The sequence below is a fragment of the Bos indicus x Bos taurus genome, chromosome 1 (genome assembly GCF_003369695.1).
Source record: "Bos indicus x Bos taurus breed Angus x Brahman F1 hybrid chromosome 1, Bos_hybrid_MaternalHap_v2.0, whole genome shotgun sequence".
Classification (NCBI taxonomy): domain Eukaryota; kingdom Metazoa; phylum Chordata; class Mammalia; order Artiodactyla; family Bovidae; genus Bos; species Bos indicus x Bos taurus.
This window is the reverse complement of record NC_040076.1, coordinates 127,652,825-128,806,257: the sequence shown is the minus strand read 5'-3', so window position 1 is coordinate 128,806,257 and position 1,153,433 is coordinate 127,652,825. Positions and strand designations below refer to the sequence as shown.

The following is a 1,153,433-nucleotide window of genomic DNA, read 5'->3' as shown; positions in this document are numbered from 1 at the left end:
CACAGCTGAGGATTTCTCCAGAAAAGGGAAAACAATGTTTCTTTATTTTCTCCATAGTCCATGTTTCTAATGCCCCTTTCTGGGTGAGACATGAATCACATCTCATTTGGCCACTGGTCGCTCAGAAAGCCCATGGCTTCTGTGTGCTCCTCTAACCTCAGTGTTATCCTCTTGGGGTCAAGAAGAAGAGTCCTTTCCTGTACCAGCCACAAGTCACACGTGGTGGTGGTGGTAGACTCTTGATACCACAATTCTGACTTACTCTGCTGGTGTGGGCTGCAACAGCCAGCCTCCCACCTTGAGAAGTTTCTAGCAGAGAAGTGGGCTGTAGCCTCTGTTTAAACATATACCTTAAATTGTAGGGAACATGTGTCAAGCTTTCCCCCATATTCATCACCAACCACTCCTCCATCCAGCATCAGCTCTGGAGGTGTCTGTGAAGACCCTGTCCACTGAACCACTCAGGGATGCGTGAAGCCAGCTCTCCTCTCTTGCAGGCTCCTCGGTCATCTCTTGGAGCTTCATAAGCTGACTTCAGCAAAGGCTTGTGATTCTCTTCTCCACTGACCCCCATTCTCCTTGAGATATTACTTCTAGGCAGCTGGCCTTCAGAGTGAAGCTGGTGTTGGCCTGAGTCTGCCCTGCCCTTCATCCCTGCAACCCACACAGAGATGTATCTCTCTTTTCTTAGGGCAAGTCAAGGAGCCCCTGGGGCCAGAGAGTCTTAAGATCAATGGTGTCCATGTGTCTGCATGGCAGGCTTGCTCAGCAGACTGTCCCCACTCATCAAACTCAGACCTGTGACATTATTAATAAAACTCAATTTGAAAAAATAATAGACTGGCAAAGGGCAAGGTGGCCCATGGCAGAAGGTGGCAGGCCTGGTTCTGCCATTTCCTCCCAGCCCTTAAGGAGAGGGGTGGTGTCTGACTCTAGTTACTTTGTGCTCACTTTAAGATATAGAGTACATGGTGACTCGGTTCCCCCAGCATGAGGCTTTATGGGAAATCCCGAATCTTCTGGAAAAGTCCAGTCACAACATTTTGTTATTAGTATATGTGTTTTCTGATTTCATCATATCCTCACAGGGTGACATGACACCCCTCCTCAAATATAAAAAACTATTGAAACATAGGATGTATTTCTAAAGGGAACTCTGGTTCTCAAAGTTTATGATTTTAATTGCAACTGGGATAGGCTTGTGTTTCAGCCTGAATTGGGAAGATTGGTAGGATGAGGCCACCCTTTCTGCACCTGCTTGTGTGGCAGAGCCTGGAGGCTGGGTGACTGTGCAGGTCTGTAAATTCTAAAAGGAGGTCCCATGCTTCCAAGGAAGGGCCTAGTCTCCACAGTCAGGGAGACTATGGCTAATGTGTTGCCTTGAGACAGCTGAGGTAAGAACAGGCCTCCATGAGACGGGGCTCCACACAGGCTGAGAGGTGCACTGTGGGTGTACCATATTGGGGGGCGGAGTGGAGACAAAGGAAGACAGCCTGTGGCAGACTCCACACAGAAAATGAGTGAGTAACATCTGATGGGGTAACCGTTTTCCAGGCCTGCCACTTCTTGCTGACTTTCCCCAGAATGCTTGATGAAGCCTGACCTAGCGGCTGCTCCAGGCTCTCCCTCCAGGCTTGAGGGAAGGGCCTTTGTATCCAAGTAGCCCTGTCTTATCTCATCCCCTCATCACCATACACTTCTCTGGGCACCCATGTGGTGACAGCAGCCCCTCTTAGTTCAAGCTTCTTAGGGCAGGTTAGGCTATGTCATGGTAACAAATAAGCCCCCAGATCTCAGTGGCTTAGCACAGGAGTTCATTTCTGATTTAGATAAAGTCTGATATGAGTCAGTAAGGGCTGGTCTCCACCTGGTGACTCTGGCCCCAGACTCCCACCATTTTGGTATGCTGCCCTGTTAATACATGTCCTCTGAAATCTAGGGAAGGGAGGAGATCTCTTCCTGTGTCAACTTGGAGCTTTAATTTCCTTAATGGATCTTGCATTTCTTCACAGGCACTCCATATATTTGCCGTGTGCAAGGGCTATTTCTATCTGCACCACACACGTAATTCACTGCACTTGCCACATGAAGTTACGATGAGTTAGGACTGGACTTGCCTGAGCCAGGCTAGATCCGGTAATGACACTGTGTATTTATATAGCCCTTTTACTTTCCAAGAGCTTTCAGATTTATCATCCATCTCATTTCATTTCTTCAACATCTTTCTGAGAGTGAAGGCCTGCTTCCTCCCTGCACTGTTCAATTGGAGAAACCAAGTTCAGCACCGCTTGGTGCCTCAGCTGCATCCCATAGGTGTGACTGGGCCACCCAGTGGTCCAACTTCATGCTGAAATTGGGGTGACAACAGATGGATGGAGTCCTCGCGTTCCTTCTGAACCCTCCTTCTCCTTCCTCCCTTCCACCTCCTGTCCACACTGCCTCCAGGTATCTTCCTTCCCCTCCTGTCTGGACCCTGTCCTTCTGTGCTCACTGCCACCACCCTTAGGTCTTGCAGGGACCTGAAAGTATCCAATGTAATAATGTAATAATAATTCAGTCAACTCCCACTGAATACTTGATGACTGCATCTTAAGCAGAGCGTACAGAGTTTGAAGTGGAGTGGTTGCAGCCTTTCTTAAGATTCTCAGATATTCTTAAGACTCTTAAAAATGTGTTAGAACTGCCTAAAGTAAGAGATTTGGCATTTAAATTGTGAAATACAAAGCACAGTTATGTTTAGTGTGAAACAATATAAAATTTCAATTTTTTGAAACATAAGAAGAAATACAAGTAGAGTCTTGGAGTTAAACAAGATAGTTTGCACACATGCATTTATCCTTACTGCCTCTGGAGACACTAATACAATGGTAGAAAGAAGGAATGAAAATGGTATAAATCTGCCAAGATAAGGAGATTAGGAGCAAAGAAGACAGTGGGGAAGAGAGAGCAATGGGATTGGGGAAATGAGGTGTGGGTGGTGGTGAGGCTGAAATGCACGTGACCTCAGCAGGGATGCAATGGAGGACCTGAAGGATTCCCATCCAGAGCCAGGAGGTTCAGGGATGGGAGGTCCAAACAAGAGTAAAACTTGAGATAGATAGACAGGATATGAGTCTGTGAAAGGAGAAAGTAGACCCCCAGACCTCCTCTTCTTTAGCTGGCACTGGGGGACGGCTCTGAAGAAGTTCTACCAGGGAGTCCCTGAAATCAAGACTTGCAACACAGAGCAGAAAGGGGCCCCAGGAATGACACTGAAAATGGAGAGATCAAGTCTAAGTTTGGAATTGATTAGGGAGAGGCCAGCTTCTTTCCTCACTCACCTCCCACGAGAATACTGACTGCCTAGGTTACCACCCCCATGCAGAAGTCAGGAAAAACATTTCAGGATGGAGAAGAAAGAAAGGACAGAAGGAAGGAAGGAAGGAAGGAAAAAGAAAAGAAAGAGACAAAAGGGAAGGAAAGAAAGAAAAATAAAACTATGGACTCAATCTACACAGTCTAAATCTAACTAATGGGAGTTCTAGAAAGGAAGAGCAGAAAAGATTGGTGGAGGAAATTATCGAAGACATTGTACAAGTACATTTCTCAGACTGAAGGACTTGAATTTCAGAGACAAAAGGGCCTTTCACATGTCCAGTACAGTGGGTGAAAAATGACCTACATGAAGGCCAGAGTACCAGAGTTGCAGCAAAGATCCTAAAAACTCTCAAAGAGAGAGGGGGGAAGGGAGGGAGAGGGAGAAAGAATGAATCATACAAAAATAAGTGGGACTCAAAACAGCATCAGACTTCTTAATGGCAACCCAGGATGCCAGCAGACAAAGAGTAATTCTTCAAAATTCTTCAGGGAAATATTTTCTAGTCTAAAATTCTCCACATGGCCAAACTGTCAAGGATAGAACAATTACCTCTCTTTAGAAGCGTGTGCTCCACAAAAATGGAGTCAAAGAAGACAAAAACAGAACAAAACAAAACAAAAACCACAGAAACTAGCAGATGAGGGAGCCAGCACAGAGAGGGGTGAAGGGGTTGGCCAGGTGATGATCAAGGATGTCCTGAGTGACAGCTGCGGAGTAGTTCTGGAGAATAACGCTTCAGGGTGCAGGGGTCCTGGGGCGGTGTCACCAGAGAAACAAGAAGTGGAATGTAGAGATTATCTCCTATATTTAACTGTAATGAGAGTTGCTTTACAACTGGCGCTAAGTTTAGCGTGAATTAGTGATCGATGTCTAGGAAACAAACAAACCAGAAGGGACGGTGATATCAACTTCAGAAAAAATGAAAACGTGTACAAGAAAGTGAATGTAGTTACCATACACTATTTGGCTCGGTCATGAACCATATTTATATGGTTCTAGAAATGTACACTCTACAGTAATTCAATCCAAAATTGTGATGCAAATCAATTTGGCAGACGGGAGGAAAGCTCATGGGATGGTGAGGTGGGGGTAAGAGGGAGAGAGGGCTCCCTCCTCACCATTTTAAAAAAATTTAATTTAATTTATTTATTTTTATTTGAATGTAATTACTTTACAATGTTGCATTAGTTTCTGCTGCACAACATCATGAATCCCCTCCCTCTTGGGCTTCCCTGTCACCCTCCCATTCCATGACCTTCTTACCTTTTATAATAGAAGATGATGAATGATGGGTATTATCTAAAACAGAGCAAGGACTAACCTCATAAGTCTTTTACTTAGCAACATGAAGATACACACCAGAAAAAAACATGCTGAGGAGCTGAAATGTTTTTCCTTTGAGGAGCAGGACTGAGGTACAAAGGATGGTAAGGAGGTCAGACAGGGGACAGGAGTTGTGGTGCCTGAAACATACGCAATTTGGGAACCTCTAAGAATGAGAATGATAAAAAATTAGGGACAAAGATTTAGGAAGGGTTTGTCCTAATGAGAGGCTCTGAAAATCTAGCATCACTTGGTTCAGGGTGCAGCCCCCTCTGAAGTCAGGAGATGCTGTTGGTCATTTTAAACTTTACGGCATTATTTATTGCCTGATTCCATGCATTGTATTATTTGATATACATTAAAAAAAAAAAAAAGAATGAACACATTGCTAAACCTCAACTAATGATGTCACTTGAGTTAAACCATTTCTACTTGGCTTTACCTGGTTCTGTGGTGGCGCTAGCAGTAAAGAAGCCGCCTGTCAATGCAGGAGACATGAGAGACACGGGTTTGATCCCTGGGTCAGGAAGATCCCCTAGAGGAAGGCATGGTAACCCTCTCCAGTATTCTTTTCTGGGGAATCCCCATGGACAGAGGAGCCTGGTGGGCTACAGTTTACAGGGTTACAAAGAGTCAGATACAACTGAAGTGACTGAGCACGCAGCAAGTGGAGACCAAACTAATTTGTGCTCATTGACACTTGCTCACTCCTTGCATTTCTTGGTGCTCCCTCTTCCACTTGAAAAGCTTTTTTTTTTTCGCTGAACCCCACAGCATATGGGATCTTAATTCCCCAACCAGGGACTGAACTCATGTTTCCTGCATTGGAAGGTGACGTCCTAAACACTGGACCGCTGAGGAAGTCCCCATCTGAATAGTTTTAGAGTGAATTTTCTCCTAAAGCTTTGTGTTGCTTTGGCCAAGAGCTCTACTGCTAATATGTTTAAAAACACCTGTCCCCCTTTTCTCACCTGTCCCCAGTGTCTAAGTTTCAGTCCTGCAAGGCCTCTTAACAGAAGGATAGCTCCCTTAGGCCTGATAACCATCACAGATGTTGGGCCAGTTCCCCTGAGGAGCAGAAACCCTTGTTTCAGGGCAAAGCTCAGTTGGCATCGTAGATGCCCCCTCTCAGTCGGCAGAGTTCAGCCCAGAACTCAGGGTTGGGGCAGGAAGGAGGCGCTGGATGGCTGCCCATTTTGGAGGGGCAGGGCCTCTCCAGAGCACTCTTATTTGCCTCTACAAAGTCATCTAAAAAGAAGGCCATTATTATGTCAACATGGTACAATTGTATTTGATTTTTCAGAAAGTTTCAGCTGCATTCAATAGCCATGCACTGAATGGCTCCTGTGTACAAGGTGCTGTGCAAGGCTCTGTGTGGGTAGGACCCTAAAAAGAGTATTGGAGGATACCCCCCAGATGCGTAACACCTGGCCCTGCCCTTAAAGAGCCCATGACCCCAGACCCAGGCTTGCCTGGGCCAGCTCAGCCCAGAGGCTGCCCTGCACCTTTCAGGGCAAGCAGGACCCTTTCTGTGTACCACACTCTGCTCTCAGAGTCGGGGTTGAGGGGCGGATTCACACAGATATAGAAAAGATACAGCATCTAACCTCAGAGAGGTCTCTGTCTTGTCCCTGAGAGTTGGTCCCTGCTTCTGAGAAAGCTATAGTCCATCTGTGAACATAAAGCTTATCTGTTTAAATCTGGAGTTGGAAGTGATGGAATTCAGAGAAGGCAAAGAAAGTGACTATACTTGGGGAATTTCTTGTAGATAGAGGTTTTGTCCTTTCTCTTTAACCAAGATTTATTAAATTTACAAACAAATGAAGAAAAATATCAAGAGTACACTTTATTCTGAGCATTATCAATCATAATCAACTTGAACTTGCTGTCACGGCAGTTTTCTCTCCTCCTGGGTTATAGACTGGCTGTGTCCCGAGTCAGGGATGCCTGAATGACTTCTATTAAATTGTTACGAGCCAGCCTGGGGTTCCTCTTCCAGGAAGCCTCCCAGGACACATGGGTTGAGTCAAGCCCTCCCACTGTGCCCCTATACCTCAGTCAATAGAAGTGTGGATCATGTGGCTAGAAGCTGCCCATTTCCTCCCCAGACTGTGGTTAAAGAAGATCAGGGGATACTTTGCTGAAGACTGTGGCTCCTGGTCCAGACTCTGGCACACGGTAGATGCTTAGAGGATGCTCCTCACGGTGAACAGGACACAGTTTGTGACCTCCTTCAGGCTGGCTGGTGACTGTGTGGGGGTGAGGGACTAGGTGGGTGGGTGGAGGACTGGGGGCTACCGGAGCCCCCACCAGATGTGAGGCATTTCCAAATTTGTCACCTCTAGGTCACGCGGGGTGTTTGCCTCCAAGGGGGATGATGCTTCTCCTCCATCTCAGCCTGGTTCCCATTCTGCTTGCACGACTGTAAGAGAGATGACCAGCACTGATCTCCCTCGCGTGTCTGGTAAGAAATGGAAGTTCAAATCTGGAAAAGAATAGATAGCATGTATATTCTATGCACATATATGTTGTTGATATTGTTTAGTTGCTAAGTCATGTCTTACCCTTTTGCGACCCCTTGTACTGTAGCCCTCCAGGCTTCTCTGTCCATGGAGTTTCCCAGGCAAGAATACTGGAGCGGGTTGCCATTTCCTTCCCTAGGGATCTTCCTGACCCAGGGATCAAATCCACGTCTCCTGCATTTGCAGGTGGATTCTTTACCACTGAGCCACCAGGGAAGCCCCACATATAAAATAACTAAATCACTTTGTTGCACACCTGAAACTAGCTCAGCATTTTAAATCAACTAAATGTAATTCAATTTTTTTAAATTAAAAAAAAATGAGTATTTCTAGATTTGACTAAATTAAAATATTTACTAATCTTAACATAATTGAAAATCAATCTGTTTAATAGAGAAAGGGTTAAAATCCAAGCAGGCAAATAACTTAATTTAAAAACCACTACAATATTATAAAGTAATTAGCCTCCAATTAAAATAAATAAATAAAATTTTAAAAATGGGCAAAGAGTCTGAATAGACAGTTTCCTAAAGAAGATATGCAAATTACCAATAAGCACATAATTAGCCATTAGGAAAATGCAAATCAAAACCACAATGAGATACCACTTCACACCCACTAGAATGGTTAGAATCAAAAAGACAAATAATAAGTGTTGGCAAGGATGTGGAGAAATTGAATCCCTCAAACACTGCTAGTAAGATGAGATTATAAAATGGCACAGCCCCTTCAGAAACTGTCTGGCAGTTACTCACATGTTAAACATAGACCTAGCAATTCTACTTCTAGGTATACCCCCAAGACAAATGGAAACATACCCACACAAAAACTTGTACTCAGTGTCACTGCAGCATTAATTATAATAACCCAAAAGTGAAAAGCAGAGACATTACTTTGCCAACAAAGGTCCATCTAGTCAAGGCTATGGTTTTTACAGTGGTCATGTATGGATGTGAGAGTTGGACTGTGAAGAAAGCTGAGCGCCAAAGAATTGATGCTTTTGAGCTGTGGTGTTGGAGAAGACTCTTGAGAGTCCCTTGGACTGCAAGGAGATCCAACCAGTCCATTCTAAAGGAGATCAGTCCTGGGTGTTCATTGGAAGGACTGATGCTAAAGCTGAAACTCCAGTACTTTGGCCACCTCATGCAAAGAATTGACTCATTGGAAAAGACTCTGATGCTGGGAGGGATTGGGGGCAGGAGGAGAAGGGGACGACAGAGGATGAGATGGCTGGATTGCATCACCGACTCAATGGACATGGGTTTAGGTGGACTCTGGGAGTTGGTGATGGACAGGGAGGCCCGGCGTGCTGAGATTCATGGGGTCACAAAGAGTCAGACATGACTGAGTGACTGAACTGAACTGAAAAGTGAAAACAACCAAAATGTGCATCAGCTGAGAAATGGAGAAACAAAATGTAGTATAAAGGGAATATTATTTGGCCATTAAAAGGAATGAAGTACTAATTGATGCTACAACAGGAAACATTATGCTAAGTCAAAGGAGACAGTCACCAAAGGCCACACATTGTATGATTTCATTTATAGGAACCCACAAAGCAGAGTTTATAAAGAAAGAAGGTAGACACGGGCTTGCCTAGGACTGGGGCCGAGGGAATAGCAGGTAACTTAGTAGGTGCAAGGTTTCTCTCAGAATGATGAGGATGTTGGAAAAGTGATTGTGGTGATGTTTGCTCAACTCTGTGAATATGCTAAAAGCCACTGGATCGTACACTTTAAGTGGGTGAATTGTATGGTATGTGAATTATCTCTCTATAAAGCCGTCAAAAGAAATCTGAACAGGGCATCTTTCCGCAGCTTTTCGTGACTCCACAGGCTTCCTCCTACTGAATTCAACCAGAAGCTTCTCCCTAGCAAGGGTTCATCCATGGTCCTGTTAGTCTCCCCCGCCTGATTGTGAATTACTTGAGAGAAAATTTGGTATCTTCTGCCTTGGTTACCAGTTGCAGTAAATGCAGTGCTGAGTACCAAGGAGTTTGATTATCAGTTGACTGGTAAATATTGATAAATTGATAAATGTTTTTTGAAATGCAAAGAGGGATAAATAATCCCCTACACATGCCATTAGCAACAACATATGTGTATGTGTGCACACGTGTGTGTGTGCACTCAAGCCAAAGAGAGAGAGATGGAGAAAATGTTTGGGTCTTTGGGTGGGGGTCGTCCATATCTTTCTGAACCTTGTAAAGCTGATAGGAAAGTGTTTGAGGGAGAGGAGAAGGAGGCTATGTAGAATGGAGGGACTTGCATTTTCATTCCAGCTTAGCTGATACCTGGCCTGCAGCTTGAGTCCTGGGACTCAGTTGCCCACTTGTGAAAGGATGGGCTGGACGTCAGGTCTCAAAGATGCCTTGGAGCCGGGACATCATGTGACTGAATCTAGGGGAAAGATTCTGATTGGGGTCTGGAATATTAGCTCTACCACAAGCTTTCAGTGGTTGATACCTCATTCCCTCTCTGGGCGATCATTTTCCCATGTGTACTAATTTGGATTGGGGACTCGATGTCTTCTTCCATCAGTGTGTTTCCACACGGGACCCCCTGGGTCATAGCCTTGGGCACTAGCTCTGCTGGTAGCTACTATATCTGCTTGAGTCAAGGATGTTCAAGGATGGCTCATTTCCATCTACTCCCCAGTTCCAACTTGATTTTTCACTTTCCCTCTGGACAAAAGAAGACAACAACTCAGAGCAGTGATTACTGCATGGGTTGGGGGGGCAGGGGGATGGGGAGAAAAAAGAGGAGGGGGAGGAGCAAGAGAAAGCCCCAGTGGCCAGGGCTACAGAAGAGTAGAGCAGAGGGTCTGGAATTTGCAGCTGATGAGGGATTTGAGGAGTCAGGGGCCATAGCAAGTACAAAGCTGTGGACCTCGGTCAGCTGTCCTTGGAGCCACTTTGGATGGATGTCGAGGCAGTACGCAGTGACTGCTTTGGTATCCTGGCTGGCAGTAGGTCCCTGTCACTCTCCCCAGAATGCCTTGTGTGTGCCCACTTATCCTGCCTCCAGAGGGTCTTATCTCCTGCTGATATCATAATAATAGCAATCACTCCCATATTTTCAGCATCAAGCACTGTAATTCCTTACCATTTTCCCACGAGGCAGTTATTATGATTTCCACTTTACAGATGGAGAACTGGAGTCAGAGAGACTAGGACGGCGCCCAGGAGCCTCTGCCCCTGCAGACCCGGCTCCAACCATGTCTTGAGGATTTGCTGCAGTGACAGGGTCTGAGTTCTTCCCTCTTTGCACAACCCTTCTCCTGCCAGACCTACTGCCTATGTATGAAGGCACTTAGCCTGTGTTCACTGACATTTTAGGTTTGACCTGGATTTGATCTTGAAGAGACAAGGCTCCAAAAAGAATCAGCCTTGGGAGTGTCCCTGACGGGTCTTCTTCACTGCTCCCAGCAGAGGGGTGGCCTTTGTGGTAGGAATAATCTCTCATTGGCTGAACTTGCCTCAAACTCCTGGGAGTTCATGTCATCTCTGGAGAGAGGCATGTAGGGCTTTAGCGTCAACCCAGTACCATGTTCCTAAACGGTCCTCTTAAGCCTGTGTCCCTGCTGCCATTAGATAGCCCCCCTGGGAGGGGACTGCAGTCACTGGCTGTTTGATGGGGGCCGGGTCAGATTTCACACATGCTGACTCTCCTTGGCTCTATTCTCTGGTATCCAGAACAGAGTCTGTCAAAATGCTTGTTAAGACTATTTTTAAAAAGTCCCATTTAGCATCGAAGTGATGCCAGAAATGCAGTCTGTAAAGAAAGATGACAAACGATCACTTCCTCTTCCAATTCTGTACCAGGCCTGAAGCTGCAAGGCTTATGCAGAATCTATTCTTGGACATTCAAGACAGAAGTTTCTTTTATTACTATTATTTTTAAAAATGCCAATCAAAATGTAACGTTATTAGCGGAGTCCATGGACTCTTTGGGAGTCCATGGACAGTGTGTGAGTCAATGAGGTAGATTATGATCAACAGAATTGTCATTATGAAGAGAAAGGCAGAGTGTTCTGGTAATATACATGTATCGATGCAGATGAAAGTCAATCTCTTGCTGAATACCACCTTCCAACAGTGTTTCTAGGGCAGCTGTGTCACAGGAGAGAAGCCCCACAGACAGTGTAGCGCGAAGGTCCCAGACAATAACAGCGAGAGTTCTGTGCCACCACTACACGGCCAGATACTGCTTTAGGTAGTGCTTTACCTGTGTATATGGGGCTTTCCAGGTGGCACAGTGGTTAAGAATCCACCTGCCAATGCAGGAGACATGGGTTCCTTCCCTGGGTCAGGAAGATCCCCTGAGGGAGGAAACGGCAACTCACTTCAGTATTCTTGCCTGGGAAATTCCATGGACAGAGCAGCCTTGTGGGCTACAGTCCATGAGGTCGCAAAGAGCTGGACATGATTCAGTGACGGAGCATGAGCACACACGTTACCTGTGTATATCATTTAATCCTTATAATCACACAGATACATCCATACTATTATTACCTCCCTTTAACAGATAAGGAAACATCTCTGAGAGGTTAAAGAATTAGCCCAAGGTCACACAGTTGTATGTGATAGAGCTGGAATTCAAAACTCAGGCAGCCAGGCTTCGAAGTCTGGACCCTTAATGTTTTACTGCCTGCCTCTCAAATGCTAGGATGATGCTTGAAGAAGTCATGCTAGCAGGGTCAGGATAGGCTTCCTGGGGGCAGTAGTTTGGCACTTGAAAGGGGACTTCCTCTGACCATTACCCTACTGGGGCCCCCACTGAGCCACCTGCTCGCCATTACTATTTTGCTGACCACACTGAGATAGCTCCCAGTGTCTCTGGCTCATCTCATCCCTTTATCTCTCCCCTTCATCTCTCTCCACTCTGTCTTTGTCTTCTCTGGCCTGGCCCCAAGGCAGGAGCTCAGTGAACTGGGTAGGCCTGAATGGAGTTGCTCATGGAAGAGGGAAGGAATGAGAGGACCTTGCAGGGCGGGCAAAACTGTGGCCATGGTAATGAGGAGAGATCTGCAGAGTGTCCATGAGCCCATGGGGAGTTCAGGTCAGAGGGCAAGATCATGGAGGGCCTTGAAGACAAGGGAGGAATAGCATCCTACCAAAGCAGAGTTACTCTTGGGCAAGTTGGCTTCAGGCAGGGAAGAGGTTTGAAAATCTAAAGTGACTCTGAAGCCATAGGAGAACCATCGAAGTGTCCAAGCCATGAACCATCAAATGCAGATAAGAGCCCTGGGAAGATTTCCCATATCTGTGATGGGGGCAGATCGAGGGCACACCGGCAGGGTGAATCAGTGAAATCAGAACAAAATCTACATCAATAAAAATAATAAAATACATAGGAACTTGTCTTTGTTGTGAACGTCACCAGCTGACTGTGCCCTGTTGGACCCCATCGGCCCCACATCGTGTTCCCCCTCACAGTCATCTTTCCCATCACACCGGTGAAGCCAACAACCCTTCATCTTTTCCCCAGGGCTGCAGTTTCAGACATATTTTCCTCTCGTGCAAAGAACCAAACTCTTTTATCGCACTCCATCATGCTGGAGTGGGAAAAAAGAAATGTTCTCCATCAGCTAAATTGATGCAAATGCCAACTCTGATTCGAAAACAGTCCCATCATTGGGAAGCCGAGTTTCTCTCTTATAAGCGCCTCTTGAGCTCCCAAGGGAAGCAGAATAATCATTTATAAGAATAATCATTTGAAAGATCTGACAGTGTCAACTTTCCAGCACGCTCAGCTATGAAGCAAGTACTGATTCTCAGCACTCTGTTTTGCTTTCAGACTTCCTCCTTTAAGTGCTGGGGTCCTTCAGCACTGGAAGCCCACCACACACTCTAACTAGTAACTAGGACATAACTAAGGGCTCCTTGCAGGTTTTACACACACTATTCCCTCGTCTTTTGGTCTTTGCTAGGGCAGAGAAAGAAATGGCAACCCACTCCAGTGTTTTTGCCTGGAGAATCCCATGGACGGAGAAGCCTGGTAGGCTGCAGTCCATGGGGTTGCACAGAGTCGGACACGACTGAAGTGACTTAGCAGCAGCAGCAGCAAGGTGTTCTCACCTAATTCAGAATGTCCCCTCTGTCCCCTGCCACAAGTAATAGCAACTATTATTTACAAAGCACTTGCTATGCGTTAGGAGCATTTTGCCCAATGATCACATTTCACGCTCACAAGAACTTTATGGGGATGCTGTTCTCATCTGTGTTTATGGATGAAGACAAGAAGACACAGAGAGCTTAAGGAATGAGTACAGATCCAGGACAGGAAACCAGGTAGTCTCTGACTCTAGAGCCACGTCCTTCCCATTCTCCTATCCAGCTCTCAGCAGCATTGCCCAGGTCTTGTCCAATACAAAAGAGGTGGCAGTGGAGGATACTGTGGTGTCCATGATTGTGACAATGTCTAGGGTGGAATGAATGTTCTGCTGGTAGAACGATCCATGCAATGACTGATTAAAAGACTCTGAGTGTGTCTTCACTGTCATGTCATTTTAGGCTTTTAAAGTACACAGCATAACTGCTGAGCACAGAATTGATATAGAAACATTCATGGCTTCTGTCCATTCAGCCCTGGCTACTCATGGGTGCTGTGCATGGATGCTGTCTAATGCATCATTCAAATGATCCCTTGATGTAGGTACTGCTAGCATTTCCGTTTTACAGCTGAAGAGACTGAGACAGAGTCCAGTGAAGTAAGTTGCTCAAATTCATCAAGTAGCAGAATCAGGATAAGAAGCCAAGCCTTTTACTCCAGGGCCATTGCTGGGGAAACGGTTCTCTTGCTCCCACGCCTTCTGTCTTGTTCTTTCCTCCTCTGATCTGGCCTTGGCAGCTCCTCACATCCTTTAGTTCACACCTCACATCACCATCCATCCATGAAGGACCCCTCTCTAGATATTTGTTTGTTTACTACTTATCTATTTCTCCCACCTCTGATCACCACACCTATCTCCCCATAAGCTATTACTCTAATGAGTTTTATGTAAAAAATCTTAAATTTTTTACCTTGTAAAATGTCACCTTGTAAAATACCTGAAGTTGTTTTATGCATGCCTGGCTTTAATTGATTTAAAGAGTATTGCACCGTAAAATCCAAACTGGTTTTGACTTTTCCCATTCAAATCTATGCTTTTAAGACCCATTCATGCTGATTTATGTGTTTCTAGTCCACAGCTTCTCACTACTGCCTGGGATTTGATTCTCCAGCACATTTCACTTAATTATCCCTCCAGTGATGGACCCCAAAGTTTAACTTCCTGCTCTCAGAAATAACAACACTGTTGACAAACAAGCTCATATGGTTCTCATATTAGATCTGCGCAAAAATCTCTGGGTTGTACAAACAGGAGTGGAATTGCCAGATCATGGGACATAAATACACATAATTTTACTAAATTATGTTAAATTGCTTTCCAAAACAGCTGTAACAACTTTAAACTCCCAGCAAGCAGCACACAATGTTCTTATCGTCGCTCCTCCTCACCTGGACTTGGATTACCCACTTTTCTGCTACTCTGATGGCTATGAAGTGCAGTCTCATTTGTGATTTAATTTGCATATATTTGATTACTAGGGAGTAAGAATATGAACTCATTATTCATTTTCTGTAAATTCATATATTCATATCCTTGCTTCTTAAAAAATTAATTGGATTTCCTTTTTTCTTGACGACTTGGAGTTCCTGGTAGAGTCTAGAGTACATATTAACCCATTAATGGCACTGGATATTGTAATATCTTCTAGTCTGTCATTGATCTGTTCATTTTGTCTATGATGCTCTTGTTAAACCCCATGACTACCAAGTTGTGATATCTAACTTTTTTTGTTATTTTGTTTGTGCTTTGGGGTACTTGATAATAGTTAGCTATATTGCTTCCCTGGTGGCTTAGCTGGTAAAGAATCTGCCTGCAATGCGGGAGACCTGGGTTCAATCCCTGGGTTGGGAAGATCCCCTAGAGGAGGGCATGGAGACCCACTTCAGTATTCTTGCCTGGAGAACCCCTGTGGACAGAGGAGCCTGGAGGGCTGCAGTCCATGGGCTTGCAAAGAGTCGGACACAACTGAGCAACTAAGCACAGCACACGTGACAAACCTAGACAGTGTATTAAAAAGCAGAGACATTACTTTGCCAACAAAGGTCATGGTCAAGTTATGGTTTTTCTAGTAGTCATGAATGGATGTGAGAGCTGGACCATAAAGAAGGCAGGGCACCAAAGAATTGATGCTTTCAAATTGTGGTGCTGGAGAAGACTCTTGAGAGTCCCTTGGACTGCAAGGAGATCAAAGCAGTCAATCCTAAAGGAAATCAATCCTGAATATTCTCTTAAAGGACTAATGCTGAAGCTCCAAGACTTTGGCCATCTAATAAGAGGAGCAAACTCATTGGAATATTGATGCTGGGAAAGACTGAGGGCAGGAGGAGAAGGGGGCAACAGAAGATGAGATGGTTGGATGGCATTAATGACTCAATGGACATGAGTTTGAGCAAACTCCGGGAGACAGTGAAGGACAGAGGAGATAAGTGTACTGAAATCCATGGGGTTGCAAAGAGTCAGACACAATAAGGACTAAACAACAACAATAATCCATCTATATTTTCTTCTGTGAAGTTTATAGCTTTATTTTCCATGCTTAGGTGTTTATTCTATCTAGAATCTTTTGCTATAAAGTAATGATGTGGCTTTCTTTTTCTCCTCCTGACAAACCAGTTTCCTGACACCACTGACTAAGCAATCTTTCCTTCTCCCACTGTCTATAGTACCACCTTGATCATCTGTAAAGTTCCCATAAAAACATAACAGGAGCTGTTTGTTTGTGGAGAGTGCCCCTCCTAATGCTGACCAGATTTTTGTATCCTGTCCATGGACACAGAATCTTGTGTCTATCTGGATGCTAATAGGTACAATGGTTAGAAAGGCCTGCTCTCAGATGTGATTGCTGACCTCTAGATTGTTGTAATGCACAGTGGGATGCTGATATGCATCCCAGCATGGCCTCAGTCTCTGGCTCAAACCTGGTTCAGAGGAGCAGTCTATACTGCATATATGAATATGTGCAGAGCCAGACTTAGATCACAACAGCTGAGTTTTGAAGCCCAGCTGCACCTCCTATAAGCTAGGTACACTTGGCAAATCACTTAATCTCTCTGAACCTTAGTTTTATCACCTGTCAACAGGGGGCCAAGAACACCTATTTCATAGGGCTATCAAGAGGATGAAATGAACTACCATGCACATTTGCTGGCACTTGGCAAGTGCTTAATAGATGACAGCCACCCTGGGGTGGGGGGCAAGAGAAAAAGCTTCATAGCAAAGGTGATGCTTGAAAGATGAATAGATGTTTGCTGGGCTGCTACCCTGGCAGGGCTTCCGGCTAGGAGAGAGTATTAGAACAAAGGCCCTGAGGCGTGAAATAGCCTGACATTTCAGGAAGCTGTAAGTGGTTTGGTTTGACTGGAGCATAATGTAGAGAAAAGGAAGAATGTGCTTGTCTGTGGCATACACACAGACATAATTCTTACTGGTGATTCTCTAATTGCTTTGCATGTGTGTCTGGTCATCTGGAGGAGATGGCTGTCTCCTTGGGGTTGGGTCCTCTTGTCTGGTGCTGTGCTTGGTGGCAGGACCAGGCTGGACATCCTTGATATGGGCTGCCTTTTCAGATTCTGGGTTCAGCCATTGACACAGTGAGTCATGGGTGGGCTGGCAGGGGAAGTTTTGGTCCAGGGTATTTCCTGATCCTGAGGGACTCCAGCCCACCCATAGCCAGAACCCCCTGCTATCCCTCTTCAGGCTGGAGACAGACTGCAGTTTGAGGCACTCCCTGATCGCACTTCTCAGTGGTAAAGAATCTGCCTGCTAAATCAGGAGACACAGGAGATATGGGTTTGATTCCTGGGTTGGGAAGGTCTCCTGGAGAAGGAAACGGCAACCCACTCCAGTATTCTTGCCTGGGAACTCCTATAGACAGAGGAGCCTGGTGGCCTATAGTCCATAGGGTTGTAAAGAGTCAGATATGGCTGAACAACTGAACATGCACTGATCCCACTACTTTGGCTACTGTTATACAGTCCCAAACCAACATCTCTTGTTTTCATTTTCTTTTACAGGATCATCCCACTTCTACTACCAATTTCTGTGTTAGAACTTGGGGAAGTGGAGCCACTGTGCATGTCACAGAATAAAGGGTTTATGACAAGAAATAGACTTTGCACAATTATGGGAGAAGCTGGGAAGAGAAAGTCTGCATTACAGGCTGAATCATCCCCTGCCCCAAATTCATATGGGCGATATGAATTCATTAGGCAATTTGAAGCCCTAACCTCTAGTGCCACAAAATATGGCTGTATTTGGAGATACGGTCTTTAAAGAGATGATTAAAATGAAAGGAGACCATGAGAGTGGGACCTAATCCAGTATGTCTGGTGTCCTTATAAGAAGAGGCAGTTAGGGCACAGACACACGGGGGAAGACCATATGAAGACAGAGAGAAAAGTTGTTATCGACAAGCCAAGGAGAGAGCCCTCAGAAGAAACCAGCCTGACTGATACTCTGATCTCAGTTTTCTAATTTCCAGAACTGCGAGACAATAAGTTCCTGTTAAGTTAACCAGCCTGTGGTACTTGGTTGCAGCAGCTCAAGCAAACTAGTACACTCTGGAAGGGGAAACCAGAGGATCATAAAGAGTCACTATCTGCAGAGTACATCATGAGAAACGCTGGACTGGAAGAAACACAAGCTGGAATCAAGATTGCTGGGAGAAATATCAATAACCTCAGATATGCAGATGACACCACTCTTATGGCAGAAAGTGAAGAGGAACTCAAAAGCCTCTTGATGAAAGTGAAAGTGGAGAGTGAAAAAGTTGGCTTAAAGCTCAACATTCAGAAAACGAAGATCGTGGCATCTGGTCCCACCACTTCATGGGAAATAGATGGGGAAACAGTGGAAACAGTGTCAGACTTTATTTTTCTGGGCTCCAAAATCAGTGCAGATGGTGACTGCAGCCATGAAATTAAAAGACGCTTACTCCTTGGAAGGAAAGTTATGACCAACCTAGATAGCATATTCAAAAGCAGAGACATTGCTTTGCCAACAAAGGTTCATCTAGTCAAGGCTATGGTTTTTCCTGTGGTCATGTATGGATGTGAGAGTTGGACTGTGAAGAAGGCTGAGCGCTGAAGAATTGATGCTTTTGAAGTGTGGTGTTGGAGAAGACTCTTGAGAGTGCCTTGGACTGCAAGGAGATCCAACCAGTCCATTCTGAAGGAGATCAGCCCTGGGATTTCTTTGGAAGGAATGATGCTAAAGCTGAAACTCCAGTACTTTGGCCACCTCATGCGAAGAGTTGACTCATTGGAAAAGACTCTGATGCTGGGATAGATTGGGGGCAAGAGGAGAAGGGGACGACAGAGGATGAGATGGCTGGATGGCATCACTGACTCGATGGACGTGAGTCTGAGTGAACTCCGGGAGTTGGTGAGGGACAGGGAGGCCTGGCGTGCTGCGATTCATGGGGTCGCAAAGAGTCAGACACGACTGAGCGACTGATCTGATCTGATCAATCTTCCTATAGATCTGTTGTGGATGGAAAGTTGGATCTCATAATTTTCATCATTTGCAGGTTAAAGGGCCTCTTTAAAGTCTCACTGAAAAGAAACCCATTTAACTTTGATCAAACATTTCCCAAACTTCTTGGGCCACTCAAACCTTCTTTGTCCTGGGCATAGCAATTATGCAACCTGGTATCAATATCCACTCTCCTGCTCTTCTTGGCATGCCCACCTCCCAGACAGTGGTTCCTTCCTTGATTGGCTCTTCCGCCCAAAGGTCCTCCTCTGCCTCCTCTTGCCAGTTCCTGACCTTCCCTGGAGCCACACCTTCTACCTGGAATGTTGCACCTGCATGCCCTTTTCCCAGCTAGCACCAGCATGTTGAATGTGCCAAGGCTGAGTGGTACTAACTGAGCGAAAGACAGACCAGGTGCATGATGTGTGTGAAGGGGACCCTGGACCCACTTGGCTGGTGGCTTCCTGGTTGCCCAAGATTCAACTCAGTCTGCCCCTAAAAATCATGATTTGTGACATGAATCACTTTTTGAGCAGATGAGAGCAGATTTCTTGCTATCCTCATGACAGCATCATGCTTACTCCCCAGCAGTGTGAGAAGCTTCCTCTAGTGGAGAGGACGGCAGTGGCTTGGGGTGGAGTCGGGAAGGGAACCACACGTGGTCCAGGGAAGCCCTGGAAATGTGGTACCCACGTGACTCTCAGCCATCATGTGGTCCAAGTGCATATAATAGAAAGCCAGCTGCTTTGGACAAATGATGGCAGTTATTACTTGGGTGGTGTTTTAAACAATCAACTAGATGTTTTCAAATTTGTTGTCTTAGAGTCCAGGCTATTATGATGTTCATACTTTGTTCTACTAGGTTCTGTGGATCTGAACAAATATATTCTCCAATACCAAAGGTGCTGGAAAAGCTGACCCAGACAGAAACCAGAGCAGAGGCAGGCTGTGCATGGTGTATTGATGCTCCTATATTCTTTGTCATTTCAAACAGCCATTAAGGACTTTAAAGCTAAGTTTTACCTACATCCAATCTTGTCTTGCAATTGGAAAGATGAAAAAAGACCTTTCTGACAAGATGGCAGCAATTGGTTAGCTTGACAGGGCTTTAAATAGTTATTACTGGAAAAGAGCTGAAGAGTCTAAAAAGAGTGCATTCTGTTTCTCGCTTCTGTGCCCCCCACTCCAAGGGGTCAGTGGGCCAAAGAACTATAATTACAACTCAAGTGGTTTTAATAACACCGGAGGGAATTCTGAAGCCCTAGGCTGGAACAAAAGCAGAGGCCTATGTTCAGCTGGGCATAGCTCACAAATCTCCTAGCTTTCTCCAGTTAAAAACAGTCCTGAGAATTCCTGAGGGACAAGGTTCCCTGGAGAGGGGCCCAGAGATGGAAATAGATGCATTTATTTTAAGCAGCTTGTAACCCTGGCCTCCAAGGCCACCTTCAACTCTGGGTAAATTAGGACTTGGAAGACAGTGGAATTTGGGTGGTTTTCCATAACTCTTGGGGAAAACTATTCTGTAAGTGAAATTCTTAGTCTCTCCCTGAGGAACCAGAGTCATCAGAAATGTGTGTGTGTATGTATGTGTGTGTTTGTGTATGTGTTGGGGGCAGGGATGATGCCCAAATGATCATCTGTCTAGAGGCCACCCTTCTGCTTCCCTTGGCTGCCTGGATTTCCTGCTTTAAGACTGATCAGGAGATCCATGATTTCACCCTGGGGACCTCAGGGAAGATCGAGAAAAGAGGAGGACACATGAAAGGAGCTTTCCAGCATGGGGTACCCTGGATGTGGCCAGTTTAGTCGGAACGGAGATTGTGGCCAAGCAGATACATTTTCCAATGAACCAGCAGAGGGAGCTTAGAGTGGAAGCCAGCAGCCTCTGAAGACCTCAGACTGGAACATTAGCAATTCTGATTCCAGCTGTTCCTCTCTGGTTTTGACACCAAATAAATAGCAAAGGACCCCTCTGAGAAATTGCAGGTGGATTTTTTCTCCTCGGTTGCCTAGAAGTACCGCTCCACTTTGGGGTGGCTTCCCAGGAGGATACAGGTCAACCTTGAGGAGAGCAGCCTGCCTCCCTGCTCCGTACTGGTGAATCCTGCCCAAGCTGATGTGTGTGGAAAGGTGGGGAGTGGGAGCTGCTGTCTCCGCACTGGAGGGAACTGGCTGCACCACCAGGCACTGAGGGACATGGTGCCACCTCTGGAAGGAGGCCGTTTTCCGGGACCAATCTGAACAGAGCCAGGAAGGGGAGGTCCAGCCCCACATAGGAGGAACAACAACTTAAATAACTGTATGGACTTTCTGGCCAGCGAGGGTGGGTCAGAGCAGAGACAAGCCCGGAAAACTTTATGGGAGAGATGTGTTTTATTATTACACTTTTTCCTTTTTAGTTGAAATATACTATACACATCATAAAATGTATTGAATGCACAGATCTTGTGGGCACAGTTTCATGGTGTTTTACTTATGTGGATGCCCATGTGACACCATCCAGTCAAGATACTGAATATTTCTAGTACTCAAGGTTTCCTTAGTGCCCCTTTCCACTCAGTACCTACCCTCCTATGATAAGGACTATTTTGACTTTTATTACCGTTGATTTATTTTGCCAGTTGTTGAATACATGCAGAATGTTTACTTCTGTGTTTGGATTTTTTTAAACCCAATATTACATCAGTGTGATTTGTCCATGTTGCTTTGGGTACAAATAATTTATTCAGTATTTTATTCAATACAATAATTTATTCCTTGTTAATGCCGAGTGGTATTCCATTGCATGAATATACCATGATTTGTTTATCCATTCTTCTAATGATGGGTGTTTCTGTGCTTATCATTTTTTGACTATTATAAATAAAGTTCTATGAATGTACATTCTTGTGCAAGTCTTTGTGTGGGCATATGTACTCATTTCTGTTGGGTATATATAGAGAACTGGGATTGCTGCTTATAGGGTAGGTTTGTGTTTAACTTTAGTCAATACTAACAGTTTTGTAAACTGTTGGACCAATTCACACTCCTGCCAACAGTGAGGGCAGTTTTACTGCAGAGACTTTAAACCAAAATTGTCACAGCCACACCCCTAGCCTGACTCTCCACTGTTTTTCTGATTCTCCTGCAGGCTCCACTTAGGCCAACATCCACCCTGGTCATGACTAGGGTCATGACTAGGGAATTATCTGAACAGGATTTAGGAGTACAGTGAGTTCAAGGTCAGGGTCAGCCTTGGTCAGGGTTAGAGATCACCCGATGACCAAGGAGAGAGAAACACCATCTTCTGATGCAGGCACTCACCAGCCTTTTGGCAGACACTTGCTGCTCTTCTCTTGTTGTGATGAGGGTAACCAGAATGCTGGTGGCTGTGGGTGATGATATTGAGCTTCTGGCATGGACCACTAGTCTTCATTATATCCTCTAGTCTTCATGATAATGTGATGTGAACGATAATATCGTCCCTGCCTAGAATCTCAGTAAACTAAAGTTCAGCAAGGTTAGACAGCCCACTCCAGGTACCTACCCCAAGTACATAGCTAGTTGGTGGAAGGGCTTGCATTCGCACTCTCATACAAAACCCTTGCTTTTCTTTCCTTCTGTAAAGTTATTTATTCTTTGCAAATGTGCATTTGGCTCACATTCAAAAGAGGCAAATAGGAAACACACAAAAAAGGGTAAGCCATCCTTCTGGTTCCTGTTCCACCCAGTTTTTCTCCCAGATTTGACCGCTATTATGAGCTCCTTGTGTGTCCTTCCAGGGGTTATGCATTTGCAAATACAGGCAGATACTTAGAATAGTATTTTTCTCCACACACTGTCATGCTGTCTCAATATAACATAACATGCTGGATTGCTCTTGTTTTAAGTAGTCATCATGACCTCCTTCTTGCAGTACTATAATCCATTTAACCATTTCTGTTTTGATGGACATGTAGGTTGTTTCTAATTATTTGCTATCACAATGTTGTTGCAAATATGGCTGCCTGTGTGCCATCTTACACATCTTGTACATGTGTAAGTGTATCTGTATGATAAATATCTAGACGTGAGATTATGGGGTCAAGGATGTGTGCCTCTGCCCTCCAACAACCCCAGAGGATTTAGGGTACATCAGATCTCAGAGATTTGAAATAGTCATTGGCATGATCCACAGGCTTGGCACACCATGTTTGTAGAATGTGTGAATGAAAGAACCACTTGTCTTGGTCAGACATTGGAGAGGCTGTTATGGCAGCCGCCAGGCCCCCAACCCCAAGGCTGTTCCTTTGCTTCATTCTGATGGATTTTCCTTTATGGGATTGCCTCTCAGATTAGAGAAGAAGACCCAGGGACAGGAAACACTTTTTCACCTTCCTCCAGTACATTTCAGCTGTGGCAATTTGAGGCTGGGGTTTCTCAGTGAGTGTGTGACTATAAATTAATTACTTAATTGTGCTCAGTCACTTCAGTCATGTCAGACTCTTTGCAACCATATGGACTTCAGCCTGCCAGCCTTCTCTGTCCATGGGGATTCTCCAGGTAAGGATACTAGAGTGGGTTTCCATGCCCTCCTCCAGGGGATCTTCCCAACCCAGGGATCACACTTGTATTCTCTGTGTCTCCTGCATTGCAGGCAGATTTTTTTTTTTTTTTTTTTACCATTGAGCCACTGGGGAAGCCCAATTATTGCATTATTACCATGTAAAAAAGACAGCTTTATCAGGTTCTCCAAAGAATGCAAAAGTTTCTGAAACTTTCTATACTCTCCACTCAACCTTCTTAAATTCTCCCAGAGGAGAAACAGGATTAGTTTTGAAGACAGAATTAAGAGCGAACCCTGAAGGAGGAGCCAAATGTGTGTGGGCTTGAATTGAGCCCCTACTAGTGGGATTTCAGGTGCTGTATCAGATGGACAGCAGAGATTAAAGGGGGATAGTGGTTTCTTAGGGCTCCTCAAACCTTGTCTGCAGATGGCTGTCTATACGTAGGCTCAGCAGTTCTCATCCTCCATCCTGAGCTCCTCCCCCAAACATGCTGCAGCAGGAAGAGATGTCTCATTTTCCACGACAAAAAGTTTCTGCTAACCACAATCTTCATTTACATGTGCTGACTTGTTAAAATGAGATCCACATGCTTCATTGCTCCCAGTTACATTTATTAATGGAAGCTAAATCTTCTGAGGGTGAAGCTTATGGGAACATATGGTCAACCTTCCACTCTGAGAACCTGGGGTTGAGGACCACAGGGAAACAAGGGACTGGAATTTTGATAACGATTTGGTTTTTCCTGACCCACCCTTACTCAAATAGTTAAATAAAATGATCTCTTCTTCTTACCTTAAGCATACTGATTGGACAATTTAAATCAAGAAGTACTCAAGAAAGATTTACCCAACTGAATGCAGAGTTCCAAAGAACAGCAAGGAGAGATAGGAAAGCCTTCTTAAATGAATAAGGCAAAGAAATAGAGGAAACCGGTAGAATGGGAAAGACTAAGATCTCTTTAAGAAAATTAGAGATACCAAGGAACTATATCTGTGGGCTTCCCTGATAGCTCAGTTGGTGAAGAATCTGCCTGGAATGCAGGAGACCCAGTTTGATTCCTAGGTTGAGAAGATCCTCTGGAGAAAGGATAGGCTACCTACTTCAGTGTTCTTGGGCTTCCCTTGTGGTTCAACTGGTAAAGAACTCGCCTGCAATGTGGGAGACCTGGGTTTGATCCATGGGTTGAGAAGATCCCCTGGAGAAGGGAAAGGCTACCCACTTCAGTATTCTGGCCTGGAGAATTCAATGGACTGTATAGTCCACGGGGTCACAGAAGAGTCAGAAACGACTGAGTGACTTTCACTTAAGGGACTATTTCATGCAAAGATGGGCACAATAAAGGACAGAAATGGTAAGGAGCTAACAGAAGCAGAAGAGATTAAGAAGTGGTGGCAAGAATATACAGAAGAACTGTACAAAAAAGGTCTTAAAGACCAACATAACCATGATGGTGTGATCATTGTAACCATGATGGCTAGACATACTGGAGTGTGAAGTCAAGTGGGCTTTAGGAAACATTACCACCAACAAAGCTAGTGGAGGTATAGAATTCCTGAAGAGCTATTTCAAATCTTAAAAGATGATGCCATTATAAAGCAAATTTGGAAAACTCAGCAGTGGACACAGGACTTGGTTCAGTCACTCAGTCGTGTCTGACTCTTTGTAACCCTATGGACTGCAGCATGCCAGGCTTCCCTGTCCATCACCAACTCCCAGAGAATGCTCAAACTCATGTCCATTGAGTCAGTGATGCCATCCAACCATCTCATTCTCTGACGTCCCTTTCTCTTCCTGCCTTCGATCTTTCCCAGCATCAGGGTCTTTTCCAATGAGTCAGTTCTTTGCATCAGGTGGCCACAGGACTGGAAAATATTAATTTTCATTCCAATCCCAAATAAGAGCAATGCCAAAGAATGTTCAAACTACACAATTGTACTAATTTCACTTGCTAGCAAGGTAATGCTCAAAATCCATCAAGCTAGGTTTCAACAGTACATGAACCGAGAACTTTCAGATGTACAAGTTGGATTTAGAAAAGGCAGAGGAACCAGAGATCAAATTGCCAACATCTCTTGGATCATAGAAAAAGCAAGAGAATTCCAGAAGAACATCTACTTCTGCTTCATTGGCTATGCTAAAGTCTTTGACTGTGTGGATGACAACAAACTGTGAAAAATTCTTTAAGAGATGGGAATACTAGACCACTCTACCTGCCTCCTGAGAAACCCATATGCAGGTCAAGAAGTGACAATTAGAACCAGACATGGAACAACGGACTGGTTCCAAATTGGGAAAGGAGTCCGTCAAGGCTGTATATTGTCACCCTGCTTATTTAACTTATATTTGGAGTACATCATACAAAATTCTGGGCTAGGTAACTCACAAGTGGAATTAAGATTTCCAGGAGAAATATCAACAACCTCAGACATACAGATGATACCACTCTAATGGCAGAAAGTGAAGAGGAACTAAAGAGTCTCTTAATGAAGGTGAAAGAGGAGAGTGAAAAAGCTGGCTGAGTATACATGGCAACAATGTTCTAAGTAATTTACATATAATAAATAAATTGTCACTAAAACCCTAAAAAAAAATAAACCCCCAAACTAAAAACGAAGATCATAGCATCTGGTCCCATCACTTCACGGCAAATAGATGGGGAAACAATGGAAACAGTGACAGACTTTGTTTTCTTGGGCTCCAAGGAAAAGGGTGATGACTGCAAGCATGAAATTAGAAGAGGATTGCTTCTTGGAAGAAAAGCTATGACAAACCTAGGCAGCATATTAAAAAGCTTTTACATCACTTTGCCAAAAAAGGTCTGTCTGGTCAAAGCTATCATTTTTCCAGTAGTCATGTATGGATGTGAGGGTTGGACCATAAAGAAAGTGGAGGGCCAAGGAATTGATGCTTTCGAACTGTGGTGCTGGAGAAGGCTCTTGAGAGTCCTTTGGACAGCAAGGATTCAAACCAGTCAATCCTAAAGGATATCAGTCCTGAATATTCATTGGAAGGACATAATGAAGCTGAAGCTCCAATACTTTGGCCACCTGGTGTGAAGAGCTGACTGATTGGAAAAGACCCCGAAGCTGGGAAAGACTGGAGGCAGGAGGAGATAGAGGATAAAATGGTTGGATGACATCACCGACTCAATGCACATGAGTTTGAGCAAATTCCGAGAGATGATAAAGGACAAGGAAGTACTGTGGTCCATTGAGTTGCAAAGCGTTGGACATGACTTAGCAACTGAATAGCAACAAGAACTCTCAAGAACCACCTAGGAGATATACTCAAATAATAACATCTACAGATGCAGACTGCAGAGTTATTTCTCAAACTTTGCTCTATTTCTTTGTAGGTTTAATACTTGGAGAAATTTTGTGGATTTGAAGATGGATAAAACACTTCATCAATGCTTGCTTCAAAGATTTGGAAACTGAGTCTCAGAAGGAGAAGCATCATGCTCAAGGTGACCATGTGTAGAGAAAGTGAAAGAGAGAGTGGCTGATGGATTGGGGTCACAAGGAAAGCTTTTGGGAGGAGGTGAGTTTGGGTTTGGGTTTGGTTTTGAAGGATGGAAATAATTTGATTATATGAAAAGAAAGAAGGAGGAACCAAAGTAGGGAACACTGATTGAGCAAATGTACAGTAAGAGACAAGACTAGATAGAGATGTGCTTTGTAGACAGTGAACATGACAATGTGGTTGGAAAGAAAAGTTCATGTAGGGTGATAGGAAATGAAGCTACAAGTGAAGCTTGGGACTTTGGGTGAGATGGCTAAAAGTTTATCTCTGAACAGCATTTTGGAGATTAGTGCCTAGCGATGTATTGGAACAGATGATCTGGCTGTTCGGCAAGGCATGGATCTCAAGCTGGTCCTGCAAACATTCACTCAGCACCCACCATGTCTCAGGCATTGCAGTTGGTACATAAGACACACAGAGGAAAATACCAAGCCTCAGTGGTGAGCAGCCCACAGTTTGCTCCAAAGTGGGGAACCAAGGAAGGTAAATTAGGGATTAGATGAAGGTCTCAGGTGTAAAGAGATGTGGGCTTTCATCAGGATATTTGTGGCAGTGATGGGGGTAAGAACAGATGAAGGAAGGATTTTGAATATGGAGCTAGAGGCCAAAGGAAATGATGGGATTTTGAAGATGAAGTTGGGGAGGAGGTGGTAAGTATCAAATGCTTTATAATAACCCTGTGAACAGAGTTTCTCAATCTCTGTGCTGTTGACATTTTGGGCTGGATAATTCTTTGTGGTGGGAACTGTCCCTTGGGATGTCCTATAGGAGGTTTAGGAGCATCCCTGGCCTCTATCTCCTAGATGCCAATAGCACTTACCACCAATTATGACCACCAAAAAACGTCTCCAGACACTCTCAAATGTCTCTTGGAGCTTCCAGCTGAGAACAACTGCCCTTATGAGGTAAGTGAATTAAAATCTCTACTTTACAAGTTAGGAAATTAAGTCTCAGGAAAATTAAGTGCTTTCTCCTAATTCTTTATCTAGAAAGGGTAACAAGAAGTTTTGAATCCAAGTAGTCTGGCTTCAGATCTTGCATTCTTCATCATGGTGAGGAGGGATGAGGGGGTGAAGGGAAGAGAAGTGATTTCAGCTAGGAGGTAAGGAGAAATGGTGCTGAGCCTGGAGCCTCCAAGGAAGTCATTTCCTATCAATACCCTTTGAATAGGGCTGGATAGCTGGGTAGGCTCAGCCCAGATCAGCAGGAAGTGGCAACTGGTCAACCACAATTTTCCCAAACCGAGGAACTCTCTGAATATTAAAAAGTCAAGGAGAGAAAGATTTATCTTTTCATAAAGCTAGGCTCTCAGAGATCTGTTACTAGAAAGTTTCAGAAGTGATTACCTAGCCTACTTTGGATTAAAGTGCATTTTGTGGTTAAAATACTGGAGTGGGTTGCCATTTCCTTCTCCAAAGCATGAAAGTGAAATGTGAAAGTGAAGTCATTCAATCGTGCCCAACTCTTCTCGACCCCATGGACTGCAGCCTATCAGGCTCCTCCGTCCATGGGACTTTCCAGGCAAGAGTACTGGAGTGGGGTGCCATTGCCTTCTCTGTAAAATACTGATAGGCTAAAACAAAAAACAATAAAAAACTTCTAAATCTAGAGATGATGTTTGCTTCTCCTCAAATCTAATTCAAGCCTCACACTGCCACTATAAAATCTATTGATTTGTCAGTTGGTCTCACACTGGAATAATGTAAAGTAAATTTAAAAACTCAAGCACCTGGTTAATCAGTTAAAAACCACATTGCTTCTCAGAGCATCTTCCCTGCCTCTTCCAGCCAACTTCATTCTGCTTCTTAGCATTCACTGATTCAGTTAACAAATGTGATAGTGTGGATTTAATAGCATTAAGTCTAAGCTAGAGATATATAGATTAGATACAGTTTCAGTCCTCAAGGAGTTCACAGACTGTTGATCAGTCTGGGGCAGCATGTGCACCGTAGAAGCAGTGTAAGGCAAGAAAGGGTGTAAAGCAGCCCAGATAGTTGACACAGCACATTCAAAGGCCTGGAGGCAGACAGAACTTGGAGTTTTAGAGGAATTTCATGTCATTTAATTTAACTGCAAGGCAGGGTATAGGTAAAAACCCAGTGCATTCAGGCAAGGTTCATCCCGCAGGGATCTTGTTCCTTCCATTCTAGTCTTTGTTTATATTTCATGGTCTGCCAGTCTACATTTCAACACTTTCCCACCTTTTTAGAGTCAAGGCCCCTCTCTGCAAAGCCTTCCTAGGCACTGCCATAGTCCCTGAACCTTCTCTGACTCCTCAGAGCTCTCAGGGTCCATACTCTAGATTGAGGTACTTTGAGGGCAGGAGTTGTGTCTTCTGATTCTCTGGTTCCTGAGCAGACTTTTCAGAAAGGGCTAATATGAAACATTCTACTATTTATTTATTTGGGAATTTTAGCACTTGAAGAGCTGGCCTTTCTCATTCTGGGCAAACCTGACTGGAACCCTACCTCTGGGGATTCGGGCTCTGTGGGACATCGCTTGACATCACTGTGTCCTGAGTTTCCTCCCACTTTTTTGGTTGATCCTTTTTGATCTCCCATGAGACCCCCTCTGCTTCAATGTGGCCTGGCTCCCCTGAGGTTATGATCTGTGGTGTCTTCAATGTCTGCTTCCTGCCTCGTCAAGCTCCCACACTTTTTAAACTACCATTCACTTGCTAACTACTCTCAGTCCAGCCAAGATCTCTGCCTGCATTAGAGACCTATCTCCACCAAGGACTGCTCCTGCTCCCAGGGCCTCCAAACTTATCATATGCCAATAGGTCTCATCATCCTCACCATCTCACCCCCCCACCCAAGCCTGCTCCTTCTCCTTCTGTATTCAGTAGCTTGATAAATGGCACCAAATGTCATCTCAAAGTGCCAGTCTAGGAATCTAGATAACATTCTAGAATTCCCTTATCTTCCCTTATCCTATCAGACAAGAGTCTCTTATTAATTTACTTCTGGAACTGGCACCTTCTTCATCTCTTTTCCCTCTTAGGTTAGAATTCATTCTCTCTTGTTGAGATACTTGCCTTCAGTTGCTTTTTTGGTCTCCATGGAAGTCCCACCATCTTTCTAAAAACTGATTTTTCTATTCTTCTATTTAAATTTGTCAGGCAAATTTTAGGAATGATATTTAAAGTCCTCAGATGAAAGCTCAAGATACTTCATAACCATATTCTTGACATCCTTTCCAGCAAGTTACTGGATGGTAGAGATCACAGAATGCAGGGACTCCACAGTGTTTGTGGAGTAAATATACATGTTTTGATTCTCTTAGATGTGATAAAGTTGAGTGTGCTTTTAGCTTGGGGCTGGAAAACATAACCTCCTGCCCAGCATCACTTCTGGGTCCTGTTGTTCAGATTAACAGGATCAGGCCTGTAACCTCTCTGCATGTTCTGACACCTCATTATCTGTCCCAGAGAAGGTGAATGTCCTGTCCTGTCATTAGGTCATTGTCAAATATTCTGCTTTATCACTTGGGATACATCAGGGATGAGTGTTGTTCCAATGGGAGCTGGCCTTTTTTATTAACAGGCTTGGCTGATTCCATAAAAAGAGCACTTAGAGCTTTACTCTATACATTTGGGATAGAATCAGAAACTTAAGAGATTTTATTTGGTAGGAATAAATCTGTCTAACACAGCAATGCTTGCTGCACTATTTATTACTCCACTAGCAATAACAGTTTCTTATGTGTTTATGCTTTCGTGATACCAAAGTGCCTTCTCATGCAGTATCTCATGTTTATTTTTGATCATTGTGAGCTTGGAATGGAAGGCATTACTATCTGAAGAACAGAACTGGGATCCAGACTACGGTGCGGTGGACCCCATCTAGTGCTCATTTGACTGGGGCCACCGTGTCCTCTTTGGAAAAATGACCTACCTTTTCAACACTGAAATTTCCAAAATGGTCTTGCATGTGTTTTTTCTAGCTTATTTGATTTGAGGAAAATCTTTCACTTTCTGCCTTTATCTCTTTGATTTCTACCTCATTTTTGACACTGATAAGATAGTTGAATAAAATAGTGGCTAAGGTTCTCTTTCTGTTCCAGTATTTTCTGTTGACTCATGGAGAAACTGCAGCTCTGGTATTAGTATTTTAGGACCTTGGACAGTGCCCAACCACTGCTTGGGATTCAAGTCTCCATCTTAAAATTCTTACTGAAATTTCAGTCATTTAAAATGAAAAATTCTAAAGATCTGCTGTACAGTATGTATATACTATATTGTACACTTAAAAATTGATTTAAAAGGTAGATTTCAAGTTAGGTCATTTTTTTCCCACAGTAAAAAAAAAAAAAAATTTCTCATCTGAGCACTTAAATTTATCTTTGTCACATTTGGGTACCAAAAAGTCATTGCCACCCAGAGAAGTAGGACAGATGACTAGGCTAGCTGTAGAAGACAAATCAGCACTTTCAGATGGTGAGAGCAAATTCTCCTTGAGAGCTCACAAAGCAAGGGCCAGGCTGCATGAATGGTGGACATATAGGGTTTCATAGGACCTGAATTCCTAGGGCTTTGAAATACAGGCACCACCAGCCAATGATAAGGGAAGCAGGGCTTGGTATACAGAGATAAGTAGGACACCAGGTTTGACTGCTCAATCAGGTGACTCACTTTCTCTGACCTCCAGCTCTGCTGACCAAGCTCATACTCTTCAGAACTCAGCTCTGGTGTCACCTCATCTGGGAAATCTTCTCTCATCTTTCAACACAGAGTGAGTTGTTCTTACCTAGCCCTTTGTACAGATTTTCTGTGTCTTAGAAAGAGGCATCATGGTCAAAAACTTAGACTCTCCAACCATTCTATGGGTTTGAATCCCAACTCTATTATTTACTAGTTGTGTGAACTTGGATGAGTCTCTGTTTATGAGATGGGGATGATGATGATTATGACTATATACTACTTACCTCACAGTGGTTGCAATGAACAACAGGCAGAGTGCCCTGTGACTCCCATTATTAAGATTAGTAAAGTTTGACCAGAATTAGCATCACATCCCTCTGCACTGAGCATGCAATTGATTTATGGTATTTGTTGAGCCCCAGACTTTACATAATAAGTGCTCAATAGGCATTTGTGGAATCATTTATTGAATTGAAATTAATAGAGACTTATATCGAAAAAGCAAGAGAGTTCCAGAAAAACATCTATTTCTGCTTTATTGACTATGCCAAAGCCTTTGACTGTGTGGATCACAATAAACTGTGGAAAATTCTGAAAGAGATGGGAATCCCAGACCACCTGACCTGCCTCTTGAGAAACCTGTATGCAGGTCAGGAAGCAACAGTTAGAACTGGACATGGAACAACAGACTGGTTCCAAATAGGAAAAGGAGTACATCGAGGTTGTATATTGTCACCATGTTTATTTAACTTATATGCAGAGTACATCATGAGAAACGCTGGACTGGAAGAAACACAAGCTGGAATCAAGATTGCCGGGAGAAATATCAATAACCTCAGATATGCAGATGACAACACTCTTATGGCAGAAAGTGAAGAGGAATTAAAAATCCTTTGATGAAAGTGAAAGAGAAGAGTGAAAAAGTTGGCTTACAGCTCAAGATTCAGAAAACGAAGATCATGGCATCTGGTCCCATCACTTCAGGGGAAATAGATGGGGAAACAGTGGAAACAATGTCAGACTTTATTTTTCTGGGCTCCAAAATCACTTCAGATGGTGACTGCAGCCATGAAATTAAAAGATGCTTACTCCTTGGAAGGAAAGTTATGACCAACCTAGATAGCATATTACAAAGCAGAGATATTACTTTGCCAACAAAGGTCCATCTAGTCAAGGCTATGGCTTTTCCAGTGGTCATGTATTGATGTGAGAATTGGACTGTGAAGAAAGCTGAGTGCCGAAGAATTGATGCTTTTGAACTGTGGTGTTGGAGAAGATTCTTGAGAGTCCCTTGGACTGCAAGGAGTTCCAACCAGTCCATCCTAAAGGAGATCAGTCCTGGGTGTCCATTAGAAGGACTGATGCTAAAGCTGAAACTCCAATACTTTGGCCACCTTATGCGAAGAGTTGACTCATTGGAAAAGACCCTCATGCTGGGAGGGGTTAGGGGCAGGAGGAGAAGGGGACGACAGAGGATGAGATGGCTGGATAGCATTACTGACTCGATGGACGTGAGTTTGAGTGAACTCTGGAAGATGGTGATGGACAGGGAGGCCTGGTGTGCTGCGATTCATGGGGTTGCAAAGAGTCGGACACGACTGAGCAACTGAACTGAACTGAACTGATATAGTAAAAGCAGCACTGAATCAGCCAACCAGTCGATGAAAATTTTATGTGCTGACTAAGGGAGTAGCCTGTGTGGAGATTTATAGGTCTTGGTATAGTATAAAACATAGGACTCTCTATAATGCTTTATTGGTGTTTACTATAATTATAATTGATAAATTTCAAACTCAATAGTCAGCATAGAGTAGGATACTTAGTAGACATTTTGGCAAATATCTAGTGAATCAAATTCCCTTCCTATAGTTTGAATTAAAAAGATCATCTTATGAAAAACCTTAATCACCAAAGTCCACTCAAGAAACTCTTCCCTGGGGCAAGTAGAGATAGCCCCTTCTCATCATGTGCCATTTACCAAGCAGCCTAGAATGCACTCTTCAAAACCTAGTGTCTCCTTTTGAATTTGTTTAATTTGTTTAATTTTGAATTTGTTTAAAAATAATTACAGTAAGTCCCCTACATATGAACGAGTTCTGTTGCAACAGCATGTTCGTAAGTCTAATTTGTTCATAAGTTCAACAAAGTTAGCCTAGGAACCCAACTAACAATTGGCTATATAGTACTGTAATAAGTTTAAAATACTTTCTGCACAAGTAATACATAAAAAACCAACAAACACAAAAAATAAAGAAAACATAAACTACAGTACCTTGAAAAGTACAGTAGTACAGTATAACAGCTGGCATACAGGGGTTGGCATCAAGTGGAAAGGCAAGAAGAGTTACTGACTAGATGAGGGAGAGAAGTGGGAGATGGTAGAGCTGAAGTGTCATCAGCAATAGGAGACACAGGGCAAGAAACAATTTCATTCATGCCTGAGGTTCACATCTTTGAAAGTTTGCAAGGGTAGGGGACTTACTGTATAAATTGACAGGAAGTTGCAAAGAGTACAGAGAAGTCTGGCATCCTCTTCACTCAATTTCTCCCCATAGTTACATTTTATGCCATTGTAGTATTGAAATAATATAAAAACCAAGAGAGAACATTGGTTCAATGTGTGTGTGTGTGTGTAAGTCTTCCTTTGAACTGTAACTTTATTTTATCTGAGAAAGCATGGCAAAAGGTGTCATTGGACACAGCCCAAAGGCCCCTTTGTAGGTCTTGGGATGGGGTGCTTCAGCCCTTCACATCCACAGGAGGCCCCAGCAGGAGGACTGTAGGGAAGTTTCCAGACCAACCGGCTCTCACTAGCAGACAAGCGGATAAATGGATATAAAAGCAGAAAGACATTTCAGACCTTGAGATTGATGTGCTGCTTTTCCTGAACCCTGTCTCAGTTTGCTTTTCCCCTCCGCTTAGAGATTACCAATGTCCCAGGACATAATTCTTGAATGGATCCTCAACCCTAGGCTGGGCGTGGTGCCTTCTGCCAGGCTCATAAACACAGTGTTCCAAGGGTCCATCCACATTTACGAGAAGGAACCGGGGTAGAGCCAGGCACAGCTGAGACACCCTCTACTTGCCCTGTTTATGATGCTGCAAATAACCCGCTTGCTGAGGTGTCGGCGGTGGTATTTTATAGGGGTTTAGAACACCTCATAAAGGACTTTTATTCAGCATGCTTAATTTTAAATAGATCCTTAAATTGTAGGGCATCTAAATGGCAGTGTTCTCTGAATATTTATATACCTTCTTCAAAGAGAAAAACAGCCAAGAAATGGGGAAAATCCAGACGCCATGCTCAGCTGCTTTACAGGGAAAAGTTGGGGAATGATGGGAATCTGTTTCTCTCTTCTTAGTGGGACTTTGAGAGAGATGTGGCAATTAAGAGCCAGAGAGAAATGATAGAGGAACCTCGTCCTGCGAATAATCATAGCTGGGGGTGAGCAGGACCCACAGAAGGTCACAGAACACGTGTTACTGCTAAAGAGCTGGGTATGACAAGGGCTAGTATATACCAGGTTCATTTCAGAACTTAATTTAGTTCTCATCACAACCAAATTAGGCAAATGTTTTCATCTCCTCTCCTTGCTCAGTCATGTCTGACTCTGTGAGACCCCATGGATTATACAGTCCATAGAATTCTCCAGGCCAGAATACTGGAGTGAGTAGCCTTTCTCTTCTCCAGGGGATCTTCGCAACCCAGGAATGGAACTGGGGTCTCCTGAATTGTGGGCAGATTCTTTACCAACTGAGCTATCAGGGAAGCCCCCCCATCTCCTCTCCAGAGAGGACCAAAGTGAACCTCAGTGTCACGGGGCCAGCAAGCAGTGAACCTAGTTTCTGATGGCCTTGGGGACTCACTCCCTAAGCTTCCTTTATTGCAAAATAGAATGAGAAGAGAAGTAACAACCTGGGTAAGAATCAAATGAAATTATCACCAAAGGTAGAGCCCAGTGCCAGGCTCCACTGTTCCATGTACCCACGTGTTTCACTTACAATACAGGTTCGAAAGTTGATTATTGTGAATTTCAAGACAGCAACACAGAGCATTAAGCCCCAAGTGTGGGACCCTCCAAATGCAGGGTACATTTAGCTCTTGCCACCATTTGCACTTAAAGTTTTTGTCACCCATTAATTAGCTCATTTTAAAACAAGGTAGTGGTGGGGTGAGGCCCAAACTATTGGCATAAAATACACTCAAGGATGTGTTGTACAACACAAAAATATAGCCAACATGTTGTAATAATTGTAAAAATTGTATAAAAATTAAAAATAAAAAAGTTAAGTTTAAAAAATAAAAATTGAAACAGTGTAGTGATCACTTACAGGTGTGTCCATGTATCTTAGCAGCACCAGGGACACGAGCAGGCTGTGAGCCCTTCCCTGCCTGCGGAGCTCCTGGTCCAGTGGGGCGACAGAGACCCAGGGCTGTGCAGTATTTCATGTGCTCAGCTTGAAGTCTGCCTAGGGAAATGGTGGGGAGGGAAACAGAGAAGTTCTGGCAGGGTAAACAGGATTCAGAAGAGGCCTCAGAGAGGAGAGGAAGCAGGAATTGAATCCTGAGAGATGAGAGCCTGGTATGGAGGCATCAAACTTTTAAAATCATAGAGTTTGTGGTGAAAGAGATATCAGGCCAAAATCCTAGCCCTGCCTCTTGCTAGCTGAGTGACCATGGACACGTTACTCAACTTTTCTATACCTCAGTTTCTTCATCTGTAGAATGGTTATGATAAACCATACTTGGCAGTAACAAAACAGTTCCCATCTGCAGAAGCACATATGACCCCATATGGGGCAGAGCAGGAAAGGCGTTCCAGGTGTGAGAAGCAGAGACAGCATAGGTGAGTGGTACCTCAGGATTGGGGGAGAGCTGAGTGTGGAGTAAGTGCAGGATAGGGCTGGAATGCAATGGATCTGGATGAAGGGTGCTTCTGAAGTTCCCTGTAGAACAAGGGGGCTCTTTGAGAGGTTTTGAACAAAGTGGTGGCAGAGTCACAGGAAGCACTGCCGCCCGCATGTGCTGAAAGGCCCCTAAAAACACCCTTTGGGTACCCTATGTCTACCAACTGTGGTTGTAGGGAGGGGTTGAAGTGAGGGAAAGCGTGGCATCTTGTCCTCTCTGCTGCTGTGGACTTTGCATCCCCCTCTCTAGGTAGTATGTGGCAGCTGGCTGGCACATCCCTGGAAGGGCGAATGCTATCACAGCATTGATAACGCATCCCCGGAAAAGCCTCAACCATTTAGTGAGAAGTGAGCCAAGAGCTGGCACAGAGAGAGAAGTCAAGCCCAGTTCACTAATTACACTAACTTCAAAACAAACAGAAGATACGGGCTCAGCACACAGCGTGGGGAAACGTCAACATGCATAAACAGGAAGGCATAGGAGCCATATGTTGGCCACGCTCCACCCACGCGGCTCCTCCAGAAGCCGGCCGCTCATCCAGCGCCGTCTGCAGATGACTGGCAGGAAAGCCCACATACGGATCAGAAATGAGCAGACGCATCGACTCCACAGTGACTGCCGCCACAGGCCCCCATCTCTCCCGTCTGTGCTGCCTTGGGCGGTGGTGTGCAGGGCAGCCTCTTGGCCAGATGGGAAGGCTAACCCATCCTGGGGGCATTTGCTGGCTCCTCTCTTGACAATCTTAGGGTCTGAAGAGTGTCAACACTGGGATCAGGAGTGGTGGGTTTAGGAGTTTGTTCTGCCTTTCACTCGAAGGGGAGCCTTAGACAGTTCTATCAATTTCTCTGACCTGATTTCCCCTAACTAAATGGAGAAAATAATGCCCACCTGATAAGTAAGTCTGAGTCACTTATCCTCTTAGCAAACACGTCCTAGGCAGTTACTCTGGTCTAGATTACATGCTGAGCCCAGGCGACCAGGAAGAGATAAGACAGGCCCTCAAGGAATGTCCAATCTAGCAGGAAAATGTTGCTATTTGCAACTACATAAATGGATCTTGAGGGCATTATGTTAGGTGAAATAAGTCAGAGAAAGACAAATACCGTATGATCTCATCTATGGTGATTTAGTCGCTCAGTCGTGTCCAACTCTTATGCGACCCCATGGACCATAGTCCATCAGGCTCCTCTGTCCATGGGATTTCCAGGCAAGAATACTAGATTTGGTTGCCATTTCCTTCTCCCAGGGAGCTTCCTGACCCAGGGATCACACCCAGGTCTCCTGCATTGCGGGCAGATTCTTTACTGACTGAGCCACCAGGGAAGCCTGCTAGCAGGAAAGGCAGCCCATAAACAGGCATTCATGCTGGGACTTCAGGCAGCCAGCAGTGAATGTCTAACTTAGCTCGAGAGGCTACAAAGGAAACTTCCTAGAAGGTCTCCATTTCTGTGTGGGGCAGGACACAGATCATGTGCTAAAAGCAAGGCCATGAGGAGATGGTAGGAGCTTACAAGATAAGGGAAGGGTGTGAAATGACTGAGTGGAGAATGTGAGAAGCCATTGATCAGAGGTGGCTAAGAGGATCGTTGGAACAATTGAAGGAAGCCATGCATGGGACAGCAGGTGATAAACAGCTAAGGGTGATGGCACGGTCAGTTTGTGCTACAGCTGTATAGGCGCCTACTAACACTTTTAAGGAGAAGGCAATGGCACCCCACTCCAGTACTTTTGCCTAGAAAATCCCATGGACGGAAGAGCCTGGTAGGCTGCAGTTCATGGGGTCGCTAGAGTTGGACACGACTGAGCAACTTCACTTTCACTTTTCACTTTCATGCATTGGAGAAGGAAATGGCAACCCACTCCAGTGTTCTTGCCTGGAGAATCCCAGGGAGGGGAAGCCTGGTGGGCTGCCATCTATGGGGTCGCACAGAGTCGGACACGACCAAAGCGACGCAGCAGCAGCAGCAACACTTTTAAAAGAATTTATTTTTTTAATTTTATATTTTATTATTATTTTTTTATTTCATTGAAAGAAGTATAGTTGATTTGCAATGTTATATTAATTTCAGGTGTATAGCAAAGTAATTCAGTATATTCTTTTTCAGAGTCTTTTCCATTATAGGTTATTTCAGAATATTGAATGTAGTTCCCTGTGCTATACAGTAGGTCCCTGTTGCTTAAGCATCTATTATATACATACACACACACACACTAATGCTTTTCTATAAGGAAGCTCCATGGTAGCTCAGCTGGTTAAGAATCTGCCTGCAATGAAGGAGATCCCAGTTAGATTCCTGAGTCAGGAAGATCCCCTGGAAAAGGGATAGGCTACCCTCTCCAGTATTCTTGGGCTTCCCTGGTGGCTCAGATGGTAAAGAATTCGCCTGCAATGCTGGAGTCCTGGGTTCGGTCCCTAGGTCAGGAAATCCTGTGGAGAAGGGAACAGCTGCCCTCTCCAGTATTCTTTGCCTGGAGAATTCCATGGACAGAGGAGCCTGGCAGTCTACAGTCCATGGGGTTACAAAGAGTCAGACACGACTGAGTGACTTTCATAAGGAAGCTCCGCTTGGTGTATTTGTTGCCTAACTTCTCACTCTGCATCCTATGTTGCTCTTGTGTGTATTCCTGCCCTGTCCACTTGCTCACATGCTCCTGTTCCTCCCTCTCCATTCAGATAGACCCACCCTATGCTTCCAGTCTCTGCTCCATGTCTTCCTCCTCCAGGAAGCCACCTGGGATGTTGCTGTATCTGCTGTGTGAGTATCTTCCTTTCCATCTGGGAGTGCAAGAGCCCTGGATGTCAAGTCCTCACACTTGGCTGCCTTTATATTTCCTTGAGTCTCTCTTAGGTGGCCTCCTGATGGCGAGGGGCACTCATGGCCCAACTTGAGAAAAATCAACAGGAGGGCCTGTTCTCAACAGCCAAGCAACAAGTTGGGAGACAGACCATCTCAAGGACTGTCCTGTCTGAGCAATCAGGATGCTTCAGGTCTTGGAGGGCCAGGGAACTTCCCTGTCCATCTCTGGATCCCAGATGCTGGTGCACACACAGGAACTTTGCTTCCTGCTTCCTCTTTTCCGGCCTTTCCCCTTTGACTCCCCCAGCCTTTGCAGGCACAGTCACTATGCAAAGACCAGAGGATGCATAGCTGAAGAGACAGTGTTCTTAAAATCCCACCATCTTGGTTCTTCTAGTTCCTGGTGTATGGTAGCCACTCCCTAACTATTTGGTGATCTATATTGAGGTTTCTGCTGAAGAGATACTTCTGACTTCCTGGGAGATGAACCTCCCACGTCTTTTCATTTCCATCATCCCTTGGTTCACAGACACCTTCAAGCTTCTGTTCTGTGCTCTGGGATCTCAACCCTCAGGGCTGAGCCGCCCATGGGGAGATGGACCAAGGGATCAGAATTCCAGAGGGTCAAGCTGCAAGCAATTTTTCCAAAGCTCAGATGCTTCTAGAATGCCTGAGGTGCTCTACCAAGGTTTCATTTTTTACTCTCCATGCTCTAATCTTCAGGGCATGAGCCTATTGCTGAGCTGTTGGGCTGGGTGGGGAGGGGGGCGTCTGACTGTTTCCTGATGAGTGTCCAGTGCTGAGCAGGAATAGGGGACAGGTACGGGGGGACCAGTTCAGAAAGAGAAAAACTGCCCAGTCAGTAGCTGGTCTGGGGCACCCACCACAGCCCTCGTCATATCGAAGTGGGTCTGTAGGGCACACAGAGAAGTGCAGACTCTCCCCTAGGGGCAGGAGGGCTGTTGCAGAGTTCACAGGAGGTCCAGCTAAAATAATTTCAGAAAAACCACTGGATGGAAGAGGTGTCAAGGCTGTATGCTATCAGTTAGGGCTCTATTCCATGGAAGATTCTATGCCAGGTGCTGTGGGGGAAAAGGCTTGGAATATATTGGTCCCATCCTTACAGAGCTGGGGACCAGGTCTGGGCAAATCCTTCATAGATGTTCAAACGTTGTAGGTGAGATAGATCAAGGGAGGGGCAGAAGAGACCTCAAGATCAGAGGACAGGGTGTATAAGCAGTGTGGGGGGTGTGCTTCCTGATGGAGAGGGTATTCACATGGAAGGAAGGAGAAGGTTCTGTTAAGTCAATACAGTTAAGGTGAAGTGGCTGGGATAAGACACCTGGAAGGACTAGGCCTAGGGCACAAGATGCGGCTCAGACTGGCAAGGTTTTCTCTTTGACCAGAGGAGTGTATGAGGCAAAGCTGGAGCAGATGGGAGGAGGAGGTCTGGGGCCTGCCAAGGAATCTGGGCCTTTGTGGAACTGAGAGCCCCAGGAGGGCTATGAACACGGGAGGATGGACTTCAGAGGTGGTCAGGGTGTGTGGGCCCTGGGTCAGAGGGTCCAAGGGAGAATGAGAGCTCACACCATGCAGTTTTGTGGGGCAAATTGGATATGGTTATACCATTGGCTGCAGGCACTGGTGAGGCAGGGGTGGGGACACAAGGAAGAAGCTTGCCATCCCATGATGGGGCTGCACGGGTGCTGAGGCCATGGCGACTATGGCTGGCCATTCCCCTGAAGCAGAGAGAGCAGGGCATAAACCACCTGGAAGTGAGCGGATCTCAGAGCTGGGAATTGCAGCCTAAGAGGTCAGCCCCTCTGTTCCACAGAGCAGAGTCAGGGAAGAGGAAATAATGATCTGAGGGAAACCAGCAAGACCAGTGTGGGCCTGTTTTGTGAGTGCCCCCCATGCCCCACCCCAGTCCATGCCTGTCCATCTGACAGATCCTCTGTGGATACGCTGCTGTGGGCTGATGGATAGCTTGCCTCTTGTGCTCTGGTCCTCGGGTGCCATATGTGGGGGCTCTGGGGTCCTGGGGGCTGGTGGCAACTGAGGACATGGGGAGTAACCCCAGGAACAGGATGATCAATGAAGGCCTGCCCGTGCTCCAGGACTCACCTCCCCACCCGCTCTGGACTCCTTGCTGCTGACACCTCTCACTCCCATTTGCCCAGTCGGCATTTCCCTGCCTCTTCACAGTAATCACCATTGACAGCTATTGACTGGTGATGACAGGGCTGAAATCTGAAGGTGAGGGAGTGAACACTTCCCTTACGTCTGGCTGTGCTGCTCCAGATGCAGCAAGGTGAGGTGTCCATCTCTTGTCTGAGTCTGAAGGCCAACCAGTGCTCCCTCACCTCCACCACACTGCTTCTCCTTCTTCCAAAAGGAACAACTTTGAGCTCTAGGTAAGAATTGCCTCCTCCGGAAAGGCTTTCCTGATTGTTCCAGCCCCACAGTGGCTTTTCCCCCTTTAGTTGGACATCAGGTGTGCTTGGCATCAATGCTTTAATCGCAGGAGTAAGATATTTAAAGTGTAGGTTCCCAAACTTGGTGTGTGTCACGTCACCCAGAGGGCATGTTGAGTCACAGACAGCTGGGTCCCAAGTCAATGTTTCTGATTTAATATGTCTGAGATGGGGCTTAAGAATTTCCATTTCTAACAAGTTCCCAGATACTGCTGATGCTTCCAGTCTAAAGTGATGGTTACTGCTCAGTGGGCTTGTACCATTTCCTTGATGACTGAGTAAGAGTCTGTGGGAATGAGAGACTCTTTTTATCAGGAACATTGCCCGGTGGTTTTTTGTTAAAAGCAGATGTTTAAGAAGTCATTGCTCATTTATTACCTGGAAAAGATTTTTTTTTTCCTTGTGAGTGGCAGGGTAAGGAAAGAGAGGTGTTTAATGTTATTGGCTGAATTTTATGACACTATAAAATCTTGAAATTTACCCTGTAAAATGGCTCTTTCTCCTGCTGTTAAATGAGTTAATATGAGAAATGTTTACAGTAATATCTGCAACATGGTAAGTGCTATAGAAATGCTTATTATTATTATTGCTGTCAGGGGGAGGGGTCCATTGGAATTCTTCTGAACCCCCTTGACTTGAGTGTTATTGGTACAGATGTGGAGACCACAAGGGCTGCCTCAGGCCTTGCACTATTTAAGATTTTCTTTTCCTGGAGTGAAATATGCCCAAATGTCAACAGTACTTACCTTTCCAGGGGTGGATTATGGATGAGTTTTATTTTCTTCTTTACACTTCTCTGCACTTCCCTAATTTTCTACTGCAAATATGTATTATTGCCATTATAAGCAGAAAAATGTATTTACAAAACCCTGGGCATCTCCAACACAGCAGTGCCCAAGACACAAATTCAGTGTACTGGGCTGAACAATCTTTTCCACACCAGCATGAACATCATTCTCTCTGGGGGTTACTAATCATTCATTCTTTCATTTATTCATTTAAAGTGTTTATTGGGCATTTAATGCATGATGGACGGGTCATGATGGAAAGGTCTGACAGAATGTGGTCCACTGGAGAAGGGAATGGCAAACCACTTCAGTATTCTTGCCTTGAGAACCCCATGAACAGTATGAGAAGGCAAAATGATAGGATACTGAAGAGGAATGCCACAGGTCAGTAGGTTCCCAATATGCTAGTGGAGATCAGTGGGGAAATAATTCCAGAAATAATGAAGGGATGGAGCCAAAGCAAAAACAATACCCAGTTGTGGATGTGACTGGTGATAGAAGCAAGGTCCAATGCTGTAAAGGGCAGTATTGCATAGGAACCAAAGAGCAGTATTGCATAGGAACCTGGAATGTCAGGTCCATGAATCAAGGCAAATTGGAAGTGGTCAAACAGGAGATGGCAAGAGTAAACGTTGACATTCTATGAATCAGCGAACTAAGATGGACTGGAATGGGTGAATTTAACTCAGATGACCATTATATCTATTACTGTGGGCAGGAATCCCTTAGAAGAAATGGAGTAGCCATCATGGTCAACAAAAGAGTCCGAAATGCAGTACTTGGATGCAATCTCAAAAATGACAGAATGATCTCTGTTCATTTCCAAGGCAAACCATTCAATATCACAGTAATCCAAGCCTATGTTCCAACCAATAATGCTGAAGATGCTGAAGTTGAACGGTTCTATGAAGACCTACAAGACCTTTTAGAACTAACACCCAAAAAAGACGTCCTTTTCATTATCAGGGACTGGAATGCAAAAGTAGGAAGTCAAGAAACACCTGGAGTAACAGGCAAATTTGGCCTTGGAGTACGGAATGAAGCAGGGCAAAAGCTAACAGAGTTTTGCCAAGAGAACGCACTGGTCATAGCAAGTACCCTCTTCCAACACCACAAGACTCTACACATGGACACCACCAGATGGTCAACACTGAAATCAGATTGATTATATTCTTTGCAGCCAAAGATGGAGAAGCTCTATACAGTCAGCAAAAACAAGACCAGGAGCTGACTGTGGCTGAGATCATGAACTCCTTATTGCCAAATTCAGACTCAAATTGAAGAAAGTAGGGAAAACCACTAGACCATTCAGGTATGATCTAAATCAAAACCCTATGATTATATAGTGGAAGTGAGAAATAGATTTAAGGGACTAGATCTGATAGACAGAGTGTCAGGTGAGCTATGGACGGAGGTTTGTGACATTGTAGAGGAGACAGGGATCAAGACCATCACCATGGAAAAGAAATTCAAAAAAGCAAAATGGTTGGCTGAGGAGGCCTTACAAATAGCTGTGAAAACAAGAAAAGCAAAAAGCAAAGGAGAAAAGGAAAGATATAAGCATCTGAATGCAGGGTTCCAAAGAATAGCAAGAAGAGATAAGAAAGACTTCCTCAGCTATCAATGCAAGGAAATAGAGGAAAACAACAGAATGGGAAAGACAAGAGATCTCGTCAAGAAAATTAGAGATACCAAGGGAACATTTCATGCAAAGATGGGCTCGATAAAGGACAGAAATGGTATGGACCTAACAGAAGCAGAAGATATTAAGAAGAGATGGCAAGAATACACAGAAGAACTGTACAGAAAAGATCTTCACGACCCAGATAATCACAATGGTGTGATCACTCATGTAGAGCCAGACATCCTGGAATGTGAAGTCAAGTAGGCCTTAGAAAGCATCACTATGAACAAAGCTAGTGGTGGTGATGGAATTCCAGTTGAGCTATTTCAAATCCTGAAAGATGATGCTGTGAGAGTGCCGCACTCAATATGCCAGCAAATTTGGAAAACTCGGCAGTGGCCACAGGACTGGAAAAGGTCGGTTTTCATTCCAATCCCAAAGAAAGCCAATGCCAAAGAATGTTCAAGCTACCACACAATTGTGCTCATCTCACACAATAGTACAGTAATGCTCAAAATTCTCCAAGCCAGGCTTCAGCAATACGCTAACCATGAACTTCCAGATGTTCAAGCTGGCTTTAGAAAAGACAGAAGAATCAGAGATCAAATTGCCAACATCCAATGGATCATCTAAAATGCAAGGGAGTTCTAGAAAAACATCTATTTCTGCTTTATTGACTATGCCAAAGCCTTTGACTGTGTGGATCACAATAAACTGTGGAAAATTCTGAAAGAGATGGGAATACCAGAGCACCTGACCTGCCTCTTGAGAAACCTGTATGCAGGTCAGGAAGCAACAGTTAGAACTGGACATGGAACAACAGACTGGTTCCAAATAGGACAAGGAGTACGTCAAGGCTGTATATTGTTACCCTGCTTATTTAACTTATATCCAGAGTACATCATGAGACATGCTGGGCTGGAAGAAGCACAAGCTGGAATCAAGATTGCCGAGAGAAATATCAATAACCTCAGATATGCAAATCACACCACCCTTATGGTAGAAAGTTAAGAGGAACTAAAAAGCCTCTTGATGAAAGTGAAAGAGGAGAGTGAAAAAGTTGGCTTAAAGCTCAACATTCAGAAAACTAAGATCATGGCATCTGGTCCCATCGCTTCATGGGAAATAGATGGAGAAACAGTGGAAACAGTGTCAGACTTTATTTTTTGGGGATCACAAATCACTGCATATGGTGACTGCAGCCATGAAATTAAAAGATGCTTACTCCTTGGAAGGAAAGTTATGACCAACCTAGATAGCATATTGAAAAGCAGAGACATTACTTTGCCAACGAAGGTCTGTCTAGTCAAGGCTTTGGTTTTACCTGTGGTTATGTATGGATGTGAGAGTTGGACTGTAAAGAAAGCTGAGCGCCGAAGAATTGATGCTTTTGAACTGTGGTGTTGGAGAAGACTCTTGAGAGTCCCTTGGACTGCAAGGAGATTCGACCAGTCCATCCTAAAGGAGATCAGTCTTCGGTGTTCTTTGGAAGGACTGATGCTAATGCTGAAACTCCAATACTTTGGCCACCTCATGTGAAGAGTTGACTCATTGGGAAAGACCCTGATGCTGGGAGGGATTGGGTGCAGGAGGAGAAGGGGATGACAGAGGATGAGATGTCTGGATGGCATCACCAACTCTATGGACATGAGTTTGAGTAAACTCTAGGAGTTGGTGATGGACAGGGAGGCCTGGAGTGCTGTGATTCATGGGGTCACAAAGAGTCGGACACGACTGAGGGACTGAACTAAGCTGAACTGAACTGAAACCCTTGTTCTAGGATTCAAACGAACAAAGTCAGAGTAGCAGGAAGTTAAGGGCGTGGCTTTGACATCAATGAGACTTGGGGTCTAACCCTAACTCTGCCACCCCCTCGTGGGGTGACTGAAAAATTTATTTCCCTTTTGTGTCTCAGTGGTCATCTGTAATGGGGATCACAGTGCAGCCTTCTGTACAGAGTCTCTGTGAGAATGAACTGTGGAAAATGTATGCCCAGCAAGCAGCTGGCACTTGCAGGCTGACATTACTGGAGTCTCTGCTCCGAGAGTAGCAGATCCAAGATATCCGTGTTGGTGGTGACATCAGTGATCCCAGGTCACCCGCATGGTTTTCTCTGTTCCCATAGGGTTAGGTTTGGTGGGGATTGCCACCCATATCTTTGAGATGGAAGTGGTGAAGTCTAGAGGATGAAGGGACTGGCTCAGAGGGCCACATAAGCCCCCTACCTCCTGACCTGATGGGAAGGACCTCTGTGTTCCTGGGCATGTAGGGTGATACAGCATTACCAACCTTCTCAGTGGATGGCTTTGCTTTTCACTCTGCATCAAGGAACTGAATCAGTTTAGCTGCCTTTATTGCAAATTCTCCAGCTCCAATGTCCACTAAACCAAGGGAAGCCTTTCTTCCCACAGAGTGAAGGCCAGAGGTGGGACTAGAGCACGTGGCATCTCACACCTGCCACTGCAGAAACGAGACCCCACGGCACTGTGTTAAGTGTGCTGAACTGCAGCCACCCTCCTTAGGAGCTGACAGCTGCCACCTGCAAGTGAGTATTTCTGTCTAATGAGCCCGTGAAGCCTCAAATGCTAATGAAAACATCCTTCAACATTAATAATGTGATTGGGTGAAATTGGACAGTGATGGCACACTGAATGAAACAGGGGTTCCCTGGGAATGTGAGAGTCAGTGGATTGTGGGAGGTTTGCTTATTTCAGGCAGGATATGCTATTTTGGGGAGCAGGGTGTCACTTCTCCAAGGGAGAGACTTGTTGGGTCGATCAAGGGACACTGATGTCCTTCCCAGAGAGGAACCAATGTAAAGAGGGGGAAACTCAAGCTTTCTGCAGGGAAGGTGAACTCCTGTCTCAAAAACCACCACAATATTGTAAAGTAATTAGCCTCTAATTAAAATAAATAAATTAATTAAAAAATTTTGATGAAGCTCTGTTTATGGCCATTGTTAGGGTAAAGTCCTCCCTGAATGAAATTTTTCAGGTGGGTGGAACTTATGTGGGTTTTCTGGTTCCTTGTTTTATTGAGAAGGCTCTTTACAGTCTATTCCATGCTTCTGCCTTCTTAGACACTGCTTACTGCTTATTGCTTTTTTGTTGTTTTATTTATCTTTTTGTTTCTCTTCACTATGAGGCTGTCAGTTGCTTTTTTTCTTATATTTTTCACTATGGAAAATCTCAAACATATACAGAAGTAGAGAACATAGTATAATTAGCTCCCATTTATCCAACATCCAGCTTCAATAGTTATCAATTCAGAGCTCGTCTTTTTTTCTTTATCCTCTCTACCCACTTCCTTTCCACCCTACTCCAGGTTATTTTAGAGTGAACTCCAGCTATTGTATCATTTTCTTGCTAAATATTTCAGGTTATATCTCTGTAAGATAAGGAATAAAAAAAATTAGACACAGTACCATTATCACATCAAAAAATTAGCCATAATTCCTTGACTTCATCAAATGACCAATCTGTGCTCAAATTTCCCTGAATGCTTCATATGTATCTTTAATACCTTGTTTGCATCAAGACTGAAGTAAGTGATGCGCTGACATAAAATTTTAAGTCTCTTTAAATCTACAGATTTCCTTATAAATTTTTTCTCTTGTGATTTATTTGTGAGAAAGTCTGGTCTGGATCTTTTGTCTTGAAAAGTTTATCACACTGTGAATTTTGCTGATTGTATTTGTGTGGTCCAGTTTAATAGTTCCTCTGTTGCCTGTATTTCTTGTAAATTGGAAGTTAGATCTAGAGGCTTGATATATTTAAGTTCAGCTTATAGGACCACTTCACAGGTAGTGCTGTGTTTTATCAGAAAGTATGCAGTGCCTGACAGTCTCTCTGGGACAGTGACGCTCATTGCTTACACTATTAACTCATTGATAGTGGCAAAATGTTGATACACCAATTTGATGATGCCATCTTTGTTTATTAGCTGGAAATGTCTGTAAATAGATGCTTCTCTTTGTCAACTCTACAGTTACCTGAGGGATAGTTCGTTTAAGAAAAGCAAATTAATGCTTGATTGTTTCCCCCTCTCTTCGCCAGTTTTTAAGATATTAGTTTTTCATTTGTATCTTCTAGTGATGACTGGTTTATTTTTGATTTTTATGAACTTGTGGATTGAAATGTACCTGATGATGAAATGTATCTGATGATGAAATCTATTCCAGTTATTATCATTATTGAAGCTCAAATTGCCTCCGCTTGGCCAGCTGGAGCCTTTTTGAATTTGCTCCTGAGTTCTTTTGACCTGACCCTTTGAGAGTTATATAGTTTCCCTAAAGATTTCGTAGACTTATGAAATCTCTGCCCCAGACCTTTAATCAAGCATTTCTCTAAAGATTCTTGACTTCCCTGGTGGCTCAGATGGCAAAGAATTCATATAGGAAAAATGCATACATATGTATATATATTTAAGATATACTAGAAGTTAATACTGCAGCTACCAATTCAGTTTTAGGACTATAGAACTACTTAACCTCATTAATCTTTTAAAAAAATTAATTGATTTATTTTAATTGGAGGTTAATTGATTTACAATATTGTAGTCGTTTTGTTGTTGTTGTTAAAGCATTCTAGTATATTTTCTCCTATCCTTTTCAATGATTTTTTAAAATTTAAATTTATTTATTTTAATTGGAGGCTAAGTACTTTACCATATTGTATTGGTTTTGCATCAACATGAATCCACCATGGGTGTACACGTGTTCCCAATCCTGAACCCGCCTCCCACCTGCCTCCCTGTACCATCCCTCTGGGTCGTCCCAGTGCACCAGCCCCAAGCATCCAGTATCGTGCATCGAACCTGGACTGGCGATTCGTTTCATATATGATATTATACATGTTTCAATGCCAGTCTCCCAAATCATCCCACCCTCTCCCTCTCCCACAGAGTCCAAAAGACTGTTCTATACATCTGTGTTTCTTTTTCTGTCTTGCATATAGGGTCATTGTTACAATTTTTCTAAATTCCATATATATGCTTTAATATATGGTATTTGTGTTTTTCTTTCTAACTTACTTCACTCTGTATAATAGGCTCTAGTTTCATCCACCTCATTAGCACTAATTCAAATGCATTCTTTTTAATAGCTGAGTAATATTTCATCATGTATATGTACCACAACTTTCTTATCCATTTGTCTGCTGGTGGACCTCTAGATTGCTTCCATGTCCTGGCTATTGTAAACAGTGCTGCAATGAACATTGGAGTACATGTGTCTTTTTCAATTCTGGTTTCCTCAGTGTGAATGCCCAGCAGTGGGATTGCTGGGTTGTATGGCAGTTCTATTTCCAGTTTTTAAAGGAATCTCTATACTGTTCTCCATAGTGGCTGTACTAGTTTGCATTCCCACCAACAGTGTACGAGGGTTCCCTTTTCTCCATACCCTCTCCAGAATTTGTTGTTTGTAGACTTTTGGATAGCAGCCATTCTGACTGGTGTGAGATGGTACCTCATTGTGGTTTTGATTTGCATTTCCCTGATAATGAGTGATGTTGAACATCTTTTCATGTGTCTGTTAGTTCTTTGGCCCATTTTTTTATTGGGTCATTTATTTTTCTGGAATTGAGTTGCAGGAGCTGCTTGTATATTTTTCAGATCAATTCTTTGTCAGTTGCTTCATTTGCTATTATTTTCTCCCATTCTGAAGGCTGTCTTTTCACCTTGCTTATAGTTTCCTTTGTTGTGCAAAAGCTTTTAAGTTTAATTAGGTCCCATTTGTTTATTTTTGCTTTTATTTCCAATATTCTGGGAGGTGGGTCATAGAAGATCCTGCTGTGATTTATGTCAGAGACTGTTTTGCCTATGTTTTCTTCTAGGAGTTTTATAGTTTCTGGTCTTACAGTTAGATCTTTAATCCATTTTGAGTTTATTTTTATGTATGATGTTAGAAAGTGTTCTAGTTTCATTCTTTTACAAGTGATTGACCAGTTTTCCCAGCACCACTTGTTAAAGAGATTGTCTTTTCTCCATTGTATATTTTTGCTTCCTTTGTCAAATATAAAGTGTCCATAGGTGCGTGGATTTAACTCTGGGCTTTCTATTTTGTTCCATTGATCTATATTTCTGTCTCTGTGCCAGTACCATACTGTCTTGATGACTATAGTATAGTACAGCATTGTAGTAGAGCCTGAAGTCAGGCAGGTTGATTCCTCCAGTTCCATTCTTCTTTCTCAAGATTGCTTTGGCTATTCGAGGTTTTTTGTATTTCCATACAAATTGTGAAATTATTTGTTCTAGTTCTCTGAAAAATACCATTGGTAGCTTGATAGGGATTGCATTGAATCTATAGATTGCTTTGGGTAGTATACTCATTTTCACTATATAGATTCTTCCAAACCATGAACACAGTATATTTCTCCATCTACTTGTGTCATCTTTGATTTCTTTCACCAGTGTTTCATAGTTTTCTATATATAGGTTTTTTGTTTCTTTAGGTAGATTTATTCCTAAGTGCTTTATTCTTTTCGTTGCAATGGTGAATGGAATTGTTCCCTTAATTTCTCTTTCTGTTTTCTCATTGATAGTGTACAGGAATGCAAGGGATCCTGCAACTTTACTATATTCATTAATTAGTAATTTTCTGGTGGAGTCTTTAAGGTTCTCTATGTAGAGGATCATGTCATCTGCAAGCAGTGAGAGTTTTACTTCTTCTTTTCCAATCTGGATTCTTTTTATTTCTTTTTCTTCTCTGAATACTGTGGCTAAAACTTCCCAAACTATGTTGAATAGTAGTGATGAGAGTGGGCACCCTTGTCTTATTCTTGACTTTAGGGGAAATGCTTTCAATTTTTCACCATTGAGGATAATGTTTGCTGTGGGTTTATCATATATGTCTTTTATTTTGTTGAGGTATGTTCCTTCTATGCCTGCTTGCTAGAAGCTTTTTTTTTTTTTAATCATAAATGAATGTTGAATTTTGTCAAAGGCTTTCTCTGCATCTATTGAGATAATAATATGGTTTTTATCTTTCAGTTTGTTAATGTAGTGTATCACATTGATTGATTTGCAAATATTGAAGAACCCTTGCATCCCTGGGATAAAGCCCACTTGGTCGTGATGTATGATCTTTTTAATATGTTGTTGGATCCTGTTTGCTCGAATTTTGTTAAGGATTTTTGCATTTATGTTCATCAGTGATATTGGTCTGTAGTTTTCTTTTTTGCTGGCATCTTTGTCTGGTTTTGGTATTAGGATGATGGTGGCCTCATAGAATGAGTTTGGCAGTTTACCTTCCTCTGAACTTTTCTGGAAGAGTTTGAGTAGGATAGGTGTTAGCTCTTCTCTAAATTTTTGGTAGACTTCAGCTGTGAAGCTGTCTGGTCCTGGGCTTTTGTTTGTTGGAAGATTTCTGATGACAGTTTTGATTTCTGTGCCTGTGATGGGTCTGTTAAGATTTTCTATTTCTTCCTGGTTCAGTTTTGCAAAGTTAAACTTCTCTAAGAATTTGTCCATTTCTTCCAAGTTGTCCATTTTATTGGCATATCATTGCTGATAATAGTCTCTTATGATCCTTTGTATTTCTGTTTTGTCTGTTGTAATTTTTCCATTTTCATTTCTAATTTTGTTGATTTGATTCTTCTCCTTTTTTTTCCTTGATGAGTCTGGCTAATGGTTTATTTATTTGATTTATTTTCTCAAAGAACCAGCTTTTAGCTTTGTTGATTTTTTGCTATGGTCTCCTTTGTTTCTTTTTCATTTATTTCTGTCCTAACTTTTATGATTTCTTTCCTTCTACTAACCCTGGGGTTTTTCATTTCTTCTTTTCCTAGTTGCTTTAGGTGTAGAGTTAGGTTATTTATTTGATTTTTCTCCTGTTTCTTGAGGTAAGCGTGTATTGCTATGAACCTTTCCCTTAGCACTGCTTTTACTGAATCCCATAAGTTTTGGGTTGTTGTGTTTTCATTTTCATTTGATTCTATGCATATTTTGATTTCTTTTTTTTTTTGATATTTTCTGTGATTTTTTGGTTATGCAGAAGCATGTTCTTTAGCCTCCATATGTTTGTATTTTTAGTAGTTTTTTTTTTTCCTGTGGTTTACATCTAATCTAACTGCATTGTGATCAGAAAAGATGCTTGGAATGATTTCAGTATTTTTAGTTTACCAAGGATAGATTTTTAGCCCAGGATGTGATCTATCCTGGAGAAGGTTCCATGTGCACTTGAGAAAAAGGTGAAATTCATTGTTTTGGGGTGAAATGGCCTATAGATATCAATTAGGTGTAACTGGTCCATTGTATCATTTAAAGTTTGTGTTTCCTTGCTAATTCTCTGTTTAGTTGATCTATCTGTAGGTGTGAGTGGGGTATTAAACTCTCCCACTATTACTGTAATTTCCCCTTTCATACTTGTTAGCATTTGCCTTACATACTGTGGTGCTTCTATGTTGGGTACATATATATTTATAATTGTTATATCTTCTTCTTGGATTGATCCTTTGATCATTATGTAAGGTCCTTCTTTGTCTCTTTTCATGGCCTTTATTTCAAAGTCTATTTTATCTGATATGAGTATTGCTACTCCTTCTTTATTTTGGTGTCCATTTGTGTGAAATATATTTTCCAGCCCTTCACTTTCAGTCTGTATGTATCCCTTGTTTTGAGGTGGATCTCTTGTAGACAGCATATATAGGGGTCTTGTTTTTGTATCCATTCAGCCAGTCTTTGTCTTTTGGTTGGGGCATTCAACCCTTTTACATTTAAGATAATTATTAATAAGTATGATGCCATTGCCATTTGCTTTGCTGTTTTGGGTTCGAGTTTATACACCTTTTCCGTGTTTCCTGTCTAGAGAAGATCCTTTAGCATTTGTTGAAGAGCTGGTTTGGTAGTGTTGAATTCTCTCAGCTTTTGCTTGTCTGTAAAGCTTTTGATTTCTCCTTCATATTTAAATGAGATCCTTGCTGGTTACAGTAATCTGGGTTGTAGGTTTTTTTCTTTCATCACGTTAAGTATGTCCTGCCATTCCCTTCTGGCCTGAAGAGTTTCTATTGAAATATCAGCTGTTATCTTTATGGGAATCCCCTTGTGTGTTATTTGTTGTTTTTCCCTTGATGCTTTTAATATTTGTTCTTTGTGTTTGATCTTCTTTAATTTGATTAATATATGTCTTAAGGTGTTTTGCCTTGGGTTTATCCTGTTTGGGACTCTCTGGGTTTCTTGGACTTGGGTGGCTATTTCCTTCCCCATTTCAGGGAAATTTTTGACTATTGTCTCCTCAAGTATTTTCTCATGGCCTTTCTTTTTGTCTTCTTCTTCTGGGACTCCCATGTTTTGAATGTTGGGGTGTTTGACATTGTCCCAGAGGTCTCTGAGGTTGTCCTCATTTCTTTTAATTCTTTTTTCTTTTTTCCTCTCTGCTTCATTTATTTCCATCATTCTATCTTCCACCTCACTTATCTTATCTTCTGCCTCAGTTATTCTACTGTTGGTTCTCTCCAGAGTGTTTTTGATCTCAGTTATTGCATTATTCATTATTGATTGATTCTTTTTTATTTCTTCTAGGTCCTTGTTAAACATTTATTGCATCTTCTCAATCCTTGTCTCCAGACTATTTATCTGTAACTCCACTTTGTTTTCAAGATTTTGGATCATTTTTACTATCATTATTCTGAATTCTTTTTCAGGCAGACTCCTTACCTCCTCTTCTTTTGTTTGGTTTGGTGGGCATTTATCATGTTCCTTTACCTGTTGAATATTTCTCTGCCTTTTCATATTGATTATATTGCTGTGCTTGGGGTGGTCTTTCTGTATGCTGGAAGTTTGTGGTTCCTCTTTATTGTAGAGGTTCCTCCCTGTGGGTGGGGTTGGACAAGTGGCTTGTCAAGGTTTCCTGGTTAGGGAAGCTTGCATTGGTGTTCTGGTGGGTGGAGGTGGATCTCTTCTCTCTGGAGTGCAATGAAGTGTCCAGTAGTGAGTTTTGAACCTCACTGATCTTACATGTATATGTTTTTCCTATCATATTGCAAATACTATTTCTCAGTTACCAGATCATGACTCATTTGCTCTACTGCACAACACGTACACAACAGTCTGAGAATAGCAATACAAATCTTTTGGAGTTCTTTTTTTCCTTAAGATATATTTCACTAAGGATAGATGTAGAGTCAAATTGCTGTGTTTTAGAATCACAGGGAATAATCCCTCTCTGTGTGGTTATGCTAACAACTGAGTACAGAGTTAAATTCACTTATTTCATTTTGATTTTAAGGGATTTCTTTTCTAAAATTCAATTTTATTTCATACTTAGGTAAAATATTTACATGGTTTCAAAATTAAATCTCTAAAGCAAGGTATATTTAAGGATAGCTAGCTCCTAATATAAGTAAATATGTTTTGTGTATTTATAAACCCTCCTTTTGTAGATATTGGTAGCATACTACACATTTTCTCTACCTTGCCTTTCACACTAATACATCTTAGAGATTTTTCCATTGACTCATTTCTTCTTCCTTTTAATGTATGATACCATTTCTTGTCAGTTTCACTCTGCCTATCTCTAGCAATCTACCTTCTACCTTAAAGTGATGAAACTGTGCCCTGGAGTGCATATCTCCCAGATTACAAAGATTGTGTGTTAATAGGTTCTGAGTAAGGACCCATGGAGCTCTATAGTAAGGAATGGATCTTGTCTTTCTGCTAGGTATTATGGCTGCTGAGCCCCCAGCACACTTGTTGCTCAACAAAAAGTAGTTGAATTGTATCAAAATGTTTTAGATATCTTTACAACAAGCAGTCACTGTGCAATAGAAAGCACTACATTCACATCAGACTTATTCATAGCATTTGGTCCCTTTGGCAGCAAAGACATTGGTACTTGAAAATCATTATTTTGTTATTAGAATTTCTTCTGGAAAAACCTATCATTTCTGGGATCATGCAGGCTTAAGGATAAAAGCATCATGTGGCAAGATTCATTTTAATAAAAGTATTCCATAAACCAGGATGGGATTCATTGTTTTTCTTCCTTAACAGTATTTGATTGATTGATTCATCTAATCATGTGTTCACTTAATTTATAAAAGCTTCTGTGCATCTGCTACATCCAGACACCAAGTTGGAAGTTGGAACTGAGGAGGTTTCACTTTGCCCTCTCAGCCCACGGACATCATTCCTCGTCTTCATGGAACATTCATACACGACCTGTCTATTCTCAGTCTCAGATGGTGATTCCTTCTTTGATAAGGGCTTTTTTTCATCCAAAAACAGGAGGATAAGGGGATGACAAAATGAGATGGTTGGATGGCATCACCGAGTCTATGGACATGAGTTTGAGCAAGCTCTGGGAGTTGGTATTGGACAGGGAAGCCTGGGGTGCTGCAGACTATGGAGTCACAAAGAGTCGGACACGACTGAGTGACTGAACTGAACTGAAGGGCCTATTGAAACCCTGGGGGTGGTGAAGACTGCTACTGTCTGCAAACAGTTGTTTGGGTGTAAGGACATCTTCAGCCTCAGTTCATCCTGCTGAAAGCATCTGTTCACATCTCATAGTTAAATCTTGAATGGACTCAGGTCCAGTATATTTAGGTCTTCATAAAATACTTGGGCTTTTTTTTTTTTTAATGAAAACTTTTATTGGCTAAGCATTAATAATGTAGCTGTTTGTGGCCTGGAAATAATTGGCCCTTTTGTAAGCATAAAACTTTTCTGTTTTCTCCAGCTGACAGGGTCTTCAGTTTTGGGCCACAGCTTGCCTTGGCCTCTGCAGAATCAACAACATATGAACAGACTGGACATAGTATTGCTTTTATAATGCTGTGGTCTTCTGCCTCAAACGATTTGCTTTGAAAGGCTGTTACAAATTGCTGCACACACACCTCAGCCTGCATTTTTTAAAAAAATTTTACTGAAGTATATTTGATTTATAGTGTTAATTTCTACTGTACGGCAAACTGATTTAGTTATACATATACATATGTTCTTTTTCATATTCTTTTCCATTATGGTTTAGCAGAGGATATTGAATATAGTTCCCTGCACTTCCAGTAGTCATGTATGGATGTGAGAGTTGGACTGTGAAGAAAGCTGAGCACCGAAGAATTGATGCTTTTGAACTGTGGTGTTGGAGAAGACTCTTGAGAGTCCTTTGGTCTGCAAGGAGATCCAACCAGTCCATTCTGAAGGAGATCAGCCCTGGGATTTCTTTGGAAGGAATGATGCTAAAGCTGAAAGTCCAGTACTTTGGCCACCTCATGGGAAGAGTTGACTCATTGGAAAAGACTCTGATGCTGGGAGGGATTGGGGGCAGGAGGAGAAGGGGACGACAGAGGATGAGATGGTTGGATAGCGTCACCGACTCCGTGGACATGAGTTTGGGTAGGCTCCAGGAGTTGGTGATGGACAGGGAGGCCTGGCGTGCTGCAGTTCATGGGATTGCAAAGAGTCGGACACGACTGAGCGACTGAAGTGAACTGAATTGAACTATACAGTAGGACCTTGTTGTTTATCCGTTCAATATGTAATAGTTTACATCTGCTAATCCCAAACTCCTAATTAATGCTTTCTCTACTTCTTTCCCCTTTGGTAACCGTAGTTTTGTTTTTATGTCTGTTAGTCTGTCTGGGTTTCATAAATAAGTTCATTTATTTCATACTTTGGATTCCACACATAAGAGATATCATATGGTATTGATATATCATATGGTACCATATATCATGGGCTTCCCAGGTGGTGCTACTGATAAAGCAGCCACCTGCCAATGCAGAAGACATAAGAGATGCAGGTTTGATCTAGGGTCTGGAAGATCCCCTGGACGAGGGCCTGACAACCAACTCCAGTATTCTTGTCTGGGAAATTCCACGAACATAGGAACCTAGTGGGCTACAGTCCATGGGGTCGCAAGAGTTAGACATGACTGAAGCAACTTAGCATGCACACATGTAAAAGATATCATATGGTGTTTTTCTCTGTTTGATTTATTTCCCTTTGTATGATAAATCTCTAGGTTCATTTCATTCTTTATTATGGTTGAGTACTATTCCATTGTATATATGTTCCATATCTTGTCTATCTATTCATCTGCCAGTGGATATTTAGGTTGTTTCCGTGTCTTTCAGCTTGCATTATTGAACTGCCTCTTGGGACTATTGTGAGGATAGTCCAAGGAGATAAAGACAAGCAGGAGGCAAGCCCACTAAGAGAGGGTAAAAGTCAGGACACCTCAAAACTGGTATACACACAGACGCAGATAAACACACACATAGACACACTCAGATTCCTAATTAATACAAGTATACACAGATACACACACACACACCCCCACACCCCCATACTCTCACATACTCATGCACATTCACCATAAACACTCATGAAATACACATTCATATGCACATCCACACACTCCCACCTAGGCTCAAATACACACATACACTCATACCATTCTTCGTCATTATGGAGTTTGAAATTGTTATTTGAGATGGAAATGCTCCTATTTCCCCACTGCTCTCCTCTCTGCTATGTTGAGAAACCAGACAACTGGATAGGAAGTCTGTTATTGCCACTAACTTGATCCTGAGCAGTCCACTGGGCAGCAGGCCCTCTATGGCTCCAACCCAAGGGACCTGTTTTGCAGCAAACTCTAGGCCCGGAGGGCTTCCCTCATAGTTCAGTTGACGAATCATCTGCCTGCAGTACAGGAGACCCGGGTTCAATTCCTGGGTTGGGAAGATCCTTTGGAGAAGGAAATGGCAACCCATTCCAGTAGTCTTGCCTGGAGAATCCCATGGACAGAGGAGCCTGGCAGGCTACGGTCCATGGATTGCAAGAGTCGGACACGACTTAGCAACTAAGCCACCACCACCACTTAGGCCCAGAACTAGTATCTGAGAATCAAGAGGGAAATGTGATTCTCTGCTCTCCTACTGGAGAGAGTGAGGTAGAAAAAGTGTCTGGGACTTAACCAAAGTCATCCAGGAAGGTCAGAGGTCCAGAACAGAGTCCAGAAGCCAGTTCCCTTGAAACCCATGGCCAGTCAGGCTTTGAACTGATGTGGCTTGCTCAATTCCCCCAGGATGAGTGGCTTATTTTTAGTTTCTTAACATTCACTACCATTAATGAATCCTGTAATCAAACTCATTAGTTGTGGTTTTCATTATCGAAAACGACCCCTGGAATAAGGCCCCTTACCCTGTTCAGAGGCAGTAACTGTATATTTTGTGTCTCATTTATCAAACTTTTATGAAGTAGCAATTATGTGCATGCTTCATGATCCAGGCACACTCTGAAATTGCTGGGAATGTAATTTTTCTGAGCACTATTTCATTGCTGTCTCTTTGAGAGACAGAAAATGAAGCTGAGGGTACAAGGGAGATTCTGCCTTCAGAGAGGAAATTAAAGAACTGCCTGCTTCATGCAGGTTCTCTGCCTAGAAGACCAGTTGCATGGACACTTTCGTCTGGACAAAAGGGATCTAAAATTCAGACCCCCATACCTTGCAGGGATGCCTCCCTGTGTTACAACACAGGGAGCCATGAATTATGGCCAAATCAGACCTTCCCTGACCAGCCATCCCTCACTCAGCCCCTCTTTCAGTCTCTCCTTCTCATGAGTTTTGAAGGATCTGGAGAGATGAGGTTTCTAATCACTAAGGATCAATTTCTTCCTCAAAAAACTAAAAATAGAGTTACCATATGACCCAGCAATCCCACTCCTGGGGCATATATCTGGACAAAACCATAATTTGAAAGGATTCATGCACCCCAATTTTCATAGAAGCACTACTTACAATAGCCAAGGCATGGAAGTAAACTAAATGTCCATCAAGAGAGGTATGGATAAAGAGGATGTGGTACGTATATACAATGGAATGTTCACTTCAGTTCAGTCACTCATTCGTGTCTGACTCTTTGCAGCCCTAGGGACTGCAGCATGCCAGGCTTCCCTGTCAGTCACCATCTCCCAGAGCTTGCTCAAACTCATGTCCATTGAGTTTGTGATGCCATCCAACCATCTCATCCTTTGTTGTCCCCTTCTCCTCCTGCCTTCAATCTTTCCCAGCATCAGGGTCTTTTCAAATGAGTCGGCTCTTCACATCAGGTGGCCAAAGTATTGAAGTTTCAGCTTCAGCATCAGTCCTTCCAATGAATATTCAGGACTGATATCCTTTAGAATGAACTGGTGGGATCTCCTTGCAGTCCAAGGGACTCTCAAGAGTCTTCTCCAACACCACAATTTGAAAGCATCAGTTCTTCAGTGCTCAGCTTTCTTTATAGTCCAACTCTCACATCCACTCATGACTACTGGAAAAAACATAGCTTTGACTGGATGGACCTTTGTTGGCAAAGTAATGTCTATGCTTTTTAATATGCTGTCTAGGTTGGTCATAGCTTTCCCTCCAAGAAGTAAGAGTCTTTTAATTTCATGGCTGTAGTTACCATCTGCAGTGATTTTGGAGCCCCCCAAAATAAAGTCTGTCACTGTTTCCATTGTTTCCCCATCTATTTGCCATGACGCAATGGGACCTAATCCCATGATCTTAGTTTTCTGAATGTTGAGTTTTAAGCCAACTTTTTCACTCTCCTCTTTTACTTTCATCAAGAGGTTCTTTAGTTCTTTGCTTTCTGCCATAAGAGTGGTGTCATTTGCATATCTGAGGTTATTGATATTTCTCCTGGCAATCTTGATTCCACCTTGTGCTTCACCCAACACAGCACTTCTCATGATGTACTCTGCATATAAGTTAAGTACGCAGGGTGACAATGTACGGCCTTGATGTACTCCTTTCCTGATTTGGAACTAGTCTGTTGTTCCATGTCCAGTTCTAACTGTTGCTTTTTGACTTGCATACAGATTTCTCAAGAGGCAGGTCAGGTGGTCTGGTATTCCCATCTCTTTAAGAATTTTCCACAGTTTGTTGTGATCCACACAGTCAAGGGCTTTGGCATAGTCAATAAAGCAGAATTAGATGTTTTTCTGGAACACTCTTGTTTTTTTGATGATCCTACTCAGTCATAAAAAGGAATGACATGCCATTTGCAGAGACACTGTTGAACCTATAGATTGTCATACAGAGTGAAGTAAGTCAGAAAGAGAGAAACAAGTATTGTATTGTATAACATTGCTTACATGTGGAATCTAGGAAAATAGTACTGATAAGCTTATTTGCAAAGCAGAAATAGCATCACAAAAGCAGAGAACAAACTTATGGTTACTTATGGCTGGTGTGGGAGGAATTGGAAGATTGGGATTGACATATATACACTACTATGTATAAAATGAGCTTCCCAGGTGGTGCTAGTGGTAAAGAATCTGCCTACCAGTGCAGGAGACATAAGAGACATGGGTTCGACCCCTAGTTCAGGAAGATTCCCTGCAGGGAATAGCAATCCACTCCAGGATTTTTGCCTAGAAAATCCCATGGACAGAGGAGCCTGGTAGGCTATAGTCCATAGGGTTGAAAGAGTCAGAAATGACTGAAGCAACCTCACATATGCATGCATGTATAAAATAGATAACTAATGAGAATCTCCTGTATAACTCCGGAAAGTCTACTTAATGGTCTATAGTGACCTACATGGGAAGGAAAGCTAAAAAATAGTGGATATATGTATATGTACAACTGATTCACTTTATAGCAGAATCTAACACAATATTGCAAAGCAACTATATTTCAATAAAAATTAATTTATAAAATAATCATTTTGCATTTTTTCTGAACACCCCTGGGGGTCTCCTATGTCAAGCCTCTGCCAACTACTGTTCTGTTAACTTTTTTGAGAACCCATTTTGTTTCTTTTCCTCTGACCAATCATTCTCCACGTGTGACCCTTCAATGACCAGCAGCATCAGTATCTTCTGGAGTTTTTGGATATGCAAATCCTCAGGCCCCAGCACAAGACACACTGAACCAGAAACTCTAGAGGGTGGAAGCCAGGGGCCTGGCTTTAGTAAGCCCTCTAGGGGATTCTGATACTTGATCCAGTTTGAAAACCAAGCTGCAGATGAGGGGAGAAAGAGACAGCCAGGGAGTTAGCCCAGGGAGCATTTTTTCAGAGCTGGTCTCAGCTCCATGATGAGGGAGAAAACTGTGATGTGAGCAGCCTTCCTGGGCAGGAGGGAAGAGAACTGAGCACCTGGATCATATTGGAACCTAGGAGGGAGTGGGAGTGGTGGTGGGGGGTGGGCAGGTAGGCAGTGATAGGTCCTCTGTCCTTGGCACTATGTGAGGTGCTGACCAAGAACAATGCCTGACCAGTGGGTCCCCAACTTTGCCACATGTTTTAATATTGTGGAGACCTTTAAAAATTCCTGACGCCTGACTCCCATCTTGAGATGTTTTGATTTAATCGATACAAGGGGTGACCTGAAGATTGGGAATTTTAAAAGTTCCCCAATACTTCTTCTTGTTGTTCAATCTCTCAGTTGTGTCTGACTTTTTGCAACCCCATAGACTGCAGTGTGCTAGGATTTTCTGTCCCCTATCCTCTACCAGAGTTTGCTCAAACTCATGTCTGTTGAGTCTATGATGCCATCTAAGCATCTCATCCTCTGTCACCCACTTCTACTCTTGCCCTCAATCTTTCCCAGCATCAGGGTATTTTCCAATGAATCTGCTCTTTGGATCAGATGGCTAAAATATTGGAGCTTTGGCTTCAGCATCAGTCTTCCAATGAATATTCAGGGTTGATTTCCTTTAGGATTGACTAGTTTGATCTCCTTGCTGTCCAAGGGACTCTCAAGAGTCTTCTCCAGAGCCACAATTTGAAAGCATCAATTCTTTGGTGCTCTGCTTTTACTATGGTCCAACTCACATTTATACAAGATGACTAGAAAAACCATAGCTTTGACCATACAGACGTTTGTCTGCGAAGTGATATCTCTGCTTTTTAATATGCTGCCTAGGTTTATCATAGCTTTTCTTCCAAGGAGCAAGCATCTTTTAATTTCATGACTGCAGCCAAGTGCTTCTAATGTTCAGAAAGCTTGGGAACCAGGGGTTTAATTAGGAAGATCATGTGCCCTAGTGGTGGGGCTTCAGGCGGTGGGGAGGGTGGGTGCAGGAGGCATTTAGCTATCTTTCTTGTGCTTGTCAGATTTTTATGAAATTTGGGAGGTTACCTACTCTGTTTAAAAGCTGGTCTTGGGACCTCCCTGACAGTTCAATGGTTAAAAATCTACCTTCTAATGCAGAGGCACAGGTTTGATTCTTGGTCAGAGGACTAAGATCCCACTTGCCAGGGAGCAACTAAGCCAGCATGCCATAACTAGAGAGTCCCAGCCAGAGTAAGCCTGCATGCTGCAATGAAGATCCTGTGTGTCACAACAAAGACTCAGTGCAGCCAAAATAAATAAATAAATAATAATAATAATAAAAAAAGTTTGTGGTCAGAGTTGCCCAAGATAAATGCATGGGGATGCAGAGAGGAGATTCCAAACAAATCATGACTTTTCCAAGGCAACAAACAAACAAACAAAACACCGCGGCTCTGCTGGTTCATTGGGTTGTAAAAGTGCCACACCCATTCGGACCAGGTTCCCTCGGGAGCACACCTGTACTGGAGATACCCTGACAGCAGGACAGCTGCCGTGTCCCCAGGTGTCCCCAATGACTTGCTGGTTCCTGTCCTCCCTCCTCAGTGGCAGGGCAGAACCCTGAGAAGAATGAAGCCTCCAGGGAACCACTGGCCTGGCTTGTGCCCCACCCCTTCACTTCCCCAGCTCTGGACCTCTCATTGTGGACATGAGAGTGATAACGCCTCCCCCATGTGTCTGGTGTGGGGATGATAAATATAGCACCCAGTACCTGGCCTGTTCCTCCACATCTGTGTGCCATCCCCTTGCTCTCAGACTGGTCTTACCTGAGAAGCTCATCCGCACCAAAGCGTGGGTAGTGAGGCTTCACCTGAGCATACATTGAAAACACCTAGGGAGTTAAAAAGCTCATGCTTGAGTTTTTATCCAGGGACGCTGATGTCATTGACCTGGTGTTGTCTGGGTCCTGGACTTTCAGAATCTCCCTAGGTGTTACTGCTGTGCAGTTAGGGCACATTCCAGTTTACAGAATAAATGATGACTCTCCAGGGTGGGCTCCATGATGCCTTGATGTTTGAATCATGGCCCAGGGAACCCTGGCCCAGAGGGGCATGTAAGGGCAGTTTGGACTCTGAGGCAGGCCAGAGAGACAGGTGGTTGAAAAGAGGGTGCCTCATGACACTCCATCCCACCTCCCCTGCCTTCCTAGAAGGCCAGCCTTGACTGAGGCATCTGAGGCCAGTTGGATGCCCGACTCCCTGCCTGCTCTCTTCAGCAGCCTCAGCAGTCAGCATTGCCTGGGACTGGTTCTGAAAGGTGGGAGGTGCTCACACACCCACGTCCATCAGAGTTCCCCTTGCCTTGCCAAGTTTCCTCTTCCCAGCTGCCCATCACCACCCCTTCCTGGGAGAGAGGCACTGCTTCCTTTGTTTTTCCATATCAGACTTATCTCTGATGCTTCATTTCTGGCTCTAGAAGAACTGAGCTTATTTAGACCAGGTGGTCCAAAGCCACAGAGTGACATGAGGAAGGCCTCCAATAGTAGAGTGATATGGCTAGGCCACACCATGGGATGCCACACGTACTTTGTGGGTGGTGGAGGTCGAGGGCAGTTTAAAGTGAGAATGAACTGCTGTGAAGGAAGTAGCAGCTTGGGAAAAATTCTCAGCACTGAGTGTTGGATGGGACACAGGTGTCAAGGAAGCCATCCAAACCTGACAGAGAGAGAAAACAAGAGAGAGGGCATTTTACCAAAGTGGCTGGTTCTCTCCCATTCATTGTCTTCCCAGAGAAACCACTGCTCAGCTCAAACCACCCATGTTATGACCAGGGAGAGGTGGGTACATCATTGCAGTCTGGATATATAACCATGCTTTAAAATGAAAGTTCCTGCCTGCCCCTGAGTGAGGCTCAGAGATTAGCATATTTCAACCTTTGAATATCCAAAGAGGTCATATCCATAGGTCTTAGTGCCCACAAGCCAAACATTCCCAATTAACTTGATCGTGTGCACTAGATGACCTATTTGTTCTGCTGTGCCCAGAACTTGGCCCAAGCCTGGCACACAGCACACATACAGGGAGGAGGAATGCTTCAGCCATGCAAGGACAGTAATAAGATGGCAAGGCCATTGGCCAGACAATTGTTATTGAGCCTCCCACGTGGCTCAGTGATAAAAAAACCGCCTGCCAATGATGGAGACGTGGGTTTGACCCCTGGGTCAGGAAGATCCCCTAGAGAAGGAAATGGCAAACCACTCCAGTATTCTTGCCTGGGAAATCCCATGGACAGAGGAGGCTGGCAGGCTACAGTCCATGGTCTCAAAGAATTGGACACAACTTAGCAATGGAGCACACGGGCAAGCACAACTTCCTTGTGCTGTGCACCGGGCTAAGATATCGAACAAAAGCAGACTGTTTTATGAATTTATGATATTTGGCAAAACTAATACAATTATGTAAAGTTTAAAAATAAAATAAAATTAGGAAAAAAAAAAAAAAACTACCGAGAAAGAGAAGGTGGGGGGAATGTAGCAATTAAGAAGTAGCTCTCTGTGACAACCTAGAGGGGTAGAATGGGGTGGGAGGTGGGGTGAAGGTTCAAGAGGGAGGGGACATATATATATACCTATGGCTGATTCATGTTGATATATGGCAGAAACCAACACAATATTGTAAAGCAATTATCCTCCAATTAAAAATAAATAATATTTTTTAAAGTTGCTCTAGTTTCTAATAGGATTTGAAAATAATTAATAAATTAAGCCCAAACTACCTCAAAAAAAAAAAAAATCCTCCTTTATAGATGATTGGTAGCAATAATATACATTTTCTCTACCTTGATGAAGGAAATTGAAGAGAATACAAAGAAATGTATCCTGTGCTTACAGATTGAAAGAATTAATATTATTAAAATGTCCATACTATCCAAAGCAATTTGTCCAAACAGATTTAATGCAATTCCTATCAAAATACTCATGACATTTTTCACAGAACTAGAACAAGTAATTCTAAACTTTGTGTTAAACCACAAAAGATCATGAGGGGGAGGTGGGCAGTAGGTGATCATCATGCAATGCAGTTTTTTGGGGTGGGGTCAAGTCTGGAATTAGGGAAGGCTCTGAGGAAGGGATTTTTAAAATGAGATATGAAGTAGGAATTAACTGGGTTGACAGTGGGGTCCGAGTTTTCCTGCAGCTTCTGTGAAGGCTCTGAGATGGGAGGAAGCATGGTTCATTTCTGTTGTGTGGCTGGAGCGCAGACAGTGGAGGAGAGAGTTGGGAAGGACACTGTCAGAGGTGGGGACCACACCTGGAATAGTCTGTAAGGCCATGGGTTAGGAGTTGGGTCTTTATCACTTCTATTGTGGAGGCATTCCTGTGCTAGGCCAGGCTGTTTGCTCTCACTACAATCCCTCAGTCTCCTGGTACAGGGGGCAAGTCAATTTGTAAAATTACTGACCCCCAGGTGATTCTTCTGTACTCTCAAATTTGAGAACCATGGATTAAATAAATGTGAGGTTGCAAATGAACATAATTGAGCGACCTTTTAGGCTCCATCCATGGGACAGTGCTGCACCCATCTCCCAGCAAAGGGTGGGGCTGTTGCCTCTGGGACCCAGCAAAGGGTGGTTCTCTAGAGAGAGGATTCAGTTCAGTTCAGTTGCTCAGTCAGGTCTGACTCTTTGTGACCCCATGGACAGCAGCACGCCAGGCTTCCCTGTCCATCACCAACTCCCGGAGCTTGCTCAAACTCATGTCCATCGAGTCTGTGATGCCATCCAACAATCTCATCCTCTGTAGTCCCCTTCTCCTGCCTTCAGTCTTTCCCAGCATCAGGGTCTTTTCCAATGACTCAGTTCTTCACATCAAGTGGCCAAAGTATTGGAGTTTCAGCTTCAGCATCAGTCCTTCCAATGAATATTTAGGACTGATCTCCTTTAGGATGGACTGGTTGGATCTCCTTGCAGTCCAAGGGACTCTCAAGAGTCTTCTCCAGCACCGCAGTTCAAAAGCATCAATTCTTTGGTGCTCAGCTTTCTTTATAGTCCAACTCTCACATCAATACATGACTACTGGGAAAACCATAGCTTTGACTAGATGGACCTTGGTTGGCAAAGCAATGCTTTTTAATATGCTGTCTAGGTTGGTCATGGCTTTTCTTTCAAGGAGCAAGCATCTTTTCATTTTGTTCCTGCAGTTGCCATCTGCAGTGATTTTGGAGTCCAACAAAATAAAGTCAGTCACTGTTTCCATTGTTTCCCCATCTATTTGCCATGATACGATGGGACCTGATGCCATGATCTTAGTTTTGTTGAATGTTGAGTTTTAAGCCAAATTTTTCACTTTGCTTTTTCACTTTCATCAAGAGGTTCTTTAGTTCTTTGCTTTCTGCCATAAGGGTGGAGTCATCTGTGTATTTGAGGTTATTGATATTTCTCCTGGCAATCTTGATTCCAGCTTGTGCTTCATCAAGCTCAGCATTTTGCATGATGTACTCTGCAGGTAAGTTGAAGAAGCAGGATGACAATATACAGCCTTGATGTACTCCTTTCCAGATTTAGAACCAGTCTGTTGTTCCATGTCTGGTTCTCACTGTTGCTACTTGATTTGCATACAGATTTCTCAGGAGGCCAGTCAGGTGGTCTGGTACTCCCATCTCTTTAAGAATTTTCCACAATTTGTTGTGATCCACACAGTAAAAGGCTTTGGCATAGTCAATAATGCAGAAGTAGATGTTTTTCTGGAACTCTCTTGCTTTTTTGATGATCCAATGGATGTTGGCAATTTGGTATCTGGTTCCTCTGCCTTTTCTAAAGCCAGCTTGAACATCTGGAAGTTCATGGTTCATGTACTGTTGAAGCCTGGCTTGGAGAATTTTGAACATTACTTTGCTAGCCTGTGAGATGAGTGCAATTGTGCAGTAGTTTCAACATTCTTTGGCATTGCCTTTCTTTGGGATTGGAAGGAAAACTGACCTTTTCCAGTCCTGTGGCCACTGCTGAGTTTTCCAAATTTGCTGGCATATCGAGTGCAGCACTTTCACAGCATCATCTTTCAGGATTTGAAATAGCTCAACTGGAATTCCATTACCTCTCCTAACTTTGTTCATAGTGATACTTCCTAAGGCCCACTTGACTTTGCATTTGAGGATGTCTGGCTCTAGGTGAGTGATCACACCATTGTGGTTGTCTGGGTCCTGAAGATATTTTCTGTACAGTTCTTCTATGTATTCTTGCCACCTCTTCTTAATATTTTCTGCTTCTTTTAGGCCCATACCATTTCTGTCCTTTATTGTGCCCATCATTTTTGCATGAAATGTTCTCTTGGTATCTCTCATTTTCTTAAAGAGATCTCAAGAGAGAGAGGGTTATCCTGAGCCATTAGCAATCTACACTCACCGCAGCAGGGATGGGTACAACCTCACACCTCTCAGGCTGATTTCAATCCTATATTCTACAGCCAGATGGAGCTGTGTTTCCTTTCATATGCCATACCTTTATCCTCTCAGAAAGGAGGGACCACTTTCTCTGTGGGACCGCAACCATTATTTGGGGTGGTCCTGGGATGGGGGTGGTCATCCTTGAGGAAGGGTCCTTTGTGGTTCCTGCGAACTATGCTGGGACAGCTCAGGGTCTAGGTTTCTGTAAAGGAAGAATTCCAGTGCAGCAGGAAAAGAAATAATGCTGGGGGACCTGGGGCTCCCAGCACACGACACATACTAGGGAGTGCCTCTGCTTGGGGCCAGAGAAGGACCAGGATGCAAAGACAGGGCCTTGGGCTCTAGTCTGGGCCCACCTGTTAGCTCCCCGGATGAGGCCTCCATCATGGAACTTGCTGTGCATTCTCCTCTATTGCTACTGGCTGTTATCAAATCTGTGCCATTTTTGTTGATTGGCTGTGCTTTCTATTGATTGTTCACTGTGATTTGGAGCAGTACACTTCTGGGATCTGTTGAAAATAGTCCAATGGTTGCTTAGTGGTGCCACCATGGCCAATAGAGGGGCTCACATTTGATAATTGTATTCTTGGCTGGATGGTCTTGAAGATCTCCTCCAGTTCAGGCCTACAGAGAACTCTCCATGAAATGTTCCCAGACTTGGCCCAAACACATTCTTCTTCCCTTTCTTTCAGCTCAGGAATTTTTTTAGTTTTGCTTCTTTCTTATTCAGGCCCATTTGCAAGTACAAAATACTTATGTAATGATAGTTATGTTTTTATTCTAATATACTGTTGGTAGATCAATATCTCACACAACCACTCGACTCCTTATGTAAATTATAAACTCCTCAAGGGTAAGTTCTCTGGTTGCCCTACATTCCCTAGGAGGCTTCCTACTCAAATGGCCTTTAATATAAGTCTGTTGAAGAGGATGTAGACAGGCCTCTATAATTTGATTGTTTTCTTCAATCACTGTTAATTTTGAAGTGCTTGGCACCCAGTTGGTTCTGGCCTGCAAACTCAATTTGTAATTTGGACAATCATGATGGGTGCTGTTGGTGCCCTGACAAGCTCCCTGGGTGCTGTTGGTGCCCTGACAAGCTCCCCTTCACCAGGCAGGTATTCACCCTAACTCGTCCCCCCAGCACCGTTGGTGTTGGCTGCCCATGTGTCATAACCACTGTTCTTCAGGGAATTGCCCTCAGCTTAAAGGGAACCACACTGTCCAGGAGGTCCCACCAGGACTGTCTACCAAAGACTGACAGACTCTGGTTTAGGGGGTGAATATCCAAAAGGCCTGGAGAAGGCAATGGCATCCCACTCCAGTGTTCTTGCCTGGAGAATCCCAGGGATGGGGGAGCCTGGTGGACTGCTATCTATGGGGCCTCACAGAGTCGGACACAACTGAAGTGACTTAGCAGCAGCAGCAGCAGCATACAAAAGGCCTACCCCCTTAGCTCAAGGAGGGACTGGCTTTCTGAAACAATCTGTGCTCCAGTGTGCTCCATGGGATCAGGCTGAAGCCAGACTCCAGCTGAAACCACAGCTTGCTGGGCTCATCGCCTGAACTGTGTGCCTCCCTCACTCCTCTCCCTCTGAGAATATAGACCAGTAAAGACCCCATCTCAGGGTTCTGCTTCTAGGGAGCATAATCACAAACAATGATGTTTGCATTTTATTCTAGTTTGACTTAATTTAATCTATCAGGGAAAAAATGATCTATTCAGTCAACCTTCTATGTTGCTAGTTCTGGCCCAGGATCTTTGGAAGATTTAATAAAAAAAGGTCTTATCAACCCATGTACAGATCTTTTAGCAGCATCTTATTTTAGATGACTTGTAGTGTAGTCTCTTTTCATTCTGGAGGTGATCCAGGAAGTTCAATATTTCTGCATTTTCCAACATGAACCTCCCAGGCTGCCTCCTCTGTATAGATCTCACTCCCCAATTCTCAGGTCACCAAACTTATTTCCCCCAATATGGTAACTTTTGTGCATTTTTTGAGTTATAAATTAGGACTCAGGGTAAAAATGGAGCAGAATATTTTGAATCTGGATTTTCCAGGCAAATCCAGGGTATGCTGTCATGATGAGCTCTGCTCCTCAATGCAGACAACTATTGATGAATAGACTCAAGTGGGGGTCTCCTAAAGAAGTGATGGGTGTCCAGTTCTGGGGCAGAAGTATGGGGCTGATTTCTTGGGGAGCTGGGTCCTTTGGGTCCCCCTATTTGCAGGAACTGAAACCAGATTGCCTGGGTCGAAGTTACACATTGGAAGAGAAGTGGGTTTGGAGCATGGCATAGTGGCGAGGTCATGGGACCCTTAAGGAGGTTGCGTTAGCTATGTGATCAGAATCAACTACTTAATCTTCTTGAGCCCCGGTCCTTATCTGTAAGAATGGGCGTGATGACAGTACCTAACTCAGTGGGTCATTGGGAAGATGAAATGTGATAATGTATGCAAATTATTGTCCAGCAAACACCGAGAAAATGTTCCCGTTGTTATAAGGCATACCCAGGCATGTTGAGCATCAGCTCTGCCACTTGGTAAGGGCTACCCTGATGACTCTCAGAGCTTTTGTTTTCCACTCATTTCTTATATTGGTGCTTGTGAGGTCTGTAAATGGGAATCACAGATCTTGGGGAGACCTCACATACTATAAATCTGACCATCACTACCAGCCTTTCCAAGGGCAGGCATGGCTTAGCTGGTGTAGGTAGGAATGAGTAGAGATGGGGAACACCTCCAACCCAACTGAGAAGCAGTCAGGTTTAGAAGCTGGAGAGGACCAGGAAGATTGGCACCTTGGGGTAACCAACGGGGTCACACAGTCTGGGGTCAGATTCTAGTCCACCCCTCTCCCTAACTCTGGTAACTTGGACAACTCACAGATATTTTCTGAGCCTCTATTTTCTACTGTAAGATGGGGTAATATGGACCCTGCAGATAAGAATCTGTGCTGCTTTAAATAAGACACCTGATGTTAGTAGGTTCTTGATAGTCAGCCAGTGCTGTATTTCTGGGTCAAACTCTCTATGCTGGTTTTGTCCTCAGCCATGCTCCTCCCTGTCCAGCCACACATGCTGCTCACAAAGCCCTTGATCCTGAATGACGAGGCTATGAAGTTCCCTCCATGGTGGGTTGGAGGATGAGGATCCAGTTTACAGAGAATGGGGCTTGCTTTGTGTCTCTGAAGCCTGTTGAGCCCACATGGCCCACCACCTGGGGGTTGGCATGGCCGACAGTGATCGGATTCCCTGTGCATTCTTCCATAGCCAGCCCAGAAGGGGAAAAGCCCTGTGGAATGCAGGCAGACACTCAGCCCTGCTCTCATGCCCTGAGGGCTGAGCAGCTGCTCTCCAATTAAGCATCCTGGTTCAGATGAGGCCACTGACCCTGAGTTCACCTACATAAATATACCTCTTCAGGAATGCTGGGGACTTCACACAGGCCTCACATGGTTTCTCTTGGAGCTTTTGAGTTTCAGAAGCTTTCTCTGATCCCACAGTGGTAGCATCGGGTGCTGAAGTACTAGCTGTGCCCTCCGAGCTGGAAGGGCATACAGTGTTTCCCCATCAGTTAAACTATGGCTGGCCGTGGGGGAAGCTTCCTCACTGAGGAGTGGGTTATCCTCTGGAAAGCTGTCATGACTTTGTCCTTTCCAACTTGCTTCTTCACTCTCAATATCCAGAGACCCGTTTCCCTGGTCTGAGTTCCCTTACACCAAGGGTCAGAAAATTATTGTCCATGGGCCAAACATGGCCCACCACCTTTTTTTTTTTTTTTTCCATTCAGAATTACTGCTTTATTTCTTTGTAAAATTATTTATTAAGAATATTTTGATCAATGTTTGCATTTCCCTATCATCAGGTAATGCACAATACCAGGAGAGTATCTCCTCAAGTCTTTGAAGGGTTTTTATACTCCTTTCCAAAAATTTGGATCAGTTTCCACCATTTTATTCTCTGAGATTTCAAATGCCATGAAAAATCCCCATGAGTTTCTTTAATGCCACCACCTGGTTCTGTAAATAAAGTTTTATTAGAACATGACTGTGCCCATTTGTGTACAAATTGTCTATGGCTGCTTTCCTACTATGCCAGCAGAGCAGAGTAGTTGTAACAGATACCATATGGCTGTAAAATCTAAACATTGACAGTCTAGCTCTTTACAGAAAAAATTTGCCTACCTCTTCCCTATAGCATATAGGCAGACTAGTACCAGATCCTATGCTGGCACTGGTTGGAGATGGAATTGGTTCAGGGACTGAATGAGTCAGAACTTCACTTCTGACAAAAAGTCCCTTCTCCTGGGAAATATCATAAACATCTGACAGAGGCATCCCCAAGGTTGCATAACACAGGTTTTCCAAGGCATGTTCTACAGAACTTTAGTTCTATAAGATCAAAGAGGGTTTAGAGGTCAAAGATGTTTGAGAAACACAATCCTTAAATTAACGTCTTCTTAAAGAGGTAAAGTGTATCAGTTCAGTTCAGTTCAGTCTTCAGTCCTGTCTGACTCTTGGTGACCCCATGGACTGCAGCACGCCAGGCCTCCCTGTCCATCAGCAATTCCCAGAGTTTACTCAAACTCATCTCCATTGAGTCGGTGATGCCATCCAACCATCTCATCCTCTGTTTTACCCTTCTCCTTCTTCCTTCAATCTTTCCCAACATCAGGGTCTTTTCAAATGAGTCAGCTCTTCACAACAGGTAGCCAAAGTATTGGAGTTTCAGCTTCAACATCAGTCCTTCCAATGAATATTCAGGACTGATTTCCTTTAGAATGAACTGGTTGGATCTCCTTGCAGCCCAAGGGACTCTCAAGAGTCTTCTCCAACACCACAGTTTGAAAGCATCAATTCTTCAGTGCTCAGCTTTCTTTATAGTCCAACTCTCATATCCATACATGACTACTGGAAAAACCATAGCCTTGACTAGACAGACCTTTGTTGGCAAAGTAATATCTATGCTTTTTAATATGCTGTCTAGGTTGGTCATAACTTTTCTTCCAAGGAGTAAGTGTCTTTTAATTTCATGGCTGTAGTCACCATATGAAGTGATTTTGGAGCCCCAAAAAGTAAAGTCTGCCACTGTTTCCACTGTTGTGCCATCTATTTGCCCTGAAGTGATGGGACCAGATGCCATGATCTTAGTTTTCTGAATGTTGAGTTGTAAGCCAACTTTTTCACTCTCCTCTTTCACTTTCATCAAGAGGCTCTTTAGTTCTTCTTCACTTTCTGCCATAAGGGTGGTGTCATCTGCATATCTGAGGTTATTGATATTTTCTTGATTCCAGCTTGTTCTTCATTCAGCCTAGCATTTCTCATGATGTACTCTGCATATAAGTTAAATAAGCACAGTGACAATATACAGCCTTGATGTATACTAGTATATTAAAGGCTATGAGGAGTCCTATGGGTGACAGTCTTATTGACTTTGTTCTGCCATGTATCTCTAATGGAAACTGGTAAGAGAATATACTTTATATGTGTACCCCAATTATAGCCATAGAATCTAGAAACAGATTTGGGAAATAATGGTTGAAGAGAAAAAGTCAACTTCATGGATTTGGGAAATTATTTATTTGTTAATTCCAGAAGCCTCTCATCTCACTCTAGAAAAGGGTGGAAAGACCATTGGTGTAGCCTTTACTGGTACTAAATCACTTTTGTGGGTATTGCAGAATCTGGGGTGTCCAGAGTTTAGGGAGTGGCATAAGCATCAGCATTATGGATGGTGAGCTTAGATGGCAGAAAGAAATCATTTTGCATCAGAAATCATTTGGGGCCTTCTTGTTCCTCATCTCTCTTGTACTGGGCCAAAGTCAGTACCATCCACAGGGAAAAAGCCTGCCTGTGTCAGATTATCTCATACTCCAGGTGTGGAGAAGCATGGGCATCTGGAGGTCAGGCAGCCCCACCAGAGATCCGAGAGTATGGCCTGAGCCACACACAGCCATTCTTACCCATCTCCCAGCTCACAGACTGGCAGGAGTGACTAGGGATGGGGAGAAATATACATATCTGAGTGGTACTTCTGGCTGGAGTTTAGGGTTGGAGTTCCTACTTTGGGCCAAGGATACAGAGCCCCTCAAGGAGCTTACAGTCTAGTGGGAGAGGAAGACCATGAGCCCCTGAAGCATCCTATCATGGCTGCCAGACCCTGATGTGTGATGCTCTCCAGGAGACCTCTTAAGATCCTGAGTCAGTAAAATGAGAAGCCACCCTCTCAGAAGCCAGAGAGTGGGATCAAGGTAGGAAAGTGACAGGAACATACTGAAACATTCAAACAAGGTCTGGAGAAGGAATTTCAGTTCAATTCATGACTGTGGACTGAGACCTTGTCTCTTAGGAGGTTAGATGTAAGCTACAGGTTTATGCAGTAGAAAATTAACAAATCTGCAGAGCAGAATTAAACCCACTCAGAAAAAGAACAGAACACCTAACAAGTAATTCTAAACATCTGAATGAAGCAGCAATTTCTTGTTGATCTAATCATAACAGAAAGACTTTTTAAAGGGAAAATAATCAAATGATGGAAAGGCTGTGGGAGCTTGGCTGTGTCCCACTCTGCCGATGGGTATGAACATTGCTGCGACATTTCTGTATGCCACATGAGCCTCCAGAATGCTGTTACCTTTTGACCAGATGGTGTCATTTCTCGAAATCTGTCTAAGGGAATGATCAGAAGTGGAGAAGAAAAAGCTTTATGAACAAAGCTATTCGTGCAATATAATTTATAATACTGAAACAATGGAAGCCATCTAAATGTTCAACAAGGTGGGTAGTAGATTGACCCCCTCATACAATAGAGTATTTTACAGAATGTAAAATGATACTTACAAAGGTGTTTTTTAGTAATAAAATTCTTTTGATACAGAATTAAATGAAAAATGCATAAGTGTTTGTAGAGAATTATCTTTACCACATATATATGTATGATGTTATAATGTTACAAATATATGTGTATGCATGGTGGGATGATGCATAATTTTAAGGTTTTTTTTTCTAGTATGCATTTTCCGGATTTTCTACAATGATCATATACCATATTTTTAATCAGCTTATTTGAGCCACTTTGGCATTCCAGAGAAGGGAAAGAACATTAGCCTGGAGTAATTGGAAGATGCTTCCTGAGAGAGCAGAACATTGAGAGAGGCTGTCTGTGAAATGCCTAGAGCTGCTGCTAGAAGTAGATCAGGTGGGCTTACTCTTCCCACTCGACAGCTGGGGAGCCTAAGAGCTGTGGGTACGGCCTCGCTCAAGGTCACTCCTGGCATTAGCAGTCAGGATGAGAACCCACCGCCTGATTCCAGGCACGTGGGTTTTTCATTAGGCCCAGCTGCCTGGTAATAGGAGGAGCCTGTGGGCATCTGCTCATTATCTCTCAACCCTCGCCCTCTGATTATCAGAAGTGGATTTTTTATCTGATGTGACTCTTTGGAAGCGAGCCTGGGCCAGCTGCCCCTGGCCAGGCTGCCTTGCTCGCTCGCATCTCTGAATCATGGGAATTCAGTTTGGAGCTGTCAGCATTTGGGAGTGCACTCCTCTGGGTTCACTGAGACTGTCACCTCCAGTTTAGTGAACATAGAACAAGTAACATGCTCTGCCTGTCAGCAGTGTCCCAAGCTTGGGGGACTCTGCAGCCCTACAGGGTCTTCCAAAAGCAGTTATCATTTGAGCAACATTTAATGAAAACATGCAGTCTGGGTTCTCTGTGGGTTTCCTGAGGAAAAGCAGCAGCAGAGGCTGGTACCAGGAAGCAGAATGTGGAGTGAAACAGCCTACGGAGAAAGAGTGGTGACTCAGTGTCGAGAACAGGAACTTCAGTGTCAGACAGACTTGGCTTTGAGTCTTACCTCAGCCTCCCAGCTGAGGTTTCTTGAGCAAGTCAATGAATCTCAGCCTCAATTTTCCTCATCTGTCAAGTGGGCATGATGATACCAAATTCACAGGGATCATTAAACAATCTGGCAATGATGTTCCACAAATGTATTATTATGACTAGTGACAATGATGATTTTAAAGTAAACTTGACTACTTACCTTTAAATTGCCAGGTGGCATTAGTGGTAAAGACCCACCTGCTAATGCAGGAGACATAAGAGATGCAGGTTCGATCCCTATGAGAGAGTCAATTTCTAGGCAGATTGATAAGAAGTCCAGGGGTCCCCAAGGACAGCGGGGTCTGGAATTCTCAAGGAGGAAGAAAGGACAAACTTTTTTCCCCCTCTACATTCCTTAGGATTATATAACAATCATGTATCATGCTTGAGGACAGTCTCTGGAAAAAACCTTCTGGCTTATCCTGTTATCTTAAAATGCAAATTACGGGAATAGGTCTAGTGAGTTCTTTACAACCTCCAGACATTTTTTTGATTCATTGTAATAACTAACTGAAGAGTATATAACTCCATTGCTAACACTAGCAAGAGGGTACTCTTTCTGCCCCCTTCTGATGTCTAGTCAGAAGCTTTCTCTATCCCTTTTATACTTTAATAAAACTCTATTGCACAAAAGCTCTGAGTGATCAAGCCTCGTCTCTGGCCCCAGATTGAATTCTTCTCCTCTGGAGGCCAAGCATCCCGATGTCTTTTCATGGTTCAGCAACAACCTTTCATCTTGGGGGCTTGTCCAGGATTCTTCAGGACAAGCGAAGGATGCTTGGAGCTCTAGTTCTTTGTTCTCCTAGCAAACATGTTTTATGCTGTATTTTACTAACTCTACGGTGTGCTTGTGTGAATGAATGACACGCCCTTCGCGAAGCAAGTGAGGAGCCCTGCTCTGCGGTTCCACGGTGACCTCATATGGCTTATGGCAGAAACCTGTCAGAGGTTTATACCGACCTGCCAATGCCAAGAGGCACCCAATGTCTCCTTTGGGGACCAACCAGAAGTGGGAAAAGCATGTGGACTGAACTCTCCTTTCTCGGTCAAACATTTCAGTTTGACCATTTCATAACTCCTTGGGAATTAGAAGTACCATCCTAATCTGTTGGATCATAGGCTTTCAGGGGACTTGTGATCTATGCTGTTACTGTGTTCTATGACTTAGGTCCCAAACTTGGATTGGTAGTCAGGAAGCACCTAAACTCGCTAGGAATCGAAAGTTCAGAAGTTAGATGGAGCTCTAGCTACAAGAGCATCTCTGAGGTTAAAGGTTACTTAGATTGGAACTGCAATTTCTTTTTTCCTTTGGTGGCACTGGCTCTTAGTGGACCAGAGGAGGCTCTTATACTGGTGTGGTGATGCTTGGAAGGGACATTTCAGTTTTACATTCGTATAGGTCTTATTGTGGTCAGGAATATACTCAGGGTCGTGCACAGGCACTCAGGTGACAAATGTTTCCCCAAGCAGCCTTAGCTTGGGAGGCATTTTGGAAGGTTACTCTGATTGCACCCCGGGTGGCATCAGAGGCAAGCAAGGTTTTAATGGTGAGGAGCTGGACGTCAGTCAGGGATGCCATCAGGTCTACCCCTGGTGCATCCCCGCCCTGTCTTGGTAGTAGAACAGGGAAGGACGAGTACGGCGCCTGTGTCGGTAAAGGACAGACTAAGTCTGACCAGGAAAGAAAAGCTTTGGTGTAAAGTCTGTCTACACCTCCATCTAGAGCAAGGAGGGATGCCCCCAGTAGAAAGATGGCACTTGTCGCTTTTTTTCTCTCTTACAGATCAGTTCAGTTCAGTCGCTCAGTCGTGTCCGACTCTTTGTGACCCCATGAATTGCAGCATGCCAGGCCTCCCTGTCCATCACCAAATCCCGGAGTTCACTCAAACTCATGTCCATCAATTCGGTGATGACATCCAGCCATCTCATCCTCTGTCGTCCCCTTCTCCTCCTGCTGCCAATCCCTCCCAGCATCAGAGTCTTTTCCAATGAGTCAACTCTTCACATGAGGTGGCCAAAGTATTAGAGTTTCAGCTTTAGCATGATTCCTTCCAAAGAACACCCAGGACTGATCTCCTTTAGAATGGACTGGTTGGATCTCCTTGCAGTCCACGGGACTCTCAATAGTCTTCTCCAACACCACAGTTCAAAAGCATCAATTATTTGGTGCTCAGCTTTCTTCACAGTCCAACTCTCACATCCATACATGACCACTGGAAAAACCATAGCCTTGACTAAACAGACCTTTGTTGGCAAAGTAATGTCTCTGATTTTCAATATGCTATTCCAGCCTCACTCCTTTAAACTGTATCCTGAAAAACTGGGATAGATTTGATCCCCAGGGCTTAAAGAAGACACACCTGGTCTTCCTATGTGATACTGCATGGCCACGGTACCCACTGGAGGATGGCAAACTGTGGCTGGTTGGAGGGTTTCTTAAGTATAATACTGTTTTACAATTAGACTGGTTATGTAGAAAACAAGGGAAATGGGTAGAAGTAGCATATGTTTTGCCCTTTTTCTCTCTGCGAAATATGCCAGACTTATGTCCTAAGGGTATAGATTTGGATGTGACACCTTCAGCTCCCTCCTGTTCTCCTACTTTGCCCCCATACCCGGGGCTCCAAACTGTGCAAACTGGAAGTCAGAGAATGCCCCCAAGAAGGGTTGCCTTGGTCTCAGTAAAAACCCAAACTGAGATTCAAACTGCCCAAGTAGAGGTCCAAACAACTCCTGTCTCAGTACGACCTCAGACTACTCTGATTTCAATAGAAACTCAGACCATCGAAGTAAGAGATGTGATGGAGGACAGGATACAAAGAGACAAAGTAAAGCAGATTTCTCCAATCTATCCCTGGGATCATATGCGCAGAGCAGCCAGAGAGACTGAGGAACAGCCACACTTGCCTCTTCATGAAGCACCCACCGGGAGAAATTATCAGTCTATGAGAGTTAATAAGCCTTTTTCTTATCAAGAAATACAAAGAATCAAGGAGGATCTGGGAGACTTTTTAGGGGACCCAGAAAAATATATTAGAGCTTTTAAAGGTGTTACTCTGTTTTATGACCTTATTTGGAAGGATGTGATGTATATCTTGGGACAAACGCTGACTCCTGACTCAAAAAGTTGAGTTTTGGGTAAAGCGGTTGCTTATGGAGATGAATGGCTTGGTAATGAATCAGTAGGGAAAGGGGAGGATGAGATAACCCCCTCCCCACTGGGAATCAGGCAGCCCCAATTATAGAACCAGACTGGGACTACAACACAGCTAAAGGAAGATGGGATCAGAGTCATTTTGTCAGATGTATTCTTGAAGGCCTCAGGCAGGTGCATGCTAAGCCTTTAAACTATGGCAAATTGGCAAACATAGAACAGGAGGAGGAAGCTCCTGGTAAATTCCTAGATAGACTGAGAGAAGCCCTTTGCAGATTCACTGAGATTGATCCCAAAAGTGATCTTAAAAGATAGATTTCTCACTCAGTTGGCTCCAGATATCCGCTGTAAGCTATTAAAATGAGCATATGGACCAAATCAGTCTTTAGATACCAGTCTGTTACAATTGGCTCAGATAGTCTATTATGGTAGGGAATATGAGGAAAAGAAAGAAAGGCAGAAAAAGACAAAGGAACAGGCAGAAGCCCTCGCAGTGGCTATAAGAACCGTTCTTAAACAGCCTGAGAAAAATGTCCAGAGGGACCCAGGTGAAAAGGGATGGGCTTACTATTACTGTGGAAAGGAGGGGCACCTCAAGCGGGATTGCCCTCAGGCATCTAAGCTGCCCCCGGCTCCATGTCAGGTCTGCAAAGGACCACACTAGAAGAGAGACTGTCCCCAGACGCGTAGGTTTTAGGGGTCGGACTCTCAAGACAATCAAGGCTGAAGGTGCCCTGGGGTCCCCACACAAGCTCCTGTCCCAATTGCACCTGAGGAACCCCGGGTATTAATAACTGTGAGGGGCCAATCGGTCTATTTCCTTTTAGACACTAGTGCAACTTACTCTGTGCTTACTGAAGCCCCTGGCCCACTTTCTTCCCCATCCACTTCTGTAATGAGATTGTCTGGATGAGCCAAAAGGAATTATTTCAGTTCCTCTGTAAGTTGTGACTTACTCTGTGCTATTTTCACACGAGTTTCTGATCGTGCCAGAGTCTCCCTCAGTCCGTTTGGGGAGGGATATACTGAGCAAGGTCCATGCCTCTGTTTTCATGAATATGGAGCCTTCCCTTTCTCTCCCTTTAATTGAACAAAATGTAAATCCTAGAGTATGGGCTGATGGAAAATCTGTGGGTCGAGCAAAAAATGCTATTCCTGTAGTTGTCAAGCTCAAAGACCCACACTTATTTCCACATAAGAAGCAGTATCCACTGAAACCTGAGGTTAAGGAAGGGTTAAAACCCATCATTGAAAATTTAAAGGAGCAGGGACTATTAATTCCCTGTAACAGTCCATGTAACACTCCTATTTTGGGTATAAAGAAATCAAATGGTAAATGGAGACTAGTTCAAGATTTACAAATAATAAATGAAGCTGTAGTTCCTTTACACCCCGTGGTGCCTAATCCTTATACTCTATTGTCTGAAATTCCTGAACAAGTCAAATATTTCTCAGTAACTGATTTAAAAGGTGCGTTCCATTCTGTGCCTTTGGTAGAGGAAAGTCAATTTCTATTTGCCTTTGAGGACCCTACGCAGCCAGCTTCTCAGTTAACCTGGACAGTTTTGCCCCACGGATTTTGTGACAGTCCTCACTTATTTGGACAAAGTTTGTCACAGGATCTACAAAACTTTAATGGCTCCCAAGTGGTGGTGTTACAATATGTAGATGATATTTTGCTCTGTGCTGAGACAGAGGAAGCTTGTGCATGAGCCTCAGATTTCTTAAACTTTCTGGCGGGAGGCCGTTACAAGGCATCAAGAGAAAAGGCTCAGCTTTGTCAACAATCTGTTCGATATCTGGGCCTAATCATATCAGAGGGGACTAGGGCCTTAGGCCCTGAGAAAATTAAACCTATACTAAATCATACCTTACCTATGACTTTAAGGCAATTGAAAGGATTTTTGGGAATCACAGGCTACTGTGGCATTTGGATTCTGGGTTATGGGGAACTTGCTCCGCCTTTATATAAACTTATAGCTGAGACTCATCACCAGATGATCAACACAAAAATCAAATTGATTATATTCTTTGCAGCCAAATATGGAAAAGCTCTATACAGTCAGCAAAAATAAGACCAGGAGCTGACTGTGGCTCAAATCATGAACTCCTTATTGCCAAATTCAGACTTAAATTGAAGAGAGTAGGGAAAACCACTAGACCATTCAGGTATGACTTAAATCAACTCCCTTATGATTATACAGTGGAAGTGAGAAATAGATTTAAGGGACTAGATCTGATAGATAGAGTGCCTGAGGAACTATGGACGGAGGTTCATGACATTGTATAGGAGACAGGGATCAAGACCATCCCCATGGAAAAGAAATGCGAAAAAGCAAAATGGTTGTCTGGGGAGGCCTTACAAAAGAAGAGAAAAGTGAAAAGAAGAGAAGTGAAAAGCAAAGGAGAAAAGGAAAGATATAAGCATCTGAATGCAGGGTTCCAAAGAATAGCAAGAAGAGATAAGAAAGCCTTCCTCAGAGATCAATGCAAAGAAATAAAGGAAAACAACAGAATGGGAAAGACTAGAGATCTCTTCAAGAAAATTAGAGATACCAAGGGAACATTTCATGCAAAGATGGGCTTGATAAAGGACAGAAATGATGGACCTAACAGAAGCAGAAGATATTAAGAAGAGGTGGCAAGAATACACAGAAGAACTGTACAAAAAAGATCTTCACGACCCAGATAATCACGATGGTGTGATCACTGACCTAGAGTCAGACATCCTGGAATGTGAAGTCAAGTAGGCCTTCGAAAGCATCACTATGAACAAAGCTAGTGGAGGTGATGGAATTCCAGTTGAGCTATTTCAAATCCTGAAAGATGATGCTGTGAAAGTGCTGCACTCAATATGCCAGCACATTTGGAAAACTCAGCAGTGGCCACAGGACTGGAAAAGGTCAGTTTTCATTCCAATCCCAAAGAAAGGCAATGCCAAAGAACACTCAAACTACTGCACAATTGCACTCATCTCACACGCTAGTAAAGTAATGTTCAAAATTCTCCAAGCCAGGCTTTAGCACTATGTGAACTGTGAACTTCCTGATGTTTAAGCTGGTTTTAGAAAAGGCAGAGGAACCAGAGATCAAATTGTCAACATCTGCTGGATCATTGAAAAAGCAAGAGAGTTCCAGAAAAACATCTGTTTCTGCTTTATTGACTATGCAAAAGCCTCTGACTGTGTGGATCACAATAAACTGTGGAAAATTCTTCAACAGATGGGAATACCAGACCACCTGACCTGCCTCTTGAGAAACCTATATGCGGGTCAGGAAGCAACAGTTAGAACTGGACATGGAGCAACAGACTGGTTCCAAATAGGAAAAGGAGTACATCAAGGCTGTAGATTGTCACCCTGCTTATTTAGCTTCTATGCAGAGTACATCATGAGAAACTCTGGGCTGGAAGAAGCACAAGCTGGAATCAAGATTGCCGGGAGAAATATCAATCACCTCAGATATGCAGATGACACCACCCTTATGGCAGAAAGTGAAGAGGAACTAAAAAGCCTCTTGATGAAAGTGAAAGTGGAGAGTGAAAAAGTTGGCTTAAAGCTCAACATTCAGAAAACTAAGATCATGGCATCTGGTCCCATCACTTCATGGGAAATAGAGAAACAGTGGAAACAGTGTCAGACTTTACTTTTTTGGGCTCCAAAATCATAGCAGATGGTGACTGTAGCCATGAAATTAAAAGACACTTACTCCTTGGAAGGAAAGTTATGACCAACCTAGATAGCATATTCAAAAGCAGAGACATTACTTTGCCAACAAAGGTCCGTCTAGTCAAGGCTATGGTTTTTCCTGTGGTCATATATGGATGTGAGAGTTGGACTGTGAAGAAAGCTGAGCACCGAAGAATTGATGCTTTTGAACTGTGGTGTTGGAGAAGACTCTTGAGAGTCCCTTGGACTGCAAGGAGATCAAATCAGTCCATTCTGAAGGAGATCAGTCCCAGGTGTTCTTTGGAAGGAATGATGCTAAAGCTTAAACTCCAATACTTTGGCCACCTCATGTGAAGGGTTGACTCACTGGAAAAGACTCTGATGCTAGGAGGGATTGGGGGCAGGAGGAGAAGGGGACGACAGAGGATGAGATGGCTGGATGGCATCACCAAATCGATGGACGTGAGTTTGAGTGAACCCCGGGATTTGGTGATGGACAGGGAGGCCTGGCGTGCTGTGATTCATGGGATCGCAAAGAGTCGGACACGACTGAGCGACTGACCTGAACTGATAGCTGAGACTCAGCAGGTTCAAACTGACAAACTGGTTTGGTCTCCAGATAGTAAAAAGGCTTTTAAGGTTCTTCAAACTGCTCTCCTGCAAGCTCTCATTTTGAGCTTGCCCACAGGGTCAGAATCTAATTTGTTTGTCACTGAAAGTAAGGGTATGGCCTTGGGAGTTTTGACACAACCCCGAGGGCCTCACCAGCAACCCATTGCTTATCTAAGCAGAGAATTAGATATAATTTCACGTGGGTGGCTCCACTGTCTAAGAGTAATTGGGGCAACGGCTTTATTAACACCTGAAGCTTTAAAAATAATTAATGGATGAAACCTTACTGTATTGACTTCTCATGATGTGAGTGGAATCTTAAATTCTAGGGTTAATATTTGGATGACACACAGTAGGCTTCTTAAATATCAGTCATTGTTGTTAGAAGGACCAGTAACTAAGCTTAAAGTTTGTGGAAATTTAGATCCTGCCACTTTCCTTCCTGAGAAGGAAGATGAAACACCTGATCACGATTGTTCCCAATTTCTAACTTTGAACTATGCAGCTCAGGAAGATTTAATGGATACCCCATTAGACAATCCTGACATGGAAATATTTACAGATGTCAGTTCTTTTGTTCGAGATGGAAAGCATAAAGCAGGTTATGCTGTGGTGACTGCTGAACAGGTTTTAGAAGCAAAATCTCTCCCCCAGGGAACCAGTATTCAGTTAGCGGAGCTTGTGGCTCTGACCCAAGCTCTAGAGTTAAGCAAAGGGCAGCGAGTAAATAGCTACACTGATTCTAAGTATGCTTATTTGACTTTACATGCTCATGCTGCAATATGGAAAGAAAGTTTAAAACAGCAACAGGAGAACCTATTAAACATTTCAGAGAGATTGAGAGATTTTGAACTGCTATATATTGTCCTAAAGAGGTAGCTGTTATTCATTGCAAAAGACACAACAGGGATGGGAGTACAGTAGCTGAAGGTAATCAACTGGCTGACTGTCAAGCCAGAAAAGCAGCACTTTATGAAACCCCTTCACTACAGACGCCTTTGATCTGGACAGGTCCTGTGAAACAGGAAAAACCACAATATACTGAGGAAGAATTAGAAAGATATGAGAAAAGAGGAGCAAAGATTACTGATAAAGGATGGTTACAGTCCGAGGATGGACGATTAATAATTCCTGAAAATGCTCAATGGAAAATTCTTAAGGGTTTACACCAGAGTTTTCATTTGGGTGCAGGGAGTACTTACCAGATGGCTTCTCGTTTGTTTGAAGGTAAAAATGTAATGAAAACTTTAAAGAATATTATCAAAAGGTGTGAGGTTTGTCAGAAAAATAACCCAAAGACTGGAAAGCTAGCAAAATCTGGATTACAACGAAGTGGAAAGTATCCTGGAGAGGACTGGGAAATTGATTTTACTCATATGCCAAAAGCTAATGGGTATTCTTGCTTACAAGTTTGGGTGGATACTTTTACTGGATGGATTGAGGCTTTTCCCTGTTGTAGTGAACAGGCTAAGGAGGTTATAAAGATTTTAATCCATGAAATTATCCCCAGGTTTGGGCTGCCACGGAGCCTTCAGAGTGACAATGGCTCCCCCTTTAAAGCAGCTGTAACTCAGGGGGTATCTAAAGCTCTAGGAATAAAATATCACTTACACTGTTCCTGGAGACCCCAATCCTCAGGAAAAGTTGAAAAGGCTAATGGTATTATCAAAAGTTATCTGCACAAATTAACTCAAGAGATGCAGGACAATTGGATTAAAGTTCTACCCACGGCTTTAATGAGGGCTCGGACTGCCTCCAAAAAGGAGGGACTGTGCCCCTTTGAATGTGTTTATGGAAGGCCTTTCTTATGCACAGACATTGTTCTAGATCCTGATGCCTTGGAATTAACTAATTATGTAACTCAGCTCTCAGCTTTTCAACAGGCATTAACAGAACTCTGGAAGATGACTCCTGACCCAGCCTCTGAGTCAAGCAAGCCTCTATTTGATCCAGGAACCAAGGTCCTCATAAAAACATTGGGATCTGGAGGCCAGTCCCTTGAGCCCCTCTGGGAAGGCCCTTACCAGGTTATTCTTTCTTCTCCCACAGCAGTCAAAGTGCCAGGAATTGATTCGTGGGTACATCACACTCGAGTTAAGAGGTGGCACCCTGACCAGAACTAAGTGACTTCATTTTATGTCTTTACTTTCTATGCTCTGACTTTGTACTTTTCAGATGGGCCTGATAATCTGCGTGAGCCTACTTCTGCTGACTCCAAAAATCCGTTTGATCCTCAAGACAGTGCCTTCCTGTCCTGGGATCACTCCTATGCTGTATTTCACAATTGGTCTAAGACCCAGCAGTTAGACCGATTGTGGAATGCAGCATAGGAGCGCTCCCCTCTTCATCAGTAGAAGGCTTCCTGTGGTGGACATCTCTACTTCAAGAAAAGACTTTCCAAGTCTGCAAATACCTTCAACAACAATCGCATGTGATGCCTCTTCTTAAACTGATGACATCTAACAACCCTAGGATGGACTGGTGCAACACTTTGTACTTTAACTATGGATATAATGTGACTTTTAATTTTGATTATACATTGTCTCAGTTTAATGACTGTTTCACTACATATAAGGTAAATGGATCTAGATCTAATGGTTTTTTATCTGACATTTATCAAATATGAGATGGGGTTATATGGTTAACTCCTGAAAAAGGACATCTAATATCTGCTGCCCCTATATGCTGGGAACAAATAGAGCCATCCCCAGAAGTTAGTCAACAGATATGTGGCTCTTACCTATGGGCACGGCTTCCCCTTGGTTGGATAGGGAGATGCACCCTGGGTCTAGCTTTTACTCATGGCTTTATATTTTCAGAGCTTCCAAAAAAAGCCTGCTAATTTACCACACCTTAAAACTCGGTGGGCAAGGTCTGTATTTCACTGGTATGATTATTTGGCTGCAGTGTTTGTTCCCTCTCTGGGAACTACAGATGTTATGCTACGAGTGGATGCTTTGGCTAATTTTACTCAACAGGCATTACAAGATTCTCAAAAAGTCTTAAGTCTTTCAGCTCTTAATGCTGAACAAGCACAAATTAGAAAGGTGGTCTTACAAAACAGATTGACTTTAGATATTCTGACAGCTGTACAAGGAGGAACTTGTGCCATTATTCATACCCAATGCTGTACATATATACCTGATATGAGCACGAATGTTACTCATTTTACTAAACATATGAACAAGATGATTGAGGCTATGGATACTCCTGAAGCCTCAATTGCCTCACTTTGGGAGATGTTAACTAGTTCCTCATGGTGGAAAACTATCTTAATTACAATAATTCTGATTGTTCTGTTTTTGCTGTTTTCTCCCTGCATCTGTAACTGTGTAATTGGATTTGTTTCTAGTCACATGAAGGTTTTTAAGTTACAAATGGTTGTCCAAGCTCCTACGAGTGCCACAGCCTCCTCCAACTATTACTTGGGGCCCCTGGGTCAGAGACCCTCAATATGAGGGTTAGGAGAATATGTTGCCTCAACAATTTAGGGACCATGCCACTCAACAGCAGGAAGCAGTTATGGAGTGAAAATGATGCTCCTTTCCCTTGGCAACATAATTCTCCTAAAAGAAAAGGGGGGAATGAGAGAGTCATTTCCTAGGCAGGTTGATAAGAAGTCCAGGGGTCTCCAAGGAGAGAGGAATCTGGAATTCTCAAGGAGGAAGAAAGGACAAACTTTTTCCCCTCTACATTCCTTAGGATTATATAACAATAATGTATCCTGCTTGAGGACAGTCTCTGGAAAAAACCTTCTGGCTAATCCTGTTATCTTAAGATGTAAATTATGGGAGTAGGTCTAGTGAGGTCTTTACAACCTCCAGACATTCTTTTGATTCATTGTAATAATAATCACAGAGTATATAACTCCATTGTTAACACTAGCAAGAGGGTACTCTCTCTGCCCCCTACTGATGTCTATGTCAGAAGCTTTCTCTATCCCTTTTATACTTTAATAAAACTATTGCACAAAAGCTCTGAGTGATCAAGCCTCATCTCTGGCCCCGGATTGAATTCTTCTCCTCCTGAGGCCAAGAATCCCAACATCTTTTCGTGGTTCAGCAACAACCTGTCACTATCTTCCAGGACTGCTGAACTTGTGGGATGAAAGCCTGGGGTTCTCAGGGTGCACTTTGTAGAGCATCTGAGTGAACGGCAGCTCGGAGGAAGGCTTTGCAATGTGACAGAGCGCCTGGGGCCTGCCAGCCTAGGTTGAGCTCTGAGTCTGGGCAGGTCTGCAGGCAGACCTACCACTAGATTTTGCAGTTTTGTGAGCCCATAAAGTCCTTGTCATACTTCAGGCAATTTAAGTTGGGTTCCTGACACTTATATCCATTTGGATGGTGACACATAGGGTAGCAAGCACACCAAAGGCCCACATTCAGCCTTCCCATGACTCCAAGTTCAGGGTTTATTTATAACAAGACAGTGTTCATAAAGGCTTGTCCAAAAGCTTTGATTCTGTGGGTCATGACCCCAGGAATCAGCCCCCGCCCCTGGCAAGGGTCACCATGAGATAATTCTGTTGGCATATACTTAGCACAGCTGCTGCGAGGTTTCTTTACTATTTATTAATGCATTTGTAGGGAACATCTACCCAGAGACACAGCAAGGAGCAGGTCTCATAAATCTTTTAAACTGACTTGAAAGTAAGGCTTTGATTTTTTCCAAATCTAGGGTAGAAAGGGTAGCTTCTCTGTTTCAAAAATATTTATCTTTTAAGCATCTTCAGGACCCTAGTTCATCAAGTGAATCTTTCTTTTAGCCATTAAAGTGAGCTGTTAAAAACAGACAGAATGGAGATCTATTTCTCTTTCATTTTGCTACCCCATGGCTCCAGTTCCTTCAATGGAGTCCCTCTGCGGTGAGCCCAGACTGCTCTGGCCTGCACTCTGGGTTACACATACTCTTTGTCTGGTCCCAGAGCAGCTCACATCTAGCTGGGGAGACAAAGAGTAAGTGGGAAATTGAAACACAGGGGACAAAGTGTGTCATACAGGGGAGCATGGGAGCTGTGTGAGCACAGTGGTGGGGTGTCCAGTCCAACCTGGGGATCAAGAAAGACTTCCTGACACAGACAGAAAGGAAGAAATATCATGTGACACCCCTTATATGTGGAACCAAAAGGAAATGATACAAAGGAACTTACAAAACAGACTCACAGACTTAGAGAACAACTTATGTTTGCCAGAGGTGGGAGGAGGGGATGGACATGTACACACTGCTATATTTAAAATGGATAACCAACAAGGAGCTGCTGTGTAGTGCATGGGACTCTGCTCAGTGTTATGTGGCAGCCTGTATGGGAGGAGAGTTTGGGGGAGAATGGATACATGTATATATATGGCTGAGTCCCTTCACTGTTCATCTGAAACTGTCACAACATTATTAATCAGCTATATTCCAATACAAAATGAGTTTTTAAAAAAAGACTTCCTGGCAGAGGTGACAACTTACTTGAGTCTTGGAGGATGATAGGGACTAGGTAGCTGGAAAAGAGGAGGAGACATTCCAGGCAAAATAAACAAATGGATGTCTGGTGGGGGAATGGGGAAGGAGAACTTTGTTTATTCAGCCCCTTCCTGAAAACTACCCATGTCCAACAGCCTTTGGAGCCCAGTGCTATTTGTATCTTTGAAATAGACTCAAGCAAGCAGGGGTTATAGCCTCAGGCCCTGGCCAGAAATAGTAGAGCACAGTCTTAAATCCGACGGGTGGATGTACAGGCACAGTGGACGTGTGGCAGCTGGCGGTGCAGGCAAGTGGCAGGTGATTCATTTGTTGTGTTCACTGCCAGCCCACATTTGTCACTGTTTGCTGTGAGCCAGGCCCTGGCTGGACTGGGGACACAGACCCTGCCTTTGAGGAATTCACAGGCCAGATGGAACAGATGAAGCTGGTACCATGTGATCAGGACTCAGGAGATGCTGGCCCTGTGTGATGATATCTCTGTCTCTGGTAGAGATAGCACAAAGGATATGGGAACCCCAAAGGGGGCAGCTTCATCTGCCTGGAGAAGTCCTAGAAGGCTTCCTGGAGGAGGAGGCATCTAAGTGGAGTCCTGAATGACAAAGAAATTAGTCAAAGAAGGTGATACAATGGGAGATTTATGGGGTGGAGAGGGTTCAGAGGGCGAAATCCTGGAGGGGAGAGAAAAATCATTCCTTTAGGAAATTGAAAATGGCTCACTGTAGCCAGAGGGCAAAGCTCTGGGGCAAGTAGGGGAAGGAGTGTGGCAAGATATGCCAGTCAACAGTAGACTCAGACAGATCATGAAGGATAGTGTGAGGCAGAGAGGGAGAGTAGGATGAGAAATGTTACATAGGTAGAATCAGCAGGATGAGGCATGGGGAGAGGGTGTGAAAGGGAGAGCGGTGTCTGAGTGCTATCAGGAGGGGGATGAGGGAGGCAGTTCTCCATTCTGGGTGGTGAGAGCTTCAGTGGAGAAAAACTTGGTGCCTGGAGCAGACTGAGTAGGCGCCCATCTCCTCTGGGCTTGGGAGGAGAAGCCACGTCAGAGAAGTTAGAGAAGCACTCTGAGTAGAGAATGACTGTAGAGAGCGGATGCTGTCTGGAGGGCAGGCACACTGGTCTGTGCTGTTGGTACTGTTGGTGCCAGACCAGCTTGGCACTGAGGTGCTTTTCCTGGAATGTGAGCTATCATCTCCACAGCCTCCCTGGAGCCCACAGGGCAAGAGGCGACTCTGTTCAGCTGGAGGCTGAAATATTATTACTTGTCGAGTTCTCAGACCGCCTATGGACAGTCCTTCCTTTCAGAGCCTTGGCTACAGCCAACGTATTCTGGAGTTCTCTTGATCACTGGAGAAAATGCTTTTGCTCTGCGCCACAGAGGAGGGAGGAGATAGTTCAGAGCAACTTAGAGGAGGTGACACTGGCTCCTCTCTCCAGCAACAGAGAGGCCACGAGACCTCACCCTGTCTCTCCCATCAGATATTCAGAAATGCAGAAATGAGGCAAGTGTTTCCAGGTAGGCACACAGTCTAACTTTTGAACTCAGCTTTTCTTCTCGATCTGGAGCCTCTCTGCTCAAAAGAAACCCTGACGCGGTGTCTCACATGTACCATCTCTGATTTCTCCTACAAGGAAGCATTTTTCTTAGTTTCAGGACAGGGATGGAGCAGGGGCAGGGCTTCACTGGAAGGAGGTGAGTGTGGGCTCTGAACCCAGATCAGATGCCTCCCTCTTGCCTCTCCTAGCTGGCAGCTGTGCCTGGCAGGGTCTGGAGGATCAGCAACCCCTGGAATGCATGCAGAGGGTCTGGGAGAATGGCTGTGGTCTCATCAGCCCTGAGACCGACAGATAGTTGTTATTTTCCTTTGGAAGTCTCACTGCTGGGAGACCCGTGTCGCCTGCCTCCCATCTCAGTGGGAGCTTGGGAATCACAGGCTCAGTGGCAGCTGTGTTGCTTTAGACGTGACTGTAAATATCCAGAGAATTAGGTGGTTTCTGGTCCTCAGTTTAAGAAGTCATTTGCTGGATGATGCTAATTAAGAACAGTCATTATATTTGAAAAAGCACCGTTTGGCCTCTTGTCTTAATTAAGTAGGAGAGAGAAACAAAAACCTGGCTTCGGGAAGCCTCCAGGCTCTCAACAGAAATGCCCAAGAGAGAGGAGACTCAGACGTGGTCTGGCTGCTATTTCTCTTACACACGTGACTGAGTGTGGGGAGTGAGTGTGCATGCGTCTTGTCTTCAGAGATCTGAATCCTGTATTACCTCTCAGCTGGAATCCAAGGGCAGGGCAGGATGGGAATGGGGAGAGATAGAAGTCAGGAAAGACGTAACTGGTAAGTACTGGATTATGTTCCCTTAAAACTCATGCTGAAGCCCTAACCTCTAGTGTCATTGTATTTGGAAATTTGGCCTTTTAAGAAGCAATTAAAGTTGTGAGTTCATAAAGATGGGCCCTAATCTCACAGCCCTGGTATCTTAAGAAGAGGAAAAGACACCGGAGTGTGTGCACATGGATGAGACATCCTGTGAGGACACAGAGAAGACGATCACCTACCAGTTAAAGAGAGAGGCCGCAGGAGAAACCCAAACTTCCAGCATCTTGATCTTGGGCTTCCAGGCTCCAGAGCTGTGAGAATAGTCATTTCTGTTCTGGAAGCACCCAATATGTGGTGTTTTGTTATGGCAACTGGAGCTGATTGATACAGGGGTGTCCATCCCTTTAGGTCACAACAGGACATGGGCAAAAGGGCTCAGTCAGGAGGGTCGGATAGGCCCCAGAGGCCAAGGCCAGTGAGGCCCCCTCATTCTCTTGCTCCACCCAGAGGATAGTGGTAAGGACTTATGTACCAGGGATGGAGCTTTGTGGTGATGGACACAAGTTTTTAGGCTCTGGTGTGCTTTCTCTCAGCTGCAGTAAGTACTCTTTTGAGAACTGCCTATGCTGGACGCTCTTCTTTGGTTTGACTAGTGGGACCAGAGGAGCCCAGAGTCCCCTCAGTGTGGGAGTATGCACCTCTCTTTGCCTCGCTGTGAAAAGCCAAGCAGAAACCAACTAAGAGATCACTCATACAGGGGGCTGTAGTACCTGGTTTAGGCCAGCAACTCTGGCTAGTGGGGGAGTAAGAAGACCCTGCAGGTCAGTACTGGGCCGTGGGCCTGGGGAATGCGGTACTGAAGCTGCTGGGGCTGCTTGTGTCAGATCAGTTTAGATAGTCTCTGATGCTGCTGTTTAGTTGATTGGTTGTTTCCAACTCTTTGCAACTCTAGCCCGCCAGACTCCTCTGTCCATGGGATTCTCTAGGCAAGAATACTGAAGTGGTTGCCATGCCTCCTTCCAGGGGATCTTTCTGACCCAGGGATCGAATCCAGGTCTCCTGCATTACAGGAAGATTCTTTACATCTGAGCCACCAGGGAAGCCCAGACGAGTCTCTATCCTTGGCAAAAGGATTCACTCTGCTCCACGAGGGTGCCTGTGCAGGGCGTGGGGCTAAGCTAGAGGGATGGTGTCATTGGACGGGAATAGCCCCTTGGCCTAGTCCTCAGTGACCTTGGAAAGTGTTGGGGAGCTGGGGGAGGACCCAAGCTGGGGTTCTAGCTATGGCTATTTCTTTCTAATACAGAGATGAACTCAAGAGTCTGGTGGGGGTTTGGGGTGACTCAAACACTGCCTGGGGCTTCCAAGAAGATTGTTATGGCTAACGATCTTTGCTCCAAGGCTGAAGCACTAGCCAAGAAGATGCTACCCACCCGTCTCAGCAGAAGATTCCTGAAAAGCACCAGTCCCCACAGCAGGAAGATATTTAGAGCCTGATGGTCTGACCTAGATCCTCTAACACTCCTGGTTGTGATACTGACTAGGGATCTTGACCTTCCCCAATCAAGAGAAATTGACTAGAAACCAGATAAGAAATTCAGGCCAGGCTTTATTGGGCCCTCTACTCCTGTGGCCAGAAGGAGTGAAAACAAGTAACATGTTCTCTTGCTCGCTCCCCCCAGGTGGGGGCAAGTTCCTTCCTTATATGGGGTGAGGGTGGGGTTGTGTCCAGAGGTTGGGCCAGAGGGGTGGCTTAGATAGTTTGCCCACCCTTTTGTGATGTTAAGTGTAGGGGTCATGAACAGAACCCTGCTTTTGCCCCAGACACCCTGTTTTTGCTCCCAGCTCTTCAGAAATGGCAGTTAGGGGTTTTTTGTTTGTTTGTTTGTTTTATATCTTTTTGTATCTTCTGGTCCAAAATTTGCCCCAACTGCACATGCACATAGTTATTTTTAGTCCCATGTAGTCTCTGTATTTTGCAGCTCGAGGAGAGGTGTGTCCAGGTCCACGCTTTGCAGCACTGCAGCAAAGGCTCCCGGGTCCCAGGTCTGTCTCAAGTCCTCTGCTCCTCCTTTCTTGAACCCATGTGTAGCCCCTACAGGCCTTCCTGAGACTGGTTTTCTGATCTCTGCCTACCTACACCCATGACGGGTCTCCAATTCTGCTGTGGGGTTCCAGGAGGAGCACGAGATGAAACACCTCAGCCTGGCCTTGTGGTGGGGCACAGCCCAAACCCCATGTGAGCCAATACAAACCGGTTTGAGAATAGCTCCTATCAGATGTCATCCTGACAAACACCGTGGATTTGAAAAATTTCTTAACTTTGTCTTGTCCTTGAGGACAATACAACCTATCTCAGGAGATACACGGAAAAGGAAATGGCAACCCACTCTAGTATTCTTGCCTGGGAAATCTCATGGACAGAGAAGACTGGCAGGCTACAGTCCATGGAGTTGCGAAGAGATGGACACAACTTCAAGACTAGATAACAATGGCAAGAGGAGACACAGCAGGGATCAAGCAAACTGGAGTGTGGACAGTCTGGAGTCAGCCCCTGGGGCATATTAAGGGCTCAAGGAGTGATGCCAGCATAATTAGTAATAATGCAGCAGCATCCTCAGCATCCCATGAATGTTTAGCCCTTCTCTTGGTTTTCTCATATCTCTGGTCTTTGTTATTAGTCTCTACATTGGTTCTCCCCTCCACTTACTGCACCCCTGTCCTTATGGCATCACCTACACAGAGGAGACAGGCAGGTCACTGGGAGTTTTGGCCACTGCTTGTCTCCCGTTCCACTGCCCCCGTCTCTCACCCTGTCCTCCCACTGCATCTCAGAGGGGCTGAGATGACTCCACCTGATGCCATCCCACATTTTAAAGGCTTGATAATGTAGATACTTGAGTATGTTCTTTCTGCAGAGAATTGTGTAAAAAGATTAAGTGTTCTGTTTCCAGTTGCATTGTGTGGGAAGTTGTTAGGCAATAATCTGTGCATCTAAGAACATAACGTACTGGCATGAAGTCTTTATCAATGAGTTTCACATTCCTTAAAGATAGGCTTTTGGTAATAAAAAATAAGCTTTTTAAAAAATTACAGCAAACATTATCCTCAATGGTGAAAAATTGAAAGCATTTCCCCTAAAGTCAGGAACAAGACAAGGGTGCCCACTCTCACCACTACTATTCGACATAGCTTTGGAAGTTTTGGCCACAGCAATCAGAGCAGAAAAAGAAATAAAAGGAATCCAGATAGGAAAAGAAGAAGTAAAATTCTCACTGTTTGCAGATGACATGATCCTCTACATAGAGAACCCTAAAGACTCCACCAGAAAATTATTAGAGCTAATTAATGAATATAGTAAAGTTGCAGGATATAAAATCAACACACAGAAATCCCTTGCATTCCTATACACTATCAATGAGAAAACAGAAAGAGAAATTAAGGAAACAATTCCATTCACCATTGCAATCAAAAGAATAAAATACTTAGGAATATATCTACCTAAAGAAACAAAAAACCTGTATATAGAAAACTATAAAACATTGGTGAAAGAAATCAAAGAGGACACTAATAGATGGAGAAATACTTGTGTTCATGGATCGGAAGACTCTATATAGTGAAAATGAGAATACTACCCAAAGCAATCTATAGATTCAATGCAACCCCTATCAATCTACCAACAGTATTTTTCACAGTGCTAGAACAATTATTTCACAATTTGTACGGAAATACAAAAAACCTCGAATAGCCAAAGCAATCTTGAGAAAGAATGGAACTGGAGGAATCAACCTGCCTGATTTCAGGCTCTATTACAAAGCCACAGTCATCAAGACAGTATGGTACTGGCACAGAGACAGAAATATAGATCAATGGAACAAAATAGAAAGCCCAGAGATAAATCCATTCACCTATGGACATATTATCTTCAACAAAGGAGGCAAGAATATACAATGGAGAAAAGACAATCTCTTTAACAAGTAGTTCTGGGAAATCTGGTCAACCACTTGTAAAAGAATGAAACTAGAACACTTTCTAACACCATACCCAAAAATAAACTCAAAACGGATTAAAGATCTAAATGTAAGACCAGAAACTATAAAACTCCTAGAGGAAAACATAGGCAAAACACTCTCCGACATAAATCACAGCAGGATCCTCTATGACCCACCTCCCAGAGTATTGGAAATAAAAGCAAAAATAAACAAATGGGACCTAATTAAACTTAAAAGCTTTTGCACAACAAAGGAAACTATAAGCAAGGTGAAAAGACAGCCTTCAGAATGGGAGAAAATAATAGCAAACAAAGCAACTGACAAAGAATTGATCTGAAAAATATACAAGCAGCTCCTGCAGCTCAATTCCAGAAAAATAAATGACCCAATCAAAAAATGGGCCAAAGAACTAAACAGACATTTCTCCAAAGAAGCCATACAGATGACTAACAGACACATGACAAGATGCTCAACATCACTCATTATCAGAGAAATGCAAATCAAAACCACAATGAGGTACCATTTCATGCCAGTCAGAAAGGCTGCTATCCAAAAATCTACAAGCAATAAATGCTGGAGAGGGTGTGGAGAAAAGGGAACCCTCTTACACTGGAGAACAGTGTGGAGATTTCTTAAAAAACTGGTAATAGAACTACCATATGACCCAGGAATGCCACTACTGGGCATACACACTGAGGAAACCAGAATTGAAAGAGACACGTGTACCCCAATGTTCATTGCAGCACTGTTTATAATAGCCAGGATATGGAAGCAACCTAGATGTCCATCAGCAGATGAATGGATAAGAAAGTTGTGGTACATATACACAATGGGATATTACTCAGCCATTAAAAAGAATACTTTTGAATCAGTTCTAATGAGGTGGATGAAACTGGAGCCTATTATACAGAGTGAAGTAAGCCAGAAAGAAAAACACCAATACAGTATACTAACGCATGTATATGGAATTTAGAAAGATGGTAACGATAACCCTGTAAGCGAGACAGCAAAAGAGACACAGATGTATAGATCAGTCTTTTGGACTCTGTGGGAGAGGGCGAGGGTGGGATGATTTGGGAGAATGGCATTGAAACATGTATATTATCATATGTGAAATGAATCGCCAGTCCAGGTTCAATGCATGATATAGGGTGCTCAGGGCTGGTGCACTGGGATGACCCAGAGGGATGGGATGGGGAAGGAGATTCAGGATGGGGAACACATGTACACCCGTGGCGGATTCATGTCAATGTATGGCAAAACCACCACAATATTGTAATTAGCCTCCAATTAAAATAAATAAATTTATATTAAAAAATAGATACGTATTTTTTGATGAATTGTTCTAATATCTGTGCATTACTTTATTATTTAAAATTTATTTCTATATCAGGTATATAGCACTAGTTTAATGTTTATACACTACAGTGTACTCCCCACCACAAGTCTAGTTACCATGCATCTCCAGTCAATTGGCCCCAACTACTTTTCTTGCCTACCTCCAATCCCCTTTCACTCTGGTAACAACTGATCTGTTCTCTATCTATCAGTTGGTTTTTTGTATTTGTTTTATTTTGTTTTCTCTCCTCTCACTCCTTCTTTTTTCAGATCCATGTATGAGTGAAATCATATGGTAATTAATTTTTCTCAGTCTGATCTATTTCACTTAGCATAATACCCTCAAGGTCCATCCATGTTGTCACAAACGGCAGAATTTCATTCTTTTGTTGTTGTTAGATTCATTTGTTTTAGTTTTTAGATTTCACCTATAAATGAAAACATACAGTATTTGTCTTCACCTGACTTACTCCACTAAGCATGATTTCCCCCAAGTCTATCCATGTTGCTACAAGAGGCTACATTTCATTTGTTTCTGTGGTTGAGTAATATTTCATTGTGTATAAATATATAATCCATTCATCTGTTGATGGACACTTAGGTTGCTTCCATGTCTTAGTGGTTGTAAATAGTGCTGCTATGAACATTGGGGTGGATGTATCTTTTCAAATTAGTGTTTTTGCTTTCTTAGGATATATATCCAGGAATGGATTTGTTGGATCATAAGGTAGTTCTAGTTTTAATTTTTTGAGAAACTTCCACACTGTTTTCCATAATAGCTGCACCAATTTACATCTCCACCAACAGTATACATGGGTTCCCTTTTCTCCACATCATTGCCAAAATTTGTTGTGTGTTGTGTTTTTAATGATACCTGTTCTGACAGGTGTGAGGTGATATCTCATTGTAGTTTTGATTCATGTTTCCCTAAAATTTAGTGATGTTGAGCATTTTTTCATGTTCCTGTTGGCCATCTGTATGGCTTCTTTGGAGAAATGTCAATTCAGGTTTTCTGCTCATTTTTTTCTTTTAACTTATTTTTAATTGGAGGATAATTGCTTTACAATATTGTGTCGGTTTCTGCCATATATCAACATGAATCAGCCAGATTTATATGTATGTCCCCTCCCACTTGAACCTCCTTCCCACCTCCCACCCCAGACCACCCCTCTAGGTTGCCTCAGAGCACTGGAATTGAACTCCCTGCATCATACAGAAAATTTCCACTGTCTATCTACTTTTACATCAGATCAGATCAGTCGCTCAGTCGTGTCCAACTCTTTGCGACCCCATGAATCGCAGCACACCAGGCCTCCCTGTCCATCACCAACTCCCGGAGTTCACTCAGACTCACGTCCATCGAGTCAGTGATGCCATCCAGCCATCTCATCCTCTGTCGTCCCCTTCTCCTCTTGCCCTCAATCCCTCCCAGCATCAGAGTCTTTTCCAATGAGTTAACTCTTTGCATGAGGTGGCCAAAGTACTGGAGTTTCAGCTTTAGCATCATTCCTTCCAAAGAAATCCCAGTACTGATCTCCTTCAGAATGGACTTGTTGGATCTCCTTGCAGTCCAAGGCACTCTCAAGAGTCTTCTCCAACACCACAGTTCAAAAGCATCAATTCTTCGGCTTTCAGCCTTCTTCACAGTCCAACTCTCACATCCATGCATGACCACAGGAAAAACCATAGCCTTGATTAGACGAAACTTTGTTGGCAAAGTAATGTCTCTGCTTTTGAATATGCTATCGGTTGGTCATAACTTTCCTTCCAAGGAGTAAGCATCTTTTAATTTCATGGCTGCAGTCACCATCTGCAGTGATTTTGGAGCCCAGAAAAATAAAGTCTGACACTGTTTCCACTGTTTCCCCATCTATTTCCCCTGAAGTGCTGGGACCAGATGCCATAATCTTCGTTTTCTGAACGTTGAGCTTTAAGCCAATTTTTTCACTCTCCACTTTCACTTTCATCAAGAGGCTTTTTAGTTCCTCTTCACTTTCTGCCATAAGGGTGGTGTCATCTGCATATCTGAGGTTAATGATATTTCTCTCGGCAATCTTGATTCCAGCTTGTGTTTCTTCCAGTCCAGCGTTTCTCATGATGTACTCTGCATATAAGTTAAATAAGCAGGATGACAATATACAGCCTTGACGTACTCCTTTTCCTATTTGGAACCAGTCTGTTGTTCCATGTCCAGTTCTAACTGTTGCTTCCTGACCTGCATACAAATTTCTCAAGAGGCAGGTCAGGTGGTCTGGTATTCCCATCTCTTTCAGAATTTTCCACAGTTTATTGTGATCCACACAGTCAAAGGCTTTGGCATAGTCAATAAAGCAGAAATAGATGTTTTTCTGGAACTCTCTTGCTTTTTCGATGATCCAGCGGATGTTGGCAATTTGATCTCTGGTTCCTCTGCCTTTTCTAAAACTAGCTTGAACATCTGGAAGTTCACAGTTCACATATTGCTGAAGCCTGGCTTGGAGAATTTTGAGCATTACCTTACTAGCGTGTGAGATGAGTGCAATTGTGCGGTAGTTTGAGCATTCTTTGGCGTTGCCTTTCTTTGGGCTTTGAATGAAAACTGACCTTTTCCAGTCCTGTGGCCACTGCTGAGTTTTCCAAATTTGCTGGCATATTGAGTGCAGCACTTTCACAGCATCATCTTTCAGGATTTGGAATAGCTCAACTGGAATTCCATCACCTCCACTAGCTTTGTTCATAGTGATGCTTTCTAAGGCCCACATATAGTAATGAATATGTTTCAATGCTACTCTCTCAATTCATCCCACCCTCTCCTTCCCCTGGTGTGTCCACAACTCTTTTCTCTAATTCTGAGTTTTGCTCATTTTTAAGTTGGGTTTTTAAAATTTGAATTCTATGAACTGTTTTTATATTTTGGGTTAACCCATGATCAGATATATCATTTGCAAACATTTTTTCTCCCATTAAGTAGGTTGTCTTTGCAATTTGTTGATGGTTTCCTTTGCTGTGCAAAGGCTTTTAAGTATAATTATGTCTCATTAGTTCATCTTTGCTTTTGTTTCCCTTGCCTGAAGAGAGATCCAAAAAAAAAATATATATATATATATTGCTACAATTTATATCAAAGTGTTCTACTTATATTTTCTTCTAGTTTTATGATTTCTGGTCTTATTTTTAGGTCTTTAATCCATTTCAAGTTTATTTTTACATACAGTATAACAAAATGTTCTAATTTAATTCTTTTACATGTATCTGTCCAATTTTCTGAGCACCACATACTGAAGATTCTGTCTTTTCCCCATTGTATATTTTTGTCCCTTTGGTCATAGATTAATTGACCATAAGTATGTGGGTTTATTTCTGGGGTCTGTAGTTTTGCTCTATGGATCTATGTCTGTTTTGTGTCAGTACCACACTGCTTTGATTACTGTAGATTTGTATTATCTTATGAAGTCAGAGGGGCTTCCCTGGTGGCTCAGAGGTTAAAGCATCTGCCTGGAATGCAGGAGACCCGGGTTTGATCCCTGGGTTGGGAAGATCCCGTGGAGAAGGAAATGGCAACCCACTCCAGTACTCTTGCCTGGAGAATCCCATGGATGGAGGAGCATGGTAGGCTACAGTCCATGGGGTCGCAAAGAATCAGACACGACTGAGCGACTTCACTTCGCTTTATGAAGTCAGAGAATGGTATAACTCCAGTTTTGTTCTGTTTTCTTCAGATTGATCTGGCTATTCATGGTCTTTCATGGTTCCATACAAAGTTTAGAATTACTTGTTCTAGTTCTGTGAACAATATCATGAGTATTTTGATAGGAATTGCATAAAATCCATAGATTGCTTTGGGTAGTACGGACATTTTAACATTAATTCTGCCAATCCACGAAAGGATATCTTTCTATTTCTTTGTCAGTCAGTCAGTCAGTCAGTTCAGTCGTGTCTGACTCTTTGCGACCCCATGAATTGCAGCATGCCAGGCCTCCCTATCCATCAACAACTCCTGGAGTTCACTCAGACTCACGTCCATCGAGTCAGTGATGCCATCCAGCCATCTCATCCTCTGTCGGCCCCTTCTCCTCCTGCCCCCAATCCCTCCCAGCATCAGAGTCTTTTCCAATGAGTCAACTCTTTGCATGAGGTGGCCAAAGTACTGGAGTTTCATTCCTTCCAAAGAAATCCCAGGGCTGATCTCCTTCAGAATGGACTTGTTGGATCTCCTTGCAGTCCAAGGCACTCTCAAGAGTCTTCTCCAACACCACAGTTCGAAAGCATCAATTCTTCAGTGCTCAGCTTTCTTCACAGTCCAACTCTCACATCCATACATGACCACTGGAAAAACCATAGCCTTGACTAGACAGACCTTTGTTGGCAAAGTAATGTCTCTGCTTTTGAATATGCTGTCTAGGTTGATCATAACTTTCCTTCCAAGGAGTAAGCGTCTTTTAATTTCACGGCTGCAGTCACCATCTGCAGTGATTTTGGAGCCCCCCAAAATAAAGTCTGACACTGTTTCCATTGTTTCCCCATCTAGTTCCCCTGAAGTGCTGGGACCAGATGCCATAATCTTCGTTTTCTGAACGTTGAGTTTTAAGCCAACTTTTTCACTCTCCTCTTTCACCTTCATCAAGAGGCTTTTTAGTTCCTCTTCACTTTCTGCCATAAGGGTGGTGTCATCTGCATATCTGAGGTTATTGATATTTCTCCCGGCAATCTTGATTCCAGCTTGTGCTTCTTCCAGCCCAGCATTTCTTACGATGTACTCTGCATATAAGTTAAATAATCAGGGTGACAATATACAGCCTTGACGTACTCCTTTTCCTATTTGGAACCAGTCTGTTGTTCCATGTCCAGTTCTAACTGTTGCTTCCTGACCTGCATACAGATTTCTCAAAAGGCGGGTCGGGTGGTCTGGTATTCCCATCTCTTTCAGAATTTTCCACAGTTTATTGTGATCCACACAGTCAAAGGCTTTGGCATAGTTGTTGTCTCTCTTATTTCCTTCATCAAAGTTTTATAGTTTTCAGAATACAGGTCTTTTACCTCCATGATTAATTCTTATTTTATTCTTTTGATGTGATTATAAATAAGATTTGTTTTCTTATTTTTTCTCTCTGATAGTTCACTGTTAATGTATAGAAAAGCAACAGATTCCTAAATAATAATTTTGTATCCTGCAACTTTGCTGAATTAACTTATTACTAATAGTTTTTTTTGGTGGAGTCTTTAGGGTTTTCTATATATCATACCATGTCATCTGTAAATAGTGACTGTTTTACTTCTTCCTTTCCAATTTGGATGCTTTTATTTCTTTTGTTTGTCTATTTCTGTGGCTAGGACTTACGGTCCTATGTTATAGAAGTGGCAAGAGTGAGCATCATTGCTTTGTTCCTGATTTTAGAGAAAAGGCTTATTCATTATTGAATATGATGTTAGTTGTGGGTGTGTCATAAATGGCCTTTATTATATTGAGATATGTTCCCTCTATACCAAGTTTGATGAGAACTTTTAAATCACAAATGAATGTTGAATTTTGTCAAATGCTTTTTGCTGTATCTATTGAGATAATCATATAATTTTTATCCTTCCTTAGTTAATGTAGTATATCACATTGATTGATTTGTGAATATTGGACCACCTTTGCATCCCTGGACTAAATCTCACTTAATCATGGTGTGTTATCCTTTTTATGTATCGTTGAATTTGGTTTGCTAATATTTCCTTGAGGAATTTTGCATCCATGTTCATCAGAGATGTTGGCTCCTAGTTTTCTTTCTCATCTGGTGTCCTTATCTTGTTTAGGTATCAATGCTGACTTTATAAAACATGTTTAGAAGATTTCCCTTCTCTTTAATTTTTGAAAGAGTTTGAGAAGGACTGATATTAAAACTTATTTGACTGTTTTGTAGAATTCACCAGTGAAACTGTTTCACCCTGGGGTTTTGTTAGTTGGGAGCCTTTTTAATTACTACTTCAATTTCCTTATTAGTAATTTGTCTATTTAGATTTTTTTTAATGCCTTTATTCATTTTTGGAAGATTGTATATTTCTAAAATTTTAATCTATTTCTTCTAGGTTGTCCAATTTATTTGTTTGTAGTAGACTCTTATGATACTTTGTATTTCTACAAAGTAGAAACTTCTTTTATTCTTCTCCTCTTTTATTAAAGATTTTATTCATTTGTCCTCTCTCTTCTCTTCTTGGTTAGTCTACTGAGGGCTTGTTAATGTCATTTATTCTTTCAAGGAACCAAGTTTTAGTTTTATTGATCTTTTTATTGCTTTAGTCTGTATTTCATTTGTTTCATTTATTTCATTTCATTTATTATTTCCTTCCTTCAGCTAATTTGGGGGTTCATTTGCTCATTTATATGTAAAGTTAAGATTGTTTATTTGAAATTTTTCTTGTTTCTTGATGTAGGACTGTATTGGTATGAACTTCCCTCTCAGAAATGCTTTTGCTGCACCCAATAGATTTTGGTATGTCATATTCTGTACTCATTTGTTTCTAGGTATTTTTCCATTTCATCACTGATTTCTTTGATTACTCATTGCTTATTCAGTACCATGTTGTTTAATATCCATGTTTTTATGGTTTTTCCCCTTGGGATTCATTTTTTGTTTTGCACCATTGTGTTCAGAGAAGATGCTTAACATGATTTTAATCTTCTTGAATTTATTGAGATGTTCTTTGTGACCTAACATATAATCTATCTAGGAGAATGTTCCATATGCACTTGAGAAGAATGTGTATTTTGCTGCTTTTTGAATGGAATCTCAAATGAGTTTATTTGCTGTAAGAGGTGTATTAAAGTCCACTAATATTATTGTATTGCTTTCAATTTTCCCTTTAAGTTCAATAATATTTATTTTATAAAACTTGGTGCTCTTATGTTGGGTGCATATATGTTTCTTATTGTTATATCTTCTTCCTGGATTGATCCCTTAATCAGGTACTGCCCTTCTTTGTCCTTTATTGCAGTCTTTGTTTTAAACTCTATTTTGTCTGATATAAGAATAGGCACTCCAGTTTTCTTTTCATTTTCATATTCATGGAATATCTTTTTCTATACCTTAACTTTCAGTCTATTTGTGTCTTTACTTATGAAGTGAGTCTCTTGTAGGCAGCATATAGTTAGGTCTTATTATTATTATTTGTTAAATCCATTCAGATACTCTGTGTCTTTTGATTAGTGAATTTAACCCACTTACATTTAAAGTAGTTATTGATAGGTATATAATTATTGCCATTTGTTGTTTTCTGACTCTTCTTTGTTCCTTTCTTTTTTCTCTTTTCTTTCATGTTTTGCTGGTTTTCTTTAGTGCTCTGTTGGCTTAGTGGTGAAAGAATCTGCCTGGCAATGCAGGAGACACAGGAGACACCCATTTGATCCCTGGGTCAGGAAGATCCACTGGAGAAGGAAATGGCAACTCAATCCATTATTCTTGCCAAGAAACCCAAGGACAGAGGAGTCTTGCAGGCTGCAGTCAATGGAGTCAGAAAGAGTCACATGCTTGAATGACTGAGCACATTTAGATTTCCTTCTCATTTTCTTTGTGTACTTAGTCTAAGTACTTTTTCCTTGTGATTACCCTGAGGTTCACATCTAACATCCTGTGTAAATAGCAATCTGTTTTAAGTTGAGAGCAACTTCAGTTTGAAGATGTTCCAAAGATTTATCTTTATTTCTCTCTATGTTTTATTCTTTTTTCTTAATATGTACATTTTATTGAAGTATAGTTGACTTACAGTGCTTCAGGTGCACAGCAAGGTGATTCAGTTATACATATATGTGTGTATTATTTTTGACATTATTTTCCGTTATAGGTTATTAAAAGATATTGACTATAGTTTCCTGTGTTATACAGTAATCCTTTGTTGCATATCTATTTTTAAGTTAGAAATCTAGCATTCTATTCATACTAAGTCAAATAGGTGGAATCAAGATGTCAAATATTTCAGTTAGGCAAAAATTCATAAGATTTCTAAAATATATAATTATACATATTATTTACATATATATGTATATAAAAGCTATTCTACTAACCTTGATAATGGCTTGAGAAAGAACATTAAAAAAAAGCAGAGATGGAGAAATTGGAAAACATAAACTAAATGAAATAGGAGCACTCAGTATGAAATAGATAAATTGAAAGTAAAAGATCATGATATAGTCCAGTTGTTTTTAAACATGACTGCTCATTAGAAGAGTTCCAAGGTGGCTCAGTGGTAAAGAACATGCCTGCCAATGCAGGAGATATAAGGGACACAAGTTCAATCCCAGGGTCAGGAAGATTGCCTGGAGGAGGGCATGGCAACCCACTACAGTATTCTTGCCTGGAGAATCCCATGGACAGAGGAGCCTGGCGGGCTGCAGTCCATAGGTTTGCACAGAGTTGGACATAGCTGAAACAATTTAGCATGCACTCTCATTAAAAACATATCTGGAGCTCTGGAGGGAAAAAAAGAAAAAGCAATACCTGGGCATTTGTATTTTTCAAAAAATTCCAAGATAATTCTGATATGCATCTAGATTTTAAAAAGCGATTACAGGTTTTCCTACTAAATTGTAGTTTTGGTGATACAGAGTTCTGTTATTTTCCTGTTGTCCAATCATGATACAATGGTATTAAGTGAGTAATAGTTACAGAATCACAATAGTAAAAGATGTTTATCAGTTTTCCCAGTCAATAGCCAATCAAAAAATAAAAGATAATCATAATTTCAAGCCATAATGGGAACATGGTTAACCTAACAATATAAAATAGTTACATACAATCTAGTGGTCAAGCAGAGTGATGTGTTAAGTGGAAGTGCATACATGCACATGTTTTCTTCCACTCGCCAGTCTATGTCTTTTGGTAGTGCATTTGACCATATTGCCATTTTCTTAATTGTTTGGGGTTTATTTTCTGTAGATCTTCTCCTTCTCTGTGTTTCCTGCCTAGAGAAGTTCCTTTAGCATTTGTGGTAAAGCTGGCTTAGTGGTGCTGAATTCTCTTATCTTTTGCTTGTCTGGAAAAATTTGATTTCTCCATCAGATCTGAATGAGAGTCTTATTGGGTAGAGTATTCTTGATTTAATTTCTTCTCTTTCATCACTTTAAATATATGGTGCCATTCTTTTCTGGCTTGTAGAGCTTCTGTTGAGAAATTAGTTGATAGTCTGATGGGAGTTCCCTTTTATGTTATTTGTTGTTTTTCCTTTGTTGCTTTTAATAGTTTATCCTTGTCTTTAATTTTTGTCAGTTTGATTACTACATGTCTCAATGCGTTCCTCTTTGGGTTTATCCTACCTGGGACTCTCTGTGCTTCCTGGACTTGGTCGACTATTTCCTTTCCCATGTTAGGGAAGTTTTCAGCTATTATCTCTTCAAGTGTTTTCTCAGGTCCTTTTTCTCTCTTTTATTTTCCTGGGACCCCTATAATGTGAATGTTCATGCATTTAATGTTGTTCCAGAGGTCTCTTAAGCTGTTTCTTTTCATTCTTTTTTTCTACATTCTGTTCTGTGGCAGTGATGTCCACCATTCTGTCCTCCAGGTCATTTATCCATTCTTCTGCCTCAGTTAATCTGCTATTAATTCCTTCTAGTATATTATTCATCTCTGTTTGTTTGGTATTTAGTTGTTCTAGGTCTTTGGTAAACACTTCTTGCATCTTTTCCATTGTTTGCCCAAGATCCTGGATCATCTTCACTATCATTATTCTGAACTCTTTTTCTGGAAATTTGCCTATCTCCACTTCACTGGGTTGTTTTTCTGGGGTTTTATTTCATCACTTCATCTGGGACATGATTTTCTGCTTTTTCATCTTGATTAACTTTCTGTAATGTGGTTTTTGTTTTAGTCCTGTGGGACTGTGGTTCTTCTAGCTTTGTCTGTCTGTCCTCTGATGGAGGAGACTAAGAGGCCTATGTAAGCTTCCTGATGGGAGGAACTGGCAGTGGGAAAAATTGGGTCTTGCTCTGTTGGGCAGAGCCTTACTCAGAAAAGTTTTAATTCAATCATCTGCTGATGGGTGAGATTGCATGCTCTCCCTGGTAGTTATTTGGCCTGAGGCAACCCAGCCCTGGGGTCTAAGGGCTCTATGGTAAGGTTAATGGTGATTTCCAAGAGGGCTTACTCCAAGGGGGAGCTTCCCAGACTGCTGCTGCCAGTGCCCCCATCTCTGCATCAATCCCTTGCTAACCCATGCTTCCAGAGGAGACCCTCCAATATTAGCAGGTAGTTTTGATTCAGTCTCCTGTGAGGTCACTGCTCTTTACCTCTGGATCTTGGTGCATGCACGGTTTTGTTTGTGCCTTCCAGAGTCTCTGTTTCCTCCAGTCCTGTGAAAGTCCCATAATCAGATTCTGGTGGCCTTCAAGGTCAGACTCCCTGGGATTCCTGGTCCCTTTGTTGGATCCCTAGGTAAGGAGCAGTGGCTGTGCTTTGCTGGAGCAGCCGTGAAGAGATACCCCACGTCCAAGGTAAGAGAAACCCAAGTAAGATGGTAGGTGTTGCAAGAGGCCATCAGAGGGCAGACACACTGAAACCATACCCACAGGAAGCTAGTCAATCTAATCACACTAGGATCACAGCCTTGTCTAACTCAATGAAACTAAGCTATGCCTGCGGGGCCAAACAAGACAGGCGGGTCATGGTGGAGAGATCTGACAGAATGTGGTCCACTGGAGAAGGGAATGGCAAACCACTTCAGTTTTCTTGCCTTGAGAACCCCATGAACAGTATGAAAAGGCAAAATGATAGGATACTGCAAGAGAAACTCCCCAGGTCAGTAGGTGCCTAATATGCTACTGGAGATCAGTGGAGAAATAACTCCAGAAAGAATGAAGGGATGGAACCAAAGCAAAAACAATACCCAGTTGTGGATGTGACTGGTGATAGAATCAAGGTCCAATGCTATAAAGAGCAATATTGCATAGGAACTTGGAATGTCAGGTCCATGAATCAAGGCAAATTGGAAGTGGTCAAACAAGAGATGGCAAGAGTGAACGTCGACATTCTAGCAATCAGCGAACTAAAATGGACTGGAATGGGTGAATTTAACTCAGATGACCATTGTATCTACTACTGCAGGCAGGAATCCCTCAGAAGAAATGGAGTAGCCATCATGGTCAACAAAGAGTCCGAAATGCAGTACTCGGATGCAATCTCAAAAACAACAGAATGATCTCTGTTCGTTTCCAAGGCAAACCATTCAATATCACAGTAATCCAAGTCTATACCCCAACCATTAACGCTGAAGAAGCTGAAGTTGAACGGTTCTATGAAGACCTACAAGATTTTTTAGAACTAACACCCAAAAAAGATGTCCTTTTCATTATCAGGGACTGGAATGCAAAAGTAGGAAGTCAAGAAACACCTGGAGTAACAGGCAAATTTGGCCTTGGAATATGGAATGAAGCAGGGCAAAAGCTAATAGAGTTTTGCCAAGAAAATGCACTGGTCATAGCAAACACCCCCTTCCAACAACACAAGAGAAGACTCTACACATGGACATCACCAGATGGTCAACACCAAAATCAGATAGATTATATTCTTTGCAGCCAAAGATGGAGAAGCTCTATACAGCAGCAAAAACAAGACCGGGAGCTGACTGTGGCTCAGATTATGAACCCCTTATTGCCAAATTCAGACTTAAATTGAAGAAAGTAGGGAAAACCACTAGACCATTTAGGTATGACCTAAATCAAATCCCTTATGATTATACAGTGGAAGTGAGAAATAGATTTAAGGGACTAGATCTGATAGATAGAGTGCCTGAGGAACTATGGACGGAGGTTCGTGACATTGTACAGGGGATAGGTATCAAGACCATCCCCATGGAAAAGAAATACAAAAAAATAAAATGGCTGTCTGGGGAGGCCTTGCAAATAGCTGTGCAGAGAAGAGAAGTGAAAAGCAAAGGAGAAAAGGAAAGATATAAGCATCTGAATGCAGATTTCCAAAGAATAGCAAGAAGAGATAAGAAAGCCTTCCTGAGCGATCAGTGCAAAGAAATAGAGGAAAACAACAGAATGGGAAAGACTAGAGATCTCTTCAAGAAAATTAGAGATACCAAGGGAACATTTCATGCAAAGATGGGCTCGATAAAGGACAGAAATGGTATGGACCTAACAGAAGCAGAAGATATTAAGAAGAGATGGCAAGAATACACAGAACAACTGTACAAAAAAGATCTTCATGACACAGATAATCATGATGGTGTGATCACTCACATAGAGCCAGACATCCTGGAATGTGAAGTCAAGTGGGTCTTAGAAAGCATCACTACGAACAAAGCTAGTGGAGGTGATGGAATTCCAGTTGAGCTATTTCAAATCCTGAAAGATGATGCTGTGAAAGTGCTGCAGTCAATATACCAGCAAATTTGGAAAACTCAGCAGTGGCCACAGGACTGGAAAAGGTCAGTTTTCATTCCAATCTCAAAGAAAGGCAATGCCAAAGAATGCTCAAACTGCCACACAATTGCACTCATCTCACACACTAGTAAAGTAATGCTCAAAATTCTCCAAGCCAGGCTTCAGCAATATGTGAACCGTGAACTTCCAGATGTTCAAGCTGGTTTTAGAAAAGGCAGAGGAACTAGAGACCAAATTGCCAACATCCGCTGGATCATTGAAAAAGCAAGAGGTTCCAGAAAAGCATCTATTTCTGCTTTACTGACTATGCCAAAGCCTTTGACTGTGTGGATCACAATAAACTGTGGAAAATTCTGAAAGAGATGGAAATACCAGACCACCTGACCTGCCTCTTGAGAAATTTGTATGCAGGTCAGGAAGCAACAGTTAGAACTGGACATGGAACAACAGACTGGTTCCAAATAGGAAAAGGAGTACGTCAAGGCTGTATGTTGTCACCCTGCTTATTTAACTTATATGCAGAGTACATCATGAGAAATGCTGGGCTGGAAGAAGCACAAACTGGAGTCAAGATTGCCGGGAGAAATATCAATCACTTTATTATTTATTTATTTTTAATTTTATTTTATTTTTAAACTTTACATAATTGTATTAGTTTTGCCAAATATCAAAATGAATCTGACACAGGTATACATGTGTTTCCCATCCTGAACCGCCCTCCCTCCTCCCTCCCCATACCATCCCTCTGGGTCGTCCCAGTGCACTAGCCCCAAGAATCCAGTATCGTGCATTGAACCTGGACTGGCAACTCGTTTCTTACATGATATTTTACATGTTTCAATGTCATTCTCCCAAATCTTCCCACCCTCTCCCTCTCCCACAGAGTCCATAAGACTGTTCTATACATCAGTGTCTCTTTTGCTGTCTCAATCACTTTAGATATACAGATGACACCACCCTTATGGCAGAAAGTGAAGAGGAACTAAAAAGCCTCTTGATGAAAGTGAAAGAGAGAGTGAAAAAGTTGGCTTAAAGCTCAACATTCAGAAAACTAAGATCATGGCATCTGGTCCCATCACTTCAGGGGAAATAGATGGGGAAACAGTGGAAGCAGTGTCAGACTTTATTTTTCTGGGCTCCAAAATCACTGCAGAGGTGATTGCAGCCATGAAATTAAAAGACGCTCCTTGGAAGGAAAGTTATGACCAACCTAGACAGCATATTCAAAAGCAGAGACGTTACTTTGCCAACAAAGGTCCGTCTAGTCAAGGCTATGGTTTTTCCAGTGGTCATGTATGGATGTGAGAGTTGGACTGTGAAGAAGGCTGAGCTTCTAAGAATTGATGCTTTTGAACTGTGGTGTTGGAGAAGACTATTGAGAGTCCCTTGGACTGCCAGGAGATACAACAAGTCCATTATGAAGGTGATCAGCCCTGGGATTTCTTTGGAAGTAATGATGCTAAGGCTGAAACTCCAGTACTTTGGCCACCTCATGCGAAGAGTTGACTCATTGGAAAAGATTCTGATGCTGGGAGGGATCGGGGGCAGGAGGAGAAGGGGACGACAGAGGATGAGATGGCTGGATGGCATCCCTGACTCGATGGACATGAGTCAGTGAACTCCGGGAGTTGGTGATGGACAGGGAGGCCTGGTGTGCTACGATTCATGGAGTCGCAAAGAGTCAGACATGATTGAGCAACTGAACTCAACTGAACTGATGCTGGGAAGATTGGGATGGGGTTTAGAATGTTGACAATATTGGAAGAGATTTTTTGTTATTATTTTTCTCCAGTTTATGGGTCAGTCACCCAGTGGGTATGGGATTTGATCTTATTGTGATTATGCCCCTCCCACCGTTGCTGTAGTTTCTTTTTTGTCTTGGACATAGGTTATCTTTTTTTGGTGGGTTCCAGACTCCTCTTATCAATGGCTGTTCAACAGCTAGTTGCAATTTTGGTGCTCATTCTGGAGGAGATAAGTGCATGTCCTTCTACTCTGCCATCTTGAACTGGAAGCAATCTTCATTTCATTCTTTGATAACACATTTAATGTTTTAAGAGGTACACATTTTATGTACTTATTTTATGTGCCTATTTTATATATTTATTTTACATGTCTCTCAGCTAATTTATTCAGTTACTTTTGCTACTTTTGTTTTTTATTTTTTTATTTATTTTTTTTGTTTGTTTAGACACATTTTTATTTTCTTCTTCTTTTTTTTTTTAATAATTTAATTAGTATACATGTGTTCCCCATCCTGAACCCTCCTCCCTCCTCCCTCCCCATACCATCCCTCTGGGTCGTCCCAGTGCACCAGCCTCAAGCATCCAGCATCGTGCATTGAACCTGGACTGGCATCTCGTTTCATACATGACATTTCACATGTTTCAATGCCATTCTCCCAAATCTTCCCATCCTCTCCCTCTCCCACTGAGTCCATAAGACTGTTCTATACATCAGTGTCTCTTTTGCTGTCTCATATACCATCTTTCTAAATTCCACATATATGCGTTAGTATACTGTATTGGTGTTTTTCCTTCTGGCTTACTTCACTCTGTATAATAGGCTCCAGTTTCATCCACCTCATTAGAACTGATTCAAATGTATTCTTTTTAATGGCTGAGTAATATTCCATTGTGTATATGTATCACAACTTTCTTATCCATTCATCTGCCGATGGACATCTAGGTTGCTTCCATGTCCTGGCTATTATAAACAGTGCTGCGATGAACATTGGGGTACACGTGTCTCTTTCCCTTCTGGTTTCCTCAGTGTGTATGCCCAGCAGTGGGATTGCTGGATCATAAGGCAGTTCTATTTCCAGTTTTTTAAGGAATCTCCACACTGTTCTCCATAGTGGCTGTACTAGTTTGCATTCCCACCAACAGTGTAAGAGGGTTCCCTTTTCTCCACACCCTCTCCAGCATTTATTATTTGTAGACTTTTGGATCGCAGCCATTCTGACTGGTGTGAAATGGTACCTCATAGTGGTTTTGATTTGCATTTCTCTGATAATGAGTGATGTTGAGCATCTTTTCATGTGTTTGTTAGCCATCTGTATGTCTTCTTTGGAGAAATGTCTATTTAGATCTTTGGCCCATTTTTTGATTGGGTCATTTATTTTTCTGGAGTTGAGCTGTAGGAGTTGCTTGTATATTTTTGAGATTAGTTGTTTGTCGGTTGCTTCATTTGCTATTATTTTCTCCCATTCTGAAGGCTGTCTTTTCACCTTGCTAATAGTTTCCTTTGATGTGCAGAAGCTTTTAAGTTTAATTAGGTCCCATTTGTTTATTTTTGCTTTTATTTCCAATATTCTGGGAGGTTGGTCATAGAGGATCCTGCTGTGATGTATGTCAGAGAGTGTTTTGCCTATGTTCTCCTCTAGGAGTTTTATAGTTTCTGGTCTTACGTTGAGATCTTTAATCCATTTTGAGTTTATTTTTGTATATGGTGTTAGAAAGTGTACTAGTTTCATTCTTTTACAAGTGGTTGACCAGATTTCCCAGCACCACTTGTTAAAGAGATTGTCTTTAATCCATTGTATATTTTTGCCTCCTTTGTCAAAGATAAGGTGTCCATATGTGGGTGGATTTATCTCTGGGCTTTCTATTTTGTTCCATTGATCTATATTTCTGTCTTTGTACCAGTACCATACTGTCTTCATGACTGTGGCTTTGTAGTAGAGCCTGAAGTCAGGTAGGTTGATTCCTCCAGTTCCATTTTTCTTTCTCAAGATCGCTTTGGCTATTCGAGGTGTTTTGTATTTCCATACAAATTGTGAACAAAAGAGACCATAGCAAAAATCAACAAAGCCAAAAGCTGGTTCTTTGAAAGGATAAATAAAATTGACAAACCGTTAGCCAGACTCATCAAGAAACAAAGGGAGAAAAATCAAATCAATAAAATTAGAAACCAAAATGGAGAGATCACAACAGACAACACAGAAATACAAAGGATCATAAGAGACTATTATCAACAATTATATGCCAATAAAATGGACAACGAGGAAGAAGTGGACAAATTCTTAGAAAAGTACAACTTTCCAAAACTGGACCAGGAAGAAATAGAAAATCTTAACAGACCCATCACAAGCACGGAAATTGAAACTGTAATCAAAAATCTTCCAGCAAACAAAAGCCCAGGTCCAGACGGCTTCACAGCTGAATTCTACCAAAAATTTAGAGAAGAGCTAACACCTATCCTGCTCAAACTCTTCCAGAAAATTGCAGAGGAAGGTAAACTTCCAAACTCATTCTATGAGGCCACCATCATCCTAATACCAAAACCTGACAAAGATCCCACAAAAAAAGAAAACTACAGGCCAATATCACTGATGAACATAGATACAAAAATCCTAAACAAAATTCTAGCAATCAGAATCCAACAACACATTAAAAAGATCATATACCATGACCAAGTGGGCTTTATCCCAGGGATGCAAGGATTCTTCAATATCCGCAAATCAATCAATGTAATACACCACATTAACAAATTGAAAAACAAAAACCATATGATTATCTCAATAGATGCAGAGAAAGCTTTTGACAAAATTCAACACCCATTTATGATAAAAACTCTCCAGAAAGCAGGAATAGAAGGAACATACCTCAACATAATAAAAGCTATATATGACAAACCCACAGCAAACATTATCCTCAATGGTGAAAAATTGAAAGCATTTCCTCTAAAGTCAGGAACAAGACAAGGGTGCCCACTTTCACCATTACTATTCAACATAGTTTTGGAAGTTTTGGCCACAGCAATCAGAGCAGAAAAAGAAATAAAAGGAATCCAAATGGGAAAAGAAGAAGTAAAACTCTCACTATTTGCAGATGACATGATCCTCTACATAGAAAACCCAAAAGACTCCACCAGAAAATTACTAGAACTAATCAATGATTATAGTAAAGTTGCAGGATATAAAATCAACACACAGAAATCCCTTGCATTCCTATACACTAATAATGAGAAAACAGAAAGAGAAATTAAGGAAACAATTCCATTCACCATTGCAACGAAAAGAATAAAATACTTAGGAATATATCTACCTAAAGAAACTAAAGACCTATATATAGAAAACTATACTTTTGCTACTTTTGTTTTTTAATCCTGTTTGCTTTGCAAGTGATAGATTCACTACCTTTATTATATATTTACATTTTCCAGTGAGACTTTCACTTTTCTGCATCTTATTATTATTAATTAGTGCCATTTCTTTTCAGCTGAAAAGAGTCTTTGACATTTCTTATAAAGCCAATTTAGTGGTGGTAAATTCCTTTAGCTTTTGCTTATCTGAGGAAGTCTTAATCTCTTCTTCATTTGTTAGTGATAACCTTTCTGGGTAGAGAATTTTTGGTTGTAAGTTTAGTCCTTTCAGCGCTTAAAATACGTCATGCCACTTCTTCTGGCTGGTAAAGTTTCTGCTGGAAAACCTGCTAAGAGTATTATGTGGTTTCCTTTGTACATAGCTGTTTTTCTCTTGCTGCTTTTAGGATTCTATTTTTATCCTTAACTTTGACCATTTTAATTTTAAAGTGTCTTGGTGTGTATCTCTTTGAATTCATCTTATTTTAAATTATCTGGAATTTCTGGACCTAGACGTCTTTTCATTGACAGGGTTAGAGAATTTTATAACCCTCATTTCTTCAAATAATTTTTCTGGCCCTTTATCTCCCTCTTCTCCTCCTGGGACCCCTATAATAAAAAAGTTATTCTGCTTGATATTGTCCCAAAGTTCAATTAAGGTTTTTTCACGATTTGATCTTTTTTTTTTTTTTTTTTTTCAATTTGCTGCTCTGTCTGGGTGAGTTCCATTGCTTTGTCTTCTAGCTTACTGGTTTGTTCTTCTACCTCATCCAATCTGCTGTTGAACCCTTCTACTCTGTTTTTCAGGTCCATTATAACTTCTGTTTGATATTTTCTTATATTTTTCACCACTTTGTTGAAATTCTCACTGTGAGTATTTTTATAAACATTATTTTGAACTCTTTCTCAGGTTGATTGTTTATCTCTGTTTTGTTTAGGTCTTTTTCTGAGGTTCTTATCTTGTTCTTTTGATTGTAATATATTCCTCTGTCTCCTCATCTTGTCTAATTCTCTGTGCTTGGTTCTATGTATTAGTTAAGTTAGTTACCTCTCCTAGTCTTGAGAGCATGACCTATGTAGATGTCTCGTGGGGCTTAGAAGCAGAATCCCACCAGGGCACCAGAGCCAGGCATTCATGGGTATCCCTTATTCAGGCTGCATGCAACTTCTTCTTGTGGTGGGGGCCATGGCTGCTGTGGCAGTGTCCTGCAGTGGTATGCTGGTGGGCAGGGCTGCCCTCTGGAACAGGTGTTAGCTCAGTCATGGCTGCTGCCAGGTGCAGGTGGAGAATCCCAGTGGAGACACAGGGGTGATTCAGGCTCTCAGCAGAGTGTTCCCATTGATGCTAACAGGTTAGAGGGAATTCCCAAATGGCACCCACTGGTGCTTGCATTAGCATGATAACCTAAGATTGCAAAGATGGTTCCCATCAGTGTCTCAGAATCTTAACTGGATACTGAGTATCCTAATTGGTTCCTGCTACTCTGGCAGACATTTCAAGGTTAGTAAGTGGGCTCCTTTCTATAATCTACGAGCCTTTCAACCCAGAGTTTTTGTACTGTTTTTCTGATTGAGTGAGTCTGTACACAAGCCCTTTAAGAGTGGAGTTTTCATCCCCTGTAGTTCTATAATTTTTCTGGATGTATTCCCCACTGGTTTTCAAAGCCAGTTGTTTTGGGGCTTGTCTTCCCTGTGCTGAATGTAAGGGTTTGAATATCTGATGTGGAGCTCAGGTTTCTCACTCCTCAGGGAAAAGGGGCACACCTTTGTGTTCCTTCCTGATTGTGGATTATTGTGACTGGGGTGTAGTTTTTCCCTTGGTGAGTCTGTGTCTATGTTTCTTCCACCCTTCTTAATGCTATCCTTTTACTCTTTGTTGTGGAAACTCTTTTCATGCAGCTTTTCAGGTCCTTTTCAAAAGGATTTATTCCATATGCAGCTGTGGGTTTGTTTTACCCATGGGAGGAGATGAATTGAGGATCTTATGCTACCATCTCAAACCCTCACTCTTCACCTTATTTCAGACAGCTTAGTCAAACTATTAGAGAGAGAGAGGGTGGGTACATATGATGCAATTATGTGGTAAAATAATTTGATTATAGGTTAAGGTTATATGGGTCTTCCTAGTACAATTTGTTTTATTTTCTTTAGATGAATGTTTTCTTAGAATGAAAAACAAAGAATGGTTAAAAACCATTTGATGCTATATAAAGTAAAAATAGGTAATGCTAATTGTCAATAAACATCCTAAATCAGGTATACATATATTTTGAAACTGACACATTTTTTATTAGGCATTTCAGGTATTTTTGTTGAGCCATCTGGCATTGAGTCACATTCTCAGCATTCATAGCTTTAGTTCTGAACAGTTTGTCCCAACCGATTTCTCATACCTGCTGTTTTCTGCCTCCTCATACTCTTGGCTGTGACCTGTAAGTTTATTCTCCTCTTTCTACCCTTTCTTTCCCTGCTTTGAAGGTAGGGCCTTGGGAGAGCAGATCTAGCTCATGGAGCTGACCATGTTGTCTGGTGGCCTTGGTAAACACCCTCCAATTTCCTTGGTGAAAATTCTCTGATTCCACGAAACGTTCCTGATTCTCAGACAGAATTTGTATAAATGAAAGTAAGTTTTCATGTGCTTATCTGTTATTTAAAACATAAAAGTGGTAGGTTTGATTTTTCACCAAACTTACAGTTCTAGGATGGACTGTCTTAAAATACAGACCATGTGGCCTCCGTAAAAACCTTGGGGGCCCTGGGGGGCAGCTCAGGGTAAAATGCAGACTGGTCTACAACAGCTGGAAAAATGTACAAGGAGAGGCCCAGGGGCTGCCAGCTGGAGGACACATGGCCTGTCTAATAACACACTGCAGTCCCAGAAAGCAGACATAAGTTCCCAACACACACTCTCAAATCAAAAATCCCCAGTGCAGGTCTTTCCAAGTACACACATTGGTTTGTGACTAAGCTGCTTCCCACACAGGTAATGTCATATAGCATGCTTCTGGGTCAGCAGCAGTAGGAATTTCATTGTTTAAAAAATATAGACTGTCACAAGCAACTCAAGGCAGAAGCTAGTGATAAACCAGATGGTGAGCCCAGATATCTGACACAGCCTCCTCTCAAACAGTTCAGTTTTCATGTCCAACTGAGGTCCCCCTGTTCCCAGAAATCTTTCCTGTCTTCTTTGATGACCAGGAGCCATTCTCAGGGCTTTTTATCCCTCTTAAGCCCTGTCGCCATTCCCTATGTTATGTCTTGCCCAGAGTGACAATTCTGTGATTTTTCATCAGTTTAGTGAGCTGCCCTGGCTGTCCAAAACAGGACCTTCACCTTGCACAACCTCAGGGAATTCTATTCACTCAAAGTCGGGAGAAGAAAAGAGTGGCTAACAGCCACATCAGTATGGTAGCCCTGCCCCTTGAGGGGTAACATCTCACTTCCTGATTATTATGAGCAATAATGAAGTCTTTTACTCCATAAGTGGGGATCTGTCATTGGTTGACTGAAATGTCTTAGTATCTATCCATCAGCAAAGTCTAAACTAAATTAGACAAACACAATCTTCAACTGGACCCTAGGGCAGGGACAGCACCTGTTCAGAGGTCATGAAGCCTGGCCCTGCAGCGCTCTGTTCTTTTTTTCCTGGCTGTGGCTGGCTGCGACCCTGCTGATGGGAGCCACTGCCCTCCCAGAGACAGGCAGTCTTGTGTGAGACTCATCTAGTGTCATGTTACATGACCGTGTAGCCACACAGGCGGGTACTCACTTCCTCCACCAGAGGTTCTAAGATGAGAAAACTCACAGGTTGGTGACTCTTTGGGGAGACAGTATAAATGGTGTCCAAGACTGAGATTGTTCTCTTAATAGCTGCTTTTTGGAAAAAACCATGAGCCCTTGCTTAGAATACAAGGCCTGGGAGTGGATTCCTTCCCTCTAGAGTCTTTCATATTGAAGAAGATTAACCTGACCCACCAGGACTGGCCTTAAACCCTCCTACATCTGCCTTCAGGAGGGACCCTGGGTCCTTCCTCAGTGAAAGAGACTTGAGAAGGGACCCCTATCCCTCACTTGCCCCTAGAAAAGCCAACTGGGATATTTCATTTATTACATGTTCTGTTAGTTTCCTGGGACTGCTGAAATAAACTACCAGGTGGCTTACAGCTACAAAAATGTATTTCCCTTACAGTTCTGAAATCAAGTCCATGCTTCCTCTGAGGGCTCTAGGGAAGAGTCCTTCCCTGCCCTCCTAGCTTCTGGTGGCTCTAGATTCCTTGCCTTGTGCCACATCACTCTAATGTATGCCTCCATGGTCACACTGCCTCCTCCTCTGCACTTTTTCCTCTATGTATCTCTCATAAGAATGCATATGATAGAAATTAGGGTCCACCTAGCTAATCCAGGAATGCCCTTCTTGAGATTCTTAATTATTCACATCTTTGGCTTATAAGGTAATAGTAACAGGTTTCAGGGATCACAGCATGCATGTGTCTTTTTGGGAGTCCACCATTCTGCCCACTACAGATGGTTAGCTACAGGAGGGATCAGCATCCTATCCAACTCACCACGAGGGAGCATGGGTCTGGCAGAGGAGAGTGCTCATCTGACGCCTGCAGAATGGATGGATGAAATGCATACACAGAATGGCCACGAATCTTACAAAGTGTTAGTGGCTGGAAGACTATGTAAGTTCTGCTTCTGTCCCTGTGCTTGACAGAGCAGCCTTCATTCCTGGTCACAGGTTTTGCAAACAGACATGGCTTGAATCTTTTGGAGCTCAAGCAGAGCAGCTGTATTACATTCCAAAAGTCATAAACATTTGGGGAGCCATGTCACTTCCTAGGAGAAGGAGATGGCAACCCACTCCAGTATTCTTGCCTGGAGAATTCCATGGACAGAAGAGCCTGGTGGGCTGATGTCCATAGGGTCGCACAGAGTCGGGCATGACTGAGCGACTTCAGTTTCACTTTTCACTTTCATGCACTGGAGAAGGAAATGGCGACCCGCTCCAGTGTTCTTGCCTGGAGAATCCCAGGGACGGGGGAGCCTGGTGGGCTGCAGTCTACGGGGTCGCACAGAGTCGGACACGACTGAAGCGACTTAGCAGCAGCAGCAGCATATCACTTCCTGCAGCAGCGGTGGTAAGCTGGCTGCGGAGGCTGCAGAGGTGGAACCACCTTGAGCATCCTGAGCCGGGGGCCAATAGTGAGGCGGCTGCGAAGTACAACCTACAGCCCTGTCCCCTCGCACCCATTCCTCCAACATCAAGGCCAATGAGAGTGAGGTAGTCCTGCAGTTCCAGAGGCTCTTTGCACAGCTAGCTGGAGATGATGTGGAGGTCAGTGTCACAGAATTCATCAACATTCTCGACAGAGTCATAATCCAACGTCTCGAAGACCGATGGTTTGGGTATTGACACATGTGCCAGTATGGTGGTCGCTTGGTTTTGATTCTGGCTCAATTGAAAGGACATGCATGTGTAGGAATGGGATGGTTTTTTCTTCCCTGCAGGGTGATTGCTATAGGAGCCAACTACTTGTGACCACCTGAGGTTAATTAAAGACTCCCCCGGAGGTGACGCTGTATCTCTGGCCAGGGGGCCCCTGGGATAGTGACAGAGGGGAGTCACTTTGAGCTATTGATCCTCTGGCTTCTGCCAGCAGTGGCTGTCTGGGAAGACATCCGCAGAATGAGGTAGATATAACCAGTAAAGTTAGGGTGATAATAGATGTCCCTTTGGTATTCTGGGAGAAGATTAAGCCTGAGGAGAAGTGAGTAGATCTACAGGGAAGATGGCATAGCTTGAGAACCAAGGCTAGTTGGGAGAAGTTGACAGGCAATGAACAATTCCTGAATGGCCCAGAAAATAAAATCTGACTCCCTCTGTTGTAATGCTGGGTCTCTTCTCTGCACACAGCCCCTGAGCAGGGTTCAGTTCAGTTCAGTTTGGTTGCTCAGTCGTGTCCGACTCTTTGCGACCTCATGAATCACAGCACACCAGGCCTCCCTGTCCATCACCAACTCCTGGAGTTCACTCAAACTCATGTCCATCGAATCAGTGATGCCATCCAGCCATCTCATCCTCTGTCATCCCCTTCTCCTCCTGCCCCCAGTCCCTCCCAGCATCAGGGTCTTTTCCAATGAGTCAACTCTTTGCATGAGGTGGCCAAAGTATTGGAGTTACAGTTTCAGTATCAGTCCTTCCAATGAACACTCAGGACTGATGTCCTTTAGGATGGACTGGTTGGATCTCCTTGTAATCCAAGGGACTCTCAAGAGTCTTCTCCAATGCCACAGTTCAAAAGCATCAATTCTTCAGCGCTCAGCTTTCTTCACAGTTCAACTCTCACATCCATACATGCCTACTGGAAAAACCATAGCTTTGACTAGATGGACATTTGTTGGCAAAGTAATATCTCTGCTTTTCAATATGCTATCTAGGTTGGTCATAACTTTCCTTCCAAGAAGTAAGTGTCTTTTAATTTCATGGCTGCAATCACCTCTGCAGTGATTTTGGAGCCCAAGAAAATAAAGTCTGACACTGTTTCCACTGTTTCCCCATCGATTTGCCATGAAGTGATGGGACCAGATGCCATGATCTTAGTTTTCTGAATGTTGAGCTTTAAGCCAACTTTTTCACTCTCCACTTTCACTTTCATCAAGAGGCTTTTTAGACCCTCTTCACTTTCTGCCATAAGGGTGGTGTCATCTGCATATCTGAGGTGATTGATATTTCTGCTGGCAATCTTGATTCCAGCTTGTGCTTCTTCCAGCCCAACGTTTCTCATGATGTACTCTGCATAGAAGTTAAATAAGCAGGGTGACAATATACAGCCTTGACGTACTCCTTTTCCTATTTGGAACCAGTCTGTTTTTCCATGTCCAGTTCCAGTAGTTGCTTCCTGCCCTGCATATAAGTTTCTCAAGAGGCAGGTCAGGTGGTCTGGTATTCCCATCTTTTTCAGAATTTTCCATAGTTTATTGTGGTTCACACACTCAAAGGCTTTGGCATAGTCAATAAAGCAGAAATAGATGTTTTTCTGGAACTCTCTTACTTTTCCCATGATCCAGCAGATGTTGGCAATTTGATCTCTGGTTCCTCTGCCTTTTCTAAAACCAGCTTGAACATCTGGAAGTTCATGGTTCACGTATTGCTGAAGCCTGGCTTGGAGAATTTTGAGCATTACTTTACTAGTGTGTGAGATGAGTGCAATTGTGTGGTAGTTTGAGCATTCTTTGTCATTGCCTTTCTTTGGGATTGGAATGAAAACTGACCTTTTCCAGTCCTGTGGCCACTGCTGAGTTTTCCAAATTTGCTGGCATATTGAGTGCAGCACTTTCACAGCATCATCTTTCAGGTTTGAAATAGCTCGATTGGAATTCCATCACCTCCACTAGCTTTGTTTGTAGTGATGCTTTCTAAGGCCCACTTGACTTCACATTCCAGGATGTCTGACTCTAGGTGAGTGATCACACCATCGTGATTATCTGTGTCATGAAGCTCTTTTTTGTACAGTTCTTCTGTGTATTCTTGCCACCTCTTCTTAATATCTTCTGCTTCTGTTAGGTCCATACCATTTCTGTCCTTTATCGAGCCCATCTTTGCATGAAATGTTCCCTTGGTATCTCTAATTTTCTTGAAGAGATCTCTAATCTTTCCCATTCTGTTGCTTTCCTCTATTTCTTTGCATTGAGCAGGGTTAGGAATGCTAATTCAGGCTCCCTTTGTGGGTCATTCTGAGCTGCTACTTGGAATCTATCATTGGCTTCCCAGATTTGCTGTGGGACCTCCTGAGACCTGAACAGGGAGCAGGACAAAGGCCCCTCTACCTTAGTTTCCCCTTAGCCTATGTACAGTCCTCCCCCACCTGGAGGGGGATTTCAGAACAAGCATCTCACATCTTCTTCTACTTGTTTCACTTTCTCTTTCTCTTATTCACTAAGAGTGGGATTTCTGCTTCCAGTTCCTATTTAAAGGGAGTTTCCCTTATGCCATTTCTGTTCCCTTCCCTTCTTCCACAACAGTGGCTGACTGGAGGCTGAGAAACATGGTTTATGAAGGAAAGGGTGAGAAGTATATTAGCTTAATATTTTCTGAATTCTGTCTTTGACTATTTAAAAATTATTTATTTATTTTTGGCTTCTGTGGGTCTTAGTTGCTGTGTGGATTTTCTCTAGTTGCAGCAATCAAGGGCTGCTTCTAGTTTCGGTGCACAGGCTTGTCATTATGGTGGCTTCTCTTGTTGTAGAGCAGGGGCTCTAGAGAGGGTTCAGTAGTTGTGGTACATGGATTCTGTTGCCTCCCAGCATGTGGGATATTTCTGGAGCAAGGATCAAACCCGCGTCCTTCATATTGGCAGGTAGATTCTTAACCACTGGACCGCCAAGGAAGTCCTTGAATTCTTATTTTGTCTATGAGTGTGTGTGATTATGCAGCATGCATAGAATTGTGTCAACAATGTTTTCTTTCCTTGTGGAGCTCACCATTAACAAAAGAAGAAATAATCTAAATAGTTTTTTTAGAAAATCACCAAACCTGTAAGGGAAATCAATGGCCAAAACTAGTTATTCTAATCAAGCAGGAGAGTAGAGTTCTGGAGGACCTGTCTCATTTCTTTGGAGCATGGAATCTCCAGCATGGAATGGAGCTTGGAGATGAAGACTCAAAAAAGAACAGTTGCTTCAGTGTCCTGGCTAAAGACCATATATGTGTAATATTGAAGTTCATATAATAAGCAAAATTGTTTATTGGGGTTTCCTTCATTTGCCTCCATTATATTAGAATCATTATTACTACTGTTCACTGTATATAGTATACTGTATACTCTCTTGGCTTTCCTAGCAAAGATTCTGGTTCTGCCTGTGTTTTCCCGTGGCTCAAAATTTGAAGCCTCACTTAAGCTAAAAAATATCTGACTTTTCCAAGGAAAATACAAACAAAACTCTGACTTCCAGTTATTGTAATCATTTCTGCTCAGGACATGCACTGATTCATCCTCCCAACCTTGAACTCGTAGATCCTTATGGTATACAAGATTAACTGGTTTACAGTTAGGTCAGCCAGTTATATATTCTTCACAGGCAAGGGTTTAGCTTTTAATCTGATGCCAGATCCATCTCATGAAGTTTTAAGATGGTCCAGTGATTTCACTACCTTAAAGCTTGCACAGAGAGGGAGACATGACTAACACAGAGGGGTCAGAGAGATGCAGTGTTACTGTCTTTAAGGATAGGGGAAGGGGGCCATGAGCTAAGGAGGAATCACCTGCTTGCATGGAAGTAGGAATAGCTGAATTGGGTGGCCTGGACTGCAGAGAAGCGAAGCACTTTGTCAGGAAATGGTTACTTGGTTGTAAGCTTGTCTCACAGAAGGTTCCATTAACCTTCAATATATATTTTTTATCAATGGTGCTGTATAGAAGGAGAAGTTTTGAGACTACTGTAAAATAAGACCGATAACTGGAAGCAGGAGGCTTAAGTCCAAACCCTGACTCCAGGGAACATTAATTGACAGGAGCTCATCAAATGCCTCCATACCTACACTGAAACCAAGCACCACACAAGGGCCAACAAGTTCCAGGGCAAGACATACCAAGCAAATTCTCCAGCAACACAGGAACACAGCCCTGAGCTCCAATATACAAAACCATAGACATCTCATAACTCATTACTGGACACTTCATTGCACTCCAGAGAGAAGAAATCCAGCTCCACCCACCAGAACACCGACACAAGCTTCCCTAACCAAGAAACCTTGACCAGCCACCTGTACAAACCCACACATAGTGAGGAAATGCCACAATAAAGAGAACTCCACAAACTGCCAGAATACAGAAAGGACACCCAAAACTCAGCAATTTAAACAAGATAAAGAGACAGAGGAATATCCAGCAGGTAAAGGAACAGGATAAATGCCCACAAAACCAAAAAAAAGAGGAAGAGATAAGGAATCTACCTGATAAAGAATTCTGAATAATGATAGTGAAATTGATCCAAAATCTTGAAATCAAAATGGAATCACAGATAAATAGCCTGGAGACAAGGACTGAGAAGATGCAAGAAAGGTTTAACAAGGACCTAGAAGAAATAAAAAAGAGTCAACATATAATGAATAATGCAATAAATGAGATCAAAAACACTCTGGAGGCAACAAATAGTAGAATAACAGAGGCAGAAGATAGAATTAGTGAATTAGAAGATAGAATGATAGAAATAAATGAATCAGAGAGGATAAAAGAAAAACGAATTAAAGAAATGAGGACAATCTCAGAGACTTCCAGGGCAGTATTAAACACTACAACATTCGAATCATAGGGGTCCCAGAAGAAGAAGACAAAAAGAAAGACCATGAGAAAATACTTGAGGAGATAATAGTTGAAAGCTTCCCTAAAATGGGGAAGGAAATAATCACTCAAGTTCAAGAAACCCAGAGAGTCCCAAACATGATAAACCCAAGGCAAAACACCCCAAGACACATATTAATCAAATTAACAAAGATCAAACACAAAGAATAAATATTAAAAGCAGCAAGGGAAAAACAACAAATAACACACAAGGGAATTCCCATAAGGATAACAGCTGATCTTTCAATAGAAACTCTCCAAGCCAGGAGGGAATGGCAAGACATACTTAAAGTGATGAAAGAAAATAACCTACAGCCCAGATTATTGTACCCAGCAAGGATCTCATTCAAATATGAAGGAGAAATCAAAAGCTTTACAGACAAGCAAAAGCTGAGAGAATTCAGCACCACCAAACCAGCTCTCCAACAAATACTAAAGGATATTCTCTAGACAGGAAACACAAAAACGGTGTATAAATTCGAACCCAAAACAATAAAGTAAATGGCAACAGGATCATACTTATCAATAATTACCTTAAATGTAAATGGGTTGAATGCCCCAACCAAAAGACAAAGACTGGCTGAATGGATACAAAAACAAGACCCCCTACATAGGTTGTCTACAAGAGACCCACCTCAAAACAGGGGACACATACAGACTGAAAGTGAAGGGCTGGAAAAAGATTTTCCATGCAAATAGGGACCAAAAGAAAGCAGGAGTAGCAATGCTCATGTCAGATAAAATAGACTTTAAAACAAAGGCTGTGAACAGAGACAAAGAAGGTCACTACATAATGATCAAAGGATCAATCCAAGAAGAAGATATAACAATTATAAATATATATACACCCAACACGGGAGCACCGCAGTATGTAAGACAAATGATAACAAGTATGAAGGAGAAATTAACAACAACACAATAATAGTGGGCTATGGATAGATCAACTAAACAGAAAATTAACAAGGAAACACAAACTTTAAATGATACAATAGACCAATTAGACCTAATTAATATCTATAGGACATTTCATCCCAAAACAATGAATTTCACCTTTTTCTCAAGCACACATGGAAACTTCTCCAGGATAGATCACATCCTGGGCCATAAATCTAGCCTTGGTAAATTCAGAAAAATTTAAGTCATTCCAAGCATCTTTTCTGACCACAGTGCAGTAAGATTAGATCTCAATTACAGGAGAAAAACTATTAAAAATTCCAACATATGGAGGCTGAACAACACGCTGCTGAATAACCAACAAATCACAGAAGAAATAAAAAAAGAAATCAAAATATGCATAGAAATGAATGAAAATGAAAACACAACAACCCAAAACCTGTGGGACACTGTAAAAGCAGTCCTAAGGGGAAAGTTCATAGCAATACAGGCATACCTCAAGAAACAAGAAAAAAGTCAAATAAATAACCTAATTCTACACCTAAAGAACTAGAAAAGGAAGAAATGAAGAACACCAGGGTTAGTAGAAGGAAAGAAATCTTAAAAATTAGGGCAGAAATAAATGCAAAAGAAACAAAAGACACCATAGCAAAAATCAACAAAGCCAAAAGCTGGTTCTTTGAAAGGATAAATAAAATTGACAAACCATTAGCCAGACTCATCAAGAAACAAAGGGAGAAAAATCAAATCAATAAAATTAGAAACCAAAATGGAGAGATCACAACAGACAAAACAGAAATACAAAGGATCCTAAGAGACTACTATCAGCAATTATCTGGCAATAAAATGGACAACGTGGAAGAAATGGACAAATTCTTAGAAAAGTACAACTTTCCAAAACTGGACCAGGAAGAAATAGAAAATCTTAACAGACCCATCACAAGCACGGAAATTGAAACTGTAATCAGAAATTTTCCAGCAAACAAAAGCCCAGATCCAGACAGCTTCACAGCTGAATTCTACCAAAAATTTAGAGAAGAGCTAAAACCTATCCTACTCAAACTCTTCCAGAAAATTTCAGAGGAAGGTAAACTTCCAAATTCATTCTATGAGGCCACCATCACCCTAATACCAAAACCTGACAAAAGACCCCACAAAAAAAGAAAACTACAGGCCAATATCACTGATGAACATAGATGCAAAAATCCTTAACAAAATTCTAGCAATCAGAATCCAACAACACATTAAAAAGATCATACACCATGACCAAGTGGGCTTTATCCCAGGGATGCAAGGATTCTTCAATATCCACAAATCAATCAATGTAATACACCACATTAACAAATTGATAAATAAAAACCATATTATTATCTCAGTAGGTGCAGAGAAAGCCTTTGACAAAATTCAACATCCATTTATGATAAAAACTCTCCAGAAAGCAGGAATAGAAGGAACATACCTCAACATAATAAAAGCTATATATGACAAACCCACAGCAAATATTATCCTCAGTGGTGAAAAATTGAAAGCATTTCCTCTAAAGTCAGGAACAAGACAAGGGTGGCCACTTTCACCATTACTATTCAAGATAGTTTTGGAAGTTTTGGCCACAGCAATCAGAGCAGAAAAAGAAATAAAAGGAATCCAAATTGGAAAAGAAGAAGCAAAACTCTCACTATTTGCAGATGACATGATCCTCTACATAGAAAACCCTAAAGACTCCACCAGAAAATTACTAGAAATAATCAATGATTATAGTAAAGTTGCAGGATATAAAATCAACACACAGAAATCCCTTGCATTCCTATACACTAATAATGAGAAAACAGAAAGAGAAATTAAGGAAACAATTCCATTCACCATTGCAATGAAAAGAATAAAATACTTAGGAATATATCTACCTAAAGAAATTAAAGACCTATATATAGAAAACTATAAAACACTGGTGAAAGAAATCAAAGAGGACACTAATAGATGGAGAAATATACCATGTTCATGGATTGGAAGAATCAATATAGTGAAAATGAGTATACTACCCAAAGAAATTCATAGATTCAATGCAATCCCCATCAAGCTACCAACAGTATTCTTCACAGAGCTAGAACAAATAATTTCACAATTTGTATGGAAATACAAAAAACCTTGAATAGCCAAAGCTATCTTGAGAAAGAAGAATGGAACTGGAGGAATCAACCTGCCTGACTTCAGGCTCTACTACAAAGCCACAGTCATCAAGACAGTATGGTACTGGCACAAAGACAGAAATATAGACCAATGGAACAAAATAGAAAGCCCAGAGATAAATTCACACACATATGGACACCTTATCTTTGACAAAGGAGGCAAGAACATACAATGGATTAAAGACAATCTCTTTAACAAGTGGTGCTGGGAAAACTGGTCAACCACTTGTAAAAGAATGAAACTAGAGCACTTTCTAACACAATACACAAAAATAAACTCAAAATGGATTAAAGATCTCAATGTAAGATCAGAAACTATAAAACTCTTAGAGGAGAACATAGGCAAAACACTCTCCGACATACATCACAGCAGGATCCTCTATGACCCACCTCCCAGAATATTGGAAATAAAAGCAAAAATAAACAAATGGGACATAATTAAACCTAAAAGCTTCTGCACAACAAAGGAAACTATCAGCAAGGTGAAAAGACAGCCTTCAGAATGGGAGAAAATAATAGCAAATGAAGCAACCGACAAACAACTAATCTCAAAAATATACAAGAAACTCCTACGGCTCAATTCCAGAAAAATAAATGACCCAATCAAAAAATGGGCCAAAGAACTAAATAGACATTTCTCCAAAGAAGACATACAGATGGCTAACAAACACATGAAAAGATGCTCAACATCACTCATTATCAGAGAAATGAAAATCAAAACCACAATGAGGTACCATTTCATGCCAGTCAGAATGGCTGCAATCCAAAAGTCTACAAGCAATAAATGCTGGAAAGGGTGTGGAGAAAAGGGAACCCTCTTACACTGTTGGTGGGAGTGCAAACTAGAACAGCCACTATGGAGAACAGTGTGGAGATTCCTTAAAAAACTGGAAATAGAACTGTCTTATGATCCAGCAATCCCACTGCTGGGCATACACACTGAGGAAACCAGAATTGAAAGAAACACATGTACCCCAATGTTCATCACAGTACTGTTTATAACAGCCAGGACATGGAAGCAACCTAGATGTCCATCGGCAGATGAATGGATAAGAAAGTTGTGGTACATATACACAATGGAGTATTACTCAGCCATTAAAAAGAATACATTTGAATCAGTTCTAAGGAGGTGGATGAAACTGGAGCCTATTATACAGAGTGAAGTAAGCCAGAAAGAAAAACACCAATACAGTATACTAACGCATATATATGGAATTTAGAAAGATGGTGACAATAACCCTGTATACGAGACACCAAAAGAGACATTGATCTATAGAACAGTCTTTTGGACCCTGTGGGAGAGGGAGAGGGTGGGATGATTTGGGAAAATGGCATTGAAATATGTATATCATATATGAAACGAGTCGCCAGTCCAGGTTCGATGCACGATACTGGATGCTCGGGGCTGGTGCACTGGGATGACCCAGAGGGATGGTATGGGGAGGGAGGAGGGAGGAGGGTTCAGGATGGGGAACACATGTATACCTGTGGCAGATTCATTTTGATATATGGCAAAACCAATACAATATTGTAAAGTTAAATAAAATAAAATTAAAAAGAAAAAAAAAAAAGCTTGCACAAAATTTGATTGATAACCCAGAGCTCAAATGTTGTCAATAGGGGGAAAAAAGTCATCTGGCAAATCAATTTCACCACTTGTTCAACTTTCTTTTCATGAGTTCTCAATTTAATCACTGGAACTGGATCATTAAAAAAAAAACCTATTCTTAGATCATAACATCTGAGAGACCTAGCATACTCCTTCAAAATGTGTTGAATAGTCTTTTAATGTCTCTGATTATTTGCATTTATTTTAATATATTTTTGTGATCAAGAGCAATGCATGCACATTGTGGATGAAACGTAACTATGAAAGAGCACAAACAATGAAAAATCCATTTGAAAGCACCAAAAGGAGACCCACAATGAGCATTTTGGTGAATATCCGTAAGAATTTTTTTTTTCCCTTTTAGGTTGAACTGTGTGAAATTGTTGATAGTCAATCATTTTTGGTTTACAAGATGGCAGTTTCAATGGTTCCACCTCATATAGACATATGCATAAAAGCCTCCATACTTATTTCAAAACTTGATTATATTTGCCTAATATCTCTGGAATAATTATCCATGTTTAAATATATCTTTAATGAAAGTATTGCATAGATCTTTTTAAACAAGTCCCACCATTTATTTAGTTTTTTATTTGATATTTGTGTTATTTCCTCTCCTCACTTTTAAAATTTGCTATTGTAAACAAGACTGCAATAAACATTCTTATTCTTATCTGACTGTTTTCTAAGAACAGAATTTTTAGAAGTAGATTTTCTGGGGTAAAAGAATCGAATGTTTGAAATAATATTGATCATTGTTGTTCAGTTGCTAAATTTTTTCTGACTTTTTGCAACTCCATGGACTGCAACACGCCAGGCTTCCCTGTCCTTCACGATTTCCCAGAGTTTGCTCAAATGCATGTTCATTGAGTCAGTGATGCTATCCAACCATCTCATCCTCTGTCATCCCCTTCTCCTCCTATCTTCAATCTTCCCTAGCCTCAGGGTCTTTTCTAATGAGTCAGCTCTTTGCATCAGGTAGCCAGAGTATTGGAGCTTCAGCTTCAGCATCAGTTCTTCCAATGAATATTCAGGGTTGATTTCCTTTAGCATTGACTGATTTGATCTCCTTGCTATTCAAGGGACTCTCAAGAGTCTTCTCCAACACCACAGTTTGAAAACATCAATTCTTCAGTGCTTAGCTTTCCTTATGGTCCAACTCTCACATCCATACATAACTACTGGAAAAACCATAACTTTGATTTTATGGGTCTTTGTTGGCAAAGGGCTGTCTCTGCTTTTTAATATGCTGTCTGGGTTTGTCATAGCTTTTCTTCCAAAGAGCAATCATCTTTTAATTTTGTGGCTGCAGTCCAAATATTGATGGTGGAGAGCAAAAAAGGGAGGGGTAGGTCTTGGAAAGTGCATTAGACAGGGCTTTCCACAGGCCTCAGTTTGAAACCTCACTCATCCAATAGCCTAACCTGATTTTCTCCTTTGATGAATTGTGTTATATTGACCTTAAAGGTTGATATAAAGATTAAATAAGATATATTATACAAAGTGCTGCCTTCTTGGCCTCTGAAAGCTCAGAGGACATTAGGTCCATTCATAGGCTACTTAATGTAGACCATGATGATGTTTTGTCCAGAGTAACATAAACTTTAATGATGGCATGTCAGGCTTCATGGAGACCCATAAGGAACCTAATACCTTCTATTCTTCTTACGTATTTTCAGCTTCTTTTGTCCTAAATCCCAGAGGCCAAAGAATCTTTCTTTCTCTCTGCACTGTTTGGAGGATAAAACTTTTCCCTAAATTCTCCACCTCTAACATGAGAAGAACCAGGAAGTAGTTAAGTGTAGGATTCATAGGGTTGCCTGGGACCAAGTCCCAGCTTGTCCACTCTGATGCTTTATGATGTCAGGCAGGTTAATTGATTGTTCTGTGTTCAGTTTCCTTCTTTGTTAGCAGGACTAACAATAACATCCCCTAGGTCACCAGGAGGAATTAACACAGGTAAAACACTTAGAACAGTGCCTGGCACACAATTTACATCCAATAAATATCAGTTATTACCAGAAAGCAAGCTCTCGAAGTGCAGAGATTTTGACTACCTTGGTCACCGCCAATCCCCCAGTATCTGCAACAGTGCCTGGTATGCAGGAGGCCCTCATTCACCTGTTGAACAAATGAACGGTTCTCTGAACCCCTTCGTTGACAAAGTATGGCTGTGGACATCATTTTTACCACTTTTGTTGTTGTTTAGGATACCGCCATTCTAGAGTTTGCTCCTGACTTCTTTCTCTGTGGGAGAAAATGCAGGTTTCTCAGGCATAAATATTTCATGTGACTTCAGCTGCAGAAGCACATTCCTTTAGTGCAGAGTCCCTCTGTGTCTGCTGGATCAGGCAGGCGCTTGCTCTATGCCACAAGTATTTGTGGGTCTGAACCACATAGCACAATGGCCAGGTGTTTTGCTGTGGAGCATCACATGGGAGAGGGCTCTCTAGCCATCAGAAACCTGGCTCTGAGTAGAGCGAACACACCACACACACATACACCCCAGGTTTCCTGCCTTCAGCAGGGGCTCCAGTCTAGTGACAGACACTTCTCACCATGAACCATGAATGATGATGAGAGAGGAAGAGAGTGGCAGAGAGAAATTATGGGAGGATGATGCTGCTGAGTGACATCTCAGATCACTCAGCTCAACAGACTTTTTGCCAAGCATGTGCCATCCACCAGACAGGGACTGGTCTCAGGAAAAAGCTTTGAACAAGACACAGGGAAAATGAGAAGACCATAAGCCACTCAAGGGCAGGGTCCTTCTTTCTTGTTAATCTCTGTATCCCAGGTTTATCACATGGTCCAGCTCAGAGAACTCAGTAAATGTTGAGTAAAGGTATCAATGGAAAATGAGTGCTCAGTTGTTGATGGATTGCATGAGCCCTTCATGAGTTGTCTGAGTAGAAGGAATAGTTGTCTCTAAGGGGTTAGAGCTTGAGCATACCCATGAGATGCCTGAAATTCAGGGCTCTAGAAGAAAAGTGACCTTGAATTACAATTAGTAATTTTTCTGCACCAAAATAATTGGGATGAATATCTTCTGAGAATAGAAGAATTTGAACTGGGGCTGTATGGCAATCAGAATAGTTGATGTGGACATGTAATGCCTGGAATCTGGAAATATTTTAGTTAGTATCTGCAAAGGGATTTTGCAGATGTGATTAACTTAAGGATCTTGATATAAGGAGATTCAGTTCAGTTTAGTTCAGTCACTCAGTTCAGTTCAGTTGTGTCCGAATCTTTGCAGTCCCATGAACTGCAGCATGCCAGGCCTCCCTGTCCATCACCAACTCCCAGAGCTTGCTCAAACTCATGTTCATTGAGTTGGTAATGCCATCCAACCATTTCATCCTCTATCTTCCCCTTCTCTTTCTTCCTTCAATCTTTTCCAGCATCAGGGTCTTTTCCAATGAGTCAGTTCTTTGCATCAGGTGGCCAAAGTATTGGAGCTTCAGCATCAGTCCTTCCAATGAGTATTCAGGGTTGATTTCTTTTAGGATTGATTTGTTTGATCTCCTTGCTGTCCAAGGGACTCTCAAGAGCCTTCTACAGCACCACAATTCAAAAGTATCAATTCTTTAGTGCTCAGCTTTCTTTCTGGTCCAACTCTCACATCTGTATATGACTACCAGAAAAACCAAAGATTTGATTATATGCACCTTTGTTGGCAAAGTGATGTCTCCACTTTTTAATACACTGTTAGGTTTGTTATAGCTTTCCTCCCAAGGAGCAAGCGTCTTGGTGGTAATTTGTTACAAAAGTAATAGACAAAAGCAGAACACAGAGAAGCATAGGCTCTGAAGCTCAAGGAAGGAAGGAGATTGGAGAGGCTTTGAGCCTTCTCAGGGCATTGGGCAGAGGTAAGTGCTAAGGGATGATTAGAAATGGGTAATAGGAGATGTGGGTGAAGCAATCAGTCCAGCCAGACTATAGTGACTCTATCCTCATGATCAAGAATTTGGGCTTCAATCCTAAACCATTAGAGGGTTAGAAACAACACTTATCTGCATGGTGGGGAAGGGGTGGGGTGTGAGAGGAAAGGCCAAGGTCAGCAAGGATGCTACTGTGGAGACCCAAACCATGGGGGTGCAGAAAGGAAGCCACTGGAAGGAGCAAACAAAAGTGATTTACTTTCAGATCCATCCTCCAGATGGATGAACACCAATTTTGAACAACCTGCATGTGAGAATTATAATTAACAAGTCTTCTTAACTGATGCTGCGTAGGCTGCATCTACCAGCCAGGGGAGAGTCTGATAGCATCCAAGGGTCTGATGGGGCCCCAGGATCCAAAGAGCAGCCCACATTGGGCTCTGCTGTTTCTGGATGCCTGTGTGGGACACTTGGGCTCCACACATGATGATGGGCTCTGTACTACATCTGGCCATCTCCTCATCTGCATCTTTAAGCCACAGAGCCAGAAGAAGGTGAGCTAAGGGTCATTTCAGAGTCAAGCAGAGGGGTGGAGTGTTTCTGTAAAAAATGTCTTCCCACACTGGCCCATCCTTGGATGGTGAAGAAAAGAGATAAGAGGAAGAGAGAAGGAAGAATTTAGCAACCGTCCCAGGAAAGGGCTGGACCACAGGTGAGGCTGTGCTAAGGAAGAGATTCTTTTTGGGTGAAACAGAGTCTGAATGATGGTGGTCAAATGCAATCCATACAATAATAGAAGAAGAATTTTCCAAAAGCACCTCATTGCTGAAAAAGAAGAGAATCACTGATGGTAGAAGAAAGACTACAGGGCATGGAATAACAAACTTTCATTCCACTCCTGGCTCCTTTATTAATCTGACATCCTCCACTCATTCATTCATCAAAGTAAATGAATGACTCACAGCATGTTGAAAATTGAAGGGGAGTAAAGGCAAGGTCTAGATACTGCTCTGAAGCATCCAAAGTCTGGTGGGGAAGAAAAGAGAAAACTGCATTTTGGCAGGTGTGCTCCAAGGACAAGTGAGGATGCCTACTCAATAAAGGATAGACAGGAAGAGCTTCCTGAAGGAGCTCATGGTTGACCAGTGTCTCGAAGGATGTGTAAGAATCAAGCAGGGAGAGAAGAGTAGAAAAGATACACTTAGATATCTCTGGTTATGCAACATATTACCCCAAAACTTAGTGGAGTGAAACAACAATGAACATTTGTGATCTTACACAGTTTTGTGGGTCAGGAATTTAAGAACAGCTTAGCTGGATTGTTCTGGCTTGTGGATTCTCAGAGGTTGCAGTCTTCAGGAAGGCTTTGTCTGAGGCTGGAGGATCTGCTTCCAGGATGGGTCCTTCACACGGCTGTTAGCAGGAGGTTTCTGTGGCTTGAGAGTCCTCATAATGCAGCTTCATTGAGCATGAGTGATATGAGAGTGAGTCAGAATCTGCAATGTCTCTTATGACCTAGCTTCAAAATCTCCCTACTGTCATTTCTGTTATATCCTGTTGATTATACAATCAGCATTGTTCAATATGGGAGGAGATTACATGAGGGCATAACTGTCAGGGAGTGGGACTCTTTGGGTTAGGCTGCCATGATGCGCATTCCAGGTTAGAGGACTAGCATGAGGAAAGCTGTGGGGCTGAGATCAGCATGGACTAGTTAAGGAACTAGAAGTTGTTCGCTTTAGGGACAAAAGGTATAATTCACCTGGGTGGAGAAGCACAGGCCAGACCAAGGAGGATATTGATTGCATAGCCATTGAGAGCTTGGACTGTATTCTGTAGGTGGTGGGGATGGCCAGCAGGAGCTCATGTGGGAATTGGGAAGGTCATTCTAGTGGTCATGTAGAGAGAACAAGTTCAGAGACAGGGAGAAGAGCCAGAAAGCAACTGTGGTCATCTGTGTTAGAGCTGAAGGGACTCTTCCCGGGGACTGTGGGTGGACATGTGTGTCATATCTAAAACATGGCAAGATTTGGGGACTAGCTGAACGTATAATGGGAAGGATGGGTGAAGTCAAGGTTTTTTCCCCCTCTTTCTGGTTGTCTAGGTAGATGGAAGTGCCATTAACTGAGACTGGAGTCCTAGGGTGGAGTAGCAGAAGGGTCTGCTTTGAGGGTGTGATTTTAAGAGGCTTCTGCGGGTATTCAATGGTTTTTCCTAGAAGATATTTTGAGGCCAAAGAAAGCTTTCTGCATTGAATATATAAGAACTGGCAAACCCTGGCCGTAGAATGTAGAACTTTTAATTGAAACTTAATTAAAGTGGCTTTGGTTATTAATGGTTTAGACCTTGCTTGCTCAGGGTCTATACCCTATTCCAGGATTCATTGGAAAGCAGGGAGGGAGGGAAAGAGAGAAATAGAGAAGAAATAGTCTTTGTTGTGCACCTACCATGTATTCAGCACTGTCTTGAGTGCTTTCATGTGTATCATCTAATTTAAAATCCCTGCAGCAGCATTGAGAGCTTACGCTTGGTCAGACACTCTCTGAAGAATTTTACGTGTATTCAAACATTGAGTTCCCAGAGTGAAACTGTGAAGGAGGTACTATTATATATAAGGGAACTGAGGTACAGAGAGGTTCAACAACTTGTCCTAGGTTTTCATTAGGCAATTTTTACAAATAACGAGCTAGAGTCTGAGAGTTTGAGTATTGTGGCCCAGGTCACACTGTGATAAATAATGGAGCTAGGATGTGAGTGAGTGAATCCATGGTTTTACATCTACGCGACAAAAAGCTGAGGTATGAGGCAACGGCTTTCTGGGTTTTGCCCATGGCATCAGGGGAAAAAAAAGAGGAGTGAAGAAAGACCATGCACACACACACACACAGCCAAAAAATAAACAAAAAACCTGTTAGAACTAATAACAGAATTTGGTAAAGTAATACGATAAAAAATCAAGACACAGAAACCTGTTGTGTTTCCTTCCATACACTAATAGTGAACTAATGGAAAGAGAAAATTAAAAAGTAAAGCCATTTACAATTGCATCAAACACAAAAGATCTAGGAATAAACTTAACTAAGGAGGCAAAAACTTATACACTAAAAACTATAAGATACTCATGAAAGAAATGAAAAAGACACACAAAAAACTGAATAATATTGTCAAAATGACCATACTACCCAAAGCAATTTACAAGTTCAATGCAATCTTAATGTAAACACCAATGGCATTTTTCACAGAAATAGAAAAAAAAACCCTAACATTCGTATGGAACTGTAAAAGACCCCCAAATAGCCAAAGCAATCTTGAGAAAAAAGAACAAAGCTTGAAACATTAAGCTCTTTGATTTCAAATGATATTATGAAGATATAGTAATTAAAAAAGGATGGATTGGCATAAAAACAGACACATAGATCAATGGAATAGAACAGAACCCAGAAATAAATCCACATGTGTAAGGTCAATTAATTTATAACAAAGGAATCAAATATATATAATGGGGGAAAAACAATTAATTGCGCTGGGAAAACTGAATGCTGCTGCTACTAAGTCACTTCAGTTGTGTCTGACTCTGTGCGACCCCATAGATGGCAGCCCACCAGGCTCCCCCGTCCCTGGGATTCTCCAGGCAAGAACACTGGAGTGGGTTGCCATTTCCTTCTCCAATGCATAAAGGAGAAAAGTGAAAGTGAAGTCGCTCAGTCGTGTCCGACTCCTAGCAACCCCATGGACTGCAGCCTACCAGGCTCCTCCATCCATGGGATTTTCCAGGCGAGAGTACTGGAGTGGGGTGCCATTGCCTTCTCCGGGAAAACTGAATAGCTACATGCAAAAGAATGATCACCATCTTATACCATATGACTTCCCTGGTGGCTCAGATGGCTAAGCGTCTGTCTGCAGTGTGGGAGACTCGGGTTTGATCTTTGGGTTGGGAAGATCCCCTGGAGAAGGAAATGGCAACCTATTTCAGTACTCTTGCCTGGAAAATCCCATGGACGGAGAAGCCTGGTAGGCAAAGAGCTGGACACAACTGAGCAACTTTACTTTCACTTTCTTCTATACCATACACAAAAATTAACTTGAAATATTTCAAATTAAAGACTTGACTATAAGACGTGAAAGCATGAAACTCCTAGAAGAAAACATAGACAGTAAAGCTCTTCAACATCAGTCTTAGTGATGATTTTTTGGATTTGAATACCAGGCAATGGCACCCCACTCCAGTACTCTTGCCTGGAAAATCTATGGACGGAGGAGCCTGATAGGCTGCAGTCCATGGGGTCGCTGAGGGTTGGACACAACTGAGTGACTTCACTTTCACTTTTCTCCTTCATGCATTGGAGAAGGAAATGGCAACCCACTCCAGTATTCTTGCCTGGAGAATCCCAGGGACGGTGGAGCCTGGTGGGCTGCCATATATGGGGTTGCACAGAGTCCGACATGACTGAAGCAACTTAGCAGCAACCAAAAGCAAAAACAACAAAGGCAAAAATAAACAAGTGGCACTACAACAAAATCAAAAGCTCCTGCATAGCAAAGGAAACCATCAACAAAATGAAAAGGCAACTGGTGGAACCGGAGAAAATATTTGCAAACCATATACCTGATAAGGGGTTCATATCCAAAATATATAAAGAACTTATGCAACTCAATAGTTTAAAAAGAAAAAGAAGCAATCTGATTTAAAAATGGGCAGAGAACCTGAATTGACATTTTTCTGAAGATGATATACAGATGAGCAACAAGTACCTGAGAAGATGCTCAGCATCACTAATCACCAGGGAAATGTAAATCAAAACCATAGCAAAATACCACCCAAGATACCACCTCACATTTAATTATTATCAAAAAGACAACAAATTACAAGCATTGGAGAGGATGTGGGGAAAAGGGAACCCTTGTGCACTGTTAATAGAATGTAAAGTAGTAAATTCACTATGGAAAATGGTATAGAGGTTCCTCAAAAAAATTAAGAGTAGATCTACCACGTGATCCAACAATTCCACTTCTGGGTATGTATATGAAGAAAATAAAAATACAAACTGTGAAAGATATGTGCATTCACGTATTCATTTGTAACAGCCAAGCTACAGAAAAAAATGAGGTGTCCATCAATGGAAGAATGGATAAAGAAGTTGCGATAGAGATACACTGTTTTTCAGCCACAGAAAAGAATGAAATCTTGTCATTTTTGACAACATGGATGGACCTCCAAGGCATCATGCTAAGTGAAATGTCAGTCAGAGAACAATGAATACCATACAACCTCACTTCTATGTGGTCTCTAAAAACAAAAAAATAAAAACAAAAACAAAAGGCTAAAATAAACAAACAATTTCCCCCATAATAGATGCAGAGAACAGGTTGGTGTTTGCCAGAGGTGGGGTGTGGAAGGGGGTGAAATGGCTGAAGGGGATTAAAAGGTACAAATATCCAGTTAGAAGATAATTCCTGGAGATGTACATCACGGTGACTATAGTCAAATATTGCATATTTGAAATATATATTATATATATACACACACACACATATATATATATAAATCAAATATATATATAAACCAAAGGCATATAAAATACTTTTTAATTTAAAAAATAATTTGTAGACAGTAAAACTTTGCTTGTGTCTGTCAACATGTAGCTCACAGTTAAAATTTCACAATATAGATATAAGACATAAGAATATAGAAGAGCTACAAAAAAAAAAAAAAAAACCCATGAATCCAAAAACAATGAATGAGGCACAATGAAGATGGTGGGAAGCTCAAAGTTACCTGGGAAAGGCAGGTAGTATAGGTCCAGTGGGCTAGGCCATGCTGGATCTTTCAGATTTTCATCTAAAAGTCTGGGTATTAAAGTGAAAAACAAATTAGTTGCTAACACTGCAGGCAGGAAAAATATGTTTGTGATTTCACTGGATTCTCAGACCACCAGTATGTTATCTCCACAAAGACCTCTTGGGCCACGTTATGTGACAAGCCACTGGATAACTCCTATAAAATTAGATTTTCCCTCAAACCAGCTCCACCCAGTCTGAGGAGTTTTGGGGTGGTCCTTGCTGCAGTGCTTGGAGCCCGAGGGAGTTCTTCTGCTGGCTGCCTCTGATCTCAGAGACCATATTGGTTTTATTCATTCAACCAGTATTTATGGAGCTGAGGTCAGCACAGAAGACACAGTGGGAAATAGGACAGACGCGCTCTATGGTTTTAGGAGCTTGGAGTGTGCTGGGAGGTGTGCATAAGACAGCTAATTACATTAATAAATGAAAGATAACTCATGATAAGTGCCAAGAATGGAAGGCAGAGGCAGGGGGGAGGAATGTAATGGGGGTTTGATTTAGACTGAGGAGAATGGTCAGAGAAGGTCTGAGGAGACCCACATGCTGAGGAGGGAGAGCCTTCTGGGCAGAGGAGCATGTGTACAGGACCGCACGAGGCTGAGGAACCTGATGACGGAGTGAAGGGCTGCACAGCAAGAGCCTGAGGAGAGAGCAGGAGAGAAAACAACTGACCTGGGGGCAGGGACCTGGAAGGCAAGGCCCTTGGAAGGCAAGGCGGGATTTCAGCAGGAGATACCTGATCTGATGAATGTGTCTCAAGGGCCGCTCCCCCCATCCCCTACCCGATGCTGACCGTGGAGGAAACAAGTAAATGAAGAGGACTTGGTGACCATGGCACAGATAAGATAGAATAGAGGAAGGACATGGATGGGCAGTAGAGAAGGATAAAAGTAGTCAGAGATATATTTGGAGGTAGAACCAACTGGGCACAATGATTACAATATGTTTCAATTGCATGTTGCTGCCTGAGATAAGCCAAGTCCCTGGTGGAGAGCGACATTTGCTCTTCCTTTCTTAAATGTTCTGGATCACTCCCCTTTCCAGAAAGAAGCCCTCTGACCCTGCTGCACCCACAAGCCTCATCAAATGAGGGGTCAGTGTCTGCAGACTAACATCTGCATTCTGGATTTGGCTTTAAGCAACCAAGTGGTTTCCAAATACTTAACCCTTCTCCCCTTTACGGTGAGTTCTAGGTGTGGGGAACACCCCAGAGTTTTCCACTCAGGAAATTTGCCTCCAAGGAGAGTAGTGATAGTAGTTAGGTCACTAAGTGTCTGGCACTATTTTAAGTGTTTTACACGTGGTTGATCAATGGAAATCAGGTTCATTGTTATCCCTATTTTGCAGATGAGAAGACTGAGGTACAGAGAGGCGAAGTAACTTGCTCAAGGATGCAGCTGAACTCAGACAGTCCATTGCAAAGTCTATGCACTTAAGCCCTGCTCTGCAAGTGTGAGCAAACACAGATGTTTTCAGAGGGCTCTCATGTGTAGTTTCATTCTGTGTTGCTGTGAAAGACTCAGGAAGTGGTTCTGCCTGCATCTCCCCCATTGATACAGCTAGCAATGCTATCAGAGAGGATTTGTCCTGGACATGCCCATCATGGCATCTGTGTGGCCAGAGTCCTTCTCCAGCCAGTGGGGCTCTGCCCTACCTCTGGTGGAAGAAGCAGTGTGGTGTGGCACCTCCTGCAGAGTGAGGGGAGGGGTGTGCTGTTGACTGGACCAGCTTTCAGCCCTTGATCCAGGAGAAATCTGTTTACAAAGTGCCAAGAGCCCAGAGCTCATCAGAAATGAAGGGCTGGCCTAACAATGGGGATGGTTGTCAGCTTAGACCATCAGCAGCTTTGCCTGGAGCTTTGCCTGGAGAGTACAAATGCATTTGGCCCATAAGTGACAAGAGGCCACAGGGGAATGTGCAGAGCACAGTGGGGAAGATGGACAAGATAGAAGGAATGACGGCAGAGACACCACAGCCATGCTTCCACACCTGAGTTTTCCTTCCCAAACATCCCCTCTGAATAGCAATGCCTTTTTCTGATAAGGAGGTTTCTTAGAAGGCTTAAATGCCTTCAGAAGCATTTTCCTGATAAGGAGACTATAGGGGAACTAGGTTGTCCAGCTGTTGATGGGGACTTGCCAGCTGCTCTCAATTTGCATTTCCAGGGAAGCTGGTGCAGATGAAACCCCAGATTTGTAAGCAGAAGAAACTCAGCTCCCTGGTTACGGGCTCCTGTGACAGGGACCTGTGTTTCCTCATTCCAATAGAGGAGGGACGGTTGGGACGCTTGGCCCATCTCTTCAAGCTCCCCATATGCCATCTCTCCTAGGGACAACACGCTTTGCTTCCTCTTTCAGATTCTTAAATTTTTGAGATGCAAGCCAGTCCAGGACAGTGTTTTCTGAAGTGTGTTCCAGAGAACCCTAGTCGTCTGAGGTTCTCCCTCTTCTTTCTCAGCACCGCCCCCCGCCCTGTCTGCACTGACTTGGTGTCCCAAGTTTAAACAAATTTGACAGGCCTTGATGTTGGTTTATCCTCAGAAATTCACAGGGCACATAAGCATAGCATATAGTTCTCAGAATTCCGTAACAAGGAAACTTCTTTAAGGTTGCGATTTCTCAAACTTAAGTGACCACGAAAATCTTTTTTCATATCATAGCTAGTAATAACCCCAGGAACCAGGATTCTATGAAATAGACTTTGAATATTTTTAAACTAGGAGATCTCATACATGTTTATTCAACATTCAACAGTCTGCTTGCAGCTGAATTCCATTTCAGGCTTTGTGCCAGACACTGGAGCCAAAAAAATGTCAGGCTCAGATCCTGTTCTTAGGGAGCTTGGTTGGGTGAAGGAGACAAGGGGGACACAGAGAGCGGCCCCAGGTCACCTTGAGGCAGTGAAGGCTCCCTGGAGGAGGAGGTGATACCTGAGATGAGTCTCTAAGAACAAGGGGTATCCCACCAGACAAAGACCCAAGGCCAGTAGGAGCTGTGCTTGGCACAGAGTCAGCAATTAATACAAGCCACTCCAGTATTCTGGCCTGAAGAATTCCATGGACTGTATAGTCCATGGGGCTGCAAAAAGTTGGACACGACTGAGTGACTTTCACTTTCAATCCAGAATGAACTAATACTCAGTGTAGTTCAGTGTAGCACAATACTCAGTGTGGTAAATGCTTAGCCATCACTTTCTAGTCAAGGGAAGAACACTATGGATTTTGGTTCTCAGCTAAAGCATCTTTAATGATTAAGCTATAGACATTTTTCAGGCTCATTTCCTTTGTAATTGAGAAACTGGTGATTTGGAAGAGCCATCTTGGACCCCTATGCAAAACTTACTGACCTGTTTCTGACTTCACTGGAGCATGTGGAGTTGATGGTGCCAAGGGTCAGTTTAGATAAGACTGGGCCGAGAACCTGGCATAAACCTGTCTGCCTGCCTTTGCAGAAAGTCAGCAGATGGAAGGAGAGGCTTATGCTTTCTGAACGGTCATTAATAAGCCACTTAGAAACCATATCAATCTACTCTGAAGAGAAACAATGTCTTCCAAGTGTGGAGGATATAATGTAATACTTATGGTGCCTACTTATGCACCTAGCCCTGTCCTGGATGATTTCACGCCCGTTTTCTCATTTCATCCTCCTATGATCCTGAAGGAAGGGAGACACTATGTTCATTTCACCTAAGAAAGAAAGAAAAAAAAAAAAAAAAAAAAACTGTGGCTGGGGAATTAAAGTGACCAGCCAAGGGTGTGGCCAAGACATTGAGGAATGTTGGAGGCCAGATGTAGGTGTCCATCACACTGTTTCATAGTGTCTCCTTCTTACACTGTGGGGGTAAACTTTCACCTTGACCTCTGAGGTGATTCCTTTTGCAGAACTCCCCCATTACTAGCAAAACTCCAGTATCTCTAAGTGTGGTTTATTGGCTGCTTTATTAGCATTTAGTAGAGAACACAGAAAATATTAGGGTCCTTCAGCTCTCTTTTCATTTGTCATGTCCTGGAGGTGAGTGGTGTACCTTTATATTTAGCATGTTATTAAGGCTAATTTTACCTTTGAATCAAAGGAGGATGTTCAGATTAGATGGGAAATGATTAAGTGTGGCAGAGTCTGATTTTCTAGTAAGATGGGGACCCAAAGAAGCCTAGATGTAGAATTGGGATTTTCATCAACTGGAAAGATGTAGGTACAGCTTTCACACGGGTAGGGGGCATGAAGTTGAATTCTCTTGCTGAGTCTCCCCTTGAAGAACAGTACAGAGTTTAAACCTTCTGGCACTGTCCTTGGTGCTGAAACTGTTTTTCTCTCCAAAGTGGCGAGGAAGGACTCAGAAAATCACATCATGGCTTAGCACCTTGGGTAAGTTGGGCCCTTGTTTCTCTTCTAAAGTCACAGGCACCCACTGGAAAAAGAAATTAAGTCAATCCCTCCTGACCTCACCGCATCATTCCCGCACACATCAGCATGGCTGAATGGCAGAAACAAGACCCTGGTTGAGTCTGGGGCTCCATGGGGCCTCTCCCCATCATCAACTGCCTCCACACCTCCAGTATGAACCCACAAACTCATGAAGCTTGCTTCAAGTTGGGAGGCACAGACTCTGGGATAAGGTTCACTGGTTTAATGTTTTTATTTTTAGATGCAGAATATTTGGTTGAAAATCTTACGTTAGTTTCCAGGATATAAAATAGATTCAAATCCCCTGCTTTTGTTGAAGTAGAGGAAATGTCTGAAACTCTGGCCATATGGTCCTACCCCAGTGAAGTCCCTCTTTTACATTAGATCACTTTGGATTAGAATGAAAAAGCAGGACCCTTGAGGCAGGGAGTTTTGTTCACTGCTGTATCCTCAGTACACAGAAGAATGTTTGGTATATCTTAGGTGCTCGAAGAATATTTGTTCATAATTGAAACATGTAAGACTAGTGGTGGCATTCCCTGGACCTGGACACAGTAAAAATGATACCAGAACCATGTCAGAAGAATTAACTGATTATCACTTGAGAGTCTTCATGCTTCAGTATACATACAATGTAAGATTCCCACTCATTCCTTGCTCAACTCTGCAGGTGATGACAGGGACAGGGCTAGTTTATTTCCAGAAATGGTACCTATTAACAAGAAAATCAAACGGAGCCTTATGATAGGAAGTAAAGAGTGGAAATATTGATAAAAATAACAGTGATTTTCATTTATGTTGGGGTCTTCTTAGGTACTTAGGTGTGGAAAATGCTCTCCACACGCATTTTATCAGTTGAATCCTCAAAATATCCCTACTATATTAGAAGGACAACATAATTCACAAACCTACTGCCTATCAGTAGCATAGATCCCCTTGAGGCCTGCCAAGCTGTGAGTTTCCTGAGGGCAGGACTTGACTCTGACGTTGGTTGAGTTATTGCTGTGTCTATGCACAAAACTGAGCTTAGGGAAGATCCACTTGCCTGAGATGAAAAAGATGGGTGAGAGCAAGGGCAACTAGAGACAGGGAGTCCAGGGGAGAAGCTGTTCTTATTCCCAACATTGAGGATGCTATGGTAACATGGTAGCATGAGAAGAAAAAGAATGTGTATATGTGAACATACATATGTACATATACATGTATGTATAAAATGCATGCTGCTAAGTCACTTCAGTTGTGTCCAACTCTGTGTGACCCCATAGATGGCAGCCCACCAGGCTCCTCCGTCTATGGGATTTTCCAGGCCAGAGTACTGGAATGGGGTGCCATTGCCTTCTCCAATAAAATGGATACATATATATTAATAATAAATACTGTGTTTTTAAATAATAATTATTTAATAATAAATAATGTGTTTTTTAAAGTTAGTTTTAAATAAATTGAAGTTAATGCTTTGAAAGTTAGGATTTTCTTTTTTTAAGTCAGTATATTCCAGGTATAATTTAATACAGTGAAATCCACCCATTTTAAGTGTACACCTCAGTTTTGACAAATGTATACAGTCATAGCCACACTACAATCAATATATTGAGTAACTCCATCATCCCAAAAGGTTCTGTGTGCCTCTTTGCAACCATCTCCTCCTCCCACCTCCAGCCTCTGGAAACCACACATCTTCTACCTCTCCCTATAATTTTGTCTTTTTCAAATGTTGAATAAACTGGATCATACACTATGAAGCCTTTCGTGCCTGGCTTTTAAACTCACCATAATGCTTTTTAGATGCATTCATGTTTTTACATGTGTCAGTATTTTGTTCCTTTTTATTTCTGCCATTTCTATTTTCTTTAAGAATTTGTGTAATTGGTATTATTTCTTTCTAAATCCTTTAGTAGAGTTTTCCAGCAAAACCACCTAGGCCAGAACAGTATATTTTGAGAATAGGAGCTCATTGGATATTTTGGATACCTTGGCTTTGGTGCAAAGCATCTGTCTACAATGTGAGAGACCTGGGTTCGATCCCTGGGTTGGGAAGATTCCCTGGAGAAGGAAATGGCAACCCACTCCAGTACTCATGCCTTGAAAATCCCATGGACGGAGGAGCTTGGTGCAGGCTACTATCTACGGGGTTGCAGAGTCGGGCACGACTGAGCGGCTTCACTTCACTTTGGCTTTGGTGCATGTTCAGTTTGCCCTTTGTTCCCTTACCTAGGAGGGACTGGGTTGTCCACCTATTCCGAGGAGACCGCCTCCCCCCACCCCCACCCCGCTGCTGCCACTAACTGCTGCTGGCTGGGTTGTAGATCAGAGTGCGCAGGTGGGGGCAGAAGAGGGAAAGATGAAGATGCATCAGTGACTCGGGGAAGAAACTGGTGGGAGGAGTGAAATGTCAGGGAAAGAGCATCCAGGGTTTCCAGAACAGAGATCAGCAAACAGGAAAACAACGTGCCAACCTCCTTCCAGCCTGATTACTGGGGAGAAAATCACTTTATCAAGGTCACATTGCTGTTTGTTTACTGTTTTCATCCTCCCTAGAAAGAGAAAAAGCAAACTTTAGAAAGAGACTGCTTCTCCAGGAGATTTCCAACCTTGTCTCCAGACCAAAGTGGTTTGGACAAGCTTTAGTGAAATATCTGATTAGTTTTAACAGTTTGGTAGGCAAAACTTCCAGCTGCTTTGAAGTGTTCCTTGTGCTACATGAAACTTCTCTGTATTTAACCCCCCAGGCTCTTCCCAATGGAAACAGTGTGGATTTGATCAACCCTGATCTCATGTCCTGAGGACAATTCTATGTAGCTTCTTTCTGGAAAATTTGCTGAGATTCAGGCCCCTATAGAACCTTTCTCCAGCTAATGCTGGAGAAGATACGGATTGAAAAAGGGACATACTCACAATAATACTTAAACAACTTCCCAGATGGCTCAGATGGTAAAGAATCTGCCTACCAAAGCAGGACATGCGGGTTCAATCTCTGGGTTGGGAAGATCCCCTGGAGGAAGAAATAAGAATCCACTCCAATATTCTTGCATGAAAAATTTCATGGACAGAGGAGCCTGGTGGGCTATAGTCCATAGGGTTTCAGAGGGTTGGACATGACTGAGCAATTGAACACACACACAACACGTAGGGCTGGTGTCACTGATGTTCTGATTATAATGTACTACTCTAGGAGACAGGGGCTTGAAAACATCAAAAGGAGGATGCTAGACATAGATAAAGGCATAACACTAGGGCAAGCATTTCAGAGAGTGCCCGGACCAGATGTCCTTAGAAAGTTTTCGGAGAAGCTTGGCCTCGCCCCCCATTCTTACCCTCATCCCTCACTTTGGTGCCCACATTATACCTTCTGCCATTAGCCTACCACCCATTCTGCTTTCCCAGCCCTGCAGTAGAGTATTCTGGGGTTTTTTTCAGTGGGGGATTCATTCAAGTAAGCTGCTTATCCACTCACTCTTTTAACAATTGTTTATAGAGCAGCTCCAGTTTGTTTGATCCATGCTCAGTTAGGTGTCCTAGCTTTGTGCACCCACAGCACCACAGCACTAAGGTATGACATCTCCTAGGTGCATGTGCCTGGCTGATGGGTGGGCTACTAATGATAAAAAGCAGCTCATAGTTCATACCCATTAGGATGGCTATTATAAAACAAACAAAGCAAAACAAAATACATGTTATCAAGGATGTGGAGAAATTGAAACACTTGTGCACTGCTGGTGGGAATGTAGAATGGTGAGCTACTGCAGAGCATATTATATCAGTTCCCCTCCCCCCCAAATTTGATGTAGAATTACTATGAGTGAGTGAGTGAATGAAGTCGCTCAGCTGTGTCCGACTCTTTGCGACCCCATGGACTGTAGCCTACCAGGCTCCTCCGTCTGGATATGTACACAAGGGACTTGAAAACAGGGACTCAAACTGATATTTGTACATCCATGTTCACAGCAGCATTTTCACAATAGCCAAAAAGTGGAAACAACTGTCTTTCAACAAATGCACAGATAAACTATGGAGTGTTAAAAGTGAAAGTGTTAGTTGCTCAGTCCTACACAACTGTTTGCAACCCCGTGAGCTTTAACCTGCCAGTCTCCTCTGTCCATGGAAGTCCCCAGGCAAGAGTACTGGAGTGAATAGCCGTTTCCTTATCCAGGGGATCTTTCTGACCCAGGGACTGAACCTGGATCTCCTGAATTGCAGACAGATTCTGTACCATGTGAGCCACCAGGGAAGCCCAATGGAATGTTAGGCATTCTTTAAAAGGAAGGAAATTCTGACATGTGATACAGCATAGATGACCCTTGAAGACATTGTGTTGAGTGGAAGTAGTCAGTCACAAAAGGACATATATTGTATGATTCCAATTATATCCAGTGATTAGAGGGGTCAAATTCATAGAGATAGAAAGTAGAGCAATAGTTGCCAGGGGCTGAGGGGAGACGCAAATGGGGAGTTTTAGTTTAATGAGTACGGTTTCCGCTGGGGAAGGTGAAAGAGTTCTGGGGATATTTGGCAGTGATGGTTGTGCAACAATGTAAATGTACCCAATGCCGCTTCAAAATGGTACATTTCATGTTATGCACATTTCACCACAATAATTAAAAAAACCAATCAACTCAATCATCCTTCCTCCTGAACACAAGACAGAGTAAAGGCAAAGTTGCCAAGCTGCTTCCACACGCTCACTGGGAGGACACATGAGATAAGAGCTCCGAGAGTTCTTCGGCTTCAGGTGCTGTCCAGATGTAAGGAAATAATAAAATTTCCTTGGGGACAGTGTTCTTTGGGCACTGCAATTAATGAGAAAGCTGACGTAAACTGGATTATAAAACAAAGAGAGGATTTCCTGGGTCGTATAAGTAAAAATATCCACTGGCAGGAGCAGTTCATCAGGGTTCCAACTCAGTGTTTCTGCAGAATTTGCTTCTACTCTCATTCATTGTCAGCTTCTCCAACTTCAAGGTTACCCTCTTGTAGCTAAATGACACTTTTCTGAGAAATGATGTCCCCTGTGAGCTGAGAGAAGCAGAGAAGACAGATGCAGAAACACTGCTTTTGGACTCCTGCTAGTTTTCCATTTCTGGTTATAGACTTTTCTGGTTTCCAGTTGCTTCTGACCCTTGAGTGTTGAGAGCTGACCCATGCCTTTAAGACAAATTCTCATTTGCTGTTTAATCCAGCCTCAGTGAGTTTCTGTTACCTGCAACCAAAGAGTCCTAATGAACATGGTATTTGTTGTTGTTTAGTCACTAAGTTGTATCTGACTCTTTGTGACCCCATAGTTCACCAAGCTTCTCTGTCCATGGGATTTGCCAGACAAGAATACTGGAGTGGGTTGCCTTGCCCTCCTCCAGGGGATCTTCCTGACCCAGGGATAGAATCCACATCTTCTGTGTTGGCAGGCAGATTCTTTACCACTGAGCCACCAGGGAAGCCTGAACATGGTATTACTCCTTTAATTTATGCCTTGCCTTTTTTCATCCCTCTCCTCCCAGGCTTTCAAATGAGTTATCTCTATGACAGGAACCACGCTCAGGAGTCAGGCTACACTCAGAATCCCTCATTAACTCTGCCCCAGTGCCAAACCAGCTCATTATCCACAGGCAAACTTGGGTGCTTTGCCACAGTTACCAGGAGCTTTCACATCCCTCCTGAGCACAGCCCAACTGCCCTCCTGACTACTTTAAGGGGAGTACATTTGGAGATCAAGATGTGACCCTTACTAACCATATCTCCCCAAACTTATGGTAAATCCAGAGAATATAAGAGCTGGGTCAGCCAGCTTGACTTTCAAGATGAATTGACTGAGTGATGGTGAAGAGATGGCCTTACATTTCTGATTTTTCACTAGCAACTATCCTCCATTACAAAATAGATTCCTTGACATGATAAGAATTTACGTTAGTTTAGAGTAATTGCTTACACTGTTCAATTTTCTCTGCTTAAGTGCATTTAAAGGGAACAGAACTCAATAAGGGACAAGTCTTAAAAGTTGAGTCTGTTCTCCAACTGGATCCTCTTATAAGCAGACATGAGTGACTCCTAGTTTATAAGAAGCTGAATGACATAGAACCACACTTAGTTTCCATTTGGCCCCAAGGGTATGGAAAAAAGGAGATGTCTGTTCTGAACAGAAGATAAACTTTTGGTTGCTTGCTGTGCTGTGCTTAGTCACTTAGTCATGTCTGACTCTTTGTGACTCTGTGGACTGTAGCTTTCCAGGCTCCTCTGTCCATGGGGATTCTCCAGGCAAGAATACTGGATTGGGTTGCCATGCTCTTTTCTAGAGGATCTTCCCAACCCAGGAACTGAACCCAGGTCTCCTGCATTGTAGGCAGATTCTTTAACATCTGAGCCACCAGGGAAGCCCTTTGGTTGCTTAACCTCTTATTATTAAACCAAACTGTAGAACACATTAGGGACCTTCTTCCCTCAGAAGACAAAACAAGATAAATTCAAAACAAACAAACAAAAAATAACAGGCTCACCCTGCTGGTGTTCTGATGATTCTTTATATTCTCTAAAACTGAAGTTCTCCAAGGAGAGTGGTCCTCAGAAACACTCTGTATCTATCATCAATCATCTATCTATCTTTTTAATGTGTAATCAATTGAAGTGAATTAAGTGCTTCCACTAAGCAGATTAGGCATGGAGTTCTCTAGAAGGGGATAGGCATATGTATTAGGAAAAGAGTATGATGAATTTTTGCATGTTGAGTCCAAGAACTCTTGATCTCAAGATGTGATAAAGAGAAGAGATGTATCTAGGAGCACAGGGGAAAATTATAAGTGCCTTCCTTGAATTGGAAGAAAAGAGCTGAGGCAGAGAGAAGATCTCCCAGAAGTCAGCCTCCATGGGCTTTCAATGTTGTTACCTTGGGAAGATAATTAAAATAATAGGTGTGGTGATGGCAGGGGGTGGGGTGAGATGGGAAGGGGAGTGATAGGGAAAAATGGTGTTTTTGAGAAGCATTAGGACAAGAATTGGAGGAGGAAATGGCAACCCACCAGTGTTTTTGCCTGGAGAATCCCAGGGATGGTGGGGCCTGGTGGGCTGCCGTCTATGGGGTCGCACAGAGTCGGACACGATTGAAGTGACTTAGCAGCAGCAGGACAAGAAGAGCAATTTACAGCCTTTTTTTGTGCAGTCTGAATAACACCTCCTATTTTCTCTGCAAAAATGATAAAAGACAAGATTCAGGAAGTAAAAGGCCCAACCAGCCTAACCTTTTGCAAAGGTTCTGAGCTGTTGATAAAAGATTCCATGGTTGGAAATGGCTGAGGTGTCAGCATGAGCCCTCTCCCTCAAAGCCACCACACAGATGTTTGTTAGAAGAGGACAGATGACCATCTGCTTGTCATGACCATGCTTCCTATGCAGAGAGGAAATAGATGAAAATGTCACTGGCCAGAGTTAGTGCCCACTTCAGCTGATGAAGTAGCCAGAGGGTGTCTGCAATCCCACACAGAGGCTCCAGAGGGGCTGCAATTTAGGATGAGGGCTTGGAAGGGGGCACGTGCCACCACAGAGCCTCCTGAAACATGAAAGACAGTTTTATGAGCTACAGAGATTTGTGGGTTGACTCAGATCTCTCCTCTTTTCAAAATTAGCTAGCCATTCACAGGTAAGTATTTCCTAAGGAAGAAAGACTTCGATTTTGCATATAGGTCTGTTTGTATAATCTGTAATATCAGGGTAAAAAGGAGCCTATCTCATGGGGTTGATGTGAGGAATGAATAAAACAATTTCAAGACACAACACTTGGCATTTATAGATACTCAATAACTTTGAGATTACTGTTGGTATTAATGTTAGTGTAAGTATCTAATATTTTCTCCAAGACAGGAGAAACAGAAATCACTTGGAATCTTATGGAGCACAGGAAATTAACTCAGGGAATTGGCCATGCAAATAATAGAAGAGTTGAGGAGCCAAACAATGGGACAGTGAGGAATCCCAGAGTTTAGCAACACCTGTCAGTGTTGCTGTCAGTGGCGTCTTGTACAGTGAGAAATGAGACAATAAAGGAAGAGTCCGTGTCTCCGGAGCTGGGATAATAGGAAAAAGCTGTCAAGGTTGCTAACCCTTGCTGAGATGCCACCAGAGGTGAGGCAAGACATTCTTGCCACCCTCCAGTCTTCTGCTCATGCCTCCCATTATCTGAACCTACCTGGGAATAGGCTGGCAGGAAGGCCTGGGAAAAGCAATTCTGGATGTGCCAAGCAGAGAAGGCAAAACAACGGCAATGGACAGGAGGGCAAACAAGCCAATGACCACTATTCTTCATAACGGCCGCAGAGTTGACTTGCTGCAGTCCTTGGAAGGTGGTCAAGACGGTCTTTAGTCTTTGAAGCTTTTTTTTCCCCTGGGCTTGTCCTCTGCTGGTTATTTCATGCTTGTCTTTATCATTTAAGCCTACTCCCAGAGTATTCTTTTTCTCTAGATGTCCATGATTGGCAATAGTTTCTTTAAACTGCCTCTCAGAGAATCTACACTGTAACATAGACCAAGACCATGAAATAAAGGAAGATACTCTAATGGCGACCTTTCAGGCTTTAGATGAATGAGGCATTTTTATTTTTGTTTGGTTTTGTTTAGTCCCGGGGCCTTCATTTCTAGAATCCTGAGAATTACAACACAGAAGCTCTGTTTAGATACACACATTGTTTCATTTGTCATCACAATCCTGTGATGTGGGTGGATAGGAATTGACTTCTCTGTTTTTTTCAAAGAAAGCTCAGAGAGTTGAAGAAACATGTTCAGTGTGATACAGCTTTAACTGGTAGAGCGAGGATTCAAATCTAGGTTTCTCTGATTCCCAAGCTAGGAGCCTCCCCACTCTGCACAATGTCTTTCTCAAGGGAAAAAATGGACTCAAGGACAATGTCATTCACTGGAGTATTTCATTCTTTCTCTTAATGAAATGACTACTTTATCACATGTTAAATTCTCATACACATGGGATGTGTTTCTGGGATTTTTTTCCCTCCCCAATATAAACTACTTATCTAGCCCTGCGTGAATATCATGCTGCTTTAATTACTTTAGCTTTAGAGGCTATTATAATATATGGTGAGGAAGTTCCCTTCTCCCTTTTTCTCTTCTTCCTCTCTCTTTTTCTTAATACATTGTTTTTGGGGTGAGGGGTTCTTGCATATTTTCTTTTCTAGGATAAACTTGAAATCTACTCATCAAATTCCAAAAAAAAATCTATTGGGGTTTTTGATTGGACTACATTGAATAGTGAATTAATTTGAGAAGAATTTTCATTTTTGCAATAGCAAATCTTTCTATGTAACAACTTGGGATATCTCTCTATTTACTCAATTCTTTTTCATGTCCTTTAATAAAGTTTTATGACTTTCTTCAAGCATGTCTTGCACATTTCCTGTTAGATTTATTCCTGGATATATTACAGTTTTGGTTGTGGATGTAAATAAGGTATTTCCTTCCATGACATTTGGTAATTGGCTATTACTAGTGTCGAGGAAGCTTCTGGCTGTTGTATGATCTTGTATCCAATCACTTTCCTACACTCACTTGGTTTTTATGGCTCTTCAGTGCAATAACCTGAGTTTTCTAAGTAAAGAATCAGATTGTCTTCCTTGTTGTATTTAAGCTGTTCTTCTTTTTATGCCTAATAACCCCATCAAACACTTTGTAATTTATCCATTGCCTTTATATCCTGTCTTGAATTATTGTAATGTCTATGTATTTTATTGCATTTAGTAGATTGTCTAAGAGTAAAGATTGTCTTATTTATCTTTATGCCATCTCTCCCCATTCCCTCAAGATCTTCGCATATTGCTTGGCATAAAGTATATAGTACATGGTCAATAAATGTTTCTGTAATAATTAGTCATGCCTTGTAATGTAGTGAGTTATTCATATTAACTTCAGATTGGATCATGTTAAAATAACATTTTGTTTCAACTAACTTCACCTGACATGAAGTATTCCTTGTATTCTGAGGTTTTCTCCCTAATTCAGGAAATCAAATTGGAATCTCACTGCCCTTGGGAAGGGGGACCTCAGAGAACAACAGGGAATAGAGATGTCAAATTCTTGGCCCTGGAATTGAAAATTCAAGCCCCCACAAAAAAGCAAGCTTTGCGGTTCTATGAAGTTTCATTCCCCTTCCTACTCAATCCAACAGACACACACACACTCACTCACACACTCACTCACACAGACCCTAAAACTACACAAAGGCTCTGAAGGGCAGGCTCTGTGAAGTTGCCCCCAAGCCAACCAGAAGAACCCTCAGCCTGGAGCCCTATCTGAGCAGGGCCATCAGTGACCCCAGGGAAGCCGTGAGGCCTTTTGTGAATGAACAGAGGACACTGCTCCAGCCGAGGAGCCGTGCTGGTTGTCCTCTCAGATGTGGCCAGAGACATCACCCTTCAGTGTCAGTCAGCAGGTCAATGTTGGTGAACTAGCAGGAGTGATGCTGCCCCGGGCCCCGAGGCTTCACTAAGTCTCCATGCTACCCACGTGAAGTCAGCACTCTGCTTCCCACAGGCCCGAGGGGAGAGAGGAGCTGGACACCTAGAGGGCTGACTGTGACCCAGAATGAAAAGCCCTCTTCCTCTCCACCCACCCAGCTCTTGGCAAGCGGCCTGAAGAAACTTGCTCCATGTCTCCCACTTGGTAGAAGCAGAGGGGAACAAATGTGTTAAAATTTACCTCTTGAGGGCAGACATTGGCTGAGTCCATGAAGGATGTTTTGAAAGATGGAAGACGGGAGGAGAAGGGGACAACAGAGGACAAGATGGTTGGACGGCATCACCAACGCAATGGACATGAGTTTGAGCAAGCTCTGGGAGTTGCTGATGGATAGGGAAGCCTGGCGTGCTGCAGTCCATGGGGTCAAAAGGAGCCAGACACGACTGAGCAACTGAACAACAATAAATGGATATGCATATGCTGGGTGGAGGTGTGGAGCAGAGCCTGCCCTGGGGATGCCCGTGGAGTGATGGCTTAGAGCCGCAGGACCAGAAGAAGCCCCTCCCTCCCCTCCTCCTCAGACTGGACACCTGTCTCACCTGTCCTTCCTATGAGGTACCAGTTGGGAAATGGGGCTCTCAGCTGTCCTGCAAGTGCATTCGTGGGAGCCTACTGCACTAGTGGTTCCAGAATCTCAGTCTAACTAGCTCTTCATAATTCCTCTGGTGGAGGAATTAGTCACAGGGACCTGGACTTGGGTTTCGATGATCCTGGGAGCCCCCTTTTGTGTACGATCACATGGAAATTCAGAAGCGGGGCTGGGATGCACACTTGTGTAGTCTGGGGAGACGAGATGAGCACCATTAGGGTGTTTCAAGCTGGATCACAGCCCAGACTATGGTAACTTTAGAAAACCAGAGAATGTCTAAACTGGGAGGGCATTAGAGATGCTAAATCCAACTTGATTTTTGTACTGCTGGGGCTCCAAGAGAAGTAGTGGCAGGTCAGTGGCCCCAGAGATGATCAATGTCACCTTACAAGCCACCCCTCCCCACCCAGCCACTATGTCTTCCCACTCCTCTAGTCCACACCTCTAGGAAGCAGTTTAGGGAAGGGTGGGGCATTTCTGGGGAACATTGAGGGCAGGCATGGGGCCTTTGGGGAAAGGAAAGCTGCAGGCATGGAAAAGAGGGACCCAGAATCAGGAAACTGGGAGGGGGAAGAGCAAGTGTCACCAACTTGATGGTGGTAACAATGGCAGCCTAAGCCAGGGGGTCAGAAACTGGGAGGGTGAGAGCGGGCTGGAGGTGGGGGAGGGGCGGGGGGGGGTCAAGAGGCGAGAACTAACCCTGCGGCACTAGTGTTTTTAGGGGTGACACTGGCAGATGACACGGTGCAGGCAGGCTGCCGCGGTGTCGCATTCAGGGCAGCCTCATCCCCTGTAAACCATGACCTTGCCCCGAAAGATGATCTGACTTAACAGAGGAGCACCAAGGCGGCCATGCCTGAAACCAGCTCGCAGGCGACCCTTCTTGCCACCTTCCATATTTCCCGAGGGATTTCAAAATGGTTAGCTGGAGGATGAAATTCCCACTCTGGTGTATCGGGTGCCAGCCAGGAGTGGGAAAGTATTATCCCCTACACGTGCAGCCTCTACGCACCCCTTACATCACACCAGGGGAGCTGCCAGCCTCCTGCTCCACTTGTGAGTAGGGTTTGCCCATCTCCATCCATCAGAATCTCCTAATCCTCAGAACATCTCATTTCCCAGACACATTTCCGTATCAGAGGGTCGTGTAGACACTATGTTTAAATGTAAACATTTGAAATTTGTTATTTATCCTATACCTATTCCCAATAGGGATCTGAGCAGCTTACACATGCGTTAGGGCAGTTAAGACAAAGATTTTATAAAGAACTTGCTGCAAATACATCAAAGAAGGAAAGGAGAAACTTGCATCAGGAAATCAAAATAAGAGACAGGGTTCTCTAAATTTAGCTCAAACTCATGGCATCCCTAGGCGAAAGGGAGCACTATTGTTTATGTAGTTCTATGTACCTGAGAAAAGCAAGCCCCCCGGAAGTAAACATCTCCTGAAGTGGGGTGATGTGCCATATAGGACGGGACAGAAGTGTCTCAGAGACAAAGGCCTGAGATCCAGGTGTGACACTGGTCAAGGTCTTAGCTTCTTTGAGTCTGAGGTTTCTTATCTGGAAAATGAAGGCTGTTATTGTAAACAGGGTGCTTGGTCGGCCCACTCGCCTTTCCTGGCTCATAATCCTGGGAGGAAATGTGCTGGGGGGACCTTATGTTATATAAGAACCAGCGGGTGGCAGAAGAGACAGTGCCATCTGGGCAACTCCGCCTCCTCTCTGGCCTCATGGCCCAACCATCTCTTGGAAGAACATTCCTCCCAAACGAAAGAAAGAAAAACATCCTCCTGAGCCCTGGACGTGGGAACAGAAGCGAGTTCTCTGCCTAGGACTGCCGTTTCAGACCCCTGGTGCTGCTGAAGTGGGGTGATCCTGTCTGCCTCTGCAGCTTGTCTGGGAGCAAAAAGCTGGCAGCACCAGGACTGTTGAGGGTGCTTCTGCTGCTTCCAAAGCCCAGACATAACTGCACAAACTTCCAAACACACAGACATAACTGCATCTGGCCACACTTTCCTGTCTGGACCATCCCACCACGTTCTGTGGGCTCCTGCTCCCTCTGGTGCCTCTGCTGTGGGACCTGTGTCCTCGTGAGACCTGCTCTCTCATTCCCCTTTTCATACCAGGCCTCCTGGGGCACAAACCAAGATGGTGAGATGATTTCTGCCTGCTCACCTCTCCTTAAAACTGTCTCCCTCCCAGCCTAGCAAGACTTCACTCTCTGCTAGAGACATTGAGAAGAGGAAAAGAAAAACAGATTCTCAGTAGTGTAACACCAGTATTCATAACAATGACAGGGGCCAGCATTTGCTGAATGCTCAGGTGTTCTAAGCATTATATAGGGATTGTCTCATTTTATCCTTGAGGCAACTCAAATCTGTCTTCATTTTGCATAAAGAAAAAATTGAGGCTCAGAGAATTTCAGCAACTTGCCCAGGGTCACACAGCTGATGCAAGATGGGAAAGGAAACCAATATATGAACCTAAAGTATTAACCACTTCTCTCATCAATGTAGTGGTTACTCTAGGCTTTTTCTTTTGAGAACATTGCAAAAGAGCTCTCCTCTTTGTTCTGCAAAGGAATGTACTAATCGTAAAAGTGGCTACTAGTGGAAGAGGTATTTTGTGTTGAGTAACTTCCTAGGGCCCTTGGATGACTTTGTAGATATTTAGCCTTTCTGTACTTCAGTTTCCTCATCTTTGAAATGGGTATAGTAATGCATACTGGAGAAGGCAATGGCACCCCACTCCAGTACTCTTGCCTGGAAAATCCCATGGATGGAGGAGCCTGGTAGGCTGCAGTCCATGGGGTTGCTAAGAGTTGGATACGACTAAGTGACTTCACTTTCACTTTTCACTTTCATGCATTGGAGGAGGAAACGGCAACCCACTCCAGTGTTCTTGCCTGGAGAATCCCAGGGACGGGGGAGCCTGGTGGGCTGCCGTCTATGGGGTCGCACAGAATCAGACACGACTGAAATGACTTAGCAAAGCATTCAGGGGTTGTTGTGAGGTTTAAATTAGCTGCTGTGTGTAAAATGCTTAGAACAGGGCCTGGGACAGGGTAGGTGTGACGTGAATATGACTCTTACCCGAGTCATTATTGTCTGGGTGGCGGTGTCCATCTCCAGCCATGTTTGGAGGAGCAAGTATTACAGGGGAAGCAGATGGGCTCTCAAGAGGAGAGCAGCTGGTGTCATAGGCATTCCACTGTTCTGATTCCTCTGGGAAACCTGACCTTGGCTGCCACAGAGAGGAGCAGCCAGGGAGCCCTGGCCAAGCATGGGTGAGATGACTCCTCCCTGCCGGGCTACTTCCTGTGTTTTCCAGCATCCTGGGATTCAGGTGTCTTGTGGTTCTGATGCTGGGCCAGGCTGGATGCTATTTTCAGTAGCAAAAGAAGAGAAGGATTCTCTGGCATTCTTTGTGTCTGAGGGAGAAGGACTGAATGGTTTACAGAACTGTCTGTTAGGTGTCACATCTCATGTTCCCATGTTCTGTCTCGTCAGAACCTTGGGCTCTAAGTTAGATGATTTGGGGCCCTGTGGACAAGGCATGTGATAAGGAAACATGGGGAAAGGAGAACCGCCATTGATGTAGACCATGAACACCCATCGTCACTGATTAGGTCCCTACTGCCTTGAGTTGGGCTCCCACACAGATCTGGTGCTTCTGGGACATTCTCTCAGTGGTACTTACATTTTCATAAATTTACAACCCAGTTGGCAGCTTCTGGGGGTAGTTATTGGACCCCTGACTCCCGCTGTGCACATGGCCTTGGGCATCACAGGGCACTGAGGACCCTCAGGAGATTGAGGCTTCAGTGGCCATTGGCATCCCTGCTCCTGGGGAGTCTGGGGCCTTCTCACAGATTTGTAATACCTCGGGACACTAAGAAAATGCAGACTGAGTCAGTAGATATGGATTCAAACCCATCAGTTTCCCGATACTCCTAATTAACCTCGTTGTTGTTGTTCAGTGGCTCAGTGGTGTCTGACTCTTTGCGACCCATGGACTGCAGCACGCCAGTCTTTTCTGTCCATCACTGTCTCCCTGAGTTTGCTCAAAGTCATGTCCATTGAGCCAGTGATGCCGTCCAACCTTTCATCCTCTGCCGCCTGCTTCTCCTCCTAGTTAACCTAATTAGTGAGATCAGTTTGAGTCCAGCTACCATGGTGCCAGCTCTTTACCTATATTATTATTTAATTCAGGAAATGCTTTCTGCACATCTACTATATGCCAAGTGCTGGTATGGCTTAGCCTATGGAGGAGAATCAAATAGACACAGATCCTGTCTCCTGGGAGCTGAGACCTGGAGGAGTGGGAGCCAGTGTGGAGACACCCTGTCACTATGTGAAGACAGAAACATGAGGGGCGGGAAGGATAGCACCGTGTGTAAGGCACAGCACAGTGACTAGTGCTGACAGTCACTGCTGCTATGGTTATTATTATTTTTATTGTTATTGAAGTTGTTCAGATTTAAGGAGTGACTAATTCTGTTGGCAGGAGGCTGGGAAAGAGGCTCAGTGTAGGGTGGTCAGAGAGTCAGGCAGCCCCATGCTAGCCTGACCAGCTGCTCTCTGGATATCTTAGTCCTTCCCCTCCTCAGGCTTGTGGGTGGGAAAATGGAAAGAGCTTCCTGCCTGCTTCCCTAGGATATGATCCAGCCAGTCCCATGCGGGCCCCAGCACAGGTGAGCTGATGGGTCCCTATGCTGGGGCCTCTCTGTTCCATCCATGGTTCTGGCCAGCCAAGCCTGCAGCCTACACTCAGCCAGCCTGGGGAGAGCTAATTGGCAGATGAGACATTGCAGGAGGCCAGGTATCCTCGCCCCTGGCTGTCTCCGACGCGGCGGCAGATGGCCTGCCTTCTCCAGCCCTTCAGAGACACCCCCTCGCAATTACCACTCCACAGCTGCCATGCGCAAGGGTTAGCTTGGTGCTTCAAATGTGTGCCTGGAAGATTATGTAACCTGCTGGCAGAAGAAAGCTGCCACACTTGGAGAGTTTAGCAAGATTAAATGTGTCAACAGTCGGCTTTGAATATGAAATAATGCAAATGTCTCCTTAGTCTCGTTTGAATTTTAAAAAGTCAAGATTGGTTCATGGTCTGTCTAAAATCCTATAGATCGAGAGCACATTTAACTCATTCATTCATTCCACAAGTGTAGACTGAGGGCTTACAATGTTCCAAACAAATGTGACACATGGAGAATCAAATATCACAAAAGATTCATGCCCTCAAGGAGTTTACATTCTAGCAGGTGAGACAGACAATAAACACAATAACTATATACATAGTCTAGTATGACAGAAGCTGGAAAATGCTGTGGAATAAATTTTAAAATGAAAGCAGGGGAAAGGAGCTCGAGAGTTGGGAATTAGGAGCCGTGCTGCACAACAGTAAGGCAGTCAAGCGTTTTCCTTGGGAAAGTGAACTTGACATACATTGTGTTTAGGTGACTTTTCACTCTCCTGGTTGCCAGCCATTGTAGGTCTGAGGGAAGTGGCTAAAATTGCCCCAGGATGTCTTGAGACCCCTATCCCAGTCTTCCTGGGGAACCTCAATTCAATGAGATGCACATGATCCCACATAAGATGACCAAATGTCCCAGGTTATCGGGGATGGAGGGATTCCCAGGGCATGGGAAATTCAGAGCTAAAACCTGGGGAAATGGGGGTAAAGCGTGTCCCTAGCCCATGCCAGTGCTTCAGTAGAATCTTATTTGTATTTCGGTCCCAGAGAGCCCTCAGCCAGCCATACAGAGTGGACTGGCTGTCCAGGGCTCCAGCTTTGTATTGGTGGTGGTGGTTTAGTCACTTTAGTCATATCCGACTTTTGAAACCCCATGGACTGTGGCCCTCCAGGTTCTTCTGTCCATGGAATTTCCCAGGCAAGGATACTGGAGGGGATTGTCATTCCCTTCTACAGGGGATCTTCCCAACCCAGGGATTGAACCCTGGTTTCCTGCATTGCAGGCAGATTTTTTACCACTGAGCCACCAAGAAAACTCATTAAATCACCCTGTGCCTACTTAAAAATGTTTTAAGTCCGATCATTTTGTTTGATAGATAAACTAGAACTCAGAGAGGCTGGGGATTTAATCAAGACCAAATGGCAAAAGAGTATTCTCCTTCCCTCTTATGATTTCTAACCCACAGTGGGTGGGGCCCAGAGGAAGGAAAATGAGCACTCATTTCCAATATGCTTTTGAGTATCTCTGGGATAGTTTTCCTAGATAGGGCTTCCCTGGTGGCATAGATGGTAAAGCGTCTGCCTGCAACGCGGGAGACCTGGGTTTGATATCTGGGTCGGGAAGATCCTCTGGAGTAGGAAATGGCAACCCATTCCAGTACTATTGCCTGGAAAATCCCATGGATGGAGGAGACTGGTAGGCTATACTCCATGTGGTCACAAAGAGTCAGACATGACTGAGTGACTTCACTTTCAGGATAGTTTTACTTGCAGACATTGTAGAACAGAAAACATTCGCCTCAAGTGAAGTTTGAATATTCCCCAAGGATTTCCATTGTTGAGTCTCTTCAGGGTGGACTGAATTCAGAGCTCCTCCAAGACAGGTATTGTTATGTGCTCCTGGCACAGAGCAGATGGTCTGGCCTCTGGTTAGGATGTCAGCTCACACCATATTGGTGTTAACATCATTTCCATCACCCAGGCACTTCAAACTCAGCTTGAGCAGAACCAAACTCAGCAATCCCCATCTCCCTTACCTTCTAAACATGACCCTTCTCCCAAGCTCCCACTTCAGTGAAAGGTTTCAGCATCCTCTAATCATGCAAACTGGAAGCATGGCTGACTCTTCCTTCTCTCTTATACTCACAGTCCATGAATCACTCAGTCCTACCCCTGCCACCTCCCAAACCAGCCCCTGGTCCTCCTCCCCATGGCCACTGCTCCAGTCCACCATCATCTGGCACTTGGCAAAGTGTTCTCATTGGTCTCCTTGTTTAGGGCTTCCCTGGTGGCTCAGATGGTAAAGAATTCCCCTGCAATGTGGGAGACCTGAGTTCCATCCCTAGATTGGGAAGATCCCCTGGAGAAGGAAATGGCAACCCATTCTAGAATTCTTGCCTGGAGAATTCCATGGACACAGGAGCCTGGCAGGCTACTGTCCATGGGGTGACAAAGAGTTGGACATGATTTAGTGACTAACACACACACTTGCTTTAACTGGATTCATTAATTTTACATTCCTTAGGAGACTCTGCCATTCTGTTTTCACTCACATCACTCCCTCTGATGGACCCACCTTTTCATATTTCAAGGCTTAGTTGATGTCACCCTGCAAGAGACTTTTCTTGACCCTTCTGGTTAGAACTAGTGTGCCGTGCTACCAAATGTCCACTGATGCTCAACACCACCTCTGGCTTTCAAAGCTTGTCCTTGTATCATAGAGGCTGGAAGTCTGGAAACTATATTATCCAGATTCCTTTACCAGCATAGTTCTAGTTTAAATTCTTCAAACAAAAGGCTGGTGCATGGGATTTGGGAGTTAAAAGAAGAGGACAAGTCATTATTTACTTCCAGGAATGGCAGACCCATGCATGAGCAGACGGTGGTTTTGGGACAGTCTTTCTCTTCCTCATTTTCTGAAAGCCAGCATCAATGTTCCATTATCATTACTTCCCCAGATCTCCCATCAGTTTTATAAATATTGAATCTCTTGCAATAAATCTTTCCCTCTTGAAATATGGAGAGTGATTTCTATTTCCCTAATGGACATGTGTGGCTCAGGTGGTAAAGAATCTGCCTGCCAATGCAGGAGATGCAGTTTCAGTGTAAGGGTTGGGAAGATTACCCTGGAGAAGGAAATGGTAACCACTCCAGTATTCTTGCCTGGGAAATCCCATGAACAGAAGAGCCTGGTGGGCTATAGTCTATGGGGTCGCAAAGAGTTGGACACAATTTAACAACTAAATAGCAGCAATGGATATGTGTCCTCCTTACTTTCTTATTTGTGATTAATCTTTACATATCCAGCACCTAGTCCAGGATCTGGCTGTTAGGATTCTGGATTCAGGGATGTGAAATGTGGGGTTTTCCTTTGAGAAATACAATATTATTTATTTATTTGGTCACACCACAAGGTTTGTGGGATCTTAGTTCCCTGATCAGGGATTGAACCTGAGCTCTCGGCAGTGAGAGCAGGGAGTCCTAACCAGGAATGCCAAGGCATTTCGAAAAATAGAAGATTTTTATCTGTAAATAGATAAAGAGGATTAAGGATTCAAAGTGTGACATAGCCTGGTTGGCTACAGTCCATGGGGTTGCACAGAGTCAGACATGACTTTGTGACTAAACACATATATTAACTTCTGATATATGTTGTCTGAGTTAATCATCATATAGTCCCTGAATTGTAGGTATAAAGATTGTAGAGGCATAAAGATTCAGATATATAAGGATTCAGATGGTCTTCTCCAGATGATGTTTCAATTTTTTGGACTGAGATGCCAACAAACTAAATGGAATTATTACAAACCTCATGCCTAAGAAAGGAATTGGAAGCTTTAGCTAGAAAGAACTTGTTCTAAAAGCAGTTGGGGAATTCCTGCCTGAAGACCAAGATGGATTAAAGAAAGCTTGCATAGATTTGAGAGGAAAGATGAGAATGACCCCAGAAGAATGATTCCAGCATGTTAAGGCAAATTTCAAGATAAGATACTTTTTGCAAGCAAGAAAGTGGGCCTGGCACAGGTTTTTGAAGAAATGGGTCAGATAGTGTGTGGAGTATGGTTGGAAGGGAAGCTGAAGGTAGGAGACTCATGGCTGAGTGAGGTCCACTTTAAGTGTTGGACTGGTGTCCTGAGTAAGAGCCTTGCTAAGGCCTGCTCACTACCATGTCCATCATCCAGGGTGATTCCTGGCACACAGTAGGTCCTCTGTGGATATTTGTGGGATGAATGACTGTTGAGAAGTTGCATCCTGGTGGACTTGAACTTCTCAGAGAGGAAGTGACAAAGATAGGCAGGACATGTTTGGGTAATGGGTACTTTTGCCTCTGCCTCTGACTTTCCCTTGCTCTGTGGGGCCATACATGACAACTCAGGAGAAGTCCATGACCATAAACATCTGGCCCTGAAAACAAAGAAATAGGGAAATAAAGCAAAGCACCAGGACCCAGAAGCAATGTTAATCCTACCCATAGTAGAGAAGGAAAAGGGCAAGCTGAAGCAGCAGGGTATACACTGTAAAACTCAGCCTAAAAAGAGTCAGGGAAGTCCAGAAGGAGATGAGATTCCAGAGGGCTATCCCACCACTGCAGGAAAGGAGACAGTGGGTCTTCTCCAGATGTCTTAACAGCGGCTTCGGTTCCTGGTATTTCTTCAACTGAGTCAGAAACTAGGGAGATGGAAAAGGCCGCAATAGACAGGCTTTACAAGGCCTGCAAGGGGGCAGAAGCAGCAGGGAATACAGGGAAGGACCGGAAATACTCAGGTACAAGTGACAGTCCCATAGAGGAGTGGGGGTGTCAGGAAAGCAGAGCGATACACACCTGGCTTGGGCAAGTTCCTGCTCACAAGAAGGAAGGGGCAGGCAGGACTGATCTCCTGTAGCAGCCCCAGGGCTGCCGGGAACAGAAGGCTCAAAGGGCCAACAGGAATTTGTGCATGTATGCTCAGTCACTTCAGCCATGTCCAACTCTTTGTGACTGCATGGTCGGTAGCCTGCCAGGCTCCTCTGTCCATGGAATTCTCCAGGTAATACTGGAGTGGCTTTTGGAGGTATTGTAAATATGGGCTAGATGTGGAGGTGATGGCACCTCAAAGAAGACCTGGAGGCAGGGGGGTTGCACATGCCAGACTTCTTGGCAATTCTAATGAGTCTGAGATGCAGAATATATTCTTTCTATGTCTCCATTTGTTTGCTCTAACTTCTTTCTCCCAGATGTCTGGCCTGCAGCAGAAACATGGGTTCTGAGAACATTGCATGGCTTGGCTAAATTTAGTGGGTGTATGGCTGGGGCTGGTTTATTCTTGTGTGCCCTATTGACTTTCAAACTCTTTGAAAAGTGGGATATATGAGTAATTTGGGGATTGGATAAATCCCATCTCCTGGTTGGGGGGTGGGAGGACACACCCATTGTGGCTACACTAGGCGAAGAGCAGCTGCTCTGGGGGAGGGGGCGAGACACTCAGACTCCAGATGGGGGAGCTCCACTGACCAAGACTCCAGAAATTCAAATCTGGGAGGAAAGGTGTTGATTTGCTGGGATTTTAATTTGCAAAAGGACGAGAACTACAATTTTGAACTCCAGTTTCTCTGCTAGAATTTAATAATGGAGAGGGCTCCACAGAGCTCGAGTTCAGGGTATTTTTAAATTGCTCCTTGGAGTATTTTTAAGCTATCATGTGGTGTTTGTGGTTGGGCTTCCTCTACCGAGCTATATCTGACAGCATGGCTTGAAATTTGAGATGGGAAATATAACTGGGGTGAATTTTTGGCCTTGACTGTAGTGGGGCCTTGGAGTGATTTTATTTAATACCCTGTTCTGACCATTTTGGAAGCTTCTGGGGGTAACAGCTGACTGCCCATACCAATGGCCCTTGGTGAGTGATGCCTGGTGTGTCCGGAAGTTGTGAAGGTCCTGCTCCTCTGCTGGCCTCCCTCCCTACAAGGACAGGTGTCTCTGGGCTGACTGTACCCTTGACTGTTTAGCCTATTCAGATAAGTGGGCAAACTCAGGGTGGAGTTAGTGCAGAACCCTGATCCTGCCTGCCTCCCATTTCCACAAAGAAGAGGCTTCTTCCTGCCATCTGCTACCTCTGTCCCATCAAGGACAGTGGAGCCGCTAACAATCAGAAGGACATGCATTGACTAGGAAGCAAAGTGGGAGTGTTCAGAAATTGCAGACTAATGCTTACAGCAAGAGACTAGCTCAAAGTGTGATTGTGTGAATTTGAAAATGATGCCCCATCTGGGCAGGCAGGGACCAACAGAAACAGAGGCTGGTGAATAGATAACAGGTCACAAAGACAAACAACAAACATGCTCTTTCCCCTTTCATAGGATGCTTGGTGAGCAGGACTGGGCCTAGACTTCAGTGCTCATGTGCCCTGGCAGGGAGCACTTGTGTGCAGTGCACACCCTGCATAGCCTACACAACCACGCACAGCTGCTCTGCACACCCTTTCCTGTTCTTGCGTTGCCCAACCTCCAGTCACTAGGGCGCTTGCATTTGAAAGTCTCTACTTGGGAAGGGGTCCCTAGATGAGGTCTGTCCCTGACTCATAGTGCTCTCTCTGTTCAACTTCTTGGGGCTTGTGCTCTTCAAGTCACAGAAGGGCAGTGAAGAAAGCAGCCTCTCGAATCCAGACTGTTCAGGGGGCTCTTGTGCTTTTGGGGTGAGTGGGCTCCTCTCTGACCCGAGAGTATAACCTCAGCAAGTTCCTTCCTAGCTAGCATATCTTGTGATGGTCTCTCTGCCAGAAAAGGCAGGAGATATGAGAGGAATAATGTATCAAACTTCACTCTAATATCTAATGATAATGCTGCTGCTGCTGCTGCTGCTAAGTCTCTTCAGTTGTGTCCGACTCTGTGTGACCCCATAGACGGCAGCCCACCAGGCTCCCCTGTCCCTGGGATTCTCCAGGCAAGAACACTGGAGTGGGTTGCCATTTCCTTCTCCAATGCATGAAAGTGAAAAGTGAAAGGGAAGTCGCTCAGTCGTGTCCGACTCTTCGTGACCCCGTGGACTGCAGCCTACCAGGCTCCTCCGTCCATGGGATTTTCCAGGCAAGAGTACTGGAGTGGGGTGCCATCGCCTTGCTAGCTAATAATAATTGTCCCTTATATAATGCTTCCCAGGTGACTCAGTGGTAGAGAATCCACCTGTCAATGCAGGAGATGCAGCTTCGATTGCTGGGTCAGGAAGATCCCCTGGAGAAGGAAATGGCAACTAACTCCAGTATTCTTGCCTGGGAAATCCTATGAACAGAGAAGCCTGGTGGGCTACAGTCCATGGGGTTGCAAAGAATCAGATATGACTTAGTGACCAAGCAGCAGCAGCAGTCCCTTGTATAATACCAACATAGAGTCTCATGGTCTTCAAAGCCTTTTTTAAAGATAATTTTATATCATGGCCTCTGTCAGGAATGAACGACGTGTAAACCCTCACTTGGATCCATGAGAGAAATCACTCTGTTCTCTGCCTGAACCCTATCACTGTCTGGGCTGTGAAATCCTATTTGCATAACAGGGACAGCTCCATCAGGGTGATGTGGAGGTGGGGACAGACCAGGGGAGATTAAAGCAGAATTTGAACCAGAATGTTATCGCAATGGTCAAACCAAGCCTGCTCACATGTGACATGATCCCAGAAAGGTTCTTTAATTAAAGGCTTTGTGAGATGGACAGAAAAGTGTATTGAACACGATGGAGCATGGTGCACACACAGAGGGGAGAAAGAAGTACTCTTGTCATATACATAAACTATAAGAGATACATGGTGATCTCTGATCACCATTTCTAAGTCTTGAAAGGAATTTTTGGAGAACCCAGGGGCCAGCCTGGACTGGTCCTTCTCCAAAGGTCCTATTGATAACTGTGTGTTCCTGGGTTCCAGAGCTGCCCGCACTTTTTCCCTCCAGACATTCAGTGCCAAGCTGTCGGGTTTTCTTTCAGCCAGCCTTCTGCATCCATCATGAGCACAGCCTCTAAAGAGGCTTTGCAATCCTCCCTTGAGCTTTGCATAATTCGTCTTGGGTTTCATTTAGGAATCACTGCTAAGGCTGCAGCTTCTGCTTCTCTCTATGCATGGTGCCCTGCTGCCAGGGCTTGCCAGGGACTGAGAGGTTTCCTGAGACCAGGACATTCGGTGCTAGAACGGGGAAGGTTCTGAGCAATCAGAGGCGGGTTGGTCACTCCACCTAATGCTGTGACTCTCCCTTCATTCCAGCATCTGTGTTCTCTGCTCCCTGATGAGAGTTCTTTGCTCACTCTAATGCCACCTTTTTACTTTCTAGCCCTCCCCACCAGCCAGCAGCTAAGACCTGAGTGGGCTGTGTTACAGTGCTTACCTGGAGATATTGAATGTAAGTTACCATAGATCATGAAACTGAGCTTTTCCCTTTCAATGTGTCCAGAGTCTATGGGGACACAAAGCCTTGCAGACTAAGGTTCTCCCTAGGGTCTGCAGGGTCCTGCCTGAAAGACTGGTTCAGGTGTGCCCTAGCTCTCACTTCAGCATCCAGCCTCATCATGCTTACAAGTTGCACTGCTATTTCTCTGGGTTAAAATCACATCTCTGCTGATTCCATGCAAGATTGGTCTTTCTCTCTGTTTCACATTTATTCCAGGTCAAACATTCCGAGGTCAGCCTAAGAGTTGTGTCGCTTTCCTCAGTTTCTCTTGTTTCCATGGTGCTCACATGGCCAACTCCCAAACCTCTAGGATATTTTGGTTATTTTTTAATATAAGTGAAATGAGAAAAGTCTGATCTGTTGCTGTGGCACCTACAGCCATACAGAACCATCCAGCTGTCACCATGCCACTTGACAAGGTGACTAAAATGCAACTTACAGGATCTGCCAGGAGTCAAGTGGCAAATCCATGTGTATGGATTTGGCTGAGGGCTGGTGGGGGAGAATGTGTGGATACCATCAACTCCAGGGAAAAGATAATCTGTTTGCAATTCCAAGTCTCATTATTTCTTTATTTGCATTCAGTATCACAAAGTCATTCATGAGAAACACATTTTTAAAGCATCATTACTATAAAATTTGTTAAACCGACTGCAAACATTTTATCAGCAATATATCCTGGAGGTTTTTTTTTTTTTTTTTTTTCCCCTTTCTTTCTTCTTTTTTGTTTTCTAACTGAAACATTTCACAGCTGCCTGGGTCCTAGGCTAGGTCATGAGTTAATAATGTCTCTACCTTGATATGAACTTGGGCAAATGTCTTGTGAATCAGGCAGCAGTGAGCTTTTCCTTCCTTATGGCTGAGGCAGGAAGCAGTGCATCATCATTATGAAGCTTTCTTTTTTACTTTATCTTGTGCCATCAAGTGTAATCAGAGGACCAGGGGCGCCTCAGCTCCTTGGAAGGAGATTTGCGGCACATAAACATTTGGTTTACTGGTCTTGGGAGAGCCCTGGAACTCTTTATGCTAGGGAGTCATCCAGGTAGCAAAGATGCTCTTGGAAAGAGAGACTTAAAAGGGGGAGAAACAGATTCCTGTTTAGCAGACAGTGTCCTGGAGTTAAAATAGCTTTGACCCTTGACCTATTCTGATAGTACCACTGTTTTTAGTTTAGTTTTATAAGCGTAGAATTCAAAATCGTGTTTGCCTCTTCCCAGGCACGTGGTTTGCAAGCAGAGTCCAGAGGACCAGGAGTGACTTGTGCCTGGAGCAGTTGCTTCCACATTAGAGAAAATAATCCTCAGATTAGTGCGTCCGTCAGATTCATGAGTTTGAATCCTAGCTACACGTCACTGTGTGATCTTAGACAACTTACTGAGCCTCTCAGCTCCATTGTCCTTACTTCCAAAATGGAGATAATAAGTCTCAATCTGGAGGCTCATTGTGAAGATGAAAGACTAAGCTGTATAAAAATTTGAGTAGTGGTTATTTACCAGTATTATTAGTTTCAGCTGTTTTTAAAGCTGCCATCTGAGAAGATGCTCATGCTGTTAGGCATCAATGTATTGGGGCTTTAAGAGCTAGGGCCACCACTTCCCTGGTGGTCCAGAGGTTAACACCCTCTTCCAGTGGAGGGGGATGTGGGTTCAATTCCTGGTCTGGCAGTTAAGATGCTATAGGCCACAGGGCCACAAAACCAAAACACAAAACAGAATTAACATTGTAACAAATTCAATAAAGGCTTTAAAAATAGTCCACATCAAAAAAAAAAAAAAAAAAAAAGCTGGGGCTTGAAGAGCATCTTAGATTGGTTCACTATTGATGGGAACAGCCTCATCTATTCTGGTCTATGTGACAATCACAGAAGAGTATTAGCTGCTCCTTATGTTTGTATAATCACTCCAAATAAACTTTTCTAAACTCACATTTCTTACTCCAGTTTGTGGGTAGGACAAAACTGATTAGGCACTTAAGTTTTAAGAGAAAAGATCACTTTGGGGAAGAACATAGACGTTTATAGGCCATTTGGAAAGCAGTCACAGCCGGAGAGCAGCTAGCTTTACTCTTTGCCTGTGGTTTGAAGACAGGCCCTTGGGGATTGTGTTCCTTACACTTACGACCTTCACGGGGTTTGGAAATGGAACACTGGCATTTAGCTGTCCTTGGGTTGGCGTGAAGGGGTGTGGGGCCCCAGAGGCTCTGGGCTTGATGGTAATTACCAGCTCTCCATGGAGACTGATCTCACCCCAGGAACCCTAGTGGGTGGAGGCAAACAGCTACAGTCTCAAGGTCATTATTTGGGTCCTAGTTGGGCTCATTGGTGGGCTGAATCTTTTTAAAAAATACGCTGAATCTTTGTTCTCAGGACCCTGGTTGCAATGCCATCTCCCAGGACAAGTGCTATCCTATAATATGTGAGCTACTATGCAAACTCTCAGAGGCCATGGTTCCTTCCATCAAAGAATTTTATGGGGGAGATGTATGTGTAGATGTTTAATTACCTTCTAGCATGATAAATGCTCTGAAAAAGGACATGTTATGTTAGAAGAGAGGGTTAAAGAGGTCCTGAGGACTCAGAGAGAGCCTCTTGGAAGACAATTTTTGAAAGGTGGGTAGAATTTGCTAAGTGAAGAGAAAGAAAACATGTCACAAAAAGGAAACAGTATATGCACTTTTCAGGAGGTGGAGAAAGCACAGTACATTTGATGACTGAAATTAACTTACTGTAGTTGAAGGACAAGTGTTTGCTAAGGTTTGGGGTATTGAAGAAGCAAGGTGCATACTAGAGAGTGTAGACTTAAAAAATACTCACAACCCGAAAGTTGAGAGGCATGCTTTATTCTGTGGAAATTTTTAGGACTTAAGCCCAGGAGGCAGCATCTCAAGTAGCCCCAAGAAAACTTCTTTGAGGAGGTGAGGGATGAGCTAGGTTATAGAGAAGTTTTGCAACAAAGGGTGGGTGGTCTTAATGTCAAAAGATTATTGTTAATTAAAGAAAACCAGATCTCCCCAGTTAAGGAATTTAGTGCTTTTCTACATAAGGGAAGATGCAAGAGTCTGGGCTCACTGATATCATTCCTTTTATACACACCTCTCCTGTCTGGGGCCAGTGTTTTCACATCCTGTGCTTCCTTGAGGCTCACCATAGGGAGTGGGTGCATCTGATGGCTGCTAGATGGCAGATGTTCTTTTCCTTCCTTTGCTCCCTTAGAGCTCATTGGCTCACATTAGAGGGCAGCAATTGCTGATGATGGTGACAGCCTTGTTTACTGATATGGCAGAAAATATTCTGTTTCTCAAGAGAAAAACCAGAGCCAAGTAGCCCACAGGAAAGGGCTTGGAGCTTATTCTGAAGAGCAGAGCCACCAAATGAGTTTATGAAGATTGATCAGATTTACAGTAGAGAAAGTTCATTCTGTGGAATGGAGTGTGAGTGTAGGTGAGACATGCCGCCGCTGCTGCTGCTAAGTCACTTCAGTCATTTCTGACTCTGTGTGACCCCATAGACGGCAGCCCACCAGGCTGTCCTGTCCCTGGGATTCTCCAGGCAAGAACACTGGAGTGGGTTGCCATTTCCTTCTCCAATGCATGAAAGTGAAAAGTAAAAATGAAGTCGCTCAGTCATGTCTGACTCTTAGCAACCCCATGGACTGCAGCCTACCAGGCTCCTCCGCCCATGGGATTTTCCAGGCAAGAGTACTGGAGTGGGGTGCCATTGCCTTCTCCAGGTGAGACATGAGGTTGCCCTTAATTAGGGAAGTGACATTAGCAATGGATAGTGAAGCAGAGGTGTACTCATAGGCTGAAGAAGATGAAGGAATCAAAAATAAAACCTAAGTTTCTAGACTAAACAATAGCTTAGAGAGGTTGATGACCTGGGATTCCTATTTGATTTTTTTTTTTTTTTTTACTGCAATTCTCTGGTAAAAGGGTCTATAATTTTATTACATTCTTGAACATGATATAGTTATTTGAAAGCATATCTCTGACGACTTCAATATCCAGAGCACCTGTGGGGCTATTGATATGGACTATTTTTCTCTTGGATTTCACTGATTTGGTCTTGTTTCCTAGGATAATTGGTAATTTTCTTTATCTAATTCTGGACATTGAGTTTAAAAAGTTTTAGAGACTTGAGATGATGTTTTCTGCCTCCAAAGAAGAATATGTTGTTGTCATCATCACCGTCTTCTTCTTCCTTTTTTTTTTTTGAAACTTTAATGAGAATATATATCTATATCTATAACTATATATATATATATACACACTGAGCTAAAGAAAATGTTGTTTGAGGTATTATGGGGCCAAGTCTTGGGGTGTACATGATAGAACCAGAAAACACGATACATATAAACAAAGATACATATGGTCACAGAACTAAAATTTTGTGCCTGGTATAGTTGAATCTCAGTCTCCTCGTCACTCAGCAAGCATGCTGGGAATCCCACTGCTGATGGGGAAGAGATGTCCAGGCTCTGGATGTGGCGGAGTTCCCTGTAATATATTTGTAGTTTGTAGTATATCTTCCTCTGAAATTTCTCATCACACTCACACTGCAGATGGCCTCTCTGGACAGCTCGACCAGATGCAGGATATCAGCCACCTCCAGATGGGCCACCCACTCTACCTTGGGTATCAAATGTGCCACAAAGCCAGGGTTAAACTCCTCAGGGTTGGTGTGGACCCTGGTGGACTGGAGGTGGGGGGAGAAGCCATGGAGTTCCCACATGTGAGCTCAGCAGGTTGTAGGGGAGCAGCTCCATGTGACCCCAACCTGCTCTCGCCAGACTGGAAATAGAAAGAGAATAAATCTTCTTGCAAATAGATAGGATATGGCAAGATCACTTTGATTCAATGCAGGACTTTCTGCTTCTGTTTGTCCTTAACTGTGAGACATAGCTTTTCTGGGGTCTCAACTGAAGCCCTGAGTGTTTACCAGGGCCTCACTTATTACAGGCCCCAAGCCTCAATTTTTGTCTTGCAAGCACCATGAGGCTCCAACACTCCGTGCTTAGATTTTTACTGTCTTGGCAACTTCTTTCCACTTGGTTTCTCTGTGTCTCATCCAACATGTAGCTTGGAAATTGTAAAATGATTCAAGGAGAAATTCAGATTTAATGTCAGCTTTATCTCTTTGTTGTTCTTTTTCTCCAGGATCTTGGGTTACAAGTCCTGGATTTTGTGTGGTTTCTTTGTGGCAAATTCAACTCCAGTTTGTATCCATCCAGCCCAGAGAAGCTACTGGATGCTTTAGATCCCTGATTTTCTTTCCTGACTCTATAGTCCCAGCTAGGAATTGATAAATGACTCAAGGAGAAAAAACTGTTGAATGCAGGACTCACCACAAAGCATTTCCCTCAAATACTGGATACTTTATTTATTCTCTGATGCCATCAAACACTATTTTTGGATTTTTAGCCTCCTCTTACATTTTTTTCTTAGCTGGAAAATTAGTCTGATACAATCTATTCAGTCTCACCTAAAAGTATGAGTCTGGACTTAAATTTAATATATTTCTTAAATGTGTATCAATATAAAGCTAGACTCCAATTCTTATAGTAATAGGCTATACAAACAAAATTCAAAACCAGTTAAGAAATTTAAACCTACTAAAATCTTGGCTAACAAATTTAACCAGTTTTAAAAAGTGATTGCAAACAAAACTAGCAACATTAATTAATTAAGTTAGTATTATAAGTGAGTGGATTAAGGTATGTGATTACCTGCAAATGTCAGATTTTAATTGTGCTGTGGGATGATTCAATTCTCTTTTCTCTGTTCTAGCAACTAAATAACTTAAACTCCAACTTATACCATGAGCTGTGCCATTATTTGGACTTCACTTTGCATAAACATTATATTTATGCATAGATTCAAATATGTTCTTTTCTTTTGGGCTCTGAGCATTTAGAATAGTGTTCTTTGGCACTAACACAGTGATAGAAATGAACACAAATGTAGGCACTGAAATGGCAGCCCTGGCATCTGGGTGGTCATCTTGATATTTCAGGATGTATTTATGTTAATTTCTTAGATGATCATTCAAATGAAAATAGAAATTTGAAAAATTATCCTTGTTGAGGATTTCAAAACTCTACGAAAGTGGCCATGGACTCCAGCTCTTGAAAATGCTCAACCATGGGTCCCAATTTTCCTGTTTTTTTTTTTTTTTTTTTTCATTCTTTTCACACTCACAAGTCAGAAATGCACCTGGTCCAAGAGTCCATTCCTGAAATCTCCAGGATCCTTTGCAAGTACTCCACACTCATGGAAACCTTCCCCACCACCAGCCCTTGGCCAGCACCCATCACTCCTCCTTCTTAGTAATAAGGAAACAGTGACTAAGGCACTGGTTTCTCTTCTGGAGAAAACTTGGGACTCAGGAATCTCCAGTGAGACAGGTCCAGCCTCAGTCTCAACTATTAATAGGTGTGTGTATGTGTATGTGTCTGAAAGAGAGAGTGTGTGTAATGAGTTGTTGTTTGTTCTTTAAAATTCTTCTGTTGAAGTCCTAACTCCCAGCACCCCAGAAATATGACTATATTAGGAGATAGGGTCTTTAAAAGAAGTTAGTAGATTAAATGAGATCATTGAGATAGCCCTTACCCAATGCGGCTGGTTAATGATCTTCCTTTACATAGATAGATAGATACAGATATTTGGCTGTGCCAGGTTTTAGTTGCAGAATGCAGGATCTTTGATCTTCATTATAGCATGAGGGTTCTTAGTAGCAGCACGTGAGATCTAGTTCTCTGACTAGGGATCAAACCTGGGCCCCCTGCCTTGAGAGCATGGAGTCTTAGTCACTGGACCACCAGGGAAGTTTCTAGTTTAATGATCTTATAAGAAGAGATTAGGAGAGACACACGAGAGTGTCACCTGTGACTCTTGACACTACAAGCCAAGGAGTGAAGCCTCAGAAGAAACAACTCCGCTGACACCTTGATCTTGGACTTTCAGCCCCTGGAATTGTGGAAAAAAAAATTAATTCCTGTTGTTTAATCCAATTAGTCCATGGCACTTTGTTATGGCAGCCCTAGAAACTACTAGAAAAGATGGAGAGGGAAGATGGGAGAGAAACAAAATGAAAGAGGAGACAAAGCTCCGGGTCTGGCCAGCGTGTGGACATGACCTGGCAGCTGACAGCTGCATCCCAGCCTGGCTGCTCCCCACTCAGCAAGCGTCTGTGCTTTCAGGCAAGACACTGTCTGGGGATTCAGGCTTTTATTATGGGATCTGCTTCACCATGGCAGCGAGAGGCAGCGCCCACCTTACTTTCCCTTAGCTCACACCGTGCTTTCTGAACTAGCTGATTATGGAGACTGAATAGACAGGAAGGCAAAGAGACAGGCCCATAAACAAGAGCAGGAAGGAGACCAGGAGGCCAGAAAAACCAGAACTTACTCAGATCTAGGTGCATTTTAAAAATCTTAACACACACACACACACACACAAACACACACACACACACAAACACACACACATACACACAACTATTGAATCAAATTTTCCACGGCTGGCAATCACTGTGGGGTCATGGAAAAGATGGAGTCATCATCTCAGAGTCAAAGAGACTTGAATTTAAATTCCAGTTCAGCCACTGACTTGTGGGTAACCTTGGACTAGACACAAACTATCTGAATCTGTGCTTTTCAATTTGTAGAATGGAGGGAGACACACCTCTTTCATGACATTATTCAAGAATTAAATGGGAAAAATATATAGTCAGAGTCTTAGCCCAGTGTCTGGGACATAGTAGGAACTCAGCTGCTCTAGAAATAAAGCCTTTCTTCCCACAATCCTTAATGCAGTGGCCTCATTGTTTAGCAGCCACTGTAAAGTGTAAATAAAAGACACTGGAGGAAAGTATGGCATGCTGGGACGTGATACCATTTGCTGCGGAGAGCAGAAGCAGAGGCCAGCATGCAGGAAGCAGATGGGGCTAAGGATGTGGGGACACTTCTTCCTCGGAGTTGGCCCCAAAGGACTCTGCAGCCCAGAGACTGAGACAAAGCCAAGCATACCCTTCCTACCCTTGCAGAATGCCTCAGGGTAGGATGGAACTGGGGGGAGAGGGGAGGCCACAGGCGGGCATGTGGGAAGCTGAAGGAGAAAGGTGGGGAGGCACTAAGGTAGGCTCAAAGGGCAAGGGGTCCCCTGGGGAGGGGGTGAGACGTGGAGCAGCAGCTGGTGTTTTGCATCTGGTTTTGGAGGCCTGGCCACCAAGGGAAATGGAACAACCACAGCAGACAAAAGTAGAGACTAGGCAAAGTTTTTCTGTCTCAGTTACTGTTTCTCATCAGGAAAGAGCACACATAAAAATTCACTCCAGGGAAAAACCTATGCAAGCAAAAGCACCCAAGGCTTGACACCCACCACAGTGCTTTCAGTGGAAGAAAAAGCAAATGGTCTCTGAGGTATGATGGATCCTTACATATATTTATTCTTTTTTAAATGCCTGTTTGACATGACAGAGACTGGAAGAGTCAAGTTATCTCAACAAGGCCACAGGTCGCTGACTCTGAAGTGGAAAAATCTCCAACTTATGAATGGGAATCCTGATACAGAATATATATGTTGTTTATAAGAAATTCATATTTAACTCGGTGTACTGTAGTTTTATTTGCTAAATCTGGCCACTATACTAATGTGACATGGCCAGTAAGAGGCAGAGCAAGGAAGAATACACAGCCTTTACTGCACTGTGAACTATCAATGTGCCAAGCATTTTTCTCTCTCTTTTTTTTTTTTTTTGTAAGGTAGAGGAAATATTTTGTGTTTGCTTTTGTTTTTATTGAGTTAACATCAGGTATATAACCTTACATAAGATTTATGTGTTCAACATTATATTTCTACTTCTGTATGTAAGCATTTTTTAGAGATATATCTTTGGCATCCTAACTTTTTCTGGACTGTTTAGGATTTCTACTTTTTGAGTCAGTTTTGGTAATTTATATTTTTTTAGGAAATCATCCACCTTTGGCTTGGTTAAGTACTTACAGTGTATTGACTTAAAATTCTTAAGCCTTCTTATTGTTTGCAATTTTATCTTTTTTGGTCATTCCTGGTGGATCTACTGCCTTTTTTCTTGTCAAAGGCATAACCTCTCAATTAGCTGAAACTTTTTCCTAAGAACAAGGACCATAGGGTTTTCTTTTTTTTCTATTTTGATAATTACTTTTTAAATTTTATTATTTCCTTCTATCTCATTTTGTTTTATTCTGAATTCTTTTTATTTTCTTGAATTAGGTTTTAGTTCGTGATTTAAACATCCTTCTTTCCTAACATAACAGTAAAAGTAAAAACATTTTCTATTAAATATCACTATTTGGCTTATTCTCACAAGGTTTTAGCATATAATTTTCTCACTTATTTCTAAATAAAATCCAAGTTTTTATTTCTTCTTTAATTCAAGATGATTTAGAAAAGAAACTTCAAAATCCCCAAGTGGATTTTTGTTTGTTTACATTTTATGGGCTAAGTTTTTCTTGACATTTGCTAGTTTTATTTTATGATTTCTATTTATTTTGTAAGCAACTGATGTTTACCTTGTGTGCTAATATACAAAGTTCTAAGGTATTTGAAAAGAATCTACATTTTCTATTTGTTGAGGATTAAGCTCCATGTCTGTGTGTATTAAGTCATTTGTTAACTGTTATTCAAGTCCTCTATAGATTTATTTCATATTTATCTACTAGATTTTATAAGTTCTGAGAGAAGTATATTAAGATTTGTTCCGTTCAGTCCAGTCGCTCAGTCGTGTCCGACTCTTTGAGACACCATGAACTGCAGCACACCAAGCTTCCCTGTCCATCACTAACTCCTGGAGCTTGCTCAAACTCATGTCCATCAAGTCGGTATGCCATCCAATCATTTCATCCTCTGTCATCCCCTTCTTCTTCCTTCAGTCTTTCCCAGCATCAAGGTCTTTTCCAATGAGTCAGCCCTTTGAATCAGGTGGCCAGAGTATTGGAGTTACAGCTTCAGCATCAGTCTTCTAATGAACATTCAGGATTGATTTCCTTTAGGATGGACTGGTTGGATCTCCTTGCAGTCCAAGGAACTCTCAAGAGTCTTCTCCAACACCACAGTTCAAAAGCATTAATTCTTCGGTGCTCAACTTTCTTTATGGTTCAACTCTCACATCCATACATGACTACTGGAAAAATCATAGCTTTGACTAGATGGACCTTTGTTGGCAAAGTAATGTCTCTGCTTTTTAATATGCTGTCTAGGTTGGTCATAGCTTTTCTTCCAAGGAGCAATCATCTTTTAATTTCATGGTTTCAGTCACCATCTGCAGTGATTTTGGAGCCCAAGAAAATAAAGTCTGTCACTGTTTCCATTTTTCCTCCATCTGTTTGCTGTGAAGTGATGGCACTGGATGCCATGATATTTGTTTTCTGAATGTTGAGCTTTAAGCCAACTTTATCACTCTCCTCTTTCACTATCATCAAGAGGATCATTAATTCCTCTTCACTTTCTGCCATAAGGGTGGTGTTATCTGCATATCTGAGGTTATTGATATTTCACCTGGCAATCTTGATTCCAGCTTGTGCTTCATCCAGCCTAGAATTTCTCATAATGTACTCTGAATATAAGTTAAATAAGCAGGGTGACATTATACAGCTTTGATGTACTCCTTTCCTAATTTGGAACCAGTCTGTTGTTCCATGTCTGGTTCTAACTGTTACTTCTTGACCTGCATACAGGTTTCTCAGAAGACAGGTTAAGGTGGTCTGGTATTTCCAGCTCTTCAAGAATTTCCCACAGTTTGCTGTGATCCACACACAGGGGCTTCCCTGATAGCTCAGTTGGTAAAGAATCTGCTTGTAATGCGGGAGACCTGGGTTCGATCTGTGGGTTGGGAAAATCCCCTGGAGAATGGAAAGGTTACCCACTCCAGTATTCTGGCCTAGAGAATTCCATGGAGTCAAAAAGAGTCCGACACGACTGAGCAACTTTCACTTCACTCACACACAGTCAAAGGCTTTAGCACAGTCAATGAAGCAGAGTAGATGTTTTTCTGGAATTCTCTCGCTTTTTCTATGATCCAACAGATGTTGGCAATTTGATCTCTGATTCCTTTGCCTTTTCTAAATCCAGCTTGAATATCTGGAGGTTCTTGGTTCACATACTATTGAAACCTAGCTTGGATTTTCCTAATATGATTGTAGATTCGCCTGTCTGTTGTATCTCTAGGAGTTAATACACATATATATGTATATACTTCATATACATATATGTAATATGTATATATATATACACATATATATTAATATTTATATTTGGCTGTGCCGGGTCTTAGTTGCAGCACACATGTGATCTTCATTGCAGCATGCAAACTCTTAGGTGTCGCATGTGGGATCTAGTTCCCTGACCAGATATCGAACCTGGGCCCCCTACATTGGAAGTGCAGAGTCTTAGCCACTGGACCACCAGGGAAGACTCAGTGCTTTGCATATTTTAAAATTATGTTATTGGTGCATGAAAGCTTTTTGTGTCTGTAGAATATTGTGGATGTTACCTTTTATCATTAAAATATACTTACATTGTTTTACAGTAATTTTAGCCTCAGAATCCACTTTGTGTGATGTGTGTGTGTGCCTGCTTTCTATTTGTTTGCATTCACCACTCCTCTTTTCAACCTTTGTCTGTCTTTTTTAGGTATATGCATAAAACATAAAATTAGAATTTTATTTTTCATTCGCTCTTAGAGTCTTCATTGTTTCTTTCAAAAAGCAGCTTTACTGAAGTAAAATTGATATACAATAGACTATACATATTTAAAGTGCACAGTGTACATACATGAAATAATCACCAAAATGATTGTTTTAAATAACTGCCTAATGATGTTTTAATAGGGACATTAAATACCGTGTCCATAATTGAAAAAAGACATGTTTGGCCTTATTTTATCTTATTGTGTGCTTTTTGTGCTATTATATATTATTTGTTCTGTTGTTCCCTAACCAATTTTTAATTCCTAATTAAATTTTTAATTTGATCCCTAACCAATAATTAATTTTAATTGAAAAGTTTTAATTTTTATTTAGTATTTTGCTTTCTGGTGATTTGGATGCCTTTCTACATGTGTCTCTCTTTTAATGGGTATATGTGTATATCTGTGTATGTGTGTATGTGTGTGTGTGTGTGTGTGTGTTAGTTCTTTAATTGTGTCTGATTCTTTACAACCCCATGGACTGCAGGCTGCCAGGCTCTTCTGTTCATGGAATTATCCAGGCAAGAATACTGCAGTGGGTTGTTGTTCCTTTCTCCAGCGTATCTTCCTGACCCAGAGATAAAATCCAGGTCTCCTGCATTGAAGGCAGATTCTTTACCATCTGAGCCACCAGGGAAGCCCACATATATGTATACATAAAGTGTATATTCAAATCTGTACTTCTCTATCAATGTACTAACTGTCCCCATTTTTTAAGAGAAGACTTTTTAGTATAGTTTCATTCAACCCAATTCCAACCACATATTCCACATCAAAATGAAAATGTTAGTATGTGTTTACTTCACCATTGTCTCTGTTCCTCCCCCACCAACTGGGTTTTGTTGGAATCATTTGGAATTTGATTCCCAGCTTTTAGTTTTTATTTTGATAGAATATCCTGTATCTTTCAATCCCTTACACTCTTCTATTCTGACTTAGCCATCACTATCACTTGCTCAGTCCTCCTGGCTGCTGTCCTTACTCCTTGTCTACCCCTTGCTCATCCCCCTTCTCCACTCTCATCATCATTCTGCGGGCTTCATCATGCGCACTGGTGATCCAGACTACATTCTCAGGGCCTCACACCCTCCTCTCCTCCAATGGAGTGTTCTCAGATGCCATCATTGTCACCGTCTCAGGTGCCCACTCCCCAGACTGTCATAATCAGTAACTGAACTCCGTCTGCCATCCTTTCACCCCACCTCCTCATCTTCCTTGTCTGGTTCTTCTGCTCAACCACTCCCCTTTCTGATCTCAGCAGTCTCTATTTTTCCATGACTGTCTCCTATGCTTCTTTCCCTCCCCATCTAGCTTGGATTCCATGATTCAGCTCTGTTGCCCCTTTGCACATCCTTTTAACCAACTTGCCCCTCACTCCTGGTAGTGAGTTGAATAATGGCCCTCTCACAGGCACACCTACTTAGAATCTTCAAATGTGACCTTATTTGGAAAAAATAATCTTGGCTGATGTAATAAAATATCCTGGATTAGGGCAGGTTCTAAATCCAATGACAAGCACTATTTATAAGAGAAAAGGAGCCACGCAGAGTTAGAAGAGGGAGGCAGAAATCAGAGAGAGTGCTGTGTCTACAAACCAAAGAAAACCAAGAATTTTTGCCAAGGATTTATGGCAGTCACCAGAAACTAGGAGAGAGGCATAGAGTGAATTCTCCTTCAGAGTCTCCAGAAGCATGCAACCCTGCCAACCCCTTGATTTTAGACCTGTAGCCTATGGAACTGAGAGAAAGTAAATTTCTAGTGCTTTAAGCCACCATGTTATTATGGCAGCCCTAGGAAACTCATCCATTTTGCTTAACTCATCCATTTTTTTGATTGGAAAAATCATGAATTGCTTAAAACTGACTAGAATAAACCCCCTACACAGTGAATGAGCTCCATTCTGAGAGCACATTCATAAGTCCAAATTGTTCATAAGTCCAACAAAGTTAGCCTAGGTACCCAACTAACACAATTGGCTGTATAGTACTGTACTCCAGTTCAATTCAGTTCAGTTGCTCAGTAGTGTCCGACTCTTTGTGATCCCATGGACTGCAGCACGCCAGGCCTCCCTGTTCATAACCAGCTCCCGGAGTTTACCCAAATTCATGTCCATTGAGTTGGTGATGCCATCCAACCATCTTATCCTTTGTTACCCCTTCTCCTCCCGCCTTCAATCTTTCCCAGCATCAGAGTCTTTTCCAATGAGTCAGCTCTTCACATCAGGTGGCTAAAGTATTGGAGTTTCAGCTTTAGCATCATTCCTTCCAAAGAACACCCAGGACTGAGCTCCTTTAGGATGGACTGGTTGGATCTCCTTGCAGTCCAAGGGACTCTCAAGGGTCTTCTCCAACACCACAGTTCAGAAGCATCAATTCTTTGGTGCTCAGCTTTCTTTACAGTCTTTACTGTACTTTAAGAGGTTTTAGGAAAGGCTGAGGAACCAGAGATAAAATTGCCAACATCCTCTGGATCACGGAAAAAGGAAGACAGTTCCAGAAAAACATCTATTTCTGCTTCATTGATTATGCCAAAGCCTTTGACTGTATGGAACACAATAAACTGTGGAAAATTCTTCAAGAGGTGGGAATACCAGACCACCTGACCTGCCTCTTGAGAAACCTATATGCAGGTCAGGAAGCAACAGAACTGGACATGGAACAACAGACTGGTTCCAAATAAGAAAAGGAGTACGTCAAAGCTGTATATTGTCACCCTGCTTATTTAACTTATATGCAGAGTACATCATGAGAAACACTGGGCTGGAAGAAGCACAAGCTGGAATCAAGATTGCCGGGAGAAATATCAATAACCTCAGATATGCAGCTGACACCACCCTTATGGCAGAAAGTGAAGAGGAACTAAAAAACCTCTTGATGAAAGTGAAAGTGGAGAGTGAAAAAGTTGGCTTAAAGCTCAACATTCAGAAAACGAAGATCATGGCATCTGGTCCCATCACTTCATGGGAAACAGATGGGGAAACAGTGTCAGACTTTATTTTTTAGCACTCCAAAATCACTGCAGATGGTGATTGCAGCCATGAAATTAAAAGACGCTTACTCCTTGGAAGGAAAGTTATGATCAATCTAGACAGCATATTCAAAAGCAAAGACATTACTTTGCCAACAAAGGTCCATCTAGTCAAGGCTATGGCTTTTCCAGTGGTCAGGTATGGATGTGAGAGTTGGACTATGAAGAAAGCTGAGTGCCAAAGAATTGATGCTTTTGAACTGTGGTATTGGAGAAGACTCTTGAGAGTCCCTTGGACTGCAAGGAGATCCAACCAGTCCATTCTAAAGGAGATCAGTCCTGGGTGTTCTTTGGAAGGACTGATGTTGAAGCTGAAACTTCAATACTTTGGCCACTTCATGTGAAGAGTTGACTCATTGGAAAAGACCCTGATGCTGGGAGGGATTGGGAGCAGGAGGAGAAGGGGATGACAGAGGATGAGATGGCTGGATGGCATCACCAACTCAATGGACATGAGTTTGGGTGAACTCCGGGAATTGGTGATGGACAGGGAGGCCTTGTGTGCTGTAATTCATGGGGTTGCAAAGAGTCAGACATGACTGAGCAACTGAACTGAACTTAGAGGCTTATAATATTTTTCACACAAATAATACATAAAAAACAGACAAAATAAAGAAAACATTTTTAATCTTACAGTACCTTGAAAAGTACGGTACAACAGCTGGCACACAGGAGCTGGCATTGAGTGAGCAGGCAAGAAGAGTCACTGACCAGAGGAAAGAGAGGAGGTGGGAGATGGTAGAGATGAAAGGTCATCAGCAATTGGAGATGGAAGGCAAGCTTCAATTTCATTCATGCCTGATGTGATTGGGTATAAAGACGTACATTCACATCTTTAAAAGTTCGCAACCTGAAGGTTCATATGTACAGGACTTACTGTGTGTGCTTATTCCTCACTTACATCAGTACAGTCGGACAGTGCTGGGAAAACCTCATCCAAGTTTCTGGGAATCCACACTTCACAGGCTCTCCTCCTACCCTCTTGGCATACCTCAGTCCCCATCGCTGGCTCCTCCTAGCCAACAAAACCGAAGTGCCAGACTCATTTCTACCAGCACTCTCCCCTAAGAGGTCCCAGTCACAGGTGTCAGAAAAACAGACACTGAGGGTTCCCATTTACTGTGTGAGATGCCAGATTCATATATCTAAAATCTCCCTTGGATATCTAGTAGACATCTCAGATTTAACAGGAATAAACAGAAATCTGAATTTTCCATTCCTCAAAGTTGCTTTTGATTAACTGTCCTCATCTCAGTAAAATACCTCAAACTCATGAATCATCCTTTATTCTCCTCACTTATCCCACATTCAAAATATCAACTTTACCTCCAAAATTTCTCCTAATTGAATCACATTATGGCCTCTCAATTTCTGAATCTCTGCTCCAAGACACAGCAATCTCTCCCCAAGACCATGGAAATGGTCTCTTGATTGATCCCTGGCCTTAGAACTTAGAAGTTTGGTCATGATATTTCCTCCTTGAACTTCCCACTCCTCCCATTCCCATGATACCTCTGGCCTTTCTGATTATATGTGGTGAGAAAATTCAGCTCTGGACTATGATCCCATAAGATCCTGTCTGCCTGTGGTGGTCAGAGTGTGCTAACTGCTGAAACAAATTTACCCCAGTTCTCAACAATGGCTCACTGAAACAGAGCAGGATCCTATGGTCCTTGTCCCACATGTCCTCTGCTTGTATTTTGTCTGTGGAAAAACTTTAGCCAAAGAATAAGTTTAATGAAAGAAGTGAAAACATGCAGAAACAAAAGAAAACAGTCAAAGGAGAACAAATAGCAGTTAAACATAGTCAAGGACCTTTTAGTTGCTTCTCAAGAGCTATAGGCAATATTCTGAGCTATAGGTAGTATCCTGTGAGCTATATCATAGACACTGAAACCTCCGCCAGGTTTAAGAAGTTAATTACATCATGGTCAGACTGTAGCCATGACATAAGCTGCTACAGTTCCAAGAACTGACCTCAAGGAAATGGTAACAAATTGACCCTGGAACTGAAGTCTAACTGTACTTGTAACAATCAAGATGACACTGGTCAGGGGCTTCCCTGATCGTCTAGTAGATAAGGACCCACCTTCCAAGGCATGGGACATGGGTTCTATCCCTAGTCTGGAAAGATTCCACATGTCTCAGAGCAACTAAGCCCATGTGCTGCAACTACTGAAGCCCAAGCACCTAGAGCCTATTTTCTGCAGCAAAGAAACCACCGAAGTGAGAATCCCCTGTACCACAACTAGAGAGCAGTCCCCAGCTCACTGCAACTAGAGAACGCCCACGCTCAGCAATGCAAACCCAGTGCAGCCAAAAAAAAAAAAAAAAGATGACACGGGTCACACCACCAATGACCAATTTCAAGATGTCCTGGTACTGTTTCTGCTTATAACTCACTTTCTCAGCCTGTAAAAGCTCTTGCCCATTGATTGTCAATGGCAGGTGTCAGGCTTTGAACAGGCATCTGCCCTCCCCACTGATTGCCAGCATTCAAAATAAAGCAAACTTTCCTTTTCACCAACCTTGCCTTTTTATTGGCTTTTGAGTGGCGAGCAGCAAGACTGACCCCACTTTCAGTTACAAAAGTGTGGAGATGTTTGTTTCTTGCTCATATACCAGCACTGATTGGTAAACATCAGGGGTGCAGGCTGCTGTCATCTTCAACTTATGTCTCTTTGAAAGTCAGCCTGGGGGTCATTTTCATTCTAACTAGCCGGAAGAAGGGAAAAAAGCAGGGAGGAGTGCATATGGGTGGCATTGATGGGGCAGAATTGAGTGTCACTTCTGTTCATGTTGCACTTGCTGGAACTCTCATGATCACACACACTTTCCCAGGAGGCTGGAGGATTGATCTAACGTGTCCTGGAATAAAAGCAACCTAGATTTCAGCAAGTTGGTGGTAGTCTCTGCTCCATTGCCTCCCTGACTTTCTCTTCCTCCGTTCCTGCTCATGTTCCCTATGCCTAGCCACCCACTCTGTCTGAATGAGCAGAACATACCATGTCTGAATGAGCAGAACATACCATCATTATTTTCCTCACTAAGACTGTGTTTTTTTTCTGCTCAGAATGTTCTTCTCCTATAAGTAGGCAAGGTTGTCTCCTCCTTAGAAGGGGTTTCCCTGGTAGCTCAGCTGGTAAAAAATCCACCTGCCACGCAGGATTCTATTCCTGGGTTGGGAAGATCTGCTGGAGAAGGGATAGGCTACCCACTCCAGTATTCTTGGGCTTCCCTGATGGCTCAGCTGGTAAAGAATCTGCTTGCAATGTGGGAGACCTGGGTTCAGTTAACTCAAATGCCGTCCCCAATTCTGCCAAAGCAGCACCAGCATATCAGTTCCTTTTCCCGCAGATCACCCCCATCAAATCTTCACAACACTGAGCATCTGATTAGCAGCTTCTGGAGGGCAGAGCCCTGTCTTGCTCACCACTTTATGCTGGAACAAAATGAGAGCTTAACTTTTTTCTTTTTTTTTTTTTCCCTAACTCCTACTCTTTGAATATTTCATCTGAGAGTTTTTTGTTCTAAGTAAAAAAAAAAAAAAAAATAGAGCACTCCCTCAAGTAATTTACTTAGAAATATACTTGGGTGGCATCCATTATGAATCTTCTTAAGCTGAAAAAATTCTTTCTCTTCCCACATGAATGTGTGTGTGCTTAGTCGCTCAGTCATGTCTGACTCTTTGTGATCCCATGCACTGTAGCCTTCCAGGTTCCTCTGTCCATGGGATTCTCTAGGAAGGATATTGGAGTGGGTAGCCATACCCTTCTCCAGAGGATCTTCCCGACCCAGGGATCAAACCCAGGTCTTCCGCATTGCAGGTGGATTCCTTACCATCTGAGCCACTAAGGAATACTTTATTGAACAGTGTAAGATTCTTGGATCACAATGCTCTTCTTGAAAAACTAAACATACATTTTCCCACTGTCTTCTAGTATCTAAAGTTGCAGATGAGAAATCTGTTGTGCTCTGATTCTCTTGCCTTTGAAATGAAACTTCTTGCCATGTTTGGAAGCCTGTAAGCCAATCTCTTTATTTTCAAAGTTTAGAAATTTTTTCAAATGTATCTTTAAAGTTTGTATTGTTTTCAACTCAGAGTTTTTCTTTTTTTTAACCTTTTTGCTTCTCTTAGTTCTGTTCATTTAACTCTTTCTGAAACTATGCACTTTGCATCTTGAGTCTCCTAGATCTATCCTCCACATCTCTTATTCTTTTTACTCTTTTATTCTTTATATTTTCTGCTTTTGTGTAGTGAGATCATTCCTCTACTTGATGTTTTTGATTACTAATTTAGTTTTCAGTTGCATCAGTTCTACTTTTTAGTTCTTTTTTAAAGCTTGACATCTTTCTGTAAATATATGGAAATACAACACAAAAATTAAAATGTTACTGGCATCATATGACTGTGACCTTGTGAGATCTCTTAATTTTCCTTCAGCTTATTTTTTTAGAATTTTCTACACTTTTTAAAATTTATTTTTATTGGCATGTAGTTGTTTACAATATTTTTTAGTTCTGCAATTGTATTTTTCAATTCAGATGTTTTTAAAAAACTTACACAAATTCTTTTTTGGTTTTCTAGTTGTATAGCTTTCTGCAGTTTCTATGAAATTCTCTTTAATTTTTCTTGTTTCTTTCACTTAAGTTCCTCCTTGGGAAGAAGTCTGGCTCTTTGCTTGGCTCCTCTTCAAGCTCCTCACTTGGACTCATTCATTCCATACCCTTGTCTGTGGGCGTGACTCCCACCAGCACATGAGCAGGTCAGGCTGATGGTCTTGCATCAGTGGAGGATGGAAGAGCAAGGCAGAGGACATGAAGGACTGGTTTTCTCTCAGTACTAAAGGCAGTGGCCTTTCTCTCTATGCCTTTCATAGCTCATGGTCGATGTCTTGGGCCAATGCATCCTGCTGGGTGGTCAGATGTCTTCACCCAGATTTGGCCAGAAAGGACTCCACTTTCCTTCCACTGGATCCTACCTCCTCCAGGTGGTTGAAGCAGGTCCCACAGAGCAGAAGTTGACCACCATCCAGTCCCTGGGAACCTGAAAACTCAGACATGTGTTGGCTGTCTTTAGGACTTGGACCTAAAGAGGATTAGGACCTCTCCCACCTATGTGTCATTTTTGCTTCCTTGTTGAGTTCCTGCAGGGGCTGTGGTGAGAGAGGGCATCAGAAATAAGGGCTTGAGCTGCCATTCCTCACATCTCTTCCGTCATCCTGCTTTATGTGTAACTGTGATCACCCTCCCTCTGTTGGCCTCACCCCTGCCCCCAGCTTCATTCCTGGGGCCGATGAGCTCAGGTCTGAGCAAAACCCAATGAGAACAAGGGCCCTCAGGGACCATCACCTTCTCACCTGGGGAGTGGGGTGGGATAAAGGGATTAGGGCCAGAAATGAAAGGGAGGAAAGATGGACACCATGCATTATCTACCTCTTAGGAGCACTGCAGTCTGACAAGTATGAGAATGCCTCCTGCTTAGTGGACAGTATCCAAACAGGAACTGGAGGGAATTAGGGCAGGACTAGGACACTTGGCTGGGCTTCTGCAGAGACCTCAAATCAGAGAGGTAGGAGGGGTCCCACATGATTCTCACTCTCTAGCCTACTCCCCAGGCAGGAAAGTAGATGGGGAGCAGGCAGGCAGGAAAGTAGATGGGGAGCAACATTTTTCAGAAGCAAACTTTCCTGGAGTGATTATTCTCCTATTCTGCATGGAGACCTATCACGTACAGTGTGGGAAGAAGATTGGCCAGGGACTCGGGATGTGAATCTCAGCCATCTCTCTTTTCAAGGAATGTAATGCACATAGCTTTCTGGTTGCTGGGTAGGAAATGTGATATATTTGGAAAGCAGGTTAGAGTTCATCTGGGAAGAATAAATTGATCCTTCTTTAGCATTTATATGTCTTCAAGACTTAGATATTCTTTAAAGTTTATCAAAGAACAGGGTCATTGCTTCCTTCCAAACCACACTGATAAAAATCGAAAGTCATGGAACCACATTTGTAATGCAAGCTGAAACAAACAGATGGTCTCCAGGACCTACCAACTCAGGCCCTGCTGGTATCACTGCTCTAAGTTAAATTAGCTGTTAGCTGTTTGTCTTCTATGTGCCTGGATCTACATTGTGTACTGAGAATACAGAGATGTTTAATACACAAATTCCTTTTCTCCAGAGTCTCTCATATTGGAAAAGGGATATGAATTTGGGAAAGGCAAGAAAATAAAAAGAAAAGCAAGTAAATGAAATGATAAAGGGAAACATGAGATCTTTGAGGAGAAAATGGGCCCTCAACCCAGCCTGGGATGGGGGTCAGGAGTGTTTCCACGGAGATACTCTGAGCCACTTGTGTAAACTTAGCTGAAGGAACCTGTGATACTATCTGCAGGTCAGAGGAAAATCCAGCCAACGAGAATCTGAACAACCTCCCCACAATTCTGCCCTTAACCCCGCAGAGGTACCAGATGTGTCTGGTCAGTGTTTGAATCTTGTATAACCACAACTAGGGCCAAGGATCTGCATGGGTGACCAGGATGAGTGAGCCAGAGGACAAAGGATAGAGTAGAGATGAAAAGCCAAGTGCTTAGAAGGCAGGAGCAGGTCAAGCATGGCAGGCAGAGACAAGATTTGGGGGTTAGGAACTTGAAGGGAGCGGGCTGGAGTGGGAGCAGGTGTGTCTGCAAGGCCATTCACCAGGAAGCTGAGACACCACACTTTCTATACAGGTAGCAAGGTGACTAGGAAACTGACTGGAACCTGGAAAAGATGGAGGTGGGGACTTGAATGATAGTTCCACCAAAAACTCCAAAACCTGGGATAACAGCTTCATGTAAAAAACACCTTTAAGCATCAAGTTTCAAAAACTCCTTAAACTTGTAAAGACCCTGAAAGACCCTATGTGATCTTGAATTTCCAGTATGAATTTCCAAATTTGAAAGATATTCCTATATTTTGGAACTTTTGCTAGTGTCTTGGAGGGACTGGTCAACAGTAAGAATCACAGAACTCAGGGCTCCTTCTCGTCCTTTTTCCTTCTCTTAATCGCTTTATTGAGATGTAGTTGATGTACAATAATCTGCATATATCTAAAGTGTAAACTTTGGTAAGCCTTGCCATATGTACGCACCCATGAAAGCATCACCACAATAAACCACAAAAGCTTCATTCTGCATCTTCCTGCCTGCCAGCTCCAGGCAACCACTAGTCTACGTTCTGTTATTACATGTTCATTTACTAGAATTTTATATAAATAGTCATACAATACATACTCCTTTTTTTCTGTATGGCTTCTTTTGCTCAGCAAAACTATTTTGAGAGTCTTCCGTATTGTATGTATCAAAAGTTCATTCTGTTTTATTGCTAAGTAATATTCCACTGTATGGATATACCATAATTTGTTATCTGTTCATCTGATGACAAAGGCATCTGTTAAAGGGCATTTAGGTCACTTTTACTTTGAGGCTATTACAAATTAAGTTACTATGATGCACATAGTAGGTTTATTTGTAAAGCTAGGAGCACATGTAAGAGCTCAAGTTTCTTCTCTCTTGGATAAATCCTTAAGAGTCCAATGACTGGATTACATGGTAAGTTAAGTTTGACTTCTTGCCAAAGTGTTTTCCAAAAGGATTCTTCTATTTACATTCCCACCAGCAGTGTATGAAACTTCTAGTTCCTTACCAGTGCTTGCCATAGTGTATATAATTCATTTTAGTTATTTTAACAGCTTTGTGGTAGTATTTCATTGTGTGTTTGATATGCATTTCCTCAGTGACAAATGTTGTTGAGTTCCTTTTCATGTGTTTCTTAGCTGCCCGTATATCTTTTATGGTGAAGTGCCTGTTAAAACTTTTGTCCCTTTAAAATGTTGCATTGTTTATTTTCTTATTTAATATATTGTAGATACATGTCCTTTATCAGACATATGATTTGCTTCTTTTCATTCTGTTAACAATGTTAGCAGAAGTTTTATCTTGATGAAGTCCAATTTGTTAATTTTTTCTCTTATAGACAGTGCTTTTGCTGTCATATTTAAGAAATATTTGTCTCACCCAAGGCATAAGTCTTATTTTAAGAAGGTTATGGTGTTCAAGCCTGCTCAAAATTGAAGCTCAGATGCATTATTCACAGAAAATCCCAAGTCTCTGATTTACTCCTATTTTCTTTGAAACAAAAGCATTCTCTGGAGACTTGCTTCATAGTCTGTATCAGCCTATGGAGCTGTCACCCAGAATTATCACCTCCCAGAGGCTCTGTTCTGTTCCAGGTTATCAAGGGAAAGTGTTCTCTGTTGAGGACTAGAATGGGGGCCTTCACAGGTCTTGCCTTCATATGCTACAGAGGCCAAAAACTCAGCCTCTGTGCACTGTTGCTGAATCAAATCTCAGAGACAGAGTTTTGGGTGAAGTAGAAAAGAAGAGCTTTATTGCTTTGCCAGGTAAAAGGGGAACACAGAAGACTCCTGCCTCAAATACTCTGTGTCCCAACCTGGAAAGATTTGGTGAGGAGTTTTATAGCAATGGTTCAAGGGTGGGATTGCTGATAAGATTAACATATATGTAGGGCCTGCATGCTTTTAATCTAGTTTCTAGTTGTAGGGTAGTCTCTTGATGAGTTTCTCTGGTTTCCTTAACCTGGTCTCAGATGATCTTCTTTGGAAGGAAGAATGTGAGCATCTTCCATGTGTTTGAGGATTTTAATTCTATAAAGAGCTTAAAGATATTGTGTGTATCCCTTCAGGTGAACCATGACCCTACCTCAAGGCTGCACTATTTTTTCTTGGCTGCTCCTCCAACTGTATCTTCATCCTCTCTCTTCCCTGATTGGCAGCTGTTCCAAGCATCTGCCCTTTGGAACTCAGCAAAGGTCGTGGGGGCTGAAACATTCTTCCTACTAACAAGAAATGGTAGACATAGAAAGGCTTCCATGCCCAGGAGTCCCACAGGATCTTGTTGGTTTCATTGCCCCCTTCTACCCGTCTCATGGTCTTGGCCAGTAGGGAAGTGTATCTCATAGCAGAGAGTGTGACATAGTCTATGTACTGTGCCTTAGATTTTCCTAGTGTGTGTGTGTTTTCCAGATTCTAGGCATAGGAGGAGAAGAAGCATGGTCCCAGCAATACTCAGGCCCCTATGTGAAACTGACTATGTCCATAGAAAGGGAAAGGTGACCCACTATGACAGTACTGTTCTGTGAGTCTTCTCACAGAATCCTTCTTATGACCAGTGAGATAGTGTTACTGTCCCCACTTCATAACCTAGGGCATAGAGTCAGAGATGTAACATAACCTAAGTTACCCTGAAAGTAAGTGGCAGAGTTGGGACTGGAACTTGTGTTGAAACAGAAGGGAGGGCAGGGCACAACATTTAAAAGAATGACATAGCCCTAGGACATGACATAAACTGATTCGAACCAAATAGATCCAAGATGGAGGATGAGTTGACTTCCACTAGACTTTGAGCCTCAGTAAAAGTGTTAGTGAAAGTGTTAGTTGCTCAGTCGTGTCTGACTCTGAGCAATACTATGGATTATAGCCTGCCAAGCTCCTCTGTCCATGGACTTCTCCAGGCAAGAATACTGGAGTAGATTGCCATTCCCTTCTCCAGGGGATCTTCCCAACCCAGGGATCTAACCCAGGTCTCCTGCATTGCTTATTGTAGCAAGCTAAATTATACACCCACAGATGCCATGACAGTTCTAAGTCCATAAAGGTTAAGAAGTGGGCAGTGGCCCAATTCCAGGAAATCTCCATCCGTTTCCTCCAAATTCTTTTCTGGATCATTGAAAAAGCAAGAGAGTTCCAGAAAAACATCTACTTCTGCTTTATTGACTATGCCAAAGCCTTTGACTGTGTGGATCACAATAAACTGTGGAAAATTCTTTAAGAGATGGGAATACCAGACCACCTGACCTGCCTCCTGAGAAATCTGTATGCAGGTCAAGAAGCAACAGTTAGAACCAGACATGGAACAACAGACTGGTTCAAATCAGGAAAGGAGTACCTCAAGGCTGTATTCTGTCACCCTGCTTCTTTAAATTATATGCAGAATACATCGTGGGAAAGGCTGGGCTGGATGAAGCACAAGCTGGAATCAAGATTCCTGGGTTAAATATCAATAACCTCAGATACACAGATGACACCACACTTAGGGCAGAAAGCAAAGAACAACTAAAGAGCCTGTTGATGGAAGTGAAAGAGGAAAGTGAAAAAGTTGGCTTAAAACTCAGCATTCAGAAAACTAAGATCATGGAATCTGGTCCCATCACTTCATGGCAAATAGATGGGGAAACAATGGAAACAGTGAGAGATTTTATTTTCTTGAGCTCCAAAATCACTGCAGATGGTACTGTAGCCATGAAATTAAAAGACGCTTGCTCCCTGGAAGAAAAGCTATGACCAGCCTAGACAGCATATTAAAAAGCAGAGACATTACTTTGCTGACAAAGGGCCATCTAGTCAAAGCTATGATTTTCCCAGTAGTCATGTATGGATGTGAGAGTTGGACTATAAAGAAAGCTGAGCACCAAAGAATTGATGCTTTTGAACTGTGTTGGAGAAGACTCTTGAGAGTCCCTTGGTCTGCAAGGAGATTCAACTAGTCAATCCTAAAGGAAATCAACCGGGAATATTCATTGGAAGGACTGATGCTGAAGCTGAAACTTCAATACTTTGGCCATCTGATGTGAAGGGCTGACTCATTTGAAAAGACCCTGATGCTAGGAAAGATTTAAGGCAGGAGGAGAGGGGTACGACAGAGAATGAAGTGGTTGGATGACATCACTGACTCAATGAACATGAGTTTGAGCAAGCTCCAGGAGTTGGTGATGGACGGGGAAGCCTGGCATGCTGCAGTCCATGGGGTCGCAAAGAGTCGGACATAACTGAGTGACTGAACTGAACTTTCCTGAATGGCTGGAATACTCCTCCCACTCATTAGCATATGAAATTACCCACCCCTATAGAAACTGACAACCCCATATCCTGGAACTGCTCTCACCTCCTGAGATGGTCCACACTCTGTCTGTGGAGTGTGTTTCTAAGTAAATTCACTTCTTACCTATCACTTTTATCTCTCACTGAATTGTTTCTATGATGAGACAGTTAGAACCTGGGCTTCATTAAGTCCTGAAACCAGGTGTGTGACCTCAATTGAAAGACTATGGGTTCAACTCTCAATTTGAGTTGCACAGTTTCAGAGTCATTCACCCACTCCCTTCAAAGTCTCCTGGGCATGGTTTACCTGTTCAAGGGAGTGGAACCAATTTGCAGGCAATTCATTCAAAGGAAGGAATATTTATATGCAACAGCTTCACGGGCAGGCCTCTGTTTCCTCAGTCCATGAGAATTTCTCTGAATGGGACCCTAGGGGCTGTGTGAAGATGACTTGCTGCCACCCTCCTTCAGAGTCACAAAGCATACTGGGCTTTGGAGTCAGAGAACTAGATTTAAATCCCAGTATCATAATTTCTTAGCTGAGTTAGCCTCACAATGTCTCTGATTGTTCACAGATAACGAATATTGTGAGGATATCACTGAGCCTGGGTTTTCTAGTCATTTAGAAAGAAATTTGATATATAAATTCCTGCTGCTTGGAGAAATGACTGATGAAAAGCTTTCTTGCGCTGCCAATGAGGCCCAGGGATGCAGGCCCAGGTTGGTCCCGGCCATGCTGACATTTGCTGCCTGACTGGAAATATCCAAAATATCACCATTGGAGAGGGACTGTGAACAATTATTATGAGTTTTGAGTTCAGAGACAGAGGTTGAGAAAAATAAACCTCCTCACTCAAGGTGAGATTTTAAATAAAAATTCCCAAAGCTAAGAGAAAATAAGAGAAAGGTGGACAATTGTGAGCTGAATTAACTCCAGGTGAAATAAATCTGACCATGGGAAAATTAATTTTAAAAGGCATATTTAGGTTCCTCAAAGAGATAAAGAAAAGATCTCCATGAATAAAAGACATTTAGAACTGAAAATGGAACAACAGACTGGTTCCAAATAGGAAAAGGAGTATGTCAAGGCTGTATATTGTCACCCTGCTTATTTAACTTCTATGCAGAGTACATCATGAGAAACGCTGGGCTGGAATCAAGATTGCCGGGAGAAATATCAATAACCTCTCAGATATGCAGATGACACCACCCTTCTGGCAGAAAGTGAAGAGGAACTAAAAAGCCTCTTGATGAAAGTGAAAGAGGAGAGTGAAAAAGTTGGCTTAAAGCCCAACATTCAGAAAACTAAGATCATGGCATCTGGTCCCATCACTTCATAGGAAATAGATGGGGAAACAGTGTCAGACTTTATTTTGGGGGGCTCCAAAATCACTGCAGAAATTAAAAGACACTTACTCTTTGGAAGGAAAGTTACAACCAACCTAGATAGCATATTAAAAAGCAGAGACATTACTTTGCCAACAAAGGTCCATCTAGTCAAGGCTATAGTTTTTCCAGTGGTCATGTATGGATGTGAGAGTTGGACTGTGAAGAAAGCTGAGCGCCGAAGAATTGATGCTTTTGAACTGTGGTGTTGGAGAAGACTCTCGAGAGTCCCCTGGACTGCAAGGAGATCCAACCAGTCCATTCTAAAGGAGATCAGTCCTGGGTGTTCATTGGAAGGACTGATGCTAAAGCTGAAACTCCAATACTTTGGCCACCTCATGCGAAGAGTTGACTCATTGGAAAAGACCCTGATGCTGGGAGGGATTGGGGGCAGGAGGACAAGGGGACAACAGAGCATGAGATGGCTGGATGGCATCACCGACTGGATGGACATTAGTCTGAGTAAACTCCGGGAGTTGGTGATAGTCAGGGAGGCCTGGCGTGCTGCGATTCATGGGGTTGAAAAGAGTTGGACACGACTGAGTGACGGAACTGAACTGATGGAATTAAATAGGTAAAATGAAACAGGACCAGTGGATATGAAAAAAAAAAAAAAAACCCTATTTGAAACCCTGGAAAAATAAACAAATGGAATATTAAAATGTTTGATGGAATCAACTTTAGATTGGAAAAAATTAGAAGAGAGTAGACAAATTAATTCAGAATATGGCATAACAACATTAAAATAAAAAATCAGTTAGGAGACATGGAGAAACTGTAAAGTGAGTTAGATTTTCAGAACAAAGAATAAAGGAAATTGTGGCATAATGAAGTATGCATCTTAAAAATTAAAAGAATAAAACAGGTGTAAAACTTTATGACCTTGGGTTAGGAAATATTTTCTTTTATGACACCAAAAGCATAAGCAACAAAACAAAAAAAAAATTGACAACTAGAAATCAACAAACTTAAAATTCTTTGTTCTGCAAAGGACATCATCAAGAGAATGAAAAGCAATATTTTTTCCAATTATGTATCTGATAAGGGACTTGTATCTTGAGTTTATAAAGAACCCCTACAACTCAATGATATAAGGACAAATTGTTGTCATTGTTGTTCAGTTGTGTTCAACTCTTTTGTGACCCCATGGAGTGTAGTCCACCAGGCTCCTCTACCTATGGGATTTCCCAGGCAAGAATACTGGATGAGTTGCCATTTCCTTCTCCAGGGGATCTTCCTGACTCAGAGATTGAACCCACATCTCCTACATTTCCAGGATTCTTTACACTGAGCCACCAGGGAAACCCCATAAGGACAAATAACCCAATTTAAAATGGGCAAAGGATCTAAACAGACATTTGTCCAAAGAAGATATGCAAATGACCAAAAGCACTTAAAAAGATGTCTGACATCCTTAGCCATTAGGGAAATGGAACTCAAAACCACAACAAGATACCACTTCCCATCCACTGGCATGGCTAGGATTAAAAAATCAGACAACAAATATTGTAGGAATGTGAAGAAATTGGAGCCGTCCCACACTGCTAGTGGGAATGCAAAATACTACTTTGGGAAATAGTCCAAAGTTCCTCAACAGGGTAAATATAGAATTACCACATGATCTAGAAATTCTTCTCCTAGAAATACCCCAGTAATAAAAGCATTTGTCCATCTAATAACTTGTACCTGTTTATAGTAGCATTACTCATAATGACGCCAAAATGGAAACAACTCAAAAGTACATCATTGATCAAATAATAAATAAAATGTGGCTTATCCATACAATGAAATATTACCTGGCACTAAAAAGAGATGAAGTGTTAACATACTATAGCATCAGCGAACCACGAAAACATTATACTAAGTAAAAGAGGCCAGTCACAAATACCACATATTGTATGATTCCATTTATAAGAAATATCCAGGACAGGAAAATCCATAGAGACAGAAAATAGATTGGGGTGGCTTGGGGCTGGGAGGGAGGGTTCTGAGGAAAATGGAGAGTGGCTGCTAATGAGTATGAGGTTTCTTTGTAAGGTGATGAAATATTCTAAAGCGTATTGGGATGTTAAGGTGATGGTTGGACAACTCCATGGATACATTATAAAGCACTGAATTGTACATTTTGAATGGGTGAATTATATATGAATTGTATCTCAATAATTTTTTATTAAAAATTAAAAGTAAAATAAAATAGAATTTTAAAAGTCTATAGTATGTAAACCAGTTAAGAGGAGAAAGGAAAAAATAAAGAAAAATGTATTCATTCAATAGATGGCAAGAAAGTCAAGAAAGGAAACTGAAGAAAGTAAATTTAAAAATTTCCTGGTAATAACTAAATCTAAATAAATTAGATCCATTCATTCTAAATCTCATCGTTCATAGGTTTTGCCTATCAAAAGAAAAAACAATGGATTGATTACAAATAATAATAATCTAACTTTTTGTTTTTCATTAAAGCATCCCAAATATAAAATCGTAGTGAATATCTACAAATAAAAAGGGCAAACTATACCTGAAAATACAGATAGAAAGAAAGCAAACTATGAGGAATTTCCAATATAAGAGAAAACCTAATTTAATGGAAACAGTGTTATTAAAAATAAAACGAAAACCCCCATATAGGTCAAATATTCTAGCAAGAAATTACAACAATCATGAACACATATGCCATGATATAGTCATCCAGTGGAATATATTGAATGAGCTAGATCTTAAATGTATCATCTTTAATCAATTTAAAAATGCATTGAGTGAAAAAACAAGGTATATCTCAAAACATGGAGAATGATTCTTTTATGTAAGTTCTAGAACATAGAACAATATAATATTGCAGATAAATAAATACACAGTCCATGACTTCATAATTTAATGACCTATTTGAATAAATGCTTCAATTCAACCACTGCTGCTTTAATACAGGAATTGCAGGGGTTGAAGGAAGTGATCCCCACCCCCATGAAATCTGAATTTGTACAACTTTTACCAATAACTTAATCAAACTGACAATCAGATTCAAATTTAAGAAGATGCACAGGATGCCTCCAACAGTCCTGGGCTGCTGCTCTGTGCTGGGAGTAGAAAGATGAATGAGCCCTAGCTCTTGTCATGAGGGACCTCTCAGCTCTCGGGGCTGACGGAAAGGTCAACAAATGATGGAACAGATAGAAGGTTGGAAAACTCTGAGAAAGCACACTGATTCCGCTCTGTGAGCTCAGGGAAGACTTTCTGGAGAAAATGCCTTCTGCACAGTCTTAAAGGATGAGTGTAGCTGTCTAGGTGAAGGTGGTGGGTGATGCTGACAGGGACAAAAACATGCAACTGGAGCAGCAAGAAGTGCATGGAACCCTCCACCATGCATACCATACCAGAGTTTGGTATTTCTGGTTTGGGCAGGAAGTACAAGGTGCAGACAGCAAAGGAGGAGGGGGCATCTGTTTAGAGGAATGCATAGAGCAGATCACCAAGCACCATATACGCACGCCAAAGAACTAGAACCTCAACATAGAAGGCAAGGGGACTACTGCAGGTTTTTCCAGAAAGGTGTGGTTATATTTGCCTTTTGGGATACCTCACTCAGGCAGCCAGATGGGGCTCAGGCCGGGACACAGGAGGTGACTTCAGAAGACAGGGGAGATCTGAGGGAGAACCTGGTATTGGAGAAGTATATGTAAAATTGTTAGGATTTGGTGAGATTGGCATGAGGCAAAGAAGAATCTGGAAATATAACCCACTTGGGTGACAGCTAGTGGGTCATCAACAGCATCTAGGGATGGGTGACAGGGTGAAGACCATCACAAGTTCATTCTCTGATGTTTCACAGTCTTGAAGGCCATGAGGAGATCCATCAACTCCCCTCATTCTCCTGACTACTAATTGTGCAATTTATGGAGGCCAGTGACAAGAAGCAGGGGTGTGTGTGTGGGGGGGCGGGGTAGAAGTGATTTGTTAATGATTTCAGCTTGTGGCTTTTTGATACTTCCTTGCCAATAATTATCTTGATTTCACATAATCTATGACAAGGAACACTGACACAAGAATTGCAGTGGGAAGTTAGGTGTCACTGAATTGTATTGAAATAAGAGAATTGCTAACATGTAGCCCTGACATTTTAGCAGTATCAAATCTGATTTTGTCACATTTACAAGGCACCATGAGCTGGGATCCAGAGGCGGTGTGTTATCATTGCCTAACATAGTGTTCCTTAATTATCAGCACTCTCACACTTCCTGCACAGCAGATTGGAATCGCTAGAAATAGCACAAACTTGAAAATTAGCGTTTTTCTCTTAAATAATCAGGATGCTATATTTATAATTTTCATGGGATTAGAGTCTTAACGAAGGTAAACTAATTTCACACTCGAAGGTGAGATAGTATTCTTTTTTTCTCTTCTTATTGTGTGATTTCCCCCACCCCTTTCCAGGGTCTATTTTTTCAGTTTTTAAAAATTTCCATAGCAAGAATAATCCTATTCATTTCCCCCTCCCCCAAAGGGTGTTTCTGCACTTGGCTTACCCTTGTAATAATTCACTCTGATGGCAAGGAACCCACGATGGAATGGAAGATTTGGCTTTTCTTTATAGTTACTCACCAGCCTGTGACATTAGCAACTAGTGATCACAGGAACTGCACAATTTTTAAACATCAACAAAAGTCAAAATGCTTTGTCTAGATCCCTGAGCTCTAAATCACATACAAACTACTGCCCACCAACTGGCAATTGAGTGGGAAAGGAACAGAAAGGAGGAAGAAAATTAAACAAGGGATAATGGATGGGATTCTGAGTGGTCCTTGGCACAGAAGAGAAGTATATAGAATCAACACTTGGAGGTTCCCCCCTTCTATGGGTCCTCTTTCTTCCTCTGTACCTACCTTATCCTGCATCACAGGCACACAATGCCCTCGGGGAGCCCCATGCAAGCCCCCCACCCCAGCATGTATCCTTGCTCCAGAATCCTTCCCCCACCACATCAAAACTGCCATCTTTATTTAAAGTGATACTTTCTGTCTTAAGAAGCAACCTACCTTTTGGAATGAATTTGTCTTTCATTACAAATGCCTGGTGTCCAGCATCCTAGTAATTCTCGCGTTACTGGCATTTTTCAAAAGTGTAAAGAAATGAAGTGTGTTATTTCAAGTCCTGGGAAGAGGAAGGTATCCTGGAGCTCAGATGCCTTCTTGTAGTTACAGAAGCTTTCTGGTAATCTGTCTGTGTGCAAGGCCAGCTTTGGAAGAATGCAAAGACTGCACTGTCAGCATCCTTCATGTCGCACTTACATGTTAGACTTTTGGGTTAAGCTTCACCAAAAATGATAGGTTCTCTTTGGCAAAGACATTGTAAACTTGAAGCAAAGGATTGTAACTAATACATCTTTGTTTTCACACCATTGTTGCTGTGCACACTACCTGACTGTTGTGGGGGTTCAATATATAGATGTTCATAATGAAAGAGAGAGAGTGAGAGAGAAAGATAAAGCAGCAGAGAATGCCAGACAACAACCAGAGTTTTTAGGATGGGAAGGTACAGGATGTTTAAACAGAACGTTGTTGAATAGAAGGCACAAGACACTACGAGGAAATTTTAGGAAAAAATGCAATGTAAAACAAAACAGAAATTTAGAACTCTAGGTTCTTAGGTTCAGGGTACGAAGAGATCTTAGAGGGCACTGAAATCTACTCACATCCTAAACCAGAATTCTCTGCCTGCACTGTGGAAGGCTCTATCTTGGGGCTTTCCTGCTGGCTCAGATGGTAAAGAATCTGCCTGTAACGCAGGTGATCGGGGTTTGATCCCTGGGTTGGGAAGATCCCATGGAGAAGGGAATGGCTACCCACTTCAGTATTCTTGCCTAGAGAATTCCATGGACAGAGGAACCTAGCAGGCTATAGTCCATGGGGTCGTAAAGTCAGACATGACTGAACGACTAACACACACACACACACACACACACACACACACCTGAATGTCTGGATCATTCAGAACTCAGCAAGGTGAATGGTCAAGGAGGGTCTCTATGAGTCTGGTAGACATTGTAGGTTCTGGTCCTTGGCCTGTGATGTAAGAGCTTCACCCTGGGGAATCAACTCTGAAGAGAGTCTGTAGGAAAAATTACCCCAAGTCACTTCTGGATGATCAATCTTTTCCACTCTCACGCTAGGTGCTGTGGGAATTCATTCCCTCTGAGATTCTGGGAGTGGGTGGGGCACTCAAGTGTGACCAATCATAGCACTGCATTTCCCTGGCCATTGTGAGTGGTCCAGGGATGGTTGCAGGACCCAATCCCAATTCCAGAAAATAGAACACAGCCTTGGCACTTGCTGGGACTGTTGAGAAAGAAACCCAACTCCAAATCATGATATACATAACAAAGGCTGCCTAGCAACTTTCAGCATAGAGTGAAGAGATTGGTGAATCCTCTCCTCAAAACACAACTAAAATATGTGGCCCAAACAATCATTTGAGACTTCTTAAAATTGACCAGATATTGAGAAATATTTATTCATGCAAAACCAACTGACCTTCAGGTATGAAGGCATCTTGTCTGGGACTGTTCTTATTCCTCATTATTTCCTTCTGTCTTAATTTGGTTCTACCAGGATGAGATGGGGCGTCAACACCAACAGCTTAATCACAGCTGGGAGAAATATTTGTAAATCATATATATGTAAATGATTTATGTTAAGATATATAAAGAAGTCTTATAACTCAATAATGAGAAGATAAGCAAGCCAACTTAGAAACAGGTAAAAGGTTTTAAGTATACATTTTACCAAAAGAAAAATGCAAATGGCTAATGAGCACAGGAAAATGTGCTCAACATCATTAATCATTAGTGAAGCAGAATTTAAAATCACAGTGGGACCTGATTAAACTTAAAAGCTTTTGCACAGCAAAGGAAACTACAAGCAAGGTGAAATGACAACCCTCAGAATAGGAGAAAATACTAGCAAACAACTGACAAAGGATTGATTTTCAGAAATTCAAGCAGCTCATACAACTCAATGCCAGAAAAACAAACAGCCCAATCAAAAAGTGGGAAAAAGACCTAAACAGACATTTTTTCCAAAGAAGACATACAGATAGCTAACAAACACATGAAGAGATGCTCAACATCACTCATTATTAGAGAAATGCAAATCAAGACTACAATGAGATATCACCTCACACTAGTCCAAAAGGCCATCATCAAAAAGTTTACAAACAATAAATGCTGGAGAGGGTGTGGAGAAAAGGGAATGCTCTTGCACTCTTGGTGGGAATGTAAATTGATAGAGCCACTATGGAAGATGGTATGGAGATTCCTTAAAGACCTAGGAATAAAACCACCATATGACACAGCAATCCCACTCCTAGGCATATACCTGGAGGAAAGCAAAATTGAAAAAGACATGTGCATCCCATCACTCATTGCACTATTTACAATAGCTAGAACATGGAAGCAACTTAGATGTCCATTGACAGATGAATGGGTAAAGAAGCTGTGGTACATATACACAATGGAATGTTCAGATCAGAGCAGTCACTCAGTTGTGTCCGATTCTTTGCGACCCCATGAATCGCAGCATGCCAGGCCTCCCTGTCCATCACCAAGTCCCGGAGTTCACTGAGACCCATGTCCATTGAGTCAGTGATGCCATCCAGCCATCTCATCCTCTGTCGTCCCCTTCTCCTCTTGCCCCCAATCCCTCCCAGCATCAGAGTCTTTTCCAATGAGTCAACTCTGTGCATGAGATGGCCAAAGTACTGGAGTTTCAGCTTTAGCATCATTCCTTCCAAAGAAATCCCAGGGCTGATCTCCTTCAGAATGGACTGGTTGGATCTCCTTGCAGTCCAAGGGACTCTCAAGAGTCTTCTCCAACACCACACTTCAAAAGCATCAATTCTTTGGTGCTCAGCCTTCTTCACAGTCCAACTCTCACATCCATACATGACCACAGGAAAAACCATAGCCTTGACTAGACGGACCTTTGTTGGCAAAGTAATGTCTCTGCTTTTGAATATGCTATCTAGATTGGTCATAACTTTCCTTCCAAGGAGTAAGCGTCTTTTAATTTCATGGCTGCAGTCACCATCTGCAATGATTTTGGAGCCCCCCAAAATAAAGTCTGACACTGTTTCCACTGTTTCCCCATCTATTTCCCAGGAAGTGATGGGACCGGATGCCATGATCTTCGTTTCCTGAATGTTGAGCTTTAAGCCAACTTTTTCACTCTCCACTTTCACTTTCATCAAGAGGCGTTTTAGTTCCTCTTCACTTTCTGCCATAAGGGTGGTGTCATCTGCATATCTGAGGTTATTGATATTTCTCCCGGCAATCTTGATTCCAGCTTGTGTTTCTTCCAGTCCAGCGTTTCTCATGATGTACTCTGCATAGAAGTTAAATAAGCAGGGTGACAATATACAGCCTTGACGTACTTCTTTTCCTATTTGGAACCAGTCTGTTGTTCCATGTCCAGTTCTAACTGTTGCTTCCTGACCTGCATACAAATTTCTCAAGAGGCAGATCAGGTGGTCTGGTATTCCCATCTCTTACAGAATTTTCCACAGTTTATTGTGATCCACACAGTCAGAGGCTTTGGCATAGTCAATAAAGCAGAAATAGATGTTTTTCTGGAACTCTCTTGCTTTTTCCATGATCCAGCAGATGTTGGCAATTTGATCTCTGGTTCCTCTGCCTTTTCTACAACCAGCTTGAACATCAGGAAGTTCACGGTTTGCTTGGAGAATTTTGAACATTACTTTACTAGCATGTGAGATGAGTGCAATTGTGAGGTAGTTTGAGCATTCTTTGGCATTGCCTTTCTTTGGGATTGGAATGAAAACTGACCTTTTACTTAGCCATAAAGAGGAATGCATTTGAGGCAGTTCTGATGAGGTGGATGAACCTAGAACCTATTGTACAGGGTGAAGTAAGTCAGAAAGAGAAAGAAATATTGTATTCTAATGCATATATACGGAATCTAGAAAAATGGTAATGAGAAATTTATTAACAGGGAAGCAACAGAGAAATAGACACAGAGAATAGACTTATGCACGTGGGGAGAGGAGAGAGGGTGAGATGTATGGAAAGAGTAACATGGAAACTTACATTACCATATATAAAATAGATAGCCAACGGGAATTTGCTGTACGTCTCAAGAGACTCAAAAAGGGGCTCTGTATCAACCTAGAGGGGTGGGATGGGGAGGGAGATGGGAGGGAGGTTCAAAAGGGAGGGAATATATGTATATCTATGGAGGATTCATGTTGAGGTTTGACAGAAGAAAACAAAATTCTGTAAAGCAATTATCCTTCAATTTAAAAAAATGGAAAAAAAAACCCACAATGAGATATCATTGCCTATCCACCAGAGTATCTCTAATCAAAAGTTGTGGAGAGAGCCTCATACATCTCTGGAGGAAGAATGGATGTGTATAGCCATTTTTGGAAAAGTTTGACACTTTTAAAAAAGTTAAACATAATTTTACCATATCTGCACTTCCACTCAGATATCTGACCAAGAGAAACACAAATGTATATTCACACAAAGACTTGTATCCAGGGTTTCATACCAGCATTATTTACAATGGGGCTTTCCCAGGTGGTTCAGTGGTAAAGAATCCGCCTGCCAATGCACAAGGTGCACGAAACTCAGGCTCAGTGCCTGGGTTGGGAAGGTCCCCTGGAGAAGGAAGTGGCAACCCACTCCAATATTCTTGCCAGGATAATCCCATGGACAAAGGAGCCTGGCGGGCTATAGTCCATAGGGTTGCAAAGGATCTGACATGACAGAGCCACTGAACATGCACACTGGTTGTACAACTCTACAAATTTACTAAAAAATCATTCAATTGTACAATTGTAATAAGTGAATCTTATGCTATCTGAAAGTGAAAGTCACTGAGTTGTGTCCAACTCTTTGTGACAGTCCATGGAATTCTCCAGGCCAGAATACTGGAGTAGGTAGCCATTTTCTTCTCCCAGGGATCTTCCCAATCCAGGGATTGAACCTGGGTCTCCCACACTGCAGGTGGATTCTTTACCAGGGAAGCCCAAGAATACTGGAGTGGGTAGCCTATCCCTTCTCCAGTGAATCTCCCTGACCCAGGAATCAAATGCAGGGGTCTCCTGCATTGCAGGAAGATTCTTTCCCAACTGAACTACCAGGAAAGCCTGGTATGTTATCTACACCTTAATAAATCTGTTTAAAAAAAAAAGAAAAATGCCTAGCTTCACTAGTGTTCAGAGACATGCAAATTAAGGGGCCTAACAATAACTTTGTGATCTATCATATGGCAAAATACTAAAGAGTTAAATTACATACCCCTGGTAAAGACTTAGGAAGAAAGTTGGAATACTTATTTTAGCATTTTTTTTATAAAGAATTGTGAAAAACTACTACAGTTAAAATGATCTATATTTTCTGGCTCTGTAATCCCACACCTAAAAAGATATTCCTGAGGAATAAAGATACAGCATTCAAGTATATATTTTAGAGGATTTTGTTACAGCTTTATATTTAGTAGCAAATTCTTTTATAAAAAACCTGGAAACAAAATGATTAATTATCAGTGTGGAATGAATAAGTTGTGATGCATCCATACTGTGTCTGTAGAGTTCAATCACAGCTAATTTGAAGATAAAGTGGGTTGATGTCGGGGATGAGGTAGGCACACAATGCTTGGAAGCTTGGAGGAGTGAGTCTACCTTGAGCTTTCAGGGACGACTTGCAGGACACCAGCGCAGAGCTGGCCCACGAAGGTTGCTGCTCTCTTTGTCACATCAGACAGTGACAGTGACTGACTGTATTATTCTCCATTATTTGCTCCCCTTCCTACTAAGAGAATTATACAGCTCCACTCCATTAACATAAAGCTTGGTCACATGACTTGCTTTAACCAATGAAATGTCAGTTGGAGTGATGCATATCGGTTCTTTATTCAAAAACTAGCCGTTTAAAAGGGAGGAAGGGGAAACTTATGAATTAAAAGTGACTTAAGAGAAATATCAGTGAAATATAATTCAAGGACCTTATTTAGAACCTGATTAAACAAAGTATAAAAAAACCTTTTCTAGAAATCAAAAAGGGAAATCTGAATATAAATTGGATGATATTCAACAAACGTTTATTTTGTAAGATGAATTAAGTATTAAGTATTGTGATTATTTTTTAAAATCCTCATCTGATAAAAATATATGGTAAAGTATTTGTAGGCAAAATGTGACGATATTTGGAATTTAGTAAAAAGAAAAAATATTGCAGCCCTCACTAGGAAGAAAGGAAGAATGGAAGGAAAGAGGGAAGGAGGGAGAGAGGAAGGAGGCAGAGGTGTGTCAGGTTTTTGTTGTTGCCATACAAATGATCACAAAGTCTTTAATGAATTTGTAACAATATTGCTTGTTTTATGTTTTGGTGTTTTTGGCCCTGAGGCACAAGATCTCCAAGGCATCTTGTCTCCCCAACCAGGAATCAAACCCATTCCCCCTGCATTGGAAGGGGAATTCTTAACCATTGGACTACCAGTGAATCCCTTTGCCTCTATACTAAAGCCAGCAAAGTTGTATTTCTCTGGTCATTCTTTCCTAGTTACATCTCTTTTTTTAACTACAGTCAGGTAAGTTTCTCTGATTTTAAGGATTCACATGACTAGGTTTGGCACATCTATATTATTCAGGAAAATCTCATTTCAGTGTACTTAACTTAGTCACACCCTCAAAATCCCTTTTGCCTTGGAAGGTAACATAGTCCTAGAGGATAGAATGTGAACATCTTTGGGGGCATCTTTCTACCTACAGTAGGAAGGATTAATGAAAGAAGATTGGTGAAATGTAAATATTGATAATTATTAAAGCTGGGAAATGGAAATATGAGAGTTCATTATATTTTTCTCACTTCTTTTGTGTATGTATGAAAATTCCCATAATAAAAGTCTACAAAGAATGAGTTAAGTCTACTGGGGCTGACTGCAGAGGATTTACATGATGAATTATAAGGTGGGAGAAGCAAACTTCAGAGAAATGTAAGTAATATAACCCTAGTTTTATAAAATACACAGTGACTGAAGTTTTATATATTTATCGGCTTGCCCATCTTCTCTTTCTCCCTCTCTCCTTCCCTCTCTCCCTTTCTTCCCTTCATCTTATTAATCTCTAATTAAATGAACCTGGAAAAAACTCAGATAGGATATTTAGGTAAGCTGTTAATATATTGGTTATATAAGTTGTGTGTATTAGATTAAGAGAGAAGCAAGCAAAACTCAAAAGTGGAGCCTATTATACAGAGTGAAGTAAGTCATTTGATTTTAAAAGTGAATATATAAATCCATTTATGAAAATGTGCATATGTATATAAAGCTATATGAGTGGTTGGTTATCAAAATCTAGTCATTACATGGTAGAGGGATTTTGGGTAACTTTTATTTTGCCCTTATACTTTTCTGTACAGTTTTGAAAATATTTCACAATAAACATATATTCTAAAAAATCAAAAGATACAACAAAATGATTTTAATTGTGTTAAATAAAGAAATGTGAATGAGCATTATTAATATTTCTAGTGTAAGGGGCTTACCCTCTACCTCCTACTGGTTCTTCTCTCCTACCTCCTCAACAGAGGTAGAGCTGAAATTCTAAACAGTATCACCAATGAAGATGATTTCATGTGGTTTAGAGGAAGGAGTAGGGTATAATACCCCCAAACTTTAGACTGTATTGTTGGTGGTGGTGGTTCAGTCGCTTGTCCAACTCTTGCAACCCCATGGACTGTAGCCTGCCAGCCTCCTCTGTCCATGGGATTCTTCAGGCAAGAATACTGGAGTGGGTTGCCATTTCCTTCTCCAGGGCATCTTCCCGACCCAGGATCAAATCCAGGTCTCCTGTATTGCAGGCAGATTATTTACCAACTGAATTATGAGGGAAGCCCTTAGACAGTGTTAAAAATATATAAAATTCAGTTCTGCTGCTGCTGCTGCTAAGTCGCTTCAGTCGTGTCTGACTCTGTGCGACCCCATAGATGGCAGCCCACAAGGCTGCCTGGTCCCTGGGATTCTCCAGGCAAGAATACTGGAGTGGGTTGCCATTTCCTTCTCCAATGCATGAAAGGGAAAAGTGAACGTGAAGTCGCTCAGTCGTGTCTGACTCCTAGCGACCCCACGGACTGCAGCCTACCAGGCTCCTCCATCCATGGGATTTTCCAGGCAAGAGTACTGGAGTGGGTTGCCATTGCCTTCTCCAAAATTCAGTTCAGTTCAGTTCAATTCAGTCACTCAGTCATGTCTGATTCTTTGCGACCCCATGAACCTCAGCATGCCAGACTTCCCTGTCCATCACCAACTCCCGGAGTCCATCCAAACCCATGTCCATTGAGTCGGTGATGCCGTCCAACCATCTCATCTTCTGTCGTCCCTTTCTCCTCCTGCCCTCAATCTTTCCCAGCATCAAGGTCTTTTCAAATGAGTCAGCTCTTCGCATCAGGTGGCCAAAGTATAGGAGTTTCAGCTTCAACATCGGTCCTTCCAATGAACACCCAGGACTGATCTCCTTTAGGATGCACTGGTTGGATTAAAGATCCATATTAAATTTTTTGAGCAACCATTAAAATAATAAAAACAGATATTGTAACCATTAAGGGATAAAGGGAGGATTAAGAGAAGTAAAACATAATCAAATCAATGGGAAAAGAGAAGTTTGGAAAGAGAAAAAATTGACATAAAGACCATGGGAAACAACTAAAAAAATTAGAAATCCAGATGTAAACTTATTCAGCTAACCTATTAAAATGCAAGGACTATCTACTATCATGTTGACTAAAAATCAAAACCATGTTTTAAAATCCATTTATCTGCTGCTTCTAAGAGTCATAAATAAAATGAATATAGAAAGTGTAAAAATAAAGGATGGAAATAGCACATCATGCAAATGCTAGCCCCAAAAAAGATGTTCTATCAGACAAAATAGATTTTAAGGTGAAAGCATTAAGATGGTGCATGACAAATGGTGTAATTCATCAAGATATAATAATTATGACCTCACGCTTCTAATAACAAGGCCTAAAAATAGGCAGGATTACAAGGAGAAATGGATGGTCCCAAGTCCTAGTGGGAGATATTAATACAGAGCTGTCACAGACTGATGGATCAAGAAAACAAAACTTAGAGGCTTTAGGGCCCTTGAATCCCATGCACAGAGGTGCAATGCTTTAGACTAAATGTTTGTGTCCCTACAAATTTGTATACTGAAACCTAATTCCCAATATAATCATATACAGAGGTGGGGTTTTTGGGAGGTGATTATGTCATGAGGATAGAGCCTTCATGAAAGTAAGTGATGACCTTATAATATAGACCCAGAGATTCCTTTCTCCTTCCTTGCCTTGATCTTGGATATTGGACTTTGGACTTTCCAGGCTAGAGAACAAATGAGAAATAAATGTGCATTTATTTCTATGGTTTGTGTCTATGGTATTTTCCTAATAGTAGATTAGTGGATTAAATCTCATGCAGATAGAAGGGGAGGGAACAAAGAGGTCCAGTCACCTCCAGGGACATCTCAGTGAAGATCATATAAGCCTTAAATTTGATCTTTGCTCTCAGCTCATCCTAGTTGTGTTTCTGAAAAAATCTGTCACCTCACTGGCTTGAAAGGTCAGCCAAGTCTTTAAGGCCAAATCAAAGCCAATACAGACATTGGAATACAAATTGGAAAACATTATTTGCTAACCAGGTACATGTTCTCCAATATATATAAGCTTTGGATCTGGGACAGATGAAAGAAATGTTTCATCTGAAAATGAAGGATTGAAAAAAAACAATATTAACATGAATAATGTTTACAATGTGCTGTTAACATTCCTTGTGAGTGAATCTCAAATGCTAGAGTGATTATTCACTCTACAAACAGCTTGCTTGCTTTGCAAATGGTTTGCCACCAGGCATATTTGAGTAATGAGCTCCTCAGTGCATTCTGCACAGGGCTCCTGTTCCCAAGAGTACTCAGCAGCAATTCTGGGGCTGGAAAGGCACTCCTCACCTGGGATACTCTGCTTCCTGCAGAAAGAAGCAGGTTAATTTCCTGCAGCTGGGAATGGAACCATAGCCTGGGGTGAGCCTTGTCACCAGGCCACCCACTCCACATGGTGCTAGGGATCCAGGAGCCACTGGCACTGCAGTTTCTTCTCTTGAATTAGATGATTTTTGTTGTTTAGTTGCTAAGTTGTGCCTGACTCTTTGTGATCCCATGGAATGTAGCCCACCGGGCTCCTCTGTCCATGGGCTTTCCCAGCCAAGAATACTGGAGTGGGTTACAATTTCCTTTTCCAAGGGATCTTCCTGATCCAGGGATTGAACTCAAGTCTCCTGCATTTACCACTGAGCTACCTGGGAAGCCCTAATTAGACAGTTACAGGGCTATAAACCCGCTGCAGTAAAGAAACTGGAGAGGATTATGGTTATGATGCCAGCCTTGATAAGCAGGGCTAGGTCAAGGGGACAGGGGAGTTTGGAGTCTACTTTGGGCAAAATTCCCCTGAAAAAGTTGCAAGCTAGAGAGATTTTCAATAGGATGGACAACCCTACACATTTTGTTACTGATTCAAGCTCACTCTGCTAGTCACATGACAGGTCAATTAACTGAGACAAGATGTTGAGGCAAGGAATATGACTTTACAGAAAGCCCACTGACAAAGAAGATGGCAGACTAATGTCTCAAAATAACCATCTTACTGGGGTCTGGATACCAGGTTCCTTTACAGAACAGAGAAGAAGGGCTGTGAGGAGGTAAAGTACAAAAGGCCATTAATCTTACAAATATCTCCTGGAATAGCAAGCCTTGGGGGAGGGAATGTGTTAATTTCTTCCTTTCTGTAGCCATCTACAGGCAGGCAGGGTCTTGAACAAAGGCATTTTGGTTTAACATGCAGGCAGAGGGATGGGGGTTTCCTGAGACAGGCCATTATGTATGGACAGTATGCTTTTAGAGGACAAAAGCAATGGGAAGCAAAAGTTAAAGTAAAATAAACAGACCCAGCATGAAGTCAGTTCTTCCCTGGAACAATTTTAAAGATTTAAATTAAATGCCTAATACAGGCCTACTGTGGAAAAGTGAGATAACACAAGCAAAAAGAAATAAAATATCTTATAATTCTCTACCCAGATATAGATATTTGCAATGAACGTTTTGGATTCTTTAAACTTTTTTTTTCCGATGACTATATATCTACATATGTGTGTGGTTTCTTAACAAAAGTAGGAGCAGTCAACATTCGATACTTATCCTATATAATACCATATGTAATATATGATACTTCATTTCATGTAAGTACTATATTTCATCCATCTCCTAATATTGGATATTTAATTTGTCCCAATTTTTACCTATTGTACTAAATGCACTTGTACACCCATCTTGGTACACTTCTCTGTTTGCTTAGAATAAACCCTGAGAAGTGTTGTGTCCAGATCAAAGGGACAAGTCACCATAGAGGAGATTTACCAACTGATTCTTTCTCTACCAAGAATGGGATGATTCAGTTCCATTTCACCAATCCTGTGCCTCAACATTTTTTTCATCTTTCCAGTTTGCTAAGTGCAAACTTGTCTTTGTTTAAGTTTGCATTTATTCGATAGCTGGTAAGATTGTACCATTTCTGAGCCAAGGCCTCAGGAGACCTTGAATGTTTAGCATGCTCTCTTGTACCTCTGTCATCAACAGAAGACTATATCCAGGCATATGAGAAACACATGGAACAGAGTCAAATCACTCCAACTGTCCTGGAATAGCAAACAGCTAGGTGGTCCCCAGAAGTGTGAGCAAGCCCACGCAAGATAAAATTGCAGTTATTGCAGACATATCAGCAATGGATGCTTATTTCTGTGAACACTTAGGTTTGTGATTGTTTGTTATGCAGCATTATTACAACAAAAAATAACTGATACAACGGACGATGGTTGCTGCAAGAAAATTGAGATGGGTGTATGAGATGGGTGCAGCTATCAGAAGAAGGATGACTGAAGGATGCAGCAGAAGCAACACAGGCCCAGTACACCGAGACGTTAAGGACTTGTCTCTCTCATCTTCAGTTGTTGAGATTTTAGATGCAGAACTGAAGGGGGCAATGCTTCATTCAAAAGGAATTAATCCATAGGATGGCATTTCAGGTGATGCTGGAGGGAGACTAGTCTGGTCTTTTTTTGCCAACCAGATGGATTTTGTAGCCCGACTAGAGTTCTTCCAGGGCTCCTAAGAACATCATTGAGTGTGGGTAAAAATGAATATTGAATGTGCTTTTAGCAGAAGGTCAATGAATTGTTTGGGAAAAGAGTTTTCTCTCCTCCCACCAAGGAATCTCTCCTCTTAATGGTTCTATCAATAGTGTCCCTTAAGAAAGACACACACTAAGTGACATCTTTATGGAAGCTGATTGCTAAGCTCAGTCCCAAGAGCTAGGTTCTGAGAGCTAGCTGGGATTAACAAGAAGCATAATTACGATCCAGGGGAAAATCTCTTATTTGATTGTGTAAATGATGTTAGATTTCCATAGAAATTTACCTTTTTATTTATTTCTCAATTACACAATACATTTCTTGGAAGAAATGGGATTAAATTGTAGCAAGAGACATTAATACCTGTAATATGGCCAGATTTCTTATTGTGATGGTCTTATTGTGAAAGGAATTTTGTACAGCCCTGGTGAAGTCTTTCTCCCTTGAGGTTCATAGGTCAGGTATTGTTCAGGCGTTAGATCAAGTTCAGGCATTGATCTAAGGCTGGGGCAACTGATTGGTCAGTTTGGTTTTCATCTTTTTTGGAAACAGAAAGATCAGAGAGGCTAAAATCCTAAAATCTCAACGCCTGCTGGTTCTTCCTCCTATCTGCGCTTTGTTCAGCCACATCAGGTTCTGGGTTTTCCTCTCTCTGACCCACACACCTGCCACCTAGACCTTTGTTGTTGTCCCTATTTTTACCATACTCCCTTCCCCAAGCCCTGTTTGGGAGCTGTGAGTGGTACAGTGGAAAGAACATGCGTCTAGGCTCACACATCTAAACACCCATCCACACACACTGGATCTGGGTTTTCCCTGGGCAAGGGATTGTACAAAGCACATGATTCAGAGCAGTATTTTGCCCTCATCCTAATGTGGGAGACAAATATAAACCAACCAACAAAAATATAGATAATGTGCTGTCAGGTAGGGATAAATGGTAGAAGCAGAGCAGAGTAAGGCATTAAAAATGAAGAATAGAAGATGGTACATGACTGATAAGGTAGTCGGAGAAGGTCTTTACTAGCAGGTAATATTTGAGCAGAGACCAGAATGAAGGGATTGATAATATGATGTGAGAATGAAGGAAAAGTTTAGGCTAGTGCCAAGTCCTGAGGTTGGACTGTCCTGGGAATGTTTAAAAAAACAGCAAGAAGGTCAATGTGATAGCTGAAAGAGTCAGATGGAGACTGATCAGAGATGAGGCTGGAAAGCTAGACAGGGGCCAGGCCATCCAGGGTCTTGTGGGACACAGGCATTTCAGATGTCATTCTGAATGATGTGAGACTGGGACAGCCTGGCAGCATTCTGAGCTGGAAGTTTACATGATCTGACTTACATTTGCAGGGATTTACAATGATGCTCCAGCTGCTGTGAGGAGTAGAATATAGGGCATGGCTGGGAGCAGGGAGAATGGTGAGGAGGCTAGGGCAGCAGTCCTGGTGAGCAACCGTGTTGGCTTGGTCAAGGCAGTAACAGTCAAGTGATGACTCATTTTGATACTGAGTCTGAAATCAGGCACAGCTTCTTACAAGTTGTTTAACTTCCCTGAACTTCAATTCCTTCTTCTAAAAAAATTGAAGATGAAGACACTGCCTTTGTCATCATTTGGTTCATGGTGGGCTCTTGGTAACCTGTTGACTCTATAGCCCTCACTCTCTCTTCCAGATAATTGTCCTTTCCCCAAGAAGGAATTCTTAGAGCTAGCTTTAAGTTGTAGGTGTAGAGGTTTGAGTTAGTCTGTTTTATCTGTGAGTCAAAATCAACATGGTCCTTACAAGGTCTCTCTATTGTTTAATTTTCTTCTTTATTCTCCATTTTCCTTTCCTTTCAACCAGTCATTCATTCTAAATTGTTTAATGCAAAGTGAAAGCGAAAGTCGCTCAGTCATGTCCGACTCTTTGCAACCCCATGGACTACTCAGTCCATGGAATTCTCCAGGCCAAAATACTGGAGCGGGTAGCCTTTGCCTTCTCCAGGGGATCTTCCCAACCCAGGGATTGAACCTAGGCCTCCCACATTGCAGGCGGATTCTTTACCAGCTGAGCCACAAGGGAAGCTTGTTTAATGCAATACCTTTTGCAAATGGCATATTATCATTTTGTGCTCCTGTATTTTAAATTTACCTAAGTGCTAGTGTTTCATATATTTCAATTCTCATTATTTTACTGAGTTCTGTGTTTTCCAGATCCATCTTTGTTGCCATGTACACAAGTTGATCCATTGCTACTAACAGCTAACTGGTACTTACGTCAGGCTGTGTATTCGCTATGATATACCTAACCACTCTTCCAACCCCCTGGCAACAACTCAGCATCCTCATACTTGTGCACCTTGGATTGTGTGAGAATTTCTTAAGATATATACTGAAGAAACAGGGTAGCTGGGTCATAGGTATTTCAATATCTAATTTAAATTAATATTACTAGACTTTATTGGCTTTATATGGCTGCACCCTTCCCACCAGCAGTACACAGAAATTTCCATACCCCAGTCCCCTCCAGTACTTAGCATTATCCAATTTTTCATTTTTTACCAGTCACTAAGTATAAAGAGATAGTTCTTTTGTTAATCAGTATTTCCCTAATCAATAATGAGTTTGAGCATTTTGAATTTTCTTTCCTATAACTTGCTAAATTGTATCTTTGAACATTTTTAATATGGGATTGCTATCTATATTCCTTTTGATTTATAGGAGCTTCTTGTGTATTATAAATAATTAATTCCTTTTTGATATTAAATGCCACAAATATATGCTTTCCTTCTGTCATCTAATAACTTTCCAAAATGTCTTTCACTGAGTTGAAAAATATGTAATTTTGACATAATCAAATCCAGCTAATTTTCTGCATGGTTTGTATTTTTGAAGCATTATTTAGGAATTGTTATTCTATTTCTATGTCATAACAATGTTCTAGATTCTTACATCTTTTATCTATGTGGAATAAAGTGACATTTAAACAGGAATCCAGCTTTAATTTTCTTATATTCCATTTTTTAACACTGTTATTAAACCAACATTTGCTTTCATTTATAGTGTTATTTTGTTATGCAAAAGGTATGATAATGGTCTATCTTGGCTCTTTATTCTGTTCTATTGATCCACAATCTATTTGTAGAACAATGCCAGGCTGTTTTTATTACTATGTTTTTATAGTATATTTTGTTATCTGATAAAGAACGTTTTTCCTTGTTATACTTCTTTATTAAGATTATCCTATTTAACTATTGGTTTTTATTCTTCAGTAAGATTTATTGAGCTGTAACTTGTATACATCAACATTTACATATAGCTTTCAAAATTTAACATTTAACTGAATACTTGGGATCTTTCTATGTAACATTATATCTCAATAATTTATGTGGAAGAATAAAATTCCAGAATTAGTTAAGACAACTTTAATATGTAGAGTATTTTTTAGTGCCCCAGAAAATTTCCCTGAGCTCTTCTGTTAATTCCACCCCAACCATGATTGTTTTCTGTTTTGTACTATTATCATTAGTTTTATGTGATTTAGAACTTTATGTAAATGGAGTTAGTCTGAATTCTTTTATATCTACTGTATTTTATTCATTGGTGTAAATATTAGCGTTTCATTCCTTTTTGCTGAGTTGATTTGTTTTTCATTTGTCTCTTGACAAACAATTGGATGATCTCTATTTTTATATATTATGTAAAAGTTTTTATAAACATTAACATTGAAGTCTTTTTGTAGACATAGGTTTTTGTTTCTTTTTGATAGATACCTAGGAGAAGAATTGCTGGGTCTTAGTGTAGGCTTGTGTTTAACTTTATAAGACATTGCCAAATTATCCTTTAAAATTAAGGTAGGATTTTACATTCTACCAACAGTGTCTGAGAGTTCCAGTTGCTCCACAACCTCACTGATACTTGTTTTTATCAGTTTTAGACAGAAGCTATACTAGTGGATGCAGAGTACGTCATGAGAAATGCTGGACTGGAAGAAGCACAAGCTGGAATCAAGATTGCCGGGAGAAATATCAATAACCTCAGATATGCAGATGACAACACTCTTATGGCAGAAAGTGAAGAGGAACTAAAAGCCTCTTGATGAAAGTGAAAGAGGAGAGTGAAAAAGTTGGCTTAAAGCTCAACATTCAGAAAACGAAGATCATGGCATCCAGTCCCATCACTTCATGGGAAATAGATGGGGAAACAGGGGAAACAGTGGCAGACTTTATTTTTCTGGGCTCCAAAATCACTGCAGATGGTGACTGCAGCCATGAAATTAAAAGACGCTTACTCCTTAGAAGGAAAGTTATGACCAACCTAGACAGCATATTCAAAAGCAGAGACATTACTTTGCCAACAAAGGTCCGTCTAGTCAAGGCTATGGTTTTTCCTGTGGTCATGTATGGATGTGAGAGTTGGACTGTGAAGAAGGCTGAGCACCAAAGAATTGATGCTTTTGAAGTGTGGTGTTGGAGAAGACTCTTGAGAGTCCCTTGGACTGCAAGGAGATCCAACCAGTCCATTCTGAAGGAGATCAGCCCTGGGATTTCTTTGGAAGGAATGATGCTGAAGCTGAAACCCCAGTACTTTGGCCACCTCATGTGAAGAGTTGACTCATTGGAAAAGACTCTGATGCTGGGAGGGATTGGGGGCAAGAGGAGAAGGGGACGACAGATGAGATGGCTGGATGGCATCACTGACTCGATGGACGTGAGTCTGGGGTGAACTCCAGGAGTTGGTGATGGACAGGGAGGCCTGGCATGCTGCGATTCATGGAGTTTCAAAGAGTCGGACATGACTGAGCGACTGAACTGAACTGAACTGAACTGATACTAGTGAATACAAAATGTGTCTCATTGTGATTTTTAATTTGCATTTTCTTGATGACTAATGATGTTGAGCACCCTTCCATGTGCTTATTGCCTAATTTTTTGTGAAGTGACTTTTCATATCCTTTGCCCATCTTTCTTCCTGAATTATCTTTTCATTGTTGACTTGTAGAAATTCTCAGCACATCTTCCCCACTTCAGTCTGTTAGATATGAGCCTTTTGTCAGATAAATATATTATGAATATTTTTTCCAGTTTGTATTTTGCATTTTCATTTTCTTAATGGTTACTTTTAATGAGAAAAAAGTATTAATTTTATGGAAGCCTGATTTATCTTTTTTCCTTTTATGGTTGGTTCCTTTTGAGTTTCAATTTTAAAATCTTTACTTACTCATGGTCACAAAGATATTACTGTATGTTTTATCTTATTCAAGAAAATTTATGTTTCTAGCTTTTACATGTAGATCTAAATTCTCTTAAATTATTTTTTGTGTATAAGGATTTGCAGTAAAACGTTGTACAAAATTGGCAAGAGGAGAAATCTTTGAACTATTCCCAATCTTCAGGAAAGCATTCAGTGTTTCACCATCAAAAGTAATTATTAACTGTATGCTTTTTCACAGATGCCTTATATTTTTTAAAAATTACATTTGCTAATTGGTTATCACTGGTATAAAGAAACATGTAAAGAAATGATACTGATTTTTAGGGTTTAATTACTGGATTGCCTTTAATCCAGCATTTTGCCAAGCTTCCCTATACTGTTCGATCCTGCTAGTGTTTCTAGTTAGATGTTTATAATGTTTCTAAATAGTGGTCATTTTATCTTTTTTGCTAAGTCTTTTGTCCTCTTTCTCTTTTCCATTGGCCAGGACCTTTGTGCTCTGTTCATCAGTAGCACACAGTCGTTTTATATTACCTGACATTTCCTTGCTCCAGCTTCAAGCTTTCCTGTCCATGGATAGATTGAACAAGAAAATAACACTTGAGCCAAGCTGGGCCAATCAGATCCTGTTTCCCAGGAATTTGGAATTGGAATTCAGAGTTGGTGGTCAGTCTCGGTTAGTGCAGGCAAATCAGAAAATGGTATAAACATTGTATGGAGGCAGAGACTAAAGTCACCTTCACACAGAACAGAGAGAGAAGGGGAAAGAAAGCAGTTTAAGAGAGAGTACTGCTGGAGAGACAGACCAGCAGAGACAGACAGGACAGGGACAGAAGCACACAGATACTCTTGAACACGAAGAGAAGAAAGGAGAGAACTAATCCTGGAGACCAAAAACCCAAGGAGAAGCCCACACCCACTCCCATAGACTCCCATAGACACACATTCAGAGGGACAGACATACAGAGGCAAACAGCGATGTGGAGAAAAATGCAGAAACACACACAGCAGACATCGAGAAAGAGGGACATAAAGACAGACCAGAGTCCCAGACTTAGCGAGTCCACAGGCATCCATCAAGTCACAGAGGCAGAGACACTGCAGGTTCCTGGCCTCTGTCCTCAGGGTTTGCTGGCTGCAGCTCCCTGGGAAGCCTGTCTGCAATCTGTGCCCTCAGGTTTGGTGAGAGTCCTCTGAATCCTCTCAACAAAACAACTTTATGGAAGCTTACTTTAGAGGCTTCTCCCTGGAGGTCTCCTTGGCACTCCAGTTTTGCACAAACCTGATTGTACCTAGAAAATTCAAAGACGTGACAAAATTAACCCTTCCAAATTGGGACTCTTAATTATTCCCTCCAGAACACAGTACCTTCCCAGAAACCTAAGAGTCCCTTAGCCTCTACAGCCAACCAGCACACAGCACTATCTTGTCATCTGTATCTCTAATCTGTCCACATTTCCCCATCTCCACAGTCCTCCTCCTGATCTAGCACCATTTCTCTCACCTAGAGACACCATGGAAGCCTCCTAACTGATCTTCCTGTGTCACTTTGCTCTCTCTCATCCACTCTTCACACAGCTGCTGAAACTTTCTGCTTAATGTTTAAATTGTCTGGTAACACACATCTGCTTAAAACCCTTTAAAGGCTTCCCATTTCATGTTGCACAAAATTCAGCTCCTACCATGGTTTCAGGCCTCCATGACCTGCCCCTGTCCATTTCTGTTCTCACCTCACATGGCCCTCCCTCAGTCACTGGACTCCACCCCGACCCACCAATCTCACATTGACCTCAGGGCCTTTGCACATGCTGAGTGTTGCCTGAAATGACACTTACCAGGGCCAGCTTCTTATCATTTAGGTCTTAAGTGTCCTCTCCTTAGAGAGATTGGTGAGATGATTTACCATCTGTGTAAGATCACGTAAAATAGCCCCTAGCCCGTTTCTTCTACAGTTTGATATTTTCCTTCATGGGACTTATCTCTACCTTTGCTGTGCTGTGCTTAGTCACTCAGTCGTGTCTGACTCTTTGTGACACCATGGACTGTAGCCCCCCAGCCTCCTCTGTCCATGGGGATTCTCCAAGCAAAAATACTAGAGTGGATGGCCATGCCCTCCTCCAGGGGATCTTCCCAACCCAGGGATCGAACCCAGGTCTCCCACATTGCAGATGGATTCTTTACCGTCTGAGCCACTAGGGAAGCATCTTTACCTTTGCTGGTCTGTTTATTCTGTGTGTGTGAGTTTCTTTCTGCTCTCATCATCTAAGAAGTCCATGAGGAGAGGGACTGCCTATCTCAATCATGTGGTCCTCACACAGTGCCTGACACATAGGAGTTTTATACTATTTGATGAATGAATAAGTAAAGGAGGGAAGAAAAAAAAAAGTAATGAAGGAAGAAGCCCTAAGATGGAAAGTGTGACACTGAATGAGGATTGAGTGGTTGTGAAGTTGGTCCTGGCCAACACCAAGTACCTGTGACACTACAGAAGGTCAGCTCCAGCAAGGCTGTGTCATGGAGGCAGTAAGCACAGAGGAAGCAGCACTCCATGGGTCTGGAAGACGCCCCTCTAGGCCCAGCTAATTCCTGTGGTTGCGCTGGATGATGCCTGTGGTCACTGCTAGGTCCCAGCCCTGAACATTCTCTATGGTGCCTTCAGGTCTGAAAGCACATGTTGTATCTTTTAGAATTACACACTGTGTGGAGATGGTGCTTGACCCTCAGCTTCCTCATCTCTGTGCTGGGACCACCCCTGGGCAAAGCAGAGTCTGCCAGTGCCAACCCTCCCATCCCACAAAGGCCTTAGAGCCCCAGCTGCCCCTCTGGGGCCCTCTCTGCTGCCAGTTTGGGTGCCTGCATGGTCATCTCTGAGGATCCCACTGTGGCTGGTCATCTTGTGCCACAAAGTCTCCCAGACTGTCTCCTTGAGACATGTATCCTTCCTTCTGGGGCAAAGATACAAAAAGGCTGGTGTCGAGACCGTCAATGGTGAAGTCATTTTCTGTTTTCCACCTCTTTTAATTTGACTCTATTTGCAGACTTTATGTGAACAGAACAGCATTCAGTCCTTCATGAAGAGATAAAGCTGCACCCATTGGATGTGGTGTGAGCTCCCTCCTCCCAAGTCTATCTTGCTAGTGGGCTCTTCCCCTCCCGTAGGTCCTTGATCCTTGAAGGCACGAAGGTTCCAAGCACCCCTCAGCTGGCAGTGATTTATCCTCCTCTGAACCCCAGACAACTTGCCCTCTGAAGTCCTGAGATCACTCTGGCAAGGGTGGAGTGTTAGGGGATATCTGTCCACCCCACAACGGCCTCCTCTTTGGACAGAGTGCTACCCACTGCCACAGGGGAGGGGTCATGGTTACACCAGGTGACCCATCTCCACCCCACAGCTGATTGGACCAGGCTGGACACCTGACCCAAATCAGGCCAACTGGGTTCTGTGTCCTGGAAATCCTACTTTGGGTCCGAAAGGCATTGACTTCAAGTGGCAGCCATCTGTGCTGCAGTGTGGTGGCCACAGGTGAAGAATGGGGTGGTGGGGCAGGGTGAGCTGGCCCTAGTCTCTCCTGTCAGCCCTTGGGGACGCTCAGCTGTTCTGCCCTTTCCTGGGTCCTTGTATCTTTACAAAGACCTCTGTATCTTTATCATGAACACTTTCACAGCTTAAGTCTCTTACCAGTTGTAGCTAACTTGGGTAGGTTTTTGCTACTTCTGATCACACAGATATTTGTGTTACTATAGTTGCCTCATCTTTCCTCTAAGTGTTAAGCCTCCAGAGGGCGGGAATCTGCTTCTAGATATCTTTGCAACCTCATAGTGCCTGCTTCAGTGTGATGTGAGCAGTAGGGATTCAATTACAAATTTGTCAGATAAATGACCTTGTGTGTATACCTATGAAAGAGAACCACATGTCTCAATTTCAAGAAATAGTGACTATTCCTAAAAGTACTTAGTATTTAAACAATGGATACTTAAGAAAGTTATCCTTTTAATGCAAATTCGGGCAATCTTGTCTTGTAAGTAACAGTTTTTGTCAGAAACCTCTGCTTCAGAGGGCTTCCCTGGTGACTCAGAAAACCAATACAATATTGTAAAGTAATTAGCCTCCAATTAAAATAAATAAATTTATATTTAAAAAAAAGAATCTGCCTGCAATGCAGGAGAGCTGCGTTCAATCCATGGGTCAGAAAGATCCCCCGGAGAAGGGAATGGCAACCCACTCCAGTATTCTTGCCTGGATAATCTCAGGGACAGAGGAGCCTGGTGGGATACAGTCCATGGGGTTGCAAAGAGTCAGACACAACCGAGTGACTAACACTCTCACTTTTTCCCCTTCAGAACCTTCCTTGGCTCTCATTGCCCGCTAAATTATATTCACAGTCCTGGAGCTGCACTCCAGACCCCTCAGAACATGGTCAGTGGTTCGCATACACACCCTGTCCTGCCTCGTGCTGTAGTCACATCAGAGCTCTCCCGAGTCCCTCTGCTCTCCACTGTGCTCAGGCCTCTTACTACTTACAATGTTCTTGCCTCGATTTTATTCTAAAAACTCTTAACTTTTTATTGGAGACCAGTCTAGAACCTCAGTACCTCTTTTAAAGGCCTTGTCTGATTGATACCAATTCAACCTGCTCTCTAGAGTCTCCCTCCAGAGCTTCTCAAAGCAGCAGACAAAAGACCACAGCAGAGAGGGAAATACAAGCGCTGGGATATGAGTTCAAAGAACTGGCGGACAAGAGGTGATTCAGGCCACAAACAAAACATTCCATCAATTACATAATTTCAACAAACTCCTCCTGAGAACTTGGAATATGCAGGCATGTGCCAGTTGGAGGTTTTTCTTAATGTTGCAGTGGCCTCTCCCCCCACAGTTGTTGACAGGGACAATTGGTCTTTCCTCAATCTTCTGTAAAAGGATAGGGAACTACAGTTCCAAGTGGCCTTTGCTCACCAGATTGAGGCACATTCATCCATTTTTATAAAGACATTCTGGAACTTTCAATAAATAAGAGCTTTGAGAGTTTAAGCAGGGGAGACCATGGGGACACAGAGCCAACCTCCTAAGCGTATCAAGGAGGACTTCCTGAAGGAGGTAAACTGAGTTAACATTGAAAATTCTGGTTGAGTTTGTTTCCTGATAGCCTACAAGCTGCTTTTGTAGTCTTCGGATCTCACCTTTCCTCTTCCCCCAGGCCTGGAGAGGTGACTGAAATTTGGATGGTTCTCCTGCAGACCGTTTAGAGACCAAAAATACCCTGATGACTCAGATGTGAATTATTAACTCTTTTGTACTTTATTTGCTAAAGAGTAGCATCGTCTCCTCACTAATTCCTGGTGCTAATTCAGACTTTCAGCAATTGAAGTTGTTGAAGGTGAGGGGTCACTGGACCCAGGGTGACAGTTGGCCAGGATCAGCATTTGCTGTTTTCTCTATTCAGCACCTGAATGCAGCTGGCAAAAATCCATGCCACATGGCTTATGCCTGCTTCACAAGTCTCTCTGGGTCATAGAAAGCTCTATAATATTCACTTTTTAGAAATCAAAGGTTTCTTTTCAGGTAACGCATCAAGATTTACAGTACCGTGGACAAAATTAGGCATCTGGTTAGGAATTCAACGCATGACAATCTATCTTCTTCCCAGAGAGATGTTGTTGCACAAATCAGAAAATCATAGCCTGGCTGTATAATCAGCAACATTCCATTCTAGAAAGCATATTCTAGCTGGAATGATAAGGTCTATTGAAGCTATGGATGGCATTTCCCAAGGTTTCCGAACAGCTAGCTACACTTTCTGGGAACCTTGGTGGCTTTTCCAAATGTATCTGAAAATGTTCTAGTCAGCTCTGTTCCTCACTATGGAGCTAATACAGCCAAGGTCATGGGTTCATTTCAACAAGGGACAGTTTTCTTCATTTTCTACAGCTATATTTTCTATCTCTAAACATGCTTCAGTGAATAGATTCACTGAATCTATTCCATGTTAAAGACATTTAAAAATTTATGAAACATACATTCTGGCTCCAATCTTATTTCTCAGATCCTTTATAGCCAAGCAGCAGCAATAAATTCTTATAGTGTTTACCATAATTACTGATTATTGCACACCTACTCTTTGTCCTGTTTACCATAACTACTGTTTATTCCATATTTGCTCTTTGCCAAACACACTTGTACCTGATTTTACTTAATCACAACCTCATATGATTGGGATCAGTGCCCCTATTTCCAGGTTAAAAAATGAAGATTCAGAAGTCAAGAAGATTTTTTAAGGTACTGCTGCAAGGGGTGGCGGTAGAGGTGGGGAATTTCCAGCCCAGTCTGTTCCTTCATGGAGCCACTGCAATGGTTCTCTCCAAGGGCACCAGTGACTGTAGCTAAATGCAATGGAAAGTTTTCCTTCCTTACCTCATCTGACCTCTCTGCAGCATTTCCAACAGGCAACATTTCCATGGCCCCACAGCTTTTGAGTTTTCCTCCATCTCCTCTGGATGTTCCTTCTGTCTCCTGAGTGACATTCCTAATCTCTTCCACTTCTTAATGTTGGTGTTCCCAGGAACTTTGTGCTGGGTCCTCTTCTCTTCTCACAGTGCCCACACCTGGGGATGGTCTGACACATTCCTGCGGCTTCAACTGTCACCTGCCAGCAGCCCACTCTTCAGAAATACTCCATCTCTAGCTTGGTGCTCTCTTTTCTGTCTCAGACCTGTAGCTGCCACCACCCACTGGACATCAATGGGGTCCTGGATGCCCTGCAGGCACCTCAAATTCAGTACGCCCCAAAGAGGACTTGTGACACAGAAATCCAAAAGGACAATCAGGATCAATCTCATCACTGTGGACCCCAGGCACTGGATCTCTTTCCTCATCCACACAGCTCTGGGTGGCCCACTCCCTACTGGCTAACCCCCTCTACATGTGCCTTGAGCCTCCTGGAAAGACCTTGTCTCTGAATGGTCCCTTCACTTCCTTTCTTGTGCCAATAGCTGACTTTCCCCCAAGGACCTGGCTTCCTCAGAAGCCTTTTCAAGTGGAGGCTGTCTTTTCTCTGTCAGAGCCTAGATTTGAGTCAGATGTCCTCCTCGCTCCTGATTGACGTATCCTAATGATCCTTTCTTCCTTCTTCCTGTTTCCCTTGCCTATCATCTGATTTGTTGCAATTATATACTGTCCTTTTACTCTTCTTCAGATATAAGTCATCCATCTGGCTCACAATATTTATCTTCTTCACTTGCCATCATTTTTGGTAACTTTGACTTTCGTGCAATGAGGCATCCAATTTCATGAACTCTCAGTTGCTTACCTGTCTCATCTTCACTGAGATCATCCTCCACTCCACCTCTTCATCCACTCTCATGGACACACTGAATACCTTCTTGTGAGTAATGACCGTAACCTCAAAGTCTTAGCCTAAAGCTTAGCAAACTCTGACTTCAGCCAACTTTCCCATTCATTTCCTTTCCTGACTTCACTCCAGCAATTCCTTGACTCCCTGGGATCCTAATATGGAGCCCAGACACTTTCACTGTCCGTCACCCCTGTTTCCCTTATTTTCAAATTTAAATTTCATCACTATTTATTCTTGAATCTACCCTTGCTTCTCATTCCTCTCATTGCACTTCCCTGAAAAGAATCTGATTCCTGTTGGATAAAGTCAACTTTCTACCCATTCTACAGTTGCATCTTAGAATCTACACACAGCTGGAGAAAAACATCAGCTCTCATTTTGAGTTCATCATCACAGATCTCAAGTAGGTCCCCAGATGTACACAGTGTTTCACACATTTCTCTGTTCTCAAACTTCTGGTATCTCCTTACTTTAAGTCTGTAATTTTGCTTCTTCTTTCACTGATAAAACAGAAAAAATGAGAAGACAGCTCCAAATTTCCATCAGAACATCCAGCAACCTTTTGCCTCTAAAGACTCAGCCATTCCACTTAGGACAATGGAGGCATCCCTTTTGCTCCTGTCTGAAGCCAACCATTCCACCTGAATCTGAGTTTTTCTCCTAGACTTTCCAGTCTCTCTCTCTTAAAATATCAATGTTCCCTTCCCTATTGGCTCATTCTCAATAGCATGCAAGCATGTGTTGTTTTAACAACAAAACGTCCTCTCTTCTGCCCAGTTGATCCCTTTAGTAGCAAAGCTCTTTGAAAAAGTGTATAGTTACTGTCTCCATGACCCTACCTCCCATTTTTATTTTTGAGCCCACTTCAAAGAGCTTTTGTCTTCACTTTTCCTAATTCCACTCTTGCTGCGATCCATGACATCCATGTTCCCAAATCTAAGATCCAGTCTCTGTCTTGGCATTGATCTCTTAGTAGCATTTGCATTGTCAATCACTCCCTCTTTCTTGAAGCCCTTTCTCCTCTTGACATCCAGGATACTGGGGTGGACTTCTCTCCTGAAATCTGGGCTCTGGCTATCTATCTGATTGCTCCATTTGTGTGTCTAATTAGCATTCAAAACTGAACAGAATTGTTGATTTCTACCCAATCCTATGTCTGAATCTTGGCTCAGTCACTTAGGAGTTGTGAGATATTGGGAAAAAATATTTAGTATCTCTGTGCTGCAGTATCTTGTTTGTAAACTAGGCAGAAAATATCACCTACTTGATAACATTTGCAGTAATGGCTCAGATAGTATAGAATCTACCTACAGTGTAGGAGACCTGAGTTCAATCCCTGGGTCGGGAAGATCCCCTTGAGAAAGGAATGGCTACCCACTCCAGTATTCTTGCCTGAAGAATTCCATGGACAGAGGAGCCTGGCAGGCTATAGTCCATAGGGTCACAAAGAGTTGGACACAACTGAGTGACCAACACTTTCACTACTTTTCAAGGATTACATTAGGTAATAACATGAAAAGCAGTGATCTTCATCCTGGCATATAGCAAGTGCTCAATAAATGATAGTTCTTAAGTCTTGATCCCATCCTGGTGTCTCCTCTTGGGTATTCTTCATTCACAGAATTGACATCAACCAGTCACTCAACTCAGAACCTAATATCACCCTTGATTGCTTCCTATTCCTAACCTCTCATGTCAATTAATAACCAAGAACCCTCAAGTCTCCTTTATATGTTTCTCAATGCCCCCTTACTCCATTCCTGCTGCCCCTTCTCAGCTCCTCTCTTGTCTGGCTGTGGCTTCCTATTGGTTCTCAAGTCCTTTCTCCCCCTGCAGCCAGACTGAAGTGATTTAAAATGCTTCTCTGCTCACATCACTCCTCTTTAATTTCTCCCCATTGACTTTAGGAAAAAGGTCTGAGTTGCTCAGCGTCACTATGTCTTACCAATACAATACAAGTCACTTCAGTCTGGCCTAGGCTCCCTTTTCAAGCTTCCTGGCTCATCCCTCCTTACCTAATCTCTGAATCCAAGGTTCAGTTTTTCTGAACCATTTGTTATCTTCAAAACTTGCTATGATTTCTTATCTCAAGTCTTTTGTAATATATGCAGTACCTTTTTTTCTAGGACACCGTGCTGCCTACTCACCCAACCTCTTTACCTGGCTACACATACACAAGGGCTCAGTCCAGATATTTCCAATTGTAAGAGGCTAGGATGATTTTCCTGTTCTAAGTTGACTGCCCGCTCTTGCTAGTGTTTACACTAATTCCTGTACTTTGCTCATGATTTCCAGTTTCAATTATCTGTTTCCTCACCAGACTTTGAGCTCCTGGAGGGAGGGACCTCATACTCAAAACCCTTAAAGGAATGCATCTTTAATCCTTTGAGCTTGGAATACTGTCGAGTTTCTTGATATTTTAGGTGTGCTCTTAATCGGATGGAGTATGCTCAGTTGTGTCTGACTCTTTGCAACCTCGTGGACTGCAGCCCTCCAGTCTCCTCTGTCCATGGGGCTTCACAGGCAAGAATACTGGAGTGGGTTGCCATTTCCTACTCTAATCGGATGAAATACACATGTACTTTAAAGTGTGCCTGAGCATTAGTTCTTTTGATATTTGTAATGAGACTATAGGATTCTGTGGTCTCGAAGATGCTTTAGTAATTCTAAAATGCCAGGAAGGATTCCCTGGAGTATTGGGCTGTGTGCAGCCAGGGTGTCAGCCACCAGAATGAAAAGGCTGAAGATGCTGGGGGATTCTGAGACCATACCTACTCAGTCAAGATAGCTGAGCAAGGGACTTTCTTTCCAGTTTTCCATCTACTTTAGAAACCATGCAGATACTGTCTAAATGGAAAGTTATGAACGTATTTTCTTTGGAGAATGTCTAATATTCATTTTCCACCCCAGTTTCTCAGAATAATGGAGAAGACAAGATAAAACAGTTAAATGGCGCCACTCCTAAAAGGCCACTTGCTCCACTTCATAATCCTGTTTCTCCTATCCTTTAGCAAACAGTACTTCCTACAGCAACACCCCGCTTGGTGTTTTAACAAGGCCTCATGCTCAGCAATGGATGCTACTGCTGGCCTTGCTGACTGCTACAACTGTTGAGCAGCTGTCTGGCATTTAGATGAACCTCATGCCAGAGAAACACATTCCGTCATGAGTTTTTAGAGAAATTAGTTTATCTATTCTGGATGCCTCTGTGGACAAAAACTGTTGCCTGCTGTATCAGTAAACAAAGGATGTTGTAGCCATCAAGCTAGCAGTCACTGCAGACATGACCTGTGCCTACTGAGGGGATTCAGGATGGACAAATACAGGATACCAAGGTGCCTATCAAAAGAACGATTTCATTGAGCCTAGACTCTTGCATTTTCCCATGCAGAGAAAAGCACTTAATTTGTTAACTGGGGATGTCTGGTTTCTTTAATTAGTGATAATCTTTGATGTTGCAACTACGTGGTTTTTGTGCAAAACTCTTGTGTATCCTGGCTCCTCCCTTTCCTCTTGGAAGCAGTCACTCAGAGTTATTTGAGAGGCTGCCTCCTGGGCTTGAGTCCTCAACAAGTCCACCAAACAAAATAAAATATAATTCTCAGCTTTAGGTGGTGCATTTATTTTAGCTACTATGCCTTACTGGGTCAACACTACTCCATGCGGGGTCTCTGTGCTAAGCAGTAGTGACACAAAGAGGGACAGGACACAGCCTCTGGCCTTAAGGAACTCACCAGCTAGAGGAGGAGGCAGCAAGGACAGCAGTGTGGGAAGTGACATGGTGGAGGGAAGGAAGCCCCGGTGTAGGAGTAGAGAAGCAAGATACCTAGTTGACCTGAAGCATCAGAGATTTCTGGAAGAATCTGAAGGAGGTGAATTTCAAGATGTCTTAAATAGTCTGGCAAAAAAAAGGGAGGGGAGTTGATGAAAGAGCATTAGGGTTATAGAAAAAAAAAGTAAAGGCATGTGTGGATGTCTGATATGGAAAGGGATGGCATCAGATATGTGCAGCTCCTGTGTGTTTTCCTGGGGTATGACAGTGGGTGTGAAGAAGGAGAAAGAGAGAAAGAGCGGTGGCAGGGCCCACAACATGAAGACCTTGCATAAGGCAGGGAGTCCTCTGGCATCTGAGCCTTGCCTTTACTGAAATTCTAGAACACACAGGTGCCTGGCAATATTGGGGGCTGGAATATTGCTCAATGTGATAAAGGGGCTGAAGATACTAAAGGATTCTGGAACCATCTCTACCTGTTCTAAAGTATCCAGGTAGCTGATTGCACTTGTTCCTTTTTCCCCTGAGTTGTTTGGAAACCATGTAGACACTATTTGAACAGAAAGTTATGGAATCTCCATTCTGTAGAGATTTGCTTGTATTGTGAAGGCACTGGGGAGCCATTGAAGATTATTAAGCAAGGAAGTAAACTGGTTTATGTAGTCTTGTAAAGAGGTCAGTCTGCAGGGGTAGAGAGGATGTATTTGAGGGCAGAGGCAGGAGGCAAGAGAACCAGTGTAAGAGAACCAGTGTCTTCATGGACCATCTGCAAGTAATGGAAAAGTCATGATGCCTTCACATTTCTTCAGCAGGTGTGTGCAGGATGTTCAGCAGCCACATCCAGCATCACGGCTGGAGCCAGTGCTGGATGGCAGAGGGTGAGGGATTCCTCTAGAGTTCCAACAGAAGCAGACTGAAGCCCTTCCTGCTTGGGCACTCTGTCTGCCCAGTCACCCACTTCAGCCCCCATCATCATGGTCACCTTGCCCTGCATCCTGACTGTCCTACCTCTGGCCCAATCCAACTTGCTCCAGACCCAAGCTCCTTACCCTCCTGCCCTTCTCTTGCTTTCTCTGTTTCTGACATTGGCACCAGTCTCCACTAATCTTCCCACACTAGAAGCCCGGTCTTGATTTTTCCCTCCATGGTCTATATCCCACCAACCTCGGAGTTCTGCCAATTTTACTTCCTAAATATTTCTGGACTCTGTTGCCCTCAATCCCAGCATTTGTTTCCCATGGACTGAGTTACTGCCAGAGATTCCTAGTTATTGAGCCTCTATAGGCTCTGTGTGTTGGGAGCTTGTCAATAATACCTTTCTGAGGTGCCCTTCTGATTCCTCTTATTTCTCTACACCAAGTGAGTTCTATTCCCCCTTTAAGGCAAACTAGGAATTGAACCCTGCAAGAAACCTGACTGGGCCAGGGGACCTTCATGTTCCAACAGCCTCCTGGCTTCCTTTCTCATAGCACTCTTCAATGGCAGTGTAATTGGCTTCACTCCTCTCTTATACATTCCCACAGAACAGGATTCTGTTGCATTTGTTTCTGTGAGGTCTAAAGAACATGGAGGCTTGACACCAGTCCGAGTAGATACTTATATATTTGCTGAAGAAATAAATGAAACAGTAGGCAACACTACTGAATCCTGGTGCCTGGTCCTGTGCTTACTTGACTTAGATGATCTCTTTGTGCTTCATATTATCCTATCAGGGAGGTGTTATTACTCTTATCCTTCTTTATAGGTGGGAAAATAGAGGTTTACAAGTGTCAGAGCCAGGATTTAATCCCAAGAAGACTTACCCTGGAGCCTGTGTTCTTTATCATAACTGAAATCATCCAATACCATTTTGAAGAAAGCTGAGATCCCTAGGACCATTATCACTGTGGAGTAATTGCCCTCTGGAAATGAAATTTGGGGGATCCAATGGATTCAGGGGATTTTCTTGGTTGGCTTTCAATAGCTGGGGAACTGAGTGGATTTTTAATCCACTCCCTGCCTTACTCCCTGCCACAAGTCTGACTGCTCTTTAGACCATAGCCAGCCATGTCTCACCGTTCCTCTTCCCTCTGCCTCTGGTCTGGGGATGGGAGTATTAAATTACCTTTTCCTTCCAAGCTGCCTCAGATGTAACTTGCTGGGGACTCGGGGTGAAGAGTGTAGAAACAAACCCTAAAACCTGACTCATCCCAAAGCCTGACCTTGCTGAGGTCAGGGAGCTTCTCCCCACAGCCTGGCTCATCCTGCTCTCCAGCTGGAGCCATCAATCCACCCTGCCCCAAGGCGAGGGAGGTGGAGGTACTTCTCCATCTTTCATCCTGCTCACAGCAAGGAGCTCGATAAATACTTGCTGAATTCAATTGAAAACCATCCTGCAAGCAGAGACCAGTGATTTACTGTCTAGCCTGCTGGGGGATGTTCCAGCCATTCCCAAAAGGGGGGTTTTGTGTGAGATGTCCACTGCCTCTGCCTCCTAGAGTCCAGGAAGGGTAAACTCCCCATGAGACCCAGAAGATTAATACAAGAAAAAAGTCATCATAATACCTTTATTGTTCCCATTGAAACCATTTTCACACATGGCAGTCTGTTAAGAAGCAGGATTGACTCATGTTTATTTCCACATCAGATAATCAAATCTCAGTTTTTGTAAAGGTTTGGGCATCCTGAAAAAGAAATTGTGTGTGTGTCTGCATGTTGAATATTTCAGGGCTAAAGGGATTAACTTCTCTGCTGTTGCTGCTGCTGCTAAGTTGCTTCAGTAGTGTCTGACTCTGTGCGACCCCATAGACAGCAGCCCACCAGGCTCCCCCGTCGCTGGGATTCTCTAGGCAAGAACACTGGAATGGGTTGCCATTTCCTTCTCCAATGCATGAAAGTGAAAAGTGAAAGTGAAAAGTGAAAGTGAAGTCTCTCAGTCGTGTCCGACTCTTCATGACCCCATGGTCTGCAGCGCACCAGGCTCCTCCATCCATGGGATTTTCCAGGCAAGAGTACTGGAGTGGGGTGCCATTGCTTTCTCCGGGAGCACACAATTCTTAGGGGGTTTTGTGGATATAAGTTTTAAGACTGTAATATCTGAAATATGATTCTTTGTTCAAGATCTAATTGATGGTCATCTTACAGACACTTGTAATTCAGTCCCCTTAATTGTAATTATTTTTTTGAAAAGCAATAAGAAGAATAATTTCCAAGAAGAGGAAAGATTCCCAATATATGTCCTCTTTAGCTTCCTCTGGAGTGAACTGCATTAGCAATGACCTTATCTGCAGGTAGAGTAAGAGGCCAGCTGCTCACACTGCCGATTTGTGGACTTCCATTTATTTCCAAGCTGCCAAGTGGCTTGGGTAGAGCACTGGACTCAAAGGGAGGCAGGACTTTATAGTTGGGAGGGCGGAAAGCCTAGAGCTTGGCGAAGAGCACTCTGCTGGACCAGGCCACGAGGCACTTGGCAAATGAAAGGATCTGATGGCCAGCAAAGCACATCATGGTCTGAGGACAGAGGCACAGTGTGGATTCCAAACTGCTTACCACCAAGGACTTGGGTGGAAATGGCCAAATCAGACACTTGTCAAGCACAGCCAGCATGTAAGCAATTTAATTTGGAGATCTCTGTCCAGGCGACAGGAGCACAGCTTGTCCAGAATTCCCATCTCTCTCTCTCTCCTTTTTTTTTTTTTGAGTTATCAGTTTTTATAGGATATGTGCCTCAGTCTATGAAACCCAGAAGACTATGTTTCATTGCTCAGAACCACCAATGTATCTCTTTTCAGAAGTCCATTTTCATTTCCTTCAACACAGTATCCAATTTTATTTTTATTAAAAGTAAAAATTTTGTGCCTCTCTCCAGTGCCTTTGCCATCTATGAAAGTATATTTTCCTCCTTAGTCTTTGGACAAGTGCGAGATTTAGAGTTTCTCACCAGCTGGGGCCATCTCCAGTTCACAGGAGTGGAGGTCATCTGGAGGGAAAGGTCTTGGCATGAATTAAGTCAAGTTGCCTTGTGGATTTTCTCAGCACCCACTCCATTCTATTCTTCTCTCATCTCAACAGTGCCTGGAGAGGCTTCCACCTACTCCCCACCAATCTCATCCTGTGCAAAAATCCCAGGTGGAAATAAACTAAGAGTTTCAGCAGAACTGCAATGATATGACTCAAAATAATGTGCTGCTTTGGCTATTTTCAGGTTTATAAGACCGTTTGTTTTCCTAAGACCCCGCTTTGTAGCTGTATTTGGAGAGGCAGCACTTGCAGGGATAATCCAGAACTGGAATATCAATGCCTCTCAGTCCTTTCTTGGATTGAAAGCCCAGCTGGCAGGAGGAAATCTTGGATCTGTAGATGGGAGCTACATGTGAGATGCCTTTGTTGTTCCTGTGGCCGCAGTAGCAGTACACCTCCGAGCGGTATGTGGCTTTTCTCCCTGGTATTTTAAGAAACTGTCTGTCGTGGGCTCTAGTTAATCATCACTTCCCCACAATTTAGTGAAAACTGACAGGCAAAGATGGTCTCCTTTTTCATAGCCTTGATTACATGTTGAGCCTGATTCCAGGACGTTAGACCCTGGGGTCTGGAATCTTGGATTCTGGAAGGGAATTCTCTTCTGAGTCAGCCTTGGTTGCAAATGGTCCTGCCCCAGCTTTCCTACCTGAGTTGTTTGTTTTTGCCTCTAAAACCTCATCCAGGACTCAGCTTGCTCTCAGCTCAACCAGGAGTCCTGTCTATGCTGGAAGTCTCTCTTCCATGAACTGGTGACAGCAACACAGCACACAGCTGTGAAAACACAACGGTGGTGGGTGGGGTGGTGGTGGAGATCTGCTGGACTCAGGAAATCTCTCCCTTGGAAAGTGACAAAACAGAGACTAAATCAAGAACATGCCCATACTTGTCCCAGACCTGAGTGTGACAAATTAGGCCTCAGAGAGCAGTGGACTTTTTAGGCAGCACTCCACACCCGTGTCCTGGGGAGCCACCAACAGTTGTCTCCAATACCCTTTGAGATATATTTGGAAGGCAGATTTTCGCAAGTCCCATGTGTCCTGCTTTGTGATCACCCACTGTGCCACTTACTCCAATGTCCTCCTGGTCCTCCTGCTTCCTGGGGAAATGGAGACTGCTGGTGAGAAACAGAGAGTCCCTCTGCCACCCTGCGCTGGCCCAAAGCCAGCTGCCCTGACAAAGCAAAACCTTCTGAGTCCCTTCATAAAACTAACCGGGGGAGGGGGAAGTATCTGTCATGTGGGCATAGCTGAGGAGGGAATGCAGGGTTTAGCAGCCTTGATTCCTGTCTTCTGATGCTCAGCTTCTCCCTGGGGACTCCTGGCAAGTCATTGCTGCCATCACCATGGTGGCCTCAGGTGGTGCCACTCCCTGTCTAAATTTTAATGACTTGCAGCTTTTTGCTTATTTCCCTGTGGGCAGCACCTGGTAACAGGCAGGAATATTTAACCAAGACTCCACTACAAGCTTCTGAATAAGACTAGGGAAATAAGCACACACAGTAACTGGCAGTGCAATCCATCTAGGTGTCCCATGAGATGCCTCCTGAACAACCTCCCATAGCCGGAGGCCATCTCCGCCTCCCACCCCGGTCAGCACACCCAAATGCCTCCTCTTTAGGCTCTTTTATGGACACTGCCCCTCTTCAGTCCCTGGTTCTTTTTCTAAGATACAGTATCTTGTCAGAGGAGCGTCTGTGTCCAAGGGGAATGCCCTTCACTCTCCTTCTCAGGTTTCCTGGTCCCTGACCCTCATTATCAAAATCCAACACACATTCCCAGCCTCTCCTGCAAACACCCAGGAGTGGGGTGGGTGGGGGGAGGTGGAGGTGAGAGGTAGGTGAAATCAGCACTTGTCATGCCCTCCTCCAAGTGGTCTGGCCAAATAGAAGTAGTGGTATGGCCAAAAAGTTCATTCGTGTTTGTTGGTATGGAAAAACCCAAACACCTTTTTTGGGGGGTGGGGGTGGGCAATCCAGTGGTAAGCAGCAAGTAGTGTGGTAAACAGAAGTGCTCAGATTTGGAATACCAGCCCATCTCTCCTGTCCTCCCTAGCTGAATTACCACATACCAACCTCCTTTGGGGGAGTGCCTGGATAAAAGATGGAAAAATCCTGGTGAAAGCCAAACATTCTCACACGGGATGTGTCATGTATGTATTTAATCATTAGCAATGCTTTTACATGTTACACTCTTTTGTCATGATGTGAACCTTGTAGGGAAGAGCCATGAGTCATTTAAATTTTATTTTTAATTTTTGGAGGACAGAGGAGTCTGGCATGCTGCAGTCCATGGGGTTGCAAAGAGACACAACCTAATGACTGAAAAACAACAACAAATTGAAAGAGCTCTTGACTAACACTGCCAAGGGAGTCAAGACCAGCAGGGATAGTTCTGTGATGTTCTGTCTGGGACCTGTGGCCTGGAAAGAAGACAAGTTTAGGCCATAAAGATGTTTAACAATTACACTTTAATAATTTAAATTGTAGATACCACCCAGAGTATCTAATGAAAAGAATAATGTCTTGAGTGCCACCTGTGTGTCTGGCTTGTGTTAGATGCTGGGGATAAAGATGAAAAGATGTGGCTCCTGGCTTCAGGGGGCTTCTAGCTCCAAAGGAAAGCCAATCCTGGTTTTTATCACAATCACCTCTGTGCTTTGCATCGTAGTTTTGTCATATATGAATCCATTCTTGAGACATATAATTTTCCTTTTTGCTTAGGTTTGAAGTTTTATATGAACTGAATAATGCCACATATAGTCAGTCCTGTGTGCCTGACTTTTCTTGCTTGGGATGATGTTTTGGAGATTTATCCATGGTTTTCAAGAGTATAGCAGTGGTTTGTTCACGTTCATTGTCTTACTATACTCCACTGAATGAAGATGTCATAATGTATTTATCCTTTCTACTGTGGATTGATGTTTGGAATGTTTCTAGTTTGGAACTATCGCAGAGTGATAATACACTCTTGTGTTCTATGTGTACAAGAGTTTCTCTAGGCTAAATATCTGGGAGTGGTTCTCCTAGGTCATGGGATATACATCTTAAACTTTATACCTAATGCTTTGTCAAGGAATTGTGACACTTTCTACCTCCACCAATAGGATAAGGTAGTTCCCATTGCTCCACATTGTCATCAGTGTTAGGTACTATCAGGCTTTTAATCTTGGGCAATCTGGGTTTGTAATTCTCATAATAAATAAGGATCTACATATATTTGGGATTTTAGACCTTAGTCACTAAGAAATACCACAAATATCTTCTTACAGCTAAGGCTCCTATTTTCACTCTCTTTATGGTACTAGATGAATACATTCTTTTAATTTAATATAACCACACTTATTAATCATTTCCTTTGTGGTTAGCACTTCCTATGTATTGTTTAAAAAATAACAAAAAAACCTCCTCTAACTCAAGGTCATGAAGCTAGTCTCCCATATTATCTTTTAAATATAATTTTGCCTTTCATGTAGTTTTTTTTTTTTTTTTTTATGTGCTTGGAGTTGTTGTGTCCCATTACAATTTATGGAAAGGTATTATGTCTTCATTGGTATCCAATATTGTTTTAACCATATTTACATGGGTGTGTTTGTGCATGCTAAGCCACTTCAGTCGTGTCCAACTCTTTGTGACCCTTTGGACTGTAGCCCACTAGGCTCCACTGTCCATGGGATTCTCCAGGAAGAATACGAGTAGGTTGTCATGCCCTCCTCCAAGTCGTCTTCCTGAGTCAGGATCAAACCCACATCTCTTATGTCTCGCTAGGCAGGTTCTTTATCACTAGCACCACCTGGTAAGCCCATTTGCATGGGTATGCTTCTTCATACGCAATTCTACTCCACTAGACTGTTTGTCTCTATTTTAATTACTATAGCTTTGCAATACATTTTAATACAAGATAAGGCAAGATTTACCAACAAGGTATGCAATTGTCTTGGGCTTTTTTGGCCATTCTTATGAATATATTTTAGATTAGCTTGTAAAGCTCCATAAAATCAAGAGATAAATAACTCTTTTTGGATTTTTAAACTTAGATATAATTGACATGTGAAAGTGAAAGTGAAGTCGCTCAGTCATGTCCGACTCTTTGCGACCCCAGGGACTGTAGCCCACCACGTTTCTCCGTCCATGGGATTTTCCAGGCAAGAGTACTGGAGTGGGTTGCCATTTCCTTCTCCAGAGGATCTTCCCGACCCAGGGATCAAACCCAGGTCTCCTGCATTGTAAGCAAGACGCTTTACTGTCTGAGCCACCAGGGAAGTAACACTGTAAGCTTAAGGTGTACAACGTGTTGGTTTGATACATTTATATATTGTAATCTGATTACCATAATAATGCTAGCTAACACCTCTCTGGCATCAAATACTTATCATTTCTTCTTGTATTGAGAACAATTAAAATCTAGTCTCTTAGCAACTTTGAAGTTTATATCACAGTATTGTCAATTGTAATTGGTACCCTGTGCATTAGATCTACAGAACTTATTCATCTTCTAGTTGCAAGTCTGTAGCCTTAAACCACATCTTCCCAGTTTCCCCACTTCCTTGTCCCTGGCAATCACCATTGCACTTTGTCTTTACGACATGCACGTTCATTATAGCATTATTTGAAAAAATTTAAGAGTTCGTTAATGGATAAATGCATAAAGAAAAAGTGAGATATATGTATTATATATTGATATATTATCAGCACTTCTGAGTTGTTATAGGGATTGCATTGAATTGGTGTGTTTTTTTGGAGAGAAACATCTTTAAAATAAAATAAAAAAACTTTGATCTCATAACTTGCTATCTCCAGACATTTATTTAGGTCTGTTTACTGTTTCTTAATAATGTTTTATCATATTATCTGTAGAGGTCTTTTACTGTAATTATTTTTGAGGTTTTTTTTGATGTTTCTATTTTAAAATGATTATTTGTGGCTGCTATATAGCAAGGTAAATGATTTGTGCATATTATTTTTATATCCCATAACCTTGCTAGAAGCTCTTAATGATTCTAATGATTTTTCTATAGAGTCTTTTACTTTCTGCATTCACAGTCTTATAATCTGAAAATAGTAAGAGTTTGTTTCTTTTTATTCTCAATCTTTTATCTTCTTTTTCTTCTTTCTTTTTAAATCATGCTCACTAAATCCTCTAATGCAAAACTGGACAAAAGAGATAAGACTAGCATCCTCACCTCATTCCCAGTCACAGAAGAAAAAGCTTTCAAAGTTTAACAATTAAATATGACTTTTAACATGACTAATATGTATATTATTATATAACATATAGATTTATATATAATACACATATAGAGATATTTACACAGATGACATGACTAAAGCGACTTAGCAGCAGCAGCAGCATATACATTCATATTAAAAGATGAGGAAGTTTCCATATATTCATAGTTTTCTGAGATTTTTTAGAAATTATGAATATATATTGAATCTTAAAAAGACCTTTATGCATCTTTTAAATTAGCATCCATTTATTTCTTTAAATACTTTAATGTGTGAATTACATTACTCTATTTTCTAAAATTAAATGAACCTTGTGTTTCTGAAACAAGTCCCAGTTTTTAATACTGTTAAGTCAGCTTGATAATTTTCTTTTCTGGGGAAGGAGACTACTTGCATCTATGTTCCTGAAGCGGTTTATCTTATAATTTTATTTTCTTCTGTACTGTTAGGTTTGGTTATCAAGATGATGTAAACTCACAAAGAAACTTGGAGCCATTCTTGCCTTTTTTAAAATTTAGGAAATTTTATTTAAGATTGGAATTATGGGTTTCTTAAATGTTTATTAAAATGTTAGCCTAGTCTTTTTATGAGAGGTTTAAATTACTGGGTCACTTCCTATATTGTTTGAGTCAATGTTCTTGTGTTTTTATTGTATTGGTACTGTATTGGTATTGGTATTTTATTGTATTGGTATTGGTATAGATAATATTTATATTGTTAATGTGTATTTAAATTATTATGAAGCCTTTCAAACCTTTTGAAAGAGTCTAAAATACCTCTATGAGAATTCATATATTAATATTTCACCTAGATTCATTGTTAACATTTTGACTCATTTGTGCTTTCCTGCTTCCTTTTTCTGTCTCACTGTCTCCATCTCTCCTTCACACACAGATACATAATGCTATATATATACATAATCATATTTTTTTCTGTGCCATTTATGAGTTAGTTGTATTATAGCTATATTTCACCCCTAAGTATTTCACTGAGTAGTGTTTTCTTATTACCATTCTTAGGTAATTTGCAATTGATATTACTCTCTTAACTGACATGCAATCTATATTCATATTTCCCCTAAAGTTCCAATTGTGTCATTTATAGGCTTTTTAAAAAAATGTTTATTGACCTATAATCCAAGAAAATATCACATTACATTTTTCATTTCTCATTCATTTCTTTTAGTCACCTACGCACAAGAATAATTCCCAAACCTGTTAAAAAATATATCTATCATAACACTGACATTTTGAAGACAACTCTCAATTTTTTAAGGATGTATTTATTCACTAGAGTTTTAAAATGTATCAGGATAAGTTTAGTTCAGTACAGTTCGGTCCCTCATTGTGTCAGACTCTTTGTGACCCCATGGACTGCAGCACGCCAGGCCTCCCTGTCCATCACCAACTCCTGGAGTTTACTCAAACTCATGTCCATGGAGTCAGTGATGCCATCCAGCCATCTCATCCTCTGTCGTCCCTTTCTCCTGCCTTCAGTCTTTCCCAGCATCAGGGTCTTTTCCAACAAGTCAGTTCTTCGCATCAAGTGGCCAAAGTATTGGAGTTTCAGCCACAGCATCAGTCCTTCCAATGAATATTCAGGACCAATTTCCTTTAGGATGGACTGGTTGGATCTCCTTGCAGTCCAAGGGACTCTCAAGAGTCTTCTCCAATACCACAGTTCAAAAGCATCAATTCTTCCATGCTCAGCTTTCTTTACAGTCCAACTCTCACATCCATACATGACCACTGGAAAAACCATAGCTTTAACTAGACGGACCTTTGTTGGCAAAGTAATGTCCCTGCTTTTTAATGTGTTATCAGGTTGGTTATAAATTTTCTTCCAAGGAGTAAGCGTCTTTTAATTTCATGGCTTTAATCACCATCTGCAGTGATTTTGGAGCCCCCCAAAATAAAGTCAGCCACTGTTTCCCCATCTACTTGCCATGAAGTGATAAGACCAGATGCCATGATCTTAGTTTTCTGAATGTTGAGCTTTAAACCAACTTTTTCACTCTCCTCTTTCACTTTCATCAAGAGGCTCTTTAGTTCTTCTTCACTTTCTGCCATAAGGGTGGTATCATCTGCGTATCTGAAGTTATTGATATTTCTCCCAGCAATCTTGATTGCAGCTTGTGTTTCATCCAGCCCAGCATTTCTCATGATGTGCTCTGCACAGCAGGATGACAATATACAGCCTTGGTGAACTCCTTTTCTTATTTGGAACCAGGCTGTTGTTCCATGTCCAGTTCATATGCTTCCTGACCTGCATACAGATTTCTCAAGAGGCAGGTCAGGTGGTCTGGTATTCCCATCTCTTTTAGAATTTCCACAGTTTATTGTGATCCACACAGTCAGAGGCTGTGGCATAGTCAATAAAGCAGAAATAGATGTTTTTCTGGAACTCTCTTATTTTTTCGATGATCCAACAGATGTTGGCAATTTGATCTCTGGTTTCTCTGCCTTCTCTACATCCAGCTTGAACATCTGGAAGTTCACAGTTCACACATTGCTGAAGTCTGGCTTGGAGAATTTTGAGCATTACCTTGCTAGTGTGTAAGATGAGTGCAATTGTGCGGTAGTTTGAGCATCCTTTGGCATTGCCTTTCTTTGGGATTGGAATGAAAACAGACCTTTTCCAGTCCTGTGACCACTGCTGAGTTTTCCAAATTTGCTGGCATAGTGAGTGCAGCACTTTCACAGCATCATCTTTTAGGATTTGAAATATCTCAACTGGAATTCCATCACCTCCACTAGCTTTGTTTTAGTGATGCTTCCTAAGGTCCACTTGACTTCACATTCCAGGGTGTCTGGCTCTAGATGAGTGATCATTCCATTGTGATTATCTGGGTCATGAAGATCTTTTTTGTATAGTTTGTGTATTCTTGCCACCTTTTCTTAATATCTTCTGCTTCTGTTAGGTCCATACCATTTCTGTCCTTTACTGTGCTCATCTTTGCATGTCCCAGAGACTGAGACAGAACTGTGTTTGAGTGTCTCCTGTGGAAGTATGGGTCAGCAGTGGACTGCTGCAGAGGCAGGGGCTCTTGGGTATGGCTAGGTGCAGCAGACTTGGGTATGGCATAAGCCATCTTGGAGGAGGTCGCCATTAACCCCACCATAGAGCTGCCAGAACTTACACAGGACTGGGGAAATAGACTCTTGGAGGGCACAAACAGAATCTTGTGCACACCAGGACCCAGGAGAAAGGAGCATTGATCCCACAAGAGACTGACCCAGACTTTCCCATGAGTGTCCGGGAGTCTCTGGCAGAGATGTGGGTCAGCAGTGGCCTGCTGCTGGGTTAGGGGCTCTGAGTGTAGCAGTGGGTTCATGGGACCTTTTGAAGGAGGTCGCCCTTATCTTCATTACCTCCACCATAGTTTGGCTCCAGGTAAATGACAGGGAGGGAACACAGATCCACCCATCAACAGAAAATTGGATTAAAGATTTACTGAGCATGGGCTGAGAGGAGCTACTCCACGTTCAAGGTCAGGAGGGGCAGCAGTGAGGAGATACCCCTCTTACAAGGTAAGGAGCAGCAGCTGCGCTTTGCTGGAGCAGCCGTGAAGAGATACCCCAAGGTAAGAGAAACCCAAGTAAGACAGTAGGTGTTGCGAGAGGGCATCAGAGGGCAGACACACTGAAACCATAATCACAGAAAACTGCTGCTGCTGCTGCTAAGTTGCTTTAGTTGTGTCCGACTCTGTGTGACCCCGTAGACGGCAGCCTACCAGGCTTCCCTGTCCCTGGGATTCTCCAGGCAAGAACACTGGAGTGGGTTGCCATTTCCTTCTCCAATGCATGAAAGTGAAAAGTGAAAGTGAAGTCGCTCAGTCGTGTCCGACTCCCAGCGACCCCATGGACTGCAGCCCACCAGGCTCTTCCGCCCATGGGATTTTCCAGGCAAGAGTACGGGAGTGGGGTGCCATTGCCTTCTCCGCACAGAAAACTAGTCAATCTAATTACATGGACCACAGCCTGGTCTAACTCAATGAAACTAAGCCATGCCATGTGGGGCCACCCAAGATGGGTGGGTCATGGTGGAGAGGTCTGACAGAATGTGGTCTACTGGAGAAGGTAATGGCAAGCCACTTTAGTATTCTTGCCTTGAGAACCCCATGAACAGTATGAAAAGGCAAAATGATTAGGATACTTAAAGAGGGACTCCCCAGGTCCGTACGTGCCCAATATGCTACTGGAGATCAGTGGAGAAATAACTCCAGAAAGAATGAAGGGATGGAGCCAAAGCAAAAACAATACCCAGTTGTGGATGTGACTGGTGATAGAAGCAAGGTCCAATGCTGTAAAGAGCAATATTGCATAGGAACTTGGAATGTTAGGTCCGTGAATCAAGGCAAATTGGAAGTGGTCAAACAGGAGATGGCAAGAGCGAACATCGACATTCTAGGAATCAGTGAACTAAAATGGACTGGAATGGGTGAATTTAACTCAGATGACCATTATATCTACTACTGTGGACAGGAATCCCTTAGAGGAAATGGAATAGCCATCATAGTCAACAAAAGAGTCCAAAATGCAGTACTCGGATGCAATCTGAAATATGTCAGAATGATCTCTGTTCGTTTCCAAGGCAAACCATTCAATATCACAGTAATCCAAGTCTATGCCCCAACCAGTAATGCTGAAGAAGCTGAAGTTGAATGGTTCTATGAAGACCTACAAGACCTTTTAGAACTAACACCCCAAAAAGATGTCTTTTTCATTATAGGGGACTGGAATGCAAAAGTAGGAAGTCAAGAAACACCTGGAGTAACAGGAAAATTTGGCCTTGGAATACAGAATGAAGTAGGGCACAGGCTAATAGAGTTGTGCCAAGAGAATGCACTGGTCATAGCAAACACCCTCTTCCAACAACACAAGAGAAGACTCTACACATGGACATCACCAGATGGTCAACACCAAAATCAGATTGATTATATTCTTTGCAGCCAAAGATGGAGAAGCTCTATACAGTCAGCAAAAACAAGACCGGGAGCTGACTGTGGCTCAGATTATGAACTCCTTATTGCCAAATTCAGACCTAAATTCAAGAAAGTAGGGAAAACCACTAGACCATTCAGGTATGACCTAAATCAAATCCATTATGATTATACAATGGAAGTGAGAAATAGATTTAAGGGACTGGATCTGATAGAGTGCCTGATAAACTATGGGCAGAGGTTTGTGACATTATATAGGAGATAGGTATCAAGACCATCCTCATGGAAAAGAAATGCAAAAAAAGCAAAATGGCTGTCTGGGGAGGCCTTACAAAAAGCTGTGAAAAGAAGAGAAGCAAAAAGCAAAGAAGAAAAGGAATGATATAAGCATCTAAATGCAGAGTTCCAAAGAATAGCAAGAAGAGATAAGAAAGCCTTCCTCAGCGATCAATGCAAAGAAATAGAGGAAAACAACAAAATGGGAAAGACTAGAGATCTCTTCAAGAAAATTAGAGATACCAAGGGAACATTTCATGCAAAGATGGGCTTGATAAAGGACAGAAATGGTATGGACCTAACAGAAGCAGAAGATATTAAGAAGAGGTGGCAAGAATACACAGAAGAACTGTATAAAAAAGACCTTCAAGACCAAGATAATCATGATGGTGTGATCACTCACCTAGAGCCAGACATCCTGGAATGTGAAGTCAAATGGGCCTTAGAAAGCATCACTGTGAACAAAGCTGGAGGAGGTGATGGAATTCCAACTGAGCTATTTCAAATCCTGAAAGATGATGCTCTGAAAGTGCTGAACTCATTATTACCAGCAAATTTGGAAAACTCAGCAGTGGACACAGGACTGGAAAAGGTCAGTTTTCATTCCAATCCCAAAGGAAGGTAATGCCAAAGAATGCTCAAACTACTACACAGTTGTACTCATCTCACACGCTAGTAAAGTAATGTTCAAAATTCTCCAAGCCAGGCTTCAGCAATACACGAACCGTGAACTTCCAGATGTTCAAGCTAGTTTTAGAAAAGGCAGAGGAACCAGAGATCAAATTGCCAACATCCGCTGGATCATTGAAAAAGCAAGAGAGTTCCAGAAAAATATTTATTTCTGCTTTATTGACTATGCCAAAGCCTTTGACTGTGTGGATCACAATAAACTGTGGAAAATTCTGAAAGAGATGGGAATACTGGACCTCCTGACCTGCCTCTTGAGAAATCTATATGCAGGTCAGGAAGCAACAGTTAGAACTGGACATGGAACAACAGACTGGCTCTAAATAGGAAAAGGAATGCGTCAAGGCTGTATATTGTCACCCTGCTTATTTAACTTATATGCAGAGTACATCATGAGAAACGCTGGGCTGGAAGAAGCACAAGCTGGAATCAAGATTGCCAGGAGAAATATCAATCACATCAGATATAAAGATGTCACCACCCTTATGGCAGAAAGTGAAGAGGAACTAAAAAGCCTCTTGATGAAGGTGAAAGTGGAGAGTGAAAAAGTTGGCTTAAAGCTCAACATTCAGAAAACCAAGATCATGGCATCTGGTCGCATCACTTCATGGCAAATAGATGGGGAAAGAGTGGAAACAGTGGCTGACTTTATTTTTTTGGGCTCCAAAATCACTGCAGATGGTGAGTGCAGCCATGAAATTAAAAGACGCTTACTCCTTGGAGGGAAAGTTATGACCAACCTATATAGCATATTCAAAAGCAGAGACATTACTTTGTCAACAAAGGTTCATCTAGTCAAGGCTATGGTTTTTCCAGTGATCATGTATGGATGTGAGAGTTGGACTGTGAAGAAAGCTGAGCACCGAAGGATTGATGCTTTTGAACTGTGGTGTTGGAGAAGACTCTTGAGAGTCCCTTGGACTGCAAGGAAATCCAATCAGTCCTTTCTAAAGGAGATTGGTCCTGGGTGTTCTTTGGAAGGAATGATGCTAAAGCTGAAACTCCAGTACTTTGGCCACCTCATGCGAAGAGTTGACTTTTTGGAAAAGACTCTGACAGAGGATGAGATGACTGGATGGCATCACTGATTTGATGGACGTGAGTTTCAGTGAACTCCAGGAGTTGGTGATGGACAGGGAGGCCTGGCTTGCTGGAATTCATGGGGTCGAAAGTGTTGGACATGATTGAGCAACTGAACTGAACTGAGCATGGCCCTGCCCATCAGAACAAGATGCAGTTTCCCCCTCAGTCAGTCTCTGCCATCCAGAAGCTTCCATCAACCTCTTATTCTTCTCCATCAGAGGGCAGACAGACAGAAAACCACAATCACAGAAAACTAACCAATCTGATCACATGGACCACAGCCTTGTCTAACTCAAATAAAACTATGTATCAGAATAAATAATTCATAATATCATCTTACTGTCTTTTTTAATGTATATAGCACGTATGGTTTCGCCCTCATTTTCATTTTTAATATTGTTCATGTGTGTTTTTCTTTCTTTGTTTCCTGAATTAATCAGGGCAGGGTTTTGCCTATTTCAGTAATTTTTAATTTTCTTTTTGAAAATTGAAATATAGTTAAATATGTTAGTTTCAGGTATACTTCATAGTGATTTGGTATCTGCATACAATAAGTCTAGTACCTGTACACATAGTTGGTAAATACTATTGACAATACCATTTATTACATCCCTGTCTTATCTATTGTATAACTACGTTTGTAACTCTTAATCCCCCTTTACCTGTTTCACCCACTACCTTTACCCCCTTCCATTCTGTGAACCACAAATTTGTTCTCTGGGTGTTTGTTTTTTAGATTCCACATATAAGTGAGATAATATGGTATTTGTCTTTGTCTATATGACTTATTTCACTGAGCTTGGCATCCTCTAGATCCATCCTTATTGTCACAAATGGCAAGGTTCCATATACAGAAAGAGAGAAAGAAAGAGAGAGTCTGATCTAACCTGTTATTTTGGTCCAGTGTTTCCTTATTAATACTGTTTGGGTGATCTGTCCATTGATGTATGCTGCTGTGCTGTGCTCAGTCACGTCCGACTCTTTGAGACCCCATGGACTGTAGCCCACCTCTGTCCATGGGATTTTCTAGGCCAGAAACCTGGGGTGGCTTGCCATGTCCTACTCCAAAGGAATCTTCCTGACCCAAGGATCGAAACCAAGTCTTCTGGGTCTCTTACGTTGGCAGGTGGATTCTTTATCACTGAGTCATCTGAGAAGGCCCTCCATTCATGTATAGTGAGTGAAGTCACTCGGTCATGTCCAACTCTTTGCGGCCCCATGGACTGTAGCCTACCAGGCTCCTCTGTCCATGGGATTTTCCAGGCAATAGTCCTGGAGTGGATTGCCATTTCCCTCTCCAGGGGATCTTCCCAACCCAGGGATTGAACCCGGGTCTCCCTCATTGTAGACAGACGCTTTACCATCTGAGCCACCAGGGAAGTCCACCCATTCATGTATATGAGGGGTTAAAAATGCCTACTGTTATTATGTTACTGTCAGTTTCTCTCTTTATCTTTGTTAACATGTGCTTTATGTATTTAGATGCTCCTAAATGGGTCCATATATGTTTAAAATTGTTAACTCTGGTTGGACTGTTCTCCTTATCACTATGTAACGTCCTTCACCCAGTCTTTGTTTTAAAGTCTGTTTGGGTAATTCCCTGGTGGTACAGAGCTTGGCGCTTTCCCTTGCTGTGGAACCAAAATCCCACAAGCCACAAGGCATGGCCAAAACCTTAAAAAAACAAAAGATGAAAATAAATAAGAGACAAGTATCATATGATGTCATTTATATGTGGCATCTTAAAAAGGAGAGATATAAAAAAAAAACTAGTCTACTTTATCTTATAAAAGTGTTGCTACCCAGCTTTCTTTTTGTTTCCATTTGCATGGAATGTTATTTTGTTTGACTTTAATCTATCCCTCACTTTCAACTTGTGAGGGTTTTTAGGTCTGAAATGATTCTCCTGTATGCAGCATATATATGGGTTTTGTTTTCTCCATCTATTCACCCACCCTATGTCTTTTGATTGGAACATTTAGCTTTTCAACATTAAAAGCAATTATTGATGAGTATAAACTTATTGCCATTTTGTTCACTGTTCATTGATTATATCTGTAGATTTCTGTTTCTATCTTCTTGTCCTATTTGGATTCCTTTCTTGATTTTTTTGTATGTATATGTATTACAGTTTTTGGGGGGTTTTGGTCATCATGAGGCTCATCTTTAACAACATCTATGTCTCTGTGTGTATGATTATTTTAAGTTGATGCTCTCTTAAGTTCTTAAGCAGAAAAGGAAAGATATACCCATTTGAATATAGAGTTCCAAAGAATAGCAAGAAGAGATAAGAAAGCCTTCCTCAGTGGTCAGTACAAAGAAATAGAAGAAAATGATAGAATGGGAAACACTAGAGATCTCTTCAGGAAAATTAGAGATACCAACGGAACATTCCATGCAAAGATGAGTTCAATAAAGGAAAGAAATGATATGGACCTAACAGAAACAGAACATATTAAGAAAAGGTGGCATGAATACATAGAAGAACTGTACAAAAAAAGATCTTCATGACCCAGAAAATCACAATGCTGTGATCACTGACCTACAGCCAGACTTTCTGGAATGTGAAGTTGAGCAGGCCTTAGGAAGCATCACTACAAACAAAGCTAGTGGAGGTAATGAAATTCCAGTTGAGCTATTTCAAATCCTGAAAGATGAAGTTGTGAAAGTGCTACACTCAATATGCCAGCAAATTTGGAAAACTCAGCAGTGGCCACAGGACTGGAAAAGGTCTGTTTTCATTCCAATCCCAAAGAAAGGCAATGCCAAAGAATGCTCAAACTACCGCACAATTGCACTCATCTCACACACTAGAAAAGTAATGCTCAAAATTCTCCAAGCCAGGCTTCAGCAATGTGTGAACTGTGAACTTCCAGATGTTCAAGCTAGATGTAGAGAAGTCAGAGAAACCAGAGATCAAATAGCCAACATCTGTTGGATCATTGAAAAAATAAGAGAGTTCCAGAAAAACATCTATTTCTGCTTTATTGACTATGCCACAGCCTCTGACTGTGTGGATCACAATAAACTGTGGAAATTCTGAAAGAGATGGGAATACCAGACCACCTGACCTGCCTCTTGAGAAATTTGTATGCAGGTCAGGAAGCAACAGTTAGAACTGGACATAGAACAACAGACTGGTTCCAAACAGGAAAAGGAGTTCACCAAGGCTGTATATTGTCATCCTGCTGTGCAGAGTACATCATGAGAAACACTGGGCTGGATGAAGCACAAGCTGGAATCAAGATTGCTGGGAGAAATATCAATAACTTCAGATATGCAGATGACACCACCCTTATGGCAGAAAGTGAAGAAGAACTAAAGAGCCTCTTGATGAAAGTGAAAGAGGAGAGTGAAAAAGTTGGTTTAAAGCTCAACATTCAGAAAACTAAGATCATGGCATACATTTCCATCACTTCATAGGAAATAGATGGGGAAACAGTGGAAACGGTGGCTGACTTTATTTTGGGGGGCTCCAAAATCACTGCAGATGGTGATTGCAGCAATGAAATTAAAAGACGCTTACTCCTTGTATGGAAAGTTATGACCAACCTAGACAGCATATTAAAAAGCAGAGACATTACTTTGCCAACAAAGGTCCATCTAGTCAAGGTTATGGTTTTTCCAGTAGTCATGTATCGATGTGAGAGTTGGACTGTAAAGAAAGCTGAGCACTGAAGAATTGATGGTTTGTTATTGGAACTGTAGTGTTGGAGAAGACTCTTGAGAGTCCCTTGGACTGCAAGGAAATCCAGCCTGTCCATCCTAAAGGAAATCAGTCCTGAATACTCATTGGATGGACTGATGCTGTGGCTGAAACTCCAATAGTTTGGCCACCTGATGTGAAGAACTGACTTGTTGGAAAAGACCCTGATGCTGGGAAAGATTGAAGGTGGGAGGAGAAGGAGACGACAGAAGATGAGATGGTTGGATGGCATCACTAACTCGATGGACATGATTTTGAGTAAGCTCCTGGAGTTGGTGATGGATAGGGAGTTCTGGCATGCTGCAGTCCATGGGATTGCAAAGAGTTGGACATGAATGAGTAACTGAACTGAACTAACAACTTATGGACAATAGATGATTTCATCACTTTTGTCTCTTAACCTTCCTCCTGCTGCTGCTGCTGCTAAGTCGCTGCAGTCATGTCTGACTCTGTGCAACCCCATAGACGGCAGCCCACCAGGCTGCCCTGTCCCTGCAATTCTCCAGGCAAGAACACTGGAGTGGGTTGCCATTTCCTTCTCCAGTGCATGAAAATGAAAAGTGAAAGTGAAGTCGCTCAGTCATGTCTGACTCTTAGCGACCCCATGGACTGCAGCCTACCAGGCTCCTCTGTCCTTGGGATTTTCCAGGCAAGAGTACTGGAGTGGGGTGCCATTGCCTTCTCTGAACCTTCTTCCTAGCTTTATAATTGATTGATCTAGTATCTTTACTGTGTGTTTAACTTTACCATTGAGATTTTTGGGGCGGGGGGCGGGGGTAATTTTTATATTTCTAGTTTGGTTTTCTCCTTTTTTGTTTAGAGAAGTCCCTTTAACATTTCTTATAAAGTTGATTTAGTGGTGCCTAACCCTTAACTTTCTCCTGTCTATAAAATCTCAATCTCTCCTTCAATCTGAATGATAGCCTTACTGTGTAGAGTATTCTTAATGGTAGATTTTTGTTTTTCATCACTTTGACTGTATTGTATCACTCCTTCTGGTCTGAAAAGTGTCTGCTGAAAAGTCAGCTGATAGCCTTATGGGAGTTCTCTTGTATGAAAATAATTGCTTTTCTCTTGCTTTTAAGATTCTTTATTAATTTTTGCCTTTATTTATAGTGTGTCTTCTTGTGGACCTCTTTTGAAGTCATCCTGTTTGGAATTTTCTGTGTTTCCTGAATCTGGATGTCTTTTTCTTTCTGCAAGTTAGGGTTTTTTTTTTTTTTTTTTTTAAGCTATTATCTCTCAAATAAGTTTTCTCCCCCCCGCCCCCTTCTCCTTCTGGGATACCCTATAATACACGATGTTGTGCCAGGGGTCTCTTAAACCTTCTTCTTTATTTTTTCTGTTCAGTTTGGGTGATTTCCACTACTTTGTCTTCCAGTTCACTGTTCTGTTCCTCTGGTTCATTTATTCTATCATTGATTCCTCCTAGTCTAGTTTTTATTTCAGTTATTTTATTATTCAACTTTGTTTGGCTCTTCTTTATATTTTCTTGGAGAAGGAAATGGCAACCCACTCCAGTATTCTTGCCTGGAGAATTCCATGCATAGAGGAGCCTGTCAGGCTATTCACACTGTGTTCATCCATTCTTTTTCTGAATTCAATGAACATTTTTTGATCATTACCTTGAGTTCTTTATTGGGTAAACTGCTTATCTCCACTTTCTTTACTTCTTTTTCTGAGGTTTTGTCTTCTTCCTTCATTTGAAACATATTCCTCTGTCAGCAGCTTCCTCTTACACCTCCCAAATTCTGAGGCTTGCTGTTTACCTGATTGTGGTCTCTGCTGTCACCCCAGAGGATGGATCCTTGTATGTCCCACCAGTGCTGTATAGACTTCTCTGCTGTCCAGTGAGCCAAGTTTTGCTCTTCCCAGTGATATTTGGATCTCAGTCCAAGGGAAGATACAGGTGCCACTTCTCTGGATACTTCAACTTACCCAAGGGATAGAGATTATTTCCTGTATATGCAATTCCTATATTCTTTGTAGTTCTCTTCCATGCTCATCAGCCAATTGCATATTACTCTACTTCCTTGTTAATAATTCCTTTTATTAAATTTCCTGCATTCAAATCACTGAGAGGATTCTATCTCCTAATGGGATTCTGAGCAATACATAAGCTATTATTGTCCAGTATTTTATTTATTTATTTATGAAAAGACAATTTTTTTTTTTTGCTTTGAACTTTTCTCTTTTTATTTTATTTTTTAAATTTATTTATTTTAATTGGAGGCTAATTACTTTACAATATTGTAGTGGTTTTGCCATACACTGACATGAATCCACCACAGGTGTACATGTGTTCCCAATCCTAAACCCTGCTCCCACCTCCCTCCCCATCGCATCCCTCTAGGTCATCCCAGTGCACCAGCCCCAAGCACCCTGTCTCATGCATCGAACCTGGACTGGCAATTCGTTTCACATATGATAATATACATGTTTCAATGCCATTCTCCCAAATCAGCCCACCCTTGCCCTTTCCCACACAGTCCAAAAGACTGTTCTATACATCTGTGTCTCTTTTGCTGTCTCGCATACAGGGTTATTGTTACCATCTTTCTAAATTCCATATACATGCGTTAGTATACTGTATTGGTGTTTTTCTTTCTGGCTTACTTCACTCTGTATAATAGGCTCCAGTTTCATCCACCTCATTAGAACTGATTCGAATGTATTCTTTTTAATGGCTGAGTAATATTCCATTGTGTATATGTACCACAGCTTTCTTATCCATTTGTCTGCTGATGAACATCTGGGTTGCTTCCATGTCCTGGCTATTATAAACAGTGCTGCAATGAACATTGGGGTACATGTGTCTCTTTCAATTCTGGTTTCCTCAGTGTGTATGCCCAGCAGTGGGATTGCTGGGTCATACAGCAGTTCTATTTTCAGTTTTTTAAGGAATCTCCACACTCTAGTGTTCTTGCTTGGGGAATCCCAGGGACGGCGGGGCCTGGTGGGCTGCCGTCTATGGGGTCACACAGAGTCGGACACAACTGAAGCAACTTAGCAGCAGCAACAGCAGCCACGCTGTTTTTCGTAGTGGATGTACTACTTTGCATTCCCACCAACAGTGTAAGAAGGTTCCCTTTTCTCCACACCCTCTCCAGCATTTATTGCTTATAGACTTTTGGATAGCAGCTGTTCTGACTGGCGTGAAATGGTATCTCATTGAGGTTTTGATTTGCATTTCTCTAATAATGAGTGATGTTGAGCATCTTGTCATGTGTTTGTTAGCCATCTGTATGTCTTCTTTGGAGAAATGTCTGTTTAGTTCTTTGGTCCATTTTTTGATTGGGTCGTTTATTTTTCTGGAATTGAGCTGCAGGAATTGCTTGTATATTTTTGAGATTAATTCTTTGTCAGTTGCTTCATTTGCTATTATTTTCTCCCATTCTGAAGGCTGTATTTTCACCTTGCTCATAGTTTTCTTTGTTGTGCAAAAGCTTTTAATTTTAATTAGTTTCCATTTGTTTGTTTGTTTGTTTCTTTTATTTCCAATATTCTGGGAGGTGGGTCATAGAGGATCCTGCTGTGGGTTTGTCAGTGTTTTGCCTATGTTTTCCTCTAGGAGTTTTATAGTTTCTGGTCTTATGTTTAGACCTTTAATCCATTTTGAGTTTATTTTTGTGTATGGTGTTAGAAAGTGCTCTAGTTTCATTCTTTTACAAGTGGTTGACCAGTTTTCCCAGCACCACTTGTTAAAGAGATTGTCTTTCCTCCATTGTATATTCTTGCCTCCTTTGTCAAAGATAAGGTGTCCATAGGTGTGGGGTTTATCTCTGGGCTTTCTATTTTGTTCCATTGATCTATATTTCTGTCTTTGTGCCAGTACCATACTGTCTTGATGACTGTGGCTTTGTAGTAGAGCCTAAAGTCAGGCAGGTTGATTTCTCCAGTTGCATTCTTCTTTCTCAAGATTGCTTTGGCTTTTAGAGGTTTTTTGTATTTCCATACAAATTGTGAAATTATTTGTTCTAGTTCTGTGAAAAATACCATTGGTAGCTTGACAGGTATTGCACTGAATCTATAAATTGCTTAGGGTAGTATACTCATTTTCACTATATTGATTCTTCCAATCCATGAACATGGTATATTTCTCCATCTATTAGTGTCCTCTTTGATTTCTTTCACCAGTGTTTTATAGTTTTCTATATATAGGTCTTTAGTTTCTTTAGGTAGATATATTCCTAAGTATTTTATTCTTTTCGTTGCAATGGTGAATGGAATTGTTTCCTTAATTTCTCTTTCTGTTTTCTCATTGTTAGTGTATAGGCATGCAAGGGATTTCTCTGTGTTGATTTTATATCCTGCAACTTTACTATATTCACTAATTACCTCTAGTAATTTTCTGGTGGAGTCTTTAGGGTTCTCTATGTAGAGGATCATGTCATCTGTAAACAGAGTTTTACTTCCTCTTTTCCTATCTGGATTCCTTTTATTTCTTTTTCTGCTCTGATTGCTGTGGCCAAAACTATGTTGAATAGTAGTGGTGAGAGTGGGCACCCTTGTCTTATTCCTGACTTCAGGGGAAATGCTTTCAATTTTTCACCATTGAGGATAATGTTTGCTGAGGGTTTGTCATATATAGCTTTTATTATGTTGAGGTATGTTCCTTCTATTCCTGCTTTCTGGAGGGTTTTTATCATAAATGGATGTTGAATTTTGTCAAAGGCTTTCTCTGCATCTATTGAGATAATCACATGGTTTTTATCTTTCAATTTGTTAATGTGGTGTATTACATTGATTTGTGGATATTGAAGAATCCTCTCATCCCTGAGATAAAGCTCACTTGGTCATGATGTATGATCTTTTTAATATGTTGTTGGATTCTGTTTGCTCGAATTTTGTTAAGGATTTTTGCATTTATGTTCATCAGTGATATTGGCCTATAGTTTTCTTTTTTTTGTGGCATCTTTGTCTGGTTTTGGTATTAGGGTGATGGTGGCCTCATAGAATGAGTTTGGGAGTTTACCTTCCTCTGCAATTTTTTGGAAGAGTTTGAGTAGGATAGGTGTTAGCTCTTCTCTAAATTTTTGGTATAATTCAGCTGTGAAGCCGTCTGGACCTGGGCTTTTGTTTACTGGAAGATTTCTGATTACAGTTTCAATTTCCATGCTTGTGATGGGTCTGTTAAGATTTTCTATTTCTTCCTGGTTCAGTTTTGGAAAGTTGCACTTTTCCAAGAATTTGTCCATTTCTTCCAAGTTGTCCATTTTATTGGCATATAGTTTCTGATAGTAGTCTCTTAGGATCCTTTGTATTTCTGTATTGTCTGTTGTGATCTCTCCATTTTCATTTCTAATTTTGTTGATTTGATTCTTCTCCCTTTGTTTCTTGATAAGTCTGGCTAATGGTTTGTCAATTTTATTTATCTTCTCAAAGAACCAGCTTTTGGCTTTGTTGATTTTTGCCATGGTCTCTTTTGTTTCTTTTGCATTTATTTCTGCCCTAATTTTTAAGATTTCTTTCCTTCTACTAACCCTGGTGTTCTTCATTTCTTCCTTTTCTAGTTGCTTTAGGTGTAGAGTTAGGTTATTTATTTGACTTTTTTCTTGTTTCTTGAGGTAAGCCTGTACTGCTATGAACCTTCCCCTTAGCACTGCTTTTACAGTGTCCCATAGGTTTTGGGTTTTGTGTTTTCATTTCATTTGTTTCTATGCATATTTGATTTCTTCTGTGATTTGTTGGTTATTCAGCAGCGTGTTGTTCAGCCTCCATATGTTGGAATTTTTAATTGTTTTTCTCCTGTAATTGACATCTAATGTTACTACATTGTGATCAGAAAAGATGCTGATGCTTGGAATGATTTCAATTTTTTAAAAAATTTACTGAGGCTAGATTTATGGCCCAGGATGTGATCCATCCTGGAGAAGGTTCCATATGTACTTGAGTAAAAGGTGAAATTCATTGTTTTGTGGTGAAATGTCCTATAGATATCAATTAGGTCTAACTGGTCTATTGTATCATTTAAAGTTTGTGTTTCTTTGTTAATTTTCTGTTTAGTTGATCTATCCATAGGTGTGTGGGGGGTATTATGCTGCTGCTGCTGCTAAGTCTCTTCAGTCGTGTCTGACTCTGTGCGACCCCATAGACGGCAGCCTACCAGGCTCCCCCATCCCTGGGATTCTCCAGGCAAGAACACTGGAGTGGGTTGCCATTTCCTTCTCCAATGCATGGAAGTGAAAAGTGAAAGTGAAGTCCCTCAGTCGTGTCCGACTCTTAGCGACCCCATGGACTGTAGCCTACCAGGCTCCTCCATCCATGGGATTTTCCAGGCAAGAGTACTGGAGTGGTTTGCCATTTCCTTCTCCAGAGTGGGGTATTATAGTCTCCCACTATTACTGTGTTATTGTTAGTTTCCCCTCTCATACTTGTTAGCATTTGTCTTACATATTGCAGTGCTCCTATGTTGGGTGCATATATATTTCTAATCATTATATCTTCTTCTTGGATCGATCCTTTGATTATTATGTAGTGTCCTTCTTTGTCTCTTTACAAGGCCTTTATTTTAAAGTCTATTTTACCTGATATGAGTATTGCTACTCCTGCTTTCTTTTGGTCTCCATTTGCATGGAATATCTTTTCCCAGCCCTTCACTTTCAGTCTGTATGTGTCCCTAGGTTTGAGGTGAGTCTCTTGTAGACAACATATATAGTGGTTTTGTTTTTGTATCCGTTCAGCCAGTCTTTGTCTTTTGGTTGGGGCATTCAACCCATTTACATTTAAGATAATTATTGATAAGTATGATCCCATTGCCATTTACTTTGTTGTTTTGGGTTCAAGTTTACACACCCTTTCTGTGTTTCCTGTCTAGAGAAGATCCTTTAGCATTTGTTGGAGAGCTGGTTTGGTGGTGCTGAATTCTCTCAGCTTTTGCTTGTCTGTAAAGCTTTTGATTTCTCCTTCATATTTGAAAGAGATCCTTGCTGGGTACAGTAATCTGGGCTGTAGATTTTTCACTTTCATCACGTTAAGTATGTCCTGCCATTCCCTTCTGGCCCAAAGAGTTTCTACTGAAAGATCAGCTGTTATCCTTATGGGAATTCCCTTGTGTGTTATTTGTTGTTTTTCCCTTGCTGCTTTTAATATTTGTTCTTTGTGTTTGATCTTTGTTAATTTGATTAATATGTGTCTTGGGGTTTTCACCTTTGGTTTATCCTGTTTGGGACTCTGGGTTTCTTGGACATGGGTGACTGTTTCCTTCCCCATTTTAGGGAAGTTTTCAACTATTATCTCAAGTGTTTTCTCATGGTCTTTCTTTTTGTCTTTTTCTTCTGGGACTCCTATGATTAGAATGTTGGGGCGTTTAACATTGTCCCAGAGGTCTCTGAGGTTGTCCTCATTTCTTTTAATTCTTTTTTCTTTTTTCCTCTCTGTTTCATTTATTTCTACCACTCTATCTTCTGTCTCACTTATCCTATCTTCTGCCTCCATTATTCTACTGTTGGAGCCCTCCAGAGTGTTTTTTATCTCATTTATTGCATTATTCATTGTATATTGACTCTTTTATTTATTCTAGGTCCTTGTTCAACATTTCTTGCATCTCTCAATCCTTGTCTCCAGAATATTTATCTGTAACTCCATCTTGTTTTCAAGATTTTGGATCATTTTCACTATCATTATTTGGAATTCTTTATCAGGTAGATTCCTTATCTCTTTCTCTTTTGTTTAGTTTCATGGCAGTTATCCTGTTCCTTTATCTGCTGAGTATTTCTCTTCGTTTTCATCTTGCTTATATTGCTGTGTTTGGGGGTGGCCTTTCTGTATTCTGGCAGCTTGTGATTCCTCTTTATTGTGGAGGTTCCTCTCTGTGGGTGGGATTGGATGGGTGGCCTGTCAAGGTTTCCTGGTTAGGGAAGCTTGTGTCAGTGTTCTGGTGGGCAGAGTTGGATTTCTTCTCTTTGGAGTGCAATGAAGTGTCTAGAGTGAGTTTTGAGATGTCAGTGGGTTTGGTGTGATTTTGGGCAGCCTGTATATTGAAGCTCAGGTCTATGTTCCTGTGTTGCTGGAGAATTTGTGTGGTATGTCTTGCTCTGGAACTTTTTGGCCCTTGGGTGGTTCTTTGTTTCAGTGTAGGTATGGAGACATTTGATGAGCTCCTATCGATTAATGTTGCCTGGAGTCAGGAGTTCTCATGTTCTCAGGATTTGGACTGCCTCTGGTTTTCAGTCTTATTCTTACAGTAGCCTCAAGACTTCTCCATCTATACAGCACTGATGATAAAACATCTAGGTTAATGATGGAAAGTTTCTCCACATGTGAGGGACACCCAGAGAGGTACACAGAGTTACATGGAGAAGAGAAGAGGGAGGAGGGAGATAGAGGTGACCAGGAGGAGAAGAGGGGGAATCAAAAGGGGAGAGCAAGCTAGCCAATAATCACTTCCCTATGTGCTCTCCACAGTCTGCATCCCTCAGAGATGTTCATGGATTTACACAGAGAAGAGGGAGGAAGGAGACAGAGGTGGCCAGGAGGATAAAAGGGGGAATCAAAAGGAAAGAGACAGATCCAGCCAGTAATCAGTTCCCTGCGTTCTCCACAGCTTGGAACACACAAAGAGATTCACAGAGTTGGGTAGAGAAGAGAAGCGGGAGGGAGGAGATAGAGGCGACCTAGTGGAGAAAAGGAGAGTCCAAAGAGGGAGAGAGCAGTCAAGCCAGTAATCTCGCTCCCAGGTAAAAATGGATACTGAAGATTGGGTTCTTAAAGGTACAAAATTGATAACAAATACCAAAAAGCAAAGATTAAAAATCTAGAGTAGAGGTTAGATTCTCAAAAATACAATATTAAAAAAAGAAAAAAAAATCAGAAAAATTATTTAAAAAATATATATATACACATATATATATATGAAGTTTGCTTTGAAAATAGGGTCTTTTTTTTTTTTTTTTTGCAAGGTAATAGTAGGTTATTGGAGAAGGCAATGGCAACCCACTCCAGTACTCTTGCCTGGTAAATCCCATGGACGGAGGAGCCTGATAGGCTGCAGTCCATGGGGTCGCTGAGGGTCGGACACGACTGAGTGAATTCACTTTCACTTTTCACTTTCATGCATTGGAGAAGGAAATGGCAACCCACTCCAGTGTCCTTGCCTGGAGAATCCCAGGGATGGGGGAGCCTGGTAGGCTGCCGTCTATGGGGTCGCACAGAGTCAGACACGGCTGAAGTGACTTAGCAGCAGCAGTAGGTTATAAAAATGTAAATTAAAGGAGTACTAGAGGGCTTAAAAGTAAAAAAAAATTTTAAATTTTTAAATGATAATAGTAAAAATATAGCTAGGACTTTCTCTGGAGCTGTTGTAGACAGTGTAGGGTCAGTTCATTTTCAGACAGTTCCTTGATCCGGCTTGTACTTCTCAAGATCTATAGGCCCCTTCCTATGTAGTTGGTGCTAACTACAGGGTTTTAATCTATTGCACCTGTCTCTTCCAAAGCGGTTCCCTCTGTTTATTTTAGCTTCTTCTGTTTGCTGGTCTCTTCAGTGTCTAATTTCTGCCCTGACACAAGGGGGTGATGGTGGTCACTTTTTTTAGGCTCACTTGTTCACTCGTGCTGTGGGGAGGGAGGAACACTGCAAACAAATATCACTGGCGTTTGTAGGGAGTGCTCTCAGTGTCTCGGCCATACTGGGTTTGCCCCTGCTCACGGCGTGTGTGCTGTCCCAGTCTACACTGCTCAGGCTCTAGGTTGCTCTGCTGGGAACTGTCTGAGGCGGGCCCTGGGTTGCATGCACTTCCCAGGTCTAAGCCTCTCAGGTTCAGGTTCTCGGGTACTCCACAAAGGTGCAGACTTGGTTGGGCCTGCGTTTTGTGCCCTTCCCAGGTCTGAGCAGCTCAGGTGACCAGGTGCTTGGCGAGTGCAGTTGCCCCCAGTTGGAGGCTGCATCTTATCGCCTCCCCCATCCCAGCCACTTGGTTTTCTGGGTGTAAAACAGGCACGCCTTCTCAGGTGTGCTGTGTGTCTCTTCTAGGGAGCTGATCTCTGGCTGTGACCCTGCTGGTGGATGTCAACCACCCAGAATCCCAAGAAGTCTTGATTACCAATGAAGCCTGCTTGCAGTTGGTAGAGGATGCCTCTCTGGGGCTGTGATTGCCCCCCTCCGGCTCTGGCAGCCCTCGCCTGCCTGTCTCCGGCAGGGGATGGGCCAGTCCACAGCCAACTGGCTCTGCTCAGTCCTTTGTTCTATGAATGGGCCTGGCAGTGTCTTAGGTTAGTTGCTATCTCAAGTTAGTTCCCTCAGATTGCCGGCATTTAGGCCGGGTCCTTATCCTGAGCAATAAGCAATGCAGCCCACGCCTCCCCGTCCAGCCCCTGCTTGCTAATGGTGGATGTGAGTGTCTGGGCTGCTTCTCCACTGGGAGTTGCCATTAGGCACATAATCTGTGGGTTTTAATTATTTATTTTTCCTCCCAGTTATGTTGCCCTCTGAGATTCCAAGGCTCGCCACAGACCTGCCGGTGAGAGTGTTTCCTGGAAACTTCTCTGTTTTTTAAGACTCCCTTCCTGGGATGGATCTCCATCCCTACCTCTTTTGTCTCTCTTTTTATCTTTTATATTTTGTCCTACCTCCTTTTGAAGACAAGGGGCTGCCTTTCTGGGTGCCTGATCTCCTCTGCCAGCATTCAGAAGTTGTTTTGTGGAATTTGCTCAGCGTTCAAATGTTCTTTCGATGAATATGTGGGGGAGAAAGTGGTCTCCCTGTCCTATTCTCTGCCATCTTAGGACTGCTCCCCCCACCCATTGTCCAGTATTTTAGTCCTATCCGATTTCCTTCAAATTTAGCACTGCACTTGTTACTTTACCATGTGAATGTTGGTTTATATTTAAACATTTATTAACACCTTTCTTCCCCACTTGTCTTAGTTTTCTGTTGCTGATGTAACAAACTCCACAACCTTAGTGGCTTAGAACAAGACAAATTCATTCTGTTATAGATCTGTAGTTCAGAAGTACAAAATGGGTCTCAACTGGATCCACATCAAGGTTTTGGCAGACCTGCATTCCATCTAGAAGCCCTAGGGAGAATCCCATTTTCTTGTCCTTCATTCCTTGACTGGTGGCTCTCTTCCTTTACTTTCAATGTTAGTATGTTAGGCCAAGTCTTTGCCATGCTCTCATTTCTCTGATCTCCTCTTCTGTCTTCTTCTTCCACATTTAAGGATGATTGTGATTACAGTGGGCCCCCTCAGATAATCCTGTGTAATCTCCCTATTTTAAGATCAGCTGATTGGCAACCTTAATTCCATCTACTACCTTAATTCCCCTTAGCCATGTAAAGTAATATATTTGCAGATTCCAAGGATTAGGATGTGGTCATCCTTGGGGGCATTATTCTGCCTACCATATCATTTCTTCTTATAACTCAGAGTTTCCATTTTAGATTATTTCCCTGTTTCTTTGCAACTTTATGTTCATAAGAATAATTTTTGTGATAAATTGATTTTTGTCTGAAAAAAGCATTTTTTTATTTTCATTTTTTGAATAACAATTTTGGCAGTACTCTTCTTCCAGCATTGTGTGTCCTGGCACCCACTATTACTACAGAAAGGTCAGCATCAAATTGCTGTTTATTTGTAGGTAATCTCTCTTTGTGTATAGTGTTCTCAGGTTGCACTTAGATGTATCTTGGTATAGATTTTTTAAAGTACTTATCCGTTTTAAAATTTATTAGAATTTCTGAACTAAAGACTTGATGACTCTCAATAATTCTGGAATGTTTTCAGAAACTATTTATTTTTTTAAAGTCTCTTCCTTTTTTCTCTCTTGGCCTCTTCTGGAACTCTGCATCTATCTCACATGTCTTTTGACCTTTCTTTTATGTTTTTTACTCATAATCTCTCTGGCCTGAATTTTGAGTAATTATTTGCATCTATTTTTGAGTTCCAAATTTCTCTCTTCAGATACATATAATTTGTTGTTTAATTTGTTCATTTTGTTTTATATCTCAATAATCACACATTTTTATTTCTAAAGGTTTATTTTGTTCTTTCTAAAACAAAGATTACTCATTAGTGGTTTCCTCTCTGTTCTTTTCAAGCTTTTAAGAACAGTTCTTTATGTATATTAAATGTATTTAGATTTTTATGTCTCTAAATTTCAATATTTGATTTCTGTGTATTTGCTTTTCCTACCTATGTACTGGTTTGTAATCATATATGTATATGTAGTTTTTTTATCTTGTGCTGTTCATTTTATTCCAGACTTTACCTGTGGTAATTCTTTGAGGGCTACACAAAATTTTATTCCTCAGTATATTTTTTCCACTAGTTATAGGTGATACTGGGGCTTCCCTGCTGGCTCAGAGGTAAAAAAAAATCTGTGATGCAGGAGACTGCCTGCAATGCAAGAGATGAGGTTTAATTTCTGGGTCAAGAAGATTCCCTGGAGAAAGAAATGGCAACCCACTCCAGTATTCTTATCCAGGAAATCCCATAGACAGAGGAGTTTTGAAAACAAATCAAACATTAAACAGAAAACCTTTTTTAAGGGCACAAATACATGAAAGGGCTGGTTTATATCTATGGATGCTCAGGAGAGATTTTTTTCACTTACCCTGGGCTAGGGTTTAGTCAGACAGGTGTCCTTGCTGTCCCTTTCTGTGAGGTTTATTCCTCAGCCTCATAGTAAAGGTGTAGCCTCTTAAAGTGGAATATAGAATTTAGGTTCTGAATATCACAGGACAGGCAGACATTAAAGGTCTACAAGACTGGCAAAGTCACCAGGGTAGAGCCAGATTTTCGGCTCACATACTTCCCAGGGTTTCACATTTCACTGAATTTTTTATTTTGCAGAATCTTTATTTTTGTTTCAGCTCAGTAGTGTATTTAAAACTTTTCTGATTTGCCTATTATTTTTATATCTAATTATCATATTGTTGAAAACAGAAACTTACAACTTGTATTTTATTCTTGCCATGATATATTTGGTTTTCCCATTTGTTATTTCTACTTAATTTAATTTAACTGGTAATTAATATTTTTATTTATTTACTTTTTATTTTTATTTGTTTTTATTTATTTATTTTTTTACTTTACAATATTGTATTGGATGCTAATTAATATTCTATTGAATGACTATATCATAATTGAACACATTTTCTGTTGAAGGATATTTCTAGTTTTCTGTTTTCCTAATCTTGAAAAATACTGCAATGAATATATACATATATATATTTATATATACATGTTTTCACGTGCATGTGTGTATTTTTAAAATATATAACTAACAGTGATGGCTAGATGTTATGGGTAGAATTGTATCCCCCCTCAAAAAAAGTCTCCCTTACTCTCAGTACTCAGAATCTGAACTTATTTGGAACTAGTGTCTTGCATATACAGTTAGTTCAGTTAGGATGAAGTCATACTGGAGTAGGGTGGGCTCCTAATCCACTACGACTGGTGTCCTCATAAGTAAACAACCATGTGAAGACACAGAGACACAGGAAGGCCACGTGACGACAGAGGCAAAGATTACAGTGATGCTGCCACAGTCAAGGAACAGGGTTACCAGAGGCAAGTGGAGGACCTTCCCCTAAAGGCATTAGAGAGAACATATCTGACACCTTTATTTCAGATTCTAGCCTCCAGAAGAGTGATGGAATAAATTTGCTTAAGCCAGCCAGCTTGTGGGACTTTGCTACAGTAGCCCTCTGAAACTAACCCAGATCCCAGAGTATGTTTGAGTATTTAGTTTTAGTAGGTTCTGCCCAGTGCTTTCTAATGTGCAATTACACTTCCACTATCAGTGTATAAATATTACCATCGCTCTTCAATCTCACTAGTGTATGGTTTTATTGGACTTTAACAACTTTTCTAAATTGGAAAGTGTGAAATAGTATCTGTTTTAGTCCGCTCAGGCTGCTATAACAAAACATCACATCTGGGTAGCGTCTAAACAAGAGAAATTTATTTCTCCCAGTTCTGGAAGCCAGAAGTCCAAGATCAGGGTGCCAGCATGGTTGGGTGAGGGCCTTCATCTGGGTTGCCATCTCTCTGTATCCTCAATGGCCAAAAGAGCCAGGGGCGTCTGTGGGATCTCTTTTCTAAGGGCATCAACTGCACTTATGAGGGTGGAGTCTAATCACCTAATAATAACCTAACCACCTTCCAAAGACCCCAAATCCTAAAATCATCATCTTTGAGGTTAGGTTTCAATACTAATTTGGGGTGGAGGAAAACATTCAGATCACAGCAGTATCTTTTATCATTTTTAATTTCTGTTTCCCTGATGACCTGTGGTATTGAGCATCTTTAGTGTATTAATTTGCCTTTCAGATTTATTTTTCTATAAATTGCCAGTTTATAAATTCACCCTCATTTCTTAATTGCTTAGTTTATTCTTATTGATTTGTAGAAATTCTTCATATATTCTGATACCAATCTTTTGTTAGTAATAAGGATTGCAAATATCAATTTTCACCTCATGGTTTCACATTTCATTTTATTTAGGGTGTCTTTTAATGAACAAAGGTTCCTAATTTCAAAGTATTGAATACATCAATACCTTTCTTCATGATTTGTGCTTTTTGTTTTGTGCTTAGGAAATTCTTCCCTACTTTTAAGCTATAAAAATACTCTCCTAAACTTTCTTTTAAAATTTATAATTTTGCATTTTTCAGATGAAGCCTTTGTTCCATCTGAAGATCTTTCATTGCCGCTGCTTGACTCATCATCTCTCCTTTCCCCCCTAACCTCAAAGAATATATTGTTTTTTACATATGTGTTGAACTTTCCTTTTTAAGTTTTGTTTTATTTTGTTTTTGATGTGGACCATTTTCAAAGTTTTCATTGAATTCATTCCAATACAGCTCCTGCTCTATGTTTTGGTTTTTGGTTTTTGGCTGCAAGGCATGTGGGATTCCATTCCCCACTCCACTCCATGACCAGGGATCAAACCTGAACTCCACCCTCCACAGTGTCAAGTGGAGTCCAAACCACTGGAAAAGGAGTATGTCAAGGCTGTATATTGTCACCCTGCTTTTTTTTAACATGTATGCAGAGTATATCATGAGAAACACTGGGCTGGAAGAAGCACAAGCTGGAATCAAGATTGCTGTGAGAAATATCAATAACCTCAGATATACAGATGACACCATCCTTATGACATAAAGTGAATAAGAACTAAAGAGCCTCTTGATGAAAGTGAAAGAGGAGAGTGAAAAAGTTGGCTTAAAGCTCAACATTCAGAAAACGAAGATCATGGCATCCGGTCCCATCACTTCATGGCAAATAGATGGGGAAACAGTAGAAACAGTGTCAGACTTTAGTTTTTTGGGCTCCAAAATCACTGCAGATGGTGATTACAGCCATGAAATTAAAAGATGCTTACTCCTTGGAAGGAAAGTTATGACCAACCTAGACAGCATATTAAAAAGCAGAGACATTACTTTGCCAACAAAGGTCCATCTAGTCGAGGCTATGGTTTTTCCAATAGTCATGTATGGATGTGAGTGTTGGACTATAAAGAAAACTGAGTGCCGAAGAATTGATGCTTTTGAACTGTAGTGTTGGAGAAGACTTGAGAGTCCCTTGGACTGCAAGGAGATCCAGCCAGTCCATGCTAAAGGAGATCAGTCCTGGGTGTTCACTGGAAGGACTGATACTGAAGCTGAAACTCCAATACTTTGGCCACCTGATGTGAAGAGCTGACTCATTTGAAAAGACCCTAATGCTGGGAAAGATTGAGGGCAGGAGGAGAAGGGGGGCGACAGAGGATGAGACGGTAGGATGGCATCACCAACTCAATGGACATGGATTTGGGTGGACTCTGAGAGTTGGTGATGGACAGGGAGGCCTGGGGTGCTGTGGTTCATGGGGTCGCAAAGAGTTGGACATGACTGAGTAACTGAACTGAACTGAATTGATCTGCATATCTGAGGCTGTTGATAATCTTGATTCCTGTTTGTGATTCATCCAGCCAACATATTGAATGACGTACTCTGCATATAAGTTAAATAAGCAGGGTGACAATATACAGCCTAGACAGGCTTCTTTCCCAATTTTGAACCAACCTGTCGCTCCATGTCCAGTTCTAACTATTGCTTCTTGACCTGCATACAAGTTTCTCAGGAGACAGGTAAGATGGTCTGATATTCCCACCTCTTTAGGGATTTAACAAGCATACTTGTGGGCAAAAAACATTTTAATTCTGAACTTTCTATTCTGGTTTGTATGTAATTTTTGCCTAGTATTTTGCTGCTATTTTGTTTTTAGGTCACGCAAATTACTCATTATTTTAACTTTTTTTGTTTGTTTCATTGCTTAGATCTTATTTAGATATATCCACATGTTTTTTGGGGGGAAGGCAATGGCACCCCACTCCAGTACTCTTGCCTGGAAAATCCCATGGATGGAGGAGCCTGGTAGGCTGTAGTCCATGGGGTCGCTAAGAGTCGGACATGACTGAGCAACTTCTTTTTCAATTTTCACTTTCATGCATTGGAGAAGGAAATGGCAACCCACTCCAGTGTTCTTGCCTGGAGAATTCCAGGGGCAGGGGAGCCTGGTGGGCTTCCGTCGATGGGGTCGCACAGAGTCGGACATGACTAAAGCAACTTAGCAGCACATGTTTTTTATTGTACACTCGTCCTTCTTCTGTCTTAGAGTTTCCTTCTGTGAGAGACAGCTGATAACCTATCAGTGGGTGCCTGAAAGCATCTTTGTTTCATATTTATTCTTCAACAACAGCTCAGTTATTTAAAGAATGTATTAATTACAGGCATGTTTTAAGCACTTTGAAGATACAGGCATCTGATCAGTTTCTATAAAGAGTTAACGGAAGCCCTAATCTCTGTTTGTAAAGTACAATTTCATATTCATGTATATGAATCATGTTACATAAATCTTCAAAATCCTTAATCGTTTGCACATTTGCTCTTTGTAAAGCTCTCTCTCTTTTTCCTGCCCTCTCTTCCTCCCTCTCTCCCTCCCCTGCTGCAGGTAGCTGCAGTATTAAATCAACCTTTAGACCAATTTTAGCAAAATGAATTTACTTTGGATTTTAGTAGTCTGATTTAAGAGTATTCATCTCCTAACTCTAAATCCCAAAAACAGCTTGATATTTTTTACAATAAAGTCAGCTTCCAACATTCAGTTGCTCATGGATGAAAGCAGGAAGGGAATCACGCTTTGCCATTTAGGAAAAGCATCAGGTTTTTAATGTCCTTCAATTCCTCTGCTGGCAAATATATACCGTTTATCATGTGCAACCACATGACACTGCTTTTTGACATTCCCAGATGCTGTAGAACATCATGTGAAGGTGCTATAATATATCCTGTCCCCTTTGGACACATGATTCACTACACATTACCATACCAACCTGGAAAAGAATTTCTTAAATATTGAGAAATATGAAAGACATAAAACTTTAAAATTACTTGGGTGAAATGATTTCCTTGGAGCAGTCTAGCAAGCTTGGATGGCTGTGAATGAGAAAGAGGAGGCATAGGTAGCCTCTTTCTCTGAACTAGGAAAATAAATAAGTGTTTACCCTTTCACTTCTCTCTTACTAGGACCTCTCCAACTGGGCTGTTGGTGTGGAAGGCAATTCCTGGCTCCTGGTCTGGTTGGCTCCAGGCATTTTAAGCACTGATGTTTGTATACTTATTAACTTCCATGTAACTGGACATGGTCTAGATGAAGCTCTGGAGCAGGAATCAAGAAAATTAGAATCTACCCCAGGCTGTGTGACATTAAGCCAACAGCGTAACCTCTCTGGGCTTCCATTACCTTCTGTATAAAGTGAAAACAATACTTTCACCACACACCCATCACCATACTCTCTTACTCTTTACCAACATCCACACCAGTAAGAATGTTTTGAGTTTTCCAGCATGAGGCTGACAGAGCAGGTAGATTTAGATACAGCACACCTGAATTGGTCTGGCAGGGCATGTGAACTGGTGCTTCCTGTGCCAGTGGGTCTGGTGGGTCTGGCACTGATGTGGTCTCATGGGCGCCCATATATGTTCACATTTTTCCTGCATAGATAACACCAAATACTGAAGAGTCAGAAAAAAGCCCACCATAAGCAAGAGTGGGTCTAGGTGAGTACACACTCTCACCAGGGATGGTTTCATTTACTGCATCTCTACCATTTGGGAGGGAAAGGATTCACCTCTTTACAATTCATTTAACCCTAAAAATAGTCTTGTTACATTAGGTTACATATTGCACCTCCATCTGTAGATGAGGAAACTAGGCTCAAACAGAATAAGCAGTTTTCTTGAGTCATATTTAGGTAGATAATAATAGAGCTGGGTTTGGAATCTAGGCTTGTGCAATTCTAGAAATCATTCTTTTTCCATTAAGCCCCATTGTTTCCTTTTCTTGGCCATACAAATCTCAACATTTGAGCTACAGCATGGGATAATTACACATTACTCACAGGACTTACCTCACCACATTTTCCTTTTCCCGGTCTTTGTTGTAGGGACCAAGTTAGAATAAGCATGTTTTAGTTACTCTTGACTTCACTTTCACTTCTCACTTTCATGCATTGGAGAAGGAAATGGTAACCCACTCCAGTGTTCTTGCCTGGAGAATCCCAGCGACGGGGGAGCCTGGTGGGCTGCCATCTATGGGGTCGCACAGAGTTGGACATGACTGAAGAGACTAAGCAGCAGCAGCAGCAGCAGTTACTCTTGATGCATTACAAACCACCCGAAAACTTAGTGGCATAAAAAACTGTTACCAAGCAAAGATGCACTGCCTAATAGGCATAGAATATGGCATCAGCTTTTGAGAAAAGAACTTTTAATGAGAGATCAACCAGCAAGGAGACAGAAGACAAGGCTCTCAAATCTGTCCTGACGTGGGGTTCAAGGGTGAAATTTAAGGAGTTAGGGGATTTCAAACTGGGATTCTGTTTGGCTCATCTTGAATTAGTCCCTACAAGCTACTTGCTAGTTGGTACCTGGATTTTCCTTATTTTTGGATTTTGAAGGACTTTCTGCTTCATAAAGAGCTTTGGTGGCAACATTTCTATTCTTTGAGTTCTGCAGATGGAAGATTCTTGGTTCTGGGCTCATTCTGGAGACAGGGGTTTCTGTCTTGCACATTCACAGTTCTGTCTCTGTAAAATAAGTCAAGATTTGATTAATCAGCAACCTATTTAAGGAGGCAAAACCAGTGTAAGCTGGGCAATGTTTTACATGCTGTTTCACAACAATTTTGTTACACACACTATTGGTTTCTGTGCGTCAGGAATACAGACAGGGTATAGTGGAAATGACTTGTTTCATGATGTTTCTGTTTCATGTGTCCCAGGCTTTAGATGGAAAGATTCAAACAGCTGAAGGTGACTCAGCACCTAGGAAGTGGAATTACCTGGAGATTCTGGGATGATGCAAATGTTAGACTCAGCTGGAGTGGTCAGTGCACTTACACGTGGCCTCCTCACGTGGCCTGGTACTTTCACAACATGGCTGGTGGCCTCAGGTCATTGGACTTTGCCAATGGAGTCTCTAGGTTCCAAAAGTGAGCATCCCAGTGAATAAGGCAGAAGCTTCACTGCCCTTATGATCTAGTCTGGGAAGTCACAGAGCATCGCTTTTGCCAAATTCTATCTGAGGAAGCAGTCTCAAGCCTGTTCAGGTTCAAGGAGAGAAAAGATAGATCCATCTGTCAACGGGAGAAGTCATTGAATTTTCTGGCTTTTTTTTTTTTTTAACACCGCAGGGTATAAAGGTCCAAGGAAAGTATAAGAGAATGTGCTGGAATAATTCCTTGGTATAATCAATGACATCTTTGTTTTCAGTCAGGCACTCTGCCTCGCCAAGCATAGAACATTCATGTCTAAACAATGTTGAACATGAACTGGATTTGGTCGTGAACAAGCTTGTCTCACTTTCTCTTGAAGATAAATGTGTAAACTTTAAAAAGCTCCTTTGGCAGTGGCAGCGTCTGCAGGAGCAGTAAAGCATCTGAGAGATGTTGAAAATTCGGTAACATGTCCAGTTGCTTGTGGGTCATGAAGACTTAGCCTTGCCTGCCAAGTGGGGGAGGGGAGCAATAAATGACTCCAGTTCTTTAAGAATCAGGTTTTTGACCTTTCTTTTAAAGTTAAGTATTTTTAGTTAAATTCAATTTAGGTCATGTAGAAAGCCGCAGTTTAATTTTCTTTTTAAAAATAAGTTTCCATAAGCTGGTATAATTTATTTTCCTCAATCATCCAGTTTAAATTATTCAGGGGCTGTGTTTTGGTACTTAATTGGGCAAAGCATTAATGACCCTGGTGAAAATGAGAGGGAATGGCTGTGTTTATGTCAGGCCTGTTCCCGTTAGATTCTATTTTCTGAAACAGTAGAGTTATTTATTTATTAAAAACTATTGACCCAAATAAATTGCCTGAGATTCAATACCACTTTGCCAGGTGGGGCCCTGGGCGTGGAGCTTAAAGTGAACAAAGCCTTACATCATCTGCTTACCATTTTTGAGCAAGATCTGTAATAGAACACACCACAATAGCTAGTCAAGAATAAAGGGGGCAGCCTCAACAAATTCAGAGATTTGTATCACTACTTTGGTTTCAATTGGTTATTTAAATAATTGTTTAATATTCAGAAATGATGGTGGATAAAGATCTTTTAAAAAGCTGAATTCCCGAAGCTACCTCTTCTGATTTGAAACTACCTTAAAAATTTTTTTTATTTTATTGATGTATAGTTGATTTACAATGTGTTAATTTCTGCTGTACAGCAAAGTGATTCAGATACATATATATATTTTTCATATATGGTTTATCATAATCTTTTCTGTTATGGCTTATCACAGGATATTGAATATGGTTCTTTGTGCTATAGAGTAGGACCTTGTCGTTTATCCATTCTACATATAATATTTTGCATCTACTAACCCTAAACTCCCAATCCTTCCCTCCCCCTTGGGAACACAAGTCTGTTCTCTATGTTTGTGAGTCTGTGAAATTACTTTTGGTTGCTTACTTATCCTACATGCTTCTCTCAAAATGATAATGTGTGAGAGAAAGAATTTCTCTCACATAGAAAGAATTTCTATTAGGCAGACATTAATTCATATCCTGCACATTTAAGTTAGTGTAGATAAATTACTCAAACTTTCTTAGACAGTAAACTGGTCAGAACAAAGCAGGAAAATAACACCTGTTGTTGAAAGGATTAAATTAAGTATGGGATGCAAAACCCCTATTGCAAAGCCTGGCATGGAGTGAACCGGAACATATTAACTGTTGGGTTATATTATCCACTTTTTGTATCTGCAATGGCCTAGCACAGGCAGAGGGCATAGCTGTGCTCCATACAGATTATGTGGGCTCAAGGCTCTTGTGGCCTGAGAATTTCCAAGGCTGAACTTACTTTCATCCCCTCCATGCTAGGTTGTTGGTGCCTTTCTTGCAAAAGACATAACTCAGGTTTATGACTGGCATTTCAGAGACTTGGGAAGTAAGGATGAAATGGAGACATTTTTACAATTATTGAATGTTGACTATGTGCCAACACGTAGTCAACACACTAAGAGTTCTACATATATTTTCTCATTTACTTCTTGTAATGACCTACTTATGAAGTAGGTGTGAAAGTGAAAGTCACTCAGTTGTGTCTGACTCTTTGCGACCCATGGACTATACAGTCCATGGAATTCTCCAGGCCAGAATACTGGAGTGGGTAGCCTTTCCTTTCTCCAGGGGATCTTCCCAACCCAGGGATTGAACACAGGTCTCCCACATTGCAGGTGGATTCTTTACCAGTTAAGCCACAGGGAAATGCTCCTTAATCAACCACCCCAAAATGTAGTGGCTGAATGCAACCACTGATTACTTTTCATAAGTCGGTTGGGCAGCTCTGATGTGGGTCAGGATTGGCTGGTCTTGGCTGGGCTTGCTCATGTTGTCTGCATTCAGCTTGTGGGTCAGTTGGTGCTGACTAGTCTAGGATGACCGTGGCTGGATGGATAGCTCAGCTCCACTCTGTGTGGTCTCACCCTCCAGCAGGTCACCTCTTGGTTGACCTGGTAGAGGAATAGAAAACATGCATGGCTGCTGTCTTACTGGCCAAAGCAAATCATGTGGATAATATATCCAAAGGGAATGAATCCAGGGGTGTATAAACAAATAGGGGCCATTAGTGCACTTGATTTTTTACAACAGGCATAAATTATCCCCCCCTATTCGTAGAGGAGGAAATAGAGGTTAGCAATGTTGTTAGCAACTGGCCTACCTCCTGGTATCTTTCTCTGCTGTGTTCTTTCTGGTGATCTGCTGCATGGGTTTGAGGATGCTTCCCCATCAACTGTATGTTCTCTTCTTTTTCATTATTTGGTCTGATTTGAAAGTCCATGCAAAATTTTGGGAACTAGCCAAATGGTCTTAGAAAGCTCAATAGAATGACAGTAGGTCAGTAAAGTAAGTTTATTTATTAGAAAATGAAGGGGAAGCAGATATATAATTGGATGGAGCATGAAGTTGTTGTTTAGTCACTAAGTTGTGTCAGACTCTTTTGTGACCCCACGGACTGTAGCCTGCTAGGCCCCTCTGAACATGAGATTTCCCAGGCAAGAATACTGGAGTTGTTTGCCATTCTCTTCTCCAGGTGAGCTTCTCCACCCAGGGATAGAACTGGCGTCTCCTGCGCTAGCAGGCGGATTCTTTACCACTGAGCCAACCTGGGAAGCCCTGGGTGTAGCATAAATGGAAGAAAATGAGACACGTCTATATTTTTCCTCTATTTGCTGGCCTCCCTGATTTTGCTTGGGTCAGCTTTTCCTTCTTCTGCACGCCATTCTTTCTGGATTCCGACACCAAGTCTGGAAAGGGCAAGAACCTAGTGTGGGCCTGAGGGATTTTTTAGCCCTTTGACCTTGGACAAGGAAGTTTGCTCCATTTACTCCTGTATGAAAGGAGAGTAACAGCACAGACATGGGTTGTGCAGGTTAAAGGAGATGTGCAGGTGAAGCACCCTTCCTGGGTTGAGGCTTTCTGTAGCCAGTGTGATTCATGGCTGCACTCCAAGCACCTCTCAGTGCCTGGAAATGCAGAAGAGTCCACCCGCACAATGGCAGTAGCTCTGGGTGAGCTGCCAGGCTGGGTGCAGAGTGACTGAACAGCAGGAGAGCTGTTAATGGATTTTATGGCTTTGTTGAGTACCCCAAACTACAGTTATTAATTATAGGATGCTGTTTAGACACCGTTGCAGCATATACATTTTGTTAATTGATTTGTATAGGCTCATATCTAGCAACATAATGTGCCTACCACAAAGCATAGTAATTGCCTTTTACTGCCTTTTTTGGCTTCTCACAGGAACAAAGACTTTAAAGAGAGGACAGACAACTCTCCTGGGTCTTTGGATGGTCTAATGTCTAATTTAGTGTCCAGTGGCAGGGTGACATTACCTGTCTAGGTGCTCAGTAAAAGGGATGAATCAATGAATAAATAACTTTTGGTTCTCTCTGGATTTCTCTACGTCCTTATTTGAACCCTGACTTGTGTGTGATATTGGCACTGCACACATGTATGCGAATATGGTCAAGGATTTATTGTGAGCCATTAATTAGTGTTTATGGAGTACCTCTTTGAAACCTCTGTGGCCTGGGGTTGGGGAGGGTCGTCAGGAGTGCATGGCCCTTGCACTCTGGGATCTGACAATTACGAGGTGTTACCAAGCATGACGTCAGGTGGCCAGGTCTTAAGATACGTGCAGTGAAACAGAAAGGTGGTAACTTCTTGCCTTGCCACCATACTGCAGCGAAGTTTCTGTCCCACTGTAGCCTCGGCAGGCCCAGCGCCCCAAGTCTGCCTTCTGTGATCTGGTCCATCAGCCTCCAGGAGCCTTGGCTGTCCCTGCATCTCCAAGATGGTGCGGACTCCGGCCACTGCCCTTCCGGTCCGCGGTGATGCACACGGCCCCGCAACTCCGACCAGCGCTCGCAGCACTCGCGCTCTCCAACTCTAGCGTGGGCCGGGCGCCCTCCCCAGACCAGGCGGCATAGAACGTCCAGAGTTCCGGCCACGGGCAGGACTGGCAGCAACGCCCCCGCTTCTCTTGGAGCGGATGTCAGCTTCAAGGGCGTGGCGGGGCCCGGCGCCCTGAGTCCCCGCGGGCGACGCTCAGGCTCCCGGGAACCACTTCTGAGGGAGCCAGTCATCCCTTTAGGCAGTTATTTGCGAGCCGGAGCGAGAAGGGTGCACGGCCAGAGGGCTCCCCGCAGCCGCCCACCTGGCCCTCTGGGAGCCGAGTCCTGCCTGGAGCAGGAAAACTGGAGCTGGAGCGCCCCGAGAGCTCGAGGACGGCGGGCAAAGTTGGGGGCCGGGGCCGCGGAGCCGCGAGCTCACGGCCGCTGCCGGTGTCCGCGCCTCATGAATATGCAGGAGCCGCCTCCCCCCGTCCGTGACGTCACGGGCCGTCCCGGGGTGAGCGCCGGAGCCGCTCCAGGTCCGTGCCAGTGAGCGCGGCTGCTGCCGGCGGGCTAGCGGCGCGGCGGTGGACACCGGAGACCGAGCGCGGCGGCTCCCAAAGCGCACCCAGCGGCAGGGCGAGGCGGCCCGCGGCCCGGCGCGCACCGGGAGGGGAGAGTCGGTGCGGGGAATAGGCGGCGGCGGCAGCTCTGAGGCGGCGGCGGCGGCGAGGATGCTGACTGGAAGGCTGTGCTGGGTGCCGCTCCTGCTGGCGCTGGGCGTGGGGAGCGGCAGCGGCGGCGGGGAGAGCGGGCGGCGCCGCCTCCTCGCGGCTAAAGGTGGGTGCTGGGGAACTTTCTTCGTCTTCGAGGAGGGAAGCAGGGCGGGCTTGAGAGTGTAAGCAGCGGGCACCCGGGCTCACGCTGGATTTGCACACCCTTCCTTGCCGCAGTTTCCCGGCGCCCGTGCGCCCAGGTTGCCCGAAGTGAGCGCCCTGCGCCGTGGACTAGATAGATTTCACCTGCGGACGCCGACCCAAGCCCTGGGCGGGGCCTAGGGACCCTGGGGAAGGCGAGGTCTGGGGAGTCGGGATAAGTTTCGGGGCTGTCTGCCCCGGGATGGGGGCGTACTGTCTGAGTCGCGGGCTCTGGCCGGGAGACGACTCGAGCAGGGCGCTGGTGCGACGCGGAGAGGCAGTTGTCTGCTTCAGCCCAGAGGCAGTTGTTTGCTTCAGCCCAGAAAGAGGAATTGGCGGCGGCGCCTCTAATGAGAGAGCAGGGCTCGTCTCCCAGCTCGGGGATGGGGTGGAAACTTGTGGGCTCCAGAGAAGGCTCCCCTTGGCTGGCCTCAGGCTCCCCCGGGGCGGCTCTGGCTCCCCTGGGAATGCGCGCCCTCGGGGTCCAGGAGAAGTGCGGGATGTGATGTTCCCCACAGCCTCTGCGACTGTGCTTCGGCACCCGGGCGCAGAACCGGGTGACCTCCCTCCCGGCTATTCTGGTTCGCTTGTAGTTTTGACCTCTCGGCTCCTCGCGCCTCGGAGGAAGCAAGATCCGGGCGAACGCCTGGCGAGGTCGAGAGGCTGTAGGCTGGCGAACCGCGGAATTTGCTGCCTTGGAGTGCGGGGAGGAGCGCTGGGGTGGGGGAGACCAGAGGGTGAACTGAAAACGGAAGGTCACGTGCTTGCTGGACGGTGGTGGGCGAGGCAAGGGAGGAGCAGAGCGAGGGGTGGGCGGCGGTGGGCGCCGGAGAGGCAGTTCTGGGCTGGGGCGCCCAGCTTTATGCTAACTTGTTGATTCTCTGTGCTTTAACTGGGAGAGCGTGCGCTTGGTTTAATGGTTGTGGTCAAATTTGCCCGTTAACCAGCTCCGGGAGGATCGTGGTCAGTGACCATTGTCAGAGGAAGGAGTTTGCTCCAGAAGATAAAGAGACGCCCTATTAGAGGCAATTTGATTTGCAAGCTGGCTTTGCACTGTAGCTTCCACTTGGCTCAGGAGGGAATGTTTTCTGTGTTTAATTACCCTTGGAGGGTGGGGAGAGTATGAGGCACACAGTTCGACTCCTGAGAACCTCGGAAATGCCTCTCTCGCAACTTGAGAATGATACAATTGAGGATAGTAGAGTTTCTGTTCATCCTGTAACCTTTTAGTTTTTTGATGACATGGTTTTTGGTGACATGATTTTATAAGTAGGCATCCTATTTCTTTTCATCCCATCCCCCCACCCCCATCCTTGAGAAGTAGTTTCTTTTGGCGGAAGACAGCGGAAAACTGATGAAGATTTCTCAAACATGTGGCAAAGGTAAAGAAATGTGTAAAGAAGCCGCCCATCACCCCGAGAGACTGTTGTTTTTGTGAAAACGGAATTAATGAAGTTCCAAAGCTTTTACTCTCCTTCCCCAATATAAAAACTTTGTTAAACAGGCGAGTGATAGCTATTGAATTTTTTCTTCACTTTATAGTAGAGCAAATTGTGTATGTATGAGCAGATGTCTGCAAACAGGGGGGCTCACAGCAAGTGAAGAAAGAAGGGAAAACTTGTTTGAGAAGAAGACCTGGTATGCTAATGCGTTGCGGGGTTCCCAGGTTAGAATGGAAAACGGTACAGATAAGAGAGAAAGATTGAAAAGAAAAAAAAAAAAATCCAGGCTCTCAATGATTCACGCTTATATGAATAATTATGTGCATTTTAACCAACACTTTTCATCTTCCTCAGTTAGAACATATTCATTTCGTGCTGAAAACAAGCCATTTGTCTTTCTGGAGTAAAAAGCTGATTGGTCTGCTGAGTGCGAGTTGCTTTCTGAATCCCTCGTCTTCCTTCTTTCTCTTTCCTACCACTGGGGGGCTGCAAAGGGCGTTGTTAGCCGCATTTTTTTTTTTTTTAAAGACAAATGTGTAATACTTGATCAAAACAGAGACATTTACTATAACACTTCAGTTGGGAAGTACAGGGCTGACTTTCCTTATCACAATGTACATTCATTTTACGTTTCCAAATTTCAAATCATCTCTGAAGAATGTTTGAGACACTGAAGATTATGCTTTGTATATGATGCATCCTGCCACTGACTTTGCAGTTTAACACGTCCATGTTGTTATTATTCCCATATTACTAAAGAGCAGAAAAGTCAGGGAGGCATGTGAAGAAGATTGAATGAAAAATACCCTTCTTTTCCCATACAGTTCCGAATTCACGTGTAGAGGAAGATTGGGAGTGGAGTGTCCTGGCAGACTTGAATACACCCTCTGGACAACTGTCTGGAAGCACATCTTCCTGGTGTGGGCTCCTGTATGATGTTGTGTTTGAGGCACACAGCTGGTTTTGCCTTTGTGTTTCTTGCTTCTTGCCTGTAGCAAATCGAGCAGCTAAGCCCTGGGAACCGTTTTTGCAGGATCTCTGCAATTTCAGTGCAAACGTATCCCCGACTTCAGAAATAATACAGTGGCCAGAGAGCTATTATAACACCTTCCTTTTACTTTTCTGTGTCTTGGCTATTCAAAATAGGCAAATACTTCCAGGACGCCTTGAAGGAACCAGATCCTATGCAAAGCTGAGAGGGCATTGTGGACCCAAGGAGCCTCTGGGGCAGAGAAAGACATGTCTTATCCAGGGGAAAAAGAAATACAATAAACATCTTAAGATATGTGTCAAATTTGGTGATATGTCAGTGGTCTCAGGTCTCATGAGCCTGGTACGCAAACCCTTTTCAGTTCTCAAGATCCAGGCATTGATTGTTCAGAACAATACCTGAGTATGTGCTTTGCTTAGTTGCTCAGTTGTGTCTGACTCTGTGACCCCATGGACTGCAGCCCGCCAGGCTCCTCTGTCCATGGGGATTCTCAAAAAAATAGAAGGCTTATTTTTCATTCTCCAAGAATACTGGAGTGTGTTGCCATGCCCTCCTCCAGGGGATCTTCCTAACCCAGGGGTCTCCTGCATTTCAGGTGGATTCTTTACCATCTGAGTCACCAGGGAATCCTAAGAATTCTGGAGAGGGTAGCCTATCCCTTGTCCAGGTGATCTTGCCAACTCAGGAATCGAACCAGGGTCTGTAGCATTACAAGAAGATTCTTTACAAGCTGAGCTACCAGAGAAACCCATACTTGAGTATAGACCATCAGTAATAACTGATGTTGTGTCTGCCTATGTTTCCAGAACCTGGCTCAGTGCTTTGGAGGGTTCTTAGAAAATATAAGAAGACCACCCCCATTCCCATCTCACTACTGCCTTGCTTTGAGAGCTTTGATCTGGTTGAAGAGATGAGATTTTTATGTGAAAACTTTAAAAGAATAACAGCCGGCTGAGTTTGTACCAAGCATAGTACCATATGATGGGGATGCAGACAAGGGAGATGGGGGTGGGAAAGGGCTTGCAAGTGCAGCATTTGGTAGTAAGGAGGGGAGAGGACAGAGCGGAATTGTAGCAAGAGTTGTATAATTGTAGTAATTGCAGTTTGTGGAACCTCTCCTTAGAGTAACAGGCACTCTGCTAATCTCTTTACCTGGACTGTGTCTCATATTTACAAGCCATGCAGGGCTGATGTTGGTAGCCCACTTCACAGAGAAGAAACTAAGTCTGAAAGAGGGCAAATGACTTGCCAGGACTATCAGTGAAGGTTGTGACACTGGGGTGAGAATGAGAAGGCTCATTACACCCAGTGCCCCCCTGACTATTCATCAAGTGTTCTCCCCTTTGGGTTTAAAGGCAGATCTGGCAGCCATGAGGAAGCTGACTATATCTCTGAGATCCCTAGGAGCCCTATGGTCCTGCCAGCAGCAGGAGAGTCCAAGGCTGTTGTCTCGAGGGGCCTGTCAAGAGGTGAAGGGAGTGGGCCTTGTTCTTAATCACAGAAACCTGCTTTGAGCAGCCTCACCCTCCCTCTAACAGATTCAAAAACCATCCCTGTCTATTCAAAAGTGCACATGCAGAACCTCCTACAGGGGCGAAAGTGGTGTGGGATTTTTATGGTGAATTGTCCTGTATCATCTCTGGGAAAGTAGCATGTGACTTCTAGCGATGTGGCAGTAGTTTCCCCAACAACTGAAGCACAGTGACAAAACATCCCCAGCAGCACATCAGAGGGCATGTGCTGACCTGCACTCATCCCAGAGTACCTGTGGTTCTTGGGCCAGGATGGGCTCATTCCTGCCCTGGGCCCTTTGGACTATTCTTTGGGCTGTAAGGTCACCTTCCTCATCCTGATTCCTTCTGTGACTCAAGACATGGCCAGGGCTGGACATGGTCTCCCCTGGGAGCCTCCCCTGACTGGTCCCCCAGTCTGGTCCCCCAGGCTGCGGCTTTCCCTCCGGAGTACCTTGTGCTCCTAGGCTGGTCCATCACCACCCTGTAAGCCCCCGAGCTGGAATCACATCCTGATTCTCCCTGCATCTCCAAGGTTATCCTTCTGCCTGGCCTCTGGAGTATCAGCTGAACAATCAGCAGTGATTGGCTTAGTGAAGCCACCTGTTTGCAGTTGCAATGGTATTGTTTCACAGACATTTTGGATATTTTTGTTTTTCTCCTGTCCTCTAGGAAGGAAAATTTGGGCTTAGTAACCAGAGAAACCTGGGTTCTAATCCTGGACCTACCCCTTCCCAGTTAGATAATCTTGGGCAAATCAGTTAATCCCTTTGAACCTCAGTTTCTTTATCTATCAAATGGGGATACAAAGATCTGCCTTGCCGAGTAGTTGGCAGGATAGTGTTTAGAAATCACTTAGTGCAGTTCATGGCATGTAAACAAAATTAAATATATGGTGACTGTAATTTCTGATCATTTAAACACTGGGTTCTAGCATTTGAGATTCTCCCCTTCTGACTGACCTCTTGGCAGTTCAGTAGCTTTGTTCATACCTTCCCTCCATTCAAACTCTGTTTTCTCTGTCTCTCTCCATGTATGTGCACATAGTGATATATAAATACATGTACGCAGAGACATTTGACTTGAATTGTGAAAATACTACTCTATGAATGCCTTTGAGGCTGGGACCCATATCTCATCTCATTAATCTCTAAAGCCCTGGCACTTAATGCAGGGTGAGCTCTGAGGAAGGACTCGGCAATGTATGTTATCTAAACATCTATCAATGCTGGTGCTGAAGGTATGGGATTCTGGTCTCTGGTGTGATTTGGGTTGTTAAGAGAAGTCCCCTGACCAGTGAATATTTTCCTCCCAGCCTTGCTGTCCCAGGAAACAGAGAAGCATTCTTTTGTTTGTTTAAGATATTGACGATTTCTGTGATGACGCATGTTTATGTGGAAAGGGGTAACTGAAGCTGTGATAACCAAATGACAGTTTGAGACAGATTATTATTTTATAATTTATTATTTAGCCCACTACTAATTGGAGCCTGTGGAAATTGGAATGGTGGGTTTGTGGATAGATCATGAGAAGACTGAGCTGGGGGAAGCATGCTGAACTGAAGACACAGGCACTGAATAGGACAGACGTTTGCTATCTTAGTCAGCTGGAGCTCCTGTAAAAAAAAAAAAAAAATACAATAGATTGGGTGGCTTATAAACAACAGAAATTGATTTCTATGGTTCTGAAGGAAGGAAGTCCAAGATCAGGGTGCTGGCATGATTGGGTTCTGGTGAAAGTTCTTTTCTGGGTTGCAAACTGCCAACTTCTCATTGTGTCTGATGTGTGAAATGCAGAGAAAGGAAGCAAGTTTTCTCATGACTCTTATAAAGGCACTAATCCCATTCATGAGGGCCCCACCCTCAAGACCTCTTCTAATCCTAGTATGCTAGGATTTGGGTTTTAAGGAGAGGGTATCCCAAAGACCCTCTCTCCTAATGTCATCACATTGAGGGGAAGGGTTTCAACAGGTGAATTTTGGGAGAACACTGACATTCATCCATACCATTCCATCAGGGAGCAATAGGCAGAAGGCAGAAGAGGGCAGTGATCAGAGGAGAATGCCTGAGAGAGTGAGACCAACCCAAACATGAACTGGGGCCCATTTTTAGCCATATCAGCCAATAGCTAGCCATTTCTCAGTCTCCTGTTATTCTGTGAGGGGAACAAAAAGATAAAGCAAGTTTCAGGTGTCAGAGAGCTCACACTCTGTCTAGGGCAAACATCACACATGACGCAAACTGTTGAAGAACTCTATAGCTTCTGGGGAGAGGTCAGACTGTGCGTGAAAGACCTTGAAAAAGTCTTTCAGGAAAGACAGAAATTGGCAAGGATAGGAGAAACTAGGAAAGATAAGAGGTCTTAATGGGTGAGTAGGCATTTGTAAGAAGATGGGGTTGGGGGGTAGGACATGTAGATGCAAAGAAAGAATGCCCATGTTGGTGCATGGGCAGGAGTGAGGAGGGAGCCCAGCCATGGAAAAATATATTTCTGCACAGAGATTACAGAGCTAATAAAGGAATGCGTGTTTATTGAATGCATACCCTGTGCCAAGCACTATTTTAAGCACTTTGCATGTGACAGTTGGTTTGATCTTAACCCCAGTTGGATTGATCCACTGATTATGTAGTTCGAATTACTATCCTGTATTTACAGAGGAGAAAACTGAGACTCAGAGAAGGGAAGTAACTTGCCCAAGGTCCCGCAGCTTAGTGTCGTGGGGCTGAGATGTAAACCCAGAACAGTGTGGCAGACACGGACTTCCCATGTCATGTGAGCATACCTAGCAGTGTGATGTGTCTTCAGTCTGAGGGAAGCTCTGAGTGGAGCCAGAGAGGCTCTGCTGCCCTGGAAGGCATCTCCTCACAGTCCAAGGGCATTTGGGTTTCACTACAAAATTGCTGAAAGAATTGTTTTTCTGGAAGGCTCACTCTCTGATTGACTTCCCCATCAAGAGTGAACATAGCCTCTCTGTCCTCACCCGGGGAGCTGGAGGCCTTCCTCCATCCTCCTCACCCACCCCCATCATGCTTGGCCTCAAGCAGAGAAGGCAGCTGTCTGCATTGCGTGGTCCATTGGCCGGGTCTCTTGGGCCAGGAAGGCCTCCCAGCAGTCGTTCATTTGGGTTAATCATGGCCCTCCTCTGACTCCTTTTTTTTTTTTAAATAGCCAGGGTCAAAGAAAGCTACCACAGACATTTTCAAGTGTATTAGTTATACTTGAAGCCTGGACTCGGTAGAATGAGGAGGTGAGTGTGGCAAGGGTGGGAGAGATAGTGTAGATGGAGTAGCAGGTAACCTGACTGCTCCTAAAGCCACCCTTCCTTCTGCTGTCATGGCTGGATTTTACACATATCAGTTGTCTTTTTCACAAGTACTCATTTTACACACTGGTAAATGAACATCATAGAATATGTTCATCCCAGCCCTCTAGGTCATCATAGAGCACTGAGCTGAGCTCCCTGTACTATATATAGAGCGGCTTCCCACTAGCTGTTTTACACATGGTACTGAAAACACTCTGTTCTACAGATGAATCAGGAGAACTTTAAGCACACCAAGATGTGTGAGGGAATCAGGTGTGGCAGATGCTGTTGGAATTCTCACTGAGAAAGCCTGTGAACACTACTCTCATTGCTTCTAAAAATGCTTAATTGGCTGAAATTTAATTTAAGTTTTGCTGTTTAAAAAAAAAAAAAGCCCACAACACATCATTTTTGGTGACTTCTGCCACTTTGCATTTCCATACTGCCTGTTGTATTATAGAGTTAAACAAATCTGCAGTCTTCCAAGTAAGTGCGACAAGGAAATCATCGTGGAGAAGGTAGGAAAGGCATTTTTTCCCAGTCTCCTGACTTCGATTCACTGGTCAGTGTGAGGGTCAGGACACATCACGCAGCCCCTCTGATATCTGCTTCTTCCTGTGCCAAAAGGACACCATGGCATCTCCCTCCTCTGCTCAAGAAAGTTCTGAGTATCCATTTGCTAAGGGCTCTGAATGCCCTTTGGAAGGATAAAGTGTTTAAGCAAATAAGGTGATCAGATTTAAGAAATTGCCTGTGAGACTTCAGGGCTCAAACTCCCCTCAAACAAAGCCCTACATCTTTCTGCCTTTATACTGTCTTATCAGTTCAATTAATGATATTTTCAGAAGTCTGCATTTAGCGTTAAGGCTCTTGTTCTTTTGTGTTTAGTCTGCATATGGTGCACAGTGGGTGGTCACCATGGTTATGCAGCAGTTGCAGGCCCATAAATTTTCAGGGTAGAACCAGTCAAAACTGTTAATATGATGTCAAGTTGATGTGTCGTTTTCCAATTTGCATGGATAACTGCATTGCAGCAAATTAATTAAAACAGATAAATGTTAATCTAATGCATGTCTCCTTGTAATTAATGAAATATAACCATTATAGGGGTATATGATTTACTATTTTAATTTATAAAATGCTGAATTCTCCTATAAAGTTAGATACAGTAAGAGAAGAAGCTGACCCATATAAAGCATTAGGAAAAATAATCACATTTCTATAAATTAATCACTCTCTAAAAGGATATAGTTCATTAACACCATGAACTGAAAGTGTTAGATGTAAATTAGATTAACCTTTTTAGTGACACTTCCATTTATATTGCGTATTCTCTTCAAACCTCGAGCACTTTACATACATTAATTCAATTAACCCTCCCCAGACCCTTGTTAAGTAAGTATGTATATCAAAGTTGGAAAGGAGGAGAAATGAAACCCTTCAAAAATATTGGAGTTCTGGCCTTAAAGTGCATTATTTGCGATTTCCTCTGCATCAGTACAGTTGGCGCTAGACTTGTATAGCTTGAGAACATGGCTAGGTATTCACACTCTCTTGGGCTGTCAGGAAACACTTAGCATGTCAATCCACACCTGAAGCCAGAGAAGCTTCTGCCTGATGCTCAGGCTAGGTGCTCTGAGGAAGCTTCTGCCTATTTCACAGAAGGCAGCCCAGCTTTGGGTGTGGACAGGGCAGCCTCAAGTGGGTGTGGGTAATGGAAAGTTAGTGACCCATTGGGGCATCAAGGGTCATCTTGCCCTTGGGCCCTTGCAGCTCCTCCTTTTCAGTCTGCCTTTGACCGTCTGATTGCTGAGGACAGGCTGGTGAACAAAACCTTGGGAGGCGATCAGGAAAAGAAAGAAGGAGGGTCAGGTGGATGGGAACGGACCCAGACTCTTCATCTGGGATCTCTATTCAGACCTGTCAGGTTGGGGGCCAAGATCGCTGTCCTTTTACCTGCCGGGGTGGAGAGTGAGAGTGTGAGAGAAGAGGAGTCCCTAGTCATCCAGTTACAAGCCTGCTTTTCAAGGAAAGTTTGTTGAGTGAGGACTGGGGTCTCTGGAGTAGCTTGTCACCTGCTCTGTCCCTCTCTCATGGGACCATGGAGATTGCACAAAGGCTAGAGGGAGCAGGGCGTAGTATAAACACTTTGGAAGAATGAGGGGAGGGACTTCCCTGGTGGTCTAGTGGTGAAGACTTCACCTTCCAATGCAGGGGGTTCAGTTTGATCCCTGGCTGGGGAGCTAAGAGCCTATAGGCCTTGCCGCCAAAAAACCGAAACACAAAACAGAAGCAATGTTGTAACAAATTCAATAAAGACTTTAAAAATGATCCACGTCAAAAAAAAAAAAAAAAAAGGAATTGTGGAGGAGACTCTGTATGCATTTCCTTAACTTGATTGACTGTGTGTTTGGATGTGTTTGGTGGTTTGTGGTTCTGAATGTTTGTTTTCCCAACTCTTTTCTGCTTCTGAGTTCTCCAACCTGCAAATGCTCTCCTAGGGACAGATTTTCACTCTGTTCCACAAACCCTTTGAAAGGCAGTGTGTTTCAGATAACCACAGCCTGCCCTGGAGCTAGTGGTTCCAGACCTACCAAGGATAATGTTAATTGGAAGGAACGTATCACTAATGGTTAGATGTCACACAGAATGTGGGAGAGCAGTGTTGGAGTGTGCGACTGCTTCTCCGTGTTTCTGGAGCTAACATACTCTGGTCCTCACGCAAGGACAGAACCCACTCAGTCCTAGAATCTCAGTTCATGGTGCTCTGCCAGCACTTCTTGGCACACTTATCTGCTGCAAAATGCTTGAAATTCTCTCCTCCATACCCTGTATGGGAGGGATTAAGAATCAGGACTCTCAGCCAAGAGCTAAAAGACAAGCCATCACTCAGGAAATTCACAGAAATGTTAGGCAATGAGAGAAGATATTGAGTTTACAGTTTATTGTATTAAGTTTCTTTCTTTCACTCCTTCCTACTTTCCTTTCTTCCTTCCTTCATCTTCATTTCTTCCTTTCTTGTGTATTTTTGTTTGTTTGTGGGAGCGTATGTTATCATTTGGAACAGGGAAGGAGGCTGATCAGAGATTTAAGAGTTAAAAAGAATTTTACATTCACGACCTAGATTTTACTTTCTTTTTATTGGCTATTTTTTTTCCCAAAAGCAAACCAATGATTTTGGCTTTATTGCACCATCATCAGAATTATCAAGATGGTTGTTTCTTGTGTATTAATTTAAAAATGACATTTAAGTCTTTTTAGTGGTCTATTCCTCTGGGACTGAACTGAACTGAACTGAACTGATTCCTCTTTTGACTAGAGATCATGAATAAAATATTTTCTTCTTGAAGAGCCCCCTGCCTCCCCTCTCTACCCATCTGCTAGTACTTAAATTCCAGCCCTCTTTCGTGGAGGAATTCAAGTCAGACACTAGCCAAGCATCTTTGCTTGAAGATGTTTTTCTGGAGTTTTGCTTTCAGATGTATCCCACCTCTTGTCTCAGAGCCTATGAGGGAGAAGGGGAGGGCTGATGGAATTGTTGGGTCGCCTTTAGCATACTTCTCATCCACCGTTTTCCCTCCTGAGATATCTCTTCCTGCTCCCGGTTTCCACCAGGATCTCTCTCTTCAAGACCTTGGAGGACTAAGAACTGCTTTTGGAGGTAAGGTTTGGCTGCTCCCTGGAAGCCACTGCTTAAAATACCACCAATATTAATGAGAATCATCTTCCTCCTAATCTTACAGTCTGTTTTCTCAGTCCCATGGGAAATGTTAATAGAAGTATCTTTAGAAGACTTGGCTACTTCTGTGGATCAGAACCATCTAATCTTACTAAAGACACAGGGCTCACCATGCAGTCACAGCTTCAAAACAAGTCACCTGTTCATACTCCCAACCATATGGGCCCTGATAGAGGGAATTTGGAGGTGCCACTACCCCTATCTCAAGTCTCCTAGACCTGATGCCCTAAAGCTCTATTTACATCATCTTATCAGAGAGGAAACACTCTGACTTTCCTGTAAGCTAAGGTAATGGGACATGATGTATGATCTCACTTGGTGATGTGTGCATTTAGAAAGAGGGAACACAGCTCCACCCCTAGGGTTAAGCATTTGCACACTGGTGGCATTTGGGGCAGCATGGTAGGCTGCCTGGAGGCTCTGGGGGACATGTGAGACAGATGGGTCTCTGTCATGGCACTCAAACTGTATTAGAGCGATTTAGCTCCTGTGCTCAAATTGTGGAAGCCCTCCAGGGATGAGTCTATTTGACCCACCTTATGTCATCCAAAAGCTGGCAGTAGCGGCTACAGATCCTTAAAAATCTGGGCTCCTGCCCATGCTGACTGCCAGCTCTACTGGGTCTTGTTGGCTTTTCGCTCTTAGGTCCTGGCATGGAGACACCATGGGGCTTAGTGTGTGTGGTTTCCATGGCTGTGGGTGAAAACGGGCACTTGAACATCCTTTCTCCCCTTCAGAACTAAGGCAACCTTGATTTCTGGGAAATTCAAGCCCTGCTAATCCCCAGCCAACCCACCTGAACACTTAAGTAGGTACCCCAAGAGGCAAGGGAGGAAGTCAATGTCCATTGAAATGCAAGAGCCTCAGGTGTGCAGATGGGGTGCTCAGACTCAACCACAGAAGCACTGCCTGAATATGGTCATCCAGCCCAGTGTCTCCCCTCCATTAGCTGCAAGGACTCAACCTAGTTCTCTAGCTTGATTGCATCTGCTGAAAGGCAGGGCAGGGTATCCCCTGAGCAGCGGCCAGCACACCTCACTCAGCAGTCTGTGGCACCCTAATCCTTCTCCATCTGTTGTTCTCCATGTGTTCTTCAGTGCCCTGGACTGTTTTTTTTCCCTCTGGTCCTTGCTTCTTGTGACAGGCACCATCTATACCCCTGACTCTTTCTACTGCAGCCAGCTCAGGACGGAGGGTGAGGCTGGGGGGTGGTGGGGAGGCAGGGCGTCACTGCTCAGAGAGCACTTGGTAATTTGGATTCTCCTGGCCTGACTGTACTTCTCTATCCCTCCAGCTCATGGACTGATTCCTCTTTAATCCAATTTTATGCAGCCCTTGTCACACCTAGTTCATCACCTCCGGGTCAGAATTCCTCTGTGTCACTTCATCAATTTCAGAATAATGTCTATTCCTTGTGTGCACTCAGATGTTCAGTCATCTCTGACTCGGTGCGACCCCATGGACATGGCTCCTCTGTCCATGAGATTCTCCAGGCAAGAATACTGGACTGGGTAGCCATTTTTTTTCCTCCAGGGGAATCTTTCCTACCCAGGGACTGAGTTTGTGTCTCTTGTGTCTCCTGCATTGGCAGACAGATTCTTTACCACTAGTGCCACTTGCAAAGCCCTACTTTGCTTGGCTTATCCCAGAAGGCCTTTCTTTAGTGGGTGCCCACCTGTTCTTGGACTAGAAGGTGTGCTTATGTGCACAGGGCCCAGCTCCTAGCAGAGTGCCTAAGCAAGCGGATGAGTGAATCTTCTCCTCATGCTTCAGCCTGACCCAAGGAAGGAACTCAGTTCCCTGCCTCCTGGGCCTTCTTGTGCCTCTGAGAGTGCACACACCCTACTCTATCTGCTTCTGCCTTGCCTGGCAGCCTGGTGCCTCCTCTAGGATGCATCCCTGGGCTGTCCCGGAGGGTATTCTTACCACTCCCGACCGCCGCCTCCATTGCATAGCTCCCATATGTACTTTCATTGTGGCACTTAGCAGCTTGCCTACCTGCTTGCTCCTAAACTGCCTGATCCTTGAAGTCAGGGTCTGTGGCATGCTCATCCTGTGTCTGCAGAGGTTTAGGGTCTAGCACAGGTCAGTTTTCATTCCAATCCCAAAGAAAGATAATACCAAAGAATGTTCAAACTACCACACAGTTGCACTCATCTCACATGCTAGTAAAGTAATGCTCAAAATTCTCCAAGCCAGGCTTCAGCAAAATGTGAGCTGTGAGCTTCCAGATGTTCAAGCTAGTTTTATAAATGGCAGAGGAACCAGAGATCAAATTGCCAACATCCAGTGGATCATCGAAAAAGCAAGAGAGATCCAGGAAAACATCTATTTCTGCTTTATTGACTATGCCAAAGCCTTTGACTGTGTGGATCACAATAAACTGTGGGAAATTCTGAAAGAGATGGGAATACCAGACCACCTGACCTGCCTCTTGAGAAATCTGTATGCAGGTCAGGAAGCAACAGTTAGAACTGGACATGGAACAACAGACTGGTTCCAAATAGGAAAAGGAGTACGTCAAGGCTGTATATTGTCACCCTGCTTATTTAACTTCTATGCAGAGTACATCATGAGAAACGCTGGGCTGGAGGAAACACAAGCTGAAATCAAGATTGCCGTGAGAAATACCAATAACCTCAAATATGCAGATGACACCACCCTTATGGCAGAAAGTGAAGAAGAACTAAAGAGCCTCTTGATGAAAGTGAAAGTGGAGAGTGAAAAAGTTGGTTTAAAGCTCAACATTCAGAAAACGAAGATCATGGCATCCAGTCCCATCACTTCATGGCAAATAGATGGGGAAACAGGGGAAACAGTGGCAGACTTTATTTTTCTGGGCTCCAAAATCACTGCAGATGGTGATTGCAGCCATGAAATTAAAAGACGCTTACTCCGTGAAAGGAAAGTTATGACCAACCTAGACAGCATATTAAAAAGCAGAGACATTACTTTGCCAACAAAGGTCCATCTAGTCAAGGCTATGGTTTTTCCAGTGGTCATATATAGCTGTGAGAGTTGGACTATAAAGAAAGCTGAGCACCAAAGAATTGATGCTTTTGAACTGTGGTGTTGGAGAAGACTCTTGAGAGTCCCTTGGACTGCAAGGAGATCCAGCCAGTCCATGCTACAGGAGATCAGTCCTGGGTGTTCATTGGAGGGCCTGATGTTGAAGCTGAAACTCCAGTACTTTGGCTACCTCATGCGAAGAGTTGACTCATTTGAAAAGACCCTGATGCTGGGAAAGATTGAGGGCAGGAGGAGAAGGGTACAGCAGAGGATGAGATGGTTGATGGCATAACTGACACAATGGACATAGGTTTGAGTGGACTCCGGGAATTGGTGATGGACAGGGAGGCCTGGCGCGCTGCGGTTCATGGGCTTGCAAAGAGTCGGACATGACTGAGTGACTGAAGTGACTGACAGGTAGGTGTGTGGGTGATGGCTGGAGTTCCCTAGAACCCAGCTCATTGCTTTGTGGGGATACAGGACTGGGGTGGAGTTTCCCTTGACTCATTTTTCTTCTTTATCCCTGGGCCCCCAGGCCCATCTTTCCAGTGCAAGCCCACCTGAGTAGGGTTGATGGAGTATGAGGATTTGGTTAGCAAGTCAGTACAGTCTAGGTACTGCTGTCATTGGCATGAACTTGTGCATTCCGGGATGAGGAGCTGGAGCCAGGCTGGGGCAGATGACATTTTGGGGATGAGACAGGTTTGGGATTGGGAAGCTAGATGGCTCAGGGCCTCGAACCTCTGAGGCTGATGATTCAGGATGCCATTTCCAGAGTGTGTATCCTTCTGGGATAATTAAATTAACTTTCCTATCAATGAAAAGGCTTAGTCATGAGGCTCACTCTTTAATCTGTAGCACTGAATGCAGCCTATTTGGGAGAACATCTTCTGTCCTTGCATTGATGAGAATTAAGTTGTAACCATCAGCTGTGTGTGTGCATGCTAAGTCACTTCAGTCATGTCCCAACTCTTTGGGACCTTATGGACAGCAGCCTGCCGGGCTCCTCTGTCCATGGGATTCTCCAGGCAAGAATACTAGAGTGGGATGCCAAACCTTTCTCCAGGGGATCTTCTCCACCCAGGGATTGAACCCGAGTCTCCTGTGGCTCCTGCAGTGCAAACAGATTCTTTACCACTGAGCCACCAGGATGGTACCACTGGATGCCCAGCCATCAGCTACTGCAGGTCTGATGCTCTGCCCAGTGCACTCTCCTGTGTTTCTCAGTGGATCCTCCTCGATCCTGTCAGTATCCTCTTAAGCCCTAGAATGTAGAAGTCCTACATGTATAAAGCATGCCTCCTTTTCCAAAACAAGTAATTAAAAGTGATTTACAGTTGATGATATCAGATGCATATGTATTGAGAGGCAAGAATGAGTTTTTAGTTGGAAAAGCTTTGTCATCAATGAGAGTGAGATGGCTCCATGTGATAAGGCCCTTGGAGTTCTGCCCCTAACAGGGAAGTGGGCAAGCAGGAAGAGATGCTGACTTCTGGCTGGGCTGAGATTCCCAGGATGCACACATAGTTCACCAAAAATGAGCAAGTGGGAATCTGTTAAAGTCAAAACATTTACTCTGGTTCTAAGGATATGCTGGTTCAGTTCTGAGCATTAAGGCTTTGATACTCTGCACAGGGAAACACCCAGATCCAGTGCTTCTGAGGCTGGTGTTGGGAGGGGAAGCTCCTGAGGTTCTTCCTGGCGATGTGGACTGTGCAGGGGGAGGGTGGGGTGTGCAGGAGGCTAATAGCCCTGCCTCTGACCCTGAAACCCCCTTTCTCCTTGTGTGCTCTGTCACTCAGTCAGGTCTGACTCTGCGAGCACCCCCTTCCCCGCCCCCTGATAGGCTCCTCTGACTGTAAGATTCCCTAGGCAAGAATACTGGACCATGTTGCCATTTCCTTCTCCAGGGGATCTTCCTGACCCAAGAATCCAACCTGTGTCTCCTGCATTGACAGGAGGATTCCTTACCAACTGTTCCACCTGGGAAGCCCCAAGTTTTTCTGTCATTTATGCTGCTGGGGCAGGGACCTGGACAGGACAGAGCTGCCCCCTTCCCATGACTCTGGCTCAAGGGAAAACAACATTACCCTCGAGCTTGGACCCAACTGAGTTCGACTAAAGGGTCAGGGCACGTAACAGGGAAATAAGCAGAAAGGAACATGATTCTAGACCACTGGTTTGCATTGCTTCAGAACCAATGGCTCCTTTTTACAACACATATTTTGTAGTTCTCCCATTATTATCCTGAAGTGAAATCTGCTGATATCATTGCTTGCTTGTATACATAATCTAACAAATCAGTGTAATGCCTTAACTGAAATATAAAGAAACTAAAAGGAAAATAATGTATTATAAAATAACATATAATGCTTGCACCCAGCTTGTGCTAGAGGAGATAGTGAATTAGATGCTTGCTGTGAATTCCACAGTTACAAATGCAGATGGATCCAGGTGTGTTGTATCTGCAAGTCAGATACCATGGTCAGTGTTGGGGGAATGCGCTGTTAAGAAATGGTGACATTCTTCTGGTGAAGTTCTGAACAAGACAGTGTGCTGCTGCTGCTAAGTTGCTTCAGTCGTGTCCGACCCTGTGCGACCCCATAGATGGCAGCCCACCAGGCTCCCCTGTCCCTGGGATTCTCCAGGCAAGAACACTGGAGTGGGTTGCCATTTCCTTCTCCAATGCATGAAAGGGAAAAGTGAAAGTGAAGTCGCTCAGTCGTGTCCGACTCTCAGCGACCCCATGGACTGCAGCCTACCAGGCTCCTCCGTCCATGGGATTTTCCAGGCAAGAGTACTGGAGTGGGGTGCCATTGCCTTCTTCAACAAGACAGTATACTCTGGTCTTAATTCATAGGATGGTTATATTCCTGAGAAACTTAGAGTTTATTAAAGCTACACAAAGAATATTTAGCTGACTCATTCTAGTGCCATTTAGTATAAAGAAGAGAACAGTGGAGCTCTAAATGGCATGCTGGGGGATGTTCAGGCCAAGAGGTGCCTGGAAGATACACACCCGCCCCCCCTCCCCAACACACACACACACACACACACACACACACACACACAGGCTTGTAAGTTTCTGCTTCTAAGCTGGATTCCATATATGCTTGCAGGTGAAATTACCTTCAAGCATAGACAACTTCTGGAACTGTAGTCTTTTTGGGGACCTTTTGGGACCTAGGGGAAAATGTTACCAACTGGTAGACAACTGAAAGAGGTTGTCCCGTTTCACAGGAAGACTTTCTGAAGCATAAGGTCTTTCCAGGGGGCATGTTGAAAGACCACATCAAACGTGTGCTGGAGCATCATTTAAGGGGATAGACTAGTGGCAAAGAGGACCGCTTCTTTGCCTAAGACGGAGACAGACTGGGAGCAGGTGACATGTTGGGGGTGATGCAGGTTGAATATGAGATGGTTTAGGGCCGTGGACCTCTGAGGCTGATGATTCTGGGGGCCGTTTCCAGAATGTACATCTTTCCGGGATAATTAATGTAAATTAACTTTCCCATCAGTGAGAAAGCTTAGTCATGGGCTCCCTCTGGTATCCATAGCACTGAATACCAGCTATTTGGGAGAACGTATTTTGCTTTAAGTACGAAGACATGTCTTTTTCTTTTTCTTCTCCTGCTTCTCTTTCTCACAAGCAGAAGAGTAGGGAAAAGGAGGAGGACAGGGGAGCAGACCACACTGGGCCCCTTCTTCAGGAGACTAGAATGACTTGCCTTTTCATGGGGAGCAGAAGGTCTGTGGATCAGATAGGAGATTGGAGTTTCAAAATGCACTGGACTAAATCTTATTAATTGAATGAAAAGCTATAGAACTGGGCTGGAGTCTCTTTAAGGCAGTTGCAATCCAGTGGGAGGGAGGAGCTTGACAGTACTATTGGGGGCAAAAATAACAGTGTTTCATGTTCATATCCAGATGGATTGAATGCTAACAAACTGCCTAGAGTATTTATTATGGTCAGTGCTGATATTTCAGAGGTAAAACGCTATCCTCTTGGGTGGAAAATTCTTCCTTAGTGTTTTCATTGATAATTTAGAGGGAATAGAGTTTTTATTTTGTTTTTAATCCCTAGGTGTCTGTTTATTTTTTCTTCCTTTCTTCACGTAAGCTTGAAGGTGCTCCTAAGAGAGAAGCTGAATTGCCAAAGAGAGTTTCAGTAACTTTGAGATGAAAGTGAATTTTAGTATTTTGTTTTAATGGGAAATGGTATATCCCCATAATAAGTAGTTCAGTGACATTTGGTAGTTCTGTAATATTTGACTTGGAGTTGAGTTTATAAAAATTTCAGCCCAACAGTAACTTCAGGGCACTAAGGGCTGTATGTCTTCCTGAAATGAGAAGATCTGGTTGACATTCTGATTCTAAAATCAATATCATCTCTTATGAGTCACCATATTTTCAATCATAATGGACCTTGGGCCTTGCATTTAAAAACCTTTTCCCTGCAAGCTCCCAGCATTGACTCAGCTGGGAAGGGAGAGTTCTCACGCTCACTCTTCCAACTTAACTTACTAAAATGCTCCCTTCTCCAAGGCTCCTTGATTTTTTTCTCTCCACATTGGCTCCTTGGAGATTCTTTTAGAAAGTGGAGTCTTTTTTAACTTCATGGAGAATTTACATCCCAAGTCACCTGAAATGGTTGAACTTGGAAAAAGTAAAATGGCAGGAAGAGCCTGAGGTTGAATGAAATTGCTCTGACAGCCAGACAAAAGTATTTCTAACAAAATTTGGCGAGTAAAAGAGATGTCTAGGGCATGGTGTTCTGGTATCTCTTGGGCATTTCTGGATAATTCAGACCATCTCTACATTTGTTTCTCATTTCAGCATTAGCTCAATCTTGAAGGAAAACAATGCTCTAAATAGATTATATCAAGAATCCGATATATCACTTGTAGGCAGCAATTCAGGTCAGGGGTTGCACTCAGGTAGTTCTAGGATGCAGTGGTTTTGTGGAGTATTGTGGGGTTTTGCTTTTAATTTTTTAATTAAAAAAATAAATTTATTTTTATAACTTTGTTGTTTAGTTGCTAAGTCATGTCTGACTCTCTGTGACCCTATACTATAGACTGTAGCCTGCCAGGCTCCTCTGTCCATGGAATTTTCCAGGCAAGAATACTGGAGTAGGTTGCATTTTCTTCTCCAGGGGACCTTTCCCACCCGAGGATCAAACCCACATTTCCTACATTGGCAAGCAAAAGCAGACTGATTCTTTACCACTGAGACATCAGGGAAGCCCCACCCCTCATCTTTTTTTTCTTTTTTAGTGGAGGCAAATTTTATATATTACATAAATAATCTATTTTGAGTGTATATTTCAATGATTGCTTAAATAAATTTACCAAGTGGTGCAGCTGTCATCATCAGTCAGTTTTGAAACATTCCTGTGACCCCAGTAAGATCCCTTATGCCTATTTACTCCGTGTTGTTTTTGTTGTTGTTTCTTTGTTTTGCCAGGAGGCTCAGGAGCAGACCTCCTTCTATCAGAGGGTAGTCACAAAACCAGGTCCATGATGGCCCGGTATTCTACCCATAGTCAGCCCAGGATGGGGGAAAGGCTGGCTCTTTCACCCTGTCCCCACCACCCAGCTGGGCTGGATGAATAGAATAGCTGTCAGGTTCAGTGGGGCCTGCTACCAGTGACTTAGAATTAGGGGCCTCCTGCCCAGAGGGGATGTGAACTCCAGGCTGGACCACACAGCAGCTGTCAACCCTGCCCTCTTGCAGTGTACACTGGCAACAGACTCGATACCATGCAGGTCGGGTAGAGGCTAGTCAGTGGCCACAAGGTATGTGTGGCCACTGAGGGTGCCCTGCCCACATTCCCTCTGCTCCTGCCATTTTCATGGATTCAGGCCCAACTTTCAGCATGAATGGCCCTATGCCTGTGTGCTCTCACTGGCCAGAAGACCCTCCTCTGCCCTTGTGTGGGCCAGGTCAGAAGACCCAAGGAATTAACACCCCCAGGAAAGGTCCTCTGCCAGTGACTGACAGGAGGTAGTGGACCGGTAACCCCGCTCCCTGGTCCCTCAGATGGGAGAACATTACAGCCTCTCACATGGTCTCTCAGAGGTCCCTATGAGATCTGGGTTCCACTTGTCCAGTTTCCACTCTTTCTTCCTGAGTCACTTCTCCTCTCCTCTACTAGTCTTTTTGAGATCATCTCCAGATAAATTGTGTGTGCATGCCCAGTCACTTCAGTCAAGTCCCACTCTTTGTGACCCCATGGACTGTAGCCCACCAAGCTCATCTGTCCATGAGATTCTCCAGTCGGGAATACTGGAGGGGATTGCCATGCCTTCCTCCGGGGGATCTTCTCAACCCAGGGATTGAACCCAAGTCTCTTATGTCTCCTGAATTGACAGGTGGGTTCTTTACCACTAGCGCCATCGGAGAAGTCTCCAGATAAACCACCTGCACTCAAATCCTGAGGGAACCCAAATAGATAGAAGGAGCGAATAAGAGAAGGCATTTTATAGGGAGCATTTGTGTGCTCTCTGTGGACTTCCCTGCTGTTCTCTATAATAAATCTGACAGGATCTGAATGCTGGGATTCCTTTGCACATTTAGTCAGACTCGCTTGGTAGCTGTGAGGTCTTCTGGGGCATTTGGAGGCCTATGCGATCCCTGACTGGTATTTCCCTTCACTGAACTTGGGGCGTTTCCATGCTGTACTTTACCTGGTCTTTGATCCAACCTGGAGTGAGGAGGTTTCCCTGCAGTGAGGCTGTGTGCTAGGCTCTGCAGCCCAACAACCCTGGGCCTGGTTGGGGTGGGCAGCTCTTCTTTGGAGAGCAGAGGCCCGGGACTCTGAAGGTCCCCTGAGGACAAGGTTGCCCCAGCTCCTTAAGATCTGGGCTAAGGCAGATTCCCCCTGCCCCCACCCTAGGGGGAATGAGTTAAATTAGGCTGATGCCCGCAGCACACATCATCCCCGCGTCTGGGGCAACATCTGGTGCCTCTGATCGCAGCCAGATTCTCGAGAGTCTATTTTCAGCATTCTCCCAGAGCACCTATGAGTGAATTTGCAAAGCAGTTACCTCTGTCTGCAGTGCTTCCTTCACTGATGTGAAACAGCCGGTAGAGCTGAAAATCTCTCCTCTCCACCCACCCTGGCTTGCCTGTGTGTCTGGATGACTATGGTCATTCTGTCATTGCAGGGAAGGCAGAGAAAAATCCGGTGGCTACAAATTCTGCCCTTTCTCTGAGAGACTTAGTGCACTGAGCCACTGTCGGCTGAGCGGGTTGACAGGAATTAGTCCATCCGCTTAGCTTCAGTCACATGGGTCGGCTCAAAGGTATGCGATTTGGTGTTTTTTTATTTTTTTGACAGCCAAATGACTTTATTTCAGGGTGAGTGTTCTCAGCATATAAATATATGTAAATAGGCCATTTCAGGTGCTGAGGACAACACCTGATTTATTTTAAAAGTTGTCTTAACTCTGGGTGATTGACTGATTCATGGTGTGTGAATGGTGTGTAAATCTTGATTTGGTGTATTGGTCCTGATTATGTTACTTAGAACAGTGGGATCTTGGAAACTTCTCTGAGGGTCAGATTTCTCATCTTTACAATGCCAATATTAAATCCTACCTTGAGACACCGTTGGAAAATAATGTAAGCCAAGAACATAAAAACCTTGGCATAGAAGGGGCTGGAGTATGATTATCTATTGCTACCTAGCAAACTGTGTGCTGTGCTTAGTCGCTCAGTTGTGTCCAACTCTTTGCAACACTGTGGACTGTAGCCCGCCAGGCTCCTCTGTCCATGGGGATTCTCCAGGCAAGAATACTGGAGTGGGTTGCCTTACCCTCCTCCAGGGTCTCTTTCCAACCCAGGGATTGAACCCAAGTCTCCCGCATTGCAGGCAGATTTTTCACCCTCTGAGCCACCAGGAAAGCCCACCTAGCAAACTACCCCTAACTAATGCATATAAAGCAGAAACCGTTTTTTTAAATTGTTTTGGGAGTATAGTTGATTTACAATGCTGTGTTAGTTTCAAGTGTAGAGCAAAGTGAATGTTATACATATATCCATCTCTTTCAGATTCATTTCCCATATAGGTTGTTAAGAATAAGAATATTGAATAGCGTTCCCTGTGCTATACAGTATGTCCTTGTTAGTTATCTGTTTTATATATAGTAGTGTATATATGTGAGTTCCAATTTATTCTCATAGAGCCTGTGGCTTAGGAATTTACGGGTTGGGTGGGGTGGGGGGTTAACTTGTCAATGCTGTGTGATGCCGGTGGCTTTGAATGACCAGGTCTTGGTTGGGATCACCTGGAGGTTTCTTCACTCCCGGGCCTGGTGCCTAGGCTGGGATGACTCTGAACTGGATTTAGCTGGAGCTACTGAACAGAGGCTGCACGTGGTTCAGCTTGCTCCCTGCAGGAAGGACAGGCACACTTTGTACCAGTACGCAGAATAGAAGCTGCAGGGCCTCCTGTGGACCGGCTGCGTCCCTTTCCTACGTCGTCTGGAAATATGCCCTGCTCCCCTCAGGGGTTCTCTCACTAGATGGTGACTTGGATTTCCACCTCACTCTGTGTCCTTGACTTTGGCTTTAGCTAGAGTCGTCTTTACTCTCTCACGCCCGGAGACAGAGGATGGAGGACACTCATTTCCCAGGCATCAGGTCCTGAGTCCACACTACGAGGCAGACAGCATGCACAGCGGAGTCTCTGGGGGGAAGATGGGGCCCCGAAGGAGGTGCTATCCAAAGGCTAGAGGGAAGGAGGTGGTGGGGTAGCCAGACCTTGAACATAGTTACACGCATCAACTCAGGTCAGCTCTTCCTCCAGGGACTCTGTGAGGTAGTCTGATAACCCCCTGCTTTATAGTTGAAGAAGCAGAGTCTCTGAAAACTCTCAATAAGTTCCCTAAACTATGGTGTTCGGGACTTAAACTGGATCTGTGACTTCTGGGTCTAGGCTCTTAGTATCACTCAGGTGGCAGCCTCCTACTTGGTGACATTCTCCATGTTTTGTTCTCTATTTATTGTGCATTCATCCTTTTCCCTGACTCCATTCTCTACTCACTGAGGGCAAAAGCATGTCTTCTCCTCTTACATACCCCTCCTGTGCACTTGGGAGTCCCTCAGAAAATTGCACTGGGGCCGGGCAGAGAGGCAGCCATGACTTCCAGGAGCCCCCCTGGCAATCCTCTCTCTTATGAGCCCCATCAACTGGCCACCGGTGCACTGAGTGCAGCGAAGGCATTGTTGTTTATGGTCTAGTCTTCAAAAGAAATTTTCTTCTCATTTATTGTTAAAGTATTGATTTTGAAATTGAAACACAGAAAGTCTACTAAAGGGATGTCCCATTTGGAATGCACTCTCTTTTTTCCCTGCTGTTTTCAGGTTAAAAGCAATAACCAGGAAGCAAATAGAAAGGAAACCCTCCAAAGAATTCGTGAATGGCTCTGACAGGTTAAAGCTGCTGGATAAATGTGGAATTTACATGACAAAAACCTGAGCACAATGCTGATTGTCAATCACCAGTAATAAGATTCCCTGATAAGCTTAAGCTCTTAATTAAAAAAAAAAAAAATCACTTAATTTATTTTTGCTGGTAAGTGTCCTTTTGCCTTAGGAATTTCTCAGGCTGGAATAGTGCTCTTTGTAAAGTTCACTTCACCAAGGCTGGGTCTGTTTCAGCCCTGATCCCAAAACACCAGCTCCTGTTCCTGGTTGAGCAGGCTGTTTGGAGTACAGAAGTCTTGGGTGAGGGACTTCTCTTGTGGTCTAGTGTCTAGGACTCCACACTCCCGATGCAGGGAGCACAGGTTCAATCCCTGGTCAGGGAACTAGATCCCACATGCTGCAACTAAAAGCTCCCTTGTGCTGCAAGGAAGACATGGTGCGGGCAAATAAATAAATATTAAAAAAAAAAAAGTCTTGGGTGAATGTTGTTGATTGGTGAATGTTGTCTCTCCCAAAAAGCTGAGAGACAAAAATAGATAAAAATAGATGATTCTGGGGAGAAGGGCAACACAGACATTGAAATAGACTGGAGAGTCAGGCTGGTGGAGGTGATGGAGGGAGGTGATGAGTGCTCTGAGCAGGAGGCCCTCCCTGCCTTGGGGCTGCCCAGCTCTCCAGCCTCATCTCCGGTCACGGCCTGGTACTTTGAGGTCAGGGACGGAACCAGGTGTTTACCCCTTCAGGCAACACTACTTCTTCCCCTGAAGGGCATGGGATGCTTTCACTTCCTCCCCGTGCACAGCCTCCATCCCAGACTTCCATGGAGAGAGATCAAGTCTCCTCACTGGGGACTTTTCTTTGGGGACTGCCTTTCTCCCACAGTCATGTCCTAGCTCTAGGAGTGAGAAGCGTTAGTCACGCAGTCTTGTCTGGCTCTTTGCGAGCCGATGGACTGTAGCCCCCAGGCTCATCTGTCGATGGATTTCTCCAGGGAAAAATACTGGAGTGGGTAGCCATTCCCTTTTCCAGGGGATCTTCCCCATCCAAGGATCGAACCCAGATCTCCTGCATTGTAGGCAGATTCTTTACCGTCTGAGCAGGGAAGCCCATCCTGACTGTAATCTGTACTCAAATAGAAACTTGCTGTTTGTTTGTTTTTTTAATTTGAAAATCTGGATTTGCCTACCAGATAGTGAAGCCTATAAAGGAGCACTGCTCATCTCTTAGTATAGCCCTGTTCCCCTGCTGCTGCTGCTGCTATGTCGCTTCAGTCGTATCCGACTCTGTGTGAGCCCATAGACGGCAGCCCACCAGGCTCCCCTTGTCCCTGGGATTCTCCAGGCAAGAACACTGGAGTGGGTTGCCATTTCCTTCTCCAGCCCTGTTCCCCAGTACCTGGTAACTGGCAAACTGTTGACTGGGTGGGTGAGTGGACAAAGGAATGAGTGACTTGTTGATTCAATGAGATGCTTTGGTGTGGGGCCTCTGAGAGTTCTGGAGAGGGCAAACGATGTCAGGGAGAGACCCAAAGTCAGCAGAGTGTGTGTGCTGTGTCAGACACAAGCTGAGACCAGGATATATGCCACTGCTGCTATCTGAAGGCCTGGAGAGTACAGGGACCCCCTTTCTAATGGTGAACCTCACTGCCCTGGGCTAGAGGGGCTAGGCTAGCACAGGAAACATCCTCAGGCACTCAGGGTCTCAGGAACCCCATGGGAGCCCATTTGTCAGACTCTTCAGAGTTATGGACTTTCCTTGTTTTTCTGATTCTTTTCTCCTGCTGAGTCACCTGCCAATGGGGAACCCCGTGATTGATACTGATCTACACTACAGATGCAGCCAGGGCCACATGGAAATAGGGCTTAGCCAGAGTGCCCAGGCTGCTTGCGCTCCTTCACAGGGAGCATCTGGGGCCAACTGTCACTCAGAAGGTTGCTCAGAGCAAATAGCTGCTCCTGTCTGATTTGGAGTCTGGATGCAGTATTGCACCCAGACAGGATCATGGCCTCTGGAACCCTTGCTGCACAGTGATGTCTCCTGGGAGGCTGGGGGGTGGGGACTGTCAGTGAGGACTGAGAATGTTGCTGGTCCACTCTGGGGAGGGCTTATTGGCCATATGGGGTATTTGCCCCTCCTCCTGCACTTGTCTAGGAGGTGTGGAAGCAAGTGATGTGTGCTCACACCGTCCTAGCTTTCTCTTTCTGCTGTCCCCGTGGTCTCTTCTTCTGGCTCAGTCGTTACTTTTCTCCTTTGGCACAGTATGCATTTCTGTACAAAAGATGGAAATCCACTGTGGAACGAGGTGGGGCAATCACCCCACCTTGTTAAAATAATCACCCCACCTAGATAAAATAACACATGTGACTTCTGCCCAAGTGGTCATGATGAACTTGAAGACATGATATATAATATATATAAAATGAATATATATATATATATTTATATATACATACATATATGAAAATATATAATAAAATATATAGAAATTGTACACACATACACACACTTAGGTCATAATTTACTTGGTGGGCTGGGGAAATGAGCATTAGGAAAGGGAGATACCACTAAGAACCTGCAGAGATGCACACTTGGCAACTCTGTGCTCCTCCTAAGGGATCAGTATGTGTCCCCATAGAGTCAGGATTAGACAATAATGTCAAACAAACCCAACACATCTGGGAAAATAGATACTCCATGGAGCATTGTGACCTCATGCCGTGTCTGCACAGGTATACCGTGTCTCATCAATTTCAAGCTGATGATTGTTCTTTCCAATATTAACATCTCTGAAATCAAGACGGGTCTTCTGATGGATGGTGATAATGAAATGTGTTAAGTGACTGTGACATTCCTTTGCCTGTTTGCTGTCAGATCTGTCCTTACCTTCCTGTTGCTGGGCACTGTAGGGAGGGCACCATGATCCCCAGTGGCCTTGCCAGTTGCTTCTGCCTCAGAACAACCCATGGGAGACCTTAGTGGAAGACTGGAGAATGTGGAGAAGGGAGAAGCCAGAGAGTTCCTCCCTCTGTTTATTGTCCTGGGCAGTCTCCCCGCTGCCACACAGCTCCTGTCCCTGCCAATGGCCCCACCAAGATTCCAGGTTCTGTCATGTGGCTCCAGACCCTGGGCTCTGGTGACCTTGCCACCTCTGTTTGCCCCTTCCAGACCTGGGTGGTAGTGGCTTCCTGTCTTGCCACTTGCTGTTTAGGTTCTTTGTTCTCTGTCACTTGGGTAACTGATTCTCTGCATGAAATTTCCTCTTTTTGAAGTATCTAGTCATTGTTTTCCTGGTTAGACCCTGACTGACACAAAGATGCAACATCACATGATTAAACATTGAGGAGTCATGATTACTCTTCCCCAGATCCCCACATTGTCTTAAATCTGGTCACGTTCAGGTCACCAGTGGCCCCTCTGATGCCAATCTCAGAAGATACTTTGAGATCTACAGTATTTGGCAGTATAGCATCCCCCTTTATTGAATCTCCCCTCTTCCCATGACTTAGTACATCCACCCCTCCTTCTCTTTGCCTTGTGAATTTCCTCAGTCTCCTTTGCCCAGTCATCTCTTTTGCAAGTCGTGTATTGTCAGGTACTGCAAAGTCCAGGGTCATCCCTCTGCCCTTTACCTGCCCACACCTGTGGCTTAAGATACACTCTCTCCACAGCATGGAACTGTCTCCCAAGCTGCAGACACAGAATTCCACTCTCCCCTAGCCACATGCTTTGGGTTGTCTTCACATCCTTCAAAATTGAAGTGTTCTTGGCTGCACTCACCTTCTTCAACCCTGACCACATGCCAGCTCATCTTCCTGTGTTCACTGTCTCAAGGGATATAGCCTCATTCATCCTGAAATCTGTACTGGAATCATCAGGGGGTTATTGTGGACCCTTCTCTTCACTTCACCTCCTCAGTCCAGCTGGTTTCCAAACTCTGTATCTGGTGGTGTGTATAATTATTTAACTAGCAATCCTGGACGCGGGTAGGTAACTTCTCTGATTTGTAGCATTTGCTGATATTCCCATCATGGCTGTAATTGCAGGCTACCACTGTGACATCGCTGAACGTGGACTTGGGAAGGGATGTGCACAGTCAGTTTTTGCAAGCTATTCTGAGCCAGCTCTGCATCCACCCTCTTATCCCCATCTTCTCTGTCAGCCTCATCAAGCCTCTGTTGATGTATCTTCCCCCTTGCAGGCATCCTTCACCAGATTGGAGCGTATCAACCCCCAAGTAAAAAGCTTTGAGAGTTTTCCATGGCTTAGAAAAATATCAGAGGCAGAGTCTGCTTGGCCTTGATTCTGGAGGACATGGCAACCTCTCCACCCTTAGGTCTCCTCCCAGCCTTAACACTGACCTTGAGCCCCCAAGGAGCCAGGATACACCTGCTGACTCTCTTGACATTTTGCCTTCCTTTTCCTTACCACCGATCATTTTATGCCGGGGACCAGCCCCGGCTGATCCAGGGTATTCGAAGGGGAGACGAAGGGGAGACGGCGTCGGCGACCTATTCAAATGGTAATTAGAGATATAAAGAGTAATAGAATGAGGATAGCTCAGTAGGAAAATTCAGTGGAGAAAAGAGGCTGAGTAGCTTGGTTTACGCGGAAAATCAATATAACCCGTGACACCAGGTTAGCTCTGACCGCGGAGGCCACAGGCGCCCTCTCGAATAGTGGAAGGTGCCCCACCTTAGACACCTTCTCGAGTGGGTCTTAGAAGCCCAGGCAAATAAGTGGTCGCAGAGGATATCCACGCTCCAGATGGAGACTTCAGCCGGAAGTTAAGGGGAAGAATGACATGGGGAGACCAAGCATTGGTGAGCAAGGCCTGTAGCTTTATTTTTAACAGGGGCTTATATACCCTAAGTTACACATAGAGGATAATAGGGGATGCAAAGTCAGCAGTCTTTGATTCTTATCAAAAACCAGGGTTTCTTTCCTGCAAATTTATCGTATACAAATGGTTTAGGTGATTTACATCATCTTCTGGCCAGAAGGCCTACTAACATTTTATGACTCTTGACAAGGACTTATCAACAAAGACTTATTTTCTCTAAGAGTAATTATTTTAAGGTTTGGCGCCATCTTCTGAAGATAAAATTGCATTCCTATAGGGTGGATGTGTAATGGGTTTACAACAAAGAAAAGAATTTATTACCTTAAGGGTCTAAAGTTACTAACACCAAGGCCACTACTTATTTTTTCTACATACCAACTATTAATTAACACATATTCAAGGATACAATTCAGGGGATGTGAAAACTTGGCAACAATCATTGGCTCATCAATGAAATCCTTTACTAGTTTATTCTGACAGTTTCTAACTCTCTGAGAGGCTCTAAACTATTTGAATATCTTAAGCTTCCCATGCCTCTCGAGGCTGGGAGACTGTAAACAATCGTATGCATAGCTAGGAGTCCGGGTAAACTTGTCAGGCGAATTAGAGAGCCATCTGAGGGGTTTGGATTTAAACACTCTTAATTGCCCAGGAACTTTATTAATTGGAGCTGTAAGTTAACTCTTTGACAGAGAGAGCGAGATGGTGGTGGGGGACAGCCCTCAGTAAAGTCAGAGGTGAGAGCACAAAGCAATAAAGTAGGCAGACTCTGGTTTTTTGGGGGAAGATGCTCGAGAATATCCAGGGAGACTCCCAAGGCTCGATCCCGCCTTTGCGTATGCCGAGCCCCCTTCCTCATGACCTTTGTCACGAGTGGAATGTTTCTCGCCAGCTCCCGGCAATTTTACCTGTTTTGGGTGTTCAGTCATTTTAGAATATTTGCTTGGGCTATATGTGACAGTGACCATGGAAGAAGCCATGGGGTGAGTCAGTTTTGTGTCTGGGGCTCTCAGTTTTATATAAGGGGCAGATCTCAGTGTGTCCATCATTTTAGGCACCTGCAAAGATGCTTATGAAATAAATGACAGTTTAGAGGGTTGCATCTTTGGGAAATTATTAAAGAAGTCTTAAAAACCTGAAGATTCTTTTGGATATATTGGGTTGGCCAACCCAGGATATTACATTAGAGAAAACAGGTTCAAATACATAGCTCTCCCTTTCTCCAATGGCTAACCCTTTCTTCTAGAAATAACACAAATTGGCTGAATATCTCCCTGGGCTGGACAGTGGCAATACAGGGAAGAGCAGGACCTGGCTGACCCTCACAGACTCATGAATGACCACGGAGTCCTAGTACTCTGTCTACTATCCATTTAGAGGTGTCAGGGAAAGGCTTCTGGAATTGATCTCAGCCAAGGGTAGTTAGTGCTTTGGTCTCATCTTTCTCTTTAAAAATGGAACCCAAATCCCCCCAACCTTACCACCCACCTCTTGTTTTTGTTGTTGCTCAGTTGTGTCCGACTCTTTGCAACACCGTAGGGCTCTTGTTTTGTTGGTGTTTTGATTAAATTAGATGACTCTGAAAAGCTGACTGCATAAGAACATGATATGACATTATTATTCATTTATGTCATTACGGTGTGTATGTATGCGTGTCCCTGCTCTCTCCCTCATTCCTGGATGTTATGGTCCAGTGGGTGGGAGAGACGGGGAGGTATAAACAGAGGGAAAGACCCCACCTCTGCCTTCACATGGCTTACACTCAAAATGTGGAGAGAAGTGGAGCGCTAACAAAATAGAAAATGCAAGTAGGTGACAACATATGGTGTTCTTCGGCTGGTTCTCTAGGTTTCCTAAAAGGAAGGAACATGGATTCAAGTTCCAGAATGGCAATTTGCCTTAAAGACACATCTACATTTTCACAGATGGGAGGATTAGAGAAATGCAATCTGGTTCTTATCCTTATAGCAGCTAGGAGAGACTAGATGTTTCCTTGAATGTTATTTTCTTTTGTAATAAAAAAAAATACTTTCTTCTTTTAGAAAATTAAGGAAAAGCATAAAAAATAGTAAGAACATTTACAATTTTACATTCAAAGTTTAAAAATTACCATATTTCCCATCACTCAGAGATAATCCCCAAGGTATTTCTGAGATTTTTCTGTGCATATTTTTGCATAGTTTAATTCATATCATATATACCACTTATATCTTACATTTTCAACTTAATATTATCACATAACTGTTTTTCCAGGTTATTAAAAATGCCTCATAAACATTGCCTTTAGTGGCTACATAGTGTTTCAGTATGTGAGTATACCGTAATTTATTTGAGCAGTCATTTTCTCAGATATATTAGTGGTTTCAATTTTTTTGTTGTTGTTTAAAATAATTCTGTAGTGGAAATTTTGTATCTCTTTTTGTGTCCTTATAAGGTACAATTCTAGAAGAGGTATCCAAGGATAAGGACATATTAAGGTCCCTGATATATTTAGCCAAACTGCTTTCCAAGAGGGGCTCATGGTTTATCTTCCTATTTATATCGCTTTATTTCCCTAGCCTCTATTATCATTTTCTTAACAGCTATAAAAACTGCACATACTTCCAGTGTACAGTTTGATCAGTTTTGACATACATAGGCACCCATGAAGCCATCCCCACAACCAAGACAATGAACAAATCTAACACTTTGAAAATATTCTTTCTGCCCCTGCAAACTTCTCCTCTGTTTGGCCTTCCCTACCTTGCTCCCACCCATGTGTGTGACTAAGTCGCTTCAGTCATGTCTGACTCTGCAACGCTATGGACTGTAGCTTGCCAGGCTCCTATGTCCATGGAATTCTCCAGGCAAGAATACTGGAGTGGGTAGCCATGCCCTCCTTCAGGGGATCTTCCCAATCCAGGGATCGAACCCATATCTTTTAATGTCTCCTGAATTGGCAGGCAGGTCTTTACCACTAGCACCACTTGGGAAGCCCTCCCACCCCACAAACAACCACTATTCTGCTTCCTATCATTCTAGGTTAGTTAGCATTTTTTATTTTATATAAATGGAATTATGCAAAATCTACTTTTTTTTTTTTTTTTCCATCTGGCTGTTTTTACTTGGCATAATGATTTTGAGATTATTCTATTGTAGCATGTATTAATTTGGAGAAGGAAATGGCAGCCCACTCCAGTGTTCTTGCCTGGAGAATCCCAGGGACAGAGGAACCTGGTGGGCTTCCGTCTATGGGGTCACACAGAGTCGGACACGACTGACGCAACTTAGCAGCAGCAGCAGCATGTACTAATAGTTCATTACTTTTTATTGCTGAATAGTATTCCATTGTATGGATAGACCAACATTAGTTTATCCATTCAACTGATGGACATCTGGGTTGTTTCCAAATAAAGCTGCTGTGAACATTCATATATCAGCTATTAGTAAACATATGTTTTTCTTTCTGTTGGGCAAGTACCTGGAAATGGAATAGATGAGTTGTATGGCAGTTATATGTTTAACTAATTGGTGTCTTTCATTAGTAGTAATTATCTCTTAGGGCAAAACATTGATGCATTAAAATGATAATGATAATACTTATGATTATGATTATTATTTGTTGTTGTCCAGTCACTAAGTCATGTCCAACTCTTTGTGACTCCGTGGATTGTAGCCCCCAGGATACCCTGTCCTTCACTATCTCTTGGGAGTTTGCTCAAACTCATGTTCTTTGAGTGGTGATGCCATCCAATTATCTCATCCTCTGTTGTCCCCTTCTCTTCCTGCCTTCAATCTTTCCCAGCATCAGGGTCTTTTCCAGTGAGTCAGCTCTTTGCTTCAGGTGGCCAAAGTATTTGAGCTTCAGCTTCAGCATTAGTCCTTCCAATGAATATTCAGGATTCATTTCCTTTAGGATTGACTGGTTTGATCTCCTTGCTGTCCAAGGGGCTCTCAAGAGTCTTCTCCAGTATCACAGTTTGCGAACATCAGTTCCTTGGTACTCAGCCTTCTTTATGGTCCAACTGTCACATCCATACATGACTACTGGAAAAACTGTGATTAGATGGATCTTTGTCAGCAAAGTGATGTCTCTGTTTTTTAATATGCTATCTAGGTTTGTCATAGCTTTTCTTCCAAGGAGCAAGTGTCTTTTAATATCATGGCTGCAGTCACTGTCCGTAGTGATTTTGGAGCCCAAGAAAATAGAATCTGTCACTGTTTTAACTATCTCATTGAACATTGCACTTGTTCCCTGATCAAAGTTGAGGTCGAGGAGGAGTGGAAATGAGGAGGGAGATAGAGACCTCCTTCTTGTCACTCTTTTAGATGTTGAACAGAGAGTAACCAAGAGGGATCCTCTGTGCACAAAGTGGTTTCTAAACCTTGCTTCTCACACTGGGTCTGTAGCCCTGTCTCTGCTCATTATACCCTAGCCCCCTCCACTTTTCCTCAGAAGAGTAGACTTGTGTTCTTCCTGCCTTTGATTGGCATGTTCTGCTTAAATTCAACTTTCTCTCTCTTTACAATACTTTGTGCTGAAATGACATAGTCCTCTTCCAATCACATCACCTTCTTTCCCTCTTCTGCACTCACTACCCTTTCTAGTATTAAGAGGAGAATCGAAGTGGTAGGTGAGGGACTGCGGAAGAAACCGCATTGCAGGAGTGACTGGGAATTCCATGAAGCCAGTCTGGTCTTTCCTGCTTTCTGTCCTTGGCTGGGAGAGACAAGATATTCAATAAAAAAAAATTGTTGAACAAACGAATACATGAATTTACATAAGGGGAAAACTAAGTGTCATCAGTGATCAGAGGACAGAATGATCAAGTCTACTTATTTGGGGCAGTCAGAGAAGGTTTCTGGAAGGATATGGTACACAGAATGCAATACAAGATAAAATATGAAATGTTAGATTGTGTGCTTCAGAAAGCATTAGTAGAGGCGGGGAATTGCACACGCCATGACATTGAAAGCTTATACAAACATATGGGCTAGAATTATATCCATTTTTCTGGTGAGCCACCAAGACTTGGAGATTAGGGGAAACCTGCCCAAGGTATCCGGAGAAGGCAATGGCACCCCACTCCTGCAGATGTGAACCCCTGTCCTCTGCTGGCTGTGGCCAGAGGGCCTGAAGTCCTCTTCTGCCCTTCCTCCCAGGAGCACAGTATGTAGTGAGGTGTGGCCTGAGACTGTCCCCTTTGCCCATTGTGGCAGCCCCAGGATGCCAACTTTCGCATGGCCTGTCTTGGGGCCCTGCACCCCAGCATCTCTGGGTTTACTTATGAGCCATGAAGATGGACAGATTGACTCCATGCTCGTCTGTCCTCATCTTTCTCTGAGCCACTCGCCACATTGATCCTAGAGAGAGAAGATCCTAGAGAGAAGTTCTGATGCATCTGATAAGAACTCCCGTTGAGTTCCATCTACTATTGTTTTAGGGTTTGTTTCTTTGGGAACTACAGTTAGATCCAGAAGACCTTTGCTTTCTGCTTTGCATTCTGGCCTGTGGGAAGGACACTATCTGTGGTGCATGAGTCTCTCAACACAGCTTGTCAGGGAGCTTGTCAGTGGACAGTGTCTTGGTCTGGGAACTGGAGCAGACTCACCCCTAAGAAGCCCATCCCAGGCTGAATGCAATGTTTGGCACATGGTAGCAGCTCAATGGCTATGGGACTGAATAGTCTTATATGCTGGCTTGGATGACATCACCAGGGCAGAGGTTACCCAACTTTCCCAGCTCAGGACTTTTTTCCCATAGCACCCCCTGCCCAAAAAAACACCGACCAGTTCTGCTTATTAAATTGATTTGTCCCGCAAATTTAATAACTATTTATGCCCTAACAATGTAGTGCCTGCAAGGTGCCACATGATGTCTCAGGCCATAGAATCACACTGGACACTGCCATCCTTGTATCTTGTTCCAGATTAATTTTTACACAGTTTCTGCCTTTTATCATAATAATCCTGAAATTCATAGTTCACAAAGATGGCATCATGAAAGGAAGGCAGCCATCTAACGTTGAAACTGAAATGCCTCAAGCTGGTTGTTTGTGTGGCACCTGGCAGATGTCACATATTTAGAAAAATCCAAAACATCCAGGGGCATCTCTGGGAGGTTGTGGTGGTTCCCCAGGGTGTCTTGGCACACGGTTTGGGAACCATAGCTGCAGTATCACTGTCCTCCCCCAGCTTACCCTGGTGTCGGGTGGATGCTAACAGTGTCCTTTGTCTCAGGGGTGGAACCCTGCAGGAAGTGCTCTCAAATGCCTCCTGGTCTAAGAAGAGGAAGATCTTCATAGAATGTAATCTGGACCAGGTCGGGGGTCAGGGCAGTTGTTCTCCATGGCAGAGGAAGAGCCCGTTTCATCTAAGAAAGTGCGTGATTACAGGACGAGGAAGGGTGGTGTGGGACTTGGTGTGAGCATGTGTTCTAACAACCCGGAGAGCCAGAGGACACTTGGGTGGAGGTGATGTCTGAGCTTGGGCTCAAAGCAAGAGCTGGAGGAGGCATTCCAGGAGAAGGGGCTGCTGCCTTGAACCAGACTTGAGGGCAGAGCCACCCAGAAGGGGCTCCAGGGGGTGGTGGGGAGGGATGGTCTGGTCTACATTTCCTGGTCAGGATGCCGTCTGAGGGGCAGTGAGACAGAGGCTCATGCCTTGAAGGGCAGACTTCTGTGTCCTCTCCCCTGTCCTGCAGGCTGTGTGACCCCAAACCTTTCCTGGGATGCTTTGTCTTCTCTCTTTCTTCCTTTTCTTTAAACAAATGAGAAAGGCATTTTAACAAATGGTAGCAACTGCTGTTTGCAGGAGGGTTGACTCCACCTCACAGCCACACGTCTCTGGCCCATGGCAGCCTCCTCCCTTCTCTTCTCTCGGGAACGACCTGCTTTGTCCTTCAGAACCACCAGCTGACAAATGCCATCTGATGCTTCTCCTGGGGACCTCCATTCATCTTGATGGCAGGCTTCAGACGACACCGCCACGGTGGATATTTTTTACTTTGAGACTTTCTTCAGTGATTTTATTTTGCATGCTTCTGCGTTTACTGCCACCTTCTCTAGGTCTCCGGCAAGTTTACACGGTATCATTTAGTAAAGAAAATATTCTTTTGCAATTTGGTTCAATGGCTGTTTAAAAGAATGAATGAAATGAATGAATGAAAGGCTCTATCATTTTCTCAAGTTTGGTCCTGCAGGTGAGGCAACCATTGATCCTCTGACAATTGCACTGTCTGAACCCACCTCTCTGCCTTTGTATCTGGGGCAATACCTCTCTCAAACTTGTCTGTGACCTGGAAAGGAGGAGCATGTGGATTTGTGAGCGAGCCGTGGGTCCTTTGCAGCTCTGAGCAGAAGCCAGGCTGATCTGCTTCTCCTCTCATTGTGGGTGAGAGCAGCCCCCATCACACCTGGGGCTGGGGCTTCTGCTTATGGTCTTGGGGCTTCTGCTTTGCTGAGTGCTGAGGAGGGAGATGGGAGGGGGATACAGGGCAGTGCTTCATCCAGATTGGAGGCAGGGTGGCCTGTTCTGGTTTATGGTATCAAGACGGGGAGTCAAACACATGCCTTTCTCAGAGCTGGGCCAGCCCTCTTGACAGCTAGGTAAGGCACCAGATTTCCAGCTTTCTTCCATCCAGGGACCTGCTTGCCCTCTGGCAGGGAGGGTAGACCCTCCCATAGTCTCCTGCTCTTTCCACATGCCACACCCCGCTTCCACGTCCCACTGAAGTCCCAGGATGCTCCCACAGTATTCAGCAGTGCGCCCTTCTCTTGCTGCCTCTGTAAATCCCACGTCCTGCTCACGCTGCTGCTCTCTTTCATAATCAACTTGCCCTGACAACCTGTTGGATGATGGTATGATGGCTGATCCACTGTTCTGCTGTTTATTTCCTCTGTAAGATGCTGGCACTTTATTTGCACTGGCTCCTAGAGGACAGGAAGTGCTGGGGGAGCTCAGACCAGGAGCATGGACCAGGTAGTGGAAGGGGTGCCCTGGGCTCTGACTTCCTGTGACCAAAAGACAGAAGGCCCCCAAAGCCCTGGGCTTTGGGGGGCCAGCGTTGCCATCTGAGTCAGTCTTGGCTCTGGGTAGGGATGATATCGAATTCCAGTCTTAGCCCTTCTGTGCCTGGGGGAACTGCAGCAGCCTCCTACTCAGGCCATAGCACTATATCCCCTCACAGTCTCTAACCCCCTTTACCTTCTCTGCAGCCGTAAGCTTTGTCCTCAAACCCAGATCCCAGTGTGCAGTTCTTTGTTTGCATCCCTTCAGCTGCTCTCATCATATTGAGGGTGGAGTCAAAGCTCCTTAATTGCATCTCTCTGGTCCTTTATGAAGTAGCCCCAGCCCAACACTGGACCCTGTGAGTGTCATTCCCACACATATACCATGACTGCTATTACCTCCTGCTCTGCTGATGCTGTTTCCTCTGTCTGGGATGGCCATTTGTCCCCTCCCCACTCACATAGCCTGCTAATTCCTATTCATCTATTCAGATTTACCAGGTGAAGCCTCACTCCTTCTGGAAAGCCCTCCCAGGGTGCTGCAGCTTGGGGTGGGGACCTTCTCTCTGAGCTGGCCCAGAACCCTGCAGTTCCTTGGAGCATGGACCACACTGCACTCTGATAGTTTATTTGTTGTCTAAATCTTACTAGCATGGGATCCTTGAATCAGTGACTACAATCCTCAAAGGTATATGTGTGTTTGTTGATGGACAGAATGAGTGAAGGGAAGATGCCCAGAGTCAGGCATGTGGTTTGACTTTTGGGTGTCTGTCTGTGCTTGGGGCCTGCCAGCAGCAAAGGACTGAGAGGTTACTAGTTATAGTGAGATAGGGAGTCTGCCCCCACTTCAGGTTCCCAGACTGTCCGCACTTGGGAATCCAGAATATAAATCAGGAGAGGAGAATGTGAAGGGGCACGGACGTGTTGTAAGTACATTGAGGGTGGAGGAAGCCTGTAGCTCTTTAAGTTTCAGCCTGATAATTGCCACCACCCCTGGTAATGGCCTTGGCGGGGCTTGTTTCGGGCCAGTGCTCCTGAACACCTGCCCCAATCATGGTGGGAGTCAGGGACTGGCTGGATTACGCAGGGATATTGGATAAAGGGGATGGATTTCTGAAAGAGAAGAACAAGGACTACTTTTGAGGGATCTTGTGAGTAGGAGGCCTCCTGCCATTCCTCTCCCTTCTTCTGTGACTGGTCCAACAGCAACCTGAAAGATGGCCTTGTCTTTTGAAGCTTTGAAATCACACCCATTAGGATGTAGATAATTTTTCAGTTGGTTATGCCTCTACTTGAGGTCTTAGGTATTGAGGTCAGATCATCTGTCAGCAGTGGCCACTGTCATCTCCCATCTGCATCACAACACCCAGGCATCCAAGGAAGGACCACCAGAGAGTGGTCACGGCCGTCACCCACGTGTGTCCTGAAGGAACAAGCCAAGGGAATTTGGCCTCTGAGACTCAAGGTGGCTACAGGACAAAACCTCATACGTTCTCTGGAAGCCTAATTACATTTCCTTTGTATAATTATGTTTCCAAAACTGTGGATGCCTTTCCCTCTTCCCTCTGCTTTAGGAAAAGCTGTTTTGTTATTAAAAGTGGCTGCCAATTTATTCTTTGCCTAAAAATGAGACCTCCCAGTTTGCCAGGAATATTATACTCCAATTGTGTTTTGGATATTTTGAAGTTGTAGCAAAAAGCTGTTTAAAAATGATGAAATCACTCCGTGTTTTTACACATCGGACTAATGTTGACACGTGAGAACACGCATGCAGTCACTACCAGTTTGTCAGACGGTCCATTTGTCAAGTGGGCCCGCTGGTTCTGTGAAAGTGAAGAGAATCACATGAGATGACTCACACCTCTTAGGGCCCAGGGTCTCACATTCCGGTTCTCTAGAAATGGGGGCATGAACACAGGGTGTTGGGTGTGCGGAAATGTTTTGTAACATAAAAGCCATACTGTGTTATCCTTGGCAGGTTGTATAATCTCTTCTCCTGTAAAGTGGGCAACAAAAAGCCTAGCTTGTTGTGAAAATAAAATAATGATGTCTGTATCTATATAGGTATCACACATATATACATATATCTGTGTATATATGTATATACATAAAGATTTATAAACACACATATATCTGTATAGCAGCAAATGTTATTAAACATTTAGTATCATCAAAGTACTTAATGATTGGTTATTTGGTTTAAAATAGGTTGAGAAACCTAAATGGGTCTCTCCACTCGGGCGGCATTGTATGCCTTCTTGAACATATGAAGTCTTCAAAGAATTTAGCACTCACATTGGAGGCCATGGGGACCAAAGAATTAACTGGAGGCCACAAAGTAAACTGGAGGTTAGCATTAACTAGAAATCCACACTTGTAAGAACTGAGCTCCTTGGAACTATGGAATATTAGTTAATGAAATTCTAGGGATAATAGAGGGTTAATGTTCAAACTTGTTCTCTTCTGCAGTCCCTTTAGGAAGTTACCAAAGTTTCAAGAAAAATAATCCATTGAGGACCCTTGGCATAAACATGATCCTCATGACCACAGTCTTCTGAGAGCTCCATTAATTTATTTCTTTTCTCTTCTTCTTAAATAGAAGACAGAAGGTAACTTTTTTATGACTGTGTGTTCTGGTTAGTTTGAATCTTGAAGTAGTCCAGAAACTCAATATGTGGAATATATGGCTGTATAAAGTCAGGGAAAAGTATAAAAATAAATTAAATATATTTTAAGAAACTCCAATGAAAAATTATTGACATTTTAATTCAAATTCATGTTGGTAAGTCTGTTCTCTAGCAGCAGCAAAAGACATAAACTCTTTTTATTTGTTCATAACTTTGAGCTATAAAAAAGATCATTATTAACATTTTTTTCTCATATGGTAGCATAGCCTTTAAGTTTAAGAGCTTGGAAAAGTAAGAACATGCAGAGTATTAAAGTCATCATGAAATTGTATAGAGCTTTGTATATAATGCTCTTTTTACTCCTTCAAACACGTTCTTATGCATTTTCTTATGTGAGACTCTCACAACCTACCTGTGAGATGGGCAGGGAAGGTTTGTATATTCCCATTCATCAGAGCTGGATACCAAGCCATGAGAGTTAAATGACTTGCCCAAAGTCACCTAACTAGTAAATGTCAGTTTTTTGTTTAGTTGCTCAGTCATTTCCAACTCTTTGCGATCCATGGACTATAGCCTACCAGGCTCCTCTGTCCGTGGGATTTTCTAGGCAAGAGTACTGGAGTGGGTTGCCATTTCCTTCTCCAGAGGATCTTCCTGACCCAGGGATCGAACCCAGGTCTCCACATTGTAGGCAGACGCTTTACCGTCTGAGCCACCTGGGAAGAAAATGTCAGGGCCACCACCAAAAACAAGGCCTCCCAAGTTGTCAGTCACTGCCAAGTCCTATCTATTCTGCCATCAGATAGCTCTTACTCCTTCTAGTCTCATTGTCCTAGCCTGGCTCAGTTGTTAATTCTTGGGAAGGCTGCATCTTCCTCCTAGTTGAACACCATCCCAATCCACCTGATCTCTTGGTCATTTTCTCATTCTATGGTAGGCCTTGAGGGCCTCCCCTGTGCGACAGCCAGATGTCTTTTGCAAGAGCACCTTCATTGCCACTGGAGAGTCTTCAGGGGCTTCCTGTTGCCAACCATATAATCATATCCTCCTGCCCCTACCTGTCTTTCTGCCCTGCTTCCCCTTCTCTCTGTTAGGCCTCTCAGTCCAGCCTGCCTGAGCGATTGTCCTCACTTGGGTCCTGCCTGCTCTGCTCTCCTGTGTCATACGTGATGTACAGTCCACCTGCATCACCACTCTATGGATCTGTGCCTCTGGGCATAGAGGCAAACAAGACTTTCCCAAACAAACCATCATCCACTTGCCCCAGATTCAAGGATCTCTCCTCTCTTCATCTCTTTGTACCCACATTGTAGAATTGATTGACTGTCTCCTGCAATGCTGTAGACTGGCTTTGTTCCCCTTATAGAGAAACCAGAAGGCAAGAACCTTGGTATAGATTACCTAAAACATGGGATGCCAGCCTTTGAGTCAGACCAAGTCACTTGGTCCCTCTACAGCCATGGGGATTTCAGGCAGTCATTAGGTCTTTACTGGAGTCACCTGCAGGGTTTCCAGAAAAAGAGGTCTACATCCCACTCTGAGATTGTCCTGTAGGTTGGGCTGGAGTGTGGCCAGGGCATCAGGATCCTAAAAGGCCCTCAGACAAGTCTGATGAGCAGTACGGGTTGACAGTCACTGATTAACTCTGCCTGAGCAGATAGACTGGGATTTCCCTGGTCAGATGTAAAGAATCTGCCTACTACACAGGAGACCAGGGTTCAATCCCTGGGTCAGGAAAATCCCCTGGAGAAGGGAATGGCTACCCACTCCAGTATTCTTGCCTAGAGAATTCCATGGACAGAGGAGCCTGAAGGGCTACAGTATATGAGGTCACAAAGAGTTGGACATGACTGAGTGACTAACACACAGACAGACACAGACAGACACACACACATACAAACAGATTAAAACGGCTCTTGCCCAGAGTTCTTGGCATCGCAGGCAACCACATGTATAAAGCATCTGGTGTGAGGTGCTCTCTTTATTGGAGAAGGAAATGGAAACCCACTCCAGTATTCTTGCCTGGAGAATCCCAGGGACAGAGGAGCCTGGTGGGCTGCCGTCTATGGGGTTGCACAGAGTTGGACATGACTGAAGTGACGCAGCAGCAGCAGCAGCAGCAGCAGCAGCTCTCTTTATGCTGCCAGTACATGAAGGTCATAACAACAATGATTCAACATTGTAGCCTCCACAGCACCTCACACCCTGGCCTGAACAAGGCAGGTGCTCAAAGCCCAGTTCTAAAGTATGAAACATGGGAACAGTGTGTGCTTTGTGAGGGCGGTGTGATGTGTCAGTAACCTCTGGTGACCATTTTGGTGACAGCGCTTGTCGCAGTGGCCTGTGAACTGCCTAGTGAGGCTTATCCTGAACACACATACGCTTGGCCCCTGTTGGCGGCATCTGCAGGATTTGCACACAGCCCCTCCCCTCAAAAGCTGCAATCTTTCAGCAAGAGCTGAAATCTTGCAATCCTACTGGGCAGGCAGGAGTTTACAGGTGCTGATGCTATGGTTTCTGAGGGGAATTGCGGCCTCTCTCAGTATTTACTAAGTCATGATGGGCCAGTGGCTGAGAGAGGATACTCCTTTTAGAAATAGTTCTTAAACATAATGATGGGAAAAAGCTTTCCGGAAAAGCTAAAAGAATAATGATAAGCTCCATCGAACCCCTGCCCCTTGCCCCGTGTCAGATGCGTTGCACAACATTATGGAGGGCCAGTGGACTCTGTAAAAACCTTGAGCAGTCAACACTGCCTTTAATGGTAAATTCTTGCCTTGAGGACATCAATCAAGGGGAAGATTATGGTTTAGAATTATCAGGCTTTCTTCCTGGCATGCATATGCTCTTCTCAGGGCTGAATAGCTATTAGTAGTCCTTCCTGAAGCCAGAGAAAAGGAATGACCACTGAAGATTTGGGCTCTCATTAAATGAAATGCTTATAGAATAAATACACCCCTGATTAGGAGGGCTGCTGAGGAGCCTCAGTACTCTGCAGGGCTGGAGAGGAATGAGATGAGAGGCCTCATAAAAGAGCAGTCAATTATTTTAAAGATGAGTTGGCATCTTTTAATTCCTCACCAGATAATGAAATATCTATTTGAGCCTGAGGCCATTGTATCATTTCTGGTGTGTTCAACAAAATTTATTCAACAGTAATTTATCAAGTGCTCCTCTGTGCCAGGCCCTGGGCTGGGGCCTGGAGACACTCAGAGGAATGAGGTACAGTTGCTGGCTGTGGAGAGATGACTGTCTCCTGGGGGTGAAGAGCAGCACGGGCTGCCTGGAGGAGGTTGTGGCCTCAGCCAGGCTTGAAGGAAGGGGAGGGGTTATACCCAGTGAAGGAGTAAGAGGTCTCTGTCTTGGTGAGCTGGGCTCACCCAAGGACACAGCCGTGCCTTCACAGGCGGGCCGGTGCTCTGGGTTCTGAGCCCACCCATGGCTGCAGACTGCAGACCTGGCCCACCGTTAGCAGCCTGGACAGGACTGAGCCTCCTCCATCACTAGGCAGTGGACCAGGAGGTCAGGAGACACGCGTCCCAGCCCCAGCTCTGCTTCATGCCTGCGTATGACCTCAGCCAACGAGGCTCTAGTGTCACCATCACCATCTGTGCAGCCTCTGACCGTCTCCTAATTGCTGACCTTGGGGGCTGAAGAGGGTTGGAGACCTTCTGCGTCTGCAGGGGCTTCCTGAAAGAAAAGGCCTGATGTGCCCTGAGGATGCAGGTGGCCCAGGTTGGAAGGTCCTCATTTATTTGGAGTCACGTGATTATGAGCATCTTTCTGAGGATTTGAGTTCCCCGTAAGTGCTAAGTTTAGTGACAGGAAAGAGTGTAGCCATGGATCCCAACAGTGGGCTGCACGGTCAGCTCCGTCAGTTGCTCACAGCACTGCCCAGCTCCTTCTCAGAGCCCAGCTTTCTCCTCAGTAAAATGAGCTCAACCCTAGTTACTCCAGGGTTTATGAAGATTTCTTAACTATCAATATAAGCCCTTAGCAGAAGGTCCCTCGCCCCTTGCCATCTCTCAGTAAATTGTGGTTAGCCGCATCCATTATCCTGTGCAAATCCCATGGTGCAGGGTGTGCCTGATGGGGAACTTGGAGGTGATGCTGGAGGTGCTCCCAACTGCCTCCATCAGGGAGAGTGTGAGGTTTGTAGAACCACTACTTTCTCCTGCCTCAGCCCTCAGTTAGCTCCCAGCAGTGGTTATTAAATGAATGACTGGATAAATGAATGAATGAGTAAAAATCCAGAGCTGGCCATCCGGTATTTTTTGCTAGGAAACATTGCTAGCACATCTGTCTTTATTGTTAGAAATCAACAGTTCCTTTCTTCTACCTTGAAGAAGGAAAAGGATTCCTGCAGAGTTTTGTCTATGAGTGAGATGTTGGATTGTTAGATTCTTGATCAGATTGGTGGGAAAGGGAACCTACACTTATTCAGTGCTTGCTGTGAGCTGGGCATTTCCTGATGGACGCCAGGGGCGGGTCCTTGAATGCAGGGTCCCTTGATTCTGAGGCTGCACCCCTGATTTGGGTGCTCTGGTGGGGCGTGGTCTGCCTGGAGCCATGCCCACACCTATGGCAGTTGTCCACATCAGACTCCGAGGACTGGTGGCCTCCTCTTAGGCGATGATTTCAGGAGGGGACGTCTGTCCTACCTAAAGACATGGTGTTGGGGGCAACGAGGTGAAGGACTTGTCCTCAGGAGCAAAGGGTTATCAGATGGCCTGTGACACCTGAAATTGAGCTGTGGGCAGGAGGAGACCAGGAACTTGTTTCCAGGAAGCTGATATTACTCACTGGCAGGTTTCTGGGAAAGGATGGAGCCTGTGGTTATGTTGGGAGGAAGAGCTCAGCTTGGAATATGTGTGATCAGGTGCTGGGACTGGGCAGAAAGCGGCTGGATTGTCCAAGACACTGTTTTTGTTGTTCCTGTCACAAGTGGCTGATTTTGTGGCTCTACCCAAACCAAGGTGCTTGTTTTGTTGTTGTTCAGTTGCTCAGTCGTGTCTCTTTGTGACCCCATCCCTGTCCTTCACTATCTCCTGGAGTTTGCTCAAACTCACGTCCATTAAGTCGATGATGCCATCCAACCATCTCATCCTCTATTGTTCCCTTGTCCTCCTGCCCTCAATCTTTCCCAGCATCAGGGTCTTTTCCAGTGAGTAGGCTCTTTGCATCAGGTGGACAAAGTATTGGAGGTCAGCTTCAGCATCAGTCCTTCCAATGAATATTCAGGGTTGATTTCCTTTAGGATTGACTGGTTTGATCTCTTTGCAGTCCAAGGGACTCTCAAGAGTCTTCTTCAACACCAGTTTGAAAGCATCAATTCTTCGGTGCTCAGCCTTCTTTATGGTCCAACTCTCACATCCATCCATGACTACTGGAAATACTTGAGAGAAAGCAATTTGATATAAACATTTTGGGGAAGCTTTGCAAAGCCGCATGAAGCTGCAGGTTTAGGGCCTGAAGATGATGCTGTCCATCCTATGAGAACTGGTTTGGGAAGGGGTGTCACAGGTCAAGGACTCAAATTTCTGGTCCTCTGGATGAAACCAAGATACTTTCAGCCACAGGACTCTCCCTCTGCCCTCTTGCCCCCACTAGACAAGGTCCCAAAGACCTTGTCAGCTGTCCTGCTCGGGGTGGGGAGAGGTGACACACCCAGGCTGTTTCCTGCTTCCCCGGAGGTCACTGGGTGATCTCCACAGAGCCCCCCGAAGCAGAGAGGAGGTTTCCGGGGAAGAATAGCAGCATCCTGCAGTGACAGCATTTATGCTCTCGCTGAATGTTTTACAGCATGCATTGCACTGAATAAATTGAAATTGGGCAGAAAGGCTTTTAGCCTATTCATCAGTCCAAGTGAACCCCTGTTAAGAGGTAGAAATGAGCTCTTATGGGGATAATAGTTATAAGAAAACAAAGTACAATAATATTCTTCTCTTTCCAAATGATATATAAAATCAGTTGCTCATGAGCCCAACTTCTCCTGCTATAATTTATTCTGGGAGACCAGGCCTGGCAGGGGAGGCAGGGGGCAGGTTGCATGCTGGCTGACCTGGTACACAGACTCCAGATATTTATCTTAGAGAGGCAAACTGAGGAGGAGGTCTTAGAGGGTGTGCTGGGCACAGGGGTTCAGTAGGCCCAAGAGTGCAGGGCTCTAAGAAGAAGGTGGGGCTCTGCCTCCTCTGAGCACGGCCTAGTTCATGCTGTGTCTCATTTAATCCCCAGGCTCCTGAGTCTGCAGAGGAGGAAGCTGATACTCTAGGTGAGCAAGTGTCTCCTGAAAAGCCTCTCAGCTGCCTAGAAACAGGCTGGAAGTGATCACTTAGCCCCTGGGCCTGGACCTAGAGCTTTTAGGAGCCCTAATGAGGGTTGGGGACAGAGTTTCCAGTGTAGGAAGTGCAGGAGTTGGGGGTGGGGCTGAGGAAGTCTGCTAGGCTGCACTTGGCAACAGGGAGCGGTGGGGAGAGAGACTCAGAGGGAGCCAGGCACTCTGGTGGGGAGAGGGGAGGGCTGTGCTTGACTGTGAACTCCCTCAGGGCAGAAACCACAGCTGTGGTGGGCCCCTTGGCCCTGGAGGGCACAGAGTGGGCGCTCGTTAAGTGTTCATGAGCCAGAGAGTGATACTGTTATTCTCAGTATTAATTGCAAATGTGAAATGGCACCCTAAGTAGAGGTCATTCAACTGAATCAGAACTAAGCGACTGATGGAGACTTTCCAAAGTAACACTCAGGAGATCTTGATTCTAAGACAGGACCTGTGGGATCCAACCCTTAGGTGCAGTGATAGGAGTGAAAAGCTTCAGACTTCTCAAAACGCAAGGTCATGCAGACCAGGTACTGGGTCTTGGTTATCCATGGGTTCCAGCATCTAGGCCAGACACAGAGCATGGGGCTCTGTGAGTGCTCGTCCAGTGAGTGGATGGATGAATGGACCGTTCCCCCATCACTCTTCCATACTGGGCGCATCCTCAGTGAGTCAGAAGGCCTTGTATCACATGTGTGGACCCTCCTCCCTGGTCTCTGGAAAGCCAGCTGAATCATTGCTACAGTCTTTGCAACATGCACAGCCAGAAGTCTTCATCAAGCTCTCATAGGGTGTCAGGCACTTGCTGAGGGCTTTGAACATCTGACACCATGTAATCCTCATGACTCAGGAGGCGGCGGTTAGGATGCAGAGCCTGAGAGTCGGGGTAGCGTTAAACTGACTTTTCCATGGAGCCATGGAATGAGTTCACATCAAAAGGCTGAGGAATACATGACAATACATGGAATAAATGACTGTGACTGCTCTGTGTATATTATGGATGTTTTATAGTTTATCCCAGACTGTCGTCAAATATTTCTGCAGAGCAGTCAGAGCTGACAGCCCCACCTGGAAGCTGCAGTGAGAGTGTGTTCTGCTCCTGTTCGGTCAAGAGCCTTTCCAGTGATGGTGCCATTAGCTGCCTCCCTCTCTGGAACAACCCAGAGATGAGGGCTCAGCCAGGATGGACCACACCATCTAAATTTGCCACAAATCTGAATATTAAGGTGAGAATTACTAACAGCTACCACTTAAAGGAACAGGTGCTGTGCTTGGGGCACTGGGCCAAGTGCACGGACGTGGAATCCCACAGAATCCTTGAAACAATGCAGGGAGGAGGTGATACTGTCCTCAGTGTATGGAGGCTTGGGGAGCATCAACAACTCGTCCAAGGCCACTCAGCCAGTGGAGACAGAGCCAGGATTCCAATGGAGTCTGTCTGAGCCTAAAGTCCCTGCCTTTTCCACCTACCCCCACCCCAGTGTGCCCACCAGCAGGCCTGTGATGGATTCACCCAGCAGGCAGATGGCTGGGGAGGGAGAAAGAGACATATGGTCTCAGGTCCTGTCTAGCATGCAGCCTGCCGTGATCAGGTCACCTCACCTCACCAGGCCTCTTTTTTCCACATCTGTAGTATGGGTACATGCAGGCATGCTAAGTTGTGTCTGACTCTCTGTAACCCCATGGACTGTAGCCTGCCAGGCTCCTCTGTACATGGGATTTTTCAGGCAAGAATATTGCAGCGGGGGGGTTGCCATTTCCTTCTCCAGGGGATCTTCCTGGCTGGGGGATTGAACCCGCATCTCTTGCATTTTCAGGTGAGCTCTTTACCACTGCGCCATCTGGGAAGCCCCTATTTGTAGTATAAAGGGAGCTAAATATGCTTTGGGTTGATGATTCTGGGGGTGCGCGTCTGTAGCTATATGTCTGTTGAAGCGCCTGCATGTGCCTTGGCGAGTTAGAGGCTTAAAACCCTCCCCAGCAGACAGACTTCCTAGAATGCAAATATGCAGTCTGCTCCTTTGGAGACCTCCAGTAATGAAGTGCCCGCCCCCTCCATCTGCCTCTTCTTCCTGCTCCAGCCTCTTGCTGCCTGGGCGTGGGGCCTGGGAAGGAGCAGCAGTTGCTTGCAAATAGGAATCAGTGGGAGAGAAAGGACAATACCTTCCATCCTCCAGGGCCTGACTGGCAGCACTAACACTGTGATTTGTAGGTGAGAATGGGAGTTGGTGTGTTTCCTGCTGTTTTCTCTCTTCTTCCTGCATCCTTACCTGATCTTTCATTCACACTGCAATTCCTTAAAAACAAAGGGCTGGGCAGTGCTTCAGAGCCCCTTGGGCAAGCCCACAGGAGGTTTGGACAGGGATGGGACAGGGACCGAAGAAAGAAGGGACCACTGAGGAAACCAGCTCCCAGTGGGCATTGCTGACAACACTGGGGCCCCAGCCACCACAAGACCTGAGGCTCACCATCTGCCCTCTTTTCTCTTGTTCCTTTCAGAATCCCACAGTGGTCTTGAGCAAAATGATGGTGTTAGTCATAAGCAATGTCAGCTGGTGTGGATTTTTATACCTGTGCCTTTTCCCCTCACCTGTGACTCTCCAAGGCACCTGCTAGATTATTATTCTATCAGGATTACCAAACTCCAAGGGCATCCTTCTAAGTCACAGGCTCTGCAGGCTTTTGGGGACTGTCCTTTCCTTGTGCTGACTTTTTACCAGGTCTGTTTGGCCTGGAGACTGGGAGCCATGCACCCAACCAGGCAGCCTGGGCACTGCAGGAAAGCCACCACCCAGCAAAGAACAGACTTGTAGTTGCTTCTGTGTACTGGCCAGGGAAGAGGCCAATCATATTATTTTTTATTCTTCACCTGCTGAGAAAAATAAAGCTTTGGATTGGAGGTTATGTTCCCATGCTCTTTGCTCAGCGTGTTCCCAGTGTTTCCCTGGCTGACCTGTTTCCATGACATGTGGTGACCCAAGGGGCAGTGGCACGGATAGTTCTCCTTTTGACAGTGTGAGGGACTGGTTCTGAGGAAGACCCCCAGACATAGCATCAGCTCTATGTGGACTTCAAACACCAGAGGAAGGGCTGGTGCCAAGTTGAAGGAGTACTGAAAGGGACCCTTTTCTCAACAGAGCAGAGAAGCAGAAAAAAGCAAGGGACCCTCTGAGCTCACCTATTCAATTGTTCCGAAAACTTGAGTCCAGTGAAATGCAATACCTACTGTTGCCAGGTGCTCAGCTGGGTCTTTCCCACACGACTGGGGAAAGCTGTTTTCTCAGGAGCTACTTGTGAATTTGTTTTTGAAATGTTGCTCTGGTGCTACTGTCTTCTTTCCCACTAAAAACTTCCTGAGTGCAGGAGCCACAGAGTCAGAAAGAGAATGAACTTATGCACTTAAAGATTACAGGTTTAGATTCTGCTTAATAACTTACTAAAAGTGGGTAGAAAACAAGAAAGGCAGAAATCAAGATAGTTACTATGTTTGGAAAATACAAAACGTTGTACAGGAAAAAGAAAAGTGAGGCATCTGTATGATTTAGTTGGGAATGACATTTGCACAATCATAATTATGTAAACACTGAATAGAGGGCAGCAGAGGATGAGATGGTTGGATGGCATCACCGACTTAATGGACCTGAGTTTGAGCAAGTTCCGGGAGATGGTGAAGGACAGGGAAGCCTGGAGTGCTGCAGTCCATGGGGTTGTAGAGTCAGATATGACTTAGTGACTGAACAACAACAACTTTGGGCCAAACAGAGTGTAACATAGCCAGCTCTGTTGGGAAGACTGGGGATGATGTTTATGTGTGTATATGTATGTGTGCACATGTATGTATGTGTTGTGTTTATGCACATGTGTGTGTGTCCATATTTAGGTGTATGGTGTGGAGAGAGAACAAGAGATAAATTCTCTTCTTCCAAGGTGGAAAGATGTTGCCTAGAGGTGAAAAATGAGGTAGCAACCTAAATACATTTGTTTGGAGGTATGGAGGTAAATAAAGAAGCAGTTGCTTTTGGGAAGCGGGCAGTGGGGCTGAGGGAAGATTAGGGGTGATTGCTGTTTTGTAAAAAGCCTTGTAGGACAATTTGATTCTTAATTCTGTGTATTTTGGATTTTGATAAAAGGTAATCACACATTTTAAAAAAGAAAATATTTAAAAATGGATACACAGCACCTAGTGGATCCCACCTGTTCACGCCCCAGGATGTGAACCCCCACTTAGGAGGTAGCAAACTCTGAAGCTTGGTCCCCTGACTTCTGAGGCCTGTTTAGCAGTGACCTCTGATCCATGATAAATGACCAGGGCTCCAGACTAGGCTGTGGTGCTGCCGGGTCTCCCTGCCTCCTCTGTGAGGGCCTTGTTAGCAAAATCCACTGCCCACTGCCCAGCCCAGCAGAGCCCTGAAGATTTTTCACTTGTTCTCTGAGGGTGTGCAGGGCAAATATGGGCAGTGCTGTTGTCGTCTGTCATTTACATTTCCTTGTTCATGGAGCTCAAGATAACTGGTTCAGTTCTTGTGCACTGAGCAAGTAGCTGAAGACTACTTGCTTCCTACAGAGAGCTGCATATGGGTTTCTTGCTCAGTTCTGTGAGCACTGATTTTTAACTTTGGAAAACAGACGAACTCTTCCTTTTAGTGCTGCATCACCATCGTTGTTGTCATAGTCATCAGGTCATCAATGGCATTTCCATTCACCCACTTGTCCAAGCCATTCTTCAGTCATATCCTTTGACTCTCGTCTGTTCCCCTCACTCTGCATCCCATCCATCAGGAAATTCTGTGAGTTCTGCTTTGAAAATGCATCCGTGATCCAACAACCAGTTCTCTTACCCCACCAGTCACTACCTTGGTCCAGGCCATCATCATCCTCCTGGATTACTGTAGTAGTCTCCTGACATTTCCCTGCTCCCACCTGGGGCCTACAGTCTGCAAAAGGAAATCTTAAAACTCAAATGCCTTCTAGGGGTGCCTAGAGCAGAACCTAAAGTCCTCACAATGATTAGCAAGGTTCTGTGTGACCTGCCCACCTGTCTGGCCTCATTGCCTGTCATTCTGTTCCTAGCTCACTGTTCTTCAGCCACCCTGCCCTTCTTGAGGCTCCTGACCACTTTAAGCTTGCTCCTGCCTCAGGCCCTTTGCACTTTCAGTTCTCTGCTAGAATCATCCCCTAGATAATCATGTGCTTTTTTTCAAATAGGTCTCAGCTTCCATGGAAGCTCAACGGACAGGCTTTCCATGGCTATCATGTGTAAAATGCTGCTCCCCCACATCATGGTCTTGCCCCTTCTACTTTATATTTCTTGAGAATGGTTTCCATTTCTATGCTGTATTACAAATATATTTATCTTCCTCTTTGACAATAATCTCCATGAGAGCATTTGTCATTTCAATCCCTGATACAGCCACAGTGCCAGCACACACTAGGCACTTGGTAGATATTTGTTGACTATCCCATTGAGTGAATTGTGCACTCACTGTGGGAAGAGCACTTCCAGGGACTATAGGATATATAGGCATTGGGCTTGTGCCATGCAAATGATTCATAACACCCAGTGACCATGGAGAGTGATCCTTACTAATTTCCAGCAGCAGTTGTAGATGTAGAGTAGCCTTTTTAGTTGCCTTGTGTAACTCTCACCTGGATTTCTGGAATGAACAGTGTATGGTATTACAGAGGGTGGGGCAGAAAATAGAGCCAAGAATATCCTGCCATTGAGAAACCTTTATGTGAATATTTGATTGGGCAGATCAAAGTGATCTTGTCTATGGGTCACCTGCACATATTGGAGTCTTACTGTTGTTTCTCTGTGGCATCATCTCTTTTCTTTCAAGCTTTTTGGAAAATGTCATATTCTCAACTGACTTTCTGAGACAGTTTGGCTGTGTGCATGGAAGTGATACAGCCCCCACTCCCAGACTGACCTCTTTGTGAAAATGTAGTGATATTTAACAAATATTTTTGAGCATCTGCTGTATTCATAGTTCTGTTCTAGGAAATAGAGGTGTGGATAGAATTAGCCTCTTTATAGGGGCTAAAATGACCCATGGAAAACAGCATAAGTTTATCTGGGTTTAATGCCCTTTGAAAGTATAGTCCTCCCCCATAACTTTTATCATTGCCCATACTTCAGGGTGGCTATGTTAAGTTCCCATTAATTGGAGTTTCTTCTTCAACAAATGGAATACTAGACATTAATTAATGGTCACTGACTATTCCTCAGCTCAGTTTTCTGGATATATATAATTAGAATTAAATGGTGAAAGAGATTAGGCAGACTAAATTAAAAGAACAAGAGAGTCTGGGCTTTTCAGAGAGAATCTTTGCTCTTCCCAGTCATCCATGTTGACTTTGGACATTTTCATGGACAAATGGACAAGACATTTCCATGTCTTGCCTGGGCTCATGCTGCAAGGTAAGGAGATAAAAAAGTAAGTTTCTAAGGAAGGGCTTCCCTGGTGGCTCAGACAGTAAAGAATCTGCCTGCAATACAGAAGACCCGGGTTCAATCCCTGGTTGGAAAGATTCTCTGGAGAAGGAAATGGCAACATAATCCAGTATTCTTGCCAGGGGAATTCCGTGGACAGAGGAGCCTAGTGGGCTACAGTCCATGGGATCACAAAGAGTCAGACGTGACTGAGCGACTAACGCTTACTTACTTAGGCTGGGGCTCACAGGTGGAGATGGCAATTCTGTCTCCAAGGCTGCCACACCCTGGCCCCTCCCTCTCTTGCTGGTCAATATCTGTCCTCAGTATTCAGACATGGCCTGTAGGAGAGTTGCCATGATTTGTGTATTCCTTTCCTGCTATTGGCAGAACAAAGAAGAATAGGCCCTGAGTGATGAGGAGCTTGCTAATTTAGCCTATAATAACTTGTTTTCTATTTAGGAGAAGTTGAATATACTGTGGGCAGCTTTTCCTAACCAAATTTTAAGTGTTCATCAGCAAATTAAAATATACGGCTAATTTCTTGTCTCTGTGTGTGTTTGCTTCTGGTTGAGTTCCTTTTCTGGGGGGGAGGGCGTATTATTGTTTTAATTTTTATTTAATTTTTGTTGAAATATACTTGATTTGCAGTGTTGTGGTACTTTCAGGTATACAGTAAAGTGATTCAGTTATATATACAGGGAGTCTTTTCAACCCAGGGATTGAACCCAGGTCTCCTACATACATTGCAGACAGATTCTTTTAACATCTGCGCCACCAGGGAAGCCCGTGTATATACATATATACATATGCATATATATACACACACACACGTATATATGTGCATATTCTTTTTTACATTCTCTTCCATTATAGGTTAGTACAAGATGTTGAGTATAGTTTGCTATGCTATGCTGTAGGTGCTTGCTATTGATTTTATACATAGTAGTGTATATCTGTTAATCCCAAACTCCTAATTTATCCCTCTCCCCTTCTGCTTTGGCAACCCTGAATTTGTTTTTGTGTCTGTGTGTCTATTTCTGTTCTGTACATAAGTTCATTTGTATCCTTTTTCTAGATTCCACATCTAAGCTATGTCATATGTATCTGTCTTTCTGACTTACTACACTTCGTATGATAATCTCAAGGTCCATCCATGTTGCTGCAAATGGCATTATTTCATTCTTTTTTATGAATGAGTAGTAGTTCATTGTATATATGCACCTCATCTTCTTTATCCATTCATCTGTCAGTGGACACTTAGGTGGTTTTCATGTCTTGCCTATTGTAAATAGTGCTGCTGTTATTAATATCGAAGTACATGTATCTTTTTGAATTATGCTGTTCTCAGTATGTATGCCCAGGAATTGGATTGTAGGATCATATGGTAGTTCTATTTTACAAACAGAAGTCCAGGACCAGATGGCTTCACAGCTGAATTCTGTCAAACATTCAGATAAGAGTTAACACCTATCCTTCCAAAACTATTCAAAAAAATTGCAGAAGGAACACTTCCAAATTCATTCTATGAGACCACTATCACCCTGATACCATAAGCAGACAAAGATACCACACAAAAGAGAAAATTACAGGCCAATATCTCTGATGAATGTAGACACGGAAATCTTCAGCAGAATACTAGCAAACTGAATCCAACAATACATTAAAAGGATCATACACCCTAATCAAGTGGGGTTTATCCCTGGGATGCAAGGATTTTTCAATATCTGCAAATCAATCAATGTGATACACCACATTAACAGAAGAATAAAAGCTATATAATCATCTCAATAGATGCAGAAAAAACTTTTGATAAAATGCAACATCCATTTTTGATAAAAAACTTTCCAGAAAGTGGGCATAGAGAGAACATACCTCAAAACATTTGTTGTTATTATTGCCATATATGACAAAACTCCAGCTACCATCATACTCAACAGTGAAAAGCTGAAAGCACTCCTTCTAAGATCAGGAACAATGCAAGAATGTCCACTCTTGCCACTTCTATTCAGCATAGTTTTGGAAGTCCTAGCCATGTCAATTAAAGAAGAAAAAGAAATAAAAGGAATCCACATTAGAAAAGAAGTACAACTGTCACTATTTATAGATGACATGATACTATACCTAATAAATCCTAAAGATGCCACCAGAAAACTACTAAAACTCATCATTGAATTTGATAAAGTTGCAGGATACAAAATTAATACACTGAAATATGTTGTGTTTCTACTCTAACAATGAAAGATCAGAAAGAGAAATTAAAGAAATAATCCCATGTACCAGTGCACCAAAAAGAAATAACTAGAACTAAACCTATCTAAGGAGGCAAAAGACCTACAAAAATTCTGATTATTTTATTTTTAGATTATGAGTGGCCTAATGAACTTATCATATGCTCCAGTTACACTTCAGAGAAGTCTTTTTTTTTTTCTATTTTAAATGACAGTTTTATTAAGATAAAACTCACATACCATTCAGTTCACATATTTAAAGTGTACAGAGTTGGTGGTTTTCAGGGTTTTTATGTTTATACTTGTGAATGACAGTGTATCATAGTAATATTAAAACATTTTAATATTTTTTCGATTTAAAAGCTTTTGTAGGTTCCTAAGTGCTTCCCTGGTGGCTCAGACAGTACAGTGTCTGCCTGTAATGCGGGAGACCCAGGTTTTATTCCTGGGTTGGGAAGATCCCCTGGAGAAGGAAATGGCAACCTGCTCCAGTATTTTTGCTTAGAAAATTCCATGGATGGAGGAGCCTGGTAGGCTACAGTCCATGGGGTCGCAAAGAGTTGGACACGACTGAACGACTAATGCTTGCTTGCTTAGGCTGGGGCTCACAGGTGGAGATAGCAGTTCTGTCTCCCAGGCTGCGGCACCCTGGCCACTAAGCGAATATACTGTTCTTGGTGTTTAAATACTTATGTGGGGAGTTATTTCTGCTGAAAGAATACTGTTGAGAGTAAGACCATTTAATAATGCTTGGAAGGGCTTCTTTTATTTGATATCTGCAACCTAACAAGCTGTCATAGATCTGAGAAATAGCTGTGCGCCAGGGCAAAGACTGCCCACCCTGCCCCACCACTGAGTGATGGGATCTCAAATGTAAGCCGTTTGTGAGTAGTCATCCATCTACAGTTCATTGAGTTGCTACTAAAGTCCTCCTGTGACTTTATTAGCAATGTAATGTAATTAAATCATTGCATTTAATGTATTGTATTGTAATTACACCATAGCTAAAGATTAGAAGTAGATTTTGCTGCATCCTATGAAGAAGAAATGTGCCTACAACAAAGGCACAAGAGAAAAAAATCATTAAGGACTCAATAAAAATTAATAGGAACTACACATAACCAGATACTATTGAGATAACTTGATTAATATTATTAGGCAGATACCAGATTTTGGTTCAAAGAAAAATATGTATTTTGCTGGTTCCCTAGTAAACAATACACTCAGTTCAGTTCAGTTCAGTCACTCAGTTGTGTCCGATTCTTTGTGACCCCATGAACCGCAGCACGCCAGTCCTCCCAGTCCATCACCAACTCCCGGAGTCCACCCAAAGCTATGTCCATTGAGTTGGTGATGCCATCCAACCATCTCATCCTCTGTTGTACCCTTCTCCTCCTGCCCTCAATCTTTCCCAGTATCAGGGTCTTTTCAAATGAGTCAGCTCTTCGCATCACATGGCCAAGATATTGAAGTTTCAGCTTCAACATCAGTCCTTTCAATGAACACCCAGGACTGATTTCCTTTAGGATGGACTGGTTGGATCTCCTTGCAGTCCAAGGGCCACTCAAGAGTCTTATCCAACAACACAGTTCAAAAGCATCAATTCTTCAGCGCTCAGCTTTCTTTATAGTCCAACTCTCACATCCATACATGACCACTGGAAAAACCATAGCCTTGACTAGATGGACCTTTGTTGACAAAGTAATGTCTCTGCTTTTGAATATGCTGTCTAGTTTGGTTATAACTTTCCTTCCAAGGAGTAAGCGTCTTTTAATTTCATGGCTGCAGTCACCATCTGCAGTGATTTTGGAGCCCAAAGGAGCCCCAAAAAATAAAGTCTATCACTGTTTCCACTGTTTCCCCATCTATTTGCCATGAAGTGATGGGACTGGATGCCATGATCTTAGTTTTCTGAATGTTGAGCTTTAAACCAACTTTTTCACTGTCCTCTTTCACTTTCATAAAGAGGCTCTTTAGTTTCACTTTCTGCCATAAGGGTGGTATCATCTGCATATCTGAGGTTATTGCTATTTCTCCCGGCAATCTTCATTCCAGCTTGTGGTTCTTCCAGCCCAGTGTTTCTCATGATGTACTCTGCATAGAAGTTAAATAAGCAGGGTGACAATATACAGCCTTGACGTACTCCTTTTCCTATTTGGAACCAGTCTGTTGTTCCATGTCCAGTTCTAACTGTTGCTTCCTGACCTGCATATAGGTTTCTCAAGAGGCAGGTCAGGTAGTCTGGTATTCCCATTTCTTTCAGGATTTTCCACAGTTTCTTGTGATCCACACAGTCAATGGCTTTGGGATAGTCAATAAAGCAGAAATAGATGTTTTTCTGCAACTCTCTCACTTTTTCAGTGATCCAGAGGATGTTGGCAATTTGATCTCTGGTTCTTCTGCCTTTTCCAAAACCAACTTGAACATCTGGAAGTTCATGGTTCACATATTGCTGAAGCCTGGCTTGGAAAAATTTAACCATTACTTTACTAGCATGTGAGATGAGTGCAATTGTGCGGTAAGTTGAGCATTCTTTGGCATTGCCTTTCTTTGGGATTGGAATGAAACCTGACCTTTTCCAGTCCTGTGGCCACTGCTGAGTTTTCCAAATTTGTTGGCATATTGAGTGCAGCACTTTCTAGAGTCATGTTTCAGGATTTGAAAGAGCTCAACTGGAATTCCATCACCTCCACTAGCTTTGTTGTAGAGCATCATGAAAACTTAAGAAACAAAAGCAGCCAATAAAAACCTCAGAGGTGAGTTCTCTCTAATGTAAAGTCTGCGTCTAATCTCCTATTTTTTCCTCTGATGTTACTGAAAGGACTTGGTGTTGGTTATGACATAATCTGTTTTGATCAGTGAAACTTGATTATGTGTGTGTTATTCACCTTTCATAAGCAGCCACTCATGTGGAAATCTGTTTACAAAAAAAGAGCAGTCTGAAAAAAAAAAAAAAGATGGGAAGGGTGGTTTTCATGTGATTTAATATAATCTAACCACATTAAAATCTTAATTAGGAAAGAAGTTTTAAACTGTGGGTCTCATCTGGAGAAATATGCCTTAAAGCACTCCTAAGAGAGAAATGAGCTTTTCCCTTAATTCAGTATCATAACTTGGTTGGTTCACATATTCATTTCAAGGCCTTGAAATAATCCTCTGTTTTAACCCTATAGTCACAAAAATCCACATGTTATGAACTTGAGGGACAGGAGAAATTATTGCATATTACTAAGACTATTTTCCTTTGGATTTCTAAACATACAGAATTTTACATGTAGAGTTCATTTTTATTAAATCTTCAAATGCCTGTGTGACTTAAATTTCTTGCAGAGTCAAAATGCCACTTTTCTTTTGCTGCATTATAGTATTAAATGGTAATAATTTAGTATATAATTTTTAATGTATTTTACAGTCAACTCCCAGATTAGTTAGAAGATACTGTGTATCGTGTTTTGTTTTGTGTAAAGTGTTTCACATTTTAAAATGGGAGCTTACCCAATCAATAGCATGTTATTAACTTTGCATATTTGTAATAATGTGAAATTCAGATCCAGCAGTCTAATGTTTCTGAAAATGAATATATAAAGCAGTATTATTTCTTAATCATTTATAATTTGATTCAGCCTTCCCGAATGGTCTCCCTTCATTACATTTCTTTTTTTCCTCTCTGGGTTCTCTCTCAGAGCCAAAAGTAAAACTCACGGGAGTCACTCCATAAATTAATCCATCTCTTTAATGAGCCAAGTGATGGTTGTTGATGACAATGGCATGGTAAGAAATCCTAGTCATGAGATTGAGCAGGGAGCAGGAGGGACCTGGTGGGGCAGTGTGTTTGAGGAAGTAGTGGGGACAGAGGTTGGCAGGTATCCAGTGCATGGCAACCAAGGAGACCAATACACTGTGATCTTGCCCAATAGCACAGATTCTTACTCTGGGACTATTCTCCAGGACAATCCGTGGTTATGGGGGCTATGGATGGTCAGAGTCCCTCACAAATGAGGAGTAGCATCAAAGATGCTGTTCCAAGACAGCAGAGTGTCATCTAGCAAAAGAGACACAGAGAGATGTGTCTGGTCACTCTGCATTTCCCCTTCAGCCATTCCAGTTTCAGTTCTGTAGTCATGCACCATCGATGCTGGGCTTCCCTGGTGGCTCAGAGGCAAAGAATCAACCTGCAATGCAGGAGTTTCAGGAGATGCACATTCGATCCCTGGGTCAAGAAGATTCCCTGGAGAAGGGCGTGGCAACCCACTCCAGTATTTTTGCTTGGAGAATTCCATGGACAAAGGAGCATGTCAGGCCACAGTCCATAGGGTCACAAAGAGTCAAACATGACTAAAGTGACTGAGCATGCATCTGCCACCAGCTCAATCCAGTGGGCCTTCTCCTTTCTTGTACTGCTGGACTTCACAGCAGTGTTTAAATATAGGTGACCACCGCTTCCTCCCTGGAATGCTGCCTGCTGGGGCCCCAGACTTTGCATTCCTCTTCCTTCCCACACTCCTCCATGCTGTAAACTTTCCCCTTTCCAACTCCTCTGACCATTTCATGTGGCATTTTCTTAGGTTCTCTCCATGGTGCTCTTCTCAGCCCTCCCTGTACCACCTCACCCCATCCATTCCTTTGATAAGACATCAATATAATCATTACATGAAAGTTTCCAAAAGCTGCACTTCTAACTCCAGCCTTCCATCTCTAATTGTCTGCTTGATATTTCCACTTGGGTCCCAGTTGAATATCTCAAAGCTGAACAGAGCTCATGTTCACCTATTTTCCATCCTCAGCCTCAAGCATTTTCCTTTTCGTATTTGCACCATATCCTTGCTCCAGTCAAAAAACTTTTCAAAAAATATTCCAAACCAGCAACAATGCCATCAGCTTTGCCTCTAAAATGTGCATGCCCACTTCTCATTACCTCCACTGCCACAACCAAGTACCAGTCCCTGTATTCTGCCACATTCACCTGCATCACCTGTTACCTGGTCTCCTGCTTCTGATTTCCACACCCTCTCAACATGCACTGTAGTCTACCCATGGACTGTCGTCTGCCAGGCTCCTCTGTCTATAGGATTTCCCAGGAAAAAATACTGGGGTGGGTTGCTATTTCCTTCTCCAGGGGATCTTCCCAGGTGAGGGATTGAACTGTGTCTCCTGCATTGGCAGGTGGATTCTTTACCAATGAGCCACCAGAGAAGCCCCTGACAACCATTGCTGCTGCTGCTGCTGCTGCGTCGCATCAGTCATGTCCGACTCTGTGTGACCCCATAGACAGCAGCCCACCAGGCTCCCCCGTCCCTGGGTTTCTCCATGCCAGAACACTGGAGTGGATTGCCATTTCCTTCTCCAATGCATGAAAGTGAAAAGTGAAAGTGAAGTTGCTCAGTCATGTCTGACTCTTAGCGACCCCATGGACTGCAGCCTACCAGGCTCCTCCGTCCATGGGATTCTCCAGGCAAGAGTACTGAAGTGGGGTGCCATTGACAACCATTAGCCATAGATAATTGTCCACTCAACAGGTTTTTTTTTTTTTTTTGGCTATTCTCAGTGGCATGTGGGATCTTAGTTCCCTGACCAGGGATCAGACCCGTGCCTCCTGAAGTGGAAGTGTGGAATCTTAATCACTGAACTGCCAGGGTAGTCCCACAACAGAAACCCAGGCAAATCACACAAATATGAGAGTGTTTCCTCAATAACCAGAGAGGAACACATGTCCGTCCGATCTACCTCCCAGTGTGAGGATGACACGAGAGGAGAGCTCTTGAGGAGTTGGAAGGGCTGCAGTGCTACGTGACACCCAGGTGATTCATTTACCCTCTACTACACTTGGATGACCAGGCTTGAGGCTGCATTGTCCAGTGTGCTAGCCACTGGTCATGTGTGGCTATCTTAATTTTTTTTTTTTTAAAGAAGAATAAGATCATCTCACATTACTGCTTAAAACTCTTCAGTGGCTGCCTACTGTACTCTGCCTAAAGTCCATACTCAGCTGAGATAAATGAGGCTCACAAGGGCAGAGTGGAGTAGACTAAGCTTAGCGTGAGGAACTGACCATTTCTGTCTATGCTATGCTATGCTAAGTTATTTCAGTCGTGTCTGACTCTGTGCGACCCCATAGACAGTAGCCCACCAGGCTTCCCCGTCCCTGGGATTCTCCAGGCAAGAACACTGGAGTGGGTTGCCATTTCCTTCTCCAATGCATGAAAATGAAAAGTGAAAGTGAAGTCGCTCAGTCGTGTCTGACACTCAGCAACCCCATGGACTGCAGCCTTCCAGGCTCCTCCATCCATGGGATTTTCCAGGCAAGAGTACTGGAGTGGGGTGCCATTGCCTTCTCCGCCATTTCTGTCTAAATAAGGACAAAGGAAGGAACATCCCAAATAAAGTGGTATGGAACAGAAATCGAGTTTTTTGAGCTTTATTTCTTGTAAAAAAAAAAAAAAAAAAAAAAAAACCTTCCCAGATGGCAAAGAATCTACCTGCAATGCAGAAGACCCAGCTTTGATTCCTGCATTGGGAAGATCCCCTGGAGAAGAGAATGGCTGGCTTCCCACTCCAGTATTCTTGCCTAGAGAATTTCATGGACAGAGGAGCCTACTAGGCTACAGTCCATGGGGTAGCAAAGAGTCGGATACAACTGAGTAACTAACACTTTCTTAGGTATTCCTCCCAGCCTTACATCAGTCAGTCATTAGATAAACAGGCCTTCTGTGTTGTTCTCTAGATTGAGGTTTCTAATCAGGAGTCCATGGGTGTGTACCTCCTGAAACTCTTGACAGTGTTTGCAAAATTGTGTGTGTGTATGTGATTGTGTTTGTGTTCTCCTGTGCATTTTTTTTTTCCTGGAGGGAGAATTCACTACTTTCATCAGCTTCTAGAAGAGGTCTATAGCTGTCACTAAAAGTAGGTTATTTAAATATAGTGACCTAGGGATATTGTTGTTGTTGTTTAGTTGCTAAGTTGTGTCCAACTCTTTGCAGCCCCATGGACTACAGGCAATCAGGCTCCTCTGTCCATGAAATTCTCCAGGCAAGAATACTGGAGTGGGTTGCTGTTTCTTTCTCCAGGGGATCTTCCTGACCCAGGGATCGAACCTGTGTCTCCTGCATTGGTAGGCAGATTCTTTACCACCAGGGAAGCTAACTTAGGGATAAAGTCAAGGAAAACAGGTAGTAGAATCTTGGTTGCCCTGAGGTTCATTTAGGTGTCTGTGTTTGGGGCCTGATTGCCCTGAGGTCAAGCTTGTGTCATCCAGTAGGACTTCCTGTGATGAAGTCAGTATTGTACATCTGTGTCATTCAGTATGACAGCTCCTATGTTCACTTGAAATGTAACTAGTACATCTGAGGAACTGAACTTTTATATTTATCTAATTTTAATTTAAATTAAGAGAGCCACATGTGGCTAGTGGCTAGCACATTAGACAGTGCCACCTCAAGCCTGATTGTCCAAGTGTAGTAGACATGAATAGATCACCCAGGTGTCATGTACCACTTCAGCCCTTCCAACTCCTCAACATCTCTCCTCTCATGTCATCCTCACCCTGGGAGGTAGATGTGGTCTTCTCTGGTATTACTGAGGAAACACACTGACATTTGCATGATTCGCCTGGGTTTCTAGGAGATGACTGAATTTTTATAGAGTAAGTTCCAGGATGTATTGAAAATTTTACAGTAAGTTATTACATGTGCATAAAGGTTTCTGTTATGAATCATTACTGTAATTATTAAAAATAACAACTACCCTTTATTACATGTCTTTATTAGATAGTTACATGTTCCTGGGCATTATGTTGTGCTAATTAGTTTTCACCCACCTCTTTGATGAGGCCCAGAGAGGTTCAGATCTTGCTTACTGTAAGTGGCAGAGCTGAGCATCTAACCGTGGGTTGTCACACTCCTGTAGGCAGACTCAGGCCCCCTGCTCCCCTTCACTTGACTCTGGGTCTGGCAGACTATAGGGATGTTCTGTTTACCCTGCTGCCCTGTTTGTGGAGCACATGGCTCTTTCTTTCAAGTCTAGTAGTGGAGACTGGTTTCCCTCCCCTTTAGCCCAGGCTATTTAGAACCTGATAAACTTGCTCTGGGCAGGGCTCCCTCTCCCTGTGTTTCTTTATGAAGTTGTTCATTTCTGTGCTGCTTGATTGTGCTCAGCTCTGCCCTTAGCAGCAGGTCAGTGTTGAGGCATTCTTGTCTGGGTGTAAGGAGTGATAATTCTTTTGTGATTAACACAACTCTGGCATCAGAACACAGAGCACCAGGTAGCTGGGTTTGTCAGCAGCATCTGTTGCACACTCAGGGGCTGGCTATGGGCTGGTGTTCCTGGACCATATTTGAAAGGTGGCAGAGATACCAGAGACCGAGTTGCTTTGAGAGATGGGTACCTGCCAGGAAAAAAAAAAAAAAAAGATACATCTGATTATCCTCAGTGACTGTACTTATGTACCCTCCTTGACTTAAGGATAGATCATACATGCCTATTATCTAGCTTGAAGTTCTTGAAAAGAGCCCCCTTGGCATAGCAATCCTAAGAAGAGAAGTCACCTTTAGTGAATCAGTTCCTCTGTCTTTTGGAGAGTCAAGTATTTTTTGACTCTGAAAGTCAAAATTTTTTGACTTTATGCAATCTTTATACAAGATTTTATACAATCTGAAAGTATAGCTGCCTTTTCTTTTCTGCTTATAACATGTGCAAAGATCTTAAGCAATTGATGTGCCTGGTGCTGGGGCCTTACAAACTGTTGGTGGCGAGTGCTTTGGCAGTATGGATTAACTGGTTCTTAAAATGTTGCTACCCCTCACTCAGTAACTGAAGCTGTAAAAATTTACCCTAAGGAATGAATATGAGACATGGCCATAAACTTATGTTTAAAATATTAATTATGGCATTATCTAGTAACAGCAAACACTGGATGATAAGGAAAGTGGAACCACTAAAAATAGTCAATCAGTTCAGTTCAGTTCAGTCCCTCAGTCGTGTCCGACTCTTTGCGACCCCATGAATTGCAGCACACCAGGCCTCCCTGTCCATCACCAATTCCTGGAGTTCACTCAAACTCAGGTCCATCGACTCAGTGATGCCATCCAGCCATCTCATCCTCTGTCGTCCCCTTCTCCTCCTGCTCCCAATCCCTCCCAGCATCAGAGTCTTTTCCAATGAGTCAACTCTTCGCATGAGGTGGCCAAAGTACTAGAGTTTCAGCTTTAGCATCAGTCCTTCCAAAGAAATCCCAGGGCTGATCTCCTTCAGAATGGACTGGTTGGGTCTCTTTGCAGTCCAAGGGACTCTCAAGAGTCTTCTCCAACACCACAGTTCAGAAGCATCAATTCTTTGGCACTCAGCTTTCTTCACAGTCCAACTCTCACATCCATACATGACTACTGGAAAAGCTGTAGCCTTGACTAGACAGACCTTTGTTGGCAAAGTAATATCTCTGCTTTTGAATATGCTATCTAGGTTGGTCATAACTTTCCTTCCAAGGAGCAAGCCTCTTTTAATTTCATGGCTGCAGTGACCATCTGCAATGATTTTGGAGCCCCCAAAAATAAAGTCTGACACTGTTTCCACTGTTTCCCCATCTGTTTGCTGTGAAGTGATGGGACCAGATGCCATGATCTTTGTTTCCTGAATGTTGAGCTTTAAGCCAACTTTTTTACTCTCCTCTTTCACTTTCATCAAGAGGTTTTTTAGTTCCTCTTCAACTCTCTGCCATAAGGGTGGTGACATCTGCATATCTGAGGTTATTGATATTTCTCCTGGCAATCTTGATTCCAGCTTGTGCTTCTTCCAGCCCAGCATTTCTCATGATGTACTCTGCATATAAGTTAAATAAGCAGGGTGACAATGTACAGCCTTGACGTACTCCTTTTCCTATTCTAAGGGATTCCTGCCCGCAGTAGTAGATATAATGGTCATCTGAGTTAAATTCACCCATTCCAGTCCATTTTTGTTCGCTGATTCCTAGAATGTCGACCTTCACTCTTGCCATCTCCTGTTTGACCACTTCCAATTTGCCTTGATTCATGGACCTAACATTCCAGCTTCCTATGCAATATTGCTCTTTACAGCATCAGACCTTACTTCTATCAACAGTCACATTCACAACTGGGTATTGTTTTTGCTTTGGCTCCATCCCTTCATTCTTTCTGGAGTTATTTCTCCACTGATCTCCAGTAGCATATTGGGCACCTACTGACCTGGGGAGTTCCTCTTTCAGTATCCTATCATTTTGCCTTTTCATACTGTTCATGGAGTTCTCAAGGCAAGAATACTGAAGTGATTTGCCATTCCCTTCTCCAGTGGACCACATTCTGTCAGACCTCTCCAGTGTGACCTGCCCGTCTTGGGTGGCCCCACAGGGCATGGCTTAGTTTCATTGAGTTAGACCAGGCTGTGGTCAAAACTTGATTGACTAGTTTTTTGTGCTTATGGTTTCAGTGTGTTTGCCCTCTGATGCATTGTGTGGATTTATTGTGTGTGATATATTGTGTGGATCACAATAAACTGTGGAAAATTCTGAAAGAGATGGGAATACCAGACCACCTGACCTGCCTCTTGAGAAATCTGTATGCAGGTCAGGAAGCAACAGTTAGAACTGGACATGGAACAACAGACTGGTTCCAAATAGGACATTCTAGGAATCAGCGAACTAAAATGGACTGGAATGGGTGAATTTAACTCAGATGACCATTATATCTACTACCGAGGGCAGGAATCCCTTAGAAGAAATGGAGTAGCCATCATGGTCAACAAAAGAGTCCAAAATGCAGTACTTGGATGCAATCTCAAAAGTGACAGAATGATCTCTGTTCGTTTCCAAGGCAAACCATTCAATATCACAGTAATCCAAGTCTATGCTCCAACCAGTAACACCGAAGAAGCTGAAGTTGAATGGTTCTATGAAGACCTACAAGGCCTTTTAGAACTAACATCCCCCCCAAAAATAGTCAATAAAATTCATTATTCCCATGTTTTTGCTCACCTCCTGTGTAGTTCCACCTTTCTCACCATCCAGGGTCTCTATCCAAGGGCTGCGTGTCATTTTGTCATTGGATTGGAACTTACATTTTATAGATAGCTGAGATAGAAAAGGAAAAGCACGTCATTAATACAATTTTTTCTGCAAACTAGCAAACAGGATGGAGATGTTGCTGCTGGTGGTGGAATTTATCCAGCTTGAGTGGTAGAAGGTTAGCAGGTACCCTGCCTCTAGCACCCTTGATCCTCCTGGTGAGGCTTCTTGAGGTGCCAGGCACACATACACAAAAACAAACTGCACACTTGAGGGCAACAGGAAAGTCACCAAACTCCTCTGAGTTCAGCGTTTGGGCTGCAGAAACTGGAATTAATTAAGGATTTTGATTTTGTCCTGGGAAACCTGTCCTACCTGTGTGGCAATTGTTCCTGGACTTGTACTGCACTAGTAATCTATAATATACTCTAGTATTTACCTGAATCTGTTCACTCCAGTCACTCAGTCATGTCCAACTCTTTGTGACCCCATGGACTACAGCACACCAGGCTTCCCAGTCCATCACCAACTCCCAAAGCTTACTCAGACTCATGTCCATCCAGTCAGTGATGCCATCCAACCTTCTCATCCTGTTTTTCCCTTCTTTTCCTGCCTTCAATCTTTCCCAGCATCAGAATCTTTTCAAATGAGTTAGTTCTTCCCATCAGGTGGCCAAAGTATTGAAGTTCCAGCTTCAGCATCAGTCCTTCCAGTGAATATTGAGGACTGATTTCCTTTAGGATTAACTGGTTGGATCTCCTTGCAGTCCAAAGGATTCTCAAGAGTCTTCTCCAACACCACAGTTCAAAAGCATCCATTCTTCAGCACTCAGCTTTCTTTATAGTCCAACTCTCACATCCATACATGACTACTGGAAAAGCCATAGCCTTGACTAGATGGACCTTTGTTGGCAAAGTAATGTCTCTGCTTTTTAATATGCTGTCTAGGTTGGTCATAGCTTTTCTTCCAAGGAGAAAGCATCTTTTAATTTCATGGCTGTAGTCACCATCTGTAGTGATTTTGGAGCCCCCCAAAATAAAGTCTATCACTGTTTCCACTGTTTCCCCATCTATTTGCCATGAAGTGATGGGACCAGATGCCGTGACTTTAGTTTTCTGGATGTTAAGTTTTAAACCATCTTTTTCACTCTCCTCTTTCAGTTTCATCAAGAGGCTCTTTAGTTCTTCTTCACTTTCTGCCGTAAGGGTGGAGTCTTGATTCTCTTTTCTCTAAGTTGAATTAGATTCCATCTTAGCACTGGGAGGGTGATGCTAGCCAGCTCGCAGCTTTTCTATCTGTATTAACATTGTAGAACTGGCATTTTTCTAAAGACATATGAATAGGAATTCTGTTTGGGGGCCTTAGGGCGTTTACTGAGGAGGATGGAACTGCTGTAGCTCCTGTCCTGCCACCTTGCTCCGTTTTTCTCTCAAGGAAGCAACTGACTTAGAGCCACCACCTGGTGTGAGAAGCATTCCCTTCATCTTATTTGTCCCTTTGCCTTTCATTAAAAACGGGCTTCCCTGGTGGCTCAGCTGGTAAAGAATCTGCCTGTAGTGTGGGAGTCCTGGTTTGATCCCTGGGTTGGGAAAATCACCTGGAGAAGGGAATGGCTACCCACACCAGTATTCTGGCCTGGAGAATTCCCTGGACTGTATAGTCCATGGGGTCGCAAAGAGTTGGAATTGACTGAGCAACTTTCACTTTCATTAAAAACAAGTATCAAAGAAACAAGAGGGGGAAAACAAGAAAAACAAATCATGCTAGTCTTCAAAAAGATGGGCAGTCTTCAGCTGGGTGGAATTTTAAAGTACATTACAGTGTTGAGAGCAAAGTCCCAACATAATGAAAGGAACCTCCAAATATCATGACTCCATCCAAGGTCCATATCCCATAGTATTTGTGGGGCTTCAGTGCATTATCAGTTTTCACTTCTCATGAAACCTGGTCATGGTCAGTTTCACTTCTCTTAATAAACTTAAAAGTTTATTAAGCACAGATACACACTACTGTATTTAAGGTAATAGGACCTCTGTATAGCACAGAGAACTATATTTAATATCTTGTAATAACCTATAATGTGAAGAATCTGAAATTCAGTTATATATATAGAATATATATACAGGTGAATTCTTTACCAGCTGAGCCACCAGGGAAGCCCGTTTTTAACAAAAGGCAGAGTCTAATTGGGACAAATAAGATGAAGGTCATGAATAAACATCTACTTCTGCTTTATTGACCATGCCAAAGCCTTTGACTATGTGGATCACAACAAACTGTGGAAAATTCTGAAAGAGATGGGAATACCAGACCACCTTACCTGCCTCCTGAGAAATCTGTATGCAGGTGAAGAAGCAACAGTTAGAACTGGACATGGAATTATGGGCTTGTTCAAAATTGGAAAAGGAATATGTCAAGGCTGTATATTGTCACCCTGATTTTCTAACTTATATGCAGAGTACATCATGAGAAATGCTGGGCTGGATGAAGCCGAAGCTGGAATCAAGATTGTTGGGAGAAATATCAATAACCTCAGATGTGCAGATGACACCACCCTTATGGTAGAGAATAAAGAGGAACTGAAGAGTCTCTTGGTGAAAATAAAAGAGGAGAGGGAAAAAGCTGGCTTAAAACTCAGCATTCAAAAAACTAAGATTATGATATCTGGTTTGTTTCCATTGCAAAACAATGGAAACAGTGATAGACTTTATTTTCTTGGGCTCCAAAATCATTGCAGATAGTGACTGCAGCCATGAAATTAAAAGACATTTGCTCCTTGGAAGAAAAGCTATGACCAACCTAGACAGCATATTAAAAAGCAGAGACATTACTTTGCCAACAAAGGTCCATGTAGTCAAAGCTATGGTTTTTCCAGTAGTTGTGTATAGATATGAGTTGAACCATAAAGAAGGCTGAATGCTGAAGAATTGATACTTTTGAACTGTGATGTTGAAGAAGCCTCTTGAGAGTCCCTTGGACAGCAAGGAGATCCAAGCAGTCAATCCGAAAGGAAATAAGTCCTGAATATTCATTGGAAGGACTGATGCTGAAGCTGAAACTTCAATACTTTGGCCACCTGATATGAAGAACTGACTCATTGGGAAAGACTCTGATGCTGGGAAAGATTGAAGGCAGGAGGGGAAGGAGACAACAGAGGATGAGAAGTTTGGATGGCATCACCGACTGGGTGGAGATGAACAACTCTGGTAGTTGGTGATGGACAGGGAAGCCTGGCGTGCTGCAGTCCATGGGGCCACAAAGAGTTGGACACGACTGAGTGACTGAACTGAACTGAATGGTTGTGATGCTGCTTTTCCGTGTCACGTCACAGACACATGCTTCCTCTTCTGCTCAGTTTTCTCCCATGCTCTGGGGCTGTGGTTTTCCTCTCCTCCTCCCTTTTTGAGGGTTTTCACTCCAGTGTGGTTTTCTGCTCCCCACTTGCAGAATGCCTCTGTGTAATCCTTGTGCTCCTTCCCTCTGCATAGCCTATTACTGAGCTCTTTCACTCTCCATGCTCTGAATCTCTCTCTGCTCTGTCTGCTGTCATTTCTCCTGCCTGAAGTAAAGGCTTCTTTCTGCAGGAACCAGAGTTCTTAGGACTTATACAGGTGAGCATGTCCCTGAACTTTCTGAGCCTTCTGGTTTCTTAGCTCTAAAAGGGGGAAGTGAGAATCAGTTGGGATCATGTACTCACCAGTTGTGCACGGAGCCTTACTACATCTGAGGGGCCATCAAGTGACAATCTCTCTCTCCTTTTTTTTTTTTTTTTTCTGTTTTTAAGAGAAGAAAGTCAGACCTTTAATAATTATAATTAAAAAATAATAACAAAAGCTTACAAACAGCAATACCACATTTCGTCCCCACTTCATAATGATGGAGTAATAGCTGGTACAGGATGCAATGACTCAGAATCAAAAATGAAAACAAAAGCCAAGTCAACCCCTGGAACAACCCACACTGCCAATGACTTTCGATATGGAGTTCAAACAAGTAGTCAAATGTCAACCACTTGTGGAGAACACCATGGAGTTCCTTGGGTTTTCATAGTGGTTTTCTTTTGAAGGTAAAATAACATAGGGCACAGATTAAGTTGTATTGGGCCAAGTTTCCTCTGTAAAGTACCACCACAAAGCTTTTCCCACCCACCCTGCCGCCGCTGCTGCTGCTGCTGCTGCTGCTAAGTTGCTTCAGTCGTGTCTGACTCTGTGTGACCCCATACACGGCAGCCCACCAGGCTCCCCCATCCCTGAGATTCTCCAGGCAAGAACACTGGAGTGGGTTGCCATTTTCCTTCTCCAGTGCATGAAAGTGAAAAGTGAAAGTGAAGTTGCTCAGTCGTGTCTGACTCTTCACAACCCCATGGACTGCAGCCTACCAGGCTCCTCCATCCATGGGATTTTCCAGGCAAGAGTACTAGAGTGGGGTGCCATCGCCTTCTCCACATCCACCCTGCAGTCCATGGTTTTTCCCATTTTTTTCCTTTCTGAAAGGTTCCTGCCAGCAACAGTGTAATCCATGTGGAGGGCAATGAGGAGAACAGTGAATGAGATATAAAGATATATAAAGCAGATATAAAGAATGAGTTTTAAAAATGTCACTTTATGTATAAATTCGGAAATCATTTTGCCCTTCCATATATTTTTTTCTTACAAATTGCTTGATTTCCAAGCCAGATGGCTGAACTATAAACTGTGTTCACCCTTGAACACAGAAATGTCCGCATCCTGGGGATCCTTCCATTGGTTGCAGGCTGTAAGGCATTTTCGGTAACCCTTGTGCTGTTACTTTAACTTTCACTGTTATTATCATTGGAATCCTTTTTTAAAATACCCTGTGGGAGTATAAATGTCATGGATGTGTTCATTAGGAAGCATTGTTTGTCCAGAAAGTTGCATTTAAATATCAATAGGTTTGGGCCTGATAAAATACCAGGAGAAGGCCAGGCTACTGCCATAATACGTTGCATGGTAACAGAAGGGTGACCACTCCATGGAATATTATAACCATGCTGAGAAAATAAAAAGCTTCCTCAAAATAAAATATGCAAGAGTGTTTGCAGATTTATGTGCTTCTAGGATTCATCCCCCTTACTTTGTATTTATCCATAGGTCTGGAAATGTACCTGATTTAAATTGTCTGAAACCTTCAGAATTATACCCTTTGCAATTGTCCTGCTAAATCAAAGAAGTTACCCACCATGTAGAAGATGAGCCTAACCTTTTACTGCCAAGTTCGTGGTCTATCAGTAAATAATGAAATGCTTCATAAAGAGAAGAAGGCTCACTACCGGGAGGTCCAAGCTGAAGGCCCTACCTGGATAAGTTAGAGGCAAAAAGGTAGCTGCTGTGTGAAACAGGTGAGCTGAGGAAGGTGCCAGACAGAATGCCCTTGGAGTTCTCACTGGAATGGTTTAACTCATATTTCCCCTAAACATGCCATGGTGACTATTGTTGGGACACAGAATGGCTTTAAGTGAGTGTAGCAATAAACTGCAAAGAAGGCAATGGCAACCCACTCCAGTACTCTTGCCTGGAAAATCCCATGGACAGAGGAGCCTAGTAGGCTGCAGTCCACGGGGTCACGAGAGTCTGATACAACTTAGTGACTAAAGCACTACCAGGATACCTAGAAAAGAGTTTTAGACTGTTAGCCTAATGGAGGAGCCTGGTGCGCTGCAGTCCATGGGGTTACTAAGAGTTGGACACGACTGAGCCACTTCACTTTCACTTTTCACTTTCATGCATTGGAGAAGGAAATGGCAACCCACTCCAGTGTTCTTGCCTGGAGAATCCCAGGGACGGTGGAGCCTGATGGGCTGCCGTCTCTGGGGTCGCACAGAGTTGGACACGACTGAAGCGACTTAGCAGCAGCAGCGATAAACTGGCTTTATGTTAATAGTTGTGTCTTTATTTTAATATTGTCTTAAAGCATAGCTAGCATATCAAACTCATGATATAAAGTTCCCTTTTAAAATAAAATTATTTAAATGAACAGTGTGGCTCTATTTAAAGAAATATTTTAAGTAAATGCTACTACAGGTGTACATGGCTATAGTAGAAATCATGAGAGTGTTATGCAAATGATAGTATTCTGGAAAATGTTGGTTTTAGCTTGTTTAGGTAAATATGGGTGTCATGTTGATGGAAATCCTGACAAGCACATATTGTCCTTTTGGGGCAATATATTGCATAATTGGATGTACTGCTATTTTATATGTGGCTAATTTCAGAAGCTAAAAGAACCGTATCTATTAAATGCTATTTTATTTGATTAATAAAAATGCTAGATTGTTTTAGGATTGAATAAATATAAAATGCTAATTGGATATAAAATGCTTATTTATGTGATCATAGGCATTGCCATAAAATTATAAGACAGTTATTACTGTTTAATATTGCCTTAATTAGACGTGCTCTTCCAAAAGTTAGAAGACAATAAGCTTCTCTCCATAGCAGTTCCTGAGGAATCAATGATGTTGCAATGAGATTAGAAATCAAAATAAAATGGGGAATTTCTTTTTCCCAAGAGGGCATAGAGAGATGTTAAGCTGTACTTTTGGAGGCCAGTGTTTAAATAGACTGCCACAGAGTTGTTAGATTTAACTTAACTTATAGAATGTCCACTGTATGCCATGCTGTTAGATCTCTGGGGAAGTGATGATGTTAATGTGAGGCAGAATTGTTTCAGGAGCAAATAATGAAAAAACCATCTCAAACTGGCTCAAACAAATAGACAAAAGATTGATAATTTCACACAATGAAAAGCCTAAGGGTAGGCTTCAGGCATGGCAATATCCAGGTGCTCAGAAAATGTTATTGGGACATGGCTTCTTCCATCTCTCTGCTCTACTGTCTTCTTACTCTCCAAGATTCTGTCCACTGAGAAGAATCTCAGAGCACAGTAGCATCAATCAGGGCTCAAGACCACATGTAGTGCAGGAGAGTCATTGTTTCTCCTCTTCCACTTCCACTGTTGTTTGTTGCTCTACCTCAGGGTGCTCACATATCCTTTAAGGTCTACTCTTGCATCTTCTGTTCTTACAGTATGGCTTCTCTTCCCAAGCCCATCTTCAAGTCCTCTGTAAGGGAGGAAGGCTGATGGCCTGCGCCTGAGATCTTAATTGGGGAACGGTTCCTCATATTTGTGTGGTTGGGCATGGTTTGGCAGCAAAAGTGGGGAAAGGCTGTGGTGCAGGCCTTCTTTCTATCTTTTTCTCCCATAGAGAGATCTAGTCTAGTCTTTTCTCCTTTTCCAAGAATACCTCACGGATAATTTAAGCCAAATCCTTCTTCTGGGCCTGGGGGTCTCCCTTCCTCTTTTTGTTTCTACCTGTAGAGGTTCTGGAACATACTCGTTCCAAGATTCTGATCCATGTGACTCTAGAGCCATGTAGCTTCTGCCTTACATCCCAGCTCAGCCTGTACCACAGACCTCTGCATTGGGGGCCCTGGGGGACCCTGTGCTTCCCATTACTGCTGCTTCCTCTCTTGACCTGAAAAGAATAAGAGGGGTGAGTGCTGCTGCTGCTGCTAAGTCGCTTCAGTCGTGTCCGACTCTGTGCGACCCCATAGACGGCAGCCCACCAGACTCCCCGGTCCCTGGGATTCTCAAGGCAAGAACACTGGAGTGGATTGCCATTTCCTTCTCCAATGCATGAAAGTGAAAAGTGAAAGTGAAGTCGCTCAGTCGTGTCCGACTCTTAGCGACCCCATGGACTATAGCCCACCAGGCTCCTCCATCCATGGGATTTTCCAGGCAAGAGTACTGGAGTGGGGTGCCATTGCCTTCTCCAGTGAGTGATGCTAGTACCCAGATAATCCTGAATCTGTGGATAATGAGCAATTGGGCACCAAAACCTCACTTTAACTTCCAGCATGCCCTCTACTGAAGGGCCTTTTGCCCGAATATGTCCCCACCTCTCCCACGAAACTCATATACTGTGCCTGCACCTACCTGGGTGTTAATTTATTCAAACTGATTGATTTATTAACACAAATTCCCTAAACAGTGGACACAATTGTGGGCTTTACGAACAAGTGTATCTTGATTTAAATCCTGACTTTGCAACAAACCAATTTTGTGGTTTTGGACCAGTTTGTATCTTAGTTTCCTCATCTGTTAAATGAGGCTGAAAATACTGGCCTGGTGGCCTTGGAAGACAAAAGTGTGTGACAAGTGAATGGTAAATGCAAGCTGCAGCAGAGACTTGTAGCTGGTGCTGGGAATCTGTAGAAGGAGGACTTGTCCCCACAAGCTGCTTGCTGGGGCTTCCTGGGCAACCAAGGACGTCTGTGGTGAGATCTTCCCTGGGATTTCAGCAAAGTCTCCCAGTGGAATGCTGGCTTAGCCTGGCTCAGTCCCCAAGGATGCTGGCCTATCTGACCTTTGTACCTGCCAGGGTCCAGATGAAGAGCAAAGCTCACTCACAGGTGTTTGGACAGACTCAGAATTTTTGTGCTGTTCTTGAAACCATCCAAGTCTTGGGACTGGACTCTGTGTCTTCCTGTAGAGAAGTGTATTTGCCTCCCAGAAGTTTCAGCTTGCTTTTACCCAGTCCTACCTAAAGTGCTTCCCTGGTGGCTCAGATGGTAAAGAATCCACCTGCAATGCAGGAGATCTGGGTTTGTTCCCTGGATCAGGAAGATACCCTGGAAAGGAAGGCAACCCACTCCAGTATTCTTGCCTGGAGAATCCCATGGACAGAGGAGCCTGGCAGGCTACAGTCCACCGGGGTCGCAAAGAGTCAGACGTGACTGAGCAACTAAATACTTTCACTTTCTTTTTCATCTTTGATTTGGCTTAGAAACTGCCAGTAACCTCTCCTTGTGTTTCTGTAATGTCCCATACTTTTTATCATACTTTCACATCTGCATTACCTGATCCTTACAGCACCTTGGTCGATACTATCCCATTTGACAGCTGAGAAAATTGAAACATGATGTCTTACTTTAGATCTCCTAATTTCTGATCTCATGTTTACTATATTACTCTGAGTCGCACATCTGGTATTCTGTCTTTATTATTCTTATATGGAGACGATGTTTTATGAGGTCTTAAGACTTTTATTATTCTGCCCTAGTTGAGATCCTGGACTGTAAGCAAACCTTCTAGAACGTGCAGTGCTCTTGGGAGGACTGGTTCTCCTTGTCTCCCCCCTTGCTAACCACCCTTCCCCCAGCCTCTGCTCCTATTCAATGCTTATATGATATTGACACCAGGTGCATCCTTTCTGCATATTGTTTTTGCTTACTTGAGACTTTGGGATTAGAGAAGTTAATTAGGCAGTCAACAGCATTTAGTGAAAATATACTCTGTCCCATACTCTGCTAGGAAGTAAAGGTGTTATAAGAATTATGAAATGTTTTCTTTGCCACTGGGGAGTTTACAAGAGAGAGAGAGATGGTCCCTTCCATATGATTTCTTCCTCTTCTTTCCTTCTTTGGGATCCTGATATCCTTCCCAAGTGACTGTGGTCTCAGGCACAAGATTTTGGCTTGGAACCAAAAGAACACCGTTCATTACTGGTGTCCTGACCTTTGTGGGGTGCCTGTTCTTAGCTGTGTCTCTGACTTTGAGGAGCTTTTGGGGGGCATTTGGAGACTTGAATGCCGATACTCCATCTATCCAGGCTGAAGTCGTGCTTGCAGTGAGCATTCAGGGTTAGAGGGATTACATTTCTTTCCATAACTGCTGCTTCTTCTCCTGATCTGCAAGGAAGAAGAGGGGTAAGTGATGCTAGTAGCCAGCTAATCCTGAGTTTATAGATAATGAGCAAATGGGCACTGAAACCTCTGGGACCCCCAAATTACCCAGTCACCCATGAACAGAGATATTTCTTTGGGAAATTGGTTGTCATTTCCAGCCTCCACACCTCACAGAATAGCATATTTCCCACATGTCAAGTTAAATATGCTGTTGTTTATTCTGATTTTCCCTTTCTCTTGGGAACCAAGCAGGGAGGGGCTTGTGCCCAGGGCTTTGTCAACCAGGGAGCCACATGGCAGTTTTATGGACTTTGCATCTTGCTACATCAGCTGACTTTTCTCCTTGAATGTGATCCCTTGAATTTTTCTTCTCTGAATTGTCTGTGGTTCTGACATCCTGATTGGGCTTCTTTGTACAGAATTCAGCCACTTTTCCACATGCTTCATCCCAGGTGACTATGGGAAGAGCTGTGTGAAGAAGGAGCTTGAAGTCTTAGCAGATCACTGATGTCTGTCATGGGCATAACAAGGAAAAGTAGCTATACGTGCTATCTGTGTTAAGGTATGAAGGGGGATGGAAAAATCTCTGCATACAGTTTTCTAATCTGCAGCACTGTGGGTGGTAGATTGGCACTTTTTATAGATGGCAGTGTCTGGCAGTCATCAATATTCCATTGCACTTGTAACCCAGATTTTTACAACTGGGCCTTAGATATACAGAATTAGATTAATCATAGTTCTTTTCATGACACACTGTTATCATTCACCCTCTTTTATTTATTAAAAATATAATAAACACTATGAACTCACAACTCTAACCAAGAATTGTATATTATCAATAACTTACACCTGCCCATGTGCTCCTCCCCTACCTCAGCTGTATGCCTCCATTACCCCAGAGAGGTGACCGTGATTCTGAAGGTTGAGTTTATTAAACTTCCTTGTTTATTTTTTTTAAGTTTTTCAAATCACACATGATGCCTAACTGCAAACTGTTTGATTTTACTTGTATTGCACTTTATAAAAAGGCATCTTACTGGATATTGTCTTCTGGGACTTTTTTTTCTGGCCAACTTTAAGATGTTACTGTGTGTATCTATATTTCAGTTTGACATATACATACTTTATTTGTCCATTTTGCTGTTGATGGCCTTTGGGTGGGTGACTATCCAAATTTGCAAGATGATTCCAGATTGCTTTTCAAAATACTTGTATCATTTTATAACCCTACTGACAGTGTATAAAATAGCCACATTACACTGCATTTTCTTGAACATGGAATATTGACTACTTTCTTATTTTTCCATTGAACAAATGTAAAATGAAATCTCATGACCTTGATTTCCAATTTCTTGATTGCTGCTAAGGCCTAGCATTTCTTCATATGTTATTAGCTGTAAGTGTTTTTGCTTCTGTGAAAATGCCTGGTAATGTTTGTTGCTCATTCTCCTATTGAGTTGTTTGTGTTTTTTAAATTTTTTGTAGATACTTTTTATAATGACACTAGCCCTTTGTTGGTTGTCTATTCCACTGATACCTTCTCTGGGTTGTAATTTGTCCTTTTTCTTTCTTTGGGTTATCTTTTGATGAACAAAAGTTTTTCATTTTGATGAAGTCATATGTATAAATTTTTCTCTTATTGCTAGAACTTTCTTAATCTTGTTTAAGAAATCATTTTCTGTTCCCCAAATAGAAAGATAACTAAACACACACACATGCACAGTGTTGATTTTGTGAATGATGAGTTAGAGATCCAGTTTCAATTTTTACAAATAGAAAACTACATTTTCCAGCTCTGTTGACTGAATTATACCCTCCTTTCCCCTGTATGTTCATGCTGTCTCTTTTATACATTAAAATATTAAAGTTCCACGTATGTGAAGATCTCTTCCTGAGCCATCTGTTCTGGTTTATTGGTCATTTTTCTAGTCCTTTATCAATGCCCTTCTGTCTTAGTGATCACACCTCTATATTTAATCTCTGTAGTCTTTGTATGTGGTACATTCCTTCACTGTATCCTTTTGCAAGTGTGGTGGAGGCTGTGTTTTGTCTATTTCTCCTGAATATACATTTAGTCAGTTTGTCAAATCCCTTAAAAAAGTTTGCTATTGTTTTCAAATAGAGTTGCATCAAATTTATAGGCCATTTTGGAGAATACTGACATCTCCCTAATGATGAAAACGTCCTTTCCATGAATGTGGTATATGTCTCAAAGAAGGAGAAGCCTGGAGATAATAGTTTTCTCAGGATCCTGGAAGTACAGGGCACATGTTTAGACCACAATAACCCCTTATTTCTTCTTGCCAGTTAGAGGTATTTATGGTCTTATATTGAAAAAAAAAAAAAAAACACATTTATGGCCATCTGGTTTAAAGTTTTCTCTCCTGTTCCCAGGGAGATAGATTGTGAAAATTAAGATGAAACCCTGTCTATAGAGTGCCTGGTGCATTGTCTGGCCCAGGGTGCTATCTCAGTAATGGGAAGAGTATGCTGCCAGGAAATGGGGCTCCCTGCGCTTAAGAATCATGTGGACCTGGCTTTGCATCTTTGCACCTACCAGCTAAAAGACCTGGGTCAGGGACCTCATCAGACCTGACCTGGGTCAGGTCTCCTAGCATCAGTTTCCTTTATGGAAACTGGGGTAGTAGAGTTCATCACACAAGGCCCTGGGAAAGTTCTGTAAGGTGTGCAGTTCAGTGTTTGGCACTTGGCAAAGATGGGAGGTCAATAAAGAATGCTTCCCTTCCCTGAATTATGGTCAGACTAGTGGCCCAGATGGTAAAGAATCTGCCTGCAATTCAGCAGACCAGGGTTTGACCCCTGGGTTGGGAAGATCCCCTGGAGAAGGGAACGGCTACCCAACCCAGTATTCTTGCCTAGAGAATTCTATGGACAGAGGAGCCTGGTGGGCTGCAGTCCATGGGGTTGCAAGAATCAGACAAGACTGAGTGACTAACACTTTCACTTTCAGGACATTGACCATTCTCCTTCAGCTTCGGGAACTGCAGGGGCCCTTCCCATTAGGGTCCTGCCATCTGCCCTGCCCTGGTCCAGAGGGGTCTCAGAAGCTGGAAGCCCTATTTCCTCAACTGATGTTCTGATTTATATTCTAGTCACATACAGAGGTGACACCAGATCTAAATAGGTTTCTAGAAACCTTGAGGCTAAATTTCGAACGAAATTGCCTCTGATGGGAAGAGCAGGAGCTTCAGACTCAGCTTTCCTCTCCCCGCTGGACCTTGTGGTTTTGTGTTCTGAGGCCTCCAGTGGCCCCATTACTTGCCTGTCCCCATGGCCTCCCCTGCCTGGGGCAGACGTGCTGCTGTGCCTGCCCTTTGGAGAGGAGCTGTCTCCAGGCATCAGCCACCTGGGGCAGTCTCCATGGTGATGGCCTGAGGAGCCCTGATGTTTTCTGATCCTGACTCCTGGGCATGGGCAATACATCTGCACCCTGTACCTGCCCACCTCAGGCCCCAGGGCTGTTCCCCGAACTGTGCAGCTCTGTAAGGAGGAAGCTGAGTCTTGACTGGGGCCTCTGTGGTTATCAGCTTGCTCAGAGTAAAGCAGATGTTTTGGGCACCTGAAATGGACCTCAGATGTGCCTGCTGGGCAGGATGGGATGAGCTAAGATAGTATGTCTGATATATCCTGGTGAGCTCTGATGCTGTCGCTGACAACCCTTAACCAAATCAGAGATGGACACCTTTGTTATTTATTTCACTTTCATTAAATAGAGGAAAAAGTGCAACCAGAAAAGTAGATGTTTGCAACTTTCATTTTCAACTTACCATGAGAAGTCTATGGATGGAAGTTTAAAAATTCCAGATCTTCCCTTTGCTCTGAGCTCTCTGTTGTCACACAAAATGAAAGGTAACAGACAGCACATCTAATGAGAGTTGACAACGTGTTGATCACTGTGATGGGCACTTTATATAATCATCTCCTTAAAGCTTCACTGCAGTGCTGCAGAGGCAGTGATGGTTAACAACAGAACTGCATTGCAGAGAAGGGGCTGAGCCCCAGATGTTGCTGTTTGGATTCAATCAGCCCAAGTAGAGAAAGTTGCTAATATACAGTGACACTCATCAGATAGTACCCATCCCTTGGGCAGTATTGAAGTTTTGACACCTCGTTAGCTTGGGTGACCTTGAGGAAGCGATTTAGTGAGTACTTACCTTAGAAGGGGCTTCTCTGGTGGCTCAATTGGTAAAGAATCTTTAATGCAGAAGACCCAGGTTTGATCCCTGGGTCGGGAGGATACCCAGGAGAAGGAAATGACAACCCACTCAGTATTCTTGCCTGGGAAATCTCGTGGACACAGGAGCCTGATGGACTATGGTCTGTGGGGTCCCAAAAGAGTCGGACATGACTGAGTGACTAAACCACCTCAGGTGAGATCATATGGTATACCTTAGAAGACTGTTCTGATAAATAAATATAATGAATTAATGAAATTAGTAAACATATGAAATGTTAAGATAGTGCCTGGCACATAGTATACATTCATTTAACACAATGGCACCCCACTCCAGTACTCTTGCCTGGAAAATCCAATGGATGAAGGAGCCTGGTGGGCTGCAGTCCATGGGGTGGCTAAGAGTCGGACACGACTGAGCAACTTCACTTTCACTTTTCACTTTCATGCATTGGAGAAGGAAATGGCAACCCACTCCAGTGTTCTTGCCTAGAGAATCCCAGGGACGGGGGAGCCTGGTGGGCTACCGTCTATGGGGTCGCACAGAGTTGAACACGACTGCAGCGACTTAGCAGCAGCAGCATAAATTAAATAATATATAGTAAGTCATAATCATCAGTAATTAATACAACTGTGAATAATGTTACCAGATATTGAAATTGTTGTCTCATTTCATCTATGTCTCAAACCATAAAACAGGGGTTGACCCAATGGAGAGGATCAGATAAGAGACTTAACAGAGCGTCAGAGTCCAGATGAGTTTTGTTCCTTCTGGAGTCTATAGATGGCCCTGTTGCAGCTGTCTTCACTGGATAATAGCAGTGCAAAGCATCTCTAAGAGCCGAGCTGTTTTTGTGTGATCTCTGGGTCCTAGGAAGGAATGACACTTGCTCTGGTGGAGCAGCCTGGGCTTCTCATCTTGTTCTTCCCTGACCAGCATTCTCTCTTCTTTCTTCACTTTCCCATCCTGTGCTCTCTCATCATGCCTGGGAGATAGAAAAAGCTACTTCATGAGTCCTCATCCCTCTCTTTCCATCTTCCACTCTGACTGAGGTCTTATAAGCCTAAGAGTTCAGTATTAGGACCTTTATACCAGGTTTTTGCAGTTGTTGGCATGTTTCTTGATTCTGGGGCAGAGAAGGTTGGGAGAAGCACACAAATGAACACTTCAAACTATCCTCCTGACTCACTTAAAAAAGCATACAGGGACTTCCCAGGCAGTCGAGTGGTTAAGACTTCGCCTTTCATTGCATGAGGTGCAGGTTTGATCCCTCATTGGGGAACTAAGATCCCACATGCCTTGTGGCCAAAAATAAAAACATAAAACAGAAGCATTGTTGTAACAAGTTCAGTGAAGACTTTAAAAATGGTCCACATCAAAAAGAAATCTTAAAAAGCATACAGTATTGGCTTATTTGTTCCTGTTTTGTACACGCAGAAACTGAAGCTCAAAGGTGTTAGGTCACTTACTAAGCACACTATTCACTCATCCAGTAAGTGACCCAGTAAGTAACCTCAGAGGAAGATGAGGTTCAACCCCAGTCTCTTGAAGGTCAAAGCATAGTTCAACCTTAATTACGTGTGTGCTAGACCTGTTCGATGTTTCCCACATATTTTTCCCATGATTCTTTTTTCTCTCTGCATGTTAGTGTGACTGTCTACTCATCTTGTCTTCTGCCTGTGTCCAGTTTGCTGTTAAATACACTTGATGAATTCTTGATACATTGCATATTTTGGTTCTAAAATACATTTATATTTTTTTATTACACATTCCAATTTCGGTTGCAATTCTTCATTTTTTCATTCATTTTGTTCATCTTTTCTTCTATTTTTAACATTGTTAATCACAACTATTTTTAAAGTCCTTATCTGCTAACTCAGTATTGGGATAGTACATGGGTCTATTTCTGTGATCTGTCTTCCCTTGATTGTTGGTCAATTTTTCTTGCCTCTTCATATGTCCTGTAATTTTTTATTGTATGCTGGTCATTGAATGTAGAAAACTGTAGAAGCTCTAAAATTATTTTCTACCAGAGAGCACTTCCCTTTCTTTTTTAGGTAGATAAGGTGAGAAAATGATGACTTCAATCCAGTAAAACATATACATTCATATATAATGCATCAATCAGTGCTCAGTACCTCTTTGATGTTTCCATATTCAGGCAGTTTCCCTCATGGTAAAGATGAAGCTACAGTTTCTCTTGTGCCAAATAATCAAACAAGTACCTTCATTAATATGCAGTCTTCTTGTTTATTCAATAATTAAAGACAAAGAAAGAGATAGTCAATCAGTTGCAAGGTGGCTTTCTTAATGTAAGCAGATGACTGATTTTGACCTTGATTTCCATTTATGACAAGTGCCATCTGGAGAGCCCTCCAGGGGAAGGCAGACACTGATGGGGTGGGATGTGGGAGAAGTCAGTAGAAATTCACCTCTGGCCATCTGGATCCCAACAAGGAAACCTCATCTAGCAGTCAGTGTTTTGTTTTTTTTTTTTTTTTCCCTTGGAAATATTTTGGTTTTTTTAAATTTTATTTTATTTTTTAACTTTACAATATTGTATTGGTTTTGCCATATATCAACATGAATCCGCCACAGGTATACATGTGTTCCCCATCCTGAACCCTCTTCCCTCCTCCCTCCCCATGCCATCCCTCTGGGTCGTCCCAGTGCACCAGCCCCAAGCATCCAGTATCGTGCATCGAACCTGGACTGGCGACTCGTTTCATATATGATATTATACATGTTTCAATGCCATTCTTCCAGATCATCCTACCCTCTCCCTCTCCCACAGAGTCCAAAAGACTGTTCTATACATCAGTGTCTCTTTTGCTGTCTCGTATACAGGGTTATTGTCAGCATCTTTCTAAATTCCATATATATGCGTTAGTATACTGTATTGGTGTTTTTCTTTCTGGCTTACTTCACTGTGTATAATAGGCTCCAGTTTCATCCACCTCATTAGAACTGATTCAAATGTATTCTTTTTAATGGCTGAGTAATATTCCATTGTGTATATGTACCACTGCTTTCTTATCCATTCATCTGCTGATGGACATCTAGGTTGCTTCCATGTCCTAGCTATTATAAACAGTGCTGCGATGAACATTGGGGTACATGTCTCTTTCAATTCTGGTGTCCTCGGTGTGTATGCCTGGTAGTGGGATTGCTGGGTCATAAGGAAGTTCTGTTTCCAGTTTTTTAAGGAATCTGCACACTGTTCTCCATAGTGGCTGTACTAGTTTTCATTCCCACCAACAGTGTAAGAGGGTTCCCTTTTCTTCACACCCTCTCCAGCATTTATTGCTTGTAGACTTTTGGATCGCAGCCATTCTGACTGGTGTGAAATGGTACCTCATAGTGGTTTTGATTTGCATTTCTCTGATAATGAGTGATGTTGAGCATCTTTTCATGTGTTTGTTAGCCATCTGTATGTCTTCTTTGGAGAAATGTCTATTTAGTTCTTTGGCCCATTTTTTGATTGGGTCATTTATTTTTCTGGAATTGAGCCGTAGGAGTTGCTTGTATATTTTTGAGATTAGTTGTTTGTCAGTTGCTTCATTGGCTATTATTTTCTCCCATTCTGAAGGCTGTCTTTTCACCTTGCTTATAGTTTCCTTTGTTGTGCAGAAGCTTTTAAGTTGAATTAGGTCCCATTTGTTTATTTTTGCTTTTATTTCCAATACTCTGGGAGGTGGGTCATAGAGGATCCTGCTGTAATGTATGTCAGAGAGTGTTTTGCCTATGTTCTCCTCTAGGAGTTTTATAGTTTGTGGTCTTACATTTAGATCTTTAAACCATTTTGAGTTTATTTTTGTGTATGGTGTTAGAAAGTATTCTAGTTTCATTCTTTGACAAGTGGTTGACCAGTTTTCCCAGCACCACTTGTTAAAGAGATTGTCTTTAATCCATTGTATATTCTTGCCTCCTTTGTCAAAGATAAGGTGTCCATAGGTGCGTGGATTTATCTCTGGGCTTTCTATTTTGTTCCATAGATCTATTTTCTGTCTTTGTGCCAGTACCATACTGTCTTGATGACTGTGGCTTTGTAGTAGAGCCTGAAGTCAGGCAGGTTGATTCCTCCAGTTCCATTCTTCTTTCTCAAGATTGCTTTGGCTATTTGAGATTTTTTGTACTTCCATACAAATTGTGAAATTATTTGTTCTAGCTCTGTGAAGAATACCGTTGGTAGCTTGATAGGGATTGCATTGAATCTATAAATTGCTTTGGGTAGTATACTCATTTTCACTATATTGATTCTTCCAATCCATGAACATGGTATATTTCTCCATCTATTAGTGTCCTCTTTGATTTCTTTCACCAGTATTTTATAGTTTTCTATATATAGGTCTTTAGTTTCTTTAGGTAGATATATTCCTAAGTATTTTATTCTTTTCGTTGCAATGGTGAATGGAATTGTTTCCTTAATTTCTCTTTCTATTTTCTCATTATTAGTGTATAGGAATGCAAGGGATTTCTGTGTGTTGATTTTATATCCTGCAGCTTTACTATATTCATTGATTAGTTCTAGTAATTTTCTGGTGGAGTCTTTAGGGTTTTCTATGTAGAGGATCATGTCATCTGCAAACAGTGAGAGTTTTTCTTCTTCTTTTCCAATTTGAATTTCTTTTATTTCTTTTTCTTCTCTGATTGCTGTGGCCAAAACTTCCTATCACTGATGAACATAGATGCAAAAATCCTTAACAAAATTCTAGCAATCAGAGTCCAACAACACATTAAAAAGATCATACACCATGACCAAGTGGGCTTTATCCCAGGGATGCAAGGATTCTTCAATATCTGCAAATCAGTGTAATACACCACATTAACAAATTGAAAAATAAAAACCATATGATTATCTCAATAGATGTAGAGAAACCCTTTGACAAAATTTAACATCCATTTATGATAAAATCTCTCCAGAAAGCAGGAATAGCAGTCAGTGTTAAGAGCCACTCATAGAGGCAGCAGGAAGGGTGAAGCTTTAGAATTATTTGGGAGGTCTTTCTCTAGAGTCTTTCTCTAAGGTTGGGGCCCTCTCAGGGACCAAGTTTCTTGCCTTCATGCCCTTCCAGTAATTCACTAGCAAGATGAAGCTCTTCATCTGGGAATGAGCACTTCAGGAAGATGTCCAAACTGCAAAAAAGAAAAAAAAAAAAAAAAAAGAAATTTTTTAGGCAGGAGGAACTGGTTTGACTGGTTTGTAGCCTCTCCAGCTAATACAAGTAAAACACAGTGTGATGGGCTTCTTGTAATAATTTGGTTATGAAGTGAAAAGAAGAAGTGAAAGTATTAGTCACTTAGTCATGTCTGACTCTTTGCAACCCCATGAACTGTAGTCTGCCAGACTCCTCTGTCCATAGAATTCTCCAGGCAAGAATACCGAAGTGGGTAGCCCTTTCCTTCACCAGGGGATCTTCTCAACCCAGGAATCGAACCTGGGGTTTCTTGCATTGAAGGCAGAGTCTTTACTATCTGAGCCACCAGGGAAGCTGACCTTTGGTCAATTCACGAAAGACCCATTTGATTTATTTGTGGGGACTCCATAGTTTCTTTTTGGGTGCTGAGCAAAGTATTGAAATCCAAAACTCTTCTCCATCCCAGAGCAGACACTGTTGTTCAATCTCCACAACTTGGCCATCTAACATGCCCCTTCTCTTGGCACACTGGAACCAAAGGTTGTGATTCATAAATGAGTATGACTACATCAGGCAGCCCCCACATCCTAAGGGCATTGGAGAAGGCTGTGGAAGAGAGAATGATAACCAGTAGCCAGCCCTGGGTATTACTACAACTGGGAAAGGTGGCCCCAAGAACCCAAGAGTAGGGGAGCTAAACCCTACAGCCATTGGCCTGGGGATGGCGGTAGCTCTGGGTAGAATAGTCCTGAGCAGGACAGTGCCCCATAATTCCATGGCTATCACTGTGACCACCAATACCCTCATGTCAGACAGGGTCTTGGTCTTAAACTACATGCGTGGGCTGGTTTTTGTCCCCCTCCTCAGTCCAGATCCTCCCAGCGTGTGCTGTGATTATTGGTTCCCCTCTTCACAGTGTTTCCTATCTGTTCTCTAACTTCTCTCCCTGTCTTTGGTGTTAGTCCAGCCTCTGGCTACATATTCTCTGGGTCCCCAGGTAGTCCTGCCAGGCTCCTGACCTCCTCTCACCCTTTGCCCATCAGGATTCATGCACAGAGCCCCCCATCTGCTCTTTTTTGTGTCTCCTTTCCACCCCAGTAAACCTTTGAACTGACAGCCTAATACGTGCTTATCCTACACTGTGTGCTGTGTAAGTAAAACAAGATGCTGAAATTCTAAAATTCAAAATGCTGCCGCAGAGCTACATTCTACCTGAGGAGACACAAATTTCTCAGTTCTTGAAAAGATGGGGCTTCAGTTATTTATTTATTATTTATATAGAATTTTTAAAAAGTGTTATTATTGGGGTATAAGTGCTTTACAGTGCTGTGTTAGTTTCTAATGCACAGCACCATGTATCAGATATATGTATACATATATTCCCTCCCTCTGATTCTCTCCCCCATCCCACCCCTCTAGGTCATCACGAAGCTCTGAGCTGAGCTCCCTGTGCTATACAGCAGCTTTCCACCAGCTCTCTATTTTACAATATGGGGAAGCCAGTAGCTTAGTGGCTCAGTAGCAAAGAATCTGCCTGCCAATGCAAGAGTTGTGGGTTGTATTCCTGAGTTGGGAAGATGCCCTGGAGGAGGAAATGGCAACCCACTCCGGTATTCTTGCCTGGGAAATCCCACGGACAGAGGAGCTTGGTGGGCTATAGTTCATGGGGTCACAGAGAGTCAGACATGACTTAGTGACTAAACAACAACAAGGTGTATGTTTATCAATTCTACTCTTCCAATTCGTCCCGCCCCCCCCTTCCCTGCCTGTGTCCACGTGTCCATTCTGTATATCTGTGACTCTATTTCTGCCCTGCAAATAGGTTCATCTATACCATTTTCTAGATTTCATCAGTTCAGTTCAGTTTAGTCGCTCAGTCATGTCCGACTCTTTGCGACCCCATGAATCGCAGCACGCCAGGCTTCCTTGTCCATCACCAACTCCCGGAGTCCACTCAAACTCACGTCCATTGAGTCGGTGATGCCATCCAGCCATCTCATCCTCTGTCATCCCCTTTCCCTCTTGCCCCCAAATCCCTCCCAGCATCAGAATCTTTTCCAATGAGTCGACTCGTCGCATGAGGTGGCCAAAGTACTGGAGTTTCCACTTTAGCTTCATTCCTTCCAAAGCACACCCAGGACTAGATTTCATACATATGCATTAATATGAGAAATTTGTTTTTCTCTTTCTGATTTACTTCACTTTATATGACAAACTTTAGGTCCATCCACATCACTCCAGATGACCCAATTTTGTTCTTTTTATGGCTGAGTAATATTACATTGTGTGTAAGTACCATATCTTATTTATCCATTCATCTGTTCTTAGACATTTAGGTTGCCTCCATGTCCTAGCTATTGTAAATAGTGCTACAATGAACATTGGGGTTGTTGTTTAGTCTCTAAGTCATGTCCAACTCTTTTGCCACTCTATGAACTATATCCTGCCAGGCTCCTCTGTCCATGGGATTTCCCAGGCAAGACTACTGAGATGGGTTGCCATTTCCTTCTCCAGGGTATCTTCCCCATCCAGGGATTGAAACCATGTCTCCTGCTTGGCAGGTGGATTCTTAACCACTGAGCCACCAGGGAGTGAACATTGGGGTACATATGTCTTTTTGAATTACAGTTTTCTCAGGGTTTATGGAGCTATATTTAATTATGTGCTAAATGGTGTGGTGCTGATAAGTGCTGGAGAAAATCTGATGAGGGAAAATTAAATATAGTTTGAAATGGGAGAAGTAGATCTTGATCTGACAGGTGTGTCTTCCCTGAGTGTTGGTCTTTGACCAATGTCATCTCCAACTGGCAAGGTGGCTGGCAAACAGCTATAGTAAAAGAAATGACATGATAAACAGAGTTGTAGGTGTGCCAACTGACACATACCAGCATGGTGATCACTCACAGCCTCTGTTGTTGACAGCTTCGTTGGAGCAATATTGTATATTTGATTTAGCCTGGAGTTAACAATATCTAAGTTCATTCAAGCTACTGCTACTAACATTAGCAAAATGATGGTTCAGGAGCCAGAGTTGATATTCAGTATAACAGACACATTCTCAGAAAAGTGGCTCCCAGTGCAATCCCTGTGGAGCTTTCACGGTTTCTCAGTAGGGTTTCCATGGATCCCTGGGTCTTAATGAGGATGTGGTATTCATGAGCAGATAAAGAAGGCTGACCGATGGCTTTAAATCAAATCAGACATTTTTCTTGTGAGATATTTTGTTTTCTTCTTTCTGAAAAATTTAAATTGCAAGAAAAAAACTCTTGGCCACAGATTTTATAATAATCTTTGTCCCACAAATCTAAAATAATCTTATGAAAAATCCAAAACCTGGTTTCTTAAAAATCTATCAGGCTTTCTTCAGTATGTGGATCCTCTAGCTGGGAAGACCTTCCTTGGTTCCTGTGCAAATGTCCATGGAAGAAGTTGTTCTCCAAGTCTCTGGAGCCTTAGCACATATCATACTGCTGCTGCTGCTTAGTCGCTCAGTTGTGTCTGATTCTTTGCAACCCCATGGACCGCAACCTGCCAGGTTCCTCTGTCCATGGGATTTCCCAGGCAAGAATCTAGAGTGGGTTGCCATTTCCCTCTCCAGGGGATCTTCCTGACCTGGGGATCTAACCCACGTCTCCTGCTTGGCTGGTGAATTCCTTACCACTGAGCCACCTGGGAAGCCTGCAGGCAGCAGGGGATCCATTTACATCTCTCTGGCTGGCTGTAGAGCACCTCACCATGTCTGCTGCATGCCATTTCTCCCCTGAATAAGATACACAGTAGGCTGATGTTTTCTAATCAAGCACGGTCCACTTGATTGCCTCTTGAATTTATAGCTTTACTACCTCTTCCCAGGTGTGTGACATTTTCTATTCTGTGAACATTTTGTGCCTCAGTTTCCCCATTTGTCACATGGGAATAATAGGAGTATTGTGAGGCTGATAAGCACTGATAGGAGTATTGTGAGGATTGTATTTACTTTTTAAGCACAGTGTCTGGTTAGGAATGATAATAAATAGTAGCCATATCTGGAGAAGGAAATGAGCCCACTCCAGTACTCTTGCCTGGAAAATCCCATGGACGGAGGAGCCTGGTAGGCTGCAGTCCATGGGGTCGCGAAGAGTTGGACATGACTGAGTGACTTCACTTTCACTTTTCACTTTCATGCATTGGAGAAGGAAATGGCAACCCCACTCCAGTGTTCTTGCCTGGAGAATCCCAGGGATGGGGGAAGCTGGTGGGCTGCTGTCTATGGGGTCGCACAGAGTCGGACATGACTGAAACGACTTAGTAGCAGCAGCAGCAGCAGCAGTAGATATATCATAAGAACTAGGGTGAGATGAATAAAGGACCATCTGAGGTGTAAAACTTATGGAGACACACACACACACACACTAAACCTTGGAAATAAAGCTTAATACTATTTCAATGCTACATTTTAGAAAATCAAAATTAATGCTAAAATTCAGGATTTAAAATGTCAAATGTTTAAATAGATATAAGATTGGTGTTACTGATTATTTCCTTTTGACTCCAGTACAGCTGGGCATGGCACTGGTATGTAATTATACATCTATATATCTATGCCTGTTACTGCCCTTCTTTCCTGTTTGGCCCACCATGAAGCCTCTCTTCCTCCATCATCCACTAGGGGATCTGAAAGTGAAATAGAATGGGGTGGAGGGATTGTTCATCTTGCAGGATGGTTCCCCCAAGCCATTGGGCTTGCTGAAGAAATAGCATTCAGAAAAGCATAGGTGTGTCTAGGAGGATGCAGGGCTGAGCTGGGACTGGATAGTTCAAAGTGTAAGCCCTGGCCAGGGTGCGGGGTGGAAACAAGACACAAGGAAGCAGGAGAGGTAGGTGTTCTGGCAGCTCGTGTGGTTAGCACAGCATGAGTGGTACCCAGAGGGCCGCTGGCCCTGGCTGCCCTCTCAGGGAGTAGCCTTTTCCCTCCTGCATCCCATCCCATCCCATCTTCTTTTTGAGTTTATGGTAATCCAAGTAGAGGCATATGGAGTCCCATCGTATATGAATTTAATTCCTTCATTTATTCATGCTTCCAGCAATTTTGAAAAAGCAGAGAAAGAGATCAGTTGAGTTAGTGCTGGGGATTCCACCATTCCACTCCAAGCAGGTGGGCTACAGAGTGAGCAGATCCAGGGGCAGTAGGAGGCTCAGGCTAGCCTAGGTTCCCAAGTACCCACCATGGTGTGAGAACCTTGCAGACCCTTGTGTCCTTGTGTTTGTGTACCTGTGTGTGTATATGGGAGGCTGTACACTGTGGTAACTCTCAGTGAACTGGTAACCACTCCCTTTGGCTTCAGTGCAAGAACCAGTGACCTTGCCCAGTAGTGGAGGAAGGATGCTGGCTGGTTCTGTGTGCCGTCTGGACAGGTTAAGGCATTTCCTGTTAATCCAGCTTCTGGTTCATTTCCTCATGCTTCCCTAAATTATCCTACCACTCTCCTAGATCTTCTTTCACCCTCGGCACACGAGGAATCACACACAGAACCTTACCTGCCTGACCATCCATGAGTTTCATAGCATATTCTGTGTGCTTAGAACCTAGCACTGGGGGAGATGCGAGTTTTGTTGTAAGCATTCATCTACTCATTTACCTGCCTGTAGTTACTGGGTGAAGACTCTTGGTCAGAGACTATGTCAGCTTCGAGGATTCCAAGCCTAGTGGGATACTATCTGACCTTTAGGAGCTCATGTTTCAGTGGAGAATGACCACATGTAAATGGCTGCTTCCGGCATAGGGCAGGTAGTGTTGGAGGCATGGTTCTGTGGAGTGATTGGCCCTTCTTCTTTCCCAGGTACATGTGTTTGTCCCATGAGTGTCCCATGCTTCTTTAAGGGAGCAGTTATGAGCCATCCAGCTATCCCAAGAGCTACAACCTTGTCTTGGCAGTGGCAAATTTATCATGCCCCTGGCATCCTTTTTCCTTCAGCTGGTGTTCCAAGGCTCAGCTCACTTCCCGCTCCTGCAGTGTACATCTCATGACATTTTCAGCCTCCTGTGAGCTCCTTTCATGCTTTTCTGAGTGAGGAGGTGCAGCCTGGTGGGTGAGGCACCCTGAGAAGTTTGTGGGACCTGGAAGGCCATCTAATATATAGATAGCTGTTCTTATAACTTATAGGGGTCCCCAGGGCTCAGGGGCTTCCCTGGTGGGTCAGACAGTAAAGAATCCACCTGCAATGCAGGATACCTGGGTTCGATCCCTGGGTTGGGAAGATCCCCTGGAGAAGGGCATGGCTACCCACTCCAGTATTCTCGCCTGGAGAATCCCCATGGACAGAGGAGCCAGGTGGGCTGCAGTCCATGAGATCACAAAGAATCAAATACGACTGAGTGGCGAAGCACAGCACAGGGTTCTGGGCTGAATTTGGCAGGCTGTCCATAGCACTTGCTGTCGGCTTTCTTCAAATCTGCCAGGATCAGAGCCAGTGCTTTGCCTCCATCAGGACCCCCAGAGTTTCAAAGTTAACAGAATTTTCCAATGATATGAACAAGCAGTGGATTACAGTTTGGCTGCAAAAGACATCAGTGGGTAGTGTTAATTGCCTAGCCGTGCTGTTAGTGATGGTGACAGTGGAGCTAGCTGGCCGTGATTCTGCCCAGGCACTGGCTTGGTTGTCTAAGGCCATATTCTGTGTTCTCCTGAAACCTCTGGGAGAAACATGGATGATGCAATCAGTCACCCCAGAAATTGATTCAAATGACATTTGTTTGCAGATTTGCCCAAATATTTAATTGTTTGGCATACATAAACTTTTTTTTTAAATGACTTTGTTGGCATTGTACAAATACAAGCCTGTTACTTCATTTTTGCATCAATGTAAATATTTTCCTTTACCAATATTTAACTAATGTGCTGTGTTACAGATAGCTGAACAAATATGAAATATATCATGGACTTCTGCTAAACAAATTCTAGCTGTGACATTGAAGAAAGGTTCATTTCTCTCCAATGTTTAGAGGAGGAATATGTTCTTATCTATTATGCTTATCCAGCCACACTGTTTTCTCTTCTGTCTTAAGGTTCTGTTTCCTAATTATCCATCTCGATCTTAAAACTGACCTTGTTGAGTCATTGCTTGCTTTGGAAAGATTTCTTTTTATTCCTTTTTATAGTGTACGTAATTCATGTGCACAGTACAAAAAAAAGTTAGTTCAGATAAACAGATCTAAAAAACAATTTAAAATCATCAATAATCCCATCACCCAGAAATAATGACTGCAAACATCTTGTTTGGTGTTAATCTGTTCAGAGGTATTTATTTGCCATTTGCTCAGTAAATATTTATTGAATTCCTATTTTGTACTCAATACACGTGAAATCATCCTCTCTATATATTTTTGAGGCCCACTTATTTCTCCTAAGCATGTACATCTTCTCAAGTCAATAAATGTGTGTTTACAGCATCTTTTAAAATATTTTTCAAGTCTAAGTGCATATCGATACATTCTGTTATTTTAAAATTTCAGTTATTGTAAGTTTCTATTGTTATAAACATTGCTGCCACAAAGATTCATGTCATTATTTCTTGGAACACTTATCTGATTATTTTGGAAAGATTTTCATATTTGTATTTACATCCAAATTATAAAAGAAGGTGTAGAATCTGCCCTGCTCCCCCCACATCCCCACACACAAATCGGCCAGTATGCTTGAATCCCTGGTAGTGAAGTTGCTATCTCAGCAATGTAGTCTCACTTGTGCTGCTGTACCTGCCCAGACTCAGCTTCCTGAGGTTTGCATTTGATCATCCTTCAGTTTCTATTTAAATGTGACATTCTCAGAAAATCTTTGCTGACTCCCCATTAGGTTGCTGCTGCTGCTAAGTCACTTCAGTCATGTCCGACTCTGTGCGACCCCATAGACGGCAGCCCACCAGGCTCCCCCGTCCCTGGGATTCTCCAGGCAAGAACACTGGAGTGGGTTGCCATTTCCTTCTCCACCTCATTAGGTTAGTTCTGTATTATTATTGCAACCACCCCCAGCCCTTCCAGAGTTCTGTACTTCTGTCCTATTAAGATCCCTGAAGACAGGGATCCTGTTGTCGGGCTGTCTTTCTAACCAATTAGTATGGCGCTTGGTTGGATTCAAGTATTTGTTGGATGAGTGAAAGTACCTCTCTGTGCTTGTCTTATGTTTTTCTTTGATTTTCACTTCCATCTTTCAGGAGATTTCTGCGCTCTGCCCCCAGTTAGGAGGCCTTGTTCTTCTTCTTTGTGTTGGTGTAGAGACTTTTTCTAAGATGAGAAGATACTGGTTCACATGCATGACAATTCTAGCGGTGGGATGGGCTTCAGGTATGGCTGGATTTTTGTGCTCCATGATGGTTCCCAGAGACTAATCTTCCCATTTCCAGGCCTGTAACCTGGCCTCATTCTCTGGCAGGTATTCTGGGGAGGGCGGTGACTCTCAGTTGCTCTATTGCTCTTTCCTGAGAAGTCCATCAAACATGGGTGGAGGATTCTGAGTGGCCTGACTAGGGTCCCAAGCCCTTCCCTGAACTCTCTGTTGGGCCCAAGGAGGTGAGATCCTGTGAGCTTGGGGTCCCATTGGGAAATGGAAGGAAAGTCAGGATGATAAAGTTGCCCATTATTGCTGTCCACTCCACTGCACTCTAAGATATCTTGGTCCTCAGCATGTCTGACTTCTTAGGACCTCGCTTTGTGGCTATGGTTGAAACTATTCATGCAGAACATTAGAAAAATAGTGCTGGTTTGATTGCTGTGGAAACCTGATGAAATAGTGGATATGGATATATGGATATGGAAAGTGGATATGAAAGCACTTCAGTGTTTATAAAACAATTTGAAAAAGGAAGGGGCTCTAAAAACACTGTTGATTTGGACATCCCTTTGGCTTTGCCCCAGAGGTGCAGCTGGGTGGCCTGTGTGTCCCAGAGGTGTCCCCTGGGGGAGGGATCTGCGCTCAGAGAACCTGGTCCCTTTCCTGTCTCCCCACAGTTAGAGCCTGAGCTCTAGCCCAGGCATCCTCAGACCCTCTTGGGCAGAGTCAGGGACCCTGTCTGGGCTGGAGCCCTGGCACTGCTAATAGGGCAGCAGGTTAGAGTGCAACATGTCCAGGGATCAGTTGTCCCCTGATTGGTGGGATGGCTGTATTAGAGTTAGGTCTGTTACAGCTACTCTGCTGGCATTTTAGTGGGTGTCTGGTGTCAGGAAGGGGGGTCCCAGCAGAGCTGAAGAGCTGGTGATAGAGCACGAGGAAAGGGCCATCCTCCACTCCCAGATGTGCCTCCCTGCACCCTTGACCTGCAGACCACCTGTTCCTCCAACTCCATTTCACTTTTCCTCAGACTGTGGATCTGCCCATTACTTGCTATGTGACTTCAGACCCACTGCTGAATCTCTCTGAACCTTGGAATCCATCCTCTGTGAAGCCATCCCAATGGTGCACTTTAAAATGAGATAGAACGTGGATGCCACCTGGCTCCAGGCTTAGCATAGACTGTATGTTTGCTTATCACTCATGAGCTCCCTGGCTTGGTCCTTCCGATGACTCCCACAGGACTGTTTGGCTGCAGATAGTGTGCCAGAATGTAACCCTGGTCCTTCCTGAACCACTGGGGGCCCTTTCTCTGGCCACCGCCACCCTCACACCAGGGTTTCACAGAGTCCCTCCAGGAGGGGTGAGTGTCTAGGGAAGTGGGATCTAAGGGCTCAGGTGGCCAGGGCAGTGGGGGTGGCCTGAGAGGGGACTATGAGGGAGAGGACTCCAGATCTGGGATGCAGAACCATCCTGGTCAAGAGAGTGAGGCCAAAAACGCCTCTGGGGGAGCTGAGGGGCATTGCTGTCCATCAGTGGAGGAAATCCGAGGTGCTGCTTTGGCTGGGGGTGTGCAGGAAGCGGCAGATGGAACCACAATGGGAGATGTGACGATGCTCAGCCCAGCAGAAGATGTGCCAGGGCACCTAGCCCATCACATTGCTTCTGTGTACCATCTGCACTAAGGATGCCACGGCCTCAGTGTTCTCATAGTACAGAGCCTGTCCAGAATGGGTGCTCAGAAAGCAAGTGCTTACAGAAACAATGATGAGAGATAGGAGGGAGGAAGGGAAAGAAACAAGGGAGAGAACAACTGAATGAGAAGGTCTGCTGAGAGCAAGGGCGTGGGGTCAGAGGGAGAAGAGGTAAGAGCAAACCAAGTGCATCAATAAAACAAAGAAGGCTGAGCTCCAAAGAATTGATGCTTTTGAACTGTGGTGCTGGAGAAGATTCTTGAGAGTCCCTTGGACAGCACAGAGATCAAAGCAGTCTGTCCTAAAGGAAATCAGGTCTGAATATTCATTGGAAGGACTGATGCTGAAGCTCCAATACTTTGGCCACCTGATGCAAAGAGTCGACTCATTAGAAAAGACCCTGATGCTGGGAAAAGATTGAACGCAGGAGGAGAAGGGGATGGCAGAGGACGAGATGGTTGAATGGCATGGACATGAATTTGAGCAAGCTCTCGGGGATGGTGATAGACAGAGAAGCCTGGTGTGCTGCAGTCCATGGGGTCACAAAGAGTCGGACATGACTGAGCAACTGAACAACAAAAGGATGCATCAGAAAACACAATGCATACTTCTTTTTCTCTTTCAGGACAAGCTATCTGAGGCAGGCTGTCCAGAGCTTGAGGGACCACTCAGCCATGCCACTGAAGTCCCTGGTGTTCTCTTTCTCTCTTCAACTGCTGATCGTATACTTGCTGTCCCTGGGGCCTCAAGGCTGCTGCCTCGGCTCCAGATACTCATCAGGGTTGGGGGGATGTAGAGGGAAGGGGAAGCTGAAAGAAGGGGTAACTAGCTGCATTGGTCCATATTTTCAGGAAAGTAAAAACTTTTTCAGACACCCAAGCAGACATCTGTTTCTAACTCACTGGATGGAACTGTGTCTCCTGACAATCTCCGGCTGCAAGAAAGGCAAGTCACTAGCTTTTGCTGCCTCTGTGATGAGACAGTTGAGTTAGAAGGGTTGGCAAAAGTGTGGGGTGAGTGACAGCCAGTGCCCGTGATCCCACGCACTTACCCTGGATGACTGAGTGGCTGCAGGCTGAATTAATCCAGTGAAGGAGGTTAGGAGGCAAGAGGCACTTCAGAGGGAAACTGATGAGCCTGAAATTCCAAAGTGCATCTCTACAGAAGCAAAGCTGGCCCTGGAAATGCAGCCTGGAGGTGGGGCTGGGCATAGAGTCTTGGAGGTGGCCATAGAATGGCCATAGAATCTTGGAGGTGGGCATAGAGTCTTGGAGGTGGCACAACCATTGGTGAACACAGAAAGATTGCTGTCCTAATCAAGGTGGCAGGAGGGTGACAAACCGGGGTTATCAGGGCAGGAGTCAAGTGGATGGATGGTTCAGGCATGGCTGTGGGAGGGGAGCCGTGTCAGGAGAGCATCACTGGGAAGTGTGGCGGGCCCTGAGTCAGGAGGCAAGCCATGTCACTTCAGGCAGCCTCCTTGGAGTTGATGAATCTAATTCTGGGTGAGGGAAAACAGTTGAAGGGGCTCTGGCCTTGGGGCTGAGGCTAGAGTCTGCAGGCTGTGCTGTCCATGGACCTGGCCTACGGGAGGTGCTGAGGTGGTGGGAAAAGGCAGCTGAGCTCTGATGGCTTTGAGTGAGAGACCTAGATGCTTCACCCAGCTCTGTGTTTGGGCTCACAAGGATCTGGAGGGTATCACTGAGTGTGGGGATGGAAAGAAGTGCATGGAAATGGGTGGGTGATATGGAAATAAGGGCTTTGGGTGCCAACTATTGAAATGTCTTCTTTTCCCGAGGCTTTTGCAACCCAAATATATATAAACTGCCTATATGAACACACTGCGGCATGTGACAGACAATCTGATGCTTGGGTCTAAAGTTTTAATTTAAGAAAATTTAATTGCAAAACACTAAAAATAATCAGAAACATAAATAGCAGAGCAGGCCTGTCATCATCACCAAACTCAAAATCGTGAACTAGAAAGAGTATGAGGTACTGTAGAAAATGGACCAGTTGGAAAAATAAGCTGAGTCTCCCAGATGTCCCCAACCTGTGCCAGGGGGTCAGGGGGTCGGGGCAGGGTCCACGTGTGCTTGAATCACTACAGCCTCCTTCCAGATGCCTGGCTAGAGCTCAACCCTGGGCTTCATCGCCCTCCTCAAGTATTCCTTGATGCTCCTGTGATGCAGATGTTTATACCAGCCAGTGCCCATCACCCCTTGCTCCCTCCACCATCATCCAGGACCAGCCAGTGCTCTGCCTTTTTGCTGAGTGGGTAGCTGCTTCCTTCTATCTGCTGTTATATGCCTGGTGGCCTTTCCCTCCCCCACAGCTGAGAGAACCTTGGGTGCCCTTCTAAATCATCCAGATGTTATCAGGATTGGGCTCCGACCAGGGCAGGATTGTGGGGGGTGGGAGAGTCGGGGGCAGGGGTGGCAGTGAGACTTGTAAATTGCCCCAAGAAGGGGAGGGACCTATGCAGGTGGGAGGCGGAAGGTCCACTGGGGATCCAGGGCTTAGGGAGGTAGCCTTGGGGGTCTGCAATGGCAGGGAGGACGTGGTTTTAAGTAGGGGTTCAGGATGGTCTCAGTGAGAAGCTGGCATTGAGCAAGAACATGAAGCAGGTAAGGGAGGGAGGGAGCTACATGGGTGTGGGAGAAGAGCATCGGGCTGTATAAAGGCCACAGTAGGACATGTGCCTGGCATGTGTCTGAGGGACAGTAAGGAGGCTACTGGGACTAGAGGAGAGTGAAAGATGGGGGAAGAGAGGAAATGAAAGAGGTCTGATGGGGATGGAGGGTGGGCTTCTGCAGGGCTGTGCAGTCATTGTGTAGGGACTTTGCATTTCCCTCTGAGTGAGATGAAGGTCATTGCAGGAGTTTGAATAGAGGAATGACATGACCTGACTTAGATAACAAATGAGTACTTGGGCTGCTGCTAAGTCACTTCAGTCATGTCTGACTGTGTGATCGCATAGACGGCAGCCCACCAGGCTCCCCCGTCCCTGGGATTCTCCAGGCAAGAACACTGGAGTGGGTCACCATTTCCTTCTCCAATGCATGAAAGTGAAAAGTGAAAGTGAAGTCGCTCAGTCGTGTATGAGTCTTTGTGACCCCAGGGACTGCAGCCCACCAAATCATGAAGGATCCACTTCCAAGCTAACAGATTTACCTGCCACAGTCTCATAGATGTTGGCAGATACAAGCCTCCCGATCAGAGATAAAGGGTTTTATTACTCACAGGATAGCAGGCAGCATGGCTCCTGCCTCTTGTTCGCTCCCTGAGTTGTACCGGGGCCATTCGGTAGATGCTGTGCACACAGTAGGTCTGCATCACAGCCGAGGAATCCCACGTTTAGGAACCCATAGTCTTATGAGGGGTTGTTGGGCAAAGTAGCCCCAAGTTTGTCCTGGAGTGAGACAGCATCTTTATTACCTTGTTCAGACGACAGTCTGCCCTCTGTCTAGGGAGGAGGTACTGTCTCTCTCCTCTGAAGTCTGTTTCTATAACCATCCTTGAAAAGATAGTCCAGGACAAACTGTCACAGAACACATGGAATTAGCATGAAGAACTACCACCTTCCCCCGCTGTCTGGTGACAGTAAACTAAGAGGTGGGAAAGCCGGAGGACCCAGCAAGAGGATGTTACTTGGAAAAAGATGATGGTGTTTGGACAGGGTCATAGCAGTGCAGGTTGTGAGAAATAGAAGCCAGATTCCAGGTATATAGTGCAGGTAAAGTCACAGGATTTCTTCACAGGTCTGATGAGGTCTGTGAGAGAAGAAAGAGATGAGGAGGACTCCAAGGTTTGGGGGTGGAGCAGTGGAAGGATGAAACTTTTATCAACCCAGCGGGAACATGGTGGGAGGAACCTGGTGGGAGGACCAGAAGTTCTGGTCATGTTGTGTGTGATTTGCCTATCTGGTCCCATCACTTCGTGGGAAATAGATGGGGAAACAGTGGAAACAGTGACAGACTTTATTTTTGGGGGCTCCAAAATCACTGCAGATGGTGATTGCAGCCATGAAATTAAAAGACGTTTACTCCTTGGAAGAAAAGTTATGACCAACCTAGACAGCATATTAAAAAGCAGAGACATTACTTTGCCAACAAAGGTCCGTCTAGTCAAGGCTATGGTTTTTCCAGTGGTCATGTATGGATGTGAGATTTGGACTGTGAAGAAAGCTGAGTGCCAAAGAATTGATGCTTTTGAACTGTGGTGTTGGAGAAGACTCTTGAGAGTCCCTTGGACTGCAAGGAGATCCAACCAGTCCATCCTAAAGGAGACCAGTCCTGGGTGTTCACTGGAAGGACTGAGGCTGAAACTCCAACACTTTGGCCACCTCATGCGAAGAGTTGACTCATTGGAAAAGACCCTGATGTTGGGAGGGATTGGGAGCAGGAGGAGAAGGGGACGACAGAGGATGAGATGGCTGGATGGCATCACTGACTCGATGCACATGAGTTTGGGTGAACTCCAGGAGTTGGTGATGGACAGGGAGGCCTGGCGTGCTGCAATTCATGGGGTTGCAAAGAACTGGACATGATTGAGTGACTGAACAGAACTGAACTGAAACAGCTCAGAGAGCAAGACTATAGACGGAGCCCAGAGACCATTGAGCTGACCTGTCTGCCTTGCTGTTCTGACTGGGGGGGAGGACTCCAGGCAGTAGATGCTCTCAGTGGCTGTTTCAACTTTCCGGTCACCTATCCTCTTGAGCCTTGGAGTAGACTTCCCCTTTCAGTTCCCCATCTGACCCCTGCAGGGCTGTGCCAGGAGGTGCAGAGCAGGGTACCACATCAGTCTAGCAGGAAGCATGTCTGGGAAGGTATGCTATGCTGTGTGGGATCTGGAGGATGTGGGCTGTTATCCAGGGGCAGCAGTGGGGAGGGCTTCCTGGACAGGGAGTGACTTGCACAAAGGCTTGGAGGGGAGTGAGAGCTTGAGTCTTCCAACAACTTCAGGATCCAGACACTTCCCCCAGCCCCCAGGCATACATGGAGGGCTGTGCACAGGCCAGAAACCCATAGAGACTCAAGGCACAGGGTCAGGAGTGGGGAGTCGAGTCCCATCAGCCCCTGGAGTTAAATGTCAAGTGATGCCTTCCCAGGAAGGAGGAAGATGGCAGTGTTCCAGAGGCAGTCAAATGGAGAGGAGACCTGGAATGTGATGTTCTTCATTGCTAGAGCCAATCGCACAAGCACAGCTGGCCACAGGACCGAGTTGGGCCTTTCCTTCTACCTGCAAGTGATGCAGACAAGTGTCCCTCAAAGGGAGCCTGTTCCAGGGCCTGGGAGTACTTTTGTTGTCTCATCCTTTTTATAAACATGAGACCTAAGCCAGAGATTGCTTTTCCCATTGAGCCCACCTGTGGGGGGAGAGGCTCATCTTGGTACCTTTGCAGACCAACTAGTATATGTATATATGCTTCCCAGATGGCTCAAACAGTAAAGAATCAGCCTCAGTGCAGGAGATTCAGGAGACACAGGTTCAATCCCTGGATCAGAAAGATCCTCTGGAGGAGGAAATGGCAACCCACTCCAGTATTCTTGCCTGGAGAATCCTATGAACAGAAAACCTTGGCAGGCTATAGTCCATGGGGTTGCAAAGAGTCGGACACGACTGAGCACAAAACTTAGTGTATGTATGTAAAATATATGGTGGCTCAGTGGTAAAGAATTTGCCTGCCAATGCAAGAGATGTGACTTTGATCCCTGGGTTGGGAAGATACGCTGAAGAAAGAAGTGGCAATCCACTCCAGTATTCTTGCCTGGGAAATTCCATGGACAGAGGAGCCTGGTGGGCTGTAGTCCATGGGGTCACAAAGGGTTAGACATGGCTAAGCAACTGAGCAAACACACATAATATATATAGCATATATACGCACACATGCACATATATACACACAGTATATATGTAATCTATATGCACAGTGTTTATATTTGTTTTTGTGTTTGTTTTCTTCCCTAAGAAAGGAAGGAATAGAGTGGTTTGTCCTTTCAGGTTGATCTATGATTATAAATTATAATCTCAGGATACTCCTTTCCCCACATTTTTAAAGAAAATCATTTCCTGATATTCCATTGTAGCTGCTGAGCGATTGGCTGTGGTCACATCAGATGTGTGTCTGGAAGATGCTCTAATCTGGTGTAATGCATCCATTCACAGGTGTCTAATCCCCAGATGAAAACCGACTCACAGCTGTGACATGATGCTTCCCTCCCTGAGCCCTCAGTCTGAGGGGGTGCATTTAGTGGTAATTGTGAGAATGATGGTATTTATAGCAGACTTTGCTGAAGAAAGTACCTCTCCTGGGAGGGGTTGGGGGTTGACTGTGATAAGAAACTTGTATGAAGCTGGGAGGCATTTGATTGGAGTCAGTTAAAGGAGTGCCCTTTTCTGTGGGCAGAGTGAAGGATGCCTTGGGGAGCTGTGGGTCCCTAAGAATCAGTATGCTCTGGTGGCTTTCTGGGCAAGAATGTGGAGGGGAACGGGAAGAAGAAAGAGGAGAGCCTGAGGTCAGCTAAGGGTCAAGGCTGAGCTCCTCCCTTCCCACCTGCGTGGCTTTAAGTGGCTGTTTCCATCTGTGTCTGGAATTCTTCCCCAGTTTGTGTGTCAGCAGTGACCCTTCCAAGTTGGGAAGGTGTCACTGGGGCTCATTCTTGTCTTAACATTCTTTGGTCATCTGTGCATCACTCCAGGTAAGGAGACACCTGAGTAGAAAGTGTGTGTTGGTGATGGAGACACAGCTTGAGGTCAGGTTCTGCTGCCTGTACTGTCCCCTTCCCACTGGATGGCTACCCTTAGCCCTGCCTTAAAGGAACTCTCATCCCCACTGTGCACACACTGTGCCACATGTACCGCACACAGCCTGGCACTTGGTAGGTAATGCTCAATGATGAGTACTCAGTGATAAGTACCACATCATATGGGACCCTCAGCTTTCAGGTTCTTTTATGTATGTTTTAAGTGCTTATTGCACTGATGTACAAGATGCCGCATCTTCCAAGTTAATGAATTGTTACATGTCTGTGAAACCTTGAGCCTCTCTGGCTCCTCTCTTCCTGTTGCTTCATGAGGGGTCCAATCTGATGATCCTGGGGTGGGGGGGTCTCTCCATCTTTGACAGTTTGGTGTATAGAGCCACTCAGAGGAGTCTGCCCTGGTCATACAGGAGAAAGGTCAGTCCTGCTTGCTTCCTGAGCCTCAACCCATCGATACAGAAGAGAGACTATGTGATAGTTAATTTTATGTTTCAACATTTCCCAGATTTTTGATCCAACATTAATCCGGATGTTTCTCTGAGGGTGTTTTTCAGTGAGACCAGTGTATAAGTTGGTGGACGTTGAGTAAAGTAGATTGCTCTCCTTAGTGTGCTGGGCCTCATCCAATCAGCTGAAGGCCTACCTAGAACTAAAGACCAACCTCCCCTGAGCAAGAAGGAATTCTGCATAAATGGCCTTCAAACCTGAATGGCTCTTCCCTGGGACTTCAGCCTGCTATCTCACCCCCAGATTTTGGACTTGTCAGTCTCCATAATCCCGTGAACCAATTCTGTGTCTATCTGTCTCTGTCTATATCTATCTGTGTGTGCGTGTGTGTGTGTTAGTCGCTCAGTTGCGTCTGACTCTTGGCGACTCCATGGACTGTAGCCTGCCAGGCTTGTCTGTCCATGGGATTCTCCAAGCAGGAATACTGGAGTGGAGAGCCATTCCCTTCTCCACGGGATCTTCCTAACCCAGGAATTAAGCCCAGGTCTCTAACATTGCAGGTGGATTCTTTACCATCTGAGCCATGAGGGAAGTCCCTATCTGTTCTCACACACACACGCACACACACAGACACGCACCCACCCACCCCTTATTTATTCTGGAGAAGTCTGTTTAATATAGATGGCTTGGCTTGGTCTTTAAAAAAATAAAAAAAATAAAAATTTCTTAAATACGTATTCCCAGGCAAAGCAGTTTGAGCTTCATCTTGTTTTTACTGCAAGTCATTAAAGAGTTTAAAACAAAAGAAGGTCATGATTGGATTTATATATTAGAAGGATGCTCAGTGGGTCAGACAGTGGGTGGGGAAACTAGGGGCTGGGGAACCAGTGTATTTATCCAGGTAGGAAATGATGAATTTGGTAGCAGATGTGGGAATGGAGAGGAGGTCTGGAGTGGGGAGATATTTAGCCAGAGGAACTAATAGGGATTAGTTCACCCCCCATTGCATGGGGAACGAAGAGAAAGTCAGGGTGTATCTGGCTCCTGGGTATCTTGGGGATGTCACTGCCTGACGGTACAGAAGGAGGAGGATTGGGCTGGGGTGGTAGGTAGAGCAATGTGATGGGTTTTCTGGGGGGCATGTCAAATTGTGCTCCCTTATCCTGAGGGACATGCCCAGGGAGCACGGGTTTGGGAGATGTCACAGCTTGGAGGGCTGAAACCCTGCGGCGGATGTAGAGCTTGGCTGTGTTGCTCCCAGAGCATCATTTGCATGGGACACCTGTCTGAGCGCCTTGCCCGCCTCGCTCAGTCTAGTTTTCCCAAGGGCCAAACACAAAGAGCCAGTTAATGCTGAGGGGGAAATTCAATACCTGTCGCCAGAACTCAGCAAAGGCATTAAACACCATCTGATGCCAGCCAAGTAAAACAAATGAAAAAAGACTCTGAGACAACCCCACCCTAGAGGGAGGCAGTGTATTGCTTGTGCTGGAAGGAGTAGGGGAAGGGTTTTCCGTGTGTGCACACATGTGTACTCAGGTAGAACCCTCATTTGTGTACACACATCATTTATGAATAACTGAGTGTCTGTAAACCAGCCATCAAGTAGCTCATTTTAGCTTCACAGACCCCCCTCTCTCTGCCCGCTTTGACAGCTGTTTTGTTCTACTGACACATGAGGAGAGTGAGGGCCCCCTGCCTGTAGACAGGCTCAGAGTGCTGTGATGGGGGTTGGGAGGCAGCATTTCTGGCCCGAGTCTTCCCCCTTGGGTGCCCTGTGGGCTGCATTCCTCCCAGATGTCAGGTCCAAGGCCAGCAGGCTTTCTGTTGTGACTGGGAGCCGCATCCCTCCTCCCGCAGGTTGGCCGGCCTCTGAGGCAGGACTCTGACACTGGGGTTATAAATGTTTCTGTCTGGGTGCATTATCTAAATTGTTATGTATCACCCTGGGTAATGGCAAAAGTAAAAACCGCTGTTAGCTCAGTGAATAAATCCTCGATGTTGATCAATCATCGCGTGGCGTCGACTCTTTTAATAGGCACAATTTACATGGAGACTTGGCAGCCTGCTCCGTCTTCTAATTGCAGATGGAAAACGGATGCCGATCTCTGCTGTGCCATAAAAATGTAAACTATAAATGACTTAAACACTTGCGTGCTCCCTTCCCCACCCAGCACTCATTTCCACCTCGTATTTAGATACAAATCGGAGAAAAAAACTACTCTCATGTGAGATAATAACTTTTATGATGCGGGGCTCCCAGCTTCTCCCATCTGATGCCCTCAGTCCTTCTTGGAGCCATGGTTTCACCAGGTCTCTCTCCATGGGGAAAGCATCCTTTGTAGCTACACAGACAGTCCCCTGCCTCTTAAGTACTTTGATGGTGTTGCGTACTGTTAAGTACTCTGAGTTACTGCCCCTGTGCTCATTAATGTTCCTGAGGACTGAAGGGATTGGAATCTTCCAGAAGAACTGAACTCCAGCACAGAGCCCTGAGAAGAAGTGGATTCTAATGGTGGCTGCGGTGATGATGGGCTGAAAGCGAGTCAGGAGAGCCAGGTCCACGCAGGTGACTCAGTGACGCAGTGCACCTGCAGCCTCGCCAGGAGCCAGGCTTCTTTCTTTCTACGCTTAGCCCTGGGACACCTGCAAGCCCTATTCTGTTAGAAAATTCCTCATCAGAGGTATTTACCTGATGTTTTAGTGCAGGCTGTGTGGGCTGTGTGCACATGAGTGTGTCTCTGTGTTTTGGGGCTAGTTTCTGTATTCCAAGAGCATTATGGGAGTCCCTGGGACTTTTCTGGGATGATTTGAGGGAGCCCCATGAAGTGCCCTGTCCTTATGGGTCCAAATACTTTCTCTCACCCACATGCCACTGTACCTGCTATTCTACCCATAAGGGGTGCATTTCTTAGGGATTTAAGGCAAGAAGACCCCCTTTCACGCCCAGAATGGAGTTCTCCCTTGTTCATACATTCAAGTTCAGGGACTTCCCAAGTGGTCCAGTGGTTAGGAATCCGCCTGCCAATGCAGGGGACACAGGTTCAATCCCTGGTTCGGGGACGATCCCTCATGCCTCAGAGTAGTGAAGCCCATACACCACAACTACTGAAGCCCAGACACCTAGGGCCTGTGCTGTGCAATGAGAGAAGCCACTGCAATGAGAAGTCCACAGACTGCAACGAAGAGTAGCCCCTGCTCGCTGAGACTAGGGAAAGCCTGTGCACAGCAACAAAGACCTAGTGCAGCCAAAAACAATAAATAAAATTTAAAAAATAGATTAGTTCAGATTACAGTGTGCAGCCATTGATCGTTAAAACCATTTTTAAAAGGCCATCCAACACACTTGTGGGGAGAAGCACAAAACCAGAGCCAGAGTGCAGTGTAGCCAGCCAGGCAGTGGGCGGAGCTGGGACCCAGGCACTGAGCTTCTGAAGCGGTAGCCGGACAAGATGCTAAGGGAACGTGGTGCCTGCTGGTCTGTAATGATGGGTGAGGACCCAGAGCAAGGCTCAATAAGGACCACACCCCCGACCTGAGAACTGGGCTGCCTCTGGTCTTTCCTTCTTGGCTTGGGACTGGTTGTGTTCCTGAAATGCAACTGCATTGAAGATCAGATGGAAATCTCTCTAACACAGGAAACTTGGTGGTGGTCTTTTGAGTATGAAAGAAAAATTGCTGTTTGGCCCTGGACCAGCCCTTGCTTTCTCTGAGCCTGTGTCGCCTTTTGTAATATGGAGAGCAGACTAGGTGGTCCTCTGAGGAGGGTGGAGCTGCTCTGGGTCCCTGATACTCTGGAGCATTGGCCTCCCCATCTAGGGGCCACCTGAAGCCCTCAACAGGTCCCGGGCCCACGTGTAGCTTTGCGGGGGGCACTGCCCTGGCTCCACGGGACAAAGGAGGCTGCTGGTACAGCTTTCAGTGGTATGAATTGCATCTACTGCCCCGGGAGGTGCTCAAGCTGGGCACCAGGGCACCCTCCTGGGGGCGGGGGTCCCAGGGAAGTGCTGACTCCTTGTTTACCCGGCGGCTCTCCAGGGATGCTGTATGTCTCACCCTGCCCTGCTCCTCTTAGGCACCGCTACTTCTTTGCAGGAGTCTGGTCCCAAGTGAAGAGAGCTCGGACTGAAATTGCTGAGCCTGGGTGTGGCCTCCACCTGGCCCTAGACCTAGGGCTCTGGGCCCTGCTTGGGGCTTTGGTGCTACCCTCCTCCCTGACTCACAGTGACAGGGAGGGTCCTCTGGAGATTGATGGGGGTTGGAGGCCATCAGCAAAGGTTAAGCACTCAGCCTCTGAAGCCAAATTACCTGGGTTCAAACCCTGGCTCTATTCATTGTAGACTGTAGCCAGTCTGGGACTCAGTTTCCTCATCTGCAAAATGGGGATAAGTAAGGATACCTACTGTGATGAAGATGATTCAGTGAGGGAGTCCGTGCAAAGCTCTCAGCACACATCCTGATACAGCATTGACGTTCATTAAACTCCAGCTACTTTCTGGCTGTTTACTAATAAGATGTGTAAAGGCTGAGCATGGAGATGGCGTCCATGCTCTGTTTCACATGTGAGCATCCCGTAGCACTAGGGGCCTCCTGCCCAGGGGCCCACCCTTTGTCCTCCCCTATGTCAGTCCCTCACACATGTGGGCAGCCTGGGAGTCTGCCCCGGGAGATGTGGACAGAGCTGCAGGCAGGGCCCACCTCAGCCATGTGTCCTTTCCCCCACGCAACAAGGTTTTCTTTTCCTGGAGATCACCGATGGGTTGAATAACTTTTCTGCAGCTCTCTGGCATCTTCAGCCTGGCCCCAGTGGAGGGTTGGTCACCAGCACATGCTCTGTGGTGTAGAGAGCAGGCTGGGCTAGAGGGCTAGCTATGTGGGCTAGACCTCACATAGCTAGACCTCACATAGCTAGACCACATAGCTATGTGGGCTAGACCTCACATAGCTAGACCTCACATAGCTGGGTCTGTGTGATGGCTTCTTTTTACTATAGGGCTATTCATTTTAAGTCTCACAGTGGTGCTGCGGGTGAAGGAGACACAAACATTGCACCTAGAGATGCACGGATCCAAATCTCAGCTCTGTGGTCTCGAACCAGTTACTTGGGCTTTCTAGGACTCAGTTTTGTCATCTATAAAATGGGGATGATAACCCTTATCTTGCATGATTTTTTTCTGTCTCAAGATGCTACATGTAAAGCATCTGACTCATATTTGCTGCTCAATAAATAGTGGTTGCTATTTTTCTTAAATGAATATACCCAAGGCTAAGGATTTGGCCCTTTAGAATATACTCTTGTGATCACTTACAAAATTATTTGAATTAGGCTAAGAATTGTAATGCTGAAAGAAACCTACTCAACTGCTTGCATTTGGCAGATGAGAAATGAAGGACCTAGGATCTACCCAGTCAGGAACCTTGCTGTTTCTCGAATTCTTTTCCTTTAGCTGTGTATTATTTGTCAGTAAACAGGAACTTTGAAACTGACCACAGTGTTGTTCCTCAAGTCATTTAGTTTTTTTTTCATTTACTATGTGGGATACATAAGAATTTTTATCAGTAATTAACCTCCAATTAAAATAAATACATTTATATTAAAAACAAAGAATTTTGATCAGCAAAATTTTATTCATGGGGATGCTCACCCAAACTAAAGCTGTGTCCATCCAGCACTAGGTCTTAAAGTACACCCACAAAGATGCGGGGGTGTGTGTGCAGAGAGAGGATTCACTTTTTTTCCAAGTGTTTGCTTTGTTAGGTGGAGGTCGGGGTTTGGCTCTGCCTCTGCATCTTCTCCAGCTGTGTGACTGTGGCAAGGTGCTCATTCCATCTGAGCCTCAGCTTCCCCATTGGAGATGAAAACAAACAAATAGCATATCTGTGCAGGGTTTTGTTTTCCTCGATATTACAGATGGTTATTTCTGACCTTCCACTGCCTCCCAATGGATGTCGGTGGGTGATGACGAGGAGGGGTTAAATCATTCTTCATGAGCACAGCAAGAAGAGGAGGAGAGGGCAATGAGAGCTGTGCGAGGAAGAGGTCAAAGATGTGTTCAGTATGATGTATGATGCAGGCCTTTCTGAGATCTTCAGTAATGTCCATCTTGCTGGGTGTCCTTCCTGAGGATGGGTTTGTTTAAAGATGGAATTGATTGTGGGATGGGCATGGAAGCAACTCACAGGTCATGCAAGAGGGAAAGGATGCATGACTCAGAGCTGGGTGCTCATGGGAACAGAGGCGGTACCTCCGTGGAGTTTCTGGGATCAAGGACAGTGGTCATGATTGTTGTTGATAATAGTGAAGGGCAGCCTTCCCTGGTGGTACAGTGATCAGTGCAGGGGACATGGGTTCAATCCCTGGTTCGGGAAGATCCCACATGCCGCGGAGCAACTGAGCCCGTCAGTCACAACTATCGAAACCCACGCGCCCTAGAGTCCGCAAGCCGCAGCTACTGAGCCCATGTGCCGTGGAGCCTGTGCTCCACAATAAGAGAAGTCATCAAAATGAGGAGCCCACGCACTACAGTTAGAGTAGTCCCTTCTCTCTGTAACTAGAGAAAGACCTTATGCAGCAAGGAAGACCCAGTGCACCCTTAATAAGTATTTTTTAAAAATAGTGAAGGGCATCCCTCTCCCTCCCCTCTCTAGGCAGCCCATCCTGCTTCCTAGGTGGAAGTGGGGGGCAGTGTCTGTGGACCACCTTCTCTCCAGCATCTCCCCTCACCCCCTGCATCTCCCTGGTGAGGGGTGGGATGAGATTGAGTCCCTCACCCCACTGGCAGGGTGTTGATGAGCCCTCTTGGATGAATTCAAGCCTCTGCATTTCAGTATTCTTGACATGAGGATATATCGCTATGGAAAATATTGGAGTTGGAAACTATTAAAGTGTTTTCTGAAGTCAGGCTGTGGACCACAGATTTATAGGGAAGGGTTTTGTTAGGAGGGAAAGTGCCGAGAGCATAAAAGCCAACCATACCCAATATCTTTCCCAGACAGAAATGATATTTCAGTAGGTAAAATAAATAGTATATAGAAGTACTTGCAAATACATCACCGCGCCCTTTATGTTCTGTGCGGGGTGTGTATGTGCAAAATGTGTCCCAAGGCCCAGAAAGCAGAAAAAGAACTAAACAGACAAAAAAAATGTGCCTTCCCATAAAGGGCCATCTTTCCTCTGCTTCGTCTCTGTGTCACATAGTGTTACCAGCTTTGAGGAATGGAACTGCCACTTATTTCTTGTTGGATTGGTCGCTGAGAAAGGAGGAGGGTGGCTGGAATTGAAGCTCCCGCCCCTTAGGGCCCAGTGCCCTACTGCAAGGTGACACTCGGAGGCTGAATGGGACCTGTGTCCCTATAGTTCCCCTTCCTTCACTCGCTCACTGTTCCCCCTGGAGTGTCTGAGATCCAGAGCCAGCTCATTGTTTCACAGATGGGTACCAGGGACCCACATAGAGGTGGGGAGGCCCCCATCTCATTCCCTACTCCACACCACCCTGCTTGGGGTGCCTCCCTGCCTCCTGGCCGAGAGCCCAGATTCCTGACTCAGACCTGTGACAGTGACCTTGGGAGCCCCAGCACACAAGCACCCACAGGGATAACCTCCCCCTGCTGGATGGAGGCCCAGGTATTGCAGGTTAGATTCGGAACCGTGATGAGGATTTCTGTTCAGCTGTATGTTTCAGGAGAACCTGGAAAAACAAATGTCAGTCCTTCTGCAGCTTTCAGCCTAGGGGCTTCATCAGAGCCCACCTGAGCCTGCAGGCCGAGTGGAGGAGCCAGAGACACAGCTTTGGCTTAAATGCAGCAGTGGGTTGCCTAATGTCCACCCAGAACCCCAGAAAAGAAAGTGAAAGTGTAGTTGCTCAGTCACGTCTGATTCTTTGTGACCCCATGGACCGTAGCCCACCAGGATCCTCTGTCCATGGGATTCTCCAGGCAAGAATATTGGAGTGGGTTGCCATTCCCTTCTCCAGAGGATCTTCCCGACCCAGGGATCAAACCCAGTTCTCCCGCATTGCAGGTAGATTCTTTACTGCCTGAGCCACCAGGGAAGTCCCCCTAAAGGGCTTTAATTGGAAATGGGATCTTTGCAGGTGTACCTCGTTAAGGTGAGGTTCTGCTGTGTTACAGTGGGGCATAAATCCACCCACTGGCATCTTAATGAGAGGATGTAGAGATGCAGGGCAGGCAGCCCAAGTTGAGGAAATGGGGAGCCCCCAGAAGCTGGAAGAGGCAAGGCGGGGCCCTTCCCTAGGGTCTTCTGCCTTCAGAAGCCCCAGCCAACACCTTGATCTGGGGCTTCTAGCCTCTAAAACTGTGAGAGAATGAGTTTCTAACCCACTCAGTGTCTGGCAGTTTGTTCCCACTACCCTGGAATCTCCGCAGGTAGAGAGGGGCTGATCCTGGATCTGCCTCTTTGAAGAAAGCAGATGGGGTGTGGGGGTTTAGCTGAGGGATAGAGTTTGAGGAAATGAGAATGCTTCAAACTGAGTTTTCTATCTCAGAGGCTGTGTTAGTCAGGGTTCTCCAAAGAAACAGAACTGATAGGATGTGTTTACACACACCCCCCCACACATGAAAAGATTTGTTTTGAGGAATTGGATCATGCAAAGATGGAGACCAAAAAGTCCCACAGTCTACTGTTTGCAAGCAGAGGACCCAGGAAAGCCGGGGGTATAGTTGAGTCTGAATCTGAAGCCTGAGAACCAGGAGCTCAGATTGCAAAAGTTCCATGTCCCAGCTCTAGCAACCAGGTGGGAGGTGACGCCTCCCTCCTCCCTCTGCCTTTTTTTTTTTTTTAAATAAAGTCTGTATTTTCTTCTTTCTTTTTTTCCTATTTTGCTCTAACTAGGCCCTCAGTGGAGTGATTGATGCCCACTTGTATGTGTGCTATGTCGATTCAGTCATGTCTGACTCTTTGCCAACCTATGGACTATAACCCACCAGGCTCTTCTGTCCATGGGATTCTCCAGGCAAGAATACTAGAGTGGGTTGCCATTCCATCCTCCAATGGATCTTCCCAAGGAGGGATGAAACCCATTCTCTTAGGCCTGCCAGTACTTGGTAGGTGGGTTCTTTAACACTGGTGCCACCTGGGAAGCCCACTTGCACTGATGGGCAAATGACTTCTCAGTAATTGCATCTGAAAACACTCTCCCAGACACACTCAGAAATGATGTTTGAAAGCTTTCTGGGCACCCTGAGGTCCAGTCAAGCTGACACACAGAATTAGCCATTTTAGAAGCTGCGGCTAGGTTAAGCATGGTCCCTGCAGAGTGAGTGGTGGGGCTCCCATGTTACATTTTAAAAAGCCCCACTAACAGTTATGGGGCAGCTGACTTTTCAGGACTCCGAGCTGAGGGCTTCCTTCTGAAACTGTGCAATGAGTTCAGTGGATCACTTCCATATTCATGCTGTTTCATCTTAAAATTGTTTCCATCTCCTCTTTTCTCTGCCTCCTCCCCAAACTTCTAGGATCTGGAACATTCTCACTCTGAGACTCCAGTATATTCTCTCAGGTTTTTCCATCTGTCTGGAGTGAGAGTGGAGGTGGTCTGTAGTAAATATAGAAAGGAAATGTTAATTTTTGAAGATAAATGAATTCTCTCCTTTGTTGTTTTTTCCCCTGCATTTTTACATTTTAAGTATGGCAGAAATAATGAGTTTTGTGATTCAAAGTCTGGTGTCCATATGGTATGTAAGTGTTCTTAACATTCACAGCTGAATTTGGGTCTGTAAAGGATGCCGAGGGAAAAGAGAGCACCCATGAAGATGTCAGGCCCACACATGCAAGGTCTGTGCCCTGCATGTTGACTTTTAACTTTCTTGTTTGAAATTTGAAGTCATCCTCATAAAAGTGTCATCAGGCCTTTAGAATAGTCTTCCCCAAACTACCTGACTCAATGAGTTACGAACCCGGTAGGGAATTTAGGCTTGGATAATACCTGTATGTAAGAAATGCACAGATACAAAACACACAGATGAGACGTGCTATAATGCTGATGTCTAAATATTGTAAATTTTGAAATTACATTTCCCTCAGAGCTTTGACATTTGTGTTATTCTTGTCTCTTCTGTTGGGATCATTACCATTTGATTCTTCAAGGATTCCCCCTTATTTCTGCTCCCCATCTGCTGCTCCCTCTGTATCACCTGGTTAGTCTAATACTGAGTTCTCCAAAGACTCAGGTTGGAGACCTCAATGAATTTCAAAGTTGCCACAATGCAGCAGATAGAGTTCCCGAAGGCCAAGTTCAGAGAAGCCAAAGCTATTTCCGAGAGGTCACAGCCTCAACTGCTTCTCTTAGCACTTCACCTTGGCCCTGCATTTTCTGTTTTTTGTTCAGTGATAAAACACACTGTCCATCATTGCATCTGGCACCACTAAGAATTGTCAGCAGCTGTGTGCTGGCAAAAACAGTAGAGTGGGGTGCAGCAACAGAGCTGGGCTGAAGTCACCCTTTCCTGTCTGGAGGGCTTGCTGAGTACCAGGCACATACTAGCTGCATGCCATACTCCATGCCACCTCATCCACTTGTGAGGAAGATAATAGTACAGAGATGGGACTGGAGAGTTAGGTCACTTCCCCAGTGTTAGGCCTCTGGTTAGAGGTACCGTATATGCCCCACAGTGACTGCTCACAGAGTCCCCATGCTTTCTTCTTTCCCTCATAATTTCTCTCTCTTTTAAAAATTTTTAAATTAACTTTAAATTGGAGTAGACTTAATTTACAATGCTGTGTTCCTTTCTGCTATATAGCAAAGTGAATCACCCATACGTATGTAAATATCCACTCTCTTCTAGACTTCATTCCCATATAAATCACTACGGAGCACAGAACAGTGTTCTTTGTGATACACAGTAGGTCCTTATTAGTTATCTATTAGTTTACATATAGTAGTGTGTATATGTCAATCTCAGTCTCCCAACGTATCCCTTCCCCCTTTGCTATAAGTTTTTTTCTACATCTGTGACTCAGTATCTGTTGTACCAATATCATTTGTAACAAGTTTTTAGGTTCCACATATAGATGATATAGTATGATATTTGTCTTTCTCTGTCTGACTTACTTCACTCAGTATGACAATCTCCAGATCCATCCATGTTACTGCAAGTGGCATTAATTAATTCTTTTTTCAGGCTGAGTAATATTCCATGGTGTGTCTATTCTTTATTCATTCCTCTGTTGATGGATATTTAGGTTGCTTCTATGTCCTGGAAATTTTTTTTTTCTGGCTATTTTAAATAGTATCTTTTCGATTTATGGTTTTCTCCAGATATGTGCCTAGGAGTGACATTGCTGGTATGGTAACTCTATTTTTAGTTTTTTAAGGACCATCCATACTGATTTCCATAGTGGCTGTACCAATTTGCATTCCCACCAACAGTGTAGGGGGCATTACCGTTTCTCCACACCCTCTCCAGCATTTATTATTTATAGATTTTTAGGTAATGGCCATTCTAACTGGTGTGAGGTGATAATCTCACTGTAGTTTTGATTTGCATTTCTCACCAATGCTGACTCTTGAAAGCTGGGTGTATGCTGAGCTGCATCATTGGGAAACTAAGAAGTAGACAGAAGTGGGGAGTGCGGGCCACACTTGCAGCCTCCATTTTCCCTGTCTTCTAATGGATCCAGGAGATCTCTCAGCAGGCAGGTGGAAGACTCAGAGAACATGAGGCTGAAGGGGTGGTGGAGACTCACCCCCTACATTCCTCTGTTGAAACAGCCCCACAGGGGGAGGACACAGGGCTAGATGGGTGTCTGACACTCAGTGTTCCTTCCTACCCCTCTTCAGTCTTTTTATAAGAAAAATAGTCTTGTCCCCTCACTGGAGATGATGTAACTGAAATCTACACTCCTGAATCTACTTTTGGAATTGTTCATTAAAACTGCATGCCAACAACGTTTTCTCTAAGGACCGCGAATGGCAGATAAATGGCATCTTCTTCCTACGCCCCCTTGGTGGGACACAAGATTACAGTCAGAGAAACAGGGTTAAGGGCTCTGCAGCATAAATTAGGCTCAGGATGAGCAGCCCTGGACGAATGGTGGATGCATTTCCTTCCGTTTCCTTCCTTTTTCATGTCAGCCCTTCTTCTGTGGAGATGTCAGCTTGACACTGCCTCTTCTAGCTTTTATTCATCTTGGAACAACTTGACAGCCCCATGTCAAAAGGTTAGGACACCCTTCTGCCAAAGACCTCAACAGCTACGCCTGATGTTTTTTAAAGGGCTCAAATAAATCCAGGTAAAAGACTGATATTCTTAGGAAGCCAGTGGGGAGGAGGGGTCATGCTTTGCTTCAGTTTCATTTTGCTACAAATCAAACTGAATTTTATGTGGTATCTGGAGGGAAGACAGTCTTGGACTAGGAAGATGGGCAGAGCCTTGTTTTGTCCTTTTTGGCTATTTGCTAATGAGCAACATACAGTTCTCAATGGATTGGGGTGGGGTATACCACCATTTCCCTGGGGCGGTGGAGGTGTGGGCTATCCAAGTCCTGGTGGCCACCTGGAAGGGTCCTGGGGAGGAGTCCCTACTACATCAACTCTTGCTGTCCTAAGTGAAGAGATTAATCATTTGGATAAAAGTTCTGAGTTAGGACATATCTTTTGCTATCCGACGTCTTGATACTTTGCTGTCTAACTTTCAGGAACCAAATCAGTTCAGATAATTAAGTGTGCATCTGTATTTGAGAGAAGCATCTAAGTAGCTGGAAGAAATATCTAAGTGTGTGAGTTCGAAGATCAAGGGATATTTGTAGTTTCCTAATTCCAGGCAGCTCATGACAAGGATGGCATCCATGGGTTGGAACTTGGTATAATGGAGAGGACACAGACTCAAGAAGCTGTTTGTTAGAGTTGGGTCTTCACTGCTACTACACCGTGGAGTGGTGTCATCCAAAGCTGACCTTGGGAAGAAATCAGGTGGCTGGCAGCTTGCATGATTTGATATTGCCCTGGGGAAGATTCCTATGTCTTCAAGTAATTCTCTGCTCAGCCGGAATGATCTGTCTAAACTTGGTTAGAGAGGCAAAGCTGGCTTTCAACCCAGGCAGTCTGCTTCTACTCTCTGTGTCCACAGCCACTGCACAGTTGACTGGGGACCTTGGATAAATTCCTCCTCTTTCTGGGTCTCAAGACCCCTCTGTAAAATGCAGAGGTTAGATTCCAGGAGCTCCAGACTGCTCAACTGTCCTGGTGCTCTGTAGCTGAGGGGACAATGTGGCAAGCCTCCCTGAGCCCAGAGCAAGCGCAAGTAAGTGGGAGGGATCCTTTGACCTCATTCTCCCCGACCCCAGACGAAAGGAGAGTGCTGCCCCTGGAAATACTGCGTGGGGCTTGTCCTGAAAATTATGTCTGTGCAAAATGAACAGGCTTGCTGGGGCGAATGGGCCCATAAATATACTCAGGGGAAAAATTAATTTGTGAAACATCTATTTCCCATGTAGCCTTTTTATGAGTCTGTGTCAGATTTATTCTTGTTCTCCTGCTCTGTCTTTGCTCCCACCAAGCTTAGGTTCCAGGGCCAGTAAGTACCATTTCTGGGTAGTTCACAGGGGGTGCAGGTGGCAGAAGTGTGGGCACACCTGTCTGCCTCCGGCCAGCTGGGCATCAGATGTGGTACAGGGTCTGCGGTGGCCCAGGACCCAGGAGACCTGGCCTCCAGCCCCACATCTACATATGTATGACATTGGGACAGTGGTTTGGTCTCCTTGCCCCTCATGTTCCCCACTTACCAAATCAAAGGTAATGGAATACTCCTCTGGGTTAGTTTTTGAGAATGAGTGGGGGTGTGTGTGTGAGCAAAGTGAAAAGTGCGGTTAAGATGGGAGGGACAGCCTGGCCCTTGGTCCAGTAGAATCTGGCTGCAATACTTACCAGCCTGTAAGCCAGCATGAGTCCCTTTACCTCCCTGAGCCTTGATTTCTTTATTTGTACGATTGGAATCATGACCTCTACTCTAGAGAGCTGTTTCAATATTAAAAAAAGAAATAGGCCTGGCACATGGCAGATAGCATATAAAAATTGTAATATGCTCTGGGACACAGATGAAGAGAACACTGAGGCTGCACAGACCTCCTTTGTAGACCAAAGGGACATAGCGTGGTGGCGGGGTCAGCCTAACCGCATCAGGGGCCAGGCAGCAGTCTATAGCTGTGCTCTCAAAGACAATGGCTTCACAGTGATAACCAGGGCAGCTTTATTCAACACCCACCTTGGGCCAGGTGCTGGGCTTCAGAAAAGAGCCTTCCTTTTCTGCTGTACCTTTCCTGGGATGTCAGGCATGCTATTCCCCACCCCCATCCCTCATTTCAGTGATGCATTTGTCTGTCTTCTCCAGAGGCCATGAGCATCTTCTTAAAGTGCATGCAAAACACCCGATAATTTAGTGTGAGAGCAGAAAATAAACACAAATACTGCTTATCATTCTGCACACCTCCGTTGCTCACTCTAATACCACTGATGAAACGGGCAGCCATCGTTTAATAAACAGTTGAGTAGACTGAAAAAAAAGAGAGAGACAGAATATTCCTCAGGGCTCCTGGGATCTTAGATGAGCCAGGAAATATCTGAAATTGTGTTTTATGTCTGCGCAAAATTCCCTTTTTGTGTTGTGTGCATGTGTATACTGGGTGAAATACCAGCACTCTTCATATTCTTAAAGGGCTGAAGCTCAAAAGGTTGCAGCCTATTAATCTACTGAGTCACTATTTTTTTTAGACAGGAGGAGGTTGAAATAATTAGTTGTATCATAATAAACGGAAGAAAATGTCTCTCATTGCCCTTTAACAACTTGAAAGGGTGCAAACTTTCAAGACTTCAGTGAATGTTTTCAATTAATGTTGAGTAAATTTGCATTTTGTAAATGTGATCAAATGTGTATTACTCTATATTATAAAATTTTTGAGACGCTGACAGAAAGCACAAAGGCAGAACATGGGGGTTAATACTGACAGTCTCAAGTCAATTCTCTATTTGTTTTAGAGATGGCTTTGCAGCACATAGAAATTAATAAGTAATTTTTTGGGTGACAGCCTGAGGCAACTGACTGAATGCTTAAATCCAAGTCTCTGCCATTTGGAAAGGAGCAAATGATTTTTGTAGAGGTTGTCTGTAGCAGTGGGGGGAGCGAGAGGTGCTATGGGGGAGCATCTAATGGGAATTCTCATATTTTAGTCATTAACCTAGAATAGGGATGTCACCATCCTGTCAGAGAAGGAGGAAGTAAAAATCTCAGAGACCACAGGAGTCTTAGATGCCAAATTGAGATCAAAGTTTGAAATAAGGCTGGTCCTCCCTACAGAGGTTCCCTGTGCTGTTTCCTTGGGAATGATCCCCGTCCTGCCATAAGGCATCCCATGTGGATAGCATGTCTGCAAATGCTGACTCCAGGGGCCTTTCAGGCTTAGGGAAGCCTGCCCTGCCTTCCTCTCCTTCATCAAAATATTTCCTTCAGCTGGAATTCTAGCCTCTGGAGGTCCAAGAGAGAGAGGGGTGTGGAGGAAGGGCAAGGGAATGTTTTTAGAGTTTGATATCCATTGATATCAATCAACTCCCCCCAGTCCGCAATCTCTTCATTCAGTAATTCACTTATTCTAGGGGTAGAGACATACATGAAATTAAAGGATGCTTTCTCCTTGGAAGAAAAGCTAGGACAAATCTAGGTAGCGTATTATAAAGCAGAGATGTCACTTTGTCAACAAAAGTTCATATAGTCAAAGCTATGGTTTTTTCAGTAGTCATGTGCAGATGTGAAAGTTGGACCATAAGCCTGAGCACTGAAGAACTTTTGCTTTCAAACTGTGGTGCTGAAGAAGACTCTTGAGAGTCCCTTGGACAGTAAGGAGATCAAGCTGGTCAGTCCTAAAGGAAATCAACCCTGAATATTCATTGGAATAACTGATGCTGAAGCTGGAGCTCCAATACTTTGGCCATCTGATGCGAGGAGCCTACTCGTTGGAAAAGACTCTGATGCTGGGAAAGATTGAGGGCAGGAGGAGAAGGGGTCAACAGAGAGTGAGATGGTTTGATGGCATCACCAAATCAATGGACATGAGTCTGAGCAAACTCTGGGAGATGGTGAAGGACAGGGAAGCCTGACATGCTGTAGTCCGGGCAAAGCTGGGCAGAGTCAGACATGACTTAGTGACTGAACAATTCTTACCTGGTTTAGGAATTAATTGACACATGAAAGACATCATTTTCTTCTTAATCATACATGTTGGAAGTTCTTTATGAAAAAAAAAAAAAAATTCCTTGAGGAATTTTCAATTCTGGCCAGCTTAGATGCTAGTCCTATGGCCTATGTCAGCTAAGGAACTTGTACTGAATCTCTGCCTCCTTTGCAATTCTAATCTATCTCAAGACTAGAAGAGGAGGGGAAAAAAAAGACAGGAAGAGGGCTTATAGATCCCAGTGGCACTTTGTCAAGGGAATCACTTAAGTATGTAGGATGGCCCATTAGTTGGAATGTCTTTCTTCCATGATACTGTAAGCTTTTTGTGAAGTATACAGGATGAGAGCCTCCTAGAAGACCTTCCTTCCTCCCGCCCTCCGCCCCTGCCAGTCATTCCCAACACAGCAGCACTGTGAACACAGAGGAGACAGCATGGGCGAGAGGGTGGACTTTGGATTTGGGGTTTGAGTCCCAGCTCTAAATCTTACTAGCTGTGGAAAATTGCTCCATCTTGAATAATAATAGAACCTGCCTCCCAGGGCTGTTCTGTGGGTTAAGTGAGAGGATCCACCACCCTCTGCCTGCCCCCTCAACCTCCTCCTGAGCTCCCTGCCTGGCGTCCAGTCATATCTGTTTCCTCTTCATCCCTGGGAAGTACTACCTTAAGACAACTCCTTTCTGCTTTGTACATCTTCTCCCCAACTCACCTCTCCAACTGTGTGTGTGCCACATGCTTTTACATCTTTTGCGTCTCAGCTGGACGGCCCCTGCCCTGAGCCACAGCGTTTGACCAGGCCCCCATCCTAGGTTCACAAAGTAGCTTGGTCTTTGGTCTTGGTGCATTTATCACCACTTGTAATTATACTTTTGTGTTTTCTTTGATCAAAATCTGTCTCTCCCAGTAAACTGTGAGCTCCACAAGGCTGGGGATAGCTTTGTTTGCCTGTTTTGCTTCCTAGTGCCTGGCCTGGGGCTCAACACCAACTATATGCTGGATAGTATCTACTGAATGAGTGGCTAAACATTTACCTTCTGAAGTCCTGGCAAGCATATACATTCCACTTTTGTTTTGTTTCACTTTTCAGAATGGTTTCCATTCCATTACAGGCATCACTCTTTTTATTACATTTTGCCTTATTGCACTTTGCAGATAGATATTTCTTTTTTTTTTTTTTTTTTCCTTTTACAAATTGAAAGGTTTCTGGCAGTTCTTTGTTGAGCAAGTCTATGGGCGCCATTTTTCCAACAGCATTTGCTCACGTCATATCTCTGTGTTGCCTTTTGGTAATTCTCAAAATATTTCAAACTTCTTCATTGTTATTATACTTGTATAGTGGTCTGTGATCACTGATCTTGGATGTTGCTTTTGTAACTTGCTGAATGCTCAGATGATGGGTAGAATATTTTAGCAATAAAATATTTTTAATCAAGGTATATGGATTTTTTAGACATATTTAATAGACTTCAGAATAGTATAAATGTAACTTTTATATGCACTGAGAAACCAAAATATTTGTATGATTCCCTTTATTGAGATGGTCTGAAGCTGAACCTGCAGTATCTCTGAGGTATGCTTGTATCTAAAACTTTCCCAGTCCAGTCCCAAATCCATAGAGTGATTTACACTGCCTTTAATTAGAATCTGCTCTGAGCAGCTTGGCTCAAGTCTAGAAGAATCCCATGGCCTTGTCAAGTGTTTGCCCTGAAGATTCAGGTGGCATTATACATCGCTGCCTTTCCTTATTGATAAATCTGTTTGAAGTAAGTGGGAATTAATGATATCCTGGGATACATATAAAAATACAGTTATGTAGGTAAAAATTCCAACGTACTGTAGAGCACAGGGAACTCTACTCAGTACTCTGTAATGACCTATATGGGAAATAATCTGAAAAAGAGTAGATATACGTATATGTATAACTGATCCACTTTGCTGCGCAGCAGAAACTAACACAACATCATAAATCAACTATACTCCAATAAAAATTAATTTTTAAAAAAGTCCAAATCTGGGCACAGCTAAGACATATGGAAATATTTGGATTTTTACCTTAAAATTCTACTTTCCTTCCCCTATTATGCATGAAGTGGACATAGTATTAATGTCCAAATCACAATATCACATCAAATGCTCTGTCCACCTCCATTATCCTTTTTTTTTTTTCCTAAAGTTTTTATTGAATTTGCTACAATATTGTTTCTGTTTTATATTTTGGATCTTTGGCCATGAGGCATGTGTAATCCTAGCTCCCTGACCAGGGATCAAACCTGCATCTCTGCATTGAAAGGTGAAGTCTTAACCACTGCACCTCCATTATTCTGATCATGTCAGCAAGGACACTAGATCTGTTTTTACAGGAGGTTGAGGATCAGATAAAATGCAAGACATTCTGTCACTCATCAGAATGTTTCCAGCATTTAGCATGTTGTCATTAATTTTGACTACATTTTAGATCATATTTATTAAATGAGAGTATATTTAATCTAATTCCTAAACATTGTGTACACTGTGAGAGGTAAAGAGAAATAATATTTTTGGATTAAAATGTATATTATAAAGAAGTACAAAATTCAGAAATGTATATAGAAAATAAAAGTCTTACATAATCCCTGCACCCTAAGATAATTACAGTTTGCATTTTGGAGTATATAATTTTAGTTTTTCTCTTGTGTTATATGTATATACTTATATACCAGTTTGGAATTATACAATGCATACAATTTTGTAACTTCTTTTTTCTGAAAATGAATATTTTAGGGACACATTTTACCAATCTTAGTTATTATTTTCACACTTTTAAAGAACTTTTTGAGATTGGAAAACTTCAAACAGATACGACCAGAAACACACCACTGTTATTAACCTTCACGTACCTGTTTCTCAGGTTCAATACTTTGGATTCATCTACCATGGAGGTATTTTTGAGGAGCTCTTAACCATCATACCCTTTCTTTCATCAAGATGTGAACCTGGATCTCTAAAAGATAAAGGCTTGTCTTATTAAATGCATACCCACAGTGTCATTATCTCACTTAAAAATTAATAGTAATTCCTTATTACCATGAAACGTTCATTTACTGTTCAAATTTCCCCAATTGACTTATAAAAGATTTTTACAGTTCATTTTGTTTGAATAAGGTCCAAATAAAGTCCATACGTTGCATTTGGCTGATATGTCTCAAAAGTGTCTTTTAATTTAAAAGTTCCCCTGCGTATACATATGCCCCCTGCCTTTTTCCTTGCAGTTTATATGTTAATTTTTTTCTATAGAGTTTCCCACAGTCTGAAATTATGTCCCTGTGGTATCCTTATAACATATTCCTTTCTCCTCTTTATTTCTTGTAAATTGCTAGTTAGCTCTAGAACTTTGCTGGGTTCTGGCTTGAAGTTTTGGCAAGATAACCTCGTGTGGCATAGCAAATATCCATCAGATGGTATGTAATGTCTGATTGTCCTTAATTTTGTGGTGTTGGCAGTCACTAATGATTATTGCCTAAGTAATTATTTCAGTAGGGCCTGTGGAACAGTGATATTCCAGTTTTATCATTCCTTCTGCACTTATTAGCCAAAATAATTTTATTAAGATAAGTTTCCCTTTAGTAACTGTTTGGGAGGTTTAAAGTAAGGAGCTGGCTCCTTAATCTTCCTTACTTGAAGGTAGCTAATATGTGTTTTATGTTCTGTGAACACATGACTGAGGCACATTTGATGTGCTTTTCAGTAATAATTCAGATAATAATGTTTCAGTTAGCATTATTATTAATACTCAAATTGTCCCATCTGTGGTCAGTACATCACCCTCCCTTCCCTCTCCTAGTCTCCCAGCTTCCCTGGAGACATTTCTAGAACAGGGACTGTTTTTCATCTATAAGTCAAGCACCTTCCAATGTAACACCCCTTACCTCTTATATCCATGATGTTCCAATTCCAGGCCTCCCTCCAGACTCACTTCCTCCTCCTTTCATGGCAACACAGAGATGTTAGGCAGCAGAACAGCCAGAAAGACAAAATCCAGATACATGTATTCTCTGCTGGGGAGAAAGTCTCACCATGACTGAGATGAGGAGCAAGATAGAGGCTCTGCCAGACAGAAATTCATATAAACTAAGAGAACCAAAAGCCACCCAGACCTGACCTAATCAGGTGAGCGATTGCCTCCAGGTCACACCTTTAGTCAGACCTCATTTTCTTAGGGAACAGATACTCCCCCAAGATTTCTTTTTGCAAAGAAGATACAAGAATCTGGATTTTTCAGCATAGCACTTTCAGGCTGGCGCTGCATTCCCTGCCAAGAAGGTGTCTTCACAGCCAAAAAGCCTCTGCTTAATGTCCTTGCCCATCAGGCAAGCAGGGGAAGGGATGACTGAGGCGGTCTTCAATGCCAGTTCCTACCTGAGGAGGCTCCATGAGTAGGAGTCTTAGCAAGTTGGCACCTGGGCTGGCTTTCAGCACTGGTTTCTCTCTCCTGCTGCTGCTGCTGCTAAGTCGCTTCAGTCGTGTCTGACTCTATGCAACCCCATAGATGGCAGCCCACCAGGCTCCCCCATCCCTGGGATTCTCCAGGCAAGAACACTGGAGTGGGTTGCCATTTCCTTCTCCAATGCGAGAAAGTGAAAAGTGAAAGTGAAGTCGCTCAGTCATGTCCATCTCTCTCCTAGAGGAACTGTATAAATGGAAATCAGACCTACTGCCATTGAAAAGATAGCTTCAGGCTGGTGCCTGGGTTCCCTGAGACACAATTCCATAGACTTTGATGACATCCTTGCTTTTTGTCCTGGCAGTATACATAGGCTGCATGTGGCTCCTCTTGTTCATCTCCTGTCCCAGACCTAGAATTAGACATTTCTCTAAAGAGTCTTTATTGGAAAATGTTTTTTAGGTAGTAGGGATGCCATTGCTGCTGGGTTTTTCACTATTTCTTGTCTTTTTATTAGCTAGAGCTTGAGGAAATGTATTTAGTTAAGCTCTATGAAATTGTCATGTTATTGTTTAAAGTGATCCAATATTGGCAATTTCACATGGCTTAACCTATTTTTAGAGGAAACACATTGTGAGTCCAAACTGATCTGTTCCAGTGAATTTGTCTTTACTTAACTTCATTGATTCTGACAGTCTGAGCCACTTATCCCCAGATATCTGGTGAGGCCACTTCCTACTAACTGCTCTTCTTCGCTTAAGGGTTTCTGGGCTAGTGATGATTTTGAAATTCCTCCCTCCCTCCCTCCCTCCCTCCCTCCCTTCTTTCCTTCCATCCTTGTATAATGGCTACAAATCTGTCCCTTGCATCCACCATAATTTATTTGATCCATTTCCTTTTCCTGAATATTTTGGTTCTATTTTTTCTCATTATAAATGTGGCTGTGGTGAATATGTTTGAATATAAATCTTTCTTGTGTATTTCTTTCATTTTTAAAAGAATAATTTGTTTATTTATGACTGCGTTGATTCTTGATCGCTTCTTATGGCCTTTCTCTAGTTGCAGAGAGCAGGTGCTACTTTCTAGCTGTGGTGATGGGCCTCTCACTGTGGCAGCTTCTCTTGTGGTGGAGTGTGGGCCCTAGGGTGTGGCGGCTCAGTAGTTGTGGTTCTCACTGTGGCAGCTTCTCTTGTGGTGGAGTGTGGGCCCTAGGGTGTGGCGGCTCAGTAGTTGTGGCACATGGGCTTAGTTGCTCTGTAGCATATGGAATCTTTCTGGACCAGAGACCGAACCCATGTCCCCTGCATTGGCAGGTGCATTCTTAACCACTGGACCACCAGGGAAGTACTCTTGTGTATTTCTGATTATGTCCTTAAAATGAACTCTTTTGTCCATGGGATTATCCCAGGCAAGAATACTGGAGTGGGTTGCCATTTCCTTCTCCAGGGTATCTTCCCCATCTAGGGGTCAAACCCACATCTCTTCTGTCTCCTGTTTTGGCAGGCAGGTTCTTTACCACTAGCGCTGGCAGGCTAAAGTCTGTGGGGTTGCAAAGAGTCAGACATGACTGAAGCGACTTAGCACGCACACAAGATGAACTCTTAGAATGTGGAATTTCTGGGTCAAGAGGTAGAGGCCTTTTAAGGCTCCTGGGTACATTTTGCCAACTTACTTTCTTCTCCTGCTTCCACCACTGGAAGGTTTTGGTCCAGATCTTCATTCCTAGTAGGATGTATATTTCTAGTTTGTATGTCCATCTTTTGCACATGAATACTTGTGTTATTTACTATTGTACTAACAATAGTAAAAAAAAAAAAAAAAAAAGCATGTGACTCTATTTGTAAATAAATTAGTGTTTTAGTTTATAACCATGCATGGCATTCCTATAGCTAATTCAGATTTAGGGCCTATCTTAGAAACACTATTGATTTCTTTCTCCACAACATGCCCTATATCTCTCCCCTGCCACCAGGTAATTTGTGGGGTTGAAAACAACTTGAGAACTGGGATTCTAAGGGGGAGGAAAATTCTGTTTTATGTGTGTAGATGTATATTACATGTGTTTGGACATATATAGAAAGTAAATGCATATGTATGTTATAAAGTATTTAATTTATTAAATAAGTACAAACAGATTAAAAGATAACAGCAACAACTTCTAAATGTAAAAAACATCAAACTATGCCTAAATTATTTGGAGTTAGATAAATTAGAACTTTCCTTCATTTTAAGCCATTTGAAGAAATCAAAGCTCCAGTATTCAATCAATATTCCTTTGTCCAATAAAATTCATTATTTGTATCCTGTAAGCCAAGCATTGTAGGTGAGCTTACACACTTCATACCATTGATTTCTGAGCTGCTAAAGCTGCCGGATTTTGCACTCGCCTGGTCAGTTTCTCCTGTGCCTTGCACATGAACTGTTTTGCATAGGTGTACCTTCCTCACCTCATTCCCTTTGGTATCTTTTTTATGCTTTGCTCTCCTGAGCACAGCTGAGGCAGTCCTGGCCTGAGGCAGGCTGTAGTCCTCAATCTAACTTCTCTGTACCATTTGTCATAGAAACACAATAGAAGTTGTAGTCTACATCCTTGGGTGCTGGTGTGCGAAGAAAAGAACAGCCCGAACTCTTTCAAGGTGCCAGACCATACATTGTATATGTTAAATAGAGTCAGCTCATCCAACAGAACTGTTACAAGCTGCAGATTTCCACCCCTGGTATTATTTTCATATGCTGTCTCACTGCCTGGAAGGTGGGAAGAGGAAGGCCAGTGACTAATGTGCCCACGCTTGCCCGTGTTAGTATTCCTCCTCAAGCAACCCAGTCTGACCTTATGCAGATGCTGCCAGGGCTCTGGATGTTTTATTCAGTGCTGATGTCTTTTCCCATTGGTGAAAAGAAAGTTCGAGTGGCCAAGCAGTTTGAAGAGATTAAATAAAATGGACCCCTTCTTTAGAAACGTGTTTTTACTTCTCATTTAGTTTGAACCCAGTGGCGAAAGGAAAAGAATCAAGTCTTGCCTCAGAGGCTGTTGGTAATGCAGTGCAGGTGACAGTCCCGATGAGGGGAGAGAGTATTTTTCATGATTACAAGGTGGAGCGTGCAGGATCTGGCTGTTAGGCAGGCCTAGCCATGAATCAGTCATGTCTGGCATGATGGGGGGATGAGGGAAGAAAATGGGGCTTTGTCATCCAACTCCGGTTGCCAATAGCAGTGATAAATGAAGGAACTGAGCACCTTCCAAGGCAGGCAGCCCGTGTGGAGAAGAGGCAATGTAATAAAGATTGGAGATACTTTCCTTTGTGCTTCCGTGAGCTCTCCATGTGATATATCTGCCGTGCCATTCATCACGTTACATCTGTAGAGCAGTGGGGTGACATAAGAGCTCATTTTTATCATCTTGAGATAGACAAGATGTGGTTGTGACTTTAATTAACGGACTCACAGTAAGTTTATTTAGAGTCTCTTCCCAAGGCTGTGTAAGTACTGTCTGTGAGGGTCACTAGGCCACGTGGAGCTGGCTGTGGCTGAGAAGGCCATCTGCTTTGCAGGAAGGACTGTCTGGTTCATATATGATATGCTCAGTCACTTCAGTCAAGTTTGACTCATTGTGACCCTATACACAGTTACCCGCCAGGGTCCTTTGTCCATGGGATTCTCCAGGCAAGAATACTGGAGTGGGTTGCCATTTCCTTCTCCAGGGGATCTTCCCGACTCAGGGATCGAATCCGCATCTTCTGTGTCTCCTGCATTGCAGGAGGATTCTTTACCCACTGAGACACCTGGGAAATGAACTCTCTGGAAAATGAACTCTCATATATAGAGAGTTCATTTTATAGAAAAAAGACTCCAGGAAGGTTCTGGTCTCTCTAGGAGGTCTGGAGCCTACAAGAACTCAGTTCCATTTTATACAAGATCTTTGTAGAGGGCAGTCCTGGAGGAAATATAGCTTACCTTTTATACTTTGTGGGGAAGGGTAAGTGGTACAGGAGGAAAGATGGGAAGCCAGGTCTTGTCTGAGGTTTCATGGCGTGCAAGTCCCCGGCTCTTCTGCCCCTGGCCTGTCTCTCTACAGGCAGCTCCTTTCAGTGCTTAAATTTTGCCTAAAATCCTTGCAAAGCCTCAGTCTCTCTTGCTTCCACACTTTTGTACACATGGTTCCCACACTTTTGTACACATTGTTCCCTCTGCCTGACAATGTTTCTTCTACCTTCTGAGTCTGACCATCTCCCACAAGGTTTTTAAAGCATCTCTGTGTCATTGTATACCATCAGTGCCATTGCTTCTCTCTATTCACCAGGCAAGCACCAGTGGCAGGGGTCCTGTCTGTCTGGGTATCTGTTGTGTCTTAACATTCCCAGCCTAGATTATGCAGAGCCAGACAGAGAAACCTTTGCTAAAGAAGGAAGACAGACTGAGCTATTTGGTCATGATCCCTACTGCTCCACCACACCCTAGTCCTGAGTCTAAAGCTTTATTGAAATAGAATTCACAAGTCATAGAATTCAGCCATTTAAAAAGTGCTATTAAGTAATTTTTATTATACTCACCGAGTTGTGCAGTCATCACCACAATCAATTTTAGAACATTTTCATCAACAAGAACTCCGTGCATATTAGCAGTCAATACACAGTTAAGTTCATTTGCTTCATTATACATTTGAAACTAAAAAGAACCACATACCCATTAGCAGCCCCCCCTGCTACTTCCCCAGCGCCCCCCCGCCCCGAACCCTGCAAACACTAACCCACTTTCTTTCTTTGTGGATTTGCCTATTTGGGCCATTTCATAAAAATTGAATTATACTGTCTATGGCCTTTTGTGTCTGTGTCTTTTATTTAGCACAACATCATTCAGGTTCATCTGTGTTGTGGGATGTCTCAGGACTTCATCCCTTTTATTACCAAGTAACATTCCATTGTGTAGATATATCTCCTCTTATGTATCCATTCACCAGTCCATGCACCACCAGTCCCAGCTGCAATTCTTAATGATAGCTCTGCTGTCACCTCCTCCAGGAAGCCTTTCCTGGCTCGTCTCTGACTCAGTTCTGGGACAGTTTGCTTTCTGCATCTACCACGCGAGGAGGACACTGTAACAGCTAGGACTCATCTGTCATTTCTGCATGCTTAGCAACCAGCCGCCCTTGGTGTTGCCCCCTCCAGCTGTCCCTTCTGAGTGACTTTTTTTTTTTCACAAATGCCTACCTTCTATGTTATTTATATTGAGAAATTTATAAAATAAAAGAAAAGGCAAGAATATTTGGTAAATGTCTGTGTTGCTTCCATCCAGATTGCTGCATCATCTCATATTTCCTTCAAGTCACTTTGTCTCTCCTGAATTAAAAAAAAAAAAAAGATTTAAAACTTTGAGTAATTTATATCCCCTTTGACCATCAGTCTTGGTCATACTCCTCCCTCTATTTCCCTTCCCATGGGAAACATCATCCTGTTAATTTTGTGTGTCTATTCAGTTATATACATGTAGTCATGAAAAATATCAGTGGTCATCTTTAGGGTATATTTTAAGTTTTTTTTTTAATGCTGCTACAAAGTATATATTGAGTCTATAACATTCTTTTCATTTTAGCTTAACTCTCTATGTTGATATATAGATTCATAGTTCCTTCTTTTAACTGCCATATAGTATTCCACCTGTACTTTTCATTTACATAATATTTTCTGTTAACAAGTTCATTTCTTATGGAAATTAATTTAAGAAGGAAACTGTGTCACCTCTATAAATGGAAAATGATTATTGCTTGCCTTAAATAAAGTTACAAGGAAATAAAGAAAAGCATGGCTATTAAAATTGAAGTATGAAGTATAAAAAATTGACCAGAAGAATATTGTTCCCATGATGACTGCACAGGAGCGGGGAGGGAATAAAGCTAAGAATCATGATCTAAAAGGACACACATGTGTCTGAAATATTAGCGTTATTTACTTAAATGAAAGCTGATAGGGCTTGCCTTAAATATTGATATAAGGAAATTAAAAATATGCATAGCCTTTAAAATTAAAATAACACTCTCCAGGGTAACCCCTGCTGTCAGCTTGTATGCCATGGTTGTACGTGGAAATTGCTTTGGGAAATACGGCTTAGAGTTAAATGATCAAATGAATGAATACATCCAAGAATGAATGGTCTGCAGTGGAATTTCAGGCGTCATGCCCACAATCCACAGGTGATCTGTGGTGAGCTCAAAGGCTTCCTCAAGCTCCACACGGAATGGCCCTCAGACTTGGCTAGTGTCCTGCTAACAGGAATGGCAACCAACCCGAAGTAGCACTTATAGGAGCTGCTCATATATGAGCTTATTTCTCACAACAACCCTAACAGATAGATACTCTCATGATCCTCCTCATTGTACGAATAAGGAAACAGATAAAGAGAGGTTAAATAGATTGTCTCAGATCACACAGCTAGGGAGTAGCAGAGCTGGCTGTGGACCTGGGAAGGGGGACACTGGGTTCTGGATCCTTCCCCCTGCTCTGCTGGGCTTCTGTCCCGTTAGTGGAGCCATGTGAGCCCCTCTTCTGGGCTGGTCCTGTGTTTAAGGCCTCAGTGCAGGTTGGAGAGGGCACTGGCAAACTTAGCGTCCACTCCTGCTGGGGCCAACGGCCTCCGGCAACCCCAGCCCCACCAGCCTGGGGACAATGACCAGACTCAGCTCCCGCCCGCCACTCCGGCTCTCCCAGATACTCATCTCGTGGTCTCTGGCCCCACCTACTTCAAGTCTCTGTTCCCTCCTAGTCTGACCAGCTTCACCTCTCTGGCCAGCACTGCCCCATCTCTTGGAGAAGCCCAGACAGGTGGTACTGGCTGGAACTCAAGTCTGAGCCAGAGAAATGATCAAAGGGACCTGGCAACACGGAGAGCAGGGAGTTAATTCTGACCGAGGCACAGAAGGCATCTCCACGGAGGACACAGTGACCAGCAGGCCCTGCAGAGGGCCAGCTCTGAAGAGGAATAAATCGCCTTCAACTCACCCCTCTCTGGGTGGCCTTTGACTGACTTCTTTGTCTTCCTGAAGGCTGTTGCCAAGGAAATTCTGAAGCTTCACAGTAAAACCAAGAAACCATCTTTTAAGGCAAGTTTTCTAATCCCAGGTGCATAAAATCAATGTGTGATAAACGGTTTTAGCCTCTCTTTTTAAACCATCACTTATAATCTCCAGAATAGAGTGATTATTTCCAGAAGGAGAGACCAAAACCAGCCCTTTTTCAAATGCTCATAGGGACTACATGAGCTTTTACCTTTGCTATCTTATTTCATTATTTCAGTCTCTCTAAGGGGGGGCACCTCACCTCCCTGAAGGGGCCAGGTGAGGGACCCAGGGCACAGAGCTAAGAGAACCCTGGGCCATGGTCTTCCTGACTCCAAAGCTTCCTGTCAATTGCATTGGTTTGGGAGGAGCCCAGTGGGATCCCAGGGGCTAGATGTGAACTTAAAAGGGTCATGGGGGGACTTCCCTGGCAGTTCAGTGGTTTAGACTCCATGTTCCCAATGCAAGGGACACGGTTTCAATGCCTGGATGGGTAACAAAGATTCCACATGCAGCACAGAAAGGCCAAAAAAAAAAAAAAAAAAAGTCTTGGGAAGGCAGGCAGGCTGAGCCCCAGCTCAGAGTCTTGAGACGGTGGTGATAGTAGTGGCCCTGGGGTGGTGAGCCTCCCACTTGGCATTCTCCAGGTTCAAACACTCTCACCTGTGGTCCAGTCACCTGCTAAAGCTGTATTACTTACTCAGTCTTGTACTAAATATGTCAGGGGCCTCTGGTGTGAGGGAGCAGGCAGAAAGAAGAGAGTGCAGTGCAAAGGGAGGAACGGCAGGAGCAGCACAGGCTTGAAGGTTACAGCTGGGCTGTGATTAAGGGTAAGGCGACCGCCCAGAGCTGGGCCCACAAGGTTTCTCCTTCTATCTGAACTCAAAGCACGGGAGCTTGTTAGCCCCTTCCTGTCCCTTCAGGCCCGTCTCCACTGTCTCTGTCCCATCCTGAGCCCTGGGGGACTGACCTCTGGAGGTTGTTCCTCCAAGTACCCTTCCCTCTGGCTTCTGGCTGAGTTTGACCGGAAGAAGTTACCTGCTCTTGACTTACCCTGGCCTCCATGTCTCCATTGGTTAAAGGGGGAGGATACCAGTCTCTACCTCAGAGTTTTGAGGATTAAATGAGAATACCTGTGTGCACTGTTAGCACAGTGACTGACCCACAGTAAAGTCTCGACTGTATGGTTTTCTCAGCCTTAGACTAGATGACCTGGGATGAGTCAGCGAAGACCTTTCTGCCTCTGTTCTCAACCTGTACATGGAGGCGAAGAGTATCTCCCAGACTTGCTGTGTGGGTTGAGTAGGACATGGAGACCCACTTGAGGGATTGACTGAAAAGAGTTAAGGAAAGGACTCTTTACTACATGGACCATATGGAATCGCCAGTGATTTGGCCATTTCTGACCTACAGACACAGCAGTTTCACGTGGTTCCTAAGTGTGAGCAGTGTTAAAGGGGTGTCACTATTGAGGAAGGGCGAAGCACCCAGGTCTAGCAACATGGCAGCCATAGCGCCCCAGCTGGAGGGGTCAGGGGAGAGTGGTTAGCAGCAGCGGTTACTGGGCCCTGCCCAGAGCTGTGACTGTTGAGACAGGCCAGCCCCCAGCAGCCGAGACCCTCTGTAAAGGAGCAGGGACCACACTGGGACCAACAAAGGGACAGAGAAATGAACACCCCTGCTGCTCACTCCTGCTGCCCTTTCTGAATTCTTCTGGCACCTCCCTCTGGTTAAATCCAACCAGACAAAGGGCACCAGGGGCATGGATGAATCAAACCATAGACATCAGCCTCCCAGACATGAAGGAGAGGTGGAGAATGGATCTGGAGGCAGGAGAGGGGAGTTACCAGCTCCCATACTTCTGTTCAGATGAGAGCCCAACAGTGGGTGGCTGCTTCCTTATCATCCTTATCCCTACTATTGTTGGGGGGATTAAAGATCAATCACGGTGAACAGGGATGCAGAGGTTCAGTAACATCAAAGGAAGAAACAGCACTGGACCAACCACAAGAAAAATCCACATAGAGAGGCCTTTAGAGATTGTCTTGGATTTCACACAGGCTTTGGCACTCCCTGGCTAGGACCCAAGGCCAAAGGAGGCAGGAAACGCAGCATCTAATCCTCATTCAAAGTCCAGGCACCAGCTGATGGTGTAAACAGTTTCAAGGTCTTCGGTAGAACTGGGCTTTAAATGGCAAATTGCTCCAGAGAGAGGCTGTCAAGAAAAGCCATCAATCTTAGGGCCTCTGCAGTTTGCACAAGTTTGCAGACCTTCAGGACTTTTTCTGATGAATGGAAAACAATTGGACCTAGATAAAATATCACAGACTTTTTTGTGCATGTGTGCCCAGTCATGTCTGACTCTTTGCAACCCTGTGAACTGCAGCCAGCCAGGCTCCTCTGTCCATGGAATTTTCCAGGCAAGCGTACTGGAGTAGGTTGCCATGTCCTCCTCCAGGAGATATTCCTGACCCAATGACTGAATGCGTGTCTCTTGTGTCTCCTGCGTTGGCAGGTGGATTCTTCACCAATGTGCCACCTGGGAGGTCGACACTACAGGCTTTGATGAAGCCCCATTACAGTCAGAGTTGAAGCCCTTCCTGCCTTTGGCCAGTGTCTGATCCATCCTTGGCATGGCCGCTGGGACTCTTCCTAAAAGTGCTCTCATCATTCATCCATACCCTACCTGCACAGTTGCTGGGCCCTAACCAACAGTCAGGGGAAGAGGGAGGAGCAGTGAGCTGTCTGTGGGCTGCAGGGGCCATGAGGGGGCTTTGTTCACACTTGTTTCTCCAACTGTGCTTTTTGATGTGGCACTCCCTTCCTGCAAGGACCGTGTGATTATTTCCAGAGAACAGTATACCCAGCATAACCTGAAAAGTTTCAAGAGTGTTGAGGCCTAGGTCTCGCCTCATTTACATCAGAGATGGTGATGCCATTGGCTGGAGGGTGACTTGGGTTCTGGGACTGTTGTAGACACTCCCCAGGTGACTTAAGTGTGTACCCAGCATGAGGATCACAGTCTTCAAGCAGGGATACTCTTGAGCTGCATTAGAAACCCCTGCAGGGCTTGGAAAACTGGATTGTGGGGCCCCATACTCAGAGTTGCTGGTTCAGTAGATCTGAGGTGGAGACTGAGAATTTCTCTAAAGTTCCAGGCAAAGCTGATGCTGCTTGTCTGGGGACCACACGGTAGAACTACTACCTTAGTTGAAACTGAGGTTCTGAGAGTTTAAAGGATTTGCTTGAGGTCAAACAATGCTCAGTGGACAGAGAACTGAAGTCTGTCTGTTCCTCTTCGGGCCTGGCTGGTTGAGCCTGTGCAGTGGGCCAATATTTTCTTCAACTATTTCTGGTGTCAGATTATCACAGGAGCCAAACCTGCTCCCCATCCCATTCTAGATTTAGTCTTTTAAGTTTGTGTTTACTAGACTTAACAGATCATAAGAATCCTGGTGTGGGGGAGAGTGGGAAGGGAAGCACTTTTTAAAATATTTATTTCTAGCCAGTTGTGTCTCCCACCATCATGAAGTGGATTTGGAAACATCCCCAAGGGAAGCATTGGCCTTCCTGAACTTCTCTTTGAAAGTGTTGCCTTTCCCTTCTCCTGCTTGAAAGATCCTTGACATGGGCTTGGAGCCTAGCAAACCTGGGTTCCAAGTACAGCTTGTCAGTTCACAGGCTCTGTGGTCCAAGACAGGTGACCTAACCTCTCTGAGCTCACTTTCTTTCTCTGACAGCTCTACTTCTGCGCAGGATATGGGGAACATAAAATAGCATGCCCTGGGTGTGGGCACAGCACCTCATTTCTGTCCCGTATCCCAGGCTGTGTGGTAGGGACAGACATAGCTGCCACCAGGAAAGCACAGCCGACCATGGGCCTGCAAGAGTGGCACTGACCCCTTCTACGGGTGGGGCTTGCAGTCAGGTCTCCCAGTACATCCACATGGGCTCCCTGTCACTCCTGGGTGCAGGGAAGATGGGCACTGAACACAGCAGGCCCTGCCCCAGAGGCTGACCCTCCCAATCAGCAGCCCCACTGTTGCCCTCTCTGTGCCTCTACCATCCTCTGGGCCCTGAATAGGAGAGAATTTCATGCCCCTGACTCTCTGCACCCCAGTGATGGATGTGTGTAAGTGACCTTGGCCCCTCAGCCACCGTTGGCGCACACAATGATGTAATTGAATTTGTATACGCTGTAAATTTTATTAGAGGAAAGCAATCTAGTTCCTATTCTGATTCTCTAGAGTTACTGGATTGTATCGAGGATAAACTAGCTGCTCAGCTGGGCAGGGACAGAGGTCCGGGCCATGGTTACTCTCTCACTGGCTTTCTCTGGGTGTGATAAGCACAAGTGTGAGCCAGTGCCAAGAACACTAGATGCCTCTAATGTGGCAGGGAGCCCAAAGGGAAGGGGCCATCTGAGAGCTACTCATAACAGGGTCTCCACAGGGAAGAGTCCTCTCTCCTGTCTAACCCTCTGCCTCCGTCTGCCCCATTCAACATGGCCCATCTCTCTTCCCCTTACTCCTTATGGTTCTGCCTCAATTCCTGTCCCTCAGAGCCTCACAGCTTTGGGCAGACAACTGGCTCACCTCCATGTGCCTCAGTTTCTTCATCTGGGAAATGGACTCAGTAATACTTGTCTCGGAGGGATGTGGTAGAATAGAGTGAGATGGTTGCTTTCAAGTGCTTGGATATAGTCAGAGTTAATGAACGTGAGGAACTTCTCCATGGAAACCCTTCTTGGGTGATTGAATGCCTTCTCTGAAGACCCAGGTGTTCTAATTATCTGCTCAGAAGAAGGCTTGACACTGATCCCAGTGGATGGCCACAGTTGGTTCTCTGTCTGGCTGAAAATTCCCAGAACACAGGACAGGGTGGTGAGTGACCACAAGGGGCTGATGGTAACCAACAGTTCCATAGTGCTCATGGGAAGAAGAGATCCTTGGGGACTCATATAGTCAGCAAAGGCTTCCTGGAGGAGTTGAGGGTAAGCAGGGCCTTTATGTAGAAAATAAATTTATGGTTACCAGAGGGTAAAGGGTGGGGAGGGATAAATTGGGATATTGGTATTGACATTTACACAATCAGTTCAGTTCAGTTCAGTTCAGACCCTCAGTCGTGTCTGACTCATTGTGACCCCATGAATCACAGCACATCAGGCCTCCCTGTCCATCACCAACTCCTGGAGTTCACCCAAACTCATGTGCATCGAGTCGGTGATGCCATCCAGACATCTCATCCTCTGTCATCCCCTTCTCCTCCTGCACCCAATCCCTCCCAGCATCAGGGTCTTTTCCAATGAGTAAACTCTTCGAATGAGGTGGCCAAAGTATTGGAGTTTCAACCTCAGCATCAGTCCTTCCAATGAACACCCAGGACTGGTCTCCTTTAGGATGGACTGGTTGGATCTCCTTGCAGTCCAAGGGACTCACAAGAGTCTTATCCAACACCACAGTTCAAAAGCATCAATTCTTCAGCGCTCAGCTTTCTTCACAGTCCAACTCTCACATCCATACATGACCACAGGAAAAACCATAGCCATGACTGGATGGACCTTTGTTGGCAAAGTAGTGTCTCTGCTTTTTAATATGCTGTCTAGGTTGCTAATAACTTTCCATCCAAGGAGTAAGCGTCTTTTAATTTCATGGCTGCAGTCACCATCTGCAGTGATTTTGGAGCCCCCCAAAATAAAGTCAGACACTGTTTCCACTGTTTCCCCATCTATTTCCCATGAAGTGATGGGACTGGATGCCATGATCTTCGTTTTCTGAATGTTGAGCTTTAAGCCAACTTTTTCACTCTCTTCTTTCACTTTCATCAAGAGATTCTTTAGTTCCTCTTCACTTTCTGCCATAAGGGTGGTGTCATCTGCATATCTGAGGTTATTGATATTTCTCTTGGCAATCTTGATTCCAGCTTGTTCTTCTTCCAGCCCAGCCTTTCTCATGATGTACTCTGCATATAAGTTAAATAAGCAGGGTGACAATATACAGCCTTGACGTACTCCTTCTCCTATTTGGAACCAGTCTGTTGTTCCATGTCCAGTTCTAACTGTTGCTTCTGGACCTGCATACAGGTTTCTCAAGAGGTAGGTCAAGTGGTCTGGGATTCCCATCTCTTTCAGAATTTTCCACAGTTTATTGTGATCCACACAGTCAAAGGCTTTGGCATAGTCAATAAAGCAGAAATAGATGTTTTTCTGGAACTCTCTTGTTTTTATGATGATCCAGTGGATGTTGACAATTTGATCTCTGGTTCCTCTGCCTTTTCTAAAACCAACTTGAACATCTGGAAGTTCATGGTTCACATATTGCTGAAGCTTGGCTTGGAGAATTTTGAGCATTACTTTACTAGTGTGTGAGATGAGTGCAATTGTGCGGTAGTTTGAGCATTCTTTGGCATTGCCTTTCTTTGGGATTGGAATGAAAATGGACCTTTTCCAGACCTGTGGCCACTGCTGAGTTTTCCAAATTTGCTGGCATATTGAGTGCAGCACTTTCACAGCATCATCTTTCAGGATTCGACATAGCTCAACTGGAATTCCATCACCTCCACTAGCTTTGTTTGTAGTAATGCTTTCTAAGGCCCACTTGACTTCATATTCCAGGATGTCTGGCTCTAGGTCAGTGATCACACCATCGTGATTATCTGGATCATGAAGATCTTTTTTGTACAGTTCTTCTGTGTATTCCTGCCACCTCTTCTTAATATCTTCTGTATGTAAAAGTTTAACTAATAAGGACCTACCTTCTGTAGTCTTACTCTGTAATGACCTATATGGGAAAAGAATCTAAAAGAGTGGATATCCCCAGGTGGCCCTAGTGGTAAAGTATCCACCTGCCAATGCAGGAGATGAGGGTGATGCAAGACCTGGGTCGGGAGGATCCCCTGGAGTAGGAAATGGCAACCCACTCCAGCACTCTTGCCTGGAAAGTCCCATGGACAGAGAAGACTGAGTGTGCACACCTGCCTTGGTCTGTCTGTAGGAGACCCTGAACACTGTGTGTGTGTGTGTGTGTGCACACACACATGTTCATCATGGACAAATTTATTGGCAGAGCTTGATTCACAGAATTCTTGAGTAGCAGGGACTGAGCTTACCCTGAATTTGATTTCCACTCAACTTCTCAGAAACCTGGCTATTTCTGAAACACACTTGGGAAATGCCTATAGGTTTATGGACTGTTGTTTCTGAACTTGACAGAAAAACTGGCTTTGATTTTGTTGAAGGTTTTCTGTTTTATTAATGTTGGGTTTTCCCTCTAGATAGGAAGGCAGTGCAGTCATGTGTAAACCTCCATTTTAATCTTTTTTTTTCTCTCATTTCATTCTGCTTCATCACCTGATGCCTGCTATCTCAGGCTTCACAGAGATGGATGGCAGTGTCCAGAAACCATTTTCTTATTCTTCTTATCTTGTTTGCTTAAACCCTGGCTCAGGGGGCCTTCCTCTCCCTTGAGGAGGCCTTGGGTTTTCACCTGATTTCGAGCCACCATCACACAGCAAACGAGCTCTATGTATCTTTTCAGATTGCAGCATTTAAGCAGGGCTTTGGAAGTAGAAAAAGGTATGTGTTCATGAGGAAAAGCTTGGTGGAGGAAGAGGAGCTTAAATTTCAGAAACACAGAGCTGTGTTTAAATCTTGTATTGCTTCTTCCTAGTGGTGAGACCCTGGGCAGGTTAACCTACCCGCTAAGCCTTGGTCTGTATTTGCAATGAGGAAATAAAAATGCTTGCCTGCACGCTTATAAGGGGGAAGATTAAAATGAATGGTAAAACAAAAATATCCAGTATAGTACCTGACACATAGTAGATGCTCAGTAAATGATGCCTTTTTCCTTTTGATACCTTAGATAAGAAAACATAAACTGCAGACAGAAAAGGCAACCCACTCCAGTATTTTTGCCTGGGAAATCCCATGGACAGAGGAGCTTGGCGGGCTACAGTTCATGGGGTTGCAGAAAAGTTGAACATAACTTAGCGACTAAACAACAATGCCCCCTTTTCCTTTTTGTAACCATAAGTTTGTTTTCTATGTCTGTGAGTCTATCCTCTGTTTGGTAAATAAGTTCATCTGCGTCATATTTTAGATTCTACATACAAACAATATCACATTTATCTTTCTCTGGCTGACTTACTTCATTTAGTATGATGATTTCTCGGTCCATTCATATTGCTACAAATGGCATTATTCATTCTTTTTTATGGCTGAGTAATATTTTATTGCATATATGTATATATGCCACATCTGTATTAATCCAGCTGTTGGGAGCAGTGACTCAGATCATGAACTCCTTATTGCTAAATTCAGACTTAAGTTGAAGAGAGTAGGGAAAACCACTACAGCATTCAGTTCAGTTCTGTTCAGTTCAGTTGCTCAGTCGTTTCCGACTCTTTGCAACCCCATGAATCACAGCATGCCAGGCCTCCCTGTCCATCACCAACTCATGGAGTTCACTCAAACTCATGTCCATCGAGTCGGTGATGCCATCCAGCCAACTCATCCTCTGTTGTCCCCTTCTCCTCCTACCCCCAATCCCTCCCAGCATCTGGGTCTTTTCCAATGAGTCAACTCTTCGCATGAGGTGGCCAAAGTATTGGAGTTTCAGCTTTAGCATCATTCCTTCCAATGAACACCCAGGTCTGATATCCTTCAGAATGGACTGGTTGGATCTCCTTGCAGTCCAAGGGACTCTCAAGAGTCTTCTCCAACACCACAGTTCAAAAGCATCAATTCTGTTTGCATTTCTCTGATAATGAATGGCAGATTCATTTCAATACTTGGCAAAACTAATACAATATTGTAAAGTTTAAAAATAAAATTAAAAAAAAAAAGAAAGAAAAAAAAGCATCAATTCTTCAGTGCTTAGCTTTCTTCACAATCCAACTATCACATCCATACATGACCACTGGAAAAACCATAGTCTTGACTAGACGGACCTTTTTTGGCAAAGTAATGTCTCTGCTTTTTAATATGCTATCTAGATTGGTCATAACTTTTCTTCCAAGGAGTAAGTGTCTTTTAATTTCATGGCTGCAGTCATGTTCTGCAGTGATTTTGGAGGCCCAAAAAAGAAAGTCTGACACTGTTTCCACTGTTTCCCCATCTATTTCCCATGGAGTGATGGGACTAGATGCCATGATCTTAGTTTTCTGAATGTTGAACTTTAAGCCAACTTTTTCACTCTCCTAAGAGGCTTTTTAGTTCCTCTTCACTTTCTGCCATAAGGGTGGTGCCATTTGCATATCTGAGGTTATTGATATTTCTCCCAGTGATCTTGATTCCAGCTTGTGCTTCTTCCAGCCCAGCGTTTCTCATGATGTTCTCTGCATATAAGTTAAATAAGCAGGGTGACAATATACAGCATTGATGTATTCCTTCTCCTATTTGGAACCAGTCTGTTTTTCCATGTCCAGTTCTCACTGTTGCTTCCTGACCTGCATACAGATTTCTCAAGAGGCAGGTCAGGTGGTCTGGTATTCCCATCTCTTTCAGGATTTTCCACAGTTTATTGTGATCCACACAGTCAAAGGCTTTGGCATAGTCAATAAAGCAGAAATAGATGTTTTTCTGGAACTCTCTTGCTTTTTTGATGATCCAGCAAATGTTGGCAATTTGATCTCTGGTTCCTCTGCCTTTTCTAAAGCCAGCTTGAACATCTGGAAGTTCACGGTTCACATATTGCTGAAGCCTGTCTTGGAGAATTTTGAGCATCACTTTACTAGCGTGTGAGATGAGTGCAATTGTGTGGTAGTTTGAGCATTCTTTGGCATTGCCTTTCTTTGGGATTGGAATGAAAATGGACCTTTTCCAGTCCTGTGGCCATGGCTGAGTTTTCCAAATGGAGTTCCTGTAGAGCTCCTAATAGGACTATTTAATTGCAGTGTAATTACAGGTAACTTAGCTGTGGACTGAAACCAAAAAAGTGGCGAATGGGCATATTTGGAGAAATTCAGGCCAGTTAGTAATGAACTACTTGTAAAAAAAAAATGTGAACTCTTCTGTAGCCTTGAACAGTGCTGGGTTCTTAGGACAGCTCCTTGGAAATCACTTAGGAAAGGGCTGCTGTTTTATGAATGTTGAAAGCATGATACTAAAACCCAAGATCACTTGGCTCGAACTTGAAATACAGGGTAGGGCCTAAGATCCTGACTCTTTAATCCTCCTTCCTAGAACCCCACCTCATGCCAGAGCCTTTTCCTGGAACAAGGTGTTTCCATGCCCTGCCCCCTAACTCTGCAGCTTCAACAACAATTTCTCTAGGACACACCGGCCTGCTCATCTCCATACCATGCACTTTATATACATTGGCTCATGGAGCCTTATAACTCATGAGACAGGTGTCTCCATTTCACAGAGGAAGAAATTGAGGCCCACAACCATAATATGGACCATCCGAGGTCATTTAGCTGTAGCTGGTGGTGCTGAGATTTGAGCTAAGGGCTCCTGACGCCTGAATTAATGCCATTCTCGTGGTGCCATGTTGAAAAGAATTGCTGGAAGCAGCCCACATGTAGGAGCCACATGGGAGCATTTGCAACAGCATCTGTTCCATAGCTGAGTAGATCACGTTAGAAAGAAATGGGCACTTTTCATGCCCTCCTCAGACTTCCCTAACAGTAGCAATGCCTTTTCTTCCCAGATCCCTTTGGTCACTGATGCTATCAAACTGAATTTTTTAGTATAGAAATGTTACATCCCAGGAGTTGATACTCTTGCATAATATTTCTAGAAAAGTTAATTGTCTCATTAGTCATATTTGCATTCTGTTTTAATCGCATCTTGAGAGCAAATGTATTCATTTTTCCCCTATGTTATAGTTCTCTCTTTAACAGCCTTTTAACAAAGCAGAGATCAGAACACACAAAGAATATCTGCTTTCTTAAAATATTCCACCTTCTGAAAATGTAGGGCCCAATTTTCACTGCAGCTGTAAGCTAATTATCAGATACAAAATATGGATCACAACTAATTAATCAGGATCTGACCTTCTTTAGAAGCCATAGATTCCTATAAACTAGGTTACCATTAGTAAATACATGGAGATTTAAATAGGAATTCAAGAACTGTGGTAACAAGTGGGTATGAAATGTTTATATTTCTAACAAATGGCAAAGGCAAGAGATCATTTTCCTAAGCTTATGTCTGGTGAAATTTTCCAGAAACCCACTGTCCGCAGAGCCTTATTAGTGGGACACAGATAATGAAGCATCCATTTCATTAGCATTCTAGAATCTACCATTTGAAAATAAGGATTGCTGCTTTCAGTTTTCAGTTTTTCAAAAAATAGACACTGTATACCTGCTGTTTACAAGAGCTCTGTGCTGCATGAGGTGAAAGATTGTTAGGTAGCTAAACCAGCCTCCTTGCCCTAGAGGGGTCCATTTAAGTAGGTGGAAATGAGGTGTGGTCCCAAATTCCAGGGAGGGATGACTGAAATCCTGAGGGCAGCTCTCAGTGAAAGCATCAAGGAAGCACACTCGCCTAGCCTAGTGACAATGGAGCTGGGTTTTGATGGGTCATGAGGATTTCATTAGACAAAAGAGAAGATGGAGGAAGCATCTCAGGTGGGAGAAGATGTTGAGAGAGAGAGATGAAAAGACATGTTTAAGGAATAGAGGGACAGTATTAAGATTCGAGTGTCTAGCACCAAGGTCTTCATGGTGGTTTTGTGACCGTGCAGAAGACAGGTGCAGATTTCAAGAAACGTTCATACATGTTTATTCTCCTGGGGAAGGATGCTGTAACTTGTGGTTATCTTCACAAGAAGTCCAGCAATTCCCCTAAAGTTTAGGCTCTCTGGCCTGGAGGACAGTTTTTGTGAACTGAGCATTTGGGGAGCAGGAAGAAAAATGCAGAAATACATGTTAGGGACTTCCCTGGTGGTCCAGTGATTAAAACTTTGCCTTCCAATGCAGGGGGTGCAGATTAGATTTCTGGTGGGGGAGATAAGATCCTGCATGCCTCAAGGCCAAAAAACCAAAACATAAAACAGAAGCAATATTATAACAAATTCAATAAAGACTTTAAAAATGGCCCATATCACAAGCACGGAAATTGAAACTGTAATCAGAAATCTTCCAGCAAACAAAACCCCAGAACCAGACAGCTTCACAGCTGAATTCTACCAAAAATTTAGAGAAGAGCTAACATCTATCCTACTCAAACTCTTCCAGAAAATTGCAGAGGAAGGTAAACTCCCAAACTCATTCTATGAGGCCACCATCACCCTAATACCAAAACCTGACAAAGATGCCACAAAAAAAGAAAATTACAGGCCAATATCACTGATGAACATAGATGCAAAAATCCTTAACAAAATTCTAGCAAACAGAATCCAACAACATATTAAAAAGATCATACATCATGACCAAGTGGGCTTTATCCCAGGGATGCAAGGATTCTTCAATATCTCAAATCAACCAATGTAATATACCACATTAACACATTGAAAGATAAAAACCATGTGATTATCTCAATAGATGCAGAGAGCCTTTGACAAAATTCAACATCCATTTATGACCAAAAAAAAAAAAAAAAACCCAGAAAGCAGGCACAGAAGGAACATACCTCAACATAATAAAAGCTATATATGAAAAAAATTCAGCAAACATTATCCTCAATGGTGAAAAATTGAAAGCATTTCCCCTAAAGTCAGGAACAAGACAAGGGTGCCCACTCTCACCACTACTATTCAACATAGTTTTGGAAGTTTTGGTAGCAGCAATCAGAACCGAAAAAGAAATAAAAGGAATCCAGATGGGAAAAGAAGAAGTAAAACTCTCACTGTTTGCAGATGACATGATCCTCTACATAGAAAACCCTAAAGACTCCACCAGAAAATTACTAGAGCTAATCAATGAATATAGTAAAGTTGCAGGATATAAAATTAACACATAGAAATCCCTTGCATTCCTATACACTAACAATGAGAAAATAGAGAAATTAAGGAAACAATTCCATTCACCATTGCAATGAAAAGAATAAAATACTTAGGAATATATTTACCTAAAGAAACAAAAGACCTATGTATATATATATAGAAAACTATAAAACACTGGTGAAAGAAATCAAAGAGGACACTAATAGATGGAGAAATATACCATGTTCATGGATTGGAAGAATCAATATAGTGAAAATGAGTATACTACCCAAAGCAATCTATAGATTCAATGCAATACCTGTCAAGCTACCAATGGTATTTTTCAGATAACTATAACAAATAATTTCATAATTTGTATGGAAATACAAAAAACCTTGAATAGCCAAGTCAATCTTGAGAAAGAAGAATGGAACTGGAGGAATCAACCTGCCTGACTTCAGGCTCTACTACAAAGCCACAGTCATCAAGACAGTATGGTACTGGCACAAAGACAGAAATATAGATCAATGCAACAAAATAGAAAGCCCACAGATAAATCTACCTATGGACACCTTATCTTTGACAAAGGAGGCAGGAATATACAATGGAGAAAAGACAATCTCTTTAACAAGTGGTACTGGGAAAACTGGTCAACCACTTGTAAAAGAATGAGACTAGAACACTTTCTAACGCCATACACAAAAATAAACTCAAAATGGATTAAAGATCTACATGTAAGACTAGAAACTATTAAACTCCTAGAGGAAACATTGGCAAAACACTCTCCGACATAAACCACAGCAGGATCCTCTATGACCCACCTCCCAGAATATTGGAAATATTGACAAAAATAAACAAATGGGACCTAATTAAAATTAAAAGCTTCTGCACAACAAAGGAAACTATAAGCAAAGTGAAAAGACAGCTTTCAGAATGGGAGAAAATAATCGCAAACAAAGCAACTGACAAAGAAGTAATCTCAAAAGTACACAAGTAACTCCTGAAGCTCAATTCCATGTATACCTGGATACATGTAATACATACATTTTGATATTTGGCAAAACTAATACAATTATGTAAAGTTTAAAAATAAAATTAAATTTTAAAAAAATTAAAAAACAAACAAACAAAACAAAAAGACCAAATCCAAAAGTGGGACAAAGAACTAAACAGACATTTCTCCAAAGAAGACATTCAGATGGCTAACAAACACATGAAAAGATGCTCAACATCACTCATTATCAGAGAAATGCAAATCAAAACCACTATGAGGTACCATTTCACACCAGTCAGAATGGCTGCTGTCCAAAAGTCTACAAGCAATAAATGCTGGAGAGAGAGTGGAGAAAAGGGAACCCTCTTACACTGTTGGTGGGAATGTAAACTAGTACAGCCACTATGGAGAACAGTGTGCAGATTCCTTAAAAAACTGGAAATAGAACGGCCATATGATCTAGCAATCCCACTGCTGGGAATACACACTGAGGAAACCAGAATCAAAAGAGACACGTGTACCCCAATGTTCATCGCAGCACAGTTTATAATAGCCAGGACATGGAAGCAACCTAGATGTCCATCAGCAGATGAATGGATAAGAAAGCTGTGGTACATATACACAATGGAATATTACTCAGCCATTAAAAAGAATACATTTGAATCAGTTCTAAGGAGGTGGATGAAACTGGAGCCTATTACACAGAGTGAAGTAAGCCAGAAAGAAAAATACCAATACAGTATACTAACCCATAAATATGGAATTTAGAAAGATGGTAATGATAACCCTGTATGTGAGACAGCAAAAGAGAAACAGATGTATAGAACAGTCTTTTAGACTCTGTGGGAGAGGGCAAGAGCAGTATGATATGGGAGAATGGCATTGAAACATGTAAAATATCGTATGTGAAACGAATAGCCAGTCCAGGTTTGATACATGATATAGGGTGCGGGCAGGAATCCCTCAGAAGAAATGGAGTAGCCATCATGGTCAACAAAAGAGTCCAAAATGCAGTACTCGGATGCAATCTCAAAAACAACAGAATGATCTCTGTTCGTTTCCAAGGCAAACCATTCAATATCACAGTAATCCAAGTCTATGCCCCAACCAGTAATGCTGAAGAAGCTGAAGTTGAACAGTTTTATGAAGACCTACAAGACCTTTTAGAACTAACACCCAAAAAAGATGTCCTTTTCATTATAGGGGACTGGAATGCAAAAGTAGGAAGTCAAGAAACACCTGGAGTAACAGGCAAATTTGGCCTTGGAATACAGAATGAAGCAGGGCAAAGACTAATAGAGTTTTGCCAAGAAAATGCACTGGTCATAGCAAACACCCTCTTCCAACAACACAAGAGAAGACTCTACACATGGACATCACCAGATGGTCAACACTGAAATCAGATTGATTATATTCTTTGCAGCCAAAGATGGAAAAGCTCTATACAGTCAGCAAAAATAAGACCTGGAGCTGACTGTGGCTCAGATCATGAACTCCTTATTGCCAAATTCAGACTGAAATTGAAGAAAGTAGGGAAAACCACTAGACCATTCAGGTATGACCTAAATAAAATCCTTTATGATTATACAGTGGAAGTGAGAAATAGATTTAAGGGCCTAGATCTGATAGATAGAGTGCCTGATGAACTATGGAATGAGGTTCATGACATTGTACAGGAGACAGGGATCAAGACCATCCCCATGGAAAAGAAATGCAAAAAAGCAAAATGGCTGTCTGGGGAGGCCTTACAAAGAGCTGTGAAAAGAAGAGAAGCGAAAAGCAAAGGAGAAAAAGAATAAGCATCTGAATGCAGAGTTCCAAAGAATAGCAAGAAGAGATAAGAAAGCCTTCCTCAGCGATCAATGCAAAGAAATAGAGGAAAACAACAGAATGGGAAAGACTAGTGATCTCTTCAAGAAAATTAGAGATACCAAGGGAACATTTCATGCAAAGATGGGCGCGATAAAGGACAGAAATGGTATAGACCTAACAGAAGCAGAAGATATCAAGAATAGGTGGCAAGAATACACAGAACTGTACAAAAAATCTTCATGTCCCAGATAATCATGATGGTGTGATCACTGACCTAGAGCCAGACATCCTGGAATGTGAAGTCAAGTGGGCCTTAGAAAGCATTACTACAAACAAAGCTAGTGGAGGTGATGGAATTCCAGTTGAGCTATTTCGAATCCTGAAACATGACTCTCTGAAAATGCTGCACTCAATATGCCAACAAATTCGGAAAACTCAGCAGTGGCCACAGGACTGGAAAAGGTCAGTTTTCATTCCAATCCCAAAGAAAGGCAATGCCAAAGAATGCTCAAGCTACTGCACAATTGCACTCATCTCACACACTAGTAGAGTAATACTCAAAATTCTCCAAGCCAGGCTTCAGCAACATGTGAACCGTGAACTTCCTGATATTCAAACTGGTTTTAGAAAAGGCAGAGGAACCAGAGATCAAATTGCCAACATCCGCTGGATCATGGAAAAAGCAAGAGAGTTCCAGAAAAACATCTATTTCTGTTTTATTGACTATGCCAAAGCTTTTGACTGTGTGGATCACAATAAACTGGAAAATTCTGAAAGAGATGGGAATACCAGACTACCTGACCTGCCTCTTGAGAAATCTGTATGCAGGTCAGGAAGCAACAGTTAGAACTGGACATGGAACATAGGACTGGTTCCAAATAGGAGAAGGAGTACGTCAAGGCTGTATATTGTCACCTTGCTTATTTAACTTATATGCAGAGTACGTCATGAGAAACACTGGGCTGGAGGTAACACAAGCTGGAATCAAGATTGCCAGGAGAAATATCAATAACCTCAGATATGCAGATGACACCACCCTTATGGCAGAAAGTGAAAAGGAACTAAAAAGCCTCTTGATGAAAGTGAAAGTGGAGGGTGAAAAAGTTGGCTTAAAGCTCAACATTCAGAAAATGAAGATCATGGCATCCAGTCCCATCACTTCATGGGAAGTAGATGGGGAAACAGTGGAAACATTGTCAGACTTTATTTTTGGGGGGCTCCAAAATCACTGCAGATGGTGACTGCAGCCATGAAATTAAAAGACGCTTACTCGTTGGAAGGAGAGTTATGTCCAACTTAGATAGCATATTCAAAAGCAGAGACATTACTTTGCCAACAAAGGTCCGTCTAGTGAAGGCTATGGTTTTTCCTGTGGTCATGTATGGATGTGAGAGTTGGACTGTGAAGAAGGCTGATTGCCGAAGAATTGATGCTTTTGAAGTGTGGTGTTGGAGAAGACTCTTGAGAGTCCCTTGGACTGCAAGGAGATCCAACCAGTCCATTCTGAAGGAGATCAGCCCAGGGATTTCTTTGGAAGGAATGATGCTAAAGCTGAAACTCCAGTACTTTGGCCACCTCATGCAAAGAGTTGACTCACTGGTAAGGTCTCTGATGCTGGGAGGGATTGGGGGCAGGAGCAGAAGGGAACGACAGAGGATGAGATGGCTGGATGGCATCACTGACTTGATGGATGTGAGTCTGAGTGAACTCTGGAAGTTGGTGATGGACAGGGAGAACTGGCATGTTGTGATTCATGGAGTCGCAAAGAGTGGGACATGACTGAGCGACTGAACTGAACTGAACTGATAGGGTGCTTGGCGCTGGTGCACTGATATGACCCAGAAGGATGGGATGGGGAGGGAGGTGAGAGGGTAGTTCAGGATGGGGAACATATGTATACTCATGGCAGATTCAAGTCAGTGTATGGCAAAACCAATACAATATTGTAAAGTAAAATAAATAAATTCATTAATTAAAAAATTAAAAATGGCCTGTATCAAAAAGAAGGAAAAAAAAGAGAAATTCACGTTTCAGCAGACCTTGGTGGCCTTGAGGCCATGGTTCCACACCTGGACTTTTTGGGACTCAGCTGGGGTAGGAGGCAGGATAGGGTAGAGGTGAGAGAAGCAGGAGCTGGCCAGAGGCTGGAAGAAGCAGAGAGGCTAGAGGGAGGTTTCTGTGGTTCTAGAAGGACAAACAAGGGCCTGGGCCAGGGAGAGGAGGCTACCAGAAAGTAGAGCTGGAGAAGACTGGACAAGCTGTGGAGGACAAGGTGAAAGGCTTTGGTGTCAAAGGAAAAGCAGGTAGACATGCAGAAGCAGAGAGTGATGGTGGTGTGTGAGCTCTGGGGCCTGACCGTCAAGTTCCAACTAAGTTCTGCTGCTTTCCACCCCTGCAACTTGGAGCAGCTTACCTAACCTTCCATACCTCGGTTCCCTTATCTGTGATACTGACTCCTCCCTCAGAGTTGTGCAGGCAAGCATCAAATGGACAGAGAAGCATCAGGTACCTGGACCAGCCATGATGAGAGCTCAGGGAGCCTGGGCTCTCATCCCTTGGATGCCAGCAGCTCCATGTGGGCAGGGCTTCAGTGCTCTTGCCCTGCTGTCTCCCTAGGGCCTGAAACCATGCCTGGGACACAGATGTGTGTCCCAAAAGTGTGTTCAGTGCTGAATAGATGACTCGTGGTGATGTGCCAGGAGCTGGGACACAGGCATTCTCTTGCTGGAGGTAAGTGTGATTCTGAGCAGGGGGTAAGTGAAAGCCACACGAGAGGGTCCTAGGGGACCATGTGACCTCACCCCAGCCTCCTCCTCAGGACTGTGTGTCGAGCCCTTGCACACTTACCATCATGTCCAGTCCTCCCGGTGGCCTCCTCTGAGCATGACAGGATAAATATGATCATCCCCATTTTTCAGAGGAGAGGCTGAGGTCTGGGCAGTGAAGGAACTGGCTTGGAGGCAGCTGGGTGGGCTGCTTCTTGGCCCTGGGTCTTCCCATCCCATGCTGCTTTTTGGATCCTTAATCTGTGATTTCCCAAGTTGCAACAGAAGCATTTAGTTTACTAAAAAAAAAATGTCCAAAGAGAGTACCAATAGTAAACAACAAAAATTAGGGGCTCATAGTAATGCAGAAAGAGCTTATTCAGGATCTAAATGTTTCACGGAATGATGGGGTTAAGAATAACATTGTCACAGGCAGAACTCAAGAGGAGCTGGCATCGTGCCTCAGCCCTGCCCGAGCAGCTCTGTGGCTTTTGACAAACTGCTTCATCTTGCTGAGCCTCGGTCTCCTCATCCATAAAATGAGGATAATGAGACTCCTTCACGGCTGTTAGGAGAACTAAATAACATGTTTATAAATAACTCGGCAAGGTTCTTGGCATATAGGAAGAGCTCAATAAAGGGTTGTTATCCTTCTTTCTTCTATTATTATGCCTTATTTGTGCAGATAGCCTGGCTTCGAGGGAATAATATATGTACTATTGTGAAAGCAGAAAGGCTAGTCCTCCAGCCGTAGGAGAAGAAACATGGCAGTGAGGGTGTGATATTCCTGGGGAGGTGGGGTGTGAGGATGGAGGAACCTGGGTCAGGAGAGGAAGGCTCTTTAGGACTATAACCAGGGCTGCCCGGCTGCTTACCCGCTAAATTGCTGAGGGCTTACCTTGATAAAATCCCCAAAGTCCTTTCAGAAGTGAACTCAGTAAGCCAGCCTGGGCTTTCCCAGACATGGGGAAACCCTGGATCTCAGGGGTCTCGGCTCTGGCTATTTGAGTGACTGAGCCTCGCAGTGGCAGGGCCAGATGAGATAGCTAATGTGATGGGGCTTCAAGGATGCCTGGTCCAGAGGAAGTGCTCCCCATCTGGCTGTTAGAGCAAGCCCTTTAGAGTCTGAGCTCACCACCAGTGGGCTGCCCTCTTTGGGTAATGAGATTTGTTGTTGCCCCGGCTAACTGTTTGGAGAAGGCAATGGCACCCCACTCCAGTACTCTTGCCTGGAAAATCCCATGGACAGAGGAGCCTGGTAGGCTGCAGTCCATGGGGTCGATAAAAGTTGGACACGACTGAGCAACTTCACTTTCACTTTTCACTTTCATGCATTGGAGGAGGAAATGGCAACCCACTCCAGTGTTCTTGCCTGAAGAATCCCAGGGACGGCGGGGCCTGGTGGGCTGCCGTCTATGGGGTTGCACAGAGTCGGACATGGCTGAAGCGACTTAGCAGCAGCAGCAGCAGCATGCATCAGCTTGCCTTACAGACTGAGAGTTCTTGCCTATTAGCAGTCCTCAAGCTGTAGGAATTGCTACTCCATAATTATAACAAGTGGCAAAGAAGCTGCCTGCAAATGCAGGAGATGTTAAGAGGCGTGGTTTTGATCCCTGGTTCAGGAAGATACCCTGGTGAAGGAAATGACAACCCACTCCAGTATTTGCCTGGAGAATCCCATGGACAGAGGAGCCTGCGGGCTACGGTCCATAGGGTCACACAGAGTTGAAAACAACTGCAGTGACTTACCATGCATGCAATTATAACAATAGCAACAACAATAATAACAGTTGTTATTATTATTAATAATGGTAGTGATGAAGTGTAGAGAAGGAATTCCAAGTGAGGGCTCATCAAGAGATGAGTCAGGCATTTGGGAAAAGCCAAGAGAATGGTGTGTGTATCGGGAGTCCCAGGCACCCATTTTGCAAAATGCTGGGTGCAATGACCTAGTCCCCTCTAAACATGTGAACACTCTTCTTTGAGAAGCACCTTCTATCTGATTCTAAGTTACCAGCCTCAGCAAGTCGCAGGTAGCCAGGAAAAGGCGCATTCTCCAAGCAGAAAACTTCCTACTCTGTAGACAAGCACGCCCCTCACCCCCTGCCAGGTATTATACTGAGGGATTAAATTCTCTCCCTAAGCTGCTCAAATACAGTTATAAAGAACACATGCATGTGATGTGGGTTTTAATTGCAAAGACAAATCAAGCCCCACCATCTTCTCGTGTGGCCACTGAAGAATCTTTTAATCTATTGCTTGGTTCCATGTGAGCAGACTTCGGGAAAACAAATAATAAATACTTGTAATTGCTGCTTTGAGGGCCTCCCTGGCTGAGCAAGCAGTGCAGACTGTGGTCTTCCCTGTTCCCTCGCCCTGCCTTGGCTCAGCCTGACCTTTCCTCCCACAGCTGTCACAAGTCCTCATAGGACTAAGCTCCGTGCTTCCCACCCTCGCCCCCAGGTTCCCCTCATTGTAAAGTCATCCTATGCTGGTAGGATTGGAAGATGGTGTCTGGTCCCGACTCTGCTGTGACCTTGGCTGGATCACTTCTTCTCTCTGGGCCTGTTTCCTTGTCTATAACCTTATCTATAAGGCTTTCTTTTTTATTTTTAAATTGAACTTTAGTTGATTTACAATATTGTGGTAGTTTCAGGTATGCAGCTGTAAATGGGAATCTCTCATTCTTTTTATGGCTGAGTAATATTCCATTGTATATGTACTATATCTTTATGCATTCATTTGTCAATGGACCCTTAGGTTGCTTCCATGTCTTGGCTATTGTAAATAATGCTGCTTTGAACATTGAGGTGCATGTGTCTTTTTGAGTTAGAGTTTTCATCTTTGGGGGTATATGCTCAGGAGTTGAATTTCTGGATCATATGGTAACTCTATTTTTAGTTTTTTAAAGAACCTGCATACCGTTCTCCATAGTGGCTGCACCAGCTTACATGTCTGCCGCTGCTGCTAAGTCATTTCAGTCGTGTCCGACTCTGTGTGACCCCACAGACGGCAGCCCACCAAGCTCCTCCATCCCTGGGATTCTCCAGGCAAAAATACTGGAGTGGGTTGCCATTTCCTTCTCCAATGCATGCATGCATGCTAAGTCGCTTCAGTCGTGTCCAACTCCTTATGACCCAATAGACGGCAGCCCACCAGGCTCCTTTGTCCACAGGATTCTCTAGGCAAGATTACTGGAGTGTGTTGTCATTTCTTTCTCCAAATTTACATGTCTACCTACAGTGTAGGAGGGTTCCCTTCCCTCCATACCCTCTCCAGCATTTATTACTTATAGACTTCTTGATCCTGGCCATTCTGATCAGTGTAAGGTCATACCTCAGTGTGTTTTTGATTTACATTTCTCTAATAGTTATACCATCAGAGTTTTTAAACATGTTTTTGCACCATAGACCTCTAGAGGAGTCTGGTGAAACATATAAACCCTTTCTCAGAGTCATGGTTTTTAATTAGCAAAGTAAAATATATTGGATTATAAAGGGAACTAATATTGAAATAACTATCAAAGATTTATAAATTGTGATGGTGTAATATATATGCTTATTTATTAACACATTAAGCAACAAAATCTAGTTGTGAGTATAATACCTATCCTAATTCTCAAATAGCAATGGATGTAAATGATATTCTGAGATGTCTGTGATAACTGTGATGGGACACACAAGCACCTATGATTTCTATTAGTCACAAAGTCATTTTTATTTGTCCACAGCTAGGACTGCTGGGGTCTGCTGCCTACATGCACAGTGAAGAAAATCCTGAACTGCTGTGAGATTAGTGAGGATAAAGATGTAAATATTTCCTATTCAAATTTTAGGCACCCCCTGAATTGTACCCAGAAATGCCAGTAGTGAGCCCTGGACTTCATGGTTTCTCTGGGCTCTTCCAATCATAGCATTTTACTGGTGTCAGACTCTGCCAAAGGTAGGCCATGCCCTTCCAGCTTGAGCCCCAAGCTAGAGGAGAAAAGGATTGATGGAACCCTCCCAACCCTATGTTAACTGAGCACCTGCCGCTTACTGGGTGTCACCCTAAACTTATCGTTAGGGCTGGATAAAGTCCTCCTTCATCTTAGGAGAGGAGTGTTAAATCATATAAAAGATAAATACATAAACAGAGGTTCAAAACCCTGACTAAACTTCTACCAGAAGCTTGCTCTACAATAGGAATATCTCAGCCACCACCATGTTCTGCCGTGTCTGGTCACCCTCTGAAGAAATGCCGTCCTGCACCATCAACCCTGCGCTGGATATGTTCCCTTTCTGAACCTTGGATTCTTTTTCAGTGGAGGGGGCTGTGAACTACTCCATAGGATCGAATGACAAACACAATCGGCAGAAGCACACCCGCAGTGATACGGGCACTGGACCCGTGTGGATGAGTCTAGCTGTGGCCTCTGGGTGCTGGAAGTCTTGCATCTGGAACACGTGTGTCCTGAGACTCTCCAGGGCCTTTGCTCCTGCTGCTCTGGATCTGGTCTGGAAGATGGAGCACCACCATTCACCACCTTGTACCTTGAGCAGTGATGGAGCATGAACAAGGCATACAGCACTCTGGGAGGTGTCCTCCGGATATCGCTAAGGGAGGACTTCCAAGGCCCTGTTAGTAAAGACCTTATCTCTAGCTGTTGGAAACTCTTCACATCCCTCCCCAGCCCTAGAAAAGTCCACTGATGATTGTACGCATTCCCTGTTGCTGAATAAAGATTTGGGGAATTATCTTTCTTATGCAAAACATTTTGGATATCATTTCTGATTTTATTGTTTATTGTCTCAGAAGCTTCAGGCTGGTTGCTTAACCTCACTGTGCTTTTGGTTATTCCTCTCTGAAAAGTGAAATAAAATGTCTTTCCTGCTGATGGAGCCGTAAATGGGAATCACTCATTCTTTTTATTGCTGAGTAATATTTCATTGTAAATGTACTATATCTTTGTAGTACAAAGATATGTTGTAAAAAATGTACTATGTTGCAGGACTAACCAGGAAAATCAAAGCAAAATGAAACCTAATCACATGGAAAGAAAAAAACCTGAAACTTTCTTAAACAACTTTTGTGTACAAATGAAAATTAAAATCACAATTACAAGCTATTAATAGAGCAACACTGTATACCAAAACTTATGGAATGTGACCAAAGCTATCCTTCAAAGCAAATCTATAGCCTTAAATGCTTAATAATAAATGAGAAAGAATGAAAATAAAGCATTCAGTACAAGTTAAAAAGGAGAAATCTAAGGAAATTAGGGAACAATAAACCATAAATATAGTAGAAATTAATGTATTAGAAAAATTGAAAAACATTAGAATTTATGCTGCTGCTAAGTCGCTTCAGTCGTGTCTGACTCTGTGCGACCCCATAGACGGCAGCCCACCCAGGCTCTGCTGTCCCTGGGATTCTCCAGGCAAGAACACTGGAGTGGGTTGCCATTGCCTTCTCCATTGTGTGAAAGTGAAAAGTGAAAGTGAAGTCGATCAGTCGCATCCGACTTGTAACGACCCCATGGACTGCAGCCTACCAGGGTCCTCCATCCATGGGATTTTCTAGGCAAGAGTACTGGAGTGGGGTGCCATTGCCTTCTCCGTTAGAATTTATAAGTGAATCTAAAAGCTCATTATTTGAAGAAACCAATAATATAGACATGTTCTTCTTTAGATATAATCAAGAAAATAAGAGAGAAAGCATAAATACAGAAGATTTAAGATGAGAAATGGAATATAACTATGATTATAGAATTGGGCCAGGGCTTCCCTGATAACACAGTTTACCAACTGAGAATCTGCCTGCAATGCAGGAGACCCCAGTTCAATTTCTGGGTTGGGAAGATCTGCTGGAGAAGGGATAGGCTACCCACTCCAGTATGCTTGGGCTTCCCTTGTGGCTCAGCTGGTAAAGAATTTGCCTGCAATGCAGGAGACGTGGGTTTGATCCCTGGGTTGGGAAGATCCCCTGGAGAGGCTATCCACTCCAATATTCTGGCCTGGAGACTTCCATGAGCTGTGTAGTCTGTGGGATTGCAAAGGGCCGGGCACAACTGAGCAACTTTCACTTAATGTATTAGAAACATTGAAAAACCTTAGAATTTATAAGTGAATCTAGAAGCTGATTCTTTGGAGAAACCAATAAAACAGACACACTCTTCTTAGATATAATCAATAAAGTAAGAGAGCAAGTGCAAATACAGAAGATTTAAGATGAGAAATGGAATATAACCATGATTATAGAATAGATTAAATTAGAAGGTCATAAAACTTTCAGCTCTAAGCTAAATTATTAGGAAGATTCTGAAATATTTGGCATTCTGAGAAAATGTATATGATCAGATTTGACTCAAAAAGTTAACCTGGCTAATAGCCATGGAAGCAATTTAAAATGATGTTTAATGAATTATCAAGAAAAATACAGAAATTTTCAGAGAAGGGTCAGAAGAGACTGAGTCAGGGTTTTACTGGAGCAGGTGCATGGATGGGCAACACAAGGAGCAGGACATGGTCAGGGACACAGAGATCAGAATGAAGTCAGGTGATCAAGGCCAAGGGCAGGTATGTGGGAGGTGAGAGCAGACGAGTCAAAGTCTGGGACAGATTGGATCTAGAGACCCACCCAAAGTGTGCTACTTTTGAGGCTCAGATCTGGCCATCTGGATCCTACCCTTATCTTCATGGTCATCCTGAGAGAAAGCCTCACCACCTCCTCACCCCTGAGTTTTGTGACTATCGATGGGAAAGGGTTTTGCAAAGCTTGAGTGCTTGTACTGATGCATTTGTAACAGTAATTTGAGAGAAAGGCCTACTCTCATCATGGTCAAGAAATTGATTCCTATGAAGCCATTATGTTGATAGCTTCAAGACTTTCAGGTGCTTCCCATGGACTTGAATATTTTATCCTGAGAGGCCATGTCAAGAGGGCTGGGGACAGAGGGAGATGCTCTGGGAAGAAAATATTTTTCTGAGTCACCATCTAAACTTAACTGGCCTCCCAAACTCTCCTTATAGTCTATCTGGAACCAGAAGGTCAGAAGATGTGGGGATTTTAAAGATTCAGTTCCCAGAGACCATTAAATGCATCATCATGCTTTGCTTCATTCATATAAAGCATGATGTTGGCAAATACAGCCTTGGGAGTGAGGGGCACCAGACCCATGAGTGACAAAATGCTGTGGGGGAATGTTAGATCTTAATTGACTACTTTTACTATCCCGTGACACCACCTTATGGCAGAAAGTGAAGAGGAACTAAAAAGCCTCTTGATGAAAGTGAAAGAGGAGAGTGAAAAAGTTGACTTAAAGCTCAACATTCAGAAAACAAAGATCATGGCATCTGGTCCCATCACTTCATGGGAAATAGATGGGGAAACAGTGGAAACAGTGTCAGACTTTATTTTCTTTTTTTTTTTTTATTTTTTTCTCTCTAATTTTATTTTATTTTTAAACTTTACATAATTGTATTAGTTTTGCCAAACATCAAAATGAATCCGCCACAGACTTTATTTTCTTGGGCTCCAAAATCACTGCAGATGGTGACTACAGCCATGAAATTAAAAGACGCTTACTCCTTGGAAGAAAAGTTATGACCAACCTAGATAGCATATTGAAAAGCAGAGGCATTACTTTGCCAACAAAGGTCCATCTAGTCAAGGCTATGGTTTTTCCAGTAGTCATGTATGGATGTGAGAGTTGGACTGTGAAGAAAGCTGAGCACCAAAAAACTGATGCTTTTGAACTGTGGTGCTGGAGAAGACTCTTGAGAGTCCTTTGGACTGTAAGGAGATCCAACCAGTCCATTCTGAAGGAGATCAGTCCTGGGATTTTTTTTGAAGGAATGATGCTAAAGCTGAAACTCCAGTACTTTGGCCACCTCATGTCAAGAGTTGACTCATTGGAAAAGACTCTGATGCTGGGAGTGATTGGGGGCAGGAGGAGAAGGGGACAACAGAGGATGAGATGGCTGGATGGCATCACTGACTCGATGGACGTGAGTCTGAGTGAACTCCAGGAGTTGGTGATGGACAGGGAGGCCTGGCGTGCTGCGATTCATGGGGTCACAAAGAGTCGGACATGACTGAGCGACTGAACTGAACTGAACTATCCCATGGAAGAATTAATCTTAAATGCTCTGCCCAGCCATGATGGAGAGAGAAAGTTAACCCTCATATGTTAACTTAATGTATTTTAAGTTCCCATGATTTGCCACCCGTGTTACACTCACTGTTCTACATAACACTCACCATCACCAACTGATATGCAAATATTCTTATCCTCACTCAACAGAATGGGTCAATAAAGGAATGAAATAACTTGCCAGTGCTCTTTGAGCTAGAAAGTACCAGAGATGAGACTTACACCTTGATTTTGATATCCTTGACTTTTCTTCTCCATCACCTAACGATTTCAGATAGGCACATGCCCAGAAAGAATCTATTCTGAAATGTTCCATCCTGTTCTTCCTGCACCTGTTAGGAGTCCCAGAGCAGCCTGTTTGTCTGCATGGACAGATGGGAGCTGGAGAAGCAGTCTTCCACTTTCTGCTTCTGCACGGAGGCTACACAGCCTCTGTCCTAATGTGTTTCCAGGGCTGTCTCTCTAATCTTTCTCTGATGCCTGAAGTATTGTTTGTAGGCACCAAACTTTTGTTCCATAATGAGAGAAAAGGCTAAGGGAGGATATGATCTTTTGAAAGAAGATAAGCAGGTGTATATTAACATAGAAGTGTGGCTGATTTCAGAGATACTTTCTGGGAAGAAGGGCTAGACAGGAAAGTCAATAGGGCTGAATGCACCAAAACTTTTGTGCAGGAATGTTTCCATCAGAAAGGAAGAAACAAAAACAGGAGAGGCTGAAGGTTGTCAAGACGCTCTCCAGACTCTTGCTGCCTGCAGGAAACAACCCTCTGCTTAGGCTTCTGGTACATTAAACCAAAGCAGTAGGTTGTTGATTTATGTTAATCTGTGACCACTATGACCTCCATATCCTCTTCTAATGCATCAATTCATCTCATTCATTGTCCTTTGCCAGCAGGCACTCACAGATGCATAGGAGTCAGAAAAGAATGGCAAGGAGGTAGGCTGTGGATGGCTATTCCTTCTCTTTCTGTGACAACCACCCTGAACCAGTTGCTAGCAGCACTCCTGTAACTCACATTTCTACATAAAGGAGTTTGGTAATTTATCATCTGTTATTTTTAATCAGAGCAAGAGATGTCTGGAGTGGATTTCATCAATCTTGAGGGAGGAGAGGTTTGACCCCGACTCTCCCTGTACCCCCAGCCTGTGTGACTCCATGAAGGATTAAACAGGGTAGTGTAGGGTAATGGAAGGTGTCTTACTAGCTCAGAGCAGGCGCAATGATGCTCCACAAGCTCAGTGGGTCTTGGCCTCCTCCTCTCTGAATTGGGGACTTAGTCGCCAGCTTGTAGGATGGTTCTGAAGATCATTGGGTAAAGCTCCCAGTGCAGGGCCATCACATGGTTGGGGCTGAATGGACATGGGTTCCTTATTTCTTTTGGTTTTTGTTTTTAGAAGTGACTGCTGTCATTCCCTGTAGCTATCAAAATTTTTTTTTCTAATTTATTTTTATTGAAGTAGTTTCAAGTGTACAGCAAAGTGATTCAGTTATACATGTGTATATTTTTTTCAGGTTCTTTTCCCTTATAGATTATTACAAAATATTGGGTATAGTCTCCTATACAGTAGATCCTTATTGGTTATCTGTTTTTATATAGTAGTGTGTATATGTTAATCCCAAACTCCTAATCAAATTCTTGCTCAGTTATCCAGCTCTGTTGATGGAGTGATGCTCAACTTTCATCTGCTTCCCATAATTTCAGACAGATAATGTCCCTGGGGTCTCTGCTGATGCTACTTCAGTCTGGAGGAAGAAATTGCCACATTGAGAACCTCTTTGTGGCAAGCATGTTACATAAATGATTTTATTTGAATCTCCAGAAAGTCCAGGAAAGTAGGCATCACATTTATTTGAGAGAGGAAAAGATGGAGTCTCAGAAAGTTAAATGATTTCCCAATGATCACACAGAGCTACAAAGGATGGATGTAAATTTGAGTGTGCCTGACATTTAAATGCCTAGATCGCAGGTGCTGTCATCCCCCCTGATCACAAGGGCTCCCCTGTGGGTAGCCATTTGAGGAAGGATATTTCCCTGGGAAAAATGGGGCTGCTTCCATTGTTTTGACGTTGGTGTCTTTGCCTCACTGGCTTCAGGAAATGGAATTCTTGAAATAATGAGTCTCTTCAGCTCATCCCACTGCTTCACTAAAAAGGATGAAAATTAGTGATGTTTGTTATCTTCTCTCTGACATGAATGCTCTGCCCTCTTGGCAGAGGTTGTGTCTGTGCCATATGGACACTGTTTGTGTGAGACTTTGGTTCTATTCCAGGCCCTGGGCACTGTGGACACAGTTCTATTTCTCTCAGACTCCCAAGTCCAGGGTAGTGGCAGACATGTACAACCAGGTACACTCCTTGGAAGATGATTTAAAAGTGAGGCAGAGAGTCTGGTTCAGAGCAGGGCCAGCCTTGTTTAGTCATGCAGGAGGCAGGATTTATCCTGGGCACATGCACTATTTTTGTGGGATCCGTTTCAGCCAAGTGGACAGTGGTCCTGAAGTCTGGAAGAAAGTGCCTGGGGTTGCCTTTGTTTTTGACTACCTCTTATAAGGGCTTCCCCGGTGGCTCAGCTGGTAAAGAATCCATCTGCAATGCAGGAGACCTGGGTTCGATCCTGGGGTTAGGAAGATCCCCTGGAGAAGGGAACGGCTCCCCACTCCAGTATTCTGACCTGGAGAACTCCATGGACTGTATAGACCATGGGGTCGCAAAGAATCAGACACAACCAAGCAACTCTATAAGCACCAGGAATCCAGACAATTCACTTAACCTTTCTGGGTTTTGGGATCTTCATCTACAAATAAATAGACTCAAAGAAGCCTTTCAGAGTTAAGCGCAGATAAACTGATACCGGGAGCTTCTTGGCACTGTGGCTGGCACGTGGTTGACTGCCCTCAGGTTCCATATGGACTGTTCATGTTGAGTTTATGTCTCTTTGTTCTTCTTTGCATCCAGATGGACTTTCAGATTCCCTGAGTACTTGGATTTAAATGCATTTGGGAGCAGTATGCTTCATTTCTCTTTCCACTGAGGAACAACACATATTTATTGAATTGAAGGCTACCTTGTGATACGTTGCTTTCTGGGCAGACTTTAGCTAGAACATGACCTGTTTAAGTTATCCTGATGGAATGACTGATTTCTGATGATGACCAGTTCTGATGGGATGTCTAATTCCTGATGGAGCTGTTAAGGAAATGTGAGGTAGCTAGGAGAAAAACTTCATGGTCATATGAAGACAAAAATGAACCTGTAAATTAAAGAAAGGAAAAAAATGTTCTTGGACGATAAGAGTCAACGTTTAAAAACGTAAATTCTTCTACTGTTAATCATTAAATTATAAACAATCCCAACCAATAGTCTAAAATTGGTTTGGTTGCTTAGGTGGGAAAACTTTCAACAATGATACAAGAGTTTATTTAGAACAGAGGTTGGCAAACTAGGGCTCACTGAATCTAGCCCACTGCTGTTTTTGTAAATAAAGTTTTATTAGAACACTGCTGCTGCTGCTGCTAAGTTGCTTCAGTCGTGTCCGACTCTGTGTGACCCAATGGACGGCAGCCCACCAGGCTCCCCCATCCCTGGGATTCTCCAGGCAAGAACACTGGAGTGGGTTGCCATTTCCTTCTCCAATGCATGAAAGTGAAAAGTGAAAGTGAAATCGCTCAGTCGTGTCCGACTTTTAGTGACCCCATGGACTGCAGCCTACCAGGCTCCTCCATCCATGGGATTTTCCAGGCAAGAGTACTGGAATGGGGTGCCATTGCCTTCTCCGTTATTAGAACACAGCCTCACTCAAAACTTGTTTCCATATGACCTGTGACTACTTTCCAGCTACAAAGGCAGGGTTGAGTAGTTACTATACAAAGACTGTATAGCCCACAAAATGCCTAAAATGTTTACTGTCTGTTTAACAAAAAGTTTGCAACTTCTGATCCAGTGAATTAAACACATAAAAATATCTATTTAAACATAAGAAAAGATGGATATGGGCAGACCAACCTTACCAAATTTCAGAGTGCTTGATAAATACTTAAATCAGTTTGGTATTGACATATGAATAGAAAATTGCTCAATGTTATGAAGGAGTGCAGAAATAGGTCCCAATATTGGTAGAACTTACATCGAGTGTAAGATAAGATGACATTTAAAATCAGCAGGAAAAGATGAACTATTCAATAAACTATTTGGTATCTAGAAAAGTCTCAATACTTTGTTTATGCCTTATATTAAAGAAATTGCAGATGAATGCAACATTTAATAATAATCAGTGGAATCATTTAAAGCTAAAAGGAAACAATGGTACAAAGGAAAGTAAGCTGATATATTTTACTTAAAATTTTTTTGAAGCCTTCCCAGTAAATTTACTAGAGCAAAGCCAAAAAACACTTGAAAAACAAGGCAGAATATCCTCACTATGACCAAAAGAGGTTGTAAGCAAAGGGTGCCAACAAATCAATGAGAAAATAATAAAACAATCTAATCAGCAAAGAGCATCAACACACAGTTCCTACACAGACAATGAAGAAATGAAAAAATTCAAATAAACAGATGGAAAAATGCTCATCCTTCTCCTGATTGAAGATGTGTAAAGTACAACAACTCTGATGTATCTTAATTTACCTGTCAGATTAGCAGCTTGGCAAAGACATAACAAGTGTCAAGGGTGTCTGGAAGCAGATATTTGCATACAGAGTTTGGAAAGAGCAATTGCAGTCTCACTCTAGGGTAATTTGACTGCTCTTATGAGCATTGTAAATTCATCTACACTTTGACCTGTGTCGCCACTTTTAGACACTTATACTGCAGATATTGTCAAACACACAAAGCTACTTGGAAAAGGAGATTCATTGCACATTGTATCAGAAAAAAAAAGCAAAACAGGAAAGGACCTAAATATCCATCATTAAGGTTTCATTGTGTCAGTGTTTCTCAAACTGAGTAATGCATCCATTCCGTTTAAGGTAAAAATAAATTCTCAGAAACTTGTTCTACTGAATTTAATTATTAGGTTGTTGTTCAGTTGCTAAGTCCTGTTGACTCTTTGTGACCCCGTGGACTGTAGCCTGCCAGACTGCTCTGTCCTCCACTATCTCCTGGAGTTTGCTCAGATTCATGTCCATTGAGTGGGAGATGCCATCCAACCATCTCATCCTCTGCCATCCTTTCTCCTTTTGCTTTCAATCTTTCCCAGCATCATGGTCTTTTCCAAGGAGTTGGCTCTTCCAATCAGGTGGCCAAAGTACTAGAGCTTCAGTTTCAGCAAGTCCTTCTGATGAATATTAAGAGTTGATTTCCTTTTGGATTGACTGGTTTGATTTTCTTGCAGACAAGGGATGGTCAAGTCTTCTTCAGTACCACAATTTGAAAGCATCAATGCTTCGGTGCTCAGCCTTCTTTATGGTCCAACTCTCACATCCATACATGACTACTGGGAAAACCATAGCTTTGAATATGCTGCTGTTGCTGCTTCAGTCATTTCAGTCATGTCAGACTCTGTGTTTGCAAACCATGGATTGAGGCTCCTCTGTCTATGGGATTCTCTATCAAGAGTACTAGCATGGTTGCCATGCCCTCCTCCAGGGTATCTTCTTGACCCAGTGATCAAACCTGAGTCTCCTGCATTGCAAGCAGATTCTTAACTGCTGAGCTACTAGGGAAGCCCCAACTTTGACTACACAGACCTTAATTATGAGGTTTCTCTAAAATGTGGAACTATTGAACTAAGTATAAACCTCATACATTTATAGTTCTTATTATCATATAAATTAAAAATGTTTATGAATTTTATTAATTTTATAAGATGTCTGTATTCTCCTAAAACTGAATGTTGAGTGTATTAACAATGGGTTGTATACATACACATTCAGTTTTATATGTAAAATCTATACTTTCAGTTCAATAATACTAATAAAAGAAAGGCCTATTTAGATAAATAGGCTTTTAAATTATATAAATACATTTTGGTTTTGCTTGTGAGTTCAAGGTATTCAGATCCATGATTAATCAAAACCTTCAAATGCCAGTTTTAATGAGCTGTCAGTGATAATACTGTGAAGCTATCCAGTTTATTTGAAAATAAGGTTAGCATCCTGGCTTATTGAAATGTGTGTTAAATAGTAATAAATCTAATTATCACTGGAACTAAGACCATAAACATTCTTCCTTGGGTATTTACTGCCACACTCACTGCTAATGAGTGGGAGGCGGGGCTGTGCACACTTGCACACATGCAGACATCTGCGGCCCGTGTGAATTGCGATTTTGTGTGTTCTACATGCAGAAGGACTCAATTTCCCCACCATTTTTCTCTTTTCGACTTACTTTGACATCCTTATTTCCACTGACTGCTATAATGTTATTTGACCTTCATTTTCAATGACCCTGTGACTCAAACAACAGGGCTGCATCTTTGGGCACTTTGTGGTTAAAAGATGGCCATCCAGATGATCCCAAACATGGCTTTGACTCCTTGACTTCGGAGATTCCATAAAAATGAAAATGCATAATCCCCAAAGTCTGAGCGCCTACCGCACCAGGCTCACTGTAAGGTGGTGAAATCTAAGAGTTCCAGAGAAGTTGCTGGAGAAGGTGGTAAGAGGATAAGTAGTCCCAGCTCCAAAGTCGTAGTCACGGTTACCATCTGGGATGTCTCTCCTGGGAGCCTGTGATGTGCATGTTGAAACTGTGCCTGAGCTTTGGAGCAGAGACAACACAGGCTTGGATCTGGGCTCAGCCACTTACTCACCAGCCGACTGATTTAGGGCTTGCAGAATGGTGAGTGCCAGAGCTGGCACTGGGGCACCTGGACCCACAGCTGAGGGTTACCCACTTCCTCCTGCCAGGCCCTAATTGACCCCTCCTCCTCACCCATGATGCTACCCAGCACTCCACCAGTCAGAGTCCCCTGAGGCAGTGGTCAGGGCCATGGAGGGAGAGATATGCCAGGCTCACTTCAAAGATCTGGACCAGGCATCTCTGGATGGTCAAGTAGATGTTGGCAGAGAGCAGTTAAGCATTTAAAATCTTTACATCAGATGTTTTCATGCACTTCCCTGCCGAGAAGTGCAAGGGGTGCTTGGTTTAACTGTGGTTATTTATGGCCCGAAGCAAGTGGCTGGCTGTTCACTAGAAGCCAAGGGTTTTATTTCTTACTCCTGTTTTCCATTCCTGGGATTTATGGCCCTTGGGTCTGGCAGAACTCGCCTGAAAAGCTGTGAGCTCAGTCCTCCCCTGCCTGGCCCCGCTCTCTGGAGGCTCTCTGAAGGTACAGGCATGAGGTCCCTGTGCTGGTGATGTGCTGGTGGCTGGTCAGGCAGCTTATCCTCCTCTGTTTTTGGCACAGGAAACACCAGCCCCAAAGTTCTCGGCATAAAAACTGAAGTCAAAGCTGCTGTTTTTTTTTCTTTATTCATCTATAATGTGACCTTTGATTTTCTTTAGTAAATATGTGTAATTTCAAAAGAATTGCCCACTTCTGCTCAGGACTATTATCACCCATTTTTGTCTTGATTCTTTGGCCCTATGGCATCTGAGAGAGATTTTGTCACCTGGCCTACCTACCCCCTGCTTATGAGGGGGTTGCACAGCAGGCCCAGTTGGCAGTGTGCCTTGGCCTGGGCAGTGACTGAAGATGTTCTTCCCTTCTGGGAAGCTCCTGGACCACCTGGTGGAAATGGTAACTGTTACTGGCACATTCGAGTTGCTTCATAGGTAACTGCTCAGGGCATGGCGGGTAAGTGGTCCCTGCTTGTCTGGGTTTGTCCACAGAAATGCAGTTCTGCCTCTCTGCCCAAATTGGTACATTAAGCTCTGTTCATAGAGGTGTAAATACAGTAATAATAACCTTAGTAATACTTAGTGCAACTGAGCATGTTCTCTGTACCAACTTCTAAGGCTCACAACAGCCTTGTAAGAGAGGTCCTTTTATTACTCCCATTTTATGGATGAAGAAATAGAGGCCCAGAGCGGTTAAGAAATAGAGGCCCAAAGTGGATTTGCACAAGGTCACAACTAGGTAGTTGCAGATGAAGACTCAGTTCTAGTTGACTCTCGAACCTGCACTCGTGGTCCATATGAGATGTGGTCTTATTGCAGGAAGTAGTAGGGGTTCTGCTCTCAGCCCTGTTGAAGTCCCTTCTCTGGCTTCCCAGTCGGAAGCTCTCTCTGCCCTGAACCTCCTGCCTGGAGCCCTCACTTGCCCCAAATCTCATCCTGGTGCTTTTTCATGGAACATGTCTTGTCTCTCCTCTGCATAGTCACCATCCTGAGGTAGAGGCCAACTCTGGGAGTAGCAGTCACACTTAGCAAAATGCCTTCACTTGTATCCTGATGCCGGTTATTTCCTCCTCCTTTTTATCAGCAACACCAGACAGAAGTTGATCATTTTTATTCACCTTTTCTCAATCCCCTCTACATTATGCTGATTATTTTATAAGCTGTGCCTTTCATCTTTTTTTTTTTTTTCCTTCTACTTTCTTTGGGTTCAGTTTACTCCTCTTGTACCTGTTTTAAGAAGAAGGGTATTTTAACATATTAATGTTTGTCCTTTCTTCACTTAGGGCTGTGTATTTTCATCTAAATATTCCTTCCACTGAATGCTGCATGGGTTGACATGTACTTTTTATGTCCTTGAATTCGGAGTATTTTCTCTTCGTATCATGTTTTCTTTTTTGACTCATAGGTTATTTAGAAGTATATGTCTTAACTTCCAAATAAGTGGGTGATTTTTCGGGTTTATCTTTTGGTGATTGATTTCTGCTTAAAGGCTAATACTCTTATATCCAAACAGAAACACCTCCCATTTATCAGGCCTGACCCTGGGGCGGGAGCTTACTCCTTCTCTCAGCTCCTACCCCCATCCTGCTCAGGGAGTATCAGTGTCTCCATTTCACAGATGAAGACCACTTGATGTCACACCGTTATTATGTGTGAGCTGGAGTTGTGAGGGCAGAGAGAGGAAAGCAGTCCACTGAAACCCAGTTCTTCCTGGCTCTGAAGTTTAGTTCTGCCACCATCTCATCTCCAGTTCACAATCACAGAAATTGTGAACGAATAAAGGCTTTGGCATTGGTAGAGGGATTGGGGGTCCATGTCATCATCCCTCGGGTGGGCACCAGCTTCTTCTGCCCTGCACTTATTTTATATCCTGCCTTGCACTCATTTTCACTAATTAAAGTTCTCCCTTCAGATTGCCCAGGTGACTTTTGACAAATTCATGTTCTGGTCACCAGCTCTCTTCATTTCAGCCACCCAGTCAGGCTCCTACCATCAGAGTAGCAAAAAGCAAGTTATAAAAATGCAAAAATAGCTTGGAGGGAAAGGCCTGCCTCAGGATGTGAGTGACATGTCATTTGAGCAGCCGATGGATGTCAGCGCCTGCCTCCCACTCCCCACCTGATGAGCAGGATTGCTGGCAAGCAGCTCCTTTATGATTCCATCATAAAGCAAGTCCATCATGGTGGTTCATCCTTAGTAAACATTAAGGGGAAAAATGAGGACTCTGATCATTATTTGGCACACAGGCTTTCATTATTGTATTGTCCCCTGGCCTGTTTTTTCTCTGCTTTCCTGGAGGTAATCTCTTTGCTGTCAAATTATCCAAGGCAGCTGAAGAGAGAATTTGCTTCTTTACATGTCCTTTCCAGAGATCATCAATAAATAATAAACAAACTCTGGAGTTTCTGGAGCCTTCTGTTCTATAATGAGGTCATTTGAGCTCCAAGTATTGAGAGGGTAAGTTCTTTAAGGAGAAATGCAAAGAGGATATGGTCCAGATATTCTGAGTGTTAGGGATCTAACCTGCCTGTTGTCAGTTCTTTAAAACCTGTAAATGATGGAGTTCAATGCTGTATTCACAAATTGGCCAGGAGCTGGGGCAGGCTTGGGGCAGTTGATCCCAGCCACAGGGCTGTCCCCGGGGAAGACAACCCTGAATGCCGAGGAATCTTCACTCGCTTGACATGAGCTAGATGGCCAGTTTAGTTTGTGGTGAGTGTATATGGGATGGGAAGGACTGTTCATTTTTTATTAAAATGACATATTTCCCTTATACAAAAATAATGCATATTCACTCTGGATAACCCTGTTATAATCTCATCATTTACAATCACTTTAACTTTCTTGAGTATATTTTTTCAAATATTTCTCAAAGATAACCTATACTTATAAAAATAAATACAGATCTTAACAGTATGCATTTTCTTTGAATCTTACATTTTCAAGTGTATACGGGAGACATATTTCTGTGTCAGTGAATATTCTGGCATAGTGGTTAATGGTTGCATTGCATTTCATTGTCTGACGGTACCACAATTTGTTTAACCAATATTGTTGTTTGGGCTCCTTTTCTTTCTTTTTGTTTTGCTGTATACAGTGCTGCAGTTAACAACCTCTGAGTTAATTTGATATGCACACCTTTAATCTTTCAAACCCTGGGATAAATTCCTAGAAGGACTGTTGGGCCCATTGCTAGGCCTTCCTTTCTAATGCTTTTGATCTACACTGCGTAAGAGTGTAAGAGCATTGCATTAGAACCAAACCCATTATGTTCTCACTCCCATGGTGGAGACAAATCCAGCCTCTGTACCCCAACACCAAATTGAAAATCAGAGACAGAGTTTTTGGTGAAGTAGAAAAGTATAGCTTTATTGCTTTGCCAGGCAAAGGGGACCACAGCAGGCTAATGCCTTCAAAAGTGCATGTCCCAACCTGGAGGGTGTGGTGAGGACTTTCATAGTAATGGTTCAAACAGGGCATGATCAGCTTGTGGACATTCTTCTGATTGATTGGTGGTGAGGTTAGTCGGAATCAGCATCATCAGCCTTCTGGTTTCAAGCAGTTTGGGGTTTGAGTGCTTGTGCGCAGCATAGGGTTAACTTCTCCCACCTGGTGGGGGTTTCAGTATCTGGATGCATGCTAAGTTGCTTCAGGCTTGTTGGACTCTTTGAGACCCCATGGACTGTAGCCTATCAGGCTCCTCTGTCCATGGGCTTCTCCAGGCAATTATACTGGAGTGGGTTGCCATGCCCTCCTCCAGGGGATCTTTCTGACCTGGGGATTGAACACATGTGTCTTAGTCTCCTGCATTGGCAGGAGGGCTCTTTACCACTAGCGCCACCTGGGAAGCCCTACTTCTCAAAGATATTGTTGTGTATCCCTTGGGGTGGAACCAGGACCTGCCCCAAGGCTTCACTACTGTTTCTTTTGACTATTCCTCCCTCTTCTTCACATCCCCTCCCTTCCCTAATTAGCAACTGTTTCAACCTGCCCATTGGAACTCAGGGAAGGTTGTCAAGGCTGAATGAGGTCTTTTTCCTATAATCAAGAAATAGGGAGGTACAGAAAGGCTTTTGTGCCCAGGAACCAACCCTGCAGGGTTCTGCTCGGTATCAATAGTTTAAACATGAGGACTCTCTATGTCTTTTATTCCCAATACAGGACAACAAACTCTGTGAATATTCCCAGGACTGGAGGTTTCTGTGTCCTGAGTACAGCTTCGTGATAGCACCTAACACTCTAAATGAGAGTCATTTGCTTACTCTTTTGTCTCTTCCACTGGACTAAAAGCTCCTGGAGAGAAAGATTCTTAAGTATTGCAACCCCAACCCCTAGTACCTAGTGGGAGCTCAGTAAATATTATTTCATTCATTCACTTAATAAATATTTATTGAGTACTGACTCTCTTCTGGGTGCTGTTCTAGGCCCTAGGGAAACCTCAGTGAGTGAAGCAGATTAACATCCCTGTTATTATGGAGCATTTGTAGACCTGAGCGGTGTGGTCCATGACTGCCTGCTCACCGCCAATGGTTTCTCTGCCCTTTCAGGCCCAACTTCTCTCTGAAGTCTTCCCTGACCCCGCTGTGCTTCCTGTGAACTCAACAGCAGTGAATGCCTGCATGATTTATTTGACATTTTGTCTGTGCAGTGTGAATTGTTTTCTATATTTTTACAGCTCATAGCCTCCCTGGCCAAACTGAGGACATCTTGAAGGGTAAGGATGCCGTGAAAATGGAGGCCACGGTTTCTGCATCCATGGGTTCATGGCTCCAAATGCTGCCTTGCCCAGAGCTGATTTACAGGGTGACGCTCTGCCCTCCCAGCCAGGCACTGTGCTCTGAAGCTGCTGGTTACACCTCTTCTCTACTCCGGCTCCCCAGGACTGACACTTGAATTGCATTTTTCATCTCTGAACTTTAAGGACAACTAACTCAAAGATGACTAGGAAAGGGAAAATTCAATGAAATAGGAGAATCTACATTGTTAGCTCAAAGTTCTCTTAGACAGTCATGGCTGGAGCTGGATTCCTGGTCCTAGCTGTGTTCTGGCTCTGTTCTGTCCTAATAGTTATCTGCTATCTGCTGACTCTTCCTTCATTCTTTGCCAAAATGTCCTCTCCTCTGATCTGTATCAGGCCATCCCAGGCTGGCTGACTGGTTTCCTCACAGAGAGCGCTCATACATATCGTCAAGTTCTCCATCTTTCTGTGAACACCTGGTAAATGTTCCTTCCTTAAAGCAAGGTTCTTAAAGAGCCTAAGAGTTCTACCAGTATTTCTATGCACTAGTTATTTCTATGTCTGTTGGTACCATGAAGAAGTTTTCAAATGTGAGAGATAGGGGAAGCTCCCTCTTCTCAGTGGAAGCAGACCCTTATGATGCCCTGAACAGAAGGCCTGCCCTGCACAGCTGGTGTGGCCTTCCTACAAACCCCATCAGGCTTGCAGTGGGAGGGATTTTGTCAGCATCCCCTTCATTGGGAGGCGAGAAAAAAATGGCTCAACTCCTAAGACTTGAAAATGCTCAACCCTAGAACCTCCTCCACCCACTGCCCACGCAGCCGTTTCTTCCCATGCCCTTTCATCTAACATCAAATGTCCACCTGCTGCCACTGCCAGTGTTTGGTATGGCTGAATCACTCCTCTGCTGGAATTTAACTCATTGACAATTCATGTGTGGCGTCTCCTAGAATCCAGTCCAGATTGTGATACGAAAGCCTATAGCTCCATCTCAGGGGAAAACTAGAGGGAAATGAATCAAATATGAGAAGTCACTGGCATTGGTGAAGAAATTCCCCTGCAAAAGGTCAATTGAGAAGCTTGACAGGGGGTTGCAAGGGAGGAGAGGAAGGACAGAAGACCAAAAGGGAACCCGTCCCCCTTCCACACACCCCGTCCTCCTTCAGATAAATGTAAGGAAATGCTCAGAGCAGCTCTTCAGTGATAGACTTTGCATCTGTGCTTGACGTATTTTCTCAATGAGGTGGTAAGTGCAGAGGCACTAAACTAGCTTCTGCTGGTGGACTGTTCATGATTACAGAATTGGGAATTTGACCCTGAAGCTGTCCAGTGCATGATGTGTGTCACCAAGGTCTGGGGGAGGTGGCTGAGGCAGAGCTGACCCATTTCTTGCCAATGTGGAGCCAAGTGTGATACAATATACTGCTAGTAGTATTAGAAAATTAAAGGTGACTTTTCAGTCCAGGATTGCAAGCCGACAGCAGCTTGGGGAGCTCCATGTAACGCGTATATTGTCTCCAACAGGGGGCCTTGATGACTGATAGGGGAAAAGCTGTGCCGCAGCCTAGAATTATTATGCTCAATCACAAAAGAGGGCGGGGGTGGCAGCATAGTGATGGATTAGTGCTGTCTGTGGGGTTAATGGTGAGTTTTCCTCCTGCTAGTGGTCTGTAAAGAGAGCAAAGAAAAGGGGAATGATGAAGGGGGGAGAAATCAATAGTATTAGCAGGGTCATGATAATAAATGCAGTCGTTTATTTCTGGGGTGGTTTTTATTGAACTTGTTATGAACTTGATACTTTTTCCTTTCAGTTTATAACTTGGTTGAAGAAAATGAGAATTGGGGGGGAAAGAAATCCAACTTCCTGGTAGACATAGCAGCTATGTTGGGTTGAATAAGTCTGCAGTTTTCGTAGTCTTTGAAAAGGAGAACTGAGGAATGAATGTTTGTATGGATGGAGGAGCTCCAGGGATGCTGAGGGGAAGAGGGCGATTTTTGATGTTAGACCTGTTTTTGCATCCTGGTTCTGCCTGTTAGCAGCTGCATGACTATTGGCCAGTTACTTCATCTGTAAAAAGGGATAAGTATATCTCCCTAGCCAGGGTGGTTATGAGGCTCAAATAGCATCATGTGTATTTGTAAAGGGATCTCAGCTCCTGGTAGGAAACAGCTACACTCAGTAAATAAACCGTGGCTCTGGTTTGCTAATGCCGTCACCAACTTGGTATTCTTATTTCGTTATAGTCACACAGTTCCGTGGTCTCAGCCACAGGCCAAGAAGGAAATGTGTGGCGTATTTGATTTTTGAGTCTCTTGATTAACAGTAATCATATTAGTCTCCATTTGAAGGAGCAAGCTCAAGTCTCTAAAAGATATAGAAACCTCATCCAAAAGATAATAATAAGCCTTGGAAATACTTACACAGAAATGGAAGGCTCAGCTATCATGGGTGCTATAGAAAACATTACCTGGGTGGATGAAAAGGAGAAATAAGTCTATAAATAGATATTTTTTTCTCCAAAATGAAGTTCAAAAAGTTATTTTTAAAAAGCTATGAAAAAATCTGAGGAAGAATACATTGGTTTTCATGTTTAGCCTTTTGGACCAAGGCATATAAGCTTGATTATTCTTGATTATTTGGTAGGGAGGAATTAATATATACCTACTTTGTGGCAGATGTATTCACATACATTGTTTTCACAATTCAGTGATAGGAGGTATTTTATCCACATCTTACAGATGAGGAGATTGAAAATAAAATATTTAACATAGACTCAAGTTGCATTGCTGGAGTGAGGCCAGGGTTCACACTCCACATGATCCTCCTGCTGCCTTATAGAAGGGAGAACATGTTGGCACCTGGAAAATCTTCTTGAAACTTCTTCCCCTCCCAGGCCCAGTGGGTGCCCTTCCTTATGCTCTGACAGTAGTTGGGTCTCTGCCATCACCCTGAGGTAGGAAGATGGCAGGGAACAGCTTTAAAAGAATGACAGCTATTGAGGATATTACATAAACTGGTTTAAACCACCTAGGTCCAAGATGGTAGGTGATCGACCTCCACTAGACCTTGAACCTCGGAGAATGCAATGGCACCCCACTCCAGTACTCCTGCCTGGAAAATCCCATGGATGGAGGAGCCTGGTAGGCTGCAGTCCATGGGGTCACTAAGAGTCGGATACAACTGGGTGACTTCACTTTCACTTTTCACTTTCATGCATTGGAGAAGGAAATGGCAACCCACTCGAGTATTCTTGCCTGGAGACTCCCAGGGATGGGGGAGCCTGGTGGGCTGCCGTCTGTGGGATCGCACAGAGTCGGACACGACTGAAACGACTTAGCAGCAGCAGCAGCAGACCTTGAACCTCAGTATATGCTCACTGAAATACATCAGAAAGCTAAATGACACATCCATAGCCACCATGACAGTTCTAAGGCTGACCATAGAAGGCTAAGTTACTAGCAATCCCCTCTCCTTCTTCAAAATAGTTGGAATAGTCCTCCCCCTCATTTGCCTTTGAAATTACCCACCCCATAAAAATATGACAACCCTGTACCCTGGTGCCTTTGCCTCTGAGATGGCCCATAGTCTGTCTATGCCGTGTGCATCTCCCTGGATAAGCCTTCTTTCACTTTACTGTGGCTTGCTCTTGAATCCTTTCCTGCGTGAAGCGAAGAACTCACACCTGATGGCCGTTCCCGGGACTTGCCTGAGACCTGGGTGGTGACCATCCTCTCCTCTATCGCCCTTCCTTTCTTTCCTGCAACAACCCCACTTAACTCACTCTAGTGTGCTCATTGCTTCACTAGACTTAACTAGACTTTATCTCTAGAGTGAATTCCAAAATTTCAAAAAACTGGGTACTCTTCACCTCTAAACCTCCAGGACCTTCCTGTGGGAGGCTGGCACATCATGGGTGCCTAAGAAACGTTTGAATGCTGTAAGAAGATAATCCCCACATGCCTGGGTCTCAGCCTTTTCCTTTGAGCCGCACTGAGTCTTAGCCTCATCTGTTCAGGGTCCTGTTTGGGCTCATGCTTTTCCCAATTCCACCTTCTTTTCCTGGCCCATGGGTTTTTCTCATCAAGATTAAAGCTCTCCCAGACTGACTACTGAGGTTTCCCGGATCCTCCACTTCTCCAGCTTTCCTCTGATTGTTTCCATCCATAGTGTTGCCCCCTTCTTCGACTTCCACAACTCCACCTGCAGCTCGAATTCTTGGCTGTGTTTGCTCATCCCTCACTGATGACGGTACTGCCCCAGACACCTTCAAATCAGCGTTCTCCCAGGGGCTGGAGCTCTGTGAACCACCTGGATGAGGCAAACCAAGGTCTGCCATAAGAATGAGATGATTACAAGGTGTATAACAAGGATATGGAGAAGGCAATGGCACCCCACTCCAGTACTCTTGCCTGGAAAATCCCATGGGCGGAGGAGCCTGGTAGGCTGCAGTCCATGGGGTCGTGAAGAGTCGGATATGACTAAGCGACTTCACTTTCACTTTTCACTTTCATGCATTGGAGAAGGAAATGGCAACCCACTCCAGCGTTCTTGCCTGGAGAATCCCAGGGATGGGGGAGCCTGGTGGGCTGCTGTCTATGGGGTCACACAGAGTCAGACACGACTGAAGTGACTTAGCAGCAGCAGCGACAAGGATAAGTGCAGTTGTTGTTGAACTTGAGATTTTGGGCCCCAATGCAGTCAAGCCAAATAGATAGAAGCATCAAAGTTTGGAGCAGAGAATGGTTTATTGCAAGGGCAAAGCAAGGAGTTTGAGTGGCTCATGTGCAAAAGGTACAAACTCCTTGATTGTTTTCAGGGAAGAGTTTTTATAGGGAGAATTTAGAGGAGGAAGCAGGCTGCAAAGTGTGTGACTTTTCTGATTGGTAGAAGAATTAAAAAATATATTGTTACATATATCCCTTGTGAAGGCAATAGTGCAGCTTTATTGCTGCACTGTTATTTCCTGATTTCTTTTCCTTTGTTTCTGCATTCCCTCACCTCCCTAATGAGGAGCTGTTTGAATCTGCCCTTTGGAATTCCAGGAAGGGATAGGAGTCTGAAGCCTTTTTCCTACAAACAAGAAACAAGAGATAAGGAAAGGCTTTTATACCTTGGAGGGCTCCACAAGATCCTGCTAGTAATGCGGGGAGTTTCAGTTTACTTCTGTCACTTATCAGCTAGGGGACCCCTAATTCTCTTAGCCTCTTTCCCCTCGTCTCTACAACAGGGCTAAAGATACATATTTTGCAGTTAAGTTTACCAAAGCACGGGTTGGTTTCTGGCATTGTGAGGAGGCTGTGTGTGGAAGGGAATTACTGAAGTGTAGATCGAGGCTGACTTACCTCCCCTGTCCTCAACTTCACAACATACACAGCGATTCTAAAGATGTCTTAAACATGCTATTTCTTTGTGGAGTGTGGATCTCCAAGAGACAAGAAGATGCTTCTGTTGATGACAGCCTAGGACAAGAGGTGAAGCTGTGTGAGAGAGAGATGGTTCTCTGTGAACAAAGACACCCTGAGTGGGGGAGTTTTGTCCTATACCAACATTTTCCAGTTGGGTTTGTTTCCTCCCCTTAGGGCAAATTCCTCACAGCTGTCAAGATACTGCTAAAAATGAAGGACAAAGAAAAGAGAATACCACAGTGTTGAAAGCATGGGTCAATTTCATGTGTTCTTTTGTTTTGAAAGATTAATTTCTTGGCGCCGAGGTTGATGTTCCTCCTTTCTCAAGTTTGCTATTAGTATTCTGTGTGAAAAGTTAAACACTTGAAATGGATAAAGATTACCTGCCAATGCTTTCCCTGTGAATCAGATTGAAAATGCAAACTGTGACAGGAGGCAGAGACATTGATTTTATTTAGTAGGGAATGGGGAGAGGAAATGGCTGGCTTTGTGGCTGCAGCCCCAGGCGCTGGTAGGTCATCCAGACTCCTTAGATCCCTTCCCCTGACCCCATCCTGACTTCTGTCCTCCCCTTCCAGCCACTTCTTTCTTTCTTCTTTCTTTCTCCTTCCCATTTCCAAGCTGCCCCAGCCACCTCTATCTCCTTTAGCAGCACTTCTTTTTTTTTTTTTTTTAATTTTTAGTTAGGGGATAATTGCTTTACAGCGTTGTGTTGGTTTCTGCTGTACAACATGAATCAGCATAAGTGTACATATATCCCCTCCTTCCACCCCTCCACCCCTACCACCCTGCCACATCGAGGTCATCACCACGCACCGAGCAGCACTTCTGAACACTTCAGAGAGGAAATCTTCAAGACTGTCCAGTGAGAGGTAGAACTTTGTTCATTTTCATCTACTAGGTTTAGCCTGTATTCTGCTCTAGAGATCAAAGACAGCTTGGAGGTAAATTATCAAGCTCTGCAGCTTAATAGCTGTTTGGCCTTCAGCAAGTTGCTAAACCCCCCTGGAGTTAGCTTGCTTGTTATTATTTTTATATAAAATGGAGATATACCTACCTATTGGCTGATTCATTTAACTAAGTGTAAGCCCTTCTGTTGGATTTAATGTCACACGGGACATTTCTCCCCAGCTGTTAGTGGATAACAAGCCTCTTAGGAGCACTGCAATGACCAAACACCTTAACTGGAGCCACTGGTGAGGGGCCAGTACAGTCCAGACTCCCAGCAGGTGGGTGTCCAAGGAGAGGATTTATGATCATTGTTCTGGGCCCAAGGCTTGGGGAGTAATGCCGGAATGTTAATTCTTTCCTGTGATCTTTCTTCTGACCTTATTTGAGGGCTCTAGGCTCCTCTCCTGTGGCTTTTTCCCCCCCTCCTTTTCTCCTACTCCTTGACTTCAGAGAGCTGTGTGCTGTATCTGGAGGGCTGGAAGGGGCAAATAATGGGAATGCCTATTGCTTTTTGCACTGGGCTTTTTCTATTGAGAAGTTTCAGAGTGGACCGTGCTTCCAGGCTTTGCTATGCAGGGGGCAAGCCAAGTCTGGGAAATGCATCCTTGAAATATATGTCTCCATTCTGCCTCATTTTGGGGATCAGAGTGAATTAGGTTCACTCTGGATTTTAAGATCCTCCAGAACTTGACCTCTGTTTACTTCTCCAAACCGCTCAGTGTAGTTCTAATGTTTCTACACAACCACTCCAAAGAAAGAAGTGGCTTTCTGGTCCCTATCATACCCTGTGTGTGTGACTGCTTTCTGGTCTTCCTACATCCCCTTTATGGGGTGCTCTTGTTGCTTTTATGTACTACTTCCAATTGTTTCAACTTATCCATGAACCTTCTCATGATCTACTGTAGTTTCCTACAGTAAGTAAGTAATAAACTCACTCTGGGGCCTGACTCTTACCACAGGCTATGGTTAGGTGCTGGAGGTATATGGGGGAATTGAACATGGTTCCTGATTATGGTGAACTTACATCCAGGCTGTATCTTTTGTACATCCACCATGTGTGTCTCAGTAACAAGCACAGGGCTTTCCATCAGGGGATCATGCAGAACATGTACAAACTTTCTACATCAATGTAGCCATGGACAGCATCTTCATTTGGATCCCAGGGCCTTTGCACATGCTATTTCTTCTTCCTTGGGCTAATAAACTCCCTTAAATTTCAGGTGAAATGTTATGTCCCATAGAATCCTTTTGATCACTGAATACTGTATCAGGGTCATTTTTATAAGCACTTGTAACTTCTTGAACTCTTCTGTCATAGCATTTATCACAGTTTTTACTGATCTGCTTGTGTGATGTTTTGACTATTTTATGTCTCCTTTTCAAGATGGTAAGCTATGTGTTGAATGTGATCTATTTTGTTTACCACTCTATGCCTAGGACCTGGCACAGGGATAAATCCACTATGTTGCTCTTTGATTAATTTGTATCAAATGAATGGCAGAAGAAATGGATAGAGGGATGGATGGATGGATGAATGAATGGATGGTTGGTTGAATGAATGATTGAAAAAATAAAATTAAGCATTTACAAACAGCAACCATGGTCATTCAGTGACATCTACATATCTGCCTTTCTTTTCCTCTCCAACCAAGCTTTGTCCTCCAGTCTTTCATCACTTTTGGACTCTTTGATCCTGAGTGTCTTTGTAATTTCAGGGGCAGAAACCTGGTTCTTGTGTTGAGTGGTACATGATGAGTCTGTGTTTTCAGTGTAGGGTTTTTAGCACAGCTGTCCCAAGGAGTTCTTGCTCAGTACAGAGATGCTACCCAGTTCTAGTGGTAACTCTGGCTGATAGGCCTCTGTGTGCAGGATGCAGCCACAGGTGATGAACAGGAGGAAGAATATCAGCATTCATGTGTCCTAAGCTCTGTGATCTTTGTTGAGGATTTCTTTCTTCCTCCCTTCCTCCCTTTCTCTTTTTTCCTGTCTTTCTTTCCTTCTTTCTCTTCCTTCCTTCCCTCCCTCTCTCACACTTTCTTCTTTCCCTTCTTTCTTTCTTCCTTTCTTACCTTGACCCTTTGCCTCCATTCTGTACTCATCAAAGGTGAACTTGATACTTATATTTTTGATGTGTCACATAAGCTAGAGGTCAATGGAAGTCATCCTTCATTACATTTAGAAAGTTCTTACCAAAGGGAAGTAATAAATTCTCTTGGTGTGGAAGTGTAGGTGTTTCCTGATGTTGTGTATGACCCCAGAGGAATGGGAGGCCAAATCCAAATGAGTCAGCATTTCTGCTGTGCTCTCTGCTTTTCTTGTGGCAAACTGGGCATGTTATACATCTCCCATCTGCCTCCCAAGAGGCACCAACACATGCCTGCAGCACCACTGCCTGTGTTGGCATCCAAAAGACAGAGCGGTATGTGTGCTAAGTGAATGAGCTCATCCTTCTTTCTTATCAGCCCAGGGAAGCAGCTGCAGTATTGGACAGGGCATGGGAAGATAAGGTTCCTGCTCAGCGAAGCCCTTAATCAGCCTTGTGAACTTGGGCAAGTCCTTTAGTATCTGTGGGCTTTTGCTAAGGTAAGGAGCAGGGGTATGTATTGATGAATGTTCATTCATACATATTCCAGCTGCCTGACAAAATCTTACTTCCTACAGTAGCTGAGAATCTGCCAACATCTGTCAGAAACCAAGCCTGCAGACAACTGTAACAGAATATGCTGCTGTTTTTAAGGCTATTTTACTCAGTTCTTAGGTTCAAGGAGACCACATTTGTAGGTTCTCTGATGTACTACACACTCCAGGGCACACTGATGCAGGACACAGTCTATTGTTGAACTTGAACAAGTTCCAGAAACAGAGATTTTAGGGGCTTGAGGGAAGCCTAGAGGCAGTGCTCCCATCAGACCTTTGAATCCCCCTCCAACATCTGCAATAAGTGTTTTCCATCCCTGCCTACCACCTTCCAATGACAGGGAATGCAATACCCTCCTAATGAAGCCTTACTGATGTTGGAATTAGGTAGGACTCAATCAATGTGTATGTGTGAGTGAGTGTAAGTGTGTAGATGTGAGTGTAAGTGCGCTTATACACACTTTGTGTAATCCATGAGTTTGTTTCCAGCGTGTATGGCTGGATCTCCCACCATTTACCCACATGCCCCCCACCATTTCCAATGAGAAACAGAATCTTTCTAGGATTGTCAGTATTTTGGATTCTTATAGCCTCCCTCGGAGAAGGCAATGGCTCCCCACTCTAGTACTCTTGCCTGGAAAATTCCATGGATGGAGGAGCCTGGTAGGCTGCAGTCCATGGGGTCGTGAAGAGTCGGACACGACTGAGCGACTTCACTTTCACTTTTCACTTTCATGCATTGGAGAAGGAAATGGCAACCCACTCCAGTGTTCTTGCCTGGAGAATCCCAGGGACAGGGGAGCCTGGTGGGCTGCCGTCCATGGGGTCACACACAGTCAGACACGACTAAAGCGACTTAGCAACAGCAGCAGCATAGCCTCCCTCCACTAGTACAGTTAATTGAGGGCTGATTCTGTTGGCAAATATTATGCATTCTTCATCCAGAGTCTCTGTGGACATCTCATTTCCTGCCTTATAGAAAGAAATCAACAAACATATGGGTGTCATTGCTGTTACATTGTTGCACTGAAAGAAAAATGATAGATCAAAGCATTTTGTTCTACTCTTAGCACAAGAAGTCTTTTCCTTCCAGCAACTGGAAAGTATTTCTGTCTCCCACGCACAGTCCTTCTGACCAGCATTCAACCCACTTACTTTCTTCCTTACATCAGTGCAGATAGGGCCATGATATGAGCTGTATTCAACACTCTAGAGACATTGCTCACTGTGCTACCTAGTGGGACCACCCTGGCCTGATGTGGGGAAGAGTCAGTGGGCTGTGGGCATCTTTCATGAGAGTCCAAATCCTCTGGGGTCAGCTACTCTCCCCAGAGAGTTGATATGACCAGTGGTCTATGGCTGGGTGCTGGGGTCCATCTGATGAGAGACTCAGGTGTCACTGTGATATACCTGCCTCCCAGCATCTTGACTGCTTCCTTTTGTGCTTTATCCATCCTTTGCTGCACTCAGGATCTCACACAAGCTTGAGTGACTATAGGCTTAATAGAAGTTGGTCTAGAGACTGAAAACTTGGCCCCTGCACATACCCTAGAATTTGTAGCCTTAAGGGAGGTTTTGAACTTTGATCTCCTTTGTAACTCCGTTGTGTATCTTCCAGATCCTGTGCTTGTACAAGTCCACAATCAGTCATGTTGTATAGAACCAGCTACAGTACAGGTCACTGGGGGTAACTCCTAGAGATCCTCTCAGATGAGCATTGAGCCCTCATTCAGATGTATGAAGTTTTTAAATATGTTCATCCAACTGCAAACTACTTTTGGGCTTCCTCCTCCCCACCAAATTCTTAAAAATATCATAATAGACTTTGCTGATGACCCTGTCAACATTTGGACATGTTATGCCAAAGGCAGGAATGGCAAAAGGATTTCCTCTGGTATGACCAGACCACAGAGTAGGTGTGGTCCCTCTGAAGTACTATCTGGTGAAGATTGTTGAGGCTGTATCTCTGTGCAGTGACAGGGAATGCTTGGATTGATTAGCAATGTCTGCTGTGGGTGTGTGGTAGCCGAGTAGTAATATGTATGCTCATGCTCACGCCCAGTCACTTCAGTCGTGTCTGACTCCTTGCCACCCTATGGACTGTAGCCTACCAGGCTCCTCTGTCCATGGGATTCTCCAGGCAAGAATACTGGAGTGGGTTGCCATGCCCTTCTCTAGGGAATCTTCCCAACCCAGGGATCGAACCCACGTCTCGTGTCTCCTGCATCTCCTGCACTGCAAGAGGATTCTTTACCGCTGAGCCATTCCAGAAGCCCAGCATGTGTGCTGAATTTAGTGTAATGCATGGAACATAGGCTCTGGAGCTACACTTTCATTCACATCCTAGCTCAGATATCTTAAGCAAATCACTTAAACCTTCTGTGCTTCAGTATCTTCATCTGTAAATTGAAGATACTGACAGTACCTACCTCATAGGGCTTTCCCATCAATTGAATCAAATGTGTCAAGTACTTAGAATGGTTCCTGGGCACAGAGTAAGTGTAAAATAAGTATTTGCTATTATTATAATTATTAACACATATCCCTGACCATCCATTTGCTATTATTGAAATTATTAACACATATCCCTGACCATCTATCCAATAAAAAATTAAGGTTAACCTGATGTATTTAGCATCAAAAGTCCATTTCGGGTCCATAGGATTTCTGTTTTGTGTTTTTCAGTGCTTATAAATCTCTATAAGATATTTTCTACAATCTTCTTGGACATTACACCTCATGACATGTATTTTTGGATTCATGCTTTCTCATTTCTTAAAAATTAAGACTTTTGCCATTACTTGATCTTTAGGAATTGCTTTCATTCTGTTATTGCACAGCTGTCTTTGACAGATCCTGGTGACATATGCAGTGTCACTGTGTATCACGAACAGTTTTAAGAGCTTCTCTTTTGTTGTCTCATTTACTCCTCACAACAGTCTTTTCAAGTTGACACTGTGATCATCTGCATTTTACAAATGAGAACACTTAAATGGCTTGGAGATTTTTAAATATATCTATGGTTTAGAGAACTTCAATGTCTTGCCTGAGATTGCTCAGCTGGCAAATGGCAAAGCTGAATTCAAACTCAGATCAGTGGCTCACGTCAAAGGTAAATTGAAGACCTTTTGTTTGGTGGAGATTTTTGAAGTGGAAGGAAGACGATCCCAGCTGATATCTGAAACAGGATTTGGAAGCTGGGGTGAAGTTCTGGATCAGGAGCCAGTGTCATTGAAGACCAAGCAGATAGGAGTTGTGGTATGCTCATTTTCTCTTTGTTGAGTTTAAGGGAAGGGGGTAAAAGGAAGACCTTGATTTAGATTAAGTTTCTTCAATAGGTCAAGGGGAAGGTCATTGAGATTAAGATAGAGTCCAGGTAGATGGATGATCAAGTTATCAAGCAAGCCCTAATAAGCCAATTAGAGATTAAAAATATGAATTGTGGCCATGCTTGTAAATGAATTTATATTTTTTATATCCTAGTTCAATTTATGGGCTTCCCTGGTAGCTCAGTAGTAAAGATTCCTCTTGCAATGCAGGAGACACAGAAGATGTGGGTTCCATCCCTGGGTCAGAATATCCCCTGGAGGAGGGCCTGGCAACCCGCTCCAGTATTCTTGTGGGGAAAATCCCATGGACAAGAACAATTATATTATCTCCTGCCTTTATAGCTCTTAGTGTCCTGCATCGGAAGGGTCCATTTCTCTACCTTCCAGAATCATTCTGTCAGGATGAGTTCACCCTTTTATCCATCTAAGACTTCATCCATCCAGGCATCTCTGAGTTGGTAGTTGTGTTGTGGATAAAGAAGTGAAGAAGATAGACTTGCTGTTTGAAGAATGCATGTTTAAAGTTTAGAAAGAAAACAAAATAGGTAAAAACATCTGCACAGTAAGGTGAGGCTTATATGGAGACCACCATTAATTTATGTAAGGTTCCCAAGGAAACACCTAACCCAACCAGAAATGGGGGGAAGAAAGTTACTGAAGGTGTCTCAGAAGAGGTGAGTTTTGAGTTAACCAGCTAAGGTTAAGTTCTTTGTAGGTGGCAAGGCAGGGAGGTATGGTGATGTGTGAAATATTTGGAAACTTCAAAATGCTTGTGTAGTTAGAGTGTAAATTTCAAGAGTGGCAGGACCACGGAGCAAGACTCAGACCATAGCCCTACAAGTCTCAGAGTCCAGGTTAAGGAGTCTAAATTTTAAGGAGTTTGGAACTATTGATCTCCATGGGTTGAATGAAAGGCTGAAGGCAAGAAAGCTTGTTTTCTTGTCAGCCTTTTGTTATGCTCTGACATCTCAGACACATTGGATTTGGGGGCCCATTATTCTTTTTCTCCTAAGAAAATCAGATGCAAATAGAATCTCTTGGTTAAAATAAGATTTAGAACACTTTTATCACAGAAGAGATGGTGTGACCATAAACATCTTGGTCCCACAGGCAACATTTTCTATTAGCAGCAGAAGATTTAACAGATGTCCATTATCTGAGAATGGGATTTGTTCTGATAATGGCCAGACAATGAGTTCAAGGCACAGTTTATAATCTAGAGTCTCCTTTATTCTTGTACAGAGCACATACATCAAGGTTCACTTTTATGTGACACCTGGACATGGCATAACTTGTTGGGGGAGACACTTTTCTCAAAGTCTTATATTTTTTAATCTAGACTACAGCTGAGCCCACAGCCCCATCCCATTTCCCAATTATGTGCACCAAGTCTACACTGACATTCAAGGTAATTTGAACTGACCTTCCCAGAATTATAACTGCAGAAAAACAAAAGAAGCCAGCTCTCCAGGGCAGCTGTCACTTGGCCCCTTCTTATCACTCCCCCGATACCAAATCTTCCACCCAATGTCTCTGAGGTGCCAGGGAGAACTTCATTACCAGGGTGATGTGGTCTGCCACAATGGATGTGGCGATGTCATGCCTCATCCCTGGGGCTCCCCCTGCGCTGCTGAAGAGGCCCTCACACCTTGCAATAGGTTATCTGAGGCAAGACCCACAGTCGGGAATTCATGGATGCTTGCCCATTCTCCTGTTTTCTCAGCCTTTTAGTCTGTGTCCAAACTTCCTGAGGTCTGTCAGCTTAGAGTCTACTCATGTACCACTCAGTCTGAACTCAGTGGTCCCCTCTCACCCCTTGACTTTCTGTTCCACTTGCTCAGACCTCTTGGGAGTTTTACCTGGGACTTGTTTTCCTACATATGACCTTGTGCACCCTTCAGAAATAAAGCACAGTCCTGTCTTTTGGGGTTTACCTCTGGCTTCCTTCTTGGCCAAGGTTCAGATTTGACCTTGGACTACGAGGTCCCAGGGCTTGCCTGATAGCTCAGTTGGTAAAGAATCCCCCTGCAATGCAGGAGACCTGGGTTCGATCCCTGGGTTGGGAATATCCCCTGGAGAAGGGAATGGCTACCCACTCCAGTATTCTAGCCTGGAGAATTCCATGGACTATATAGTCCATTGGGTAGCAAAGAGATGGACATGACTGAGTGACTTTCACTTTATGTGGTCTCTGAGTGTCCTGATTAAACACTTAGGTGGTTCCCCTAAGTGCAGTCCTTTGAGTCTAGGCCCCAACCCTGGCATCTCCAGGAAGACTCTTTCCCAGGCCAGCCCTCTGCTGTGCCCAGGGGAGAATGGGACATATTCATGAAGCAAGGTCAAAACACCCAAGACATTGAGAGAGCAGTGAAGAAGCTTACTCAGTTCTGGCAGTCTTCCTTTTCATCTTCTTTATATCAATCGATCTACTCCATCCAGGATCAATGAGAAAAAACAGGGATGTTATCAAAGAATGAGCAAATGCAGGTCATATGCTTCCTGGTGTCTAGTGTCATGTCAGGAGATATGAGGGAAGAATGAGGTCAAGTCCTGACACCTTTGCTCTGGGAACTTGACCCCTGTTGGAGACATAGCACAAACATACAGACCACAAGTAGGGCACAGTGAATTATCTTGAGAGAAGAAGGCAAGATCAGCAGAGAAGTCTTCTTGAAGGACCCCTGGATTAATATGGCCCCTGAAGGGCAAGGCGAGGGGCAAATTAGCCTAGGGAGAGGAGAGAATTTTAGAATTCTAGAATTTTAGAATGCTCCACTTAGGGGGAGCAATTTGGGCTCTGTGGCAGGCTAGAAATAATATGGGTAAGAAAGGCAGGAAAAGAGGTGGGAGAGCAGAGGTTCAGGGGGTGTGGAACTGAGCTTTGTAGTACGAAGTTGGAGGCTCTCATGTGCCAGGTTGGGAGTGTGAACCAATTGGGAGCATTGAAGGATGGAGGCCGAGCAAGCTGGTGGAGGAATCTCCACAATACTGGACTCTTCCTGGTGGGTTGTGATGGGTTTGTCATCAGCTCTGGTGCCTTTTTCACTCAGAGCCAGTCATTGCTTCTTGATTTTAAAGGTAGGCTGATGACAGTGACCCATTGTGGCAATTGTGAGGATTGCTGTGGATGAACTTTAGGAACAGCCTGGTGCCCAGCAGATAGTTGTTGTTCAGTCACTAAGTCGTGTCAACTCTTTGCGACCCCATGAATCATAGCACGCCAGTCCTCCCTGTCCATCACCAACTCCCAGAGTTCACTCAGACTCACGTCCATCGAGTCAGTGATGCCATCTAGCCATCTCATCCTCTGTCGTCCCCTTCTTCTCTTGCCCCCAATCCCTCCCAGCATCAGAGTCTTTTCCAGTGAGTCAACTCTTTGCATGAGGTGGCCAAAGGACTGGAGTTTCAGCTTTAGCATCATTCCTTCCCAAGAAATCCCAGGGCTGATCTCCTTCAGAATGGACTGGTTGGATCTCCTTGCAGTCCAAGGGACTCTCAAGAGTCTTCTCCAGCACCACAGTTCAAAAGCGTCAATTCTTCGGTGCTCAGCCTTCTTCACAGTCCAACTCTCACATCCATACATGACCACAGGAAAAACCATAGCCTTGACTAGATGGACCTTTGTTGGCAAAGTAATGTCTCTGCTTTTGAATATGCTATCTAGGTTGGTCATAACTTTCCTTTCCAGGAGTAAGCGCCTTTTAATTTCATGGCTGCAGTCACCATCTGCAGTGATTTTGGAGCCCAAAAAAATAAAGTCTGACACTGTTTCCCCATCTATTTCTCATGAAGTGATGGGACCAGATCCCATGATCTTCATTTTCTGAATGTTTGGCTTTAAGCCAACTTTTTCACTCTCCTCTTTCACTTTCATCAAGAGGCTTTTGAGTTCCTCTTCACTTTCTGCCATAAGAGTGGTGTCATCTGCATATCTGAGGTTATTGATATTTCTCCCATAGCTTTGACTAGACAGACCTTTGTTGGCAAAGTGATGTCTCTGCTTTTTAATGTGCTGTCTAAGTTGTCATAGTTTATCTTCCGAGGAGCAAGTGTCTTTTAATTTCATGGCTGCAGTCACCATCCAGAGTGATTTTAGACACCAAGAAAATAAAATAAAATCTGCCACTGTTTCCATTTTTTTCCCCATCTATTTGTCATGAAGTAATGGGACTGGATGCCATGATCTTCATTTTTTGAGTGTTAAGTTTTAAGCCAGCCTTTTCACTCTCCTCTTTCACCTTCATCAAGAGGCTCTTTAGTTCTTCTTCACTTTCTGCTATTAGGGTGGTATCATGTGCATATCTGAGGTTATTGATATTTCCCCTGACAATCTTGATTGCAGTTTGTGCTTCATCCAGCATGACATTTCACATGATGTACTCTGCATATAAGTTAAATAAACAGAGTGACAGTATACAGCCTTGGCATACTCTTTACTCCATTTGGAAACAGTCTGTTGTTTCATGTCTGGTTCTAGCTGTTGCTTCTCAACCTTCATGCAGGTTTCTCAGGAGACAGGTAAGGTGGTCTGGTATTCCCATCTCTTTAATAACTAACAGATAGTTAGTGCTCCATAAACACTGGGTGTGAAATAGACTGTGTACAGAGTGGCTGGCAGGGACCAGACATACCCAGGGCACCACCATGCTGGATTGAAGAAGACACCTTCATGATGAGACTTCAACAGACAGTCTTCAGTTTGAAAAAAATGGGCTAGAATCTAGAGACAAAAGAAGATCTGAAAGATGTGGTATGCTTATGCAATGGAATATTACTCAGTCATAAAAAGAGTGTAATACTGTCATTTGCAGCAACATGGATGGACCTAGAGATTGCCGTACTATGTGAAGTAAGTCCCACGGACACAGACAAATACCATCTGATACTGCTTACACGTGGAATCTGAAATATGACACAGATGGACTTATTTATGAACAGAAAAAGACTCCCAGACATAGAAAACAAATTACACTTATCTAAAGGGACAAGGGAATAGAGGAGGGATAAATTAGGAGTTTGGGATCAGAAGATACAAACTACTAGATATGAAATAAAGTTCTACTGTATAGCACAGAGGAGTATACTATATTCAATATATTTTAATAAACCATAATGGAAAAGAAGGTGAAAAAAGATATATTTATGTTGTGTTGTGCTGTGCTGAGTCGCTCAGTAGTGTTCGCCTCTTTGCAACCCCATGGACTGCAGCCTGCCAGGCTCCTTTGTCTATAGGGATTCTCCAGGCGAAAATACTGTCACTTTGCTGTATATGGAAAACTGACAGAATATTGTAAATAAACTATACTTCAAAAAAGTAAAAAAGGAAATCTCCTTGACGGTGCTCTCAGAAGGCTGGCTTCCCAGGAGCTGGAGCAGTGAACAGGTTTTCCCGTTTCACCCACTGTCTGTGTCAGTCCCCAGCTGTCCTTGAGGGAAGGCATTCCTGGTAAACACCCTGGCCTGCTGGGCAGTATGTGACAATCAGAGAAAGAAACAGGGCATTTCATTTCCAAAATCTGTTTACAGTTTGAAGACATTTTGAAACTGTTTCTGCTGACTTGTTGCACTTCCGTATGAAATCATTTTCCTAAGTCACTTTGTGAATGGGAACATTTTCCTCACTTTTTATTGTTGAAATGTAATGTACATGGTCCCTCCATGACTCCAGGTCTTCTGTGGTTCCTCTGAGCCAAGCACAAAGCCTCAGAAACAAACACAAAAAGAAAAATATCCCATGAGAGATTCTGTTGATTATGTGCTTAAAAGTTTTGTTTCAAGAACACACATGGTCCATCATGACTCCAGGTCTTCTGTGATTCCTCTCAGCCAAGCACAAAGCCTCGGAAACAAACACAAAAGGAAAAATATCCCATGAGAAATTCTGTTGATTATGTGTTTAAAATTTTTGTTACACTTTCAAGTTCTGTTATGAATGGAAACAAGAGCCCCTGTTCACCTTTCCTTTATGCCTCATCACACAATCCTGTGATTTCCATTTGTTTTGTCGATTCCCAGTTCTCAGTCAGTGCCCAGCACATAGTAGGTGCTCAGTAAATGTTGGGTAAATAAATAGTGATGCAATCGTTCCAGGCTGGCAGTGCCTCGCTATCACCCATGGAACATTTAAAGACAGCATGCCCTGGGCTTCCTTCCTGACCCCTGATCACCCTGCTGGGGGAGTGATTCACATTCTGTCGTGGGTGAGGCTTCAAGGCTCCTGAGAGCACAGTGTGCCTCTCAACCCTCCTGGCCCTATTTAGCAATGTTTAGAGCTGAGGTGTAATTTTGCTGTCTGGTTCACTGAGGAATCTTCCCAGAACCCATCCCCCTATGAACATACCTTTAGATAAGCTGGTAATCCCACTGGGAAAAGCGTGCACCTTGATAAGAGAATAAAGATGACACTGATGCCCTGTGTGGCTCGAGCCCAGGGCAGTAGTTCATGACAAGAAACTGGTGTTCACTTAGCATGTGCTTGGTATTTACATACATTATTCCTTTTTTCCTGGCAGGAACCTTAGTGGGAAGTGTCATTGTTTTTCTCATGGGGAATCATGCCTTTAGGAGGCTGAGGGTCTTTCCTAAGGTCTCAGAGCTGGAAGGCAGAGTGGGCTCCCCCTACAATCCCCCACCAGGATGTCTCATCTGGGGCCAGTGCTTACAGGCACTGCAGTGGTCCAGGTTGGCCGGGCTGGGTGACAGAGGCAGAGATGAAGTCACTTTGCAGAGAGCAGTGGGCTGAGAGTCAGATGACCTATGTCTATTCCAGTCTCTATGGCATCAAGCAAGTTAATTACTACACAAGGGGATAGCACCTACAGTGAAAGCTCTGTTCGCTGTCAGCTCACTGTGTGTTTACTGTCCCTGGGGTACAGAGAGGGGACTGTGCACCAGAGAAAAGATAATCCTGAGAGAGCCTCCACCAACCCCTTGCCCCCACGCAGCTCCACAGTGTGTCCCTGAACATCACCTGGGAAGGGTGAGTTGGGCACTGCCTGGTGGGTGGATGCTCCTCCTAGCAGGGGTCCTCCTCTCTGAGCAGGCTGGAGGGGGCCAAGGACCAGGAATGAAGGATGACTGGACACCACTCTGCCCTTTTGGAGGCCACCAGATCCATCAGTCCTCCCCATGGTGTGTCTATACTATCTGGACCACCCAGAGGATTTAAGCACTTTGCTACCCAAAGTGTTCAGATGGGAGCTTCTGAACCAGAAAGAAAGAGAGAGAGAGGGGGGGAGAATGGATACAGGTCACAGGCTATGTGTCCATTCTGCCACCTGACTCCTTCAACCACAGCCTGGCCAAGCCTCCTCAGTGAAGGGCTGCAGGGGCACTGCCCCCTGTGGTTGCTCCCTGAGCCACTGTTTCACAGATACTGTTATTACTTCAGTTCAGTTCAGTCGCTCAGTTGTGTCCAACTCTTTGCGACCCCGTGAACCATAGCACACCAGGCCTCCCTGTCCATCACCAACTTCCAGAGTTTACCCAAACTCATGTCCATTGAGTCGGTGATGCCATCCAACCATCTCATCCTCTGTCATCCCCTTCTCCTCCTGCCCTCAATCTTTCCCAACATCAGAGTCTTTTCAAATGAGTCAGCTCTTCGCATCAGGTGGCCAAAGTATTGGAGTTTCAGATTCAGCATCAGTCCTTCCAATGAACACCCAGGACCGATTTCCTTTAGGATGGACTGGTTGGATCTCCTTGCAATCCACGGGACTCTCAAGAGTCTTCTCCAACACCACAGTTCAAAAGCATCAATTCTTCAGCCCTCAGCTTTCTTTATAGTCCAACTCCCACATCGATATATGACCACTGGAAAAACCATAGCCTTGACTAGACGGACCTTTGTTGACAAAGTAATGTCTCTGCTTTTTAATATGCTGTCTAGGTTGGTCATAACTTTTCTTCCAAGGAGTAAGCGTCTTTTAATTTCATGGCTGCAGTCAACATCTGCAGTGATTTATGAGCCCCCCAAAATAAAGTCTGCCACTCTTTCCACTGTTTCCCCATCTATTTGCCATTAAGTGATGGGACCAGATGCCATGATCTTAGTTTTCTGAATGTTGAGCGTTAAGCCAACTTTTTCACTCTCCTCTTTCACTTTCATCAAGAGGCTTTTTAGTTCCTCTTCACTTTCTGCCATAAGGGTGGTGTCATCTGCATATCTGAGGTTATTGATATTTCTCCTGGCAATCTTGATTCCAGCTTGTACTTTATCCAGCCCAGGGTTTCTCATGATGTACTCTGCATAGAAGTTAAATAAGCAGGGTGACAATATACAGCATTGATGTACTCCTTTTCCTATTTGGAACCAGTCTGTTGTTCCACGACAGATGGGTTATAGTGGAGAGGTCTGACAGAATGTGGTCCACTGGAGAAAGGAATGGCAAACCAGTTCAGTATTCTTGCCTTGAGAACCCCATGAACAGTATGAAAAGGCAAAAAGATAGGACACTGAAAGATGAACTCCCCAGGTTGGTAAGGTGCCCAATATGCTACTGGAGATCAGTGGAGAAATATCTCCAGAAAGAATGAAGGGATGGAGCCAAAGCAAAAACAACACCCATTTGTGGATGTGACTGGTGGTAGAGGCAAGGTCCAATGCTGTAAAGAGCACTATTGCATAGGAACCTGGAATATTAGGTCCATGAATCAAGGCAAATTGGAAGTGGTCACACGGGAGATGGCAAGAGTGAACATCGTCATTTTAGGAATCAGCGAACTAAGATGGACTGGAATGGGTGAATTTAACTCAAATGATCATTATATCTACTACTGTGGGCAGGAATCCCTTAGAAGAAATGGAGTAGCTGTCATAGTCAACAAAAGAGTCCGAAATGCAGTAGTTGGGTACAATCTCAAAGACAACAGAATGATCTCTGTTCATTTCCAAGGCAAACCATTCAATATCACAGTAATCTAAGTCTATGCCCCAACCAGTAACGCTGAAGAAGCTGAAGTTGAATGGTTCTATGAAGACCTACAAGACCTTTTAGAACTAGCACCCCCAAAAGATGTCCTTTTCATTATAGGGGACTGGAATGCAAAAGTAGAAAGTCAAGAAATACCTGGAGCAACAGGTAAAATTTGGCCTTGGAGTACAGAATGAAGCAGGGCAAAGACTAACAGAGTTTTCCAAGAGAACACACTGTTCATAGCAAACACCCTCTTCCAACAACACAAGAGAAAACTCTACACATGGACATCACCAGATGGTCAACACCGAAATCAGATTGATTATATTATTACTTAAGCCTAGGTAAAAGCCAGTCAAGTAAGTGACAGTAGAAGTAATAAGTAGCAGTGCCAGGCCAGACAGCCGAGGGGACCCAGCTCCAGTCCACACCCTCTTTGGCCTGAAGGTGTCCTCTCTGCCTCCCGCTTTTCAGTCTCCTCTTTTAACCTCTTTGCCACTGACCCCCAGGCTCTCTTCCCACCTCCTTCCCTCTTGTCCTTAAACAACAGAGTCCAGTGAAGTTCCCACTGATTCTCTGGATTGTGCACATCTCATATCCTTAGATGTTGAGTCCTATTGTCTCCCAAAGCCAATAACTGAGGGTCTGGGGTGCAGGGTGGTCTCTGACTCAGCATCCACATAGGCTAGGGGAGGGGCACAGATCTGGTCATTTTAAGGGTTGGCTGGGAAGAAACCATGATAATCTTCCATTCTCACTCTCTCCTTGAGAAGAAGTGTCCCAACAAGCAGTGTGCAAAAGCATTTGGAATAGTGCAGGCTGAATGTGACTGATTTATAGTTCTGTGTTGATTTCATTGAATATTAAAATACATGCAATGAACATGCCAAGTCAATTATTTCTCAGATACAAGTAATAATATCTTAAGGATAACTCAATAAAGTGAGTTGATAAGTCAATAATAAGAACAAGGAGCAAATAGAAGTACAAAGAGTGTCCAGATACAGCAAGAACCTGAGAAGGGAATCTGGGTGGAGCTTAAGTGTTGGGGACTGTGCCCAGGGGGACCCACTACAGAGCGTGTAGTTCCTTCTGAAGCCAGCCCATCTGCTCCATAGGAGAAATTAAAACAATTACCTGAGCTTGAACTGCATTTTCCATCGCTAATATTATTCTTCTTATAAGAAAGACACCAGTTCTCAACCCCCAACATCAGGACACAGGAGAAGCAGAAGCATCTGCTGCATGAACTTGACAGTCACTCCTAAAACCTCTTCCCAGTCCAGTGGGGTAGAGAACTGAGGATCTTTTTCAAGGTCACAGAATCAGGCAGACCCAGAGTCAAGCATCAAACCCGCATCTATCTGACTTCAGAGTCCATGTTCTTTCTCTTACTTTCCAAGAGGAGCTTCAGACTCTATGAAGTCTATGACTTGAATTAAGGGCATTTTAATTTCTCTCCATGCCCTTTGAAAAATAAAATTGACCTATTTTTCTGGGGCTGGCTGATTCCTTTAACTCTCCCAGACATTTTAATTAGCATCCATTCCATGTATTCAAGGAAATGAGTTTTTATTTCAAATGGTGCAGGAGCCTCTGCAGGGAAGAAGGGGAAAACACATTAGCAAGTGAACTGTTCAGTGCTCAAAACTCTAATTTAAAAAGGTAACATCTTAAGTGCTGAAATTAAGGGACTAGAGTGCTGTGCAATATCAATACTATATCCTTCAGCCTGCAGCAGCAATGACAACAAACATCGGAAAAAGTCGGAAAAAACTCCCCACTGTAAGGTCTGTGTCCCCAGGTTGTAATGTCCAGATGCTCCCTTTGAGTAAGGAAATTGGCCATGTTCTGAGATCTTGTGAGCATGCTGTCTTTTCCTTGTGGCAGGTTTCATGGGTAGCAAACTAACTTTGCGTGAATGATGTTCTAATACATCAGTGATTCGACTGCAGCCAGGACTTCAGAGTCATTGCCAGGACTAGTGTGACTTTCAGTGACCTTTTGAGGTCCTGAAGTTCCTTCAGTTAAGACCCAGATGGATTCTAAAAACTAAAGCAGGTTTTATTGACTGCATGAGGTCACCACATTATGGGAGGCAGGTGGTGTCCTCAACCCAATAGGAGCCTTGCACAAAGATTTTGTGAGATTGTATGAGCTCAGTTTCTCTGTCCCTTTCCAATTGAGTTCTGTCCCTTCTCCAAATACCACATCAAAGCTGCTTGCATATTAGGAGTATTTGGGATTTGGAGCAGTCATGATGGAATTAATGGAAGACATGGAATTTGCAACATTGCCTTTTGTTCTGAAGGTTCTCCGTGAATGACCACCACCCAGGGAGGACAGTCTCTGAAACTGTCTTGTCATGTGGCCCCGATTCTTAATTTGGTGCTGCAGGGTGCTTGATTGTGCTCCCTGATGTCCTTAAGTCAAACATGAAACATTCTTTAGATATCACAGTTGAGGGCAGGAGGAGACAGAGGATGAGTTGGTGGCATCATTAACTCAGTGGGTGAGTTTGAGCAAACTCAAGGTGAAGGTCAGGAAAGCCTGGGGTGCTGCAGTCCATGGGGTTGCAAAGAATTGGACACAACTGAGTGGCTAAGCAACAATAATAATCTCCTTCTAACAGGGACAGTGTGTGTACATGGGGAAGCCCAGTGTCACTGGAGAATGGACAGAACCAGTGGGCTGTTAACAACTATTCTACTCCTGAAAGTGTCAGCTGATGGAGAGCAAGTGACATGCATTTTCTGCTTTTTATGACCAACCTAGAGAGCATATTGAAAAGCAGAGACATTACTTGGCCAACAAAGGTCCGTCTAGTCAAGGCTATGGTTTTTCCAGTGGTCATGTATGGATGTGAGAGTTGGACTATAAAGAAAGCTGAGCACCGAAGAATTGATGCTTTTGAACTGCAGCATTAGAGAAGACTCTTGAGAGTCCCTTGGACTGCAAGGAGATCCAACCAGTCCATCCTAAACAAGATCAGTCCTGGGGGTTCATTGAAAGGACTGATGTTGTAGCTGAAACTCCAATACTCTGGCCACCTGATGCAAAGAGCTGACTCATTTGAAAAGACCCTGATGTTGGGAAAGATTGAAGGCAGGAGAAGAAGGGGATGACAGAGGATGAGATAGTTGGATGGCATCACCGACTCAATGGACATGGGTTTGGTTGAACTCTGGAAGTTGGTGATGGACAGGGAGGCCTGGCGTGCTGCAATTCATGGAGTTGCAGCTGAGCGACTGAACTGAACTGAACTCCTGAAAGTGTCAGCTGATGGAGAGCAAGTGACATGCATTTTCTGCCTTACACAATAATTAGCATCAAGCCTTGGTATGATTATTAATAGTTTTCCTCTTCAGCTACAAACACCCCTCCATTCTCAGAAAGAAGACAGACACGTTGTCTGGTGTTGGGAGGTACTGGTCATGCTATTCTCAAATTTCTGCAGAAATAGGGGAGAAAGAGTAAGTGGGAAAGAACACCTGGTGGCTGGAGACCATGGCAGTGATTGGTAACCAACATCTGTGTCTCTTTAGTGCTATGTGTTTTCCAAGGGCAGCGACAGCCACTTGAAACCCTGTAAATTAGCTTTAGGACTTGGAAATAATTGAGCTACATGCTGGCACCCACACTGTTGGTGAGTGGGTTGCTGTTGATTTGTCTGCGATGGCTCTTGTTTCTAATGCTTGTGCAGTTGTGTCAAGCTGCTCTCCTAGGAGATAAAGCACAATGGGTAGATGAGGAAATTTAAGGATGCTGGATGACAATTTAGTCAACTTCTTGAAAAAACTAAAGCCAAGAGAAAGCCATTTGATTTTACCAAATGACTCCAAAGTGTAGTTTCAGAGTTCTCAGAGCGCATCATATTTCCTCCTGCCTTCCTGCTTCTGAAATCTCATTTTCTCTCTGTTGTCCAGTGGTTTCCCTCCATCTCCAGCTCCCCAAATAGCTCAGGGCATAACCGATTCTGCTGCCCCTCCTGCCCCTTTCAAGCTGGTGCTATCTAATGAACATGCTGTTTTACTTAGAAGTTTCCCAGCTTTCTCGGTGGAAGGTTTCTGATATCCCAATTGACATTAATGGCTTAGAGGACATTGTGTGTGCACACGTGCATGCTCAGTTGCTTCAGTCGTGTCCAACTCTTTGCAACCTGTGGACTGTAGCCTACCAAGCTCCTTTGTCCATGGGTTTCTCCAGGCAAGAATACTGGAGTGGGTTGACATGCCCTCCTCCAGGGGATCTTCCTGACTCAGGGATCAGACCCACATCTCTTGCATTGAAAGCAGATTCTTTACCCACTGTGCCACCTGGGAAGCCCTACAGGACATTTCATCTCCTCAAAGCTTTCGTGATGTGCCTGAGGATAAATGGCATAAAGGGAGGGATGAAGCTCTGCTGGTAGACTGTGACATTGGTGGTAGGGTGCTGGGAGAGGGTCTTAGGCAGAAAAACCTTCCTGGTATTCTGCTCTTCTGATGAATGACTGGCTCCCATCCCATGGCTTCTTCTGGGGGTGATAGGTTGTGGGAAATCTTCTAAGTCTTGACCCAGGACCATATCAGTTAGGATCATTAACTGATGTGTGCCTCAGTGCTGATGGAGATCCATCAAAGCCTCCTTTGAAAATCCCCAGAGATAGAAATGGCCCATGTTGGACACTGGGCAGGGGACTCAGGCCCTTGACTCGGAGTTGGTCTTGTTTCATCTCACAAGACATCTGTGATCTCTTAGCCTGGACTGGTCTGTTATGCTATGGGGAAAACAAAAGAAGGAAAAGTTCTAATTCTCCTGGACTTGGTATACTTTTGGAAGAGGCATGAAGTGAGAAGAGTAATGGGCAGGGTAAACAGAGCCAGGGTGTGAGTGCAGGACACTGAGGTTCTAGCCCTTGCTCAACCATTAACCCTGAGCAGTCTAGTTCCTGGTTAAACTTGGGCAGTTCATCTTCCTTCTCTGAGCCATGCTTTCTTCATTTATTAGAGGGGAGTTTGGATCAGATGAGGTCTCAGATTTCTTCCAGCCCCAATATTGGGTATATTATAGTTTTATCATCTCAAATGAATGGATACTTTTTGAGTACCTATAATGTGCCAGGGACTCTATGTATATTTTTCTAATATAAATAACAACTATGCTATTATAGAGTATTGCATATACATCATTACATATAATAACAACTTTATTATCACCTTCCCTTTACACATAAAGATGACAAGTCTCAGAAGGTTTGGGTGGTTGCATTTACAGTGAATGAAAGTCACTCCAAACTTTGGGTTTAAATGACTTTTCCAAGATTAGAGTGACTTCCTGTTTCCAAGCCCAGCAGTCCTTTTTTCTCTCTACTCCATCTTTAAACTGGACAGATATACCCACTGTCTGATCTAAACTTTTTGCTTTTCTGCTTAGGGACTTCTTTGCCCAGCCTTACTTAGGGGACTGCCATTTCTCTTGGAATTACCGGTGTCGTAATAATGATTATAGCAGCTAATATTCTTCAGCCTTTACTATGTGCCCTTGGGCAGCTTACAGTCAAATTGAGGAGATAAGACATGCTAATGTGAAATATGTAGGTAAAAGCACACAAATTATTCAAAACGATATGTAGTTGCACATACACTTTCAAATTCTTTAAAAGAACTAGATGGGGTGGGCCAGAGGGCCCACACAGACCCCCTATTCCCATCTATCCTCAATTCCAGTGCAATTACAGGGTTGGAAGGCACTGTATTTAAAGTCCACAGATGGGATTCACTGACTACTTTGTGTGGTTGTACATTTTCATTGTCACAGGTGTTGGAGGTTTTCAGGAAGTGATTTAAGATCAGGAAATAAAGAATGTAATTATGTCCCCCAAATGCAAATAGGAAGCTTTGATTACATTGGATGGGAGTTCTAGTATTTTTATTCTTCGTGTAAAATACAATGAAACTTTATTTCCTGCTATTCCTCTTAGAGAAATGAATTTCCCAAATGCTTTGCACAATGCAATGATATAAGATATTGGGAGGACTATTTCTGAAAACACCATTGGGAAGAGAATATAAACTGAATAAATTTGCCTATTCAGCTTAAAGGCCAATAATGGTGAAGAGCATAGGGAGAAGAAGTAGAGACCAGTGGGAACTTTATTTTGTGCAAGGGTAAGAGCCAATGGGAAGTTTTAAGAACTTCACAAAGCAAACCACCCTCAGGTCTACAGCTTTGTGGGGCGGACTTCTGCAAACCCCTGTTGTTTTTACAACCACACTTGGCCTTCCATAATCCAAACTGGTATTTTCTACCAACTTCCAAAAATATGGTACAATCTGCAAAGTTAGAATAAGCCTTTTCCGCACCATTAAATTTTAACATTTCACATTTCCGAGTATTTGGCTACTAACACAGCATTACTTTTAATGAGAAATCTCAAAGCTGATTTCTCGCCAGCTGTCACTGTTGAATTGCTTGATGTTAAATCCTTCAGCAGGACATAGGGGAGAGAGAAAAAGAGCTATTATGTGACATTAATGATTTAATCAAAATATGTTTGTTTGGAAATGTATTGACACTGCATATTTACTATTTTTAAAGTAATATTTTTTTTTTCTCCTGGAGATTCTGTTCATTCCTCTGGCTTTGGCGAAAATTACAAAATACTAAAAAACATATAATCTTCTTTGGATGTAGTTCACTGTTTCATAGTAGACATGAAGTCCCTTGATTTTTTCCTATCTGGCTTCCAAAGAACTTATTCCATGGTCCTAAATTACTTAGCTATAAACTCTGTGCTCCTATAAGTATTATGATTTATTATTATTATTTTTATACAGAAGCTTTAGGAAAACCCACTCAGTAGCAGGGGGAGAGGTGAAATTCACTGGACTGCCATGTCAAAAAGAAAAGAACAAACACTTTCTGGGTCAGATCCTAAACCTAGGATTAAACCAGATTCAAGTGATACTTAGAGGTGAGATCGTATGTAGACACTTGAGGCAAGAAGAGTCCAATGTTGGGACAATTAGCTGAGTGAGAGGTGAGCCAGATGTCAGAGCCCAGAGAAGGACATAGGTCCATGCATGGCTCAGACAGTCTCATCCACTAGCGGCTTTCTTCCCTTGGGCAGATTTGAATGATCTGTGCTAGCTTTTAAGGAGCTTTCCTGAAAGTCCCAGGCTTGCCTGGGGGCTCAGTGGTAAATAATCCACCTGCCACTGCAGGAGACACAGGTTCAATCCATGGGTCAGGAAGATCCCTTAGAGGAGGAAATGACAACCCACTCCAGTATTCTTGCCTGGAAGATTCCATGGACAGAGGAGCCTGGTGGGCTACAGTCCATGGGGTTGCAAAGAAACAGACATGACTTAGCAACTGAACAGCAAAAACAGCAACCTGCAAGACCCACCTGTTTTCCAGGACTGCAGTAACAAATTACTGTGAACTTGATGCCTTAAAACAACAGAGATTTCTTCTCTCGTACCCCGGAGGCTAGAAGTCTATAATCAAAGTATCTGTAGATCTGGGGTCCTTCAAGGCTCTAGGGAACAATCCTTTCTTGCTTCTGGTTGCTCCAGGCAGTCCTTGGTTTGTGGCTGCATCACTCTCATCTCTGACTCCATCTCTACCTGGTCTTTTCTTCTCTGTGTGTCCTTATAAGGACACTTGTCATTAGGTTTAGGGTCAATTTGGATAATTCAGGATTGTCTTATGTCTAGATCCTTAACTCAAGTACATGGCAAAGACCCCTTTTCCAAATAAGGTCACAGTAACAGGGTCCTGAAAATGTGAGAGTGTTAGTTGCTCAGTCGTGTCTGACTCTGCGACCGCAGGGACTGTAGCCCACCAGTCTCCTCTGTCCCTGGAATTCTCTAGACGAGAATACTGGAGTGGGTTGACATTCCCTTCTCCAAGGGATCTTCCTGACCCAAGGATCAAACTCAGGTTTCCTGCATTGCAAACAGATTCTTTACCATCTGAGCCACCAGGGATTCCTCACGGGGTCCTAGACATGGCCATATCTTTGAGGACGTATTCAATCTACTACACTCGCCAGATTCCTGCTTCCATTTCAACTGTAAGAACTGGGCCCACGGCCATCCCTGCCTGCAAGGAAGGGTGAGAGATGCACATTTTTAGCTGTCTAAAGCATTTCTGTCATGAATTCCTCACAGTGTGATGCTGCAGGTTCAATTAGAGCTGGCAGAGTAGAAGAAATCTGTTTGCCAACCTTGAATAAAATGACTGTCTCTGGTTAAGGGGTGAGGTGAACACAGGGACCACAGATGGATTGAGGAGACTGGGGAGTTCTGTTGGCAGGGCTCTGGGAGACCCTGTGAGGAGATGTCGCTGAGGCAGAGCATGCTGCTCTTGCTCCTAATTTCTTTGGCAATCAGATCTTGCAGGGACTTTTAAAGTGTTGGACTAAAGGCTGAAAGTGTTGGACTTTTCCCCTCAGGTGTCCTTTCAGCCAACCCACAGCTTCCATGGGCACTGGTCTTTTGTTGGTGATTTCAAGCCAGACCACACATGTCACACAGAGGTCTCTGAGCTGACTAAGTAGCCTACTTCAGGACCTCGGAAAGTAGGGCAAGGTGCAGATTGAGAGACATATTGCAGAGAATCTTGCCTCTAATTCTAAGCAGAAACTTTAATAATCATACTGTGCATTGCCTAGCAAGATTTCCTGTAAGTGGGAGGTAATTTCCTCATAAAGAAAACAAAATCTCCATTGGAAGCCAGTGTCTTCCCATGACCCAGATGGCTCCTTTGTTATTTCATGTTCTTAATGATACTGGTGTTAGAAGCTGGGAAATAGAAACCTCAGCTCCACCCAGCTGGAGTTGGAGAACTTGGAAAAAGAACTCTAAAGATAGGATTCAGAACTGAGGTACATGCAATAAATGAAGAATTAGTAGGTGTAATTGTTACAGAACGACCAGTCATTGAAAAGAGCAGTGGAGTCAAGTTGGGGTTCCATATCTAAGGTCTAAAACATACTGTGTGATCGACAATTTACTCAGTTCTTTTGACTCTCAGGTTCTTCACCTGTCAGATAGGGATATTACTATCTTTGTTGTGAATATTTGAAATAAAGTATGAAAATCACGTAACTCATTGCCTGAAAGAGAATAGATGCTCCGTTAAAGGTAGCAGCTGACTTTATGATTTCACAGTCCTTTGAAGGCAGACGTCTCCTGGGCCTGACCGTGCTCACAGAGTCCAGACATCAGTTATAGCTCAGTTTGGGGTCTGTAGCAGCTGGATGGAATGCCTGGAGAAATCTCCTTTTGACAAGATGCTGGCTGTCCCTTTAGCTAAGCCAGGGATTGCTAATTTCTGCATTGCCTTCACGCTGTCTTCACACACCTGCTGCAGAACTGAGTAAGTGATGCACAGCTGGCTTACTGTGAGTAGAGGGGAGGCAGCCACATCCTCCACAGTGAGCTCTCAGGGGACGCAGGAAGCCTCTGTTCACAATTTTCCCTCAACCTCCCCCTCCTGCCACAGTGCCTCTAGCTCCATCATCACAGGCTCTTTGTGGCATCATTTAGACATTATACATTTATCTTTCCATCAGCTGCATGGATAAGTGACTTATGCATTCACCTCCTTTTGAAGAAAGCATCTTAGCTGTGATCTCAGAATCTTAGTTAGGAGATATCAAATGAAGTCTGAACCAGGAAGTATACTCAGCCATATCTAGACGGTCAAAAATAAAATACAGTGTCATATTCTGGAGAGGGTGGGGGAGATATTCTCCCCTCTTGTTTTCCATGGCTTTGCTGAAGTCTTTGAGAATCACAGTCAATGGGGCAGGCCTTTATAGAGGACCTACTGTGTACTCAGTCCCAGTTGGACTCTCAAGAAGTTTTTGAACTAGTTGGGGAGGGAAGATAAAGACAAGCAAAAAGACTTCATAATACCAAGACCTTGCAGCCATAGAGAACAGAATACCTGCCAGTCCTTGAAAAACTGTGGTACAAACAGTATTCTGATCTCCAGGGAACTGGAACATGATGGATGGAGATGGTGGCAGGAATCGTGGAAGCCGATTAGAACTTTATCTTCACCTTGTTCTTATAAGGGAACAAGGAGATACTTGTTCACAGTAAAGACTGGTCATTTTAGCCAGAATGGAAGGAAGTGTACGACTTTAATCAGGATATTGCCAACTTGTGCAATTCACTCTCATGCAGTTGGTAAGGATAGTAAGGATATCTGTCACCCTGCTGACTCCAACCGAGATAAGGGTTGAATGGCCCCCTTCAAAGGATAACCTGGCTTCTTCCAGAGATAGTCCCTCCCTCCTGCCCCCTTTTTTTTTTTTTTACAGAACCGCAAGCTCGGGGCATGGGAGAAAGAGAGACCTCTACTCTCTGCAGTGTACCACCCACACCTGCAGGGTGGTCATTGTTCTCCAATGGATAGCTGCCAGCTGTAAACATTTCTCTTCTGTTCCTAGCACAAATGTGAGGAAAGACCTGGGATTCTTTCATTGTTGCCAACTAAGAGATGGCTGGCGGGAGAAGCCCCCCACTTTTCTTGCTTCCCACCCCAAGCCTGCTGGCTTCACAGTATAGCAGGGTCCTTTGGGCTGATCTTACAGCCACATCAATTACACAACATGTGATAATTCTGCTCATACAAAATACACATTGATTGATCCCCAAGAGAGTTGTTCATAATTGAGGAAAGGCCCGAAGCCAGGATAAAAAAAGAAGCTGTTGCTCAAACAGAAAACAAAAGGCAAAACCTGAATTTTTGTTGGTAACATGGAAGGAATCTTTTTCCAGGGCAAGCACTTGGGTGACTTAGAAAGAGATGCTCTCTTCAAGGCTCGAGATAGTTCCAGACTTAAGTTAAGCAGTGACTAAGAGCAGTTAAGAGTTAGTGAGATAAGTAACACTTTTATTCAGAGACTTATTTCTTTAAATTCATCCTCTTAAGATGCATCATCTTTAAATACTCTGATCTCTCTGACTTAGCTATTTTACTAAAGTTCTTGATGAAGTGCATTCAGGCACCTGTTAATAACCATGCTCATGGCAACCTGATTGAATGTCAGGTTTTTGTCAAAGTTCACACCTCAAGTATGAGCAGAGTTCCTGGAATGAAGGCATTGTATCCTAAGTCAGCTGGAAACTGTCTCAACTCAAACATTTGAAGGTCCCACACATGACACACATTTTGGTTCTTTTTGCAATAGGTGGTCATGGATGGTAACTGCCTTTCCTCCTCATCCAGGCTGCAGTCCCCTAGTCCAGGAGAGAACATGTTACATTTCTCCCAAGCCACTGAGCTTCGTTCTCTCCTGTCCTCAGACCACAGTGAAAGGTTTGATCCCTGGAATCAACACCAGGCTGATTTCATAGAGTCACTCATCAGACAGATATTTGCTGAACATCTATCCTGTGCCAGGCTTCTTCCATGAAATGGGAGCCTTCCCCAGGAATGGCAGGCTGTGTCGATGCTGTTTGACCAGACCCCTGGTACCCTGGCTTCCTGCTAACCCAAGACTGGAGGATGTAGCAGGCCTTGTATACTCCTGGCATTGACCTCTGTGTCTGGGAACAAGACCTGCTTTCCCTCATTCTTTGACATCTGTACCACCCCCGAGAGAAGGCTGCTGTGGGTCCATCCATTGCCATGCAGCACATAGGGTCCCCTTTGAACACAGATCTTGCTCTGTGATCTGAGAGATGGTGGGGCCTGAGTCCCATCTCCTTCAGTGTAACCCCCAGCACCCCCCGCCACACTCAGTCTGTGGGGGCCAAGGTGGCAGGCCTGGGGTCACCTACAGAGCACCTGTAGAGCATGGTCACTTCCTTGGGGAAAACTAGCAGGGTTTCCTGCCTTTTCATGTGTATGGCAGGCATTTGAGGCTGCCTTCCCATGTCAGATCTGGTCTCTAGAGCCTCCACCTATTCTTTCTCGTAACATGATCCAACCCTGAGCAACACACCTTGCAGATGGACAGGTTCTCCAAGTGATAGATGACCAGGCCCATTTCTGCTCAGGAGAGAGGTCTCCCTGGAACCCACATCATCCCTGGCATGCATTTCTTCCAGCGAGTCAATTCCAGGAAACCTCTTCAAAGCCTGCTGGAACTCCCACAGGAAAGTGCAGATTTGATCCAAAAGAGCTTTCTTCCCATGGCAAAGAGAGTCCAGAATTGTGTCCAGGTCCTCCACTTGGACTGTGCCCGCTGGACACCTGTCATTCTGAGGGCTGCCTCCCTGCAGCCGGATGGAGCAGGAGGTCTGGCCTCAGTTGTCCCTGTGTCCTATGTCCTGGGCATGGCACCACATTCTAGTTTCTGCCTGGAATTCTAAAAAGCAAAGTCCCTCTCCAGTATGGCCCACAAGGAGATGGGAGGGTCAGTTAAGTCTCCCCAAAGCATCACACTGTGGTGGACAGCGCACAAGGCCCTGTATAATTTATACGGAAGAAAGGCCACTTTCAAAATGGACTTTTGTAAAAACAAGATAGCAAAATTTCAGAATGGGCGTTTAGAACACTGTCATGAAAAATAGAATTAAAAAGTATAGAAGCATGCTCATTTTCTCTTATATTTAATAAAAATGGTGTTATGACTGCGCCTGTGTGCTAAGGCAAGTGTTGAGTATTTTTCCCCGACTCTCTTGTTAAGTGGGGAGGGTGGGGGTAGGGGAGGGGAGGCTTTTAAGTGGGAACTCACTTTGTTCGATTAGTGATGTGACAACTTTGCCTTTTTTACACTTCTACTTTCTCAGTGTTGTGAAGTGATGAGAAAGGGACTATCTAAAAGGACTAGCACTCTAGATGGGGTCTTTTGCTGAGTCCTGAAACAGCTGGGAAAAGACAGGCGAGAGAACAACTAGAATTTCTGCATGGTCCACAGGGCACTTTGACAGTGACGTGGTTCTTGGTAAAGGCATCTGTCCGGAGGGTCCCCACATCCTGCCATGACTCCCCAAAAGTAGCCTGTACTTTGGACTCTTTGGTTTTGACTCTCCACTCTCTTATCAGAGTCTTTCCCACCCTTTTCCTCTAACACAGGAGGCGGCGCTTTCCCTGGACCCTCTTCCCCAGCTCTCCTAAAGTCTCCCTCCTTCAGAGGGGAGGGGCTCTGGGTGTGCCTGTCGTTCTGGGACATCTGAGGACAGCTCCAGGGAAGAGTCTCCTAGGGCCAGATTTCAGGGGAGCGCTCCCTGCGCCCAGTATCAGTGCAGACTTGCTTGGTGCCTTAAGCAGGGACTCTTGGATCAGACGTCTGCATATTCATCTCTCCAGCGTGACAGGAATACTCTGAGTACACCTGTACCTAAACCCTCCAGCAGAAGCAAGCTTCCCTGCTTCTCCCATTAGACAGTGGCTCCTCTTTTCTCTGAAGTCCTAAGGCAGGGGAGGGTTTGGGTCCTCACCCCTTCTGCTTGGAGTGGAACCCAAGGAAGGATGCAGGAGCCAGAACACTCTCTAAGGTTGCTCCCCTTGTTACCCTGAGAGGAAACGATTCAGCATTCTATTGGGAATTAATAAAATGATTTCTTTTCTCCTTGGTCTTTTAATACAAAAATGCAGGAGCATAGGCGTTCTTCTCCTAATTCCATAGCTCAGAAAAAGGAAGTTAAAAAAAGTTAAGGAACTTCCCTGAGGATAGACAACTGAGCTGAGCCCACCATTCCCATTACACTGCCATATCAGAGCAGTGGAGGATAGATAAGGGTGCCCAGGGAGAAAACGTGCGTGTATGTTGTGTTCCAGGCTCTGGGTGTTTCTCTCCAGTTTGCAGAAAATATAGAAATGGATTCTCCACGTGGCATCTTCTTCTGAAATGTTAATGTTGACTCTTTCAGTAATTATGCACATATGGGTAGAACTACCATATCAACAGGTCAGGAAGTTGACACGGGCCATCTCAAACCTTCCATCTTAGCTCTCAGGAGAAATTGGAGGGTGTTTGGCATTAACTATGTTTGCTCTTTAAAGTTTTAAACTTCAGTACTTAATATCATATTATGTGTGATTATTTAAACATCACAGCCTCCATCATACCTGCCCAAGCCTTAGGGAGAAAGCTCTTTAGGAGCCAATGGAACCTGGGCAGCTGCCACAGTAGCAGTGAGGCTAAGTCACCCTCCACCCCCAACCCCTCTCCAGCATCCCTTTTCCAGACAGTTCTCTCTCCTGCCAGCCCAATGGTGCCCATGAGATTGGAGTCCAATCTCTTTTTGCAAGAAACCCTCACCCGAATACACTTACCATGTATCACCCTCTTTGGACATACACAGTTTAAAAGATAGGCCCAGAAAGGGAAGCCCTTCAGCCAAAGGGAAAAGGAAGGGACCAGCATTGGTTGTATTCCTACTGGATGCCAGGGAGAGCTCCTCTTATGCCTCTCGTCCTGGGGACAGCTCTATGAGCTGGGGATCATAATATCATGATCCCATTTTAAAGATGGAGAAAGTGTACCTCAGAGGGGTCCAGTAACTTATTCAAGCCAGCCAGCTGTGAAATGGTAAAGCTCAGATTTGAACACAAAAGATGAGGACAGGTGGAATCCCAGGCATTGTGGTTCATGGCTAAGGGCATTGGTTCTGGACACATGGACCTTTCTTGGCTCTCAGCACATCATATATGGACAAGACTGCTGTCTCTTCCTTGCCCAAATAGAACAGGAAACCATGGCACCGTTGTCTCGTCCCTGCTGTGTGCTTGCTAGCCTCAGGGGGGCACTCTCTGCTGCCCCAGAAAGTCAGGTGTTTCTGAGACAACTGAACTCCTGGCAGGCTGTCTCTTCATCCCAGGAAAGTCTAGGGCTCATACTTGGGGGAAGCCTTAGAGACACCTATGCTCCCTGAGGAGCCTTGATTTGTTCTCATGAGACAAGTGCTCCTGCCTGACTGAGGGGATATTTGGCTCCAGATTAGGAAGAAGTGGGTGGAGAGGCTCCTTCTTACTGGCTCTGGAGGTGAGTGATGAGTGTGATGGGGCCAGGAGCCTTTTCTAAAAAGATGGCTCCTTGGTCTTTCCAAGGCTATTGAAGTTTAGGGAATTCCCCATGGTGGCTCTGCTCTATTAAAACACTGGCTTCTGTATAGCTCTTCAGAAGGGCTGGGAAAATTCTGAGGGAACTGAGAAAGTTCCCAGGGCGGTGGAAAGGCCCCCTATTCCCAGAAGAAGAATTTCTGGCAGCCTAGAGACAGGAACCAAAGGCTCAGCCTAGAGCAAAAGTAACAGTGAAGACTTGGCTTTCATGTGACCTAGTCATGAGGCTGTGCTTGGTTCTGACTTTGCAATCAACACCCATGGGACCTAGGAAGCCATGCTTTTCTCTGGGCTCCTTTTCCTCTGTAATAACTGAAAGGAATTTGTTTAAGTTTTCCAGGTTTCCTCCCAGTTTGGCCATTTGATCACAGTAATCCCTCTAAAAAGCCTCTTGATGAAAGTGAAAGTGGAGAGTGAAAAAGTTGGCTTAAAGCTCAACATTCAGAAAATGAAGATCATGGCAACCGGTCCCATCACTTTATGGGAAATAGATGGGCAAACAGTGGAAACAGTGTCAGACTTTATTTTTTTGGGCTCCAAAATCACTGCAGATGGTGACTGCAGTCATGAAATTAAAAGACGCTTACTCCTTGGAAGAAAAGTTATGACCAACCTAGATAGCATATTCAAAAGCAGAGACATTACTTTGCCAACAAAGGTCCGTCTAGTCAAGGCTATGGTTTTTCCTGTGGTTATGTATGGATGTGAGAGTTGGACTGTGAAGAAAGCTGAGCACGGGAGAATTGATGCTTTTGAACTGTGGTGCTGGAGAAGACTCTTGAGAGTCTCTTGGACTTCAAGGAGATCCAACCAGTGCATTCTGAAGGAGATCAGCCCTGGGATTTCTTTGGAAGGAATGATGCTAAAGCTGAAACTCCAGTCCTTTGGCCACCTCATGTGAAGAGTTGACTCATTGGAAAAGACTCTGATGCTGGGAGGGATTGGGGGCAAGAGGAGAAGGGGACGACAGAGGATGAGATGGCTGGATGGCATCACTGACTCGATGGATGTGAGTCTGGGTGAACTCTGGGAGTTGGTGATGGACAGGGAGGCCTGGTGTGCTGTGATTCATGGGGTCGCAAAGAGTCGGACACAACTGAGTAACTGAACTGAACTGAATCCCTCTAACTCCCTTGTTTTTCTAATCCCCATCGGCTTCCCAGAACCGTGACTCTCTGACTTGTGTATGCCAATTTTATGTCCAGGTTTTCTAAAATATTTCTTTATGTTAAAGGGCTGGAGATTTTAAGTCATGTTCACCACTCATCTTCAAATCTGCAAATATCAAAATAATTCCCCCTTAATATTCATGTTTTACCTTGAATTTCTCAATTCTTTTATTTTGAAAAGCATGGTACTTAGATGAGTCTGTGCTTCCTTGGGCTTTGTAATCAGGATGAGTAATCAGGATGAACTTCTTGAGTTCCAAATGGATGTTAAGATGCTTAGCCTCCTCTAAAGAGTTGCCCACTTCTGACCACTAATACAGGAAGTGCAAAAGATCAGGGAATGGACCATTTTGCAAGAGTAACCCCGGAGCATATTTGCACAGTAATATCTTGGCAATAAGCAAAGAGGAAATGTAAACATTAAACACAATGGTGCACCATGTTACTGAATTAAGAACTTAATTTCAAAAAAAAAAAAAAGAACTTAATTTCTACACTTCAGTAGAGAGAAGAGAGCTTTAATTCTAAGATCAGGACTTTTCATTTTGCTATTCCTCTGAATGTTTTATTTGTTCTTATTAAAGAAAAATTAAAAAGCTAACTATGAATGTTCTAAAATTATTCCCTTGAAAGGTAAATGTATTGCTGCAACCACTGGGATGATGATCATATGATGATGATGGTTTCTTTTTTTTTTTAATTTGCTTTTTAAATTTTATTTTATTTTTAAACTTTACATAATTGTATTAGTTTTGCCAAATATCAAAATGAATCCGCCACAGGTATACATGTGTTCCCCATCCTGAACCCTCCTCCCTCCTCCCTCCCCATACCATCCCTCTGGGTCGTCCCAGTGCACTAGCCCCAAGCATCCAGTACCGTGCATCGAACCTGGACTGGCAACTCGTTTCTTACATGATATTTTACATGTTTCAATGTCATTCTCCCAAATCTTCCCACCCTCTCCCTCTCCCACAGAGTCCATAAGACTGTTCTATACATCAGTGTCTCTTTTGCTGTCTCGTACACCGGGTTATTGTTACCATCTTTCTAAATTCCATATATATGCGTTAGTATACTGTTTTGATGTTTTTCCTTCTGGCTTACTTCACTGTGTATAATAGGCTCCAGTTTCATCCACCTCATTAGAACTGATTCAAATGTAGTCTTTTTAATGGCTGAGTAATACTCCATTGTGTATATGTACCACAGCTTTCTTATCCATTCATCTGCTGATGGACATCTAAGTTGCTTCCATGTCCTGGCTATTATAAACAGTGCTGTGATGAACATTGGGGTACACGTGTCTCTTTCCCTTCTGGTTTCCTCAATGTGTATGCCTAGCAGTGGGATTGCTGGATCATAAGGCAGTTCTACAGAAGAAATCAAAAAAGAAATCAAAATTTGCATAGAAATGAATGAAAATGAAAACACAACAACCCAAAACCTGTGGGACACGGTAAAAGCAGTCCTAAGGGGAAAGTTCATAGCAATACAGGCACACCTCAAGAAACAACAAAAAAGTCAAATAAATAACATAACTCTACACCTAAAGCAACTAGAAAAGGAAGAAATGAAGAACCCCAGGGTTAGTAGAAGGAAAGAAATCTTAAAAATTAGAGCAGAAATAAATGCAAAAGAAACAAAAGAGACCATAGCAAAAATCAACAAAACCAAAAGCTGGTTCTTTGAAAGGATAAATAAAATCGACAAACCATTAGCCAGACTCATCAAGAAACAAAGGGAGAAAAATCAAATCAACAAAATTAGAAATGAAAATGGAGAGATCACAACAGACAACACAGAAATACAAAGGATCATAAGAGACTACTATCAACAATTATATGCCAATAAGATGGTTTCTATTGTAAATATAGGAAAACCAGCATTCCTCAAGGTTCACCGACCTCAATCATGCAGGCAGGAAGGACTTGACTCACTCTCAGTCCTGAGTTCTCTCTGATGCCCCTCAACCTCTGTTCACACTGGCTTCCCAGCCAGACAGTGACCCTCTGGAAGGCCAGGTGATGGCTTCTTGCCTCGCTCCCCTGCTAACTCCTAGACCAGGATAGAATTACAGACTGTACTCTCAGAAGGTCCTGGGATCCTCAACTCCGTTCTTCTCAAGGGATTAAGTTGCATCTTTAAGGCTCAGCCTCTGTCACTTCCCATCTCATGGGCTTGCTTTCTGAGCTCCACGGATGGACAGTGATTCTGCTGGATAGTTTGAAATAATCTTGTGCCCAGAGATGACATCTTTCTTTTTATGCTTTATATTATCCCTGTCCCCACAGACACAGAGTATGTCCTATCCCATGTGTCAGTTCTTCTTGCTCTGCCCTCCCCACTGGAGACTGTGTTTCATTGTTCATCTCCTCCTGACATGCCCCCAGACCATGGGGATGAGCTCATGGATGTGGGCTCAGAAAGACTCCATCTTTGTTAGCCAAGTCAGAGAGATGATCTCTCCAGTGAAAACTTGGGTCACCAGGGACTTGGGGAGGCCCCTTAAGCAGAGGTTGCTTTGAGACAAGTCTAAAGCCATGTGGTAGAGGTTTAGGTCTAAACCAGGATGTCTCAGCATGGAAAGCACCACCACCTCTGCAGGGAAGACACCCCCTTCCCTCCCTGAGGGCTTCCTTCTTACCTAGGCTCAGCTTTCTTTCTTCTTTCCCCTACCTCCTGATTCAACAACACATCAGTCTGCAAGACCTTGCTTAGTACCTATACTCATGTATTCCTGAATCTATGAGATGAGAAAAATGGCCCATCCCTTCAAGTAATCAAAATAAGGTTTAAAGACAAGGTACATGTATTGGAGCAGCTAGCCAGAAGCAACATCATAGTTTATGGAGTTCTCTCTCTGTACCAGCAGCCACTGTGCTAAGGGCTTTACATGCACTCTCTTATTTGCTTAATCCTTAGGATATCCCTTGGAGAAGGAAATGGCAACCCACTCCAGTATTCTAGCCTAGAGAATCCTGTGGACAGAGGAGCCTGGTGGGCTGCTGTCCACAGAGTCACACAGAGTTGGACACTAATGAAGCTACTTAGCATGCATACATGCATTGGAGAAGGAAATGGCAACCCACTCCAGTGTTCTTGCCTGGAGAATCCCAGGGATAGAGGAGTCTGGTGGCCTGCTGTCTATGGGGTCTCCCAGAGTGGGACATGACTGAAGTGACTTAGTATGCATGCATGCATGCATAGAACACCCTTGGAATGTTCCCATACCGATGAGGAAACAAACTGAGGTGTAGAGAGTACAAGTGAGTTACTCATGGCCATATAGCTTGTGAGCTGCAAAATTTGGCCTCAAAACCAAAGTCTGACCCCCAGACCTATGCCCTTTTTCTCGTAAGTGTCTTTTTAAATTGAAGTATAATTGCTGGAAAAGGTCAGTTTTCATTACAATCCCAAAGAAAGGCAATGCCAAAGAATGCTCAAACTACCACACAATTGCACTCATCTCACACACTAGTAAAGTAATGCTCAAAATTCTCCAAGCCAGGTTTCAGCAATACGTGAACCGTGAACTTACAGATGTTCAAGCTGGTTTTAGAAAGGGCAGAGGAACCAGAGATCAAATTGCCAACATCCGCTGGATCATCAAAAAAGCAAGAGAGTTCCAGAAAAACATCTATTTCTGCTTTATTGACTATGCCGAAGCCTTTGACTGTGTGGATCACAATAAACTGTGGAAAATTCTGAAAGAGATGGGAATACCAGACCACTTGACCTGCCTCTTGAGAAACCTATATGCAGGTCAGGAAGCAACAGTTAGAACTGGACATGGAACAGACTGGTTCCAAATAGGAAAAGGAGTACATCAAGGCTGTATATTGTCACCCTGCTTATTTAACTTATATGCAGAGTACATCATGAGAAACCCTGGGCTGGAAGAAGCACAAGCTGGAATCAAGATTGCCAGGAGAAATATCAATAACCTCAGATATGCAGATGACACCACCCTTATGGCAGAAAGTGAAGAGGAACTAAAAAGCCTCTTGATGAAAGTGAAAGAGGAGAGTGAAAAAGTTGGCTTAAAGCTCAACATTCAGAAAACGAAGATCATGGCATCTGGTCCCATCACTTCATGGCAAATAGATGGGGAAACAGTGGAAACAGTGTCAGACTTTATTTTCTTGGGCTTCAAAATCACTGCAGATGGTGACTGCAGCCATGAAATTGAAAGATGCTTACTCCTTGGAAGGAAAGTTATGACCAACCTAGATAGCATATTCAAAAGCAGAGACATTACTTTGCCAACAAAGGTCTGTCTAGTCAAGGCTATGGTTTTTCCATTGGTCATGTATGGATGTGAGAGTTGGACTGTGAAGAAAGCTGAGTGCTGAAGAATTGATGTTTTTGAACTGTGGTGCTGGAGAAGACTGTTGAGAGTCCCTTGGACTTCAAGGAGATCCAACCAGTCCATCCTAAAGGAGATCAGTCCTGGGTGTTCATTGGAAGGACTGATACTAAAGCTGAAACTCCAGTCCTTTGGCCACCTCATGTTAAGAGTTGACTCATTGGAAAAGACCCTTATGCTGGGAGGGATTGGAGGCAGGAGGAGAAGGGGATGACAGAGGATGAGATGGCTGGATGGCATTACTGACTCGATGGACATGAGTTTGAGTGAACTCCGGGAGTTGGTGATGGACAGGGAGGCCTGGTGTGCTGTGATTCATGGGGTCGCAAAGAGTTGGACGCAGCTGAGTGACTGAACTGAACTGAACTGAATAAGTGCTCTATTGGAGAAGGAATGGCAACCCACTCCAGTATTCTTGCCTGGAGAATCCTGTGGACAGAGAATCCTGGTGGGCTGCTGTCCATGGGGTCGCAGAGTCAGACACAACTTAAGCGACTTAACAGCAGCAGCAGCAGCATATTTGCTGTATAATATTATATAAGTTACATGTATAAAATAGTGATGCACAGTTTTTAAAGGTTATACTCCATTTATAGTTATTATGGAATATTGGCTATATTTGCTGGATCGTACAAAAGCACTTATAGCTTATTTGATACCTAATAGTTTGTACCTCTAACTCCCCTACCCATATGTTTCCCCTCCCTCCTCTGTCTTCTCACTGGTAAGCACAAGTTTGTTCTCTGTATCTGTTAGTTGGCTTCTTTTTTGTTATATTCACTAGTTTGTTGTACTTTTTAGATTCCACATGTAAGTGATATCATGCAGTATTTGTCTTTCTTTGACTTATTTCACTTAGCATAGTGCCCTCCAAGTCATCCAATTTGCTGCAAGTGAGAAACTATCATTCTTTTTTGTGGCTGAGTATGTATTCCATTGTACATATGTACCACATCTTCTTTATCCATTCATCTGTCGATGGGCAGTAAGGTTGCTTCCATATCTGAGCTGTTGTAAATAGTGCAGCTGTGTACATTGGGGTGCATGATTTAGTGTTTTTGTTTTTGCTTTTCAGATATATACCCAAGAGTGGTATTGCTGGGTCATATGGTAGTTCTACTTCTAGTATTTTGAGGAACCTCCATAATGTTCTCCACAGTGGCTTCACCAATTTACATTCCCGCCAGCAGCATACAGGGATTCCCTTTTCTCCACATCCTTTCTAAGGCCTGTATGGATTAACCCTCACTATACAAAAGTGTGTGCAAAACTAGGAATAAAGATGCTGAGCATCATTGGCCTGGCTCAGCTCAAAACTCCAGTGAAGGAAATGGGAGGAATTCTTAGTTTGTTGAATCCATTGTCTTTATTGAACACAGAATCTGCTTTCCTTTCCTGCCTAAGAAGATAAAGCACCATCTTGATGGGATATTCACCTCTGTTCTGAGAGGAGTGGCAAAGAAAAGAGAAAGTTTACTCTAATGGCTTATCTTCTAAGAGATTTCAGGAATACTTGTATTTTTGAAGCTTATTTTGCTTTTGAAATCACCAATGAAGCGAAGTAACAGGGAAGAGGTGCAAATATGAAAAGCATGTTTTTCACTATGCTCCAAATAATTGCTTTTCCCCTAAATTTCTTGGTGTGATATATACATCTTTGAAACCTGCAATAATAGGAGTCTTATAAATCACAGGAACACATCTTCATGGAGAAATTTCAAGGAGAATGTGGTGGAGATGCAGACAGCCACACACTGTATACTGTGTACAGGGCCATAACTTCCTTTGTAAGCTCAGCAATTGGGAGCCTTTCATCCCTCTATTAAGTAGAGCTTCTCATAGATGAATATAGACCTGGGCAAGTGCTGGCTTCTAAGCAAAGGCGAGAGGAACTTGGGCTAAGATTCCATGTCTAACTGAGCAAGCATCATGAGAGAAAGGCAGCTGTCTGCTCTTTAGGGCTCTGGGCAGAGCCTACTTATTGATGCTATGGAAAAATCATGGTAGAAAGTTTCTCTTTGCAAACATGCTTTTGGAGCCAGAACAGGAGAAAAACAGACCATAAAAAAAAATCCCTTTGAACCTACTGTATAGACAAGGAACACTGCTCAATGTTATGTGGCAGCCTGGATAGGAGAGGAGTTTGGGGGAGAATGGATATTTGTATACGTATGGCTGAGTCACTTTGCTGTCCACCTGAAACTATCACAGCTTTGTTAATGGGCTATACTCCAATATAAAATAAGAAGTGAAAAATATCCCTTTGAGGCTGATTTTCACTTAACCAAAGTGAAGTACAAATGCTTATCACAGAAAATGGCTCATAATCTGCTGGTGGTAATTTTCTGGAGAGGCCGTGTGATGCCAACTCCATCCTTCTGATGTCTGCCTCAGAGTCCTGCTGGAGCTGGCTGTGCCAGTGTGGGGAATCCGATTGTTAAGCAGTCTGAATTTTGAAAGTCAGTTCTTAAACCACCGGTGGCTTGAAACTGGCCAAGTTTGGACTGCTTATACTGTGGAAATAGGTCAACACTACAGATGGAGAGTTTTGCTTTTGTTTTCTGGAGGGCTGGTTTCCTAGCACACCCGTGTGCCAGCTGATATCAAATTCAGAACATCTAGCAGCACCCCGACTGTGCTCCTCAGAGGTCTGTGGAGACCCTGTGAGACTGGGGGCCCAGCCACAGAGAGCCTGCAGGCTGGCTTCAGACCCTGACTGTCTCCCTCAGTGATATGGCTGTGGGTCTTCACTCTAGCTGCTGGTGGGAGCTGCCCGTCAGTCAGCATGGCCAGCGGTGCTCCCACTGTACTCACCTGAGCTCCTGTCTCAGGGCCGTGCCATTCTGGTGCCCTGATTCCAACCCACAGTGCTGCACCGTTCACACAGGTGGGAGTGGAACTGCAGAGTTTCAGTCATACACTTCCACTAACCTGGGGTCAGATTTGTCAGAGTTTCCTGGTGGTGGTGGTTTAGTCTCTAAGTTGTGTCCGACTCTTGCGACCCCATGCATTGTAGCCTACCAGGCTCCTCTGTCCATGGGAGTCTCCAGGCAAGAATACTGGAGTGAGTAGCCATTTCCTTTTCCAGGGGATCTTCCTGACCCAGGAATCAAGCCCAGGTCTCCTGCATTGTGGGCAGATTCCTGAAAGTTTCCTGAAAAGCATCTTATTTCCCTTTTAATAACCCTCCAGGTTAAGTTGGGCACGTCCATGCCTCTCTTTCAGTTAAAAACAATAAGGCAGAGAGTGAATGGATGGAGAGATTGTGCAAAATTATGCTACTCATCGGTGGTAACGCAGGACTCAGATTGAGCCAAGAGTTTAATTTTTAAAATAAAGTGAATGAAGATATTGTGTGTTTATCATATACGAATCATGATATAAAATGTGGGAAGTTATTTACAACCCTGGGAAGGTACCAGCTGCACGGGATAGCTGTAGAAGGTCCGGCCAGTGAATGGGGGATGTTCTGGGACCCTGTTCTTGGGCCCCGTGATGGCCTGTGGTCACTTACAGCTGCCTCTGAGAAGATGTTGCTAGTTACAGTCCATCCACTTCTTGCTGGCCTTCAGAATATATCCCAGATCCCTTGCCCCTGCCCATGAGGCTCCACATTATACCCTCTCTGGCAGATCTCATGTCAGTTTTCCTTGCCTTGGGAGTCCCTATCTCGGTGACTGTACTCATCACTTCTGCCGCATCCCCTGCTCTACTGAACTGCTTTAGAACTTGGCATCCGTTGGTTCTTTGGTAAAGAAACTCCCTACTAGACTTGTCCTCACCTGTGTGCTGGGTTAGGTCTGCTCCGAGGTGGCTCAGTGGTAAAGTAAGTGCCTGCCAATGCAGGAGATATGGCTTCGATCCCTAGGTCTGGAAGATCCCCTGGAGGAGGAAATGGCAACCTACTTTAGTGTTCTTTCTTGGGAAATCCCATGGACAGAGGAGCCTGGCAGGCTGCAGTTCATGGGATCTCAGAGTGAGACATGACTGAGCATGAACAATACTGTGTTGTAAGGACGGTGCACTCACTCTTAAGTGTCTAACTTTTGGTGCTCCTACTGCCCCCTGCATCTGTCACGACCCTCATGACGTAGCACCCTGTCTTCTCTCTCATCTGTTTGTGTCCATCCTGTAAGCTCTGGGGAACAGGCTTGAATGAGTCTAGTTTCTAAAGCTTCATCCCCCAGCCCAAACTACTCAGTACATGTTGTGTTGGGATGATAAAGAGATGGTCTTGGACAGAGGGGTAATAACTCTTACAATAAGATCCATCTGATTTCCATGACAAAGCTTGTGCAGTCAAGTGAATACACCCCTCCATAGGGCTACCAGATTATAAGGATCTTGGAGGTAGGATATCATATGTCTATTATTTCTATTCCTGGTGCCTGGCACACAGTAGGTGTGCCATTCAAGTATTCGTTGAATGAACCAAAACAGTGAATAAATAACAAATAGGTTGCTATTGTTCACCATCCTGGCAGCACAAAGACCATCACCCTCTGCCCACAGTTCCTCCATCTAATATTAACATGTTTAATTTTCCCTGGTGCCAGGTGCCAGCTTTTCCAGGAGCCATCCCTGGAACCTTCTCGGTGAAAACAGCTGCACCTTCCTCTCACCTGCCCTGAGGGAACTTATATCTTGACTTTTCCAGACCCACTCCTGGGCCTGCATTCTATTTGTTTTCCTTATTTATAATAAGGAAAGTGTTAACTGGTTTGGCCAACACATCTTCATTTCCAGTAAGTTTTCTGTGGATGATATCAGTTGTTCCCAGAAGGGAGGAAGCACCAGCCTATTTTACAGTTGAGGAAACTGAGGCTCCTAGAGGTCACAACTCGTGCGAAATCATATACTGTGAGCAAGTGAGAGGTGGATGTGGGAACAGCACACTGTCTTCAGCCCCTAAGCCTATTTCTTTTCTTTTTTTTAAAAAATTATTTTATATTGGAGTATAGGTGGTTTACAATGTTGTTTTAGTTTCCAATGTACAACAGAATGAATCAGTTATACGTATACATATAGCCACTCTTCTTGGACTCTTTTCTTATATAGGTTATTACAGACTATTGAGTAGTGTTTCCTGTGCTATACAGTAGATCCTTGTGCCTATTTATTTTCTTTCTGCAATTCTGTTTTGTCTTCCCAGTTACAGGGATTCTGTAGTGGGGTGCAGGACATTTCCCTAAAACATGCGTGACTTTTTTCTGTGTGTGTTTACAATTTTCAAAGGTATAAAGTCATGACTGCTGGGCAGTGTCATCCCTTGCTTCTTTGGGGGTGTCACATATTTCCTGGACCCCCATCCCTTCTTCGGCTCACCAGGCTAGAAAGAGCTCATTCTTCACTCCACTGATGCAGAGATGGAGGAGGAAAGTATGAATAGAAGGTCATCCACAAAGAGCAAGCAGAAGAAGTCCCTGCTTCTGATTAGATTTTGCTCCCCAAACCAGCTTGTCCCCTTCTGATCTCTGCACCTTGGCAGGACAGCCTGGGACAAAAGATTTTTGTGTTTGGGATTCTTTTCAAGGGAAGACACTGGAGTCATACCCTCTTTGGTCCCCAGGGTGTCATTCCCCAAGAGATGGGTTGAAACAATAAAGACGTCTTTACCAAGAAGCTGTTCCCATTATATTGTTCTCAATGAACGGCCACTTATCAGAGATGCTCACTCTTCAGGAAAGATAAAGTAGCTTTGCAGATTTGATCAGAAATCTGCATGGAGGAACTTGCTAAAGTGACTAAGACTGGTCTGGTTGCTTACACTGACAAGGTCTAGAAGCAGCCAGCTTCCCGCATTGTTTCTGTGGGATATGTAAACCCAGCATCACCGCTGGACCAGAAGCCTGCGTTGCTCTGTCATGGTAGTCATGCCTTTTAGTTCAATGGACAGAGTGTCTGATGTGTGGGTGCTTAATGCCAGAGACATGAGCTTTCCTGGACCCTGGAAGACCAACCTGTTCCATTGGAAAACAACTGAGTGGGAAATCCTGGTATTTGCCAGCCCCAGCGCCATAGTCCCCACCTCCTGAGACTTCTCATCTGCAGATCCACTGATCTATTATTGACTTAATGCTGGCTTGGCCAGAAACTTTGTTCAGGTTTTTCCATATCATTGTAAGAAAAACCTGAACAGAGTTTTTTGCCAACCCGATATTTTTCTTCAGAGGCACTTACTTTTTTAAAATTCAAATTTATTATTATTTTTTCCAAGCAAGAATACTAGAACTGATTGCCATTTCCCCCTCCAGGGGATCTTCCCAACCCAGGAATTGAACATGAGTCTCCTACATGTGTCTCCTGCATTGCAGGTGGATTCTTTACCACTGAGCCACCAGGGAAGCCTTTTTTTATTCAAAGTTATTTTAAAAAGGAACTTTCTGTTTTGGTCATGAGTGGAAAATTAATACTACTCGCTATAAATCTATGAAAGTAAATATGGTGAAATCAAAGCAATAGTATTAAATTCTAGCCAGACACTGGTGTGCTAGAGGTTGAAAGTATTAGGACTGCTCAAAGCCAGAGGGCAGACAGGTTTTCAGACCTGTGGCCACCAGACAGACTTGATTCTGAAGTGGAGAAAGACCAATTTTCTCCCTTCCAGCTGGGCCAAGCATGGGGTGAGATCAGTGCATTTCCTGAGCACATAATTAAGGAGGCACTTGATCCCAGGGATGGCCCTGCACTTATACCAATGCAGGGAGGGAGCACCTCCTTAAATTTTGTTCCTTGGCTCCCTCTCTTTGCTATACTCTGGTCCCAGCCCTCTGTGGGTGGGCATCATTCATCATCTGGACCCCTTACCACTTAAATTTGTTCATGGAGAACCAGCCAAAGACGTGGGGAACACTGACTCCTTCCAACCTCCTATGCTATCAGAAGAGAGTTGGGGTGAGTGTGTTAGTACTCAGGTAATTCTTAGCTGTGGTTAAGCCCTTTGCTAAGACCTCACTCATGCCTGCCAGATGCAGAGTGATTTCATCAGGTTTTCCAGCATCTATCATTTTGCCCCTTTTGGAACCTGGATGCTGTTTGCTTTTGGTCCTTCTGGCATCACTCCTATGCCCCTGACTCCCTCCACCCTTCCTCCCACTCTGGAGTCCCATGCAGGCAGGGGGATGGTGCTGCTAGGATGGTCCTGAGTATACACTATGCTGTTCCTGTGTCTGAAATGCCTTTCTCAGTCTGCTTCCTTCTCAGCCCTCAAAGCCCTGCTCAGGGGTCCCCGCTCCCCGACTGGGTGTTCCTCTGCCACCACACGACGAAAAGTGACCCTTGCTCAGTCCACTTCTTTTCTTCTGTACTGGGTGTTACATCATGGGGGCCTTTGCAGCCTGGAAGTCCTTGAATGTGGACATGTGTCTTACATGGTGCCAATAACCAGGGCTCAGTCCAGCTCAGGAACTGGGGCATAGGCTCTAGAATCAGACAGTGGGGGTTCTGCATGCTCACCCCACCTACACCCCCTGAAGCCTGATTTTCCCCTCCCGTAACACAGAGTTAGCAGTGCCTCTGCCAGGGAAGTGATGAAAATGTCATGAGGCAAAACAGGCAGAATCCCTTGACCCAGAGCCTGCCCATGATAGCACCCTTGAGTGCTACTTCCCCCGGAAAGGGGCTTGCTGAAGAAGTGGGACTCTGGTTAGCGTAGGGAGAGGCTGCAGAGACCCACATTCTGTAAACCACACGTATCACTGCCCCTTCTCCTTTTGATGGGAATTTTATTATCAACTCCATAGGTCCATGCTTCGAACTCCTCAAAGAACTTTCATAGACATAGATTCATAGGATGAGCAGAGCAGCTCTGGGACAGGAAAAGAAGGTGGGACATACCCACGTTACAAAAGAAAAAATCAGGGAGGTGAGGCGACTTGCCCAAAATCGCAAAGAGAGCTGGGGCAGAGCCAGGCCTGGGCCTCTGTGCTCCGAACTAGGTTCCATATTTCTTGCATTTGGTCCCTTTGCCTCTAGGAAACCTTATTATTGAGATGTCCTGCTGCTAATTGCCTCCTTCTTAGGCTATGATATGGACTGAATTGGTGGTGGTTTAATCTCTAAGTCATGTCTGACTCTTTGTGACTCCATGGATTGTAGCCCACCAGGCTTCTCTGTCCATAGGATTCCCCAGGCAAGAATACTGGAGTGGGTTGCCATTTCCTTCTCCAGGGGATCTTCCTGACCCAGGGATTGAACCTGCTTCTCCTGCATTGCAGGCAGGTTCTTTACTGCTGAGCCACCAAGGAATCCCATGGGCTGAATTGTTTCCCCCCAAATTCACGTGTTGAATGAAGTCCTAACCCCCAGTAGCACCATCTTTGCATGCTTTGAGTGCATTAAAAGTTTGGGCCTTTAAATTGGTATGAAGGCAAACTGAGGTCATATGGGTGGGCTGTAATCCAGTGTTAATGGTGTTCTACAAAGAGGAGATGAGGACACAGACAGAGGGACAGCCATGAGGGGATACAGCAAAAGGATGTCCATTTGTAAGCCAAGGAGATAAGTCTTGGAAGAAACCAAAACTGCCAGCACCTTGATCCTAGGACTTCTAGCCTCCAGAATTGTGAGATTTCGTTGTTTAAGCCACCAAGTTTTGTTATGGCAGCCCAAGCTAACTAATACAGTCATATGTTGGAACTGAAAGACAATAAATAAATATTTATTTATGTTCCCCTCCTGGGCAAGGGGAATGATAGAAAAACTTGGAAGAACTTCCCAGTTCCAGAGAAGACCCTTGAGCCATCATTTGGTCTCACCACTGCTGGGACCTTCTGATGTTGTTCCAAAAGCTAAATGCTCTGGAGCACTTGGTAATGCTGAGTCCTGGGGAGGACACTGTAGGTCTTCTCTCGGAGTCGACAGTGGTTAGAAGAGGCAAAATGGACATAATTCAGTGGAGTAGTCTGGGTCTTGTCTCAGGCCAGGTAAAAGGACGGAGGGGTGATGGGCCTCAGAATGAGGTCTGTTGGGAAGTTTGCATGAGGATGCACGGGGTTCAATTTCAGGTACCCCCAGGCTAGAATTCAGACACTGGCAAGTTACTCAACCTCTTCAAGGCTCAGGTTCCTTATCTTTAGAAGATGGACAATATATTCTCTCCTAAGACAGAAATAGGGGTCATATCTGGGGTAGAGAAGAGGCAGTGGTGCAGTTGTTATCATCGCTTCATTTGCCGAGTTCCTCTGGTGGTCCCCTTGCATGCCCGGGACACTGAGTAGGAGTGCTGGGGCTGAAGGTAGAGAAGCAGAGCCACAGCAGAGCCACAGGTGACTGCAGCAGAGAAGACAGCAGGGAGCCAAAGAGGGCATAAGGAAGGGAGAGATAGGACCTAGCTCTCCACTAGTTGTGGGGCCAGAAGGGGTCAGATGTTGGCTCAGGAAGTAGGGTGGGCATGTCACAGCTCAGAGTTTTCACAGCTCATGCTCACATTCCTTCCCTTCCCACTGCCTGTCTCTCCGTACTGCTTCCTCCTGGATCAGGAGCAGAAAACTCCTGCTAGGATTCCCTGGCCCGCACTCAGGAGAACCCCAGGATTGAGTCAACCCAGGTCAGCTAGTCCTTAGTAATGAGCATCAATGTGTGCCTCGAGCTCTCTTTGTGATTTGGGGCAAGTCCTTTCACCTCCGTGATTTTCCCGTTTGTAAAATGGGTATGTCTCCACCTTCTTCTCCTGTCCCAGAGCTGCTCTGCTCATCCTGTAAATTCATGATTATCAATACCTGTGGCAGATTCGTTTTGATATTTGGCAAAACTAATACAATTATGTAAAGTTTAAAAATAAAATTTAAAAAAATTAAAAAAAAAAAACTCTTTGAGAAGCTAAAAACATTGGACCTATGTGGTTGATAATAAAGTTTTCACTAAAATGAGAAGGGGGATGATAAGTGTAGTTTACAGGAAACTGGTCTCTGCTGCCTCTCCCTACTCTGAGCAGATAGCAGCTCTTCAGTGAGCCCCTTTCCAGGGGAGCGAGCAGTTATGGGAGCTGTCATGGGCAGGCTCAGGCTCGGTTTTGCTTCATGACATCTTCTTTTTTTTTTTTGTAAATTGAGGTATCTTTGCTTTACACTGTTGTGTTTCTGCTGTACAGCAAAGTGAATCAGCTATACATATGCATTTATCTCCTTCTTTTTCGGATTTCCTTGCCATTTAGGTTATCCGAGCGCATTGGGTAGAGTTCCCTATGTTATGCAGTAGGTTTTCATTAGTTATCTATTTTATACATAATAGTGTATATGTGTCAATCCCAATCTCCCATTTCATCCTACCTCCCCTTTCCCCTTGGTATCCGTACATTTGTTCTCTATGTCTGTGTCTGTCATACATAATGAAGTAAGTCAGGAAGAGAAAAGCAAGTATCATATATTAGTGCATACATGTGGTACCGATGAACTTATTAGCAAAGCTTCATGACATCTTCATCATTTCCCTGGCAGAGGCACTGCTAGCTCTGTGTTACAGGTGGGGATAAGAAGGCTTTAGGGGTGTGGTCTGGAGGTGGGTGGGGCATGTCTAGCTCTAGACACCGAGGAGTGGGAGGAGCGAGAAACCTGGGTCCCTCCTGTCATCCCAGAGAGATGGGTGAGGTGTCCAGACAGGACAGTTCAGTGAAGCAGTGGGTGCAAACCAGACAGCACATAGTAAATGTTGGGTTTATATAAGCCACATGAGTGCAGTCAGTTGCTGGAACGCATAGGCAGCAGGCATCCTGCACCTCAGAGAGAGTGTTGCCTTTGGAGTTTTCAGACACCACGTGGTGCTGAGTGGAAGGATGGTCCCATAGCCTCGATTTGCTGGTACATAAAATGGATGCCTTCAGGGCTTTTTCTCTGCACTTCCACACGTTCTCAGGGGAAGTGCTCTTCCCCTTCAGGGTTGGAGAATTCCTTGGTAGGAGGACTGTCCCCAGCAGGGGAAGGCCCAGCCCTTCAAATCAGCCCTGGAAGAGTGAAACCTGGGCATTCAGGGCAAGGACGATGCTGCCGGCCCAAGTGGGCCAGCACAGTAGTCCTGTGGCTCATCTCACCTTCCCTCCTGAGGAAACGAACTGGTGGGCAAATATACAAGTCTGCTGTTTGAAGTTAACACCAACTTTAGAGAGAGTAAACACGGCTGTAATAACACAATAACACAACCATAATGTAGTTGTTCAGTCACTAAGTTGTGTCTGACTCTTAGCGATCCCGTGGACTGGAGCACGCCAGACTCTACTGTCCTCCACTATCTCCCAGAGTTTGCTCAAGTTCATGTCCATTGAGTCGGTGATGCTATCTGAGAATACAACCATAATAGGGGGTTGTTAATTGTAGTTTTGATTCATTCAGGAGCAGTATTAAAGCCGAGCATGAGGCACCTCCCAGTGGCTCTCTCTCTTACTGTCTTGCAGAGGACACTTCTTCACACCCCTCAAAATGCTTAGGTGTGATTACAATGCTGATGTCCATGGGTGTGCACTCCCCTTCAGCGCAGGTTTTGTGGCCAGAGGATGCTTCTCCCCACTGTATCAGCTTGTCAATGCATCCTTAACAGAATTAATCTATTAGCTGTACAGGGCTGGATAGCTTTATGAGGAGGCAAACCTGAATAGCTCCTCTTCACTTCAAAACCAGCAAAACACACTGGATGGGTGTGAAGGGCAGAACGTTGGGTCCAGAGCAGAAACTAGACTCCTGAATGATTCACAACGTAACTGTGATATTAGATGATAAAGAATGCCTTTACTCCCAAGAAAGGGCTTCCTTGGAAATTTCCCTTGAAGAGCCCTCTTGAGCACTCTGCCCCGCACCACATTAGCTCCCCAGTGGTCTGAAAGCATGAATTAATGGTGCAAGGAGAGTGTGCATCACTTGGGGTCATTGGGAGGCAAGTATCTGTCTGAAGTGTGTAAAGCCATTGGCACAGCATGCTCTGCAGAGGGCCCAGAGAGAAAGGCGCATACACCACTCACGTTTGGTCTCCTAGTATAGGGTCCACACACTTTTTCTGTAAAGAGCCAGATGTTTTAGGCTTTGTGACCCTTAGTTCTGTCACATATTATTTTTAAATGATAACCACAGTAAGTTTACTGAACATCCATTATTTTATATAGATACAAAATTTAAGAAATAGAAAAAAAATTTCCTTGTGATAAGAACTCTTAGAACTTATTCTTTTAACAGCTTTCATATGCAAAATCAGTCAGTTCAGTTCAGTTCAGTCGCTCAGTTGTGTCCGACTTTTTGCGACCCCATGAATCGCAGCATGCCAGGCCTCCCTGTCCATCACCAACTCCCAGAGTTCACTCAAACTCACGTCCATCAAGTCAGTGATGCCATCCAGCCATCTCATCCTCTGTCGTCCCCTTCTCCTGCCCCCAATCCCTCCCAGCATCAGAGTCTTTTCCTATGAGTCAACTTACAACAGAGTTAATTATATTTATCATGTTGTACATCATGGTACTTATTTTTATCTTAAAGCAGAAAGTTTGTACTTTCTGACCATCTTTATCCTCTTCCATGTCCCCTCACCCCCTGCCTCTGGTAACCACAAATCTGATCCCTTTTTCTTATGAGTTTGTCTTTGAGCAATAATTGACCTATGACATTATGTTAGTTCCTGTTATATAACATAGTAATTGTTTATTTTTTGTGGTTGGTTGCTGTTGCTACCGCTGCTGCTTTTTCTTCTCCTTCTATTTTACTTCATCATCCTCTTCCTCTTTTTATTTTACAATTCATTGAAAATGCAGATACTATCCTTAGCTTATAGGCTGCGAAAAACCAGGCCACAGACTGGGTATGACCATTGGGAGGTAGTTTGCCCATCCTTGTCACAGAGGTTGGTGAGCCAGTCAGTTCAGGAGCCTCAGAGGTGGGGGACACAGCCCGTGGAGCCTGTGTGGAAGTCACTCAGGCAGTGCATTGCTGAGCCCCTTCTGCATGCCGGGCACTGTTGTAGGACACATGGGATATGCCAGTGGGCAAAGTAAACAAGGACCTCTGCCCTGTGAGGTCACATTGTAGTGGAGAGAGACAATGAAAAAAACATAAGTATGTAGGAGGGTGATAAGTGCTAAGAAGTAAATATAAATAGAAAAGTAGGAACTGCTAGAGGAAGCAGGTAGGGGAGAGAGGGGTTGGGTCTCCCTTCTTTCAAAATCCTTCTTGACTGGTTCTTAGTTGTATGGTTTTGGGTGATTTTGTTCACCTCTCTGAGTCTCAAATTGTCTTTTCTATAAAATGAGGGTAACCTTCAAGGGCACTTGCGGGGACTAGATGAACCTATGAAGCACAGGACCACAGCAGGAGACATTCAATACAAAGTTCCAGATACCATCATCATCGTCATGATATTATAAGTTGTGTTAGCAGTCATAGTGATGGTGGTATTAGTAGTGCCTAGAGCACTAGTTGCTAAGATCCCAGAGTATCTGTCCATTATGTCAAGGCTGCCAAACAATCATTGTTATGGTTGGAAGGCCAATGAAGTGAAGTCCAAAGTCCTCATTTTACTGATGAAGAGCATTTGAGAGAAAGGTCACCCAGTAGATCTTAGAGCTCTTTCTACTCCTAGCCCAGGGCACATCAGACCACTTCACTCTTATGCTAAGGACCTCTCTTCAGAGTTACCCCCACCAGGCAGGGTCTCTGGAAGTCATACACTCCAATGCCTTCACCTCAGTGGTAATCCTGACCATGACATGTGCCAGATATAAGACCTTGGGCAAGTAACTTAGTTTCTTAGTGCTTCATTTTCTTTATCGTAGAAGGGGGATAATAATATAACAAATAGCATGTGGTTAGTGGGAAGTTTAAATGTGTTGCTATTTGTAACACTCTTAAAGCAGTACCTAGAGCATAGTAAGTGCTTTGTAAGTGTTTGTTAACTGCTATATAGAAAATAAATAAGATGAATGACACCAAGGGTGAGTGGTCAGGGATGGCTTCTCTAAGGAGATGGCACTTGAGCTGAAATCTGAATGCTAAGATACTGACTATGAAAAGATAGAGGGAATAGCATCCCAGGAAGAAGGAACAGCACATGAAAAAAGACCCTGGGTAAAAACTGTTGAGTGTATTGAAAAATAAGCCTACTCATATTTGGGGTTGGGTGGACAATGAGACAGAGGGAAGCCAGGGTAAAATCAGGGAGTGCCTCATAACAGCTGATTTTTAATATTGCTGTATGAAGCTAGCAGGGTTCTAAGCAGACTACTACAGAGGTGTTGAAATGTAGTGGACAGTGATGAATGCAGGGAGATCAGATTCTCTCTACTGCAGTAGCCCAGGCAAGGGGATGCTAGTTGTTTAGTTGCTAAGTCATGTCTGACTCTTTGTGACCCCCTGAATTGTAGCCCACCAGGTTCCTCTGCTGTGGTGTTTCTGAGGCAAGAATATTAGAGTGGATTGCCATTTCCTACTCCAGGGGATCTTCCTGAACCAGGGATCAAACCTGTGTCTCCTGCTTTGCAGGCAGATTCTTTATCACTGAGCCATCTGGGAAGCCCCATGCAAGTGACTTGCAGTAGGGTAAAAGCAGTAAGAGATGATAAGAAATGGGTGAATTTATGGAAATTTTTGAGGGTAGAGCCACAGGGCTTACTGATGAATGAGATATGTAAGCAACCTGAAAAGAGAAGTAAAGTATGACTTCCCAGTGTTTCCTGCATCTCATGCATTGGGATCAGGAAGATCCCCTGGTGGAGGAAATGGCAACCCACTCCAGCATTTTCACCTGGGAAATCCCTTGGACAGAAGAACCTGGCAGACCATAGTTCATAGAGTCACAAAGAGTCAGATACGACCAAACAACTGAGCATGCATGCATGCACCCCAGTGGTGTTTGGCGTGAACAACTGAATGGAAAGCGTTGCCAGTAACTGGCATAGAGAAGACTGGGAAAGGAGCGGATCTGATAGAGGACATCAGGCCATCACTCAGGCCATCTAATCCTGAGCATGTTGAGATGACATTGGTACATCCAAGTGGAGCCGTTGGCAGAGTTGGGAGTTAATACTCAAGTCTGAAGGTCAAGCCTGGGGATGAAATGTTAGCATCAGCAGCACAGAGGAGGTAAAGTTTCCCTGCCGGGTGGGAACACGCAGGAAGTGGGTGCGTATAGAGAAGGGGGCCAAGGACAACACTGAGTCCAGGTGAGAGAGAGGACTCACCCAAGGAGGAGGGAGCAGCAGCCGTAAAGTAGGAGGACTCCCAAGAGCATGTGGTGACCCACAGGAGACCATGATTCAGTGTGATCTTTTCTCATGCTGAATAAGGTGAGGCTCAAGAACTATTCAATTTAGCAGGACAGAGGTAACTCTTGATCATGGAGGACTGGCCTCAGTAGAGCAGTGGAGACAGCCCAACTGGAGTGGGTTTGAGGTCAGATGAGGGGAAAGATGTGAGAACCACGAGCACTGTCAACTCCTTTGAGAAAGTTTGCATGAACAGACACATGGAAATGAGGCAGTATCTGAAGTGGGGAGTGGAATTGTAGGGTGTGGAATGTTTCAGAGAGTCAATGTCAAGGCATGGTGAGAACAAAGTTGACTATTTGGGAGAAAGAGGACACTTGGAGGAGCAAAGACCTTGAGTGGACAAGAGGGATATGTCTAAGGTCTACAGAGAGAGCTTGATCTTAGGAACAGGGAGGTTTCTACTGTGATAGGAGGGAAAGCAGAGTATGTGAGAACAGATGCCAGTGAGCTAGAGTTTAGGAGTGGGAATATGAGGTAGTTCCTTGATTTCATCTCTTTTCTTCATGAAATATGAGGCAGACTTAACAGCTGAGAGTTAGGAGTAGGGAGAGAGTGTTGAAGTTTTTAAGTAGAGAGAGGAAGGTGTGAAATAATCAGAAGGGGAACTAGACAGTGAATTTACTGGGGAAAGCCTGTAGCACTGTCCATGGTTCTGACTACCTACTGGAACTTTGGTCTCATAGTCTAAGCTAGAATTGTTTACTTGTTCTTCTCTAAACACTTCTAAGCGGGTGCAGGATCTGAGAAGGGGATATTTGGGTTAAACTAGGATTGGCTTGAGAACCCTGTAAACAGTATGAAAAGCCTGACACTGAAAGATGAACTCCCCAGGTCGGTAAGTGCCCAATATGCTACTGGAAGTCGGTGGAGAAATAACTTCAAAAAGAATGAAGAGATGGAGCCAAAGCAAAAACAACACCCGGTTGTGGATGTGACTGGTGTTAGAAGCAAGGTCTGATGCTGTAAAGAGCAATATTGCATAGGAACCTGGAATGTTAGGTCCATGAATCAAGGCAAATTGGAAGTGGTCAAACAGGAGATGGCAAGAGTGAACATCGACATTTTAGGAATCAGCGAGCTAAAATGGACTGGAATGGGTGAATTTAACTCAGATGACCATTATATCTACTACTGTGGACAAGAATCCCATAGAAGAAATGGGGTAGCCATCATGGTCAACAAAAGAGTCCGAAATGCAGTACTTGGATGCAATCTCAAAACGATAGAATGATCTCTGTTCATTTCCAAGGCAAACCATTCAATATCACAGTAATCCAAGCCTATGCCCCAACCAGTAATACTGAGGAAGCTGAAGTTGAAAGGTTCTATGAAGACCTACAAGACCTTTTAGAACTAACACCCAAAAAAGATGTCCTTTTCATTATAGGGGACTGGAATGCAAAAGTAGGAAGTCAAGAAATACCTGGAGTAACAGGCAAATTTGGCCTTGGAGTACAGAATGAAGCAGGGCAAAGGCTAACAGAGTTTTGCCAAGAGAACTCACTGTTCATAGCAAACACCCTCTTCCAACAACACAAGAGAAGACTCTACACATGGACATTGCCAGATGGTCAATACAAAAATCAGATTGATTCTATTCTTTGCAGCCAAAGATGGAGAAATGCTATACAGTCAGCAAAAACAAGACTGGGAGCTGACTGTGGCTCAGATCATGAATTCCTTATTGCCAAATTCAGACTTAAATTGAAGAAAGTAGGGAAAACCACTATACCATTCAAGTATGACTTAAATCAAATCCCTTATGGTTATACAGTGGAAGTGACAAATAGATTTAAGGGATTAGATCTGATAGGCAGAGTGCCTGAGGAACCATGGACAGAGGCTGGTGACATTGTACAGGAGGCAGTGATCAAGACCATCCCCAAGAAAAAGGAATGCAAAAAGGGAAAATGGTTGTCTGAGGAGGCCTTATAAATAGCTGTGAAAAGAAGAGAAGTGAAAGGCAAACAAGAAAAGGAAAGATATGCCCATTTGAATGCAGACTTTCAAAGAATAACAAGGAGAGATAAGAAAACCTTCCTCAGTGATCAGTGCAATGAAATAGAGGAAAACCATAGAATGGGACAGACTAGAGATCTCTTCAAGAAAATAAGTGATACCAAGGGAACATTTCATCAAAAAATGGGCACAATAAAGGACAGAAAAGGTATGGAGCTAACAGAAGAAGAACTTATTAAGAAGAGATGGCTTAGAATACACAGAAGAACTGTACAAAAAAGATCTTCATGACCCAGAAAATCACGATGGTGTGATCATTCACCTAGAGCCAGACATACCGGAACGCGAAATCAAATGGGCCTTAGGAAGCATCACTATGAACAAAGCCAGTGGAGGTGATGGAATTCCAGTTGAGCTATTTCAGATCCTAAAAGATGATGCTGTTAAAGTGCTGCACTCAATATGCCAGCCAATTGGAAAAACTCAGCAGTGGCCACAGGACTGGAAAAGGTCAGTTTTCATTCCAATCCCAAAGAAAGGCAATGCCAAAGAATGTTCAAACTATCACACAATTCACTCATCTCACATGCTAGCAAAGTAATGCTCAAAATTTTCCAAGCCAGGCTTCAACAGTACATGAACTGTGAACTTCCAGATGTTTAAGGTGAATTTAGAAAAGGCAAAGGAACCAGAGATCAAATTGCTAACATCCTTTGGATCATCAAAAAAACTAGAGAGTTCTGGAGAAACATCGCTTTATTGACTATGCCAAAGCCTTTGACTGTGTGTATCACAACAAACTTTGGAAAATTCCTGAGAAATCTGTATGCAGGTCAAGAAACAACAGTTAGACCTGGACATGGAATAACAGACTGGTTCCAAATCGGGAAAGGAGTACGTTGAGGCTGTATTTTGTCACCCTGCCTATTTTACTTATATGAAGAGTACATCAGAGAAGGCAATGGCAACCCACTCCAGTACTCTTGCCTGGAAAATCCCATGGACAGAGGAGCCTGATAGGCTGCAGTCCATGGGGTTGCTAAGAGTCAGACACGACTGTGCGACTTCACTTTCACTTTTCACTTTTATACATTGGAGAAGGAAATGGCAACCCACTCCAGTGTTCTTGCCTGGAGAATCGCCAGGATGGGGGAGCCTGGTGGGCTGCCATCTATGGGGTCGCACAGAGTCAGACACAACTGAAGCGACTTAGCAGCAGCAGCAGCAGCAGAGTCCATCATGAGAAATGCTGTACTGGATGAAGCACAAGCTGGAACCAAGATTGCTGGGAGAAATATCAATAACCTCAGATATGCAGATGACACCACCCTTATGGTAGAAAGTGAAGAAGAACTAAGAGCCTATTGATGAAAGTTAAAGAGGAGAGTGAAAAAGTTGGCTTAAAACTCAGCATTCAGAAAACTAAGATCATGGCATCCGGTCCCATTACTTCATGGCAAATAGATGGGGAAACAATGGAAACAGTGACAGACTTTATTTTTGGGCGCTGCAAAATCACTGCAGATGGTGATGGCAATCATTAAATTAAAAGATGCTTGTTCCTTGGAAGAAAAGCTATGACCAACCTAGACAGCATATTAAAAAGCAGAGACATTGCCCTGCCAACAAAGCTCTGTCTAGTCAAAGCTATGGTTTATCCAGTCATCATGTATGGATGTGAGAGTTGGGCTATAAGGAAAGCTGATCACCAAAGAATTGATGCTTTTGAACTGTGGTGCTGGAGAAGATTCTTGAGAGTCCCTTGGACAGCAAGGAGATCCATCCAGTCCAGTTCAGTCGCTCAGTCATGCCCGACTCTTTGTGACCCCATGAATCTCAGCACACCAGGCCTCCCTGTCCATCACCAACTCCCGGAGTCCACCCAAACCCATGTCCATCGAGTTGGTGATTCCATCCAACCATCTTATCCTCTGTTGTCCCCTTCTCATTCCCTCAATATTTCCCAACATCAAGGTCTTTTCAAATGAGTTGGCTCTTTGCATCAGATGGCCAAAGTATTGGAGTTTCAGCTTCAACATCATTGCTTCCAATGAACACCCAGAACTGATCTCCTTTAGGATGGACTGGTTGGATCTCCTTGCAGTCCAAGGGACTCTCAAGAGTCTTCTCCAACCAGTCCATCCTAAAGGAAATCAGTCCTGAATATTCATTGGAAGGACTGATGCTGAGGCTGAAATTCCAATACTTTGGCCACCTGATGCAAAGAACTGATTCATTGGAAAAGACACTGATGCTGGGAAAAATTGAAGGCAGGAGGAGATGGGATCGACAGAGGATGAGGTGGTTGGATGGCATCACTGACTCAATGGACATGAGTTTGAGTAAATTCCGGGAGTTTGTGATGGACAGGGAATCCTGGCGCGTTGTAGTCCATGGGGTCGCAAAGAGTCGGACATGACTGAGCAACTGAACTGAACTGAGGGTGAGTAGGGCAGGTAAGGAAGAAGGAAATAGAGCCAAGGCAGTTAGGCAGGTTTGTGAGGGTGGGATTAGGGTGCTTACCATTGGGTTCTAAACAGAACAAAGATAGAAATAAAGATGAGGGCGCATGGTTGACAGCAACAAAGTGTCAGAGTCAATGGGGTCAATGTAGGTCCCTGTGGGGGGTCAAATAATTGTTAGTGCATTTATGCCAGAGTGAATGAGTAGGAAGGGTAGGAGGTGATGGTCAGGAATGGATGATAAATAGAAATTTTGTAGTTAATTCAGTGACTGATGATGCATGACCTTAGGATTGGGTGCTCAAGGTGTGAGGAGGCAAAAGATTGAGTCAAGGAGGTCAAGGAACTCAGAGGCCCTTGTAATGGACAGAGCATTCCCATAGATGTTCAGGTCCACCCACATAAAGACAGGGAAGCAGGTCTGAAGTCATTGGTGAGTGACAAGGCACGGGATGACTGGGGCCTTGGCTGATGACAGCAGTGTGATGATATGCTTCAAAAGAGCTGGCGGTTTTGAATGAGGAAGTCTGTGACAGAGTTTGAAAGTGACAGTGAGGAACCAAAAAGCGGCTTCCCTCTTCCAGACTCCGAGCTGTGAAAAATTAACCTCTACCACTAGAAAGTCCTGTAGAAAGACCCTAAGGCCTTCTGGGTTTCCATTAGAATAAAAAGGTGAAGGAACCATCCAAAGCTGAGGATTGAAGTGGGTTTGCTTTCGATATCATCTGAGTTCTACAGGGGCTGGCCAATGTGTTTGAGGATTAGGACAGGACTCTGGATGGATTAAGGGGAGCAATGGGCTAGTATGGTCTCTTCATCACTTACTTCTCCTTCTAATCCTTTTGCAATTTTTTTCTTTGCTTATTAGCTGGCTTCTGAAAATTGAGGATCTGATTTTTAACTTCATTCATCCATTCATGCATCTTTGTTTTTGTTGTTCAGTCACTAAGTCGTGTCTGACTCTTTGCAACCCCATGGAGTATAGCCCACCAGACTCCTCTGTCCATGGGATTTTCCAGGCAAAAATACTGGAGTGGGTTTCCATGCCCTCTTCCAGGGAATCTTCCCAACCCAGGGATCGAATCCGTGTCTCTTGTGTCTCCTGTATTGGCAAGCAGTTTCTTTACCACTAGCGCCACCTGAAAAGTCCTTCATGTACACTTGCATGCATTCATTTTAATGAGAGCCTCAGCTGTGCTGGGGTCACAGAAATGGTCATATCTGGATCCCGCCCAATATAGTGGATCCCTGGCATCATGGACAGATACACAAGTAAGCTGCATTTGTCAGGAGGTGCAAGTGCTGTGTTCCTGGAAATGGTTAAAATAGTGCAAATAGCGAATTGTTGAATTTAAAACAATTCAGAGCAGGTTCAGAGTTATCATGATAGTGTCAGTCTTCTTCACTTGCATACCAGGATGCATTCTTGAGTGGGGGAGATCAGGGTGATGTTAGGGGCAGAGGGCTGGGGTATATGGGAGTGCCCCCACAGTATTATTTCACCCATGGAAGGCAGTAATAATCTGAGGAAACCTACTAGGGTTCAGATCCCAGGTCCCATACTTACTAGTCATTTGAGATCTCTTAAGGCAATGGCACCCCACTCCAGTGCTCATGCCTGGAAAATCCCATGGATGAAGGAGCCTGGTAGGCTGCAGTCCATGGGGTCTCGAAGAGTCGGACACGACTGAACGACTTCACTTTCACTTTTCACTTTCATGCATTGGAGAAGAAAATGGCAACCCACTCCAGTGTTCTTGCCTGGAGAATCGCAGGGATGGGGGAGCCTGATGGGCTGCCGTCTATGGGGTCGCACAGAGTCGGACACGACTGAAGCGACTTAGCAGCAGCAACCTGTCTAAGCCTCTGCTTCCTCATCTGTAACATGGGAATAGTAATATTCCTAATGATAGACTTGTCATGAGGACTAACTAAGTGGTAATGTCTATAAAACTCTAAGGATAGGATTAGTCCTGTACAAAGTAAGGTCGCAAAACATGGTAGGTTTAATTATTATCCTTATTAACATGCTACAGTCTGTATTATGAGTCAGGTGCATGACTGTGGGAAAGATTTGGAAAACCACTGGTGTGATGGCAAGGGCAGAGCACAAACAGATGACTATAATGCAATGACTGAACAAAATGTAAGAGGAATGAAGTAGGATGAGCAGACCATCAGGAATCATGGCTCTCAGATCCCTCCTGAGTCTGATTCCCTAGTCAAGAAGTGATTTCCCTGACACGTATGAATGAAGAGAGCCAGGCTAATATCAAGGGCTTGAGGAGACTAGGGAGAGATAAGAATAGGAGACTGTGGGGTTATCGTGAGCATTAAATGAATTAATATTTGTAAAGCAGTTTGGAGAGTCCCAGGCACAGAGTAAGGGCTATCTAAGTGTTCCTGTTGTTATTTTTCTTTTTGGTCATTTATGAGTCTAGAAATTTTGTGTTTCATCTCAGATCCTGGGAATACCACACTGACTTGTAAATCCAAGCACCATTTCCATTTAATAGTAATAGTAATAATACTAAATAATCATCATAAAACATTTAAAACTGATTATGTCTTAGAATTAAGAAGCAAATACATTATAAGAGAGTCTTTGTTTAATAAATAATGGATCTATTGCAGGGGTTCTTAGTCTATGCTTTATGAACTGTCTGAAAATTTATGCAAACATTTGCAAAAACATGCATTTGTATGTTTTGCTAGGTTGAAGGTCTATAGCTTTCATCAGATATTTAAAAAATATCCATGTCCCCATAATAGTTTAGGAAACATTGAGCTCTCCCAATTAAAATAGAATTTCATTTGCAAAAAAAAAAGAAAATCAATTTAAGTAGATTTGCCACAAGTCCAGCTCATGGGCAAGTGAGGAGATGTCCAGTCAGGCAATTCCCACCAACTGTGGGCCTGACTGCTCTGCGGTTGATACTGTAGGTGATGAAACAATGCATTAAATATGGTTTCTGCTTTCAAAGATGACATCAGACAGCATCCTGATAGGAAACAGATGGCATATTCAAATTAGGTAGTTAGAAGAAAGGCTAACAAAGGGATTATTTACAAGCGTGTGGACAGGATGGTGTGAACAAAAAGAGAGTGTGGTACCCTGGTCTAGACATGGTGGAGTATGTGACCACCTTCAGACTTGAAGGAGAGGGATTCACTTCTGTCCATGAAGATAAAGTTGGGCAGAGAGGATCTCCTAAAAGCTGTGACCTTCCTTTCAGGGAGGGACTTGGCCACATTTCAGGGACCTAGGGGGTGATTGCTAGAACAGTAAATATCCCAACCTCTCCCCTCCCTTCCTCAATCCCTGCAGCAACCCCTATGGCTGAACCCAACCACAAGGGGGCAGGCAGGGAAGCTCTCTGATATGATCTATTTATTATTTTTTTAATAAATTTATTCATTTTAATTGGAGGCTAATTATTGTACAATATTGTAGTGGTTTTGCCATACATTAACATGAATCAGCCATGGGTGTACATGTGTTCCCCATCCTGATATGGTCTATTGTCTCACGGAGCACAAAACTGGGCAGAGAAAGAAAGGTCCATCTGGAGGGGAAGCTGAAGATGTCCACAGGGACCTTGTTGGGAAGACGGGACGGGCTGAGTGGATCATGTGAGATTACTGAGTGGATCATGTGAGATTAACACATAAGATCATCAGAAATGCAGACACCCTGTATAATTAAATTCTCAGCAGGAAAAGTATTAATAATAGAATCTCCACAGTCAGAAGATTTGAGAACATGAAGTCATCATATTTTGTGGAATGTGAATCTTATATCTAAATACTGCGATCCTAGAAACAGAGTAGCCATGTCATTTTTCCCTGACAGCAGCACTGAGCTGATCCAATTTGAGTGTTCAGTGTTTGTCAAGTTGAATTAATTCCTATGACTTTAAAGGGCTTCCCAGGTGGCCTGGTGGTACAGAATCTGCCTGCCAATGCAGGAGATGCAAGTTCAATCCCTGAGTTGGGAAGATTCCCTGAAGAAGGAAGGCAACCCACTCCAGTATTCTTGACTGGGAAACCCCACGGACAAAGGAGCCTGGCGGGCCACAGTCTATGGGGTCACAAAGGAGTCGGACACAGGCTTCAGTAGTGGTGGCTACCTGGACTCTAGAGCACAGGCTTAGTAGTTGTGGTACATGGGCTTAGTTGCTCCCCAGCATTTGGGATCTTCCTGGACCAGGGATCGAACCTGTGTCTCCTGCATTGGCATGTGGATTCTTTACCACTGAGCCACCAGGAAATCCTAGGTTTTCCACTTTTTAAGCAAGGATTATACCTACCTCATAGGGAAGTGATGAAGATTCAAGGAAACAAAGCCCATATACAGTCTGGTAAACAATAAATGCTCAATAATTGATGCTCTTGTTACTGGATGGTAGGGAAGGATCATACCTTCCCTCTCTATCTGCAGCATCTGGCCAGCACTGGCTCAGACAAGGTGCTCAGTCAGTTGTTGACAAGAGGAAGGGTATATGAATGACTGGGTCTTGAGTGGGTTGGTGTTCTGGAACCCCTAAACAGGTACCACATCAGCTGAGCCTGGTGTGTTGAAGCTCGGCACTGTTTGTCCATGAGCCCCATTCATCACTTCTGACTCGCGCACGCTGGCACAGCGAGTGATGCATCACCCAGCCCCTTATCACGTCTGGGAAGCCCACTCTCATGTAAATGCAACACGGACCCCATTCATCAAGGGGATGGCGTGTTCTCCTGGTAAACTCAGCTGCCTAATGTACAGTGAACACAAGTTCCGTAGCATACTGAGCAGCCTGAGCCAGGCGCCCATTGGAATGGATGCTGAGTGTGGCCTGACATCCAGGAGATAAAAGTCCTGTGTGTCATAATGTGATCATCTGTCACACAGGTTTCCAGATGAGGACCAGGGCAAGAAAATAGAGGCAGAGCAAAGATTTCACAGCCAGAGAGATGCAGTCAGCTTTCATGCTCCCCTCACAACATACACTTGGGGATGTATGAGGCTCACACAACCCTGGTGAGCCTCAGTTGCCACCTTTGCCTCCTGGGAGTGGCAATAACAGACTTGTGTAAGGAGCGCCCCCTTGCATTTTTTAGGAAGATGCTGAGGGAAATTCCACTGATTCTTAGACAAAGTATTAGATGCACATGCCATGAAATCCTCCCTGAAGCCCTGCCAGAAATCAAAGATTCCTTTACAGAAGGTTGCCTGGGGGTATAATAAAGGAACATCGTGTTTTTCCTTATTCATTCCTTCAATAAGCATTTACAATTGCAATCTATATGCCGCATTGTGGGGCAGGGGTGGGAGACACAAATAAAATAATGCCTGCTCATAGGAGCTCACTTTCTAAGGATAAAGGAACAAACACGAAACACACATGGTGAGATGAGTGTTATGATGGAGGGAAACAGGGGGACAGGGAGGAGGGGTCCTGATCCAGCCAGCAGGAAGCTGGAGGGGTGATGCTTTTCTAGATGCTGATTTTATATTTTGTATCTTTATTTTCAAGAAGTTTGGGCACTTGCAATTTTGTGGCCCAATTCAAGGCAATGATTGAATTCTGTTATTAACTGTTTTCAGAATGGACAGTCCTTTTATACCCTATCTAGGCTCTTAATTTTATGCCTGTTGATTTGATTGGACGAATTCATTCCCATAGACATACTTTGATACTGCATCCCCCAGGAAATGCACATCAGGGGCAGGCTTTCTGAACTAAAGCTGATCTTTCCACTTCCTTCCTCCATGAAGGAAAACGTGGCTTCTGTTCCTCTGTTGGGTCACAACCACTTTGTCCCTCACAACTTGATAGATCTGGGACTGGCATTAGTGAATCAAAGGTGAAGTCTAAGGGTGCCTGGCTCTACTTCTTTGGCAGCATATCATAATTTTTTGCTCAGGTACTTATTAGACCATATTTTGTCCTTTCAAATCCAAATTTCCCAGGTTACTAAGACTGAGTTTCTTCAAAGATTTTTTTTTTTAATGCAATGATGCTCTTAGGTAATTTTTTTGGCTCAGCAAATGTTTTCTTTCTTGATATCTATTTGTTGCTTCTATACTGTGAACTCTACTGGTGTTTTCTTTTGGAATGCAAGTTACGTGTGTGTTTGATGATTGTAGTTGTCTGTATTTATCATTTTCTCCATCTTAACTTTTATCTTTTTGTCTTTTCTTCCTGTATTCTAAGGGAAGTTGTCAAGTTTGTGGTTTACATCCAGAGTTGTCACAGCCTCTTAGAGGCAACAGGTTGTCTTGGCTCTTGTTGACAATTTTTAGCCTGATGTTAACTAGCCTGACGTTCTGGTGTTGTCTTTAATTCTGCTTCTGTCTGGAAATGGTAGAGGTATGAGAGGATGGGGAGAGGTGTAGGTGATGTCTGGATGGTGAGAGGTCTTGTATCCTGTTGATGATGGGGAATCATTCAAGGCTTTTGCACAGGGCATGGCCCAGCGATTTTGCCTTCTAGTAAGCTCACTGTGCCATTTGTGTAGAGGAAGATGGACCGGAAGGGAAAAGACAGAGGTAAGAACAAAGCACAGAGAAGGCCCTAAAATTGCTCTTCGGTGGACCAGTGTCTTCTGAATTGGCTACAAGACGGGGAATTAATGTAGACACAGGTAGTGATGTTTAAAACATTGACGACTAAATAGATCATTGAAGCTATACTTGTGTGTGATTTAAAAGCAGGTGATACAACACCCCCAAAGTAATAAGCTTCTCTCAGAGATGAATTAAGATTCAGTCTGGCAATTACATTAAGTTTTCTGATAGATAGCTCACAGGGAGAGCTGCAATTTTGATACATATTGCTTTTCTGCATGGCAGGCCCGTGTAACTTATCATGTTGGTTGAAGTTTAACAGGAGGAAAGAGTGTAAAAGACACTTCACTTTAAGGGGAAATGCCTTCCTTTGAATTCTATGATTTTTACTGGTAGCACTTAAAGAATTCTTTTTTCTTCTGCATTTAAAGGTGAATAATATATATATCCATATATCGCTTCCTTCTTAGTTTTTCAAGCTAATACAGGTAACCTTATTTAGAACGCATAAATCTAAAAGTTCTTTTTAGGGACTTCCCTGGTGGTCCAGTGGTTAAGAATCCACTTTGCAATGCAAGGGATGTGGTTTCATTCCTGGGGAACTAAAGTCACACATGCCATGGAGCAGCTAAGCCTGCTCACTGCAGCTACTGAACCCACGTACTCTGGAGCCCGTGTGCCATAACTAGAGAGCCTGAGGGTCACAATGAGTTTCTACATGCTGCAATGAAGATTGCATATGCCACAATTCAGACTGGAAACAGCCAAATAAATAAATAAATAAAAGTACTCTGTAAACCAACTTCATATCACACTACACAGGAAAAGAAAAGAAAGTAATTCTCCCATGCTGTGAAATGCAGAGGAGAGGGGGCATGGAAAGGAAAAATGCCTGGACCCTGGCTTTGGTAGACCCAACTTCTGATCTCGGTTCTCTTTCTCTCTAGGTGTGGGAAGTTGTTTATTGTGTCTGAAGTTCAGTTTCCTGGCTGGACATTGAGCACCTTAGGCTGCCTTGAGGATTGAAAGAGATGACATGTGAAAGTACAGCACAAAATAGGTGCTCCAGTGAAGTGAGCTCTTCTAAAACATTTTGTATTTCTTCAAGTTGAAATGCATGATTGATACCAATGGGCATCTCAGACAGTTCTTATAAGAGCAACTCAGCTCAACAGCTAGAAAATGATTAGTCCCTTGTAATTGCGTCTGTGTCCCTGTGGAGATAGTTACAGCCCCTAGTCCTTCCCAGGGAAGTCTCATTTTGAAGATATTGTAGTGAAAAGTATATTCAGTGTCTTTGGAAAATGATAGATTTTTTGTCATCATTTTAAAGGATTTTAAAATGGATATTTGGGGTAACTTCTTAAAATGTTTGCTTAATTGAGCAAGTTGTTGACCTGGAGACCACGTAGAAGTCTTTTTTTTTTCAGTGGAATCATAGACAGGGTCTTGGTCCATACCTCATCTACTGTGTTTATAGCCAAGGTATTTCTAGAGAGACCTGGGGTCAGCTGACACTTGGCAAATCAATAACTGGTTAGAAGTGTGGCCAAGATTATGTCTGGAAAAACCCAGGTCACTGCCACATCTGAAGGTTGACTCCTGGAGAGGGGCAAAGGTGGGGTAACCAGGGGTTTATTGCCAGATTCAAGAACATGCACAGATGCTGCTAGGAGATCAGTCAGATTACACAGCACTGAAGAAACCTTGGGAGGTTGGAAGCCAGGTACTCCATGCATGGCGTTCAGCAAAGCATAGAAAACCTGGGTTATTCTCCCTGGAAATGTGGGAATAGTATCTGTTCTCACTGGAAGAGCTGCAGCCCACCATGGAGGCAATAGGATACTTAAGGCTGGAATTTGGACCTCAGGTGGTCGGAGCTTTAGATGGGATGTCCTCCTCCCCACATCCCTTAGGTAGTAAGAGTGGAAAGAGCCACTGACTTGAAATTAAAGCTCTCACCTGGCCTGGAACCCCATGTCCATCATATAGCTTAACTGCCTCTGAATCTCTGTTTCCTCAAGCATATAGTGGTGAGCACAGAAGGCGCCTTTATTTTCCCCTCTTGCTTGTATTCATGTACTTGGAAGGTGTTTTCCTTCTGGAAGTAGAAGTCTTTCCCCTAGAGCCCCAGAGCTGTCACAGCCCCTCTGTCTCAGTCTCCTGTTTGGATGGCTGTCTGCTCCCTGGCCAACATCAGACTGGATTGCTCTTCTCCACTCAGGACAGTTCAGTTCCATCCCAAACAACTGACTTCTTGGGAAAACCAACCATGCATGAATGAGGCTCATATGACCCTGCAAAAGGTCTGGAGAGCTGACTCAAGACATACTCCTTAAAATAATATTTTCATAGAAACCTGGACTGTGTTCAAACTGAGAAAGGTTAGATCTCTAATTAGACCTTTTGGTCAGAGGGAGCTATCACTTGGGCATCAGCTTAGGAGAAGATAGTTTGACCCTCGTGAACATCATCTTTATGGATTTCTCCCAGTGTAGCACAAAGGGCATCAGACAACACATTGTGCGATGCAGGCCACCAGTGCCAAGTGAACTGGGGCAAAGACGGGAGGGCGGGGAGCAGCTGTCACCTGGTGCCCGAGATGCACACACTGCCATTCCACTAATCCATCAGGAAACATCTGTCAAAGCTCCAAAATACATAAATACCTGCAGCAAACCCTAGAGTATGGCTTGTGAAGAGTTTCCCAAGCTAGGTTGCAATAAAAGAAGGTTGGAAGGTACATTTAAGAACATTTTAGAATGGAGAACATGTGGAATTTCTTGTGCCAGGTGTGATCTCTTTGCAAACAAGAATGGGTTCAAGAAAGGCTTAGATAGCATTTTCATGAGGGTGTGGGAGTAGTCCTCATAATAACAACAGTCCAATGTGATGCTTTTAAAAAGATATATCAGGGATATACTTCCTTGGAGTTATACAGTGCCTATTTGCATATAGAAGACTCTGAGACCTGTAGTAAAGATACCTGTTTAATTTTGTTTCATTCGGAGTTTCCTGAACTTATTGATTCTGAAATTTTCTGATGTCCTTAATCACACTCCTCTCCTCTTTGGGGGCACATAGTTGGGAAACCTGGAGAGTTTTCACTACAGTGTTCCTCTGAGTTGTCTTTGTGGCCATATTCAGAAGAGGGATTTAGAGCTGAATGGAGAATGAGGTTGATATGATGTATCCTTCTGGTGTGTTTCTAGTCTCACATTCTCCAAACATAGGTGAGTTTGGCTAGGAGAAATTCATGAGCACCAAAACTTCTAGGAACATCAAAGAAAAGCATCTTGGAGAGGGGATGAAAGCAGATATTACAGGATTGTGTGGATAGCCCATGGCATTGTCTTCTCCTACCCTGAGAGCAGAGCCATATAGCAAAGTAACCAAGATCACACTTGGAGCAGGAAGATTTAGCTTTTTGACAAATGGACTTGTTAACCTGGTGGTGCATGTATCTCAATGTTTTTCTTCTTCTTCCTTCCTTTCTTCTTCTTCTTCTTTTTTTTTTTTTTTTTGATAGCTTAAGTCAGTTTATAAAAGAAATAACCTGTGTTGTATGAGCCTCTTTCTCTCCAGAGCCCCTCCATTTTAGAACCTGGCTTAAATCCTAATCTTTAAAATTGTATAACCCCAAACCAAATTATATTTCTGCTCTTTGCCTTGAGAGCGCTGGTGAATGCAGGCATGCGTGCAGGAGACTTATGTCTCTATCTTGGAGCATTAATATGGGTAAGTCATTTATTTACCTTGAACTTGAGAAGATTCGAAGGTTTTAGATCCAGAGAGGCAGAGTGAGGGTCAGTGTCATTCTTAATGAACAGTTCCTTTAAAGTTTATCAAATAGAGTGAGGCTGATTATGTCTATAAGCTGAGCTTCCCTGAAATGATTTTGATGGATAACAGTGCTCTAGTAATTAAAAATATATATCACTATTCATCATCAAGCCCCAATAGGATCTTGAATTCCTACTGAAAATAGACAAATCTCCCCCTCAAGTCTTGCTGTGCTTGGAGCTGGCACTGAAGTGATATTGTGGGAAGACAGGCTTCGGAATTCTGCAGAATTAGTGTCACGACTTAGTAGTTGGCTTTAGAGAAAGTTACTTAGACTTTCTGAATGTGAAGATCCATGTGTAAAATGGGGACAGTGGTATTTATCTTGAGGGAATTGTATGGATTAAGTAAGATGACAATTAGTACGTTGCTTTGTCGATGAGAGGTGTGAGATTTGAAATATACTGGTTATTTTTGTTGCTACTGTCATTATCATTATTTGGTCCCTTGGCCACACCTCCTAACTTTAGCCCAAGTGGAAACTTGACCATGGATGTAGCAAAAAAAAAACACAGGTTTTAGGGGTGAAAGCTGTATGACTTTGGGAAAAATCACTTGGCCTCTCTGAGCTTTAGCTTGTCTGTCTAGAAGACATAGTGACTCTAAACCTTTCAACTGCCCTGCAAAATTTTTGGAAGAATTGGATGGAAAAACTTAGGGAACCCCATGAGCATAGTCCTGGCTGACAAATGACTACTCTTCTTACTCTGCACTTGAAGAAGAGGGAGTTGTGGGTGGATAGAGCCAGGGTACCTGGGTTTAATGTCAGATACAAATTGTGGAGATTGAATAGCAGAAAATATGACAGGTCACTGAAAAGATAGCTGAATTCAGGTTCTAAATGATATAAAATTTACATTACATTCTATAAAAATGTAGAGCTGTTTGATATTCTGTAGTTACTTTCCTTTTTATCATAACCATAGCCTACTTCTATCTTATATTGAAGGCTGAAGATGCAATTTATTCAAAAAATACTTATTTAGAACCAACAATGTGCCAGGATTTGGGCTAGGTACTGAGGGTGCATTGATTTATTCTGAAGAAATCATTGATGAGGTTGTTGTTGTTCAGTCACTACGGTGTGTCTGATTCTTTGCAACCCCATGAACTGCAGCATGCCAGGCTTCTCTTTCCTTCACCCTCTCCTGGAATTTGCTCAAACTCATGTCCATTGAGTCTGTGATGCCATTCAACCATCTCATCCTCTGTTGCCCTCCTCTCCTCCTGCCCTCAATTTTTCCCAGTATCAGGATCTTTTTCAAAGAGTTGGCTCTTCACATCAGGTGGCCAAAGTATTGGAGCTTCAACTTTAGTATCAGTCCTTCCAATGAATATTCAGGGTTGATTTCCTTTAGGATTGACTGGCTTGATCTCCTTGCTGTCCAAGGGACTCTCAAGAGTCTTCTCCAGCATCACAGTTTGAAAGCATCAATTCTTTGGTGCTCAGCTTTCTTTATGGTCCAACTCTCACATCCATACATGACTAATGGAAAAACAATAGCTTTGACGATATGGGCCTTTGTTGGCAATGTGATGTCTCTGCTTTTTAGTACACTGTCTAGGTTTGCTGTAGCTTTTCTTCCAAGGAGCAAGCATCTTTGAATTGCATGGCTGTAGTCACAGTCTGCAGTGATTTTGGAGCCCAAGAAAATAGATGTCTGTCACTGTTACCACTTCTTCCCCATCTATTTGCCATTAAGTGGTGGGGCCAGATGCCATGATCTTTGTTTTTTCAATGCTGAGTTTTAAGCCAGCTTTTTCACTCTCCTCTTGCACCTTCATCAAGACGCTCTTTAGTTCCTCTTTGCTTTCTGCCATAAGAGTGGTGTCATCTGTATATCGGAGGATGAGGGCTAGCTGTCTAATCAGGAGCAAGGGGAAATTCATCTTCCTTCTGTCCTAGCTTCAACAGGGCTCACGAGCCTAGTGATATAAAATCACTTAGATGAGAGCTGGGGTCCTTTGCAGATAGCAAATTACTGTAGTATACTTGGTCTTTTTTCTATTTCATATAAGTGCTATCTGGTTGCCTGAAAAGTTCCCATCATCCCCAGCCTCCCAAGCTGTGTCACATTTATACATCCTCTTGGGCGAAGCTCAAGGGTCACCACCTCCATGAAGCCTTCTTGGAACACAGTCTAGGTCAGGTGTCCCTCTACCAGAACCTGAATTCCCTCCCTGTTCTCCCTTCTAACATTTTTAGTGCCCATTACTCTGTGTCCTCTTGCAAGGGAACCTCTTTCTCCTAGACTATAAGCTCTTGATGGCAAAGACTGTCCCCAGCCCAAGAACTGTAATGTGTTAGGGGCAGTACTGATGTGGTCTGAATGTGTGTGGCATAATGTACTTGCAAATCACAAAGAGATATATGTAATAATGGTAGCTGTTATTACAACTATGCCAATATTTACATAAAGCTTTGCAGTTCACAAAGCACTGCCTTGGTCTTTCTTCACTGAGTTCTCACCCAACACCACAAGGCAGACAACTTGAGTAGAACAGAATAACCTGCTTGTCTGTCCCCTGCCCTGCAGACAAACTATTGAGGAAAGACTGACAGGGTGGGCTCTGGTATGTCAGGGCTGGAATTCAATTCACTTCTGTGTGGTTCCAAATCCTTTTGTCTCCTCTTGTTGTTTAGTTGCTCAGTTGTGTCCAACTCTTTGTGACCCCATGGACTGCAGCAAGCCAGGCTTCCCTGTCCTTAACTATCTCCTGTCTCCCAGAGTTTGCTCAAACGCATGTCCATTGAGTTGGTGATGCCATCCAACCATCTCATCCTCTGTAGCCCTGTTTCCTCTTGCCCTTAATCTTTCCCAGCAGCAGAGTATTGCATCAGGTCAGCTCTTAGCATCAGGTGGCCAAAGTATTGAAGCTTCACTATTGTCATTTGTTTGTTAATTTTCTTGCTTAACAGAAGTCCTAAGGAAAGGACACACAGGCCATACGCACCTGGAAACACAAATTCCAGCAGACAGTGCGGCAGGTGCCGGACCCACCAGTAGGGGCTCCACCAGCTGGCTGCTCTCCTTCCCTTACATTACTTACCTTTGCCTAGTTTCCTGAGACCTGGCCTCTCTCCACTGGGACTGAAGTCTAACATAATACCATAGTGTTTGGCTTGTGAATATTGCAAATACCCAAAATGCAGAGAGAAGATTTCTCCTGAGACTCTGTGCTTGAAGGGAGGACAGAGTGCTGTGTGACAAGGGACAGGACAGAAGAAGGAACCAGCTTTACTGCCTCCACAGTGCTGCTTCCCACGCACAGGTCCTTTGCTCGGTTAGACCACCTATCTGGTCCTTGTCCAGCAAATGAGGACCCCATGCAGCAGCTGGGCCAGGGTATAAGAATGAGCATCCTTCCTGAGTCAGACTCACCTGAGGTAGGTGCATTGTCCAGGTGCCCTGAGGCAGCGTGGCTGGTGATGTGCTGAGATCAAGGCTGAGTGAAGCCAGGTAGACTTGAGGAGCTCAGTCTGAGTGTCAACTCTGAATGACAAGTTCATTTTGGGAGACCCTGGAAAATATGTCAACACCTACTCCTGGAGCCTGGCAGCCCCTGGATGCATATGAATGGCTTTCTCTTTGAACCCTTCAATCCCTGGTCTGTCCTCTACTCTCACCCTGGTCAGTATGGCCATATGAGGTCCTTCTCTGCTCCTGGTTCACCCAGGACTTGTAGAAAAGGTAGAAGAAAAGGTGCAAAATTAGAAAAATTGATGGGCCTCTTTCTGGTACTGAGTGACTTTTTTGTGATGGCTCCAAATCAAAGTCCATTTTGAGAGGCTTTGTTGGAGTTTTCTCAAGTCCTCCCACCCAGACACAGAAAGAGCACTAAGGACGCAGAAGATCCAGGTCCAATCTCAGCTCCATCATTTACTATCAGTGTGAGACTGGGCAAGTTAATTGCTTTCCTTCTGCACTTGGGTTTTCTCTTTATAGAATATGAATCACCATAGTTGCCTGGATTAGAGATGAGTCAAGTGCCTGCCACATGGTAGGCGCTCAGTATATAGCTGCTTTCTAGATGAAAGGAGAGCATGTCAGGATAGAGCAGAGTCTGGGGATATAGAGAACCACGGCCAGGGGTCGAGTCTCAGCTCAGTTCTGACCACCCTACAACTCAGGTGAAGTACTGAACACATCTCAGAATCTCACAAGGGCAGTGTTGTTGTTGTTATTTTTATCCACAACGTTGAAATAATACTTGCCCTTCCTTTCTCCAAAGGTTTCTCTGAAGTCCAAATGACTTCTTCCAACTCATGAGCCGACTTTCTGCCTCTACAGGGAGAATGAATGAGTCTATGACCTGAGACTGGGGACCAAGAGAATGGAGCGGTGGGGATGAAGAAGACAAGGGGCTGCCCTCTGCTTCCTACCTCCTTCAGCTTGCCAGCATTGCATACTGACCTATCTGGTTCAGCAGTTTGTAGCCCTGTATTGCACATTGCAGTCACCTTGGGAGCTTTAAAAACTACTCAGGCCTGGTCTCACCTTCTCTCAGAGATGCTGATGTGAGTGGTCTGGGGTGTAGCCTGGGCATCCAGATTTTTCAAAACTCCCCAGGTGATACTAATGTGTAGTGAGGGATGAAAGCCTTTGCTTTGAGGGGAAGCAGATCTAAAGAAATGTAAGTGGCATCCCATATTTAACTGGCTCTAACTCTGTCTGAGTGTATGGAATACTTGCTTTAAGGTGAGTTCATTACTCTGTGTAATAGCAACCACTCAAAAATCTTACTGGATTAGATTGAGTTGAATGTACTCTTGACTCATGTTCAAGTCATTAGAACCAGACTCTCGTCCTGTAGCCAATGACTTGTCCCAAATGATCACCATTATATTATGACTGGTCTGGCCACTGGCCACTTCCTTCCTTCAGTTCTATATCTGAAAGTCAGTACAGAAGAAGGTCTGGCTGAGGACAAACTATTTACTGAGTACCTACAAAAGTTATTAAACCTTCAGGTGTATCGAAATCACCCATAAGCCTTGTTAATAAATGCTAGGCACCATCTTAGAGTTTTTGATTCAGTGGATTTGGAGTCAAGAATCTGCATTTCTAACAAGTTCCCAGGTGATGCTCATTGATGATGTCATCAGGACTGTGGAAGCAGTTGTTGGGAACACGGGACACCTAAGAGCAAGAAGGCTGCTCACAGAGGACCCCTAGCCTAGGGTCAGGTGCTTGAGGACCACACTACTATCCAGGCCGCCCAGTCTGGGGGACCTCTCAGCCTGAAGTGTCTGCCCCAGGGGTTTGAGGGAGCTGGATGACCATGATAGAAGTCGAGGAGTTGTCCCAGGCCTAGCCCCCAGCTAAACCCACACCAGATGCCAGAGACCCCTAGGTTCCATCTCCATGAATTACAGAAAGTTTCAGGAGTGACCAGGTGATACACTTGGATTTCTGTGATTCTTTTCCTTCTTATTTTCAAACTCCTTTTCACGTGCTAAGAATTGCCATCATCCTGTCTTTGTCTCTGGATATTCCTGCTCAAGTAATGACTGCTCTAATGCTGCAGGGCCCTTGTGTGACCTGGAGAGAAGTCCTGAGAGGCAGGGAGTAGCATTCTGGTTTTGCCTGTTGTGATCTAAGGTAATAAGTACCTTATCTCTTTGGGCCTGTTTCCGCAACTGTAATATGGGAATAACACCTGCCCCACTCACTTCATGGGAAGCCAGAGGTGATGATGCCTTTGAAAGGGAACTGGAATCTTGCAGGCAACTTTAAACTCTACAAATGTAAGGAGCAGCTGATCAACCTGGACTTGAATGCACTTCCACTTTTTGCTAGTGTTAGTTGCTCAGTTGTGTCCAGTTCTTTGTGACCCCATGGACTATAGCCCGCCAGGCTCCTCCTTCCATGGAATTCTCCAGGCACGAATATTGGAGTGACTAGCCATTCTCTTCTCTAGGGCATCTTCCTGATCCAGGGATCCTATCTGGGTCTTCTGCATTGCAGGCTGATGCTTTACCATCTGAGCCACCAGGGAAGCCCTCACTTTTTGCTAATATTATGACAAATGTGCTCCCAGAGTCCCATTTTCTCATCGGTCTGATAAAGATAATAATTCCCTCATCACAACAGGACTGTTAGGCCACTATGAATTAAGATAATGTGTGTATAGACTCTAACAAGTGCCTGGCATATAAGTTACAAACCCAGAACAGCAGCAGCTGTTATAATGATTGTCATCATTAGGCTGATTATAATCTTCATAGATATGAATTCAGGTATTTTTGCCAGTAGACCCAATTCTTTCATGGAATTCCCTCCCCTCCCCTTTCAGTATAATGGTTCTTAGTTCTGGTTCTGGAAAAGACTCTTGAGAGTCCCTTGGACAGCAAGGAGATCAAACCAGTCAATTCTAAAGGAAATCAATCCTGAATATTCATTGGAAGGACTGATGTTGAAGCTCCAATTCTTTGGCCACTTGATGCTAAGCACTGACTCATTGGAAAAGACCCTGATGCTGGGAAAGATTGAGGGTAGGAGGAGAAGTGGATGACGGAGGATGATATGGTTGGATGACATCATCTACCCAATGGACAGGGGTTTGAACAAACTCTGGGAGATAGTGAAGGACAGGGAAGCCTGGCATGCTGCAGTCCATGAGGTCACAAAGAGTCAGACATGACTGAGCAACTGAGCAACAACAACAAACTACATCTGTTTAAATCCTGGATGAAGAGCATCTTCTAGAGGTCCACAGCTCACTCTCTCTGAATTTCACCCCATTCTGTTATTTAGGGGCAGATGTTTCTGCATGCTGGCTGAGCCCATCACCCTACGAGGCAGGACAAGCTCTGGTCAGAAAGCTTAATGATTTGTGTAGGAATTTAGGATGCTCTGATAGCAAACTTTCAATCACTTCTTTACCTGAGATCTTTGAGGGAAGTGAGCAGAAAGAGTTGTTATGATTCCAGCTCTCCTAACCCATGAAGGCACGTGGAGAGTGCTGTGCTCATTAGCATGCCTGCCGGCTCCCTCCCAGAGTGCCTTTGTGCTGCCTGTCAGCTTCTGCTTGGTAGATACTAAACACTGTGAAGGCAAATGATATCATGACTGACAACTTAATAGATGTCTTTTTGAGCTGGACGTGCTCCCCAGTGCTCTAGCCAGATAAAATTAACAGAAGCCTTCAAGACCATTCTTTTGAGGCTGAGACTTGGGAGAGAGTTTTGCTAGCAAGAGCCTCCTCGTTCATCTGAAAGGCAAAGAATTCAGTCTGATTGGAGATTAGGGGCTTGGATGCTTGTCAACAGGGCTGCTAGCTGACTAGCAAGAGAATCGACATTTTCCTAGGTCTTTCTAACAATAGGTAAAAATTATGAGATTTGGAGAGAAATATGATCCTTGTTAATGTGAGCAGGCCCCCAAATGAGGGTTGATGTTAAAACTCATCCCCTTAGGAGATGGTTCACTTATTCTGATTACATTGAACATACTTAAAATGACTTTCTTTCTTTTCATTTTTTTAAAGATTATTTTCAGAGTCCATAATATGAAAAATCCCAAAGTAGTACAGTTTAGATTTACCAGATTAGCTCAAAGTGTTATTTGTTCTTGAAGATAGTGATGCTGGGCTCTTTCTTTCTTTTTTAACTTTACTGGAGCATATCTTTTCTAAAGCTTTATTGGTTTGGAAATATGCACACACCCATGAAACCAGCATCACAGCCAAGGTACTGAATATATCTATGGTCTCCAAAAACTTCCTTATGTTCTTTTGTGGGTTTATTTATTTATTTATTTATTTTTTTGGTAAGAACATTTAAATCAATATCGATCATATAAGCATGTTTTAAAATGCACAATACTGTACTGCTAACTATTGGTACTATGTTGCACAGCCAATCTCTAGTTCTAGAGATTAGTCATCTTGCATAATAGAAACTTTCTACCCGTTGAAAAACAAACCCCCCTCCCCACTCCCTGCAGCCCCTGGCAACCACCATTCTATTTTCTCCTTCCATGTGTTTGACTAATTTAGACACTTAGTGTAAGTAATAATCATGCAGTATTTGTCCTTCTGTAACTGGCTTATTTCACTTAGCATAATGTCCTCTATGTTCATTCATGGTGTCACAAATAGCAAGATTGTCTTCCTTTGAAAGGCCGCATCTTAAGGGATAAAGAAGATGCACTATGCTCCTCTTTTACATCCCCAGCCCCATGCTAGCTTGCATCATGCTAAACCATTTTTATTCACCCAATAGGCTGTACATTCACCTTCTCTGGGTCTTTACTTGTGACTTTTTTTTTTTTTGGCCTGAAACAGCTTTCCTTTCTGTGGGAATTTGATAACTCCTTGTCATCTTTGAAGAGTCATTTCAACTCATGTCTCCCATGAATGAGATTCACAACTCCAGTTTTCCCCCAAGAAATATATTTCCTGCCCTTGTATCCTTGCTGCTCCTGGTCTACTCCTTGGCAGCTTTGTCATCTCAGAAGAGTTGCAGTATGGCATTGTTCCTTACACTGTGCTTTCTTTTAGATCAGAGAGCAGATCTTTACTAAACCTCTTAATCCAGCTTCCAGTGGAGCATCCAACACATGATGTCAGCTCAGTAAATGTTTATTCAAAACTCTAGACCTTTAGAAGCATGGGTAAATCGGAAGAGTTTAGGCTCTGACATGAGACAGCTTTGATTTTGTAGCTGTACAACTCAGATTGGGACTTGAATCTACTATCTTTTAATTAAGATCACACACCTGGTCTCAGGACTTAATGAGACTCGGGTTCTTTATGTCTTATGGCAGAAAGAACTCAGAAACGATTTAGTTAGAGAGAGATACATTCCATAAACAGAATGTAGTCGGTTTCAAAGGTGAGAGTGGTCGTACAGTGTGGGGTCATCTCAGAGGGTGAAAGCAGCTCTGAGAGAAACACATCCATAGACAGAGTGTGGGCCATCTCAGGAGGTGAGAGGCTCCGAAATATGGCATGGTTGGTTTTTATGGGCTGGGTAATTCATAGGCTAATGAATGGGAAGAATATTCCAACTATTTCTGGGAAGGGGTGGAGATTTCCAGGAGTTGGGCCTCTGCTCACATTTTACTTATTATGATCAGCCTTGGGACTGTCATGGCACTGTGGGCATGTCATGTAGCATACACTGATGTTCCCTCATAGCTCAGTTGGTAAAGAATCTGCCTGCAGTGCAGGAGACCCAGGTTCGATTCCTGGGTCGGGAAGATCCCCTGGAGAAGGAAAAGGCAACCCACTCCAGTATTCTTGCCTGGAGAATCCCATCGACAGAGGAGTCTGGCAGGCTACAGTCCATGGGGTCACAAGAGTCGGACACGACTTAGTGACTAAACCACCACCACCACCGATGTATTACATGAATGCATAATGAGGCTCAAGGTCCACTGGAAGTTGAATCTTATGCCATCTTGAACCTAGTTGATTCTAACCAGCTTATGTCATATCCTCAAGGGCTATGTTATTCTTTTAGAGCTTGTGCCCTGCCCTCTTCTCTCTTGTTTCAATGTCACCTTCCTTCCTGGCCCATAAGAATGGGGCAGGGGGCACAGGGAAAGACTCAGCGTTTCTGAGCCTAATACCTCTTGATCCGTAGAAGGGAGAAAATGATTGCTAAAGGTGTGGGGTTTCTAGGAGAAATGAATGGCATGGGCCAGGTGCTCTGCACAGCACATTCAGGCTGTGTAAAACATTTGCTGGAAGGATCATAGCTTCTCAAGGCAGTTCTCAGAGAGAAGCTTTCCAAATGGTCCAGCAAGGCTGAATTTCTGGAATAAGTATATAGGCTCTCAAGGGACTACTTAGAAGAAATCTCTCCGAACGGTCTGAGCAGATGCTAGTGTGTGGTGGGAAATACAGCTTTCCTTTCCACTAGCTGAGGCTCATGATCAAACAGCCTGCCCAGGGCTGCCCCAGCCCCCTATCCAAGAGCCCCAGTGGCAAATTCTAACACATTTTCAACTTCATCTGCATGCTCTGTTCAGCCTTCTGCATATGAACAAGTTCCAGGCAAGATTCCAGTGCCTCTTCCAAGCACAGGAGGGTTTCTTAGGTTCAAAGAATATCTTTCCTGGAGCTGGCAGGATGATCTTTCTGACACGTCTCGCCCATGTGGGACAGATGGCATTACAGAACAGTCTATCTGATGAAAACCATTGCCCATGAGTAAGATGGTACAGCTTTCACAATGGCCTGCCATTTCAAAACACTTTCCCACAAGAAGCCTGCTTTGTTTCTGGGAACTGGTTAGAGGGACTTGGATGTGTGGTGCCACAGGGCAGACTCTGGGAAGTCCTATCCCCAGGACCCCCCGGAGCCCAAGTGTCACTCCCTGGTGAGGTATAATTCCCTGTGACCCCTGCTGGCTCAGAAAGCCTGTTGAAAAGTATAAAACTATAAACCATGGGGCACAGACTCCTTTACAGAAAAGAAAATAAACAAAACAGGAGACTTGTAAGTTATCAACTTAAGAAAGAAAGTGAAGTCGCTCAGTTGTGTCCAACTCTGTGCAGCCCCATGGATTGTAGACCACCAGGCTCCTCTATCCATGGACTTTTCCAGGCAAGAGTACTGGAGTGGGTTGCCATTTCCTTCTCCAGGGGATCTTCCCTACATGATGGCCTGCCATTTCAAAACACTTTCCCACAAGAAACCTGCTTTGTTTCTGGGAACTGGTTAGAGCGACTCGGATGTGTGGGGAAGATCCCCTGGAGAAAGAAATGGCAACCTACTCCAGTACTCTTGCCTGGAAAATTCCATGGATGGAGGAGCCTGGTGGGCTACAGTCCATGGGTTTGCAAAGAGCTGGACACAACTGAACGACTTCATTTTCTTTTACTTTCTTTCTTAAGTTGATAACTTACAATAACTGGGATGCCCAAAAGGTACTGAACACACGATAAGGGAAGAGGAATTTAACTGTAGTTAAATGCAGTGTGCGATGCAGGTTGGTTTTATTAGGAAAGGGGTATTATAGAAATATCAAAAACTCAGCAGAGCGTTGTCAGGATGGTGCTGAAAAGCCGAAGGGTGAGATCACTCAGACAAAGCGAGAGAGTGAGTCGCAGCACTGGAGAAGTGAAATGTAAGGATTTCGCCAAGCAGGCAGTGCCATGGAGACAAATGGGCCAGCATTTCTCCTCGAAAGCCCCTTGAGGTTTTACTAAATAAAGCAGGTGGGTAATTCAGAGGAAGTTCAACTGAGGGAAACGAAAATTCAAAAGAAATCGTGTTGCACCTACAAAGTGGCAGGGGTAATCTGGTAAACATTTTACTGGCAATGCACAGAAGAAAATTTCTTAATCCAAAAGAGTGATGGTGCTGAGAGTAAAAGAGTTTCTGTGTGCTGGGAGGAACAGCGAGAGAGACACTGCTGGTCAGCTGGGATGTTTATGTCAGTCCTGAATCTGAGGCTTTAGCCATAGCGACATCCTTTTTGGCCATTTTCTCCATCCCTTCTGCAATAGGATCAACTGGGGATTCAGAACAAGTCCTCAGGCACCTGTGCATTTATTCATCAACATTTCCCTTGACCCTACTATGTGCCAAACTCTGTTTCCAGTGCTGGAGGCACAGAGACAGACACCTGTCACTGTGAAAGGAACTTGTTGATGGCCAATCTGCTGAGGGAATTAATGACTGAATGGGTGAATGGATGGAGGGATGGATGGAAGAGTGAGAGTGTCTGATACTCCCCAACCCTAGCAGAGGCCAGGGTCTAATAGCCGGGAACAAGGAAGTTCAGCTAAACTGTTTCCAGGTAACGGTAGGAGTCTGTGCAGGACCCACTGAGTGCCCTGGGGCGGGGGCTGCTCACCTTGGGAAGTCAGCGAGTGTGTCCCTGAGAAGGATGGAAGGCGTCCTGAGGCACCACCTGCCAAAACGACCCTCCTGTCCCCAGGCCCCGCTTCAGTGAGCCCTAGCATCCAAGAATGGTTCTCCACTGGACTGTTGGCCCGACTGCTTGCATGGTTTACCCCTTTCTCACTCATTCAGTCTCTTTCTGGCCACTCCCGAGTAAACTGACCCTGGTGTCTGCGCACGGGGTTGACCCACACTTCCCATGGATGTGACAGAGTCCCCAGCAAGATGACAAGGGGGTAATGTGCTCACTTTATAATCATCCTGTGTCGACTTCCCTGGTGGTCCAGTGACTAAGACCCTCCCCTCCCAATGCAGGGGACGTAGATTCAGTCCCCAGTCAGGGAGCAAGATCCCACGTGCCACAGCTATGAGTTTGAATGTTGTAATTAACAGTACTGTGTGCCGCAACTAAGACCTGGTACAGCCAAATAAATAAATAGATACAAGTAAATATTTTTAAAAGATCATCCTGTGTTAGGGGACGGTGAACGCAGCTCGTTCTAGAATCACCTAGAACTCACAAAGGGGAATCAATGCAAAGAATTAGAGGAAAACAATAGAATGGGAAAGACTAGAGATCTCTTCAAGGAAATTAAAGATACTAAGGGAATATTTCATGCAAAGATGGACACAATAAAGGACAGAAAAGGTATGGTCCTAACAGAAACAGAAGATATCAAGAAGAGGTGGCAAGAATACACAGAACTATACAAAAGAGATCTTAATGACCCAGATAACCACAATGGTGTGATCACTCACCTAGAGCCAGACACCCTGGAATGTGAGGTCAAGTGGGCCTTAGGAAGCATCACTACGAACAAAGCTACTGGAGGTGATGGAATTGCTGGTGAGCTATTTCAGATCCTAAAAGATGATGCTGTTAAAGTGCTGCACTCAATATGCCAGCAAATTTGTAAAACTCAGCAGTGGCCACAGGACTGGAAAAGGTCAGTTTTCATTTCAATCCCAAAGAAAGGCAATGCCAAGAAACTGTTAAAACTACCACACAATTGCTTTCATTTCACACACTAGCAAAGTAATGTTGAAAATTCCCCACGCGAGGCTTCAACAGTACATGAACTGAGAACTTCTAGATGTTCAAGCTGGATTTAGAAAAGGCAGAGGAACCAGAGGTCAAGTTTCCAATATCTGTTGGATCATACAAAAAGCAAGAGAATTCCAGAAAAAAAAAAAAACAACAAAAAAAAAACATCTATTTCTGCTTTATTGACTATGCTAAAGCCTTTGACTGTGTGGATTACAGAAAACTGTGGAAAATTCTTCAAAAGATGGGAATACAAGACCACCTTACCTGCCTCCTGTATGCAGGTCAAGAAGCAATAGAACCAGACATGCAACAATGGACTGCTTCCAAATTGGGAAAGGAGTACATCAAGGCTGTATATTGTCACCCTGCTTATTTAATTTACATGCAGAGTACATCATGTGAAATGCCAGGCTGGATGAAGCACAAGCCAGAATCAAGATTTCAGGGAGAAATATCAATAGCCTCAGATATGCAGATGACACCACCCTTATGGCAGTAAGTGAAGAGGAACTAAAGAGCCTCTTGATGCAGGTAAAAGAGGAGAGTGAAAAAGCTGGCTTAAAACTCAGCATTCAAAAAATGAAGATTGTGGCATCCAGTCCCAGCACTACATGGCAAATAGATGGGGAATTTTCTTGGGCTCTAAAATCACTGTAGACTGTGACTGCAGCCATGACATTTAAAAACTCTTGCTCCTTGGAAGAAAAGCTGTGACAAACCTAGACAGTGTATGAAAAAGCAGAGACATCTCTTTGCCAACAAAGGTCCGTATCATCAAAGCTATGATTTTTCCAGTAGTCATGTACAGATATGAGAGTTGGACCATAAAGAAGGCTGAGTGCAGAAGAATTGATGCTTTTGAACTGTGGTGTTGGAGAAGACTCTTGAGAGTCCCTTGGACTACAAGGAGATCCAACCAGTCAGTCCTAAAGGAAATCAATCCTGAATATTCATTGGAAGGACTGATGCTAAAGCTGAAGTGCCAATACTTTGGCCATCTGATACAAAGAGCTGACTCATTAGAAAAGACCCTGATGCTGGGAAAGACTGAAGGCAGGAGGAACAGGGGACAACAGAGGATGAGATGGTTGGATGACACCACCGAGTCAATGCACATGCGTTTGAGCAAGCTCCAGGAGATGGCAAAGGACAGGGAAGCCTAGAGTGCTGAAGTCCATGAGGTCACAAAGAGTTGGACACAACTGAGTGACTGAACAGCAATGAGTCCTAGGCTTGGTACCATCCCCTGGGGTCCTGATTGTGGCTTAGATGAGACCCCATCCTAGCAACACAGGTACAGGTGAGTAGACATAATGGTCCAGCCCACTTGTGCCTGGGCTGATCTGAACATGCTGCTTCCGCCTTCATCCACATGGTTATCTCAGTGAAGAGGAGGTCTTCCTGGTCTATTGTAAGTCCAGGCTCTGATCAGGGAGGGGCACTTGCTTGGTAGGAATGAACATGGCAGTTAGCATGCGTAAGCTGCAAAATCAGAACTAAGTTCAAATCCAACTGTAGAACTTTAGTCGTGGGATACTCTCTCCATGTCTCAATTTCGCGTCTGTAAAACAGAGATAATATCTACCTCTCAGGTTGTCATGAGTTTCCAAAGTGAGATATGGAAAGCAGCTGTGTAGTGAACCCCATGTTGTGTCACCCAGACTCCTCTTCAGTAAAGTACCAGTTGCCCCAACTGCTGCGAGAACTATTGACAGAAACAGCTTCCAGCTTTCAGCCCCTTCAGGCCCTGCCTTAGCTACAGAGAATCATGTTCCTTCCTGGAATGTCCCCATCCAGTGACTGATGGATGCAAGAGTCTGAAGGCCTATCTATTTCAGCTTAACCCAGGACAATGCAGAAAGGGCCATTAAGCACTAGAGCATCACTGAGGGGGGTCACTGAGACTGCATCACTTTCCCCTCTGCCCTTCCTACTTCTCTTCCTTCTCTTCCACATCTGTGACCCTAGGGCCACTGCTAACAAAATATGCTGCACAATAAACTATGTCTTAGAGTCTATGTCCCAGGAAACCCCTCCCGCCACAGCCTGGTACCATTCCTGGCACCATTCCTGGCACACAGCATAGGTGCTCAACTCATGGAAACATGGATGACAACAGCCCAAGAATGGCAGCAGCAGAGTCAGACATGCAACTACATGCTGCTGCTGCTGCTGCTAAGTCGCTTCAGTCGTGTCCGACTCTGTGCGACCCCATAGACAGCAGCCCACCAGGCTCCCCCGTCCCCGGGATTCTCCAGGCAAGAACACTGGAGTGGGTTGCCATTTCCTTCTCCAATGCATGAAAGTGAAACGTGAAAGTGAAGTCGCTCAGTCATGTCTGACTCTTAGCAACCCCATGGACTGCAGCCTACCAGGCTCCTCCATCCATGGGATTTTCCAGGCAAGAGTACTGGAGTGGGGTGCCATTGCCTTCTCCGATACAACTACATACATGGATCTAATTTTACATGGCAGCTCCTGCACCTTCTTAGAAAGAGCTTCCTTGCTGGTGGTGATGTCATTTGACATTAGATTGTGATCAGTGCAAGGCCCATGACTGCCTCTATGCTTTTCTTGGTGGCTGACATGGGCTTGGAAACACAGAGGTGCTCAATAAATGTTTGGGCAACATTTAGCTGCTTGGCTTCAGAAGATTCAAAGGAATAGTAATTTTTTTGGGGGGAAAGTCATTTACAGATATAAATAGCTTTAGGAGAGTGTGTGGAAGAGATACATGAGTGGGTGTGGCATGGGAGTGTGGGGTTTGAGGATACCTTTGGTCCACAAAACAAGGTCATGAGGCAAGAGTGATGGATTCCCCAGAGACTCGGGAATTGATGGGAGAGAAGCTCTGGACTACAGGCAGGGCTGGAGAGAGAGCAGAAGTCAGGCATACGGAGATTATAGACTGAGAAGCCCTGGGCCAGGCTAAGGAGTGTGATCTTTATTCACAGGGTGAGCTACTCGAAGGAAGGGAGCTCCTTTATTTACAGGAGCTACTAGAAGGAGGGGAGCAGGGGATGGTGTGGACCAACCTGTATTTTACAGGTCACTCTGCCCACAGTAGGGAGAATGCTTAAGGGACCAGTGTTTGGCCTAGGTGGTGGGGATGGAAAGCAGACACACAGGAGTCACTTCTGTGAGGACATGATATATAATATGTACAGTAAAGATGAATCAACAGATGAAAGAGAAGGGAGCCATGGAGGTAGGTATGCAGGGTTTTGACCTTCCATCACCACTCTACCTACCCAGCTCATCATGTAAGACCCAGCTGAGCTCCAGCCTCCATCTCCTGAAGGTCATTATTGAGCTCCCCTTCTGCTGAATTTCTACAAAATTACATCTGAGTCTCCCAATCACATAGTTCTGAATCTTGTTCTCATTTTCTTATGCCATTGGGAACTTCTCCAAGAAGAAGCCACCCTTATCATCCTAAGCACACCTGATTGTCTCTTTGTAATTCTTTCTCACATTAACCAACTGTGCTTCTCTCGGTTTTTCCCTGTGTGATTCTCTCTTCTTGGAATGTTCTCTCTCTCTAAACTGTCAGATCTCAGCTCACCTGTCTCTGCTGAAGAGTGGTCCCTCCAACAACTTCAAATAGGTCACTTCCCTTGACATGTATCCACATGGGATCCTGTGTTTGTCCTTCTCAGCACTGATCCTATTTTAATTACTAGTGTACTTCCTTAGTTTTGTCTCTCCAATACCTAGCATCGTCCCTCCCACATTCAATAGTTACTCATTAAGCAGATACTTGTTGATTGAAACTGTTACTTGTTGCTTCTGCCGTGTATGTGGGCAATCAGTGTTCATATTCCATTAGTCCAGCCCCAGGAGAAGGCAATGGCACCCCACTCCAGTACTCTTGCCTGGTAAATCCCATGGACAGAGGAGCCTGGTAGGCTGCAGTCCAGGGGGTCACGAACAGTTGGACATGACTGAGCGACTTCATTTTTACTTTTCACTTTCATGCATTGGAGAAGGAAATGGCAACCCACTCCAGTGTTCTTGCCTGGAGAATCCCAGGGACAGGAGAGCCTGATGGGCTATGTCTATGGGGTCACACAGAGTTGGACACGACTGAAGCGACTTAGCAGCAGCAGCATTAAGTGTGGCTGGAAACCATTTTGAAAGTTATTTTCAGGGGGATGACTCTATGGTCTCTTTCAGCCCCCAGGATGAAGCAGCCCCATATCATAAAGCTATGCTTCATAGCTAGTTCTCTTTCCTTGTGCTGTCGGAAATCCCATTTTCTCCCACTCCATGCTCAGTGGAGTTAGAGGTAATCTACGTACCCAATGTAGATTCATAAATACTTTATGAATCCAGCAGGTATTGAAAGAGAGCTTGGTAGGTACAACCCCTAGCGACAGTCCCTGGAGCCAAGGAGTGTCCCCATCAGCACTGACTCCAGCTCAGATGTTCCCGAAGGAATCCGGATCCACCTGTGACTGGGGCCATGAAGGCTGTGAGGCTTGGGTGCCTGCTTGGTGTATGTGGCATGTCCAAGAGCTTGGTTTATGAGGATTTCAGAACTGCATGCCAGCTCACGGGGTGGGGCTTGCTAAACTCCTGCAGAGAAAGAGACAAGGCCTCAGCCTTCACTGCCGGGGGAGGTGGGGGCAGGTCCTGACACCTTGTTAGCTCCAGGTCCCCTCTCAGCTTTGTTTCTGGATCCTGTCCCTCAGCCTGTGTAGACAGAAGCTGCTTTATAAAGCTGTAGGGGTGGAGGAGCAGGTGTGCCCATTGGCACAGGGAAGACAAGGGGCTGCCAGGCTCTTATAAACATAAATCACCCTTCACAAAAGCATGGGGATGCTCTGCCTTTGGTTGTGTCACTTTTCAGGCCTGGAGCCACCTCCCTGTGGAGGGAAAATGGCCAGAGCTCTGGCTTGGGGCTTCAGCAGTCTGCTTAGCAGCCGTGTGGAGCAGGCCTGCCCTCTCCAGTGCTGGGGTGAGCCCTGTTTGCTGGCCTCTGCCAGCTCAGGCTGTGGCTGCTGTGGAAAGAGCTTGTGAGGGTTGGGCGTGCCTGTGTGTATTGGGGATTAGGGTTAAAGAGGAAATCAAGGGTCTTCCTGGTGGTCCAGTGGTCCTCAGTTCCGCTGCAGGGAGCACAGGGTTAGTCCCTGGTCCGGGAACTAAGATCCCACAAGTTGTGCAGCACAGCCAAATGAAAAAATAAATATAAATAAAAAACAAAAAAAGAAGTCAAAGCACAGGTGAATCAGAGAAGTCATTCTCAAAATCACCACCTTGCCCCTGAATTCCTCCTCTGAGAGCCCTATCCTCTGGCGGTTAAAAGGCCTTTGGAGTTCTCAGATTTCCTCTGGATGAAAATGAGAGCCTGAAGACGGAGAAAGTCTTAGCATCACCCACCAATGGGGCCAGGTGATGGTGGGGGCGGGGCAGCGGGGAGGGCAAGCAGAGTGCTGGGATGCCAGCTGGTGGCGGGGGTGGGGAGAACTCTGTGTGGGGACGGGAGGGAGCTGGAGGGAGCTGGGCTGAGCCAGGAAAGGGCTCGACAGGAGGGGGCTCCTGTCAGAAACTCCCCTCTCTGTGTCGACAAGTCTGTTCTCTACATCTGTCTCCATTCCTTCCCTGCAAACAGGTTCATCGGCACCATTTTTCTAGATTCCATATTTGTGCATTAATAGAAGGAGAGGGTGGAACAAATTGAGAGAGTAGCATTGACATATACATACTGCCATGTGTAAAATAGATGGCTAGTGGAAAGCTGTGCTGTGTAGCAGGGAGTTCACCCTGTGCTCTGCGATGACCTAGAAGGGTGGGATGGGGGAGGGGAGGGAGGCTCCACAGGGAGGGTCTGCATATAAATATATGGTTATGACTGTTGTACAGCAGAAACACAGCATGGTGTTGTAAAGCTATTTTCCTCCAGTTAAAAAATTAATTAAAAAAAGATACTTCCTCGACGTCACTGACAGTCCTGATGGTTCCAGTTTATTCACTGAGCATGTGTTTATCAGAGCCTATTCTGGGCCAGACACTGTCTCAGCTCAGAAGAAGCAGTGAAGGGCAAAACAGACAGGGTGCCCTTTCTGGAGAGGGCAGACAATCACAGAGTCTTGCAGAAGGTGATGCTGGGTGTGGTTTCTGTGATGGAAAGACTAAAGGATGGGTTGTGGGGGCAAGGAGAGATAGCTGAGATGAAGTCATCAGGAAGGGGCTCTTTGAGGTGATGGGAAGGAGCTAGTCATGCTGTTGGGGCAAAGTATTCCACACAGTGGGAAGAGCAAGTATCACAGGTAGGACCCAGTTTGGTAAATTTAAGTAATAAAAAGGAAACCACTGTGGGTGGGGCATCGAGGGGGAGAAAAGGTTATGGGAGATGAGTCAGGGCTGGCCCTAATCGGTCATGGGAGGAAACTGGAACTTTATTCCAAGTATGATGGGCCGCTTTGAGAGGATCTCAGCAGAAATAGCCATGGCCTGCTTTATTATCAGGTTTTCTGTTTGAAACCATCACTCCAGAAGCTCTGTGGAAAAGAGTTTATAGGGGAGAAGAGTGAAAACACAAAGATAAAGTTGAGAGTTCTTGCAGAGGCTCAGGCAAAGGATGGTATTGGCTGGGGATAGGATCATGGCAGGTAGAAGAAAGAGAGGTTCCATCCACATTGTAATATGTTGGTGTAGAAATGGCAGAACCTGCTGATGGATTCTGTGTGTATATGAAGGGACTATTGGTTAGGAAAAGGCAGGATTCAAGGCACCTCCTGGGGTTTTAGCTTGAGCATCTATAATGGTGCCGTTTTCCGAGATGGTGCCCATTTGGTGGGGAGCATGTCTGGGGAAGAAATTAAAAGTTGTTTCCTGTTTTCAAGTGGCAACCAGAGGGAAGGGCTTCCTGGACATCTGAATGGGTCAATTATACCTGGTAAGGGGCTCATCTTTAAGACATGAGCAAGTAACAGATTCAGAGGCTGAACATCCTTGCCCTTCCTTTCTCACAAAACCAGGGGCTAGGAATTGAGTATCTGACCACATCTTCCATCAGTTGTTCCTATGGAGTGTGGGGCCACTGGGGGACACCAAGTGTCCTGGGAGACATGGGTCTGCTCTCACTGCCCACTTTGGCTTGAGGAGGAAGCCCAAAGGCTTTGGCTTTGTATAGTCCCACACAGACTGCAGGACAGTATGAGACACTTCCATTGGACCTTTACTTTCCTTTCTCCTGCACTGGGAATTCATTTGCACTAAGGTCAAATCTACATGTTCCTGTATAAAATTCTTGCACACTGAGTCCCATCTTGGGTCTTGGGATCTGTTTCTTGGAGAGCCTGGATCAGCACACCTTGCTGAATTCAGAAGAGACAAAGGTCATACGCCAGCAGGGCAGCAGAGGAGGGCTTGCCCATGCCCTTTGTGAAGTGGATTGAGTTCTTGGAAATGAACAACGGGAGGAAGCATCACTGTTGAGGAATTCAATCCTTATTTTTAAAAAAGGATATGAGAAAATGATATTGGGAATTAATGTGTAAATTTTAAAAATAAATCTCTCCATTTTCACTAATATGCAGCACTGCAAATAATCCACTATCAATAGCCATCTTAAATTCAGTATAATGAACTCTGCACAATTAATTCCATTTATCATTCTGTACTCAGAAGAATCCTGTAGACTTTCCCAACCCTAAATCAGTTCATTGCTCATACATTTATGTGCTTTGTTACAGATGATATGTGTGTCTTGTTTCCCACCAAATGTTCTGTGACAATTAGATTTCATAAGTCAGAGTTCCTCCTGGGAACTTCCTTTCTCAATTCCACTGAATTCTCTTTCCATACTGAACTGTTCTAGGCTGATGTTTATCTTCTGCCAATGTCCTTTATCTACATGTCCATCAATCTGCTTTTCTTTTCTTTATTTCTTCCTTGCTTAGTTGTCCCCAGAAGTAATGTCAGTATACGTGGAAACCAACATTCTCTTGATCAACCAAAGTTATTCAGAAGTTGTTGTTGTTCAGTTGCCCAGTCACGTTGAACTCTGTGACCCCATGGACTGCAGCACGCCAGGTCTCCCTGTCCCTCACCATCTCCTGAAATTTGCCCAAGTTCATGTCCATTGCATCGGTGATGCCATCCAGCCATCTAATCCTCTGATACCTTCTTCTCCTTCTGCCCTCAATATTTCCAAGCATCAGGGACTTCTCCAGGGAGTCGACTGTTCACATCAGGTAATCAAAATACTGGAGCTTCAGCTTCAGCATCAGCCCTTCCAATGTGTATTCAGAGTTGATTTCTTTTCAGATTGACTGGTTTGATCTCCTTGCTGTCCAGGGGACTCTCAGGAGTCTTCTGCAGCACCACAGTTTGAAGGCATCAATTCTTTGGTGTCCTGCTTTCTTTATGGTCCAGCTCTCACAACCATATATGACCACTGGGAAGACCATAGCCTTGACTATATAGACCTTTGCCAGCAGAGTGATGTCTCTGCTTTTCAACACATTGTCTAGGTTTTCAATAGCTTTCCTGCCATGAATGAATCGTCTTCTGATTTCATGGCTGCAATCACTGTGTGCAGTGATTTTAGAGCCCAAGAAGAGGAAATCTGCCACTGCTCCTACCTTTGCCCCCTCTATTTGCCATCAAGTAATGGGGCTGGATGCCATGATCTTAGCTTTTTAAATAGTTTTAACCCAGCTTTTTCACTCTCCTTCTTCACCCTCATCAAGAAGTTCTTTAGTTCTTCTCCACTTTCTGCCATTAGGGTGGTATCATCCGCATATCTGAAATTGTTGATATTTCTCCCACCTATCTTGATCCGGCTTGTAACAGACCCAGCCCGGCATTTCTCATGATGTGCTCAGCATATAGGTTAAACAAGGCAGCAGACAGCAGACAGCCCTGCCGTACTCCTTTCTCAATCCTAAACCAATCAGTTGTTCCATACAGGATTCTACTGTTGCTTCTTGACCCACATACAGGTTTCTCAGGAGAAAAGTAAGATGGTCTGATATTCCCGTCTCTTTAAGAGATTTCCAGAGTTTGTTACTATCCACACAGTCAAAGGCTTTAGCATAGTCAATGAAACAGAGGTAGATGTTTTCCTGGAATTCCCTTGCTTTCTCTATGATCCAGCAAATGTTGGCAATTTGATCTCTGGTTCCTCTGCCTTTTCTAAACCCAGCTTGTACGTGTAGAAGTTCTTGGTTCAGGTAATACTGAAGCCTAGCATGCAAGAGTGTAACCATGACCTTACTAGTATGAGAGACTAGTGCAATTGTTCTGGTTTTTGAATGTTTGGTTTGAACATTCTTTGGATGAGGATTGACCTTTGCCAGTCCTGTGGTCATGGCTGGGTCTTCTAGATTTGCTGACATATTGAATGCAACACTTTGATAGCATCAGCTTTTAGAGTTTTGAATAGCTCTACTGGAATTCCATTGCATCCACTAGCTTTATTAATAGCAGTGTTTCTTAAGGCCCACTTGACGTCACACTCCAGAATGTCTGGCTCAGGGTGACTAACCACATCACCATGGTTATCGATTTCATTAAGATCTTTTCTGTACAGTTCTTCTGTGTATTCTCTCTATCTTGTCTTGATCTCGTCTATGTCTGCTAGGTTTCTACCATTTCTGTCCTTTATTGTGCCCATCTTTTGGTGAAATGTTCCCTTGATATTTCCAATTTTCCTAAAGAAATCTCCCGTCTTTCCCTTTCTGTTGTTTTCCCCTATTTTTATGCATTGTTCATCAAAGAAGTAAATTGTTCATATTCAGAAGTAAATATGTTGAAACTAGAAATCTTGGTTAAGAAAATTTATAATTGTGAGGGAATAGTGGTTCCATGTAGAGTGCTATGTGGGTCTTTGTGCAGATAATTGACACTAAGAGCATATTCATTCATTGATCTTTTAATTACATTTGTTGAGTACCTGCCATATATCAGGTCCTCAGGGTCTTTGGAAATCATCAGATCAGAAATCCCTTAGATTTCTTTTGAGAAGGGTGCCTTAAACATTGAGAGACTCTTCCAGTTGCCAAAGACCTGTTCTACTTACCTCCAGGGGAAATTGATACCTTAGTAGTGGAGTTACCCTCTAAAATTGCTGAGATCATGATTTCTCTATTGAGGTACAATGATTGCCTCCCCAGCTCTCTGAAAATTCAGAGTCCAGATTTATTTCAGAAATTCATCGTGATGCGTTTAACCTTTGATGCCTTTTGCAGGAATGATTTATGAAGTTTGTTTCTTTTTATGGCAGTTTCTCCAACCATGTTGCAAATGATATAAAGATTGTAATTTCAGACAGTTATTCTCTTGACAGCATGTGCTCAAGTTCATACAGCAAGAGAGGATGCTCCTCTTTCTTTTTTCCAGAAAAATCAGAGGCTCTGTTACCTCCATTGCATTGCAACAACTGGTGTGCAAACTGCTGAGTCAACCCGTTGCTTGTCTTTCAGAACCAGAGAAAAGATTGATCTTGTCACCATGTTAATGGACTTTCACCTAACTAATTTGAATCTAAGAATTGATTATGTGACTGTGTCCTTGACAACTTTAGGTATTCTTTCTTCCTTCCTTCAACTTTGTCTCTTTGTTCTCTCTCCCCTCAGTTCCTCTGCTCACACCTTTTATTCTTATATGAGTAGTAGGTTCTATGTTTTAAATCCACTGCCAGGTCTCACAGCCAACTCTTTGGTCTCAGAACACTGCAACATTATTTTTATTTATTTATTTTTAATTTAGACTGCACTGAGTCCTCACTGCAGCACATGGGCTTTCTCTAGTTGGGGTGTGCTGACTTAGTTGCCCTGTGGCGTGTGGGATCTTGGTTCCACCACCAGGGATCAAACCAGTGTCCCCTGCATTGGAAAGCAGATTCTTAACCACTGGACCACCCAGGGAAGCCTCCACTTTAACATTCTTAAATATCATTAACAGCCCCTGAGCTTTAGTTTTTGTGGATCACACCTATTACTATTTATTTCATTAGTAATTAGAGGTAATAAAATTTAACATATATATCTATTAATTCAGTTAAAATAATTTAAAAACCTATCACATGTCGATGAAAATGGCATACTTTTTATTAAAAAAGAATGACATTATCCAAAATTTTAAAATAATGAGGAGTGTACCATTGTTTTACATTTTTACAAATGTCTGGCTTTTTAGAAGACAGCTAAATTCTCATATCTGTTTCTGGATTTAATCTGTTATGGTACTTCTTATATAGCCTCTGGAAAACTGCAGAGAGAGTGAAAGAAAAGACAGCAAATAGTATCTTAGTACTGCATGAAAATAGGTTTGACCTTGTGAATCTCAAAGAGTCTCAGGGACCCCTCAGGGTTCCTGGGCTATCCTTCGAGAACTGATGTATTAGGGTTAGAGATACAGGCATCTTTCCTTACCATATGGTAGTGGAAAGACACAAAATGGTATTTACAGCCTGGTTTAGTCGTTGTTATGCCAGGGATAGGCCGGGGGCTGTGGGAGGACAAGGAGAGAGCTAATTCAGTTTGGTGGTGTTTTTCAGGTTGGAGAGGAACAGGAAGTCAAAAATGCTTTCTTGAGTCAGTGGTGCCTGAGCTGAGCAGATAATTAAATTTGAATGCAAATAGACCACGTTGTCTGATACCTTGATACTCAGGGCTGATCCTGAGAGTGACCTAGGGCATTTGGCTTGTGGCTTTATGGTGATTGTGTGTTTGGTGGTGATGGAAAGGAGGCTTTTCTTGCCTATCCTCTACCTCTGGTATTTCACAACTTCCTGGGAAGAAGCCAGAGCTAGAGAAATGCAGATAACAATCCACATAAATAAGAAGTGAAATTGACCTGCCAGTGCTTTCTTTCAGAAGCACTGAGAAGCAGGTGAGCATTTTGCAGTGAATATACTGTAAACCAGATAATTGCCATTCATTGTTCTGAACATCTTGGGATCAAAGGCATGAAATGGAATTTGCAATAAAAATGTATCACACATTGGCTACCCTCTAGAACGAAGTTGATAGCAAAAGCCACAAAGGTTGTTTTTTTTTTTTATTAGTTTGCCAGTATAGAAACAAGAATTTTGTGTTTCTATCTGAGGTTAAAAGGAATTTGCACTGCTGCATCCAATCTTCTCACTCATTTTGAATATAACATTTTAAAAGCTTCTTCAGTGAGTATGATGGTTGTTTTATGTTTCCATTTGGCTGGGTGATAATACCTGGTTATTCAATGAAACACTCATGTAGGTGTTGCTGTGAAGGCATTTTAGAGATGTGGTTAATGTCTCCAGGCAGTTGATTTTAAGTAGAGGAGATGATCCTCAATAATGTGGGTGGGCCTCATCCAATCAGATGAAAGGCTTTAAGAGCATTCTGCCTCAAGTGTGTGTGTGTGTGTGTGCACGCATGTGTTAGTTGCTCAATCATGTCCAATTCTTTGGGACCCACGGACTGTAGCTTGCCAGGCTCCTCTGTCCATGGAATTCTCCAGGAAAGAATACTGGAGTGGGTAGCTGTTTCCTTCTCCAGAGGATCTTCCCAACCCAGGGATTGAACCCAGGTCTCCTATACTACAGGCAGATTCTTTACCATCTGAGCCACCAGGGAAGCCCAAGACTTCCTCAAGACTAGCATTAACTCCTTCCAGCCTGCAGGCCTACCTCATGGATTTCAGACTTTCCAGTTCCCACAATTTTGTGAGCCAATTCCTTTATATGTATATATTTATATATATACATACATAGGCTTCCCTTGTGGCTCAGCTGGTAAAGAATCTGCCCGCAATCCAGGAAACGTGGGTTTGATCCCTGTGTTGGAAAGATCCCCTGGAGAAGGGAAAGGCTACCCACTCCAGTATTCTGGCCCAGAGAATTCAATGAACTATATAATCCATTGGGTCACAAAGAGACATGACTGAGCAACGTTCACTTTCACTTCACTTTCATATACATACATACATGCATATATATATGCACATGTGCATATATCTGTATATGTATGTGTATACTCTACCTCTTTATCTATCTCTGTCTCTCCGTCTCCCACTGGTTCTATGTCTCTGGAGAACTCTGGCTGTTCTAGAGAACTCTATTCTGGAGAACTCTGTGTCCACTCAGAGCACTTGGTCCAAGACTCAACCCCCAGGGTTGGAATGGAAACAAATATGTGCTGCTGCCTTGACCTCTGGTTGGAAGAGGAATGACCCAAGGAATGGGAACCTCAGTTCTTCCATTAGAGACCATGGCCTTGTATGATTTCCTGAAGCTTCCTGAGCCTCCATAACATCATCTATGAAATGGTGTCCTTGCAGCCCTCACAGGCGCAGTTGGAAGGATTTAATGAGATCACAACTATAAAGTCTGGCACATAGTAGGCCCTCCAGAATGGCCATTCCTAATTGGTTACATGGTGGTTGTGGTTGAACAATGGCTATTACAGAAAGAGTTGTAGACACATATTTAGTAGCACCAATTCTAAAGTAAGTTACAGGCTAGTTTTAGGGGTTAGAGATGCTAAAATGCAGTGAAGGATGAGATATTGAAGTAATAACAATCTTGGGGAATTATAGATATAACAATTTAGTGCACACTTCAGTCTGATAATGTTGTTCAGTAGGTAAGACATTTTGTGTGGAAAATCCAGTTGGCTCTAGCAATTGATGGGAACATTAAACTTTCACAGTCTCTTCCCCCCATCTTCTTGATCTCGGGTAGCCTCAGCCTGCAGCGGCTTGAAGCAGGGTTTTGGTTCTCAGGTAGAGACTGAGGTCAGGTTGAAGTGATGAGGGCACCAAATCTTAGCCATTAGACCAGAGGTCAGTGAAAAGGCCTTGGCCCTTCAGTTTTGCAGAAAAGAATTCTCATGAAGATGGATATCAGTGAAACAAGTAAAGTGTTTATTCAGTTCAGTTTAGTTCAGTTGCTCAGTTGTGTCTGACTCTTTTCGACCCCATGAATCGCAGCACACCAGGCCTCCCTGTCCATCACCAACTCCTAGAGTTCACTCAGACTCACGTCCGTTGAGTCAGTGATGCCATCCAGCCATCTCATCCTCTGTCGTCCCCTTCTCCTCCTGCCCCCAATCCCTCCCAGCATCAGTCTTTTCCAATGAGTCAACTCTTCAGATGAGGTGGCCAAAGGACTGGAGTTTCAGCTTTAGCATCATTCCTTCCAAAGAAATCCCAGGGCTGATCTCCTTTAGAATGGACTGGTTGGATCTCCTTGCAGTCCAAGGGACTCTCAAGAGTCTTCTCCAACACCACAGTTCAAAAGCATCAATTCTTCAGTGCTCAGCTTTCTTCACAATCCAACTCTCACATCCATACATGACCACAGGAAAAACCATAGCCTTGACTAGATGGATCTTTGTTGGCAAAGTAATGTCTCTGCTTTTCAATATGCTATCTAGGTTGGTCATAACTTTTCTTCCAAGGAGTAAGCGCCTTTTAATTTCATGGCTGCAGTCACCATCTGCAGTGATTTTGGAGCCCCCAAAAATAAAGTCTGACACTGTTTCCCCCTTTTTGGGGGCATGCTGGGTCCCATGTGGGTCTTGACAGGCTGTGGGTATTGAGATTCAGAATCAAAAGGGCCTCTGCTGGGGACATGTAAGATGCTCATCTCCACTGAGTCAGCTCTGATCTGATACCTTGTTTTATCTTCCTCCTGATAAATGGAATATTGCCTGCCATATCAGTAAACAAAGGATGTCATAGTCATCAGCGATTGCAGCCCTCCAACTTGAGCCAGAAAGCTCTAAGGAAGCTCAGGAGGGAGAGTACCTGCCATCTAGTGGCTATCAGACTGTAGCCACCTCCCTAAGGTGCTTGCTCCCTGGGGAAACTCAGGATGAGAAAGCACAGGGCACTGGCCCCAGATAGCTGAGGTGCATATCAAAGGAGTGATGTCAGTGAGTCTAGATCTTGCACTCTTCTATACATAGAAGAGCACTAAATTCCTTAACTTGAGATATGTGGTTTAATTAATTATCTTTAATTGAGAGTAATCTTCTGATGCTCTGACTACCTGCCTTTTGTTGCAAAGCTCCTATGTTTCCTGGCTTTCCCCCTTGCCTCCTAGGAGCAATTCTCTCAGGGTGACTTGACTGGATAGCATTTTTATTTTTTTGGCTACACCACATAGCATGTGAGATCTTAGTTCCCCAACCAGGAGTTGAACCCTTGTCCCTTACATTGGAAGTGCAGAGTCTTAACCACTGGACCACGAGGGAAGTCCCTTTCAGGGTTACTTGAGATGCTGCCTCCTGGGCTTGATGTCCTAAAAATTCCTGCAAAATAAAACGTAATTCTGAACTTTTAAGTTGTGAATAAGTTTTTAGTCAACATTCCCAATAACCCTGTGAGATTGGTATTACCTCCATTTTATAAAGGAGGGCAAGCAGAGGTCTAGATAGATTGAAAGAATTGACTAAGATAATCTATTGGTTACATAGTGTCAGGACCATGGCATTAAGCCCAGAACCCCTTGAACCCAATCTCAAGATCTGTCTTAGGGCAAGCTTTGGGTAATTGGCTTTATTTGGATGGCTTCTTTAGAGACAACTGAAAAATCTCACTTTTGTGAGATTCTACAATTCTCCTGTACACACACAGAGCTTGCTAGCCTCTCTCCTGATCCACATGCCAGTATGCACTGGAATAGTGGTATATGGGTCATCCTCAGGCTGGGGCAATTTAGTTCATGACTTTGAGATAACCCACACACTAAACAATTGAGTATTTATGGATAGCAAATGACAGACGGAAAGAAAGAAAAAATAGGAATGGTGGATACATGTATGGAAAGATGGACAGAAGGAAAGTGAAACCATCAGATGGCATTTTCAGGGGTAGGGGGACTATGAGGAGCTCCAGCCCTTTATGTCTCAGCACAGAAAGAGTTCAGTGAGAGTCAAGATGATAGATAAGAAGTGATTTATTAGAATAGGAGGCTTGTGAGGCTTACAGGTAGGTGAGCGATGCCATGCCCTGAGAACTTAATGGGCTACCGTTTTATGATCAAAGGAAGAGTGGGGAGAGGGAAGAAACCACCTTCTTCCTCATTCTTGAGTAGATGTCATGCTTCCATCATCAGCTCCTCTCCCAGGTTGGATAAAGGAGTTGTTTTGTCCCTGATCCATGATCCAGCCAGGACTGTCATGGCACTGTGGAAAAATTATTTCAGGTCTCAGTACAGTGAGGGTCTTTGACTTTGAGATGTCGCCTTTCCATAAATTATTGTTTTTTATGTGTGCAGAGAGCATATCCTAGGGGTCATTAACGTACCTTCCTGGGCAGGATGTGGGTCTCCTGCCACCATTATTTTACTATTTGGGGCCTGTCTCTTGCTTCTATTGCAGAGTTTTGTTGCTAAGCAAGCCTGCTTGGTTTTGTGGTTAAGTAAACCTGCTTTCTTGAATAATCATTAACATACAGGGGTTTCCCATACTATTTTTTTTCCTACTTAGGTCTTCTAATGAGATTAACTGTAGAATGATCTGCTTTGTCCCTTTACTCTGTCCCTATCAAAAGGAGAGAGGAAGGGAAGGAAAGCGCTGGTCCACTCACACTGATTGCAGCCATCAAGTAGATAAGGATTAATGACTCAACCGTCTCTTCCTCACTTTTTCAACCCAATTAAAACAGTGTAACTTAAGATTCATCTTTTGTGAATCTTTCCATGTGTGAGTCACACATATGGGATTTGCATTTAAAACTCTCTAATTGGTACCTCTAGCAAGAGATATATATTGCCACTAATTAAGTGATGGCAAATGCCACCCTGTTTTGAGAGACACACCCTCTTTCTATTTGGGTGATGTCAGAATACCTGCTCATTGGAACTGAAGTGCTGCTAATTGCTTTAGGCGTTGGAGGTGCTGGGAAAGCAAATGAACGCTGACTTCATTTGTCAAGGTGCTGGGCATTGTGCCAGGACCTGTGGACATCACTGTGACTAGGATACTCCCTCTCCATGAATTGGGGGAAGGAGAGGCAAGGAACCAGTTAATGGCAATGCAGCAGTCCTATAACCTGAGAGCAGGCAGTGCAGGAGGATGAAGGGTTCAGAGGAAGGCCATTGGAGGAGGTGGGGCATCTGGGAGGTTGAACAGACAGGAGGCAGGAAGAAAGGAGTATGAGGAGAGGGGTAGTCAACACCATGAGGGCAAAGCCATGGGTCATGGAGGGAGCCAGAGTCTTTGGGTGGCTTCCGTGATCTTGTGGTTAGGAGAACTGCTGATGGACCCAAGGCAGGGAAGCACAGGACCAGATTTGCCCTTAGGCAGGCTTACCTCCACCGAGACAGAGATCCTATCCCACCCTCACTCCCAAGCAAGGAATAAAAATACTTTTTGAAATGCTATGACATTTATTGTAGTTAGGAAGCATTTTATTGTAAGAACGGACACCCACTCAAACTAGTACAAATTTTCAAAAATTATGGTTGGGGGAAGAATTACTGACAGGCTTCACATGGCAGCCTCAGACACCCTGCAGCAAGCAGGCTGGCAAGTTAGTGAAGGTGTGATGAGCAGGACCTGGACTGGAGAACAGGAGTGGGGAGCAGCCTGTATGTTCCCACCAGCCTCTTGGGGTGCTTCTCTTCTCTGTATGTTGGCTCCCAGATCCTCTGTCTCCTGGCTGATTAGCTTTCTTGGATTTTAATAGCTTTCCAGCTCCTTCTAAATGTTGGGTTGGGTGATCACTACATGAACACCAGCCCCAACTCCTTATGAACTTTCACCTCAAGTACCCATTACCAAACACATTATAGTTTCTCAGCCTCTTAAATGAAAGTTTAAAGATCCAATTAATTGGCCCAGCCTACTCCACCCACGGATTCCCTGATCTAGGCAGCTCTACCAGGGGATGAAGTGAGAAGGGAAAATTGGACATAACAAGCAAAAGAACAGCCTGTCATTAGAGTGACCTGTTTAGTAGGATGTAGTAACCTCACTGGAATATTTTGCAAGCAGTATGGTATGTTTTTACTTACAATGCACTTTTACCCAGGAGAAAATATTGTAGTTCTGAGGTTCAAGTTGCCTGGCAATGGCCAGAGGGTCAACTGTAGGGTATAAATAGGAAGATTCAAAGGATGAATCATCAGCCACTTGGTGCTGGGGCTTAGATTGAGTGTTAATGCAGTGTTTCAGAGGTGGAAGCAGAGAGACAAGAGCCGAGGAGTATTCTCAGGGTGCATCTGTGCTCTAGTTAAAGGCACGTTGAGGGAGGGGGGCAAGACCTAATTTCTGTGTAAATGGAGCAGAAATATCACACTGGTGTTTCCTCTATATTGATGTAAAGATGCAGGCATTTTCCAGAGGCTGAAATGTTGTGGAAAGGACAGGGTTCAACCTCGAGAGGAGTTGTAATGCCAACAGGGATGTTGTCTTATGAACTGATAAGAAGTCAGTTCTGAAGTTACAACCAAATGGAGCAAAGTATGTGCTGACTGGCCTCAGTCTGTTGAAACACAAAACAAAACATTTGTCAGGGAAGGGAAGAGATTAAATAGGAAATTATGGCCAAGCCACCATTGTCGGTATCTATTACTTCTTTCTGGAAAAGAGATGGTTCTCCAGTGTAGCTTGAAGACAGAGTTTGGAGGCAGTTCTTGGATGATTGTGTGCAAGACAGTAATCCCTAGTTGATGTAGATGATATCCATCAGTCCCGCCTCTTGGTTGGCCTTGCCCCTCAAACTATAGTCTCCAACCAAATGTAACTATTCGTGTTCCTCCCTCCACCCACTCCCCATGGTGTAACAGGTGCTTTACTATTGAGTCCTTGCCCATGCAATGTTCTTTTGCTTGGGACCCTCCATATCCTGTATCCCTGCTTAATTCCTCCTGCTTTTGACTTCAAATCTGCTTTCTCCAGGAGTTAATTCTGGGTTACCATGGTTGGATGAGTGCTTCTCCTCTCTTTTTCCATAGTACTCTTCTTTTCCTCTTCCTACCTATCTCTTACTATCCTGGTTTCATGGATCCTTTTCTACTCTGAGAGTCCCTTGAGAATAAGGCCTTTGTTGTTGTCCCGTATTTATTGAAGTATAATTTACACACAATACAATTCACTCTTTTTAAATATGCATATTGGTAAGTTTCAACAAGGCACACAGAGGTGTAACCATCACCACAATTGAGATACAGAATAGTTCCATCATCCCAGAAAGTTCCTTGTACTCCTTGGCAAGCGGACTCTAGCAGTTACCAATCTGTTATCTGTCCCAATACTTTGGCATTTTCTTGAATGTCATATGAATGGCATCACACAGCATGTAGTCTTTTGTGTCTGACTTCTTTCATTTCACCAGTGAAATACTTTGGAGATTCCCCTATTTTGTCATCTGGATCAGTTGTTGATTTCTTTTCATTGCTGAGTAGGTGTCCATTATATGGATATATTGCAATTTGTTTATCCATTTGCTAGATGATGGCCACTTTAGTTTCCACTTTGGCACAATTCTGAACAAAAAGTCTATGAAAGTTTACCTGCAAGGGTTTTTATGTAATTTGTGTTTTCATTTCTCTTGGGCAAATACTAGGAATGGAGTTGCTGAGCCATTTTATAAGAAATTGCTAAACTGTTTTCGAAGTGGTTTTATTATTTTACATTCTTACCAGCAATGGGTGAGTTTCAATTGCTTTACATCTTCATCACAACTTAGTGTTGTCAGTCTCATTTTAACCATTCAGCAGTGACATGGTGATATCCCACAGTGGCTTTAGCTTATGTACTCAGATAACTATTAATGCTGAATATCTCTTCTCATTCTTATTTGCTGTTTATGTATTTGTTCTGGTGATAAGTGTGTTCAAATTTTTGCCCCTTTGAAAGCAGATTATTTGTCTTTGTTTTGCATGAGTTCTTTTTAAATTTTGGATACAAGCCCTTTATGGGATGTGCTTATTTAATGTTTTCTCCTATTTCTTTTATAAAGTTGAATGAATCAATTTTATCTTTTATAATTCATACTTGCTTTTGTCCCTTCTAATAAATCTTCGCCTAACCTAAGGACTCTCAGGGTTTTTTCCTATACTTTTTTTTTCAAGGTTTTGTAGTTTTAACTCCTACATTTAAGACCATGATCTATTTAGAGACACTTTTTTGTGTGTGATGTGTGGTAAGTAGGATTGAAGGGTTTTGTTTTGTTTTGTTTTTGCTTATGGATATCCAAAGCAGCATTTAATGAAAGGATTATCTTCTCCCCCATTGAGTTATCTTGGAACCTTTGTTAGAAGTTAATTGACCATATGTATGTATGTCTGTTTCTATACTCTTCAGTCTTTCTTTTGATCTATATGTCTATCTTTATGTTAGTATCACACTGTCTTGATTAAAGTAGCTTTATAAGAAGTTTTAAAATCAAGTAGTTTAAGTCCTCTAACATTGCTCTTCTTTTCAAAATTGTTTTGACTATATCAGGTCTTTTCCATATAAATTTTAGGATTAGCTGCTTATCTGTTTTATTTTGACTTGGGTTGCACTGACACTTACAGATCAAGTAGGACAAAGTTTACATCTTAACTATATCAAGTTTACTAAATTGTGAACATTGCCTATCTTACAACTAAGACCTCTCCAGGTCTTCATTAAATTCTCTCAGAAATATCTTAGTGTTTTCAATATACAGATCTTACATGTATTTTGTGAAAGTTTTTTAGTATTTTGTGAAAGTTATTTCTAAATGTTTGTGTTTTTGATGCTATAATATTCATATTTTTAAATTTAAACTTCCAACTGTTTATTTCTAATACATAGAAATACAATTGATTTTTATAGGTCAACTTTCTAACCTGTGACTTTCATAAACTCATATAGTAGTTCTAGTGGCACGTTTGTAGATTCCATAGAATATGCTTCACTGATAAGCATGTTCTCTGAGAATAAAAACAATTTAACCTTTTCATTTCCAAACCAAGTGGGTAAACATTCACTCTTTAATCATTATGATGTTAGCTATAGGTTTTTATAAAAATTCTTTAGCTGAGTAAGTTTCTTTCTACTCTTTATTTGCCAGTGGCTTTAGTTATAAATGGATGTTGAATTTTGTCAAATGCTTTTTTCAGCGACATTTTTCCCCATTTGACTGCCAATGTTTAGACTCTTTTTGCACATTGTAAGTACTCCATAGATAGTTGTTGAATGAATGAAGCTGAGCTAAACACCTCTGAAGTGTTAGGTACATCTCAGCCACTCAGAGCATGAGATGAGCTAGGGGGACTTGAGAGTATTTAAATGCCTCGTTGTACCAGGGGTACTAGATTTGACTAAATGATCATGCAGTTTTTCACACTATTCCATGAAGTGTCTCTATTTTACAAATGAGGGAAAAGTAATGTACGGAAAGATTAAAATCTATAATATTGTCAGGATGTGGGGAGGAATTTCTGTGTTTCATTACTTGACAAAAATAAAAAAAGACAGTCATTAAGTTCAGAACACCAAAAATATAGAAAGGAGGCTGGTTCCAAATAAGATGCAAATTAAAATGGAGGACAACTCAGCCATTTGATGGAATAAATGAATCAAGAATCCAACTGGTCTGGATACAAGGAATGGTGTTCTTGAACTGGTGGACCTCTAAGAAGGAAAAGTAATCCTTGCCCAATACTTGGATTAGCCATGAACTGTATCCTCATAATCAAAATAATGTCAATTTTAAGTACTGATTTGCAACCCTGAGGATTTGATCTATACACAAAACAAAGATTTCATTTGGGTTACTCATCAAGATGCAAATGTTTATCAATGTTGACAAAACAGAAGTTGAGATAGATCTGAAAGAAGTTAGAAAGTAGTAGAGGAATGAAGAAATTTTAGGACAATGAACCTTCTTATTTTCTAAAAATGGAATGTTTAAACCCCTCTGAGACTCAGGTCCTCACCTGTACAGTGATATGAAGGGGTATCTAGAGGGGTTGTTGGGAAGACTAAAGAATGTATCTTAACTACCTGATGTGTGGTAGGTACTCAACTAACAGTAGTAGTGATAGAGAGGAAAATCCTCACTAATGAGGAAGAGGCGTCAACTTCTCAAAATTATAAAGCACCTTTCCTGAAGACATTGTCACTGCCCAAAGAGCAGGGGTGAATCTGAGTGATGAAAAGTCAGGGGCTATGTATCCAGCCCAGGACACCTGAATGGCATGACAACCCTATGGGTGGCGTCATCATCCCCATTTTACAACTGAGAGAGTTGAGATTCTGAGTGGCCAACAGACTTTCAGGGGATCAGCCCTCAAGTGACTAAGCCAGGGAGGAAACCCAGCAACTATGACTCTAGATTCTGTTGTCTGCCACTGAGCCGAGTGGCACGTGAATCTGAAGCATTGGGTGAGCTCCTGGCATATCTTTTGTACACATTTCTAATGAATAGGCCCCTGGGTTTAATTAAAGGAAAAAAAAAAGATTAATTATTTTTCCCAACAGTTGCAAATTATTTACATTTCATTTGTGTTGATGGCTAATAAAAGAGCAGACGAGCATGGGGACAACCCAGAGTGGCTATAATTCTTCCAGAGTCCATAATGAAGTACTGGTTTGAAGGCCAACGTGTGAGCAGGGATGAGCCCGCTGCCACATTCAGACCTGTTCTAGGCAGAGAGGCTCTCTTCCCTGGGCTTGATTCAACCTTCAGAGATAGGTTTCAGGGATTTATTTTCTCACACTGCTAGGCCAAAAGTCTGAAATCAGATTGTCAGCAGGACCATGCTTGCTCTGAAAGTCTCCCTGATAGCTTTCGGTAGTTCCTCAGGTGTGGAAGCACGGCTTCAGTCTTCATATGGTGATCTCCCTCTGTGTATGTCTGTCCCTCTCTGTGTGCAAATTTCCCCCTTTCATAAGGACACCAGTCATTTTGGATTAGGGCCCACTCTAATAACCTCACTTTACTTGATTCAGTTCAGTTCAGTCGCTCAATCGTGTCCGACTCTTTGCAACCCCATGAATCGCAGCATGCCAGGCCCCCCTATCCATCACCAACTCCATAAAGACCCTATCTTCAAATAAGGCCACATTCCAAGGTACTGGAGGTTAAGAATACAATGTTCTGGGAGGATATACCTCAACTACTAACATATTTTAAGTGTATTAATTGTATATTATATAGTGTATCATTCAGCTGGTCAAATTATTGAAGAGCATCTTCAGATGCTAGGTGATTTAGACAATTTAGATAGACTCAATCTTTCATTGATCAGAAAATATTCAAATGTGTGCTATATCTTCACACATATTTTGGTACTTATCCATATATATGAATATAAAGTTCAGTTGGAGAAGACTCTTGAGAGTCCCTTGGACTGCAAGGAGATCCACCAGTCCATTCTGAAGGAGATCAGCCCTGGGATATCTTTGGAAGGAATGATGCTAAAGCTGAAACTCCAGTACTTTGGCCACCTCATATGAAGAGTTGACTCATTGGAAAATACTCTGATGCTGGGAGGGATTGGGGGCAGGAGGAGAAGGGGACGACAGAGGATGAGATGGCTGGATAGCATCACTGACTCGATGAACTTGAGTCTGAGTAAACTCCGGGAGTTTGTGATGGACAGGGAGGCCTGGCGTGCTGCGATTCATGGGGTTGCAAAGAATCGGACATGACTGAGTGACTGAACTGAACTGAAAGTTCAGTAATAACTCCTAATGATGGATCAGATAAGGTTGAGGTAAAAAAATCCCCATATGCAGTTGTAATCTGCTATTTTGTTGATTGATAACAAGCTTTTACTCTGAAACATCTATGAATAGTAGCATTTGAGAAATAAAGCTTTGGATCAATTATTTAAAATATCTATTTGGCAAAACTAATACAATTATGTAAAGTTTAAAAATAAAATAAAATTAGAGGAAAAAAAAATTTAAGAAAGAAGAAAAAAAAATAAAATAAAATAAAATAAAATATCTACACTAGGCATCTGCATGCTTCCCTGGTGGCTCAGATGGTAAAGAATCTGCCGGCAATGTGGGAGATCCAGGTTCGATCCCTGGGTTGGGAAGATCCCCTGGGAAGAAAATGGCAACCCACTCCAGTATTCTTGCCTGGAGAATTCCATGGACATAGGAGCCTGGCAGGCTATAGTCCACGGGTTGGATAGTTGCAAAGAGTTGAATGTGACTGAGTGACTAACACACATACACACACATGCTAGGCATCTAGAAATAGAAATAATGGGATTTTAGCAAATTCATAATAGTATTATGGATTAGTTATTCAAATGATGATATTGAAAGTCAGTCTTTGATTTATTGTTTCCATTGTTTTCCAGTGAACAAGCACAAACCATGGATTGAGACTTCGTATCATGGAGTCATAACAGAGAACAATGACACAGTCATTTTGGACCCACCATTGGTCGCCCTGGATAAAGATGCACCAGTTCCTTTTGCAGGTGAGATGATGGCTTTGCATGGTCGGGCCCCACTCACTTGAGAGATGTGTCAAGAAACCTCCATGAAGATTTTTTTGCTGTTGTCACCACCTGTGCCTTTCACAGATGAGTTTGTGCTTTCAAAGCTGGGCTTTCAAAGCTGGGTTTCTTCTGATTTCTGGTAAATTCTGTACCTCGTTATGGTTTTTCTCCTTGGTGTTGCCGCCAATGCAAGACCCTTATATCTTCTTTTTCTGAGAGATGGTGTATGATATATTGCTAAGATGGTCCCTAGAGTTGGAAAAGTTGGGCCAGCAAGGTCCATAGGGGAATTTTCTCTCTAGAAAGATCACTCATACACATGAGAAGATGTGAGACCCACTGTCCCCACTACTCACGATCATGGGCAGATGAAGACTTGTAACTTGGTGGATTGACAAGAGAAAAAGGAAAGAAAAAAGTATCAGGAGTTATTTGTTAAGGGTCATGTCCTTGAGCTTCAAAATGGATGTCCCATTTGGAGAAGGAATCTGGAGGCAGGGCCATTTTGTCCTTGCAGCTTGTAACTAAAGAGCCTTCTCAGTGTCATCAAGATGACCACTGCTTCCTCCTCTAACCTCCTGCAAGGGCCAAGTCCCCAGGAGGGTGTGTAAAGAAGATGGCTATGTCTCATGTTTCTATAGATTTTGGCAAAGAAAAGGGGATGGGTGATGGCAGCGGGAGGAGGGGTTGGACAAAGAATTTCTGAAGATGCCTACATCATGAGTGATATTGTTAACATTTTATAACTGTCAGGAGGAAGACAGGAAATTTAATGAAGGTTTTCAAGATTTCTGGAAGATTGCTTTATGATAGATGGGTGCCAAGCTGAGGTTTTCACCGTGATGAAGTCTATTTTTCCTGACAATTTGTCTGTTACTTTATGAGCTGCTTGGGCAGAAAAAAATTGGCTCTTTCACACTTCTAAGAGATAAGCTTTGTGAAGGCCTTTTCTTCATTACAGAACATTTTATAAAGTAAGGAATGAGGGGTGAGTAAAATAGGGAAATTCAGCCTTATGTAAAGATAAACCCATAAGTATTCTTGCAGAGCATGGGGGAGACTCTCAGAAGAAGGCTTCATCTTTATTTTATGCAGAATGGTAGCCACAAAGAGTACCTAACTGTGACTTCCATGGTGTTTAGAGTTGGGGCATTTCCATATATTTTCCAGCCATCCTCAGAGGTCCCAACTCAACCAAATGCCACTTGGCAGTGTAAATCCCATGCTGTCTTTTCCACAAAAGATGAAATGTCTTCCCTAGACCTTCTTTGCCAGTCCCGGGAATATTCCAACTCATCCCTTTCTTGGACATAACTAAACTATATTGGGGTTAATCAGCAATTCTCACCAACCCTCTGGAAACAAACACTAGCAAAATTGTTTGGGTTATGAGAATGTTTGAATTGGCATGTGACGTGTGCTTTTAAAAATGAAGTAGAGACAACATTTAGAAGTTGAGATGTTTTGCATAAAACTGCAGGATTCTGGTTTATCTTGATGAGTCAGATCTGAAGTATCTGAAGTACTGAGTTGTGGCTTCCCTGGTTAGATGGAGTATGTACAGGTCCTTTATTTATCTTTCCATTCAAGTGTGTGAACCCTGTTTAAGACATAAGAGAGAAAACTAACGACATATTAAATGAGAAGTACATGGATGCTGTTAAGTCACTGTAGTGTAGTGGGGCTAACACTTAAAAAGATGAAGGATGCGTCTGAGTATTCATTGCGTCTGCATCAGTGTAACCCTGCTCTCGTCCAGTAGTGAACTAGGAAACTGAGGTTGTTGATTAAGCTGTTCTACAGTTAAGTTAGAGACTCTGTAATGTAAAGACCAAAGTGGGAAAAAAAATTTTTAAGCAAATCTGGTGTTGGGAAGTTTGGATTTACAATGACTTACCTTCCTTGGTTGTTGACCTGAAGGACACTTAATCATTTCACCTGAAGATTGACTAAAGGATTTTCTTCAATTCTAAATCCATCAAATACTCTAAGCTTGGAGTTGAATTGTAACCATTAAATGTGACCACAGGTTTTCTGACATTTCTTGAATGTAAGGTTGACTTCTAAGTGAAGCCCTGAGTAGTCTCTCTCAAGACAATTTCTACACTCCTCTTGATACTTACGGCTGAATTTTTAAAAAATCTAGCTTAACGCATCAAAAATATAATCTTCCAAGCTCTTAAGAGTGAAAAATAAAGGTGCTTTTGAGAATGGTCAAAGCTATTTTTCTCGGCATTATTTATGATCGGCTCTAAGACAGGACACAGACACTAACCATCCATCCATGCTGCAGGCATTTATTTTAAAACATTTATCTTAAAAAGAAAATACTGAAGATTTATTTCAGATTCCTATCATTCTCATAAAATTGAAAAATTCGTATCTACCAGCTCCATCACTTCGCGAAGTCAACTGCAGCTTCTGGTGTCCCTTAGCAACTGCTCTGGTGTTGTGTGTCAGGTTTCCACCCTCATCCCAGTGGTCTTTATTTCCACTTAGCTGGTGAGATGAGCTTTAAGCTCATGGGGGGATGGTTCCAACCATGTCACTTTTGCTCTGTCTTGTTTCTCTTGAGATGTCCCCCCTTTAAAAAAAGTTTTTTAATAAAAAATTCCTATGTAAGGTATCATTCATTTAAATAAAAATCATGATTGCATTTTGTGGATAAATGCAAAATCCAGGGGTATAAAACAGCTTTTATTGTGTATCTCCTGATTATGACAATCATGTTTATTATAGAATATGTGAACATTTCTTACACCCAGAAAGAGCCTCGGTAACATTATAGCATATTTCCTTCCAGTCATTGTTCTGCTTTGTTTTAATCTAAAAATTTTGATCACAGTTCATAGTCAATGTTATAACTTATTTTTCCTGCTAAACTAAGGAATATATACCATTTTATTAAGTACTCTTCTGCAACTCATTAAATGGCTGCATGATTTCTGACTCAATGAATATTCTATAGTTTACTGTTATTTTATTTTTTTCCAAATTTATTGAGATATAATTGACATATAATGTGTAATATAAGGCATACAATGTGTTGCCTTGATACAGTTGCATGTTGCAAAACGATTACCCCCACGTAGTGTTAACTAACATCTCCACCACCTCACATAATTGCCACTTATTTTTGTGGTGAGAATATTTAAGGTCTACTGCCTTAGCAATTTTCAAGTACATAATACAGTATAACTTTCATCACCATGCTGTGATCCATTAGATCCCCCAAGTTTATGACTGGAAGTTTGTATGCTTTGACTGACATCTCCCTATTTCCTTACTTCCAACCCCTTTTAACCACTATTCTGCTGTTTCTATGAGTTCAACTTTTTTAGATTCCATATATAAGTGACGTCTCAGTATTTGTCATTCTGTCTGACTTATTTCACTGAGCGTTACTGCCCTCCAGGTCCATCCATACTGTCACAAATGGAAGGATTTCCTTCTTTCCTTCATGGCTGAATAATGCCTGTGTATATTTCTTTATTCATTCATCCACTGACTGACAGGTAGTTTCTGTATCTTGGCTATGGTGAATAATGCTGCAATGAACCTGGGAGTACAGATACCTCTTCAAGACTGCTTTCATTTCCTTAGGATATATAACCATAAGTGAGATCGCTAGATCATATGGTAGTTCGGGTTTTAATTTTTGAGGAACCTCCATGCTGTTTTCTGTGATGGTTATACCGATTTACATTCCCATCGACTGTACTTTAGGGTTTCTTTTTCCCCACACCCTCACCGACACTCATTAACTCTTGTCTTCTTGGTGATGGTCATCCTAACTGGTATGAGATGATGGACAATTTGTCTATTTCTGATCTTTCTTATTACAACATGTGTCTGTATTTCTGATTCTATCATTTGGATGGATTTCAGGATTAGAATTAATTGGTCAAATATTTTAAAGTTCTGAAACACACTAAATTGCTTTCCAGAAAGTTTGAATGCACTTGCAGTCACATCCACACAAATCTCTCATTCCCTGACCGTATATGGCTCCTTCTAATGGTGTGGAATCTTATTTTATGGCAATAAGATGCAATCACCAATTGCATAGTCTCAGTCTTTTTTATTTTTAAGTGTTTATTTATTTGGCTGCTTCGGGCCTTAGTTGCAGCACATAGGATCTTTTGTTGTGGTATGTGTGATCTAGTTCCCTGACCAAGGTTCAAACCCAGGCCCCCTGCATTGGGAGCGTGAAGTCTTAGCAATGGGCCACCAGGGCGGTCCCAGTAGTCTCACTCTTTTCATTCGTCGAATAAATATATAAGCTTCCCAGGATTGTTGTATTGGTTAAATTTAAAGAATGTTGCAATGGTTCAAGATATAGTAAACCTTTTGTTGATCTGAGTTTCCTTTTCACAATGCTTGTCTTCCTTTCATAGAGGAGATCACTAACTCACAGGCAGCTGGAGAAAATTGCTGTGTCCCAGAGTAGGCCAGCCGTGCGGCTGGGAGGGGAGTGTGGAGACTCATACTTGCTGTGAGTTCCCATTCCCTGTGATATTTCTGTTTGATCCCTGCCCCAGCTGATTAGCAGAGACACTCTCTCTCAGTCAATGAAACCTCTCTCAGACCTCAATCAAGTCCGTTAGACCCAACTCAGTTCTCAACCTGGTGTCTAAGCTCAGCAGACACGATCTTAGAGAATCAGATACAGAAGAATCCTTGAATCATAATGAAAATTCTGTCCAGTGCATGGCAAAAAAATGATAATGAAAGCAAGCTGGGCACACCGTGAACTTATTAAATTCTGCATGAGCCCCACTGAGGCCTGTTAGGAAACTGTGGAGACTTTTAAATTTGAAGGGAATTAGATTACCTTTCAGAGATAATAGAATTGCTCATTTGTCTACATTGGGCCAGTCTGGACTTGTCTTTTGTGAGGATAGGGCTGCAGAGAATGATCAGGCATAATTGGCTGGCTTCTCAGCCTGGGTGACTCTCTGAAGGCTGCCCAGAAAATTGCCTGGGATATTATTTGGCCTGGTTTGATTAGCTGGTTATAGCAGAAGGGACTTTTCCTCCATGGTTATCTCTCTGGGTCCTCCTTGTTCTGCTCAGCATCTACCAATCTATCTCCCTCCTTGTCTCTGGACCCAGCCAGGGCCTTTGTTCATGCTTTGGACTCCACAGCTGCCTGAGGCAGAGACCCTCCTCGGGGGTCTGTACAGCAGTGGTGTCTTATGATGATAAAGGAATCCTACTTGTGAACAGTCCCAGGCTCTGATCAGATACACATGGATTCACAGTTAGGCTCTGCCATTGACAAGGTGTATGGTCTCAGATAAGGAACTGAACACCTCTGAGGGGTTGCTAAGTCGCTTCAGTCCTGTACGACTCTGTGTGACCCCATAGACGGCAGCCCACCAGGCTCCCCCGTCCCTGGGATCCTCCAGGCAAGAACACTGGAGTGGGTTGCCATTTCCTTCTCCAATGCATGAAAGCGAAAAGTGAAAGTGAAGTCGCTCAGTCGTGTCTGACTTAGCGACCCCATGGACTGCAGCCTACCAGCCTCCTCCATCCATGAGATTTTCCAGGCAAGAGTACTGGAGTAGGGTGCCATTGCCTTCTCCGCTCTGAGGGGTAACTTATTTATATTTAATAAAATAGGGGTAAACACAGTACCTGGGGCTTCCCAGGTGGCTGGGTGGTAAAGAACCTGCCTGCCAATGCAGGAGATGCAGGTTTGATCGCTGGGTTGGGAAGATCCCCTGGAGAAGGAAATGGCAACCCCCTCCATTATTCTGGCCTGGGAAACCCCATGGACAGAGGAGCCTGGCAGGCTACAGTTCATTGGGTTACAAGAATCAGACACAACTTAGCAACTGAATGACAACGAACATAGTACCTACTCCTGGGTTAATATGTGGATTAAATAAGATACTAATACCAAGTGCCAAGAGCACTAGCAGCCAAAGGATGCCCAGTGTATCATGGTTCTGATAATCCTAGCAATGGTAGTAGTGAGAGTAATCAAGAGTAACAATAATTCTCACAATCATCAATAAGCTGTGTTTTATTCATTTTAGCTTGATTATAATGAAGTGATATAATATGTGGTGCTGATATTAAGGAAAGAAGAAAAGCAAGTTCAGGGATTTTTGGAAGGCTTGATGTAGTCACCCACTTGTGCCATCAAGCTATGCTGCCTGGATTGTCTGCTTATGTGGCAACCAGTTGACTAATGCTGGGGAAAATCATTTATGAATTGTGTGGAACTCTGGAAATTTTAGTTGAAAAGTAATGTCCTTATGTTCTACCTATCATTTATCCCTGTGGAATAACCTATTAGTTGTGAACCGTGTGCTCCTTTGTTATAAATGCATACATGCGCACACACACACACACACACACACACACACACACATACAGAGGTGTGTGTGTGCAAGGTGCTCCATGCACAGAATTACATCCAAGCCTTTCACCAACCTTGTAGAACAAGTGGGTCAGCTATTATGATTTTGTTTTGCAAATAAGGACATTGAAACTTGGAAAAATTAGGTAACTGTTCTAGGTTGCCAAGCTAAGCCCTGTCACTCAATTCCAGACCCTCAGACTCCAAGTCCTGCCTCCTGTCCCCTCTGCCAGTTTTCCAGTGTGCGAGGCATATCTCACTGGCAGTGCAAGATTCCCATGGTACCTGGACATACTGTTAAAGAAAGTTGAATTCCATGTTAAGTCATTCCCATTTAAGTTATTTTTCGAATCTTTCTGAATCTATCAAGGAGAAATGTTCAGTTGCGAGGATCAAAATGTCTTTAGCACTCTCAAATACTTGCTAATCTGTCTTTTTTGACAAAGACAGAGCAAGGTCCATCCCATAGCACTCCATGGGCAACCACGTTGTGCTAGAATTTTAATAACATTCTGTTGTATTTTATTTAGATTATACTCTATTTGAGGCACATATTGCTGGCTTTTTAGTTTTCTTTCTGATTACATTTACTGAAGTTTTAAAAGCCCAATTTAAAGAAAAAGTTTAAGTAAGTAAGTATTTAGGTAGTTTATGGCAGCAGCAAAATCTGTGAAAGAAGTCTTTGGCTGAGTACCACATGGGATACTGTGGAACAGCCACATCTGGGCATCACTGCCCCATCCAGCAACCTCAGGACCACCTGTACTGGACACAGCCATCTTCAGTCTGTCTCAGCCCACAACTCTCTGAGCTCTTGCCCAAGCAGCAGAGGGGCCGTCTATGTCAGCCTCACCGTGGATGTGCCTTTGTGTTCCAAGATGGTTGGTGTACGGGGTTATTCCTGAGGACCAGAGGCTGGGTTCTCATCCTGCTCTCTGAGCATCACTTGGTCTCAACCAGAGTTCAGTGAAGAGCAGGCCAGGCAGAGAATTGGGTTCAGACTTAGCTCTAGAATCTACAATGTGGGCTGTTGCCTTGGACCTCACAGAGTTGGAATCTAGCATAAACAGGAAACAGAAGAATATGGACCAGCATCTATGCATTCAAGTACTTAACATCTTAGGCTTCCCTGGTAGCTCAGCTGGTAGGGAATCTGCTTGCAATGCAGGAGACCCCAGGTTGATTCCTGGGTCAGGAAGATCCGCTGGAGAAGGGATAGGCTACCCACTCCAGTATTCCTGGGCTTCACTGGTGGCTCAGCTCGTAAAGAATCTCCAGGCAATGTAGGAGACCTGGGTTTGATCCCTGGGTTGGGAAGATCCCCTGGAGAAGGAGATGGCATTGGGCTTCCCTGGTGACTCAGATGGTGAAGAATCTACCCGCAGTGTGGGAGATCCAGGTTCAATCCCTGGGTTGGGAAGATCCCCTGGAGAAGAGAATGGCTACCCACTCTAGTATTCTTGTCTGGAGAATCTCATAGACAGAGAAGCCTGACAGGCTATAGGAATAACCTGAACAGACTTTTTGGCCAACCCAATACATGTTAATAGAATAAAAATAAAGAACAAAAGAAAAAGAATAAAAAAGAATAAAACAGTATATCCATATTTCTAAAACCCTGCCAGACTATTTTTATTCATGTCTAGATACATAGTTCTTATTCATCTGGAGTATATATGGTTCAGTCTTTGTGTTTTTTCTTTTCACAGAACATTTTCCAAGCAGATTGAAACATATTCAAAAATACTAACATGTAGGCATAATTATATATCATATGGCCATATCATGGTTTACTTCACCTTTCCACTATGTTTTGTATATTTGAGTTGTTTACACGATTTTTCCATTAAAAAAATAACACTGCCGTGGGCAAGTTTGTTTAAAACACCTTTCTTATATAAACATAGGAGTCAGGATTTTATGTTTATGGTTTAGTTCATAAATAGAAAAAAACAGATGTGTTCTCTTTTCAGTGACAGATTTGAGCTTGTGTTGTCAAATGTTTTTGCTGATATAATCTGTGTTTGCCCAATTTCCAAGCAGATGGCAGGGTTCAGATTAGACATAGACAGGGAAGTAAGGGCTAGACAGGAGTCCCATACCTGTTTGCAGCCTGTGGCAGAGTCCTTGGTCCCATCTCTGTAGTCTTCAGGCCTCCATCCCTATGGTGAAGTCTCCCCCTCACTATAGTGACCATGATCTGAAAGTTTCCAGCTATAGGTCAGCTGTGATTTGAGAACAATACAGGAGTTATTTGAAAGCCAAAAAAAAAAGTGAGGGTGCAACAACCAGTCGGTAAACCAGAAGATCTGGTCAAGTTGATGCTTGGGATCACGGGGGAGATGGGGTGGGAGGTGACTATGAAAAGGTTCATGTGCAGTCCCCAGAAGTAGAAAGGCTTATCAGACCGCATCTGTGCTCCTGATTCTACTGCTGCTGGAGGGGTTTGCTGGGCAGACTGGGAGAAAGAAAGACCTGATGCATCCATCACTCTGGAATTAAAGTGTTGTTTATCTCTGCTCCTTGGTTCTCTTTGTTCTACCCACTTGGTAGCTGCCAGCCTTGACAGTGATTGATGTGGAATTGGGGGCATAATGGGGGTTCTTTCTTGGTCATCCCTTCACAGGCACTGCATCCATTCCAGTTTTCTCCTTTCATGAATTTTCAGTCTCCCTTCTGTCTGCTGAGGGCCGAGTGCTTCAGGAGGCAGATCTTAGCTCCACGGGGGTGGACAGGGGCCATCACATCGTCCTCAGAGGCCAGGAGACTTGGGCACGAAGCCTTCACTCACTGATCAGAGAACACAGCACTCCTCCTGCCATACTTTGTAGGGTGAAGCCACTCTGCCCAGGGGAGACTAAGGAACTTCCCTGGATCTCTGTTGCCCATGACTTTGGGGTCTTTGCCCTGAATTGTTTCTCTCAGTTGTAACAAAGGCTTCCACTTTTTTCTTCTTGTTAATTATTCTCTTTCTTTGTCCACCCGAAACTGAAGCTGTCTGTGTGTCCCCTGCCATGTGGCCTTTTGTGGTTGTTGGTTTTAACTTGTGTCATGTTGCAGGCTATGTGTCTGCTCAGCCTTGGTAGGTTTCAGATGGCCCATCTCATCTTAAAGATTCTACTGGTCAGTTCCCCTCCATCACACTCTGTGCTTAATCCTGGTATCCCAGGCCTCTCCACGGGAGCCTGGTTGGACTAGGTTCTTGGGCAGCAGCTAGAGACCCTATGGTGTGCTCACACAAGCTGTCTTGGTGTTGGAAGGTCAAGGATGGCTGGAGGAGGAATTCGAGCCAGAATACAGGGGAAGGAGCACAGGAGCCAAGGGGTGGTCAGTCAAGGAGGAAGAAGGGGATGACAACAGGGAATGGACTTCATGGTCTGACTGGAGGTAGGAAACAATTCACCAATAACCCTGACCTTCTAGATGAGAAAACTGGCGAGGTCATGTTCTAGGTAAACCTAACACTTAAGGGGGAACCAGTGGATACTGTGGGGTGTTCTCCATCAATAAGACTGAAGAGTAAGGGACATTCAGGGAGAAAAATGCTGCTGGCTTCCCTAGGACCACAAGTTTCCAAGGTTGTGGGACTTTTGGTGCCAAAACTGAGAAGGTCCTGATAAACTGGAGTGAGTTCGTCACCCTAATAGGAGGAAGGTGGAGTCCCAGGTTGGAAAACTTGCATTCTGGAGAAAACTTGCCATAGGAGAAATCTTGATGTGAGAATTTCAAGTCTCCTGGATTCTGGATTAATGACAATATACTAAAACAAGATGAAAAGTGAATAATGAAATCAGTACTAAAGCAGAGTTGTTGCCAGCCATATGGTAACTGTGCCAGTTGGAAACAGGTACCCCTTCTTTCAGATAGACACTGTCCTGCACCAGAGCACATGACTTGGCAAGTAGAGGAAGAGGTGGATTTTAACCCTAAATTGTCCCCTTGATCATACATCCTCATATAGGAAACAGCTTGCACACAGCACCGAAAGTTAAGTAACATTTGTTTATTTATTATGGGGAGGTTTTGGGTATTTTGAGGGGGTGGGGGACTGCATCGGGTCTTAGTTGCACCATGAAGACTCCTCTATAGTTGAGGCACGCAGGCTCAGTAGTAGTGGCAGGTTGTGGGCTTAGTTGCCCTGTGGCGTGTGGGATCTTAGTTCCCCAATCAGGTATCGAACCCATGTCCCCTGCATTGGCAGACAGATTCTTAACCACTAGACCACCAGGGAAGTCCCTTAACTAACACTTACTGAGCCCACACTACCTATCAGGCACTGTAGTAGGTATTTTACATACACTGCATTATTTACTTTTTACAGCAATAAATAGGCATCCTCCTTATCCCTATTTTATAGAAAGAGAGACTGAAGTTAAATCAGATTGTATGATTTGCTCAGACCCAGTAATAAAGGTGAAGTTGTAATCCAAATGGTGAAGTTGATGCCTCCTTTAAGTATTGCTGTCCAACAGACACTACAAAACTTAGGCGCATCGAACAAGAGCCATTAACTCTTTCCCATGGGTCTACTTATTGATTGGGCAGCTCTGTTCTTCTGAGTCACTCAGCTGATCCCAGCTAGGCTCACTCGGGTATCTGTGGACAGCTGGTGGGTAGATTGTAGGCTGGCTGGGCTAGGATGGCCTTGGCTGGGATGACACCATTGTCTGCCATGAAATCTTCCAGCACACTGGCTTAGCATGTCAGCAGGCTGGCCAGAGCATATATATTCCTGTGCTGATTGCAAAAACTTTTGACAGTTTGTTACTGTCCCACTAGCTAAACAAGTCACATGGTTAAGCCAGAGTAGGAGCAGACTACCGTAGGGCCTGGAGAGGTGACAACTTAGGGACACCAGTGTGGTCATTCTCTCCCTACCCTTAGGCTGCAATTATTCACATCCCTTCTTCATGCAAAATATGCTCACTGCATCCCAGAACTCCCCAAAGTGGAATCCAGTCAGGCATCTGGCTTGAAGCCCAAGATTTTGTGATCCTCATCAAGTCTGGATGTAGCTCCTCTTGATCCAGAGACTTGTGAACTTTCTCTTCCCTCACAAAGCCTCCAGGGAAAGGCAAACCTCAGTAAACTCATCAAAAGGGGGAGAGATGGAGGCACATAGCCATCACTTGACTTACCTGTAGCAATCTTGATATTCCTGCCAGAAAAATAGTGCCAGGTTCCCCCATTCTGAGGGTGATTCTTTTCTGTAGGAGGGCTCCTCAGTTCACTGTTCTCTACTGCTCCCTGCGAACCACTGTTCTCTTTCACCGTCATTTAGTTAAACGTGTATGCAGCTCAGGAGGCAACAGTTAGAACTGTACATGGAAAAACAGACTGGTTCCAAATAGGGAAAGGAGTATGTCAAGGCTGTATATTGTCACCCTGTTTATTTAACTTATATACAGAGTACATCATGAGAAATGCTGGGCTAGAGGAAGCACAAGCTGGAATCAAGATTGCCCGGAATCAAGATCACCCTTAAGGCAGAAAGTGAAGAACTGAAGAGCCTCTTGATGAAAGTGAAAGTGGAGAGTGAAAAAGTTGACTTAAAGCTCAACATTCAGAAAATGAAGATCATGGTATCTGGTCCCATCACTTCATGGGAAATAGATGGGGAAACAGTGGAAACAGTGGCTCACTTTATTTTGGGGGGGCTCCAAAATCACTGCAGATGGTGATTGCAGCCAGGAAATTAAAAGACACTTACTCCTTGGAAGGAAAGCTGTGACCAACCTAAACAGTATATTAAAAAGCAGAGACATTACTTTGCCAAAAAAGGTCCATCTAGTCAAGGCTATGATTTTTGCAGTCATGTATGGATGTGAAAATTGGACTATAAAGAAAGCTGAGCATTGAAGAATTGGTGCTTTTGAACTGAGGTATTGGAGAAGACTCTTGAGAGTCCCTTGGACTGCAAGGAGATCCAACCAGTCCATTCTAAAGGAGATCAGTCCTGGGTGTTCATTGGAAGGACTAATGTTAAAGCTGAAACTCCAATACTTTGGCAACCTGATGCGAAGAGCTGACTCAATTGAAAAGATCCTGATGCTGGGAAAGATTGAAGGCAGGAAGAGAAGGGGATGACAGAGGATGAGATGGTTGGATGTCATCACCGACTCAATGGACATGGGTTTGGGTGGACTCTGGGAGTTGGTGATGGACAGGGAGGCCTGGCATGCTGTGGTTCATGGGATCACAGAGAGTCGGACATGACTGAGCGACTGAACTGATCTGAACTTATCCCGTGACTAGTGGATTCAGTGGAAGTAGCCTCAGTGCCCCTGAGGTCGAGGTCCTGGCCTCAGTCCCTGGGGACACTCTTAGCTTCATTCATCTCTATGTAAGTGTCCTTGACTCTGTCCAGGTCAACCAAAGACAATGGGCCAAACCTAACTCCAAAGTTAGGGTCTCCTTATATAATAAATCAGAAACACACAAAATAAAAGCCTTTTTTTTTTTTCTACTGGAGAACCAATTCAGAAGACACAGGCATCCACCAAGCTTCAATCCCAAATATATCTGAACATAAAGGACTCCCGATCTATGGCCTTATTGACAAGCATGATATCACAAGTTTATGGTACTTTCACACTCACTGCCCTTGGTGGCTAGATTCCAGGCCACATGACCCAGCCCCCTTGCCTGGCTGTGATTGGACACAGGGTGGACACTTGACTGTAGTTGGCCAATGAATCAGCTAGTTCCATCCTATGACCTGCTACCTAGATAGAAAAGACCACGTGGGCCGGTTGGCTTCTGTTTGCATGCTGAGGTGCCATGCTACAGGGTAGGGGTTGCAGGTAAACCTTCTGTGACACATGCAAATCATAGTATAAGAGCTTGGTCAGCAGACTGAGAGGAGGCAGCTGTTCTAGAGAGAAACAGACGTGACCAGAGGGAATGGAGTCTAAGTGGTCCCTGATGGGAACTGTGGCCTCAGTTCCTGAGTGGTCCTGCCTGGTGTCCTGGTGATCTTGCTGAACTTGTATTTCCAATCTCTGCTCTGATATAATTGAGTACGTCTCTGTCTTTGAAAACCAGAGGCCAAATAAAAACCACCTGTCAATGTGATTTTCTGTGTTGAGGGCATGGGGCATTGTTTGAGCTACAGGAAAGAAAAGAGCCCAAGACAGTTAGGATAAGGGAACAGCATAGAGAGGAATGAACTGGGAATTTGAAAACACTGAAGAAATCCTCTTAAAAAGCTGTAACCAGCAATCATCACGGTGAAATCAATGATGATTGAAAACTATCTCCAACTGTCTGTAATTGGACCATTTAATAGCCAAGTTTCGACAAGTTAATACTGATTCTAATCTCTTCTCTAGAAGCTATTTCTGCAGCTTATGACAGTGGCCATATTGAATAGGCCTGGAATTGAGCCCCATCACAAATATTAATTATGAACATGGATTTGTAAGGTCAGTGGTTTGACTTTAACAGGAATCAGGGGCCTATGAATGCAAATCCTAAATGTCTTAGCTTGTTTTGAGATTCCAAATCAAAGAACAGGAGCACAAGCAGGCATTTATAGTTCAGTTCTTTTGCGTTGGCACAGTGTCCAGCGTGTGATCACGGAATACCTTGGCGTGAGTTCAGAGCTCGATTTTATGATCTTGTAGCTGCCTGTAATCACAGATGAGGCATCAAAGGCCAGCTGTCCTCCATGAACCTTGACAGTCTGTATAAACTAATTAGTTTTTTATGAGCCATCCTTTCAGAGGTTTGGAGAGAGGGCCTATTAAGTCGAGTTCAATATGATCTACAAACTTAAAAAATTATCATTATTTATCTAAGTTCCAGTTGAGTGCCATGGTAAATGACATCCCTGGCAATGGTCAGCTTGGGTGGCTGTTGACTTTATTAAAATACAAATACTTTGTGTTTTTTTTTTATAGAAAGGAGAATCTCAGTGTGGCAGGAGTTCTTTTTACTCATTAATAATACTATTAGCAAAATTTCAAGGTCAGGGAAGAGTTTAAAAAAAAACCCTATTTGAAGAGTGTGGGCATATTTGCAAAGCCGCCTCCTGGCTCATTTTGCTGAAGGTTGCAAGGGTAAAAACATGACACTCTTTGGACCCAAGTTCAGTGTCCAGGAACACCCCTTGGCCCTTTCCCTTCTTTCGTGTCTCTCCTCCGGTCCTTAAGATGCCAAATGTACAGTCCCTGCTGCCTGCCCTCTGCCATGTCTCTGTCTGGGCTACCTTTGGGCCATCCTTCTTAGTGCTGTTCTCTGTTCCTATGGTATCTGCCCTGGGCTGGCCATACCATTTGGGGTGTATTCCGCCTTAACCTCCACCAGTGGTGCTCCATCACCCCCCACCTATGGATGCCTGCTACTCTACCACTGTCCTCAGGTGGTTCACTATACTGTTGATGGGCCCACGTAATAGCGCTTCATCACCTCCCCTCACCACCTCTCTCTCAGCCCAGGAAGAAGTAGCATTTCTCCTCTTCTGGTCCACTTGTGCTCAGGGTTCCCGCAGAAACATTGTTTGGACTCCTAATGTTGACGTCTCTTTCCGTTTTGCTACAAAATCTTCCCTTCTCAGAGACGGAGGGTTCACGTGCAGGCCAGAGATGTGCTGTGGCACATAACCTTCCAGTCCAGTCTGCCACTGATTCTGCCCTCTGCCATCTGAGTTCTGTCTCATGTGTAGTGATTTTTGCTTCCCTCACAAGCTCAGATATTCCTGCCTGCTGTCTGGTTTCCACTGGGTGTCTCCAGTCATCCCCCTTCTCATGTCCACATCTAATCCATCAGACATGACTTTCAATGTCTGAACTTAATTTACAAAGAGGGTCCTGGGCCAAATGCAGCCCAGTGTGTACAGGCAGAGAGCAGGGGAATGCTGAGGGGGTCCTTGTAATTCTGAATGCCCATGTCAGGATCACCCCTCTGCTAGGGCTCCCACATCATGAGAAATAGACTCTTGTCTTCTGAGTGGTATCCTCATGGCCCCAGGCTCATGCAGTTCTCTCCTCTGCCATGGTACTTGCCACACTGGGCTGTGATTGTATTCATGAGCCTGCTTGGTCTTGAGCAGCTGTGTCTCAATCCATTCTGTGTCCTTAGCACCTGACACTGAGTAGGTGTTCGGTGAAAGTCTGTGGAATGAATGAATGGCAGAGCATATTACATCATATGCTTAAATTGATCTAACATCCTCTCTTATTGCTTTGGACACATTTGCACCTGGCTTCATCTTGGGCTCTGCTGTGCTTTCAATGCAATGTTTCATTGTCTGCTCCTTGTACCAGAGCTTCTGTTAGGTCTATGCCATTTCTGTCCTTTATTGTGGACAGAAGCAGAAGATTTTAAGAAGAGGTGGCAAGAATACACAGAAGAACTATACAAAAAAGATCTTCATGACCCAGATAAGCATGATGGTGTGATCAGTCACCTAGAGCCAGACATCCTGGAATGGGAAGTCAAGTGGGCCTTAGGAAGCATCACTATAAACAAAGCCAATGGAAGTGATGAAATGCCAGTTGAGCTATTTCAAATCCTAAAAGATGACGCTGTGGAAGTGCTGCACTCAATATGCCAGCAAATTTGGAAAACTCAGCAGTGGCCACAGGCCTGGAAAAGGTCAGTTTTCATTCCAGTCTCAAAGAAAGGAAATGCCAAAGAATGTTCAAACTGCTGCACAATTGCACTCATCTTACACGCTAGCAAAGTTAATGCTCAAAATTCTCCAAGCCAGGCTTCCACAGTACGTAAACCGTGAATTTCCAGATGTTCAAGCTGGATTTAGAAAAGGCAGAGAAACCAGAGATCAAATTGCCAACATGTGTTGGATCATCAAAAAAAGCAAAAGAGTTCCAGAAAAACATCTACTTCTGCTTTATTGACTACTCCAAAGCCTTTGTGTGGATCACAACAAACTGGAAAACTCTGAAAGAGATGGGAATACCAGACCACCTCACCTGCCTCCTGAGAAATCTGTATGCAGGTCAAGAAGCAACAGTTAGAACTGGACATGAAACAACAGACTGGCTCCAAATTGGAAAGGAGTACATCAAGGCTGTATATTGTCACCCTGCTTATTTAACTTATATGCAGAGTACATCATGAGAAATGCTGGGCTGGATGAAGCACAAGCTGGAATCAAGATTGCTGGGAGAAATATCAATAACCTCAGATATGCAGATGACACCACCATCGTGGCAGAAAGTGAAGAAGAACTAAAGAGCCTCTTGATGAAAGTGAAAGAGGAGAGTGAAAAAGTTGGTTTAAAACTCAACATTCAGAAAACTAAGATCATGGCATCTAGTCCCATCACCTTATAGCAAATAGATGGGGAAACAGTGGAAACAGTGACAGACTTTATTTTTGGGGGCTCCAAAATCACTGTGGATGGTGATTGCAGCCATGAAATTAAAAGACGCTTACTCCTTGGAAGAAAAGTTATAACCAAACTAGACAGCATATTAAAAAGCAGAGATGTTACTTTGCTGACAAAAGTCCATCCAGTCAAAGCTATGGTTTTTCCAGTAGTCACTTATGGATGTGAGAGTTGGACTATAAAGAAAGCTGAGTGCCGAAGAATTGATGCTTTTGAAGTGTGGTGTTGGAGAAGACTCTTGAGAGTCCCTTGGACTGCAAGGAATTCCAACCAGTCCATCCTAAAGGAAATCAGTTCTGAATATTCATTGGAAGGACTGATGCTGAAGCTGAAACTCCAATACTTTGGCCACCTGATATGAAGAACTGGCTCCTTAGAAAAGACCCTGATGCTGGGAAAGATTGAAGGTAGGAGGAGAAGGGGACGACAGAGGATGAGATGGTTGGATGGCATCATTGACTTGATGGACATGAGTTTGAATAAGCTCCAGGAGTTGGTGATAGACAGGGAAGCCTGGCGTGCTGCAGTCCGTGGGGTTGAAAGAGTCAGACACGAATGAACTACTTAACTATTCCAGAGCAGGCTTGTTTATCCCTATGTTCTGGGACATAATCTAACTTAGAGGTTCTTGGGAAATATTTGCTGATCTGAGTTGAAAGAACCAAGTGGCTTGAAACCTACTGCTAAGCAGCATAAGGGTAGGGATATAGTATCATCATTTTGCCACAAAAGAGGCTAAAGCCGACTCCTGGTGGCCCTCTGGTTTACTTTGGAGAAAAGTCACCCCACCTCGTGTGTTGCCCAGATCGCTACACCCACACCCATGGAACCAGTGACGGAAGAGCCCTGGCTCAGGTGGATCTGGACCAGAGGGAACTGTGGTGATCCAGAGAGATCCTTTGTGCCAGTGGAGGGTTACCTTGCCTAAGGGAGGATGTAGCTGCTACTCAGGCCTAGCTAATTTATTTTAAGTTGATTGTAAATTAAATGCTTTATCTTGAGGTAAAGGTAGTTTTACATGCAGTTGTAAAGAATAACACAGGAAGATCCTGTGTATACCACCCAGTTTCCCACAGTGATAACTCATGGAAAGATAACACAATATCACAGCCAAGGGATTGGCATTGGTAATCAAGATGCAAAACATTTCGTTCATCACAAGGATCTTTCATGTTGTCCAGCTATAACCACACTGACTTTCCTCCACCCAGTCCCTCCTTAACTCCTGGCATCATGATTCTGTTCCCATTTCAATACTTTTGTTATTTTGAGTATATTGAATATGTTGTATATATTGAATCACCGAGTAGACAACCTTTTAGAATTGATGCTTTTTTCACTCAACATTATTTTCTGGAAGTCTATCTAGGTTGTTGCCTGTGTCAATAATCTATCCTTCCTTTTCATTGCCAGGTGGAATTCAGTGAGATAAACGTACCAGTTTGGGTCATACTCAATGTTTGTTTAACTGTTCACTCACTGAAGGACATCTGGGTTGTTTCCAGTTTTGAACTATTATAAAAATAAAGCTGCTCTAAACATTTGTATACAAATTTTTGTGTGAACACGAGTCATCACTTCTCTGGGATAAATGTCAGGAAGTGCAATTGCTAGGTGGTATGGTAGTCACGTGTTTAGTTTCTTAAGAAACCGCCAAAGCATCTTCCAAAGTGTCTGGACCTTTTTATTTTCCCACCAGCAATGTATGAGTGGTCCAGTTTCTCTGTATCTTCACTGACACTGGATATTATCACTGTTATGTTGTTATAGTCATTCAGATAGGCTGTGCAGTGTTACTTCATTGTGCTTTTAATTTGCATTTCTCTAATGGCTATTGATGTTAAACATCTTTTCACATCCTTATTTCCGGTGCGTATGTGTGTATGTCCTCCATGAATTGTCTCTTCATATCTTTTGTCCATTTTCTAACTGGATTGTTTGTGTTTTTACTATTGAGCTTTTTATTTTTTTAACATTGAGCTTTGAAAATTCTTTACGTATTCTAAAAACAAGTCTTTTGTCAGATATCTGGTTTTAAATACTTTTTCTCATTATGTAGTTTCCCTTTTCATCCTCTTAACAAGGTCTTTCTCTGAGCAAGACCTTTAAATTTTCATGAAGTCCGATTTTCATTCTAGGGATTGTGTTTTGGGTGTCCAGGTTAAGAACTATTTGCATAGCTCTAGATTCTAAAGATATTTGCCAATGTGTTTTCCTAAAAGTTTTATAACTTTACATTTTATATTATAGCTTTACATTTTATATGTAAATGTATAATCCATTATGAGTTAATTTTTGTGTAAAATGAAACACTTAGGTTGAGATTCCTGCCACACCCCCCCCAACGGATGTACAATTGCTCCTACGTCATTTGTTGGAAAGTTTTTTTCCTCCATTGAATTCCTATTGCACATTTGTCAAAACTCAGGTGGGCATGGTTGTGTGTATCTGTTTCTGGGTTTTCTCTTCTATTTCATTAATTGGTATGTTGTTCCATAACAATTATGCAGTCTTGAATATTGTAAATATACAGTAAGTCTTAAAATTGGGTAGACTCCCTGTTTATTTTTATTAATTTCAGTTCCTTTAGTTTTCCATATAAACTTTATTTTTTAATCAGAGTAAAATTGTTTTACAATGTTGTGTTGGTTTCTGTTGCACAACAATGTGAATCAGTCATAATTATATATTTATGACATATATATATATTTATGACTGATTTGTGTTTTGTGTGTATATCAGTTCAATTCAGTCACTCAGTCATGTCCAACTTTTTGAGACTCCGTGGACTGCAGCACACCAGGCTTCCCTGTCCATCATCAACTCCTGGAGCTTACTCAGACTCATGTCCATTAAGTCGATGATGCCATCCAACCATCTCATTCTCTGTTATCCCCTTCTCCCACCTCCAATCTTTCCCAGCATCAGGGTCTTTCCAATGAGTCACTTCTTCGCATCAGGTGGCCAAAGTATTGGAGTGTGTGTGTGTGTGTGTGTGTGTGTGTGTGTGTGTGTGTATATATATATATATATATATATCTCCCCTCCATCTTGAGCTTCCTGCACTGTCCATATAAACGTTAGAATAATTTTGTCAACATCTAAAAAAAAGTCCTGCTGATACTTGATAGGAATTGAGTTAAACCTGCATATTAATTTGGGGGAAATTGACATCTTTACTAAGTTGAGTCTTCCAATCCATGAACTTGGTATACATCTCCATTTGTTTAACTTTTCCTTGATATCCTTCAGCAGTGTTGTGTAGTTTTTAGCATACAAATCCTATACAGGTTTAGTTAGATTTAAACCCAAATATTTCATTTTTACAGTGACTGTAAATGGTATTCTATTTTTCATTGTGTTGTTTATGTATCATTGCCATTGTGTAGAAATTCAGTTGCTTTCATATGTTTGTTTTTATGCTTTGTGTCCTACAACTTTAATGAACTCCTACATAGACAAACATGTAATCTGTAATTAAGAACAGGTCTGTTCCCTTTTATTGCCTTACTGCACTGACTGGAGATGAGAGATTTTCTTGCCTTGTTCCAGATCTTAGGGGAAAGCATTCACTCTTTGACCAATAAGTATAATATAACCAACAGGGTTTTTGTAGATTCTCCTTATCAAGTTGAGGCAGATTTTTATTCCAAGGTTTCTGAGAGTTTTTTGTTTTATCATAAATGGGTTTTGATTTTTGTCAATTTTTTTCTAATATGGATTGTTATGAATGTGTGCTTTTCCTTCTTCAGTTTGTTAATATGGTGATGATGTTGACTGATTTTCATATATGACTCTACTTTGCATCTGTAAAGTAAACCCAGTTTACTTATAGTGTATAAGTCTACTTATGTGCTGCTGTACTGTACTTGCTAATATTTTACTAAGGATTTTTCCATCCATATTCATTAGGGATATAAGTCTTTCATCTTCTTTATTTGTATTGCCATTATCTGGTTTTATATCAGGGTAATATTAGTTTCATAAAATGAATTCAGAAATATTTTCTCCCTTCTGTTTTCTGGAGGAGATTGTGTAGCATTGGTGTTAATTCTTTTGTAAATATTTGGTAGAGTCCTCCAGTTGAAAATGCTTTCTAGAGAGTTTTACAATTATAAATTGTTTTCTAAGTAGTTATAAGGCTATTCAAATAATCTATTTTATATTGTGTGACTAGTTCTGGATTATGTTTTTCAAGGAATTGGTTTATTTTATATAAGTTGGCAGATGTATGTGTGTGGAGTATTGTTTTTAGTATCCTGTTATCTAATTCATACTCATATTTCTCTTCAAATTGAATCTTTTGCCTTTTCTTATCTATTGATATCTATGTCACACTGTAATTATATATACTAATTCATTCTTGATATTGAAAATTTATGTCTTCACTCTTTTTCTTTGTCAAACTTGCTAGAAGTTTATCATTTCTTGATCCTTTTGAAGAACCAACTCCTTATTTCACTGATTTTTTCTCTATAGTTATTCTATTTTTATTTCATTGACTTTGTTCCTGTCTTAATATTTCCTTCATCTGCTTGTTTGGGTTTATTTTTCTATTCTTTAGCTAGACTTTTGAGGTAAGAGTGTACTTTATTGATTTTAGATTGTTTCTCTTATCTAATGTATGCATTAAGTATTATCTGTTTTCCTCTCAGCACTGCTTTACCTGTGCCTTGCAAGTTTTGATGCATTTTTATTTAGTTTGATATATTAGTTTTATTTATATTGAGACCTCCTCTTTGAGCCATAAGTTATTTAGAAGTGTGTTGCTAAGCTTCCAAATGTTTGGAGATTTTTCTGTTATATTTCTGTTGTTGATTTCTTCTTTGGTTCCTTTTTGATCAGAGAGCATACTTGGTATGATTTTAATTAAAAAAAAAAACTTGAGGGTAGTTTTATGGCTCAGGATATATCTCTGTATATGTTCTCTGGGCAATTGAAAAGAACATATATTTTGCTCTTGTTGGGTGAAGTGTTCTAAAAATGTCAGTTGAATCCTATTGGTTGATAGTGTTGCTGATTTTTTTCTATATCCTAACTGATTTTCTGTCCAATTCTATCAGTTGTTGAGATAGGACTGTAGAGAGCTTCAGCTTCTCTATTTTTCCTTTCAGTTTTATCACTTTTTGTTTGATGCATTTTGCATCTCTGTTGTCTATTGAATACATGTTCAGAATTGCTATGTCTTCATGCTGGGTTGCCCCTTTAATCATTTGGTGTTACTCTCTGCCTCTAGCATTTCTTTCCCTCCTAAGTTTACTCTATCTGATATTAACATTGCCACTCTGCTTTGCTTTGATGAATGTTTGCATGCTACATCTTTTTCTACTGTTTTACTTTCAATCTTCCTCTTTCATTATATTTAAAGTAAATTTCTCATAGACCATGTGTTGGGCATTTATTGGTCCAATCTGTTTAATTTACTCTCCCAGTCTCTGTCTTTTAATTGATGTATTCACACCATTTACATTTAGCGTAATTATTGACATTTTAGGTTTTGAGTCTGCCATTTTATTTGCTGTTTTCTGTGTGTTCTTATTATATTTCTGTTTGCTTTGTCCTCCTTCCAGTTAGTTATTTGTATATGTTTCAAATTTCATTTTGATATATTTATAGTATATTGAGTGTATCTTTTGGTAAAGTTTTTGTTGGTGGTGGTGGTTGGTCTGGCTAATATATATATACATAATTTGTCGCAAGTCCACTGGCGTCGTTATTTTATCAGTTCAAATGGCATACAGAAACCTTATCTCCACTTATGTCTCTTTACTCTCCCCGTTTATAATTGTCTTAAATATTTTACATGCATTTATAATCACATCAGATAATGTTATGATTTTTGCTTAACTGTCCAATATAATTTAGAAAATTCAGGAAAGGCTATTATATTTACCTGGATTTTTGTTCATCACGTTCTTATTTCTTTTTTTCAAAAACTTCCTTTAGCCAGTTTTTCAGAATAGGTGTTCTGATGACCAGTTCTCTTAGTTCTTCTTCCTGGCAGAGTATCTTTATTTCCCCTGCATTCCTGAAGCATATTTTCATTGAATATCAAATTCCAGGTTGACAGTTACTTTCTTTCAGCCCTTGAATAACCTTGTGCTTCTTCCCTCTGACTTGCTTGGTCATTCTAACTACTTTTCCCTTATAAGTGAAATGTTGTGCTGGCTGCTTTCCATATTTTTTTCTGTCTTATATTTTCAGTTTAGTTATATCACCTTGGATTGGGCTTCTTTGAGTTTATCTTGTTTGACATTCACTCAACTTCTTGAATCTGTAGGTTTGTGTCTCTTGTACGAAAGGGGAGTTTTTCAGCCCCCTGCTTTTTGGGGGCCACACTGTGTGGCATGCAGGATCTTAGTTCCCCAACCAGGGATCAAATCCATGCCCCCTGCAGTGGAAGCATGGAGTCTTAACCACTGGAGTGCCAGGGAAATTCCAAGCTGTTATTTTTTTGAATGTTTTTTCACCACTGCTCTCTTTTTCCAGAACTCCAGTGACATGAATGTTAGATCTTCCATTGTAGGGCCCCACAGGCCCCTGAAGCTCTCTCTCTCTCTCTCTCTCTTTTTAAAGTACATTTTCCTCTGTTGCTCAGGTTAGGCATTTCTGTTTTTCTCTCTTCCAATGCATTGATTTCTTCCTCCATTCCTGATAAGCCCATCAAGTGAACTTTTAATTCACTGGGATTTTCCATTCTAAAATTTCCATTTGGTCCTTTATATCTACTGTTTTTTTTTTTTTTTTTTTTTACTGAGGTTTTCTAATTCCTTACTTAGGCTTTCTACTTTATTTTGATTCATGCATGTCTATAATTGACCTTTCAATCATTTCCATCATGCCTGCTCTAAAATCTTTGTCAGATAAATCTCATAGGTCTTTTTTCTCAGCAGTACTATCTATAGATGTTCTGTTTTTCATTCAGTTTGGAATTTTCTTAGTTTTTTCCTATTGAAACCTTAAACATTTAAAATTATTCTCTGAAACTTTAGATCGTATATATACCGTGTGTTTTAATTGGCTTTTTCTGACAATGAGCAAGAGAGGAGGGTGGGCTCTATATCCTTAGTGCCATCTGGTGGTAAGAGTCTAGAGAGTCTTGGCTTTCACTGATACCTGAGGGGGCTGTCTATTACTGCCAAGTTGAGGTGGGAGCTCCAGCTTCCCACATCATCTCCAGTGATACTGCAATGGAGATGGCCTCATTACAGTGGGGAAATGATGAAAGACCTCACTTTTTCCTAAGTTTATTCTGGCAGTGGGGAGCTAGGAGGGCTCCTCATTACTGCCAGCTGAGGGTAGACACTCAGGCGCCCCACGTGGTCTTCACTGACACTGTAGGATAGTCCTTGTTACTGGCTGTTGAAGATGGAAGTCCCAGCTCCATACTTAATCTTCTCTGACAATGTTTCAGCCAGGATGTTGGGTACCTCAGTATAGCCTCATGAGAGTGGAGGTCTAGGATCCCTACTGAGCCTTTTTTGGCATAGGTAGAGGTGAGGTCACAGTTTTTTATGTAGCATTTATTGTAGAGTAATGTAGAGTAGAGTGGTAATTGTTCAAAGCTTATCTATTTTGCTGCTGCTGCTGTCACTTCAGTCGTGTCCAACTCTGTGTGACCCTGTAGACGGCAGCCCACCAGGTTCCGCCGTCCTTGGGGTTCTCCAGGCAAGAACGCTGGAGTGGGTTGCCATTTCTTTCTCCAATGCATGAAAGTGAAGTTGCTCAGTCATGCCCAACTCTTAGCGACCCCATGGACTGCAGCCTACCAGGCTCCTCTGTCCATGGGATTTTCCAGGCAAGAGTACTGGAGTGGGTTGCCATTGCCTTCTCCGTATCTATTTTGCTAGGCAGCTCTTTTTTCTGGTCCTTTGGCTAGAGAAAGTAAACTTTTGTTTGGAGGTTTTTTGTTTTTTGTTTTTTTCCCTGTGTCTATTGGCATTTCTGAATTGCAGCCTTCTTCAGCTCCAGTTTTGGGATATATGAGGTGAAATGAAAACCCAGGGAACTCATTATCACGCTGTTTCTCTGCTCCTGAGCTCCCTGACTGGTTTGTTTTCTTCTCTCCAACTTTAAGAATCTTCCTATGTTTTATATATAGACACATATATGTATACATGTATATATCTCTATTTATATATATTCTAGGATCTTTATGCTTAGTGGGAAAAACAGGAAAAAGTGTAGTATTTTTCATCTACAAATGTAACCTCAAATCTATCAAGTTTTAGCATTTTCCAAAAGAAGCCAGAAATCCAGAATTTTGTGTGAAATTTCCAAAACGGTTTTTAAAAAGTAAATAATTCAATTTTGTCTATAGAGCACTGTGCGGACATACAGTCTACAGATGAAACATCACTGCTAGCTAAATTTTTCCCAAGACCACCAGCTTGTGACCTCTGGTTTTAGGCTACCCAGGCAATGAGGGATGACGGACTGTGAGTTTGGTACACTTGGAGGTCTGCACACTGCCAAAGAGGGATGTTTGCCCTATCCCACATTTGTTCCTTGATTAATTCATAAGAAAATTTCGAGTGACTATTGCACGTGAATTACAGTGGTGAATGAGCCAGTCAAGGGCTTCTCACCATGGAGCTTACATGCGCAAACAAAACACACCCTCCTATAGTGGACATCATGATGGAGAAAAGATTTTCTTAAAAAGATGTGACTCTGTGGGCAGCTTCTTAGGTGAACCATCTTTCTAATAGTTAATCCTAGTGAATTTCCTCAGGAATCCAAAGTCATATTTCTTGTTGTTCAAGAGAAATACATGGGGGCAGCCCCACTGGCTCCAGTGACAGTGAAAAGAGAGGGAACAAGTGTCTCCTAGCTATTAGGGTGCCCTGACCTGGAAACTGGCCATAGTCAGAGATAGCAGAGCTTTCCCAAACTTCGTGTGGTTTGGGGAAAAATATCCAGAGTCACACTAATGCAAGTCAAGGAAACAGGAGGTCTGACTTCTGGATGTAGGGCATGAGTTACCACTGCATGGATAGGAGGAGCTAGAGATAGAAGTGAAAATTAAGAACAGCTGTCTCAGCATGCACTTGTCTGGTCAAACCAGGGGCTGGAATGGAGTGGGTACCACTTGCCATTTCCAGGGTAGAAAGGAGAGAGGGCTGAACCACAGAAGGCACCGTTACAAACTCTTTTGACCTTTTTTGGTCATTAGGGTGGATGCAAGATTAGTCTTGCTTCTGAAGATGCTTATGTGTCTTCGAGTCCCTTGATATCCCAAACAGCATAAACACGCATGGTGGGGTGGAAACAGAGAGGCAGCCTGAACAGCACAAGCTGTCCCACTCACATGTATTATGCAGTATTATATTTCTGCACACACAGATTTTGTGGTGAAGCTGAAGTTTAAAATCCTCAGCATTGAACTTTCTGTTTACATTCGTGTCTGAACAGTATCTGTGATCCCAATGACAGCGTGGTTATTTTCTTATGAAAAAATTACTTCTCTCCCCTTACTCTTGGGCCTTTCCATCTCAAAACCTTGAAATCTTCAGAGCTTTTTGGCAATTCCTCATTTTTTATGAGTTTCAGCCATAAAAGAAGTTGACTTACTCAGCTAGGAAAAGGATGATAAATACTAATTGAATTTTATTTTGCAGAATCCTGCAGCTGGAGATAAGAAAGCTTAAAGACATGATGAAAACAAACAAAGAGCTCATAGTTTGTCTTCCTGCATAGCAAGTACAACCCCACCTGACTCGCAAGCACTCTCCCTTTCCTCCAAATGTGAAGAGTCCCCAGCCTTAGTCTCAGCCAAGGCAGCTGTCTCCACTAGGGAATGATTGTTCATCGGCATTCACAGCAAACTGCAGAGAGGAAGAACCTTGCTGGAAATAGAGTGGCGTCATACAGTCAGGTCTCATACAAATCATAGCAGTTGCCTGCCTACTATGTGCTTGGCACTTTACTGACAAACTTACATACATGATTTCATTTACATTTTCCAGTCATGTGAACTTATAAATCTGGTACTATTTTTACTTTAAAGATAAGGAAACTCAGTCTGAGAAAGATTATGTGACTTGTTGAGATTACACAGCCAGGTACATCTTAGAGCCAAAAATCACATAAGCTGGCATCATTTGTTCAGGTCATTGGTTCTTAACTGGGGCAATTTTTGCCCCCCGCCCTCCAGGAGACACTCAGCAACATTCAGAGACATTCTTTGGTTTTCTTAATGGGATGGAGGGTTGCTATGGCATCTAGTGGATAGAGACCAAGGATGCTGCAAAACATCCTACAGTAAACATGAAAGCTCCCCACACCAAAGAATTATCTGACTCGAAGCATCAGGTCATAGTGTTGAGATTGAGAAACCCTGGTCAGGAAGGCAGGAAGCTTCAGTGTTAGTTTCTATTCTGCATCTAGCTCGGAATTTAACTTTGGAAAAGTGACTTCCTCTCTTTGAGCCTCAGTTTTCTTGTGTGTAAATCAAGGGACTAGACGGTTAGACTGAATTACCTCTAAGATATTTCCAACTTTCACACACTACAGATCCTGAAAAACTTTAGAGTTTTATTTGTGGTTCTTGAAGTCGTCTTAAAAATGCCTATCAAATGGACTGAGGCTTTAAGCAAAAGTAAGGAGAGTTTTTGATGGCCTCAATACGTTATATAGTGTGGACGCTTTATGCATTCTTCAGTAGAAAAAACTGTCTTCACCTCATTGTATCTGGATCTTCGTTGAGGATCCTGTTAAATGTTGACTTCTTGCCGTAATTAAGTTGCCTGTTCTATGCCAGCCAGTGATTGTGTCACCACGGCTGGCCCAGCTTTGTGCTTCATGGTATGTTGCTGCCTTTGGGGAAGACAGAGCAGCTAACAGTGGGACTAAGGTACTCATGCTACCAACAACTGTGTTATGGACATACACACACACTGTGACAGCCACAAGCATGGCTGAGCCCTTAACATGAACAGACCGCATAAACCCTACCATGACCCTGACTGGCTCAGCTGGCCAGGGGAGGTCAGAGGAAGAACTTACTCCAAGGCCAAAAAATTACTGCTTTGCCAGCATGCTATACACATATACACCAACATATGCACAGATTAACCCACACATTTGGCAAAGGATTAAACCTTTCAACCACTTCACTTGTGTTTATTTTATGAGGATTTAACTTCAGTGTTTTGTAATCGTGGAGAGCAGACCTTCAGTGTTTTAAAGATTCATTGCTAATGCTTTTGTGAAGGTCAATGAAAGAAAGAGGGATTTGTTTAAATTTTAGAGAAGAGGGCATTTGAGAATTGGTAAATTAAATTCTAAACTCTCTCTGAGTCATAGGTTAGGATGGAGGTATAGGCGTGATTCTGTTACTGCCTTCAAGGACCTGGTCACGTCTTGATAGGGAGGCATGTTAGAGCTGGGTTGGAGGTAAGTGACACTGCTGGAGCCATCGAGGCTGTGGAGTTGGGCCAGAGCCACGAGACTGGGTGAGTTTTTTGCAGGCTGAATTACTTCTGCATCATCATGGCTGAGTGGAGTGACAGGCAGATAGAGACTTCAGTGAACACTGCTGAACATAATAGACCCAACACAGTTCTCGCTCCTGCTCCATGTATGTTGCTTTACCACACCCTGCTCTGCCTGAACTAGCAACTCCTTGAGGGAAGAGCCTTGGCTAGCTTGTGTCAGTATCCTCTGCACCTGGCCCAGGGAATCCCTGAGGAATGGATAAGTCATGCACGGCCGAGTGGCATGCCCAAGAGCCTGTAGACCAAGGACGGCAAATTCCCTGAGGGTGAGGGATAGTCAAGTGTGGCTCCACGGGTGGCAGGGAACCTGAAAGATGAGGCAGAGAGAAGTAGGTGGGAGACTTCTAGAGAGTGAAGGGGAAGTCAGAGTGCCTTTATCTGGTGAGAAAAGTCAGAGTTTTGGTGTCTAGAGCGTATCTGAGTTTTCACCTGCTACTTAACAAAGGATCACAAATTAGTGCCTTAAAACAATGTCTACTTATAATCTCAGTTTCCTAGAGTCAGGACTCTGAACATGGTATGGCTGGGTCCTCTGGTCAGGGTCTCACCCAGCAGAGGCCAAGGTGTCAGTTTGACTGTATTCTCACCCAGAGCTAGGGTCTTCCTCCAGGCTTGCCTGAATTGTTGGCAGAATTCAGCTTCTTGTGGCTGTAGGACTGATGTCCCTGCTTTCTTGCTGGCTGCCAGCCCAGGAGATGTTCTCAGCTCCTAAAAGTTGTTGTGAGTAATGTAATATGTGCCAGGCTTTTCACATTGATTATTTCATTTAACCCTGTAAACCAGAGGTCAGCAAACTTTCTTACAGAGCCCAGTAGTAAATATTTTAGGCACTGCAGATCAACAAGCAACATCAAACCTATTAGTTAGGTACTTAATATAACTATTTAAAATGCAACTATTTAAAGATACAAAAGCCATTCTTAGCCTGTGGGCTATAAAAAGCAAGCTGGCTGAATTTACTAGTGTGCCTGCTCCTTGCTCTTAATAATCTCATTAGGCTGAAGTTAATACGCATCCCCCAGATGAGTAAATGGAGACACAGGGGCTTTAGATTATTGCCTGACTGTCAGCTTCCAGGTAGATCTGGTTCTGGTTCCCAGACCTAATCAATCCATCTGGTTCTCCAAGAGCTAATCAAAAGCCGCATGTGCAATGATTTATCTTCTGCTCATCTTCCATCTGGATGCTAACTCCCTCCCTTTCTCTCAATCCCCACAAGGCCAACAGGGCCAGAGGTGGAGAATCCATCTACCACATACAAGTCGTGTGGTCTTCGTGCCTGGCCAGGCTTAGTTCAAGTAATGCTTTGTCTAATCATCCGTTCCCTTACATGAACATCAGAATCAACTACAGATCTAAAACTCATATTTCATGGGTTTCATCCCTAAAGAGTTCAACTCAGTAGGCCTGAAGTGACCCTGAGGATCAGAACTGTCTTGAGACCTTCCAGGAAATTTGATGCAGTCATATTTAAAAATCACCAAATAGATCAGTGCTTCCGATCAGCTGGGTGCTTTTCAAACTTGAAGCCACTCAGGCCCCAGGTGGTTATTGTCACCAGGGATAATGGGGACACACTGACATCTTTTCCATCCCAGACTCCCCACACTTGCCTGAAGCTGGCCTTCCCAGAGATATGGTCAGTGGGCCTGGCTGAGCTTTGGATAGATGGCTGACAAGCACTGAGGTGAATCTGATGGTCTCCAAAGTTGTTCTCCAGAGACCTGCCAGGATGAATGAACGAAACATGTGTACCTGGCCATTAGGTGGATGCAGCAGAGTTCACCTCCAGCAATCACTTAGTTAGACTTCAAAGACATTTCATCCAGCTCAGACAATGAGTGTTAGAAATTGCAAAGGTCTTTTAAATATAGTGGCATTGAACGCAAACACAGTGCACAAATAGAGTTCACATTCTGGCTGAAGGGCGTTATGCATGTTAGGGTTGGGCCAGTGGGTGGCTCATTCTGGGTACTTCCTAGGGGACCTGTAGTGTAGGCACAAAGGCAGTTCAGCGCCAAGGCGTCTATACTCTACATGTAGCCTACTGCTTCTTCACCTGGAGCTTCATTCTAGGTATGAGCTGTACAGACCGGTCCCAGGTTTGTCCTTGGGCAAGGTCATCATGAAAGCCAAGATGTCCATGTTCTTTCTAAATAGAACTTGGTTGTAGTATGGTGCAGAAGTTTGTACATATTTTAAAATCACAGTCCCTGTGAAATCTAATGAATGATAGAGAATTTAGTACCCTGAAAAATACTGAGAGAATTTCATATAAGTTTTCAGGCACTCATGAAACCCTTAAACCACTCCATCCTTAGACTCCAGATAATAACCCCCAAACATAGCAGAGAGTCTTCAGAGGGGAAGAGAGTGGACCCTTATTTAAAGCAATTGGCTCATCAACGTTAGCATGCCATACATTTCCAAGTTTATTTCTAAATCTGTGAAATGGGAGTGTTCTTAATATCTACAGAATAATAGTGAAAAATAAAAATCAAAATGTATAATGAATGTGAAAGCATCTGGAAGCATTAAAGAGGCTATTTTGAAATGCAAGATCCTGTTATTTGCTTTAAAAAAAAGTGTCTGGTTCTAAGGCAACTGAGTTATTCTTCAATCTCATTAAGGCATTGTATGAATATGTTCAAACATTTGAAAACACATCAAAGACAGAGCATTTCTCAAAGATTGAATTGAACAAATACTAGTATTATTTTAAATATTTTTATTTATGTATTTATTTGGCTGCACTGGGTTTTAGATGTAGCGTGCGAGCTGTTTTAATTGTGGCACGTGGGATCTAGATCCTTGACTGAGAATTGAACCTGGGTCCCCTGCATTGGGAGCATGGAGTCTGAGCCATTGAACCAAGAAGGAAATCCAGAACAAATATTATTGAGTCCCTCTCTGGTCTCTAGTCTAGAATGCCCACTCCTCTACCACCTGGCTCTTCTTTTCAGCACCTGTACTGTCTTCAGGCCATAACTGAAGCATCATCTCCTCTGCTAAGCCTTCCCAGCCCCTCCCCACCTATCCCATTGCCCCATCACCTGATACTTCCTCTACAGAACCTTGGCAATATGACCTTGGAACTGCTTATTCATCCAGTTCTCTCCTCTCCCGACAGGGACCACTCTGAAGTCGGGGAGGGCGACCTGCTTGCCTCTAGGTCCCCTGTACCTGCACAGAGCAAAAATGTTTGTTAAATCAAAGGGAAATGAATGAGTTTAAAGTCCTGTCCTTGTTCCTTGAGGTGAGCATAACAAAAGCCCTGCCCTCTAAACATTTACTCAGAGAGAAAGCTGACATGAGAGAGGCCCTCAATTCTGCTGTGGCCTTTAAAGAGTGATATGGCCTCAGTTCAGCTTTATCATGGAAGGTAATTCTTGAAATGGCCATTGAAAAACAACTGAGTTCCAGAGGCTCATTCAAAAGGAGACTGGAAGCCAGGAGCAGAGACACAGGGGGAGAAATGTGTGGTCTTTACTTTGCCTGGCGCACAGGCTTTGCATACAGCGGAAGTGGGAGCCACAGCCAAGAAAGAACAACGGAACAAAGACGTGGAGCACATTCTCCGCCAGCCAGGGAGTGTGTACTCAGTGGGGAGCCAGGAAGGTTTTTGATTAACAGGACTGGAATAGAGGCTTGGGAAGTCAAAATCTTGGCTACTACAAGAGTTGCTGGGAATACTCTATACATTTTGGTGTTGCAAAATTAATTGTTTATGCAGAAAAACTATTTATTAAGTTCCTACTATGTAGTCAGCTCTGTTCTAGAAACTTAGGACTCTTTGCAACCCTATGGACTGTAGACTACCAGGCTTCTCCGTCCATGGGATTTTCCCAGGCAAGAGTACCGGAGTGGGTTGTCTTTTCCTTCTCCAGGGGATCTTCCCGACCCAGGGATCGAACCCAGGTCTCCCACATTGTGGGCAGATGCTTTACCCTCTGAGCCACCCGTGAAGCCCAGGATTCATATTACTGAACCACAAAGAGTCCTGTGCCCCTGTAAAGCTCACATTGTAGCAGAGGTAAGAAAAAGACAGACAAAAACAACAGATAGAGCAAATATGTAAATTATATAGTGTTGTTGTTTAGTTGCTAAGTCATGTCCAACTCTTTTGCAACCCCATGGACTGAAGCCCACCAGGCTCCTCTGTCCATGGGATTTCCCAGGCAAGAACACTGAGGTGGATTGATATCCCCCTTTCCAGGGGATCTCCCCAACCCAGGGATCAAACTCACGTCTCCTGCATTGCAGGCAGATTCTTTACTGTCTGAGTCACCAGGGAAGCCCAAATTATACAGTAGGTTAGATAGAAAAATGAAAAGGGAAAGAATCCTGAGAAAGCAGAGCAGGGAGATGGAGATCGGGAGTGTCAGGTGGCTTCACTGTGAGAGTGATATTGAAGGAAGGAGGGGCTATGCCCTGTGTCATGGACCGGGGTGTATTTCAAACAGAGAGAATTGTTAGTACAGAGCCCTGGAGATGGGAGCATGCCTGACTATTTAAGGAAAGGCTGGAGGTCAGAAAGATGATGAGGGTGAGGAAGATCAAGCATGCTTGTAGACCGTGGTGAGAACTTTGGCTTTTGTTTGTTTGTTTGTTTTTTGTTTTTTGTTTTTTTTTGAGTGAAGTGGGAGCCATTTCAGGCTTTGGAGCAGAGGAATAGAATGAACTGATATACCTTCTGGTAAGATCCCTTTGGCTGCTGCATTGAGAATGGATTGTAGGAGGACATGGGTAGTATCTGGAAGGCCAGGCAGGAGGCCACTGCTATAATCCAGCTGGGAATGTTGGTGGCTTCTAACAGGAGGTAAGAAATAGTGGGATTTACTTTTGCAGAGTGGGTATGCTTTGAATGTAGAGCTAACAGGATTTCCCGATGTGATATATGACAAGTGAGAGAAATAAAGGAATCTAAGATGGCACCAAGTTTTCAGGCCCAAACTGGAAGGATGGAGGTGCCATTGCCTGAGCTGGGAAAGACTGTGGGTGGAGTGGATTCGGGAAGCAATACTGGGCATACGCTTTAGAACATTCCATTGCTATGTCTTCTAGCCACTAAGTGGAGAGGTGAAGTAAGCAACTGGATACCCAAATTTGGGGTTTGGGAGAAAAGTCTCACTGGGGAAATAAATTAAGAATTGCTGGTATACAGCTAGTCTTTTAAGCCATGGGCTATTAAGATGTTCAAGAGAAGAAGTGGAATAAGCACAGGAGACTGAGAAGAAATGGCCAGTGCATTAGGAAAAAACCAAGAGAAAAAAGTATCTGGAGATAAAGTGAAGAAAGCGTGGAGGAACATGGATAAGACTGGGGCTGCTGCTGCTGCTGCTGCTAAATCGCTTCAGTCGTGTCCGACTCTGTGTAAGCCCATAGACGGCAGCCCACCAGGCTCCCCCGTCCCTGGGATTCTCCAGGCAAGAACACTGGAGTGGGTTGCCATTTCCTTCTCCAATGCATGAAAGTGAAAAGTGAAAGTGAAGTTGCTCAGTTGTGTGCGACCCTCAGTGACCCCATGGACTGCAGCCTTCCAGGCTCCTCTGTTCATGGGATTTTCCAGGCAAGAGTACTGTGGGGTGTCATTGCCTTCTCCGAAGACTGGGGAGATGCTCCCAAACCACCTCCTTTTGTTTCTGGGCACAGAATGGGATTATATTTCCCACACTCCCCTGAAATTAGATGCACCCACGTGACTGAGTTCTGGATAGTAAAATGTGGGTGGAAGTGATGTATGCTACCTCCAGGCCTGGCCACTAACATCTCCTGCTCCCTTAGAGCAGCGGAGGACCATGGCCTGAGGGGAGAATAGAGACTGGATGGGAGGATCTAGGCCCCCAATGACTCTGTGGAACAGCACTCCCAGCCCCGTACACATACAAGCCACACCCTTTGGGATCTATCACTGGTGAGAAATGACCCTTTGTAGTTTTAGCCACAGAGATTTAGGAATTGGTTGTTACAGCATTTAGTATCTCTGAAAAAGACAGAGACTGATCACATGGTCAAGGAAGATGAGTGAGGACTGAGAAAGGGTCCTCCCATGAAGCAACGTGGAGGTCTTTGATGACCTTGAGAAGAGTAGTCTCAGGGGGAGAGTGAAGGACAGTCTGATTGGAGTTGGTCCAATAGAAAAGAAAAGGAAAAAAATTGATGACCATGAGTCTAGACCTGCTCTCTGTTGGAGAAAGAGGGGTCGGGAAAAGGATTGTTTTAATATGGGAGAAATAAGCACACCCTGTGCCATTTGTTGGTGGAAAATGTCAGCTCTTTGCTGAGACGGTGGTGCAATTTGGCCCGTGGCCCATGCCTCTGCCACTCACCTAGGAGAGTTATTTGTTTCCGCCTGAATAGCAAATGATATCGTTTTGAAAGGCCTCGTGGTGCCTGATTGATTTGTTAGGGAACCTGACAGCCTTAATGGACTTTTCTGACAAGACAATGGCTTCTCCTGGCAGTGCTTATCTTGGAGAGGTTCCAGGGATGGTAATGAACAGCATTATGCTCAAAGACAGAGGATGAAGAGGAGGAGGAGGAAGAGGAGGAGGTGGGGGGAGAGGGAGGGGAAGGGAGAAGGAGGAAGAGGGAAACAATGAAAAGATTTTACTTAACATGGAACCTGAACTTAACGTGGGAAGGAAATAAGCTCCCAGGTTCGGCCTAACTGGTAGAAGCTGGCAGAGGGAACGAAGACATGTGAGAAGGGTCTTGGTTAGTAGGAGGCAGCCAGGACTGCCCTATGAGAATAGAGAATACTTCCTTTTGCGGTTAATCTCCATGGGTCTCTCATTGCTCTCCACTTACCAAAAGAAGGTGTCCTTCGGGATGCAGTGTGGCATGTTAGAAAGGCTTGACTTTAAATTCCCGCTTCATCACTTTCTGCCTGTCTGCTCTTGAGTAAGTCACTTAACTTTTCAAATATTCAATTTCCCCTTCTGAAGTATGGAGATTGTAATATCTAAAATAACTTCTGGCATGAGGCAGAGATCTACAAGTAGGGGATCTACGTGATGATCCAGAGAAGATAATCTAATGGGTTATCATCCTGTTCTTTCTCTCCAACCTTGCCCAGGTTACTGAGCCCTCTGTGCATCCCTCTCCTAATCCATATGTGGAGGTTGTCACCTATGCCCCAGATTGGAGGGGTTTATTAATGAGTGAATACATAGAAAAGAGTATCTGGTGCATCATACCTTCCTAATGAATTAGTTCTTAGAATTATTTGCACATGTGTGTGGTTTTGTGTTCATTTGGAAAAAGACACATTCCTTGTCTGGTTGGTTGTGCTTAACATGGCACCTGGGCAGAACCTCGGAATGCGGCAAAGGATCTGAAACTTGCAGATCTGTTACTTCTGAATAACAGTGCCTGTCACTTGAGGTATGTCCAAATGTTCTTTCCTGGGGGAAACTAGATATGCGGATGGGTCTCCGCCTCATCCGAGGGGCCACATGTACCAATCATGAGGTTATTGCAGCACCTGGGGTCTTATTATCCTCGTCACTGCCCCACAGATAGCCACGCTGTAGTAGGTTCCTGATGGGCCAGTCCTGCTTGTCCCCAGTTCTGGCTCTATGAGGCATTGGAAGGGACTGATAATACCTACTGATAGTGCATTGATCATGATATTATTGACCTGCTAATGATTCTTGGGGACTTCCCTGGTGGCTCAGATGGTAAAGCGTCTGCCTGCAATGCGGGAGACCCAGGTTCAATCCCTGGGTCGGGAAGATCCCCTGGAAAAGGAAATGGCAACCCACTCCAGTACTCTTGCCTGGAAAATTCCATGGACAGAGGAGCCTTGTAGGCTACAGTCCATGGGGTCGCAAAGAGTTGGACACAACTGAGCGACTTCACTCACTCACTCAATGATTCTTGGAGGCTCAAAATATGGTAGGGGTGGGGGAGTCAGGAGGCGTGTGAGAAAAGGGCAGAGGTTTTCTATAAGATGTGACCTCTGTCCTGCCCATGACAGGGTAAACATAATCATGTGCATCTTAAAAGCTGAGAAAAGTGGGAGCTTCTCTGGTGGTCTAGTGGTAAAGAAACCACCTTCCAATGCAGGGGACCTGGGTTTGATCCCTGTCAAGGAACTAAGATCCTGCATGCTGCGGGGCAACTTAGCCTTCCTGCCACAGCTACTGAACCCATGCACTGCACGAAAAGCTCACATGCTGCAACTAAGACCTGGCACAGCCAAATAAATAAATAAAATAAAATTGGGCTCTTAAAAAAAAAGTTAAGAAAAATGAAAGTCAGAGAGCCTGTAAAGTGCCCAAGATCACATAGTATCCAAAGGTATGTTCTGGGCTCTGAACCCAAGCCTGCTGACAGCCAAATATTATGTTTTTTAAATTTCTTTTTCATTATTCCCCAGTGTGGTTAAACTCAATTCAAATGCTTATGGAGCTCACACTGAGTCCTTGATGCTGGAAGGCAGAACATATGTGAGTGCAGAAGACATTATGCCCACCATGAGGCATGCTAAGTGTAGGCCAAGAAGGCAGGTTGTACTCAGGGAGCCCCTGAGCACACGATGCACGGTCAGGCGAGCCAAGCCATAAAGCAGTGTGTGCTGTGCACTTTTGTGCGTGTGCTTAGTCAGTTGTCTCTGACTATTTTTGACCCCATGGACTATAGTCCGCCAGGATCCTCTGTCCATGAGAATTTTCCAGGCAAGAATACTGGAATGGGCTGCCACGCCTTCCTCCAGGGGATCTTCCCAACCCAGGGATCAAACCTAGGTCTCCTTCATTGCAGGTGGATTCTTTATTGTCTGAGGCACTAGGGAAGCCATAAAGCAGAGATTCAGAGAAAGGCCATTATAGGTACCTCCTGGGTCACAAAGGTGGGGGTATCAGAGCCATATTAAACTGAGTTTGGAAAGCAGATAAGGTGAGGAAGTTCACAGAAGGAGTGGGGGGAGACTGAAGATTTGGTGTCCTTGCTGTTCAGACTTGACTGCACCTAGCTGTGTTCTGTGCATGCCCAGACACAGGGCTTGGTCAGTACAGGAGCTCATCAGTCAAAGCACTGCCTCTGCCACTCCATGACGACTAAGCACCCACTGCATGCAGGCACCGTGTCTGGGGCTGGAGCCCAGAGAACAATGAGGCAAGGTCCCTGACCTAATGAGCTCTTACTCCCCGATCAATGCAAACAGCCAGGCCTCGCAAAGCTCCAGACCAGCAGTACTCACTAGTCAGCCCAAGGCGGTGGATGGAGTGTGTGCTTTGCCCCTGGGGGCTGGGAGCTCTATCTTCTGTCCCGGAAAAAAATGCACCAGAATGCACAGGAGTAAGAGATTTTATAATCGATACAACTTTGAATCTGCTCCTACTTAAAGAAAAATAGAAAGGAAATCATTTGCAAACTAAAGAATGTTTGCTTTTATTAGTAAAAAATCACTGTCTGTGGAAATACTGCTGCTGGGATTCACAGCTGTAAACAACTCCAAATTAGTCTGTTCACAGGAGTAGGAAGGGTGGGGGCAGGGTGGGTTATCCATAGTGGAGTTGGGGAGTTGAGGGAGGTAGGGAAGGAACCCACAAGACACCTTCTCCAGGTGGAAACCTGGGCTCAGCAGGAGTGGAAGTCTGGAGGGAAGGGCATGCTCTGGTGGATGGGGCCACCCTTCCCCAGCTAGGGAGCAGAGGCTCAGCTAAGGCTGAGTGGCAGGGCAGGGATTTCAGCAAAGTATCCCTAAAGGAACTGCTGGAGGAATTGTGGCCCCAGCCATCGGGAAATGAGCTTGAAGCACTCCAGGCGGGGTCTGGCTTTGTGAATACCCATCTGCTCTTATCAAAGAGGAGGACACCTGACAGTAAAAGCCAAACCTGACCCATCTTCCAGACCCGAATTAGCTCCCAAACCAATTCTTCAGGGCTTTTTCTTTTAAATAATGAAGGATCCCATAAATGTACTACCAGGTGGATTCTGAGAAGCCCAGGAGAGAGGCTGAGGTCAGGTTTAAAATCTCTCAGGGAACCTCCCCACAGACTTGCCAAGGAGACATCCCTACTTGCCCTGTTAGCATCTCCAGTCAGGGAGGGTCTGATGGGTTTTTCTCTTTGGAATGCTGGTGGAGCGCTGTCCAGGGTCCTTCCAGGCAAATCTCAGGGCTCAGCAGGCACTGGTTGGCCTGAAATGGCAGATGTGGGACCACAACACAGCTGCCTGAAGCAGGAATTCCTAGTCCTGGGAGATGTCAGAACCTGCCCTGGCCTGAGCTGTTCCGTGAGCAGCTGAGATTGGTTCTCTCTTTCTTCTGTTCCTCCTTCTTTATCCATCCCCAGGATCACTGAGTGACCAGAGCCCTCCCGGGTGGAGATGGAAAGTTAGGAGATTCCAAGACCTTTTCTCAGACCTTCCTTAACCTCCTTTATCTCCATGTCCTATTTACAACTTCTCGGATGTCTGCATTTTAACTAATAATCTAGCAAACAGTAAAGAGAAGGGTTTGAGAGCAGGTCCTCCTCTCCAGGAATGTTTGTGCTTTTCAAAGAGTTAGTGTTCCAGAATCACCATGTGAATCTCAGTAAGAACCTTCCCCTCTCTAAATGCCAGCTGTTAATTTGTAAGAGAAAGGATTTGGTCTAGGTCCCCATGCTTCCCATTCTATCATTATATTTTCATGTCTTGGTGGCATGATTTCAGCCAGCAGAGAAAACTTTGTGACCTTTAATTCAGACTACATTGAACTCTCCTTTTTGTCTTTAAGTGGGGATAACGATAATGCCTTCCTCGGGGAGTTGTTTCAAAAATTAAAGAAGATGACATTGGGAGCATGATCCGTAAATTCAGAAGGTCAAAACACCTGTGAGGACTGAGGTTGATGGTAGTTTTAAAAATAATCTAGAACAAGCATCCTGACATTGAAGAAATCCTCCTGGACACCCCTTAATGCACTTCTTTTTGTTTAAATATTTATTTGTTTGGTTGTGCCGGGTCTTAATTTTGGCACTCAGGATCTTCAATCTTTGTTGTGGTATGTGGGATCTTTAGCTGCAGCATGCAAATTCTTAGGGATCCAATTCCTTGACCAGGAGTCAAACCCAGGCCTCCTGCATTGGTGGCGTGGAATCTTAGCCATTGGACCACCAGGGAAGTCCTGATGCACTTGTTTTTGTTTAAATATTTATTTATTTATTTGGTTGCACTGGGTCTAAGTTGTGGCGCTCGGGACCTTCCATCTTTGTTATGGAATGAGGGATCTTTAGTTGCAGCGTGTGAATTCTTAGTTGCAGCATGTAGGATCTAGTTCCCTGACCAAGGATCAAACCCAGGCCCCCTGCATTGGGACCTCAGAGTCTTGGCCACTGGACCATCAGGGAAGTCCTGATGCACTTGTTTTATTGGTGCATTGGATACATTTCTAGGAGTCGAATTTGTGGGTCAAATGTGTACACTGTTCGTATTCTTGGTACCCTGGTGCAGAAGTGGCTTCCAGAAAGGAACTGACTTACCAACAGTTAAGAAACAAACTACTGTCTCTTCTGTTCTGCCCCTTTAATAAGCAAAACTGCAGTTTTGTTTTGCATTTTGTTGATTACTGAGGAATTTGAACATTTACAAAATGTTTATGGGTATATTATTTTGTCTTATAAGTTTTATATTCATATATATTTGTAAATGAAGTGATTATTGCTTCCCTATTAAAATGCAAAATATCTAGCTCTAATTTCCTCTTTTTAATAGTAATCCACTGCTATCTTTTTTGTAGGAAATATTACTCTTTTGTGCTTTTAAATCTTGATTAGTTTGTTTTGGATATACATTTTAAACTGTGTTAGTCAATTCCATTGATGTTTGCTTTTGTGATTTTTTTCCCATTACTTTTTGCTCTAAGCAAAAAGAAAAAAAAAAGGTTCTTCATCCAGATATCCAAACAATACGAATACATTTTTCCCCCCAAGGTCATACGTGGCTCATTTTTATTTTTATTTTTTTTAAATTTTATTTTTAAACTTTATATAATTGTATTAGTTTTGCCAAATATCAAAATGAATCCGCCACAGGTATACATGTGTTCCCCATCCTGAACCCTCCTCCCTCCTCCCTCCCCATACCATCCCTCTGGGTCGTCTCAGTGCACTAGCCCCAAGCATCCAGTATCGTGCATCGAACCTGGACTGGCAACTCGTTTCTTACATGATATTTTACATGTTTCAATGCCATTCTCCCAAATCTTCCCACCCTCTCCCTCTCCCACAGAGTCCATAAGACTGTTCTATACATCAGTGTCTCTTTTGCTGTCTCGTACACCGGGTTATTGTTACCATCTTTCTAAATTCCATATATATGCGTTAGTATACTGTATTTATGTTTTTCCTTCTGGCTGACTTCACTCTGTATAATAGGCTCCAGTTTCATCCACCTCATTAGAACTGATTCAAATGTATTCTTTTTAATGGCTGAGTAATACTCCATTGTGTATATGTACCACAGCTTTCTTATCCATTCATCTGCTGATGGACATCTAGGTTGCTTCCATGTCGTGGCTATTCTAAACAGTGCTGTGATGACAGGTTTCCCCCACTATCCGAAGGTAGAGCATTTCTTTGAAGACTTTCATAAGCCAAAATGGCATAATGCAAAGAGCAATTCTTAGGACTTATCTTGCTAACAGATGTGCAAAATAAATCAAGATGAAGCACAGATGCTCATTGACATGGCTCAAAGTTATGGTGCCTTGATGTTGAGGCACTGAGTCTAGTTTAATGGGAAAGAGCTTGGTGGTGTCATTCTGGTCCAAGTGCATAAAGCCTCCCTGCAAAACAAACCCTAGACACTATTTTCACTTTTCACTCTTTTTTTTTGTTGTTGTTGTTGCAAAGGTTAAAACCCTCTTTGGATTTCTTTCAGTTAGCAAATCAGGTACTAATGTAGGTCTTTCAAAAAAGCAAAGTGGCATAAAGCAAACTTTTGAAAAGCAGAGATACCTGTATTTGAAATTTGTTTTGATGTAGGATTGATGAGGTTCTAACTTAATTCTTTATGAAATGGGGACTTTCCTGGTGGTCCAGTGGTTAAGAATCTGCCTTGCAATGCAGGGGATGTGGGTTCCATCATTGGTCAGGGAACTAAGATCCCAAATGCTGCAAGGCAGCTAAGCCCATATGCCACAGCTACTGAGTCTGCACACAGAAACTAGAGAGAAGCCCGTGCTTTACAAGATCCCCATGTCACAAATAAGACCCAACACAGCCAATAAATATATAAATACTATTTAAAATTTTCTTATGGGTAAAAGTACTAACTGTCTTAAAAATGATTTTTATTAATTATTTATTAATAATAATGTTATTAATCCCCAACTTAGTAAATTTAGCTGGCTGTATCCAGAAAAAGTTTCTTTTTACTGATTATGGAATAAAATAAGATCTTTTAACCTTACAACTATGATGAATCTTTTTGTTTGTTTGTTTCAGCTTTTTTTTTTTTCATCTTAGCCAGGAAGAATTTACAATATGTTTGTTTACTGATTCCATTTCTCCCAAATATAGATAATTCTTAGGACCTCTGCCCTCTGCATGTTGTGTGTTCTGATATTGTCCTATGTTGCTTTGGCATTTATCTGCTTTCTTAGACATCTTCCTGTTTTATTTATGTTTTTCATCCCTGACAGTTTTCCAGTGTTCATTTTGCTTTTCTGTGCTATGAATACAAATTTTCATTGTCATCTGCATTTTGAGGTTCTGTTGCAATTCTTTCATATTTTATTCATCTTGTTTTAATGAACTCTGCTGGGTTTTCACATTATTTATTTTTTAACCCAGCTCTGCAACTAAAGACCTTGTGACTTCAAGTGAGCTGCGTAACTTCTCTTTGCTTCTCAGTGGACGATAAGGAGAATAAAATGAATCGGTACTCATAAAGAGGTTGTAACCATGCCTGGCACACAGAAAGGGTTCAATTCATTGTACCTGATGAAAGTGAAAGTGGAGAGTGAAAAAATTGGCTTAAAGCTCAACATTCAGAAAACTAAGATCATGGCATCTGGTCCCATCACTTCATGGGAACTAGATGGGGAAACAGTGGAAACAGTGTCAGACTTTATTTTTGGGGGCTCCAAAATCACTGCAGATGGTGACTGCAGCCATGAAATTAAAAGACGCTTACTCCTTGGAAAGAAATTATGACCAACCTAGATAGCATATTCAAAAGCAGAAACATTACTTTGCCAACAAAGGTCCATCTAGTCAAGGGTATGGTTTTTCCTGTGGTCATGTATGGATGTGAGAGTTGGACTGTGAAGAAAGCTGAGCGCTGAAGAATTGATGCTTTTGAACTGTGGTGTTGGAGAAGACTCTTGAGAGTCCCTTGGACTGCAAGGAGATCCAACCAGTCCATTCTGAAGGAGATCAGCCCTGGGATTTCTTTGGAAGGAATGATGCTAAAGCTGAAACTCCAGTACTTTGACCACCTCATGTAAAGAGTTGACTCATTGGAAAAGACTCTGATGCTGGGAGGGATTGGGGGCAGGAGGAGAAGGGGACGACAGAGGATGAGATGGCTAGATGGCATCACTGACTCGATGGACGTGAGTCTCAGTGAACTCCAGGAGTTGGTGATGGACAGGGAGGCCTGGCGTGCTGCAATTCATGGGGTCACAAAGAGTTGGACACAACTGAGCGACTGAACTCAACTGAACTGAACTAATGAGTGGTCCTTGCTGTGTCTTCGTACACACTTCCATGGGGGTACCGAGGGAGACTGCACCAGCTGCTGCTAATCAGGGACCCTTCCAGAAGATAGATGCCTGAAGTACAGCAACATCTGTGTTGCTGTGTGAACCTGAAGCTCCCCAGGCTGAGCTAGCAGAGAACCCTGGCATTTAGTGGCTGAGAAGGTGACCAGGCCCCTGCACACCACTCTCTCCTGGGGGCTAGAAGCTGGAAAGGAGCAGTGGCATAAAGAGGCCAGCATGATGAGAGGCAGTGGACTCTTAGTTCAAGTGGTGGAGGAAGAGGGCTCTTCAGTGGTTCAACTTTGAAGTGGTTCTAACTTTATAAGTGTAAGTTGGACCCTTAATGATTGGAGTTCTCACACAGATTTCAAGGGTTTTCTAAGAACCTGCTGCTGCTGCTAAGTTGCTTCAGTCGTGTCTGACTCTGTGCTATCCCATAGATGGAAGCCATAGGGCTGCAAATCAGAGGCCATTCAGTTACTCATTCATTTCCTCCCTTTTTCATATTTATTAAGCGTCTGCCATGTGCTAAGCACTGGGGATACAGTGGTGAACAAGACAGAACCTTCTCTGTCTCCTGTGAGAAAATCCATCCTTCACTGCATACCTACCATGTCACCCTCTCTTCCTAAAATTTGTTTTGGCTGTGCTGGGTCTTTATTACAGCACATGGACTTTTCTTCTGTAGTTGTGGCACTCGGGCTTAGTTGTCCCACAACATGTGAGATCTTAGTTCCCTGACCAGGGATCGAACCTGCATCTCCTGTATTGCAAGGTGGAATCTTAACCACTGGACTACCGGGGAAGTCCCTCATCCTCTTTTATTAGGAGCCTTACATGTATCACCACTGCATCTCTGTAATGACTCTAGGAGGTTGCTACCATGTCTCCATTTCACAAATGAAGACCTGGGACAAAGGAACTTGCTGGTTGTGTCAGTGGAGAAACAGGATTTGACCTTCTATTTGCCTGACTCTAAAGCCCTTCCCTCATGCTCCCTAAATCCACCAATCCTGAAATCCTGTGAATGATGAGAATATATTTGCAAGGATGTGACTTGAAACAGAGCCATGATGTTCACATTGATAGAAGCAGCAGTAGCTGGAGGATGCCGTACAGCTGGATGCTAAGAAACATCTGGAAATACTACTCACTCTCAGGCAGGTGTTAGGCATCAAGGAGCCAGTCAGCTGATATGACACATCCCCAGCAGGAAAGAGGCTGGAGGATAGACTCCTGAAGTCTGAGAGAAGTGTTCAGTTTTGCTCTTGTAATCTTCAGGGAAATTGTGCAGTAGCCTGAGCTGAGCTCATAGAGGATCTAGAAGACATCAAGCTGCTTTTCTTCTGGATAATTCATCGCAGTGAAGCCATCCATGTCCTGACCTGTCTTTGCCCCATTCCCAAGGGAAAGTGTCACTTTCCTGGATGTTTATTCTCAAGTAGGTCTTGGTATGGGCCCTGTCCATGCAGTGGGCTCAATGGAGACAGGTATTTACAGAAATCTGCAGAATAAACCTATTTATTGATATAACAATTGGGGTGAAAATGGTGGAAAAGGGAGGGTTTTATGAGAAAAAAAAATACTTAAGGATCTATGAAGCTAAGAATACCACATTCCTAGGAAGCTTCAAGTCTCCAAATTCATAATACCCTTCCCCTCCCCCATTCCCAAGTACTTCATCAACAGTAACCAGAGCCTCTGCTGTCTATATCAATATGCTGCTGCTGTTAAGTCGCTTCAGTCATGTCCAACTCTGTGCGACCCCATGGATGGCAGCCCACCAGGCTCCGCCATCCCTGGGATTCTCCAGGCAAGAACACTGGAGTGGGTTGCCATTTCCTTCTCCATATCAATATAAGCATAACTTTTAAGAAGAGTTGAAAGCAGTTGCCTCATTCCCCGATCAGACAGAGCCAGGCTCCTGTGCAGACTCTGCCTGGTGGAACCAGAATCTGACTGTCGGGGCCTCATCTCAGGCCTGTCACTCACCAGCAGTGTGGCTCTGGTACATCAGCCCTCTGCCTGGCCCCAGTTTCCTCCTCTATAAATTCAGCAGTTCAGTTAAGATTATTTTAAAGAAACTTCCAGATCTTTTATTTAAGATCCATTCTAGAGTGATTGTTTTGCAGGGATAAGAAATCTGTTCTCAATTATCTATGACCAGTAGAGAAAAGGAGACATCCCAAACCACATAAGATATGCTAGATAATTCATATATATCCTTTAATCCTCACAACAAAAAACTTCTGTTTTAATACCTACAGTGGTACAGTGGAGCTGAGTCATCATACACATTTAATTTACTTGAATGAAAGCAGACATGAATTGTGAGACAGAACCCGCCTTTATCTCACCTCTACATCCTCTGCCCCTCACCCCGTTCACCAGCTCTCCCTCAGCCTTTCAAACTGGACCTTCACCTCCAGTAATCAGGAAAACATGGGAAAAGAAGAAGAAAAAATATGAGATCTTTTGGGTTTCCAAGTGCCTGATGTTCATAATTCAAAGAGGATGTAAGGTTTTGTTGTTTTATTTTTCAAGTAATTTTGATTGTGCTTAATTTTCAGTTCTCAGCATGCCTGTTGACTTTTGACTCTAAATTTGCATAGATTTCCCCTGCATCACCCTTATTAGCTATCAGATGAAAAGACTGATGCCCAGGGGTTAAGGATCTAGTGAGCAGCCAGGACTCAAGTGCAGTGACACCAATGATGAAACCCCTTCCCTGTCCCCAGCTTTCTGCATGGCTGAGCAGAATCCACCATGGACATTGGACTCCTCAGGAACGTGATGGGTGTGTGCTGTGGGCATTCCTCTGAATAATCAGTCAGTTATGCTTAGCTTTCTTATGCATTATTTTAATCATTTTCAGCAGATATTCTCTTTCTGCATATGGTTTAGCTCCATCCAGCATTAAAATGAGTTTGCAGGCCTAGGGGAATTGGTGACTAATGACAGAAAAGCAGCCATCGGTGTCCTGTGCAAGAATGGAACATGAGTTACAGGTTAACATTTTTCATTTGCCACTGGTAATCTACAAAGCAATTAATCTGCATACAGATAATTACAGGTTGATTTGGTTGTACCTCTTTGAAATCCAGACTGTGATGTATATAAGTAGAAAGCTTATGTGTTGTGTTCTGAGGACCACCCAGCCTGGAAACCACCTGTAACTAGCTGGAAGTTCCACCTCTTATCTGCTTATAATTCTTCAGTGAATCCCTGCTGACTTTGGCTGAAGTCTAAACTCTTTAACATGACCCATAAGTCCTTTTAGTATCTGCATTCTCTATCTTTAGCTTCATCTCCCTCTGTTCCCCTTACCTCCCAGCAGCCTAACAAACTTATTTCACATCCGCAAATAGACTGCCCTTCTGTTCACTCCAGACCTTGCCACATAATATTGCTTACGTCAAGGATCCTCGTCCACCACTCTCTGATCCCCCACCCCACACCTCAGCCCTCAGTCTTTGGGAAACTGGTTCTGATGCCTTCTGCCTGGGCTTTGTGCTCTCCACACTCTCTGTTGTAGTCTCTGGTTCCTCTACTATAAGCTCCTTGAGGGTAGAACCCCGTCTGTCTTTCCACCATGCTCTATCTCCCCACACTGCCAGTGCGCAGGGGTACTCAATGGCTATTGATGAATGAATGAACCATCCAACCAACCAACCATCACCCAAGGCTAAACTTCAAATTCCCTAACTGGAATAAATAGTTTCATAGTCATCGGCATGAAAAGAAATTTTTTCTTTCATTTTTATAACCTGATAGCCATCAGCAATTTTCCTTTCATTTTTAATACCAGAAAGAGTGTATTAATATATTCTCCTTTTTAAAAAACTAAAAAGAAGAAAGAAAAGAAACATTGCAAATGAGGCTAAACTCCTCTTACATACCATTTCCAGTCCCAGGCTCCTCAACTATTTTTCATATTATTTTTCCTGACCTGTGTGTGTGTGTTTGCAGGTTTGTATTTGTGCACCCCCATACCCTCCAAAATGTACAGTATTAAATGGAAACATCTCTTTGCAGCTTGCTTTTGGAAATGTATGCTGCTGCTGCTAAGTCGCTTCAGTCGTGTCCGACTCTGTGCGACCCCATAGACGGCAGCCCACCAGGCTCCGCTGTCCCTGGGATTCTCCAGGCAAGAACACTGGATTGGGTTGCCATTTCCTTCTCCAAAGCATGAAAGTGAAAAGTGAAGTTGCTCAGTCATGTCCGACTCTTCACGACCCCATGGATTGCAGCCTACCAGGCTCCTCTGTCCATGGGATTTTCCAGGCAAGAGAACTGGAGTGGGTTGCCATTGCCTTCTCCCTTGGAAATGTATAGTATGTTGTAAATTTGGCTTCAGCACCCTTAGCTCTGATTCATTCATTTTAGAGGCCATCAGGATTTCCCAACATGGATAGAAAAGTTTATTTAGTTACTCCCCTATTGTCCATCAACATCGAAGTATGTTGTAATCCTGGAATCTTTAAGAGAGAGGGACATCAGGGATCATATGATCAGATCTTCTCTAGAACCTGGAGTCCCTCCAGTAGCATCCCTGGTCAGACATCTCCTGCTGTTGCTCAGATACTGTAAGAAACAGAATGCTCGGTACTAGAGAAGGCAACCCTAACTAGAACATTTGTTCCTGCAGTAAACAAAGATCTTCCCCCTTGTAATCCCCACCGTTCTTTCTCAGTTCTGTCCTCTGGAACCTCAACCACTAAGGGTACCTCCTCCCCATCACCATACTTGCCCTCTGAATGTATGATGGGAGCTGATGTGTCTCCCACTAACAATTCTTCTTAGACTTTTGCCAAATCCTCTGCCCTTTGATTTCTAGACTCGTTGAACATCAGGCAGCCTCCTGAATGCAGACAGTTTGGAAAATCCTCTCTCAAAGTGTCACTCTTAGGAGGGAATGCAGCATGCTAGATAAAGCCAAACCAGCTCTCAGCTCTTTGGGATTATCCTCTCCCTTCATCTCACCGCTAGATTTGGGTTATGTCCACTGGTATCTGCATAGCTTCAGGCCCCAAAGAATGAGGAGGCAGGATAAGCAGATTTGGTCTTGGGAATGGGTACCTGATGACCTTAGGTGAGACCTGTTCCCCTGGAATGCAGGCCTGGGGGAGTGGGGAGGGACAGGAAGATGCTGATTGCCTATAGAAAATGCCAGTGAGCAAAGGGGACCGAGAGCATGATCTCTCCCACAGATCATTGTACTTGGCATGAGCCATGGGGGAAGCCAGTTCCAAGGCAGTAGTGATGCCTATTGATTCTTATCAGAGTAAAATGAGGCACACCTACCCCATGGTACCCAGAGATGCCCAGAATACCAGGCAGGAGCACTGTCCTGGGTAGTAACTGTTGGTGCCCAGTTACTCCTCTCTGTTTGGTCCAGGAGAACATCTAGTCTAAGGTCTGAACTTGTAATGTGAAAGTAGAGCCCCTGGTGGAATTAGCAGGAGGAGGAGTCTCATTTCTTTCACAGAGAGTTAGTATTGGCTTCATGAAGATCAGATCTCAAATCCAGCTGTGCTCTCTTATCACCCAGCTCACTTTGGTTGCAAGCAACAGAAACAGACCCTGCTGGCTGAAGCAGAGCAGGATTTACTGGAAGAATATGAGAGTAGAAGGAACTCACACACCCTCCCTGAGTTCTCAGAAAGAAGGTTGAGGGTCCAAATTTAATTCCCATCCTTGAGACAATCTATTCAAGATTTGGTGATCCAGAAAGTTCAGTTGGCCTGGCAGTTTGGTTCATAGTTCCAACCTAAAATAAGGAACAGTGACTATAGGACATCCCAAGAGAGCCTTTCTAAGCCTATCTTAGATAATGTTATCCAAGCCCCAGCTTTCTTATATATTATATATTTTTTTTAAAAAAGGGAGAGATGAACATGCCCACCTACTTTGAAAGGGCTTTCGAACTGCCCAGCACAGAGTAGGTGGTCAACATTCTTTAACTTCAAGATATCCCAGGGCTAGAGTCAGAGCTTGCATCCTTTCCAAATAGCCTGGGCACAACACTTACCAGCTTGTCTGACCTCTTTCTGACACATCCTCACTGCTTGCAGGTCTTCAGTAAAGAATTCCCCAATTATTTAAATGTTATTTTCAAGGATCCCATCCAGAGATCGAGGGAAAATTCCCACCCCAAGTGATTGCTCATGTGGCAGACAGCTTTGAGACCAGGGAGAGTATAGCACAGGAGAGAAATTCAATAACTGCATAATTTAATGAAAGCAATCTTTCTTTGACTGTCTGAAGCCTTATCTGTTTTCTTACACTTTGGAAAATCACAGACACCATATATTTTGGAAGTCTTTATATAGCATAATAAAATTAGACTATTTATTTTATGTGCGTTAATCCGAATGTATCAAATTTTTATCAAGCAACCAAAATAACAAACGCTTATGGATTGTGCATTATGGTGTAAATCTAGGGCAGAGGGATGAATATTTTAGTAACTGCACTTAGTCTTTGCAATGACAGGGACCTGGATCCCCTGGTAGAAATAAGAGGTAGGAAGATTCTCTTTCCACCCTCGCTCTTCTGTGCCACTGTTAGCTTTGAGGATCAGGAAAGCTGCCCCTCACTTTGCCTTCCTTCTCCCTCCCTCTTCCTCCTCTGGCCTCATCCTTTTCCTTTACTCTTTCCTTTACTCCTCTTACACCATTCACCTCCCGTTCTCTTCATTCCCTTTCTCTCTCCCTGTTTCCCCCAACTTCTTTCTATGCCAATCACAAACTCTCCCTTGCCCTCAAGTCCCACCACTACAGGCTTGTTCTTTGGGATAAAACAGTTTCCTCTGTTTTATCAAGGAGCACACAGAACAGGAGGAGACAACTAGTTCTTAGCCAGACACCCTTTAACCATAACAGTTTGACTGTCTTTATCTCCATGATAGGCTTCCCAGCTGGTGCTAGTGGTAAAGAATCTGCCTACCAATGCAGGAGATGCAAGAGACTTGGGTTTGATCCCTGGGTTGGGAAGATCCCTGGAGAAGGAAATGACTACCCACTCTGGTATGCTGGCCTAGAAAATTCCATGGACAGAGGATCCTGGCAGGCTATAGTACACGGGGCTGCAAAGAGTAGGACATGACTGAGCACGCACACATACACATCCCCAGGAAGGTTGTCTCTGTGCAAGAGGTATCAGTGGTTTGAGAGAAAGAAACCCTGGATGTAGATTTGGGGAGGGATGGGGCTCCTTGCTTGGCTCTTAACCACCTGTGTTAGCTCAGGAAACCTGAGACTCATTGTTCATGTTGGCATTTAGCACAATGCCAGGCATAGAACAAACACGCCATCAATTAAGAGTCAGGAGCGTCCAGTGATGATCATGCACAAGTAACATAACCTCTCTGTGCCCCACTTTTTAAATTTGAAATATCAAGATAACAGTGCTGCTTTTCAAACTGCATTATTGGTAGATTTAATAAGTACTTTGTATGAAAAGCTTAAAACAGTGCTCGGTATATAACAATGGGAATTATAACAATGTGTAATACCCAATATAAAGTAGGTGTATCAGTCTGGGTTTAGTCAAGAAAATGGCAAATACTTCTTGTGTTTCCAACAGGAAGGGATTTCATAGAGGGGATTAGAAGATATAAGGTCTTTAGAGGAGCTGTGAGGTGAAAGAAAGGGAAAGCCACCACTAGCATTTTGGAACTCAGGGATTACAGCACCAGCAGAGGTGACTTGCAGGAGGATGCCCAGTGCTCCTGGCATCAGTCCATCCATCTCTCCTGGAAAGCCCATATGTCTGCCCACCCGCCATGGCTTCAGGAGCAATAAGGTTCTGCTCCTCCTCTACCTTCAAATTCTCCAACATATGCCTCTCGGCTTTTACAAAGATAGAAATCTGTTATCTGCTGGTAAAGATTCAAGGAAATCTACTTCTCAGAACTCTAGGCCTGTGATGCAAGACAAAACTCAGAGGAGATAAAGTGATGTTGAGTTGTTCATACTACTCAGGCAGAATGGGGATGATACCTAGGGTTGATATAAGGAGCACATGAGGTTTAGAGTGTAAGAGCCTTTTGTCAACTTCAAACTTCCAAGCAGGTATTAGATTTTGATGGTAATGGGAGTGAAGTGGGAGGAATATGCCCTGACAAGACCAGATAAGACCAAGACCAGATAAGAAAACCTGGGAAACCAACAGACAGTAGAGTGTAAGTATATCCATAGATAATTTGACACATTCAAGACTTTACCATGTGCCAGGCTCTAGTGTAAAGGCTTTACAGGCACTAAGTTACTTCATTCTACAAAAGCCCATGTGGGAGGTACTATTATTACATTTTACAAATGAGAAACTATGGTCCAGAGAAGTAACTTGCAAGCAAGTAACTTGCCCAGTGTCCTATTGCTAGTAAATAGGATTTGAATCCCAACTGGGACGATCTCCTGGAGAAGGAAATGGCAGCCCACTCCAGTATTCTTGCCCGGGAAATCTCATGGACAGAGGAGCCTGGAGGGCTACAGTTCATTGCAAAGAGTCAGACATGACTTAGCAACTAAACAACATGACTCTAGGGGTCAGTTTCTTAACTGCCAGGTAACAGAGAAAGGAGAGGATGTCAAGTTGGAGTTGGCTGACTTCATAATTACCCAGGAGCTGGCTTTGGTTGGAGCTGAGGGTCTATTATGCACCAGTTTGATTTCTGTATCCTTACAGAAAAGGTTATTTTTAAAGCACAGGTTGTTATTTTGCTCTTCTAAAAGCAATTTGGGACCAAGGTTGGGGATGTTTTCTCTGATCAAAAATACTTTGACAAGCCAAACTAAGCCACTTTGTCCCAGGACAGCTGTCCATGGAGCAGAGTTATAATTTGCCCTGAGAATTGATTTTTCCTATTAGAACTCATTCCCATTCAGCCCACAGTGGCACCTCCCCTAGGGTTTGCTGAGATCCAGGAAAAACTGATCATCATTAAATAGTCACCATTAAAATACAGTTTTGTTAATTACTTTGTGCCTGACAAAAATGTAAAAATAGTAAAGTGCAAAAAGCAAAATAAATCTTGCTCTACAATATTTTCTGTACCTTTTCAAGATCTGAAAGGAATAGAAATGGTTGCCATCTTGAGAGAGGGTTTTGGTCCTAGGACTTGAAGGCAGCACATCTCTTCTAATCGCCTCCCCTCACCTTTGGTTTTTCTCCCAGTCAGATGCTTTTCTAAAGCAAATAAAAAAAAAATCCATATTTGCCTTAGAAAGCAAGAACGCTCTTGTTGGGCTAGGAAATGAAACTTATTTAAGAAATGTCAAGTACAGAGGAAGCTTGGAAATTATGCTTTAAATTTTAAATGTCTCTAAAGCAGAAAGGAAGGAAGAAACCAAATCATGTTTTGCTTTAGCTCCAAAGCGTATTAGCAACTCACGTGGCCTTGAAATGAACCAGACCCTTCTCGAAGTCTTAATTAATGACTCAGCATAGAAGAATTGATCCATTTTCTGTCTGCCTCAAGCAGAGAAATGACCATTTATAGGACCTGTGGTCATTTTTCAAGAGCTCATCAAGGAGCTGGAACTCAGGAAATGAAAACAAAACTAAATAAATGTTGATAAGAAACATAACAGTTATTATTCTGTAAAAATGGAATGTCTGCATAACTAAACTTTTCTCATCAGCAGAAATTTCCCAGTTCTTGTCAGAAAAATGACCACCACTGTTAGCTGAGAGAGTCCAGTACCATCTGAGCCCCCAGGACGTCCCAGGCTCAGATAGTAAAGGATCCACCTGCAATGCAGGAGACCCACGTCCAATCCCTGGGTCTGGAAGAGCCCCTGGAAAAGGGAATGGTTATCTACTCCTGTATTCTTGCCTGAGAATTCCATGGACAGAGGAACCTGGCAGGCTACAGTCAACTGGGTCACAAAGAGTCAAATGGGACTGATCGACTAACCCTCTCCAGTATTTGGGAACAAAACACTTCGGAATCATTAAAATTGCTATTTCTCTGCCTGCATTCATCCATGCTGTGTAAGCAAAGAAGCAACCTCACACATCCCCTTAGTTGCAAAGCTGTTAGGGATCTGGGGGTGGTGCTCTCGATGCCATCCAGGCATTCATAAACATTTGTTCACTCATTTATTGTTTTAACTTTTAAAAAATATTTATTTACTTACTTGGCTGCTTTGGGTCTTAGTTGTAGCCCACAGGATTTTCACTGTGTCATGGGGAATCTTTTGTTGAAGCCCGCAGACTCTCTAGTTGAGGCACTCAGATTTAGTTGCTCCGTGGCATGTGGAATCTCATTTCCCCAGACAGTGATCGAACTACACACCTTACATTGCAGGGTGGATTCTTAATCACTGGACCACCAGGGAAGTCCGTTTGCTCATTATTTAGTTCTTACTTTGGGGGTTGGAAAGACCTACCCCAAGACCAAATAGGATGCAAATTCAAGTGAGGCAGCAGTGTGTAAGACAGAGGGGCCCTGCAACTGTGGTGAGCTGAAGACAGTCTGCTCTTAGGGAAAGTGGACCCAACATTTGTTGCCTTGTTGGCCCAGATTGCTAGCTCTCCTGATTTTTGAGATGAATCTGAGTTGATGCATATAAACTTCCTGAATTTTACATATCAGCAAGTAGTTCACATTTTTTGAAATATCAAGCAGGTCAAGCAAGCATGTCTTCAGGCCAAATTTAGCCCACAGGAGCTTTATCCCTGGAAATCTTTCAAGGTGGTGGCAGTTTTACCCAATAGCCCAAGCCCCATGACACCTGCAACAAAGACAGTATTTGGGGTGAAGCTGTTGCAGGAAATGATGACTTGCATTTGCTCCTAAAAACAGAGTATGTGGAGTCCCTTGGTGGATGAGGATATAGTAACAGACTTCACCAACACGATCATATGCAGCAGGATTAAATGTTGCGATCATCTGAACCATCTCTGTGAACTACAGGAGCAGCGATGGCAAAGTGGTGACAGATGGGGACCCAACCTGGGTGGAGCAGGAAACCCCAGTTGGCAGCATTTGGTTCGCACACAGGATTTTCATGGATGGTGCCTGAACCTATTTTTTATTTTATTTTAATAATTGAGAGTTTAAAAAAATTACCACCTATGCATCAACTCCAGCCACACTGTGGTCCATTTGGGTAGCACCATAGCAACCATCATACACAAGTTGCAGGAATGAGGGACACTTGGATGGCCGGGTGCAGTCACCTCTGAAGAGTGGAGAGTGCAGCCTTTCCTAAAGAGTGCAAACGGGAACAGGGGCACACAGGTCTCACGTGCGTGCCAAGGACTCATGAGTTTCTCATCTCATGAAAGCCCTTATCTGGCCTGCTTTCCAGAAGAGCACTCAGGGGACCTCTGGGCTCACACATGAGTTGTGCATGAGTGAGCTTTAATTAAAGCTCAGGGCTTTAAAAGCTCCAGGTTTCCTGAAGGTAACCTTTCAAACCACAGTTCCTTCATTCTGAGAATTCTGAGCTCCTGAATAAAATAGGATGGCTTTTTATCTAGGAGCAATCTTGTTTCTAGAGTTCTTTTTCTTGGTGTATTTTATTTAATGTTTTATGGATGCTGCTCACTTTTCACTCAGAGCAAGTCTTCTCATGGTGCCCTGGATGCTGGTAAATACAGTGAGAAGGAGTCCATGGTGCCTTGATGGAGGGGCAGTGTCCACTCCTTCTAGACTGGCCAGTGGATTCAGCTCAGGCATCAGGACAGCTGGGATCCTGCACACCTGCTTGGTAAAGTGACTCACCTGCTTGACTGTCAGTGGGAATGCAAATTGATACAGCTACTACGGAGAGCAATATGGAGATTCCTTAAACAACTGGGAATAAAACTACCATATGACCCAGTAATCCCACTACTGGGCATATACCCTGAGGAAACCATAATTGGAAAAAACGCCTGTACCCCAATATTCACTGCGGCACTATTTACAACAGCTAGGACATGAAAGCAAGCTGGATGTCCATTGACAAATGAATGGATAAAGTAGTTGTGGTACATATACACAGTGGAATGTTACTCAGCTTCAAAGAGGAATGCATTTGAGTTGGTTCTAATGAGGTGGATGAACTTAGAGCCTATTATACAAAGTGAAGTGTAAGTCAGAAGGAGAAAGACAAATATTGTATATTAATTCATGTTATGGGATTGAGAAAGATGGTACTGATGACCTATCTACAGGGCAGCAGTGGAGATGCAGACATAGAGACCAGTTTTGGACACAGTCGGGGAGAAAGAAGGTGGGATGATTTATGAGAGCAGCATTGAAACGTATATATTACTGTACGTAAAGTGGATAGCCAGTGGGAATTTGCTGTATGACACAGGGAACCCAAAGCCAGTGCCCTGTGACAACCTAGAGAGTAGGGTGGGGAGGGAGGTGGGAGGCAGGGTCAGGAAGTGGGGAACATATGTATACCTATGGCTGATTCATGTTGATGTATAGCAGAAGACATCACAATATTGTAATTATCCTCCAATTAAAAATTAAATTACACCAAAAGAAAATACCTGGAAACCTGGCTTTATAAAAGCTTTTGGTGGAGCTTGGCACCTGGGAATGTTCTATGCCAGGGAGGCAGGACTGTCTCTGAAATATGGCATTGTCACTGTCACACCTGCTGCTAACATATGGCATTGTTTTGTTTTTCATTTCTAGAAATTTTATTTTTATTTATTTTTTAATTTAAAATTTTACCTTATATTGGAATACAGTTGACTTACAATGTTGTGTTAGTTTCAAGTATACAGCAAAGTGATTCAGCTATTCATATACATGTATCCATTCTTTTTCACAAGATTATTACAGGATATTGAGTCGAGTCCCTGTGCGATACAGTAGGTCCTTGTTGCTTATCTATCTTATAGTATTGTGTGTTTGTTCATCCCCAGCTCCTGATTTATCCCTCTCTACTTGCCCCCTGCCATAGCATTTTCCTTTTGGTAATTGTAAGTTTGTTTTCTAAGTCTGTGAATCTGTTTCTGTTTTGTAAATAAGTTCGTTTGTATCGTATTTTTAGATTCACATATAAGTGGTATCATATGGTATTTGTCTTTCTGTCTGACTTACTTCACTTTTTGATAATCTCTACATCCATTCATGTTGCTGCAAAAGGCTTTATTTCATTCTCTTTTATGGATGAGTACTATTCCATTGTATATATGTACTACATCTTCTTTACCCATTCATCTGTTGATAGACCTAGATAGGTTGCTTCCATGTCCTAGCTATTGTAAATAGTGCTGCAATGAACATTGGAGGGGGGCATGTATCTTTTTGAATTATGGTTTTCTCTGGATATATGTCCAAGAGTTGGATTGTGAGATCATATGGTAGCTCTATTTTTAGTTTTTAAGGAACCTCCATACTGTTCTCCATAGTGGTTGTACCAATTTACATTCCCACCAGCAGTGTAGGAGGGTTCCCTTTTCTCCACATCCTCTCCAGCATTTCTCATTTGTAGACATTTTTGATGATGGCCATTCTGATTGGTGTGAGATGACACCTCATTGTAGTTTTAATTTGCATTTCTCTAATAATTAGTGATACTGAGCATCGTCTCGTGTCTTTTGACCATGTATATGTCTCCTTTAGAGGAATGCCTATTTTGATCTTCTGTCCACTTTTTAATTGAGTTGCAGGTTTTATGCTCCATGCTGTTCTGAGAGCTTTGGCCATATTTACTCATTCCGCATCACTGCAAACTCGGGCAGTGGGCACTTTAATTTACCTTATTTTATAGGTTTGGGGATGGAAGACATGAGGACTCAGGTATGTTGTCAACATCTGTAAGTGTCAAGAGTCAGGTAGTTTGGCTCCAGATGCTATGCTGTCCTGCCTCTCATGGTTTCCCTGCTATCAAGAAGATAATACCCAGATGAAAGCAATCAAATGTATCAGTTCAGCTTTAAGCATCTGAAGGGGCACAGACTGTGCTGTGTCACCTGTTGCAGGGTCCTCAGAGACCCGCAGGCTAGTCTGCCCACAGCGCCCTCTGGCGGAGCTGGCTCACCTTCCAAGTATTTTCCTATGCTCATCATGTTATTTGGTCGCCGCTCTGTCATACTGGAGGGAACAGGGAGTCCAGGTTTCCTGGGAGAATAGAATTGTGGACATTAGCAGGACCACAGGTGGAATTTGGCCTCTTATCTTCTTACTTGGGCCCCATGGTTAGTCAACAGACAGCTTCCAATTTTAGCCTTAAATTGGTCTAGATGTCTTTAGCTTTGAAACCAAGCATCTTTACCTGGACGGAATAGCAAGTACCCCTCCCCACTATGTCTACGACTATTAACTCCATCACTCATGAAGAAGATTCTGGGTGCATTCAGAGACAAACTTGCCAAGAGCCATTTCCATTCAATTCAGTAGAAATGCCTTCAATAGAAATACATCACGGAGATACATGAGCAGAATTGGTGTCTGCTTCCATAATGTTTTCCATCTAATTGAAAATCCAAAAGCAAAAGCCAGTGCATGAACTCATAGGAGAGAAAGAACAGAACAAGACCAAATATCATTTTGTGCTGATCTGTAATAGAGACAAGGCAATTTCCATCCAGGGAAAGATAGAAGGATGATATTTACAGATTCCTCTGTGTGCCCAGGACTGCCTGCCCAGCACATTCACCTACATGGTGTCCTTGGATCCGCACAACCAGCTGGTGAGGTCAATATTATTATCTGCATTAATAGATTAGGCCTCTGAGGCCAGGAAGGGCAGAAAGTAAACTGAGGTGCTGGCTCTGTGGGACTATGGGTTTGGGACTGTGAGGAAACCAGATTTAGAGCAGGTGGAGCATAGGGGACAGGTAAGGAGTTAGCCAGGCTCTAGACACAGTACCCGTCCCGTACTGGGTCTGACTTCAAATGTACCACCAATCAAAGCAGACATCAAGAGCCAAACCTATTCTTTACCAGTTAGGCCTTTACCAGTTGCTGAGAAAATGTTTTATATTATTGAAAGAATGAATTAACAATATCATTTGGGGGCTCTTCTGGCTTGAAGCATGAAGGATACTCAGAAGGATATTGTTATCCTGATTTAAACTCCTGATTGCTGTCCTCAAGTCTTTGCCTATGACTTTAACTCTCAATTATTACTCTAGACACTCCTCAGATTATACGTACTGCTGCTGCTGCTAAGTCACTTCAGTCATGTCTGACTCTGTGCGACCCCATAGATGGCAGCCCACCAGGCTCTGCCATCCCTGGGATTCTCCAGGCAAGAACACTGGAGTGGGTTGCCATTTCCTTCTCCAATGCATGAAAGTGAAAAGTGAAAGTGAAGTAGCTCAGTCATGTCCAACTCTTCGCAACCCCCTGCAGCTAAGAACTAAACATCTCATCAGAATGCGGGGCAAATGCTTGAGACCTGGAATGTTGGGAGGCAGGAGGACAGGCTAGATTTGTAGCCCCTGAGGGTCTCATTCTGATGCCGGCACACCTTGGGAATTCTTCCCAGGTGGTGCTAGTGGTGAAGAATCTGCCTGTAAGTGCAGAAGACAGAAGAGACCCAGGTTCAATCCCTGGCTCGGGAAAAATTACCTGGAGGAGGGCATGGCAATCCACTCCAGTATTCTTGCCTGGGAAATCTCATGGACAGAGGAGGCTTCTGGGCTGCAGTCCATGGGGTCACAGAATCAGACACAACTGAAGTGACTTAGCATGCACTATATCCTTCAGGGGTTGATAAGAAACTGTGCTGAAGGTTGGCTGGCACCTGTGTTGAGACCCAGGATCCAGGGTCCACAAGACTCACAAGGCAGCCAGAACTGGAACCCCAGCACTGCAGCTCCCCAAACCAGAATTTCTCAGTGCTCTGGAGCTGATCCAACACCAAGAAACTGCCTCTCTACCCTAAACACACCAAGGCTGATTTGAAAACCAGAGGGCCAGCAAGACTTATAGTCATGCAGAAGATGAGCCTCCACATGCAAATATCTTACATCTCTTGTATCTTTTACTCCTTGCCATAATCTTAAGAGATGCTGTCATTTTTATCCCAATGATGTAGATTGGAACACTAAGGCCCAGAGAAATAAAATAACTTGCCCAAAGCAGACCCACTTAGAAAGTGGAAGGGTTAAGAATCAAGCCCAGGCAATCTGACTTGAAAATCTTTGTTCTTAACCATTGTCCTCTGATGAGTTGTAGTCATGTTGACCAAGAAATGTCCTATTCACTCTGGGTCAGAGGTGACTTCTATATGGATCTGACACTAGATACATGGAGAAATCATCAATAGGAAGAAGCAAAGGTGAGCTCCCAGTATCAGAGCTGGCCTCTGGAGTCTTTTGCCAGTCTTTGGACAAAACTCAAGAGACCCTTGAGTGTTGGGGCACTAACTCATCACTTTCTGAGAAACTTCCTCTTTGCAAAGAGGAGTCCTCAGAAGGTCTCTCTGCACTGGGCATTTTACCTTATTGACATCCTCTTTCCTGGGCAGGTGTGTTATTTCCTGTCTACCACAGCGCAGGTAGAACCATCATGTAGACTCACTGGGAACACTGAGAGGTTGAGATGCCTTCTCTCCTGGACCTCCTTCTACTGTGCTAAAATAAATGTTCCTAACTCCCGAAGGGCTTCCCTAATAGTTCAGTTGGTAAAGAGTCTGCCTGCAATGCAGGAGACCCGGGTTTGATTGCTGAGTCAGGAAGATTCCATGGAGAAGGAAATGACAACCCACTCCAGTATTCTTGCCTGGAGAATTCCACGGACAGAGGAGCCTGGCAGGCTACAGTCCATGGGATCTTAAGAGTAGGACATGACTTAGCAACTAAACCACCACCAATTCCTGATCGGAAGCTTTAGTGATTGCTTCCAAGGCTTTCATTCCCCGCCCCCATCCCCCTACCTCGTCACACCTGTTGCTATGGCTGTTTTATTCCAAATGCCACCATGTTCAGCGTGGATTCTTTGAAAAAGACCCGCCAGCCTCTGCAGCCAGGAAGGTTCTGGAAGTGTATGTTATCCACCCGCCAGCCTCTGCAGCCAGGAAGGTTCTGGAAATGTATGTTATCCCTGAGCATTCTGTAAAGTCATGTCCAAGGATCCATTAGCTCAGAGCAGTGGGGTGATTAGCTGGGGCCCCCTGGGCTGGTTCCCTTACTGTGAGTGATTCCTGCATGGGCTCTGGATTGATCTATCTACGTATCTTTTCCTTCCTAGAAGAAGCATAGAGAACCAGTTACCAGTCTGGGCTTGAAAAATCGTATAAATCTGAATTCAAGCATCAACCTGCCCCTTCCTATCTGGGTGAACTTGGGAAAATTATTAAACCATGGTAACTCTCAGTGTTCTTATCTATGGAAGGAAGTAACGATGAAGCCTAGTTCTCTGTATTGTCTTGAGGGTTAAATGAGATAATACCTGAAAATATTCACCATTCCTAGACCTCAAGCAATAATAGTTACTATTTTTAGTCATCAACCCACATTCAGTGAGCACTTACTATGTAGGGGGTGGAGATACATCAGGAAACATAGTGGGAAGCCCCCAGGCAAGAATCAAGGAAGTCAGCTTTCCTCAGAGTGGGTCTCAGAGTGCTTTTGTCTGGGTCAAGATTCACAAGAAAATGAGGTCTCCTGATCCGATAGGCTAAAACAAAACAAAACTAAACAAAAAATCCTGATTATAATGGTATAATCAGTCATTGTAACTGTATAATCTTACAGTAATCTACAGATCTCTCATGCACAGCCTCTTATCAAAGAATCTGAGTGGTCCTGTGATAAAGATGCCTGCTTAAATTTGATTAAACCTGAACTCCCCAAACTCACATGACCACGAAACCTTTGTTTGCTAATTCCTATTAGACTGACTGCCTGTGTTCTATGTTCTGAGAAAGACAAAAAGGAAAATACTGGCTAGAGATGACTGAAAAAGCACCTCTAACGTATAATGAGAAATAACAGAGTTTGTTCTTCCACCAAGAAGCCCAAGCAAGGGGCTACTTGCAAAGGACACCTCTCCTTGTGGCCTCACCATATCCTTCCCTGACAGAGTCAGTCCTGTGGAGATGTATAAGGCAAGACTTGGCTCTAAATGCTAAACTACCCTCCTCTTATAGAGGAGTCTGTAAATCTTTGACTAGTGTTTGCCCTCTTTGGAATAAATTCTTAATTGATTTCTAAAGATTGCTGTTTGCAAATTAAATTACACTTCCCTTATACATTATATAAAGAAGCATAAACCAGTCACCTCTCCTGGGCATACACCCCCCTCCTTGAGTTCCTAGGGTGTGATTACATTACTTCAGTTGCACTGCTTCTGTTCAACTCAAGCTACATGAATTGTTTCTCTTGCTTGTTTAATTGCCCATGTCTTATTACAGAGAGAATTTATTGTTTTAGTGCAGCGTAAAGTTCAAATATTTTATGCAAGATGAATATGGCCACTGACATTTTTATTCCCTTTTCAAGTTCACACGCACAGAAATCATATTGGAAACTTTTCAAAACATCTGTGACCAATACTACAAAGTGTCAAAACCTCCAGAAGGTGTTTTAAAAAAGGAAAGACTCTAGAGCACATGTTTCCTTCTTTAACATCGCAAGGGATTCCACTAACTGACATTGACACAAGCTCATGAAGAAGTTCCCCTAGGTATGAAAAATCATTTGAAAGCACATTGGGATTGAACTGTTGTTATGTACCTGAGTCTCCAGAGCATGATGCTAAGTGGAAAAGCCCATCCCAAGAGGCTACACTGCATGATTCCATTTTGTAACATTTTTGCTGAATATTTATTTATTTTGGCCGCAATGGGTCTTGGTTGAAGCATGCAGGATCTTTAGTTGTGGCATGTGAATTCTTGGCTGTGACATGTGGGATCTAGTTCCCTGACCAGGGGTCACACCTGGGCCCCCTGCAATGGGAGCTCAGAGTCTTAACCAGTGGACCACCAGGGAAGTCCTATTTCATAATATTTTTGAGTTGCAAAGTTATTTAAATGGAAAAGAGCTTAGAGGTTGGCAAGATTAAGGAGGGAGTGGAAAAGGAGGATAGTAGGTTGCTTCCACCTCTTAGCCATTGTGAACAGTGCAGCAGTGAACGTAAGAGGGCAAATACTCTTGGAGATCCTGATTTCGATTCTTTGAATAAATATCCAGAAGTGGAATGGCTAAATCACATAGTAGTTCTGTTTTTAATGTTTTGAGGAGCCTCCACACTATTTTCCATAACAGCTGAACCATTTTACATTCTCATTAACAGTGCACAAGTGTTCCCATTTCTCTACATCCTTGCTGACACTTACTATTTTGTTTGTTGATTGTTTGTTTGTTTTGGTTTTTCTGATAGTGGCTATCCTAACAGGTATAAAGTGATAATTGTCATGATTTTGATTTGCATTTCCCTTATGATTAATGATGTTGAGCATCTTTTCATATACTTATTGGCAATTTATATTCTTTGAAGAAATATCCTTTGCAAGTTATTTTAATTTTTGCTGTTGAGTTGTTGGAGTTCCTTATATTTTTTGGATATTAACCCCTTAGCAGATATATTATTTGCAGATACTTACTCCCATTCCATAGGTTACCTTTTCACTCTGCCAACTGTCTCCTTTTCTAGACATGTTTTAGTTTGAGGTAGTCTCACTTGTCTGATGTTTCTTTTGTTGTCTATGTTTTTGGTGTTGTATCTGAGAAATCACTGTGAAGACCAGTCTTGTAAAGCTATTGCCCTACATTTTTTTCTAGGAATTTTAAAAGTTTCAGATCTTATGCTTAAGTTCAATCCATTTTGAGTTGATTCTTATTTATAGTGTAAGATAAAGGTTCAATTTTATTTTTGTGCATGTAGATATTCAGTTTTCCCAGCACCATTTGCTCAAGGGACTATTCTTTCCCTATTGTGTATTCTTGGCACCCTTGTCAAAGATTTTTTGATTATATGTGCATAGATTAGTTCTGGGCTCTCTATTTTGGTTCACTGCTGTGTGTGTATGTAAATATATATGTAAATTGTCAGTACAATTCTATTTTGATTGCTGTAGCTTTATAATGTTTTGAAGTCAGAAAATTTGAAGCCTCTAGATTTTTTCTTCTTTCTCAAGATTATTTTGGCTATTTGGGGTATTTTTGTGGTTCCATATACATTTTTGGATTTTTTTCCATTGCTGCAAAAAGTAACATTGAAATTTTAATAGAGATTGCATTGAATCTATAGATTGCTTTGGATAGTGTGGGCATTTTAATGTTAAGTCTTCCAGTTCATGAACATAGGACATCTCATTCGTTTGTATCTTCTTTAATTTCTCTCCTCAGTGTTTACAGATTTCATGTACTAGTCTTTCACCTCCTCAGTTAATTCCTAAGCATTTTATTATTTTGGTGCTATTGTAAATGGAATTGTTTTCCTAATTTCCTTTACAGATAGTTTGTTGTTAGTGTACAGAAACATGTATGATTTTTACATGTTGGTTTTGTAACCTGCAACTTTACTGAATTTGTTTATTCTGACAGTTTTTTTCGTGGAATAATTAGGCTTTTCTACAAATAAAACCATGTTGTCTGCAAATAGGGACAGTTTTATTTCTTTTCATCTGATTTATATCCATCTATTTGTTTTTCTTGCTTATTTGCCCTGGGTAAAACTTCCAAGACTGTTGAATAGAAATGATGAGAGTGGATATCCTTTTCTTGTTCCTGATCTTAAAGAAGCTTTCAGATTGTTTTTGTGTTTTATTGGCCTTTGATTATAATGTCAGTTGTGGTCTTTTCATATCTTTATTATGTTGAGGCAATTTCCTTCTATTCCTAGTTCTGTGTTTTATCATGAAGAAGTGTTGAATTAAAAAAAAATTCCCTACATCAATGGAGATGATCATGTGATATTTTTATTCTTCATTCTGTTCAAGTGGTGCATCACCTCAACTGATTTTTTCATATATTGAAGCATCCCTGCATCCCAGGGATAAATCCCTCTTGGTCTTGGTGTTTGATCCTTTTAGTATATTTTTGAACTCAATTTGCTAGTATATTGTTGACGATTTTTGCATCTGTATTCATCAGAGATACCAGCCTGTAGTTTTCTTGTAGTGTCTTTTTCTGGCTTTAGTGTCAAGATAATGCTGGCCTCAAAATATTAGTGTTCCCTCTTTATCAATTTTTTGGAAAAATTTGAGAATGATTGGCGTAAATTTGGGAGAATTCTCAAGGGAAGACATCCTGGGCTTTTCTTTGTTGGAGGTTTTTGATTACTGGCTCAATCTCCTTACTACTCATAGGTGTGTTCATATTTTCAGGTTCTTCATAATATAGTCTTGGTAAATTGTATGTTTCTATGAATCTGTCCATTTTTAATATGCTATCCGTTTTTTGTTGTATAATTGCTCATAGCAGTCTTTTGTAAGTTTTTTCTTTCTGTGGCATCAGTTGAAAAGTCTCCACTTTCCAATTTTATTTATTTGAGTCTTTTCTTCTTAGTCTAGCTAAAGATTTATCAATTTTGTTGATATTTTTAGAAATCCAACTCTCAGTTTTATTGATTTTTTCCTATTGCCTTTCGATTTTCTATTTCATTTATTTCTATACTAATCTCTATCATGTCTTTATTTCTCCTAACTTTGGGCTTATTCTCCTTTTTATAGCTTCTTGAAGTGTAAATTTATGTTGTTTAGTTGAGATTTTCTTATTTTTTAACACAGGTGTTTATCACTTCAGTTCAGTTCAATCGCTCAGTCATGTCTGACTCTTTGCGACCCCATGAATCGCAGCACACCAGGCCTCCCTGTCCATCACCAACTCCTGGAGTTCACTCAAACTCATGTCCATTGAGTCGGTGATGCCATCCAGCCATCTCATCCTCTGTCGTCCCCTTCTCCTCCTGCCCCAATCCCTCCCAGCATCAGAGTCTTTTCCAATGAGTCAACTCTTCACATGAGGTGGCCAAAGTACTGGAGTTTCAGCTTTGGCATCATTCCTTTCAAAGAACATCCAGGGCTGATCTCCTTTAGAATGGACTGGTTGGACCTCCTTGCAGTCCAGGGGATTCTTAAGAGTCTTCTCCAACACCACAGTTCAAAAGCATCAATTCTTTGGCACTCAGCCTTCTTCACAGTCCAACTCTCACATCCATACATGACCACTGGAAAAACCATAGCCTTGACTAGACGGACCTTTGTTGACAAAGTAATGTCTCTGCTTTTCACTATGCTATCTAGGTTGGTCATAACTTTCCTTCCAAAGAGTAAGCGTCTTTTAATTTCATGGCTGTGGTCACTCTGCAGTGATTTTGGAGCCCAAAAAAATAAAGTCTGACACTGTTTCTACTTTTTCCCCCGTCTATTTGCCATGAAGTGATGGGACCAGATGCCATGATCTTCGTTTTCTGAATGTTGAGCTTTAACCCAACCTTTTCTCTCTCCTCTTTCATTTCATCAAGAGGCTTTTTAGTTCCTCTTCACTTTCTGCCATAAGGGTGGTGTCCTCTGCATATCTGAGGTTATTGATATTTCTCCCTGTAATCTTGATTCCAGCTTGTGCTTCTTCCAATGTACTTTGCATATAAGTTAAATAAGCAGGGTGACAGTATAGAGCCTTGACGTACTCCTTTTCCTATTTGGAACCAGTCTGTTGTTCCATGTCCAGTTCTAATTGTTGCTTCCTGACCTGCATATAGGTTTCTCAAGAGGAAGGTCAGGTGGTCTGTTATTCTTATCTCTTTCAGAATTTTCCACAGTTTATTGTGATCCACACAGTCAAAGGCTTTGGCATAGTCAATAAAGCAGAAATAGATGTTTTTCTGGAACCCTGTTGCTTCTCTATTAATTCTGCTTCTGCTACATCTCCTTAGTTTTCATATGTTGCGTTTTTATTTTCATTTGTCTCAGGATATTTTCTAATTTCCCTTTTGATTTTTTTCTGACCCATTGGTTGTTCAAATGTGTGTTGTTTAATTTCCACATATTTGTGAATTTTTAATTTTTCTGCTTTTGATTTCTAGTTTTATTCTATTGTGGTCAGAAAATATTTCAATCTTATTAAATTTATTAGACTTTTTGTGATCTAAAACAATGGTATATCCTGGAGAATGTCCAGTGTGCACTTGAGAAGGATATGTATTTTGCTTCTATTGGGGGAAATATCCTTTATATGTCTGTTAAGTCTACCTGGTCTGTAGTGTTGTTCAAGTCTTTTGTTTTTTTATTGATCTTCTGTCTGGATGTTCCATCCATTATCAAAAGTGGGGTATTGAAGTCTCCTACTATTATTGATAACTATCTACTTCTTCCTTCAGTTCTGTCATGGTTTATTTCATATACTTGGGTGCTCTGAGTTGGGTTCATATATATTTATAATTGTTATATCTTCTTGATGAATTGTCCTTTTATCTTTATATAGTATCCTTCTCTATCTCTTGTGACAGTTTTGACTTAAAGTCTGTTTTGTCTGATATAAGTATGGCCATCCCTGCTGTCAAATGTCTTTTACCTCCTTTTATTTTCATTATGAAAAGTGAAAGTGTTAGTCACTCAGTCGTGTCTGACTCTTTGTGACCCCGTGAACTGTAGCCTGCCAGGCTCCTCTGTCCATGGAATTCTCCAGGCTAGAATACTGGAGTGGGTAGCCATTCCCTTCTCCACAGTATCTTCCCAATCCAGGGATTGAACCTGGGTCTCTCACATTGCAGGTAGATTCTGAGCCACCAGGGAAGCCCACATTTTTATTATATGGGTTCTTAATCCTATAGTAAATCTCTTGTAGACAGCATGTAGTTGGATCTTGTTTTGTTTAATTCATTCAACCAGTCTATGTCTTTTGATTAGAAGTTTAAACTATATTTAAGTAGTTACCGATAGGGAAGTCCTTACTTTGCCATTTTGTGCATTGTTTTCTGTCTTATAGCAATTTTGTCCCCCCTTTCCTCTCTTGCTATCTTCCTTTGTATTCTGCTGATTTTTTCTGCAGACATGCTTTGATTCCTTTCTCATTTTCTTTTGTGTATCATCTATAGGTATTTTTCTTTGTTGTTACCATGGGTCATACATAAAACATTTTATAGTCTTAACAGCTGGTTTTGCACTCACTTGGGATACTGTATCCTTTTGACTGGGTTCTGGTTTTCTCACAAAGGGGATTCATTCATGTATTGTTGCTGGGTCAGTGTCTCCATGGGAGAAGGAGGCTCTGCGGGTTCCCATTCCACAGCCTTTTCCCCTAGCATCCTAAGTTGTTTTCCTTTGATAACACAAAACACATACTGATGCTAATTATGTGGTTATTCAAGAGAACTAAAAATTGTCCAGGTGTTTAAGGACGTAAGTAAACAAGGAAGCGAAGGAGGAAGTGGGGAAAGTGCCATGCTCGCTCTGAAAGCCTTAAAATACTGTAGCTACTTTTGCCTTCTCCAGAAATTCCTCCAGAGCTCATCTAGACCCAGCTTTCCAGCTTAGTCTTTATCAATATCTTCTCTTACAAAAGCAAACTAAGATCTTTTTTTTTAATTTAATTTTATTTTTTAACTTTACAATATTGTATTGGTTTTGCCATATATCAACATGAATCCACCACAGGTATACACATGTTCCCCATCCTGAACCCTCCTCCCTCCTCCTTCCCTGTGCCATCCCTCTGGGTCATCCCAGTGCACCAGCCCCAAGCATCCAGTATTGTGCATCGAACCTGGACTGGCGACTCATTTCATATATGATATTATACATGTTTCAATGCCATTCTCCCAAATCAGCCCACCCTCTCCCTCTCCCACGGAGTCCATAAGACTGTTCTATACATCAGTGTCTCTTTTGCTGTCTTGTACACAGGGTTATTGTTACCATCTTTCTAAATTCCATATATATGCGTTAGTATACTGTATTGGTGTTTTTCTTTCTGGCTGACTTCACTCTGTATAATAGGCTCCAGTTTCATCCACCTCATTAGAACTGATTCAAATGTATTCTTTTTAATGGCTGAGTAATACTCCATTGTGTATATGTACCACAGCTTTCTTATCCATTCATCTGCTGATGGACATCTAGGTTGCTTCCGTGTCCTGGCTATTATAAACAGTACTGCGATGAACATTGGGGTGCATGTGTCTCTTTCAATTCTGGTTTCCTTGGTGTGTATGCCCAGCAGTGGGATTACTGGGTTGTATGGCAGTTCTATTCCCAGTTTAAGATCTTGCTCTGTAAGAGGTAAAGCTCTAATAAGGAAGAATTTCTTTTTTGCACTATGTGTACATAGAAACTTCTGCTGACGAGTTCTCTCACACTTGTTCCCTCTCCCATGCTTGTCACTCTAAATAGGATGTAAGATGGGAGCTCAACCTATTTTTTTGTTTTTGATGTTGTTGTTGTTCAGTTGCTCAGTTGTATCCAACTCTTTGCAGCCCCATGGATTACAGCGTGTCAGGCTTCTCTTCACCATCTCTTGGAGCCTGCCCAAACTCTTTTCCATTGAGTTGGTGATGCCATTCAACCATCTTGTTCTCTGTCGTCCCTTTCTCCTCCTGCCCTCAATCTTTCCCAGCATCAGGGTCTTTTTTAATGTGTTGGCTCTTCACATCAGGTGGCCAAAGTATTGGAACTTCAGCAGCAGTCCTTCCAATGAACACCGAGGGCTGATCTCCTTTAGGATGGACTGGTTGGATCTCCTTGCAGTCCAAGGGACTCTCAAGAGTCTTCTCCAACACTACAGTTCAAAAGAATCAATTCTTTGGTGCTCAGCTTTCTTTATAGTCCAACTCTCACATCCATACTTGACTACTGGAAAAACCATAGCTTTAACTAGACGGACCTTTGTTGGCAAAGTAATATCACTACTTTTTAATATGCTGTCTAGGTTTGTTTTTGATACACAGCTATTATAGAATCTATTGCACTAGAGTGAAATTATTGCTTTTCTATCTTCTTTAATAGTCTCTGAGCAGCTTGGAGGATGTGTCTGATTCATCTCCTTGCCCCCATAGTAAAGCTCAATAAATTAAATGCTCATCCAGTGTTTTCTGGATCAATGAGATGGATGGATGGACGGACAGGGCACTGATGAAATACTAGGCCTCAGTGATCAGGGGCAGGGGAAGTTTTGACATTGATTTCTGATGTATGGAACAATACATCCTGACAGCACTGATATGGGGCAAATGTATTTGCTGAGAAGGTTGTACACAGTAATATTGTGTGGTCTAATACATAGCAAGCATAAGTACAAAAAAAGAGAACAAACCCATGGGTACTTTAGACTTAGCTATAATACCCTGAATAAATAGTTCAGTCCTTAAATTATATCTCAAGTAGTAAATACAGCTATTTCAGAAACCACCTTTGGTCATTTGTAGATGGAACTCCTCCCAAACCACCCTTAGGATATTGTGGTCTCCCCAGGGTCTGTCCTATTTATATGAGAACAAAAAGCCTTATGGGTTCTCAAGAGACTTCATTACCAGGACAGCCTGGCAGTTCCTAAAGGCAAAGAGATAGCTGAAACTTGGCTTTTAATAGAGGGATCATTTTCTAATTTTTTATAAGTCAAATACTATTTCTCTACAATAAAATATATATTTTAGATCCTTCCTAATTCAGACCTTTCTCATCTCCATAACAATGGAATCCCATGGTGAGCACTGGAGAAAAGAACTATTATCCAGAGATAGAGGAGACCATTATTAACAAAAAACAAGGATCTTGGCTTCTTTTGGGAGAGACCCTCACTGTCCCTGGTGATATCACCCAAGAGTCCTTCCCACCTGAAGTAGACACTCTTCCTCTTCCTGGCTCCAGAGTTGTTAATAGCCTCCCAATCCCCTTCAGCCCTGGATGGGCTCCATGATTCCATAAATCCCATCTTTCTAAATTCTAAACATCTACATCTATTCCCATCATAAAAAGGGTATTAAAAAAGGTTTGAAAGTGAAAGTGAAGTCGCTCAGTTGTGTCCAATTCTTTGCGACCCCGTGGACTGTAGCCCACCAGGCTCCTCCATCCATGGGATTCTCCAGGCAAGAATACTGGAATGGTTTGCCATTTCCTTCTCCAGGGGATCTTCCTGACCCAGGGATCGAACCCAGGTCTCCTGCATTGCAGGCAGACACTTTAACCTCTGAGCCACCACTTTTTAAAAGATGCAGGTTGTCTCATGAACAGTGAGTTAACTATCACAATCCATCACATCCACTGGAAAACACAAGGAGAGAAAAATTCAGGTCAAGGCAAGTCTGAAATATCCTTAAGTGATGGTGCTCTTAAACTAGTTTACCCAGGATAGCTCCTCTGAAGTCTAGAAAAATACTGCACACTGAGGTATTCAATAAAAGCCTGAATTTCTCTCAACAGTCCCAAGTTCAAGTTTTGTCCACATTCTGTCACTCAACTCTATTGTCTCTTCATTGTTTATCTTCTCTAAATATGATTGAGAATCAATTCTAGGAGATACAGGATTGTAAGATCTATTTAAGTAGGAATTTTAACATTTTAGCACATTTTTGAATTGCTAATTTGGACATGCTGCCTTGAATGTAATTCTCACTCCGTTGTGCTTTGTCACTCAATCGTGTCTGATTCTTTGCAACTCCATGGACTGTAGCCCACCAGGTTCCTCTCCATGGGGATTCTCTAGGCAAGAATACTGGAGTGGGTTTCCATGCTCTTCTCCAGGGGATCTTCCCAACCCAGGGATCAAACCCAGGTCTCCCACATTGCAAGCAGATTCGTTACCATCTAAGCCACCCCATTAGCCTTTGCTGAATGAAAGGTTTTGGATTAATTCAAGTTCTATAGTGTAGTGGTTAGGTACACAGATTTGAAAGTCAGACTTCCTATGTTCCAATCCAAGATCTGCCTTTTTTTAGCTGTGTGGTCTTAAACAACTTTGTGCCAGGGTTTTCTCATTTGAAAGATAAGGAAAATTGTGGTGCTGGATTATTGGTACAGTATATCATTGGATTACTGTGAGAGTTGAATGAGTGAATATATTGTGTTTATAACAGTGTCTAGAGCCAAGTGCATATTTACAAACAAATATCATTCATTTTATTATTGAAAGTTGTGATGTAGCTTGTGGGACAGAAATACACAGACCGTTTCAATCCCACCTCCAGACATTACTGGCACTACAAACCTAGTCAAGTTACTGTCCTTTTTTGATTCCTGGTTCTCTTATCTGTAAAATAAGAATAATCAGCTCTAGCCATACAGCTGTTGGAAATATTACAGAAGATAATCCAAGTGCCATTCTTGAGAATTATGCTAGTCTCTCTTGGTCCTCCTTCCCTCATCATGGGTGCCCTTTCCCTCTCCCTCGTAGTCTCCCTACTCTGACCATCGCTCCCCTTAGAGTCTTCCTAAGCCCTCTGTTCTTACTGTATGCACGCCCCGTGTGTGGTCTCCTCCCTGCCATCCCTTTGATCACATTTCCTACAGGATGATGTTCCAAATTCCTACCTTCTGCCCAGATCTCTCCATAGTTTCCAGTCCATATACCTACCTACTAAACATCTTCACTAGTCTATTCCACAGGCACTTAGAGTCAAAGACTAACCTCACTTTGTCTCCACTAAACCTGAATGTTACTATAAATGGCACACTCACTCACCCTATCACTCAGCTGGAAGCTTGAGTGTCTTTACTCTCTCTCACCACTGACATTTCCGCATCCCCCAAGCTCCATCAGCTCTCCTTCTATAATTCTACCTCCTCTCACTGACCACTGTCACTGCCAGAGCTTCCTGATTGGCCTGTCCTTTGTATTGCACCCCACCCTCCACATCTCTAGTCTATCCATTTTCCATAGTGAATCCTTAGTAAAATTTCTTTAGATTCTTAAAAATCCATGCATTATTTCTTTCTGATTTAAAAGGCTTCAGTGAAACCCATTGCCCTAAGGATTAAGCCCACCTCCTTTAGAGGTTGCAAAGGTCTTTGATAATCTGGCCCCAGATTCTCCCTCACCCATTACTTACCATTTGCTTTTCAGACTAATTCTTTGGTTTGGCAGTCAGATTGCTTTAGCTTCCTGCCCCTAACCTTTGAACGTTGTTCACTCTGCCCCTCTCACTTTGTTGATTCTACATTCTCCAAGACTTCAAGCATCAATAGAGGCTTATCTTCTTCCAGACAGTTGCTCTGACCCCCTTCTCCTGGTGTGTGTAAGGTGCCCTCCTCCAAGCTCACACCATGCCCCATGGTATCTCTGTGCTAGCATGCATATAGGTAGGCTGCCTGTTTACATCTTCCTCCCCACTGGATTATGAGCTCTCTGAGAAAAGGAACGCTGCATAATTTATCCTGTGTTTATTTATATTGCTACTGCTGCTTAGTCACTTCACTAATGTCTGACTCTGTGCGACCCTATGGGCTGTAGCCTGCCAGCCTCATCTGTCTATGGAAATCTCCAGGCAAGAGTATTGGAGTGGATTGCCATGCCTTCTTCCAGGGAATATCCCCAACTCAGGAATCAAACCCAGGTCTCCTGCATTGCAGGCAGATTCTTTACCACCGAGTCACAGGGAAGTCCATGTTTATTTATACTACATGGTATATGGTAGTCATTCAGTAAAGATAAATGAATAAAAAGAACTGGCAGATGTTAGTTGACATTCCCTCTTATAGAGCTCATCTAACAAAGAGTTGGATATGAAAGGGCAAAAAGTCTCCCTGCCATAAATAGTCTGAAACTCTTCTTCACCCTTTTAGTAGCTGTGATATTCATCCCAGATACCCAGAATCCAAAGATTTTTTGTCCCTCATCAAAATGTTCTGCATCCAGGTGGCTAGTAGAAAGTCCATTAGCTTGAAGCATCCTTTCTTACCTTCCCCTCCCTTCCACATTCCCTCTTTCAGAGGGTAATATTTGGTGCTCTAGAATAGGAAGGACAAGCTATAGCCTGAGGGCCAAATTCAGCTCACCACCTGTTTTTGTAAATAAAGTTTTATTGCAACTCAGCCACTCTTGTTCATTCATGTGCTGTTTATGACTGCTTTAATGCCACTGTGGCAGAGTTGAGTAGTCATAACAGAGACCATATGGCCTGCAAAGTCTAGAACATTTACTCCTTGGACCTTTACAAAAAAAAATGGTTTGCCTTAGAGTTTTGCTTAAATCCAATTTCCATGACTGAGCAGCATTCCTAATACTTTTCCTAGGATAAAGCTTTTTGTTTGTCTAAGTACTTTCATATTCACTGAGGAAAAGATCTTCAAATCCAAGTATTACTGCTCCCAGGTGAGGCCCCTGTGCCTGCTGTGCGGCCCACACTTTGAGTTGTGAGGAGGTGGCGCATAGTCTCTGCCTGTGCCTACAGTTGGCTCACTATTCAATGGTGTAAACTGGAGAAAATAAGGTACTTAACCCCCTGGGCCTTGGTTTCCTCCTCTGTGCAATGTGTTTAATGAAAGTAACATCGATTGCCAAGGTTGTAGTGGAGAGTAGATGGGACGCGGGAAACTTGTTACTGTAGTGTTTTGTTTTGTTTTGTTTAATTTAAAATGCTTAATAAATGTTAACTGTTATGATTTTCTTCGGTTGTGTTCTAGGACTGTAGCAAAACATTTCAAGCAGATCTCCTGAATATTGGACTTCCCTCCTCAGAAGGAATAGCTTAGCTCTCTAGGAACAAGCAGATTTCCTAAAACTTTCTTGTTTGCGTGAAATTGGCTATATATCTCAGGGCTCATGTGAGAAGATCAAAACTGGCCCATCCATCCGTTATCCATTCTGATGTCATTCAGCCTCTGTCCCCAGCCATGGGCCTTTTCCCTGCCCTGATCCTTCTTGCTCTTTTGCTTTATCATACTGTTCCCCTAAGTTCACATTCTCTCATCCCACCTCTCAGCCTGCTTCTCAAAGACCAGCTGCCATGCCACTTCCTACAGGAAGCCATCCAGGACTGTGGTCCCCACCCAGAGTGTTGTCCTCTTTCTCAAAGTTCATACAGCCCCAGGACAAACAATTGCTCTGTCTGTGAGAACTGTCTCCTCAGCCTTTATTTAGCTGTATGACTCATTCAACATCCCTGAGGCTCAATTTTATCAACTATGAAATAGGAAGAATATTTATCTTTTAAGTTTGTTGTGAGGATTAACTATAATTTATGTTTCTTGTACATGGTATGCTTTTAGCGCATGACTCTTTGCACACAGCTGGGCACATGGGCTGATAAGAATTGCCCCAGATAGCAGTGCTGCTCCCAGTGAATGGCCTCAGGGGGCTGGCTGGGGGTCCTGACAGTCCCCTATCTGTTCTTTCCACCCTTTCCTTTCCCTAAAGACTTTCTGGGTTAGCACGTAACCCCACCCTCACCCTCAAGAAGAAGGGTGGTAGTAAAGGAGAGTCTCAGTGCTTCTAGGAGCAGAAATGGATTATTCTGTTTGGAGAGACATTTAAATGCATGTTCAGTAAACACAGTAGAAACAATAAATCAGGACCTGAGATGTGTCCAGTGCCATGCAGGTCTTCGGACCCACCTGTTGGTTTGTGTGGCTTTAGTTAATTTCCTGATCTGCTGTGACTGGCAGAGGGCTAGTCTTACCTTTCCACTGCACTCTGGTGAGGAGTCTCTGCTGCCTACCTAGTCTGTGCCAGCAGGTTCCAGAGGTGGGAGAGGTAAAGGCCTCAAGGGGAAGATTCAGACCATCCTTGGGGTTCCTAAGCCTCCTCCTAAACGTGTAGACTAATGCATTCCCAATCTATGAGTGAATGGGAGGTGTGTCTTCATCCAAGGTTTAAACCTTGCTTACAGCTAGGTGATTAAAGAAGGTGAAGACACTTTACTTGCTGGAAAGAAGGGAGTGGAGAAGAATAAAATACTTGGGAAAATTCTGAGAAAAGGAGTTTTTAGAGAAAAGCCACAGATATGAAGAGGAGATAGCAGTGAAGAGTAATATCTATCTATCTACTTACCTATCTGTCTACCTTCTACCTAATTTTCCATCTCTTTTCTTATCTGCCCATGCTTTCTTTTCTTTACTTGTTACACATCTGAAACATAATTTATATTTGTTTTAATGTTTGTGACTATTAATTTTCTGTTTCTATCAACAGATTATTCTCCATATATATTTTTCTGCTTCTTTTGCATGCCTGGTAAATTTTTATTGGATACTGGACATTGTGAATTTTATGGTGTTGAGCTGTGGCATGTTTTTGATACCTTTAAATATATTCAGACTTCATTCTGGAATGCAGTTAAATTTCTCAGAATCACTTTTAGCTTTTCAAGCCTAGCTTTTCAGCCTCATTAGGTGGGACCAGATCAGCTGTTCGTCTAGGGATAATTTGTCCTCATTACCGAGGCATTACTCCATGCCTCTTGCATGACAAGGTTTTCCCTCACTGGGTGGTAGGAACACAAGCTATTCCTAGCACTGAGCTCCAAGGATTATTCTGTCTGCCTTTTTTTTTTTTTTTTTAGTAGTTCCCCACCCCCCAGCCTTGGTAGTTTTCTCATGCTTCTCTTCCCTCAGAAATCACTATGCAGTGTTGTCTGTTGTACAATATCTGAAAACCACTGTGTTTTATATCTTTTCCAAGTGTTCTAGTTTTTTAAGGCTGTAGGTTCTTACTATTCCATCATGGTGGGAAGTGGAATTTCTATTAGATACTATTTTTATCCTTGTTTTACGGATGGTGAATCTGAGGCACGAAGAGTCTGAGTAATTTGCCCAAGCTTGCATGGTTAACAGTTGGAGTAGACAAGAGATTTGAAGTCATGTTCTTAAATCTGAGACACTGCTGTCTCAAAAGTATTTCTGTAAATCAAGTCAAAATTCTTACCAATTATAATTTGTATTTCCCTATTACAGAAGAAGGAAATAAGCATGTGTTTTCACATAAATCATCCAGCATTCAAAGAGACCAGCCCATTCTTTTCATCCCTGTGCTCAGAGCTACGAAGCATGGTGCTTCTTCAGGCGTCAACCCCAATGCTGTATTTGCATCCTGTTTCAGTTCTGTGGACAGAAGACATTTCTCTTGACCCTTTGGGGCCACAGGATAGATTGCCAGAGCCTCCACTGGTGACAGATTCTTGTATTGAAGAGAAATATAATCTGACTTTTCACTGCTATCTGGAAAATTCCTGTTTTCAGAGCACAAACCATTTAACCAAACAGTAAAGAGATTATGGTTCACTGTCTATGCTGAATTATGCATGGTTTTCAGCTAGGTAAAGTTCGCTGTGTTCTATTTTAAGAATATTTTCTGCACAGAGTAGAAAAAAAAAGTCTGTACTGTCCAGAAGCAACTATTTTTGATGTATTTTACTTCTACTAGGGAAAAGAAATAATAAGTCTGAACTCCATCCATTTTTCTTGCATCACGTTTTGTAATTGGTAATAAGAGATTTCTCTTCATTTTAGAAGTGCAACTTTCCCTTCATGTTCCAAGACATTAAAAGGAAAAAAAATAGAAGTAAATTTGGCCCAAGTTTTAAAACATCTATTGCAGCATACTCATTATGACATTTTTTAGAATTAGGCTGACTAATCTTGCTTAATACATGAGAAGTGTTTGCTGTTAAGCACTGTGCCTTCTCAGAACACCATGTCAAAACCATTTTAATTTGAGTTAGGGGTGATTAAAAAATGTCAGCTTTAAAAGGACTATTTCAAGAATGCCTCAGAGCCTTGGATTCAGCTACAAAGAAATTTGTGATGCATTGAAATAATAGAATGACTAAGGCAAGGACTTAAATTCCAGATTTTAAATTCAGCATTCATGGTGTAAAGTACAATGGATGTGAACCTAAAAGGGAAATCAGATTCCCTAGCTGAATTGAAGACATTCATTTAAGGGGGGGTGAAATCAAAGTAGGAAAAAACATCTGTACTATTCTCAAAAGTACTCTGCCTCTCATCATTGATCCCAGCAATCTTTGTCACATTTAGATTGCAGGAATGCCTTAATAATTATAGTTTTTGCTGCCAGTCTCTTCAAATACTGACTGTAAGGATGAGGTAGGGTGGTTGGTGGCATGAAAAGCAAAATGAGATAACTTCACAGTTTTGATTTAGCCCAAACCTGCTACTCAGTTTTGCTTCAGTGGTTTTCAGATATTGTAAAAGGTTGGAGAATAGACACATATTTTCCTAATAAATTAGAAAATATTTTATTTCATACTTATTGAAAGACTTATTAAAACAAACAATAGACTGTTATCCATCCTATGTATACTTCAAAATGATAATATAGGTAAAATTAAATGATTGAAGAGCCTTCAAATCATCTTCATATGTAGAGGCTGAGTTTTCTAATGACATGTCATTTAGAGTTGTCCAATCCAGTTTTTCCATACAATATTATCCTTCATGCCATTAGAGCATTGCTCATTCAGCATTTTTTAAAAGTGCCTCGTTATTGTATCCAGCACATTCTCCAAGTGCTACAAGCCATTCTGGAAATTTTGATATGTATATGCTGGCAATAAAAACTACAACTTTACTACAGCCTGGCCAGAAATTGTGAGATGCCATTGATTCACTGATTTTAAAATTCATTGAGATTTCAATGATGATAAAATATAAAAACTATGCATCCTAGAAAACATGAAGTGCTATATATGTTTATATATATTTCTGTCTGCTACTGCTAAGTCACTTCAGTCGTGTCCAACTCTGTATGACCCTATAGACGGCAGCCCACAAGGCTCCCCCATCCCTGGGATTGCCCTGAGAATCCCTGGGATTCTCCAGACAAGAACACTGGAGTGGGTTGCCATTTCATTCTCCAATGCATGAAAGTGAAAAGTGAAAGGGAAGTCACTCAGTTGTGTCCAACTCTTCGTGACCCCATGGACTGCAGCCTACCAGGCTCCTCCATCTATGGGATTTGCCAGGCAAGAGTACTGGAGTGGGGTGCCATCACCTTCTCCATATATTTCTGTATACACATATATATTATGTATATATAATACACACATAGATATATAAACATTTATAAAAGAAACAAAAAATTTCCTGTTTTCTAGGATCTCACACGAGAGAATAGGTCACCTTTATTTCTTTCCTGGGCCCAACACTCCATCTGTGCACTTATCTCTAGCCTTGGCATTTCTCCAAGCCCTGGCCCCAGCTTTAGCCATAGTTCTATCATAATTACATCTGGATACCTTGCTGTTTTTATGGTAGTACTTACAGAGAAAGTTGTCATAAACAAAGAAAATAAACATGAGTGTATACATGACATTTTGGGGAAAGAATGAGGTTTAGAAACAAAAATACAAGATTTGAGCTCCACTGAGCTATAATGTTTACCAGCTGAGACCTTAGCTAAGTTACATATCCTGCTTGAACCTCATTTCCTCATCTGCAAATGATGGTGCTATCATTACCAACTTGACAGGTTTGATGAGAATGCAGATAAGATAACATTGATAGAGATGTTAAATGATACACACATGAATCTCACTTATACATGTCCTGTGGATCAAGAGGTGAAGACTGCTGATGGTAGATGATTCTTAACTTCACTTCTAGAAAAGCAACAGAATAGAGAGCTAGAGAGCCAGCTTCCAGAGATTGAAGCAATAGGACTGAACAGGGCACAAGGGCTGTTTTGAAGCTGGAATAGACAAGGAGGGCAAAGTTCTTTTGTAGCACTAAGGTTCCCTTACTCTATACTCACCCTCTCCAACAGAGAACCCTCCTCCTCTTAGATGACATACTGACCATCATCTTGGAGCCTCAGAGTGGAGGAAGTGGTATGTGTCCCCAGGCATCAGGTGTAATGTACCAATATTCCAGGAGATGGGGAGTTGTAACTGTTGACAATGTGACAAAACATGAAAAATGATAATGTATGAAATCAGCTGTAGAAATTATGATTTGTAAGTTATTATTTTTGTGTTCTGTTTCTCATATTTTTAACAAGGTAGTTTTTAAAAAGCAATGTTAAGAGTGCCATCTCATGGTTGAGATTTATATCCATTTTGTTTAGTTGTGCCTGCCTGTTCCTGTCACCTATACTCAGGATAGTAAGTAGGTTTTATACCTACTGTCATCTGCAAGCAATTGGCAGTGACTTCTGGGAGTACTCTGTTGTAAAATATTCTCAGGCCATGTCCATGTTCAGCAAGTAAATGTTCTGTAAGGACTTAAATTTTAGTGTCTGTTATAGATGAGGAAGAGGAGAATGGAGTCAGTGTTCCATTAATCCACTTGTTCAAATCTGTAGGTTGAAATAAACATTTAAGAGTCAACTGAGGAAGAAGTTAATCCTGCACTTAATTCTTATCCTGGTATTAATGTCCTGTAACTGTTCCTAGGCATCTTGCCCTGATTCTTCTGGCACAAGTGATTAGACTATGTCTTCATTCATTCATTTAACAAATTTTGTTTGGGTGCTTATTGTGATCAGATCCTACTGTGCTAGGATCTGGGGATAGATCAGTGAATAAGACAGATGGAATCCTGTTGTAAGAAAGAAGGCATTCAACAAGCACACATGCTATTTAATAGTGCTCCCTTGGGAATTCCCTGACAGTCTAGTGCTTACTACTCTGAGCTTCCACTTCAAGGGGGCATGGGTTTGATCCCTGGTCAGGGAACTAAGATTCCACATGCCATGCACAGCCCTACCCCCAAAATACTGCTCTCTTACGTACTACAGAGTAGGAAACTTGTATAGTATATTATGAATACATAAAAATAGGGGAACCTGACCTATTCCAGGAAGCAGTGAAAGTTTCCTTGAAAAATATGTTGTCCTTTTTCAATGCATCTTCAATATTTTCAAAACCTGTCTATGAGACATATGAGCAGAAATATTAAGAACGTTTGAAATACAGTATTGGTAAAGGTGGCCATGGGGCTATCATGGGCCAACTTCTGAGAGTATTTTATTCAAGTTGACTTTACATTTTGGGCCTGGTGTTCCTTATTCCAAATGTCCATTCTCTGTGCTCTGACCTCCAGGAGACCAGAGAAGTTAACTTTTCCCTACATGATATAGGAACACAACCCCCACCACGTGTCTTCCCACTTGGCTGGACACTAAGGGTTTTTATGGACCTTGAGGGATTTTGACACTCAGCCATCACCTTCCCACGGGGAAACTTACAAGCAGTGCATGCTCACAGGACCCTGAGCTTTATGAGAGGACAAGACTCTCATTCCCCAGGCTGCCACGTCTGGCATTCACAGGGGCAATGGGGCCTGTCGGAGTCCTTACTGCCCAACAGCCTGTGGAGGAAAAACACTCTTTTCCCAAATGATTCTCTCCCAGAGGACCACTGTAGTGCTATCACGTTCATCCCGGGTGAAAGACCTGGGCTCACCCAGGTAGCCCTCATTCTGGACTCGCATTTGGGAACACACAATCACTGCAAGGGTTATCTGTACTTTTTATGTGCTTGATTTTATCAACACCCACTTCTTTCTTTTCTCCCTGACTCATTATTAAGCTCTGATTCTTCTAGAACCCTTGCCAAGCCAGTGCAGCCCACTGAACTTTTTCCTTCCTTGATCCTCAAATGCACACGTTTGCTTATTGCATAGATTATGTTTTCCAAAACACACCCTCAGGGCAGAGATATTCTTGATTCCCATTGTTCCCCATCACCCTAGACTGTAGCACAGACCCAGCAACACATGAGGTGTATGTGACAAAGCCCACTGGGAATAGATAGAAACAGCAGTGTGCTTTGGCCTTCACTTCCCAAGTCAGGAGGGGATTGCTCACTACCAAAGGCACAATATTTTGATCCAGACTTTAGGAGGGAAGTCCTTGGTGTGTGAATGATCAGCTAGTGCTGTGCTTCCCACAAGTGGGTCATGAACAGTGTCAGTGTCCCAAGACATCCTGGGTTACGATGCCCTCATGTGTCTGTGATTAAAGAGTGGAGGAAGGTTTTGGTGGACATGGAGTGGAGAAGACAGAGGACCTGTGGCATGTGTACATACATGTGAATGATTGAAAAGAAGTGCTCTATGGATACCTACTTGTTTCCCATGTCAGTCCAGAGTGAAAGTGCCCCGTATGGGTTGTGTGTAGCTGAGACACACAGGTAATCTCTACTGTGTACATGCAGAGCCCCCACAGATTCCACAGTCTCCACCTTTACAGGGAGTGCTGAGAAACTGCACTGTAGACTCTGGGAGAGGGAAGGGAGTTTTTTTTTTTTTCAGTTGTGCTTATGTTTCATTAGTCTTACAGTTCTAGGTTGATGTAAATTATAGTTGGTTCTCTGTAACACTTACTCCTATAGAATGTTCATTTTATATTATATTTTTAAAAGTTCTGTAGCCCAGTAAATTCTGAAGCATCAAGTTCAAAAACATGATGGCGTGTCATGCCGCAGGACTGCTGAGCGGGGCTCCCAGGAAGCAGGGGTGGGAGCATCTCCACACTGACCTCACCGCGGACCCTCTTCCTCACAGTGTCTTGGGTTCTCGACAGCTACTTTGGGAAGCACTGCTCTATTTGACCTACTATGCATGTCATTTGTCTCCTAACTTGACAAGCACACGTTACAGGAGTGGAAAAGTGTTGCGTACTTGGCTTTTAGTCCTCAAGGCAGAGGGCACAGTAGGTATTTAGGGATTGTTGGTCTTTCTTTTCTTTTTTAAAAATTTTTTATCAGAGTATAGTTGCTTAACAATGTTGTGTTATTTTCTGCTGTACAGAAAAGTGAATCAGCTATACATATACACATGTCCCCTCTTTTTTGAATTTCCTTCACATTTAGGTAACCACAGAGCACTGAGTAGAGTTCCCTGTGTAGGTTCTCATTAGTTATCTATTTTATATGTGTATCAATAGTGTATATATATCAATCCCAATCTCCCAATTCATCCCATTCTCCCTTTCTCCCATGGTATCCATACGTTTGTTCTATATGTCTGTCTCTATTTCTGCTTTGTAAGTAAGATTGTTTATACCAATTTGCTGCTGCTGCTGAGTCGCTTTAGTCGTGTCGGACTCTGTGCGACCCCATAGACGGCAGCCCACCAGGCTTCCCGTCCCTGGGATTCTCCAGGCAAGAACACTGGAGTGGGTTGCCATTTCCTTCTCCAATGCATGAAAGTGAAAAGTGAAAGTGAAGGCGCTCAGTTGTGTCCGACTCTAGCAACCCCATGGACTGCAGCCCACCAGGCTCCTCCGTCCATGGGATTCTCTAGGCAAAAGTACTGGAGTGGGGTGCCATTGTCTTCTCCGTATACCAATTTAGGGAGTGTCTATTGAATGAATAAATAACTTGATAAAAATGTGCCTGTGAGAAAGTCAAACAGATGTAAGTTCCAGGGTAAAACATACTCCATTATGTGGTTCTAATCAGATGCAGCGCACATGTGCAGGTCACTGCTTCTGTGCCAGGCACGGTGCTAGGCACGGTAAGTATAAACCTGAAGGAGACTCAGCCATGTCCCTGAGAAGCTCAGAGCCTTGAAGGAGAGACAGGCATTTAAATAAAGAAATCACCCAACTGTGGATAAATGGGGGACATGATGGATGTATGAGGCTTGGAGATTGCAAAGGAAAAGGAATATTCAACCCTTTACCTTCATGATGACTAAAGTGGATTTTGGAAGGATAACAGTGAGATTACCAGGTTGACAAGAAGAGGGGTGGGTAATGCAGGGAGAGGGTCCATGCTGGTCCAAGGCTTCCAAAAGGGAAAATCTAATGACTGACAGGTATTGGGGTTGAGATTATCCTCAGTCACAGTGTGCACGTCCTTGCTTCTCTAGAGGCAGTACAGCTCTGCAGGGACGTGGTTTCACCCTGATTGTGGAAGGTGCTACACTCCCTGACTCCAGGAATCTGTGGTGGCTGTGAACAGTGGCCTCACCATTTGTGAACTCCCACTCAAGTGCTGTCCTTCTGGGACTGAGGGAGGCTTATGTAGAGTGTGAGCCCTGCTCTAGCGCGTGGCTGATGGCGTCTACTGAGGGATGTATATCCACGACATGCTTATTTGCTTAAAATCTTCTTATTATGCAGTACAGATATGTGTATCTTTTTTTTTCAGTTTACAATCAATAAACTGTGAATCTGTGACTGTAAATAAGACAACGTGTAAAAATGCATTTACATTGATACTTCCAACTTAAAATTTATTTTGCTTTTACTTTAGTTTATTTATGAGCCAGGAACAGCCCTGATGGAGAATCTGTTTCCACACTAATAACACTAAAATAGATTTAGATGCCTATCAGATGGAAGTTGAGTATCATTTTAAATTATGATTAAGATGACGTTCTATTATTTTCCCCAGGAGAGTCATGAATTTTGACTTTGCATGAAATGTTAATTGAATTCACCTCCTGCCCCTTCAATCAGAGGATATCCCTGCAAATAATTATGGTTCTGAGTGGCCAGTTGCTAATAGGGGAACTTTCACTGCCATGAGTTCAAAGCATCATTCCAGATGCCTTTCCCCAACACAGCCTTTCTGAGCCAGAAGGAAGAATCAGAACTATGTGGTTTTGATTAGGTAGCTGTGCACACCTTGATGGTTTACTTCATCTTTCTAAGCCTGGGTCTCCTCAACTCAACATTGGCCATGATACCCACGTCCCCAGATGAGGATTTCATGAAACATGTTGTAAAATGCGTTGTAAAATGCGTTGTACTATGCCTGGTACATAGTAATTGCACTTAACACTGGTGTTCGTGGTATTCTTATGATAATTATGATATTATTATTATTATTATGGAACCCACATCTCCTGCATTGGCAGGTGGATTCTTTACCACTAGCACCGCCTGGGAAACCCCATATTATAGTATAGTAAAGAATACACCTGCAATGCAGGAGACCTGGGTTTGATGCCTGAGTCAGGAAGATCCTTTGGAGAAGGGATGGCTACCAACTCCAGTATTCTTGCCTGGAGAATTCCATGGACAGAGGAGCCTGGTGGTCTTCAGTCCATGGGGTCACAAGTCAGACAAGACTGAGCTTTCACACTTTCACTGTTTTCCCCATAGATATTATATTGTCTTGTACATATTATTGAGCATCCCAGGTGGTGCTAGTGGTAAAGAACACACCTGCCAGTGCAGGAGACACAAGAGACGCGGGTTCAGCCCCTGGGTCAGGAAGATCCCCTGAAGGAGGGCATGGAAACCCACTCTTGCCTGGAGAATCCCATGGACAGAGGAGACTGGTGGGCTACAGTCCATGGGGGTAGAGAGTGACAGGGGCATCTCAGGGCAGGGAGGATGGTGAATTTAGGAAATTCCAGGAGGGGGTGTTGGGCTCCTTAGCAGTCATCCAGGGGGATTGCTTATGTCCTGGGGGACGCTCACTTGTTTCTGAGAGGCAGTAAACGTAGTAAGCAGGGCATGGGCTGTGAATTCAGATAGACTTGGGATCCAATCCTAGGGTTATTATTCAAATGGGAATAATAGTGCTATTTCAAGTTACTGAGGGACTGTGAATAATGAATGAAAGCATCATGAACATTTTTGGCACCTGACAGCTCCCTTGTGGTGGTTAGGATAGGATTCCATGCTTTCACTGCCAGGGCTTGAGTTCAGTCCCTGGTCAGGGAACTAAGATCCTGCAAGCTGTCTGATGCTGAAAAGAAAAAGAACAAACAACAAATTCTTGGTGTCAAATACTCTGGGACTGTACTTATAAAATGATACCAGGAAATGTAGAGTGGGGAACTCATCCACCACAACAGGCTTTTGAAGATTCCCCTTCTAGCCAGGAATGAATGCCCTTGAGATTTTGGTTGGTTTTGAGAAAAGTGAGTTGATGATCATGAAAGGACCTTGACTCTGACCTTGGGTTGTGACTTGGCTGTCAGTAATATCTGCTCTGTGCATGCTCAGTTACTTTAGCCATGTCCGACTCTTTGCGACTCCATGGAGTATAGCCCACCAGGCTCCTCTGTCTATGGAATTCTCCAGACACTGGAGTGGGTTGCCATGCCCTTCTGCAAGGGATCTTCCTGACCCAGGGATGGAGCCCACATCTCTTACGTCTCCTGCATTGCAGGTGATTCTTTACCTACTAAACCACCTGGGAGGCCTGATAGCTGCCCCACAGGGGCCTATTTTTAACCACATGTCTCCCTTGTGGTCATATTGAGAACCCAGCCACTCAGCAATTAGGACTTCACTCTTAATAGGGTGACCAACTGATTTGATTTTCTTGGGACTTTCCCAGTTTCTCCTTACTTAGTTGTAAGTAAGTTTCCTGCTTAGTCCTTGGGAGAAAATTTATGACCAACCTAGACAGCATATTAAAAAACAGAGACGTTACTTTGCCAACAAAGGTCCATCTAGTCAAAGCTATAGTTTTTCCAGTAGTCATGTATGGATGTGAGAGTTGAACTATAAAGAAAGCTGAGGGCCGAAGAATTGACGCTTTTGAACTGTGGTGTTGGAAAAGACTCTTGAGAGTCCCTTGGACTGCAAGGAGATCCAACCAGTCCATCCGAAAGGAAATGAGTCCTGAATATTCATTGGAAGGACTTATGCTGAAGCTGGAATCAAGATTGCCAGGAGAAATATCAATAACCTCAGATATGCAGATGACACCACCCTTATGGCAGAAAGTGAAGAGGAACTCAAAAGCCTCTTGATGAAAGTGAAAGTGGAGAGTGAAAAAGTTGGCTTAAAGCTCAACATTCAGAAAACTAAGATCATGGCATCCAGTCCCATCACTTCATGGGAAATAGATGGGGAAACAGAGGAAAGTGTGTCAGCCTTTATTTTCCTGGGCTCCAAAATCACTACAGATGGTGACTGCAGCCATGAAATTAAAAGATGCTTACTCCTTGGAAGGAAAGTTATGACCAACCTAGATAGCATATTCAAAAGCAGAGACATTACTTTGCCAACAAAGGTTCGTTTGGTCAAGGCTATGGTTTTTCCTGTGGTCATGTATGGATGTGAGAGTTGGACTGTGAAGAAGGCTGAGTGCCAAAGAATTGATGCTTTTGAACTGTGGTGTTGGAGAAGACTCTTGAGAGTCCCTTGGACTGCAAGGAGATCCAACCAGTCCATTCTGAAGGAGATCAGCCCTAGGTGTTCTTTGGAAGGAATGATGCTAAAGCTGAAACTCCAGTACTTTGGCCACCTCATGTGAAGAGTTGACTCATTGGAAAAGACTCTGATGCTGGGAGGGATTGGGGGCAGAAGGAGAAGGGGACGACAGAGGATGAGATGGCTGGATGGCATCACTGACTCGATGGATGTGAGTCTGAGTGAACTCTGGGAGTTGGTGATGGACAGAGATGCCTGGCGTGCTGCGATACATGAGGTCGCAAAGAGTCAGACACGACTGAGCGACTAATCTGATCTGATCTGATGCTGAAGCTGAACCTCCAATACTTTGGCCACCTGATGCGAAGAACTGACTCATTGGAAAAGACCCTGATGCTGGGAAAGATTGAAGGCAGGAGGAGAAGGGGACGACAGAGGATGAGATGGCTGGATGGCATCACTGACTCAATGGACATGAGTTTGAGTAAGCTCCAGGAGCTGGCGATGGACAGGGAGGCCTGGGGTGCTGTGGTCCATGGGGTCACAAAGAGTCAGACACGACTGAGCGACTGAACTGAACTTTCCAGTTTTAGCACAAAAAGTCCTGCATACTGAGAAATTATTTAGTTCCAGGCAAATTAGATGGCTCATGCCCCTACTTGTCACCCTACAGATGAGAGGTGACCTTTGGAAAGCCCTGGTATCCTTGTAGTGCTCAGAACTACACTTGTGTTAAGCTACCTTTCTCCCAAACCTAAAAAATCAGTGTCAAACCTGTATATTAGACAGATTTCTTTCATTTAAAAAACAAGCACAAGAACACAGAACACCTGGGTCTCAAGAGTAAAACAAAATGATGTGATTTATGTCCTCTGCTGCTGTTCTCCCCTCCTAATGGTTTCTGGCGTGCTTGCTGTTTTGGGTTTTTTTTTGTTTTTTTTTTTTTGAATGGGTATCATTTAAGTGGAAAATGCAGGAGTTTGAGTGTGTGGAGAGCCATGGGGCACATGGGCAGCGAGACACCTCCTGTCTTCAAACCTCCACAAACAAAACCTTTGCCCCCTCTGTGACAGATGAACATACAGTCCCACCACCCTGGCTGGCTTCCCACACTCCAGCCCAGCCAGGCCCCACAGGACCCACCAGCCCTGCATTCAGAGCTTGGCAAATGCATACTCCTAGGCCACACCCACAGAGACTCTGTTTTAATTCAGCCCAGTTTGGGCCAGGCCTCAGGATTCCTTCTAAGTCCCCTGAGGTGATTCTAACATGTTGCCAGTACTGCCAGGACACGTTTCTAATCAAACAGGATGTACGAGCAGTGGAGGTTCCAGACATCAGCACATTTCAGACCCTCTACTTTCCAAACATCTAAGGCACAAATTGATGGTCATGTGAGAGGCGAACCTCAGAGACCTGTCTGTGGGTGTCTGAGAGGAGATGAGAAGCAGTGATGTCCATTCCCTGGGCAGAATGAAGCATCTAATTTGATATACACAGAAAACTTGGGTATATGTTAAACCGAAGGGGCCATTTTGAAGTGAAGACACAAGTGGGGACTTCCTTGATAGTCTAGTGGTTAAGAATCTGCCTTGCAATGTAGGGGATGCGGGTTTAATTCCTGGTCAGGGAAAAAAGATCCCACATGCCTCGAGGCAACTAAGTCCAAGCATCGCAACTACTGAGATGGTGTACTCCAGAGCCTGGCACCACAGCTAGAGAGTCCCTGCACTGCAGTGAAAGATCCTGCATGCTGTAACTAAGACCCCATGAAACCAAATAATTTTTTTTTTAAATAGACACAAACTGTACTGCCCAGGGGTTCTGTGGGGGAGTGCCACCAGTTAAGAACAAGGCACCTTGTAACAGGCAGCAATGGCTGGGTCTGCAGAGCAGCAGTGGACCCAAGCCCAGAGAGGAGGAGAGGGTGGCAAGTTTGGGCAGAAATAGAAGAAACTAAGAATCTTCCTGAAATGCTGCATTAAGTGGCCTTGCTCTCCAGCGCACGTGAGGCTCACTCTAAGAATTTCCAGCAGTAGTACTTGAGAAGACCTCCATCAGCCATCAGAAGAGGGACAGCTGAAATGCTGGGATGGAAAGGAAGCGCTGAGGCACCTGGGACACTTGGGTATCAGTTCAACTCCCATCTGGTAATAGCAGTTCCACCTGTGCACACTCCTGTAGGCTCTGCACATGAACAAAAGAAGTCCACAGAAAACCTTCAACTGAGGGCTTCCAAATGCATTTGAAGATTAGCTTATGATCATTGGTCTACACACAGGAGCGAGAAGGAGCTACGTTGCACACATTTGGAGGGCAAGTTTCAACTTCGGCTTCCCACTCCCACCAAGTAACTGTATGACCCTGGACAGGTCACTTTCCCTCCCTGGGCCTCTATTGAGCCAATTTTGAAATAAGAGATGTGGATCAGATGATTTCTAGGAGACAGCTTAGTACTGACTCTTTAAGTATTCATGCTTTTTTTTTTTTTTAGCTCAGTGTCTATTCATCAGGGTTGTCCAGAGAAACAGAACCTGTGTGGGTGTGGGTGTGTGGGTGTGTGTGTGTGTGTGTGTGTGTGTGTGTGTGTGAGTGCATTGATTCATGCAGTCATGGAGGCTGAGAAGTCTTATGATCTGCTGTCTTCAAGCTGAAGATTCAGAAAGGCTGGAAGGTTAATCAGTTCAAGTCTGAAGGCCTGAGAACCAGAGGAGCTGGTGGTATAAACCCCAGTCCAAGAGTCAAAGAGGATGAGAAGAAATGTCCCAGCTTAATCAGCGATGCAGGAAAAAAGGGACGAATTCATCCTTTCGGCCTAAACAGTTCTCCTAAAGTGTTGTGTGAGACCCACCTGGCTTGGGGAAGGCAATCTACTTTACTGAGTCCTCCACCAATTCAAATAACCATCTCCTCTGAAAACATGCTCACAGAAACACCCAGAAATAATTAATCTGGGTACCCCATAGCCCATCAAGATGACACATGAAATTAACTACCACAGGGAATTCCCTGGTAGTTAAGGGAAATCGGTTGAAACTAAGATCCCGCAAACCACAGGGCAATATGGCCAAAAAAGAGAAATTAACCATGGACCATGCAGTAAATATGGAAAGAGAGAGAGGTCCTGAGGAAGGAATTACCCATGAGGTCTTTAATTCCTCTTTCCCAGCCACAGTCATGCGCCCCCCTCCCCCACTTCCACTCTCCTAAGCACATCCCTACAACACTGGGAGCCACAGAGGGGCTGAGATACCAGCCAGCTTGTGCAAGTCCAGCCCTACCTCTGTTAAGATGTCACTTCCATGGACAGAACCTTAACAGAGAGAGACTGTCCTGCCTCCTAAGTTATTTCTTTGTTCAAAAAAGTCCAGCTGAGAATCTGAGCTCCAGTGAAGATAAATTGACACAGACAAATGTTCCAGCCAGAGCAATTGCCCTGCAGCTCACATAAGAAACTTTAGTTGACGTGCCCAGCCTTTAGTCTGAGAAGTCTGACAAGGCTGAGGGTTGAGCAGAGGGCTTATTAGGCACCGTATTGCTTCGGGGAATGGGATTCTCAGGAAGGAATGATCAAGAGAGTCAAGGGCTGTGTGTTCTGGTCTAATTAGCTGACATGACCTGGTGGGAGATAATAGCACATGATTTCCATATTGGGTACCTGTAATGTCCCAGGTACAGTACTGGTACTTTGCAGATTTTTTCCAATGTCTTCCAAAACTTAGGACATTATTATCTCCATTTTACAGATGAGAAAATTAAGATTTGGTGGTTTAGTTGCTAAGTCCTGACTAACTCTTGTGACCCCATGGACTATAGCCTACTAGGCTTCTCTGTCCATGGGATTCTCCAGGCAAGAATACTGGAGTGGGTTTCCATGGGTTTCTAAAGGGAGAGTTACTTTGTGCCCCAAATGGTCTGGCATGAAAGCCTATTTTCTTTCCTGTCGTACATGCTAAATACTAGGTATGCTTATCACTCACCATTCTTGGAAACTACTGTAACTCATGCGTCCCAGCTAAGATAACTTGGGAATACAGGAGGTTAGAGATGTCAGGGAGGAGTGTGAAAAGGCCTAAGTTTACGACAGTCACCAGAGAGCCTCGCCCAGCAGGGCAACAGGCTGGCAGCAGCATCAGTACCAACCCAGCCATGGCTCCTAGCTTATGGCTGGCAGGGAGAGCCCAGAACAATAGCAGTGTGGCCTCAGACGCTAGCCGAGAATCAGGTCAGTTTAAGAAATAGCAAGAACTCCTTTCAAAAGGTGCCTGCTTAATTTAAAAAACAAAACAAAACAAAAAACAAAAAAAAAACAAAAAAAAACCTTTTATTTGCTTGTATTTTATGCTGAATTTATTCCTGAGCCATAAGTTTTTCTTTCTGCACGTTCTTTTGGGGTTGTTGTTGTCATTTATTTGCTAAGTTGTGTCCGACTCTTTTGTGACCCCATGAACTTTAGCTGGACAGGCTCCTCTGTCCATGGGATTTTCCAAGCAAGAATACTAGAGTGGGTTGCCATTTTCTTCTCCAGGGGATCGTCCCAACCCAGGGACTGAACTCTCATCTTCTGCACTGGCAGATGGATTCTTTACCACTGAACAATGAGGGAAGCCCTCTTTTGGGGTATCTTTTTCATATTACTTTTTGTTTGGCTGTGTCACACTGCATGTGGGATCTTAGTTCCCCAACCAGAGACAGAACCTGCACTTCCTGCGTTGGAAGCTGAGTCTTAACCACTGGACTGCTAGGAAAGTCCCAAGGTATTTTTTCTTCCATGCAGCCTCCTCTTGAGGTTTAGGGACAATCTGTTCTTCTTTAATAAAGAGCATCTCAGTGTGGTGGCAGAGCTCATGTAGAGCTAATCAAACCATGAGTTTTACAGATATGGTAGGTTCGGTCGCCTGAATGTTCTCAGTGACCAGAGAATCTACCTCCAAACCTTTAAGTTTATCATCACTCTTTGTACTTTTAAGCTTGTGCAGCAAAGAGCACTCTTTTGGGGCCACTGACCCTGTGTCTGACCCCATTGTTTCACCTAGACATATCTGCCAGATCCACCATTGTAAGGATAGAATAGCATCCATTGCTCCTGTAAAGTGACATCTTATAGATACTTGATGGCTTATTGGATATGCAAACCTAATGGCCTGGGCAGTCACATGGGTTTTCATAAAGTGGACATAAAAATTTGAATCTCTTGATTGACATGATTTTGTAAGATGTTCTGGATTAAGTGAATACCAATCCAGTTTCAGAAATCAACTCAGTTGGCTAACACAAAGAGTCTGGTTTATTTTTTATTGAAAACTTGAAACTAATCTGTGTTGTGGTAGGATATATTAAAATAAGACTGACAACATACTGGGAAGACAGACATTATTCAAGAAGCAAACACTCAGGGCCAGCAGCAAGCCTGTCTGTGCTGTGTGCTTAGTCTCTCAGTCATGTCCAACTCTTTGTGACCCCCTGGACTGTAGCCCACCAGGCTTCTCTGTCCATGGGGATTCTCCAGGCAAGAATACTGGAGGGGGTTACCATGCCCTCCTCCAAGGGATCTTCTCAACCTAGGTATCAAACCAGGTCTCCCGCATTGCAGGCGGATCCTTTACTGTCTTGAACCACCAGGGAAGCCTGTCTGACCATCCCGTATTCTCTCAGCGCAGTTCACTGGTGCCTGCCCTATACCAGGATCTTGGAACACTGAGAGAGCTGGATCTGCTTTGTCTTTCCAGAAGCCCACACTCCTCCAGGGCCCTCCAAAGAATGCGGCAAACTGACAGTGGAAGGGTGGCCTATCATTGGAGAATATACTAGAGATTTCCACGTCAGAAGGTTTCAACTGAGAGTCACAACTACTTGGCTGCGCCTTTCTGGGCAGCTGGGACTTAGGCTCCATGAAGTTTTCATAGAGGAAAAAAAAACGAGAAAAATCTATTTTAATTACATTTTAGAAGTCAAATTGACATAACCATTTGATGTAATATCGTTTGTTTCAGGCTTCCCTGGAGTGGCATGGGAGCTGCTGTCCCTGTAAGGGACTCAGCCCCTAGGATTGTGGCCAGACTTTGTTCTGTGCTGGGGAGGGGTGGGTAGAGCCAGGCTGCCCTCAGCTGCAATGGGATGGGCCCCTGGCCAGGTATAATTAGGCCAAATGGTTGTGAAAACCCACCCAGGGGGAGAAAAGAAAGGAAAGCCGTCTCTTTAATTAATTACTCTTTTCCCCAAACTTGTGAGTAAAACACTAAAATTAAAATCCATTTTCATAATATAGTCTTCATTAATGTGAAATGTGGTTTTAGGCAGGCCTTAATTCAAAGCCTGGTTTTTCAGTGGAAAAGAATATTGCTTTCGGGTGCCCTTTAATAAATCCAGAGCTGACGATACGGAATTATAAAAGATTTCTTAAGAATTCCAAGAAGAGCCTTTTCTCCCACGGGCTTGGTTCTTTGTGTGGCAGGTGTGTTCACGCTGTGACACTGTGTCAAGCATATGTTGACTATAACACCTGCGGGCTGCACACGTGTGTGGACGCCTGGGTGCTCGGTCCCCTCTATGAGTGCCAGTACCACACCCTTCCTGGCTGGCTTTCTCTGAGACCTGCCTGCTGGGCATTCAGGCACTGTCTGTGGAAGGAGGGAAGGGAAGGAGGGAGGGAAGGAAAGAAGGCAGGAAGGGAGGGAAGGGAAAGAAGGAAGAAGGAAGGAGAGTGACATTACCAAAAGGTAACTTCATTGTTGTCAGTACTAAAATTGGGCATCTCCTTTGGGGCAAGGCCATTGAGTTTGACATTTATAAAATTTTTTGAGCAAGAATCATTATAAGTACCTTCTTCCATTAAAATTTGCTCTGGCCTATGTTATTTATTCAGCATCTGTTTCTATACTTTTTTTAGTTTGCCAAGTTATTAAATGAATGTTTTGTGACTAAGAGTCTGAAGAGCTAATTTGCTTTCTTCAAAATGTTGGCAGGTAAAGCTAAAAATGTTTCATGGAATTTGGAGACATCTTTACACTAGCTTGGTGCTGGATACCTGGTTCTTTGACTAGGGTGGCAAGGGGAGAGGAAAGTCACCAAGAGCAGCTGCTGACTCCCTCCGCATCTCCGGCCCCCTCTCCCTCCCTCTCTCCCTCTCTCCTTTCTTCCCCCACCTCTATCCCTCCTTCCTTCGCCGCTATCCCCCTCTCCTCCTTCCCTCCTCCCTCAAGAGTTACTGAGCACCCTCCCTGAGCCAAGCCCCTGATCTGTGCTGTCAACAGTACACTGTATATACAATGAAAAGCTTCCAGCTCCCACCTTCACAAAGCTCTGTCAAGTGAGGAAAACAAAGAAGTAAACCAACAGCACAAAGTCATGAGCCTGGTACCTGGAGGCAGTGGCATCTATGCCATGCCTGGGAGAAGGAGTAAGAGTTGCCCTGGTGGAGAAGGGGGAGGTGGTTTCAGCGCAGGGCACCACACTCCAAGCCTAGAGGCAGACAGCCATGGCACACCTGGGGCTGCAATGCGCTTGCTTTGGCATCTGCTCAAGGTGTGAAGACAGCAGTGGGGAGACAGGGCTAGGTTCTAACTAGTTACAGATGCCACATGAAGACATTCACACCTAAGCACCGTGGAGAGGCACTGAAGAATATTGACCAAGGGAGTGACACAATGAGACATGGGTTTTATTTGTAGAGAAGACCTTGGAAACAGACCTGAGAGGAGCAGGGACAGGTGAGGGTCGAGCAGAGATGAGATTAAGAGTCAGGTTCAGTGGACAGTGAGGGGAAAAGAAGGAGTAGATTCTAGAATAAAGCCCAAGGTTTGAAATCCAATCCCATGTGAAGATGTGAGCTCACACGTCTACCCTTGTCAGAGGTCCTGTGGTAGCACTCAGAGACCCTCACTGCTTGAAGCATGGTCCACAGACCACCAGCATGGGCCTCCAGTGGGGGACCTCAGTCCCCACCAATTCTGCATTTTCAAGCTCTCTGGGTCATCAGGGTTGTGTGAAAGCTGGAGATTCATGTGTGCAGAGGATCGTGGGAAGGAGGAGCGCAACTCTGTAAGGCGCGGGCATTTAGCAAAGTATGGTGTACAGATGTGCCCTGTAGAGCTGATTATGTTGTTCAGGGAAGTAGCAGCTTAGGCTCAGAGACTTGAAAAGATACGTGGGCAGCTGAGGGAGGGTCAGACTTGATCTAGGCCATTTTATGAAAGCCACTAATGGCTGAATCTGCTGGCCTGTGTGTCTCCAGAGGCCAGGGAGATCCAGCCAGCATGCTAACATCAATCCCTGGATCTCCCCCACCCCCAGACTAAACTCTCTTGTTCTTGTTGTTCAGTCACTCAGTCATGTCCAACTCTGTTAACCCCATGCCCTGCAGCACGCCAGGCTTCCCTGTCTTTCACTATCTCCCAGAGTTTGCCCAAACTCATGTCCATTGAATTGGTGATGCCATCCAACTATCTCATCCTCTGTCATCCCCTTCTTTTCCTGCCTTCAGTCTTTCCCAGCATCAAGGTCTTTTTCCAGTGATTTGGTTCTTTGCCTTAGGTGGCCAAAGTATTGGAACTTCAGCTTCAGCAACAGTCCTTCCAATGAATATTCAGGGTTGATTTCCTTTAGGATTGACTGGTTTGATCTCCTTGCAGTCCAAGGGAGTCTCAAGAGTCTTCTCCAACACCACAGTTCAAAAGCATCAATTCTTCAGCACTCAGACTTCTTTATGGTCCAACTCTCACATCTATATATGACTACTGGAAAAACCATAGCTTTGACTAGACAGACCTTTGTTGTCAAAATGATGTCTCTGCTAAACTATCTCGTTGTCCACCAAATGTGTGTTCCCACCTAAGACTGTTTTCATGTGTGTGAGTCTGATCACCAGGATTCTTCTGACTCCTGGTGTAGTCCAGGTACATCAGGCAAGGGACAGGGGAAACCCTACCCTAGGTCAAGGCAGAGGGATGGATGGAGAGCAAAAGGCCATTTTGAGATCACAGAGTTACAGTTGCAAAGACAGAATCAGCGAATCTTGGGCATGGGCAAGATGTAGGTGTAAGAAGGGAGCTCGTCAGAGTTAGCACTTGAGCTCTGCCAAGGTCACTGCCAGGCCCTTCATTGGCTGGGAGCATGCCACATGGGAGTTACCTCCATGGGGACTTTCTGGAGCTGTCTCCATACCCAGGAAAGCTATCTTCAGCTGCTCTGAGCTCAAGGGCACCATCCACGTGGTACCCAAGGAGTTGATGCCCCTAATTAGTGGCAATGATTGGCATCACTAATTTGTTTATGACATTACATAATCAAATTTATGTAATTGCTCTTTTATAACTCACTTAAAAAATTCAAAGCAGCACAGTGCAGGGAGGGAGAGGATGAGCAGGGGTGTCTGATAGGTTGGCATTCCTGTCTTTCCTCCCAGGGCAAGGTGTGTGCTCTGAGAGAGAACACAGGAGGAACAGGAAGCAGAAGGGCTGTTTCCAGATCTACCAGAATCAGGGATGGCTCCTTTCTCAGGGACAGACCTTAGTTGAATTCTTTTCATTACAAGGAGACAGGATGTTCAGGATCCCAGGAGACAGGGTCCCACCAAGAGTTTCAGTCTTTGCTTTTTTTCTCGCATCCTCCAGACATGACCTTTGCCATCACCCCCTGACAGATGTGGGAGTTTTTGATTGAATGACTCCTGGAATTGGAATCCCCATGCTTGATCACAGGAGGCAGGGGCTATCAGTTCTGCTCAGAGCTATGAGCAGGCCTTTGTTGGAGGCAGTTGGGTAATTCTTCACCGCCATCAGGAAGCCACATTCTGCCTCCTTTGGAACTATCCTTGGGGCAGAAATTGTGGGTCTCGTACTTCATTTGGGCACATCTCTCCCCAGTCCTCTCTAAAAATCATAAAATAGGTAAGGAAGGGTTCTTTACAAGATATTTGCAGACTTCCTATGTTCTCACCTCTCATTGCAAATTCGTGACAGATCTAAGAAGAGATGCACATCCTTGCAAACCTTATGCAAGAGATGGAAATAATCTTCTTGGCTTCCTGCAAGAAGGAAAAATTATTGTATATAGGAGTGAGGAGGTCTTTGGCCCCATGGGGAGGAATTTTATGAGTTTCCCATAACTAATTTATAAGAGAGTTTCTCAATCTAGGACTTACTGTGGCTTCAGGAATTCCATGAACTGTCTGAAATAATTGTGGGTACAATTTTTGTATGTGTGCATTTGTATATCTTTATGAGAATCAGATCAGGCAATTCATAAAATTGTAAAGGCTATGATTTAAAGTAGCTTAAGAACCTAGAGTTTTTTGGTTTTTTTTTTTTTTAGTTTAAGAAAATCCTTCAAATATGGTCCATGTGGGCCTCATGCCATCCTTGTGAATGACGCAGAGTGGAGACCATTATCTTCAGCTTATCATGAGGAAACTGAGGCATAGAGATGTTCAGTGCTCACTGACCATAAGCCTCTTGGTTTTTGGAAACTGTACACATAACCAAAGTTCTGACTCCTATTCCTTCAACTCCAGCATAAACTTTAAGAACAGAAATTATAGACTCCAAATAACTCAGGACACTTGGACATTTGGAAACTTAAGATTGTTAAAGTCTGAAAAACTGTGTGTTCAAGTCGGATCTCTGCCAATCCAGATATTCCCTTTCCCCACATTTTGCTGATATGAGGTTATGTGCAACGACAAAGCTTTTTCTAGGTCATAGTTAACCGTGGGTATAACACCTAAGATAAGAGAGACCTTCCCGCCAAAATGTCCACAAAAGTCTCCTTGCCACAGTCCTCTGCTGGGTGTTGGGACTCTTATCTCAAAATGTAGATGCTTACCTCTCTTTTGCTGCAGGTGAACATTAAAGTTCATTTTGAGCCACACTTCTCCAAAAAGCAACCTTAAGCATACTTTGTTTTTGGACATAGAGAACAGATTAGTGGCTGCTCAGAGGGAGGGGGTTAGGGGAGAGATGGAGTGGGAGGCTGGGGTCAGCAGACATAAGCTTTTAAATAGAGAATGGATAAACAGCCAGGTCCTACTGTATGGCACAGGGAACTATATTCAATATCCTGTGGTAAACCTGAGTATGAAAAATATCATTATATACGTGTAACTGAATCACTTTGCTATACAGCAGTAATTAACACAACATTGTAAATCAACTAGACTTCAATTAAAAAAAAAAGAATGCTGTATTTTAAATTCACGAGCAAACTAATTCCTAGAGGAAAATGTGTATTTGAATGGTTGCAACCTGTTCCAGTATGTGAATGGAAATCTGATACTGCACCTTTCCAAGCTCTACGGGATAACTATCATCACATCAGTCTCCCCGGGTTATTTGTACAGACTGAACGACATGAAATGAGAGCATGCCATCACTCTGAGTAGTGGTCATTTGCACTGGCATTCTTCAGAACAAGCTTCAGGTGGGTAGTTCCATTCTCTGTCTTCCCTGCTTGACATCTAGAAGAGCATATGCTGGACCTCACATCCTAAGAAAGGCGTGTTTCTCCAGGCTTTGAGTACTTTTCTTTTCAACTTGATTTTCCTCAGGTTAAATTTTTCTTTTTTCTTTTTATATTTATAGATTTTTTTTCTGAATGTTAGAAAGTAGCCAATATAACAATAATTATATTTTCTTCTTCTTTCAAATTGTAATTTTCCAACTTAATTAAAATGGCAACTTTATCAACTAGTCTGTTTCCAAATAAAAGTGGAATTTTTTTCTTGAGACTATATCAATATTCACTTTGATGAGATATTTTCCAGTAATGACTTTTAAGAATGTTTTAGTATATTGCTTTTTTTCCATATCCCTCTCATGTTTTCCCACCCAATAAAAGTTCTTATTTCTCTTTGAATAAATTCCTTTTCTTGTGGATTGAGAATCAAAATCTCTACTTCCCCCAAATTATACTATTGTTCTAACTTTATTACATTTAATCACTTCCTCTGGATGGAAATGAACTCATTAAAATGTTTTAATCATTAATAAAGATGATATTTCTCGATTTAATCAGAATTTTATTTCCTCTCAATGCTTTAGAGTTTTTTTTTCCTCTATTGCGTTTGTTTTAGAAGTCATTGACTTGTCATTATTTTCATTATTACTTTTTCTACTCGTTTGAGACTTCCATGTGATTCAGTCCAACAGGAAGCCAAAGAAATATGAATAAAATATCATCAGCAGTATTGCATGACATTTGTAATGCGCTGCTTGTTTGGTTTTAATTTGCATTCTGATGTGAGAAGTGGTTGTCTTTCCAAGCAAGGCCACACCAGATGTGTAACTCCATGCTGCCTACTGGAAGTTGGACATCACACTCCCCGGTGTGGCTGGGGTGACAAGCTTGATGCACAGGGGGCTTTGGAGAGTAATATATGTAGTGTAGAAAGGCATATAGTGGATGCTTAAAAAACGAATGTATTCATGAAATGGAATTCTGTGTTCACTGGAACTGTTGAAGAAGCGTGTAGAGGATCAGTTTCAAACTTTGAAAGAGAACATCCATCAGACTAAGGAAAGGCTCCATAAGAACTGAGTGTGTGCTCCATAAATAGCCCTCATGCACAGTTGCAAGCGGGAAAGTCTCTGGGGATCACTTAAGAGATTAAAATGATTTAATAAGGGAAAGTGTTAAGTGATAAGTAGAAAACCATGATCTGGTGGTCAAGACATAGTCAACAGTAACACAGTCTGCCTGTGTAATGAGGAAGGTCTTGTTTACTTGGAGAAAAGATGAGAAGGATTTATGGTAGATCATAAGTGTCATGATAGTAACTTCTTGTATTTTAACTTTGTTATTACGCAGTTGTTTATAAAGAAGACAATTAAAATAACTGGTAGTCCCATTGGCAAGGGATGGCAAGTATTGTTGGTATCCCAGGCTTTTTCAGTGCTCTGTGTGTAGCAGTGCCTATGTATGTGTTTGTTATAAGATCACATTCTATGTACAATTATTTTTCTGTATATTAAATATTCCCACGGCATTAAAAATGTCTTGAAAATATGTTTTTAAATGGCTGCAAACTGTTCTGACATATAGATGTGTCACAATGTAATTAACAATTCTCCTGCTCCTGGGCATGTAGATTGTTTCCAAATCTTTGCAGATAGAAACATAAATATTTTAAAAAGCTTTGCAGTCATCACTCTTGTGCCAAAATATCACTCTTTATTTCAGATTCTTTCCTTAAGATGAAGTCCCCATAGACAAATGGCTAGGTCAAACGTCATAAATGTTTCTAAAACTCTCCGCATCTATTCTTTTCAGGTTTGTTATTTTATTTTTCCACTAATAATATCCAGGTGTTCTCCCTTTCATAGATTCTGCCAGCACTGACTATTATTATATATATTTTTCCTATGTTGATCACAAAATGATCTCATCTTTAATTTGTTTTTCTTTCATTATTGATTGAGCACTTTCCCCAATGCTTAATCACATTTTTAATTTCCTCTTTTACACATGCTCTGTTTGTAACTTTTCATTGTGTTATGCCTTTGTGTTAGGCTGGCTTTAGTAAAGTTATTTAAACAAACCTTGAGACTAGGAAAAGAAAGCCCAGTGTGGAGACCTTTATCTACCCACTTGCTAATTTCACCTGGTAGTGACTTCCTCACTGATGTTTGTAGCTGAAATTATTATTTCAATGCTTTGTGCTTAGGTCAAGTATTTATACATAAGGTTTTTATTCGACAGCTAATCCATGGCTCAGCTTTGGGAAAGCATGATTTCTTCCATGTGGCCATAGATAATATTAATAGATGAGGTCATTTCCAATTCATTTGTCTTTTCCTTTTTTCTTCTTCTGGCTCTCTTTAGTCAAATCCTTGGAAAAGCTGTAAATGCCCACAATGAGAATGAAAAGTCATGTTTCTGATGGGAAGTTTTGTCATTTCCCATTTGCTGCTGAGATATGTGTTCTTTTCAAACTAGAAGTGAGGATGAATTTTTCTACTTATTAAATTCTATTACTTCCTCCCTATTCATCTTTTTTTTCTTCCTTTAATGTCTTTTGTGGAAACTTCCATCTTAATATCTTTGAGCTTTGAGTTTTCTATGGGGTGCAAGACCTCTTTGGGTTTTAACAAAATATTGGAAATTTCCATTCTTCTGACATTTGCCATGTGATTACCAGAGGCTGTCTGATGACAAGGAGTGCTTAAGAAAGGTCTTCTGTTGTTTATCCGTCCAATATATCATAGTTTACGTAAGGTCCTACTGTAGAGCACAGGGAACTATATTCAGTATCCTGTGATAGGCCATAATGCAAAAGAATATTTTAAAAAGAATGTCTATATGTGTATAACTGAGTCACTTTGCTATATAGCAGAGATTGATACAACATTATAAATCAACTATATTTCAATTAAAATATAGATAAAATTTTTTAAAACTAACAAAAAAGAAGGGTGTTCTGTATAACTAATTATCTTTCTTTTCGAAAGAAAGAAAGTGAAGTCACTCAGTCATGTCCAACTCTTTGCGACCCCATGGACTGTAGCCTACCAGGCTTCTCCGTCCATAGGATTTTCCAGGCAAAGGTACTGGAGTGGGTTGCTATAACCGGTCCACAATATCAGCTTTCTCATTGATGAAAATCATGATATGTATATAATGTCATGACTGTCTGTGTAGGGAGATGTAAGCCGCTGTGGACGTGTCTTTGGCAGTAATGGATAACCTCACACATGTGATGTCTATATCATACTACTGACACACATTTGGGTCAGTCCCTTTGGTAATTGTGTAATAGCTCCATGTATCTTTATAGCTTACCTTAGCCAATGGAATGTCTTCAGAGCTTGCTTTGCTAGTTATCATTGGTATTGGAGGTTATCTCAAGATCAACCATATACCCGAGCTAATTAGGATAATGCTATAAAAATTATAGATTTTAGAGTTGCTCTGTTCTGCCTGATAAGCTGTGTGACCTCGGTAAGTGTCTTAACCTCTCTGAGGCATGGTTTTGAAAAAAGAGATTAGAGTAAAAATTTTGCAGGATAATTGTGTTTATATATACTGTGTTTCTGTGCATGTTTATTTGCAGATGAAAAAGATCCAGCAAAGTATGAAAAATGTGTTTGTATGTGTATGTGCTTGGAAATGATGCAGTAGACTATGAAAAATGTAGTGTGGCATTAAGAGGGGCTGATGGCTGGGATGAAGGCAAATGGTGATCGGATTCAGCCTGTGAGTGTTGAGGCTAGTCTTTGAGAGGAAGAAAGACACATCTTTCCATCCCTCTTTCGGACAATGAGACATTTAGATGAACTATTCATTGATGGTTCCAAGACGGAGAAACTTACCTGAAGGAAAGTTTAAAGCTTAACTCGATAGTCTGAGAACATTCAATGCTGCAGTTTACAGGCATTCATTACAAATGCCACACTGAGTATTTTCCTTCCATATTTCATGCTCATACATACTCCGTATTCATCTTTTATGGATTCCATATCTGCAAGTTCACCTACTTGCTAAAAATTATTGTAATCCCAATAAGCAGTAGTCACAATGCCTCTAAAGTCATTTGTGGTTATGTGCAAAGTGGCAAACACTTGAGTTGCCCAGTGCACCGGTTTCAGCTGAGGCGGAACAGCATGACTCTTTTCCCTGTGTGTTTCAGCTCATCTTGTTAACAAATGTCCTTTCCATGGTCGATTTAGTGCTGAGTGTTATTGCATTTTTGTGCTTTTTTGTTGGTAGTTTTGCTATTTAAAATGGCCTCTGGGACTTCCCTGGTAGTCCACTGGTTAAGACTCTGTGCTTCTACTGCAGGGGGCATGGGTTCAATCCCTGGTGGGGGAACTAAGATCCCACATGCAGTGAAGCATGGCCAAAAAAAAAAACAACTAAAATGGCCTCTTCCATAGTGTTGAAATGCCGTCTAGTGTCCCTGAGTACAAAGCGTCAGTGGTGTGCTTTATGGAGAAAATATACTTGGGTTAGATGAGCTTCATTCAGACGTGAGTTCTAGGGCTGCTGGTCATGAGTTCAGTGTTAATGAATCAATGATATATATTAAATAGAGTATCTTTAAACAGAAACAGTTTAAAATAAGTTTACATGTTTAGCAGTTGAAAATGTTATGACCAGAGGATCTCAGGAACCTAATCCTGTATTTCTCCCCTAGGGCAATGATTCAGTATTCACTGCTTCAGCATATTTGGTGGCTTCATGGGCTGTAAAAATACTGCAGATGACAAGAATCAACTATGGTTGGTGATGATTCCCCTTGAGGGTTATCCCCTTGCACTGCCTTCCCCTGACCTGCCAGCAAGAGATCTATCATCTCTAGCCTGTGAGGGAAGTGCCCCAGGAGCCTCGGACAGAGGGAGAAGAAAGTGAGAACTGCTCAGGGGTTTCTAGGCACCTAGGAACCTGGCAGTTCTCCTTGAACAATGGCTATTACTTGGGAACTAAGCCAGTAGGGGAGATCCAAGTGAACAGGCCAGCTTCCACATGCATTTGTGGGAAGCCCTCTCTATGTCAGACCAGATGCTGAGATGACAGAGGTGACTTAGAGCCCTGCTCCTGAGGAGCTGACTATCTTTGGTCCCAACCTCTCCATCCCAACACTGATCAAAGAACTGGGGGTGTGTGCTGACCTGCCATGTAATCCATCACTATTGTAGTCCATTGAATCTTTATCTCCACCATAACTGTATGAGGAGATACTATTATTTAATACTACTCTCACTTTTTAGAGTGGGTACCTGAGGTCAGATAACTTGCCTAAGTGTTTTTTAATTAATTTTATTGGATTATAGATAGTAAAGAAACTGCGTACAATGTAGGAGACCTGGATTTGATCCCTGGATCAGAAAGATCCACTCCAGTTTTCTTGCCTGGGGAATCTCATAGACAGAGGAACCTGGCGGGCCACAGTCCAGAGGGTCACAAAGAGTCGGACACAGCTAGGTGACTGACACTTTAACTTTTCATAGTTGCTTTATAATGTTGTGTGGTTTCTACTGTAGAGCAAAGTGAATCAGCTATATGTATACATATATCCCCTTTTTTTCCCTGGATTTCTTTCCCATATAGGTCACCACCGAGCACTGAGTAGAGTTTCCTATGCTATACAGTAGGTTCTCATTAGTTACCTATTTTATATACAGTATCAGTTGTGTTTGTATGTCTATCCCAATCTCCCAATTTATCCTACTCCCCTCTTCTCCCTTGATATCCATCTTGTTCTTTATGTCTCTGTCTCTATTTCTGCTTTGCAAATAAGATCATCTATGCCATCTTTATAGATTCCACATATATGCATTAATATACAATATTTGTTTTTCTCTTTCTGATTTACTACACTCTGTATGACAGTCTCTAGTATGGAGCTTCCTTAAAAAACTAAAGATAGAACTACCATATGGCCCAGCAATCCCACTGCTGGGCATACATCGAGAGAAAAACATAATTCAAAAAGACACATGTACCCCATTGTTCATTGTAGCAACATTTACAATAGCCAGAATGTGGACCCAACCTAAATGTCCATCAACAGAGGAATGAATAAAGAGGATGTGGTGCAAACATACAATGTAATACAGTTGCTGTTTGCTGTTTAGTCACTAAGTCATGTTTGGTTCTTTGCAACCTCCTTAACAGTAGCCCACCAGGCTCCTTTGTCCAGAGTTGTCCAGGCAAGAATACTACAGTGGATTGCCTTCGCCAAGGGATCTTCCTAACCCAGGGATCGAACTTACATCTCCCGCATTGGCAGGAGGATTACCACTGAGCCACCAGAGGAAGCCCAATTTAATACTGCTGCTGCTGCTGCTAAGTCACTTCAGTCGTGTCCCACTCTGTGCGACCCCAGAGATGGCAGCCCACCAGGTTCAGCCATAAAAAGGAATGAAGTTGGGTCATTTGTAGAGATATGGATGGAACTTGCCTGAATTTACACAGTACATGACCACGCCAGGAATTGGGTCCAAACAGTGGAGCTGCAGACACCCGGGTCTTCAAATGCTGGTCTGCACTACCCTTCCTGCTTAGGGGATAGATGTGGAAACAAAAACAGTTCCAGGTAAAGGTGCTCCCTACTGGGAGTCCTCCCAGGGGCTGAAGGAACCCTAAGCCAGTGTTACCTCCAGAGTCTCAGCTAGTAATAAGGTAAGTGTGAACTCACAACCTCTCAACAGAGCAGGGAGGGCTCAGACTCAGTGCCACTGCACAGCCTCCATGAGGTCAAACTCGAAACCACGCTGTCCGAGGCTCCTTGAGGCCAGCCTGCAAGAAAACAAGCTTTCATCAAAAAAGAGGCAATCACTCTGGCTAACCCATCTCCACTGAGTGTGATTAAGTGCCGTTTGAATGCACTTTCCATCGACATTGACTTTTAAGAGCGATTCTCCTGCTGCAGATAGGAAATAAAAGCTGGTTTTATCTGGAAGAAAAAGAAAGCCATCAATGCTTTTAGTTTTCTTCCATAAGGGCCAGATTTTCTTCCTTCTTCCCACTCCCACACAGAGCTCCTGAAGAGGGAAGTAAGTCAGCAAGATTGTTACACATCAAAGAGACGGTCAGGGCTAGAGGCCCTGGAAAATTAGGCAGATAGAGGCATCTGTGCAGGTCTTCTCTCCTGTGAGCCTCAGCGGTAAATTCAGAGAGCTCTCCTGCAGCAGGAAAGCAGCTAGGCTCTAGGGGTCTCAGGCCCCTGGCTAGGTGGGCGTAGCTGGCACAGATACCAATATTGCATTGCCTCTGCTCAGCCATCTGCAACAGATCCCCTTGACTCATGGGTGTTCCTGGCAGATCTTCCAGTGCTGCACCTGACACCCTTCAACAGCCTAATGCCAGAAACAGGGGCACTGGACTTCCGAGGGTGACTTAAGCCATCACCCGACTGTCTGTTCACTCTCTCTGCACTCAGTGTTGGCTTGCTGACCCCACAAACCTTTTGACCTTTCATTTTCCCAGTTTCCAGAGGGAACACACAGAAGATATGGTTCCCTGAGTAGATGCTCCTCAACTTTTAATCTTGTAAACAAATGGAACCAATAAGACATGTAAAGGAAAAGCACTAGAAATCATGCCCCAACAGTGAGATCCAAAATAACCACAAAAAACTTGAAAAAGTATTAAGTGTGTTTATGAAGTAGTTTTGATGTTCTTATAAAACAAAGAGAGGACCTTTCAAATTTCTTCCACTTAAAGTATAAGACATGATTGCCTTCACCCACACATGCATGCCTAAAGAACAATTCCTATTCACAGCTCCTAGAGGACAATTTGAAGATGTATCCATTGGTATCCTGTTTACATGCTGCTGCTGCTGCTGCTGCTGCTGCTGCTGCTGCTGCTAAGTTGCTTCAGTCGTGTCCGACTCTGTGCGACCCCGTAGACGGCAGCCCACCAGGCTCCTCTGTCCCTGGGATTCTCCAGGCAAGAATACTGGATTAGGTTGCCATTCCCTTCTCCAATGCATGAACACATGCTAAGTCGCTTCAGTCATGTCCAACTCTGTGTGACCCCATGGACAGCAGCCCACCAGGCTCCTTTGTCCACAGGATTCTCTAGGCAAGAATACTGGAGTGGGTTGCCATTTCCTTCTCCCTCCTGTTTACATACTGGTTGCTTAAACCCATCATTTGATTTAAGTAGGTTGTTCTGCTTCGAGTAGAGGCTGAATAAATGAAAATGCGTCTGAAAATCCATGGCTCAGTTTTTGTTTCACTATCTTGTTTGTGCTGGCACTGAAGGTCTGACAGTTTTTTGTGGGGCTGATGGTCACCATATAGGATGTTTATTAGTCTAACAAGTGAGCATCCTTCATCAGATCAGTTCAGTTCAGTCACTCAGTCGTGTCTGACTCTTTGCGACCCCATGAATCGCAGCATGCCAGGCCTCCCTGTCCATCACCAACTCCCAGAGTTCACTCAGACTCACATCCATCGAGTCAGTGACACCATCCAGCCATCTTATCCTCTGTCGTCCCCTTCTCCTCCTGCCCCCAATCACTCCCAGCATCAGAGTCTTTTCCAATGAGTCAACTCTTCACATGAGGTGGCCAAAGGACTGGAGTTTCAGCTTTAGCATCATTCCTTCCAAAGAACTCCCAGGGCTGATCTCCTTCAGAATGGACTGGTTGGATCTCCTTGCAATCCAAGGGACTCCCAAGAGTCTTCTCCAACACCACAGTTCAAAAGCATCAATTCTTTGGCACTCAGCCTTCTTCACAGTCCAACTCTCACATCCATACGTGACCACAGGAAAAACCATAGCCTTGACCAGACGAACCTTTGTTGGCAAAGTAATGTCTCTGCTTTTGAATATGCTATCTAGGTTGGTCATAACTTTCCTTTCAACGAGTAAGCGTATTTTAATTTCATGGCTGCAGTCACCATCTGCAGTGATCTTGGAGCCCAGAAAAATAAAGTCTGACACTGTTTCCACTGTTTCCCCATCTATTTCCCATGAAGTGACGGGACCGAATGCCATGATCTTCGTTTTCTGAATGTTGAGCTTTAAGCCAACTTTTTCACTCTCCACTTTCACTTTCATCAAGAGGCTTTTCAGTTCCTCTTCACTTTCTGCCATAAGGATGGTGTCATCTGCATATCTGAGGTTACTGATATTTCTCCCGGCAATCTTGATTCCAGCTTGTGCTTCTTCCAGTCCAGCGTTTCTCATGATGTACTCTGCATATAAGTTAAATAAACAGGGTGACAATATACAGCCTTGACATACTCCTTTTCCTATTTGGAACCAGTCTGTTGTTCCATGTCCAGTTCTAACTGTTGCTTCCTGACCTGCATACAGATTTCTCAAGAAGCAGATCAGGTGGTCTGGTATTCCTATCTCTTTCAGAATTTTCCACAGTTTATTGTGATCCACACAGTCAAAGGCTTTGGCATAGTCAATAAAGCAGAAATAGATGTTTTTCTGGAACTCTCTTGCTTTTTGCATGATCCAGCAGATGTTGGCAATTTGATCTCTGGTTCCTCTACCTTTTCTAAAACCAGCTTGAATATCAGGAAGTTCACGGTTTACATATTGCTGAAGCCTGGCTTGGAGAATTTTGAGCATTACTTTACTAGCATGTGAGATGAGTGCAATTGTGCGGTAGTTTGAGCATTCTTTGGCATTCAGAGTAAGTTTAAATAGACCCATTTCCCAGGTCCACTGGTGGTCCGTGTAACTGTGGATGCTGTGGCCGATTCATGTTGATGTACGGCAAAAACCATCACAATATTGTAATTATCCTCCAATTAAAATTAATTAATTAAAAAAACAGTGATTTGTCTTTAGCTCTATGGAAGAGAACCGTGGCTTTTTACGTGCCATCTCTGATTGTTAGTTATTGTCCGGATCATTGTGCTGGAAAGAATTCCAAGTCTGAAACTGGCTCAGCAGGGAGCAGTACCATGATCAATTAGTGATGTTTACCATGAATGCATGTAGAGAGAACTAGGACAACAGACACCCATGTTTTGCATCCCTGGATTAGAGCAGCAACATTTGAAACCAACTGTAACAGGAAATCCTAGGGGATGGAAGATCGACCAGTTACCTCTCAGGGCAACAAATTGAGTAGGGAGGAGATTGTGTATTTTTTTGTCTGTTACAACACTGGGATCCCCTTTTCAAGATTCCAAGGCTCTTCTGAGCATCTGTCAGTCTCCAGAAGTCTCTGATGCTTCATTAGCAAGGAGGATGAGAATACAGCCTAAGGAGCAAATATAGATAAATAAGATTTGGAGCATACCCAGCTCCATGTTGCTCCTCGGTGAAAGTATTTTCTGATGTTATAGAATGCCTCTGCCCTGGCCTAAGCGTCTCTGTCCATAGGTTGCAATCCCCAGGTCTGCCGCACATGTCTGTATTTCAGAACAAGACAAAAGCCTATGGGTATTGAGGAAGCTGTAGGTCAGGGAGAAAAGGTGAACCTGGCTGAAGCAGAGAGAGTCAAGCAATGACAATCACCTAAAGAAGCTGAGAGTGTGTGGATGCATCCTTTGATCCATAGGAGCATACCTACATTCTCCAGGTTCAAGCTGCTTAAAATCACTATGCCGCCTCCTTCTGATAGAAGACCAGATGGTCTGCCACACCCCAGGCTAGCAGACACGTAAGCCTGTGAACGTACAAGGGAAAGCTTCAGTGATTGCTAACTTGCTTGGTCTGAGGGAAGTCGTTGCCATCTTTTTGGTACCTCAGCTTCATACTGCACTGAGCTTTGGAGGCATGGGAATTCTGGTTTGGCTCAGAAGCCCCAGCATAGGAACCATATGGTGTGGATAAAGGCTTTGGAAAACAGCAGAGAAGACAGGATTTCTGGAAGGTATAGTTTTTCTTGGACTCTGATTGATTCTGTGAAGTGAAATTACACCAAACTGACATCCATTAGCTCCTGTCATATACGCAAATCATTTGTCCTTGAGAAACATACAACATAAAAATGGGGAATGAACTGGAGGCAGAGGGAAGGAGAGGGAAGTGATATGTGATATGTGATTCAAGCTTTGAACTTGGTGGTGTAAAGGTTCACTGGCATGCCCTGTGAATGCCTTCCAGGGAAGCCCTCTGAAGTAGCTTACTGTCCAATAAGAGCACAATGACCTGAGACCCAGCTGGGAGGGACTGAGGTCTCTGGGTCTTCAGAGGAGGGAGTCTCACCCAGCAGAGGGCTGGGCCAAGAATGTACAGTGAAAGGAGCACTGGTTATGCTTTTATGCATTTATTCCTCAGCCCTTTAACCAACCTTTCATTCATGGGGTTTAGAAAACCCATGGGCATTGGGGTCACAGAGATGAACAGAGGTCAGTTCTCCCCATCGGGGAGGTCAGGGAGTGCATGTAGTCAGGCACATGATAGTGTTATGGGGCTAGGGTGGATCTGATGGGCCGGAAGGTGGGCAGGCTGGACTGGCCGCTCCAGGAGGCACTTCGGGGCACACTGGAGAATGGCACCTCTTCTGGACAGACGTCACCCACAGGCATGTGGCTTGACTAGCAGAAGCTTCATTGTGAAAATTAGGAAGAGCCCCAGTCTTCTGACTGACTCTGTACCCAGCCATAGTGTTGACTTAGCCTGTGAACCATGGGAGCACTCAGGCACTCTTTGTGCAGTGTGCAACCTGTGCAACTGTATATAGTGTCCCGGGGGCAGTGGGCTAGAAGCCACTGCTTATGTCTTGACTTGATGTTGTGTAACCCTAAGCAGCACACTTGAGCTCTCAAAGTCTCCTTGTCTGTGAGCGCAGAATGGAAACCGTAATATGCAGCTACCTTGATTACTGTGTGTATATTAGTATATATGCTGGTGCTCTGGGCCCTGGAAGGCTCTACCCAGATGTTAAATATTATTAATCAGTTGAGATGTGCCTACTGATTAATGGACCAGGGAAATCTTTACTAAATCTGCTGGTGGATAAACCTTACATTCACTACCTCTTCTTGTTTCTCTCCTCTCTCTTTCCCGGCCCCTATCTCTGTCTCTCCCTCACACTCACACCTACCTCCCACCATCAGTTCTGCAAATTCACAGGCTTACTGTCTGCTTGCTGAGAGACCCATATCTTTGTTTTCAGAGTTTCAGTCAAAAGGTAGGTTTTCTATGGAGTCATAGAGCTGCATACAACTTAACAATGTCCTTCAGTCCCTAGCTTCCTTAGTTTTTACAGAAAGAATTTTTTAAGAGGACATACAAAATAAACAGTCAGGAAGGGTTGGTTTCCAATAGTGAGATTGGAAAGCATTATTGGGACAAATGAACCGAGCTGCACATTTGCATTAATTAAATTGACCATAAACCCAGCTTAATGTTTTATTTCACCTTTCTCCTGGCATGATGGTGCCAGAGTGTTTTGGAACTCAGATACATACCCGCTGGCAGGGATGCTGAAAGATCAGCAATAATCAATGTTTGTAATCAAAGAAGATTAAACTCTGTACTAATTAACGGGAATCTAACGATGGACACTCTTGTGGGGCAGAGTGGCCCAAGCCTGCAGTGTGTTCACACACATGGAGGTAATTAAACAGTGGACCCTTCTAGAAGGAAAAGCTTTCATTGTTATTGAGTTCAACACTGCACAAAGCACAGTTTTCTTACCAATAGGGAATCAAACCAGGTGTTGTAGGAAATTGAGACCTGCTGACAAGCAGTTTCTGACCTGTATCACCAGTGTGCTTCTGGCCCCATAGGAACTTGGGGTAGTATTAAGAGAAGGGGTTTACTCCTGAGTTCAAATCCCAGCTGTGTGATCCCAGGAAAATTACTTAACTTCTCTGTTTCCTCATTTGTAAAATGGTAATAGTAATGATAATAGTAATTATACATGTGTCAGACAGGTTTTGTGAGGATTTGACGAGTTCAAAGTGGTGAAGATAGAAAGATGGAACATAAAGGGGAGGAAGTGCTGGATGATTTCTTAAGCAAGTGCTCATTACCAGACCCTGAGCTTTATGGACAGGGGCATGTTTAACCTCAAAGCCGATATATGAAGTACGTGTTATTAAGCCCATCTTCACTGATGAACATGCCAAGGAAACTGGAAAATAGTGAACACCAGAACTTCCTGCATGCCCTAGTGAATGAGGATTGTTGGCTCCCATTTACTGAGAGGACTGACCACATGTTCTCTACAAGGCACTGTTCATTCATTGCCTGGATCCTTTACTTATAGTACTTGGGACCTTCTGACACAGGTAAGATGGAGACTCAAGAAGGTCAGGTAAGAGTTTGTGCCAGAGCTGGACTCGCGCCCAAAGGTAGCCGGGTCCCCTCTGCAAGGGGGTGTCCACAGAAGGGAGGAGGCTGAAGGGAAGATGACTGGCACCCACCTTCTGTGTCAGCTGCCTTTGTGACAAAATGAGACAGGATCCTTGCTTGGGATGTGTCCGTGGTCTGGTTGTGAGGATGGAATTCAAAATCAGAGAACGGAAAGAACGTGTGTGACCCACTACGTTTCATGTCAACCCCTGTTCCCCCCACCTGAGCAATGCACACTCTGGAATATGAAGAACAGGATCCTCTACTGTGAGGCCAGGCTGTGTGCGTGCAGACGGGACAGAGGTACTGGGGTGCAGGGATCCACCTGGTCCACCTTGAGTGTCTGTGGTTGGAAATCCTGCTCCAGAAGGTGGCAAGTGCTACAGGGACCCAGCATTTCCAGATGATTTTATTATAGCCTACACAAAATCTTCATTTTACTTGAAAAGCACATTCATGTGGTCCAGTGGCTAAGATTCCACGCTCCCAATGTAAGGGGTCCAGGTTCGATCCCTGGTCAGGAAACTAAATCCCACTTGCTGGAACTAAAAAGAAAAAAAAAAAAATCCAAGCACTGCAACTTGGAACAGCTAAATAAATGAATATTAAAAAAAAAAAAAAGGAAAGAAAAGCACATTCATTATCTGGCTGCTGCTAGCAGAATTCTAGAACCTGCAGTTCTGAGTGGTCCCAAGCGAGGGCTTACAGCTCCTTCCCCAACATTACTCATCTCCAATAGACCCAATAAGACATCTGCCTTTGACCTCTCATCCTAGCACAGAGAAAATTTAGCACCCTTGCAACAAAGTCATAATTTAAGAGAAATGACTCCCTGATATCCTCATGCCAGATAATTCTTTCCCAGCATCTCTGGGTGATTTCCTTCCCAGGGAGCAGCATAATCACTTTGTACTGGCTCACCAAACAGCCAATGGCTCGGTGCATCATTGCTGCCAATCATATGGATTTAGAGTGCCTTTGCATTCTGTAATCATTTACCCCCGAATCTCTTGGAGGTCACCTCCGCTCATGAGGGCCCTGACACCCAAAAAAGCATAAGCCCCAGTGCCAGCTAAGTCCAAGCAGGGAAAGGCAAGTGGCAGGATAGTCGGGGTGCTTCTCTCTGCTCACCTCCCTTCCAGACAGCCCATTGATTTCACCAAAGGATCTGCCAGTTTTATAGTGTGTGAAGCTGCTCACTAGGTCTGACTTATTTCAAAAGAAAATCTCTTGACATTGGAACTAATGTGCTGATGTAATACAGACTCACAAATGTGTGTGGGTTCCCAGCTGAGGCAAGACATGTTTACTCAAACCAGTGAACCCTTAGCTTCTAGAATCAAAGTACACACAGAAACCAACTCTGCATTCTGCAGTCTCCTTTCCTGCTTGTCATGATAATAGCACGGCGTTTAATGCAGCCACCCTGCTTTGGTTTTACTTACACCTTGATCCATAAAAGCCTGTGGAGTGATGTAGGATAAGAAAACTTAAGAGGTTTTTGAACAAGTTAAACCCCGAGCCACAACCCAGCTCCCCCAAGTCTAGCTGAGAGATCTTGGGAAAGTTATTTCATGTTGCTGGCTTCAGTTTCTTCTCCTTCCTTAGGAGACAGAGTGACAATTTAATCAATATGCGTAGGACATGTAAAAGGTCAGCAATTAAGACCTCACAGGGTGTGTGACAAGAAAGAAAATCCTGAAAGGGTGTGCACAGTGTCCAGAACACGAGAGCCACTCAGTACGATTAGTATAATTGGCACGACTATTTAAAATGTAATATTCTGCATTTTGCGTTTCATTGTATTGATCGCCAGATGGGAAAATCATAGAATGTTTAAGGAAGGTTGTGATTGGCAGCGTTCCTTTCTGTCTTGGTTCATTTGAAAACCTTGAAGGAAAAGCTCTTATACACATGGGCCCAGTTATTTTGGGGTTCAGACCCCACCCCTTGCCCCCCTTGCATCTCTCACTGCCCTGTCATGAATGGCATATTCAGGAAAAGATAGAAAGCACTCACGATGAAGAAATAAGCTCACATTTTGAGGGCAAACTTCCTGTAAAATGACTACACCACTGAAATCAGACTTCTGATCTTTGAATTCCTTCTGGTTGGAGAATATACTCACTTCTCTCTTTTTCTTAAAAATCTTGATCATCTATGATGCTGCAACTTGTGTTCATTCACGTAATCTTCACAACAGTGTCACAGCTAAGGCAGCTGAAGCCTCACAGGTATATGTAACCTCAGGATGACTCCTAAATGCATATTTTTCCTGTGCTAAGTCGCTTCAGTCATGTTTAACTCTTTGCAGACCTATAGACTATAGCCTGCCAGGCTCCTCTGTCCATGGGATTCTCCAGGCAAGAATACTGGAGTGAGTCGCCATTTCCTTCTCCAGGGCATCTTCCCAACCCAGGGAATCTTCCCAACCCAGGGATCAAACCCACGTCTCTTATGTCTCCTGCATCGGCACTCCAGTTCTTTACCACTAACACCACCTAGGAAGTCCATATTTCCCATAGCACATAGAAAAAGGATAATATTTTTATACATTTATAAAAATTGTAGGGCTAGCAATATCAAGGTGCAGAGGAAAAATCTGTGCAGGCTGTGGGGAGAATGTAAAACAGCTGCCGTTTCAGAGCTCTGGGGCTGGTACAAAGTCAGTTCCTAATAGATGCTCACTCTTGGCTTCCCATACCGCCAGGCTGGGCCCTCCTCACAAAGCCCCAGCAGCGATCCCTCTGGATAACTCACCTGCTCTACTGACTCCTGGTGGTGGAGTCAGAGCACTGGCTCTGAACAAATGTTGAAATATTGATAATTTACTTGTAGGAAGGTGTTTTACTTTTTAATTTATTTTATTAAATTATAGCTGATTTACAGTGTTGTGTTAAATTCTATTGTGCAGCAGTGATTCAGTTATGCATATATACATTCTTTTTTGTATTCTTTTCCATTAGGAAGATGTTTTGTAGATATATAGTCACCTCACTCTCTCCTTGCAACATCCGTGACTTGGATAGGGGGTAGGGGTATGTCTGAATTAATTCCAAAAGGGAGGCAGAGCTAGAGCAGCTCACGAAGACTCAAAGGATGTCTGACAGTTGAACTCACAATGCCATGGCCATGCAGCATGCTCAGGGGACAGGTGTTAAGCAAAGGTTACAGTGCAGCCCCGCCCACTTCCGGGGCATAGCCAGCAGAAGTCTGCACACTTCCCCTTGGAGACCTCTGTCCTGTTGGCACTTGCTCATTGACACTGAGCTGAACACTCAGGGCTTGAGGGCCTTTAGGCCCCTCCCACAGAGGAATGCACCACGCATGCACCAAGGAGAGGCCATGCAGGTTAATATGGGCTCTCTTCCTAGATAAGCAATGTCAGGGAATAGGGGGCCTTGGTCCTGCCTCTCCTGAGCAATGAAAACTCTGACCGAGTGCAACTTAGACCCAGACCCTGCGGCTCATCAGAGAGGCTGGGACAGTCTCCCAGGGTCTGCCTGATGCTACCCCAGCACTGTCCATTCAGCCAATTTCAATAGTAATCATTCATGTAAATTGCCTTATTAGGACTTACTCTGTAAAATTACCAAGCATGGGCCACATCTTCATACAGTAATAGGAGAGAAAGGCAGACAATTGTATTCACAGGCTCTGAAACACCTGGATGGCCAGGATGTTGGGAGAGTTGAGACAGGACAGGTCTGTCAGGCATGTCTGCCCCAGATTCTGGGATGGGATGCAGTGTGGGTGGTTCCCAGGACCACTGGAAGTAACCCATTCAGAGGGTGAGTGTGGCCCTCTTTAAGGAGGCAAGTCAGAGATTCGGGCCTGTGAGACAGTGGTCTCATCAGATCTGGGGAACGAGGCAAAGTTGTTGGGGATCAGGGGGCAAAGGACAGGTGTGGATAGCAAAACAGAGGGTAAGATAAGCTAGGGGAGGTGAGTCAGAATTTAGGCTGGAAATGGGAAGTTTCAGATACTTGCCTTTATGAGGCAGCGACTTTTGTAGAGCGTGGAGGTTGGTGTGCCCAGGTAGCCAGAGCGGGCAGCAGGTACCTTCCTTGGCTTTGTCTCTCCGTGGCCAGCAGCTGAGTCTCTTCTGGGGAGGACTGCCTTTGGGCTCCTGGAAGTGCTTTGCCTATTGATAGAGAGATGGAGGTGCCTGGAAATCTGTGCATCTCCCCTCAGGGAACCCTGTACCAGTGACTGTCTAGAGAAGTATGAAAGTCCAGCCCCCTTGCTTCAGGTCAGGACAATTCTGAGCTATATCATATACTCCAGAGACCCCTGCCAGATCCGAGTGAAGTCACCCTCCATGGGACTCTGCCTGAAATCACATCCTCATCTGATTTCCTCCTTTCCCTGCCAGCCAGCCCACTTTCTTGTAGGTATCCCTTGGGAGGATTTCTTAATAAGCTGCTTACACAAGAACCTCTGTCTCAGGATCTGCTTCTCAGGAGCCCCCTTAGGAGGTATCTGACTCGTGTCCGTGATGGCAATCACTTCCAGCAGGGGGTGCAGCAGAGTAGCCCACAAGACTCAATGAGTACCTACTAAGTGGTACAGGTTTGTAGAAAGATAATGGTCAAGGTGGATTGTGATCATTTGAGGGGAACTTCCTGGATGATATGGGCTGACACAGTCTTGAAGGGTAGGGGTTAGAGAGGCCATGGGAGGATGTGAGCAGGGGGACTCATGAGCAAAGATGCTGAGGCGGCTGCCAACACTGGGGGTCTAGAGACTGAAGAGAAAAGAAGCTCAGTTGTCTAGGCTCTCATGTGGGTTGGGTAGAGAACCTAGATACAAACCAGAGACCTGCCTTTCTTATTCTACCTGGAAAGCAAAGAATGCACCTCTCTCTTCCTCACCCAGGTAGCCCTCACCATGGGTGTGGGAATAGTGGAGAAGGTCCAAGCTGGTCCTAGTATCTGGAGGACGAGCCAGCTGGCAGCACCTTAATCACTCACAGGCGTCTGAGGATGAGGTGCTATGCATGTCCCCTCAGCCTGCCCCATGCGAAGGCTCTGAACTCCCCTTGACTTCCAGCAGGCAGCCTTCCCTTCATGGTCCTGCTCACCTCTCCAGCCCACACTCAGCCTAGGTATGAGCAGGGTCTGCAGTGGGGCAAAGACCAGGAGTGGGAAGAGAACCACCTCGTAGCTGAGTGCTACCTCAGTCTGAGCTTCCCCTGAGACAAGGATGGAGGTGGTTTATTGAGGGGGAGGTTACCCCAGGAAGCTCAAGTTCAGGAGTAGGGGACCTAGGACAAAGGGCAGACAGCCAGTGAATGGAGCATAGCACACAGGCTCCTGTGGCAGGTTCTAACCCCCCTGGTGACCCTCATAGATACTGATTTGGCCAAAAAATTTATTCAGGTTTTCCCATAACATCTCTGAACAAACTCTTTGGCCAACCCAATATAATGAGAATGACCAACCACCCAAGTCTGCCAGACTGACCCAGTGTTAGCACTGAAAGTCGAACATCCCTAGAATCTCCTCAGCATCTTGCAGACCAGGATGGCCACTGATATCGTGGGAATACGCACCGAGGAATGCAGAGATTGAAGCATTTATTGACACAAGTCCCTCCCTGGTTGACCATTGCCTTTGGGGATAGGCACTTCTGGGCTGCCCCACATAAGCAATTGAGCAAACACTGGAGAAATCCCTCAGGCAGAGAAGCTGGGAGATGCAGGCTGCTGAGGTAAGAAGCCATCTGCATACACTGAACAGTCCATGGAGCTGCAGGTGAATTCAGATGTGGGCCAGGAGGATGTGGGTGGAAGCATCAGTAAAGTCAGTTACCAGTACCTGTGATCTTAGGTGTGGGACTCTGCAAGGTAGGAGCAATGAGGTAACTTGCAGGTCTGAGGAGTTAAGTTGCTTCCCCTGAGGTCACTGGCTTTGTTCCAGTGGCGAGAGGTGTCCAACCTCAGAGCCTACTCACCTTGCCTTTCACCTGTGGTTTCCAATCATCTAGTTATACTCCATCCATCTCCAGCTGCATCTAGCCTGAGATACATCCCTTCTAAATAGCTCTGCAGACAGCTGCTACAAAGAGAGGCTACTGAATGCCATCCTAGAATTGAGTTAGTAATAACTCACCTTGAAAAATAACAAGGTTAAGGCTGAAGAATGCTCTATTTAATTCTGTTGTAATTAAGAGAACTTTTCTGCATTGCATGCTGCATAATTGAATTATACCACCGATTAATTTTTTTAATAATTATTTGTAGATTTGTTTCCCTTACCAACACACTTTTTTTAACTAATATACTTTGCCACTTAATAAAGCAGATAGATGCTGGGGGAGAGATGGTGGAGGAGATATTGTTTGTGTTCAGTGGTTCCATCATTACTATTGATTGCCCAGCCTTTTTATTCACCTCAAAGACATGGCAATTAATAAAAATGGAAATGAAAGAATATCCGTGTTCCATGAGGCTTTATTGAAAGAGGAAATAAACAATACATGTAGACAAGGAATAATTCTTTGCTGGCCGTGACAACGATGCTTGCAGAGGAAGAATGAACCTGCATCTTAAGCAGCTGAGCCTCTCTCTTAAGGTGCTAGTAAAATATCATGTCTGAGGCCTACCCCCTAGAAACCAGGCCCCCCTGACCAGTCTGTGGCTGGCTGAAATAAGGCAGAGGCTGAAATAAGGCGGAGGGCATGATCTGGGTGATCTGAGATGGCCCTTCACTGAGCTCCTGCATCTACTTGGTATTCAAGATGGGTAGCTCTAAATTGGATTATAATAAGTCATCCTTGAGATCCCTGGAGGGTCTTGGCCTGAATAATGAGGTGAGATGAGTGGGAGCGGCCCCAGGTACTCTTAGACATTACCCTGAAGTCTGGCCCTGCTCTCCCTGCCCTCCTGGCATTCATGCAAACGCCGCTGCTCCCAGTGGCTTCTCTAAGCCGCTCCTCATCCAGGAAGCCTGCCTCCACCGCATCCGGACCTGCGGCTGCTCACCCTCCAGGCCTGGCCTGCAGCTGCCTCCTCTCTGCATGGCCCATGGCTGTCCTCCAGTCAGTCCGTGAACTTTGTGAGCATCAGCCCTAGGCCTCTTCACTGCCATACTGGGCCCCAGTGCAGTGCCCAGGAGCAGCCTGCTGGCTCCAGGGAGCTTATCTGTGCATATTTACAATGACCTCTTTGCCAGTGCCTCCAAAAGTGGTTCTCCCCCACTCCCAATGGAGGTATAATTTATATAAAGTTCACTAATCTTGCAGACACAGAAGGATTATGTTTTCCATGTCTATGCCAGCATGTAGCCACTGTACAGATAAAGGTATGGAACCCTTCTAGCACCCCAGAAAGCCCCCTCTTGCCTCCCACCCTAGGGTAACCATGCTTGTAACTTTATCACCACTGATCAGCTTTGCCTGTTGCAGCCTTTATAGAAGCAGAATCACACAGCAGAGACTCTTGTGTCTGGCTTCTTTTCCTCCGTTATGTCTGTGAGGCTCATCTTGATGGCATTTAGTGTACCCTGAGCTCATCCCCTGCAGGGCTTCCCTGTTTGATCCTGCTGGGGACCCCTGATGGTGGAAGACAGGGACAAGCCCAGGGCTGCAGACAGAACTCCCACTAGCTGCTGTGGGCACAGCACCAGAGCTCAGGGTATGGGGACAGTGGCCAGTTCACTACTGGGTGACCAGCCTGTGGGCTGAAGCTGCCATAGGCCCTGACTCTTTGGGAAGAGGCTGTTCAGTGTATCCTCTCAGGAGCTGGGCAGGGAGATAAACAGGAGGATGGAACCATCGTGATGAATATGGGCAGACAGCTGTGCCCTCAGGAAACCTCTGATTTGCTCTGCCGATCAGATCACTGCCTCTGAGGGAACCTGCCTTCCTGTTCACTGTAGCAAAGCAACTGTCTTCACTCAGGTCCGGCTGAGTGAATTTGGGAAAGCAGGTGACCAGCTGCTTATCTGAAGTGGACATGAGCCTCTCAAAGCCAGCAGACTGCCTTATTTGTCTCTGTGTCCCCAGCGCCTGGCAGATGCCTGGTACACGGCATGTGCTCAGTTAACATTGGTGCCAAAGGACCAAAGGAGCGGGATATAGACAGACCATCCTACTTCGAGGTGATGACCAGTCCTCCCTCCTCACACTGCCATGGGGGATCCACACCCATCAAGCCTTCTTGCCCTGTTCCAGAGGTGAGCAGGCCTTTCTAGAGCAATGAAGGCCATGACCTGACAGTGAACCCAGCGCCAGCCTTGCTCCACATTCGTGTCAGCCCCCAGGTAGTCTGTTTTCTCCCAGAGCCATGATCCTGCTCTATTCATCTCTGTGCCTGCAGCCCCAGCACAGGGTCAGGCCAGAGAAGGGAGCTCAGGAAATTGTGTGAGCCTCAAACTAAAATATTCATGTCTTCTCTTAAATAAAAGGAAGTTTTAGCAAGGAAGAAGGCATTTCCAAACTAGGTGACATTCTGAGATTCCAGAATCTTACATAATCATATATGTGCAAAAAGAAATAAATATTATCATTTCAGCAGATCCTGAGCTTTTTTGTACAGAATCACAATAATAGGTAAGCGGGAAAATTGAAGGACTAGATTTATTTGCAATGACAGAGGCATAAAATGAATGGTGGAATGAGTAGGAGATACCTACTCCTACTTATAAAGTTATAAGTTATAAGTTATAAGAAAGTTATAAGTTATAAGAAAGTTATAAGAAAAAGGGACAGCCAGAGATAGGGGGCAACTGAGAGGAGAATTGGGGAGTTAGGAGGGTGAGAAAAGTAACTAGGAAGTGCCTGCCATGTCTGTGAGGAGCTGAGAAGGAGAATGTTCAGAATGTTTTGCTGTGCGTTATGGAGGAACTCTCCTTGGATGACTTCTGAGACAGCTCAGAAGAGACTTGCTTTTCTGTTCAGTTTTTCTAGGTATAGAACTAGGGCATCTTCCAGTGCACCATGATACAATGTGCGCCAGGGGCGGGGGTGGCAATGGGGGGAGCAGGTGGCTTTATGTAGAAATGACATACCTGGAGATCATAGCTGAGGTGCACCAGGAGTCAGGAGAGCCTGGGTTACATCGAGGGACTTTGAGAATGGTTGCTAGTGACTGAACATGTCCAGGGTTGGCCCCAGTCTTCATGAAAATGAGGGCTTTGGTACATTGAACTTGATTTGTGATGGTAAATAACTTTCATGCATTCAAAAGCCAGTTAGGCTTAATTGGTGGAGTCCTCTGGGGAATGTATGGAGGATTTTGACGCAGAACTGAGCTCAGTAATAAGGAGTGCCATGACTGACATAATTGACTAGCATCTGTCCTGAATGCCATGGAGAGCACAGTGGCCTGGGTTTAGAGTTTCCCTAAGGCTCAAGGTCAAATTGTGAGTGTAAGTTCATGTGCGGTGGATATAACCTCACAAGGGGTGGGGAGGTGTCATGAAATATTTGAAATCTCATTCAACGAGTCTGTTGTATGCAGTAGGAATTCTGTAAATGCTTTTGAGTGAATTCTTAAATGTATGTGGGTGCCTGGAATGTTGTTGCTATTTAGTCGCTAAGTTGCGTCTGACTCTTTTCAACCCCATGAACAGTCAGACTCCACTGTCCATGGGATTCTCCAGGCAAGAATACTGGAGTGGGTTACCATTTCCTTCTCCAGGGGATCGTCCCAACCCAAGGATTGAGCCCATTTCTCCTGCATTGGTAGGCAGCTTCTTTACCAGTGAGCCACCTGGAAACTCTGGGTGCCTCAAATATTAGAACATAGTAGGAAAAAATTCTTTTCATTTTAACAAATATTGATTTGGTGCCAATAAAGTGTCAGGTACAGTGAAAGATAGCAGAAAGGAGAGTGTTCCTGCCCGCAGCGAGCTCTTAGACTTTGACGACCTTTCAGAAATGAAAACATAAAACAAACGTGAAGCTTACCTTGATCACATCAGCCGCAGGGCAGCTGCTGCTGAGAAAATGTATCTTGGTAGCTGCTCACTGCAGGTGGAGCAGGTTTGGGGTTCTGTGATCATCACTCTTTTCTGTCCATATCTCTAATTCCAGAAACATGGGGAGATATCCTGTTACCTGCTTAGTTTGTTCTGAGAAATACTCCCATTCACATTCCACTCATCGAGCTTTTATGGGGAAAAGATCTTTGATTTTAAAATCTTGACAGTCTGATTCCTCAACCCACAACTGATTAGAAGCACAAGTTTTGAGGTTGGGAGTAAGCAGTGGAGAATTTTAGAGGGAGCCCTCTGATCAAGGTAAGAAAAGAAACTCAAAAGAGACAACCAGAGACAAGCCTGGGAACCACAAGCAGAAAAGAGGACATGAAACCAAATGAAAGCCCAACCTTTGGGGAATCGCCCACTCCTCTCAACCACCAGCCCTCCAGGCATACACTGCTGCATCAGATTGGCTAACTGGTCCAAGGAGGACATGGGCATGAGGACAGGGATGCTTCTTACCAGAGGCGAGCAACTGACCACGTCAATCTCAACAGTGGCATTATTTAGGCAGTAAGCACACCAGCCAGAAACTATATCCTAGTTGACAAGGGATGATGGAGATGCAATGCTAAGTTAGATCCTTCATATACATTCCCCCAAGCATCATGGAGAGGACCTTGCCCCCAAGTGGGCAGCAGTGGTCCCACAGGGTCTGGGTGGGCCAGAGAGCATGTGGTGCCCACAGGACTGCAGATTTCCTTTTGATGAGGAGGAGGGCTAGGGGAGGAAGATCCTTGATTCTCCAAGAAGCCGGACATCAGGGCTTCTTGGGAAGTCTCCCAAGTTTAAAATATTAGCCGCTAATTCAGTTTTTTAAATGCACTCTATGGACCAATGAGAAGGGAATAGCAACCCACTCCAGTATTCTTGTGAGCCTGGGAAATACCATGGACATAGGAGCCTGGTGGGCTATAGTCCACGGGGTCACAAAGAGTTAGATGTGACTTAGCAACCAAACAACAAGAACACGGACCAAAGAACCTTGCCTGTGACCTTTTGTTTTCTTTTTTTCCAAATTCCTTCTCCCCCATCTCCTTCCCCATGTGTGATCTCCATATTCTTGGAGGGGTATTATTCTGTGTATACTAAGGAAACCAACTTATAGAGTGGTGGGGTGATTTGCTGAAGTTCCCAGAGCTGGTGGGCAGAGGAACCAAAAATTGCAACTAGGTCTGTGTTAAAAGGGGTTTACTTTATTTTCTTGGGCTCCAAAATCACTGCAGATGGTGACTGCAATCATGAAATTAGAAGACGTTTGCTCCTTTGAAGGAAAGCTATGACAAACCTAGACAGCATATTAAAAAGCAGAGATGTTACTTTACTGACAAAGGTCCGTATAGTCAAAGCTATGGTTTTTCCAGTAGTCATGTATAGATATGAGAATTTGACCATAAAGAAAGCTCACTGCCAAAGAATTGATGCTTTTGAACTGTGGTGTTGGAGAAGACTCTTGAGAGTCCCTTGGACAGCAAGGAGATCAAGCAAGTCAATCCTAAAGGAAATCAGTCCTGAATATTCATTGGAAGGACTGATACTGAAACTGAAAGTCCAATAATTTGGCTACCTGATGCAAGAATTGACTTGTTGGAAAAGACCCTGATGCTGGGAAAGATTGAAGGCAGGAGGAGAAAGGGATGACAGAGGTTGAGACGGTTGGATGGCATCACTGACTCAATGGACATGAGTTTGAGCAAGCTCCTGGAGTTGGTGATGAACAGGGAGGCCTGGCATGTTGCGGTCTGTAGTGTTGCAAAGAGTCGGACACGACTGAGTGCTTGAACTGAGTGACACTTCTTTCACTGTGCTGTTTGTACAGTGTATGCATTGCTTTAAAGTGTCAGGCATCTTGACTTTTATCATTTGCAGCCCATCCTCACCAAGCCAAGGATGGGTTCCATTGCAACTCTCTGAGCTGCTGTTTCCAGAGAGGAAGTGATGATCACTCCTCAAAATGGCTTCCCTGCTAAAACTGAGCTGTCATCCCCCAGAGAAATGACGTAAAGAGACACTCAGCTGGGGATGAGGTACAGTCCTGAAGTAATGATGTCAGACCTCTGACTTTCCTATCAAGTGGATACTTATCCCTTTGTTCTTTAGATAGACAGATGATAGATAGAGAGATGGATAGATAGGTACGGATACAGAGTAGAAAGATAGATCTAAATAGATAGATTTCAAAATACAGAAGGTTCTAAAGACTAATTCAGCTAAACCCTGTTTTCCTACTAACCAACTTAAGAAATAAAACATCACCAATTCAGGTGAAGCCCTATGTGCCTCTCTCTGACCAAATCTTTCAGATTTAGTCAGCAGAAAGTCGGTGTTTATCATTTCCATGCATCCTCCTCTTTCTGAGAGCCAAAGCCTATGTATGTTTTTAGGTTACACACATGTTTATGCAGATAATGGTACACGTGTACACTCACACGTGTATACCATATATATACACATGTGTGCATGCACCCACACCCACTATAGAGTTTCCACTTTCCCTCACAGAAGATTCATGCTTCACTTTCTGCCTCAAGTCTTATCTGGTCTCTTCAGTGAGCCTGTGGGGTTAGTGGGCAGATTGAATTACCCTCACTTTTTGGAGGAAAAATAAGGACTTCAAGAGGGGGTAGGAGATGGGCAGGAGCTCACAGATGGCACAACTAGACTTGTACCTGGGCTTCCTCTGCCTAGCTCTAGGGCATCCCCCAACTCTAGCCCCCACAGCAGGGTCTCTGCCTTGCCCTGGGTCACTTAGTCACAGGCAAAGTTGGACGAGTCCGCACAGAAAAGTCATTTCTCCACCAACTGAAAATAGCAAACCTCAGTTGAAATTTGTCTTTCCAATTTATGTAGTACATTCGTTTTCCCTTTGAACTCCTCTCATTAATCGATAATGTTCCCTGCCCAATCAGTTCCTTTGATTACTCCCTTTTTTAAACCTTAGAGCTGGGAGCTGGATGAGTTGCATTAAGTTATGACTTATTTAGGAAATTGATATTGGCATTTGCTACACAACTTGCCTTTCTTCAGTGAGTTTGCTTTGCTCTAATTCTCTGTGAGAAGCTCCAACTGTAAAAGAGATACAGGCTAATTAAAAATTGGAAGCTGGTAAATTTCACCTTGGGCAGCTCGTCTGTGCTTTTGGCAGGAATTGATGCAATTATTGATCAAATAAAATTGTCATCCAAAAGAACATATCTTTTTTTGCTTTAAAAGAGAAAGCAGTGAGATATTTATTATTGAAATCAAGGTTTTACCAAAGATGCAGTAATGACAGATAAAAACCAGGTAGGCTTTTGTCAAAATGAGTTACATATATTTTAAAATTTAAATGCTATTAGATTTCTTTAAGTGAAAGAATAGATTGGGCTTCTAATTTATTGTTGGGCTAAAAAGCACCATACTGGGCCCACCATAATTACTCAGTAAATGCTTGTCAAGTTGAACTGAATTGAAAAGACCTCAAGACACAATTACCCTTAACCAGCCTTTTAAGATAACAGAAATTGTAGGCCTATTCCTCCTATATAATATTAATGGAGTCCTAAAGAAAATACGAGTGATTTTTTTTCCCTAAGAAAATCACATTATTTATACACTGCAGGGGTCTGTGGGGATCAAGTTATCAAATCAGGGGTACGTGTTACCAACTGTGGATTTCTTACCTCAGGAGTCACTTTGCCTTGGCTGCACCTGCCTCAGTGCAGGCGAACCTGCACACTTTCTGTGCAAAGACAGGCTCCAGCAGCACAAGTCCTCTTGAAGCCAGTGCAAGCTCAGTTCAGTTCAGTTGCTCAGTTGTGTCCAACTCTTTGCTACCCCATGAATCGCAGCACACCAGGCCTCCCAGTCCATCACCAACTCCCAGAGTTCACTCAAACTCATGTCCATCGAGTCGGTGATACCATCCAGCCATCTCATCCTCTGTCGTCCCCTTCTCCTCCTGCCCTCAATCGCTCCCAGCATCAGAGTGTTTTCCAATGAATCAACTCTTCGCATGAGGTGGCCAAAGTACTGGAGTTTCAGCTTTAGCATCAGTCCTTCCAATGAACACCCAGGACTGATCTCCTTTAAACCTCTGCCCAAAACAGTTCATGCCGAAGGCTTTGTTCTCCAGTAAGCTGCAGGTCCCATTTCTCAGTGTAGAGATACCTCTGTCAAAAGCCTATGTTTGCTGGGCTGGTGGCAGAACCTGTCCAAGCTCAGCTGGCTCAGGCTGACATCCAGGACAGAGGGATGGACAGAGCTGGGGACCAGCAGAAGGTGAAAGCAGGACGAGCTTTGTCCTCGAAGCTGCCAATCCTGACCGGCCACCCCCACCTCCCTCCTTTCCTGGAGAAAGCCGAGTGAGACAAAGGTTTGCTGATTCCAGGTGACAAGATGGGGGCTGAGTGGAGTGCAAGAGGGAAGGGAAGAAAAGTCCATACAAAGGAACACCCTCCAGATGGTCACCGCTGTGTGCAAACTGGAGCCCAGGGATACTTCTGTGATATTGAGTATGTTCTCATATTGTCCAGTATTGCATCCACTAGCACATGTAACTGGTGAGCACCTGAAATCTGGCCCATGAGATTGAGAAACGGACTTTTTTAACTTTTATTTCTTTTATTTAATTTTTATTATTGATTATGTGGTGGCTCAGTGGTAAAGAATCTGCCTGCCAACACAGGAACCCCTCCACTGCCCGCCCAGCACTACTGCTCCATCAGAAGAGCCGGAGCTACAAAGGAGGGGCTCTGGCCAGTGTAGCTGAGGCAGGAGCTGCTTGAGGCTATTTACAACAGACCGATGGACTGTAGACTGCCAGGCTCCTCTGTCCATGGAATTCTCCAGGCAAGAATACTGAAGTGGGTTGCCATTTCCTTCTCCAGGGGATCTTCCTGACCCAAGGATCAAACTTGGATCTCCTGCATTATAGGCAGATTCTTTACCATCTGAGCCACAAAGAAAACGCAGTAACTACAGCAGTCGTTTTCAAATCAGCTTGAGCACCAGGAGCTCCAGGAAGGCTTGTTAAAACAGATTGCTGGTGGCCAGCCTGGGGGCTTCTGATACCCATGCTGCTGGCCAGGTGACCACATTACCAGATTCCGGGGCTCAAGTCAAAGGTGGACCAGAGTTGGAACTGAGGTGACCAGCCACCCGGTTGGCCTGGCACCACAAACATGAGACTTTTAGTGTTCAAATCAGAACAGTCCTAGAGAAGCCAGACAGGGTGATAACCCTCATTGGAGGTGTCTTGGCACTTGGCCACCTGTTCCTCAGTGACTTTGCCAAGTGGGAAGTTTAAACCCAATCCTGCTTGCCTCTCAGGGCGGCTGTGGTGTGTGATGCCTGCGAAATTGTAGCATTGGGCTTTAAGATATGCTGCTTCTCCAATGGCAGAGGATGCAGGGAGCCTCTAGAGCAAGAGACTTGATCTGATCCCCAGCCTGTGAGCAACATCCAGAAGTGTAGCCCTGGCAAAGAAATGAGCCCCACTGTCTAGGTCCTGATTCTCCTGGGTAAGGCTGGAAGCCTGTGGGATGAACTAGAAGGGGGAGCTCTGCTCAGAGCCTTTGATTCCCACCTGGTGGTCGGTTTATTTCCTTGTTAGGTGTGATGTTTTCAAGGGGAGACTCTCTGGACCCTTCCTCCTTCCAAATCAATTAAATATTAATTGTCATCTCTGTTCAGTCCTGTATAGATGTTTGATTGGAAGGGGGTGAAGAGGATCAGCAAAGCTTGCTCCCTGCTCTAGGATGTCCCTTACCAATTGGCAAGGAAAGAATGGTTTGAAGACACACATTCCCAGTTCCCAATCACAGACAGACAGATGTATGCACCACCTCTCCCTCTTATTCTATATTCTGTATACCCTTGGGCCTGATGGAGCGTTTGTCTGCCTCTCTGCCCAGCCATAGACTGTGAGCACCATGAGGGCAGGGACCATCTTACCTCTCTCCCAGATTCCCAGGCTCAGCTCAGAGCCTAACAGGGAGCTGCCAATTGGAGGCTGTTTGCTGGAGGAAGGAGAAGCCTGCTCAGCCAGAAGAGGGACTGAATGGTAGCCAGGGAGGCTGTAGGGGCCAGGAAGAGGTGAGGCAGGCCCTGGAGCATTGGGAAGGGTAGGTGTTTTAGAGGCAAGTGGGTGAGAGACTGCCCTTGGCTGTTAAACAGCATCATCAGGGCACAGACACTGGAGAGACCCTAGAAAGTATGGGTGACACGGAGGGGCCCAGCCTGGCTGGAGTGAGGGATCAGACTGGTCAGCAGAGTGGAAAGAGATTGGCCCAATCCAAGGAGCAGATAATGAAGGGCCTTAAGAGCCCAGCTGAGAAGTGGCTGTTATATCATGTATTCAACTGAAATATAATAGTAAGCAAAGTTTTCTGAGAATTAAGAACAGTACAATCTTTCTGACTTCCTGATTTTTCCAGGATGTTGTGTGATTTGTTAAGGTGGCCTTAGTAGCTAAATAGTACCGTTAATGAAACATTACTCAGCAGGACAAAGCAGTGAATTGATTTTTAATATTTACTGATTTAGTTGGCCATGTCAGGTCTTAGCTGTAGCACTTGGAATCTTCACTGTGTCACGCAGGGTCTTTCACTGTGGCACATGGACTTTCTAGTTCTCTCTCAGGCTCAGCAGGTGTAGTGTGTGGGCTTGGGCTCAGTAGTGGCAGCCCATGAGCTTAGTTGCTACACAGCATGTGGGATCTTAGTTCTCCAACCAGGGATCGAACCTGCATCCCTTGCATGCAAGGGGGGATTCTTAACCACTGGACCACATGAAGTCTCCAAAGCAGTGAGTCATTGATAGACCCAACAACATGGATGGATCTCAAAATCATTGATATACTGAGTCAAAGAAGCTAGGCCATAAAAAAAGAGGAAGGCATCCTGTAAGATTCCATTTATATCATTTATACAAAATTCTAGAAAACGAAAACTAATCTCACAGGACAGGAAGCAGATCAGAATTTGCCTGGGATGGGAGCAGAGGGCTGGGTTAATTACAAAGGGACATGAAGAAATGTGGAAAGCTGATGAAATGCTTGTTATCTTGATTGCAATGATGGTTTCACAGTGTATACACATACACTTTAAATGTGTGCAGTTTCTTGCACTTCAATTATGTTTCACTGAGTTTTTTTTTAAATAGTATCCACCACAATAGTGTAAGTGGAGAAAACATAGTATAATTTCTTAAGTAAAATGGAATACTTTATATATGTCAATTCTTGCAATTCTCTCAAGCAACCCAGTGATGTAGATATTAAATTCTCATTTCACAAATTCTGAACTGAGGCACAGAGATGTTCAGTGACTTACTCAAGGTCACACAGCTTGTGAGTAATGGGCGGAGCCAGAATTCCAACACAGGTCTATCTGATCTCCAGATCACTATGCCATGTACTGTATCTGTGCCTCTCAAACTGATTCTCCATCTGAAAGCTTCCCCAGTGCTCAGGAGGAGAGGGATGAACTGATGAATCAAACAGCGCTTCCAAAACCTCTGAGGACACTGCATCTCATCTTTCAGAATGGGTTTGGTTTGGGGGTGGGGGAATCTTACATAATGATTATCACAGTGATTTTAGCTCAAATTTTTAACCCAACCACTGATTGCTAGTCATTTCCTCTTCTAAATAGACAAGGCATAGCCTTCATGTGAAAAGCAATCAGCATAACAGAAACAAAGAGAGTCAGAGATGGGTGTGGGCCACTTTCATTTCAGATATAACCCCACTGTAATCTTTGCATGATTAATCATGAACGTGTATCATATAAAAATAGAAGTGAAATGTGGAGGAAAGTGAGAAAGGGGAGTAGAAAGAAATGCAGAAGGAAGAAGGAAGGAGGGAGAGAGAAGAGGAGGAAGAGATGGAGGAAGAGTTCTCTACTTGGGGACGTACGTCTAGATCAGTGCATAGTCAACTCATTCTGGCCCTTCTGCTCTCACCCAAGATGCTTGGCACTAAGAAGTGATGATCACACCAACTCCCTTGGATCCTCAGAGACCCAGGTCTGTGGAGAAAAATTCCATTGTAATCACTGAACACCGTTTCCTGGATGCTTAGGGAAGAGTCTTCAATGGTGCCTAAGAAAAAAAAAATGCAGCTGGTTGGGACCCTTTGATTCCCTGAGTTTTTTTTTTTTTTTTTTCCATGGCATTCAGCCTCCTCAGTCCAGGACATAATTTCTGAGGTTTGTATATTGGATTGAGGAAATGCTGATCGATTGTTTTGATTTTCTTTCTCACTGTGCTCCAGTTAGCAGCCCATGCTTACACCAACACCACTAACTAATTTGTGCTTACAATGCCATCACTGATGCCGTGGAAGGTCCCATTAGCACCTTCTGAGGGATTTACATGAAAATGACTGTGAACCAGACTTGGACACTAATGAATTAATCTATTAGTGAGGAAACCCCAATCTCTTCTGAGCAGGTAGGAGCATTCTCCACAGCCCCCTGAATGAGCTGGATTCTTTCCATCCATCCTTCATACCCACCTCCCCCAACCCTGACAGCCTCCCCAGACCCTTCTCCTCCCCAACCCTGTTCTTCCTCACTTGGGTCAATGCTGCTGCTACTGCATTACTGCCCTGCGCACACTGTGCTGAAGTCCTCTGGAATCTCCACTGGTTGCTTCTTGAGAAAGACCATAGTTACTTCCTTTGTATCCACAGGACCCAAGGAAAAGTAGCCCCAAGATAGTCAGTATGAGTGTTTACTGTGGGCCAGGTAGGTCGCAAGGATTTTACCTGTATCCAGTCCTCTAATCTTCAGAATTCTATGAGATGAGTTGTAGTATTATTACTTTATACATAGTATTGTGTATATGGAGCTTCCCAGGTGGCTCAGTGGTAAAGAATCCGCCTGCCAAGCAGGAGACACAGGTTCAATCCCTGGGTCAGGAATATCCCCTGGAGAAGCAAATGACAGCCCATTCCAATATTCTTGCTGGAGAATTCCCGTGGGACAGAGGAGCCTGGCAGGCTACAGTCCATGGGGTTGTAAAGAGTTGGACACGACTGAGCGACTAAACAGCAGCACAGATATAGTGGCAGGTGAACTGAGGCACAGAACAATTCAGTTACTTGTCGAGAGTCATGCAGCTAGGAAACAGAGGTGCTGGGGTCCAAACCCAGGGAGTCTTCTATAGAATCCATTTTCAAAAAGTTTGTTGGCATACCTTGACTTGTATTTTTAGAAACTGAGATCTTTTTTTCAGGTACATATTAATAGTTAATATCTGGACCAAAAACTTAAGCTGAAGGAATGGCACCTATGGGGGCCATAACCTAATTCTATAGCTCAGTCCCAGCTGTGGCCAACCAGACCTCTATCCTGTTTCAGGCCCTTTCCTCATGGTCTTCAGAGTCAAGGTCAAACACTTGAGTAAACCTGTACCCTCTCTTCAATGACTGGCACATCATAAGTGACTTAATTGACATTTGTTGAATGAATGAATGAAGAAAGGGGCACATGCATGCACCAAAACATATACCCATATAAGGACAGAATTTAGCAATTGTTGACTTTCTAAAATCAGTTCAGTTCAGTTCAGTTGCTCAGTTGTATCCGACTCTTTGAGACCCCATGAATCGCAGCACGCCAGGCCTCCCTGTCCATCACCAACTCCCGGAGTTCACTCAGACTCACGTCCATCAAGTCAGTGATGCCATCCAGCCATCTTATCCTCTGTCGTCCCCTTCTCCTCCTGCCCCTAATCCCTCCCAGCATCAGAGTCTTTTCCAATGAGTCAGCTCTTCGCATGAGGTGGCCAAAGTACTGGAAAACACAGCCCTGCTAACTTGCTCTTGAACTGAAAATATAACCCTGTCAATTGTCTCAATATATGTTTCTTACACATCAGACAAGATTTAAGGATCTAAAGCATAGGATTTTATCAGGATCTCATATATGCTAAATGATGACAAATTTTCATATTGAGTCAGGCAAAATTGTGTTTTCAGGTGGAAACAGGGCTTGAGAGGCATGTAAAGTAGTCTCTGAAGCCTCTTTGACCAGACTACTAGATGCTGAACAGACATTTTTAAGGCTTTTAAAACCAGACTTTATGTAAAAGGTGGAGAAATAAAGATCAAAAGTCCCTTTAGTGCTCTAATTTTGCTAATAGGCATCAGAAAAGACTTTCATTATCTTTTTGCATGTTTAAGATAATGAAGGATTCTGGAATTGGCTACAAACTCCCATTTTATGAATTTTTTTGAGCCTGGTTTGGTGTGGGGTTGAGTTCATCTTGCAGTCATTTACAGAGCCATTCCCATGAGTCAGGCACTGCAGTCAGTCCTGGGTGGGGATTGAGGGTAGGGGTGGTGGGGGAGTTGGGGAGCTGGTCATAGAGTGAGCTTTAGAGGCAGCTAAGAGAACAGAGTCCTGCCCTCAGGGAGCTTCCTGTCACTGGGAGGGAGCATTAATATAGCAGGAGGAGACTACAAGGTGTCTCTCTGGAGAGTGTTCTTTGGTGTAGACACAGAAGACCCAGTTCAGTCCTCTCAGAGGGGTGGTCTTCCAGGTAAGGTTGAGGGACACGTGGAGAGATTGTTGCAAATGAAGAGAAAAAGAAGAAAAGAGAGGGGCATCCCCATGTCTTTTGAGAAATTCATGGTCCACTGGGGAAGACAGACCCTAATGCAACCAACCATAGTGCAACGGACAGATAACACAGGGAAGGTTCTTCCCTGATTGAGATTCTGGCAGGGTCCTGGCTTCCTGGCTCCCCTCCTACTTGAGAGTGTGATATGGATAATGCAATGTGTAGTCATAAGGAGTGTGATTCACACTTCCTCCCCTGTCATCAAACCACCTTTAGCTTCTACTCCTCTAGCTGATGACCCCCACTCCATACCTTACTGTGAAATAGAAGCCATTGGAAGATAGCTTCCACATTTTCCTACCCTTCAATGGAGGCAAGTCCTTCCTCCTCTTGGGGTCATTCCATCACCTGACCTGCAAGGATACCCTTTTTCATACCTGTCAGTAAGGTACCACTACCATCAGCATACAAACAGGCTCAAGTATCTGATATTAAAGGAAAAAATTAAATCCTTCTTTTTTCTTCACCTTCAGCTACATCCAAAGATCTCTGCTACCCTCCCCAGGAAAGTACTGCTCATTTCTCTGCACCCCAGTTTCCTCATCTGTAAAAAGAGGCTATCATAATCATCCCAAAGGGTCACAAACATTAAATCAGTAAATCCACATGAAGTATATAGAAAGGGCCCAGCCTGGGATGAGCTTTCACTGTTAACAGTTATTAATCTCCAACAAGTTGCCTGTACTAATTTATTGACCTCTTCATTTTATTAGTCTTCACTCCCCTCCCATCCGCCCTCCCCTCCTAATGTGCAGCTGAAGTCGCTTTTGCCAAGGTCACCAGTAGATGAGGTGAAGCTCAATCATATGACCACCCCCTGTCTGCTCCCTGTTGGACCCCACATTATTCCACAATGCCTACTGCTCTCTCCTGCTGGAAACACTTCTCCCTTGGACTTTGGGACTCCATGGCTCTGCTGGAAGCTCTTGCTCCTTGCTTTGCTGCCTCCTTTCACTAGGTAGACAAACATTTGAGTCTTTGACATACTGTTTTGACCTGTCCACCCTCTCCAGGTCATACCTCTCATGAACTCTAGATCCACATAGTCCCCTGCTCACTGGTCTCTGCTCCTCTGTGTCCCAGTCACCTTGAATCCCCTGTCAAAAGCAGAGCTCTGCCGGCCCCCTGCCTCAGACAGTCATCCCTCCATCCTCTCCATCTCAAACACAAGCTCCAGCCACTCAGACTCACAGCCATGGCCGAGTCCTCCATGCCCATCCGCATCCATGGCCACATCGACCCCACTGGGAGGACCCCATGAACCTCCCCACTGGTCTCTCTGCTCTAGTGCTCGTCCCTCCTCAGTACATCCTTCTTTCAAAGCTGGGGGGTGGTGGGGTGGTCTTCTTAAAGCAAATTCCAGATCATGTTTCTCTCTTGTTTAGTTCAACTCAAAGACTTTCCAGTGCCCTGAAGATAAAAACCATCCCTTCTCCTACGGCCTGCAAAGCCCCCAGGGACTGCCAGAGTCCTGCCTCCCATGCCCTTCTCCTGCTGATTTTGCCCTCACTCAGAACACTCAGGCCCCGTGGCCTCTCTCTGTCCCTCCAACATGGGGTCTTTGGTCTTGCTGCTCCCTCCCCGGGATGCTGTTTCTCTGTTTCATCAGCTCTCAGCTGCTTCCTTCCTGTTATGAGCATCTTAGCCCAAATATCTCTTCCTCAGTTAAGCCTTCTAGGTGATACACCTAGTTAGCCGTGCCATTGATGTTCATTTCTTTTCTATATGCCCTACTAAAATACAGCCCCACACACAACATGAAGAACAATATCTGCGTTGAACACAGCTGTGTCCTGAGCATCTTACATCACGCTGGCTATGCACTAACTCCTTCACATGTCTTTTTAAGAATAAACCAATTAACAACCCTGCCCACCTGCTACAGCATCTGTCTCAACTTACCCCAGCATTCCCGAGTGCCGATGAGAACAAGCGCTACACAGAAAAGAGAGTCATACGGGATGCAGAGTCCAAAGACTTGGGTGTACAGTATAAATTCATTCCCCAACCTTTATTAGTCAAGTGACATTAAGCAAGTTACTTAACCTCTCTCAGGTTCAATTTCATCATCTGCCAAATGAAGGTGAGGATAACGATATATCACTCGCAGTTTTGCTGACAGAGCTGCACACGGTAAGCTGTGCGACTATGCTTTATACAATTATAGGCTACTTTCAGTGCTAAGTATTTCAACTAGTAACAGAGCTTGCAGGTAGCTATTGTCATTTTCATTTTTAGCTGATGGGGAAGGAGGGACATGAGTCTGGGGACCAATTTTCATCCCCACCCACGATGTGTGAGTGTATCAAACCCTATCATCAATGAGCTTTCATTTTCTCTCTCCTTCCCTCATTCTCTCTGAAACTTTATATCAACACATAGCTTTATATGTATGATTTTGCCAGTTTTCTAGAAAAACAATATACCTTGTTTTTCTTTATATTTATTTTGTCATAAGCAAAGATGTACATATGTTTATTGACTGTTTATAGTTCTACTATAAATTGCCTATTTCTTTTCTTTGTCCATTTAGGGAGAAGGATATTGAACATTTCTTTATGAATTTGGAATCAGTTTGTATATTAGGATTTTAGCGTTTTATCAATCACATATGTTAAAATATTTCCCCAATCTTTTAAATTTATCTTTTAACTTTGTTTAGCATAGTTGTTCCTTTACAGAAAGAGTTGCAAAAAAATTATAAAAGGATTTACCCTTGTTTTTGTCCAATATTTAGGTACTTGTGTTATTTCCATATAAATCTTTGATCTATCTGAAATTTATTTTGATTTGAAAAGTGATATAAAGATCTGGCTTTTTTGGCCACACTATGTGATATCTGTGAGATTTTATTTTATTTTTTTACACCTCTATACATACTCATTTATTTTTTAAAAAGAAACACAGGAAAGATAAACTAGCAATTAATGAAAATAATTACCTAGAGGAGTTGGTTCGGAATAGGGTAGAAGCGTAGGCATGAAAGCTAGGCTAAACTGAGTATATTTTTTATGTAGTTTTGGACTCTAGCCCACTAGGCTCCTCTGTGGAATCCTCTCTGTGGAACTCCTCCATGGAATTCTCCAGGCAAGAATACTGGAGGGGGTAACCATTCCCTTCTCCAGGGGATTTTTCCAACCCAGGAATCAAACCTGGGTCTCCAGCATTTCGGGCAGATTCTTTGCCATCTGAGCCATCAAGTCAGTTCAGCTCAGTTCAGTTACTCAGTCGTGTCTGACTCTTTGAAACCCCATGTATTGCAGCACGAAAGGCCTTCCTATCCATCACCAACTCCTGGAATTTGCTAAGCCTCATGTCCATTGGGTCAGTGATGCCATCCAACCATCTCATCCTCTGTCATCCCCCTTCTCCTCCTACCTCCAGTCTTTCCCAGCATCAGGGTCTTTCCCAATGAGTCAGTTCCTTGCACTAGGTAGCCAAGGTATTGGAGCTTCAGGTTCAGCATCAGTCCTCCCAATTAATATTCAGGACTGATTTCCTTTAGAATTAACTGGTTTGATCTCCTTGCAGTCCAAGGGACTCTCAAGAGTCTTCTCCAACACAACAGTTCAAAAGCACCAATTCTTCAGCGCTCAGCTTTCTTTATGGTCCAGCTCTCACATCCATACATGACTACTGGAAAAACAATAGCTTTGACCAGATGGACCTTTGTGGGCAAAATAATGTCTCTGCTTTTTAATAAGCTATCTAGATTGGTCATAGCCTTTCTTCCAAGGAGCAAGTGTCTTTTAATTTCATGGCTGCAGTCACTGTCCGCAGTGATTTTGGAGCCCACGAAAATAAAGTCTGTCACTGTTTCCATTGTTTCCCTATATATTTGCCATGAAGTGATGGGACCAGATGCCATGATCTTAGTTTTTTGAATGTTGAGTTTTAAGCCCGCTTTTTCAATCTCCTCTTTCAGTTTCATCAAGAGGCGCTTGAGTTCTCTTTCTGCCATAAGGGTGGTGTCATCCGTGTATCTGAGGTTATTGATATTTCTCCTGGCAATCTTGATTTCATCTTGTGCTTCATCCAGTCCAGCATTTCGCATGATGTACTCTGCATATAAGTTAAATAAACAGGATGACAATATATAGCCTTGCTGCTGCTGCTGCTAAGTTGCTTCAGTCGTGTCCAACTCTGCGTGACCCCATAGACGGCAGCCCACAAGGCTCCCCCGTCCCTGGGATTCTCCAGGCAAGAACACTGGAGTGGGTTGCCATTTCATTCTCCAATGCATGAAAGTGAAAAGTGAAAGTGAAGTCGCTCAGTCGTGTCTGACTCTTATCGACCCCATGGATTGCAGCCTACCAGGCTTCTCCGTCCATGGGATTTTCCAGGCAAGAGTACTGGAGTGGGGTGCCGTTGCCTTCTCTGATATAGCCTTGACATCCTGCTTTCCCAATTTGGAATTAATCCTTTGTTCCATGTCCAGTTCTAACTGTTGCTTCTTGATCTGCACACAGATTCCTCAGGAGGCAGTTAAGGTGGTCTGGTATTCCCATCTCTTAAAGAATTTTCCACAGTTTGTTGTGATCCACATAGTCAACGGCTTTGGCATAGTCAGTAGAGCAGAAGTAGATGTTTTGCTGGAACTCTCTTGCTTTTTCGATAATCCAGCAGATGTTGGCAATTTGATCTCTGGTTCCTCTGCCTTTTCTAAATCTGGCTTGAACATCTGGAAATTCTTGGTTCACGTACTGTCAAAGGCAGAGCTGAGGGGTATCCTTGGACAGGACCCCACATGCTCTTTGTTTTCTGGACCTCTTTACATTCTTTAAAAATTATTGAGGACCACGAATCACTTATTTATGTAGGTTCTATTTATTAGCACTTACATTATTAGAATGAAAATTGACCTATTTTAGTTATACTTATTTATTCATTCCCAGTGGCTCAATGGTAAAGATTCTGCCTACAATGCAGGAGATGCAGGAGACATGGGTTTGATCTCTGGGTTGGGAAGATCCCTTGAAGGAGGAATTGGCAACCAATGCCAATATCCTTGCCTGGAGAATCCCACGGACAGAGGAGCCCTTGGGGTCTGAAAGAGTTGGACATGACTGGGCAACTGAGCATATTTATTCATTCATCAATAATCAACCCATTAGATGTGAACATAATTAGCATCTTTCCTGAAAACTAACTATATGATCCCAAACAAAGTGAATTCAGTGAGAAGAGTGGCATTGATTTTGATTTAGCTGATGGTGAATCTATTTAAGATCTAGCTTAGTAGAAGGCAGCAGAATTCTCGCTGCTGCTTTTCTATTTGATGTGTTATAATATTATATCTTGTGTAGCTTTTGTAAAGGGGCTTCCCTGGTGGCTCAGATGGTAAAGCGTCTGCCTACAATGCCCTGGGTTCCATCCCTGGGTCGGGAATTTCCCCTGGAGAAGGCAATGGCACCCCACTCCAGTACTCTTACCTGGAAAATCCCATGGACGGAGGAGCCTGGTAGGCTACAGTCCATGGGGTCACAAAGAGTTGGACACAATACTGTATATTCATGAGTTACAAAAAGTAAAAAAGACAAAAACGTCTTCATGACATTATGAAAACAGTTTTGAATTCACGGGTTCTTCCTCCAAGGGGCCACAGGCAAACCTAGGGCCCTGGATTGCACTTGGAGAATTTCTCTTTTGGAGACAAGAAGGTCAAGGATGTGGGACTGGCTAACTTGCTAGGTGTTGGACTTCTGTTCTGCAAGCAGGGGACCTACTCCTTTTCCTGGAGGATACCCCCTACCCTCTGGCCTACAGGATAAATGGGGAATGTATAGATACAGTCCCAGTACAGAGGTGGAATTTCCTCCAGCTCTTATAGGGGTTGTTTTGGCATAGAGCCTTTGCTATCAGTGTTCTCAGATTCCTGCAAAAGAGGTCTGTTTTAAAAGCGAATACAAAAAAAAAAAAAGGCAAATACATTTTTAAGAAGGAATATGTGAAATACTTCGTGCGTGGACTGGCCTTTGTTTTCCATCAACAACAGAGTTTCTATGCTATTATAGAGAACAGCATTAACGTTTATTTGATTAAAAAGCCAGTAGGCCCACATCTTAATATTTGGAACATTGTGATCATTTAAGGCTTGGTTGGTTTTTGCTAGCTTTTGTAGTTTTTTTTTTTCCCTCTCTGAAAGCAAAAAGAGAAAAAGACTCCCATACTTACAGCCATGACTCTTATTGCAAGGCTGTGTGAGCTGTCAGAAGGCCCCTGACATTGGAGACCACTTGTTAGCTGTGCTGACATACGGGGGCCATATTTATAAGCTACATAATTGAATAAAGATGAGTTTAGAGATGGAAAAAAAGAACGCCAGTGAAAATGGTGAATAACTGTATTCATTTGGCTCCCTTGGGATTGGGCTTGTTTTCTGCTTCCTTGCTATTAATGAAAAGAAATCCAATTTGTTCTACATGGTGAGGTTTGTAATTTAGATGCTTATTAATTCTGGCTTCGCATAGGAGCTCTTTGAAAAATACGGTCTTCAAAGCATTTACCCTCAAAGGCCAACAAACCTTCACTGAAAACAAGCCAAACACGTGTGGCTAAAATGTTTTCTGTGTTTAACACAAACTTCTGGAGTACCTGCCATGTGAAAAACCCTGGTCTAGGTGTTGGGGTGGTTGCAGATCTAGGTGTTGAGGTGGTCATAGATATAGAAAGAGTGCCCCACAGTCCAGATGGGGGGTGAGGCAGGGGTGCAGAGCAGACAAGGGAGGGTTCCTCTTCGGGAGGCTGGGTGGTGGGGTGGGGTGGGAATGGTGACTTAAGGGAGGATGGTTTGGGCCCAGTGTGGAACCAGGAGGGCTAAGGTGCCAAATGAGGATGCCAGCATTCTGGCATGGGCCAAGGGTGTGCCTGCCTTAATGAGGTTGTCAGTCTCAGAAGTGATATAGGATTGTAATTCCTTGGCTGCTGCTGAGTCCCCAGCCTTTGTCCAGGCCTGTGAGGCACACAGCAGGGGAGGCTGAAGCAAGAGGAAGGTCTCTATCATCAAACAGTATGTGATCTTGTTGAGGCTACTGAAGAGCACAGGGAACACGAGGACAGGAAAGCCTGGGGCCTTCTTGGATGAATTCAGGCCTCAGGTAGGCAGTTTATGCTCTAAGTGTTCATAAGAGGAAACAAGAGTGTGATCATGCATAGGACTTCCCAGTGGCTAAGACTCTGTGCTCCCAGTACAGAGGCCCTGATTCAATCCCTGGTCAGGGGATTAGATCCCACACACCATGGCTAGGTCCAGGTACAGACAAATAAATAAATAAAAATAAATGAATATTTTTTAAAAAGTGTGAGTGTGTATGAGTTCAGCCATTCATATGGCAGTATTTCTTGAGTGCATGCATGTGGTGTGCTAAGTTGCTTCAGTTGTATCCAACTCTCTGAGACCCAGTGGACTGTAGCCTGCCAGGCTCCTCTGTCCATGGCATTCTCCAGGCAAGAGTACTGGAGTTGGTTGCCATGCCCTCCTCCAGGGGATCTTCCCAACCCAGGGATTGAACCCAGGTCTCTTATGTCTCCTTCATTCACAGGGGAGTTCTTTACCACTAGCTCTTGAGTGCATAGTTGGTGCCCAGCCTACCGCTAGGCTTGGGGGAACCAGAAGAGATTACCTGTGCTCCACCTTCTTCAGGGACAGACATCTTCTTCTCCTATGTGCCTAGGAGGATGCTGGGTAAACAGTAGGTGTTCAATTAGTATTTCACTGACCTCAATCCAAAAGAAAGGTCAGGCTCCGGTCTCAGCTATCCCATTGCCCAACCTCGCCATCTTTAACAAGTCATTTAGCTCCTTTGGACAATTTTCCATTTATAAAAGAGGGATAATCTCTATAAACAATCCTTCCAGGATTTTTCCCACGTGTAAGATTAATAACATCCTCCAAGCATAGAGCTTCCTGCAGTTTACAAAACACGCTTACTTCCAAATTTTTTTTATAATGGCATAAATTTGTGGTTTAAAAAAAATTTTTTTTTCTGAGAATAAGCACTTACTTATTTATTTTGGCTGTGCCACACAGCTTATAGGATCCTAGTTCCCCAGCTAGGAATTGAACCTGGGCCCCTGCAATGGAAGCACAGAATCCTAACCATTGGATTGCCAGGGAATCACCTTGCAAATTTTAGAGTGAATCGAGTTGAACGTCAATTGGTGCAGACAAGGTAGGTGTCCAGGGATCTCTGCAAAAGCCATCAGAGCAAACTCGAGCCTGAAGGGACCAATCAGTGTCCCAGCCTGGCCCTGGGTCATTGTAACCTGTAACTATCTTACAATGGCCCTGGGCCATATTTAGAACATATCTTCAATGTTCCAAAGGAGGGAACACTGACCTGTGTGCTAGAAGTGTCAGCCGTCTCTGGCTGGATGTGTGGGGAGACCAGCCACCATGAAGACCCCCACGCTGGCCTTACATGAGGTCACTGTCACAGGGCAGGGCTTGTGGCCCTGGCACTGAGAATCCACAATCTGGAGGAAAATAAAGTCCATAGCAGTGCATGCTACTCTTTCTCTTTGATTTTAAATGAGTTACTTCTTTCTCTGAGTTTCCTTTTCTTTATCTTTGAAATGATCAGAAACGCTCCTCATTAGGGGAATTGTGTGGACTAAATGGCCAATATATGTAAAATTCAGAAAAGGATATATGCAAACTAAGTGGTTACCTTGGAAATTGACAGTGAGAAGATTAAATGGCTCCCGACTGTAACTACATAAAACTTCAATTTTCTTTGAATTTTCTGATAACTGTGGCCAACCTCAAAGCCCTTCATGCTTCTTCCTTCATCCCTAATAATCTTCCAAAATGCCAAGTTCAGTTCCAAACGGAGTCCTTTGCTGACAGTGGGACTCTGACTTGAGCTGCAGTTGAGTCTGGCTGCTACCACTGGCTCTATGTGGCCATGGTGATGGAGACACAGGATGCCTCGAATCTCCTTGAGCCAGCGCAGGGGTAGGGGATGGTAGTGGGTGGTGTGGGAAGAAAGCCAACTTTGCGTCCAGGCAGACCCAAATCCTCATCCCAAACCCACCACTTGGTAGCTGTGTCATCTATGTATGTGGGCAAGAGGCTAACCTCCCTATTTCCTCAGGTAAGAAGAACTGGCAATGTTCTTTTCATGCCTATTGTTATAAATCCAAGGGAAAATTATCTCTATCAAGTGCCTGGTGCCCCACATTGTGTGCAATGCTCCCTCCCTCCCCATTTCTGATGCCGATCAAGGGGCAGCCTCTGTTCTGTGCTGAGAGCCCTATAGACAGATCCAAGCTGTCATCACAAAAACCAGGGTCAGAAGGGGCTTCATGTGTATAGTAATAGCTTGTTACCCTCATTTCCAACAGGAGTTGAATTAGAAATCACATCTCTTATTACTTACAGAAACCTGAAACAGGTTTATTTTTTAAACTTTTTATTTTATATTGGAGTGTAGTCAATTAACAATGTTGTGATAGTTTCGGGTGGACAGCAAAGTGACCCAGCCATACATATACAGGTATCCATTTTCCCCCAAACTCCCCTCCCATCCCAGCTGCCACATAACTTTGAGCAGAGGTCCCTGTGCTATGCAGTAAGTCCTTGTTGGTTATCCATTTTAAATACAGCAGTGTGTGTGTACGTGTCCATCCGAAACTCCATAACTACCCCTTCTCCATATCCTTCCCCACCCCGGCAACCCTAGGTTCGTTCTCTAAGTCTGTGAGTCTGTTTTGGACACAGGTTCCTTTAAACTGTGTTGTCTCTAGAAAATATACAACTAAAACCAACTCAACATTGTAAATCAACTATACTCCAAAAAAATTATTTTAAATATCAAAAAAACAAAAATAAAATCCTTTAGTCGCTGTGTTTGCAAGTGTGGTGAAGTGAAGGCATTTTGGGACCCTTGCTCCCAAAGAGGAAGTAGACTGTTCCTCCTGTTTCCTTTACATCAGTGGTCCCCAACCTTTTTGGCACCAGGGACAGGTTTCGTGAGAGAAAATTTTTCCACAGACCAGGGGGTGTGGGTGGGTTTCCGCGTGATTCAGGTGTTAGTACATTTACTGTGCCCTTTGTTTCTATTACCTTTACATCAACGCCACCTCAGATAATTGGACATTAGATTCCAGAGGTTGGGGACCCCTGCTTTACATCAGCCCAAGCTTGGCCAGATGCCGTGGGAGGACAGGGGGAGGGGAGCACAGTACAGTCAGGGCACGGGAAGAGATGAATGGGCCCTCAAGCAGTGCCCAGAGGAGGCCAAGAGGGCCTTGGTGAACCAGCCTCACCGTTCCAGAAAGCCACATGTGTATCAGCCGGTGCAGGGTAACACTCTCAGGGCCAAAGAAGAACTTGGCAGGCTTTCAACCAAGCCCATGCAGCCATGGCTACCAGATTCTTGAAAAATATTTTAGGAGAATGAAATGCTTCCAATATTTTGATAAGTTAAAAAAAAAAAAAAACAAAGCAAGCCAGAGAAATGTCTGTATAGTCTGATCATGGATTAGTTTTTTCTTTTGTTTTTTTTTTTAATGCACAGAACAAAGCCTGCCAGGATAGACACCATAGACTGATGGATGACTTTTTAGTTATTCCTTTATACTTTTCTGTCTTTCCAAGGATATTTGCAGTGAGCATATGTTACTTTTACAATCAGGCAGGGAATGGTGCTTTGAAGCATCCATCTCTTGGCTTTGACTAGAGCGGGTGGTGTAGACAGTAGTCATCCCTGCTCCCACTGGTGACTCATGCTGTGCCCCTCCCTACTACAGAAAGTTCTCCTTTTTACGCAAATCCAGGGCCTATTCATCTTTCACCCAGTCTCCGCCAGACTGCCCTTGCCGAATAGACTCACAGCAGGGCATCTGTGCACCGCCTTGATTTCACAGGCATCCCAGTGTGTTCAGGATCAACGCAAAGTGCCCAGGACACTTAGCACCCAGCCAGTGCTCATCAATACTCTCAATCAATGACCCACCTGCCATGGAGAATCTCTCCTGTTCTAATTGTTTCCCTTTGTTACAAACACTCACCATGACCTCTCCAATTAGAAGATATCTTCTTCCCCACAGCATCATCCCTCTAAGAGGATGGCAGCATGTTCATGCTTTAATACCATGGACTCGTGGCTACATTGACCGCTCATCCTGGTTCTTTGTGGTCTTGGGCAAATTGCTGAAACTCCTGAGTCTCTGTTTCCACCTCTGTCAAGTGGAAGCATAATACAGTCTGATTTGCAGGACTTGAGACTGAGAGAAAACTGATGTTATGAGAGCACGCCAGCCCCACACATTTTTGTCTCCCACCCCCATGTGCTTTGCCTGGATTGACGGCTTACCCCCGTTTCTTCGCCTGCTCCAGACCCACAGCCCTGTTGCCACTTGGCCTCTGGTCTCAGCACCCACAGAAAGCGGCTCTTCCAGCAAATTGATGTCTCTGTTGCAGAATTGGTTTTCTGCCTATTCAAATCAGTTTTACCCCCACCAGATTTCTGGTGCTTTGGGATCTATTTTTGTTTTTCTTTTTTTAAGAATGTATTTTCTCATTGGTGTTTGTACATGAGCAACACTGAGTACTCAGAGTCCCTCATTCTGCGGGACATCTCCCCAGTCTTCTCCAACAAGCCAGTGTGAACCTCCCCACAGGATCCATTACATCTTCCCTCTCGCCCTCGTTGCTCTTCTTTCTGGGGACTCCTGGCTCCTGTGTTTCCCTGATCCCTTCAGCAGGGCATATAGACTGTGGCTCTGACAACCCCACATCCGTGCCTCACTTCTCAGTCCTATGCAAACAGAAGGGTGAGGCTGATCATCTCTAAAGAGTCCCCTCAGGACTAGGCATAGAAGTGTGAAGTTATACAGTAAGTGCTCACCTCTGCTTAGTCACGTCCATGGAACCATGCCTGATTCAGGGAAAAGCATGGAGTGAGTATCCATTAAATGTTTGTTGACTGAATATTTGTTTTTTTAAATGGGTTCATTGTGTCTTGCTCCTTCATCCTTCCCAGTATTCCCTGTCTTATTGAAACCAACTTCTCTAAAATGGCCAGACCCTAGTTTGGGAATGTTATGCTTTCCTCCATCACTCATGGGAGCAAAGGTGTCTCAGCCATTTCTACTTTGTGAAGCTTCTGGTATATTGAAAACTAGAGCAATGACAAACCCATTAGAAACCCCATGATACAATGCTGTCTGGCATAGTGCTATGTGCTAAGTCACTTCAGTCGGGTCTGACTCTTTGAGACCCCATGGACTGTAATCCGCCAGACTCCTCTGTCTATGGGATATTCTAGGTAAGAAAACTGGAGTGGGTTGCCGTTTCCTTCCCCAGAGGATTTTCCCAGTCCAGGGATTGAACCCTCATCTCTTAAATCTCCTGCATTGGAGGCAGGGTCTTTACCACTAGTGCCTCCTGGGAAGTCCACCGTCAAAGATTACATTGAACAATCAGAGTTATGTAGTGACTGCTTCCTATGCAGTCTCTCAAGGTGTCCCTTTAACATGGTCCACAGGTATAACCATGCAGACCAGACATCAAGTCTCTTTATGAGGCTCTTCTTGAAGGTGAGGAGTGGACCAAAGGACCCCCTTGCATGGCCCATCATAAACCTCCCCTCCCACACTTGGCTAAACTTTGAGCCTGTCAACTCCATTTTGAGCCACCTGGCATCACTGAAAGGCTACAGAACCCTCAGTTCTGGAACACTGATGGTACCAATACCAACCCAGGAACCAACAAGATAGAACTGGTGGATGAGCACAGGCTTCAGGGCCAGAGGGCCTCAGGTGCCCAGGCCTGCTCTGCTCGGGTAGGTGTCAGGACCCAGACAAGTCATTCACTACAGCACAGGTGTAAGAATCACCCACTCAGAGACAGCTGGTCAACATGGGCGAGGCCACGCCGGGCTGACTCATAGTAGGCTTGTCATATATGACCCTATGGTTATCAATCCTTTGCAGGCCCTCCTGGAGTGCACGCCGCATCCTGATAGATGAATGTGGTCCTTATGGAGGACCCTGCATCTGCTCTGGGAGAGCTTACCTAGTTAATTTTGGCAAGCACATTTTTGCAGTGAATGAACGCAATCCAAATCATTGTGCGAGGTGCTAAAATCAGATTAGTCGGCCTTTCCCAAGGGAACTGGTGAATTTTTCTAAACCACCCTGCTCATTTCTCAGCCAGCCAGAGTGCCACGTGTTCCGTGTTGACAGAAACCTCTCATCATATGGCGCCAAATCATTAAACAGTGTTTAACATTTCAGAAGCATAACCCTCACTCCAGTTTTGTGCTAAGCCATTCAGGATTCTCAGAAAATCAATATGCATGTCATATCCCTTCTCTCCCTCCCTGATCTCGCTGCTTCCCTAAGCACCACCCTATCATGATGTAAAAGCGAACTCTCTGCGAAAAATTGGTTCTTAACTGAATTGGCCCAAAGCCTATGCAGAATAGGCGATTTGCATCCTGATTTAACTTTTACTGGCTATGTGATCTTTGAGCCATGGTTGCGTTTGGTATTCATTCATGTATATTCAGTAAATATTAATTAAGCACATGCTATGTATTTGGCTATTTCAAGTACTTGGGACAGAGCGGTGGATAGATCAGCCTGGCCCCTGCCCTCACAGAACTTAGAGTCAGATGAGAGAGTCAGACACTAGATACATGATTAAGGAGCTGGTTATTTGAATTGTCATCTTGACAAGTGAGGCAAAGCAGAAGTAGTGGGTACAGGGATTGCCTAACTGGGGCTCCAAGGGAAGGCTTTTCTGAGGGAGGCCTGCTTAGGCCCAAACTGAAGGTTAAATAGGAGGTGGGGGAAAGTGGCCATGAACATACCTGTGAAGGGTCAGAGGCAATGAGATGCTTAGGACACATGGGTGCTGAGAAGGTGTCTGGGCACCTGCTGCTCCCATGGGTAGTGGTGCCAGGTGAGGCTAGGGAGAGGTGGCCTCAGGATACTCAGGCCTGGCAGGCCCTGAGCAGGACTGTGGTGTGCACTGGTGGATTACTTCTGGTGCTGAGACAGGAGAAGGTGGGAAAGACCCTGGGCGTCTGAAGAGGGCGAGGAGGCAAGTGGTCCAGATGGCTCAGGGATGGAGTCGGATGATGGGGAGCTCTGGGTGCTAGTTACCCTAGATGTCACAGTACTCTGGAGGGCTGCTCTTCTGAGTAGGACATAGCCGGTGTTAAGGTAGACAGGCAGAGGATGCAGGACCTGGACACGCCAACAGACCTGTTGGGCATAGTAGGATCCCTCTGTGATCAGGGCATTCAGTCAAGGATTTCAAGTCACAGCTATAAGAGCTGGCAGCCACAAGAATCTCCCCCCAGGCCTAGCCAGAAATTATCCCCCGGGGACTAAGTCTTTCCTCAGCCCCTGTGCTCCTTCCCTGTCCCTTGAATGTCTGCACCATGCCCTGGCACTTGGCCCTGTCCTCCCACTTCTTTAGGCCTGGGTTCTGCCCCCTTGCCCCTCCCACCATACATATGCAAACACACATGCCCAATTCTCCCAGGACACACGTCTGGCTGTTGGAGTAGGACTGATGCCTCTGAGTGTTGCTTTTTGTGGCATGGTCATTTTGCTGGGCCCCTCAGCCCTAACTTGCCGTTATCACCTCCAGGGAAGGTCTAGCCTTGGGGCTCTAAACCTCCATGCTCTCTCCCCCTCCTCCTCCTGCTCCACCTTCATCTCCTTCCAACTTGGCCTTCCTCCCCTTACTGCTACAGCTGCAGAAGCTCAGGTCCGAACATCTGTCCCCTGAGCTACTAGAGGGGTCTCCCCACTCTTCACCTCTCTCCTGCTTGGTCCCATCCCATCTAAATTCAGTCCTGCGGCCAGAGATGTGTTTATGTTTGGTCGCTCACCCTTAAAGACTTCTGTGAACGCTCGGGCTGGCCTGTAGGCCTGGGCAGGTCTGGCTGGCCCCCAGCTCCAGAGCCCCTTTCCACCCTCCCTGGAACTACCACGCCTTGTTTCATACACTGGTTAGTTTCCCAGGCTCTGGTGAGCCTTCATGCTACTGTAGCTGCTGTTCTTCTTTCTGGAAAGAACCCACCTACTTCCTGTAGAAGCAGGCTCCCCTGCTTGTCCTTCAGCACTCTTTTCAGGATTTGGTCCCCTCTGTGAGATCGTCCTCAGTGTCTGCAGACACAATTGAGGGGTCATTTCTGGGCTGCTGCCATGCTCTCTGCCCTCCCTAACTGTGGGGTGAACTCACTGATTCCAGTGGTCTTTCTCCAGCTGTCCTTCCCTTATTGGCTTAGCCTGGGATATCCTCTCCTGCCCAGTGCTATTCCTGTACTTTGTTCTCCAACTAGTCTATTACCTGCTATTCAAGCTGCAGTGGATATGAGATTATATAAGAAAAGCATTTAGAACATTGTCTTTCACAGAGCAAGCACTAAATAAATGTGAGCTAGTACATCATGTCTTAGCACTCTTATGTACTGTTTTTTAGTCTTTAATTCATTCATCCATTAGTTTAATGACTGTTAATTGAGCACCTGGTACAAACCAGCCTCTGTGTTAGTTACTATGGATTCAGGAAGAAACAAAACAGATAGAGACTCTGCCTTCCTGAAGCATCCCAGGCTGAGAGAAGAGTCTGAGCAATGGCTCTCGGGAGCAGGGACCGTGGCTGATCAGAGCTTGGAGGGAGGCCCGTCCTGCCAGAGCACAGATGGGAAGGAACAGGTGAGCGAGATGTGGCCACAGGTCAAGAGTCTTCATTTTAAAAATAGAGTTACCATATGACCCAGCAATCCCATCCCTGGGCATATATCTGGAAAAGATGAAAACCCTAATTCAAAAAGATGCCTGCACCCCAATGTTCATAGCAGTACTATTCAGAATAGCCAAGACATGGAAGTGTCCTAAGTATCTATCAACAGATGAATGGATAAAGAAGATGCATATATATTCAGTCATAAAAAGAATGAAATAAGATAAGTCAAAGACAAATATAAAATCATATCACATATATGGAATCTAAAAAAAAAAATACAAATAAACTTATTTACAAAACAGAAACAGATTCACAGACACAGAAGACAAACACAGATGTGCTGTGCTTAGTCGATCAGTTGTGTCCGACTCTTTGTGAGCCCGTGGACTGTAGCCCGGCAGGCTCCTCTGTCCATGGGGATTCTCCAGACAAGCACACTGGAGTGCATTGCCGTGTTCTTCTTTGGGGATCTTCCCAACCCAGGGCAAGAACCCAGGTCTCCCGCATTGCAGGCAGATTCTTTACCATTTGACCTACCAGGAAAGCCCAAACTAACAGTTATCAAAGGGGAAAGGTGAGACAGAGGGATAAATTAGGAGTTTGGGATTAACATATATACACTACTATATATAAAATAGATAACAAGAACCTACAGCATAGCACAGAGAACTATATTCAATATCTTGTGATAACATATAATGAAAAAGAATCCAAAATACATATATGAATACAAACATGTATATTCATATATTTATGTAGAATTACTGTGCATCTGAAGCTAACACAACATTGTAAATCCACTATAGGTAGAAAGGAGCTCCATAGCCAGCCAGTATGTGCTCAGTTGTGTCTGACTCTTCGTGACTCCATGAACTGTAACCTCCACCAGGCTCCTCTGTCCATGGAATTTTCCAGGCAAGAATACTGGAGTATTGCCATTCCCTACTCCAGGGAATCTTCCCCACCCAGGGATCAAACCCACACCTCTTGCATCTCCTGCACTGGCAGGCAGATTCTTTACCAACAGCTCCACTTGTGAAATCCACTATACTTCAATTAAAAAAAAAAAAAATTAGTGGGAAACTGTTTAGTTAGGGTTGGTGTGACCAGACTTGCTTATCTCAGAACTGCTGCTGCTGCTGCTAAGTCGCTTCAGTCGTGTCCGACTGTGCAACCCCATAGACGGCAGCTCACCAGGCTCCCCCGTCCCTGGGATTCTCCAGGCAAGAACACTGGAGTGGGTTGCCATTTCCTTCTCCAATACATGAAAGTGAAAAGTGAAAGTGAAGTCTTTCAGTCGTGTCCGACTCCTAGCGACCCCATGGATTGCAGCCTACCAGGCTCCTCCGTCCATGGAATTTTCCAGGCAAGAGTACTGGAGTGGGGTGCCATTGCCTTCTCTGTATCTCAGAACTAGGGACCTTGAAAATACCTAACAAAATTGTTTGAGTAAATAGATGATAACATTTAAAGTGCATGAATACATACTATGTTCTAGATACTGTCCTAAGGGCTTTGAATGTAATAACACATACAATCCCCACTAGACCCCTATGAAGTAAGTGCTATTTTAATCATTTGTGTTCAGCGGATGAGGGGAGACAGAGACAGAGTTCAGTGACTTGCCCGAGTCCCACAGCTAGTGAGAGTGGGCCAGGATTTCTACCCAGGCACAGGACTCAGACCCTGGGCTCTGTGGACAGGAAGATGGAGCAGCAAGCTTGTACTAACAAACCATCCAGGAAACGAAAAGCCTTATCTAAAGTTGCGTCTCTAATACTAAAGATTATTCCAGTTATTTCTCTACGTGTGCATCTAATGTTCTCCGTTCTCATTAGCGGCACCTAATTAGCAGTAATCCAATTAAGCCTGGTTCTGCTTTCTGTGGTTTATCTGGACCCACAGGGCTTTCCTTTCTCCCCTGCAGTCTGTGCCTGTCAGTCTCCAAATGCTAAGAAGCAAGGTAGACATTTATTTTTAATGAGGGGGCCAAGAGTTTCATTAGGACATGAATCTGAGCTCTCCTCCTGGTCGCTGTTTGCTCTGTGCTAGTTTTGCTAACAAGTAATTGGTTTCAGATCGCTAGGTGGGCATTACTTTACAAATTGGGATCCCAGTTACCCAGAAATAAATGATTTCCTGCTTCCGGCGGGGCCACGTGCTCTGTGTGGTGGCCTTCCTCCAACAGGCTGCCTGAGGAGCCATCACTCAGTGATTCACCCCAGCACTGGGCCCCTGGCCTGCTCTTTCATTGTCGCGTGTGAGGAGTTTGACTTTCCTTCTCTTTATTTGTCTTTAAAGTCTTTCTCCCTGGGGGAAATAGACACACTGTTTTGACAGCCATGCTATCCCTTTCAGTCTGCAGTGCTTTCTGGGTTTGAACTGTGAGCTGGTTTGAGGCTATCACTTAGCCTTGGGAACGTGCAAGCCAACCCTAAGCCCTCTTTTAAAATAAGAAGATCTATGGAAACTGACCACCTTTGGGTCCCATCTCCTCTAAGATGGGCCTTGTCAAGAGTCAGGACAAGCCAGCCAGTTGCAGTCTGCAGTGAAGTCACCTTTAAAACCACAATGAAATTGTAATTAATTGAGGTCAAGGGAAAACGGACTGAGGGTGTGGGCATTGTTTCAGAGGAACGCTGTTTGGTTTGCCTTGGTTTTAGAGCCTGACAACAAGTATGTGAGAGAAATAGAGCTGGGAATTTGCATTTGTTTTAAAAATTGAGAGCAAAACCTCTTAAAGGGTGACATTTTCAGCAATTGGATTCTTTGTTAGCTTGTCTCCAAAGGTCTCCACCCTAATCCTGGGCAATTTCTATTTCGTGTTATTGGTTTGTGTGTTAATTTTTTTAACATAAACATTGGAAAGAAGTAATGCAAGGCCTCTGGTGGTAGTAGGGGTGGAGGCAATTACATTGAATGAATGAAACAACGTGCTAATTGTGATGCTAGGTGCTGGGGTTATGAAGGTGGATGAATCAGATACCATCACCATCTGGAAACTGGCTCTTTAGCAGAAGAGACAGAAAAACAAGTGCAACATGTCATTTTATGGCTCTTCATTGAATCCCTTTGTGTGTCAGATGCTGTGTGTTGTGCATGTCTCATCGCTTGATCTTCATGATCACCCTGAAAATGAAGGATACTTGTTCTTTTTACAACTAAGTAGACCAGGGCTCGGAGAGGTCGCCAGGGTTACCGAATGCAGGGCTTTCTAAGGTCCATTGCTCTTTCCTCATTCCAGTGTAGACTCCATGCTCTAAGGGGAGGACACATCTTTGTCAGTGGAGGGTCCTCCTGAAAACTCCATAGAAGAGATGGCAGTTCAGTGGAGCAGAGTGTCACTTTGAATTATATGACAAATTACTGCTGAGAAAGGCTGAGAGCAGAGGCGAGCAGCGGAGAACGCCTGGAGGAGGCAGCAGCTGTGGTCAGCGCTTTAGAAGAAGCACAAATGGGTTATAAAGTTGTAGCAAAGGGGCATAATGATTCCAGGAGTGGGACAACTCAGAGATTGACAGGGTAGCTTTCACAGTTTTCAGATGCATCAGTACCAGCTACTCAGGGACTCTCTATATACTCACAATGTGAAGTATGTCATTGGTGAAGAGTCTAGATCTCAAAATGGCTTTGTGATACAAAGCACAATGCCCCCATCTCCAGATCCCAGCAAATACACCAGCCGCTTCCTCGGTAAGGTCGTCAGCCCTTTGGGAAGTTGCCTCTTCCAGTTTGGGAATGGCAAGAGCAGCTCAAAGAGGGAATAGAAACAGGCCCTGCCTTCTGAGGTTGGTTCCTTCGATCTACCTCCATCCCAGTCCTTGGGTGACCACAGGACCAAGGAACTAGAGAACGCAGTACAGACAACCTGGTTCAAGAGAAGGGAATGCTTTGGGCCACACTGTGACCTGTAGGGCACGCATCATGTCGGCAAGTGACAGGCTCTGGACATTTCCCGAGTATGGTCTCATATGATCCTGAGTATGGGATCCTTACAACCACATCACGAAGTGAGATTTTTTTTTCCTTGCTTCCATCTTCCCTTTAAATTAAATAGCTATCCTCAAGGCTAAGCTTTTAGGAAGAATTTGGGTAAGAAGGAAATCTTATGATGTTAATTCAAAGCCCCTAAATTATTCATGATACATGAAAAACCCTGGGCTTCCTGACATGGAGGTTCCCTTAGCTGCTTCCCTGGCATCCCTCATAGGATGGCTGTTCACCTGCAAGACTCCTGGGATGGGGAAGAGGTCAGGTTATCCCTTGGAACCATGACTTTGCACATATTCTTTCTTATGCCTCCTACATGTCCTTATCTCCTTAATTTGGAGGAGAATTGTCTGTTGTTAAGCCTAATCCTTACAGCTGTTCCCCTGGAGATCTCAGAGGGCTATCCATATTTCCAAGTTCCTGTATTGTTGCTTTTTTTAATAAGCCAGTTTAGAAAAACTAAATGAGCAACAACAAAAAATGGGGCTTTTTCTATAAAAATCTGGATTTCTAACCTTTGGGTAAACCTAGAACTTCTAGGAACTGGGGCATGGATTCCCGACAGGAAACCATCATGGTGAGTTAGTAATGGCCACCTTCTTAGGAAGGAGCTTACAGTCTCCCATTTAGTCCCACCTCTCCCTGTTTTTCTTACATGAGGCCTGCTTTTCTGGTTTTGTGCCAGGCCTGGCCCTTGGGGACATTGGAATAACTATTAATATCTCTGTAAAATGTCTGTCTTCCCAAAGGAAATACATCTGTGTTCCTTAGGGCAAGACCTCTGCTCACTCATGGACACTCTCTAGCACAAAACCAGCACCAAGAAATATCCTTCAGGGAAACTGAGCTTGAACCAAGCTTCTCTTTGTCTCAGTCAGATGAGAGCATTCTGTCACTCTCTAGCCTCAGGCAAGGAACTAGTAGTACAGTGACCCAGAAGTTGTGGCTGCTTCCTGGTGAGGGCAGGATGTGGAGAGCAGAGAGCACTGCTGATAAGAGAAGGGGTGAAGACCTAGGGGACCAGCCTTTACGCACATCCCCGATCCTGCCTTGAACTCCAGGAACCACCAGTTGCACCAACCAAGTTCAGAAATATGGAAAGCCTTCCCTGAATGAAACAAATGAAAGCCTTGAAACAGGCCCCTTCCAGAGTCCAGTTCTGAATGACACCTGTGATTTCTCAGCTGATCATGAACCCCATTATTGGAAAAGGTGTACACCAACAGGATTTGCTTGGAAGAAATCACGTCAGACCTAATTAATGACTCTAGAGTCATCAACCAGGCTCCTCTGATTTAAAGCCCCATAGACCAATCCACGTTAATTGGATTTGATTGTATTTGCTATTTTAATTAGTAGGCAAATTATGAAAATGTTTATTTGTTCATGTAGATGCTGTTATCCCTCACTGCTGGGGCTTTTTTGCCTTCCCCATGTGCCAAATGTGAGACCGTCCATTGTTCCCTTGCTCAAGTCCTTTAGTTATTAAACTGGTTTTCAATTAGTAAAGGGCAATTAAAAAGTTCCAATGCCCTGGGGGGTACTCCAGGGAGTGGTCGTTTCCTGAAAATGAAGCATCCTCCTTGCAGCTTGCCTTCTGAGGGACCCAGGGACCACATCTGTCTGAGCAAAAGTCTCAAGTCAGAGCTGACGTCTTTCATCAAGGTCACAACCCAGGTCAGTTTCCCAAGTCTGTGCAATGGGCTCAGCGTGGTACAGAGTCTGGGGTAGAAGTTAGAGAGGATAAAAAGTAGAGAATGTTTGGTCACTACCTCCATGATGACTTCTGTCTCACTGAGATGTAGGAGGGGAGCTTGGCAGAGGGAGAAAGAGGTAGGTTGGCCTTGCAAAGGAGCGTGCAACTACCCCAGCCCTGGAGGAATTAGAAGTTTTTAGGCTCAGTCATTTCATGGGCATTTGCTATGTTCCAGCTGTGTGTCAGGCTCTGTTGAGTTGTCACCAGTGTGATAGTATTAATAAATGAAACCCAGCTATGAGCTTCACAGCCTGGTCTGGGAGTAGACAAATTAACATATGATTACAATTCCGTGCGAGCAGTAGTGTCAAGGAGGGAAGCCCTTTCTAGAAGACAGCACAGGGAATGGGATCTCACCTGGCCTTATTCATGACCCCAGATCTTAGGTCCTAAAGGAGAACCAGCCCTGCCAGTTGCAATGATGATAGCTGTTTGAGCTTGGAAGAGCTTCAGACTCATAGAATTGTGATCAAGTCTGAATTCAGCAGCATATGTCAGATGCCAAGCACGGTGTTGGCGCAAGTAGCATTTGTGAAATGGTGCCTGTACTTTTACAATTTTTTAATGTCTTTTCTGTGGATCCACTTCTTCAACCTGCACTGTCTTCTCCTCTCAACATCTCCTGGTGTCTGTGTCACCCATTTTGCCTCTCGATCACATGCCATTTTAATCATTGGTTAGTTCCACTGGTATGTCAGCTCCCTGATGCCAGGGACTATATCTCAGGTCTCCCAGAGCTGCATGGGACAAAAGCAGGTGTTCACTGAATGCCAGCTGGGGAGTGATTGACAGGGGCTCACACATTTCCCTGGGGTGGTGGTGACATGTGATCAGAAGTCATAATTGCCTTGAAGGCAAATGATATTCTAATCTGTCACTGTATTTGTGAAGCTAATATTTCATTTCACATAGTTAGTGGAGGCATCGTGAAATTGTTATACCACTCAACTTTTGAAGAGACACCTCATATTAATCTCATCAAACTGCTCCAAGTTTTAAACTCCCTGTGAATGCAAATAAAGACTTCCATGGAAAAATGCAGAGTAGGCTGTCAGCATGATGATGGGAAAATTGTTTCACTTTGGGGATAACTTGAGGAAATCAAGAAAATAAGTTCTTAGTGCTAGTCAGAGTCATAATAAAGTGAATTATTAGAGGCATTTCCATTTGAGAGTTTCGATGATTTCCCGGATTAGTGGATCCTCTGGGAAGAATGCATCCTTGTAATGAAGCTGAGCCTTTAAAAAATAAACAAACAAACAAAGAAAACAATCTCCATGAATTATATCCAAGAAGTGGTGAGTGGACCAGATGGCTCAATTACCAACAAGATTGTTGCTTTTTGCATCATCCTTGGAAAGTGCAGGTGGTAAAGTTTAAGGAATCTTCTGGGAGGGCACATCTAATAAGTCACCTCAGTGTTTGGAAGCAGAAGTTTTATGGCTTTCTGATGCAACTGGGCTTCCCAGGTAGCTCGGTAGTAAAGAATCCACCCACCAGTGCAGGAGACACAGGTTAGATCACTGGGTCAGGAAGATCCCCTGGAGGAGAAAATGGCAATACACTCCAGTGTTCTTGCCTGGGAAATCCCATTGACAGAGGACCCTGGCGGGCTACCATCCATGGAGTCTCAAGAGAGTCCGATATGACTGACCAACTAAACAACAATGATGCAACCCAAACTAAGAGGTGAGGCATCAGAGGCCAGAGACCCCTGCTGGCACATCCGCATCCAGGCCTGCCCTGCAGCCAGTGGCCTCAGGCCCCCAGTTCAAGTATCAGACTTACAAGTGCCTCTCTGTGTCAGGAGTCACCACTTCTTCAGAGTTTTTCTTTTCCTCACATCAAAATATGGAATCTCTATGCTCTGATTTTCTCTCAAGGACAAAAGGAGGTTCACCTGAGACAGTTGCAGGTGACACCTTGGGAACTAAGTCTCTCAATACTCAAACGGCTTGTTAAGAAAGAACTTATTTACAAAACAGAAATAGACTTGCAGACATAGAAAACAAACTCATGCTTACCAAAGAGGAGAGAAAGTGGGGGTGGGATAAATTAGGACTTTGGGATTAGCAGATACAAATTATGGCATTGAAACATGTAAAATATCATGTATGAAATGAGATGCCAGTCCAGGTTCGATGCACAATACTGGATGCTTGGGGCTGGTGCACTGGGATGACTCAGAGGGATGGTATGGGGAGGGAGGAGGGAGGAGGGTTCAGGATGGGGAACACATGTATACCTGTGGCCGATTCATTTTGATATTTGGCAAAACTAATACAATTATGTAAAGTTTAAAAATAAAATAAAATTTAAAAAAAACCCACAATGAGATACCAATACAAAAAAAATGATTAAACAACATGGCCCTACCATGTAGCACAGAGAAATGGTCAGTGTCATATCATAAACCATAGTGGAAAAGAATATGAAAAAGAATATATGTATTCTTCAGTGAATCAGTTCAGTCGCTCAGTCGTGACGAACTCTTTGTGACCCCATCAACCTCAGCATGCCAGGCCTCCCTGTTGATCACCAACTTCCGGAGTTCACCCAAACTGGTGTCCATTGAGTCAGTGATGCCATCCAACCATCTCATCCTCTGTCGTCCCCTTCTCCTCCTGCCCTCAATCTTTCCCAGCATCAGGGTCCTTTCTAATGAGTCAGCTCTTCACATCAGGTGGCCAAAATTTTGGAGTTTCAGCTTCAACATCAGTCCTTCTAATGAACATCCAGGACTGATCTCCTTTAGGATGGACTGGTTGGATCTCCTTGCTGTCCAAGGCACTCCCAAGAGTCTTCTCCAGCACCACAGTTCAAAAGCATCAATTCTTCTGCACTCAGCTTTCTTTTGTGTGTGTGTGTGATTATTTTATTTTTTTTAATTTTATTTTATTTTTAAACTTTACATAATTGTATTAGTTTTGCCAAATATTAAAACGAATCCACCACAGGTAGAGTCCAACTCTCACATCCATACATGACCACTGGAAAAACCATAACCTTGACTAGACGGACCTTTGTTGATAAAGTAATGTCTCTGCTTTTGAATATGCTATCTAGGTTGGTCATAACTTTCCTTCCAAGGAGTAAGCGTCTTTTAATTTCATGACTGCAATCACCATCTTCAGTAATTTTGGTGCCCCAAAAAATAGTCTGACACTGATTCCAATGTTCCCCCATCTATTTGCCATGAAGTGATGGGACCAGATACTATGATCTTCGTTTTCTGAATGTTGAGCTTTAAGCCAACTTTTTCACTCTCCTCTTTCACTTTCATCAAGAGGCTCTTTAGTTCTTCTTCATTTTCTGCCATAAGGGTGGTGTCATCTGCATATCTGAGGTTGTTGATATTTCTCTCTGTAATCTTGATTCCAGCTTGTGCTTCATACAGCCCAGTGTTTCTCATGATGTACTCTGCATATAAGTTAAATAAGCAGGGTGACAATATACAGCCTTGACGAACTCCTTTTCCTATTTGGAACCAGTCTGCTGTTCCATGTCCAGTTCTAACTGTTGTTTCCTGACCTGCATACAGGTTTCTCAAGAGGCAGGTCAGGTGGTCTGGTATTCCCATCTCTTTCAGAATTTTCCACAGTTGATTGTGATCCACACAGTCAGAAGCTTTGGCATAGTCAATAAAGCATAAATAGATGTTTTTCTGGAACTCTTGCTTTTTTGATGATGCAGCAGATGTTGGCAATTTGATCTCTGGTTCCTCTGCCTTTTCTAAAACCACCTTGAATATCTGAAAGTTCACAGTTCACGTATTGCTGAAGCCTGGCTTGGAGAATTTTGAGCGTTACTTTACTAGCGTGTGAGATGAGTGCAATTGTGCAGTAGTTTGAGCATTCTTTGGCATTGCCTTTCTTTGGGATTGGAATGAAAACTGACCTTTTCCAGTCCTGTGGCCACTGCTGAGTTCTCCAAATTTGCTGGCATATTGAATGCAGCACTTTCACAGCATCATGTTTCAGGATTTGAAATAGCTCAACTGGAATTCCATCACCTCCACTAGCTTTGTTCGTAGTGATGCTTTCTAAGGCCCACTTGACTTCACATTCCAGGATGTCTGGCTCTAGGTGAGTGATCACACCATTGTGATTATCTGGGTCATGAAGATCTTTTTTGTACAGTTCTTCTGTGTATTCTTGCCACCTCTTCTTAATGTCTTGTGCTTCTGCTAGTTCCATACCATTTCTGTCCTTTATTGGGCCCATCATTGCATGAAATGTTCCCTTGGTATCTCTAATTTTCTTGAAGAGATCTCTAGTCTTTCCCATTCTATTGTTTTCCTCTATTTCTTTACATTGATCCCTGAGGAAGGCTTTCTTATCTCTCCTTGCTATTCTTTGGAGCTCTGCATTCAGATGGGTATATCTTTCCTTTTCTCCTTTGCTTTTCACTTCTCTTCTTTTCACAGCTATTTGTAAGGCCTCAGACAGCCATTTTGCTTTTTTGCATTTCTTTTTCTTGAGGATGGTCTTGATTCCTGTCTCCTGTACAGTGTCACAAACCTCCATCCATAGTTCATTAGGCACTCTGTCTATCAGATCTAGTCTCTTAAATCTATTTCTCACTTCCACTGTACATTCTTGCATATACATATATATACACACCTTGTATATATCACACATGGTGATATAGCTGTATCACCTTGCTTGCTATATACCTGAAATTAACACATATTATGAATCAACTACACTTCTATTAAATGAATAAATAAGAGCTTGTTAAGGTTACCTTGGAGAAGGCAATGGCACCCCACTCTAGTACTCTTGCCTGGAAAATCTCATGGATGGAGAAGCCTGGTAGGCTGCAGTCCATGGGGTTGCTAAGAGTCAGACACGACTGAGCGACTTCACTTTCACTTTTCACTTTCATGCATTGGAGAAGGAAATGGCAACCCACTCCAGTGTTCTTGCCTGGAGAATCCCAGGCACCGTGAAGCCTGGTGGGCTACCGTCTATGGGGTCGCACAGAGTCGGAAACGACTGAAGCGACTTAGCAGCAGTAGCAGCAAGGTTACCCGACTCATTTTCCAGTTGTTAGAGAAGTGGGAAACACCAAAATTCATATTAAAGATGCAGCTAGGCCTTCCCTCACATTTCATGGCAGGCTTGTTAGTTTCCTAGGAAGCCTCATGGTTTTGTACTTCTTGTTATTAAGGCTCCTAGAAACTGCAACTGCAACTTCACCCCACCCCAGCTATAGTAGTATTCATTCCAAACATAGCACTGAGGGAGTCTAACCCACTTGGTCCCCTTCTGTAAGGACATAATAGCTAGAGGCCAGCTGGGATGGCATAGATGGCTGGGAGGATCCCAGGGAATTTAGTCAGGAAAAGTAATAATAATAACAATAATAATGCCTAACATGAAATATGGATTCATTGCTTACTATATGCAATTCAGGGCCACCTTGATGTGCAGAGTTTGCACACAATGTGCACTCACCCTCCAGGGCTGTGCAGCTCATTACTCTGCGACTGTGTGGCAATGAATATTAGCAACAGAGGGCAAGGACTGTTGCAGCCTCTGTGTTAGATGAGGACCAGGAGGCACCAGAAAATGAAGTGATCTCTCCAAAATCACTCACCTTGTGAGTGATGGAGCTTTGTGCACTGGCTCTGGAGGCCATGCTCTTAGCACCTATGCTATGACATCACTCAGGAAATCTCACAGGAATAGTGCTATCCTGGCAAATCTCAGGTGCCTTGGGCAGAGACATACATTTGGTCCAATGACCAGCTGATGCCATTTGATAGAAAAAAGGGGTAAGGAGGGTGCTTAGGAGGCTAAGTGGTGAGAGGAACCACAACGGTGATAGAGCAGAGGGCAGAGTCAAGCTTTAGCAAAGACAAAGCAGGTGCATCAGGAATCCCATTTCCTAACAAAGGATGGGGTCAGGATGCTAGGTTTCTGCAGAAGCTGACTCATGGTACCCAGCAGGGCAGAGCAGTTACTGAAGAACCCCTCTGGGATGCTCATTCCTAGGGTATTAGCAACGGCCTCTTAGGTCCCAGGCTGTGACCTGAAAGTGATTAATTGTAAAAACTTTGCTACTGCTGAAGGCTGATTATTTTCTTCATGCTGGCATGGCCGTCTTCATGTGATGGAGTTCCAGAGAAATATTGTGATGCAAAAAAGAGTCCAAGGACCTGAGGCGAGGCCCCTCCTCAGAGCCACCGTTCCCTGCTTGGGGAGCTGAGGCATGTCATTTAATAAAAACAGATTGAGTGTCTACTCTGCACCTAGCTGAGGAGGAAATGAAAGAAAAAGTAAAGTGGACAATTTGAACCTGTCCCTCTGCTCTGCTGTCCTCAGCATGGGTACTAGGCTAAGGGCAGTTTGCTGAGATCCCAAGGTGGCCCCTGGTGGCACTTGGGTCTGTGTGCTACTCTCTTCTCATGCCAGGGGAGAGTGGGAGAGAGAATCAGGTCCCCAGTCATGCCACATGTGTCTTTATCCTCAGGCCCATGGTCTTGAGTCCCCTCCTAGTCAAGCTACAATGGCCAGAGAAATGCCATACACTGATTTATTTAAGTCACTAGGCTGCCCCTGTGGGGCTGGGGCTGGGCTGGCTGTACATCAAATCGTGATCTAATTAGGAAGAAGAGTGGGGAGATGGATACTGGGAAGGCAGCCAACAACAGTGTCCAGCACAAGTACTGTGACTGAGGTTTGTCACAAAGAATAAAGGGATGACACGTGAAAAGTTCTGAGCTTGCACCTTAGCGTGATTGTAGATCACTTTAATAATAAGCACAGGAGCAAACTCTTCTAGGAATTTCTGTCTCCTCTTCAAGTAATAATCACTTTGCTCTTTTGAAACACGCCCCAGGCATAGCACTATGCTGATGCTTTGGAGAAGTGGCATCTGAGCCACTGCCCCTCAGAGAAAAAGGCCATTCTCACTGCAAACACTTTGTAGCTGCTTTATGGCTTTTATACTTTATTGCAAGTGCATTCCCAACAGTCTCTGAATGCTGTGCTCTAGTGTCCTAAACAGGCGTCCTTGTCCTGCCGTGAGATGCCTTCTCACGTGAAGTGTCATCTCAGGCTGTGATGTACGTCCAGGGTCTGACCACAGGCAACCATGCGTTGCATCTTCCCTCAGCCCAGCTGCTCTGACAGCCCTTGTCATTGGGTTCCCTGCAGGAGCTCTGCATGTTGCAAGCCAGCCAGGAGATCCCAAGGACGGGTAGAGGAACAGGGTTACCAGGACAAGCTCTCACTGGGAGTGCATCACAGATTGGGGACCTTGTCAGAACTCACTCCCATTTATAGTTTTCAGGTAGGGGTAGGGAAATCAGATAAGAGGAAACACAGAAAAGGGAGTCCCAGACACGGGTTCAAACTGAAAGTGATGGCCCCATTGTCTTCTTTCAAAGGAAAGAGGGTATGATAGAGTTGCTGGAAAATGATGGCGTGATAAATGACATGGTCTTAATTTGATAATTTTAGATGTAGGCATCACATGCTTCAGGGTACACTGTCAGCACTGAGTAGACACCTCAGGCCTAACCATGCAAAGTCAGGCTGGCAGTGGTCCTAAGAGAGCTGGGTGCCCACCAGCCCCTACTTCCATATAAGTAATACCCATACTTCATTTTTATTTGAGAGGACTCAATTTATGTATCTTCTAGATTATACCAGATTCAGGAGCATCTCATTATTAGCTGGAGCTCTGAACCAGGTCAAGTAGGAAAAAGCCATTTGGGGGGATGCAATTGTAGCCTTAAGTCACTTCAGAAATGCAAGAATAGATGGCAGGCATGCAAGAAGGCAGAAACAGAAGGTAAATGCAGTCACTAAGAAACGGAGTTGCTTACGTTTGTTTTTCTGTTTGATGCGAGGTTAGCAGGGGCAATGGAGAAATCATATCTACTGAATGCCAAGAGCAAGGCTTCACCAAATAGCCCCATACAAAGGATGCTGGGAAATTGCAGGTTGTCCCCTTATCTTCTGCGGGCTGTGAAGCTGAAATTAATGGGCTTAGTTAAAACAGGTAAAGGGCAAGGGGGTCTAGATGACTGATGGTGAGTGATTGTGGTGAATGATTATGGGAAAGCCTGGCTTCCCTGACTGTATGGTATACCTTGGGCAGAGCACAGCTAATTCCTGGAATGGGGGCCTTGGGGTCTTCAAGATGAGTCTAGAAAGGACATATCCTGAGAACCTCCATAGCCTTGGACCCAAGGTCAGCCCAGACTCATGCTCAAGCCTCCACATCCTGCCTGTCTCCTCTCTGCCAATACCTTTGACACCTGTTACCCAGTGAGGTCAACCTCCTACATAATTACCTGCAAAGCCAGGGGCGGGGAGGGGGAGGTCTGGCCCAGCCAGTTGGTGATCATGTGTACCTCAGCCCCAAGCTTGCCTCCCCTTCCTTCTCTCTGGACCTAGGCAGCTCCCACCAGTGGCCTGTGCCATCCAGCCTGTGCCACCTCCTCGGTGCTGGCTTCCTACACCTCAGGTGTGGACTGCACTCAGGACCTCTGGGGACCCTAGAAGCTAGTAACTTAGCATCCCTTCAAACCAATACTCCTTAAAATGCTGCACTATTAATAAAGAGTGAGGCTGTGGGAGAGATGCACATCCCCGAGAGAAACTGAGGCCTCAGATAACCAGAACCTTCAGATAACGAGAGCCTTCAGATAATCAGCACTTCCTTCCAAGAAGGTGGTTAGCAGATACTGGTGCTCCCTCAGCTGCATACCATCCCCAGAGCTGATCAGGTTGTTCTCCCTGGAAAGAGTTCTGGGAAATTTTTCCCACTTCTGCTACTTCAGTATCCAATTCAAATTTGCTTTCAAGGGGCCATTACTGCTCCCAGCTTCTGGGGGGAATCTAGGGATTATGCAGGAGCTGCAGGCTTGTCCAGGACAGGATCAGCACCTGGAGCAGAGGGGCTCAGTTCAGTTCAGTTCAGTAGCTCAGTCATGTCCGACTGTTTGCGATACCATGAATTGCAGCATGCCAGGCCTCCCTGTCCATCACCAACTCCCAGAGTTCACTCAGACTCACCTCCATCGAGTCAGTGATGCCATCCAGCAATCTCATCCTCTGTCATCCCCTTCTCCTCCTGCCCCCAATCCCTCCCAGCATCAGTCTTTTCCAATGAATCAGTACTTCGCATGAGGTGGCCAAAGTACTGGAGTTTCAGCTTTAGCATCATTCCTTCCAAAGAAATCCCAGGGCTGATCTCCTTTAGGATGGACTGGTTGGATCTCCTTGCAGTCCAAGGGACTCTCAAGAGTCTTCTCCAACACCACAGTTCAAAAGCATCAATTCTTTGGTGCTCAGCTTTCTTCACAGTCCAACTCTCACATCCATACATGACCACTGGAAAAACCATAGCCTTGACTAGACGGACCTTTGTTGACAAAGTAATGTCTCTGCTTTTGAATATGCTATTTGGGTTGATCATAACTTTCCTTCCAAGGAGTAAGTGTCTTTTAATTTCATGGCTGCAATCACCATCTGCAGTGATTTGGGAGCCCAGAAAAATAAAGTCAGCCAGTTTCTACTATTTCCCCATTTATTTCCCATGAAGTGATGGGACCAGATGCCATGATCTTCGTTTTCTGAATGTTGAGCTTTAAGCCAACTTTTTCACTCTCCACTTTCACTTTCATCAAAAGGCTTTTTAGTTCCTCTTCACTTTCTGCCATAAGGGTGGTGTCATCTGCATATCTGAGGTTATTGATATTTCTCCCGGCAATGTTGATTCCAGCTTTTGCTTCTTCCAGCCCAGCGTTTCTCATGATGTACTCTGCATAGAAGTTAAATAAGCAAGGTGAAAATGTACAGCCTTGACATACTCCTTTTCCTATTTGGAACCAGTCTGTTGTTCCATGTCCAGTTCTAACTGTTGCTTCGTGACCTGCATACAGGTTTCTCAAGAGGCAGGTCAGGTGGTCTGGTATTCCTATCTCTTTCAGAATTTTCCACAGTTTCTTGTGATCCACACAGTCAAAGGCTTTGGCATAGTCAATAAAGCAGAAATAGATGTTTTTCTGGAACTCCCTTGCTTTTTCCATGATCCAGTGGATGTTGGCAATTTGATCTCTGGTTCCTCTGCCTTTTCTAAAACCAGCTTGAACATCTGGAAGTTCATGGTTCACATATTGCTGAAGCCTGGCTTGGAGAATTTTGAGCATTACTTTACTAGCAGAGGGGCTCAACTAGCATCTAACTCTAGAGCAGACCCGAGGGCCCTGGCCAGCACCTTCCATCAGCTTCTGTGCATCTATCTCTCCAGGCTGCAGCACCGCCCCCACTCCAGGAGAAAGGAAGCACTGGGACAGGGATAATTCACAGGGTAATGTCTTAGTCATAAATAAGTTCCCAGAACAGGGACTTCATTATTGAAGAGAAAGAGACAGAAATTCAATGCTGGGTAGAGGTGGGACTTCCTTTGGTCTGTTTTACATTGCTGGTTTCCATCAGGCTGAAATAGCCTAGCTACAAATTCTCAGCCAAATACTGAGATATGAACACGCACTAAGTCGTGTTCTGTGTACCACTTAGGAATGATGGAATGAAGAACATGCTGAGCACTTCTCCCCATGGCAAGCTCCATGCTAAGGGTTGGAAATACAGATGAAAGCATAGTATGGTTTCTGATTAAAGAACTTGAGTCTAGTGGAGGACATGAACAAGAAAACAGTCAGTGAGATGCAGAGTGATAAATGCCAAGATCATCTCCAGGGACTGTAGAAATGTAGAGGAGAAGCCCCAAGCCAGCATGAGGGTGGAGGGAGTCAGGGGAATTTTCTAGAGCAGATGGCAGTAAACCAAATCTTGTCTTTTAAAGGGAACACTTGTTATTTCTTGTTGAACCTTAAACAATTTTTTTTATTAAAAATAAGTCAACAAGAAGATTTGTCCAGGTGCAGATTTTGAAAGACTCAGAGTGAGTGCGAGAGAAGGTGAGGTGTGTCTGACTCACACCCACCAGGATGCTCTCATCACTCTTGGAATCTCTAAGTCCCAGGTGGAAAACCGCTAAGGGATGTCTGGGTTACAAAGTTCCAGTGCAATCAGTGAATCAAAACTAAATCCCTTATTTGCAAACGAGTATCCCTGTCATGCAAAGTCCTGTTTCCCAGAGCCAAAGTTTCTCACTCTCAGAAAACCATGTACATTATGTGAATTAAAATTGAAGGGAGAAATAAAAAGCACACTTCATGCTGGGTTGATTTTCTCTAATAATCTGATCCCTGCCCCTTTTGGAGTGGGAAGTTATTGCAGATATAAATATTTGTAATTTTTTATCTGATGTATTATATTTGTTAACATCACCACAGGGTAGATGCTGCGCTTGAAAAAATAGGAATATTGAATGGTGGGACTAAAGAGAGAAAACCAGGAAGGAGGATGGGAATCTTCTCTTGAGCAGACTTCCCCAGCAGTCGGCTCTAGTGGAGGAAAGTCTGGACCACTGGTCGGGGAACTTAGTTTCCAGTTCTGATGGCAGTCAGCACTGTGCCGGGGGATAGGAGCATTTAAACCTCTATGGTTGCCCTGTCTCCTCTTCAACAAGATGTTTTGGGGAGACTATAATAGACTAGTAGATGTCAAAAGATTTCAGAAAGCAGTGGGTTCCACACATGCATATTTCAACAAAGGGCACAGATGCTAAGAAAGCTGTCCACTTCCTCTTCACCCTCATGAATAATATTCTCAACACTGTTCTCTCTCTGATCTCCCCATCAACAAGGCTCCAACAAATATGGATTCAAATCCCAGATCCGTGATTTGGGGCAAGTTGCTTGACTTCTCTTATATTCAATCCCTTTATCTGTTCAATAAAGAGAATCACTGTCCAATTAAAGATAGTCTGTAGAATGAAACCAGAAATGGAGAGTACAAAGTGGCAGTTATGCACTCAAAGGTAGACCTCTAAAGACTCATGACACCTAAGGAAGAAGGCCAAAAGATGAGAAAGAGGAAAGAAAAGGAATCAGGAATGACTCTTTCTCAAGCAAGACAGGAGTCATGTCAGCACATGTTGATGTGCCCAGTGACAAAACTGAAGTGTTAATCTGAGTACACTGTACTGCACTCATTCAATATTTGTTCCAGAAGATACACACAAGAATGTTCTTCATGGAACCTAAAATAAGAACCTGGAGAATAAATGAATTCCCTCTGTTTAAAAACACATATGAACGCAATAAAACTCACTCAAGCATCCAGCAATGCAGGGTGATCATGGTTGCTGGATGATGATCTTCTGACAACAAAGACTGACTAGTAGAAACAAAGTTAGCAGGAAGCTTTTTTCCAAAGCTTAAACTCTCCATGGATGTGATTATATTTGGTAAGACTAGCTTTTCAGGACTTCTCTGGTGGTCCAATGGCTGAGACTCTGTGCTCCCAATGCATGTGGCCCCGGTTTGATGCCTGGTTGGGAAAATTCTGAAAGAGATAGGAATACCAGACCACCTGACCTGCCTCTTGAGAAATCTGTATGCAGGTCACGAAGCAACAGTTAGAACTGGACATGGAACAACAGACTGGTTCCAAATAGGAAAAGGAGTACGTCAAGGCTGTATATTGTCACCCTGCTTATTTAATTTATATGCAGAGTACATCATGAGAAACGCTGGGCTGGAAGAAACACAAGCTGGAATCAAGATTGCCGGGAGAAATATCAATAACCTCAGATATGCAGATGACACCACCCTTATGGCAGAAAGTGAAGAGCAACTAAAAAGTCTTTTGATGAAAGTGAAAGAGGAGAGTGAAAAAGTTGGCTTAAAGCTCAACATTCAGAAAACAAAGATCATGGCATCCGGTCCCATCATTTCATGGGAAATAGATGGGGAAACAGTGGAAGCATTATCAGACTTTATTTTTGGGGGCTCCAAAATCACTGCAGATGGTGATTGCAGCCATGAAATTAAAAGACGCTTACTCCTTGGAAGGAAAGTTATGACCAACCTAGATAGCATATTCAAAAGCAGAGACATTACTTTGCCAACAAAGGTCCGTCTAGTCAAGGCTATGGTTTTTCCAGTGGTCATGTATGGATGTGAGAGTTGGACTGTGAAGAAGGCTGAGTGCCGAAGAGTTGATGCTTTTGAACTGTGGTGTTGGAGAAGACTCTTGAGAGTCCCTTGGACTGCAAGGAGATCCAACCAGTCCATTCTGCAGGAGATCAGCCCTGGGATTTTTTTGGAAGGAATTATGCTAAAGCTGAAACCCCAGTACTTTGGCCACCTCATGTGAAGAGTTGACTCATTGGAAAAGACTCTGATGCTGGGAGGGATTGGGGGCAGGAGGAGAAGGGGACGACAGAAGATGAGATGGCTGGATGGCATCACTGACTCGATGGACATGAGTTTGAGTGAATTCCAGGAGTTGGTGATGGACAGGGAGGCCTGACGTGCTGCGTTTCATGGGGTCGCAAAGACTCAGACACAACTAAGCAACTGAACTGAACTGAACTGGGGAACTAGCTCCCACATGCTGCAACTCAAGAGTTTGCAAGCTACAACTAAGACCTGGTTCAGACAAATAAGTGAATAAATAAAAATAAATATTTTTTAAAAGGAATAACTTTTAAACTAAATCATACATTTTAAAGACAAAAAAAGATAAAGTCTGTAAAATAGGTTTATAAATGATAGTCATCATTATGACATGTGGATTTTACTCTATTAGGATACTTTCAGCAAATAATAAAGAAACCCAACTCAACTGGAAAAAAAAAAAAACTAGAAGGAGAAAAATGTATTTCTCATGTAATAAGAAGTCTGGCGTCAGGACATAACCAGGATGAATTGAGTATCGACTCAGTGACATCACTGAAGATCCAAATTCCAATGTTGGCTTCCTAAGGCTGGTCCCTTGCTTTTCTTCAAAGATGCCTGCAACGGTTCCCAGAATCACATGCCCACTCAACAGTGTTCACAGGCCATACCCAGAAGTGGATGTCCTCCTGATATCAATAGACTAGGAAATCTACCAATAAGGAAAATAGGTGGATCTCTAAGAAACAACCAGATAAGATCCTGTGCCCTACCCTCTTGAATAAGGCTCAAGGCTAAAGATATGATCTAATAGACTTCAAATCTCCCTCATACTTCTTAGAGAAGAACAGTGCACACATTAGGTCTTCGCTAAAGTGTTGCTTCTAATTAAAAACAATTAATGAAACACTCCATTATTTAAAAACTATCATGCTTGCTGTATTTATTCTTTATGTAGAAAGCTTTCAACTATGTTATAATTTCTAAAAGCAAGAAATAAAAGGAAACAAGTTAATTGTTTAACAATAGAGGAATGGTTTGATAATCAATAATGCACCCCTCTAATTCTGAAGTATTAAGAATGATTTTAGATAACATATAAAAATTCTCTATAATGTAAAAAAGTGAAAGTGAAGTCGCTCAGTCATGTCGACTCTTTGCTACCCCATGGACTGTAGTCCACCAGGCTCCTCCATCCATGGGATTGTCCAGGCAAGAGTACTGGAGTGGGTTGCCATTTCCTTCTCCAGAGGATATTCCCGACCCAGGGATCAAACCCAGGTCTCCTGCATTGTAGGCAGACCTACATCTGAGCCTCCAGGGAAGCCCCTATAATGTATAGTGAGTAAATAAAAATGCATATACACAACATTGTTTCCACTAAGGAAACAAACATAGTTGTAAAATAAAAGTATGTATAGGAAAAAACAAACTCCACTAAAGAAATCAGACCAAAATATTGGCAGTGATTTTTATAGCATATGGGAACCTGATGGACTGGTTTTCTTTTTTCCCTACAATGTTCAAAATTTCTATAATTCATGTCTTTACTCTTTTAACAGGGAGAAAAATAATTTAAAAAAATAATGGTGCTTAGCCTGACCACAGAGAATGCCTTCTTAACATGGATCTGCGTATATATTTACATCTCTCTATTCTGTCAAAATCAATGTGAAAAGGCAACTCAGACTATGTGGGAAAGTCTCTGCATCTCATGCATTTTTAACAGATTTATTGAAACAAGTGAGAGATGAGGGAGAGGACCTCTTTGCCCTGAGAACAGGTTATATAAACTAGAAGTGATATTGTGGTGACAATGACCACAGAAATGTATGTTAGGAGACCCTTCTGAGACTTCAAACATGTCATTAAAATGCTGAAAACTTGGGAAACCACAGTTATTATCTGTGACAAATTAAAGAGGATTGACATGCATCTTTATTAAGACATTTATTTCGATTACAAAGAGATTAAAGAACTGAGACTGCCTCCAAGACAAGAAGTTTGATGAGATGGATCAGAAAGCATGAGATGAGGTTTCCAGACAACCAGTTTGATGTCTAAATGGACAGTGCAGTTCACTTCACAATGGATGAATTGTTCATGAAAGACCCCCTCCCTTCTCCAAATGCCTCATCTATAGCTTATTACTGAATCAGTTTTTAAGAAGCCAAATGTGTACTTTTACTCCTTACAGTCCTACCCCACAATGACATGTTAGCCACAGAAAGAAGTACCCTTTTAATGCATTGTAAGAAACTCTGTGTGTGCCAGAATTTCACCCTGCATGTTTCATATCCAAACTCTCCCGTGCTGCTTGGCATTATACCTGAAACGCCACCATTATTGCTTTACTCTTTGACCCTTGAATAACCACTCATTTCTTAAGATTCCTCAAACAATGCTGTCCTTCTGGGATGTAAAGCTTTATGTGGCTATCAGAGCAGCTCGTAGATTAGGAGCTGACCATCAGTAACAACAATAATCAATAAGGAAAGCATCTAGATATGAAGTTGGAGAGGCAAAACAAGAGGAGGAAGTAGGCCCCAAAAGGCAAGATCGTCACAACATTGCATGTCTTGTGCCTGAGGCATCCAAATATTGTGTTCTCATTGATTGTTGTGATTGATAATCACAACAATTATTGTGTTGATTGATTATTGTGTTCTCATTGTTGATTGTTGCTGTGAACTACCTAAATCTTCCATGAAACTGAGGAACAGGGAACTTTGTATGTTGAGCATTTCCCATGTATCGTTGCATCATCCCAGCGTTTCTTCATCGTCAGAATAAAATCAGCTCTAATTAGTTAAAGAACTTAGAAGTTTTCATGTTAATACATAGCCGATTTTGGCAAGAACTCGAGAACCTGGGAGACAGATTTCTCCAAAGTTACCACCAGACTGACCAGTTGCCGGTTTTATCCAGACAAGTCTTGCTGTGGTGCTGGCCATGGTACTGAATGCTGTGACTTGACGCCAATTATGAGGCACCAAAGGAACCAAAATTTTGGTCCTCCTTAGAAGGACAGTAGCTTTCTTTTTGCCTCTGCACCTTCAGACAAAACTCTCTCTTCGACCTGTGCAATTTGTTGTGACATTTTCCCGAAGTGCTCTCTCCAACCACATTTGCTTTAGACATCAATTTAAAGAGGGAAAGGTTGACTTTTTGGATGTGAAATATTTTATATGTGACCTTTTATCTGTCATTGCTATTAATACAGAGTGTTTGCCCTGAAGAGTAACTAAAAATACAGTCAAATAAGATTATCTATTGCATAGAAAAAATAACACTTCATTAAAGAGACAGTGTATATAGCTCTTGGCAAACAAGTCAGTATCATTAAAGCAATGCCAGAAAGCAGACAGCAAAGAGGATGAGTTTATCTTGTCTCATTCCTGAATGAGCCAGGACTCATTCTTATGGGAAAAACTGAAAATCATTAGAATTGAAGTCAGGCTAACTGGTACCCAGTCAAAATCTGATGCTCTATGGTTCACTGTGGTAACAAAGGCTCTTTTTGCTCTTCACAACATAGCCATCATTCTGCCCTCCAGAGGGACAATAACAGGCATGGTAACTTCAGACGTTCACAACCTGCCCCTGTTGCTGGGGCAACAGGTGCAACTTATGAAATGCCTTCATGCAGAAGAACTGAAAGCCTCTTTAAACTCATGTAGGATCCGTGCATTGCTGGCCTCAAATTTGGGGTGTAGGTCTTCTGTTGCCAAACCTCCCTCATGCTTCTCCCCAGTTTTAGAAGATGGAGTCTGCTTGGTGTACTCAAGATAATATGGATTTCTGACTCTAACAGATTTCTGTTCGTGTTCTGGCTCCACTGACAAACAGCTGTGCCATCTTTGGCAAATCACTCTACCTTCATTCACTTCAGATTTCTAATCTACAAAGTGGACATAACTGTAAATCCTACCATCTAGTGTTTCTGTGGGGATTAGTAGAAATTAGTAATCATGCACTCAATAAATGTTGGTTTACTTGCCATTCCACAGAAAACTATGTGATCTGAGAATTCAGTGTAGCATGTTAACTTCTTGCTATAGTTTTCAGACATATTTAGTCACAGGCCTGTTTGTTTAGTGAAACTGTCTGGGTGGGAGACCTGGAGTTCCAGCACCTCAGGCCAATTGTACCTCAATCTCAGTTTTCTGAGATGATCCCACAAGTCTGTGGGAATCATAGGCTTCTGAAGGATGGTTTATCAATTGTTCTGGGTATTCATTGTGCCTTCTTTCCACCCATATTGGCCTTGTGACTGGTTTAGATTCTTCAGAAAGAAACTAGGTGTCTTCTATAGTTTTTAGCTCTAAACTAGAAAGTTCCAGGAGGTGGACCCTATTTCCAACCAAATGACTGCAGACAGACTTTTCCTAGCTTCCTGGAAAGTAAATAAATGGCATCTGTATTTTGATCTTCTGCACAGTTCCCAGGATGGGGCTGCACATCCCATATTCAGGGCATAGGCCATACCTTTAAACCAAGTCCTGTTCATTCTTCAAAACCCAGGGCAGATTGATCCTCCAAAGAGAAGTTTCACTGAGCTTCCCAGCACAGGCTCTTCTTTCAGTGAGCTTCTCACTGGATTGTAAAACATCTGGGATTTGGGGGACATCATATCTTTGGCTGTTTCTCCACAGTTCTCAACTCCTCTATTTTTCATTTTTCCTACACTAGAAGAAAGCCCTAGGGAGCTCAGTATATATACGATGACAGAAGAAAGCTAAGACGGTTCCTCACAGGACTGTTCATTGTATTGTTTGTATTTGGGAAGACTCCCCTGAAACATGGGATGCTAGGAATTCTGTTTAGAAAACAGAACAGTGGATTGGTTAAGACAGTGGACTCTGGAGTTGAATTCTCTAGGTTCAGCCTCTGGCTCTGTCACTGGGTGGCTTGGCACAAATTATCTAACACCTCCCTGCATCAGTTTCCTCATGTATAAAATTGAAATAATAGTATCAATAGTTCTTTCCTCACAAGGTCATTATGAGCAATCAATACATTAGTATATGTAAAGACCTCAAAACACTGCCTTGCGTGCATTAAGCGTTCCATAAACTTCTCACTGACATTTTGCACAGTGTTTTATAATGAAATGAGTTAGTATGAGATTACAAAAGAACACTGGACTGAGAGTCAGGAGCTATGTTCTAGTCTTAAGTCTCCCATTCACTTGATGTGTGATTTTAGTCAAGCTACCATTGCTTTTTGGGCCTTTCTCACAATTATATTATCAGTGGGTTGAAGAAGATCATCTATAAGGCCTCCTGTCATCTATATCTTTTATTTATTTATGTTTTTGTTAAAGTAAAATTGATTTATAGTATTGTATGTTTCAGGAATACAACACAGTGATTGAATATTTTTGTAGATTATACCCCACTTAAAATTATTATAAAATATTGGCTCTGTGATGTATAATAAATCTTTATATCTTATTTATTTTATACATAGTAGTAGTTGGTACTTCTTAATCCTGTATCCCCGTCTTTCCCTTTCTCCTCACTCCCTCCCCACTTGTAACCACTAGTTTGTTCCCTATATCTATGAGTCTGTATCTGTTTTGTTATATTTATTCATTTGTTTTGTTTTCTAGATTCCACCTATAAGTGGTATTATACAGCATTTATCTTCTCTGATATCTATATATATCATAACCTTGTGATCTATTCATCTATTTATGAACACTCAGCTAGCTTCCACATTTTAGCTTTATTTAAATAAGCTAAATAAGCTATGAGCATTGGGGTTCATATATCTTTATGAGTTATTGTTTTTGTTTTCATCAAATACATATCCAGGAGTACAATTGCTAGATCGTGTTGTTGTTGTTCAGCTGCACAGTCACGTCCAACTCTTTGCGATCCCACGGACTGCAGCACGCCAGGCTTCCCTGTCCTTCACCATCTCCCAGAGCTTGATAAGACTCATGTCCATTGAGTCAGTGATGCCATCCAACCCTCTCATCCTCTTTCATCCCCTTCTCCTCCTGCCTTCACTCTTTCCCAGCATCAGCATCTTTTCTAATGAGTCAGCTCTTCACATCAGGTGGCTAAAGTATTGGAGCTTCAGCTTCAGCATCAGTCCTTCTAATGACTATTCAGGATTGATTTCCATCAGGATTGACTGGTTTGATCTCCTTGCAGTCCAAGGACTCAAGAGTCTTCTCCAACACCGCAGCTCAAAAGCATCAATTCTTCAGCGTTCAGCCTTCTTTATGGTCCAACTCTCACATCCATACATGACTACTGGAAAAACCATAGCTTTGACTATACGGACCTTTGTCAGCAAAGTAATAGTCCTACTTTTGCTTTTAGAGGAACTTCCATACCGTTTGTCATGATGCTGCACCAGTTTATATTCTCACCAATAGTGTACTAGTATTCCATTTCCCTGTGTCCTTGCCAACATTTGTTATTTGTGGTCTTTTTGAGAATAGCTATTCTGACAGGTGTGAGATGATATCTCATAATGGTTTTGATTTTAATTTCTCTAGTGATTAGTAATGTTGAGCATCTGTTCATGTGCCTATTGACAATTTATGTCTTATTTGGAAAAATATCTATTCATGTATTCTGCTTATTTTTCAGTTGGGTTGCTTGGGTTTCTTTTTATATTTATTTGTATGAGCTGTTTACATATTTTGGATTCATAGGACATATAATTTGCAAATATTTTCTCATATGCAGTAGGCTGTATTTTCATTTTATCAATGGTTTTCTTTGCTGTGCAAAAGCTTTTAATTTCAATTAGATCCCATTTGTTTATCTTTGCTTTTGTTTCCTTTGTCTCAAGAGACTGATCTAAAAAAATATTGCTACAACTTATGTGAAAGAGTGTACTGCCTGTATTTTCTTCTACAAGTTTATAGTTTCCAGCCTTACATTTAGGCCTTAAATCCACTTTTGGCTTATTTTTGTATATGGAGTGAGAAAATATTCTAATTTAATTCTTTTACATTTAACTGCCCAGTTTTCCCAGCATCACTTATTGAAGAGACTATCTATTCACCATTGTATATACTTGCCTCTTTGTCATACTTTATTTGACCATGTGTAAATGCTCAAACTACTGCACAATTGCACTCATCAGAGAAGGCAATGGCACCCCACTCCAGTACTCTTGCCTGGAAAATCCCATGGACGGAGGAGCCTGGTAGGCTGCAGTCCATGGGGTCGTGAAGAGTGGGACACGACTGAGTGACTTCACTTTCACTTTTCACTATCATGCATTGGAGAAGGAAATGGCAACCCACTCCAGTGTTCTTGCCTGGAGAATCCCAGGGACCAGGGAGCCTGGTGAGCTGCCATCCATGGGGTCACATAGAGTCGGACACGACTGAAGCACCTTAGCAGCACATGCCAGTAAAGTAATGCTCAAAATTCTCCAAGCCAGGCTTCAGCAATACATGAACCGTGAACTTCTAGATGTTCAAGCTGGTTTTAGAAAAGGCAGAGGAACCAGAGACCAAATTGCCAACATCCGCTGGATCATGGAAAAAGCAAGAGAGTTCCAGAAAAACATCTATTTCTGCTTTATTGACTATGCCAAAACCTTTGACTGTGTGGATCACAAGAAACTGTGGAAAATTCTGAAAGAGATGGTAATACCAGACCACCTGACCTGCCTCTTGAGAAATCTGTATGCAGGTCAGGAAGCAACAGTTAGAACTGGACATGGAACAACAGACTGGTTCCAAATAGGAAAAGGAGTACATCAAGGCTGTACATTTTCACCCTGCTTATTTAACTTCTATGCAGAGTACATCATGAGAAATGATGGGCTGGAAGAAGCACAAGCTGGAATCAAGATTGCCGGGAGACATGTCAATAACCTCAGATATGCAAATGACACCACTCTTATGGCAGAAAGTGAAGAGGAACTGAAAAGCCTCTTGATGAAAGTGAAAGAGGAGAGTGAAAAAGTTGGCTTAAAGCTCAACATTCAGAAAACGAAGATCATGGCATCTGGTCCCATCACTTCATGGGAAATAAATGGGGAAACAGTAGAAACAGTGTCAGACTTTATTTTTCTGGGCTCCCAAATCACTGCAGATGGTGACTGCAGCCATGAAATTAAAAGATACTTACTCCTTGGAAGAAAAGTTATGACCAACCTAGAGAGCATATTGAAAAGCAGAGACATTACTTTGCCAACAAAAATCTGTCTAGTCAAGGCTATGGTTTTTCCTGTGGTCATGTATGGATGTGAGAGTTGGACTGTGAAGAAAGTTGAGCACCAAAGAGTTGTTTTGAACTGTGGTGTTGGAGAAGACTCTTGAGAGTCCCTTGGACTGCAAGGAGATCCAACCAGTCCATTCTAAAGGAGATCAGTCCTGGTTGTTCTTTGGAAGGACTGATGCTAAAGCTGAAACTCCAGTTCTTTGCCCACCTCATGTGAAGAGCTGACTCATTGGAAAAGACTCTGATGCTGGGAGGGATTGGGGCAGGAGGAGAAGGGGACGACAGAGGATGAGATGTTTGGATGGCATCACTGACTCGATGGACGTGAGTTTGAGTGAATTCCGGGAGTTGGTGATAGATAGGGAGGCCTGGCATGCTGCAATTCATGGAGTTGCAAAGAGTCGGACACGACTGAGTGACTGAACTGAACTGATATGGGTTTATTTCTGGGTTCTTTATTCTGTTCTATTGATCTATGTGCCTGTTTTTATTTCAGCACCATACTAGTTTGATGACTATAGCTTTGTAATGTAGTCTTGAAGTCAGGGAGCATGGTAACTCCAGCTTTGTTCTTTTTTTTTTTTCCAAGACTGCTCTTCATATCTCTTGTGCTTTTGTACAAATTTTAGGACTATATGTCATGAGTATTTTGATAGAGATTTTATTAAATATATAGATTTCTTTGAGTAGCATGGACATTTTAACAATATTAATTCTTCCAATCCATGACCATGGGATACCTTGAAAGATCTTAGTTTTTTTGAACTTTTCTATTATTTTGTGGTCTATTATTTATTTCCTCTATGATATTTATTACTTTTTTTTTCCTGCTGATTTGGGGCTTTATTTATTCTTTTTCTAAATCCTTTAGATGGTAGGTAAGGTTGTTATTTGAGATTTTTCTTATCTCAAATAAGAAAAAGTAGACCTGTATCACTATAAACTTTACTCTTAAAACTGCTTTTGCTATGTCCCATAGACCTTGGAAAGTTGTGTTTTTATTTTCACTTGTTTCAAGGTATTTTTTAATTCTCCCTTAATTTATTCATTGGCCTTTTTTTTAAAGTAGCATGCTGTGTAGTCTCCAGTGTTTTCCAATTTTTCTTCCTATAATTTATTTCTAGTTTCATAATGTTGTAGTCAGAAAAAAAATGGTTGACATGATTTTTGTCCTTCTAAATATGTTGAGACTTGCTTTGTGGCCTAGAATCTGATCTATCCTGGAGAACGTTCCATGTGCACTTGAAGAAAATGTGTGTTCTGCTTTTCTGGAATGGAATGTCCTATAGATATCTAAGGATATCTCTAAGTCCACCTGGTCTAAAATGTCGTCTAAGGCCACTGTTTCCTTAATTTCTGTAAGGATCATTTGTCCATTGATGTAAGTGTTAAAAGTTCCCTACTATTATTGTATTATGGTCAATTTCTCCATTTATGTCTATGAATATTTGCTTTATATATTTAGGTGCTCCTATATTGGGTGCATATATTTTAATGAGTGTTACATCCTCTTCTTGTATTGATCCCTTTACCATTATATAATACTCTTCTTTATATTTCAGTATAGACAGTTTAAAGTCTATCTGATATGAGTATTGCTAGATCAGTTTTCTTTTCATTTCTGTTTGCAGGAAATATCTTTTTTAGTCCCTTCATTTTCAGCTTGTGTGCCTCTTTAAATATAAACTGAGTCTGTTGTAGGCAGCATATACATTGGTTTTGGTTTTTTAATTCAATCACTCACCCTATGATTTTGGTTGAAGCATTTAGTCCATTGACATGTAAAGTGATTATTGAAAGGTATGTAGTTATTGCTTTTGTTTCTTATTTTTGGGGTGTTTTCTAGTTCTTCTCTGTTCTTTTCTTCTTTTAGTTTTGTGATTTGATGATTTTTTTTAGTGGTATGCTTGTGTGTGTTTCTCTCTGGTTTGTGTTTATATTGTATGTTTTTGACTTGTGGCTACTAATGGGCGGCGGGGTGAGGTGTTCAGATATGGGCTGCCCTGGTAGCTCAGACAGTAAAGAATGTGCCTGTAATGCAGGACATCTGGGTTCACTCCCTGGGTTGGGAAGATACCCTGGAGATGGAAATAGCAACCCACTCCAGTATTCTTGCCTGGAGAAGTCCATGGACATAAAAGTTGAGCTATAACTGTATCTACTTGTTTTAAACCAATAGTCATTTTAAGTTCAAACACATTCTAGAAGATGTACATAAGATACACATGTTTTATTCCTCTTGTCCACCTTTTATGTTTTTAATGAAATGTTTTACAGCTTATCTGGCCCTTAACTGTTTGTGGTGCTTTATAATTCATTTTATATTTTTTGTTTTTTAATCTTTATACTTGCCTATTTAAGTGGTTAATCCATAGCCTTTCCTATATATTTGCCTTTACTCGTGGCAAATTTGTATAGATTTTTACTTCTTGTTGTAGCCTTTTTCTTTTCCACTTAGAGAAGACCCTTTAACTCTTTTTTTAAGGTCAGTTTAGTATTGATATACACTTTCAGATTTTCTTTATCAGAGAAGTTCTTTTTGTCTCCTTAAATTCTGAATGCTAACCTTGCTGTACAGAGTATCCTAAGTTGTAGCTTTTCCCCTTCAGCACTTTAAATATATATTCCACTCCCTTATGGTGTGCAGTTTCTCCAGAAGAATCAGTTGATAGCCCTATGGGGGTCCTTTGTGTATGACTCTGTTTTTCTCTTGCTACTTTACAATTCTCTCTTACTCTTTATATTTGCCATTCTATTTATATGTCTTGGTGTGAGTTTCTTGGATTAATCTTATTTGAGACTTTCTGCGTTCTGAATGTGGAAATCTGCTTTTTCTTCAGGTTCAGGAATTTTCCAGCCATAGTTTCATCAAATACATTTTCTACTCCTTTCTCTCTCTTCTCTCTCCAGGAACCCTACAATGAAAATATTAGTATGCTTGATGTTATCCCAGAGGTCCCTTAAACTGTTCTTTCTTTTATAATTTGTTTTCCTTTCTGCCGTTCTGAGTGGGTGATTTCCATTATTCTATCTTGCATATTTCTTATGCATTCTATTTTATCAGTCATTCTCCTGATGATTCCTTCTAATATGTTTTCATTTCAGTTATTGTATTCTTCATTTCTGACTGATTCTTTTTGTATTTTCTAGTTCCTTGTTAAAATTTTTGCTGTGTTCATTTATTCTTTTCCAAAGTTCAGTTAGCATTCTTATTACTAATGTTTGAATTCTTTACCTGTTAAATTATTTATCTCTGTTTCACTTGTTGTTTTTTCAGGGTTTTTCTTGTTCTTTCATTTGAAACAAACTCTTCTCATTTTGTTTGACTTTCTCTGTCTTTATGAATTTAGGTGAAATAGTTACCTATCTTGGTCTTGAAGGTGTATCCTTATGGGGATTATCAATATGCAGTATATATGTGCCCAGTAGCTTTGCTGGAAGAGCTCGATCTGAAGTGAGCATGTGTCACATCTTCCCTTTGAGTGTGCTGGCAGCTACCACCTAGGTAGGAAGTAGGACTAGAGATGGAAGGGCTAGAGCCAGTACGAGGTGTAAGCCAGGGCTTCTATGCTCAGTGACTGCCACTGCTCTACTGGGGGCAGGGGCAGCATCCAAAGTGCTGGAGCAGATGCCCTGAGGGTCAGATCCAAGGTGGTTCCATTCCTTCTAACTGTACTCTCCCACTACCGCCAGAAATGGCACCTCCAATCTAGTGGAGATCAGTGCCAGAGCAAGAGGAGCTGGAGTGGGCACCTAGTGCATGCTGAAGTGTTGGCTGGCATGGTCCTAGAGAGCCAGCCAGAGCCCCAGGCTGTTTCCAGTTCTCTGCTTCTGTGTACTTGCCAGAAACAGCTGCCCTCACCCCATTCAGATGCAGGGCCAAGTCCAAGCCAGCTCTGACCCCCCAAGTGCGTACTCTCCTTGGCAGTGGCAGTCTTCTCCATTCGTGTGGCACTGAACCAAAGCAATAGGGGCTGGAGCGGGAACTTAGTGCTGTCTGGGGTGCATGCTGTTGATGTTTCAGACTAACCAGAACCCCAAGCCATTTTTAATCTGCTTCCTCCACCTTACTTCCAAGAATAAACTAGAGTGTATACATATTCTTCATAAGCAGAGTCTTGGCTTCTTACAGCTGTCCAGTAAGACCCACTGGTTTTCAAACTAGCAAAAGGGACTTATCTTCCCAGTGTAAGACCCAGGGCTGGGGTTCCAAATATATGGTTTGAACTTCTCACTCTCCGAGGAGGATCTCCAAGTCTGTGATATCCCTCCGTCCCCTCTGTGTCCCCTGCTAGGAGCCCCAGGTCCTGACATGACCAGTTCTCCCTTAGTACCCAGCTCCCTATAGATCTTTCAATAAAGTCTTAGTTGTAGAGGAGACTTTCTGACAGTCTCAAGTTTGTTTTCTATAAGAATTGCTCCACTTGTATATGTATTTTAGATGTATTCATGCAAGAAGGTGAGCTTTGTCTGCATCCTCCTTCTTGGTTGTGTTGACCTCCCCGCCTATATCTATCTTTTTAAAAATTTTAACTATGGTCAGACATATGTAACATAATATTTACCATCTTAACCATTTTAAGTACACAGCACAGCGGCATTAACATTCTCATTGTTTACAGCCATCGCACCATCCATCTCCAAAATTCTAAATCTTAAAAAAATTGAAACTCTGTTGCCATTGATCAATTATTCCTCATTCCCTACTTCTACCAGGCCTGAGTAACCACCATTCTACTTTCTTGAATCTAGGAATTTAAATACTCTAGATATCGCATGTATGTGTAATAATACAATATTTGTTTTTTTCTGATTAGCTTACTTTATTTAATAGTCCTATACAATGGACATGGGTTTGGGTGGACTCCGGGAGTTGGTGATGGACAGGGAGGCCTGGCATGATGCAGTTCATGGAGTCACAAAGAGTCGGACACGATTGAGCGACTAAACTGAACTGAAGGTTAATCCACATTGTATCACATGTCAAAATTTTCTTCTCATTTAAAGCTGCATAATATTCCACTGTGTGTATGCACCACATTTTGTTTATCCATTCATTCACTGATAAACATTTGGGTTACTTTCACATTTTGGCTACCTGTGAATAATGCTACAGTGGACATTAATGCATAATTATCTCTTTGATTTCCAACTTTCAGTAATTTTTGGCATATACCCAAAAATGCAACTGCTGGATCATATGGTAATTCTATTTTTAGTTTTTTGAGGACCCACAATATTGTTTTCACTAGCAACTGTACCATTTTATATTACCACAAAACAGTACTTGAGAGTTCCAATTTCTTCACCTCCTCAAAGCATTTGTTATTTTCTGGGTTAGGGTTTTTTTTTTTAAGTGGCTACCCTAAAGAGTGTGAGGTGTCTATATCTTCTGACTCTGTGCCTTTCTGCTTGATATGGCAGAAATGGACTGGTTGCAGGCTCCGCTGCCCAGCACATTGCTTGGGTCCTTCTTCCCATGTCAGTTTCCTATGCTAGGTACTCTGTATTCACAGAGCAACCTCCCAATCTTCCCTGAAAGGATTGTGATTGGAGCTTATAAATATACGTGACACACCTTGAATTAAAAAAAGAGATTGAGCCCGATCTCATAAAAAATCAGCCTCTTCCTTTGATTTCATAGGCATAAGCACTTCAGGTCATATTTATGGGGTTAAAATCCAAGCTCTGATCGATGGTTTCTCATCTGCTTCCTGTATTCAAGGCATGGCCCCAGAAAAGCCGGCATGGGGAAATCTATGGCTGGATGCCACTAAAATATAAATGTTCCTTCATTTCTAATGGATGCTGAAGAATGAAGTTTATATCATTACACCTACCATAAAATATTAAATGTAAGTAATTCAATGTTACCCAGAGGCCAAAGCCAAGCTGGAGCATTTTCCTTCCCCTGTTCAGGGAGGAATGGCCCTGAGTACCCCGCCTGGCTCCCAAATACTGGTGAATTCCTGCACCTTTACTGTCCACAGCTAGAAGCTGCCTTTCTTAGGGTCCCATAATGCTTGGTGCTGCAGGAAACGATTGATAGACAGCCAGGTCTGCACCCAATATTTTTGGCTTCTGGGAGAAAGAGCCAAAGGAGTTGCTCCTCTTCCTGAACTCTTCAACTAAAAAGAAGGTTCCGTGTCTGATGAGACCTAAGGATAGGCTGTGTCATATGCTCTTTGCACCCCCAAATCCTGCCCCATCAACCTGCCTGATCTCATTGCAACCACAAGGGACAGGTTGGTGCACACTGTCAGAATCCCTACATCCACTGGAGCGCCCACCTCATGCTCAGACACAGCCCAGAAGTGGGGGAAAGGCCCTGTTCCCAGTAACAACTCCCCACTAATGGAGCAGAGGGTGGGATGGTTGATTAACATCTCAGCCGCTCCTCCTTTCGAGGGACAATATCGATGTGCATTCTACATGATTCTCAAAGGGTGTCCAAAGGACTGAGTCTTATTTTGGCCACAACAGTAACTTGCCCAGTTCTGACCCTTTCCAAGGTTCCTTATCTTGTTTTCCTTGCCCCATCACTCCACCTTCCTTGGACACCTCCCAGGTAAATTACTCGGTCCAAGTCCTTGTCTCAGGTTCTGCTTTCGGGGGACCCATTCAGGACACAATATGAGGGGGATTTATGGAAGAAGTGAACTTTGAGGCTTAGGAGCTGAAAAAAAAAAAAAAAAACAAATATCTCTAAAAGTCAGTGTCTATGAAAAGAACTGGGCTTCAGTTGTGCATCTTGTTCTCTATACATCTTCCCCAGACAGTCAAGGTCAGGCCACAATTGTGCAGGTTGGGTATTGCACAAGAGCACTGAACACAGGAATTTGAAAGTTGGTACTTGTTCTGCTCTGCCCCAGACTGGGAAAGGGACCCTCATGCTTACAGAGCCCTTGTTCTGTGAGCATCAACCATCCCACCCTCTGCTCACAGAGCCCAGTGAGCACTTGTTCTGCTCACCAGGCCACACCCTCGAGTGCTGGGCTGCATCCAGCAGAATAAAAGTTTGCTGTTTCTTAACAGGGTACTGATCACTCACTCTCTAGGTCTTGTGGCTTCATGTTGGCATCTGCACCAAGAAGGTACCTTTTTCCATTTCACACAAGGTTCTGCCCTGTGTCTGACTACTTTTATCCACACACCTAACACTGTAACCAAGGCAGTCTGTCCCATGTTCCATATGACACTTTATTTCTGCATCTACCCTCGGCTAGTACTGACTTCCTCACTCTTCTCCCAAAAGGTACTCCCATGTTCTGCAGTGTTTGTCTTTGAGTCTCCACTTGTTCTATAAGCTTCCAAGCTGACTTGGGTCACTACAGTGCTGATTGGGATTCATCCATTTGTTCATATGTTTATTCTTCAAGAATGTAGTCAGTGCTTTTTTAATAAATACTTGGCTCTGGGTCTGCAGACATGAAGCAATCTAACCCCTGTTCTGGGGAAAGACAAACAGACAGACAGAAACAGAACAGGTGACAGTGCAGTGACAGAAGTGCACAGGGGCTCTGTGAGCATGAGAGTCCCCTTCCTAGTCTGGGGCAGAGCAGTGACTGATAGCTGTCCTCACATGAGGTGGAGGGTGGGAGATGTGGAGAACATTCTAAGAGAGAATAGCAAGTTCAAGGACAAGGAGAAAAGAAAAGTCCACAAGGGCCTTTGCTGGAGTATAAACTGGAGATAGAGGAAACAGAAAGATAAGGCTGAACTGGGGTGGGGGGATGGTAGGTGCAGGTGGTAAGCAACGTCCTGCCCAACAGGATAAACCCAGTAAGATGCTTATAGTAATCAACCCTGTAAGGTATAGGAAGACACCCCAGGTGCTCAGCAAGAGCTTCACACTTGCTTCTATTTCAAATAGTAAAACTTTAATTGATTTTCCTCCCAAATCTACCTGTGTTCCTAGATGGTAAGCATGAGAGTTGGAGTTCATTGGACTGGGATGAACACTTGGCCAGAATGAGTGGATGAGAAATGTCATGGATGTGGACTTAGTCTTCTCAACTTGGAAGATGCTGAGTCATGAGGATTGGAGGCTGTGATGATCACTGTTGCTCCCTGTCCCTTTCACACAGTGGATTTTCTGGTCTACACTCCTAGGCGAATCTCATTGTCTCTTCTGCTGTGAAAGTCTATAGGAAGAGACTCCTTTCCCTCCTGAACACAGGCATGAGCCAGGAGCAAGAAGAGAGGCAGGCAGGGGGTTAGCAGTAGGCTAGGAGGAGGAGGACCTATTCCTATTTGTTTGCTCAAGATCTTAGCATGACCTTGTAAAATGTAGGGAGGCTCAGATGAGCTGAAAAAACATGAGGTCATTGTGTCTTACCTTTATTCAAAGACAGATTCAAGCTCAGGCAAGTCATCAATCTTCTCCGAACCTCAGATCTCCTTCTCAAGGGAGTTCATGGTCTTTGCCTTCCTGGGCTGTTTGGACAATGAAAGGGACAAAGCAGAGTGCCTGGCCCAGAGCCTGGTTCTGATGGTGACCCCTGTTGAAGTTTATTAGATGTTGCCTCCTTCCTCTCCACCCAACCTCCTTTAGGGATCTCTTTCCACTTTTCTCAGCCTCCTTTTCTTTTTATTTATTGAATTCATCAAGCAGCATGCAGGATCTTAGTTCCCCAGCAAATGATCAAACCCATGCCCCCCTTAGTGGAAGTGCAGAGTCTTAACCACTGGACCACCAAGGAAGACCCTCACCCTCCCTTTGTAAATATACAAGCTCTATGCCAAGATATGTCAGCATCATCCTATTCATTCATCTCTCTACAGGTTAATCAACTGTGTCATCACCAGTGAGGATATCCTGAATCAGCGCTCTGATTGTGCACTATTTTTGCTAGTAATTTGCCATGTGACTGTTGGCAAGCCACATTTCTTGCCTGGGCCCCAGCATGTCCATCTGTAGAATGGATGAGTGGATCAGATAGTTTCTGAGAGTCCTCTCAGCTCCAACATTATATGACATTATGATTCCATGGCTATACACTGTGAGCTCTCACCTGGGCCCTTGCCCCATGGTTTGACTACAGTCTTACTCATATCATCCCTGGTTTTCTCTTTTCCACTATCCAATCCCTTGCTTTCTCATCCCAGTAGAATTCTCTGCTACCAGTTAGGACCCCTATCACACTAGGTATTTCCTCCTCACTCATTCTGTTTCATTGCAGCAATTAACAGTATTGAGTAGAGAGAAGACATGCAATATTTTTTTTTCTGTTGTGTTAATTTGGAATTTTATTCTGAATATTACTGAGGGGAAGACAAAGAGAGTCTGAGCTTATAATTAGAGATATGGTTGCTGGGTTCACTAGACCGGGACATCTACACAGTTGTTAGGGCAGAAACACTGGCCCCAGAAGTACCTACCACTCCACATTCAACCTGCTGTTGAGACTGTTATGAGCAGATGACATGAAAATCGCACATGGATTCTAGGTCTGGATATGTCACTTTGATCAAGGATGGGCAGACTGGAGTTGTGGACAGCATAACAGAAGAAGGCAGAGGTAGAAGCCTCATTTCAATTTTATCTTAAGTCACCATATGCCCTTGAGTCCCAGTGCTTAACTTCTTGGATCTCGGTTTCCTCATCTGCAAAGTGAAGGTGCTCTTACCTCTCGGGGGTGCCCTGATTGAGACATTGCACACAGAGGTCCCTTGGTGCTACCCCCAAAGAGGAACAAATGGTATCTGAAGTCACTGTTTATCCCCTGTTACAGAAAGGTTTTGTATAATGAGCAAAACCCATCACCCACCCCAGCCACTGAGAAATGACTCATTCTCATGGATGTCCTGAATAAATGGAGGAAGTATAGCAGCTCTAAAATATTAAGATGCAGAAGCAGGCTGGTGGCCTCATTTGTCACTGCCCACCTGCAAGTTTCCGCTCTGTGTTACTCATGCATTTACTACCCTACATTCATTCATTGAGTGCATCACAACATATGCTGAAGTGCTGCTATGTGCCAGGCCCTGGACTAGGTGGTGTAGGCATGAATGGAAGGCCAAGGTCCTACCTTAGACCATCTCCCAGCCACGTGGGGAGGCCCTCCCAAAGCATGTGCAATATGTTCTGATCAGTGACAGTATGAAGGAGTGGGAGACCAAGAGAAGGATCACTAAATCATCCAGAGGAATCCAGAGAGGCTCACAGAGGAGATAGAAGTTAAGAGGAGCCTTACAGGATGGATGAGCAGAAGGGGATGGGGAGCCAGCAGGTGGCAGGGGAGATGAGCCTTGAGTTTGGGCTGAATGTCAACAATAGGCAGAAGGTATAGGGAAAGTGTAGGAATGGACCAGCATGCAAGTGTAAAGCCAAGCCAGCAGTCTGCCAGCTGACCCTGGAAGTCAACCTTTCCTTTACCCCTGAGCTTCAGGGATGTGCCATCATTGTTACTACTTGGTACTACCTTGTGGGCAGGTGGGCACAGGGCCTGGGTGTCCAGGAAAGTTGCTTATACCCAGGAGGGAATTAAAAGCTAGCAGAGGAGTGGCCATAGGAGCTTCTTTTTCATTTACTTATTTATTTATTTAGGCTGTGCTGGGTCTTCATTGCTGTACACAGGCTTTCTCTAGTTGTGGTGTGTGGACTTCTCACTGTGACTTCTCCAGTTGCAGAGTGTGGGTTCTAGGACGTGTGGGCTCAGTAGTTGTGGCACACAGGTTTATTTGCCCAGAGGCAAGTAGAATCTTCCCAGACCTTCTGTATGGAACTGTTGTTGAGTGTCTTGCCCTGTGGGTAGTAACTTGCATCCTAGTTTTGATTAAAATCCAAGTGTGGGGTAGGCGGCCTGCCTCTGGCCACCTAGGACCTTTGGACCTGGTGACCCATTTGGTGGCTATGGCTGGAAATGGAGCAAGACTCATCTGTTAAAGACCGATTACTATGAGGTTGGTGGTAGTTAAAGAGAGAATAAACTTCTCAACCTTCCAATTCTTAGAAAGGATCAATTACCACAGGTAGCAGGTGGGGAGAAGTTGTCAGGGGAACTCAGAGCAGTGTGTCCTTGCTCAGAAGACGAGGAAGACAAAGAAAGCCCCATGGAGACTTGAAGTGGGTTTTTTTTCTGACATGATTAAAGGACTCCATGCATTCTCCTGTTCTGAGGCCCTCTCTTCTTTTGCAGGCCTGGGTCCACTGTGCTCAAATACAGAAGCCTGGGGACTGCCCTGGTGGTCCAGTGCAAGGGGCATGGGTTTGATCCCTAGTCAGGGAAATAAGATCCCACATGCCATGTGGCATGGCCAAATAATAATAATAATTTTAAAAGCTTCCTTTAAAAGACAAAGAAACTTTGTCTGGTTACCCCTGATTGAGACAGCCAAAGTCTCAAAGAGAGTTGAAGACAGGATAAATCAGATCAGAAATCTTCAGTCGTGTCCGACTCTGTGCGACCCAATGGACGGCAGCCCACCAGGCTCCCCCGTCCCTGGGATTCTCCAGGCAAGAACACTGGAGTGGGTTGCCATTTCCTTCTCCAATGCATGAAAGTGAACAGTGAAAGTGAAGTCGCTTAGTCATATCCGACTCTTCACAACCCCATGGACTGCAGCCTACCAGGCTCCTTTGTCCATGGGATTTTCCAGGCAAGAGTACTGGAGTGGGGGGCCATTGCCTTCTGCGCCAAACCCCCTACAACCTCATTATTCAGGGCAAATGTGTTAGGACTGGAAAGACCGTGGCTTTGACTATATAGACCTTTGTCCATAAAGTGATGTCTTTGCTTTTTAATACACTGTCTAGGTTTGTCATAGCTGTTATGAAGTGAGTAGTGTGTAAAACAGCATCAGGATTCAAGTCTCACTCCCCTGGTTATGGCTCGAACGTGTGCCTTTAAGATCTTGTTGAAACTAGTACTTGCCTAGCAGATGTCTTCCTAAAGCATGCTTTTCATCATAGTCCAGACTACCTTGTAAAGTACACCTGACTTTCAGGAGCTCTAATTTACTTATGCATAATACACATATTTCACCTTCCCCTGTATGTGGCACACTGTAATAATCTATGCTTAATAGATTTGGAAATGAGTGAATTAAAAGTTAAAAATTTATAGAATATTCCTAATTTTTAATTTTAAAAAATGTAAAAAGAAAATAATAAAAGTATGTATACAAATAGAATGATTGTATATGCAAAGAGAAGGTTGTACAGCATGGTATTCACAGTAGCCTGGTGGCTGCAATTGTAGAGGATTCTCATTTCCTTTTTACTTTTTGATAAACTTAATTTTTTAGGGTAGTTTTAGATTTACAGAAAATTTTCACATGATAGTACAGAGGATTCCCATAAACCCCACCCTCAGTTTGCCTCATTATCAACATCTTACATTAAGATGGTACATTTGTTAGAATTAATGAACCGGTATTGATAGATTCTTATTAACTGAAGTCCATACTTTATTCAGATTTTCTTACTTTTTTTACTGAATATTCTTTTTTGCTCTAGGATCGCATACAGCACATCACATTACATTCAGTCATCCTGTCTCCTCGGGCTCCTCTTGGCTGAGACAGTTTCTCAGACTGTCCTTGTTTTTGGTGACCTTGACAGTTTGGAGGTAGACTGATCAGATTTATTGAAGAATGCCCCTTGATGGGTCTTTGTATCACGTTTTTCTCATGATTAGACTGAGGCTATGGGTTTAGTGGAGGAAGATCTCAGTGGTCCAGAGCCATTTTCATCACACTGTATCATGGGCACATTCTGTCAACCTGAAGACTGAGGTGGTGTTTGTCAGGTTTCTCCACCATAAATGCAGTTGTACCCCCACTTTCTATACTATACTCTTTTGTCTACTGTTCCATATACTCTGAAGTTTTTTTCTTTCAATGAACATATCAGTAATTACTTTGATAATCTGGGATAAAAAATATATTTTTGTTTTGGAAAAATAAATGACAAAGTCTCATCAAACTTTCATCCTTTCTTTATATATTGTTATGGCTTAATTTTCACACTATTGTTCATGGCTCCTCCAGAAGACCCTGCACGGAGTGGTCTGGTCACAGCCTCAGTTCCTCCAGAGTATGACCCTGACCTTGACCCTGGCTGATAACCTCATGGAGAGTGTATCGTGTAATGTATCTTCTGATGATGCCATGTGAGCAGCCCCATAAATCAACCAGGAACCTTGCCCTCACTGTAAAATTAAAGGGGACTTTCAGCTGTACTTTCTCCTTGCTGCCTGTAAACAGGGCGTAAATCTTGCTGAAGGAGACGTTCTTATCCAGCCACCTGAAAACATCCCAGCAGCTTGGAGGACAACCTGCTATTCTCTGTCCTTTCAGAACACGCATTCCCTGCCCCAGGCCAGGTGTATTGTGTTCAATTTTCGGTGGGATAAATGAGTGAATTGTAGCAGTTTCTTCCCTTCTCTCATCCCTGGCTTTTTGTCAAAGAAGCAAACAAGAGTGATGCATGAAAATGAGACAGCTTTTCCTATGGTACCAGTTTCCTGGCCACCTGCAGCAGCCATGCTGTCCTGAAATTTACTATTCTTGTTTTTTGTTTGTTTTGTGAAGGAAACAGTTCTCCAGAGTGAGTCTGAGAGCAGGTGGCTAATTTCTCTGCTTTAAAAGGAGCCTGATACAGAAGGCAAGGTTCAGAAAGGACACTGTTGGGGCTGGGTTCCCCAGGATGGATGACCAGTGGACTGAGCTTTGTTTATTTAACACCTAAAAGAGAAGAAAAGAGTCTTCAGTCATCCCTTGTCCTGGCGTGTCTTTCTGGACCAGGTAGCGTTTCTTTGGGAATATGGAAAATACTCAGCAAATTTCACAGCTCTGGGTGGTTGCTGTCTTCTCACGTAGAAGGTCTCAACCTTGGCACTACTGACACTGTGAACAGAATAGTTCTTTGTTGTAGATGACTGTCCTGTGCGTTTAGGATGTAGCAGCGTCCTTGGTTGCCACCCGCAAGAGGACAGTAGCACCATTTTCCCAAGTTCCCAAGTTGTGACGAACAAAAATGTCTTCAGACGTGGCCAAATGTCCCCTGAGGGGAAATCACCCTCCACAAAGAACCGTTATTGTAAAGGGCTGCGTATCTGTCTAGGTCCTGTACAGTGGAATGCGTCTGCACCTCTTGGTTATGCTCGTGTTTCTGCTTGAGGACTAGGAGATACAGGTACTCCTTGCCTGTATAGGGCAAACGACTTGCTAACATTAACTGCAGAAAGTACAAGGGTTTGAAACCAGGAAGGTAGTCCCCATCATGGTTCCTGTTCCAGTTAGCTACTGCCATGTAACAAAGCACCCTAACCTTAGTGCAATAAAACAGTAGCCATTTCTGGATGCTATGGTCTTTAGGAGGTGACTTTTTGATGTCTGGAGCCTTCAGCAGGAATATTCGAAGGCTATGAGGGGCTTGACACCTGGGACCTAGAATCATCCAAGGCTGTCTTCACTCACATGACTTTTAGTTGATGCTGGCTGTCATCTGGAACTAAGCTGGGGCTGTAGCCTGTTTATGTACTTGTGACCTCTCCATGTGGTCTGGGTTTCCTTACAACATGGCGGCCTCAGGGCACTCAGATGCTTAAGCATGTGGTGTCATGGGGTTCCAAAAGGGACTATCAAAAGAGGAGCAGGGGGAAACTGTCTTGCCTTTTATGACCAGGCTTTGGGAACTCACTGTGATCAGAAGCACTCCCAGATTGCAGGTGTGTCAAAGTCACATTGTATGAAAAGCATATGGTCGGGGAATATTATTATAGCTATCTGCCCAAGTTCCCTCCTTGACTTTATCATCCTAAAAGAGGGTGTTTCCCTCACCCCATCCCATGGGCCCTGACTCCTGACTCTCTTCTCTCCCGTGGGCCCTGACTCTCTTCTCTCCAGCTTTCTCTTCTCTTTTATTTCATCATAGAGGCTCCCCCATAACCAAAGAGATTGAGTTGAAATTACCCTCCAGATCAGCTAGAAAGGATTAATATTGGAGTTTTGTTTGGTTTATTCCCTCTCAATATCTCCAGTGGTTCTAAGAACCTTTTGATTCTCAATTCTAGAGGTCTTAAGAATAGCTAACTCTATTTCACCTTGAAAAAGCTCCTTTTAAGGCAAAAGCCACAGCATTGGTTACTATGAGGTTAGCTCAATAAAGAATTATGAGACTGGTGTACTTGAAATAAGATTTCACACAAATATTTGCATTTAAGAGACTGTTCTAAAGAGTGAACTTATGTCTTCCAGAGTCCAGCAATGCACAGTGCACACACTGGGTTCTTAGTGTTTACTGAATAACTGTTTCTGACCTCAGTGACCAGGCATTTTGTTATATTTAGTATTGTCTATATCAGAGGCTTGTGATATTCTCCTTAAGCCTGGAAGATCTAGACAAAAGAGAAACAGAATATCAAGTTTTACTTTTCTTTAATCCTCATGCAAATCCTAATTGCACTGAGTAATTCACATAATCATTCTGAAATAATATAACTTGAAAGAGTTTCTAAGCTGTGCTGTGCTTAGTCACTTAGTCATGTTCGACCCTTTGAGACCCCATGGACTCAAATGAGCTCACCAGGCTCCTCTGCCCATGGGATTCTCCAGGCCAGAAAACGGGAGTGGGTAGCCATTCCCTTCTCCAGGGGATTTTCGTGACCCAGGAATTGAACCCAGGTCTCCTGCGTTGCAGGTGGATTCTTTACCATCTGAGTTGCCAGGTGGTCATAGCTAAATGTTTGCCTGTGGTAGTTTTGAGCTGATGCTAAAATCGTCTGGCATTGCTGATGCACAGGCAGCCCATTGTTCATTCCTGGCTGAGGACTCCCTGGTTTGATTGTTCAACTGTCCTTTACTGACTGCTGTGTGCTTAGACTCATTCTAAGTGGCAGACATGGGTGGCTATCCAAAAGAAGGCAGACATCAAGTCTTAGGGCTGCTTTTAGCTTTGTTTATCTGCTATATTTATTTACAGTTGGTTAAGATTAGCATATCCTTCCTTCTCCAGCCTCCTCTATTCCCATTCTTTGCCTTGCCTGGTTTATCAGTCTGCTATATTTTTGGTAATCCTGCATAACAAGCCACCTCACTTCTTGTTGGCTTACAAAAGTAAGCATTTACCATTACCTGGAGTTTGGCTGATTTAAGCTGAGTTCAGTTAAGATAGACTTCAAGTTTGCTTTACACATATGTCATGGCTGGGCCTGAAGCTAAGACATATTCTCATGACAAAGGCAAGAGCACAGAATACAAATCTCACTCTGCAAATGTATTCTAAGCCTCTGCTCATATCGTGCCTACTAACTTGTGTGTATGTGTGCTAAGTTGCTTCACTCGTGTCCAACTCTGTGACCCTGTGGACGGCAGCCTACCAGGGTCCTCTGTCCATGGGATTTTCCAGGCAAGAATACTGGAGTAGATTGCCATGCCCTCTCCAGCATATCTTCCTGACCCAGGGATTGAATCTTTATGTCTCCTACATGGGCAGGTGGGTTCTTTATCACTAGTACCACCTGGGAAGCCTGTCTGCTAACTTAGCAGTGACCAAAACAAGTCACATTCTCAGCCCAAAGCCAAGTTGCATACCAGTAGACTCCTCCCAGGAGACAGGGGGAAAGTGCTTGAATATTTATTAAGCAGTAATCTAATCTAGCACACCCAGTACTTCTTCTACAAGAGCCATGCTCTTTCTGGCCTCTGGACCTTAGTATGCCATCCCCTGGACCTGAATACTCTTCCATTGGAGGTCAAAATATCTGATTCCCTGACTCATCTTTTGAGATTCCAGGCCGGAGCCACCTCCTCTAGGACACCTTCCCTGATAACACACTTGGGTTCCTGAACTCTTCTCCAGGTTCCCATCACATCCTGCATGTCCTGAACCAAGCGGATGTATCTGTTGGTCTCTATCACCCCCACCCTTCCATTCGTGAGTGTTAAACCACATCTGCGTCACCATTCTTTCCCCAGCATACAGCACAGACTCAGAAGTTGTTCCTGTTTTTGTTTGTTCTTAAATTTTATGCAGTCATTCATTTATTTATTTATTTTTGACTGTGTTGGGTCTTCACTGATGCAAGGGCTTTTTTTCTAGTTGTGGAGAGTCGGGGCTACTTTTCATTGTGGTACTCAGGCTTCTCATTGCAGTGTCTTCTCTCGTTGAGGAGCATGGGTTCTGGGGCATACAGGCTTCAGTAGTTGTGGCACGTGGGCTCAGTAGTTGCAGCTCCTGGGCTCTGGAGTGCAGGCTCAGTAGTTGTGGACACGGGCTTCGTTGCTCCATGGCAAGTGGGATATTCCCAAACCAGGGATTGAATCCATGTCTTCTACATTGGCAGACTGATCCTTTACTACTGAGGCACCAGGGAAGCCCAAGCTCAAAGGATTTAAAAAGAAAAGGCACACTGTGCTGTGGCATTGGGTGAAGGGTAGTGATCTTTCTATACTGACAGCTCTCGGCAAGAAGCACAGATAGAACTGGGTTTCAACATTTCCAAGGGGGAGGGCCATTTGGAGTGAACTATCCAAGCTATCTGGGCACATGTAACTATCCAACAAATGCCATCTGCTTTGGAGGCGTGTGGAGACTGGGAAATCAGTGTAGATTGTGTGGCTTAGGTTCTGTTCTGGAGGGCATTAGATCCTCACTTGCCTGTTTTGAATGTTGTTCCTCCTATCCTGACTTAGATGAGGAGCGGGTCTGATTAGCTGCCAGTTTGTTCCCCAAGGAGTAGGCTTGAATTTGAGGCCAAGAGGCATTGGGTAGATACAGGCTGTTTTATGCAGGATCTGTCATCGATTTGCCATTGATGTTCCTGTGTTGATTTTTGTTGTTGTTGGTAAAGGTTGTGGGGCTGGGAGTGTGGAGCAGAAGGCTGTGCATGTGGTTAAAAGCAGTAACATATGTGACCACCGCTCATCTCTGTTTGGAACTTTCCAGAGGCAGTAAGGAGGGTGAAGGGGACAGACTTACAGGCTTTGAAGCCTCTTCAACTTCTTCAGAATGAGGTTGGAAATGGGAATCTCTGTTTCCCAGGTGGTGCTTTAAAGTCACAGCTGTTCTTCATTTAAAGAAATCCAAAGTCTTTCACTGTGAATGATCAATTTGAAGGTAACTCCATTATCTGCATTTGCCGGTTCAATATGGTGCTCTTAGATGTAATAACCCATCATCTCAGCTTTCTGAAGCAATGCATGGCTTCCCAGGCTGGGTCTTCATCCAAAGAAGTGAGTGGAGACATTCAAAAGCCTCTTCCAAATCAATACACAGAATACGAGTGATCAGAGGGAATGACAGAGCCCCAAACCCTGCCACCTCTTCTTGTGTCACTTTTCATCCCCCTAGGCCTGCAAATGTTCATATGAGTCTCACCATCTCAAAGATGTTTTTCCCATGCCAGTTGAATTGCCATGAAATTCATCAGACAGATATTGCATTGTTTTTTCAAGTTTATAATGTCTTGGTAGCCAAGTCCATGCAGCTACCCTGCATATGATGGCCCAAACAAGTTCTTTTGGGTATTCTTATTTAGCAACAGTCCTCAGGGAGCTATTCTAAGAACATAGGGGATAGAGGTACAGGGCCTGTCTGGCACCTTCATCTCATTTTCAGTGACCCACTCTGCTCATTGCTCCTGTTCGACTCACTCTGTATCCACAGCCCTGGGCTGTGCTTTACCTGCCCACCTTCCCAGTTCTGCCCATTCAGATTTTCTGGGCAGCATCCCCTGCTAGTCCAAGGGCATTGCACAGAGAAGTTACTCAAAAAACGTGTAGGATTGAATTATGAGAATTGAGTACATTTAGGAACAAAAGTCCAATATGCAGAAACTCTGAACTGAGCTGTTTTCAATCCTATTTATCTAAAATTGAGGTTGAAAACTCTTTGAATCTGTTTGTATAGTCAGCCTTTCACTTTCTTTAATGACTCTTAGCCACTGACTTTATCCTCCAGCATTTTACAGTACTCACCAGCAAAAAGTGGGAGAATGACAACCTTCATTCTGGCTGTGAGGATTATGGGTAATAGATAGAGAGTGAAATGCATGCGACCCTCATTATATTATCTGGAATCTGAAATAAAGGTTAGAATTATCTATCTACCAATCCACTGAACGTGCCTCAGCTAATATCAGACTTCCTTGTACTAGTCCCTAGGTTATCATATTTTTATTTTCTTGTAATACATAAATAGTAAACACTGAAAGAATATCTTTTATAACATTTTTTTTATAACTTTTCTCTCCTGAGAGAGATTTCACAGCTTTACCAAAGTTTTGCTTTATTTTCTTTCAAGGGGCCCAGATTCTGTTTTCTTCTGAGAATGACACACACATTTTGAACAGAGTCATTTTCTTGATGCTTTTCTCACAAAGTACCATTGAGTAAAATGTGTTACTTGAAGTCTCCCAATAGACCAAAAAAAAAAAAAAACAAACCTAAAATAAACACACAAAAATATTTTGCTTTTGAACTTGTCCTTGTTGAACAGGAGAGATTGAATCATTACAATGACATGAAATCTGAGTGAGCTGGAGATCCCAGGCAGGTTTCGCTTAATCTTGAGTCCACTGTGGCTTTGTTCAGTAGATATTTACAGGATGGTACCACGGAGCCTACCATGTTGGTGACCTGGCATTTTTCTGCTGTCCTGAATCAGAGAGTAAACAAAGGTGAGTCACTTGTGAAGCAAACATCTGATTAATCACTAAAACACAGACTACAGCACTTCTTTATTGCTGCTCTGTGTAGATAAGATCTCCATGAATCATTTCTTCTCTCAAAGCAAGAGAGAGTTAGCAGTCATAGCACATATACTTTTATGATCTCCAGGTAATGCTTCCTTCAATCTGCCTCTCAGCAATCGTTATTAAAAGGGTCAGTGGCGTGTGCTTGTTTTCATATGAGTTTTTATTAAATGCTCATAGACCTACTGCATATCTACTAAGGTGCTCTCTCCTGAATTGCTTCTTCAGGGAAAAATAGCATAGAGATGGAAACTTTGGAGAATGTATATGTAGAATCTCTTCATTGCACTTGATGGAGAAAAAAAATATTAGATTTTGACCCTAGAGCCCAGTCCCATCAACTAATCCTGGCAGCACAAAGAGGTGGGTTGAGAAGGATCTGATGCTTAATATTGACTCAGTACAGAGAATACTACAATGAATTGGGATTGACTGTCACTTGGGTGAAAATTTTCACTTATGAGCAAAATTTGCACCTACTACAATTCTCACTTCATACTGTTTCAGTTTTAAATGTTAAACACAAATAAAAAGTTGTTCAACAAGTTGTCTTATGGAAGATAGAATTGAATTAATTAAAATTCTCCTTCATCTTTACACAATCACTGGGTTATTGTTGCTGTTTTTGTTTTGTTTGTTTGTTTGTTTTACTCTTTTACATACATGTAGGACTCTAGAGTAACTTTGGACTTGAGGGGTGCTCACTGTTCTAACCAAGTTTGGACTGTTCTGTGTCACTTAGAGGGCTTCCCAGGTGTCTCAGTGGTAAAGAATCCACCTGCTAATGCATTAGACAGGTTCGATCCCTGAGCCAAGAAGACCTCCTGGAGAAGGAAATGACAATCCACTCTAGTATTCTTTCCTGGGAAATGCTATGGACAGAGGAGCCTCTGGGCTACAGTCCATGGGGTTACAAAGAGTTGGCCATGACTGAGCAATTGAGTACACATGTCACTGGGTAGAAAGAGAGAGTCATGGCACGGGTATTGGGTATTGGGTCGTCTCTTAGACTTGCAAACCTAGCCAGTTGTGGTCAAGTTCACAAGCTTTGGCCCCTGGAAAATTTCCTCTTGAAATGGTTGTAACCAAGATGGGATGTGACTGTAATTCTTTGGCTTCAAACTCTCAGATAGAAACTAATTCATTCAGTCTTATCCCACCAGCCTGGACAGGCTGAACTTCTGAATGAAATGAACCCTGGTGCCCCAAACCAAGTTTTTTAACTCTTAAAATTAAATTTAAATCCGTTTCAAGTTATAAAGACATTGTCTTTCTCTGACCGCCTTTGTATCCATGCCCCAACATAGGGTCAATCAGTGAAGACCGTCTCACTTGCCTTGCGTTCTCACTTTGCTGTGTCTGGGTCCCTGTCAGCCAGGGCACTTTTCCTGCCAACCAGGCTTCAGCACCAGTCTGCTCTCAAGAAAGGATGTGCTGTTAGTCATTTACATCTCAGCTTGAGTTTCACTGTTTTTCTTTCTCTCGGAAAATAAAGTCTGAAATTTCTGTAAGGAATGAAAGACCCTTATTACAGGAAGGGTACCCATGTACTCTTGCTAGCTTTCCTTCCATGGCTGTGTTTCTCTCTCTAGCAAGACTCTAAAGATACATAGATTCGGGGGAATGAGCAGCCACATGTATCCCTATCTATCACTCTGCACCGCTGGCTGGCTTGCAAACAGAGGACAAGCATTCTGCATCCCAGGATCTCTCTCCAAAGCTTTCTCTTACTCTCCCCGCCTCTCGCTTTCCTGACATCTCCCATAAAACTGAGGGGTTCGTTTTGATGACAGTTTTTGAAACTTTGCCAGAAGTATGGGAAGGAGAGCCAAGAGTCAGGCAGTGGCTGAGGGCTAATGAACCTCTTTCTGCACACAGGCACCCTGCCATCCCCGGGGGAAATGAGCTGGCTGCAGAGGCAAGTTAGGTCCTTCCTCTTGGCTTGGCGGCAGCTTAAGAAAAAAGATAATAACTTTGGAAAGCTGAAAGGAGCACATCCAAGAAAAGCAAATCTTTCTTAAATAATGCCAAGAACACTCACATTAATCTCAGAAGGTAATAATAGGTAGAGAAGTGTCACTCATGTAAAATGAATTTGCAGGAACTTCCCAGGCCATCCAGTGGTTAAGACACAGCACTTCTTCTGTAGACGGTGTTGATCCTTGGTTGGGGAACTAAGATCCCCCATAGCTAGCTGCAGATTTCCACCTTCAACACAAAGGCTTTGGGTTTCTGAAAGTCCGGTGGTGAGGGACCAGATCCCATGCAGAAAATAGCATACAGGGTAGGGATGGAATAGCTTGTGAGAGCCCCTCTTGTGCTATAAGTTTCCAAAAGTAAAACATTGAAGGACACATTGTAATGAGTGTATAGGTGACATAATGCCATCTCAAAGTCTTAACAGTGGGTGCTCCATATGATTCTGTTTCATTTACTCATTTACTGCTTGCTTGCTGGCAAGTTCTTGGGTTCTTTCATCCCAGATGTTTTCACAAGATGCTTTTAAGTTCATGTTAGCCTTCTGCAAGTGGTATGTACAGAATGAGGCACTTATTTTGGTTTCTTCCTTCATCTAAGTAATCCATGACTTTCTGCCTTAGACTCCAGGTTATTAAAGCCTGGGGCTCTCGGTAGTTCTAAAGAGTGAGGCTGTTCAAGATGGAGAAAATCATTGAGTAAAGTTATCATAAAGCTGATTAGGTGTTTGACAAACCCTGAACCCTTTACCTTATCCCTACCCACCTTCTGCCAACACTTGAGCAGTTTATTTTCTCAGATCCCACAGAAAGCTTAGTCTTTATTGACCCAGCATCCCTTGTTTTACCCCTAACCTAAGAGAATTAGTGCTGGTGGAAAAAGGGTTCGCAGGGTGCTTCAGGGGCAGAGAGAGGGGCCAGTAACCAGGATAAGGGAAAACTGCCCAGAGAGTGGGGCAACATAGATAAGTATGAAAATATGATTAGAAGAGGCTAGATAAGCTTGTCAAAAAGCATTTCTCAATATGAGGGGTGGAAAGAGAGAGAATGTATCAGAGTTTTATTTAACTTTTCAAAGAGGGAACCAGCAAGATGAGAAAATCAGTACAAAAGAAAAATGAGAACTGGGATTTTATATAACTTGTGAAATAAAAAGGAATGCTGAAAAGAGATAGATAAATTAGATGCAAAGCCAGATAATTCCTGCATGGCAATGAAACTATAACATAATTTTTCAGTTTCTTTTCTACCAGCCTCTCTACCTTATCAGAAAACTAATGTTTTTTATATGTTAACCTTTATCCTTTGTAGAATACAAAATACTCTGTCCAAATCAATAGTAACCAGTATGAAAAACACAGCCAAATCCTCCTAGAGCAAAGGTTCAGTTCAGTTCAGTCGCTCAGTCGTGTCCAACTCTTTGCGACCCCATGAATCGCAGCACGCCAGGCATCCCTGTTCATCACCAACTCCTGGAGTTCACTCAAACTCACGTCCATCAAGTTGGTGATGCCATCCATCCATCTCATCCTCTGTCATCCCCTTCTCCTCTTGCCCTCAATCCCTCCCAGCATCAGAGTCTTTTCCAATGAGTCAACTCTTCACATGAGGTGACCAAAGTACTGGAGTTTCAGCTTTAGCATCAGTCCTTCCAATGAACACCCAGGACTGATCCCCTTTAGAATGGACTGGTTGGATCTCCTTGCAGTCCAAGGGACTCTCAAGAGTCTTCTCCAACACCACAGTTCAAAAGCATCAATTCTTTGGCGCTCAGCTTTCTTCACAGTCCAACTCTCACATCCATACATGACCACTGGAAAAACCATAGCCTTGACTACACAGACCTTTGTTGGCAAAGTAATGTCTCTGCTTTTGAATATGCTCTCTAGGTTGGTCATAACTTTCCTTCCAAAGAGTAAGTGTCTTTTAATTTCATGGCTGCAGTCACCATCTTCAGTGATTTTGGAGCCCCCAAAAATGAAGTCTGACACTGTTTCCACTGTTTCCCCATCTATTTCCCATGAAGTGATGGGACTGGCTGCCATGATCTTGGTTTTCTAAATGTTGAGCTTTAAGCCAACTTTTTCACTCTCCACTTTCACTTTCATCAAGAGGCTTTTTAGCTGCTCTTCACTTTCTGCCATAAAGGTGGTGTCATCTGCATATCTGAGCTTATTGATATTTCTCCTGGCAATCTGGATTCCAGTTTATGCTTCTTCCAGCCCAGCGTCTCTCATGATGTACTCTGCATATAAGTTAAATAAGCAGGGTGACAATATACAGCCTTGACGTACTCCTTTTCCTATTTGGAACCAGTCTGTTGTTCCATGTCCAGTTCTAACTGTTACTTCCTGACCTGCATATAGGTTTCTCAAGAGGCAGGTCAGGTGGTCTGGTATTCCCATCTTTTTCAGAATTTTCCACAGTTAATTGTGATCCACACAGTCAAAGGCTTTGACATAGTCAATAAAGCAGAAATAGATGTTTTTCTGGAACTCTCTTGCTTTTTCCATGACCCAGCGGATGTTGGCAGTTTGATCTCTGGTTCCTCTGCCTTTTCTACAACCAGCTTGAACATCTTAGCAAACTACATTTATAAAGGCCCAGAGAGTAGATATTCTAGACTTTGTAACTATTGTAACTACTCAGTTCTACTCTCACAGCACAATAGTTAAATAAATAGTTTAACTAGACAGTAGTTAAATAAATGGGCGTGGATGTATTTCAATAAAATTTTATTTGTAAAACCAAGTAGTTATCTAGATCTGGCCCACAAGCCATGGAATCTGCTCCATGATGACCTTAAAAGATCACATAATCTTCGATGAACTTACTTTCAATCAGAAAACTGATGTTTTGGTGTTTTTTTCTTAACAGGTTTCAAGCAAAAGAAATAACAAATGCAAAGGCATAGGGCATGAGATCACATATTGTAATGGGAACTATGACCAAGTTAAAATTCCTGGAGCATTGATAGGGTGTATTAGGAATTGTTGTTGTTTTAATCGCTAAGTCATATCCAACTCTTTGCGACCCCATGGACTATAGCCCACCAGGCTCATCTGTCCATGGGATTTCCCAGGCAAGAGTACTGGAGTGGGTTATGATTTCCTTCTCCAGGGGATCTTCCCAACCCAGGGATCAAACCCCAGTCTTCTGCATTGGCAGGCAGACTCTACCTCTGAGCAACCTGGGAAGGCCATATTAAAAATAAAGCTGGATTATTTGGGGAAAAAATCAGCTATCATTTTACCTGTAGTTATAAGTGTACCTGAGTAATACACCTGGGCAAGGAAGAGAGCCAGACCTGTTCTAATCCCAATGAGTGACCTGTGAATGTTGAGTGAATCTTACTAAACCTCAGTTTTCCTGCTTCAAAAATAAGGATAATATTGGGCCCACCAGAGGTTGCTGTGACAGTTAAAAGAAGCAATGCATGTCCTAATACTCAACAAATGATAGGTTTTAATGATAAAATCATTATTGATATTCTTTATTAATCAAAGCCAAAGGGATGTCCTAGGGCTACAGTTGAATCATTTGTTGAAAAGGATAGGGGCTGGGCTCATGAAGGAGGAATGGAAAGTCCTATTGCTCCCTTCCTTGCTATTTAAGGTCTATGGTGTTTGAGGCTTTGTCCTAAGACCAACTCAGTCTCTCCCTTCAATACCCCTTTCCTGGAATTCCTATAAAGAATCTCTTTACACCCCCTCCCCACCCTTTTTAGCAATTCATAAGCAACAGCGCTCTGGGGACAATAACTTTATAAACAAGCACAGTGAGTATACTTTGAGCAACGCTGCTGGATTAGCAGCTGTATTTGCATTCAGACAATGGATGTGCTAATTAAAAATGATTCCAACCCATTTGTTAAAGCCCGGAGAGATTCTGTTAGAAATATAGCAGCCATTTTTGCTCCTGGCCCTGTCAACAGTGTCCTGCACTTACTCAAAGCCACTCTTTAAAACTACATATTATTAGTTTGTTTGTTTGTCTGTTTGTTTGTTTGGTAATTGGGACCAGTTATCGCCTTCATTTTTTTTTTAAATACAATTTATTTATTTATTTTTGTTATTATTATTTTTTTTACTTTACAATATTGTATTGGTTTTGCCATACATCAGTTATCTCCTTCAAAGCAGAGGAGTTCATGTCTCCCCACCCAACCTCCTGGCAACCTCACCCCCACCCCATCTTTTCAGGGAACTACCTCTGTCTTGAGGTTGATAGTAATATCTGCCCTCTGTTTACAGCTCTAATGCTTACTCAGATGCCTACAATGAAATATTAACAAAAAATGATGATGAAGTATTTGCTGCAGACCAGTTATGTATTTCTTTGAAATGTCTAAGTAGTAATGTGTGTGTGTGTACGCTAAATCATGTCAGACTCTTTGCGACTTTTAGCCCACCAGGCTCCTCTGTCCATGGGATTCTCCAAGCAAGAATACTGGGGTAAGTTGCCATGCCCTCCTCCAGGGGATTTTCCTGACCCAGGGATTGAACTGTCATCTCCTGTGTCTCCTGCATCGGCAGGTGGGTTCTTTACAACTAGTGCCACCTGGGAAGCCCCCACTGTTAGACTAATGATACAAATGCCACACAGGGCTGTCCATCTTTGCCTGGGTTCAAACCAAAGGCTGCCTAGTGATCCAGGGCAGAGGACCAGCCCCAGTGCTGAGTCCATATCAGACTGCAGACTCTGAGCCACAGAGTGGCCCTAAGGCAGTTCTAAGGATGAGCCCACCAGAGAATGGTCAGCCTGGGCCACCAGCCTCCTATTCATCTACCACACTTGACCACTCAGGAGTGTGCTGGCTTGTTTTGAAATGGCTCCTTGTATTTGGAGAATAGCTGGGCACATAGCCTTGCTATCTAGGAGCGAGGGGAGGTGGAGAGGGTGAGGCTGAAAACAGTTAGGAAAGACCACCCTGAAAATGGCAATGGATGCTCATACCTGACTGCATCCAGTCTCCAGACCATGGCGTCAGCCTAGTTCCATGGATCAGGGCAGAACTTTGAGCCACAGGTGGATACTGGACTTTCATCTGGGAGTGTTTGTGTAGCTAGCAAACACTAGGTACCTGTGTATCTTTGTAAAATTACTTATCATGTGTGATTAAAGACACTTTATGCCCTTTAATTGTACGGAAACTTTATAGCCTTTGTAGTCAATGGTACCCACCACAGTGCCATCTTTGTAACAACATGTAAACTTCATTTTCACGTCATCCTATGTGTGATTGCCCCCACATCAGCCCACCCTGCCCAGTGTTCTAGCACTTTGGATGGTGCTGTTGAGGGAAGAGGATTTCTGCCTGCTTTGCATCCTCCCCGAGTCCCCCACCATCCCCCAGCCCCTTGGGCATCTCCTGAGATTCTGTGAGGGTCCACTTTCAAAGCAAGCAGCCACGGCCTGCGTTATAGCTCCAGGTGTTTAGTGTTTTAACGTGGATGGGGTGAATCTGGAGTGGCCCATGGTTGGGAGGAATCAAGTACATACAGTTACCCCTTTTAACTTTCTTCTGCAAGAGAGTCTTGAAGAGAGACTTTGCTTTCTCACCCACTTCCCCTTGCATGTCTTCCTCTCCATCTTCACATTTACCTTTGCTAGGCTGCACCTCAGGTTGGAGGCTGCCCACTGCACAGGTGTACTGCTTATGGACAGATGCTCTTCAGCATGGGCATCTCTTTAAACCCTGTTACATACTCACTCTGAGGTGTCTGAGGTTATATACACCTGGTCCCCAGCAATCCTGGTGAGGTCCAGAGTGAGTTAGTAAGGAGAGGCCACACACCTCTCACTGTGTTATCAGAAGAACACCTAAGCTAACATGTATGTCTGAGGTATTTTACAGAAAGAAGCGGCTTCACTACCCAATTGTGTGTGGACATAAGACCTACCCATCTTAGAATGGCATTTTTTATTTCAAAATGGCACCTCTTATTTTCTTTCTTTAAACTTAAATATGAACCTTCACTCTCCTGAATAAGTAGTTTGACTCAGGGAATTCATCTCTTTTCACATGCTTGTTTTGATTCTTTAGGCCTCTCTTTGTTGATCTGTAAAATGGGCATATTAATATTGGTCACAGAGGATTGTTGTGAAGCTAAAATGAGAAAATACCCCTCCCATCTCCACCTCAAATTGTAAAGAATCTGCCTGAAGTATAGGAGATCCAGGTTCGATCCCTGGGTCAGGAAGATCCCCTGGAGGAGGAAATGGCAAGCCACTCCAGTATTCTTGCCTAGGGAATCCCAGGAACAGGGGAGCCTAGAGGGCTACAGTCCATGGGGTCACATAGAGTCGGACACAACTGACTGACTTTCACTTTCACACATCCCACCAGTGCTCATGGAGTACCAGTTGTGTGTTCCTCCTGCTGCTTGGACACCTCCTCCAGGAAGCCTTCCAGGCCTCAAGCTAGGCTGGGAGCCTTGAGTATGTGGCTCTTTAGCACAGAGATTTTTATTAGTGTTGTCACTTGGCATTTGCCTAGTTGTCCCAGGATGGTCCCTTCATGTGAGGGAGGCAAGCACAGACAGGGACGCGGAGCCTGAGCAGTGAAGAGGCAGCGGGAGATGCTGCTTGCAGGGGTCATAGCTCACCTGAGATTCGATGGTCCACCTCATCCTGTCCTTTCTTCACGTGCCTTTAGGATGAGATTCTGGGAAGGGGATATTTGGGACTCAGACTGTCTTACTCAGGACACAGAGGACTGTGGTTCAGGGACATCTAGGTGCCATCATTTCCAGCCCAGCTAAGGATCACCAGGGTGCTCTGGGGGCTCAGACTTCTCCATCTGAGCTGTTAAATCCAGTGCTGAGCCAACTAGTCTTGTCAACCTAATACGGAGGAAAGTATGATGCGTTTCTGGATTGCATGGCAGAAATGCAGGCTTTTTTAATGGATTCTGACAGTCCATTAGCCGACAGCGAGGGGTGAAGTATGAAGTGCCCTCGAGAGAATGTCTCTTCCTGTTACAGCATGAGCCGGGCTGATGCTGAGGGGGCCTGCTCTCACCACACCCACATGGGGCTAAGACGTCTTTGATCCTCCAGCAGACCAAGGGCAGGCTAGGGCTCCCCATGCTGTGTGTTAGGAGGTGGCCCATCAGTGGGTATCCTCTGCTGAGTATTCTGTGAAGCCTGGGTCCTTGGTCTCTCACAGCATCAAGGAGACATGGCCAACCCCATACCACCTCCCCTTGGAAAAACTTCCCAGAAGTTTCCTGGCTTTAGGAAGCAGTGAGAGCTCCTGGAAGGGGCTCTGGGCTGAAAGTCCACAGCCTGGCTGGACTCTGGCCCCAGTTTGTGGCTGAATAGTTGGTGACCTTGAGAGAGACTCTGGATTGTCCTTTTGAGGAGGATTTTTCATCTATTAAAAATTGTCACCTATAAAATGGTGAAAATAGCCTATCTTGCTGTAATATTAGTATTTAAAGATGATTCCCTTAATGAATATGAAAGCACTTAGAAAAGCATAAGCCAATATCAAAAGTAAGGCATTAAGAATGCCTTTTGGCCATGGAAATGATTCGAGACTGTGACCCTTTCTTGGATCATGTGTTGCATATTTGAACCTCTGCACAGAGCTGGAAGGTACTCAGAATATTATTTTAGATTAATGTTATTCTAGTTCCCAACTGGCAGCTCTTGGGAGCTTTTTAAAAAGTACCATTCTTCTACCACCACCTCCCATCCCATCACTCCAACCCTCCAACTCTCACATTTGGTCCTATTAGTCTGGAGGTGGGATAACAGCATGAGTGGTTTTTAAATGCCACAGATGTTGTGCACCTGGAGAGGGAAAGCCTGGCTTGGTTCAGCCCCTGGTTTTGGAGGTACTGATGCAGTGAATCTGGGAGCGGTGGGACCCCCTACACAGGTACACAGGAGGCAGTCACCAGGAGGCCAAAAAATAGAAAATACAAGCCCTCCCAGGCAGGCCAGAAACCAAACCCTCTGACATCCGGGCATCTACACCTAGCAGCAGAAATCCTGCCAATCAAATGTATCATCTTCAAGTCTACAGTCACCCTACCACCACCCACTTCAACAACATCTGCCACAAATATTGCTCTGGGAATTACTGCCAAAGCAGGAGATGGTGGTTTATTTGCTGGTGTTTGTGGGTAAAAGCCTGTTGTCCTGTTCTCCCCCTGGACTCAGCTCTTCAGGGCAGGGGCTGAATGTCCTCATCTCTGCATCCCCCAGCAGAGGAAATCAAACCAGAAAAAATATTTGGTGGGCGAGTGAGTGAGAGATTAAGTGGATGAATAAAAGCATCTGAAGTGCTCAAAAACGAGGTTTAAATTTAAACCTTGAACATCATATAATGAAACCATTTCCACACTCAACTAGCTCTTCTGTCCTAAATTTTAATTAAGTCAGCATAAAAATCATTTTGATAGTTAGCCAGGGATGCACTGATGCTAAACATTATGTGTACTCATATTAAGAAAAGCAAAGGAAAAAGAAATGGTGTTTTTGATTCCCTGCCTAACTCGCAATAAACCATTTATGGTGTTAATTGTTTATAATAACTTAATGGCATAATTACTCCCATGTAGATTGCCAGGAATAATGAAAACACAGAAAGATCACAAATCTTCTGAATCAGGTTTAAAAAGAAGGCTAGCTTCACCTTTTATCAGTTGGGTGAGATTGGTCATCTTGCTTATTAACCTCTGACCCTCAGCAGCTTCATCTCTAATTATCTATCTTGCTGAATTAGGACAGTCAAGACATAATAGGCTTACTTCAGGTTAAATTCTACAGTCACTTGGCCCCATCCTAACAGCAAGGGAGGCTTAGAAATGTGCAGTAAATGTCTACTACCACCTTTGGGCAGTACAGCTCCATGTATATTAGTTTTCCCTCATTGTGCTTCTGGAACACATTTATAATTTAGAAAGGAGGAACAGAGGGTGGGAAAACCACTAATCTGGAAATCAAGGCCTCACTCCTCCTATAACCTTTCCCTTCTTTTTTCCTCCATTCCCTCATTCTTCAGAAAATATTTATCTGGCCCTTCAAGGTACCAGGCAGCTGTAAATAGAGTTGAAGGCAGCCCCTGCCTTCGTGGCACTAATATTCTGGCAGAGAGGCTTAAGGGAGGCATGGAGCAAGAAACAGACAAACAAGTGAAAAACCAGAATAGATGCATGTATATGTATGGCCGAGTCCCTTTACTGTCTACCTGAAACCGTCACAACATTGTTAATAGGCTATTGTTGTTTTTCAGTTGCTAAGTTGGGTCAAAGTCCTTTGTGACCCCATGGACTGCAGCACAGTGGGCTTCCCTGTCCTCCACTATCTCCTGGAGCTTGCTCAAACTTATAGCCATTTAGTCAATGATGCCATCCAACCATCTCATCCTCTGTTGTCCTCTTTTCCTCTTGATCTCAATCTTTCCCAGCATCAGTCTTTTCCAATGAGTTGGCTCTTCGCATCAGTTCAGTTCAGTTTAGTCGCTCAGTTGTGTCCGACTCTTTGCGACCCCATGAATTGCAGCACGCCAGGCCTCCCTGTCCATCACCAACTCACGGAGTCTACTCAAACTCATGTCCATCGAGTTGGTGATGCCATCCAGCCATCTCATCCTCTGTCGTCCCCTTCTCCTCCTGCCCCCAATCCCTCCGAGCATCAGGGTCTTTTCCAATGAGTCAACTCTTCACATGAGGTGGCCAAAGTATTGGAGTTTCAGCTTCAGCATCAGTTCTTCCAATGAACACCCAGCATCAGGTGGCCAAATTATTGGAGCTTCAGCTTCAGCACCAGTCCTTCCAATGAATATTCAAAGATAATAGGCTATACTCCAATGTAAAATAAAAAGTTTAAAGAAAATAAGTGAAAAACTGACTGACTAAATTGAGTAAATTCCACTAGTGATCAGTGCTATGATACATTACAATTGACTGATGTGATCATAAGTACCTGGAAAGAAAGAAGTGAGGCTTTTGAGAGGAGAGTGACCAAGAAATGCCTCTCAGAGGAGTTGTCATTTGAACAGAAACCCAAACATCTGACTAGTCATCCACACTAAATACTTCACTGAGAAATGAAGATATGGTATCAGAGCCAGAAAATAAGGGTGTGACTTTTGGACTGGTGGAGTGAGGAGCTTGGCAAATACCCTCACTCTTCTCAAAAAGGAGTATAAGAAAAATAATAATAAAAAGTTTTAATTTAAAAAGTAAAAATGATTAAAAATGTTAAAGACAATAAAACTAAAAAAATTATAAATAACAACCATTTCTGGACTCTAGAAATTGACCAAAGGCAAACAAAAGGCTGGGGAACTATCACGAAGAATTTATGTCAATAAGTTAGATAACTTCAGTGATGGAAAAATCTCTAAAAAGACACAAATAATTAAAACGGACTCAAAAAGAAATATAAAATCTTAATAAACCTCTAGCAAGCAAATATATTGAGTTAGTAATGAAATGGAGAAGGCGATGGCACCCCACTCCAGTACTTTTGCCTGGAAAATCCCATGGATGGAGGAGCCTGCAGTCCATGGGGTCGCGAAGAGTCGGACACGACTGAGCGGCTTCACTTTCACTTTCATGCATTGGAGAAGGAAATGGCAACCCACTCCAATGTTCTTGCCTGGAGAATCCCAGGGACGGGGGAGCCTGGTGGGCTGCCGTCCATGGCGTCACATAGAGTCGGACACGACTGAAGCGACCTAGCAGCATTAGCAGTAATGAAATATCTTCCCACGAAGAAAGCCCAGGCCCAGCTGATTTCACTGGTGAATCCCATCACATATTTAAAGAAGATAACACCAGACCTTCACAAACGCTTCAGGAACTAAGGGACGAGGAAGCACTTCTCACCTCATTTTATTGGCCCAGAGCAAGACAAAGACATAAGAAAACCACAGACCAATATCTCTCATGAACATAAGTAAGTGTTACTCACTCAGTCCTGTCTGACTCTTTGCAACCCCATGGACTGTAGCCCACCAGGCTCCTCTGTCCATGAAATTCTCCAGGCAAGAATGCTGGAATGGGTTCCCAAAACATAGATGCAAACATTCTCAAAATACGACAAATCAAATCCAGCAACACATAAAAAACATTATACATCATGACTATGTGGAATTTATCCTGAGAATCAAAGGCTGAGTTAGTGTTCAAAAACCAATGCAATTAATATACTACATCATTTTACTAGAACAGGAAAAAATGGCAAGGACAAAGGCCACATGATGATCTCAATAGATAGAAAAAAAGCATGTGAAAAAATTCAACATCCACTCAAACTAAAAATAGAGAAACTTCTTTAACCTAATAAAGAGAATTTACAAAACATTACAACTATTGTTATATTTTATGATGAAGGATTGAAAGCTTTTCCCACAACGTGGAAACAAGGTAAGAATGTCTACTCTGAACACATATATTAATATTCAGCATTGAACTGATGTTTCTAAGTCAGTGAAATAAGACAACAATAAAACAAAAGATATTAAAGACATTCAGATTGGAAAGGAAGAACTAAAAATTGTCCCTATTCACAAACAATATGAACCTGGATGTAGAAAATCCTACAAAATCAATAAAATTCTACTAGAACTAATGAATAAGTTTAGCAGGTCACAGATACAAGATCAGTATTAAAAAATCAATTGTATTTTTATATACCAATGATGAACACTACAAAAGTGAAAATAAGAAAATGATTCCATTCAAAATAGCATCAAAATTGATAAAATATCAAAATATCTAGGAGCAAATTTAACAAAAGAAGTGTAAGACTTGCACACTGAAAATTATTTTTTAAATTGATGAGAAAAATAAGGGAGAGATATTCCAAGTTGATGAATTGGGAGATTAACTATTATTACGTGGCGTGTGTGCGCTAAGTCGCTTCAGTCATGTCTGACTCTGTGACACTATGGATTGCAGCCCAACAGGCGGCTCTGTCCATGGGATTCTCCAGATGATACTGGAGTTTCCATGCCCTCCTCCAGGGGATCTTCTCAACACAGGGGTCAAACCCACATCTCGTACGTCTCTCGCATTAGTAGGCATGTTCTTTGCCACTAGCACCACCTGGGAAGTCCAACTACAGTGGCAGTTCTCCATGAATGAATCTGTATATTCAATGCAATCCCCATCAGAATCTCACAGGCTTCTTTTTGCAGAAATTGGCAAGCTGATCAAAGGACTCAGAATAGCCAAAACAACTTTGAAAAGGACAAACAACGTTGGGAGCGTTAGACTTTATGACTTCAAAACTTACTATAAATCTCATGATCTTAAATTAGGCAAGGAGTTCTGAGATATGACACCAAAGGTATGACCCATAAAAACATAGATAAATTGGACTTTATCAAAATTTTAAAAATTTTGTGCTTCATGGGACACTACAAAGAATATGAAAAGATAAGCCATAGACTTGGAAAAAAATTTTGCAAATCATATATGCGATAAAGGATTGGAATGCAGAATATATAAAATTTGATTTATGAGTTGGCATAGTAAGAGATTAACAACAATAACTAATAATAAAATAGGGTAATTAGGGCAGACAGAATGAAAACCACAATCACAGAAAACTAACCAAACTGATCACATGGACCACAGCCTTGTATAACTCAATGAAACTATGAGCCACGCTGTTTAGGGCCACCCAAGTTAGACAGGACTTGGTGCAGGTTTCTGACAAAATGTGGTCCACTGGAGAAGGGAATGGCAAACCATTTCAGTATTCTTGCCTTGAGAACCCCATGAACAGCATGAAAAGGCCAAAAGATAGGACACTGAAAGATGAACTGCCCAGGTCAGTAGGTACCCAATATGCTACTGGAGATCAGTGGAGAAATAACTCCAGAAAGAATGAAGAGATGGAGCCAAAGCAAAAACAACACCCAGTTGTGGATGTGACTGGTGATGGAAGTAAAATCCAATGCTGTAAAGAGCAATATTGCATAGGAACCTGGAATATTAGGTCCATGAATCAAGGCAAATTGGAAGTGGCCAAACAGGAGATGGCAAGAGTGAACATTGACATTTTAGCAATCAGTGATTCCTAAAATGGACTGGAATGGGTTAATTTAACTCAGATGACCATTATATCTACTACTGTGGGCAAGAATGCCTTAGAAGAAATGGAGCGGCCATCACAGTCAACAAAAGAGTCCAAAATGCAGTACTTGGATGCAATCTCAGAATGGCATTGAAACATGTATAATATCATATATGAAACGAGTCGCCAGTCCAGGTTTGATGCACGATACTGGATGCTTGGGGCTGGTGCACTGGGACGACCCAGAGGGAGGATATGGGGAGGGAAGAGGGAGGAGAGTTCAGGATGGGGAACACATGTATACTTGTGGTGGATTCATTTCGATATTTGGCAAAACTAATACAATATTGTAAAGTTTAAAAATAAAATAAAATTAAAAAAAATAATTATTAAAAATTAAAAAAAATAAACACAAATGTAATAAATATTTGATAAAAGGAAATCACACACACAAAAAAAACAACAGTGGAATAACCTCTGTTCATTTCCAAGGCAAACCATTCAATATGACAGTAATCCAAGTCTATGACCCGACCAGTAATGCTGAAGAAGCTGAAGTTGAATGGTTCTATGAAGACCTACAAGACCTTTTAGAACTAATACCCAAAAAACATGTCCTTTTCATTATAGGGGGCTGGAATACAAAACTAGGAAGTGAAGATATACCTGGATTAACCGGCAAATTTGGTCTTGGAGTACAAAACAAAGCAGGTCAAAGGCTAACAGAGTTTTGCCAAGAAAATGCACTGGTCAGAGCAAACACCTTCTTCCAACAACATAAGAGAAGACTGTACACATGGACATCACTAGATGGTCAATACCAAAATCAGATTGATTGTATTCTTTGCAGCCAAAGATGGAGAAACTCTATACAGTCAGCAAAAACAAGACCAGGAGCTGACTATGGCTCAGATCATTCAGACTTAAATTGAAGAAAGTAGGGGAAACCACTAGACCATTCAGGTATGAGCTAAATCAAATCCCTTAAGATTATACAGTGGAAGTGGTAAATAGATTCAAGGGATTAGATCTGATAGGCAGAGTACCTGAAGAACTATGGATGGAGATTCATAACATTGTACAGGAGGTGGTGATCAAAACCATCCCCAAGAAAAAGAAATGCAAAAAGGCAAAATGGTTGTCTGAGGAGGACTTACAAGTAGCTGAGGATAGAAGAGAAGCTAAAGGCAAAGGATAAAAGGAAAGATATATCTATCTGAATGCAGAGTTCCAAAGAATAGCAAGGAGAGATATGAAAGCCTTCCTCAGTGATCAAGGAAAAGAAATAGAGGAAAATAACAGAATGGGAAAGACTAGAGATCTCTTCAAGAAAATTAGAGATATCAAGGGAACATTTCATCCAAAGATGGGCACAATAAAGGACAGAAATGGTACGGATCTAACAGAAACAGAAGATGTTAAGGAAAGGAGGCAAGAATACATAGAACTATACAAAAAAGATCTTCATGACCCAGATAACCACGATGGTGTAATCACTCACCTAGAGCCAGACACCCTGGAATGAGAAGTCAAGTAGGTCTTAGGAAGCATCACAATGCATAAAGCTAGTGGAGGTGATGGAATTCCAGTTGAGCTTTTTCAAATCCTAAAAGATGATGCTGTGAAAGTGCTGCACTCAATATGCCAGCAAATTTGGAAAACTCAGCAGTGGTCACAGGACTGGAAAAGGTCCGTTTTCATTCCAATCCCAAAGAGAGGCAATGCCAAAAAATGCTCAAACCACCGCACAACTGCACTCATCTCACACACTAGCAAAGTAATGCTCAAAATTCTCCAAGCCAGGCTTCAACAGTACATGAACCGTGAACTCCAGATGTTCAAGCTGGATTTAGCAAAGGCATAGGAACCAGAGATCAAATTGCCAATATCCACTGGATCATCAAAAAAGCAAGAGAATTCCAGAGAAACATCTACTTCTGCTTTATTGACAACACCAAAGCCTTTGTGTGGATCACAACAAACTATGTAAAATTCTGAAAGAGATGGGAATACCAGACCACCTGACCTGCCTCCTGAGAAACCTTTATGCAGGTCAGGAAGCAACAGTTAGAACTGGACATGGAACAAAAGACTAGTTCCAAATCGGGAAAGGAGTACTTCCAGGCTGTATATTGCTTATTTAACTTATATGCAGAGTACATCATGAGAAATGCCAGGCTGAATTAAGCACTAGCTGGAATCAGGATTCCTGGGAAAAGTATCTATAACCTCAGATATGCAGATGACACCACCCTTATGGCAGAAAGTGAAGAAGAACTAAAGAGTCTCTTGATGAAAGTGAAAGAGGAGAGTGAAAAAGTTGGCTTAAAGCTCAACATTCAGAAAACTAAGATCATGGCATCTGGTCCCATCACTTCATGGGAAATAGATGGGAAAACAATGAAAACAGTGAGAGACATTATTTCCTTGGGCTCCAAAATCATTGTAGATGATGACCGCAGCCATGAAATTAAAAGATGTTTGCTCCTTGGAAGAAAAGATATGACAAACCTAGACAGCATATGAAAAAGCAGATACATTACTTTGCCAACAAAGGCCTGTCTAGTCAAAGCTATGGTTTTTCCAGTAGTCATGTGTGGATGTGAGAGTTGGACTATAAAGAAAGCTGAGTGCTGAAGAATTGACACTTTTGAACTGTGGTGTTGGATAAGACTCTTGAGAGTCCCTTGGACTGCAAGGAGATCCAGTCAGTCAATCCTAAAGGAAATAAGTTCTGAATAATCATTGGAAGAACTGATGCTGAAGCTGAAACTCCAATACTCTGGCCACCTGATGCCAAAAACTGACTCATTGGAAAAGACCCTGATGCTGGGAAAGATTAAAGGTGGGGAGGAATAGGGGACGACAAAGGATGAGATGATTGGATGGCATCACTGACTCAATGGATATGAGTTTGAGTAAGCTCTGGGAGTTGGTGATGGACGAATAAGCCTGGTGTGCTGCCGTCCATTGGGTCACAAAGCATTGGACACAACTGAGCAACTGAACTGAACTGATTCTAATAAAAACTATATACGTGGTCCCTCTCAAAATATCTTCTTTTTTTGGGGGGGGGCACCCCACACAGTTGGTACTTCTTAGACCAGGAATCGAGCCCACATCCTAAACAGTGAAAGTAGGGAGTCCTAACCACTGGACTGCCAGGGAATCTGCTCAAAATATCTTACTGTAGTGTACTCTCCCTCTTCTTGTGATAATGTGATATGATAAAAAGCCCACATGATAAGAGAAAGTACGGTGAATGATGTAGGCACCGTGACGGAGTGTTAGGCTGCTGTTAACCTTCTGATGTTACATCAGAAAGAGGATTATCTGCTTAGGGTGATCCTGAATAATCGAGACATGATGATGTCCAAGGTTGGGTGTCTGGAACAGAGAATGTCAATGGAGATCCAAGACAGAGTGAGATGCATGAGATATTATCATGCTATTCAAAATGGTGCACAATTTTAAATGTTTTGATTGTTCATTTCTGGATTTTTTCCATCTAACATTTTCAAGCCATGGTTGACAGCAGGTAACTGAAACCATGGATAAGTGAGGACTACCGTATTTGAGTTTTTCCCTTCCAGCCTCTGGGACAAGCTGGCACCTGAAAACGGTGGAAGATGCTATGACCTGATTGCTAGGAATGACCCTGGCGCTCACACTGACCAAGCCAGAGCAGAGGCAGTACTGTGTTGGAGCTGGGCAGCATGTGCAGGAGGGCAGGGAAAGCCAAACCCACATGACTGGTGTGACCACATGCAGTCAGAAAGAAATATTCTAGGTCACTCTACACTCAAAAGAGTGCTTGCCAGGATGGCCTGGCAGTGGGCCTGGTATTTAAGAACTTTTTTGCTGAGCCCACCACCCAGATTCCAGCCCTGTCATTCAGGGCCAGGTTACCCAAGAGGGATACCAAGGGGTGTTTCAGATCAGATCAGTCACTCAGTCGTGTCTGACTCTTTGCGATCCCATGAATCGCAGCACACCAGGCCTCCCTGTCCATCACCAACTCCCGGAGTTCACTCAGACTCACGTCCATCGAGTCAGTGATGCCATCCAACCATCTCATCCTCTGTCGTCCCCTTCTCCTCCTGCCCCCAATCCCTCCCAGCATCAGGGTCTTTTCCAATGAGTCAACTCTTTGCATGAGGTGGCCAAAGTACTGGAGTTTCAGCATCAGCATCATTCCTTCCAAAGAATACCCAGGGCTGATCTCCTTCAGAATGGACTGGTTGGATCTCCTTGCAGTCCAAGGGACTCTCAAGAGTCTTCTCCAACACCACACTTCAAAAGCATCAATTCTTCGGAGCTCCACCTTCTTCACAGTCCAATTCTCACATCCATACATGACCACTGGAAAAACCATAGCCTTGACTAGATGGACCTTTGTTGACAAAGTAATGTCTCTGCTTTTGAATATGCTATCTAGGTTGGTCATAACTTTCCTTCCAAGGAGTAAGTGTCTTTTAATTTCATGGCTGCAGTCACCATCTGCAGTGATTTTGGAGCCCAAAAAAATAAAGTCTGACACTGTTTCCACTGTTTCCCCATCTATTTCCCATGAAGTGATGGGATCAGATGCCATGATCTTCATTTTCTGAATGTTGAGTTTTACACCAACTTTTTCACTCTCCACTTTCACTTTCATCAAGAGGCTTTTGAGTTCCTCTTCACTTTCTGCCATAAGGATGGTGTCATCTTCATATCTGAGGTTATTGATATTTCTCCTGGCAATCTTGATTCCAGCTTGTGCTTCTTCCAGCCCAGTGTTTCTCATGATGTACTCTGCATAGAAGTTAAATAAGCAGGGTGACAATATGCAGCCTGATGTACTCCTTTTCCTATTTGGAACCAGTCTGTTGTTCCATGTCCAGTTCTAACTGTTGCTTCCTGACCTGCATATAGGTTCCTCAAGAGGTAGTAGGTCAGGTGCTGTGGTATTCCCATCTCTTTCAGAATTTTCCACAGTTTATTGTTCAGTCGTGTCAACTCTTGGCAACCTATGGACCGAAGCCTGCCATTGTCCTCTGTCCATGGAATTCTTCAGGCAGGAATACTGGAGTGGGTATCCATGCCTTCCTCCCTTCTCCAGAGGATCTTCCCAACCCAGAGATCAAACCCACATCTCTTGCATCTTCTGCATTGCATACGGATTCTTTATTTTAAATTAATTAATTTATTTTAATTGGGGGCTAATTACTTTACAACATTATAGTGGTTTTTGCCATACACTGAGATCAATCAACCATGGGTGTACATGTGTCCCCCATCCTGAACCCCCCTCCCACCTCCTTCCCATCCCATCCCTCTGGGTTGTCCCAGTGTACCAGCTTTTTGTGCCCTGTTTCAGGCATCAGACTTGGACTGCTATTCTCTGCTATTCTCTCAAATAATCCCACCCTCACCTTCTCCCACAGAATCCAAGAGTCTTTTCTTTATATCTGTGTCTCTTTTGCTGTCTCACATATAGGGTCATAGTTACCATCTTTCTAAATTCCATATGTATGCGTTAATATACTGTATTGGTGTTTTTCTTTGACTTACTTCACTCTGTATAATAGGCTCCAGTTTCGTCCACCTCATTAGAACTGACTCAAATGTGTTCTTTTTAATAGCTGAGTAATATTCCATTGTATATATGTACCACAGCTTTCTTATCCATTCATCTGCTGATGGACATCTAGGTTGCTTCCATGTCCTGGCTATTGTAAACTGTGCTGCAGTAAACATTGGGGTACATGTATCTCTTTCAATTCTGATTTTCTCTATGTATATGCCCAGCGGTGGGATTTCAGGGTCATATGGCAGTTCTGTTTCCATTTTTTTTAAGGAATCTCCACACTGTTCTCCATAATGGCTGTACTAGTTTGCATTCCCACCAACAGTGTAAGAGGGTTTCCTTTTCTCCGCACCCTCTCCAGCATTTATTGCTTGTAGACTTTTTGATAGCAGCCATTCTGACTGGTGTGAAATGGTACCTCATTGTGGTTTTGATTTGCATTTCTCTGATAATGAGTGATGTTGAGCATCTTTTCATGTGTTTGTTAGCCATCTGTATGTCTTCTTTGGAGAAATGTCTATTTAGTTCTTTGGCCCACTTTTTGATTGGGTCATTTGTTTTTCTGGAATTGAGCTGCATGAGCTGCTTATATATTTTTGATACTAATTCTTTATCAGTTGCTTCATTTGCTATTATTTTCTCCCATTCTGAAGGCTGTCTTTCCACCTTTCTTATAGTTTCCTTCATTGTGCAAGGAAATTTAATTACATCCCATTTGTTTGTTTTTGCTTTTATTTCCATTACTGTGGGGGATGGGTCATAGAGGATCCTGCAGGCAGATTCTTTACCACTGAGTCACTGGGAAAGCCCAAAATCTTCCTGGACCAGGGATCAAACCAGCACCCCTTGCTTTAGCACGCAGACTCTTAACCACTGGACCACCAGGGAAGTCGCAAAGAAGCTTTAAGTGAAAGAGAACACCTTAAAAATTCTTTAAAAGATAATTGAGGGTTTTTTTTTTTTTTTTTTGTACATGGTATAGTTGTTCCTGAAGGAAAGGCTGAAAGGAGCACCATATAGAAAATGAGTGACTTCTCTCCCAAAACGGAAAAAAGTATGAGGTCAAACTCCATACATACCACTTAGCAGCTGGGTGGCCCCATCCCTTGTGGTGAACTTCTCTGACCCTCCACATTCTCTTCTGTGAACCTTCTGTACTGGTGGTGGTGAGAGTGAGTTCAGTTCAGTTCAGTTGTGTTCAACTCTTTGCGACCCCATGGATTGCAGCACACCAGGCCTCCCTGTCCATCACCAACTCCTATAGTTTACTCATACTCATGTTCATTGAGTCAGTGATGCCATCCAACCATCTCATCCTCTGTTGTTCCCTTCTCCTCCTGCCTTCAATCTTTTCTGGCATCAGGGTCTTTTCAAGTGAATCAGTTCTTCACAGCAGGTGGCCAAAGCAGGTGAGAGTGAAAGAGGCTAATTTATAGATAAAGCACCTTCGATGTGGTAGACACTCAGTAAATACATGTGTACAGGAGCTTCCACCAGGGAACTGAAGTAGACAGGAAGGGCTCCTGAAGGAGAAGGCTCCATGGGACTAAAACTGGCCTTGGAGGTAGATGACTTTGGGGGATGTGCAGAGAAAGAGGCAGGGCCTCTGTGCTTCCATGAAGAGAGGCTCAAATGTGGGAATAACCCAGTAGAAGGACGCAAGCCAGCCTGGCTGGAGGGGACAGTGTTGCCAGAAGGAACGATGGGACCCAGAGCTATCCAGACCCTATTGGAGGATCCAGTTTTTGGCCTGAATCAAGCCCCATCACTCAGTGGGTCAGAGCCAGAGTCTCATCTTTCCTGCTGGTTCCAAGTGGCCTTTAATTCTCAATCTGTGCTTGTCTCTACCTATGCTTGAAGGCCCTCAAGATGACCCATGTTAGTTGTCAAAAAGCTGTTCCAGCACCCAGCATGGACTCGGGTCACTAAATTTCACCTCCACCCTCCTTCTGCCTCTGTCTCACCTACAGTCAAAGAGCAGAGGAATTGCCATCTTTCTCCACAGTGCCCACCACCTGCTATTCATTCACTGGGAACATTTAAGATGTGGTACATATATACAATGGAATATTACTCAGCATGAAAAGTAATATTATTGGGTCATTTGTAGAGATGTGAGTGGACCTAGAGACTCTTGCAGAGTGATGTAAGTCAGAAAGAGAAAAACAAATAGTGTATATTATGGCATATATGTGAAATTCAGAAAAATGGTACAGCTGCAGGGCAGGAATAGAGTCACAGACATTGAGAGTGGATGTGTGGATGTGGAGGGGGACGGGGGTCAGGGTGAATGGGGAGAATGGGATTGATCTATATACACTACTATATGTAAAGTGGATAGCTAATGGGAACCTGCCATACAGAGCAGGAAACTCAGCTCAGTGCTCCGTGATGACCTAGAGGGGTCAGAGGGAGGTTCAGGCGGAAGGGGATATATGTATACAAAAGCTGATTTACTTTGTTGTACAGCAGAAACTAATACTATGTTGAAAAGCAACTATACCCCAATTTTTAAAAAGAATTATTTTTTATAGCTTTAGCATTCATTGTATCTTACAGTGTTATATGGAAGCATTAAGTGAAAAGAACAATCTGGAAAGCAGAAAGAAAGGTGTGTGACTCCTTTTTTTTTAAATGAAGTACAACATGACCTTTCTTAAACACTTGGATATTCTTAAATACATTTAAGATATTTAAAAGATTAAATTTTCCATGCTTATTACAGTTCCTTAAAAAACAAATTAAGATTCATATATTCTTTACAACTGAGGTGTTGCAGATTTCTCGCACCAGATCTGGTTTTGTCCATTAAATCTCTATGGCATGGAGGATCAATCTAGAAAACCCAACGTTTACTTCTAGTGATTCCTTAAATAACTGGGAATAGACCTGCCATATGACCCAGTAATCCCACTGCTGAGAATACACCCTGAGGAAGCCAGAATCGAAAGAGATACATGTATTCCAATGTTGATTGCAGCACTATTTGCAATAGTTAGGACATGGGAGCAAACTAGATGTCTATCGGCAGATGAATGGATAAGGTAGTTGTGGTTCAGTTCAGTTCAGTTCAGTCGCTCAATCATATCCAACTCTTTGCGACCCCATGAACTGCAGCATGCCAGGCCTCCCTGTCCATCACCAACTCCCAGAGTTCACTCAGACTCACGTCCATCGAGTCAGTGATGCCATCCAGCCATCTCATCCTCTGTCATCCCCTTCTCCTTCTGCCCCCAATCCCTCCCAGCATCAGAGTCTTTTCCAATGAGTCAACTCTTCGCATAAGGTGGCCAAAGGACTGGAGTTTCAGCTTTAGCATCATTCCTTCCAAAGAAATCCCAGGGCTGATCTCCTTCAGAATGGTGGTTGGATCTCCCTGCAGTCCAAGGGACTCTCAAGAGTCTTCTTCAACACCACACTTCAAAAGCATCAATTCTTTGGCACTCAGCTTTCTTCACAGTCCAACTCCCACATCCATACATGACCACTGGAAAAACCATAGCCTTGACTAGATGGACCTTTGTTGACAAAGTAATGTCTCTGCTTTTGAATATGCTATCTAGGTTGGTCATAACTTTCCTTCCAAGGAGTAAGCGTATTTTAATTTTATGGCTGCAGTCACCATCTGCAGTGATTTGGGAGCCCCCAAAAATAAAGTCTGACACTGTTTCCACTGTTTCCTCATCTATTTCCCATGAAGTGATGGAACCGGATGCCATGATCTTCGTTTTCTGAATGTTGAGCTTTAAGCCAACATTTTCCACTCTCCACTTTCACTTTCATCAAGAGGCTTTTGAGTTCCTCTTCACTTTCTGCCATAAGGGTGGTGTCATCTGCATATCTGAGGTTATTGATATTTCTCCTGGCAATTTTGATTCCAGCTTGTGTTTCTTCCAGTCCAGCGTTTCTCATGATGTACTCTGCATAGAAGTTAAATAAGCAGGGTGACAATATACAGCCTTGACGAACTCCTTTTCCTATTTGGAACCAGTCTGTTGTTCCATGTCCAGTTCTAACTGTTACTTCCTGACCTGCATACAGATTTCTCAAAAGGCAGGTCAGGTGGTCTGGTATTCCCATCTCTTTCAGAATTTTCCAGTTTCTTGTGATCGACACAGTCAAAGGCTTTGGCTTAGTCAATAAAGAAGAAATAGATGTTTTTCTGGAACTCTCTTGCTTTTTCAATGATCCAGCGGATGTGGGCAATTTGATCTCTGGTTCCTCTGCCTTTTCTAAAACCAGCTTGAACATCAGGAAGTTCACGGTTTACATATTGCTGAAGCCTGGCTTGGAGAATTTTGAGCATTACTTGACTAGTGTGTGAAATGAGTGCAATTGTGCAGTAGTTTGAGCATTCTTTGGCATTGCCTTTCTTTGGGATTGAAATGAAAACTGACCTTTTCCAGTCCTGTGGCCACTACTGAGTTTTCCAAATTTTCTATTTGTACATATAGTTGTGGTACATATACAAAATAGAATATTACTCAGCTATGAAAAGGAATGCATTTGAGTCAGTTCAATGAGGTAGATGAACATGGAGCCTGTTATATGGAGTGAAGTAAGTGAGAAAGACAAATACTGCAGATTAACGCATATATATGGAATTTAGAAAGACAATACTGACTATCCTACCTGCAGGGCAGCAAAGGAGGCACAGATGTAAAGAACAAACTTTTGGACTCAGTAGAGAAGGCAAGAGTGGAATGATTTGAGAGAATAGCATTGAAACATGTACATTACTTTATGTAAAACAGATAACCAATGTGAGTTCAATGCATGAAGCAGGGCACCCAAAGCCAATACCCTGGGACAACCCAGAGGGATAGGGTGGAGAGGGAGCTAGGAGCGGGATTCAGGATGGGGGGCTGGCACTTGCACACCTGTGGCCAATTCATGTTGATGTATGGCAAAAACTATCATAATATTATAAAGCAATTATCCTCCAATTAAAATAAATTAATAAAAAAAAAGAAATGTAAGCCACAAACTCAACCTCTTGACCCATAAAAGAATGTAATTTATTGTATAGATTTCCAGAGTTAGCCTGCCCCTCTCACAGCACGATTGAGACATTTTGATTGACAATTGTCTCTTCTCCTCTAGGAGAGTGTTGACCTTGCCATCCCATCTGGGTCAGAGTACCCCCCCAACCCCCGCCACCTTAAGCAGAGGTTCAGTAGTAGTTTTTCAATAAATGAAAGAATTTCTGGCTAGATTGTGACTCCAGAGTTACCCAGCAACACTTAAGACCCATCACTGAGATGAGAAGCAGTAATTACCAAATTCATCAATTGGATTCTAGGCACTTCCATTGTTACAGCTTCCTATTTAATTGTCTTGTGTAAAATTCATCAGTAACCATTGTAAGTCAATACTGAGTCAGTGAGAGAGATTTCCATGTCATAGATCTTTATGAACTTCATACTTGCATTTCGCATCAGGCAGCAGAGGAATGCCAGCTATGGGTCTTTCCTGCCTCTAACATCAATTAATTAACCCTAGGATCCAGCAGAAGTCACCAGCAATGATCCATCATGGAAGATCTGTACATAGTTAGAACCCTGCCTGACCAATGTACTTTCCATCCTTTTGGTCCAGAACTTGAATCAGATCAGTTGACATGTCTGATTTGCATTGCTCAGTGTGTTTTTTGCTTTTTTGTTTTAAAAAACTAATTAATTTTGGCTGCACTGTGTCTTCATTGCTGCATGAAGGCTTCTCATTACGGTGGCTTTTCTTGTCGCAGAGCACAGGCTCTAGAGCACAGGCTCGGTTGTTACGGCGCATGGGCTTAGTTGCTCTGAGGCGTGTTGGATCTTCTCAGACCAAGGGTCGAACCCACATCTCCAGTGTTGGCAGATGGATTCTTTTTCTTAGGTCTTTTTTTTTTTTTTTTAACTTTACAATATTGTATTGGTTTTGCCATATATTGACCAGCAAGGAAGCCCCTGCTTGTTTGTTTTTAATTTTTTTTTTTAAAAAATGATTGGTGTTTAATGTCTGAAAATCAGGAGATGTCTTATAAAAATCTGCAAAGCATCTGTAGATGTCAACATCTACAGTTGACATCTCAGTTTTTGTTTGACCAGAACCAATGGGAGCTAAATACAGTCCAACCACTTTGGACCCAGCGTCAGCACTCCTATGGCCAACCCTCCAGTAGTTATCCTTAACTCAGCCTGCCTCACTCACTTCTGTTACCCAGCCTTGTATTACTACCAGCAGGAGTTGAAATCCCTAATTGCAGATGGTTGAGGATTGAGGCTGGAGATGGACACACAGGCCTCACCATGGGAAGCACCACAGGGAGCTACAAGTAGGGCCCCATGTAAGTTGTTTCTAGGGGTTGCTTTTTGTTACAGACATATAGGGCATGTTAAAAGCTGAAACTACATATTTATCCTGGAAGTGAATAAGGACCACTGCCATAGGATTGTGAGAACGTGTCTTCAGTCTGAGAGTCCCCTACTCCAGGGAAGGTTGATTTCCATGTGTTGTCTAGAAACACCCCATCAATCATGAGAACTAACCAGGGTAACTGAACTAACAGGGGAAAGGACATGTGTTTAGATTGTCTAAAGAAGCCCTGGGGTGGTCCAGGGCAGGCTTCACCACCCTGGTTCTGTATTAGAATGACCAGTCTGACTCAGCTGCTCTCAGGGGAGGCCTGGGACCCACATATGTATTGATAAAAAGTCCCCCAGTGATTCTTATAGGCAGTCATGGTAGAGAATCTCTGATCCCAAGCAAGTTTATCTTCTTAAGGTCAGTAAGCATGGGACTGAAACACAGTCCTTGGTTGAAAGCTTGAGGGTTTTGCCTGCCCCACCAGACCAAAGACCCAAGATGGCTTGGTGTTACAGCCTTCTCCTAGCACAGTGCCTGGCATATGGTAGATACTCAGTTTATACATATGGAAAGAAGAAAGAAAGGGAGGGAAACAAGGCATCATCATGGGAAGCTTATGATCCAGCTTTGCTCTGATTTTGTGGTTCTAGAATATGGTTGTCATGTCAGGTTTGAGGAGGAAGGAGGAGACCCCGATATGACTACACTAGCTTGAGAGAACTGTGTTTACTCCTCATGCTCTCTCCCTGGGCAGTCTGGAGTCAAGCTTACGTGGGAAGGACATGTAGTTGAAAAAAGAGAATCCTTCATATTTACAGAAGAATAAATGCAAGTTTTAGAGATGAGCTGACTTCTTCTGATACCCAGCTCCACGGGGACCATGCTGGATCCATGAGCACACGATGTTTCTTCCATGAGAAGAAGCAGCCTAGAACCACCTTTCCCCAAGCAAACACACAGCCCACACCACCTCCAGGGACTTGGCTGGGGAACCACGGTGACTCTGATACCAAACACCCAGCTGAAAGTCTGCAATTTCCACAAGTTTGTGCATCTCATAAAAATTTAAACACCTGCTAAGTGCAGCAGCAAGTGAAAACAACACCTTTTGCAGGAATTTTCTCACTTCTCAGAGGTGACATGTTTCACCCAGCAATTCCCCTGGCGCCGAGGCTGCTAAAAGACAAAAGGGGCGGGTACGACGTGCCCTCTACAAGTCCTGGCAGGGACCTCTGGAGCCAGGGGTCGGCCAGTGCTTTGGGAAGAAGAGAGCCTCAGCCACAGGAAACATGTAGGTTGATCTTTGAAGTCAGAAATGGCTGGGCCTGGAAGACATGGCCCTGGAAAATGGTGGCAAAAAAAGAAAATTGACAAGAGGATTAAGGAGAGAACATGCTCAGCTGGAACATAGGGGGTTAGGGGGTGGCTGACAAGGAGCTGTCGCAGACTAAAGACCAGATACATGCTAGACATTCTGCGCACAAGCTAGTTTCGCAGACTGCACCAGTCTTTGGTGCCAGTGGAGCCTCCAGACCAGTGACGAATAATATACTGCCAACATACCATCTGATGTGAAGAGCCAACTCAGTGGAAAAGATCCTGATGCTGGGAAATATTGAGGGTAGGAGGAGAAGGTGGCAACAGAGGATGAGATGGTTGGATGGCATCACCGATTCGATAGACATAAGTTTGAGCAACACAACATTTAGGCTGTTCAAGACACTGGCACGATGCAGGCTTCAGACCATGCAAAGTCCTGCAGTTTCCAGGTCTCATATGAACTTCCTGGGTCATCCCACATTCCTCCCTGATGTGGGTTGAATTGTGTCCCTTCAAAATTCTTTCACTGAAGTCCTATGCCCCAGTACCTCAGACTGTGACCTTATGTGGGAGGAGGATATTTGCCAGTATGATTAAGTACGATGAGGTCATCCTGGGGTAGGTAGGCCCCTAGTCCAATGTGACTGCTGTCCTGATAAAAAAGGGGAATTTGGACATGGACACACAGAAGTGAAAGTGGAGATTGGAGTGAAGCCAGCAATTCACAGAAAGCTGAGAAAGAGAGATGTGGATAGATTCTCCCTCACAGCCCTCAGAAAGAAACAACTCTGCCAACACCTTACTCTCAGACTTCCAGCTTCCAGATCTGCGAGGCAATGAATTTTTGTTGTTGAAGCCACCCAGTTTGTGGAGCAACTTGGCCCAATGAATACACTCTCCAACCCTTGCTTTCATCAGGGACATCAAGTGGTTGCCCTGGAACCTTCCTGTAAATCATCCTGATGCCTGCCCTCCAGTGAGTCACCTATGTCCTGGTATATTGAGTCCAGTCTCAGCTTGGACTAGAGCCTCAGTGTCCATCATCCAATATAATCCATCCTAAAGAAAGCCTGAGAAAGAACTTGTATCTTTACTTTCAGCTGAGTAACTGCACATCAGCTAAGTAACGGGACCATAAAGAAGGCTGAGCACCAAAGAACTGATGTTTTTGAACTGGGGTGTTGGAGAAGACTCTTGACAGTTGCTTGGATATCAAGGAGATCAAACCAGTTATTCCTAAAGGAAATCAACCCTGAATATTCATTGGAAGGACTGACGCTGAAGGTGAAGCTCCAATACTTTGACCATCTGATGCAATGAGCCGACTCATTGGAAAAGACCTTGATGCTGGGCAAGATTGAAGGCAAAAGGAGAAGGGGATGGCAGAGGATGAGATAGTTGAATGGCATCACTGATTCAATGGACATGAATTTGAGCAAACTCTGGGAGATAGTGGAGGACAGGGGAGCCTGGTGTGCTGCAGTTCCTGGAGTCGCAAAGAGTCGGACACAACTTAGCGACTGAACAACTAACAATTACATCTCAGGAAAAGTATAGGACTCAGGTAGGATCACACATTTTCATCAGTTTCAGGATTTCTCCATCAAACCAGTTGGGGTAAAATGGCTGAGTAGCATATGCTCAGCAAATCTGTGGTCAGGGAACTTCACATTAAACAGTAGTACTGCCACTAAGTGGGCAGTCTGTCCTCATCAACCCTAACCCTAGAGGGACACCCACTATGTCCATCTCACCCTTTCTGGAGCACTTGTAATACACTGATGCTTCACAATGGGCCTTGGGTAGAGACCAAGAGACACCAAGCCAGTAACAGCTGCCTGGGAAGGGGGTTTGTAACTGGGGGATCTGGGTAGAGCAAGGGCATAGGATGAATCTGGAGAAAGATGTGCATCAGGTGGAGATATACCCAGCCTGGGAAATCCAGCTTGGGGAGGGAGGAACATGAGCTCACTTTACTACTGTTCCTCCTGGAATCCCACACTTAAACATGCATGCCTGTGTCCCTGGCCATAATATTTTCATAATTTCCAGGATGAAATCCAATCTTCCCTAAAGGTACCCTGTGAAGTGCTAGCTGCAGGAGATGCTCTACAAAACGATATTAAAAGTTCCAAGGATGCATAGTCTTGGGAACACCATTTCTCTTGGAAATCCCCAGTACAAATTAGCATATTAAAGTCTCTGAGAAGCCTTGGAGTGAAGAACCTGTTTTAACCCAACAATTTCCAACCATAGGTCGTAGCATAAAGGAAACTATAAGTGTGTGTAATATCCGTTTTAAAAAGGCAGAATATATTCTAGCAAACATGATCATAAGACTACTTTAACATTGATAATATGAGAGAGAATTTCACTGAAACGTTGAGGACTGTTTTTCATTCTTGGGAGAAGCTCAGCTCAGTCATAGGGAAATATGACCTCTTCCCCTGCGACTGCTCTGTGAGTGCCCACCAGGCATTAAAACATGCCCAATGTGAGCAGCTACACTTGGAAAGTGATCAGCTTTCTGCTTCACTGCACTCCCACATAAGGTCCATTCTGCACCCTATGTGCTGTCTAATGAAAGGAGACTCAGAGACTGACAGAGACCAACAACTCAGAGGGAATCTCTCCAGCTTTTTCTCTTTTGAGCCATGGGGCTGCTCATCCAGGGTGTGTAACCATCTTTAGTGGGAAGAGCTCTCTGAGTGTGTGGTGTGCTGGCAGTCAGGACTGTTGGCTCAGGAAGGAGCCAACTGTTGCCTATTTAGGGCAATAGGAGCAGTCGCTCTGACCTACACACACTGTCATGAGTGGTCTCTGACAGTAGGAAAGGTAGGGGTGTGATCATGTCTTTGAAGAGTGAAGTGGAGCCTCACTCCCCAATCTGCCCAAGAGAAAGGGGTCAAATTGAAGAGGCTGAGGCTCCTGTCAGCACTGGGGCACTAAATGGGCCACTCTCTGGAGCCCTCCCTCTGGACCTGACATCTTACATGCCCCCAGCTGTTTTCCTTCCCAATTGCTCAGGCTCGAGACCCTTCTCTCCATCTTCGCTGCAGGCTTCCTGCAGCTGGACCCCATCCCTGGGCCCGGACAGCCTTCAGTGCCACTGGCAACCTCCCTGTCCAGCTGCTTGCCCCTCCACTCCTCTGCAAAGAGGTCCTTCAGGGCAACATCCTTCATCCATCAGACTCCTTCAAGGCCCGCTAACTGTAGGATGTGCTGCAGCCCCTGCCCACTGGCTCTCACATCGCAGCCCTTTGTGACCTGGCTTTTAGTTGCTGTGTAATTCTGTGCCTTAAATCCTAGCAGAGGAACCAGGTCAGTCAACTTATCTGTACTATGCCTTCCCCTGCTCCCCCTCCTCCTCTTCCTCTTCATCCTCCCCCACCCCTCCTCTTCCTCCTCCTCTCAGACTGTGCACATCCTATTCTTCTCCACAGCCCACCTAAAGTTCCACATCCTGCCTGGTGTGTCTTTAGAGTGAACTCTTATAGGACCCATTACTAAACACTCATATAGCATTCGCCTTCCTCTCCGTGTTGTTAACTGTGCTTTATAGATCTCCTCCCCCGCATCCCCCCCCCTAAATAAGCCTCTCTATTGTAAGTTTCTTTGCTGTTTCCTTTATTCCTATTCTTTGGATTTGCTGGTTCTTTGAAAACACTGATTAAATGGATAAACCTCTGATAATGATGAGCAGGTTAAAAAGAAGACATAACCTATAGCAAGAAGATAAGAGGGAACAGCAGACAGTACATGATAATCCAATGTATTAAAAATGACTACGACAATAAATTTGAAAATATAACCAACATAAACAAATTTCTAATATGGCTTTTCTAATTGATAAAAAAATAAATGGAAAATAATCATATAACTCTTAAATAAGTGGAGCCAATAATTTTCATAGTCAGATGCCTGTTTCCTACCAGCTTTGCTGTCAGCTCCCTGGTAACTTCTTGATTGCATCAGAATGTATATTGATATCACCTGACTGAGGTTGGCCGTCCTATCCTTCCCAGTATTCCGGGGGGGGATGGGAGAAGGCCAGCTGCTTCCAGACAACTCTGTTGCTCTGATGGTTTCCTCTGGCCACCCCAGCCCAATGTAAAGCTTCTGTGTCTTTTGCAGAATTTCAGATAAGGCCTTTAGCCTTCCAATTCCCTTTGCCCATGTAGGAGCAGGATGACCATACTGAATCAGTTTTTTTTTTCTTAATTGAAGTATAATTGACTTACAGCACTATGTTAGCTCCAGGTACACAACATAATGATTCAATGTTTCTATACATCACAAAATGATCTATCCCCACGATAAGTTTGATTACCATGTGTTTTCAAACAAAGAGATTATGCAGTTATTGACTGTATTCGCCACACTGTGCATTTCATCCCTGTGACTCACTTATTTTGCGACTGGAAATGTGTATCTTTTAATCTCCCTCACTTCTTTCACTCATCCTCCCGCCTCCTTCCCTTCTGGCAACCACCTGTCTGTTTCCTTATCTATGAGTCTGTTTCTGCTTTGTTATGTTTGTTCATTTGTTTTGCTTCTTAGATTCCATATACAAGCGACATCATGTGGTATTTGTCATGCTTTGACTTATTTCGTCATCCAGGTTCATCCATGTTGTCACAAATGACAATATTTCATTCTTTTTATGGCTGAGTAGTATTCCATTGTAGATATACACACATGCCTTCATCCATTCATCTATTGATGGATACTTAGGTGGCTTCCATATGTTGGATATTACAAATAATATTGCAAAGGATACAGTGTCTCTGTTTTTCAACAGAAAACAGAAATGAGTGTTTCTGTTTTTAAATGAGTGCTTCTGTTTCCTTCAGAAAAGTAGAAGTGAAGTTGCTAGTCCATATGGAAATTTTATTTTACGTTTTTGGTAAATAGTCGTATTGTTTTCCACAGTGGCTGCGCCAGTTGACATGACCACCAACCGTTCCCTTTCCCCTGTCTCTGGTGGTTCTGAATCTTGACAGCTGGACTATGTAGTGAACTGAATGAATGAGCTTAGTCCTTACTGCTCACAATGCAGCTGAGGGACCGATGGACAGCAGCTGCTCTGGTACAGGTTTCACCGTGGTGCATTAAAGAAGCCAGCCTGGGGAGGAGGCACAAATTGAGGGAGAGAGGAAAGAAAGGGGAAAGGGGAGGACAGAGGCCTGCTGTCTGATCCTGGGGTGCTCTAGTCAGAGAAATTTGCTTGGGAGCTGGTTGCCGTGGGGGAACAGTCTTGGGAACCTGTGCCGCAGCAGTGACTAATGTGGCTGGAGAGGCCCTGATGGTCTTTGTTCTTAGAGACTCAAGACTTTGGCATATGCACTGGAGACAAATGAGCTCTATCTTCTTATCCATTTTGTTTTATTGCCTGATTATCCTAGTTTTATAGTTTGTAGATTATATTCTTCGTCTTCACTTTGCTCTTCAGTTTCTTATATTTTAATTGTTCTCAACTGATGTAGGATTTAATGACTTTCTTTTATCTTGCTTATACTTTTATCCCTGGCTTATATTTTATCTACCAGTTCTCTCATCATATTCAACTTTTATTTTGAGTTTTATCTTTATGTTGTTCGTTTTTATTTTAGCCTTGTTATTTGCCTTTCACGCTGTTTTAAAATGGCTTTTGCCTTGATTCATCTCTTTTGTTGATAGCCTACTGTTACTTTACGTCTTGTATGCTCTTTAATTACCAAACGGTAAGTTTGAGAAAAGTCTTGGAGGAACCAGATGTGAGGGTTTGTGCAGTGTCTCAGAAAGGACACTTTGAATGGTCAGAAACAACAAGCCACTCATGCTGCCTCCAGTACAAAGAAGGCTTATTGAAAGGATACAGGCTCATACCAAAGAAACAAAGTGCAGCAAGGATATTCAAGCCTTATTAGAAATGGAAAATTATCATCAACAGCTATCTTCTCGCCTGGCTCTCATTCTGGACTCCCTTGTTCCTCCCTCTCTGCTCCTCTCTTTCATGTGTCCTCTTCAAACAGTTCAGATCTGCTTTCCCAAAGGCCCAACCCCAGCCCCCAGCTCAAGTCTGCATGCCTTATAGTCCAGAACCTATTACCATAGAACTGACTCAGTCACTGTCAATCAATTCCAAAAACCCAGAAGAGACACTCTGACTGGGCAGTTCAGCTTGGCAAAGTTTTCAACTTCTGTCTCTACCCCACCCCCACATACATCAGCCATCAGGATGGTGGCAGGTAGTACTCAAGACTGTTCTTTCTAGGCTGTAGCAGGTAGGTTCCCTGCCCAAAGGCCATGATGGACAAGGAAGGGAGAGAGCCTGGATGCCTTTTTCCGTATAAATGATTCCACAGAGGGACTTCCTTGGTTGACCAGTGGTTAAGACTTTGCCTTCCAATGCAAGGGATAAGGGTTCGATCCTTGGTTGGGGACCTAAGATCCACTTTCCTCGCAGCCAAAATATAAAACAGAAGCACTACTGTAACAAATTCGGTAAAGACTTTTAAAATGGTCCACATCAAAACAGAAAAGAAAAATCTTTAAAAATAAATAAGTAAATGATTCCGCTGAAACATCCCAACCTCACCCCAAAAGTGCCCCCCACTCCCATTCTGCATCATCCCTCTATTTCTTTTCTTTTTTTTTTTCTTACAGTTTCCAGTCCCATATTAGGGAAGTTTTTGGCTATATTTTCTTTCAGTATTTTCTCAGGTCTTTTCTCTCTCTCTCTCCTCCTTCTTGGACCCTATAATGTGAATATTGATGCTTTTTTGGGGAGGGTTATTTATTTTTTTTAATTTTAATTAAAAGATAATTACTTTACAATATTGTGATGATTTTTGCCATGCATCAATATGAATCTGCCACAGGCATACACGTGTCCTTTCCTCCTGGACCACCCTCCCACCTCACTCTCCACCCTGTCCCTCCAGGTTGTCACAGAGCACCCTGCATCATACATCAAACTCCCATTGGCTATCTCTTACATATAATAATGTATATGTTTCAATGCTCTTTTCTCAAATCACCCACCCTCTCCTTCTCCCACTGAGTTCAAGTCTGTTCTTTAAGTCTATGTCTCCTGTGCTGTCCTGCACATAGGACCATTGGTAGCATCTTTCTGGAGTCCATATATATGGCCAGCTGTAAACTGAAATGTCTACCGGACTGACCACCTTGAGAGACAGCATGTAACAATGAAGTAATAATGGTTTTATGTATAGTCCTTTTATGGAGGTTCTTGACAATTTATATTTTTAAGTCAGCAATTCCTCCAAATCTTGGAAACATGGACAAGGATTATTTTCATTTCCTCTTGAAAGAAATCTAGTCAGAGGCACAAAACCTAGTTAAGCACCTTCAACCGACTCTGGAGGGCTGTTTATGGTGAGCCTAGCCTCCTGCCCGGCCCCATCAAGACACCCCCTGGCTGGGCTCCCCTGCCTGGGCCTCTTCAGCCACCCCTGTAGCTGACTCTTCATCTATTTAGCAAACTTACTCTGAGCACACTGTGTGCTGGGTTCCCATCTGCTCACACGGGGCTTGTGACACTGAACAGGATACGTACATGACAGTCATGGCTGGACTGCATGTCCTTTAAGGACGTTCTCTCCCTCTGCCTCCTCAGGGCCCCCACAAAGGACCAAGTGGACCTGAAGGGCAGCCGAGCAAAAGTGTGTTTGTGGGCTTTGCAGCTCAGAAAGCAGAGAGTTTCAGCCTCCTGGTTTGATTTCTATATCAGTTTCCAAGGACTGCTATAGCAAAATGCCATGGGCTGGGTGGCTTAAACCAAGAGAAACTTACTGTCTCAGGGTTCTGGAAGCTGGAAGTCCAGAATCTGGTGTCAGCACGGCCTGCTTGCTCCAGCCTCTAGGGAAGGTTCCTTCTTTGTCTCTTGCAGCTGTTGGTGTTTGCTGGCGGCCTTCATGTTCCTTAGCCTATGGCTGCATCACGCTAGTCACGTGATCCTCTTCTTCTGGGTGTTCGAATCCTCTTTCTGTGCATGTCTGTCTCTGCCTTCGAATTTCCCCGTTTCTAAGCACTCCATCATATTGGACTGGAACCCACCCTAATGACCTCATTTTAACTTTATTACATCTGTAAAGACCCTAATTGTACATATAGTCCCATTCTGAAGTTAAGACTTCAACATGCTTTTTAGTGGAGGGACATAATTCAATCCACAGTTGTTTCTATGGCTGATTCTGTCACCCACTAAGTGTATAGCCTTGGAAATCACTCAGTCTCTCTTCACCTCAACCACCCCCTACTGTGTGTGTGTGTGTGTAAGCCAAACACCAAGGTCACTGCAAGGTCTAAATGAAGTTCTGTGTGTAAAGCACATAGCGTGATGCCTGGCTCATCCTAGGTGGGACTTCTCATTGTTTTCAGGTTACACTTACTGACCACACAGTTCCTCCACTCAGAGCTGATACTGTACATTTGATTCCGGTGTGGAGTCTGAGAGTGACAGGCCACCAGGAGCCTCCCAGGTTGTCCAGCTGGGTGTCCCCAGCAAGAGCACAGTGCCGACCCAAGGTTGGTAATGTATCAGTTTGTTGAATTGAACAACTGGACCTTGCCATTTTAAAACAACATCACTGAGGCCACCTTTGCCACAAGGCCTACTGAATAACAGAAAACAAGAGGCCTCTAAAGAATAAATTTGGGGTCAGACCAGAAAGCCTTGAATTAGAAAACGTGTGTATACTTACCTCTGTGACTCTTCTCGTGCTACTGATCACATCCTCACTGTATTTAGACTCCCTTTCTCTTCCTTAAGAAGAGGCTAGCACACTGCTACCTCAGGGCCTTTGCACTGCTATTTCTTCTACCCCAAATGCCCTGTGCATCTACCCTCTACCCTTCTTCCCTGTCTCCCAATATGTCTGACAAATTTCTTCTCATTTTTTACTCACCTAGCATCCCCCCTACGTGCAGTTATTTTCTTGTTCTTTCCCATCCTAACATTAAACCCCATGTGTAACCACATCATCAGTCTTGTACTCATTTGATACCTGTCTTTTCCATTGTTTTCCACTGTTCCAAGTTCATATGCCTGACACACAGTAAGACCGAACAAACCAAAGGAGAAAGAAGTTTACTGAATGAGAAGGTGCCAGCTGAGAGGACGGGAAACTTCAGTTTGTCTCAGATCCATCTTACTGGCTGGCCGGGGTGTGAGCTTTTTAAAAACAAAAGGGAGAAAATGGAGGGGGGATCTTGGGCTGTGTGACTAGCTGGTGCACAGCTCTCCGATTTGTGCATGGTGAGGTAACCAGGTGATATTTTGGGAGTCAACATCATCAACCTTCTGGTTCTAACTGGTCTGGGGTCTACGTGCTTGTGGTCAGCAGTTTCCATCTGGTGGGAGTCTGACTTCTGTAAAAAACAAATCAGGAATGCATGTCAGAGATGGTTATCTATGTCCATCAAGGAGGAAGTAAAGATTCTGTGAGTCAGCAGTGTGGCTGATCTGAGGTTTAAATTGTTGCCCATTCTTCTGGCCCAACTGCTATTTTTTGTTACTGCATGTTCACATGCTTACAATCACTAACTCAAAAAAAAAAAAAAAAAAATTAGAGTATAGCAGCTTTACAAGGCTATGTTAGTGTCTGCTGTACAACAAAGTGAATCAGCTACATGTATACATCCCTCCTAGACCTCCCTGCCACCCTACCCCAATTCCACCCTTCAGGTCACCACAGAGCACCAAGCTGAGCTCCCTGTGCTATGCAGCAGGTTCCCACTAGCTATCTGTTTTACACTTGGTGGTGTATACAGGTCAATTCCAATATTCCAGTTCATTCCACCCCCATTCCCCTGTCTTATGTCCATACATCCATTCTCAACATCTGCGTCTCTATTCCTACCCTGCAAATAGGTTCACCTGTAGCACTTTTTTAGATTCCATATATGTGCGTTAATATATGATATTTGTTTTTTTCTTTCTGACTTCACTCTGTATGACAGCCTCTAGATTCAGCCACATCACTATAACTGACTCAAATCCATCCCTTTTTATGGCTGAGTAATATTCCACTGTATATATGTATCGTTCTTTATCCATTCATCTGTCGATGGATGTCTAGGTTGCTTCCTTGTCCTGGCTATTGTAAATAGTGCTGCTATGAACCTTGGGGTACATGTGTCTTTTTGAATTACAGTTTTCTCAGGGTATATGTCCAGTAGTGGGATTGCTGGGTCACATGGTAGTTCTATTTTCAGTTTTTAAAGGAGCCTCCATACTGTTATTCATAGTCTTTAGCCAGCCTTTTGAGACTGAGGAGAGGCCTGGGAAACTAAAGCTTTCCAACAAACAAGAGGTGGGGGGCACGGTGGTGGGGGGAGTGGAGATCCGGCCCTGGGAAGCCTCCAGAGGGTCCTGCTAGGTTTCAGTCACCCCTTTTCTTTGATACTCTTCATTCCTGGGGGAAATAGGTTGGGGACAAGGAGAGAGGGAACAACATTTTTAATAGAGAGGTTAATCATAAATTTGGCAGAGGAACCTGGTTTCAAGGAGACTTAGTTTTACCATTAGACCAGATTTGAGATTACAAGATCCTGCCCAGTTTATTATCCATGGGTTACTGCCACCTAGCTCAGATTGTGCTTATAGCGGTTGCTGGGGACTGTTTTGTGGGTCTCTCACAGGTGGAAGAGTTGACTCATTGGAAAAGACCGTGATGCTGGGAAGGATTAGGGGTGGGAGGAGAAGGGGATAACAGAGGATGAGATGGCTGGATGGCATCACCAACTCGATGGACATGAGTTTGGGTAAACTCTGGGTGTTGGTGATGGACGGGGAGGCCTGGCGTGCTGCAATTCATGGGGTTGCAAAGAGTCGGACATGACTGAGCGACTGAACTCAACTGACTGAACAGATGGAAACAGTATTTCCTCTAGATAACATGTGGCCCCATAAAGCCAAGGGATGCTGATCATCCAGGGAAAATGAGTAACTCATAGTCTCTACTTTCAACTGAGTGATTCAATCAATATGATTTGCCAAGGAAGTCTGCTTGTTTTCATGGAAGTTAACAAGCACCCCTGCAACCAGCACCATCTTCGTCAATATACATGGACTATGCTCTACTTCATTTCTTTTGGGGCCCAATTTACTAGGATAACCTCTAAAAACTTCCTGCTACAGAAAAGTAATATCAAAAACAGGAAGCGGCAGAGGCTGTTATTCTTTGCACAAACTTCAAGCATGCTTCACATAGGCTCTGTGAGAAATGAGATGATTCTATGCCCTCAGGAGGAGAAATGGAGGGGCTCCAACTAAAAGGCTTTGGGGGTTTCCCCCATATGACAATCAGATGACCAGGAGATGGGTTCTTCAGCTACAGTAGGGAAGTCACCACAACCAAGTCTCCAGGCATCATTACACTTTGAAAACTGAGATGTTCATGGCAAGCTAGAGAGACTGAGCTTATGATCCTAGCAGATGATCAGAACCTGGGGAAAGTGGGAATAGCCAATAATGTGGTCGTTAAATCATAACAATCAAAACACATGAGAGATGCTGAGTGTGAAAACAGACATTTTTGAGTTGTTTCACAAAAGAAATGATCAGATCACATCACCGTAACTGCTTAAGCAGTTTGAAAGGTGCTGGTGCAAATCAATTTTGATGTCCATGATGGATAGTCAGTAATTTATTTCTCTGCATTATTCCAGAAAGGATGACAGGTAAATTAACACCAAGACATCTTGGCTGGTGCCAGAGACACCAGGAAAACCGCAAGGGAATGTGGAAGTTTTTCTTGTCTTCCTAATGAACTCCTAATCATCCTTCTAGCCCAGTTTAGATGTCCCCTCCTCCAGGAAGCCTTCCCCATCCTCACTGTTGACTAGCTTGTCTCTGTTGTACTTCTCAGACGCTATATTAAATGCATGGGTGTGTGTCTCTTCCCTTACTATGCGGGTAACACTCTCAAACTGGAAATCATACCTAAACAGCACCTTCTCTTTGTGAATTATTGTGTTATCAAGCTGTTCAGTTCAGTTCAGTCACTCAGTCGTGTCCGACTCTCTGTGACCCCATGAATCGCAGCACACCAGGCCTCCCTGTCCATCACCAACTCCTGGAGTTCACCCAGACTCATGTCCATTGAGTCAGTGATGCCATCCAGCCATCTCATCCTCTGTCGTCCCCTTTTCCTCCTGCCCCCAATCCCTCCCAGCATCAGAGTCTTTTCCAATGAGTCAACTCTTCACATGAGGTGGCCAAAGTACTGGAGTTTCAGCTTTAGCATCATTCCTTCCAAAGAAATCCCAGGGCTGATCAAGCAATAGTTAAAATCTTCTTTATAAATAAATGTAGTCACTAAGTCATACCCAATTCTTTGCAACCCTGTGGACTATATAGCCCACCAGGCTCCTCTGTCCATGGGATTTTCCAGTTAAGAATACTGGAGTGGGTTGCCATTTTCTTTTCCAGGAGATCTTCCCAACCCAGGGATTGAACCCTCATCTCCCTCTTTGGCAGGCAGATTTGTTTTACGCTGAACCACTGGTGTGTTCTCCCTATAAATAAATTTAAATAAAAATGAGCAAATCCAATTGAAATTATGAAGTAAAAATGTTATAAGTCTTTGTGGATTATAGACAAAATCACAAAGATGATCCTTGGCAAACTGAGGTTGAAAAACAGTAGAATAAAGGCCTGAATCTTTCTTTGGTCTAAAACTTCACACTGCTATGTGCATACAGCTCCTCTTCCTAAGAAGATGTCAGCTGGTACTCTATTTCTTTTGCCTCTTCTGCAGTGTCTGGAATATAACAGGTGCTTGTTAATTATTCCTAATATCCCATGCATGAGTGTGATTGGCTAGGAGAATAACAAGTGACAAAAGATGTAAGTAGTTGTACCCTAAGCTTATCCCAAAAGTTCTAAGCCAAATGCCATTCACCAAGCAGGAGGAGGATGAAAAACTAGGGCTGATAATTTTGTGCAGAAATGTGCAATGCAGACTTCCTAATCGATAAAAACAAAGGTAATTCTGAGAAGCTGCAGAAATGACTCCTTCTGTCAATTTATTTTACTGGGGTGTGCAGAATTTTGGATCTCATTGGACATAGTATAATTATGTGACCTTTGCTGCTGGCAGCAAGGGAATTAAATTCTCCTGGGTGTTCTATAAATAACTCCTACCTAGAGAAGGGGGAATTCCATTTCTCTTTCCATTTCTCTGTAGCTTAAAAAAGTGAACTACATCCACATATGTTTTGCATGGAAAGCATGAAGAAGCAAAGGGGTATTTACTGTACAATGAGATGGATCATGAAGCTGCAATTTATCTTGCATTGGCCCAAGGGGGAAATGAAGCATCCTATTAACATTGCTGGTCTGTGTGAATCACAATTGGCAAATTAGAGCCAGAGCAAAGCACCAATAATACAAATATCTGTGTGCAGCAAAGGAAAATGTCAAAGCAGAGTTTGGCTCTGCTGGAAATGGGTTACATTTAGAATGCATTAGCTCCTGACACCTAGGGTCCGGGCAATCTACAACTCTCTCAAGTTATTTACTGTAAACTTGGAAGCAGCCAACCTTTCACATTTGCATTGGCTTTCTGTTGCCAGGAAAAAGGGAAAAAAAAAAACAGTACATGCAAAGAAAATGAGAGAGATGTTTTGAGTCAGTTCGCTGAAAGGCTGGTTTACTGGAGTGCACGTCCTGTCCATGAACTTGGAATGCCTTGGCCATGGTGGCTGCCAGCCTGCAAGCATGCTCAGACCTGCCTTTGCATCCCTGCTCCCTCTGATTCCTAGGGGAGTGATGGTTTTATTTTGCTCCAGAATTAGAAAATGAAGCAGCTGAAGCTGGGAGTTACAAGCCTTAATTATCTTCCCTGGCCTTTTCTTCAGGAACCTCAAATTGATTTTCAAATTTTTCTTCTGAGTTTGATTTAACATTTTAATCTGCCTGCCTTCTGTGGGGGCTTTGTCAGCACTATTGATGACAAGGAAATAAAGAATTAGCCAACCACACTGGAGGTGCTTGTTACCAGCCAGGCAGCCCTGGTCTTGATGAGCAGTGTCCATGGGGTCATCGGGTCCTTGTGTAAGAAGGTCCTTCATCTCCCAGCCACCTTGATCAGAATGAAAGCTGGAGTCATGCCTGACAGGCAGCGGCCTCTGAACTTTGGTTTTAAACTGTGAAGCTGTCCCCTGGGGAGGCTGACTTATTAGCTCCCAGAATTGATAGAACAGTAAAAAGAGTCCATATACTTCTGTAATATTGATTGGGCTGCCATTTCTCTTTCTTCTGCAGCTGGAAATATGGATTTTCCTGACACTTGCCTTAACTTGAATTAAACATTTAAAATATACCTCTGCCCCTTTGGGGTTCCCCACCTGAACACTTGGGAACTTCAGTACCAGATATGGATTATGAGCAGAACTTGTCAAGAAGTGAAAATGTGAGGTCTTGTACACCTGCAGTAGTTTGTCAGTTTCAGAGGCCTTGCTGTACAAGGAAGAAGCTTGATCTTGAGACAGCACCGGAGCTAGGAATCACATGGCATCAGATCCCACAGTGACTTGAACAGGTCATCCAGTTGCTCTGTGTCTCAGTTGACTCATCCATTAAGTGGGATGAATACCTACTGACAGTGGGGTTGCTGGTAAGGTGATAGTTCCTACTGGCAGTGCGCCCATTGACTGGAACTGAATTTGGAAAGGATGCAACGGTGTATCCAGCTCAGAAGAAGCAAACCATGGGGCAAGCTTATTGATAGCATCAGGCGTTAGAGGAGCCTGGCACCTGGAATAACAGCCCAGGTGTAACAGAGATGTAACAGAGATGTGTTACAGGGCAGAGCCCCAGACACAAACTGGGATCTGAGGTAGGGGCTAAACAGACTTTGAAATGACCAGGTAAAAGAGAAAGGGGCTTGGTAACTGGCAAAGAGAAACCTGGAGGCAGGGTCCTAGTGATGACCTTGCTGAGATCTTTCTGACACCAGATGGTAACTTCTGAGGCTCTTTCTCTCCTGGGAGGACAAAATCCGAAGAAAATGATTTTCCCAGCTTTAGTACAAAGGGGCCACCACTGATGCGAGCAATTGCCAACACCTACTGTATACTTTTTCCATGCCAGCATCCTGTAAAGTGCTTCCTGCACTTTGCTTTGTTGATTTATAGTTTACAAAGCCCAATATAGTAGGTTCTGTTATTATTCCCAATGTATAGATGAAAAGATTGAGGTGTAGAAAAGTCCATGCATTTTGGCCATGTTCACAGAGTTAGGAATGTTGGAGCTGGTACTTGAAGCCAAGTCATTCTGATTCCAAATGATTCTTAACCATCATCCCATTTTTCCTATGAGTTGATCAAGACTTTGACATCCAATAGATATTCCCTGAACACCTATATTAAGCCGGGTCTTAAGCTAGGCAGTAAAGTCAGGAAGATAAGTATAGATTCTTACTTCCAGAAGCTCCAAAGGGAAAAAAAAGATGTGTGGAAGCGATTCATAATGCAGAAAGTGCAGGGAGCCTGGGAAGCATGGGGCATGGATTAGGGGCACCAAGGAGGTGATGCCCATCTCAGCTTGAGAAGTCAGAGCAGGCTCCTCAAAGGAGATGACTGGGTTTTGAAGCTTGTGTAGGAGTTATCCCAGCAGATACTTAAAAGGGAGAGTTCTCTGTTAGTTGACCAAGAGCAACTTGGATGGCCCTTTTTCTTAGGAATAAAGGCTGCTGATGGTAATATCAGCTGCTTACTAACCTCTCAAATGGGCAACTTGCAAGCCTTTTTCTTTCCACAGGTTTCTCTTTGCAAATAATCTGCAAAAGCCTGCTTGTTGGGATATTTTTGCTCCTTGATTCCCAGATGAAAAAGCTTGTGCACTAGTTGCCATTTGGCTTTCTGATATCCTAACCTTCAACCAGCAATTTCCAAGCAGAGCTTCTCTCTACTTAAAGTGGCCCTTGCCAAGCAAATCTGGAGTTGCCAGATAAGCATGACACATTTTCTCATAATGTCAATTCTACTCAAAGAGGCAAGGATAAACAACATTAATTTCATAGTCAAAGGTATTTATTTATTTACTGTGCCAGGTCTTAGCTGTGGCATAGAAGATCTTTGTTGTGGCATGCAGAATCTTTTTAGTTGCATCATGCATGCCATAACAAAGATCTTGAGTACCATAATTAAGATCTGGTTCAGGGAAATAATAAATAAATAAATAAATACCTTTGACTAAGAATAAATATCTTTGATGGTGTGGCATCTTGAGTTTGTGGCACGTGGGATCTAGTTCCCTGACCAGGGATTGTACCCAGGCCCCCTGAATTGGGAGCATAGAGTCTTAACCACTTGACCACCAGAGAAGTCTTAAAGACATTTAGATATTTTACAGAGTGAATGGCAAAATACAGAATATTAAGAAATAATACATTAGCTTTGTTAGAAACATCACAGTTAACACAGGCCACTTTTTGGCATAACAATTCCTTCTCCATCATTAAGTGAAGTGAAGTCGCTCGGTTGTGTCCAACTCTTTGTGACCCCATGGACTGTAGCCTATCAGGCTCCTCCATCCATGGGATTTTCCAGGCAAGAATACTGGAGTGGGTTGCCATTTCCTTCTCCAGGAGATCTTCCCCACCCAGGGATCAAACCCGGGTCTCCCACATTGTAGACAGGCGATTTACCATCTGAGCCACCAGGGAAGTCTCCATCATTAGGTGATAGTGAAATGGCTGGATGGGATTAGGATTAAGTTTGCCAGTTTCTTGCCCGTATAATCTTGTAGTCAATCCTTTACTAGTCCCAAAGCCTCCCTTCTCCTTGTAGAAAGGATGAGGTGTCCATTCCCTACTGTAAAACCCAGTAGGGCCTGCTCTTTCATTAAGATGAACACCATGGTTGTTCCTCATGCTTCACCAGCAATGGCTGAATTCTTACAGCAGTTTAATGTCTTGCTTGAAATTAAAATAATGGGAGACAAAACCATAAGAAACCCACGATAGGCTGCGTCAAGTCATAAAACTGTAATGCTGCAAAAGCACAGCAGCAAGAAATGACTGGTGATGTTAAGGGAGCAAAATAAATATCAGCTGAGTTTTTAATTAACTGCCTCTAAATAATGAAAATGAGCAAATTAGACTCACTTTGAATAGCAAAATACCACTGTAATGTGAAAATTGCTTTGATGGAGAGCATGGCGTCTTTGATGGAGAGGTGTAAATCAGGCAGCAGCTCTCACTAGCATCTCCTAAGAACCATGTACCTTTCAGCCTATGTCAGCTTTGTCCACAGTGGACAAGTGTCAGCAGGCATTTTTGCCTGGGCCTCTTGTGGGGAGGGGAAGCAGAAGGAGCTGGATACAGAGGATTTTCCCAACCTCTAGGTTCTATCAATTCAGTTCATTGCTCAGTCATGTCCGACTCTGCAACCCCATGAATTGCAGCACGCCAGGCCTCCCTGTCCATCACCAACTCCCGGAGTTCACTCAAACTCACGTCCATTGAGTCGGTGATGCCATCCAGCCATCTCATCCTCTGTCGTCCCCTTCTCCTCCTGCCCCCAATCCCTCCCAGCAACAGAGTCTTTTCCAATGAGTCAACTCTTCACATGAGGTGGCCAAAGGACTGGAGTTTCAGCTTCAGCATCATTCCTTCCAAAGAACACCCAGGGCTGATCTCCTTTAGAATGGACTGGCTGGATCTCCTTGCAGTCCAAGGGACTTTCAAGAGTTTTCTCCAACACCACAGTTCAAAAGCATCAATTCTTCGGCACTCAGCTTTCTTCACAGTCCAATTCTCACATCCATACATGACCAAAGGAAAAACCATAGCCTTGACTAGACGGACCTTTGTTGGCCAAGTAATGTCTCTGCTTTTGAATATGCTATCTAGGTTGGTCATAGCTTTTCTTCCAAGGAATAAGCGTCTATTAATCTCATGGCTGCAATCACCATCTGCAGTGATTTTGGAGCCCCCAAAAATAAAGTCTGACACTGTTTCCTCTGTTTCCCCATCTATTTCCCATGAAGTGATGGGACCAGATGCCATGATCTTCGTTTTCTGAATGTTGAGCTTTAAGCCAACTTTTTCACTCTCTTTCACTTTCATCAAGAGGCTTTTTAGTTCCTCTTCACTTTCTGCCTTAAGGGTGGTGTCATCTGCATATCTAAGGTTATTGATATTTCTCCCAGCAATCTTGATTCCAGCTTGTGTTTCTTCCAGCCCAGCGTTTCTCATGATGTACTCTGCATATAAGTTAAATAAGCAGGGTGACAATTTACAGCCTTGACGTACTCCTTTTCCTATTTGGAACCAGTCTGTTGTTCCATGTCCAGTTCTAACTGTTGCTTCCTGACCTGCATATATGTTTCTCAAGAGGTAGGTTAAGTGGTCTGGTATTACCATCTCTTTCAGAATTTTCCACAGTTTATTGTGATCCACACAGTCAAAGGCTTTGGCATAGTCAATAAAGCAGAAGTAGATGTTTTTCTGGAACTCTCTTGCTTTTTCGATGATCCAGCAGATGTTGGCAATTTGATCTCTGGTTCCTTTGCCTTTTCTAAAACCAGCTTGAACATCTGAAAGTTCACAGTTCATGTACTGCTGAAGCCTGGCTTGGAGAATTTGGAGCATGACTTTACTAGCGTGTGAGATGAGTGCAATTGTGTGGTGATGCTGGGAGCCGGCATATTGCATATTGAGTGCATAGTGCATATTGCATATTGAGTGCAGCACTTTCCACAGCATCATCTTTCAGGATCTGGAATAGCTCAACTGGAATTCTATCACTGCTGGGAGCCAGTGACGAACTCCGCCCATGGCAAAGGTCATGAGGAAGGAGGCTTGACATACGCAAAGGCGGGATCAAGCCTCAGGAGTCTCCCTGGAAATTCTCGAGCAATCTACCCCCAAAACCAGAGTCTGCCTACTTTCTGCTTTGTGCTTTCACCTACACCTCTGACTTTATGGGGGGCTGTCCCCCACTACCTCTCTGAAAAAAGAGTTAGCTTACAGCTCCAGTTAATAATTCCTGGGTGTGACAGTGTTTAACCTACAAACTCCTTTGGAAATCCTCTAGCCTGCCTGAATAGGTTTTTCCAGCCACATGTGATTGTTCAGAGCCTCCCAACTGTGAGAAGCAGGAGATGTTCTAAACTGTCTAAATACAGATTCTTTTGAGTAGTTAAAAGATTGATTAGAAATTGTATTGGTGAAGGGATTTTCACTTGTTGGGCCAATGTTTGCTGCTAAGTTTCCATATCCCTTACCTGCTGTGTCCCTGGCAGTGTATTGATTAATATAATTGGTGTAAATAGTAGCTTTAATGTTTGTAACCTGGGACCCTTGAGTTAATTCTTTTTCTTGTTATAGCCCACCACACCTTTGCTCTGTACGAATGCAACTTTATCTAATGCTTTTGGAGGGTGGCTCCTGACCAATCACCTTTAGAGAAAAATAAGTTTTCTGAAGAAAAGATCTTAAAATGTTAACAGGCCTCCAGGCCAGAAGATGATGCAAATCACCTAAGCTTTTGCATACGATAAGTTTGCAGGAAGAAAGCCTGGCTTGCTGCCTGACTCTACCCCTTCCCCCATTATCCTCTATGCATAACTTAAGGTATAAAAACTACTTTGAAAAATAAAGTGCGGGCCTTGTTCACCGAAACTTGGTCTCACCATGTCATTCTTTCTCTTACCTTCTGGCAAAATTATTCAGCCTCTTTTCTCCACTGAATTTCCTCACTGAGCTATCCTTATTTCAGCCTCTTTTCTTCACTGAATTTTACTGAGCTATCCTCATTCTATTACTCTTTATATCCTTAATTAACGTTTAATTAAGCAGCTGTTTCCTGATCTTCGCCTACGCCATCTCTCCTTCGAATACCCTGGATCAGCCGGGGCTGGTCCCCGGCATGGTAGTTTGAGCATTCTTTGGCATTGCCTTTCTTTGGGATTGGAATGAAAACTGACCTTTTCCAGTCCTGTGGCCACTGCTGAGTTTTCCAAATTTGCTGGCATATTGAGTGCAGCACTTTCACAGCATCATCTTTCAGATTTTGAAAGAGCTCAACTGGAATTCCATCACCTCCACTAGCTTTGTTCGTAGTGATGCTTTCTAAGGCCCACTTGACTTCACATTCCAGGATGTCTGGCTCTAGGTCAGTGATCACACCATCGTGATTATCTGGGTCGTGAACATCTTTTTTGTACAGTTCTTCTGTGTATTCTTGCCATCTCTTAATATCTTCTGCTTCTGTTAGGTCCATACCATTTCTGTCCTTTATCGAGCCCATCTTTGCATGAAATGTTCCCTTGGTATCTCTAATTATCTTGAAGAGATCTCTAGTCTTTCCCATTCTGTTGTTTTCCTCTATTTCTTTGCATTGATCGCTGAGGAAGGCTTTCTTATCTCTTCTTGCTATTCTTTGGAACTCTGCATTCAGATGCTTATATCTTTCCTTTTCTCCTTTGCTTTTTGCTTCTCTTCTTTTCACAGCTATTTGTAAGGCCTCCCCAGACAGCCATTTTGCTTTTTTGCATTTTTTTTTTAATTTTATTTTATTTTTAAACTTTACAATATTATATTAGTTTTGCCAAATATCGAAATGAATCCACCACAAGTATACATGTGTTCCCCATCCTGAACCCTCCTCCCTCCTCCCTCCCCATACCATCCCTCTGGGTCATCCCTGTGCACCAGCCCCAAGCATCCAGTATCGTGCATCGAACCTGGACTGGCTACTCGTTTCATATATGATATTATACATATTTCAATGCCATTCTCCCAAATCATCCCACCCTCTCCCTCTCCCACAGAGTCCAAAAGACTGTTCTATACATCAGTGTCTCTTTTGCTGTCTCGTATGCATTTCTTTTCCATGGGAATGGTCTTGATCCCTGTCTCCTGTACAATGTCACGAACCTCCATCCACAGTTCATCAGGCACTCTATCAGATCTAGTCCCTTAAATCTATTTCTCACTTCCACTGTATAATCATAAGGGATTTGATTTAGGTCATACCTGAATGGTCTAGTGGTTTTCCCTACTTTCGTCAATTTCAGTCTGAATTTGGCAATAAGGAGTTCATGGTCTGAGCCACAGTCAGCTCCTGGTCTTGTTTTTGCTGACTGTATAGAGCTTCTCCATCTTTGGCTGCAAAGAATATAACCTAGGTTCTATAATAATAATTATTACTATACTATTGAGAAGATAGTGTAATCAGAGGTGAACTCTGAAGTATCTGAATATAAATGTTGGCTTATGATTACTCTGTGATGTTGGGGAGTTTCTTAACCTCTCTGTGCTGCAGTCTTCTCATTTCTGCTGGCACAAAGAGTTGCTCTAAGGTGACTGGCACTGTACCTGGCACAAAATAAGCACCCAAGAGTGACTGAGTAGCAAGTGTAGACCTCCACCTTGTTCCTGACTTCAGGAAGAAAGGATTTGTTATTTTACCATTAGCATGATTTATCATAGATGCCCATTATCAGTTTGAAAAAGTTTTCCCTATTTCTAATTTACTGGGAGACTATATTTCCTGTGGGTGCTGAATTTTAGCAAATTGTTTTGTCTATTGAAAAATGACCATGTGTTTTTTCTCATTTATGCTGTTAATACGTTTGGGTGAATTACATTGACTGAATCTTGCATTTCTAGGAGAAGTTCTACTTAGTCATAATCCTTTTTTAGAGTTGGATGAAATTTGCTAGGATATTGTTAAGGATTTTTGTGTCTGTGTTCATGACAGAGGTCTGTCATTTCCCTTACTTATATTGTCTGGCAATGTATGTTTCAGGTTTTGGTATTGGGATAACATCAATCTCTTAAAAAGAGACAGTGTTCCCACCTCCTTTATTTTCTAAAAGCAAGCTGTGTATAATTGCTGTTATTTCTTCTTTGGATATATGATAGAACTTATTAATGAAATAATCCAGGCCTGGAATTTTCTTTGTGGAAAGATGTTTTTATAAAAATTACAAATTACTTAACATTTGATTAAATTTGGCAATAATAGGGATTTTAAAATACACTTACTGTGGATAATTTTACTCTTCTTTTCCTGGCTCTTGATATCAGATCTTTTTCTTTTATTATATATGCACTTAAAGCTATGTTTCTCTCTGAGCACAGATTTATCTGCATACCCGTACATTCTGATATATTGTTTTTATATTATCTTCAGTTTCAATTATTTACTAATATCCCTTTCGATTTCTTCTTTGATTCATGTACTGCTTAATTGTGTATTGTTCGATTTCCACATATGTGGGGTTTCTCTAGATCTTTTATTGTTAAATGTTAGTGGTTTCCAATTTAGTGCCATTGTGATCAGAGAACAGACTCTAGGATTTCAACCTTTTTGTTTGACTGGGTCATTTTATGGCTCAAAGTATGGTCTTTGTCAGCATAGCTTGTGAGGTTGAACTTGTGAGGTTGAACAGTTGGGTGCAGTTCTGTAAATATCAGTTGGGACAAAGCGGTTGATAGTGTTATTTAGATTACGTATGACTTTATTCATCATATTTGTTTTCTTGTTATGTCAATTACTAAAACTCTCCTACATTGCTGTAAAATTGTCCATTTCTCCCTTTAATTGTCCATTTTTGATTCATGTGTTTTGAGGATAATAATTTGGTGCATATGTTTTGTTATCATAGTCTGTTCCTTTTAAAATTATTAAGCGTCCTTCTTTAGCACTAATCTCTGTTTGCCATCAGTTTCATATGCTATTTAGTTAGCTGCTCCAGCCTTCCTATACTTGCTATTTTTATTGAATTCTTTCTCAGTCATCTCTTTTGACCTATCTGGGTTTTTATATTCGGAGCACATCTCTTATAGATAGCATGCCTATTGTTGAGTCTTGCATTTTTATCCATTCCGATAACCTCTTTTTATTGGAATAGTTAACATAATTATTGATATGATTAGAGTCAAATCTACCATTTTATTACTTTCCTCTTGTTTAGCCTCTGATGTTTGTTTCTCTGTTGCTCCTTTCCTGTCTTCTTTGGGATTATTTTAATATTCTTATAATTTCATTTATCTATTGAGTTTTCTGCAGTGTCTGTCTTTTTTCTTTCTTTTAGTGATTACTTTCTTTTTTTGCATTTTTAAAAAATAATTTATTTATTATAATTGGAGGCTAATTGCTTTACAGTTTTGTGGTGGGTTTTGCCATACATTGACATGAATCAGCGACGGGTGTACATTTGTCCCCCTGGCCTGAACACCTCTCACACCTCCGTCCCCATCCCATCCCTCTGGGATGTCCCAGTGCACTGGCTTTGAGTGCCCTATTTCATGCATTGAACTTGGTCTGCAGCCATCCATGGTGTTAAAAGTCCAATGCTGTTCTGATTCTTGATCTCTTATGTTTTTGTCTTTCTTTCTGGACATTTTCAGAATCCTTTCTCTATTCTTTTTTTTTTTAATGCCATTCAGAGCTTTTTTTTTTTTAATTTTTTTTTTTACTTTACAATATTGTATTGATTTTGCCATACGTCAACATGAATCCACCACGGGTGTACACGTGTTCCCCATCCTGAACCCCCCTTCCCACCTCCCTCCCCATACCATCCCTCTGGGTCATCCCAGTGCACCAGCCCCAAGCTTCCTGTATCCTGCATCAAACCTGGACTGGCGATTCATTTCTTATATGATATTATACATGTTTTAATGCCATTCTCCCAAATCATCCCCCACTCCCTCTCCCACAGAGTCCAAAAGACTGTTCTATACATCTGTGTCTCTTTTGCTGTCTCGCATACAGGGTTATCGTTGCCATCTTTCTAAATTCCATATATACACGTTAGTATACTGTATTGGTGTTTTTCTTTCTGGCTTACTTCACCCTGTATAAAAGGCTCCAGTTTCATCCACCTCATTAGAACTGATTGAAATGTATTCTTTTTAATGGCTGATTACTTTCTTTATATATGTATCTATAAATTTTGACAGTCTTCCTACAATTATATTTTATAACTTTGTGCAAATTGCAGAAAGCCTGCAACCATATAGGTTCATTCACAAGGCCTTTCCTGCCACCCTTATAAACCCTAGAAACAATGTTATAATTTTAGTTTAAACAATAGTTTAAAATACATACTTTAAGCTAATTCAGCAGTACGAGAACTGTGAACTTCCAGATGTTCAAGCTGGATAATTTTAAAAAGGCACAGGAACCAGAGATCAAATTGCCAACATCCATTCGATCATTGAAAAAGCAGGAGAGTTCCAGAAAAACGTCTACTTCTCCTTTATTGACTATGGCAAAGCCTTTGACTGTGTAGATCACAACAAACTGTGGAAAATTCTGAAAGAGATGGGAATACCAGACCACCTGACCTGCCTCCTGAGAAATCTGTATGCGGGTCAAGAAGCAACAGTTAGAACTGGACATGGAACAACAGACTGATTCTAAATCAGGAAAGGAGTACGTCAAGGCTGTATATTGTCACCCTGCTTATTTAATTTATATGCAGAGTACATCATGAGAAATGCTGGACTGGATGAAGCACAAGCTGGAATCAAGATTTCTGAGAGAAATATCAATAACCTCAGATATGCAGATGACACCACACTTATAGCAGAAAGCGAAGAAGAACTAAAGAGCCTCTTGATGAAAGTGAAAGAAGAGAGTGGAAAAATTTGCCTTAAAACTCAACATTCAGAAAACTAAGATCATGGCATCCGGTCCCATCACTATATGGCAAATAGATGGGGAAACAGTGGAAACAGTGAGAGGCTTTATATTCCTGGGCTCCAAGATCACTGAAGATGGTGACTGCAGCCATGAAATTAAAAGGCACTTGCTCCTTGGAAGAAAAGTTATGACCAACCTAGATAGCATATTAAAAAGCAGATGCATTATTTTGCCAACAAAGATTCATCTAGTCAAAGCTATGATTTTTCCAGTAGTCATGTATGGATGTGAAAGTTGGACTATAAAGAAAGCTGACAGTCAAAGAATTGATGTTTTTGAACTGTGGTGTTGGAGAAGACTCTTGGGAGTCCCTTGAACTGCAAGGAGATACAACCAGTCCATCCTAAAGGAGATCAGCCCTGAATATTCATTGGAAGGACTGATGCTGCAGCTGAAACTCCAATACTTTGGCCACCTGATGTGAAGAGATGACTCATTTGAAAAGACCCTGATGCTGGGAAAGATTGAAGGCAGGAGGAAAAGGATGAGATGGCTGGATGGCATCACCGACTTGATGGACGTGAGTGTAAGTGAACTCCGGGAGTTGCTGATGGATAGGGCGGCCTGGCGTGCTGTAGTCCATAGTGTCACAAAGAGTCAGACACGGCTGAGCAACTGAGCTGAACTGAAGCTAATTAAGAAGAAATAATTGTCTTTTAGATACTTACAATTCCTATTGATCGTCCTTTATCCCTGAAGACCCATGTTTCCCTAGTATCATTTCTCTTTTTCCAGAAAAAAATTCTTTCAATATTTCTAGTAGGTCCAGTCTAGTGGAGAAAAACTAACATGTTTTCATTTCACCTTCTTTCTTGAAGGCTATTTTTGTTTGCTATAAAATTAGAGACTGATAGATCCTTTTTCTCTAGTTTTTTAAAGATGTACTTCTGTATTCTAGTTTCCATGGTTTTTGATCAGCCCACAAACATTCTAATTATTGTTCCCTTGTATATAATGTCATTCATCTGTGGCTGCTTTCTCTTTATCTTTGGCTTTAATGTGTACAGGTGTGATTTCACTCATATTTAGTCCTCTTGGGATTTATTGGCCTCTTTAACATGTAAATATATGCCATTCACCAAATGTGGAAAGTTTTTCAGCCATTATTTCTTTGAGTATTATTTTTGCCTCATTCTCCCTCTCCTCTCTTTCCTGAGACTTCAATTACCTGTTATGTTAGCCTTTTTTATATCAATCCATACATCCCTGAGGTTTTATTTTTCTCCAATATTTTTTCTTTTCTACTTCAGATTTCCCACAGGTCACCAAAGCACCATTCCTTTCCTTTCAAGCTTTGTTCTCTCTTTCCTTCAGATTGGCTACTTTTATATTGATCAGTCATGCACTCACTGACCTGTCCTGTCATCTGCAGTCTGCCATGAAATCCATCTAATGGATATTTTATTTCAAATATTATCTCTTCTAGTTATAGAATTTGTTTTTGATTTTTTTTTCTATATTTGTCTTTTCATTCGTTACAAGCATGTTTTCCTTTATAGCCTTACACATCCTATAAGAACTTAGTGTACTTGTTTGAAAATACAAATATCTGAGTGATCTAGAGGTTGGCCCCTGTTTTTGAGAAAGGGTCACATCTTCCTGGCTATTCGTGTGTCAAGTAAGTTTGGATTGCATCCTAGACGTTTTGAATGTTATTTCAAAAGGACTATAGGTTGTGATATCCCTTCAAAAAATGATGTTATTTTGTTCAATAGACAATTTACTTAGTTCAACCCAAACTGTGAACTCTCTTTTGCCTGCTGTGGGCAGCAGTTCAGATCTCATTGCAGATGGCTTTCAGTCTGTCCCCAACATGCCTCATTCTGGGGTAGAGTTTAAGCCTAGAATTTGGGCTTCCCCTTCCCTGGCTTGTTCCTTTCTAGGATTCTCCCTCCTACTCCAGCAGGTCTGTGTACTTGACCAGACTTTCTATTAGAGTTTCAGCACCCCCTGCTCCACCAGGGCCACAGTTGCTTTCAAGGCACAGGATCAAAACAGAAAACTCATGAATGCACTTAGTAATGCAGAAATACATACTGAAAAGTGGTTAAGATTAAATTTTAGGTTATATGTATTTTACATCAATTTTTGTAATGATTTTAAAACAGAAAAAAAAAAAAATCACACTGTGCGTAGCTTCCTCTAAATTCTACTCCCCTCCAGTATCCACCTGTTTTGAATCGCTCTCCAGACCATTAGGTTTTGGTGGCGGGGGGAGGGGCGGTGTTCAACCTAGATAGCATATTCAAAAGCAGAGACATTACTTTGCCAATAAAGGTCCATCTAGTCAAGGCTATGGTTTTTCCAGTGGTCATGTATGGATGTGAGAGTTGGACTATGAAGAAAGCTGAGTGCTGAAGAATTGATGCTTTTGAACTGTGGTGTTGAAGAAGACTCTTGAGAGTCCCTTGGACTGCAAGGAGATCCAACCAGTCCATTCTAAAGGAGATCAGTTCTGAGTGTTCTTTGGAAGGACTGATGCTAAAGCTGAAACTCCAATACTTTGGCCACCTCATGAGAAGAGCTGACTCATTGGAAAAGACTCTGATGCTTGAAGGGGTTGGGGGCAGGAAGAGAAGGGGACGACAGAGGATGAGATGGCTGGATGGCATCACCGACTCGATGGACATGAGTTTGAGTGAATTCTGGGAGTTGGTGATGGACAGAGAGGCCTGGCATGCTGCAATTCATGGGGTTGCAAAGAGTCAGACACAACTGAGTGACTGAACTGAACTGAACTAGGGATAAGGGGTGGTATTTTCCAAGGATTATGGATGTTTCTATGAGAGAGTCTGTGTTCAGAGTCTTCTCATCTCCCTTTAAGTCCCTTTACTTGTACGTTTTACAATCTCAAGTGTTCTTTTTACTCACAGGGAAATCCTTTTACTCACAGGGAAAGGAGCACAATGCATTAAATTTGTTTGAATCTGAATGATTCTAACTAGGAAAAGTACAATAAGAATATTGACATAGTATGACTTTTGCAATATATATTTATTATTTTATAAAAATATTTTTAGTATTAATGTAAATAGTGTAATATTAAATTTGTTTTATAAAAATAAAATTTTCTTTATAAAGAGCTATACATTTTGAATTCTAGTGATTAAGTGAATTGTAAACTAGAACCTTATTGTCAAAAGACTTCTACCTTAGCTGGTAATTAGTATTAAAACCATTTGTCAGTACATACATCTGAATTTATAAAAGTGACCAGTGTGCTATTATTTAAATTTTTACTGTCATTAAAATATCAAATAGTTTTTGTCCTATAACAATGCCATCCAAGCAGTCATTAAGATGCAATGCTAATGCAAAGCCTGACAATGAACATTTTGGGAACTTGAGCTAAATTTAGATTTATCATCTGAAGAAGGCCAAATGGGCTGTTTTTTTTAAGAGGAAGCATTCTCCTAAATGTTAGGAATCATGCTAAGAAATAAAAATCAGTGTTAAAGCAGAACAGTTCTACAGTTACTGTAGAGTGAATCTCTCTACATTTATTTTTATGGGAAAATTAGCCTTTAATGGTGTATATTATGAATAACGTAGAGCAGCATTGTCCAACATAAACATAATTCAAGCAGATACATGATATATGTTTTCTCATAGCCTCACTAAAACAGTAAAGAGAAATGGGTGAAATTGGTTTTACTAATGTATGTTATATAACCCAAAACATCTAATATAATCATTTTGATATGTTAGCAAATAGAAACTTATTGAGAAACTTTACATTCTATTTTCATTAAAAAGGTCTTTTTCCACAGTGAAAAGTATAAAACATTTAACAAGTCATTCTTTGAAGAGAAACTTTCTTCCTGTGTCTGTCCAAGTTCCAAAAGACATTGCAGATGAAAAAAACTCAGAATAAAGGAGACGGAAAAAATGAAAACTGATCTTGAACCTCTGACTGGTTCAATCTTGAGGCCATGTCTGAGCCCTCTGTCTGGACACTGAGGAAAATGGGGACAGAAAGAGATTCTAAAGATTTTAGCTGTCAGCATGATTCTACCAATTCTATTTGAATATTAGGTCTTCCCGTGATTAATTGATGAGGCTGCAATATTCAGCCCTTATATCTTGAGAACTCATTAGCACTTATTAACCTCAAACATCTTTAATTATTTGATCTGATATACAACTTCTATTTCTGAAACTCAGTTGGGAGACCCAGGAGAGCAAGGACAGAGTCTTGGGGTTCTGGGGACCTCAGCACCTAGTAAGATTCACTTCTGACAGCAAGTAGGTGCTTACAAAAATTTTGCTGATGGAGATAATTGGACAGTAGTTAAAGGCCATTATATTTGTATGTGATTTTTTCACTCTTGGGGTGCTTCAACATCCATTTTATTTTCTCAAAGGGAAAAGAAGGAGTTAGCATCACTTTGAGGTAAGGCTCAAGGTGATGATTGTGAAGTGCGTCTGACTCACCTGTCAGTTCAGTTCAGTCACTCAGTCATGTCCGACTCTTTGTGACCCCATGGACTGCAGCACACCAGGCTTCTCTATCCATCACTAACTCCTGGAGCTTGCTCAAACTTATGTCCATTGAGTCAGTGATGCCATCCAACCATCTCATCCTGTCATCCCTTTCTCTTCTACCTTCAGTCTTTTCCAGCATCAGAGTATTTTCCAATGAGTCAGCTCTCTGCATCAGGTGACCGAAGTATTGGAGTTTCAGCTTCAGTATTAGTCCTTCCAATGAATAGTCAGGGTGGATTTCCTTTAGGATGGACTGGTTGGATCTCCTTGCAGTCCAAGGGACTCTCAAGAGTCTTCTTCAACACCACAGTTCAAAAGCATCAATTCTTTGGCACTCAGCTTTCTTTATGGTCCAACTCTCACATCCATACATGACTACTGGAAAAACCATAGCTTTGACTATATGGATCTTTGTTGGCAAAGTAATGTCTCCGTTTTTATTTTTTATTTTTTTTTATGGTTACTGTGACACTTTTGTATAGGAGTCACCATTTATTTGTGCTTGGTTTCAGTTGCTTATCTCTCTCTCTCTTTTTTAAATTATTTTTATTTGAATTTTATTTTATTTTTAAACTTTACAATATTGTATTAGTTTTGCCAAATATCGAAATGAATCTGCCACAGGTATACCTGTGTCTCCGTTTTTAATATGCTGTCTAGGTTTGTCATAGCTTTCTTCCAAGAAGCAAGAGTCTTTTGTTTCATGGCTGTAGTCACCATCTGCAGTGATTTTGGAGCCCAAGAATATAAAGTCTCTCTCTGTTTCCATTGTTTCCCCATCTATTTGCCATAAAGTGATGGGACTGGATGCCATGATCTAAGTTTTCTGAGTGTTGAGTTTTAAGCCAGCTTTTTCACTCTCCTCTTTCACTTTCATCAAGAGACTCCTTAGTTACCCTTCGCTTTCTGCCATAAGGGTGGTGTCATCTGCATACCTGAGTTTAATGATATATCTCCCAGAAATCTTGAATCCAACTTGTGCTTCATCCTGTCAGCATTTTGCATGATGTACTCTGCATAGAAGTTAATAAGCAGGGTGACAATACATAGCCTTGATGTACTCTTTTCCCAATTTGGAACCAGTCTGTTGTTCCATGTCTGGTTGTAACTGTTGCTTCTTGACCTGCATACAGATTTCTCAGGAGGCAGGTCAGGTGGTCTGGTATTCCCATCTCTTGAAGAATTTTCCACAGTTTGTTGCAATCCACACATTGAAGGCTTTGGCATAATCAATAAAGCAGAAGTAGATGTTTTTTGCCCAGAATTCTCTTGCTTTTTCTATGATCTAATGATGACAATTTGATCTCTGGTTCCTCTGCCTTCTCTACATCCAGCTTGAACATCTGGAAGTTCTTGGTTCAAGAACTGTTGAAGCCTAGCGTAGAGAATTTTGAGCATCACTTTGCTAGTGTGCAAGATGAGAGAAATTTGTGTGGTAGTTTGAACATTTTTTGGCATCACCTTTCTTTGGGATTGGAATGAGAACTAAACTTTTCCAGTCCTGTGGCCACTGCTGAATTTTCCAAATCTGCTGGCGTATTGAGTGCAGCACTTCATAGCATCATCTTTTAGGATTTGAAGTAGCTCAGCTGGAATTCCATCACCTCCACTGGCTTTGTTCATAGTAATTCTTCCTAAGGCCCACTTGACTTCGCATTCCACAATGTCTGGCTCTAGATGAGTGATCACACCATCGAAGTTATCTGGGTTGTGAAGATCTTCTTTGTATAGTTCTTCTGTGTATTCTTGTCAACTTTCCTTAACATCTTCTGCTTCTGTTAGATCCATACCATTTCTGTCCTTTATTGAGCCCATCTTTGCATGAAATGTTCACTTGATAGCTCTAATTTTCTTGAAGAGATCTCTAGCCTTTCCCATTCTATTGTTTTCCTCTATTTCTTTGCATTGATCACTGAGAAAAGCGTTCTTTTCCCTCCTTGCTATTCTTTGGAAGTCTGCATTCAGATGGGTATCTCTTTCCTTTTCTCCTTTGCCTTTAGCTTCTCTACTTTTCTCAGCTATTTGTAAGGCCTCCTCAGACAGCCATTTTGCCTTTTTTTGCATTTCTTTTGGGGATGGTTTTGATCACCACCTCCTGTAAAATGTTACAAACCTCCATCCATAGTTCTTCAGGCACTCTGTCTTTCAGATCTAATCCCTTGAATCTATTTGTCACTTCCACTGTATAGTCGTAAGGGGTTTGATTTAGGTCATACTTGAATGGTCTAGTGGTTTCCCCTACTTTGTTCAATTTAAGTCTGAATTTCCCAATAAGGAGTTCATGATCTGAGCCACAGTCAGCTCCGGGTCTTGTTTTTGCTGACTGTATGGAGCATCTCCATATTCAGCTGCAAAGAATATAATCAATCTGATTTCAGTATTGACCATCTGATGATGTCTATGTATAGAGTCATCTCTTGTGTTGTTGGAAGAGGGTGTTTGCTATGACCAGTGCATTCTCTTGGAAAAACTCTGTTAGACTTTGTCCTGCTTAATTTTGTACTCCAAGGCCTAATTTGCCTATTACTCTAGGTGTCTCTTGACTTCCTACTTTTGCATTCCAGTCCCCTGTAATGAAAAGGATATCTTTTTTTGGTGTTAGTTCTAGAAGGTTTTTTAGGACTTCACCTGTATCCAACAGCTATGTGCAAACAAGATCCCTTCAATTTTTTTTTCTTCTTTTTATTTAATTGGAGGCTAATTACTTTACAATATTGTGGTAGTTTTGCCATACATGCACATGAATCAGCCATGGGTGCACATGTGTTCCCCATCCTGACCCTCCCCCCACTTCCCTCCCCATCCCATCTCTCAGGATCATCGCAGTGCACCAGCCCTGAGCACCCTGCCTCATGCATTGAACCTGGACTGGCAATCTATTTCACATATGATAATATACATGTTTCAATGCCATTCTCCCAAATCATCCCACCCTCTCCCTCTCCCACAGAGTCCAACAGACTGTTCTATACATCTATGTCTCTTTTGCTTTCTCACATATAGGGTCATTGTTACCATCTTTCTAAATTCCATGAAAAGTGAAAGTGAAGTCGCTCAGTTGTGTCCGACTCTTTGTGATCCCATGGACTGTAGCCCACCAGGCCCCTCAGTTCCTGGGATTTTCCAGGCCAGAGTACTGGAGTGGGTTGCCATTTCCTTCTCCAGGAGATCTTCCCAACCCAGGGATCAAACCCAGGTCTCCTGCACTGCAGGCAGACGCTTTACCCTCTGAGCCACCAGGGAAGCCCATAAATTCCATAAATATGCATTAATATACTGTATTGGTGTTTTTCTTTCTGACTTACTTCACTCTGTATAATAGGCTCTAATTTCATCCACCTGATTAGAACTGATTCAAGTGCATTCTTTTTAATAGCTGAATAATATTCCATTGTGTATATGTACCACAGCTTTCTTATCCATTCATCTGCAGATGGACATCTAGATTGCTTCCATGTCCTGGCTATTGTAAACATTTAAAAATAAGACTCTCTACCCTTATTTTACAGTCCTCTTTCCCACTGGCAGTGGGAAAGGTACTTATCCCCATCCTGTAATTTCATCTAGGCCAGTAATTTTTTATACACTCAAAAATTAAACACTCTCTTGTCAAATATTAAAAATCCAGCCACTATAAACAGTCACTGTCCTGGTCAATGAGGTATTCTTGCTCATTCCCTCCTTCTGCCATGTGTCCACACCTTATCTGAATTGTGGACACCTCAGGATCAACCAGTGAGGTCAGCAGAAGGACTGGGAGTTATTAACATTGGTAAGATCACACAGTGGAACTAGGAAGGAGCCCATCTGATATGGCCTGCCATCCTTTTCTGTTGCCTCCCTCATACAGCTGTGATGAGAATTCCATTGTATAGCTTTTCACAAATCACTTTACCCAGTAGATGCCATTATAAATTCTCAGCTTCAGAAAGAAAAAAGTACTATTCTGATTATAATATGGTGGCCATTGGAAGGAGATTGCTGTATTCCCATTTCATAAATGGAGAGATGGAGGTGTAGGAAAGTTTAACTTTTTATAAATTTTAGAGAAGACAAGTGAAGAGTCAGGGTTTGAATCTAGGTTTGCCTTACTCTTAGGCACTGATCCTTCTGCTGGGAAAAGCAGCACCAAAACCTTTGCAAAGAGAAAGACATGGCCGTGTCCACAGAACAGGGTCTTGTCTCAGCAGAGGCTGAAAGGTTTTCCTTCTTGCAGTTATGGTGGTGGCCGCATGACAACCACCAGTAATTCTAGAAGTATTTAGGAGAGAGATTGACTGATCCATCATCATTTATGTTCTCACAACACCCAGAACAGACACCTACTGCAGCCTCAACAGTACACTGTTGCACTCATCTCCTTGTATGTCTGCCTCCTTCTCCTGTCCTCAAAGACAGAGCTAGTCTGTGGTTCACCATTCCTGGCCAGGCTGGTCAGCACACAGAGAGAATCGAGCTACTTGTTTTCACTGTGAAGTGAAAGTCGCTCAGTCGTGTCCGACTCTTTGAGACCCCATGGACTATACAGTGCATGAATTCTCCAGGCCAGAATACTGGAATGGGTAGCCTTTCCCTTCTCCAAGGGATCTGCCCAACCCAGGTCTCCCTCACTGCAAGCAGATTCTTTACCAGCTGAGCCACCAGGGAAGCCCAAGGATACTGGAGTGGGTAGTCTATCCCTTCTCCAGTGGATCTTTGTGACCCAGGAATCGAACCAGGGTCTCCTGCATTGCAGGTGGATTCTTTACCAAATGAGCCACTAGGGAAGCTGTAGCCCTAAAAAATGTCTGGCTCACTATAAATGTGAGCTAGAGTAAACTTTATAAATTATTATTATTTATTTTCTTCTTATTTTATTTTGTTATACCTGGGGAAGATGTGATGAGTGAATGATAACCATAGCATGTTTTTGTACTTGGGAGTCCTTCACCTCCAGACCATGGGCTCCAACCAAATGGTTGCCTGTCATCTCTCCAAGCTCTTTGTGACCCAGTTGTGACTCACTGAACCCTGGGGATGACTCCAAATCTCTTAGCATAAATGTTGGTTGCTACACCATCTATTCTTTCAATAATATTGTTGAAGAAGGAAAAAATGCATTAACTTCATTGGTTTTTCAGCAAAAACATAACCACTGTGTTAATCTTCCAAAAGGAGGGGGACTTTTATTTAGCACAAAGCTTTAGGAAAATGAAAATGACTTTTGAAATAAGAGAGTATATTTTATTTTTGCTCAATACTGAGTAGATAACTGTAAATGGTGACATTCCCCCACCGCCACCTTTGGTTTCTAATAGAAACAAAGTAAGTTGCCAATATGCTTCTAGCTGCTGCAGGTCTTCAGGCAGGATTTATTATAATTGTAATAATAAAAAGTAGATAGACTTTTATGCTTTCCAAAGTTCGTTTTAAGGTGTCAGTGCAGCCTCACTGAACGTTCAGGATTAGGCATGGCTATATCCTCAGTTGTGAATAGGAACTTGGGATACACTCAAGGTCTTACAGATAAGAAGAGCAGGGCTGGGGCTCAGTGCAAGGCCAGCTGCCTGTGTTGGTTGATCTGAAATCTTCCTGCCACCTAGATACATGAGGGGGCAGCCAAGTTCAGGGATACTCCATTGAATCTTTCCCTTCAACTTTTCACTTTTGGAAATTTCAAGTTTTTATTTGAAGTGGGAGGGCTTAAAATCAACCTTTTTTTTTAAAGTATATGTTCAGCCTTGATTTGATGTTCTGTGCATGATTACCACTTGGTGTGATTAGCATTTGTCCTGTCCTTTTTTTATTACACCTTATGTGACTACAGGTGGCTCCACATAGAGGTGTGGAGCACACTTTAAGAAACCCTTCTGCCCAGCCCCCAGGTGGTGTGGTCAGTATTCCCTGCCTGCCAAGTGTGTGTACTGGGAGGACAGAGGATACAGCTCAGAGCAGATGGTTCCATCCTCCATTGGCAGGGACCTCACCAATCTGAAGCAGAAGCCTTGACAGTATCTATCATTTTCCTCAAACCTGGGGTCATAAACCTGGCCTGATGTTTGTTCCAACAATTCTATCTGCGCGCTTGGGATGCAGTGTTTGTCAAGGTGATGCTATGGCCATTTTGGGTGAGACTGTTCTCAGTGGTATAAGACTGGCCCGCTCAGGACACAACGTTTAGCACCCTTACGTGCGTACACGCTCAGTCGCTCAGTCATGTCTGACTCTTTGGGACTCTTTGGGTACTGTAGCCTGCTAGGCTCCACCATTCATGGGATTTTCCAGGCAAGAATACTAGAGCTAGTTGCCATTTCCTTCTCCAGGAGATCTTCCCAATCCAGGGATCAAACTTATGTCTCTTGTGTCTCCTGAATTGGCAGGCAGGTTCTTTACCAAATGAGCCACCAGGAAAGCCCTTGGCACCCTTGACTCCTGCCCAGTAAAGGCCATTAGCAACCTCCTGTCACTGTGATGAGCAAAATCAGACCGACACACAAACCCCACCCCCCAAAATCTCTCCCCATGAAGCAGGACTGGCCCTGGACGAGATTTTGCGGATTCACAGGATGCAGTCATTGGCCAACAATATCCAGGAAAGTTGTTAAGCTGTGACTGATAAATGTAAAGTACTTACTTCAAGGAGTCGCCAGACTGTTTGCTTGCTAGGCAAATGCTCTTTTTTTTTAACTTTTATTTGTTTTTGGCTGTGCTGAGTCTTCATTACTGCACATGGGGCTTTCTCAAATTATAGCAAGAAGAGGCTGCTCTCCAGTTGTGGTGTGCAGGATTTTCATTGCGGTGGCTTCTCTCATCGTGGAGCACAGACACTGGTGCATTCGAGCTTCAGTAGCTGTGGCCCATAGGCTTAGTTGCTCCATGGCATGAGGAATATTCCCGGACCAAGGATCAAACCCATGTCCCCTGCATTGGCAGGTGGATTCTTAACCCCTAGACCATAAGGGAAGCCCTCAGACTGTTTTTAATGACACATGTGACACACATTGAAAATATTTCTGATGGTGAAATGAACTCCACATTTGGCCTCTTCCATTCTCAAACATGAACAGGGACTTTGCCAGAAGTGTGTGGCTTTTCTTCAATATAATAACAATAGTAAGCACTAACATATATATAGTACTTACCTCATGGCAAGCACTGTTAAGTGCTTTGCATGTATTAACTCATTTAATCCTTCCAACAACCAAGAACGCTATGAATAACTGTTACTAATATCATGCCAGTTCATAGATGAGAAAGCAGTCACAGAGAGATAACTGATTTGCCCAAGGTCACACATGTAGATAATGGAGGATTCCAGTCCAGCCTGTCTGGCTGCAGAGCCAGAAGTTAACCATCCATGCTTGAATGAAGATGTGGAAATGAAGCCCCACCCCCAGCACCTTGTTGATATCAAGCTCTGCCTGGTTCTTCTTATTACAAATGCCTCAGCTGTGCAATGCAGTGGAAACTGAGTTGCTCTGAGATCAGGAGTTTTCTGACAGGTGGTGGGTCATGTTGCAAGTACTAGGAATAGAATATGGAATCATGATCTGGCTGGCAAATCATGGTAAATGATTTATGGTTGGTAAATGATAAACGTTTTTGTTTCATGACCACTTTAAACATTTCATTGCTAATGACACTTTGGGTTATATCTACTGATATTTACTGTATTCGAAACAAAAATTGAGAAGATTCCAAATGCTAATTTATTAACTTATTTTTTTAATCACAATAATAAACTCATTACAGGTTAACATATATAACTGATTTGACCCAAAAAATAGATTTTCCAAAACAAAATTAGTGTGAAGAGTGGTGCCGTGCACATTTTTGCAGTCTCTTCAATGTCTGCTTCAATAGAGGACAGCTAGACCCTCATAACTTCCCTCCCTTCAATCTGTTGTGATATGCTGCATAGGTTAAAGTATGTGAAGAAAAAAATAGGGCCTCACTCAGGTATATAGTTGGAAAAGAGAGGAGTATTTTAATCTTTTCAGATAATCGTAGCTATTCTTCTCTGATACTGCGCCAGAAGGCTGTAAGTAATAGCTTCTTTTGTAAATTATTCCTTATTTTGGCTGCGCTGGGTCTTCATTGCTGCAAGTCGGCTTTCTCCAGTTGTAGCGTGCAGGGGCACTTTCCAGTTGTGGTGTGTGAGCTTCTCATTGTGGCGTCTTCTCTTGTTGTGCCCCCCAAGTCTCTAGAGTGCGGGCTCGGTAGTTGTGGTACACGGGCTTTGTTGCTCTGAGGCATGTGAGATCGTCCCAGACCAGGGATCAAACCCATACCCCCTTACATCGACAGGCAGACTCTCAACCACTGGACTACCAAGGAAGTCCCAGTAATAGTTTCTTTTTTTTTTCTTCTACATCAATCAATTTTATTTTATTTATTTTTTTAAATTTTATTTTATTTAACTTTACAATATTGTATTGGTTTTGCCATATATCAAAATGAATCTGCCACAGGTAAGAAGAATGGAACTGGAGGAATCAACCTGCCTGACTTCAGGCTCTACTACAAAGCCACGGTCATCAAGACAGTATGGTGCTGGCACAAAGACAGAAATAAAGGTCAATGGAACAAAATAGAAAGCCCAGAGATAAATCCACGCACCTATGGATACCTTATCTTTGACAAAGGAGGCAAGAATATACAATGGATTAAAGACAATCTCTTTAACAAGTGGTGCTGGGAAAACTGGTCAACCACTTGTAAAAGAATGAAACTAGAGCACTTTCTAACACCATACACAAAAATAAACTCAAAATGGATTAAAGATCTAAACATAAGACCAGAAACTATAAAACTCCTAGAGGAGAACATAGGCAAAACACTCTCCGACATACATTACAGCAGGATCCTCTATGACCCACCTCCCAGAATATTGGAAATAAAAGCAAAAATAAACAAATGAGACCTAATTAAACTTAAAAACTTCTGCACAACAAAGGAAACTATAAGCAAGGTGAAAAGACAGCCTTCCGAATGGGAGAAAATAATAGCAAATGGAGCAACAAACAACTGAACTCAAAAATATACAAGCAACTCCTCCAGCTCAACTCCAGAAAAATAAATGACCCAATCAAAAAATGGGCCAAAGAACTAAATAGACATTTCTCCAAAGAAGACATACAGATGGCTAACAAACACATGAAAAGATGCTCAACATCACTCATTATCAGAGAAATGCAAATCGAAACCACTATGAGGTACCATTTCATGCCAGTCAGAATGGCTGCGATCTAAAAATCTACAAGCAATAAATGCTGGAGAGGGTGTGGAGAAAAGGGAACCCTCTTACACTGTTGGTGGGAATGCAAACTAGTACAGCCACTATGGAGAACAGTGTGGAGATTCCTTAAAAAAATGGAAATAGAACTGCCTTATGATCCAGCAATCCCACTGCTGGGCATACACACTGAGGAAACCAGAAGGGAAAGAGACACATGTACCCCAATGTTCATCGCAGCACTGTTTATAATAGCCAGGACATGGAAGCACCCTAGATGCCCATCAGCAGATGAATGGATAAGAATGCCATGGTACATATACACAATGGAGTATTACTCAGCCATTAAAAAGAATACATTTGAATCAGTTCTAATGAGGTGGATGAAACTGGAGCCTATTATACAGAGTGAAGTAAGCCAGAAAGAAAAACACCAATACAGTATACTAACGCATATATATGGAATTTAGAAAGATGGTAACAATAACCCTGTATACAAGATAGCAAAAGAGACACTGATGTATAGAACAGTCTTTTGGACTCAGTGGGAGAGGGAGAGGGTGGGATGATTTGGGAGAATGGCATTGAAATATGTATAATATCATATATGAAACAAGTCGCCAGTCCAGGTGTGATGCACGATACTGGATGCTTGGGGCTGGTGCACTGGGACGACCCAGAGGGATGGTATGGGGAGGGAGGAGGGAGGAGGGTTCAGGATGGGGAATGCATGTATACCAGTAACAGTTTCTTAAAGTTTAGCTACCATAAAGAATCTGAAATCACATTGATGAACTTATTATATACTGCTGTATTAAAATCCATTGCTCCATTTCACACTTTGAATGAATCTTTTACTCATACATTCTGCATAACAATATGCATTGGTCATTTAGGAGATATTGATTTCAGGCTAAGTAGATCTTTCAAAAGTTGACATACTTCATTATACCCTATCAACATTTACATTCCTTAATACCACTACTCATTTCATCAGAAAAGTATTAAAGCATTGGTAAATTGTCACACTGTCTGTGGCAGACACAGATTTTCCAAAATTGAAGTCTCAAATTTATCATTGGTTAACCACTATGATGAGTTCTTTTCCTTGAAGTGACAGACTTACTTTAAAAGAAAGCCTGCCACACACTCATTTAAATAAACATAGTTTGTCTGTCAGTCATTCTTTTCAAGTAAAAGTAGCATCTCCTATGAAAACATCCTAGTTTAGCTCCCACTCAACTTAAATCACACAGATGCTTTTCCTACCATTCTTTGCTCTACAAAGATGCTTTATGAGTACTTTCCATTTTGTTATGCAGAATATTAAAATACATGTACTCAAGGATTGAGATTTATGAAAATTGGCAATATTTACTGCATTGTTAAAGACATTCTTAAGTGAAATTGGACTTCTTCCTTTATTTTTACAGTTGACTACCTGTCACATAGAATGCAGTCAGGTGCTACTAAGGCATCAGCACTTTTATTCACCATTGCTTTTATACCATCAGTGCAAATATCAACAGGGTAAAAGTCACATAACATCTTAGTGTTAATATGATGGTTTTGACTTTGAGGGCCTTGCAGAAAGGTCCTTAGGGACCCAAGGGGTGTACAGATCACACTTTGAAATCCCCTCTCCTAGAACATCATACCCACCCAGTGATAAGCAACATGAAGGACAGAGGGCACAGGATTTACATTCAAAGGGCCTAGAACTCAGTTCTTGATCCACTTCTTACTATTAAAGAGACCTTGGGTCAACCACTTAATCTGTCTGAGGCTCCTGTTTTGCACCTGAAAAATGAAATCAACCCAATCTGTTGGTCAAGGGTATTCAAGGGTATGAAGAAAATATATTATAAAAATCAGTTTCATTAATTCATTCATTCATCAATTTCATCTATTTTTTCATTCATTCATTTTCCCTAGAATCTTATGGGAGGAATTAAGAGAGAGTTTTTTTCAAGAGATAACTACACCAATTTCTGCTGATGTGTCATATGGTGTGTTGCGGCAGAGGAAAAGGTATTTGTGAGAAGGAGGGAGGTGATGAGGGGCTGGAGCCACGTGACAACCGCCCCCACGACACTGCAGGGGCTCCTCTACTGATCTGGCCCCTCTAGGGGCTCTCAGTGAAGCAGAATTCAACCACCCTAGGCCCCAGCTAATGCCCCATGCTGCTGGCCCCATTTCACCAGAGTCTATTGCTGATCCCAAGTGCATGTGCACCTGTGCATTGAATTCCCACACACAGGTCACACACCAACTGTCCCGCCCAGGAAAGCGGATTGGAAAGCAAGATTTTAAAAGTGATATTTTCTATATGGAAGCCATTAGGTCTGATCTTTTAAATACATCATCCTCCTACTACTGTGCTTTATTAGTAATAACAAATTCTGGTGACAGGCCTCACAAAAGATCAAGACAGCCCAATGTGTCACTCACAAAGGTTGGGAACTGCAATTTTAAATATGCTTCTTCCTCAGGACTCTGTCCCAGCACATTCCTGTCTTTCAGTCTCTCTTTCAACTTGCTATGTTTTTAATTTGCTATTTGATGTGATTCTAAGTAAAGAAAAATTAAAAATTTAAATTATTAGCATAATTTCTACCATTTATCTTTATACTATGCAATGGCAGTTTCAAATGCAAATAGAAGAGCAGTTAACTGCTATGCATCATCTCTGAAAATTACAGAATTTGCATGTCCTAGCTCAGGTATGCATGCGTATTTTATTCTTCACCAGAGCAGTGTAAATGCTACACAAGCAATACTCAACTGTTTTCTTTTTTTTTTTTTTTTTCGTTTCTTACATGATATTTTACATGTTACAATGTCATTCTCCCAAATCTTCCCACCCTCTCCCTCTCCCACAGAGTCCATAAGACTGTTCTATACATCAGTGTCTCTTTTGCTGTCTCGTACACAGGGTTATTGTTACCATCTTTCTAAATTCCATATATATGCGTTAGAATACTGTATTTATGTTTTTCCTTCTGGCTTACTTCACTCTGTATAATAGGCTCCAGTTTCATCCACCTCATTAGAACTGATTCAAATGTATTCTTTTTAATGGCTGAGTAATACTCCATTGTGTATATGTACCACAGCTTTCTTATCCATTCATCTGCTGATGGACATCTAGGTTGCTTCCATGTCTTGGCTATTATAAACAGTGCTGCGATGAACATTGGGGTACACGTGTCTCTTTCCCTTCTGGTTTCCTCAGTGTTTCACTTCTTCATATACATATATTCTACCAATGTTCTGTCACCTTTGGCTTGCTGGTATAAGGATGGTATAAAAAGAAAAGGAATAATGGGTGGTTTTATCTTTATCTCTCTGTCATCCTTTTCAGCCTAAGTGATTGGCTACTACAGGGAGGAATATAGTAACAGAGGATATGACAGGGTTCTTTGGTCACTTGTCTTCATTCTGTGTTCAATTTTCATTTAAACAGAAAGGGTAGCCTCATGGAGTTATCAGCTCCCTGCCTAGTGGATTACTCAGTTGTAGACGTCACATGCTCACCTTGCTCTTGCTGAGGTTCCTGAATCTCCTTCTCCACATCATGGGTCCACTAGAATACTCTGCTCATGGCATATCCTGACCACTAGATACGAATGCGGAGCACTGAATAGGGAGCACCTCCATTGCTTAAGAAAGACTCCTTTGTTCCATCAGATTTCATTTACAAAACCCAAGTTCAAAGATAACATTATTAAGAATTTCAGTGTGGCAGCAGCAGAGATTTCAACCATGCTTAGGGCCCTCTTGAGCACACGGCCCCTGAGTGCCTCTCCGGTTGCAAATCCATGACGCTGGCCCTGCCCCATTGCCTCTACTCCTGCCACACGGGTCTCTGCAGTCCCTCGTCCCTTCCTGCTGAAGGGCACTCCCATGTGTTACCCCCCCTGCTTGAAACTCAGTTTACTCTCCTGTGGCCTGAGTGTCTCCCTTTTTCTCTTCCTGTGATCTCAGCTCAGCCATCACATCTATCTTAGACCTCCCTGCCCAGTCTCCCCAGGTCAGGACTCAGCACCTCCTTCAATGCACATATCACCATCACCATCCTTCCTGACAGCAGGTGATTATATAATTCCTTAACTTCCTCCTACACTGGACTGCTATCACCCCAGGACTGGGTGGGGTTTGATCATCACTATTTCATCAGTGCTGGGAGCATAGTTCCTAATAAATATTTATGAGATGGATGAATGGGTGAATAAATGAATGAACGTTTGCAGCCAGAACACAAGAGTCAGATGAAGAGGTGGGATCAATGAGGGTGATGTATTTCACTAGGGTGAATTCTAGTTTTTGTTCAAAGGAGGCTAAGTCCCATCTCAGTCTGAGCTGGTGCAGACTAGGTGAGCATGGCATAGCCCTTGTGAACTTCACTGTCTCTTCTAGGAGGTAATGAGGACTTGAGGATTGGGTATCTTTATGCCCTAAGGGAGGGATCCCCAACCTCTGGGCCACAGACCAGTTGCCTCTTGTCAGATCAGTGGTGACATTGAATTAGAAATGGGGTGCACAATAAATGTAATGACTTGAATCATCCTGAAACCGTCCCCCTGACATCCCCAATCTGTGGAAAAATCATCTTCCACGAAATCAATTCCTGGTACCAAAAGCATTGGGGACCACTGCCTTAAGGTATCCAAGTTGTTTTCTTTGTGTCTCCAGGTCCAGCAGTTACTCAAAAAATACTGGCTCTGTGGAGTTGAACTGAGCTGCATTTAGTTTCATGAAAATATGTGGCCCTGAGGTTTACTTTTCTCAGCCTCCCCTGTGTCTGGATCTCCCCTTCCTCCTTTGCCTTTTCCTCCTTCCTCTCCTTTCTTCTGGTTCAGGATTTCTGAGCCTTGAGGACTACTCTAGATGAGATCGAGTGTCTCTAACAGAGAATTGCCCTCATTCACGTTCAGTTTAATTGGACTTTTCAAAGAGAAAGGATCCAATGAGTCTTAGAATTGTGGCAATAGTTGGGAACTTCAGAGAATACCCTAGAACTAATCTGGGCACATTTACTGCTAGTATTCCCGTAACTGGCATTCATCTTGAGATAGAATCTCAAGGCAGGCATGTCAGAAGTCCATCTCTTCAAGCCCAGCCAATTCAGAGCAGAAATGAAACTTGAGGGTGGGATGAAACCCCTTCTCCCACCTTGAAGGCTGTAGACCTAGTCTTGTCCAAGAGGCAGTGCAGTGACAGAAAGGGAAGCAACCTTCTTGTTAGAGCCTGGCCCACAAACTGTCTGTCTTGTTCATTATTCCATGACTACATTTGAGAAATGGCCAGGAGGGAATGTAGTGAAAATGGAGTGTTCATAATGAAATTGAGGATCGATGAAATAATAAAAAACAAAAGCCTAAAGGTAAAATTGGTATTGATTGGCCATCTCAGAAAACATTGTTAGTAAGAGATCAGCGCATGCTTCCTCTATGTAAAATGGGGGCTTTCTCTCCTGAGCGAGGCTTGAACAGGGTTTTAGAATGTTACCAGAAGCAATTCCTGTGGTGGTCCTCTGAGAAGGCTGCTTGGAGATGGTGCAGTGAAGCAGAAAGGGTGTGGAGTTAGGACTCAGCCATATCCAGGGTTTATACCAACTTTCACTCTGTGACCTTGAGCAAGCAATAACTTCTCTGATCCTTTTTGTTGTTAATTTGTACTAATTGGTATAAAATGTCTGCCTTGCAGGTTTATTGGGATGATTAAAGCAGATCACCTGGGTGGGGGTACAAAGCTGGATGCCTGGGCAGAGCAGACATGCAATCATGTTATCCCTTCTTCTCATGGTGTCTGTTCTTTGGAGCAGCTGGGCAGGTGCCTGGTCACTCTGAATGTGAGGACCCCATTAAAATATATACAGTAGGCACCTCACCCTGGTCCCAGCAGTGCAGCTGGGACAATGTCAGACCGGGATTGGGGCATGCCAGGTAGATGCTCTCCCTGCAACATCATCTCCTGGTGCTGTTACTGATGACACAGTTGAAACCCAGCGAGTCAACATAATTTGACTAAATCAGCTAGAAAGTAGCAAACCTGGAACATGACTCAGGCCCTTGGGCTCAAGCCTACATTTTATTCACCAGCAGCCTGGACCCCTTGATGCCCATGTCACATGATGCTCACCCAGCTCTTTGCACTATGAATGGTCCTTCTGGATATCTACATATTGTCTCCCCAAGAAGTCTATAAGTTCCCTCAACACAGGAAGAGAATGTGTCTCAAACCTTTAGTACTTTCCAGAACACTTACTACAGGGCTCAGAGTCAGGGTTCAAGAAGTCAATATTTGCCAGTTGAGGTAAAGAAGATATTTTCGTTGCTTTATCGTTTTAATGCAGAGAAAAAGGTATAATAACACATGAACCCAGCTGGGGGAGAGAAATGCATTCATTTTACAGCATAGTCAGTTCTTTAAGAAGGTGGTTTCTCAGGCTCCATGGGAATTCTGAAATTCACATAGACTCACCTCCACTGTTTGGAGAGAAGATGGCAAGCTCAGAGTGGTGTCCGTCCCAGTCCCCACAGAGAAGTAGTGGGTGAGAGACGTGAAGGGGGTTGCAGGAATGTGGGGTGCTTAAACCAGGAGTAAAGGGCAGAGCAGAGCAGTGCTGCTCACACCGACTGAGCAAACAGGTCACCTGGGGACCCTAATTAAGTTAGCAGAGGCAAACTGTTGTATATAGGATAGATAAAAAAACAAGGTCCTACTATAGCACAGGGAATGATATTCAATATGCTGTGATAAACTGTAATGCAGAAGAATATAAAAAAGAATGTATATACATATATACGTATGTATAACTAAGTCACTTGGCTATACAGCAGAAATTAACACAATATTATAACTCAACTATACTTAAAAAAAAAGATATAATGGACATACTAAAAAATAAATAAATAAAAAAGATGTAGCTCCTGACTCAAGAGGTCCAGGGTCCAGATCCTAGGAGCCTGTAATTCTAACAAGCTCCCCAGGGATGCCCAGGTCACTGCTTCACAGAGCACACTTTCAAGAATCGAGGATGTTGTCACAGAACAAAAGACAGTGAAAGCTTTGGCCTTTTTCTCCTTTCCTCTGTAGTCATTTGTCTTTTGACTGTGGTCAAATTCCTTAATCTCATTCTGGGCAGAGGGCAGGCGAGAAACCTGCCAGGAAAACTGGCAAACTGGGATGAACAGCCAGCTCCCCTGCGTGATGACCGCCCTCCCCACCCCCTTGCTTTTTCTGCCAGCTGCACTGGATGGGGGACATTCCGGTGTTACCACTGGCTCCCTAAAGGCTGCTTCCAGCTTGACAATTATCTGTGTGGAGGGAAATGGCCTAGGGCTTTTGGGTTTGCAAGTCTGGTCCAGTCGAAGCTCTGTGTGCAGTCTGGCTGTTCTTAAGACGCTTTCTGTCTCCTTCTGTCCTCCTGCAGGAGAAATCTGTGCATTCAAGATACATGGCCAGGAGTTGCCCTTTGAGGCTGTGGTACTCAACAAGACATCTGGAGAAGGCCGGCTCCGTGCCAAGAGCCCCATTGACTGTGAGCTGCAGAAGGAGTACACGTTCATCATCCAGGCCTATGACTGTGGCACGGGGCCCCGGGAGACAGCCTGGAAGAAATCTCACAAGTGAGTGACCTGATGGAGCTGACTGCTGCCCTCCCCTGCCTGACTGTCTGTTTCGATACGCATGCGTATCACTCCTTGAAGCTGCAGCCTGCCAGACCGCTGGCTAGGTCCACAGGCCCCTGCAGGCATAAGCATGGGTCATTTTCTACCCCTCTGCTTCACGTGCAGATACTCGGACTTTACTATCAGGACTGAGGTCAGTTGTCACTTCCTCTAGGAAGCTTTCCATGATCCAACCCATCCCTGCAGAACGAGTTGGAACCTTTCCCTGGATTTCTGCCAGGCCGTATGCTTCTGTCAGTCAGCGCCTTTCTTTTAGGGGTTATAGAGTGTAAAAGTGGTAGTCGCTCAGTTGTGTCCAACTCTTTGCAACCCCGTGGACTGTAGCCCACCAGGCTTCTCTGTCCATGAAATTCTCCAGGCAAGAATACTGGAGTGCATTGCTATTTCATTCTCCAGGATATCTTCCTGACCCAGGGATTGAACCGTGGCCTCCTGCATTACAGGCAGATTCTTTACCATCTGAGCCACCAAGGAAGCCTCATTTGGGGTTATAACTCTCTCAAATTGGGTCAGAGTAAGAGTGGCTCAATACTTTGGCCACCTGATGCGAAGAACTGACTCATTGGAAAAGACCCTGATTCTGGGAAAGATTGATGGCAGGAGGAGAAGGGGACAATAGGGGATGAGATAGTTGGATGGCATCACCGACTTGATGAACATGAGTCTGAGCAAGATATGGGAGTTGGTGATGGACAGGGAAGCCTCACGTGCTATAGTCCATGGGGTCACAAAGAGTCGGATGCGACTGAACTGACCTGAACTGAAGGGTGGCTCAGTTCTTACTGAGTGGAGTGTGAATGAACAAATGAGCCAGAGAGATGCAGGGATTCCTAACCTCCAGGATCTAATGCCTGGTGATCTGAGGTGGAGCTGATGTAATAATAATAGAAATAAAGTGCACAATAAGTGTAATGTGATTGAATCATCTTGAAACCATCCCCTCCCCACCCCCATGGACCCACCCCCCGGTCCATGGAAAAACTATCTCCCACGAAATTGGTCCCTGGTGCCAAAAAGCTTGGAGACCACTGAATTCTAGAGGAAATGCGTTGCCTAAAGCTGGGTAACAAGGAAGGTCAAAGAAGCTGGGTGGGGGGTATCTCTCTGGGGTGAATTCATCTCAAAGGATTGGGGCAGGACAGGCAGAGGCATCTCAGTGGACGGGGGGACAGGGCCCTCAGACAACAGCCAACCCAGTTGTCATGATTTCTCCATTCTCGTGGCCTTGGGGCCTGAATCAGTGCCCATGGGAAGTGCAGGAGTCTGGTGCAATTCTTTCATTACTGGCCTCTCTTCCTTTCCTGTGTGTTGTCCTAGGGCCGTGGTCCATATCCAGGTGAAGGACGTCAATGAGTTTGCTCCCACCTTCAAAGAGCCGGCCTACAAGGCTATCGTGACGGAGGGCAAGATCTATGACAGCATCCTGCAAGTGGAGGCCATCGACGAAGACTGCTCCCCCCAGTACAGCCAGATTTGCAACTATGAAATCGTCACAACTGATGTGCCTTTTGCCATCGACAGGAATGGTGAGTGTCCTTAGAGAACCCCGGTGGATGGGAGCAGGGAACAGCTCCACCCCCCACCCCTCTGAAAGGTCAAGTTCAGGCTCTGAATGTACTTGGCCAAGTGATGCCTCCCTGCCACCCCTGATCTAGGCTCTGTACCCAGAACTTGAGTACATTCCCTGCACTAGAAGGGATGACTTCACATAATTAGCAGCCCAGTCAGGTCTAAAGTAAAAGTGTTAGTCACTCAGTTGTGTCTGACTCTTTGCGACCCAATGGACTGTAGCCTGCCAGGCTCCTCTATCCATGGAATTCTCCAGGTAAGAGTACTGGAGTGGGTTCCCATTCCCTTCTCCAAAACACCCCAAGATCCCTTGTAAACCTCTTTAGTGAAGAGTCTATAGAACTCATGATGCTGTGTATCTGGATGCCGAAGACAGGTTGGTTTTCTGGTAGAATTTTCCTGCTGTCATTCAAGCGTGAGCCATACCATCAACTCAGCCACATCTTAGTTTCCTGTATAACAAACTGTAACATCACTTCTGCACCAAAACCGTCTGCTCCCAAAGAGACGCTAAAAGAACAGGTGGAGGTTTTGGAAACACCTTCTAAGCTGTAGATTTTCTAAACTATAGGAATCTTTAAAGCTCTTGCCAATTTTGTTTGGTTTTTGATTTGTTTCTTAATTTTTATTATAGTTGCTTTACAATGTTGTGTTAGTTTCTGCTGTACAGCAAAGTGAGTCCCCTGCACATGTACGTATATCCCCTCTTTTTTGGATTTCCTTCCCATTTAGGTCAGAGCATTGAGTAGAGTTCCCTGTGCTATACATAGGCTCTAATGAGTTATCTGTTTTACACATAGTGGTGTATATATGTCAATCCCAATCTCCCAGTTCATCCCACCCTCCCTTCCCCTCTTGATATCCATACACTTGTTCTCTGCATTTGTGCCTCTATTTCTGTTTTGTAAATGGTTCATCTGTGTCATTTTTCCAGGTTCCACATATATGAATTAATATGCAGTATTTGTTTTTCTCTTTCTGACTTGCTTCACTCTGTATAACAGTCTCTAGGTCCATCCATGTCTTTGCAAACAGCACAGTTCCATCACTTTTGTGGTTGAGTAATATTCCATTGTATATATGTGCCACATCATCTTGATCCATTCTTGCCAATGTTTTTTTAGAATTTCTCCCCTAATTGGAATGAGGAATGAAAGACCCGTCCCACTATACCCCAATCTCAAACTAAACTTAGAAAGCCATTGGATATTTCCCCATCAGCATTATTTTTAAAACTCATTCCGGTATAAACACCAAAAGCAGAGGCCCAGGCAGCTCAGCCCATTTCAACTCTCAATAATTTGATATTAATCAAATGATAATTATTTGCCAACTACGTTGTTTCATTACTAGCATGAGTGTGTGGTCATATGTATATTATCCTTATTTTATTTTAAACAAGATTTAACTGCTCAAAGACGTAAACTTTGTATAACCTGAGGTTCATCCACTCTGTCAATGTTTATTAAGTGCCAGGCACAGTCTGGAAACTGGGAATAGAGAGAGAAGGGAAGTCATAGCATAAGCGGGCCTATCCACATGGAGCTTACCATCTAGCAAAATTAAAAAAAAAAAAAAAAAAAAAACTAGAAAGGCAGCATCAAGGATGAAGGTGGTGCACAAAGCGTGCCCTGAACCAGACCCAGGGGTGGGCAGTGACTCAGCCATGAGCCTCCTGGTAGCCAGTGCCTAGAGGGAAATACCATCAGTCACCTGCTTGCAAATCTTCAGCGCTTCCCAGACTTCCTGATGTTGAGACCAGGGAGAAACATACCCTGCAACAGAGTGCTCTGCATCCTGGGAATTGTTACAGATTCCCTCATCCTTGGCATCCAGGAGTTTATCATCTGTCTCAAAAGATGAAACCAATATTCATAAAGCAGATAACGTGATAATAGAGACATTTCCTTATAAGATGCTCAAACACATGGCGAGTGTCAGTCACACACCTGGGCATCACTCACTAGAGGTTAATTCTGTGGGACACAAAATCAGTGCATGAGGAAGTAAAGGATAAAATACTGTACTGTAATTAAAGTTTGGCTCAGGATTAAGAAGCAGGTAATTTCATTTGTAGAGCCTGCCAGAACTGCTCTGGATAGCTTTTCCTACAAGGCCCTGTGACGTAGCTGATCTGTCCCCACCACACACACACACACAGGCACTCACACCCGACTGTATAAAATATAGAGTAATGCTTTGTATTTTTCCAGTCTCCAATGGTCAGCTGTGAAGTCTATGACTCTGAGAGCTCTGGAACTGGGGGAGTGACAAGTCCTTGCTATAGAGCTGGACTGGATGGGGGGAGGGCATCCAGAACTAGTGGTCAAACTGCCCTTGGCCTCCTGCCTTAGTTCTGGAGAGCCACAGCCCTGGGAGAGAGGAGATGCTAATTCCTTTATCAGAGGGTAAACTGCCCCAGCCATGAAGATAATTACTCACCTTGATGAGCCATTTTACTAACATATGCCAATTTATTTCCCTGGCTGTCTCATTAAAAGTGAGTAATGGTCCTTCGCCAGGCCTCTGCCTCCAACGTTGGTTTACAGCCTGAGATATAGAGGAGAGCGGGCACTCCCAGGGATTGTGGGCCCTTGACGGCAAGGTTTACAAAAGCAGTTCTCCAGTAATGAAGACAGGACCTCAGGGCAGACACAGAAGCAGCTCCCATTCTAATGAGCTTTCCAGTTGGCCCTTATCCATCACTTCTCCCAGCGACCTTCCCAGCTCCTTGAAGAAGTTCTTCACATGCACATTAGAAAAAGTACTGCTGAGTTGAGGTCCACTCATTCAGGCCCCAGGCCTTTAGGGAGATTGGCTCCAGGGCCCTTCCACCTGCCAGACTCTTTGCTTGTGGGGGAAAGAAGGGAAACAGGGCATCAGGGAGGATAGATGACATGGAAGTGATTTGACCTGTCTGAACGCAAGAATCAACCTCTTCCAACCAGGGGTCCTTGGCCTCCCTTCCCTTGAATTCCTCCCCTGAGATATCATGGCGGTAGCAGTGAGGCCTCGAGGAGAGGCAGTGCCTGTGGATGAAGTTAACAGCTTACCCGGCATAGAGTGTTCCATTCATGACACCATGATTATCAGATACTTGCCTGGGTGACTAGGACATGAAGGTTACTCACTCCCCATGGATTTTCAAGCTGAAATTATGAGCATGTAACTAAGTTTGTGGCATTGCCACCTCTTGGGATATTCTGGATCCATTTCAGATGGCTTCCAGTCCCCTGTATCTTTCTAGCACTTGGCTAGTCTCTCTCAGATTGCTAGGTTGTAGATCCTCACTTTCGTTGAACTGATGGAAAAACTGATTCCTAAAGAGTAAAGAGTTGGCAGAGTGGGGACTGGAGCCAGGTCCCCTGAATGTTTATCCCAAAGCTTTTTCACCAGTGATATTACCACTGTCCTCAGTGATATTACCACTGTCCTCAGTGATATTTGACAGGAATGTATGACAATGGTATTTAAGTTCAAAAATACAAAGTTTCGTCTTAATCCTCTGCCCACCACTATGAGAGAGAGGGAAAGAAGGAGATCCTTGATGAATTACTTAAACTTGATGTCAGATTTTCATTGTAAAATGGGAATTAAATACTGTGCCTAAGGGACTTCCCTGGTGGTCTACTTATTAAGAATCAGCCTTCCAGTGCCAGAGACATGGTTCAATCCCTGCTCAGGGAACTAAGATCCCACATATTGTGGGGCAGCTAATCCTGCATAGTGCAACTGGAGAAGCCCACATTAGCCACAAATAGAGAAAACCCGAGCACCACAGTGAAGACCCAGTGCAGCTGAAATAGACAAATAAATAAATACTGTGCCTGTGTGAGAGGGCGGATCTCACAAGGCAGTCCTCAGACTGTCGGCACAGAGCAAGCACTCAACCAGGAGTGGGGATGACCGCACAGGGAGGTGCGGGGCTCACCGGGACACCCGCCTCCATTCAGCAGGCTTTCGTACCCTCCAAGCAGTGGTTGGTTTCACACAGCCTCTGCTGAGCCCTCCGCAGGCTGCCCCGGAGAGTCAGGGCCCTTGGCTACCTGAGAGTGAGGTGTGAGCCCGAGTCTGCTTATCTCCAAGTATGTGAACATACTTCCCTTCCACCTGAATAGAAAAGGAACTGCTCGCCCCTGGTGGGAAACTGGGCAGCATAGAAAAGTATGAAGAAGTCACTTTTGTAATCCCACCAAAGAGAACTACCACTGACATTTTGCTAGCACTTTTTCCATGAAGTTTTGAAACAAAAGTAAGGCCACACTTTCCCTTTTTCACTTATCATTTAATTGTATAGATTTTTTCCATCCGTAAAACAGTTCATAATTAATACTTTACTGTAAAGAGCAGTCCATCTAAGCAGAGATTCAGGCTTAGCTTGTCTCCTGATGATTGGGCATCCAGTTTCTTTACTCTTTTTCAATGTTTTAATAATAAATAATGCTTAGATGAACATATTTGTTGGTTTGCAATTTGTATCGTTTTCCTGGAGTCAGTTTTTAGATGTGAAATGACTTGGCCAAAAGGTATGAGCAGTTGCAAAGTGACCAACCTATGTGGCTTTCCAAAACGGCTGCTCCAATTTAAATTCCGGCAGAAGGAGGGTGTAGGTCAATGCACTTGTCTCATTGCATCCACCGCCCCAGCTGAGTTTTCAAAAAATACTTTCACTGTGACACATGGTAGATACTGATAGTTCTTTGAGAGTTAGCTTCCCAGGCTCATTTGGAACAGAGAAACACAGAGATCAGTGCTCACCTGGGGTAGCTGTGGACTCAAGTCTCCTGAGAAGATGCCACTAGGAGAAATCATTAACCAGTTGGGAGAATAACAACAATTGTCACAAAAGCAAAAGTGGCGGGGTCCAGCCCCGGCTGATCCAGGGTATTCGAAGGAGAGACTGTGTAGGTGAAGATAAGGAAACTATTGCTTAATTAAATGTTAATTAAGGATACAAAGAGTAATAGAATGAGGATAGCTCAGTGAGGAAATACAGTGGAGAAAAGAGGCTGAATAATTCAGCCAGAAGGTAAGAGAAAGAACAACATGGTGAGACCAAGTTTCGGTGAACAAGGCCCGCACTTTATTTTCCAAAGTAGTTTTTATACCTTAAGTTATGCATAGAGGATAATGGGGGAAGGGGTAGAGTCATGCAGCAAGCCAGGCTTTCTTCCTGCAAACTTATCATATGCAAAAGCTTAGGTGATTTGCATCATCTTCTGGCCCGGAGGCCTGTTAACATTTTAAGACCCTTTCTTCAGAAAACTCATTTTTCTCTAAAGGTGATAAGTCAAGCGCCACCCTCCAAAAGCATTAGATAAAGTTGCATTCGTACAGAGCAAAGGTGTGGTGGGCTATAACAAGAAAAAGAATTAACTCAAGGGTCCCAGGTTACAAACATTAAAGCTACTATTTACACCAATTATATTAATCAATACACTGCCAGGGACACAGCAGGTAAGGGATATGGAAACTTAGCAGCAAACATTGGCCCAACAAGTGAAAATCCCTTCACCAATACAATTTCTAATCAATCTTTTAACTGCTCAAAGGAATCTGTATTTAGACAGTTTAGAACATCTCCTGCCTCTCACAGTTGGGAGGCTCTGAACAATCACATGTGGCCAGAAAAACCTATTCAGGCAGGCTAGAGGATTTCCAAAGGAGTTTGTAGGTTGAAACACTGTCACACCCAGGAATTATTAACTGGAGCTGTAAGCTAACTCTTTTTTCAGAGAGAGGTAGTGGGGGACAGCCCCCCCGTAAAGTCAGAGGTGTAGGTGAAAGCACAAAGCAGAAAGTAGGCAGACTCTGGTTTTGGGGGTAGATGGGGGACTCCTGAGGCTCGATCCCGCCTTTGCGTGTGCCGAGCCTCCTTCCTCATGACCTTTGTCATGGGCGGAGTTCCTCACGCTGGCTCCCAGCAGTGATAGAATTCCAGTTGAGCTATTCCAGATCCTGAAAGATGATGCTGTGGAAAGTGCTGCACTCAATATGCAATATGCAATATGCACTCAATATGCAATATGCCGGCTCCCGTCACAAAAGGATGGTTTTTTGTGATCTTTAAAAAAAATGTTTTTTAAAGTGTGACTTAGCCAAATACAACCCTTCCCCCACAACCATCAGCAACATTATTATACTCTCATGTTTACCTAGTGCTCCAAATCCTATCCTCTGAAACCCATTCTCCCTTGTGTGAAACTGGTGGTGGTGGAGAAAGCAAGTTAGTTTCTCAGACAGTTTCATTAAGACTTCTTACTCAAGTGGAGCTGTGGTAAATTGAGCCAAAGATTGCGGTCTTGAGTGTTTCTTTTTCTCCCACAATCAATAGTGTTGCTCTGCTGAATGTCACACGGCCTGTAAACCCTGAGCCTTCCCCTTCTACGAGGTGTATCTTTTGAGAGCCATTTAACTTTAGAGAAAGAGAAAGATAAAACTTTTTGTTCAAAATTCAATTTGATATTGCTGAAGCATATTCTCATGGTCCTATTACAGCGCTTCCACCTGGCAGAAGGACTCCCTTGTGATGGCTATAACCATGAACTAGTTTGTTAACAGAAGCCACAGAGAATATTACCAACCCCACACTGAGCCCTTTCACACATGCGCGGGGCCCCGAGCTGAGACTGAAATATATAGCTGAGTCACACAGTCATAGACAACAGACTAGTAGTTGCCGGGGGGAGGGGGTGTGGGGGAGGGAAGGACTGGGAGTTCCGGATGAGCAGATGCAAACTAGTACATGTAGGGTGGATTAACAACACGGTCCTAGTGTATAGCACGGGGAACTATATTCAATATCCTGTGATAAGCCAAAATGGAAAAGAACATGCAAAAGAATATGTATGTATAACCGAGTCACTTTGCTGTACGGCAGAAATTCACACAACATTGCAAATCAACTATACTTTAATAATTTTTAAAAAAAATTCAACAAAGATGCACAGAAATTGTATACCTGAGTCAGTGATTCCATGTTTGTGTATTTGCTTGTTGATTTGTTTTTTAATTTCCATCTTCTTGATTTTGCTTCTAGCAAAGGATGATGATATCATTTGAGTTCTAATTTGCTGTCAACTCTAATTTTCACTGGAAAAGAAAAGCCAGAATGAAATTATTCTTCTGAAAGGAAGACTTTAATCTTGGAATCAAACAGTTAAAATAATTAAATGCACATCAGGCCTTGATTCATTTTTGAAACCAAAATTGTATTTCAGCAAAAATAGTCAAATAAAAGTTTGCTCATTAATTGTCAAATATTTCTGAACCATTGTATCAAACCCACGGGAACAAAAACACACAAATGGCTCAGAAACAATATCTGATCTCTCTTGGAGAAGAAAAATGTCTTTGCCACCGGGGCAAGGAATCTATTATTCTGTGTCGCTTTCAGAAGAGAGGTCACACGTCTTCTCTTATTGATTTTACTTCTTATTTGGTAGCAAAATAATGTGAGAAGAGGCAGTGCATGTTCCTGGCGAAGAGCCCAGATGTTAAAAAAAATACATGTTGAGAAGTTTCTGAATTCCATCTTTTTCCCAGAGATTTCCTGTAACGTGAGCACACAACACCCTGTATCAGGGACATAGCCACATGGGCGCAGTTTAGGGTGGTATTCTGACAACCCCGAACTTAATACAACCACTTGGATTCCAGACGTGTGCACAGAATTCCCTGCCAGTTCTGTCCCACAGCTGGAGTGGCTCCAGCCAGCTGTTCCTAGGACTCTGCCACTAAGGATCAAGCAGGCCACATGTGGAAGCCACGCTCCCTACGTGCCCTAGCTTTTATAAAGAGATAAGAAAAGGGGACATTTTATTCTGGTGAAGGCTGGAGGAGGGCAGAAGGGATTTTGAAGAACTGCAACTTGGTTCACTTGATCTGAAATTATTTTCAATGTCCCTGTGTCCTCAGGCAACGTCAGAAACACGGAGAAGCTGAGCTATGACAAGCAGCACCAGTATGAGATCCTGGTAACCGCCTATGACTGTGGACAGAAGCCCGCAGCCCAGGACACCCTGGTGCAGGTGGACGTGAAGCCAGTTTGCAAGCCTGGCTGGCAAGGTGGGCCTGCTCTTGTCAGACTTGTCGGCTGAAGGCAGCTGGGCTGTGTGTCTCGGAGGGGCTGCACCTGCCTTCTGATCATCACAATGTATCACTAGAGGAGTTTGTAAAGCACAGGCACTCTGCTGTGAGAAATGGAGTAGCCTATTTGTTCTCACAACTCCTGGGTGATATATTGCCCCCACTGTACAGCTCAGAATGTCCAAGGCAACTCATCTAACTCATGTGCCCCGTTTGTCCAGGGTGCCCTTTCTCAAGTCTTATGACATCTTCCAATCAATAGTAATTATCCCACAGTGCTCAGGAGAAAGTGCCAGAAAGCCTACATGCTGCTAGTGCGTTTCAAGTTTTGATCATTGCTCAGCACCCGGGGAAGGTTGTGTGTTCCTTGGGCTTGCACGGAGGGCATACAGGCAGAGGTTGGAGAGCCAGAATACAGCCTCTGCGTTAGCAGGTTTCTAAACTATTGGCTCTGACAGTGGAGAAACAATGGCCTTAGATGGATGTGGATTTTTGTTTACCTCTTTTAGGATGCAAAGATAGAAGGTTCAGCTTACTCTTAGGTGATAGAGATATAGCAATGAACTAAGGAGAAATAAGCTTCCCTAGTGGCTCAGACGGTAAAGCATCTGTCTGCAATGCAGGAGACCTGGGTTTGACCCCTGGGTTGGGAAGATCCCCCTGGAGAAGGAAATGGCAGCCCACTCCAGTATTCTTGCCTGGAAAATCCCATGGACCTCGGAGCCCGGTAGGCTACCGTCCATGGGATCACAAAGAGTCGGACACGACTGAGCGACTTCACTTTCACTTTCACTTTCAAGGAGAAATAAGGATGCGAAGGCCAGTGCAGAGAAGGAGCTCACAGAGGACTGAACAGTGTATGGGGTAACAAAAGTTCTAGTGGTAACATCAGTAGTTCTGCTGGCTGGGCAGGGATGCTGGAGTCATCTCTGTGCTGCCATTTGGTTGCTGCTGCTGCTGCAGCTTCTGCTTACTGATAACTCATGGTGTTCCATGGACTTCTCGGCCTCATGGCCTTTGTCTGTTGCCTTCCCTTCATATGTCTTTAAAGCCCCTGTTAAAGCTTTCATTGTTCAGCTTCCTGGTCCCATCGGTTAGTCAGTTCAGTCACTCAGTCATGTCTGACTCTTTGCAACCTCATGGACTGCAGCACACCAGGCTTCCCTGTCCATCACCATCTCCCGGAGCTTACTCAAACGTCACCGTCCATCAAGTCAGTGATGCCATCCAACCATCTCATCCTCTGTCAGCCTCTTCTCCTCCCACTTTCAATCTTTCCCAGCATCAGGGTCTTTTGCAATGAGTCAGTTCTTCACATCAAGTGGCCAGAGTATTTGAGTTTCAGCTTCAGTATCAGTAATTCCAATGAATATTCAGGACTGATTTCCTTTAGGATGGACTAGTTGGATCTCCTTGCAGTCCAAGGGAAACTAAAGAGTCTTCTCCAACACCACAGTTCAAAAGCATTAATTCTTCTGTGCACAGCTGTCTTTATAGTTCAACTTTCACATACATACATGACTACTGGAAAAACCATAGCTTTAACTAGACAGATTTTTGTCACTAAAGTAATAGCTCTGCATTTTAATATGCTGTCTAGGTTGGTCATAGCTTTTCTTCCAAGGAACAAGCGCCTTTTAATTTCATGGCTGCAGTCACCATCTGCAGTGATTTTGGAGTCTAAGAATATAAAGTATCTCACTGTTTCCATTATTTCCCCATCTACTTGCCATGGAGTGATGGGACCAGATGCCATGATCTTAGTTTTCTGAATGTTGAGTTTAAGCCAACTTTTTCACTTTCCTCTTTCACTTTCATCAAGAGGCTTTTCAGTTCCTCTTCACTTTCTGCCATAAGGGTGGTATCATCTGCATATCTGAGGTTACTGATATTTCTCCTGGCAATCTTGATTCCAGCTTGTGCTTTATCCAGCCTGGCATTTCACATGATGTACTAAATCAAATCCCTTATGATTATACAGTGGAAATGAGGAATAGATTTAACGGCCTAGATCTGATACATAGAGTGCCTGGTGAACTATGGATGAAGCTTTGTGACATTGTATAGGAGACAGGGATCAAGACCATCCCCATGGAAAAGAAATGCAAAAAAGCAAAATGGCTGTCTGGGGAGGACTTACAAATAACTGTGAAAAGAAGAGAAGCGAAAAGCAAAGGAAAAAAAGGAAAGATATAAACATCTGAATGCAGAGTTCCAAAGAATATCTAGAAGAGAAAAGAAAGCCTTCCTCAGCGATCAATGCAAAGAAATAGAGGAAAACAACAGAATGGGAAAGACTAGGGATCTCTTCAAGAAAATTAGAGATACCAAGGGAACATTCCATGCAAAGATGGGCTCGATAAAGGACAGAAATGGTATGGACCTAACAGAAGCAGAAGATATTAAGAAGAGGTGGCAAGAATACACAGAAGAACTGTACAAAAAAGATCTTCATGACCCGGATAATCACGATGGTGTGATCACTGACCTAGAGCCAGACATCCTGGAATGTGAAGTCAAGTGGGCCTTAGAAAGCGTCACTACGAACAAAGCTAGTGGAGATGATGGAATTCCAGTTGAGCTATTTCAAATCCTGAAAGATGATGCTGTGAAAGTGCTGCACTCAATATGCGAGCGAATTTGGAAAACTCAGCAGTGACCACAAGACTGGAAAAAGTCAGTTTTCATTCAAATCCCAAAGAAAGGCAATGCCAAAGAATGCTCAAACTACCCCACAGTTGCACTCATCTCACACACTAGTAAAGTAATGCTCAAAATTCTCCAAGCCAGACTTCAGCAATATGTAAACCGTGAACTTCCTGATGTTCAAGCTGGTTTTGGAAAAGCCAGAGGAACCAGAGATCAAATTGCCAATATCCACTGGATCATGGAAAAAGCAAGAGAGTTCCAGAAAAACATCTATTTCTGCTTTATTCACTATGCCAAAGCCTTTGACTGTGTGGATCACAATAAACTGTGGAAAATTCTGAAAGGGATAGGAATACCACACCACCTGACCTGCCTCCTGAGGAATCTGTATGCAGGTCAGGAAGCAACAGTTAGAACTAGACATGGAACAACAGACTGGTTCCAAACAGGAAAAGGAGTATGTCAAGGCTGTATATTATCACCCTGCTTATTTAACTTATATGCAGAGTACATCATGAGAAACGCTGGACTGGAAGAAACACAAGCTGGAATCAACATTGCCGGGAGAAATATCAGTAACCTCAAATATGCAGATGACACCACCCTTATGGCAGAAAATGAAGAGGAACTAAAAAGCCTCTTGATGAAAGTGAAAGTGGAGAGTGAAAAAGTTGGCTTAGGGCTCAACATTCAGAAAACGAAGATCATGGCATCCGGTCCCATCACTTCATGGGAAATAGATGGAGAAACAGTGGAAACAGTGTCAGACTTTATTTTTGGGGGCTCCAAAATCACTGCAGATGGTGACTGCAGCCATAAAATTAAAAGACGCTTACTCCTTGGAAGGAAAGTTATGACCAACCTAGATAGCATATTCAAAAGCAGAGACAGTACTTTGCCAACAAAGGTCCGTCTCGTCAAGGCTATGGTTTTTCCAGTGGTCACGTATGGATGTGAGAGTTGGACTGTGAAGAAGGCTGAGTGCTGAAGAATTGATGCTTTTGAACTGTGGTGTTGGAGAAGACTCTTGAGAGTCCCTTGGACTGCAAGGAGATCCAACCAGTCCATTCTGAAGGAGATCAGCCCTGGGATTTCTTTGGAGGGAATGATGCTGAAGCTGAAACTCCAGTACTTTGGCCACCTCATGTGAAGAGTTGACTCATTGGAAAAGACTGTGATGCTGGGAGGGATTGGGGGCAGGAGGAGAAGGGGATGACAGAGGATGAGATGGCTGGATGGCATCACTGACTCGATGGACGTGAGTCTGAATGAACTCTGGGAGTTGGTGATGGACAGGGAGGCCTGGCGTGCTGCGATTCATGCGGTCGCAAAGAGTCGGACACAATTGAGTGACTGAACTGAACTGAACTCTGCATATAAGTTAAATAAGAAGGGTGACAATATACAGCCTTGACGTACTCCTTTCCCAATTTGGAACCAGTCTGTTGTTCCATGTCCAGTTCTAACTGTTGCTTCTTGACCTGCATACAGATTTCTCAGGAGGCAGGTCAGGTGGTCTGGTATTCCCATCTCTTTAAGAATTTTCCACAGTTTGTTGTGATGCACACAGTCAAAGGCTTTGGTGTAGTCAATAAAGCAGAAGTAGATGTTTTTCTGGAATTCTCTTGCTTTTTTGATGATCCAGTGGATGTTAGCAATTTGATCTCTGGTTGCTCTGCCTTTTAGAAATCCAGCTTGAACATGAAGAAGTTCACGGTTCACATACTATAGAAGCCTGGCTTGGAGAATTTTGAGCATTACTTTACTAGTGTGTGAGATGAGTGCAATTGTGCATTAGTTTGAACATTCTTTGGCATTGCCTTTCTTTGGGATTGGAATGAAAACTGACCTTTTCCAGTCCTGTGGCCACTGCTGAGTTTTCCATATTTGCTGGCATATTGAGTGCAGCACTTTCACAGCATCATCTTTTAATATGTGAAATAGCTCAACTGGAATTCCATCACCTCCTCTATCTTTGTTCATACTGATGCTTCCTAAGGCCCACTTGACTTTACATTCCAGTTTGTCTGGCGGTAGGTGAGTGATCACACCATCGTGGTTACCTGGGTCATGAAGATCTTTTTTGTATCAGTTTGGTTTGGTTCAGTCTCTCAGTCGTGTCCGACTCTTTGTGACCCCATGAATCACAGCACACGTGGCCTCCCTGTCCATCACCAACTCCCGGAGTTCACTCAGACTCACATCCATCAAGTCAATGATACCATCCAGCGATCTCATCCTCTGTCATCCCCCTCTCCTCCTGCCCCCAATCCCTCCCAGCATCACAGTCTTTTCCAATGAGTCAACTCTTCGCATGAGGTGGCCAAAGTACTGGCTAATGCTTTCAGCTTTAGGATCATTCCTTCCAAAGAAATCCCAGGGCTGATCTCCTTCAGAATGGACTGGTTGGATCTCCTTGCAGTCCAAGGGACTCTCAAGAGTCTCCCCCCAACACCACAGTTCAAAAGCATCAATTCTTCAGCACTCAGCTTTCTTCACAGTCCAACTCTCACATACATGACCACAGGAAAAACCATAGCCTTGACTAGACAACCTTGGTTGACAAAGTAATGTCTCTGCTTTTCAATATGCTATCTAGGTTGGTCATAACTTTCTTCCAAGGAGTAAGCGTCTTTTAATCTCATGGCTGCAATCACTATCTGCAGTGATTTTGGAGCCCCAAAATATAAAGTCTGACACTGTTACCACTGTTTCCCCATCTATTTGCCATGAAGTGATGGGCCCAGATGCCATGATCTTCATTTTCTGCATGTTGAGTTTTAAGCCAACTTTTTCACTCTCCACTTTCACTTTCATCAAGAGGCTTTTTAGTTCCTCTTCACTTTCTGCCATAAGGGTGGTGGAACCTGCATATCTGAGGTGATTGGTATTTCTCCCGGCAATCTTGATTCCAGCTTGTGCTTCTTCCAGCCCAACGTTTCTCATGATGTACTCTGCATATAAGTTAAATAAGGAGGGTGACAATATACAGCCTTGACGTACTCCTTTTCCTTTTTTGTATAGTTCTATGTATTCTTGCCTCCTTTCCTTAACATCTTCTGTTTCCGTTAGATCCGTGCCATTTCTGTCCTTTATTGTGCCCCTCTTTGCATGAAATGTTCCCTTGATAGCTCTAATTTTCTTGAAGAGATCTCTAGTCTTTCCCTTTCTATTATTTTCCTCTATTTCTTTGCACTGATCACTGAGGAAGGCTTTCTTAACTCTCCTTGCTATTCTTTGGAACTCTGCATTCAAATGGATATAACTTTCCTTTTGTCCTTTGCATTTAGCTGCTCTTCTTTTCTCAGCTATTTGTAAGGCCTTCTCAAACAACCATTTTGCCTTTTTGTGTTTCTTTTTCTTGGGGATGGTCTTGATCACTGCTTCCTGTACAATGTCACGAACCTCCGTCCATAGTTCTTCAGGCACACAGTCTATCAGATCTAATCCGTTAAATCTATTTGTCACTTCCACTCTGTAATGGTAAGGGATTTGATTTAGGTCATACCTGAATGGTCTAGTGGTTTTCCCTACTTTCTTCAATTTAAGTCTGAATTTTGCAATAAGGAGTTCATGATCTGAGCCACAGTCACTATATCCACAGTAGATAGGGTACTGAAAGATGAACTCCCCAGGTCGGTACCTCCCGATATGCTATGGGAGATCAGTGGAGAAATAACTCACAAAAGAATGGAGACAGAGCCAAAGCAAAAACAACACCCAATTGTGGATGTGACTGGTGATCGAAGTAATGTCTAATGCTGTGAAGAGCAGTACTGCATAGGAATCTGAAATGTTAGGTCCGTGAATCAAGGCAAATTGGAAGTGGTCAAACAGGAGATGGCAAGAGTGAACATCAACATTTTAGGAATCAGTGAACTAAAATGGACTGGAATGGGTGAATTTAACTAGATCACCATTATATCTACTACTGTGGGCAAGAATCCCTTAGAAGAAATCAAGTAGCCTTCATAGTCAACAAAAGAGTCTGAAATGCAGTACTTGGATACAATCTCAAAAATGACAGAATGAGCTCTGTTCATTTCCAAGGCAAACCATTCAATATCACAGTAATCTAAGTCTATGCCCCAACCAGTAATACTAAAGAAGCTGAAGTCCAATGGATCTATGAAGACCTATAAGACCTATAGAACTAACACCCAAAACAGATGTCCTTTTCATTATCAGATCAGATTAGATCAGTCACTCAGTCATGTCCGACTCTTTGCGACCCCATGAATCACAGCACGCCAGGCCTCCCTGTCCATCACCAACTCCCAGAGTTCATTCAGACTCACGTCCATCGAGTCAGTGATGCCATCCAGCCATCTCATCCTCTGTCGTCCCCTTCTCCTCCTGCCCCCAATCCCTCCCAACATCACAGTCTTTTCCAATGAGTCAACTCTTCGTATGAGGTGGCCAAAGTACTGGAGTTTCAGCTTTAGCATCATTCCTTCCAAAGAAATCCCAGGGCTGATCTCCTTCAGAATGGACTGGTTGGATCTCCTTGCAGTCCAAGGGACTCTCAAGAGTCTTCTCCAACACCACAGTTCAAAAGCATCAATTCTTCAGCACTCAGCCTTCTTCACAGTCCAACTCTCACATCCATACATGACCACTGGAAAAACCATACCCTTGACTAGACGGACCTTTGTTGGCAAAGTACTGTCTCTGCTTTTGAATATGCTATCTAGGTTGGTCATAACTTTCCTTCCAAGGAGTAAGCGTCTTTTAATTTCATGGCTGCAGTCACCATCTGTAGTGATTTTGGAGCCCAGAAAAATAAAGTCTGACACTGTTTCCACTGTTTCCCCATCTATTTCCCATGAAGTGGTGGGACCAGATACCATGATCTTCGTTTTCTGAATGTTGAGCCCTAAGCCAACTTTTTCACTCTCCACTTTCACTTTCATCAAGAGGCTTTTTAGTTCCTCTTCACTTTCTGCCAGAAGGGTGTTGTCATCTGCATATCTGAGGTGATTGATATTTCTCCCAGCAATGTTGATTCCAGCTTGTGTTTCTTCCAGTCCAGCATTTCTCATGATGTACTTACTCTGCATATAAGTTAAATAAACAGGGTGACAATATACAGCCTTGACAAACTCCTTTTCCTATTTGGAACCAGTCTGTTGTTCCATGTCTAGTTCTAACTGTTGCTTCCTGACCTGCATACAAATTTCTCAAGAGGCAGATCAGGTGGTCTGGTATTCCCATCTCTTTCAGAATTTTCCACAGTTGATTGTGGTCCACACAGTCAAAGGCTTTGACATAGTGAATAAAGCAGAAATAGATGTTTTTCTGGAACTCTCTTGCTTTTTCTATGATCCAGCGGATGTTGGCAATTTGATCTCTGGTTCCTCTGGCTTTTCTAAAGCCAGCTTGAACATCAGGAAGTTCACGGTTTACATATTGCTGAAGTCTGGCTTGGAGAATTTTGAGCATTACTTTACTAGTGTGTGAGATGAGTGCAATTGTGCGGTAGTTTGAGCATTCTTTGGTATTGCCTTTCTTTGGGATTGGAATGAAAACTGACTTTTTCCAGTCTTGTGGCCACTGCTGAGTTTTCCATATTTGCTGGCTTATTGAGTGCAGCACTTTCACAGCATCATCTTTCAGGATTTGAAATAGCTCAACTGGAATTCCATCACCTCCACTAGCTTTGCTCGTAGTGATGCTTTCTAAGGCCCACTTGACTTCACATTCCAGGATGTCTGGCTCTAGGTCAGTGATCACACCATCGTGATTATCTGGGTCGTGAAGATCTTTTTTGTACAGTTCTTTTGTGTATTCTTGCCATCTCTTCTTAATATCTTCTGCTTCTGTTAGGTCTATACCATTTCTGTCCTTTATCGAGCTCATCTTTGCATGAAAGTTTCCTTTGGTATCTCTGATTTTCTTGAAGAGATACCTAGTCTTTCCCATTCTGTTGTTTTCCTCTATTTCTTTGCATTGATCGCTGAAGAAGGCTTTCTTATCTCTTCTTGCTATTCTTTGGAACTCTGCATTCAGATGTTTATATCTTTCCTTTTTTCCTTTGCTTTTCGCTTCTCTTCTTTTCACAGCTCTTTGTGAGGCCTCCCCAGACAGCCATTTTGCTTTTTTGCATTTCTTTTCTATGGGAATGGTCTTGATCCCTGTGTCCTGTACAATGTCACCAACCTCATTCCATAGTTCATCAGGCACTCTATCTATCAGATCTAGGCCGTTAAATCTATTTCTCATTTCCACTGTATAATCATAAGGGATTTGATTTAGGTCATACCTGAATGGTCTAGTGGTTTTCCCTACTTTCTTCAATATAAGTCTGAATTTGGCAATAAGGAGTTCATGGTCTGAGCCACAGTCAGCTCCTGGTCTTGTTTTTGCTGACTGTATAGAGCTTCTCCGTCTTTGGCTGCAAAGAATATAATCAGTCTGATTTTGGTGTTGACCATCTGGTGATGTCCATGTATAGAGTCTTCTCTTGTGTTGTTGGAAGAGGGTGTTTGTTATGACCAGTGCATTTTCTTGGCAAAACTCTATTAGTCTTTGCCCTGCTTCATTCTGTATTCCAAAGCCAAATTTGCCTGTTACTCCAGGTGTTTCTTGACTTCCTACTTTTGCCTTCCAGCCCCCTATAATGAAAAAGGACATCTTTTTTGGGTGTTAGTTCTAAACGGTCTTGTAGGTCTTCATAGAACCGTTCAACTTCCGCTTCTTCAGCGTTACTGGTTGGGGCATAGACTTGGATTACTGTGATATTGAATGGTTTGCCTCAGAAACGAACAGAGATCATTCTGTCATTTTTGAGATTGCACCCAAGTACTGCATTTCAGACCCTTTTGTTGACCATGATGGCCACTCCATTTCTTCTGAGGGATTCCTGCCTTTTCATTATAGGGGACTGGAATGCAAAAGTAGGAAGTCCAGAGATAACCTGGAGGAACAAACTTGGCCTTGGCTTACAAAACAAGGCAGGTCAAAGGTTAATAGAGTGTTACCAAGAGAATGTACTAGTCCCATCACTTCGTGGCACATAGATGGGGAAAAATGGAAACAGTGGCAGATTTTTTTTAGGCTAAAAAATCACTAAAGACAGTGCCTGCAGCTGTGAAATTAAAAGATGCTTGCTCCTTGGTAGAAAAGCTATGACAAACCTAGACAACACAGTATAAAGCACTTTGCCAACAAAGCTTCGTATAATCAAACTTTCCAGTAATCATGTATGGATGTGAGAGTTGGACCATAAAGAAGGCTGAGCACTGAAGAATTGATGCTTTTGAACTGTGGTGCTAGAGAAGACTCTGAAAGTCCCTTGGACTCCAAGTAGATCAAGCCAATCATCCTAAAGGACAGCAACCATGAATATTCATTGGAAGGACTGATGCTGAAACTGAATCTCCAATCCTTTGGCCACCTGATGCAAAGAGCTGACTTGCTGGGAAAGACCCTGATGCTGGGAAAGATTGAGGGCAAGAGGAGAAGGGGACGACAGAGGATGAGATGGTTGGATGGCATCACTGACTCAATAGACATGAGTTTGAGCAAGCTCTGGGAGATGATGAAGGACAGGGTAGTCTGGTGTACTGCAGTCCATGGGGTCACAAAGAGTCGGACATGACTTGGTAACTGAACAACAACAGAAAGGGTGTGATTAGCTGTGTTTTTTGCTCGTGTCCCTATCAGGCAGGCTGATGCCAGACCACTGGCCAGATTTTGAATGGCTGCCTTTTAGCCAGGCATTCAGTCCTAAAACAGTTCAGCAGGCCAGACTGGCAGGGCCTCAGATTGTCCCCTGCACAACTTTGTCTCCCTTAATCTTGAAGCTAGAAAGATGGGAGTTGTAATTAAATCCACCCTTGGACAAAGCCAGAATCATTAGCTCTTGAACAAAGTTTGTTGTTTTTTAGTCACTCAGTCGTGTCCAACTCTTTTGCAACCCCACAGACTGTAGCCCCAGAGAAGGGAATGGCAACCCATTCCAGTACTCTTGCCTGGAAAATCCCATGGGCGGAGGAGCCTGGTAGGCTGCAGTCCATGGGGTCACGAAGAGTCGGACATGACTGAGCAACTTCACTTTCAATTTTTACTTTCATGCATTGGAGAAGGAAATAGCAACCCACTCCAGTGTTCTTGCCTGGAGAATCCCAGGGACGGGGGAGCCTGGTGGGCTGCCAATCATGGGGTCGCACAGAGCCAGACATGACTGAAGTGACTTAGCAGCAGCAGCAGCAGACTGTAGCCCACCAGGCTCTTCTGTCTGTAGGGTTTCTCAGGCAAGAATACTGGATTGGGTTGCCATTTCCTTCTCCAGGGCGTCTTCCCAACCCAGAGATCGAACCCCCACGTCTCCTGCATTGGCAGATGGATTCTTTGCCACTGAGCCACAAGGGCAGCCCTTTTGAACAAAGTAAAAAAGATGAAATGCTGAGTAAGAGGAGACACAGATGAGACATATGAGATGTAAAGAGCACTGTGGGTCATCTTGGTGTCCATCTGTTTAGGATCAAGCCAGAGGCAGAGAAATGAGTACAAACCAGAGTGGGAAACTGTTCCCAACCTTGGGAGACCTGAGCTCTGGTTGAGTGTAATTCACTGGACCCTTAGGATCCTGAGGACAGGATTCTGTCCCTCCTGTTCACAGTAGAATTTCTCAGGCTTAACACATGTCTGGCCCCAGTGGTAGGTGCTCAAGAAATAGGCCTTGAATGAATGAATGAGTGAATGGAAAGCTATCTGAGTAAAGAACTTGCCTTGTCTTGTTTTGACATGTAACAACTGGCCCCAGTGAAAGTCGTGCTTTTGAAAAGAAAGCCTAGAGAGAATATAAAAGTTTTCTAAGCCTGGACCACATTCCCAATGGGATTTTAAGTGAGGAAAGCAAAACCCAAAGCCATATCTGGAGAATGATCCCAATCTGTTTTGTCTTTGATAAATGAGATACCTACAAATTTGGAATCACATTTTTGTACTTAAATTTAAATGTAATTTCCAAACAGAGTTTGTACTTATTTCAGTGTTCAATGTATGCAAAGTAAAACATGTTGATAATGTTAGTTCTGTATATGAAAAATGTATGGGGCCGCTACCTTGGGGCACAAGGCTATTTTCCACTCTTGACAATGAGGCCAAGAAGGCAAGGATGCTGTCCATTTTTTGGTGTGTCTGTAGCGCCCAGCACAGGGCCAGGCACAAGGCAGGTGATTGACAAGTGTTGAGTGGACGAATGAATGATGGAAAATATAACTTTGTGTGGAACAAAGACAAGAAGGAAGCAGCACCTTCCTGTATCAGTTCACCATGCCAGGCAAAGTGATGTAAACAGGGGTAACATTAGGACCAATGACTTGATGATGGCTCCCTGCCCGAGTCTGCCAGCTTTGGGTGGCTGATGCTGATTCTGCATCACTCCCCTCTTCCCTCAAGCTTACTCGCTGTAGACAGCATTAAGTCTGTCTCCCCAGCCATCACCCCAACAGGCTAACAGATCACAGACAGGCATTCCTGGTTCTCTGATATGTGTGGCAGTGGTCAAAATCAAAATGCTTTCCTGGAATTCCTATCCCAGCTCCCAGACCGAGTGCAGAATCTTCCCTCCTTCCACCATACTGGCCCACTTTACTCCTCCACAGAGGCAAACTCCGCCCTCCCCTTGGGGCCAGTTCTCTCTTCTACTGGCTAGGGCTGCCTGGGAACTGGAAGTGCTCCTTTCTCCAGGGAAGAGCATCACCACTAGTCCCAGATATATGTCTCCTGTCTAGCCCCCTTCTCCCAGCTTTGTAGAGCAAACTGGAGTGAGCCATGTTTGACTGTGAAAGGTTGTTGTTGAATCACGTGAATACACCGGGATTCTTGGCCCCCGGAGGAGAAGAATTCAATCCGGGGCCAGAGACGAGGCTTGATCGCTCAGAGCTTTTGTGTAATAAAGTTTTATTAAAGTATAAAGGAGATAGAGAAAGCTTCTGACATAGGCATCAGAAGGGGGCAGAAAGAGTACCCCCCTGCTAGTCTTTAGCTGGATGTTATATAGTCACTAGCAGTCTGTTAATGAAAGAAAGGAATATCTTAAAATTCAGAATGGCACCAGGCCCCTCACCCATAAGATGCATTTTGGGATAAATGGTTTATCCTGGGCCATAAAATGATTAACTTGAATCTTGAAGAAGGGCAGACCACCATACAAATAGTTTCATTTACATAGATTAGGGGAACAATATCCATACTGGTTTGTCAAGTAGGTTCTGGGCCAAGAGGTGGAACCGACTTGGAGACAGAGTTTGGGGTAAAGGCATAGTACATTAGCATAGCTTAAGACAAACATTTCCATAAGAAAAAGGCACTGGTTATCTCTAGACTCGAGAATAGCTAACTTCAGGCGAAGCCGGGTGTCATTATGGCAACACAATATTTTAAGAGAAACCTCCCTTTAAATTTGTATAGAGAAAGAAAAAATATTGCTAGTTTGTTTCCTCCTGCCGCTTAAGAGAGATAAAAATGTCTGACACTTGCAGGCTATTTCCTCTATTTGGAGACCCCTGGCCTTCCTGCCTGTTACCCTCTCAACTGGGTTGGTTTTGTTTTGTTTTACTGATCGCAGATGAAGCAGGCTGTCCCTCACTGGGGGAGGCCTTCAGTTCCTAGGGAAAAGGGCTGGATCTTCCTGAAGCAGGTGTAGGGATGAAGGCTGCACTGTGGGAGGCTATTCAGGGCACAGTGAGCAGTATCAGGAAGCCAGTCTGGCTTGTGGAGTGGGTAGGGACTAGGGAGAAATGGGAAGTGAGTTTGGTGAGATCAGGGGAAGGGGAGGGTTGACAGTTAAGATTTTGGATGCCAGGGTGAGGAGCTGCAATGATCCCCAAGCCCCTGGGACCCAGTTCTGAGTGAGGGATCTGCAGATATGTGCCAGGCATAACTGCCCAGTAGAACAGGCTCCTCCCTGGGCTGGCTTCTAGCAAGCAGCAAGAGCCACCAAGCAAACACATTTTGGCAGTTCAAATTCTTGTACCTGTTCTAAGTCATTTCCCTCCAGGCAGGAGGCGACTGCAGCATAGTGAAAGCAATCCATCATGCTCAGAGCCCTCTGTCTCCCTTGGACCACTCTCTCCCAATCAGCTCTTGAAGCCTTGCTGTACTTAGCTTCTCCCTGGGAGCTATCCTGGGGAAGCCAGGGACCTGCTCACAGTTAGAGCCCTCCCTTCCTCCCAGACCCCAGTGATGCCCTAGGGCACTGGACAATTTATCTGTTACCATAACCCCTTCTGGGAATGTAGTGCTGCAGCTTTCCCCAGGTGATGCTGGCCTTACCCAGCTGTATATGAAGGACTTCCCACCCCCTGGCTTTGCTGCCACCTACCTTTTAGACTTTGGCTGAGGCATCATCTGCCTCAGATGTGTGGGACTTCCCGCAGACACTCACTGAATTTTCCAGCCATCACCTAAATGTAAACTTGCTTACCCCAATCACTCACCAATGGCAGAGCAAGACTTATCAGAGGCTCAGTTGACAGCAAGGGAGGAAGGCTTGACCCTAGGATACTAGAGGCATGTGTCTTGCTCTTATGTTTCATCTTCTCTGCTGTATTCTGAGATTGTAATTCTTAAAAGGTGTTAGGAGTCAGCTCACTCTGCAGGGATAGGTAGAGATTTGCCTGAGGTTGTGTTACTCCCATTTCTCAGCTACCCAGGGAAGAAGAGGGTCCTCAAAGCATCACTTAGACTAGTGCAGGTGGAAGGGAAAACTAAATCTCTGTGCTTTTTTCTGAGCTCAGAGAATGCTTAGGGGCCTGATAGCAGCTCTTATTCATGGAGATGAACAATTCTAATAGGAACCAGGAAAATGGTGTGCCTGCCACACGTGCACAGTAGACGAGCTCGTGCCTTTCATGCCAGGCATCTGGATTTGCAGTCTTCTTAGGGTCTCTTTCCCTTCTGCCAAGCAGTTGTATGTGCCCACACCTGAGGACTTCAGGAAGAATCTGCATCTATCCATGGGTCAGAGCACCACAGAGCATGCAGTGCCCTCAGAGGCTCTCAGGGTGATGGGGGCAGTAAGAGCAACGGACATTGAGAAGGTGCTGCTGACCTCCCCTTATAGGAGCCACAGACTGTGTCCTGAGGAGCATTTGCAGTTCAGTTGCTGGTTGAGGGTTTTGTTTGTTTAACTTTTACATTATGGGATGGACTATCACCTCTTTTTTTTTATTGTTAAAGACTTATTTATTTTTGGGCACGCTGGGTCTTCATTGCTGTGTAGAGGTTTTCTCTAGTTGCAGAGATTGGGGGCTACTGTTTGTTGCAGTGCTTGGACTTCTCACTGCGGTGGCTTCTCTTGTTGCAGAGCACAGGCTCTAGGGATGTAGACTTCAGTTGTTGCGGCTTTCGGGCTCAGTTGCTCCACTGCATGTGGCATCTTCCTGGACCAGGGATCAAACCCATGTACCCTGCACTGGCAGATGGATTCTTAACCACTAGGCCACCAGTGAAGCCCCACATCCCTTCTCTATCCCTCCCTTTATTGTTCTTTATAATCCCTTGGCCCATGTCTCTCTACATTTCAAGCCGAAAGTATCGTCTGCACAGCACTTACTTAGGACATTTTCCTTTTTATTGTTGCAAGTCAGATTTTGTATTTATTACTTGCTCCTGCCAGCTGAGACCCAAAGTTCAGTCTGTTACTGTCCCCTTTATGCAAAATGGTGGCTTTCCTGATGGCTCAGACAGTAAAGAATCTATCTGCCTGCCATGCAGGAGACTCAAGTTTGATCCCTGGGTTGGAAAGATCCCCTGGAGAAGGGAATGGCAACCCACTCCAGTATTCTTACCTGGAGAATCCCATGGACAGAGGAGCCTGGTGGGCTACAGTCCATGGGGTCATGAAGAGTCAGACACAACTGAGCGAATAACATTTTCATTTTTTCACTTTATGCAAAACAGCTCCCCTCTGAAGAGAACCGCTGTACACTTCCCTTCTAGGCCTTCACCCTTTCTTCCCAGGCATGTTGCTGACCAGACATCCAGCCATTCTGTATCTGGAGTTCCCACATCAAATCAGCTTTCCAGACTCCAGCCCCCACCCCCAGGATTTGCCTGCTTCATACCTGAGCACCATCCCATGGCAGCCAATTACACCTCGCCCAGTATCAGTTCACCCAGCGCTGGCGGTTCCTAGAGCTTCTCCCTCAGGCCCAATTCTGGCTCCTTTTACCTTCACAGTAAGGCGTCCTATCTAATACAGAAAGAAAAGGAGATGCAACCATGTAATGGCCATCTCTTCTCTGTTCTTTTGGGATTGACTAATTCTCCAGGTGCATCAAACTATCAAGGTGTTTCTACCATTCCACAAATCAGGCCTTCGTTAGGCAGGAGATGGATGTCTTTTAGAGAAGTGCTTCTCATGTCTGAGTGTGCACATGAGCACCTGGGGGCTGGGAACAATCCAGATTCTGACTCAGTAAGTCTGGGGTAGACCTGGATGTTCCTGGTCCATGGCTTTCACTTGGAGTCAGATGGTCAGGCAGAAAATACTACCAAACAACTAGAGGGTGCCTAAGATTTTTATGTTGAAAAGATAGCAACCTGAAAGCCGTTGGATGAGATTAATTTTCCCTTCAGTTCAGTTCAGTCGCTCAGTCGTGTCCGACTCTTTGCAACCCCATGAATCGCAGCATGCCAGGCTTCCCTGTCCATCACCAACTCCCGGAGTTTACACAAACTCATGTCCAGCAAGTCGGTGCTGCCATCCAGCCATCTCATCCTCTGTCGTCCCCTTCTCCTCCTGCCCTCAATCCCTCCCAGCATCAGAGTCTTTTCCAATGAGTCAACTCTTTGCATGAGGTGGCCAAAGTATTGGAGTTTCAGCTTCAGCATCAGTCCTTCCAATGAACACCCAGGACTGATCTCCTTTAGGATGGACTGGTTGGATCTCCTTGCAGTCCAAGGGACTCTCAAGTGTCTTCTCCAACACCACAGTTCAAAAGCATCAATTCTTCAGCGCTCAGCTTTCTTCACAGTCCAACTCTCACATCCATACATGTTATTTGCAATTTGAGACAACTGAAATTGACACACACATGACACAGTAGGAGATATTCTGGAATGAATTCAGTCCCCCTTTATTGAAGGCCCATGGTGTGCTGAAAGCTAGGGGTATAGAGGAAAGAGACCTACTAGGATTCATAGAATAGAAGGCAATAAGAGGGTCACAAGTTCTGCTGGAGGGAGCACTGGGTACATGAAGGAGAGACATTTAACTTTGTAGAGGCCATGGAGGGGATGTACCTGGGGTAGATCTTGAAGGATAATAGTTTCAACACAGAGAAGAAGAGTGTTCTAGACTAGGGGTCAGGTGTCAGGAAGGTGGGGGAGAGCACGATATGGCCTGGGCATGGAGGAGAAGACTGGACAGGCCAGTGGGGACCAGATCCGGAGGGGGACCTCCTATATTACCCCAAGGGCAATGGGAAGCCTAGAGGCTCCACCAGACATGATGAAGGGGATACTGAAGCAGAAGCACTGCTTGGCCGACCATGTAGATGGTGGCTGGGATGCAGAAACTGGGGCAGGGAGACCAGCCAAAAAGATGATTATTCCTAAGTATACTAAGTGGAACACTTCTAGAAAAATATCTAAAGACATGCATTTATTCCAAAACCAGTTCAAAGTACTGAGAAGCAAAGAAGGTTTGATTTTCAGGCAAATCCCATGAGACTCCATAGGCAGGGGGTCAAGGCTGGCAGTCAGGCATGTCTAGGGTAGAAAAGACACCTGCTAAGCTTTGTCAAGTATATATTCTGTCCCCTCTGCAGCTGTCCACTTACCTGCCACCCTGCCATGTAGAAAAATACCCAGGTCCCAGGGGTCAGCTGGCTTCACCCTCTGCCTTGCAAAAGTCAAATCAGTTATTGATCAAGTATAGCAAAGAGCTGACTTAGATTTTACCAGTTGAGAGGCATTGATTTTGAATCATAAAATGATAAGCTCACAAAGGTACCCAGATTTGCTGAGAGAAACAGAAATAGATGGGGTTGTGAAGTTGGAGATGTGTCCATTGGAGGATTTATGGCGATGTCAGCCTTGTTGCAGGCTGATGTAAGAGGGCATTTCCAGAAAGACAGAGGAAAGGACAGCTCTTTGCCCTCTGTTCTCTCATTCATTGTCCTGCCAGGTGGTCCAACATTCCACTTTGGGGAATTCCACTTTTTGTTCTAAAAGATTGTCAAAAAACAAAACTCCGTGTAGTAAATATGAAGATCTAGTTGTTTTATTCAACAATTTATGAGTCAGGCAGTATCCCAACTACTGTTCTCAGAGGTCGTACAAAATGGAGAATTTTTATAGCAGGAGGGAGAGGCGAGGAAGTTATGAGCACATGAAAAGAAAGAATTGTTTCAGGTCAGGTCATCCTCTTTGAGGGGAAAGGCAAGGGTCTATTATTCAGATTCTCTCTCTTCCTTTGAGGGATGAAAAGGGTCCCGCTGGCAAATCACTGGTGCTGATCAGAAAATTCCAGGTTGGCCAATTAAGGTTATATCCCTGTATACAGGTTGTGCACATGAAACTAATATTTTAGATCAACTATACTTCAGGAGAAAGAAAGAAAGGGGGAGGGAGAGAGAGAGGAAAGGAGGGAGAGAGGCGGGGAGGAAGAAAGGTAAGAAGGAATGAAGAAAAAGGAAGAAAGAAAGGATTACATGCCTGGAGAAGGTCAAACCGTCAGTCAGGTCAAGTATTAAATCTAGGTTTGGTATCAGGGCTTTAGCACAAGCATGCCCTTTTGAGCCTGTGATTTTCCCTTTAATAATTCCCCCCTTTTGGTCAAATGCTCAGTCTGAGAGATCAAAAGTTCAGGCATAAATACCACTCTCACCTATTGCTCTGCAGTTCTCACAGCCTTATTGATCCTTGGTGTGGTATCCATAGCTCATGATGTCTTTGCTTAATCCCTGTGACATTCACAGGCCATGGTTCTAGGTTCATAATCCTTAAGTTGCTCAGTCTCCTCATCTTCTTTTTTCTGATGTTCTAGTCTTAGGGAGATCATTTGCTTGGTGGTTGCTGCTGCTGCTGCTGCTAAGTCACTTCAGTCATGTCTGACTCTGTGCGACCCCATAGACAGCAGCCCACCAGGCTCCCCCATCCCTGGGATTCTCCAGGCAAGAACACTGGAGTGGGCTGCCATTTCCTTCTCCAATGCATGAGAGTGAAAAGTGAAAGTGAATTCGCTCAGTCGTGCCTGACTCTTAGTGACCCCATGGACTGTAGCCTACCAGGCTCCTCCATCCATGGGATTTTCCAGGCAAGAGTACTGGAGCAGAGTGCCATTGCTTGGTGGTTAGCAACTGCAAACACGCATTTAAGACTTTCAGGAAAATAAAACACACTAGGGTATTACTATGATTATAATAAGCAGGATAATTCACAGTGTTTGGAGTGCACTTTAGAGCCATGGTCCCCAAAACCCAAACCAATCAAAGAAAGACCCCACTGAAGCAGTCACCCTTTTAAGCCAAGTGGTTTGTTCAGTAATTTTATGTAACTGAGTTTCAACTTCCCTGAAGTGTCAATCCAGGTATAGCGCAGACAACTTGCTCAGCTATTTGAATAAAATAGGATAAAAGCCTGTTCTATTATCAAGAACGATCTTGACCAGAGAGTCTAAGGATCTTTGCTGGGCAGCTAGTGCTTTTGCAACAGAATCTGCAATGTCTCCAAGAGTTAAGGAGAGATTTATTATTATATCTCATTTGTATTTACTGCTAACCAGGAGATGGATTTATTTGCTGCCTTTATCTGCTCAATCCAGGGGTCAGTGAGGTTTTTAGTGCATGTGGAAAGAGAATCTCCTTTGTCATTTTAGCAGATGAAAGAAAACCAAGTTTTAGTTTTAAGTAAATACTCAAGCATATTTTAAAATCCATATAATTTCAATTTTAGCCAGCTTGATTGATTATAAAAGGTGAGATTCCTGCTTTTTCTCTTTCTCTTCAACTTTTTGTATGCATTTAGTTTGTCTTTCATAACCAGAAGTTCTAGTTTAGGCAAAATTACTTTCACTTCCCTTAACAGGCATGCATTTCCATACCTCACATCTTTTCTTAACCAAGAAACACATCCTACTTTCCTTGCATACAAAATTGTGTCCCTTCTTATTACTAATAACTTTACATATATTGCCTAGAATTCTTAACCCTTAGAAACCTTCATTTTTAGTGAAAACTAAAGAAGTAAGTGATTGTAAACCACAGGTCAGATAAGCATTTTATTTTAGATTGGCAAATTTACAAATATATTTCATAATTTCTAGAAACATGTCTTTCTTCACAGTACAGTCTTTCACTGTGATACAGAACATGTTTACTAACAGAACCAAATTTATCTTGAGTTTCTCTGCAATCGGAAGCCAAAAGTAGATAAACATGTTCAGTAATTAATATTTCATGATTCTCTTATTTTAAATGACCTAGATATTTAGCAAATTTCTATCATTTAACAAGAAAATTCAAAAGTTTCAAGATACCAAAAAGACTTTGGAGGCTATTCCTAAGTACATATACAATAAAATATAACTGTTGCTTAAAAATTGATGTATAAATTCTTATCCTATTTACACTTATGCAATGGCACCCCACTCCAGTATTCTTGCTTGGAAAATCCCATGGATGGAGGAGCCTGGAAGGCTGCAGTGCACGGGGTCACTGAGGGTCGGACACGACTGAGTGACTTCACTTTCACTTTTCATTTTCATGCATTGGAGAAGGAAATGGCAACCCACTCCAGTACTCTTGCCTGGAGAATCCCAGGGATGGAGGAGTCTGTTGGGCTGCTGTCTATGGGGTCGAACAGAGTCGGACACGACTGAAGTGACTTAGCAGCAGCAGCAGCAACTTGCTGGGCTTCCCTGGTGGCTCAGCTGGTAAGAATTCGCCTGCAATGCAGGAGACCTGGGTTTGATTCCTGGGTCAGGAAGTTCCCTGGAGAAGGGAAAGGGGATTTCTCCTTCCTGGAGAAGGGAAAGGGGATTCTCCATTATTCTGGCCTGGAGAATTCCATGGACTGTATAGTCCATGGTGTCGCAAAGAGTCAGACACGACTGAGCAACTGTCACTTTGACTTCAACTTGTTTGCTGCCATCAATTATGTCTAAATTACCCACCAAAAACTTCATGACAAAATCAGCCATTGTCCTGAGTTATTTTAATTTTTGCTGACAAATTTTGTGACCAAGAAACATGAATTTGACTAGTAAACCTGGGTAGAATAAGTTATCTGTATTATAGTCACTGTTGATAACTTTAAAGACAGATCTGTTTAAATTAAACCAACCAACTTAAAATAGCTTTTATTTGCTGAAGATTATCCCAAATCATGTGAACTTGAAAAATATTTGAGTTTCTGTTCTATTTCTGAGAACTTCAGAATGACCAATTCATGCAAGCACTTGCATTCAAATCAACTAAATGGCTTTCTTTTACAGATTAATTTTGGTGATACCCCCCAAAGGTGGGGAAACATAACATAATCTACAACATACATACAATATAAACACACAAACATATAGCTGCAGAGAGCTTATAGCCCAGTTTCCAAATACGTGTTCTCTCTGTTTCTGTCTCTCTCCCTTTTTGTCTCATTTATTTCTTCTGGTGAGAAACTCTCAATTAAGTTTGCATTTCAAAGAATGGCTCTTTGGTCCTAAAGAAGATAGGGGTAGGAAATTTACATCACAAAGGCACAGATTAAGTGCAGGACAAGTCTGGGTCTAATGTCCTAATTTTTTAAAGCATTTTGAGAGGAATAGGTGAGGTTTGGGGGTTGACAAGACAAAAGAAAAAAGGGCCCTGCAGTGATTTGCAACATATAGACAATTGTTTCCAATTCCTTGAAGAACTGGGATGTAGCTTTTGTTTTAGGTACAATTTATGTCTTTAATTTTTTCACAGGTTTTACAATAAGTCTTTCAATGAAGCTATTTTGGAATTTCAAAAATTTCTGAAGACTTCTGCATACCTATCAAAATAGATATCCCATTCTGTTCGTATGATTTGGGAGCCCTAGCTTTTATGTTGGAGAAGGCAAAGGCACCCCACTCCAGTACTCTTGCCTGAAAAATCCCATGGACGGAGGAGGCCGGTAGGCTGCAGTCCATGGGGTCGCTAGGAGTCGGACACAACTGAGCGACTTCACTTTCACTTTTCACTTTCATGCATTGGAGAAGGAAATGGCAACCCACTCCAGTGTTCTTGCCTGGAGAATCCCAGGGACGGGGGAGCCTGGAGGGCTGCTGTCTATGGGGTCGCACAGAGTCAGATACGACTGAATCGACTTAGCAGCAGCAGCAGCTTTTATGTAGGTTTTAAAATGATCTATCTGTCCCTCATAATGGCCATTGTAATTCCTCTGAGAGTTGACAGCAATCTGGTAGATCCCTGGCTACAGATGGAGTTTAGCCCACATTTCTATCCAGCTGTCTCTAGTCACAAATGGAGCATAATCCACATTTCTGTTTCGTCATATTTTGGAACCCCCAACCTGATGGCTACTGAGCCCAGCTCTCAGGACACAAAACAAGCTTAGCAAGATTTTGCCACTTTTGAAAATATCTACAGCTTCTGGAATCACAGTTCTCAAATATAAAATAAGAAGGTATGTCAGAAAGTGGCACACTCAAGTTTTGGGTATAAAGAATCTCATTAGCAACTAGCCTTTATCTACACAATCAATACAAAACAAGACAAACATGTTCATATTAACATACAGGCAGTAACCAAGAGATGATTCTGCATCCTGGCTAAAGACAGACCTGTATGCAACACCAACAATTCCCCTGGAGGCTTGGAGAAAGGATTGAACCAGCAGACCCCAAGGACTGAGGCATTGAGGATTGATTCCAAACAAAATGGAGAACTGCAACTGCCACCAACAATTCCCAACATGGAATTTGGAGAAGAATTCCAAGCAAATGTGGAATTGCACACTAAACCTTCATCAGTTCCCAATGTGGAATCTGGGAACAGAATCAAGGGCTGGGGTTTTCCACTCAAAAATCTGAAAATTGTAGTCTGAAAGGCTAAGGGCTTGGCTCCAGGCAGAGTCATCTACCAGCTCTATTGGCTCCAGGCAGAATCATTTACCAGCTCAAACTGACCTACCTTATAAAGGAAAGCCAATTATACTGAAAGCGTGAGAGCAAAGTGAATGGAGCTCAAACTGAGAGGAACTTACCAATGGCCCTTCAAAACGGTGAGAAAGACAGTGAATTTGAAAGCGTTCACGGGGCACCATGCCTGTGTTTCCTACTGTCCCCAGATGCCATTGAAAGTTTGCTTCAGTCCCACTACTGCCATCAAATCTGTTAAAAAACAGAATGCCACCAAGTAAATGGGAGCATCTAATTGGCTTTATTCAATAATTCATGAATCAAACAGCGCCTCATCTAGTACCTAGACAGATGCTCCAAGAAGTTGTACAAAATGGAAGGTTTTTGAATAGAAGGAGGGTGGAACAAGGACACTATTAGTGGGGAAAAAAAAAAAAGAGAGAGAGAGAATAGTTTCAGACCAGCCCACTTTCTTGGGGGGAAAGGGCAAGAGTCTACCATGAAGGTTGCTTCTTCCTTTGGGGGATGGAGAGATCTCACATGACAGAGTACCCTGTTAGTGCTGAGAATAAAATTCCAGACTGCCCGATTAAGATTGCATTTCTTGACAAGGTTGGAACTGCAGTTAGGTCAAGTATTAAGTCTAGGTTTGATATCACAGGGCCTTAGCCTAGTGATGCCATTTAGGCCCTGTGGTTTTCTTCTTTTAACAGGATAATCCCCACTTAAATTGTAAATGTCAAATGTCACTATTAAGCCAGGATTCACCAAATCTAGTTGATCTGATTTTGTGAAACGGTGAGTTACAAAATGGTAGCACATCTTAAATGGTTGAAAAAAATCAAAAGATGAATAATATTTTGTGGCACATGAAAATTACATGAAATTCAAATTTTAGTGCCCATAAATAAAGTTTTTGGCATACAGTACACTCATTCATTTATGTATTATCTCATGGCAGCTTTTGCACTATGACAGCAGGGCTGAGGAGTTTCATGGGGACCAGATGGCCCTCAAAGCCAAAATATTTACTATCTGGCCCTTTCCATAAAATGTTTGCTGACACTTGCATGAAGCTGTTATTGCCTGTTGACACCTTAGTGAGTAGTAGTTTATCAGAGTATCTAGGGCAGCCTAAAAAAAAACAGAACGACAAATGAACACATTTAGACAGAGGCAAAGAAGTATTGATACAAAAGTCCAAAGCAAGATTCACCACACAGAAGACAGAGAAACAATTCTAGTCCATTTTACAGATGAGGAAAACTTGGGGCAAGAGGGATTGAGTGACTTGCCCAGAACCTCACAGCTGATAGATCTGACAGATCGCAGAGATGGAATTCACATTCATGTCAGTCTATCCCAGACAGACTAAGGTGTCAAGAGGAAGGAGGAGAATAGATTAGAAAGTTGGGAATTTCCAACGAGGCAGCTTTATACAAAAGGCATCTGAGAAAGCTGTTCAAGAGACACATATGTCCTTTGGGAATATATGTAATCTCTTTATCACCTTATCTACAAAATGGTGATGAGACTTACCTTGAAGGAGCAGCTAGTGTTCAATGAAGCAATATATAGTTTGCATCTCAGTGGTGCCCAGTATTCTTTTCCTCCCTTCTCCATGCCTGACCCTTTTTCACATTTCCTTAACTGAGCCTCATCCTATGCCCTGTTCCCTTGAGATTACAGTTCATTTGAGAATAAACCCAAAAATAGATACCATTTGTCTGAGCCTCAGGTTACCTCTGGTGATCTCATGGGCCAGATAAACCCAGTGTGAGCCTAAGACCTGGGTGTTAAGTTTCAAACCAAAAGATGCCGCCCCAAGCTCAGCTTCTCCTGTCAGAGACATAGCCTGAAGATTATCCACCATCTACCCTTCTGCTCAACAGGACGGAACTTGGCTTTATTTGAGGTTCATCCCAGGGGCTCAGCTCCTTCATCCCTATGCCCTCCCTTCATTGTCCTACTGACTCTCCTCTTTATCAGGATTCTCTACCACCCCCCATCCCATATCCCCGCAGAGGGATGGGGGGTGATGGGGCCCAGGGATGCAGCAGTCAGGTACAGAAACAGTGCAGACAGTTAGATGGCGGTGGGAAGGGCTTCATCAACACAGCTCCATCATAATTTTCAGGCTTTGCTGAAGCCCCTTCCCTGGCTAGCTTGGGTTTCCTCAACTATAAATTAAGAATCATGACCCTTGGCTCAATTATTCTGTATGATTTAGGAAGACCACAAGAGGCTCTATGTGTGGAAGTGCTAATTTAAATCATCAGGCAAATAATGTTGTGATCAAATAATGTTGTGATCAAATAATGTTGTGATAAAATATATACTATCATAAAAATGGGCACAGATACATACACACACTGAAATCCATCGAGTTGGGTAAGGCTGTGTGGCTTAAGCACCAAGTCCTTGATTTTGGAGGCTAAGACTTGGACCAAAGGGAGACAGTGAGGTGGGGTGGGAAGAGCAGTCTAGGGGGCTGAGAAACCAGGTCTCAGTCCCAGCTCAGCTCCAACCCAGCCTTCAGCCTTGAGAAAGTCACTCCTGCCTGGCTGGGCTTCCCCCAAGTGTAAAGGGCTCAACAATGCCTTCTTGTGAGGATGAGATGAAAGGTAATGTGTGTAGTACCATGTTCAGAACCACACGTGATGGGGCTTAATGAACAGCAGCTCTTTTTAGTTTCCTTTATTTCAATTCTTAAGATCACAGTGGAACATTTTGTCCCAATTCCAGTAATTAGAATCCCACTAACTCCAGTGGGTGTGACCCCAGGACTGTGGTTGTTGAGTCAGCTCAGATCTGCCAGGTGCGCCTCTGTGCTCCCAGAGAGGCTTCATGGGGCTCTCCTGCGCTGTGAATAATGACCTGTTGGGACACTGTGGACACAGTCGGTCCTTAAGGTGCAACAGATGGTTCTGAACAGGATGTTGATTTACCTACTCAGTGATTTCTTTATTTGGCCGCGCTGTGCAGCCTGCATGTGGCTTCTTAGGTTTCCAATCAGGGATTGAACACTAGCCCACTGCAGAGAAAATACAGTCTTCCCCACTAGACCACCATGGAAGTTCCTCCATGACTTTTTAAAGCACTTAAAGACTAGCTGGATAAATGTGCCCACCCGAAAACCCGGCTCCCCCAGGCTCCATGTGAGCCTGGGGGGAAATGAGCCCCAAGGTTTCTGGGTCCATAATCTCAGTCCTGAGGGGGAGGGGGGAGTGGACTGCACTCACCGCAAGCAGCACTCAGCCACATTAATAGTCACTGCTGACCGAGCACTTCCTGTGTGCCATGCCCTGTGTGTGGCTGAGGCAGGTACTCATGTACCCAGTCACTCTTCATCACACCCTGAAAGCTGTGTTCTTCCCGTTTTGCAGACGAGGACTTGGTGGTTGAGACTCTTGCCAGCCAGCTACTAATATCCAGGACCAGCCTTCAAATCCAGTCCTGTCTGCCTGCAGGACCACTGCTCATTCAGCTGCAGTGTCTCAAAGCAAAGGAGGACACTGGCCTCCTTGGGAGACCTTTGAAAGAAAGGTGTCTTGGGGACAGTCCCACAGTTGGAACCCTTTCCTCATGTTATAAAGAAAACGTGTTGTTGAACAGTAAGGAACCATGAGAGAGGATGGTGGCTTGCCAGATAGTGGTGGGGAGAGTACCACTCCTGCCATACAAGCCCACAGGTGATGCCTGCCTTTGTTCAGGACAGCAGGGCATCTATAGGCCTTCTTGGATGACCCCTTGGACCCTGGGAAGGGGATGGACTTGCCAGAGGACATCCAGATGCTGAGAGGTGGAACCAGAGCTGGTATAGGTCTCCTGACTCAGTGCCCCAGCCCACCTGCCCATCTCTCCATGGACCTGGGTCTGCCCCCAGAGCCGCTTGTAGTCAGCCAACTCCCTCTTCCATGGACAGTTCTTTTAAATACTTGCAGGCAACTTGAATTCCTCCCTGAAGGGAGTCAACAGAGAGTGGGGCTTGGGAGGACTGCTCCAAAGCCAGAAAGATCTGGATTCACATCCAGGTTCCATCACATCTTGGCTCAGGGACATTGGGCAGGTCACTTACCTCTTTGAGCCCTCAGATATGGTGTCTGCAAGAAGAGACTAAGAATAGCATTTGTCTCAGAGGGTCGTCCCAAGACAGAACTGTGCTGAGCTCACAGGAGCATCTCCGTTTGAACCATGAAGGAGATGAAGAAACAGAGGCCTCTAAAGTGGGCTTAGGAGTCAGGCCAGCTAGTTGGTGCCATTTGCTGGGGAGGTGCTCTCAGGCAGGTCATTTCACATCTCAGCCTCGGTTATATGGCTCTCAGATCAGATCAGATCAGTTGCTCAGTCGTGTCCGACTCTTTGTGATCCCATGAATCACAGCACGCCAGGCCTCCCTGTCCATCACCAATTCCCGGAGTTCACTCAGACACACGTCCATCGAGTCAGTGATGCCATCCAGCCATCTCATCCTCTGTCATCCCCTTCTCCTCCTGCCCCCAATCTCTCCCAGCATCAGAGTCTTTTCCAATGAGTCAACTCGTCGCATGAGGTGGCCAAAGTACTGGAGTTTCAGCTTCAGCATCATTCCTTCCAAAGAAATCCCAGGGCTGATCTCCTTCAGAAAGGACTGGTTGGATCTCCTTGCAGTCCAAGGGACTCTCAGGAGTCTTCTCCAACACCACAGTTCAAAAGCATCAATTCTTCGGCGCTCAGCCTTCTTCACAGTCCGACTCTCACATCCATACATGACCACAGGAAAAACCATAGCCTTGACTAGACAAACCTTTGTTGGCAAAGTAATGTCTCTGCTTTTGAATATGCTATCTAGGTTGGTCATAACTTTCCTTCCAAGGAGTAAGCGTCTTTTAATTTCATGGCTGCAGTCACCATCTGTAGTGATTTTGGAGCCCAGAAAAATAAAGGCTGACACTGTTTCCACTGTTTCCCCATCTATTTCCCATGAAGTGATGGGACCAGATGCCATGATCTTCATTTTCTGAATGTTGAGCTTTAAGCCAACTTTTTCACTCTCCACTTTCACTTTCATCAAGAGGTTTTTGAGTTCCTCTTCACTTTCTGCCATAAGGGTGGTGTCATCTGCATATCTGAGGTTATTGATATTTCTCCCAGCAATCTTGATTCCAGTTTGTGTTTCTTCCAGTCCAGTGTTTCTCATGATGTACTCTGCATATAAGTTAAATGGCTCTCAGCATCGGTGAAATGGCCCTCCTACTTTTGGAGGGCCTGCTCCCTTTCTCAGTTGGATGCCATGCAGACTGATAGCACATACAAAAGGCCCAGCAAGAGTTTACTAAGTGGTGGTTTCCTTCTTGCTCTGCGTTACTGAAAGGCATCATCAGCCTAGACACTGATATTTATCATCTGAACATCAACCAGACACTTGATTCTCATGATGAATGTGACCACAGCCAGCCACTCACCTCTCCTTGCCAAGCTCATCCTCATCTCTAACAGGGGCAGAATAATGCCAGCAACCCCTCTCTGCATCCTCATCATGTGGCTCTTGGTGGACTGAGCAACAGACTGCAGAGCTAGGAGTCCACCCTGGACTCACAGAGCGAAGCATGTAGTGACCCTGGAGATGCCAGGACGGTGGCCGAGAGCACTAACTCCGCTCTAACCATGCAGAGGGGTGGCTGAGGTCCCAGCACATAAGAGATGCTCTCAATGCTTCCATTCAACACAGGGAACTTCCCCCAGGGCCCGGCCTGAGCCAGGTGAGCAGGGCACCCTGGGGTCAGGAGCTGGAAGAGGGAAGAGAGCAAGCAGGTGACCAGATCCTGAATATATGATTCCAATCCAAGGAAGTCAGAGCAGGGACAGGGCCCAGGGCCTGGAAGAGCAGAGAGCAGGGGTGCCTAAGCCTTTGGAAAGGGATGAAGGGGCACTGAGGCTTATTGAGGGGCCAGTACAATTTGCCAGGTGCCCTGAGGAGGTAGGGATGGACGCTGTGATGGGAAGAGGCAGGGAGGAGTGCTCCAGCAGAGCCTAGTCCTTCAGTTCTGCACCTTCAGTTCAGAATCATGCCAGCCATGGGTTCTTGTCCATGTCCAACTCAGCATTTCTTGTTCTATGAGCAAGGAGAGACAAGAGTTCAAGTTGCAGATAAGAGTGTGGAGAAAACTCGGCACGAGTGGATGAACCAGTATGCATTTCCCTGTTTGTTCTCATGACAGATGCAGTCAGATTTCCAAAGTGGACAGTGAATGAAGTAGACAGAACTTTCCAGAGAGATTCTGTTCAGCTGTGGGTGTACCAGCCAGACTTCACTGGAGCCCAAAGGAGCGTGGTGGGCCTCAGCAGGTGGGAGTGGGAGTTTCCCTTCTCCCTCCCTTCCCATGGAACAGAGTCAGTCGCTGAGATCTATGGGCCTTCAGAGCATCCACAGTTGGGGTCCTCAGCAGGAGGCTGATCACCCTGGTCAGGAGGGCAGGGCAAGGTATGGGCACATGGGCCCAGAGCAATGTGGAAGCTCAAGGGGTCTGGAGAGGCTTGGAGCTCCCCTGTCAGACTGTGGGCCAATGTGGAGTATCTGTCTGGGGCTGTAGAAACTAGTACACTCTGAGGATGATGAATTTCTGATAATCTGGTTGATGGAAATTAGTATCTAGAGTGCAATGTGACCTCATTTTCAGCCTAAGACACGTGGGTTGTTCAGCCTTATTTCAGCGTTGAGTCATTTGTGGGAGGCCAGAAGCCCCTCTCTCTCTCCCAGTGCCGGGTCTGTCTCTGACCTGCATCCCTAGGTGACAGCAGCCAGTGATACTCAGCAGCACCCATTGGCAAGGAGTACAGCAGGGCCCATCTACCCACTGAGGTCTGGTGAATGGCAGCCACATGTGGACTGACTCGCCCACCTTCTTCCCGGCTACAGGCCCAGAAGCACAGTGACAGCATGCCACTCCCTGCCAACCTCCAAGGCTTTTGCTCTTCAGGCTCTCAGCCCACCATGGATTTGTAACACCCTTCATGACTGAATGCAAGATAAAGCATCCCATGCCTAGTGTGTGGGCGGCGCTCAGACCCGCCAACAGGAGCTCTGTGGCAAAGGGAAGCGGCAGGTTGTCTGTCTGCCCAAGTGGCCAAGGGAGAGGGATGGTTTTCAAGCAGCATTTACAAGTTCTGTATGATAAGTAGCAATTGGACCACAGCAACTTTTTAATATAAATATATTTTAAATTATAAAGTGTTTCCTGCTCATTTGCAAAGAATGTTTTAATATATATACTTAAGTTTCATTCATCTCTTTGTGGCTGTGCTGGGTCTTGTTGCTGAGCGGGCTTCCTCCTGGCTGCAGTGAGTGGAGGCTCCTCTGTGTTGCGGCGCTCAGTCTTCTCATTGTGGTGGCTTCATGTGTTGTGGAGCGCGGGCTCTAGGGTGCGCCAGCTTCTGTAGCTACCAGGCTCTAGAGTTGTGGCACATGGGCTTAATCGCTCCATGGCATGTGGGATCTTCCTGGCCCTTGCGTCTCTTACACTGGCAGGCAGATTCTTTACCATTAGCACCACCTGGGAAGCCCTTGAAAAGAAACTTTTTAAAGATAATAATTACAATAAAAGTTCCCCATGATCCAATGAACGCAGTATTATCAATGTTACAGTATACTTTTCTCCCTTCATACACAGTCATTTGAACTTTGCGTGTTTCCCACTTAACTTGGTGCCACATGTATTATCCCACTTCATGAAACCATACCGCCCTCTCATCAGCTGCCTAACATTCTTTCAAAGAAGGTCAAGTGTGCCTGATGGGGTTCCTGAAGTCAAATGGGACAAAGTGATTGTCCAGCTTTAGCTTGGTTCTGCTTTTCTGTGTATCAGTGAATATCTGTGCAAAAATCTTTGTCTGCATTTTGGAGTACTTTCTCAGGAGTATTATCACCTGGGCCAAAGCATATGGTCATTTTGAGGCCCAAGATATGTTTTGCCAAGCATCAGTCTAATCATCTGTGATGACTCCCACTGCCCATCCATGTGAAGGACACCTCTCCCCAGTCCTGGGCGCTTGGACTCTGATTTCCAATGTATTTGATGGACTCTGCAGCTTTGTGCCATATTTTCCAAAGAGATGATAATTTGGTCCCAATTTTAGAAAGTCAGTCAGTGAAATGAAAAACCCTGCAGTCCTCTAATATCACCTGGAGTTGTGGTCCTTTTGTTTAAAAAAATTAATTCTGCAACCATGTGCCACTGATCTATCGATTAAAAAGATTTACGTGACTGGAGTCTGAAAAGTTTACATAAGCCATCTTTACAAAAAGACTAAAAGTGTGTGTTTGAAAAACCATATGCTTGCATTGTAAATGCTTTTCAAGGCTATAAAAGTAAAGATTCTTGAAGAATAGCTACTCCATCTTGTACCAATAATGCATTCGTCCCAAGATAAGAAAATTGCCTGGAAAATGCTCATGTTTATTGGACATAAGAAAGAAAAGCTTCTATAAATCCAAGAGAAAGTACCCTGATTGGTTGAGTTAATGATTTCCCCCTTGGGAGACTTGTCTTCCAGAATGGCTGCTCTTAAATTGCCTGGTTTCTGCCCCTTTCCAGCATCAACTCTGCTGGACATGTTTCTGCATGTGAGCTGAGAATCTCTGGGAATGAAAAGGGTGGGGAGTAAAAGTAGCCAAATTTGGCATGGGGCCCTGGTTTTTGAACACCATGTGGTTCACTTCGGTGGCAGCACTGACAGTCCCGGAGAGTGTGGAGCCAGGGCGAAAGGGGGAGGACCCAAGCTTTAGAGAAGGTGTGCCTACATCAGCAAGTTCAGAGGCTTGTTGGAAAACTAAGGTGCTCCCAAGGGCATCAGAGGACCAGTGAATGGATTCCCTCCTAGCATGCAAACAGCCAGGGGCTGACCAGATTGGGGTGCAGTGCCAAGGGGGCCTGTGTCAGGCATGGGAGCAGAACAGACCTCACCCCCGGCTGAGGGCAGATCTGGAGACACAGTGCATGGAGTGAACCCTAAACCCAGCCCAGCAGAACAGCAGCAGCATCCTCAGTTCAGAGAAGCTGGAAGGAGCAGGAGAATCCAAGAATAAAGACAACAGGAAGAAAGGCTGACCAGAGCAACGGGCCAGGAAGATTCCCAGAACCCAGAACATGAGCACAGACACCTTCCACGAAGCAGCCATATCATTCATTCCCCAGATATGTAGTGAGAACCAGCCATGTTCCAGGAACTGCACCAACCACTGGAGATTTCAAATCTAAGCAAAGGAGGCAACCCGCTCTTGTGGAACTCGTGATGGTAGATGAAGATGGAGGTGAGGGGTGAGAGTTTCAGGTGGAAAACAATCACGGAAGTAAATGAACAGCTTAGTCTACTGTTCACAATCAGTCATGTGGCCAACCCCAAAATCACCGGGGAAGGGAAGTGTACTCCTTCCACCGGAGGAAGGTATCAATGAAAACAGTCAATAAACAATCAATAATAAGGGTAGAAAAGAATTTTATTTGAGTCAAACTGGTTTAAACCAGAAGCCAGCTTCCTAGATTACTCTGAGAAACTGCTCCAGAGAAGCAGAGTTTTCATCACAGTTTTGTATCTTGTCAGAACAAAGAATATTAAACAAGTCATGGTTACATTTCTTTAAGATTTCAAAAAAAAAAAAAGAACTGACCAACATGCACACAGCGAGGCAGTATGGCTTTGGCACCTGGGAAGGGAGTCTTATCGTCAAAGGAGTACCAGCATTCGTGTACCAGGTAGAGGGGCATTTAATCCTTATTTTTAACACGGACATTGTTTGCTTCTGGCCAGTGTGCCCTTTTCTTTCATGATTAAAGCAGATGTATACTGTGTGTTTGATAGGCCACAAACAGGCTATTTTAGTTAGCAGAAACTTCAAGTTACCTCACATGTAAACCAAAGTGACTTCCCTATATCTCAATATATGAAAAAATGTTTTATCAATCACATGGTCAGGAGGTATAATCTAATGCCTCACAACTGGAAGTGGCTCTGTCTCCACTAAGAGCTCTGGCCCTGCATCTGTAGTTCTTCTGGAATCAGAACCCACACAATGTGAAGAAAGAAAAGAATACTTGTTCTAAGCTCATTCGGTGTCAAGTCCTACTCTGCTGGGTCAGCTTTCAGGCAGCAAATAGATCTCCCTGTGGTCATCCTGCATAGGGAGCAGAAATCCCTTCTCAGGCCCCTCCCTGACTGTTGGAAGTCACGAATGTGGTGAGAGATGGAGTGGGAGTTTAATGCCCAATATGTTTTGGCTGAAGCTCCAATACTTTGGCCACCTGATGTGAAGATCTGACTCAGTGGAAAAGACCCTGATGCTGGGAAAGATTGAAGGCAGGAGGAGAAGGGAACGTCAGAGGATGAGGTGGTTGGATGGCATCACTGACTCAGTGGACATGAGTGTGAACAAGGCCTTCACTGGGAGATAATGATGTGCTGCAGTCCATGGGGTTGCAAAGAGTTGGACACAACTTAGCGACTAAACAGCAAATTGTTTTGGCTGGTCATTTCCAAGTCTGTCTCTGCATCCAGATCACTTTGGGGAGGAAGGTTGATTAAAATCACAGATTCCAGGGCTTCCTCCTCAAAACCTTCTACTGGGATCTCCCAAGGTGAGACCCAAAAGGCTGTCTTGAGAACTTTTACAGGTGATTCTCCTGAAGCCAGCCCTGACCCTGAATCTGTGTGTAGACAAGAATTTGGGGAGTGCAGTGTGAGCTCCATGTAGATGAGGTAAATTGCAAGCCCTGTGAATTGGGAAGGAGAGGGCACAGTCTAGATTGGAGCAATTATGGAGGAATCCCTGGAAGAATAATTGGATATATTGTGGTTAGGGAATGTTAACCACTGTAGATTAGAAGGTCATAAAGAGAGGTAAAGTAGGAAGTTGTTGTAGTGATTTGTAATGATGGTTGTAAAACTGGAGTGGACTAGGACATGGAAGCAACCTAGATGTCCATCGGCAGATGAATGGATAATAAAGCTGTGGTACATGTACACAATGGAATATTACTCAGCTGTTAAAAAGAACACATTTCAGTCAGTTCTAATGAGGTGGATGAAAATGGAGCCTATTATAAGAGTAAAGTAAGTCAGAAAGAAAAACACCAATACAGTATATTAATGCATATATATGGAATTTAGAAAGATGGTAACAATGACCCTATATGCAAGACAGCAAAAGAGACACAGATGTAAAGAACAGACTTCTGGACTCTGTGGGATAAGGTGAGGGTGGGATGATATGAGAGAATAACATTGAAACATGTATATTAGCTGTATGTGAAATAGACCACCAGTCTAAGTTCGATGCATGAAACAGGACACTCAAAGCTGGTGCACTGGGACAACCCAGAGGGATGGGATGGGGAGGGAGGTGAGAGGGGGGTTCAGGATGGGGGACACATGTATACCCTTGGCTGATTCATATCAATTTATGGCAAAAACCACCACAATATTGTAAAGTAATTAGCATCAATTAAGATAAATAAATTAATGTTTAAAAAGGAATTTAAACAAAACCTGGAGTGGAAAGAGTTTGATCTCAGGAGTCCTCTAAAATTCAGAAACAGAAGGGCATTAGTAGCCCTGTAGATATATAGGGTAAAATGTTACAATGCTCTAAAGTATTGCCTTCTAGATTTTAAGTCTTTGGATGTAAGTTTTAGGAAATAGGATATTATTTAGAGTAATGCTTCTGGACTGAATCTAAGCTCGTGCTGCTCAATGCCTGACAGGTCAATAAATCAAGGGACAAGTTGTTGGGGCAAGGAATAGCGACTTTATCAGAAAGCCAGCAGACTGAGAAGATGGTCAAATGGTGTCCCAAACAAGTATTGTATCAGAGTTAGAATTCAGGCTGCTCTTATACTAAAAGGAGAGGGGGGTATGGTTGGTTGTTGCAAACATCTTGGTGTTAGAATCCTTTGTTCTTGCAACTATGCAGGTAGGTCAGGTCATGAGGTTTCTACAGACCTCCAATAAGACAAATGTTATTCTCTGTTCTGTAATTTCTTATCTCTATATAAATGGAAAACTTTTATACTCTTAAAGATTAGAGCATTGAGAATAGGTTATCATGTATATTTCAGGGAATTAGCAACATTCTTGTAGCCAAAAAATAGAATACAAAGGTTAAAATAAAAGAAACAGATCTAATAGAAAGTCAGGTTTATTCTTCCCTATTGTACTTCTCAAATCACCTATGGTGAAGGATTGGCTTTTTTCCCAATCATCATGAACCTTAATTCTTTAAAAACAATGAGACAAATTTCTAGAAAAATGAAATAAATAGCAAAGACATTCAAAATGTAAGCCAATTTTTAAGTATTATTGGATTTGATAAGCATAAAATCACCCTGTCAAATTGCTATAAAGTTTTTTAAAATGTTACCCTGGATTTCTATGGCAGACCTATAACAAGTAACTCCAAGGCCACACCCCTCTATAGACCACAGTAAGTAGCATTGTCCCAGAATCTGTTGTTTCCTTTGCCCTCCACAAAATCAGAAATGGTTTAGGCTTGGGATTCTCAGATGGCGCAGTGGTAAAGAATCTGCCTGGCAAAGCAGGAGACCGTAGAGATGTAGGTTTGATTCCTGGGTCAGGAAGATCCCCTGGAGTAGGAAATGGCAACCCACTCCAGTATTCTTGCCTGAGAAATCCCCTGGACAGGGGAGCCTGGCGGGCTACAGTCCATGGGATTGCAAAGAATTGGACACAAATGAGCATGCACATGCAACATGCAGATCTTTTTAATTTAATCTGATCATAAGCATCTTTATATGATCCTTACTTACCTCATGGTACTGGTTCTCCTGACTGACAATAATAGGCCAGGGAAGAGGGTATGATAGAAGCCCCTGATTTTGTCAGGGAGCTATTGGGCAGGAAACTATCCGCAGTTGCCTGGATGCTTCCAGAATAAGGCCTGAAAGTGTCCACCCACATGCCTGACTTTGAAATCCCCCAGGTGACGATGTGAGGGTTTTCTCAGACCAAGGATTTGGTAATCAAGATGGTGACTTGGGATGAAATTAAACCCCTTCTATCATCAGGAAATTAAAGAGAACTTCACAGGCAGGACAAAATTTGAGGACAAATTACTGGTTGTCTCATTTGACATTTATTGAGACATCTTGGGGGACTAAAAAGGTTGCAAATACATGAGGGTTTCCAAAATTGGACTCACATGCAAGTGCAGTTTCATCATCATACACACTCATCCACAGACACTCAGGCTGAAGTGTGTATGTATGTGTGTACACACAAATGCACACACACGCACGCACACACACACACAGCAGCTACATCTAGGATTCTTCACATTTTAGTGCCTGGCAGTTTAGCTTCCCTGCATTGCTGCTGCTGCTACTAAGTCACTTTAGTTGTGTCTGACTCTGTGCGACCCCATAGACGGCAGCCCACCAGGCTCCCCCGTCTCTGAGATTCTCCAGGCAAGAACACTGGAGTGGGTTGTCATTTCCTTCTCCAATGCATGAATGTGAAAAGTGAAAGTGAAGTTGCTCAGTCGTGTCCAACTCTTAGCGACCTCATGGACTACAGCCTACCAAGCTCCTCCGTCCATGGGATTTTCCCGGAAAGAGTACTGGAGTGGGATGCCATTGCCTTCTCCATTCCCTGCATTAGGCAGCCAAATTAGAATGTGTGAGTGTGTGTGTGTCTGTGTGTGAGTGTGTGTGTTTTGATTTTCATATACCTAATCATTCACTCATTTCTTAGATATTTATTGAATACCAGTTATGCACCAGGCCCTGCAGAGTGATGTACAAGTTATGCTCCGGTACATGAATAGATGGTACATGAGTCAATAATTCTCAGTGGGGAAGGCCAGGCAGGAGTTGGGTAGAGGTAGGGCGCATCACCAAAACGAGACCCAGACAACCTCCTTTACAAAGTCACATGCGATTTGGGACCTGGAGGAAGAGAAGGACCAGCCACCGGGGTGTCAGGGACTGAGCACCAGGCAAAGGGCTGCTTTGAGTTGTACCTCCTGATCTGAACTGTGGGTATTTTTTCTCTTCCCTCCTTCTTTTTTTGTAGTTAATTAAGATCTCTCTTTTTAGTGAGAATTAAAAGGTAATAAAATGCTCTTGTGAAGATAAGTATAGTAAATGGAAAGGGGTCAGTAATGATGGAAGGGAGAGGACTCCTTATATTTGTAATTGAGTTCAGAGAGTTTGTGTTTTCTTTCTTTTGAAAGTGTGCCTGCGTGTAATTGTTTTTAATTGGGGAAGGGAAAATCGCATAATTTAATGCTTAAAAAGTGATGTATGTCTTATGTATTGGGCCCAGGCTAAGTAGTTTGCATGTATCATCTGATATAAACCCTTTCAAAAGCTCTGAAATAGGTGATAATATCACCAGTGTTTGCATGAGTAAACTTAGGCAGGAAAGGAGCTGACTGGCCCCCCAGCACATGGTACCAATAGGTAGACCTAGGACTTACACCTAGTCTGACCCCAAAGCCTAGGCTCCTCTCTCTGGGATAGTTAATTAATATTCCCATTCTACAGGTGAAGAAACTGAGGCTCAGAAACATGAAGGGACATGCCCAAGGTTATTCAGCTGGAAAGGCAGCTATTGGGGTCAAAATGATTTTCAAGACAGTGACAGGAGAGTGTTACACCAAGCATGGGGCCCTTCTGTACATGAAGCTGGTCTTGGAGCCAGGACTGGATGCCTGGCTCTGACTCCTTCCAGCTCTGACTGGAAGTCTCAGTCTCTGACTGAGTTTCTGACTCAGTCTCTGTCTCCTTCCAGCTAAATGTCCCATCTGCTGCTTATAGACCCACAACAGCAGTAGAGAAAATGTTAAAAGGAAATGAACTCAGAAAAGCCAGGATTCCTTTTAGAGGTTGAGTCTTGGAGTCCTATAGGCCTGGCACAAGTCCTGGCCTTACCACGTATATGATCTAACCTTATCTCCACACCAGTTCCATGAGCTATAGTTGTAATATCTCCGCATTTTACAGACAAGGAGTGTCTTGCGCAAGGTGCAGTAGCTGGCAGGCAGAGGAGGCAGGCATCTGATTCCTCCTCCTCCCTCATGTCTCTACTTCGTTGTCTAAGCATCACCATGGCTCTAACCAAAGTCAGACTGGGATTCTGAGGACTCCACTCCAGGAGCCCTGGGGGAGAGGAGACATGAGGAGGGTCTCAGAAGCTGGCTCTTGTCACTCTTTTACCAAAAAGCTCACTTCCTGGCCCAGCACTCAAGTCCTTGCCAATCTGGCCCCAAAGTTGCTTTCTGGCCCATCTCACACCAGGTCTCCTAGATGCCCACTCCTGGCCTTACATTTGTCTACACTTGCTGAGTCCCACCAGGCCACTGAGTGGGGAGCACCATTCATATCATTTTCCATCTAAGTAGCACTGCTTATTGTTGTACCAAGGCCATGGTGGTGACACCCTCCAATTCTCTCTGCCCACCGTGTGCCCCACATCCTGCAGTGCTGTGTTAACCGTGCCTTCTGCCTGCATCCTGATGCTTGGACAACCAGGGCCTGGCTGAGCCTGGAGAGACTGCCCCCTCAATCAGCGAATTCCTAGAGAGAACAAACAACTTACCCTTTTGCTTTTCAGGCACTGACCAACCAACCCAGAACCTACATCCCACCCACCTCTTTTATCAGGGGCTCACACTCCAGCCAACATTTACCTGCACTAATCACCCTAGGGCCAGGTACCAGACAGCTAGGGATAGCTCCATGCCCCAGAGCCCACTGAAATTATACAAACTAGGTGATTTTAAGGCTGCTTACCTTGCCTGACCTCTTCCTTCCGTGCAAACCATAGCACAGGCTCTTGCCCATGGTTTTTTCCTCTCCCTCTACCTCTTAACTATCCCTGGTGATTCTCCATGCATCCCCAGTGGTGGGGGACCCCCTCTATTGGAGACTTGTGAGTATAACAAACTCTCTTTTCAATGGCAATTATATCCTGATCTGTTGGCCTTATCACACTTAAATAATAATACAACCTATGCTAAAACGAAGTCCAGGTCACTTCCTCCAGGAAGCCTCCTTTGTTCACTCTAGTCAGTATAACTTACCTCTTCTTTGTTCTCTGGGGTCTGCTTTTTGTCCCTCTGTCTGCCTTAAAGCTGGCTGTGTGCCTGTCACTGCCCTTACCTGACTGTCAGTGCCTCTGAGTCAGGGCTCATGAGTTACACTTTTCTGTCACTCATGCCTGGGGCTCTGCCTGGCCCATAGTAGGTGCTCAGTAAATGCATAGCATCAGAATAATGATAAGAATGATACAAGACTGCTGACAGGAGTAGTAGCAGTAGCTGTCTGTTCCTGGTGCTTTGCATTTGTTATTGTTGTTTTGTTGCTAAGTCATGTCAGACTCTGCAACTCTATGGACTGTAGCCCGCCAGGCTCCTCTGTCCATGGGATTTCCCAGGCAAGAATACTGGAGTTGGTTGCCATGCCCTCCTCCAGGGGATCTTCCTGACCCAGGGATAGAATCTGAATCTCCTGCTGGGCTGGCAAATTCTTTACCACTGAGCCACCAGGGAAGCCCTGTGCTTTGCAAACCTTTTCTCCAATTCCCAAAGCAACTCTTCAAGGTAGATTTATGTAATCATAAATTTTAATTCATTTTCAGATGTGAAAATGAAGCTCAGAGAGGTTCAGTGATTTACCCAGGGCCACACAGCCAAAAAGTAGCAAAGTCATGATTCAGACCTGAGTCTGTCCAACTGCAGAATTAACACTCTTGAATTTGGCTGAATTGAACTGAAGTTAATTTCCCTATTGTGTGACCCTGTCAGTGGTGACCCTCTGTGTGGCTTGATTATGAGGTGGCAATCGGAGATATTTTAGTGTTCTGGACACCAGACCTAATCTAGCTGCTAAGTGACATTTCCAAAGCACAGTCTGCATTCTTCATACCCTCACTAAACACCCATTTATAGCTCTTCACTGGTCCTAAGATGAAACCCAAACCTCTTAGCCAGCATTTATCATCTGACCTCCACTTACCTCTCCAGCCCATCTCTACCTCCTCACTCACCCCCAGCTCAGGTGCACTGGATGCCAGTGAAGATAAAGATGCTCCCTGTTGAGCATGTCCACCTCCCGAGCTTCTCCCAGTAGGAAAGGAAGTCCCTGGGTACCAAATCAAAGTCACCCATCCCTGGAAGAAAGACTTGAAAGATGCCAGGTGGTTGACACCTACAGAGTCTAGTTAGAATATCAGCTAACTGAACAGTCCCTGATCAGGACAACCCCTTTCCTATCCCTCCCCCTCCCCAGCATCCCCACATCGAGCCATTTATTTTGTATGAATGCAGCAATTTCCTGGACAACCTGATGCTTCTTCCTCTGCTAGGAGCTGAGACTAGGAAGAGCTGGAGGCCCTTGAACATGCGCAGTTAAGGGAAAAAAAGCATCAGACACACCTGTGTCTTTCCCTTCCCTCCTTCGGTGTCACTTCTGAGTATAGAGTTGGAACGATTTACCGAGTGTCTTGAATTACAAGAGCCCATAAAGCCTGTGCTTTCCAGAAGTCTCAGCTTAGCTTTTTTCCACCTCCAGGCATCTAATAAGAGAGTTCTAAGTAGTTAATCTTTTCCTAATGAGAAAATATATGTTCCCCAAATTCAGCAGGAGTTATAATACATTCATCCCATTTCTAAATCTTTAATCCCCTGAGAGGGAATTTAATTCCTGAAGGCATTCCAGGGTAACCTTTCCAAGAATGTTTATGATGCCATTGAGCCCGAGTATTAAAACAATAGGTGGTCTACTTCTTTTCTCTTTATTTAAGAAAAAAAATGAACAACAGTTCATTAACTAGTCTCTAGATCTTTCATGAATTGGAATTATTTTCTTTCCAAAAAGATTTCGTTTCCAAGTGGGATAGTTCAGAGAAGTTTAGGAAGCTTGTGAACCAAAGTGGGATGTTTCTATCATGAGGTATCATGGGGAAGGTCGCTCTGTTGGGCCCTCAGCCTTCAATGCATACATCAAGCCTATGAGGAGGTATAAGTATCTCAGATCTACAGGTGAGGCCACAGAGGCCCAAAGATAACTGCTTCGCAAAGGTCATATGACCCGAATTTGGGTGAGATGAGATTCAAACCCAGATTTCTTCAAGTCTACAGTATCAAAGCAGCCCCTCGACCCCTACAACTGCCCCCAAGGTCAAGCATTGATGAAACTGACAATATTCCTTGATCCTTTACCATCATCAGAAATTATCATTAAAAAAAATTTATCAGTGTAAATTGAATATTCAAAGATGAATCTGTAAAAATTGCCATTCTCAGTCCCAGCAAATCCTCGGAATCATAGAGGAGTTATTGTAAAAGAACTAGACAGCCTTGAGCAAGTCACACCAACTCTCAGCCACAGTTTTGCCATGTGCACTATTAAGATAGTAACACCCACTCACTGGGTCGCTGGGAGGATTAAATGAAAGAACCGATGTCAAAGCACCTAGCATCTTGTAGATGCTATTAATTGTATGTCCTCTTATTTCCTGCAATAAATGTTATTGAATACATGATCAATTAACATTAATACCATATCTGATGAATGTGTCCATTGTGTTTGAGGCTGAAATGATTCAGCATTTAATCTCCCCAGATCCTGGTGGTAGGTGCTACTTTTATTCAGGCTCAAGGTGGGTAAGTGGTTTACTCGGAGTCCACGCAGGAAGTGAGAAGGCTGGAATCTGAATCCAGGCACCCTGAATTTGGAGGTCATACTTTTAGACATCTTGCCATTCTACCCTCCAGAAAATGAGAATGAATAGATATTTCATGTGGCAAACACTGAGTTTGATGACTTGCCTTTTGCTCTCTTAAACCCCCGCCCTTTCTTGAAAAATGAAAGATGTTTGTGTGAGCTTCCCACTACGTCAAGGATGCTACACTCAGAAAGCTTCATTGATTTCTTTTACGATATGGTTGCAGTTTGTCTGCTCTCCATAAACCCTCAAAAACACGCCTCATGAGATCACAAAAGCTACTGGCAGGTGTGATGTTCTTCAAGATCTTTTCTCCCTGATTTCTCCTTGGAAAGGGCCTTGCCCCCTTAACCAAAGGCAGCAAAAGGACTGAAAACTTTGCTAGGACTCTGTCTCCACTATTTTAGTTCAGTTCAGTCACTCACTTGTGTCCGACTTTTTGTGACCCCATGGACTGCAGCACGCCAGGCTTCCCTTCACCAACTTCAGAAGCTTGCTCAAACTAATGTCCATCGAGTCAGTGATACCATTCAACCATCTCATCCTCTGCCATCCCCTTCTCCTCCTGCCTTCAATCTTTCTCAGCATCAGGGTCTTTTCCAATGAGTCAGGTCTTTGCATCAGGTGGCCAAAGTATTGGAGTTTCAGCTTCAGCATCAGTCCTTCCAATGAATATTCAGGACTGATTTCTTTAAGATTGACTGGTTTGATCCCCTTGCTGTCCAAGGGACTTTCAAGAGTCTTCTCCGACACCGTAGTTCAAAAGCATCAATTCTTTGGCACTCAGCTTTCCTTATGGTCCAACTCTCACATCCATACATGACTACTGGAAAAACCACAGCTTTGACTAGATAGACCTTTGTTGGCAAAGCAATGTCTCTGCTTTTTAATATGCTGTCTAGGTTTGTCATAGCTTTTCTTCCAAGGAGCAAGCGTTTTTTAATTTCATGGCTGCAGTCACCGTCTGCAATGATTTTGGAACCCAAGGAAATAAAGTCTGTCACTATTTCCATGGTTTCCCCATCTATTTGTCATGACATAATGGGACCAGCAGAGAAGGCAATGGCACCCCACTCCAGTACTTTTGCCTAGAAACTCCCATGGACGGAGGAGCCTGGTAGGCTGCAGTCCATGGGGTCGCTAGAGTCGGACACGACTGAGCAACTTCACTTTCACTTTTCACTTTCATGCATTGGAGAAGGAAATGGCAACCCACTCCAGTGTTCTTGCCTGGAGAATCCCAGGGATGGGGGGCCTGGTGGGCTGCCATCTATGGGGTCACACAGAGTCGGACACGACTGAAGTGACACAGCAGCAGCAGCAATGGGACCGGATTTGTTGAGCTTTAAGCCAACTTTTTCACTCTCTTCTTTCACTTTCATCAAGAGGTTCTTTAATTCCTCTTCTCTTTCTGCCATAAGGGTGGTGTCATCTGCATATCTGAGGTTATTGATATTTCTCCCAGCAATCTTGATTCCAATTTGTGCTTCATCCAGCCTGACATTTCACATGATGTACTCTGCATATAAGTTAAATAAGCAGGGTGACAATATACAGCCTTGTTATTTATTTGCTCTGGTACTTACACTCCTAAAAAGACTTGAGCTGGAATTTCTCATCAAAGATAACCACTAACATATCTGGATGAGAAAGAGATGCCCACGGCCCCCACAGAACACCAATACCAGGGATGTCTTGGGCTTCCAGAAGTAGATATTATGAGGAATCTCTCACCCACTAGCAGGAGAGACTCAAGAACTGGTGATATAGGGCCATACCATGGGCACCCTCCACAGAACCATTTCTCTGATCTTTTTAAATTGCATCTCTAAAGAGAAGGATGATACAGAGAGACAGGAGTGAGGAAGGGAAGGAGAGCAGCCTCTTCCTTGATACCATGTCTTGTTACTGGGGAAATATTCTTCCATATCATTTCTGGACCAAGTGCCTTTGAGAACAAAGAGAAGCAAACATGTGATGGCTTCTGTTGGAATGGTTGTTTCTGTAGGACGAGAGTAGGGGCAGACAGGGAAAGTACCAGATAAGCTACAAATAGGCTATGGGTTCTGTCTGTGGCTCAAGAAAGGCTGCCAGGGCTGAAGTCAAGGTTAGGTTTCTGGGGCCCCCCAGATCCACCTGGAAAATATTTCCTGGGCTTACAGTTTGGTGTGGAGGGATCAAAAGTAAACTCACAATTCCTGCCTTTAAAGAGTTCCTAGTTACAAGAAGGGGAAGGCACACAAATGGGTCATTCCAATGACATCCTACAGGATCCATTCATGCTTTCTCCCACTGTCTAGTGAGTATCTGCCCTGTGCAGGGCATCGTGCAGGGATTCAGAGTTACCATCAGCTTGGACTCTACTGTTGAGAATGCTGTGAGGGCACAGAGGAAGGTTTCTATCCAGACTGGAGATATTCTGAAAGTTATGTGGTAGAGGTAACAGACAGACAGGAACAGGAAAGGAGCTCCATGCAGAAGAAATCGCATGACTGAACGCACAATGGTATGCGATATTTTGAACCTAGGTTGAGACGAGCCTGGTCATGTGTGGACTGCTGCTTACAGCACGGTGACTTTCAGATATATCAGACAAAAAGCCCTCCTGTCTGCCAGTGATTTGTCCTTTAGATTGACCTGGGGCCACATGGGCTATAGCAACTCCATGGTCTTATCCTCCAGGAGGTAATGGGCCATTCCAGACACAGCTCCTGGGGGCTCTGAGAGAAGACATATAATTGGGTAGATTCTCTTTTACCTATAGTCATTGTCATCTAAACATCCTTTCAATGGGAAGAAAATCCAAAAAGGAGTGAATATATGTATATGTATGGCTCATTCACTTTGCTGTACAGTGGAAACATTGTTAAGCAAGTATACGCCAATAAAATTTCATTTAAAAACAAACAAAAATCATCCCATAGCAAGTTCCTGGTGAGAAACCTCACAACGTGGTGTTAAATCTTTGCTCATGACTCCAAAAAATACATTAAAGGTGGTTGGTTATCATGGGGGTTCAGAGCTAAACCCAGATTGCCGGGTTATGTGGAATGTGCAGGGGGTGTGAGCATCTCCTTTCCTCTCTGGGGAAGGAATAACAAGGATTGGAGCCCTACTGCATGCCAGGCCCACATGGTTGCCCCACTTCACTGATAAGGTGCCTGAGGCTTGGAGACCTTCAATAACCTGCCCAAGAACTTCCTGACCTGATGGAGTCAAGCCAAGATCGTTGCTGCCTTTACTTCAAACAAGTTTCTCTGAGGCTCCCCATGGGCTTTCATCCTTGACATTCAGGCGTCAGCTCAGGCAGGAACTCTCTCCATCTGAAGAAGTTCCTCTCTAGAGGTCACCACTTTTCCTTTCATAGCACTTACCCTCCGCGATAGGACAGCATGGCGTATCCATTGCTTGTCTCTCTCTCAGCTCCACAAGGCAGGGACCCTTTCAGATTCCTTCATTGCTGTATCTGTGATGCTCAAAGCAAAGCTGGGGGCATAAGAAGCTCAAACATACGTTTGCTCACTGAACAAAGCCCTCTGTCCCTAAGCTCAGCCCTTTCACTCTGCTGGTTTCCTCAAGATGGCAGCCAATGGCCAATGGGTATTTTCAGGAAGCCCCTTGGTGGCTGATGAATGATCCTAAATGCAAGACTTTCTGAGTTTCCCAAGGGTGAGGCAGGCAATCCATAGATTTTCATTTTTACCTCGGCATAAAGACACCATCCAGGGACTTCCCTGGTCAGTGGTTAAGACTTTGCCTCCCAATGAATGGGGTACAGGTTCAACCCTGGTCCGGGAGCTAAAATCCCACATGCCTCCAGACAAAAAACCAAAACATAAAATAGAAGCAATATTGTAACAAATTCAACAAAGACTTTTTCAAAATGGTTCATATAAAAAACTTTTTAAAAATGTTTCACATAAAAAAACTTTTTAAAAAAGAGATACCACCTAGCAATGTGACAAATGTTTGAGAGTCATATAAAATAGTATCCACAACTCATGTTCCTTGATGATTCAGACTTCTACCCACAGGTCTGGCTCAGGCCTACGCAGACTTCTCAGGCAGGCATCATTGTCAGCAAGTGCTGTTGCCAGTCACCGTGAGCATGGCCTTGCCTAGACTCTGACTCTCCACTCTTGTTGTTTCAATCAGTTCTTGTGTACACTCACTCTCAGTGTTTATTTTTGTTGATTGCTCTTTTTTTGTGTAGTGTCATTTTGATTGTGATTTTGTTCCTCTCCCACACTTTGATGTCTCCAAGTTATTTTTCCACTAAAATGCAGGGATAAGACCATCAGCCCTACTTAAGTCACAGTCCTGAAAGGGAAGGAATCATTGTGCCTAACCCCATGGCCTCATGGAGTCCTGAATTATCTTGGCCTCTTTTTTTGTTTGTTTGTTTGCTTGTGGCAAGGTGTATGCATTCCTGAAAATCAACTTGCTGGGGAAAATGGGACGAGGGACTCAACAATCAAAAACATCATCAGTTCAGTTAAATTCAGTTCAGTCACTCAGTCGTGTCTGACTCAGTGATGCATAAAAAGAGACAAAGGGACTTCCCTGGTGGTCCAGTGGTTGGGAGCGCACCTGCCAAGGCAGGGGACATGAGTTCAATCCCTGGTCCTAGAAGATCCCACATCCCCCAGGGCAATAAGCCAGTGCACCACTATTAAACCAGAGTTCTAGAGCCTGTGCTCTGCAACAAGAGAAGCCACTGCTGTGAGAGGCCTGCATATGGCAACTAGATGGTAGACACCACCCCTTCACCACAACTAGGGAAAGCCCATGCACAGGAAGAAAGGCCCAGCATAGTCAAAGATAATAATGAAATAAATTAAAAGCCAACCTTATTTGAAAAAAAAAGACACACACACAAAAACAACACCAGCACAGTTTTACACAGGTTAAATGATTAAGAAATATATAAGTACTACAGTACATACGGTACCTTGCCTTGAAGAGACCTGAGGTTTGCTTGTGGTGGTGGATATAGGAAGGGTTGAAGCTGATGCATTATTGTGAAGAGCGTTTTCTGAATGACATAGAAAGCTGTAACTGCATTGCAGGCAGGTGTGGCTCATTACACATGGCGAGTGGAGTAGCTGGTAGATGTTTTGAGGTCTGTATGTGGGCCTGTTTTGTGCCTTCCTATGTGGCTTAGCTCAGCCAGGTGTGGATTTCTGAATTCATCTAGTGTTTCTTGGGGACAAAATCTTGCATAAGTAAATGTGAAATCCCCGTTATCCTCGAATCATTTCCTAATATATCGATTGTGGTGGTTTAGTCGCTAAGTCTGCCTGACTCTTGCGAACCCATGGACTATAGCCTGCTAGGCCTATCCTTTGTCCATGGGATTCTCCACGCAAGAAGACCGAAGTAGGTTGCCATTTCCTTCTCCAAAGGTACCAATTGTGTTGGAACAAATGTACATTTTCAAAGCACATGTTACAGCAGAACTGTCTGCACCTGACTGACGGTCACTCTTTCCTTGTTTACTCAGACTGGACCAAGAGGATTGAGTACCAGCCTGGCTCAGGGAGCGTGCCCCTGTTCCCCAGCATCCACCTGGAGACGTGCGATGGGGCCGTGTCCTCCATCCAGATCACCACGGAGCTGCAGACCAACTACATTGGGAAGGGCTGTGACCGGGAGACCTACTCTGAGAAGTCCCTTCAGAAATTATGTGGTAGGCTTCCCTGTTTGGGTTATTTTTTAATTCATTGTTTTAAACAATATATACAAAGCGTATCTTACTATATTATGAAAGAATCAGCCGCTCCCCACTGCACTGGCACATGTGACCCCTGGATGAATATTAAGTTTACTTATTATGGTTAAATCAGCAATGCCCAACCTTTTGGCACTAGGGACCGGTTTCATGGAAGACAGTTTTTTTAAGTTTTTAATTTTGTATTGCTGCTGCTGTCGCTTCAGTCATGTCTGACTCTGTCCAACCCCATAGACAACAGCCTACCAGGCTCCCTCATCCCTGGGATTCTCCAGGCAAGAACACTGGAGTGGGTTGCCATTTCCTTCTCCAGTGCATGAAAGTGAAAAGTGAAAGTGAAGTCGCTCAGTCATGTTCGACTCTTAGTGACCTCATGGACTGCAGCCTACCAGGCTCCTCCGTCCATGGGATTTTCCAGGCAAGACTACTGGAGTGGGGTGCCATTGCCTTCTCCACTTTTGTATTGGGGCATAGCCAATTAACAGGCTTTCCAGGTGGTGCTAGTGGTAAAGAACCCACCTGCCAATGCAGGATACCTAAGAGATGGGGGTTTGGTCTTTGGGTCAGAAAGATCCCCTGGAGGAGGGTGTGGCAAGTCACTCCAGTATTCTTGCCTGGAAAATCCCATGGACAGAAGCCTGGTGGGCTGTGGTCCACAGGGTTGCAAAGATTCAGACACGACTAAAGCAACTACACACAGCTGATTAACAAGCAATGTTTGATAGTTTCCGGTGAACAGCAAAGGGACTCAACCATACACATACACACATCCCTTCTCCTCCAAACTCCCCGCCCATTCTGGCTGCCACGTAACATTGAGCAGAGTTCCTGTGCTATACAGTAGGCCTTCTTGGTTATCCATTGTAAATACAGCAGTGTGTACATATGCATCCCAAACTCTCTAACTATCCCTTTTCCCCTTTCTTCCCCCCTGGCAACCATAAGTTTGTTCTCTAAGGCTGTGAACCTCTTCCTGTTTTGTCAGTAACTTCATTTGTATCATGCCTTTTTAGATTCATGGAAGACAGTTTTTCCACGGACCAGAGGTGGGGTTGGTTTCAGGAGGATTCAAGCGCATTACATTAACTGTGCACTTTATTCTATTATTATTACATCAGCCCCACCCCCGATCATCAGGCACTAGACCCCAGAGGTTGGGGACCCCTGGGTTAAAGGGTTGGAAAGCTCAGCTTTCAGCACCAACCACACCTGATCAGACCCCACCATGTACCAACTCTAAGGCTGTGGGCAAGTGCTGCGACAAAGCCTCTATTCTTCATCAATAACATAGGGACATTATGTTCCTGTGTACACACACAGGCACACACATGTAGACACAGCACCAGGAGTGGAAGAGCACCTAGCTGGGACCTGAAGGAACACGGTTCCCTTGTACTGTGTTGATTTCAGAGAAGTGCCTTCCCAGGGGCCAGTGTGAAGGGTGGTGCCAGCCTCTCAGGGAGAGGTGGGTCTCCTCCTCCGGAACCAGCTATGGCACACGAGGGCTTACTGCAAATGAAAGTGCTTGACCTTTGTTCCAAAATTATGAAGAATTTTAAGGCAGAAACAGCAAAGCATGAAACCAAGCTGGGGGCCCCATGTGACTGTTCAGGTCACATGCTGATGAAGCCGGGCCTGGATGGCCACGCTGGAGAAGAGCTAGGCTGGGAGGAAAGATGGGGAATGTGAAGGATCCAAGTGTAGGGGACAGAGGGCCGGCTGTCAGTGTGCTGAGACATGGTGCCCCAAGAAGGAAGCAGGCCGGAACTGGGAGCCAGGGTGATGCAGGTTCTACCCGAGGAAGCTTAGCTTTATTGAGCACCTGCTGTGTGCACCTCACGCGTGTGTGTGTTAGTCATCCAGTCTTGTCCGACTCTTTGCGACCCTATGGACTATAGCCCACCAGGCTCCTCTGTCCATGTGATTCTCCAGGTAAGAAATCTGGGGTGGGTTGCCATTCCCTTCTCCAGTGTGCTTCACATGCCCTACCCTAATTCACACTGAGGAGGGTCTCATTCATCCAGTTTTAAACATGGACAATTAGACGCCCAGAGAGGAAAAATTATGTTTAAGGTCACACAGGGAGTGACAGAGGCAGGCTTTGAAAGTAGGTCTATGGGAGGGAAGGGCTCTTTGGCTCTGGATCTGTGACGCTGGGCCAGGCCTCTGGAGCTGGAATGTAAATCTCTCAAGTCAAGTGCAGAATAAGACACAGTACGGTGGGAACGGTCCCATGTGCTTGGTAAACCAGACCGTGGGTGTGTTGATGGCCCTCTTTCCTCCCCACCATGTATATTTCATTTCTTTCTTGTTCTCTCAGAGACTATTCAGGCCCTCACACAGCCTCTCCAGCCGGACTGTGGGCAGCTCAGAAAGAGCTTAGTCTTAAGACGGAGCCTGTACTTGGGGGTAACTCCATCACCCACGGAAGATGTAACTTCCTGAACACAGCCTGCACCCCTCCACTGGGGGCCCGTCCACTGCTGTCTTTGCAAAAGTTTTCCTCCCTCACCACTGACACACACATGCACACACACTTATGTGCACACACACACAAGGTGCACACAAGGTACACACAGGCACACAAAGTGCACACATGCACACAAGGTACACACATGCACAGAAGGACACACACATTCACACACAGATGCACACGGGCACACAAAGTAGGCACAGGCACACACACATGCACACTTAGGTGCACAGTGCACACAAGTACACACACGCGCACACAGAGGTACACACATCCACAACACACAGGTACACACATCACACAATGAAAACACAGGTACATACACAGGCACACACTCACAGCTTCATGCACGCAGCTCTTGCCCAAGGACCAAGTGACAATTTGAGAACTGGATGTGCAGTATGCCCTGCTTGGGTAGCACAGTGCCCCATTTATCATGTTGCCAGGCTGGAAGGAGGGCCCATGGGAAGGCAGGTTTTTCTAGAATGATGCAGGAGATTGGGGAAAACAGCACAGCCTAAGTATTCCAAACAGCTCTTGTAAAAATGCCCATCAGCAGCCCGCAGTACTGAGAAAGCTGCCTCCGGTGCTCTTTACTCCACGCACAGAGAAGCCGTCTCCGCCAACATCTCATTTCGAATGAATATCCCATCTTGCTCCCTGTGCACCTGAATTATAAGTCAGCTCAACCCCACGCCACCGCAGGTTACAGTCATTTCCTCAACTCCTCCAGGTTAGGAGATGATGGAGTCAACTTGTTAAAGATCAGATGAGCCCAAGGGCACACACAGGTGATTTGATTCTGAATGTTGCTGGGGGGAGAACAGGAGATGGAGAGAAGGAGAGGATTTTTCAAGGGAAGAAACTTTAGAGCAAAATTGCATCTGGTTGTTAATATAGCTCACTCCTCTGGGCTGCCAGCCTCACCTGGCAGGAAGGCAGGTTCAATCAGACAGGAAAGCACTTTACCCTGAGATGCAAGCTTATCTAGTACTGGGAGCGACCTTTGTCAAGCTCAGCTGGAAAGAATCTGCCTGCCATGTGGGAGACCTGGGTTCGATCCCTGGATTGGGAAGATCCCCTGGCGAAGGGATAGGCTACCCACTCCAGTATTCTGGCCTGGAGAGTTCCATGGACTGTATAGTCCTCACTTACACTTCCTGGTGTGCACTTCTGGGAACCCCGAGTAAGCCTGTTGGGGGGGGGGGCATTCCTGCCTCCAGATCAGGAATCTGCCTCTTGAATCTACAGAGGAGAAAAGACAGAAGCAAATGAGTGAGACACATGCCCATCCATGTTAGGTCTGCTTCCTTGGGCCCCACGCTCTCTCCAGACTGTGAGGGAAAGGTAGACCAGATCTCTTCTAAAGCGGAGCCTGGGTTGTGATTCCTGACTTAAGTGGGGCTCCTTAGGTTCTGAAGACAAGCTTCTTTGCATTTTCCCTGGCTTGTCAACAAGCTGCTGGCAGGGTTTCCCAGCCAGAGGGCTACCGTGACACTTTAAGCCCCAGTGTTCATTCTACATATCTTCATTGACACTTTAAGCCCCAGTTTCATTCTACATATCTTCATTGACTTTGGATAGTAACAGGGAGACCAATTAGGATGTTATGGCCATAGTCTAAGCAAGAGATAATGATTTCTGAACTGGGGGAGTTGCAGTAGGGATGAACCTAAGACAGGTTTAGGAGGCAAAATCGGTAAGGGTCAACCATTGATTGAGAACTGGATGTGCAGTATGCCCTGCTTGGGTAGCACAGTGCCCCATTTATCATGTTGCCAGGCTCAAAGGAGGGCCCGTGGGAAGGCAGGTTTTTCTAGAATAGTGCAGGAGATTGGGGAAAACAGCACAACCTAAGTATTCCAAACAGCTCTTGTAAAAATGCCCTTTACAAGCAGTGAAAAACAAGGAATCTTAGAAGATTCTAATGTGAGCATCTAACTGGATGAGAGTGCCACCAACCAGAACTAGAAATTCCAGGCAAGGGTGGATTTAGGGGACAGTGATGATAAATATCTGTGAAACAGCCAGGTGTGGGTGCCCAACTCTAGAATGACTCCCCACCCTCCCGAGCTCCCGAGGACCTGCCACCATCCCACTGGTCCATTGTTAGAGCCCATTTCTTCCCAGTGTGCTGCCTCTTCTGGGCCAGAGTATTCCATTTGTCACCATCCCCAGCTCATTCCCATCCCTATGCCTTTGTTCATGATTTTTTTTTCCTGCTAGAACCTCTCTCTCCTTTACCATTCCAAACCCTTTCCTTAAGTCAATATTTGCCTGCCATCTCTGCTATCAGAAGCAGTGCTGGAGGGCTCCCGGGTGCTTTTAAATTCTGACATTGCTTCTGTGACACTGTCCTTGTGCAGTAGCCCAGGCAAGGCTGTCTCCCACTCTGAGAGAGGTCTGATCAGTGCCCACCTGCTTCCTCTTTCTGCAGCATCATTCACAAGGAGCAGTGATGGCATCCCTGAATAAGGAGCCATCAGACAGCAGCCAGGCAGAGCCACTGTCAGGAAGTACCTGGCAGGTGCAAAAGCACCAGAAAAAAGCCTCTTTGTTTCCAAGGGAGCACCAGACATAAGCCATATTGCTGCCTGAGGTTTGCGCGCTGAGACTTTGTAAAACATGATACAAGCTCCTGCGCCTGTGTCCCTTTCCACTTGCAGGAACAAATTTAGCCTAACACGGTCCCCCAGTGACCTTCCTGTATGTGAAGCCAGGCCTCGTGGGGAAGCTGGACAAGCTGCTTATAACTTCCTCTGGATTCAGAAAGTCAAGATAAGAACTCTGCCATCTCAGTCCCAGGTTTTCCCAAGGTGAAGTGTCATACAACTGCCTTGAGAATGAAATGTACAATGAGGCCCCAGTGAGGCTTCCTGACCAAATTCAATTTGACGTTAGCCCAAGCCTAAGAAAAGGCCTGCTTCCATGGCCCTGAGTCACTGCATATTACAATAAGCAGCAAAGCAGTTTGTGACACACACGTCTCTTGGAGCCCTGAGGCCAGGACTGCTCCTTCCTGAAACCACAGGCTCCTGGCATCTGTCCAGCATCTCCCCATATGACACTCGGGGTCAGCTGCTCTGGTGTGCAGTCAAGAGCTCTGAGGACATGTCCTGTTGAAGGAAAGGCTGCAGTGTGAGAGCCTGCTGTTAAATCAAGAAATGGATCCATCAGACCAGCTCATATCATCAGACAGTGAGCTGTTCTCAGAATTCATACACTTGTGAGCACAGGAGATTTTCATAGAGAATCTATTCATTCATTCATTAATTTTTTTAAAGGAAAGTTCAGCTTTCTTGCTTATTTAATTTACTTACTTATTTTGACTGCACTGTATCTTTTTTGCTGCATAGGCTTTCTATAGTTGTGACAAATAGGGGCTACTGTTTAGTTGCAGTTCATGGGCGTCTCATTTGTGGTGGCTTCTCTTGTTGCAGAGCACAGGCTCTAGAGTATGCGGGCTTCAGTGGTTGTAGCACACGGGCTTAGTTGACCCGCAGCAGTGTGATCTTCCCAGACCTGGGATCAAACCCATGTGCCCTACACTGACAGGCAGATTCTTAACTACTAGACCACCAGGGAAGTCCTCATTTGCTTATTTTTAATTCAGCAAATATTTGTTCAGTGTCCAAATGCTTTCATTCGTGAGGTTATCTAGAAGTTAATAAGACCACTTAATAGTTCAAGGTGAAGACAGTCATGTAAAAAACTTAGTCCATCTGATGGTAGGATCAATAGGCTGTGAGCTTTGGAAAGGACATCAAGAAGTCCTCCACCTCCATGCAGAAGGTATGCAGATAGAAAAGTGGTTATGGTAGCCACTGATGTCAGTCATTTATGCACATTATCAGTCAGGACAGGGCAAGTTAGGCTGTGGTAACAAATGATGCCAAAGTCTATAGGCTTAAAGTCTATAGGCTTAAAATAACAAAGTTAATTTCCATTCCTATCACATGTCCTTCTTGGGTTGACTGTCGCTCTGTTCCATGTTGGTTTCCCACCACGATCCAGGCTAACAGAATAGTCTCTATCTAGAATATTGTTGATCTCATGGCAGATGGAAAAAATATATGTGGTGAACCTTGGACTGGCTCATAAATTTTCTGCCCTAAAGTGACACATGTCATTTGCATTCACATTTTCTTGGTCAGAGCAAGTGACACACACACAGCCAAGTGTGATCAGTGGGTCATTGAAGCATGTTAAGAACAGAAGAATGCTTTCTACCATCATGCAGTTCATGCAGTTCAAGTATGGCCTTTGTCAAGAGGGCCTCCCTGGCTTCCCCCAAGACTCTCTGCTGCTGCTGCTAAGTCACTTCAGTCGTGTCTGACTCTGTGCGACCCCATAGATGGCAGCCCACCAGGCTCCCCCGTCCCTGGGATTCTCCAGGCAAGAACACTGGAGTGGGTTGCCATTTCCTTCTCCAATGCATGAAAGCGAAAAGTGAAAGTGAAGTTGCTCAGTCGTGTCTGACCCTCAGCAACCCCATGGACTGCAGCCTTCCAGGCTCTTCCATCCATGGGATTTTCCAGGCAAGAGTACTGAAGTGGGTTTCTACCAATGAACTATTCCACCCACCAAAAATAAAAGACTTTCCATTGGGTCTCTAGAGGTAGGGCCCATTGCTGCATGGTTCATTGCTGTATTCCCACCACAGTGCCTGGCATAACTAAGACATAATATAAGCATGTAATGAAATAATATGGAGTTGATGCTGCTAATCATGGAAGGTGCTACAAAATGAGGCCTGTGTCCTCGATTACAATGGTTCCTCTTCCCTGAGATCCTCCACTTCTCCCATCCCTTTCTGCATCCCATTGTGGACCATAAGGAGGCATGACTAAGGCTCCACGTCTGTCACCATGGCCGCAGGCCCACTTGAAATGCTGAGGGCACTCTGCCTTCACCAAGGCCATCCAGAACAGCACACAAACCCTACAGTTAAGAGGTCCAGGGACTTCCCTGGTGGTCCAGTGGCTAAGACTCCCTGCTCCCATTGCAGGGGTTCTTGCTTCGATTCCTGGTCAGGGAACTAGATCCCATGTGCCACAACTAAAGACCCCATGTGCCAGAACTAAGACCCAGTACAGCCAAATAAATAAGTAAATATTAAAAAAGAAAAGACCCAGATGGTGACCCCTGCCCCCAGGCCCCTTGTGGGCTCTCACTCCACTGTGTGTCCTGAAATCTGCCTAACTCACCCGTCTTTATCTACTTGCTGGCTCGGCAAGGCTTCTCCACCTTGATAGGGTTCAGAGACCTCAAAGCAGACTTCATTTCTGGTTACAAGCCCCTTACACTCAGGCCACAGTTTCTGTGCACCAGACTAGTATGAGCTCTCAGTAGCCCAGTGGGTCCCAGGGACTTTTGCATCTTAAATACACCCTGACATGCAGACAATGCCACACTATCTTTGCAAGTTATGCATCCTGTTTACCCACTGCTTTCCATGGGATACCTTGGGGAGAGGAGAGAGAACTTTAGGAAAAAGGAAATCCCTCTCATTTTATTTAAGTGCACCAGAAAATGAAATTGTTGCTCAGTCACTAGGTCATGTCTGACTCTGCAGTCCCATGGACTATAGCCCACTAGACACTGTCCGTGGAGTCTCCAGGAAGGATATTGGAATGGGTTGCCATGTCCACCTCCAGGGGATCTTCCTGACACAGGGATCAAACCCAAGCCTCTTGCATTGGCAGGTGGATTCCTTACCACTGAGCCATCTGAGAAGCCCCTAGAAAAATGAAATATAATCAGTTAAGTCTGTGGAAGTCTGCACCATCTAGTGAAACACAGTGTCATGCTTTCCTGGAGGCAACATCTGTGGGCTGGGCAGAGTGACATGCTATTTCCCTCATCAAGGATGACATCGGTGGCCTTGCCAGGGCACATGCCGTTCTGTGGACAGCCACCTGTACAGGGAGATGGGTCCTGGGCTCTGGGCTGAGCTTGGCAGGACACTGTGCTGTATGGTAGAAAGAATATCACCAGGTGTCTGATAGCTGGGCCTGCCTCTAACTAGCTGTGTGGCTGTGTGATCCTGGTCAAGTCATTTCTCCTTTCTGGGCCTCAGTTTCCATGTCTGTAAATGTACAGGAGGTTGGGAGCGGATAATTCGGGGAAATGGAATTAACAGATGTACACTACCATATATAAAATAGATAACAGCAGGGTTTTACAGTATAGCAAAGGGAGCTATATTCACTATCTTGTAATAAACTAAAATGGAGAAGAATCGAAAAAAGTGTATCGATACATACATATATATGTGTAACCAAATCACTTTGCTATACACCTGAAACTAACATAATATTGTAAGTCACTATACTTCCATTTTGTTTTGAATGTGCAGGAGATGATAAGATCTTCCTCCAGGTTGATTGAGGTGGTGCGGTGGGGAGTGTGGGCTTTGGGGCTGGCAAGTTCTGATGACAAGTCCACTCACTCGCTGGCTGTGATCCTGGGCTTGCTGAGCCTCGGATTTCTTCCTGTAAACTGGAATCATAATAATATCCACCACTTAGATGAATAACTAAGAAAAAGCATTGACGTACTTAAGTCTAGACCCACTCAGTGCCCAATAAAATGTTCCAAGGGAAATGAGAATAAATGTCTGTTGAAAGTATAATTCAAAAGATACATGCACCCCTATACTCTTAACAGCACTATAGCCATTTGCGGGAACATGGATCGACCTAGAGACTGTCACACTAAGTAAAGTAAGTCAGACAGAGAAGGACAAATATCAGATGATATCACTTATTTGTGGAACCTAACACAAAGAAACTTATCTACAAAATAGAAACAGACTCCCAGACATAGAAAACAGACTCGCACTTGCCAAGGAGCAGAGGGTGTGGAGAAGGGACAGAGTGGGCGTCTGGGTTTAGCAGAAATAAACTACTACATATAGGATGGATAAGCAAGATCCTACTGTGTGGCGCAGGGAACTACATTCAATATCTTGTGATAAACCATGGAAAAGAATATAAAAAATAATATATACATATGGATAACTGAATCATTTTGCTGTACAGCAGAAACTAACATAACATTGTAAATCAATGTCAAAAAAAAATAATAAAGGTCTGTAACTATGAAAAGTAAAGTTCCTTAAATACACATACATAAAATGACATGTAACCAATTGTTCCTCCTAACCTTCTCTTTCTGTTTTCTCTCCATCATCCTCCACCTCATCCTTGCTCTAAACCTCCCTCCCTCTATCCAACCTTGCTTTGGGGAAAATTAGCAATCAGCTCTTTCAGTAACCTAAATGACTAGTGAATTCTGCAGGAACATTGGCTCCTTAACCAAAGTAAGGTCCTCGATCAAAAGGGAAGCTCAAGAAGTGGAGTTTTAAGCCATGTCAATGTCATCCTGGTTCCCTGGTGTGCAAGTCTCTGGCTCTGTGTGGTGGAAAAGCTGACCTTGGTAACGGCCAAACACACATCCCTGTATTGGGCCCTGCCAGATTGTGTTGGGGGCACTGGCTTGAGCTAGAAGTCAGGAGCCCTGCATGGTCAGCCTGCATCTCCCTGGCCACCTGAAATTTCAAGAACAACACACATTCACTGTGAGCCCTAGTCACCAGCTGTTATCCTGGACAAATCCTGGTGTCTGAACCAACTCACTTATGAGACAGAGAAGCTGTTACCAGGTGGCATTATTCTGGGAGATTCTAGGAAAATGAACTTATTCCAAAAACCACATATGTCCCACCCTCCAACTACCCCCAAATCTTTACCTACCACTACCTTGGTAGATTTCTTTCTTTCAAATACCTAGGGAGGTTCATAGCTCTGAAGGCTTTGCTAGTCATTAAAATGTTAGTGTGAACTAGCTTATCGGGTAAGTAAAATGGACATCAAGTAAGACTCTAGGAGTATGGATGAGAACAAGTAAAATTTCTTTTTTAATGTTTATTTACTTGGCTGGGTCTTAGTTGTGTCATGCGAGTTTAGTTGTGGCATGTGGGATCTAGTCCCCTGACCAGGGATTGAACCCTGGTCCCCTTGCATTGTGATCACCGAGTCTTAGCCTCTAAATATTGATGAGAGATGTGGGGTGTGGACTAGAGGCTGGGTGAATAAGCTCGGTGGGTTTTGGGTAGGGGCCAGAAGCATCTCACAGAGGTATTTTACAGAAGAAAAGGCAGTTATAAACATTAATGGAGCACCTACTATGTGTCAGGCATGCGACCATGCAAAATCCCTAAGAAACATGCTTGTTAATAATGCAGTCAACGCTGCCCACATTTCCCCTTGATAAGCATAGCTACAGGGTGATTGTGAATTAAGAGACCAGAATCTCCACCCCCTACATCTCAGACACTGCAGTTCCCCGGAGGCCTTTCCCAGGGTGAGCTTCTCACCAGCTAAGCAGAGCAGCTGGCTCTAAGGATACAAATGTTTCACGCAGCCAACCTTCAATTGCAAACCAATAGGTATCTGTTCCAAGGCTACAGGGAAAAGTGGCTGGGTGAAACATTTTCAAAGTACATTAGTTTCTAATATTGCACCTTTCTGAGGAATTTTCAAGGGTCATTTCAACTCTAGGGGATGTTTGTGGTGGCAGTCCCCAGGTGAGATGAGTCTCTGATACACAGAATTCAGAAGTCCAGCGATCCCTGACAAATGGCACCACTGTCCATTAAACCCATTTATGACCACCTGGTTGGTACTGTGCCAGGAAGGAGCCCCACACACCTGGTCCCCTGCCCTTGGCATACCTTGGACTCCCTGGTTCTTGTTCCCTGGAATTAGGAAGCCCTCCACCTTCCTCATCCCCTGAGTAGCTGAGCTCTGCTCCTCTACAGAGCATAAGGATGCCAAGAGCACTGCTGGCACCACCTGAGCTTCAGTGAAAAGGCCAAGGCAGCCCAGTTACCCTCCTGGCTGTGCCATCCTACTTTCTGGGTCAGCTCCTCTGGCTCACTCAGCCCCTCCCTCCACAAAGCTGTTGGTGTAATTATTCTAAAACACAAATCTGCCTATGGCACTCCCACTGCCTCGGGTTATCCTTAGCCTAGAATCATAGTGGTAGCAAAAATCATAGCAACTCTAATAATAACGGCAGAGTTACAGCTAATGTAGAGTGAGCTCCATTCATGGTGCGCCAAGCACACTGTCCAAGCCAGGATGCAGTCTCTCATCCAGTCCCCACAACACCTGGGAGGGCTGGTGGCAGAGAAGGGGGTGGAGGATCAGAAAAGTGAAGTCTCTGCTCACAGTCACGAGGCTAGAAAGTCAGGCCACCACCAGGCGTCAGATTTAAGTTCTGCCAACTTCAGAACCCATGTTCTCAACCACTGTACCATTTGGCCTAAACAAATGATTGGAAAAAAGTATGATGAGTGCAGAGTGATTCACACTCCTCTTGGAATCAGGCTGTGTGTCCTCTATCACAACCCTGGTCTCACTGCATTCCAGATATCCATCAATTTGTGGGGACCGAGCTCTTCCAGGTCAGGACCTAGAACTTTCCCCATCACAGCCCTGGTCTCACTGCACCCCAGGGGTCCATCAATTTGTGGGGACCAAGCTCCTCCAGATCAAGGACTGCGCTGATTCACTTTTACTTTGCCAGCACCTAGGAGGGGTCTTGGCACCTGCTGGGTGCTCGATAAATGGCTGACAGGTTAATGCATGGATAAGTGCATGAATGAATCCATCGGTTGGAATCAAGCCCTGGCCTTCTCCAGGAACCTTGCCTGCTTTTCGAAGCCCCCAGGGTAATCTCGTTTCTCTAAATTCCTTCAGCACTTTTTTTCTTGTATAATGGTTAATTGCACTGTTTTCCCACATGCAATACTTTTGTCTGTAAGTTACCGATGCCTCCCCAAGCCGCCATGGGCAACTTGGGCAAGAATGACATTTAACCCTTCTTTCCCCAAGTCACCCAGCTCAGGACAGAGCTCTTAGCTCTGGGTGAGTACGCATATTAGTTCACTGTGGCCCTGAGAGCAGAAAACAGAACATGAGGACACCCGGCCTGGGAGGAATGACCCTTTGTTCTTTCTGTCCCCGCCCCCTGTAGGAGCTTCCTCTGGCATCATTGACCTCTTGCCATCCCCCAGTGCTGCCACCAACTGGACCATAGGACTGCTGGTGGATAGCAGTGAAATGATCTTCAAGTTCGATGGCAGGCAGGGTGCCAAGATCCCTGATGGAGTTGTGCCCAAGAACCTGACCGACCAGTTCACCATCACCATGTGGATGAAGCATGGCCCCAGCCCTGGCGTGAGAGCTGAGAAGGAAACCATCCTCTGCAACTCAGATAAAACCGGTGAGCCTTGCGTCCAGCTCTCCTAGCAGCTGCCCGTTATGTCCCAGCTGGTCAGGCATGGCCACGGCCACCACGAGTGTGGGAGAAAAACAGGAGTATGAGAGGAGACCTGGGAAATATTCTGGTCTTTGGTTTTCTGCCTGCTGACTTCCTGGGCTTGGGGTAGGGCAAGACCACAAATGGGAGGTAGGGTACAGACACAAAAGAATCGAAAAGTTGGCATTGGTGGTTTTCAGACTGGTTTCTTCAGAACCTCAGCTTCCCCAGAAGTAATGTAGGGCTGCTATACCAGGGGCTGGGGGTGAGGGAGGAGATTTCATCTTTACTTCAAGCAAAGCAGCTCCACCTTCACTGTATTATATATAGGCACATTTCCATTAAGATCATTTTCAATGAAAGGGTCCTGCTAACTTACAACAGTAGTTTGAAAATCACTGCTGTGCATAATAATGGTAGCTAAGTCTTGTTAGCTATTTTTCAGCATGCTAAGTGTGTGCAGCAGGGTTCACAGCTTGGTGGTTAAAAATGCTCCACCACTTACTAGCTGTGTAATCTTGAGCAAGTTGTTTAACTTCTCTGTGCCTCAATTTCCCAGTCTATAAAACATGCATTTTATTAATAGTATTATCTACCTCATAAGGTTTTTATCAGAATTAAGTGATTTGATGTACATATAGAGCTTTAGAACAGTAGCTGGCACACAAGAAGTGCAATCTTCCTGTTCCAAACGGTGTCTCACATCTCTACAATTGATTTTATAAAAGCAATATTGTGTTTTCTGTTTTAAGGATGAGGAAACATCCCTGAGAGGTTAAGTAGCTTGTCCCAAATTATACAGCCAGTAGGTATCAAAACTGGAAGGTAAGCTTAGCTCCAGCTAACTCCAACCCCGTGTTCTGCTCATCACACCCCACATGTAAAGATACACACACACAAATACTCTGGTATCTTATGAAAATTTGATGCCCACAGTTTTCCATTTCAAATGCTACTCTTGTTAAAATATTTCAAATAAATAACAGGAGCCTGTGGTGCAGTCACAGTTCACATGGAAGCTTTCCCACTATTTAACACGTGACCTTTGAGGGCTTGCTACACAGCTTCAGTTCAGTTTCCCCATATGTAAAATGGGGGAGATAAACATGAGATAATATATGAAATCACTTAGCAGATCCACACATAAAATCAATGCCAATTTACTCAATGTGGTTGTCATTGTCATTGCTATTTCTGGTTTTATTCCATATTCTATCATTATCAGGACCCCACATTTCCTATTTCACCTAATCTTTGCAATACATGTTATAGTGTTTTTTGGATGTAGAAACTGAGACAAAGGAAGTTGCCCATTTTTCTAGGCATATGGTGTCAGAGCCAGGGCCAAGGATTGGTTTTCCTGGGATCTTCCTCTAGGAAGTGCCCCGCAAACCTGCTTAAGGTGCCACTGGGGATTGGGACTGGGTTCAGAGCTCAGCCCAGGACCCCAGGAGCCATCCTGTGGCCCCATCTTCGCAGTGTCTGGTAGGGTGCTTCCATCATGAACCCAGGAGCCCAAATGCAAAGCATCCCCAGCTAGGGTTAGCGGCCACACACATGGAGTCCTTTCTAAAATGTATCAAATGCCCTTGGGAGGCAGATCAAATAGATAGAGACCTTTGGGCTTCCAGAGAAGGAAATTGGAATTTGAAAGGCTGAGCAACTAACTTAAGATGACACAACTGATTGCCAAAGAAACAGGCTTGGCCCTAGTTTTTCCAGCTCAGGTTTCAGTTCAGTTCAGTTCCTCAATCATGTCTGACTCTTTACAACCCCATGGACTGCAGCACACCAGGCCTCCCTGTCCATCACCAACTCCCAGAATTTACTCAAACTCACGTCCATTGAGTTGGTGATGCCATCCAACCATCTCATCTGCCGGGGTCCAGCCCCGGCTGATCCAGGGTATTCGAAGGGGAGACGGCTTCGGGGAGGATCAGGATACAATAGCTTCAACTAGATATTAATTAGAGATATAAAGAGTAATAGAATGAGGATAGCTCAGCAGGAAAATTCAGTGGAGAAAAGAGGCTGAGTAGCTTGGTTTACGTGGGAAACCAATAAAACTTCAGGACAAGAAGCTTGTACCACTTACATAGGCCGCAGGTGTCCTTCCATTCTCCCGAAGGAGAGGAGACACTGAGGCCTCCCCGGTCGGATCTTAGAAGCCCAGGCATAATTAGTAAGCATGGTGGGCTTCGCGCTCCAGATGGAGACTCAGCCAGAGTATGAGAGGGAGAGAGACATGGGGAGATCAGTCTTTCAAGGAACTGATCCCAATTCTTTATTTTCCAGAGTCTGTTTTTATACACTGAGATGTTATACAAAAGTCACGCAGGGACAGCAGTCCTGACTTTTATTAAAGTCAGGTGCTTCATACAAATGTATACAGAGGTCTTAGGGGTGTTACATCATCTTCTGGCCAGGGGGGCCTGCTGACAATTTATGACCCTCTCCTTGTGACAGTGGTCAGTCAACACTTATTTCTCCAGGGGTGATTATCCTTAAAACAGATGCCACCCAAATAAAGTTACATTCGTATAGGGTGAGGGTGTAGTGGGTTTTAGTTAAGGAAAGAATTTACTTAGCCTAAGGTCTAATGTGATTTATATCAAAGGTTAATACTTATTTCTTCTATATATTCATTAATGTGTGTAAGGTCAGGGGATGTGGAGTCTTAGCAACAAACATTGGCTCAACAAATGAAAAACCCTTCACCAATACAATTTCTAATCAGCCCACTATACTTATACTAATGGTTTTCTAACTTTTCTAGGGAACCTGTTTTTAGACGGTTTAAAGCATCTCGTGCCTCTCATGGTTGAGAGGCTGTGAGCAATCACATGTGGCCGGACAAGCCTGTCAGGCAGGCTAGAGAACCTTCAGAGGAGTTTGTAGGTTAAAACACTCTTGTCACGCCCAGGAGTTTTTATTAACTGGAGCTCTAAGTTAACTCCTTCTCCGAAAGAGGTGGTGGGGGACAGCCCCCCGTAAAGTCAGAGGTATAGGTGAGAGCACAAAGTAGTAAAGTAGGCAGGCTCTGGTTATGGGGGTAGATGCTCGAGAATTTCCAGGGGGACTCCTGAGGCTCGATCCCGCCTTTGCCTATGTCGAGCCTCCTTCCTCATGACCTTTGCCATGGGTGGAGGTCCTCTCACTGGCTCCCTGCACTCATCCTCTGTCGTCCCCTTCTCCTCCTGCCTTCAATCTTTCCCAGCATCAGGGTCTTTTCCAATGAGTCAGTTCTTCGCATCAGGTGGCCAAAGTATTGGAGTTTCAGCTTCAGCATCAGTCCTTCCAATGAATATTCAGGACTGATTTCACATTTCAGGACCATGCTGTTGGAACAGTGGCTGTCAACCCTACTATGCACTGGAATAACCTGGTGACCCTGTAAAAACACCCAGATGCCAGGGCCCTGCCCCGGCCCAGGGAGTTAGCGTCTGGGGGATTCTTTTGTGCAGCCATGGCTGAAAACTGCGTTAGACGATGATGCCTCACTTTCATCAGAGTAGCGCCCCCAGTAGGCATTTCAGCCCCTTCAACCAGCAGGTTATGGCACTGCTCAGCTCTGGCCTCAGCATAAAATAACACTGGGCCAATCAGCTCAACACTGGCACAAAAAAAGATGGGGAAGATTTTCTCACTTCTTTGACTTGAAAATAAACATATACATATATATATATATATATATATATATATATATATATATATATGTATGTATGTATCTCCTGCCCTAAATTAAAAATTTGTCAGGATCAACTAAAGCTTGATTAGGGCTTTTATATTTCAGGAAAAGAATTCTCAAGTTATAAGAGCAACACATGTTTATAGCAAGTAACCTAAAATTGCAGAAAAGTAGGAAAAATATACAAGTCATCTAAAATTCTAATAATTGGAGATATTTTCTGATAACAGTTGGCATATTTCGCTATGAAATGAAATCTTATTTTAATTTCTATGTACATATAGAATATTCTTACAATTTTTAATCTATTTTTATAATACCTGTGATACTATTATGTTTCTCTTAAATAACATTACATGTATCCAGGTCATTTCTCTATGTGATAAAATATTCTTTAAAAATATGAATTACATGACAGTCCTGAGGCTTTATTATACTTCATTTAACTGGCTCCCTTTTGTTAGACATTTAGATTATTTCCTTTTAAATGCTGAAACAATGTTGTAATAGGCATTATTGCAATATATAATAAGCATTCTTGTATATACCTGTATGGATAGTTCTGATTATTTCCTGACCAGAAGCTGAATTATTGAGTTAAAGAATATATTGGGTTGACCAAACAGCCAATTAGTTACAGTATACTATACTAACTTATACTAAGTTAGTTACAGTATACTAAGGCATATATATGGAATTTAGAAAGATGGTAATGATAACCCTGTATGCGAGACAGCAAAAGAGACACAGATGTATAGAACAGTCTTTTGGACTCTGTGGGAGAGGGAGAGGGTGGGATGATTTGGGAGAATGGAATTGAAACATGTATAATATCATATAAGAAACGAATCGCCAGTCCAGGTTTGATGCAGGATACAGGATGCTTGGGGCTGGTGCACTGGGATGACCCAGAGGGATGGTACGGGGAGGGAGGTGGGAGGGGGGTTCAGGATGGGGAACACGTGTACACCTGTGGCGAATTCATATTGATGTATGGCAAAACCAATACAATATTGTAAAGTTTAAAAAAAAAAAAAGAATATATTGGGTTGACCAAAAAGTTCATTTGGATTTTAAAACCAAACAAACTTTTTGGTCAACCCAATAAATGTTAGAAAGGCTGTTGATATAAATTACAAAATCACCCTTCCTGAAAATTGCACTAGTTTCTGTCTTACCCACTAAGTAAAACTCACCAATGCTAGCTTATGATGAAGTAGTTTATTTTTTGGATAACAGAACTGATTAGTCATCAAGGGTTAGTTGCAGTTTTATAAAAGAAAGGAAACCACTCTCAGCACAACCACCAAGAAGCCTCACGATAACTAACACCTTTTCATTCGTTTTCCCTCCTGTCACTGTCCAGCAGCCCGAGCTGGAGCTGCGGGGTGAGGCTCAGCTTTGCCCAGACATTCAGGGACTCGAGATCCTTCCATCATTTGTCACTGCCATTTTCAACCGTGGAACAGAAAGTTAGAATAGAGGGTTAAACACAGAAGGGTTTTATTAGCTAGACCAGCAAGCCACACGCTCTCAGTTTTCTGGTGAGAATTTGATCTCAGTGTTCCATCTGACCATGAGAGAAGCAGCGAGATGACTGAGGCTATGTTTCTAAGAGCAAGGATACAAGGTTAGGTGAATACATAGCAATGGCTCTACCACATGGCATTGTGAGGGGCACTTGTGCTCCCTCCAACCCCACCTTTCTTGGCCCTATCTCTCCATTCCTGGTGTGAGCAATGTCCTTTCCTGGCCTCTCTTAGAAACTCCTCTCCCCCTACACACCCGCTCCTCCCGTGGGACCCTTTCTTCCTGGCATCAGCCCTCTCGCTGCCTCTGAGTTTCATTTGAATACGATGTGCCACTTGCAGTGCCAGCTACTTTCATACGGTGCTTTCCAAGACAGAGGGACCAACCAGTCCAGAAATCACCAAGTGATGGGGACAGAGGTGCCAGCATGGTAGAGAGTCCTAGGATGGTCCCTCAGGCTGCTGGACAAGGAAGGGGTGCTCTCACACATCCAGAGATGCCCAGAAAACCTCTCAGAGGGACCAAGGTTGTCTAAAGTAGAGAGAAGGTGGGAATCTCATTCCCACCTCCCTGTTGGCTGAGCTGAAAACACTCTTACATCTGTTCCAGGCTGCTGTCAGAACAGAGCCCAGGGGAGCTCTGGGCAAGTGTGATTTTTGTCCTAGGAGTTTAGGGTACAGGAAAGGTGGACCTGGCTCTGACTCTTGCCCAGATGGTCTGAAGGCAAGAGGCTAATGGCAGCTGCCTCTGAGCGGGGAGCAGTGAGCAGAGAGGGGCAGCAGGGGGAGGGGCTGCCCTACTACAATTTAGCAGAACATCAGTGTTTTTATTCTTATTCTTGGGGACCAAATGGACATCCAGAAATGGTTGAGACTGGAGCCAAAAGGGCTGAGTGCCAGGAAGAGGGAATTCAGTAGGAGAAGTAGATTGGCAAGGGGGCAGGGATAAGCAACCGAGGGCAGGAGCCAAGACCATCAAAGCTGTCATGAAAATCATGAAAGGAATCATGAAAAGCAGGGCTTAGAGAAGTAATGGAGAGGTGGTGGTGGTGGTGGTGGTTTAGTTGCTAAGTCCTGTCTGACTCTTGCGACCCCATGGACTATAGCCTGCCAGGCTCCTCTGCCCATGGGATTCTCCAGGAAAGAATACTGGGGTGAATTGCCATTTCCTTCTCCAAATGGAGAGGTAAGAGCCAACAAAAGTGGGATTGGAAGTGGTGTGAATATCCCTGCTGTCCAGATTGGAACAATGTCACGTATCAGATCAATTCCTATGTGAAGATTGTAATAGGCCCTTTCTTATTGAGGGTGTGGGGATTGAAGGGGTTGGGGGGGAGAAGGGCTGAAAACATTTTTTAACCAGGGCCCAGTTTCATGGCCACAGGTGATCCCTGCAAAGCCTCTCCAAAAACCAGCCAATGCACCCATGAAGGAACCCACATGTAGACCCACATGACAGAGGACACTGGACATCCCTGGGGAATAACAAAGTCCACTGCCTCTTTAAAGAGACTCCACTTCTCTCCTTCGCATCTGCCTTCCCTGCCCCTGACCAAGACTGGAGCTGGGAGGAGTTTGGGGGAGGAGGCAGTGGGACAAGAAGAGTCCTTTCGCCACTGGTGGCCAACAAGCCACGGACAAGGCTGAGTGGGGAAGATCTTTTAACTAATGACACGCTGGTATTTGATATGGAGACTTTCTGGACTATTTAATACCTGACAGTGGCCAGAAGACTTTAGGATATGCCAGAGATGTGGGCAAGGAAAAGGAGGGGGGCCGCCAGGGAGAACACTGAAGGACAGCAGAAGCGGAGCTGAATTCCGAGTGTATCATATGTCACTGATGTTCCTCATGTCATCGAGGAACCAGTTACCCTGGTGTGGGTGGTGACTCCAGGGATCCAGCCAACAGAGGGCGGGGGAGGGAGGGACCACTGGAGGGAGAGCAGGAGATGCTGTAAACCTCCCATGAGGTCTATCTTTTCATTCTTCTTTAACCTCTTCACCACAGCCTCTCCTGATGCCAAATGAAGCCAAAGGGGAGAAATCTTTCTGTATCCTCCTGACAGTTATCTATAGAAACTACAGGAAATCAGTTAGGCAATAGTGTGGGAGACAAGAACTGGTTAGTAAAATTCCTATAAGCAGGCCTGGGTATTTCATCAATGTAAAGATCAAGTAGTCACCTGAATATTGGTCTTGACCAATGCTGCCACACTTGGCAACTGACCATTCTCCCTCTGTCCATCTTTTGGTTGCATTTTGAAGAATGGTAATGCTTTTGTGAAAACAGCATCTGACACTACTCTGTTGTGTTGTCATGGTCACGAGGCAGTGTAGTAGTCCTTATAATAACCAACAGCCATTGAACATCTGTTCTGGGCAGATGGTTTATACACATTTCCTCATTGTATCAATTAAGATGCTTTCAGTTACAAGGAATGGGAAATACAGAGCAAACTGATATAGAATGATTAAAAATCAAAATTATTAAGGGAATGTGGGGTTCTTGTAACTAAAAGTGGCTAGAGCTAAGACAGATAGCTTCTGATAAAGTGTGATCAAGGTCCTGGCTCCTATTCTCTACAATTTTTCAGATCTGCCACCTTATATGTATCAATTTCATGTTAGTAAACATGTCTGCAGCAGCTCCAAGCCTCCCAGTATATACTGCAACTTCTTGAAAGAGATGGGGGTCTCTTCTTGCTAGCTGCTAAAAGAGGGAGACAGTTCTTTCCTAGACTGCTTATAACAGCTCCAGAATCACTGGCCTGACTCGAGTCACTTTCCTGACTGAAGCCCCATGGCCAGAAGAATGGTCTGCAATGCTGGACGTGGACCTGGGTTCTGAACCAAACACTGTGGTGGGGGTTGTTTCACGAGCCTTTTTGGCTTAAACCAATGTGGAGCCCATGCCTTGAAGTGGGAAGTGATGTTGATTCTTCCCACTTATACCTCCATAAGCAAGGTGTGTACAGGATGTGCAAAATTAGTCAATCACAACATCTATTCTCGTGACACATTAGGATAATCCAGCATCCCTGTCATGATACAGCTAAGGAAATCAAGCCTCTAAGAGGTTGAATTACTTCTCCAGCATCATCCAGAGGTATGGCTTCACTCCAAGTCTATCTGAATCCAGGGCCCATGTCCTTCTTGCTGTATCTGCTCATTTGCCCAATACTTACAGAACATGTGCACCATACTTGCCTTCTGAGTGTGATACTTTGTAGTATAGTGTGAGTTCTCTGCGTATTGGTCAAAGAACAGCTCCCCGCTTCCCAATGGCTGTTATATTGTGACTACAGGATATCATGGCTAGGACCCAGTTGATTTTTTTTTTTTAATCAGAAAAGGAAGTTTTAGCAGGAAGAGAAAGTCCCATCTGTTGTCTGTGTATGGGGAAAGAGGTATTTATTCATTGCTTTGGAAATTCAGGGAACTGTGTCTAGTGCTGGAAAGTTGACCTGCCACCTCCTCTCAGCAGCCAGAAGAGAGGCAGATCTCCTTAACTGCACACAGAAATGAAGGTGTGCTCTGTGGTTGCTGTTGTCAAACCTGATGAAATAAAATAAGAGCCCAGAGCTCTGGGAGCATCCAGCTGTGTTAAAGGAACCTAGAGTGGCCGATGTGATTGTCAGAGAATGCCCTTGGCACTCCCAGAAGTCTATGTACAAAAAAAAAAAAAAGAGCTTGAGAACATATGTAATTTTATCCAGGCGCTAATGCAGTAAATGTTGGTATTTAAGGCCCAAATGGCTTCTTGGCAGAAGTTTTTTGTGGGCTTTCTGGAATCTACCTCTTCCATTTCAGAGAGCTCCACACGTGTGTTCTAGAACTATTCATTAGATCAGTTGGAAAAGAAAAAACTAGAATGCCCATTTCTTTGTTTTTGGGGTTGTGCTAAGTGATGAACTGGGAAGACTCCTCTAGGGGTGATGGGCTTAGGGATTCTGGCCCCCCTCAAATCTTCTTTCTGCTTTTCAGAAATGAACCGGCATCACTACGCCCTGTATGTGCACAACTGCCGCCTCGTCTTCCTCTTGCGCAAGGATTTTGACCAGGCAGACACCTTCCGCCCAGCAGAGTTCCACTGGAAGCTGGACCAGGTATGGGGCTCACCTCGCACCTTCCCACCCCCCGCCTCTCTGCCGGGATGGTTGATGTGGTTCAGGGATGATGGCAATGGGTAGGTACTTCACGGTTCTGGTCACTTGCTGATTTGGAGGAAAATCAACTCTGGGAGACACACAGCATCTTGAAGTCAGGATGGAAACTGCCGCCTTAAAGACCAGTAGGAAGTGGGGAGGACCACCCTTCCTGGCTGGACCGTCACCCATCAGTGGACTTGCCCGTGTGTAGCTTGTCGACTTGCTCTGTGTGGAGCTCCTGGGAAGCTGATCCTCTTGATCCCCAGGCCCAGTTTCTGATCTTTGTTAGCACATCTTTTTGTCATAAATGCTCTGTGTCTCCTCTTTGATGCTGTCCTTTGGGTGACGGTGCAGCCTCGCCTTTGGTGACACAGGTTGGGAGCAGGGACTGAGGACTTTGAAATCATCAGTGACACAGTGCCCTGTGAGCAGTGCATGTTCTCTTCTGAAGCAGGAAAATCTCTGACTCCTGACTTGTGATCACAAGGGCCGCTGTGTCGGACTTGTCAGTGACAAATGAATTAAGTGTCTAGTTGGAATGAAATGCTTTGAAGTGACTGTTTCTGAGGGCTGTGCAGTGATGAGATTGTGGAGGTGGCATTTCTCTGGGTGGTCGTGTTGCTGAAGAAGTATCAGTACAGCAAACCTAGAGTTGTCCTCTGCTTAGATTTGGTGGGGGGTGGGTGGGGGGCATAAATTTTTGTTCAATGGTTTTACATTGTCAAGAGGGAGCGTGGTGGTCGGCAGAGAAGAGGGTCATAGCATGGGTGCTGCTTAATAAAGCAGATGAAATAATGCTCATTCTACTGCATCTCTTGTTTGCTTTCTTTCTGCCCAACCCATATTCTGAGAGCTTCTAGGGCCCTCAACCTTCTTTTCTCCCTCCAGGTGGATGCCACCTGCCTCACCGTGCTTGGGGCTGAATGTTTCATAATCCTCTCCTTTCTCTTTCCTTACTACCTGTGTCTACCACTCCCCACTCCCTTTTCTGCTGAAGCCCCAGGCACCCAGTGGGGCTGATCTCAGAGTGTGTCACTGGAAAGCATACCAGAAGGAATTCATTTCCACCAAGATGAGAATGATTGCTACCACTCTTCCTCTATATGAAAGTACTGACATATGCTCTTTAGGAGAGAGATTCATTAATCTGAGGGAATGTCTCAATGGTGGGACATCAGGCAGCGTGACAAGGTCAAGGATGCCAGGCTGATGGGAAAGATGTTTGAGGGAGTCCTGGGGCAACTGCCTGATCCATTCTCAATAAATCCCATCCTGCTGGACCCTAGGGTTTTGGAAATATGGCATTTGGATTAATATACGTTCTTCTGAATTAGAAATTCTGGGCCTTACAAAAATTACACTATCTTGACATTGTTTATCTGATTTCCCAGCAACCTCTTGGCTACCTTCTAAAATACCATATGGTTTATATGGGATGTTTTTATAAATACATAATATGAATTGAGGTAAATTAGAATAAATTCCATATTGTGAGGGGTTTTAGTAAAAACATTTCTATACTGGCTGAGATCATTATAGATGCCCTTCAGTATTTCCTAAGATGGGATTGAAAGGCACTATTATAGGCAAATGAAAGTCACAGGCTTTGGAATTTAAACTAGGTGAGGAAGGAATTCTGGCAAGAATACTGTAGTGTGTAGCCATTCCCTTCTCCAAGGGATCTTCCCGACCCACGGATTGAACCCAGGTCTCCTCTATTACAGGTGGATTCCTTATCATCTGAGTCACAAGGAAACCTTATAGTGAATCTAGGAATTCTGAAATCTGCTCCCAAACTGATGACTTTAAGGAGGAGCTGAGAGCCACTGAATATCTTCCAAACTTCTCTAGTCTCATTTACTACCATTCATGTGTGCCTGCTCTGTGCCAGGTACTCTGTGCAGAGCTCAATCTCATCTCTCCCCAAGCCCTGCTGCGTGGATAATATGGAGCAGGAGACCATGATCCAGCAACTTGGCCAAGGTCACACAATAAACATGGCTAGGACCTGCTTTTTCCATATGCTCTAGTGCTCTTTGGTGAGCGTGCTAATCAAAATGCAAAATGTTTACATTTTTAAATTTCAAATAATTTTTATTTGGAGATTGAAATTATGCAAAGTGCAAAATGTTTATCCTGATGAAACCCTATGAAACTGTCAAATCTTCACTTTGTTCAAGCTCTGTCTTCCTTGTCTTAGTTTGGGTTGCCGTAACCGAATACCACAGCCTGGGTGGCCTGAACAACAGAGATTTATTTCTCACAGTTCTTGAGGCTGAAAAGTCCAAGTTCAAGGTGCTAGCCATTCCCCCATGAGGACCCTCCTCCTGGCTATATACAGCAGCCTTTCTCACTGTGTTCTCACATGGTGGAGAGAGCTTAGGTACCTTTCCTTTTCCTTATCAGGCAGGAGCCCTATTGGACTAGGGTCCCACCCTTATGACCTCATTTAACCTTCATTAGTCCTAATGAAAATTAGACCCTTTCTTCCAACACAGCCATGTTTTGGGTTAGAGCTTCAACATATGAATTTACAAGGATGCAGTTCAGCTTACAGGGCTTCCCTGGTGGCTCAGTGGTAAGGAATCCACCTGCCAATGCAGGAAACGTGGTTTCAATCTCTGGGTTGGGAAGATCCCCTGGAGAAGGAAATGGCAACCTACTCCAGTATTCTTGCCTGGAGAATTCCATGGACAGAGGAGTCTGGTGGGTTCCAGTCCATGGGGTTGCAAAAGAGTCGGGCACAACTTAGCAACTAAACAAAATCAACAAAGAACAATTTAGCTATAGCATTCTTCTACTAAAGAAATTAACATAAAAAATGTGAAGCCTGCCTATTGATGATCAGAAGCCCCAGCTCACTTGAATAGTTGCCCACACCCTGAGAGGAGCTACAGTGGGTGGGAATAGGGAACCTCCACCATACTCATACTAGCAATCCAGTGGAATATACAGACCAACCCAGATTCCTCTGTCCACTATTTAGCTCTCTAGCTTCTTTCTGTAGACAGAAACATATCAGAAGTTTCTTGGATGTAAATCATTTGATGCCAAGCTGTGTGTATCTGATAAAGTCACCTCCCTCAGGAAGCCATTCTGGGTCACATGTTGTATAGCTTGCCTCTTCCCAGTGCTCCCCAGACTCCATGCAGAATCCGTCCCAATACTTACTCTGCCTTAGTTACCCATTTATTTGTCCTGCCTTTCTTCCCACTTTGTGCTGAGATCCTGGAGGGCATGTCTGTGTCTTACTCTCTCCAAATTCTCAGTGCAGATTGTAGCCCTGAGCACACAGTTGGTGTCCAGTAAATGTTTGCATAAAAATGAATGGATGTTGAGATCAAAAGAAAGGAGAGACAAAATGAGGGAGGAAGAGAGGGAAGTAGAGAAGAAAAATCGAGATCTTTTAAAACCTCCTGGTGATTAATTGATCTTTTGATCCATTTTTATGGAACATTTTAAAATTCTAAAATTTTGCCCTTTTTCACTCTCTGAATCTCAAAGGTTCAGCTTTGATCTTGATAATTTTACTCTTTCAAAGATCTCACTGATTTTACCCCCAGTGGTTCTGTAACTGTTATAAAACTTTCTGGCCTTGAGTGGAAAACGCTCAAGCCAGTCTAATGTGCTGTGTGTACTCAAATTGCGGACCCACCTTAGGGGTTCTAAAAGCATAATAAATGTCCTACTGCCTGATGAGACCTCATTTATTCTGAGCATAAACTTTGTGCCAAACTCTTTGTTAGGTACCAGAGATCAACTAAAATAAAGCTTCTGCTCTCTGGAAGTATCCATGACAACGGGGCAGACAAACACATAAACAGTGTACAATCCTATGTGATATGTGAAGAAGGCAGGGAACCAGGTAGGGGGCATCCATGGGGACCAATCTGAAGGATCCTGCCATGTCCCTGGGTATGAGGGCCTGGGAAAGCTTCTGGGAGGGGTGGGAGGGTTCAGAGGAGGTAGAGCCAGGTAGCCAAGCCGGGAGGGAATGAGAAGGAGGGCCATCTTCAGGGGATTGTAAGCTTTCTGTGTGTCAGCACAAGGACAGGGCGGAAGGGGAAGACGTTGACAATGTTATTGAACCTGGACTTGGGTCCATTCGTCCAACTGATACGGGTTATGGTGAAAGAAAGTATAGCATTTATTCTAAGGCTCCAAGCAATGAGAATGGGCAGCTCATGCTCAAAAAACTGTGAACTCCCCATGGCTTTCAGGCAAGAGTTTTTTTAAAGGTGGTGTGAGGGAGCAGGCCTCACGGTACGTGATCAGCTCATGCAGAGTTCTAATTGATTGGCATCAAGGTGAAGTTGTAAGCATCACCAATCCTCTGGTTTCAACCTGTCTGGAGTCTCTGTGCTTTTAGTCAGCAGTTTTCATCTGATGGGGGTCTGCAACCTGTACAACTTAGGAATGTGTGTCAGACCTTTATCTGTATTTCTCAGGGACCTGGGAGTTTAGTGACACTGCTTTGTGGATGACTTATTGTCTAAATTGTTCCCAGTTTGTTGGTTCAACAGCTAGTCTTTGTTTCTACACTTTCGCATTTCCTAAGCATTAACCCTTTGAAGCCAGTCTGATGTATTGTGTGGGCTTCCCTGTTGGCTCAGTAGTAAAGAATTCACCTGCCAATGCAGGAGATGGGTTCAGTCCCTGGGTCAGGAAGATCCCCTGGAGAATGCTCCAGTATTCTTGCCTGGCAAATCTCGTGAACAGAGGAGCCTGGTGGGCTACAGTCCATGGGGTTGCAAAAGAGCTGGACAGGACTTAGCAACTAAACAAAAATAGCAATGTATTATGTGTACTCAAATTCCTGGCCCACCTTAGGAAATCTTTTAAGATTGAGAGGTGACCTGGGAGACTAGAACAAAATAGTTTTACTTCAAAAGACATGGACATAGGGACTTGAGTACAGTTTCAACAGGTATTAGGACCCAGTTTGGAGGAGCAGGTGGGAATTAAACATCAAGAGGCTTTTTATAGCGTGTTATTGAGCTGGTAATTTATCCCCAAAGAATGGGCCACAATCAAAGCATTTTGTTATTCAAAAGAAGACTAATAATTTGGGGGATACAACTGTGAGGAATGCTAGTATGACATTCATAAAATATCACATTCAAGCAAATGTAACTCAGGCCAGGTTATTCACTGGGGTCAGTAGCAGGGGGTATGATAGAATCAGGGTCTCCCTCTTCCTTTCTCTGCAGCCAGGAGACTAAGTGTGTGACAGATGCTGCTTGTGGGCATAAAATGAGGGCATGATGGGTGGGCTAGGTTCTACATAGCTTTTCAAGTGTGTGTGCCCAGGGAGTGTAGTAGTTGTCACAGAGGAGCTACGTGCTTCCAAAAAGCCCATCCCTTTCCCCTGCACCTCAGAAGGCCTTTGCCAGGGTATATAGGCTGCCAGATAAATCCATTACAAGGCAACCCCAAGAAATGCCCCAACTACCCAGTGTACCTCTTGAAAATGAATCCATGATGAGGAGACTGTCATTTTAATTAGATTTTTACTTATGATCTGCTAATGGAAATCCCTCAAGCCTGCACTTAGTCATGTGCAAACCCAGACAAGAGCAGAGGAGAAGGCCAGTTGCCAGTTCACATGCAAAAGGTTTATGAACTTACAGCCCTCCCAGCTTTCGTGTTATTTGGATATGGTTGACTCAGCATCACAAATTCTAATGATCTTCCCTGTGAACTTACTGGTACTTGAAGGGAGACAGCACACTCACTTATTGGAACACACAGCTTGAGTGACAGCCTTAATGAACCAATAAGAGGACAGGCGCCCCAGGCTCAGACAAGGGGAAAAAAAATGCATCTCTGAAAAATCGCAAGGAAGTGAAATCCATTCTGTTGGCCCTCACCTTCTCTGTGCCAGAAATTGCAGCAAGCACCGGGGGAGAGAAGGACACGATGGATCCTGCCTTAGGAGCCCACAGCCCTGCCTAGATTATGCCCAATTTTACAGACCTGAGGATTATTCTCCTGCAAGCGTCCCAAACTCTAATAGTCATGGACAGGAGAAGCAGTCAAAGTGAGTGCAGATGCCTGGCTGGGTGACTGTGGGTCCTCATTCAGACTCACCTACCACGCAGATCCAGGCCACACAAGAATCCAAGCCTGATGCTGCACTTGCAGTCGTTCACAAATGGGGAGTCAGGTTGCCATAGAAAACCTTCCAAATTGAGTATTTTCTCATTTAAAAACGTATTATCAAACCAGATGTTCCATGGTATACTTTATAATCTGGTCACTGATAAAAACAAACAAAAGATCAGTAACCAAAAAAACCCATCATCTGGATACAGGAAAACCACACCGTAACGTGGCTGTTTGAGAAGTTTGATCTTCATCAGTAAGGCACATTTGTCCTTTCTGAGCACCTCCTGTCCTAGTCCCATGCCCCACCCTCCATGAAGAATGCTGGGTTCCCAGTGTCAAGTGGGGGGGGGGGGCATGTTGTGTCCCCAGGGACCCCTTCACTACACCAGGAAGAAGGGGCAGCTGTGAGTGGGGCAGGGTCCCTCAGACCCAGGTGGTCTTCTTTCTTCCCACATAAAGGAGAGAAGAAGCACAGGCCCAAGTTACTCTGGAAAAAAATGACAGAGCCAGGATTTGAGTCAAATACTCACATTTGTCAGACCATCGCCTTTGCCCATTAAGTCTATTCTACTTGCTTAGAAATCCAAAGCTCCTGGGAGAGGAGAAATCTTTTATTCTTGGTGAGGAAAGTGTGTTTGAATGATGTAAAATGAGTTTACTCGCATCTGCTTTTTCAGCCACCCTAGGAGTCAAATGAGTTAGTTCAATCATTATTATAGCCAAGTGCCAAGGAGTTAATTGGAGAATGGTCAATCCAGTCCAGACCAGTCGTCTTAATGAGCAAAATAATTGGGCATTGTCAGTGCTCTAATTCCACAGTTAAAGACTGATTTCTTGGGTGCATTGGCCATGCTTCCTTTAATGCAGTGACATAGCCCACTCAACACCCCACCTAGCACACTGGCCTTTGGTGAGACCTGCTTCCCTTTAGGAACATGTGTCCTAATCGGATGGGGAGGAAGAATGTCCAGAACCTCTTTTGTCTCTCCTTTAGGCAGAATCCCAAATGACTTCCCTTAAGATGCCAACTTGCAGGGTTGTTCAGAATGGATAAGGAGTTGGGGAGAGTCACAAACACAGTGAGTCTTACTTCTTTATTTTTCTGTAGTACATAAGGTCCCTTTATAAGCCCTCACTTTTTTTCAGTGTCCCTCTCCCTGCCTCTTCTCATCTCCAAGAACTTCTAGAAACATTTCGGGAGAGGGGGCATCTGTGATTTCATGGTGTTGGCAGAGAACAGTCCTCAGACGGCCTTGGTCCTCTTGGGTCAGGACTGTGCAGTGACCGCATTTCCTGCTCTCTGGAAAGTGCTGGCATGGTTATCCCAGTCATTCTGTTTTCTTTAGAGATGGTACCAACATCCTAGAAATCCATCACCCACTGCCTGAGCCATGTTCTCTCCACCTCGAAGCTCCTTTCCTGGCAGCCTTTCATCCTGCCCATCTCGGCTGCACTGGTTACCTCCACCCCACAACACCTCACCTGGGCTCCCCAGGGCCCCCAGCGAGCCACCTAAGGTGCATGTTGTGTCCTGAGTGGCCCCTCACCACACCCAGGAAGAAGGAGCAGCTGTGAGCGGGGCAGGGTCCCTTAGACCCAGGTGGTCTTCTTTCCTCCCACATAAAGGAGAGAATACGTCACAGGCCCAAGTCCCTCCAGAAAAAAATGACAGAGCCAGGATTTGAGTCAAATACTCAATTTGTCAGACCAGTGCCTTTGCCCATTAAGTCTATTCTACCTGCTTAGAAATCCAAAGCTCCTGGGAGAGGAGAAATCTTTTATTCTTGGTGAGGAAAGTGCGTCTACCTTTGGTAGACAGAATAATGGCTCCGAAGGTGTCCACCTCCTAATCCCTGAAATCTGTAAATACTTTACCTTACATGGCAAAAGGTCTTTATAGATGTGATTAAAGATCCTGAGCTAGGGAGATTATCTTGGGTTAGTCAAGTGGATCCAATGTAATCCAAGGATTCTTACAGGAGGGAGGCAGGAGGGTTAGAGTCAGAGAAGACATGACAGGAAGCAGAGGTCAGAGTGATGTGAGCCAAGGAATGCACCCACCTCTATGAGCTGGTGGTTAAAAAAAAAAAAACAAAACAGATTGTCTCTTACAGTCTCCAAAAGGCACCTTGATTGAAGCCAAGCGAGATTCATTTCAGATTTTTTTACTGCCAAAGCTATAATAGAATTAATCTGTGTTGTTTTAACAGAAAGGCTGAGGTTTTTTTGTTTTTGTTTTTGTTTTTTTTTTTTTTTAATAGCAGCAATAGGAAATACATACATTGTTCGTGAGCCTTTGGGAGATCACCCCCCATCTTCCCACACTTTACTGAGGTGACCCTGGGCCCAGCTTTCCAGGCAGGTTCAGAGACTCTTCTGTACCCCCAGTGTGGGGCCTCTGTCCAGGGTCTCTATAGAACCCCTCCCCTTGGAGGCATGGCCCTAGCAGGGAGGGATGAAGAGCCACTGCCTTTAACATCCCCCACTTACTGCCTGCTGTTCACCAAGCCTGCTGCCTCAACAAGCCTCCGGACTAGGATCCCCATGGGGCACATTGAGCCTTTCCTTCTGCCCTAAGCCATATCTTTCCTCTAGCCCAAGGTGCCGGTCACCTCACCAGCCATGATCAGTGGGAAAGGTACCTCTCTGCCTTTAGGGAAGAAGCGTGAGTCCTTTATGCTTGGTTCTGAAAAATGCTAAGACAAACTTAGAAAATCCTCCTTCTCTTGACAGAGTAGCACTTGGAGCCTTAAGAATGGCAGAGTTGATACATGAATGAGATCCTCTAGATAATACCTGTCATTCCCCTGAAGAACAGAAACCTGCGTCACTGGAAGGTCTCTACTGGAGTTCACACCTCACCCCGCTGTGCTCTCAGCTTGGTGCCGCAGGGCTTGCTCCCAGGGGAGAGAAGCCTGCTGGCTCCAAGGGACCGCAGTCCAGGAGTAGCAGCCTTACTGCCCTGGGAGCACCCCTCACTCAGAGGGCGTGGGAGCAGCCAGGCGTGAAGGTGGGGAGCATTTCTTGGTGGCCTCTTTCTCTCTTCTCAGGAGTCCCAGTGATAGACAGCCAACCCCCTACCCCACCAGCCACAGCCATGACCTTGTCTATGCCCCCTGTCTTATTCTCTGTCCCTGACTTGCTCTCCAACTTCCTCTTTCTTCCTCTGTGGAATCAGCTCCCAAATGAACTCTCTGCTCTTATTTGGCCAGCTAGCATGCACAGGTAGAGTATTGATCTACAGTGGGCCGTTAGCAAACAGCCACTGCTATTATTATTGGAAAGAAAGGGACTTCTTCAGAATTTCAGGGGCAGAACTATAACTAAATGAAGGAAATTACCAAGAGACCAAAATGAAGTGAGCCAAAGGAAGGAAAGGAAGGTTATCAAGGTACAGATGAAGGCTGTCAGGGCTGTAGTGGAACTGATTGCAAGCCTAACCTGCAGTACCATCTGATGACAAATAGATAATTCCATCTGTCATACTGGGGACATAGTCTCCACAAACCTGCTGAGGGTCCCCTCAGCCTTGCTCGTCAGTACATCCTGAGTCATTGCTTAAAGAGGGGGTTTTGCAAGGCTTTCTTGGATTTCCATTATTACTCAAATGATTTTCTTTAATTTTTCTTCTGAAGAGCCTGTGCTAAAGGAGAATCTGGACTCTTGGTGAATTAAGAGCTGCAGGAATGTAATTATGCTACCAAACCAAACTTGGGTCCATTTGTCTGCATGCAGTGAAGCCAATTTACTGACAGTGGGTTGTGGTGAAAGAAAGTGCAGCATTCATTGCAGGGTGCCAAGCAAGGAGTCCAGGCAGCTTGTGCCTAAGAAACCTGGATTCCCCGATGGCTTTCAAAGAAACGTTTTTAAAGCCAAGGTGATGGAAGGGGGTTAGGAGGTGCTTAATCAGCTTTTGGACATTTTCTGGTTAGTTGGTGGTGAGGTAATTGGGAGTCAATATCATCGGGCTCCTAGTGTCAACTTGTCTGGGGTCCATGTGCTTATGGGCAACATACAGTTAACTTCTTCCACCTGGTAGAGGTTTCACTACCTGCAAAACATCTCAAAGGATATTTCTCACAATTATCTATGACTCTTGAGGAGGATCTAAAGGTCCTTGACTTTGTTTAATGGCTAAACTATTATTTTGTCTTGCTTGACTGTTTTCCTTTCTTTCTGCATTTTCTCATGTCTCTGATTAATTTTATTCTTTGGAACTCAAGGAAAGCCTAGAAGGCAAAAGTTTTTCTTAGATAAGAGGCAAGCAAGAGGCGGGGCGGGGGGGGGGGGGCGGGGGGGGGGAGTTTGTTCCAGAAAGATCTCATAGGGTCCTGCTCAGTTATAATTCTCTTCTCTGCTGCGATCTCACCTGGCTTCTCCCACTCTTTTATTCCATCTTGAAGTAGAAGGCTATACCACTGGTAAATTTAAACAAATCAAAGATGCTAATTATCCTATACCTTCTCCCTCTGCTGGCAGACGTGGCTCCTCTCTGGCCTCTTTTCCCCAGATGAGCATCTGCTCAGTAATTCTTTTTGCTCCTGTGAAATCATTATTTGTGTCTTAGCCTGTACCTCTGCCCAGAGGCAACAAATGCGTTTTCTGTTCAGTAGACATCCTGTAATACATATTTAAAATCAGTCTCATTTTACTGTTAAAAAGACAAAAACAATGTCAACATAATTACAAACGCTTAGTAAATCAAATCACCATTTCAGTAATAAGATGCTCAGGCCTTGGGGTGGTCCCAGTGGAAGCAGCTTTGACTCAGTCACCACACTGACTGTAACTTGCTCCTATCTTTTCTCTAGACTGCTTTGGGGATTAGGTACCAGGGAGAGGGGAGAGAGACTCCTCCTTGCCATCAAACCCAAGCATCTACATTTGTCGTATGAAAGGTATTTTTCTCTCTGTGTCATTTCCACAGTGTAGAAAATAAGAAATTGGCATAACTGAAACTTAATATAAAACAGCACATTCTAATGCTAACACCCTCATTTAGGAGACATAAGGCAGAGGCACTGATGACCACGAAATTGCTGTATAGTGAGAAGGAGAATTGGATTGAACATTATTTCTATTCTTACTTTGCTCCAGACACTTTCTTTTTTATTCTAACAAGAATCTTGCAATTTAGGCAAAACACCCAGGTTAAGGATGAAGAATGGGAGACATAATAGGTTGCTTTCCACATCTCTTATCTAGTAAATGTGCTCAGTCACTTCAGTCGTGTCCAACTCTTTGCAACCCCATGGGCTGCAGCCCACCAGGCTCCTCTGTCCATGGGGTTCTCCAGGTAAGAATACTGGAGTGGGTTGTCATGCCCTCCTCTAATAAATGGAAGAACCTTGAATATGACCTTAACACACATGTGCCAAGAGGGTAAAATGCACTGTTATTGACTTGGGAGGATTTACAACCTTAGTGAGTACACAGCATGAGAAGAATGAATCAATATCTGTGGTGATACCTAAGTGTTTAGAACAGGGCATGGATGTCCAGCGAGAAACAGATTCCAAGATCAGCTTATCAGGAATCACATTTTAGCATCTTTTGCAGTAAAGATCAGCTTTCTCCTGAGGTCCGCGGGTGAGAGTTCTGTTCAGCCAATAAAACAAGAAAAGCCAGTGAAGCTGACTCTTAGGGAATATCACTCCTCCAGGGATGTCCTGCAATGCAATAACCCTGGAGGTCCTAGGCAGTGAGATTAATTTGCCCTACCTTCCCTGCTTCCTCCCATTCTCCTATGAGTCATCTGTTTCCATCCTTAATGTCTAAACATGCAAATATTGCTGCACTTTCTGCTCATTAGTTTAGCTAAAGGAAGTGCCCTTTAATTATGCTTTTAAATAATGAACCTCCTCCATCACCTTGACAATTAGTGCATATTTAGAAGGAAGCAAGGCCTCATTATGAAACTGCTATTGCACCCCTTGGTTACTAGGAAGAAGGTACTGTTCTTTAGACAACATACATAGGAATCAAAAGACAAATAAGCCTTGTGATTGCATTAGCTTCTTGTAGCCCTTATGTGCAAGAATGGCAAACAGCCAATGTGTGAGGGAGAGAAGGAAAACTGGCATTTTTTGAGAGGCTGTTATGTGCCAATCCCTAAATACATTGATTTGCATACATTAAGTCTAATCTGCTCAGTTACTTTTGAAGCTATTTCTTAATTCAGTTTTTTAGATGTTGAAAATGAGGCTCTGAAAGATTAAGCAATTTGCCTAAGGTATCAGACCATGTCCACCGTTCTCCAAAAGAACATGGGTTATTTTCCATTATGTGTTTATCTTGTTGAGAACTATTTACATAGCTTGGCATAATGGGGTATCTGCCAAGTTTTCACCATATTTCTCCATCCATTGATCTCAGCAGACACTCACAGGAATAATTTGTTTCCATAAAATTCCAAGGAAAAGACAGTTTGGACAATATTATGTTTACACCTATCTGCATAGCTTTTAAAAATAAAACAATTTGTCATGATAAAGCAAGTTATTTCTACTCTTACTGACCAATTACTTGTTCATCTTTTAAGACTATCTTTCAAGACTCGAGGATCACGTCCTTTATAAGACTTTTCTGTAATTCTCTCTCCCATAAAGAATTAGCCTTAACTCCATGAGGGCTCCAGAATTTTATCACACCATTCTTCACACTTCATTACACTTCTTTGTTTGTTGGTTCATTTCTTCCACAGTGCTGGGATATCATGTCTTATTCACCTTTTTAACTTTTAACATAGCATCTAACACAAATATGTGTCCAAAATATGCTTCTTAAATTTAAAAAGATGAGTCCTTATCTGAATGTCATAATTTGATTTTCTACACCATGATTCCCAAACACTGGTCCATAGACCTATAAGTACCAGTTGGGCTATATAAATATTATCTGAGGAACATTGAAAAAAAGCTTCCAAAAGCAAAACAAAACAAAACCAATATATCCTTTAACAGGTGAATAAATAAATAGCCTATTGTATATCCATACGTGGAATGTTGTTCAGCAATAAAAAGGAACAACATATTGACTTACACAACATAGATCAATTTCAAAAACATTATGCTAAGTGTTGAAAACTAGACAACAAAGACTAGATAGTCCATGACTTCATTTATATGAAATGTCCACAAAACACAGTTTTAAGATGGAAAATATTATAGATCACTGGTTGCTTGGGACTCAAAGTCAGAGGAGGAGTAAACTATAAATGAGCACAGTCATCTTTAGGTGACAGAAATGTTATAAAACTAGCTTGTGATGGTTGTTGCACAAGGTGAAAAGGCAGCCTTCAGAATGGGAGAAAATAATAGCAAATGAAGCAACTGACAAACAACTAATCTCAAAAATATACAAGCAACTCCTACAGCTCAACTCCAGAAAAATAAATGACCCAGTCAAAAAATGGGCCAAAGAACTAAATAGACATTTCTCCAAAGAAGACATACAGATGGCTAACAAACACATGAAAAGATATTCAACATCACTCATTATCAGAGAAATGCAAATCAAAACCACTATGAGGTACCATTTCACGCCAGTCAGAATGGCTGCGATCCAAAAGTCTACAAGCAATAAATGCTGGAGAGGGTGTGGAGAAAAGGGAACCCTCTTACACTGTTGGTGGGAATGCAAACTAGTACAGCCACTATGGAGAACAGTGTGGAGATTCCTTAAAAAACTGGAAATAGAACTGCCTTATGATCCAGCAATCCCACTGCTGGGCATACACACTGAGGAAACCAGAAGGGAAAGAGACACGTGTACCCCAGTGTTCATTGCAGCACTGTTTATAATAGCCAGGACATGGAAGCAACCTAAATGTCCATCAGCAGATGAATGGATAAGAAAGCTGTGGTACATATACACAATGGAGTATTACTCAGCCATTACAAAGAATACATTTGAATCAGTTCTAATGAGGTGGATGAAACTGGAGCCTATTATACAGAGTGAAGAAAGCCAGAAAGAAAAACACCAATACAGTATACTAACGCATATATATGGAATTTAGAAAGATGGTAACAATAACCCGGTGTACGAGACAGCAAAAGAGACACTGATGTATAGAACAGTCTTATGGACTCTGTGGGAGAGGGAGAGGGTGGGAAGATTTAGGAGAATGGCATTGAAACATGTATAATATCATGTGTGAAATGAGTCACCAGTCTAGGTTCGATGCACGATACTGGATGCTTGGGGCTGGTGTACTGGGACGACCCAGAGGGATGGTATGGGGAGGGAGGAGGGAGGAGGGTTCAGGATGGGGAACACATGTATACATATGGCAGATTCATTTTGATATTTGGCAAAACTAATACAATTTGTAAAGTTTAAAAATAAAATTAAATTTAAAAAAAAGAAAAACATATCTCTCCCATCAAAAAAAAAAATTATTGAATTGTACAATTACATTGAATGAATTGAATGATGTATAAGATAGCTTTTATCTATGAAGCTATTTAATAAAATTATTAAAAGTAAGAATTTTAAAAGTGAAGAAGAATGAAAAGAAGGAAGGAAGGAACTAAGAAAGCAAACCACAGTTCTTTGAGCTTGAGGTGTCATAAGATGAAGTTCATCAATTCCAGAATTCCTGGAAATTTAGGGAGTTAACACCAGAAAGGCTTTGGTGATTCAGATGGTAAGAATCCGCCTGCTGTGCAGGAGACCCAGGTTCAATCCCTGGGTCAGGAATATCCCTTGGAGAAGACCATGGCAACCCACCCCAGTATTCTTGCCTGGAGAATCCCAACAGAGGAGCCTGGGGGGCTCCAGTCTATAGGGTCGCAAAGAGTCAGACATGATGGAGTGAGTAAGCATACATACAGCATGCTGCTACTGCTGCTAAGTCTCTTCAGTCGTGTCCGACTCTGTGCAACCCCATAGACGGCAGCCCACCAAGCTTTCCCGTCCATGGGATTCTCCAGGCAAGAATACTGGAGTGGGTTGCCATTTCCTTCTCCAATGCATGAAAGTGAAAAGTAAAAGTGAAGTCGCTCAGTCATGTCTGACTCTTCACGACCCCATGGACTGCAGCCTACCAGGCTCCTCCATCCATGGGATTTTCCCGGCAAGAGTACTGGAGTGGGGTGCCATTGCCATACATAACACCAGAAAAGAGGGATATATAGGAAGAGATCTCAACTCTGAAAGCAAACCTACTTTAGATCCTTGACTGACCCCTGGACTGTGGACATACAGAAGAGACTTTGGAAACCCAGTGAAAAGAGATAGCACAAAAGATGAAAATAATGATCAGAGATTTTAGTTACCATCTATTTCAAATGAGACAAATTTTAGAATTCCTCCAAGTTATAAGGGCTAAATAAACACTTTGAGTTTTATAATAAAATGACAGGATAAACATATATTAGAAGTAAAGTTCATATGTCAGGATGTTCAAGATTAAGAGTAAACCTAAACACTAATAGCCTTATATAGTATAAAATCAAAGTCTACAGGTACAAAGTGATCTTTAAATAATTTAATAAAAATCAACAGTCTCAGAGAAAGATAAAAAGAATCCAGAGTTTCTACTATGTACAATTCTCAGTTCCCAGTATGAGAGACAAATTATTAGACATGTGAGGAGACAGGAAAAAATGTGACCTAAGGTTCAGAGTTGGAAAAGACCCTGATGCTGGGAAAGATTGAAAGAGGAAGAAGAAGGGGACAACAGAGGATGAGATGGCAGGATGGCATCACGGACTCGGTGGACATGAGTCTGAGCAGGCTCTGGGAGTGGTGATGGACAGGGAAGCCTGGTGTGCCCCAGTCCATGAGGTCGCAAAGAGTCAGACACGACGGGGTGACTGAACTGACTGACTGAAGATTCAGAGTAAAATCATTCAGAAGAAACTGTTCCTGAGATGACACAGATATGGGAATTTTCAGAAAGCAAGCTTAATGCAGCTATTTTTAATTGTTTTAAAGTTTTAAAGTAAGTATTGTCACAATGAATGAATAGTTAGGGAATATCAGCGATGAAATGGGAATTATGTGTACATGTAAATCTAAAGTGGAAAATACGATATCTAAAATGAAAAAAAGGATTTAGTGGCAGATTGGACATATAAGAGTCAGTAAACTGGAAGAGAGATCAAAGGCAGTGGTACAATATGAAGAGAAAAGGAGAGAGGAGATAGATTTTTTAAAATCTGGAGTCAGTGAAGGGGAAGGGCAAGAGAAGAAAAAAGGAGCAGAGAACAGAGAAAAGTCTCAAAAGGACCAAAGGACAAAAATAAGTGAATGGAGCATAAAAGAATTAACTGAAAACATAATGGTTGAAAAGTTTTCCAAACTTGGTACAAAACATCATTTTAAAATTTAAATAAGGTAAGCATGCTCCAAACTGGATAAATACAAAGAAGACCACACCTAAACACATTATCCTCAACAAGTTGAAAACCCAAAATAAAGACAAAATTTTGAAAGCACTCAGAGAAAGAGAAAACAAAAAAACAAAAAAAAACTTTTTTTTTCCATGTGGGAGAACACTAATATGAATTACAGCTGACATTTCACTAGAAATGATGGAAACCAAAAGACGATGGGATGACAAAATCTTCAAGAAAGAAAGGCAGTGGTGTCAGATGGAAAAACAAATCTATAGGAAGGAAAGAAGAGAACTGGAAATGGTAATATGTGAGTGAACATAAAAGACTATCTTTACTTCTCTCCTAATTTATTTAAATGACAACTTTTACTGCAACAGTTACAAGTTGGCTGTGGGCATAAAATGTACATAGATTTAAAATACATAAATGCAGCAGACCAAATGATGCGTGTGGGAAATGGAGTTATACTGTTGCACGCTTCTTACATTTTATGTAAAGTAGTTTAATGTTAGCTTTAAGTATTCTATGATAAGCTAACGATGCATGTGAAAGAAGGCCTACTTTAGAGTAGAGACCATGAAATTAAAGGGATGCTCTAAAAAAAAAAAAGACTCAGAATGTAGTAGATTTCTTAAAACAGACAAAATTGGGTGATGGTGGTGACAATGGAAAAGAACCATTGGTGTGCATGGGTCACAAAAGGAGTGGAAAAATTGAGCCTGGGATTTTTAAATAATGCTTAAAAAGAGTGCTCAAGGGGTGGTATGAATGATGAAGGAGGGCCTGATTTTACCTCCCAATCTTTAATTGGAATTGGCCACAATATTTAAGAATGTATGGTTGTCTGTTTGCCATGAAACAGAGTTGTCATGTTTTAGAGGGCCTAGCGAGAAAATTCTGAGGTTTGGGTTTCAGAAAATAAGCAAGAAAAGCAACAGGTATAAGTTTAAGGGATTTGGAAAATGGCCTAGAAGTGTAGGAATAGAAAGAAAGGTGGAATTTGCTGCTTTTATGGCTGCAAGCAGCTGTGTCAACCTTGTCCCTTTGTGTATCAGTCATGGGGTTTTTTCCCCTATATTTTGATGCCTTGACCTTTGGGGGCTTTTTGAACCCATGAAGGAAGTGCCCCTCTCAGAGCTAGTTTATTTCTGGAGATAGTAAATGACTTGTCTGCCAGCACTCCTTTGTTATAAAAGGTGTGCTGAGTTCCTACCCCACCTGCCTCCTTTGATTGGACTTCTGCAGACCAGGACACTATATGCCTGCCCTAAAGTATTCCAGAACCAAGTACTGGACAACTAGGGACCACACTTGTAGCCTAGAGCCCATTGGAATTATTCAGCTAATTTCTCCTCTCACCCCCTCTGCCTCCTGAGCAACCCTAGTGCTGCCCTCCTGTGTAGCCCTTCATGGTATGCCATGTCTCCTGTTTCTAGGGATCTATGAGTATAAAAACTTCTTTCATAGGTGTATCTTACCATACCTGATTAAAACAAACCTTAGGTTCCGTTTACACCCATGGCTGATTCATGTCAAGTATGGAAAAAACCACCACAGTATTGTAAAGTAATTAGCCTCCAATTAAAATATATTAATTAATTAAAAAAAAAATTGTGTACCATAGAGGCCTTGAGGACTGTGTGTGTCATCCGATAATCAGCATACCCAAGATGGAGTAAGTGTCCTTTCCCTTTTAAAACATAAGCATCACTCTTTATTTAAATAAAGAATAAGTGAAGAGGGCTACAAAAACAATGATTTTAGCCATAAATTAGAGGTTAAAGGGGGAAATTATAAATAGTATTTACAAATTAAGGTATTCACAAAGGTCTCAGAAATAATCCCTCATTTACATCAGGAGTCTCCCATATTTACTTGGCATTTCCTTAAATCCTCATCTCTCACCTCCAGACCTTGTGGCCATTTTGTCTTCAAAAGCCAAACTAGCCTCTATGAACAGTCCAATGGAGGCTCTGGAGTCAATTTCCGTATCATCTTCTAGGCTAAATCAAGGTACAAACATGTTATGACCCTCCCTCATCTTTATCAGAGGGGATAAATTATTCTTCCTAAAAACACTGTCCTGATTTCATTGTCCAAGACGAAAATAGGACAGTGCTGGAGCCACCGCGGTGCTTGACCCTGTGGATCATTGTCTTCTTCTTTTTAGTGGGTAGGTGGTAACTTCTCATGTGCTCATGGGGAGGAGAACTTTTCCTATCCCATGCTGCTGCTGCTGCTGCTGCTAGGTCGCTTCAGTCGTGTCCGACTCTGTACAACCCCACAGACGGCAGCCCACCAGGCTCCCCCATCCCTGGGATTCTCCAGGCAAGAACACTGGAGTGGGTTGCCATTTCCTTCTCCAATGCATGAAAGTGAAAACTGAAGTCTAATATCTGCCTTCGTGACATTACATGAAATGTTAGACACCGAGTACCCCTTATCATTCTATTTAGGTTTCCCAGGAAACAGAGCTTTGTATCAGCTTTGTAATGTGGTCTGCTTCTATTAGAAGGGTCACACACCCTTCCATCAAACAACCTCCTCAAAAGGTTCCATTACCATCACAAATATAAGGGGACAGTGAGGCTTTGGCTATGGGGTCACAAAGCAAAAAGAACCTCTTATAACTATTATTTAGACTCAAATAAAAAGAGAACTCATAAATAGTGCATACATGAGAATTGAGACATGAATGACTTAAAGATATCATTCACTTATTTTTATATCTGTAAACATATGAATAAAATGAGCCTTACAAGCCAAGAGTGAAAATATACCTTCAGGTTTATTCCAGAATACTAAAAATATCCCTCTGCCATATCTGGCCAAAATATGTCACAATGGGAACTAAAAATAAAATAAGGAAGGAAAGATTCTTTCATGGGCCGAGTGCAAAGCTTGACTGCCTGTACTCGGCCCCATGAATTTAGGCTTATTCAATCACTCATTTATAACAAATTTAAATTGAGATTAAATTTTCAAATGAACATACAAAATATTTCAGGGGCAAATGCTCATGAAGGAACCGTGGAAAGCAGGCAGGCTTTGGAGTCTATCAGATTTGAGTTTGTGGTTGAGCTCTGCTCTTATTAGCTGTGAGATCTGAATGAGGCACTTCACCACTCTGAGCCTTAGTTTCCTCATCTGTGAAATAAGGTTAGTTGTAAACACCTTGAGGTTGTTTGTGAAGATTAAATGATATAATGACTGTAAAGGAAAATCAATGAAGGAGTGGCAGCAGAACATTCAGATCAGATCCATGTAAGTGTTGTACAGGGCCAGCACTGCCATAATATATATACACATGGATAAATAATTAGGTAGATAGATGCAAGCATGTTAAGCTATGTCTGATTCTTTTTTGACCCATGGACTGTAGCCCACCGGACTCCTCTGTCCATAGGATTTCCCAGGCAAGAATACTGGAGTGGGTTGCATGTCCTTCTCTGGAGGGTCTTCCCAATCCAGGGATCAAACCCACATCTTCTGCACAGGCAGGCAGGTCTTTTACCACTGAGTAACCTGGGAAGGGAGATAGATAGATAAATGGAAGATAAATGATGATGATGTAGAATAAGCACTCTCCTACTTCTAAATACATAAGCATTTAACACATGCTGTCTTAGCAGCTTCTTCATGCCAGGCACTGTCTGGTGAAAACAACTTTGATAGGTCTCTGCTCTCATTATCCAGATTATGGTCTTAGCATATCATTTGTGATGAAAGAAACTAGCTTTTCTTGAAGAAATAGCTAATTCCAGGCTTGGGGCAGAAAATGAACAATACAAATCTGGATCCAGTTGCCTGTTTACAGGAAATACTGGGACAGAGCTGAATGTGAGTGCTGATGCTGCTGCTGCTAAGTCACTTCAGTTGTGTCCGACTGTGTATGACCCCACAGACGGCAGCCCACCAGGCTCCCCCATCCCTGTGATTCTCCAGGCAAGAACACTGGAGTGGGTTGCCATCTCCTTCTCCAATACATGAAAGTGAAAAGTGAAAGTAAAGTCGCTCAGTCGTGTCTGACCCTCAGCAACCCCATGGACTGCAGCCCACAAGGCTCCTCCATCCGTGGGATTTTCCAGGCAAGAGTACTGGAGTGGGGTGCCATTGCCTTCTCCAGAATGTGAGTGCACAGTTAATGAAATCCAGACTGGGAAACTTGACAGGTCAATGTCCTGTGTTCTTTTGTTTTTTGGGGGGGTGACTTTTTAAAAATGTATTTATTTTAATTGGGGGCTACTTACTTTACAATATTGTGGTTTTGGCCATACATAGGCATGAATCAGCCATGGGGGCACGTGTCCCCCCATCCTGAACCCCCCTCCCACCTCCCTCCCCACCCCATCCCTCTGGGTTGTCCCAGGGCACCAGCTTTGAGTGCCCTGCTTCATGCATTGAACTTGCACTGATGATCTATTTTACATATGGTAATATATATGTTTCAATGCTATTCTCTCAAGTTGTCCCACCCTCGCCTTCTCCCACATAGTCCAAAAGTCTGTTCTTTACATCTGTGTCTGTTTTGCTCTCTTGCATATAGGGTCATTGTTACTGTCTTTCTAAATTCCATATATATGCATTAAAATGCTGTATTGGTGTTTCTCTTTCTGACTTACTTCACTCTGTCTAATAGGCTCCAGTTTCATCCATCTCATTGGCACTGACTCAAATGCATTCTTTTTTATAGCTGAGTAATATTCCATTGTGTATATGTACCACAACCTCCTCACCCATTCGACTGCTGATGGACACCTAGATTGCTTCCATGTCCTCGCTATTGTAAACAGTGCTGCGATGAACGTGGGGTTCATGTGTCTGTTTCAATTCTGGTTTCCTTGGTGTGTATGCCCAGCAGTGGGATTGCTGGGTCGTATGGCAGTTTTATTTCAATTTTTTTAAGGAATCTTCACAGTGTTCTCCACAGTGGCTGTACTAGTTTGCACTCCCACCAACAGTGTAAGAGGGTTCCCTTTTCTCCACACTCTCTCCAGCTTTTATTGCTTATAGACTTTGTAATGGCAGCCATTCTGACTGGTGTGAGGTGGTGGTTTTGATTTGCATTTCTCTGATAATGAATGATGTTGAATATCTTTTCATGTGTTTGTTAGCCATCTGTATGTGTTCTTTGGAGAAATGTCTGTTTAGTTCTTTGGCCCACTTTTTGATTGTGTCATTTATTTTTCCAGTATTGAGCTGCATGAGCTGCTTGTATATTTTGGAGATTAATTCTTTGTCAGTTGTTTCATTTACTATTATTTTCTCCCATACTGAAAGCTCCCATACTGAAAGCCTTTTCACTTTGCTTATAGTTTCCTTCATTGTGCAAAAGCTTTTAAGTTTAATTAGGCTCCATTTGTTTATTTTTATTTTTATTTCTGATACTCTAGGAGGTGGTCATAGAGGATCTTGCTTTGATTTATGTCAGAGAGTGTTTTGCCTATGTTTTCCTCTAAGAGCTTTATAGTTTCTTGTCTTACATTTAGATCTTTAATCCATTCTGAGTTTATTTTTGTGTATGGTGTTAGAAAGTGTTATAATTTTGTTCTTTTACAGGTGGTTGATCAGTTTTCCCAGCACCACTTGTTAAAGAGATTGTTTTTTTCTCCACTGTATATTTTTGCCTCCTTTGTCAAATGTCCTACTTTCTTCAGCAGATACATTCTGAAGAAAAGAACAATAGAGGAGGAATCTTTAGATTAAAAAAAAACTTTAAAAGCATAACAAATTAGTTTTTTAATGGGAAAAACTAAACCATGGTATCTAGGGATACAAATTTGAATGATAATGTGTGTGCCACCATGCATGCTAATTTGCTCAGTTGTGTCCAACTCTTTGCAATCCTATAGACTGTAGCCGACCAGGCTTTTCTGTCCATGGAATTCTCCAGGCAAGAATATTGGAGTGGGTTGCCATGCCCTGCTCCAAGGGATCTTCCTAACCCAGGGATCCAACCCGAATTTCTTACGTCTCTTGCATTGGCAGGTAGGTTCTTTACCACTAGCACCACCTAGGAAGCCCTACGTGAATGATAATACTGTGTGAGTAAAGACTTTAAAAGTCAGGACACCATACTCTTGAGAGGAGGAAGGGGATTCTGACAGGTGGGATCTACCAGTCAGAAGGGATTTGGGGAGACTGTAACTGGTAAAGTTCTTTCTCAGCCTAAACAGTGGCTGGAAGGATGTTTGCTCAATAATGTAAATAGTTCAGTAGGTTCTACACTTGATCTATGTGGCTCTTGGCATCTTATTTCAAGTTATAGTAAAAATGTATTTAGGAGCTTCCCTAGTGGTCCAGCGGAGAAGGCAATGGCACCCCACTCCAGTACTCTTGCCTGGAAAATCCCATGGACAGAGGAGCCTGGTAGGCTGCAGTCCATGGGGTCGAGAGGAGTTGGATACGACTGAGTGACTTCACTTTCACTTTTCCCTTTCATGCATTGGAGAAGGAAATGGCAACCCACTCCAGTGTTCTTGCCTGGAGAATCCCAGGGACGGGGGAGCCTGGTGGGCTGCCATCCATTGGGTCGCACAGAGTCGGACACGACTGAAGCAACTTAGCAGCAGCAGCTAGTGGTCCGGTGGTTACGACTCTGCACTTTTAATGCAGGGGGTATGGATTCAATCCTGGTCGGGAAACTAAGATCTCACATGCTACACAACTAGGCCCCCAAATTTTTAAAAACAGATTTTAAAGGTAACTTAGGATGCAGCATGTGTTGGGGCAGGGCTGCTGTGTACTGGAGACTCTGCCATGTGCTCTGGCAATGAGGGGAGCTCTAGCCTGGCCCTGAAGGAGGTTAGAGTTGAGTGAGAGAGAAAGTAGTTGGATTACCATGATCAGAGCTAGGAGAGAGGGAGAGGTGGACAGGGAGGGGCGCCTAGCCAGCCCCAAGGGGCAGCTGAGGCTTGTCAGGAACAGCAAGGACAGGACCTAACAACTGTGAATCCCGACCACACACTGGTCCGGTGTGAGCACACAGGGCGATGGTGAGTCTGTCTTGGCTCTAAAGGAGCTTGAGTATGGTCTTACTGTGGTGATGTGGGCAGACAGTCTACTCACAGACAGGGAACCCTGCCCTGAAATTCACACCACTTCTCCTCTGTCTCGTTAATTCCTGCCAGACATTATTGCCCCATTACTCAGATGGCAGGTAACTGGGGGTTAGACAAGATATAGAACAATTTGCCCTCGATCAACTGGTCAATGACTAGAAGGGCTGAGAGTTGAACCCAAACCTACACTCTTGAACCAATGACATTACCAGGGAAGGCTGAGACAGGTTCCCTGACAGGTCCAGCTGGTGTGTCTGTGGGAGTAGGCTGACCAGGACCTGAAGGGGTTGGCAACAGAAAAGCACAAATGATAAAAGTGAAAAAAGTCATCATTACCAAGTAAAAGTTACCAAGTAAAACAACAAAGTAATACAACTTTAGCACCAAGCACAATCAGGGTACATTACGTGTGTGCCGACAGGGCACCTATGAATCGGTGCAAGCTTCCCAGGGTTATCCTGGGGCCTCAGCCACCTTCCCAGGTGACAGATGACATTTTACCATTCAAATACCCATGGCAGAAGAAGGACAGATGTGTGTACACTATACTTGGAGAAAATATACAGCCACAGAAGAAATCATATAGGAGCAAGAATGTAATTTTTGAACGGGAAATCTCAAGTTCACATCATACCATGGCCACTCTCTAGCAGTGGGAACTTAGGAATGTTACTTAATCCCTTCAAGTCCCCATGTCCTCATCTTAAACGTGGGTTAATGAGCATTAGCTGTATGCATATAAAGCACCTGATTCATGCTGGATGGTAATAAATTACATTGCTTGATCTTTGTCCTTGTTTTTACTTAGTCTTGTCCATCCTAGAGATCAAAGTCTTGGCTTAGCCAGTTTGAATCTGTTCTGGAGAATTCTAGAATTCTGGGCTTAATAGAAACAAGAAGTCATGCCCTCTGGTGTGCCTGGCAAGTGGATGAGCCTGGCTGAAGTGCACAGATTTCTGAACCTGATTTTCTGGGCTTGAATCTGTGCTCTTCCATATGTAAAGTTGAGAAAGTAAGTTCACTGTATCTCCGTTTCCCAATTTCACCCCATAGGATTGGGAGGATTAAACATGGTAATACAGTGCATTGTACGCTCTGTAGGTTTCTGACTCCAGGCTTCCTGCATCCCTGTCAATCTGACTGGCACCTTCCCTGGGCATCACTGGCTCCTCTGGGGCTTCTCAACTCCTGTTTCCATAGCAGAGGTTCTGACTTTGCTAAGCAGTGACTCAGTGAAGGCTGAAGACATGAAAGACTTGAGTCTTTGCTTCCTTCTATTGCTCAGCCCATTGGACAAGCATGGAAGCCTAGGTCTCTACTCTGTGGATCCGGGAGCCTCCACACCAATCACTTCTTCTCTGTGCATGTTTACAGCCCTATTGAGGTGGGAAAGGGAAGGGAATGGCAACCCACTCCAGTATTCTTGCCTGGAGAATTTCATGGACAGAGGAGCCTGACCTGCTACAGACCATGGGGTCACAATGAATTGGACACCACTGAGCAACTAACAGTAACTAACTAACATGAAGGAAGGATACCTTCCTACTGGAGGCAGGGCTGTTCCTACTGGAACGCCACTTGGGGCCTGTGTGTCAGACACCCATTGCCAGGAAAAAAAAAAAAAAAACAACCCCGTTAATAGGCATCACTGAAGAATCACTTGCCCCCAGAGTAGGGGCTCCACTGACTTTCATTCTAGAACCCTAAGCCTGAGCCACAGAGAAGGCTTTTATCCAGTCTGCCTGAACTGCCCTGGACCACTTCAGAATGTGGCCCATCCCCTGGGAGTATGTTCTGAACAGACAGGATTCTGTGGCTCACCACCTTTCAGCTATGGGCAGTCTGCTCACCTGGCAGTGTCGTAGCCTGAACGCTGACCCCATCATCGGCTCAGTCACCATGTTCAGACCCCACACCTTGCAAAGGTCCCACAGACCAGCCTTCCTGGCTGTGATGTCAGGGCAGGTTCACATGTGGTCAATTAAAGAAGCCTAGGAGGCTTCCTCATTACACTTTATTACTGGAGACTGCTCCATTTCTGCATTTCATCTAACAGCTGCTTATCTAGGGAGAGAGAGGCTGAACATTTAAAGGCTGTTCATTTAATAAGATTTTCGCATAGTTTCAATCCCCTGCAAGTCATTTGTCTCTAACAGATTTCGGGCTTTTTATCCTGGGAGGAAGCCACGATTGGTCACTTAAAATCTTGGAAAACATATTTTACATCACAAGCATAGTCATGTTAATTTGTCTTCCCATGTCTCCATGTGGCTCACCCGCCCACCCCCACCCCCGCTGCCCCCAGCCTTTTGTCCACTTGGCTACTTCGCTTTGACGATTTTTCTAAAGATGTTGCAGGGGCTGCAGCACCACTGTCTGACCTATACATGTTTCCTGAGCCCACTTCACCCTTGCCCTGAATGCTGGTGTGGTTCATATACCACTGGTATACAGGGAAGCTGGGCATCCCTGGTGGCTCAGATGGTTAAGAATCTGCCTGCAATGCAGGAGACCTAGGTCCAATCCCTTAGTTGGGATGATCCCCTAAAGAAACGGCAACCCACTCCAGTATTCTTGCCTGGAGAATTTCATGGACAGAGGATTCTGATGGGCTAAAGTCCATGGGGTTGCAAAGAGGCAGACACGACTGAGCAACTAACACAAACAGGAAAGCTAGTCATACCCAACCCATAAGAGCACTTATATGTTCATGGGGATCAAATCACTTAATTTGGGCGATATTAGTCTATCAACAGTGGCTTTAAGGGAGAGAAATTAGAAATACATGTGTGGATTTTTTTTTAATTTGTTGCCCATTTATTTTAATGTGTAAGAGGAAAAGTGTAACTTTTATATTACAGCCATGATTTCAGAGCTATGAAATGATATTAAATTACTTTTTAAGTCAGTTATTTAAGTAAAAGTGAGTTGACTTAAGGGGCTTCCCTCATAGGTTAGTTAATAAAGAATCTGCCTGCAATCCAGGAGAACTGGGTTCAATCATTGGGTCGGGAAGATTCCCCTGGAAAAGGAAATGGCAAGCCACTTCAGTATTCTTGCCTGAAGAATACCATGGAGAGAGGAGCCTGACAGGCTACAGTCCATGGGGTCGCAAGAGTTGCACATGACTTAGCAACTAAACCACTACCACCACCACCACAAGTTGACTTAAAGAAAAAATATTAGGGAAATGATGGTAGAAAGGTATGTGAATTTGCACGTTTACTTAACAAATACTTCCTACGAGCACCTAGTATGTGGCACGAGTTGCTCTGGTCCCTGAGAATGCACAGTGAGCCAAGCAGACAGAAATTCTGAGGCTTCAAAACACCCAAGCAAGCACTGCACCAAGGTTCTCTGAATGGCCAGTAAATGCTTTAAAAAGGGCTTAACTTTATTAGACATCAGATCAGATCAGATCAGTCGCTCAGTCGTGTGCGACTCTTTGCAACCACATGAATCGCAGCACACCAGGCCTCCCCGTCCATTACCAACTCCCGAAGTTCACTGATACTCATGTCCATCAAGTCAGTGATGCCATCCAGCCATCTCATCCTCTGTTTTCCCCTTCTCCTCTTGCCCCCAATCCCTCCCAGCATCAGAGTCTTTTCCAATGAGTCAACTCTTCGCATGAGGTGGCCAAAGTACTGGAGTTTCAGCTTTAGCATCATTCCTTCCAAAGAAATCCCAGGGCTGATCTCCTTCAGAATGGACTGGTTGGATCTCCTTGCAGTCCAAGGGACTCTCAAGAGTCTTCTCCAACACCACAGTTCAAAAGCATCAATTCTTCGGCACTCAGCCTTCTTCACAGTCCAACTCTCACATCCATACATGACCAAAGGAAAAACCATAGCCTTGACTAGACTAACCTTTGTTGGCAAAGTAATGTCTCTGCTTTTGAATATGCTATCTAGGTTGGTCATAACTTTCCTTCCAAGGAGTAAGCGTCTTTTAATTTCATGGCTGCAGTCACCATCTGTAGTGATTTTGGAGCCCAGAAAAATAAAGTCTGACACTGTTTCCACTGTTTCCCCATCTATTTCCCATGAAGTGATGGGACCGGATGCCATGATCTTCGTGTTCTGAATGTTGAGCTTTAAGCCAACTTTTTCACTCTCCACTTTCACCTTCATCAAGAGGCTTTTGAGTTCCTCTTCACTTTCTGCCATAAGGGTGGTATCATCTGCATATCTGAGGTTATTGATATTTCTCCCAGCAGTCTTGATTCCAGCTTGTGTTTCTTCCAGTCCAGCGTTTCTCATGATGTACTCTGCATATAAGTTAAATAAACAGGGTGACAATATACAGCCTTGACAAACTCCTTTTCCTATTTGGAACCAGTCTGTTGTTCCATGTCCAGTTCTAACTGTTGCTTCCTGACCTGCATACAGATTTCTCAAGAGGCAGATCAGGTGGTCTGGTATTCCCATCTCTTTCAGAATTTTCCACAGTTGATTGTGATCCACACAGTCAAAGGCTTTGGCATAGTCAATAAAGCAGAAATAGATGCTTTTCTGGAACTCTCTTGCTTTTTCCATGATCCAGCGGATGTTGGCAATTTGATCTCTGGTTCCTCTGCCTTTTCTAAAACCAGCTTGAACATCAGGAAGTTCACGGTTCACATATTGCTAAAGACTGGCTTGGAGAATTTTGAGCATTACTTTACTAGCGTGTGAGATGAGTGCAATTGTGTGGTAGTTTGAGCATTCTTTGGCATTGCCTTTCTTTGGGATTGGAATGAAAACTGACCTTTTCCAGTCCTGTGGCCACTGCTGAGTTTTCCAAATTTGCTGGCATATTGAGTGCAGCACTTTCACAGCATCATCTTTCAGGATTTGGAATAGCTCAACTGGAATTCCATCACCTGCACTAGCTTTGTTCGTAGTGATGCTTTCTAAGGCCCACTTGACTTCACATTCCAGGAGGTCTGGCTCTAGGTGAGTGATCACACCATCGTGATTATCTGGGTCGTGAAGATCTTTTTTGTTCAGTTCTTCTGTGTATTCCTGCCATCTCTTCTTAATATCTTCTGCTTCTGTCAGGTCCATACCATTTCTGTCCTTTATCGAGCCCATCTTTGCATGAAATGTTCCTTTGGTATCTCTGATTTTCTTGAAGAGATCCCGAATCTTTCCATTCTGTTGTTTTCCTCTATTTCTTTGCATTGATCACTGAAGAAGGCTTTCTTATCTCTTCTTTCTATTCTTTGGAACTCTGCATTCAGATGTTTATATCTTTCCTTTTTTCCTTTGCTTTTCGCTTCTCTTCTTTTCACAGCTTTTGTAAGGCCTCCTCAGACAGCCATTTTGCTTTTTTGTATTTCTTTTCCATGGGGATGGTCTTGATCCCTGTCTCCTGTACAATGTCACAAACCTCATTCCATAGTTCATCAGGCACTCTATCTATCAGATCTAGGCCGTTAAATCTATTTCTCACTTCCACTGTATAATCATAAGGGATTTGATTTAGGTCATACCTGAATGGTCTAGTGGTTTTCCCTACTTTCTTCAATTTAAGTTTGAATTTGGCAATAAGGAGTTCATGGTCTGAGCCACAGTCAGTTCCTGGTCTTGTTTTTGCTGACTGTATAGAGCTTCTCCATCTTTGGCTGCAAAGAATATAATCAGTCTGATTTTGGTGTTGACCATCTGGTGATGTCCATGTATAGAGCCTTCTCTTGTGTTGTTGGAAGAGGGTGTTTGCTATGACCAGTGCATTGTCTTGGCAAAATTCTATTAGCCTTTGCCCTGCTTCATTCTGTATTCCAAGGCCAAATTTGCCTGTTACTCCAGGTGTTTCTTGACTTCCTACTTTTGCATTCCAGTCCCCTATAATGAAAAGGACATCTTTTTTGGGTGTTAGTTCTAAAAGGTCTGTAGGTCTTCATAGAACCATTCAACTTCAGCTTGTTCAGTGTTACTGGTTGGGGCATAGACTTGGATTACTGTGATATTGAATGATTTGCCTTGGAAACGAACAGAGATCATTCTGTCGTTTTTGAGATTGCATCCAAGTACTGCATTTCAGACTGTTTTGTTGACCATGATGGCCACTCCATTTCTTCTGAGGGATTCCATCAGGGAAATGCAAACTTAGTCCACAATGAGGTGCTCTAAACAGCCACCAGAATGGTTAAGGAAAGGAGGAGAGAAAAGAACAAAAGACAGTACTAAGACTTGGCAGGAGTGCAGAACAACTAGAACTCTTGTATATGGCTTATGGGAATGTCAATTGGTACAACCACTTTGCAAAACTGCTTGGCAGAATCTCCTAGTAATTCTCCTAGTAGTCCCAGAAGTTTCACTCCCAGTAGTCTACCCAGCAAAAGCACATACATATGTTCACTGAACAACATGTACAATATTTGGGAAATGAACGGGTCTCACGAAAAGCTAGTAGAATTAAAACCTATCTGCACTGCTTTGTGCAGAGGTAAATAAGACAGTATCCTGGTCCTTGAGTAGCCCCAGAGTAGATTCTCTTCACTAAACACTTTTTCTGAGTGTGTACTGTCCTGGGTCTCATGCTAGGCACTAGTAATGCACAGCTAAATCAGAGATGGGCTGTACTCTCTTGGGAAAAGACAGTCACCTCCTCAACAACCAGGATATCTTGGCCTTTTGCATTTAGCTCAAGGAGATTTGGTTGCATGGGTGTCAGTATGGACAATCCTGGTTTATATTCTGCAACTATTTGTTTATGCAGTTATGTCGTCTCTCTCCATGAGAGCAGGAACCCCACCAGTCTTTTTTCCTGTTGTGTCCCCCTGGACTTTAGCAGTGCCTGGCTCACAGCAGGGACTCATGGGCACATGCTAGAGGCAGCATGGATGGATGGATGGATGAGTGGGTAGATGGGTAGGGAGGCAGATGGACGGAAGTGAGTGGGTGGGTGAGTGAAAATGACCACATATGGTAAGAGGTTAGTAGTCTGTATTAATTCTGCTCCCACTGGAGGTAGAAATCTCTCACCATGTAAGGAATATTCCACAAAGGATTTGATAAACTCACTCATCTCTACCAAGAACACTCATCAGTAGTTTGAATTGTTACAATCAACGTGGACTTTTTTTTTTACAACATAGATTAATATTTCTGGAGAACACTATTCTAATTTACAGTAAAGAACTTTGGTTTAATCAGCAAAAGAAAAAATGTTTGTGAAGATCATTGGCCTACTTATGTTTTCCCATTGCACTCCTAGCTGGGTTTACCTCTTTGGCCTTTAATTATTTTATTCTGTTGTATGACTTTATCTCTGACACTTCGGGATGAAAATGTGATTTGCCATACAGAGGTTTCAGCAAAAATCACACTCTAGTCAGCAAACTGAGAGGTTGATAAAGGAACAGAGGGATGGACTGAGGCTTTGAAAGGATGTCTTTAAAGTGTTTTTAATTAAATCTGTGTTATTATTTAGAATGGTGGAAAATCATTTGCATGCATTACAGGGTTTGTTTAGAATCTCAGTCATGCTGTTCTTATAACTGTAGCATTAGTCATGGAACCTAAGGGCAATGTGACAAGTTTGCTTCTTCAGTCGGATATGTTGTGAGCAGCACCTCCTGTGCATGCCTGCTGTATACTAGTCATTAAGCTAGGTTCTGAGGGGGTCACAAAGAAATTCTTGGCAAAACTGCTGCCTAGCATACCAGGAGCTGGATGACATTGCCAGATATAATTCAGCAGAAGGGAGGAGGATGAAGGACTGAACACTACCGAGATTTCCCATACGGTAATCTGCTGTAGGCACTTCGCCTGCATTCTTTCTTTTAGTCATCACAGCAGTCTGCACAGGAGAACCATTACCCCCATTTCACAGACAGAAGACTTGCTCAGAGCATTGAAGCAGCTGGTCTTAAGCCACACAGCTCTGTAGTTGAGCTCTCTAAAAACCTGTGTTCTTTCAGCATACTGCCTCCTAGGGAGGCTGAGGGCCACCATTCCTGAAGGCTGGCCTTTTCCACATTTGTGAATCACAATGCCCATCATGCTCGTCTGAGGAGGGAAGCATGGCCCTAGGCTTTTCCAGCAAGCCTTCTCCAATCCCTAGACTACAGGGCTCTTTCTTCAAAGCATTTGTCACGATTTAAAATATATTGTTGTTTGTGTGATTGTTTGAAAAAATATGGGAGCTACAACACAAAATACTCTACACTTAATCCTTGAATTAAGACAGACTATCTGAGAACCACATTGTTCTGAGATTTCATCCCAGGGTCCCTCTCGGGATGGTTTTATCAATAGTGATTTCTCCTGAATACTCACTGTGTGCTCAGTGTCATAGTGAAAACATTTTGTGTATTATCTTATTTGTCCTTTCCACAACCTGTCTTATAGATGAAGAATACTGAGACATAGGGGATTTAATTTGCCCAAAGTCACAGAGGTGGCCAGTGGCAGAACTGGAAATCACACTAAGCTACTTCAAAGCCCTATTCTTAACCTTATACTGCACTATCTTTTCAGTTATGTATTCTTATTGGAGTGTACCTTGATATTAAACTTTCAGACCACACTGAAGTGTGTTAAAAGAACCAGTCCCCAAAACTCATTATCAGATTTTAAAGGGTGATGTTGAATATAGTGGTGTCTACATCATGCAGTATCTCTTTTTGAGAACCACAAGAGAGAGCTTTGTCTGAACTCAGTACAAGGAAGAGCTCTGCTTCTCTTTGACAAAAGCTGCCTCTTCATTGCATGGGTGTGGCTCAGTAATAGCACTCAGCAGGTTTCCTCTGTGCATTGGCTTCTTTAGCTTGCAGAACAAACTGGTGGCCCCTTTGCTAAAGAATGTAGACCCTTTCAGCACACGTTTAGGGGCAAACCACACATACTCCCTCCGAAGCTTCATCTCAACTTTCTATTTTCATCCGAGTCCCTGGAAAGCAAAGTCCAAAGTGAAAACGTATGAGTTTCTCCTTTACAATAAGGAGAATAAGTTCAGGGAGATGAGAGTGAGGGGAAAAGGAGTGAGGCACAAATAAAAAGGAAATAAATAAAGAGGGTGTGTTCTAGTCAAGACATGGAAACAACCTGAATATCTTATAGACAGATGAATGGATAAAGAAGATGCAGTACATATATATAGTGGAATACTACTCAGCCATGAAAAGAACAAAATAATGCTATTTGCAACAGCATGGATGCAACTACAGATTATCATACTAACTTAAGACAGAAAAAGAAAGACAAATACCATATGATATCACTTATATGTGGAATATAAAATACGACACAAATGAATCTATCAATGAAACAGAAACAGACTCACAGAAAACAGACTAGTGATTGCCACGGGGGAGAGGGTTGTGGGCGGCATGGTCTGGGAGGTCGGGGTTAGCAGATGTAAGCTTTATATATGGTTTCCCTGATGGCTCAGATGGTAAAGAATCTGCTTGCAATGCAAGAGACCTGGGTCACCTACATTTATATATAACTTTTATATATCCATATGTAAAAAATCCAGCTTCTATATATAGGATGGATAAAAACAAGGATGGATAAATACAACATGGGCTTCCCTGGTGGCACTAGTTGTAAAGAACCTGCTTGCCAATGCAGAAAACATAAGAGACATGGGTTCGATTCCTAGGTTGGAAGGATCCCCTGGAGAAGGCTATGGCAACACACTCCAGAATTCTTGCCTGGAGAATCCCATGGGCAGAGGGGCCTGGTGGGCTACATTCTATGGGGTCACAAAGAATCAGACATGATTGAAGCGAGTTAGCATGCATACACACACTATATAGCACAGAGAACTATATTCAATATCCTATGGTAAACCATAATGGAAAAGAGTATTAAAAAAAATGTATATGTATACACTGGACCACTTTGCTGTACAGCAGAAATTAACACAACACTATAAATCAACTATACTTTAATTAAAAAATACTAAAACAATGAAAAAGAGAGTATGTCACAGGCTTGGACACTGCTTACTATCAAGTTCAGGTGATGGCTCTTCCAAAGAGTTATTAACTTTGAATAATAACCTACGGTGTCTTAGGTGAGGAGAGAAAGGACGAATTCGTCCACAGGCACATGCCTCCTGTTTGCCCCAGGAGTGTTCACCCCTCTGTATGTCTGGGTAGCATGAGTCCTGCTGTGTCTCATGGCTCAGAGATGGCTGGGGAGCCTATAGCAGGGGCAGGGCTGTGGGTTGTGCCCTTGAGAAGCTCAGCACTGGTCAGCAGCTGGGCGGACCATGCAGAGATATTTGCCACATAGCTGGAGCCAACGTGTGGCCATGCCCCTCCCCACCACCCACAGAGAAGTGGTACCGAGACCCAAGGTGGGTCTGACGAACTGTTCTTCCCACATCTTCCCTTCCATGGCTTCTTCCTATTTTCTAACCTGCTTTCTTAACCTGTATTTATTTTATCCTTGTAAGCCACATGCAATCTGCTTTTGGATGGGCTGAGGTATAAATAAATCCCAAAATCTTTGCTGTGTGCTAATCCAGACTCTCCAGTGAGAGTCATATCCTCAAGACAGCCCTTCTCTTTCATCCTTGAAGGTGGATAAAGTTGGTGCTTGAGGCTAAATTGATGCAACCACTAGCCACTGTCATTACCTCTCTACACAACTTGGTAGCCTTTAACTCTTATGCCAAGTGTAAGGCTTGGTTTCCTCAAGTGTTTCCTCTAAACCTTGGTTACATCTGTTATTGGAAACCCCAAGAACCTGCAAGAACAATATTCCTTGGAGTCCCCAACACTGAGCACTTGATGAATGTTTTTGCATTAACTCAAATAAGTAACAATAATTATGTACTAATAAGGACCATTTATTGAGCATTTACTATATGCCCAACCCTGCCCTGGAACAGGTTTATGTCATTGAATTTCATAGAACTCAGCTCCTACCATCTGTGGCTCAGCCATATAACCTGATGGCAAAACCAGATTTCTATGATGATGGATTTTGCTAGAAAAAAATTTATATACTACCTCCCTGACTCTGAAAATGTCAATGCAATATTGAGTCCTTGGAGAGTTTGTCGTCTCGGATGCTTCTCTTTCTCTGGTTGCCTTGGTCTCTAGGTTTCCTTTTCACTTCGTGACTTACAGCCCCACCTACCACCTGCACTAAAAACCATCTACCTTTTAGAATTCAGCAGTGAGGCAGCCTTTAATTACCTAATCTCTTCAGTGTCCCGAAAGTGTAATTAGTTTGACTGGACCTTGTAATTAAATGGTCAGACAAACATGTGGGAGGACACCATTCACTTGGGATTCTTTTCTGTCTTTTTCTGGGCTGAGGCTCTGAGAACTGCAGCCCCACAAACAAAGACCCAGCCCGGTGCCAAGATGCCCTAAGGCCTGGATGCCAGGGCAGCATTTAGAGATGGAGGGGCTGGTCTTTGTGCCAGACAGCTGGGTTACTGGCAGAAGTGCCCTTGGTGGAGTGGTGGTACAATTCCTCCATCTCTAAATATTTCTTGTGGATTGCCTCTCACTGGCCTGCCCGGTTGTCTGAGGTTCACCCCTTGCCTTACATGGGGTACAGATATTTAAGACCCCTTTAAAAAAAAAAAAGAAGACACATGCTCTTACCGAAGGGAGGGCAGAGTGTGGATATCAGGGCATTTCATAGGGAGCAGCTGGTGGGCTGCCGTCTATGGGGTCGCACAGAGTCGGACACGACTGAAGTGACTTAGCATAGCTTAGCTTAGGAAAGTCCAGGTTGTGCTGTGTGCATGCTCAGTCACTTCAGTCGTGTCTGACTCTTTGTGACAATATGGACCGTAGCCTGCCAGGCTCCTCTGTCCACAGGATTCTCCAGGCAAGAATACTACAAAATAAACAAGCTCAATACCAGAAAAATAAATGACCCAATCAAAAAGTGGGCCAAAGAGCTAAACAGACATTTCTCCAAAGAAGACATACAGGTGGCTAACAAACACATGAAAAGATGCTCACCATCACTCATTATCAGAGAAATGCAAATCGAAACCACAATGAGGTACCATCTCACGCCGCTCAGAATGGCTGCCATTACAAAGTCTACAAGCAATAAATGACAGAGAGAGTGTGGAGAGAAGGGAACCCCTCTTACACTGTTGGTGGGAGTGCAAACTAGTACAGCCATTATGGAGAACAGTGTGGAGATTCCTTAAAAAACTGGAAATAGAACTGCCATATGATCCAGCCCACTGCTGGGCATACACACTGAAGAAACCAAAATTGAAAGAGAAACATGTACCCCAGTGTTTACTGCAGCACTGTTTATAACAGCCAGGACATGGAAGCAACCTAGATGTCCATTGGCAGACAAATGGATAAGGAACTTGTGGTACATAAATGCAATGGAATATTACTCAGCTATGAAAAAGAATGCATTTAAGTCAGTTCCGTGAGATGGATTAAACTGGAGCCTATTATACAGAGTGAATTAAGTCAGAAAGAGAAACAATACATATATTAATGCATATATGTGGAATTTAGAAAGACAGTAACAATGACCCTATATGTAAGACAGCAAAAGAGACACAGATGTAAAGAATAGACTTTTGGACTCTGTGGGAGAAGGCAAGGAAGGGTGTGATGATTTGAGAGAATAGCATTGAAACATATTTATTGCCATATGTAAAATAGATGACCGGTGCAAGTTGATGCATGAAGCAGGACACTCAAAGCCAGTGCTCTGGGACAACCCAGAGGAAGGGGGTTCAGGATGAGGGGACACATGTAAAACCATGGCTGATTCATGTCGATGTAGGGCAGAAACCACCACAATGTTGTAAAGTAATTAGCCTCCAATTGAAATAAATTAATTAATTGAAAAAGAATATACTAGAGTGGGTTGGCATGCCCTCCTCCAGGGGATCTTTCCAACCCAGGGATCAAACCCATGTCTGTTAGGCCCCCTGCATTGGCGGGCAGGGTCTTTACCACTAGTGCCACCTGGGAAGCCATAGGTCCGGGTTAGGGGTCCCCAAGTCTAGGCTCAGGAATTCAGAGTCAGCTTATGACCCTTGAGGATTCTGAACGTAAATATCTCCTCTTTCATCCACTTAGCATAAGCGGAAGGCATTTCTCATTAAATATCAGAGGCTGGTCCCCAAACCAGTCTTGCTGATCAGTGTTTAAGGAGACAGAAAATATCTGGGAAATGAGCAGACCAAGCAGCACATACATATATAGGGATGACCACAGACGAAAAGCATATTTGATGATACAAGTGGGCTTATTTATGAAACAGAAATAGACTCACAGACATAGAAAACAAACTTCTGGTTACCAAAGGAGAAAGCAAGGGAGGGATAAATTAGTTGGGATTAATATATACATACTACTATATATAAAATAGATAACCAACAAGATTCTACTATATAGCATAAGGAACTATATTCAGTATTTTGTTGTTGTTGTTCAGTCACTAACCTGTGTGCAACTCTTTGGGACCCCATGAACTGCAGCACGCCAGGCTTCCCTGTCCTTCACTATCTCCTGGAGTTTGTTCAAACTCATGTCCATTGAGTCGATGATGCCATCCAGCTATGTCATCCTCTGTTGCCCCCTTCTCCTCCTGCCCTCAATCTTTACCAACATCAGGGTATTTTCCAAGCCCCTTGGTATCTTGTAATAACCTATAATGGAAAAGAATCTGAAAAAGAATATATCACTTAGTTGCACACCTGAAACTAACACAATATTGTAAACTATACTTCTATTTAAAATAGAGAAATGTATTTGAAAATTAGAAATATACCCCTATTGGTGAGGGAGAGAAGCTTTCTAATAGATGTGGGCAATCCCACAATGGAACCAAAGCAAAGCATTCAAGCAGGAGCCTGCAGTCGTGAATCGATAACATGGCATGTGCTCAGAGGATGGGGAACCGGGGAAAGTGTTCCTGAATCAGGGAGGAGAGGGGCTCTGCTCTCTTTTTGCCTGCATTGAGCTAGCATCGTGTTGTTTCTGCTGGGTCAGTTTTCATGTGTTCACTGGGTTGAAGAAAATACCAAGGAAGCAGTGTTTTCTGGAATCAGGAGCCCCCCAGCTCCCTAAGCTGCCTCTGATGGAATCATGGCACTTCTGCAGGCATGTATGATTCTCATTTGTAGAACACATAGAACACTCACCCTTTCATCCTCCCCGGGACTCTGAGGAGAATGTTGGATAACATGAGGGGTACTTTGAAAATAATAAGGTGTTAGTTCATTAATGGAAAATGATGAGCGCTGTTGCCATTAATGATGGTTATTAAGTATCCATTATAAATACAAATTAATCCTAAATCTGATGAGGAAGGAGGTGGGTATAAAAAAGTAAGAGAGATCTAAGTGAATGGATTTAAAAGGCAGTAATGATAGCAATTGAGAACCAGCCTGGCTCCTCTAATCTCTAGGTGAGTGTTGTGGGGAAGGGAGACCTCCCTGACCCGCTTAATGGAGGGAGTCTGTTGAGAGAGCCAGCCCTGCACTCAACTCTGTGGTGAACGAGGCATCTTCTTTACAAAGCGACTCATCCCCTCCCCTGACCTACTCCTATTCTCCCTCTCCTTACTAGCTAGCTTGCCTGAATTTGCATCCCTTTCTCCTTAGACTAAGGGACTGAAGGTGCAGTCTGGATAGGGGTGTTTGCAAGGGCACTCCTATCACTCTGACACTCTAACACCCTTTGCAGGTCATCTACCTGCAGCCACCCCACAAGTACCAATAGCCGGTATGGTGTCAGTCCTCCAGCAAACCTGTAGGAGCGGCTTCCCCTGCCCGGCCTGAGGGACGCCCTGCCACTCAGTGCTTAGGGATGAAATGGAATGCTTTGGGAAGCCTCACCTCCTCTCCCAAGGCCCTCCAGCTTTCAACAGTGCCTACATCCACTTGATGTACAAGGACCCCTGACAGACACCCTCTTCAAAGTCTCATCCAACAATGAACTGATCTTTCTTGTGTGAGAACAGCACATCTTGGTGTAGAGCAGAGCTTCTCCATTCTCATGTGTAAGCCCATCACCTGGAGACCTTGTTAGAATGTGGATTCTGATTCCGTGTTGGGGCAGGATCTGAGATTCTCATTTCTGACCAGCTCCCAGGGGACACCTTTGCTGCTAGCAGGTGCTGTTGCTGATGGATGACTTGTGTTTTGCTCAGCAAGGCTTTTCAGCCAGGTTCTGGTCACAAACTCACTGTGAAACCTTGGGCCAGTTATTTAACCTCTCTGAGCCTCCCTGGATCTGTAAAGTGGCGAAAATAATAGTATTGCCTCCAAGAGTTGTTGGAAGAACTGAGTAAGGCAATGCCTGCAGAATCCTTGGCCCTGGGAGTAACACAAAGCAGATGAGAGAGGGTGGTACTTGCAGTACCAACATTGAGTGGGGTTACAGGATGATGGGGGCAACCCTTCTCCTAAGGGTGCCTTTCCCTGGGAAGACATTTCAGAGATTTGAAGAGCACATCATTCAGGTTTAGTACTGCCTGGAGCCAAGGCCAACCATTTCCACATCTCTGAATGTAAAGACTGTTGGCATTTCAGGAAAATGAGCCCCTATTAAACAGCATTTAATTCATGGGGAACTGGCTTTAGGGAGATTCAGTAGGTTCCCAGTTATGTAGTGTGTGGCCAGCCCATTTAAATGTCTTTAGTTACATGGAATTCTTGTTTGTTTGTTTATTTAAAGTGACCATAGATGACATGTAATGAGAAACACTTTAAAATACTGAGGGCAGTCAGGGATCAGAGTAACTGTGCCTGGTATCAGTGAAGGATTTGGGGCTGGGCCGGAGAGGTGGAGAGCTGTGTAGGATGCACAGGTGGGAACTGGTCTGGGTGGGCCAACCAGGGTAAGAGAAGTAGAAGGAGGGGTGACCGATGTAAGTGAGATGCAAAAATGGAGCTGACTACCAAAAGAGGACAGTGAGAAAATGGGTGTGTTTGGAGAAGCAGGGATTATGGGTTTGATGAGATGGGTGTGTTGGTTTCCTATTGTTACTGTACAGGTTGCCACATACTTGTAGCTTCAAACAACACAAATTTATAATCTTGGAGTTGGGAGGTCAGATGTCTGAAATTAGAAGTATTGGGTTGACCAAAAAGTTTGTTCTATTCTTCCATAAGATGTTACAGAAAAACCTGAAGGAAACTTTTGACCAACCCAATAAAATCAAAGTGTTGAAAGAGTGATGTTCATTCTGAAAGCCCTGGGGTGAATGGGACTCCCTTCCCTTTCTGGCTTCTGGAGGCTGCCCCCACATTCCTCAGCTTGTGGCACTTCCTTATATCATCCAGGTTAGCAGTCGCATGGGCCCCTGCTTCATCACATCACCTCTGAACCTCTTGCCTCCCTTTCACTTACAAGGACCCTTGAGGTTGCATTGGCTTTACCTGGATAATCAGGCTAATTTCTCATCTCAAAATCTCTCACTTAATCACTTCTGAAAAGTCCTTTTGCCAAGTAAGAGAACATAGTTACAGATTTTATGGGTCAGGGTATAGATATCTCTGGGGCTATTATTCTGCCTACAAGTTCAGTTCAGTCACTCAGTCATGTCTGACTCTTTGCGACCCCATGGACTGCAGCACACCAGGCCTCCCTGTCCATCACCAACCCCGGGAGCTTGCTCAAACTTATGTCCATGGAGTCAGTGATGCCATCCAACCATCTCATCCTCTGTCATCCCCTTCTCATCCCACCTTCAATCTTTCCCAGCATCAGGGTCTTTTCCAGTGAGTCAGTTCTTTATATCAGGTGGCCAAAGTATTGAGGTTTCAGCTTCAGCATCAGTCCTTCCAATGAATATTCAGGACTGATTTCCTTTAGGATTGACTAATTTGATCTCCTTGCAGTCCAAGGGACTCTCAAGCATTTTCTCCAACACCACAGTTCAAAAGCATCAATTCTTCAGCGTTCAGCTTTGTTTGTAGTCCAACTCTCACATCCAAGCCTACAAGTTGGGGGTGATTTTAATATGTCTGTCTTCCGGTATTTTGTTAGAAATGCAACTTAATAAAGAAGTTCCTTAAAAAAAGAAAGAATAGAAAAATTTTACCCAAGAGTTTGGGACAGAGGGAAAAATTGTTTTCATGACCCAATTATCTTACTATATTAGCGTATTTGTCAGGAGAACGTCCCCTTTACACAAACACTGAGGACCAAGGTCATACATGGCATCCTGGCAGAGTTGCCTTCATCTGGGATCCCCAAGGAAGAGCCACAGGACAGGAAAGGCAGCCTGCAGGCCACGAGGACTTGGGAGAGTCCTTGTCTTGGTCTTCCCTCCCTCTTCTCAGCACTACCCTCCCCTTCCCTGGTAAATTCAACCCCTCCCCCTAGAATCTCAGTGTACTAAGAAAAACTCACCTGTGTACTTTTCCTTTACTCTCATACTATGCCACACTCATAACTCTTCTGATATTATGTGCTTTTTTTTTTCTTCTTTTCTATACAAAACAATTCTCCCCAGTATCAGTTGGATGTCCTACCATTTGATTCAGTTTCTGTCACTAACTGGAATTAGCACAGACCCCAGAGATTAAGGGCTCAGTCACTGAGACACACCCACTTCAGATGCCATTCACAAGTAGTAAGTCCCCAGGTTACCCACCACTTCTGTCCAGCTAGGCTACAAGTCGGAGGTCCCCATGACCCCTTCCTTGGATTTGATCATTTGCTAGAACAGCTCACAGAATTCAGGGGAATATTTACCTGTGTTGATCAGTTTTATGTAATAAAATATACAGATAAAGAATACAGATGAGCAAGCAGTCAGATGAAGAGACACATAGGGTGAGATCTGGAAGGGTCCCAAACTCAGGAGCTTCTCTCCCTGTGAAATTGGGGTCTGTTATCCAGTGGTCATGTATGGATGTGAGAGTTGAACTGTGAAGAAGGCTGAGTGCCGAAGAATTGATGCTTTTGAACTGTGGTGTTGGAGAAGACTCTTGAGAGTCCCTTGGACTGCAAGGAGATCCAACCAGTCCATCCTAAAGGAGATCAGTCCTGGGTGTTCAGAAGGACTGATGCTGAAGCTGAAACTCCAGTACTTTGGCCACCTCATGCAAAGAGTTGACTCATTGGAAAAGACCCTGATGCTGGGAGGGATTAGGGGCAGGAGGAGAAGGGGACGACAGAGGATGAGATGGCTGGATGGCATCACTGACTCGATGGACGTGAGTCTGAGTGAACTCTGGGAGTTGGTGATGGACAGGGAGGCCTGGCGTGCTGCAATTCATGGGGTCACAAAGAGTCAGACACGACTGAGTGACTGAACTGAACTAAACTGACCCTTCTAGTACATAGGTGTATTTGCCAACCCAGAAGTTGACGGATACTGAACCCCATACTATTGGAATTTTTATGGAGGCTTTATCATGTAGGCATGATACATGAGTAACTCTTTCTGCAACCCCTTTCCCCTCTCCCCTCTCCCTAGAATAGTGGGTAGGACTAAAAGTTCCAAGCTTCCAGTCATGGCTTGGCCTTTCTGGTGACTGATGCTCATCTACCAAGGGTAGCCTTATGAGAACAAATGGCATTTCTACAACACAGGAAGTCCCAAGAGGGTGAGGTGCTTGGTATCAGATGCTTTTATCATTGAGGAAATCACAAAGGTCTTAGCTCTGTGTCAGGAACTGGGATCAAAGACTAAATGTTAGGACAAAAGATTCTCCTAGCACTCCTATTTACAAGGATTTTTAGGTCAGGAACCAGAGGCAGAGACCAGTATTTTAAACACACACACACACACACACACACACACACACACATAGTATTCAGTTCAGTTCAGTCACTTAGTTGTGTCCAACTCTTTGTGACCCCATGAATCGCAGCACGCCAGGCCTCCCTGTCCATCACCAACTCCCAGAGTTCACTCAGACTCATGTCCATCAAGGCAGTGATGCCATCCAACCATCTCATCCTCTGTCGTCCCCTTCTCCTCCTGCCCCTAATCCCTCCCAGCATCAGGGTCTTTTCCAATGAGTCAACTCTTCACACGAGGTGGCCAAAGTACTGGAGTCTCAGCTTTAGCATCATTCCTTCCAAAGAAATCCCAGGGCTGATCTCCTTCAGAATGGACTGATTGGATCTCCTTGCAGTCCAAGGGACTCTCAAGAGTCTTCTCTAACACCACAGTTCAAAAGCATCAATTCTTCAATGCTCAGCCTTCTTCACAGTCCAACTCTCACATCCATACATAACCACAGGAAAAACCATAGCCTAGACTAGACGAACCTTTGTTGGCAAAGTAATGTCTCTGCTTTTGAATATGCTATCTACGTTGGTCATAACTTTCCTTCCAAGGAGTAAGTGTCTTTTAATTTCATGGCTGCAGTCACCATTGCAATGATTTTGGAGCCCAGAAAAATAAAGTCTGACACTGTTTCCACTGTTTCTCCATCTATTTCCCATGAAGTGATGGGACCAGATGCCATGATCTTTGTTTTCTGAATGTTGAGCTTTAAGCCAACTTTTTCACTCTCCTCTTTCACTTTCATCAAGAAGCTTTTTAGTTCCTCTTCACTTTCTGCCATAAGGGTGGTGTCATCAGCATATCTGAGGTGACTGATATTTCTCCCGGCAATCTTGATTCCAGCTTGTGTTTCTTCCAGTCCAGCGTTTCTCATGATGTACTCTGCATATAAGTTAAATAAGCAGGGTGATAATATACAGCCTTGACGTACTCCTTTTCCTATTTGGAACCATCTGTTGTTCCATGTCCAGTTCTAACTGTTGCTTCCTGACCTGCATATAGGTTTCTCAAGAGGCAGGTCAGGTGGTCTGGTATTCCCATCTCTTGAAGAATTTTCCACAGTTTATTGTGATCCACACAGTCAAAGGCTTTGGCATAGTCAATAAAGCAGAAATAGATGTTTTTCTGGAACTCTCTTGCTTTTTCCATGATCCAGCAGATGTTGGCAATTTGATCTCTGGTTCCTCTGCCTTTTCTAAAACCAGCTTGAACATCAGGAAGTTCACGGTTCATGTATTGCTGAAGCCTGGCTTGGAAAATTTTGAGCATTACTTTACTAGCATTATCTTGCTCATATTCAGGCATAATAATAAGCACTCAATGAAGTGGTCTTAAGTCTGAGCATCTCCCCCACTTCTGCCAGATCACCAGAGAGAGAATCTCAGAGGCCTGGCCTGGCAGATCCAAGGCTCCAGGCTCCCCAAGCAGGACCTCAGCCTCTTCCACACGAGGCAGGGTGCCTAGCACATGGCAGGCTGCATGCATATTGGTTGGATGAATGAATGAATATAGTGTACAGACTTTTCAATGGGATTCAATTATTTAATTATTGATGCATCTTTTATGTACATTTCCAGAACACTTATAACATATCCCAATTTACTGTTCACAGGATTCAAATAGCCTTTCCTCATCCCCAAAACAATGGTGACCTACGTGGCCACTTTGCTGTTTCTATCAGGTACACGGTAGAATAGAATGCTGGGCACAGCCTTGGAGAACTTTCTATTAATAAATCCCAGCCCTGCAATTTGGGAACATGGCCAGAACAAGACTATTATGGGTTGAACTGGATTCCTCCAAAACAGTTGTTAAAGTCCTAACCTCCAGTACCCCAGAAAGTGACTTTATTTGCAAAGGTTGTTACAAATGCAATTAGCAAGATGAAGTCATACTGGAGTAGGGTGGACTGCAACCCCCTAACCCAATATGACTGGTGTCTTAGAAGATGACCATGTGAAGATGGAGGATTGGTAGAATGTATCTGTGAGCCCAGGAGAGGCCTGTGGCTACCTGACTCTAGGCATGGAGTAGACCTTCCAAAGAGGTCTGCTTCCATGGAGCAGACCCCTCCAGAGGACCAACCCTGCTAGCATCTTGATCTCAGACTTCTAGCCTGCAGAGCTGTAAGACCAATCATTCTTGGTCTCAGGAGACCAGTGGGTGGTCTTTTGGTGTAGCACCCCTTGTTGTTGTTTAGTCACTAGGTCATGTCCTACTCTTTTGTGACCCCATGATTGTAGCCCACCAGGATTTTCTGTCCATGGAATTTCTCAGGCAAGAATAATGGAGCACGTTGCCATTTCCTCCTCTAGGGGATCTTCCTGACCCTGTGATCAAACCTATGTCTCTTGCATTGCAGGTGGATGCTTTACCACTGTACTACCTGGGGTCCCTAGCAGCCCACGCAAAGTAATACAAAGGCTAACACAGAATTGTGCACTGAGACCTCCCCGGTCTTGTTTGAAGGCTATACAGCCTGGTCCCCACACAGTGTAGCTTGGATAGAGGCCAGGGTAGATGAACCACACATCTCTCTCTTAATGTAGCAGCCCATTTATATTTCCTGACATCTACAATCAGACCCAAGGTTGAAACCAGCAGGTGCTTTGCACCTGATCAGTGCTTCATTGGTGCCCCAGAATCCATGCTGAGTGACTATTCTGGGCATGGGGCTGGTCAGAGCATACCACCTTGTCTCCAAAACAAGAGAAGGTTGGTGCTGACAGGTTCCTATGTTTCTTTGGGTGTTCCAGTGGAGAAGGAAGAGGAAGTGGGGAGGGAGAAGAGATATTGCTAGATCTTAAAAACTGTTCCCAAAGCTTTGTGTGAGACTAAAACCCAAGAGTGAAAATTCCAAGTGGCGAATCTCCCTAACAGACCAATCTTAAGATCTTGGATGTGCTAATGGATTTAAAACTCTGGCTGTTCCCTAAAGATTTCTACACAGTCTGCCAAACTTAACTGGCTGACTTGTAGTTCAGACAAAGCACCAATTTCTTTGCTGTGGAATTCCTAGCAGAGGCAACCTATTCACAGTCCTTCCCTGGAGGCCCCTGTAAAATGCAGATCGGCCCCTCCCTCTCCAGAAATCACTCTGCAGATGGGGGAGCGGGGAGGAGCAGGTGATCCACGTGTGGCCAGGATGGATCTTTTCTGGAGCAGCCATGTGAAGTTTACAGCCAAAGCGCACTGACAGTCATCTATTATTATAATCAGGCAATCCAGAGGCCACCAGGGCAAAATCAGAGTGGGAAGCCCATGTGGTGGAGTATCTGTGCTAGAAGTTCAGCCACTCTGTTTGGAAGGCATGCTTGTCTCAGCCACTCTACTGAAGAGCTAACAAATACACACCAGGTGGGCATGTGACCAAAGGTGAGACAGGTTAGCCACGTGGCACCTGGTTTGCAGAGCCAAAACCTAAGGAGATCCCAGTGAGATTTGAGATGCGGGAGGCACTGGCTGACTTGGCATGTGCTATGTCTTTGGAGATGGAAATACTTAAACAATTCCATTAAAGATCAGCTCAATTTTCCAAGGGGGCAGAATTTATTATTTGAATTATTCAAGGGAATTTTATTCATCTACACCAAGATATTAATAAATGTCAACTAAATTATAATTATGTTTCGCTAAAGATATCTGCTGAGATGCCTCCTCTTTTTTTAACTTGCAAGGAGAAGTCAAACTGTGTGTTTATAGACAGCCGGCCTTAATATTCTGAGTGGCAGGATGAAAAATTAATTTTCTTCAAATGCATACATCACTGAATAGTTAGCTGCATCTGAGCAGCCTGGGGTCCCCCTCAAAGAGCCTATGATTCATTTTTATCTTTGCCAAAGGATAACATTCAAAGGCACCTGAGGACAGGAAGCAGGAATTCTGGGCTCCAGCCCTGCCATCTACAAGTTCCTTCACCTTGACCAAGTCCCTGATATTCTCTGGCCCAAAGGCTGGTCAGAGGCCCCAGGGGACCCTCCCACCTACTCTTCTGCAGCTCCTCCAAAACATCTATTCCTCCCTCTCTTGCTGAAGGCAGGAGGCTGAGGGCTCCTGAGGATGGGGTCTATCCTCCTTAGCACAACATAAATCTTTACCACCCCCTTCTCCTTCTTTGACTTCCCTGGTGGCTCAGACAGTAAAGCATCTGTCAACGATGCAGGAGACCCAGGTTCGATTCCTGGGTGGGGAAGATCCCCTGGAGAAGGAAATGGCAATCCACTCCAGTACTCTTGCCTGGAAAACCCCATGGATGGAGGAGCCTGGTGGGCTACAGTCCATGGGGTCTCAAAGAGTTGGACACAACTGAGTGACTTCCCTTTCTCCTTCTTTGCACATCCCTCCTTATGGTGCTCACCCGGTCTCCAGGTCCTTTAAGTTCTCCCCTCACTTTCTTTTTGGAAAGGTCACTGGGCACTTGGTACCCAGGACTTGGTTGCCATTGTGGCTGAAAGGCTGTCTGCCCAGTAACAGAAGAAGAGGCCTCAGGGGAGAGCAGACAGGGCTTTGCAGAATATGGCACCTACTCATCCATCCATCCGAGCTTTCACTCATGCTATCTGTAGTTATCAAGAACCTACCACATACCTGGAGACAGACATGGTTCTTGCCCTCATGGATCTTGGAGTCAAGGACTGGCTTCACCAATAGGACAGCCACCAGCCACGTGTGACTGTTGAGCCCTTGAAATGCAGCTAGTCTGAACTGAGATGTGCTGTTAATATGACAGACACAAAGACTTTACAAGAAAAACATAATGGAAAATGTCTTACTAAGTTTTACTATAGATTACATGTTGAAATGATAAATGGATATATCAGATTAAATCGAGTATAGTATTAAAGTTGACTCACTTTTTCTTCTTTTTTAGATTTTTAATGGAGCTACTAGAAAGTGTGGGGTTACATACGTGCTTTAAGTTTTGAGAGGGACTTGAGAAGGTGGACGTGGGCAAGGATGGGGTGGGCTGATACAGAGTAGCCTGGGTAGCCTGAGGGGCAAGAAGCTGGGCACATCCTGGACCACCTGCAGGGAGGGCAGAGGAAGTAGTTGAAGGTAATGGGGACCAAGGAAGCACCAAGAATAGCCCCCACTTTTTTAAGCATTCACTATGTCAGATCATTTAATTTCATGGCTGCAGTCACCATCTGCAGTGATTTTGGAGCCCAAAAAAATAAAGTCTGTCACTGTTTCCAATGTTTCCCCATCTATTTGCCATGAAATGATGGGACTGGATGCCATGATCTTAGTTTTCTGAATGTTGAGTTTAAAAGATGCTGCTCCTTGGAAGAAAAGTTATGACCAACCTAGACAGCATATTAAAAAGCAGACATTACTTTGCCAACAATGGTCCATCTAGTCAAGGCTATGATTTTTCCAGTAGTCATGTATGGATGTGAGAGTTGGACTATAAAGAAAGCTGAGAACTGAAGAATTGATGCTTTTGAACTGTGGTGTTGAAGAAGACTCTTGAGAGTCCCTTGGACTGTGAGGAGTACACCCTAAAGGAAATCAGTCCTGAATATTCATTGGAAGGACTGATGTTGAAGCTGAAATGCCAATACTTTGGCCACCTGATGAGAAGAACCGACTCATTTGAAAAGACTCTGATGCTGGGAAAGATTAAAGGTGGGAGGAGAAGGGGACGACAGAGGATGAGATGATTGGATGGCATCACCGACTCAATGGACATGAGTTTGAGCAAGCTCCAGGAGTTGGTGATGGACAGGGAAGCCTGCCATGCATGGGGTCGCAAAGAGTCAGACACAACTGAGCGACTGAACTGAACTGATGTCAGGTCATATATATGAGGTACTCATGAGGCGGTTACTAATGTTCTTATTTCCATTTTATAAATGAAGAAACTGAGGCACAGAGAGGGAATGTGACTTGCCTGTCACCTGTCACATTGTGCCATGACAGCCAGGAAGTAGTCAAATCAGGATTTGAGTGTAGGGGCCGGACTCCAGAGCCTCAGTGTTGAACTTGCTACAGCCTCTCTCTAGGATTGGGCTGAGGAGTGAGCCCCTGGTGGGGAATGGGCACCCCCGTAGGTTTGGAGCAGCGAAGAGCCCGGTCTGAGGAGACAGGAAGGCTAATCGAGGGGCAGGGAGTTTGGAGGAGACCCCATGTGTGCTGGCAGCAGTGGGGCTGGGAGAAGGACCGGGACTGGCGCTTCCACGGCGCCTACTCTGAGGCCAGTCTCTGCCCACCCTGTTACAAGCCGTGCCCTCATCCTTGTGTTCCAGCCACAGGCCCACCACCTGCGCTGTTCCTCTGCCTCCAGCATTCTTACTGACCCCCTCACCTGCCTCCTTCATTTCACCATCACTTCCAGCCTCCATAACTGAATAAACCTCCCAATTATGGACTCATTTTGCACCTGGTACATCCCTTTCATGGACTTTGCAGGTGGCGCTAGTGGTAAAGAACCTGCCTGCCAATGTAGAAGACATAAGAGATGCGTGTTTGATCCCTGGATTGGGCAGATCCCCTGGAGGAGGGCATGGCAACCCAATCCAGTATTCTTGCCTGGAGAATCCCCATTGACAGAGGAGCCTGGTGGGCTATAGTCCATAGGGTCACAAAAAGTCGGACATGACTTAAGGGATTTAGCACATACACATGCACATCCCATTCTAGTATGTCTTTCAGATATAAAGTTACATTTATTTATGTGAACATTTCATTTTCTGTCTATTCCCTTAGGGAAGGAACTGTGTCTATTTTTGCTCACTTTATATATGCAACACCTAGAATAATTCCTGACCCATTACTGCTATGAGTAAATATCCACTGGATACATAATCAGATCTTCCTGCAACATGGATGTTCTATCCACTGTACAGATGAAGAAACTGGCACTTAAAGAAACTTGCCCCAGGTTCCAGATCAGAAAGGTGGTTTCCCCTACTACAAAGCCATTGCCTGTCAGTGAGACTGCAAGGAGGCAACCATGCCTGGGGGTGGGATGGGGGGGTAGGGTGGGAGGCTGCTAAGATAGTCCTGGGTCCTTTCCAGGCCAGGGTCTTACTGTTACTAGGACTCACTCATATCTGATGACCTTCACCCTCCTTCCTTGACCCCATGAGGCTCCAATCTTCCAGAACTCTCCATGTCTGCTGAACTTTTGCGACCCTTCCTCTTGGGCTGCCAGCCTAGTGAGGTCACCAGGATTCCAGGTGTTTGATACAGATATGGCCTCATCCCCATGATCATGATCATGCTCCAGCTTCCTAACCTGGACTCTCATCACCTTTTTCTAGAGGAACCAATTCCACTATTGCTGGCTTATACTGTAATCATTCATTCATTCAGTAATTGTAAGTGGCCATTGTTTCCCTTAGACCGTACCTTTAGAAACTCACAGTCTTTTATGGGACGGAGTCTTACTCATGTGGTGGGACCCTAACTGCCTCAACCCCATCCTAAAGTGATGGGGTTCACTCACTTTCAAGACAATTCCTTTCTGGAACCATGCAATCTGTCTTTGTGCAGTCAATTGTGATCAGGGAAAGAACCCTAGAGGAGGAATAGTCTCTTTCCTGACTGTCAAGTTGAAAACACATGCTTCCTGGCCTGTTAAAATATTAAACTTTCTCTGTACACAGTCGCTTACAACCCGCAACAGGCAGACCATGCCTCCAAGGCTCCAATCTGAGCCCCAAGGCCCTGACAGATGTTAGCTGTTGGGGAAATTCAGGATGAGAATACCTGTAGATGAATTCCATGGCATGTCCTGGAAACAAAAACCAGGGAGGAGGGGGAAAGCTGGGCTTGAGAGGCTTTTTGTTTTGGGGGGTGTGAGGGAGTGCTCAAATGTGTGATCAGAGGCAGGAAAGCTTCCAGGTGGGGCAGGAGGGATGGTGAGAGGGGAGGGTATATACAGACAGGAGCATCTGGTGGACAGCAGGAAGGCACTGATAGAAATCTTCCTGTTTTGTTTGCTGTCACATTCCCAATTCCAGGGAAGTGCCTGGGACATAGTGGGCACTCAGTCTGTGTTGAATGAACTGAATGAATCTCACAGGATGTGTCTTCTGAGATTTTTGTTCCAGGCGATATTCATAGGTGCCCCAAGGGCTTCCCAGGTGGCACATAGGTAAAGAACCTGCCTGCCAATACCAGAGATACAAGAGTTATGGGTTCAATCCCTGGATCAGGAAGATCCCCTGAAGTAGGAAATGGCAACCCACTCCAGCATTTTTGCCTGGGAAATCCGATGGACAGAGGAGCCTGGGGGTCTACTGTCCATGGGGTTGCAAAGAGTTGGACACGACTGAGCGCACACACACACACACACACACCAGAAAATAAAATAAAGGACTTCAGAAAATTTGGCAAACTGACTATTTTATTCTCCACAGTAGCACAGTAAGTTCTCTGAAGCAGTGGTTCTCAGACTTATCCTCTCTGAACCACCTAGAGGGCCTGTTAAAACACAGACTGCCAGGCCCACTCATCCTCAGTGGTCTAGGGTAGGGCTTGAGAATGTGCATGTCTAGAGCTTCAAGTTCCTAAATGTCTCAGCTCAGGCTGCTATAACAAAATACCACAGATTGCCAGTTTAGACAACAGACATTTGTTGTTGCTGTTGTTCAGTCACTAAGCTATGTCTGCCTCTTTGCAACCCCATGGAATGCAGCACGCCAGGCTTCCCTGTCCTTCACTATCTCCTGGAGTTTGCTCAGACTCATGTCTATTGAGTCAGTGATGCCATCCAACCATCTCATCCTCTGTTGTCCCCTTCTCCTCCTGCCTTCAATCTTTCCCAGCATCAGAAACTTTTCCAGTGAGTCAGCTCTTTGCATCAGGTGGCCAAAGTATTGGAGCTGCAGCTTCAGCGTCAGTCCTTCTGATGAATATTCAGGGTTGATTCACTCCCACTTTACTGAGAGTAAGATTTCTGCCCTAACCTCTGACTCTCACATGAACTCAGCCAACCCTACCTCTGTGGGGCTTTGCAGAATTTGCCAATCAGCCCCAGGCTGGGCAAGAGAAGCTTTGTCCTGGTTGAGGGACTAATTGAAATGCACCTTTTCATTGCATGGAAATAAGGCCCATCATTAATACCTGGAAGTTAAAGGATCTCCCCAGGATGTCTTGCTGGGGTGACACCAGCTGATCCAGTAAGCTGATCACACAGGCAAAAATCATATCATGGTGCCAGGGCACGTCTTATCATTGCTGCATAATAAAGGTGTTCCTCTCTCCCCATGGATAAATTTAAATCCTGGGTGCTAGCAATTCTTGATTTATACTCTCTGAGCACAAATTATGAGGACGGCATTTGGGGATAGTTTTGAGGATTTGCCCAAATGTTCCTCAACCAAATTGCAAATGGGAGAAGTCGCTTTGACACAGGCCACCTTTTATGTTTCCCGCTCCCCTGGGCTCCACTGCCCTGAGTCAGCAATTGCTTTTTGACAGAAGACCCAGCAGGTGCTTTCTGAGCTGTCATAAACACCTGCTGCTGAAAAACCACTGAACTTTTCCCTGCCAATTCGGAAGTGCAGGCGACCTCCTGGGGAGATCTCAAATTGATTTGCAAATAAGAGTGGCATCTTTGCCTTGGCTTAAGGTTGATCTTAGCACTAACCAAAACCTCATCTTTCTAATGTTCCAAAACAATGGCCTGGGGCCAGGTGGCCTTGCAAGTCCTCAGTGAGAATGCAGTTGGTTTCAATCCTCTTGGTTCATTAGCGTTCCATTTCAGCAACCGAAGTTCAATTTTGACCTACCCTTCAAATATGTCCTGTGGGGCAGGAGCTTATGAAGCTTATGTATTCACTCTCATCTGAATCTAATATGTGAGAAGGCTGCTGCAGTGAAGAGTGGCTTTCTAGAACACAAGGCACTTACTTAAATAAAGTAACACACTCCTTAGCATGGTGTACAAGCGTCTCAGGATCCCAGCCCCACTGCTTTCCACCAGCCTCACCTCCAGCCACACATACCTGACACAACACTGGTTGGAAAGTATCTTTCTATCACGCACAGAATCCATCTCTCTTGATTGCTTTATCAAATGTTTCATTTTGCTGTAATCTTTCTTCCAATTCACTAACTCTGTTGTCGGCTTTCTTGATTTATTTCAACAACTATGTCTTTTATTTCTGAAATTTCTCTCTGGTTCTTTTTCAAACCTGCCGTCCCCTATCTCCTTTGCAGTTGCTCCATTTTCTCTGGTTCCTGGAATGTGTTTCATCATTTGTTTTGTCTGCTTTCTCTCATGCTTGCAAAGGATTGTTCCCTCTATGTTTTATCAGTTTTTACTCTCCGTTCATCTCCAGCAGGAATTGTCCTGCTCATGCCCTGGGTTGGGAGCACATGTCTCTCCAGAAGTTTTGAATATGTCTTTCCTAAAGGCCTAAAGACTTCAAAGATGCATTTTTAAAGTAGAGTCTAAGCTCTGAATTTCCACATCAAGTGGGCTGTTTACACTTGAAGCGAATGTGCATGCTCAGGAATGGCTTGGAGGGGTAACATCTCAGAAGAGATGCTTACCAGAGTGATTGGCTGGCTTCCCCAGCCAATCAATGTTGGCAGTTGTCCCAAGACCCAGACTTCAGACAGTCCCAGACTTTATGCAGACATGCCAACTCGAGTTTTCTTTGCACAGAAGACCTGAGTCATTCCTGATTCCTGTGGGCTTTGAAACCACAGCTGATAGGCTGAGCCTTTCTCTCTTATTTTTGTTTTATATTGTTGCTGTTGTTGTTATAGTTTATGCAGCATCTCAATGTGTTTGGAAAAGGGAAGGAGTTTCCATATCTGTTCAGGTTGAAAATATGCTCTAAGTATTTAGAGTACTTTGTTTTAGCTCAGTTCACACAACAACCCCATGATGTACATACTATTATTACCCTTACTCTACAGGTGAAGGAATTAAGGACCAGGAAGCTTTAAGTACTTTCCTGAAGTCCAGAACATGGTTCCCCAGAAATTCCTAAAGCCAGTGTGATACCCACCCTGTGACCCCTAGGCTCACCCTACACGGACTCCCCGCCCCCTCCTTGGTTGCCCTGCCCACTGCACTCTGTGGCTGCCTTCAGCCCCAGGGCAGCCCCTCACTCTGTCCCACCCACACTCATACCAAAGCTTTATCACACGTCTCCTGCTACATTTGGTCCTCTCCCCCTGCTGAAATGCCTTCCATCTTACTGTAATGTCAAACACACTTTCTCGACCTTTCCCCTCTCTAGTACATACTGTAAATTCTAAGGAGAAACGAGGGTGGAGTGGTGAGAGCAAATGAGAGAAGCATCTTCGGAATTTGGCAGTAACTTAGCTGGAGGGAGGGACAGAGGGAGGAAGTCAAAAGCAGTGCCCAGTGTACTGGCTTGGATGACAGATTGGATGAGGGAGCATTCGCAGAGGCGGAGGACACAAGACGAGGAGCAGGCAAAGCTGGGCACAGGGCTCTTGGGCTCAGTGTGGGGCATGTTGAGTTTGAAGTGCCTGTAGGACATCTAGCTGACCACTCGGGCAATCTGACACGTGAGTCCGTCACTCAAGAGAAAAGTGTCTGGGACTTCCCTGGTGGTCCAGAGGTTGAGAATCCACCTGCAAAGGCAGGGGACATAGATTCGACCCCTGGTCTGGGAGTATCCCACATGCCAGGGGGCAGTTAGGCCCGTGCACCACAACTACTGAGCCTGCACACGCTAGAGCCCATGCTTCACAAGAGAAGCCTGCACACCGCAACTGAAGAGTGGCTTCCATTCACTGCAACTAGAGAAAGCCCACACGCAGCCATGAAAATACAGGGCGACCAAAAAAAAAAGTAAAAGTAAAAAATAATTATTTTAAAAAGAATAAGAGATAAGTATGTGCTCAAGACCCTGATTTGGCAGTGAGCATGCCGAAGATGCAGTTTCGATCTTTGGGTTGCGAAGATCCCCTGCAGAAGGAAATGGCATTTCACTCTAGTATTCTTGCCTGGGAAATTGCCTGGCAGAGGAGCCTGGCAGGCTACAGTCCATGGGGTCACAAAGAGTCGGGCATGACTTAGAAACTAAACAACAACAAGGGAGGATTAAATGGTACAAGGAAGAGGAAAAGCTGCTTTGACACTGAGTAGCATGTTCCAAGATTGATTGTTGCTATGACTACCATCTTCCTCAGGTCCTCAAAGATTGGTACCTCGTACTGCCTATAGAAAGAAAAAAAAAAAAAGCTATCCAAGTCCTAGGACCTCAGTTCCAAGCTGTCCTTGTAGCCTCATCTGCCACTCCTCACCTTTCCCAAACCAATGTGACTGTGTCTGTGCTCCTTCCCTCCTCACAGGGCAATCAGACACCCACCCCCCTCTACCATGCTACCCTGGTGCCTCACACAATCTGTGGGCATGAGTCACAACTGTTGCAAGCCTTTTTGTCAATTCTATGTCTGAACTGGAAGCTCCATGAGGGCAGGTGCTTTCTTTCCTTCACAAAGCAGGATATGCATTTAGTAAATGTCCACAGGACTGAATGAATGAGTGAATCTCCATTCATCCCAAACCTATTATCTTTTTTTTTTTTTTTGGCAATAGGATTGATGAATGAAGGATTAAAAGATTGTTGCTCCATTTGCCTGAATGTTTTCCTTACCATCTATTGTTAATGGAGCCTTAGTAGTTCTAGTCACCCTACTTGCCACTTTTCCCAGCCAGAAGTTTGGATCTCACAGTGCATTGTGTCTTGTCTGTAAGACTAATCTCAGTTCCCATTTCATTCGAGTCTCTTGTGTATTTGATACCTAACCACCACCACCCCTGCCCCAAATTGAAAATCTAGAGTAAAGCACATACCTGACAAGTTCTGCATTCCACACAGCCTCTAGTACACTCCCTCACACATTGGTTTGTAGGTAAATGCATCACACATTGAATAACTATGTTCAAAAATACCTGATTTCCTGAGAAAACCAACTCGGAACTTCCCATGTGGCCTTTTCTAGGCCATTTAGACCAACTCTTGGCAGCCTAACTTCCTCCCCTCTCATGAGAGGCTTCTCCAGTCCCCAGCTCACCCTAGAGTACCACCCTGCTCCCAGCCCAGATCTCCTTGGCGTTGTTCCTGCTACCCACCCTGTAAGTGATGTGAAAGAAAGCGAGCCAGAGGACCCAGCCTCCACCCAGCTTTGGCAGACATGGAGTACTGTAGAGTCAACCAGCACGTGGATTCAATGTGGCCATCAGGCCCGAGAGCATGGCCACTGGAAGTGGGGTGATGGTGACCTGGGCAAGGGAGCCCCCTTGTGCTGCCCAATTGACTTTTGTGTTCTGTCTACATTTCAAAGGGCATGAGGTGTAGAGAGGGTTACTGCACTTCCACCTGCCCTCTTCCCACCCTGGACTAGTCAGAGGTTTCCTGATGCCTCAGAGAATATCCTGGGGATGGGGGTATTCTGACTAGCCATCCTTGACTTGCATCCTGGACTGCAAGTCCAGGATACATTGGGCCTCCTTGGATTGGAAGCTTCCTCATTTGGAACTCTCCCTAGTTTCTCATTCTTCTGTTGCCCCCAGGCCCTGTCTCCAGGTTTTCCTTTGTACCACACTTATACCCCTAGGTCAGGAGAAGGCAATGGCAACCCACTTCAGTACTCTTGCCTGGAAAATCCCATGGGTGGACGAGCCTGGTAGGCTGCAGTCCATGGGGTCGCTAAGAGTCGGACACGACTGAGCAACTTCACTTTCACTTTTTCACTTTCATGCATTGGAGAAGGAAATGGCAACCCACTCCAGTGTTCTTGCTTGGAGAATCCCAGGGACGGGGGAGCCTGGTGGGCTGCCGTCTCTGGGGTCACACAGAGTCGGACACGACTGAAGTGACTTAGCAGTATACCCCTAGATCAGCCTCACCTGGGTCCCAGACCTACCCCCAGACTCCTGTACCCAGTCCAGTGTCTGATCACAGGCATCAAGTAGGAGGGGAGTATAAATCGGGTTAGGACCTCTAGTGGGATATACGCAGTACTGAACTGTATACTTATGAAGCGTAACAGGATTTTGGAAGTGTCTGCCTGGAACCCTCCTGCTTACCTTTCAAGAGTCCCTAAAATATTCATCAGCCTTTATCAGGTTAATGGACTTCAAAAGAGTAATTTTCTGAGACATGAGACAAGACAGTATAAAAAGAACATTAAGGGGAAAAAATCTTACTCTAAAATGAAAGGGAAAAGATCATTTAGCATCCCTGTTGGTGTTATCTATTCATGAGAAACAGCACATTTAATCCAGAGTGGGGTGTAGGGAGGACTTCGATGCCCTCACTTGGGGGTCACCTTCCTGCAGAACTCATCTGTCTCTGCTGCCACAGATGACAGGGGCGATGAAGACAAGAGGATGCAGAAGGATCTGAGGGGGAGGGAGTGGGGAAGAGATGGAGTCTAATGTGACTTCTAAGGCACTTGCTTGGATTGGAGGAAGGGGGTGCCATTCCCCAGCCTTGCCACCTTTTATTCTTCCTAGCTCCTTTCCCAAGACATGCCATGTTGGTTTCTAATTTGGATCATACTGCAAAGAGATCAAACCAGTCAATCCTAAAGGAAATCAACCCTGAATAGTCATTGGAAGGACTGCTGCTGAAGCTGAAGCTCCAATACTTTGGTCACCTGATGCAAAGAGCTGGCTCACTGGAAAAGTCCCTGATGCTGGGAAAGATTGAGGGCAGAATGAGAAAAGGGCAACAGAGAATGAGATGGTTAGATAGCATCACCGACTCAATGGACATGAATTTGAGCAAACTCCGGGAGATAGTGAACGACAGAGGAGTCTGCCATGGAGGTACAGAGTCAAACATGACTTAGCGACTGAAAAACAAGTGGGATTTGAGTACCTTGAGGTCAGGAATAGTGACTTTATCCTGGCTCCAAATGTCTCTACCCACCCATTAAGGTTAGGTTTTGGTTCCCAGGTCTAAGACCAAAAGTCTTAGGTACTAAAATTATGAGCAGACATGAATGTGAGTGTGCTCTGTACCAAGTTCAGCCAGGAGGACTCATTGTCATCCTTCTTTGGCTTCCCAGGGACTCTAAGGAAGGATGAAGCTGAATCTTCTTGGGAAGACTCTGTCTCAGAATTTATTTTGCTTCAGTTGAAGGGAGCATGAGACTACAACAGCTCCTTGGGCAAGCATTAATATAGAGACAAAGGAATTGAAGGTTTTCTGTTCTTATGAAACTCCTTCTTCCTTTGTCTGTTGCTTTGTCCTTGCTCATAACTCCTAATTTCTTCCTCTTCTATTTTGTTCTTTCTTTTTCCCTTCCTCTGCACCTTCTCTATCTTCATCTTCATTTCTACTTCCAGTCTAGCATCTTGCTTTTTGTAGCACCATCCATCCTCAAGCTTCGAAAAACATTTTTGGGCTTCCCTGGTGGCTCAGAGGTTAAAGCGTCTGCCTCCAATGTAGAAGACCTGGGTTTGATCCCTGGGTCGGGAAGATCCCCTGGAGAAGAAAATGGTAACCCACTCCAGTATTCTTGCCTGGAGAATCCCATGGATGGAGAAGCCTGGTAGGCTATAGTCCATGGGGGTCACAAAGAATTGGACATGACTGAGCGACTTCACTCACTCACTCACTATTGCTCACACAGAGCAAATTTAAGTTGACACCCCCACCTGTCCACCAGAACTTGCCAACCAAGATAATCTCCATAGTCAGATATTTACCCAATGATAAGTTTCCCAGGTGTTCCTCAATTCCATGGTTTGCTCCATCATATCTGATGTGCGTTTCTATAACCTCAGTGCATATCAGCCATTATGTTCACTGAGTTCTTTGCAATAAACATTGTTACCCTAAAGGTCTCTTCTCCCCCTTTCATAATTGGAATAAAAGTCCATTGGATGTTTTATTGCATATTCAATTTTAAGTGTTGCTTCTCTTTCTTTTCACTAGATTTGTGACAAAGAATGGCATTACTATGTCATCAATGTGGAGTTTCCTGTGGTCACCTTATACATGGATGGAGCAACGTATGAACCATACCTGGTGACTAACGATTGGCCCATTCATCCATCTCACATTGCCATGCAACTGACAGTCGGCGCTTGTTGGCAAGGTAACCCTTAGGTCCAGCCCTTCTCCCTGGCCTATCTGTGTACAGTCCATCAAAGGTACAGGCAGAGAAAAGGGCAAAGCAAGTGGTATGAGCTTCAGCCAGGAAAATATAGTATCCCCTACTAATAAAACAGGACTTAAAAAGTTAAGGATGAATCCAAGCACTAACCTTGTGTAATAATAAAGCACTTGGCTTGAGACCAGATTTTGACTTTAGATCAACAGGAGCAATTTCAGAATTGCCTCTGAGTTGCTAATGCATTTTATTATTCTGGAACCTTATCTGGTTTCAAACTGGGGCTGTGTAAAGAAAAGCCTGCAAGTGGAATCTGGTATAAAAAATTGCCAGTTGGCTCTGTTGCTCTCTCCACTGGTCAGGAGCCAAGGATCTCTCTTTATTCCCACTCAAATTGTCTAAGATCCCGACTCTCTGTTCTGGGAAGTCACTTCCTCTGCTGCTGCTTCTCCTCCAGTCCCCAGCCCAGACTCATCACCTCTTTGGAAGTAGGAGAGCCAGCTCTCTGAGCGTGCATCTAGCCTTTCTGTTCCCCACTCAGATTTGTGAGCATCTTTGTCTTTGCTCCCTTTAACAGCTGGGGTTCTTTGAAGTATCAGTGAGAGACCAGAGGGGAAGTAAAATGCTCCTCAAATAAGCAGATCAGTACTTGGAGATGACTCCTCAAACTCCTGATGATGCCTTCTTTGAGGGTTACTAAGATTTGAGACCTTGACCATTTGCTGTGGGGGCGGAGGAAAAAGGTGGGTTGTGGTACAAGATTATGACTTGGGAGGACTGGCTCCCTCTAGGGGAGACATAAACCCCTCTGGGTTGGGACAAAGAGTAAATTCTGGGCAGCTCCATGCAAGAGAAGATGGCAAGAAGGGCACGTGGTGCAGCCCTGGGAGCACTAGGGACAAAACCCAGGAAGGAGACAAAGCAGGAATGAGGCAACGGAAGACAGTGTATTTTTTTTTTAATTGAAGTATAGTTGATTTACATTGTTGTATTAGTTTTAGGTATACAGCAAAGTGATTCAGTTATATATATGTATGTATATATATATATGTATATATATATACACACTTCTTTTTCAAAATTTTTTCCCTTATAGGTTATTGCAAAATCTTGAGTAGACTTCCCTGTGCTAAATAGTAGGTCCTTGATTATCTATTGTGTTTAAAGTAGTGTGTATATTTTAATCCAAATTCCTAATTTATCCATTCCCCTCTTTCCTTTTTTGATAACCATGGTTGTTTTCTGTCTGTAAGTCTGTATCTGGGTTTTGTTTTTTTTTCCCCAGTTTTTAAATATATTTGTTATTTAACGAAAAGAATTTATTTAGCATTAATTTTTTAAATTTTTAATTGGAGGATAATTGCTTTACAATGTTTGTTGGTTTCTGCAGTGCAACAATATGAATGAGCTATATGTAATGTATATCCCTTCCCTCTTGAGCCTCTCTCCCACCCCACCCCCAGCCCAGCCCTCTAGGTCATCACGGAGCATCAGGCTGGGCTCCCTGTGTTATGAAGCAGCTTCCCACTAGTTATCTGTTTTACACATGATAGTATATATATGTCAGTGCTACTTTCTCATGTTTTTGTTTTGTATATAAGTTCATTTGTATCTCTTTTTTTTTTTTTTAGATTCAACATATAAGCATTATCAATGATATTTGTCTGGTTTACTTCACCTTGTGTGATAATGTTTAGGTCCATCCATGTAGCTACATATGGCATTATTTCATTCTTTTTTTATGGCTGAGTCAGAGTGTATTTTTGAGTAGAAGTCACCTACTTGAAGTCTGATGTACATCACATGACAGTAAAAATCTTCTCAAATGTTTCATAGAATGTGATAAGAGCTCCCTCAGTATTGCAGAATTCCCCAGGATATGAGGAGAGGAAGACTGTGTCATTTGACGCGAGCCCATGCAACTAGTTAGTATAGCAAGGCACTAATTCAGAGGTTGCCCAGGAATCATTAGTCACTGAACACAGTGTTAGACCAACAGCCCTCTCATGTGGTTGCATGCCCCAGCTAGACGCCACAGCCAGGCCGCAGATATTTTGGGACATAGATTGGATGCTGCCCATAAGAAAGAGCGCTAAGAATGCATTTGAGTCAGTTCTAATGAGGTGGATGAAACCAGAGCCTATTATACAGAATGAAGTAATTCAGAAAGAGAAACACCAATACAGCATTTTAATGCATGTATGTGAAATTTAGAAAGATAGTAACGATGATCCTATATGCAAGACAGCAAAAGAGACACAGATGTAAAGAACAGACTTTTGGATTATGTGGAAGAAGACAAGGGTGGGATGATGTGAAAGAAGAGCATTGAAACATGTATATTACCATATGTAAAATAGATGACCAGTACAAGTTTGATGAATGAAGCAGAGCACTCAAAGCTGGTGCTCTGGGACAACCCAGAGGGATGGGGTAGGGGAGGGAGGTGGGAGGGGGGTTCAGAATGCGGGGACACATGTGCACCCATGACTGATTCATGTCGATGTATGGCAGAAACCACCACAATATTGTAAAGAAATTATTCCCCAATTAAAATAATTTAATTAATTTAAAAAAGAAAGAAAGGGCCCTAATCATGTCACCATGAACCTTACCATGACTTCCCTAGCAGCCCTCAGGGACCACATCTGAGCCCCATCATCCCAGCCTGCAGTGGAAACCTGCAGAATCTCTAACTTCCTTGAGTTCCTATTAATACTTTCTCACCTATCTCCTTATCTAGAGTAATACCTGTATTGCAAGGTTATTATAAGGACTCGGAGCAGGCATTTGGAGTGTGCTTGGCATGTTTCAGTTGAATGAATGTGTAAATTTGAAAACATCTGCTGGTTGCCTCCTCTACCTCCTCCACTGCTCCTTGCACCTAAACCCTATATGGTAGATTTTCCACAAGACCTTGGTACACTTTGGCTTCTGTGATTCCAGCTTCCCCACAGCTCCCTGAACGTACTGACCTTCTCCCCTTCCCCAGGACTAATCCTCACAGACAGGCCCTGGCCAGCCAGGTCCATCTCTAGGTCAGAAAGAAGGTCACTGAGCCTGGGAAAGAGTCAGTCAGAAAACAAGCACGGGAAGATGGGGCTGATGTTGTAGGAGAGAACTCATCATCCAGGCTTCTGAGCGCGGAGAAGATTTAGGTATCTTTTCTGAAAGGAAAGATAATCTTTGGTGAATTTTCAGCATGGAAGAAAAATACCTTAAAGTCTTTAAAACTTAGCTTTTGGGGATGAGTATGAGTTCACTAGGCTGATAAAGGTAGCAACAGCATATGCCATGGCAGAGCAGCTTGATGTTGGCGTGCCCAGGGTGCCTATCACTGGAATGTGCATGGATCAGAATGAGTGGAAAGGAGGAAGAGATAGAGTTGAGAGCAGACCATAGGGTGCATCTTGCCTTGTTAGGAGCTTGGATTCTCATGAATATTTACATGCTCCCTGGAGCCATGTTTTTGTCTTGGGTGGTGGTTTAGTCGTTAAGTCGTGTCCAACTATTGTGACCCCATGGACTCTAGCCTGCCAGGCTCCTCTGTCCATAGCATTCTCCAGGCAAGAATACTGGAGTGGGTTGCCATTTCCTTCTCTAAGGGGTCTTCCTGACTCAGGAATAGAACCCAGGTCTCTTGCTTTGCAGGCAAATTCTTTACTGACTGAGCTACGAAGGAAGTACCCTTTGTCTTGGGAGGAGACATCAAAAGGTCTTTCAATAGGACACAGTGCTGTGAAATTGATAGTCAGTAATACAGCCCTTGCCTCGGCATGTTTCTAAGCCTTCCAAACTCCACTTATACACACATTATAAGCCAGCTGTGTGAACAGGCCCCTTTGGGACTGTAATTGTGGGGAGTTTTTCTGGTACTTTTGAGGTTGGCAAGGGAACCAGTTCCCATTTGTGAAATTTCCATTCAGGGGGTTAACAATGGGGATAGAAAATAATGTGCTAGCAGCTGCTTGCTGGGTGCTCCTGGGAACTCAGAGCTGGAACTCAGAGGCTCCAGCTCAGAGGCTGGGCAGGACTCTGCTGCCCCAATTAGTCTACTGTGTCCTGTGATTGAATTGGAAAGCCAGAGTAATCAGTGGAACTTCATTTTCATGGGTATTTTTCCAGTAATTAAAAAAAATGAGATTTCATTTACACTTAGTAAATATTGCCAGGATGGCCTCAAGCAGGCAGCATATCTTAATTCTAGGGAAGGGCTTTTGAAGTCAGGATGGACCTTGCATCTCAAGAGAGTCCTTCTGTCTCTGTGTGGCTGCTGTGTGCCACCTAGCCATCACCTCTGTGCTCTGTGTCAGCGTTTTCAGGATGGAGCCAGACCCTCTCTCCTGGCCAAAATCTGTCTGTGCTGACTGAGAAACTGCTGCCTTTAGACAAATACCAGGTCCCTTGTCTCTCTCTGGGTCATGCCATGTGGGAAGATTGTTTAAAAGACTAATTAATTTGTCCTTTTCCTTAGAGTCCCTATTCATCCATTTCTAACAACAAAAATTCAAGTTCTACTCATATGTGATAAAAATTATATAATCTCCTTTGTGTCTGGACCTCTACCCTGGGTCCAGCCACCCAGGCCCTATAACTCAGTTGTCATGGGAGTGAGTCAGGAAGGCTACTGATGCGCCAGCCACAGAGATGACCCAGCAGGTGACACTCCAGAGCACCTCTCCCCCATCACGTCAACCGGAGAAGCTCTGACTTACTAATTTTATATGATATCAGAGCTAGAGTTGTTTTAATGAAATGGCTAAACGTGTTTGAAGAAGCATAGCTGTAAACACACATTTAAGAAGGTACCACCCTGCCCCCTGCCTGAGCCTTATCTGCTCTTGGCAGAGCTCATCACTGTCGTCCCTGCTTGTGGCTCTGTCCCCAGCGACCACCTCATCTCTGCCTCTGCTGGGGACTCTCCTCCACTGCTCTGGACCTTGGCCTTCCTAGAGCGTCCAGCTTTGCCTCTTCCTAACGATAGCACCCCCTGGTGTTGGATGAGGAGGGCCTTCTACCCTAGCTCCTGGTCTGGCTGAGTCCTACCCGCTACTTAACAAACAAAGCAGCAGGAGATAGAGAAGGGGCTAGTTCTAAAAATTAGACTCTGTTAAGGAAAAGACACAGAACCCCACTTACTTGTGGCTTTTGGGAGGGGCTGAGGCAAAGAATACGAATGGCCAAAAAAAGTAATAAAAAGGCAGAAATGATGCTGAAAGTTGCAGTAATCAATAGCATCTGTTCCTCAGACAGAGGGGAATTGGAGCCACATGTGGTCCTGAGATCTGGTGTACATTTTCAGGTCATTATTTTTGCCAGACACTAAAATTAGTACATACCTGGAGCGCATGTCATCACTTAATAAACTTGGTCTAATTTAATACAAATTCTCTTAATAAAGTCTGTGTTGAAATTATTCTGCATCCCTGGAGGTCTCTGCTGCTGAGAGAGAGGCACGTGCTAGCATAGTCTGCCTTACATTCAAGTGGAATTTCCCCAGGGCTTCATGAAGCTTGGGTCCCCCAGGTTCCACAAGGAGGCCAAGGTCTAGTTTGGGAAAACATATAAGCCATCCCCACGGCCCACACTGAAGAGTCACAATGCACCTTTGTTTATTCAAAGCTCTCAGAAACTCACCAAGAAACTAATAGTTTGACATTACCTAACCTGTGGTTCTCAGTCTTATTTCACTATGGAAGTCACTCTGTGTAGATTAGTGTTCCTGGAGCACTGTTTGGGAACCATCTCATTGGAGTTATTAATGGAGGTCTCTATCCCCCACTAAGGCATGGATTTGCAGAAAGCAAGGACTGTCTGCTCTCAAAGACTCCCCTTCCCTCCCCTTTCCTCCTATGTTATGTCCTGGAGAAGGTCAATAATTATTGGTTATTGAATTATACCCCAGTTTTGAGTTTGTTTTGACAAAGGTATATGGCTCATGTCTGATACACAGGGGTGACTAACACAGTGTCTCTTAGCATTGTCTGTATTTAAAAATCAAGTAAAGATGATTCTAGGCCCTAGATTTCATTTGGCATAAGGGTATATTGGTCTAAAGACAACACAGATGAAATCAGCTTTAAAATTTGGTGATTTATGTGTGGAAACAGGATAACTGAGTTACAATTTAAACTTTGAATCTCATTCTAAAAGTTACATTAATTAGAAAATTTTCACAAGGGTCTTAGAGCAAAAAGGCCATTTTAATTCTGAGTATCATTTTAACTTGTCTGAGAGACACACTATGGCAGGGAGGGAAAAAAAAAGAAAGAGACCCCTGAAGAAAGAGAAGACTCCCATGACATCATCTCATCTCAGAGCTCCTTGGTTCTTGCTGGCACCAAAACTGACTGCTAGTTTTGAGTTCCTGCACTGTGCTTAGCTCTGGCTTGGCTTTTCTTTAACAACCCTATGTTGTGGCTGTGATTATCATCTCCATTTTGCTCATGAGGAAACAGACGCAGAGAACATAAGGACCTTGGGAAGGGTCACCTAGAGCCTGGTTTGCACCGAGAACTGTGTCACCCACAGCATTAATTACACTGCCACACCCACCTCTGCTTCTAGAGATATGTAGAACCAGATGGCATTTAATAGCCAAGCAAGGAAGGCCAGAAGATTCTGGAATCTACAGGCAAACCATTTGCCAGGACTCCCCGGGCTTTCTTCCCCAGATCAGACAAAGTCAAGCTGAGGCCAAAGATAATGACTGGCCCACTGGGCATCTTGGTTTAACAGGAGGGCTGAATCTAGAGTCAGAAAAGAATTCTAAACCCTTACTGCTACTGCTGCTGCTTACTTGCTCTGGGTCTTTGAAGACTGTGTCTTGCCTCTGTGCTCCTGGAGAATGGCGGAGCCATTCTGTTTGATATATAAGGGCCATTCCAGCTTTGTGAATCTAGGTGCCTAACGCCAGAGTACTGACTTTTGGGGTCATCCCATAAGTCATATGTTTCTTATGAACTTAGAACCCACCATGTAAATGTTCACTGAAAATGCTGGAAGGACAGAGACATAACAACCAAAGGATCGAGAAAGCCTGCTGAGACTGTGTCATGGCCAGCCCTGAGGGCAGAGCATCCCTGACCACCAGTCCTTACAACTACAGTTCTAAACCCTGGGATTGTGCACAGGTTTTAAAGCCACAGTTTATGGGAGTCTATTACACACTTCACTTAGTCTTTGCATTCAGTGGGTATCTCCATCACTGAAATGAGAGAAAGCAAGATTTCCAATGGTCTCACCATTTGCATTGCTCAAAATTGATAGCTAACCATCTGTGAAATTGTGTTCATTGAGGGGCATCCCCATCAACAAGCCATGCACAGAGCAGCATCCAACCCAAGCAGGAGGGAATATGCCCCCACCCCTCCTTTCTATGTGCTTCTCAGACTAAATAGCTGTGGGAATGACAGCAAGAAAAAAAAAAAAAAGACCAGCAGCATCCCACACATACTTTGCAAAGGGAAGCTACTTTGTCCATTCACACAACACAGGTCTTTTACTCAGAGGAAAGTGAATATTACTGATTCTAAAGCTATGTGTATAGTTGGTGGGCCCACCTCTCAGTGGAAAGAAAGCTGAATGAAAACTCTGGCTCAGAATAACACAAGCTATGTTAAATCACTTTTGCCAAAGACCATTATTTTTCATGAGAACTGTGTTTCCCAGTAAACTTGACACAAACCATTGGGAGTTGGTGCTGAAATCATTCAGTGTCTACAGAACTCCGTGTAATTGGACATTCACCCTCAGCCTTGTATCAATCCCAACCTGTCCTCATCTTTCTGAAGCAGCCCAATTATGAGATCCTCCAAGAAATTCTGCTTGAACCCTCCCAGCCATATGCATTGTATGGCACTCAGGTCAAAAGCTTGAGAGCAAGCAAAACCTGAGTCTTGGAGTATCATCTCCTAGACTGGGGAAAGGCAGATTTTTCCTTCCTCTATTTTCCAAGGATGTTGAAGATACATCTTCCCCACCCTTCTAAATTTAGGACTTGAGATGAAATTGAGGAAGCAACTCCGCTCCAAGCCCCATCTTCTCTCCCTCCTGTCAACCGTTCTTGCAGCAGTGAGCACAAGACAGAGATGCGTTTAAACTGAGGGTAAGATGAAAGAAATCAGAAGAGACAGACTATGATCTCAAAAGTACTATCCTGCAACTTAAGCATTATTAAATAAAATACCCTGGGGAAGAAATTGTCATGTTTTAAGGACCCAGTGTGTGTGTGTGGTAAGTTGCTTCAGTCATGCCCAACTCTTTGTGACCCTATGGACCATATCCTGCCAGGTTCTTCTGTCCATGGTATTCTCCAGGCAGGAATACTGGAGTGTGTTTCCATTTCCTTCTCCAGGGGATCTTCCCAACCCAGGGATCGAACTGCACCTCTTGAGTCTCCTGCATTGGCAGGTGGATTCTTTACCACTAGCACCACCTGTGTGTGTTAGTAGCTCAGTCGTATTCAACTGTCTGTGACCGCATGGACTGTAGCCCACCAGGCTCATCTGTCCATGGGATTTCCCAGGCAAGAGTACTGGAGTGGGTAGCCACTCCCTTCTCCAAGGGATCTTCTGGACCCAGGGATCAAACCAAGGTCTCCTGTATTGCAGGCAGATTCTTTACCATCTGAGCCATCAGGGAAGCCCTGGGGACTTGATAAATCACGGCTATTATTTTCCCCCCTGATCTGTTGGATGTATTTTCTATATCATGTGTTTGGAAATTAATCATGCACTGCCTTAGGAAATGAACTGAACTGGCAATTTACTCTTACATTTTTATTTTACTTTTCCAGTGTCTATACTGTATTCTTCCAACTGAATGTGAGCTCCTGGAAAACACAGTCCTATCTTATCATCAGCTGAATCAAACAGAATGCTAGGCAAACAGCAAACACTTTAAAAATGTGTGCAGATCTAGCCTTAGGAATCTGTGTTTGCAAATATTTGGAGAAGGTTCTTTGTATTGGAAATCAGGTTATTTTCTTTTCTTACAATAATTCATGAGCATATGTATGTCTAAATGTTAGCAGAGAAGCCATGTGGTGTGTGCAGACACCCTAGATATTAAACAGAAAGATTTTTCAGTATATGTATCCACTCTTTTTTTAAATCCCGCATCACAACCACCTCTGAGTGCAAGTATATTTCTAGTTTTTGCTAGCCTCCTATTGCACAATGCTAATTGAATTGCTTTCCTGGAGTCGTGTCATTAATAAAGAGTGCATCGCAGGTCTAGGATTCTTAAGTCAAAAATAGAAAACATGGATGTTTTGCTGAGTGAAAATAGTGTGTAGGAAGATGTTCTGGAACCCAGGAAAGTGTAAAGGATTGTGAGTGGTGAGTGAGCAGATGAGAGGCTCTGGGTGGCAGACCATAAGGGCTCTCTCCCAGCTACACTCTATTTTTTCCGATTTAATTTTAATTGGAGGATAACTGATTTAAAATATTGTATTGGATTCTGCCATACATCACCATGAATCAGCCATAAATATACTTATGTGACCTCCATCTTGAACCTCCCTTCCACCCACCACCCCATCCTACCCCTCTAGGTCATCACAAAGCACCAGTTTGAGCTCCTTGTGTTTTATACAGCAACTCCCCAGTAGCTGTCCACTTCACACATGGTTAACGTATGTGTTTCAACACTACTCTCTCAATTTGTGCCACCTTCTTCCCGTCTGCTCTCTATGTCTGTGTCTCTATTCTTGCCCTGCAAATAGGTTCATCGGTACCATTTTTCTAGATTCCATATGTATGCATTACTATATGGTATTTGTTTTTCTCTTTCTGACTTACTTCACTCTGTATAACAGGCTCTGGGTTCCTCACTATACTGACTACATCAGTGTAGTCTACATCCACCTCACTACAACTGACTCAAATGTGTCCCTTTTTATGGCTGAGTAATATTCCATTGTGTATATATACCACAACTTCTTTATCCATTCATCTGTGGATGGACATTTAGGTTGTTTCCATGTCCTAGCCATTGTAAATAGAGCTGCAATGAACATTGGGGTACAAGTCTTTTTTTCAATTATGGTTTCCCCAGGGTATATGCCCAGTAGTGGGATTGCTGGGTCATATGGTACTTTTATTCCTAGTTATTTATTTATTTTTTTTCTTTTTAAGGAATCTCCATGCTCTTCTCCATAGTACCAGCCACACTCTATAGACTGGGCTGACTAGTACCACCAGAATGACCAGCTGGTCCTGAGTATGGATGGATACACTCACTCTCTAGAAGCCTACATTTCACCAATTACTCCTTAGATGACCTTGGCTACTTTCTTCTCTCTAAACCTGAGTTTGTTCCTCTTTAACCATAGAGGAAATGCCTACCTCTCAAGAGTTCTATGAAGGTTCAATAAGATGATGTATGTTGAGGACTTCACACGGCATTGGGCACAGAGTTCATGCCTAGTCACTGAGACTTCTTGTTGGATCTGCTGCTCTAAGTGGGAGACAAGGCAGGGAAGAGATAACCACCTGGATGCCCTGGAGTGTGGCAGTCTGCCATTCAGATCCAGGCTCATACTCATCTTCCTGCAGGGTAACAGAAGTGTTCTTTCAGTAGGGCAGGAGCATGCTGATGGCTGTGAGGGGCACCTTAACCATGAGGGCCTTGGGAGCCTAAACCCAATGACTCCCAGATTGGCTCCCCATACCCAAAGCCATGGCCTGAGAGATCATCTCAGGTCATCTCTCAAAGTCAAACCTGTGGATGGAGCACTTTGATAGAGCCTTGTCCATTCATTTCCAATGTGAAGATGTTCTGGGTAGCGTGAGTCAAAACAGATTAAACCCTTAAAGATGGATGCCCAGCTCCCACAGATGAAGACATCCTGCAGTAAAGCAGTGAGGAGGTCTACTCAGGATTCGCTCAGCCTGCTGTACCCTCCTGGCTCTGCCCCTGCTCCAGGCATTGCCTTAGTTGTCCCTGGTCTGCTTGCAGGATGGCTGCAGCCACTCTCAGCCTTCTATCTTTACAGAATGATCCCCAGGGAAAGAGAGAAAGAGTAGGTTCCAGAAACCTTCTAGAGAGAAGATGGAAGCCCTTGTCCCAGAGGCTGCCAGCCAGCTTCTCTGCTCATCTCATTGGGTTAAACTTGATCTCCTGATTATCCCTAGACCAACACTTGTGGCTTTTTGGATGCCAAGTGCTGATTGGCTTCACCTGGTATGGCTAATCCCAAGTCCATGCCTGGTTCAGTCACTGGAGCAATGGAGACAAAACAGCCTGACTGAAAGTGAAAATGAAAGTCGCCCAGTCATGACCGACTCTTTGCAACCCCATGGACTATACAGTCCATGGAATTCTCTAGGCCAAAATACTGGAGTGGGTGGCCTTTCCCTTTCCCAAGGGATCTTCCCAACCTAGGGATCGAATCCAGGTCTCCTGCATGGCAGGCAGATTCTTTGCCAGCTGAGCTACAAGGGAAACCCAGCTTTGACTAAATAGAGGATCTTCCTGACTCAGGGCTCTAACCTGTGTCTCTTGTGCCTCCTACACTGGCAGGTGAATTATTCATTAGTTTTGAATAAATAGAGTCCATCCCTGGAACTCGAGTCAACCCCCCAAACTTCAGTGCTGCCATTGCAAGAGGGCAGGAGTGAGGTGGCTGCTGGAGAGATGCCACAGTTGCTACTCTGCTGGAGCATCTCCTTCAATCCAGCCAACAATTAGGAAGTGTCCACTGTGTGCCAGACAGCATGTAGGAGGCCCAGTGACACCGGGTCAGGGGCTCATGCTGTTGAAAGGGATAAATGAGCGCATGTTGCAAAGTGCCTGCAACAGTCCTCCGTTCCCCTACTACCTGCCCATTATTGTCTTCATTACAATGAATCATGCATGACTGCTCCCTTCCAACCAGGAGACAGACTTAAATAAATTCTAGAAATGTGTGAGGATGGGCAAGAGTAAGCCACCAGGTGGCACAGAGCAGAGAGATCACTTAGGAGTAAGCAGAAGCCTGGCTTTAAGAAGCTTATAGCCCAGTGGTTCTGAACCTTGACTTCATGTTTGATTCACTTAAAGGAGATAGACAGATGAATGGACAAAGAAGGTGAGGTATGTATATAAATACACATATATTAATATAATGTTATATATACATGTATATATGACTTTGAATCCACCTGCCAATGCAGAAGACACAAGAGATGCAGTTCAGATCCCTAAGTCAGGAAGATCCCCAGGAACAGGAAATGGCAACCTGCTATAGTATTCTTGCCATGGAAAATTTCCTAGACAGAGAAGCCTAGTGGGCTACAGTCATGAGGTTGCAAAGAGTTGAACATGACTGAAGAACTGAACAAACACACGCACACACACACACACATATATATATAATGGAATATTTCTCAGCCATAAAAAGAATGAAATAATGCCACTTTGCAGCAACATGGATGGACTTAGTGAAGGAAGTCAGAGAAAGACAAATATAATATCGTTTAAATGTGCAAGCTAAACAAAGATACAAATAAGCTTATTTACAAAAGAGAAAGAGACTCATAGACGTAGAAAACAAACATGGTTACCAAAGGGGAAAGAGGGGTGCGGGGGGAGGGATAATTTAGGAGGTTGGGATTAAAATATACTTACTGCTATATATAAAATGAACAACAAGGACCTACTGTATTGCAAAGGGAACTATACTCAATATTTTGTAATAACCTATAAGGGAAAAGAACTTGAAAGGAACATATATATATATATATATGTATATATGTATATATGTATATGTGTATATATATATGTGTGTGTGTGTGTGTTTATATATATATATATATATAAAACTGAGTCACCGTGCAGTTGAAACTAACATGACATTGTAAATCAACTGTACTTCTATAAAAAAAAAAGGTCATAACCTCTGTGGGTGGGATACAGCACCAGAATCAGTTTATTCTTTTTTTTTTTTTTTAAACTTTACATAATTGTATTAGTTTTGCCAAATATCGAAATGAATCCGCCACAGGTATACATGTGTTCCCCATCCTGAATCCTCCTCCCTCCTCCCTCCCCATACCATCCCTCTGGGTCGTCCCAATTATTATTTTAAAGATTTCCCAGATGATTAAAATGTGCAGCCATAATTGACAACCACCCCTTATAGGCTCTTGAAGACATGAAACACACGTACATTAACTAACAACGCTGAGTTCTTAGAGGTGCACTGAAATGAACTATCTGTGTTCCAAGGCTCAGGGCAGGGAGAAGGCAAGGTGAGCAGAGAGCTTGAGGGGCCTTGGAGAAGCAGTGGGATCTTCCTGACCTGAGCACTTTAGAGGCGGTATCTCAGTGTGGGGAGGAATGGGTGAGAGCAAAAGTATGTGTGCAAACATAGAGGGTGTGTCATTCTGGACCCAATCAGAAGAGAGAAACCACACAATAATTTCAACAAGAAAATATAAAAACTCACTGACTGTAACAGAGCACTAGAATAATGAAGCAGCTAAGAGAGAATAATCTCTTAGCTGCTAAGAGAGAACTCTGAAGGCTATAGGAATGCAGGTATCAGGATGCCCATTCCCGTAAGACTGAGACAGGGCCCCCAGTGGAGAGTCCTCTGCCACCCAGGCTGAGGTCCAGACTTTGCTGACACAACATCGCTCACTCATGGGCAGAGAAGTCACTGTGGTGTTACTCTGGCAGAACCTTCCAGAAACCTGCCCTCCAGGTGCTAGAGAAACTGATGAGGGGGCCACTGAGGCAGCACAGGAGAACCAGGAGGCAAAACCCAGAAGTGTCCCCTACAAGTGAGTGCAGGCTCAGAAAGGCTACAGAACCTCCCGCAGAGAATTAGCAAAACTAGAGTTCTGCCCAGATCCATCTTTCCTGCACGTTGGCTACCTCTCTGAACAAACTGAAGTACAAGATCAAAGCTCAGGTTGTTGACGTAGGCTGCCCCTGGATGGAACAGTGTTTGTGTTCAATGAAGTCAGTGGGAAGGGGCTCCTGGAGGACCTGAGGCTTCCACTGGACCTAAAGGGGCATTGATATTAGGGAACTTTGGGAAATGAGGGAGAGAATGGGAGGAGGCAGCTTCCAGGCTGCCTTTGCAACACAAGCCACACTGAACAATTTCCCCAGCTGAAGAGCTGACCTGGGCACAGACAGTAGAAGGACGTAGGTGAGGGGAAGAAGAACAGAGGTAGAACAGAATCAAGGAAGCCCCTATATGACAAAGAACTTGGATTTGAGCAGATATGAAATCAACTCCATGAGAATCAGAGCCCAGGGACTCAGGGTTCTAGGACCTGTCAATCGCATGCCAGCCTTTCAGTGAAATGAAGACAGGGTAGCAGATGCCAGCTCTGCAGTCACACAGACCAGAACCAGAGTGCCAGCTCCAGCGTTTAGCTGTATGTCCTGGGGCAAGTCCTTCAACCTTTCTGAGTCCCAGGGCTCCTTGTCTGTCATTTGGAAACAATGATTCCTCTTTGTAGGCTCACCCCGATGAAATCCCCAGCAGACAGCCTGACACACAGCACGTCTTTCATCACTGGTAGATTCCCTCTCCCCTGCTTTGACTCTGTAGGCACTTTCTGTCTTCTAAAACAGGAGTCCCCAGCCTCCAAGAATCTAATGCCTGATGATCCAAGGTGGAGCTGATGCAATAACAATAGAGATAAAGTGCACAATAAATTTAATGTGCTTGAATCATCCTGAAACCATCCCCCTCTTCCAGTCCATGGAAAAATTGTCTTCCACAAAACTGGTCCCTGGGGCCAGAAAGCTTGGGGACTGCTGTTTTAAAACATTCTGTGCCTCTGAAAGTAAATGTTTTAAATTCAAAGTTCCAGAATCCTAAATAGGTGCAGCTGGGGAGTGCCAAGGTCTTGGCAGCCAATAACATCCTCTTGACATTCTGTGTTCACAACTCTGCACTCTCCACTTGGAAGGAAAAACTCAGGTTTAAGGGACACAATCACTGCATCCTTGGCTCCATGGCCGGATGGCACCATGAAGCAGTGTTGCCTGCCCAATCTCCACAGGGCAGATAATGGTGCTTCTTTATCTTTTAGGAGGAGAAGTCACCAAGCCACGATTTGCTCAATTCTTCCACGGCAGCCTGGCCAGTCTCACCATTCGCCCTGGCAAAATGGACAGTCAGAAGGTGATTTCCTGCCTGCAGGCCTGCAAGGAAGGGCTGGATATCAATTCCCTGGAAAGCCTGGGCCAAGGAATAAAGGTAAGAAAGGAGCCAGCCTAGCCCCCGGTCAGATGGTGCTTTGTGAGGGGGAGGCACCCAGCACCAGTGCACTCCTGGAAGCCGAGTTGTTCCTTGCCACGTGACACAGAGACGGTGCCTGGTGAACGTGTGGCCACAGTGGGGAGAATCATGACCATGACTACACAACAGACTTTGTGCCATCTCCTGAAATTCCTTGATGAAGCCTGAGGATAAGCAGTTTGATGCACAAAAGCAGGCACATGTTCAATGTCTACCTGAAGGGAATTGTCATATTTCACTGTTTACCTGAGTGGTGGGCTGCTTTGTTGTTTATTTGCCCAAAGGAACTGAGGGATCATGCAATCATACCTTTCAGAAATACAAAAAAAAAAAAAAAGTAGAATTAAAAGTTTGGACCATGGACAATATGAATTAGCACAGAAAGTCATCCTGGTGTGGGGTGGGATTAGAAAGCAGATGCTGAGGTCATTGGGTCCTCCATTATTAAGTTGAAGCCCAGATTGGGCTCCAGGCAATGTCTCCCATCAGAGAGAATACTAGCAGATTTACGATTTTTGTCATCCATACACGATATAACTAAAGTGATCCCAGGGAATCCCAGCTACATTTTGAGAAAAGCTCCTCCTGAGGGGGCAGGATATGGCTGACTGTCCTCATCAAGCCCCTCAGCCCCAATGGGCAGGGATAGCTCTGGCCTCACCTGGATCAGGGAGCACATGCCAGCCTCAGGCCTCAGGGTCCTGAGCAAATAGAGGGGTAAACATCATCACAGCCTGTGCTGTATCATAGCAGATCCCAGTGGAAGCAGGCAGTCCCTTGGCCTCTTCTCTAGGAGTCAGGGTGGCCCTCGAGCCCTAAGAAGTTTTCCCAAGGAGGCAGTGACCAGAGCAGAGGTTTTCCACTGCTTCCCATCTGTCCCCACTCAGCATTGTCCATGGAGCTGCCCTGCCTTTCTGTCCCTAGCCAGAGGCCAAGGAGTCACACCTCCAACAGAGGAGCCTCTTGTTTACGTTCTTAGTGGGCAATTGCTTGTGGGTCTGTGATTCAGGCTGGCCTTGAAGGAACCAGTGGTCTGGGTACATTATGCTTCTCTTTCTGTAGCAGTCACTTGAGCAAACATTCCACAGACAACCACAGAACAGTTCTGGGCAGAGTAGAGGGAAACAGAAGTGAATGGTCCAAGCTTACTGTCTTTGGGAAACTCAGTGGTCCAAGCAGATACCTGTAATTTACAAGCACCAACATTTACTGAGGGTCTCCCAGGTGCCAGGCACTGTTCTAAAAGCTTTATGGATTTAACTCCCTTAAGCCCCAGGTAACCTTATGATAAAAAGAATTATACCATGAATATTCCCATTTTGCACCTGAGGAATGGAGGCATGGAAGAGAAAGTTTCCAAGGATCTCGGAGTAAGTAAAGAGAGAGTCAGAATGTGAACCCAGACAGCTCTGCTCCAGAGCTTCAGAACCTGGGGCACGGGCAGTGAGGGAAGGCTCCTTGGAGGAATTCGACTCCTCAGGCAAATTCGGTCTCAGCACATTGTTAAGGATGAGTAAGAACCAACCAGGAAAAAGGGAGGGAGTGGTGAGGGAGAGGGCAGGGAGGTCATTCTAGGTGGAAGGTCAGTGTTACAAGTACCAAAGTTGCAGGAAGAAAGCTAGAAAGAGACCAGAGAGGTGGGCAGAGGCCACATCATGGGGCCTTATTCAGTTCAGTTCAGTTCAGTTCAGTCACTCAGTTATGTCTGACTCTTTGCGACCCCATGAATCGCAGCACTCCAGGCCTCTCTGTCCATCACCAACTCCTGGAGTTCACTCAGACTCACGTCCTTCGAGTCAGTGATGCCATCCAACCATCTCATCCTCTGTCATCCCCTTCTCCTCCTGCCCCCAATCCCTCCCAGCATCAGAGTCTTTTCCAATGAGTCAACTCTTCGCATGAGGTGGCCAAAGTACTGGAGTTTCAGCTTTAGCACCATTCCTTCCAAAGAAATCCCAGAGCTGATCTCCTTCAGAATGGACTGGTTGGATCTCTTTGCAGTCCAAGGGACTCTCAAGAGTCTTCTCCAACACCACACTTCAAAAGCATCAATTCTTCGGCGCTCAGCTTTCTTCACAGTCCAACTCTCACACCCATACATGACCACAGGAAAAACCATAGCCTTGACTAGACGGACCTTTGCTGGCAAAATAATGTCTCTGCTTTTCAATATGCTATCTAGGTTGGTCATAATTTTTCTTCCAAGGAGTAAGCGTCTTTTAAAGTGGTATTTCTTTTTTTGGCAACAAGCAGTTATTGAAGGGCTCCATCCATGCAAGGGAACATGGTCTGGACAGGTGTGGGGTTCAGAATGCTCACCCTGGGACCTGGGTCAGTGGGAGATGATGGGAGGATTACATGGACAATGTAAAGAATGGCTTTCCAGTACACTGTTTAACATACATGAAAACACACACTCAGGTGCCCTGGGTACACAGCTAATCACCTGTCATCAAAGGAAACTCACAAGACCACATGAATTGCAAAGGCCAGCTTTCCACTGGTCAGTTTCTTGGCAGCTGGCCCAGGCAAGGCCCTCGTGGCACATTTCAGACGGGTATTCTCACAGGCAGAGCCTGGGGTTTGATCCTTGATCCCCTGTGTGTACTGTTCTCTCAGTGTTTGGTCAAGCCAGTGATGCAGAAATCTGTCCTCCAGTAGATCCTGAATCTGTCCCGTCTCTGATTCTGGATTTGCTCCCTGCCTCTGGGTGGATCTTTTCTGCTCTGGACCATCCCCTGGGGCTACAGTCAGGACTCCAAGCACTGCAGAACCAATCAACCAAACGTGCTGCACTTAAAAACCACACATCCTCAGAAATATGAATTAAGAACCATAGCAATTCCTACCTAGTGATCATAGCCTGTGAAAGAGGAAGTGCTGAATTCAGTGGCACTCATAGCTGTGGGGGGTGGAGGAGGCTAATCTGACATTTTAGGATACCACCTGCTCAGAACCAGCCACTGCAAATGATCCTGTTCCATCCTCGGGATGCAGCAGGCAAGAACTAGATCACGTATGAAAAGTTAATGATAACACACACGACTTACGGTGCACCCACTGGGGGCTATTTTAGGTTCATTATCCCTACTTGTCACAACAAATTAAGTATTATGACCCATTTCAGATATAAGGAGATTGGGGCTCAGGGACTCGTCCAAAATAAGTCTAGGCTCTTTCCTCCACACAGCTCAGATTAGAAGACATTCTTGAAAATGATTAAAATTGCTTCCTACCTGCATTCCCTCTTTTATCCCTCATTTTGTTTTTGAATAATGACTAGTGTTTTCTCTGGGCTTCCCTGGTGGCTCAGGGATAAAGAATCTGCCTGCAATGCAGGAGACAGCAGGAGACTCAGGTCCAAGCCCTGGGTTGGGAAGATCCCCTGGAGAAGGGCATGACAACCCACTCCAGTATTCTTGCCTGGAAATTCCCATGGACACAGGAGCCTGGCAGGCTATGGTCCATGGGATCGCAAAGAGTGTCAGACATGACTGAAGCGACTGAACACACTGCACGGTTTTTCTCTACTGTCTCCCAGCCTCCTCTCTGGCTAGTCCAAAAAAGCCAGAGCCTCCCACGAACTAAGGAAATACCTTGATCACTCACATGGACCCAGGCGGGTTCCTCTTCTCACTTGTTTTCCTCTGGAAAATGTGCATTTCTGGATATTTCACCAGCTTGTCTGGAGTGAGTAAATGGCCAAGAGGGTGCTGTTATGTATCCATACAAGACACAGTGGAATCCTCAGATTCCTGAGGAAAATCTGCTTTTGATTTTCATAGCCTCATCCCTGCCCATTTGTCATCTCTAGTGTGGAAGTGTGGGAAAGAAGAAGAACTTTGGGACAAAACATTTCTAGATTCAAAGCACAGTATGGATATTTCTGAGCGGAGTGACCTTGGGCAAGGTACTTTAATCCTTTAAACCCCAATTCCCTCATGTGTAAAATGTTCTTAATATCATTGTGTAGCAATGTAAGAATTGAAAAATACATATATTTTATATATCCTTACATATATTTATATATCAGATATAGCAAAGATATCCATATAGATGAGGTATAGATACAAATCTCCCCTAGAAAACCTGATAAATAGGCTCTGAACAAATCAGTTCCCTTCTCCTGCTGGGTTGACCTTGCAGTTGGCATTGCTGCTGCCTCAGCTTCTTTTGAAAAGTAAGTCTGGGTGATATTTGCAACAGAATAGCCTCTATTGTGGTGAATCGTCCTCTGGCCCAGCACAGAAAAGCTGGCAGGTGCCCAACGGAAAGGGTAACATACCCAGAGTGCCATGGCCAGTCTGTTCCCCAAGAACAGCCAAGGGCTTTAGGCAGTGACTTAACTGATGTCCCAGCCTGACCCTCTAGGACAGCTGACAGTTCTGCAAAGGCCATTTGTCTAATCACTCTTTGGTTCAAAAGAAGAATCTACTGGCTACAGACCAGCTTTCCAGGCTGAGTGAGTGCTGATTCCCAAGAAGCCATCCCCTGCCCCTGTGGCAATGCCAGTGCCATTCTGTCTCCTGTAGTGCCAGCCTGACCTTTAGTCATGCCACAAAAGACAACACAAGCATACAAACAAAACCTACTCTAGAGGAAGATTTAATTGATCTTGTAAGAAAATGAGTTGGTGGCTAGGCCAGCACCCACCTTATGCCCTGTGACAGTCTCTGGGATGCTCTGGAAGCCAGAATTGTGTATGCACTAGAGATCCAACACATTCCCTAACTCCTCTCTCAAGGAGGCTGCAGTGGGAATGCCTTCTGCTGATGCTGATGCCATGGGTTGCTGCCAGTCCATTCCTCTGGAAGCACTGCTTGATTTTCCATGCAGCCCTCAAGCAAGGCTCAGAAATCAGCCTTTTCTGCAGGGGACATCATCTTGTCTCATGCTTATCATGTACTGGACCTTGTGGTGATGCTGAAAAAGTCAGCCGACCCTGCCCTGGAGGTGCTTGCAATCTTCTGGGAGAGGAGACAGACAGCAAAAGCACCAGAAGACTTCTATAGCAGGGATTGTAGAGATGAGGGCAGGGGAAAACATAGAGACTTAAGTGGTATATTTAGAAGAATGATCTTGAATCTGCTCAGATCAGAAGTGGATAATTTGTAAAATACTGATAACTACTGATGATTCACCGGTGTGTGGCATCTCCATAGCTGAGCACTCTAAGCTAGTGAGTCAGCCCCAGCAAGAGAGAAGCCAGCCGGGGGCCCACTGTAGCATCACCCAGAGGCTGTGCATATGCCCAGAGGCTCCCACATCCAACACTGGGAACAGTGCTTGGGACCACATGTCACAGCTCAGAGAGACTCTGCTCAGGGCTTTGAGGATGGGAGAAAACTGGATCATAGGGAACAATGAACAGTGAGGGCAATGGTACCAGCATAGGCAAAGCCTCAGTTACAGTATTAAGAGTTATGATAAAAGCTATTATAGAATGAGTACCTTTTTTTAAGTGCTAGATACTTTATATACATTATCTTACTTAAGCTCCAGACAGGTAGGTATTAATATCCCCATTATTTTCAATGAAGAAATGAAGTCCAGAAAGGGGAAGTGAACAGTCCCAAGCTGTATTCTGTAGCTCGTTCTGGACCTGGGGTACAAAGTCTACACAGCCCCTGACCTTTCAAAAGTACCACATAGCCTTGGATATGTGACTCATGCCTGGGAGGGAAGGGTTGAATTCTTCCCATGGATCAAACAATTGCAATAGCAAATGACTTCAAAACTCTATCACTTGGTGCTTAAAAGTTTATTTTTCTCCCACACTAAGTCAGGGAAATGAGGTAGGCTTTCTACCTAGAACACCAGAGTTGAGAAAGAAAACAGCTGGGGCATCCAGCAGGGCTCTTCACTACCTCAGCCCAGAGTACCTGCATCACTTCCTCTCACATGCCATTGGGCAGACACAGTCACATGACCCACCAGCAGGTGGCTTGAGGCAGCTGAGAAGTACAGCCTCCAGGAAGGAAAGGAGAACACGGTTTGGGAAGCACTGATGATGATTTGCACCAAGGCTTGACTGAAAAGACAAGTGACTGGAAAAAAGTCCTTTTGGGGAGTAAAAAGAAATGATACTGAGTAAAATATGGGTTGGAAGACCATTCACTCATTCATCTAACAGGGACTTCTGGGCACTCAGGATGAAGTTCTGAGATTCAGGGATAAGAGTCACAGCTCCCGTCCTCAGTGAGCTCATGGTCACTGCACTATAATTATACTACCATTTCACGTGAGCTTCCCAAGTGGCTCAGTAGTAAAGAATCCTCCTGACAATGCAGGAGTCACAGGGTCAATCCTTGGATCAGGAAGCTCCCCTGGAGAAGGAAATGGCAATGCACTCCAGTATTCTTACCTGGGAAATCCCATGGACAGAGGAGCCTGGTGGGCTACAGTCCATGGGGTCCCCAAAGAGTCAGACACAACTTAAACAACAACAAACCATTTCATAGGCACTATAGGAACCCAGTGGGGACATAAGTGGGGGAAGCCAGGGAGGCCTTAAGGAGAACGTAACAATGAAACACTAGCATGATACTTGAAAGAGACAGTGATTGAGCGTCTGTTGGCTGAGGCCACCATGTGCGTTGTGTGTGCTCACTTGTGTCCGACTGCAACCCCATGGTCTGTAGCCCACCAGGCTCCCCTGACCATGGAATTTTCCAGGCAAGAATACTGGAGTGGGTTGCCATATGCAATGGCTCCACAGTGCTCATGAGACATCCCCATCCTAGTGGGGTCCAGACAGAGAATGAGAAACTCTTGTGAAGACATCCAGGTCATATCAGGGAAAAGCTGAAATAGATGTTTCCCTTAAACCCTTCAGAATATACTGAATCTACTTCATGGAAAGAGCAATGCAAAATAAAACTACACTAAGATAGTATTTATCACCTATCAGATTGGCACAAATCCTAAAGTTTGACAGCATGCTCTTTTGTTGCAGTTTTGAGAAAAGAGCATTCTCATACACCTGAGAGGGAGGGTATGGTGATATAATCCCTAGCAAAGGGAAATTTGGCAACATTGTTAAAATTTAAAGTGCATATACCCTTTGACCTAGCAATTTCACTCAGGGATTTATTCTCCAGATATATTTACACACTTAAAAAGTGTTATATATAAAAGATTATTCATTATGGCATTATTAGTAGGAGATTGGAAACAACCCAAATGTTCATATTAGAAGACTGCTTAGATAATTTATTTAATATTAAATAATATTATACAACTTGAAAAAAAAAAGACAAGACCTCCAAGACACAAGCTAAGTGAAAAAGCAAAGTACAGTATAGCATGTAACAAGCTATCTTTGGTGGAAGAAAGAAAAAAAATGGGATTCTATATTCACTGATTACACATTCATTAAATGCTTAAATATAACTGTCAGGACAGGCTATGTTATGCTGCAGTAACAAATGACTTTAAAATTTCAATATATAGAAATTTTTTAAATTGTACACACTTCATGCCCACTAAAAATTAGCTGCAGTCTTATCCATACCCCCCTCACTGTGAGACCCAGGCTGTTAGACCATTGGGGAACCTTGCAGTTTTCGTGGCAGAGGGAAAGGGACATGGGACCATGAATTAACTGGCTGTTAAATCTTCTACCGAGGTTGTGAACCAAATAATACATTGGCCCACTCTCTGTTAGCCAAGCAAGTCACATGACCACTGTTGAGTGCAACAGGACAAAAATGTATATCCTGTAGAAGGGTACCATAAGTTATGTGATTAAACCTGTTGACAGGCTTGTATAAGCCTTTCACTGCTGCTGCCGCTGCTAAGTCACTTTAGTCGTGTCTGACTCTGTGTGACCCCATAGACGGCAGCCCACCAGGCTCCTCGGCCCTGGGATTCTCCAGGCAAGCACACTGGAGTGGGTTGCCATTTCCTTCTCTTAGGAGGAGAAATAACTGATTATGAATAATAATGCAATTTGTACTAAGAAATTAATGGAACAGTGATCACCTGTGGGATGGGGTTGGGGAAATTAGTTTCACAGGAGATAGAAATAAGATGGACAATTTCACTTAGCGCACACACATACACACACACACACACACACACACACACACTGTTGTTGTTGTCTAGTTGCTCAGTCATGTCTGACTCTTTGCGATCCCAAGGACTGTAGTCTTCCAGTCTTCTCTGTCCATGGGATTTTCCAGAAAGAATACTGGAGTAGGTTGCCATTTCCTTCTCCAAGGGATCTTCCTAACCCAGGATCAAACCCATGTCTCCAGCATTGACAGGCAAGTTCTTCAACACTGAACTACCAGGGAAGCCATATATATATATATATATACACACACACATACATACACACACGCACATATTCATATATATATACATATATATTCATATATATTTGAACCATGTGGATATGTTATCTATTCAAAAATATAAATAATTGTTGGCAAGTAGCTACATTAAAATATATCCATGTCTCTCTCTCCTATGACACGAGTACTGGATACAAAATCTGAATCCACAGATAAGTCCCTGGCATATTACTGATAGCAGTTCCTAATAGTTATTACTCAGAAGTGTGTCAAGGTCAGTAACTCAGATTAGTACAAAAGCAGTTCTCCACGCTTCATTCAGAAATAAAGTAACTGCGGAAGATGGAATAATGCCATGGAAGAGACAGAAGTTTGGATTGAATTTATCTGGTTTGAGAACCCAAGTGACTCAGTGGGTAGCATCATAGCCCCTTGACCTTCACTGAATATGAGATACTAGGGACCCCAAATGGGATGGATAGGCAGGTGACAGGTATGTAAATATCAAGTGATTAAAAGTCCTGGGAAACCAAAGTTTAGCACCAAGAAGGCAAGATCAAGAATCAGATCTAAGACAGAGAGAAGGCCATTAACTTAAAAATGAACTTTATGATTGGAAGCTGAAAAGATGGGACATGGGGTGAGGAAGTGGAGTGCAGGGTGAATGGAGGAGCAGTTCAAGGTCAAAGTCAAGACAGCAAAAGGAGCTGAAGCCCCTGGTTTCCAGGCTGTCAGCTGAAGGGGTGGGCAGTCCAGGAGCTGAACGTTTCTGAGAAGGACCTCATAGTAGCCTCGAGCATGAGCCCACTAAAGGCTGGACCACAGGAGCATGATGACTAAAAAGGATTTATCCTGTGGCTCAGGGTAGTATTACCAGGAGTTTATAATCTCAGGCAATCTTACAGAGGACAGTCCCAAAGTCCACCAGGGGAGAGTAGAGATTGAGGGATTAAAAGTCACTGTGCACACAGCTGCTGCACTTCCACAAGCTCTGGAGATGCCTCAGTGGCCTTTGTATGGAGATGGAGGGTCTCCGTGGAACTGTGAACATGCCTGACTATTCTCTCCTGTGATACCCCTGTCTTCCAGTATCATTTCAACCCCTCGCAGTCCGTCCTGGTAATGGAAGGTGATGACATCGGGAATATCAACCGTGCCCTCCAGAAGGTCTCCTACATCAACTCCAGGCAGTTCCCAACTGCGGGTGTGCGGCGCCTGAAAGTCTCTTCCAAAGTCCAGTGAGTAGATGCTAGGCAGCCTGGGGCCCAGCCAAGGCATCAAGGATAGTCCCTGGGATATTCTCTTGCAAAATAGGATTCACCTCTCTTCAGCTGCTGGCAGCTTCTCTGCTGTCCCTTTGAGGCCACCCCAGTGGATTTGTGTTCTCCTTTTTTTTTTTTTTTTAAGTGAAATATAATTGATGTAAAATATTATGTTACTTTCAGGTGTACTGCATAGTGATCTGACATTTGCATACATTATGAAATGATAACCATGATAAATCTGGTAACCATATGTCACTATACAAAGTTATTACAGTGCTATTGAGCATATTCCTTATGCTGTATGTCACATCCCTGCAGATATTTTATCACTGGAGGTGCGTACCTCTTAACTTCCTTCACCTATTTCACCCCAACCCCAACCCCCACCCTCCTGGCCACCACCTCTTTGTTCTCTGTATCTATGAGTCTGGTTTGGTTTGGTTTTTTAGATTCCACATGTAAGTGAAATCCTACCGTCTTTCTCTGTCTGACTTATGTCACTTAACATAACATCCTCTATTCATATTGTTGCAAACTGTAAGATTTTATTCTTTCTTATGACTTAGTAATATTCCATTGTGTATATATATATATAATTTATTAGTGCTATAGTATTAATATATCTATTAGATATATACTATATATATATACGATAAATATGTCTAATTATATTTTAAATATATATACTATATATATACACAAATATGTATTTACCATAAATATATAAATCCACATCTTCTTTATCCATCTGTCCTTGGAGTGTTAGACTGCTTCCATGTCGTAGTTAATGTGTGTAAATAATGCTGCAGCGAGCATTAGTGTGCATATATCTTACCAAATTGGCACTGTTCAGGAAAATACTCAGAAATGAAATTGCTGGATTATACAGCAAGTCTGTTTAGTTTTTATGAGGACCCTCCATACTGTTTACCATAGCGGCAGCACCAATTTGCATTTCCACCAGTAGTGCATAGAGGCTTCCTTTTCTCTGCATCCTCACCAACACTTATTATTTACTTTATTTTTGATATTAGCCATTCTGATGGGGTGAGGTGGTACCTAGTGGTTTTGATTCACATTTCCCTGCTGACTACTGATATTGAACATCTCTTCATGTGTCTGTCGGCCATCTGTAAATCTTTGCAAAAATGTCTGCTCGGGTCCTCTGCCCATCTTTCAGTTGGGTTATCTGTTTTTTGCTGTAGAGTTGTATGAGTTTCTTGCCTATTTTGGGTCTTAACCCCTTACTATATAGTGTATGTGCTCAGTCGTGTCTGACTCTTTGTGACCCCATGGACTACAACCCACCAGGCTCCTGTGTCCATGGAATTTTCCAGGCAAGAATACTGGAGTGGGTTGCCATCTTCTATTCCAGAGGATCTTCCCAACCCAGGGATCAAACCCACATCTCCTGTGTCTCCTGCATCGGGAGGCAGATTCTTTACCACTCTACCACCTGGGAAGTCCTCTTTACTATATACATCATTTGCAAATATCTTCTCCCATTCGTTAGGCTGCCTTTTTATATTGTTGAGAGTTTCCTTCGCTGTGCAAAAGCTTTTAGTTGGATATAGTCCCATGTGTTTATTTTTGCTTTTGTTTCCATTGCCTGACGAGACAGATCCAAAATAATATTGCTGAGACCAATGTCAAACAGCATACTTTCTGTGTTTGCTTCTAGGAGTTTTATGGTTTCGGGTCTTACTCATTCTGAGTTTAGTTTTGTGTATGATGTGAGAAAGTAGTCCAGTTTGTTTCTTTTGCGTGTAGCTGTCCAGTTTTTCCAACATCTATTGAAGCTGTCTTTTCCTCATTTTGTATTTTTGCCTCCTTTGTCATTTATTAATTGACCATCTCTGCATGAGCTCAGTTCTGAGCTCTCTGTTCTGTTACATTGATCTACATGTCTTTCTTTGTGCCAGTACCATACGTAAGTTTGGATCACTCTAGATTGGCAGCATGGTCTGAAGTCAGGGAGTGACTTCAGTGACCTTCAGCTTTGTTCTCTTTGTCAAGACTGTTTTGGCTTTTTGAGATCTTTTAAGGTTTTATATAAATTTTAGAATTTTTTGTTCTAGTTTGGTTAAAAAAAAAATACCCTTGGCATTGTGATAGAGATTGCATTGACTCTGTAGATTGACTTGGATGGTCAATTTAATAGTATTAATTCTTCCAATCCATGAACATTCCATACATAACTTTCCATTTGTTTGTAACATCTTTAATTTCTTTCATCAGTGTTTTGTAGTTTCTGAGTACAGACATTCTACCTTCTTAATTAGATTTATCCCTAGGTATTTTATTCTTTCTGATGCAAATGTAAATGGTTTTCTTTTCCTTTTTCTGATAGATCGTTGTTAGTATATAGAAATGCAATAGATTTCTGCATATTAATTTTGTATCCTGCAACTTACTGAATTCATTTATTAGTTCTCATAGATTTTGGTAGCATCTTTAGGATTTTTCTATGTATAGTATCATGCTTCACAAGTGTTTATTAATTGAATTAAATTAAACAACCTAGCCTTGATAGAGTTGCTAAATACAATAAGTATGCAAGAGAAAGAGAAGGCATAGTTCTTGTCCCCAGGGATCAGAGTTAAATTAAGGAGATGAGACTATCACTGTGACATTTAGATAACACCTTTACTGGTCTATCAAATTGTTTCTCAGCCAAACATCTGCCTGGGAGGGCCGCTAGGAAAGGGATCCCAGAAAAACTCCTGAGAAGCATAAAGGGAGTCACCTGGCACCTGGAGCCATTAGGAGAACCCAGAAAGACAGCAAGAAGGGTGGGAAAGATGGGTCTGCTGCCTACCATGTTGCTGGGGCCTGGGACAGATGCCAAAACAGAGCTCACAGATGGCAAATACATCCAACAGTTCTAGTGATGGAGAAAGTGCTCCCACCTCCACACTAAAGGCCACCCCTGGAGGCTACAATAGGGAACAGGTAGCTGACCTCCAGGTCAGCCCTACACTGTAGTGAAGAAGAGACCACACTGCTGGTCTCCAGCTCTAGGACCAGGCTTCCATAAACTGGCAAGGGGAGGGGCTGCTGGTGCCACAAAGGCCAAAAAAATTAAAAGTGGGAGCAAGAGCCCACCACCATGGCCACACCCAGCCCGCCCTGGAGAAAAAGATGGAGTGGCTTAGCCTATCCTGCCCCCAGGAACCTTGCCAAAGGATGTAAGCTGATGGCTCCCACCAGCTGGAGTCCACCATCACTCCCAGAGCATCCATCTAGACCCTAGGGTTCTCCATGAAGCCTGGGTCTTGGTCGCAAGGAGCAGCAAAGTATGCCAGTGACACACATCCCTGAGGTCTGACGAGAGTGTTAGTCTGTCAGCATTTACTGAGCTCCAACCACGATGCAGGCTCTTGGGTGGCTTCCTATCTACATGTCACCTGCACTCAAGCCTTACTACTATAAGGTAATTATTGTCCCATTGTATAGATAAAGAGACTGAGGTTCACAGGAGTCGTGCTCCCTGCCCAGATCCTCCAAGCCCAGGAGTGGCAGAGTCGGGTATGGACCCTTGCCTGTCTCACTTCCTAGGCTTTGTTCTTGTTGTCACACCACCCTGGCCCCCAGACATTTTTGTGACAGTGCATCAGGGCAAAGGAGTGTGGTTACAATAGCAGTCTACTGGTACATCTGGAACAGGCACACACGTGTGTGATATCCTCATAGAGAGAGAACACATAACACTGCTCTAGCAGACAGGGGAGACTAGCCCTGGGGTCTCACCTAGGAAGATGGCTGTAACTAACCAGCAAGACAACTTGTTTACTAAATCCTTATGCACAGAGCGAGCAGTTGCTGTCTAATTAATGTTGCTGTTGATTACTTTGTTAAAGGATAATTAAAGGTGGTTTAAGGTTTAATTAACCTTAGTGGTTACTTGTTGCCAGGTATAGAAAATTCCCATTTCTCCTAGAAGTCAATCTTTTTTTATGTCCCTAGATTGCTAGTAGTTTTGACTATATGTGTTCATGTTCAGTCATGTCTGACTCTTTGTGACCCTGTGGACTGTAGCCCACCAGACTCCACTGTCCATGGGATTTCCCAGGCAAGAATACTGGAGTGGGTTGCCATTTCCTACTGCAGGAGATCTTTCTGACCCAGGGATTGAACCCTGTCTCCTGTATCTCTTGCACCGCAGGCGGATTCTTTACCACTTGAGCCAATAATGTAACTTTAAATTTGAATGTCTGCTGACATCATCAGAGGCTCTCAAGCAGTCAGGATGTCTCATTGAGGACTAGAGGTGGCTGCAGGTATCTTGTCCATATTGGATGATGGATGGTTTCAGCAATGACTGCTGTTTCCCCAGGTGCTTTGGAGAAGATGTGTGTATCAGCATCCCCGACATAGATGCCTACGTGATGGTGCTGCAGGCGGTCGAGCCCCAGATCACCCTCCATGGCACAGACCGCTTCTGGAGACCCGCCGCCCAGTTTGAAAGTGCCAGAGGGGTGATTCTCTTCCCTGACATCAAGATTGTGAGCACCTTCACCAAAGCTGAGGCTCCCAGTGACTTGAAGACCACAGGTACAGGTGCATACACTGGGTCGAGGGATGGTAGACCTTAAATTCTCACATAAAGTATGTTTCTTGTTAAATCACACTTCAGGACAACAGTGTTGTTCACCATAGTGGGGCAATCTATAACAGAACAAAAAGTCCTGGAGATAATGCAGATACATAACAGAGGGGAGTGAATGCCTTAGCAAATTGTGGTACCCCCACCTAAGAGGTGATGCCATGGCATCACTGGGTCAATGGACATGAGTTTGAACAAACTCAGGGAGATGGTGAAACACAAACATGGATTGGTGTGCTACAGTCCATGGGGTCGCAAAGAGTCGACACACCTTAGCGACTGAACTGCAACAACATATAAGAGGTATGATGCCGGAGGGGAGGCACTTATGCCAAACTGTAAGTTTAAAAAAAAAAAAAAAAAGCAAGAAGTGAATTAGAGAGTATCTACATACATACTGATCACAACTATGTCAAGAAAAAAAAATACACAGAAAAATGCCCAGAAGGAAACACACTTAGTGCTAACAGTCTCTGAAAAGCAGAATGAGAGCTCATTTGTTTCTACTGTTCACTTTTCTACAACTGCAAAATGTTCTGTAGTAGGCATGTATCATTCTGGTGATCAGAAGAAAAGCTAAAGAAGCTTTAGCTGCATCTTAATATATACATTGGCAACCCACTCCAATGGTCTTGCCTGGAGAATCCCAGGGACAGGGGGGCCTGGTGGGCTGCCATCTCTGGGGTCGCACAGAGTTGGACACGACTGAAGTGACTTAGCAGCAGCAAACATGTCCTTCAGTAATATCACACTCAACTCTCAGGGAACTTTGCAATTGTTCTTTCCAGTGGTTTTATGGTTGGGAGGGCTGTTCAGTAAACATAATTTGAATTACCTGCTAGGAAGAAACACTACATTGATCTGAAATCTATAGTGTATTCAGCTGGTAGGGGAAGAAAGATGGAAAGATAAAGAAAGAAGGCAGGAGACCTCTGGGGCCAGAGCTATGGGAAGAATATGTTTGAGAACCATCTTTGCCTCCTCCTCCAAATGAATATTTTTGACTCTCCATTTCTGCCTCCAAAAGCAGCTGCTAATGATGTGCTAGTGCCAGTGGGGCTGAGACCCTGAAGGACTGCTTCTATAATAATCCTAATTACCCACTGCCTTAATCCACGCTGGTCCCTAGGAATGGGATGCCTGGCAAGGCTGTCCTTCTACGCTCACAAAAATAGATGGTATTGGGCCAACTGTCCAGGCAGAACCATTTTCCAGTTACACTCCAAGGTGAATTGGGTCATGTGATCTTCCCTCTGGTCCTCATTTGTGGCTGAAATCAGACAGAAAAAGAGAGACTCTGATTGCACGGGCTGCAGGCCATAGCTAAGAGTACCTGAATTCTCGAGGCCTGACATCAGCATACAGGTAGTCCAGTGACAAGCAATTATATGGGTCCGTGTGTCACCTTCTGTTTATGAGAAGTGCATGCAAACCATGTAGCCAAGTGCCTGAGAGCTATTATTAGTACTTTTAAAATTTTACTGTTATGGTTGTAAGAATAATCATTATTGTGGGTGCAGTAAACAAGCAGGCTAATGGCACTTCCACCAGTGACCCTCTCCACCATCTTTCTTCTGCCCCCATGGATTCACTTACTGTGCTGTTTCAGTACCACCGACACACACACCCCTCTCTACCCCAACACCTCTGTGTTAGTTTACACATCTGCTCATGGTCTGTCCTCAGCCTGGAAGGTCCTTCTCTGTCCTATTCCCTATTATTACTGAAAAAAACAGTCTACCTTCAGTGCCTCCTCCAGAGGGCAGCCCCCAACCACTGGGTCAGCCCCCAGCCTGACCCCAGACTATACACCCCCAACCACTCTGTATGCCCCCCCAACCACTAAGGCTCCCTCTCACACACATTGGCAGGCCCATGGTTGGTGATTATCTATTTACTAATAACCAGACAAGGAGCTCCTCCAGGACCAACCATGGCTGATTTTCCAATAAGTTCCTCAGCCCAGAACAGTCCCTTTAGGGCAGTGGGAAGCAGGGAAACTGCCAATGGAACATTTAGCCCATTATGCAAGCACGAGAGAAAAAGAAGATTGTGGGGTCAACACACCTCTGCTTAGAGGGAGCAATCAGTCAACCACGTAGGGTCCTAGGAGCAAAGATGACCCAACCTGACCTCAGAAGAGAAGAATATGGCTCCAGAGAAACCCCAGAAACCATATGCCATTTGAAAGAGAGATATACATGCACCATTATTAATAATAGACCTTGTTAAGTGTTTATTAATGTGATTTTAGATTTTGCCAACAATACACAAAGCCATTGACATTGGCAAGCCTTTTAAAATTAAGCATATGGAATTATTTATTAATAACACATATCCAGTGAGAATAAAAAATATTTTGGGTATTCCTTAAAAATTAAACAAAATAAAATAATTATTTCAAAATAGCTCTCTCATCTTTTATGAATCCTTTTAAAATTTCTGTTTTCATAAATGTTTTATCATGCACAAAATAAAACAGTCTGCTTAATGAGTAAATATACTTATTTAAATGATCTCAGCTCACAAAATTTTTAATAAAGGCCTGCAACATCAAAAACATTTGAAGAGCAACAGCCCAGAGGCTGAGACTTTCGCAAAGTATGAAATCAGAAAGTCATGGTTGGGGACTTCCCTGGTAGGGCTTCCCAGGTGGTAAAGAACTAGCCAATGCAGGAGACATAAAAGACATGGGTTCCCTGGGTCAGGAAGATCCCCTGGAGAAGGACATGGCAACCCACTCCAGTATTCTTGCCTGGAGAATCTCACGGACGGAGAAGCCTGGAGGGCTATGGTCCATAGGGTCACAAAGAGTCAGAAATGACTGAAGCGACTTAGCACGCATGCACTAGTGGTCCAGTGGTTAAGATTTGCCTTCCAATGCAGGGGGTGCAGGTTTGTTCTCTGGTCAGGAAGCTAAAATCCCGCATATCTCTAAGCCAAAAAAAAAAAAAAACACACATAAAACAGAAGCAATATTGTAACAACTTCAATAAAGACTTTAAAAATGATCCACATCAAAAAAATCTTTAAAAACTAAGAAGGTCATGGTTGCCATCCCAGCTCCTCCCCAGCTGTCTGTGTAACCCCAGGCAGTCTAGCCCAGTTCATGGACTGTCCATTCCCCACTCAGGGAAATGGGGATAATAATGGTACCTCCTCTAGTGCCTGTCAGGATTTCCTCTGCACTGTGCCTAGCATAAAGCAAAGACTCCACAAACACCAATCACTTTTATTTTAAAGCAGGAGTTAAATTTAGGACTATCAACCTGTCTAGCATTCAAGTACTCAGACATCCTCTGGGAAACTTGGGTGTCATAATATCAGTCAAGGACAGCTAAGCTGACCAGTAGCTTGCCAACTAACCAATTTACTTACTTAATTATATCAACAGTGCACCTCCACTTGAGCAATGTGTCATAATACAGCTGTCTGTCAGCCTCTGGGTCAGATACTGAGGAGTTAGTCATGCAAAGTGCTTCGGAGAAAATCAGAGTCTATTGGGAATAACAGAGACATACGCCATAACCACGTAGGGAAAGCTGTGAAAGCCTCATGGAGGGGCACTCACCTCTGGTCCCAAAGGAGACCAGTTCTTCTTGAGCATCTACTCTGTGCCAGGCACCATTTTCATTTTTTTCTTTCCTTTTTTCTTTTTCAAATTATAAAAGTATGATAATACATTTACAGGAGACTTGGAAAATACAGAACACAGTTACATATAGTTCCACTATTTGTTGTTCACTCACTCAGTTGTGTCCAACTCTTTGTGACTGCAGCTCCACTATATATTACAATTACTTTTTAAGTAGATAAGATTTTTAGTTGGAGTTTCAAAATAAACTCTCAAAAATTAATAGAATGAATAGAAAAGTAGAGGTGATGTAGTAGACCTGAAAAGCACTATGAACCAACTCAACATACTTAAGATTTATACAACTTTCACACAACGGCAGGATACAAATTCTATTCAAGTTCCCATAGACTATAAACTCAGAGACACAGAACATATTAAACAAGGTGCAAATTTTCATAGTTTAAAGGTACTGAAATCATACAGAGCCAGACACTGTTTTCCATCCTCTCAATGCCCTCGCCCTCTTTGTGGATGAGGAAATCAACAGGTAAACTAGACAGGTTCTCAGGAGCAGTGCTAGTACTCAGATTCACATCTTCTGACTGCAGTATTCATGCTCTTCACACAAATTCATGCTGCCCAGCCTCAAGGGCCGCCTGGACATCCATCCGAGCAGAGATGGTGACCTGGGGGGACTTACAGCCTCTGCTCCTGACCCAGCCTGAACCTGGGGTACAGACATGGAGGAGGGGGTGTGTGGGAGCCAATATCTGTGCTGTCCTCATGCCCATGTTTCTTATTGTCTCTTCCCACAGCCCCCAAATCAGCAGTTTTAGAAGAAATGCTTCACAACTTAGATTTCTGTGACATTTTAGTGCTGGGAGGGGACTTGGACCCCAGACAGGAGTGCTTGGAGCTCAACCACAGTGAGCTCCACCAGCGACACCTGGACGCCACCAACTCCACAGCAGGTTACTCCATCTACGGTAAGGTGGTGCTCAATCCTGGACCCAGTGGTCCCCTCTCACCTCCAGGGAGTTGAGTGCAATGGGAGCTCCATCACCTATGGAGGAGGTCAGGAGGGAACACTTGAGCTCAAAGCATGGACTTCTAGCCCCTCTATGGACAAGCTTCTCCAGCCTCCTCTGGTCCTGGCTTCCATTCCATTCCTGAGGAAGTCTTCTGTAGAAACTAGGCGAAAGCCTGCTCTTATCATATTTGATCTCAGCAAGTATTACAGCAGCATTTGGCAGATTGAGGTCAAACATTCCAGTGAGAGCCAGTCTACCTGGAAAATCTGTGCTTCAGCTTAATTGGTTCCTGGGACGTCTGCTTTCGCACATTGTCTGCCCCTAAATACCCCCAGCTCTTACCCTGGCCGAATTCAGGGGAGACCCGTACTCTCTGTAGGCACAGTCTGTCTCCACAGCATCTCCTCTTCTGCGTTCTTATGACAGGTGTGGTCTCTTGGCATAGGTGTGGGCTCCATGAGCCGCTACGAGCAGGTGCTGCGTCACATCCGTTACCGCAACTGGCATCCGGCTGCCCTGGAGTCCCGGCACTTCAGGATCAAGTGCTCAGAACTCAACGGGCGCTACACCAGCAATGAGTTCAACCTGGAGGTGAGTGAGTCCTGCAGTGATGAGGGAAGCCCAGCTCACCCGTTCACTCCCTCATGTATTCAGGAAACTGCCAACACTGGTCCACCGGCCACTCCCCGTCAGAGTACCTTCTCCCTGCTCTTCCCAGGTCAGCGTCCTCCATGAGGTCAGAGTCCCGGACAGTGAGCACGTCAACCACCTTATCGCGCAGCCACCATTCCTCCAGTCCGTCCACCACCCGGAGTCCCAGACTAGCATCCAGCACAGTTCAGGTGGGTCACCTGGGGGGAGGGACCTCAGGAGGCCAGGTGGTCATTGCAACTCAACAGTTAGGGTGCAGCAGCCAGAACTGAAGGGGGCACCCGGCTATGGAGAAGCTATGAGACTGGCTCTGAGCTTCTCACAGCCTTGGGAGGGAGCTGGTCAAGTATACAGGGAGTTACAGGCAGTGTAGGATAAAGATGTTCGCACACAGGGCTGGGGTAAAATTTAGCATCTTTTTAAGCCCAACTCAAAGCTATATGCTACGTGGCACTTTCCCTGAACACCTCATGTATGCTCACACACACGACTGCACCATATTGAAAAGGCTCCTACCCTTCCTTCTGTTCCAGCACTTACAATATTGTCTTCCTGTCTGGTGGGCACTTCTCTCTGTCCTGATTGAACTCCACAGTTTCTGGCTCTCAGGGCAGCTGCCCTGTACTTTGATGGAAAAAGAAAGAGATAAAAGAGAGTGTGCATTTATTAAGCACCTGCTGTGTGCCTCTGTGAAAATTCACACAGATGATTTCATTTACGTCTCAAAACTACCCATGGGGTAGGAATGATTAAGTATATGTATATATAATCCTATATATAGGATTATAGTTGCTTTACAATGTTGTGTTAGTTTCTACTCTACAGAAAAGTGTATCACCTATACGTAGGTGATTTTTGGATTTCCTTCCCATTTGGATCACCACAGCATTGAGCAGAGTTCCCTGTGCTATACAGTTGGTTCCCATTAGTTATCTACTTTATACATAGTACCAAATTACAGCATTGTTTACAATAATCAGGGCACGGAAACAACCTACCCATCCATCAACAGAGGAGTGGATAAAGATGTGGCATACATACATGCAATGGAGTATTACTCAGCCATAAAGAGGAACAAAACTGGGTCATTTGTAGAGCTGTGAATGGACCTAGGATGTCCTACAGAGTAAAGTAAGTCAGAAAGATAAAAACAAATATGGTATATTAAAGCATTATGTGGAATCTGAAAAAATTGGTATAGATGATCTTATTTACAAAGCAGAAATAGAGACATAGATGCAGGCAATAAACATATGATTAAGTCTATTACATTATCGATAGATGACAAAAGGGAAGCCCAGAGAGACTAAGGTGCTGACCCAGAGTTCTCCAGCTGAGGTACGTGTAGGCAGATTTTAAGCTACACGTGAATGTTTCAATCATGTTGCATCCCAAGAGTAAGCTAGTCCTTTGCTCACTATGCCATGTGAATTCCTTCCTCGTTCCAGCGGTCCCAAGCATTGCCACAGTGGTCATCATCATCTCCGTGTGCATGCTAGTGTTTGTCGTGGCCATGGGCGTGTACCGGGTCCGGATCGCCCACCAGCACTTCATCCAAGAGACTGAGGCTGCCAAGGAAGCAGAGATGGACTGGGACGATTCTGCACTCACTATCACGGTCAACCCCATGGAGGTGATCCTCAGGCAGGGACTGGGAGCTTGAAGCGGGATGTCTCTCCTCCACTGGGTTCCATCCATTCTGTGCCAGAAGCCCTGTCCAGCTAGCCTAATCCCACTCATCCTTCCCTTCTCTGGGCTCCTCCAGCCCTCTCAACTTGAATGGTCCACACTTTCCCACCCACTGCATGTACTGCTCAAAAACCTGTGAACTGCTCTCAGCCAACAAACAGAACCAGACATTTCTTAAGCCAAGCAGCAAAGTGGTGTCTGTCCCTGGCCTCTCCCATAGTCTTTAACTCAGAGCTGACTCATACTCAGGGACTCAGGATTGAATTTTTTATTAGCTACCAGTATAAATTAGGTGGCTATGCTCCATCTGCCTGCAAAGCTCACTTAGAGGCTCAGAGTAGGTAAATACAAAAACACAATGCTAACAGCTGCCATTTATTGAGCACCCATCATGCCAGAGCTGTCCTGGGTCCTCAGTGCACACGTCACCTCATTTAATCTTCCCAGCAACCTGCGATGTAGGAGTCCCAATCCTCATTTACCAATGTGGGACCAACTCAGGGAGGCAAAGTAAAGTGTTCAGGCTCCCATAACTGGTAATGTCAGCACCAGTATTCAAACTCACCACTGCCTGATTCTAAAGTTCTTATTGTCCTAATTGGCCATCAGCTCCCCAAATCTACGAGTGTCCAGTGCTCCTGATCTGGGCATATGAATACCAACAAAAGCCACTTCCATTGTGCCCTTTGGTCTGCCCATGGGTGCTGGGTGGAGGGAAAGGCTGGAGCAGGAAAGCAAGGTGGCCACTGGCCATCGAGGTGCCACTGAGAAATGAAGTGTCCTAGCCTGTCCCCAGTTTCCCTCCCACCTGGCTTCACGCTTCAGTTTCAGAGCCAGCGTGCTGATGAAGCTTCCATCAGGTGCTGAGGTGTAATGCTAAGTGCATCAGTGTGGGCCCCCAGCATTTCCACCCTCATAGAACTGAGCCTCGGGTGTGGGATGCAATGCAAGATCATTATGCCTGAAGCAGTCTGATTACCTGACCAAAGTGTGCTTGCCAAGGGCTAACCTGGCAGTCAGTGAAGCAGGAGCAGGGCAAGCCTTTGGGGCTGGAGTGTCCAGGGAAGACTTCTTGGAGCCTAAGAGAGACCTTGAAGAATGGGTAGGATTTAGGGGGAGGTAAAGGTAGAAGAGAAAACACTGCAGAAAAGGGATGAAGACAGGCATGGGTGCGTGTCTTTTATGGCTAGTTTATCAACTCAAAGGATAAATCCAGATATCAAATTTTACTGGAATCACCAAAAAGCTCAGGGGAGGGGCTAAGACTGGAAAAGAGTGGAGTGGAGTTTAGGACACAAGTCAGGTGACGAAGGGCAGGCAAGGAAAATGAGGACCGTGAACTTTGCCTTCTGGAAGGAGTATTTTTGAGGGGCAGCACACCTGAATCTTGGCTTAGAAGACCTTCTGCTCCCAGAGATATTATTTTCCCACCTGGAAAAGGGATACAAACTTAAATGTCATTCTCTCACTGAGAAGCAAGTCACTAAAGACTTGGAAAGTTCCATGTAAATAGGTTCCAGAAATGCCAGAAAACAAACCTTAACCCAGGACTTCCCTGGTGGTCCAGTGGTTAAGACCCCACCTTCCAATGCACAGGGGTGCAGATTTGATCCTGGTCAAGGAACCAGGGTCCCACATGCTGTGGGGTTCTGCCCAAAATGTAAGTGTGTTAGTGTTAGTCACTCAGTCATGTCTGACTCATTGCGACCCCATGGACTGTAGCCTACCAGGCTCATCTGTCTGTGGAATTCTCCAGACAAGAATACCAGAGTAGGTTCCCTTCTCCAGGGGATCTTCCTGACCCAGGGATCAAATCCAGGTCTCCCACACTGTAGGTAGATTCTTTGCCATCTGAGCCACCAGAGAAGTCCACCAAAAATTTAAAACAAAACAAGACAACAAGGACAAAACCTTAGCCCAAAAGGTTCACTGGATGATGGATGGGATGAACTTAAATTCGCAGTACCTAAAACACAACAATTTACCTTAAGTCTGGGTCTTGGAATTCACCATTTCTTGTCTTTTCCTTAGTCCTCCGACTGGTCTTTCTCCAGAGGACTTCCCTTCCAAAGTCCATCTCCTGGCCCAAGGGTTTAGCATTAAGGGAAGTTCCAAGGGGCCCTAATTATCTCCTTAATGGAGAGAGAGACTTAAGCGCCAACACGGCTTCTGTCTGATCCATGATCAGCATTTCCCTTCTCTCTCCTGACATCCAGAAACACGGAGCCCCAGGGCGTGGGGAAGAGGAGACCGAGGAAGAGGAGGAGGAGGAAGCGGAGGAAGACAGCTCCAGCAGCAGCGAGTCCGAGGGCAGCGAAGAGGAGGAGGAGGAGGAAGGGGCGGGCAGGGGCAGACACGGGCAGAGTGGAGCCAGGCAAGCCCAGCTGGAGTGGGACGACTCCACCCTCCCCTACTAGTTCCCCGGGGCCACGCCCACCCACCTGTCCGTTTTGTAAGCCCTGCCCCGATGTACACCCCAGCCTATCACATGTCGCCTCTGATTTCCATGATGGTCCCGGCAGGCCTTCCCCAACATTCTGGAACCCATGTTTTACGCCCTGGGCACAGCTCGTGTCCCAGTCCTGGGGCAGTTTCCAGAAGCCCAGCATCATCCTCAGTGGGGATTTTGCGGTGAACTTTTTCCTGTGGCCCCCACTTCTCTGGCCCTGGGCTCACCCAGCATTCTGTTAACCAAATCTGTGGGTTCTTTCTGTTTGGTCCTCCCTGTAGGGGAGAAGATCAGCCTTTATGTTGCTCCCCAACTGGGGCTCCGCGTCCCCAGGGCTCTTAGGTTCCAACCCACTGTGCGAGCACGGACTCCATGTTCTCTCCAAACAGTCTGGCAGGTTCTCCTCACCTGACTCTCTAGGCTGCTTCCTACAGGCAGGGTGGTCAGACTACACACACGGGAGGTCTAAGTCCTCTGCACATCAAAGGAACATCCTTACCCAGGTGGAATTAAGTTTGCAGGACAGGTTGGCTTGGGCTCCCCTCACCCCCACACACATCCACTCTCTCATTTTGGAGAGCCTTTTCCTTTGTTCTTCTTGAGGCCATAGAAGCTTATATGAAAAGTCCAAAACCAAGAATAGGTCCTTGGCCACAGCAGGGCCTGGTTCCCGCCAAAGCGCTCTGAGAACCTGCCTTGCTGGCAGCCACTGAGACCTGCAGGGCTGCCCTACTGGCAGCTCCAACCACAGGACACCATGGAGGCCAGAAAGCATTCCACACAGCTACTGCCCCCAGCAGCAACTGAGACAAGCCTACAGCTGGGGAGCAGAAAGAAGGGCTGAGGAGATGGTACGACTGGGCTGCATGGTGGACACAGAGCTGGGTGACGAGGGTGGCTGGGCCCTCCCAGGCCAGAAGGTGGCCCGGAAGTGGACAAGGCTCTCACCGTCTAGTCTTAGGGTCCCTCATCCCCTAGTTCACAGTTCTGCCTCTTGAGAAGATACATTCCTCTTGGATGTATTGGAACAAGCATGGACTGCTTTGAGTCTAAAACAAGAGTTTGGAGATTAAACTGCTAGGAATTAGAAGCATGTTTGCCGTAATAACAGCTTCTTTTTTCTTCTCAGAAAGGGAGCAGTGCTTTAGGTGGATGGCAGATATATCCAAAAACCTAGTTTCTTTCTTTCTGCTTTTTTTAAATAAGAAAATCTTTTCCATCTCCATCTTAACGTGGACACTTTTGGAGGAGAGTTGTTGCTATAGTAACTGGTCTGTGATCTTTTGTGGCCAAGAAGATAGCAGGCAAGAACTAGAGCTGTTACAGGACTTCCACGAGGCTCTGCGAATGTCTTTGTTTCAAATGTCTTGGGCTTTTTGTCCTTAGTATGTATGATCTATCGCCGAACTCTCCCCACACCCATCCCCCAACCATCTCATATTGGCTTGGCACAGCAGTAGAGCTGGTCCACAGGCACAGGGCATTCAGGATCAAAAGAAAGTTCAGAATCTATTCACTCTACTTGCTGTGTTACCAACTCAGAGAGAACTTATGAAGGGGGACCACCATCAGTGTCCTTTAGTGACAGGTCTTTCTGATTCGAGGAAACCTTCTGATTTGAGGGAACCACCTTAGGCGGCTTTTTCCATCACCTAGAGTGATTTTTGCATCTCTTCTCTCCATCAAGCCTCCAAGTATCCCATGAGGTAGAGGGGACATCTATTATTAGACCCATTTTCATGTTGAGTAAACTGAGCTTCAGAGATTCAGCATCTTGCTCAGAGTTTTTCTGACGCATCAACTAGATGGGACTCCCCACCATCCACTCCTTGCCTAGGGCCTGCCACTCTGATTCTACTTATTTGTGTTCATGAACTAAGAGGCATTGCTGGGAATCTGCTGTGTGCTAAGCGCTCTACCAGCAGCTGTGGGAAAGGAAGAAAGCAGACAATAAACCCCTCCTCCCCTTAGAGGACTTGATAGCTGCAGAGGAGAAATAGGCATAGAAATCACGTAAGAGACAAATGCAGAGGGAGAGGGAGAAGTCACAGGAAGAAGAGGGACTCATTCGCAAATTCAACCCATGCTCTCATTTTTCCCTTCTTAGAAGCACCGGCAGAAGTTTGGGGTTTTCTATTCATTGAATGGAAATAGACGCTTCTGTGAATTTCCCCAATAGCCCTTTTCTATCAGGCTGGGTCTATGCATCTACTAGAAGAAAATCTCGGGTTTTTACTCCTTACAATCCCCTTAGTTAAATAAAGAGATCCTTTAATTGGGCCTTCAGGAGCTAACAGAATTCTTGCAAAATTATAACAGTAAAATGAATACTGTATGGATATGTTTAAAGCCAATTCCTTTGGAATTGGATTTTTGTTTAAAATATTTAATTCTGGTGTTCAGGAGGTGCTTGCTTCTGCTAGGTCTTTTGGTTTGGCTGGGGTGGGGAAGGTGGTCCCCATGCCCTCCACTGCCTCCAATGGCTACCTCACTTATTTATGGCTGAGTGAGCTGTTTGGGGCACATGAAACCATTATACGTTTGGGGGCTTTGGGAGGGACGGGAGCAGGTGAAAATGGCACTTGGCCAGGGCAGCTCAGCCGATTCACTTGTGACAGGACTCATATGTAGAGAAACAGCGGGGTCAAGTCAGAGCCCTTTCTGTCTACTCCCACTGTGGGAGATCAGCCTGCATTGCCAGCGCTGAGGATGAGGCCCTTGAGATGATGCTGCTGGATCTGTGAGCATGTATAGTGTTCCCAGTGCCGAACTCAGCACCACAGGTGAGAACAAGAAGGGGCAATTATATAAAAGTAACAGAAGCTTCAGGGAGTATCCAGGTGAGCGGTGAGTAACATAACTTGCCATCCCCCAAGGATTCTAACCACAGGTGGAAAATGCCATTCATCAGCCCAGCGTTTTCCAGTCTCCATCTGCTGGCATCTGGGAATCCAAACTCCCAGATGGCTGGATACCCTGTGGCCTCTCACCCAGGCAGCAGCAGCAGCAGATGTCCATCTGGACAGGGAGGAACAGCTGACCAGTTTGTCCACAGGACAGACTTTTGCTCATCTTGCCAAGCAGATGATCAGATCCTGCTCTCTGAAGGTTGAAAACACATAGGCTGAAAACTCAGGTGACAAGAAGAGAAGGAAGAGGTTAATGGAAAAGGCTAGTACAGAATGAGTTGCCCTAGTGGAGTAAAGCAATCAACTAGTTGGCCACCTGCATTAAATAATACTAAGTACACTCTAATAAGTTTCATCAAGTGCTATAAATCTGAGGCCTCAGTTCATCTAGTTACCAAAAATGTGATTTCAGTGGGTTCTGCTTTCACCACCTCTGTCTTAAATATATACAACTATTCTATCAAGCAGGGCTTAGCCCACACAGCTCTGCTTGTAGTATGGGCTGTGGCTTGGCAGACGTGGACCCTGCAGGGAGATGGACTCCTGGAAGGGAAGTAATGTATCCTGTTCTTATACATATGGCAGGATTGGCAAGCTTCACCTGGAAGGAGCCAGTTGGTAGATATTTTGGATTTTTCAGGCCATAAGGTCTCTGTCACAAGTATTCTACCCTGCCATGGTAGCATGAACCAGCCACAGACAATACACTTAAATGGATGAATATGGCTATATTAAAAAAAAAAAAAAACTATTTATGAACACTAAAAAAAATCAGGCAATTTGAATTCATATTATTGTCAGATGTCACAAAAATTATTACTTGTTTGACTTCTATTTTCCAGTACTTAAAAACAGAAATAACTTTCTGAGTCCATCAGGTCAGTTCAGTCGCTCAGTCATGTCTGACTCTTTGCGATCCCATGAACCGCAGCATGCCAGGCCTCCCTGTCCATCACCAACTCCCAGAGTTTACTCAAACTCATGTTCATTGAGTCAGTGATGCCATCTAACCATCTCATCCTCTGTCGTCCCCTTCTCCTCCTGCCTTCAATCTTTCCCAACATCAGGGTCTTTTCAAATGAGTCAGCTCTTCGTATCAGGTGGCCAAAATATTGGAGTTTCAGCTTCAATATCAGTCCTTCCAATGAACACTCAGGACTGATTTCCTTTAGGATGGACTGGTTAGATCTCCTTGCATGGTCCTTACAAAAACTAGCAGCTGGCCAGATTCGGCCCAGGGGCCACAATTTGCACACCTCAACTGTGTGTGTGTGGGAAGCAGCCTTCCAGCCTTTCATTTGCCAAGAAAAAGCAGGTATCTTAGGCCCTCCCATAAACTGCTCAGGGGTCTTTGCCTCCAAAATGAACAGCAAACAATGCATAGTCCTTAACTAAACTGTTTTTAAAATCCATGTTCCAGAGGGAAAACAAAAACCAAAACCAGAAAATAACTTGTTACTTGTTGAATTGACTCAAGCTCAGGCAAGCATTTGTCAAGAGCCAAAAGCCTGGGATCCAGGAACCCACTGACCACTGAGCTAAGTGCTGGCTCCCAGGTGCGGGGCCTTCCCCCAACAACTCAGCCCGTAATGGTTTCTAAGCAGGAATGTTCATTATCTCAGACTGATTTCCATTCAGCCCTGCTCATGCCATTGCTATAAAAATGATCTTAAAGACTTGTGACTGTTTAAATCAATACAGCATAATCAGTAGAAAGCCCAGCTGGGCACACTTCAAAATTAGCAGTCTTCTCGGCTGTATGAGTCAACACTAGCCAAAGGAAGAAAAGGAGAACAGGAGAACTTTCTTCTTAACCATCCCCTTATTTGAATTAACCAAATCGGTTTTACTTAAAACAAAACAAAAAAAAAACTGAGAGAGCTGGTCTAATCCTTTGAAAAAAATGTGCCAGTGCAATGTAGATGCTTTTCAGGGAAGACCATCCTGAGGCCTTTGTGGGACCCCAAAACCTACTGTGATGCACTCTGGCAGGCTGTGGATACTATAGCATTCTCCATTGGCATCAGACGTTTATCCAGGCTGAGAAGCCAAAGCCCTGGGCACAATTTAATTTTCACGTTACCACTCTCTGTTGTCCAGCAGTAGGCAAAGGCAATGAGTAATGAAAGTTTTGAAGTCTACTCCAGCACCTTCAATTTCCTGCCCTTATTTGCTTTACTTTATAAATTTATTCTGTACCTGCTTTATAGATCTTGCTCTGGTTTTCCTTGGAGCGCCAACCAGAAAGAAGAGTTGGCTTAGTAAGAAGTAGGTTAGAAGCCAAACTTGACTCTTCCAGGGAGAGGAAAAGAGACAGAAGATGTTACCTTCATGAGCGCCCCAGAAAGCAATCAGACACCACCCTGTATGCCATGAGCGAACAGATGGGATTCTGTGTTTGCAGCTCTTTTCGATGTAATTCAGCAAACCCTTGCTCAGCCCCTGTGGCATGCCAGGCCCTGTGCCAGGAATGGGGAAGGGAGGATGGATGAGTGGTGGCCCTACCCGTGAGGATCTTTCGAGCTGCTGGGATGTTTCCTCTGCTCTGTTGGAGGCTGTCCACGAGCAGTCAGGATGGTGGGGACAGAAGTTGGGATTGAGAGAGGGGGATAACTTGCTTTGGCAGTTCTCCAATTGTGTCAAGTGGTAGGTGGGAACCCCGCCACACATTGCTGAGGCCAAGTGGAGAACTTTCGAGGGATGTAAGCAGTCCTATCCTACATGTTTCTTAATTCCAGCCCGTTGATTCAGCTCACCTGGAAGCCAGTCACCTGGAAGCCAGTCACCTTGCCTACAGGGCAGAAATAGCATGGCCAAGGGCTGAGTTTCATTGAAACCAGCCAAAGGAAGTTCTTATGTAGAAACAGCAGGCAGCCAGACATTGGAAGTTAGGAAGGGTAACCCAGGTCCAGGAGCCAGCATGAGCCTAGATCTACAGCCGTGGAATAGCCTGGGGCTCGGAGGTCCCAGGTTAGAGCTGAAGAAGGAAAAATGGCTGAGTTGGGAGGGCCTACTGCGGGTTCACACCCCATCCTATGGAATCCAGGCTCTCAAGGTGTCCTTAGGCCAAGGCAGTAGCATCACCTGGGATCAAATGGTAAATACAAATTCCTGGACCCCACCCAAGACCTGCTGAACCAGAAACCGGGGTGGTATCTGGCACCTGTGTTTTAAGGAGCTCTCTGATTCTGATGCACGCTAAGGTTTCAGAGCCACTGATCCAGAGGATGAGAAGAAAGATTAAAGCTGGCATTGGGAGCCGATGACTATTAACAAGATTCAAAAAAAAAAAATGTGTACTGATGAGAATGCTGAAGCAGACTGCCATCTCTCCTGGGCCCTCCCAGGCTCTAATCCACTCTCTGAGTCAGTGGTTTCAGGAAACCCTGGTCCTAGTCCCCATTCCGCTCCTCCCCTAGGGCATGAACCATTCCCTGCTGGTCTGGCCCCACTCATCCTGGAGAAAGACAGCCCAGGAGAAGCTGCAGTGAGGCCACCCAGCCCTAGGGAGGCCACCTTAAAGGGTCCTATAAGCTGAGTGGCCTCCTCCACATCTGTATTTTAAGGGGAAACAATTAAACTGTAGTACGCTGGTGGAGTGGCCCAGGGCCTGGCGGGAGTGGAGCCGAGTCAGTTAAGGACACAGCCAGGTGATTGTAGCATGGCTCCATTTGTAATGAGATGGGGCCATGTGGTGTCACATGCAGCCACTAAATCGGATGGTGAATGAATGGCTTTTCTTGGAAGGGAAGTAACTCACTCTGGATGCTACTGAAAGTAGAAAACAAAACCCAAAAACAAACCTACAGCCTTCCCTATAGACAATGTCTTGGCCCTCGAATTTCTAAGGCCTGCAAAGGTGCCAGGCTCCACCAATACCCTTTTCCCCCATCAACTGGATCCCTGAGGTTCACCTTTTATTGATTAAGCTTCTTGATTTAGGCTTAAACTGTGAGGGTCCACAAACCTTTGGAAGGAACTAGTTGGTGCCCTATTAGTCATTTACACCTAGCTCTGGGCTTCCCTGGTGGCTCAGACGGTAAAGCATCTGCCTGCAGTGCGGGAGACCCAGGTTCGATCCCTGGGTTGGGAAGATCTCCTGGAGAAGGAAATGGCAACCCACTCCAGTACTCTTGCCTGGAAAATTCTATGGACTGAGGAGCCTGGGGGGCTACAGTCCATGGGCTTGCAGAGTCGGACACGACTGAGCGACTTCACTTTCTGGGGTACTGATCTGTCTTCATGTATGGATTTTTGGGAATCAGAGGATGGGGTGCTGGGCCTTGGGGTGGAAGCACAGAGGAGAAATGGGCTGGGAAGGAGCCCAGATGCATGACCTCAGAGATCCAGCATCTACTGTTTAACTCCTACAAACTCCCATCCCCTCCTGATCGGACTCATTCCTGGTCCTCTCAGCCATCTCCTTGCTGAAACCTCCCAAATGCCACCCCTCCCCCCTCCCCAGGACACCTCCATTTCTCCAATCCAGCTTGGAAAAGATCTTCTAATTAAATGTCCAGTGTCCTAAGACCACAGAGATCCTATCGGGAATAACTCATCTCTCATAGATAAGAGTATACTAACAAGGATGAATGGGGCTGGCCAGTTGTGTGCTGGGGGGCGGGGGGAGAACCAGCCAGGCCCAAGAGGGGAAGGTAAAGCATTCTTTCATGTCACTTAGATCCAGGAGAGCCTCTGTTCACAGCTGGCCTCTCTTGGTGAGTTTTCTCATGAAACATTTCTCGCCCATGACCTTAAGGCGAGGTTATATGTTTCCCTGAGGTTAGTCACTTATTACAAAGGCTCCCGTGGGACAAAAGCTCCTGTGGGGGTGGCAAAAAGAGGATGGCGAGGCCTTCAGTAGTTCCGGGAGCAGGTGGGTTTTGTCCTTGTTGTCAGGCAGGACAGGGACACACCGTGAACTGAGGGTGAGGACTCAGATCCAGCCATGACGTCAGGTAGAGTGAGTGAATAAGGGGGGTGTTCACTGAAGTCCTGGATACAGGTGGGACACACACAGTGTGGCCCTGGGCAGGACATAACAGCCATTTACATTAGCCAGAAACACTGGAGAAAATCGTGTCCCAGTACTAGCAGTTCCTCCCATCTTGAGGGGCAGGGGGGAGCTGGTGCCTCTGGACCGCTGAGGTGCCACATCTCCAGAATCAGGGGCCCACCCCATGAAAACTTGCCGCTGAGTGAAAAGGAACCACAGCCCTCATTTTCCAGGCACAAGGTGGGGTGACTAGGACACTAGAAAACATGCTTGTGTAAAGCTAATGTGGCTGCCTGACTCTGGCCTCCTCTGCTGACCCAGGCCCCCTCCTCAAAGCAAGAAGAGAAATTTATCTATTGCAACACCCTGGGTATCTAGCAAGCACCTTGGCCACAGTGTGTGCTCTATAAATGCTAAAGTAAATGGAGTAGCAGAGTTCACTTAACCTCTTTTGAAAAATTAAGATGCTACAATGGAGGGAAATGGCTCCATCTTTTCTCTCCATATACAAGTTCAGGTCCTTTATAAATTCAGGTGGAGGAGGACAGAAGTGTAGTAGAGGAAGGGGAGCATTCCTGCTTCCCCAGTGGAAAAAGAAGAGAGTGGAGGTTTTTGGAGAGGGACTCTCTCCCAGCTATAACCAGTAACAGGAGCCCCTAGGCAAGGAGCCAGGGTAGGTGGGCCTTAATGAGCCAACTGGCTTTGCCCCAAAGGTCATGGGCAGCATCCCGACCAAGGAGAGAAAGTCATACTCTGTTAATGCCTGTGCTGCTCTTCAGGCCCTTTTATCAGATTCACTGCAGAGGAGATTCATCAAGATGAAGCTTAGTTCCCAATAGACTAATGAAAAGAGGGCAACAGACACGAGAAGAGCTGAAAGGCAGACGGTGTGTATTAATCACAGGCAAGAGAAACATGTCAGCTCTAATGTCTGTTTGCTTTTATCTTGAAACAAAAATGCATCTCGGCTGCCAAGACCTTTTTTTCCTGAGCATTTCAGAACAGAAATGGGACACACACATGCATGCATATGCACACACACACACACATTGGAGGGTTCTTTTTCCCCAATGGGAAGAACTATCAGAGAAATGAGCCCACAGGTTGTGTGTATTTGCAGAAGCAGAGAACCAACCATGAGTTTCAGCTACAGGCTCCAGCCCCCATGCAGAAAAGGGAGTGAAGAGGAGGAGGAGGCATCAACCCTGGGAAAGGGTTAATAGCTCTTTGATGTGGGGCTCCGCCTGTGCCTGAGGGAGGGGGCGGGGTCACAGATGTGAATGTAACAGTGCACATCCACCTCAGAGACAAAAGTGCATCTGTCCTGGTGGATAAGGAACACAAGGATCGGGAGCCCCACCCACACCCCCCACTCCCTTACATGGCTGCAGAGGAGGCTCTGACATGTGGGATTTGGGAGAGGTCGTGCCCATTTTCACTAATTTCAAATGCTGGAAATAAAACAGAAGCATTTAAGAGATCAGGAAGCCAGACTTGCTACCCAGGACTGACTACTCAAAAAAACAAGAGAAGAGATTGAGGGAAAAGGTGACTCAGAGTTGGGAGAGGAAACGGGTGAGGCTGAGTTAAGAGTGACAGCAAGAGGGACATGGTTCCCTGGGGAAGCCAGAGGATAGCTCTAGATTGAGAGCTGTAGTATCCAAGGTTCAGCCAAGTATGGGTGAGTCTGGGCATGTGACTGCTGAGGCAAGCAAATCAATTGCTTCCAAACTCTGAGTCGTTTGAAGCTGATTTCAGTTCTAGATGAACTAGTTATTATGGATCAATCCACTTGACTGCTTCCAGCCTGACTTCAGTGGCTTCCAAAAGGGGTTTTTGGTGGTCTCTACTGGACAGGCTTGATAGGAGATTGAAGAAAAACAGTTGATGAGTTTAGAAAATAAACTGCATGCAGAAATCAGTTGTTTTCAGAAACATCTGTAGGTAGTAGAGTGGATATCTTATATTGGTAGGGACGTTATAATGTCAGTAAGGTAAGAGAATGATCTGTTGGGACATATGTTTGAAAAATTAATATATTAAATATAAATTTTCAGACAAGTAGCTAAGGACAGCTGAATATGTGTCATACACACACACACACACACACACACACACATATATATAAAATGACAGAGAAGGCAATGGCACCCCACTCCAGTACTCTTGCCTGGAAAATCCATGGATGGAGGAGCCTGGTAGGCTGCGGTCCATGGGGTCGCTAAGAGTCGGACACGACTGAGCAAGTTCACTTTCACTTTTTACTTTCACGCATTGGAGAAGGAAACGGCAACCCACTCCAGTGTTCTTGCCTGGAGAATCCCAAAGATGATGGAGCCTGGTGGGCTGCTGTCTATGGGGTCACACAGAGTCAGACACGACTGAAGTGACTTAGCAGCATAAAATGAAGAAATAAGTGTGATGTAGAGTGAAGATGTCAACGGTTCACATTTTAAATTCCTTAGAAGCACTGGTTTGGATGTTATGCTTTTTCTTACTGTTATTCTTGCTCTCAAAACACTGGCACATAGTTAAGAGTTTGGTAAGTGCTTAGAAATTGAAGGTCCAGCTTGTTGCCACTCAGTAGACGGTAGCATCACCATGCTGCTGCTGCCGTTTAGTCACTAAGTCATGTATGACTCTTTGCGACTTTGTGACTCTTTGCGACTGTAGCCTGCTGGGCTCTTCTGTCCATGGGATTTCCCAGACAGGAACACTGGAGTGAGTTGCCATTTCCTTCTCCAGGGGATCTTCCCAACCCAGGGATGGAACCTGCATTTCCTGCTTGGCAGGCAGATTCTTACCACTAAATCACCTGGGAAGCCCTAGAATCAACACACCCCAAGTTAAATGAGTTGCAGAGAAGCAGGTCAGCCACATCCCCCTTGTAAGTCATCACAGCTTCCTGAAGAGAAGCTTTTGTGGATTCGCAGATTCAAATTTGGCATCCTGTCAGCCAGCTGCAGGTCTTGGGTCAGGCTCTCTGGTAGTGATCAGTGACAGAATGTTACAGTGAGTGAGTCAGTACCACTAAAGCCACATCTGCATAACTCCCAGCAAGATGTTTCTACAGGGAATGGGGCTAGGGGCTCTCTTCCTGTGGTCTCTGCCATTTCCTAAACACTCAATGAAATGCTGTTGAATTTTGCCAACTTCAGTTCTGGAGCTAAATGAAAAGGTTCTGGGCTCAGCTGATCTGAAAGGTCTAGAGATTTCTTCTCCCTTATCTGGAGCTGCCACCAGCATTTAGAAGCCTTGGATGACTGTTTATTCCAATCTACCCAACCACAGTGGGTGGGGGAAAGGTCCTATGAGCTTTCTCTCCTCAGAACCTCTGTGGTGTTGACACCATAGACAGAGGAAGGGCCAGCAACATCATTCTGTAGAATCACCTTTGATCACCGTTACTGTCTGGACAGTTTCTGCCAGTGTGGCCAGAGTGCCTCTCGCCATGGCCATCTGCAGCTCCATGGCTGGGCCAGTGTGTACCTGACACATGTCAGACTTCTGAGATCTTCCAGCTGTCTCAGAGTGAATTCCTTCAATTTAGAAAATGGGTTTATTTACTAAATATACTATTGTGTGTGTATGAGTGTGACACAAGGCAAACTCTGGACTGTCTCATTAGAAGGATGCATTTATACTGAATCTAATTTCGGGAGATCATGCTGTCATCTTGCGCATTGAACAAGATTGCCCAGTCACAGAGGAACATGCCCTTTCGCCTCCCCCCACCCTCTCTCAGCTCCCCTCCCCTGCCTAATCGAGCTGTCGGATCCACTGAAGGCTGACGCACAGTGAGGGGCGCCGAGAAGCTGTATGTATATAAAGATATAAGAAGAAATAAGAACCATCATAGGAATCTGCTGGGCTCCTTCCCATGACTGTGAGCTTACCCGTGTGTGAATCACAAACTTTAAATTTCTAATAATTCGGATTCTTGCTGTTTCCAAGTAATTTGTTAAATGCCTATTCAACACAGATATTTATTTTCAGCCTTGGCTTGTAAATGCCTACAAACTGATTCATGTTGGTGGTCATTATGACACTTTCTGTGAATTGGTGAATAAATATGACTTTTGAATTTCACAGTAAAGGTGACCTCAGAGAGCTTTTATTCTCGAGACTATCTGATGAGGTGAGATGCTAAGAAGAGCTTTGACTGGGTCAGTAGTCTCTGGGGCTCTGTCCTAAATCCATGCCTGGGGGATAGAGGGACGTGGGATGACGTGAGGGATGGTGACATGGCAAACTGGCCCCTGTCTGGGCTCTGTCAGGGCACCCTGTTCCCCCCTGTTCCCCCAGAGTGGAACTGGGCAGCACTGTTGCTGAGGACCAATCCAAAGGCTGTGCTAAGGTATTTACTGAGCACCTACAAAGTGCTGGAGCTCTATGTGCGTCATCTTAAGATGAAGATGAGACCCCAAGGAAGCTGGGGCATTGAAGAGGGCAGGTGGGGCTGAGCCCAGCACTCTCCCCCTCTCTCTCCCCAGCCCATTGCTTCCTGCTCTTCCATTCCCACTGACCTTCCCTTACACCCAGGTGCCAGTCAGGGCCACCGTGTTCTTGAAACCTGAAGATGGGCTGTCTTCCCATTCAAACCCAGTGGACATCCAGAGGACTTTTTCGTGAATCACGGGTACAGCTGCCTCTCCCTTCTAATTTATATCGGGCCCACCCACGAGTTAAGTCTTACCTTTTGTTTCCAGAGAGAAGGAAGGAAAAGTCAGTTTTCTTGGAAGTTTTGAGGTCATGGAGGGGGCATGCAACACAGCAAACATCACCAATAGACACTTTTTTAAAAAATTTATTTATTTTAATTGAAGGCTAATTACTTTATAATATTGTAGTGGTTTTTGCCATACAGTGACATGAATCAGCCACGGGTGTACATGTGTTCCCCATCCTGAACCCCCCTCCCACCTCCCTCCTCATCCCATCCCTCTGGGTCATCCCAGTGCACCAGCCCTGAGTACCTGTCTCATGCATTGAACCTGGACTGGCGATCTGTTTCACATATAGTAATATACATGTTTCAATGCTTTTCTCTCAAATCATCCCACCCTCACCTTCTCCCACAGAGTCCAAAAGACTGTTCTATACATCCGTGACTCTTTTACTCTCTCACATATAGGGTTATCATTACCATCTTTCTAAATTCCATATATATGTGTTAGTATACTGTATTGATATTTTTCTTTCTGACTGACTTCACTCTGTATAATAGGCTCCAATTTCATCCACCTCATTAGAACTGATTCAAATGTATTCTTTGTAATGGCTGAGTAATACTCCATTGTGTATATGTACCACAGCTTTCTTATCTATTCACCTGCTGACGGACATCTATGTTACTTCCATGTCCTGGCTATTATAAACAGTGCTGCGATGAACATTGGGGTACACATGTCTCTTTCAATTCTCGTTTCCTCGGTGTGTATGCCCAGCAGTGGGATTGCTGGGTCATATGGCAGTTCTATTTCCAGTTTTTTAAGGAATCTCCACACTGTTCTCCATAATGGCTGTACTAGTTTGCATTCCCACCAACAGTGTAAGAGGGTTCCCTTTTCTCCACACCTTGTCCAGCATTTATTGTTTGTAGACTTTTGTATAGCAGCCATTCTGACCGCCATGAGATGGTACCTCATTGTGGTTTTGATTTGCATTTCTCTGATAATAAGTGATGTTGAGCATCTTTTCATGTATTTGTTAGCCATCTGTATGAATAGACACTTTCTTTTAAAGCAGCTCTGGCTACCCTCCTCCAGCCATATGCCGTCTACCTACCCTTGCCACCCTTTCTTTTCCTACCCCTGCTCACATCTCCCCATCTATGACAATCCCCCAAATACAGGCTATTCACACCCTAAAAGGAGCTCTTCTGTTCTGTGTGAAGACAGCACATTTATCACAATGAACTATATTTTCTGTATCATGTCTCAGAAAGTCAGCAAGAAGCCTGAGGAGATTTTGTCTGTTTGGCGGGTCCTTCCATCTTCACCTGGATAAAGCACACTCCAATACATATACACAAGCACACACACACACACACACCTACAGCTATCCTTGGGCATCTCTGGAGCCCTATATATAGAGGGCCCTTGACAGTTCTCATCATTCCTTTGATCCTGAAACAATCAGGCCCATGTTCTTGCTGTCTGATAAACAGACCCTTCATGTTCTTTCCTGCCTATTCCCTCTCATCTCTTTCAAACACATCCCCTCACCCCTCAGCCTCCACCACGGCCTGCTCCTGGCCTCCCTCTCCGACTCTGTCCACGTGAGACTGAAGCTCCGCTGGGCGGTGCCCTCCCAGGCAGACAGGCTACAGAGACTTCTAGGAACTTACCCTTCATATGGAAATCCCCTGGAGCTCCAGGGCTTTCCTTGTCCCTCAGGTCGAATGAGATAGATTTTTTTTTTAACTGAAAATGTTCTGGTCTATCAAGTTCAAATAAAGGGCTTTACGTTAGGTAAACTTGATGAGTGTCCGTGGCAAACACACACACCAACAAAAACCAACTTATAAATGACTACACTCTGGATAAAAGTCCTGGACAGAGGTTTCACCTCAATCAGTACTGTGTTCATGCTCTAGCAGAGAACCTGGGCTAGAAAGGGCTCAGAGAGCATTTATGAAGCTAAACTGAATTAAACCTCAAATCCAAGGGGCTCTGTGACCTGGCCCAGTCTACGCTTTCACCCTTGTATCACCCAATTGTCCAGCAGGAGCCCTAGGTCTTAGAATTCCCAAAGCACATGTAAACATTCTTATCACCACGTTTTTGCTTGCTGGTCCTACTACCTGGAATGCCATCCATCCTCCCATACCCAAGATCATGGAAATCTGACCTCTGATAGAAAGTTCCCCGCTGAGCTTCAGGGCTATAGATCAGTAATGCCACTTCGATTTCCCCAGTGGAAGATGATCTTACCCACCTCTGCACCCTGGAGCATGGCCTACCTTATTGTAAAGCATCTCAAGCCGACTGTGGGAGGAACAGACTGTAGGGCTGACTCTTTGTTATAAGCTAAACTCATGTGCCTGCAGAGGTAAAGGCAGCCAAAGGTAGCACAATTACCTGGATGGGGCCTTCAGTGCAAAGACAAATGTGTGACTGCCTCTCAGCCCCAGCCCCTGTCTCAATGCAAGGGTATTGCTCATGATTGCCAGAGCTTCTGATTTTCTCTTTCAAGACAATCAGAAACCTGGGTTTTCATGTGAAACAGACCAGATTTTAAATTTTGGCAACTAATTCCTAGGTTTTAACAAATGCTGTATGGAAACCCCCCCCCCCTGCAAAATGGATTAGCAGGCTGACTTCAGGACTCGGTTGACCATTTTGTGACCTCTATCCTAGACCATATTAGTGTGGATCAGGTGAGTTCAATTCATCAGAAACAAATAATCATCACACCACCTTGATTCAGATTATTTGGTCCTGTGGGTCATGGTCAGCCATGTGGGTACTCAAAGGCATGACCAAGGTGAGCAGGTCTCTGGGCCATAGTGTGCTTGAGGATGGCTATCAATCAGTTCTGGGGGGAAGAGTTCAAATTTGTAGCATTTGCTGACTCCCATGACATAACTACTCCCTCTTTGGCTGATCTGAAGCCACCAACGCGACATCACTAAAGTCAGGGTTAGAAAGAGATCCTAATAGTGAGCTTTTTCAAGGCCACTTTCACACACCACTGTTTACAGTTCAGGTATCAAGAGGATCCCAGGAGCACCTGTACCCATGACCTAAGGCCAGAAATTTTCAGAACATGCATTGGGAATCATCTGGAAGAAAATGCAGGAAAGAGAGTTTCTCAAACTGATTGGACTGTGGAATGCTTGCCCTCCTAAAGCATCTTTCTGACCAGCATTCACTTTGGGAAATGCTGCCTTTAGCCTGAGAAAAGGACCTGGAGCCCAGACCCACAGTTCTTCCCTTTGTTAGTGACTCATCCAAGGGAACCATCCAGAACCAAGCAGTTAATTTCATCCCAAGCATGACACCTCTGAGTCCCTGCTCCACTTCTTCAATACCTATCTGCTCCAACAGCCCACTCAGAATCACACCTTAAATTTCCAGTGTGAATCCTCTTTTTTGGTCATTGTTTTTTTTTTTTTTTTTTCTTGGCCATGTGGTGTATGGGATCTTTGTTCCCTGATGAGGGTCAAATTCACACCCACTGCATTGGAGATGCGGAGTCTTAAGGGACCACCAGGGAAGTCCCTTCAGTTTCTATGCTGTTGATCTTGCACATGAAGGCAATATCTCAGGTTTAATTGGCCAAGAAAAGTTGTGGAACCCAAGCATGTGCAGGTTGGTGCTAATGGCGCCATTGTTGGGGTGTGATGTCAGCAGTGATGCTTGGCCAGCAGAAGGGTGACACCTACAGGCTGTGCACACTGAGATGCTGGGCTGCCAAAGGGAAATGGAAAAGATAAAGGTCTCGTTGATCTTCAAGACCGGGTACCATGGATGGCCACAGCACCTGCAGAAAATCTCTTCCTTGCCACTGGTTGGTCACCATGTTAATGCCCTGGCTTGAAACTCTGGGTCAGTCCCACCCAACTGAGACCAGAACATGTTAGCAAAGTAAACCAAGAGACAGGCCTTCAAAGAGCCTCTGTGTTTTTTGTAATGATCTTTTTAAAAAATATTTATTTCCTTGACTGTGAATTGTGGAGCATGGGCTCTGTTGCCCCACAGCATGTGGGATCTTGGTTCCCTGACCAGGGATTGAACCCATGTCCCTGCACTGCATGGCAGATTCTTAACCATTAGACCACCAGCGAAGCCCCTGTAATGATCTTAAAATAAAACTGAATGGACTATGGCTTAGAAGTGCTTTCTATTATAACAAATTTTGTCATGGGAATCATTATTAATATATGTATTTTATTAAGCACTAACTAAGAACTTGGAACTGTGCTGTGCTTTATATGCATTATTTTATTTTAACCTCACAAAAATTTTATTAGATTTATATCTCCATTTACAAAGTACAGAGAGGCCAAGTGCATAATCTGAGGCAACATGATGCTAAAGTTCAGGGTCACTCAGGCTCAAACTAGTGTTTTTAACTCTCCCAGGTGGCTCATTGGTAAAGAGTCTGCCTGCCAATGCAGGAGACCCACGTTCAATCCCTGGTTTAGGAAGATCCCCTGGAGAAGGAAGTGGGAACCCACTCCAGTATTCTTGCCTGGAGAATCCCATGGGCAGATGAGTCCGGTGGGCTAGTCCATGGGGTCGTAAAAGAGCTGGACACAACTTAGTGACTAAACAAAAATAACAAATCAGTCCAAAAGCAGATGCCTATATTCTATGAGCTCCATATTCATGGAGCTACTCGAAAACCTTTAAAAGGAAAGATCTGGGTGCTCATATACACTGGTCATATTGAAGAGACTTCCACATATGCCCATGAATCTCACTCACCAGGATGCTCACTGGACACAAGCCCCCCAGCCATGGATCCTGGAATCCTCAGGCACATCTCTCTGACTTTGCTCAGGAACTTCAGTCCAGTTTTCTCTTCCCTAAAATATAGGAAGGCAGTCCCAGAAGTACTCCATGAATTGACCTTGAGTTCCCTTCCTCAGGGCCACATTGTCAAAACCATTATTTCTGTTCTACCCTTCCCTTCATCTGCCTTGTCCCTTCTAATTACCACCAACATTTATAGTCATCTAATCATTGCACAAGCATGTCATCAGGGCCTACCGTTTTCTTGGGATGAAGTTAAATACCATAGGCACATACATATACCTGCAAATACCCCTATGCACACATATATATACCTAAGGCCTTCCATTTTTGTGATTCCTTAGTAAAACCACTTACTAGTCATGGCACCACAGTTATGTGACCTATTCCATGAGCTTTCACTTCCTCATTTACAAAATGGTGGTAATGATACCTTTCTTAAAAGATTCTTGTGATAATTAATGAGATAATTTCCATTAAGAATCTGCCAAACAAAAAGACACATGCACCCCAATGTCATCGCAGCACTATTTACAATCATCAGGATGTGGAAGCAACCTACATGTCCATCTACAGATGAATGGATAAAGAAGATGACATATACACAATGGAATATTACTCAGCCATAGAAAGGAATGAAAGTGGGTCATTGGTAGAGATATGGATGGACCTAGAGTCTGTCAAACAAATGAAGTAAGTCAGAAAGAGAAAATATCACATATCAATGCACATATGTGGAATCTAGAAGGATAATACAGACAAACCTGTTTTCAGATGTAGAGAAGGCATGGGGAGACGGGGTCTGGGGAAGAGGGTTGGATGAATTGGAAGATTGAAATTGACATGGATACACTACCATGTGTAAAATAGTGAGCAGAACCTGCTGTGAGTCACAGGGAGCTCAGCTCAGTGCTCTGTGATGACCTAGATGGGTGGGATTAGGGAGGTAGAAGGGGATATATGCATACATATGGTTGACTCACTTCACTGGACAGCAGAAACTTGCACAATATTAAAAAGCAATTATACTCCAATTAAAAAAAAAAAGTCTACCACAATGTCCAGCTCTACAAGCATTCACTGAGTATTTACATCACAGTTTTGATCTCCAATCTCCCTTAGTCAGAGATAGTGTGGGTCACACCCTCACTCATTCAGTCGGTCCTTTGTCTATTTTCTCATCTCTTCATTTAGCGGTACTGGGGTCTGTCCTAAACAACACTCTCAATAGGTATCTCCACTTTATCTCCTTGATGTGGAGGTTTTTGGAAAGAGAAGGTATTTTGCTGTGGATCAGGCACTTCACTGGTATTTTCTAACTGAATCCTTCCAACAGCCCCATGTGGAAACCTTCACCCTCATCCTATACATGAAGGAACTAGGAGAGGAGGTCTCCTGTCAAGGTCACACAGCTGGTAAATGACAGAATCCAGATTCCCACATAGATGTGGTTTTCAGAATGTGTTTGGCTGCTCAACCAAGTGTCTGCCCATGCAGCTAAGAAGTAACCAGCCTTGAAGAGTGAAAACCAGCCTTGAAGAGTAAAATATTGCCTTTGAGAAAGCCAAGTGGCAGGTGCCAGAGCCCAGAGATGAATGCTCTTTTCCTTTTTAGTGCCTTGGGCTACCACCATTCCCAAAGGACACAGAAGATAGGAACTTAAAAGCCCTGATTGGCCAACTAGAGTTTCAAAAATAATAGAAATGCTAAAAGTGTGTAAACCAGAGGAAGTCTAAAAACCAACAAGAACGCAAACTATGTGAAAATACATACTCAGAAACAAGAGCAAATGGGTCTCCTTTCCCAGAGCAGTAATGCCAGCTAACTGTCCTCAAAGTCTTTGTTGACCTCTGAATCCTGGAATCTATGACAATGCTGAGAGCAACTTGGAGTCTTCATTCATTCATTTGTCTATTAGTTGCCCAAAACTGTTCCATGATCCTAATGATGCCTCTTGTGAACCATCCACCATGCTAGGTACCAGGATACCAGCAATACCAGCTTCCCACCTTCACTGGATGACCAGTCGAGTGAAGGACAGAAGCAATTATTAAATAACTCATAAGTAGGGTATAATTGCACTTATGAACACTGCAAAGGAGGCACCTCTGGAGCTACAGGCATCTATGCCAGGGTAGATTATCTTCATCAGAAAGCCAAGGTTCCCAGGATTAAGTTGAGAAGAGGGAGAAAAGGGAAGTGAATTGGTCAAGGTTTCTATTAGCAAACAAGAAAGTCACCATCAGCTAGTGGTAGCCAGCAGATATTCATGAACAGAATGATTGGAGTGACAAGAGAAACTGAGCTTCCAGAAACACCATCCAGCAGTGTCTTCTCCAGCATGAATGAACCGAGGCCGGAGTTTAGATATGGGTTGCAGATCCGCAAGGATTTCCATCTTGCTTTCCTCTCTCCATTCCTCCCCTAAGACTTTCACTCCAAATTCCCTGTGACTCTACCTCCTGAAATGCCGTGTCTCAGCCTGGATGAGCCCACTGGTAGAGTCAGTGAGTATGTAGACTGAGCATGGGGCTACTCTAATCCAAATGGACTCAGATGTTGTCAATTAAGATTATGCTACTTCCTTGCTCGAAATCCACCAAGAGACCCCCATAACCACAAGGGAGACCCACTGCAAGCTTTATAATACGGTTAAGAAGCTGGCCACCACCTGCTTGTAACAGACACACATCCTCCACTCCTTCCTGTGTGGAATCCTGCAGTCCAGAGCACATGCGTGTGCCCATCAGACTTAACTAATATGGGGTAAGGTGGTGGGGGAGCCTGAAGTGGTCTCAAGGAAGAGGCTACTTTCTGGGAAATGTAGCTATTTACCTGTAATACTGATGATGGGCAGCCATGAGCCTTCTCAGACACCACCTGTTTAAAAAACTGAAAAACTACATTGTGTATTTTCCTCCTGCTAATGAATGATAAGAGGGCTAACTTTTCACTTGACAAAAATATGTCAACTCTGTCACTTGGCGGAAACACACTTTGATTAAAAAGACTCCTTAGTGCACACTTTCTGCTTCTCAATAGTAGCCAAAAGGTAGCATAAGAGCATTTTGACCCAAACACAACTGGAAGCAGGCTTCTTTCACTAGAAGGCGCCTCTGGCTAAGTTTGACAGAGGGACAATGGGGCAGACTGCTCACGACCAGAAGGCTCTGGTGAGCGCTTTCTGAGACGGGCAGCCTGGGTGCATGTCCACCATCCCTGCCAGCTGTACTGCCAGACTTTCCCAGTTCCTTCATCCAAGGGGAAATATGGTGTCTAGACTCAAGGATAAAGGTGGTATCAATGAGGTAAAAAGAAGCCACTTCCAGCTTGGAAGTGAATTTAAGATACCAGTTTCAGAACTGTGCACTAGGGACTCCCGTGGAGGTCGGTGGTTAAGACACTGTGCTTTCACTGCATGGGTTCAATTCCTGGTCAGGGAACTAAGATCACACATGCCATGCAGCCTGGCCCAAAAGTGGGGCAGGTGGGGAGCGGAGAATTTTTTAAATATTGTGTTCTGGCTGGAACAGTTACTCTGAATTTTCCTGGGTGTGGGAGGACACAGTCTGCACTGTCAGCCCATCTTAAGACAACCCAGCCTCCTGCAGGAAAGGCCGCAGGAGGATCTGGTCTGTATTCAGTGAACATTTTAACCCCAAACGGATGGGTGTGAATAGATTCATCCCCCAACATAAACTTCCCCTGGGGAAAGCTGAAGCAGACCACCCTGAGGGTGTTTCTCCCCCATGTGGGAGGTGAGCTGTGAAAGGGAAGTGAAAGTGTTAGTCGCTCAGTCGTGTCCTGTCCAACTCTTTGCGACCCCGTGGACTGTAGCCCACCAGGGTCCTCTGTCCATGGGATTCTCCAGGCAAGAATACTGGAGTGGGTTGCCATTTGAGCTATGAAAGGAGAGTCTAAAGATGAACCTGTTCAGGATCACGGCCCAGCTTGTGTGCACGTCACATGTCCGGAAAGGCTTTACATATTCTGGGATGAAAAACGTTGCCCTCAGCTATAGGATATTCTGTTTTAGATAAAATCATGTACCTTAAAAACATTCCCAAAATGATAGAATTCAGGGATTCCAAGACCTTATTTTGACCAATATACCAGAGACAGACAGAAAAGAGGAGAGCAGGAGAGACTGCAAGAGAGATAGGAGAAGAAAAACCAGTCTTTCTACCTCCTTCAGCTCCTTTATAGATTCAATTGACTATAAGTTGAGAAGTTCTAACCCCAAAATGTTGAAAATATTATAAATTTTTGTAGATTTAGATGGAAAATGATTACTAATAGGCACAAAGAAAGCAGTGAGAGTTAAACACACACATACACTGTCAGCCACTCCAAAGAAATCTTCAGCTAAAATTAACTAACAATTGTTATATAATCTTCAAAAATACTTCGTAATAAACAGCCTTGTGTATGAAAGAGAGAGAGAGAGAGAATGGTTAGTTAATATTGAAATATTCTGAACAGGAATCCACACTCCAGGGAGGGTTGCTTAAATTCTTTAGATATCATTATTAAAATCTATACAGCAGGTTTGTTTACCAGCTAAAGAGAGATCAGAAATATTTTTAAGAACCCAAGAGGAAATGCACAAAGAATGTGAACAGACAATTCAAAAAGGAGGAAACTCAGGGGGCGAAATGGCATACAACAATAGTCTCAAACCCATTAAAAATGATAGAAATGCAAATTCAAACCAAATTCAAACATCACAGACCCATTGGAATGGCAGAAATTAGAGAGCTATATAACTTTGAGTTGATGAAGCCCAAAAACCCTTGTGCACCACTGGTGGGGATGTAGGCCCCCAACACCATCACCCGGGACTCCATTCGACAATCCCCCGGGAAACATCTTGGATCCACCTGATAAGTAGGGAGGTTTGTTGCAACATCATTTCTGGTACCAGGGAGCTGAGGCCATCTGAAGCCATGCAAGTAACCATGGTGGGATGTGAAGCACGGCTTAGAAAGAACAGCCTGGACTTAGCATGTGGCAGATAGCAGAGTGTGTTCTGTGGCCTCTGTCAGAACAGAAGCATTCAGAACTGAACAGGTCCTCCAGCCCCTAGAACTGTTGGCCACTGATACTCTTACCCTCAAACCTCTCTAACAATTCTGTCAGCCAGTGCAAGCCCCTCTCCCAGTCATGTTCCCAGGGCAGCCCAGGTCCAATAACCGGTTGATGCCTTGAGGCTGGACTTCCCAGCTCCAGAGCTCCCCATGAGGTCCCCATCATCTGCGTCATAGGTCAGGTCCTCCTCTTGCCCAGTCCTGCTTCTCTCCCTCCGCCCTCCTCCCTACTCTCCCAGGGCTTGATCCTGAAGCACAGAACATTCTAAGTAAACTTCTTTCAGGCTAATCTTCTATCTCATAGTGTTTTCTGGGAAATCCAACCCAACATGCATAGCAACATGTAAGAACATATCATGTAAGAATAGTGATAAGGGCAGAAAAAAAAAAAAAAAAACAATAGTAGAATAAGATTTCTAACCCAATAAATATAAAAATTTTTTAAAGGCATACAAAACTATGCATGCTTTCAAGAACACATACAGATAAAAGAACATTACATGGATTACCATTGTAAGGGAGAAGAGAACAGGAGAGGAACGGGACTTTGAACAGAGAACAATGAGGACAGCACAACAGGAGCTGAAGGGTGCACTGGGTCAGCGCTTTTGCACCTGAGGTCCAAATTAGTATTACTGCTACTATTACTCATAACAATGAAGGAACTTGAATTGATGAACTGAGGGTTGATTCTGGATATATGGCTGCCTACAGAGATGGTTTGGATTGCCATGACCTCTGCATTAAAATCAGTAAGAGGACTTCCCTGGTTGTCCAGTGGTTAAGAATCCACCTGCCAATGCAGGGGACATGCAGATTCCACGTGCTGCAAGGCAGCTAAGCTCATGCACCACAGCTACTGAAGCCCGCACGTCTAAAGCCCGTGCTGCAAAACAAGAGAAACCACCACAGTGAGGAGGAGCCCCCACTCACCTCAACTAGAGAAAACCCGAGGACAGCAACAAAGACCCAGCACAGCCAAAAACATAAATAAATAAAATTATTAAAAAACAAAAACAGTAAGAAAGCAAGCATGGCAGCCCGCTTCCTTCAGACCAGCACTAAGGTGTAGAGTTCCCTGGTCCTGGGAGCACCCACTTTACAGAGCACTCCATCCAGCCCCCCAGCTTTATGGCTGGCTGCTCCTGCCATCAGAATATTTTGAGTATTTGGGGGTCTGTCCAGGAGTGAAACTTTCACTCAAAGTATCCACAGCAGTCATTAAGGATAGAGAGTGAGGACTTCCTTTTTTACAAGCAGAGCCCATGTGACTGTTTTGTGACTTCTCATACATTGATCAGAATTGAGTTTCAAACATGTTTCTGTGGTTCTTCTGCAGCAAAATTGTGAAGGAGAGAAATATAGTCCCACCAACCTTGCCAGACTCAACCAGTGTTTACCAAAAGGTAATTGTTGACCAGGCAAATCAGTTATGTAACACAGCCCAGCTTTCTTTCTGAACCCCTTTGCTCTTCTTCCTGGCAAACAGTTCACAGTGCCCCGTCCTTGCAACAGGGCTCTTAATGGATCCTAGAGGAAGTTCTAACCAGTGGCATGTGCGTGGACAGAAAGCCAGCCACTGTTAGAAACTGGCTGTGAATAGTCAGTTCCGCATGTTCTTTCCCTTCTGCCATTGGGTGCAGATTGACATGCATCTTTGGAAGCAATGGTTGATGATGGTAGAAACAGGAGATGGACGACTTGAGGCAGAGCTGCCCACTGATCAGGAACACTTGCTTTGGACTTGACATGAGAAAGTTCAAAAGAAATTAAAACATAGTATTGAACAAAGTTGGGAAATATAACATTTCAGACTCTGGTAATAATTTGATACACTTGGATCTGTGTTAAGACTTCTGTTATTATTGTTTAGTTGCTTAAGTCTTGTCTGACTCTTTTGTGAACCCATAGACTGTAGCCTGCCAGGCTCCTCTGTCCATGGGACCTTTCAGGCAAGAATACTGGAGTGGGTTGCCATTTCCCTCTCCAGGAGATCTTCCTGACCCAGGGATGGAACCTACAACTCCTGTGTCTCCTTTGTTGGCAGGAAGATTCTTTGCCATATTACCACTGAGCCACCTAGGAAGCCCCATTAAGGTTTCTAGCATTTCCTTACTTAGATCTGTTTATATCTGCCTTGTTATCTCATAGGTTAACCAAAAGTGTCCTCCTCACTCGATTTTAAAAATAACCAAAGATCATTTTATTTAAAAGGGGGTAAATACCCAGGTGTCAGATATAGAAAGATATAAGACTGGAGCTGAGGAATGCTCCAAGATGGCTCTACAGGAAGGCCAATTATAAATAACACTGAATGTTATCCACTGATCAAATAAATATGTACTTGTTAATTTTTTAGTTACATAAGTAGCTTTATTTTAACTCAGGTAAGTTCAGCACATGTTACTAATTGCCTATATGGTTAACACTCTCACTTCCCTGCTTATGAACAGAACAGTTAAAATTATACAACCTTCCTGTGTCCCTGCAGCTAAGCATAGTCACTTCACTCAGTTTGGGCAATTAGATGTAGCTGGAAGACCCTGAGGAAGATGTTCTTGCCTGAATTAAAAGGCAAGGCTGAGGTAGCCTTCGACTTTACCCTTCTCTCTTCTTCCTGCCTGGAACAGAGATGAGAGGACTGGAAGGGGTGGCAGGCAAGAATACCAGAGCAGGTTGCCATTCCTCCTCCAGGGGATCTTCTGGACTGAGAGATTAAATCTCCGTCTCTTGTGTCTCTTGCCTTGGCATGTAAATTCTTTACCACTGAGTACTTGGAACGCCCTTTGATAAGTAAAGGTATCTCTTAAATATCCAATATAAAATCAATAATTAAATGTCTAAAACCCATTTGTAAAATTGTTTTTTAAAAACTTCCTTCAAAACAGCATTCTTGAGAAATATGTTTTGACCAGGGGGAAAATGGCCTATATGCAAGTACTTTTAAAGAGCTACAAATCACAGCTTTCAGAAATTTCCAAATGAATTCAAAATCAAAAAATAAGATGCTATTGTAATTAAGCTCATTTTAATTACTAATTTTAAAGTATGTCATTGTTATTCAGTCACTAAGTTGTGTCCAACTCTATGACCCCATGGACTGCAGCATGCCAGGCTCCCCTGTCCTCCACTATCTCCCAGAGTTTGCTCAAAATCGTGTCCATTGAGTTGATGATGCCATCCAACCATCTCATCCTCTGTCATCCCCTTCTCCTCCTGCTCTCCATCTTTCCCAGTATCAGGGTATTTTCTAGTGCGTTGGCTCCTCACATCAGGTGGTGAAAGTATTGGAGCTTCAGCTACAGCATCAGTCCTCCCAATGAATATTTAGGACTGATTTCCTTTAGGATTGACTGGTTTGATCTCCTTGCAGTCCAAGGGACTCTCAAGAGTTTTCTCTAGCACCACAATTCAAAAACATCAATTCCTCATTGCTCAGCCTTCTTTGTGGTCCAACTCTCATATCTGTACATGACTACTGAAAAAACCATAGCTTTGGCTATATGACCTTTGTCAACAAAAATGATGTCTCTGCTTTTTGATATGCTGTCTAGGTTTGTCGTAGATTTCCTTTCAAGGAGTAAATGTCTTTTAATTTCATGGCTGTAGTCACCATCTGCAGTGAATTGGGAGCCCAGGAAAATAAAATCTGTCACTGCTTCCACTTTTTCCCCATCTATTTGCCATGAAGTGATGGGACTGGATGCCATGATCTTAGCTTTTTGAATGTTGAGTTTTAAGCCAGATTTTTCACTCTCATCTTTCACACTCATCAAGAGGCTCTTTAGTTCTCCTTGCTTTCTGCCATTAAGTGGTATCATCTACACATCTGAAGTTGTTGATATTTCCTGTAGCAATCTTGATTCCAGCTTGTGGGTCTTCCAGTCTGACATTTCACATGATGTACTCTGCATATAAGTTAAATAAGCTGGGTGCCAATATACAGCCTTGATGCACTCGTTTCCCAATTTGGAATCAGTCCATTGTGCCATGTCCAGTTCTAACTGTTGCTTCTTGACACGCACACAGGTTTCTCAGGAGGCAGGTAAGGTGGTCTGGTATTCCCACGTCTTTAAGAATTTTCCACAGTTCGTTATCATCCACACAGTCAAAGGCTTTAGCATGGTCAATGCAGCAGAAGTAGATGTTTATCTGGAATTCCCTTGCTTCCTCCTTTCAATAAATAATAAACATAATACTAAGCAGTAATTCCCTTGCTTTCTCCTTTCCATATGCTATGGAAACTGGTAACATTCCAAAATTATTCTGTGTCATAGTAATATGAGTTTTAGATAAACATAAAATAACATGAACATTTCCTCAAGGTGTGAAATAATAGAAAATACATATATTAGTCTCTGCCCGTGGTTCCTGAACAAGGCTCTTAAAATGCTTAGTATTCCCTGGGTGATAGAAGTGTCTTTTGTTCTAATGAGGTGACTCATGGCGTGCTGCTGGATGAAGGCCAGTCACCAGAAAGAACAAGTTGTGATTAGAAGCTTGGAAAATATATAAATGTAATATCAATGTGGTAGTGTTACAGATAATATGTCAGCATCTAAATAACTAGATGCTTTTAAAGAAGTAAATTGCTTCTAATGAAACCAGACATAGATGCACTTCATTTGTGTTTGTTTAGATTTTCAATAAAAGCATTTTACTAATATTTGCTAATATTAATTGTAAGATATTTTATTATTGGTTTTTGTATATATTTTATGATGTAAATTGGCTTTGGGGACTTTGGATTTTTACAATATGGAGCATGGCAGAGACATGTACTGGCCACCACCTATGCCTCCACATTTCCCAGCTCCATGCAGTTATATGGGCAGTTATATGGCCAAAGGACTATGTCTTAAAGTGGTTCATACCCCTTCTGGGACAAAGCAAATTAAAGCCAGGACATGACAAAGCCAGGACTTCTCTTCTTCCCTAGTAAAGTGACTGCAGAAATCAAACATTCGAAATGGTGTAGCTTCAAGATGGTAGACTTTCTGCCAGCCTGGATCCTGAGTAACCATGCGGGGCCGAGCTCACTGACCATGGTAGATATGAACTATGCGTGGGAAATAAACCTTCGTTGTTTTAAGTTCTATAGCATTATTCTGGCTAATTTAAGTAGAAGAATGGATAACTGTAACCATCTAAACAGAATGCAATATAAAACTATAATTATCTTGTGTTTGTCTATGTTCTCTATTCATTGCATGGATGTCTACCTCAGATATTGACAGTCTTATTGTTTTGTATTTTCTTGAGTCCCCCTGAAGGAAAACACAAATAAAATGGAAATTGTTTTCTCCTTTAAATTACTGGCACAATAAACCAGATGAAGCCAACATGGAAAATTAACCTGGAATTCTAAAATGGAAATCATGCTTGCCATTTTGGGGGCTTCCCCAACCATCAGTGGGCTTCCCTGGTGGCTAAGATGGTAAAGAATCTACCTTCCAATGCCTGAGACCTGGGTTTGACCCCTGGGTTGGGAAGATCTCCTGGAGAATGGCATGACAACCTACTCCAGTATTCTTTATTGGAAAATTCCCATGGACAGAGGAGCCTGGCAGGCTACAGTCCATGGGGTCATGAAAGAGTTGGGCACAACTGAGCAACTAACACCCCAAACATCACTGGTTCCTTGGAAGCTCTGTCTGATTCTAACCTGTCCTAGGATCACACCCAAATTCAAGAAAACTTCCCTGGAGACTGATCTTCCTCCTACACCTTGACCATTTCTTCACAATCTCCAATGCATATCCCTCCACTTCTTTGCCTTCACTATTACTATTTCAGGGTTTGGTGCTATGTCCTCAACTCTTACCATGCCACAGACTTTCCTTGGAAGAGTTCGCGAATGCTTGTAGCTTCACTAATTTCCAGGAGTCACTGCAAGTGCCTTCCCAGCACTGCAGATGCAGCTGGTTCGTCTTCACTGAGATGCCCTGTAAGAATCTCAAGCAGCTCATCCAGCCGCCCCAACAAAGCTACTTTCTTCCTCTGCCCAATCTCAACATCGCATCAACTTAGACACTTAGATCACTATCCTTGGAAATCCTCACATATACAAAGTCTCTTTTCTCATCTTTTTCTTATTTTTCTCCGCTAACATTTGGACCTTTTCTTCTCACACAAAGCTACTCTTATCGATACTACTGCACCGGTCCTAGTTTTAATTACCCCACTTCTATGCAATTCAACATTGCTCTAAGTGAGCTTTCTAAACGCAAATCTCATCCACCTCTGTCAAAGTCTCGCCCCATCACCCAGGGTAGAATCCCCGTAGCGTGGTCCTCCAGGCCCTTTGTGACGTCACTCCTGCTCTCTCATTGAGCTTCTTTTCTGTCCCCTTCTCTCCTGACACTCTGAGTTACAGCACAGCTATGTGTGCATCCCTGGACTCTGTGGACATCCACACCTCTGGACCCTTGCTCATGCTGTGTCTTCTACCTGAAACATCTATCTCAGCTGGTTTGTCTAGCTAAGTGCTGGCCATCATTCAGGTTCCAGTTTGGACACTCTGTCCCCAAGAATACCTTCCCTGCCACCCACACTGACTTAGGTCCTCTCCTCTCTGATTCCTCACTGCCGTGTGCTTTCCCTGGACATAGAAGGATCAGATTATCCTGCCATGTCTGTCTACTAGCCTCTCTCTCCTCCTCCCTCCCTCTCTATGGATGGACAGAGCTGGATTCTCCATGAAGCTGAGGATGCTCTAGCCTCAGGTCTCCTCACTTGCTCAGCTCCTTCCCAAGGCTCTGCCAGGTGCCCTAACAATGTATCCTCATAGTCATGTGATTTGTCGAAAATAAGATATTTAAATACAGTGGGTTCACACTGTTCTCCATCTGACTTCCCCCTGCGTCACTTCCTTTCATGCAGGTGGCACTGAAGTGGCTGCGGGATAGATTCAATTTGGATTGAGTGGGGCATTTTACAAAAGCGCTACAGTGTCTTCTGTGGGATACTCTTTCACCTACGTGTGCCAGCCCCTCCAGCATCAGGGACAAAGGTCCAGAGATGGGGTGACAGTATAAACATGTTCCCCTGTGCCTGCAGGTGAACCACAACCAAAAACAGTTAAAATACATGAAGCCAGGGACTTCCTGGTTGTTTGGTGGTTAAGAATGTCCCTTCTAATGGCACAGGACATGGACTTGATCCCTGGCCAGGGAACTAAGATCCCACATGCCTCGGGGCAATTAAGCTCCCAGGCTGGAACCAGAGAAGCCCCCACACACTGTGACAAAGACCCAGTACAGCCAAGCAAAAAAAAGAATGCACGGAGCCAGAACCAAATGTGTAATACTCTTGTCATCATAGGAAGAAACAGTTGTAAGCAAAGGCTTTGGAGCTCATCCACACCCAAATAAAAATGTCCCTCTTCTCAGGATTATAATTAATAATGTTGTATATACAATTATCAACTTGGCACGTATTTTAAAATTCCTTTTTATGGAATGTAACAGTAAATTTTATCTTGATTCTTGTGTTATAGGGCACAAACCGGTAGCAATAATGCAAACAGAGAACATGACTACGTGGGAAATTTCATGTCTTAAACCTCCCCATACATCAGGTACAGCTTAGTATAGCTGATGTAATTTGTCCACTAAAAAGTCTGAAAGTTTCAGATAAAACTGCATACAAAATTACCACTGAAGCAAAAAAAACAACCTTAAGAAACTTGTCTGGCCAAACTCCTACACAGTCAGTGTACGGAGCATAAGTTTATTTCAAAATTATACAGTTAAACACAAAGTACTACCATTCAAACTACTGTACAACTGTGCTCATCTGACATGCTAGGAAGGGAATGCTCAAAATCCTTCAAGCTAGGCTTCAACAGTACGTGAACCAAGGACTTCCAGATGTACAAGCTGGATATAGAAAAGGCAGAGGAACCAGAGATCAAATTGCCAACATCTGCTGGATCATGGGAAAAACAAGGGAACTCCAGAAAAACATCTACTTCTGCTTTTTTGACTACGCTAAAGCCTTTGACTGTGTGGATCACAACAAATTGGAAAATTCTTAAAGAGATGAGAATACCAGACTACCTTATGTGTCTCCTGAGAAATTTGTATGCAATTCAAAAATTAACAGTTGGAACCAGACTGGTTCAAAACTGGAAAAGGACCACGTCCAGGCTGTATATTGTCACCCTGTTGATTTAACTTAGATGCAGAGTACATCATGTGAAATGCCAGGCTGGATGAATCACAAGTTGGAACCAAGATTGCTGAGAGAAATATCAACAGCCTCAGATATGCAGATGATACCACCCTAATGGCAAAAATTGAAGAGGAACTTTAGAGGAGAGTGAAAAAGCTGGCTTAAAACTCAACATTCAAAAAACTAAGATCATGGCATCCGGTCCATCACCTCATGGCAAATAGATGGGGAAAAAATGGACACATTGACAGATTTTATTTTCTTGAGTTTTGAAATCACTGCTGACAGTGACTGCAGCCACGAAATTAAGAGAAGCTTGCTCCTTGGAAGGAAATGTATGACAAACCTAGACAGCATATTAAAAAACAGAGACATCACTTTTGCTGACAAAGGTCAGTATAATTAAAGCTATGGTTTTTCCAGTAGTCATGTATAGGTGGGAGAGTTGGATGATACACTGAAGAATTGGTGCTTCTGAACTGTGGTGTTGGAGAAGACTCTCGAGAGTCCCTTGGACTGCAAGGAGATCAAACCAGTCGATCCTAAAGGAAATCAGTGCTGAATATTCATTGGAGTGACTGATGCTAAAGCTGAAGCTCCAATATTTTGGCCATGTGATATGAAGAGTCAACTCATTGGAAAAGACCTTGATCCTGGGAAAGACTGAAGACAAAAGGAGAAGGGGGTGTCAGAGGATAAGATGGTTAAATGTCATCACTGATTCAATGGACATGAATTTGAGCAAACTCCAGGAGATAGTGGAGGACAGGGGAGCCTGGTGTGCTGCAGCCCATGGGGTCACAAAGAGTCCAACAGAACTGAGCGACTGAACAATAACTGGCATCACAGAAGTGGATTTCAATGTCCTTTGTGTAATTCTTAATTATAGATCAATTTTGTATAATTTTCAAAATTAATGATCACTCTAAAACAAAAATATGATAGAAGGAAACTGTCCTAGGGGATGCCAAAAATATCAACTGAAAGACAGACTAACACAGGCTTCAAAATGTCAAAACCTCTTATATCACTCTAGACTAAAATATTGATGCTCCAGAGGAAGATAAGGAAAGTATGATATTTAACATGTATAGATTAAAAAACAGCAGAAGAGATAAAAGAGATGATGAGAATCAGAACATTACTGAACAAGAAAAAAAAAAAAAAGCCAGAGACCTAGAATATGCAATCCTTACATTGGAGATAGAAGTTTTCCCCTAATTCACAATTCTACTATTTACATGCCATTACTTTGATGATACATGAGGATGAAAGAAATTTTCCTCAACTACCAATAATATAAAGCAATTTTTGACAAACTAGGCAAAAGGAATGACTGAATCATCTCTTTCTTCCTTAGAAAATAACATTATAAAATTGTTGTCACATGAAGAAATGATCAAAGTATATACTATCAAAATATGTTTATGAAAAGCATCATAGAACTGTATCTGATTTTCTATTTAAGCTCAATGCTATTCTTCTGATTTTATCAGCTTTTAAATATATGGAATTTGATGTAATTTCTGTCTTATTCTAAATAAATATCCATTTTTATCTAATTTTGTAGTCATAATCAATAAAAACCAAGCAAACGCTGGATCCACTCCCTGATGGGAGAACTTGCAGTTTCCAAGTTTCTATGTTACTGACCTGGGTCCTTGGACTCTTTAATCAATAGAAATTGATAAGAGGCCAGATGAGGAATTCAGGTAAGTCTTTATTGGGACTCATGCTGCAGCATACGTGAAGTTATTTTTAGCTCCTTGTAGTTTCTTTGTGTTCTGTTGCTCCAAGAGATATTTGTCCAGGTGCAAGGAACGCAGTAAAGGGTCTTTGGTCCCAGGTCCCGGTCAGTCTCATTCGCACTGTCTCAGCTTGTGCTGACACCTCAGAACTTACCCACTGAAGGAAAGAGGGGCAAGCTTGGGAGCCAACTGGAGTATTATTGCCCTGTCCCTGTGACTCCCTAAGTCACCTCACAGTTTATTCCTCTGCAAACCAAGAGTCCTTTCTTGTCCCAGAGGCTAACATACACAGAGCTGGGGGATCCGCCTCAGCTCCTGCCAGGTCATCAACTCTGCAGATGCCTCCTGCCTTCCACAGATGCACAAATGTTCTAGGAATGCTTGTCTGCATGTACACAGTCCAGCAAAGAGCCCTACCTTTGTGTTGGCTAAGCCAACATCATGGAAATGAATAATCCCCTGAAATAGAATCCCCTGGTGCATGTGGGTAGAAAGATACAGGTTCATGAGCTTGCTCATGAAACTAAGAGCTTTCTTGCTGACCCAATAAAACAATGAGCAGTCTCCTCCTCTTCTAACGCTGGCTCCTTGGAAAGGGTGGCTCTGTGAAGTCGCTCAGGCTCCCACATTGCCAGGTCTTCACAGTCTGTTTTCCTGTTGGCTGCCTGAGTCCCAGACCACAGCTGTTATGAATGATCCCGCTTCAGGGCTTTAACAGACTTTTATAGGCGTTCTCTCCCGGGCATGTTTAAATGGCCCTGGGGCAGGGTTGCAATGACTTACTTCAAACAGTACTTTCCAAAGGGAGGCTGCAAACTTGATCATTTCTTTGAAGTTTTGCATTCTGTTGCCTTCTCCCCACTCCCCATGTGCTGAGCAGAAGCTGTGCTTGAAGCCAGGCCTCCACCATGGAGACCAATTCCATGGCCCAGGGCAGAAAGGGACATTCACACTGAGCATGCAACTGTCAGAAAACTCTACTGGCTACTCACTGAAGGCTCTTCAGTCTTTCTTTCCTGCTCTGATGGAAATAACTATATGGCACTTCCAGTAAAAATAACCACTAGAGGGCACAAGCCCAATCTAAGTGCTTATATTTATAGTTAATTGTCTCAACGATCTATGAAGTTGTATTCTTATTAGCCCCATTTTGCCGATGTGGAAATTGAGGCCCAAATGGACTAAGTGATTCGCCCAAGGGCAAGCAGCTGGAAATATTATAAAGGAAAATTAGACCCAGTGTTTACCACTGTTTTCTTAATTGTACAGTGAGATTGTTGATAGCAACCATACAATCACACACCTACTTAGAATTCTGTGCTAAGACAGGGGAGAGTTCATGATGAGAAGGACCATTTGCTTCTCCCACTGCCTTTAAGGAACTCATGGGGTGGGGGTGGGGACGGGGACAGGGACAGACCTTTGAGCAGAGGATTTACAATAGTGGAAATACAAACACAGCTTGTGTTAATGGCAGGAAGCCTGGTCTAGTAAGGACATGTTTGCTAATAAACAACTGAAAAGGAGCTCTTTTGCTTCTTGCAATCATTTTCTACAGAAATCCTTCCATATGACATTTAAAATGGAGATAGTTTTAAAGAAGGATGAGAAAACAGAGATACAGAACCAGCATCAAATGTTCATTTCTGTCTTTCCTTGTTATTCTTCACAGAAATTCCCATTATATCATACTGTATTATCCATATTTAATTATCTCTATTTCTCAGGTTAAAAAAAAAAAACAAACCCTAAGGTTCAGAGATGTTAAGAGAACAGGGCCAGTTGACACAGCAGAATCCAAATCTAATGCAAGTCTGTAAATTCATCAGCTCCACTTGTTGCCCAGCACCCAGCACTGCCTTTTCTGGAATGCAGCCACCACCTGATGCAGGGACCATGAGCAGGACCTGGGACCTGAGAAAGCCCAAGGCTGGTGGAAGGTTTGAGCCCTGCTTCTCCCCTGCTCACCCACTGCTGCCTCACCTCACCAGGCCCAAGATTCATCACTGCCACATCCAGGCCTGAGCTCAGCTCTCTGGGGACCATGTCTGAGGTGCTTGGTGACTCAGGGCCTCCTCTGTAAATTCCTATTAAGCACTCTAGATTTAATAGCTGCTATTAATACAAATTATGCTTCATTAAGCGTGAAGCTAAGGAGAACTCGGCTCAGAGGCTCCAGTTCAATACAGAGCTGAAGGACAAACAGAACGGCTATTTTTAATCCTGGCAATGTCAGCAGGGAGCCAGCAGCCTGACACCGCATGTGCCTGTCTCTTCTGCTGCAAATGGAGTTTTTCACATTTCAAAGAAATATCTTTTGTTTTCAACTCAAGGTTTATGAGGGAGGAAAATCTTCGAGGGATGTTAACACCCAGAACATTTTTCCCTTTAGAAAAGCTTTTCTCTAGAATGCCTGAAAAGACACAGGGAAGGAGAAGCTCTCAACAGGTCCCCTAGCAGACTCCTGTTTCCACAGCTCCGAGGAGGCTGTGGTTCTCTGAGATTGGGGGATTAGCAATGCTCATCCTGCCACCTTCAATGTCACTTTGCAGTTTATGGTGTATCCAGAGGCAGTTTAAGAATAGACAAAAATCAGATTTGGAATATTTTAGATTGGGGTCAGCAAATGTTTCCTGTAAAGGGCCAAAGAGTAACTATTTTAGATTCTGTGGGCCCTGTGGCTCTGTTGCAAATATTCAGCTGTGCTCTGGTAGCACTAAAGCAGCCATAAAATCACAAGTAAAGGGATGTGCATCACAGTGTCTCAATAAAACTTTATTTACAAAACTCAAGATGGGCCAGATTTAGTCCCCAAGGCTGCAGAGTTTCTCACCTCTAATTCAAATTTTCTGCTTCATCTTAGATGTTTTTTGAATGGGTGTAACCTTAGTCTTTTATGAGCATGCTTACATCGGCTCTATCTATTTACCTACAAAGTTGTGACAAGCGACATTCTTTAAAAAAAAAAAATCTCTGTACCTGATACCAGTGTAGGATTATGGTATTACAACATTTGAATTGGTTAAATTTACTTATTATCTCCAACTGGTTCTGCCTTGTATCACAAGTCTGTGATATACATTCATGGGGCTGCAATTTATAATCAGCACTTTTGCTGAGAAGTCAGTTTGCACGCTTCTATGTTTTATATAATACACGATCATTTTTATTTGTCCTAGGAATCTGACTGAGTGCACTGCAGGGAGACCTGCTGATGAAATGCCCCAGTTGATCCACTCTGGTTGGTATATGAGTCAGAGTTCTCCAGAGAAACAGAACTAATGGAAGAGGTATAGAGATACAGAGAGAGATACAATACAGGTATAGCAAACCACCTCAGTATTCTTGCCTTGCGAACCCGATGAACAGTATGAAAAGGCAAAATGATAGGATACTGAAAGAGGAACTCCCCAGGTCAGTAGGTGCCCAATATGCTACTGGAGATCAGTGGAGAAATAACTGCAGAAAGAATGAAGGGATGGAGCCAAAGCAAAAACAATACCCAGTTGTGGATGTGACTGGTGATAGAAGCAAGGTCCGATGCTGTAAAGAGCAATATTGCATAGGAACCTGGGATGTTAGGTCCATGAATCAAGGCAAATTGGAAGTGGTCAAACAAGAGACGGCAAGAGTGAACACCAAAATTCTAGGAATCAGTGAACTAAAATGGACTGGAATGGGTGAATTTAACTCAGATGACCATTATATCTACTACTGTGGGCAGGAATCCCTCAGAAGAAATGGAGTAGCCATCACGGTCAACAAAAGAGTTTGAAATGCAATACTTGGATGCAATCTAAAAAATGAAAGAATGATCTCTGTTCGTTTCCAAGGCAAACCATTGAATATCACAGTAATCCAAGTCTATGCCCCAACCAGTAATGCTGAAGAAGCTGAAGTTGAATGGTTCTATGAAGACCTACAAGATCTTTTAGAACTAACACCCAAAAAAAGATGTCCTTTTCATTATAGGGGACTGGAATGCAAAAGTAGGAAGTCAAGAAACACCTGGGGTAACAGGCAAATTTGGCCTTGGAATACTGAATGAAGCAGGGCAAAGGCTAATAGAATTTTGCCAAGACAATGCACTGGTCATAGCAAACACCCTCTTCCAACAACACAAGAGAAGACTCTACACACGGACATCACCAGATGATCAATACCAAAATCAGATTGATTATATTCTTTGCAGCCAAAGATGGAGAAGGTCTATACAGTCAGCAAAAATAAGACCAGGAGCTGACTGTGGCTCAGATCATGAGCTCCTTATTGCCAAATTCAGACTTAAATTGAAGAAAGTAGGGAAAACCACTAGACCATTCAGGTATGACCTAAATCAAATCCCTTATGATTATAGTGTGGAAGTGAGAAATAGATTTAAGGGACTAGATCTGATAGATAGAGTGCCTGATGAACGATGGACGGAGGTTCGTGACATTGTACAGGAGACAGGGATCAAGAACATCCCCATGGAAAAGAAATGCAAAAAAGGAAAACGGCTGTCTGGGGAGGCCTTACAAATAGCTGTGAAAAGAAGAAAAGTGAAAAGCAAAGGAGAAAAGCAAAGATATAAGCATCTGAATGCAGAGTTCCAAAGAATAGCAAGAAGAGATAAGAAAGCCTTCTTCAGCTATCAATGCAAAGAAATAGAGGAAAACAACAGAATGGGAAAGACTAGAGATCTCTTCAAGATAATTAGAGATACCAAGGGAACATTTCATGCAAAGATGGGCTCGATAAAGGACAGAAATGTTATGGACCTAACAGAAGCAGAAGATATTAAGAAGAGGTGGCAAGAATACACAGAAGAACTGTACGAAAAAGATCTTCATGACCCAGATAATCGCGATGGTGGGATCACTGACCTAGAGCCAGACATCCTGGAATGTGAAGTCAAGTGGGCCTTAGAAAGCATCACTACGAACAAAGCTAGTGGAGGTGACAGAATTCCAGTTGAGCTATTTCAAATCCTGAAAGATGATGCTGTGAAAGTGCTGCACTCAATATGCCAGCAAATTTGGAAAACTCAGCAGTGGCCACAGGACTGGAAAGGTCACTTTTCATTCCAATCCCAAAGAAAGGAAATGCCAAAGAATGTTCAAACTACCGCACAATTGCACTCATCTCACATGCTAGTAAAGTAATGCTCAAAATTCTCTAAGCCAGGCTTAAGCAATACGTGGACCATGAACTTCCAGATGTTCAAGCTGCTTTTAGAAAAGGCAGAGGAAGCAGAGACCAAATTGCCAACATATGCTGGATCATCGAAAAAGCAACAGAGTTCCAGAAAAACATCAATTTCTGCTTTATTGACTATGCCAAAGCCTTTGACTGTGGATCACAATAAACTGTGGAAACTTCTGAAAGAGATGGGAATACCAGACCACCTGATCTGCTCCTTGAGAAACCTATATGCAGGTCAGGAAGCAACAGTTAGAACTGGACATGGAACAGCAGACTGGTTCCAAATAGGACAAGGAGTACGTCAAGGATGTATATTGTCACCCTGTTTATTTAACTTATATGCAGAGTACATCATGAGAAACACTGGACTGGAAGAAGCACAAGCTGGAATCAAGACTGCCGGGAGAAATACCCATAATGTCAGATGTGTAGATGACACCACCCTTATGGCAGAAAGTGAAGAGGAACTAAAAAGCCTCTTGATGAAAGTGAAAGAGGAGAGTGAAAAAGTTGGCTTAGGGCTCAACATTCAGAAAACAAAGATCATGGCATCTGGTCCCATCACTTCATGGGAAATAGATGGGGAAACAGTGGAAACAGTATCAGACTTTATTTTGGGGGGCTCCCAAATCACTGCAGATGGTGACTGTAAGCCATGAAATTAAAAGACGGTTACTCCTTGGAAGAAAAGTTATGACCAACCTAGACAGCATATTGAAAAGCAGAGACATTACTTTGCCAACAAAGGTCCATCTAGGCAAGGCTATGGTTTTTCCAATGGTCATGTATGGATGTGAGAGTTGGACTGTGAAGAAAGCTGAGTGCCGAAGAATTGATGCTTTTGAACTGTGGTGTTGGAGAAGACTCTTGAGAGTCCCTTGGACTGCAAGGAGATCCAACCTGTCCATTCTAAAGGAGATCAGCCCTGGGTGTTCTTTGGAAGGAATGATGCTAAAGCTGAAACTCCAGTACTCTGGCCACCTCATGCAAAGAGTTGACTCATTGGAAAAGACTCTGATGCTGGGAGGGATTGGGGGCAGGAGGGAAAGGGGACAACAGAAGATGAGATGGCTGGATGGCATCACCGACTCGATGGATGTGAGTTTGAGTGAACTCCAGGGGATGATGATGGACAGGGAGGCCTGGCATGCTGCAGTTCATGGGGTCGCAAAAAGTTGGACACGACTGAGCGACTGAACTAAACTGATAGCTATAAATGCTGGGATAGATAGATAGATGATATTGGCTCATGGGATACTGGACGCTGAGAAGTCCCACAGTCTGCCATCAGCAAGCTGGAGAAGCCAGGAAGACCAGTGGTATAGTTCAAAGGCCCATGAGCATGAGAGCCAATGTCGTAGGTTGCAGTTCGAGTCTGAAGGCCTGAGAACCAGGAGTGCTGAGGGCAAAGATTGCTGTCAAGCTCTGCAGTCAGGCAGAATCTATTCTCCCTTATCAACCTTTCTGTTTCATTTAGACCCTCAGTAGACTGCATAGTGCTTACCCACATTGGGGAGGGACATCTACTTTACTCAAGCCTCCAACCCAGATGCTAATCTCATCCAAAAACATCCTCAAGGACACATCCAGAAATACTGTTTAACCAGCTATCTGAGCACCCCAAGGTGCAATTAAGTTGACACCTGAAACTAACCATGACAATTGGTTAGATACTTATTGAGCTACTATTCATTCCCACTTCCTTTGCCCTAGCATTTGAGGAAATTTTCTTTGGCCAATGGGATGTGAGAGTCCATTAAGGGAGGAGGGGCTTGAAATTACAAGCTGGGGCATAACTTTCATCATATCTGCTGCTGCTGCTGCTGCTGCTAAGTTGCTTCAGTCGTGTCTGACTCTGTGCAACCCCCTAGATGGCAGCCCACTAGGCTCCCCCGTCCCTGAGAGTCTCCAGGCAAGAACACTGGAGTGGGTTGCCATTTCCTTCTCCAATGCATGCAAGTGAAAAGTGAAAGTGAAGTCGCTCAGTCATGTCTGACTCTTAGTGACCCCATGGACTGCAGCCTACCAGGCTTCTCTGTTCATGGGATTTTCCAGGCAAGAGTACTGGAGTGGGGTGCCATTGCCTTCATCCTAACTACAAGCCAGTAAAATGGTACAGCTGCTTCCAAGAGTATGTGGGAGCAGGGTTTGTATCGTCATCAGCAAAAGGCTTTCTAAAAAAGAGTGCTCAAATGAAATTTCTGGAGGAAAAGGCGGGGGGTGGAGGGGGGAATTAAAAGACAATTGCTGTGCCAGATGTAAAACTAGTTACTGTTTTACAGAGCAATAGAATCACAATTTAAGGGGTGGGGCACAGCAGTGATTATCAAGCAGAATTATAAGTCAACATGTAATTTCACAATGTCTCAACTCTAATAAATAACAAATAGCAAAGCCAAATACAGGAACATTCTCATAAATAATTAAGTACTCTTTGGTTGAGCCTGTTAGCCATTGAAAGGACATCTTACATCTTTGCCTTATTTTTACGCTTCAAGTAAATTTTCTTTCCTATTGTTTGAAGAATACACCACAATCATGGAGAATAAGCTCGGGTTGTAAAGATAAAACCATGTCCTGAATCTGAATACTTTAGAACTTCTCACTTACAGTGCCCCTGGTGATGGTTCTGCAGGTACAGTCAATCAGTATAAATAAACCACATGTTTTGTGCACCTTGTGGCCTTGGCTGTTCTACCCAGGGCCAGGGATAAATGGGCAGAAACCCAACAAGGAAGGCACCACTTACTCTGCCAGTATGGTTATTTTGTGGATTGTCCCGGGATGTGGCAGCCCACAGCTCTCCTGTGCTCCTTGACCTTGGGGCTACCAAGGGGGTTTGAACTCCTACAAATGGGTTGAGATGGTGGTAGGTGGGTTTGTAGGTGGTTTGACCACGTACAAATGGGTGGTCAAAGGGTTACGGCCTCATTATGTCTAGTGAGGTGTCATCAAGTAAATAACAACCTAAAACCTTCACAAAGATGCAAATAATTATAACATTTTTTGTTTCTAATATTACTACAATATCATCTTTGATTCTGTCCTTTCTTATGAGCATAGCATCCCTTGGAGGGGAACAATAGGCACAAGCCAACTAGGAGCCTCCCTCAGGCTCTCATATGCAGGCAAAGTCACAGGCACTTACGTTTACTTTAGTACATGGCTAAGCATCACTCATATCCCACACACCCAGAATAGATATTTTAAAGGATGCTGGACAGCCATCAGGAAGCCTTCCTGAATCTCTCCGGGCCTTGCTGGAAGCCTCAAGTTTCCTCTCCTCAATAGACTGAAGACAAGGGATTGGCACACTTTTGATGAAAAGATCAGATAGTAAATACTTTGGAATCTGTATGTCATGCGATCTCTGTTACAACTCCCTGACTTTGACATGAAAGTAGAGACAGAATATGTAGACAAACACCTGTGGCTGTAGTCCAGTCAGGTATAAGAAGTGGTGGAAAGTTGAATGGGCCCATGATCTATATTTCCTCAACCTTTGCTCAACATGGCAGGCTTCCGGTTATGAAAAAAACCCTCCCATGTTTGCATGGGCCTTGACAGGCCACTTCCTACATGCTGCACCTACAACCTCTAAGTGAAGTAAACCATTGATTTATTTTTCCCAGCATCTGAGTGAGGGTCATCATTTACATGAACATAACCATTCCTCTCGCAGGGAGCAGCTAGGAGGCTGCGCACAAAAATAGCTCGTTAAAAGTGGGGAAGGGGAATGTGAAGGCTGAAAGACAGTGTGTAGCTGCAGGAGATAGAATTTTAGAGCTTCTAGTTATAGGTCAACTCATCAGAAAGCATTAGACACCCAAGTCGTGGTGGTTGTTCTTCAGTCACTCAGTGGTGTCCAGCTTTTTGCAACGCCATGAACTCCAGCACACCAGGCTTCCCTGTCCTTCACTATCTCCCGGAGTTTCCTCAAACTCATGTCCATTGAGTTGGTGATGCCATCCAATCATCTCATCCTCTGTTGTCACCTTCTCCTCCTGCCTTCAATCTTTCCCAGCATCAGGGTCTTTTCCAATGAGTTGGCTGTTCACATCAGGTAGCCAAAGTATTGGAGCTTCAGCTCCAACCATCAGTCCTTCTAATGAATATTCAGGGTTGATTTCCTTTAGGATTGACTGGTTTGATCTCCTTGCAGTTCAAGGGACTCTCAAGAGTCTTCCCCAACCCCACAGTTCAAAAGCATCATTCTTCAATGCATAGCCTTCTTTATGATCCAATTCTCACATCTGTACATGACTATTGGAAAAATCATAGCTTTGAATACACAAACCTTTGTTGGCAAAGTGATGTCTCTGCTTTTTAATACACCATCTAGGTTTTTCATGGCTTTTCTTCCAAGGAGCAAGTGTCTTTTAATTTAATGACTGCAGTCACCATCTGCAGTGATTTGGGAGCCCAAGAAAATAAAATCTATCCCTGCTTCTACTTCTTCTGCTTCTATTTGTCATGAAGTGGTAGGACTAGATGGCATCATCTTGGTTTTTTGAATTTTAAGTTTTTTGAGTTTTAAGCCAGCTTTTTCACTCTCCTCTTTTACCCTCATCAAGAGGCTCTATTGTTCCTTTTCACTTTCGGTCATTAGAGTGGTATCATCTGCATATCTGAGGCTGTTGATATTTCTCTCGGTAATCTTGATTCCAGCTTGTGCTTCATCCAGCCCATCATTTCACATGATGTACTCTGCATAGAAGTTAAATAAGCAGAATAACAATATGCAGGCTTGATGTACCCCTTTCCCAGTTTTGAACCAGTTTGTTGTTCCATGTCCAGTTCTAACTGTTGACTTGAATACAGGTTTCTCAGGAGACAGGTAAGGTGGTCTGGTATTCCCATCTCTTGATGAATTTTCCACAGTTTGTTGTGATCCACACAGTCAAAGGCTTTAGCATAGTCAATAAAGCAGAAGTAGATGTTTTTCTGGAATTCCCTTGCTTTTTCCATGATCCAGCAGATGTTGGCAATTTGATCTCTGGTTCCTCTGCCTTTTCTAAATCCATTTTGTACATCTGGAAGTCTCAGTTCATGGACTGTTGAAGCTTAGCTTGAAAGATTTTGAGCATTACCTTCTTATCATGTGAAATGAGGGTAATTGTGCAGTAGTTTGAACATTCTTTGGCATTGCCCTTCTTTGGGATTGGAATGAAAACTGACATTTTCCAACCCTATGGCCACTGCTGAGTTTTCTAAATTTGCTGGCATATTGAGTGCAACACTCTAACAGCATAATCTTTTAGAATTTGAAATAGCCCAACTGGAATTCCATCACCTCCACTAGCTTTGTTCGTAGTAACACTTCCTAAGGCCCAGTTGATTTTGCACTCCAGATGTCCGGCTCTAGGTGAGTGACGAGATTGTGGTTAAATTTGGTTTAACCAGATTGTGGTTAACCAGATCATTAAGACTTTTTCTATATAGTTCTTCTGTGTATTCTTGTCACCTTTTCTTAATCTCTTCTGCTTTTGTTAGGTCCTTACCATTTCTGTCCTTTATCATGTCCATCTTTACATGAAATGTTCCCTTGGTGTCTCTAATTTTCTTGAAGAGATTGTTAGTCTTTCCGTTCTATTGTTTTCCTTTATTTCTTTGCATTGTTCAGCTTTCTTATCTCTCCTTGCTATAATCTAGAACTCTACATTCAGATGGGTGTATCTTTCCCTTTCTCCTTTGCCTTTCACTTCTCCCACAGAGATGACTTCAAAGACACAGTCTCAGCTGATGAAATGAGAAGGTGAGCCACGGACGGTGCAGGCTGTGGAGCTCATCGAGGAGCCGTGGGGTTGAGGTAGTGCTTGGCCAATCCCAAACCAGGCTAGAGGCCAGGATGGACATGAACATGAAGGTGGATGTTGTCAGGGGCTGAGATGGGGCCTGGGCAGCAGCCAGAAGCTGAGCAGCTATAAAGCTGGACACCAGACTGTGAGGAGGGGTAATAAGATGGCAGCTACAGCCCCCCACCCCAAAGTCACAGGCTGAAGCCCCTTTCTGCTTGAACCCAGCAGACTAGGAACTGGGGGAAATTTGACAATGAATACTTCTGGCAACCCTGAAAGAACCTGCGCACAAATCCCTGTAGAAGAACTTCTTTTGTAAACTGTATAGATCTAACTTTTATCTCTAAGGGAAAAAACTGGAAAGAAAAAAGTCCTGAAAACAAAGCCTTTGAAATGCTCAACTTCAATTCCCTTGGAAAAGCTGCTAGTAAATAAACTATACCAAGCTATCAGTTTTCCCCCCTTTGAGAGTAAGAGGGGGAAATGAGTTCTGAAAACAAAGCTTTGAAAGAAAGTCTTTGAAATAACCCCACCTCTGCTCCAAAACTGGTCCAGCCAGTCTAGAAAAGCCAGTTATAAACAAATAGGTGCACAGGAAACTAGAAGTCTTATTTGCTCGCTGTGTTATAAATTAAGCTGCAAAAGATGTCCTCTGGTGATGGGGGTGAGGGGGAGGTATGAATTGGGAATTTGGGATTAACAGATGCAAACTAGTGTATATAGAGTGGATAGGGAATTCTGGCAGTCCAGGGATTAGGACTCTGCGCTACCGTTGCAGGAGGCACAGGTTCAAATCCTTGGTGGGGAAACTAAAATTTTTCATGCTACATGGCACAGCCAAAACTAAAACAAAGAAGGGATAAAACAACAAAGTCCTACTATATAGCACAGAGAACTATATTCAATATCCTGTGATAAACCATTATGGCAAAGGATAGGAAAAACAATATACATATGCATAACTGAATCACTTTGCTGTGCAACAGAAATTAACACAAACTGTAAGTCAACTGCACTTTGATAAAATTAATTTAAAAAAAATGTCCTCCCACAGGAAAGTTACAGAAAAAGCCCTCCAGTTCCCTCCACCTGACAACCCCCTCCCCATCCCAGGCCGTGTGGAGTAGACATAAAAAACTACTGGGCAGGGAAACAAAGAATTTGTGCATCAAAAGGTTGACATCCTACCCCTTGTGCTGTTCAGTCAGTCAGTCTTGTCTGACTCTGCAATCCCATGGACTGCAGCGTGCCAGGCTTCCCTGTCCTTCACTACCTCTTAGAGTTTGCTCAAGTTCTGGTCATTTGAGTCATTGATGCCATCCAACTATTTCATCCTCTGTCGATCCCTTCGCCTCCTGCCTTCAATCTTTCCCAGCATTAGGGTCTTTTCTAATGAATTGACTCTTCACATGAGGTGGCCAAAATACCAGGGTATCAGCTTCAGCATCAGTCCTTCCAGTAAATATTCAGGGTTGATTTCCTTTAGGATTGACTGGTTTGATCTCCTTGCTGTCCAAGGTATTCTCAAGAGTCATTTCCAAATAGTAAGTCACATTCCAGGTAATTAAAGTGAAAATTAAATAATGTGAAATATTGATACTCTCCACAACCATCGTAGCATAACTAATTCAGGATTTAAGTAACAAAACTTCTGGCTTTGGCAGTTGACTTTGGAGCTCAGGTTCACATGGAGAGTATATCTGGGCTTAAACTCTGCCCTTAAGTGTTAGTGAGCTGAATTAACAGGTATGTCCTTTCCAGGTAGGTATGTATCTTGTGCAGGGTGTTTATGTCTTGTTCTGAGCTTCACCTGTGCCTCACACATGCACAAAGTTTGGACAAGCTGGCTCTCTCCCTACCATTCCCCTCCAGTCCACATCCTTCAAACCAAGTGAACTTTATTTCCATCAGTTGTGTGAGTTTGATCATTGACCCACCATGTATTCACATCCCATAATTTAAAACAGAAAGGAGACTGGAACTTGGGTCAATGTAGCACTGTAAGGACATAATTTGAAGCCCCCTTTCTCTCCTCCAATCTGAATACAGAGTAAGAGGTGAAATATAAAAGAAACCTGCTCAAATCATTGTTGTTTAGTGGCTAACTCATGTCCTGCTCTTTTGTGACCCCATGGACTAGCCCACCAGGCTCCTCTGTCCATGGGATTTCCCAAGCAAGAATACTAGAGTGGGTTGCCATTTCCTACTCCAGGGGATCTTCTTGACCCAGGGATAGAACTCGTGTCTCTTTCCTGCACTGGCAGGTGGATTCTTTACCACTAGCGCCACCCCGCCTGGTAAGCCCAATGTAGTCTGTGTGGCTCCTTTAAAGAATTTTTAAATTCTCATTATTTTTTCTCTTTTGCCTAGTGTTAAGCATTTCAGGGATGCTTTAGTCCAGGGGTCCCCAACCTCCGAGATCTAATGCCTGATGATCTGAGGTGGCGTTGATGTAATAATAAAAGAAATAAAGTGCACAATAAACATAATAAGCTTGAATCATCATGAAACCATCCTCCCGCCCCGGTCCATGGAAAAACTAACCTCCGTGAAACTGGTCCCTGGTGCCAGAAAGGTTGGAAAACACTGCCTTACTCAATTCCTTTAAGGGCATATCAATTTGATTTGTTAAAATTCCTAGAAATATTAAAACAAGGTAGAAAAAGATGCCTCAAAGAATGGAGAAATTACATAAAGGGCGAAACTATTCAATTTTATGATATCTTACACAAATATTTAAGCAAATATATCATTAGATGAGACAATGTGAAAAAAAAAACCTTGAAGGTTTCCAAATGTTACAACCCTAAAAATTTACATGACGTGTCCTAAAATAAATTCTTCAACCAAAAGAAGTATTTCTAAAACAATCAACATTAAAAAGCAAATTTGGATCCACCGTGCTAGAGGAAATGCTGAATTACCATTTATTTAGGCTGTAAGCAATATTACAAAATTATTAATGTGTAAAAAGAACATCAAAGAGTATGTAGCCAAAAATGTAGACAAGCTCAGGAAATGTTCTTATTTAGGAGATGAGGATGCCAAGGGTCAAGTGGTTGCTTCATGTTCTTCACCCACACCCTACTGGGGGTGGATCAGTTTCTTAACTGACCAGAGCTGGAAGCTGGACCTCCAGCCCTTGAGCACAGGCCCCTGCCCCAGCCTTGCAGAGCTCAGTGTGTACTCTGGATGTGGGGACACAGCTCATACTCTGAGCACCAGTGGTTGGGTCCCATTTGGCTCTTCCACTCAGCCTCTGCAGGCAGCTGTTTTTTCCATTTGAAGCTTGATTTCACAAATAAATGATTCTTTGGCTTATAAAATACATGCAAATCAAGGTATTCTGTCCATTGGCCAAATACGATCAACAGACCTGCAAACAGGTAAAATCTTCACTCACTGACTCACAAGGCTAGCCTTCAATCTCCAACCTCCTGGTTTTTATCCCTGAGGTCTGTACTGATTAACAAAGTTGTTCCAAGCAGCAACAAACTTCTGACTTCAACCTTTTCCTTGAAAGTTATTATATTAAGTCTGCCGAGTCTGGATAACAGGCTGCTGTCCCTGCTTTCTAGTTTACTGGATGTGTTTCTGGTTACATTCTAGAGACAGCTGGTATGGAACACAGTCCCAAATGTAAGACTGCTGATCACAGCCCAGATCAGTCCCTGCTCCAGGCCCTTATGGAAGCCCAGCCCTACCTGTCAGATCTGCCCCTCCATTATGCATATTACCAACTGGGATGGTTAATTTTATGTGTCAACTTGGCTGGGCCACAGCACACAGATATTTGGCCAAACATTATTCTGGATATTTCTGTAGGGTTTCTTTCTTTCTTTTTTGGATGAGATTAACACTTAAATCTGGAGAAGGCAATGGCACCCCACTCCAGTACTCTTGCCTGGAAAATCCCATGGACGGAGGAGCCTGGTAGGCTACAGTCCATGGGGTCGCTAAGAGTCAGACAGGACTGAGCGATTTCACTTTCACTTTTCACTTTCATGCATTGGAGAAGGAAATGGCAACCCACTCCAGTGTTCTTGCCTGGAGAATCCCAGGGACGGGGAAGCCTGGTGGGCTGCCGTCTATGGGGTCGCACAGAGTCGGACATGACTGAAGCCACTTAGCAGTAGCAGCATCAGCAACACTTAAATCAGTAAACTTAGAGTGAAATACAATGTCCTCCATAGAGTGGTGGGCCTCATACAATCAGTTGAAGGCCTAAATGGAAAAAAAAAAAAGACTGACCTCCCCTGAACAAGAAGGAATTCTGCAGCAGGAATTCTTCAGGAATTTGTCAGACTTGAACTGCAACTTTGGCTCTTTCCTGGGTCTTCATAATCACATGAACTAATTCCTTAAAATAAATACATATCTCTCATATATGTTGGTTCTTGCTTCTCTGGAAAATTCTGACTAAAGCAACTGCCAAGATGGTTTAAAGTAGCATGTCATCCAAAAATTCAATACACTCTTCCAGATCTTTGAATATAGCATATGGCAAAAAAAATTCCTTTTTTGGTTCTTAATCTTAGATTAAAAGAAAATTATATTGGACAGATCTTGAAAAATTTGGGGCCCAATCTAACCCATAATGTGTTTAGCTAGGTACATACAAAATTGTTCTTAATTTTCAAGCTATAAATTAGAACTCAGGATATTTCACTATAAAGATTACTTTTAAATTCAGATTTGTGCTTCTCCTGGAAAACAAGAGCTGGCCACATGGAGCTGGCACCCCTGCTTCGCAGAACTTGGCCGGAGCTGACAAGCTGCTGGCTCTTTAGACGGGGCATGTTCCTCACAGCTCCACCCTTTAAGCAGTCTGACACCCAGGCACCCCCTTCTTCCACATGACCTACCTACCTGGCTCCTAAAGGCATTTGAGTTTGCTGTCCTTGAAACAATAACAAAGCCAGGATGAGACTAAAAGGAAAAAAGAGAGGGTGTCCTGCTTTCCTAATCGGCCTTCACTCCAGTCAGAGCTCACTGTCCAGGTGACTTGACAGGTCTATAACTATCAGGAGCTTCATTTTTTTCCTGAGAAAAATAAGGCTAACGGTACAGATCCCACATGATGTATATGAGGATTAAATTGTATAATGTTTGCACAGCATGCATGTGTGCTAAATCACTTCAGTTGTGTCCAACTCTTTATGACCCTATGGACCATAGTCCACCAGGCTCCTATGTCCATGGGATTCTCCAGGCGAGAACACTGGAGTGGATTGCCATTTCCTACTCCAGGGGATCTTCCTGACCCAAGGATTAAACCTGTGTCTCTTATGTCTCCTGCATTGGCATGTGGATTTTTTACTACTAGCACCACCTAGGAGGCCTGATAGTTATTACTATGATTAGCTTATTCAGACAGAAGCCATACTGCATTTGGTAATGATGGGCCTGATGTCAGAGGCTTCCCTAAAGCTGTGGACACCTTCCCAGCCCAAGCTGCTTCCCTTTCTTCAAAGTATTCCCCCCTATACCCTATCCCAAGCCCTTTAGCATTCTGACGCTGGATCCACTGTCCAACAATATGAACACATTACAACACAGCAAACGCCACAGCAGTTTGGAAAATCAGATTTATTAAAGTCTAACTTTGATCATGTCACCTGTTTTAAGTGTGAGAAGTTTGGACAGAAGTACACTATCTTGTAACGACCACCACAGTGAAGATGTAGAACATTTTCATCATCCCCAAAAGTTCCCTGTGGCACCCCCCAAAGCTCCTGGCTTCAGGCCACCACAGTCTGCATCCTGTCACTACAGTTTCGCTCTTCCTAGAATGCCATAAAATGGAAGAAGAGGGTATATGTTCTTCGGAGTCTTCTTTCGTTTAGCGCAATGCTTTCAAGATTTGGGGCCTTCCCTGGTAGTCCAGTGGCTAAGATTCCACATTCCTAATGCAGGGGGCTCAGATTTGACCAGGGAACCAGATCCCACAGGCTGCAACCAAGAGTTCACGTGCCACAACTAAAGATTCTGCCTGCCACAGCAAAGATGGAAGGTCCCACATGTTGCAACTAAGATCTGGCACTGTCAAATAAATAAAATATTGATAAATAAATATTTTAAAAGAGTCAACTGTGTTGTTGCATCTATCATCAGACTGTTTCTTTTTATTACTGAGTAGAATTTCATGGTGGCTCAGAGGTTAAAGCGTCTGCCTGGAATGAGGGAGACCTGGGTTCTATCTCTGGGTCGGGAAGATCCCCTGGAGAAGGAAATGGCACCCCACTCCAGTACTCTTGCCTGGAGAATCCCATGGAGGGAGGAGCCTGGTAGGCTACAGTCCACGGGTTGCAAAGAGTCGGACACGACTGAGCGACTTCACTTTCACTTTCAGAATTCCATTGCAGGCACATATCACCATTTGTCCATTCACCTGCTGAGGGACATTTACATTGTTCTTGGTTTTTGTCGATTTTGAATAAAGTTGCTATAAACTTTATGTACAGATACTTACGTGGAATATACTTTAATTCCTCTAGGATAAAAATCTAGGATTGGAATCACTGAGTCTATGGTACATATATATTGAACTTTGTACAAAAGCACCAAACTATTTTCCATAGTGGCTATGCCATCTTCCTCTCCCATACTTTGTGTGTTTCAGTTCTACATCCTCTCTAGCTGGTATTATTAATACCAGCTTTTCAATCCAGCTATGCTAAATTGTGTGTAGTGATATTTCATTGAGGTTTTAATTTGAATTTATTTTCTGACAAATGATAATAAGTACCTTTTTATACGCTTATTTGCCATTTCTTTATCTTCTTTGGTAAAGGGTCATCAAATATTTGTTCATTTTTTTTAAAAGTGGGTTCTTTGAACTCTGAAAACTAAGTTTTAAGAGTTCTTTATATATTCTGGATGCAAGTCCTTTACCCAATACATGGCTGACAAAGTTTTTCTCCCAGCCTGAGACTTGCATTTTTATTTTCTTAACAGGGCTGCCAAAGGGTAAATCCTTAATTTTCACGAAGTCCTACTGATCAAATTTTTTCTTTCATAGTTTCTGCTTTTTCTGTTTTATCTAGGAAATCTTTATCTCAGACATGGTCATAAACATTTTCTCCCATATTTACTTCTGGAAAAGGGATGGTTTTAGCTTTTAGATTATAATATGTTCTGTTAGAGGTTAATTTTTACAGATAGGATGAAAGTAGGATCGAGGTTCATTTGTTTCTCCATATGACTACCTCATTGGTTCCACTCCATTTGTTGAAAACACTAGCTTTCTTTCATTGAATTATCATCACACCTTTGTTGAAAATCAATTGACCATATACACATTGGTGCATTTCTGGACTCTTCATGCTATTTCATTGAGTTACATGTCTCTTTATGCCAAATCCAAACTACCCTGGTTATTGTAGCTTTATGTAGTAAGTCTGGAAAGTAAGTACTCTGTGCCTCCCTTGTTATTCTACTCTATAAAAGTGGCTTTGGCTAGTCTAAGTTCCTTGCATTTCAATAAAAATCATAGAATCTGCTTCTTAAAGAAGCTATAAAGAACCTTCTAGGATCTCAGTTGGAATTGCTTTGGATCTATAGATCAATTTCTGGAGAACTGACCTCTTAATATCAAGTCTTCAAATTTATATAGTATATTATTCCATTTCTTATGTTTTTTTAATGTATATATAAGCATATATATACAAATAAGTTAATACATATATACATAAGCAAATACATACATATATATACATAATCAAATACATTGTGGGTGTTATTTCAAATATAACTGTCATATATTCTATCAATTAAGAATAAGAAAAACTTAAGTTTTTATTTCATCTTCATGTATTTCTTCTTCTTCGGTGTGCTTCCTTCCTTTATGTAGACCCAAGTTACTGACTTTTGTTGTTCCTTTTCTCCAAAGAACTTCTTACAAGTAAGACTACTACTGGCCACAACTTCTCTTAATTTGTATTTGTTTGAGAAATGAATTTTTGTTTGTCTTAATTTCTCCTTCATTTGTGAAGGTTACTTCCACAGAGTATAAAATTCTAGTTTGATGGGTTTTTCTTCCAGTACTTTAAATATTTCTCTCCACTCTTATTTCTTTCATGGTTTCTGAGAAGTTAGACGTAATTCCTTGTCTTTTCCTCTATAGATAACATTTTCCTGCCTCTGGCTTCTTTCAGGATTTTATTTATTCTCTTACTTTCTGTAGTTTGAAAATGATATGCCTGTGTATAATTTTGTTCTCTGAGCTTCCTGGATCTGTGGTTTGGTGTCTGACATTAATCTGGGGCAAGTCTAGTCATTATCGTTTCAGATATCTCTTTGGTTCCCTCCTTTTTTCTCCTTCATGTATTCCCATTTCACAGATGCTCATCCTTCTGTAGTTGTCCCACAGTCCTTGGATATTCTGTTTTTGTTTTTTTTTTCCAGTCTTTCTCTTTGCCTTTCAGTTCTCAAAGCTTCTACTGTTACATCCTTTAGCTCAAAGATTCTTCCCTCAATCATGTCCAGTCTACTAATAAGCCAATCAAAGTCATTCTTTGTTTCTGTTACAGGGGCTTTTACCTCTAGCATTTATTTTTGGTTCTAACTTACAATTTCCATCTCTCTGGACTTCCCTGGTGGTCCAGTGGTGAAGATTCTGAGCTCCCAGTGAATATAGGAGCATGGGTTCAATCCCTGGTCAGGGAAGATCTCGCTTGCCATGTGGCCAAAAAAAAAGATTTCCATCTCTCTGCATACATTGCCCATTTTTCTTTAATTCTGTATACTTTATCCATAGGACCCTTACATTATTGATCATATTTGTTTTAAATTCTTGGTCTGATAATTCCAACATCCCTGCCATGCCTGGTTCTGCTGCTTGCTCTGTCTCTGCAAATTGTGTTTTTTGCCAAAAAGGCAAAGGCATGCAAAAAGTATGCTTTGTGATTTTTTTTCCCTGACAGCTGCACATGATTTACAGGGTGAAAGAAACTCTAGTAAATAGGCCCTTAGAGATGTAGTGGGAAGGTGTGGGGGAGGGGAAGTGTTCAACTGTACAATGTTCCTGGTCTGTGGACTTCATAAGAGTTTCTCCGTTTTTTTCTCCTCCATTAGGTGAGACAGGATAGGTTAAAGCTAGCCTGATTTGTTTGTTTTTCTCTCCCTAAGTCAGCTGGGCTCTGAAAACACCCCAGCAGGTTAAGCTCTTATCAACTAGTTTCCCATGAATGCAAGCTTTGTTAGGAAGAACAAAGTGATCTGCAGATTTCAAAATGACTCCTTTCCCCTGCTCCTCTGGGAAGCACAAGGGAATTTTCTCTACTTTCTGTGGGAAGCTAGTCAAGCTCCTGGAGGTAAATCTCACATTACCCTACGACTACATTCTTTTAGAGATTTTAACTTTCAGATTTGTCCACAGGAAGCCTCTGGCAATTAGTCAATTACAGTTCAGGTTTTCCTACTTCCAAGCACTGGTTCCCTTGGCAATTTCCATTAGTTGAGTCTCTGCTGCAGTGAGCCGTGACCCTCTGCATTTCTGTCTCTTCAGTCTTGGGGGCAGCAGTTTTCCTTGTCTCCTCTCCTCTTTTACAGATTCAAGAAGAGCTGTTCTTCAGTCTGGTCAGTTTTTACCTGTTGTTAAGACAGAGTGTGACTTACTTTTATGATTTTGTGTTTATTATTTTTGGCTGTGCTAGGCCTTGGTTAAGGGCTTGTATCTAGTTGCAGCAAGCAGGGGCTACTCCCTAGTTGCGGTGTGCAGGCTTCTCATTGCGGTGGCTTCTCCTGTGGAGCATAGGCTCTAGGGCACGCAGGCTTCAGTAGTTGTGGTACATAGGCTTATTTGCCCTGTGGCAAATAAGAGTTTCATAAGAGCTTCATCCTCTCGACCAGGGATAGAACTCATGTTCCATCAGGCAGATGGAGTCTCTACTACTGAATCACCAGGGAAACCCTGGAACGATTATGTCTAAGCTCCTTACATGCAGAACCAGAAACTAGAAGTCTCGTAAGTCTTCTAAATTTTTTCCCAGCAATAATTTTCCAGTATACTAAATATATATTCAGTATATACAGATTTTGTGTGTATTTTAAAATTTTCCCCCAGTGTTCTATATTTTCCCTAAATAATGTTGTGTTTTCAATACTATTTTAAATAACATTCTTAATTTTAATTCTGATGTGTTCATTGCTAGTATAAGTGTTAGTAGCTTAGTCATGTCTGACTCTTTGTGACCCTATGGACTCTTGCCTACCAGGCTCCTCTGTCTATGGAATTCTTCCAGGCAAGAATGCTGGAGTGGGTTGCCATTCCCTTCTCCAGGGGATCTTCACATCCCAGGGATCAAACCCAGGTCTCTTGCATTGCAGGTAGATTCTTTACCATCTGAGCTACTAGGAAAGCTAGTATATAGAAATACAATTTACTTTTGTGCATTGACATTCTGTTGTGCAAGCCTATAAATTTTTTTAGATTAATAGCTTTTTAATAGGTTTATTACTATTTTCTATGAAGACAATAATGTTATCCTTGAATAAAAACAATTTTACTTCTTCTTTCCCAATTTAAATTCTTCTTACTTCTTTTTCCTGCCTTATTGCACTGGCTATGACTTCCAGTACAATGTTAAAGAGATGTGGTGAGAGGGGTCATGCTTCCCTTGCTTCCCAAACTTAGGGGAAATCATTCAGTCTTTCACCACTGAGTATGATGTTAACTGTAGGTTTTTTGTAAGTGCTCTATCAGGTTTAGGAAATTCCATTTATTCCTAATTTTCTTTGTTCTTTTTATTTTGGCTGTGCTGGCTCTTCTTTGTAGCATGTGGGCTTTCTTTAGTTGCAGTGTGCTGGCTTAGCTGCCCTGTGGTATGTGGGATCTTAGTTCCCCAACAAGGGATCAAACCTACATACCCTGCATTGGAAGGCAGGTTCTTAACCACTGGACCACCAGGGAAGTCCCTTATTCCTAGTATTCTGAGTGTTTTCATCAGGTGTTGTTGTAATTTTGTCAAATATGTTTTCTGTGTCTATTAAGAGAAATATTTTTTTTTTCTGTGCTCAGTTCAGTCACTCAGTCGTGTCTGACTCTTTGTGACCCCATGAATCACAGCACGCCAGGCCTCCCTGTCCATTATCAACTCCCGGAGTTCACTCAAACTCATTTCCTTCGAGTCAGTGATGCCATCCAGCCATCTCATCCTCTGTCGTCCCCTTCTCCTCCAGCCCCCAATCCCTCCCAGCATCAGAGTCTTTTCCAATGAGTCAACTCTTTGCATGAGGTGGCCAAGGTACTGGAGTTTCAGCTTTAGCATCATTCTTTCTCAAAGAACACCCAGGACTGATCTCCTTCAGAATGGACTGGTTGGATCTCTTTGCAGACCAAGGGACTCTCAAGAGTCTTCTCCAACACCACAGTTCAAAAGCATCAATTCTTCAGCGCTCAGCTTTCTTCACAGTCCAACTCTCACATCCATACATGACCACTGGAAAAACCATAGCCTTGAGTAGATGGACCTTTGTTGGCAAAGTAATGTCTCTGCTTTTCAATATGCTATCTAGGTTGGTCATAACTTTCCTTCCAAGGAATAAGCGTCTTTTAATTTCATGGCTCAAATCACCATCTGCAGTAATTTTGGAGCCCAAAAAAATAAAGTCTGACACTGTTTCCACTGTTTCCCCATCTATTTGCCATGAAGTGATGGGATGAGATGCCATGATCTTCGTTTTCTGAATGTTGAGCTTTAAGCCAACTTTTTCACTCTCCTCTTTCACTTTCATCAAGAGGCTTTTGAGTTCCTCTTCACTTTCTGCCATAAGGGTGGTGTCATCTGCATATCTGAGGTGATTGATATTTCTCCCAGCAATCTTGATTCCAGCTTGTGTTTCTTCCAGCCCAGCATTTTCTGTGCTAGTCTGTTACTAATATGTGAATTACACTGAAAGATTTTAAATAAACCAACTCGCTGCTTTATCCTAAGCTGGAAATGACCACATGTCAATAGGAAAATGGTTAAACACATGGTGGTTTGCACATACCCTTCCCCCTTGTTTTCCCTACCATATCAGTGATAAAAAGATAAGAAGGCTAAGAACAAATATAGACAAATTATGTGGGAAAACCACAAGAAGGGAACCACAAATTACTGATGAGTATATGAAGAAATTCTCAATCTCCCTGGTAATCAGAGAATTGCACATTAAAATAAGAAAACACTAGACTTCCCTGGTGGTCCAGTGGTTAAACATTGGATTTTCCTGCTGATCCACTTCCCAAGGCAGGCACACAGGTTCAGTCTCTGGTCAGGGAACTAAGATCCCACAAGCCACAGGGCAACTAAGCCCTCCCACTGCAACTAGAGAATCTCACCCACCACAGCTACTGAATTGCACATGCACTCTAGAGCCCGTGCTCCATACCTAGAGAAGACCGCTCACCAAGACAAGAGAAGCCCATGAGTGCTGCAATGGAGTACCCTCTCAGCCAAATGAAAAAATAAAGAAAAGAAAAAGAAAGAAAACACCATGTTTTACCCAGTGAGCTCAATAGCCACAAGCTTCTGGTTGCCTCCCTCTCAGTGGGACACAAGAGTTCTTGCTGTGATAAAACACCCAATTGTTGACATAAATTAAACAGCTACTACCTAGTGCCTGGCTGGGAAGAGTAACTGGTGTTGTAGTGTTTGAGGACAATCTTGAAATTCTGAATGACAAGAAGTACCCCATAACGTATCTGGGAGAAACTCTTATATAAATCCAAGTATAAGAAGAAACATGCAAGTCTTTATCACTATATTGTTTATGATAACAAAGAGGAGAAAGCAACCCAGTTGTCCCTCTGGATAAATAATTGTGGAATTTGCCTATGATAGAGTGTTCTAAAGGAGGAGAAAGGAATAGATTTGATTTTAACACAGCAACATGGATAAGTCTAAACAACATATTGAGTGGAAAAAGTAAACAACAAAAGGAGATCTACAGCACAGAACCAATCACATAAATAAAAAGAAACTGCATTATAGATCTTTAAGAACAGACTTATCTGAATAAACACATGGAAGGTGGATTGAAGTCATGGACATAAAATATTCTAGAACAGGCTCCTACCGAATAAGGGAAATGAAGTGGGTTTGTGGGATAAAAGGGGAAAACAGAGATAAAATAAATGAAAGAGAGTTTGCACCAAACAGGGGATGATAATGTGCCTTGAGCTGAAGGGTGTAATCAACAAAGTCTGAGTACATGGGTCTCAAGGACAAAAAAAAAGCTATTTTAAATGAAATTTCAGCTCCTGAGACAGACTAGTAGGGGACAGATTTGGGATCCCAGGTGCTCTATGGAGCTCTTCCACAGATGAGAAAGAAAAAAGCCATGTCCTTGATGACCTAAAGCTACAAACTGTCAAACTCTATCATCTAGGTGATTTGTTGCACTGTTCTGTCCCCAGGGCGTGGCTCAGTCCTGTCTCTTCAGAGGTGCTATTTTGCTGATGTTGATGATTATATCCCAACATTATGGAACAGCACATTCCAAAAGAGCTTAAAAATCCAACACCATTGCAAACTCCTCTCATTTTGATTTCCTTGAGCACGTAAAGGAAGCCTCTCCACACCTAAAATAGGAAAGATCCACCTTGAGTTTCTTCATCCCCTAAAGAACTGAGGGACCTATGGGTCTTCTGTTGTACCTGCTGGGCCTATTGCAATGACTTTCTCTACCTGTATCAAATCCCCTTAAAGACAGAGAGAGCAAGGAAAACATGTGTACGTGTGTGCTAAATAAAACATTGTGCACATGAGTTTGACTCTTTTTGACCTCATTTAGTGTAGCCTGCCAGGCTCCTCTGTCCAGGGAATTCTGTAGGCAAGAATATTGGTGTGGGTTGCCAGGCCCTCCTCCAGTGTATCTTCCTGACCCAGGATTGAACCCGCATCTCTTATGTCTCCTGAATTGGCAGATGGGTTCTTTACCACTAGCGCCACCTGGGAAGCCCAAAGAAAATATGAAGTGAAGTGAAAGTCGCTCAGTCGTGTCTGACTCTTTGCGAGCCCATGGACTGCATAGTCCATGGAATTCTCCGGGCCAGAGTATTGGAGTGGGTAGCCTTTCTCTTCTACAGGGAATCTTCCCAACCCAGGGATTGAACCCAGGTCTCCTGTATTGCAGGCAGATTCTTTACCAGCTGAGCCACAAGGGAAGCCCAAAAATACTGGAGTGGGTAGTCTATCCCTTCTCCAGTGGTTCTTCCCAATTGAGGAATAGAACCAGGGTCCCTTGCATCACAGGCGGATTCTTTACTAACTGAGCTATGAGGGAAGCCCCAAGGAAAACATACTAGTTTTCAAATTAATTTTACATAGAGAGATGCTGTGCTCTAGCTTGGGTGGGTGAACAGCTGTCATCAACTTTTCTGTGTCTCATCAATAGGGAAGCAACCGGAAGCCTATGTCTATCAAGATCTTTAGGAAAAACATGGTAAAGGAAGATAATTCACCTTATCCATCAATTTATCTATCTCTGTAATAAGGGTATGGAAGTGTCATAAAGCAGATAATTCTGTATCATTGCTTTTGCTACAAATGGTATATTTTTGTGGGGAAAAAAAGAAAATATTATTTATTTAGACACTTCATTTTCATAGTAAATTTTTGTTACTCACTTTAAGAATTCAATGACTTGGCAAATACCATTATATACTCAAGTAATAACTTATGTTGAGCAAACAGCTCATCTGTAAATGGCACATCTAGACCAAGTATTTAATATGAATTCTGCTGGTTCTGATGGTAAAAAAAATCTGCTTGCAATGCAGGAGACCTGGATTTGATCCTTGGGTCAGAAAGATCCCCTGGAGAAGAGAATGGCTACCCACTCCAGTATTCTTGTCTGGAGAATTCCAGGGACAGAGGAGCCTGGCAGGCTACAGCCTATGGGGTTGCAAAGAGTTGGACATGACTGAGGGACTAACACTTTTACTTTCACTATGTTTATAAGGCAATTCATTAATTTCAAAAAAGAATGATGGCATTGTGAACTGCATGGCATTTCCATTGCAATGCATACCCATTCCACCTGTGGTCCTGGATCTGTATTGGTATAAACATGGTTTTTTTTTGTAATCTCTTCCACACATTCACCACAAAATGGATGTACTTATCCTCCACCCTAATGAGAAAGTGACGAGCCTTGCACAGGACATTGTTAGCTGCCCCCTCCACCCACAATATCTATCGCTCACCATCCCATTGTGTTAGTAGGCATAGGGTCTAAGGTTGACCTACCACTCTTATTCCTGGTATGTGTGTGTGTGTCTGCGTGCACGCGCATGCACATGTGCACACTAAGTCACATCAGTCATGTCCAACTCTTTGCAATCCAATGAACCATAGCCTGTCAGGCTCCTCTGTCCGTGGGATTCTCCAGGCAAGAATATTGGAGTGGGTTGCTGTGCCCTCTGGGGGATCTTCCCAACCCAGGGATCCAACCTGGGTCTGTTATATCTCCTGCGTTGGCAAGCCGCCTAGAGTCACCTGGGAAGCCCCTCATTCCTGATATCAGCCCCAAATGTCCTAAATCTATCCCTCCTCTTCACCACAGTAACTGATTCAGTTAAAATACAACTCAGGACTTTGGATGATTTGGAAAAGAACAGCTCTTTTGCTCTGGATGGAGTGGTGTATGGATATGAAGCCTATAACTGCTGCTGCCAGCCTGAACTCAAGCAAGGCAGTCTGGGAATGCAGTTGATCCACAGCAGAGCAGAAGAAATGCTGGAGAAATGCAGCCAGCACCCTGGTCAGCCTGAGCCTGAAAATAGAATTTTCTACCTCTAGACATTTCAGTCATGCAAGTCACTATTTGTTAAAGCCAGGCTTTTTATTTTTTTTTTCCACATTACTTGGAAACCAAATGTATCTTTGCCACACTAGTCCCAAAGTGCTCAAAATAAGTAGGAAGTGGGGTGGAGGCAATTTATGTCTTGGAAGCCATCTTCCCCATTTGTTTATCCAGAATGCCACTCTACCTCCAGGAACTGTCTTTGCACATTTGCAGTAGACAAGGCAATGGCACCCCACTCCAGTACTCTTGCCTGGAAAATCCCGTGGACGGAGAGGCCTGGTAGGCTGCAGTCCATGGGGTCGCTAAGAGTCGGACATGACTGAGTGACTTCACTTTCACTTTTCACTTGCATGCATTGGAGAAGGAAATGGCAACCCACTCCAATGTTATTGCCTAGAGAATCCCAGGCACGGGGGAGCCTGGTGGGCTGCCATCTATGGGGTTGCACAGAGTCAGACACAACTGAAGCGACTTAGCAGCAGCAGCAGCTAATAAAGAATGTTTTTTTTTTTTAATTTCTAAACCCTTTCTTCTATTTCCAAGATCTCTTCCACACATAAGATTCGACTAAATCTAGCCATAACTTGACTGTGGGGATTCTGGAACATTCACCAAGAGCCCTGGGACTCTTAGCTTTCTCTGACTGACAGTGCTGAGGGCAGGCTGGGAGCTGCGCCTTCTCAGGCATGGGCCCACAGGCCCCCAAGGCAGCAGAAAGAGCCAACAGCACAGCCTTCTCTGAGGCAATAATGGAAATGGAGCCCAGTGGATAGGCTTCTTGTCTGTAAAGGCATCCACCACAGTGGTCAGTAAGCCGCTGCCCCTGACATTCTGTTGCCATCACATCCCCTGTCTATTCAAAGTTTCCAGACTATCCATCTGCTTCCTAAAGATAGAGTCCCATCCTGATCACCTTTTCTCCACCATGACTTTTCATTCCCGCTGCTCCGTGGGCCTCCTGTCCCAGCACCGATGTCCTCCTCAATCAGCCTTCCACCTTTCACCCTTAGCACACCCGGGGCCTTCTCATCCTTCTGCCTGTTCTTGCTCCTCTGCCCTCTGCTGGATCTTCTTTCCCCATCCCTCTGCTTTTCTAAATTCTGCCTGTACTCCAAGGCCTTACTCCTGAGTAGCAAAAGAAAAGGGCATGAGTTTGACATCAGACTGACTTGGGTTTAAATTCAACTTAGGGTAATTATGAATGATGGAAAGAGGCTGAATGTGTCTGAATGAGAGCGCAAGATATTCAGGATCTATTTCTGCATATTCATCTGTCTCAGTTTCCCCTCCTGCCTACATATATCCCAGGAGTCATATTCCCAGGACCAACCTCCTATAGAGACATGTTATGTGTAATCATGAGACTATGGCCCCAAATTTCATTCAGTAAACTAGGCTGACCCATGGAGAGGACTTCTGTCACCTGAGAAAGACACAGTTGTAACTGAAACCATCTGAGATGCTTCCTCTCAGGGTCTTCAGTTCAGTTCAGTTCAGTCGCTCAGTCGTGTCTGACTCTTTGAGACCCCATGAATTGCAGCGCGCCAGGCCTCCCTGTCCATCACCAACTCCTAGAGTTCATTCAAACTCACATCCATCAAGTCGGTGATGCCATCCAGCCATCTCATCCTCTGTCATCCCCTTTTCCTCCTGCCCCCAATCCCTCCCAGCATCAGAGTCTTTTCCAATGAGTCAACTCTTCACATGATGTGGCCAAAGTACTAGAGTTTCAGCTTTAGCATCATTCCTTCCAAAGAACACCCAGGGCTGATCTCCTTTAAAATGGACTGGTTGGATCTCCTTGCAGTCCAAGGGACTCTCAAGAGTCTTCTCCAACACCACAGTTCAAAAGCATCAATTCTTCGGTGCTCAGCTTTATTCAAGTCCAATTCTCACATCCATACATGACCACTGGAAAAACCATAGCCTTGACTAGACAGACTTTTGTTGGCAAAGTAATGTCTCTGCTTTTCAATATGCTATCTAGGTTGGTCATAACTTTCCTTCCAAGGAGTAAGCATCTTTTAATTTCATGGCTGCAGTCACCATCTGCAGTGATTTTGGAGTCCCAAAAAATAAAGTCTGACACTGTTTCCACTGTTTCCCCATCTATTTCCCATGAAGTGATGGGGCCAGATGCCATGATCTTCGTTTTCTGAATGTTGAGCTTTAAGCCAACTTTTTCACTCTCCTCTTTCACTTTAGGGTCTTACCTCTCTCCAAAGGGGAGGAAAGGTATTCTCAAAAGAAGCCACCCCAAAAATAGCTGGAAAGAAATTTCTAACATGGAGAGTAGAACTGCCCTTCTCAGGTCACCACCCACGCCTTTTCTAGGTGAGGCCCTTTCCAGGCACAAGGTGCCCTGACCTTTACATGTAGGGACATGAGAGAAGTGGGAAAGGAGAGATAAAAGTTGACTAGTTCTTTAGGACTTACAGCTCTAGATCAGATAAGGCCATTAGCATCTTCTGCTTTTAATTTTTTTCTTGGCCACCTAAGTCCCTAAACTTGTCCTTTAGAAAACCTCAGGACCATAGGAATGACCTTTGGCCTTTTGACATAAAACTTTTCCAAAAAGTAATACATCATGTTAATTTAATCTATAAAAACAAAATGAAAAACAAAAACCACCCAGCCAGTGTTTTTGCTACCCAAGGCCACAAGAGACAAGTCCCCTCTAAGTTTACGGGCCTATGATTCTCTAGGAACTACCAAGGTTTTGTCTTTAATGAATTTTCCCAAACACTTCCTCTTGGTGGCTGGAAGGCTCTTCTTCTAGTGGAATGGATGTTTCTCAGGGAGACTCCTGAATCCATTCCTCTGCTACCCTGCTTTCTGGTCTGTGCAGCCTGGTTCTCTCTCCCTAGCACTATCAGATCACTATGGAACAAATTCTCTGTTCTGTGTTCACTCTAAAATATGTGCCATGATTAATAATTTTGCTTGTCTTCTTAGAAATCTGATGAGCTTTGGAGGAAATCACTTGGTTAGCTTGAGTTTACTTATAAAAGATGTCCCACCCCTCAACCCAAAATTTGTGCTGAGATCTCTTTTTCACATTGTAAAGTTCTGTTCTGCAAACAGAGACACTCCAATGTCTTTGAAACCATGAGTGCTTCCCTTAGAATTATAATGATGAAGGTGGCATCTCTCCCTTTGAAACTATTGGTAAAGGGCTTATTCAGCATTCCATGCCTTTCTTCTCTCCTCTTTCCTTCCTCAGGTCACCTGCTCAAATTCAGATGGAATGAAAGCTAATGGGAAACAATAACGTCTTTTCCAAAGGTTTCTCTACCTTTCTCTGACTTGACATTTTGTTGGCAGCCTTCAGGGCACTTCACACTTCTCTGGAAAACACTGAGAGCAATTTATAGGCTCTCAGCCCATATAATAAATAGGTTTTCAAAACAATCTCTCTTAAAATTTCCAACATTATTTAGACTGGGTGAGATTCGGTTTTTTCCTCTATTGGTTTCCCCTGGGAGATATTACCAAATAATTATAAAGACCATAGGGGCTGAGGTAACAGTTCAGTGACCATAAATCACTGATACTCTGTGACAGGCTTGTCACTGAACGAAAACTATGTTCCAGAAATGACAATACACTGGCATCATATTACTTCTCTCAATCTGGCTTTAAGTCTGGAAGTTCAAAAGTCTTGGTCAGTTCAGGTGTGGTAAATATCTGTACTTTTGCTCCTTACCATCTACCTCCGATGGTACTGGTAACCCCACCCCATCCCTGTATTTCTCTGGGGAACCACCCACTCCCACACTCAGTCCATGTGCTCTTGGTAGGGTCAGCCCATGCTCAGCTTCAGGAGTGAATATGTAAGTTGGGAGTTGGGTCTAAGTCCGTCAGTACAGTGCCTTCCTCTGGCCACAGCAATTGGCTTAGGAATGGTCACATAACCCAACCCGAGCCAATAAGATGCTGCTAGGGCTTGCCAGGTGGCGCTGGAGGTAAAGAACCTGCCTGCCAATGCAAGAGACATAAGAGAAGCAGGTTCAGTCCCTGAGTTGGGAAGATCCCCTGGAAGAGGGCATGGCGACCCACTCCAGTATTCTTGCCTGGAGAATTGCCCATAGAGGAACCCGATGGGCTGTAGTTCATGGATGGGGGTGCAAAGAGTCAGACACAGCTGAAATGACTTAGCACACACAAGCACGCAGGTCTTCTAGGAGAGAGACAAGTGTCTTCGTTTCTGGATTTAAACTGTAAGGAGGAAAGAGTTTGAGACTTGTTGCCACCGTCATGTTACCATATGGAACCTGAGACTGTCAGCCAAGTCAGAGCTGAAATGCAGAGCTGAGATGTGGAGAGAAACTGAGTCTGATATAACACTGTTTGAATCTTTAAATCCATCTATAATTCTGAAATAAATCCATCTATAGATGTCTGAAACCATCTGGGTGGTTCAGTTAAATGAGTTAAATGAGTCAAAATTTCCTTTTTTCTGATTAGGCAGGTTTTGACTGGGTATTATTTTACTTCAAACTAAACAAAAAATCCTGAGTGCCCCGCCATGTTCACTGATTTTAAGTTTGAAAAATACATTCAGTGATGATAAAAGTGTAAACTGAGTGACAAAGTGCTTGCATTTCTGTATTGCCTGTGCTCTCACTGGTCAGACTCTTGACAAGGCCAAAGAGAGAAGAGCAAAACCTAAGGGAAGGCTTCCCTCTCAAGAAAGGCTGGGACCTGGGACTCTGTTGCAGTGCTTGCACCTGGACAAATGTCTCCTTGGGCAACAAAATACAAAGAAACTACAGGGGACTAAAAATAACTGCATACATGTGCAGTTGGAGTGAATTCTGGACAAGATACAAAAATCCGCCCCCCCCCCCAAAAACCCAGCTACCACTTATGAAGAGCCAGGAGCAAAAATAGGGTACTGTGCATGTCCATTGCACTCAACACCACCAAAGGGGTGGGCAAACCAGCTATGCCACCCTCCAACCTGACCCCCTGGACACACCCCTACCCTAATCCTACATAAGGAACCAACTAACACCCTACTAAGGGAGCAACCAAAGGAATATGTTATTTGTTCTCACTCCTTCCTGTAGCTGCGGGAGTCCCAATAAAGCCCTGCCTGAATATCTTGTCTGGCATCTTATCAATTTCTGGAGACTGGGGAGGACCAAGAGTTCTGATAGGTATCACTCACACCTGGAGCAGGGAGCAATCAGATACAGGACCTCAGAGTGCCTCCCACCTCAAAGGGGTGTGGGAATGCGGGGTGAAAGAGGGAGCATGAATTTATGGAAGAAACTCATTCAGAGCCACAGGTCCATGGCAGGAAGAAGCTGGCTTCCTCCTGACAAAGGTCAGGTAAGTATTCCTGGCAATTCAAAATACCTTGCAGAGCTGGAAGGCCTTGCACTCCAAGAGAAGGGAGTCCTCACAAAACCTGTAAATGAAGGAAGAACCTGTACATAAGCCAGAACAGCTTTAGAAAACTGTAAACTGAGCAAAGTTTGGCTCTCACTCACTGAAGCCTGTGTCCCCCTCTCAGCACCTTCCTCCCAGAGGTCCAAGATTCCAGTGTGGATTCAATCACAAGAGATGGGTTAGGACTCTGGCACAAAGGAGCTGGGGATTTATGTGAATGAAGGAACAACAGGAATAGAAAACCAAAGGAAAACAGAGATGATGAGACAGAGGCCAGCCTTCAGTTCAGCTCCAGAGGTGAAACATCTAAAGCGTTGCTAGACTCCCGTCTCTAAACAAGGAACAGAATTCCACCACTAGAGTTGCATTCTTTTAACCTCTGACTTTAATCTCATTAAAATCCACATCTCCTTGGAGAGAAAATAACTCAGACTTTAAACTGTTGTCAATCATTTGCTTTTCTTTGTGAAAGCTTTGTTACTAGAGAAGGAAGTGTGGTAACTAGGAACATAAATACATGAAGAGGATGAGGAAATGGAACATTGTTGAGGGGAAAATGGCATTTAGGCAAGGCACAATAAAGTGGGCAGAGCATAGACTTCTGAGTCAGAGGATCTGGATTCAAATCTTGATTCTATCACTAACTGTTCAGTTCAGTTCAGTTCAGTCACTCAGTTGTGTCTGACTCTTTGTGGCCCCATGAATCGCAGCACGCCAGGCCTCCCTGTCCATCACCAACTCCTGGAGTTCACTCAAACTCATGTCCATCGAGTTGGTGATGCCATCCAGCTATCTCATCCTCTGTTGTCCCCTTCTCCTCCTGCCCCCAATCCCTCCCAGTATCAGGGTCTTTTCCAATGAGTCAACTCTTTGCATGAGGTGGCCAAAGTATTGGAGTTTCAGCTTTGGCATGAGTCCTTCCAATGAACACCCAGGACTGATCTCCTTTAGAATGGACTGGTTGGATCTCCTTGCAGTCCAAGGGACTCTCAAGAGTCTTCTCCAACACTACAGTTCAAAAGCATCAATTCTTTGGCTCTCAGCCTTCTTCTCAGTCCAACTCTCACATCCATACATGACCACTGGAAAAACCATAGCCTTAACTAGATGGACCTTTGTTGGCAAAGTACTGTCTTTGCTTTTTAATATGCCATCTAGGTTGGTCATAACTTTCCTTCCAAAGAGTAAGCATCTTTTAATTTCATGGCTGCAATCACCATCTGCAGTGATTTTGGAGCCCAAAAAAATAAAGTACGAACAAAGCTAGTGGAGGTGATGAAATTCCGGTTGAACTATTTCAAATCCTGAAAGATGATCCTGTGGGAGTGCTGCACTCAATATGCCAGCAAATTTGGAAAACTCAGCAGTGGCCACAGGACTGGAAAAGGTCAGTTTTCATTCCAATCCCAAAGAAAGGCAATGCCAAAGAATGCTCAAACTACCGCGTAATTGCACTCATCTCACATGCTAGCAAAGTAACGCTCAAAATTCTCCAAGCCAGGCTTCAGCAATATGTGAACTGTGAACTTCCAGATGTTCAAGCTGGTTTTAGAAAAGGCAGAGGAACCAGAGATCTAATTGCTAACATCCGCTGGATCATCGAAAAAGCAAGAGAGTTCCAGAAAAACATCTATTTCTGCTTTATTGACTATGCTAAAGCCTTTGACTGTGTGGATCACAATAAACTGTGGAAAATTCTGAAAGATATGGGAATACCAGACCACCTGACCTGCCTCTTGAGAAACCTATATGCAGGTCCGGAAGCAACAGTTAGAACTGGACATGGAAGAACAAACTGGTTCCAAAGAGGAAAAGGAGTACATCAAGGCTGTATGTTGTCACCCTGCTTATTTAACTTCTATGCAGAGTACATCATGAGAAATGCTGGGCTGGAAGAAGCACAGGCTGGAATCAAGATTGCTGGGAGAAATATCAATCACCTCAGATATGCAGATGACACCACCCTTATGGCAGAAAGTGAAGAGGAATTAAAAAGTCTCTTGATGAAAGTGAAAGAGGAGAGTGAAAAAGTGGGCTTAAAGCTCAACTTCAGAAAACAAAGATCATGGCATCTGGTCCCATCACTTCATGGGAAATAGATGGGGAAAGAGTGGAAACAGTGTCACTAACTGTTACCTTGGGCTAATTATTTCATTCCTTTGAAATTCAACTACCTTCTTTGTGACACAAGTATATAAATCCCTATCTCCTTGCCTTTGATCATTACACCCTCTCTGTCTTGAAAGCCCACTCATTCCTTGCCATTTGCCTGGCTATCTTCTATGGAGGCTGTATGCCACCTGTGTCACCTCCTCAGAAAGACTGGATTGGGGAGGAGCCCTGTGTCCTACAGCACCCACCCACACAGAACAGAGGCTGCATCAGAGGTACCTCTTGCTATTCGCTAGTGTGACTTCTCCCTCTGAATGTCTCCCAGGATCTGTGTCTTATTCACCAGTGCATGGTAAACTTGAGAAAATCAGGGAAGGGGACCTGAAGAGCCCTCACCTAGGAGAGATGGGGACATTAGGCTTTAATGGGCCAGGGGAAAAGCAGGGCCCTCTGTGGGATATTGTCCTTCCACCACACAGAGAAGCAATGTAGGCAAGGCAGAGGGAGACAAATGGGCAGCCACACCACTTCTGTTCCCAAACCAGCTTCCTGCTGCTGCTGCTGCTGCTGCTGCTAAGTCACTTCAGTTGTATCCGACTCTGTGTGACCCCATAGACAGCAGCCCACCAGGCTCCCCGTCCCTGGGATTCTCCAGGCAAGAACACTGGAGTGGGTTGCCATTTCCTTCTCCAATGCATGAAAGTGAAACGTGAAAGTGAAGTCACTCAGTCATATCCGACTCTGCGACCCCATGGACTGCAGCCTACCAGGCCCCTCTGTCCATGGGATTTTCCAGGCAAGAGTACTGGAGTGGGTTCCATTGCCTTCTCCAACCAGCTTCCTAACCTGGAGCAAAAGCCTTAATGGAGTCAAGGCAGGAACTGTGACTGTGCTGTTAAAGTTAAATTCAAGGTCAAAAGCATTGTGTGAGGGCAGAAGCAGTCACTTCATAATGATGAAGGCTGCAATCCACAGTACAGATAATACTGTCATGAACCATTGGGAATCAAATAACAAAGCATCAACATTTGTAAAGTAAAACTACAGGAAATACAAAGAGAAACTGACAAAAATATAAAACTAATAGATTGTTATATACCTCTTTAGATCTGTGATAGATCAAGCAGATGCAAATGAGGATATAAACTACATGAGCTGTATGATTAAATTTATGTTTTTTTCAGGAAGCTATGGTACATTTATAAAAATTACCATCTTTTAGATGTAAATTCCAAGAAGCTATTATAATGCAAACTACATTCTAAGAATGTAATACAATAAAACAATAATAAGTAGCAAACAGAAAGAAAGAAATGCCAAATACTTGGAAATTAAGGGGGAAACATCTCTCTTAATTAACCAAAGATAATAGATAAATTACAATTGTCAAGTATCTTTAAACTAAAATAATAGCATCACAAATTAGAACTGGGAGACATTCAAACTGTACCAAAAAGGAAATTCATAACTTTAAACACATCTTACAATAATAAACAAGAAAGAATATAAATTAAATTAGCATGAAACATAAAACGTTTAAAAAGAAAGGAAAAAGAAGTTCAAAGAAAAACAATTAATTAATGATCAACAAAGAATAGAACTAAAGATTTTTAAGATCAGGTCCTTTAGAGGAAAAAAATGAACACAGCTGTGGCTACCCACTCCAGTATTCTTACCTGGAGGATTCCATGGACAGAGGAGCTTGGCAGGCTATGGTCCATGGGGTCACAAAGAGTCAGACACAACTGAGTGACTTTCACTTTCACAATACATTATTGCGTAGCCTAATCAGGAATGAAAAAAAGTGCAAAAATATAAAAATTAGAAATGAATAAAGAAGAAAACACAAATGCAGAGAAAAATTTAAAGGTATATTTTGCCCAGTACTGAATTAGTAACTTTGAAAATGGGAATGGAAAATATGATTTTTCAAAGAAAATATAAATTACCAAAACTTCGGAATTAAGGAGAAAATCATGGTAGAAACTAAGAAATATATCAAAAAGTCACCCTGTCAAGATTTCACATCTGCCCAGAATACTATAGCCAGGTGATTTTACTAATGAATATTTGAGGGGTAAATAATTCTCATATTTTTTTCAAAATTGTTCTAAAGTAGGTCCAAAGTAAGGGAACAAATTCTCTACCACTAGGTGACAGAAGTCACAGGTTCACATTTTAAGAAGACCATATAAGATGAGAGATATTGTCGTGTCCATAACCGTAAAATATGTCTCACTTTCATACCATAGTTCTGGTATCCTTTGCAGAACCTGAGCTGTCCTTCAAAGCTCTAAAAGATAGACTTTTGACTGTGTGAGAACACCGTGAACAAAAGCATACCTGATACTGTCTTGCTGTATTTACTGACCTACATCCTTCTAGTTAAGGACTTTCCAGGTGGCTCGGTGGTAAGGAATCCATCTGCGAATGCAAGAGATGCAAGTTCAGTCCCTGAATGGGGAAGACCCTTTGGAGAAGGAAATGGCTACACACTCCGGTATTCTTGCTTGGAGAATTCCATGGACAGGGGAGCCGAGCGGGCTACAGTCCATGGGGTCTCAAAAAGTCGGACACAACTGAGCAACTAAGCAACAGCAACAATCCTTCTAGTTGAAGCTGAAGCCAGCTGTGCCTTTTGAAATCAGGTGAGTACAATTGTCAGTTTGAGCCTAAGACCATGAAGAAAGGCTTTGTCCTTCACAAGGGTTTTTAAGTTCTTGTTTTACTCTTGAAGAAATCCAAATTGGAAGCTGTGGACATACATACTCAAAAAAGGAACATACTTGAAGAAAATGCAATGGCCTCACTGAAAAACTTGGTGAATTTGTGTGCAAGTACAGGGAGGCCTGGCGTGCTGCGATTCATGGGGTTGCAAAGAGTCGGACACGACTGAGCGACTGATCTGATCTGATATATTTTATAGTAAAATTTAAATTTAAAGTTACAGGAATTCTGCTTCTGTAACAAAAGTGGCTACTATCAGATAAACTGTCCCATGGATATCAATTATAAACTCTGAACAAACTTGAGGAAAATCTAATCTACATGAAAGCATTAAAAAGCAATCAAAACAGGCAGATGCTGGAGGAGGTTGTTAAAAGAGGACAGCACTGTATAACGGTTTGTGCATATTTTCACCTTCAGGCTTTCCCCAGTCCATACAAAGCCAGGCTGGAAATCTAGCAAACATCCACAGCCCCGCAGCCTTACCGACTCAGAAGGTGGAGTTCATGGCTTCCAGGGTGCCTGGAAAGTAAGAAGGCCACAGAGATAAAGCCTACAATCTACACGTAAAGCCTACTCAAATCCTCAGTTGACCCATGAATTACACACACGTGGGAGAAAATACCTGGAGCCTTGGCAGGACTTCCCTTATGGCTCAGCTGGTAAAGACCTGGGTTTGATCCCTGGGTTGGCAAGATCCCCTGAAGAAGGGAAAGGCTACCCACTCCAGTGTTCTGGCCTGGAAAATTCCATGGACTGTATAGTCCATGGGATTGCAAAGAGTTGAACACAACTGAACAACTTTTACTTCACTTAATGGTCAAAAGGCAGAAAGAACTGAATGCATATTTCAGCTGTTGCCAATCATAGAATAGATAGTTTGGAATTTGAGTTCAAATAAGAAAACTGCTTCCTTAAATTAAAAACCACCAATCTTTGGAGGAAAATAAGAAAATCTACAGTTTCAGTAATGTCTCATCCTAATGTTCGGTATACAGTCTTTTTAATATTTATTTATTTATTTGAATGTATCACTGCAGTTCATGGTCTTGAATCCAGGGATTGAATCCACGTCCCCTGCAATGGAAGGTGGATTCCTAACCACTAGACCATCAGGGAAGTTCCTACAATTATATTTTACTAGACAATATGAGAAAACAGAAAAATATGAGCCATAGCTAAGAAAAAATTATCAATCAATATCAACTGACGAGATGATATTGGAATTACCAGATAAGGATTTTAAAGTTGCTATTATATTTTCAAACTCTTAAAGGTAAATATAAAAATGGATGGGCAGGACAGGATCCTCTGCAGAGAAATGTAAAAGAACCAAATAGAAAATTAAAAACTTAAACAGTATAATCTCTGACATAAAAATTTTCTGGATAGGCTTAACAGAAAATTGAGAATAGCAGAAGAGTCACTGAACTTGAAAGAGATCAATATCAGTTTTCCAAAGTGAAGATCAGAGAGAACAAGAATTTTTTTTAACAAAAGGGTTACAGTGTCCTATTCCTATGGGACAATAACAAGCAACTACAGTCCCAGAAGGAGAAGAGATGGACAACAGGGGAAGAAAGGAACGTCTGAAAATATGATGGATGAAATTTTTTCAAATTTTTTTAATGTCAACTTATAAATTCATGAGGGCTTCCCAGGTGCCACTAGTGGTAAAGAACCCACCTGCCAACACAGGAGACATAAGAGACGAGGGTTCGGTCTCTGGGTTGGGAAGATCCCCTGAAAGAGGCATGGCAACCCACTCCAGTATTCTTGCCTGGGGAATCCCATGGAAAGAGGAGTCTGGCGAGCTACAGTCCATGGGGTTGTACAGAGTCAGACACGACTGAAGTGACTTAGCACGCATAGATTCATGAAGCTCAGAGAAACCAAAAAAAAAAAAATACTAAGGAAAGCAGAGCTAGGCATGCTGTGGTCAAACTGCTTAATCTAAAGATAAGTGAAAAATCTCAAAAGCAGCCAAGAAAACAGCACACTAGATAAATGGGGAAAATATATGAATAATGGCCAGTTCTCTTTAAAAACAACCAAGATCAAAGTACAAAGAAGTAATATCTGTAGAGTGCTGAAAGAAAAATTCACAGTTCTATATCTTGTGGAAAATATTCCTCAAAAAATAAAAATGAATAAAGACTTTTTTAGATAAAGTAAGATTGAGAACATTTGTTGTCATGAGAATAATACTTCAAGAAATGCTAAATGAAGTCCTTCGGATGGAAAGGAACTAATATCAGATAGAAATTCAAATCCACACAAAAAGACTGAAGAGAACTGAAGTAAAGATACGTGTAAATACAAGATATTACACAAATCTTAATTCCTCTAAAAGACATATGACTATTTAAAACAAAATTATAACACTGCTTTGCAGGCTTTTAACATATGTAAATACAATATATGTTAAAAGAATAGGCACAGAGGACTTGGGTAAAAAAGAACCAAACTGTTAGAAGAATCTTATTAAGGAACTTAAGTATAATACTAAAAAATATTTGATCAACCCAAAAAAAGACAAGAAAGAGAGAAAGAAAAACAATAATTGGGGCAACTAAAAACAAGGTAGTATAGTTGAATCCAACATCAATAACTGCATTAAATATAAATTAAATATGATATTTATATTTAATAAAAAATTAAATAGAAATGGACTAGGAAAATAAGAAAATATATATTAAAGAGCAGAGACATCACTTTATTGACAAAGGTCTATATAGTCAAAGCTGTGGTTTTTCCAGTAGTAACGTACAGATGTGAGAGTTGGACTGTAAACAAGGCTGAGTGCTGAAGAATTGATGCCTTCAAATTGTGGTGCTGGAGAAGACTCTTGAGAGTCTATATTGTATACCTGTAACTTATATGACTATGTGGATCACAATAAACTGTGGAAAATTCTGAAAGAGATCGGAATACCAGACCACCTGACCTGCCTCTTGAGAAATCTGTATGCAGGTCAGGAAGCAACAGTTAGAACTGGACATGGAACAACAGACTGGTTCCAAATAGGAAGAGGAATGCGTCAAGGCTGTATATTGTCACCCTGCTTATTTAACTTCTATGCAGAGTACATCATGAGAAACGCTGGACTGGAAGAAACACAAGCTAGAATCAAGATTGCCGGGAGAAATATCAGTCACGTCAGATATGCAGATGACACCACCCTTATGGCAGAAAGTGAAGAGGAACTAAAAAGCCTCTTGATGAAAGTTAAAGTGGAGAGTGAAAAAGTTGGCCTAAAGCTCAACATTCAGAAAATGAAGATCATGGCATCTGGTCCCATCACTTCATGAGAAATAGATGGGGAAACAGTGGAAACAGTGTCAGACTTTATTTTGGGGGGATCCAAAATTCCTGCAGATGGTGACTGCAGCCATGAAATTAAAAGACGCTTACTCCTTGGAAGAAAAGTTATGACCAACCTAGATAACATGTTCAAAAGCAGAGACAGTACTTTGCCAACAAAGGTCCGTCTAGTCAAGGCTATGGTTTTTCCTGTCGTCATGTATGGATGTCAGAAATGGACTGTGAAGAAGGCTGAGCACCGAAGAATTGATGCTTTTGAACTGTGGTGTTGGAGAAGACTCTTGAGAGTTCCTTGGACTGCAAGGAGATCCAACCAGTCCATTCTGAAGGAGATCAGCCCTGGGATTTCTTTGGAAGGAATGATGCTGAAGCTGAAACTCCAGTACTTTGGCCACCTCATTCGAAGAGTTGACTCATTGGAAAAAGACTCTGGGAGGGATTGGGGGCAGGAGGAGAAGGGGACGACAGAGGATGGGATGGCTGGATTGCATCACTGACTCGATGGACGTGAGTCTGAGTGAACTCCAGGAGTTGGTGATGGACAGGGAGGCCTGGCGTGCTGCGATTCAAGAGTCGGACACAACTGAGTGACTGAACTGAACTGAACTGAACTTATATAACATTACACATCAACTATACTTCAATTTTAAAAAGTCAGAGTTTGTCAAACTGAATAAAAAAGCAAGAACCAATAATATACTGTCAACATGAGATGTGCTTTAAATATCAAGGAAAAATAAGTTAACGGCAAAAATATTTTGTATTTGTCCATCAAATATTGAACATTAAAAAATTGGTGATTAATTAATATAATGCATATAGCTGATTCAGTCTGTTGTACAGCAGAAATTAATACAACATTGTAAAGCAATTACACTCCAATAAAAAATTAAATTAATAGAAAAAAGATGGCCATTATTATGATAAAAAAATCAACTCATTTGAAACTAATAACCACCATATATGTTTATGTGCATAATATCTGAGCTTCCGAAATAAAGCAAAATCTGACAGAACTAAAGAAATAAATAGATAAAACCACCATCATTGTTGAAGATTTTCAATGTACTTCTCTGAATAATTTATAGAACAGTCAAAAAAAATCACTAAAAATATAGATGATAAGAATATTATCAAGAGCCCTGGACTAATTAATATTTATGACAACTGGAGAATGCATGAGTGGGATGTTCTTCAATCTAGACCATATGTTGGGTAATATAAGGCTTAAGACATTTCAAAAAATTGTAATTGCAGAGTATATTCTTGACCATAATACAATTAAATTAGAGTCTATGGCAATATATATCTAGAAAAATCTTAAATATTTGAAATTAAACAACATTTTAATAACTTTTAAGTCAAAAATGAAATTAAGGAATTTTAAGAAAAATTAAAAATATTAAAAACTGAATAGTAATGAAAATAAAATATAACATTTATGGGATATAGCTAAAGAAGTGATTGGGAAGTTTATAGCTTCAAATGCTATTATTATAAATGGAAGTTTAAATGAATACTCTAAGTTTCCTTAAGAATCTAGAAAATGATGAGCAAATTAAGCCAAAGCAACTAGAAGGAAAGATACAATAAAAAACCAGAATAAAAATCAATAAAATGGAAAACAAATAGCATCAATAAAACAAAGTTTTTTAACTAATAAATTTAAAAATCACTAGTAAGAATGACAAGAAAAAAAGAGACAAATACAAATTACCAATTTCAGAAATTGAAACATGAATATCGTTATAGGTCTTGTAAATACTAAAAAAGAAAAGATTATGTACATTATGCCAATGCATTCACGTCAGAAAAAATAGGTAAGTTTCTTTATAACCACAACCTACCAAAACTGACAAAATTTAATACATAATATGAATAGCCCTATAACTATTAGAGACATTGAATTTATAGTACAAACAAAAAAAGTTTCTGTAGTGAAGGACTGATGGTCTTATTCACGAATTAAAAACATTTTTAATACCATTTACGGTCTCAATAAACGTAGGAAATTATTTAATAAAATAACGTCCATTAACAACTTTAAAACTTGAAATAGAAGACACTTATAAAAGTGATATAATTTTAAAACTACAGTGAATATCAACAGAACTACAGTCAATATCACTGTCAAGTGTAAAAGAATACTTTCTCCTAAGACTGGGAACAAGGGAAGCATGTCCACTATCACCACCTCTGTTCAGCATTGTACTGGAAGTTCCAGTCAGTACAATAAGAAAGAAAAGAATGAGACGGAAAAAGTAAAATATTTATGTACAGATGACATGATAGCATAGAAAATCTTAAGAAATCTACCATGAAATTTATTAGGGTTAGTAAGTGAGTTTAGTGAGTTCATAGGAAACAAATTCAACATACTAAAATCAGGCTCAGCAGAAAACAATTGGAAAATGAAATTAAAATTTTCGATTACAGTGCAGTCAACAAACTTATTCCTTTAGGAATATATTTAATAAAAAATGTGGAATACCACTGCCATTTTAATGATTCTATTATTTTAATGGAAATAATGGTATCTGGAAGAGGCAGAGGGGCCAGGTGGTAGAAATTAATCACCAGAAACAAAGTCGGTGTAATCACTTTGAGGGGAAACAGAGATAAAGGGACTACCAATGTCTTGACTCCATGGGACTTTTGGCAATGGATAATTGATCACAGCATTCCTTGGAATGAAGGAGTTTGACAACCTACTGAGGAATTAATGTTATCTACATAGCTGTAAACACTCTAGTTCAGGCAAAAACAAGCCTGATGAATCCCGTTACAGAAAGTTAAAGCCTACATTGATTCAGAAGCAGTGGCTATAAGTCTGGCTATAAGGTCAGTGTTGGGAAAGAAAAGAATTGGTGACCAGGAGGTCTGCAGGGAAAGTATATGAATCGTCCTCTCAAAATGGGTACAAAATCTGAATATTTATGTCTTATGTGATTGCTCATTGAAAGGTGGTTGTTATAATCAAGTGGACAAAATATTGGGTTGGCCAAAATATTCATTCAGGCTTTTCAGGAAGATGTTACAGAAAAACTCTAAATGAATTTTTAGCCAACACAATGGAATCTGTTGATTGTCAACCTCTTCCCCCAGCCACTTCAGTGCTTGCTCAATGGGCTCTGAATACAGTGACAAGGAGGCAGGTTATATGTAAGCTCCAAATGGACCTTCTCTACCAATCCTAACCCACCTAAACTACTGCTGAGAGTGACCTGAACAACAGCAGAGATCAGTGCTGAAACCCCAACATGGCACCGTTCCCTGCAGAGTCATCCAGTCACCCGGTGGTACAGGGATTGCCGTGCTGCCCTTCCGTCCTAGAGGGGCAAAAATGTGACCTCCCTGAAACAGGTCCGTCTACTGAATCCAGATCAGCCCTGCTGAGCACACAGCCATCTGTGAACTTAAATGTTTATTCACTCTCTCATTAACCATCGCCACATTGTTTCTGACCAAATAACTCATTTTCATGGCCAGAGAAGTACAGTTGGCTCATGCTCACAGAATTTCCACACATCCTAGCACCTACCCCATTACCTAGAAGCAACTGGACTCACAGAATCATGGAACAGCTTCCTGAAGACTCACCACAGAGCCAGCTGGGAAACAATACCTTACAAGATTGGGGTACCCTCCTAAAGGATGTTTTAGGAGGGTAAACATCTGAGAGATGGTAGTTTTCCCCCATAGATAGTGTACCTGCATCTGAGAACCATAAGGTGAAATAGGAGTAGTCCTTCTCATTAGTATGCCTGATAATCCACTTAAGAGAATTTTTATTTGCTGTCCTTACACCTTTGGGCTCTACTAGCTTAAATAGTCTTAGATTCAAGGGGGAAATCTTGCTGCTAGGTGACACCACATTTCCTTTGACTTAGAAGTCAAGATGGAAATCTGATTGGGTTGGACTCTGCATGCCAGTGATCCAACAGGCAAAGAAGTGGATCACAGTTCTGTCTGGAATTAATCCTATCTATTGAGGAGAAATCTGGTTGCCACAAGGTGCATCAATGCCTGGAACCCAAGTACTAAACCTTTTCTACCCAGTAAAGACAGGGTTTGCAGTACTGGCAAGGATTCAGATTATTCCAGTAAATGACATTGACCAGTTACTGTTAAGCTAACTCAGGGCTGTCAAAAGTGAGGGCTCTGAATAATAAGGCTAATAATGTTCTCTTTCATATAATCAGTACAAGAGAAATTTGAGGTTTTGAGAGTAGCTTGGGGCTAATACAAAGTAAATAGTTTATTTACTTAATTCAATCAAGAAAGTACTTATTTTCCTGTGGAATTCAAAACCTTTCCTTGCAAATTAAACATATGAATATGTCATAAAAAATGTGGCTCACCTTTTGAGAGTATGCATGTCCCCCAAGATTGGTTAATGGATAAAAATCACACTAGAATGATTTCATAAGAAGGAAACATCACACTGGAAAACCTGGTTCCCAACCCTGAGACATGATCCCTGTCTTAGTCCATTCACACTGCTATAACCAAAAATACCATAGACGGAGTGGCTTAAATAACAAACCTTTATTTCTCACGGTTCTGGAGGCTGGGAAGTCCAAGATCAAGGCCCAGATGTGGGATCTGGTGAGGACACATTCCTGCCATGTTTAGGACAGCAGTCTTTGCTGTGTCCTCAACATGGCAGGATGGGCAAAGAGTTGTTTGGTTTCTTTTTAAGGGCACTAATCCCACTTGTTAACTCTCTGCTCTCATGACCTAATCACCTCCCAAGACGTCATCTCCAAATACCATCCCACTGGAGATTAGGTTTTAATGTGTGAATTTTGTTGGGGACACAGTCTACAGCAGTTCCAGACTGACTCCATGTTTCTTTGAGCCCTACTACATCTTAACTTACTACATCTTAACTGGGAAAAATTGAAGGCAGGAGGAGAAGGGGATGATAAAGGATTAGATGGTTGGATGGCATCACTGACTTGATGGACATGAGTTTGAGCAACCTCTGGGAGTTAGTGATGGACAGAAAAGCCTGGCATGCTGCAGTCCATGGGGCTGCAAAGAGTTGAACATGACTGAGCAACTGAACTGAACTGAACATCTTAACTTAAAAGAGCTTCCCAACCAGAGACCTCACAAATTGAACAAAAATGGACCCTTTTTGGCAGAAGGAAGAAGCTCCCCAGCACCAGAGGAGTACAAGGAGAAACTGAGGGTTCATGATTCGGGGATGCTGGGGGAGTGTTCCCATATCAACAGGGCCTGGGGCAGATGACCATTGAGGTCTATTCCAGTCCTGCTGGTACAAGCCTCTTGTTATCAGCTTGAGCCAACTGCCAGCCCTCTCACCCCCTTACCTGCTCTGCAACTGCTGCAGAAGCGCAGTAATCACTGTTAAGACTTAGTGCTAACACAAAGGTGGTAGACTGTGGTTAGGAAACCAAAGATCCATCTCATACTTTGATTTGAAACAGGAACAGAGAAATAGCTTTCCTTTCCCCTAACTGTCACATTAGTTTTATTTACCACAGGCCAGTACCCTTGCCTAGAAAATCCCATAGACGGAGGAGCCTGGTGTCCATGGGGTCGCAAAGAGTCGGACATGACTGAGCGACTTCACTTTCACTTTCTTTCATCACAGGCTTACTGCTTCTGGACAGCAGGCTCTAGAAAATTCTAATAGTGATTCCTCAAATGCCAGCCAGGGTGAGAGACTGCAACATCTCACTGGTATGTCAAAATGACCCACAAAATAAGTACTCTTATGGTCATCCTTCCCATTTCATAGGTGAACAAACATCAACTTTAAGAAAGTGATTTCACCCAAAGCTACATAGCTAATTACTAACCACACTGAAGCTTGAATCCAACCAGACTGATGCCGAAGCCCCCAAACTGGAACTGCTGGTCCAGGGGCTATACTTGGCCTGTAAGTCACATCTCTATTCTGCCTCCCAACAGAGCAGTTCACTATTTATCAGCTACCATACCCAGCCATGGCTTTCCTTGTGGCTCAGTCAGTAAAGAATGTGTCTACAGTGCAGGAGACTGCCTGCAATGAGGGAGACTTGGGTTTGATCCCTGGGTTGGGAAGATCCCCTGCAGAAGAGAATGGCACCCCACTCCAGTATGCTTGCCCGGGAAATCCCATGGACAGAGGAGCCTAGCGGGCTATAGTCCATGGGATTGCAAGAGTCAGACACAACTTAGCAACTAAACCACCACCATAGCCAGCCATGGCATAAGATGGCCTACAGCCTTCATTCCCTTAATCCCCACAACCATCCTACGAGGCAGATATTACAATTCCCATTTTACCAAAGAGAAAATTAAGGCATCCAGAACTAAAGCACTCACCCCAAGAAGAGAGATCTAAGAGGCAGAGGTAGAATCCACAGCCACATCTGGCCACCCCCCAATTGTCTTCTTTACCCTTTACCAGGTTGCTCTGATTGACGTGTCCCCATGGGAGCTGGCAGGTTTATTTACAGTGCAGTTGTTCATGGAGTAAGAAATGAAATATTTCCCCAAGAAAATTAGGAGGCCACAGCCAATAATGACTCCAAAAGAAATATGACTACAAATGGTGGTATAATCCTGTGCTTTTGATAATTCTCTCAAGGGAAGATGCATTATGCTAGTTTATCACTTTAAATAAATTCTCAGCAACCTATTTACCTGCCAGTTTGTATCTGTGGAGACTGTTTTTGCAACATCAGATAAATGAGCAATTAGAGACTTTAAAAGGCTCTTAAATGTGGTGGAGCTTATAAATGTGAACTCCCAGGGATGGTAAATGTCACATCAAATGTCTTGAGTATTCATTTCATGTCTACCCTTTGTTTCAACAGCTGTGATATGGCACTCCTTATCCTAATCTGAGGACACCTGCCTTCTAGCAGGATATAATGAGAAAACTGGGGACCTGGGACATAGGTTGCTTGGATTCTAGACCCAGCCACCCTTAAATGAACTTGATCAAATCAACATTTCTCTCAGTTATTTGTTAATAAAATGAAAGGGTTGAAACTAGAGTATTGTTAAGAGCTCTCCAAGCTCTAACATAACGGCTTCACAAATCTATGCTTTGACTATAAATAGTTTCATTCTTTATAATTCCTTGGCAGGATCCTAAACAAGGGCAAGCCTAGCCCTGAATTAATATTTGTTATCATTGTCGTCATCATCATTACTGGGTGAAGTCAGAAAAAAGCTGTTTGCTGCAAAACAAGTAGAACCATGATCTAAAATTCTACCATTAGAGATTTATTTCTTTTGAGTTAGAGGGTTTTTAAAATATCTCAGACAAAAGAAATGCTCTGAGGCAATGGGTTACTTTTAAAAAGCAGAAATTTTATTGCTTTTAAATGAAATTCTTGAATGTGCCCCTCAATACAAATCATGGGGCTTCCTTGGTGGCTGTAAAGAATCTGGCTGCAATGCATAAGACCCAGTTTTGATCCCTGAGTCAGGAAGATACCCTGGAGAAAAGAATGACTACCCATTCCAGTATTCTTGCCTGGAGAATTCCATGGACAGAGGAGCCTGGTGAGCTAGAGTCCATGGGGATGCAAAGAATTGGATACAACTGAGCAACTAACACTTTCATACAAACCATAGCTATTGAATTTTCTGGATAAAGTGAGATATGGAGTAGGCACGGGAATGGGCAGGAATCCCTGGGAGTTCCTCCATTTAGGATTTCCTGAACTCTTACATGGCCCCAAGGTACTACTCCAAAACCTAGGATTCATTGAGCAACCATTCAAAACATTTCTATAAGCCACTACCAGCTCACATTCTTTAAGGATTAAAGAACTAACAGAGAGCAAGTTGAATGATGGGTGGGTGCTGAGGAGACCAGATTCTGAGATGGAAGGGAGAGGAAAGAAAAACTATACTGAGACTCTTCTGTCCACCACATACTTTGCTAGGTTCTTTAGATATGCAGTAAGGGGTAAGTATTTAAATTAAATATATTCACCAAGGCCCAGGACCCATGCCAATCCTTCTACTTATGCATTGGACCGATCCCCCTTCTCTACTCAGGAGGTTGCTCCAGCAATTCTCCCCTGTCTCCTAATTCAGTAATTTCCCACATGGACCACAGACATGGCTTCCTAACTGCTTCCCCACCAATCTACTGTGTCTATCAACATAGCCACTCTGCCCAGAACCACCGATCGTTACGCTCCAAGTAAAAGCCAAAGTCCATCACAAGTGTCCAAGGGCCGCACACTTAGGGCCTGATCCCATCTGACATCTCCTGTTCACTCCTTCTCTGCTGCAGCCACAGTGTCTTCCTGCTGCTCCTAGAAAATCTCAGCACATGCCTGCCAAGGTGTCTTTGCATTGGTTGTCCTCTCTACCTGGGATAGTCTTCAGTTCCCCAGATAGCCACAGGGCCCATTCCCTACGTTCTTCAAGCATTCTCTCCAATGTCCCCTTCTCACCAAGTTTCCCAATTTAATACTGCAGGCTGCCCACTATCTTGGGCACTTCCACATCCCTTCCTGTTCCGTAACTTTGTTTGTTGAAGTCTCAACCCCCAATAACTCCAAATGGGACCTTATATGGAAATAGGGTCATTGTCAGTGTAATTAGTTAAGATGAGGTCACACTGGAGTAGAGTGGCCCCTAATCTGACTGGTGTCCTTAGAAAAAGATAAAATTTGGACACTGAGACACATATGCATAGAGGAAGAATGCCAGGTGAGGATTGCAGTTAAGCTGCCACAAGCCGGGGAACTACCGGAAGCTGGGAGAGTTCCCTGGAACAGATTCCTCTCTAGATTTGGCAGAAGAAGCATGGTCTTGATCCCAGACCTTCAGGCTCCGGACTAGTGAGACAACACGTTTCTGTTGTTTATGTCACCTGGTCTGTGACACTTTGTTACAGCAGCCCTAGCTAACTAATATACTTCCTCTGCTCTGCTTTTCCTCTTTGCCATGAAACTTCAACGAATCATCAGATTTACTCATTTATTCCTTTTAATGTCTAGTGTCTGGCTCCCCTTTTTGGACCATCACTTCTGAAGGGGCACAGGTCTTCTTCTACTCTGTTCACTCATGTATAAGGTATTAATATAAAGAATTAAGTGAATGGCCCTCCCTGGTGGCTCAGATGGTAAACAATCTGCCTACAGTGCAGGAGACCTGGGTTCAATCCCTGGGTCTGGAAAATCCCCTAAAGAAGCGAATGGCACCCCATTCCAGTATTCTTGCCTGGAGAACCCAATGAACGGAGGAGCCTGGTGAGCTACAATCCACAGAGTCACAAAGAGTCGGACATGACTGAGCAACTAACACACACACATTCAATTATTGAGTGTTGGACTACTTTCGACCCCATGGATTGTAGCCTGCCAGGCTCTCTGTCCATGGGATTCTCCAGGCAAAAATACTGGAGTGGGTTGGCATTTCCTTCTTGAGGGGATATTCCCAACCCAGGGATCGAAACTGGGTCTGTCATATTGCAGGCAGACTCTTTACCGTCCACACCGATGAGGAAGCCCACACACACAGATTAAGTGAATGCTTTCAAATGAAGGATAAATGCACACATTTGCCTCCTTTATTCTATGTTCTCAAGAAACCATAATACAGTTCTACCTCACTCTTCTGTCTTAGCTCTCAGACTGACTGCCCAGCACCCTCCCTCACCTTACGGGCTCTCAGGGTCCATCTTTCTGCCCCTGGGGACAATACCAGGAGGTTGCTAGAGCCTTACAATGAGAAGATTGTGGCCCAAGATGGTGCAATTAGATTCATGTTGCACATATTTAAACCTCAAAATTGCCCTATGAAGCATATGTCATAATCCCATTTCATAAATAAGAAAACTGAGGTTCATAAAAGTTAAGCAATATGCCCACAGATCAGATCAGATCAGTCGCTCAGTCGTGTCCGACTCTTTGTGACCCCATGAATTGCAGCACACCAGGCCTCCCTGTCCACAGCACCCTGCAATTTATGCATGTTGACCTTTCAACCTTCTCTCCTCAACATGGCAGCTTCCCAGAGATAGGAACAGCATTTTATCTTTTTTTTCCGGCTAAGCTGGATCTTCATGGAGGCATGCAGGCTTGGTTATTTCCAACATGGGCTTAGTTGCTCCAAGGCATGTTGGATCTTAGTTCCCTGACCAGGGGTGGAATCTGCATGCCCTGCATTGGATGGTGGATTCTTAACCACTAGACCTCCAGGGAAGTCACAGGAACAGCATCTATACTGTATTATCAGCTGCTAGGCCAGCCGGGCACACAGGACGTGCTCCATGAACACTGCTGAACTCTCCATAGTGACACCACTGGTGACAAAGTTGGACCAGAACACGGTCTGACCCCACAACCAGGGCTCATACTTTCTCACTCCCCAACCCCAAGGAAACCATGTTAACACCCCTCTGGACATCCTCTAATACACACTACACATCGTAGACGAATAGGCACGTGTCTTTTTTTTCTTTCAAAAAATGAGGTCTTATATACTCCTGTGTGCTTCTTGCTTTTCTCACTCAACATTATTCCCCAAAACTCCTGCAAGTGAACTGGGTTGGCTCTAAATTATTCCTCTTAATGATGGTACACTATCACAATTTATTCAACCATATGTCATTGTTGGGTATTCATTTTATTTCTAGGGTTTCTTTTCTTTTCGTTAGTGTTGCTACATTAAGAAACCTTAGACCTATGGAAGATTTCCAGGAGTGAGATGATTATATTAAAAAGTAAATGTGTATGTGATTCTATTTGTTATAGTTAAAATTTTCAAACATATAAAAGTCATGGAAATAGTATAAAGAACCCCCATAAACCTAATGGCCAGCTTCAGCAGTTATCAGGTCATGGCCAGTTTGTAATCTCTCACCCACTTTCATCTCTTTCATGTAATCTCTTACCCACTTCGCTACAGTCTAGATTATTTGGGGGAAGGGGAACAGATATTTTATCACTTAATCTATAAATGTATCTGTCTTTACCTGTAAAAGTTAAAAACTCTCCTAAATAACATAACCACAATACCATTATCAAACCTGAAAAATTAATAATCACTTCTTCCTATCATTCAATCTTCCAGCGGTATTCAAATCCCTCAGTTGAATCATAAATAATAAATAGTTTTACAGCTTGTCCAAATCAGGATCATAGACTCAAAAATTACAATTGGTTTATATGTCTCTTGTATCTTAGGTCTCTTTTGAATCAGAAATCTTCACCTTTATATCTGTAATGTGTGTATCTCCCTTGCAAAGTCTCTGTTGAAGAAACTAGGTCATTGTGTTTTCCACAATCTGCGTTTTGCAAACTGTTTCACCTTGATATCAACTGTCCTGAACAACTGGCAGTTAGATCTAGAAGTCTGGTCAAATTCAGATGAGAACTTTTTGCAGTACATTATAGGTTGTGCTGTGTACTTACATCCAGGGGTGCACAAAGTCTGATGGCCTTTGGAACTGTTAGCTGTCCCTGGTGATATTGTCTAGATCAGTAGTCCCCAAATTTTTTGACACCAGGGACGGGTTTCATGGAAGACAATTTTTCCATAGACCAGGAGGGTGGGGGATGGTTTGGGGATGATTCAAGGGCATTACATTTATTGTGCACTTTATTTCTACTATCATTACATCAGCTCTCCCTCTGATCATCAGGCGTTAGATCCTGGAGGTTGGGGACCCCTGTCTAGAGTCACCTTTTCAGTAGGAGTTGCAATGGATGATATCACAATTCAATCCCTCTTCGATCCTCGCAAAAGTCAGGATACTTCTGTGAAGAGAAAATTCCCCTTATACAGTTCATATAACAATATCTAGATAAATTATTCTCTCCCTTTATTTACCAGGTCTCAAAATAAGTTAGTTTCCTAGTATCATCCAAGTGAGGGTTGTTGGGATTTTTTTTCTTTTGTTTCAGTTATCTTTGTGATTGTCTTTAAATGTGAATGGTTTACAGACTCGCTCTCTTTCTCTCCAGAAAAATGACCTTGAGTTAACTCCTAGCTCTGTTCCCCTGGAAACATAATAAAGGTGAAAGTCGTCTATGTTACCAGGCAACATTGCTTATAAAATGACTTCTAATTAGTAAACTACACCTGGCCTTGGAGGATTGTGAATTAACTATAAATATCTAAACGGGATCCATAGTTTGAGCTTCTCTGAATGCAGTGCATTCTTGTAACTGCATGTCCCTTGCTAGGACCCCTGGAAACTATTCCCCCGGGAGGAAGTAAAACATATTGTTTCATAAGGGAAATGGCACTCATAAGCCGGGATGGCTCCCATACCCATCAGTTAAGCCCGGTTCCCCAATAAACAGACTATGAGATGGAAATTTATGCACTAGAGGTGTACTGGAGAGGGCTCATGGGGAGTGAGGGGAACAGGATTGTACAGCAGGACAAGTTAAACTGTAACATACTTGAAACTGGAAACCTCAGCCAATCCAATTGGACTTCCTCAGTAGCTGGTGACTGAAAGTCGCTCAGTCGTGTCCAACTCTTTGCAACCCCATGGACTATACAGTCCATCATATTCTCCAGGGCAGAATACTGGGGTGGGTAGCCTTTCCCTTCTCCAGGGGATCTTCCCAACCCAGGGATTGAGCCCAGGTCTCCCACATTTCAGGTGGATTCTTTATGAGCTGAGCCACAAGGGAAGCCCAAGAATGCTGGAGTAGGTAGCCTATCCCTTCTCCAGGGGATCTTCCTGACCCAGGAATCAAACCAGGGTCTCCTGCATTGCAGGCAGATTCTTTACCAACTGAGCTATCAGGGAAGCCTCAGTAACTGGGGTGGCTCCAATTTAGGCAGAACTGCTCCCTGAATTGGAGCTTAATCTAGGGCAAGGCACTGTTCCTCCACTGAAAGCAATTCCCAAAGAAAGATTCAGGTGTGGACTGCAAGCAGCCAACAAGAGGAGTGAGTATCTCAGTCTTAACAAAGATACATGGATAATGCATTACAGCATCATTGTACCCACTCATTGGTCTCATTCCTTTGTACATGAGCTGTCATACCGGCCCCTGCCCCTGATGTGCTATTCTTCTTTCCTTGTATCCTCTAGCAAGGCTAAATGAGCTAGTGCCAAAAGGGGACTTGTTGACTTTAGTAAAATGTATATCCACATCCACATTTGTTTTATACACTTCCTGCCCTAGACCTAGGACCATCCATTTGTCCAAAACGTCTTGGTTCATTTTGCTGAAATTCAGAGACCATAATATAGGAGACAAGAGGATTCATTAACCTGGAATGTTAGGTCCATGAATCAAGGTAAATTGGAAGTGGCCAAACAAGAGATGGCAAGAGTGAACGTCGACATTTTAGGAATCAGTGAACTGAAATGGACTGGAATGGGTGAATTTAACTCAGATGACCATTATATCTACTACTGTGGGCAAGAATCTCTTAGAAGAAATGGAGTAGTCCTCATGGTCAACAAAAGAGTCCGAAATGCAGTACTTGGATGCAATCTCAAAAACAACAGAATCATCTCTGTTTGTTTCCAAGACAAACCATTCAATATCACAGTAATCCAAGTCTATGCCCCAACCAGTAATGCTGAAGAAGCTGAAGTTGGACAGTTCTATGAAGACCTATAAGACCTTCTAGAACCAATACCCAAAAAAGATATCCTTTTCATTATAGGGGACTGGAATGCAGAAGTAGGAAGTCAAGAGATATCTGGAGTAACAGACAAGGTTTGGCCTTGGAGTACAGAATGAAGCAGGGCAAAGGCTAATAGAGTTTTGCTAACAGAATGCACAGGTTATAGCAAACACCCTCTTCCAAAAACACAAGGAAAGACTCTACACATGAACATCACCAGTGGTCAATACCAAAATTAGATTGATTCTATTCTTTACAGCCAAAGATGGAGAAGCTCTATACAGTCAGCAAAAACAAGACCGGGAGCTGACTGTGGCTCAGATCATGAACTCCTTATTGCAAAATTCAGACTTAAATTGAAGAAAATACGGAAAACCACTAGACCATTCAGATATGACCTAAATACAGTGGAAGTGACAAACAGATTCAAGGGATTAGATCTGACAGACAGAGTGCCTGAAGAACAATGGATAGAGGTTTGTGACATTGTACAGGAGGCAATCATCAAGACCATTTCCAAGAAAAAGAAGGGCAAAAAGGCAAATGATTGTCTGAGAAAGCCTTACAAATAGCTAAGAGAAGAAGAGAAGCTAAAGGCAAAGGAGAAAAGGAAATATATACCCATTTGAATGCAGAGCTCCAAAGAATAGCAAGGAGAGATAAGAAAGCCTTCCTCAGTAATCATTGCAAAGAAATAGAGGAAAACAATAGAATGGCAAAGACTAGAGATCTCAAGAAAATTGGAGATACAAAGGGAACACTTCATGCAAAAAATGGTCACAATAAAGGACAGAAATGGTATGGACCTAACAGAAGCAGAAGATATTAAGAAGAGGTGGCAAGAATACACAGAAGAACTGTACAAAAAAGATCTTCATGACCCAGATAATCACAATGGTGTGATCACTCACCTAGAACCAGACATCCTAGAATGCAAAGTCAAGTGGGCCTTAGGAAGTATCACTATGAACAAAGCTAGTGGAAGTGATGGAATTCCAGTTGAGCTATTTCAAATCCTAAAAGATGATGCTGTGAAAGTGCTGCACTCAATATGCCAACAAATTTGGAAAACTCAGCAGTGGCCACAGGACTGGAAAAGGTCAGTTTTCTTTCCAATACCAAAGAAAGGCAATGCCAAAGAATGTTCAAACTTATACACAATTGCACTCATCTCACACTCTAGCAAAGTAAAGCTCAAAATTCTCCAACCTAGGCTTCAACAGTACATGAACAGAGAACCTCCAGATGTTCAAGCTGGGATTTAGAAAAGGCAGAGGAACCAGAGATCAAATTGCCAACATCCATTGGATCATAGAAAAAGCAAGAGAATTTTAGAAAAACATTTATTTTCTTCATTTACTACACCAAAGCCTTTGACTGTGTGGATCACAACAAACTGTGGAAAATTCTTCAAGAGATGGGAATACCAGACCACCTTACCTGCTTCCTGAGAAATCTGTATGAAGGTAAAGCAGCATCAGTTAGCACTGGACATGGAATAACAGACTGGTTCCAAATCAGGAAAGGAGTACGTCAAGGCTGCATATTGTCACCCTGATTATTTAACTTATATGCCGAGTATATCATGAGAAATGCCAGGCTCGATGAAGCGCAAGCTGGAATCAAGATTTCCAGGAGAAGTATCAATACCCTCAGATATTCAGATGACATCACCCTAATGGCAGAAAGCGAAGAACTAAAGAGCCTCTTGATGAAAGTGAGAGAGGAGAGTGAAAAAGTTAAAACTCAACATTCAGAAAACTAAGATCATGACATCTGGTCCCATCACTCCATGGCAAATAGATGGGGAAACAATGGAAGAAGCAAATGAGAGACTTTATTTTCTTGGGCTCCAAAATCACTGCAGATGGTGACTGCAGCCATGAAATTAAAAGATGCTTGCTCCTTGGAAGAAAAGCTATGACCAACCTAGACAGCATATTAAAAAGCAGAGACATTACTTTGCCAACAAAGGCCCATTAAATCAAAGCTATGGCTTTTCCAGTAGTCATGTATAGATGTAAGAGTTGGATTGTGAAGAAAGCTGAGCACTGAAGAATTGATGCTTTTGAACTGTGGTGTTGGAGAAGACTCTTGAGAGTCCCTTGGACTGCAAGGAAATCCAACCAGTCAATCCTAAAGGAAATCAGTCCTGAATATTCATTGGAAGGACTGATGCTGAAGCTGAAACTCCAATACTTTGGCCACCTGATGCAAAGAACTGACTCGTTGGAAAAGACCCTGATGCTGGGAAAGATTGAAGGTGGAGAAGAAGGGGCTGACAGAGGATGAGATGGTTGGATGCTATCACCAACTCTATGGATGTGAGTTTGAGTAAGTTCCGGGAGTTGGTGATGGACAGGGAAGCCTGGCATGCTGCAGTCCACGGAGTCGCAAAGAGTCAGACACAACCGAGTGACTGAATTGACTGAACTGAGTCATGGTTTCAAGGCCTTTTCAGAGGCCAGAATTAAGAAATTTTCTTCAGGTAAAATACATCATGAGTTGACATTGATATTTTTAATTCATATCAGGACTACCCGATGTTCTTAACTTCAGGAGTCATCTCTGTATGTTCTTTCTCCCATGCCTTAGATTGTGATACTCATTGACATCAACAAAATTCCTCATTTATTGAAAAATATACACACAACCCTTTCAGATGAACAATACTAACACTACCATTAACAGCACGATTAGTGAAAGAACATAAGCTTTCTCCTTGCTTTATTTTGCCTCTACTTAGGAATCAATCTCACTAGGTAAAATCAAATTACTGTGTTTTAAACTAACTGAAAATAATTCCTCTTGGTATGATTGTACCACCAACTCAAGTCACAGGCTCATTTTTTTTTTTTTTTCATTTTGCTTTAAGTTTTAGGATTGCTCTTTTAGCTTAACTTTGCATTATAATTATACAAAATATTTAAGTGGTTTCTAAAGATATAGTCCCCCTCCACCTTACTCTTGCATTCCCTTATAAATCTAAATTTTTGCTTTATCTTTTTATCTCATGTGTCAAGTTAAACCAACAACTTAACAACTTTTCTGAGATGAATGGCCACATATTTTATACACATTGCTACACCTTTTTGCACTCATTAACATATTTTAGAAATCATTTTAAAACAGTCACCGGAGGTCTTTCTCACTCTTTTATGTAATAGCATTAAGCACCATTGTGTGCTTTAGCTTATTTTATCAGTTCCCTGATGATGGATATTTGAATTGTTTCAAGTTTTGTGCTATTACAAATAGTGCTGTAATAAATAACACCATGAATGAATCTTGTTTGTAATTTTGTCAGCGTATCCTTGGGAGAAATTCTTAGAACTAAAACAGCTGAGTCAACAGGTAGATGAGGTTTTGAGAGTTATGTCAAACTCTCCTCCCCAGTGTAACATTCCCATCAGTAACCTAATACATGAGAACTTTTGTTCATCTAGAGCTTTGCCAAGAGAATATGTTCTCAATTTTCTGTGTTTTTAATTTTGGTAATATAATGGGTAGAAAATGTTGATTTTTCAGTGTTGATTTATTTTGCATTTAAAAGGTAAGAAACTTTATATATCATTAAAGGCTACTAAGGGCTTCTCTGGGTTTCCCTGATAGCTCAGTTGTTAAAGAATCCGCCTGCATTGCAGGAGACCCCAGTTCAATTCCTGGGTTGGGAAGATCCACTGGAGAAGGGATAGGCTACCCACTCTAGTGTTCTTGGGCTTTGCTTGTGGCTCAGCTGATAAAGAACCAATGTGGGAGACCTAGGTTCAATCCCTGGGTTGGGAAGATCCCCTGGAGAAGGAAAAGACTACCCACTCCTGTATTCTTGCCCAGAGAATTCCATGGACTATAGGCCATGGAGTCTCAAAGAGTTGGACACAACTGAGCAACTTTCACTTTCACTTTCAAGGGCTTCTCTGGTGGTTCAGTCAGTGAAGAATCTGTCTGGAATGCAGGAGACTTGGTTCCAGTCCCTGGGTCAGGAAGATCCTCTGGAGAAGGGCATGGCAACCCACTCCAGTATTCTTGCCTGGAGAATCCTATGGATAGAGGAACCTGGTGGGCTACAGTTCATAGGTTCACAAAGAGCTGGGTGTGACTGAAACAACTGAACGCGAGCATGCCAAGGCTAATAACATTTTTTCTATCAACTTTATATTTTTAGCTCATTTTTCTGAAGGAAACTTGATATTTTTCATATAAAATTTTTAGAATTTCCTTAGATGTTAAAGATATCAAATCTGCCCATAGGCTGAACACATTGTTTTCCATTTTTCATCATCTTTCTACTTTGTTAATGTGAGTGGGTTTGGTAGTTTCGTGGGAGGAGGGGTTGCTTCACTTTTTTATGTTTTGTTTCAATCCTTTAAAATATTCTTATTTATGTAATCAAATTTGTCAATCTTTTTTCTTTATTGTGTTTCCATTTTTGTCATAATGAGGAAGGTTTACCCCACTCCCAAGTTAAAAAGCAATTAGTCCATGTTTCCTTTTTTTGCATAATTTCATTTTTTACCAAGGTAAACTTCTGATCCATTCAGCATTTATCTTGGTGTGGAGAATGGATTCAATTTTATTTTTTTACAGAAGACTATCCAGTCCTCCTAACCATATACTTTAAATACCTTGTCTTTTCCTCCATTGACCTGTGATGATGCCTTTATACACATATTAAATTTCCGTGTCCAATTTTGTCTATTAGGATTTTTCTATTTCTCTTTCAGGGTCAGTCTATCTCTTCACCAACACCAGTACTGTTCAATTATAGAGGCATAAAAAATTTTAAATATTTAGTTCAAGTGAAAAGTGAAAGTGTTAGTTGTTCGGTCGTATCTGACTGTTTGCAACCCCAATGACTGTAGCCCACCAGGCTGGTCTGCCCATGGGATTCTCTAGGCAAGTATACTGCTGTGGGTTGCCGGGCCCTTCCCCAGGGGATCCCAGGGATCAAACCCATGTCTACTGCATTGCAGGCAAATTCTTTACCGTCTGAGCCACCAGGGAAGTACAAGTACACCCCTTTATTTCTATCCTCCATCAGAATTTTCCTGGCTATTCTTGCTTATTTGTTCTTTAAGTAAATATTATAAGCAACATCTCTAGCTTCAGAAAAAAAAAATTCTATTCTTATTAGAATTACATTGGACGTGTTAATCTAGGGAGACCAACATCTTTAGGATGTTGAGTTTTGCTATCCATAAATATGGTACATCTTTCTATTCGTTCAAGCCCATATTTAAGTCTTTCAAGGGTCTTTTAGAACTTGCCCAATATAGATTTTGAACTTTCTGGTCACGTTTATACCTATTTACTTCTTGTTTTTTGCTTTTGTTTTGTTTCTGAATGTAAACGGATAGTCCTTCCTTTTATATCTTCTGGTTTTTGTTTGTGTATATGAAAGTCATTGATTTTTGAATGTTAATTTTGTTTTTCCCCTTGCTTTATTGAGGAATAATTATGTGCCAAAATTCTATATATATATAAAGGATACAATATGATGACTTGATACACATACAAGCTGTAAAATGATTACAACAATCATGTTAATCAATATATCCATAGTCTTTAGTGTGATAAGAATACTTAAATCTACTGTCTTAGCATATTTCAAGTACATAATATTAACTATAGTCACCATGCTGTACATTAGATCTCTAGAGCTTATACATCTTTTAAATGGAGGTTGTACTCCCTAACCCACATCTGCCCATGTCCCTACCCCCAACTCCTGGAAACCATCATTCTACTCTCTGTTTCTCTGAGTCTGACTTTTTTTTTTTTCCAGATCATACGATAGCTGTCTTTCTCCATTTGACTTAGTTCACACAGCAGAACATCCTGCAGGCTCATCCATGTTGTCACACAAATGGCAGGATTTCCTTTTTTATGACTGAATATTTCAGTGTGAGTATGTATGTGTGTGTATCCCATTTTCTTTCTCCATTCATCTACTGATGTTCACTTAATTTGTTTCCATATGTTGACTATTGTAAATAATGCTGCAATGAATACAGGAGTACAGACGTCTCTTCAAGATAGTGACTTCTTTTCCTTTAGTTATATAACCAAAAGTGGGATTTCTTACATTAGTTCTATTTTTAATTTTTCAAGAAACCTCCATACTGTTTCTACAGTAGTTATATCATTTTACATCCCCACCAACAGAGTACTAGAGTTCCCTTTTCCCCACATCCTCAACAACACTTTTTATTTCTTGTCTTTTCAACAATAGCCGCCCTAACTGATGTGAGGTGATATCTCACTGTGGATTTAACTTGCATTTTTCTAATGATTAGTGATGTTGAGCACTTTTTATGTACTTGTTAACCATTTGCATGTCTTCTTTGGAAAAAAATTTATTTAAGTCTTCTGCCCATTTTTAGGATTTTTAGGATTACCTGGGATTTCTTTTTTTTTTTTTTTTTTTTTGCTCTTGAGTTGTATGAATCCTTCATATATTTTAGAAATTTACCCCTTCTCAAATATATGATTTGAAAATACTTTCTTCCATTTTTTTTTTTTACTTTCTCGCATCATTTCATTGATTGCCTCTTCACTCTACTGATTGTTTCCTTTGCTGTGCAGAACCTTTTTAATTTGGCATAGTCCCACCTGTTGATTTTTGCTTTTGTTGCCTATGCTTCTGTTATTATATACAAATAAGTCGTGTAAAAGTATATTTATTCACAGATGACATGAAGTTTAAAAAGCTTTTTTTAATATAAATGTATTTATTTTAATTGGAGGCTAATTACTTTACAATATTGTATTGGTTTTGCCATACATCAACATGAATCTGCCATGGGTGTACACATGTTCCCCATCCTCAACCCCCTCCCTAATAATGAATTCATCAAAGTTGTAGGACACAGGACCAGTATATAAAGATCTTCTACATTTCTATACCCTAACAATGAACAATCCAAAAGTAAAATTAAGAAAAAATTTTATTTATAGTAGTATCCAAAAAATATGCTTAGGAATAAACTTAGCTATATAAGTGTCAGATTTGTAAACTGAAAATTAAACAACAGTGTTAACAGAAATCTTTGAAGACCTAAATAAATGGAAAAGTCTCTTGTGTTCATCGATTGGAAAATTTAATTTTAATATGAAAATACTTCTGCAAATGATTTACAGATTAAATGCAATCCCTATCAAGATTCTAGTAGCCTTTTGTAAAAAAAATAAGAAAGCTGATCCTAAAATTTATATTGAAATATACCAGGCTTAGAATACCCTAAATAAGTTCTAACAGGAAAAAAAAATATGGAGAGCTCACATTTCCCCATTTTAAAACTTTCTACAAAGCTGCCATGCATGCCAAAACAGTGTGGTTGATATAAAGATAGACACATAGAACCAAGAAGCATAATAGAGTCCAGTAGTAAACCATCTATGGTTAATTGATTTTCTCAAATCAAATTTAAAAAATAATTCAAAATGAATCAAAGACCTAAGTGTGATAATTCAAATTATAAAGTATTAAGAGAAAATGTAGGTGTAAGTCTTCATGATCTTATATTAGGCAAAAGTTTCTTAAATGACACAAAAAGGGCAAGCAATAATAACAAAAATATAAATAAATTAGACTTCATCAAAATTAAAACTTTTGTGCCTCAAAGGACACTGTGAAAAAAAAATTTTAAACCTAAAAACAGAATGGAAAAAATATTTACAAATCTTGTAGGTGGTAATGGTGTAGTCTCTATATTATTCAAAGAACTCCTACAACCCAATAATAAAAAAGACAAATAGCTCAATTTTTAATTGGGCAAAGGATTTAAATAGACATTTCTCCAAAGTGTCATGTTAGCTGCTCAGTCCTGTCTTGATCTTTGCAATACCACAGAGTGTAGCCTGCCAGGTTCCTCTGTCCATGGAATTCTCCAGGCAAGAATACTGGAGTGAGTTGCCATTTCCTTGTCCAGGGGATCTTCCCAACCCTGCGATTGAATCCCAGTCTCCAGCACTGCAAGCAGATTCTTCACCATCTGAGCCACCAGAGAAGCCCAAAGAAGTATACAAATCAACATCATTAGTCATAAGGAAACTTCAAGTCTAACCACAAGAAGAGCCCCCTTCTTAACCCACTATGATGGCTATAATAACAATTTTTGAAAAAAAAAAATAACATGTTTTGATAAGGATGTAAAGGAATTGTAACCCTCATCACATTGTTGGTAAGAATGTAAAATGTTAAATGGTATAGCTATTTTGGAAACAGTTTGGCATTTCCTCAAAAAGTTAAACATAGAGAAATTCCATTCCCGGGTACAAACTCAAAAGAATTGAAAACACGTGTTCATATTTAGATGCTTAATCCCTTTTCTAATGCCCACATGCCTAAATTATCATAGCAGAGATGAATGATAGTCATGCAATAAGCATTATGTTACCAGTTTACCTATGTTATTTTTTAATATTTTAGAACAACAATCCTGCAATAGAATAGTACCTTTTCCCATTTGGGAGCTTAGGAAACTAAGGCTCAAAGATTACACTAAGTTCAGGCAGTAGTGGGGCAACGGTTACCACCAAAACCTCAGTTCAGTTCAGTTCAGTCGCTCAGTCGTGTCCTACTCTTTGCAACCCCATGAATCGCAGCACGCCAGGCCTCCCTGTCCATCACCAACTCCCAGAGTTCACTCAAACTCATGTCCATCGACTCGGTGATGCCATCCAGCCATCTCATCCTCTGTCATCTCCTTCTCCTCCTGCCCTCAATCACTCCCAGCATCAGGGTCTTTTCCAATGAGTCAACTCTTCACATGAGGTGGCCAAAGTATTGGAGTTTCAGCTTCAGCATCAGTCCTTCCAATGAATACCCAGGACTGATCTCCTTTAGAATGGACTGATATAAAAGTCCATGGGATTTCCTTTGCAAGAATATGGAGTGGGTTGCCATTTCCTTCTCCAGGGGATCTTCCTGACCCAGGGATTGAACCCGTGTCTCCTGCATTAGCAAATGGATTCTTTACCACTGAGGCACAAGGAAAGCCCCCCATACAATATTATTCAGTCATAAAAAGGGAAATACTGATACATGTATGAACCTTGAAAACATTATGCAAAGTGAAAGAATCAAATTCAAATGACCACATATTATATGATTACATTTATATGAAATGTCCAGAATAGGCACATCTATATACACAGAAACTAGATTAATAGCTGCCAGGAGCTATGGGGATGACAACTGATGAGTACAGGGTGTCTTTGGGGGTGGTGAAAATCTTCTGGAATTAGACAGTGGTGGTAGTTACACAATATTGTGAATATATTAAAAACCATTGAACTATTCACTCTAAAACAGTGAGTTTAGGGCTTCCCTGATGGCTCAGTGGTAAAGAATCTGCCTGCCAAAGCAGAAGACAAATGTTTGAACCCTGATCCAGGAAGGTACCCACATGCTGCGGAGCAACTAAAGCCCATACACCACAACCACTAAGCCTGTGCTCTAGAGCCTGGGAGCCACAAATATTGAGCCCACGTGCTGCAACTGCTATAGCCCATGTGCCTAGAGCCTGTGCTCTGCAACAAGAGAAGCCACGAAATTGAGATGCCCACGCACTGCAATGAAGAGAGGCCCCCACTCACCCCAACTAGAGAAAAGCCCACACAGCAATGAAGATCCAGCACAGCCAATAAATAAATAAATAAAACAGTGAGTTTAATGGTCAGTGAATTATATCTTAATAAAAATTTTAAAAACATTTTTTAAAATTTTATTTTATTTTTTAATTTTACAATATTGTGTTGGTTTTGCCATATATCAAAATGAATCCACCACAGGTATACATGTGTTCCCCATCCTGAACCCTCCTCCCTCCTCCCTCCCCATACCAACCCTCTGGGTCGTCCCAGTGCACCAGCCCCAAGCATCCAGTATCGTGCTTCAAACCTGGACTGGCGACTCATTTCATATATGATATTATACATGTTTCAATGCCATTCTCCCAAATCATACAAAAGAGGGAGTCTTGCTGAGAGCAATGATGAAAGTAAATTCAGGAATGAAATGCAAAAACCTCTGTGCTTGGAGAACAGATAAGAATACTGACAAAACTGAGTTCAGGAAACTATGTGGGGGAAAGTGTCTCATACACTGCTGCTATCAGTATTAACTGGCATATTAATTTAAGTAAACAATTTATTAATTACAAATAAATACATAGAGCACATAGCCTATGATCCAAAATTTTCATCTGTAGGAACATAAAATCAAAGTGTGGATGGAACAGCTAGCACTCAGTGAGTGTTCTTTCTTATTATAAAGGTGATAATCATAGGGAGAGATAATATATTATGCAATGAATTCCTGCAGCCAAATTGGCTCTCACTTCTGTTTCTTTTTGGACAAAAAATAAGACAGTGTTCATACCATATATATGGTATGATCATGAAATTTCTGCTCTTTTAATCTTTGCAAGCTGCATAAAGTGGAAAACAAAATTCTCCCCTAAAATAGAAGGTCATTTCTAGAGATACTGAGCATATATTAATGATAAAAGCAGAGATAAAGAGTCTTGTGTAGAATTCCCGCCTCCTGATAAAAGGGATACAGCAGGATGGGACTGGGGAGGAGGGCAGGGGCATAGAAAACAGAGCCTGAGTCTCAGCCAAACTCCATGAGCCTGCAAAAAAAATGCCAAGAAATATTCAGAGTGACTTATGCCTGAAGCAGTGAAAATCATCAGTGACTATGCAGTGACTAACAAACTCAGTGACTATGGAAAGAAGTGCCTTAAAGAACCTATATCTTTTTTTTTCCTTTAATTCTTTCTACAAATGGTAATTCCCTTCACATATGGCATTATTATTTGTAAGCACTGCACTTTGTTCATCAAATAAAGAGTTCTAGCAATGCAAAAACAGCCCATGAAGAGGAATATCATGTCTACTTTTCCAATGCACCATACCCAGGCCTTTCGGCCCATGAAGACATACCCCCTGCCTCAACTTGCCCAAGTTCCAAGGTAAGAGAAATAGCTTCTGAAATCCAGCTCATAACCCCAAAGGTGCCAAGAGACAGCTAAACCTCCAGGATGCTCTCTGTGTTGACACTCTTCTGGAGCTGGCCCTCTGGAAGCAGAGAGTGTCCATCAGCCTTCCTGCCACTACCCTCCAGATGCCACCCTCCCTCCTACCCTTTATGGTGAGACATGGTGGGGAGACAGGGATTATGACATAAGCAAATGGCCTGGAGCTGATCTATGTAAATGCCAGCCCATGGGCTTCCTGGCAGGTACACCACCTGTGAAGGCCTCATAACAGCCAACCTCTTGCAACCTCCAAGCTGACGGGCCTCATCAGGGGGAGGAGGGACCCCCTGCACGGGAGAACTGACAGCAGGATTCTGGTAGAGGAGGCCGCAAAACGTCCAAGGGGCGGGCGGCCATCATGTAGGAGCCATGGATACCGCCATGTGTGTTTGCTCTCCATGTTGTACATGGCAGAGATGTTGTCCGCGGCTATGCTCCTGCCTGTGCTGCAAGTTCCTCTTCACCTCGGAGCGGAACTGCACCTGCTTCCCCTGCCCTTACAAAGATGAGCGCAACTGCCAGTTCTGCCACTGCACCTGCTCCGAGAACCCCAACTGCCACTGGTGCTGCTGCTCCTGGGCCAATGACCCCAACTGTAAGTGCTGCTGCACGGCCAGCAGCAACCTCAAGTGCTACTACTACGAGAGTCGCTGCTGCCGCAATGCCACCATCACCTTCCGCAAGGGCCGCCTCCGGAGCATCCGCACCTCGTAAGTGCTGCACACCCGACACGGGCCACAGTGACTCCGGACACCTGGGGAGTGCCCTACCAACTGCGGGGACAGGGCAGGCCAGCCACCCCGCCCCAAGTCCACCTCCTTATCTGAAAAGGAGAGGCCAAGGACTTGCTCGGAGAAGGCAATGGCACCCCACTCCAGTACTCTTGCCTGGAAAATCCCATGGAGGGAGGAGCCTGGTAGGCTGCAGTCCATGGGGTCACTAAGAGTCGGACACGACTGAGCGACTTCACTTTCACTTTTCACTTTCATACATTGGGGATGCAAATGGCAACCCACTCCAGTGTTCTTGCCTGGAGAATCCCAGGGACGGGGGAGCCTGATGGGCTGCCGTCTATGGGGTCGCACAGAGTCGCTCACGGCTGAAGCGACTTAGCAGCAGCAGCAGAACTTGCTAGCAATTAACTCTAGTTACATTTTTTTGTTTTCTTTAGCTGCTCAGTCATGTCCAACTCTTTGAAACCCCATGGACTGTAGTGCCGGGCTCCTCTGTCCATGGCATTTCCCAGACAAGAATACTGGAGTGGGTTGCCATTTCTAGGAGATCTTCTCCACCTAGGGATCCAACCCATGTCTCCTGCATTGGCAGGTGGATTCTTCACCATCTAGCTACAAGGGAAGTCCTAGTTACTCTTTGTCATGGTACAAATATATCACATGGTCTTTGTATGGTGACAGATGGTAGCTAGACGTTGGTGGTGATCATTTGGAAATGTACAGAAATACCAAATCACTATGTTGTGTAACAGGATCTAACATAGTGTTGTGGGTCAGTTACACTTCAAAAAGAAACAAACACAGGAAAAGAGTAGATGTGTGGTTATCAGAGGCAGAAGGTGGGGATGTGGCATTGGATGAAGGCAGTCGAAAGATACAAACTTCCAGTTATAAGATAGATAGGTACCATACGTAAAATAGATTGCCAGTGGGAGTTTGGCGTATGATGCAGGGAACCCAAAGCCAGTGCTCTGTGACAACCCGGATGGATGGGGTGGAGAGAGAAGTGGAAGGGGGTTCAGGAGGGAGGGGACACGTCTATACCTAGGGGCTGATTCATGTTGATGTATGGCAGAGACCATCACAATACTGTAAAGTGATTATCCTAATAAAATAAAATTTTTAAAAAGATAGGTACCAGGGATATCATATACAAGAGGATAAACATAATTAATGCTTCTGTCAGTTATATATGAAAGTTGTTAGGAGAATAACTCCTAAGAGTTCTTAGCACAAGAAAAAATTTTTAATTTTTTTCCATTTCTTTAATTTTTTATCTGTCGGAAAAGATGGATGGTCACTAAATTTACTGTGATAATCACTTCCTGATGTTTGTAAATCAAATCAATATGTTCTACACCTTAAACTTATACATTGTTAAATGTCAACTACATTTCAATAAAACTAGAAGGGGAAAGAAGAGCTAAAAAATACTCCAAATAATCTGTTTTGTACTTAATGTAACAATAAAAATATATATTGAATGATGTTATTATTTTAAATGCTTTTGTTTGCATTTCAAAATGTAACAATAAAAATTACTTCCACTTCAAAAAAGAATTTTGTAGCAATGAAGTGTAAGTGTCCCTAAACAGCCACTAACCAGTACAGACCTGAGTTCCAAACCAAGCCCCACCCTGTATGAGTGCTGAGCTCTCCTGAACTCCACCTCTCTCACCTTTACAAAATAGTAATAGCTGATGCTTAGTGCAAAAACAACTTGCCAGGACCCATGTGGATGACCCCAGGTAATCCCTGCCCCATGGCTACCACACCTATGAGAAAACTTAGTATTTAAGACATTGAATGACCCAAGATCACACCACTGGTAAGATGTAGTCAGAATTTGAACCCAGAGTTTGTGTGCTTAAATTAAAATTAAATTGAAATGCTGTCTTTCAAAATGCAGAATATGGTACCTGCAGTGATTCAGGGGATATGAGGATTAATATCGTTTTGAAATTTTTTATGTGATATAAAAATATAAATTGCTCTTCCTCTTCCTCCTCTGAACCATTCATATCTGCAATACTTCTTGGAAAAACAATAGCTTCCACAGGCTGTTTTTGACACTATGGCCTGCGTAAATACCCCAGATGGCCATGAACTCCTGCCAGCCTTCTCTTTGTTCCTAACCAGATGTCATAGCATTGAGAGTCTCAGTTACTCACTTAGGGCATTAACCTGCTATGACAGGCACTGAACATCCTTTTCCTGCTCTGACCACAGCAGTCTATGTCACTTTGTCTGGGGTGGCAGAGACACTTCTTACAGAGGAAAGACCAAAACTCAGCCCTCTAGGATGACAGCATCTGGAAAGACAGAAAGATGGGAGGCAGTCTGGAAGCCTTTCAAGACTGGAAGAACAATCCTGTGAGCAAAGGTTCAGTGAATTTAGGGAAGGATACGCTCTCTCTCACAGGTCAGCACTTAGTAGATGCTTAGTAAAGGTTACTCTCAACTCACCTCTTGTGATTTTTGCATGAATAGAGAACACAGGGGTTCTCAATGCAAGTCCCAAAGGTCTACGGAGCAGAAAGTAGCTTCCACTCCCTCTCTCCTCTCAACTGCCCCATTTTCTGCAAATCAGCAATGGAGCATCTTAGAGCCATTCCAACAAGAGGGGGATGACATTGGTCTTTTGGGGGATGCTTAGACCAGGAACTCCCAAACTTTGTTTTGTATGAGAGTCACCTGGGGATCTTTACAAACTACTGATGCCTGGTCTCCAGCCCCAGACATTCTGATTTCATTGGCTTGGGGTAGGACCTGGACATCAGGATTTGAAAAGCCTCCCCCACTCCCAGGTGATGCTACAGTGCAGAATGGCCTGAAGGGAACAAGAAGGGAAGCCAGGAGACTTGCAGGTGATATAATGGGAACCCAAGTACAAAAGGAACAGGCCTAAATCTGGGAGCAGGCAGTCAATGCACAGAGGAGCAGAGGCCATTATCTCAACAAGAAGACAAGGCTGCTTGGCTTGGTAACTGTTTTGGCATGGAATGATGGTCACTGAATGCCCGAGTCCAGGCCTGAGGCTTTCTGATGATGGTCAGAGATGCTACCACAAGTGTCAGGCAGCTTGTGCTGGGTACACTGAGACATATTCCTTCCATCTGGCCTCCCTCCTGGTGTCTGATCCTGGCCTCCTCTGTTCTTCATCACTACTTCCTGCTCAGCATCTTCCTCATCCCTCCTCACTCTGAGCTCATTCATCCCTCCTTGCCTTACTCATCTCCTTTTCCCACTTTCATTTTCACCTCCATGCCAGCTCCCTGGGCCATTAACAACTGTCTGCTCACCGTGTTCTCTTTTTCTCTTCCCGCAACACCCTTGTCTCTCCCTCTCTCTTTCTGAATTCTCTTGCTATCTCTCTTTATATCACACCCTGATTCTCAGAGTCCCACCTAATCAAACTGGAGTAGTCTATCCAGCTGCCATATGTAAAACTAGCCTGCTTCTCCAGGTGACCCCTTCAGAACCTGGGTAGGAGAAAGCAGAGAGGCTGGGAAAGCAGAGAAGGAATGAGACTGAAAACATTGAGGCTAGCAGGCTTGGATACCAGCATCCAAATCTCCAAGAGAGAGCTTCCCAGGTGCCCAATTCTCCATAAGGACACTGTCACCAAAAAACCACTCCATTCCAGTGTGTTTGGGCATCACACTTGACTGTCTGGGCTCTGAGACCTAGGTCCCTGGCTAAGGGAAGGGGGAAGAAGCCAGGGGCATATAGGGACTGCAAAAAGGCAAAAGTTAAAAAAAAAAAAAAAAAACACAGGCACAATGTCAAACTCAACCCCCAGACATCACTAATACAGAGGATAAGAGAGATCGGAATAGTCACAAATTAAGTATCTTATCATACTTCCATCTAATTCACTTATTTTCACAAACTGCTTCTGCCCTGACTGTAGTTTCTTAGAATATGCACTTGAATTTTACAAGTATGCAGTTACTTCATCCACAGTTCTTATATGAAATCAGCCTCAGATATTAGATAAAGGTTCAACACACACACAGTAGAAGCATACACTTCTCATAGACTTGACCATTGTTTTTCTCTGCTGTGGACATGGGCTGGCTAGGAGCGGAATGAAGTCATTACAGTGCACATTTATTGAATGCTTACTATGTCCAGGCAGTTAAGCACTTATCATGGATTATCCCATGGAGACTTTAAAATCCTCATGGAGGAAGTAGTATTGTGAGATTTGATTTATAGAGGAGGAAACTGAGGATGAGAGAGGTGACGACACATCTCAATGGTGCAACTCCAAAGCAGTGCATTCCATCATGTGCGACCTTAAGGGGGCCTCTACCTGCTTAAGTCACAGTTGTGGTCTGATCATTAGAACACTCAAGTTCTGGGCTTGGCTAGGAGACTGACCTCCTTGTGTCCTGGGAAGAACGCTTTGCCCATCTCTGTGTTCCCTCTCACACATAACAATAATGATGTCAGTGCCCTCTAGGTAAAACCCACGAAGAACACACCTGTAGCTGGAGGAGATTGGATTTACCGTCCCACTGAAACAAGAGAGAGATACACCATGAGCAAATGTGAGTTGTCTCAGTAGGAAGGCATCACTAAGTTATTACAGGATTTATGCTCATGGTAGGTGAGGACACAGGGGTAAATCTCCTATTGGGAATCTTAATAAATCTTGCATAGAAGATGGAAATAACAGGGTTGAGCCTGTTATTGGTTAAAAAAAAAAAAAAAAGCAGCAGTCACTTCTTTTAATCAGGACAGGGGATGTTTGGTGATTTTTGTGGTTTGGACAATGTTCTTGCTTCTGAGTTCAAACATGAGGAAGTGATTTGTTTCTGCTTTGCTTCACCACAGTCCCAGAATGGCCTTGTCTGCTGTGGGTGTTCTGTGATATTATCTATGGCCAACAGAATTCCAATACCCAGCTGAAAGTGCCTGCCCCTCTGGGCTGTTTTTCTCTTGCTCAAAAATAGCAAGCAGTTGCATATCAGGTACAGCATTCCAGGGACTGCTCAAAGGCCATCCAGGTTTTCAGTTCCATTTAAATTTTCTCAAGAAGCCCCATCAAGTGATTCTATAATGAGGGGACAGACAGACAGAGGTAAATTAACTTAAATGCGTGAGCCCAGCTAAAAGATGGTGGAGGCGGGTTTAGAACCAGGTTTGCGGACAACCCATGCTCTTCCCCCATCACACCGCGCTGCGACTCAGCGATGCACCTGTTCCTTCTGAGAGGGAGAAACGGAGGCCGCCTCCTGAGTTCGCACGCTTGCTTCTCCTTGCAGCTCCAAGACGGCCCTGCGCATTGGGAGCAGCGACACGCAGCTGGAGGAGGTGAAGATGATGCCGACGGCCAACAGCAATCTGGTCAGCCACCTGTCCTGCCCCATCTGCGGCCGCCTGCGCCTGCACTCCTTCATGCTGCCCTGCCACCACAGCCTGTGTGAGAAGTGCCTGCGGCGGCTGCAGAAGCATGCCGAGGTCACCGAGAACTTCTTCATCCTCATCTGCCCTGTGTGCAACCGCTCGCACTGCATGTCCTACAGCCACAAGATGCAGCTACCCGAGAACTATCTGCGCGGCCGCCTCACCAAGCGCTACATGCAGCAGCACGGCTACCTCAAGTGGCGCTTCGACCGCTCCAGCGGGCCCATTGTCTGCCAGGTCTGCCGCAGCCAACGCATTGCCTATAAGCGTTGCCTCACCTGCCGCCTCAATCTGTGCAACGAGTGCCTCAAGACTTTCCACTCGGACGTGGCCATGCAGGACCACGTGTTCGTGGATACCAGCACGGAGGACCAGGACGAGAAGATCTGCATCCACCACCCGTCCAGCCGCATCATAGAGTACTGCCGCAACGACAACGAGCTGCTCTGCGGCTTCTGTAAGACCTCCCTCCACAACGGCCACGACACCATCAGCCTCATCGACGCCTGCTCGGAGAGGGCTGCCGCGCTCTTCAGCGCCATCGCCAAGTTCAAAGCAGGTCCTGATCCCTTTTTCTCCCTCAACTACTCCTAGTTCAGGAACTGATGGGGAAGGTGATTTGGGAGGATCTGTTTAACAGAGAGGCTTAGTTCCACCTGGTGGAGGGATCCAATCCCTGGGAGACACTGAGCCAGTCTGCAAATCAGTGGCCTGGTATTTACATCTAGCAACTACTGCCAGCCATTTAACTCCCTGTGCCTTGGTATTCCCAGCTGGAAAATAGGGATAATAGTGTTACCAAAGCAAGTTCATGTGCCCAGCACACAGTGAGACCAAACAAACCAATGAAATGTTGGAGTTTGGAACAGAGAAAGGTTTATTGCAGGGTCATGCAAGGAGACAGGTGGCTCCTGCCCCACCCAACTCCCGAATTCTCCAAAGGCTTTCAGCAAAGTACTTTTCTAAAGGCAGAGTAAGGGAGGGGCAAGGCTGGGTGCTGCAAACTTCTTGGTGTCTATATCCTTTGTTCTTGCAACTGTCCACCTAGATCAGGTCACCATGTTCTTGCAAACCTGCAACAAAACAAATGTCATTCTCTGTTCTGCGACTTTTAATCTCTATATGAATGGACTCTTGAAGATCCCAGTCTTGAGAATAGGCTATCATTTATATTTCAGGCTACAGGCAATATTCTTTTACAAAATTGCAGAGTCAGCAGGACTAAGCACAGGTTAACAAAACACAAAACGAAAGGAATAGATTAAAACATTAATGGAAAGGTTAAAACGAAAACAACAGATCTAATATGGAGTCAGATTTGTTCTTCCCTGTTGCAATAGTAATAACTCCTTGTGAGGATTAAATGAATTACTCTATCTTAAACACATAAAAACAGATCCCACACACAGTAAATGCATAAAGATTCTATCATCTTGGTTATAATTTTCATGACCTTGGGCCTCATATTGCTCTTTGGAGAATGAAGGAGCTTGATCCTGTAGTATTCTGAAGTTCTGTGAGCCTGTCTAAGATATTTTTGTCCTTAAGGATGGATTTCTTGCAGTATTTTCCCAATTTTAAAGGGGAAAGAATTAAGTGATATTGAGAGTTACCTCTATTTTCAATTTCCCCCAAAGCTGCAAGCAGTAAAGTAAATGAACTGGTAGCAAATACCCAGAGATAGCCAATAATGTTCTAGTCCACAGCTTGCTATTCCTCTGCATACCTACTCATGGTATATGTAAATACTACATATACCATAGTTGTAGTTTCTATAAGGGAAACTGACTCAAGTTCTCATGATGGAACCCAGTACAATGATATTTTACAGATATCAGCAAAGAGCCCAATAATTTCTGTGTGTATATCCACCAGGGTAGATAAGAGGATCTCATTGACACTTTCAGGCCCTTTTTTTTAAATATAAATTTATTTATTTTAATTGGAAGCTGCTGCTAAGTCGCTCCAGTCATGTCCAACTCTGCTCGACCCATAGACAGAAGCCCACCAGGCTCCCCTGTCCCTGGGATTCTCCAGGCAAGAACACTAGAGTGGGTTGCCATTTCCTTCTCCAATGCATGAAAGTGAAAAGTGAAAGGGCAGTCGCTCAGTCGTGTCCGACTCTTAGCGACCCCATGGACTGTAGCCTACCAGGCTCCTCCGTCCATGGATTTTCCAGGCAAGAGTACTGGAGTGGGGTGCCATTGCCTTCTCTGAATTGGAGGCTAATTACTTACAATATTGTATTGGTTTTGCCGTACATCAACATGAATCCACCACAGGTGTACACGTTTTCCCCATCCTGAACTCCTCTCCCTCCCCTTACCATCCCTCTGGGTCATCCCAGTGCACCAGCCCCAAGCATCCTGTATTCTGCATCGAACCTGGACTAGCAATTTGTTCCATATATGATATTATACATGTTTCAATGCCATTCTCCCAAATCATCCCACCCTCTCCCCCTCCCTCCCACAGAGTCCAAAAGACTGTTCTATACATCTGTGTCTCTTTTGCTGTCTTGCATACAGGGTTATCATTACCATCTTTCTAAATTCTATACATATGTGTTAGTATACTGTATTGGTGTTTTTCTTTCTGGCTTACTTCACTCTGTATAGGCTCAGTTTTATCTACCTCATTAGAACTGATTCAAATGTATTCTTTTTAATGACTGAGTAATATTCCATTGTGTATATGTACCACAGCTTTCTTATCCATTCATCTGCTGATGGACATTTAGGTTGCTTCCATGTCCTGACTATTATAAACAGTGCTGCGATGAACATTGGGGTACATGTGTCTCTTTCAATTCTGGTTTCCTCAGTGTGTATGCCCAGTAGTGGGGTTGCTGGGTCATAAGGCAGTTATATTTCCAGTTTTTTAAGGAATCTCCACACTGATCTCCATAGTGGCTGTACTAGTTTGCATTCCCACCAACAGTGTAAGAGGGTTCCCTTTTCTCCATACCCTCTCCAGCATTTATTGCTTGTAGACTTCTGGATCACACCCATTCTGACTGGCGTGAAATGGTACCTCATTGTGGTTTGATTTGCATTTCTCTGATAATGAGTGATGTTGAGCATCTTTTCATGTGTTTGTTAGCCATCTGTATGTCTTCTTTGGAGAAACATCTGTTTAGTTTTTTGACCCATTTTTTGATTGGGTCGTTTATTTTTCTGGAATTGAGCTGCAGGAGTTGCTTGTATATTTTTGAGATTAGTTGTTTGTCCGTTGCTTCATTTGCTATTATTTTCTCCCATTCTGAAGGCTGTTTTTTCACCTTGCTTATAGTTTCCTTTGTTGTGCAGAAGCTTTTAATTTTAACTAGGTCCCATTTGTTTATTTTTGCTTTTATTTCCAATATTCTGGGAGGTGGGTCATAGAGGATCCTGCTGTGATGTATGTCAGAGAGTGTTTTGCCTATGTTCTCCTCTAGGAGTTTAATAGTTTCTGGTCTTACGTTTAGATCTTTAATTCATTTGAGTTTATTTTTGTGTATGGTGTTAGAAAGTGTTCTAGTTTAATTCTTTTACAAGTTGTTGACCAGTTTTCCCAGCACCACTTGTTAAAGAGATTGTCTTTTCTCCATTGTATATTCTTGCCTCTTTTGTCAACGATAAGATGTCCATAGGTGTGTGGATTTATCTCTGGGCTTTCTTTTTCTTCACTGATCTATATTTCTGTCTTTGTGCCAGTACCATACTGTCTTGATGACTGTGGCTTTGTAGTAGAGCCTGAAGTCAGGCAGGTTGCTTCCTCCAGTTCCATTCTTCTTTCTCAAGATTGCTTTGTCTATTTGAGGTTTTTCGTATCTCCATACAAATTGTGAAATTATTTGTTCTAGCTCTGTGAAAAATACCATTGGTAGCTTGATAGGGATTGCATTGAATCTATAGATTGCTTTGGGTAGTATACTCATTTTCACTATATTGAGTCTTCTGATCCATGAACATGATATATTTCTCCATCTATTAGTGTTGTCTTTGATTTCTTTCACCAGTGTTTTATAGTTTTCTATATATAGGTCTTTAGTTTCTTTAGGTAGATATATTCCTAAGTATTTTATTCTTTGTGTTGCAATGGTGAATTGAATTGTTTTGTAAATTTCTCTTTCTGTTTTCTCATTATTAGTGTATAGGAATGCAAAGGATTTTTGTGTGTTGATTTTATATCCTGCAATTTTACTATATTCATTAATTAGCTCTAGTAATTTTCTGGTGGAGTCTTTAGGGTTTTCTATGTAGAGGATCATGTCATCTGCAAACAGTGGGAATTTTACTTCTTCTTTTCCAATTTGGATTCCTTTTATTTCTTTTCTGCTCTGATTGCTGTGGCTAAAACTTCCAAAACTATGTTGAATAGTAGTGGTAAAAGTGGGCACCCCTGTTTTGTTCCTGACTTTAGGGGAAATGCTTTCACTTTTTCACCATTGAGAATAATGTTTGCTGTGGGTTTGTCATATATAGCTTTCACTATATTGAGGTATGTTCCTTCTATTCCTGCTTTCTGGAGAGTTTTTTTTATCATAAATGGATGCTGAATTTTGTCAAAGGCTTTCTCTGCATCTATTGAGATGATCATATGGCTTTTATTTTTCAATTTGTTAATGTGGTATATTACATTGATTGATTTGTGGATACTGAAGAATCCTTGCATCCCTGGGATAAAGCCCACTTGGTCATGATGTATGATCTTTTTAATGTGTTGTTGGATTCTGATTGCTAGAATTTTGTTAAGGATTTTTGCATCTGTGTTCATCAGTGATATTGGCCTGTAGTTTTCTTTTTTTGTGGCATCTTTGTCAGGTTTTGGTATTAGGGTGATGGTGGCCTCACAGAATGAGTTTGGAAGTTTACCTTCCTCTGCAATTTTCTGGAAGAAAATTTGAGTAGGATAGGTGTTAGCTTTTCTCTAAATTTTTGGTAGAATTCAGCTATGAAGCTGTCTGGACCTGGGCTTTTGTTTGCTGGAAGATTTCTGATTACAGTTTCAATTTCCATGCTTGTTATGGGTCTGTTAAGATTTTCTATTTATTTTTTAGGCCCTTTTATCAGTGGGAATAGCTTCCTTGAACAGAGGCCTACTTTACCCAAGCCTTTCAGAAGAATTGCCTAATCTTTTCAATAATCTTATAGTACAGGCATTAAAATTCCCTCCATGGATAAGACAACTGGTGACCTAGTCTCTCTGAGTCCAAAATTTGTGTTAATTCCACAGCACTCATTTGAAAACCTACTCTGCTAAACAGTGGCCAGAATCTAAAGACAGAGAGACTGAAAAACAACAGCGACCACCGCCACCACCTGCAGCCTGCTCCTCTAAGTGGTGGCCTAGAGTCAAGTGACCAGGATGCCCCAGATCAGCCTAGCTCCTCCCTTGTCAGATATTTCAGTGTCCATAGAAGCATGTCTGAACAGATGACAAGGGGGCAGCTTTCCTCTGAACTGCACAGAAAGGTTCCATTGGACAGAGAGGTGGGTCAGAGACAGACCTTGCTAATTATGCCTCTCAGGACCTCTCACCATCTTGTTTCAGGAACACCTTGATTTCTCAATTGCTCCATGCCTAGAAACATGGTTTGTCAATGGACATTTATTAAGTTTGGGAGCAGCACCAGGGAAGCCCTTATATTAAAGAAATCCTACAGGAGCCATGTTGCCAGGCCAATGGAAGCCCCACTTGTTCCTACTGGATTTTTTTAAGGTGGGACCCATGGCCTGAGCTTGACTGGATTCTCCAGAGCCTCAGCTTAGGGAAAGGGATGCTGCATGTAGCCTGCTATGGGCCTCATGCAATCATAGAAAGCCTGGGTCTTTAACAAAGTCACGCTGCGATCATTTTCTCAAAATCCGGGACACCTGAAAAACAAGACAATGAAGAGACATCACTACAAATTCCAATGAGCCCAGCCACTGGGAAAGGGCTACCTTTATGGCATATCCATTCAGACATAGGGGAAAAATTGAGCCTGTCCATCCTTGTTAAAAAAATTTTTTTTTTTTAAACCAGGGCTCAAACTTATTCTTAAGGACTCAATTCATTTTCAGGGAGGTGCTGTAAATCTGCATTGTTAGCAGATCTCCACATAATTTAAAATCAGGTGATCTGAGACCACGCTTTGAGAAGCTCTGGGCTCTGAAGAGAAGGTTCAGTTTGGGTTGATGCTGTGCAGTGTCCGGCTGCTCACTGGGACCAGTGGGAAGCTTTACTAACATCTGATATATGCATCCTGTCCCCATAGAGGTAAAGGCTAAACAATGAGGATTTTTCAAAACTCCCATGTAATTCTAACGTGACACCAGTGTTCAGAACCACTGGCTTAAAGGGAGCTCAGAAGTTTAGTGCCTTGTTTCTCAAAGTGTTGTCCAAGTCCAGCAGCATGGGAATCACTTGGGATCCTATTAGAAATGCAGAGCCTCAGGTCCCACCCCATCAGAATCTGCATTTTTAGTAAGACCCCCTGAAGGTTCCCTGGATTAGATTCTAAATCTAGCTGCAGACAGTCTCACCTGGATTCCTAAGCCTCTGCTCAGCCTGATTCACTGAGCAGGTAAAGTTAAGAGATTTCTCTTTTTCTTTAAGTTTCCCAGGTGATTCTGGTGCTCACAGAGAGCTGAGAAGGGCAACTGGGGCAATTAAAAACATAAGGCTCTGGGGTTAGGCAAATAGAATTAGGGACAGGCCCTGGTTTCCACTTGCCGTGTGACACTGGACAGTCGTTTAACCTCTCTGAGCCTTAGTGGCCTCTATAAATGGAAATGATGTCTTCCTCATAGGAAGTTATATGCAATGTATAATAATATACGGATATGATTCAAGGTGTAATACATGATAATGTATGGATTGGATCTATAATAAATGTTTAATAAATAGTAGTTAATTTTAAATACAGTGCCTGAAAGAGACCTTGCTCTGAATTTGTTCTAAGAAGAGCTCTTGCAAAACCACATTTGGTTGTGGGGGGGAGGGTGGGGGTGGGTCGGGGGAGCAGGTAGTGCTTCTGGTCTCTCCTCTCTTCTCCTCTCCTGACAACCCCCCTTTCCCCTCGTCAAGATATTTTTATCTTGTCTCTCTGGACTCTGCTCTACAGATACCTAACTAATCCCTAATAAAGCAAGGAATTTCCTATTCAAATATCTTTAACAATGAGTAACTGCTGAAGAGTCAAAGGAACCAGTGCATCATTAAGTGGAATTTCTGGGGCCCTAAGTCACAAGCAGGGCTTGCATGTGGGGAGGGCAGGGAGCATTTCTCAGCACCACTGCAATCACATCCTGATAGTCCCCTGTTCAGCCCCCATCTGTATTGCCTCTCCATCCACCCTTCTGAGCCAGTATGAGGAAGGAGGTGGGCAGAGGAAATGAGGGCCTCAGAAAGTAGACCAGAAAGCAACACTACTGACATTCACCCTGAAGATGTGAGAAAACACAACAGAATGGCTTACACTCAACAAACACCTTTCCAGCACCTCTACATATCCTAGTCACAGTGGTAACCAAGACAGTTGTTGTCCTGTTCTCACAGTCTGCCAGAACCCTAGGGTTTAATGCACATCATTGTCACAAAGGCCACCACCCACAGAAATCCAACTTACTGTGGATCCAGGACCATGTTACCAACCAAGATTTGGTCATCCCCACGGCCGAGTAAAATCTGGAAAGGATTATAGCCCATCAATTTACTGCAGAGTCACCCTTTCCTGGAGAGGACCTTACCTCTAGAATAGGCCACAGAAGGTTAACCTGTATTCAAATTGCTGTCAAACGCCTAAAACCCTGTAAAGCCAATGAAGTTGCCATTTCACAGACAGAGGTGGGCCACATGCTCACCCTGCCCTGGCATCCTCTGCACTGCAGCATCATTGGGTTTGTGCATTCCTGGGGCATCAGTGGTCTCTCATACTCATATCTATATCCTTAGAGCTTAGAAAAGTATATGATGTGGAATAGGTGTCCCATAAATAGTTGTTGAACAGTTGAGTGGACTTAAAATCCAAATGCCATGTCAAGGCTGCAGGATGAACTTGGTTTTCCTTGACTTGTAACAGCAGACCCTTTCTGGAAAGGAACTGGGAGGTGGGGTAGGCAAGACAGGGAGTCCAGCTGAACCCAAGAGAGTCAAAGCCCCCAGCAGAGGAAAAGGACATGTCAAAGAGAAGCCACAGTGAAGGGGAACTTTGCTAATTTGCCACTATTGTCTAGGGCTGGGTTTTGGTGAATGAGACAAAGCAATATTTAGAAGTAGTCATCAGAAGTTTTTTTTCTTCTCCCACCCCTGCAAAAGCTTAGGCTTTCACATAGGGAAAATCCACCACTTTGTGACATCACCTCTTCTCAAGTCCAACTTGCTAACAGGTAAAGTTGAGTGAAAACTAATATCAAGGGTGGCCTTGAACTTCCACCTTTAGACCCAAGGCTATAAGAATTATTAGATAGAAGTATTCCAGGGAAGGCTGGCTGTCATACCCAAGGGAAATATTAGACAAAGAGGAAGAGAAGGGTGTGTGGAGAGGGGCCAGAGTCACTTTATAAACCTATACTAGCATCTTTCAGCCCAGCAACAAGTGGTTTTCCTCCCTTTTCACCTACTTCCTTGGAGCCCAAGTTAGTTTGCCACTGGCTTTGATATCTGGGGAACTGAAAAATTTAACTGAAGTAACTAACTTGATTGTTTTGCAGTCCGCTATGAAATTGATAATGACCTCATGGAATTCAATATTTTAAAAAACAGCTTTAAAGCTGACAAGGAGGTAAAGCGAAAAGAGATCAGAAATGGATTTCTCAAGCTGCGCAGCATTCTCCAGGAGAAAGAGAAAACCATCATGGAGCAGATAGAGAATCTGGAGGTATCCAGGCAGAAGGAAATTGAAAAGTATGTATACGTCACTACCATGAAGGTGAACGAAATGGATGGCCTGATTGCCTACTCCAAGGAGGCGCTGAAGGAGACAGGCCAAGTGGCATTCCTGCAGTCAGCCAAGATCCTGGTGGACCAGATCGAGGATGGCATCCAGAGCACTTACAGGCCCGACCCACAGCTCCGGCTACACTCCTTGAACTGCATGCCCTTGGACTTCGCTGAGCTCTCCAGTGCCATTCACGAGCTCTTCCCCACAGGACCCAAGAAGGTGTGTTCCTCTGGGGACTCCCTGCCATCCCCCTATCCCCTGCAGTCAGAAATGATGATCGCCAGGAAGGTCACTTTCAGCACCCACAGCTTCAACAACCAGCAGATATACCAGCGAAGCTCTTCCTTATTGTCCTTCAATGCCCCTGCCTGTGAGAAGACCAAGATAGGTCTGGAAGCCTATGGGCGAGCCCAGTCAGCTGCACCTGCCAAGCCCACAGATGGCCTCTATACCTACTGGAGCGCAGGGGTAGAAAACCAGCCTGTGCAGAATAGCAATAGCTTCCACAACTGGTACTCATTCAACGATAGCTCTGTGCAGACTCCAGGCCCAATTATTATCTACCAGACTCTGGTGTATCCAAGAGCTGCCAAGGTAAGAAAGGCTCTGGGCCCCGTAGGAAAGATGGGAGGGTGTGAGCTATGGCATGGAGGTGGGTAGTCAGGAAAGTTTGCACTTAGTTCATTGACCACTCGGATATGGTCACTCAGATCTGTTCCTCTGGACTCTGTGTGGTCAGTCCATTCAAAAGGGAAAAGTTCCTGAAGTCTTAAGAGCCCGAGATTGGCTTAAACCAAACAATGTATTTAACTCATAGCCAGATATGCATCTGAAAGCCCCAATTCCACTTCAAAGACAGCTTCTCTATTGAAAGAGACTGCAATTTGGGAACCAAAGTAATTTGAAGAGACTGCTTGAAGAGGGTAATATTTCCCAAAGGAAAGCCTGTAACAGTAGAAAGAGAACAGAAATTGGAATTAGAAAAGCAGGCTCCATGATTTATCAGCTGTGATTCCTATAAATTGCTACTTTTTCTATAGAAAATATCTAGACTCTTCATGATTTGGAAAGATTAGAAGGATAATCCCCAATGGAATTCCAGTTCTTATCTCCTGAGATTCAGCTTTTTTTTTTAGTGAGGGAGGGTATGTATCTCTCACAGACCTCTACAACTGCCATCACTCAGCGTCAAGGGATGTGACTCTTCCTTGACCTTCTTGGCCTAATATGAACAAATAGCCCATCTCTTAACATTCCTTTCAAATCTAGCTGATTGAATCTAAACTGAATAGTTTATATAATGTTCTATTGGAGAAGGCAATGGCACCCCACTCCAGTACTCTTGCCTGGAAAATCCCATGGATGGAGGAGCCTGGTAGGCTGCAGTCCATGGGGTGGCTAAGAGTCGGACACGACTGAGCGACTTCACTTTCATTTTTCACTTTCATGCATTGGAGAAGGAAATGGCAACCCACTCCAGTGTTCTTGCCTGGAGAATCCCAGGGACGGGGGAGCTTGGTGGGCTGCTGTCTATGAGGTCCCACAGTGTCGGACACGACTGAAGCAACTTAGCAGCAGCAGCAGCATTAGCATCCAGGGAGGAAAAAATGTATTCTATGAGAGCATATCTTGCCTCCTCTTGGGGCCACTAGAGGGACAATTCCCAAGCCAACCCATGGCCTGCTCCCATGTAGCAGAATCCACCTTCTGTCCTTATGATCTGAGAGCACTCACAAAGACACTTAACGTCCTTGAAGCCTAAACTAGTGGTTCTCAAACATTAACATGTGCCTGGGAATCTTGTTAAATGCAGAGTCTGCTTCAGTGGGTCTCAGTGGGGCCTGAGATTCTGCACTTCTAACAGACTTCCAGATGTTGACATTGCTGCCAATTAGCAGACCACACTTCAGTATCAAAGGATGTAGAAACAAGAAAATTATAGGGAGACACTGACCAAGCCTTACTTTTTTACTCTCCTGAAACATCATAATCTATGTTTTGGCATTTATAATTGGCTCCAGGAATGACCTTATGTTGCAAGGTAGAACATATAGAACATATCCTCCCATGGGCTGTCAGATACAGCAAATGTATCTCTGCCCTTCACGTAACAGGTCCCCACAACGAAGCAGCTGAACCTACACTTCCAAATGATACTAGATCAGCAACACCTGCATGTATGTGACATTGCGTCAGGGATTGCGTTAGGTCTCATCTCCATGCAACTCAGACCACTTGAGAGGTTGGCAAGATCCAGCTCTGGATGGGAACGACTGGTGATGTTTGCCCTATACTTGAGCTTGGAGAACAGTCTCCCTATGCCACCTGTAAACGGTCCCTTGATGAATTCAAGAAAGGAACGTACATAGGAAAGCTCAGTGAAGTCACTGACTCTCAAAATAGGACACCTAAACCTACTGCCAGACAGTGGTATTTGGTGTAAAAATATCATTTTTTTTATATTTTCACCTGAATAGGTGAAATGCACCTATTTCAGGATCGTGGGGAATAGTTCACACAGGAATCACAGTGCTCAGGGATACAGAAGTTGAAATCAGTATTGGCATCTCTCTCGAGTGATGATTGACTAACAGTTCTCTTTTGTTTGGGGATATTTGGTTTTGTTTGTTTGAATTTACTTGGAGTATAGTTGATTTACAATGATTTTTTAGTTTCAGGTGTACAGCAGAGTGATTCAGTTACAAACACACATATATTCATTCTTTGTCAGATTCTTTTTCATATTGGTTATTATGGAATATTGAATACAGTTCCCCGTGCTATATAGTAGGTCCTTATTGGTTATCTATTTTATATACAGTAGTGTGTGTGTGTTCATCCCAAGCTCCTAATTTATACCTCTACCCCTACACATTTCTCCTTTGGTAAACCTTAAATTTATTGTCTCCTTTTGGCACAGGAAATACTCTGTAAGTTAGTCTTATGAGTTGTCACTATGTATCTTAAAAATCTTAAAGAGTTTTTTATAAAAACTCCATTTTATTTCTAGAAATCCCTCTTGAAGAAATTACTAAAAACGTGATGAAGATCCATGCCCCAAAGCGTTCAATGCATCATTATTAGAGTGTAAAATTAGAGACAACCTAACTGTTCAACTATAGAAGGACTAAATCATTTATGGGGCAATTATTAAAATGGTGCTTTAATGAATTTTTAATGATATAGGGACATATATAAAATGCAATAAGTGAAAAAAGCAGGAATCAAAGCAATATAATCCAAATTACATACATTTTTGTATTTGTGTGTATTCTAAAATTGGAAAGTAATAATTATTAACTGAACTCTGAGATTATAAGAGATGTTTATTTCTTATACTTTTTATGTGTTTTCCAAGTTTGTATTTAAAACGAGTACATTTTGATAATCAAAAAATGTTTAAAAACTTTATACATTTATATGACATTAATAAGTCAGGCTTTTTACACTTTTAAAAGTGTAAATATATAAAAATAATTATAAAGTAATCATACAAATTCATAGCAACTTTAAAATATGTATACTTATAAGAGTAGTTATAAATTAACTTTATTTTATACACAACAACATTTTTATATTTTTAATTGGTGGATATTTGCTTTACAATGTTGGTTGATTTCTGCCATACAGCAGCGTGAATCAGCCCTAAGTATACATACATCTCCTCCCTCTTGAACCTCCCTCCCACCCCAACCTCCATCCTACCCGTCTAGGTCATCACAGAGCAACTGGGCTGAGCTCCCTGTACACACAATAACACTTAATTTTATGAAAATTTAAATAAAGTATGCAATGTATGTTTAAAAATACAGTTATTATAAAATATTTATACATCAGGCACAATCTACTAATTAACATTTGTTAATATTTCTCTTCCCAAGAGTTAATATTTTATGCTTTGAGTGTGAAAATATATTCTCCATTACTTGGATGAGTAATTTCACCTCTTTGCAACTCTTTTGTATATAAATGAAGGGTTGAAATATATACACTTTTCAACTTCTAGTTGAAATTGCTAAATGTAAACTTTCTGAGCTCCACAGTAAAATGCCTACATACATAGTCAGCCACTCAGTTGTGTCCGACTGCAACCCCATGGGCTACAGCCCTCCAGGCTCCTCTGTCCATGGAATTTTCCAGGCAAGAATACTGGAGTGGGTTGCCATTTCCTACTCCAGGCATTCTTCCTGACCCAGGGATTGAACGCACATCTCTTGTGTCTCCTGCATTGGCCGGCAGGCTTTTTACTGTGGCGCCACCTGGGAAGCCCCCCACTGTAAAATGGGATAATAAAATTTCCCTCTGAGGGAGTTGTGAGGACCACATGAGTCAGGCCATGTCTGACACAATCTGATGCATAACAGATGTTCAGTAAATGGTAGACACTTTGGTTAGTGGTGTTCAGAGGGCAAGATCACCTCCACATTGACTGACAGGAACAGAAGCCAGAGGAGCATCCATCTGTTCTTAAAATGCATAATAAACATCATGTCAGGACTCATCACCCAGCCTTTCAAGACTGTTGCACAAGGTCTTCAGCAGCTAGAGGGACTGAATCAGTTTAAACTTACCCCATGGGGTCAACAACACCGAGCTTCAAGGAAAAAGAAAACTGCATGGTGTCTGCTAATACCCGACTAATACATCCACTTTTTCCTAGGTTTACTGGACATGCCCAACAGAAGACGTGGACTCTTTTGAGATGGAATTCTACGAACTCATTACTTCCCCTCCTAACAATGTGCGGACAGAGCTCTGTGGACAAATTCGGGACATAATGCAGCAGAATCTGGAGCTACACAACCTGACCCCCAACACCGAGTATCTGTTTAAAGTGCGAGCCATCAATGATAATGGTCCCGGGCAGTGGAGTGACATTTGCAAGGTACTGTACACATTATTTCTCAGACAGATGTTCTTGATCCACTTTGGATGCACCTGTCAGGATGATCACGAGATCATGGAACTCACCCTGTGACAGGCCCCTCTACTCCCGGAAAACTTACTACTCAAGGACACAGAGAGGGCCCCTGGCCTTAACCAACTTTGCCAATGAGGCCTGAGAATCATCACTTCAGTCTGATTCAGAAAACATTCGTGCCAGGTATAAGGTTAGGATGTAGAGGTGCCAAGGAAAATAAGACATAATTCTTGCCTTCAAGGAGCTCAAAGTCTAGAAAACAAATAATCTTGGTGTAAGAAGGACAAAAAAAGTGACACATTAGCCCCCGTGGTGACTCAAGCAAAGATAGTGTATCAGATTTAACCAATATAAATACAGGATGCATGCAATGAATAAATTTTTTAGTGTTAGTGTATCCCATGCCATATTTAGGAAATACTTATACTAAAAAATGTATTTGCTGTATATCTGAAAGTCAAGGAGTTGCCAGTGAGCAAGCCAGGAAGAATTCCAAAAAAGGAAGGGATAAGATTATTCCTCTTTTTTTGTGATGCAAGGCTGGTTCTTCCTTGTATCTCCAGGGGAAATACATTCAGGGGCGTAATTTTATTGATATTCAAAGGAGAAAGGGAAGAAAAATGCCAAGACTGCCTAGAACTATCTCACTGTACAACCATGATAGTGCTCTTAGGAATCAGTAAATTATATCTTAATCAGAGATTCTTTAGAAGTAAAGAGAATAAATCCATTCCTTTTGACTTTTGAAAAGAGAAATTTATAGTGCAGAGAGAGAGGACTCTCATGAGACCACTTACAGGTGGGACACACACCTGATACACAAGAAAACTGGCAAGTCATCAGTTTCTCTCAGTCTCTCCATCAGTATCTCTCGTTCTACTCCCTCCCACACACACCCTTCTTCCATCTCTGCTTCTGTCCAACCTGCACCACTGTTAGCTAGCCCATCATTTCTCCTCCCCTAAATTCAGCTTGCATGTGGTTTTGGAGGTTTGTGGTGCAATCCGTGTGTGACCAACACAGTCTGACTAGCTCTATGCCCCTGGACTCAAGAATCTGACTGGTTGCTACCTCTAGTGATGAAAGGAAGTGGGAGGATTGTGCTGTTGCTCATTACACTTGAAACAAGTCTCCTGGGGAGGGGTGGGGGCCCTCTACTCCACCCCGATGCGCTGTTTCTGAAGCACAGCACCCCTGTGCATCCCCTCCCCCTCCACGGAGGTCAGATACTCACACGGGAAGGCAGAGTGACTGATGAGAAAGTCGCCTGGTTGCTCCCCCTGTTAGACCCCAGCCAGGTACCCTGTCGGTCAGTTGCCCCACAGCCCAGTTCTTGCTGGTACCCTTCTCTCCAGAGCAAAGAACACCCTCTGCTGCTGCCACATTTGACAGCAGGTCCTTTTGACTATGGATTTTTCTTTCAATCTAATTCCATCTACCTTCTCATTTTTTAGAAATTCCTCTGAAATGTCTTGCCCATGAAGGGCACTCAGTGCTGTTATTGGTTTTTTTTTTTTTTTAACATGTATCTTAAGTCATTTTTAGATGCAAGGGACAAAGATGTGGGTGGAGAGACCAAAGAGTGTCAGCCTTCCTTAGGTAGATATTCTGTCATCCCTCTTACACTCTGAACTGCTTGAAAACAAAATTCACATTTAATTCATCTTTCTTTCTCCCACAATGCCTACCAAAGCACTGTGCATAGAGCAGGGTCTTAATGGTTATTGAATGAATACACGAGTGAAAATGTGACCAAACAAATAAATATATTAACAAATGTCTACATAAAAGAGAGGAAAGAAACTGATATGTAAAATTAATAATTGCAAACTACTGGAAGAGGCCTGAAAGTTGTTATGTGCTATTTTACAATCAATTGAGAAGCAACATCCCCCTGAAACTGTTTAGGTCAAGCGTTTGCTCTCCCTATAAAGGAAGAAAACTCATTCCAGTTTCTTTTCTTTTTAACACAATTTCTAAATAAGCAAATCACTAATTAATGAGCTTTTCTGGAAGCTTCATTTTTATCTGACTCACAGAGCTGCAATATAGATTTTTCCTTCAGAAGTAATTCTTCCTCCTTTTTTGTGATTATATTAGCATTCCAGGGGAAACTCAGCTTTCCTTAACATTTGTCATGATTTGCATAAGTAAAGGCTTCAGTAGCAAATGAAAATAAGATGGTGTGTTTGAATGACATTTATAAAGCTTCATAAAAGTAATGACTTCAGCTCTTTCCTATAAAATCGAAATATTTTTCCTTCGGCATCAGTACTATGCAGGTATTCCTGAAAGGTTTCATTTAAAATGCCGTAATGAGGCAGCAGAATCATTTCTTATCCAAAATGCAATATTCCCATCCTTTTGTTAAGGAAGTGAAATAACACCTTTTATATTTGATTTTCATAGTATGTGGCTTGTTGATTTTATTTTTTAGGGATTTTATTTGCAGTCTAATACATGAAGCATGAAAATTAACTTTAACACTTTTTAAAGGTCTCATTCATTGCAGGCTGACTCTGTGTCCAACACTGTATATTCATTATCAGTGATCATCCCAACCGCTCGAAGGCAGGCAGTTACTGCCTCCAGTTTACAGAAGAGGAAACTGAGGCTCAGACAGGGAAATTGACTGGCCTCATGTAACCCGAAGGAGTTGAGTGGGAACCTAGGTCTCATCCAAGGCAGGAGTTCTTCGTCCCATGCACCATAATCAGATAATCAGATGCAGTGAAGTCTGGGCAGGGTGGGCTCAGCCTCAGGACCTGGCCTCACACTCTGGAAGGATGCTGTCCAAACAACAGCAGTGAGTGGGACTTTTCTTTACGAAGCAAAATCATACATCAGAAAGAGTACTGGGCTTGAGCAGCGTACCTGGGTCCAAGCCCCAAGTCCACTAGGCAGCGACTCAGTGAGGACAGGCATCATGCTGTCCTTGCTCACACCTCTTGGCCCCTAGTTCCCAGGTGAGAGCTTCTAACATCCAAGAGCTTCACTGATGTTTGAGAAGGAATGGAGACGTGGTTTTGGACCAATCATGTACTCTGTGGGCTCCGTCCCTCCTCCTGCTCTTCCTCTAGACCACTGCCCCCGTTCTTACCCCATTGTCTCCCTTTGACTTCAAATCTCCAGGGAAGTCTTCAAACTTCTGGGAAGTCTTTCCATGACAAATCTAACTTTTCCCCTTGCCTTGGTTTCCTATTGCTCCTATAACAAATTGGTAGCTTAAACAATACAAATTTCCCTCTTAACTCACAATTCTGGGGATCAGAGATCTAAGGTGTGAGCAGGGCTATGTGATTTCTAGAGGCTCCAGGGGAAAATTCATTTCCTTGCCTTTTCGGCCTTCAAGCAGCTGCCACGTTCCTCGGCTCATGGCTTCTTCCTCTATTTTCAACACTAGCAACTTTAGACTGAGCCCTCACGTCATCATCTCTGTGGTTCCCTTCTGCCTCTCCCTCTTCTACTTTGAAGGACTCTTGTGGTCACATAGATCCACTTGATGATTCAATAAATCCCTCTATCTTTTTTTTAATAGTTATTTATTTGGCTACACTGGGTCTTAGCTGCTGCACATGAGCTCTTCAGTCTTTGTTGCAGTACACAGGATCTTTAGTTGCAACATGTGGGATCTTGTTCACTGGCCAGGGATTGAACCCAGGCCCCTGCATTGACAGCATGTAGTCTTAGCCACTGGACCACCAGGAAGTCCTTAATCTCCCTTTCTTAAAACCAGCTGACTAGCAACCTTAGTCCCTCTTTGCCAAGTAACAGGGCTTCCCTGATGGCTCAGACGGTAAAGTACCTGCCTGGATTGTGGGAGACCTGGGTTCCATCCCTGGGTTGGGAAGATCCCCTGGAGGAGAGCATGGCAACCCACTCCAGTGTTCTTGCCTGGAGAATCCCATGGATAGAGGAGCCTGGCAGGCTATAGTCCATGGAGTCACAAGCAGTCAGACATAACTGAGTGACTAAGCACACACAGCATAGCCATGTAACGTGACATTCACAGGCTCCTGGGATTTGGACATGGGCATCTTTGCGGGGAGCATTATTCTGCCTACTACAATCTGACATAAACCAGATTTCCCAGCTTACATCAGGTCTGAGGATAGATATTCAGGCCCCAGAATAATCACAAACTGGTACTGTTCTGTGTCATTCCCTATAGTTCTTAAGGAAATGCACCAATCCCTGTCCCCACCCATACTCTCAAATTCCTTCTCAGTCTGTACTGGGTCCTGCCCCTCAACTGTGCCTCATGTGTGCTCAGGAAGTGGTCCTGCCAGCTACCCTGAGTATCCACAGGGCTGCTTCCTTCCTGCTCAGGCTGCACTTAGGCTGGAAGTCCAGCCACAGAGCAGGGCTACCTGGCCTTCCTGGACATGTTCAGTTTCACAAAAGCCTTCTTCTGGTTTTCCTTCTGTCCTAACTGCAGACACCCTGCCTTAGGGTAACACATACATATTCAGGGGCTGGGGTTAGAGGGTAATTTGAGTGACCAACACTAGTATGCATTCGAAATAACTACCCCGATGCTACCCTCTCACTCACCCACATACTCACAGTGACTCCATGCCCTGAAATGAAGTTGAAGTGGTTTACATGCTCTGTCTCCTTAGAATTCATTATTTTCCAAAGGGCCCCTTGATGGTTCATGTAAATAGAACCCTATTAGTCCCTTCCTATTTTCCCTGCCAATAAGTTAGAACCCTGGAATGAGTATAATTTAGGCTCAAACCTGATCTATCATTTTTTAACCTCACACACAGAAGGTGGAATTAGTCAGACACCTCAACCCATGGTCCATTACCAACATGGGTCTATTTAAGGCCCTTTTCTTTTTGTTTGTTTGATTTTTTTTGGTATTAGGGGGTGCTTTTGTTCTTGAGAGTTATGTTTTATTGGGCAAAAAAATCTTAGGACTTCAAGCCCTTTCTTATTTATGTATTTAATTCCTTTTGTGACTATGCTATGCTATGCTAAGTCACTTCAGTCGTGTCCAACTCTGTGCGACCCCATAGACGGCAGCCCACCAGGCTCCCCCGTCCCTGGGATTCTCCAGGCAAGAACACTGGAGTGGGTTGCCATTTCCTTCTCCAATGCATGAAAGTGAAAAGTGAAAGTGGAGTCGCTCAGTTGTGTCCGACTCTTAATGACCCCATGGATTGCAGCCTAACAGGCTCCTCCGTCCATGAGATTTTCCAAGCAAGAGTACTGGAGTGGTGTGCCATTGCCTTCCCTCCCTAAATATCCATTCCAGTATGTTTTCTGTGCATCTTGTTGCTTTTATGTGTTCTTACATGGTGTGTATTTTTTTGAATGTTATTAATTTACGCAAACATCATGGTGTTACATAACTTACTGTGTCTTACCTTTTTACTCTGAACACTGTTTTTATGAACCACCCATGTTGTTGGGCGCATTTAGCCCCTAACTCCTAACACTGCCCCATCCTTTACAATAAGCTGGTGTTCACCATGTTTTACCTGTTGACTCAGCAGAATAGATACTCAGGTGACTTCCAATAATGCTCGGTGAACAGCCTTATTCATATTTTGTGGGTGGGATGAGGATGTGAGACTTTCTCTGGGACATTTTATTAGTTTACTAGAGTTTGTCACATTAGATGTTACTAATTGGCTTAAACAACAGAAATGTATTGTCTCACTGTTCTGGAAGCCAGGAGCCCAAGATTAAGGTATTGGAGGGTCTGGTTTCTTCTGAGACCCTTCCCCATGATTTGCAAATGTCTGCTTTCTCCCCACCTTCTCCCTGTGAGAAAAGACTCACAGAGTTTTTTCTCATGCAAGTGCACCTCAGGTGTGCCTCTGTGTGTCCAGACTTCCTCTTCTTATAAGGACAGTCACATTGGATTTGTTGTTGTTTTTCAGTTGCTAAGCCATGTCTGACTCTCTGTGACCCCAAGGACTGTAGCACACCAGGCTTCCCTGTCCTTCACTGTCTCCTGGAATTTGCTCAAACTCATGTCCATTAAGTCAGTGATGCTATGTAACCATCTCATCCTCTGCCGTCTCCTCTCCACCCTCTTCTCCTCCTGCCTTCAGTCTTTCCCAGCATCAGGGTCTTTTCCAGTGAGTCACCTCTTCGCATCAGGCACCCAAAGTATTGGAGCTTCAGCTTCAGCATCAGTACTTCCAATGAGTATTCAGAGTTGATTTCCCTCAGGATTGACTGGTTTGATCTCCTTGCAGTCCAAGGGACTCTCAAGAGTCTTCTCCAGCACCGCAATTCAAAAGCATCAATTATTTGGCGTTCAGCCTTCTTCATGGTCCAACTCTCACATCTGTACATGACTACTGGAAAAACAATAGCTTTGACTATATGGACCTTTGTCAGCAAAGTGATGTCTTTGCTTTTTAATACACTGTCTAGGTTTGTTAAGACCCTCCATCATGACCTCATTTTAACTTAATCAACTCTTTGAAAGCCCTGTCTCTAAATACATCACATTCTGAAATACTGAGAATAGGACTTCAACATAAAAATTTTTGAAACAATTCAGCCCTTACCAGACATATACCATGAGTGAAATTGCTGGGGATAGAGTGTGTGTGTACTTGATCTGACTGGATGCATGTACATTGCATAAGGAGTGAATGAGGGTCCCTATATCCTAGACCCCACCTAGCCCATTACCATTTTGCTAGCCCAATAGGTAGAAAGTGCTGTCTCCTTATTATTTAAAATTTCATTTCATAGGCTTGTTTTCAGGATTCCTTCTTCTGCAGATAGCCTGATAAATATCATGTACTCATTCTTCCACTGCATTTTTCTTTTTCTAGATGATTTGCAGTATGACCTTGTATATTCTAGATCATGGTTTTAGATACTGCTAATATCTCCTCAGTTCTGACATTTGTCTACTAATGTCTACTTTGTCACTTTGTTCATTGTGTATTTCATGAAACAGCAGAAATCTTCCATTTTGATGTGATCAATGTCACCAGTTATTTTTTTCATGGTTTGACCTTTTGAAGTTTTGTTTAAAAAGTCCTTAAGAAGGCTTATATCACAAAGGTAATCTTCCACATATTCTTTTATTAACTTTAGTTTGACCTTTGAAATTTAGGACTTTAATCCATCCAGAGTTCACCTCTGTGTGTAGTTCTAGGTATGGACGTTCTACTTTTTTTGGACATTGAATGGGTCAATTTTCCCAATATCATCTACCTAGCAATATCCTCTCCATTAGAATACAAAAAGGATGCCACTTTGATCTTGTATTAAACTGCCATATATTCAGAGGCATTTCTCTGAGCTCTCTATTGTATTCCATTGGTCTGTTTGCTCGTATGTCAATACCACACTACTTTATTGTTGATTTCAGCTTTGTGTTATGTCTTAATGAACTGCTAAGGTAAGTCTCCCTATCGTCCTTCTTTCTTTTTTAAGGTCTACTTAGTTAATAATAGAAATGCATTCCTTTACATGAAGCATGAAAATTAACACTTTTTAAAGGCCTCATTTATTGAAGGCCAACTCCATTTTGGAGTAAGTAAATTGAATTCCTAAAGAAAAAAAAGAAAGAAAGAAAAGATAAAATGAGTAGAATTCAGTTGGGGAAGCATTGAGTCTCTACTTTGGAGACAATATTTTTGTAATAGTTCTGATTTTTGTTCAAATCACCTCCTGTGTGCTTTATTAAGGTTTTAAAATTCTTCTTGTAGAGGTACTACATGTTTCTGGTTAAACTATATATTTTACAGACTTAGTTTATATTATTAATGTTATTTTTATTTAATTATATTTTCTAATGTATTGCTGGCTTGAAAAAAAAAAAAAAAACTACTGTGTTGATAGGTTAATCATGATTCCAGCAATCTCAATAGTGTCTCATTATTCTGAGAGCCCATCTGTTGATTCTGCTTTTTTTCCCAAGCATAAGATCATATCAGCTATAAATAATGATAGTTTTATCTCTTTTCTTGCAATTCTTGAACATTGATTTCTTTTTCTTTCCTTATACCTTTGGCCAGGGCTAGGGGTCCTGTAGAAATGGCAGTTATAAGAGTTGATGTCCTTGTCTTATTCTTAATTTTAATGTTTTTGCATTGAACCCTGATGGTTTTTTTATTTAGTTTTTGGGATGTATAATCTTTATTAAGTTAGGGAAAGTTCTTTCTACTTTTAAATTTTTGAGAGCTTATGCAACTTTATAATTTTTTAAATCATTGAAGATAATCATGTGATTTTTCTCCTTTAAGCATTAATGAAATAAATCACATTAATTTTTCTGATGTTAAACTCCACTTTAATTCATGGAATAAACCCTCTATGATCATGATGCATTATTTTTATAATATACTTGGTTTTAGTTAGCTCATATTTTGCTTTGGAGTATTGCATCTATGATCATATATGAACCGGACCTATACTGTTTTGCTTGTGTGGTTTTATCTGCTTCTAGAACCAATATTTTACTAGCTTGATAAAATGAGCTAGGAAACTATTGCTCTTTTTCTATTTTCTAAAAGTACTCTTTTTCAAAAGTTTGATAGAATTGATTTGGAAAGCCATCTGAGGTTTGGGGGCAGGGGAAGGCCTATCAGCTATCATTTCAGTGTCTTTAGTACCTCAAGTCCTCTTCTCTGTTTCTTCTGTCCTGTTTCATCTGATCCTCTTGTTCAGAGACACACCTCAGTCCCCACTGCCCCATTCACATGTCGTACTCAGGCTTTATCTCTGAAGATCCTGTCCTTTATGACAGAGCTTAAATCCCCTATTTTTATGAGTCAATTCTCAACCTGTCACAACACTGTTATTTCTTCCTCATTGCCCCCAGTAGCTCTGTGTGTGTATCTTACACATTTATATAACCCTTATCAGGGTTATCTCCAAGTATTATTTCCATTTGTATCTAGGAATGGGTAATCTAACACCATACATATAATCTTTATCTTGCATGAAGCCTTGTTTTCTCTAAAACTAAAAATAAATTTTGCAAAACTAGAGAGCATAATGGTAATAGTGTCTATTTTTTGTCCTTTCCCCTTGAATACAAACATAAAAATCTTTATATAGACAGACTCTGTGCTTTGTACAAACATTGCTCTTCACAATCCAAACTGCACCCCCACTCTACCTCCCCCATGAGTCCTGATCCATCAAGACTGAGCTCATTTGTCCTGTGTGCTGTCTATCACACCTGGATTTTGACCTCACTCCCTAAATGCCTTCTTAGTAAATGTGTATTGGGAAGGAACAGAAATGCCATCAGGGCAAGATCTGGGTAAGTCTATCATGCTCAAGGTAAGGCATGGAGCTCCACATCTAAGCTGAGTTGGTGAGACTTCTAGGAAAGCCCTGCTACCCAATGCAAGCTGCCTTTTCTAGGGAGCACTGACTATGCACTGTGGTCAGGGATGGTATGAAGCATCAAAGAGAAGCGGTTGGCAGATGTACAAATTATGATTCTATTGACCTTTCATTCAATTTTCAAGACACTTCTCTGTACCATATCTGATGTTGGCAATACAGAGATGAAAGATTGTCACTGCCTCCACATCCCAATCAAGGTGCTCACACTCTGGTAAGAAAATGAAACACACTCGCTGAAATGAACAAATGATAAGAGCTGTGACAGAAACAATTTCCATGGATTGGCTGGGGAGCACCTTGGGGCTACTTTCTGGTGAAGCCCACCTGGGTCACAACCTCAACACAATAATCAGCACTCACTTCTTGCCTTAAAGAAGTGGGACCTTCTCTGTGAAATCCCAAACCCACCACATACTAGCACTGAGACTTTAGGAAATCTACCTGGTTCTTCTGAGCCTCAGTTTTTTCATCTTTGAAATGGGATCAACGGCACCTGCCTCATGTGATTGTTGGCATCAGGAGCTAATCAGATAATGTGTGTAGTGTCTGGCCCGCTGCAGAGGCCAGGCTTCTGGGAGCTGCTATGTCCCTTGTGGTTGGTGCCAGGGCTCTCTGCTTCTGATTGCAGGTGGTAACACCAGATGGGCGTGGAAAGAACCGAGCTAAGTGGGGCCTGCTGAAGAATATCCAGACTGCCCTCCAGAAACGCTTCTGAGCAGCCCCGCAGAGCAGGCAACAACCTCAGAGATGCCACACAAAACAGACATATAGAGACACACACATATGTAAAAGTATTTTTCTCACCACATTCTTCATTGAGGTTGTAGACAATATTCCCTGGACCTCTGAGCCATTTAAGCAGGAGTCTACTAAGAGCTAATAAAAGGAAATGTCTTGGCTTACTGTTTGCTCATTAAATTGAAACTAAGATACAAAACAGTCAGCAAGTCAGTATGTTTTATTATCTCAGGTCTAACCCTAGGCTCAGAATTCTGCAGTGTTTTGTGGGAGGCAGCATTGGTTAAAAAAAAAAAAAAAAGTCACTCTCTTTGAAGTCAGGTCCCTGGGTGTGCATTCTGATCCTGGCCTAAGTAGTTCTAGTTACTAGAACTAATGTTTGGGCAAATCACTGATGGATGGGGAGGCAGAAGATGTAGGAAACACAGGTTTGATCTCTGGGTAGGGAAGATTCCCTGGAATAGGAAATGGTATCCCACTCCAGTATTCTTGCCTGGAAAATTTCATGGACCCAGGAGCCTGGCAGGCTACAATCTATGGGGTCACAAAGAGACAGACATGACTAAGCACATGGCACATATTAACATATGCCTATCATTCCCTTCCTATTCAATCTGTTTTAATATGAAAAAGTCAATATTGTTAGAATGCACTTCCTAATTATTGAGCCTGGACTTGCCTTCCCATAACTTTAACCCTATGGTCTGAGGCATGCCTCGGAACCAAAAGAATGAGAGTGCTCCCTCTTGTCTTCACTCCTTCTGGTCCCCAGAGCAAAGGAGGAGCAGTAGAATGCCTGGCAGGGGGGTCCCCTACAGTTCTTTGAAGTAAGGCAGTAAAGGATGGCAGAGTTGTGTGTCAGCTCCAACCTCGCTGAACTTGGCCAGGCCCTTCAGACAACGTGAAGCCTCCAGAGCTTCTTGCCTGACAAGGACCCATGCCTGGAACGACCCTCTCCTGAACTCTACCCCATTGCTTGTTAGAAGACACCACCAGTCTTACAGGCCCCAGCTCAACCACTTCCTTCAGGAAGTCTTTGCTGATTCTCCAGGTGATCTAATTTAGGATGATACCTCCTTTTTTTCCCTGGGTTCTCCCTAAACACAGAGCACTTCCTCCCCACCCCCTCCCCCACAGAGTCATCTATTCCAGTCCATGATGCTCAGAAGCACTCATTGGTCCCTAGTCTCTAGGGCAGGGACAGCATCTCATTTATTCTGTTCCAATGGCTGATTCAGTGAAGCTCACATTAGTACCAGGGACAGAGGAACTAGTGTTAGAAGACAGGTGCACAGAATGACCCTCCTGTGAACCCCACCCCCAACACATTAAACTGCACTATGAGGGTCTATACACAGAAGTGGGAGGGGGCATGGAAAAGGACAAGTGGTCAGTGGTCTCCCCTTTCTCTAATCCCATCCTTCTCATGAGCTGTCCCATGGGCATGTGTGGCCAACTAACCTAGCTTCACCCTTCAGCCAAATGCCATAGGACCATGGCATTTGCAACCCATAATTTTGCCCAGAGGCTCAGCATCAGAGCCAGAAAAGGGCCTTTCCCTGTGAGAAATCCCTGGTGACAATCTTCTAATAATGTGAGATGAAGCTCAGCTGATTCTTGCCCTGCCCCCCAAAAGTATTAGAAGAAGCAGTACCTCAAGAAGCTTCATCATGATCCTATTACTATAAATGATGGCTTGAATCTACCATCAGATTTGGTATTATCATATAATCATTTCTGTAAAAGGCTTCAGAATCATCATTAGCACAGGGAGCAAATTAAATGACATGCCAGCAGGGATTTTACTACTGATAAACTGAAATGAAATTAGATGGAAAAAAAAAAAAAAAATAGGACGATACCCATTTTGCATTACAAAGAACACACCTACTCAGAGCCGAGAAGAATGACCAGAATCAGATAAGCCCCAGCACCCCATCTTGCCTCTCTAGAGAACATGCAAACTTGCATTCAGCAACCAAGACGGTCTGGGATTCTCTGAGAAGCCCACTTCACTGGTAGCTGAACTAGTCTCCCAAATGAAAGATGGAGCTTCTTAATGGTGCAGAAATCCTTGCACATTGTTGGGTCCCTGGGTTATGGTTTACACAGAGTGCACCCTCCCGGGACTCCTCCTGTGGTATAAAAAGGAAGACAAGGATCTGGTGTAAAGCCAGCACTTCCCTAACCTACCGTGTGGCCTTGAGTGAGCCCCTCTCTCACCTTGCCTGAGTCCCTCTCATCTTACAAAGCTGGATGTCAGCTTTATTGTCTACATGATGATGTGGTTTGTTTAGACATTTTACAGCTAATCTTTAATAAAATAAGAATAATGTTCCTTTTCCCGCTTCTTAGGACTGTTGTCAAACGCAAATGAGTAATAAACATGAAAGCATGTAACAAAGTAGAAAATACTATTAAAGAGGAAGTTTTTGTTTGTTTCTTTTTAAAATTGGAGAATGATTGCTTTACAATGTTGTGCTGGTTTCTGCCTTACAACAACGTAAATCAACCACAAGTATGCATATGTCCCCTCCCTTTTGAACTCCCCTCCCACCCTCAAACCCAACCCACTCCTGTAGGTTGTCACAGAGCACTGGGGTGAGCTCCCTGTGCTCTACAGCAACTTCCCACTAGCTATCTATTTCACATACAGCAATGCATATGTTTCAGTGCTACTCTCTCAAGTCCCACCCTGTGTCTACAAGTCTGTTCTAAAGAGGAAGTTTTTTTTTTAATTGAAGTATATTTGATGCACAGTATTTCATAAGTTACAGCCATAAAATACAGTGATTTATAATTCTGCATGTGCATAGTAGTACATATATGTGTGTGCTACTAATATAACCAAGAGATTCATAAATATACACCACTACATTGAGCAATAATCTCACTGTATATCTGCATATTTCAACATCCTTATCAGTCTTTCTTTAGAGCACAGCGTTTGAGTACAGGAACAGATAATTAGTGGCTGTGTCTACTTGAAAAGACTTTGTAGTATATTACTATAGTTGCTAGCTAAGAAAATGGTAGTTTTCTAGCACCTCTCCTCTTCTTACTTTTTTTTTTCTTTTCACTCTAAATTCATTCACTCATTTAACACATCTGTAATGAGACCTAGGGACAAGGAACACAGTGGGGAATTAAACAGGCATGGTCCTGCCACACATATTTTACAGTCTAACGAGGAAGACAAAGATATAAGTATGCTGATGACTAGAAATGATGAAAAGTGCTAGGGAGGAAAGGAGCATGGAGCTGGGAGGTATCAATTCAAAAGTGGGTGAAATGGGCTGAATGTTGCATTCTCCAAAATTCATCTGTTGAAACCCTAATCCCAATGTGATGGTGTTTGAAGGTGGAGCCTTGGGAGGTAATCAGGTCATGAGGGTGGGACCCTCAAGAATGGAGTTAGCGCCTTTATAAGATGAAGCCAGAGAACTAACTCACTGTCTTTCTATCACTTGAGGGAACAAGAAGACAACCATCTATACCCACAGAAGAAGGGTCCTCACCAGAACCTGATTATGCTGGTACCCTGATCTCGGACTTCCAGCCTCTAGAACTGTGAGAAGTAAATTTCTGTTATTATAAGACACTCAGTCTATGATGCTTTGTTAGTAAAGGGCTCCCCAAGAAGTGAATTTAAAGCTATCTCCTTAAGGGAAGAAACCAGCCATGTGACAAGCAGAAGAGAAAAACTTCTCTGTTTTTAGATCGAGTGGTAGCAGTGCAAAGGCCCTGAGGCAGGAAAAAAAAAAAACAAAACAGGAACTCAGCAATCCTAGAGGCTTGATGGCAGGAAATTAGGAGAAAAGAAGGGTGGTAAATGGCCTTGGCAGAACTTAAAGGCCATCACAGAGGGTGTACATGTAGGGAAGCTGTAACCCAGGCAATGTCACAACCCTATTTATATATTAGTAGTGTTACTTTCGGTTCTGTGTGGACAGTGAGTTGCAAGGAACCAAGAGAAAAGGCAGGAGGACTGTTAGCACCAGCGTGGTTACCTGGGCTGAAGGGACAGACTCAAGGTGAAATCAAGAGCCTTTTCTGACCAGTGGTGTATATGGATGAGCAGGCAAAAGTAACCAAGGATGGTGTCAAAGATTCCAGATTAAGCATTGGGTGGATGACGGATCCCGAAAGGGAAGAAGAGACAAGTTTCAGTTTTAGGGAAACTATGTTCTGCCTTGGGTAAAAGAGGATGCTTGAAGGATTGGTGGAATCAGCGGCATCTGGGTGTTGTGTCAGTCTGATTCAGTCTGGAAAACAGAATCCACACCAGCCCTTTTAACAGAGTGAACTGAGTACAGGAATTGGTCAACAGATGTTGGAAGACTCAGGACAGAAAAGAGCCACTGGGATAACACAGAGGTGGCAACTATCATCCCTAGGTGCCACTGTCACCCCCATGGCCAGGAAAATGGGGGGAAGAAGGTGTGGTTACCAGAACCAGAGGCTGGAGGAGGAGCCCTGCTAAGCTGGGACTCAGATCTCTGAGCAAAGGTCATGGCCAGACTGGTGCTGGTATCTCTGGGGGAGTTCTGGCAGGCCCGTTCTAGGGTGTGGGGAGAAAAGCTGGAAACTGTCAGTGACAGCTGAACTGCAACAGCCTGGAAGGTGACGCTGCCCTGAAGAGGGGGCAAGACCGGAAGAAACTTTTTCCTACACCCCCTCCCAGGACCCCAATCTTCCTCTGGTGTCCCCTAGTAGCAGAGCATCATGGAGTCAGCTGGCAAAAAAAAAAAAAATGCTATCTGCAGAGTCACAACCTCAGCATCAGAGACCAAGTCCAGAAAGGTGGAGTAGAGGCTGAGAGACATCAGCTTAATAATTGGAACAATTATGTGAGCTGCTGCTGCTGCATCACTTCAGTCGTGTCCGACTCTGTGCGACCCCATAGACGGCAGCCCACCAGGCTCCCCCGTCCCTGGGATTCTCCAGGCAAGAACACTGGAGTGGGTTGCCATTTCCTTCTCCAATGCATGAAAGTGAAAAGTGAAAGTGAAGTCGCTCAGTCATGTCTGACTCATCGCGACCCCATGGACTGCAGCCTACCAGGCTCCTCTGTCCTTGGGATTTTCCAGGCAAGAGTACTGGAGGGGGGTGCCATTGCCTTCTCCGCAATTATGTGAGACTGGGACCCAGAGAACAGGCCTGGACTGGGGACACAAACTCAAGTCATCAGTGAATGTGATTCAGTGATTTGCTAGAATACTAATGGCATCAACCGTCTCCAACTCAAATAGGCTCTGGAGGAGAGACCAGAGAGACAAGAAGCTAGTTCCTGTCTTCAGGTTGCTTACTAACCACCAGGCCACCTGGAAAGCACGTGGGTGTTGAATCTGTTGTGAGGCCTCAGGAGCTATGGGGCCCCGTCCCAAGTAAGCATTGGAATCACCTACGAAGCTTTTTAAAAATAAAGATGCCCAGGGTCCACCCCAGAGCCACTGATCAGATTATAGGGCCCAGAGACCTTGGTTTTAGTGTTTTTGAAAAGCCTCTGAGTGATTGTGAGGAATGGCCCTTTCCCAGACCAGCAAGCACGTGGGACGCACTAGATTTGCTGAGTTGCTGAAAGAGGGTTCCAGGCCTAAGTTGCTGGAAGACGCTTCCAGGCTGCAGGAGGACCAGAGTTAGCCTTTGAGGGATGAACAGGAATGATAATGCACAGGCCAGAGGAGAGGCCACCATGAAGATGGCTTGCAGAAGGGCATGGCAGCAGGAGTGAATGGAAGCTGGGCACAAAAAATTCTCAGAAAATGTTCATTGATTTGAGTTGTTAAAGTCTGAATTTACCCTGTGCTGTTTATCTTTAATCTCTCGTTTTTCTCTGAGAGATAATGAGAAACAGGGTATGTGGGGAAATGTTGATATCATTTCAACAGTTGCTTTGCTCCAAAATAAATAAAGGGGTATATTCAGGGGGAAAAAAGAGATAATATGAACCAAAAATGGCAGGAGCAATGTTATACACAAGTGCTCTTATTTCTGCCGGCTGACATGTCTTCCTGGTGAAAGCCATCAGCAGCACCCAGCCACACACTCATCTGTGCACCCCCCCCCACACACACACATATACACGTATATACACATACACTTGTATGAATGAATATGTGCACACACACATATATACACACATGCACTCCAGATTCACTGCCTTTGAACCATATCATCTCTCCAAAAAAAACTTGAACCAATAGGAACTTGTCTCAGTCACTCAGATGGTAAAGAATCCGCCGGCAATACAGGAGACCTGGGTTCAACCCCTGGGTATGGGAGATGCTCTAGAGAAGAGAATGACTACCCACTCCAGTATTCTTGCCTGGAGAATGCCATGGACAGAGGAGCCTGGTGGGCGCCAGTCCGTGGGGTTGCAGAGTCAGACATGACTGAGCAACTGCCACATTCACTTTTCACTTTCACTTAGATTTGAAGAATTAGAAGATCAAAGAGGCATGGTTCTTAAAATGTCCATCAACAGATGAATGGATACAGAAAATGTGGTACATACATACAATGGAATGTATGCCACAAAAAAAGCAAAACATTGCCATTTGCAGACACATGGATAGACCTAGAGATTAACATACTAAGTGAAGTAAGGCAGAGAAAGACAAAGGTATGATAACCCTGATATGTGGAACCTAAAATATGACGCAAATGAACTTATATATGAAACAGAAGTCGACTTACAGACACAGAGAAGAGATGCGTGGTTGCCAAAGGAGATGGGGGATAATTAGGAGTTGGGGATTAATAGATACACGCTGTATAAAATAGATAAACAACAAGGATCCACTGTATGGCATAGGGAAGTATCTGCAATATCTCGTAGTAACTTATAAGGAAAAGAATCAGAAAATATATATATGACTGAATCACTTTGCTGTACACCTGAAACTAACACAGCATTGTAAATCAACTATTTGTTGTTGCTGCTCAGTCACTAAGTTGTATTCAACACTTTTGCGATCCCATGGGTTGCAGCCTTCCAGGCTCCTTTGCCTTGGGGTCTTCCAGGCAAGAATACAGGAGTGAGTTGCCATTTTCTTCTCCAGGGAATTGTCCTGACCTAGGGGTCGAACCCTGGGTTCAGGGTTCAATCAATGCATCTCCTGCATGAGCAGGTAGATTCTTTACCACTGAGACACCAGGTAAGCCCAAGTCAATTATACTCCAATGTAACTCCAATTCTGCAATGGGAAGGGGACAGGGAGGAAGGGAAGGTCTGACATGATGGAGGGATGATGGTAGACCTCTCCCTGTCACCCTGTTTTCCAAAGGATTCACAAGGACATTTTGGTTTTAAATCAAATGATTTCTTTCCCAGAAAAACAACCAGAAGTCGGGTTGTGTAGAAGCTCTCAGAAAAGCCAATATGCTCTAAGGCAAATAATTGACTGAATCTAGGGGAAAAATGCAATTTAGGGAGAAGCCCGAGGGACACGGGCTACTGCAAAACTGAACCGGGCCCAGAAGCTTGAATTTTTTACAGCAAATTGTAGAAGTTAGCAAAATAGAGTCCTGAACAGAGTTCTTCAGCTGCTGTGAATCTATGCATGACTTCATTTTCATTCCTTTAATTCCACTAGGAGCTACAATTTCTAAATTTTCCTTCAGGAAAAAAAAAATCATTTAGCTCAAAAATAATGCTTTCTATATAAAACTGTATATGTTTCAGGGTTTATTTCTTTGATTTTTTTTTTTTTTTGGCCTTCCAAGAAAATCAAGGTAAAGAGAGTCTTTAATCTTAATAAAGCCAGGTGTATCAAGTTTCTTTTCGAGCCCCAAAGTAGACTACAAAGTCACTCCATAAAAACTGATCAAGGGCTTTCCTGGTTGTTAGGAGTCTGCCTACCAATGCAAGGGACATGGGTTCAATCCCTGCTCCAGGAGGATTCCACATGCTGCAGAGCAACTAAGCCTCTGCCCCCCAACTACTGAACAGGTGCTCTAGAGCCTGAGAGCCACAACTACTGAGCCTGCACGCTGACACTACCGAAGCCCGAGTGCCTAGAGCCCATGTTCCGCAACAAGGGAAGTCATCACGATGAGAAGCCTGTGCACCGCAACAACAGAGTAGCCCCACTTGTTACAGCTAGAGAAAGCTCCTGCACAGCAACCAAGACCCAGAGCAGCCAAAACTGAAATTAAATAACTACTTAAAAAATTAAAACTATACCAGCCAAATAGAGGAGCTTATAGAGGAAGCTCTACCCTACATGGGTTTCCACACCAGAAGCAATAGCAGACAGTCAAAGCCACCCCCATTGGGCTCTGTGTCCAGACCAGGTTTGGTTGAGGGCATGGAACATCCCCAGGGCCATGAAAGTTGAAGGAAATTAAAGGAGCAGAGAAACAAGCAGTAGGCAGAGCAGGTAGGGGAACAGCACAGAGAAAGAGGTAGAAGCTAGGTTAGTGTATCAAATGCATGAATGTGAAACAAAAAGAAATACATACACTGGTCTCTGCCCTTGGTTCCTGACACAGAGCTTCTAAAACTCTTGTAAATAGGAGTGCTGGGAGAATCTTCTATTCTGACATTTAAACTTTGACCCCAGTTTCTGATGCACAGCTCCTAAAACCCTCATAATTTCCTAAGTGATGAGAGCATTTTTTTGTTCTATTGAGACAACTCTAGGTGGGCTCCTGGGTGGCTCCCAATAGGGGTTGATCACCAGAAAGACCAAACCAAGTTTGGAAGCTGGGAATTTTTCAGCCCGACCCCTCCCCATCCTCCAGAGAGGGGAGAGAGTCTGGAAATGGAGTTAACAAGCAAATATGCTTTCATGATGATGCCCCATAAAAATCCCAATAGTGCATGTTCTAGGAGCTTCCAGGCTAGTGAATAACGTGCTTGGAGGGTGATGCACCCCAACTCCACGAGGACAGAAGCACCACTTGGGATCCTCCCAGACCTCTGTACTGTATCTCAATCTGGTTGTTCATCTGTATCCTTTATGATAGCCTTTATCCTATACTAAACTAGTAAACATAGGGGATTGTTTCCCTGAGTTCTGTGAGCTGTTTTAGCAAATGATCAAGCCCAAGGAGTTGTGGGAACCTGATGGTTGGCCAGTGGCTCAAAAATGCAGGTGACCACCTGAGAACTGTGAAGGCAGTCTGGTGGGACTGCGCCCCTCACTGCTCAAATCTGAAGGTAGATAGGGTCAGATTCGAAGTGAATTAGAGGACACCCAGCTGATGTCATGGAGAATTACTCGGTGTTGGGAAACCCTCACACAGAAGGAAAAAACACACAGGAATCTGTTTTTCCTCTCCAAGGAGTGATAAGCCTAGATGGGGCATTTGTGGCCAGATAAGAGGACTGTGAAGAAAGCTGAGCACTGAAGAACTGATGCTTTTGAACTGTAGTGTTGGAGAAGACTCTTGAGAGTCCCTTGGACTTCAAGGAGATCCAACCAGTCCATCCTAAAGGAAATCAGTCCCGGGTGTTCATTGGAAGGACTAATGTTCAAGCTGAAACTCCAATACTTTGGCCACCTCATGCAAAGAGTTGACTCATTGGAAAAGACCCTGATGCTGGGAGGGATTGGGGGCAGGAGGAGAAGGGGATGACAGAGGATGAGATGGCTGGATGGCATCACCGACTCAACGGACATGAGTTTGGGTAAACTCTGGGAGTTGGTCATGGACAGGGAGGCCTGGAGTGCTGCGGTTCATGGGGTCGCAAAGAGTTGGACATGACTGAGCGATTGGACTGAACTGAACTGAACTGAAGAGAGGTCAATGAAAAACAAATTTCAAGTTTATCCTATGGCTGATGAGGTTGTTAAGCTGGAAATGAACAATAGTAGTAATTATGACTGAAAGAATTGATACTTATGACTCTTTCCAGGCACTGTACCAAGCATTTTATAGGTATGGGATCATTTAATTTTCACATAATTCTATGAAGTAGGCCCTATTATTAATATTAGGGCTTTCCAGCTGGCACTAGTGGTAAAGAACCCACCTGCCAAATAAAGGAGACATAAGAGATGCAGGTTCAATTCCTGGGTCAGGAAGATGACCTGGAGAAGGAAATGGCAATCCACTCCAGTATTCTTGCCTGGGAATCCCATGGACAGAGAAGCCTGGTGGATTACAGTCCATGGGGCCACAAAGAGTTGGACACAAAGAAGCGACTTAGCACAGCAGGCAGTATTATTATTACCTCCATTTCACTGGGAGGAACTGAGCCACAGAGAGGTTAAATAACTTGCCCAAGGCGACACAGCTTATAAGTGGCACAGAGAAGTTGAGACTGAATGCAGCCTGGCCCTGGAGACTTGATGGGTGAGGGGTCTGCCCTGCCTTTACCCTATACCCTGTTTCATGCACAGCCATTCTGAAAACGAAGCTGAAAAGTGGGAGGTAGACGGGCGCCTGGGGATGCTTGTGGGTCTGATCAGGATCCACACCACCTCTTAAATCCTCTGGTTGGAGTAGGGGTCCTGTCACTTACATAAGTTCTCACTTCATTGTTTACTGTTTTCAGATTGGGGCTCTTCAAGTGCAGGCTTGGGTGGGTCATGATCCAAGCACGTCCAAGAGGCCCTGGAAGTAGGGAAAGGCTCTCAGAGGAGGCAGGTGAGGAGGGTGAGTGGAGTCTGCCAGGTGGCCCTGGGGGAACAGGGACCCAGGTCCTGGCCTGGACCCAAAGACACCCACTAAGATCTCGTGACAAAGTTCAGACGGGCTCTTCCCCTGCATTCTTGTCTCATCTCAGCAGAGGCTTTGGGCGTGGGCCCCCACAAGGGACACTGAAAGAAGGGCCACTGAGGTCCAGTGTCACACATTAGGCCCCAAGCTCGTGTGTGTTTTCCACTTTGAAAGCAGCTGAGGTCTTATGTGGGCAAAATTGAAGGGCTAAGCTGTAGAGAAATGGTCTCTTGGGACCAGCCCAGTGCTCTGTGGGTTTAAAGGTGAGAACCCACCTGCTGATTGGACCTCGCCTGTGACGTGTGGATTGTCTCAGGGGATTGATCCCAACTCCAAAAACATGATCTCCCTCCCAGCTGTCTAGGAAGAGCTGGGACAGGAAGGGGAGGGCTGTCACACACATGCAGAGATTCCCAGGAGGACACCTCATTTGAATAATTGTCACCTTCCCTGGGTGATTCCCCAGAGAGGCACAGCCTAGGAGGCACCAGAGCTGGGCCCCTGTGCTGTCTCAGCCACTCTCTGTCTGCAGGACCCTGTCAGGGTGTTGACATTCTCTGATCCTCAGGAGTTCACTGTTAGAGAGGAGAGTAACACTGGAAAGGACTCTCATGAAGACCATGGGGTATAAGGAGAATATGTCCCCACAACCTCAAGTGAAGTGCTGACCTGTGACGGATGCCCAGTAACCGGGATGCGTTGCTACAGTTACAATAATAATCCACACAATTGCCATCATTCAATTCAGCCATGTCTGGATGAGAACTGCTTCTTTTAAGGCAAAGCAGTTCTGAATTTTTTCAAAATTCCTAGACTTAGACACACCTTAGCAACTGAACAACAACAACAACTTTGAGAATATGGAGAAATGACAGACCTTGGCATAAAGCACATACCCACAAAATGTCGAACAGGATGTCAATAGCATCCAGAAGCCCATAATCCCACCTTTGTCCCCTGTGGGAGTCTGGGGGCTCCAAGTTCAAAGGCTCTGCATTCAGGAGAATTTGCCTATCTCTGAGCTCCTTCATTTTGCCCTGAGATGGGGGTAGGTACGCCTCTTGGCACTTTTCTCCCAGGGCAGTTTTAGGAGGCCTGTCACCATCGCTGCCATGAAGCCCCATATTGGGCCACAGAGCAACCAAAAAGCCCTGGAATCAGCATGCTCACCAAGCAGTGAGTGCAGCCTGAAAAAATAGCAGTGCCTGTTCCACAGGCAAGCTTGCATTTTTCGAACTTGAAGCTGCTGTGGCAATAAACAAATGCAAGACACAAAGAACTTCCCAAAGCACAGGCAACAGCCTATGCAGGTACCAGAAACAGCCTGACATTTAGGGAAACCCACAAACTTGACAAGGTCAGAAATCCCTGCTACAGTCCAGCTGCCCTTCCACCGGCCCCCAGCCCAGCATCAGCAACTGTGACGGAGGGTTGCCTAGCAATGCCGGAGTATTGGGCCTCCTGTGGCCACTAACCTAATTAAAGTGGAAGTCTTTTAGAACACGGTTTAAATGGAAGAAAATCATGCCCCTTTATTTAGGCCCTGCAAATAAATCCCATTTCCAGGATCCCCTGGTCATGGATTCTCCTCATAGCCACTTTGCCAGTTCCCCATAACTAGACTCTCATACACAAAGAAGAAGGTCATGGTTGGGTTGGTTTGTCTTTGTTTCTTCTTCTTTCATCTTGCTCTCTTAAAGTCACAGAAACTAGAGTTAGAATGATTAAACAGTTTTGCCTGATTTTCAAATGTGGAAAGCCTATGATTCAATTTTCTTCCAAAGAACTACTCAATCAAACCAGTAGGTTTACACTGTCTCCAACTTACTATACTGTAGCCAATGAAAATAGGGAGAAATTTAATCATAATAAAAAGCAAAGATGGCTTAGGGCAAGAGAGTTGAATAAATGAAGCTTTTTTCTAAAGCCCTCTCCATCACCTCTGTGTTACTCCTTTGATTCCACACCTATGCTTCTTCCAGCCCCTCTCCCCAGCTCTTACTGGATCTTCCAAGCAAAAGTGAACAAAAAAGTCTTGAGGCAAAGGTGAACAAAACCTGGTCCACTGGACCTGACCTAAATCAAATCACTTATGATTATACAGTGTAAGTGACAAATAGATTCAAGGGATTAGATCTGATACAGAGTCCCTGAAAAACTATGGATGGAGGTTCACGACATTGTACAGGAGGCAGTGATCAAGACCATCCCCCAAGAAGCAAAACGATAGTCTGAGGAGGCCTTACAAATAGCTGAAAAAAGAAGAGAAGCTAAAGGCAAAGGAGAAAAGGAAAGATATACCCATTTGAATGCAGAGTTCCAAAGAATAGCAAGGAGAGATAAGAAAGCCTTCTTCAGTGATCAATGCAAAGAGATAGAGGAAATCAATAGACTGCGAAAGACTAGAGACCTCTTCAAGAAAATTAGAGATACCAAGGGAACATTTCATGCAGAGATGGGCACAATAAAGGACAGAAATGGTATGGACCTAACAGAAGCAGAAGATATTAAGAAGTGACAAGAATACACAGAACTGTACAAAAAAATCTTCACGATCCAGATAACCACAATGGTGTGATCACTCACCTAGAGCCAGACATCCTGGAATGCGAAGTCAAGTGGGCTTAGGAAGCGTCACTAAAAACAAAGCTAGTAGGGCTGATGGAATTCCAGTTGAGCTATTTAAAATCCTAAAAGATGCTTCTGTTAAAGTGCTACACTCAATATGCCAGCAAATTTGGAAAACTCAGCAGTGGCCACAAGACTGGAAAAGGTCAGTTTTCATTCCAATCCCAAAGAAAGGCAATGCCAAAGAATGTTCAAACGTATGCACAATTGTACTCATACCTCATGCTAGCAAAGTAATTCTCAAAATTCTCCAAGCCAGGCTTCAGCAGTCCATGAACTGAGAACTTCCAGATGCACAAGCTGAATTTAGAAAAGTCAGAGGAACCAGAGACCAAATGGCCAACATCTGTTGGATCATAAAAAAAAAGAAAGAGCATTCCAGAAAAACAGCTGCTTTATTGACTTCATCAAAGCCTTTGACTGTGTAGATCACAATAAACTGTTGAAAATTCTTAAAGAGATGGGAATACCAGACCACCTGATCTGCTTCCTGAGAAATCTGTATGCACGTCAAGAAGCAACAGTTAGAACTGGACATGGAACAATGGACTGGTTCCAAATAGGGAAAGGTATACATCAAGATTGTATGTTGTCGCCCTGTTTATTTAACTTATAAACAGAATATACCATGCAAAATGCCGGGCTGGATGAAGCACAAGCTGGAATCAAGATTGCCAGGAGAAATATCAATAACTTCAGATACACAGATGACACCACCCTTATGGCAGAAAGTGAAGTAAACTAAAGAGCCTCTTGATGAAAATGAAAGAGGAGAGTGAAAAAGTTGGCTTAAAACTCAACACTCAGAAAACTAAGATCATGGCATCTGGTCCCATCACTTCATGGCAAATAGATGGAGAAACAATTAAAACAGGGAAAGACTTTATTTTGAGGGGGCTCCAAAATCACTGCAGATGGTGACTGGAGCCATGAGATTAAAAGATACTTGCTCCTTGGAAGAAAAGCTATGACCAACCTAGACAGCATATCAAAAAAGCAGAGACATTACTTTGCCAACAAAGGTCCATCTAGTCAAGGCTATGGTTTTTCCAGTGGTCATGTATGGATGTGAGATTTGGACTATAAAGAAAGCTGAGCGCTGAAGAATAGATGCTTTTGAACTGTGGTGTTGGAGAAGACTCTTGAGAGTCCCTTGGACTGCAAGGAGATCCAACCAGTCTATCCTAAAGGAAATCAGTCCTGAATATTCATTGGAAGGACAGATGCTGAAGCTGAAACTCCAATACTTTGGCAACCTGATGCAAAGAACTGACTCATTGGAAAAGACCCTGATGCTGGGAAAGATTGAAGGCAGGAGAAGGGGACAACAGAGGATGAGATGGTTGGATGGCATCACCAAATCAATGGACATGAGTTTGAGCAAGCTTTGGGAGCTTGTGATGGACAGGGAAGCCTGGCATGCTGCAGTCCATGGGGTTGCAAAGCGTTGGACATGACTGAGTGACTAAAATGAACTGAACTGAAAGGTGAACAGAGATCTATTACTTCCTTTTCCTTTTTTACATTTACATTTAAAGTTGCTCAGTCATGTCCAACTCTCTGCAACCCCATGGACATTCTCCAGGCCAGAATACTGGGGTGGGTAGCCTTTCCCTTCTCCAGAGGGTCTTCCCAATCAAGGGATCAAACCTAGGTCTCCCTCATTGTGGGTAGATTCTTTACCAGCTGAGCTATAAGGGAAGTCCAAGAATACTGGGATGGATAGCCTATCCCTTCTCCAGGGGATCTCCCCAACCCAGGAATCAAACTGGGGTCTCCTGCATTGCAGGAGGATTCTTTACCAACTGAGCTACAAGGGAAGCCAAAAATCTGACAACTGTAGTTGTTTCCTCCTGCTGCTTAAGAGAGAGAGAAAATGTCTGACATTTGCAGCCTATTTCCTCCACTTGGAGACCCCTAGCCTTCCTGCCTGTTACCCTCTCATTCCCCCTTTTCTTTTAGGAGAATTATGTTGCCAAGGGAAAGGGGCTTCATTTTCATTCCGGAACTGCTTCCTTAGCTGATACGCTTCTTTCCTTGTTTCTCTCTTAGTAAATGATTGGTCATCTGCACTACCTGCAATTCAGGAAGCTTCCACCAGGGGATGATACCCCATTTTGCAGACTCAGGAATAATAATAGTATAAATCAGGGCCAAGATACCAATATTTATTCTATAAACCTGTAAATGGTGAGATTATGGGGGTAAATCTTTTCCTGCATCTTTATACATTTCTACAACTTTCAGAAGAGAATATGTTTCTTTGATAACCAGAAAATAAATTGAAAATATTTTAAAGTTATTACAATGTAATAATATTACTCAAAGAACAAACACAGAAAAATAGTTGCTGGGATATTACCTTCTATTACCATTAAATATAAGAGTTTATGTTCCATGGTGTACATGATGAATTCATGGAATCTGGATGCAATCATGATATATAGCTTGCCTATCCCATTAAGAGGATTTATCCCATTTATTATTTGAACAGTCATCCTTGTCACTCCTGCATTTAGCATGTTAGTCTGGCTCAGAAGACACCAAATGCTGCTGCTGCAAAGAATCTGAAGACCCTGAAGGAAACAGAAACTCCAGTGTCTGGTCTCTCCTTTGATCGTAAGACATCTTTCAATCTGGCACTATTGGTCAGCACATGTAGAACAAATTCAGAGAAAAGAAAAGGAGCAACTGAAGTGTTTTTCTTTCCTATGTCTTCTCAACTCTAAATCAGATTTCCCTTTGGGACTTTCTACTTTCACATCAGAATTAGCCAGTCTACCAAAATGTAAAAGAGTGATGCCTTTAGCAATAATTGTTGTAAAGAAATGTTGTATGGAAATATTATGTTAGGTTTTAATTTCTCCATGAAAAAAAAAAACAAAAAAAAATTTTTGGAATTTATTGAAAATTCAGCAATCCCAACATTAGAAATATATTCTATAGAAACAAACAAGTGTATAAAGATGCATGTCAAGAATACTTATTGCAAAGCTGTTCAAAATAACAAAACAATAAAGACAAGCTAAATGCCTACCATTTAAGAGAGTATTTAAATAATGTATTTAAATAATGACACCTCCATACTTTTAAATACTCTAAAATCGTTGCAAGGAACATTGGCACAGAAAGGTGTCCATTGATGGGTGTTAAGGGAGGTAGGAGAGAAACAGACAATCTGAAGGGAATTATAGCATAATCATTTTGAAAGAGACTGGTTAACTGGACTTTTCTTCTGGGTGGCTGAAGCTCCAAAGCTGAGAACCAAAGATGATATGTATTCACCCATTTTAAAGAGAATCTCTAGATACATCCATATAATGAAGTCACTCAGTCGTGTCCAACTCTTTGCGACACCATGGACTGCAGCCTGCCAGACTCCTCTGTCCATGGGATTTTCCAGGCAACAATACTAGAATGGGCTGCCATTTCCTTCTCCAGGGGATCTTCCCAACACAGGGATCAAACCCAGGTCTCCCGCATTGTAGGCAGATGCTTTTACCATCTGAGCCACCAGGGAAGTCCACATAGGTCTTGCTAAAAGACAGTGACCCATTCAGTGACCACTACTCCATCCAAATTATAAATTAGAAGATGAGTTTATCATAGGGAGCTCATTGAATGTAAAGTAGAATTAGAGAATTGGTCTCCTCCCTTCCTTTGCCCTGGAGCGAAATGTGTGTGCCACCTCAGGGCAGGAGGAGAACTTCCTAGAGAGACTGAAGGATGGCTGGCAGTTTTCTCCCCAACTAGAAGCTGAGTTCCAGAAACAAAATCCTATCTTAGTGACTGTGGTAAACTAGATTTTTATTGAGCAAATATTCCCTCCAATCAACCATTCCCATGGGAGTGTTCTTTCCCACCCCATGGAGTTTGTTTTGACCCCATAGTGAGCAGAGTATTCCTACCTCCTTTTCTCTGGATTTTCATTCAGTCATGGGGCTTGTTCTGACCAATGAGATATTAGCAGACATCATAATTAGCAGATACTTGAAGTGTGTAGGCATCATATGATTTTTTCTCTTGTACTTCTGTCATCTCTTGGGCTTAACTTCCCAGGGAAGCTGCTCCCCCTTTAGTTTTGGCCTTGAAGGAACACACATAAAACAAACCTGAGCCCAACCAGCAGCAAGGAGCCAAGACCACCTAGAACCATTGCTTAAAGCTGAGCTGCCAGACAAACCAAACTGGTATCAGCTGAACAGAAGCCCTGTGATTGTGAAAATAAATGCTTAATAAATGTAGTAATCTACATGTTGCTCAGTTTGGAGGTGAGTTGTTACACAAATTTATTGTACATCTAGCTGACTGATACAATGGTGAGAGTTCTTCAGACACCTGGATAATTTACTCTGGGGCTTGATACATGAGCCTAGAGATTCACGCCTGGAAAATTGTGAGGGCAGCACCTGGCAAAAGCTGCCCATAATGCCAGGATGAAGAGAGATGCAACACAGTTGGTGGCTGCACTGCCAGCATCTGGTGGGGCAAGGACGTAGGAGATTCCCATACACAACTCCAGTGGACCGAGTTAGAAGGCTTGAGGCAGCCTGATGGAATCTCATTCAAAAGCAGTGTCTGCCAGGTGAGTTAGCGGCTGTGGGTGCACCTTTGGAGGAAAAAGCAGTGGGAGCAGGAACCAGCGGCAAGGATATGAATGAACGGCAAGGAAATGTGACAAGGTCACCATGCACTCCTTTCCCATTGCAGAGCCCTCAGCTTGGCTCATTCTAACCTGGAAGGAGAGGTGAAATTAGAGTCTGTATTTAGATTTGACTAGACCTTTTAACGCCTGAAAACAGGGTTCTTGTAACCAAGAAGTGACTAGAAAGCTGTAAAATCTTCTAGAGGTAACATTAGGGAGGGAGAAAAAAATGAGACAACAATTTGGAAAACAATAATGGGGCTTTAAACCATTAATAAACTATGTAATTTATGTTATAATATATAACTATTAAATAGCATCTATTAAGCATGTCGCTTGAGATTTATATTTTTATTTCTATTTTGAGAAAACCAACAGCCAGAGGTGGGTCTGGGCAGGGTGTCTGAGAGAGGGGTCTCTGGCTGTGGGAACAGACTGCTGCCTTCTCTCTGCAGTTCCCTTGGCTCTAACAACATGGCTCACGCTCAGCAAATTTCCCTTCAAATGTTCAGCCTGTGGCAATGAGATACTTTTATAGCTTTTTATTTAACATCCCCCTGAGAATGATCATTTGCTTTTACAGGGTATTACCAAGAAACAAAGGCAACAAAACACATTTTAATTGTTCAAGCAATTTGGCTCTTTTTCTTTCAGATAATAGAGAACTCAGAAGCCTGTAGGGCAGAGAACTGGACCTGGAGTTAAAAGATGGGGATTGTTGCCTGTTCGGGAGCCCAGGCTCCCCAGGTGACCTTGAGCGAGGCCCCCAGTCTCTCTGGGCTTCACTTTCTTCTTATGCAGATCCACTTGCAGTATATGCCACAGGCATCCTATGTGCCCCAATGTCTTTTGTTGTAGAAAAACCTCTGAGCGAGGCTGATAATCAGACGTGTGTTCAGCCCTTTCTGTCGCACCAAGGCACACTGTGATCCCGAGCAAAAGAATGAGTGTCATTGAGCATCAGTTTACTTATCTTTAAAATAATAAAATAAGCCACGCTTTAGCTACCTCCAGGTGTCTGTTGTTTTCATGTGCAGTTATCTAGTATTACCTAACACTACCATGAGACACCGTGGCTAAAAACAACCATCTATTTTGCTCATGATTATATGGGTCATGGATCTGGGGAAAGACCCAGCTGGATGGCTCACCATAGCCCTATGTGGGATCAACCGGGGCCTCTGGGGCTGGAGAATCCAGTTCCATGATGCTTCTATCACTCACTTATCTGGTACAGTAATACTCCTTAGTCTCTCTCTCTCTCTCCACATGGTATCTCAGAACCTGAACACAGCAGGCAAAATGTAGTCAATTAAGAGTTACTTTCAGAACTGGCACAGCACAAATTCCACTGGATTTATTCTCTTGGTCAGAGTACTCAAAGTCCAGCCCAGAATCAAGAACTGAGAAATCAACCTCATCTCTTGCTGGGGGAAGGGCAAGATCATGTTGCAAAAGAGCAAATGGGATATTAGATACAGAAAAGTAGAATCTGTCTCATATAACTTTTGTCTGGAAAATTAAATTCCCATGTATCTACCAAGTTCCATTATGATCCTCAGTTCAATTTTCGATTTTTTAAAAAAACATCATTTACTTATTTATTTATTATTGGCTGTGCTAGGTCTTCCCTGCTGCTCAGGCCTTTCCTCAGGTGTGGTGAGTGGGGCTACTCTCCAGTTGCAATGCCAGCCCTCTCATCACAGTGGCTTCTCTTGTCGGAGCACAGGCTCTAGGGCACTCGGGCTTCAGTAGTTGCGGCTCCCGGGCTTTAGAGCTGAGGCTCAACAGCTGTGGTGCACAGGCTTAGTTGCTCTGTGGCATGTGGGATCTTCCCAGGCCAGGGATCGAACCTGTGTCTCCTGAATTTGCAGGCAGATTCTCCACCACTGAGCCACCAGGGAAGCCTCTCAATTTCCCATTTTTAATCTACTTCGTTCAGGTGACTTTGAGGTAAGCAATGGGTCCATCCCAAATCCAACTACTGCAGTCTCCTAAGCATGACCTGTCCTCTTGATCAGGTTCAGTTAGAAACGTAGGGTAATTCCTTCATCAGGGAGACAGAGAGACTTGATGCATCAGTCATGACTAATTAGTCATAAAATCATGATCCTAGTAACAAAAATTCCAAAATAAACGGCCTAAGAAAAGTACAGCTATCTCTCACTGCATGTGAATCACAGATTGGCTGGGCTCTGCCACTCTGAGACTCAGGCTGACAGCATGAGCCATCTGCAGTCTGGCCAGCCCCAAGGCAAAGGGACAGAGCATGGCTTCCATCCAGAAGTGAGACATGTCACCTCTGCTCACATTCCACCAGCCAACAAAAGCCCCATGGCCATACCTGACCTCAAAGGGGCAGGTATGTGCAACTCTGACTTTGTCATGCCCCAGATGGAAGAAAACCAGAAGACCACATTCATAATGACCACACGGGGGTTGGCCTTTCCTAGAATTCAGCTCAAGGGTGCTTTCAGAGCCCCTTCTCAATGCAATGTACCTGCATGAACACACAGAGAGAAAATGCATTCTGTTATGCTACATTCTCCTGTTCTGATATGCTACTTTTTTTTTTGGCTAAGCTTTTCTTTGCTATTTCTTGTAAGATATTTCCCAGAGGAGTGACAGTAGTTGAAATCCTAGTCTTGCCTGGAGATTCACAGAGATCAAAATATTCCCCAGTGGGGGTGGCAGAAGGAGGAAGTTCACAGTAGTGAACTGCCAGCTCCACAGAACACATAGAGATGCCACATGCCACCCACACAGTCTCCACCCAGAGGGTCATGTTGTTGACCTAGGCTGTAGTGTGTTAACCAAAGTCAGTTTGCAGAGTGCCGAGTTGGAATCACATTACCTTGGTTCAAAGCCATCACTTTTTAGCATGTGAATGTGAAAAATTGACTCAACCTCAACCTCTCTGAGGTGGTGCTAGTGGTAAAGAATCCGCCTGCCAATGCAAGAGGTGCAAGAGACACAGGTTCGATTCCTGGGTCATGATAATCCCCCAGAGAAGGAAATGGCAACCCACACCAGTATTCTTGCCTGACAAATCCTATGGACAGAAGAGCCTGGTGGGCTACAGTCTGGGAGGTTGCAAAGAGTTGGATGCAATTGAGTACGCAACCTCTTTGAGCCTGTTTTCTCAGTTGCAAAATGACAATAGGACCTGTACTTAAGCTTTTGGAACTATAATGAGAATCACATGAGATGACACGTGTAGAACACTTAGAAGAGAGCCTGGAACTTCTAAAATTGCTATCCTTGCTGTTGGTGGTGGTGTTATCTGGCTCAGCTTTGCAAGCCTGTAACTGGTGTTGAACTCTGTGCATTGATGGCCACACTCATGTAGCCAGCCCTTGGTGCTTGGTACGAGGGCATAGCCAGTAAAAGCTATGAGGATGAAATGGAAAAAAAAAAAAAGAGAGATATGAAAAGCAGTGGTCCCTAGCATTTAATTATTATGAGATGTAATAGTTTTATGCCTGGAACAAGGACATAGTTATCCTTCTCACCTCCAAAATATCTCCTCTATCAACCTGCTATGATGCCTGGTATTTTATCATTAGAAATTCATTCCTTAGCCTTAATCATTGCCTTGTGTAAATGCCTTATAAGCACTGATTGAGTAAATGAGGAACAGAGGGAAGGGTTTAACAAGAGTAGCCAAGGCATTTCTGACTGTTTTGGTGAAAAGGAAGCAGGAGAAAAAGACTGAGAGGGAGAGAGAAAGACCTTATTTTCATCCCTGAATCCAGTCAAACTTGGTGTGATAAATTTAAAATATGTCTACAGATTATTTGGCACTCCTCCCTTCAACAGGTGGAGCTAAATCAGGGAATTGTGTGGTGGGCTGGATTTGGTGAGTCGCTTCTAATATGTAGAATGTGGTAGAAATTACAGGGTGAAACTCGAGGGTAGGTGGCTTTTATCTTGCTTTCTTTTGGATCTCTTGCTCTGGGAAAAGCCAGCTACCCTGTCAGAGGACACACAGGCAGCCCTAAAGAAAGATCCACGTGGTGAGGAACCCAGGTCTCCTGCCAACAGCCAGAGAGGAAGTGTTGGCCCTTGCCCACAGCCACATGAGTGGACGTTTCAGCCCTAGTCAAGCCTTCATATGGCCCATCCAGTGTCTTGCCGGCAACCTCATAAAAGAGCGAGAACAAGAACCACCCACCTAAGCCACTACCAACACTCTGTAATGACCTATATGGGAAAAGAATATTAAAAGGAGTGGATATATGTACATATATAACTGATTTGTTTTGCTGTATAGCAGAAACTAACACACCATTTTAAATCAACTATGCTCCAATGAAAAATGTTTAAAATGACAGATGAATGGATACAGAAGTTGTGGTGCATATACACAATGGAATATTACTCAGCTATAAAAAGAAATACAGTTGAGTCAGTTCTAATGAGGTGGACAAGCCTAGAGCCTATTATACAAAGTGAAGTAAGTCAGAAAGAGGAAAAATAAACATTGTATATTAACACGTATATATGGAATCTAGAAAGATGGTACTGATAAACCGATTTTCAGGGCAGCAATGGAGAACAGACTTGTGACACACAGCAGGAAGGAATGCATGGGACAAATAGAGTATCACAGAAACACATATACTACCGTATGTAACATAGATAGCCAGTGGGAATTGGATGTACGACTCAGGGAGCTCTGTGACAACCTAGAGGAGTGGAAGGTGGGAGGGGATTTCAAGAAGGAAGGGACATATGTATACTTATGACCGATTCATGTTGATGTATGGCAGGAATTGACACAATATTGTAAAGCAATTATCCTCCAATTAAAAATAAATTGTATTAAAAATGAAAAATTAACATTAAAAAAAATGAATGAGTGAATAAACTATGGTTAGCACAACAGCGGATTTTATAGGCATATAAGCAACACCCCAAAAGGCAGTATGGTAGGAAAAAATAATCTATTCACCTCAACCAAATATCTGTTTTATGCCTCCACCACAAGAATGATCTTACAGAGTGGAGAAAAGATGGTGTGGCCCAAAGCTGACTCTGCCCAGGGGCCACGGAGAGAGAGAGAGGAAGCCCACTGTCCATGGACACAGGACATGATGAGGAAGTCTGCCTGCAGGCGGAAGGCGTGGTGACCCTGCCCCTATGGTGACCCCATCTGACCCAGAGGCTGTCATTACATTCATAGTGGAAATCAATGCAGAATGAGCAGCAGGTTTTTTTTGTTTTGTTTTGTTTTTAATTTTATTTTATTTTTAAACTTTACATAATTGTGTTAGTTTTGCCAAATATCAAAATGAATCCGCCACAGGTATACATGTGTTCCCCATCCTGAACCCCCCCTCCCTCCTCCCTCCCCATACCATCCTTCTGGGTCGTCCCAGTGCACCAGCCCCAAGCATCCAGTATGGTGCATTGAACCTGGACTGGCATCTCGTTTCATACATGATATTTTACATGTTTTAATGCCATTCTCCCAAATCGTCCCACCTTCTCCCTCTCCCATAGAGTCCATAAGACTGTTCTATACATCAGTGTCTCTTTTGCTATCTCGTACACAGGGTTATTGTTACCATCTTTCTAAATTCCATATATATGCGTTATTATACTGTATTGGTGTTTTTCCTTCTGGCTTACTTCACTCTGTATAATAGGCTCCAGTTTCATCCATCTCATTAGAACTGATTCAAATGTTTTCTTTTTAATGGCTGAGTAATACTCCATTGTGTATATGTACCACTGCTTTCTTATCCATTCATCTGCTGATGGACATCTAGGTTGCTTCCATGTCCTGGCTATTATAAACAGTGCTGCGATGAACATTGGGGTACACGTGTCTCTTTCCCTTCTGGTTTCCTCAGTGTGTATGCCCAGCAGTGGGATTGCTGGATCATAAGGCAGTTCTATTTCCAGTTTTTTAAGGAATCTCCACACTGTTCTCCATAGTGGCTGTACTAGTTTGCATTCCCACCAACAGTGTAAGAGGGTTCCCTTTTCTCCACACCCTCTCCAGCATTTATTATTTGTAGACTTTTGGATCGCAGCCATTCTGACTGGTGTGAAATGGTACCTCATAGTGGTTTTGATTTGCATTTCTTTTAAACGTGCCACCTTAGCTCCTCCCTAATAAACAAAAGCTGAAATACAAGGTGAGGGCCAGAACTTTCTCCAATCCCTCCACGGAAGTGACAGCTAAACCAGGAAGTCCCATAGTGCTGTTCTCAAAGGCAGCCCTCCTCCTCAGGTGGAGACCATGGGACGTGTGCCCAGCCAGCTGGTCACCTGCAGGTGTGAAGCGATCAGCATCCTCAGCAGTGTCTCTCTCCTTGGGCTTGAATCCATGGCCCGGGTGCCCATGAGAAGGCCCCTCGGGGAAGGAAGGATGTACATCCTCCTGTGGGCTTATTTACAATTCTGGTCCAAGGAATCGCTCTGTTTTCCCCAAATTAGGGTACAGAATGCCCTTGCCTCTTGCTCTGGAGTGGGAGGAAGGGACCTGGGGAAGTAAAATCAGTTCTTCCCTCTTTCTTCCAAGAGTACAGTTGCTGCATATGTGCTAATGCTATCTCTTTCAGTAGCTCTAGCCCGATTTCCTTATCTGTTTGATAAACTCAATAAAGCCTCCTTTCAAGTCTTAAATCCATGGTTTTTGTGTCAGAGTGATAGAGTGACATGAAAATGGATTCACCCATAGAGAATTACCTTTAATTTCTTCATTAGCATTATTCTCTGCTGCTTTCCATCTCAGGAGTCATTACACTTTCTATGGTACTGTTTAAATCCCCGTTCTACCACTGCATCACCTTGGGCAAGTTACTTAAAGCTCTGAGGCTCTGTCTCCTCCTATGAAAATGGGGTTGACATTAGCCGGCTCGCAATGTCATCATAAAGATCAAATGAGATCATGTCTGCAAAGCATGGAGCTCAGAAAGTACTCTGGAGATGCTCAGCCAATGTTAATCCATTCTGGTTCGGCCAATACTCCCTGCTCGGAAAGAAATCCCCACAGGAACATTCCTGACCTTGCCAGCTGCAGCCCCTTTGCTATGGGAGTAAGTGTTCTTCTGCTCCATCTATGTTCTTCCTGAGCAGATGGTGGTAGCCCCAGCTGGCTCATACCAGCTTGCAGGCCAGTTCCTGCCCATCTCCTCACAGTTCCACATTCAGGGACCTCATGCTGGCTGTCTGAAATCAGCCATGGTAGGACTGTTTACACTATAGCAATTGGTGATGCTACACATCAAAGCTCCCATCCTGGGACCTGTTTATCTGCCTACCCTGCTGGGAGGCTCCACTTCCCCACCAAGCTACTTACCCAGACCCCACCCAGAGCCCATGGGCAGGTGGCTGGACATTGTGGGGAACTTTGGACCTAAGGCATAGCTTCTCTCCAAATTATACAGAGCTTTGCCAACAGCTCCCATGCGGCCATCACCGATTCTCCAACGACAGGAAAAGCCAACAAAAAAGAACATGTACCCAGAGGCCAGCTAACTTTTTCTCAGATCAGGTAAGCCCAATTGGAAAGCAAATGCTGGAAATTCTCTAGTGGGCCAATGTTTGGGTCCTTTAATGGACGGGGACCTGGCAGTCCGGAGGTGACGATAAGAAAGGGAAAGAGAGAAAGAGGCTGATACTCCCTGGTTTACGCAGAAAACCAATAAAGTCCTTGACACAGGACTTGCATCTCTCACAAAGGCACCGGGCGCCCTCTCGAGGGGGGTGAAGGCACAGGGGGCCTTCTCGAGAGGGTCTTAGAAGCCCGGGCAGGAGAGTGAACAAGACGGGTCTCTGTGTTCCAAGGAGTCAGCCGAGGAGAGTGAGAGAGAAAGAGAGAGAGAGAAAGAAAGAAAGAAAGACACGGGGACCCAAGCTCTGATGGAGCAAAGGTGCTTTAATGATTTTTCTGTAAGTATATATAGGCTGTAGTACAAGAAGTTTCTTTTGTCAATGATAAAGATCAGAAAACCAAATGTACAGTAACTGTAACCAAGGGAACAAGGGATGATGATGGTCACAAGGTCAGGAGACAATCCATATCTCAAGAAAGGGGATCGAGACTAAGCAGTTTTGTCGAAAAGAGAATTTTTACTAAAGGAGATTTAAGCCTGTCTCACACAATGACCCCAGTTCCTGGGAGCAGCGTGCTGTTCCGCTTAAAAAGAAACAAAGGACTTGTGAGAAACAGCACGTAGGAATCTTCCTGTTAAACATTCCCCGACAGTCCAATGGTTAGGACTCGGTGTTTTCACGGCCACAGCCCAGGTTCAATCCCTGGTTGGGGAACTGAGATCGCGCAAGCCTCGTGGTATGGCAAAAAAAAAAAAGAAAAAAGAAAGGATAAAGAGAAGCAAAGGCCAAAAAAGTTTTGGCCATGACTGGATGATAGGGGCTGTTTCTGAAATAAAACCACTTTATTGTTTAAATGTACAAAGCTGACAGGTTGTTTTCTCCCCCTGAACAGAAAAGAAGATATTCTAAGGAAAATTTAAAAACAGACAGCTCATCTGTAAAGAAAAAAAATTAAATGCCACAGATTGCTCATCACAATATTAATACCTACACTCACACGGCCCTCATGGCTCACCAGGCCCTGATTTAAACACTTTACAAATGTTCACTCATTAAATCCTCACGATACACTAGCATTGGTCTCGTTTTATAGATGAAGGGACTGCGGCAAAGAGAAAAACTCTGTGATGTCAGGGTCTACAAGCTTCAACAAGGTCCCTGACAGGCATTTGCTGAAGCAGGGGGAGGTGGGGTGAAAAGGGGTGAGAAGGGGTCTCTGGCGAGTTCACGCCTCCCCAAAGTGTTCCTTTGTCCTGATCATCTTCTTTGCCTGGACCACACACCCTTCTCTTCCATCACACAGTCCTGCTCCTTTTCACTCTACATCCTCATCAGCTGTGGCAAAAACAGAGGTCTGCCTTTCCTTTCTTGGCCTTCTTTTTTCCAGCTACCCCACTTCCTGGAGAAGACGTTAGTATCATGACAGCTGGGAAATGCTATTGATCCTAGGGAAAGAGATGGACTCACTTGTCTTATGGGGCTCCCTGGAAGAGTCTGGAAACTCTAAGTTCCCCACCTGGTTCCACAAGACTCCAAGTCCTCTGGCAGGATGTCCAGGAGGGTGTGACCCTAAAGGAGACAGCAAAAAGAAAAGGAAAACTGAGACTTCCCTGGTGGTCCAGTGAATGCAGGGATATGGGTTCAATCCCTGGTTGGGGAACTCAGATCCTACATGCTGCAGGGCAGCTAAGCCTGTGCGCCACAGTGACTGAGCTCACACACTGCAACAAAAGACCCCACAAGACATAATGAAAATCCTGCATGCTGCAACTAAGACCCAGGATAGTCAAGTAAATATATAAAAGGGAAGACTGAGCCCAGGGAACCCCTGAGCACCCACCATGACCTACCTGTGAGACCATCGGGGAACCTGTGAGAATAGTTTGCATCCAAGTCCCAAAATCTGGGTGCAGGCTTCATCAGCAGAGACTTCCAGACATCATGGCCTACTGAAAGTGAAAGTGTTAGTCGCTCAGTTGTGTTTGACTCTTTGTGACCCCAGAGACTGTAGCCCATCAGGCTCCTCTGTCCATGGGATTTCCCAGGCAAGAATACTGGAATGGATTTCCATCCCTTTCTCCAGGGGATCTTCCCTACCCAGGGACTGAACCTGGGTCTCCCACATTGCAGGCAGATCCTCTACCACTGAGCCACCAGAAAACTCCATGGCCTACCTGCTGCTGCTGCTGCTAAGTCACTTCAGTCGTGTCCAACTCTGTGCGACCCCATAGACGGCAGCCCACAAGGCTCCCCCGTCCCTGGGATTCTCCAGGCAAGAACACTGGAGTGCGTTGCCATTGCCTTCTCCAATGCAGGAAAGTGAAAAGTGAAAGTGAAGTCGCTGAGTCTTGTCCGACTCTTAACGACCCCATGGACTGCAGCCTACCAGGCTCCTCCATCCATGGGATTTTCCAGGCAAGAGTACTGGAGTGGGGTGCCATTGCCTTCTCCACATGGCCTACCTAAAAGGTAACAAATTCAACGAGCACAGTGAGCTGCAAGGTGAAACACAAAAATCAAGAGTGTATTCATGTATGATTTATGTAAAAAGGAAAAAAAATTATGGAAGATCAAGGAATAAAAAAGGACATAAAACTTTAATAAGTTACCCATTGATTTTTTACATGAATAGGGAAATTAATCTAGAAGTATAAGAAAATGGAAGAGTCGATATTCAATGATTATGATGAAAAGCTATATTTTAAATACTGAATCATAAGTCAAGAAAAGTAGAAATGAACACTCTCATTTAGGCTTTTACTTGATGACTAGGCTATTTTCATTAAGTTAGGAGTGTCGCTTAAGGGTCAAATTTTGGAACAACTATATACCAAAAATGTACTGGGACTATTCTATAAGGAAAATATATCTGTTACTCTTTTTCACTTTTTTTTTTTTTTTTTTACACTAACAAACACAGTATTCCTTCATTTGAAAAAATTAAATCTTCCTTAATCTTGTTCCAGTTTCCAGAGAAATTAGTGATGATCTGGGCCAATATTTTCATTTACACACAATTGGAAGCATACTGTACAATACTATCCTGTGAATCATTGTCTTAGAAAACTTCCCTGTCAATACACGCAGACTTTATTTCCCATTACATTGCTTTCCATAACATCATAGAATTATGGTATTCTCCAGGCCAGAATACTGGAGTGGGTAGTCTTTCTCTTCTCCAGGGGATCTTCCCAATCCAGGAATGGAATCCAGGTCTCCCACATTGCAGGCAGATTCTTTACCAGCTGAGCCACAGGGGAAGCCCAAGAATACTGGCATGGGTAGCCTATCCCTTTTCCAGCACATCTTCCTGACCCAGGAATCAACCTGTGGTCTCCTGCACTGCAGGCAGATTCTTTACCAGCTAAGCTACTAGGAAAGCCCCATTGGAGAATGTTAGATGGTTTCCAATTTTCTGCTAACACAAACTATCGCAATGAAACTTGGACAGGTTCATGTTTGTTTAAGTATTGCTAGAAAACAGACTCCTAAAAAAGAAGCTATGACAAACCTAGACAGTGTATTCAAAAGCAGAGACATTACTTTGCCAACAAAGGTCCATCTAGTCTAAGCTATAGTTTTTCCAGCAGCCATGTATGGATGTGAGAGTTGGACCATAAAGAAGGCTGAGCACTGAAGAATTGATACTTTTGAGCTGTGGTGTTGGAGAAGACTCTTGAGAGTCCTTTGGACTGCAAGGAGATTAAACCAGTCAATCCTAAAGAGATCAGTCCTAAATATTCATTAGAAGGACTGATGCTGAAGCTGAAACTCCAATACTTTGGCCACCTGATGCAAAGAACTGACTCCTTAGAAAAGACCCTGATGCTGGGAAAGATTGAAGGCAGGAGGAAAAGAGGAAGACACAGGATGAGATGGTTGGATGTCATCACCGACTTGATGGACATGAGTTTGAGCAAGGTCCGGGAGTTGGTGAAGGACAGGGAATCCTGGAATGCTGCAGTCCATAGGGTTGCAAAGAGTCGGACATGACTGAGCAGCTGAACAACAGCAAAACTCCTAAAAACAGAATTGTTGGGTCAAAGGCACAATAGGGTAAATATGACCACATTTCTTTCCAATCATGAAGTAGCAACAAGTCTCATACTAACAATGAACATGAATTATTAAGTCTATACAATAATTTGAGAAGAGCTGCCATCTTTAAAATATCATCTCCTCCCATCTAGTAACATCTAGTCTGTCTGTTTTCTCTAAACTTCTCTCATTTAACCTCCTGTTTTCTAATCTCAGTATTCAGACTTCTGAACCTGCTACTGGTCCTAGTGGTTTCTCAGTTGTCTTAACTGATTTTTACATGAAAATCACCATGTGATGTCATCTTTTCTTCTATGATTGTGTCAACAATCTTTATCTTTACATAGCCTTCATTAGGGCTTCCCTGGTGGCTCAGATCACCTGACTCAGTTCCTGGGTCAAGAAGATCCCCTGGAGAAGGAAATACCCACTCCAGTATTCTTGCCCAGAGACTTCCATGGACAGAGGAGCCTGGTGGGCTACATACAGTCCATGGGGTTGCAAAGAGTCGGACATGACTGAGCAACTTTCACTTCACTTCACTTCAGCCTTTATTAACTCATTCTGCTTCCCTCAAATGTAGACAACACTCAGCACATGAACAGGAATTACCCTGTACCAGCATCGTCCCACTTGCAAGCAAGCTTCTTATCAGCATCATTGTGTAACATGCCAGGGATTCAGCTAAGCAGTTTACCTTCATTGCATTATTTCATTTGATATCCTACCTCTGAAGACATTATTATTATTTCTATCAGTGTGGAAACTGAGACTCAGAAAAGTGGTGTGGGCTTCCCAAGTCCAGCTTCCTAACCAGCTAATGGATAGGAGCTGAGATTTTCACTCCCATCAATTGTCAGGAGCCAGCACCACTCCCTCCTCAGCTGTGGTTCCTCCTTAAGGACAGGAACTCATGTTGTATTCATCTCCTCATCCTTTCTTTCAGCACAGGGCATGACGTATCCCAGATCCTTGTCCAATGTCATTCCCTTGCTATGTCAATTAGCACAGAAAGGTTCTAAAAGGTTTACTGAGCTTGCGGAAAACCCATCAGGTCTCTACTTGCAGACCCCAATACTTGGAAGATGCTTTTAATAACAAGACAGAAGTGAGGTTTCAACACCAACACAAAAGGTAGGAGGAAGTGGTGCACACGCCTTGAGCCCTGTCTCACATACCCTTTGCCTGCCTTTTCTGCCCCTGTTACTGCAGCCACCAGCTGTAAACACCTGCCTCCCCAGCTATGTGACTCCCTTCCCTGCCCCCAGATGCTCTGTCCCTGCCTGTGAACCTGCCTGTGAAGAAGCAGTCAGGCCCTTGGTAGCATGAACCAGATGAGATGGGTGAAGGCTATTGACATGGTTACCAACAATCCTCTCTCCCACCGCCCACAGGGACCAGCCCCAGGCACATCCACCCAGGGGCCCTTGAGGCCACTGCCCACAGTAGTGACCAGCTCGATGACACACCCTTGGACTGGCCTTCCCACCTTCTTTGTTTCACTTCTCTGAGTTCCCCACTCCTGCTCCCTGGAATCACCTGCCAAAATAAGCTACCTGCACGCAAACCTTACCTTGCTTTCTGAGGCTTCCAGTCCAAGCTAACAGAGGATATGGTACTCGCACCAGCTCACTCAGATGCAGCACACCCATTCTCACTTGCACCTCCCTTGGTCATGTGTGCACATGTACACTGCACACACTTTTAGATCCTTCAGGGATTTTTATCTGCACAGAGGAACTCAACTATAGTCAAAAAAAAAAATGAAGCATTTGTCCTTTTCAGCCTCATCAGGGCCTGATTTTAGATGCCATTATTTCTTATGCGACAGTAGATTACATCACTAAAAATCCGAGTCCACTTCAATGTCAGCAGAACCCATGCAATGTTCATTTAAGAACAACCCTTTTTTCCTTCTCAGGAAAAGAGAACTCCTCTTCTCAGGAGGAGAACTAAAATCAAAGTATAGTCATGGATTTGGTGATTCACAAGGTAGGAAGGAGCATTTGATCATACCTTATTTACAGATCTTACTATCACTTGACTGGTAGGGCTGAAGATACAGTCAGAAATTTCTCTGAGCCTGTTTCCCTATCTGTAAAATAATGGGTTTCTTTTTTTTTTTAACCAAAAGCCTAGAATTCAGATTTTTTTGACTAATTCACAATCACCTCCCCAGTTACTCAGATCATCAATACTTTGTGTGTCTGTGGGGAGAGGGATGAGGGATTTACAATAAATGGATCAGGCACTGAGCTCACCATGACTCCATCGCAGCCCTTAGTTCATTTCATGTTGACAGCAGCCTGCACTCTTAGCTGCATTTTCTGCAGCCGGGTTTCAAGGGTTCACATGACACTCTTAAAGTCAATCAGATGACAGATGGCAGCACCAGCCTTGAACTGGCCTCTCTGAACCTAAAGCCTTTGCCCTTGAGCCTCAGCCCTGCTCCACTCCACTGCTAAGGGTGGTGGGAAACACGATGGCGCACATTTAGTATCCAAAGATCCCCGCGGGTTTCATCTCACCTCCTAAAGTGGAAGCCCCTTAAGGGCCAGGATCCCAAGGATGAAATTCCCACCTCAGCCCATGTATTAGTTTCCTGTGACACTGTAACAAAATGCCACAAACGTGGTGGCCTAAAGCCACATATATGTATTTGCTTATAGCTCCAGAGGTGAGAAGTCCAAAACGATTCCACTAGCCAAACTCCAGGTGTTGGCTGGGCCATGAGACTCTAGAGAGGCTCTGCTCTTGTCTTTTCCAGCCTCTATGACTGCATTCCTTGGCTCGTGGCCCCTCCTCCATCTTCAAGGCCAGTACCTTCTCTCTGACTCTCTGACCTGCCTCCTCGGCTTCTGCCACGTGGCCTTCTCCTCTTTGTCTATAGCCGAGTCTCCCCCTCCCTTCACCTTCTACGGAAACTTGTGACTACATATAGGGGCCACATGAATAATCCAGGATCATCTCCCCATCTTAAGATCCTAAGCGGAATCATAACTGCAGAACCCTTTTGCCATTTAGGGTGACATTCACAGATTTCAGGGATTAGGGCTGGATATCTTCTTTTTTAATTACTAATTTTTTTGGCTGTGCGACATGGCTTGCAGGATCATAGAACTCATGTCCCCTGCAGCAGAAGCACAGAGTCTTAACCACTGGACTGCCAGGGAAGTCCTCAGGGCTGGATCTCTTAGAGGACTTTCTGAAGTCATCAAAGCCAACCAAGTTCAGAGTCAAGCTATAAAAGTAACTCAGAAAACTACTAAATGGTCAAGGCTACAGCCTCATCAGTCATATGCATACACTTTTGACCTATGTAAGGAGACCATGGGCTCCCCTGGTGGCTCAGCAGTAAAGAATCTGCCTACCAATGTAGGAGACGCAGTTTCTATCCTTGGGTCAGGAAGATTCTTTTGAGAGAATCATTTCCTAGGCAGGTTGATAAGGAGTCTAGGGGTCCCCAAGGAGAGAGGGGTCTGGAATTCTCAAGGAGAAAGAAGGACAAACATTTTTTCCTTCTGTACATTCCTTAGGATTATATAACAATAATGTATCCTGCCTGAGGACAGTCTTTGGATTAAACCTTCTGGCTAATTCTGTTATCTTAAAATGTAAATTATGGGAGTAGGTCTGATGAGGTCTTTACAACCTCCAGACATTCTTTGGAGTATATAACTTCATTGCTAACACTAGCAAGCAGGTACTCTTTCTGCCCCCTTCTGATGCCTATGTCAGAAGCTTTCTCTATCTCCTTTATACTTTAATAAAACTTTATTACACAAAAGCT

At 43.4% G+C, this 1,153,433-nt stretch overlaps 2 protein-coding genes and 1 long non-coding RNA gene across 5 annotated transcripts; 2 read left to right on the top strand and 1 right to left on the bottom strand.

The window, feature by feature from the left end:
* Positions 1–271,171: 271,171 nt before the first annotated feature.
* Positions 271,172–996,325, top strand: CLSTN2 (calsyntenin 2). Of its 2 annotated transcripts, none has more exons than XM_027544855.1 (17): positions 271,172–271,957; positions 548,384–548,506; positions 816,323–816,518; positions 817,899–818,107; positions 826,068–826,217; positions 873,182–873,367; positions 885,927–886,175; positions 895,415–895,536; positions 953,679–953,841; positions 968,895–969,061; positions 978,490–978,638; positions 983,002–983,225; positions 987,664–987,834; positions 988,325–988,470; positions 988,598–988,721; positions 989,979–990,163; positions 992,436–996,325. In XM_027544855.1, exons 1-17 carry the CDS (start codon positions 271,852–271,854, stop codon positions 992,634–992,636), a joined length of 2,871 nt encoding a protein of 956 aa, XP_027400656.1. In that variant the 5' UTR covers positions 271,172–271,851; the 3' UTR covers positions 992,637–996,325. The 2 variants fall into 2 exon arrangements, with proteins under 2 accessions (XP_027400656.1, XP_027400665.1); XM_027544864.1 differs by having other exon boundaries at positions 271,173–271,957; positions 983,002–983,219.
* LOC113894442 lies at positions 819,547–850,654 on the bottom strand. Of its 2 annotated transcripts, XR_003511578.1 has the most exons (5): positions 850,501–850,654; positions 849,087–849,213; positions 825,112–825,242; positions 820,593–821,000; positions 819,547–819,997 (listed from the first exon to the last, which is right to left on the bottom strand). It is a non-coding gene; the product is annotated as an uncharacterized LOC113894442 (long non-coding RNA). The 2 variants fall into 2 exon arrangements; XR_003511583.1 differs by lacking the exons at positions 819,547–819,997; positions 820,593–821,000 and adding an exon at positions 824,099–824,121.
* Positions 996,326–1,090,403: 94,078 nt separating the features above from the next.
* Positions 1,090,404–1,120,069, top strand: TRIM42 (tripartite motif containing 42). The gene is made up of 5 exons (XM_027552547.1): positions 1,090,404–1,090,744; positions 1,096,042–1,096,742; positions 1,104,862–1,105,685; positions 1,109,752–1,109,976; positions 1,119,983–1,120,069. Exons 1-5 carry the CDS (start codon positions 1,090,404–1,090,406, stop codon positions 1,120,067–1,120,069), a joined length of 2,178 nt encoding a protein of 725 aa, XP_027408348.1.
* Positions 1,120,070–1,153,433: the final 33,364 nt, after the last annotated feature.

Excerpts from the sequence above, each read along its gene's own strand:
- TRIM42 (XM_027552547.1), top strand. The coding sequence starts at position 1,090,404 with ATGGATACCGCCATGTGTGTTTGCTCTCCATGTTGTACATGGCAGAGA. Across the intron at positions 1,096,743-1,104,861 it reads CATCGCCAAGTTCAAAGCAG|TCCGCTATGAAATTGATAAT; the intron begins GTCCTGATCCCT and ends ATTGTTTTGCAG. Across the intron at positions 1,109,977-1,119,982 it reads AGTGGAGTGACATTTGCAAG|GTGGTAACACCAGATGGGCG; the intron begins GTACTGTACACA and ends TTCTGATTGCAG.
- CLSTN2 (XM_027544855.1), top strand. The coding sequence starts at position 271,852 with ATGCTGACTGGAAGGCTGTGCTGGGTGCCGCTCCTGCTGGCGCTGGGC. Across the intron at positions 873,368-885,926 it reads GTCCCTTCAGAAATTATGTG|GAGCTTCCTCTGGCATCATT; the intron begins GTAGGCTTCCCT and ends CGCCCCCTGTAG. Across the intron at positions 978,639-983,001 it reads AAAGTCTCTTCCAAAGTCCA|GTGCTTTGGAGAAGATGTGT; the intron begins GTGAGTAGATGC and ends CTGTTTCCCCAG.